The sequence below is a fragment of the Dendrobates tinctorius genome, unplaced genomic scaffold, assembly GCF_039654945.1.
Source record: "Dendrobates tinctorius isolate UK_male_01 unplaced genomic scaffold, ASM3965494v1 ptg000098l, whole genome shotgun sequence".
Taxonomy (NCBI): Eukaryota; Metazoa; Chordata; class Amphibia; order Anura; family Dendrobatidae; genus Dendrobates; species Dendrobates tinctorius.
Genome location: NW_027361766.1, coordinates 5,620,266 through 6,773,698, shown reverse-complemented (window position 1 = coordinate 6,773,698; position 1,153,433 = coordinate 5,620,266). Strand labels below are relative to the sequence as shown.

Genomic DNA, 1,153,433 nt, shown 5'->3' with positions numbered 1-1,153,433 from the left:
GGTGCATATACATCCTGCGAATAATGCTTTTAGCAACGTATGGTGGTTTTTGGCCCATTGTTCTTTACAGGCAAAAAATTGTTTTTGACATTATTTAATGTTTGTGAGGTTTAGTGTCAGTGGCCTCAATTGGGTAGCCTCTATTACAATTTAGGTGTGGGCATATTGCCCTGGTTACTCTTGTATTGTGGTTATATATTTTGTTTATTTTTAAAGGTTTTTCCTTTTTTTCCCTTCCTTCATTTCTTATCTATTTGACATTGTTTTCCCACCTGTGATCATAGGGTGAGATAGGGGAGACAGGGTCAGTCGACGTTGAGTGGGGGCACCAAACAATCGTATCTATTAGGGTGCCAACCTCCACGGTAAAGAAGGGTACAGATAGTCCATTGTAGCCTTAATTAGGGCTTTTTTTGTTTACAATTTTTTGTCTTTTCTATCAATTGTTCACGGGAATAGGTGGTTTTTGATTTTATCATTAAAATCTAATTTTTATGGGAATACGTGTTCACAAAAATTGTTATATTCCTTTTTTTATATAAATAGTTTGTTAGGTTACCTTCCTGCATTGTAATAGCTACAAAAAGTTTGTGATACTATCGCTTTTACATCTTTGGTCACATCCTTTTTTTTGTGAAAAAAACATGTAAATAAAGTTCACCAAACACTCCACTTTACAGTTGTGTGGGCCTCACTAGCTCATATTAAAGTGTAGTCCACACTTTATAAAATTAGTGTTTCTTATACCTGTTAGCAGCTGTTCAGGAATAAGCACACTAAGCCCTTAGTACTTTTCTGCCTATCTTTATCAGTTTACCAAGATGAAGAAGGCAGGGAGTAAGGCACGTGGTCGTGGGCGTGGAGTTTCAGCAGGGAGAGGACGTGGGGATTCTGTGCCTGCTGCGGGCACCAGTGACTCAGCATCCCCCAGTTTTGCCAGGGAACAGTCCATTATACGCAGCTTTGTAGGAGCTCGCCGTACCCCACTGCTGTGGGAGGAACAAATTGAAGCCGTTGTTGGATGGATGGCAGCTAACGCATCGACTTCAATTACTTCCACATCCTCTCAGGTCCAGAGCACTGAAGAGCAACCATCTGTCTCTTCACCACCTGCCAAATTGCCAAGGCAGTCATAGAGCCCTGGACAGGAGCCATCTCTACTTCTGTTCTCTGAATCTGTTGGCTTGGAAAGAGGGGACCAGCCAAGCAGCATTCTAGAATGTGAAGAAGAGGGAGTATGCAGTGATGCGCAACTGCTTTGTCTCTCTGAATCTGAAGAGGCGGGTGGGCCAGTGCCTATGGTCAGCACACCTCAGTACGCATCTGGTGATGAGACTCAGGTGCCATTTTCTGGTGCGTACTGTGCTGGCGAGACTACCCAGGAGAAGCAGGTGTTTGAAGAGGGTAGTGTAGATGATGAGGGCCTTGACCCATCATGGCGTGAGGAACAGGAAGGTGGTGGGAGCAGCTCTGAGGAAGAGATTCCCTGAATGGACAAAACAGGAGGGAGAGGGAGGGGGCAGACTTGGTTGCCTGTAGCCTCCACTTCGGCACCCATTAGGAGCATTCCTCTTCCAAAACCCAAAACAGGCGCTCCCAGGATTTGCAGTGCCTGGTCCTTTTTTGACACAGTTGCAGATGACATTTGCTTTGTCAAATGCAAGCTGTGTAATCAGAAAGTCAAAAGAGGGAAAAGTGTCAGCAACCTCAATACCACAAATATGTGGAAACATGTGCGGACCAAGCACTTGGTGGAGTTACAAAGACACACTGAATACGTAGGTCAACCTACAGCACCACCTACCACTTTTTCAGCTCATGTTGTAGCCTCTTCCTCCAGCTCACACACAGTTGGTTCGGCTTCCTCACAGGATCGCCATGGAAGAACCTCTGGCACTGTTGTACAGAGACCCAGTGTAATTCCACCCACAGCACCACGTTCCCTGTTATCCTCACACTCCCAGGCCACTCTACAGCCATCGGTAGCACAGGCATGGGAGAAAAGGCGGCCATACTTGGCAAACCATCCCCGAGCACAGGCTCTGAATGCTGGCATTGCAAAACTACTGTCCCTTGAAATGCTCTAATTCAGTCTGGTGGAGACTGACACCTTCCGTAACTTCATGGCATTGGTAGTCCCTTAATACAACGTGCCCAGGCGCTTTTATTTCAGCAGACAAGCCGTCCCTGCCCTGCAAAAGCATGTGGAGGGAAAAATTAAACATGCGCTACTAAACGCCGTCAGTAGCAAGGTCCACCTGATCACCGATGCGTGGACCAGTAACGATGGATAGGGATGATACCTTTCCCTCACTGCCCATTGGGTAAATGTTGTGGAGCCGGGTACAGATCTTGAGAGTGGCGCTGTACGTGTTCTGCCAACTCCAAGGATTGCAGGAATCCAGTCAGTACACATTGACTCCTCCTCATACTCCAGTTCCTCTGAATCAGTGCTGCAGGAGCCGTCACAGTCTACCTCCACATGGACCCATGAACGCTTACCTGTTATGACCAATATGAGCACAGCCATGGCCAAACATCAACAGGCCGTACTGAAATTAATTTCTTTGGGGAATCGAAGCCACACAGCGCAGAAGCTCTGGAATGCCATCAAGCAGGAGACTCACGTGTGGTTTGTGCCAGCGAATCTCCAGCCAGGCTTGGTAGTGTGTGACAATGGCCAAAATCTGGTGGCAGCTCTGGGCCTAGGCAACCTCACTCACATCCCATGTCTGGCACATGTGCTCAACTTGGTCGTGCATAGTTTTTTGAGGGACTATCCAGATCTTGATGCACTGCTGCACAAGGTCCGCAAAGAGTGCGCTCACTTGCGGTGTTCCAGCATGGAAAGATCGCGCATTGCAGCTCTGCAGCGCCGATTCCGCCTTCCGGAACATCGCATCATATGTGACCTACCCACCAGGTGGAATTCAAGGTTACATATGTTAGAGCGGTTATGTGAGCAGCAGGCAGCAGTAATGGAGTACCAGCTGCATCAGGCGCAAACAAATCGCACTGCATGCCGTTCACACTTCACCACCACTGAGTGGGCCTCTATGAAGGACATCTGCCACGTTTTGCGTGCCTTCGATGATTCCACGCGGATGGCGAGTGCAGATGATGCACTAGTCAGCATGACTGTCCCCCTTATCTGCCTGCTTCAAAAAACACTGCAAGCACTAAGGGAGGAGGTTGTGGAAGAGGTGGAGGATGAGGAGTCACAAGTGCCATCTGCTTCTGGACAGTCTGCGCAATGTGGTTCCTCACAAATGCCTAGGCAGGGGACACTTTGTGAGGAGGATGAGGAGGAGTCAATGGAGGAGGAAGAAATCTCTCCAGAGGAGGGAGGTACACAATGCTCTAGTAGTCAGTATGTAGAGCGAGGGAGGGGTGATGCAGAGCAGGCAGAGATGATGCCTCAAGCAGGGGACAGCGTTTCTTGGCCAGTTGGCAGTCTGCAGCACATGGTTGATTTCATGCTGCAGTGCCTGAGAAACGACTGCCGCATCGCCCACATTCTCAACACGGCTGATTATTGGGTGTACACCCTCCTAGATCCTCGCTACCGGGACAACTTACAAAGCCTCATAACACCGTTGAACCGGGAGCGTAAAATGCGGGATTACCAAGACACACTGGTGCATTCCATCATGTTCTCCATTCCACCCGAGAGCAGTGCTGCTAGTGCTTTACAAAGCAGCTCTGTGTGTCGAGGCAATAGAGGAAGCTCTGCATTAAGAGGGAGCAGAAGCAGTGCCTCAGCACAAGGCAAGACCAGTATGGCCCAAATGTGGCAAAGTTTTGTGTCCCCGTCACAAATGCCTACACCATCAGAGACGGCTCCAGTCAGCAGGAGGCAACGTTTCCGTCAGATGGTGACAGGCTACATGTCTTGTATATGTCTTGCCCTCTCAGTGTACTCCCAGACGGCTTTTCCCCCTTCCAGTTTTGGGTCTCTAAGCTGGATACATGGCCAGAGCTTAGCCAGTATACATTGGAGGTGCTGGCTTGCCCTGCTGCTAGTGTATTATCGGAACGCGTCAGACCGTTGCATGCGACTATCCTCTGATAACATTGACTGGCTTACTTTTCTGAAAATGAACAAGGCCTGGATCTCGCCGGAATTTGCCAGTCCTCTTCCAGACTAAATAATTGGTTGGCAACAGTATCCAGGTCTCCTGTTGTGTTCATGTTTCTACCACCTGAACTGTAATCCCTGGGCTCCAACACTGCCAGTTGCTGCTCAGAAGTGCCATCTGGACAGAAAAACACAAGCTCCTGTGTTAGTGGGGTTCAGTAACGCCAGCTGCTCCCCTGCTGTGTGTCCGGCAATGTCTCCTGCTCCCTCCACATTCACACAACATCAGATATTAAACTTGCTCCAATTAGGCCTCAGCCTACACCGTGATTGACCCTGGGCTCCAACACTGCCAGTTGCTGCTCAGCAGTGCCATCTGCACAGAGAAAAACACTAGCTCCTGTGTTAGTGGGGTTCAGTAATGCCAGCTGCTCCCCTGCTGTGTGTCTGGCAATGTCTCCTGCTCCCTCCACATTCACACAACATCAGATATTAAACTTGCTCCAGTAAGGCCTCAGCCTACACCCTGATTGACCCTGGGCTCCAACACTGCCAGTTGCTGCTCAGAAGTGCCGTCTGCACAGAGAAAAACACTAGCTCCTGTGTTAGTGGGGTTCAGTAACGCCAGCTGCTCCCCTGCTGTGTGTCCGGCAATGTCTCCTGCTCCCTCCACATTCACACAACATCAGATATTAAACTTGCTCCAAATAGGCCTCAGCCTACACCGTGATTGACCCTGGGCTCCAACACTGCCAGTTGCTGCTCAGAAGTGCCATCTGCACAGAGTAAAACACTAGCTCCTGTGTTAGTGGGGTTCAGTAACGCCAGTTTCTCCCCTGCTGTGTGTCCGGCAATGTCTCATGCTATCTCCACATTCACACTACATCAGATGTTAAACTTGCTCCAATTAGGCCTCAGCCTACACCCTGATTGACCCTGGGCTCCAACACCACCAGTTGCTGCTCAGAAGGGCCGTCTGCACAATCAACACTTGCTCCTGTGTTAGTGGGGTTCAGTAACGTCAGCTGATCCCCTGCTGTGTGTCCGGCTATTTCTCCTGCTCTGTCCACATTCCCACTACTACTAGTGGGAATGTGGACAGAGCAGGAGAAATTGCCGAACACACAGCAGGGGATCAGCTGATGTTACTGAATCCCTTTAACACAGGAGCAAGTGTTGACTGTGCAGATGGCACTTCTGAGCAGCAACTGGCGGTGTTGGAGCACAGGGTAAATACTAGAAACAGAGTGGAGCCAGAGGCCTAAGTGGAGCAAGTTTAAAATCAGAAATAGTTTACAACAGATATTAATCTTGATCCAATTAGGTCTCTGGCTCCACTATGTTTGTAGTGTTAACCCTGGTCTCCAACACCACCAGTTGCTGCTCAGAAGTGCCGTCTGCACAGTCAACATATGCTCCAGTGTTATTGGGGTTCAGTAATGTCAGCTGATCCCCAGCTGTGTGTCCGGCAATTTCTCCTGCTCTGTCCACACTCACACAACTACAGATTTTAAACTTGCTCCAATTAGGCCTCTGTCTCCACTCTGTTTGTAGTATTTATCCTGGGTTCCAGCACCGTCAGCTGGTTCCCAGCAGTGTCTTTGGCACGTGTACTCCCTCCTGTCCAGCGTGGTTCCAGCACGCCAGCTGTTTTCGGGTAGTGTCAACGTCACTTTGCCTCCAAAACTTTGTCCTGTCGTGTTGCGGTCGGGTTAGCTGACTCTATGGTGCCTGCAGTTATGTGCTTCCTATGTGGGCTGCGGGATCTGGCAATAAATGCCAGTTCCGTAGTGCCAATAGGACAAGCACCCCCTGTAGGACTGTGGGTTTTGGTAACTGCGGCCGGCTCGCAGCCTTGCAACTTTGTTTTTCATGGGTACCTTCTACTACCCATCCGGGTTCCAGTACCGTCAGCTGGTTCTTTGCAGTGCCTTTGGCTTAGGTGCCTCTTTCTCGGTATCCGAGTTCCAGCAACGTCTGCTGGTCTTTGGTAGTGCTTTATAGCACAGGTACCTCCAGCTTAGTAACCGGGTTCCAGTACCATCAGCTGCTCCTCGGTAGTGCCATTGGCTCTTGTTCCTTTTGCTGCCCCTTCGGGTTCCAGCACCGTCAGCTGGTCCTCGGTAGTTCCATTGGCTCTTGCAGCTTCTGCTAACCATCCGGGTTCCAGTACCGTCAGCTGGTTCTCGGCAGTGCCTTTGGCTTAGGTGCCTCCTTCTCGGTATCCGAGTTTCAGCAACGTCCGCTGGTCCTTGGTAGTGCTTTCTGGCACAGGTACCTCCTGCTTAGTAACCGGGTTCCAGTACCATCATCTGGTCCTCGGTAGTGCCATTGGCTCTTGTTCCTTCTGCTACCCCTCCGGGTTCCAGCACCGTCAGCTGGTCCTCGGTAGTTCCATTGGCTCTTGATCCTTCTGCTACCCATCCGGGTTCCAGTACCGTCAGCTGGTTCTTGGCAGTGCCTTTGGCTTAGGTGCCTCCTTTTCGGTATCCGAGTTCCAGCAACGTCTGCTGGTGCTTGGTAGTGCTTTCTAGTACAGGTACCTCCTGCTTAGTAACCGGGTTCCAGTATCATCAGCTGGTCCTCGGTAGTGCCATTGGCTCTTGTTCCTTCTGCTGCCTGTTGTGAGTTCATTCTCTGGTTCACCAGTTGTGAGTTCCCCTTCTGGACTCCCTCTGATGGTGACGGGAGGTGGTGTGGCTGGTTTGATCGGTGGAAATCTGCCACCTGAGAATGAGGATGACGATTGGATCTCAGGATTCTCAGATTGGATTTAAGACAGCCGACGCCCTATTCAGTTGCTGGTGATTCCTTCTGGCTTGTCAGCTCTTGGTTTTCAGCTCTGTTCCAGTCATCTAAAGCTAAGTTTTTCTGCTAATGTTCACACTTGATTTTGTTGGTCTATTCAGATTTTTGTGTGGTCTGCCAGCCCCGGCTGGGGGCTGAGCGGAATTTCCACTCTTATTTATCAGTATTTTGCCAATTGGCTTTTTGTCCCTTACTAGTTCGCTCTCTGTTTGCTCTGTCTCAGAATATTCCAGAGTGCTGATATAGTGGGAGAAGTCTAGTGACTTCAGGGTTAATTTTGCTATCAGAAGTGTTGGACATTATTTTTGTAGGGTTTTTTGCAGATTGCAGACAGTGTCTTGCCTTTCCTTTCCTGTCTAGTTAGTTTGGGCCCCATCATTTGCTCAGCCTATTTTCCTGCCTGTGTTTGTGCCTTCATCTTGTTTCACCGTCAATACACGTGTGGGGACTATCTATTCCTTTGGGGTCTGCTCTGGGGCAGTTAGTTTTCCCTTTTCTTGCTTTAGGATTATGTAGTCCTCCGGTCGTGATGAGGCGTCTAGGAACATCGTAGGCATGCTCCACGGCTACTGCTAGTTGTGTGGTAAGATCAGGGATCTGCAATCTGCATAGTTACCAACTTCTCTGGTTTTCTGTGGCTTAGCTTGTTTTGTTTTTTTTCTCCTCGGTGACGCATTCATAACAGAATCACCAGCCATACCGCAGATTCTAGGGTACTCAAAAGCAGGAAAGAATTGTAAAAAAAAAAAAAAGAAGTGTCAGAATTTTTTTTTTTATATGTATATTTTTTCCTCTTTTTCTCTGGGGCCGTAGAAGGATTTTTTTTTTCTTAATGGAGATTAGGTAATTGGCTGATCGTGTGGAGCAGCTCACTGCTGAACTATGGGGAATTTCTGCCTATCTCGCTCATTCACATGCTGCTGAACCAACGATCCCTACTCCTGATGTGTTTTTTGGGGATCGGTCTAAATTTGTGAATTTTAAAAATAATTGTAAATTATTTCTTGCCTTGAAGACCAATTCATCGGGGAGATCTGCGCAGCAGGTTAAAATTGTCATCTCTTTGCTGCGCGGCGATCCCCAGGATTGGGCGTTTTCTTTGACACCTGAAGATCCTATTCTGACTAATGTGGATGCATTTTTTCAAGCCTTGGGGTTGTTGTATGATGAACCTAATGCTATTGATCAAGCTGAGAAAGCCCTATTGACATTGAACCAGGGTCAGGATTTTGCAGAGTTATACTGTCAAAAATTCCGAAAGTGGGCGGTCCTTACTACATGGAATGATAGTGCCTTGGCAGCTCTCTTTCGGAAGGGTTTGTCAGAAACCGTAAAAGATACTATGGTGGGATTTCCTGTTCCCTCTGGTCTTGATGATTCTATATCATTAGCCATTCAAATTGATCGGCGTTTACGTGAACGCAAAACTACATGAGAGGCGCTGCCACCTTTTGGACAAATGTCTGAACCTATGCAATGTGATAGAGTTTTGTCTAGGGCGCAACGTCAGAAGTTTAGAAGGCGTAATAAGCTGTGTTTTTTCTGTGGCGACGTCTCTCATACTATTTCTGTCTGTCCAAAACGAGAGAAACGTTTCGCACACACATTTGCTGTGGGCAGTATACAACCTAAGTTTCTTTTGGCAATTACTCTGATCTGCTCCTTATCCACATTTTCCACGAAGGCTTTTGTGGATTCAGGAGCAGCATTGAATCTGATGGATTTGGACTTTGCTAAACGTTGTGGTTTTTCCATGACGCCTCTGCGGACACCTATTTCTTTGAGGGGTATTGATGCTACTCCTTTGGCGGAGAATAAACCTCAGTTTTGGACCCAGGTGATGATGCGGGTTGCCCCAGACCACCAAAAAAATTGTAAATTTTTGGTGCTGCATAATTTGCATGATACTATTGTTCTGGGTTTTCCTTGGTTGCAAACTCATAATCCAGTTTTGGATTGGAAATCTGGGTCTGTGGTGAGTTGGGGTTGTCAGTGTGTTCTTAGGGACGCTCCTGATTTCTCCACCTCTCCTCAGTCTCATGATATTCCTGATTATCTGGCTGATTTCTCTGATGTATTTAGTGAGAGCAAGTCTGCGTCTTTGCCTCCTCATAGAAGTTATGACTGTGCAATTGAGTTGATGCCTGGGTGTAAATTTCCCAAGGGTCAGCTTTTCAACTTATCTGTACCCGAACATGATGCTATGCGATCCTATATTAAGGAGTCGTTGGAGAAGGGTCATATTAGACCATCCTCGTCGTCTTTGGGCGCTGGGTTTTTTTTTGTGGCCAAGAAAGATGGTTCATTAAGACCGTGTATTGATTATCGTTCCCTTAACAAGATGACGGTTAAATATCAGTACCCGTTACCTTTGATGTCTGATTTATTCTCCAGAGTTAAGAGTGCCTGCTGGTTTACTAAGCTTGACCTCAGGGGGGCGCATAATCTTATTCGCATCAAGCACGGGGATGAATGGAAGCTGGCGTTTAATACTCCGGAGGGACATTTTGAGTACCTGGTGATGCCTTTTGGGCTCTCCAATGCCCCTTCTATCTTCCAGTCCTTTATGAATGATATTTTTCGAGTCTTTTTGGATGAGTTTTTGATCATCTATCTGGATGATATTTTGATCTTTTCTAGTGATTGGGATTCCCATGTGGAACATGTACGGACTGTGTTCCGGATTTTGAGGGAGAATTCCCTGTTTGTTAAGGGATCGAAATGCCTCTTTGGTGTACAGAGGATTTCATTTTTGGGATTTATCTTGTCTCCATCGACTATTGATATGGACCCAGCCAAGGTACAGGCCATTTTTGATTGGGTTCAGCCTACCTCTTTGAAGGCTCTCCAGAAGTTTTTGGGTTTTGCTAATTTCTATCATAAATTTATAGGTAATTTTTCTAGTATTGTCAAACCACTGACTGATCTGACCAAGAAGGGAGCTGATGTGCTGAATTGGTCTCCTGAGGCTGTCTCAGCATTTCAGGAGCTTAAGCGGAGATTTACTTCAGCACCAGTTCTACGGCAACCTGATGTCTCACTTCCATTTCAAGTGGAGGTAGATGCTTCTGAGATTGGTGCAGGAGCTGTTTTGTCCCAAAAAGATCCTGTGACTTCTAAGATGAATCCCTGTGTCTTCTTTTCTCGAAAGTTCTCCCCATCTGAACGCAACTATGACGTGGGGAATCGGGAATTGTTGGCCATGAAATGGGCATTTGTGGAGTGGAGACATTGGTTGGAGGGAGCTAGACATCAATTTGTGGTCCTCACCGATCACAAGAATCTGATTTATCTTTAGTCGGCTAAACGCTTGAATCCTAGACAGGCTAGATGGGCCTTGTTTTTCACGCATTTTAATTTTGTGGCCTCTTTTCTTCCGGGCACTAAGAATGCTAAGGCAGACGCCCTTTCTAAGAGTTTCTTTGCTGATTCTCTTAATGTGACTGAGCCTACTACTATCCTAGGTGAGGGGATAGTTCTTTCTGCTATTTCGCCCGATTTGAGATGCGTCCTGGAGGAATTTCAGGAGGATAAACCTGAGTGTTGCCCTATGGGAAGATTGTATGTTCTTGACCAGTGGAGAAAGAGAGTGAAGTCTGAAGTCCATTGCTCCGCATTGGCTGGTCATCCAGGTATTTTGGGTACCAGAGATTTGGTGAGTCGGTCGTTTTGGTGGCCTGCCTTGTCTCGTGATGTCAGGAATTTTGTACAGTCCTGTGGAACTTGTTCTCGGTCTAAACCCTGTTCTCGTTCTAGTGGGTTGCTGATGCCCCTCCCGGTGCCCAGGAGGCCATGGACCCATATCTCAATGGATTTTTATTTCTCATCTTCCTGTCTATAGAGAATGACTGTTATCTGGGTGATTTGTGATAGATTTTCGAAGAAGGTCCATCTTGTACCATTCCCAAAGTTGTCATCTTCCGCTGAGTTGGTACCCTTGTTTTTACAACAGGTCGTTCGGTTACACGGGATTCCTGAGAACATTGTGTCCGATAGAGGTGTCCAGTTTGTTTCCAGATTTTGGAAAGCCTTTTGTTCCAATCTGGGAATTCAGTTATCTTCCTCCGCCGCATTTCATCCCCAGACCAATGGGCAGACTGAGAGAACAAACCAGACCTTGGAGTCTTATTTAAGATGTTTTATATCTGCTGATCAAGATGATTGGGTCTCATTTTTACCCTTGGCTGAATTTGCACTGAACAATAGAGCTAGTTCGGCCATTTTGATGTCACCCTTTTTCTGTAATTTTGGGTTTCATCCTCGATTCTCTTCAGGACAAGGTGTGGACACTGGTTGTGAGAATGCAGCAGATATGGGACCAAGTGGTGGATAAGTTGTCACTCTCTCAGGAAAAGGCCCAGCGTTTTTCCAACCGGCATAGGACCCTTGTTCCCCTGTTTAAAGTGGGTGATATGGTTTGGTTGTCATCTAAGAATATTCCTATGAAAATGCATTTCCAAAATTTAAGCCAAGATTTATTGGACCTTATAAGATTTTGGAGATTCTTAATCCTGTTTCTTTTCGGTTGCCTCTTCCAGTTACGTTCAAAATCCATAACGTATTTCACAAATCACTGTTGAAGAGGTTTGGTAAGCCAGTAGTTCCTGTGGCGGCTCCTCCTGACCCTGTTTTGGTTAAAGGCAATGTGGAATATGAGGTAGAGAAAATATTGGATTCTCGCTTGGTCAGAAGGGGACTCCAGTATTTGGTCAAATTTATCTGTATTTGCCAATTTGCCTTTATGTCCTTTATTAGATTGGCCTCTTTTTGCTCTGTCTCAGAATATTCCAGAGTGCTGATAAAGTGGGAGAAGTCTAGTGACTTCAGGGTTAATTTTGTTATCAGAAACGTTGGACATTATTTTTGGTAGGGTTTTTTGGCAGATTGCAGACAGTATCTTTCCTTTCCTGTCCTTTCAAGTTAGTTTGGCCCCATCGTTTGCTCAGCCTATTTTTCTGCCTTTGCTTGTGTTTTCATCTTGCTTCACCGTCAATACATGTGGGGGGCTGTCTTTCCTTTGGGGTCTGCTCTGGGGAGTTAGTTTTCCTCTTTTATTACTTTAGGCTTATTTAGCGCTCCGGTTGTGACGAGGCATCCAGGACCACCGTAGGCACGCTCCACGACTGCTTCTAGTTGTGTGTTAAGATCAGGGCTCTGCAGTCTGCATAGTTACCAACCTCTCTGGTTTTCTGAGACTTAGCGTGTGTTGCTTTTTTCCTCCTCAGCGACCCATTCATAACACCTCCTCCTCCGGTGGCATGTCTCTGCCATTTAGATCAGCTTCATTACCTGCTGTCACCACCAGAGGGAGCCCGGATGGAGAACTCATGACTCCTCTGTCAACACAGCCAGCTCCACCACCCTCACCAGAAGCCAGAGGTAAACCAGAAAATGAGTTCACAACACCTACAGTCATCTCCTGCAGCAGGACGCTAAGCCACGCCCCCTGTGGTCACATGATCATATGTCCTTGTACTTTTTACTATCTTCAGTATCGCAGATCCTGTTGTCTGAACTTTCCCTGCAGTATTGGACCCTGGGCCCTCCCGTAGTCTGGGTGAGTTTCCCTGCTCAGCTACGGCAGTCCACCGGCGCTGACAGGATCCTGATATTGTCCCAATTAGGACTACTGGATAGCTGTGAGTCAGTGGTGTTCCCACCAAAGACCTGTTCAATATGATTCAGCCAAAACTTTTCTTTGGCTTTGTAGTCCATTTTGTTGAGATAACACGCACCTGTGCAAAACACAGCAGTAACAATGAGAGAATAACTCAACAAAGATGTCAGTATTAATATATAAATATTCCACTATCTTGCAAACTTTGACATGAGGGAGGGACCTCTCAAATGTAGGAGTGAGAGCTCTCACAAATGTTAGAGGAAAATCTAAAGCCAGAACACTCTTTGTGAACATATGCTAAAGGAGAAGTATCATTGTTTTTTCTTTTGATTTTTATTTAGCATTATATACATGTAATTATGAATTAAAAAAATGTTGCTTAGTATTTTTCCCATTAAAAAAAAAAATTGGTTTGGTATGGTAGGTATTTTTAAAAGTCTGTAAAACTGGCACAATAGTCTGACAACATTATTCCCAGATACCATATGTGAGTCAGAAAGGCATGCAGGCATCTTCTACATGCTGTTCCCAAATAAGTTTTAGCTCTTTCCTATCAGTTTCAGCTTTTTTCCCATGCCCACAGACCTGTTTGCTAGGTCCAGCAGAACAATATTCGGCTATCCCATTGGCTGGCATTGGATTTGTTATTCGGCATGAATACACGGACATTAGAAATTATGGCTGCCGATTTTCCAGGACCCGAATATTTCACTATTCAATCATCACTAGTTATTATCAATTTGACCCCAAAATGAATAGATGCAAAACATCACAAATTATATGACTCAAGGGAATAGTTTAAAGTGGACTTACCTTTGAAATTTTAGCATTTTAGTTCACATACAATGCATAGGGCAGTACGACGGCTCAGTGGTTAGCACTGTTGCTTTGCAGCGCTGGAGCCTTTAGATTCCTTCCACACTCCAAAGTCATACTGATAGGGAATTTAGATTGTTAGGCCCAACAATGACGGCGATGATAATATCTGTAATCTGATGTGAAATATGATGGCGCTATATGAGTAAGCATATTAATACAATTTATAAAGTAAACATCATAAATATACACAAGGCTGTCATGGTTTCATCACTGACTGGGTCCTAGGGACTCTGTGAAAGATCAGCCGTCTTATGGGATCTGGAGTGTGATGGACTGTTGGTTTTGTGAGCGACAGTACAGTCATCAAATCTGATGCTGGGCTGTCAGCATTTTGATTGACAGCCCTGCTGCTCAATATGTTCAAGCCTGCAGGCGTTTCCCCAGGTGCTTTCCATTCTCAATGATTCATAAACGTTTTAGCTGGCTTGCTGTGAGCAGCACATTGTCAGTTGTAGCTTAGCTTTGTTAGATGAGTTTGTCTGCTCTGTGTCTGACTTTTTGATCTTATTGCTTGGCTTGTCGTGGCTATCGGTGTGGATTATCCCTTCTGCTTTTGATGCTCTCTGACTTCAAGTATCTGACCCTGGACTTGGCCTCAGACTATTTATGTTGTGAGTTCATTTTCCCCTTCACCGTCGATGTCTGATGAACTCCCTCTTCTGGTTTAGGAAGGTAGTGAGGCTGATTACCAAACACCTGATCTTGTAGATGATGACTGGGTAACAGGAACTTCTGACTGGATATAAGGCAGCCGACGCCCTTCTGAGTCGCTGGTGATTTCTCTGCTGGATTCCTGGAGACCAGTCTGATTCCTGCTTCCCAAAGATAAGTTTTTGCTCTGTTATTGAACTTATTAGTTTTGTTTACCTTGTTTTTTGGAGTTCAGCCATCCCCGGTCGGGGTTGTGCTGAGTTCCATTTCTGTCTCTGATCAGTTTGTCTCTTTGCTCTGTCTTCAGAATTTACCTGAGTGCTGATACAGTCTTTTTGAAGTCCTAGCGACTTCAGGGCCTGTTTTTCCTATCAGACGGTTGGGACATTTTTTGGTAGGGTTTTTTACGGATTGCAGACAGCAGCTTTTCTATCCTGTCCTTTTTAGTTAGTTTGGGCCCCATCGTTTGCTCAACCTTTCTTTCTATCTGTGTTAGTGTTTTCATCTTGCTTCACTGTCATTATATGTTGGGGGCTGCCTATTGCTTTGGGGTCTGCTCTGGGGCAGTTTAGATTTCCCCTTTCTTTCTTTAGGCCTATTTAGTTCTCCGGCTGTGATCGAGGGGTCTAGGGCATCGTAGGAACCCCCCCAGGGCTACTTTTAGTTGTTGTGGATAGGATCAGGGGTCTGCAATCCGATAGCTACCAACCTCTCCGGTTTTCTGGACTTAGCTTGTATTTTTGTTTTTTCCTCCTTCGGTGACTCATTCATAACAATTTATTTGTCGTTTCCCTTATCTTGACTTACCCTCCTGGCATTTGACCCGGTACTGTTATCTGATCACGTTCCTGTCTCACCCCTATGTACTGTGAGCTCTCCTGATATCTGACCTCAGACCTCCTGACTACTCTGTGTCACGGCTTGCCTGTGAGTACTGACTCAGCGTCACAATAACATAACTTTAGTCATCATAATATTCTGAATTTAATGTAGTACTCGTATATGCAATTCATAGTTATATTATTTGATTTAATGAATATGTCATTCTCTTGCATCAAATTTGACACAAAAAATAGAAATTAACTCTAAGATAGAAAAAATAAACTACTGCAAATCCCACTAAGTATTAATTAGATTTTGAAGTTGTTGACACTACAAAGAATACTGTCTTCATAAAATTCCATCCCATGACAGTACCTGTTCAAAATAGTAGCTGCTTGTTCTAATAGATAGATGATTTATTTTATTTTAGAATGTCTAAAGCAGCACAGGATACATTGATAAAGATCTCAATGTATTCACAGCCATGGGTGCACTTTGGAGCACTTCATATGGTCATCAAAGAGTCCAGAGTTCAATGATTTGTTTCAAAACACCAAGCAACACAACTTGATTTTACATCACATTGTTTTTTTTTCCAGGAATAGTAAAATAGATACATGTTAAAATGTTATGAATAATTTCCTAAATATCTTCAAATTTCAAATGACACTTATTTTATCTAAGGAGCTACTTACTATAAAATTTGAAAATGCCCTCTATTTTATTACATGGACAACCTATCTAAATTATTTACAGGAAGCTACCTGTGGGCAAGGGCAATAAAAAGATCCACTGTTTTGACATGAATACAACTTAATACTACATACAATAGGTTTTCTTCTGGTTACAACAGTAGCTCCATATTCAGAGAGATAGGGTAGATAGTAATGCGAGTAGCCTCTTCTTACCTTATTGCCCCAGATAAATAACTATTATATCAGAAAGCCAAGGTGGACAGCAGTATGAGCTACCTATTCTTACCCGTTATCTCCAGTAATATATCAAAAGACAGGGTGAACAGCAGTGTGAGCAACATCTTCCTACTACCTGAGCACTCCTGGTATCTCCAGTATTTGATCAGAAAGAAAGGTAGTGCAGCAGTGTGAGTGGCCTCTTCTTACCTCAGAACCAATGGTATCTCCAGAATTAGATCAGAAAGTAAAGATTGATAACAGTGTGAGCATCCTCTTCTTACCTCAGCAATTCTGGTATATCTAGTATTTGATCAGAAAGACAGGTAGTACAGCAATATTGGCAGTCTCTACTGACCCCATCACACTCTGGCATTAGATATATTTTTTGAGAAGAGAATCATGTTTATGCTTTTCTAAAATTAGCTTACTTCAATCAGAATGCAGAAGGAATGACATTGCTGGGGCAATAAGTTCCAAGGAAGTTAATTCAATAATCAAGGAAAAGAATACCTGTGCCTAGTATATTAGAAAATTTGAGTAATTTAATTGAATGTTATTCTGTTTTGTTTGATTTTTATAGCTACAAAAATTTTTGCTGATTCATTTTTAATTATTCTTCATAGTGATGAGAGGTTTGTGTTTGCATACAGTAGATTTAAATCACCTACATTGGCATAAATTTAAGAAACATGCCAGTAACGTGCAGCCACCCCAAGAGAAATGTTTGTACAAATCCTCTAAGGTGAAAAGTTGAAAGCTGTCAGCTCAAGAAGGCAACCACAGACTGACTTGGAGCTTTTGTGTCTAGAAAATTTCAGTGAAACCCTTCCATTCACCCTTCAACCCCTATACAGGGATCTTAATTTCCACAGAGGTTCCTTGGTTGTGTCCACATAATAGCTCAAAGCCTGAGGAATGAGCCTGAGGCAATAGTAGGCAAACTACCCAAATCAGGAGCTGGACAGACAGAACCAGGGGCAGAAACAGGAGGCAAAACTGTAGCCAGAGGGATAGTTGAGGTCATATACAAGGAAGTCAGTCAAATGATCAGTAAGATTAGCTGGGGTCAAAGTCAGGAGGGATGGTAATAGTACATGTAAATAATAATAGGTACTTAGTTAATGTTATTTGGTCAAAATCACATAAAGGCAAACCACTGCAATAAGGTGTACCTATCGCAAGGTTCCTAACACACAATAGGAACTTGTGCCACAATGTATCTAATTGGAAGCATTGACATTGGGGGTCAAAAATAGAATTGAGCGAATATGTTCGGAATCGGTCGCTGAATATGAATTTGCCATATTCGTGCCATATTGGTACCCTATTCATGCTGTATGTATGTTTGATGATAGGTTCCAATCATTTTCATTCATTTCTACTCCAACAGACTCCAATGACGTTCGACTGTGTTCGGCTTTGACTCCTCTTACTAATTCGCTGTCCCGTCACCAATTGACTGGATCTTCCAGAAAGATCCTTTACCTCAGGCTTAACTTCGCCCACTCACTGTCATCTCTCTGTCACTCACCTACCAACACCCTTTCCTAGCCATTCTGTGATGAGGCCATCCTCCCAAAGGGTAGACCCAGATGCCCTGACTGAACTAGCGTGTGTTGCGTGCAAGTGTTGAAGTCCCAGGTGGTGCTCCCTCCTTATCTGAAGGTGGGATACCAAACCTCTGGATGAGGTGCAGTACCTCTGTGGCGACCGGACCCTCAGGGGCGCCATAGCAGCCTATGACCTCTGCCGCTGCAGAGTCATCCCCAGCCCAAAAAAGGACATGGGATTCAGCCACTTTTGCAGCTGCAAAGGGTGCATGCCGTTGATTTGCTATTATGAGCACTGAAAAAAGTTGTGCATGTTGTACCTGACTTCCTGAAAAAATAATAATAATGGGACTATTTTGCGTCCCCGCGGGTGATGAAGCACTGGAGCACCCCAAGAGATTAGTGTAGTATGGCCGGACGGCCTAAGTGAATGTACATTTAATTTTTGATTTTTGTTGCGCCTGTTGCGCAAACTACCCCCCAATTATGGACTTTATCCGGAGGGAGGAAATGCTTGGTCTCAGCAGAAATGGACTGTGCTCTCTTCAAGGGAAGGGGGAGCTCACCCCCAAGGACTACAGACCCCACTTATGGGTCATGTTGTGAATAATTGTTCTTATTGCACCGAATAGGACTACATTTGGTGGACTTCACCTGGAGCACTGTGAGCCAGGAATTATGCTCTTTTTGGAACCGAGTTTGGTGCGTCACTTTATGGACTCGGCTCACATTGAGCCAAATTTAGTAGCATCTGGACTACTCCAAATTTTAGTAGCACTTGAACTACCTCAAATTGCCTCCATGCGTGGAGTATTATCTGTAAGAAATAAAGCTATTGCGGTACTTGGTCGGGGATGACCAATTTAAGGGAAAGGAAGAATGTAAGGGGATAGACTATATTACTGCTATTCCTTTTCTTTCTTATTTGTCCTGGTATCATATGTTCTAGTGTATCATAAGTGAATGTATACTTGTTGTTATATAATGGTACTGCTACACGATTATGTGTATTACCGTTTGTGATTAAAATGTATATTAGATAACATGTCCTTTCTGCTGCTATGTATGTCTTGTGTAATAATACTTAATATCGTATTTATTTTTATTATAGGGGAAGCTCAGTGCCCATTTTTGGCCACTAGATGGGAGGCATTCTAGTGTACTTAATTATAAAACCAGACAGGCCTAAATACATCTGCACTCACCAGGGTGAACACTGCCACATGCGGATTATTTTTCTGCACTGGTGTACCACATGGCCAATCCCTGATTGTAGGCTGGCTATTTCATTTGGTATTATTGCACCTGTGCAGTTGCCATTTTACTTGGGTCCGCTGCACCCTGGTGAGTGCAGATGTATTTAAGCCTGTCTGGTTTTATCTTAATTTTTTTGGAGGATTCTTTCCTTTTTCTGTGGTTTTCATGCTAGAGTAGGACTGGCAAGGGTAAGGAACTTTGACGCAGTTTGCCAGCTTCCATATTATGGCCATAATATCAACCAATACCTTACATATATTGATATGTTTTTGTGCACTGTATATTTTTTCAGGGTGCAGTTGGGCCCAAATGGCTCTGCTTACTGTGGCCTCTGTTCACACGGGATGCATTCTAGTTAGCACTGGGCAGCCCCCGTATATGGTGTTACTAAGAGGCTGTGAACCAGAAGCTCTGCATTCCCTGTGTGAACACTGCCACATGCGGATTATTTTTCTGCACTGGTGTACCACATGACCAATCCCTGATTGTAGGCTGGCTGTTTCATTTGGTATTATTGCACCTGTGCAGTTGCCATTTTACTTGGGTCCCCTGCACCCTGGTGAGTGCAGATGTGTTTAGGCCTGTCTGGTTTTATCTTGATTTTTTTGGAGGATTCTTTCCTCTTTCTGTGGTTTTCATGTACTTAATTATAGTATAGGAGTTACATATAAGGAATAGTTAACTAGGAGGGGGCATGCTGCAGGGTAAGCAGGAGCTTTTCCTGAAGTGTAGTTAGTTCAGGCCATGGTGCCCTTCTGTGAGCATGGACCTGAGGGCCCAGGGTTGAAACCTAATTTGCCTACATGAGCTTATGTGCCTAGGAATAGCGTAGCAGCTCCGTAACGTTCAAGCTAGAAACCCAGCCATCCACAGCACCTGGCCAGGACAGCAGCAAGCAAGTACAGCCATATGGAGAGGGTCTCCTGCAACAGAGGGAAGATCCTGAAGGAGCTGGACCTGGAGAAACAGGTGCTTTGACTAATGGACATTGTTTTCATTTAAGAAGAGGCCAGGGCACAGATACACGAGTGTTCGGCCCTGACTACAGCCCTGGTCCTCCCTTACATGTGCACCACCAAAATCACATGCATTAGCATTAGGTGGCACAAAACTAAGCATAGTTTCTACAGTTTTTTCTTAAAACTAATAAGACTGACAATTCTGAAAAGTTATTCTTTAAGATTCCTTGAATATGTGAAGCCTAATACTAAAAGAGATGCATTATTCTGCCTGAAGAATATGTCAGCCTTCACACATTTTAATTGATGTATTCCTGTGTAAAAATGAAGGCAGGTAGAGTAGATTTTCCACCATACAGATGGAGGTCAAAGTCAAGAAGTTATCTGTCAACGTGATTTGTAAATTCTCTGCGTGCAGGCGGCATCTACTGAGGATAATATCATTCTTGCTGATCCTTCAATTACAGGACATTAAACCTGCAACATGGGGACAAATTACATGTCAGGAGGTGACCGACAAACACAATTACCAACCGGCTTAAAGATACCATCTCTATATTGTAAAATATTCATGCAAGTAATACAGAGAACCTTGGATTTATACTAGTTATATCAGATAGAGTGCGTCTTCACAAAAACCAGACTCTAATTATTCCTCCATCCTTTTTTCCTTTTCCATTTTTCTTCAGCATTTCTTTCTCCTAATGAAGTTTCTGCTGATGAACTATAATTCATTGTCAGATAATTAAAATAAATAGCCTGTTCCAGAATTACCATATCGATTCTCATTATTGACATTATAGGTAGAAAAAAAATAAACAGAAGGCAGGGATGAAAACGTCATCCTTCAGGACTGCTGTAAAACTAAAGTTAAAGGGGTATTATAGTTTTATCAAATTAAGGGAATATATGGAATGATAGAAAAAAATATACTTTTATTTTCAAGATTTATGGACAGAAAACGTCATTGTTTACATTTAGAGGATGATTATCTGTACTGGATGTGCAATAAATCAGAAGGTGCCTCTATTGCTCAGTTCTTTCTAAGTCATATATATGGTCATAAGGAGAGGGGTGTAAACAGCTGTCATATACCTCTTGACAAGCTTATATTTCAATGAACTAAAGATAAGGCATTCAACATGCCAAAACACTGTTTCCTTCATAAGACATCAGGGAGAATGAGCTTTTTCCTATGAGCATTAGATTTTTTCAGCTTGCATGGACGAACCGAGAAGTATTAACCCAAACCCTTTGAAGAACATCCAAGGTTGTATTAGAACAGTAATGTAACTGGCCAATCTTAGTTATATGATCATATGTTTTGTGTCATGTTTCCTAGTTACTGAAAGAAAATGTGGTTACAGACCACTGCTTGGTGACCATTAAGTGGGTACTGGCTCATTAAGTAGCAGAGCACCTTATCTTATGCGCCTATCTGCAGTCCTTAGCAGTATAGTGGGGCAGGGAAACCACAATGTATTTATTTTATGCTGCACAATCTTTTATTTTCAGGGAATGATTCTAAAGGTTTATTCTAAAGCGTATTCAAAGTGTTTTTTCTATTTGGAATGCAATGGGTATGCAGACTGGATAAGATCACAAGTAGTCTGTGCCAGACATACAAGTATGGCACTGCACAAGCTCTGTTTTAGAATGGTTCAGAATAGAGAAGAGCAAATAGTTTTTTGCCACCCTAATCCACGGTCCAGATCAGTGAACGAGAGCCATGTGAAATTCTTGAACCTCCGGGTTCCTTGGTGCAGGGTTTGACACATTGGTCTGGTGTGATGTCATCTGATCCTGGAATCTCGGTGAGTAAGGCCTCTTTCACACATCAGTTTTTTGCCATCAGTCACAATCCGTCGTTTTTAGAAAAAAACGGATCCAGCGACTGTTGATGCTGGATCCGTTTTTTTTCTCATAGACTTGTATTAGCGACGAATTGCGACGGATGGCCTCACGTTTTGTCCGTCGTTCACTGGATCCGTAGAAAATTTTGTGTCCGTAAGGCAGAGACGACAGACAAAGTAACGTTTTTTTGTCTCCGTCGAAAAGCCGGACAGCGACGGATCCAGCACCCTCCATCGTTGGCTATAATGGAAGCCTATGGGCGCAGGATCCATCGCTGCCCGTCAAATGACGGAATCCAATGACGGATTCCATTTTTTTAAACTGAGCATGCTCCAGTTATTATTACTAGGTAGGACAGTCGGATCCAGTGAAAAAATGGATCCATTGCAGATTGTGAAAAACTGATGCGACGGTTCCATTTTTTTACAAAAACTGCTGGATTTGCGACTGATAGCCAAAATCTGATGTGTGATAGAGGCCTAAGACGTTATACCCTCAGATTCCTGCGCTATTGCATTGCCCAACCCAAGTTTCCAAAACAGCTATGTGTGACTTGGTAAAGTCAACCTGGGTAGCCCACAGATTTGGCATTTTGGCAGAAAAATATGTACACTCGTGCCTGGTGTGTGCTCAGCAAAATGTAAGTCAAGTAGTAAAAACACCTAAGAAAAGAAAGGTCAAAATTCATTACCTTTTTCAGAAGCTACAAAAAGACTACATATACAAGTAGTTACATAAAATAGGTATCTTATGAATATGTGTTGGTTTACATTGACCTATTCTAAGGATGGCCCAAAGCCTATTTGGCAACCAAGGCTACTGTGAAAAATGCTGCTAAGAAACTCCTGGCTGAGGTCATTTGCAGGTATGGGATTCCTGAGGTGACAGAGTGTTAGAGGTACCCACTTTACTGTAGAGGTCTTACAATAAATTATGACCTTCTTAGGAGTAGAGCAAGCCTTCAACATCTCTTACCATTGTCATGGCTCAACTTCGGGGATCGATGTGGTGAACTTTGGCTGCCTTGGCAAATTCGCTCTCTGTCCACAGCCTGTTTTGTTTCTGTCCAACAACTGATATTGCTCTTATCGTTCTTTTACTGTGCTTAGCTGTTTTGCTTCTGTGCGGTTGTTTTCACTTTCTCATTTATTTTGCCCTATCACATCTTGGGAGTGGCTATCTATACTATCCTGGCATGTGCAGCCTATGCTAGCCATATTCCAAGTTAAATGGATACTTGGAGTCCCAGCTCACCGGTTAAGGATTATCTTTCTGAGGTTTTCTCTATTGCTTCTTCTGAAATTTATTTCTGTTTCCCCTTCACAGCACTCTTCCCATTTTGTTACATTTAGGGTCTGGGGATTTCCATGTATGCCGAATGTCTTTTTCGGTTCCTTTCTTCCATCTTTCATGTATGACTGAATGAAAGTGTAAACAGATCCTTAACCCTGTGCCTCACCCTCTGCCTGTGTGAACTACATTCTTTTGTTGTTGTTTTTGATTATTCTCTGTGTTTAGTTGAGGGAACAGCTAAGAACACTCATGGTGGGAGTGGGAGCACCATTGCATAACTTTAGCATACCAACCTCCGCAATCAGGCAGGGACAAGTCAGGGAAAAGTTCAGGATTTGCTTAGTATGTATAGGAACCTGGAGTGAGTAGGTTTATCATCTCTATTGGTTGTTAATCACTGTGCAAGAGTGATAGGGCTCAGCCATAGCATTATAGCCAGACAATTATTGTGTGCTGGGGCACCTGCACAGGCTGTGGTCCAACAGAGAGAGACACAGCCAGGCGTCACCAAATCGAGCTCCGCAGTTGAGCCATGACAGAATCCCCCTTCTATGAGGGGTCACAAGACCCTCAGGAACTCCCATTCTCTAACAACGCTGATAGACATCCCTTATTAAATGAGCCACATGAAGAACCCAGGAGTTGTCCCATGTTCGAGCTTGCCACCTTTACACTCTCAAAAGCAGTTTAAGCGGGCACCATCAATAAATAGTACAGAAATATAACCTAATGGGATCACCAAATTTACATAGAGATACTATAGATTCTAAATAGAAGAAAGACTATGCAAAGAAATAATTTAGGATCACCACACTAATAACTAGTAATTGTGAAAAAAATCATAAATTTTTATTGTACATCAGGTCATGAAACACTACACACAGTAAAAACATTTAAAAACAAAGCAAGGGACTATAGCAGACAAGAAGTCCCATAGTCCACAATATGTCCACCAACTGCCTGTACAATATACAAATCACATATAAATTACTATTTAGTAGTAGTATGCTGCTGGTTGTTCCATTTAGGTAAGACCATAGGTTATGTAGAGCAAAACCCGATACACAGTGGTTATAGTATACTCAGGTAGAGTGTAATATCATATCAAGCATAATACCTGAATAAATGACCACACAAAGAATATGTTTAATCCTAATAGTCAGTGGCTCTAGCAGATCAAAGGTGAAGTACTGAGAGATGCACTAGCCCTGATTAAAGTATAGCTATACATCACCATTTCCCTGTCAGGGTAAGTATCAGAGTCCTGTCACCTAGTCATCACAGTCAGCAGTCAGACAGGCAGCCCATCAGGTGGCATAGAGAAACCCACGCGTTCCGACACACAGGGTGTCTTCCTCAAGGTGAGTGTATCCCATCCCTGTGTACACCAGATATTTATATACAGCAATCATTAGAAAATAAAGAGAAAATTGTTACCAGCTGGGGGCACTCAGCAATGGAGCAGTTAAAGTCAGAGTCTCGGCACATGGTGTAGTACCCGGAAGAGCACGCTCAGGGCGAGGGGAGTGACCCACAGGAGTCTGTGACGTAACACAGACGGCGTCTACGCTCATGGAGCACAGCACGGGCTAATCCTCCAAGGTTACTCCAAGTTGTGTACGCAAACAGCGTACCAGATAAAGCAGTTAACACCAAGGGAGGAGACAGATGACGAAAATGTGAGGGAGATTGCTGAGCAGGCATCGCCCTCATGTGGTGGAGAGGTCATCCCTGTCAAGCACTCCCATATATGTCCACACAATTATTTAACCATATAAACGCCAAAATATAGCACCCTTATAACATGGCACAAAGGGTACATTGCATGGCGTTTTTGAACAGAGCACCTTTATTTACAAATATAAAGGTCACACTATCAGTGTAATACAGTAATTCCACTTATATGTAAAAGTGGTATAGCGTAGACCAACAAAATATTTTAGCAGATAGAATTTCAAGGCAGACTGCTCATCCAGATCACCTGCGTGTAAATACATCATACAGGACGCGTATCAATCAATCAAATACCCCTAAATATGTAGAGTCAGTTAACCTGTTGTCGCCCTACAAGCTCATCAAGATCTCTTGCATCCAAAGTACATTGTGCAGGGCATATGTAGATAGAAAAAACACTTATATAGAAAAATATAATAGAGCGCGAATCAGCACAATATTAGTACACCCAGAGCTTGCAATAAAATACTAATCTAGGTTGAAAAAACTTTTAATTTTCTTACATGCTCATCCAGATCTCCTACATCCAAGATGTATTATTTGTATGAAGCACATATGGATGAGAAAACTCTCCAAGCAGAGACAATATTTACATAGTAAATAGTATGACGCAAGTTTACGTGGTGATAGTACATAATGATAGTACACGGGGCTTGGAATGAGGTACTCATCCGAGTCACTTGTAGCTACAGTATATTATGCAGACCACATGTAAATATAGGAGTGGCCATGCAAAGACAGCACTTATATACAAGAGCGATAAAACGCAAATTGGGAACAGTCCCAATAGAAAGACCCTATATGTAGGTAAAGTCAGGGGACCTGTTGTTACCTTACATGCCTCAATGAGAAGATATACAGTAGAGGCTATCTTAATGCAAGGTTTAGGAAACATACCAGCAGCATACTCCAAACTGGGTGCCTCAAAAAGAGGCGGAAGATTCAAGGAAATAGCAATAAGTTTTTCCTTTTCTTCCCTTTAAGTGTATACAATGCTGTAACAGCAACCTAATACAATATATACGAGAGAGTAACCCTAAGTATTTTATCCACCCTTTAGCACAGTGTATATACCACCTTTACACTCTCTAATAAGTCCTTCATTCCATCTATACTTGTTGATATCAATGTTGTATCATCTGCATTTGTTGATAACTCATCCAGCAATTTTGATTCCTTCTTTTTCTTCAAGACCATACTTCCTGAAAATAGCTTCTGCGTATAAATTGAAGCAAAATAGTGCTGTGCAAGATGCAGCCTGTCTGATGCCTCGCTCTACTTTGAATCATGCCATGTTGCCATTTTCCAATTGGAATATTGATTCTTGGCCAATGTAAAGGTTTCTAATGAGACTAATCAGATGGTTTGGGACACCCATATTCTTCATGCCATTCCAAAGTTTCTGTTGATCAAGACAGTTGAAGGTTTTGCTATAGATGATGAAGAAAAAATAGATCTCCTTTTAGTATTCTTTGGCCGTTTCCATTATCTATCAAATGTTAACAATCCCATCTCTTGTTCCTCTGCTTATTCTGAATGTTGAGTGCTACTCTGGCAGCTCTTTGTCAAATTAAGACTTTAACCATCTTTGTAGTATTTTCAATTGCATTTTGCTGGCATGAGATATGAGAGCAATAGTCGGATAGTTTTCACAATTGGTAACATATCCCTTATTTGGAATAGGAATAGACACCAATCTTGTCCAGTCGTTGGGCCATTTACCAGTTGTCGATATCTGTTGACACAGGCATGTGATGACATCAACTACTGCTTCAGAAGACTTTATTATCTCTATTGGAATATTGTCACATCCAGGCACTTTGTTGTTGGACAGAAGCTTTATTGCTGCAAAGACTTCGTCTTTGAGGATGTTTGGCTCACTATCATTTCCAGTCTCAGTTTTTTTCCAAATCACAATCAAATTGCCTGTTGTCTATTCCTTATGCGCAGCTTGATTCTTATCTTTGCTATCAAACATTCATGATCAGTTCTGCAGTCAGCTCCTGATCTTGTTTTCATGATCTACGACCTCCATCCTTGGTAATCAGAGATGGAGTTAAGGCCCCATTACATTTAGCGATGCACCAGCGATCCCGACCACGATATGACCCGGTCAGGATCGCTGGTACATCGCTAAATGGTCACTAGTGAGCTGCCAAACAGGCAGATCTCACTAGCGATGCAGCAGCGGTCGGCGGTCGATACTTACCGTCAGACGCAGAGATGATGTCTTCTTCCGCTGTATTGTAAGGTTTCCAATGGATTGTGATGAATAAGAAAATGCTCACACAAGAATTTAATTTACTAAATTGATTTACTATATAAATGATAAGATTAAAATATAAAACAGTATAAAACTATAAATACATATGCATTAATCAGAAACAAGCATTATTCATACGTTACATTATTCAGATAGACGTCGACCACTCATTCTCCAGGAGACAAAAAGAGAGCGAGCACATGTGTCCTGGTTCTTTTAAATGTCCAGCTAAAAGGTGTGCCCAGCCCCACCATGTGGGGAATGATGTCACAAGTCTATTGTCCATTGGCTATAATCACATCCCCTCAATACCTGTTTTAACCAGTACATAATACAGGAAGCTGGAGGAGGGGGCCTCATGTGTGCCACATGGCAGAAACACAGCAAGCTGGAGGAGGGGCTTCGGAGCACATGTGGGGGAATTACATATATATATATATATATATATATACCGGTATTAGTAAAATAATTAATTGGAGTGTTGAAATCATTAAAAATAACTTGTACTATACATCCGCCCGTGTCCATGGCTCACTCGTCGGTGCCAGCAGGAAGTCGACGACGAGAAATGGACCAGGCCGATCTCACGCGATCAGCGATAACCAGCGGGGGAGCCGGTCGGAGGTGAGTATCACATGTAGCGATATCGCTAGTGATATCGCTGCTGTGTCACAAAATCGGTGACGCTTTAGCGATATTGCTAGCGATATCGCTATGTGTAAAGGGCCCTTAAATCTGGTTTGTAAACGCCATATTCATTGATTTCCATGAGTAGAGTCTCTGTGATTTTGGAAGAAGGTGTTCATGGTGGACAATTGATTTGTAATACAAAAGTCCCTTCCTCCAGCCTCATTTTGCTCATCAAGTCCAAAGTTTCTAACAATGGTTCATTGTTTGACTTTGCCCACTTTGGCATTAAAGTCTCCCATATTAATAAGTAAGTATTGTTTTGGTGTCTTGTCGATTTCTTCTTGTACCTGATAGTAGAATATTCCAGCCACAGATAGAAGGGAAATTTGGAATAAAATAATTGATTTTTATGATCTTATGGCTGACACAATAAAAATGAATAGGTAAAAAAGTAATTAAATAAATGCATAAAAAATATAACATTAATAAAGAAGAAAATGCTGTGCCTAGCACTATCACATTTCTGATATTTAAAAACTATTGTAGTGTAAAAAGGAATATAGATTAAAAATTATTTGAGCGACTTCTGTTTGTCTTAATAAATATGCTGGAGAAAAAATCTTACATGTCATAAAAACAAGACCTCGAGTATCACATGAAAAAGAAGCAAAAATTATTTCAAATAACTGAAAAAGAAAAAAAAAATGAACCACATGTTTGAAAAATCCCAAATGTATCTGGTCATGAACAGAAAAAAATGCTTTGGTCTTGAACTCATTATGATTTGTATTTTGCTATCAATTTTTAATATTTAAAATTTGAATTGAAAAGATGTTCTGATTATGTGACAAAAGGAATATAAAAGAACAGAACACATTATTACACTTGAGACTTTAGTACTTTAGGTCATCAGTTTATGATGTGTCCATAAAATTTTGATATAGCCATACAATTCTGAAGCGTATGCATAATACAGTGTTTGTTTTAAGTAGGAGTATGAAGTGGTTATCAGCGCTCTACAGAAAGGACCAGAACTACTTACACTAGTCGCCTATTGAATCAGCGGGAGGCAGAAAGTTGTATTTAATCCCTCAGCAGTAGATAAAACCCTTACCAATTATAGCTGTATAATAAGGACTGTACTAGTGTATTATTTGAATCTCTAAAGAGCTTTGTGATCCAGAGATGAAATGTGCAACGCTACTGCATGGCTATTATTACTTCTATTCAATGAAACTCATTTTTCTTCACCATGTACAGAGATAGAACTTTGTCTAGAATATTTACGCTCATTGTAAAAGATTGGTTCTAATACCAAAACTGTAAGCTTTGCTCAAGAATGTAAGGGAGTCAACATCAAACCTGTCTTTTATCATCCAGCTCAATAGCTACCCTACCAGAATCATGTTCATGCAAAAGGATTTGCCAACATAAGCAGAAATGCAGCACTTTATTTTTATTGTGAATTAAGTAGAGCATTGAAGAAATAGAGTAAAAATTGGTATTGTTTCACAAAAAAATCTGTGATGTCATGCCGAGGCTACTAATTAAAAGAGTCTGTCATGCCGTCAGGTAGGAGGAGGTTCATAGGACTTTGGTCAGGCTGGTGACCTATCTACTGATCCAGGCTTCTGCAAATAATTTTGCTCACCTCTAAGAAGCACCTGAAAAACATTTTGACAAAAAGACTTAAAATTATGAACTACAAGCATACCATCAAAATTATTCAGACTGCTGTTGGTTTTATAGGCGCAAAAAACCCCTATCTGATTATGTCCTAAATCGGAGCACAGGGATGTCATTTGTTGAAGAGCTTTGAACAGAGAACTGTGCAGAAAAATATTGAGAAAATTGCTTTGAATAAGCTCTTCAGTTATCAGTCTGAGTATTGTGTGAAAGACAATGACTTATTTAGCTGTAAGGTAATTTTGTTTTAGATGCAACCTTTTATCTAAAACTGACCGCGAGTCAGATTAAAACATTTGCTATGTCTGTGAAGTCTGATTTTGCTGTGGTGTCCTTTGATTGCAGTAAATGTGACCTTGATAAATAGAAAATATCATAGTTCACAGGAATGACATTCTTCCGTAAATGTGAATTCTGTACACAAAATTTGTAATAAAAAAATAAAGACGTGATTCCCTGAATAAAGCCTATTAAACTTTTTTAATTGAAAACACGATTTAATTTTTCCCTGGCTTCTACTCATAGTTTACCAAACTTTCTGTTGGGACTAGTTCATAACTTAGAAGAAAGGTGTCCTCATAGCAAAGATCAAAGTGGGTCCTAAATGATGACATATTTTGTCACCGAGGCCAAAAGGATCAGTGTGAACAGAGGTAAATGGTCGGAGTGTAACATGACATGGGCATTGCAGTATTTTGCATGGGGTTAATTTGGTAGGAGAGGCTTACCAAAGTGGGGTTGACTGAAGTAAAAAATGTTTAAGGATTGGCTTAAGGTTGCGACTTTCTCCTCTTCACCAAGCTGGTGGACTGTAAATTGTTCTTAAGGCAAAAAACTGACTGGCCCATCCAAACTAATGTGAATAGGTGCATACCAAGAGGAGCTACCCCCATATACAATATGCAAAGAATGGTTGCACTCTATCATGCTAAGGCATGTCAATGTGGAATATATGTAATTAGAATTGCAATACAGCTTTAGAATTATAGAAAAAATATATGAGACTTTTAGCATAAAATTTGGCCAAATATTATCTGCCCACCAGCCAACGTCAAGGCGGCCTCAAATCTGAAGGGTACCTACACTGTGTGAATACCTCTCTAAGGCTGATGTCTGAATTCTTGGGTGAATGTGGACACCTCTGTCAGCAATGCCTGCATTTATGGGTAAGTAGGGACCTGCTATAGTTAAAATCACCACCTGGTGGAGCGTGGAGTGATCGGTTAGTAAGCTAACATACAAGAGACAAAAAAACTGACTGGCACATCCAAACTAATGTGAATAGGTGCATACCAAGAGGAGCTACCCCCATATACAATATACAAAGAATGGTTGCACTCTATCATGCTAAGGCATGTCAATGGGGAATATATGTAATTAGAATTGCAATACAGCTTTAGAATTATAGAAAAAATATGAGACTCTTAGCATAAAATTTGGCCAAATATCTGCCCACCAGCCAACGTCAAGGCGGCCTCAAATCTAATGGGTACCTACACTGTGTGAATACCTCTCTAAGGCTGGTGTCTGAATTCCTGGGTGAATGTGGACACCTCTGTCAGCAATGCCTGCATTTATGGGTAAGTAGGGACCTGCTACAGTTAACATCACCACCTGGTGGAGGGCGGAGTGCTCGGTCAGTAAGCTAACATACAAGAGACAAAAAAACTAACTGGCACATCCAAACTTTTTGTCTCTTGTATGTTAGCTTACAGACCGAGCACTCCGCCCTCCACCAGGTGGTGATGTTAACTATAGCAGGTCCCTACTTACCCATAAATGCAGGCATTGCTGACAGGGGTGTCCACGCTCACCCAGGAATTCAGACATCAGCCTTAGAGAGGTATTCACACAGTGTAGGTACCCATCAGATTTGAGGCCGCCTTGACGTTGGCTGGTGGGCAGATAATATTTGGCCAAATTTTATGCTAAGAGTCTCATATATTTTTTCTATAATTCTAAAGCTGTATTGCAAGCAAGAGACTTCATTTCACAATACAAATCGTTTTGGTTAATACTCTGGTGCAGGCACGAAGCATCATTTCATAATATAAATAGTTTGGGATAATAGTCTGGCAGAGCACAAGGCCTCATTTCATAATCCAAATCATTTGGGATAATACTCTGGTGCAGGCACCAGACCACTTTTCAGAATACAAATCGTTTTGGATAAAATTCTGGTGCAGGCATCACCAGGACTCTTTCATAATATAAATATTTTGGGACAATAGGCTGGTGCAAGCACCAGACCTCATTTCATAATCAATATAGTTTTGGATATATGTAGGTACCAGATCTCATTCTGTTAGGCATCAGGTTCCTGCCTCTGCACAGGAGGAATTCTGAGCCTTGCCATCTGTGGTCTCCCATTCCTCTCCAGCTTCAGAGGAGCCTGCTCAGCAAAGATGTCGCTCCCGGCGTCTTGCTCAGTCTACTACTGTTGGCTTGGTTACTGCTGCCAATCAGGGTTCAGCTATAGTGACCTGCAATAGCCAGCAGCGAGCAGCTTTTGGGACTAAGTCCTTCTTCCAGCTCACTGAGCATGCCTGTGGGAAGTTCTCATTGGAGGTCTGAGGTCACATGCTCAGGTCCTATTGCTGCTCCTGAAATGAAAGTTAGGAAGTCTACATTTTCAGGGGACAGCTGGATGCGCTTATCTGTCAGGACACCAACAGCAGTGCTGAACACAAGTTCTGAGAGAACGCTGGCTGTCAGGCATGACAAAACCTCCAAGGTGTGACAGGCAAGCTCAGGCCACTCTTCAATTTTTGAAGACCAAATGTAAAATGGTCCAAATACCCCTGATGGTATTGATATTGAGATCCAGATACTCCTGCACCATCCTCTGAATTCGTTCACAACATGTCAGACTTGTACTCTGTTCTGCTGGTGCATGCTTGTTTAAAAAATGTGTGAAATGACTCACATAAATTGCTTATGCAACTTACACTGCTGATGCTAATGTTCTTGCATTGATGACTTGATGTTCCCAGGGTTGGAAGTCTAAAACTGCGATGCACACGGTGTGCCTGACTGCTGTCTTGGGGAAAATCACTCTTAAGATTGTGCACAATTGTGTTTCAATACTTCAGCGTACATGTATCCCTTTAAAGGGGGGAAGCATCGGGCAAAATTTACTCTTGTATCGTGAATCTAACAGAGTGGCAACCCAGCAGTCGACCAATACAGTTCAACCAAAATCAGCATAGGGTTTAATACAATAATTATCAAATTGCCGAATGGCAAATAGACCCTAATTAAAGATCCTTAGACAACCATGCTCATTAAAAATTGTGCTTATTAACAACTAGCTGAAGAGCCCAGCGCTGCCCGGGCATAGTAACTAACTGTGGTTAATTATAACAAATTATAATTATCCTCCATCCCATAGTCCCGTGCCCATATACCCATCATACATATCCACAATCCCATAGGCCCGTGCCCATATACCCATCATGCATATCCTCCATCCCATAGTCGAGTGCCCATATACCCATCACACATCCTCCATCCCATAGTCCCATGCCCACATACCCATCATACATATTCTCCATCCCATAGTCCCTTGCCCATATACCCATCATACATATTCGCCATCCCATAGTCGAGTGCCCATATACCCATCACACATCCTTCATCTCATAGTCCAATGCCCATATACCCATCATACATATCCTCCATCCCATAGTCCCGTGCCCATATACCCATCATACATATCCTCCATCCCATAGTCCCGTGCCCATATACCTATCACAAATCCTCCATGCGATAGTCCGGTGCCCATATACCCATCATACGTATCCTCCATCCCATAGTCCAGTGCCCATATACCCATCACACATCCTCCATCTCATAGACAACCATTATGACATCATAATGAGCGGCGGGGCTTGCAACCTATGATGACATCAGCGTCGCCATGGCAACCATTGTGACATCATAATGAGGGGCGGGGCTTGATGCACACACTATTTCCCCATTATGTAGATAGGGGCATTATGACGTCATAATGAGGGGCAGGGCTTGACACGCACACACTTTTTCCCCAGTATGTAGACAGGGGCAAAATTGTTTGGTGAATTGAAACACGCAGGGTTAAAATTTCACCTCACAACATAGCTTAGGACGCTCTCGGGGTCCAGACGTGTGACTGTGCCAAATTTTATGGCTGTAGCTGCGACGGTGCGGATACCGATCCCCGACACACAAACACACATACATACATACATACACACTTTGAGCTTTATATATTATATTGTACTCATTAAAAATACAGAGTCCACAATAATTATTGATGTCCTGATTTGATGTATTGCTGCTATACATCAATGTAATACCTCCTCAAGCAGTGTGATTATAAACTGAAGGTGGCTATTACTGCAGCGGTAGATATTGGGAAGTATTTCCCTATTAGTGTATAGATCTAATAATGATAGCCTCACATGAGGGACGGTATTATTCCCTCACCATACTCCCCCTCCATGGCTTTGACCTTCCACTGTTCTTCCATGCTACCCCCACAGTACTCAGTCTTTATTCTGTGCCCACTCACACTTTTCTCCCCCCCATACTGTATCTTCACATTATTCTCAATAATCCTCACACATTTTACCCTCCCCCCTCTTGCTGTCTTCTCTCACATACCCTTCCACTAGCCATGCTGTCTCCTCTCAAATCTCCCTGCCTCCCCATACTGTGTCTGCACCCATCACCCTATCACTCCCCAAACTGCGCTCACACCCATACTCCCCATTCTGTGTCTGCACCAATCAACCCACTCCCCATACTGTGTCTGCGCCCATTTCTCCATACTATTTTCTCATACATGCTCCCCATCTCACCACTTGACCCTTATACTGAGGCTTCAAATCTTTCCCGCTCTCCATATTGTGTCTGCACCTGTCCCTCCCTTGCTCCCCAAACTTGGGTCCTTAAATCTTCCTCACACAGAATAAATCTTCCCCCACAGAATAAATCCCCCCACACAGAATAAATCCCCCCACACAGGATAAATCCCCCCACACAGAATAAATCACTTCCCTCAAAGTAAATGTCCCCTACACATAATCGATCCCCCTGTCATGGCACAGCTGTCGGGGGACCAGGGGCTCCTTCCCTGTCCCTAACACTAGGAGGTGCCCTAGCGTGCCCTACTCCCTGGGATACTTCTGAAGGTGAAGAAGCCAGAGCCTCCACCCTTGCCTTATCTCCTCAGTTAGCTCTCCATCAGTTCTCTTCCCCCACTCAGGGAAGAGTGGTGCTACTGTGCACTGTAGTACACTTACCTGACAAAAAAGGCAACACGAACAAGGGTTATCAGAAAACTCCAGGCATACAAAATATTCACTCACATATAACAAAGGAATGCACAGGGACGTGGAGGTAGGGCAATTAACCAAAGTAGAGAAGAATAGGGAATTACAACACATACAAGCCAAGCAACAGTCACTAATAACTCTCCTCATATGAACTCCTCTTCCTCCATTAGTCATGCAGCAAATGCTAGCTCTGACAAGCATTTGTAATATGACCTAGATTATAAAGGGGAAAGGGATGGCTAACTGAGCTCAGCTGTGAGTACAGGGATTTCCAACATGGCCGATTAACCTCTCTTCTGCCAGAAGGAATAATCACATTTAAAATGAAGGAGAAGTGCTTCTCAGTGCCGGAGAAAGAGCAATTAGATGCTGTGGTCTTCTGGCTCCACACTGTCGTGGTAACCCTGTGACAGAAGCCCCTCTTCTACAAGGTACCTCTGGAACCTCAGGACTAGGCCTATTGGGGTGTACCACGTAAAAAGCCCGGACCAGTCTGGTTGCATGCACATCAGATCCTTTCCTCAGGATCGTACCCCCCTTCAATGTACAAGATAATGAAGTGACCGACGAACAAGACAAGAATCCAAGATCTTCGCAATCTGAAACTCCAAGTTTCCATCGACAATGACAGGAGATGTTGGTAGAGGTAATGGTACTGAAGATGTAATGTATTTTTTGAGTAGAGATCGATGGAATACATTATGGATCTTAAAGGTAGGTGGCAAAGCAAGGCGAAATGCTACGGCATTGACGATGGCCATGATCTTATAAGGACCGATAAATCTGGGACCCAGTTTCCAAGACCGAACCTTCAGCTTAGTGTTCCTAGAGGACAGGCACACCAAGGCATCAACACACAAGTCTGGACCCACCAAACATCTCTGATCAGCCACACTCTTATATTTGGATCCCATCTTCCTCAAACTATTTGTAATCCCTTGCCATATGGTAGTAATAGAAGATAAAAACCGTTCAGTCTGCCCATTAGAATGCGGGTGAAAAGCGGAAGAAAATGACAAATGGATCCCTAGACGGGTGCAAAATGCCCTCCAAAACTTGGAGACAAACTGCACCCCCCACGATCAGAAACAATATCTTTTGGGATCTCATGCAATCTAATTATTTCTCTGATGAAAACTTGCACCAAGATTTTGGCGTTCGGTAAAGCTGGTGTAATGACCAGAGGTCCAAATAAGATCCAGTAAGTCACAAACTGAGACAGAGGCAGAAATAACAATACTTCTTTTACTGGAATAGGAGTTGAAGTGAAATGCAATATTGTATGGAACAGCCTGAAATTCTCCTATTATTTGCTCTCATTCAGCTAGGGCTGAAATCGATGGGCCAATCCCAGAGTGTCCACTTTAAGTGTATTACACTGAGGTTTTAGAAGAAATTTACCTAACAAAAGGTGAAAAAAAACAGGGTACTATATGAAAAACAGGTGTAAATCAGATGTAATGGTTTTATGGGAATTCCTGAAATGGCACACTGAGTATAAACTTAGCAAAACCCACCATAGCAATATATATAAATATAACAGATGTTCTTATACTGAATCTGGGGATACCCGTGTATCTATTGCTACGGTAGCTTTGCATTGGCTGCAGCCAGTCCCAAAAATCTTTGGCGCCAAAACTTCAACAAACACAAGGATCCATGACTTGTCGCCGATGCCGAGCCCACACACCAGGGACTTACAGTTCTGTAGCCTCAGGGTCCAGTCCGAGATAGCACTTCAATAGGACTTGTCTGGATTCCTCTCAATATAGATGGTACAGGACACTGTGTCTCCTCCAGCAGTCACTCACAATTTCCCTGAGAGCAGACCACCTGGATCTGCACAGGAAAGGTGTCTTCTGTCGCTTTCCAGCTCAGTACAGCAGGTACTCTACAGAGCTCCAAAGTCACACAGCTCTCATAAACGTGCTGCAATTGTTCCACAGCAGAACCACAGGTTCACTAGAGGAAGTAGTTAACCCTCTCACAAACACGCTGGCAGCAAACAGTCTTTACAGAGTTCAGACTCCTCACTTCTTATCAGCTGCCTCACAATGCATATTAAAATTAGACATTTTACTGAATCTATTGACTCTATCTACCACTAATAGTATTACAGTATTCCCTTCCGACATGGGGAAGATCTGTGATAAAATCGTCTGACAAGTGAGTCCAAGGTCTACCGACGGGCGAGTATGAGAGGTCTTAGAACGTGCACAGACACTACAGGCTGCTACATACTCCCGGGCATCCTGATGAGCACCTGGCCACCCAAAAAAACAAAGCAGAGTAATCAGATCATCAGTGGCTTTATTACCAAGATGTCCAGCCAACACTGAATTGTGATGTTCGCTAAGGATTCTAAGACAGATTAACAGGAACAGTTTACCATGTGGACATGCAGCAGTGGCGTCTCACTGAGCGTCAACAACCTCTCTTTCCAGATTGGCGCATATAGACAACATAACCACCTCTTTTTGAAGAATAGGCACAGGTTCAGACTTATCTAATCTCCCAGGAAAGCAAGGGTATATGGCATCTGCTTTAATGTTTTTGTTCCCCGGCCTATATGTGACAAACAAGTTGAGGCGTTAGGCGTTTCGTCGATTCCAAATATGCCAGATTCTTATGATCCGTCATTAGCATAACTGGGTGAACCGTTCCCTCCAAAAAATGACACCACTCGTCAAAAGACCATTTCATTGCTAAGAGTTCCCTATTGCCAATGTCATAATTTTTCTCAGCAGGTGACAGTTTTTTAGGAAAATAAGCACATGGTTGACATTTATCGGTAGACACACCCTGCGACAATAAAGCCCTCACTCCCACCTAAGTTGCAACGACCTCAACGATAAGGCTGAAAGACATCAGGCTGTTTAAGGATCAGTGCAGATGAAAAACACCTCGTCAATGTATCAAATGCCTCCCTGGCGGAACTGGACCACTTGGAGAAGTCCATCCCCTTAACGGTCGTATCTTTAAGAGGATTGGCTACTACCGAAAAGTTCTTTATGAATTTATAGTAGTAGTTGGTGAAACCCGACAACCTTTGTAACGCCTTCAAATCCTCAGGATAATCCCAACCCAATACTGCCTGGACTTTTGCTGAATCCATGCGAAAATCATTAGAAGACAACACATATCCTAGGAAAGGGATCTGCTCAACCAAAAACATACACTTCTTGGGTTTGACACATAACTTATTGTCTTAGATGGTTCCTTCCCATAAAGTATCATAAGCAATATAATACCGATACATTTTTTAACAAGGTTTTTGAAGCTTATATACCACGGAAATCTACCGGAGTATGTAAAAGTCTATTGATGAGCAGTATAATACGATAGATTTTTTAACAAGTATTTTTATGTTTATATACCCCCAAAATGTACCCAAGAAGATGTAATACCTTATGGATGAGCAATAAAACAATGATACATTTTTATACAAGTTTTTTAAGGGATATATACCAACAAAATATAGTCTATGGGTGAGTAATATAATACCAATCAATTTTGTAACAAGTTTTTTAACAAGTTTTTTGAGGGTTATATATCAAGGAAATATATATATATATATATATATATATACATATATATATATCTATATCATTTCAACCTTTTCCCACATATCATGCTTCAAACATAAAGATACCAAATGTTAATTTTTAGTGAAGAATCAACAATAAGTGGGACACAATTGTGAATTTGAACAAAGTTTATTGGTTATTTTAAATTTTTGTGGAAATACAAAAACTGAAAAGTGGGGCGTGCAATATTATGCGGCCCCTTTACCTTCAGTGCAGCAAACTCACTCCAGAAGTTCATTGTGGATCTCTGAATGATCCAATGTTGTCCTAAATGACTAATGATGATAAATATAATCCACCTATGTGTAATCAAGTCTCCGTATAAATGTGCCTGCTCTGTGATAGTCTCAGAGTTCAGTTTGAAGCACAGAGAGCATCATGAAGATCAAGGAACACAACAGGCAGGTTCGTGATACTGTTGTGGAGAAGTTTAAAGCCGAAATTGCATACAAAATGATTTCCAAAACTTTAAACATCCCAAGGAGCACTGTGCAAGCGATTATATTGAAATGGAAGGAGTATCATACCACTGCAAATCTACCAAGAACTGGCCATCTCACTAAACTTTCATCTCAAACATGGAGAAGACTGATCAGAGATGCAGCCAAGAGGCCCATGATCATTCTGGATGAACTGCAGAGATCTACAGCTGAGGTGGGACAGTCTGTCCATAGGACAACAATCAGTCGTACACTGCACAAATCTGGCCTTTATGGAAGAGGGGCAAGAAGAAAGCCATTTCTCAAAGATATCCATAAAATGTGTCATTTAATGTTTGCAACAAGCCACCTGGGAGAGACACCAAGCATGTGGAAGAAGGTGCTCTGGTCGGATGAAACCAAAACCGAACTTTTTGGCAACAATGCCAAACGATATGTTTGGCGTAAAGGCAACACAGCTCATCACCCTGAACACACCATCCACACTGTCAAACGAGGTGGTGGCAGCATCATGGTTTGGGCCTGCATTTCTTTAGCATGGACAGGAAAGATGGTTAAAATTGATGGGGAGATGGATGGAGCCAAATACAGTACCATTCTTGAAGAAAACCTGTTGGAGTCTGCAAAAGACCTGAGACAGGGACGGAGATTTGTCTTTCAACAAGACAATGACCCCAAACATAAAGCAATATCTACAATGGAATGGTTCACAAATAAATGTATCCAGGTGTTAGAATGGCCAAGTCAAAGTCCACACCTGAATCCAATTGAGAATCTGTGGAAAGAGCTGAAAACTGCTGTTCACAAACGATCTCCATCCAACCTCACTGAGCTTGAGCTGTTTGCCAAGGAAGAATGGGTAAGAATTTCAGTCTCTCGATGTACAAAACTGATAGAGACATACCCCAAGTGACTTGCAGCTGTAATCGCAGCAAAAGATGACGCAACAAAGTATTAAGTTAAAGGGGCCCAATGATATTGCAAGCGACACTTTTCAGTTTTTGTATTTCCACAAAAATTTAAAATAACCAATAAAGTTCGTTCAACTTCGCAATTGTGTCCCACTTGTTGATTCTTCACTAAAAGTTAATATTTGGTATCTTTATGTTTGAAGCATGATATGTCGGAAAAGGTTGAAAAGTTCCAAGGAGCCGAATACTTTCGCAAGGCACTGTTTATATACATTATATATATATATATATATATATATATATACACAGTGGGGGAAAAAAGTATTCAGTCAGTCAGCAATAGTGCAAGTTCCACCACTTAAAAAGATGAGAGGCGTCTGTAATTTACATCTTAGGTAGACCTCAACTATGGGAGACAAACAGAAAAAAAAATCCAGAAAATCACATTGTCTGTTTTTTTTTCATTTTATTTGCATATTATGGTGGAAAATAAGTATTTGGTCAGAAACAAAATTTCATCTCAATACTTTGTGATATATCCTTTGTTGGCAATGACAGAGGTCAAACGTTTTCTGTAAGTCTTCACAAGGTTGCCACACACTGTTGTTGGTATGTTGGCCCATTCCTCCATGCAGATCTCCTCTAGAGCAGTGATGTTTTTGGCTTTTCGCTTGGCAACACGGACTTTCAACTCCCTCCAAAGGTTTTCTATAGGGTTGAGATCTGGAGACTGGCTAGGCCACTCCAGGACCTTGAAATGCTTCTTACAAAGCCACTCCTTCGTTGCCCTGGCGGTGTGCTTTGGATCATTGTCATGTTGAAAGACCCAGCCACGTTTCATCTTCAATGCCCTTGCTGATGGAAGGATGTTTGCACTTAAAATCTCACGATACATGGCCCCATTCATTCTTTCATGTACCTGGATCAGTCGTCCTGGCCCCTTTGCAGAGAAACAGCCCCAAAGCATGATGTTTCCACCACCATGCTTTACAGTAGGTATGGTGTTTGATGGATGCAACTCAGTATTCTTTTTCCTCCAAACACGACAAGTTGTGTTTCTACCAAACAGTTCCAGTTTGGTTTCATCAGACCATAGGACATTCTCCCAAAACTCATCTGGATCATCCAAATGCTCTCTAGCAAACTTCAGACGGGCCCAGACATGTACAGGCTTAAGCAGTGGGACACGTCTGGCACTGCAGGATCTGAGTCCATGGTGGCGTAGTGTGTTACTTATGGTAGGCCTTGTTACATTGGTCCCAGCTCTCTGCAGTTCATTCACTAGGTCCCCCCACGTTGTTCTGGGATTATTGCTCACCGTTCTTGTGATCATTCTGACCCCACGGGGTGGGATTTTGCGTGGAGCACCAGATCGAGGGAGATTATCAGTGGTCTTGTATGTCTTCCATTTTCTAATTATTGCTCCCACAGTTGATTTCTTCACTCCAAGCTGGTTGGCTATTGCAGATTCAGTCTTCCCAGCCTGGTGCAGGGCTACAATTTTGTTTCTGGTGTCCTTTGACAGCTCTTTGGTCTTCACCATAGTGGAGTTTGGAGTCAGACTGTTTGAGGGTGTGCACAGGTGTCTTTTTATACTGATAACAAGTTTAAACAGGTGCCATTACTACAGGTAATGAGTGGAGGAAAGAGGAGACTCTTAAAGAAGAAGTTACAGGTCTGTGAGAGCCAGAAATCTTGATTGCTTGTTTCTGACCAAATACTTATTTTCCACCATAATATGCAAATAAAATGAAAAAAAACCCAATGTGATTTTCTGGATTTTTTTTTCTCAGTTTGTCTCCCACAGTTGAGGTCTACCTATGATGTAAATTACAGACGCCTCTCATCTTTTTAAGTGGTGGAACTTGCACTATTGCTGACTGACTAAATACTTTTTTTCCCCATATATATAATTTTCTTGGCATACAACCCTCAAAAAGCTATATATGTATTGGTATTATATTGCTCACTCAAAGACTATTCCATGGTCTTGAGTAGAGTTGAGCGACTTTTGTTTTTTTAGGGTCGAGTTTCGTTTCATGAAACCCGACTTTTCCAAAAGTCGGGTCGAGCAAAATCAGCCGACTATAGGGAAAAGTCGGGGGTCCGACCAAAACACGAAACCCAATGTAAGTCAATGGGGAATTAAAGTCGGCAGTGAAAGGAGGACAGGAAACACACCTACAGTGCCCATTTGAATGCCAAAAGCATCAATTCTTATTACTTAAGCTTGTCAACCTTAATTTACTTCATAATACTAGTTACGCACTGAAAAATGGGGGTTATTTGGCTACAATTGTGGGGGGGTAGGGCTGGCTCCAGGTTTTCGTGGGCCCAGGGCCAAAGAGCGCCCCTTTAACAGATACCACAACTCATGATGCTCCGATATGGCAGAGAAATAGCAGTATAGTACAATGAAAAATACTTCACTTCTTACATCTCATGACTGATATCCATTTTAAATTCTCCAATACCTCCAAAAACGGACAGTATATAACTCCATACAGTATTATGGCCAGCGCTTAGTGCGCTATACAGAGTAATGAGGCCCATATATTTCTCCATATGGAATCATTGATCCCATATAATGTTTCAACCCGTATATGATGAGCTCCACATAATGCTATAGTATATGTTGGTCCCAATGGATGAAGCTCCACTGTCTTATGGGCCCAAATAATGCTCCATATATAATGGGCCCCATTTCTACTGCTCTAGTGTATAATGGGCCCTGTAAATGCTGCTCCAGTGTCTGATGTCCACCTTTGGAATGCTCCAGTGTATGGTGGGCCCCATATATCATTCACCAGAGTATAGTGCTCCCCAAAAATTGCTGTCCTAACATTGAAAACAATTGTATAAGTCTCCTTGCTAGGGAATCCCTGCACTACTCTGAACTCCTTGTCGTCCCCATCTTCCATCTCACTGCACTTAGCTGTTTAGGCCCTCCCACCGGCAGAGACACTTTTGCATACTATGCGGTGCCCTGTGCCAGTGCCATCGTCCATGAGTATGCCCCCCCACCTGCTCAAGGAACCTGCACTTTCATCTGCACCTTCCTCTTTGTCACCGTGTAAGGTGGTATAGTATGTGGGAAGGGGAACCTGAGTTTCCTCTGGGTCAGATTCTGGCAGTGTAGAGTGCGAGGGGAATGTAGTGGTCTGGGTCAATGTACCAGCAGCATCATCCAGCAGTGGCTGGGCCTCAGTGCACTTGTGGCGTCCCCAAGAGTACAGTCACCACTGTGGCATCACCTTCCTCCTAGGGAGTGTGTTGTCAAGCTTGGGAGCAACGAAGGATCTCTGTAGCAGTGAAACCAACACACAACACATTTCCCACTCCAGGCTAGCAGGGAGACCTCTGAACCTGACTGCTGAGGAGCTGCTCTCTGTGGTCAGGAGGAGGTAAGTTAAGGCACTCTGTGCAGGGAAGGGGAAGTGTGTGGACATGAGAAGGGGAGCTGGAGAATGAGCAGAGTTAAGGCTCACTCCTAGCTGGAGCGCATGGTCCCGATTCCGGTCTCCGAGTTTGTAGGGACACTGACGTTCCTGCAGCAGAAACCGGGGGAAGTAGCAGCTATAAATGCTCTGTACCCAACTAAGGCTCGGAGGCCCCAGCATCGACGTGTGGGAGCCAGAAGGAAAAGGCTACAGCTGTCTGCCATACAAGTAAAGTCTGAGGAACATCTGTTAGACAGGAGGCGCTTCAGTGAACCACGGTCCTGTGAGTGCTTCCCCCACAAACGTTAGAAAGGAGACATTCAGGAAGGTACATGTTGGTGGAGTGTTGGAAGGGAGCTTTCCATTTTGGTCCCGGAGGTTGGCTGAGGTCCTGACCTGGAGGACACAGCACGGAGGCAGGCATCTGTGTAACCTGCAGACTGTGAGTAAAGCTTTGGAACTGCACGCTCTGGTGTCCTACAGTTATTCCAGCACCCCCTACATCTGGGTACCAGCACCTACACCACCTGTGCCTTTCCCCCATCACTACATCTACACTTCCCTGGGACTCCAGCTCCACCTGTGGGGAGCTTCACCATCTTTGCTGCACAACACCATCAGTCCCAGAGGATCTGCATGCAGCGTCGGCCTAACATCTATGTTGCCGAACACCACAGGTGGCGTCAAACTATCAATATAAACTCTTTACCATTATACCACGCCATTTACATGGGCGCCCAGGGCCACCGTCCGGGTCACCGCTGCTGTGACACATCCCACTGACACCGGCCTGGTACTGAGTACCCCACAGCCCTGGGAGGGCGACCCATATGCCGACTGCTGATCGGGCGGCGTTATTCCCACGAACCTCCAAACAGCGTCCATGAAGGCAAAGTTTTTGGTTTCCGGGGGCAGTATGATTGCAAAGCTGAACCTTAAAGGAATGTCCAAAAGGGCACCACCAGGAGTGGAGCCTGTGGCTTAATTGGACTCCACCCGGGAAACCACAACCATGCCACCTAAAGAAAAGATGCACACTTTGAAAGCTTTGTCGATTCTGTGTGTGGTGTGGTATGTGTGTTTGTAGTTATGCTAGCGATTTCTCAGCTTTATTCCGTTAACAACCGAGACTCCGGCATGCCCCCGAAGTATGCGTCAAGCTTACTAGAGGGATAAGCGAGGCTCTGGCACGGGAGATCGAGCAATAACAGGTCTAGCATTCCCGTACATGTCCAGGGCTGCATGCACGCTACACTGAAAGGACCAGCTTTTGTCGCTTACAGGTGCAGATAACCTGCTGAACTCCGTTAGTGATGGGGATCTGGGATTCAGATTATTCCCCGCGAACGATGATTTCCCAGTAAGTGCAGGTCAACCGCAATTCCGGAGTTAGGCCTAACCGTCATTCCTGAAAAAATTACGTGTCCAAACCACAGGTGCTGTAGCTTGCTCAACATCTCGGCAGCCGTTCTCAGGCCCAGTATGGATTCAACAGCATTGTAGAAAGTTGATAAAGGGTACATTTTCACCGGATAACACGTCTATATGTAGCCTAGTTTACACATTAAAAATATATGTCTATAGATCAGGAGGCAGACTCAGATGTTCTCAGGCCCAGTATGGATTTGACCAGATTGTACAAAGTTGAGAAAGGGTACTTTATCACTGGATAGCAGGTATACATAGCATAGTTTAAACATGTAAAATCTCCATGTTCTCAGTATGGATTACACAGCAATCTAAAAAGTGGAAAAAAGGAAATGCATTTGAGGCGTACACAACTATATACTTTTGGTGTTATTTTTAAATCTTCATATATATTTCTGTCTCAGTAATACAGTCCAGCCTCTCCGCAATAGGAAATGAGATGCATACAATTACTGACATAAAGGCTAGTGATTGCAGAAACCTAGGAATTACTATTCACGGGAAAAACTTCCGTCACAATTCTCATAGGCGATGCTGACCCTCAATTAATTTGTGTGTTGAGACAGTGAAAACATTTTTTTGTGAATAAAGTCTTGCTGTATCGCACTTCCATTGATTCCATCACTATTACTCATCTCAATCAAATTTTTATCACAGGGAGCGATGTAAACATGGTGCTCACTGGCTACCATGATCTGTCACGTAACTTTGGAGTGCAAAAGACAGAAGCCACAGGCCGTAGGCGATTCTATTTGATTGGCATGAGAGGGCACATTTTAAAATGTGCGCCGGAATGTCACACGTTTGTGAGTAGGAAAACTGTGAAAGCTGATGATAAACCACCACTGCATGTCATTGTGAGTCGACGTCCATAAGAAATGGAAGCCATTGATCATCTGGAGCTAGAGCCCGGCCAGCAGGACAGGGCATAGCTACATCTTAACCATCATCTTTCAGTTCAATCAATTTGTAGTGGCACTTCCAGTGAAGGATTTGACAGCCCAGACTACACAGCGGAGGAGCAGGGAGAGGTAAACATTGCAAATGCTGGGGCCCTGCCCAAGCAAGGGGGGCACACTCGTGGGCATCGGTACTGGCACTGGGCCCCTCATAGTATGGCGGTGTGTCTGAAGGCGGGTGTGCACAACCACGTCAGAGACACTTGATTGCACTATGAGGGACCCTGTGCCAGTGCCCGCGCCCAAGAGTCGGCCTACCCACCTGTCCAGGGCAATGGGACTCGCACGGTTTCGTGCGCTAGGTGGTGACCCCGGCCATGGGGAGGTTTACAAAGTGGCATATGTTGATGTGGGACATTCAGCTGCTGCAAAAGGCGAAATAGGTCAAGTTCGCGGAATAGGAGGAGAACCAAAGCAAGCCATTTTTCTGGCAACCTATGTGTCATCAAGCGAAGGTGGGACAAAATCCTTGGAAAACCATGCATGGTTCATTTTAATGAAGGTTAGATCATCCACATTTTGGGTTGACAGATGGGTCCTTTTTTCTGTCAGGATTGATCCAGCTGCACTGAAGACTCTTTCCGATAGCACACTTGCAGCTGGGCAAGCGAGCTCCTGTAAGGCATATTGTGCCAATTCAGGCCAGGTGTCCAGTTTAGCGGCCCAATAGTCAAAGGGGAATGACCTGTGCGGGAGAACATTGATATGGGAGAAAAAGTAGTTTGTAACCATAGTTGACAACTGCTGTCTCCTGTCACTTTCTATCGATGCAGTATTACCAGTTGTGTGAGCGGTACTTGAAAAATCAGTCCACAACATTGTCATGAAACCCCTGTCTCCAACGCCACTTCTGCTGTGTGCATCACGAACACTTCTGCCAAGCTGCCCCCTGCCCATACGGCTCGTGTGAGAACCATCACCGCTGCTGTGTGCTGGGAATGCCTCAACTAACCGGTTTACCAGAGTTGCTTGTTTATTAGCCAATATTAGGTCAAGGTTCTCCTGTGGCATGATGTTTTGCAATTTGCCTTTATAGCGTGGATCCAGGATGCTGGCCAACCAGTAGTCGTGATCGTTCATCATTTTGGCAATGCGGGGGTCCCTTTTTAGGATCTGCAAGGCATAATCTGACATGTGGGCCAATGTTCCCGGTGTCAATGGTGCACTGCGAGTGCTGGTTGGAGGAGCACTTTCTGGCAAATCCACATCCCTCCAGTCACGCACAAACCCTGTACCAGACCTTGCCACGCCAACATTTTCACTTGCCCCACGAGATGCATCCTCCTCCCCTAAGTAAACATCCCCATCATCATCCTCCTCCTCCTCTTCTTCCTCCACCTCGTCCAGGAGAGGTCCCTGAGCAGACAATGGCTGAATGTCATCAAGGATTCCCTCCTCCTCTTCCTCCTCATCAACATTGGCTGCAGACGCCTGCTCCTTAAGGTGCGTCAAAGTTAGCATGAGCAGACGCATAAGTGGGATGCTCATGCTTAGGATGGCGTTGTCTGCGCTTACCAGCCATGTGCATTCCTCAAAACATTGAAGAACTTTACAGAGGTCTTTCAGCTTCGACCACTACACACCTGTCAACTCCATGTCTGCTCTCAAAGTGCCTGGCCGTGTATCCTCCCATAAATGCATTATGGCCTGCCTCTGTTCGCACAGCCGCTCAACCATGTGCAGGGTGGAGTTCCACCTTGTTGCAATGTCGATAATGAGGCGGTGGTTGGCAAGGTGGAGCAATCGCTGCAGCTTCTGCATACGAATGGAGTGTACAGGCAACCGGCGGATGTGCGAGCACAGTCTTCGCACCTTCTGGAGCAGGGCTGTTAACTCCGGATAATTGTTGAGGAAGCACTGCACCACCAGGTTCAAGGTGTGAGCCAAGCAAGGTATGTGGCTGAGTTTTGAAAGGGCTATGGCTGCCACAAAATTACGGCCGTTATCACTAACTACCTTGCCTGCCTCAAGATATATACTGCCCAGCCATGACTCAGTTTGTCGCTGAAAGTACTCGGCCAGCACCTCCGCGGTGTGTCTGTCGCCCAAACACATCATCTGCAACACAGCCTGCTGACGCTTTCCACTAGCTGCTCGACAGGGGGACACCTCGTGTGCAACAGTGGCAGCTACAGATGGAGTGCTCGTACGACTGCGCTCTGTGGACGAGCTTTCGCTTCTGGAGGAGGAGGGTCGAACGCCTACAGCCAACTGTTTCCTATACCGTAGGCTAGGCAGCACTGTCCCACCACCACTGTCCCCTGTGGACCCTGCATCCACCACGTTAACCCAGTGCGCAGTGATGGACACGTAACGGCCCTCGCCATGCCGACTGGACCATGCATCTGTTGTGAGGTGCACCTTTCCACTCACTGACAGCTTGAGTGCATGGACAATGCGGTCTTTCACATGATGGTGGAGGGCTGAGATGGCTTTGCGAGAGAAGAAGTGACGACTGGGTAGGTCATAGCGTGGTACCGTATAGGCCATGAGTTCGCGGAAAGCAGCGCTTTCCACCAACCGATAGGGCATCATCTCTAAAGAGATTAGTTTGGCAATGTGGGCGTTCAAACCCAGTGTACGCGGATGAGAGACTGAGTACTTTTTTGACCTACTCATAGTCTCTGGGAGGGTGAGCTGGACTTGAGAGCTGCATATGGTGGAAGTAGTGGTGGACAGGGCGGACTGAGAGAGGGTTGATGATGGTGATGGAGTTGGTGTTCTTTCTGATGGCCTAGAATCAGTCTTTTGTTGATATAACAGTGGGATTCCCTGACTGCTTTGGCCATGCAACGACCCCTCAACATTTGCTGCTGTGCTAACCGGTGGGCTTACAGTGGGGGAAACAATGTAGCGTTGCTGACTACCTTCTTTGTGATCAGTTGCACATGTGGTACTTGAGGTTTGCTGTTGTGTCCACACTTGCAAGTTCATGCTGGTTAAATGTCTAAGCATGCATCTGGCATTCAAATTTTCAGATTTTTCCCTCGGCTAAAGGTCTTTGCGCACTTCTCACAGATAACCTTGGCCTGATCATGAGGATTTTGTTCAAAAAAGTGCCACACTGCACTCTTCCTACTTTGGAAGACATTTTGCGGCCTAGCACGCTGTGCTATTTTGACCGTCTGGACAAGCTGTCCAGCAACTCTTTTGATTTTTCGAACCTGTCTTTGGAGTGCTCCGGGCCTGCCAGATAACAGCTGTTGCGATGTCGATGTCTGCTGTGGATGCTCCTCCTCCTCATCTGAGCTATTGGAAGCAGCACCCTCTTCCTCCAATGGATGCCAATCTGGGTCAACAACTGGGTTATCCATCACCTCCTCTTCAATGACATGTGCATCTTCCTCTGTGTCACCGTGTATGGTGGTATAGTATGCAGGAAGGGGCACCTGAGTCTCATCAGGGTCAGAATCTGGCTCATTACACTGCGAGGACAATGTAGTGCTCTGACTGAATGTACCAGCAGAATCATCTATCAGTGGCTGTGCATCAGTGCACTCCATGTCAGATTCATCTTGGCCTGGGTAATTCACCATTTCACTCGATAACCCAGGCATGGTATGTGAAAACAGCTCCATGGAGTAATCAGTTGTATGGCCTGCGTCATCCTTCAATCTTGGTTGGGGTGAAGGACACAAGGAAAGGTGTGGTTCATGAACATGAGCCTCCAATGACGACTCAGTGCTTTTATTTTTTACAACTTCAGAAGAGGAGGCGATAGAGCTGGAGGCTGAGTCAGCAATGTAAGCCAAAACTTTTTCCTGAAGCTCTGGCTTTAAAAGCGGTTTGCCAACTCCTAGAAAACTAAGCCTTCGAGGCCTTGTGGAGCCAGACGATGACGCAGGCTCAACACCTCCTGCATTCGGTCCTATTTTGCTTTTGCCACTACCATCAGATCCACCACCAACACCATCATTACCAGCTGGCAACCCCCGCCCAATTCCACGGCCTCTTGCACCAGCCTTCCTCATTTTTGGTAAAAATGTACACAAAATCCCACAAACTATATAGTAATGTAAAACAAGGTACAAGGTGTATATAGGACAGGGGAGATGTAGAATTTCTGAACACACTTGTGGACACTGTTGGATTGTGTGAGGCCCAGTGAATATCACACCGCTATGTCACAGGCTCAATGGCGCAGGTGTGAAAAATGTCACTATAGGACAGGGGAGATGTAGAATTTCTGAACACACTTGTGGACACTGTTGGATTGTGTAAGGCCCAGTGAATATCATACCGCTGTGTCACAGGCTCAATGTCGTAGGTGTGAAAAATGTCACTATAGGACAGGGGAGATGTAGAATTTCTGAACACACTTGTGGACACTGTTGGATTGTGTGAGGCCCAGTGAATATCACACTGCTATGTCACAGGCTCAATGTCGTAGGTGTGAAAAATGTCACTATAGGACAGGGGAGATGTAGAATTTCTGAACACACTTGTGGACACTGTTGGATTGTGTGATGCCCAGTGAATATCACACCGCTATGTCACAGGCTCAATGTCGTAGGTGTGAAAAATGTCACTATAGGACAGGGGAGATGTAGAATTTCTGAACACACTTGTGGACACTGTTGGATTGTTTGAGGCCCAGTGAATATCACACCGCTATGTCACAGTCTCAATGTCGCAGGTGTGAAAAATGTCACTATAGGACAGGGGAGATGTAGAATTTCTGAACACACTTGTGGACACTGTTGGATTGTGTGAGGCCTAGTGAATATCACACCGCTATGTCACAGGCTCAATGTCGCAGGTGTGAAAAATGTCACTGTAGGACAGGGGAGATGTAGAATTTCTGAACACACTTGTGGACACTGTTGGATTGTGTGAGGCCCAGTGAATATCACACCGCTATGTCACAGTCTCAATGTCGCAGGTGTGAAAAATGTCACTATAGGACAGGGGAGATGTAGAATTTCTGAACACACTTGTGGACACTGTTGGATTGTGTGAGGCCCAGTGAATGTCACACCGCTATGTCACAGGCTCAATGTCGCAGGTGTGAAAAATGTCACTATAGGACAGGGGAGATGTAGAATTTCTGAACACACTTGTGGACACTGTTGGATTGTGTGAGGCCCAGTGAATATCACACCGCTATGTCACAGTCTCAATGTCATAGGTGTGAAAAATGTCACTATAGGACAGGGGAGATGTAGAATTTCTGAACACACTTGTGGACACTGTTGGATTGTGTGAGGCCCAGTGAATATCACACCGCTATGTCACAGGCAGAAATTGGCTAGTGTATGACAAACTACAAGGTGTATATAGAATTGGGCAGAATAGGAATCTCCCTTGAGTGTAGGTCTGTAAGAACGGAACAAGTCTTCGACTTATCCTTACAGAGTCACACACAGATAGCTTCACTGTGGCCGTGATAGCAGCCGTTACACGGTACTGAGAGAGGAGCGTGCACGTACACCGCTGTCCGGTGTCCGTAAAATTGTCAAGCTCTGTGTTTTTTAAGTATACGGACTGACACACGCTTTCTCTCTATAGTTTTGAATGTGATCAAACAGCAAATATACTTAACTGTTTGAAAACCAGACAAAACTAGAAGGTGGAGGTCTGTAAGAACGAAACATGTCCTCGACTTATCCTTACAGAGTCACACACAGATAGCTTCACTGTGGCCGTGATAACAGCCGTTACACGGTACTGTGTGAGGAGTGTACACCGCTGTATGGTGTGAAAAAATGCACGCTCAGTACCTCACCAGGGGAAAAAAAAAATTGGATTGCTTTAAAAAAAACAGTTTGCAGAGCAGTGGGAAAACAGCAATGCAGCTATCAGGAAGCCTTATAAGGCAGCCTAACAACCAACACAGCTGATCCAGCAAAATATAGCCTCCACTTGCACTGCACACACAGTGACTGGTGTGTTGTACAGGCAAAATCGCTAGCAGCAGAAGCAGTTTTTGGTGTCTTCTTCCCTGCCTAACGCTCTCCCTACAGAATCAGCAGCAGCAGCAGCTCTCCCTATTCTGAGATCAGCATGAGTAACATGGCGGTCGGCATGCACGCCCTTTTATACCCCCTGTGACGCCCCCCAAAGCAAGCCAATCACTTGCATGCCCTTCTCAAAGATGGTGGTGACCCCTGCCTATGTCATCATGTTGCCCACAGTGTCCGTGGATCCTGATTGGCTGAAAAAGGGCGGAAAACAAACTTTTGAAACGCGTCTTTGGCGCTAAAGTCGCCGAGCTCATGGCCGACCTCACCCTAGGGTCGGGTTTCGTTTCATGAAACCCGACTTTACCAAAAGTCGGCGACTTTTGAAATTTTTCGACCTGTTTCGCTCAACTCTAGTCTTGAGTACATCACGTTGGTATATAAACATCAAAAAGCTTGTTCAAAAGGTTAACATTATCATAGACTTTTATACAGTATATTTCTTGGGTACATTTCAGTGGTATATAAGTCTCAAAAAACTGGTTTCAAATGTTATGGTTATTATATTGCTCATCTATAGACTATTCCGTGGCCTGGAGTACTTTTCCTTGGTATATAACCCTTAAAAGTACATAGCCTTTATGAGTCTAGGAGTACCAATATATGACAATATGAACAGAATGTGTATGAGGCTCTCCTTTATGGTCCTGCCTCCTTCCTAATAATGGTTGTATCTGAGTCCCTCTGAGCCCCTAATTTTTGACAGTTTTTGCTTCCTTCATAACTGAAACTGCAATTTCCTATTTTTTAATAATACAAAAGAACAATTTTGTTTTCCTTATGCTATAATTTTTTAAAAAGTTATTTTTAAATTTGGCCTTATATACAAGTCATTATACAGACAGACAAAAATGATCCTCAAAATTTGTTTTTCCTTTAAAATGCAATTTCTCATTGGTTTGGAATGTGTTATTATTACTCCCTAAAGTGGCGTAAAAGTGTGACATCAGTGTTCTCAGCAGCGATCTGAAAGTAAGTGATGCTTCCAGGGGTCTTCCTCAAGCTGTTCTCCCTCTATTCATCACTTTTCCCATCCATTTTAACATTGACACTGCTCCTCAGACCTCTTTAATGGGTAAGCCAGAAAAAAACTCAACTTTCCCCTTGACTCCCATTATACTCGTTACTCGAAAAGAGTATTTGAGCATTAGCAATTGCTCGGTTGAAACAACAAGTACCTAAGCACTTTAGTGCTCGCTCATCTCTAGACCCCACTTAGGCTGCCACTTAGGTCCATGTGACAATTGAAATATAGGGGGCTTCCATGTTACTGGTAGTACAAAGGCTACCAAAATTTTGTGCTCCCAAATCCAAATGCCCCCCACTAGAGTTGAGCGAAACGGGTCAAAAAATTTCAAAAGTCGCCGACTTTTGGCAAAGTCAGGTTTCATGAAACGAAACCCGACCCTAGGATGAGGTCGGCCACGAGGTCGGCGACTTACGCGCCAAAGTCGCGTTTCAAAAGTTTGTTTTGCGCTCTTTTTCAGCCAATCAGGATCCACGGACACTGTGGGCAACGTGATGACATAGGCACGGGTCACCACCATCTTTCAGAAGGGCATGCAAGTGATTGGCTTGCTTTGGTGGGCGTCACAGGGGGTATAAAAGGGCGTGCACGCCGACCGCCATCTTACTTCTGCCGATCTTAGCATAGGGAGAGGTTGCTGCTGATTCTGTAGGTAGAGCGTTAGGCAGGGAAGAAGAAAAAAAAACTGCTTCTGCTGCTAGCGATTGTGCCTGTACAACACACCAGTCACTGTGTGTGCAGTGCAAGGGGAGGCTATATTGTGGTGTATCATTGGTGTTGGTTGTTGGGCTGCCTTCTAAGGCTTCCTGACCGCTGCATTGCTGTTTACCCACTGCTCTGCAAACTGCTTTTTTAAAAGCAATCCAATCTCCCTTATCCTCTCGTCACTTTTGTCACAGCTGTGCCATCGAGCCTGTGACATAGCGCTCAGATATCAGTGGGCCTCACACAATCCAAAAGTGTCCAGTGTCCACAAGTGTCTGCAGAAATTCAAAATCTCCCTTATCCTCTAGTCACTTTTGTCACAACTGTGCCATCGAGCCTGTGACATAGCGCTCAGATATCAGTGGGCCTCACACAATCCAAAAGTGTCCAGTGTCCACAAGTGTCTGCAGAAATTCAAAATCTCACTTATCCTCTAGTCACTTTTGTCACAGCTGTGCCATCGAGCCTGTCACATAGCGCTCAGATATCAGTGGGCTTCACACAATCCAAAAGTGTCCAGTGTCCACAAGTGTCTGCAGAAATTCAAAATCTCCCTTATCCTCTAGTCACTTTTGTCACAGCTGTGCCATCGAGCCTGTGACATAGCGCTCAGATATCAGTGGGCCTCACACAATCCAAAAGTGTCCAGTGTCCACAAGTGTCTGCAGAAATTCAAAATCTCCCTTATCCTCTAGTCACTTTTGTCACAGCTGTGCCATCGAGCCTGTGACATAGCGCTCAGATATCAGTGGGCCTCACACAATCCAAAAGTGTCCAGTGTCCACAAGTGTCTGCAGAAATTCAAAATCTCCCTTATCCTCTCGTCACTTTTGTCACAGCTGTGCCATCGAGCCTGTGGCATAGCGCTCAGATATCAGTGGGCCTCACACAATCCAAAAGTGTCCAGTGTCCACAAGTGTCTGCAGAAATTCAAAATCTCCCTTATCCTCTCGTCACTTTTGTCACAGCTGTGCCATCGAGCCTGTGACATAGCGCTCAGATATCAGTGGGCCTCACACAATCCAAAAGTGTCCAGTGTCCACAAGTGTCTGCAGAAATTCAAAATCTCCCTTATCCTCTCGTCACTTTTGTCACAGCTGTGCCATCGAGCCTGTGACATAGCGCTCAGATATCAGTGGGCCTCACACAATCCAAAAGTGTCCAGTGTCCACAAGTGTCTGCAGAAATTCAAAATCTCCCTTATCCTCTCGTCACTTTTGTCACAGCTGTGCCATCGAGCCTGTGACATAGCGCTCAGATATCAGTGGGCCTCACACAATCCAAAAGTGTCCAGTGTCCACTAGTGTGTGCAGAAATTCAAAATCTCCTCTGTCCTATAGACACCTTGTACCTTGTTTTACATTACTATATAGTTTGTTGGATTTTGTCTACATTTCTACAAAAAATGAGGAAGGCTGGTGGAAGAGGCCGTGGAATTGGGCGGGGGTTGGCAGCTGGTAATGATGGTGTTGGTGGTGGATCTGATGGTAGTGGCAAGAGCAAAATAGGACCGAATGCAGGAGGTGTTGAGCCTGCGTCATCGTCTGGCTCCATAAGGCCTCGAAGGCTTAGTTTTCTAGGAGTTGGCAAACCGCTTTTAAAGCCAGAGCATCAGGAAAAAGTTTTGTCTTACATTGCTGACTCAGCCTCCAGCTCTATCGCCTCCTATTCTTCAGTTGTAAAAAGTAAAAGCACTGAGTCGTCATTGGAGGCTCATGTTCATGAACCACACCTTTCCTTGTGTCCTTCACCCCAACCAAGATTGAAGGATGACGCAGGCCATACTACTGATTACTCCATGGAGCTGTTTTCACATACCATGCCTGGATTATCAAGTGAAATGGTGAATTACCCAGGCCAAGATGAATCTGACATGGAGTGCACTGATGCACAGCCGCTGATGGATGATTCTGCTGGTACATTCACTCAGAGCACTACATTGTCCTCGCAGTGTACAGAGCCAGATTCTGACCCTGATGAGACTCAGGTGCCCCTTCCCGCACACTATACCGCCATATACGGTGACACAGAGGAAGGTGCACATGACATTGAAGAGGAGGTGATGGATGACCCAGTTGTTGACCCAGATTGGCATCCATTGGGGGAAGAGGGTGCTGCTTCCAATAGCTCAGATGAGGAGCATCCACAGCAGACATCAACATCGCATCAGCTGTTATCTGGCAGGCCTGGAGCACTCCAAAGACAGGTTCCAAAAAAGAGTTGCTGGACAGCTTGTCCAGAGTGTCAAAAGATCACAGCGTGCTAGGCCGCAAAATGTCTGCCAAAGTAGGAAGAGTGCAGTGTGGCACTTTTTTGAACAAAATCCTCATGATCAGGCCAAGGTTATCTGTAAGAAGTGCGCAAAGACCTTTAGCCGAGGGAAAAATCTGAAAAATTTGAATACCAGTTGCATGCTTAGACATTTAACCACCATGCACTTGCAAGCGTGGACACAACACCAAACCTCATGTGCAACTGATCACAACGAAGGTAGTCAGCAACGCTACATTGTTTCCCCCACTGTAAGCCCACCGGTTAGCACAGCAGCAAATGTTGAGGTGTCGTTGCAAGGCCACAGCAGTCAGGGAATCCCACTGTTATATCAACGAAAGACTGATTCTAGGCCATCAGAAAGAACACCAACTCCATCACCATCATCAACCCTCTCTCAGTCCACCCTGTCCACCACTACTTCCACCATATGCAGCTCTCAAGTCCAGCTCACCCTCCCAGACACTATGAGTAGGTCAAGAAAGTACTCAGTCTCTCATCCGCGTACACTGGGTTTGAACGCCCACATTGCCAAACTAATCTCGTTTGAGATGATGCCCTTTCGGTTGGTGGAAAGCGCAGCTTTCCGCGAACTCATGGCCTATGCAGTACCACGCTATGACCTACCCAGTCGCCACTTCTTCTCTCACAAAGCCATCCCAGCCCTCCACCATCATGTGAAAGACCGCATTGTCCATGCACTCAAGCAGTCAGTGAGCGGAAAGGTGCACCTCACAACTGATGCATGGTCCAGACGGCATGGCGAGGGCCGTTACGTGTCCATCACTGCGCACTGGGTTAATGTGGTGGATGCAGGGTCCACAGGGGACAGCGGTGGTGGGACAGTGCTGCCTAGCCCACGGTATAGGAAACAGTTGGCTGTAGGCGTTCGACCCTCCTCCTCCTCCTCCAGAAGCGAAAGCTCGTCCATAGAGCGCAGTTGTACAAGCACTCCATCTGCAGCTGCCACTGTTGCACACGAGGTGTCCCCCTATCGAGCAGCTAGTGGAAAGCATCAGCAGGCTGTGTTGCAGATGATGTGTTTGGGCGACAGACACACCGCCGAGGTGCTGGCCGAGTACTTGAAGCGACAAACTGAGTCATGGCTGGGCAGTGTACATCTTGAGGCAGGCAAGGTAGTTAGTGATAACGGCCGTAATTTTGTGGCAGCCATAGCCCTTTCAAAACTCAGCCACATACCTTGCTTGGCTCACACCTTGAACCTGGTGGTGCAGTGCTTCCTCAAAAATTATCCGGAGTTAACAGCCCTGCTCCAGAAAGTGCGAAGACTGTGCTCGCACATCCGCCGGTCGCCTGTACACTCCGTTCGTATGCTGAAGCTGCAGCGATTGCTCCACCTTCCCAACCACCACCTCATTATCGACATTGCAACAAGGTGGAACTCCACCCTGCACATGGTGGAGCGGCTGTGCGAGCAGAGGCAGGCCATAATGCATTTGTGGGAGGATACACGGCCAGGCACTTTGAGAGCAGACATGGAGTTGACAGGTGTGCAGTGGTCGAAGCTGAAAGACCTCTGTAAAGTCCTTCAGTGTTTTGAGGAATGCACACGGCTGGTAAGCGCAGACGACGCCATCCTAAGCATGAGCATCCCACTTATGCGTCTGCTCATGCAAACTTTGACGCACCTTAAGGAGCAGGCTTCTGCAGCCAATGTTGATGAGGAGGAAGAGGAGGAGGGAATCCTTGATGACATTCAGCCATTGTCTGCTCAGGGACCTCTCCTGGACGAGGTGGAGGAAGAAGAGGAGGAGGAGGAGGAGAATGATGGGGATGATTACTTAGGGGAGGAGGATGCATCTCGTGGGGCAAGTGAAAATGTTGCGTGCCAAGGTCTGGTACAGGGTTTGTGCGTGACTGGAGGGATGTGGATTTTCCAGAAAGTGCTCCTCCACCCAGCACTCGCAGTGCATCATTGACACCGGGAACATTGGCCCACATGTCAGATTATGCCTTGGAGATCTTAAAAAGGGACCCCCGCATTGCCAAAATGATGAACGATGATGACTACTGGTTGGCCAGCATCCTGGATCCACGCTATAAAGGCAAATTACAAAACATCATGCCACAGGACAACCTTGACCTAATATTGGCTAATAAACAAGCAACTCTGGTAAATCGGTTGCTTGAGGCATTCCCAGCACACAGCAGCGGTGATGGTTCTCACACGAGCCGTACGGGCCGGGGGCAGCTTGGCAGAGGTGTTCGTGGTGCACACAGCAGAAGTGGCGTTGGAGACAGGGGTTTCATGACAATGTTGTGGACTGATTTTTCAAGTACCGCTCACACAACTGGTAATACTGCATCGATGGAAAGTGAAAGGAGACAGCAGTTGTCAACTATGGTTACAAACTACTTTTCCTCCCATATCGATGTTCTACCACACAGGTCATTCTCCTTTGACTATTGGGCCGCTAAACTGGATACCTGGCCTGAATTGGCACAATATGCCTTACAGGAGCTCGCTTGCCCTGCTGCAAGTGTGCTATCGGAAAGAGTCTTCAGTGCAGCTGGATCAATCCTGACAGAAAAAAGGACCCGTCTGTCAACCCAAAATGTGGATGATCTAACCTTCATTAAAATGAACCACGCATGGGTTTCCAAGGATTTTGTCCCACCTTCCCCTGATGACACATAGGGTGACAGAAAAATGGCTTGCTTTGGTCCACCTCTTCCTGGGACTTGACCTATTTCACCTTTTGCATCAGCTGAATGTCCAACATCAACATATGCCACTTTTTAAAACTCCCTAACTGTGCTGCCTCCCCCCCCATGGCCGGGGTCACCACCTAGCGCACGACACCGTGCGAGTGCCGTTGCCCTGGACAGGTGGGTAGGCCGACTCTTGGGCGCGGGCACTGGCACAGGGTCCCTCATAGTGCAATCAAGTGTCTCTGACGGTGGTGGTGCACACCCGCCGTCAGACACACCGCCGTACTATGGGGGGCCCAGTGCCAGTACCGACGCCCACGAGTGGGCCCCCCTTGCTTGGGCAGGGCCCCAGCATTTGCAATCTTTACCTCTCCCTGCTCCTCCGCTGTGTAGTCTGGGCCGTCAAATCCATACTGTGCCTGACACCATCTGAGCCTGCCTCCTGATGTATAGACATATATTTTGAATGTGTACGCTATCCATACATGTTATCCGGGGATACGGTACCCTTTCTAACCTTTGTGCAATCACGTGTAATCCATACTGGGCCTAACACCGTCTGAGCCTGCCTCCTGATGTATAGACATATATTTTGAATGTGTACGCTATCCATACATGTTATCCGGGGATACGGTACCCTTTCTAACCTTTGTGCAATCACGTGCAATCCATACTGGGCCTAGCACCGTCTGTGCCTGCCTCCTGATGTATAGACATATATTTTGAATGTGTACGCTATCCATACATGTTATCCGGGGATACGGTACCCTTTCTAACCTTTGTGCAATCACGTGCAATCCATACTGGGCCTAACACCGTCTGAGCCTGCCTCCTGATGTATAGACATATATTTTGAATGTGTACGCTATCCATACATGTTATCCGGGGATACGGTACCCTTTCTAACCTTTGTGCAATCACGTGCAATCCATACTGGGCCTAGCACAGTCTGTGCCTGCCTCCTGATGTATAGACATATTTTGAATGTGTACGCTATCAATACATGTTATCCGGGGATACGGTACCCTTTCTAACCTTTGTGCAATCACGTGCAATCCATACTGGGCCTAGCACCGTCTGTGCCTGCCTCCTGATGTATAGACATATATTTTGAATGTGTACGCTATCCATACATGTTATCCGGGGATACGGTACCCTTTCTAACCTTTGTGCAATCACGTGCAATCCATACTGGGTCTAGCACCGTCTGTGCCTGCCTCCTGATGTATAGACATATATTTTGAATGTGTACGCTATCCATACATGTTATCCGGGAATACGGTACCCTTTCTAACCTTTGTGCAATCACGTGCAATCCATACTGGGTCTAGCACCGTCTGTGCCTGCCTCCTGATGTATAGACATATATTTTGAATGTGTACGCTATCCATACATGTTATCCGGGGATACGGTACCCTTTCTAACCTTTGTGCAATCACGTGCAATCCATACTGAGCCTAGCACCATCTGTGCCTGCCTCCTGATGTATAGACATATATTTTGAATGTGTACGCTATCCATACATGTTATCCGGGGATACAGTACCCTTTCTAACCTTTGTGCAATCACATGCAATCCATACTGGGCCTAGCACCGTCTTTGCCTGCCTCCTGATGTATAGACATATATTTTGAATGTGTACGCTATCCATACATGTTATCCGGGGATACGGTACCCTTTCTTACCTTTGTGCAATCACGTGTAATCCATACTGGGCGTGAGAATGGCTGGCGAGCTGTTAAGCAAGCTACAGCACCTGTGGTTTGCACACGTAAGTTTTTCATTTTTTCAGGAATGACAGTTAGGCCTAATTCCGGAACTGCGGTTGACCTGCACTTACTGGGAAATCATCGTTCGCGGGTAATAATTGTAATCACAGATCCCCATCACTAACGTTGTTCAGCGGGTTATCTGCACCTGTAAGCGACAAACGCTGGCCTTTTCAGTGTAGCGCACATGCAGCCACGGACATGTAAGGGCATGACACACCAGTTATTGGCCAATCTCATGTGCCAGAGCCTCACGTGTCCCTCTAGTAAGCCGGACTCGGACTGCGGGGCATGACGGAGTCTCGTTCGTTAACGGAATTAAGCTTGCAATGTGTGCATCTTTTCTGTAGCTGGCATGGTTGAGGTTTCCCAGGTGGAGTCGAATTTAACCGTAGGCTCCACTCATGGTGGTGCCCTTCTGGACATTTCTTTAAGGTTCAGCTTTGCAACCATACTGCCCACGTAAAACAAACACTTTGCCTTCATGAACGCTGTTTGGAGGGTCATGACTCGTGGGAATAACACCGCCCAATCAGTTAACCTGCTAGAGAGATCGTTCGTTGCTCCCAAGCATGACATCACACTCCCTAGGAGGAAGGTAATGCCACTGTGGCGACCGTACTCCTGGGGGCGACACAAGTGCACTGATGCCCAGCCACTGCTCGATGAATCTGCTGGTACATTGACCCAGACCACTACATTCCCCTCGCACGCTACCCGGCCTGAATCTGACCCTGATGAAACTCAGGTTACCCTTCCCATATACAGTTCCATCTTACACGGTGACAAAGAGGAAGCTGCAGATGAAAGTGCAGGTTCGGCCCACCCGCCATCAGACACACCACCGTACTATCAGGGGCCCTGTGCCAGTGCCGTCGCCAACGAGTGGGCCCCCCCTGCTTGCTCAGGATCACAGCACTTGCAAGGTTGAAATACTGTGCAGTGAGATGGAAGATGGGGACGATGAGGAGTCCAGACTAGTACAGGGATTCCCTAGCGAGGAGACTTATTTGATTGTTTTCAATGTTGGGACAGCAATTTTTGGGGAGCACTATACTCTGGAGAATGATAGATGGGGCCCACCATACACTGGAACATTCCAAAGGTGGACATCAGACACTGGAGCAGCATTTACAGGGCCCATTATACACTAGAGCATTAGAAATGGGGCCCATTATGTTTGGAGCATTATTTGGGCCCATAAGACAGTGGAGCTTCATCCATGGGGACCAACATATACTGTAGCATTATGTGGAGCTCATCATATACTGTTTCAAACATTATATGGGACCAATGATTCTGTATGGAGAAATAGATGGGCCTCGTCATGAGATGTAAAAAGTGAAGTATTTTTCATTGTACTATACCGCTATTTCTCTGCCGTATCGGAGCATCATGAGTTGTGGTATGTGTTAAAGGGGCGCTCTTTCGCCCAGGGCACATGAAAATCTGGAGCCAGCCCTACCCCCCACAACTTTAGCCAAATAACCCCCATTTTTCAGTGCGTAACTAGTATTATGAAGTAAATTAAGGTTGACAAGCTTAAGTAATAAGAATTGATGCTTTTGGCATTCAAATGGGCACTGTAGGTGTGTTTCCTGTCCTCCTCTCACTGCCGACTTTTATTCCCCATTGACTTACATTGGGTTTCGTGTTTCGGGACGACCCCGACTTTTCCCTATAATCGGCCGATCTTGCTCGACCCGACTTTTGGAAAAGTCGGGTTTCACGAAACGAAACTCGACCCTAAAAAACCAAAAGTCGCTCAACTCTACCCCCCACCCTTCTGAGCCCTGCAGTGTGCATAAACCGCAAATAGCATCCATCTTTAAGGGTCCACTTAATTTATGAGGTCCATGTCTCCAGAAGCAAAAGCTGGGCATAATGCATGGGTACTACATCCACATCTTTTGCATTACTGTAGTGAGGACAGCCCGCTTAATTTACGGGATGCGCGTCTCCATAAGCATGAGCTGGGCGCAATGTATGGGCATTACAATGTCCTGGTCACTACAATGTATGGGCATTCCAAAACGTTTTTCTCTCAGCAACATTCACTGTTGCTTGTTTCTGGCAAATACCCATGGAGTCAAAATCGTCACTGCACCAGTAGATAAAGTTCTAGAGGGGTGTAATTTCTAAAATGGGGTCACTTAAGTGGGTATTCTGGTTTGTGGTGTTTGGTGTCTAGAGTAGACAATTAAAACAGGCATTCCTAAAATAAAAAGGGACATTTATATTAACTAGGAATTAAATGAAAAAAAAGGTCATAGGATTAGACCAGATAATCTAAGGAGAGTAACGTTAATTAGCATTCAGTTTTGGAATATTGCAAACTATATATTTTTTAATTACTTCACCTGCAACCAGCCAGGGCTTGCATTTTTCTGTACACACAGTGGCAGACATATCATGGGTGCAACCGGTACAGTCACATAGGGGATAAGCAATTGAGGTGGCCCACTTCCACTTCAAAAGTAGCAAGCAGCTTCTTTCATAGACCTATGAATCAACTAAAAAGGGCCCATATACTGTTTTTGCCCAGGGGCCCATTTCTGTCTGGAGCTGCCACTATGCACCTGACTAGCTATCCTCACTAGGACACTAAAAGAGTGGTGAGCTGATAAAATAACTTCATTTTTTTTAATATTGCTCATAATATGTCAGTCTGTGGCTGCCTTAGGCCTGAACACCAACAGTAATTTTACTGGTCAAACGTCGTTCCCTATACGATATCCTTCACTGTTTGGATTATAAACACCTGTGGATTACAAATTACCAACCTGTGGATTACAAATTGGGAGCGCTGTGGCGTATCTGCGTTGCCAGCAGAGGATCCGGGGCGATACCAGGTTTGGAGCAAGATGGCGGTGCTGCTTCAGCGCAGAGGAGAGGTCCGGGTGTTTGCAGTCGTTCTGGATGGACTGGGACCCCCTCCTATGTACCCCTGGGGACAGCGATATATACCAGGAGGCCGACGCTCCCACATACTGGACCCTGGCAGGTGGGTGGAAAGGTCTGCCATCGCCCCACCCAGCAGAGGGAGTGGCACCGAGGAAAAGATTGGCTGCGGCTGCTTGGCGCCATTCGATTGCTGCCCACCAGATGGGATGCGATGCTGCGGTTGTCGAGGCATCGGCCGCCTGGAGTGGCGATGGTGGCGGGAGGTTGAGCTTCGCCAGAAGATCTATACTTCAGAGTCACGAGCAGCCAGTCTGATCTCGGGTGGAGGAGTGGAGCCATGGCGGATCCCACGGGAGCGGCCGCCAAAGATACCAACAGAGAGTCTCTCCGCGGAACCTCTGAGCCTGGAGGCCAGACCCACCGGATGGTGGAGTGAAGAGCGGAGACTGCAGGAGCAGCCGCGGAAAGATGTGACGGAGACCGCTGTGCTGGGGAAGGTGAGAGTTCCCCCGGCTCTACCTGCAGCTCCGCAAGTGGCCCCCACCACTCAGCCACAGCACGCGGCCTCCTGTGATCCCAAAAGTCTGGCCAAGGAAAACCCCACTGTCTATGCGGAGCTGAGTGGGGTCTCCACTCCCAGCTCCGAGCCACCCCGCCCGGTGACGCCACGCCCGGTGTCGCAGGTGCGGAGCCTGTCTCCAGAAGACGCTGTTGTGTTCCCCCTGCAAGTGGCGACATCCTCCCTGAAACCGGCCGTTACTCCAGTTATGCCAGCTCCGGCTGAAGCTCCGGATGCAGTTCACCCTGTGGCCGCGGCCATGCCGGTGTTGGAACTGGCTGCGGCCTATTTGTCAGACCCTGTGGCCCAATCTTTGGAAAATCTGACCGCCCCTATCCGCCACTGGCCCCAGCGGCTGCTGGGCCGCTGACATCATCCGTCGCCTCTGCCCTGTTTTCACCCTCAGCTAAATCCCGCCCATCGGACTCCCGGGCTTACACCAGACCCTCAGTTTGTGTCGAAGAAGTTGTGAAAAAGAAGGCGGCCAGGGAGCAGGAGGTATGGAACCTGCTCCATGCAAAGGGGGAGGCTGGCGTGGCGGCTACACGATCCTTGGGATGGCTCATGTACACCAATATACCAAAAGGATACGGGTTTATTCGGGATCTTGCTACTGGCCAGAAAGTTTATATCAATGTAACCTCTATTCGCCACGGCCAAGCCTTGCAAGAGGGGGACTTGATGTCCTATTATAAGGAATACTGCCCCGCGGCTACTATGCGGTAGCCGTGCTCGCGGAACCCGAAGGTCACTAGCCCCCATAGAAAGTTCTCTAAGAACACTCCCCGCATCCCGGGAGATCCACGGCTGTGGGGTCCCTTGCTGCCGACCACCAGAGGATGGCGTGGACTGTCGGGCGTTCGCTGCAAAGTTGCGCAGATTGTGGGGACAGTTTGCGCCCTAGTTAAATGAGAATGTTGTTAATGTTTTTGTGTTCTTCTAATCTTCTAAAAAGGGGGGGATCTTTCTTGGTTTTGCCTGATATAGTGGGGATGCAATAGAATCAAAGGGGAGGGAGTGTCCATGTCCAAGGAAGGGGGAAGAAAGTCTTTTCTGTTTTACTGTTTTGTGTGTGATGGTTTTAAAGCAATAGAAAAAAAATATATAAAAATGGGGTACTTGTGATATTATAAAGTTGTTCTGATGTATAATAAGCACAAGAAAATGCAACAGGTCCGGGTAAGAGAAGGTCTGTGTGACCGAGCGAAACACGAATATTCAAATAAAGTCCGTGGAGCCTCATTTAAGAGTCTCAAACACGGGACTAGCCAGATCTTCCTCCAGTGAAGGACCCAGCCAAGGGGTGGCTCCTTTCGGAAACCACCATTACCACCATATTAAGTGGCCCTTTAAGTCAATATCGAGCTCTTTACGAGTTTACAGATATGACAAGGGAAATACTAAGGCCAGGTATCCATCCACAGACAGCTGTTTCGGGGTGTTGCCCCTCATCAGTGTGGAGTAGGATTCTGGCTAGGTGGGAGCAATGCCTAGTAGACCAACATCACAAAACAATCACTGACCTCAGGGAGACCAGTCAAAGAAAACACTGCGGCAGCCGGCAAAGGCGCTCAATCAGTGAAATCCTAGGTGCAATGCTCCCTGGGAAATGTGAATATGCAAATAAAGTTGGTGGAGCCTCATTTAAGAGTCTCAAACACGGAACACACTTACTCACATACACGTACTCACATACACGTACTCACATACACGTACACACGTACTCACACACGTACTTAGACACATCCCATAGTCCTGCGGTTATATACCCATCATAGTTAACCTCGAACCCATTGTCCTGTGGTCAGGTAATGTGTCGGAGTCATATTTTGCTATGGACTCTCTGTGTTGTGGCACCCACCCAACCAGGGAGAGCTGACCCCGTGAGGAACCACCACCTATACAGGGAGTGTCAGGGGCAAGAAAAAGGGTGTGAGCCACTACGACTGCTGGAACTAGACGGCCGGCTCAAGGAAGACACAAGTGTGTCTGACAACAGGGTACGTGCAGGATACAAGACAAGACAAAGCGTGGTCCCAAAGTATCTTCATTAAAGCATGGTTTCAAGGTAACAACCGGTTCAAAACATAATTATGAGGACCAAGTGATACACAGCAAGGTGTGTGCGGGTGCACGCCTACCTCCAAGGCATGTTATGTGCTAGGTGGCACGCCTGGGTTCAGGCAAGGGTTAGGTGACATCTGACTCCTGACATCTGGCATCGATCAACATGCTCCGGACATCAGGCTGCGGACATCATCTCCAGACATCAGGCCGCAGTCATCAGGCTCCGGACCTATGTCAGCCATTGGCAGACTATGGGCATCCGGCAGGCAAGCCAGGGTTCAAGGGTTCAGGTAAGGAGGTGCATCAGAGTTCAAGACATGGTCCAAGGCAGGGTTCAAGACATAGTCCTGCGCGTGCAGAGAGACTTGCCAGGTTGCAGGGTTCAAGACAAAGAGCAGAACATAGGCAGTAGCAGAGAGCTGGGTACGGACAAGACATAAAGTTTCAACACAGCTCATTGAAATCAGAACACGACAGAGATACAAGGTTCAGGACAGAGCAAAAATAGCTAAAGTCTTGTGCTAAAGAAGCACGAAATGCACAGTGCGAGAAACAGTGTGAGTACAAGAGAGCACGGAAAACATGGCTGAGGCACAGGCAGGCGGGCACGACTAGAGCGCCACAGCTGAGGCACAGAGAGGCGGGCATGGGTACGACCAGGCACGTGCAAGGGGCACGCAGCCACAAGGCAGGACTAGGCAAAGGTACAGAAGATGCGTGCAAGACGTCATGGCAAAGCCTGGTACAAAAGGTGAATGTGAAACTGCACACGCCAAAAAAACAGACACAAAGTACGCTAGGAACACAGGCAAGGTACAAGAGGTAGAGAGCAGAACGTAGGCTGAAGAACAGAGCCGCATCCAAGAGAAAGAAGCGGAACGCAGACTAGAGCCTAGAGACGGGCAAAGACAGAGAACATAGGAAGTACCAAGCAGGACCAAAAAATAATTTTGAAAACTAGAAATCTATTTTGTGAACAATAAAATGAACAAAAAATGATGAAACAAAAAGCAAACTTTAATTTAAATTATAGTACTGGGGGTAATATCCATACCCAGTACTGCAATCTGATGCGGAGTCTCCCACCCTTTCATTTGTTGCTGCCTGCAACTGCTGGGTGAAGCTGTTGTGTTGACTCTCTTGGTGCACAGGGGCTTTCGGTTGCTGACCTTGTTGTCTGGGCCTGAATAGGCCAAAAAGCCCCATCCAAATCTGTTCATAGTTGTAGATTGGAGCAGGGTCCTCTAGAGCTGTTAGGGACATCTGGACCATACTCATGAAAAGAGACTGCCTGTCCGGTGGCAGTGATCGAGCTTTGCTGGCAATTTGCAGCGCAAAAAAATCAAACTGGTCCTCTGAAGTTGATTTTTTAATCAACTCCAGAGTATCAGTGGCTGCCTTAACGGTTTGAGCTTCATTTTTTTTCTTGCTTTTTTTTTTCGTCGGCTCCCTGACACCGGACAGGCAGCTCATTGTCGAACATCAGGTTCTGCCGAAGCAGATGTTCCTGCAGCTGGTGTTGCAGATGTTCCATCAGATGCAGAACATGTGGCAATGGCAGAAGCTGGTTCGACACATGGTGAACAGATGTCCCCAGCTCCAGAGGACCCTGCTCCATCTTCAGACTCTTCTCCGTTCAGTTTAGGAGGTGCAATGTTCCCTTGAGTGCTGTAAAAAAAAAAAAAAGAGGAAACGTTAGTATGGTATTTAGCCATGCGGCATAGAAGCTAGACTTTGGACACAGCCAACATCCCACTAAGTAAAAAGCGCTTCTCCCTTTTTATTTCCCCATGGTAACAAAGCATGTTTTAAGTAAAGACATGCAAAATCACCGCATGCTATAATTATACTGTGATACTTAGCTTGCGGAGAAAGAGTGCCTACACCAGCTAAATAGACATGCTGTGGTGTCCAGACACGTGCCACATGTCAGGTTAGGTATGCCTCACCCCTACATCTTTGGACGCAGAGTGTCGAGGGGATTTAATGAAATCCCCTGCGATATGTTGTAACATCTGGATCATGGCAATTGAAAGACGGCACACGATGCAGCGTTCATTACGCACTCAATTGGTACTAGACACATGGCAAAAGACATGAAAATTTTTTGGTTGTTTTTTGCAAAATTACCTCCACACTGTCTTGCTTAATATCAGAAATTGTAACTCTTCAAAAAAGGGCAAAAAAGGTTCCTGCTTGGCGAAGATCCACTTTTTGAGCAGCTGGCAGCAAACTTTGTGAAACGGTCCCTTACAGAGCGCCACCGCTGCTTTACATCTTTCTCTACAGAACACAAAAAAATATTGTTTTTGACATTTTTTAAGAAATATAGTATTAAACATAGTAAATATAGTAGAATTACCAATTTGCAACTGTACGTCATTGGTGAATTGATCCCAGTCGGGGTACATCTCACGGCAAATTTTTGTCCAGCACAGGTCCCTATAATAGCGGTCCTTGTAGGTCTCCTCTGCCTGGTCCCAGATAGCTGGATAGTCCCAAACCTAAAATGTATACACAGTAATGTCTTTACATGTTCTAACCAACACCAAATTTTTGTTTATTTTACTTTAAGGAATCTGTCACCTATTTTGAGTCTGATCACCTGCTTGCACAGCCATCAAGGGCTTATCTACAGCATTCTGCCATGCTCTAGAGATGCCCCGATGTTATCGTAAAGATTGCAACGAGTTATATAATACTCAACCTGGTCCGTTTCCCATGGGTGTCGAGGTCCAGTAGGATGCCTCACATCGTCTAGTGAAGCCATCCTGCTTCGTATCTCTGTGACAATTCCTGGCGCCAGACAGGACCGCGACAACCACTGCACCAGACCGCGCCCCCTGGTAAGTAAAATATAAATTGTTTGTCTTATCTTTCATGTAACATCGGGGCATTATCTGCAGCATTACAGAATGCATTACAGAATGCTGTAGGTAAGCCCATGGCAGGGAAAACAGCTGATAGGTGTAAAAATAGGTGACATATTCCCTTTAAATAGAGCCACATCCATAATCCCAACCCTAATCCCAAACCTAACCCTAATGCCAATACAAATCACTACCACAAACATTATTGCAATCCTTAAAAAATAATGTGGGGGTCCCCCTATATTTCATAGGCAGAAAGGCTATGCAGACAGCTGTGGGCTGATCTTCATAGCCTAGGAAGGGGCCATGGATATTGGCCCACACTGGCTTCAAATACCAGCCTGCAGCCGCCCCAGGAATGGCACATCTAGAAGATGCTTCAATTCTGGCGCCTGGCCCCTCTCTTCCCACTCCCGTGTAGCGGTGGGATATGGGGTAATAAAGGGGTTAATGTCACCTTTTATTGATAGGTGACATTAAGCCCAGTTAATAATGGAGAAGCGTCAATAAGACGCCGATCCATTTTTAATCCCAAAGTGAAAAAAGGTAAAAAAAAGTAAAAACTAAACAAAAAAAATGTTTAATTAAATAAAGACACAGGTTTGTTATTGATTTATTAAGCGGCCAATAAGACTACGCAAAAACCTGCAGTAAGATATTTACAGCCTTGGAAGGGGTTAATATCCATGTCCCCTTTCCCAGGCTATGAATATCATGCTGCAGCTGTATGCGTAGCCTTTCTGGCACTAAAAATCGGGGGACCCCAACACAAAAAAATGACATGGGGTCCCCCTATATTTTAGGGCCAGAAAGACTAAGCAGACAGCTGCAGTTAGATATTTATAGCCTTGGAAGGGGTTAATATCCATGTCCCCTTCCCTGGCTATGAAAATCAGCCCGCAGCTGTCTGCGTAGCCTTTCTGGCACTAAAAATCAGAGGACCCCCACAAAAAAATGACGTGGGGTCCCCCTATATTTTAGGCCCAGAAAGACTAAGCAGACAGCTGCAGTTAGATATTTATAGCCTTGGAAGGGGTTAATATCAGGGCCGGCCCGAGAGATTACGGCGCCGTAGGTGAAACTATTTTGTTGCGCCCCTACTATTCTTGGCAGTAGATGAAAACTTGGGATATAAATTTAGGAGCAAAATAAACCACAACAACAATGATTAATTAACTCTCTCCTAACTCTTTAATCTTCTGAGAAGTTGTATAGGACAAATATATACAAAGTATTCAATAACACAAAACAAAAACGACCATAGGTAATTAAAATTTTTGTTTCCTTGCCTTTTTTTTGAAAAGGATGACACGAAGTCACCGAGATTAATTTGTTTAGCAACTTCAGATTCTATCGAAATTGTTGTACTTTATTATTTAAAAAACCACAAATGTGGTATACACCAGAAAAAGCGTGACTAAAGATGAAAAACAAAAATTAAAGTGTTCAAACAAACAAGCCCATACTAAGGTGACACCTTGGAATCCCTCGTAAAGACTAAGCTGTATCCTGCCTGTCCGCGGAGGTTGGCACCCTTGGGGGGAACGTTGTGGCGCCCCCGCTCAACGATGGCTGTCCCTAGGGGCCCTGATAAGCCCTACCGCCACTAGTGGTCCCTTCTACCCGATGCAAGATATGGGAACCCCTATCTCTAGACAGAGACCAAGCTGCTCTAAAGAGGACCCTGTGTCCCAAAGCAAAGAGGTTAAAATTAAATAGAACACATATGGCAATCGGTGGTCAGATTAGAGCAAGAGACATCATAATAGAAAAAACAGTTTGTGAATAGTGCCTCAATCTCATGTAGAAGATCTCTTAATATATGGAAAAGGCACTGACTCTAATAAGTCATAACACACAGAACGGATAAAGGCTATATCCCATTGCTGTATAAATACAGAAAAAATGCAGAACTGCCACAGCGATACTCATCTGCATTTTCTGCCACCTGCCAACAACCAGTTAACGCCTCAACGTGTTTCGCCTTATTAGGCTCATCAGGAGGCCCGATGCTGCGATATCTTGTGTCCCATAAAGGTGCAAATAGGTTACCGATACTCAGTGCAACTCCCCTCTTTAAAGCCGCCGAGCAGAGCAATAGCTCCGCCCACTCACGTTGCATGGCGTCTCTACGCGCCAATTGCCTCGACACCCATCCACTGTTGCTCCAATCAGCTAACCGGACTCTCCAGCAGCGTCATGGTGACCAATCCGATGTCCTCAGACAGAAAGTCTCCCAGCATTCACCAATCAGCAGAGCTGAAACTGTTTGCCACGTCTGACATACACGCAGCGTCACTGCTGGATCGCCAATCAAATGTCTGTGGATAAGCCATCTCACAGCGCTCTCAAAGCGCTGCGGCTTAGAATCGCTGTCCACGCCGAAGTATATCACCCACATGTAAAATACACTCTCCAAATAAATCCACAGTAAAGCGCTAGGTATGGCATATAGACCGATGCTCAGTAGTCTTAATATGTTTTTCTTTTTCCGGCATGATGATTAGCATGCAGGTACGCAAATGTAAATCGCATCATAACCTTCAGCGGTGTGAACAGGAGTCAGTGGGCATGCCCCTCATTAAATGAATTGAACACTCTTTTACAATCAAAATATATATACCTATAGGAACAAAGCATTATAGCACATATATATAGATCCTATAGTTGTTAATCCGATGTTAAATGATTTGCAAACATAGTTGGAGATAATAATAGATATGCATCAATATATATATATATATATATACAGCATCCCTAGCACACACCTGTTAAAAAATTATTATGCCAATGGAGCTGAGATTAATAAGAGCTGCTCACATTCATTAGAGGGTGGATCTAGATACGGCAGTGAGGAGGGGAATTTTTTATATATATCCAATATTCCATGACAATGCATGGGGATCCCATTAAAAATGGGAAACACAAACAAAAACCCAAAAGACCAATATCCTCAAAGCAGAACACATTATTCTACTGTGGCTCATAAGAAACAGGCAAACGACAGTTGCTCATTCAACCCCCTCGGCTCTAGGGACTCCATCCTAAATATCCATTCACATTCTCTCCTACGAATCACCTTGTCCACATTACCTCCTCTTGGGTTAACATTAACAACCTCTATAGCACAAAATTTGATGTCACCGAGGTCGCCTTTATGGCACGTCCACATATGCATTGCAAGCGGGGTTTCTCTTTGATGCCTTATGTCCCCAAGATGTTCCCCCACTCTTCTTCTGAACTCTCTCCTAGTCTTACCTATGTAATTTTTAGGGCACGAACACGTGGCCATATAGATGACCCCTGTTGTCTTGCAGTTAGAGAAGTCACGATGATAGAAAATCTTGCCTGTACTCGCACTACAAAAGGACTTCCCTGGTCTCATATATTTACAAAAACTGCAATCCCCACACTTAAAAAAGCCGCAGGGTCTCCTATCTAGCCATGTCCCACCAACCCCTGGTCTCCTATAAAGGCTATGGACCAGCATGTCCTTGATTGATTTGCCCTTTCTAAAGGTAATATTGGGACGCTCACCAATGATACTTTTCAAATCCGGATCTAACCTAAGGACATCCCAGTGCTTGGACAGGACCTTCCTGACCTCCTGATGATTTACATCAAAAGTCCCGATGACTCTTATTATTTCTGTCGAGTCTCCAGTCTCACGTTTCTGCAGCAATTTACCCCTGTCTGCTTTCCTTGCAAAGTCATACGCCGTGTTTAAAACATGTTGTGGGTATCCATTTGCCTTAAACCTACAGAACATGTCACCAGCCTGTTTATGGAACAGGTCATTCCTGGAACAATTCCTCCTCAATCGTAGGAATTGTCCCTTCGGGATGCCTCTCTTGAGGGGAACTGGGTGGTGGCTCTGCCAATGTAATAAACTATTTGTACTTGTCGGTTTCCGAAATATACTAGTGGAGACACCTCCCATTAGATCTTTTTTGATTTTGATATCTAAAAATGGTATTTCGGTTTTATGAATTTCTGAGGTAAATCTCAGGTTCACATTATTTTGATTCAGTTCTCTTACAAACTCTTCAAACTGATCTTTTTCCCCTGTCCATATCATAAAGACATCATCTATGAACCTGTACCACAGAGAAATCAGACCGTGCCACCACTTCTCTTCTCCTCCAAACAGAATAGTCTCCTCCCACCAGCCCAGGAACAGGTTTGCATACGAAGGGGCACAGGGGCACCCCATCGCAGTGCCCCTGAGCTGGTGGTAGAATTTTCCATCAAAACAGAATGCATTATGGGTCAATACATATCGCAAGAACGAGCACAAAAAAGTATTATGCCCTCTACAAGCTATTGACCTCTGACTCAAATAGTGTCCCACACCTCTGATGCCTACGTCATGTGGTATATTGCTATAGAGGGCTTCTATATCAATAGAAGCCAACCAAGCATCCCCCTCCAGATATACGCCCTCTAATTTTAGCAATAGGTCGGATGTATCCCTTAAGTATGATGGCATAGAGACCACAAAGGGGCGTATTATCTGGTCGATATATAAACCGCTATTTTGTGTCAAAGAGTCCACACCTGATACAATCGGCCTCCCTTTGAGGGGATTGAGGCCCTTATGTATCTTTGGCAATGCATAAAAGGTGGCTACCATTGGAAACTTAGGAATAATGAAATCAAATTCAGTCTTTGAGATCAAGCCCTCCACTAGGGCCCTATCCACAATCAATTGCAACTCCCCTTTGAAGGTGACCATAGGATTCTCTTTTAAGACCTCATATGTCGAATTATCCTGCAGTATAGCCTGGCACATTTTACGGTACTCAGCGTGGTTCAAGATTACCATATTACCCCCTTTGTCGGAGGGTTTCACTACTATTTGGTCATTTTTCTTTAAGGCCTCAAGTGCTAGTCTCTCACTGGTCAACAAGTTATCATTATTCTCCCATTCTGGTCCTGTTAATCTCTTAAGGTCCCTTTCTACCAAACTGGCAAAGATATCAATGTTTCCCATATCCCCCACTGACTCCTGTTCACACCGCTGAAGGTTATGATGCGATTTACATTTGCGTACCTGCATGCTAATCATCATGCCGGAAAAAGAAAAACATATTAAGACTACTGAGCATCGGTCTATATGCCATACCTAGCGCTTTACTGTGGATTTAATTTGGAGAGTGTATTTTACATGTGGGTGATATACTTCGGAGTGGACAGCGATTCTAAGCCGCAGCGCTTTGAGAGCGCTGTGAGATGGCTTATCCACAGACATTTGATTGGCGATCCAGCAGTGACGCTGCGTGTATGTCAGACGTGGCAAACAGTTTCAGCTCTGCTGATTGGTGAATGCTGGGAGACTTTCTGTCTGAGGACATCGGATTGGTCACCATGACGCTGCTGGAGAGTCCGGTTAGCTGATTGGAGCAACAGTGGATGGGTGTCGAGGCAATTGGCGCGTAGAGACGCCATGCAACGTGAGTGGGCGGAGCTATTGCTCTGCGCGGCGGCTTTAAAGAGGGGAGTTGCACTGAGTATCGGTAAGCTATTTGCACCTTTATGGGACACAAGATATCGCAGCATCGGGCCTCCTGATGAGCCTAATAAGGCGAAACGCGTTGAGACGTTAACTGGTTGTTGGCAGGTGGCAGAAAATGCAGATGAGTATCGCTGTGGCAGTTCTGCATTTTTTCTGTATTTATACAGCAATGGGATATAGCCTTTATCCGTTCTGTGTGTTATGACTTATTAGAGTCAGTGCCTTTTCTATATATTAAGAGATCTTCTACATGAGATTGAGGCACTATTCACAAACTGTTTTTTCTATTATGATGTCTCTTGCTCTAATCTGACCACCGATTGCCATATGTGTTCTATTTAATTTTAACCTCTTTGCTTTGGGACACAGGGTCCTCTTTAGAGCAGCTTGGTCTCTGTCTAGAGATAGGGGTTCCCATATCTTGCATCGGGTAGAAGGGACCACTAGTGGCGGTAGGGCTTATCAGGGCCCCTAGGGACAGCCATCGTTGAGCGGGGGCGCCACAACGTTCCCCCCAAGGGTGCCAACCTCCGCGGACAGGCAGGATACAGCTTAGTCTTTACGAGGGATTCCAAGGTGTCACCTTAGTATGGGCTTGTTTGTTTGAACACTTTAATTTTTGTTTTTCATCTTTAGTCACGCTTTTTCTGGTGTATACCACATTTGTGGTTTTTTAAATAATAAAGTACCATTTTTAAGGGATATATATGTATGATTTGACTTTGAGAACCCTTACAACATTGTAATTGAAATTATCGAAATTGTTGCCAACCCAACCAACCTCTCTTGCGTCATATTTGCCCTTAAATATGTACACTTTTCTTTCCATCCCTAAAACTTTTTGCCTTTCGAAAAGATTTTTTATAATTTTTTCTATTTTTTCTCTGGTGCCCCCCTTGGGTCGGCGCCCTAGGCGGCCGCCTAGTTCGCCTATACGTTCGGGCCGACCCTGGTTAATATCCATGTCCCCTTCCCTGGCTATGAAAATCAGCCCGCAGCTGTCTGCGTAGCATTTCTGGCACTAAAAATCGCGGGACCCCCACAAAAAAAATGACGTGGGGTCATATATTTTAGGGCCAGAAAGGCTGCGCAGACAGCTGCTGGGTGATATTCATAGCCTATGAAGGGGCCATGGGTATTGCCCCCCCGGCTACAAATATCACCCCGCAGCTGCCCCAGAAATAGCACATATATAAGATGCGACAATTCCGGCACTTAGCCCCTCTCTTCCCACTCCCATGTTGCGGTGGGATGTGGGGTAATGAAGGGGTTAATGCCACCTTTGATTGATAGGTGACATTAACCCCGGTTAATAATGGAGAGGCGTCAATAAGACACCGATCCATTATTAATCTAATATATGAAGCTCAAAGTGTGTATGTATGTGTGTGTGTGTGTGTGTGTGTATGTACGGGATAGGCATCCGCACCGTCGCAGCTACAGCCACAAAATTTGGCACAGTCACACGTCTGGACCCCGAGAGCGTCCTAAGCTACAGTATGTTGTGAGGCAAAATTTTAACCCCGCGCATTCCAATTCACCAAACAATTTTGCTCATATCTACATACTGGGGAAAAAGTGTGTGTGCATCAAGCCCCGCCCCTCATTATGATGTCATAATGCCCCTATCTACATAATGGGGAAACAGTGTGTGCGTATCAAGCCCCGCCCCTCATTATGATGTCACAATGGTTGCCATGGCGACGCTGATGTCATCATATGTTGCAAGCCCCGCCGCTCATCATGATGTCATAATGGTTGACTATGAGATGGAGGATGTGTGATGGGTATATGGGCACTGGACTATGGGATGGAGGATATGTATGATGGGTATATGGGCACGGGACTATGGGATGGAGGATGTGTGATGGGTATATGGGCACGGGACAATAGGATGGAGGATATGTAAGATGGGTATATGGGCACGGGACTATGGGATGGAGGATATGTATGATGGGTATATGGACACGGGACTATGGGATGGAGGATATGTATGATGGGTATATGGGCATTGGACTATGAGATGAAGGATGTGTGATGGGTATATGGGCACTCGACTATGGTATGGCGAATATGTATGATGGGTATATAGGCATGGGACTATGGGATGGAGAATATGTATGATGGGTATATGGGCACGGGCCTATGGGATCGTGGATATGTATGATGGGTACAGTGGGGCAAAAAAGTATTTAGTCAGTCAGCAATAGTGCAAGTTCCACCACTTAAAAAGATGAGAGGCGTCTGTAATTTACATCATAGGTAGACCTCAACTATGGGAGACAAACTGAGAAAAAAAAAATCCAGAAAATCACATTGTCTGTTTTTTTTTCCTTTTATTTGCATATTATGGTGGAAAATAAGTATTTGGTCAGAAACAAGCAATCAAGATTTCTGGCTCTCACAGACCTGTAACTTCTTCTTTAAGAGTCTCCTCTTTCCTCCACTCATTACCTGTAGTAATGGCACCTGTTTAAACTTGTTATCAGTATGAAAAGACACCTGTGCACACCCTCAAACAGTCTGACTCCAAACTCCACTATGGTGAAGACCAAAGAGCTGTCAAAGGACACCAGAAACAAAATTGTAGCCCTGCACCAGGCTGGGAAGACTGAATCTGCAATAGCCAACCAGCTTGGAGTGAAGAAATCAACTGTGGGAGCAATAATTAGAAAATGGAAGACATACAAGACCACTGATAATCTCCCTCGATCTGGTGCTCCACGCAAAATCCCACCCCGTGGGGTCAGAATGATCACAAGAACGGTGAGCAAAAATCCCAGAACCACGCGGGGGGACCTAGTGAATGAACTGCAGAGAGCTGGGACCAATGTAACAAGGCCTACCATAAGTAACACACTATGCCACCATGGACTCAGATCCTGCAGTGCCAGACGTGTCCCACTGCTTAAGCCTGTACATGTCCGGGCCCGTCTGAAGTTTGCTAGAGAGCATTTGGATGATCCAGAGGAGTTTTGGGAGAATGTCCTATGGTCTGATGAAACCAAACTGGAACTGTTTGGTAGAAACACAACTTGTCGTGTTTGGAGGAAAAAGAATACTGAGTTGCATCCATCAAACACCATACCTACTGTAAAGCATGGTGGTGGAAACATCATGCTTTGGGGCTGTTTCTCTGCAAAGGGGCCAGGACGACTGATCCGGGTACATGAAAGAATGAATGGGGCCATGTATCGTGAGATTTTGAGTGCAAACCTCCTTCCATCAGCAAGGGCATTGATGATGAAACGTGGCTGGGTCTTTCAACATGACAATGATCCAAAGCACACCGCCAGGGCAATGAAGGAGTGGCTTCGTAAGAAGCATTTCAAGGTCCTGGAGTGGCCTAGCCAGTCTCCAGATCTCAACCCTATAGAAAACCTTTGGAGGGAGTTGAAAGTCCGTGTTGCCAAGCGAAAAGCCAAAAACATCACTGCTCTAGAGGAGATCTGCATGGAGGAATGGGCCAACATACCAACAACAGTGTGTGGCAACCTTGTGAAGACTTACAGAAAACGTTTGACCTCTGTCATTGCCAACAAAGGATATATCACAAAGTATTGAGATGAAATTTTGTTTCTGACCAAATACTTATTTTCCACCATAATATGCAAATAAAAGGAAAAAAAACAGACAATGTGATTTTCTGGATTTTTTTTTTCTCAGTTTGTCTCCCATAGTTGAGGTCTACCTATGATGTAAATTACAGACGCCTCTCATCTTTTTAAGTGGTGGAACTTGCACTATTGCTGACTGACTAAATACTTTTTTGCCCCACTGTATATGGGCACGGGACTATGGGATGGAGGATAATTATAATTTATTATAACTAACCACAGTTAGTTACTATGCCCGGGCAGCGCCGGGCTCTTCAGCTAGTCCCATATAAAAAATGTTTAAAAAAAACAGAGACCAAAAAAAAAAACTTTAATTAAATAGAACACAGCATTTTTGACCATATTTTTATTTTACAGGCTATCCATTGCGAAGCCATCGACCTCTTAGAAAAAAAGAGAAAAAAACAAACCAAATTTATACCACCTGGTCCGACGCAGTCTATAAACGAGGGTCCCATGACGATCTGCCATGGAGAACAGTCGCATCAGGAGATGTGACCGTTCTCCATGGCTGCAGAAACACACTGACAGGAGCTAAGCTCCTGCAGTGTGTTACTGCGCATGTGCCAGAGTTTACCGGAGTTCATTGACTCCAGTACTCTCGCTTTACAGCATTGCTGCATGGGAAAGTTCACATGCAGCTCTAAGCCGGAAAGCGAGATACCGGAGCTGCAGAACTCTGGGAAACTCGGCGATACACTGCAGGAGCACCGCTCCTGGTAGTGTATCACCCGAGGACAGAAGAGATTGCCGCGGACACTCGTGGATTTCTGCGGACAGGGAATATACATTTTCGTCATTATTTCCTATTTTTTTTTAGGGGAACAATGGCTTCAGGGAACAAAATGTGCTGTATGGTGAGTATGTAATGTATGTTGTATGTCATGTCTGTAATGTTACATGTATTGTATATGTCCTTATGTGTTGTATTTTTTTTTTTACATGCACAATTGTGCTCGGTCACCGCAGGGACTACTCTCCCATCCTATAGCCGGATGGGAGTAGCAGTCCCATATGGCGATTCAGCACAATTGTGGGACTACTGTCGCATGGGGACTGACGCACACAGACTGACGCACACAGACTGACGCACAAAGACTGATGCACACAGACTGACGCACACAGACACATACAGACAGACACACACACATACAGACAGACAGACACACATACAGACAGACACACATACAGACAGACACACATACAGACAGACAGACACACAAGCATACATACATACCAAATCGATAAGCAACCCCACATCGATCCCCATGCGACGGTAGCTTTCCATGATGGTGACTGCTACTTCCCTACACTACACTCCGCCCACACACTTCCTCCCGCCTGACATCACTTCCCTATGTAGCGGTTTTGACACCCCAATCAGCAGCAAAAAACGCACGTATGTGGGATTTGCTGTGGATTTTAAAGACTCTATACAAGTCAATGGGTGCAGAACAGCTGCAGAATCGCCAAGAGAATTGACATGCTGCGGAAATGAACCCGCAGCGAAACTGCGTGGTTTTTTCCGCACCATGCGCACAGCGTTTTCTTTTTGCATTGACTTTAATGGTACTGTACACTGCTGAGGAAACCGCTGCGGTTTTGCAGGGCCAAGTCCGCTGCAGAACCGCAGCAGAATCCGCAGCGTGAACACATACCCTAACAGGGTGTAGTACTTCGCATACTTGATGCAGTACCTCTCTGTGAAGTAACTGAGCTTGGTGCTCAGTGTTCCGATCACATTGTGTGGAGTTAACACAGTGTGTTTTAGGTGAACACTCGCTGTTTTTTTTCCATTATTGTTCAAACTAGCAGCAGGTTACATCTCTGCACGGTGGACCCCGGGTAACGATTGCACTTTATTTTTATATTTTACTTAGTACGATCCACTAACCCTGACAATACACTAGCGCCAGGGTCTGGCTAGCAATGGCGGACGAGCAGCGACTCCAACGGTACATCCAGCAGCTAGAGGGCAGGTTGTCCTCTTTCGAACGGACGACTTCAGTTCTGGATCTTACTGCAGTGGCAGCACAAGAAGCCAGTAAAGCCTCCACTATGGTTTCTGCTGTAACTCCTGTCCCACCTTTTCCTCATTACTCGCTGCTCAAGAAGTTCTCGGGGGACAACAAGGCTTTCAGGGGCTTCATGAACCAGTGTTCAATTCTGCTGGAGCTACTGGCCTCACAATTCCCATCCGAGTGGTTAAAGGTGGGATTTGTGGTGTCCCTTTTGATTGACAGGGTGTTGGAGTTGGCTTTGCTGTTATGGGACCGTAATGACGAGGTGGTCCAGGACGTCTCTCGATATCTGGGTGCTCTGAGACAGGTCTTTTTGGGACCTCAGATTACCCATGATACCGCAGCCCAACTCTTGGCATTAACCCAGGGCTCTTTCATGATCAGTCCGTTTGCCATCCGGTTCTGAATTTTAGCTTCCGAGTTGAAGTGACCGGATAATGTCCTGTTCCCAGTATTTAGCAGGGGCCTTGCTGACCATGTAAAAGATGCTTTAGCAACTAAGGCGCTACCTACTACTCTGTAGGACTTAATATCTGTGTCGACTTGCAACGATCTTCGACATGCTGAGCGAAGATTAGAGCGAGTCCACTGTAGGCAAAGGATCCATTTAGCCCCAAACTTTGCAAATCCTTTGAAATCTCCAGCTTTAACGAGCGATCGTGTGGAGCCCATGAAGTCTCTTGGGCGGAATCTAACTCCCGTCCCGTACGTTCTCAACCGACCTGCTTTGTCTGTAGATATGGCAGATGGCTAGCACTCGACTAGTGTAATGAATAAACGGTGCTAGTGAAAGGGAGCCTCTGGTCCCGTAAATGTGAAGTCAATATAGAATCACTGCACACGTAAATTATGCTAAAGTGAGCTTTTTATTATTTAATTGACGGTGATGAAGCGACAGCTGACGTTTCGGCCTAACAACGGCCTTTATCACATAGTCGCCCTTTTGAAGTAGGGTTTTGGTAGTCACCGGTTGATAGTTTATCACTGCTAGGCAATATTTCAAAAAAATGCGGATTATCCAATATAGCCAATAGTCCAGGTGCTAGAGGAGCAGAGATCCTGTTGGTATGGCAAAAAACATTGCCATCCCCCACTGCGCCACCAATGTTTTTTTGCCATACCAACAGGATCTCTGCTCCTCTAGCACCTGGACTATTGGCTATATTGGATAATCCGCATTTTTTTGAAATATTGCCTAGCAGTGATAAACTATCAACCGGTGACTACCAAAACTCTACTTCAAAAGGGCGACTATGTGATAAAGGCCGTTGTTAGGCTGAAACGTCAGCTGCTGCTTCATCACCGTCAATTAAATAATAAAAAGCTCACTTTAGCATAATTTACGTGTGCAGTGATTCTATATTGACTTCACTGCTTTGTCTGTAGGCAGACTGGCCATTACGCCAATAGGTGTCCCAAGCATCAGGGAAATGACAACGTCTAGTGGCTATCAGAGGAGGCTCACTAGACATGGTAGATTTGTCCTCCAAATTAACCTTTAAGGTTTCACTGTCATATGAGTTGACTACTCTCACTACAGAAGCATGTATGGATTCTGGGGCTGAGGACAAATTTTTGTCTTCCACCTTCACCCAACGGCACGCAATCCCCTTAGTGATGCTCCCAAAGTCAGTCACCATCCGGGTGGTTAACGGGTCCATCCTTCCTGCCCAAATAACTCTTCAGACTATACCTCTTACCCTCTTGATGTTTCCAAAACATCGGGAGATAATTTCTTTTGTAGTAATTGCTGAGGGCATGGATGAGGTACTTCTAGGCATACCTTGGTTGCGCCATTCACCGCATATCGATTGGGCAACAGAGAGTATACAGGGATGGAGTAGTTCGTGTGAGGGACAATGTCTTAGGGCCAATATTCTGGTTGTGTTATTTGAGGTCACAACTGACCTAACCTTCCTACTTAGACACTACTGGCAGTATGCAGACGTATGCTCCAAAAATGCCTCTGAGTCTCTTCCTCCTTATCACCCCTATGATTGCCCTATAGACCTCATTTTGGGGTCAGAGCCTCCTTGTGGGGGTGTCTACCCTTTGACTCTCCTGCAGACTGAAGCTATGTCTGAATACATCAGGGAGAATTTGGTGAGGGGGTTTATCAGGAAGTCAGTGTCTACTGCTGGGTCTGGTTTCTTCTTTGTTCCAAAGAAGAATAGAGAGTTACGCCCTTGCATTGACTCTAGGGATTTGAACGCCATCACTATTAAGAATAAATATCGTCTGCCATTAATTTATGAGCTCTTCGATAGGCTGTGGGGTGCTAGGATATTCACGAAGTTGGACTTGCGTGGGGCCTATAATCTTGTTCTTATACGTAAAGGGGACGAATGGAAGACCGCCTTTAATACCCGGGATGATCATTATGAGTACTTAGTTATGCCATTCGGTCTCTGTAATGCCCCGCAGCCTTTCACTTCGTAAATGACATCTTTTGGGAATTGCTTTAAACGTCTGTGGTAGCATATCTAGATGACATACTCATGTATGCCTCAAATCTTGACACTCAATATAAAGATGTGTGTAGAGTCTTTGAGCTTTTATGCACCAATTCTCTTTTTGCCAAACTGGAGAAGTGTGTGTTTGAGCAGGAGTCCCTACTAGAGTTGAGCAAAACGGGTCGGTCATATTCAAAAGTTGCCGACTTTCGCTGAAGTCGGGTTTCATGAAACGAAACCCGACCATAGAGTGAGGTCGGCCACGAGGTCGGCGACCAGAGCGCCAAAGTCGCGTTTCAAAAGATGCTTCCAGGGCCCTTTTTCAGCCAATGATGGAGGACGCACACTGTGGGCAACGCGATGACATAGGCATCGGTCACCACCATCTTTGAGAAGGGCATGCAAGTGATTGGCTGGCTTTGTGTGGCATCACAGGGGCTATAAAAGGGCGTGAACGCAAACTGCCATTTTACTTATGCCGATCTTAGCATAGGGAGAGCTGCTGCTGCTGCTGATTCTGTAGGGAGAGCGTTAGGCAGGGAAGAAGAACCAAAAAGCTGCTTCTGTTGTTAGCGATTTCCACTTACAACACAACACTTTGTGTGCAGTGACAGGGGAGGCTCTATTTTTGTGCATCAGCTCTGTTGGTTATTAGCCTGCCTTATAAGGCTCCCTGATAGCTGCATTGCTGTTTTGCACACTGCTGTGCAAACTGCTTTTTTAAAAGCAAAAATACTTTTCTTCCTCTTTTCTGCACAGTTACCAAGGGTTCATTTTTCCACCCTTTTGTGTGTGCACTGTGCAGCAGTCCTGCTTATTAGGCTGCCTGCATCCATACTTGGACTGAGAGCATCATTCTCAGCATCCTCAAATCTCTAGTGAGATCCAAAATCTCACCAATCCTATAGACACCCTCCACCTTGTCATACACCATCCAATTTCAGCCTGTTACATTGAGGTGTAATCTCTCCTGGGCCAGAGACAATAGTTCTGTGTCCTCAAATCTATAGTGAGATTCAAATTCTCACCAATCCTATAGACACCCTCCACCTTGTCATTCACCATCCAATTTCAGCCTGTTACATTGACGTGTAATCTCTACTGGGCCTGAGACAATAGTTCAGCGTCCTCAAATCTCTAGTGAGATTCAAATTCTCACCAATAGTAGATACACCTTCTACCTTGTTTTACAGTACCATATAGCTGGTGGTATTTTGGGTACATTTTCACAAAAATGAGCAAGTATGGTGGAAGACGCCATGGAAGTGGGCGGGGGTTGCCAGCTGGTCCCGATGGTGGTGGTGGTGTTGCAACTGTTGGTAGTGGCAAAAGCACAATAACACCTAAGGCAGGAGGTGTTGAGCCTGCCTCATCGTCTGGCTCCACAAGACCTCGAAGGCTCTCTTTTCTGGGTGTAGGTAAACCACTTTTAAAGCCGGAGCTTCAGGAACAAGTTTTGGCTTACATTGCTGACACAGCCTCAAGCTCTCTCGCCTCCTCTTCTGAAGTTTCAAAAAATAAAAGCACTGAGTCGTCATTGGAGGCTCCTGGTCAGGAACAACACCTTTCCTTGTGTCATTCACCCCTATCAAAAGTGAAGGATGTGGCAGGCCACACTACCGATTACTCCATGGAGCTCTTTTCACATACCATGCCTGGGTTAGCAAGTCAAATCGTGAATTCCCCAGTCCAAGATGAATCTGACATGGAGTGCACTGATGCACAGCCACTGCTAGATTTTTCTGCTGGTACATTCACTCAGAGCACTACATTGTCCTCGCAGTGTACTGAGGCAGAATCAGACCCTGATGAAATTCAGGTGCCCCTTCCCGCATACTATACCACATTACACGGTGACACAGAGATAGGTGCACATGAAATTGAAGAGGAGGTGATGGATAGCCCCGTTGTTGACCCAGATTGGCATCCATTGGGGAAGAGGGTGCCACTGCCAATAGCTCAGAAGAAGAGGAGGAGGAGGATCCGCACCAGGCAACGACATCGCATCAGCTGTTATCTGGCAGGACCGTAGCAGTCCAAAAACGTGTTACAAAAACCAAAAGAGTTGCAGGGCAGCTTGGCCAGGTGGTCAAATTAGCACAGCGTGCAAGGTCTCAAAGTGTCTTCCATAGAAGGAAGAGTGCAGTGTGGCACTTTTTTGAACAAAATCCTAATGATCAGGAAAAGGTTATCTGTAAGAAGTGCGCAAAGACCTTTAGCTGAGGGAAAAATCTGAGAAATTTGAATACCAGTTGCATGCTTAGACATTTAACCACCATGCACTTGCAAGCATGGACGGACTACCAAACCTCACGTACCACATATGCACCTGCTCCGAATGAAGGTAGTCAACAACGCTACATCGCTTCCCCCACTGTAAGCCCACCGGTTAGCACACCACCAGCAGCAAATGTCGAGGTGTCGTCGCAAGGGCAAAGCAGTCATGGAATCACAATGTTATTGCTACGAAAGACTGAATCTAGGCCATCAGCAACACCACCAACACCATCACCATCACCAACCCTCTAACAGTCCGCCATGTCCACCACTAGTTCCACCATATGCAGCTCTCAAGTCCAGCTCACCCTACCAGAAACTCTGAGTAGGACAAGAAAGTACTCATCCGCTCATCCACGTACACTGGCTTTGAACGCCCACATTGCCAAACTAATCTCGTTAGAGATGATACCCTACCGGTTGGTTGAAAGCAAAGCTTTCCGCGAGCTCATGGCCTACGCAGTACCACGCTATGACCTACCCAGTCGGCATTTCTTTTCGCGAAAAGCCATCCCAGCCATCCAAGTGCATGTGAAAGACCGCATTGTCCAAGCACTCAAGCAATCAGTGAGTGGAAAGGTGCACCTCACAACAGATGCAGGGGCCAGTAGGCATGGCCAGGGCCATTAGGTGTCCATCACTGCACACTGGGTTAATGTGGTGGATGCAGGGTCCACAGGGGACAGCGACGGTGGGACAGTGCTGCCTAGCCCATGGTATAGGAAACAGTTGGCTGTAGGCGTTCAACCCTCCTCCTCCGAAAGCTCGTCCATAGAGCGCAGTCGCACAAGCACTCCATCCGCAGCTGCCAGTGTTGCACACGAGGTGTTCCACTATCGAACAGCTAGTGGTAAGCGCCAGCAGGCTGTGTTGAAGATGATGTGTTTGGGAGACAACAGACACACCGCGGAGATACTGGCCGACTACTTGCAGCGACAAACTGAGTCATGGCTGGGCTGTCTACATCTTGAGGCAGGCAAGGTAGTTAGTGATAACAGCTGGAATTTTGTGGCAGCCATAGCCCTTTCAAAACTCAGACACATACCTTGCCTGGCTCACACCTTGAACCTGGTGGTGCAGTGCTTTCTCAATAATTATCCGGAGTTAACACCCCTGCTCCATAAGGTGCGAAGACTGTGCTCGCACATCCACCGCTCGCCCATACACTCCAGTCGTATGCAGAAGCTGCAGCGATTGCTCCACCTTCCCAAGCACCGCCTAATTATCGACGTTGCAACAAGGTGGAACTCCACCCTTCACATGGTTGTGAGGCTGTGCGAATAGAGGCAGGCTGTAATTCATTTGTGGGAGGATACACAGGCAGGCAGTTTGCAGGCAGACATGGAGTTGTCTGGTGTGCAGTGGTCAAAGCTGAAAGACCTCTGTAAAGTCCTTCAGTGTTTTGAGGAATGCACATTGCTGGTTAGCGCAGACGATGCCATCATAAGCATGAGCATCCCATTTATGCATCTGCTCATGCAAACTTTGACGCACATTAAGGAGCAGGCGTCTGCAGCCGAGGAGGAAGAGGAGGAGGGAAGCCTTGATGACAGTCAGCCATTGTCTGGTCAGGGAAGTTTTGTGGACGAGGTGGCGGAAGAAGAGGAAGAGGAGGAGGAGGAGGAGGATGATGGGGATGATTATTTTGGGGAGGAGGATGCTTCTCAGGGGGCAAGAAAAAATGTTGGCGCGGCAAGGTCAGGTACAGGGTTTGTGCGTGACTGGAGGGATGTGGATTTGCCAGAAAGTGCTCCTCCACCCAGCACTCGCAGTGCATCATTGACACCTGGAACATTGGCCCACATGTCTGATTATGCCTTGCAAATCCTAAAAAGGGACCCCCGCATTGCCAAAATGATGAACGATGACGACTACTGGTTGGCCAGCATCCTGGATCCACGCTATAAAGGCAAATTCCAAAACATCATGCCACAGGAGAACCTAGAGCTAATATTGGCTAACAAACAAGCAACTCAGGTAAACCGTTTGCTTGAGGCATTCCCAGCACACAGCGGCGGTGATGTTTTTCCATCAAGCCGTAGGGGGCAACATGAAAGAGGTGTTCGTCGTGCACAGAGCCGAAGTGGCGTTGGACACAGGGGTTTCATGACCATGTTGTGGACTGATTTTTCAAGTACCGCTCACACGACTGGTAATACTGCATTGATCGAAAGTGACAGGAGACAGCAGTTGTCAACTATGGTAAAAAACTACTTCTCTCATATCGATGTTCTCCCTCACTGGTCATTCCCCTTTGACTATTGGGCCAGTAAACTTGACACGTGACCTGAATTGTCACAATATGCCATACAGGAGCTCGCTTGCCCTGCTGCTAGTGTGTTATCTGAACGAGTCTTCAGTGCTGCTGGTTCAATCCTGACAGAAAAAAGGACCCATCTGTCGACCCAAAATGTTGATGATCTAACCTTCATTAAAATGAACCATGCATGGGTTTCAAACGATTTTGTCCCACCCTCCCCTGCTGACACGTAGGTTGACAGAAAAATGGCTTGCTTTTGTCCTCCTCTTCCACGGACTTCTCCAATTACTCCATTTGCAGCTGCTGAATGCCTAACATCCACATATGCCAATTTTTTCACCTCCATAACTGGGCTGCCTCCCCCCACAGGGCCGGGGTCACCACCTGGCGCACGCACCCGTGCAAGTGTCGTTGCCCTGGACAGGTGGGTGGGCACACTGTTTGGCAACGGCACTGGCACAAGGTCCCTCATAGTAGAATCAAGTGTCTCTGACGGTGGGGGTGCACACCCACTGTCAGACACACCGGCATACTATGAGTGGCCCTGTGCCAGTGCTGTCGCCAAAGAGTGGTCCCCCCCCGCTTGCTCAGGATCACAGCACTTGCAAAGTTGAAATACTTACCTCTCCCTGCTCCACCGCCGTGACGTCTTCCGCATTTCCTGACAGTGACATTCTGGTCAGAAAGCGCGATGACATCCCGTCTGTATGCCCTCTGCCTAAACAGTACAAGTGCAGTGAGATGGAAGATGGGGACGACGAGGAGTCCAGGCTAGTACAAGAATTCCCTAGCGAGGAGACTTATTTAATTGTTTTCAATGTTTGGACAGCAATTTTTGGGGAGCACTATACTCTGGAGAATGATATATGAGGCCCACCATACACTGGAGCATTCTAAAGGTGGACATCAGACACTGGAGCAGCATTTACAGGGCCCATTATGCACTGGAGCATTAGAAATGGGGCCCATTATATATGGAGCATTATTTGGGCCCATAACACAGTGGAGCTTCATCCATGGTGACCAGCATATACTGTAGCATTATGTGGAGCTCATCATATACTGTTTCAAACATTATATGGGACCAATGATTCTGTAAGGAGAAATGTATGGGCCTCATTACTCTGTATAGTGCACTATGCGGTGGCCATAATACTGTATGGAGTAATATGCTGTCCGTTTTTGGAGCTATTGGAGAATTTAAAATGGATATTGGTCATGAGATGTAAGAAGTGAAGTATTTTTCATTGTACTATACCGCTATTTCTCTGTCGTATAAGAGGATCATGAATTGTGGCATGTGTTAAAGGAGCCCATTGACACTCTTTGGCCCTGGGCCCACGAAAATCTGGAGCCAGCCCTACCCCCCCACACCACTTTAGCCAAATAACCCCCAGTTTTCAATGCTTAACTATTATTATAAAGTAAATTAAAGTTGACAAGCTTAAGTAATAAGAATTGATGTTTTTGGCATTAAAATGGGCACTGTAGGTTTGCTTCCTGTACTCCATTTACTGTCGACTTTTCTTCCCCATTGACTTGCATTGGGTTTCGTGTTTCAGTCGGCCTTCGACTTTTCACGATAATCGGCCGATTTCATTCGACCCAACTTTTGAGAATGTCGGGTTTCATGAAACCCGACTCGACCCGAAAAAAGGCAAAGTCGCTCATCTCTAGTCCCTACAATTTTCGGGGTACATTGTTTCGGCCAAGGGTTTAGCTATGGACCCTGCCAAGCTGGAGTCGGTGTTGAACTGGCAGAAGCCTCATTTCCTTAAAGCGGTGCAGTGCTTTATGAGTTTCATCAATTATTACCACCAGTTCATTCCTCACTTCTCCAAATTAGCAGCTCCATTGGTAGCCCTCACCAAGAAGGAAGCTAATCCTAGCCAGTGGTCTGAGGAGATCTCCAAGGCCTTTACCCCCCTGAAGTCCCTTTTCACTAGGCCGCCAGTTCTGCATTGGCCCAATGTTGATAAGCCTTTCATCTTGGAGGTGGATGCCTCTTCAGTTAGTGCTTGGGCAGTCCTGTATCAGAAGGATGCTCAAGGTCAGAAGAATCCTTGTTTCTTTTTCTCTAAGACCTTCTAACCAGTGGAGAGGAATTATTCCATTGGGGACAGGGAACTAACTGCTCGCCATGAAACTGGCTTTTTCGCAGTGGAGACATCTCCTGGAGGGAGATCGGCATCCCTTTAAGGTCTTTACGGACCATAAGAATCTCCTATTCCATCATACTGCCCTGCCAGGCCAGGTGGTCCTTATTCTTCTCCTGGTTCAATTTTACCATTAATTTTTTGTCCGGGGAGAGGAACTTACGTGCCAATGCCCTCCCTCGCTCAGTAGTCTCTTCCGAGGATGGAGACAAGCCATGTCTAATAATCCCTTCAGAGAGCCTTCGAATGGTGGCACCAGTGTCTCTAGAGCAGGTACCTCTAGGCAAATCTTATGTACCACCTAATCTGCAGCCGGAGGTTTTCTCGTGGGCACGCACCTCCAAATTGGACTGTCATTTCGGCATCAAAAGGACCACTGAACTTCTAGAGAGGTCTTATTGGTGGCCTCGAATGGCGCGAGATGTCAAGGATTATGTGCAAGCCTGTGTCTCATGTGCCAGGAATCGGTATTTCAGGCAGAGACCCACGGCCTTGCCCTATCCCTTACCTGTGGCAGATAGGCCCTTAGAAGATGGTCAGGATGGACTTTATAGTGGACCTGCCTAAGTCCCATAGTAAGGTCATTTGGGTCCTCACCGATCATTTTTCCAAAATGGTACACCTATTTCCTCTTCCTCGTATACCATCTGCACGGCTCTTGCGGTATTGTTTATCAAGCATGTATTCTGCCTTCATGGGAAGCCAGACAAGATTGTCAGTGATGGGGGTCCCCAGTTTGCGTCTTGTTTCTGGAGGGAGCTTTGTCGCCTGCTCAGTACAGAGCTCAATTTGTCTTCTGCATATCATCCTGAGACAAATTGGCTGGTGGAGAGGACCAATCAGATATTGGTCACTTATCTACGGCATTTAGTGTCCGCCAGGCATGATAATTGGTTGTCCCTGTTGCCATGGGCAGAGTTTGCTTTAAACAATGCGTTTTTTGATTCCACGGGGCAGACTCATTTTCTCCTGAACTACATGTAGTCAGCACCCATATTGTCAGGAACACCGCACTACACTCGCTCACTGAGCCAGTGCGCATGTCCTTAGTACAAAAAGCCGTGCTCAAAGATACCTGTGGAGCAGGGCAGCAGCGGTGACAATGTGTGCTTCAAACTATCAGGACCTGAAGCATGTGACTGCTGGGGGCGTGGCCTAAGCTCCACAGAGCTAGGAGCTGCAGGGAAACTCCTAGAATGGTAACTATGTGACAAGTTACCAAGGGGCATAGACAGGGGCGGAAACCAAATCAAGCCAGGGTCAATCCATGAGATAGCAGGACAGTACCAAAGGGTTAGACAGAGCGGATAGTCAGGACGTAGCAATAGATCAGAAAACCAGAACGGGCAATAGATGGTACAATAGGGGCAAACGGTAGCGGAGTAACAATAGCCTGGCTTGGTCAGAACCAGAGAAGACAATAGTACCTAAAACATGAGACGGAGTTCAGAGTGAGGGGACAGGCTGGGTCATACACGGGAATCAAACAAGCAATGCAGTACACGCACACCAGGGGGGTCGGTCAGACACACAGCGGGAATAACAGTATAGCTGACAAAGAATGCTAGTCTGGAGTGAGTATAAATACCCCTCCCAGATCCAAAGAGAGGCCAGCAAAAGTTAACCCTGTGAGAACAGGACATTAACCATGTCTTAACCATGACACATATGTCCCTGTGCCCATGCCCATCTCATCTTCTGACCCTAGGGTGGTAGACTGGACAGTGGAGGCTCGTGACATCTGGGACTGCGTGCAGTATGCAATTAAGGTGTCAAAGGAGAGAATGAGGGCGTCCACCGACACGCATCATCTTCCTGCTCCAGTCTTTGCTCCAGGAGATTTAGTGTGGCTTGTCATCTCGCAACATCAAGCTGCTTGTAAAGTCCACTAAATTTTCTCTCCACTACTTAGGTCCTTTCAAGGTCCTTGAGCAGTTGAATCCTGTAGTTTATTGCCTCAGTCTTCCACCGCACTTGAATATCAATGACTCTTTTCATGTGTCTCTTTTATAACCCATGTATATGGCCCGGTTTTCTGGGACTCTTGCCAGGGGTTCGGATACATCCTCGCATGATATTGAGGTCAATGCTATTGCAAGGTGCAAGGTAAAATTATTTTTTGGGTTGACTGGAAGGGCCATGGACCAGAGGATATGACATGGGAGCCTATTGAGCACATTCGCGCCCCCCAGCTTATTGCGTCATTCGAGCGTGGCAAACGTCACCGGGGGATGCTAGCGGGGGGTAATGTTAGATGTTGGGATTCTCCCGCTGCATGGAATAGATCCCAAGCACTATCTGGTGCTGTGGTTCCCCATTCAGGTCCGGCAGCTGCAATTGTGGCTCGGCACAGATGTTTGTCCCAGCGTCTTGCTCAGACTCGTAGCATGCGTTTGGTTACTGCTGGCTCTCCAGCCAAGTCTATGGTAACCAGTGATATGCAGGTGCAGCCTTGCACTCTGGAGTCTAAGTCCAGAGATCACCTTACTGAGCATGTCCGTGATGTGGCATCTTCTCATTCGTGGGCAGACGTTAGCTGCTCTGGTGAGGTGGCAGTTCTGGATTGCCCCAATGGCGATGTCTCGGCCGACTGCGCATGAGTGTTTGGGGTGGAGCCTAGCATATAAAAGGCTCTCAGCGGTGCACATGGGCGCGCTAGGGTCATTTGGTTTAGGTGTGTGTGGGTAATTACCCTATCACTCCATCTGGACATTTGCGCATGTCCGTCTATGCTCTGAAACTATATACTTTTGGCAGCCGGGTTGCTCATTTATGTGGTTTCGTACCCATGGCTCAACGCCTGAGTCTTTAGCCTGCTACATGTTTAGGGTACCGGTAAGGTACAAGTTCAGTGTATCAGGACTGGGGTACTTTCCGCTTTGCTTAGCCTCTGTTTCATTCATGTGTGCAGTTAGCACAGTTCAGTTACAGAGCAAGCGCAACCCCTATGCTAAACTTCTCTGTGGAGGAGTCGGGGTATCGTACCTAGTGTCTTAAGAGTTATTTTCTCTTGGCTCAGCATCTGCTTCATTCATGTGTGTGGTTAGAACAGTTTAGTTGCAAAGCGAGCTCAGTCCTCGCGCAAACTTCCCTGTGACGTTAACAGGGTGTTAGGAATCTGTGTTCTGCCATACCTATGCAGAGATCCAGTTCCTCACATTTATCTCCAGAGGCTAAGTCCTTTGTACCAGCTTCTGAGCATGCTCACAGGACGAGCTTCTATTGGAGTTCAGGTGTCTGGTGCTCAGGTTCTGCTCTGAATCCTATTGGCTCCTCTGGGAGTTCTGGAGATTTCCGGCAGGTCCCGTACGCTATAAAAAGTGCGCATGGCTGTTCCGCCATGTGCTAGTATAATCATACTTGCTGCTGTTTGTGTGTTGATGGATGCATGGACTGGTGAATGACTCAATTGAAACCCCCATTCCTTGGTTATTATCAATGTGTGAGTGTTTGAATCAGAGCCCGTATTAGCGCCAGCACGCCATTGCTCCAGCGCCCAGCAGCTTAGTGTCTGACATTGCGCCTGCATTTCAGCGGTGTCTCCCTGCGGCACTATCTATGCCGCGCTGCTTTCACAGTCCAGAGAGTGTTCGCAGTAGCAACGTCTCTGTTACAGACTCACGGTAGGTCTAGACGGAGTGTGTCCTGTCATCTAAGGCCACTCCTGTGACCCAATACCGCGTCTGTCCCTCTGAGTCTCTGAGTTTTCAACAGACTCAGCGTTTTGTATTTACGTTTTTGCTTGCAGCTCTGTGTGTGAAACAGAGCTTGCTACAGCGTTACTATTGTATATGTTTATGCTTGCAGTTCTGTGTGTGTAACAGAGCTTGCTCCAGTATTACCACTACATGTGCTTTAGCTTGCAGCTCTGTGTGTGTAACAGAGTCTGCACAGTGCACTTGGGTGACGCCTTTAACCCTGTGCACACTACCGCCTCATAGCTCTGCCACCTCCTAGCAGCGGTTTTACCATCTACCGCACGGTAGACCCCGAGCGGTGAACGCACTTTATTATAATTTTATTTAGTGCATTCCACCGCTCATAACACAGGGTGTAGTACTTCACATACTAGGTGCAGTACCTCTCTGTGAAGTAACTGAGCTTGGTGCTCAGTGTTCCAAACACACTGTGTGGTGGCGTTAACACAGTGTGTTTTAGGTGAACGCTCGCTGTTTTGTTCCGTAAATGTTCAAACTAGCAGCAGGTTACATCTCTGCATGGTGGACCCGGGTTGCGATTGCACTATATTTTTATATTTTATTTAGTGCGATCCACCAACCCTAACAACCAATGACCCTATTGACAAGCTTCATTCTTATTCTTTATCCACTGTACCCACCCATGAACGAAGTTACTATATTGAAGGTTTTACATTTTACATCTTCTATTACAGTAGATAAAATTAGTCCACTGTATCGTGTCTGCAAATTCCACATGACCCCTCAACCACAAAGCTGTGGTAGTTTATCTATAGAAAAAAGTAGTGAACATGGCAAACTCCTGACTCACGAAGATATCCTATAACAACCAGGAGAGATAAAAGTACTGTGAAGGAAACCTAGTGGATGGTTGCCATACTCTGAGGCTTAGAAGAGATTGATAATTTTCACTTATTAGAGTCATGATAGAAGTGAACATGGTAACAGATATAGAACAACTTATTCAGAAAATAAAATAATACATGCATCACTATACAAGAAATAGCTAAATAAAACAATTGTATAATAGAGATGATAAAGGAATTTTAATCTGCACCATCTAAATTGTTGAGTTTTCTTAAGAAAATTGCTATAAATCTGAACAATTTTCTGGTTTGAAGATGTGAGAACTTTTCAGAGTACACATCAAGTGAACTCACAATACGGATTCTAAGGACAGCCAAGCAGAGACTCCTCTGGGAGAAAGTGAAATGATTATAGCTGTTGTATTTTGAAGCGACATTGTTAGGCCGTACCTCGGAGCCGAGTATGACCAATATGCCATTAGCTTTAGCTGCTCATATAACTTCCTCAGGGATCATTATGAGGTTGGCAAAAGCCGATGTGCTCAGGAAAAGTACATAGCAGTACAGATCAATATAACAAAGCCAATTACAGTTGTAAACTAAACATTGGATCATAAGACCATTCAAAGTGTACAACTTGATAATAAATAACAAAATTTACTCTTTAATAAGAAGAAATCTTGTTTACAAGACATAGGACCCAATCTCACATAAGATGGTGACTCCCATATTTCTTATACAAGGTACTTCTGCAAAGTTAAAAGCGTAATTTCACACATGTGCTAGTACTTGAATGGCGTAGCAAATACACTGTGATACTGTGCAATAAAATAAATAATCCACATGTATGAGAACAAGAAGTGGAAACATGTAAGAACAATCATCAAATTTAAGAGCAGCTTAAAAAGAACCTATCATCAGGATATAATGCCCCAAACTAATGACATATCTATGGCTTGTAAAAATCCATGCTGCTGTTTTAGAAAAAAATATATAATTGAAATAGTGTGCTAATGAGTTGCTAGTACAGTGGGGTGAATCCTGCACTTACAGCTCTCCAGCCTCTCTTCACATTCCCCACCCACTACTTGCCTCCTCCTGATTGAAGGGTAGTTAGGCATCAGGTTCCTGCCTCTGCACAGGAGGAATCCCGAGACTTGCCTTCGGCTATCTCCCATTCAGTCCCGGCCGCAGAAGAGGCTGCTCAGTAAAGACATCGTTCCCGGCATCTTGATCAGGCCAGTGCTGTCGGTTCAGGTGCTGCTGCCATCTCAGGGCCAGTTATAGCAGCCTGGACTGGTCAGCAGCGAGCAGCTCCTGGGACCAAGTCCTTTTTTCGGGCTACTGAGCATACCTGCGGGACGACCTCTCATTGGAGGTTGTAAGTCATATGCTCAGGTCCTCAAGTAGCTCAGATTGGACCATCATGAAGGTCCCGGAGGGATGCTGCTATGAAAGGTTTTCATGGCCGCTCGGCTAATGTAGACTCTTATTGTATATTGTGTGAGTGATGATGGATGCATGAAACTGGAGACTGACTCATTATAACTTCCCTCCCTTGGATACGTATGTTATAGGGCTATAGAGTTAGAGTCAGTGCCTACTAGTGGCTTGGTCTGCGCCACAGTGCTTCCACATCTCAGCACCTCTCTCAGCGCCATATGGTGCAGTCCAGCTCAGGGCACCTTCAGTACCGCATTTCCTCCCTTGTCCGGGTGGTTAGTGGCATCCGCCAGAGCGGTGCAGTTCGCACATAGTCCACTTTTATTTATTCATTTGTTTCTTCCTGGCACCACAGTTGCGGTGCTGAGCACTAGTGTGACTAGAGGGACTCTAACCCAGTGTCTCAGGGGTAGAGTCCTGTGTCTATACACCAGTGCTCACATTGCCGAACTCTGTGAGCATAAACAGGCTGCGGCATTTGTGTTTGGGAGTCGGGCGGCTCTGTTAGGTGACAGAGTCCGCCTCTGTATGTGGTGTTAACCCCGTGTGTTCCTCTGTTGTACCGCCATATAACGTCCGCCATCACCGAGCAGCAGTTACCATTAGAGTTGAGCGAAACGGGTCGAAAAATTTCAAAAGTCGCCGACTTTTGGCAAAGTCGGGTTTCATGAAACGAAACCCGACCCTAGGATGAGGTCGGCAACGAGGTCGGCGACTTACGCGCCAAAGTCGCGTTTCAAAAGTTTGTTTTGCGCTCTTTTTCAGCCAATCAGGATCCACGGACACTGTGGGCAACGTGATGACATAGGCATGGGTCACCACCATCTTTCAGAAGGGCATGCAAGTGATTGGCTTGCTTTGGTGGGCATCACAGGGGGTATAAAAGGGCGTGCACGCCGACCGCCATCTTACTTCTGCCGATCTTAGCATAGGGAGAGGTTGCTGCTGATTCTGTAGGGAGAGTGTTAGGCAGGGAAGAAGAAAAAAAAACTGCTTCTGCTGCTAGCGATTGTGCCTGTACAACACACCAGTCACTGTGTGTGCAGTGCAAGGGGAGGCTATATTGTGGTGTATCAGTGGTTTTAGTTGTTGGGCTGCCTTCTAAGGCTTCCTGACAGCTGCATTGCTGTTTACCCACTGCTCTGCAAACTGCTTTTTTAAAAGCAATCCCAATTTTTTTTTTGTCCTGCTGAGGTACTGAGCTGCAAACTGCTTTTTTAAAAGCAATCCCAATTTTTTTTTTTTGTCCTGCTGAGGTACTGAGCGTGCATTTTTTCAGACCATACAGCGGTGTACGCTCCTCACACAGTACCGTGTAATGGCTGTTATCACAGCCACAGTGAAGCTATCTGTGTCACTCTGTGAGAATAAGTCGAGGACATGTTCCGTTCTTACAGACCTGCACTCTAGGGAGATTCCTACTCTGCCCAATTCTACATACACCTTGTAGTTTGTGATACACTAGCCAATTTCTGCCTGTGACATAGCGCTGTGATATTCAGTGGGCCTCACACAATCCAAAAGTGTCCAGTGTCCACAAGTGTCTGCAGAAAATTCAAAATCTCCCTTATCCTCTAGTCACTTTGGTCACAGCTGTGCCATCGAGCCTGTGACATAGCGCTCAGATATTCAGTGGGCCTCACACAATCCAAAAGTGTCCAGTGTCCACAAGTGTCTGCAGAAATTCAAAATCTCACTTATCCTCTAGTCACTTTGGTCACAGCTGTGCCATCGAGCCTGTGACATAGCGCTCAGATATTCAGTGGGCCTCACACAATCCAAAAGTGTCCAGTGTCCACAAGTGTCTGCAGAAATTCAAAATCTCCCTTATCCTCTAGTCACTTTGGTCACAGCTGTGCCATCGAGCCTGTGACATAGCGCTCAGATATTCAGTGTGCCTCACACAATCCAAAAGTGTCCAGTGTCCACAAGTGTCTGCAGAAATTCAAAATCTCACTTATCCTCTAGTCACTTTGGTCACAGCTGTGCCATCGAGCCTGTGACATAGCGCTCAGATATTCAGTGGGCCTCACACAATCCAAAAGTGTCCAGTGTCCACAAGTGTCTGCAGAAATTCAAAATCTCCCTTATCCTCTAGTCACTTTGGTCACAGCTGTGCCATCGAGCCTGTGACATAGCGCTCAGATATTCAGTGGGCCTCACACAATCCAAAAGTGTCCAGTGTCCACAAGTGTCTGCAGAAATTCAAAATCTCACTTATCCTCTAGTCACTTTGGTCACAGCTGTGCCATCGAGCCTGTGACATAGCGCTCAGATATTCAGTGGGCCTCACACAATCCAAAAGTGTCCAGTGTCCACTAGTGTGAGCAGAAATTCAAAATCTCACTTATCCTCTAGTCACTTTGTTCACAGCTGTGCCATCGAGCCTGTGACATAGCGCTCAGATATTCAGTGGGCCTCACACAATCCAAAAGTGTCCAGTGTCTGCAGAAATTCAAAATCTCCCTTATCCTCTAGTCACTTTGGTCACAGCTGTGCCATCGAGCCTGTGACATAGCGCTCAGATATTCAGTGGGCCTCACACAATCCAAAAGTGTCCAGTGTCCACAAGTGTCTGCAGAAATTCAAAATCTCACTTATCCTCTAGTCACTTTGGTCAAAGCTGTGCCATCGAGCCTGTGACATAGTGCTCAGATATTCAGTGGGCCTCACACAATCCAAAAGTGTCCAGTGTCCACAAGTGTCTGCAGAAAATTCAAAATCTCCCTTATCCTCTAGTCACTTTGGTCACAGCTGTGCATCGAGCCTGTGACATAGCGCTCAGATATTCAGTGGGCCTCACACAATCCAAAAGTGTCCAGTGTCCACTAGTGTGAGCAGAAATTCAAAATCTCACTTATCCTCTAGTCACTTTGTTCACAGCTGTGCCATCGAGCCTGTGACATAGCGCTCAGATATTCAGTGGGCCTCACACAATCCAAAAGTGTCCAGTGTCTGCAGAAATTCAAAATCTCCCTTATCCTCTAGTCACTTTGGTCACAGCTGTGCCATCGAGCCTGTGACATAGCGCTCAGATATTCAGTGGGCCTCACACAATCCAAAAGTGTCCAGTGTCCACAAGTGTCTGCAGAAATTCAAAATCTCACTTATCCTCTAGTCACTTTGGTCAAAGCTGTGCCATCGAGCCTGTGACATAGTGCTCAGATATTCAGTGGGCCTCACACAATCCAAAAGTGTCCAGTGTCCACAAGTGTCTGCAGAAAATTCAAAATCTCCCTTATCCTCTAGTCACTTTGGTCACAGCTGTGCATCGAGCCTGTGACATAGCGCTCAGATATTCAGTGGGCCTCACACAATCCAAAAGTGTCCAGTGTCCACAAGTGTCTGCAGAAATTCAAAATCTCCCTTATCCTCTAGTCACTTTGGTCACAGCTGTGCCATTGATCCTGTGACATAGCGCTCAGACATTCAGTGGGCCTCACACAATCCAAAAGTGTCCAGTGTCTGCAGAAATTCAAAATCTCCCTTATCCTCTAGTCACTTTGGTCACAGCTGTGCCTTCGAGCCTGTGACATAGCGCTCAGATATTCAGTGGGCCTCACACAATCCAAAAGTGTCCAGTGTCCACTAGTGTGAGCAGAAATTCAAAATCTCACTTATCCTCTAGTCACTTTGGTCACAGCTGTGCCATCGAGCCTGTGACATAGCGCTCAGATATTCAGTGGGCCTCACACAATCCAAAAGTGTCCAGTGTCCACTAGTGTGAGCAGAAATTCAAAATCTCCCTTATCCTCTAGTCACTTTGGTCTCAGCTGTGCCATCGAGCCTGTGACATAGCGCTCAGATATTCAGTGGGCCTCACACAATCCAAAAGTGTCCAGTGTCCACAAGTGTCTGCAGAAATTCAAAATCTCCCTTATCCTCTAGTCACTTTGGTCACAGCTGTGCCATCGAGCCTGTGACATAGCGCTCAGATATTCAGTGGGCCTCACACAATCCAAAAGTGTCCAGTGTCCACAAGTGTCTGCAGAAATTCAAAATCTCCCTTATCCTCTAGTCACTTTGGTCACAGCTGTGCCATCGAGCCTGTGACATAGCGCTCAGATATTCAGTGGGCCTCACACAATCCAAAAGTGTCCAGTGTCCACAAGTGTGAGCAGAAATTCAAAATCTCACTTATCCTCTAGTCACTTTGGTCACAGATGTGCCATCGAGCCTGTGACATAGCGCTCAGATATTCAGTGGGCCTCACACAATCCAATAGTGTCCAGTGTCTGCAGAAATTCAAAATCTCCCTTATCCTCTAGTCACTTTGGTCACAGCTGTGCCATCGAGCCTGTGACATAGCGCTCAGATATTCAGTGGGCCTCACACAATCCAAAAGTGTCCAGTGTCCACTAGTGTGAGCAGAAATTCAAAATCTCACTTATCCTCTAGTCACTTTGGTCACAGCTGTGCCATCAAGCCTGTGGCATAGTGCTCAGATATTAAGTGGGCCTCACACAATCCAAAAGTGTCCAGTGTCCACAAGTGTCTGCAGAAATTCAAAATCTCACTTATCCTCTAGTCACTTTGGTCACAGCTGTGCCATCGAGCCTGTGACATAGCGCTCAGATATTCAGTGGGCCTCACACAATCCAAAAGTGTCCAGTGTCCACAAGTGTCTGCAGAAAATTCAAAATCTCCCTTATCCTCTAGTCACTTTGGTCACAGCTGTGCCATCGAGCCTGTGACATAGCGCTCAGATATTCAGTGGGCCTCACACAATCCAAAAGTGTCCAGTGTCCACAAGTGTCTGCAGAAATTCAAAATCTGCCTTATCCTCTAGTCACTTTGGTCACAGCTGTGCCATTGATCCTGTGACATAGCGCTCAGATATTCAGTGGGCCTCACACAATCCAAAAGTGTCCAGTGTCTGCAGAAATTCAAAATCTCCCTTATCCTCTAGTCACTTTGGTCACAGCTGTGCCATCGAGCCTGTGACATAGCGCTCAGATATTCAGTGGGCCTCACACAATCCAAAAGTGTCCAGTGTCCACTAGTGTGAGCAGAAATTCAAAATCTCACTTATTCTCTAGTCACTTTGGTCACAGCTGTGCCATCGAGCCTGTGACATAGCACTCAGATATTCAGTGGGCCTCACACAATCCAAAAGTGTCCAGTGTCCACTAGTGTGAGCAGAAATTCAAAATCTCCCTTATCCTCTAGTCACTTTGGTCTCAGCTGTGCCATCGAGCCTGTGACATAGCGCTCAGATATTCAGTGGGCCTCACACAATCCAAAAGTGTCTAGTGTCTACTAGTGTGAGCAGAAATTCAAAATCTCATTTTTCCTCTAGTCACTTTGGTCACAGCTGTGCCATCGAGCCTGTGACATAGCGCTCAGATATTCAGTGGGCCTCACACAATCCAAAAGTGTCCAGTGTCCACAAGTGTCTGCAGAAAATTCAAAATCTCCCTTATCCTCTAGTCACTTTGGTCACAGCTGTGCCATCGAGCCTGTGACATAGCGCTCAGATATTCAGTGGGCCTCACACAATCCAAAAGTGTCCAGTGTCCACAAGTGTGAGCAGAAATTCAAAATCTCACTTATCCTCTAGTCACTTTGGTCACAGATGTGCCATCGAGCCTGTGACATAGCGCTCAGATATTCAGTGGGCCTCACACAATCCAAAAGTGTCCAGTGTCTGCAGAAATTCAAAATCTCCCTTATCCTCTAGTCACTTTGGTCACAGCTGTGCCATCGAGCCTGTGACATAGCGCTCAGATATTCAGTGGGCCTCACACAATCCAAAAGTGTCCAGTGTCCACAAGTGTCTGCAGAAATTCAAAATCTCCCTTATCCTCTAGTCACTTTGGTCACAGCTGTGCCATTGATCCTGTGACATAGCGCTCAGATATTCAGTGGGCCTCACACAATCCAAAAGTGTCCAGTGTCTGCAGAAATTCAAAATCTCCCTTATCCTCTAGTCACTTTGGTCACAGCTGTGCCATCGAGCCTGTGACATAGCGCTCAGATATTCAGTGGGCCTCACACAATCCAAAAGTGTCCAGTGTCCACTAGTGTGAGCAGAAATTCAAAATCTCACTTATTCTCTAGTCACTTTGGTCACAGCTGTGCCATCGAGCCTGTGACATAGCACTCAGATATTCAGTGGGCCTCACACAATCCAAAAGTGTCCAGTGTCCACTAGTGTGAGCAGAAATTCAAAATCTCCCTTATCCTCTAGTCACTTTGGTCTCAGCTGTGCCATCGAGCCTGTGACATAGCGCTCAGATATTCAGTGGGCCTCACACAATCCAAAAGTGTCTAGTGTCTACTAGTGTGAGCAGAAATTCAAAATCTCACTTATCCTCTAGTCACTTTGGTCACAGCTGTGCCATCGAGCCTGTGACATAGCGCTCAGATATTCAGTGGGCCTCACACAATCCAAAAGTGTCCAGTGTCCACAAGTGTCTGCAGAAAATTCAAAATCTCCCTTATCCTCTAGTCACTTTGGTCACAGCTGTGCCATCGAGCCTGTGACATAGCGCTCAGATATTCAGTGGGCCTCACACAATCCAAAAGTGTCCAGTGTCCACAAGTGTCTGCAGAAATTCAAAATCTCCCTTATCCTCTAGTCACTTTGGTCACAGCTGTGCCATTGATCCTGTGACATAGCGCTCAGATATTCAGTGGGCCTCACACAATCCAAAAGTGTCCAGTGTCTGCAGAAATTCAAAATCTCACTTATCCTCTAGTCACTTTGGTCACAGCTGTGCCATCGAGCCTGTGACATAGCGCTCAGATATTCAGTGGGCCTCACACAATCCAAAAGTGTCCAGTGTCCACTAGTGTGAGCAGAAATTCAAAATCTCACTTATTCTCTAGTCACTTTGGTCACAGCTGTGCCATCGAGCCTGTGACATAGCGCTCAGATATTCAGTGGGCCTCACACAATCCAAAAGTGTCCAGTGTCCACTAGTGTGAGCAGAAATTCAAAATCTCCCTTATCCTCTAGTCACTTTGGTCTCAGCTGTGCCATCGAGCCTGTGACATAGCGCTCAGATATTCAGTGGGCCTCACACAATCCAAAAGTGTCCAGTGTCTACTAGTGTGAGCAGAAATTCAAAATCTCACTTATCCTCTAGTCACTTTGGTCACAGCTGTGCCATCGAGCCTGTGACATAGCGCTCAGCTATTCAGTGGGCCTCACACAATCCAAAAGTGTCCAGTGTCCACAAGTGTCTGCAGAAATTCAAAATCTCCCTTATCCTCTAGTCACTTTGGTCACAGCTGTGCCATCGAGCCTGTGACATAGCGCTCAGATATTCAGTGGGCCTCACACAATCCAAAAGTGTCCAGTGTCCACTAGTGTGAGCAGAAATTCAAAATCTCACTTATCCTCTAGTCACTTTGGTCACAGCTGTGCCATCGAGCCTGTGGCATAGCGCTCAGATATTCAGTGGGCCTCACACAATCTAAAAGTGTCCAGTGTCCACAAGTGTCTGCAGAAATTCAAAATCTCACTTATCCTCTAGTCACTTTGGTCACAGCTGTGCCATCGAGCCTGTGACATAGCGTTCAGATATTCAGTGGGCCTCACACAATCCAAAAGTGTCCAGTGTCCACAAGTGTCTGCAGAAAATTCAAAATCTCCCTTATCCTCTAGTCACTTTGGTCACAGCTGTGCCATCGAGCCTGTGACATAGCGCTCAGATATTCAGTGGGCCTCACACAATCCAAAAGTGTCCAGTGTCCACAAGTGTCTGCAGAAATTCAAAATCTCCCTTATCCTCTAGTTACTTTGGTCACAGCTGTGCCATTGAGCCTGTGACATAGCGCTCAGATATTCAGTGGGCCTCACACAATCCAAAAGTGTCCAGTGTCTGCAGAAATTCAAAATCTCCCTTATCCTCTAGTCACTTTGGTCACAGCTGTGCCATAGAGCCTGTGACATAGCGCTCAGATATTCAGTGGGCCTCACACAATCCAAAAGTGTCCAGTGTCCACTAGTGTGAGCAGAAATTCAAAATCTCACTTATCCTCTAGTCACTTTGGTCACAGCTGTGCCATCAAGCCTGTGATATAGCGCTCAGATATTCAGTGGGCCTCACACAATCCAAAAGTGTCCAGTGTCTGCAGAAATTCAAAATCTCCCTTATCCTCTAGTCACTTTGGTCACAGCTGTGCCATCGAGCCTGTGACATAGCGCTCAGATATTCAGTGGGCCTCACACAATCCAAAAGTGTCCAGTGTCCACAAGTGTCTGCAGAAATTCAAAATCTCCCTTATCCTCTAGTCACTTTGGTCACAGCTGTGCCATCGAGCCTGTGACATAGCGCTCAGATATTCAGTGGGCCTCACACAATCCAAAAGTGTCCAGTGTCCACAAGTGTGAGCAGAAATTCAAAATCTCACTTATCCTCTAGTCACTTTGGTCACAGATGTGCCATCAAGCCTGTGACATAGCTCTCAGATATTCAGTGGGCCTCACACAATCCAAAAGTGTCCAGTGTCTGCAGAAATTCAAAATCTCCCTTATCCTCTAGTCACTTTGGTCACAGCTGTGCCATCGAGCCTGTGACATAGCGCTCAGATATTCAGTGGGCCTCACACAATCCAAAAGTGTCCAGTGTCCACAAGTGTCTGCAGAAAATTCAAAATCTCCCTTATCCTCTAGTCACTTTGGTCACAGCTGTGCCATCGAGCCTGTGACATAGCGCTCAGATATTCAGTGGGCCTCACACAATCCAAAAGTGTCCAGTGTCCACAAGTGTCTGCAGAAATTCAAAATCTCCCTTATCCTCTAGTCACTTTGGTCACAGCTGTGCCATTGATCCTGTGACATAGCGCTCAGATATTCAGTGGGCCTCACACAATCCAAAAGTGTCCAGTGTCTGCAGAAATTCAAAATCTCCCTTATCCTCTAGTCACTGTGGTCACAGCTGTGCCATCGAGCCTGTGACATAGCGCTCAGATATACAGTGGGCCTCACACAATCCAAAAGTGTCCAGTGTCCACTAGTGTGAGCAGAAATTCAAAATCTCACTTATCCTCTAGTCACTTTGGTCACAGCTGTGCCATCGAGCCTGTGACATAGCGCTCAGATATTCAGTGGGCCTCACACAATCCAAAAGTGTCCAGTGTCCACTAGTGTGAGCAGAAATTCAAAATCTCCCTTATCCTCTAGTCACTTTGGTCTCAGCTGTGCCATCGAGCCTGTGACATAGCGCTCAGATATTCAGTGGGCCTCACACAATCCAAAAGTGTCTAGTGTCTACTAGTGTGAGCAGAAATTCAAAATCTCACTTTTCCTCTAGTCACTTTGGTCACAGCTGTGCCATCGAGCCTGTGACATAGCGCTCAGATATTCAGTGGGCCTCACACAATCCAAAAGTGTCCAGTGTCCACTAGTGTTAGCAGAAATTCAAAATCTCACTTATCCTCTAGTCACTTTGGTCACAGCTGTGCCATCGAGCCTGTGACATAGCGCTCAGATATTCAGTGGGCCTCACACAATCCAAAAGTGTCCAGTGTCCACAAGTGTCTGCAGAAATTCAAAATCTCCCTTATCCTCTAGTCACTTTGGTCACAGCTGTGCCATCGAGCCTGTGACATAGCGCTCAGATATTCAGTGGGCCTCACACAATCCAAAAGTGTCCAGTGTCCACTAGTGTGAGCAGAAATTCAAAATCTCACTTATCCTCTAGTCACTTTGGTCACAGCTGTGCCATCGAGCCTGTGGCATAGCGCTCAGATATTCAGTGGGCCTCACACAATCTAAAAGTGTCCAGTGTCCACAAGTGTCTGCAGAAATTCAAAATCTCACTTATCCTCTAATCAGTTTGGTCACCGCTGTGCCATCGAGCCTGTGACATAGCGTTCAGATATTCAGTGGGCCTCACACAATCCAAAAGTGTCCAGTGTCCACAAGTGTCTGCAGAAAATTCAAAATCTCCCTTATCCTCTAGTCACTTTGGTCACAGCTGTGCCATCGAGCCTGTGACATAGCGCTCAGATATTCAGTGGGCCTCACACAATCCAAAAGTGTCCAGTGTCCACAAGTGTCTGCAGAAATTCAAAATCTCCCTTATCCTCTAGTTACTTTGGTCACAGCTGTGCCATTGAGCCTGTGACATAGCGCTCAGATATTCAGTGGGCCTCACACAATCCAAAAGTGTCCAGTGTCTGCAGAAATTCAAAATCTCCCTTATCCTCTAGTCACTTTGGTCACAGCTGTGCCATAGAGCCTGTGACATAGCGCTCAGATATTCAGTGGGCCTCACACAATCCAAAAGTGTCCAGTGTCCACTAGTGTGAGCAGAAATTCAAAATCTCACTTATCCTCTAGTCACTTTGGTCACAGCTGTGCCATCGAGCCTGTGACATAGCGCTCAGATATTCAGTGGGCCTCACACAATCCAAAAGTGTCCAGTGTCCACTAGTGTGAGCAGAAATTCAAAATCTCCCCTGTCCTATAGACACCTTGTACCGTGTTTTACATTACTATATAGTTTGTTGGATTTTGTCTACATTTCTAACAAAAATGAGGAAGGCTGGTGGAAGAGGCCGTGGAATTGGGCAGGGGTTGGCAGCTGGTAATGATGGTGTTGGTGGTGGATCTGATGGTAGTGGCAAGAGCAAAACAGGACCGAATGCAGGAGGTGTTGAGCCTGCGTCATCGTCTGGCTCCGTAAGGCTTCGAAGGCTTAGTTTTCTAGGAGTTGGCAAACCGCTTTTAAAGCCAGAGCATCAGGAAAAAGTTTTGTCTTACATTGCTGACTCAGCCTCCAGCTCTATCGCCTCCTCTTCTTCAGTTGTAAAAAGTAAAAGCACTGAGTCGTCATTGGAGGCTCATGTTCATGAACCACACCTTTCCTTGTGTCCTTCACCCCAACCAAGATTGAAGGATGACGCAGGCCATACTACTGATTACTCCATGGAGCTGTTTTCACATACCATGCCTGGATTATCAAGTCAAATGGTGAATTACCCAGGCCAAGATGAATCTGACATGGAGTGCACTGATGCACAGCCGCTGATGGATGATTCTGCTGGTACATTCACTCAGAGCACTACATTGTCCTCGCAGTGTACAGAGCCAGATTCTGACCCTGATGAGACTCAGGTGCCCCTTCCCGCACACTATACCACCATACACGGTGACACAGAGGAAGGTGCACATGACATTGAAGAGGAGGTGATGGATGACCCAGTTGTTGACCCAGATTGGCATCCATTGGGGGAAGAGGGTGCTGCTTCCAATAGCTCAGATGAGGAGCATCCACAGCAGACATCGACATCACAACAGCTGTTATCTGGCAGGCCCGGAGCACTTCAAAGACAGGTTCCAAAAATCAAAAGAGTTGCTGGACAGCTTGTCCAGAGGGTCAAAACATCACAGCGTGCTAGGCCGCAAAATGTCTGCCAAAGTAGGAAGAGTGCAGTGTGGCACTTTTTTGAACAAAATCCTCATGATCAGGCCAAGGTTATCTGTGAGAAGTGCGCAAAAACCTTTAGCCGAGGGAAAAATCTGAAAAATTTGAATACCAGTTGCATGATTAGACATTTAACCAGCATGCACTTGCAAGCGTGGACACAACACCAAACCTCAAGTGCCACATGTGCAACTGATCACAACGAAGGTAGTCAGCAACGCTACATTGTTTCCCCCACTGTAAGCCCACCGGTTAGCACAGCAGCAAATGTTGAGGTGTCGTTGCAAGGCCACAGCAGTCAGGGAATCCCACTGTTATATCAACGAAAGACTGATTCTAGGCCATCAGAAAGAACACCAACTCCATCACCATCATCAACCCTCTCTCAGTCCGCCCTGTCCACCGCTACTTCCACCATATGCAGCTCTCAAGTCCAGCTCACCCTCCCAGACACTATGAGTAGGTCAAGAAAGTACTCAGTCTCTCATCCGCGTACACTGGGTTTGAACGCCCACAATGCCAAACTAATCTCGTTTGAGATTATGCCCTTTCGGTTGGTGGAAAGCGCAGCTTTCTGTGAACTCATGGCCTATGCAGTACCACGCTATGACCTACCCAGTCGCCACTTCTTCTCTCGCAAATCCATCCCAGCCCTCCACCATCATGTGAAAGACCGCATTGTCCATGCACTCAAGCAGTCAGTGAGCGGAAAGGTGCACCTCACAACTGATGCATGGTCCAGTCGGCATGGCCAGGGCCGTTACGTGTCCATCACTGCGCACTGGGTTAATGTGGTGGATGCAGGGTCCACAGGGGACAGCGGTGGTGGGACAGTGCTGCCTAGCCCACGGTATAGGAAACAGTTGGCTGTAGGCGTTCGACCCTCCTCCTCCTCCTCCTCCTCCAGAAGCGAAAGCTCGTCCACAGAGCGCAGTCGTACGAGCACTCCATCTGCAGCTGCCACTGTTGCACACGAGGTGTCCCCCTATCGAGCAGCTAGTGGAAAGCGTCAGCAGGCTGTGTTGCAGATGATGTGTTTGGGCGACAGACACACCGCCGAGGTGCTGGCCGAGTACTTGAAGCGACAAACTGAGTCATGGCTGGGCAGTGTACATCTTGAGGCAGGCAAGGTAGTTAGTGATAATGGCCGTAATTTTGTGGCAGCCATAGCCCTTTCAAAACTCAGCCACATACCTTGCTTGGCTCACACCTTGAACCTGGTGTTGCAGTGCTTCCTCAAAAATTATCCGGAGTTAACAGCCCTGCTCCAGAAGGTGCGAAGACTGTGCACGCACAGCCGCCGGTCGCCTGTACACTCCGTTCGTATGCAGAAGCTGCAGCGATTGCTCCGCCTTCCCAACCACCGCCTCATTATCGACATTGCAACAAGGTGGAACTCCACCCTGCACATGGTGGAGCGGCTGTGCGAGCAGAGGCAGGCCATAATGCATTTGTGGGAGGATACACGGCCAGGCACTTTGAGAGCAGACATGGAGTTGACAGGTGTGCAGTGGTCGAAGCTGAAAGACCTCTGTAAAGTCCTTCAGTGTTTTGAGGAATGCACACGGCTGATAAGCGCAGACGACGCCATCCTAAGCATGAGCATCCCACTTATGCGTCTGCTCATGCAAACTTTGACGCACCTTAAGGAGCAGGCTTCTGCAGCCAATGTTGATGAGGAGGAAGAGGAGGAGGGAATCCTTGATGACATTCAGCCATTGTCTGCTCAGGGACCTCTCCTGGATGAGGTGGAGGAAGAAGAGGAGGAGGAGGATGATGGGGATGATTACTTAGGGGAGGAGGATGCATCTCGTGGGGCAAGTGAAAATGTTGCCATGGTTAGGTCTGGTACAGGGTTTGTGCGTGACTGGAGGGATGTAGATTTGCCAGAAAGTGCTCCTCCAACCAGCACTCGCAGTGCATCATTGACACCGGGAACATTGGCCCACATGTCAGATTATGCCTTGCACATCCTAAAAAGGGACCCCCGCATTGCCAAAATGATGAACGATGACGATTACTGGTTGGCCAGCATCCTGGATCCACGCTATAAAGGCAAATTACAAAACATCATGCCACAGGAGAACCTTGACCTAATATTGGCTAATAAACAAGCAACTCTGGTAAATCGGTTGCTTGAGGCATTCCCAGCACACAGCAGCGGTGATGGTTCTCACACGAGCCGTACGGGCCGGGTTCAGCTTGGCAGAGGTGTTCGTGGTGCACACAGCAGAAGTGGCGTTGGAGACAGGGGTTTCATGACAATGTTGTGGACTGATTTTTCAAGTACCGCTCACACAACTGGTAATACTGCATCGATGGAAAGTGACAGGAGACAGCAGTTGTCAACTATGGTTACAAACTACTTTTCCTCCCATATCGATGTTCTCCCACACAGGTCATTCCCCTTTGACTATTGGGCCGCTAAACTGGACACCTGGCCTGAATTGGCACAATATGCCTTACAGGAGCTCGCTTGCCCAGCTGCAAGTGTGCTATCGGAAAGAGTCTTCAGTGCAGCTGGATTAATCCTGACAGAAAAAAGGACCCGTCTGTCAACCCAAAATGTGGATGATCTAACCTTCATTAAAATGAACCACGCATGGGTTTCCAAGGATTTTGTCCCACCTTCCCCTGATGACACATAGGGTGACAGAAAAATGGCTTGCTTTGGTCCACCTCTTCCTGGGACTTGACCTATTTCATCTTTTGCATCAGCTGAATGTCCAACATCAACATATGCCACTTTCTAAAACTCCCTAACTGTGCTGCCTCTCCCCCCCATGGCCAGGGTCACTACCTAGCGCACGACACCGTGCGAGTGCCGTTGCCCTGGACAGGTGGGTAGGCCAACTCTTGGGCGCGGGCACTGGCACAGGGTCCCTCATAGTGCAATCAAGTGTCTCTGACGGTGGTGGTGCACACCCGCCGTCAGTCACACCGCCGTACTATGAGGGGCCCAGTGCCAGTACCAATGCCCACGAGTGGGCCCCCCTTGCTTGGGCAGGGCCCCAGCATTTGCAATCTTTACCTCTCCCTGCTCCTCCGCTGTGTAGTCTGGGCCGTCAAATCCATACTGTGCCTGACACCATTTGAGCCTGCCTCCTGATGTATAGACATATATTTTGAATGTGTACGCTATCCATACATGTTATCTGGGGATACGGTACCCTTTCTAACCTTTGTGCAATCACGTGCAATCCATACTGGGCCTAACACCATCTGAGCCTGCCTCCTGATGTATAGACATATATTTTGAATGTGTACGCTATCCATACATGTTATCTGGGGATACGGTACCCTTTCTCACCTTTGTGCAATCACGTGTAATCCATACTGGGCGTGAGAACGGCTGGCGAGCTGTTAAGCAAGCTACAGCACCTGTGGTTTGCACACTTAAGTTTTTCATTTTTTCAGGAATGACGGTTAGGCCTAATTCCGGAACTGCGGTTGACCTGCACTTACTGGGAAATCATTGTTCGCGGGTAATAATTGTAATCAGTGATCCCCATCACTAACGTTGTTCAGCGGCTTATCTGCACCTGTAAGCGACAAATGCTGGCCTTTTCAGTGTAGCGCACATGCAGCCACGGACATGTAAGGGCATGACACACCAGTTATTGGCCAATCTCATGTGCCAGAGCCTCACGTGTCCCTCTAGTAAGCCGGACTCGGACCGCGAGGCATGACGGAGTCTCGTTCGTTAACTGAATTAAGCTTGCAATGTGTGCATCTGTTCTGTAGCTGGCATGGTTGAGGTTTCCCAGGTGGAGTCGAATTTAACCGTAGGCTCCACTCCTGGTGGTGCCCTTCTGGACATTCCTTTAAGGTTCAGCTTTGCAACCATACTGCCCACGTAAAACAAACACTTTGCCTTCATGAACGCTGTTTGGAGGGTCATGACTCGTGGGAATAACGCCGCCCAATCAGTTAACCTGCTAGAGAGATCGTTCGTTGCTCCCAAGCATGTCATCACACTCCCTAGGAAGAAGGTAATGCCACTGTGGCGACCGTACTCCTGGGGGCGACACAAGTGCACTGATGCCCAGCCACTGCTCGATGAATCTGCTGGTACATTGACCCAGACCACTATATTCCCCTCGCACGCTACACGGCCTGAATCTGACCCTGATGAAACTCAGGTTACCCTTCCCATATACAGTTCCATCTTACACGGTGACAAAGAGGAAGCTGCAGATGAAAGTGCAGGTTCGGCCCACCCGCCATCAGACACACCACCGTACTATCAGGGGCCCTGTGCCAGTGCCGTTGCCAATGAGTGGGCCCCCCCTGCTTGCTCAGGATCACAGCACTTGCAAAGTTGAAATACTGTGCAGTGAGATGGAAGATGGGGACGACGAGGAGTCCAGACAAGTACAGGGATTCCCTAGCGAGGAGACTTATTTGATTGTTTTCAATGTTGGGACAGCAATTTTTGGGGAGCACTATACTCTGGAGAATGATAGATGGGGCCCACCATACACTGGAACATTCAAAGGTGGACATCAGACACTGGAGCAGCATTTACAGGGCCCATTATACACTAGAGCATTAGAAATGGGGCCCATTATGTTTGGAGCATTATTTGGGCCCATAAGACAGTGGAGCTTCATCCATGGGGACCAACATATACTGTAGCATTATGTGGAGCTCATCATATACTGTTTCAAACATTATATGGGACCAATGATTCTGTATGGAGAAATAGATGGGCCTCGTCATGAGATGTAAAAAGTGAAGTATTTTTCATTGTACTATACCGCTATTTCTCTGCCGTATCGGAGCATGATGAGTTGTGGTATGTGTTAAAGGGGCGCTCTTTCGCCCAGGGCACATGAAAACCTGGAGCCAGCCCTCCCCCCCCCACAGTCTGTAGCCAAATAACCCCCATTTTTCAGTGCGTAACTTGTATTATGAAGTTAATTAAGGTTGACAAGTTTAATTAAGAAGAATTGATGCTTTTGGCATTCAAATGGGAACTGTTGGTGTGTTTCCTGTCCTCCTCTCACTGCCGACTTTTATTCTCCATTGACTTACATTGGGTTTCGTGTTTCGGGATGACCCAGACTTTTCCCTATAATCGGACGATCTTGCTCGACCCGACTTTTGGAAAAGTCGGGTTTCACGAAACGAAACGCGACCCTAAAAAACCAAAAGTCGCTCAACTCTAGTTACCATCTCTGCACGGTGGACCCCAGGCTGCGAATGCACCTAAACACCATCTTTATTATTTGGTGCGTTCCGCCAGCCCGTAACAAGGATCATCCTTATTTTAATTACGGTACCTACTAGTCAGGGTTAAAGATATTAACTTTATTTTATTTTCATTTTAGAAGAATAATACAATATATAAACAACATCAGGAAATGAAGTAACACACGATACAGTTTACAGTAAGGAATCAGACTAGAGTTGAGTGACTTTTGGTTTTTTAGGGTCGCGTTTCGTTTCGTGAAACCCGACTTTTCCAAAAGTCGGGTCGAGCAAGATCGTCCGATTATAGGGAAAAGTCGGGGGTGTCCCGAAACACGAAACCCAATGTAAGTCAATGGGGAATAAAAGTCAGCAGTGAGAGAAGGACAGGAAACAAACCTACAGTGCCCATTTGAATGCCAAAAGCATCAATTCTTCTTACTTAAGCTTGTCAACCTTAATTAACTTCATAATACAAGTTACGCACTGAAAAATGGGGGTTATTTGGCTAAAGTTGTGGGGGAGGGGGCTGGCTCCAGGTTTTCATGTGCCCTGGGCGAAAGAGCGCCCCTTTAACACATACCAAAACTCATCATGCTCCGATACGGCAGAGAAATAGCGGTATAGTACAATGAAAAATACTTCACTTTTTACATCTCATGACGAGGCCCATCTATTTCTCCATACAGAATCATTGGTCCCATATAATGTTTGAAACAGTATATGATGAGCTCCACATAATGCTACAGTATATGTTGGTCCCCATGGATGAAGCTCCACTGTCTTATGGGCCCAAATAATGCTCCAAACATAATAGGCCCCATTTCTAATGCTCTAGTGTATAATGGGCCCTGTAAATGCTGCTCCAGTGTCTGATGTCCACCTTTGAATGTTCCAGTGTATGGTGGGCCCCATCTATCATTCTCCAGAGTATAGTGCTCCCCAAAAATTGCTGTCCCAACATTGAAAACAATCAAATAAGTCTCCTCGCTAGGGAATCCCTGGACTAGTCTGGACTCCTCGTCGTCCCCATCTTCCATCTCACTGCACAGTATTTCAACCTTGCAAGTGCTGTGATCCTGAGCAAGCAGGGGGGGCCCACTCGTTGGCGACGGCACTGGCACAGGGACCCTGATAATACGGTGGTGTGTCTGATGGCGGGTGGGCCGAACCTGCACTTTCATCTGCAGCTTCCTCTTTGTCACCGTGTAAGATGGAACTGTATATGGGAAGGGTAACCTGAGTTTCATCAGGGTCAGATTCAGGCCGTGTAGCGTGCGAGGGGAATGTAGTGGTCTGGGTCAATGTACCAGCAGATTCATCGAGCAGTGGCTGGGCATCAGTGCACTTGTGTCGCCCCCAGGAGTACGGTCGCCACAGTGGCATTACCTTCCTCCTAGGGAGTGTGATGTCATGCTTGGGAGCAACGAAGGATCTCTCTAGCAGGTTAACTGATTGGGCGGCGTTATTCCCACAAGTCATGACCCTCCAAACAGCGTTCATGAAGGCAAAGTGTTTGTTTTATGTGGGCAGTATGGTTGCAAAGCTGAACCTTAAAGGAATGTCCAGAAGGGCACCACCAGGAGTGGAGCCTACGGTTAAATTCGACTCCACCTGGGAAACCTCAACCATGCCAGCTACAGAACAGATGCACACATTGCAAGCTTAATTCCGTTACCGAACGAGACTCCGTCATGCCCCGCGGTCCGAGTCCGGCTTACTAGAGGGACACGTGAGGCTCTGGAACATGAGATTGGCCAATAACTGGTGTGTCATGCCCATACATGTCCGTGGCTGCATGTGCGCTACACTGAAAAGGCCAGCGTTTGTCGCTTACAGGTGCAGATAACCCGCTGAACAACGTTAGTGATGGGGATCACTGAGTGATTACAATTATTACCCGCGAACAATGATTTCCCAGTAAGTGCAGGTCAACTGCAGTTTCGGAATTAGGCCTAACCGTCATTCCTGAAAAAATGAAAAACTTACGTGTGCAAACCACAGGTGCTGTAGCTTGCCAGCCGTTCTCACGCCCAGTATGGATTACACGTGATTGCACAAAGGTTAGAAAGGGTACCGTATCCCCAGATAACATGTATGGATAGCGTACACATTCAAAATATATGTCTCAGGAGGCAGGCTCAGACGGTGTTAGGCCCAGTATGGATTGCACGTGATTGCACAAAGGTTAGAAAGGGTACCGTATCCCCGGATAACATGTATGGATAGCGTACACATTCAAAATATATGTCTCAGGAGGCAGGCTCAGACGGTGTCAGGACCAGTATGGATTGCACGTGATTGCACAAAGGTTAGAAAGGGTACCGTATCCCCGGATAACATGTATGGATAGCGTACACATTCAAAATATATGTCTCAGGAGGCAGACTCAGACGGTGTTAGGCCCAGTATGGATTGCACGTGATTGCACAAAGGTTAGAAAGGGTACCGTATCCCCGGATAACATGTATGGATAGCGTACATATTCAAAATATATGTCTCAGGAGGCAGGCTCAGACGGTGTCAGGCACAGTATGGATTTGACGGCCCAGATTACACAGCGGAGGAGCAGGGAGAAGTAAAGATTGCAAATGCTGGGGCCCTGCCCAAGCAAGGGGGGCCCACTCGTGGGCGTCGGTACTGGCACTGGGCCCCTCATAGTACAGCGGTGTGTCTGACGGCGGGTGTGCACCACCACCATCAGAGACACTTGATTGCACAATGAGGGACCCTGTGCCAGTGCCCGCGCCCAAGAGTCGGCCTACCCACCTGTCCAGGGCAACGGCACTCGCACGGTGTCGTGCGCTAGGTGGTGACCCCGGCCATGGGGGGGAGGCAGCACAGTTAGGGAGTTTTAGAAAGTGGCATATGTTGATGTTGGACATTCAGCTGATGCAAAAGGCGAAATAGGTCAAGTCCCAGGAAGAGGTGGACCAAAGCAAGCCATTTTTCTGTCACCCTATGTGTCATCAGGGGAAGGTGGGACAAAATCCTTGGAAACCCATGCATGGTTCATTTTAATGAAGGTTAGATCATCCACATTTTGGGTTGACAGACGTGTCCTTTTTTCTGTCAGGATTGATCCGGCTGCACTGAAGACTCTTTCCAATAGCACACTTGCAGCTGGGCAAGCAAGCTCCTGTAAGGCATATTGTGCCAATTCAGGCCAGGTGTCCAGTTTAGCGGCCCAATAGTCAAAGGGGAATGACCTGTGTGGGAGAACATCGATATGGGAGGAAAAGTAGTTTGTAACCATGGTTGACAACTGCTGTCTCCTGTCACTTTCCATCGATGCAGTATTACCAGTTGTGCGAGCGGAATTTGAAAAATCAGTCCACAACATTGTCATGAAACCCCTGTCTCCAACGCCACTTCTGCTGTGTGCACCACGAACACCTCTGCCAAGCTGCCCCCGGCCCGTACGGCTCGTGTGAGAACCATCACCGCTGCTGTGTGCTGGGAATGCCTCAAGCAACCGATTTACCAGAGTTGCTTGTTTATTAGCCAATATTAGGTCAAGGTTCTCCTGTGGCATGATGTTTTGTAATTTGCCTTTATAGCGTGGATCCAGGATGCTGGCCAACCAGTAGTCGTCATCGTTCATCATTTTGGCAATGCGGGGGTCCATTTTTAGGATCCGCAAGGCATAATCTGACATGTGGGCCAATGTTCCCGGTGTCAATGATGCACTGCGAGTGCTGGTTGGAGGAGCACTTTCTGGCAAATCCACATCCCTCCAGTCACGCACAAACCCTGTACCAGACCTTGCCACGCCAACATTTTCACTTGCCCCACGAGATGCATCCTCCTCCCCTAAGTAATCATCCCCATCATCATCCTCCTCCTCCTCTTCTTCCTCCACCTCGTCCAGGAGAGGTCCCTGAGCAGACAATGGCTGAATGTCATCAAGAATTCCCTCCTCCTCTTCCTCCTCATCAACATTGGCTGCAGACGCCTGCTCCTTAAGGTGCGTCAAAGTTTGCATGAGCAGACGCATAAGTGGGATGCTCATGCTTAGGATGGCGTCGTCTGCGCTTACCAGCCGTGTGCATTCCTCAAAACACTGAAGGACTTTACAGAGGTCTTTCAGCTTCGACCACTGTACACCTGTCAACTCCATGTCTGCTCTCAAAGTGCCTGGCCGTGTATCCTCCCACAAATGCATTATGGCCTGCCTCTGCTCGCACAGCCGCTCCACCATGTGCAGGGTGGAGTTCCACCTTGTTGCAATGTCGATAATGAGGCGGTGGTTGGGAAGGTGGAGCAATCGCTGCAGCTTCTGCATACGAACTGAGTGTACAGGCGACCGGCGGATGTGCGCGCACAGTCTTCGCACCTTCTGGAGCAGGGCTGTTAACTCCGGATAATTTTTGAGGAAGCACTGCACCACCAGGTTCAAGGTGTGAGCCAAGCAAGGTATGTGGCTGAGTTTTGAAAGGGCTATGGCTGCCACAAAATTACGGCCGTTATCACTAACTACCTTGCCTGCCTCAAGATGTACACTGCCCAGCCATGACTCAGTTTGTCGCTTCAAGTACTCGGCCAGCACCTCGGCGGTATGTCTGTCGCCCAAACACATCATCTGCAACACAGCCTGCTGACGCTTTCCACTAGCTGCTCGATAGGGGGACACATCGTGTGCAACAGTGGCAGCTGCAGATGGAGTGCTCGTACGACTGCGCTCTGTGGACGAGCTTTCGCTTCTGGAGGAGGAGGAGGAGGAGGAGGGTGGAATGCCTACAGCCAACAGTTTCCTATACCGTGGGCTAGGCAGCACTGTCCCACCACCGCTGTCCCCTGTGGACCCTGCATCCACCACATTAACCCAGTGCGCAGTGATGGACACGTATCGGCCCTGGCCATGCCGACTGGACCATGCATCAGTTGTGAGGTGCACCTTTCCGCTCACTGACTGCTTGAGTGCATGGACAATGCGGTCTTTCACATGATGGTGGAGGGCTGGGATGGCTTTGCGAGAGAAGAAGTGGCGACTGGGTAGGTCATAGCGTGGTACTGCATAGGCCATGAGTTCGTGGAAAGCTGTGCTTTCCACCAACCGAAAGGGCATCATCTCAAATGAGATTAGTTTGGCAATGTGGGCGTTCAAACCCAGTGTACGCGGATGAGAGACTGAGTACTTTCTTGACCTACTCATAGTGTCTGGGAGGGTGAGCTGGACTTGAGAGCTGCATATGGTGGAAGTAGCGGTGGACAGGGCGGACTGAGAGAGGGTTGATGATGGTGATGGAGTTGGTGTTCTTTCTGATGGCCTAGAATCAGTCTTTCGTTGATATAACAGTGGGATTCCCCGACTGCTGTGGCCTTGCAATGACACCTCAACATTTGCTGCTGTGCTAACCGGTGGGCTTACAGTGGGGGAAACAATGTAGCGTTGATGACTACCTTCGTTGTGATCAGTTGCACATGTGGCACTTGAGGTTTGGTGTTGTGTCCACGCTTGCAAGTGCATGCTGCTTAAATGTCTAAGCATGTAACTGGTATTCAAATTTTTCAGATTTTTCCCTCGGCTAAAGGTCTTTGCGCACTTCTCACAGATAACCTTGGATGTTTTGACCCTCTGGACAAGCTGTCCAGCAACTCTTTTGATTTTTGGAACCTGTGTTTGGAGTGCTCCGGGCCTGCCAGATAACAGCTGTTGCGATGTCGATGTCTGCTGTGGATGCTCCTCATCTGAGCTATTGGAAGCAGCACCCTCTTCCCCCAATGGATGCCAATCTGGGTCAACAACTGGGTCATCCATCACCTCCTCTTCAATGTCATGTGCACCTTCCTCTGTGTCACCGTGTATGGTGGTATAGTGTGCGGGAAGGGGCACCTGAGTCTCATCAGGGTCAGAATCTGGCTCTGTACACTGCGAGGACAATGTAGTGCTCTGAGTGAATGTACCAGCAGAATCATCCATCAGCGGCTGTGCATCAGTGCACTCCATGTCAGATTCATCTTGGCCTGGGTAATTCACCATTTGACTTGATAATCCAGGCATGGTATGTGAAAACAGCTCCATGGAGTAATCAGTAGTATGGCCTGCGTCATCCTTCAATCTTGGTTGGGGTGAAGGACACAAGGAAAGGTGTGGTTCATGAACATGAGCCTCCAATGACGACTCAGTGCTTTTACTTTTTACAACTGAAGAAGAGGAGGCGATAGAGCTGGAGGCTGAGTCAGCAATGTAAGACAAAACTTTTTCCTGATGCTCTGGCTTTAAAAGCGGTTTGCCAACTCCTAGAAAACTAAGCGTTCGAGGCCTTATGTAGCCAGACGATGACGCAGGCTCAACACCTCCTGCATTCGGTCCTATTTTGCTCTTGCCACTACCATCAGATCCACCACCAACACCATCATTACCAGCTGCCAACCCCCACCCAATTCCACGGCCTCTTCCACCAGCCTTCCTCATTTTTGGTAGAAATGTAGACAAAATCCAACAAACTATATAGTATGTAAAACAAGGTACAAGGTGTCTATAGGACAGGGGAGATTTTGAATTTCTGCTCACACTTTTGGACACTGGACACTTTTGGATTGTGTGAGGCCCACTGATATCTGAGCGCTATGTGACAGGCTCGATGGCACAGCTGTGACCTAAGTGACTAGAGAATAAGTGAGATTTTGAATCTCTGCACACACTTTTGGACACTGGACACTTTTGGATTGTGTGAGGCCCACTGATATCTGAGCGCTATGTGACAGGCTCGATGGCACAGCTGTGACCTAAGTGACTAGAGGATAAGTGAGAGTTTGAATCTCTGCACACACTTTTGGACACTGGACACTTTTGGATTGTGTGAGGCCCAATGAATATCTGAGCGCTATGTGACAGGCTCGATGGCACAGCTGTGACCTAAGTGACTATAGGATAAGTGAGAGTTTGAAACTCTGCACACACTTTTGGACACTGGACACTTTTGGATTGTGTGAGGCCCAATGAATATCTGAGTGCTATGTGACAGGCTCGATGGCACAGCTGTGACCTAAGTGACTAGAGGATAAGTGAGAGTTTGAATCTCTGCACACACTTTTGGACACTGGACACTTTTGGATTGTGTGAGGCCCAATGAATATCTGAGCGCTATGTGACAGGCTCGATGGCACAGCTGTGACCTAAGTGACTAGAGGATAAGTGAGAGTTTGAATCTCTGCACACACTTTTGGACACTGGACACTTTTGGATTGTGTGAGGCCCAATGAATATCTGAGCGCTATGTGACAGGCTCGATGGCACAGCTGTGACCTAAGTGACTAGAGGATAAGTGAGAGTTTGAATCTCTGCACACACTTTTGGACACTGGACACTTTTGGATTGTGTGAGGCCCAATGAATATCTGAGCGCTATGTGACAGGCTCGATGGCACAGCTGTGACCTAAGTGACTAGAGGATAAGTGAGAGTTTGAATCTCTGCACACACTTTTGGACACTGGACACTTTTGGATTGTGTGAGGCCCAATGAATATCTGAGCGCTATGTGACAGGCTCGATGGCACAGCTGTGACCTAAGTGACTAGAGGATAAGTGAGAGTTTGAATCTCTGCACACACTTTTGGACACTGGACACTTTTGGATTGTGTGAGGCCCAATGAATATCTGAGCGCTATGTGACAGGCTCGATGGCACAGCTGTGACCAAAGTGACTAGAGGATAAGTGAGATTGGATTGCTTTTAAAAAAGCAGTTTGCGGAGCAGTGGGTAAACAGCAATGCCAGCCTGTCAGGAAGCCTTAGAAGGCAGCCCAACAACCAACACCACTGATACACCACTATATAGCCTCCCCTTGCACTGCACACACAGTGACTGGTGTGTTGTGCAGGCCAAATCGCTAGCAGCAGAAGCAGTTTTTTGGTCTTCTTCCCTGCCTAACGCTCTCCCTACAGAATCAGCAGCAACCTCTCCCTATGCTAAGATCGGCAGAAGTAAGATGGCGGTCGGCGTGCATGCCCTTTTATACCCCCTGTGACGCCCACCAAAGCAAGCCAATCACTTGCATGCCCTTCTGAAAGATGGTGGTGACCCGTGCCTATGTCATCACGTTGCCCACAGTGTCCGTGGATCCTGATTGGCTGAAAAAGAGCGCAAAACAAACTTTTGAAACGCGACTTTGGCTCGTAAGTCGCCGACCTCGTGGCCGACCTCATCCTAGGGTCGGGTTTCGTTTCATGAAACCCGACTTTGCCAAAAGTCGGCATCTTTTGAATTTTTTCGACCCGTTTCGCTCAACTCTAAATCAGACAACATGACCTACGATGAGCAGATATCAGCTCACTATGATACAACACTTTTGTCTTGTGAAACCTTACCATTGTACCACAGTCCATATCCTTTGCAGATATTCAAATACGGTATCTATTGTCAGTGAAAGAGTTCTATAATGTCACCAAAAGCCTATCGTTAGAATTATAAAGAAGGGCCTTCAGATATTCTATTGAACAAATATCTCTTATGCAAGTAAATAAATCAACTATAGTCCGGATCGCCTTTCACACCACCAATACGCTATTGCAAAACCACAATCATTTATGTTTCAATGGCACTTTCAAGCGGTCACTTCATATGTGCACATTAAGTGGGCGGTAATTGGACCTTCAGAGCAATATTTCTTGTGAAGCATAGCAACTGCACAGTCAGATACACTGCCTCAATGGACACTAATCATGTGTTGCTTGTGGCTGCCTTTTAGCTACTTTTGGGTAATACGGGGTCATTGGTGCTCCTAATTCTGTATAAACCCATTTTTGCACTTGCACTTTATTCTCTACAGTTTTATTCCAACAATATGGTCTATTAATACTAATTGTGCATGGCTCCTCAGCATACTTATATCCACATCATCCTTGTACACTTTAACACATAAGTGTATCACTTATTCAGACCTGCTCTTCTGTCATGATACCTGTAACTGATACTTGGAGGAAGATTGTAGATGGTCTGACCTCCGGCTTTATGTACATCATGGCAGTATAGGTTACACCTAAGATGCACTTACCTTATTTCTCTGATATTGCTTTTTGTATTACTGCCTTGGTGTGAATGTATCTGGGTGTAGGGTCGCTGGGGCGAGCTGGGGGGTGGTCCCACTCCTTACCGCGCAGAGATAAAACAGAGACAAGATGGAGGCAGATTCTGGGTGCAACAGGTCCAAGTTTATTTCGCTCGCCGTCCGTCTGACGGCCTCAGAGCACACCGCACTTTCTTTACCTCACGGCCCTCCGTTTCCAGGGCCGCTTCTCACACAATGTACTCTATACTGGGGACGTGTATGCACACACCGTCCCTTCTGCACTCGTCGATGCTCCTGACAGGTCCGTCACTGTGGCCGCCTTAGGCCCATAAACCAACAGCACTTCCACTGATCAGTCGTCGTGTCCAACACGGTGTCCCACACCCGATGTCTCGTCTCTTCTGCGGTTCTTCCTGTCAGGACCACCCCCTTAACGTTCTCTCTCCTCAGTCCCCCTGGTACGGTTTTCTTCACAGCGCACGAACTGTCGTAGTCCTCCTGTCACTGGAGCTCCCCCTGGGGACTGGAACTTTCTGGAACCCTCCCTCAGTATTTATAGCACTCCTGGTCCCCTGTCACTGTAACTCTGCCCCCCATGACCAACGGTTTCTAAAGCCCTAAGCTGATGTCAAGTCCTTTGCTCACACTCCTCCCTGCCATCTAATGGTTAACCCAAGGTACTGCACGTCCACTACACTTTCCTAGCTGTTTCCCCACTGTAGTAACTGACACCTGTCTAAACTGTGCAAACCTATCTTTCTCTATTCTGACACGTCCGTCCGTCCGTCAGGTCACCTTCCCTACATGGGGACCAATTATCTTTATAATTTTTACCATGATTTTTTGATTATGACTACATATATACCATTATGTATGCCTTGGACCCATGCCTTTCACTAGGGTCATATATCCTTTTTGTGCTACCTTTATTGTGAACAGTGTTTTTCTATATGTATTTATAATTGTTCAATAAAGTTTTTTTTATATATTTTATATTTTGTATATTACTCCATTTTTTGTTGTTTCATAGTGTACAGGAGTATATAAATACCTTCCATACTTAACTACATGGAGAAACACTAATGTTTTATTAAGTTACACTCCCATTTATGTGATACCCACATAGTCTCTGTAAGTTTGTTTGTATTGCTAATATTTATACCATGATCTTTAATATAGACCATTAGTGACCTTTAGCATAGACCATTTTCAGATTTTTGTCCAATTTGTGAATTCACTTTAAATATTTTCTCTCAACCTGTTCTCCATTGATCAGTATAGGTGTATTGAGGCAACACCACATATGTTCCCTTACATGTAATACTGCTACATATGTTTTCTTCCTGTATTCTGTTATATTTATTTGGCTTGAACGGTGGCTGTTAGCGTGGTGGTATGCTTACTTATCCCGTGCTTATTGAAAACAAATAGGGACTGATATAGGGTAGGTCTAACAGGGAGTTAGGGAGTTGCATTTATGAATTTTGAGATAAGAGAATGAAAGACTGCACTGTCAATCTAAGTGCGAGTAGAATTTAACACACTCCATGATGATCATCATTTAATAGTGAAAATGAAAATAATCTATTTCCAAATGTTAACTACCTGAACCTCTAAAGCAAGTATATAAGAGAAAGCATGAATATATCATAGGGAAATAAAAGATGTCAAACTATATAATAATATATACACTTCTCAAAAAATAAAGGGAACACTAAAATGTCACGTCCTAGATATCACTGAATGAAAAAATCCAATTGCATATCTTTATTCATAACATATTGAAAAGCACTGAGAACAATAAAACATAAAAATTATCAACGAAAATAAAAATTAATATCCCATGGAGGTCTGGCTGTGGAATGATACGAAAAATCAAAGTGGAAAAATCAAATTACAGGATGTGGAAATGTCTCAAGACAAGCAAATGATGCTCAGTAGTGTGTGTGGCCTCCACATGCCTGTATGACCTCCCTACAATGTCTGGGCATGGTCCTGATGAGGCAGCGGATGTTCTCCTGAGGAATCTCCTCCCAGACATGGATTAAAGCATCATTCAACTCCTGGACAGTCTGTGGTGGAGACATGATGTCACAGATGTGCTTAATTGGATTCAGGTCTGGGTATCGGACAGGCCAGTCCATAGCATCAATGCCTTCATCATGCAGGAACTGCTGACATACTTCTGCCACATGAGGCCTATCATTGTCATGCATCAAAAGGAACCCAGGGCCCAGTGCACCTGCATATGGTAGAACAATAATAGGACTGCAATATTAGGACAGATACAATAGCTAATCAGCAGCCAGTCAACAAATGGCAGCCATTGAACATTGACACACTGACAATAAGAGTCAACATTCATTCTCACATTAAAGCCCCCGTTACACACTGCGATATCGCTAGCAATATCGCTGCAAAGTCACCGATTTTGTGACGTTGCAGCGATATTGCTAGCGATATCGCTGCATGTGATACTTACCTCCGACCGACTCCCCCGCTAGTAATCGCTGATCACACGAGAAGCTGCTGGACCATTCCACGTCGGTCACTTCCTGCTGTGCTTCCTGCTGTGACGACGAGCGACGCATGGAGCCGGGCGGGAGGACGCAGGATCGCTGCGTCTGACAGGTAAGTAGCGATCCCCGTCCCCAGGGATGTCGCTAGTGAGATCTGCCTGAGTGGCAGCTCACTAACGACCACCTAGCGATGCACCAGCGATCCTGACCGCGTCATATCGCTAGTCGGGATCGCTGGTGCATCGCTAGGTGTAACGGTACCCTAACTCTAGCTCATTTCCCTGGGCCTACTGAAATAATATGTCTGGATAATTCTGATGCTGTGTTGCCACAGACATACTGCACTAGAGCTCATCGCTGCTGCCACAGTCACTGCAACATGGGCAGAGTGGAATTCCACTGTGTCAGCACATCGCAAAGCAAATGTTAACCCATAGGCTCAAAGACCTCTACAGCGATGCAAGTCATTGACCTGCGGGGTGTGAGCAGCAAAAATGAGTACACAACGACCATGCTTTTTGCAGCTGTGCATTGAGGCCGGGATAGTAGTGGAGAAATCACTATACCACTAGGTTGAGAATGTAAGCAATGCAAAGCACGTGTGTGAGGTTGCTTTGTCGTAGGGCCACCAATATGTTTGCACTCTTATCACTCGTGGTCTTCCCTGGCACCAGGTTTAGTGGATATAGCCATTGCTTCTAACTATATCTGGATAGCTGTCCACAACTCTTGAGCTTTGTGACTGTAATCTCCAAGGCATATTAATTTAAACTCTGCCTGATTGGGATGAGCCCTGGCTGAGCAGTTTGGAGGTGGGGAGGATTCTCTCTGAACTGTTGAAATGCATGTCTCATTAAAGGTGAGGTTAAGGGCCCAGATGGAGGACCTAAAGGAAGCAGAAGCAGTGGAGGAAGCGTTATATACAGTCGTTTGTCCAGCAAGCCTTTGGGATTTGAAGACATGTGGAGCAGCCCATTGACCGCCTACCCTCACAGTCACCCAGTGCTTAGTCAGCGTGATGTATCGCCCCTGCCCTTGTTTGCTCGTCCAGGTGTCAGTGGTGAAATTGACCCTGGCAGACATACAGTTAGGTCCATATATATTTGGACAGAGACAATATTTTTCTAATTTTGGTTCTAGACATTACCACATTGAATTTTAAACAAAACAATTCAGATGCAGTTGAAGTTCAGACTTTCAGCTTCCATTTGAGGGTATCCACATTGAAATTGGATGAAGGGTTTAGGAGTTTCAGCTCCTTAACATGTGCCACCCTGTTTTTAAAGGGACCAAAAGTAATTGGACACTTGACTCCAAGGCCATTTCATGGACAGGTGTGGGCAATCGCTTCGTTATGTCATTCTCAATTAAGCAGATAAAAGGCCTGGAGTTGATTTGAGGTGTGGTGCTTGCATTTGGAAGGTTTTGCTGTGAATGAAACATGCGGTCAAAGGAGCTCTCCATGCAGGTGAAACAAGCCATCCTTAAGCTGCAAAAACAGAAAAAACCCATCCGAGAAATTGCTACAACATTAGGAGTGGCAAAATCTACAGTTTGGTACATCCTGAGAAAGAAAGCACTGGTGAACTCATCAATGCACAAAAACCTGGGCGCCCACGGAAGACAACAGTGGTGGATGATCGCAGAATAGTCTCCATGGTGAAGAGAAACCCCTTCACAACTGCCAACCAAGTGAACAACACTCTCCAGGAGGTAGGCGTATCAATATCCAAATCTACCATAAAGAGAAGACTGCATGAAAGTAAATACAGAGGGTTCACTGCACGGTGCAAGCCACTCATAAGCATCAAGAATAAAAAGGCTAGACTGGACTTTGCTAAAAAACATCTAAAAAAGCCAGCACAGTTCTGGAAGAACATTCCTTGGACAGATGAAACCAAGATCAACCTCTATCAGAATGATGGAAAGAGAAAAGTATGGCGAATGCGTGGTACAGCTCATGATTAGTGTTGAGCATTCCGATACCGCAAGTATCGGGTATCGGCCGATATTCACTGTATCGGAATTCTGATACTGAGTTCCGATACTTTTAGCATATCGAATACCGGAATAGGAAGTTCCCATAATGTTATGAGCCAGTTTGATTTGATTCAGCCAATGACAATCCTCAGAAGTGTGGGCACATCCTGTTAGGCATGTAGGCATGTTAACTAATGGCATGGCTGTAATTGGCTGCTGAAATGATGTCATGATGCACTATAAAAGACGCCGCCATTTCGGGTTCACTCTGCTGTATCAGGTATCAGACATCAGGTATCAGGTATCAGACATCAGGTATCAGGTATCAGACATCAGGTATCAGACATCAGGTATCAGTTATCAGTTATCAGACATCAGGTATCAGATATCAGGTATCAGACATCAGGTATCAGTTATCAGGTATCAGACATCAGGTATCAGACATCAGTTATCAGTTATCAGGTATCAGTTATCAGTTATCAGACATCAGGTATCAGACATCAGGTATCAGACATCAGGTATGAGACATCAGGTATCAGACATCAGTTATCAGGTATCAGTTATCAGTTATCAGGTATCAGGTATCAGACAGAGTATTTCTGATGTTTGATTTTGATATATGATCATGTCCTAAAATGGACACTGTATGCAAGTGATTGGCTTGCTTTAGGGGGCGTCACAGGGGGTATAAAAGGGCGTGCACGCCGACCGCCATGTTACTCATGCTGATCTCAGAATAGGGAGAGCTGCTGCTGCTGATGATTCTGTAGGGAGAGCGTTAGGCAGGGAAGAAGACACCGAAAACTGCTTCTGCTGCTAGCGATTTTGCCTGTACAACACACCAGTCACTGTGTGTGCAGTGCAAGTGGAGGCTATATTTTGCTGGATCAGCTGTGTTGGTTGTTAGGCTGCCTTATAAGGCTTCCTGATAGCTGCATTGCTGTTTTCCCACTGCTCTGCAAACTGCTTTTTTAAAAGCAATCCAAATTTTTTTTTTTGTCCTGGTGAGGTACTGAGCGTGCATTTTTCCACACCATACAGTGGTGTACGCTCCTCACACAGTACCGTGTAACGGCTGTTATCACGGCCACAGTGAAGCTATCTGTGTGTCACTCTGTAAGAATAAGTCGAGGACATGTTCCGTTCTTACAGACCTACACCTTCTAGTTTTGTCTGCGTTTCAAACAGTTAAGTATATTTGCTGTTTGATCACATTCAAAACTATAGAGAGACAGCGTGTGTCAGTCTGAATACTTAAAAAACACGGAGCTTGACAATTTTACGGACACCGGACAGCGGTGTACGTGCACGCTCCTCTCTCAGTACCGTGTAACGGCTGTTATCACGGCCACAGCGAAGCTATCTGTGTGTCACTCTGTAAGAATAAGTCGAGGACATGTTCCGTTCTTAAAGACCTACACCTTGTAGTTTTGTCTGCTTTTCAAACAGTTAAGTATATTTGCTGTTTGATCACATTCAGAACTATAGAGAGACAGCGTGTGTCAGTCCGTATACTTAAAAAACACGGAGCTTGACAATTTTACGGACACCGGACAGCAGTGTACGTGCACGCTCCTCTCTCAGTACCGTGTAACGGCTGTTATCACGGCCACAGCGAAGCTATCTGTGTGTCACTCTGTAAGAATAAGTCGAGGACATGTTCCATTCTTACAGACCTACACCTTCTAATTTTGTCTGCTTTTCAAACAGTTAAGTATATTTGCTGTTTGATCACATTCAAAACTATAGAGAGACAGCGTGTGTCAGTCCGTATACTTAAAAAACACGGAGCTTGACAATTTTACAGACACCGGACAGCGGTGTACGTGCAAGCTCCTCTCTCAGTACCGTGTAACGGCTGTTATCACGGCCACAGCGAAGCTATCTGTGTGTCACTCTGTAAGAATAAGTCGAGGACATGTTCCGTTCTTACAGACCTACACCTTCTAGTTTTGTCTGCTTTTCAAACAGTTAAGTATATTTGCTGTTTGATCACATTCAAAACTATAGAGAGACAGCGTGTGTCAGTCCGTATACTTAAAAAACACGGAGCTTGACAATTTTACGGACACCGGACAGCGGTGTACGTGCACGCTCCTCTCTCAGCACCGTGTAACGGCTGTTATCATGGCCACAGTGAAGCTATCTGTGTGTGACTCTGTAAGAATAAGTCGAGGACATGTTCCGTTCTTACAGACCTACACTCTAGGGAGATTCCTATTCTGCCCAATTCTATATACACCTTGTAGTTTGTCATACACTAGCCAATTTCTGCCTGTGACATAGCGGTGTGATATTAACTGGGCCTCACACAATCCAACAGTGTCCACAAGTGTGTTCCGAAATTCTACATCTCCCCTGTCCTATAGTGACATTTTTCACACCTACGACATTGAGCCTGTGACATAGCGGTGTGATATTCACTGGGCCTCACACAACAGTGTCCACAAGTGTGTTCAGAAATTCTACATCTCCCCTGTCCTATAGTGACATTTTTCACACCTGCGACATTGAGCCTGTGATATAGCGGTGTGATATTAACTGGGCCTCACACAACAGTGTCCACAAGTGTGTTCAGAAATTCTACATCTCCCCTGTCATATAGTGACATTTTTCACACCTGCGACATTGAGCCTGTGACATAGCGATGTGATATTAACTGGGCCTCACACAATCCAACAGTGTCCACAAGTGTGTTCAGAAATTCTACATCTCCCCTCTCCTATAGTGACATTTTTCACACCTACGACATTGAGCCTGTGACATAGCGGTGTGATATTAACTGGGCCTCACACAACAGTGTCCACAAGTGTGTTCAGAAATTCTACATCTCCCCTGTCCTATAGTGATATTTTTCACACCTGCGACATTGAGCCTGTGACATAGCGGTGTGATATTAACTGGGCCTCACACAATCCAACAGTGTCCACAAGTGTGTTCAGAAATTCTACATCTCCCCTGTCCTATAGTGACATTTTTCACACTTGTGACATTGAGCCTGTGACATAGCGGTGTGATATTAACTGGGCCTCACACAATCCAACAGTGTCCACAAGTGTGTTCAGAAATTCGACGTCTCCCCTGTCCTATATTCACCTTGTACCTTGTTTTACATTACTATATAGTTTGTGGGATTTTGTGTACATTTTTACCAAAAATGAGGAAGGCTGGTGGAAGAGGCCGTGGAATTGGGCGGGGGTTGCCAGCTGGTAATGATGGTGTTGGTGGTGGATCTGATGGTAGTGGTAAAAGCAAAATAGGACCGAATGCAGGAGGTGTTGAGCCTGCATCATCATCTAGCTCCACAAGGCCTCGAAGGCTTAGTTTTCTAGGAGTTGGCAAACCGCTTTTAAAACCAGAGCATCAGGAAAAAGTTTTGGCTTACATTGCTGACTCAGCCTCCAGCTCTATCGCCTCCTCTTCTGAAGTTGTAAAAAATAAAAGCACTGAGTCGTCATTGGAGGGTCATGTTCATGAACCACACCTTTCCTTGTGTCCTTCACCCCAACCAAGATTGAAGGATGACGCAGGCCATACAACTGATTACTCCATGGAGCTGTTTTCACATACCATGCCTGGGTTATCAAGTGAAATAGTGAATTACCCAGGCCAAGATGAATCTGACATGGAGTGCACTGATGCACAGCCACTGATAGATGATTCTGCTGGTACATTCAGTCAGAGCACTACATTGTCCTCGCAGTGTAATGAGCCAGATTCTGACCCTGATGAGACTCAGGTGCCCCTTCCCGCATACTATACCACCATACACGGTGACACAGAGGAAGGTGCACATGACATTGAAGAGGAGGTGATGGATGACCCAGTTGTTGACCCAGATTGGCATCCATTGGCATTCCATTAGGGGAAGAGGGTGCTGCTTCCAATAGCTCAGATGAGGAGGAGGAGCATCCACAGCAAACATCGACATCGCAACAGCTGCTATCTGGCAGGCCCGGAGCACTCCAAAGACAGGTTCGAAATATCTAAAGAGTTGCTGGACAGCTTGTCCAGATGGTCAAAATAGCACAGCGTCCTAGGCCGCAAAATGTCTTCCAAAGTAGGAAGATTGCAGTGTGGCACTTTTTTGAACAAAATCCTAATGATCAGGCCAAGGTTATCTGTAAGAAGTGCGCAAAGACCTTTAGCCGAGGGAAAAATCTGAAAAATGTGAATACCAGTTGCATGCTTAGACATTTAACCAGCATGGACTTGCAAGCGTGGACACAACACCAAACCTCAAGTACCACATGTGCAACTGATCACAAAGAAGGTAGTCAGCAACGCTACATTATTTCCCCCACTGTAAGCCCACCGGTTAGCACAGCAGCAAATGTTGAGGTGTCGTTGCAAGGCCAAAGCAGTCAGGGAATCCCACTGTTATATCAACGAAAGACTGAATCTAGGCCATCAGAAAGAACACCAACTCCATCACCATCATCAACCCTCTCTCAGTCCGCCCTGTACACCGCTAGTTCCACCATAGGCATCTCTCAAGTCCAGCTCACCCTGCCAGAGACTATGAGTAGGACAAGAAAGTACTCATCCTCTCATCTGCATACACTGGGTTTGAATGCCCACATTGCCAAACTAATCTCATTAGAGATGATGCCCTATCGGTTGGTGGAAAGCGCAGTTTTCCGCGAACTCATGGCCTATGCAGTACCACGCTATGACCTACCCAGTCACCACTTCTTCTCTCGCAAAGCCATCCCAGCCCTCCACCATCATGTGAAAGACCGCATTGTCCATGCACTCAAGCAGTCAGTGAGTGGAAAGGTGCACCTCACAGCAGATGCATGGTCCAGTCGGCATGGCCAGGGCCGTTACGTGTCCATCACTGCGCACTGGGTTAATGTGGTGGATGCAGGGTCCACAGGGGACAGTGGTGGTGGGACAGTGCTGCCTAGCCCACGGTATAGGAAACAGTTGGCTGTAGGCGTTCTACCCTCCTCCTCCTCCAGAAGCGAAAGCTCGTCCACAGAGCGCATTCGTACGAGCACTCCATCTGCAGCTGCCACTGTTGCGCACGAGGTGTCCCCCTATCGAGCAGCTAGTGGAAAGAGTCAGCAGGCTGTGTTGCAGATGATGTGTTTGGGCGACAGACACACCGCGGAGGTACTGGCCGAGTACTTTCAGCGACAAACTGAGTCATGGCTGGGCAGTATACATCTTGAGGCAGGCAAGGTAGTTAGTGATAACGGCCGTAATTTTGTGGCAGCCATAGCCATTTCAAAACTCAGCCACGTACCTTGCTTGGCTCACACCTTGAACCTGGTGGTGCAGTGCTTCCTCAACAATTATCCAGAGTTAACAGCCCTGCTCTAGAAGGTGCGAAGACTGTGCGTGCACATCCACCGGTCGCCTGTACACTCCATTCGTATGCAGAAGCTGCAGCGATTGCTCCACCTTCCCAACCACCGCCTCATTATCGACATTGCAACAAGTTGGAACTCCACCCTGCACATGGTTGAGCGGCTGTGCGAACAGAGGCAGGCCATAATGCATTTGTGGGAGGATACGCGGCCAGGCACTTTGAGAGCAGACATGGAGTTGACAGGTGTGCAGTGGTCGAAGCTGAAAGACCTCTGTAAAGTCCTTCAGTGTTTTGAGGAATGCACACGGCTGGTAAGCGCAGACGACGTCATCCTAAGCATGAGCATTCCACTTATGCGTCTTCTCATGCAAACTATGACGCACCTTAAGGAGCAGGCGTCTGCAGCCAATGTTGACGAGAAGGAAGAGGAGGAGGGAATCCTTGATGACATTCAGCCATTGTCTGCTCAGGGACCTCTCCTGGACGAGGTGGAGGAAGAAGAGGAGGAGGAGGATGATGATGGGGATGATTACTTAGGGGAGGAGGATGCATCTCGTGGGGCAAGTGAAAATGTTGGCGTGGCAAGGTCTGGTATAGGGTTTGTGCGCGACTGGAGGGATGTGGATTTGCCAGAAAGTGCTCCTCCAACCAGCACTCGCAGTGCATCATTGACACCGGGAACATTGGCCCACATGTCAGATTATGCCTTGCAGATCCTAAAAAGGGACCCACGCATTTCCAAAATGATGAACGATGACGACTACTAGTTGGCCAGCATCCTGGATCGACGCTATAAAGGCAAATTACAAAACATCATGCCACACGAGAACCTTGACCTAATATTGGCTAATAAACAAGCAACTCTGGTAAACCGGTTGGTTGAGGCATTCCCAGCACACTGCAGCGGTGATGGTTCTCACACGAGCCGTACGGGCCGGGGGCAGCTTGGCAGAGGTGTTCGTGGTGCACACAGCAGAAGTGGCGTTGGAGACAGGGGTTTCATGACAATGTTATGGACTGATTTTTCAAGTACCGCTCACACAACTGGAAATACTGCATCGATGGAAAGTGACAGGAGACAGCAGTTGTCAACCATGGTTACAAATTACTTTTCCTCCCATATCGATGTTCTCCCACACAGGTCATTCCCCTTTGACTATTGGGCCGCTAAACTGGACCCCTGTTCTCAATTGGCACAATATGCCGTACAGGAGCTCGCTTGCCCAGCTGCAAGTGTGCTATCCAGTGCAGCTGGATCAATCCTGACAGAAAAAAGGACCCGTCTGTCAACCCAAAATGTGGATGATCTAACCTTCATTAAAATAAACCATGCATGGGTTTCCAAGGATTTTGTCCCACCTTCCCCTGATGACACATAGGGTGACAGAAAAATGGCTTGCTTTGGTCCTCCTCTTCCTGGGACTTGAACAATTTCGCCTTTTGCATCAGCTGAATGTCCAACATCAACATATGCCACTTTCTAAAACTCCCTAACTGTGCTGCCTCCCCCCCATGGCTGGGGTCACCACCTAGCGCACGACACCGTGTGAGTGCCGTTGCCCTGGACAGGTGGGTAGGCCGACTCTTGGGTGCGGGCACTGGCACAGGGTCCCTCATAGTGCAATCAAGTGTCTCTGACGGTGGTGGTGCACACCCGCCATCAGACACAACGCCGTACTATGAGGGGCCCAGTGCCAGTACCGACGCCCACGAGTGGGCCCCCCTTGCTTGGGCAGGGCCCCAGCATTTGCAATCTTTACCTCTCCCTGCTCCTCCGCTGTGTACTCTGGGCCGTCAAATCCATACTGGGCCTGACACCGTCTGAGCCTGCCTCCTGATCTATAGACATATATTTTGAATGTGTACACTATGCTATCCATACATGTTATCCGTGGATACGGTACCCTTACTCACCTTTGTGCAATCACGTGTAATCCATACTGGGCCTGACACCGTTTGAGCCTGCCTCCTGATCTATACACATATATTTTGAATGTGCACACTATGCTATCCATACATGTTATCCGGGGATACGGTACCCTTTCTCACCTTTTGTGCAATCACATGTAATCCATACTGGGCCTGACACCGTCTGAGCCTGCCTCCTGATCTATACACATATATTTTGAATGTGTACAGTATGCTATCCATACATGTTATCCGGGGATACGGTACCCTTTCTCACCTTTGTGCAATCACGTGTAATCCATACTGGGCCTGACACCGTCTGAGCCTGCCTCCTGATCTATAGACATATATTTTGAATGTGTACACTATGCTATCCATACATGTTATCCGGGGATACGGTACCCTTTCTCACCTTTGTGCAATCACGTGTAATCCATACTGGGCCTGACACCGTCTGAGCCTGCCTCCTGATCTATAGACATATATTTTGAATGTGTACACTATGCTATCCATACATGTTATCCGGGGATACGGTACCCTTTCTCACCTTTGTGCAATCACGTGTAATCCATACTGGGCCTGACACCGTCTGAGCCTGCCTCCTGATCTATAGACATATATTTTGAATGTGTACAGTATGCTATCCATACATGCTATCCGGAGGATACGGTACCCTTTCTCACCTTTGTGCAATCACGTGTAATCCATACTGGGCCTGACACCGTTTGAGCCTGCCTCCTGATCTATAAACATATATTTTGAATGTATACACTATGCTATCCATACATGTTATCCGGGGATACGGTACCCTTTCTCACCTTTGTGCAATCACGTGTAATCCATACTGGGCCTGACACCGTCTGAGCCTGCCTCCTGATCTATAGACATATATTTTGAATGTGTACATTATGCCATCCATACATGTTATCCGGGGATACGGTACCCTTTCTCACCTTTGTGCAATCACGTGTAATCCATACTGGGCCTGAGAACGGCTGGCGAGCTGTTAAGCAAGCTATAGCACCTGTGGTTTGCACACGTAAGTTTTTGATTTTTTCAGGAATGACGGTTAGGCCTAATTCCGGAACTGTGGTTGGCCTGCACTTACTGGGAAATCATCGTTCGCGGGTAATAATTGTAATCCCAGATCCCCATCACTAACGTTGTTCAGCGGGTTATCTGCACCTGTAAGCGACAAACGCTGGCCTTTTCAGTGTAGCGCACATGCAGCCACGGACATATAAGGGCATGACACACCAGTTATTGGCCAATCTCACGTGCCAGAGCCTCGCGTGTCCCTCTAGTAAGCCGGACTCGGACCGCGGGGCATGATGGAGTCTCGTTTGTTAACGGAATTAAGCTTGCAATGTGTGCACCTTTTTTGTGGCTGGATGGTTGAGGTTGCCCATGCTGAGTCAAATTACGCCGTAGGCTCCACTCCTGGTGGTGCCCTTCTGGACATTCCTTTAAGGTTCAGCTTTGCAACCATACTGCCCACGTAAAACAAACACTTTGCCTTCATGAGCGCTGTTTGGAGGATCATGACTCGTGGGAATAGCGCCGCCCAATAAGTTAACCTGCTAGAGAGATCCTTCGTTGCTCCCAAGCATGACATCACACTCCCTAGGAGGAAGGTAATGCCACTGTGGCGACCGTACTCCTGGGGGCGACACAATTGCACTGATGCCCAGCCACTGCTCGATGAATCTGCTGGTACATTGACCCAGACCACTACATTCCCCTCGCATGTTACGCGGCCTGAATCTGACCCTGATGAAACTCAGGTTACCCTTCCCATACACAGTTCCATCTTACACGGTGACAAAGAGGAAGCTGCAGATGAAAGTGCAGGTTCGGCACACCCGCCATCAGACACACCACCGCACTATCAGGGGCCCTGTGCCAGTGCCGTCGCCAACGAGTGGGCCCCCCCTGCTTGCTCAGGATCACAGCACTTGCAAGGTTGAAATACTGTGCAGTGAGATGGAAGATGGGGACGACGTGGAGTCCAGACTAGTACAGGGATTCCCTAGCGAGGAGACTTATTTCATTGTTTTCAATGTTGGGACAGCAATTTTTGGGGAGCACTATACTCTGGAGAATGATAAATGGGGCCCACCATACACTGGAACATTCCAAAGGTGGACATCAGACACTGGAGCAGCATTTACAGGGCCCATTATACACTAGAGCATTAGAAATGGGGCCCATTATGTTTGGAGCATTATTTGGGCCCATAAGACAGTGGAGCTTCATCCATGTGGACCAACATATACTGTAGCATTATGTGGAGCTCATCATATACTGTTTCAAACACTATATGGGACCAATGATTCTGTATGGAGAAATAGATGGTCCTCGTCATGAGATGTAAAAAGTGAAGTATTTTTCATTGTACTATACCGCTATTTCTCTGCCATATCGGAGCATCATGAGTTGTGGTATGTGTTAAAGGGGCGCTCTTTTGCCCAGGGCACATGAAAACTTGGAGCCAGCCCTACCCCCGCACAACTTTAGCCAAATAACCCCCATTTTTCAGTGCGTAACTAGTATTATGAAGTTAATTAAGGTTGACAAGCTTAAGTAAGAAGAATTGATGCTTTTGGCATTCAAATGGGCACTGTAGGTGTGTTTCCTGTCCTCCTCTCACTGCCGACTTTAATTCCCCATTGACTTACATTGGGTTTCGTGTTTCGGTCGGACCCCCGACTTTTCCCTATAGTCGGCCGATTTTGCTCGACCCGACTTTTGGAAAAGTCGGGTTTCATGAAACGAAACTCGACCCTAAAAAAGCAAAAGTCGCTCAACTCTACTCATACATATTTTTCTTTTTTTGCTGCTCATTTTTCATTCTCCTATTAGTATGCATCCATCCATATCCATTTACGTTGGTTGCAAACACTATAGGAGTAGACAGCGGAGCCTCTCTGCAGCCTTTCAGTGCTAGTGCCCACTTATCTGCACTGTTCACGACTGTCTGAGAGGTCTCTGTGTGTGAGTGCAGCTCACGCTGTAGTGTGTCCTACAGCTACGTCTGGTTGTAGGCCGCTCAGAGTGCGTCACTGCCTCACACATATTTTTCTTTTATTGCAGCTCATTTTTTCTTCTCCTATTAGTGTGCATCCATCCATATCCATCTACATTGGTTGGTTGCAAACACTATCTAGGAGTAGATAGAGGAGCCTTTTTTCTGGCTTGTGCCCTTCAGCTGCAGCCAGATTAGTATTACCCTATTTTTGGAGCCTCATATTTTGCATTGTAGGTTATCTTCCTGCATTGTAATAGCTCCAAAAAGTTTGTGATACTATCGCTTTCAAATCTTTGGTCACATCCTTTTTGTTTTCTTGAAAAAACAAAACAAAATAACGTTCACCAAACACTCCATTTGACAGTTGTGTAGGCCACATTAGCTCACAATAAAGTGTAGTCCACACACACACTTTATAAAATTAGTGTGTCTTATACCAGTTAGCAGCTGTTTAGGAATAAGCACACTAAGCCCCCCTTTGTACTTTTCTGCCTATCTTTATCAGTCTACCAAGATGAAGAAGGCAGGGAGTAAGGCACATGGGCGTGGAGTTTCAGCAGGGAGAGGACGTGGGGATTCTGCAGGGAAAGGACGTGGGGATTCTGTGACTGCTGAGGGCACCAGTGAGTCAGCATCCCCCAGTTTTAGCAGGCAACAGTCTTTTATGCACAGCTTTGTAGGACCTCGCCGTACCCCAGTGCTGAGGGAGGAACAAATTGAAGCCATTGTCGGATGGATGGCAGCTAACGCATCGACTTCAATGACTTCCACGTCCTCTCAGGGCCAGGGCAACCATCTGTCTCTTCACCACCTGCCAAAGTGCCCAGGCAGTCAGAGAGCCATGGACAGGAGCCATCACAAACTCTACTTCTGTTCTCTGAATCTGTTGACTTGGAAAGAGGGGGCCAGCCAAGCAGCATTCAAGAATGTGAAGAAGAGGGAGTATGCAGTGATGTGCAACTTCTTTGTCCCTCTGAATCTGAAGAGGCGGGTGGGCTAGTGCCTATGGTCAGCACACCTCAGTACGCATCAGATGATGACGAGACTCAGGTGCCACTTTCTGGTGTGTACAGTGCTGGCGAGACTACCCAGGAGAAGCAGGTGTTTGAAGAGGGGAGTGTAGATGATGAGGTCCTTGACCCATCATGGCGTGAGGAACAGGGAGGTGGTGGGAGCAGCTCTGAGGAAGAGATTCCCCGAATGGCCAAAACAGGAGGGAGAGGGAGGGGGCAGACTTGGTTGCCTGTAGCCTCCACTTCGGCACCCGTTAGCAGCATTCCTCTTCCAAAAGCCAAAACGGGCGCTCCCAAGACTTGCAGTGCGTGGTCCTTTTTTTGACACACTTGCAGATGACATTTGCTTTGTCAAATGCAAGCTGTGTCATCAGAAAGTCAAAAGAGGGAAAAATGTCAGCAACCTCAATACCACAAATATGTGGAAACATGTGCAGACCAAGCACGAGCTGGAGTTACACAGACACACTGAAGACGTAGGTCAACGTACAGCACCACCTACCACCTCTTCAGCTCGTGTTGAGGCCTCTTCCTCCAGCTCACACACAGCTGGTTTGGCTTCCTCACAGGATTGCCAAGGAAGAACCTCTGGCACTGTTGTCTAGAGACCCAGTGACATTCCACCCACAGCACCACGTTCCCAGTCATCCTCACACTCCCAGGCCACTCTACAGCCATCCCAAGTCTGGCACATGTGCTGAACTTGGTCGTGCAGAGCTTTCTGAGGGACTATCCAGATCTTGATGCACTGCTGCACAAGGTCCGCATAGAGTGTGCTCACTTGCGGCGTTCCAGCACGGCAAGATCGCGCCTTGCAGCTCTGCAGCGCCGATTATGCCTTCCGGAACATCGCATCATATGTGACCTACCCACCAGGTGGAATTCAACGTTACATATTTTGGAGTGTTTGTGTGAGCAGCAGGCAGCAGTAATGGAGTATCAGCTGCATCAGGCGCAAACAAGTCGCACTGTGCGCCGGTCACACTTCAGTACCACTGAGTGGGCCTCTATGAAGGACATCTGCCTCATTTTGTGTGCCTTCGATGATTCCACGCGAATGGCGAGTGCAGATGATGCACTAGTCAGCATGACTGTCCCCCTTATCTGCCTGCTTCAAAAAACACTGCAAGCACTAAGGGAGGAGGTTTTGGAAGAGGTGGAGGATGAGGAGTCACAAATGCCATCTGCTTCTGGACAGTCTGCACTACGTGGTTCCTCAAAAAGCCTAGGCAGGGGACACTTTGCGAGGAGGATGAGGAGGAGTCAATGGAGGAGGAAGACATCTCTCCAGAGGAGGGAGGTACACAATGCTCTAGTCAGTATGTACAGCAAGGGTGGGGTGATGCAGAGCAGGCAGAGATGACGCCTCAAGCAGGGGACAGCGTTTCTTGGGCAGTTGGGAGTCTGCAGCACATGGTTGATTTCATGCTGCAGTGCCTAAGAAATGACTGCTGCATCGCCCACATTCTCAACACGGCTGATTATTGGGTGTACACCCTCCTAGATCCTCGCTACCAGGACAACTTACAAAGCCTCATAACACCGTTGAACCGGGAGCGTAAAATGCGGGAGTACCAAGACACACTGGTGCTGTCCATCATGTTCTCCATTCCACCCGAGAGCAGTGCTGCTAGTGCTTTAAAAAGCAACTCTGTGCATTGAGGCAGTGGAGGAAGCTCTGCACAAAGAGGGAGCAGAGGCAGCGCCTCAGCACAAGGCATGACCAGTATGGCCCAAATGTGGCAAAGTTTTGTGTGCCCGCCACAAATGTCTACACCATCACAGACGGCTCCAGTCAGCAGGAGGCAACATTTCCGTCAGATGGTGACAGACTACATGTCTTGCCCTGTCAGTGTACTCCCAGATGGCTCTTCCCCCTTCAAGTTTTGGGTCTCTAAGCTGGATACATGGAGAGAGCTTAGCCAGTATGCATTGGAGGTGCTGGCTTGCCCTGCTGCCAGTGTATTATCAGAACGCGTCTTTAGTGCCGCAGGTGGTGTATTAACAGACTGTCGCACGCAACTCTCCTCCGATAACATTGACCGGCTTACTTTTCTGAAAATGAGCAAGGCCTGGATCTCTCCAGAATTTGCCAGTCCTCTTCCAGAATAAATAATTGGTTAGCAACAGTATCCAGGTCTCCTGTTGTGTTGATGTTTCTACCACCTGAACTGTAATCTCTGGGCTTCAACACAGCCAGTTGTTGCTCAGAAGTGCCGTCTGCACAGAGAAAAACACTAGCTCCTGTGTTAGTGGGGTTCAGTAACGCCAACTGCTCCCCTGCTGTGTGGACGCAAAATCTCCTGCTCCCTCCACATTCAAACTACTACTGATTTTTAACCATGCTCCACTTAGGCCTCTGGCTCCTCTGTCTCTAGTATTTCCCCTGGTCTCCAACCCCGCCAGTTGATGCTCTGAAGTGGCGCCTGCACAATCCACACTTGTTCCTGTGTTACTGGGGCTCACTCACGTCAGTTGATCCCCTGATGTGTGTCCGGCAATGTCTCCTGCTCTGTCCACATTCCCATTCCTAGTAGTGGGAATGTGGATATAGCAGGAGACATTGCCGGACACACATCAGGGGATCAACTGACGTGACTGAGCCCCAGTAACACAGGAACAAGTGTGGATTGTGCAGATGCCACTTCTGAGCAGCAACTGGCGGGGTTGGAGGCCAGGGGAAATACTAGAGACAGTGGAGCCAGAGGCCTAAGTGGCGCACGGTTACAATCAGTAGTAGTCTACAACCTATATAAAACTTGCTGCAAGTAGGCCTCCGCCTGCTGCATGATTGATCCTGGGCTTCAATACAGCCAGTTGTCACTCGGAAGTGCCGTCCGCACAGAGAAAAACACTAGCTCCTGTGTTAGTGGGGTTCAGTCACGCCAGCTGCTCCCCTGCTGTGTGGACGGCAAAGTCTCCTGCTCCCTCCACATTGACACAACATCCGATTTTCTACTTGTTCCAAGTAGGCCTCAGCCTGCTGCATGATTGATCCTGGGCTTCAACACAGCCAGTTGTTGCTCGGAAGTGCTGTCCACACAGAGAAAAGCACTAGCTCCTGTGTTAGTGGGGTTCAGTAACGTCAGCTGCTCCCCTGCTGTGTGGACGGCAAGATCTCCTGCTGCCTCGACATTCAAGCTAGATCATATTTTCAACTTGCTCCAAGTAGGCCTCAGCCTACTGCATGATTGATTCTGGGCTTCAACACAGCCAGTTGTCGCTCGGAAGTGCTGTCCGCACAGAGAAAAACACTAGCTCCTGTGTTAGTGGAGTTCAGTGATGCCAGCTGCTCCCCTGCTGTGTGAACGGCAAAGTCTCCTGCTCCCTCCACATTGACACAACATCCGATTTTCTACTTGTTCCAAGTAGGCCTCAGCCTGCTGCATGATTGATCCTGGGCTTCAACACAGCCAGTTGTCGCTCGGAAGTGCTGTCCGCACAGAGAAAAACACTAGCTCCTGTGTTAGTGGGGTTCAGTCTCGCCAGCTGCTCCCCTGCTGTGTGGACGGCAAAGTCTCCTGCTGCCTCCACATTCAAACTACATCTGGTTTTCTACTTGCTCCAAGTAGGGCTCAGCCTGCTGCATGATTGATCCTGGGCTTCAACACAGCCAGTTGTCGCTCGGAAGTGCTGTCCGCACAGAGAAAAACACTAGCTCCTGTGTTAGTGGGGTTCAGTCTCGCCAGCTGCTCCCCTGCTGTGTGGACGGCAAAGTCTCCTGCTGCCTCCACATTCAAACTACATCTGGTTTTCTACTTGCTCCAAGTAGGGCTCAGCCTGCTGCATGATTGATCCTGGGCTTCAACACAGCCAGTTGTTGCAAGGAAGTGCTGTCCACACAGAGAAAAACACTAGCTCCTGTGTTAGTGGGGTTCAGTAACGTCAGCTGCTCCCCTGCTGTGTGGATGGCAATATCTCCTGCTGCCTCCACATTCAAGCTAGATCATATTTTCTACTTGCTCCAAGTAGGCCTCAGCCTGCTGCATGATTGATCCTGGGCTTCAACACAGCCAGATGTTGCTCGGAAGTGCTGTCCGCACAGAGAAAAACACTAGCTCCTGTGTTAGTGGGGTTCAGTAACGTCAGCTGCTCCCCTGCTGTGTGGATGGCAATATCTCCTGCTGCCTCCACATTCAAGCTAGATCATATTTTCAACTTGCTCCAAGTAGGCCTCAGCCTGCTGCATGATTGATCCTGGGCTTCATCACTCCTGCTTAGTAACCGTGTTCCAGCACTCTCAGCTGGTCCACGGTTGTGCCATTGGCTCTTATTCCTTCTGCTGCCCCTCCGGGTTCCAGCACCGTCAGCTGGTCCTTGCTAGTTCCATTGGCTCTTGCAGCTTCTGCTACCCATCCGGGTTCCAGCACCGTCAGCTGGTTCTTGGCAGTGCCTTTGGCCTAGGTGCCTCCTTCTCGGTATCCGAGTTCCAGCAACGTCTGCTGGTCCTTGGTGGTGCTTTGTAGCACAGGTACCTCCTGCTTAGTAACTGTGTTCCAGCACCGTCAGCTGGTCCACGGTTGTGCCATTGGCTCTTGTTCCTTCTGCTGCCCCTCCTGGTTCCAGCACCGTCAGATGGTCCTTGCTAGTTCCATTGGCTCTTGCAGCTTCTGCTACCCATCCGGGTTCCTGCACCGTCTGCTGGTTCTCCGCAGTGCCTTTGGCCTAGGTGCCTCCTTCTCGGTATCCGAGTTCCAGCAACGTCTGCTTGTCCTTGGTAGTGCTTTGTAGCACAGTTACCTCCAGCTTAGTAACCGTGTTCCAGCACCGTCAGCTGGTCCACGGTTGTGCCATTGGCTCTTGTTCCTTATGCTGCCCCTCCGGGTTCCAGCACCGTCAGCAGGTCCTCGATAGTTCCATTTGCTCTTGTTCCTTCTGCTAACCATCCGGGTTCCAGTACAGTCAGCTGGTTCTCTGCAGTTCCTCAGCCTTCTCGTACTTTCTGCTGCTTTTCCAAGTTCGAGCTTGTGGAAATGGCTTTTGGTTCTCAGTCTGGATCTCCCTGACGATGACCCTGAAGACGACGACCCTAAAGACCACACCAAAGAAGACCAAAAAGATGACCCTGAAGAAGATGACCAAGAGCAAAAAGAACATGAAGACAACCACCAAGATGCAGAACAACAAGAGACAGAAGACCAAGAAGCAGAAAAACCAAAAGCAGAAGAACATTAAGCATAAGACTAAAAATCAGAGCAAATGATATTATCTAAATTATAAGCAGAAGAAGACTAAGCAGTGTATGGGGGTGAGTCCATTCCTCCTCGTGGTGCCCCTGGAAAATGCCTGCTGCTGCAGGCCAAACTGAACTGTTGTAAATCTTTTGTGACAGGCAGAACGGAAGGTGTAATCTTCAAACTTTTATAGATAACAACTACAGGAATTCCTGTCACAAATAAGAATATGATGAAGAAGAAGAAGAATAGGAAGAGGATGAAGAAGTAGAATATGAAGAAGAATAATAGTTGAATATGTTGAATATGAAGAATATGAAGAATGTAAAAAAAAAAAATAATAGGAAGAAGGTGAAGAAGAAGAAGAATAAGGTGAAGAAGAAGTTGATGAAAAAGATGCTGCTGCTGAGGATAATGAAAGAGAAAGTGTGGGAGAAGTAAAAAAGAAGGTGAAGAGCATGGAAGTAGTGAAACATACATATCTGACAAAATATAAAAGAGGTTAACATAGTCAATATCTTTGTAACTCCGAACGTCTTAAAAAAAAAAATAATAATTCCTGCTATTCCATTTGATTGGGCTAAACCTCTATGGCTTTAATGTCTCCTACACCTCCCACAATACATTCTACATTATTAGTTGTTTTTCTTCATGTAGAATTAACCTACAAGGAAAGAAAGGATTTTTTTTTATTCCGATATTTCTGTCCCATTGTCTTGAATGTGACTTCCGGGATCGGAATCGGCGATACCAGATACATTTTGGATATCGGCCGAACCAATCCGATCCGATATTTTTCAGTATCGGATGGTATCGCTCAACACTACTCATGATCCAAAGCATACCACATCATCTGTAAAACACAACGGAGGCAAAGTGATGGCTTGGGCATGCATGGCTGCTAGTGGCACTGGGTCACTAGTGTTTATTGATGATGTGACACAGGACAGAAGCAGCCGAATGAATTCTGAGGTATTCAGAGTAGAGTTGAGCAACTTTGTTCGGATCGGGTTTCGTGAAACCCGACTGAAACAAGATTTGAGTCGGATGAAACTGGTCTGACTAGGGCAAAAAAAGTCGGAGTTTTGTCTGAAACCCGACCCCAAAGCAAGTCAATGGGGAATAAAAGTCGGCATTGAGTGTGCTACTGTGCGCTCAGATCCAGCCAAATGCAGCCAAACTGATTGGTTGTCGTTTCATACTACAGATGGACAATGACCCAAAACATAAAGCCAAAGCAACCCAGGAGTTTATTAAAGCAAAGAAGTGGAATATTCTTGAATGGCCAAGTCAATCACCTGATCTCAACCCAATTGAGCATGTATTTCACTTGTTAAAGACTAAACTTCAGACAGAAAGGCCCACAAACAAACAGCAACTGAAAACCACAGTGAAGGCCTGGCAGAGCATCAAAAAGGAGGAAACACAGTGTCTGGTGATGTCCATGATTTCAAGACTTCAGGCAGTCATTGCCAACAAAGGATTTTCAACCAAGTACTATAAATGAACCTTTTATTTACAATTATAATCTGTCCAATTACTTTTGATCCCTTTAAAACAGGGTGGCACATGTTAAGGAGCTGAATCTCCTAAACCCTTCATCCAATTTTAATGTGAACACCCTCAAATGAAAGCTGAAAGTCTGTACTTCAACTGCATTTAAATTGTTTTGTTTAAAATTCATTATGGTAATGTCTAGAACCAAAATTAGAAAAACGTTGTCTCTGTCCAAATATATATGGACCTAACTGTAGATTGTTTCAGGGAATGGGTGAAGTTGTTTTGCGACATGCTGGTGTAGCGCAGGCACAGCTTTCTTAGAGAAGTAATTGCAACTGGGCAACTGGTACTGGGGAATTGCAACGACCATAAACTTTCAGAAACCGTCTCTATCCACCAGACGGAAAGGCAGCTTTTTTGTGGCCAACAGATTGGAGATGGTGGAGTTTAAACCCTTAGCTTTGGCATGTGTAGAGAGAAAAATTCTTTTATATGACTACATCTGGTGGACAGAGGACTGGCTGCTGTACTGAAAGAGGGTGGAGTAAGATGAAGAAGACAAACTGATATACTGTGAGTGAGGTGCAGGAGGAGATGTTATGGTGGATTGAAAAAGATGTATTGGGCTTTGTGAAACAAAAACAGTAGCCATCTCCACTTCTGTAACAGTTGAGGGGCTCTCACTCACACCGACTGTATGGATGGTTGGCGAGGCCTGCTAGTCTGCATTTTAGCACAGTGTGATTCCCAGACTAAGGCGATCGCGCCTGTGCCAGTTCATGCATGTAGTAGTCAAATTATTGTTTTTTTACAAAGTTGGCAGATAATGTGAGTTTGGTTATCTTTTGCTGTCTCAAAAAAAAAAGGCCCAGGCTAGGCAACCCTTGCTGCCCCTGCAAACTGCAGACTCATGACCGGTGTTGACAACAGCCACAGTTGTGGCTGAGAATGCAGTGGTTGTCGTGGTTGCATCACTCCATGTCTTTGCAACAAGCTGCAATTTAATTTCTTTGTCTTTCTCCTCCACCTCCTCTGATGTGAAGATGGTGCCTCCTGACTGAAGCTCAATATTAGGCCTGGCAATTTGTATTATCAAATGGACCTCCTGAGTCCTGACTGCAACTCATTTTTAGCCCAAACAATTTTTAGCAGGAAATGTGGACTATGGACTGCACAACATTATTAGCCCTAACGATTTGGATTGGCAAATGGGGCCTCTACTGGCTGAATCCCAATATTGGGTCTAATGATTTTGATTAGCAAATGGGGCCTCCTGAGTCCTGACTGCAACACAGTTTTAGCCCAAATGATTTTGATTAGGAAATGTGGGCTCCTGCCTGCAGAAGACAGCACAAACTAGTTAGATGAAGGAAGGTCAATTTCACACAGGACAGGATCCTTTCTAACTAAATGACAAGTTCACTTGCAGCAGCATCAGGAGAGGCTTCTCTGCACTGTTACACTGAGAAAATGGCACCAGCAAAACAACATATGCGCTTTTTATATGGAGAGGGACATGTGACTTCTGCAGCCAGTCACAGAAGAAATTGTGTCATGACCTAGTGGTTGGTGTCTGCGCCCCTGATTGGCTGCTAAAATGTACACACTTTAAGTTATTAAAAAAATAACTAAATAATTACACTCCACCGCACATCTGACCTATAGACACCCACTCCCCTCATAAAACACGTCCCCTTTGCACATCATATGGCACCACTATCCTAGCCAAAGTTAAAAAAAAAAAGCATCAGTGTAAATACGATCATTTAACCCCTTCACTCCCAAGGGTGGTTTGCACGTTAACTACCGGGCCAATTTTTACAATTCTGACCACTGTCCCTTTATGAGGTAATAACTCTGAAACGCTTCCATGGATCCCGGTGATTCTGACATTGTTTTCTTGTGACATATTGTACTTCATGTTAGTGGTAAAATTTCATTCATATAACTTGCGTTTATTTGTGAGAAAAACGGAAATGTGGCGAAAATTTTGAAAATTCCGCAATTTTCCAACTTTGAATTTTTATGCCCTTAAACCACAGAGATATGGCACACAAAAAAGTTAATAAGTAACATTTGCCACATGTTTACTTTACATCAGCACAATTTTGGAACCAAAATTTTTATTTGTTAGTAAGACATAAGGGTTAAAAGTTGACCAGCGATCTCTCATTTTTGCAACACCATTTTATTTTTACGGACCACATCACATTTGAAGCCACTTTCAGGGGTCTATATGATAGAAAATACCCAAAAGTGACACCATTCTAAAAACTGCACCCCTTAAGGTGCTTAAAACCACATTCAAGGAGTTTATTAACCCTTCAGGTGCGTCACAGGAATTTTTTGAATGTTTAAAAAAAAATAACATTTAACTTTTTTTCACAAAAAAAATTACTTCAGGTTCAATTTTTTTCATTTTACCATGTGTAACAGGAGAAATTGGACTGCAAAAATTATTGTGCAATTTGTCCTGAGTACGCTGATACCTGATATGTGGGGGGGAACCACTGTTTCGGCGCATGGCAGAGCTCAGAAGGGAAGGAGTGCCGTTTGACTTTTTCAATGCAAAATTGGCTGGAATTCTGATCGGACGCCATGTCGCGTTTGGAGAGCCCCTGATGTACCTAAACAGTGGAAACCCCCCACAAGTGACCCCATTTTTGAAACTAGACCTCCTAAGGAACTTATCTAGATATGTGGTGAGAACTTTGAACCCACAAGGGCTTCACAGAAGTTTATAATGCCCAGACGTGAAAATAACAAAACATTTTTTTTCCACAAAAATGATATTTTTGCCCCAAAATTTTTATTTTCCTAAGGGCAACAGGAGAAATAGGACCCCAAAAGTAGTTTTGCAAATTGTCCTGAGTAGGCTGATACCCCATATGAGGGGGTAAAACACTGTTTGGGTGCATGGCAGAGCTTGGAAGGGAAGGAGCACCATTTGACTTTTTCAACGCAGAATTGGCTGGAATTGAGATCAGACGCCATGTTGCGTTTGGAGAGCACCTCATGTGCGCAAATAGTGGAAACCCCCAATTCTAACCCTAGCCCTAACCCTAGCCCTAACCCTAACCCTAGCCCTAACCCTAGCCCTAACCCTAGCCCTAGCCCTAACCCTAATGGGAAAATGGAAATAAATACATTTTTTTAATTTTATTATTTTTCCCTAACTAAGGGGGTGATAACGGGGGGTTTGATTTACTATTTATGGCGGTTTTTATGTTTGGCAGCTGTCGCACGCTAAAAGACGCTTTTTATTGTAAAAATAGTTTTTGCATCACCACATATTGAGAGCTATAATTTTTCCATATTTTGACCCACCGAGTCATGTGAAGTCTTATTTTTTGTGGGACGAGTTGATGCTTTTATTGGTATCATGTTTGGGCATGTGACATTTTTGATCGCTTTTTATTTCGTTTTTTGGGACGCAGAATGAACAAAAACCAGCGTTTCATGAATTTCTTTTGGGTGGTGCGTTTACGCCGTTCCGGGTGCGGTAAAATTTATAAGGCAGTTTTATTCTTCGGGTCAGTACGGTTACAGCGATATCTCATTTAGGTCGTTTTTTCATGTTTTGGCGCTTTTATGCAATGAAAACAATTTTATATAAAAAATAATTATTTTTGCATCGCTTTTTTCTGCGAGCTATAACTTTTTTATTTTTTCGCTGATGATGCTGTGTGGCAGCTCGTTTTTTGCGGAACAAGATGACGTTTTCAGCGGTACCATGGATATTTATATGCGTCTTTTTGATCGCGCGTTATTGCACTTTTTGTTCGGCGGTAGGATAATAAATCATTATTTTTTGCTTCGTTTTTTATTTTTATTTTTTAAGGGGTTCGCTTAAGGGGTTAACTATTGGGACATTTTTATAGGGCGGGTCGTTACGGACGCGGCGATACCAAATATGTGTACTTTTATTGTTTTTTTTTATTTGCAAAAAATGAATTTTTGGGGGAATATTTTTTTTTTTTTTTTTTAATTTATTTAGCGATTTTTTTTTTAATATTTTTAAACTTTTTTTTTATTTTTTTTTTACTTTATTACAATGTCCCAGGGGGGACATAACTGTCCTGTGACAGATCGCTGATCTGTCACATCACAGATCACTGTGACAGATCAGCGATCTGTCACAGGCACTGCACAGGCTTCCTCATGCCTGCGCTTTGCAGGCACTGAGGAAGCCAGCTTCCTGCAGGCCCCCGGAGGTCCCCGTCGCCATATTGGATCCGAGGACCTGCAGGGAAAGAGCCCCCCGCAGCAGCGCTGCACATTGCGCTGCCGTGGGGGGCTCAGGGAAGCACGGAGGGAACCCCCTCCCTGCCGATGCTTCCTTTTAACCCCCGGTACACCGCGATCGTGTTTGATTGCGGTGTGCAAGGGGTTAACGTGTCGGGGGCGGTCCGTGACCGCCCTAGACACATTGTGCTGGGTGTCAGCTATGATAATTAGCTGACACTCGGCCGCAATCAGCGGCGCTCACCACGTGGGCGCCCCTGATCGCGATGATGTAATATTCCGTCCATGGTAATTAGGTCCATGGTCACATGGACGGACTATTATGTCAATTGTAGGTAAGGGGTTAAAGGAGAAGAAAAATAAGTTTTATTATACTCACCAGGGGAAGCGGTTCAGTGTGGTCCAGTCCGATGGATGTCGCAGGTCCGGGCCCGGCGCCTTCCATCTTCTTGCAATGCCACCCTCTTTCTTGGTTCATGCCTCCCCGGCATCGCGCTCACGAGCAGGCATACTTCTCTGCCCAGTTGAGGGCAAGGCAAAGTACTGCAGTGTGCAGGCGCCGGGAAAGGTGAGAGAGACCCAGCGATACCAGGGAGCCATGAAGCAAGCAGGAGGGCGGCTTCATGGCTCCCTGGTATCGCATTCCTGCGCAGGCATAATTCCTGCAAGATGGGAGGAGCCGGACCCGGACCAGCGACACACATCGGACCGGACCACATTGGACCGCCCCCATCCCCCCGAGTGAATATAATAAAGCTTATTTTTATTATCTTGCAGGTCAGATCGGGGGCTTATCTACAGGCTTATAGAATGCTGTAGATAAGCCCAGAAAGTCATTGCCCATATCTTATAGCGGCCAAAACAGCTGACAGGTTCTCTTTAACGATCTGTGACTGAATTTTGTCGACTTTGAGGAAAAATGCCCAGGAAACTGAACACAAATCTAAATGTGCTACATTCGTGCCAAATTTGAGATTGGCCAATGTTTTCCGAACTAGTTCTCTCATCTCTATTGCTAACTACTATTATTATCAAGAGAATTATCCTGTCAAGTCAGCAGTAGATTAGGAAGGGCAGGCAGTGCAATACAATGCAACAAACTTTGTTGGGTAATAGATGTAGCTGCTGGAGATTTAGGAAAAGGATCCTAGGCTCTTCTCCAGAATAGGAGATTAGAAGCATTTTTCCCTAATAGACAACAGCCATATTGCTTAGCCAGCAGCAATAGGAGCTACAAGAATGGGTGGAATACAGTCTGCACTAAAGTACTGAGTTTAGATTTGTAACCCACCTCAACCCTCACTGAATAAAATCCTGTGCTTATGCCGGCCAATCACTGTTTTATTGCTCTGAATTGTCTGCACTATGGCAAAAAATTCATACATCTGTCTGATTTTCGTAAAAAAATCATTTTTGGATTCTCACTAATATCTTTTGTTACAGTTATATTCACTTTAAAACATTAAAAAACAATTTATTTACATCAATATGTTATAGCCTTATAAGAATTTAATACATTGTTATTGTTTTTCTGAAATAGTTATTAGACAAAGAATTAATATTTTATCATTGAACATGGTAATAATGAATATGCAATGACAAGACTGTCATACCCCAGAACATCCTCTAATTATGTAATCTGGACTTGTTGAATAACTTACTAGATGGTAAATTTTAATACATGTTTCAGTTTCCTACATTAACGCATAACTAGATAATGTATGAGTGTTTTAATGCAAGCATGCATACAGAATCATAAACAACTGAGTCACCAATTGCTTAGATGTAGCAGTACGTATGTTTTAGACTAATTAGGTTGGGGCTACGCGGGGACACATAGCTATAGATTGGTATATGTGCTGCTGCTGTACTGCAGCATAATGCTGGACTGTGAACAGTGACAAACAATCTGCAAAAAATCCAACTAATTCCAAAAATTTGAAAGTGCTCCATCACACATCAGTGATTTTTCTTTACCTATGAAAAACAGCATAAAATTGATCAGGAAAAAAGCACGTAGGGAGAGGAAAGAGAGACAAATAACTCTGCTAATCATGTGAGCTTGCACTCTATAGGAGAGGACCCAACTGTCCATAACAACTTTCACACTGCAGAAGAGCGATAGAGAGGAGCCTCTGATCATGAAAGCTTGCACTGTATACGAGAGAGTGAGGTTCTTCTGACCATATGGGCTTACACACTGCAGAAGAGAAAGAGGACCTAGTTGACCATAAGAGCTTACACTCTACAGACTTTCTTTCTTTTCGACCTAGTGGTTGTCACTCCAGTGTCTAATATAATATAATATTATGTGATAGAAACCTATGTATTTATTCTCTTCACAGTTGTGGTTCACTTGAACAAAAGAAACCCTCCCAATCCCTTATTTCCACATATAGGTCCTTTTTTTTCAATGTACTGTTCAATTTAATCACTGTTCTAAACTTTATCATCTGACATTTATTTTGTTACATTTGATATGAATTGAATATCTATTTGCTTAGATAACCTTGAGAAAGGCCAATGTAGGCCAAAACGTTGGTTCTGTTTTATATGCCTAATGTGCCTGCAATAAAACATATTGTTGACTTCAAGATTACATTTTGCACTGAAGGTTGTTCTTCTACTATCTTCTGCGCTTTTTCCTGGCGGCACGTGACCTAGGGATTGTGGATCCTATTTACTTCATTAAATTGTTTCCTGAGTGGTCAGCTTGGAAATAAGTCCCACTTTTTCCAAATACTATCAGATTCCGGAAACCCCACCCCTTGTTTTTTTGTAAGAAGTTTTGTTCATTATTTCACAGGAAAATTCAAGGACAAGGACTAAGTTTTGTCTAAAATTTATCGGAACATGCTTGTATTAGCATGTTATCGGTACTTGTAACTATCTTTGTAATCTTTTGCTGAGATTAAGATTGCTGAAATACTTTTTAATTGAAAAAACAGCTGGAATATTTGCCTGTGCTTGTCATTCTGACCACCATGTGCCAGAAGAAGCCATAGAGGGTGAAACCTTTGGACTTACTTTGCAGTCAGCATGATAGCAGCTGTATGTGTGAATCCTGAAACACTTTTTAAGTGTCATTATTGTGAATATACAAAATGAAAGGACCTGGATTTTTTCATATGTGGATTGTCTGAGCTATGTGGTCTATTTCTAGTAGCTGAAAACATGGAATCCATGTGTAGCTGAGATGGGGATGCTTTCCTGCTCTTCAAATCGATGCGTGAACACTGTTATAAATAAGTTGGCATGGTTATTGTGGTGTACAGATGGGATTAGATACACAGCTCAGTAGAAAGTATCACACAGGAGAAGATTAGGTACACAGCTCAGCAGACATTATCACACAGGATAGGGTTAGATACACAGATACACATGTTGTTTATCAAAAGGCTCTTGAATGAGCTGAAAATAAAATACTATCAATACTTGGGTAATCGTTTAGTTAATTTCTGCTAACTTGGTAGGCTTGGGTTGTTGGATCATCTGGGCTTGCCAGTTCTGGTCTACTCTATACTATGTGGATCAGATGACTACTCTGTCCTTAGCATCAATGAGGTGACTTCATAATGTAAAGGAGGGGTACACCAGGTCAGAACTACAACACTAAACAATACTTGACCCTTATGGTAGAGATATAACTATTATAAGGAAGCATTCAGTTGGATTGGACACCATATCACCTACAATACAACTTATGCCTGGTTTATAGGGGTGGTGGTGAGTGATTTGTGCTCTCTGGAGATGGAAATGTAGCAACCATAAGTAGTAGCAGCTTTTTGTAGTAGGTATAAATTGCGCTCCCCCCCCCTAATTTTAGTTTTATTTTAGACTACAGACTTGTCCCTCTATTCAGGACTGGTTCCACGTGGGACTGATTGGAGATTGGGGCTAAAGTCAAGTTTTCCAAATGACTTTCATCTTCTATGAACGCTAATATTAGGCTTTGGCCTTCTTTATATTTCATCACGTTACAGGCATTGTTAATCCTTTCTTTGGTAAATCGATGTGTGGTACGACACTTGAATGCTAGAAAATATAAAGAGTTCTATTAAATGGGAAAAAATCTATTCCTCATGTTTACATTGAACCATAACAAATCTCCCTCTGCAAAGATCAATATGCTTATGTAGTCATTGATTTTTGTAATGAGATCATAACATTTTGGGGTTTATTATTCAACAATCAGTGCTATGCTGTGATACATTTTAAGCTGTTATTTCTAATTTCCATATGAATGTTACAGATTTTGCTCTATGCAGACATAAGGATTTGTTTAATTAGCACCGACAGCAGGGAAATAAAAAGGTCAATTTTAGTTTCAAAACTAAAAATTATATTATTTCCACAGAAATATTTAATTATTAGTACTAATATTTCCTCATTGAAAAAAATTGTTTTTTTTTTATTAATTATAATGGAAAATGTCACATCAACATATATGATGTTGCATCACAAACATCTTTAATTTAGCAAAAATTGAGGTAATGCACAGTTGAATCTAGAAGTTTACATGCACTATATAAAAATACACATATTCAAGTTTTTCTCAATAGCTGACATGAAATCAGAATAAACCTTTCCCGTTTTAGATCAATTAGGATTACCAAAATTATTAATATTTTCCAAATGCCAGAATAATGAGAGAGAATGTTTTAAGGCATTTTTATTACTTACTGCAAAGTTAAAAGTTTACATACATTTCATTAATATTTGATACCATTGCCCTTAAACTGAATGACTTGGGTCAAACGTTTGGGATATCCTTCCACAAGCTTCTCAAAATATTTGGTCGGAATTTGAGCCCATTCCTCCTGGCAAAACTGGTGTAACTGATCCAGGTTTGAAGGTCGCACCGGCCTTTTCAGCTTTGCCCTTAAAGTTTCAATAGGATGGAGATCAGGCCTTTGTGATGGCCATTCCAAAACATTGACTTTGTTATCCTTAAGCCACTTTGTTGCCATTTTGGCAGTATGCTTCTGGTATTTGTTCATTTGGAAGAACCATTTCCGCCCAAGCTTTAATTTTGTGGCTGATGTCATGAGATGCTGCTTCAGTATTGCCACATAATCTTCTTTTCTTGTTATGCCATCTATTTTGTGAAGTGCACCAGTCTCTCCTGCAGCAAAACAACGCCACAACATGATGTTGCCACCCCTGTGTTTCACCGTTGGGATGCTGTTCTTAGGCTTCCAAGTTTCTCCCTTTTTCCTGCAAAAGTAACAAGGGTCATTGTTAGTGATGAGCGAATAGTGAAATATTCAGATTTAGGAAAATCGGCAAAAATAATTTCTAATATCTGTGTATTCATACCAAATAACAAATCCAATGTAAGTCAATGGGAAAGTCGAATATTTTTCTGCTGGACCCAACAAACAGGTCTGGGGCATGGGAAAAACGCTGAAATTGATTGGAAAGAGCTAAATCTAAATGGGAACAACATGGAGAAGATGCCTGCATGCCTTTCTGAATCACATATGGTATTTTGTCTGATTATTTTGTCGGTTTTATGGATTTATAAGAAGACCTACCAAACCAAACCAAAATTATTTTTAAAGGGAAATCGCTAAGTAAAATTTTTTCCTTCATAATTACATGTATAGAATGCCAAATTTTTAAAAAAATGAATACCTCCCCTTTAGCATATGTTCACATGGAGCATTTTGACTTTAGTTTTTCCGTTAACATTTGTGAGAGCGCTCACTCCTCCATTTGGGAGGTCCCTCCCTCATGCCAAATAGTTAGCAAGATAGTAGAATACATATTCCCCATCCCTTTACAATGTCATTTCAAACATGCCTATTTGAATTTTGGCTTTGCCACCACCACCATGTCCACCGCCATGTCATTATGTGGCCCTTGCTTACAATTTGCAGAGTGCCAGCAGGTGTCGTGAAACCTGAGTTTGGCAAGGGCCCTCAGGTGGCCCTGTATCATACATTTGGGAGAGCTCTCACTCCTACATTTGGGAGGTCCCTCCCTCATGCCAAATAGTTAGCAAGATAGTGGAATACATATTCCCCATCCCTTTACAATTCCATTCAAACATGCCTATTTGAATTTTGGGCTTTGCCACCACCACCATGTCCACCGCCATGTCGTTATGTGGCCCTTGCTTACAATTTACAGAGTGCCAGCAGGTACCGTGAAGACTGAGTTGCTGGCTGACACATTCCAAATGTGGAGTAATGATGAATATTGCACCTGCTAAATTGCCACATACAATTATCTCTACGCAGATTTCACCAGTCGCACAACTGCTTGATAAAGATATGCTATTTTTTAAACCAATAGTTAATTATGATTTTTTTAAAATCGCCTTGCTGATGCACTCCAAATGCGGAGTAAGGCTAGTTTCAGACTAGCGTTTTTGCCAGCAGCCCACGGCACCGCTAAGCTCTGCCCCCTGCTGCGCCCCCTCTGGTCATCTCCGCCTACTATCGCACATCGCTGCATGCGATCTGCACACCCTATCTTTAGCATAGGGTGCGCAGACCGTGCGCTGGCCGTGTGCTAGTAGGATTTTCGTGCGCTGCGCAATTTTGACGGGGTGCGCCGACATGCGCCGAACGCACCATGTTGCATTTTGGTGCACTCGGCGCACAGTCAAAAGGGCGCAGCGCACGCAAAATCCTACTAGCGCACTGCCAGCACACAGTCTGCGCACCCTATGCTAAAGATAGGGTGTGCAGATCGCATTTAAGCTATAGATGAGGAATATTATTTAGCAATTACCTGTATTTTTCGGACTATAAGACGCACCGGACCATAAGACGCACCCTAAATTTTTGGGGAAGAAAATAACAGAAAAAAGATTTTTATAAGATGGGGTCCGTCTTACTGTCCAAATTTAAGGTATCTTACCTGAGGGCTGGTGGTGGTAGAAGGAGGCATGGTCCCTTCCTTAGGAAGCCAGCGGAGACAGAAGTGGGGCAATGCTGCAGTCCCATGATGCGATGCTGCAGGTCTGGTGTCAGTGGTGAGGCAGAGCATGGAGCAGGGTTCCTTCCTCAGGATGCTGGTGGCAGAAATGTGGCGATGCTGGGGCTTGGTGTCCATGGCGAGCAGAGCCGAGTGCATCACTGGTTTCTTCCTGAGGCCGCACGTGTGCAGATTGAGATCTCCGGGTCCCTCGGCTTCAGGAATATGGCCGCCGAGATCTCAATCTGTGCATGCGCGGCCTCCGGCAGCCATTTTCCTGAAGCCGAGGCCCGCAGAGATCTCAATCTGCACACGTGCCAACTCCGGCAGCCCATATCTTCAGGAAGATGGCTGTAGGGAAACTGGTGATGCACTCTGCTCTGCTCGCCGTGGACAGCGGTGTCACCACATTTCTGGCACGGGCATCCTGAGGAAGGGATTCTGCTCAGGTGCACTTCGCACCACCCACCACCGACACTGAGCCTCAGCATTGCCACACGTCTGCCGCCACCGGTTCTGCTGCTACACCACTGCCGCAACCCCCCCCCCAGTAAGCCTTGGTTCGGACTACAAGACGCACTCCCCATTTCCTCCCAAATTTTTTGTGGAAAAAGTGCGTCTTATAGTCCAAAAAATACTGTAGATTTCAAAATGGATGTTACTATATGAAACCACTAAGGAATATTATTTTGAGGTTAAAAAAAAATATATATACATATAGGCTGTTACACAGGAATATTATGTTTGTCCCAAAAAAAGTTTTTTTATATGCTGTTATTATCTAATATGATTTCCTCTATAAATAGATTATTTCTATATTTTTGTAGTGGATGAAACCCTCCCTATTTCACCCTAATCCCTTAGTCTGTTCCTAATACTAACTACTATAGAACACAGTGGAAAATAGCAGAGATCTGCAGCATGTACTTGCAATGATGAGAACACCCAGGTGCCTGCCCTTCACTCTCCCTCCCATTAACTCTCTCTCTGCTAAATCCTCACCTAACAAACAACTAATCTTGACAATCTTCATCTCTTAAAAGCGATTTTTGGAATGAGTAATGCTTACTATAAACTCCTATCATTCTACCTGTGCTACTTTCACTCTCCCTTTGCTCAAACTACACTCTCCCTATGCTGTTTCCAGCTACAATGTGCACAAGATGGCGCCGGCAGCATTTAAATATCCCCTATGATGCTGGAAGGCCAGCCGATCACAGTAATGCCACACCAAAGATGGCATTACTGTGCGAGTAACGAATATTGCTGAATGTATTCGCTCATCACTAGTCATTATGCCTACAAAGGTCAATTTTAGTGTCATCAAACCACAGGACATGTCTCCGAAAATTAAGGTCTTTGTTCCTGGCTTTTTTATGTTTCTTTTGGAGTAATGGCTTCTTCCTGGGACAGTGGCCTTTCAGCCCATGTTGATACAGTGTTCATTTCACTGTGGATATTGACACAATCCTACCAGCTTCCACCATCTTCTCAAGGTCTTTTGCTTTTTCCTTGGGTTGATATGCACATGTCAGACCAAAACACGCTCATATCTGGGACACAGAACCCATCTCCTTCCTGAGCAGCATGATGGCTGGACAGTCCCATCTTGTTTGTATTTGCATATAATTGTTTGTACAGATGAACAAGGCACCCAAGAATGAACAAGACTTGTGCAAGTCCACAATTCTCTTCCTGACATCTTGGCTGATTTCTTTAGACTTTCGCATGATGCTACACAAAGAAGCTGTGTGTTTCAGGTGTGCATTAAAATACATCCAGGTGTGTCTCTAAATAGCTCAGATGTTGCCAAAAACAGAAGCTTCTAAACACATGAAATCATCATATGGGCACTCCAGAATTGTTTAAAGAATAGCATTGGTTTGACAACAATCTGATGTTTTCTCGGATCGCACTCTAACCAGAATTATGGTTGTCTGTAAAAGCCCTAACATGGGGGAAATTGGATGGAAAATGGTTTTCCACTGAAGATACACTAAGTTGATTTTTTTTTCTAAACTCTTCATTGCATAAATATTACTGTTGAGATGGAACATTTGAGCATTCTATGCTCATTTTTAATACAATACCAGTCTGTCTTTTTGAATTTACATAAGGTCTGCTACCCAGGCCAAAGTTTTAAGTCATTCTTCTCCAGCCAAATTACAGGACACAGCTGTCGGGTGACCAGGAAGCAGGGGCTCCTTTCCTGTCCCTAACACTAGGGAGCACCCTAGCTCACCCTACTCCCCAGGATACTTCTGAAGGTGAAGATGCCAGGGCCTCCAACCTTGCCTTATCTCCTGCATTAGGCCTCCGTCTGTTCTCTTCCCCCACTCAGGGAAGAGGGGCGCTACTGTGCACTGTAGTACACCATCCCGACAAACAAGGCAACACAAACAAAGGTTAACAGAAAACTCCAGGCATACAAAATATTCACTCAGAGGAATGCACCGGCATGTAGAGGTAGGGCAATAAACCAAAATAGAGGATAGGGTATTACCACATATATAAACCAAGCAACAGTCACTGATAACTCCTCCAACTCTCCTTCTCATAGGAACTCCACTCCCTCTGTTAGCCATGCAGCAAAAGCTAGCTCTGACAAGGATTAGTAACAGAGCCCAGATTATAAAAGGGAAAGGAGTGGCTAACTGAGCTCAATTGTGGGCACAGGGATTTCAACATGGCCAATTAACTCCTGTTCTGCCAGAAGGAATAAACACATTTAAAATGAAGGAGAAGCACTTCTTCTCAAAGCCAGAGTAGGAGTCATCTGGCTCTGCACTGTTTCGATAACCCCGTGACAGACTATGAGCCATCATTTGCGGGTTATTTGGCATCAGTTTTCTTTTTTTCTTGTGACACACAGTGGGTAAAAAAGTATTTCACACACTGCTGATATTGCAAGTTTTTCCACCTACAAAGAAAAGGGAGGTCTGTAATTTTTAGGTACACTCCATCTGTAAGATACAAAATCTTAAAAAAATCCAGAAAATCACATTGTATAATTCTTACATAATTAAAATATTTCAAATATTTCAAATGGTGCTGTGAAATGAAATTGAATGCACATAGAGGAGAGGTCACTGGAGAAGGTCTAATTAGATAAAAACTCCTGAAATCAAATGATGAAGTAACCCAATCAAATAAACAAATAAGCACAGTGTGCGTCACTCTGTAACTGAAGTGTCCATCAGTAGACATATATTTTTGTCAAATTTACATGTCATTCAAAGCGAGTGACAAATCAAATTAAAATACCAATGCAAAGAACATGTATGGTAGCTAGTAATCCTACAACACAAGTTTTATAGCTAATAGTGTTGAGCGAGTATACTCGTTGCTCCGAGTATTTTGGCGTGCTTGGAGATTTCGTTTTCGTCATCTCATCTGCAGGATTTGTGGCTGCTAGACAGTTTGAATACATGTGAGGAATGCCTGTTTGTTAGGGAATTCCCACACGTATTCAGCCTGTCTACAAGTCACAAATCATGCAGATTAGATGACGAAAACTAAATCACCAAGCACGCCAAAATACTAGGAGGACACCCGAGCAACAAGTATACTCACTCATCACTAATAGCCAATGTCAGAGACACGGAACTACACTCGCTCACAGAGCCAGTGCGCCTGTCCTGAGTACAGAAACAGCGCTAAAAGATACCTGTGGAGCAGGGCAGCAGATGTGACAATGCGTGCTTCAAACTATTAGTGTCAGGGTCCAGTCAGCGCCGGAAAGTAAAGAGGTACAGGACTTGCGGACACTGAAATTAGCAAGCTGGCACAGGACCTATGGTCAGGTGACTGCAAGGGGGCGGGGCTTAGCATCCTGCTTTCAGATATGACAGGACCCCATACAACAACTCAGAGCCAGGCAAAACGGAGGTCACAACAGTACAGGCAAACGAGGCACAGGAGGGACAAACAGACAGGTAGTCAGACAAAGCCAAAGGTCATACACAAGAGGGCGACGTGGTACCAAGGGGACGAGCAGAGAGAAGTCGGGTCACAAGCAGAGAGTCATACACGAGAGGTAGCTCAGTACAAGAGGGCCAGGCAGAACTCATAACTGGGACAGAAACGGATCAAAACCAAACAAGCAGGCAAGATATCAGGCACAAGGCACACGTACGCACAAGGTCAACTAACTCAGCCGAGGGCAGGAGTATAACTGACACAGGACCTAGGTCCAGTGAGCATTAAATAGCCGCCCTCTGCCAGAGAGAGGCGGAGCAATTAACCCCCAGTCTGATCAGGACGGGCCAAAGTGAAACCCCGTCCTGGATCATGACAGCCAATATTTTGGTTATAACTCCACATAGGCTCGCCAGTAGAATTAACGCAAATATATTCATATGTCCCATTTCATTAGCCAACACAATAGTCTGTGATTATTGAATGAGTACAGGTGTATCACCTCTTAACCTGTTGGCATCCGCAGCTCTTCTTTTGATTACCCGGCCTGCTGTGACTACGGCATCCCTGCATCGTGGCACTGGTGTAACGTCGCATCAGGCCTGCTATTCGAATGATTGTGGAGGTAAAAGGCAGCACTCCCAATTCTAGTTGTTATGGCAAGGCTATCATATATTCTCATTTAAATATATACCCATTTTGTTTAGATTTTATATGCCTTGCTCATAAAAGTAGTTCGAAACAGGGCATTGTCTTACAATCTAAAGAGAAATTATTTACAGTTTTATTTTGCTAAGTAAAGAATTTTATTGTGAAGAACAGTATTTTCTTCTTTATTTAGCAATGATTTAAGCTCTTTCCCAGATACTTCATAAAATCTTCTGTCTCTTTCAGCAAGACAGAAAATCTTGTACATTACCTCTGGTCCCTTTGCATTTCTTGTTTCTGAAGCATTGTTCCCTGATTTGAAATGCGCTGGCAGACTGAGAGAGCCCTTGTATCTTCCCTAAAGGGGTTCTCGCAACATTTTGAGGTGGTCACAGACCTTTGTCATGGCCAGTGGAATGGAATGTGTAAATTTATTCACACCAATCTACTAAGCAACCGCAATGTCTTCCCATAGGTAGAAAACATTGCAAGCATTCTTGCAAGGATTGCACTATACAAAAAAGGTGCAATGTCATGAAGAAAATCCTTTTATATTCTGCTTTACATATCCAAGCCATAGGGACATCTTATGATTTTCCTTTGTTCCCACATTTGAAGTCATGAGAATCTGCTTATTTTTTTGTAAGTGCAAACATCAAAGACTTTTAGTTTGTCTTCTGTTCAGATATCAATGATCTTTGAAAATCCTGTCTTGGATCTGAATATTGAAAGGTAACCAATAGGGAGCGAGTAAAAAAAATTCTATCAAAGGCATTAGACGTACTATGGAACTCTGAACGATTATCAGTATTACGAATAAAATGTTCCAAAGCAGGCAGGGAAGCTAAGGGCAACATCCATAGGAAGAATAGACTACAAATTTGATGTTAATGTGATAAACTGATGTAATCTTAGTCCTTTTGTTCACAAGTGGAAAAAGTTTATATACACTTTACAATCTATAGATATTATCTTATGGAAATCCACACTTCCTGCCCAGTGATTAGGTATTTTTTAATAAATGGAAGAAAAGCTTCTAACGTGTTACTTTTTACCTATAACTCTATGGCAACTAATGGAAGTACAACAGTCCTCTGTGAGAAAAATGTATGCAACAATGGTAGAAAATGTTGTTACCCACAAGTCATTTGTGACCTTTTCTGCATTGTAGGCACCCTTAGACTAGATACTACTTGATTACATCCATAATGTTACCACAAATGATTATGATGCTATTGACACGCTGTACAGAACAGTCAAAGGAACTCACCTTTTTCACCAGTACCAGCTTACCATCTAATGTGAATGTGGTCTCCCAGCTTCCATAACAAGCGGTGTTATAGAAGAAAAAGATCAGGCACATTTATTTTAATTCCCAAACCTTTTAATCTTTCTAAGAGTTTTGTCTGGCAGAAGTATACTCCATTCTTCCCATGGAAAATAAATGCTCTTTCGGCCAAACAAAGTGTTCATGTATACTGTACATGGTGAAATAGAGAGAGAGCAGTTGGCTGGACAGTTATCTAAGAAATATTGGCGCCATAGGATTAGTGGGAACTAAAGAAAGCAAATTGATTTGCCCAAATCAAAATTTCTTGTGAATGGCATTTTGCTAATCCTGAAAAATACACTGCTGGATTGTATATGTCCGGGAAAAAGGTTAAAAAAAAAAGACCCGTTTACTACCAAAACTCAATGCTCAGTTTGTCTCCAGCCTCCGTCCAACTGTAGTATTTTGTGGTTTTCACGGCATGGGATATCCTCTGCTTATATCACTCTCATCTGAGGTCTACTCTACGTAGGAAGAGCAGTCTTAGACTGAAGGAGGAAGTAGAAAAGGAAAATACCTGCCATGAAGACCAGAAGAGTCTGAGTCGGAGTAAACCAGCAAAAAGACTGGGAGAGAAACTCCAGCAGCAAGACAGGTAAGTGGCAAGGTGAATATATTATGTCTCTTTCTTTCTTTCATTCTTTCTTTCTCTTTTTCTTTCTTTATTTCTTTTTATTTTCTTCTTTCTTCCTTCCTTCCCTCTGTTTATTAGGCTCTGTGATCTATTAATGGAAAATTTGATTTACATTAAGTTCTTATTCTTTAGCTGCATTTGATCAAATGTCACATTTACAGTACATGCTTCTGTGACATCTGCTTTTGTCACCAGACGAAGCTTGTGGCACTGGTGATGGAGAAGACATGAGGATCAGAAGCATGTGCAGTGACCTCTAAAGCCATCCTGTCTGGGAGCATGGGTCTGTGTGTTGTTCAGTTGGACTAATCAGCTCCCTGCTTTGGCCAATTGGACAGCACCACATGCTATAAATACTCCCAAACTAGTGCTGAGAGTTAAAAGTTACTCTACTCTGGTTCAGTCCATTGCTAGCTACTCCTGTTTTCTTATGATACTCCCATTGTCTGTATGTGGCCCATTTCCTGATCATTTCAAATTTTGTGCATAGACAGTCTTCCTGGTTATAGCCTGGGTAGTTGCTTATTCCTGCCACTGATAAGTAGCTGACTCCATGGCCCCAATCCAGGGGAGCCTGTGTGTATCCAAATTCCTTTACAAAACTGGGAAAACAATGCAGATCCAAGTTTAAACAGATTAATGGTCAATGTGTTTAACATTTTTACAACTTCTTCATAAGGCCACCATTGTGGGTCTATAGCAGCTTTTAAACTCTTTCAGTGGTTATGTGCACACAACCACGCCAGATGAGCACCACTGTGCATGCCCATTTATTTTTATGTATCCCAGATAAGATCCCCACTTGCATTTTTTTATCGTTTACAGCGTTTTTCTCTTCATCAAATTCCTGTACAGGGCAACCCCTGGGATCTGGTAAATGGACTGACTCGCTCTTAAATTAATATATACAGTGGGGAAAAAAAGTATTTAGTCAGTCAGCAATAGTGCAAGTTCCACCACTTAAAAAGATGAGAGGCGTCTGTAATTTACATCATAGGTAGACCTCAACTATGGGAGACAAACTGAGAAAAAAAAATCCAGAAAATCACATTGTCTGTTTTTTTTTCATTTTATTTGCATATTATGGTGGAAAATAAGTATTTGGTCAGAAACAAAATTTCATCTCAATACTTTGTGATATATCCTTTGTTGGCAATGACAGAGGTCAAACGTTTTCTGTAAGTCTTCACAAGGTTGCCACACACTGTTGTTGGTATGTTGGCCCATTCCTCCATGCAGATCTCCTCTAGAGCAGTGATGTTTTTGGCTTTTCGCTTGGCAACACAGACTTTCAACTCCCTCCAAAGGTTTTCTATAGGGTTGAGATCTGGAGACTGGCTAGGCCACTCCAGGACCTTGAAATGCTTCTTACGAAGCCACTCCTTCGTTGCCCTGGCGGTGTGCTTTGGATCATTGTCATGTTGAAAGACCCAGCCACGTTTCATCTTCAATGCCCTTGCTGATGGAAGGAGGTTTGCACTCAAAATCAGTCGTCCTGGCCCCTTTGCAGAGAAACAGCCCCAAAGCATGATGTTTCCACCACCATGCTTTACAGTAGGTATGGTGTTTGATGGATGCAACTCAGTATTCTTTTTCCTCCAAACACGACAAGTTGTGTTTCTACCAAACAGTTCCAGTTTGGTTTCATCAGACCATAGGACATTCTCCCAAAACTCCTCTGGATCATCCAAATGCTCTCTAGCAAACTTCAGACGGGCCCGGACATGTACAGGCTTAAGCAGTGGGACACGTCTGGCACTGCAGGATCTGAGTCCATGGTGGCGTAGTGTGTTACTTATGGTAGGCCTTGTTACATTGGTCCCAGCTCTCTGCAGTTCATTCACTAAGTCCCCCCGCGTGGTTCTGGGATTTTTGCTCACCGTTCTTGTGATCATTCTGACCCCACGGGGTGGGATTTTGCGTGGAGCACCAGATCGAGGGAGATTATCAGTGGTCTTGTATGTCTTCCATTTTCTAATTATTGCTCCCACAGTTGATTTCTTCACTCCAAGCTGGTTGGCTATTGCAGATTCAGTCTTCCCAGCCTGGTGCAGGGCTACAATTTTGTTTCTGGTGTCCTTTGACAGCTCTTTGGTCTTCACCATAGTGGAGTTTGGAGTCAGACTGTTTGAGGGTGTGCACAGGTGTCTTTTTATACTGATAACAAGTTTAAACAGGTGCCATTACTACAGGTAATGAGTGGAGGAAAGAGGAGACTCTTAAAGAAGAAGTTACAGGTCTGTGAGAGCCAGAAATCTTGATTGCTTGTTTCTGACCAAATACTTATTTTCCACCATAATATGCAAATAAAATGAAAAAAAAACAGACAATGTGATTTTCTGGATTTTTTTTTCTCAGTTTGTCTCCCATAGTTGAGGTCTACCTATGATGTAAATTACAGACGCCTCTCATCTTTTTAAGTGGTGGAACTTGCACTATTGCTGACTGACTAAATATTTTTTTTCCCCACTGTATATATATGTATCCATCCAAAAATAAGGGGTAGCACACCGTTTTTTGTGAAAAAAGAGCTATTTTATTTAGCCCAACATGGCGACGTTTTAGTCCAAAAAGTTGTGAAACTTTTCAAGCTTGGCTTGAAAAAGGTTCACATCTTTTTGGACCGAAACACTGCCATGATCGGCTAAATAAAATAGCTCTTTTTTCAGAAATAACGGTGTGCTACCCCTTAATTTTAGAATCATAGAATCATAGAATCGTAAAGTTGGAAGGGACCTCCTGGGCCATCTGGTCCAACCCCCTGCTCAAAGCAGGATTCGCTAAATCATCCCAGTTAGATGTCTGTCCAGCCTCTGTTTGAAGACTTCCATTGAAGGAGAACTCACCACTTCTCGTGGCAGCCTGTTCCACTCATTGATCACTCTAACTGTCAAAAAGTTTTTTCTAATATCTAATCTGTGTCTCCTCCCATTCAGCTTCATCCCATTGCTTCTAGTCTTTCCTTGTGCAAATGAGAATAAAGTTGATCCTTCTACAATGTGACAGCCCTTTAGATATTTGTAGACAGCTATTAAGTCTCCTCTCAGTCTTCTCTTTTGCAAACTAAACATTCCCAAATCCTGCAACCTTTCCTCATAAGACAGGGTTTGCAGACCGGTCACCATTCTGGTCGCTCTTTTCTGAACTTGCTCCAGTTTGTTGATGTCTTTTTTAAAATGTGGTGCCCAAAATTGGACACAATATTCCAGATGAGGTCTGACCAAAGAGGAGTAGAGGGAAATAATTACTTCACGTGATCTAGACTGTATGCTTCTGTTAATACATCCTAGAATTGCATTTGCCTTTTTTGCTGCTGCATCACACTGTTGACTCATATTCAGTCTGTGATCTATTAGTATACCCAAGTCTTTTTCACATGTGCTGTCACTTAGCCCTATTCCTCCCATTCTATATATGCTTTTTTCATTTTTATTGCCCAGATGTAGTACTTTGCATTTCTCCCTGTTAAAAACCATTCTGTTAGTTGCTGCCCACTTCTCCAGTTTATTTAAATCTTTTTGAATCCTCTCTCTCTCTTCTCTAGTATTAGCTATCCCTCCTAGCTTTGTGTCATCAGCAAATTTAATCAGTTTACCCTCAATTCCTTCATCTAAATCGTTGATAAAGATGTTGAACAATACAGGGCCCAGGACAGAGCCCTGTGGTACCCCACTTGAGACATTCTTCCAACTGGATGTGCAGCCATTTACGACCACTCTTTGGGTCCGATCACTAAGCCATTTATGAATCCACCTAACAGTTGCCTTGTCCATTCCATACTTAGTCATTTTTTCAATAAGGATTGTATGAGAGACTTTGTCAAATGCTTTGCTGAAGTCAAGATATACTATATCTACAGCATTTCCTTGATCCACCCAATCAGTAATACCGTCATAGAAGGAAATTAAATTAGTCTGACATGACTTATTAGTTACAAACCCATGCTGACTCTGTTTAATCACTTCATTCTTATCCAGGTATTGACATACATGTTGTTTAATAATTTGTTCAAAGATCTTTCCTGGTATAGAAGTCAGACTCACCGGCCTATAGTTGCCTGGGTCCACCTTCTTCCCCTTTTTGAAGATAGGAACAACATTTGCTCTTCTCCAGTCTTCTGGCACATCTCCTGTTCTCCAAGAATTTTCAAAGATTATGGAGAGGGGTTCAAAAATTTCTTCTGCTATCTCCTTCAGTACTCTGGGGTGTAATTCATCTGGACCTGGAGACTTGAATTCATTTAGGTTAGCTAAGTGTTTCCTCACTATCTTTCTGTTTATAGATATCCTGGATTCTTCTATTCCCTTAATAGGACAGTGAATAACAGTTGATGTTACATTTCCTTTCTGAGAGAAAACAGATGCAAAATAGGAATTTAAAAGTTCAGCCTTCTCAACATCCTGTCTTACCATTTCATCATTTTCATCCTGTAAAAATCCTATAGCATCTTTGACTTTTCTTTTACTTTTGACATATCCCCAAAATCCTTTATTATTGCTTTTGACATCTCTTGCAAGCCTCAATTCATTTTCAGCTTTAGCTAATCTGATTTGTGCCCTGCAGGTTCTGCAGACAGCATTATATTCTTCTTTAGATATGCCTCCCTCTTTCCATTTTATAAACATTTTTTTCTTCCTTTTTAGCATGTGCTTAAGTTCTGTGTTCATCCATCCTGGTTTCCTTAAATGCTTCCTATTCTTCCCTCTTTTCGGAATTGTTAACAACTGTGCTTTGAGAATTTCATTTTTCAAGATTTCCCATCCTTCCTGGACATTTTTGTCTTTAAGGATATCCAGCCATTGGATCCCTCCAATTCTCTTTCTGAATCCCTTAAAATCTGCCTTTCTGAAATCTAACCTTGACGTCTGAGTCTTCACAGGTCTTCCGCCTCTAGTTATCCAAAATTCTAAAATAGCATGGTCGCTACCTCCTAGGGTCCCAGCCACTTTTACCTCCTCAACCATTTCCTCCCTGTTTATAAGGATTAGATCCAAGGTAGCAGTTCCCCTTGTTTTCTCCTTTACCTTTTGGAAGATAAAGTTGTCAGCAAGAGAGGATAAGAATTTCCTTGACCTGTTAGTTTTGCCTGAGAGAGATTCCCAACAAATGTCTGGATAGTTGAAATCTCCCATGACAACTATGTCATATTTTTTGGAGAACTTGGCCATTTGATGCATAAAGAGTTCATCCATATCTTCAGCTTGCACAGGCGGCCTGTAGTAAATGCCTACAATGGTGTCCTTTCCATTGTTCTGTCCTTGTATTCTTACCCAAACAGTTTCCACAGAACTCCCAGTCTCTGAAGCTTCAATCTCTGTGCAGATATACGCATTTCTAACATACAATGCGACACCCCCTCCTCGTTTATCAAGTCTGTTTCTTGCAAATAAGTTGTATCCTTCTAGTCTTGTATTCCAATCATGTGTATTGTCCCACCAAGTTTCAGTGATTCCAATGACATCATATTTCTTTTCCTGTGTTAGTAGTTCCAATTCTCCTTGTTTGTTGCCCATGCTTTGTGCATTAGTATAGAAACATTTTAGTTTGTGATTGGTTTCTCTTTCTCCAATATTTTTATTAATTAGATTCTTTCGTCTTTGTTCTTCCTTTCCACTTCTAATAGCAGAGTTCTCAATAGCATTTGTCAGGTGTATGGCTTTTTCTGGTCTTTTGCTTCCCTTCCCATGTTGTTCTAGTTTAAAGCTCTCCTTACAAGTGTAGCAAGGCGACTTCCAAATACCTGCTTTCCAGTCTTCGTAAGGTGCACCCCATCTCTAGCAAGTAGTCCATCGTATAAGTAGTTCACTCCGTGATCCAGAAATCCAAATCGTTGCTGACGGCACCATCGACGTAGCCAGTTGTTCACCTGCAGAATCTTATTCCACCTCCTTGTTCCATGGCCATCCACTGGGAGGATGGAAGAGAAGACCACCTGCGCTCCCAGTTCTTTCACTTTCTTGCCTAAGTCTTCAAAGTCTCTGCAGATGGTTTCCAGGTCGTTTCTTACGGTGTCATTTGTCCCCACATGTAGTAGCAGGAATGGGTAGTCATCTGTAGGTCTGAAGAGTCCTGATATCCTGTCAGACACATCTTTAATTTTTGCACCTGGAAGACAGCACATTTCTCTTGAAGTTATATCCGGTCTGCAGATAGCGGCCTCTGTTCCTCTCAACAGGGAATCCCCCATGACCACCACTCTCCGTTTCTTCTTCACAACATTTTTCTTTCTCCATCCAGGGGGACTCTGAAGGCGTACAAGGTTGCTGTTTGTTGGCAAAGTCTTATCCTGATGTATTTCTTCATCGTTTTCCTGCGTGAGAGCCTGGTACTGGTTTATGAGCAGTATGGGTGCTGACTGCCTCCTGATCCTCCTGCTTCTCTGGGTCACATGTCTCCATTCCTCTGTTTCTTCAGGTGCACTTCGAATTTCTTCTCTTTCTGTAACATGAAGAGATAATTCTGCTCTGTCCAAGAACTCTTCACCTTCCTTAATGATCTTCAACGTAGCTAACCTCTCTTCGAGATTTTGCAACTTTTCCTCCAACAGGGTCACAAGCTTGCATTTGTGGCATGTGAAGTTTGGCTTTTCCACTGGTAAATCTGTGAACATGTAGCAAGAAATGCAGCTCACCAAATGGCTCCTGGCCTCTTCCATCTTGAGATTTCTTAAAAACGATGAAAGATGAGCCAAAATTTTCTGATTTCCTCTTTTTCAGCTGCAACGGCCAAAACCCAGTGATCGTTGAGCTCGCGGAGACTCTTCACTTATCCCAGAAGTCACTGGGAATATGCAAATGATCTCCTCAAGACTCTTCCCCTGGTTTTCCGATTTTCTCTTTTCAGCTGCAACGGCCAAAACCCAGTGATCGTTGAGCTCGCGGAGACTCTTCACTTATCCCAGAAGGCACTGGGAATATGCAAATGATCTCCTCAAGACTCTTCCCCTGGTTTTCCGATTTTCTCTTTTCAGCTGCAACGGCCAAAACCCAGTGATCGTTGAGCTCGCGGAGACTCTTCACTTATCCCAGAAGGCACTGGGAATATGCAAATGATCTCCTCAAGACTCTTCCCCTGGTTGGATTTCTACAATTGAGGTTTGGTATTTGCCCAGCGGGCTTTGCACCCGGACTCTCTGTTTTCCCTTGTGCTGCTCTAGCTTTCTTCTCCTCTTTTAGATATTTATATACATACATACACACACTATATATCAATTGGGATCATCCTAGTTGAAACCATAATGGTTTGAATGAGATACCATATTGTGGCAATATGCCATTACTTGCTAAGATAGAAAAACAACAAGTTTATTTGAATACTGACAATAAACTTTTTTGCACAGAATTTATGACTTTTCTTGTAATTGCTAAATTTTATAAACCTATAAAACACAGAAACAAACTTTGGTGTTCAACTTTTTAGTATAATAATCATGTAGGTAGAAAAAGGACGCAGCGGTAATGCACTAAAAACATTCTTCCTACTAAATTATTGAAGACCTTTGTTTAGGAGTTGAGACTTTATGAATGATTTTTGGTGTTGAAGTGTAAATACACTTTGGATGTGAAGAACGGGAAGGAACTAGCTAAGACTTTTTTTTAAAGCCCTGTTTATTCGAAGAGCATACACAGTCAATGTTTTGCTTAATCACAACCTCTCCCCTTCGAGACTCGTATAATATTGAGTCCTTTTCAAAAGGCCATTGACGGCATAATCCTCCATAACGTTAAAAATACCATAAATATTTTTATGTGTAACAGCAAATCAATGCTTTGTTAGTGCAATGGTCTCTGGTAACTATGGTAACTCACGCCCCAGGAAAAGAAAAGGATTTTTAACTCATTAGCTGTTAGTAGCGGAGTCTTGTCTGGATTTAATGCAATCCCTTCCGAGCCAGAGGATTACATGTTACTGTAGTGTGTGCACTTTGTAGAAGCAGATTAGAAACATCGAATTTTCTCTCTGTTCATTTTTTTTTTCATTCATACCTTGGATGATAGGTAACCCTTGGCCTAAGCTAAATTCACGTTAACCCACGGCGCCTTGCAATGAATGGTATTAGATTATAACACTCATTTGGGAGTTTGCTCTAATTGAACAGCAATGTAGTAATTTTAGAGAATGGTCTTGTTTTTGGAGTAATGTTAAAGTCAACATCTTGATATATGATTGCTAACAAACAGGTGCTATGCTGTATATTGCAATAATATAGCTGGGAATATTTTTCTACTCATACATTTCCTACAGTACATCTTTTTTAGTCAATAAATATTTATGCACAATGCATTGAGAAATATTGTTTTACAAATCATTACGGTAAAGTAACACGGGCGCTACCTATCCAAAAAACTCAGATGCAGCTGGTGAAGAGACAGGACTGTGTCGGCTCCTGTTATAAAGTCTGAGCAAAACGTATATTTGTGTGATTCACCGTGCTATGCTGAGCAGATGTATACAAAAAAAAAAAGGGAAATAATACTTAACAGCAGTTATACGTACTTACTTAAAAATGAAGTTGATGTAGAATATTCTGTGTAAGTTGAGATGTCTACGTGGTAAGTAGTTTGCAGGTTATCTGATGGTAGAGATCTCGTTTTTGATAGCTGCTGATGCTATTGGAACAATGATATATTAAGGTACCAATAAAACATACAAAAGGTCACACCACTCCTTGCATGTCCACCATACTCACTGGTTGTATCTTAATGTTTATATTCTCTTCGGGGTGTTCCCTTTATGGTGGATCAATTGATACAATACTAAATATGAAGAGAATTTCAATTACTAACAGTGACCACAATCTTGATATTCAGTCCCAGTTCCTGGGTTACATATGCACTTACTTGTGCTAGATTTGTTATGTATGTGTAAATCTTGATAGACTCTCTATAATGGTCTTTGTTGGCTTTATTTAGAGCCAGTGCAGGGACGATATCCACTGTTGAAAAAAATGACAAAGTGCTGGGTAAGGAGGGATCCACTAAACCCACAAATAGTGCTAGCGTTCCAGTAGCCAGTTAGTCCTGGTAGGACTTCTATGCACTTACTTCTGGTAATTGCTCTGTCGCAGTCTGGCTGAGGCAGCAGCTGCTGATAGAGTGATAAGTGATGCAGTGTAAGGAGAGATCCACTAGACACCCTAATTATGCTAGCATTCCAATAATCAGTTAGTCCTGATTGTAATTGACCCACAGCCTATGGCAAGAATGACTAAGATTGGAGATAACTCTAGTATTGGCAGTTTAATTGCTTAGATGCTTCAGTCAATAGTGACCACGTCATCTCATCTATGGATTTTCACATTTAGGGGGGTACCTTTCCTGAATAGCTTTCCACTAGCCATAATCAGAGGGATGAATGGTTAAACATTTCAGTCGGAAGCCTAAGAAAGACACTCAAGTGATATGTGGTTGTCTTTTAGACAATGCTTTGGGCAAAGTCTTATAGGTGTCTATTAGTTTTTCACTAAAGTCTCTAATATTCTAATGATTCCTAATTAAGTCAACATGTTTGTGCAGATGTTGACAACCATTAGAGGAAGCCATTACAGTGCTGTTAAGAGTTGTCATTTCTATAGACCCAGGTTAACATTCAGCCTCTACTTCCCCCCACAAACAGCTCTCCCAGTCACACAGTGTAACATCCCTGCTGGCATCACTGTATAGCTTCCCATCTCCCATCTTACTCACCACTCTGGGCCATGCTGAAAGTTCTTTCATCTACCTGCTCCATGCTGTAGGCCTCATACCCTTGCTTGCTGCATACTTCCTGGCTGTATACTTAGGGGGTGGCGAAGGCACTTCCTGAGTTTTATAGAGACAGTGTGCATGCCCCTAATTTGGCCCCAGCCTATTGCCAAGAGGCATCGGGTACTTAAGTCATCTCCACCCATAGGGAGATGCCTGAGTAACCAGTCTGTTCTTTGCTACTGAGCTGCCAGGTCCTGTACTGTTTTCCACCTCTCTGGGGCAGCATACGCAGACCAATTACTGTGGTCAATGTGTCTTGTTTTCTGCCTCCCTGAGGGCTGCATACTCAGGCCTGAGTCTCAAGTCTTGAGCTTGTTCCTGTGTCCATTCTTGTCTATACTAAGTCTGTTTCTTTCTCCTGTCCGTGTCCTTGTCTGTTTCCTTCCCTACTCAGCTGTGTGTAGACTTGTGTCAACTCCTTCTGCTCTGCTCTCCACTACACGCCCTTCGGCTCTGCTCTTTGCTCCGCACCCTGTGATTTTTCTATGTTCTTCGCTCTGCACCTTGCAGTTCTACTCTGCTCTTCACTCTGCGCATTGTGGCTTTGCTCTGCTCTTCGCTTTGCACCTTGCAGTTCTGCTCTGCTCTTCGCTATACACCTTGCGCTTCAGCTCTGCTCTTAGCTCTGCACTTTGCAGTTCTGCTCTACTCCTGTTCCCCAGCTTGCGGTTCTGCTTTGCTTCCGTTCTGCACCTTGCGGTTCTGCTCTTGTTCCGCATACTGCGGGTCTTGTTCCTTCTGAACTGGTTCCTAACAGTTCCTGTCTTTCTAGTCAGAACTGGTTCCTAACAGTTCCTGTCTTTCCAGTCTGAATTGGTTCCTAACAGTTCCTGTCCCTGGTTCCTACCTATTCTGTTATACCACTGCCAGAGTGCCAGCCATGCCCGCCTGCCTGCCAGAGTGCCAGTCGTGCCCACCTGTCTGCCAGAGTGCCAGCTATGCCCACCTGCCTGCCAGAGTGCCAGGTGTGCCCACCAGAGTTCCAGTCGTGCCCGTCTGTACTTGCCTGTACCTGTCATTAATGTTCTGTGCCCCAGTGGGATAAGCTGCTACAGCCAGACACCGCCCAGGAGTGGTACCTGGCAGCTACCTGCCGCACAAGCCTGACCTCACCACTAGAGGCTCAAGTGAACACCAAGGTAGGCCGTAGGGGGATTTTTTTTTTCTCTCAATGGAGATAAAGCAATTGTCTGATCGTGTGGAGCAGCTCGCTGCGGAAGTGCGGGGAATTTCCGCCTACCTTGCTCATTCACATGCTGCTGAACCAAAGATTCCTACACCTGATGTATTTTTTGGGGATTGGTCTAAATTTTTGAATTTCAAAAGTAATTGTAAATTATTTTTTGCCTTGAAGCCTAACTCGTCAGGGAGCTCCGCGCAGCAGGTTAAAATTGTCATCTCTTTGCTGCGTGGCGAACCCCAGGATTGGGCGTTTTCTTTGAAACCAGATGATCCTATTCTGACTAATGTGAACGCATTTTTTCAGGCCTTGGGGTTGTTGTATGACGAACCTAATGCCATTGATCAGGCTGAAAAGACCCTGCTGGCATTGAACCAGGGTCGTGATTCTGCAGAATTGTACTGTCAAAAATTCCGGAAGTGAGCAGTACTTACTACCTGGAATGATAGTGCCTTGGCTGCCCTCTTTCGGAAGGGGTTGTCAGAAGCCGTAAAAGATACTATGGTGGGATTTCCTGTTCCCTCTGGTCTTGACGATTCTATGTTATTAGCCATTCAGGTTGATCGGCGTTTGCGCGAACGCAAAGCTGTACGAGAGGTGTTGCCACCTGTTGAACAAATGTCTGAACCTATGCAATGTGATAGAGTTTTTTCCAGAGAGCAGCGTCAGGAGCTCAGAAGGCGTAATAAGTTGTGTTTTTTCTGTGGAGATGCCTCTCATATTATTTCTGTCTGTCCTAAACGAGAGATACGCTTTGCACACACGTTTTCTGTTGGGGGTGTTCAACCTAAGTTTCTTCTGGCTATTACTCTGATCTGCTCCCTGTCCACATTTTCCGCCAAGGCTTTTGTGGATTCGGGAGCAGCCCTAAACCTAATGGACTTGGATTTTGCTAAACGTTGTGGATTTCCGACAACACCTCTGCAGACGCCTATCCCTTTGAGGGGGATTGATGCTACTCCTTTGGCTAAAAATAAACCTCAGTTTTGGACCCAGGTGGTAATGCGGGTCGCCCCAGACCATCAAGAAAATTGCAGATTTTTGGAGTTGCATAATCTGCATGATACTATTGTTCTGGGGTTTCCCTGGTTACAAGTTCATAATCCAGTTTTGGATTGGAAATCTGTGTCTGTGGTGAGTTGGCGTTGTCGGTGTGCCTTTAGTGAGGCTCCGGTGTTTTCCACCTCTCCTCAGTCGCATGATGTTCCTGATTATTTGGCGGACTTTTATGATGTATTTAGTGAGAATGAGTCTGCGTCTCTGCCTCCTCATAGGAGTTATGACTGTGCAATTGAACTGAGCCCGGGGTGTAAATTTCCCAAGGGTCGGCTCTTCAATTTATCTGTACCCGAGAACGAGGCTATGCGATCCTATATTAAGGAGGCATTGGAGAAGGGTCATATTAGACCATCCTCGTCACCCTTAGGTGCCGGGTTTTTTTTTGTGGCCAAAAAGGATGGATCATTAAGACCTTGTATTGATTATCGTGCCCTCAACAAAATTACTGTTAAATATCAGTATCCGTTACCCCTGATTTCTGATCTATTCTCCAGAGTTAAAGGTGCTTGCTGGTTTACCAAGCTTGACCTCAGGGGGGCATATAATCTTATTCGCATTAAGCATGGGGATGAATGGAAGACGGCGTTTAATACTCCGGAGGGACATTTTGAGTACCTGGTGATGCCTTTTGTGCTCACTAATGCCCCTTCTGTCTTCCAGTGCTTCATGAACGATATTTTCCGAGATTTTGTAGATAAATTTTTGATTATCTATCTGGATGATATTTTGATCTTCTCCAAGGATTGGGATTCTCATGTGGAACATATTCGGACTGTGTTCAGGATCTTGAGGGAGAATTCCCTGTCTGTCAAAGGATCTAAATGCCTTTTTGGAGTACAGAGGATTTCTTTTTTGGGATTTATTTTGTCCCCGTCAACTATTGAAATGGACCCGGCCAAGGTACAGGCCATTTACGATTGGGTTCAGCCCACTTCTTTGAAGGCTCTCCAGAAGTTTTTGGGTTTTGCTAATTTTTATCGGAAATTTATAGCAAAATTTTCTAGTATTGCCAAGCCATTGACTGATTTGACTAAGAAGGGTGCTGATGTGTTAAATTGGTCTCCGGAGGCTGTTTCTTCCTTTCAGGAGCTGAAGCAAAGATTCACCTCCGCCCCGGTTTTGCGGCAACCTGATGTCTCACTTCCATTCCAGGTAGAGGTGGATGCTTCTGAGATTGGTGCAGGAGCTGTTTTGTCCCAAAAGGATCCTGTAACATCTAAAATGAATCCCTGTGCTTTCTTTTCCCGAAAGTTCTCTCCATCTGAACGTAACTATGATGTGGGGAATAGGGAACTGTTGGCCATGAAATGGGCATTTGAGGAGTGGAGACATTGGTTGGAGGGAGCCAAGCATCAAGTCGTGGTCCTCACTGACCACAAGAATTTGATTTACCTAGAGTCGGCTAAGCGCTTGAACCCTAGACAGGCTAGGTGGGCCTTGTTTTTTACACGTTTTGATTTTGTGGTTTCTTTTCTTCCTGGAACGAAGAATGTCAAGGCAGACGCCCTCTCTAGGAGCTTCTTTGCTGATTCTCCTGTGATGACCAAGCCTGCTACCATCTTAGGCGAAGGGGTAGTTCTTTATGCCATCTCGCCCGATTTGAGACGTGCTCTGGAAGAGTTCCAGGAGGACAAATCTGAGCGTTGTCCCAGTGGAAAGTTGTATGTTCCTGACCAGTGGAAGAAGAGAGTGATGTCTGAAGTTCATTGCTCTGCTTTGGCTGGTCATCCAGGTATTTTTGGTACTAGAGATCTGGTGAGTCATTTTTTTTGGTGGCCCGCCTTGTCTCGTGATGTCAGGAATTTTGTGCAGTCCTGTGGGACGTGCTCCCGGTCTAAATCGTGTTCTTGCTCTAGTGGGTTGTTGATGCCTTTGCCTGTCCCCAAGAGGCCATGGACCCATACAGTGGGGCAAAAAAGTATTTAGTCAGTCAGCAATAGTGCAAGTTCCACCACTTAAAAAGATGAGAGGCGTCTGTAATTTACATCATAGGTAGACCTCAACTATGGGAGACAAACTGAGAAAAAAAAATCCAGAAAATCACATTGTCTGTTTTTTTTTCATTTTATTTGCATATTATGGTGGAAAATAAGTATTTGGTCAGAAACAAAATTTCATCTCAATACTTTGTGATATATCCTTTGTTGGCAATGACAGAGGTCAAACGTTTTCTGTAAGTCTTCACAAGGTTGCCACACACTGTTGTTGGTATGTTGGCCCATTCCTCCATGCAGATCTCCTCTAGAGCAGTGATGTTTTTGGCTTTTCGCTTGGCAACACGGACTTTCAACTACCTCCAAAGGTTTTCTATAGGGTTGAGATCTGGAGACTGGCTAGGCCACTCCAGGACCTTGAAATGCTTCTTACGAAGCCACTCCTTCGTTGCCCTGGCGGTGTGCTTTGGATCATTGTCATGTTGAAAGACCCAGCCACGTTTCATCTTCAATGCCCTTGCTGATGGAAGGAGGTTTGCACTCAAAATCTCACGATACATGGCCCCATTCATTTTTTCATGTACCCGGATCAGTCGTCCTGGCCCCTTTGCAGAGAAACAGCCCCAAAGCATGATGTTTCCACCACCATGCTTTACAGTAGGTATGGTGTTTGATGGATGCAACTCAGTATTCTTTTTCCTCCAAACACGACAAGTTGTGTTTCTACCAAACAGTTCCAGTTTGGTTTCATCAGACCATAGGACATTCTCTCAAAACTCCTCTGGATCATCCAAATGCTCTCTAGCAAACTTCAGACGGGCCCGGACATGTACAGGCTTAAGCAGTGGGACACGTCTGGCACTGCAGGATCTGAGTCCATGGTGGCGTAGTGTGTTACTTATGGTAGGCCTTGTTACATTGGTCCCAGCTCTCTGCAGTTCATTCACTAGGTCCCCCCGCGTGGTTCTGGGATTTTTGCTCACCGTTCTTGTGATCATTCTGACCCCACGGGGTGGGATTTTGCGTGGAGCACCAGATCGAGGGAGATTATCAGTGGTCTTGTATGTCTTCCATTTTCTAATTATTGCTCCCACAGTTGATTTCTTCACTCCAAGCTGGTTGGCTATTGCAGATTCAGTCTTCCCAGCCTGGTGCAGGGCTACAATTTTGTTTCTGGTGTCCTTTGACAGCTCTTTGGTCTTCACCATAGTGGAGTTTGGAGTCAGACTGTTTGAGGGTGTGCACAGGTGTCTTTTTATACTGATAACAAGTTTAAACAGGTGCCATTACTACAGGTAATGAGTGGAGGAAAGAGGAGACTCTTAAAGAAGAAGTTACAGGTCTGTGAGAGCCAGAAATCTTGATTGCTTGTTTCTGACCAAATACTTATTTTCCACCATAATATGCAAATAAAATGAAAAAAAAACAGACAATGTGATTTTCTGGATTTTTTTTTCTCAGTTTGTCTCCCATAGTTGAGGTCTACCTATGATGTAAATTACAGACGCCTCTCATCTTTTTAAGTGGTGGAACTTGCACTATTGCTGACTGACTAAATACTTTTTTGCCCCACTGTATTTCAATGGATTTCATCTCTGATATGCCTGTCTCTCAAAGGATGACTGTTATTTGGGTGATTTGTGATAGGTTCTCTAAGATGGTTCATCTTGTACCACTCCCTAAGTTGCCGTCTTCCTCTGAGTTGGTGCCCCTGTTTTTACAACAGGTGGTTCGTTTGCACGGGATTCATGAGAACATTGTATCTGACAGAGGAGTCCAGTTTGTGTCTAGATTTTGGAGAACTTTCTGTTCCAGGCTGGGAATTCAGTTGTCCTTCTCCTCTGCTTTTCACCCTCAGACCAATGGGCAGACAGAGAGAACAAACCAGACCTTGGAGTCATATTTGAGATGTTTTATTTCTGCTGATCAGGATGATTGGGTTTCATTTTTGCCCTTGGCCAAATTTGCTTTAAATAATAGAGCTAGTTCTGCCACTTTGATGTCACCTTTTTTTTGTAACTTTGGGTTTCATCCTCGATTTTCTTCAGGGCAGGTGGAGCCCTCTGCCTGCCCAGGTGTTGACACTGTGGTGGAGAGAATGCACCAGATCTGGGACCAAGTGGTGGATAAGTTATCTCTCTCCCAGGAAAAGGCCCAGCGGTTTTCCAACCGACATAGGACCATTGGTCCCCAGATTAAGGTTGGTGATATGGTGTGGTTATCATCAAAAAATATTGCTATGAAGGTGCTTCTCCTAAGTTTAAGCCTAGATTTATTGGACCTTACAAGATTGTGGAGATTATTAATCCGGTCTCTTTTCGTTTGGCTCTTCCTGTCACATTTAAAATCCATAATGTGTTCCATAAATCTTTGTTGAAGAGGTTTGTTGAACCTGTTGTTCCGGGGGTGGCACCTCCAGACCTGTATTGGTTGAAGGTAACATGGAATATGAGGTAGAGAAAGTACTGGATTCCCGTCTGGCTAGACGGAGACTCCAGTATTTGGTTAAGTGGAAGGGTTATGGTCAGGAGGATAATTCCTGCGTCTCTGCCTCTGATATTCATGCCTTGCTCACCCTGATCGCCCTGGTGGCGTGGTTGAGGGTCTGGTGACCCCTCCTCAAGGGGGAGGTACTGTTGTGAGTTCATTTTCCCCTTCACTACTGAGGCCCGAGGAACTCCTTCTTCTGGTAAAGAAAGGTAGTGAGCCTGATTATCAAACACCTGAGGCTGATGATGATGACTGGCTGAGTGGAGTTACTGACTGGATATAAGGCTGCCGACGCCCTTCTGCCCTGCGGGTGATTTCTCTGTGGGATCCTTGGAGACCAGTCTGAATTCCTGCTCCTCTAAAGCTAAGTTTGCTGCTCGGCTTTTTGCATTTGTGCTTTGACTTTGTTTTGCTTTGTTTTTCTGGATTTCTGCCATTCCCTGCTGGGGTGTGCTGAATTCCTTTAGCTCTGTCTTCTGAAAATACCTGAGTGCTGATTTAGTTTTTGAAGCCTAGCTGCTTCAGGGTCTTTTTCATATCAGCTTGTTGGCTTATGTCTTTGATAGGGTTTTTGCAGATTGCAGACAGCAGCCTTCCTGTCCTTTCCTATCTAGGTAGTTTTGGGCCCCGGCTTTGCTCAGTCTATCTTTCTGTCTGTGTTAGTGTTTTCATCTTGCTTCACCGTCATTATATGTTGGGGGCTGCCTATTGCTTTGGGGTCTGCTCTGGGGCAGTTTAGATTTCCCCTTTCTTTCTTTAGGCCTATTTAATTCTCCGGCTGTGATCGAGGGGTCTAGGGCATCGTAGGAACCCCCCACAGCTACTGCTAGTTGTGTTGATAGGTTCAGGGGTCTGCAATCTGATAGTTGCCAACTTCTCTGGTTTTCTGGACTTAGCTTGTATTTCTGTTTTTGCCTCCTACGGTGACTCAATCATAACACTGTTGGCTATCTGTCCTGGGCCTCTTGGATATCTTCTCTGTGTCCCCCTGTGGTTTTCAGGATATCTTGCTGACTGTGTGCGGCTTCCTTGGTTGATGACTTTCCCCTTACTTTGGAGGGTTATTTGCTACCTGCCTGCAGTTTCCTGGACTCCACTTGCTTGCCTGCAGTTTGCTGACGCCATTTACCTGCTTGCAGTTTCCTGCACGCCACCTGTTTGGCTGCGGTTTCCAAATAACCTTCCCCTGTCTGCAGTTTCCTGCACTCCACCTGCTTGCCTGCAGTTTCCTGATCTCCTCTACTTGCCTACGGTTTTCTGACATCCTATGCTTGCCTGCAGTTTTCTGACGTCCTCTGCTTTCCTGTGGTTTCCTGACATCCTCTGCTGTTATGAGTTCATTTTCTCCTTCACCTCTGATGTCTGATGAACTCCCTCTGCTGGTGAAAGGAGGTAGTGAAATTGATCTGGATGGGAAGAACCTGTCATCTGAACAGGTGGAGTGTGATTGGACATCCGGAATTTCTGAGTAGATATAAGGCAGACGACGCCCTGCAGGGTTGCTGGTGATCCTTTCTGCTCTGAGCTCTGGCATCCAGTTTAGTTCCTGTCTACTAAAAGCTAAGTTTTTGCTCTGCTATTTTTCCATGAGATTTTGTCTGTTTACTTAGTGTTTGTGTTCAGCCTGCCCTGGTTGGGACGGGCTGAACTCCATTTTTGTCTCTGATCAGTTGATCTCTTTGCTCTGTCTTCAGAATATACCTGAGTGCTGATATAGTGATTTTGAAGTCTAGTGACTTCAGGGCCTTTTCTATCAGACGTGTTGGACATTATTTTTGGCAGGGTTTTTTGCGTGATTGCTGCCAGCATCTTTTCTGTCCCTTCCTATCCAGTTAGTTGGGCCCCATCATTTGCTCAGCCTGTCTTTCTGTCTGTGTTTGTGTTTTCATCTGTTTTTCAGCGACAATACATGTTGGGGGCTGTCTATTGCTTTGGGGTCTGCTCTGGGGCAGTTTAGATTTCCCCTTTCTTTCTTTAGGCTTATTTAGCTTTCCGGCTGTGACGAGGGGTCTAGGGCACCGTAGGAACCCCCCACGGCTACTGTTAGTTGTGGTGAATAGGATCAGGGGTCTGTAATCCGCTAGCTACCAACCTCTCCGGTTTTCTGGACTTAGCTTGTGTTTATGTTTTTTCCTCCTCCGGTGATTCATTCATAACAGAATCACCAGCCATGCCGCAGATTCTAGGGTACTCAATAGCAGGAAAAAATTGTAACAAAAAAAAAAGTCAGAATTTTTTTTTTTGTGTATATTTTTTCCTCTATTTCTCTGAGGCCGTAGGGGGATTTTTTTCTCAATGGAGATTAAGCAATTGTCTGATCGTGTGGAGCAGCTCACTGCTGAAGTGCGGGGAATTTCCGCCTATCTTGCTCATTCACATGCTGCTGAACCAAAGATCCCTACTCCTGATGTGTTTTTTGGGGATCGGTCTAAATTTTTGAATTTTAAGAATAATTGTAAATTATTTTTTGCCTTGAAGCCTAACTCATCGGGGAGCTCAGCGCAGCATGTTAAAATTGTCATCTCTTTGCTACGCGGCGATCCCCAGGATTGGGCGTTTTCTTTAAAACCTGATGATCCTATTCTAACTAATGTGAATGCATTCTTTCAAGCCTTGAGGTTGTTGTATGATGAACCTAATGATATTGATCAGGCTGAAAAGGCCCTGTTGGCATTGAGCCAGGGTCAGGATTCTGCAGAGTTGTACTGTCGAAAATTCCGAAAGTAGGCGGTCCTTACTACCTGGAATGATGGTGCCTTGGCAGCTCTCTTTCGGAAGGGTTTGTCAGAAACCGTAAAAGATACAATGGTGGGATTTCCTTTTCCCTCTGGTCTTGACGATTCTATGTCATTAGCCCTTCAGGTTGATCGGCGTTTGCATGAACGCAAAATTGCTCGAGAGGTGTTGCCACCTGTTGAACAAATGTCTGAACCTATGCAATGTGATAGAGTTTTGTCTAGGGCGCAACGTCAGGAGTTCAGAAGGCGTAATAAGCTGTGTTTTTTTTGTGGAGATGCCTCTCATATTATTTCTGTCTGCCCTAAACGAGAGAAACGTTTTGCACACACATTTGCTGTGGGTGGTGTTCAACCTAAGTTTCTTCTGGCAATTACTCTGATCTGCTCCCTGTCCACATTTTCCGCTAAGGCTTTTGTGGATTCGGGAGCAGCTCTGAACCTGATGGACTTGGATTTTGCTAAACATTGTGGGTTTCCTATGACACCTCTGCGGACGCCTATCCCTTTGAGGGGTATTGATGCTACTCCTTTGGCGAAGAATAAACCTCAGTTTTGGACCCAGGTAGTAATGCGGGTCGCCCCAGACCATCAAGAAAATTGCAGATTTTTGGTATTGCATAATTTGCATGATACCATTGTTCTGGGGTTTCCCTGGTTGCAAATCCATAATCCGGTTTTGGATTGGAAATCTTTGTCTGTGGTGAGTTGGGGTTGTCGGTGTGCCCTTAGTGATGCTCCTGTTTCCTCCACCTCTCCCCAGTCGCATGATGTTCCTGACTATTTGGCTGATTTTTATGATGCATTTAGTGAGAATGAGTCAGCGTCTTTGCCTCCTCATAGGAGTTATGACTGTGCAATTGAGCTGAGCCCTGGGTGTAAGTTTCCCAAGGGTCGACTTTTTAATTTATCTGTACCCGAGCACGAGGCTATGCAATCCCATATTAAGGAATCGTTGGAGAAAGGTCATATGAGACCATCCTCTTCACCCTTAGGTGCTGGGTTTTTTTTCGTGGCCAAGAAAGATGGTTCATTAAGGCCTTGTATTGACTATCGTTCCCTCAACAAAATTACTGTTAAATATCAGTATCCGTTAACCCTGATTTCGGATCTATGCTCCAGAGTTAAAGGTGCTTGCTGGTTTATCAAGCTTGACCTCAGGGGGCGTATAATCTTATTTGCATTAAGCATGGGGATGAATCAAAGACGGCGTTTAATACTCCGGAGGGACATTTTGAGTACCTGGTGATGCCTTTTGGGCTCACTAATGCCCCTTCTGTCTTCCAGTGCTTCATGAATGATATTTTTCGAGACTTGGTGGATACATTTTTGATCATCTATCTGGATGATATTTTGATCTTTTCCAGGGATTGGGACTCTCATGTGGAACATGTTCGGACTGTGTTCCAGATTTTGAGGGAGAATTCCCTGTATGTCAAGGGATCGAAATGCCTTTTTGGGGTACAGAGGATTTCATTTTTGGGAATTATTTTGTCTCCGTCAACTACTGAAATGGACCCGGACAAGGTACAGGCCATTTATGATTGGGTTCAGCCCACTTCTTTGAAAGCCCTCCAGAAGTTTTTGGGTCTTGCTAATTTTTATCGGAAATTTATAGCTAATTTTTCTGGTATTGCCAAACCATTGACTGATTTGACTAAGAAGGGTGCTGATGTGCTGAATTGGTCTCCGGAGGCTGTTTCTTCCTTTCAGGAGCTGAAGCGAAGATTCACTTCTGCTCCGGTCTTGCGGCAACCTGATGTCTCACTCCCGTTTCAGGTAGAGGTGGACGCTTCTGAGATTGGTGCAGGAGCTGTTTTGTCCCAAAAAGATCCTGTAACATCTAAAATGAATCCCTGTGCTTTCTTTTCCCGAAAGGTCTCCCCATCCAAACGTAACTATGATGTGGGGAATCGGGAACTGTTAGCCATGAAATGGGCATTTGAGGAGTGGAGACATTGGTTGGAGGGCGCTAAACATCAAGTCGTGGTTCTTACTGACCACAAGAATTTGATTTACCTGGAGTCGGCCAAACGCTAGAATCCTAGACAGGCTAGATGAGCCTTGTTTTTCACACGTTTTGATTTTGTAGTCTCTTTTCTTCCGGGCACTATGAATGTCAAGGCAGATGCCCTCTCTAGGAGTTTCTTTGCTGATTCTCCTATGGTGACCAAGCCTGCTACCATCTTAGGTGAAGGGGGTAGTTCTTTCTGCCATCTCGCCCGATTTGAGACGTGCTCTGGAAGAGTTTCAGGAGGACAAACCCGAGCGTTGTCCCATTGGAAAATTGTATGCTCCTGACCAGTGGAGGAAGAGAGTAATGTCTGAAGTTCATTGCTCCGCATTGGCTGGTCATCCAGGTATTTTTGGTACTAGAGATTTGGTGAGTCGGTCTTTTTGGTGGCCCGCCTTGTCTCGTGATGTCAGGAATTTTGTGCAGTCCTGTGGGACTTGCTCCCGGTCTTAACCTTGTTCTCACTCTAGTGGGTTGTTGATGCCTTTTGCCGGTGGCCAGGAGGCCATGGACCCATATTTCAATGGATTTTATCTCTGATATGCCTGTCTCTCAGAGAATGACTGTTATTTGGGTGATTTGTGATAGATTCTCTAAGATGGTCCATCTTGTACCACTCCCTAAGTTGCCATCTTCCTCAGAGTTGGTGCCCTTGTTTTTGCAACGGGTGGTTCGCTTGCACAGGATTCCTGAGAACATTGTATCTGACAGAGGAGTTCAGTTTGTTTCTAGATTTTGGAGGACTTTCTGTTCCAAGCTGGGAATTCAGTTGTCCTTCTCCTCTGCGTTTCACCCTCAGACCAATGGGCAGACGGAGAGAACAAACCAGACTTTGGAGTCGTATTTGAGATGTTTTATTTCTGCTGATCAGGATGATTGGGTTTCATTTTTGCCCTTGGCCGAATTCGCTTTAAATAATAGAGCTAGTTCTGCCACTTTGATGTCACCTTTTTTTTGTAACTTTGGGTTTCATCCTCGATTCTCTTCAGGGCAGGTGGAGTCTTCTGCCTGCCCAGGTGTTGACACTGTAGTGGAGAGAATGCACCAGATCTGGGACCAAGTGGTGGATAAGTTGTCTCTCTCCCAGGAAAAGGCCCAGCGGTTTTCCAACCGGCATAGGACCATTGGTCCCCGGTTTAAGGTGGGTGATATGGTTTGGTTGTCATCAAAGAATATCTCTATGAAGGTGGCTTCTCCAAAGTTTAAACCTAGATTTATTGGACCTTACAAGATTTTGGAGATTCTTAATCCAGTCTCGTTTCGATTGGCTCTTCCTGTTACATTCAAGATCCATAACGTGTTTCATAAGTCTCTGTTAAAGAGGTTTGTTGAGCCAATAGTTCCTGTGGTGGCACCTCCTGACCCTGTATTGGTTGAAGGTAATGTGGAATATGAAGTTGAGAAGATACTGGACTCTCGTCTGGCTAGACGGAGACTCCAGTATTTGGTTAAATGGAAGGGTTATGGCCAGGAGGATAATTCTTGGGTGTCTGCATCCGATATTCATGCCGAAAGATTGGTTCGTGCTTTTCATCGGGCCCATCCTGATCGCCCTGGTGGTGTGGATGAGGGTTCGTTGACCCCTCCTCAAGGTGGAGGTACTGTTATGAGTTCATTTTCTCCTTCACCTCTGATGTCTGATGAACTCCCTCTGCTGGTGAAAGGAGGTAGTGAAATTGATCTGGATGGGAAGAACCTGTCATCTGAACAGGTGGAGTGTGATTGGACATCCAGAATTTCTGAGTGGATATAAGGCAGCCGACGCCCTGCAGGGTTGCTGGTGATCCTTTCTGCTCTGAGCTCTGGCATCCAGTTTAGTTCCTGTCTACTAAAAGCTAAGTTTTTGCTCTGCTATTTTTCCATGAGATTTTGTCTGTTTACTTAGTGTTTGTGTTCAGCCTGCCCTGGTTGGGACGGGCTGAACTCCATTTTTGTCTTTGATCAGTTGATCTCTTTGCTCTGTCTTCAGAATATACCTGAGTGCTGATATAGTGATTTTGAAGTCTAGTGACTTCAGGGCCTTTTCTATCAGACGTGTTGGACATTATTTTTGGCAGGGTTTTTTGCGTGATTGCAGCCAGCATCTTTTCTGTCCTTTCCTATCTAGTTAGTTGGGCCCCATCATTTGCTCAGCCTGTCTTTCTGTCTATGTTTGTGTTTTCATATGTTTTTCACCGACAATACATGTTGGGGGCTGTCTATTGCTTTGGGGTCTGCTCTGGGGCAGTTTAGATTTCCCCTTTCTTTCTTTAGGCTTATTTAGCTCTCCGGCTGTGGCGAGGGGTCTAGGGCACCGTAGAAACCCCCCAAGGCTACTGTTAGTTGTGGTGAATAGGATCAGGGGTCTGCAATCCGCTAGCTACCAACCTCTCCGGTTTTCTGGACATAGCTTGTGCTTTTGTTTTTTCCTCCTCCGGTGACTCATTCATAACACTCTGCCTGCTTGCAGTTTCCTGCACATCACCTGCTTGCCTGCGGTCTCCTAATGTCCTTCCCTGTCTGAAGTTTCCTGCACTCCAACTGCTTGCCTGAAATCTCCTGATGTCCTCTACTTGCCTGCGATTTTCTAACATCCTCTGCTTGCATGTGGTTTTCTGATGTCTTCTGCTTGCCTGCAGTTTCCTGATATCCTCTGTTTGCCTGCAAATTCCTGACTTCCTCTGCTTGCCTGAAAATACTGACATCATCTGCTTGCCTGTGGTTTACTAATGTCCTCAGCCTGCTTGTAGTTTTCTGTACTCTACCAGTTAGACTGCAATTTCCTGATGTTCTCTGCCTGCCTACAGTTTCCTGCAACACACTTGCTTGCCTGTGATTTCCTGATGTCCTCTGCCTGCTGGTGGTTTTCTGCATTTCACCTGCTTGCCTATGGTTTCCTGACAGCCTCTGCTTTCCTGCAGTTTACTGACATCATCTGCTTGCCTACAGTTTCCTAACGTCCTGCTCCTGCCTTTTGGTTTACTGTACTTCACATGCTTGCTTGTGAATTCCTGATTACCTCTGTTTGCCTGCCATTTGCTGATGCCCTATGCTTGCCTGCAATTTATTTATGTCCTCTCATTTACTGCAGTTTACTGGCATCCCCTGATTTCCTGCTGCTTCAAGATGTCCTCTGCTTGTCTGTGGTTTCTTGAACTTCGCCTTCTCGCCTATGGTTTCCTGATGTCCTCCCTATGCCTACAATTTCCTCCACCTGCTGGCCTGAGGTTTCAAGACGTCCTCCACATACCTGTGTTTTCCTGCACTCCACCTGTTTGCCTGGGTTTCTTGACGTTCTCCACCTGCCTGCAGTTCCCTGCACTCCACCTGCTTGCGTGCAGTTTCCGGCACTCCACCTGTCTACCTACAGCTTTCCAATTCCTCTACTGATCAATCTAGCTGCAAAAACACCAGTGGCCCATGTGACCTCCTGGACCATAGGCTTAGACGATCCACCTCAACCAGTGAGCAACTTGAAGGTTCATAACAGTGCCTTTTAAAATCATAAGCTAATCCGTACTATTTGACAACACACATTTACAAACAAGGCAAAAATTCTTTGCACCCTTGAATTTGTTCCATAAAATGAATTATTTCTGAAATGAAGTATTTCTACCAGAAAATTATTGCAATGACACATTTTGTTATACACATGCTTATTTATTTTCTGTGTATTGGAACAACTAAAAAAAAAACAGAGAAAAAAAGACAAATTTCACACAAAATCCAAAAAATGGGCTGGAAATTTTTTTTGGCACCCTCAATTTAATATTTGATTATACACCCTTTGGAATGAATAACTGCAATCAATCCCTTCCTCTAACCATCAGCAAGGTTCTTACACCTCTCAACTAGAACTTTGCTCCAGGTCTCTCATATTTGAAGGGTGCCTTCTCCCAATAGCAATTTTAAGATTTCTCCACAAGTGTTCAATGGGATTTAAGGGCCTGTCACACTAAGCGATATCGCTAGCAATATCGGTATAACGTCACTGGTTTTTGTGACATTATAGCGATATTGCTAGCGATATCGCTATGTCTGATACTTACCTCCGACCGCTCCCCTGCTGGTTATTGCTGATCGTGCGAGAACGTCCTGGACCGTTTCTCGTCGTCAGCTTCCTGCTGGGCTTCCTGCTGTGGAGACGAGCGATGCGTGGACGCGGGTGGGAGGACATCAGGATCGCCTCGTCTGACAGGTAAGTAACGACCCCCGACCACTGCGATGTCGCTGGTGAGATCTGCCTGTGTGGCAGCTCACTAGCGACCACTTAGTGATGCACCACGATCCTGACCGTGTCATATCGCTGGTCGGGATCGCTGGTGCATCGCTAAGTGTGACAGTACCTTTAGACCTAGACTTATTACTGGCCAATTCAGAACTCTCCAATGCTTTATTTACATCCATTTCTGGATGCTTCTGTGTTAGTTCTCTCACTGCACAGCTGTGTGCAAATATGAGAGCAAAGTGTCAGTTAATACTTGGTTCAAACTGGTATTGTCTCCTTTCATTTGAAATAAGCCCTGTGGGGGCAGATTATCATGGAGATCTGTGTTCAGCCCATAGATCTTAACAGCTCATTTAGATATAAGAAAAATGTTGATTTCTCTGGAATAACACATTGTATCGCAGATACAGTCATAGCTAAAAGAGTTGGCACCCTTGAAATTGTTCCAGAAAATGAAGTGTTTTATCCCAAAAATTTTTGCAAATTTTATTATTGCATTTTTTTTATAGACATGTTTATTTCCTTTGTGTGTATTGGAACAACCATTAACCCTTTTGCACGAGAGCCTGTTTTTGCCTTCGTGACCGGGCCAATTTTATCAATTCTGACCAGTGTCACTTTATGAGGTCGTAACTCTAGAACGCTTCAACGAATCCTGCTGATTCTGACACTGTTTTCTCGCGACATATTGTACTTCATGATAGTGGTAACATTTCTTTTATATAACTTGCGTTTATTTGTGAAAAAATGGGCATTTGGCGAAAATGTAGAAAATTTTGCAATTTTCCAACTTTGAATTTTTATGCCCTTAAATCAGCGAGATGTGGCACACAAAAAACTTAATAAGTAACATGTCCCACATATTTACTTTACATCAGCACAATTTTTGAACCAAATTTTTTTTTGTTAGGAAGTTATAAGGGTTAAAAGTTGACCGGCGATTTCTCATTTTTACAACAAAATTTACAAAACCATTATTTTTAGGGAACACCTCACATTTGAAGTGAGTTTGGGGGCCTATATGACAGAAAATACCCAAAAGTGACACCATTCTAAAAACTGCACCCCTCAAGGTACTCAAAACCACATTCAAGAAGTTTATTAACCCTTCAGGTGCTTCACATGAATGAATGGAATGTGGAGGGAAAAAAGAAACATTTCCTTTTCTTTCACAAAAATTTTCCTTTAGACCTTTTTTTTTACTTTCACAAGGGTAACAGGAGAAAATGGACTAAACATTTTGCTTTGCAATTTCTCCTGAGCATGCCGATACCCCATATGTGGGAGAATACTACTGTTTGGGTGCATGGCAGGGCTTGAAAGGGAAGGAGCGCCATTTGACTTTGGGAATGCAAAATTGTCTGGAATCGATAGTGGACGCCATGTTGCGTTTGGAGAGCCCTGATGTGCCTAAACAGTGGAAACCCCCAACAAGTGACCCCATTTTGGAAACTGGACCCCTTAGGGAACTTATCTAGATGTGTATTGAGCACCTTGAACCCACAGGTGCATCACAGAAGTTTATAACATAGAGCCGTGGAAATAAAAAAAGCAACATTTTTCACAAATAAATCGTTTTAGCTTCATATTTTGCATTTTCATAAGGGTAACAGGAGAAATTGCTCCATACAATTTGTTGAGCAATTTCTCCTGAGCACGCTGATACCCTATATGTGGGAAAATACTACTGTTTGGGCGCACGGCAGGGCTTGAAAGGGAAAGAGCACCATTTGACTTTTGGAATGCAAAATTGGCTGGAATCGACAGCGGAAGTTGCATTTGGAGAACCCCTGATGTGCCTAATCAGAGATTTACACAGAAACCCTGATGTAAGCGCTCAGTGCAGAGCGCAGGATAAATGTGCGCCAAGCCTTACTGCAATCTTTGGGAGGCAGAATGAAAAAACCAATAGCCTGTGTAGAAGTAGTTTTTTAATTTATTTTTTATGCCGTTCCTTGTGCGGTATTAGTGATTAGGTGACTTTATTCTTCGAGTCAGTGCGATTACAGCGATACTAGATTTATACCGGGTTTTTATGTTTGGCAGCTGTCACACACTAAAAAAATGCTTTGTATTGCGAAAACTAGTTTTTGCCTCACCACATTTTGAGAGCTATAATTTTTCCATATTTTGGCCCACAGAGTCATGTGATGGCGTGTTTTTTGCGGAATGAGCTGACGTTTTTATTGGTACCATTTTCGGGCACATGAAAATTTTTGATCGCTTTCTATTCTGATTTTTGGGAGACAGAATGATCAAACGCCATGAATTCTGGAAATTTTGTTTTTTTTATTTAATGACGTTCTGTGGGTAGTAAAATTAATAAGGCAGCTTTATTCTTCAGGTCAGTACAATTGCAGTGATACCACATTTATATTTTTTTTTACGTTTTGCTGTTTTTGCACAATAAAAACTATTTTATAGAAAAAAAAATTGTTTTTGCATCGCTTTATTCTGAAAGCTATAACTTTTGTATTTTTCCGCTGTTGGAGCTGGATGGCGGCTTGTTTTTTGCGGGACAAGATGACGTTTTCATTGCTACCATTTTTATTTTGATATGACATTTTGATCGCGTCGTATTCTACTTTTTGTGTGGCGACATGATGAAAAAGCAAAGGTTTTTCCCCCTTTTTTTTTTCTTTTTATGAAGTGCACTGAAGGCATGAACTAGTGTGACCATTTTATAGGTTGGCTCCTTCCGGACACGGCGATACCAAATATGTGTACTTTTTTTGTTTTAAAAAATATATATATGTATTTATTGGTTTAATATTTTTTCTTTTTTTTATATTTATTTTGTGATTTTTTTAATAGTTTTAAAACATTTTTTTCTTTTTTTTTTACTATTTTACTTAGTCCCTGTATGAGACTTCAATTTTCATTTGTCAGATCACTGGTCTCTTACAATGCAATATGCATGTATTGCATTGCAAGAGACCTGTCAGTGCAGCAGAGGGAGATCGCTTGTTAGAATCAGCTGCAGGCTGAGCCTAACAAGCCACCGTAGATGACAGAGCCAAAGGACATCACGTGACCTCCGGCTGCCAGGCAACGCTGATCTGACTGCGGGGGGCGTCTGAAAGGTAAAAATAGCAGGGGTCTCCTCCTGCTATCTTCTAAATGCCGCGATCGCGGCATCTAGAAGATAGCAAAGGGTTAACACCAATGATGTCACCTGTCAGAGCAACGGCTCTGCACAGGAATCGCAGCGCTTGCAGCCTCCTGGGGGTCCTGAGAGCTGCGAGACCACCCACTGCAGACAAACGTTGGCGCTGCACAAAGCCCAGCTAGCGCCGACGTTTAACTACTGTGGGCGGTCGGGAAGCGGTTAAAAAAAAACTGAGCAAAAAATGTCAAATTGGACATCATTTCACACAAACACCAAAAATGGCTAGGACAAAATTGTTGGCACCCTCAAAGTAATATTTGGTTGCACACAAGCTTCTTACACCTCTCATATGAAATTTTGGACCACTCTTCTTTTGCAAATTGCTCCAGGTCTTTTATATTTGAATGTTGCCTTCTCCCAACAGCAATTTTAAGATTTCTCCACAGGTTTTCAATGGGATTTCGCTTGAGACTTAATGCTGGCCACTTCAGAACTCCCCGTCACTTTGTTTCCACCCATTTCTGGGTACTTCTTGAAGTATGTTTTGGGTCATTGTCTTGTTGGAAAACCCATGACCTAGGAGACAAATCCAGCTTTCTGACACTGTGCATTGCAACCAAAAATCCTTGGGTAATCTTCAGATTTAATGATGCCTTGCACGCAGTCAAGACACCCAATGCCAGAGGCAGCAAAACAACCCCAAAATATTTGTGAACCTACACCATTTTTGACCGTAGGTACTGTGTTATTTTCATTTTTAGTAAACAGTAAAATGATGTGCTTTACCAAAATGCTCAATCTTGGTCTCATTTGTCCACAAGAAGCTTTACCAGAAAGATTTTGGCTTACTCACATCCATTTGGTAAACTGAAGTCTAGATTTTTAATGTCTCTGTGTCAGCAGTGTAGTCCTTTTGGTTCTCCTGCATTTCGTTTCATTCAAATGTCGACATATATTTCACACTGACACCGATGCACCCTGAGCCTGCAAGACAGTTTGAATTTTTTTGGCACTTGATTGGGGCTGCTTATCCACCATACGTACCATCCTACGTTCCAAACTTTTATCAATTTTTCTTTGCTGTCCACGTCCAGGGAGATTTGCTACAAGTTGTAAACTTCTAGATTATGATGCGCACTGTGGATAAAGGAACATCAAGATTTCTGGAGATGGACTTGTAACCTTGAGATTGTTAATATTTTTCTGAAATTTTGGTTCTCAAGTCCGCAGACAGTTCTTTTCTCCTCTTTCTGTTGTTTTTGCTTAGTTTGGTACACACAGACACACAATGCAAAGATTGGGTCAACTGCCCTTTTTATCTGTTTTCATGTGTGTTTTTCAAATTGCCCACTTATGTTACTTGCCACAGGTGAGTTTAACCCCTTAACCCCCAAAGCCATTTTCTGTTTTTGTTTTTTTCCTACCCTTCTTCCTAGAGCCATAACTTTTTTTATTTTTCAGTCAAAATGGCCATGTGAAGGCTTGTTTTTTGCAGGACAAGTTGTACTTTTGAACGACAACCTTGATTTTAGCATATCATGTACTGAAAAATGGCAAAAAAAATTCCATGTGCGGAGAAATTGCAAAAAAAGTGCAATTCCACATTTTGATTTGTTTTCTTACCATGTGCCCTAAATGCTAAAACTGACATGCCATTATGATTGTTCAGGTCATTACAAGTAGAGTTGAGCAAAACGGGTCGGTCATATTCAAAAGTCGCCGACTTTCGCTGAATTCGGGTTTCAAGAAACGAAACCCAACCATAGCGTGAGGTCGGCCACGAGGTCGACGACCAGAGCGCCAAAGTCGCGTTTCAAAAGATGCTTCCAGCGCACTTTTTCAGCCAATGATGGAGGACGCATACTGTGAGCAATGCGATGACATAGGCATCGGTCACCACCATCTTTGAGAAGGGCATGCAAGTGATTGGCTGGCTTTGTGTGGCGTCACAGGGGCTATAAAAAGAGAGCGTTAGGCAGGGACGAAGAACAAAAAAACTGCTTCTGCTGTTAGTGATTTCCACTTACAACACAACACTTTGTGTGCAGGGACAGGGGAGGTTCTATTTTTGTGCATCAGCTCTGTTGGTTATTAGGCTGCCTTATAAGGCTCCCTGATAGCTGCATTGCAGTTTGCACACTGCTGTGCAAACTGCTTTTTTAAAAACAAAAATACTTTTCTTCCTCTTTTCTGCACATTTACCAAGGGTTCATTTCTCCACCCTTTTGTGTGTGCACTGTGCAGCAGTCGTGCTTATTAGGCTGCCTGCGTCCATACTTGGACTGAGAGCATCATTGTCAGGGTCCTCAAATCTCTAGTGAGATCCAAATTCTCACCAATCCTATAGACACCCTACACTTTGTCATACACCATCCAATTTCAGCCTGTTACATTGAGGTGTAATCTCTCCTGGTCCTGAGACAATACTTCAGGCGTCCTCAAATCTATAGTGAGATTCAAATTCTCACCAATCCTATAGACACCCTCCACCTTGTCATACACCATCCAATTTCAGCCTGTTACATTGAGGTGTAATCTCTCCTGGTCCTGAGACAATAGTTCTGTGTCCTCAAATCTCTAGTGAGATTCAAATTCTCACCAATCCTATAGACACCCTCCACCTTGTCATACACCATCCAATTTCTGCCTGTTACATTGAGGTGTAATCTCTCCTGGTCCTGAGACAATAGTTCAGCGTCCTCAAATCTCTAGTGAGATCCAAATTCTCACCAATCCTATAGACACCCTGCACCTTGCCATACACCATCCAATTTCAGCCTGTTACATTGAGGTGTAATCTCTCCTGGTCCTGAGACAATAGTTCTGCATTCTCAATTATATAATGAAATTCAAATTCTCACCAATCCTATAGACACCATCCACTGTTGTGAGCTCATTTTCGGGTTTGCCTCTGGCTTCTGGTGAGGGTTATGGAGCTGGCGGTGCTGACAGAGGAGTAGTGAGATCTCTATCTGGACTCCCTCTGTTGGTGAAGGGAGGTAATGAAGCTGATCTAAATGGCAGAGACCGGCCACCTGAGGAAGAGGACTGCGATTGGATATCAGGAGTTTCTGATTGGATTTAAGGCAGCCGACTCCCTAGTTTCTTGCTGGTGATTTCTCCTGACTGTGGCTTCTGGTTTCCAGTTTGGTTCCTGCCTTCTTAAAGCTAAGTTTTCTCTGCTATTGTTCATATGAGTTTTTATCTGGTTTACTTAGTTTTTGTGTTCAGCCAGCCCTGGCTGGGACTGGGCTGAATCCCAATTTTGTCTCTGATCAGTTGATCTATTTTGTTCTGTCTTCAGAATATACCTGAGTGCTAATATAGGGAATTGAAGTCTAGCGACTTCAGGGCCTTTTTCTATCAGACATGTTGGACATTTTTTGGCAGGGTTTTTTGCGTGATTGCAGACAGAAGCTTTTTTTCCTGTCCTTTCTAGTCATTGAGGGGCCCATAGTTTGCTCAGTCTTTCCTTTCTATCTGTGTTTGTGTTTTCATTTTGTTTCACCGACAATACATGTTGGGGGCTGTCTATTGCTTTGGGGTCTGCTCTGGGGCAGTTTAGATTTTCCCTTTCTTTCTTTAGGCTTATTTAATTCTCCGGCCGTGACGAGGCGTCTAGGACCACCGTAGGCATGCTCCACAGCTACTGCTAGCTGTGTGGATAGGATCAGGGGTCTGCAATCCGCTAGTTACCAACCTCTCTGGTTTTCTGGGCTTAACTTGCTTTTTGTTTTTTCCTCCATATTTTCTCCTCTTTTTCTCTGGGGCCATAGGACGATTTTTTTTTCCTCTTTGTCCTTGATGGAGATTAAGCAATTGTCTGACCGTGTGGAGCAGCTCGCTGCTGAAGTGCGGGGAATTTCCGCCTATCTCACTCATTCACATGCTGTTAAACCAAAGATCCCTACTCCTGATGTGTCTTTTGGGGATCGGTCTAAATTTTTGAATTTTAAGAATAATTGTAAATTATTTCTTGCCTTGAAGCCTAACTCATCTGGGAACTCTGCGCAGCAGGTTAAAATTGTCATCTCCTTGCTGCGCGGCGATCCCCAGGATTGGGCGTTTTCTTTGACACCTGAAGATCCTGTTTTGACTAATGTGGATGCATTTTTTCAAGCCTTGGGGTTGTTATATGGTGAACCTAATGCTATTGATCAAGCTGAAAGAGCCCTATTTTCATTGAACCAGGGTCAGGATTCTGCAGAGTTATACTGTCAGAAATTCCGAAAGTGGGGGGTCCTTACTACATGGAATGATAGTGCATTGACAGCTCTCTTTCGGAAGGGTTTGTCTGAAACTTTAAAAGATACTATGGTGGGATTTCCTGTTCCCTCTGGTCTTGACGATTCTATGTCATTAGCCATTCAAGTTGATCGGCGTTTACGTGAACGCAAGACTACACGGGAGGCGCTGCCACCTTTTGAACAAATGTCTGAACCTATGCAATGTGATAGAGTTTTGTCTAGGGCGCAACGTCAGGAGTTTAGAAGGCGTAATAAGCTGTGTTTTTTCTGTGGAGATGCCTCTCATAATATTTCTGTCTGCCCTAAACGAGCGTAACGTTTTGCACACACATTTGCTGTGGGTGGTGTACAACCTACGTTTCTTTTGGCAATTACTCTGATCTGCTCCTTATCCACATTTTCCGCGAAGGCTTTTGTGGATTCAGGAGCGGCCTTGAATCTGATGGACTTGGATTTTACTAAACGTTGTGGTTTTCCTATGACACCTCTGCGGACGCCTATTCCTTTGAGGGGTATTGATGCTACTCCTTTGGCGAAGAATAAACCTCAGTTTTGGACCCAGGTGATAATTCGGGGCGCCCCAGACCACCAACAAAATTGCAGATTTTTGGTGTTGCATAATTTACATGATACCATTGTTCTGGGTTTTCCCTGGTTGCTAGTCCATAATCCGGTTTTGGATTGGAAATCTGTGTCTGTGGTGAGTTGGGGTTGTCGGTGTGCTCTTGGCGACACTCCTGTTTTCTCCATCTCTCCCCAGTCGCATGATGTTCCTGACTATTTGGCAGATTTTTATGATGTATTTAGTGAGAACAAGTCTGCATCTTTGCCTCCTCATAGGAGTTATGACTGTGCAATTGAGTTGAGACCTGGGTATAAATTTCCCAAGGGTCGACTTTTCAATTTATCTGTACCCGAACACGAGGCTATGCGATCTTATATTAAGGAGTCGTTGGAGAAGGGTCATATTAGACCATCCTCTTCGCCCTTAGGTGCTGGGTTTGTTTTCGTGGCCAAAAAAGATGGTTCATTAAGGCCTGGTATTGACTATCGTTCCCTCAACAAAATTACAGTTAAATATCAGTATCCGTTACCCCTGATTTCTGATTTATTCTCCAGAGTTAAAGGTGCTTGCTGGTTTACTAAGCTTGACCTCAGGGGGTAGTATAATCTTTTTCGCATCAAGCATGGGGATGAATGGAAGATGGCGTTTAATACTCCGGAGGGACATTTTGAGTACCTGGTGATGCCTTTTGGGCTCACTAATGCCCCTTCTGTCTTCCAATCCTTCATGAATGATATTTTCTGGGACTTTGTGGATAAGTTTTTGATCATCTATCTGGATGATATTTTGATCTTTTCCAGGGATTGGGATTCTCATGTGGAACATGTTCGGACTGTGTTCCAGATTTTGAGGGAGAATTCCTTGTATGTTAAAGGATCGAAGTGCCTTTTTGGTGTACAGAGGATTTCATTTTTGGGATTTATTTTGTCTCCGTCAACTATTGAAATGGACCCGGCCAAGGTACAGGCCATTTATGATTGGGTTCAACCCACTTCTTTGAAGGCTCTCCAGAAGTTTTTGGGTTTTGCTAATTTTTATCGCAAATTTATAGCTAATTTTTCTGGTATTGCTAAACCACTGACTGATTTAACTAAGAAGGGTGCTGACTGCTGATGTGCTGAATTGGTCTTCAGAGGCTGTTTCGGCCTTTCAGGAGCTGAAGCGGAGGTTCACTTCTGCTCCGGTTTTGCAGCAACCTGATGTCTCTCTTCCTTTTCACGTGGAGGTAGACACTTCAGAGATTGGTGCAAGAGCTGTTTTGTCCCAAAAAGATCCGGTGACGTCTAAAATGAATCCCTGTGCCTTCTTTTCCCGAAATTCTCCCCATCTGAACGCAACTATGATGTGGGGAATCGGGAATTGTTAGCCATGAAATGGGCATTTGAGGAGTGGAGACATTGGTTGGAGTGAGCTAGACATCAAGTTGTGGTCCTCACTGACCACAAGAATTTGATTTACCTTGAGTCGGCCAAACGCTTGAATCCTAGACAGGCTAGGTGGGCCTTGTTTTTTACGTGTTTTGATTTTGTGGTCTCCTTTCTTCCAGGCACTAAGAATGTTAAGGCAGACGCCCTTTCTAGGAGTTTCTTTGCTGATTCTCCTATTGTGACCAAGCCTACTACCATCCTAGGTGAGGGGGTAATTCTTTCTGCCATCTCTCCCGATTTGAGACGTCCTCTGGAAGAATTCCAGGAGGACAAACCTGAGCGTTGTCCTATGGGAAAATTCTATGTTCCTGACCAGTGGAGGAAGAGAGTGATGTCTGAAGTTCATTGCTCCGCATTGGCTGGTCATCCAGGTATTTTTGGTACCAGAGATTTGGTGAGTCTGTCTTTTTGGTGGCCTGCCTTATCTCGTGATGTCAGGAATTTTGTGCAGTCCTGTGGGACTTGTTCCCGGTCTAAACCCTGTTCTCACTCTAGTGGGTTGTTGATGCCCTTGCTGGTGCCTAAGAGGCCATGGACCCATATTTCAATGGATTTTATTTCTGATCTTCCTGTCTCTCAGAGAATGACTGTTATCTGGGTGATTTGTGATAGATTCTCTAAGATGGTCCATCTTGTACCACTCCCAAAGTTGCCATCTTCCGCTGAGTTGGTACCCTTGTTTTTACAACAGGCGGTTCGGTTGCATGGGATTCCTGAGAACATTGTGTCGGACAGAGGAGTTCAGTTTGTTTCCAGATTCTGGAGAGCCTTTGGTTCCAAGCTGGGAATTCAGTTGTCCTTCTCCTCTGCGTTTCACCCTCAGACCAAAGGGCAGACGGAGAGAACAAACCAGACTTTGGAGTCCTATTTGAGATGTTTTATATCTGCTGATCAGGATGATTGGGTTTGATTTTTGCCCTTTGCCAAATTCGCTTTAAATAATAGAGCTAGTTCTGCCACCTTGATGTCCCCCTTTTTCTGTAACTTTGGGTTTCATCCTCGATTTTCTTCAGGGCAAGTGGAATCTTCAGCCTGCCCAGGTGTTGACACTGTGGTAGAGAGAATGCAGCAGATTTGGGACCAAGTAGTGGATAAGTTGTCTCTCTCCCAGCAAAAGGCCCAGCGGTTTTCTAACCGGCATAGGACCATTGGTCCCCGGTTTAAAGTGGGTGATATGGTTTTGTTGTAATCAAAGAATATCTCTATGAAGGTGGCTTCTCCAAAGTTCAAGCCAAGATTTATTGGACCTTGCAAGATTTTGGAGATTCTTAATCCGGTTTCTTTTCAATTGGCTCTGCCTGTTACGTTTAAGATCCATAACGTGTTTCATAAGTCGCTGTTGAAGAGATATGTTGAGCCAGTAGTTCCTATGGCGGCTGTTATGAACGGGTAGCCGAGGAGGAAATGAAAAACAACACAAGCTAAGTCTCAGAAAACCAAAGAGGTTGGTAACTATGCAGACTGCAGACCCCTGATCCTAACACACAACTAGCAGCAGTCGTGGAGCATTCCTACGGTGGTCCTAGACGCCTCATCACAACAGGAGAAACTAAATAAGCCTAAAGCAGGAAAAGGGGAAAACTAACTGCCCCAGAGCAGACCCCAAAGGAGAGACAGCCCCCCACATGTATTGATGGTGAAAAAAGATGAAAACCCAACAAAGACAAGAAAATAGGCTGAGCAAACGATGGGGCCAGACTAACTAGAAAGGACAGGAAAGACACTGTCTGCAGTCTACCAAAAAACCCTACAAAATGTCCAACACAACTGATAGCAAAATTAACCCTGAAGTCACTAGACTTCTCCCACTATATCTGCACTCTGAAATATTCAGAGACAGAGCAAAAAGAGGCCAATCTAATAAGGGACAAAAAAAAGGCAATTTGGCAAATAAGAGTGGAAATTCAGCACAGCCCAGCCGGGCTGGCTGACCACACAAAAAACTGAAAAGACCAACAAGAGCAAGTGTGAACGTTAGCAAAAAACAAACTAATCTTTAGAAGACTGGAACAGAGCTGAGTCCTAGACCTGAGAAACAGACTGAATCACCAGCAAAAGAATAGGGCGTCGGCTGTCTTATATCCAGTCTGATACTCCAGAGGTCCAATCACTATCTTCCTCACCAGGTGGCAGATCACTACCACTCAAACCAACCTCACCACCTCCCGTCACCACCAGAGGGAGAACGGAAGGGGAACTCTCAACTGGTTGAGCAGAAAATGAGCTCTTAACACACATGGCTCTGGTGTCTTCATTATCAAAAGTAATCCCAGGAATAAGGTAAGATTGGGCACCCCCAGCGTTATGGACAGGGAAGGAACCCCCGGCCCTGGTGAAACCGACAGCAGAGTTGTGACATATCCATTACTCATTAAATAACATTTGTCTATGTGCAATTTGATTTTTTATTGGATTGCACTTGTCTGATTTATACGCGAGTGAGAGTGAACCCTAGTGATTTTACTCTTCACAATGACTTTAAAATAATGTTAACAATTTCAAAGCAAAGACTTGAAGTGTTTTCACAGACATCCAATAGCAGAGTCTTGTAATTTCAAACATTAATATCTTGCAAATATGAACAATTCTGAATTTGTTTTTAGATATTTTATTTATACAACTGCCAATTAATATAGCACTTCTGATATATTTCTTGTAACTTTTATTATTGAATTTTACAACGAATGCTATACATAAAAATCATTGTGATTTTAAACCATCTTATTGAATAGGTGCCTACTAGTGATGAGCGAACATGCTCGGAAAAGGTCTTATCCAGGCATGCTCAGATACTAACCGAATGTCTTCAGTGTGATTGAAAAATATGTTTGAATCCCTGCTCTCTCACGCCTCGTGGCTGTTCAACAGCTGCAACACATGCAGAGCTTGCCTAATTAAGAGGCAATCCTTGCTTGTGTTGTGGCTGTCGAACAAGACGTTATTTGAGCACTCTGAAAACATTCGGTTAACACCCGAGCATGACTGGATAACACCTTTTCCAAGCACGATCGCTCATCACTAGTGCCTACTTCATTGATTTCCATACTAGATAATATTGGCATAGAGCTTCTCAGTGTCACAAGAATGGTGCTACAAAGCTTAGTGCTTACACTTCAGGAGTGAGAAACAGAACTTGTCAATTACTTATGTAAATCATGGCACAGAGCTTGGCAGTTGGCACTACCAATACCCACAGCCTGACGGCACAGGATGCAGAGTCATCCACTTACACTTCTTGATGTAGCACATGCAGAACAGTCAACTTTTTTTGCTCACTTGATACATTCAGCGATGTTATCCACTGCAGTAAGCCAGAGTAGTAGAGCTGAACGAATTTATTCACTTGGAACTGAATTCTACTTGAATTTTACATTTTTTTAAACTAATTAGCAGCTATCTGGTTACTGTATTGTACAGGGCCAACAAAACATTAAGAAACAAAAACAACACTAATTCTGACCTCACCATTCACCTCCACTGCTCATGCTCCCCAGTACAATCCTTGTCACCTTTGACCACCATGGATTCTTCTCTGCACTTGTGCTAGGATGTACTGGGCTCCGCCATGGATGAAAGAAACGGCCAAGACTAAGCTTGAAATATCTTTGTGCTTGGGTGCTATAAGGTTGCAGCAACCACCTGCACCGTGACCTTATGATGCACACTGTAGACCAGGACTTCTGGCTATGACAAGCTTAGTGACATCTCTGTGCACGTGCAGGGATGTTCCAGGTCCATTTGTGCCAAAAGTACTGGCCAAGCGTGCAGGTGCCCGAATTTTCAACACGCGGAGGCGGGGTAATAAATGTATCTACACAATAGTACTCAATAGCGTAGGTCAAATTGCAACTGAATAGTGCAGGCCACAGTTTTTCTCACTGTCTTAGCCAACGACAGAGCTCAATAGTACAGGCCACATTTACCTATACTGTCTCAGTCCACAATGAAACTCTAGGATGTAAGCAACAGTCTTCTGATATCTTTGGCCATAATATATTTACCACAGATGAGTGCATGGTATGTAAGCTGCGGGAAGTCAAAAGTTGCAGGTTATTTACTGGCATACTTAGTTATAATAGGTACTACATCCCCAAAATATTGAGTAGTCGATCAGCTTCTATATTTACACCCTGATATCATGATTACAGTGCACATGACTGCTGGAGCTGATCTCTGGGCTCAGACATCTCAAGCAGACTACCTATTCATCAACAGTGAGTCAGTGATTGGCTACAACAGTCATGTGCCATGTAGTCGTAAGGTGTCTGCAGCAGCAAAGACTAGGATCAAACATAGACAGGTAGCGCTAAGCAGCAGTGGGTGAGTAATATTCAGTTTATTATTTTAAGTGTTGGATAGTCTAGCTCATCAAAAATATTATTGGAAAACCCTTTTAAAGGCACATTGCTTCCATTTTTCACAGTTACATTGATCAATCATTACTTTCAATAAAGAAAAGGTTATACAATGTACCAAGAAAATTAGGTAGTGTGCAATAAGTGATAATTTTATTGTTTTAACTTATGGTTAGAGGATAAGTGAGCACTAAAATGCTCAGATGCTCTTTGCTCAAACCGAGCTATTTCTCACATTCGAATGCTCGTTTGGAGTAACGAATATAATGGGAGTCACTGAGAAAGCTGAGATTTTTTCCTGTTACCCTGAAAAGAGGTCTGAGAGACAGTGAAAATGTTCAAATTGATGGGAAAAGTACTAAATGAAAGCAGCATGGGGAAGACCCCTGGAATTATCTCTGACTCACAAACCACTGCTGAGAACAATGGGTCACACTTTTACTTCACTTTAAGGACTAACAATTAGTGATGAGCGAATACATTTGGCACTATTTGTTACTCGCATGGATAGTATGGTATTCGGGCTATTCATTACTCAGCGAGTAATTAGGTATTCGCCTCAGTATATTCGAGTGACCCGCCCAGCATGTTTGGCGCTTTATTTGCAGCCATAGAACATGCTGGGCTGGCTTGCCAATTACAATAATATCAGAACCATCTTTGGTGTGGCATTACTGTGATTGGCTGGACTTCCAGCATCATAGGGAATATTTAAATGCTGCCAGCGCCATCTTGTGCACATTGCAGCCGGAAACAGTGTAGGGAGAGCGTAGTTTGAGCATAGGGAAAGGTAAAGTAGTGTAGGGAGAGTTATATGAGTTTATACTGAGCATTTATTCATTTCAAAAAGCTTTTTTAGCAGCTGAAGATTGTGAAGAGTTTAGATTACTTGCTTGTTAGGTGGCGACTTCAGTAGTAGTGAGAGATTTAATAGGAGGGCGGGTGGATGAAAGGTAGGCTTCTGGATGGGTGTTCTGATCATTTCAAGTATAGTGGGTATGGAAAGTATTCAGATCCCTTTAAATTTTTCATTTAAAAAGTTAATGTACATTCTGCACCCCATCTGGTCTGAAAAAAACAGAAATGTAGAAATTTTAACAAATTTATTAAAAAAGAAAAACTGAAATATCACATGGTCATAAGTATTCAGACCCTTTGCTCCAACTCTCATATTTAAGTCACATGTTGTCCATTTCCTTGTGATCCTCCTTGAGATGGTTCCACTCCTTCATTGGAGTCTAGCTGTGTTTAATTAAACTGATAGGACTTGATTTGTAAAGTTAGACACCTGTCTGTATAAGACCTCACAGCTCACAGTGCATGTCAAATCAAATGAAAATCATGAGCAAGGCATGAGGAAGCCTTCTGCACTGCCTATGTGAGATCGCTTATCTGTCACAGCGATCTGTTATGTGTCAGATCAGCGATCTCACACATGACAGTGATGTTCCCCCTGGGACAGTATAATAAAGTTAAAAAAAAGTGTAAAAAATAAAAAATGGCTAAATAAATTAAAAAAAAAAATGTTCCATAATAAATTTATTTTTTGGAAATAAAAAAACAAAACAATAAAAGTACACATATTTAGTATCGCCGCGTCCGTAAGGACTCGCTCTATAAAGCTGTCCCATTAGTTAGCCCCTTTTGCAAACCACTTAAAAAATAAAAATAAAAAACAAAGCAAAAAATAATGCTTAATCATCATACTGCCAAACAAAAAGTGCAATAACATGCGATCAAAAAGATGGATATAAATAAACATGGTAACGCTGAAAACGTCATCTTGTTACGCAAAAAATGAGCCACCACACAGCATCATCAGAGAAAAAATAAAAAAGTTATAGCTCGCAGAATAAAGCGATGCAAAAATATTTATTTTTTATATAAAATTGTTTTCATTGCATAAAAGTGCCAAAACATAAAAAATGATATAAATGAGGTATTGCTGTAATTGTACTGACCCGAAGAATAAAACTGCCTTATCAAGTTTACTGCACGCGGAACGGTGTAAACGCACCCCCCAAAAGAAATTCTTGAAATGCTGGTTTTTGTCCATTCTGCGTCCCAAAACATAAAACCCCACCATAAATAGTAAATCAAACCCCCTTTATCACCCCCTCAGTTAGGGAAAAATAATAAAATTTAAAAAACTTATTTATTTCCATTTTCCCATTAGGGTTAGGGCTAGGTTTAGGGCTAGGGTTAGGGTTAGGGCTTGGGTTAGGGCTGAGATTAGGGTTAGGGGTGTGTTGGGGTTAGGGTTGGAGTTAGAATTGGGGGGTTTCCACTCTTTGGGCACATCAGGTGCTCTCCAAAAGCAACATGGTGTCTGATCTCAATTCCAGCCTATTCTGCGTTGAAAAAGTCAAATGGTGCTCCTTCCCTTCCAAGCTCTGCCATGCACCCAAACAGTGTTTTACCCCCACATATGGGGTATCAGCCGACTCAGGAAAAATTGCAAAACAAATTTTGGGGTCCAATTTCTCATGTTACCCTTGGGAAAATAAAAAAATTGGGGACTAAAAGATCATGTTTGTGAAAAAAATGTGATTTTTTATTTTTTATTTTCACGCCCGAGCGTTATAAACTTTTGTAAAGCACTGGGGGGATCAAAGTGCTCACCACACATCTAGATAAGTTCCTTAGGGGGTCTAGTTTCCAAAATGGGGTCACTTGTGTGGGGTTTCCACTGTTTAGGTACATCAGGGGCTCTCCAAAGGCAACATGATACCCGCAGACCATTCCATCAAAGTCTGCACTCCAAAACGTCACTCCTTCCCTTCCGAGCACCAACGTGTGCCCATACAGTAGCTTTCTCCCACATATGGGGTATCAGCGTACTCAGGACAAATTGGACAATGACTTTTGGGGTCCAATTTCTCCTGTTACCCTTGGTAAAATAAAAAAATTGGGGACTAATAGATCATGTTTGTGGAAAAATTTGATTTTTTAATTTTATGACTGTACATTATAAACTTCTGTGAAGCCCTGGGAGGTTCAAAGTGCTCACCTCACATCTAGATAAATTCCTTGGGGGATCTAGTTTCCAAATTAGTGTCATTTATCAGGGGTTTCCACTGTTTTGGCACTTCAGGGGCTTTCCAAACGCGACATGGTGTCCGATCTCAATTCCAGCCAAAAAAGTAAAATGGTGCTGCTTCCCTTCCGAGCTCTGCCATGCGTCCAAATAATTGTTTACACCCACATATGGGGTATCAGCGTACTCAGGACAAATAGCAAAATAACGTTTATGGTCCTCTTACCCTTGGGAAAATAAAAATTGGGGGTGGAAAAAATACGATTTTTTAATTGTACGGCTGTACGTTATAAACTTCTGTGAAGCCCTTGTGGGTTCTCACCACATATCTAGATAAGTTCCTTGGGGGGTCTAGTTTCCAAAAAGGCATCACTTCTGGGGGGTTTCCACTGTTTAGGTACATCAGGGGCTCTCCAAATGTGACATGGTGTCCGATCTGAATTACTGCCAATTTTGCCTTGAAAAAGTCAAATGGCGCTCCTTCCCTTCTGAGCTCTGCCATGCGCCAAACCAGTGGTTCCCCCCCACATATCATGTGTCAGCGTACTCAGGACAAATTGTGCAATAACTTTTGCGGTCCAATTTCTCCTGTTACCCTAGGTTTAATAAAAAATTGGACCTGAAGTAATTTTTTAGTGAAAAAAGTAAAATATTCATTTTTTTTTTAAACATTCAAAAAATTGAAGGGTTAATAAACTTCTTGAATGTGGTTTTGAGCACCTTGTGGGGTGCAGTTTTTAGAATAGTGTCATTTTTGGGTATTTTCTATCATATAGACCCATCAAAGTGACTTCAAATGTGATGTGGTCCGTAAAAATAAAATGGTGTTGTAAAAATGAGAAATCGCTGATCAACTTTTAACCCTTATAACTTCCTAACAAAAAAATGTTGGTTCCAATATTGTGCTGATGTAAAGTAAACATATGTGAAATGTTACTTGTTAAGTTTTTTTGTGCCATATCTCTGTGATTTAAGGGCATAAAAATTCAAAGTTGAAAAATTGCAAAATTTTCAACATTTTCTCCAAATTTCCATTTTTTTCACAAATAAACGCAAGTTATTTGAATGAAATTTGACCACTAACATGAAGTACAATATTTCACGAGAAAATATTGTCAGAATCACCGGGATCCATGGAAGTGTTTCAGAGTTATTACCTCATAAAGGGACAGTGGTCAGAATTTTAAAAATTGGCCCGGTCATGAACGTGCAAACCACCCTTGGGAGTCAGGGGGTTAAATACTGAATATTTGCCTAGCAGTTGTGGTCAAGAAAGGTGCACAGCCAGTATTTCATGGTGGACAAAATCTCTTTCATGCAAGGGTCTTGGGAAAGGCACCTGGACATGAACGCTGCCATCTTTATCAATGATTTAGATGAAGGAATTAAGAGTAAATTGATTAAATTTGTTGATGAGACAAAACTAAGAGGGATTAAAAAAGATTTAAATAAACTGGAGCAGTGGACATCAACTAATAGAATGGTTTTTAACAGGAAAAAAGCAAAGCACTACATCTGAGCAATAAAAGTGAAAAAAGCATATACAGAATGGGAGGAATAGGACTAAGCAACGGCACATGTGAAAAAGACTTGGGTATACTAATAGATCACAGACTGAACATGAGTCAACATTGTGATGCAGAAACAAAAAGGCAAATACAATTCTGGGATTTATTAACAGAAGCATACAGTCTAGATCAAGTGAAGTAATTATTGCCCTCTATTCCTCTTTGGTCAGACCTCACCTGGAATACTGTGTCCAGTTTTGGGCAGCACATTTTAAAAAATACATCAACAAACTGGAGCAAGTTCAGAGAAGAGCAACCAGAATGGTGACCAGTCTGCAAACCATGGCCTATGAGGAATGGTTAAGGGATTTGGGAATGTTTAGCTTGCAAAAAAGAATTAATATCTGTCTACAAATATCCCAAGGGCTACTGCATTGTAGAAGGTTCATTTTTTATTCTCATTTGCACAAGGTAAGACTGAAAACAATGGGATGAAACTGAATGAGTGTCAGGACTCTGAAAGTGTTTGGTTACCTTTTGGGCATGCCTGCCCTTTTTCAAGATGGCATCTTTTGTTTCATTCTAGCTGTCCTAGAGTATTCTGCCTGTGTTCAGCTCCTGGTGGTTTCCTGGCTTTCCAGTTGCTCCTGCAAACCTGTGTGAATATCCTGCTCCTCGCTCTCTGAGTTCTGGTGTATTCATCTGTGCCAATATTCCTCCTGCTCCTGACTACTCATGCTGCTTCCTCGGTGCCGTTGACCTTCACTTGCAACTTGTTAACTGGCTGGTGCTCTGGTTCCACCTCCGTTTAATTTGCTGCAAAGCTCGAGACTGCTCTGCTTAATCTGAGACTTCCCACTCAGGCCTCCTTGGATAATCTAACACCTTGTTTGGACTTGCTTATCCATGCATGGGCTAGACACGGACCTACTTGTTTCCAGCATTTTCAAGTGCAAAATGTGCTTCACAGACTATTTTGATGATTGCATTTCCCTCTGAGGTTTCTCACAGACTTGTTATGTAATTATTCTAAGTGTTATAGACTTGAGTTTTCTCTGCACTTGTTTGAGGCACCGTGTGTTTATAATATAGACTTTTTCACCTACAATCTGTGTTCTGTAGTGTCTTACTCCACACAAAAAGACTCCTGAGTCCTCCAGAATAATTATTACAATGGGAGGAGACACAGCTTAGATATTAGAAAAAACTTTTTGACAGTTAGGGTGATCAATGAGTTAAATAGGCTGCCACGAGAGGTGGTGAGTTCTCCTCCGATGGAAGCTTTCAAACAGAGGCTGGACAGACATCTGTCTCGGATAATTTAGTAAATCCTGCTTTGAGCAAGGATTTGGACCAGATGACACAGGAGGTCCCTTCCAACTCTATCATTCTATGATTCTGTGTGGCAGACTACAAAGAGCCAAACTTTCAATGTCCTCACCAGGAAGAACAGTAACCATCCTCTCCTCCTCATGGAGCATAGCCTCCTCCTCCTACTCTTTCTCTTCGGGCCATCCATGCTAGACAGGCATGAAGCTGGGATTGGGAGTCCCTTTGTAGTGCAGATGAAAAACTCCTGTTCTTCCTCCTCCTCCTCCTCCTCCTGTTCCTCGTCATCATCCAATGTGGCTTGAGAATATTGTGTGAGGCTGGGTTGTGTGGTATCAGCCACTCTAAAATCTTGCTCCATAGCCACCTGCTCAGCATTCAAAGGTTCCTCATTGAGATACTGCAGCGAACATTTTAACCCCTTAAGCTCCAAGGGTGGTTTGCATGTTCATGACCGGGCCAATTTTTACAATTCTGACCACTGTCCCTTTATGAGGTTATAACTCTGAAACGCTTCCATGGATCCCGGTGATTCTGACAATGTTTTCTCGTGACATATTGTACTTCGTGGTAGTGGTAAAATTTCATTCATATAACTTGCCTTTATTTGTGAAAAAAATGGAAAGTTGGTGAATATTTTGAAAATTTCGCAATTTTCCAAATTTGAATTTTTATGCCCTTAAATCACAGAGATACAGCACACAAAAAACTTAATAAATAACATTTGCCACATGTTTACTTTACATCAGCACAATTTTGGAACCAAAATTTTTTTTTGTTAGGAAGTTATAAGGGTTAAAAATTGACCAGCAATTTCTCATTTTTGCAACACCATTTTATTTTTACGGACCACATCACATTTGAAGCCACTTTGAGGGGTCTATAAGTGACACCATTCTAAAAACTGCACCCCTTAAGGTGCTCAAAACCACATTCAAGAAGTTTATTAACCCTTTAGGTGCGTCACAGGAATTTTTTGAATATTTAAAAAAAAATGAACATTTAACTTTTTTTCACAAAAAAATACTTCATGTTCAAATTTTTTTATTTTACCAAGGGTAACAGGAGAAATTGGACTGCAAAAGTTATTGTGCAATTTGTTCTGAGTACGCTGATACCTGATATGTGGGGGGAACCACTGTTTCGGCGCATGGCAGAGCTCAGAAGGGAAGGAGCGCCGTTTGACTTTTTCAATGAAAAATTGGCTGGAATTCAGATCGGACGCCATGTCGTGTTTGGAGAGCGCCTGATGTACCTAAAAAGTGGAAACCCCCCACAAGTGACCCCATTTTGGAAACTAGACCCCCAAGGAACTTATCTAGATATGTGGTGAGAACATTAAACCCACAAGGGCTTCACAGAAGTTTATAACGTACAGCCGTGTACAATTAAAAAATCATATTTTTTCCACAAAAATGATCTTTTCACCCCCAATTTTTATTTTTCCAAGGGTAACAGGACCCTAAAAGTTATTGTGCAATTTGTCCTGAGTACGCTGATACCCCATATGTGGGTGTAAATGACTATTTGTGCACATGGCAGAGCTCAGAAGGGAAGCAGCGCCATTTGACGTTTTTGGCTGGAATTGAGATCGGACACCATGTCGCGATTGGAAAACCCCTGATGTACCAAAACAGTGGAAACCCCCCACAAATGACACCATTTTGGAAACTAGACCCCCCAAGGAACTTATCTAGATGTGTGGTGAGAACTTTGAACCCCCAAGGGCTTCACAGAAGTTTATAGCGTACAGCCATACAATTAAAAAATCACATTTTTTCCACAAAAATGATCTTTTCACCCTCAATTCTTATTTTTCCAAGGATAACAGGACCCTAAAAGATATTGTGCAATTTGTCCTGAGTGCGCTGATACCCCACATGTGGGGGTAAACGACTATTTGGGCGCATGGCAGAGCTCGGAAGGGAAGCAGCGCCATTTGATGTTTTTGGCTGGAATTGAGATCGGACACCATGTCGCGTTTGGAAAGCCCCTGATGCACCAAAACAGTAGAAACCCCCGCCAAATGACACCATTTTGGAAATTAGACCCCCCCAAGGAACTTATCTAGATGTGTGGTGAGCACTTTGAACCCCCAAGGGCTTCACAGAAGTTTATAACGCCCGGGCGTGAAAATAAAAAAATCATATTTTTTCCACAAACATGATCTTTTAGTCACCAATTTTTTTATTTTCCCAAGGGTACAAGGAGAAATTGGACCCCAAAAGTTGTTGTCCAATTTGTCCTGAGTATGCTGATACCCCATATGTGGGAGAAAACTACTGTATGGGCACACGTCGGGGGTCGGAAGGGAAGTAGTGACGTTTTGGAATGCAGACTTTGATGGAATGGTCTGCAGGTGTCATGTTGCCTTTGGAGAGCCCTAATGTACCTAAACAGTGGAAACCCCCCACAAATGACCCCATTTTGGAAACTAGACCCCCTAAGGAACTTATCTAGATGTGTGGTGAGCACTTTGAACCCCCAAGAGCTTCACAGAAGTTTATAATGCCCAGGCATGAAAATAAAAAATCGTATTTTTTCAACAAACATGATCAATTAGTCTCCAATTTTTTTATTTTCACAAGGGTAACAGGAGAAATTGGACCCCAAAAGTTGTTTTGCAATTTGTCCTGAGAAAGCTGATACCCTATATGTGGGGGTACAACACTGTTTGGGCGCATGGCAGAGCTTGGAAGGGAAGGAGAACCATTTGACTTTTTCAACGTAGAATTGGCTGGAATTGAGATCAGACGCCATGTTGCATTTCGAGAGCCCCTGATGTGCCCAAACAGTGGAAACCCCCCAATTATAACTCCAACCCTAACCCCAACACACCCCTAACCCTAATCTCAGCCCTAACCCTAACCCTAACCTTAACCCTAGCCCTAGCCCTAACCCTAACCCTAGCCCTAACCCTAAAGGGAAAATGGAAATAAATACATTTTTTTTATTTTATTATTTTTCCCTAACTAAGGGGGTGATAACGGGGGGTTTGATTTACTATTTATGGCGGTTTTTATGTTTGGCAGCTGTCACACTCTAAAAGATGCTTGTTATTGTAAAAATAGTTTTTGCATCACCACATATTGAGAGCTATAATTTTTCCGTATTTTGACCCATCGAGTCATGTGAGGTCTTATTCTTTGCGGGACGAGTTGACGTTTTTATTGGTACCATTTTCGGGCATGTGACATTTTTTGATCGCTTTTTATTCCGATTTTTGGGACGCAGAATGAACAAAAACCAGCTTTTCATGAATTTCTTTTGGGGGTTGCGTTTACACCGTTCAGCGTGCGGTAAAATTGATAAAGCAGATTTATTTTTCAGGTCAGTACGGTTACAGCGATACCTCATTTAGGTCGTTTTTTAAGTTTTGGTGCTTTCATGCAATAAAAACTATTTTATATAAAAAATAATTATTTTTGCATCGCTTTATTCTGCGAGCTATAACTTTTTTATTTTTTTGCGGATGATGCTGTGTGTGTAATAAATCATTATTTTTTGCTTTGTTTTTTATTTTTATTTTTTAAGGGGTTCACTAAAGGGGTTAACTAATGGGACTGTTTTATAGGGCGGGTGGTTACGGACGCGGCGATACAAAATATGTGTACTTTTATTGTTTTGTTTTTTTTATTTTTCAAAAAATGAATTTATTGGGGAATATTTTTTTTTTTTTTACTAATTTATTTAGCGATTTTTAAAAAATTATTTTTACACTTTTTTTTACTTTATTACATTGTCCCAGGTGGGACATCACTGTCCTGTGACAGATCGCTGATCTGTCACATCACAGATCACTGTGACAGATCAGCGATCTGTCACAGGCACTGCTGCAGACTTCCTCATGCTTGCGCTTTGCAGGCAGTGAGGAAGTCAGCTCCCTACAGGCCCCCGAAGGTCCCCGTCGCCATCTTGGATCCGGGGGCCTGTAGGGAAAGAGCCCCCCGCAGCAGCGCTGGACATTGCGCTGCCGTGGGGGGCTCAGGGAAGCACGGAGGGAGCCCCCTCCCTGCCGATGCTTCCCTCTAACCCCCGGTACACCGTGATCGTGTTTGATCGCGGTCAACAAGGGGTTAACGTGTTGGGGCGGTCCGTGACCACTCCTGACACATTGTGTCGGGTGTCAGCTGTGATAATCAGCTGACACCCGGCCGCGATCAGCGGCGCTCACCACGTGAGTGCTGCTGATCGCTATGACGTACTATCCCGTCCCTGGGAATTAAGTCCCAGGGCACATGGACGGGATAGTATGTCTAATGGCAGAAAGGGGTTAATAGAAAGAGCAGTGGAATGATTACGCTGACAATAGCATCGTCATCTTGGTGCAGTACTCAAAGTTTTGAAGAACCTCACAAATGTCATTGATCCACACCCACTCAGAAGTTGTTAAGTGTGGAGGCTGAGTGTTACTCTGACGGGTATTGAGAAGCTGGAATTAAGACACTGCTCTCTGCTGCTCACTAAGCCTTGCCAAAATATGAACCGCCTACCACCTCAACACATTTATCTAACTATCTGTGTGTTGCCCATTCAAAGTTGGGCAACACAGTTGGGCAGTTTTTTCAGAACTAGGGTACTTGAATATTGTCCTCACACAATTTATGCATTTAACAGCCCTCTCTGTCTGTACTTTTGCACATACTGGTTGGTAACCTGGTCATGCAGCAGTACATGAACACCCTGGGTCGCCCTAGCACACCCAGGGCAGCGGGGTACTCGGCACCGGGCCGGTGTCAAGGCGGGAATGTCTCACAGCAGCGGTGACCCGGTCCGTGGCCCTGGGCGCCCAATATCAATGGCGGTGATGTTAATGGTGTTAAAGTTTATATGAATAGTTCGTGACGCCACCCGTGGTGTTTGGCAAGTAAGATGGTGAGCCATCGCTGCATACAGATCCGCTGGGACTGATGGTGTGGTGCAGCAGAGATGGTATAGCTCTCTACAGGTGGAGCTGTAGTCCCAGGGCAGTGTAGGTGCAATGGATGAGGAGAGACGCAGAATGGTATGGAGGCTGGTACCCAGGTGTAGTGGTGCTGGAATAACTGGAGGACACCAGAGTATGCGGTTCCAAAGCTTTACTCACTGTTTGCAGTTCACACAACTGCCTGCCTCCATTCTGTGTTCTCCAGGTCAGGGCTCCAGCCAACCTCCAGGCAGGATAGGATTCTCCCTTCCACACTCCGCCAACATGTACCTTACTGAACGACTCCTCCAATGCGCCTTTAGGTGCGAAGCACTCCAGTACTTAGTTACCCTGGAATGCCTCTCTCTAGGTATTCCCAGTCCTTACTTGTATGACAGACAGCTGTAGCCTGCTTCGGGGACTCCTCACTGCGTCCCGGCTCTCTATTCAGTTGCTGTTGTGTCCCAAGTCTATGATGGGAGCAAGGCATTAGCGGCTAACTACTCCTCCGATGTCTGTTGCCGGACATAAAGATCCAATCAACCTCGGGGACCGGGCCCCGGCCTTTGCGCTCTCTGGACTGGAAGGGTTCTCTCTCTTTCACAACCTGCTTCCCACTGTCCTTCTATTCTCCTTTGTTCCGATCTGTTCTCTCTCTCTTATGGAAGGTTAGGTTATCAATCTTATCAGTCTCTTTCTCTGGTCTTTCTCGTGCCAGCAGCCCAGATCACTGGGACCTGCTGCAGCATGTCCCTCAGACACCCATCTTCTCTCTTCTCTCTCCTCTAACCAACTAGCCAATAACTTTCACTCTTCCCACTCTTTTGTATCATCTCACTCCACCCGCCTCCCAGCACATCTCGTGTTATGAAACAGGGTTCAATGAGGGGTGCGCTGCTAACCCCCAGCATAAAGCTGTTAGGTGGCCCCACTGAACTATCCTATGTGTAGAATGCAGGTGTGGAGCATGGTCAGGAGTTCCCACTAGAGTTGAGCGAAACGGGTCGAAAAATTTCAAAAGTCGCCGACTTTTAGCAAAGTCGGGTTTCATGAAACGAAACCCGACCCTAGGATGAGGTCGGCCACGAGGTCGGCGACTTACGCGCCAAAGTCGCGTTTCAAAAGTTTGTTTTGCGCTCTTTTTCAGCCAATCAGGATCCACGGACACTGTGGGCAACGTGATGACATAGGCAGGGGTCACCACCATCTTTCAGAAGGGCATGCAAGTGATTGGCTTGCTTTGGTGGGCGTCACAGGGGGTATAAAAGGGCGTGCACGCCGACCGCCATCTTACTTCTGCCGATCTCAGTATAGGGAGAGGTTGCTGCTGATTCTGTAGGGAGAGCGTTAGGCAGGGAAGAAGACAAAAAAACTGCTTCTGCTGCTAGCGATTTGGCCTGCACAACACACCAGTCACTGTGTGTGCAGTGCAAGGGGAGGCTATATAGTGGTGTATCAGTGATGTTGGTTGATGGGCTGCCTTCTAAGGCTTCCTGACATTCCTGCATTGCTGTTTACCCACTGCTCCGCAAACTTCTTTTTTAAAAGCAATCCCAATTTTTTTTTTTGTCCTGCTGAGAAGAAGAAAAAACTGCTTCTGCTGCTAGCGATTTGGCCTGCACAACACACTAGTCACTGTGTGTGCAGTGCAAGGGGAGGCTATATTGTGGTGTATCAGTGGTGTTGGTTGTTGGCCTGCCTTTTAAGGCTTCTTGACAGGCTGGCATTGCTGTTTACCCACTGCTCTGCAAACTGCTTTTTTAAAAGCAATCCAATCTCCCTTATCCTCTAGTCACTTTTGTCACAGCTGTGCCATCGAGCCTGTGACATAGCGCTCAGATATCAGTGGGCCTCACACAATCCAAAAGTGTCCAGTGTCCACAAGTGACTGCAGAAATTCAAAATCTCCCTTATCCTCTCGTCACTTTTGTCACAGCGGTGCCATCGAGCCTGTGACATAGCGCTCAGATATCAGTGGCCCTCACACAATCCAAAAGTGTCCAGTGTCCACAAGTGTCTGCAGAAATTCAAAATCTCCCTTATCCTCTAGTCACTTTGGTCACAGCTGTGCCATCGAGCCTGTCACATAGCGCTCAGATATTCATTGGGCCTCACACAATCCAAAAGTGTCCAGTGTCCACAAGTGTGTGCAGAAATACAAAATCTCCCTTATCCTCTAGTCACTTTGGTCACAGCTGTGCCATCGAGCCTGTCACATAGCGCTCAGATATTCATTGGGCCTCACACAATCCAAAAGTGTCCAGTGTCCACAAGTGTGTGCAGAAATTCAAAATCTCCCTTATCCTCTAGTCACTTTGGTCACAGCTGTGCCATCGAGCCTGTCACATAGCGCTCAGATATTCATTGGGCCTCACACAATCCAAAAGTGTCCAGTGTCCACAAGTGTGTGCAGAAATTCAAAATCTCCCTTATCCTCTAGTCACTTTGGTCACAGCTGTGCCATCAAGCCTGTCACATAGCGCTCAGATATTCATTGGGCCTCACACAATCCAAAAGTGTCCAGTGTCCTCAAGTGTGTGCAGAAATTCAAAATCTCCCTTATCCTCTAGTCACTTTGGTCACAGCTGTGCCATCGAGCCTGTCACATAGCGCTCAGATATTCATCGGGCCTCACACAATCCAAAAGTGTCCAGTGTCCACAAGTGTGTGCAGAAATTCAAAATCTCCTTTATCCTCTAGTCACTTTGGTCACAGCTGTGCCATCGAGCCTGTGACATAGCGCTCAGATATCAGTGGGCCTCACACAATCCAAAAGTGTCCAGTGTCCACAAGTGTCTGCAGAAATTCAAAATCTCCCCTGTCCTATAGACACCTTGTACCTTGTTTTACATTACTATATAGTTTGTTGGATTTTGTCTACATTTCTACCAAAAATGAGGAAGGCTGGTGGAAGAGGCCGTGGAATTGGGCGGGGGTTGGCAGCTGGTAATGATGGTGTTGGTGGTGGATCTGATGGTAGTGGCAAGAGCAAAATAGGACCGAATGCAGGAGGTGTTGAGCCTGCGTCATCGTCTGGCTACATAAGGCCTCGAACGCTTAGTTTTCTAGGAGTTGGCAAACCGCTTTTAAAGCCAGAGCATCAGGAAAAAGTTTTGTCTTACATTGCTGACTCAGCCTCCAGCTCTATCGCCTCCTCTTCTTCAGTTGTAAAAAGTAAAAGCACTGAGTCGTCATTGGAGGCTCATGTTCATGAACCACACCTTTCCTTGTGTCCTTCACCCCAACCAAGATTGAAGGATGACGCAGGCCATACTACTGATTACTCCATGGAGCTGCTTTCACATACCATGCCTGGATTATCAAGTCAAATGGTGAATTACCCAGGCCAAGATGAATCTGACATGGAGTGCACTGATGCACAGCCGCTGATGGATGATTCTGCTGGTACATTCACTCAGAGCACTACATTGTCCTCGCAGTGTACAGAGCCAGATTCTGACCCTGATGAGACTCAGGTGCCCCTTCCCGCACACTATACCACCATACACGGTGACACAGAGGAAGGTGCACATGACATAGAAGAGGAGGTGATGGATGACCCAGTTGTTGACCCAGATTGGCATCCATTGGGGGAAGAGGGTGCTGCTTCCAATAGCTCAGATGAGGAGCATCCACAGCAGACATCGACATCGCATCAGCTGTTATCTGGCAGGCCCGGAGCACTCCAAAGACAGGTTCCAAACATCAAAAGAGTTGCTGGACAGCTTGTCCAGAGGGTCAAAAGATCACAGCGTGCTAGGCCGCAAAATGTCTGCCAAAGTAGGAAGAGTGCAGTGTGGCACTTTTTTGACCAAAATCCTCATGATCAGGCCAAGGTTATCTGTAAGAAGTGCGCAAAGACCTTTAGCCGAGGGAAAAATCTGAAAAATTTGAATACCAGTTGCATGCTTACACATTTAACCAGCATGCACTTGCAAGCGTGGACACAACACCAAACCTCAAGTGCCACATGTGCAACTGATCACAACGAAGGTAGTCAGCAACGCTACATTGTTTCCCCCACTGTAAGCCCACCGGTTAGCACAGCAGCAAATGTTGAGGTGTCGCTGCAAGGCCACAGCAGTCAGGGAATCCCACTGTTATATCAACGAAAGACTGATTCTAGGCCATCAGAAAGAACACCAACTCCATCACCATCATCAACCCTCTCTCAGTCCGCCCTGTCCACCGCTATTTCCACCATATGCAGCTCTCAAGTCCAGCTCACCCTCCCAGACACTATGAGTAGGTCAAGAAAGTACTCAGTCTCTCATCCGCGTACACTGGGTTTGAACGCCCACATTGCCAAACCAATCTCGTTTGAGATGATGCCCTTTCGGTTGGTGGAAAGCACAGCTTTCCGCGAACTCATGGCCTATGCAGTACCATGCTATGACCTACCCAGTCGCCACTTCTTCTCTCGCAAAGCCATCCCAGCCCTCCACCATCATGTGAAAGACCGCATTGTCCATGCACTCAAGCAGTCAGTGAGCGGAAAGGTGCACCTCACAACTGATGCATGGTCCAGTCGGTATGGCCAGGGCCGTTACGTGTCCATCACTGCGCACTGGGTTAATGTGGTGGATGCAGGGTCCACAGGGGACAGCGGTGGTGGGACAGTGCTGTCTAGCCCACGGTATAGGAAACAGTTGGCTGTAGGCGTTCGACCCTCCTCCTCCTCCAGAAGCGAAAGCTCGTCCACAGAGCGCAGTCGTACGAGCACTCCATCTGCAGCTGCCACTGTTGCACACAATGTGTCCCCCTATCGAGCAGCTAGTGGAAAGCGTCAGCAGGCTGTGTTGCAGATGATGTGTTTGGGCAACAGACACACCGCCGAGGTGCTGGCCGAGTACTTGAAGCGACAAACTGAGTCATGGCTGGGCAGTGTACATCTTGAGGCAGGCAAGGTAGTTAGTGATAACGGCCGTAATTTTGTGGCAGCCATAGCCCTTTCAAAACTCAGCCATATACCTTGCTTGGCTCACACCTTGAACCTGGTGGTGCAGTGCTTCCTCAAAAATTATCCGGAGTTAACAGCCCTGCTCCAGAAGGTGCGAAGACTGTGCGCGCACATCCGCCGGTCGCCTGTACACTCCGTTCGTATGCAGAAGCTGCAGCGATTGCTCCACCTTCCCAACCACCGCCTCATTATCGACATTGCAACAAGGTGGAACTCCACCCTGCACATGGTGGAGCGGCTGTGCGAGCAGAGGCAGGCCATAATGCATTTGTGGGAGGATACACGGCCAGGCACTTTGAGAGCAGACATGGAGTTGACAGGTGTGCAGTGGTCGAAGCTGAAAGACCTCTGTAAAGTCCTTCAGTGTTTTGAGGAATGCACACGGCTGGTAAGCGCAGACGACGCCATCCTAAGCATGAGCATCCCACTTATGCGTCTGCTCATGCAAACTTTGACGCACCTTAAGGAGCAGGCGTCTGCAGCCAATGTTGACGAGGAGGAGGGAATCCTTGATGACATTCAGCCATTGTCTGCTCAGGGACCTCTCCTGGGCGAGGTGGAGGAAGAAGAGGAGGAGGAGGAGGAGGATGATAGGGATGATTACTTAGGGGAGGAGGATGCATCTCGTGGGGCAAGTGAAAATGTTGGCGTGGCAAGGTCTGGTACAGGGTTTGTGCGTGACTGGAGGGATGTGGATTTGCCAGAAAGTGCTCCTCCAACCAGCACTCGCAGTGCATCATTGACACCGGGAACATTGGCCCACATGTCAGATTATGCCTTGCAGATCCTAAAAAGGGACCCACGCATTGCGAAAATGATGAACGATGACGACTACTGGTTGGCGAGCATCCTGGATCCACGCTATAAAGGCAAATTACAAAACATCATGCCACAGGAGAACCTTGACCTAATATTGGCTAATAAACAAGCAACTCTGGTAAATCGGTTGCTTGAGGCATTCCCAGCACACAGCAGCGGTGATGGTTCTCACACGAGCCGTACGGGCTGGGGGCAGCTTGGCAGAGGTGTTCGTGGTGCACACAGCAGAAGTGGCGTTGGAGACAGGGGTTTCATGACAATGTTGTGGACTGATTTTTCAAGTACCGCTCACACAACTGGTAATACTGCATCGATGGAAAGTGACAGGAGACAGCAGTTGTCAACTATGGTTACAAACTACTTTTCCTCCCATATCGATGTTCTACCACACAGGTCATTCCCCTTTGACTATTGGGCCGCTAAACTGGACACCTGGCCAGAATTGGCACAATATGCCTTACAGGAGCTCGCTTGCCCAGCTGCAAGTGTGCTATCGGAAAGAGTCTTCAGTGCAGCTGGATCAATCCTGACAGAAAAAAGGACCCGTCTGTCAACCCAAAATGTGGATGATCTAACCTTCATTAAAATGAACCACGCATGGGTTTCCAAGGATTTTGTCCCACCTTCCCCTGATGACACATAGGGTGACAGAAAAATGGCTTGCTTTGGTCCACCTCTTCCTGGGACTTGACCTATTTCACCTTTTGCATCAGCTGAATATCCAACATCAACATATGCCACTTTCTAAAACTCCCTAACTGTGCTGCCTCCCCCTCCCATGGCCGGGGTCACCACCTAGCGCACGACACCGTGCGAGTGCCGTTGCCCTGGACAGGTGGGTAGGCCGACTCTTGGGCACGGGCACTGGCACAGGGTCCTTCATAGTGCAATCAAGTGTCTCTGACGGTGGTGGTGCACACCCGCCGTCAGACACACCGCCTTACTATGAGGGGCCCAGTGCCAGTACCGACGCCCACGAGTGGGCCTCCCTTGCTTGGGCAGGGCCCCAGCATTTGCAATCTTTACCTCTCCCTGCTCCTCCGCTGTGTAGTCTGGGCCGTCAAATCCATACTGTGCCTGACACCGTCTGAGCCTGCCTCCTGATGTATAGACATATATTTTGAATGTGTACGCTATCCATACATGTTATCTGGGGATACGGTACCCTTTCTAACCTTTGTGCATTCACATGCAATCCATACTGGGCCTAACACCGTCTGAGCCTGCCTCCTGATGTATAGACATATATTTTGAATGTGTACGCTATCCATACATGTTATCCGGGGAAACGGTACCCTTTCTAACCTTTGTGCAATCACGTGCAATCCATACTGGGCCTAACACCGTCTGAGCCTGCCTCCTGATGTATAGACATATATTTTGAATGTGTACGCTATCCATACATGTTATCTGGGGATACGGTACCCTTTCTAACCTTTGTGCAATCACGTGCAATCCATACTGGGCCTAACACCGTCTGAGCCTGCCTCCTGATGTATAGACATATATTTTGAATGTGTACGCTATCCATACATGTTATCCGGGGAAACGGTACCCTTTCTAACCTTTGTGCAATCACGTGCAATCCATACTGGGCCTAACACCGTCTGAGCCTGCCTCCTGATGTATAGACATATATTTTGAATGTGTACGCTATCCATACATGTTATCTGGGGATACGGTACCCTTTCTAACCTTTGTGCAATCACGTGCAATCCATACTGGGCCTAACACCGTCTGAGCCTGCCTCCTGATGTATAGACATATATTTTGAATGTGTACGCTATCCATACATGTTATCCGGGGAAACGGTACCCTTTCTAACCTTTGTGCAATCACGTGCAATCCATACTGGGCCTAACACCGTCTGAGCCTGCCTCCTGATGTATAGACATATATTTTGAATGTGTACGCTATCCATACATGTTATCTGGGGATACGGTACCCTTTCTAACCTTTGTGCAATCACGTGCAATCCATACTGGGCCTAACACCGTCTGAGCCTGCCTCCTGATGTATAGACATATATTTTGAATGTGTACGCTATCCATACATGTTATCTGGGGATACGGTACCCTTTCTAACCTTTGTGCAATCATGTGCAATCCATACTGGGCCTAACACCGTCTGAGCCTGCCTCCTGATGTATAGACATATATTTTGAATGTGTACGCTATCCATACATGTTATCTGGGGATACGGTACCCTTTCTAACCTTTGTGCAATCACGTGCAATCCATACTGGGCCTAACACCGTCTGAGCCTGCCTCCTGATGTATAGACATATATTTTGAATGTGTACGCTATCCATACATGTTATCCGGGGAAACGGTACCCTTTCTAACCTTTGTGCAATCACGTGCAATCCATACTGGGCCTAACACCGTCTGAGCCTGCCTCCTGATGTATAGACATATATTTTGAATGTGTACGCTATCCATACATGTTATCTGGGGATACGGTACCCTTTCTCACCTTTGTGCAATCACGTGTAATCCATACTGGGCGTGAGAACGGCTGGCGAGCTGTTAAGCAAGCTACAGCACCTGTGGTTTGCACACGTAAGTTTTTCATTTTTTCAGGAATGACGGTTAGGCCTAATTCCGGAACTGCGGTTGACCTGCACTTACTCGGACATCATTGTTCGCGGGTAATAATTGTAATCAGTGATCCCCATCACTAACGTTGTTCAGCGGGTTATCTGCACCTGTAAGCGACAAACGCTGGCCTTTTCAGTGTAGCGCACATGCAGCCACGGACATGTAAGGGCATGACACACCAGTTATTGGCCAATCTCATGTGCCAGAGCCTCACGTGTCCCTCTAGTAAGCCGGACTCGGACCCCGGGGCATGACGGAGTCTCGTTCGTTAACGGAATTAAGCTTGCAATGTGTGCATCTGTTCTGTAGCTGGCATGGTTGAGGTTTCCCAGGTGGAGTCGAATTTAACCGTAGGCTCCACTCCTGGTGGTGCCCTTCTGGACATTCCTTTAAGGTTCAGCTTTGCAACCATACTGCCCACGTAAAACAAACACTTTGCCTTCATGAACGCTGTTTGGAGGGTCATGACTCGGGGGAATAACGCCGCCCAATCAGTTAACCTGCTAGAGAGATTGTTCGTTGCTCCCAAGCATGACATCACACTCCCTAGGAAGAAGGTAATGCCACTGTGGCGACCGTACTCCTGGGGGCGACACAAGTGCACTGATGCCCAGCCACTGCTCGATGAATCTGCTGGTACATTGACCCAGACCACTACATTCCCCTCGCACGCTACACGACCTGAATCTGACCCTGATGAAACTCAGGTTACCCTTCCCATATACAGTTCCATCTTACACGGTGACAAAGAGGAAGCTGCAGATGAAAGTGCAGGTTCGGCCCATGCGCCATCAGACACACCACCGTACTATCAGGGGCTTTGTGCCAGTGCCGTCGCCAACGAGTGGGCCCCCCCTGCTTGCTCAGGATCACAGCACTTGCAAAGTTGAAATACTGTGCAGTGAGATGGAAGATGGGGACGACGAGGAGTCCAGACAAGTACAGGGATTCCCTAGCGAGGAGACTTATTTGATTGTTTTCAATGTTGGGACAGCAATTTTTGGGGAGCACTATACTCTGGAGAATGATAGATGGGGCCCACCATACACTGGAACATTCCAAAGGTGGACATCAGACACTGGAGCAGCATTTACAGGGCCCATTATACACTAGAGCATTAGAAATGGGGCCCATTATGTTTGGAGCATTATTTGGGCCCATAAGACAGTGGAGCTTCATCCATGGGGACCAACATATACTGTAGCATTATGTGGAGCTCATCATATACTGTTTCAAACATTATATGGGACCAATGATTTTGTATGGAGAAATAGATGGGCCTCGTCATGAGATGTAAAAAGTGAGGTATTTTTCATTGTACTATACCGCTATTTCTCTGCCGTATCGGAGCATGATGAGTTGTGGTATTTGTTAAAGGGGCGCTCTTTCGCCCAGGGCACATGAAAACCTGGAGCCAGCCCCCTCCCCCACAACTTTAGCCAAATAACCCCCATTTTTCAGTGCGTAACTTGTATTATGAAGTTAATTAAGGTTGACAAGCTTAAGTAAGAAGAATTGATGCTTTTGGCATTCAAATGGGCACTGTAGGTGTGTTTCCTGTCCTCCTCTCACTGCCGACTTTTATTCCCCATTGACTTACATTGGGTTTTGTGTTTCGGGACGACCCCGACTTTTCCCTATAATCGGACGATCTTGCTCGACCCCACTTTTGGAAAAGTCGGGTTTCACGAAACGAAACGCGACCCTAAAAAACCAAAAGTCGCTCAACTCTAGTTCCCACCTTACCTGGATGGTGGGGCACTACATCTTAGGAGAAGGTGCAGTAGCTCGGTGGCGACTGAAGCCTCAGGGGTGCCACATACCCCCATTAAACACAGCACATACGCGGGCTGTAAGACAGCAAAAGGTACAATACAGGAGCACACAAAATTTTTAAATGCTATTCAACAACACTTATCTTATGTTCCTAATGTAGGAGGCACATTTCTTAAACGTTACAAACAGGTTAACTTCCTATCTTAGTATCAAAAATTTACTTAAGTGCAATTCTTAATTCAAAGTGCTATACTCAACACATTTTTTTTATTACATTTCCTATCAATTATTCTCTTTTTCTTTCTTTCTTCTACTGGACATAAGACACTGACCATCTACTCTTGGCCTGTCACCTACAATTCTGTGTTCTTTATTCAATTCTCACATTCTATCTAAAAGCTTTTCTAATTCTCTGTACCAAACATGCTATAAAAGACATTTACTTTTCATAAGACACAACATTATCAAATACGTTATCATAAAACATTCAAAATTCTTGTAAGGTGCTGAACACTGCTCCCAGCCGGGATTTCTTGCAGTGTCCCTTGAGGTAGACATCATTCTTCAAAAAGTGTCCATGCAAAAACATTATCTTCGCAAAGAGTCTCTTTATACTGTATGTAAAACCAAGAAAGGGCACCTAAAGAGGTGCAACTATTTACAATAAAAGTTTTTGGATCAATCAGTGTCTATGATCTCCACAGTTCCATTTGTAGACACAGGCAACAAAAGTGCTACCGGAAAAACATGATAGCAAAAAGCAACAAAGCACAACTGGTGCAACAAACCCTCCTGGGTAACGAGGTTTAGTAAATGTAAATTTTCAATTGTGGCCCCCTCCTGGGGTTCTGGAAGCTGAACTGGAATCATCACCTAATGTAACACTTTGCGTATCTTCATCTTGGGGTTGAGGTGACATACTGGTTGGGGTTGGCTGTTCTGCCACCAAGAAGTCGAGTTCTTCACAATCCCGCTGATTTCTTGCCAAACACATGTACTCCACTTCTCCTAGAGAGGGATAGGGATTGGTGGGGCCCAGGGAAAGGGCCATGGAGATTTCTACTGTCTGCGGGGATATGGATCCCTCCAGTTCCATGGGAAGTTCAGGAGACGGTGCTGCAGCCCGAGGCCGCCAGCCAGGAACAACTTGATCATCCTCCCCCATAGGCACTGCAGCCGGGGATCGTCAGCGGAGGTCGGTAGGCCCGTTCCTATCTGTGGGTTCCGCTCCTAAAACCAGGGTCAGAACGGGGGTAGCGATCATACCTGGCGTTTCCAGCCCCGGTTCAGGCTCCGGTTCCTGGTGGTAGATGGCAGCAGCTGCAACTCCCGGAATTACTGGTGGAGTAGGCCAAAGTTGGATCCATGCCAGGACCAGGCCGGTCTCAGCTGGGGTTGACGGCGGAGGCCAGTGCCACCGCGCCCGGTCCAGGCGGAGACGCAGTCCCGGTCCTCCATTCTGTTCCAGAGCCCTCATGTATCTCCTCCGGACAGGGCTCACCCAATGACAGTATCGGTTGTCAGGCGGTGGCGGACGCAGCTGAGGATGAATCAGTTGTCGCAGCCTCCGCAGGGGCGGCCTAGAGGTGGTTGACTTCTACCCCTTGTTCTTCTGTCTTCTCGTCTTCTTTCATCATGGCGTTCTTCTTCTTGCTCCGCCCTTCTGCTCGCCACTGGCTTTCTCTGCCCCTCCTTCCGGGGCGACGTCTTCTTCCCGCGCCTCCATACCAAGCCAGTATACGAACCCCTCGGGGGTTGGGCCATGCATCGGTCACATAGTAATTCAGGCAGGGATGGCCCAAGACTCTTCGCGGTCTTTTCTTAGGACCTCCCATCTCTTCACACCCTTCTTCTCCGCGCCAGCGGCCATTTCCAAAGTCCATTTTACAGTCTATTAAATTTGGTCTTCTGCACATTTTCAAAAGTTGTAAATCCAAGGCACACAGAACCTGATGGCATCAGGTCTCGTCATCCTGTTCGTGATGCCAAAATTGGGTCGCCCTCGCACACCCAGGGCAGCGGGGTACTCGGTACCGGGCCGGTGTCAAGGCGGGAATGTGTCACAGCAGCGGTGACCCAGTCCGTGACCCTGGGCGCCCAATATCAATGGCGGTGATGCTAATGGTGTTAACCCTCCGTCAGGCGCAATAGATCTGACAGGCACACAGTAATTAGTTTCACTTCTCTCTCCTTGCCCACTTATCAGAAAACCCCACCCCTCCTAGTTATCTCCTGACTCTACAGGCTCTGTGAAACCTGATATCACAGTGACTCAGCAGACCTTCTAGTGAGCAGATATCAACACTTTGGCTTCTCAGGCACATTGCGCCTGATTTCAACACAAATTGAAAGGTTAGTATTTTCTTTTTTTATTCATCACGATTGTGTATATAGCTTGTTTTATGAAGGATTAATGCTAAGTTAGTGTACATAAGTACTGTTTTCTTAGACAAAAGGAGGGTGGCTTCTAAGGCACATTGCGCCCTAACACATACTCTTTCTCTCTTGCTTCAGATTTTCTGCTGCAATGGCCAGAAAACAGTATGATTCATCTAAACCCCTTCATTTAGAAGAAATGAAGATTTTTTTGTTAGAAGATGATGAGGAAGAACCAGCAGTAACTGAGGATTTAGAGGAATCTAGTCACATTTCATCTGAAGATGAGGTAGCAGAATGTAACACTGATTCTGGAACAGAGCAGGATGGTGATGACACTGATACAGAGGAAACAGACACAGATCTAGCTTATTATTTGGGCAAAGATAAAAATACAAAGGACGTCCCAAGGACGTTCCAGAACAAACACCGACTCTACCACCTTCTAAAAGACGCAGTTGTACTACCTGCTCATTTGTATCTGGTTTCAGAAGGCTTTCTAAATATGACTGCAAAATATGTAAAGAATCAATCTGCCTTTCCCATGCAACTTTCGTCTGCCAGCCTTGCTTTTCTAAGTGTACCTGTGCTGCTTTTGCTGCAATTGAAACCACTGAAGATGAGTAGAAAATAATTAAGTAACATCTAAGTGCAATATCCTTTAAGTTTTTTTCCATAATTTTATATTTAAGCAATAGTTAAGTAAAGATAACTGGAGCCTATTTGGCGGTACTACCGAAAAGTGGTACTTTTAGTTTTAATAAGTTTATGGTTAATAAATGTGTTTTTTTTGCATCTGATTTGGTGTAATCTCTTTTAATACATTCCTATGAAGGTCACTGACTACTTCTATAGTCCTGAAATTGAAATATGTAGCTACTATAGGTGGTTTTCTGACCTGTGCTTGTCAGGCACATTGCGCATGAACTGAGGAGAATCTATATTGCGCCTGACGGAGGGTTAAAGTTTATATGAATAGTTTGTGACACCACCCGTGGTGTTTGGCAAGTAAGATGGTGAGCCAACGCTGCATACAGATCCGCTGGGACTGATGGTGTGGTGCAGCAGAGATGGTATAGCTCTCTACAGGTGGAGCTGTAGTCCCAGGGCAGTGTAGGTGCAATGGATGAGGAGAGACGCAGAATGGTATGGAGGCTGGTACCCAGGTGTAGTGGTGCTGGAATAACTGGAGGCCACCAGAGTATGCGGTTCCAAAGCTTTACTCACTGTTTGCAGTTCACACAGCTGCCTGCCTCCGTACCATGTTCTCCAGGTCAGGGCTCCAGCCAACCTCCAGGCAGGATAGGATTCTCCCTTCCACACTGCGCCAACATGTATCTTACTGAACGACTCCTCCAATGTGCCTTTAGGTGCGAAGCACTCCAGTACTTAGTTACCCTGGAATGCCTCTCTCTAGGTGTTCCTAGTCCTTACTTGTATGACAGACAGCTGTAGCCTGCTTCGGGGACTCCTCACTGCGTCCCGGCTCTCTATTCAGTTGCTGTTGTGTCCCAAGTCTATGATGGGAGCAAGGCGTTAGCGGCTAACTACTCCTCCGGTGTCTGTTGCCGGACATAAAGATCCAATCAACCTCGGGGACCGGGCCCCGACCTTTGCGCTCTCTGGACTGGAAGGATTCTCTCTCTTTCTCAACCTGCTTCCCACTGTCCATCTATGCTCCTTCGTTCCGATCTGTTCTCTCTCTCTCTTATGGAAGGTTAGGTTATCAATCTTATTAGTCTCTTTCTCTGGTCTTTCTCGTGCCAGCAGCCCAGATCACTGGGACCTGCTGCAGCACGTCTCTCAGACACCCATCTTCTCTCTTCTCTCTCCTCTAACCAACTAACCAATAACTTTCACTCTTCCCACTCTTTTGTATCATCTTACTCCACCCGCCTCTCAGCACATCTCGTGTTACGAAGCAGGGTTCCACGAGGGGTGCTCTGCTAACCCACAGTATAAAGCTGTTAGGTGGCCCCACTGAACTATCCTGTGTGTGGAATGCAGGTGTAGAGCGTGGTCAGCAGTTCCCACCTTACCTGGATGGTGGGGCACTACACCTTAGGAGAAGGTGCAGTACCTCTGTGGCGACTGAAGCCTCAGGGGCGCCACACACCCGATTTATTACATTATGGCTGGTCAGAACAATGAAAGCAATTGTTACCATCCATATTTCATGTCTCTCCTATTTCCTCATAAATTGTAAGCTTGTAGGCAGGGCCCTTATTCCTCTTGGTATCTGTTGTTTATGTGATGTTGTTCTGTAATGTCTTTTATTGTATGTACAAGTCCCATCTAAAATGTAAAGTGATGCGGAATATGTTGGCGCTATAGAAATAAAATTATCAATTATTATTATTATTATTATTATTATTAAAGGTCAAATTATAGCATGTGAGCAGGTCACAAATCAGTTGGTGATGAGGCAAATTAAAGCACTGCTACAGCAAAGCTAGTCCGGCAAATGCCTGAGATGACTTTTGCAAATGTGCGGTGACACGCCGTACCTTGGCAAGTAGGTCCAGCAAGTCATGATCTCTTTTTAAAAAATGCTGTGCAACCAAGTTCATTACGTGGGCCATACATGGAACGTGTTTGCCAGCTTGCCAAGCATTAAAGCCGCCACCAAGTTACACCCATTATCGCACACAACCAGACCTTGTTGGAGATTCAGCAGGGGGGGCCGCTGATCAGTCTGTTCTTTTATCACCTTCATCAGCTCACCTGCTTTATGAGCTTTATTACCTAAATAGATAAGCTTCAGCAGAGCATGCTGCCACTTCGCCAAGGCAGTGCTGAAGACCTTCCAGCTGGGAAATGATGAGGAGGTTACATTTTATGAGGAGGAGAGACAGGAACTGTAATGCGAGGAGACTGAAACCCGGAAGTTGGGACTGCTATTCTTGGTGTGGTTAAGATGTGTGATATCCCAGCCTCTGGTTCTGTCCCAAACTCCACCAGGTTCAGCCAGTCTGCCATAATGGAAATGTAGCGTCCCTGTCCATAAGAACTTGTCCCCATGTCTGTGGTTAATTAGACCTTCCCTGTGACTACGTTGGCCACAGCGCGGCTGATCATGTGCAAAACGTGCTTGCTTTTGTAACGCGCTAGCAACTCACTGTGAAAAATAGTGTCAGCATGGGAATCGAGTACTGTGGTGATGCCACCAACAAGAGGTCGCTGAAAGACTCAGTTCCCCTGAGAAGAAGCAGCAACAATTCCAGGGCTACCAATCTACCAATGTGGGTGTTTATAGTTTTTGCCTGTGGTTAGGTGGATATTTCTGCTTTCTGTTAAATGTCTGGGGCAGAGACAAGTGAACGCTGCGCTGGAACAACGAACTGGTTGTGGTTGCTGACTGTTGCGTCTCTGCAAATGCAGGTTGTGGGCAGGAGGCATAAGCACCTTCCTCATGGACAGCAGATTTGGAAGGCAGTAGCACAGGGGAAGGGGCAGTGGTTTCACCATGAGAAAAAGATTTTGTACCCAGGCGACCCTCCCACGTACTGTAGTGCTTGGCTCCGATGTGCTTTTGCATGCTGGTGGTGCTCAGGTTGGCAGTGTTCTTGCCTGGTCCTAGCTTGGTTTGGCAGATAATGCAAATTATAGTTGTTTTGTCTGAAGGCATTTCTGAAAAAAACTGCCACACAGGGGAACTATGCACCCTTGGGCTGTTATCTAGCTGAGTGCGGGGGGCTCTGTGGATCAGTTGATTAAGTTCTCCCTCTGGTCAAACCACTACCTCTTTTTGCCTGTTTTTGTGCTATGGATCCATTCCTCTCTGAACTGCTGTGCTCACTAGGTGTGCCACCGTGCCAGGTTGGATCAGTGGCCTCATCATCGACCATGTCATCTTCCAATTACTCAATCTGATACTCCTTCTGCATTGCGATTTTAGGCTGCCCTTATAGCAACTCTGCGTCATGATTATCCTCCACGTCTTCAGACATGAATTGTCCTTCCCCAATGTGACTTTCTCCTAGTCATAGGTGCTCAAATGTTTGGATATCATTGCACTCCACCTCCTCATGACCCTCCTTAATGGTGCACGTTGAGAGGCCTGACAAATTACAAGGGAAGGTAAACAGTTCCACAGAGTGGCCAGCATTGGAGTCATATGTCTCCTCGAACTTTTGATGGTGGGAAGAAGGAGGACCAGGTTGAGGATTCAGAGGCCCAGTCTCTTGACTACTGAGATTGGACTGTGTGGAAGACATAGTGGTGCTGTTTTTCAACACAGTGGAGCTTTTGTTTGCCATCCAACCCACAACATCCTGAAAATTGTCTGGTGCACTGCACTGACCACATTTTGACAAGAAAGCTAGAATGAGATCCAGTCACCTTCTGATCTGTAACATGGCCTTGGCGGGCACCACCACATACATGTCCCTTAACGTCACCCTTTCTCATATTGAATGCTGTATGCTTATGAAAAAAAAATTTCTGGCTTTATTTTTGACAAGTACCCTCACAGAGGTGTTATGTACAAATTCAATATATCTAGCAATGTGTGGGAATTATTTTTTAAGATATCAGCTTTATTACACACGGCAACAGCAGACTCATGAAAATTAGAGATAAATAGTTGTGTTTATGCATCTCTGCAGGCTTTGCGCCAGTCACACAACTACAAGATAAAGATACACTATTTATTAAACCAATAGAAAATGCATAGGCATGTGCAGATTAGTCAGTGGCACTCCTGTCTCTCTCCCTTGAGGAGGCTGCTTCCAAGTAAAATGAGGCTTGTATATGTTTCTGACATAGGTTTCAGGCCTGACAGACTAACCACAATACAGGCCCTCGCTTGTATACACTGTATTCAGAATTTAATTGTAATGCTTTTGGTGTCTGGTAGAATCCAATTTACTAACATTGATCAAACAGCTCCCAGTACACGTGGTCAGAAACAAGCCAGGGGGTCAGCAACGGTCGGAAGCGGATAAGTCAAAGAGAGAAGACATAAGCAAGTCCGAATGCAAGCCAAGTCAAAACCAGGGAGTCAACAAACTTACAGGGAAACACTGAGTCAGGACAGACAGAGGGAATAAACATTGTGAGAATCCACAATCCGTTCCACTTCATACTCAGTCTGACCATCCACAGATACAGGAGGCGGAGGCGATGGGGGCCCAGCAGAGCATGGTACAAATGACTTAAGAAGGGACTTATGGAACACATTGGGGATCCAAAGCAACAGAGGAGGGTGTAAGCGAAAGGCAACTGGATTGACAACCTCAATAATCTCGTAAGGACCAATAAACCTGGGACCTAGCTTAGCAGTAGGAACTTTTAGATGAATATTCTTGGTAGACAACCACACTTTATCTCCCACCAGGAACATAGGTCCTACAGACGGTCGCTTATCAGAAAAATTTTTATGTTTGCCCTGAGCCTCCCCAATCAAACCCTCAAACATTACTGAACTGGGACAAAGAGTTTATTATCAGGCAAAGATGGAGGAGCAAGAGACTGAGCCTCCCGAATTTCACGCTCCAATTCAGAGGATACTCCAGCAACAACCCTTCCGTGCTGAAGAATAGAGGAAGGAGGTTCGGGGGGTGATATCGGATCAAAACTGCGAGATGATGCATCCGCCTTGACATTCTTGGATCCAGGCAAAAAGTGATAGAAAAATGAAAATGAGAATAAAAAGTGACCACCTAGCCTGTCTAGGAGTTAACCGCTTGGCAGATTCAATGTAAGACAAGTTCTTGTAGTCCGTAATCACCGTGATCTGATGAATCACCCCCTCCAAAAATGCATCCATTCTTCAAAAGCCAATTTTATGGCCAATAACTCCCAGTTACCAACATCATAGTTCCTCTCTGCAGAAGAAAACTTCCTGGAGAAAAATGCACATGGTCTTAAATTGGTCAAAGTAATGGGTCCCTGAGACAGCACCGCCCCCACTCCCACTTCCGATGCATCTACCTCTACAATGAACGGTTCTGATGGATCGTGCTGAACCAATATAGGAGCAGACATAAAACACTTCTTTACAGTATTAATTGCTTCAACTGCCAACGGTGACCAGACTTTGAGATCATCCCCCTCGCGAGTGAGATCGGTGAGTGGCTTTACCACCTGAGAAAACCCCTTGATAAATTTTTGATAATAATTGGCGAAACCCAGAAAACGCTGCAGACCCTTGAGGTCTCTGGGATGCACCCAATCAACAATGGCCTGTACCTTTCCGGGATCTATCAGAAACCAATTGGCAGAAAGTATGATCCCCAAAACGGAAAGCTCCTGGACACAAAACAAACATTTCTCAGGTTTAGCGAACAGAGAATATCCCCGTAACCTGTGAAGAACAGCACGTAAATGACCAATGACCTTGTCAAGTGAGAAAACAAGGATATAAACCATGTATACAACCATAAAGCGCCTGATCAAATCAGAAAAAACGTCATTCATGAAGTTCAGAAACACTGCGGGCACGTTTGTGAGACCGAAGGGCATGACCAAATTTACAAACAGACCCTCGGAGGTGAGAAATGCCGGTTTCCACTCATCCCCTTCCCTAATGCGGATAAGGTTATATGCTCCCATGAGATCAAGTTTGGAAAACCACTTAGCCCCAGACAATTGGTTATAGAGATCAAGAATGAGTGGGAGAGGGTAGGTATTTCTCAATGTAATTTTATTTAGTTCCCAGAAATCGAGGCACGGGCATAAACCACCATATTTTTTCTTGACAAAAAAGAATCCAGCGGCAGCAGGTGAGACAGAGTGACAGATGTGATCTTTGCGTAGACTATAAGAGATGTAGTTTTTCATAGCAGCACTTTCCAGGCCAAAAAGATTGTACAATCGGGTTTTGGACAATTTAGAACCCGGAATAAGATTAATGGTACAATCATAAGGACAATGTGGTGGCAAGACCTCAGCCTCTTTTTTGGAGAACACATCCCCAAAGTCCTTCAGATCCTCCGGAATTCTCTCCAGACTAATGGCAGACACAAAAACAGCAGAAAGACAACCATTGGAACAATTAGGACCCCATTTAACAATATCACGAGATCCCCAGTCTATAACAGGATTATGCCTCTGTAGTCAGGGGAACCCCAACACCAGTCCTGCAGGAAGATTATTCATAACATAACATGAAATTTTATCCTGGTGCAAGGAACCCACCTTGAGGAGGAACTCCTCAGAGATAACCTTAATAACATTTTGAGCCAACAGTGTCTTATCAATGGCAATGATATGGATGGGAGTCTCACTTGGATATCAGGATATCAGATAAGAGTCAATGAAGTTCATGGAAGATCCACAGTCCACAAAAGCTGAAGTGGATGCAAAACCACCTCCATAACATAGTTCCACCTCTAACAAAACTTTTTGAAATGATTAAAATGGTACCTGAGAGTCTGGGTGACCTTCTTGACAATCACCCAGACATGGCAGCTTGTTACTCGATGGACAAGAGGGGCAGTCCTTCTTCCAATGTCCAGGATCTCCACAATAAAAACATAATTTCCCATCACGTCTTTGCTTCCTCTCTTTCTCCTTGAAGTTGGTGGCACCAACCTCCATAGTCTCCGTGAATGGCATCACCTCAGACTTGGCAGACAATACAGGAATCTCACGATGGATAATATCTCTCTCCCGTAACCTCCAGTCCATAAGAATGGCCTGGATCATGGCCTCCTCCAGGGAACTGGGTGGCGGATGGAGGGCCAGCGTGTCCTAGAGATTATCAGAAAGCCCTCTCCTGAACTGGCATCTCAAAGCAGAGTCATCCCAAGACACCTCAGTAGACCACCGTCTAAACTTAGAACAATACCGTTCAGCAGTGACTTTACTCTGGGAGAGACCCATGATCATGTCCTCTGCTACTCTGACTCAGTCTGGTTCGTCATAAATCAGTCCTAAAGCCTCAAAGAACCTGTCCACAGATGTACATTCAGGGGCAGAAGCAGGTAAAGAAAAAACCCAGGTTAGAGGCCCGTCCCAGAGTAATGAAATAATTGTCCCCACCTGTTGACTCTCATCTCCAGAGGATCTGGGTCTAAGGGAAAAAAATAGCTTACAACTTTCTCTGAATGCAAGAAACCTCTCCTCTCCAGATAAAGTATCAGGGAGCCTGACCGTAGGTTCAGGAGAGTGTAAGGACACATCAGTGGGGTTAGATTGCCTAACAGGTGATTTAGACATGGAACCCTGAAAGGATTTAACAGTCTGAATAAGCTCTCGCTGGAGTTGGTTGTGAGAGGAAGCAAGAGCCCTATGTTCCACTGACAAATCCTGCATCATTTGGGTCTGATTGGACAACTGATCCGCCAAGTTACAAAGCAGATCCATGATCAGAGAAAAAAATGCAAAATCCCCTTTAAATGTATAGGTCAGCTATAATGTCATGCTACTGCAGTGCAGCATAGCGCAACCTCCACTAGGGGGTACTGGTGAGGGAAGAGAGGTTTCACATAGAGCGTAGCAAAAGTGCCACCAGGTGGTGAAAGAGTGGCCAGTAGAGTTGAGCGAAACGGGTCGGCCAAATTCATAAGTCACCGACTTTCGCTAAAGTCGGGTTTCATGAAGCGAAACCGACCATAGTGTGAGGTCGGCCACGAGGTCCGCGACCAGAGCACCAAAGTCGCGTTTCAAATGATGCTTCCAGCGCCCTTTTTCAGCCAATGATGGAGGACGCACACTGTGGGCAATGCAATGACATGGGCAGCGGTCAAAACCATCTTTGAGAAGGGCATGCAAGTGATTGGCTTGCTTTGTGTGGCGTCACAGGGGCTATAAAAGGGCGTGCACGCCGACAGCCATCTTACTTCTGCCGATCTTAGCATAGGGAGAGGTTGCTGCTGATGATTCTGAATAAGGGCGAGCTTTAGGCACGGAAGAAGAAAATAAAACTGCTTCTGCTGGTAGCGATTCTCACTGTACAGTACAACACAACAGTTTGTGTGCAGTGAAAGGGGAGGATATATTTTTCTGCATCAGCTCTGTTGGTTATTAGGCTGCCTTATAAGGCTCCCTGATAGCTGCATTGCTGTTTGCACACTGCTGTGCAAACTGCTTTTTTAAAAGCAAAAATACTTTTCTTCCTCTTTTCTGCACAGTTACCAAGCGTTCATTTTTCCACACTTTTGTGTGCAGCAGTCCGGCTTATTAGGCTGCCTGCTGCCATACTTGGGCTGAGAGCATCATTGTCAGCCTCCTAAAATCTCTAGATAGATTCAAATTCTCCCCAATACTATATACACCTTGTACCTTGTCATACACCAGCCAATTTCAGCCTGTTAAATTGAGGTGTATTCTATAGTGGGCCTGAGATAATAGTTCAGCCTCCTAAAATCTCTAGGGAGATTCAAATTCTCCCCAATACTATATACACCTTGTACCTTGTCATACACCAGCCTATTTCAGCCTGTTAAATTGAGGTGTAATCTATAGTGGGCCTGAGATAATAGTTCAGTCTCCTAAATGTTAGGGCTGGCGGAACGCACCAGATTATAAAATAGTAGAGAGTGCGTTCGCAGCCCAGGGTCCACCGTCCAGAGGTGGTACACTGCTGCTAGGTAATGGTGGAAGGGAAGAGCGTCATGAAAACAGTCACACGTGGGTTATGTCACCCAGTGTGAACGGGAGCGGATTCTGTTACTTCACAGAACCGCACAGCCGCTTGAAAGTGAATGACGGAGCCTGTTTAGCTCACAGAGAGCACAGCAAACAGCCACAGAACTCCTCCTCAAGGCACGGGGTTAGAGTCCTTCTAGGCCACGAACGTCGCTATAGATGCTGGCTAAGGAGTGCGGAGCACTTGCTCTGAGGCGTGCCGAGCCACTGATAGTGACTAATATCTGACCCAACTCTGTCCTACCTGCGCCTAAGCCTAGGCTGCACAACACATGCGTACCAAGGGTAGAGGTTTCATAATGAGTCAGTCACCAGAGGCATCCATCACTCACTCCTTAGGCGAACGTCTGTGGAGAAAATCCAATCTACACGAAGATTTCATCCATTTTAAGTTTATGCTTAGAACATACAACACTGCCCTTCACCTCTCCAAACAAACCTATTTCAACACCCTCATCACCTCACTGTCCAATAACCCGAAACGTCTCTTTGACACTTTTCTTTCTCTACTCAATCCAAGAGTACAGGCCCCAACCATGGAGCTCCGAGCTGACGATCTGGCCAATTACTTCAAAGAAAAAATTGACCAGATCCGACAGGAAATTATCTCCAAATCCCCTCATACCATACACTGTCCTCCCTCCCCCACTGCATCTAACTCACTCTCTGATTTTGAACCAGTCACAGAAGAAGTAAGCAGGCTCCTTGCATCTTCTCGCCCAACTACTTGCACCAGTGACCCATTTCCGTCACATCTCCTCCAGTCCCTTTCCACTGCTGTCACCCCTCACCTAACTAAAATATTTAACCTCTCTCTCTCTTCTGGTATTTTTCCCTCCTCATTTAAGCATGCCATCATACATCCACTACTTAAAAAACCATCCCTCGACCAAAACTGTGCCGCTAACTATAGACCTGTCTCTAATCTTCCCTTCGTCTCTAAACTCCTGGAACGCCTGGTCCACTCCCGTCTTATCCGCTATCTCTCAGAAAACTCTGTTCTCGACCCTCTCCAATCCGGTTTCCACTCTTTACACTCCACTGAAACTGCCCTCACTAAAGTCTCTAATGATCTGCTAACAGCTAAATCAAATGGTCATTACTCCATGCTAATTCTCTTGGATCTCTCTGCAGCATTCGACACTGTGGATCATCAGCTCCTCCTCACTATGCTCCATTCCATTGGCCTCAAGGACACCGTTCTCTCCTGGTTCTCCTCCTATCTCTCCGACCGCTCCTTTACTGTTTCTTTTGCCGGTTCCTCCTCCTCTCACCTTCCCCTTACTGTTGGGGTTCCTCAAGGATCGGTTCTAGGCCCCCTCCTCTTCTCCTTGTACACTGCCCCTATTGGTCAAGCAATCAGTAGATTTGGTTTCCAGTACCATCTCTATGCTGATGACACCCAATTATACGCTTCTTCTCCTGACATCATGCCAGCCTTTCTAGAAAACACTGGCGATTGTCTAAACGCTGTGTCTAATATCATGTCCTCACTATATCTGAAACTGAACCTGTCAAAGACTGAACTCCTGGTGTTTCCTCCCGCTACTAATGTACCTACACCCAACATTGCCATTTCCGTGTGTGGTTCCACTATTACTCCCCAGCAACATGCCCGCTGTCTTGGGGTCATACTTGATTCCGAGCTTTCCTTTGCCCCCCACATTCGATCACTGGCTCGCTCTTGTCATCTGCACCTCAAAAACATTTCTAGAATTCGACCTTTTCTTACTTTTGACTCTGCAAAAACTCTTACTGTTTCTCTTATTCATTCTCGTCTCGACTATTGTAACTCTCTTCTAATCGGTCTCCCTCTTACCAAACTCTCCCCTCTCCAATCTGTCTTGAATGCTGCAGCCAGGATCATATTCCTCACCAATCGTTACACCGATGCCTCTACCTTGTGCCAGTCATTACACTGGCTACCCATCCACTCCAGAATTCAGTATAAACTTATTACCCTCACCCACAAAGCCCTCCATGGCTCAGCACCACCCTACATCTCCTCCCTTGTTTCAGTATACCACCCTACCCGCGCCCTCCGTTCTGCTGATGACCTGAGGTTAGTATCCTCAATAGTCAGAACCTCCCACTCCCGTCTCCAAGACTTTACACGTGCCGCGCCAATTCTTTGGAATGCACTTCCCAGGTCAATACGATTAGTCCCCAATCCCCACAATTTTAAGCGTGTCCTGAAAACGCATTTATTCAGACTGGCCTATCGCCTCAACACATTAACCTAACCTATCCCTGTGTGGCAGAGCCAAAAGTTTTACCATAACCAGGTTCCCAGCATCATGTTCCCACATGCTTTATGCATCCATTAGCCCTCTGTGTCTGTACTGTTACACACTTAACATTATGGCTGGTCCATACAATCAGAGCAACTGTTACCACCCACCTTTCGTGTCTCCCTCTTTCCTCATAGACTGTAAGCTTGCAAGCAGGGCCCTCACTCCTCTTGGTATTTGTTATAATCTACTGTATGTGATTATTGTTATGCTGTTATGTCTATTGTCTGTACAAATCCCCTCTGAAATGTAAAGTGCTGCGGAATATGTCGGCGCTATAAAAATAAAATTTATTATATTATTTATTAGTCAGAAAATACTGGCTATCCTAGCGCATGACCGAGCGGCCATGCGAACCTTTTATAGCCTCGAGCGTCCGGGACCTTCCTGGCTTCTCGGATGGGCCAATCCGAACACGAGCAGGACCTGAGTACGTGACCCTCGATCTCCAATGGGAGATCACACCACGGGCATGCTCAGTGGCCCAACATGAAGACAAGTCCCTGGAGAATCTCGCTGCTGAGCAGCATGCATTGCCATAGCTGTGCCAGAGGTGGCAGGAGCAAGCAAACCAACGGAGATGGTCTGGGCAGCGCGCCGAGACCGACGAGTTTGCTGAGCAAGCTCCTCTGCGGCTGGAGAAGAATGGAAGACCGCCGGAAGTAAGGCTCGGGAATCTCGCTGTGCAGCGACAGAAATCCGATGCCTAACACTAAAATCAATAGGGAGATTCAAATTCTCCCCAATACTATATACACCTTGTACCTCCTCATGCACCAGCCTATTTCAGCCTGTTACATTGAGGTTTAATCTATAGTGGGCCTGAGATAATAGTTCAGCCTCCTAAAATCTCTAGGGAGATTCAAATTCTCCCCAATACTATATACACCTTGTACCTTGTCATACACCAGCCTATTTCAGCCTGTTAAATTGAGGTGTAATCTATAGTGGGCCTGAGAAAATTTTTTAGCCTCCTAAAATCTCTAGGGAGATTCAAATTCTCGCCAATACTATATACACCTTGTACAGTACCATAAAGCTGGTGGTATTTTGTGTACATTTTCCCCAAAATTTGGAAGTATGGTGGCAGAGGCCGCTGACGTGGGCGTGGGGGGACCAGCTGGTACTGATGGTGGTGGTGCATCTGCTGGTAGTGGCAAATGCACAATAGCAGCTAATGCAGGAGGTGTTGAGCCTGCGTCATGGTCTGGCTCCGGAAGGCCTGGAAGGCTACCTTTTCTGGGAGTAGGCTAACCGCTTTTACAGCCGGAGCATCAGGAACTGGTTTTGGCTTACATTGCCGAAACAGACTCCAGATAATATGCCCCCTTCTTCTGAAGTTTCAAAAAATGCAAGCACTGAGTCGTCAAGTGCTGGCTCCTGGTCAGGAAGAACCCCTTTCCGTGTGTCCTTCACCCCCACCAAAAGTGAATGATGCAGCAGGCCACACTTCATATTAGTCCATGGAGCTCTTTCTCACATACCATGCCAGGGTTATCAAGTCAAATCATGAATTCCCCAGTCCAAGATGAATCTGACATGGAGTGTGGGTCACCAGCCAGGGCAGTGTGGTTAATCGGTACAGGGCTGGTGTCTCAGAGGGATGTGTCACGGTGGTGGTGACCCGGTCCGTGGCCCTTGGCGTCCATGCAAAGGGGTGAATAACGTTTATAGGTGAATGATACGTGACGCCACCTGTGGTTTCTGATCAGATTGACCAGCGCTGCAGTGTCGCTTCTCTGGGACAGATGTTGTGGTGCAGCTAAGATGTAGAAGACTTGCACAGGTAGGGCCGTAGTCGCAGGGCAGATGAAAGAGTTGGTAGATGGTGTGCAGTGCAGGATGTAGCAGAGCCGTGCACCAGGTGCAGGAGAAGGATGACAGACACATTCGTGCAATTCCATTACCTGTTCTTGGTAAGTGCCGCCCAGGACCCAGAGTATAGATGGAGAAGGAGTTGGTCAGCCTGGAAGCAAATTAGGAATTCTCTCTCTGCAGATAGGTAGTGTGGCCTCCGTTCTAGTGCTTATCTGAGGTACTCGCAGTACTGAGTTTACTGAAGTTCCCCCTGTTGACTCTCTTTTGAACTTTCTCATATGGCAGGCAGCCATAGCCTTTTCCTTCTGGCTCACACACGTCGCTGCTGGGGCCTCCGAGCCTTAGTTGGGAGCAGAGCATTTACAGCTGCTACTTCCTCTGGTTTCTGCTGCAGGACCGTCAGTGTCCCTACAAACTCGGAGACCGGAATCCGGACCATGCGCTCCAACTAGGAGTGAGCCTGAACTCTGCTCATCCTCCAGCTCCCCTTCTCACATCCACACACTTCCCCTTCCCTTCACAGACTGCCCTAACTTCTCTCCTCCCGACCACAGAGAGCAGCTCCTCAGCAGTCATGTTCAGAGGTCTCCATGCTGGCGTGGAGTGGGAAATGTGTTGTGTGTTGGTTTAACTGCTAGAGAGATCCTTCGTTGCTCCCAAGCATGACATCACACTCCCTAGGAGGAAGGTAATGCCACTTTGTGGACCGTACTCCTGGGGGCACCACAAGTGCACTGATGCCCAGCCACTAGTGTTGAGCGATACCATCCGATATTGAAAAATATCGGATCGGATTGGATCGGCCGATATCCAAAAAGTATCGGGTATCGCCGATTCCGATCCCGGAAGTCACATTCAAGTCAATGGGACAGAAATATCGGAATTAAAAAAAAACCTTTCTTTCCTTGTAGGTTAATTCTACATGAAGAAAAACAACTAATAATAATGTAGAATGTATTGGGGGAGGTGGAGGAGACATTAAAGCCATAGAGATTTAGCCCAATAAAATGGAATAGCAGGAATAATTATTTTTTTTTAAAGACGTTCGGAGTTACAAAGATATTGACTATGTTAACCTTTTTTATATTTTGTCAGATATGTATGTTTCACTACTTCCATGCTCTTCACCTTCTTTTTTACTTCTCCCACACTTTTTCCTTCATGATCCTCAGCAGCAGCATCTTTTTCATCAACTTCTTCTTCACCTTATTCATCTTCTTCTTCTTCACCTTCTTCCTATAATTCTTTTTTTTTACATTCTTCATATTCTTCTTATTCAGACATTATTCTTCTTCATATTCTACTTCTTCATTTTCTTCCTATTCTTCTTCTTCTTCATTATATTCTTATTTGTGACAGGCATTCCTGTAGTTGTTATCTATAAAAGTTTGAAGATTACACCTTCCGTTCTGCCTGTCACAAAAGATTTACAACAGGATTTGTCCATGTTCAGTTTGGCCTGCAGCAGCAGACATTTTCTAGGGGCACCACGAGGAGGAACGGGCTCACCACCATACACTGCTTAGTCTTCTTCTGCTTATAATTTAGATAATATCATTTGCTCTGATTTTTAGTCTTATGCTTAATGTTCTTCTGCTTTTGGTTTTTCTGCTTCTTGGTCTTCTGTCTCTTGTTGTTCTGCATCTTGGTGGTTGTCTTCATGTTCTTTGTCCTCTTGGTCATCTTCTTTAGGGTCATCTTTTTGGTCTTCTTCGGCGTGGTCTTCAGGGTCATCGTCATCAGGGTCGTTGTCAGGTAGATCCAGAGTGAGAACCAAAAACCATTTGCACAAGCTCGAACTTGGAAAAGTAGCAGAAGGTACAAGAAGGCTGAGTAACTGCTGAGAACCAGCTGACGGTACTGGAACCCAGTTGGTTAGCAGAAGGAACAAGAGCAAATGGAACTAGCGAGGACCAGCTGACAGTGCTGGAACCCAGAGGGGCAGCATAAGGAACAAGAGCCAATGGCACAACCGTGGACCAGCTGACGGTGCTGGAACACGGTTACTAAGCAGGAGGTGCCTGTGCTACAAAGCACTACCAAGGACCAGCAGACATTGCTGGAACTCGGATACCGAGAAGGAGGCACCTAGGCCAAAGGCACTGCTGAGAACCAGCTGACGGTGCTGGAACCCGGATGGGTAGCAGAAGCTGCAATAGCCAAAGGAACTATCAAGGACCAGCAGACGGTGCTGGAACCCGGAGGGGCAGCAGAAGGAACAAGAGCCAATGGCACAACCGTGGACCAGCTGATGGTGCTGGAACACGGTTACTAAGCAGGAGGTACCTGTGCTAGAAAGCACTACCAAGGACCAGCAGATGTTGCTGGAACTCGGATACCGAGAAGGAGGCACCTAGGCCAAAGGCACTGCTGAGAACCAGCTGATGGTGCTGGAACCCGGATGGGTAGCAGAAGCTGCAAGAGCCAATGGAACTAGCGAGGACCAGCTGACGGTGCTGGAACCTGGAGGGGCAGCAGAAGGAACAAGAGCCAATGGCACAACCATGGACCAGCTGACAGTGCTGGAACACGGTTACTAAGCAGGAGGTAGCTGTGCTGCAAAGCACTACCAAGGACCAGCAGACGTTGGTGGAACTCGGATACCGAGAAGGAGGCACCTAGGCCAAAGGCACTGTCGAGAACCAGCAGACGGTGCTGGAACCCGGATGGGTAGCAGAAGCTGCAATAGCCAAAGGAACTATCAAGGACCAGCAGACGGTGCTGGAACCCGGAGGGGCAGCAGAAGGAACAAGAGCCAATGGCACAACCATGGACCAGCTGAGGGTGCTGGAACACGGTTACTAAGCAGGAGGTACCTGTGCTAGAAAGCACTACCAAGGAAAAGCAGATGTTGCTGGAACTCGGATACCGAGAAGGAGGCACCTAGGCAAAAGGCACTGCCGAGAACCAGCTGACGGTGCTGGAACCCGGATGGGTAGCAGAAGCTGCAAGAGCCAATGGAACTAGCGAGGACCAGCTGACGGTGCTGGAACCCGGAGGGGCAGCAGAAGGAACAAGAGCCAATGGCACAACCATGGACCAGCTGACAGTGCTGGAACACGGTTACTAAGCAGGAGGTAGCTGTGCTGCAAAGCACTACCAAGGACCAGCAGACGTTGGTGGAACTCGGATACCGAGAAGGAGGCACCTAGGCCAAAGGCACTGCCGAGAACCAGCTGACGGTGCTGGAACCCGGATGGTTAGCAGAAGCTGCAAGAGCCAATGGAAATAGCGAGGACCAGCTGACGGTGCTGGAACCCGGAGGGGCAGGAGAAGGAACAAGAGCCAATGGCACAACCGTGGACCAGCTGACGGTGCTGGAACACGGGTACTAATCAGGAGGTACCTGTGCTAGAAAGCACTACCAAGGACCAGCAGACATTGCTGGAACTTGGATGCCGAGAAGGAGGCACCTCGGCCAAAGGCACTACCGAGAACCAGCTGACGGTGCTGGAACCCGGATGGGTAGCAGAAGGTACCTATGATAAGCAAAGTTGCAAGGCCGCGAGCAGGCCGCAGTTACTGAAACCCACAGTCCTACAGGGGGTGCTTGTTCTACTGGCACTACATAACCAGCCTTTATTACCAGACCCCACAGCCCACATAAGAAGCACCTAAACTGCACCATAGGCTCGGCTAACCCGACCGCAGCACGACCAGACAACGAGTCGGTGGCAAAGTGACGTTGACACTACCCGGAAACAGCAGCTGACGATGCTGGAACCCGGATGAGTAGCAGAAGCTGCAAGAGCCAATGGAAATAGTGAGGACCAGCTGTTGGTGCTGGAACCCGGAGGGGCAGGAGAAGGAACAAAAGCCAATTGCACAACCGTGGACCAGCTGTCGGTGCTGGAACACGGTTACTAAGCAGGAGGTACCTGTGCTAGAAAGCACTACCAAGGACCAGCAGACGTTGCTGGAACTCAGATACCGAGAAGGAGGCACCTCGGCCAAAGGCACTGCCGAGAACCAGCTGACGGTGCTGGAACCCGGATGGGTAGCAGAAGGTACCCATGAAAAAGACAACATTGCAAGGCCGCGAGCAGGCCGCAGTTACCGAAACCCATAATCCTACAGGGGGTGCTTGTCCGATTGGCACTACGGAACCAGCCTTTATTACCAGAACCCACAGCCCACATAGGAAGCACCTAAACTACAGGCACCATAGGCTCGGCTAACCCGACCGCAACACAACAGGACAACGTATTGGTGGCAAAGTGACGTTGACACTCCCCTGAAATAGCAGGCGTGCTGGAACCAGGATGTGCAGGAGGGAGTACCCTTGCCAAAGACACTTCTGAGCAGCAACTGGCGATGTTGGAGCCCAGGGTCATTCAGGGTGTAGGCTTAGGCCTAATTTCATCAAGTTTAATATCTGTTGTAGACTACTACTGATTTAAAACGTGCTCCAACTAGGCCTCTGGCTCCACTCTGTCTCTAGTATTTCCCCTGGCCTCCAACCCCGCCAGTTGCTGCTCAGAAGTGGCATCTGCACAATCCACACTTGTTCCTGTGTTACTGGGGTTCAGTAATGTCAGCTGTTCCCCTGAAGTGTGTCCGGCAATGTCTCCTGCTCTGTCCACATTCCCACTACTAGTAATGGGAATGTGAACAGAGCAGGAGACATTGCCGGACACACATCAGGGGATCATCTGACGTGACTGAGCCCCAGTAACACAGGAACAAGTGTAGATTGTGCAGACGCCACTTCAGAGCAGCAACTGGCGGGGTTGGAGGTGAGGAGAAATACTAGAGACAGTGGAGCCAGAGGCCTAAGTGGAGCACGGTTAAAAATCAGTAGTAGTTTGAATCAGGAGGGAGCAGGAGACTTTGCCATCCACACAGCAGGGGAGCAGCTGGCGTTACTGAACCCCACTAACACAGGAGCTAGTGTTTTTCTCTGTGCAGACGGCACTTCTGAGCAACAACTGACTGTGTTGAAGCCCAGGGATTACAGTTCAGGTGGTAGGAACGTGAACACAACAGAAGACCTGGATACTGTTGCCAACCAATTATTTATTCTGGAAGAGGACTGGCAAATTGTGGCGAGATCCAGGCCTTGTTCATTTTCAGAAAAGTAAGGCGGTCAACGTTATCGGAGGATAGTCGTGTGCGACGTTCTGTTAGTACACCACCTGCGCCACTAAAGACGCGTTCCGATAATACACTGGCAGCAGGGCAAGCCAGCACCTCCAATGCATACTGGCTAAGCTCTGGCCATGTATCCAGCTTAGAGACCCGAAACTTGAAGGGGGAAGAGCCGTCTGGGAGTACACTGACAGGACAAGACATGTAGTCTGTCACCATCTGACGGAAACGTTGCCTCCTGCTGACTGGAGCCGTCTGTGATGGTGTAGACATTTGTGGTGGACACACAAAACTTTGCCACATTTGGGCCATACTGGTCTTGCCTTGTGCTGAGGCGTTGCCTCCGCTCCCTCTTTGTGCAGAGCTTCCTCCACTGCCTCGACGCACAGAGCTTCTTTGTAAAGCACTAGCAGCACTGCTCTCGGGTGGAATGGAGAACATGATGGACTGCACCAGTGTGTCTTGGTACTCTCGCATTTTACGCTCCCGGTTCAGCGGTGTTATGAGGCTTTGTAAGTTGTCCCGGTAGCGAGGATCTAGGATGGTGTACACCCAATAATCAGCCGTGTTGAGAATGTGGGCGATGCGGCGGTCGTTTCTCAGGCGCTGCAGCATGAAATCAACCATGTGCTGCAGACTCCCAACTGCCCAAGAAGCGCTGTCCCCTGCTTGAGGTGTCATCTCTGCCTGCTCTGCATCACCCCACCCTCGCTGTACATACTGACTAGAGCATTGTGTACCTTCCTCCTCTGGAGAGATGTCTTCCTCCTCCATTGACTCCTCCTCATCCTCCTCACAAAGTGTCCCCTGCCTAGGCCTTTGTCAGGAACCACGTGGCGCAGACTGTCCGGAAGCAGATGGCATTTGTGACTCCTCATTCTCCACATCTTCCAAAACCTCCTCCCTTAGTGCTTGCAGTGTTTTTTGAAGCAGGCAGATAAGGGGGGCAGTCATGCTGACTAGTGCATCATCTGCACTCGCCATCCACGTGGAATCATCGAAGGCATGCAAAACGAGGCAGATGTCCTTCATAGAGGCCCACTCAGTGGTGCTGAAGTGTGATCGGCGCACAGTGTGAAATGTTTGCGCCTGATGCAGCTGGTACTCCATTACTGCTGCCTGCTGCTCACACAACCGCTCCAACATATGTAACGTTGAATTCCACCTGGTGGGTAGGTCACATATGATGCGATGTTCCAGAAGGTGTAATCAGCGCTGCAGAGCTGCAAGGCGCGAACTTGCCGTGCTATAACGCCACAAGTGAGCGCACTCTATGCGGACCTTGTGCAGCAGTGCATCAAGATCCGGATAGACCCTCAGAAAGCTCTGCATGACCAAGTTCAGCACATGTGCCAGACATGGGATGTGAGTGAGGTTGCCTAGGCCCAGAGCTGCCACCAGATTTCGGCCATTGTCACACACTACCAAGCCTTGCTGGAGATTCGCTGGCAGAAACCACACGTTACTCTCCTGCTTGATGGCATTCCAGAGCACCTGTGCTGTGTGGCTTCGATTCCCCAAAGAAATTAATTTCAGTACGGCCTGTTGACGTTTGGCCATGGCTGTGCTCATATCGGTCGTAACAGGCTCCTGCAGCACTGATTCTGAGGAACTTGAGTAGGAGGAGGAGTCAATGTGTACAGACTGGATTCCTGCAATCCGTGGAGTTGGCAGAACACATACAGCGCCATTCTCCAGATCTGTACCCAGCTCCACAAAATTGACCCAATGGGCAGTGAGGGAAAGGTATCGTCCCTGTCCATGGTTACTGGTCCACGCATTGGTGGTCAGATGGACCTTGCTACTGACGGCGTTTAGTAGCGCATGTTTTATTTTTCCCTCCACATGCTTTTGCAGGACAGGGACGGCTTGCCTGCTGAAATAAAAGCGGCTGGGCACATTGTATTGTGGGACTGACAATGCCATGAAGTTCTAGAAGGTGTCAGTCTCCACCAGCCTGAATGAGAGCATTTCAAGGGCCAGTAGTTTGGCAATGCCAGCATTCAGAGCCTGTGCTCGGGGATGGTTTGCCGAGTATGGCCGCCTTTTATCCCATGCCTGTGCTACCGATGGCTGTAGAGTGGCCTGGGAGTGTGAGGATGACTGGAAACGTGGTGCTGTGGGTGGAATGTCACTGGATCTCTGGACAACAGTGCCAGAGGTTCTTCCTTGGTGATCCTGTGAGGAAGCCGAACCAGCTGTGTGTGAGCTGGAGGAAGAGGCCCCAACACGAGCTGAAGAGGTGGTAGGTAGTGCTGTACATTGGCCTACGTCTTCAGTGTGTCTGTGTAACTCCAGCTCGTGCTTGGTCTGCACATGTTTCCACATATTTGTGGTATTGAGGTTGCAGACATTTTCCCTCTTTTGACTTTCTGATGACACAGCTTGCATTTGACAAAGCAAATGTCATCTGCAACTGTGTCAAAAAAGGACCACGCACTGCAAGTCTTGGGAGCGCCCGTTTTGGCTTTTGGAAGAGGAATGCTCCTAACGGGTGCCGAAGTGGAGGCTACAGGCAACCAAGTCTGCCCCCTCCCTCTCCCTCCTGTTTTGGCCATTTGTGGAATCTCTTCCTCAGAGCTGATCCCACCACCTCCCTGTTCCTCACGCCATGATGGGTCAAGGACCTCATCATCGACACTCCCATCTACACAACTGTGAAATGGAGTGTTTGGTGAACTTTATTTTGTTTTTTGTTTTTTAAAAAACTAAAAGGATGTGACCAAAGATTTGAAACTGATAGTATCACTAACTTTTTGGAGCTATTACAATGCAAGAAGGTAACCTACAATGCAAAAGATGAGGCTCCAAAAAATAGGGTAATACTAATCTGGCTGCAGATGAAGGGCACAAGCCAGAAAAAAGGCTCCTCTATCTACTCCTATATAGTGTTTGCAACCAACCAATGTAGATGGATACGGATTGATGCACACTAATAGGAGAATAAAAAATGAGCTGCAATAAAAGAAAAATATGTGTGAGGCAGTGACGCACGCTGAGCGGCCTACAACCAGACGTAGCTGCAGGACACACTACTCAGCGTGAGCTGCACTCACACACAGTCAGAGACCTCTCCGACCGCTGTGAACAGTGCAGATTAGTGGGCACTAGCACTGCATGGCTGCAGAGAGGGTCCGCTGTCTACTCCTATAGTGTTTGCAACCACCGTATATGGATACGGATGGATGCACACTAATAGGAGAATAAAAAATGAGCTGCAATAAAAGAAAAATATGTATGAGGCAGTGTCGCACGCTGAACGGCCTACAACCAGACGTAGCTGAAGGACACACTGCTCAGCGTGAGCTGCACTCACACACAGTCAGAGACCTCTCAGACAGCCGTGAACAGTGCAGCAAACTGGGCACTAGCACTGAAAGGCTGCAGAGAGGCTCCGCTGTCTACTTCTATAGTGTTTGCAACCAACGTATATGGATACAGATGGATGCACAGTGCACACTAATAGGAGAATGAAAAATGAGCAGCAAAAAATGAAAAATATGTATGAGGCAGTGACACGCTGAGCGTCCTACAACCAGACGTGGCTGCAGGACACACTACTCAGCGTGAGCTGCACTCACACAGACCTTGCAGACAGCTGTGAACACTGCTGCAAGGCAAAAGAAAGCTACACTTATTGAGAATGTAGCCTGGGTAAAGCACAATGTGATATGTAAAATCACTCTCTAACTGTCCCTCACAGTCTTGAACAGCAGCCTGTCCCTAACTGAATTCACAGCAGAGTGAACCAGAAATGGCGGCTGCGGCGGCTTTTATAGTGCATCATGACATCATTTCAGCAGCCAATCACAGCCATGCCATTAGTTAACATGCCTACATGCCTAACACTTCTGAGGATTGTCATTTGCTGAATCAAATCAAACTGGCTCATAGCATTATGGGAACTTCCGATTCCGGTATTTGATATGATAAAAGTATTGGAACTCAGTATCGGAATTCCGATACAGTGAATATCGGCCGATACCCGATACTTGTGGTATCGGAATGCTCAACACTAATCACTAATTGTTCTGTGTGCATCAGAAGTGCAGTTGTAGCCAATCGGAGGTGGTTATGGGCAACAGGTAGTGCATTGTAAACCCAGCTTTAAACTTTTGCATACATGTCTATGCACAAGTTCTACATTATCAATAGTCTAAAGCACATATTAGGATCCTCTGATTCTTTGGAGAAAAAGAAGCATGACCTTTTATGTGGACTGTTGCTGTATTTGTCTGCATCATAGAATCTGCAGTGAAACTTCAAAGCTTAAGAGATGCATTTTCCCAGCTATCAAAATTTGTGTTTCAAAGGACGTTTTACATATCTATTACTTTATTAATCCAGGGGAAGGAAAATGAAATCCACTCCAGCTGCTAGTTTTAATTTAACAGGTGAAAAAATTCAATGATTCCCTTGATAAATCCCAGGCAATATTTTATTTCATAATTATGATAGCAGATAGCAATTATGTTTTCCAAGACAGACAATCCATTTCTTGCATTTTCATGGACTTTTTGCCTTCGAAATTACTAAATAAAAAAAAATAAATCACCTTCATCATTTCTAACTAGTACAGTAAATGTGGTCCCTTTAATGCAATATCTCTGTATGTGCAATTTATTAGGACACAGACAACAATACATGAAAGAAACCTCTGGTGAATATCGTACATTCACTTTATGTTTTTCGATTAGAGCAGCTGCATTAGATATCTCGTGAACAGCATAGGGTATGACTATCTACAAGCAATGGGTATTAATAGTTTAATAGCGGGGAGTCCCACGGGAGTGACCCCCTAGCACTATTATAGTGATAGAAGGGGGAAAGTAATTTGTGCTGTTGAGATTAAGTCCCGGTAAAGATCCATTTTCAATCCGTACTACATCAGCAGTACTAAAACACAGAACACAGATCTTATTCTCCAAAGACAAGGTTCTTGAATCCTCCCTAGTTGTATTTGTCAAATGCTTTCTACAGAATATTATATTTCCCGATGGTTAATGCAGAATATGATATTGTAAAGAGCAGACCTCTCAATAGGACTACACGTTGCTTGTTACATCTTCGCTGCTTATTTCCATCGCCTGGTGTAAATTTGCTTACTATCTTCCTAATAAATGAGACAGTGTATCAGTAATGGCATAATAGTTGTGTTTTTTCTTGCTGTGCTGCCTCGTTATCGTACTGCCCAGCAGAAACCAACAATTGAGATCAGCTTGTTGAAAGATTTATAGCCATCGCCTGTCTACAGCTGGTCCACTCGAAGCCAGTAAAACACATCTGAGTTATTAAGAGGTTAACATCTCTTTGCTTTTCAGCTTCGGAAAAAAAAATGTAGCATTAGAGAATCAAACAATTTAATGTAGTAGGAGGATCTTGATGTAGGAACCGCCTTAGCAGTAAATGAGATATCTGATCCCAGGCAATAAGACAATCAGACTCTCCGTGAACTCCAATGAAGGCTTTGATACCTAAATTCCCTGTGGAGGTTGCTGCCACATAAGGCAGTATTTCAGGACCCTGACAGAGTCACGTTTTCTTCCTCTGATATTATGAATTGTTGATTTTTTTTTTTCACCCCCTTACAATCTTTTGGTTGGTTTGGAAAAAAAAAAAGAGAGAGAGAAAAGCCAGAGAAGAGAAGGATGCAGTGTGGGAAATGAATAAGGCAACAGGAGAAGATGCAAACTTGTGTGACAAGGCAATACACATCATCACAGATCTCTGCAAGAAGCAAGTGGCCGACTTGGAACAGAAAACTTGCACAGAGTTTCTTTTACTCTCGGATCAAACGCTACATATAACTGAGCCAGGTAATGGAGAATGCTTTTGTCATGTGTGTGTAGTAGGGTAGCGCCATTATACAAGGCTAATAGTCATGAAGTTTACTTAGATGCTACTAATCTATGCTCATTATGGATGTAGTAGTTGAGAAAATCTTTTTTTTCTTAAAGATGTAGCAGAAATTGATGTTTAATTCTTAGTGCACACTGATGGGTTGAGAATTCTTCAACTGCCTCTGCTACATTTCTAGGTAAAAAAAAATGTATTTTTTTGATATTGTGGTGTATAAAGTACACAATAGCTAGATGCACCATAAGTGTATAATAATCCATAGAATATGACTATTGCAGCCTAAAGAGATTTCAGCACCATGGACAGCGCACATGTCTGATTCATTTTCTCTTTAGTCTATGTAGCCCTTGAGGCAAGAATAACGCTGAACTCAATGCAGTAAGAGCTAGCTGACCATACAAGATAACATAATATTAAAGAGACAAGGTCACACTGCCTTGTCCCGTTCATAGCGGTCTTATCCATTCATTAAGATATTCCACCCCACCGTCATTTTCCAACACCCCGTTCTTTTTCGTTCATGATAACACATCATTGTATCTAAAGGTCAACACTTATCTAATAGGTTGTAGGGTAGGTGATGTCTTCAGGCCACATGTATTACACACTTTGTTTGGGGTTAATATTGGAAGATGCACAGTACTTTGCATCTGCAGATATGCACAAGCAGAACTCTTGTATCAGCCTGGAGACATATGGCACTTTCCCAGCAGCGAGCAGCTGAAATGGAAATTATGATATTGACCATGCGATAGGCAACAACTCCTGCTCCAGCTGCAATAGGATTCTGCACACCTTATGCATGTTAAGCAATCTCTAAGTAAGGAAGAATAGAAAGTGAGTGACAGGACAAGGCCCAGGTTACATAACCAATGGAATAATAGTCTACATTCCATTTATCACTGTCATTAGTTGAAATCACTCAGGCTGCAGAATTTAATAGTCTCATCTACAGTCACACTTATGTTACACATACAGCTCTGGCAAAAATGAAGAGACAACCACATCAAAACTCTGTCATGGGCAGCCCATTCTCCAGACCTGAACCCCATTGAAAACCTCTGGAATGTAATCAAGAGGATGATGGATAGTCACAAGCCATCAAGCAAAGAAGAGCTGCTTAAATTTAAATTTTTGCACTAGAAGCAGTGTGAAAGAGTGGTGGCAAACATGCCAAGACACATGAAAGCTGTGATTATCATGGTTATTTCACAAAATAGTGATTTCTGAACTCTTCCTGAGTTAAAACATTAGTAATGTTGTTTATAAATGATTATGAACTTGTTTTCTTTGCATTATTTGAGGTCTGAAAGCACTGCATTTTTTGGTATTTTGACCATTTCTCCTTTTCAGAAAAAAACAAACAATTTATTGCTTGGAAATTCAGAGACATGTTGTCAGAAGTTTGTAGACTAAAAGAACAATTTACATCTTACTCAAAAAATATACCTATAAAGAGAAAAATCAGACAAACTGAACATTTGGAAGTGGTCTCTTAATTTTTGCCAGAGCTGTATGTATACTTCTATCTATCTATCTATCTATCTATCTATCTATCTATCTATCTATCTATCTATCCATCTATCACATATCTATGTATGTATGAAGAAAAAAACACGAGCAGCACCAGAACGAATGTGGGTGCAAAGCCTCCCTGGCAAAGACCAAGCTATCCAGACAAAAAACAGCACCTGGGGGTAGCACACCAAGGAGAGATGGAAAAAAAACAGTGGTTTATTAGCCCATAATAGTGAAGTTTCGATTCAATAGTGTGAACCTTACACAAGCAAGAACCGAAATGTCATCATTATGGGCTAACAAACTACTATTTTTGCTATATCTCTTTGGTGTCCTGCAACCAGTTGCTGATATCTACACTACCTATCTGCACTATCTATTTATTTATCTATCTATTATCTATTATCTATCTCATATCTATCTATCTATCCTAGCTACACTATCTATCTATCCAATTTATCTATCATATCTATCTAATATATCTATCTATCTGCACTATCTTATCTATATCTATCTACAGTTTTAATAACAATTGTATTTATAGTAATAATCTTATGTGTATGGCACCAACATATTCTGCAGCACTTTACAACTAAGCAAGGACATGTTCAGACAATGAAGACATTACAGAGTAGCACATAGTTCACCAGTACCTGGAAAGAGGGCCCTATTAGCAAGGTTACAATCTAATTTTCTATTTATCTGTATATTCTTTCAAATCTCATGATTTATTGAGTCCACTTTTTCATTAGTTGTGAAGATCATCCCCTCCAGTGTGCTTGTTGGCGAGCTGATTACAATAGTCCATCACATACTTCAGGACATGTCTCACACCCTGCACAGACCAACATGTTATAATTGTGATGGGAGTAAATTAGAGTCTAGAAGCAGAGGCTGAGCTCCGTTTAATGAAGCTGACTGGATTATAGGACACGACTCTTGTTTTAAAATCTTCATTCTTCCAACACTCATTTGCTAGTTGAGTGCTTGATTCTCTTAGATCGTACATGCTCACACATCGTCGAGGCTGAAGATTGAGAATGACGGCAGATTTGGCTGTTTTGTGTAAGGAATTATTATTTGCCAGTTGTACATTCTGCTTTCATGATTGATAAGGCTCCATAACACACACTGTGTCGTAAAGTGACTAATAAAAACTGCAAGGGATCTTGTCTGAGGACATCTCATTCATACAATGCGCCGGTCCACAATGTGCTTTGCTCCCTCGTTAGTACCTACAAGTAACTGATCTTGCTTTGACAATTTGGGATGAACCCATCCTTCTAAAGCTGCCCAAGTATTCATACTGATTCAGTTTATGTTTTGTATAGCTAGCAAAGCCCTTGTTGGCTTGGACCAAGTCAGCGCTGATAAGGTTGTTTATTATTTAGTATTTCCTGTTTTAATCATTCAGATGGTCCATATGGCTCCATTGATAGGAAGCTAATTGACTTATTATCAATATTTTTTCTGGGTTGTGACAGCATATTGTACAATCCAAAAAAAGAACCATAAACACAAATGTAATCTACAATCCCCATACAGGAGGACCCTAATACTATAAGATGTTAATGCTAAAGGTTGTAACACAGATAATATAGTACAACACTAGGCTGCAGTAGTCGGTAAGAAATATCTGGTTCTTATAGCAGGGAGATAAAAGCTAGAGAAGTTTGCATCACATAGCTGATCACATGTTGTGTGGAAACTCTACGTCCCAGTTCTCTTCATTTTAAGCAAGTGAAGACTTGTCGTATGTCACCTGCCAGCGATCCAGTGCTTCAAAAATACTTAATCATGATACGCTGTGGTCTTGTCACCATTGTTCTAGCTGAAACAGTTTCCGATTTGTAAGCAAACAAAATCCATTATGCAGACATGTAATTATAGATATTACAATACAACACAATGGAGATATCCAAAAGACAGCCAAAGACGTTATACCCAACTGGTACAGCATATTCTAACTGAGTGAGTTTAGCATTGAGACTCTCCAGCTAATCAATACTGTATAATGAAGGAGGGGTCAAACTTTTTCAGTATAGGAAGAACTTTTGTGGTGCCTTAGTTAATGACCTACTATAAGACAATATGGCATTTGGGTGGCAACACTGTTGATTATTTATAGGTCTCTGTACCCCGCAATAGGTATGTCTTTACCGGACTTTCTCCATAGCTGTGTCACCATTATATATGACCCTACACCTTCTTCTCTGTGCCCTATCTGTGCTATAGCATATATTAGCTAACATTGCTTGAGACTTTCACATGAAAAGGGCCGAGATTGAGACACTTTGAAAAGAAGATTTTTATCTAATGTGTGGTCCAACACTCTATATAGACTGTATAAATACATGTACAAAGTGCAAACCACAATCAGAACAAATTTAAAGTTTGTATCTGTCCTGCAGCTTTTTGCATACATTAAGTGCCCCATTGAGATGAGGCAGCCTTAGGCTGTGTTCTCACAATGATATGTTTCAAAAGTGAAGTGTTTTATGGATGTTGGTAAACGCTGTTATTTTCCACTTTGCAAGGATATTATCGTTGATTTTCCGTTATTCCCTAACTACTACTGAGCACCATCTTCTATGTGTGCCCATACGCTAATGCTGGGATTAGAACACACTACCAGTAAATGGATGTTATTGGTGTCCCCACTGAAGTCCTCATGGAAGACACACTTCCAGAAGTTATTTCTACTATGTTTATAAGTGTAACTAGATGTTGGCCTGATTCTAACGCATTGGGTATGCTAGAATATGTATGCAGTTTATTAATGAAGATTTAATAAAAATGCAATAATGTACCCCCCAATCCTGATATGCATGGTGCTCTCACCCGTCTTTCCTGGTATGCATAGTCCTCTCACCCCCCTTTCCTGGTATGCATAGTCCCCCTCACCCCCCTATCTTGGTATGTATGGTCACCGTCACCCCCCTTTCCAGGTATGCAGGGTCCCCTCACTCTCCTTTCCTGTTATGCATGATCCCATCCCCCTCACCCCCCTTTATTGGTATGCATGGTCCCGTCACCCTCACCCCCCTTTCCTGGTATGCATACACTACATATGCATGGTCCCCTCACCCCCCTTTGCTGGTATGTATGGTCACCGTCATCCCCTTTCCTGGTATGCATGGTCACCCTCACTCTCCTTTCTTGGTATGCATGGTTACCCTCACCCCCTTTCCTGGTATGTATGGTCACCCTCACCCCCCTTTGCTGGTATTCATGGTCCCCCTCACCCCCCTTTCTGGGCATGGTGTGGGTGTGGTCTCCGGTGATTGATGGCTCCCCTGTGAGAGTGACGCCTGCCACCCCGCCCCCTGCCCGCACTTCAGGAATGTAGTGATGACATTTGCGGTGCTTGGCGCTGAGTACGGATGGTGAGGAGAGCTCTGTGTGCTTGGCCTGCGGCTCCAGGGCTCTTACACTGCACGGGCTGCTGGTGTATGCGGCACAGATCGCTGCTTCGGAGACGTCTGGACTTGCGGGAGATCTCAGCGCTCTCCGTCCAAGAGGAGGAGGAGGGACATGCAGCATCTCTGGGGTGAGTGACTGTCACACTGGATGGGAAAGTTTCACACAGGATGGGACAGACTGTCTGTCTGTCACGGAAATCCTGCGTCGCTGATTTGTCGTGGCCAGCCGGCCTCGACCAATCAGCGACGGGGAGCGGCCGGGCTTGACCAATCAGCGACACGGGATTTCGGTTACAGACAGACAGACATGATAAGACAATTATATTATATAGATAACTTTCCAATATTTTGACCAGTCCTTCTATATTTAAATATTTTTATTCCAAATGACCAATGGCCTTGATATGAAGCATTTCCCTGGGAAATTTGTGTTGGGGAAAGTAGTTTTCGTGTGGCATCATAGACATTTTTTGGGGGCTCGCATAACTTGGTTCATTTGGGACTCCTAATATTATATATATGTTACTGCTTTAAAAATGTCATGCATCTAGATCAATATATTTAGTACATCTGATGAATTAATATAATTATTTTACTAATCACTACACAAGGTTGTTAGCTGATTTTTTTTTATTCTCGCTTTCTGTGTGTGATATTATTAGGATTGATTTCAAAATGTATACCGTAATTCTTTATTATTTTTGGTCCCACATAATTATCTTATTGGCATATGGCATTTCTAATAAGAATAGAGACCCTCACATTTAGGACTCAGTGGGTGTTGCCTGTATTGTAAGTGTACATTCATTGAATGTACAAAGTTTTAGCAAAACATTTTAGCAGTACAGTCCTCTTTACTTATCTTTTGGGGGTTTTTATTGGGTAAATAAAAACTTGAGGAACTATTAGAATGGATCTGTTTTGTGAATATATTGCATTATGTTTAGGCATATTGCATAGTCTATTATATAAGGAAAGCAGAGATGTGATGGTAATGTGACAGATCCATTACATACTGTAATTACAAAACAAGGGAAAACTAACCGCATAACTAAAAGGCTACTAAAAAATTCAAAAACATATAGTTTTTTTATAATGTTTAACAATGTTAAAAATCAAACTAAGGCTTTGTGCACACAATGGGGAACCTTTATCAAGACTGGTTTTAACTTCAATCTTGAAAAAAGCCCAGTGGATGAATGAATGCCAAATATATTTGCCTCGTAATACATTGGTCGCATCTTTCATCTATTTAGCAAACTACAGGTGCATCTCACAAAATTAGAATATCATCAAAAAGTTATTTTATTTCAGTTTTTCAATACAAAAAGTAAAACTCATATATTAGAGAGAGTCATTACAAACAGAATAATCTATTTCAATGTTTATTTCTGTTAATGTTGATGATTATGGCTTACAGCCAATGAAAAACCCAAAAGTCATTATCTAGGTAAATTAGAATACTTTAACCCCTTCACTACCAAGGGTGGTTTGCACGTTAACTACCGGGCCAATTTTTACAATTCTGACCACTGTACCTTTATGAGGTCATAACTCTGGAACGCTTTCATGGATCCTGGTGATTCTGACATTGTTTTCTCGTGACATATTGTACTTCATGTTCGTGGTAAAATTGCATTCAAATAACTTGCGTTTATTTGTGAAAAAAATGGAAATTTGGCGAAAATTTTGAAAATTTCGCAATTTTCCAACTTTGAATTTTTATGCCCTTAAATCACAGCGATACGGCACACAAAAAACTTAATACATAACATTTCCCACATGTTTACTTTACATCAGCACAATTTTGCAACCAAAATTTTTTTTTGCTAGGAAGTTATAAGGGTTAAAATTTGACCAGCGATTTCTCATTTTTGCAACACCATTTTATTTTTAGGGACCACTTCACATTTGAAGCCACTTTGAGGGGTCTATATGATAGAAAATACCCAAAAGTGACACCATTCTAAAAACTGCACCCCTCAAGGTGCTTAAAACCACATTCAAGAAGTTTATTAACCCTTTAGGTGCGTCACAGGAATTTTTTGAATATTAAAAAAAAATGAACATTTAACTTTTTTTCACAAAAAAAATACTTCAGGTTCAATTTTCTTTATTTTACCAAGGGTAACAGGAGAAATTGGACTGCAAAAGTTATTGTGCAATTTGTCCTGACTACGCTGATACCTGATATGTGGGGGGGAACCACTGTTTCGGCGCATGGCAGAGCTCAGAATGGAAGGAGCGCCGTTTGACTTTTTCAATGCAAAATTGGCTGGAATTCAGATCGGACGCCATGTCACGTTTGGCGAGCCCCTGATGTACCTAAACAGTGGAAACCCCCCAAGTGACCCCATTTTGGAAACTAGACCCCCCAAGGAACTTATCTAGATATGTGGTGAGAACTTTGAACCCACAAGGGCTTCACAGAAGTTTATAACGTACAGCGGTACAATTAAAAAATCATATTTTTTCCACAAAAATGATCTTTTCACCCACAATTTTTATTTTTCCAAGGGTAACAGGACCCTAAAAGTTTTTGTGCAATTTGTCCTGAGTACGCTGATACCCCATATGTGGGTGTAAATGACTATTTGGGCGCATAGCAGAGCTCGGAAGGGAAGCAGCGCCATTTGACGTTTTTGGCTAGAATTGAGATCGGACACCATGTCGCGATTGGAAAACCCCTGATGTACCAAAACAGTGGAAACCCCCCACAAATGACACCATTTTGGAATCTAGACCCCCCAAGGAACTTATCTAGATGTGTGGTGAGAACTTTGAACCCCCAAGGGCTTCACAGAAGTTTATAACGTACAGCAGTACAATTAAAAAATCATATTTTTTCCACAAAAATGATCTTTTCACCCTCAATTCTTATTTTTCCAAAAGTAACAGGACCCTAAAAGATATTGTGCAATTTATCCTGAGTACGCTGATACCCCACATGTGGGTGTAAACCACTATTTGGGCGTATGGCAGAGCTCGGAAGGGAAGCAGCGCCATTTGACGTTTTTGGCTGGAATTGAGATCGGACACCATGTCGCATTAGGAAAGCCCCTGATGTACCAAAACAGTAGAAACCCCCCACAAATGACACCATTTTGGAAACTAGACCCCCCAAGGAACTTATCTAGATGTGTGGTGAGCACTTTGAACCCCCCAGTGCTTCACTGAAGTTTATAACGTCCGGGCGTGAAAATAAAAAAATCGTATTTTTTCCACAAACATGATCTTTTAGTCCCCATTTTTTTATTTTCCCAAGGGTAACAGGAGAAATTGGACCCCAAAAGTTGTTGTCCAATTTGTCCTGAGTACGCTGATACCTCATATGTGGGAGAAAACTACTGTATGGGCACACGTCGGGGCTCGGAAGGGAAGTAGTGACTTTTTGGAATGCAGACTTTGATGGAATGGTCTGCGGGTGTCATGTTGCGTTTGGAGAGCCCCTGATGTACCTAAACAGTGGAAACCCCCCACAAGTGACCCCATTTTGGAAACTAGACCCCCTAATGAACTTATCTAGATGTGTGGTGAGCACTTTGAACCCCCCCAGTGCTTCACAGAAGTTTATAACGACCGGGCGTGAAAATAAAAAAATCGTATTTTTTCCACAAACATGATCTTTTAGTCCCCATTTTTTTATTTTCCCAAGGGTAACAGGAGAAATTGGACCCCAAAAGTTGTTGTCCAATTTGTCCTGAGTACGCTGATACCTCATATGTGGGAGAAAACTACTGTATGGGCACACGTCGGGGCTCGGAAGGGAAGTAGTGACGTTTTGGAATGCAGACTTTGATGGAATGGTCTGCGGGTGTCATGTTGCGTTTGGAGAGCCCCTGATGTACCTAAACAGTGGAAACCCCCCACAAGTGACCCCATTTTGGAAACTAGACCCCCTAATGAACTTATCTAGATGTGTGGTGAGCACTTTGAACCCCCCCAGTGCTTCACAGAAGTTTATAACGACCGGGCGTGAAAATAAAAAAATCGTATTTTTTCCACAAACATGATCTTCTAGTCCCCATTTTTTTATTTTCCCAAGGGTAACAGGAGAAATTGGACCCCAAAAGTTGTTGTCCAATTTGTCCTGAGTACGCTGATACCTCATATGTGGGAGAAAACTACTGTATGGGCACACGTCGGGGCTCGGAAGGGAAGTAGTGACGTTTTGGAATGCAGACTTTGATGGATTGGTATGCGGGTGTCATGTGCGTTTGGAGAGCCCCTGATGTACCTAAACTATTGAAACTCCCCACAAGTGACCCCATTTTGGAAACTAGACCCCCCACGGAGCTTATCTAGATGTGTGGAGAGCACTTTGAACCCCCAAGTGCTTCACAGAAGTTTATAACGCCTGGGCGTGAAAATAAAAAAAACATTTTTTTCCGCAAAATTATATTTTTGCCCCCAGTTTTTTATTTTCCTAAGGGTAACAGGAGAAATTGGACCCCAAAAGTTGTTTTGTAATTTGTCCTGAGTAGGCTGATACCCTACATGTGGGGGTAAAACACTGTTTGGGCACATGGCAGAGCTTGGAAGGGAAGGAGCACCATTTGACTTTTTCAACGCAGAATTGGCTGGAATTGAGATCAGACGCCATGTTGCCTTTGGAGAGCACCTGATGTGCCCAAACAGTGGAAACCCCCAATTATAACTCCAACCCTAACCTCAACACACCCCTAACCCTAATCTGAGCCCTAGCCCTAACCCTATCCCTAACCCTAACCCTAGCCCTAACCCTAGCCCTAACCCTAACCCTAGCCCTAACCCTAACCCTAGCCTTAACCCTAGCCCTAGCCCTAACCCTAGCCCTAACCCTAGCCCTAACCCTACCCTAACCCTAACCCTAGCGGGAAAATGGAAATAAATACATTTTCTTTTAGTTTTATTATTTTTCTCTAACTAAGGGGGTGATAACGGGGGGTTTGATTTACGATTTATGGTGGTTTTTATGTTTGGCGGCTGTCGCACGCTAAAAGACGCTTTTTATTGTAAAAATAGTTTTTGCATCACCACATATTGTGAGCTATAATTTTTCCATATTTTGACCCACCGAGTCATGTGAGGTCTTATTTTTTGCGGGACGAGTTGACGTTTTTATTGGTACCATTTTCGGGCACGTGACATTTTTTGATCGCTTTTTATTCCGATTTTTGGGATGCAGAATGAACAAAAACCAGCTTTTCATGAATTTCTTTTGGGGGGTGCGTTTACACCGTTCCGCGTGCGGTAAAATTGATAACGCGTTTTTATTCTTCGGGTCAGTACGGTTACAGCGATACCTCATTTAGGTCGTTTTTTTATGTTTTGTCGGTTTTTTGCAATGAAAACAATTTTATATAAAAAATAATTATTTTTGTATCGCTTTATTCTGCGAGCTATAACTTTTTTATTTTTTTGCAGATGATGCTGTGTGGCAGCTCGTTTTTTGCGGGACAAGATGACGTTTTCAGCGGTACCATGGATATTTATATGCGTCTTTTTGATCGCGCGTTATTGCACTTTTTGTTCGGTGGTATGATAATAAATCATTATTTTTTGCTTCGTTTTTTATTTTTATTTTTTAAGGGGTTCGCTAAAGGGGTTAACTAATGGGACAGTTTTATAGGGCAGGTCATTACGGACGCGGCGATACCAAATATGTGTACTTTTATTGTTTTGGTTTTTTTTTATTTTCAAAAAATGGATTTATTGGGGAATATTTTTTTTTTTTTAACTAATTTATTTAGCGATTTTTTTAAAATTATTTTTAACACTTTTTTTTTTTTTTTTTTTACTTTATTACCTTGTCCCAGGTGGGACATCACTGTCCTGTGACAGATCGCTGATCTGTCACATCACAGATCACTGTGACAGATCAGCGATCTGTCACAGGCACTGCTGCAGACTTCCTCATGCCTGCGCTTTGCAGGCACTGAGGAAGCCAGCTTCCTCAGGCCCCCGAAGGCCCCCGTCGCCATCTTGGATTCGGGGGCCTGGAGGAAGGGAGTCCCCCGCAGCAGCGCTGCACATTGCGCTGCCGTGGGGGGCTCAGGGAAGCACGGAGGGAGCCCCCTCCCTGCCGATGCTTCCCTTTAACCCCCGGTACACCGCGATCGCGTTTGATCGCGGTGTGCAAGGGGTTAACGTGTCGGGGGCGGTCCGTGACCGCCCCTGACACATTGTGCCGGGTGTCAGCTATGATAATTAGCTGACACTCGGCCGCGATCAGCGGCGCTCACCACGTGGGCGCCGCTGATCGCGATGACGTAATATTCCGTCCATGGTAATTAGGTCCATGGTCACATGGACGGAATATTACGTCAATTGTAGGTAAGGGGTTAAAATACTAGCTTGAAAAATGATTTTAAAATCCGAAATTTTGGCCTAATGAAATGTATATTCAGTAAATGCATTCAATACTTGGCCAGGGCTCCTTTGGCATCAATTACTGCAACAATGCGGTGTGGCATGGAGGCAATCAGCCTGTGGCACTGCTGAGGTGTTATGGAATCCCAGGTTGCTTTGATAGCAGCCTTCAGCTCGTCTGCATTGTTGGGTCTGGTGTCTCTCATCTTCCTCTTGACAATACCCCATAGATTCACTATGGAGTTAAGGTCAGGTGAGTTTCCTGGCCAATCAAGCACAGTGATACTGTTGGTTTTAAACCAGGTATTGGTACTTTTGGCAGAGTGGACAAGTGCTAAGTCCTACTGGAGAATTAAGTTTCCATCTCCAAAAAGTTTGTCGGCAGAGGGAAGCATGAAGTGCTCTAATATTTCCTGGTAGACGGCTGTGCTAACTTTGGTTTTGACAAAACACATTGGACCTACACCAGCAGATGACATGGCTCCCGAAACCATCACTGATTGTGGAAACTTCGAACTAGACCTCAAGCAGCTTGAATTGTGTGCCTCTCCACTCTTCATCCAGACTCTGGGACTTTGATTTCCAAAATCTAACGTGAAGTATCCACAATCAATGATGGTTTCAGGAGCGATATCATCTGCTGGTGTAGGTCCACTGTGTTTTATCAAGACCAAAGTCAGTGCAGCAGTCTGCCAGGAAATTTGAGAGCACTTGAGCCGATAATTTTTAGAAAAGTGGTACAATTGGCACAAAAGAGAAAAACATATTTTTTTTTATTTTTTCACATCAATGTTTATTGTTTTTTTTAATTATTAAAAAAAACAGTAAGTTGAATACAGCTGATGAAATGAAAGACCTCGATGGGTTTACAGGTACATTACATTTAGCTGTATCAGCTCTGAAGTATTGAACAGAATGCCTGAATGCAAAGAGAAGAGAAGGAAAAATAAAACATTTCAATGAAAGATGTTATTTATAAGAGATAAATGATACGCTCATGGATACCATAACCAGAATGATTCTGGGTGACATAAAACCATAGAGTGAGAACAGGTAGAAAATACAGGCAGTGGGAGCAAGCACGGCCCAACTGTTTAGAAATTTTGCAGTTACTTATTGTATTTAATTTTTGATACACATAATCTAGTCAATCCAAGTCTTAAGGCATTGGTCATAAGCATCAAACATGAGGAATGGGCATAGTTTTCCTTCCATTCTTGTATTTTTGGGTGGTCAACCTCTCTCCATTTAAGTGGGATTCAGCAGTTTGGCAGCTTTAAATAAAGCAGGTAATTAGTGTAATGAACCACTGTTTGTGGTAGTCTGGCAGTTCTTAATAGAACTTCCACAGAAAAACTTTCCACTAGCTACTCTGCTTAGTAGGTCCCAATAAAATCCTGGCATTCACCTAAGAGACACTATAGAGGAATAAGGGCCTAATGGCCCCTCTATAGCATATTTCAACTGGTTGTTGGCTGATGGAGTGAGCTGGAAGAGGAGGGTCATATATAGAGTTGAGTGAATATGTTCGGAATTGGTCGCCGAATATGAATTTGCCATATTTGTGCCATATTGGTACCCTATTCACGCCAAATTTATGTTTGATGATCGGTTCTGGTCATTTTTACTCCCATTGACTCCATTGATGTTCAGCTGTGTTCGTCGAATAATACAAAAACAATATTGACCGCCGATCATAATCAGAACCGAATTTTGAAAAATTTGCTCAACTCTGTAAGCCAGATCAAAATCACAGTGGAATTTGATAGACCAAAACAGGAGACATTGTCATAGTTAGGAGATAGCCAGGCTCAAAACTAGGAAGAAGGAATGATAGGCAAAATTTTCAGACAGAGAAAGGATCAAGTCATCCCAGGTTTAGCAAACAGTTTATAACACCCAGGATCGAGTAGCAGGAATGCAAAGTCTTAACCAGGGCTCAGATAAACCTATAATTGGCAGCTTGAGATAGACTGTTAATAGTTTGAACAGTGAAGAGCTACTATACATCCAATAATCAGCTCTCCACAGCTAAATATAGGATAACTGGCTGAAAGGAACACAATTCCCAGGTTTACTAAAGATTAGCTGAAACACGCATGTATTGCCCAGTGGCATCCGCAATCATAGTGTGGCACTGCTTAATTGCAGAGGCAGTAGGGGCTTGTTCAGACGTAACTAGGTGGTTTTAGCTGGGTTAAAATCCTTCATGAAGATAGCATAACTAACAGTCATGGGAGAAAGCTTGACATCTCAGTCTTAAAGATATATAATTTTAATATCTTCCCATGGAATAATCTTTGGGCAAGTCAACCAGACGTGACAGAACCAAAGAAATGTTGCTTTTTGGCTTTCTTTGAAATTACAGAAATTTTCATACCAGCTTTTGAGCACTTCAAATGCATTTCTTGTATTATCGTGCATCTGGAAAATCTATGGAAGTTTTCACACATTTTTAACATCAACATCAGAAAACTGTATACCTAGTTTGCTATCTCAGTCCCTCACAAACAACAATTTAATATTTGTATCCTGTAGGAAAAAATTAGAATAAATGTTAGAAATTGAACTTAGTGTAGTGTGGGAGGAGAATTATAGTTTCTCCAACTAGTTATGATCCATTAAGGGCTGTGTTGTGACTTATGGAGCATAGGAACGCCCTACAAGTAAGGTGATATAATAGTGTAAAAAAAACAGCGCCAACAGTTTCCCCAGTGAGGGTTACAAATGCTATGTCAAGTCCTGTTTCAGAGGTCCCTAGTTACTTGACTCAGAAGTAGAGATCAGTTTGGACCAAGTCTTAATCTTTTGTAATAATACCAGTTGTGCAAAATTGACCCCAGTAAAGTTACATAAATGGAAAGATAAATTTCACCTAATGATTATGGTTGACATTCAGCGTATAAGCTGAAAAAAAGTTTCAATGTATAAGTGAGAAGTATAACCACAACATTTGCAGTTCTGTGTCAACATCTTTATCAACGATTTAGATGAAGGAATTGAGGGTAAACTGATTAAATTTGCTGATGACACAAAGCTAGGAGGGATAGCTAATACTAGAAAAGAGAGAGAGAGGATTCAAAAAGATTTAAATAAACTGGAGAAGTGGGCAGCAACTAACAGAATGGTTTTTAACAGGGAGAAATGCAAAGTACTACATCTGGGCAATAAAAATGGAAAAAGCATATATAGAATGGGAGGAATAGGGCTAAGTGACAGCACATGTGAAAAAGACTTGGGTATACTAATAGATCACAGACTGAATATGAGTCAACAGTGTGATGCAGCAGCAAAAAAGGCAAATGCAATTCTAGGATGTATTAACAGAAGCATACAGTCTAGATCACGTGAAGTCATTATTTCCCTCTACTCCTCTTTGGTCAGACCTCATCTGGAATATTGTGTCCAGTTTTGGGCACCACATTTTAAAAAAGACATCAACAAACTGGAGCAAGTTCAGAAAAGAGCGACCAGAATGGTGACCGGTCTGCAAACCCTGTCTTATGAGGAAAGGTTGCAGGATTTGGGAATGTTTAGTTTGCAAAAGAGAAGACTGAGAGGAGACTTAATAGCTGTCTACAAATATCTAAAGGGCTGTCACATTGTAGAAGGATCAACTTTATTCTCATTTGCACAAGGAAAGACTAGAAGCAATGGGATGAAACTGAATGGGAGGAGACACAGATTAGATATTAGAAAAAACTTTTTGACAGTTAGAGTGATCAATGAGTGGAACAGGCTGCCACGAGAAGTGGTGAGTTCTCCTTCAATGGAAGTCTTCAAACAGAGGCTGGACAGACATCTGACTGGGATGATTTAGCGAATCCTGCTTTGAGCAGGGGGTTGGACCAGATGGCCCAGGAGGTCCCTTCCAACTCTACGATTCTATGATTCTATGATTCTACAGTAAAGTATGTAAATAAAAAGTACATATATTTTGGTACATCTTTTAGAATGGTTTGCTTAGCACAAAGTGAAAGAAAAACTTTAGCCAAATTTACATTTACCTGCCCTTCATTACCTGCCCCTTATAAACTTCGGACGCATTCAATATATACATCATTGGCATTTGCCACAATATTGAACACATGCATAGGACATATAGGGCGTAAATTGCTTAACATACATTTTACCTGAATTTACAATTAAATTCACCAAAATTGTAAGTGACTTTGATTTTAAGCAAAGTTTTTTTTGGGTGCTCAGGAACATAAAGAAAAACTTTGGTAAGGAAACACCATGTCCCCATTTTGCTCATTTTTCCCTCTAGGCAGATTGTCTTTGTCAACATATACTAAGAAATTCTCGCCCTAGCACAAAGACTTAACTGACATCTCTTTATCTAAACTAGTAATTGCCACCACAACTTGTTAGGTATGTCACCCATGCCCATTGTTTTGGTAAAACAATAGTTTTTCTTCTTGTGGATATTAACCTAGATATTCAATTTATTATTAAAAAGTGCTGGACAAAATATTTTGCATTGGTTTGTGTCACATTGCTGTGCATCGCTAAAACTTCAATTCTAATACATTGTATTGATTATGGGGCAATATCATGAAATCTGTCAAAAAGATGGAGTTGGAAATGGCACATGCACAATCCCGTAAATTAAATATTCTTCCATAATTAAAATGCTTTAGTTAGTAAGACAGCATGAAAATGAGCAACTTTGCAATTGACCTACCTTTTCTATCTGCTTTCATTCTCCCGCTATGGCAGCTTTCCAATTAGCTCGGCCTCCAGAGTTTGCCCAGTTTAATCTGTCGCTACATTCCAGGAGAAGAGTTAACTCCCAATATCCCATCATCTCTATACAGCCTATTGATTTTTATACAGCAATTATCTGCTCACTTCTCTCCTCCTCCCTGTCAAGTCCAGAGCTGTTATCAGTACTGTAAAATCACCAGCCCCTGACCACCACCATTAATAACTACGGGCCCCGTCACACATAGCGATCTCGCTAGTGAGATCGCTGCTGAGTCACAAGTTTTGTGACACAACAGCGATCTCACCAGCGAGATCGCTGTGTGTGACAGCGATCAGTGACCGCCCCCCCTGCCGATATCCCTGATCGCTGCAAGAAACCTCTGGACATTTTTTTCGTCGCTGATCTCCCGCTGGCCCTCACGCATTGCTGCGTGTGACAGGCGGGAGACCAGCGATCAGCTGGTAACTAACGTACACATCGGGTATCCAAGGGACACGCGTCCCTTGGATACCCGATGTGTATGTTAGTTACCAGCGAGTTACAGGTGCCGCCGCCACCTCACGCTGGGGACAAGGAGCCCGCGGAGTGTGTACCTGCTGCCGCCGCATGCTGGGGACCAGGAGGCAGCAGGATGCCGCCAGGAGAGGCCGGGGATGCAGGCACGCCCTCTGCTGGTGGAGGACTGGAGCAGCAGGCACACTTGTCCGCTGCTCCCGGGCTCGCTCCTCACCTCGGCGTCGGCGTGCTGATCGCTGGTGAAGCTGTCTGTGTGACAGCTCACCAGCGATCACATAGCGACTTAAAAGTGATCCTGACACGTTGATATCATTGTCGGGATCGCTGGTAAGTTGCTATGTGTGACTCCAGCTTTAGAGGTTCTCCTAATCACAGCTCTCACTTTCCTGATTCATGTGTTTTTTCAAAGGCCCTGTTATCTGATAATTTAAAAAGAGTCATAATAGCGTAGATTTATAACAAACAGTGACAGAATGAAGCTACTCACTAGCACTGTCATTCAAGGAGGAGCTCCCACCTCCCAAGGAACCAGGAGGTAAAGAGACTGTAGAGCTTTGAGCTGCTCCAGAGATAACTTGACATTACCCATTTAACAGGCAAGAGAATTTATTTTTACCTCCTCAAATTCTGTCAAACTTAACTTGATCAAGACTGCATAAATGAATAGTTCCATGTTTATTTCTGGGACCAAGTCCTAATATCTTTGCTTTGATCAGAATCAAACTTTTCCCCAATTCTGACTATTAATACAAGAGGGAAGCTGTCAGTCAGAACTGCCCTATCGCTACTTATGTGCTATCATTCTTCACTTGTACATCAACTTGCAGAATATGATAAAGCACCTATTTTTTTATACATATCTAGAATACTTATATGTTTAGTTGGACTTAGTGATGAGCGAGTTTTCCGAGCATGCTTGGGTGTCCTCTGAGTATTTTGGGCATGCTGTAAGTTCTGATCTTCCTCTGTTGCTGAGTATTGATAAGCGAGTATACTCATTGCTCGGGTTTTCCCAAGCATGCTTGGGTGTCCTCCGAGTATTTGGATGTGCTCGGAGATTATGTTTGAGTCGCCGCAGTTGCATGATTTGCGGCTGCTAGACAGCCTGAATACATGCAGGGATTGCCTGTTTGTTAGAGAATCCCCACATGTATTCAGGGTGTCTAGAAGCCACAAATCATGCAGCTGCTGCGACTCAAACATTGTCTGAGCTCGCCAAAATAGTCGGAAGACACCCGAGCATGCTCAGAAAACTCGAGTAATGAGCACACTCACTCATCACTAGTTGGACTCAAAATCTGTCTAATAGCAAATTGGCAATGGTAATGTAAGGGTGACAAGACAAAATACTATTTGCAACAAAATGTCCACAATAAAACACTTGAAAGTTAAAATTTTGCAGTTTTGTTAAACTTGTAAAGATGTTTTGTGCCGGCACTGTAGAACATCATGCACACATCTTTCACTGAAGAACTTGGAGTACCTGCAGAACAACTACAGAAATCACAGACATTAAATGTGCTATTATAAATTCTCTCAGTATGTTACAGTATTTTAGAAAGATTCTGCCTCAGAAAAAAAGGATGAATATTTTAAATATATGGAATATGATAAAATATGCCATCATCTCTGCATTATATTGGAGGCATACAGAAATAATGTAGAGGCATACAGAAGTGCTGCAGAGTCCCCAATAGGGTTATGAGTACCACATTACATAACATTTGCACATACTGTATTAGATCATCTTTAATGGCATGTCTCTCATTGAAAATAACAAGGCGTGTTGTTTGGACTTCTACCATAGGCTGGTGTCACCACTATAAAAAAAAACTACCTAACCACAGGGCGTATTGCAAGGCCGAGAAGACCTAATGGAAAGGATTGAATGGCTATCAGGGCAGAGCAACAATGTTGGGGCTGAGCCTATTCCTTCCACCCATAACATTGCCCTGTGTTCCCCATACAATAAAAACAAAGCAAACAGATTTATTTGCTAAAAAAAATGCTTACGTCATTTTTATCACTAAAGCCCATTTGTCCCAGAACAATTTGTCCCAGAGGATCCACTTGGGGTTTTCTTGTAATAAAGCCTTATGTCTATCTCCACTTAGCTTGGAGGCATCTCCTCAATGCCAGTAAATCCCAAATATCTGCATTGCCTCCATGTACAGTTCTAATGTGATTTATTTAACCTGATTCTGATGTTATAGATTTGTAATGTTCATGAAACCTTTTCATAAGATGTCAAATGGTTTTTCCTATGTTATAAATGCCACGAAGACATAAAGTCACATAGATGCTGAACTTTTTTAGTAATTTAGTGCCCATGTTACATTTGCAACAAGTGCAATCATCAAACTTGTGTTTTTCCTCCAGAATATGTTTTTCTAACCAAGTGGATTGTGAAAAGATTTTTGACCTATTAGTTACCAATATGTCTTTTACATTGCTAAGATTACTAATATTATTTTGGATGATATATTCAAAGGGCTTTACAAGTCTATAACAACAATAGTACATGGCAGTTATGTAATATTTGGAGAGTTCGGGTCAGAAATGATCCTTTACATCAGGCACAGAATTCTAAGTGTTCCATTAGGTCAGCTAAACTGTTAGGGATAGACAACCTGATGACTGTTTCCACTAATGCCAAGCTGTAATACAAGTTAAGCAGTTTAAAATATTTATAAATTACTCAACATTCTATGTAGACCACATCTATATAAGGGCTCGTACAGACGACTGTATTATCGGTCTGAGTGCTATCCAACAAAACATTGGATAGGATCGCACTCAGAGCAATGTTAGTCTTAGGGGCCATGCACATGTCCAATTTTTTTCTTCAGACTGAGTCAATCCAAAGAAAGAGTCGCTGCATGCCTAAGTCTGATTCACTATGCTGATCACACTCGGACATGCAAGTCACTGCACTCATATGACTTCTGGGTGCAGTCTGATTTCCACAGACTGACAGAATGAAGAAGATGGAAAATTTTTGTTTTTGCTTCTCTTCGGATAACACTATTCTCACACTCTGATCAAATTCTGATCGGAGTTTAATCAGAGTGTGATTAGCCTAATAGGCCCAATTCTCTCGGATGAGAGAATACAGTCATCTGCACCTGCCCTGAAGCTGTAAAATGCACAAAGATGGACTTACCCATTCATAAGAGCCCATGCTACATTTTGTGACTGCTAAACCCCTTCCAACCAAAATTAACATTTTTTTCACTTTGTTTTTACCTCCCCTCTTTCGACGAGTCGAAAGAATTTAATTTTTTGGTTGACATAGATGTACGAGGGCTCGATTTTTCCAGAATGAATTTTAGTTCTGAATGTAACCATTCATTTTACTGTACAATGTACTGTAAAAAAAAGTTTAAAAAAAAACTCCATGTGCTGTGAAATCACAAAAAAAGCAATTCTGACATTGTCTTTTTTGTTTTTACATTTATTATTTTGTAAAAGTGATCTGGCAGTATGATTATTCAAGTCGTTAGGATCACAGCTATACCAAACTTGCATTGTTTTTTTTTTTTTTAATTTCAAAAAATCTGAAATTTGTAGAAAGATAAAAAATTGCTTGTGTTACCATTCTCTAAAATCTGTAACTTTTAAAATGTTTGGCAATAGGTCTCTCCAAAGGCCGACTTGTCTTTTACATGATGAGCTGATGTTCTTATTGGTGCTACTTTGGATTACATGCAATGTTTGGATTACATGCCATTTATTTTTGAGGGAGTTGCAGAAACCGAAAACCAGCAAATATTCGCATTTCATTATTTTCTTTTTACAGCATTTCCAATATGAGTTAAATCATTTATTATTTTCATAGGTACTTGTTGAAATCACACCAGCGAAAAACACAGTGAAAAGTCAATAAGGCATCTGCCAAGAACATTTTGTGAATATGTAGCGTAAGCTTAGGTGTGATGAAAGCGCCAGGGGACACCGAACCTAATTATTAATTCTTCTTTAGTAGAATTAGCATTATGTTTTAAACTTCAGTTCTGATTGGTGAATCTGTAAATTACACACGAAAGTGAAATTCTGCACGTTACACAGTATCTCCATAATATATTCTATTCTTTAGGTTTGCTTAATGCATTTATAATGTCCTATCATTTCATGGGGTAAATAATCTGTACAGGGACTGTGCAAATGAAATATGCTAATGTGGCTGTCGCTGGAATAATAAAGCAAAAATCACTTTTTTATTCATTTGTTCAGGTCATAAACAATGGAAGAAACTGCAAGAAAGATAAAACGAACACTAGAGGGAAACACTAGATCACACACGGGCTCAGCAAACTGGTCATAGTAGTAAAAGTCTGCTTAAAGAGCAAGACCGTATAGGCAGATTTACAACTGCAATATCATAGCTAAAAATATAATGTCATGCCAATATAAAACATGCACAGAGACCAGGGAATATGTCTACGACGTACATGTAATTTCTCTTATGCAATGCATTGTGTATATACCTAGTTTTTGTATAATTTCATATCAAAACTGAGATAGTGGGTGCAATTACAAGTATTGAATAGTGAACATACATCTGATGTCCATTCTTCTGTATTGTCATGATGTGTGCGAACCAAGTGTCATTAATGTGTCAGTTTTTTACACACTTGTGATACTGTGATATGTTAGTGGTATTCCCATCTCCAAGATCCTATCCCAATATGGAGTAGATGTAATAATACTAATATTAGCATTTACCTCCTGTCGTGATTCCTCTGCTCAGAGTGTCTGGACTCTGTGATGGACAGCTCTGGCATCCTATCCTGTGCTGGGGCGTGCAGAGCTGTTGGTGCTTTGATTGACAGCTCGGTTGACCTCTCTGAGACTGGAAGGTACAGAGATTTCCACAAGTGCTCCATATTCTTGGTAATTGCCCTGTTATTTAGTTGAGCTGTCTGGCCCAGAACATTGCCAGTCAAAAGCTTGTTCTAAGCTGGTGCTCTCTGGTGTGTTCACCGGTACCCTGTGCTGTAAGTTTTGATCTTCTTCTGTTTCTGAGTATTGATAAGCGAGTATACTCATTGCTTGGGTTTTCCCAAGCATGCTTGGGTGTCCTCCGAGTATTTGGATGTGCTCGGGGATTTAGTTTCTGTCGCCGTAGCTGCATGATTTACGTCTGCTAGACAGCCTGAATACATGTGGGAATTCCCTAACAAAGAGGCAATCTCCACATGTATTCAGGCTGTCCAGCAGCTACAGCGACACAAGCTAAATCTCCGAGCACACCAAAATACTCGGAGGACACCTGAGCATGTTTGGGAAAACCAGAGCAACGAGTATACTCGCTCATCACTACTTCTAACCTTTGGACCGTGTTCAGACTACCCATTTGTCATTGCCCCTTTGCATCTGATATTCTGCTGCCAGACCTTTGGACCGTGTTCAGACTACCCGTTTGTTATTGCCCCTTTGCTTATCCGCTATTTCTCTGGCATGTGACCTGACTTGCGACTTTGTATTTTCCTTTGGTTTACTAAGTGATCTGTTGGTATTGACCCTGGAATGTCTGACTGTGCTTATTCACGGACTAGCTGTGTGTTGTGCGTCACACCTCCAATTAGAAATATAACATAGTTCTTCAGATTCGCTGTCGCTTCTCTAATGTAGGGCACTGCAGTAGCTTAGGTATCCATTGCTACATCCACTCTCATAGTGACAGTTAGTTAGACAGCTCTTAGTGGTCATAACCATGGACATAAAAGCTACTGCAATACCCTGTATGAAGTAAGCAACATAGCAAATCTGAAGAACTATACAAAATTTCTAATGGGAGGTATTTGCTGATACTATTATTATTATTACACCTACTACATATTGATGATAGGATCTTGGAGATGGGAATACTCCTTTAATCATGGCAATGAATATGTCAAAATCAGGTACAATATGGATGATCCATATGTAATCAGAGATTTTTTTACTACTTACCCATATACCCATAGGTAAATCTCATCCAAAATACAGGCTTGAACCGTGCACCATGCAATTTTTTTTCACAAAGACATGCAGTTCATCTCAACAGCCCTATTTAATTACAATAGCCAGTGTGCTTTCCGATTTTATATGGATAACACACGTCCATTTTACACACTCATGTGAACAAGCTCCAAGATGTAGGAGATTGCAAGACTTCCATTTACTAACCTAATACACTATGAAAACCACATGGTCTGTAAATTATTATTTGTCTTTTAAACTCTATTCACTACATTTCTGTATTGTGAGCTAAGGTTTTTGTCACGGTTTCCCAAGACACTGAACAAACATTCTAGACAAAGCTTCTGCTTTGCTTTGGATTATTTTGGCAAGACAAATCCACACATGATCAGCAAAGTTATATTACTTGTGGATTTGTTTTTTTTGTCCCAATGAAATCAACAACAGGTTAAATCTGCAATAAACCTGCAACCAATTAGCAATATAATTGACATACTGTGGATTTTAATATTTTTGTGTAATTTTTTAAAGTTAATTATCGTGTAAAACCTCATTCACTTACCTGGAACTGTTAGACTGCAGATTTTACTGGCACAAACCAGCAGCAACTACATTATGAGTAAATTCACTCTGATGGTAGGTTTGCAAAGTGGCTGAGAGTGGTAGCCATGACCGAGCTCCTGTCCAGCTAAGCCCCCGTCACACACAGCGATCTTGCTAGCGAGATCGCTGCTGAGTCACAAGATTTGTGATGCAACAGCGATCTCACCAGCGAGATCGCTGTATGTTACAACTATCAGCAACCGGTCCCCCTGCCGGGTATCGCCGAGTATCGCTGATCGCTGTTGAAATGTCTGGACATTTTTGGGGTCGCTGGTCTCCCGCTGGCCAGCACGCATCGCTGCGTGTGACAGGCGGGAGACCAGAGACCAGGAGCTGGTAACCAATGTACACATTGGGTTTCTAAGGGGCGCGCTGCACCTAGAAACCCGATGTGTACCTTAGTTACCAGCGCGCTGATGCAGGGAGCTGGTAACCAAGGTACACTTCGTGTTTCTAAAGGGCGCGCGCCCCTTAGAAACCCGATGTGTACCTTGGTTACCAGCTCCCTGCATCAGCACGCTGGTAACTAAGATACACTGCGGGTAACTAAGCAACATGCACCGCTTGTTACCCGCGTGTCGCTGGTCCTGATCATTGGTTAAGCTGCCTGTTTAACAGCTCACCAGCGATCAAGTAGCGACACACCAGCGATCCTGACAAGGTGATATCGTTGTCGGGATCGCTGGTGCGTCGCTATGTGTGACGGGGCCCTTACGCTCTTGCACTTTATAAGAAAACAGTTTCACAGTTCCAGTCTGTTGTCAGGTGCAGGGTGCATCACACACTTACTTGTAGGCTGCAGGCCTTGGCTGTTTGCAGGCATCCATCTTCAAGAGCCACCGCACACAATCCAGTGGACCCCAAGCTCATTGCAACAAGCAAACATTTACTGGTCAATTCAAGTTCATCAGGTTGTAACATGTGGGAAAGTGCACCACTTTTTATTCCTTACATCCTTAGCACAACACATCTTCAGCCCTACCACTTGGACTAACCCCAAGCTCACTGACTTAGCCAGCAACAGGGATTTCCATTCCAGCTCTGCAATGCACATGAGACGAGCCACCTACCCATGACACAGTACCGCATCCATCTTCCCCTGTGTGCCAGAGGACACAATGCACCCATCAGCCCCCACAGTGAGCTTTGGGCTCCTGACATAGCCAGAATGTCCACAAGGGATATTAGTACAGCCTCCCACTGTTTTGAACAGCTATAGAACTTCACCTTGTTTCAGCATTTTCCGATCTCAAAACTACCAGGAAGTGAGTTCCTTTTCTATTCTCACCAACCCATCCCACTGTGGGATAGCCCCAAACATTTACTGTAGCTTATCTTACACCAGTATGTACTAAATCTTTTGTACTTATCTTATGCCCTAGGTCTTAATCTATATCTTACCCTTGCTGTACACTATTACAATTATACGCTGCTACACATCATGCATACTATACTTCAAATTACCGTATTAACAATACTTATACTATTTCCAATTATGGCCTACTTACAACAAACACTAAACCACACTATACAGCTCACATTTCTTGTGACATTACACATACATATGAAAAATGCCTGACAACATTGTATTATGCAATTGTTGTCTTCAGGGACAGAAACAGGGCAATACAGTCTCTATCCTTACAGGTTCACACAAGCATTTTATTCTGAGTGCTGTCCGTGACAATATGGTCAGCACACGGATAGTACTAAGACCAATCTAATTCAACTGGGATGTTTAAACAAGCACCTGTGTAAGCCTATGGATGGGCAGAAAAAAGCAGATTCCATATGAAACATACGGTATAACATCCGTTTTTTATGGATACATTGCAATTTTTTAATATAAGTGACTGTAAATGGTCATGTAAATTAAAAATTTGCTTTCTGTATGAATCTCTAATGGGTTTTTATACACTCATGTGAACTTAGCTAGAGAGTGATGATTAAATGATATTATGACAGACTAGAGATTGTTTATCAAAGACTAAAGCTCTCTATACACTTTAGATGTCAGACTGCTCCAATGCAGGTATGTGCAGACTCCACTAGATGGCAATAGAGAGGAGGAAGAACTGCACACTCCCAGGGCAGACCTGCGAAACAGCAGAGATGGCTACCGCCAGGTGGCAACAGAATTGTCAGACTAACCGGGTCAGCAAAAGAGAGGGAACAAAGTACCAGAGTTCACAGCAGTACACGTGGTCAGAAACAAGCCAGAGGATCAGCAATGGTTGGAAGCAGATAAGACAAAGACAAAAGACAGAAGCAGGTCAGAATACAAGCCAAGTCAAAACCAGAGAGTCAACAAACTTACAGGGAATCACTGAGTCAGGATAGACACAGGGAATAAACAGACACAGGGCAAGTCAGGGATCACAGCAGGACAAATCAGGAGATACCAGAGTCAGATACACACGCTGAAGGCAGAACTATAGCTGACACTGCCTGCAGTATGCAGCAGAACTAAATAGCAAACCTGAAACCAGACTGAGGCTGAGAAAAGTTAACCCCTGAAATGACCAGACCGGGAACATGGAAAGACAGGACTCAAAACCTGGTCTGGATCATGACATTTGATAGTTGTTGGTCAAACGATGGCTTGGCTGATCATTCAGCTGGAAGCTATCTCATCCAAGTCTTCCATACACAGGAACACTTAGCTAGTGGAGCGCTCCTGAGTAGAGATGGGCGAACCCGAACAGTAACGTTTGGCATCCATACTGAATACCTACTGTTCCAGGAAGCCTCCAGGAAGTCCATGATACTTTTCGGGTTCGGCTGCCCTAATACCTGGTGTTTGTCATGCTGTCATGTCCATGGGTGATCAGCTGTAAAATCATCCCTGCCGGTCAGAGAGCAGCGGTTTCCATGCTGTCAAAAGACAGTGGGAGCGCTCAGCTGTGATCGGAGGTATAAAGTTTACCTCCGGTCAGTGGTGTCAGCTGATGGGACTACTGATCCCATCATCTGACACCTGCTGATACTAATAACAGTGAGAGCAGGAGCAGCGGATGGGAGTATTCATCTTGTATTGTCACCTGACAATACAAAGGTGACATCAACCCCACACTTATGAACCCCACTTGCCACCGCTACAGGACAAGTGGGAAGAGCTGTGCAAAGCGTTAGAATAGATCTATTAGATGTGCTTTTCTGGGCAGCTGTGGGCTGCTATTTGTAGGCTGGGGTGCCAATATCCATGGTTCCTTACCAGCCTGAGAATACCAGCCCTCTGCTTTAGCAAAGGTCATTGTCAAAAATGGGGAGACCCAACACCATTTTTTTAAATTATGTATTTAAATAGTTAAAAAAGCTTGGGGACCCCTCTATTCTTGATAACCAGCCTTGTTGAAGCTGACAGCTGAAGGTTGCAGCCGCAAGCTATGAGTTTTGCCTGGCTGGTTATCAAAAATACAGAGAAACCTACACCGTTTTTTTTTAAATTATTTATTTACATTGCAAGAGAGGCTGATGAATACGCCCATCAATCCCTCCTGCTTTCACTCTTATTAGCGGCAGCAGGTGTTGGATGATGGAATCAGTAGTCCCATCAGCTGACACCAGTGACTGGAGGTAAGCTTTATACCTTCAATCACAGCTGAGTGTTCACACTGTTTTTGACAGCATGGGAGCCGCGGCTCTCTGACAATCATGGATGATTTCACTGCCGATCAGAAGCGATGTTTGCCTCACTGATGTAGGAAGATAGACCGGGCTAGTGGTGTCTCTCATGTGTCTGGGCTGGAACGGTCGGGCTGTCACCATTGTTTCCAGGGAAAGGACTTTCTGACCGCAGCAGACCTTTGCACCTGACTGAATGGGGTGGGTCTGATATAAAGGGGACTGTGCAAGCAAAAACGAGGCTTTTGGCAGGTACCCAGTGTGTGCTCCAGGAGAAGGTTGACTCCCTCTCCGCTGACTGACGCCAGTCTACAGGCCCGAGATGCACCCTTCCATCCCCTGCACAGACAGACCGGGTACTTCCAGAGACTGTCTCTTCACTTATCTCTGACTACAACAGCACGAACTGACAACTTCCGACACACTGCGCAGTACTAATCCTCCGGTGCACGTTATCTGTAATAGTGAGGCTGTGGCCTTCACCCCGGGATTCGGTACGCCTATTGCGGAACTTCAGCCCTCCTTTCGGCCAGCAGCTTGTTCTAGGACCACAAGACCATGTGTGAGGGAGCCAGGACACTTCGCCGTCACTCAGAGACTGTGCAATACTTTCCTCCAGGATTGTATCAGAGACTCCTCGCGTCACCTACGGTGCCATCGTGGGATTTTCCAGCCTCCGCCGACCAAGCCCCAAAGACTGATAAGTTAACTCCTTATTTGACCCTCTGTTGTTGCTCTGTCCACATTTACTCTGTGTTTCTATATTCTCTTACCCCCCTCACTCCCTGCGAGGAGTATTCACTGCTGTTATCTTTCTGCATAAAATACCCGTTAACTCTTGCTCTGCCTCCTGCTCGTCACTGCATCCCGCGTTCCTGCTAGTACCTTACCTGTCATGCACTTGAAAGTGTGGCAAACACTGGATGTTCGGGCTCCCCCATTCAAGTGAATGGGGTCCAGGTTTTGGTCCGGGTACTGTTCTGGTACCTGAACCCGAACTTTTTGTAACTGTCCGGCCAAATCCGCCGGACCCAAACATCCAGGGGTCCGCCCATCTCTACTCCTTAGATCTCATAGGCCACAGGTACACAACAGAGTAAATTACTTAGAACCTCTACAGTAGTGCATGCAAGTTATATGGCTTCATGTTTGGGAGCCATATGGCTTCCATATACTGCCATACAGGGTTCAGTCAGGGTCCATCCGATGACAAAATGTACAGAGCTATTTAATAAACATTGCACCCAGAGTAAAACACATCTATAAATATGTCATTCAATGGAGCCTACAACCATTTTGTGAAATCGGAGACATAATAAGGTGCTATTCGGACCCCATGCATTTTACCATGTGAATAAGGTTATAATCACAGTACCGTGCTCAGCTGTAATTACATTAAATCAACAGTGATATTTTGATAATAGTGCTCACTGAAGCATATCGCCTGGCAATTTTTATAGGTGATCTTCATGAAGGTGATCTGCTTGATGGGAGATTCCCATTTAACTAGAGACATTATTTATATAATTGTAATTTAAATGTCAACACTTTCATAGTTTTAAGGTTGAAAGATGACACATATTCATCAACTTCCAGAGGAGGGCAAAACCCCCATAAGGGCAGATGCTAATTGTCCCACAACATGGGAAAAATTCTTTCCTGACTCCACATATGGCAATCTGACAAATTCCCTGGATCATTGTCCCATCACAGAATCTAGTACCCAATTTTAGCCGATTGTCATTCTTCTTCTTAACAGTTCATAACATTTTAGTTGTGTCACTGACTGTGAAAATATAGCAATTTTGTTTAATAGTTCCCCTGAGATTTACTGTCAAATTTTGCCCCCTAAGTTCCACAGCCTGGAGCCTCAATAGGCTTCATTATAGGGCTTTAATGTTTAAATTTCACACTCTATTAAAATTACACAGCTTGTATCAGAAAATGACTGAGAGCAATCTAATAATGAGGAATATTTATTCCTGGAGATGTAATCAGTTTATTTTTTACTAATTAAAATGAAGTAAGTAAGAAGAGTTTAATAAATGTTCCTTGGTGGCAATAGAAATGAATTGTGATGAAGCAAGCTGTTAATTTAATTAAATGTACCCTAATTTCCAGTAATATATCTATTCTAATAGGGGATTCCAGACACTTTTCTTATTAGCATGTATTGTGCCTGCAGATTGTCTCAAAAATTAGGTAAAGTTGGTATGTTATGGTTATTTTTTACAGTTTGTTATTTATTGGTGTTCCATAATCAGAAAAATAACTGGGCTTACAGCCTGGGCGAATGCCGCGTCACTGCTCTTGCAGCAATGCCCTGCCAAGTTGTTGAGTTCAGACTGGCCAAACAGAGGATCCTTCATTGGCTCCAAAGTCTAAAGGGCCTGTCACACTAAGCGATATTGCTAGCAATATCGCTATAACGTCACTGTTTTTTGTGACGTTATAGCGATATTGCTAGCGATATTGCTATGTCTGATACTTACCTCCGACCGCTCCCCCGCTGGTTATCGCTGATCGCGCGAGAACATCCTGGACCGTTTCTCATCGTCAGCTTCCTGCTGGGGCTTCCTGCTGTGGAGACGAGCGACGCGTGGACACGGGCAGGAGGACGTCAGGATCGCCTCGTCTGACAGGTAAGTAGCGACCCCCGACCCCTGCGATATCACTGGTAAGATCTGCCTGTGTGGCAGCTCACTAGCGACCACTTAGCGATGCACCAGCGATCCTGACCGCGTCATATCGCTGGTCGGGATCGCTGGTGCATCGCTAAGTGTGACAGTACCTTAACATTCTAGAATTCTCCACAATGGCAGAATATAAACAGACTTTGGGTATCAGCACATAGATAACCTATTAATCCTTACTGAATATACAACCTGTCTACATTAATAACCACACAGTTAACAATTCAGTTTAAAGGAGGTGGGTACATGTTTTGTACAGATGGGTGATAGGTCCTTAGAAGCATTTCAATATGAGCCTGAGGTACTAAAACCGATGCTTTATGGCAGATAAGATGATGTTTTGAAAATTCTGCAGACCATTAAAAAATCAAATAAAGATGTTGTCTACCATTAAAGATGTGTTTTTTAACTTAAAGAAGACCTGTCGTTTGCTAAAAAAATAGAGTGAAATATTGAGTAAAAATCGTTGCGTTTCCCTGGTTCTGCCACTCTTTTCTGTTTTGTACAGCATTGTTGCATTGCAAAAGAAGTTAGATCCAAGAGATCATGCTGTATTATTACATCTCATACATTTTGAGATCTGCTCTAAGCTATTGTGGAGGCATGTTCTTTTTATACTGTGTTGCTGCCTGGTTTTTATTGGTTCCCTTTAGAGATGGGCGAATCAGAATGGTAAAGTTCGGGGTCTGTATTAGACAGCTAGTGTCTGTGCACGGACCATGAACAAGGACTTCTCCCGGAAGTCAATTTTACTGTTTGTGTTCGTCAGCCTGAACAAAGTTTGTTGAAAGGCCTCTCGTATGTGGGCACTTTGGGCTCAATTGCAGCCATGTCAACGGCATGGCTGTGATTGGCCAGCAATGCAACCAGATGTAGCGGAGTTGGCACTTGTCATGGGACATATGGATTATCAGTGGGTTGGTGAGTCTAGCTTTGATTTTTTATTTTTATTTTGATCTTAACAAATGGGTAAAAGAGGGTCTAGGAGTGTTTATTTCAATTAAAGGACTTTTTTCTGTGTGTTTTTAATGGGGGTATCTGATAGATGCCTCTCCATTACTAACCCCAAGGCTTGATGTCATCAGACATACAACAGCTGACCCCAAAACTATTAACCTACTTGCCAACAAATAAGGACAAGTGGGAAGAGCGAGGCAAAAAATCCAAATAGGCTCATCTAATGGATGCTCCTTTTCTAGGGCAGCTGTGAGCTGCTATTTTTAGGTTAGGAAGGACCAATATACACTCACTGGCCACTTTATTAGGTACACCTGTCCAACTGTGTGTTAAGACTTAATTTCTAATCAGCCAATCACATGGCGGCAACTCAGTGCATTTAGGCATGTAGACATGGTCAAGACAATCTCCTGCAGTTCAAACCGAGCATCAGTATGGGGAAGAAAGGTGATTTGAGTGCCTTTGAACGTGGCATGATTGTTGGTGCCAGAAGGGCTGGTCTGAGAATTTCAGAAACTGCTGATCTACTGGGATTTTCACGCACAACCATCTCTAGGGTTTACAGAGAATGGTCCGAAAAAGAAAAAAAATCCAGTGAGCGGCAGTTCTGTGGCCGGAAATGCCATGTTGATGCCAGAGGTCAGAGGAGAATGGGCAGACTGGTTCGAGCTGATAGAAAGGCAACAGTGACTCAAATTGCCACCCGTTACAACCAAGGTAGGCAGAAGAGCATCTCTGAACGCACAGTGCGTCGAACTTTGAGGCAGATGGGCTACAGCAGCAGAAGACCACACTGGGTACCACTCCTCTCAGCTAAGAACAGGAAACTGAGGCTACAATTTGCACAAGCTCATCGAAATTGGACAGTAGAAGATTGGAAAAACGTTGCCTGGTCTGATGAGTCTCGATTTCTGCTGCGACATTCGGATGGTAGGGTCAGAATTTGGCGTAAACAACATGAAAGCATGGATCCATCCTGCCTTGTATCAACGGTTCAGGCTGGTGGTGGTGGTGTCATGGTGTGGGGAATTTTTTCTGGGCACTCTTTGGGCCCCTTGGTACCAATTGAGCATCGTTGCAACGCCACAGCCTACCTGAGTATTGTTGCTGACCATGTCCATCCCTTTATGACCACAATGTACCCAACATCTGATGGCTACTTTCAGCAGGATAATGCGCCATGTCATAAAGCTCGAATCATCTCAGATTGGTTTCTTGAACATGACAATGAGTTTACTGTACTCAAATGGCCTCCTCAGTCACCAGATCTCAATCCAATAGAGCATCTTTGGGATGTGGTGGAACGGGAGATTCGCATCAGGGATGTGCAGCCGACAAATCTGCGCCAACTGTGTGATGCCATCATGTCAATATGGTCCAAAATCTCTGAGGAATGCTTCCAGCACCTTGTTGAATCTCTGCCACGAAGAATTGAGGCAGTTCTGAAGGCAAAAGGGGGTCCAACCCCTTACTAGCATGGTGTACCTAATAAAGTGGCCAGTGAGTGTACATGGCCCCTTCCAGCCTGAGAATACCAGTCGCAGCTGTCTGCTTTATCTTGGCTATTTATCAAAAAAGGGGGGACCCACATCGTTTTTTTAAATTAATTATTTAAATAATTAAGAAAAAATGGCTTGGGGACCCCTCTATTTTTGATAATCATCCAACCATCCTGAGGCCTACAGTCTACAGCTGTCAGCTTTACCTGTGCTGGTTATCAAGCAAAGGGGATTCCCCTTTTATTTATTTGTTTATTTATTTATTAGATAAATGGACAGGTACCAGCTGATGAATACTCTCCCTATCAGCGAGACCTGGCGTACAATGATGAGAGTTGTACTCATCAGCCAATGCTTGATCAGCAGTAATATTTTCTCCGCTGGTCAAAGCTGCTGGCTCACATGCTGTCATCTGTGTGTCAGTGTGGGAACCACAGTGAGGTAATTGGTAGTAAAATGTAAGCTTACTGTTGATCAGAGATTGTGTTTCTCGTGCTGTCATACAGATGACAGCGTGGGACACACCAGATATACCCAATCTAGTACCTGAACCAAACTTTTTTTTAAAATTTTGGCTGAACCCAACAGACCCGAACATTCACAGGTATGCTCATCATTAGTTGGCATCATATAGGGAGAAGAAGAACACGCCACCAGGACAAACTATCTGATAGCTCACACTTGAACTCAAAATTAACTTGACATCTTAAAACAAACCTTTAATATCTGGGAAAATGTAACATACTTTAATAGTACATCCTACTAGTATGCACGTAGCTCAGTCTCCGGCGGCTTCTTCGCACGCTGACAGTGACTGACAGGTCTCAGCCTAAGTGCATGTATAGCCAGAGAACTGTCAGTCACTGCCAAGCCCACATATCCTACTAGCCTGCCACATGGTTCGGTAACTGGCAGCCTTTAAAAGTATGTTTTTTTTCCTGAAAAGTGAATGCATTTAAGAATCACACATACTTGGCTGAGATCCCACAGCCAATATCTGACACATACTGCAAAGAAATTGGCCAGCATGTATGAAGTCTCAGGTTCACTTTAAGTAAAAGTACCTCATTAGGGGCAGGATACTTTAATTGCTTATTGGTTCTTTTCAGATCTCTAAGCGGAGTTATGAACACAAAACACATCAAAGTTTTGTGGACAGAAAACATACAGTTTGTAAAATATTGAATGAAACCTACCATAATTGCAAAAAATGGTTTTAGCCCCAAAATCAGGCAGCATATATCAGACGCTCCCCGCATTGATCTTATGTCTGACTGTGAAATGCAACTTAGTGTATCATTACACACTGAGAAACCTGCTCTAAGCTATTGTGGGGTTGTGTTTTTTCTTTGTGTTTTGTTGTCTGCTTATAATTGTTCAACATCATACGGAAGGAAGCATACGCCCCCAATAAAACCTAATAACACCCACTTTGACTTAACGAAAATTAACTCATTGGGGCCAAATAATTAAATTACTAATGTCTCTGCAACTGAGAATCAAAATTCAGAAACAAAAAATAAAAATGTTTTATTCCACTCTACAGCCACTATTGCAAAATTTGGTGAAAGGTCTTCTTTAAGGAAGACCTGGACGGTATTCTTTAAAAATATAATATTATGAATTATGCGTAAGCACTAAGCAGTAATCCAGGGATTTAGTTCCAAATGTTTTATTTGCAATTAGGAAGGAAATTATTTTACATTATTGGGCAGTTGGGAAACTTACCATTTATTTACCTTGCAGTGCCTCCACAGGAGAAAAATGGAATTACACAGTGCACTTTTAAATGAATGGATGCGTAATGTATAATGGCTAATGGTCACTTGCACTGGTAATCTGGGTTCCAGTAAGTCTCTCATGCAGACAGTTGATGTTCTGTATTTGACAGCATTTTCTTTAAAGGGAACCTGTCACTCAATAGTTTTGGCAGCATGAATCAAAGCTCTGCTGGATGATTGCAGCGATTCATTTTTATAAAAAAAAAATCCACCAGGACTATAGAGAGATATGAGGCTAGTTCACCTTAGATGTCTTCTCTCTGCATCCCTCAGGTTAATTAAGAGGTCTCTCCCATGTGCGTACATCCGAAGAAACATGTCGATCAAATGAAGCAGAGCGGGTAGAAGTCTTGTCTCTTCCTGTAGTCCCCAGACCTTCAAGCTATGTTTTTGGAAACATACCTGGCTGCAGTCACACAGCCAAACTGTGATTCACGCTGTCCGTGATTTGGACATCATGAATTGAGTGACACGTGTCCTCTAAGTTCTACCTGCACATATCTAATGGGGCTATGCAGTAGTCACTGATGTGCTGCAATGTCATAGTAACATAGTAACATAGTTAGTAAGGCTGAAAAAAGACATTAGTCCATCCAGTGCAGCCTTTAAAATTCTGTCAGAATAAATCCCCAGATCTACGTTCTTCTAAAGAACCTCACAATAACTGTAAGATACAATATTGTTACGCTCCAGGAAGACATCCAGGCCTCTCTTGAACCCTTCGACTGAGTTCGCCATCACCACCTCCTCAGGCAGGGAATTCCGGATTCTCACTGCCCTAACTGTAAAGAATCCTCTTCTATGTTGGTGGAAAAACCTTCTCTCCTCCAGACGCAGAGAATGCCCCCTTGTCAACTTGCTTGATATAAACAGATCCTCGGAGAGATATTTGTATTGTCCCCTTATATACTTATACATGGTTATTAGTCATTCTATTACATGTAGTATTCTATGAAGTTTTATAGTGTAAGACATGTTACAGAATATTGATGTTAGCATGATGTTCTTAGTGCTAGCCACATAACTATTGATTTCTGTGAAAGCACTTCTGTTCTAATATAAAAGCCACTTTACTAACAATAGAATTCTCACTTTTACCGAGTTTTGAATATAAATTAAACGTGACAAATTGCTGCTATTGTCGGCTGAAAAACAATGCTTTTAGGAACATGAATATACAGTAAAATCCCTTTTGTGCAGTAAAAATCTATGTGCAGGGAAATACCTTTAAAGGAGTTGTCCAGACCATTAACAATGATGCTTCATGGGCCCAGGGGGTCATAATAAGAAAGAAAATAAAAAAGGTTCTCACGTCGTTGATGGGCGCCACTCCCTGCCCTCACAGCTGTGATGATGTCAGACTGCTGGCATAAGTGCCCAGCAGGGAGAGGATCACTTGACAGCTGCAAGAGAATCAAAGGTTCACTGCGCACTCTTGAGATTTATGGTGAAAGTAAACTTCATTTATTACAATCCATGTCACAAAATCTATGGTTGAAGGGAGCAAAACAAGTGATAATATGCAAAGCGACTATAGCTACACAGACGTTTCGACCCATCCCGGTCTTACTCATTGAGTTGCTGAAACAGAAAAGGCAACACGTGAGTATACAGTACATAAGATGAATAATCCAGTATTCGGAAAAAATTACAAACGAAAATCAAAACCCCAAGTGTTGTGAGTAAAAATGGAACTTAATGAGTAAGACCCAGGATGGGCGAAACGTCTGTGTAACTATAGTCGCTTTGTATATGATCACTTGTTTTGCTCCCTTGAACCATTGATTTTGTGATATGGATTGTAATAAATTAAGTTTACTTTCACCATAAATCTCAAGAGTGTGCAGTGAACCTTTGATTCTCTATCAACAGGGGCTTCCCAGCCCGATCCACCGGCACCTTGCCTACCGGACAGAGTGCACATTAATATTGGACCTTCACTTGACAGCTGCAGGCAATCACTGATCGTCTGCAGCCTTCTCATTCCAGGTGAATATTAAACAAGCATGCTACTTGATGTGATGACATACTTAATACATTTTGCTGCAAAACATACAGGATATATATAGTATGTCTATATGTTATAGTGATGTAGACACAGCTTCATTATTACATATGGACAAATAATGTATGAATACTTGCTTATTTACGACTACATAAGAAAGAAATATTAATCACCGTATATAATCGTGTATAAGCCGAGTTTTTCAGCCCCCTTTTTTGGCTGAAAAAGACTCCCTTGGCTTATACACGAGTCATGGTCCCTGCAATTAAAATAAAAATTACATACTCACCTCTCGTCGCTGGGGGCCAGGTGCCGGTGTCGTGAGCAGGCGAGGACACTGGCGCGCTATGGGGGTCGGTGCCGGTGTCGCCGTTTGCTCAGGGCCCCGGCACTGGCTATATTCACATGTCCGCATTCCACCGCTCTGTCGTCCGGGTCCTCTGGCTGTGACGTTCAGGTCAGAGGGCGCGATGACCTGACCCCCATAGCGCGCCAGTGTCCCTGCCTGCTCAGGACACCAGCACCTGGCCCCCAGTGACGAGAGGTGATTATGTCATTTTTTTTCTAATCGCAGCAGCAACAGCATATGGGACATATTGTATTACGGAGCACATTTTGGGGCCACTATTAACCTTTGTGCATCATTATATGGGGCGTATTTTTCTATGGAGCATGCTATGGGGCTAACATTAACCTTTGTGCATCATTATATGGGGTGTATTTTTCTATAGAGCATCTTATAGGGCCAACATTATCCTTTGTGCAGCATTATATGGGGCATATTGTATTATGGAGCACGTTATGGTGCCACAATTAACCTCTGTGCAGCATTATCTAGGGCATATTTCAATATGAAGCATCTTATGTGGCCATCATCAACCTTTATGGAGCATTATATGGGGCATATTTTGTATACAGTAGAGCATCTTATGGAGCCCATCATCAACCTTTATGGAGCGTCTTATGGGGCCTATCATGAACTGTATGGAGCATTATATAGGGCTTCTGATTCAATATGGATATTCAAAAACATTTAACTGATGTCTCAATCAATTTTACTTTTATTGGTATCTATTTTTATTTTTTAAATTTACCAGTAGCTGCTGCATTTCCCACCCTCAGCTTATAAGCGAGCCAAAAAGTTTTCCCAGTTTTTTTTTTGCAAAATTATTGGGGTCGGCTTATACACGGGCGGCTTATACTCGAGTATATACGGTACTTATAAATGGAAAGATATTGCATTAACAAAATTAATTCTATATTGATTTAAGAAACACCATTTCCCCAACAGTAAAACCAACCCTGCAAGATATAACACACTTTCTAATGCCGTGATTATTTACTTATGAGGCACCTGACCTTTTCTTCTTAATAGATGATGCTTTAAGTGATTGTTTAAATTGCTATACACTGTAAGTTAAGTGACCATTACTTAAGTATAATCCTCGCAAATCAGACATTAAACTTTAATGCGATTTAATTGCATGGTGTCTCACAGAGGATAAAAGCATGATTTAGAAGTGTAGCCATTATAATTTCACAGTAATAATATACAGTATAATGATCCATTACACTGTAAAGGTTACGTAACCTACAGCTATACCATAAATGCATACCAAAGTTCACAGTGCTGTTTCATTTGGCGACCTGTAATCCTCTAGACAACATCAGGAAAATAATCTATTCCTAATCTGGTTTCTTTAAAATGTTTTAGTGGAAGCTACCTATTGCCATTTTTCTATAATGCATGAATTGATGGCTCCACAGGAGAGGGTGTATGCCCTAATTATAAAAACAAACAGGGTTTATTGCAGAGGACAGAAAAATTGGGGATTTTGTTCCAACTAGAGATGAGTGTGTTAGAGCTTGCGGAACACACCAAATAATAAAATAATGGTAAGGTGCGTTCGCAGCCCGGGGTCCACCGTGCAGGGGTGGTAAACTGCTGCTTAGTAATGGCGGAAGTATAAAGCGGTATACAAAAGGTCACACATGGGTTAATGTCACCCAGTGTGAACAGGGCGAACTCTGTTACCTCACAGAGCCGCACTACCGCAGAACATAAACGCCGGAGCCTGTTTAGCTCACAGAGCTCGGCAACGGAGTGCACAGAATGTGGTCACAGAACTCTGCCCAAGGACATGTGGTGTCCTGCGTCTTTATCACCACAAAAGAGTTAAATATGTACTGTTTTATATGTGTTTTGTGAGCAATGGGAGTTATGCTTTCTCTGCTAAAGACCACAACACAAACACCCACAATTCACCTCCCTCCTTTACTTGTCTGAAGCTGAGAGCTTTGCAGACATACCCTAACTGGGAGGGGCCGAGTTGTTGTTCTCAGGGTGAAGAAGAAGGAGGAAGAACATCTTGGAGGCCATGTTTAGACATGTGCTCGATCCAGGAGTGAGAGCTAAGAAGCATCAGGGACCAGCCCCTAGACCATCCATGCTTTCAGAGCAGAGTGGTAAGCTGAGAGACTGCGTGGGATTGTACGACCAGCAGAAAAGTGTTTTCCCTTAGAAATACTGCAATAACCTAGGATCAGTGAAGGATAGTGCAAGTGGGAACTTGAGCTGCTACACACAGGATTCACGCTGCAAGTTGCTGAAGGCGAAATACACAGTGAGTAGAGGCAATACTGGGAAGTTCTAAACTCCAGGAAGCCTTGGTCCCGGAAGGGATTAGAATAACAGGAAGCTTACACTGCGTTACAGCAGGGAAAGATAACTCCCATTCTGCAGAGCAGACTGTAACCTGGTGAGAGTTGTAATATCTCCTCTGAACTGCACCTGAACTACAGTAAATGATAAAGTGACTTTTCTTGTCTCCTGCCTTATTACTCCGTGCCTTCTATTTTCATCACAATCTCTGGGGGGTTTGCCCTGGTTGGAGAGGGTTTAACATCGGCACTGCCATCACCATCTACTCCCCCAGGGATAATCTGCAGTGCCGGCTATACTACAGTTGAACACTCCGACTGGCATCACGAATCAATACATAAACTTTATCTCCATTCATATACCCAAAAGAAAAGTGGAGCCAGGAGTAATAAATAAAATATGTAATTTTATTATTTATCTAAAAATTTATTAAATTCAGATTCATAATAGATCAACAATAAAGTTGAGTACAAAAGGGAATCAGCGACAATTAGTTTCCACACATGGGTAAGGAAAGGTAAACAGTTGGCAATATAAACACAATTGTATATATCAATGAATAGACCTGGTATAATGCACAAAAACAATCAAAAAGTTATTGCCCATCAAAAATATTGGACCAAAAAGTGCAAAAGTAAATACCATATATGAGAAAACACGGATATCTCTCATTAATCATATAAAGTACAATGGTGCATAATTGCAAATATGTAGCAGAAAGTGCATATTTCTCTCAATGGTCAATTAAAGTGCAATAGTGCATGATTCAGTGATCCAAAATGAGGACCTACAAAATGAACTGAGAGAGAAAAAAAATTATAACCTAATTTCAGGTGTGACTGCTATCATAAACCTATTGAAAATGAAGCAATCCTGAATGCAGATCTGTAAAATGAACCTCAAATGAACCTCAAATAAAGGGGCCTTAATCTGATGTCAGGTGTGGCTGCTGCCAATAGTAATATGGACAGAGAGATAAATACATGCAATATAAATGATAATCATGAAATAAAGCCAAGAACCAACCTTACTGAATGTGGAATGGGGGACCCCAACGTGCGTTTCACTACTTAGCTTCTTCGGGGGCGTTTATCCCCATTCAATTCAACCCCTTTTTACATGACCGTCTGGGGCCACAGACCGGGTCACCGCCACTGTGACAACTCCCATTGAAGTTAACGGACTTGTTGCCGAGTATCCCACAGCCCCTTGGGTGCGTCAGACATGGGGTCAGAGTCCCTCTAGACCTTCTGAGCGCACGGCATCGCACCTGCGGACACCACTATAGACGCTGACTATGGTGGAGTGTCGAGCACGTGCACCGTGGCGTGCAGAGCCAGCGGTGGACACTGATGCCAATCTCAGACTCTGACTCTACCTACATCTAAGCCTGGGCGCTTAACAGGCTAGGCTGCACAACACATGCGTACCAAGGGTAGGGGTTTCTTAATGAGTCATTCACCAGAGACATTCCTGCATGCATACAACACTCACTCCTCATAATAATAACATTAAAATCTCATAAATGAGCTATTAAGCACAAGAAGAGATCGAAATAGTTTTTCAAGCTGAATTTAATTTATTAGAATAATAATAAACAGAGCATAAATGCTAATCCAAGTTGCAGCATTTATGTTTATGTCTGCTGCAACTTGCATTTATGCTCTGTTTATTGTTATTCTAATAAATTATATTCAGCTTGAAAAACTCTATTTTGATCTCTTGTTGTGCTTAATAGCTCATTTATGAGATTTTATTGTTATTACATTTTCAGTGAGTTGAGCCTTTGATTATATTTCCCTGTGTTTGGGGTATTTTGTATTTATCTCACTCCTCATAGTCTGGTAATGCAGTCTATACTAGCGCATGGCTGAGCGGCCATGCGAACCTTTTATAGCAGCGTTCTTCCGGGACCTTCCTGACCTTCTTGTTGGTCCAATCTGAGCAGGAGAAGGACCTGAGCATGTGACCTCCGATCTCCAATGAGAGATTGTCCCACGGGCATGCTTAGTTGACCGAAAGGAGGGCTTAGTCCCTGGAGTAGCTCGCTGCTGACCAGCATGCGTTGCTATAGCTGGACCAGAGGTGGCAGCAGCAACCAAACCCACAGAGCTGGTCTGAGCAGAGCGCCGGGATCGACTGAGCAGCCTCCTCTGTCGCCGGAGAGGAATGGGAGACTGCCGAATGCAAGGCTCGTGATTCCTGCTGTGCAGCGACAGGAACCTGACACCTAACAGAGTGAACCTGAAAAGTTAGGGGTTCGTACCAGACAGTTAGCGTCCGGTGCTAAATGCTGAACACAGACTTCTCCCTGAAGTCCGTTGCAAAGTTTGGAGTTCCGGGGGAGGTCCATTGCAGAGAGAAGGAGAGAATTTTCCAGCTGAAAATTTTTTTTCATTGGGGCTCAGGTTCTGGTTCAAGTTCGGAACACCAGAAACCAAACTTTCATGGATCCACTCAACTTGACTTTTGCTCAGTTGTCCAAGGGGTTTTCCAATGAAAGTAAATTTTGCATTTCATTTGGAAATCAAGGTCCCAGAGTCTGGAGGAAGCGTGCAGAGGCACACAATCCAAGCTGCTTTAGGTCTAGTGTGAAGTTTCCACATTCAGTGATGGTTTGGGGAGACATGTCATCAGATGGTGTAGGTCCACTGTGCTTTATCAAGACCAAAGTCAGCACAGCGGTCTGCCAGGAAATTTTAGAGCACTTCATGCTTCCCTCTGCCGACAAGCTTTTTGGAGATGGAGAATTTATTCTCCAGGAAGACTTGGCACCTGTGCACACAGCCAAAAGTACCAATACCTGGTTTAAAAAAGCAGTATGACTGCGCTTGATTGGCCAGCAAAATCTCCTGACCTTAACCCCATTGAGAATCTATGGGGTATTGTCAAGAGGAAGATGAGAGACACCAGACCCAACAATGCAGATGAGCTGAAAGCTTCTATCAAAGCAACCTGGGCTTCAATAACACCTCAGCAGTGCCACAGGCTGATTGCCTCCATGCCACGCCGCTTTGATGCAGTAATTGATGCAAAAGGAGCCCAGACCAAGTGTTGAGTGCATTTACTGAAGATACATTTCAGTAGGCCAAAATTTAGGATTTTAAAATAATTTTTCAAGCTGGTGTTATAAAGTATTCTAATTTACTGAGATATTGACTTTTGGGTTTTCTTTGGCTGTAAGCCATAATCATCAACATTGACAGAAATAAACACTTGAAATAGATCACTCTGTTTATAATGACTCTATATAATATAGGAGTTTCACTTTTTGTATTGAAGAACTGAAATAAATTAAATTTTTGATGATATTCTAATTTTGTGAGAAGCATCTGTATATTACAAAGTTGCCAGTGTACTCAGTCTTACTAGCATCCAACACTGGAGGTCAGACTATCTGTGAAGGATCGCTTTGATTTGGAAAGGGCCTGGAGTGATATTTGACATCATGTGAAGCTGAAGTTAGGCAATGACGAACAAACATGGTGGAAGCAGGCCCCACTCTCCAAATTTGATCTTTGATTTTCTCATTTTTTTGTGTGTATACATTTATATTACTAAATATAGATAAATAGAATTTTCTCACTTTGTAGTTGTAGAAGATTTTGTTGTCTATGTCTTTGTTGTGTTTTAAGCTACGTTCACATGAGCTTTTGGTAAGTTTTTGACGGTGCAGATTTTCTCCACCATTGCTGCACCCATTTAGTAAAATGGGCTACTTGCATTTTTTTTTTAAATATGAAGAGTAAAAACCTCACCAAAAACTCATCATGGGTACGTAACCTAAGGGTATTTTAGATTTATTGTTGGCAAGGGTTGGGCGATGAGCAGGTGACAAGCTGTGAGAAAAACTGGAGATGTTGAAGCTACTTGAGCCTATAGGTGACCCCTAGTGGTTGTCATGTGAACTGCATCCTGTCATGCATTTTGCCAGTATGTCAATGCATTAAAATTGTGTTGTGAGTGTGGTGGTCACATTTGTATTTTAAACCAGTAGCAAAACTACCCCCTGATTTTCAGAGGTGGCTTATTTCCCCTTTAAGGAAACTGATTTCTGTATTCCCGTAGCACTAGCCAAAAGCATTATTGCATGGAGCGAAGTAGCCCAGTGTGTTAACAGAAACATCTGCCTTTGAATGCAGGCAGTAAACTCCGAGGCCACGTGTTCTGCTTTATTTAAGCTTACTGTAGCAGATTTAACTCCCTCAGAAGCTTTTTGTTACTGCCTATTGCAAACCTTTCATTCTTTCCTTGTGCTGGGAATGGAAATATGACTGGGATTCCTTATGGAGGGTAAGTGACCATCACTAGTTTATTTAGTATTATTCTTCCAGTTTCAAATGTTGCTAAGGAAGAATGACGACTGGCGAAGATTGTGTATCTAAGAGATTGTCCAGGGTATTTTGTTTTTTAGAAAAAAACCAAAACAATGCAAGCCTATGGCATCATTGGGGTTAACTGTGAGTGGCTAGGAGTTTTTATGGAATGACTGGTTTCACATAAGTTTAGGATAAGTTGAATTCTTTTAGGAAAAAAAAGTAAAATTGCTCTCAAGTATCTTCTTCCAAAATATTTGTGTCTTGAACATTTCTGATACAAGCTACTAAGGGTGTGCGTTACGCAACAGTGCAGCACATCATCTATTAATCATGTGGCTCTGTGTTTGCTTTCATTTGTGCAATCACTAAATGTGTTCTGCCCCTTCAAATCCTACTTACTGATTGTATTTTCTCTGCAAAGACTCGTCTGCGGGGTTCATTTTTTTTTCTTTTGATTGAGGAAAAAGTTGGGTTAACTTGCGGTCTGCAAGAGAGAATGATGTATATCACGAGAGCATTAGTGGATGCATTTAGCCATCACTACTGTGAAGAAGATATTATAATAGGAGATGATCTAATAGAGACGCACTGTACTATTACAACATTTAAACCTTGACGTAAAGACAATACATAGTCGACTGATCTCATTTACTCTTCTGATACTTAGGCTAAGATCACACAATCATCCAAAGTTTCATGCAGAAAACTCAGATGATTTTTTTTTATTATTAATCATCTGTGAACAATCTGTTTTTTTTTTTAAAATGTACAAGACTCAATACAGGTCCCTCTGCTAAAGAATTACAATGTATCTGTAAAGATTTGATGAGTAAATGTGGAAATGGAATTCGATTTTTTTTGCGCACCCATAGACTTGAATAGGCAAATTTTATCGGACACACGACAAAAACTGCGCAAAGCAAATTTTTTCATGCACAGATTCCGTTCTTGAAAAAGATAATTAATCTGCCCTGCAGTATTATACCCTATGAGGGGGTGCATTATACCCTATGAGGGGGTGCATTATTCCCTATGAGGGGGGCAGTATTATACCCTATGAGGGGGGCAGTATTATACCCTATGAGGGGGTGCATTATACCCTATGAGGGGGTGCATTATTCCCTATGAGGGGGGCAGTATTATACCCTATGAGGGGGGCAGTATTATACCCTATGAGGGGGTGCATTATACCCTATGAGGGGGGCAGTATTATATTCTATGAGATGGCTGCATTATATTCTATGAGATGGATGCATTATATTCTATGAGGGGTCTACATTATATTCTATGAGGGGGCTGCTTTATATTCTATGAGGGGGCTACCCCAACTCCTGCTACATAATTAAGACATGTACAACCTTATATTATACCCGGATATTAGCGTGTTTTACCGCACAATTGGTGGTCTGGTATTTAACTCTATGCAGCTACATAGTGGGCCCCAAGAATGATTTTCTCTGGTGGGCCCAAGGTGTTCCAGTCCGACGCTGGCCCTGCCCTATTGAAGAACATTGGTTGAGGTTGTCTGCTTTTTAAAGAAGCACTTCCAGCAAAGTTTTTATCCTCGGAATATATTGAAATCATATTATATAGCACTGTGTACTTACAATTGCTCCTTTTACTTTTCTACCCAGTTAATTCTTTTCTCTGCTCTATGTAGGAACAGGAAGTCTCTTTTCCTTGCATTCATCATTTCTCTCTTCAACTTGTGACTCAGCTGCTCTGCCTCCCCCCTGCCACAGACGTTTGCAATGACTCATGATTCATACAGGGAAAATTGACCTCTTGATTCTACATAGAGCTTAAAAACATTCCGCTAGTCTGTTTTTAATCACATGATGTCTTAGACCTAATGGAAAACAGAAGAATTGTCTGGGTAGAAAGGCAAAATGAGCAATTGTAAGCACACAGTTACATAATATGATGATTTTCATATATTAAGAGGATAAAAATGTTGATGGGAGGAGGAGGAGTGCTTCTTTAACAGACAGCACTCTGACTGAAAATACTGTTGTGTGAACCTGGCCTTAAAGTGTGTTGTCCCATTTCAGCTTTTGACATCATGGAGGGTATTCCCTGATTCAGATTGGAAAAACATTAATAAAACAAAAACAAAGTCTCCATCAGATTCCCACTTCTTGGAAACAAGATAAACAAGCACTGTGGTGGACATAGGACATCTACGCATTACATTACTTGGACTATCTCTCAGTTGAATGGACAAGTTTAGGAGTACATCAGCCCTGCAGTGGTCTCTGCATAAGAAATGTGCAAACTATGGCAACACCCTGGGCAAGGTTATAGAACCTCTTTAGAAAAATGGCAGAAGTTTAACAAAAAACACACAAGTTTAAGGGGAAGAATACAAATATTAAAGCCCAGCTTTCCACTCTTTTGTTTTAACTTCATGAAAAATTTATATACCTTTGAAAGGTTAAAAGTTTCCCTCTACAAGATTCATTTCTTAATTTATCAAACACGCAATTTTTTTGTACCAAATTCGTCATAAAGACGGACAAAGTTCCTAAATTTTTTGCAAAGTCAAAAATGGCCTCTTTTCTGTCTTTTTCAATTTTTACATCTATTTAGAGCAAAAATCACTCCAAGGGTAGACTACAGTACATTTGCGACATGTGATGAGACAAAACAAAACACCTGTAAGAAATAAACCATGCTTCAATAGCGAACCAAAAGAATACAAAACAGAACAGGGGTACACACACTGTATAAAATGGATTTCAAAAAGATGCAAATCCAAAGATGAATTTAGTGCAAACAAGGCTTTTAATATCTATGGGTCTGGTTCATTAAAACCAACTTTTTATATGTCAGTCTTTATGAAGGCAGCACTATAGTAAGATGTTACAAGGTACATGAATTTTAATACATTAGGTACCAAAAACTAAAAATGTAGCAGACACAACAAACGCAAAAGCTACAGAAGACAAATAAAAATATTTAAATATATGAAGCAATAAAGAAAAAGAGGTGGCACTCACCGATCCATAAAAGCCAAACGTTTATTTCAATCTGTTAAAATATGCACGGTAGGATGGTGGAAAATGGAGTGCAAAGACGACAGTTTTGCGCGAATGCGCTTCTACATGACCCGTAGAAGCGCAATCGCACGAAATGGTCGTCGTCTTTGCACTCCATTTTTCACTATCCTGCCATGCATGTTTTATCCCCTTAACGACCGCCGATACGCCTTTTAACGGCAGTAATTAAGGCCACTTAAATGAATTCACGGCCCTGTGGAGAAAGTAAATAGCGCCCCCCAGTGTCGGATTTTCTCCGGGGTCTCGGCTGCAGGGGGTAGCCGAGACCCCAGAGAACATGAATCGGGTCGGTTTTTACCAACCCCACTTTTGCGATCGCCGTTATTAACCCTATAACGGCGACCTCAAAAATCGCACATCAGAGGAAAGAGAAATAAGGTCCCCGATCCCACCCGGTACCTCTCCATGCTCCAGGGTCCTCTCCCAGTGGTCCAGGGTCCCACCGACATCCTCCGGTGGACGCCGCCATCTTGGATCCATCGCCCGCCGGGAATCTGCAGGCTCCGGCTAGCAGATTCCTTTCATTCATTTTCATCACTATGATAAGCTATCATAGTGATCAAAATAAAAGAATAGTAAATAAACACCCCCGTTTACCACCCCCCTAGTTAGGCAAACAGTGAAATAAAGAAATTTTTTTTTTCATTTTTCCATTAGGGTGAGGGTTAGGGTTGGGCTAGGGTTAGGTCTAGGGTTAGAATTAGGCTTACAATTAGGGTTAGGGTGAATTAGGATTAGGGTTAGAATTAGGATTAGGGATTAGGGTTGGGATTAGGGTTAGGGTTGGGATTAGGGTTTGGGGTGTGTTGGGGTTAGGGATGGAGCAAGAATTGAGAGGTTTCACTATTTACCAACTTTTGGGGGTCTAAAAATTGGGGGCTAAAAGTTCACTTTTGTAGAAATAAAAAAGACTTTTTATTTTCACGGCTCTGCGATATAAACTTCAGTGAAGCACTTGGGGGTTCAAAGTGCTCACCACATAGCTAGATAAGCTCCTTCAGGGGTCTAGTTTCCAAAATGGGGTCACTTATGGGGGGTATATACTGTTTAGGCACATCAGTGGCTCTGCAAACGCAACATGAGGCCCGCAGACCATTCCATCAAAGTCTGCATTCCAAAATGGCGCTCCTCCCTTCCAAGCTCTGCCATGCGCCCAAACAGTGGTTCCCCCCACATATGGGGTATCAGCGTACTCAGGTCAAATTGCACAACAACTTTTGTGGTCCAATTTCTCCTGTTACCCTTGAGAAAATAAAACATAGCGGGCTAAAAAATAATTTTTTGAGGAAAAAAAGTGATTTTTTTATTTTCACTGCTTTGCGTTATAAACTTCTGTGAAGCTCTTGGGGGTTCAAAGTGCTCACCACACATCTAGATAAGTTCCTTAAGGGGTCTAGTTTCCAAAATGGTGTCACTTGTGGGGGCTTTTCACTGTTTAGGCACATCAGGGGTCTCCAAAAGCAACATGGCGACCAATCTCAATTCCAGCCAATTCTGCATTGATAAAGTCAAATGGTACTCCATCCCTTCTGAGCTCTGTCGTGCGCCCAAACAGTGGTTTACCCCCACATATGTGGTATCAGCGTACTCAGGACAAATCGCACAACAACTGTGGAGGTATGATGTCTCCCATTACCCTTGTAGAAATAAAAATTTGGGGGCAAAAAGATCATTTTTGTGGAAAAAAAATGATTTTTTATTTTCACGGCTCTACATTATAAACTTATGTGAAGCACTTGAAGGTTCAAAGTGCTCACCACACATCTAGATAAGTTCCTTGGGAGGTCTAGTTTCCAAAATGTGGTCATTTGTTGGGGGGTTTCCACTGTATAGGAACATCAGGGGCTCTCCGAATGCAACATGGCATCCAATCTCAATTCCAGTCAATTCTGCGTTGAAAAAGTTAAACGGCGCTCCTTCCCTTGCGTTATCTGCTGTGCTCTGAAAAAGTGGTTAATCCTCACATATGGGGTATCGATGTATTCAGGAGAAATTGCACAACAAGTTTTGTGGTTCATTTTCTCTTTTAACACTTGTGAAAATAAAAAAATTTGGTTCTGAATTACATTTTTTGCAAAAAAAAGTTAAATGTTAATTTTTACCTTCCACATTGCCTTAGTTCCTGTGAAGCACGTAAAGGGTAAATAAACTTCTTAAGGCTATGTGCCCACAATGCGATTTTTAAGCGTTTTTGCCATGATTTTGGGCGCGAAAACATTTAAAAATCGTGTACAAAACGCCCCCCATGCATTCCTATGGCATTCCGCACGTGCTGTGCTAATGCTGCCCTTTTTTCCACGGCGGAAAAGCATCGCGGAAAAAATCGCAGCATGCTCATTCTTTTGTGCGGAATCGCAAAGAATTGCCGCGATTCCGCACCCATAGGAATGCATGAGAATCGCTTACTTCCCGCATGTGGCTATGCCCACCATGCGGGAAGTTAAGCGTCTCATGTGCGGTTGGTACCAATGGTGTGGAGGAGAGGAGACTGTCCTCCAGGCCCTGGGTACCATACCCCTGTTAAAAAAAAGAATAAAAAATAAAATATCGGGGTATATTTACCTTCCGGCGAGCCGCGCTGCATTCCCGGTCTAAGCGTTCCCAGTAATGCCTTGCAGCAAGGTCCTGTGATGACGTAGTCTCGCATGACTCTAGCGATCTCGCGAGATCGCTATAGTAACGTGAGACCAACATCATCACAGGTCTCGCAAGGCATTACTGGGAACGCTGTGGCCCGGTTTGGCAGCGCAGGACGTTGGAAGGTAACTATACCCCGATTTTTTATTTTTTTATCATGTTTAACATTTTATCTTTTACTATTGATGCCGCATAGGCGGCCTCAATAGTAAAAAGCTGCTCACACTTGTCAAACACTATGCTTGATGAGTGTGACCAACCTGTCAATCACTTTCCAAGCGATGCTTCAAACCGCTTGGAAAGTGCTTGAGAAAATGGCAGCAAAATTGCCAACAGAATCGGGGTAAAATCGCGGTAAAAACGCGCGATTTCTGGGAAGGAGTCCGGTCTTTAGTGTGCGTTTTAAAACGCTACGTGGGCCCATAGCCTGAATGTGGTTTTGAGCACCTTGAGGGGTCTAATTTTTAGAATGGTGTCACTTTTGGGTATTTTCTGTCATGTACATTTTTTTTTTTTTAAGACGTTCGGAGTTACAAAGATATTGACTATGTTAACCTTTTTTATATTTTGTCAGATATGTATGTTTCACTACTTCCATGCTCTTCACCTTCTTTATTACTTCTCCCACACTTTCTCCTTCATCATCCTCAGCAGCAGCCTCTTTTTCATCAACTTCTTCTTCACCTTATTCATCTTCTTCTTCTTCACATTCTTCCTATTATTCTTTTTTTTACATTCTTCATATTCTTATTATTCAACTATTATTATTCTTCATATTCTACTTCTTCATCTTCTTCATATTCTTCTTCTTCATCATATTCTTATTTGTGACAGGCATTCCTGTAGTTGTTATCTATAAAAGTTTGAAGATTACACCAGCCGTTCTGCCTGTCACAAAAGATTTACAACAGGAAATGTCCGCGTTCAGTTTGGCCTGCAGCAGCAGGCATTTTCCAGGGGCACCACGAGTAGGAACGGACTCACCCCCATACACTGCTTAGTCTTCTTCTGCTTATAATTTAGATAATATCTTTTGCTCTGATTTTTAGTCTCATGCTTAATGTTCTTCTGCTTTTGTTCTTCTGCTTTTTGTTCTTCTGCTTCTTGGCCTTCTGTCTCTTGTTGTTCTGTATCTTGGTGGTTGTCTTCATGTTCTTTGTCCTCTTGGTCATCTTCTTCAGGGTCATCTTCTTGGTTTTCTTTGGGGTGGTCTTCAGGGTCGTCGTCAGGGAGATCCAGAGTGATTGCCCAAAAATCATTTCAAAAAGTTTGAACCTGGAAATGTAGCAGAAGGTACAAGAAGGCTGAGGAACTGCCAAGAACCAGCTGACGGTACTGGAACCCGGATGGGTAGCAGAAGGAACAAGAGCCAATAGAACTACAGTGGACCAGCTGATGGTACTGGAACCCGGTTACTAAGCAGGAGGTACCTGTGCTAGAAAGTACTACCGACCAGCAGACGTTGCTGGAACTCGGATACCGAGAAGGAGGCACCTAAGCCAAAGGCACTGCCGAGAACCAGCTGACGTTGCAGGAACCCGGATGGGTGGCAGAAGGTACCCATGAAAAACAAAGTTGCAAGGCTGTGAGCCGGCCGCAGTTACCGAAACCCATGGTCCTACAGGGGGTGCTTGCACTATTGGCACTATGAATCCAGCCTTTATTGCCAGAACCCGCAGCCCACATAGGAAGCACCTAAACTGCAGGCACCATAGAGTCGGCAAACCCGACCGCAACACGACAGGACAATGTATTGGTGCCAAAGTGACGTTGACACTTCCCTGAAACAGCTGACAGTGCTGGAACCCGGAGGGGCAGCAGAAGGAGCAAGAGCCAATGGCACTACTGAGGACCAGCTGATGGTACTGGAACCCGGTGATTAAGCAGGAGGTACCTGTGCTAGAAAGCACTACCAAGTCACCTAAGCCAAAGGCACTGCCGAGAACCAGCTGACGGTGCTGGAACCCGGAGGTGCAGCAGAAGGAACAAGAGGCAATGGAACTACCGAGGACCAGCTGACGGTGCTGGAACCCGGATGGGTAGCAGAAGGAACAAGAGCCAATGGCACTACCGAGGACCAGCTGACGTTACTGGAACCCGGTTACTAAGCAGGAGGTACCTGTGCTAGAAAGCACTACCAAGGACCAGCAGATGTTGCTGAAATTCGGATACCGAGATGGAGGCACCTAAGCCAAAGGCACTGCCGAGAACCAGCTGATGGTGCTGGATCCCGGATGGGTAGCAGAAGGAACAAGAGCCAATGGCACTACCAAGGACCAGCTGACGCTACTGGAACCCGGTTACTAAGCAGGAGGTACCTGTGCTAGAAAGCACTACCAAGGACCAGCAGACGTTGCTGAAATTCGGATACCAAGATGGAGGCACCTAAGCCAAAGGCACTGCCGAGAACCAGCTGACGGTGCAGGAACCCGGAGGTGCAGCAGAAGAACAAGAGGCAATGGAACTACCGAGGACCAGCTGACGGTGCTGGAACCCGGTTACTAAGCAGGAGGTACCTGTGCTAGAAAGCACTACCAAGGACCAGCAGACGTTGCTGGAACTCAGATACTGAGATGGAGGCACCTAAGCCAAAGGCACTGCCGAGAACAAGCTCACGGTGCTGGAACCCAGATGGGTAGCAGAAGGAACAAGAGCCAATGGCACTACCGAGGATCAGCTGATGCTACTGGAACCGGTTACTAAGCAGGAGGCACCTGTGCTAGAAAGCACTACCAAGGACCAGCAGACGTTGCTGGAACTCGGATATTGAGATGGAGGCACCTAAGCCAAAGGCACTGCCGAGAACCAGCTGACGATGCTGGAACCCGGATGGGTAGCAGAAGGAACAAGAGCCAATGGCACTACCGAGGACCAGCTGACGTTACTGGAACCCGGTTACTAAGCAGGAGGTACCTGTGCTTGAAAGCACTACCAAGGACAAGCAGTCGTTGCTGGAACTTGGATACCGAGATGGAGGCACCTAAGCCAAAGGCACTGCCGAGAACCAGCTGACGGTGCTGGTACCCGGAGGGGCAGCAGAAGGAACAAGAGGCAATGGAACTACCGAGGACCAGCTGACGGTGCTGGAACCTGGATGGGTAGCAGAAGGAACAAGATCCAATGGCACTACCAGGGACCAGCTGACATTACTGGAACCCGGTTACTAAGCAGGAGGTACCTGTGCTAAGAAAGCACTACCAAGGACCAGCAGACGTTGCTGGAACTCGGATACCGAGAAGGAGGCACCTAAGCCAAAGGCACTGCCGAGAACCAACTGACGGTGCTGGAACCCGGATGGGTAGCAGAAGTAACCCATGAAAAACAAAGTTGCAAGGCCATGAGCCGGCCACAGTTACTGAAACCCACAGTACTACAGGGGGTGCTTGTCCTACTGGCACTACGGAACCAGCCTTTATTGCCAGAACCCGCAGGCCACATAGGAAGCACCTAAACTGCAGGCACCATAGAGTCGGCTAACCCGACCGCAACACGACAGGACAAAGTTTTGGAGGCAAAGTGACATTGACACTGCCCGGAAACACCTGGCGTGCTGGAACCAGGCTGGGCAGGAGGGAGTACCCGTGCCAAAGACACTGCCGGGAACCAGCTGGCGGTGCTGGAACGCAGGGTAAATACTACAAACAGAGTGGAGACAGAGGCCTAATTGGAGCAAGTTTAAAATCTGTAGTTGTGTGAGTGTGGACAGAGCAGGAGAAATTGCCGGAGACACAGCTGGGGATCAGCTGACATTACTGAACCCTAATAACACTGGAGCATATGTTGACAGTGCAGACGGCACTTCTGAGCAGCAACTGGCGGTGTTGGAGCCCAGGGTTAATACTACAAACATAGTGGAGCCAGAGGCCTAATTGGATCAAGATTAATATCTGTGGTAGACTACAACTAATTTTAAACTTGCTCCAATTAGGCCTCTGGCTCCACTCTGTTTCTAGTATTTACCCTGGGCTCCAACACTGCCAGTTGCTGCTCAGAAGTGCCGTCTGCACAGTCAACACTTGCTCCTGTGTTATTGGGGTTCAGTAATGTCAGCTGATCCCCTGCTGTGTGTCCGGCAATTTCTCCTGCTGTGTCCACATTCTAGTGGGAATGTGGACAGAGCAGGAGAAATTGCCAGAAACACAGCAGGGGATCAGCTGACGTTACTGAACCCCAATAATACAGGAGAAAGTGTCGATTGTGCAGACGGCACTTCTGAGCAGCAACTGGCGGTGTTGGAGCCCAGGGTAAATACTAGAGACAGAGTGGAGCCAGAGGCCTAATTGGAGCAAGTTTAAAATCAGTAGTAGTGTGAATGTGGACAGAGCAGGAGACACACAGCAGGGGAGCAGCTGGCATTACTGAACCCCACTAACACAGGAGCTAGTGTTTTTTTCTGTGCAGACGGCACTTCGGAGCAACAACTGGCGGTGTTGGAGCCCAGGATCAATGATGGTGTAGGCTGAGGCCTACTTGGAGCAAGTTTAATATCTGATGTAGTTTGAATGTGGAGGGAGCAGGAGATATTGCCGGACACACAGCAGGAGAGCAGCTGGTGTTATTGAACCCCACTAACACAGGAGCTAGTGTTTTTTTCTGTGCAGACGGCACTTCCGAGCAACAACTGGCGGTGTTGGAGCCCAGGATCAATCATGGAGTAGGCTGAGGCCTACTTGGTGCAAGTTTAAAATCTGATGTAGTTTGAATGTGGAGGGAGCAGGAGTTATTGCTGGACACACAGCAGGGGAGCAGCTGACATTACTGAACCCCACTAACACAGGAGCTAGTGTTTTTCTCTGTACAGATGGCACTTCTGAGCAGCAGCTGGCAGTGTTGGAGCCCAGGGTCAATCAGGGTGTAGGCTGAGGCCTAATTGGAACAAGTTTAATATTTGATGTAGTGTGAATGTGGCGGGAGCAGGTGCCATTGCCGGACACACAGCAGGGGAGCAGCTGACATTACTGAACCCCACTGACACAGGAGCTAGTGTTTTTCTCTGTGCACTTCTGAGCAACAACTGGTGGTGTTGGAGCCCAGGGATTACAGTTCAGGTGGTAGAAACATGAACACAACAGGAGACCTGGATACTGTTGCCAACCAATTATTTATTCTGGAAGAGGACTGGCAAATTCCGGCGAGATCCAGGCCAAGGGGGAAGAGCCGTCTGGGAGTACACTGAGAGGGCAAGACATGTAGTCTGTCACCATCTGACAGAAACGTTGCCTCCTGATGACTGGAGCCGTCTGTGATGGTGTAGACATTTGTGGCGGGCACACAAAACTTTGCCACATTTGGGCCATACTGATCTTGCCTTGTGCTGAGGCGCTGCCTCTGCTCCCTCTTTGTGCAGAGCTTCCTCCACTGCCTCGACGCACAGAGCAGCTATGTAAAGCACTAGCAGCACTGCTCTCGGGTGAAATGGAGAACATGATGGAATGCACCAGTGTGTCTAGGTACTCCCGCATTTTTCGCTCCCGCTTCAACGGTGTTATGAGGCTTTGTAAGTTGTCCGGGTAGCGAGGACCTAGGAGGGTGTACACCCAATAATCAGCCGTGTTGAGAATGTGGGCGATGCGGCGGTCGTTTCTCAGGCACTGCAGCATGAAATCAACCATGTGCTGCAGACTCCCAACTGGCCAAAAAACGCTGTCCCCTGCTTGAGGCGTCATCTCTGCCTGCTCTGCATCACCCCACCCTCGCTCTACATACTGACTACTACAGCATTGTGTACCTCCCTCCTCTGGAGAGATGTCTTCCTCCTCCATTGACTCCTCCTCATCCTGCTCACAAAGTGTCCCCCTGCCTAGGCCTTTGTGAGGAACCATGTTGCGCAGACTGTCTAGAAGCAGATGGCATTTGTGACTCCTCATCCTTCACCTCTACCAAAACCTCCTCGCTTAGTTTTTGCAGTGTTTTTGAAGCAGGCAGATAAGGGGGACAGTCATGCTGACTAGTGCATCATCTGCACTCGCCATCCGCATGGAATCATCAAAGGCACGCAAAATGTGGCAGATGTCCTTCATAGAGGCCCACTCAGTGGTGGTGAAGTGTGACCGGCGCGCAGTGTGACTTGTTTGCGCCTGATGCAACTGGTACTCCATTACTGCTGCCTGCTGCTCACACAACTGCTCCAACATATGTAATGTTGAATTCCACCTGGTGGGTAGGTCACATATGATGCGATGTTCCGAAGGTGGAATCGGCGCTGCAGAGCTGCAATGCGCGATCTTGCCATGCTGGAACTCCGCAAGTGAGCGCACTCTATCTGGACCTTGTGCAGCAGTGCATCAAGATCCGGATAGTTCCTCAGAAAGCTCTGCATGACCAAGTTGAGCACATGTGCCAGACATAGGATGTGAGTCAGGTTGCCTAGGCCCAGAGCTGCCACCAGATTTCGGCCATTGTCACACACTACTTAGCCTGGCTGGAGATTCGCTGGCACAAACCACACGTCGATCTCCTGCTTGATGGCATTCCAGAGCTCCTGCACTGTGTGGCTTCGATTCCCCAAAGAAATTCATTTCAGTACGGCCTGTCGACGTTTGGCCACGGCTGTGCTCATATCGGTCGTAACAGTTAAGCGTTCACGGGTCCATGTGGAGGTAGACCGTGACGGCTCCTGCAGCGCTGATTCTGAGGAATTGGAGTATGAGGAGGAGTCAATGTGTACAGACTAGATTCCTGCAATCCTTGCAGTTGGCAGAACACGTACAGCGCCACTCTCAAGATCTGTACCCGGCTCCATAACATTGACCCAATGGGCAGTGAGGGAAAGGTATCGTCCCTGTCCATGGTTACTGGTCCATGCATCGGTGGTCAGGTGGACCTTGCTATTGATGGCATTTAGTAGCACATGTTTAATTTTTCCCTCCACATGCTTTTGCAGAGCAGGGACGGCTTGCCTGTTGAAATAAAAGCGGCTGGGCACGGTGTATTGTGGGACTGCCAATGCCATGAAGTTACGGAAGGTGTCAGTCTCCACCAGCCTGAATGAAAGCATTTCAAGGGCCAGTAGTTTTGCAATGCCAGCATTCAGAGCCTGTGCTCGGGGATGGTTTTCCGCGTATGGCTGCCTTTTCTCCCATGCCTGTGTTACCGATGGCTGTAGAGTGGCCTGGGAGTGTGAGGATGACAGGGAACGTGGTGCTGTGGGTGGAATGTCACTGGGTCTCTGGACAACAGTGCCAGAGATTCTTCCATGGCGATCCTGTGAGGAAGCCGAACCAGCTGTGTGTGAGCTGGAGGAAGAGGCTACAACACGAGCTGAAGAGGTGGTAGGTGGTGCTGTAGGTTGGCCTACGTCTTCAGTGTGTCTTTGTAACTCCACTACGTGCTTGGTCCGCACATGTTTCCACATATTTGTGGTATTCAGGTTGCTGACACTTTTCCCTCTTTTGACTTTCTGATTACACAGCTTGCATTTGACAAAGCAAATGTCATCTGCAACTGTGTCAAAAAAGGACCACGCACTGCAAGTCTTGGGAGCGCCTGTTTTGGGTTTTGGAAGAGGAACGCTCCTAACGGGTGCCGAAGTGGAGGCTACAGGGAACCAAGTCTGCCCCCTCCCTCTCCCTCCTGTTTTGGCCATTCGGGGAATCTCTTCCTCAGAGCTGCTCCCACCACCTTCCTGTTCCTCACGCCATGATGGGTCAAGGACCTCATCATCTACACTCCCCTCTTCAAACACCTGCTTCTCCTGGGTTATCTCGCCAGCACAGTACGCACCAGAAAGTGGCACCTGAGTTTCATCATCTGATGCGTACTGAGGTGTGCTGACCATAGGCACTGGCCCACCCGCCTCTTCAGATTCAGCGGGACAAAGCAGTTGCGCATGACTGCATACTCCCTCTTCTTCACATTCTGGAATGCTGCTTGGCTGGCCCCCTGTTTCCAAGCCAAGAGATTCAGAGAACAGAAGTAGAGAAGATGTCTCCTGTCCAGGACTCTCTGACTGCCTGGGCAATTTGGCAGGTGGTGAAGAGACAGATGGTTGCTCTTCAGTGCTCTGGCCCTGAGAGGATGTGGAAGTAATTGAAGTTGATGCGTTAGCTGCCATCCATCCAACAACGGCTTCAATTTGTTCATCCCGCACCAGTGGGGTACGGCGAGGTCCTACAAAGCTGCGCATAAAGGACTGTTGCCTGGTAAAACTGTGGGATGCTGAGTCACTGGTGCCCGCAGCAGGCGCAGAATCCCCACGTCCTCTCCCTGCTGAAACTCCACGCCCACGACCACGTGCATTACTCCCTGCCTTCTTCATCTTGGTAGACTGATAAAGATAGGCAGAAAAGTACAAAGGGGGGGCTTAGTGTGCTTATTCCTGAACAGCTGCTAACAGGTATAAGAAACACTAATGTGGCCTACCAAACTGTCAAGTGGAGTGTTTGGTGAACTTTATTTACGTGTATTTTTTCAAAAAAACTAAAAGGATGTGACCAAAGATGTGAAAGCGATAGTATCACAAACTTTTTGGAGCTATTACAATGCAGGAAGATAACCTACAATGCAATAGATGAGGCTCCAAACAATAGGCTAATACTAATCTGGCTGGGGCTGCAGGGCACAAGCCAGAAAATAGGCTCCTTTATCTACTCCTATATAGTGTTTGCAACCAAGCTAGCTGAATACAGATGCAAGCACACTAATAGGAGAAATTCTGGAAAAATAAGCAGCACTACAGCAAAAAAGAACAATGTATGATGCAGTGACGCACGCTGAGTGGACTACAACCAGAGGTGGCTGCAGAACACACTACAGTGTGAGTTGCACTCACACACAGAGACCTCACAGACAGCTGTGAACAGTGCAGAGAATTGTGCACTAGCACTGAAAGGCTGCAGAAAGGCTCCGCTCTCTACTCCTATATAGTGTTTGCAACCAATGTAGATGGATACGGATGGATGCACACTAATAGGAGAATTAATGAAAAATGAGCAGCAATAAAACAAAAATAAATATGTATAAGGCAGTGACGCACGCTGAGCGGCATACAACCAGAGGTAGCTGCAGGACACACTACACAGCGTGAGCTGCACTCACACAGACCAAGCAGACAGCTGTGAACAGCGCTGCAAGGCAAAAGAAAGCTACAGTGGTTGATAATGTAGCCTGGGTAAAGCACAATATTATATACCAAATCGCTATCTCTAACTGTCCCTCAGAGTCTTGAACAGCAGCCTGTCCCTAACTGAATTCACAGCAGAGTGAACCCAAAATGGCGGCAGCGGCTTTTATAGTGCATCATGACATCATTTCAGCTGCCAATCACAGCCATGCCATTAGTTAAAATGCCTATATGCCTAACAGGATGTGCCCACACTTCTGAGGATTCCTTATTGGCTGAATCAAATCAAACTGGCTCATAGCATTATGGGAACTTCCAATTCCGGTACTCGATATGCAAAAAGTATCGGAACTCAGTATTGGAATTCCGATACCGCGAATATCGGCCGATACCCGATATTTGCGGTATCGGAATGCTCAACACTACTTTTAACCCTTATAACTTCCTAACAAAAAAAAATTTTGCTTCCCAATTTGTGCTGATGTAAAGTAGACATGTGGGAAATGTTATTTATTAAGACATTTGTGTGACACATCTCTCTGATTTAAGGGCATAAAAAGTTAAATTTTTAAAATTGCAATATTTTCAAACTTTTTGCCATATTTCCGTTTTTTTCATAAACACAAGACATATCGAAGAAATATTACCACTTACATGAGGTACAATATGTCACGAAAAAACAGAATCAGCAGGATCCGTTAAAGCGTTCTAGAGTTATAACCTCAAAGTGACAGTGGTCAGAATTGTAAAAATTGTCTTGGTCATTAAGCTGCAAATTGGCTCTGTCACTAAGGGGTTAACATATTGAAATAAACGTTTGGCTTTTATGGACCGGTGAGTGCCACCTCTTTTTCTTTATTGCTTCATATGTTTGATCAGCACTTTTTTCTTGAGGTGAGCACCCGAGAGTCTTGTTTTGCCTCCACTTATTTGGGTGTTATTCTATTCCTATTGGTGTTCATTACTTTTCACTCAAAAACATTTAAATATGTGCTATTTTTGACTAGGAAACAGGTTCCAGTACAATGGCAAGTTTGAATTGTTTTTCTCCCTTTTCTAGGTTTTTGTGCTTGTTACATAATAATATTTTTATTGTTTAAATTTAGGAAATGCAACCGATCTTCATATTTGTTTTTCATCTTTTTTTATTTTAACAAGTTACATGCATTTTACAACTACTTTGATCATCCACCAGAAACTTTGCTCCAGTCAGGAGCTAGAGTACATTTATGGTGCAATTTACACCACTAACGTTGCACCACACCTTGTTCTTCCAAAGCTCCAACTATGGTGGTAGAGAAGGCAAGAACTAGCGTAAAACTCATCAAAAGTCACAAGATTTTTGCGCTACCTTGAGTTTCATGGTTTGTATCTTGAATTTCAAGGTGTCTTACACCACAAGACTTAGAAATACACCTTGATGAATGGGGCCAAATATGTTGATAACAAATACTCATTTTTCCAGCTCATATAGAAAAAAAGATAAACTAACGGGCTTATTTGGTAAAACCTTTGCTTCTTCTTTTCATTAATGCTAGAGTTGAGCGATACCGTCCGATACTTCAAAATATCGGATCGGAATGGATCGGCCGATCTTTAAAAAAAGTATCGGTATCGCCGATGCCGATACCGGAAGTCCCATTCAAGTCTATGAGACTTCCGGTATCGGAATTGGAAAAACCCTTTCCTGCCCTTGTACAGCCTCTCGGGGGTCTGTACGGGCCTTCCGGGGGTCTCTGCCGGCCTGCCGGGGGTCTGTGCCGGCCTGCCGGTGGGCTGTGCGGACTGCCCGGGGTCTGTGCACCCTGTGGGGGTCTGTACCGGCCTGCCGGGGGGCTGTGCCGGCCTGCCGGGGGGCTGTGCTGATGTCCGGGGGTCTGTGCAGGCATCGTCCGATGGGACTACAAGTCCCATCGGGCGATGCCTGCTACCATGACAGTGATTGACACATTAGCCAATGATGGGACAGTAGTAGTCCCATCATCCGGCTAATGTGTTAAATGTAAAAAAAAAAAAAAAAAAAATACTACATACATACTACATGCATGCTACATACATGCTACATGCTACATACATAGTACATATATACTACATGCATGCTACATACATACTACATGCTACATACATACTACATATATACTACATGCATGCTACAAACATGCTACATGCTACATACATACATACTACATATATACTACATGCATGCTACATACATGCTACATACATACATACATACTACATACATACTACATGCTACATACATACTACATACATACTACATATATACTACATGCATGCTACATACATACTGCATGCATGCTACATACATACTATATGCATGCTACATACATACTACATGCTACATACATACTACATATATACTACATGCATGCTACATATATACTGCATGCATGCTACATACATACTAAATGCTACATACATACTACATATATACTACATGCATGCTACATACATACTACATGCTACATACATACTACATACATACTACATGCATGCTACATGCATACTACATGCTACATATATACTACATACATACTACATACATACTACATATATACTACATGCATGCTACATACATACTGCATGCATGCTACATACATACTACATGCATGCTACATATATACTACATGCTACATACATACTACATATATACTACATGCATGCTACATACATACTACATATATACTACATGCATGCTACATACATACTACATGCTACATACATACTACATGCTACATACATACTACATATATACTACATGCATGCTACATACATACTACATGCTACATACATACTACATGCTACATACATGCTACATACATACTACATGCATGCTACATACATACTACATGCTACATACATACTACATACATACTACATGCATGCTACATGCATACTACATGCTACATATATACTACATACATACTACATATATACTACATGCATGCTACATACATACTGCATGCATGCTACATACATACTACATGCATGCTACATACATACTACATGCTACATACATACTACATATATACTACATGCATGCTGCATACATACTACATGCTACATACATACTACATATATACTACATGCATGCTACATAAATACTACATGCTACATATATACTACATACATACTACATACATACTACATATATACTACATGCATGCTACATACATACTGCATGCATGCTACATACATACTACATGCATGCTACATACATACTACATGCATGCTACATACATACTGCATGCATGCTACATACATACTACATGCTACATACATACTACATATATACTACATGCATGCTACATACATACTACATGCTACATACATACTACATGCTACATACATACTACATATATACTACATGCATGCTACATACATACTACATGCTACATACATACTACATGCTACACACATACTACATATATACTACATGCTACATGCTACATACATACTACATACATACTACATGCATGCTACATACATACTACATGCTACATACATACCACATATATACTACATGCATGCTACATACATGCTACATACATACTACATACATACTACATGCATGCTACATACATACTACATGCTACATACATACCACATATATACTACATACATACTACATACATGCTACATACAATACATTCATACAATACATACATAGACATACAGTACATATAACATAGAGTAACATACTTACCAATACTTGTCACATTGTTCCCTGAAGCCATTGTCATCTACGGAATAAATATTAACATAACAAACCACAAAAATACTCACCCATGATCCGAAGCAGTCCACGAGTGTGTCCCACGACGATCTTGGGTAGAGAACTGCAGCATCAGCTGATGCTGCCGCTCTCTACGGGCTGCAGGAATCCAATGACGGAAGGTAGGTATCCTTCCGCACTGTATTCCTCCGCCACTTAAAAAAAAAAGTCCCTAGTCTCACTATATGGTAAAAGCTGTGTGGGAATTTAGTAGTATGTATGTAGTATATATGTGGTATGTATGTAGCATGTAGTATGTAGCATGCATGTAGTATGTATGTAGTATATATGTGGTATGTACAGTGGGGCAAAAAAGTATTTAGTCAGTCAGCAATAGTGCAAGTTCCACCACTTAAAAAGATGAGAGGCGTCTGTAATTTACATCATAGGTAGACCTCAACTATGGGAGACAAACTGAGGAAAAAAAATCCAGAAAATCACATTGTCTGTTTTTTTTTCATTTTATTTGCATATTGTGGTGGAAAATAAGTATTTGGTCAGAAACAAAATTTAATCTCAATACTTTGTGATATATTCTTTGTTGGCAATGACAGAGGTCAAACGTTTTCTGTAAGTCTTCACAAGGTTGCCACACACTGTTGTTGGTATGTTGGCCCATTCCTCCATGCAGATCTCCTCTAGAGCAGTGATGTTTTTGGCTTTTCGCTTGGCAACACGGACTTTCAACTCCCTCCAAAGGTTTTCTATAGGGTTGAGATCTGGAGACTGGCTAGGCCACTCCAGGACCTTGAAATGCTTCTTACGAAGTCACTCCTTCGTTGCCCTGGCGGTGTGCTTTGGATCATTGTCATGTTGAAAGACCCAGCCACGTTTCATCTTCAATGCCCTTGCTGATGGAAGGAGGTTTTCACTCAAAATCTCACGATACATGGCCCCATTCATTCTTTCATGTACCCGGATCAGTCGTCCTGTCCCCTTTGCAGAGAAACAGCCCCAAAGCATGATGTTTCCACCACCATGCTTTACAGTAGGTATGGTGTTTGATGGATGCAACTCAGTATTCTTTTTCCTCCAAACACGACAAGTTGTGTTTCTACCAAACAGTTCCAGTTTGGTTTCATCAGACCATAGGACATTCTCCCAAAACTCCTCTGGATCATCCAAATGCTCTCTAGCAAACTTCAGACGGGTCCGGACATGTACAGGCTTAAGCAGTGGGACACGTCTGGCACTGCAGGATCTGAGTCCATGGTGGCGTAGTGTGTTACTTATGGTAGGCCTTGTTACATTGGTCCCAGCTCTCTGCAGTTCATTCACTAGGTCCCCCCGCGTGGTTGTGGGATTTTTGGTCACCGTTATTGTGATCATTCTGACCCCACGGGGTGGGATTTTGCGTGGAGCACCAGATCGAGGGAGATTATAAGTGGTCTTGTATGTCTTCCATTTTCTAATTATTGCTCCCACAGTTGATTTCTTCACTCCAAGCTGGTTGGCTATTGCAGATTCAGTCTTCCTAGCCTGGTGCAGGGCTACAATTTTGTTTCTGGTGTCCTTTGACAGCTCTTTGGTCTTCACCATAGTGGAGTTTGGAGTCAGACTGTTTGAGGGTGTGCACAGGTGTCTTTTTATACTGATAACAAGTTTAAACAGGTGCCATTACTACAGGTAATGAGTGGAGGAAAGAGGAGACTCTTAAAGAAGAAGTTACAGGTCTGTGAGAGCCAGAAATCTTGATTGCTTGTTTCTGACCAAATACTTATTTTCCACCATAATATGCAAATAAAATGAAAAAAACCAGACAATGTGATTTTCTGGATTTTTTTTTCTCAGTTTGTCTCCCATAGTTGAGGTCTACCTGTGATGTAAATTACAGACGCCTCTCATCTTTTTAAGTGGTGGAACTTGCACTATTGCTGACTGACTAAATACTTTTTTGCCCCACTGTATGTAGCATGTAGTATGTATGTAGCATGCATGTAGTATGTATGTAGCATGTAGTATGTATGTAGCATGCATGTAGTATATATGTGGTATGTATGTAGCATGTAGTATGTATGTAGCATGCATGTAGTATGTATGTAGTATGTATGTAGCATGTAGTATGTATGTAGCATGCATGTAGTATATATGTAGCATGTAGTATGTATGTAGCATGCATGTAGTATGTATGTAGTATATATGTGGTATGTATGTAGCATGTAGTATGTAGCATGCATGTAGTATGTATGTAGTATATATGTGGTATGTATGTAGCATGTAGTATGTATGTAGCATGCATGTAGTATGTATGCAGTATGTATGTAGTATGTATGTAGCATGTAGTATGTATGTAGCATGCATGTAGCATGTAGTATGTATGTAGCATGCATGTAGTATATATGTGGTATGTATGTAGCATGTAGTATGTATGTAGTATGTATGTAGTATTTTTTTTTTTTTTAAACATTTAACACATTAGCCGGATGATGGGACTACTACTGTCCCATCATTGGCTAATGTGTCAATCACTGTCATGGTAGCAGGCATCGCCAGATGGGACTTGTAGTCCCATCGGACGATGCTTGCACAGACCCCCGGACATCAGCACAGCCCCCCGGCAGGCCGGTACAGACCCCCACAGGGTGCACAGACCACCGGCAGGCCGGCACAGCCCCCCGGCAGGCCGGTACAGACCCCGGGCAGTCCACACAGCCCCCCGGCAGGCCGGCACAGCCCCCCGGCAGGCCGGCAGAGACCCCCGGAAGGCCCGAAATGACGGCGCATCATGATGCGCACACACCGCGCATCATGATGACGTCATTTCGGCTGTCAATCAACTTTGAACTTCCGATTCCGATGTCCGATATTGAAAAAATATCGGATGTCGGTATCGGAATTCCGATACAGCAAGTATCGGCCGATACCCGATACTTGCGGTATCGGAATGCTCAACACTAATTAATGCTGTAAAGAAAAAAAAGAAAAAACATAACCAGCATTTGACAGCCAGTAATAATATATAATGTATATCTGTGGAGCCAGATAACAATGCCAACAGATAAGGGAAAAAAGTAATTAGTATTGACTAATATTTGTATTTGTCTGTGACTGTACTTTTATATATCTATTGTAATATACATTAATCTAATACTGTAGATTATGAATGACCGATGCCTTACGTATATCAATTTGTCAATGTCTATAGCAGACATGATCTATAAAAGTAAATGTTCTTCTAACTTCATTAAAATTGCAGGAGAATGGCATATTTAACTAATAAGTGCTATGGTAGCAATGCTTTCCTCATTCCCCAGACAGACAATGGGTTTTAAGATTCACCTGGCTGTTTTCCAAATCTTGCAGTCCTTAATAGTATATTTTTTCAGAGCGCTTAACAAGAAATAAGCCTTTACAAATCCAGAAGAAATACCATTTATATCCTGCACTGAAATATTTGGACTTGTAAAACATGATATTTCATCAGTTAGACGCATTATCAATGTTGAAGGAGGAGATTGCATTTCTTCATAGTTCTCACTTCTCAAAGAGGTTCATGCGCTGAAAACAAATAGCTGGATTTACATTTTCTTGCAAAGGATTTCAACAAGGTGCTTAAATAATGAAATACATAGATATGCTTTGGGGTACAACGATATTTAAGGACTTTGTATTTGAAGCGTGTCGCTAAATAACTAGATAGTTGTACGAATAGATGTAGAAGTTGGTAATTTAAAGGGGTTGTTTCATATTCTTTATTCTGAAGCGCTTTGCCAATCTGCTTTTTAGCATCTTGTTTATATGGGGTGCTATATTCTTGAAGCCTGACAGCTTGGGGTATGGTCTGAACTGTCTACTCCCCCATGTTACAAGTACAGGAGCACTGAAGCTGGGTGGGTCTAGAATTCTGGAAAGATTCAGATCAGCTTTTACCAACCCTGTAGAAAAGGGCTTTCAAGCACATACTCCTTTCTTAGAAAACTGCCCTCTTCTGATAGACTGATGGTTGGTTACTGAGGAAACGAGTAGTAAACTATTGAAATGAAAATTCTTAACTTTCTTGAAAATGGAGAGAATTTTTCATAAGAGCTAAATTTATTGTATTTCATCCAAAAAATGTAAAAAACTTCTTTAAAAATGACATGACGTTCAAGATAAGCAGTAAATGTCTGGAAATTGATGGTATGCAGCGCCAAACCAAAAAAAATGCTCCAAATGACCTTTCAGTTGTATGGCAACCCATGGTTCATATGTTTTTTATTTATTGACAAAGTAAAAACACTCTAAATGGCATCAATCAATTACATTTTATTTACAATACATCATGTAGGTGACTAACTGAACAATTCAACATTATACAGGATATTAGGCCGGGTGCGCATGATCCGGAATTAGCAGCTCTTTGGACACAGCGCATGTTCGATGCATTCAAAAAGCTGCCGTCTATTAAATGCAGATTAATCCACATGTGTTCACTGAACCGTGCAGATTCACAACGTTCAATACATCTTTATTGGAGAAATTTATCTTGTGGAGACTTGCTTCTCTGCAAGAGAAATTGACATGCTGCGATCTGGAGAGATGCGCTGCATATCCGCGGGCATCTGTGGATGCAAAGTGGTCATGGGATTTCTAGAAATCCCATCCACTAATATGTAGCTATGTAACAGCTGGACGCTGCGGGTTTGACGCTGCATTTCCTGATTGTGCGCACATGCCCTAAGGGCCCCATCACACATAGCGATGCACCAGCGATCCCGAAAACGATATTACCATGTCAGGATCACTGGTGTGTCGCTACATGATCGCTGGTGAGCTGCCAAACAGGCAGCTTCACCAGCGATCAGCACCAGCGACAGGAGAGTAACAAGCAACGCACGTCGCTTAGTTACCCACCGTGTACCTTAGTTACCAGCGCGCTGATGCAGGGAGCTGGTAACCAAGGTACACATTGGGTTTCTAAGCAGCGCGCCGCACTTAGAAACCTGATATGTACCTTAGTTACCAGCTCCCTGCACCAGCGCGCTGGTAACTAAGGTACACATCGGGTTTCTAAGCGCTGCGCACCGCTTAGGAACGCAAATTTTACCTTAGTTACCAGCGCGCTGATCGCTGGTCTCCCGCCTGTCACAAGCAGCGATGCATGCTGGCCAGCTGGAGACCAGCAATCAAAAAAATGTCCTGGCCATTCCAGGATGATTAGCGATAACCGGCAGGGTAGCTGGTCGCTGGTCAGTGTCACACGCAGCGATCTCGCTGGTGAGATCGCTGTTGCGACACAAAGCTTATGACTCAGCAGCGATCTCGCTAGCGAGATCGCTATGTGTGACGGGGGCTTAAGAGAATCCAGGGTGTGCCAAGAAAACATTTCCCACATGATTACTTTGTGTCCACTAGCCTGAATTTTTGACACCAGACATGAACAGCTCATCTTTTCATGCTGTTTCAGACTAATACTGACCCTTCCATCATCATGGCGAGACAGAAATCTGGATTCTATCTTAGCAAGCAATGTTTTCTATTGCTCTGTGATCCTAATTTTTGCTCTTTTGCCCATTGGAGTTCTGCCTTTCATTTTCTCTTAAACAGCAAATGGTATTTAACCTGGCCATCAGATGTTATATCCTATATACTAAAATAGAAACGCCAAACTTTTTATCCTGTATATATTTGGCCATAAAGCAAAAAATCATAGAAACTCCAAAAAAGGCAGCTTTACACAAGGCCAAAGTATTCATTAAAATATATACATTTTATTAAATAAATTGCAAAATAAAAAAAAATTAAAACACCACTGGTACAGACAATAGAAACAATAGGTGCACCTTGATATAATTTAACAATGCTCCTCATACCTAAAATTGGTATGGCCATCATTTGTACAAATATTGATATAGATATTCAATGTTTTCCAACATAGTAAGGACAATCAATTACTTTATACAGAAAATCTTTCTACTAACAATATGAATAGTCAATTTGACACACTGAACCATTAAATGTCAGATCATGTATTAATAAAAGAAAGCCCTAACTCTAGCCACAAAAATATATACACAAGTATCCGGCAGAATGACAGTCAGACACTTGGTCGCATTTGTAACAAAGCAAAATTGCCACAGTTTCAGGAGAAATCCAAGGAATATAATAGCCCCAGTGCTATAAATGTGACTCCGCCAAGAACATAAATCAGACTATTAAAGCCAAAATAAGGGAGAGCAGAAAACCCATAGAGGGTACATACTGTATGTGACTACCTCAATGGTTGTTATGAAGGACATAACACACTCAACTCGCATTTCGCACTGAAATGATTTAACAATTTGTTTAATAAAATTTATATATTTTTAATGAATAATTTGGCCCTTTGTAAAGTTGCATTTTTTTGAGTTTTTATTTACTAAACTAAACTAAATAATACTAATTTTATTTCTATGTTTCGAACACATACTGCAGCACCTTACAATTCAGCTAAAAGAATAGATCTGATTTATCAAGGCTTTTATGACAAAAAAGAGGTGTCAAAGCTTTGAAAAGTCACAAAAATTTAGTGCAACTCCCAATTGGGCCAAAATATTGTGATTTGCCATTTTTATACCAGTTTTTCCAAGCTATACCAAATTGGGTAGATCTAGGGCAACATGGGGATGCGCTGAGGGTGTGACGCCACAGCTCGTCTAATTCATGATAAGCTGCGGTGTTCTGTATGCCAGAAATCTCCCTCCAGTCCCCAACTAGAGTGAGATTTCTGGTGTGGCGCAGATTTCAGGTGCTCCAGTTTCATGAATACGTCTGCACCTCTACATGAATCTGCAGCGTCTGACTCCACCATGCCCGTTCATCAAGACCGGCAAGAAAATCATCAGCCTTGAAGGATCAGAGTCATGGAGTTGTGCATTTAGACATTAGTTTCAGATAAAAATATTGGCCATTTTTGAAATGATGGCCACGGCTAGTCTAAATGAGCATGTCTCATTCAAAATATCACTCAATTTTCCCATTCAAGTGTAAATTCATATTGATACTTATCTACTAAATATTCTGCTGCACTCCAGGGTCAATCATGAAAGGGCAGGTGTCTGTTATGAAGTGGCCATTCACTAGTTATAGCTTGTTATATTTAGAGTACTATTTTTCTAGAGCTACTGCTTCTTCCAATAAGTGAGATATTGGGATACCAGTGATTGGTCCTATTTTACACTGTACATGTATATAACATGTTAAATTCTAGTATGTGTGGCAAGCTCTGTAACTCACAGTGGCAAATGGAACAAGCTCCTAGATGCCAAGATTGCTAAAATGATGCTAAAGTATTGCAGTATATTATACAAGCGATCAAGCAAATGCAGATTAAAGTTCCCTGAGAGAGGGCAAAACATTTGCAAAAAAAAATAGCATAAAAGCTTTGATCACCTTTTCTCCAATCTGAAAATAATAGAAAAGATAAATAAATTAGTTAATTTATTAAAAAGCATATATACAGGGTGGGTCATTTATATGGATACACCTAAATAAAATGGGAATGGTTGGTTATATCAGCTTCCTATTTGTGGCACATTAGTATATGGGAGAGGGGAAACTTTTCAAGATAGGTGGTGACAATGGCGACCATTTTTAAGTAGGCCATTTTGGATCCAACTTTATTTTTTCCAATGGGAAGAGGGTCATGTGACACATCAAACTTATTGAGAATTTCCCCAGAAAAACAATGATGTGCTTGGTTGTAACCTAACTTTATTCTTTTATGAGTTATTTGCAAGTTTATGACCACTTATAAAATGTGTTCAAAGTGCTGCCCATACTCTATACACAGAACTTAGCAACCCCAATGATGGCAACCCTGACACACGTCTTATACATTTTCTTGAGTATTGCTGTAGGTGTGCTGAAGGTCTGGGAAGGAAATCACACTAGACAGCAGACTTCAACCACTATAAATTTATGCTTTAAACATATACCTTTCTCTTTCACCCTGCCAAACAAGCCCATTAAACCACCCTCTTTACCTCACTATATAATAATCCAAAATAATTCTTTGCAAGCTCCATCAACAATCTCAGCACTGAAGATCTGACAACTTATTTATAAGGAAAAATGTACAGGAAATTATATTTTATTGCATGAATCTCCTCCCGACTAGCACTTCATACAGTTCACGTTCCCCCTTCAAAAAGTCACAGAAGAATAAGTTAGAAGGCACTTCTTCTTGTCCTACCAGCTGCTCCACTACTCTATACCCTCAGACATACTCCAGTCCCCTTCTTCAGCCATCACTATGCAACTAAATAAAAAATTAAATCAATCTCTTCCGGCATGTTTCCATTTTCTTTCAAACATGCCGTCATATACTCAATATTAATAAATTACTAAAAAAACAAATCCTTTGATCAAAAAGTGTTCTGCTATTTACAGACTTGTCTAATCTCCCTTACTCATCTAAACTCTTGGCATTGTCTGCTCTCCTCTAATCTGCTATCTATCACGTAACTTTCTGTTTGTCCATTTACAATCTGGTTTCTGCTCTACAGAAACTACTCTTAACAATGTCTTTAGCAATCTACTAACTGCTAAATTTATTAGTAACTGCTCTCTTCAGTTTATTCTGGATTGATCAATCAGTAATATTTGACACAGTGGGTCACCAAATTTTCCTCACTATGCTCCGCTGAATCGGGTTCAAGGTTACTGCTCTCTCTTGGTTTTCCCCCTACCTCGCTGATCATTCTTTCAATGTATCATTTGATGACTCCTCTGCCTCTCCTTTTCCTCTTACTTTTGGAATTCCTCAAGATTGAGTCCTAGGACCTCTGAACTCTAAACATAACCCCAATTTGTTAAGATCCCTAATTTGACAAGATATCTGCAGATTTGTCTGTCAGTACCATCTTAATGCTGATGAGTTGACCCCCAATTAAGTCCAGTGTCCTCAATTCTTCATAACTACAATGCCTTCAGATTCTGGTCCTTTCTATCATCTATCCCCAAACCTTCCCTCAGTAATAATTTTTATCTTGACATATACAGATAATGGCAGATAATGGCTAGTTACCGGTTATCCTTATTTATTATAAAGAAAGTTGGACCATTTACAATAAAGCAATTTTTTATGTTTTGCGGTACCCCATGTCCTTTCAGTTTGTAAGCTTGTGAGCAGGCCCCTCATTCTTCTTATATGAATGTTTGAACTATGTGTTAACCTGTAATTTGTCATATTTTTTATGTGTACCCTCTGATTTGTAGTATACTGCAAAATATGGTGGTGCTTTTTAAAATAATTATATTAACCACTTTCTGCCACACTCAATTTTCATTTTGTACTTTTTGCATAATCCTTCATTTAAGATTCATATTTTTCCACTCAACATTGCCACATGAGGGCTTAGGCCTCTTTCACACTTCAGTTTTTTGCATCAGTTCAAATCTGCCAAAAGGTTAGACAAGCGGATCCGTTCTCAACTGATGTGAACGGATGGCACAGGATCCGTTTTCAGACGGATCCTGAAAATGAGGAAATTTAAAGGAACCGCTGGCCGGGAAGGAGAGAGAAAGAGAGAGAGAGAGAATTTTTTTTTTATCCGGCACCCAGAAAGAATTTCGGGTTAAATGAGTGTCTGGAGGATCCGCCAGAGAAAAAAACGTTGCAAGTTCCGTTTTGAAATCTTTGAGGATGGTGACGGACAGCAACTTTTGGCAGATCCTCAAAAAAAAACGGATGCAACGGACGGCAATCCGTCACAATCCGCCATTAATGGAAGTCAATGGGGAAAAAAACGGATCCTCAAAAGAAAATTGAGGATCCGTTTTTTTTTCAAAACCTGGCGGATTGTGACTGAAAAAACTGAAGTGTGAAAGAGGCCTTATTTTTGCAGGAAAAGTTCTAGTCTTGACTAACACTATTCATTTTACCATGTAATATACTAAAAGATGGAAAAGAAAACTCCAAGTGAACTAAAAATAGAGGAAGAAAGGAAAATTTTGCCATTGTTTATTGGGTTTTGTTTTTATAGCGTTCATTGTGTGGATAAAACTAACTGGTAACATGATTCTCCGGGTCAGTATGACCATGGTAAAAGGAAAATTGTATAGGTTTTTGTTTTTATTATTTTAGTATCTTAAAAAGGTTCTGTATTCTTAAAAAAAATGGTTTATGTTTTGTTATTTTTCAAGACTCATAAAGTTTTATTTTTCTGTCTATGGAGCTATATAAAGACGTCTTTTGAAAACAGAGATGTAGTTTATAACGGTAGTTTATTTTGGGTTACATATGACATTTTGATTGCTTTTTATTTCTTTATTTTTAACTGCCTGAAAAATTGGAAAGTTTGAAGTTTTTTGTGTTTTGTTTTATTTATTTTATAGCATATATTTTAGTCCCTATTGGAGAACTAAACCTCTTGTTTGGTCACTTTTACTACATATGGGAATGCTTATGTATTGCAGTATATAGTACAAATCACAGTCTTCTATGAAGCCCAGACTGTGGCTAAGTTTTATAGGACTACCAAGATGGCAGTTGCAGGAGATTACCATTGGCTTTTTATGTAGTTAGACAGTAGTGATCGTAGCTAGTTCCGACTGTATTAGCTAGAGACAGATGCTGTCTGTATAACACAGCCAACCCCTAAGCTATGTAGAGCTTCTGAACCAGTTTTATATAACTGCTGAATAGGATACAATGTATAGGGGAGGGGTTAAAAATGAGTGATGGTGTGCTGTGATGTAAAAAGTTGTTAATGGTAGAAAGTTGTACAAAAATTTAGATGTATGGAAGCAGTTTCCACTCTCCATTATGCAAAAACACAATCGCCCAATTTATCAACTACGCTATTTTTAAGTCACTTTTATCTTTTTTCTGTGGTATTTACTTTTCTTGTCATATACTTTAAAATGATGCACAAGATTCTTCAATTCTGCACACAGTTAAAAATAGAATTTAGAAAATAAAATAAAATACCATCATACAAAAAAATATTTTAAGGGGTAACAAATATTTAGCAAACTTTTAAAAAGTCACATTAGATGAATTTAGCCTAAACCGTGGAAAATCCACATTGATGTAAAAATCTGAAAATGAACTAGGAACAAAAGACACAACTTTAAAAAAAGGCGCATATACTTTGATGAATGTATTTCAAATCAAAGGATCACTAATTTAAGGTTATTTACATCAAAAGCCTGATTAAAATTCAATATGTGTTCTCCTTTGTGAAGAGCTGAAGCATTACCCATTCTTTGGTGCATAAGGTATATATGCATATACAGATTGAAAGTACAGTAATACATATGTCTAAAATTATTCTTTTTGAGGCTGTCTTCCTAGAACTTTGAAGAAAATAAAATGACAAAAATCAATTTATGAACAACTCTTGCTATTTCATTGATAGGCAAAACATGTAGTCTTTCAGACATTGAATGAGATGTTGCCCAAGAGCAGCTCATGCCGGTATTATAAATCTGCTTTACTAAATGATTTTCAGTGATTTCTGAAGAAGAGAATATTTTCCTGCATATGCTCTTTTGACCCTCTCCATATACTACAATAATGAATGGTACTGAAAGTATAAACTTCATTTGTGAAATATTAAACAATACACGTGAAATATACTTAAATGTGTCTCAGTCTGACCAAACCAAATCTATGTATGCCGATAACATATGAGATGAGCTATACAGTATGTATCCCGTGGGTAAGAATCCATTCTTATTGCAAATTCATCTGTGATATCAAGAAAATGTAAAATGTATGAATTTTTTTCTAGTTCAATTCTAGGTTAGAGGAAGGTGTCATTGAATTTACACATATACACACTTTCTGAATGACTACCTAAAGTCACGGGTCATTTCAGCTTTCCTTTGTGAGTGACCAAGATCAATGGTCTCAATAATGGTTCATTGCTTTGAAGTCACTTGTGTCATCACTGATGAGCACTAATCTTTCAGTACTAGACTTCGAATAACCTTCTTAAATATTCATCAGTGCCAGATAAAATATTGTAGATTAAGAGATATAGCTAAAAAAACGATGCCTAAAATTATTACATTTGATACAATGTGTGCATCTCTGATAATGTAGGATGTTCATGTTTACTTCTGAAGGGATACTACTCACAATGAAAGGTCTGATGCTTACATCCCCTGCATGCGACTTTCTATGACCCTTGAATGAATCCCTCTCTGTTTGCTGAGACTTTTTCTCACTGTCACAGGCTCTGTAATTTAAATGGAAGAAAAAGGGCAGCATTAAAATGATGGAAAACCTAAAGGAAACCCAACGGACCATATTATACTCAATGGTTTTTGACTGTCACTTTGTGCTTCTATCATTTGATGGATCTGTTTATTGCTTCAGTTTTGTTTTTCTGTTAGTATGCCAGTAACCAGCAAGACATCAACTAGAGATGGAAAGCAGAAGGAAATATATGCCAGTGCATGCACTGACGTAGTGGGACAAAGAGAAATCGGATCAAGTCATATTGGAAAGTAAAGTGAATTGGTCACTGAGGCAGCTACCCAACAATTAAGTACTTGGCATTGATGGTAATCTGGCAAAATTGCTGAAACCTGTCCCAAGATCTGCACTGACAGCACAAAGTCAGAAGATCTGAAGGACCAGCACATGGTCAAAGGAGTGGAAAAGATCAGTTTTCTTCCCACTGCCAAATAAAGACAACACCAAGGACTGTCCTAACTATAGTACCATAACAATGTTCCCTCACACCAGCAAGGTGCTTCTTAAGATGATTCCAAAGTGCTTTTGCAATATCCTTGATAGAGAACTTTCTGACACTCAAGCTGGATTCCGTAAGAGCAGAGTGACTCGCAATAATTTCACAAGCTTGAGGTAGATCATAGAAAAGACAAAGGATTTCAAAAAGAATCTCTACCTGTGCTTCATTGACTATGCCAAGGTTTTAATGTGCTGAGCATGATAAATTTGGTGAAGTACTAAGTGAGGTAGGATGGCTGGTGTACCTGATTGAATTATTCAGATCACTCTATGATGATTACAAAGCTAAATGTAAACCAGGTATGGAGATACTGAATGGTTCAAGATTAAAAGGGGCTCAAGACAAGGAGGCATCATCTTTCCTTTTCTTTTCAACCTCTGTGTGGAAGTAATCATGATACAGCTGGACTTAGATGATTCAAGTGTTTGTGTAAAAATGTATTACTAACTCCAACAAGGATGTCCACATTAAGATCAGTAATGAAGAAATAGAAATGACTGACAGGTTTGTTTTTCTTAGGTTCCTCATCACAGTCGTGGTTCAACAGCAAAGATCAACTATTGATTAACACTGGAGCATGAAGCCATTGTGAGCATGGACCAAATGTGAAGTGCAAGGATGTGTCAATCACTTTGTATGTAACCCCCTTCTCATGTACAGCACCATGGAATTAATGGCGCTATATAAATAATAATAATAATAATCACTATCAAAGCCTGATTACTGCAATTGAGTTCCAAGTTGCGACATACAGTATGGCTGTCAGACGTGGACACTCATGAAGATTCCTTTGAGCTGTTGTACTGGAAAGCCCAGAATTGTTTATGGAACGTAAGATCAACAGATAAGTGCAAATTCATTAGTAAAGGAGATGCTTGGAATGATCAATGGTAAAAGGAAACATTGGAGTCTAATGGCCCTTGGCATCATACCATCAAGAATGACATAGAAATGAACATCAAGCAGTTGAAAAAAGCTGTTCAGAACACGGAAGCATGACTGGAATTTGCCTATAGTTTATCGAGGTGTTAGACATGACTGAATGGATAGAACCCCTGGCAAACAATGGAATTTCTCTGAAAAGTGGGTATGGGACAGTTTGCCTTACCAAATATCAAAAAGCTAGGATTACGGTTCCACTCTGTAAGTGATCCACAGCAGCTGCATGAAAAAGATAGGTGGCAATAGGTACAGTAGATGATAGATAGATAGATAGATAGAAAGAAAGAAAGGTGTCTGTACCAGAAAGGCTGCATTATATACAGTATATGTATATATGCAGTATATTATAAGATAACAATTTATTGCAGGATCATTTGAGTATATTTTTTTTCTTTGAATGCTTTGCTGTTCCTGGCTTTTTATATGTCTTTTTTCTTAAAATAACAAAAAGTAAATAAATATTACTAGCAAACTGTATTTGATATTATAGGACACCTGTCATGTCCTCAAGCGCTATTAATCTGTAGATATTGAATAATGTGCTGATTAATAGTGTGGCAAAGATATCCTGCCACCATACTGAAAGCACAGCTGCCAGGGGAAAACTAATTTTCTTTCTCCCTGGAGCCACTGGCTTTCAGCCATACAGACATATAGAGCGCATCTGTGCAGAGCGAGTTGTCCATCAAAGTGCCGTGTTTTGATTACAGCTTCTGCTTTGTGCATTGTGTGCTGAGTGGTGACTTAAGCCGCTCCAGCACACCTCTATGAATGAAGCCAGCAGCTCACTGGAGAAACAAAGTTCATTTTCTCCTGGTAGCCGCACTTTCAGTAATGAGGCAGAACAGCTTTATAAAGATATTAATCTGCAGATTAACTCTATTTTTTCAATAGTGCTGCGGGATATGACAGGTGCCTTTTAATCATTATAAGTTTTTTTTTAAGATAGATTAGCATTTATAAAACACGATCAGTTTCCATAGTACTTTATGTAGCATAAAAGTGAACTATTACATTGTGACAATTACAAAAGTAAAGGTATCAACATCACTAATTGTTACATTTCTAAATTGCTTGAAAAATAAACAACTTAGTAACCTACCTGTGGCAGCAGTGGCCATGCATGCACAATGCTTGCAAGCTCAAAGTGCTGATCAAACGATGGCTGGGTCACTGGAGCGTATGATCCCACCAGCCATAGTGCTGCCGCACTCCTCCATTGTTGCTGCAACTTCCAAAAGAGCACAGGTTCCTAATGGTGAATAATAAGAACAACTTTTTAATATGATATAGACATGCTTAACTATATGGCTTGTTCACGATGCATTAGTTGGGATTTCAGTTTAATATGAACTTAAAAAGTATAAGAAATAATAAATGGAAACAAGCAACAAGAAACATCTCACATATATACACCTGACTGCTCAGCTGGCCAAGTATTGCTATGTGAGAGCCACGGCCAGACATCTCGTTCAGCAGCTTATCCATTAGAGTACAAAAAAATTGTCAGTGCATAATGAGACATCATGACAGATCCTTCTGTCCCCAAACATCATCTGTCAGAGAACAAGTGGGAGTCCCCCATACACATTAGACTGTTTCGGTCATGTTAGTCCAATGCACATGGGGCCTTAACTTTTTTACTTTTTAGCAGATGTAACGTATCCACTCTACTTTTTGCAGGTTACATATCATTTAAACAAAAAATGTTGACACGTCATTATAGTCTAGCGAGGCAGCATCCAAATATACAAAAAATTGCTTAGGCTGGTTTCACACTTGCGTTTTTTTGCGCTGCTTTTTAGAGCAAAAAAAGCATGCGTTTTTTCCCTATATTTTACATGGGGTGCGCTTATGTGCGCATTAGGGTGACCGGATCTCATATGGGGGGAAAAAATGTTAGAATCTTGTTCGTCTGTACCCTACAAAGCGATTTCCCCTTTCCAGATATTGAGATAGCCAAAATTTGAGCTCGATAAAATGACGTTAACCCGTGCCGCTCGTCGCTCAAAGTTTGAAAAAATCCAAATTGAGGTATTTTAAGATTTAGGTATTTTGCATAGTCTGTTAGACTATAAAGAATGTGACAACAACATTGCAGAATTAGCCCTGACCAAATTTTCGAACCATTTGTGGTATTTGAATGCAGAGTTGGTGGGATTATCGTTTTTTGATCCCATCATTACAGACAATGAAAAGTTGTTAATGGCTAATAAATTGCTCAGTAGCACAGATGAACCATCAGAGCACGCTAACCTACATGAGTTGATAATTTTACATAGTTATCTAATCTATTCTAGAGCTTTTGTTAAAGTAGTTTTTGAAACGTCAGAATATAATGCTCGGCATTTGCTTACAACTTGCAGGACAAACCGCTGCACGACCAGCTCTACCCTCGCCTACTGTATTATCACCCATCCCTTGAAGATTGTGAGCCCTCGCGGGCAGGGTCCTCTCTCCTCCTGTACCAGTTATGACTTGTATTGTTTAAGATTATTGTACTTGTTTTTATGTATACCGCTCCTCACATGTAACGCGCCATGGAATAAATGGCGCTATAACAATAAATAATAATAATAATTATAATAACATATTGCTTTTGTTCTGCATCTTTTGTCAGAAGGTCGTTAAAGTCGGTTACTTCCTACCTCTTTTAATTTTTCTTTCCTAACTTTTGGATTTATAACCCTAGCGTGCTCTGATGGTTCATCTGTGCTGCTGAGCAATTTATTAGCCATTAACAACTTTTCATTGTCTGTAATAGTGGGATCAAAAAACGATAATCCCACCAACTCTGCATTCAAATACCACAAATGGTTCGAAAATTTGGTCAGGGCTATTTCTGCAATGTTGTTGTCACATTCTTTATAGTCTAACAGACTATGCAAAATACCTAAATCTTAAAATACCTCAATTTGGATTTTTTCAAACTTTGAGCGACGAGCGGCACGGGTTAACGTCGTTTGATCGAGCTCAAATTTTGGCTATCTCAATATCTGGAAAGGGGAATCGTTTTGTGGGGTCCAGACGGACAAAATTCTGACATCAATTTTTTGCGGTCACCCTAGTGCGCATACACATGCGTTTGTATGCGCATGCGTTTTTTTGTAGTGTGCGCTCGGGCGCACAAAATGCATCCTGTTGCATTTTTTTGCGTCCGACTTGCCACAAAAAAACGCATGCGCACGCAATGTGTTTTTTACAGCAAAACCCCCATTGTACTCTATAGGTGCGCATACATGTGCATTGTAATGCGCACGTATGCGCAAAAAACCGCACCAAAACCCACAAAAAACGCACACAAATAAATGATGCATTTTTTCCATGCGTTTGTGTGCGCAAAAAACGCGCTGCAAAAAAACGCAAGTGTGAAAGTAGCCTTATTCAATGATCCTACACATAAAGAAATGCAACATTTTGCCTTTATCTGGGGTGTTTGTCGAGTACGACAAAGACCCTTGCATGGGTTTAGACATTAATTTTTATCTTGTGTGGGGTGAATTTTGAACATATTACAGAATTGTTATTTCATGGGAGATTCTAGTGTCTGCTAAACAAAACAAGTAGGGAATGGAGACGGGTTAAGGCAATTTCAATGAAACCTATCAATCCCAGTAGTAGAATAACATTTTAAAATATTGATTCTGAGCAGTGTGGGGTCTGCGATTTCAGCACGGGCACACTTTGTATCTACGAGAGCAGATCCAATGTGCTCCGGCAATTGTAATGCAAAAGTACAAAGAATAGATTTGTCAAAATATTGAACATCTCAAGTTCTCTTCTGTCGCAAATACGCATTTGTCATCACCTTGACACTTGTCAAGAGATAGGGATCACACAGAAAGCTTGATTGAAATTCTCCTCCACAATCCAATATCATTGCAGTCATCGGATTAGATTGTGAGGGACTTTGGCTCACTTGTGGCCACATCTCAGCGCAGCTGTACTTCCCTCATACATAGTCAAGACACCGCAGAACTCCATAGAAACAAGCAAATACATTGCTTGCTCAGTTAATTGTGAGCAGAGCAGGCAGAGGACAGAGGAGGAACAGGCAGGGACAATAGACTGCATGGTAAGCCCTGTTTAGAAAACTTCTTTTCAATATACGAGAACATATATAGCGTTACGATGTGCCAACATCTGATGTAATCCTCTTATTTCTCAGTATTTTGGCTTTTGTGAGCCCCGCACCACTAAATCTCATAGCATGTGTATCTAGAGGCTTTACCTGTCATGCTTTCTTCTTGCAGCAGTGGATGAGGAGTTGTTGGTGATTTACGTTATGTTTCTTTTAACCGGAATTTTGTCAAGAAAAACACTTGTAAGATATGCATTGAGTTTTGCTCAAGTTGTGAATATAAAATATGAAATACAAGACATGGAATTAGACGTTAATGATATTATAAGCCTTACTTGGCAATGTTCTTATCTTATCGGATGTGAGCTGTTATAAAATGCATAAAATCTGCTATAAAAAGTAACAATTCATGCCATGGCTAAATTATGCAAATGTTATCTGGTATATTAACAACCTTGTATTGCTTCCTAGGTATCATCTGACATTTTTATTAATATGGGAGAAGTTTTTCTCTTCATTGTACATTGTGTTTCTACTTGTGTAGAATATTGATTTTAAAGGTTTTTTTATTTTAGGTATTTTATGTAAAAATTCTTAAAGTGGGAGTGAAGAGGGTCATTAAAGACTACAGAATGGCTACAAGGCTACATTGCTACAATGAGTTTTTAATTTTTCAGATATTCTGCAGCATTTCTGCACCTACTAAGTAAATTAGATCACTTTCATTTTTCTTTAAGTTTTAATTGCATTTTTTTATCTTGTTTTTTTTTGGATTTTTGATGCTTTTTTTGTCTCTTGTTGATAAATCAAATTTTAAACATAGCCGATTTGTTTCCTGGTATTTGGCTTTGATAAAACATTATTGAACAGTCATGTGCAGATTACTTGTGTTTTTCTGCAAACGTAAACTAAGCTATTGCAATTCCCTACACATGAGGTAACCGACTTTGTGAATCAGAAGAACTACACTACTTTTCTATTTGGAGGTATTTGCAAATATTATTATTATTATTACACCTCCTACATATTGGGATAGGCTCTTAAAGATGGAAATACCCATTTAAGTTCTCACCATGAGTTTTTGACACTGCATATTTTTTGCTGCGCACAAATACAGCACTGTACAGTAAATGGATGTGATTTATTAAAATCCCATGCCCACTGTGCTTTTTTTTTTTTTTACATGTCAGGGAGTTTTGAAATTTACAACATGTTGATTTCTCTTGTGGGTATGCTGTTTTATGTGCAGATTTTTCCCATAGAATTGCATTAGATGCGAAAAGCAGCAGGTCAAAAATGCATATGCTTTTTTAATGAATTTTCACTGTGGAGATGCATTAAAAATGCATTTAATCCATACATGACTGTATCATTAAAGTTTGGTCAAAGTCAAATGTCTGGAAGCATCAAAAACAAAGCAGCTTAATTTAAAATATGACATACAAAACGTTTTCTAGCGCTTTTTTTAACGTGCATTTTAATCACGTTTTTGATAATGCAGTTTTATGTCTTTTTTTGGTATATCATGTTTCAAGAGTAAAGCTGGTTTGTTTTTGATAAGAGAAACTGACATGCTGCGGAATTCAAAACTGCACTACAAGTCAAGTTACGCTCCGCAAAAAAAAACAGTTGAGAATATGACTTCTATAAATTCCATCCACTTTGCTTGAATTGTAAGGGTGTGTGCAGACGCTGCGGAATCCGCTGCGGATTAATCCGCAAGGATTTTGCAAAAACCGCAGATAAACCGCAGGTCAAAAGACCTGCGGATTATCTGCGGTTTTGCCTGCGGTTTGGTCCTGCGGATTCACCATCTCCACAATGGTGGAGATAGGAACCCTCTGCGGATCCGCAGAAAGAATTGACATGTCACTTCTTTCTGCGGTTTCAAAACCGCAGCAAATCTGCACGGATTTTTCCGCAACGTCTACACAGCGTTTTTTTTTTACCATTCATTTGAATGGTACTGTACACCGCAGCTAAAACTGCTGTGGGTCCACAGCGGCCAAAACCGCTGCAGAAATGCAGCGGAATCCGCAGCGTGTGCACATACCCTAAGGCTGTGTGCCCACATTGTGATTTTTATGCATTTCTGCCGCATTTTTGCAGCTGTGGAAACACTTCAAAAACGCATTCCCATGCAATCCTATGGGATTCCACAGTTGCTGTGCCCATGCTGCAGATTTTCCCACTGCGGAATCACATAGCGGTAAAATCCACAGCATGTCCATTATTTCTGTGGATTCCGCCGCCATAGGATTGTATTGAAACACTAACTTAACGCATGTGGCTATGCCCACCATGCGTAAAGTGAGCGCTTCATGTGCGGATGGTACCCAGGGTCTGGAGGAGAGGAAACTCTCCTCCATGTCCTGGGTACCATATTCCTGTAAAAAATAGAACTAAATTAAAAAATAGGGATATACTCACCCTCTATTGGCCTCAGGAGTCGTCCTGGCCCTCATTAGCGTTGGCGGCAACTTCAGTTCCCAGGGAACCTTATCAGAGGTCATTCGCGCAATGCATCCCTGGTAACAGAAGTTGCCGCCAGCGCCAATGAGGACCGGGACAACTCTGGGGGCCAACAGAGGGTGAGTATATCTCTACTTTTTATTTTTTTTATTATTTTTAACAGTTTATCTTTTACTATTGATGCTGCATAGGCAACATCAATAGTAAAAAGTTGGTCACACTTGTCAAGCACTGCTTGACAAGTGTGACCAACATGTCAATCACTTTTCCAAGCGATGCTTTAAATTGCTTGGAAAACCACTAGCATTCTGTAAGCTAAAAACACTTGCAAAATGCTTGTGTTTTGCGGGAAAACGCATGCGAATTCCACATGCCTTTTACCCACGGCGGGGAGTTGCGGAAATGCTGCGGACAATTCCGCAGCATTTCTGCAACCCTGGGCTCAGGGTGCCTTAAAAGCTGCATTTTTTGGGGGGGAACAAAAATATGCAACGTCAAAAACTCACTAAAAACTAATTGTGGGAAGGTAACTACAGTTTTTCACTGAATTACGTTTTCTGATGTAGAGGACACCACAGCTCATCCCCATTATAGGGGAGATGGGAAAAACTGGCATCAAAATGCCAAAAGTTACAAAAAATGTTGAGACGTTTCCAAGCAATTTATGGTACAATTTTGGCCAAACTGCTTTGACGAATTGGGGCCTAAATCTTTATTAAGCAATATTAAGAAACAACAGTTCATAAAGTTATACAGAGGTTTTTAAAGGGAATCTGTCAGCAAGATTTTTCTACCTCATCTGAAAGCAACCTTATGTAGGCACAGAGAAGCTGACTCCAGTGACGTATCAGTTAGATTACTGGGTGCAGCCGTTCTCAATCAGAGGCTTTAGATTAATTAGATTTAACAATGAAGTAGAGCTGAGAAAGCTAACCCCGCCCACACCAGGCACTCCATGTACAAGTCCATAGACAATGAAGTGCCTATCACAGAAAGGGGCGTTGGTGGACCAACAGGCATACATTGCAGTGACCAAGCAATGATAAGCTACTGCTGCCAAAACAATCATTGCAAGCAAACAAGACCACAAGCTTGATAAGAGAGGCATTGCTTTAATCTCTACAGCATGATGTCAGTTTACGTAGCAAACTGGCTGACGGATTCCATTTAAGGAGATTTTCAAAAACAGAGCAGCAGGACAAAATGATATATTAATAATAGCTGCATTAATTTATTTATTTTTTAAATTTTACATTACTCACTTATATAGCACCATAATATTTCCCAGTGCTTTACAGACATCATCATTACTGACCCCCAAATGGGCTCACAATCTAAATTCCCCATCAGTATGTATTTGCAGTGTAAGGGGAAACTGGACTACCCTAAGGAAATCCACACAAACATGAGGAGAACATGAAAACTCCTTGCAGATGTTGTCCTTGGAGGGTTTGAACCCAAGACCCCTGTGCCGCATTAACCAGAATATACTAATTCATGTGATATAAAACTGAGATTGATTGTCCCAGTGTACATAATGCTCATATTACTGTTTACACAGTATTTTACATAATATAGGTTCATAAAAGCTGCCCTGGTTGTTCTTTTTCTCAGGATAAGGCAAATCTGATGCAAGATATGAACGTTAGGCTATGGTTCTATGATAGGGTCTACAGCCATGATAGTGTCAGAAATAGATATAGGAACTTAAACTACAAGAAGAGAGAATATATTATAACCATCCATAAAAAGAAAAAATGGAGAGATGGGAAAATCCATTTAATCTCTACATGCACAAGCCAATGATACGAATATTGATGAAACAATGGCCTATTTTCAAAAATTATTTCACATTAGCCACTAATCTAATTTTCCCTTGATGACTGGAACGAAGCGTAAATATCTAAGGAACCTCCTTGTTTTTTACTTTTATGATAGTTTTCTGGCTCTAATTTTCTGGTTTTGTGTTATACTAATAGAGGTATGATCAGGTGCGACAATGGGAAAAGTAAAAACTCCCCCAGGCCTGCAAAGTTATTCAATCAATATAAATTGCAAAAGTAAAAGAAATAAAAATGCAACTTTTTTATCTGCATTAATAGTAAGTAAAATAGAGGAAATTTACATTTTAATATGAATTTATCATCTTACAGTAAATACAGTAGCAAGTGACATTGGCTGACTTGCTTATACTACTGATTCTGAGGTCTTTATACCTTATTGAGATCTCAGCAATGAAAAAACATTTTTGAACATAAAGATTTTTCTTTTTCTCTGAAGTTGGGATCTGTTTCTTGTAGGAAGGGAAATTTTAAGGAGTACAGAAACCTGCAAATGGTAGACACAAACAGGATAAGATGTCTATAATGGGGTCTGTGGGATTTTTTTCATGACGGCCATCATATTACCAGATAAAACCGTGCAGCATGCTACAGGTGCATCTCACAAAATTAGAATATCATCAAAAAGTTAATTTATTTCAGTTCTTCAATACAAAAAGTAAAACTCATATATTATATAGAGTCATTGCAAACAGAATGATCTATTTCAAGTGTTTATTTCTTTTAATGTTGATTATTATGTCTTACAGCCAATGAAAACCCAAAAGTCATTGTCTCGGTAAATTAGAATACTTTATAACACCAACTCGAAAAATGATTTTATAATCTAAAATGTTGGCCTACCGAAATGTATATTCAGTAAATGCACTCAATACTGGGTCGGGTATCCTTTTGCATCAATTACTGCATCAATGTGGCGTGGCATGGAGGCAATCAGCCTATGGCACTGCTGAGGTGTTATGGAAGACCAGGTTGCTTTGATAGCAGCCTTCAGCTCGTCTGCATTGTTGGGTCTGGTGTCTCTTATCTTCATCTTGACAATACCCCGTAGATACTCTATCGGGTTAATGTTAGGCGAGTTTGCTGGCCAATCAAGCACAGTGATACTGTTGTTTTTAAACCAGGTATTGGTACTTTTGGCTGTGTGGACAGGTGCCAAGTCCTGCTGGAGAATGAAATTTCCATCTCCAAAAAGCTTGTCGGCAGAGGGAAGCATGAAGTGCTCTAAAATTTCCTGGTAGGTGGCTGCGCTGACTTTGGTCTTGATAAAACACAGTGGACCTACACCAGCAGATGACATTGCTCCCCAAACCATCACTGATTGTGGAAACATCACACTAGTCCTCAAGCAGCTTGGATTGTGTGCCTCTCCACTCTTCCTCCAGACTCCGGTACCTTGATTTCAAAGGTCTAATGTGAAGTGTCCACAATCAGTGATGGTTTGGGGAGCCATGTCATCTGCTAGTGTAGCTCCACTGTGTTTTATCAAGACCAAAGTCAGCGCAGCTGTCTACCAGGAAATTTTAGAGCACTTCATGCTTCCCTCTGCCGACAAGCTTTTTGGAGATGGAAATTTCATTCTCCAGCAGGACTTGACACCTGTCCACACAGCCAAAAGTACCAATACCTGGTTTAAAATCTACAATATCACTGTGCTTGATTGGCCAGCAAACTTGTCTGACCTTAACCCCATAGAGAGTCTATGGGGTATTGTCAAGAGGAAGATGAGAGACACCAGACCCAACAATGCAGACGTGCTGAAGGCTGCTATCAAAGCAACCTGGGCTTCCACAACACCTCAACTGTGTCACAAGCTGATCACCTCTATGCCACTTTATGGCTTTATATGGGCAACATGATGAGACCGCTGCATGATGGTATTCCTTTATTACTCCTTATAAAGAAAGAAAGGCACATCCAGTCACATCGATCTAAGATCAGACTGTAGTGCACGACTGGCCATGGGTCTCCTGACCCAAACATGACAGCTTCATTCATTAATTCGTTCATTCAAGAGACTGTCTCGCTCGGGTTAGGAGAGCAGCAGCCAGTCGGTGCATTGTGGTCCGATCTCGAACGGATTTGCATGGACATATGAATGAGCCCTAAAGAAAAGTATTCTAAACATTTTGCCCATGGTCTAAAGCCCCCTAATTTGTTTTCATCATTTCCTAACACTTAGGAAATTAGAAGAATGTTGCAGCTTTCTACAAAACACATGTTTATCTTTTTTTTCATTTTTAAGATTTTGCAAATTTAGCTTTCTGAAAACGTTTTAATCATCCATCTAATCTTTCTGTGTCATAAATATACCTTTAGAAAATCACATAAGGAAATCAATGGCTACTAAGGTCAATGATCAGCACCAGACACTATGTAATAAATAGTTAAAAATCCCATTTCTCTGTCTCATAATTACCAGCCTAATAATTCATTCTGTTTGCCGGCAGAGAAACTTTTCAAGGAAAGTACTATGCTTAGAATACACTCAGACAAGGGTAATGAAGGCATCTGTGCCTGAGCAGATAACGCTGCCTTTTCTCTTAGAAAGGAGACCAGTGCTCAATTACAGTCATAGATTTCATTATTGCTGCACACATGGTTCAGAGAAAGAACCATCGTGTCCTGTGAATGAGATTTCGCATGAGACTAGTGCAGAATGACTGCACAGGCTATACATATTAATGCCGTCTGCCTAAAATGTATGCGCCTTAGTAAGTGCTGACATTTACTCATTGTTAATCAACAGATTATCCACCACGTTTTACCTCCCATTTCTTTCAGGTGTGTTAGCTTCACACCAGTATGTCACAAGTGATATATGCATTTCTAGAATGATTCACAAACATTCATACCATTTTGGGTACCTGAAAACCATAATAAACTACTATGGATTACTTAGGCTACGTTCCCACGATGAGTATTTGATGGGGTTTTGGTTTTGCAAATTTTCGGCAGCATTTCTGATTCTTTTATGAAAATTAGATCGCTTCTGTTTTTTTAATGTGTTTTTATAAGTGAGGTTTTTTTAACATACATTTTAATCACATTTTTTCTCACTTTTTGGCATGTCATGTTTTAAATAAAGCTGCTTTGTTTTTGATGATTCCTGGTATTCAGCTTTGTCAAAACTCTATTGACACAGTCATGAGCGGATCAGATGCATTTTTTACATGCACATCTAGTGAAACTATGGGGAATATTTGCATGTAAAACTCAGTGTACCCTCAAGAGAAATTGATATGTGTGGATGTAAAAAATGCACCACAAGTCAGTTTACACAACATATAAAAAGACAATGGCCATGAGATTTCCTTAAATCCCATCCGGTTTGCTGGAACTGAAAGACGTTGATTTTTTTTTTGCGCACTGAAAATGTGCAGCATTAATATCCTACTGAAACCACATTTTGTGAACTTAGCCTTTAAGGGGGGGGGGGTCTGTCAGTCCATCTGACAATATTATCTAAGCACATAGCCTTGTATAGCATATAACCCCTATAAAAAATGTCTCTCTAATGTTTTAGTCACTGCCTCTATTTAGAAAATGGAAGTTTAACCAAGTATACTAATTAGTGTTCTCGGTGGCCCATTTTTGGTGTGGCCAAAAGAGGCATTGAGTACCATTTTGCTTGTTTGTTTTGCAAGTCCCTGCTTATCTAACAGGTGATTGACAACAGTGCACGAAGCCTCTTGGCCAAACCAAGGGTGCACTGAGAACCCCAATTAGAATATTTGCTAAAATTTAATTTCTGTGGAACACAAACAGCAATTAGAACACTATTTTTTATAGTATACTTTTTATTGGGACTTTATTTTGAACACAATAGGCAGATTTTTTTTTCCAATCCACAAATTTTTGAAGATTGTGGAAATAGTCTAGTGTAAAGGGATATGAGCATAGCGAGGAAATGTAATATGTTACAGTTGATTGGCTTTCCTCTTTTATTCAATCAATCAATCAATCTACATGTTGCTCAAAAGTGGATAATTAGCTGCGAGAACATTGTGGTGGTAGGAAGATTTCATAACAAGATTTCAAAATGCTGACTTTGAAGTCTATGGGATGAGATAGAGATTAATCATTAATCTTCATGTGCATTTGCAAATATACAGTACATTTAGTAAGGAAACGTTCACATGTTCAGTATTTGGTCAGTATTTTATATCAGTATCTGTAACCTAAAGCTAGAAGTGGGCGATTAATAGAGAAGTGGTGACGTGTTTCTTTTATACTTTTCCACTCCTCGTTTTGGCCTACAAATACTGATGTAAAATACTGACCAAATACCGAACGCGTGAATGTGGCCTTAAAGTGATTACTTTTTAACACCATTTTGTGTTTTCTCACAAAATATCCTAAAAAAATGTGCTACTTGTTAAAAAGATATAGTATCAAAATCACAATTATCTATAATCAATAAGATTGGTCCCACCGCAGTGAACCCCATTGATCGAGAGAATAGGGGCCTTAAATTCACCATTTGAATAGATCTTGAATAATGCTTCAGTAACAAAAGGAATATTCTGGATATAATTCTGAATAGACTTTTAATCTTCAACCATTCTAATATCTTTTTTAATGGGGTGTTTTTCTATAGTTTTTCAAGTGATAAAAGAATAGTGGAAAGAAGCCAATGAGATATAGCAAATGTGAAAATGTTACAATTACATTATTAGATCTTAGCTTAAGAGAAATTAATGTTGAAGGGACTGTAATAATTGCAATATCTTTCACAGCCCACAGACAAGACTGGTGATGTTTCAGGAAAAACATAAAAGCGTGCCTTGTTTTATATCTCCTAGAAGCTTTTTGGTTTAATCCAGTCATTCTAAAGATGGAGAAGGAGCTTTCCTTTGTTAGTGTATTGAGAATAGTTATTTAAATGGTGCTAAATAATTCAGCAAATGGTGAGTTACAGTATGAATGAGCACAGGATTTGCTTTTGGATTCACCTTTTTTATCCCCCATTTGTTGACAGCAGCTATTGTATTGGAATAAATGTTTCATGAGCGGGAACATAGAGATGCGTATGACACAGATACAACATTAGGGCAGTTTCACACAGTACCAGAGCTATCCGTGTCCGTGTGCATACGGAGGTCATCCGTGTGACATCCGTGTGCTATCCGTATGTCCATGTGTACCATCCGTGTGCTATCCGTGTGCTGTCTGTATGCTATCCGTGTGTCCATGTCCGTGTTTTTGAAATTTTTTTTAATGTTAACCCTTTGACTTTTAAAAACGCACACGGATCGCACACGGACAGCACACGGACAGCATCCGTGTGCGGTCCGTGTTTACACGGACACACTGACTTGTATGGGTCCGTGTGATCCGTGCTGTTGCACAAAAATGGACATGTCAGCGTGTTTTGCACACGGACACACGGTCCGTGAAAACACGCTGACATCTGCATAGACACATTCATGAGAATGTGTCTACGTGTGTCAGTGTCTCCGGTACGTGATAAAACTGTCACTACATGTACCGGAGACACTGACGTGTGAAACTGCCCTTAAACAGTGTTCTGCAAATATGACTACATGTCCTCTGTCATAAACCCGTCCTAATACATGTTCAGTAATAATTGGGCATCAATTGGAAAACACTAAATCATAATCTGACAGGTACTGCATTGATAAATACCTGTTCTTTGTATTAATACCTTCTTCTGCATACAACTATCTCCTGTCCTGACCATTAGGATGCAAATGTTTCATGGTTAAGCATTTTTGTCTTCTGATTCTATGCCAAGGTCCATGGAAAACAATCCTAATGGATTCTGCAACATTACATTACATATAAAAAAGGTATTCTAACCTAGAAGGAGTTGTCTGGGCTTGGGACAAAAGTCTGCAGTCACTCTATGACTGAAGACCACACAATGACAGCATGCTGTGCAGTGTGCATACTGTCACGATTCCCCGGTATTGTTTTTGTGAGCTAGTGGTCGCGTTACCGCTTATATGCAATTCACATACTTGTAGTCACAGGCCCACTAATCTTATCAGGCTTTACTCACTAATATTCTACCTGTCTAGTTGGCATATGACAGGAAATATGTAAATCCAATAAATGCAGTCCAATGACTGACAGCGTGACAGTGTGCACACAGCAGACTGTCAAGATTTAGTAGTCTACAGTGACATAAAGTGATTGCAGCCTTTTGTCTCACACCAGGACTACCCCTTTAATGTAAAATACAGTGTCTATGGGTGTATGATATGGCCATGAATCAGACCAATCAATCTGGGTAAGCATTAGCTCTAATATATATTCATTGCAGCAATTTATATATTATTGACTGGGTACTTGCTGCTACACTAAACCATATTCGCAATGCTGCTGTGTAGTAAATCTAAGATGGCACAAATATCTCCTTTACAAATCAGGTATAGAATTAGAATATTTATGTTATTTTTAGACAATGAGAATAATTACATACCACACCTGCTATAATCAATTAAAATAATGTGTCTCCATTGTGCCTGAAAATTCCATTAATGTGCCGCCCAGAACGACAAGATATTGTCATGGGAATACCTCAAATTCGGTTTATTCTCTGGTATATCATGTCAATTAAACATGGGCACAAAGAATTCACTGACAGCTCATTAAGTTGAAAGTGCTTCCTCATTTCCTCCTGAAGCAGAGCATTATCTATGCAATGATACATATCCTTCAGTCAGTTCCACCTAAAGGTCATGTCTCATTTCCAGAGTGGGCAGAGACAAAATATTGGCTGCCAGGAATCGCCAAGGGTGTTCCTTGGATTGATTAACGCATCCAGGAATTTTGTATGGTTTGATTAATATGCCCAATGACAAAAAATTGTGATGACAATTGAGACTTAATTACCCAAAGCAGTAAATAGAGACAACAGTGGGATGCAGCTGTAACGTTATCCACTACGACTGTTACTGTTTATGATGGTTGCCTATAGGAGAGGAGGACTTCTAAAGGGCACATTGGGAAAAATGTTACTTAAGTGGTCACTGTAATTTTAGATACTTTAATCTCAATAGTTTGATGATTTAAGTAATCTAAAAATCACTTTATATAAACATTATGTTGTCCTACTCCAATGCCAATCACTAGGTGACTCCTTCCTCTTTATTTTTTTTGCCCACTGCCTGCTGTCAAGTACAATCCATCGATATCAGAAGAGATGCTGAGACAATGGAGGTGGGGCTTTTCCTCTCTGTTCCTTCTCTCCTTTCTGTCAAACTCCAAACTAGCTTAATGGAAAGGTGAACTGATAAAGAAGTTGTCTGCTACTTTAACATTGATACCCTATTCTTTGGAAAAGTCATCATTTTCTGAACGGTGGGGGTGCAGCATCCACCTCCGCCGCCAGTCAGTTGTTCTCTGTGCTGGCGGCGGTCAGATGTTCTCAGTTATGAAGCTACTCCATATACAGATAGTGGCTGCAGCCGAGTACTGCACATCTGACCCCTATAAATTGGAATATTGGGTGGAAGTGTAATACCTGGCCGTGGCCATGATTAGCAGCCAACACCTGGAATAGCTGTTTGGTGGGATGCTGGGTGTCGCAATCCCACCATCACACATTGATGACCTGTCCTAAGGATAGATTATCAATATTGAAGTAGTGGACAATCTCTTTAAGTCATTGGTTAATGGTAAGAGCAAAGAATGCTCCAAAGTCATTGAAAGGGAGTTCCAGCTGCTATAATGCAGTTATAATACTGAAAATAGAATCTGTCCTCACAAAAAGAGAGAATGCCAAGTTACAGAGTCTGAAAGTCAGAACACTTCCTGGACATGAAAAATTGTTATATACCCCAAAAGCATTATTTATTTGTGGGGAGATGAGGACAGCCAAAAGTATGCTTTTACTCTGGTTTAGTCTGATAGGATAGTTACATGCTAAGAGTACATTATGCCTCTTTCAAAATGAAGTCACATTTTGAAGAAACAAAATTGATCAAAACGTTTTCTTGTTAAATGTGACTATTTGCTGATCAGTGGATATCTGACTGTTGGGACCTGCACTGGTTGACAGATTGTGGAATTTGCATTCCCAATGGGAAAATTTAATTCCGGTTACAAAAAGGCACAGCTGGTCAGACATTCACTATGGGGCTGCCGTAAAAAGTCAAGCACAGCCCTCGGCAGTCCCATAAGGAATAAATAAAGTGCATGTTGAACAAGTGCACTGCCACTCCTGAGACCCAGATTTTTGAAAAAAATTTGGCAATGTTACTGTAAGTTTTTTTTTCCGTGCTTACGTTTTTACTTGAGCATCAGGTTCTTCTGTCAAAAGCAAAAACTTTATTATGAAAAAAAATGTATATGAAAAAGAAGATGCAACTATATTTTTTAGGTGAAGTTGCAACTTCTTTTTCATATATATTTGCTGTATAGAAAAGTTACGGCTTTTAACACTACGACTACTGGGCTCGTGACCCCGCCTAGAACTACTGAAAGGAGTCATTTTGACTCCTTGCTTGTTTTCGTTTATTTTTAGAGTTTCATTTGTGGTTATTTATTAATAATTATATTTTTTGTAATTTATTATTATTGTGAGATCCAACAGTAATGCTTTTGATTGTTTTTTTTCTGCTTTTCTTATTTTTCTACAGAAAATAACAATAATTATAATAGACGTTTTTCAAACATTTTTTTTTATTCAAGTGCACACATATAAACAACAACAACTGAAGAACAAAAAGCAGAGAAAATGTAGGTGGAGGAGCATAAAAATGAAAATATGGCGCAGAATTCACCTTCTAAACATTTGGTGTTTCGCATTTTAGGCATTGCCTTTGATTTATGGCAGTACATTGCCCACACAAAGACTTACAATTGCCGACAGATCTATTTTTCTTGCACTTTTCTTTGATCTGGCAAAATTTTGTTTGAGCCATCACTTCTGAGCAAGTAGAAACTTGGGACGTGGAACCCTTTTCCCTATCTGTGACATAAGGACCACTCAACTCTCTCACAAGCGTTTGCAAAAATGCCTTGCGTGACATTTTTTGGTGGGTAATCTCCTTGAATATTATCCATGCATTTATACCCGCAAAGTCTAAGGCATTTTCAAATGCATGAACAGGCCATCTCCTTGTGCATGTTCGTGTGGTATATTTTCGTGCCATCTGATCCACTACATCTACTCCATATTTTGTTTCATTGTAAAACTTTACCGTTTCTGGAGTTTTTTTAGCGGAATCAGACGCAACAACAACATCTGGATGGACGGAACTCAAAATGACAACATTTTTGTTGGGCTTTCCTTGATATACTGTAAGTGTAAAATTGTCTTCATTTCTAAACACTTTAGTGTTGTACAATTCCTCTTTCATGGATTTTATTTCTTTAGGCACTTCTTGCCTTATCTTGTTCAGTGTTCCCACGATGGTTGTTCCTTTGCTTTTTAGCTGTTTAGCTAATTTTACTGAAGTAAAATAATTATCGGTTGTAACATTGCGACCTTTTTTCAAAAACGGGTCCAATAACTTCATTACCACATGGTCAGCTAAACGGTCCTCAGCACGGCGTGTGTCATCTTTTGCCTAGATAAGGGAAGCCATTTGCCAGATATTTGCCCTCCTTATCAACAGCTAGCCAATATTTGTGGCCATATTTATCTGGTTTGGAAGGCATGTACTGCGTGAATGGACACCTAGTTTTGCTTGGGAAAAGTTGCTCATCCACCGTTATGTATGGGCCAGGTTTGTAACACGCAATACAATTTTCAATAAACCTGTCCCACACAGTAGAAAATATAGCAAACTTGTCCGTTTGCAGTCTCTCCGATCGAGTAGATTTCTCATCAAATCTGATAAGATAAGATCCTAGAGTAAACAAGCTATTTTGTTCAGTATTACACAGTAATACAAACAGGTAAAACACAAGGAAAATGTGAAAAGTTGACATGTAAATTGAACTACATCTATATGAACATCAGGGTAAATAAGACAGAGTGAAAAAATTATGCACAAAACTTTATAGCAACATTTAGTGACAAAAGGACCTCAAAATATAGTAGGGAGTCAAAATGACTCCCTTCAGTAGTTCTTGGTAAATTTTGAAAAAAATGCGCAAATTTTTCACCAAAATTATTTATTCTCACAAAATCTTTTTTCACATCATATTTGAGGAAAAGTCACCGAGTTTCAAGCCGGAATTCTGAAAAATGTAGTCACAGAAGAGAAATAAAAAACGAAAGGAGTCAAAATGACTCCATCAGTAGTTCTAGTGTTAATAGAAGAACCTAATGCTTGATTTCAGTTTTTGCTTCTGCCAATCTCTTGCTGCATTACAAGTCTCCGTGCAGTGGATATTTTTATGGGTGAGCTGATTTTTCCAGTTTTTTTATGTTTTTAATTATACCATTTTGAGGTATATACGATATTTGTTCTGTTTTTCATTGCACTTTTAGGAATGGCTAGAGTTCTGATATTTTTCTCTTGCTGTTGTATATTTGATTTAAAAGTAATGATATTTTGATATCAAATATGTCTATTTTTTATTTTTGATAGGGGGGGAAAGAGATTCAAACTTTTATAAAGCGTGTTATATTTTGATTTCTTTATTTTTGTTTTTACAATTTTTCTTTATTTCTCAGTCTTTGAAAAAATGCATAAAAACATTGCAGTAAGTAAGATTCACATCTTAGCCAAGTATTTTGCCATGACATAAAGAAGAGTTCTTTATTTTACTTCTTGGCTGTGCCTCTCTTTTTTATCTATAATCGTGAAGGAAAAGGTCTGGTGGAGCGTTGGCATCTGTTTATACCAAGCTAGGATATATCACATGGAATATGGATGTGGTGAGCCCTTTTTTCATATGTTCTGTATATTTAAGCAGGTCTATTATTTATATGTATATTTATGTAGGACTACTTGGTGAGTGCCGTAGTACTAAGACTGTTGTTGACTGCTGCATTTGGTTTTAGAGCACCACTGTGAAGAACATGAAGGATCCACACCCGCAAGTTTAAGCGCACACAAGATAATACACTATATACTCAATGGTTATGCATATATAATGGTCCGATATGCAAATCCAATAGTGATAGAGCAAAAGGTATAAGCAGAGTATGCAGTGGGGAAAAAAGTATTTAGTCAGCCACCAATTGTGCAAGTTCTCCCACTTAAAAAGATGAGAGAGGCCTGTAATTGACACATTGGTAGACCACAACTATGAGTGTCAAAATGAGAAAACAAATCCAGAAAATCACCTTGTCTAATTTGGCAGCATTTATTTTGCAAATTATGTTGGAAAATAAGTATTTGGTCATTAACAAAAGTTAATCTCAATATTTTGTTATATATCCTTTGTTGGCAATGACAGAAGTCAAATGTTTTCTATAAGTCTCCACAAGGTTTACACACACTGTTGGTGGTATGTTGGCCCATTCCTCCATGCAGATCTCCTCTAGAGCAGTGATGTTTTGGGCCTGTCTCTGGGCAACACGGATTTTCAAATTCCTCCAAAGGTTTTCTGTGGGGTTGAGCTCTGGAAACTGACTCGGCCACTCCAGGACATTAAAATGCTTCTTACGAAGCCACTCCTTTGTTGCACTGGTGGTGTGCTTGGGATCATTATCATGTTGAAACACCCATCCATGCTTCATCTTCAATGCCCTTGCTGATGGAAGGAGGTTTGCACTCAAAATCTCACGATACATGGCCCCATTCATTCTTTCATGTACACGGATCAGTCATCCTGGTCCCTTTGCAGAGAAACAGCCCCAAAGCATGATGTTGCCACCCCCATGCTTCACAGTAGGTATGCTGTTCTTTGGATGCAACTCAGAATTTTGTCTCCTCTTAACACAATGAGTTTTGTTTCTACCTAACAGTTCTACTTTGGTTTCATCAGACCATATGACATTCTCCCAATACTTTTCTGGATAATTCAAATGCTCTCTAGCAAATTTCAGATGAGCCAGGACATGTACTGGCTTAAGCAGGGAGACACATCTGTCACTGCAGGATCTGAGTCTCTGGTGGCATAGTGCGTTATTGATGCTAGCCTTTGTTATGGTGTTCCCAGCTCTATGCAGGTCATTCACTAGGTTCCCCTGCGTGTTTCTTGGATTTTTGCTCACTGTTCTTGTGATCACTTTGAGCCCACAGGGTGAGATCTTGCTTGGAGCCCCAGATCGAGGAAGATTATCAGTGGTCTTGTATGTCTTCCTTTTTCTTATTATTGCTCTCACAGTTCATTTCATCACACCAAGCTGCTGGCCTATTGCAGATTCAGTCTTCCCAGCCTGGTGCAAGGCTATAAAATTTTGTTTCTGGTGTCCTTCGACAGCTCTTTGGTCTTCACCATAGTGAAGTTTGGAGTGTGACTGTTTGAGGTTGTGGACAGGTGTCTTTAATACTGTTAACAAGTTCAAACAGGTGCCATTACTACAGGTAATGAGTGGAGGACAGAGGAGTCTCTTAAAGGAGAAGTTACAGGTCTGTGAGAGCCAGAAATCTTGCATGTTTTTAGGTGACCAAATACCTATTTCCACCTTAATGTTCAAAATAAATGTTGCCAAATCTACTCATAGAGACTAAACACAATTTTGCTGCCTAGCTGCTACTGGCTTTTCTATGTATCTCCCTTTATGTGATTGTTAGAATGGCTCAAGATCCAGGCAGGCGCTCGAAAATATACACGATGTACAGGTAGGACGTATAGAATTTCAATAACTCCTTTATGAAATCCTAGCTGGCTGAACAAAGGAATCAGGCTGTATAACTTGGATCCCCAGGGGGTCTTCCTGTAGAGGTTGCACACCAGTTAGCTGGTGGAGACCTGAATCCCTTTTTTTAATCTGGCCAGGTATCATGTCACAACTGCATGTGCTGTAGGGGGTTTTATAATGCCATGCCAAATATGATACAGATGAATAACATGTAATTATATCTCCAATATTCTTCACAACCACCATGTTATTTATAAGTTGCTGTGGTTTATTCATTTTCATTAATGAACAAAGGCTGACATCATGGAGTAATAATGACCACCTCTTTCTATAAAATCTAATTTTGACCACCTTACTGCCAGTTACGCACTACTGACCTGCTCCAAAGTCTCGCAAATCGATCCACTTATCTCTATTACTGTCATTAGGTCATTGAAACTAATTTGATCACATCATATCTTTCCCTTTTTCTAGAGACGTTATATATTAGTACAAATGTATCTTTTTCCACTTTTTCCTTTATAATATATTGAAAACCACTGGAGTCTTCTCTTTGAATAGTATAGTCCACAATACATTCACAGACTATTTGAATTTAGCCTTTACAACAGTATTTCGTTTGAATTATTATTTTCTGTTTTTAGACTTATGTTCATAAAATACTGGCCGGCCCCTAGGCTCCATCTGAGCATTTCTGATGTGTGTGACAAAGGGTAGAGTGAATATGTGTGTTCTCCACAGCCTACATTTTCCTTAGGACCATTGAGAGGCAACCTTTGACCATAAAGCTATTACTGAGCCATTGTTGAATTACAATTTTTAACACTTTCTAACAGGCCACAGCAATAGCACTCGAACATTTTCATTGCAGGAGTTTTAACACTACTGTTTGTAATGGTTCAGTAGATAAATACATGATGCTTTAGCAGACAGACGCCAATATCAATCAAAAATTTATATACATGAGAGATTGAGAATATTCATTTTTGAAGCCACTAGAATTTTTTCTGTTGCAAGAGCACAGTTTTCTGATGAAGGAGGAATATATCTGTGATAGAGGGTTTAGCTTTAGGAGTACAGAGTTAGATTAAGGAGTGTATCCAGAACTATTTTTTTAATACTGGGCCTAAAAACTAACAGGCAGGTAATTTAGAACTACCTGACTGTTCTACCTGGCACCAGCATAGAGTGGTCATTGACCATTTCTGCTAGCAATTTAACAGCTCCACATCAACGGAGCAGTTCTTCCTCTTCTGGGCAGCCCTGTTTATGGTACGGGATGTGACTACCTACATCATCATGCTGATTGACAGCCAGCTATCCAGTTAAGTAACCAATTGTCAATCAACATGACATTGGCAATAATGCTCCATCTACAAAGCAGAGTGGAAGAGAAGCCACTGTTCTGTCTACATGACTTCAGTGGAGGAGAGGTCTGTAGCCACTCTATGTCGGCAGAGATTTCTGCCAGACACAACAGGCAGGTTGGAAGCAATTACCTGCCTGTTAGTTCTTAGGCCCATAGTAAAATATTAGTCAGGATAACCCCTATAAACATAAAGATGGTTATTTGCCATAGAAGGCAGTTGGCCGACTATTATTTTTCCTGTCTTCTCCATAAAGATGCATGCTCATCCATGCATGCATGCATTTTCTAGAGTAGGGTTGGACCAAGCCAAGGCTGAACACTTCTGGAAGCACCCTATCTCTGGAGGAAATATTAGGATTTTGTAATTCAACTTGCCTGATCATTTCCTGGAGTTAAGCTTTATTTTGGGACACCAAAGATTTAAAAAAAAAGCAAAGTTATAAAACCTTGAACTGCCTTTGGAAAACAGGAATAAAGATCCTGGATAGAAGGGGAAAATTCAGCACTAATTTGTTTTAATCTGCTAGATTTTTAACTGTTCTCAGTATTTTTCGTCTCTTTACCATCTTTGTAATGTTACTGCAGTTAGCAACTGATTGAAACCAACTTTTGATCTTATGATAACAAATGACAGAAACCCTGTTGTGATGTCCCAGGAGCTCATCTATGATTAAAAAAAGTAGTGATGTCATACCAATTAAATGGCAGAAACCAACTTGTGCTGTAACGAAATGTCTGCTTGCCAATGGGACACCCTAAGGCTGGGTTCACATTACATTAAGCAGCCCGTTCAATGCAGAGCGATCATCAGCGCTAGTGGTGACGGAGCCTCAGACGCTGCAGCCCGCGTCCGTGGCTCCATCAGTGAATGACGGCACATTGCGAACACGTGCCGCTTTACGGCATGTATAATCTCAAACAATATGGAGGGCACAACTGTATGGGATCACCAATTACATGCTGAAGAACTGCATCAAGTACCAAGAAAGAGGCATGTAAATAATAGGGATCACCAAAAATATAATGAAATACAAAGTTATAAACCTTTTATTGAAACAACCATGTCAAACAACACGCAGTGCAAATATAAAAACAATTAAAACCGCACAAATGCATACATTTTACATACCCAAAAGGGGGTAGAAAGCCCCTGCACAAACCCTATATCATTCTTAATATTGCATATATACTAACAATAAAGCAGTAATAATAGTACAGACAATCATCTAATGATGGAAAAACTCATGCACTACACCCAACACCTGATTCAATAATATGTGTAAAATCACTAATAGGTCTAACTGGAAACTAGGACCCCATGCATACGATTGAAAAATGCATGAGTCCTGGATATAAAGTCCCTGGCCTATATGAAGTGCTCAATCCAGGGAAAAGATAGTATGCTGTCAAGAAATAAAGGGGCCCAGTGACAAATGTCAAGAAATAAAGGGGCCCAGTAACAAATGGTCCCCTGCATACAACCTGTTGGAGGCACTGAAATGCTGGCATAAGGAGCCTAGATCCAGTATAAGGTGTAGGTGGAGAGAGGGGGTGAGGCAGGGGCTCAAAGAACGCCCGACGCGTTACGCCAGAACAGCTGGCTTCATCAGGAGCAGTGACGTGTTGTGAGTGGATGGTGTATAAATACCCAAAGCATATACTCACAGATAGGGAACAGGTGTGGACCAGAGGAGTCGGCGGGGGCCCAGACACAGAGCAGTGCTCACACGCCGGAAATGAGGTATCCGGCTTTGCGCAGCCGCAGTGGACCGGGAAGAAGTACACATAACGGTGTACAAAGATGGCGTCAGGTGTACTCCATAGCGCATGCTCAAATCAGCGCAGCTACCGGAGAAAAAAATGTATTGAGAGAGTAAAGGGCAGGGTGCGTCGCCCGCATCATAATAGGCCATAGAAATGTAGACACAATAGCACACGCAAGTAATAGAAACAAAACAATATGGAGATCCCAATATATATACAAAGCATGCGCTAAGGGAGCTTATTACCCAGGGACACGGTTCTGTTTTAGTATAAATAGGCACAATAAACCGCCCATAGGTATGACAAAAAAAGGAGAGAGAGGGGGGAGGATGAAAAGAATGGTTATATCGTCACAAACAAAACCCTATGTGCATCCTCAAATGTTATAGACATAATGTAGAGCAGATAGCCCATAATATACAAAAATAGAAGGCAAAATCATGATGTCATCATTTGTCAAATGACTAGAACCCAATCCCGTGCATCAGGACTGTTCTTATTATATTAAAAAAAACATGTTTTTTTTGTGTATATGCAGATCGAATACAATTCATCTGCAAAAAAATGACAAAAAATGACAAAAAAATAGATATATGTATATATTTATGCTCCTTATGTTTTATTTTAATTTCGCCCTTATAACTCTCTACAAACATAAAATACAGCAGTATACAAACTCACTGGATATCAGTATTACCAGTGTCACAAAACACAGGAGAAGATCTAGATACGAGATATACTAATGTCCTAAATTGCTGTCTCCCATGGGATAACCCATAGACCAGCAAACGTTATATAAGGCAAATGAGTCCATCGAGGATCACAATATTTGATTGTAGTAAATATAGTTCTCTACCAGAGAAATGCCTGTAGTCAGGTATTAACCAGATTGTCAGGAAGTGATTCCAACCAATAGTCAAAGTGCGTATGCCATTTCCACACAGTAAATTCGCATATCTCCATACAGTCACAGTCACATGGGCCAGATAATAGGTGGTAGGGGTGTCAAAATCCAACTGAACGGGACTAAGAAGTCTGTTGAAAGAAAATGAAAAAACAAACAACAATAAATAACAATAAATGACCGAAGCCAAGGAGGTCATGAAGAGATGACCCAAAAGAGTCCCACAAAGAGTCAAAGAGGTTTATAGTTGTTTATAAAATCCTGTGAAGAGTAATTCTTCATTAAGACCCTTTGGAGAGAGGCTGTCCAGATTATGGATCCATTTGGATTCACATCTGAGCAGCCTCGGGCCTATATCACCCCCTCTAATGTTGGTAGGCACCTCTTCCACTACCATCGCCCTTAATCCCGTAGAGCATCCACGATGTACCTCTAAAAAGTGTGCTGCCACTGGAGTTATATGTTTGCCTTTGTCCCGATCCCTATTAGCAGTGGAGATGTTAGAAAGATGTTGCTGTAATCTCCTTCTGAGTTCTTGAGTTGTTTGCCCCACATAAATTTTTGGACAATTACAAACAAGGGCATAAACTAAATTGCGTGACTTGCAATTAAAGTATGCCTTTTTGGGTACGATCTGAAAGGGAAAAGTGGACAAAGAGATACCATGTTGGGCAACCATATACTGGCACACATTGCCGTCACCGCCTACTCCTCTGGTCCACACCTGTTCCCTATCTGTGAGTATATGCTTTGGGTATTTATACACCATCCTCTCACAACACGTCACTGCTCCTGATGAAGCCAGCTGTTCTGGCGTAACGCGTCGGGTGTTCTTTGAGCCCCTGCCTCACCCCCTCTCTCCACCTACACCTTATACTGGATCTAGGCTCCTTATGCCAGCATTTCAGTGCCTCCAACAGGTTGTATGCAGGGGACCATTTGTTACTGGGCCCCTTTATTTCTTGACATTTGTCACTGGGCCCCTTTATTTCTTGACAGCATACTATCTTTTTCCCTGGATTGAGCACTTCATATAGGCCAGGGACTTTATATCCAGGACTCATGCATTTTTCAATCGTATGCATGGGGTCCTAGTTTCCAGTTAGACCTATTAGTGATTTTACACATATTATTGAATCAGGTGTTGGGTGTAGTGCATGAGTTTTTCCATCATTAGATGATTGTCTGTACTATTATTACTGCTTTATTGTTAGTATATATGCAATATTAAGAATGATATAGGGTTTGTGCAGGGCTTTCTACCCCCTTTTGGGTATGTAAAATGTATGCATTTGTGCGGTTTTAATTGTTTTTATATTTGCACTGCGTGTTGTTTGACATGGTTGTTTCAATAAAAGGTTTATAACTTTGTATTTCATTATATTTTTGGTGATCCCTATTATTTACATGCCTCTTTCTTGATACTTGATGCTTTACGGCATGTGTCGCGATGTGCCCGACAACGAGGCTCAATGGCAGAGTTAACGGACTGCGTTACACCGCATTATACCGCGGTATGGCGCAGTCTGTCTAACGGACTGCCTAACGTAATGTGAACCCGGCCTAACAGAGAAGCAGTTTGAACTTTGCTGTGGGGATCTTTTTCTTCTTTGTACTCTTTGTGCACTATTCTATATTCCCTATATGTAGACATTCACATACTGTTTATATACCTGTCTGTTTGGTGATGATACTACTTAAAAGGCAATGATGCAAAATACTGTATAACTACACCTTCTTATCTATAATTCCAAACACAGTGAAGGATTGCTTGCAGGAATCACATAATGCTGGTAGGTTGATCTATTATTCTCTTTAGTGCTTTCTAAATTCTGATATTAAATCATTTCAGCCAGAGGGAGAGGTTAGTGGGCTATATAAATATTCCATGCTGACAAGCTGCAGAGATCTCCAAGTACAACAGCGTTTGCTATTAAACCTTACACCAGGCAAGAGTGGAAATATTTTTGGAAATTGCCAGTGCGGAAAGTCTTTTGGATTCAGGCATAGTGTATTCAATATTGCAGAAATACATGGATGTTACTACCTGTAAAAATATATTTATACTATTCTAATTATGAATGCAAAAAAGCAGAGATGCTAGATATCAATCTTAGAAAATCACAGTACGATCTTCAGTTGGTTATGACAAATTCTGTCTAAAGTGGGAGAAAAACAATTTCAAATGACTAAAAATTGTATAGTCTGTCAGAAGCCATCAGCCCATAAAGGCTGCCTCGGATAAACTTGGCTTAGGGCATTCCAGAAAACAGATCCCAGAGGGACCCCAGCTGTCACTCTTAAACCACTATACAGGGATCTGGACTGACAATGGGGTCCTCTGGGTTACACCCATGGAGTAGTTGGTAGGAGGAGCGATCTTGAGTCAAGAGCAGTCAAACAAAGTAGAACTGGGGTTGATATGCCCTCCAGACTCAGAAATGTGTCTATTTTAGTGTATGTAAGGTGGAACCACACTACTTGATGGCTTACACAGGTGCTATTTAATGGAGAATTTATGATATCCATAAATATGGCAATTTGTCATGGAATTTTCCTGGGTGCAAACTGTAGAGAAGAAAGTGTTTAATAGATTGGCCATCTCACTCAATCCCCCTGCTAGACAATAAATGACATCCCGCTTTGCCCCGTATCAGACGTCCACTGCGTATGTGTAATCCATTAGGGTATCTGCACACGGTGCGGATTCTGCTGCGGATCCACAGCAGATTTGGCCCTGCGGATCTGCAGCAGAACTGCAAGTGATGTACAGTACCATTTAAGGCTATGTAAAACAAAAAATGCAGTGCACATGCTGTGGATTTTTCCACGCAGATTTGCTGCAGATTTAAAACTGCAGCATGCCACTTCTTTTGCGCAGATCCGCAGCAGTTTTACACCTGCTCCATTATAGAAATCTGCAGGTGTTAAGTTGCAGGGGAAAGCTGCACAAAAACTGCAGAAAATCCGCAGTAAATCTGCACTAAATCCGCAGGTAAAATGCAGGTCATTTTACCTTTGGATTTAGCAAAATCTGCGGGGAAAATTCCACAGCAGAATCTGCAGCGTGTGCACATAGCCTTATTCTGCACTGCCATTCAAACTACAAATCCAAGTCCTCAACATTCCCTGCCATCGCCAGCTCAAAAATATTTCCAGAACCTGTGTGACGAACAGCCCACCGCCGTTCGTCTACTTACGGGCGACACTAACGGGGGTCCCGCTGCCACCAAAACGCGACGGACAGCGGAACCTGTGTCACCACTATGTCACAATCCCACCACTGACACGGGTGTATCAGCGGATGGAGGGACGTGACACAATGCCGGCACACGGCTATCACAGGCACCGTTGGGGCTTATCTTAGTTATCCCACCACCGGCACCATGTGACAAAAATATCCAGCAAGCTAATCTCGCTCTACAATTTGCCGCAGGGGGAGTTTAATTTGGATGCCCCACCACTGCTATCAATCTTCCAAGTACTGCGGGGATTTATGTATATCCCACTTTCTCAGTTCCACTTTGGAACTCGCAGCTCTCCGGCGCCCCCCCTTACCCTCAGGTCAGTCAGGGAACTGCACCTAGGATAATTAGTCGCCGGACGGGCTGCCTGTTGTGAAACGGCAATTAGGCTTCTGCAGTAAGGGAATTATCAATGCTGTGGCCGCAGACCCTTATTCAGCAATATAAGACCCTTCTAGACTGCCAGCAAGCCGCAATAGCCATGCACAACGCGCTGCCACCAGTCACGGTTACTTAATTCACAGTGTTAAATTAAGAGGGTCCGTGGCAAACCCCTTGAATTAGTAGCGATTATCTAACAAAGGCGTATAGTTCGAGTCTTAGAGCATAGAGACAGATCTAAATAATTATTTCATTTATTTTCCGAAAGAGGACAGTGATTACAGATAAAAGTTGCTATAAAATTGAGACATAAAATATGTACAGTACAGGTATAAAATAAAAGTGGAGAAAACAAAGAGATTACACTCACAGTTCCATATTGTTCCTTAGGCAGACCATGTGGCTTTAAGGTGGGTGGAGGCGGAGCTGCACTTCTCCGCTCATCTGAGTTCTTGTCAGCACGGACTCTGCAGCTGTTCTGAGCTGGTTTGCCCAGGAAATGCCTTATAGACTTTCCTATGTGACATCACAGAGAGGTGCATTCTGGGTTGATCCCACCTCTCTTATCCAAGTTATGTTTTGGCTACAAAACTTAGATTAGCTATAACTTTATGGGAGAAGCTGGTATGGACTCATCAGTGGTATCATGTTTCCCAGCGTAATGAGCCCATCAAGAAAACATCAAACATCTATGCGATATGACCGTCCATTTGGGCGCAAATCCTATCTCATGTTCTGGACAGGGTAGAACTTCGAAACATACGCGGTCTCGAAGCTGGGACCGCTCAGGTTACAAAAATATGATTTTCATATCTCTAGGGTATTTGGTCCTTATGGTATAGTCTCTCATAGTTTTATTCGTTTCAAACAAAGAAGTTTTTCCCGCACTTTTTTTCTTCTCTTTCAGCCGAGGCACATGAGAAGCCAAATGGGGTGACAGGAAATTGGTTTATGGCACTCGGGGGAAGGGAAGCTGCTGTAGTGTGCAATGTAACTGAGACACTGGCAGGCAGCTTCTCAAAGAAAATGGAGGGTTGGTTAGCACATTGCAACAGAAAACATATCTTGCAGACATTGTACATCACACCTCCCCCCTTAAGAGGGCGCTAAGGAGGCATTACCTCTCGGTAATCGGCCATGCGCACCTCAGCGGGTTCGCCCCGGCGGGACAACCCATCGGCATTGCCGTTTTCACTGCCCTTCCTGTGTTTTACAGTAAAATCGTACTGTTGAAGGGCAAGGCTCCAGCGGAGCAATCTTCCATTGGTTCCGGACACTGTGTGCAACCAGCTCAGAGGGTTGTGGTCAGTTACCACCGTGAAGGCGCGCCCGTACAGGTAGGGCTGCAAACGCTGCAGTGCCCACACCATGGCCAGACACTCCTTCTCGATGGTCGAGTATGCCACTTCCCTCGGCAAAAGTTTCCGGCTCAGGTACAACACGGGGTCCTCTTGGTCCCCCGAGTCGACCTGGCTAAGCACAGCACCGAGGCCAAACTCACTGGCATCGGTCTGTACCAGAAACGGGCGACTGCTGTCGACTGCTCTCAACACTGGAGAGTTGCACAGGGCTGCTTTCAAAGCTTGGAAAGCCGCCTCACAGTCATCTGTCCAGTTGACTGTTTGGGGTAGCCTCTGCTTGGTGAGGTCAGTCAAGGGTTTGGCAAGGGCGCTATAGTCCTGTACGAACCGCCTATAGTACCCTGCAGTGCCCAAGAAGGACTTCACCTGTTTCTTTGTCCTGGGGGTGGGCCAGGACACGATTACGTCCACTTTTCCTGGCTCCGGGCTCATGGAACCCCCGCCTACCCGGTGCCCCAGGTAGTGGACCTCGCGCATGCCTATCTGGCACTTCCCCGGCTTGATGGTCAGGCCTGCCTGGTGAAGACGCTTGAGCACCTCCTGGAGGTGCTGAAGGTGTTCTTCCCAGGTGGAACTGAAGACGGCAATATCGTCTAAGTACGCCACCGCGTACTCCTCCAGTCCCCGAAGCAGGTGGTTGACCATCCGCTGGAAAGTGGCAGGGGCATTCTTCATGCCGATGGATATGTAGTTGGCGTTTGTCAACCGCTCGAGCAGATCCTCGATGCGCGGCATTGGGTGGGCATCAGAGGTTGTGATGGCGTTGAGCCCCCTGTAGTCCACGCAGAACCGGGTGGTTCGATCCTTTTTAGGCACGAGGACTACAGGTGAAGCCCACGCACTTTTTGACCGTCGAATCACTCCCAGCCTTAACATCTCATTGACCTCTTGGCGCATGACTTGTTGCACCGTTTCAGAGATCCGATAAGGTGTTCGCCGTAATGGGGCATGATTCCCGGTGTCCACCTCATGAACCGCTAACTCCGTCCTCCCAGGACGGTTGGTGAACACGGGCCGGAAGAGTTCCAGGGTGGCCATCAACTGCAACCGCTGGGACACGGTGAGCGAACCACTTATCTCCATGTCCTCAATGGACCCATTGGCCTTGGCCTGGGCCAGCATGTCCAGGAGGGAATCTTCCTCCCCATCCTCTGGCAGATTGCAGACCGGTAGGATGCAAGCTTCACGTTCGTAGTGCGCCTTCAGCATGTTGACGTGAAAGGCCTTGCGCCTACCCCGAGCATGGTCAAGCGTGACCACGTAGGTGACCGGGTTGAGCTGTTGGTGGACGACATACGGGCCTTCCCAGGCTGCCTGAAGCTTATCCGTTGGTACAGGGACCAGCGCCCACACCTTTTGGCCCACCTGGTAGGTCCGCTCCCGGGCGTTCTGGTCGTACCAGGGCTTCTGGTCAGCCTGAGCCTGCGTCATGTTGTCATGCACCAACTGCGTCAAGGTCTGCATCTTGTCACGGAAGCGCATGACATAATCCACGATGGACACTTCTGTGGGGTTTGGCTCATCTTCCCAGGATTCTCTTATCATCCCAAGGGGTCCCCGGACTCGCCTGCCATACAGGAGCTCGAAGGGGGAGAACCCGGTCGAGGCCTGCGGAACTTCTCTGTAAGCGAACAGCAGGTGTGGGAGGTACCGCTCCCAGTCGCGCCCTTGGGTCTCAACCAGTATGCGGAGCATCTGTTTGAGGGTACCGTTGAAGCATTCACACAAACCATTAGTCTGTGGGTGATACGGACTCGATACCAGGTGCGTCACCTGCATTTTCTCACAGAGAGCCTCCATTAGGCGAGACATGAATTGGGGCCCTTGATCTGTAAGCATCTCCCTGGGAAATCCTACCCTTGAAAAGATGGTCACCAGTGCGTCAGCCACCTTATCTGCCCTGGTTGAAGACAGAGCTACTGCCTCTGGGTACCGGGTAGCGTAGTCTACCACGGTGAGAATGTATCGCTTTCCGGAGCTGCTGGGGACGGACAGCGGTCCTACAATGTCCACCGCGATTCTCTGGAAAGGCTCCTCTATCACCGGCAAAGGAATAAGGGGAGCCTTAAGAGCAGGCCCCGCCTTACCCACTTTTTGACAGGTGGCGCAGGAGCGGCAGTAGTGTGTTACATCTGTCCCCATCTTGGGCCAATAGAAGTGTTGAGACAGCCGTGCCTTTGTTTTGCTGATCCCCAAGTGTCCAGCGAGTGGAATCTCATGGGCAATCCGCAACAACTCGGTTCTGAACTGATAGGGGACGACCAGCTGTCTCTCCCTCAACCACTCCTTTTTAGGATCTCCGGGTACTGTCTCCCGGTACAACCTTCCTCGTTCCCAGAACACCCTCTCCTTATCAGGCTTGGAGGTGGGCGTCTCGGCGAGACCTCTCAATTTCTCCAGGCTGGCATCTGAGTGCAGAGCAGCATGGAACTCCATGCTGGAGGCTGCCAGAAGTGACGTCAGGGTACCTCCTTTACTGGGACCCTCTGGAACCGGCTCTGGGTTCACCTCTGGTTCAGTCTCTCCTGTAGCAGCAGAGGGTCCAGAAGACAGTGCGTTACCTGCGATCTGGGCACTCTGACTGCGTGTGACAGCTGCTATGTATGCTGTCTCCCTGGGAATTTCTACAGACCCACCAGCCGGTGCTGCCCTGGGCTCTCCCTCCCCATCCACCCCCAACACTTTAGGAGCAGTGCTACTTATGGGCCAGTTACCTTCCTCGGTGGCACTGGTCAGCTGCATGGCATTACCTTCCTCATGGTCCCCATGCACCTCCCCATTCTCTTGAGCACCGTTACTTGCTCCTGCCAGGGGTTCCTCAGCCGTCTCACTCCGCAGAGTGACGGGGCTGAGCACCTCGGTACCTGTGGACACATCTACCGTTTCAAAGAAAGGGTTAACGGGTTCAGTCGGCACAGATACATCAACATCATCATTCCTAGGAAAAGAATGGTTATCAGTTTGCTTTGGTACATTCACATCAGCATCAGCATCATACCTTGGGAAAGAATGGTTGTTAGTTGCATCATTACTCATCAAGGCATTAGCAGGTAACACATTCAGTTTCCCATCATCAACATCATCAGGGTTAACGTTACCCTTATTATCAGTTTGGGGAAGGGTGTCAGGGACATAGTATGCAACCATCCTCCCCAAGTCAGTCCCCAATAAAACATCAGTGGGCAAATTTTCAGACACTCCCACCTCCCTCAACCCGCTCCCAGCACCCCAATCGAGATAAACTCGTGCCACTGGCAAGGGACAATGGGTGCCTCCAATCCCGGTGACAGTCAGGGTTTTCCCCTCAACAAACTCTTCAGGGGCCGCCAGTCCAGGACGGATGAGGGTTCGTTCAGCCCCGGTGTCCTTGAGGCCTGTAGCAAGACGGGCCCCCACCTGAACAGGTTGAACATTGTCGTCAGCCCTCCCAACCACACCTCCCACCAAAAGAACAGAGGCGTTGGGCCCGGGGGCCTTGGCTGGGGGGTTCTTCGGCCTGTTCGGACAGGCGTAAAAGAAGTGACCAGGCCGCTGGCAGTGGTGACACAGGCGACTGTCAGTAGCAGGCCTGTTGTTGGCAACAGGGACAGGGCCTCCGGAGGGACGGCTAGCTGGGGCATTGGGGTTGGGTGCAGGCTTACCCCCTCTCCAGCTGGTGGTGACTGGCCTCCGCGTCTCTGGCTTCCGGTTGGCCTCGTAGTTGTCGGCAATCTGCGCCGCTTTGTCCGCGTTCGTTGGTTCGCGGTCCAGGATGAACTGTCGGACCTCAGCTGGGCAGAGATGCAGGAACTGGTCTTTGATCATCAGGTCCCGTAGCTGCTCAAAGGTTTCAATGGACAGTCCATGGATCCACTGGTCAAAGTGGGTCCTGAGTCCTTGCACCACATCACTGTAGCTATCATGTGGGCCACGTTGGAGGTGCCGGAACTTCTTTCGGTATACCTCAGGTGTCAGACGGTATTTGGCGATCAGCGCCTGCTTTATGGCGTCATAGTCATCATCATGCGCTTGCGGAAGAGAAGCAAACGCCTCCAGAGCTTTGCCCTTTAGCTCTGGGGTCAAGTACCTGGCCCATTGGTCTTCGGGCAGTCGGTACTGTCTGCAGGCTTTCTCAAAGGCTCGCAGAAACGTGTCCAAGTCCCCATCCTTTTCCATCACGGGAAAATGCTCTGGCCGGGGTTTAGGAGTCTGGACGCTGCTGGGCTCACGGCTTCGGGCTGTGGGGGCATTCCACCCCCGCTGGAGCATCTCCAGCTCATGGGCCCTCTGAGCTTCTGCATGGCGCTCAGCTCTCTCAGCCTGGGCTTGACGCTCGACCCTCTCAGCCTCAGCTTGGCGCTCACGTTCGGCTTGGGCCTCCTGCCGATATTGCTGGATCAGCCTCACCCGCCCATCCCTGTCTTCGGCGGGGAGTTCGTCCAAGGCCATTTGCAGATAGGGGTCCACCCCGTTCTGGTTGAATGTGGGGCCAGCGCTCAGGAGTGGAGCCTCTGCTGCAGCCCCATTGCAACTTGGGCCAACTTCTGCGCTCGCTGGATTCTGGTCGTTGTCCAGCTGCACTAGAGCCGCGATCATTTGAGCTCTGTTTTTGTTCGTGGCGTCAAGGCCTTGGTACGTGCATAACGCAGCAAGAACTTCCTTTGTCTGCCGGTTGTACCAAGGTTCTCCTTTTGCCGCCATGGTTGCCAAATAAAAGATAGAAAAAGAAAAACGAAGAAACGGGAGGGGGATACTTGCAAGTACACACTAATGTCTCAGGACTAGTAACCACTGAGTCTGTTCTCCAAAACCTATGATGCAGGATTCCCGCAGGAACCGTGCAGGTTTTTAGTGAGAGGAATGATTGCTCAAACCAAATCACTAATGCTCTAGGATTATCCCACCGCTCTGCCACCAATATGTGACGAACAGCCCACCGCCGTTCGTCTACTTACGGGCGACACTAACGGGGGTCCCGCTGCCACCAAAACGCGACGGACAGCGGAACCTGTGTCACCACTATGTCACAATCCCACCACTGACACGGGTGTATCAGCGGACGGAGGGACGTGACACAATGCCGGCACACGGCTATCACAGGCACCGTTGGGGCTTATCTTAGTTATCCCACCACCGGCACCATGTGACAAAAATATCCAGCAAGCTAATCTCGCTCTACAATTTGCCACAGGGGGAGTTTAATTTGGATGCCCCACCACTGCTATCAATCTTCCAAGTACTGTGGGGATTTATGTATATCCCACTTTCTCAGTTCCACTTTGGAACTCGCAGCTCTCCGGCGCCCCCCCTTACCCTCAGGTCAGTCAGGGAACTGCACCTAGGATAATTAGTCGCCGGACGGGCTGCCTGTTGTGAACCGGCAATTAGGCTTCTGCAGTAAGGGAATTATCAATGCTGTGGCCGCAGACCCTTATTCAGCAATATAAGACCCTTCTAGACTGCCAGCAAGCCGCAATAGCCGTGCACAACGCGCTGCCACCAGTCACGGTTACTTAATTCACAGTGTTAAATTAAGAGGGTCCGTGGCAAACCCCTTGAATTAGTAGCGATTATCTAACAAAGGCGTATAGTTCGAGTCTTAGAGCATAGAGACAGATCTAAATAATTATTTCATTTATTTTCCGAAAGAGGACAGTGATTACAGATAAAAGTTGCTATAAAATTGAGACATAAAATATGTACAGTACAGGTATAAAATAAAAGTGGAGAAAACAAAGAGATTACACTCACAGTTCCATATTGTTCCTTAGGCAGACCATGTGGCTTTAAGGTGGGTGGAGGCGGAGCTGCACTTCTCCGCTCATCTGAGTTCTTGTCAGCACAGACTCTGCAGCTGTTCTGAGCTGGTTTGCCCAGGAAATGCCTTATAGACTTTCCTATGTGACATCACAGAGAGGTGCATTCTGGGTTGATCCCACCTCTCTTATCCAAGTTATGTTTTGGCTACAAAACTTAGATTAGCTATAACTTTATGGGAGAAGCTGGTATGGACTCATCAGTGGTATCATGTTTCCCAGCGTAATGAGCCCATCAAGAAAACATCAAACATCTATGCGATATGACCGTCCATTTGGGCGCAAATCCTATCTCATGTTCTGGACAGGGTAGAACTTCGAAACATACGCGGTCTCGAAGCTGGGACCGCTCAGGTTACAAAAATATGATTTTCATATCTCTAGGGTATTTGGTTCTTATGGTATAGTCTCTCATAGTTTTATTCGTTTCAAACAAAGAAGTTTTTCCCGCACTTTTTTTCTTCTCTTTCAGCCGAGGCACATGAGAAGCCAAATGGGGTGACAGGAAATTGGTTTATGGCACTCGGGGGAAGGGAAGCTGCTGTAGTGTGCAATGTAACTGAGACACTGGCAGGCAGTTTCTCAAAGAAAATGGAGGGTTGGTTAGCACATTGCAACAGAAAACATATCTTGCAGACATTGTACATCACAACCTGTTCTTTCCTCCATCCTGAATCAAATAAATGCTAGTAAATGCCCTCATCATCTCCTGCTTGAACTATTGCAAAATCCTCCTTTGTGGCCTCCCAAATAACACTTTCACACCTTTCCAGTCTATCCTTAATTCTGCAAATGAATCCACCTCTCCCCCACTACACCTCTGCCACTATCTTCTGCCCATAATTTCCAAACTCCCATTAAATGCAATTTAAGTCACTGTGTTTTGTTTGCACTATTTTGCTGTGCAGAAGGTAATTTATTATTCTAGTCTCAAAGGGATATTCCAGATACATCAAGTTGGCTTTATATTATTAATGTGCAAAGTTATAAAAGTTTGCCATGTTCTGTTATTGCAACTTTTTGTCACTTTTCCACTGGCAAAAGATTGTAGGCTTTTCACAATGGTCCTACACACACAGTGAGTCTGTCATTCATTCACTGTACAAGAAACATTGTGAATGCTTACTGCAACATTCTGACCAGTATTAGTTATATGTAATGCCCTATCATACATACTCAATCCCTTATAGTGAGGTTTTTTAGTCGGAAAAAGCTAATATAATTTAGAGAAGAGTGAATCTTTTACATTCTAAATTCATGAGCTTTAGCACATTTTTTTTATATCTGAAAAGCAGCAAATTGATTCCTTGTAAATTGCAGGTATGCCAATTGACCTGAAAGACTTTGAGGCCTCCTGGGATGGTATCCAAACCCTTTTAAGCTTTTTAATACAAACGCAGCCTTATTAATGTTACAGTGACGACAATGTCTATTACTATGGCAAAATGGATGGTAAATATTCCTCACTGATGTGTTCCCACAAACTATTTATAATGTTTATTAACCGCTTTATGGCCTTCTCGCCCTCTCTTGCTAATTGTGAGATTCAACCAAAAATGGCTGCTGCATTTCCTGCCTCTCCTTTTATACAGCCTGCTATTCTGATTGGTGGTTGGCTGTGCTATGTTATGTGACGTAATAGCTGCAAGGCATTGTGGAGAAGTCCGCCCTGTTACGCTTGATGTTATATGAGTCTTCTCTGACTAATGTAACCTTCTACAATTTGTAAAATGTTGGCAACTACTTTGGTTGCTCATATGAATCACATTGTAAGTTGTCTGACTTTGTTGGGCTCAGCAAATTCCTATAAAATTCAACACCAATAAATTTGCATCAATTTGAGTTAACTTTAAATTGACTAATGATATTAGTTAAAATTGTAAATTATTGGTAAGTGAATTGGCAATGAAAGCTTTCAGATCCATACCTCCAGTCTAATGCCAGTAGCCTTACTTACAGTACTTTCTGAAGACCTATCTTGCATGAGCTATTAAACATTTAACAGGCTCTGTACTAGCTCAGTCTCTGGCTAATGATTCATAACATGCCTAGCAGAAAGTGAAATGATCTTGTAAGCTTTAATTTTCCAGTTCCCACTTATCCAGTAAATGTGTTCTTTTATTACATAGCTATTTCATATTTTATTTACAACTGGAGCCATCAAGCAGTTATGAGGACTATACAACCCATTGAGCAAAACATCATCAAAAAATATTTCATCATCGTAGTTAGGCTGGTTTCACATTAGCGCTTTTTAAGCGCACGCACGGCCGGGGGTAGCTCCGCCCCCGAGCCGGCTCTCTGCCCGGCGTGCCCGCCCCTTGCTTGTAGCGCCGCCTCCTAGCGCACAGCGGCGCCTGCGATCGGCGCACCCTATCTTTAGCATAGGGTGCGCAGATCGTGCGCAGGCCGTGCGCTAGTTGCGCTTTGACCTGCGCTGAGCACTTTTGACGGTGCGCCGTGCGCGCCAAAATCAAACTTTTCGGATTTCGGCGTGCTCGGCGCACCGTCAAAAGTGCGCAGCGCAGGTCAAAGCGCAACTAGCGCACGGCCTGCGCACAATCTGCGCACCCTATGCTAAAGATAGGGTGCGCCGATCGCAGGCGCCGCTGTGCGCCAGGAGGCGGCGCTACAAGCAAGGGGCGGGCACGCCGGGCAGAGAGCCGGCTCGGGGGCGGAGCTACCCCCGGCCGTGCGTGCGCTTAAAAAGCGCTAATGTGAAACCAGCCTAAATCTGACATTTCTGCAGAGCTATTCTTATCTACATTTATGTTGTGTGGCAAAATACAGTTATACAATAAACAGTTCGAGCCATCTAATATGTCATTGGAGCATTCTTCATTTTTCTCTTTTATCTACAACATTCCTGAGATTCATTGAATAGTGATACCAATGGTGATGGATGGATGTTAAATTCTAGCAGCAGCCTCCATGAGGAGGATATTAGTAACTCACTGTATGTCAATTTATTATTGATTTCAGCTGGTGCAGGTATAATAGGCAAAAATATCATGCCTACATAAGATCTGGCAGTTTGTAAGCCATGCTGAGCCTTCGCTCACTCTTTAGGGTCTGTCATTCATGTAGTCATATTTATTGTACTTGTTTATGCTTGCCTGCTTCTTTAAGTTTTATTACATTTGTTTTTCTTTGCTGCTTTTTAAAGCCGTTGTCTGGTTCAAATCGATAAGTCTGTAGTCAGTCACTCTGCCTCACTGCAGACTTATGAATCCCCCCAGTGCGCACACTGCGCTGAGGGGATTTGCTGGTTTCTGGATTGGAAGTTACGTATGAGTTATTCATACTCCCAGCCAGAGCTCATCGAGTGGGCACAGCCTCACACCATACATTTGTATTGAGCAAATCCACACCCTGACCATGGCTGTCCAGTGGTTGTGGTTTACTTGAGGCCGTGCCCACAGGATGGGCTCTGGCAGGGAGTATGTATAACATATACATACCCTCTAGTAGAGATGGGTGAACCCAAACAGTAAAGTTGGGAGTCTGTATCGAACACCTACTGTTCGGGCATTGACACCAAACACGGACTTCACCAGGAAGTCTATGCTACTGTTTGGGTTCAGCCCTCCAAACGCCGGGAGTTTATCCTGCTGGCGCGTGCATGTCAGCATGGCAAACACTGCTTCTTATCGGCGATAAAATCATTACCACTGGTCGAAGAGATTCGGTTTCCATGCTGTCAGATGTCAGCGTGAGCCTGCAGCTGTGATCGGAGGTAAAAAGTTTACCTCCAGTTATTAGCATATTAAAAGGAATCTGTCACCTATTTTTTCGAGTATCAGCTGCCGGACCGCCATCAGGGGCTTATCTACAGCATTCTGTAATGCTGTAGACAAGCCCCCCGATGTAACCTGAAAGATAAGAAAAATGAGTTATAGTATACTCACCCAGGGGTGGTCCGGGTCCGGTTTTGGTCAGATGGGTGTTGCGGTCTGGCGCCTCCCATCTTCTAACAGTGACATCCTCTACTTTGCTTCCCATCTTGGCTCTTGCACAGGCACACTGCTCTGCCCTGTTGAGGGCAGAGAAGAGTCCTGCAGTGCGCCTGCGCAGGCACTGGACCTCTCCCGGCGCCTGCGCACTGCAGAACTCTGCTCTGTCATCAAGATTTTTCATGTGTCATTCTTGTATCTTGTATATCCTTTTTGACAGTCTTCTCCTTGTGTGTTATATATGATTACACATTTACATTTGTGTTCCCCCTGTTACCTTTTAGCAGCTATTTATTCCTATGGACTCATATATTGTGACTCTGCCCAAATGTGGCGCTAAGGTGTCAGTGCACTTCCAACTATTACTTTATTTTTTGCATTTATTTAATTATTTATTTTCTGTTTTTTTAAGAAAATTACTACATTAAAAGTATTGTTTTTTTTAGAATATTTAGAATTGAGAGTCCTCAGTGGTTGATACCTTTCTTTTATATGCTCTGGTGTCCATTCCCTTTTTCAGTTACTTATAGCAACGAGAGCAGGAGGTAGCTGTGCTCTTATTAAATATAAAAAAAGGCGTGGGTTCCCCTGTATTTCTGATAACCAGCCTGGAAAAATTCACAGCTGTGGGTTGCAACTCTCAGCTGTCAGCTTTAGCAAGGCTGGTTATCAAGAATAGAGGAGTCACCTGACCTACAAGATTAAATGTTGTGTTACAAGGGACTTACTGTAAAAATGCCACAAAAACAGTACATATAGAGAGAGCATGCTCTAAGTTTGTTTGTTTTTTAAGTCAGTTGGAGTAAAGCAAGTTTTTCAGAGCATCAAAAAAGTTTATGATTGTCCTTCATAAAAAGCAGAAGTTATTGTACAATACAAACTTCTAATTTTGTCAAGTACAGAGCTTACTGTTCTGGAAATCACTAGATATAATTGCCACAGCTTATCTTTTTTTTTATTTCCTGCAACAATTTAACAGCCTTGGTTATTGGTCATTGTGATTGACCTCATCACAGATTATTAAGTTTCACATTTTATCTTTCTTTTCCTCAGGAAATTGGAAAAACTTAAACACTATAAATGAAAGCTACTTTGACAATTAATAGAGCTTAAAAATTAAAAGTGTGTGAAAACTTTTGAGTCAAAACAGTCCAGGCGGCTGATTCATGTGATACCTATCTCCTGTGCATATTCTGACCTCTTCTCTGTATCTCCTTGGCTTCTCTTGACAGCCAGAAGCTCACAAATGCCTGCAAGTTGCATCTGAGTGTACCACAGATAATTGGATTTTCTGATCTTTGGCAAATAATCTTTATACTAACATTAGCTCACTGTAGTTTTCCTGTTGAAGAGGAAATTAAATCTCTCTGCACTTTATCTGCTGACTTTCCTTTTGACAGGCTGGCCATTCTTTTTTTATCTTCCCGGTTTCATTTCTACTTTGTGCAATATTGAGTTTGTCACTGGTTCACCCTTTACTTTGGATACAATGAGACCCGAGAAATCAGATCCATGCTAGATGATTTTCCATATCCTTACTACATACCAGAGAACTTGTAGATGCTAAACTCACATTATTGTTATCAATGAATCATTTCTTTGAAGGTGCTTTTGTGCTTATAAGGGTATACAAAGAGGTTCCCAGCATAAAGAATACAAAAAAATTGCATCGTTGCACTGCTTCAGTTATCACAAAAAGTGAGAACACATATTACAATTGCTAAAATACTATGGCCCCGATACATTAAATAACTTCAGATCTGGCATGAAATATTTTGAAAAGTCGTAACATTTTTGCCCAACATTTTGCAAATGTGGTAGTTTTTGCATCAAAATGGGAAGAGTTGGAGAGGAGCCAGGGTGAGGCACAGCTACACTTGACCATCGAATTCTTAAAAAGTGGTGGCATTTTTTGTACTAGAAAAGTTTCTCCAGTCCTCTTGATGAATTTAGCACATCTTATTCCTACATGCCCCTCATTTAGACTGCATATAAGATGCTAGTCTTAATGAATCAGGGACTAAGTGCTATGTAAAGGCTTCTTATCACCCCATTGCCTACAGAGGAGCATTCGCTCTCTGCCAAGCACTCCTGTGTTCTCTGTGAGAAAGACACTGCCTGACGTCTCTGGTAGCCACTAATGTCAGTAAGGACAAAAGGATTGTCAACCAAAAAAGGAACATGCCAGATCATAGAATCATAGAATCGTAGAGTTGGAAGGGACCTCCTGGGCCATCTGGTCCAACCCCCTGCTAAAAGCAGGATTCGCTAAATCATCCCAGTCAGATGTCTGTCCAGCCTCTGTTTGAAGACTTCCATTGAAGGAGAACTCACCACTTCTCGTGGCAGCCTGTTCCACTCATTGATCACTCTAACTGTCAAAAAGTTTTTTCTAATATCTAATCTGTGTCTCCTCCCATTCAGTTTCATCCCATTGCTTCTAGTCTTTCCTTGTGCAAATGAGAATAAAGTTGATCCTTCTGCAATGTGACAGCCCTTTAGATATTTGTAGACAGCTATTAAGTCTCCTCTCAGTCTTCTCTTTTGCAAACTAAACATTCCCAAATCCTGCAACCTTTCCTCATAAGACAGGGTTTGCAGACCGGTCACCATTCTGGTCGCTCTTTTCTGAACTTGCTCCAGTTTGTTGATGTCTTTTTTAAAATGTGGTGCCCAAAACTGGACACAATATTCCAGATGAGGTCTGACCAAAGAGGAGTAGAGGGAAATAATGACTTCACGTGATCTAGACTGTATGCTTCTGTTAATACATCCTAGAATTGCATTTGCCTTTTTTGCTGCTGCATCACACTGTTGACTCATATTCAGTCTGTGATCTATTAGTATACCCAAGTCTTTTTCACATGTGCTGTCACTTAGCCCTATTCCTCCCATTCTATATATGCTTTTTCCATTTTTATTGCCCAGATGTAGTACTTTGCATTTCTCCCTGTTAAAAACCATTCTGTTTGTTGCTGCCCACTTCTCCAGTTTATTTAAATCTTTTTGAATCCTCTCTCTCTCTTCTCTAGTATTAGCTATCCCTCCTAGCTTTGTGTCATCAGCAAATTTAATCAGTTTACCCTCAATGCCTTCATCTAAATCGTTGATAAAGATGTTGAACAATACAGGGCCCAGGACAGAGCCCTGTGGTACCCCACTTGAGACATTCTTCCAACTGGATGTGCAGCCATTTACGACCACTCTTTGGGTCCGATCACTAAGCCAGTTATGAATCCACCTAACAGTTGCCTTGTCCATTCCATACTTAATCATTTTTTCAATAAGGATTGTATGAGAGACTTTGTCAAATGCTTTGCTGAAGTCAAGATATACTATATCTACAGCATTTCCTTGATCCACCCAATCAGTGATACCGTCATAGAAGGAAATTAAGTTAGTCTGACATGACTTATTAGTTACAAACCCATGCTGACTCTGTTTAATCACTTCATTCTTATCCAGGTATTGACATACATGTTGTTTAATAATTTGTTCAAAGATCTTTCCTGGTATAGAAGTCAGACTCACCGGCCTATAGTTACCTGGGTCCACCTTCTTCCCCTTTTTGAAGATAGGAACAACATTTGCTCTTCTCCAGTCTTCTGGCACTTCTCCTGTTCTCCAAGAATTTTCAAAGATTATAGAGAGGGGTTCAAAAATTTCTTCTGCTATCTCCTTCAGTACTCTGGGGTGTAATTCATCTGGACCTGGAGACTTGAATTCATTTAGGCTAGCTAAGTGTTTCCTCACTATCTTTCTGTTTATAGATATCCTGGATTCTTCTATTCCCTTAATAGGACAGTGAATAACAGTTGATGTTACATTTCCTTTCTGAGAGAAAACAGATGCAAAATAGGAATTTAAAAGTTCAGCCTTCTCAACATCCTGTCTTACCATTTCATCATTTTCATCCTGTAAAAATCCTATAGCATCTTTGACTTTTCTTTTACTTTTGACATATCCCCAAAATCCTTTATTATTGCTTTTGACATCTCTTGCAAGCCTCAATTCATTTTCAGCTTTAGCTAATCTGATTTGTGCCCTGCAGGTTCTGCAGACAGCATTATATTCTTCTTTAGATATGCCTCCCTCTTTCCATTTTATAAACATTTTTTTCTTCCTTTTTAGCATGTGCTTAAGTTCTGTGTTCATCCATCCTGGTTTCCTTAACTGCTTCCTATTCTTCCCTCTTTTCGGAATTGTTAACAACTGTGCTTTGAGAATTTCATTTTTCAAGATTTCCCATCCTTCCTGGACATTTTTGTCTTTAAGGATATCCAGCCATTGGATCCCTCCAATTCTCTTTCTGAATCCCTTAAAATCTGCCTTTCTGAAATCTAACCTTGACGTCTGAGTCTTCACAGGTCTTCCGCCTCTAGTTATCCAAAATTCTAAAATAGCATGGTCGCTACCTCCTAGGGTCCCAGCCACTTTTACCTCCTCAACCATTTCCTCCCTGTTTATAAGGATTAGATCCAAGGTAGCAGTTCCCCTTGTTTTCTCCCTTACCTTTTGAAAGATAAAGTTGTCAGCAAGAGAGGATAAGAATTTCCTTGACCTGTTAGTTTTGCCTGAGAGAGATTCCCAACAAATGTCTGGATAGTTGAAATCTCCCATGACAACTATGTCATATTTTTTGGAGAACTTGGCCATTTGATGCATAAAGAGTTCATCCATAGCTTCAGCTTGCACAGGCGGCCTGTAGTAAATGCCTACAATGGTGTCCTTTCCATTGTTCTGTCCTTGTATTCTTACCCAAACAGTTTCCACAGAACTCCCAGTCTCTGAAGCTTCAATCTCTGTGCAGATATACGCGTTTCTAACATACAATGCGACACCTCCTCCTCGTTTATCAAGTCTGTTTCTTGCAAATAAATTGTATCCTTCTAGTCTTGTATTCCAATCATGTGTATTGTCCCACCAAGTTTCAGTGATTCCAATGACATCATATTTCTTTTCCTGTGTTAGTAGTTCCAATTCTCCTTGTTTGTTGCCCATGCTTTGTGCATTAGTATAGAAACATTTTAGTTTGTGATTGGTTTCTCTTTCTCCAATATTTTTATTAATTAGATTCTTTCGTCTTTGTTCTTCCTTTCCACTTCTAATAGCAGAGTTCTCAATAGCATTTGTCAGGTGTATGGCTTTTTCTGGTCTTTTGCTTCCCTTCCCATGTTGTTCTAGTTTAAAGCTCTCCTTACAAGTGTAGCAAGGCGACTTCCAAATACATGCTTACCAGTCTTCGTAAGGTGCACCCCATCTCTAGCAAGTAGTCCATCGTATAAGTAGTTCACTCCGTGATCCAGAAATCCAAATCGTTGCTGACGGCACCATCGACGTAGCCAGTTGTTCACCTGCAGAATCTTATTCCACCTCCTTGTTCCATGGCCATCCACTGGGAGGATGGAAGAGAAGACCACCTGCGCTCCCAGTTCTTTCACTTTCTTACCTAAGTCTTCAAAGTCTCTGCAGATGGTTTCCAGGTCGTTTCTTGCAGTGTCATTTGTCCCCACATGTAGTAGCAGGAATGGGTAGTCATCTGTAGGTCTGAAGAGTCCTGATATCCTGTCAGACACATCTTTAATTTTTGCACCTGGAAGACAACACATTTCTCTTGAAGTTATATCCGGTCTGCAGATAGCGGCCTCAGTTCCTCTCAACAGGGAATCCCCCATGACCACCACTCTCCGTTTCTTCTTCACAACATTTTTCTTTCTCCATCCAGGAGGACTCTGAAGGCGTACAAGGTTGCTGTTTGTTGGCAAAGTCTTATCCTGATGTATTTCTTCATTGTTTTCCTGCGTGAGAGCCTGGTACTGGTTTCTGAGCAGTATGGGTGCTGACTGCCTCCTGATCCTCCTGCTTCTCTGGGTCACATGTCTCCATTCCTCTGTTTCTTCAGGTGCACTTCGAATTTCTTCTCTTTCTGTAACATGAAGAGATAATTCTGCTCTGTCCAAGAACTCTTCACCTTCCTTAATGATCTTCAACGTAGCTAACCTCTCTTCGAGATTTTGCAACTTTTCCTCCAACAGGGACACAAGCTTGCATTTGTGGCATGTGAAGTTTGGCTTTTCCACTGGTAAGTCTGTGAACATGTAGCAAGAAATGCAGCTCACCAAATGGCCAATTCTTAGCTTCTCTGAAATCATCTGTAGGGGAAAATTGGGTTCTCCTATACACATGAGACTGTTGGCCATCAATGTTGGTGGGATCAGAAGATGTTAGTCTAATATATATGGGGGCTTTAGTTACTGCACTTATTTAATAGGGTTAAATATAACCACACAGGTCCATTAAGTGCAACCAATAATTTGATAGTGTTTTTCTTGAAAGAGGTAAAACCTCCTATGAGATGTCAATTTCCTCATATTAGGACAAAACTTTGCTTAACAAATCTAATGATTGCAATAAGCGTAAACCCCTGGATTTACTAATCATCTCCAGAATTCTAGTATCCATACTTTGATATATCTTTTAAAAAAGACTTTCAGGACTTTCAGAACTTTTGCTAAAATTTATAACAATTTAGGAAAGTTAAATGTTAGTACTGCTCTAACAATACCGAAACTAGTTAATCAAGACCAGCATTGTTCACACCAGTTTTTATGTTGGGTGTGTTGGAGACAGAGGTATCTAATTGATTAAAAGGTTCATGCCTTAAAAGTGGCACGCGCCTTCATGTGCCTCGCCACAAATTTTACTCCAGTTAAGTACTGAAATAAGATTTCTGGTGTAAGTTACGCCACAGTTCATCATCAATTAGCCAAGCTGCCCCCATCATTCAGTTTTGCAAAGCTGGGTAAAACTGTTGTGAAAATATCAGAATGTGTATAATGTTTGCTCAAATTTAAGTTTAAAAAAATGGTTTGATTTTTCAGTGTTTTATGAAACTTTTCTGGCATAACTAGTTTTGTGAATTGATACCTAGGTCTATGATGATCATGCTGATGATCTTGAAATTCTTCTTGAATTCAATCCATTCATTTCCTTAGTTTCACTCACTTTTCTTTAGCTGTCCTTTATGTTATTTTATTTATTTATTATGTTTACTTATATAGCACTCTAATATTCCCAGCAATATCCAAATATCGTCATCACTTTCCCCAATGGGGCTCACAATCTAAATTCCCTATCAGTATGTCTTTGGAGTGTGGGAGGAAACTGGAGTACCCGGAGAAAACCCATGCAAACATGAGGAGAACATACAAACCCCGTGCAGATGTTGTCCTTGGTGAGATTTTCACCCAGGACCTCTGCACTGCAAAGCAACAGTGCTAACCACTGAGCCACCATGCTACCCATATGTTCAAAGGTGGCCAAAATTGTATACAATGTTTCATGTGTGATCTGCCAAGTGATGCGTAGACAAGACTGACTTTTCATTTATTTAATTTACATTTTTTTAAAAATCTCTATTTTTCATTCTACTTCATTTTTTTAAGTTATCTGATCAACAGACCTCCACAATAGGTTTCCATTTTCTGTTTCATAGAGATCACATTTCAGATTTCATAGGGGATGAGGTCAGCAGTCATCACGTTTTCATCATAAGGCAGAATTACAATGAAAGTAAGCTAAAGAAAGACAACCCTAAATCACGTTGTTAGCAATAAATGATGGATGCCTCCTCCTTACTTTACCTTATGCCACAGAGCATGCCCATAACACTCCTCTATAAAAGTCAATATACTGTTCCAGATTGACCAGCTGACTTTTGAGCTCCAGTTGAAACCACTTTCTACAATAGTATACAAAATAGAAAAAAAATTAAACTCAAAATATAAAATAGGTAAAAAAAAAAGAGTATAAAAATAACATATTTCCATATTTATTATTAATTTGTAATCAATTGAATACATAAAGATGATGATATATTACCTGACATGTTATTACTGTAATATAAGGTTGAGGACTTAGCATGTATAAGATAAGTACAGCTGGCTATGGAAGTAGGACTTCACATACTGATAAAATGAGGACGTATTCTGTCTTCCTGCCCTAAAGTTGTCCTGTTTTTGCTTTACTGCCCTGACTTTTGTATAATCTCTGTAATGTGCAGTTTCTATGACAGTGGTAAAGTGTTTCACCTTATTGTTCTGGCTGCTTTGGCTTTTACAGATCTAGATCACCGTACAGAACAAAACAAGTTACCATATGGCAGACAAGATAGCCTCAAGTCTGAAATTGATTTTCCTTTTACTACACAAAAGGCTTTTTCTGTCCTATAGAAACAGAATGATGTTAATATCCATATTCAACTCTAGAACATGCTGCTATCACTGCAGGTGTAAATTATTATGGCGCATTAGAAATTTAATCTTGAGGTCAAAATTCTGCATCTACTATCTGGTTTATGACACAACATGTTCGCTAAATTGTATTAGGGACCCTTACAACTTTCTATATTAAAGAGAAAAGATACAATTTTACAGTTAACTGTTACCTTTCCTGATGACTCTTTCCATCTGCATAGTATTACATTGAGGGCCCAATGAGAAGGAACTCAGTTTCACCTTCATCAGATAATTCAAAAGTAACCAGAACAATATGTAAAAGTGTAAAATGTTCAATACATTGCTATGTACTATTTCATGTAGCGCAGAAAAAAATCATATATCATATTATCATTAATGTATTGGCATCGTGAACTACGTATATGGTTGTCTAGCTCAATAATTTTTACCGAAAATGTTATTAGTTAGAGAGGTTTCAGGACAACAGTACCCTATTTTTTTGAATATATGGAAATCAGGATTTCTCTAATGTGCAACAGCAGTGAGCCATTCTGTTAGTGGGTTGTAAGATACTGTAAATGTAAAAATAGAGCAAAAGAGGAAAAAAAGAGCAAAGGAGAGAAGAAAGAAAGAGAAGATAGAAAGAAAAAAAAGAAGAAAATGGAAAGAAAGATAAGAACGAAAAAGAGAGAAAAAAAGAGCAAAAGAGAGAAGAAATAAAGAAAGAAAAACATAGAAAGAGAGAGGAAAAAAGCAACAGAGAGAAGAAACAAAAACAGAAGTAAATAAAAACATAGAAAGAAAGAGAGAAAGAGAAAAAGGAAAGACAGAAAGAGAAAAAGATAGAAAGAAAGAAAGAAAGAAAGAAAGAAAGAAAGAAAAAACAGAAATAAGTCAGCGGCAAAGACTCAGCACTGGACCTGGATAGATAGATAGATATGGGATAGATAGATAGAGAAAAAAAACGACCAGCACCTCCTATTGTGAACACGTGCAAGCTGCAAAAACTGCACAATATAGAGAAAAAGAATACAGCAGCACATGTACATGAATCTAGGCCATGTGAAAACACAGAAAAACATTAAAACCATTCAATTTAGATAATCCTCAAAAATATTTTTTTCAAAAAATTTTTTTTTACTTACAGTAAGATGAAAAATGAAGGTTCTTAGTGCACAAATTGGCCAATTCATGTAAGCCCATCAACCATGGCAAGGTGACCTCCCCCTGATGGGTCCCTGCTCTACCGTACATAAGCCACTTCTGGGCCACCAGCCTACAATTTTGGACAAACATGTCACTACTGGGCTAAGCCGACAGTTTATGGGCAGGTAGAGCTGATTGCAGCCATCTGCAAGGCCAAAGGGAGGGGTGCAAGGTGCAGATAGATATGGGATAGATAGATAGATAGATAGATAGATAGATATGGGATAGATAGATACAGATAGATAACTAGCAAAAAATCAAATAAATCTTGGTCAATTATATGGAAATCCAAAGCTTCCTGTAAACACTCTCTTATTTCTTTCATTATTTTAAATTTTGGATCATTATCCATAATTAAATATACCTCATTATCCAAAAGTTGTCTCCTTATTTCATTTAAGTAATTGACCTTGTCCATGACGACGACCGCACCCCCCTTATCTGCGGGCTTGATGACTATGTCGTTGTCATGGACAAGTTCCTGTAATGCCTTATATTCAGCCCCTGTAACATTCGGATGACTAAAACCCCCAGACCTAGAACTCCTCAGATTTTCAATATCACTTCTAACCGCCTTTTCAAAGGCTTAATAATAATCTTTATTTTTATATAATAATCTTTATTTTTATATAGCGCTAACAAATTCTGCAGCGCTTTACAGTTTTGCACACATTAGCATCGCTGTCCCTGAAGGCTCACAATCTAAATTCCCTATCAGTATGTCTTTGGAATGTGGGAGGAAACCGGAGTGCCCGGAGGAAACCCACGCAAACACGGGGAGAACATACAAACTCCTTGCAGATGTTGTCCTTGGTGGGATTCGAACCCAGGACTCCAGTGCTGCAAGGCTGCTGCGCTAACCACTGAGCCACCGTGCCGCCATAAGGCTTCTATAACAGCCGAATTACTAGGAGGAAGAAAATCACCCTTATTTCTTAAATCCACTTGGTGAAAATCAAATTCACTTTTCTTCATTTTTTTCACATCATTTTTGCCCAAAAAAAACACTCTTTAAGTTTAATATTCCTAAAAAAAACGCTCCAGATGTAATTGCAGTCCAAACCGATCAGTGTGTGAACACGGGCTAAATGACAAACCCTTACTTAAAATTGAGATTTGAGGCTCAGTCAATACCTTGCTGGATATGTTGACCACAAGATCTAGTCCTTTTTCTTCAGGGTGGCTTGTCTCTGTGGCTGCAATCTGTTCTTTTCGAATTTTCTTCTGGCTCCGGTGGTGACGCTTGCCCCCTCTCCTTTTACGTTGGGGGGGGTCCCCTGTAGCATTGTCCAGATCTATAGGGAATAAAATTATTAGTAAGGTATTCAGAACCAGCCAAATTATATTGACCCTCTTGAAATTGACCTCTTTTTTTCCATGCTGGCTTTGTATTATCTTTCTGCCAAGTGTAAACATGTCCTCTCTCATAGTCCTCCATATCTCTGCACCATTTGTTTCTTTTTACTTCTTCCAAATCCATTCTAAATTTTGTCACATCCTTATCCACCTTTTCTTTAAACAGGATCCAGTCCTCATTTTTCAAAATACTCTGTATATTCTTTTCATTATCACCAATCACTAGTTGTAGTTTCTTAATTTCCATTTGCAAAAATTCAATATTTAATAATATAATGTCCAAAGCATATTTGTTAGGCCTCTTTCACACTTCATTTTTTTAGAATCAGTCACAATCCGCCAGGTTTTGAAAAAAACGGATCCGCAATTTTTTTTTGAGGATCCGTTTTTTTCCCCATTGACTTCCATTATTGGCGGATTGCCGTCCGTTGCATCCGTTTTTTTTGCGGATCCGCCGAAAGTTCCTGTCCGTCACCATCCTCAAAGATTTGAAAACGGAGCTTGCAACGTTTTTTTCTCTGGCGGATCCTCCAGACACTGTTTTAACCCAAAATTCTTTCTGGGTGCCGGACAAAAAAAAAAATTCTCTCTCTCTTTTTCCAGGTTGCGATTCCTTTAAAATTCGTCATCATGACATTTAAATTGTGCGATAAGTTGCAAAAAATTGAAATAAAAACATCCAAAGTTCCCAGTTTCTCCATGCACTCTCCAAAAATAAGTAAGTAAAGCAACAATTTATGTGTGCCCCCAAATAGTTTTATTGCAAAATATGAATCATTCTGAGAAAAAGAAGCCCACAAGCAGCTATGCTAAATTTGCATGCACTGACATAAAAATGATCATTTTTCCATGAAATTTGCTTTAGGCACTTTTGTCTTTCCCTCACATTTTTCCATGAGCTATAGTTTTTTTTAAAAAAATTTTCATCACCATAACCATTTGATTGCTTGCATTTTGCATGAGAAGTTGTATTATCGAATGCCACCATTCATTTCAGAATGCCTTGTACTGGAAAACAAAAAAAAATCATCATTCACAAAGATTCTACTTTGGACACACCAGTTTGTCCAATGTCAAGAAGGGGTTCAAATAAAAAAAATGGAAGAATTGCTGTGTTTTTGCTCCTTCAAAAAGTTAATAAAAGTTAATCTATTTATATAATTGCCTTGTAATGTTTTCATTTCCTGTTCTGTCCGAATGTCACCATATCCCAGAATTCCAAGCGGAGGAAGTTCACCGACGGCCATATTGGGACACCAAAGTGATGGGTGTCTCAATATGGAAACTGCTGCTGGTACCAACCTATTGCACGGTACCACGAGTGGAACACCGTCACACCACACACTCACATTCGCACTCACACACTCGCACACTTTCACACTCACACACACTCATACACATACACACTCACATTCACACTCACATACTCGCACACTTTCACACTCACACACACTCTTACACACTCACACTTTCACACGCACACACGCACACTCTCACACACACACACTCACACATTCTCACACACACTCACATTCACACTCACACACTCACAAACTCACTAACACTCACATACTCACGCAGCCTCTTGTGCATTACCACCAGCGGAACATCGTCGCACTGCGCCTGCGCAAATTCTGCGCAGGCGCAGTGAATCATTGGGCTGATCCTGGTGGCAGTTGCATGACATGTCTACAGGCAGAGGAAGCTGGTCACATTAAAGGGGTTTTCCCAAGAACAAAAGTTCATTTTAAGAATTGTCTGTGTCTGACCATGTACGGAGCATACCACATCTCCTGGGCAGGGGAGGAAGCAAAAGACAATACTGACATTACAGAAAGGAATCACAGAGGATTCATTTTGTGAATTAAAATATTTCACGGACTGTTTTTAAACAATATTTTACCTCACAAAATGTATTCTCTGCGATCTCCTGCTGTAATGTCAGTATTGTCTTTTGCTTCCTCCCCTGCCATGGTATGTTCTGTAAATGGTCAGACACAGGGGTGAGAGAGACAGAGATCATGGGGGAGTCAGCTCAAACGGGACAGCACATGAGGGGAGAACACATCACAGGAAGGAGAGAGACAGCAGACAAGGGGGATAGCACATGGGGTAGACAGGTCAAAGAAGAGAGCACAGATGGGAGAAGTCAGCACATAGGGAAAGAGAGAGTGGATAGGCTGGTGAGCACATGGGGGAGAGATTCTCAACGCTGCAAAGCCTGCCCCCATCGTGACATTACCGCCCTCCCGATGCGATAGCATCGGGCCTTCATCTAGTAAGCTATAAATAACACAAAAATGGTGCCAATAAAAATGCAATTCAATCTACAGAACAAGGCCTTTAAAGTGCTATTTTGATGGAAAAATAAAGAGCTATACACATCTGAATGCAATGATTAAAATTGAATGTTTAAAGAAGCTACTTAATTAGTCAATTAGTGTAGTAAATCCTCCAGTAAGCTGCAATTTTCATGCCTATATAGTATACAGAGGGTCAGCATCCACTGCCAAATTTATTTGCATGTTTTTTAAGTTATTTTTACTTTTAAGTTGCCTCAGAGTGAAATTTCTTTCTCTTGATGACCCTTCCAGTACAGAGTTGTCACTGTAGATAAACAGCTATATACCAAAGCTTATTAATAATGCATGGCTCTGTTATCAGCCCGAGCATACTTGGCCCTTAAAAATGTAAGATCACTGTTGATATAAAAAGACAAGGGAGTGAAATGTAAACTTTTGTTTAATGCTTAGATGGATATTCACATTGATTCTCATGCATCATCGAGGTTGTGGTAATACATTATCTGTGCACTTATCATATCACATCTACACTGAACTAATTTAAAGTAATTGAGGTGAAATTAGCTGGAAAACTGTACATATTTTATAAATGAACTCAAATCTATCTGTTAGTTTTCATTTATTTCCGTCTGATTACCTTGCCAGTCCTGATGCACTAAACATTATATATCAGAATTAGAAACCTGTTAATTTTGATTAATAGGGGTTTAACCTAATAACTTTTAGTACCAAAATCTTGATAACAACAGCTAAGAAAAAAAACAACGGCATATAAGTATTAAGCCAGGAGTAACATGTTCTTTTGATCAAGATTCACAACGCTAAATGTTGAGGAAGAATGTTTTGTCCACTTGTAAGTAGGTTGCGAGATGCAGTTGTAGGAGGAAGAACCCCCACTGTGTAACCCGGCTGGAACCAAGGGGACTGTCACCAAGGTTCCTAGGGAGACTGTTTCCGGGGGACATAATTCCAGGACAGACCGGAGACAGCTCTAGAAGGAATAAGGGCAGAGCAGGTATAAAAGGAGCTGAGAACGCCAGCAGGGGGCACTCGACAGCACGGGAGAGAAGGAGCAGGGAGCCTAGGTGGCGCCAGAGAACCACAGCCAGAAGGAGTGAGCGACGATCAGAGGAACTGAGGAGAGACTCACCACGGACAAGGAGGAGACAGCCCTGAGCAGCTCAGCAGCGGGGTACCGACTGAACGACCGCGCTCCCGTCACTCCAGCCCGCGGTTGCGGCCTGTCTGCTGCCACCTGCGGTGCCACTGCCCGACTCCTGCTCGCGGCTGCTGCCTGCCCGCTGCCACCCGCAGCTGCCAGTGCTTGACTCCAGCCCGCAGTTGCGGTCTGTCTGCCGCCTCCTTCGGCCACCGCTGCCCGACTCCTGCCTGCAGCTGTGGCCTACACGCCTTGGGCTCCGGCTGTCCCCATTCCGCCTCCGCCAGGAGTCGCATTGCAGAGGAACTATTCAGGGGCATGTTGTGCCCACACTCCACCTGGGCATAGGAACGCCCAAAGGTTGTGCCAACTCCTCGTCGGCTGGGCCCAGCAGCTGACACGCCGAAGAAACACCGACCACCACTCTGCCGGACGTCAGAGGAGGATAAGTGACACATTATAGTTAATCAAGCATAGTTTCTGGACCCGTAGTCGGCCATACCATGGCCTCTGAGTTACCGGTTTCGACCGGGTACTCATTATCGCATTACCTGTGTATTATTGTTCTGATCCCTGTGAGGATAACTGTTGTTAGCTTGATAGTTACTCGAGATAGTCCCTATATATCCATATATATATATATATAAAGTTACGTTCAAAGCTCACTCCGGCTCCCGTCTCGTCACTGCATCCCGCGTGCCTGCGATTACTACACAGTGACGCAAGAAAGGCAGAGCAAGGGTTAACAATTTAATTTAACAGTAAAGATACTCCTTGCAGGGAGATGAACAGTTAAAGGCGCAAATGATAGGGAAATAGACAACCACAATGTGATAATAGTCCACGCAATCAACTTATCGTGTTCATTGCTTCCTTGGCCACGGATGCTCCGATGAGGGCTGTAGTCCACACAACAGCTGGTGCAAGGTCCTCAGAGGAGAATCCACAGCTCACAGTATATCTTCTGGCGGCAACGGGCAGTCTCCCGATTTTACCCATTGAGCCAATTAGTCCATAAACTTGTGCAGCCAAACTCAAGGGAGCTGTGTACAGTCTATTAACAAGGGGGGGGTCAGCAAAGAGGGCCACAAACAACAGTCATGAACACGGCCCCCGTTCCTATGCCCACACATGGCACTGAACTTAATGGAGCCCATGGCTCTTCCTCTGCTGCTGGGCTCAGCAGCATGCTTGTGTCCAGCCGACAGCGGGACGTTGCAGGGCTGCTACACACCCAACGGAGCACGCTGCGCGCACACCTGCTCAGTCACCGCCAGCAGGAAACTGCCTGTCACTGAGCACGCTCTTTCGTTTGCCACGCCCCCTGCTTCCTGGTGACAAGGTTTGTCTGGTCTCCTATTCTTTCCCCCAAACAACCTGGGACGCAGCCTCGACAGTTCCGGACCCGGCGCAGTACAGGTGCCCGCAGCCCAATCCTCCTCCTTACACTTTTATGTCAGAACACGCTCTCCTTATAATTAAATCACAATAGTGTGTAAACTTAATTGTGCAACAAAGCCTCCTTTTAGTTTGGGGGCCTCGTCTGCCATTGGTTACCCCTTCAGAGTCTGTTGCACCTAAGCCCCCATCTGAAATCACCTAATTACCTCCGTTCCCATGGTCACCATTGGGGTGTTTGAGGTATGTAGTAGAGATGAGTAGATTAGGATAAGGTCTGTGATATGGTCTCTCTCTCTTTCCTCTCCCCCACAAGCAATGTATTTACTGTTAAAAGGGGTATTCTCATCTCCAAGGTCCTATCCCAATATGTAGTAGTTGTAAGAATATTAATATTAATAAATTGCTCCAATTAGAAATGTAGTATAGTTCCTCTGATTCGCTATGTCTCTTTTCTCATTTGCAGGCATTGCAGTAGCTTAGGTATCAATGTTTATGATCACTAGAAACTAGCTAACTGTCACTACATCATTGGATACCTAAGGTCCTGCAATGCCCTGAATATGAGGACAGAGATATAGCAAATCAGAAAAACTATACAAGAATTTTAACTGGAGGCATTTGCTAAAATTATTCTTACTACATCTATTACATATTGGGATCGTATCTTGGAAATTGGAATACCCCTTTTATGAAATCATCTTGTACAATTCAGCAAAGAACCCACATTTGAAAGGTTAGGCTTATCTGTAAAATTATCGCCTCAGAAACACCAAAAGAGAGCCACAAGGCTCAGATGACATAAACCCCTTAGTTCCACATAAATTAAGAACTGTAATTAACAGACTATTATTTATTATATTGACGGATTCCAGAGTAGCAGGGTCTGTACTACAGGAATCTAGTAAAAATGGTGCCAATATTTAAAAAGGGGTCTGGAAACTGAGTCTGGAAACAATAAGTCTATAAGTTTAACTTCTACAGTGGACAAGAGGACCAGAGCAGAGTGCCACTGAAAATCTGGAAAGATGTTGATCGGTAAGTATATTAATGCAATTCTCCTTCATTGCATTGCATATATATATTCTACGACTATGGGCTACGGCCAGAAACACGTTAGATGTTGGATTCTTTTTACTCCGTCTGGACAACACTTTTTTCCTTTTCAATGGAATAAAATAAAAACTGAATTTTATTTATATTCAACCTATGCTATGGATCCTTTTCCCTCTCTTTTTTTTAACACTGATGGTAGCACACAAGGCGACCTTTGTTCCTGACTTGTCCTGTTTACAAGTGCATGTCACTGGTTGTTTTACTGGCTTAGTTGGCACTTATTGTTAGGAAATGCTTTCTCTGGCATATTAAAGGTTTGTGGACCTGTAAGTAGAGATGGGCGAACCCGAACAGTAAAGTTCGGCATCCGTACCGAACACCTACTGTTCAGGCACCGACACCGAACATGGACTTCACCAGGAAGTCCATGTTACTGTTCGGGTTCTCCTGTCTGAACACCAGGTGTTTGTCACGCTGTCATGTGCATGACAGCGCGGCAAACACTGCTTCTAATCGGCAGTGAAATCATCCCCGCTGGTCAGAGAGCCACGGTTCCCACGCTGTCAAAAGACAGCATGAGGGCTCAGCTGTCATCGGAGGTAGAAAGCTTACCTCCTGTAACTGGTGTCAGCTGATGGGACTACTGATCCAGACACCTGCTACTGCTAATTACAATGAGAGCAGGAGCGACAGATGGGAGTATTAATCAACCGCTGTTGCACTGTAAATAAATAAAAAAAAACGGCATGGGTTCCACTGTTGTTTGCTAGCCAGCCAAATCAAAACTCACAGCTGGGGGTTTCAACCCTCAACTGTCAGTTTCAGGAAGGCTAGTTATCAAGAATAGAGGGTCCCCATGCTGTTTTTTTATTTATTTAAATAAATAATTGAAACAACAGCGTAGGGTCCCCCACATTTTTAACAATCAACCTTGCTAAAGCAGACAGCTGGGGGCTAGTATTCTCAGGTTTTTTAAAATTATTTATTTAAATAATTAAAAAAGACAGCATGGCGACTGCTCTATTGTTGATAATTAGCCTTGCTGAAGCTGACAGCCAAGGGTTGCAATCCCCAGCTGAGAGTTTTGCCTGGCTGGTTAGCAAAAATTATGTATTTACAGCGCAGCAGCGGCTGATGAATACTTCTATCCTCAGCTCCTACTCTCACTGTATTTAGCAGTAGCAGGTGTCGGATGATGGGATCAGTAGTCCCATTAGCTGACACCAGTGACCAGAGGTAAGCTTTATACCTCCGATCACAGCTGAGTGCTCATGCTGTCTTTTGACAACATGGGAACCACAGCTCCCTGACCGGCAGGGATGATTTCACGACCTATCAGAAGCTGTGTTTGCTGCACTGTTATGCACAAGACAGCGTGGCAAACACTGGATGCTCAGACCCCCCATTCAAGTGAATGGGTTCCGGGTTTGGATTCGGGTCTGGGTACTGTTCTGGTACCTGAATCCAAACTTTTTGTAACTGTTCAGCCGAACCTGAGCATCCACGTGTTCGCCCATCTCTACCTGTAAGTTAAGATCTTAGTGGGTGTTTCTTGTACAACATGTTGTATCCTCCTCCCTTTTTTCGATACTGTACCCACAATTGATTTTCTCTTACATATTGGATACTTGTGGACATGCAAGTTTAGAGTTCAGTGGATGTTTCTTTTTACACATGATCTCTCCCTTTCCTTTTTCTCAATGCTCTAGCAACAATTAGTACCTTTGGTTCTTTGTCACAGATGACTCCTTAATTACTGCTGAAACACTGGTTGGAAAAAAAGCTCTATTTAAATGTCTGAAAGCAGTATAATGGCAGCATAATACCAGGTTTGCCTAACTATTATTCCTAATGGCATTATAAAACATAACTGATAAGTAATAATACAGTTTACTTATTGTTTCAGACTTACAGTTATAAGTGTGCTGTATTCATTAAGAGAGGTCTGACAAAAGTTTGACAGAACGTCTGTTGAAAACCATAATTTTTTTTTTGCTATCAAAGACTGGTTAATAGATGTCAATCTAGAAAACATTTCAAATTGAACATTTTGTTCCTCGCATACAGTATCTCTTCTCTATGATTTGTTACTTTCCATGAAGTTATATTCCTGTCTTCTAACTATGCAGATTACCATTAAGGGCATAGTACTAAATCACAAAAACATGGATGCCTTCATCCAAACCACATCATCACACTAGTCAAATATAAGCAAAAAAACAGGGAGAAGGGAAAACCAACCATAAAATGTCCCAGTGCATCAAATACATGAAACAATAATATTTTATTAAATATAAATCAGGTGACAGCAAAACATCACAAAACAATGATATAAACACATGGTAAAATATTACAAAAACAATAGGTGCACACCTAGGGAATAGAAATGACCAATCTCAAGAGGGGGAAAGGGGTTAAATATAGTGGTCACTAGTGATAAGATCTATGTGCATGGAGCTAATGGAAATACCAAAATATATGTCCCATATAGGTGCAATGTGTAAGTTATAATGTCATAAGGGACAGCGGAATATAGAGAAAGTGCTAGTGCCAGAATTGCAGTCTAATGGTTACTATTAGATCAATGTACAAAGTGATATTAACACATATAGGTTAGAGGTGTGAAAGTTCATGCATAGATGTAATATAAGACAGATTTAATATTAGTTAAACTATATGGGTCAGCCTCCATAATAACACATAGTACTCAACTATATAACATAGGTGGATATAAGCTACCCATAGTATTTACCACCTTAATAGAATAGGGTAGTAATGGAACTTACAGCTGTGAGAAGGCTCCTTCTCCTGAGTGGCGTCAACCCTGACGCGTGTTTCGGCAACCGCCTTCATCAGGGAGTCAAATCTAGCATTACAGTTGAGCTCATTATTGTCAAAGGAGCTGAGCTACTGTGTAACCTGTAGAGTTCCTTGACAAAAAAGATGTTTGTCTTGTACAATTCATGTAGCTATACATTACTTCATTTTCAGCTTGCTTTGTAGGATTTCCTGATGTACAAATAATATGACAAGAAAATAGGGGGGGAAATAATATGACCACTGATAGCAGACTATGGGGCATATGTGCAAATCTTAATCACAAGTGTGCTTGTTAGAGAGTGACAAATTTCATATTAGGTGTACACCTCTTAATAGAGTTGGTGCATTTTGAGCAGCGTGTAAACCACAATATCAAAACAGGTATGAACTGTTGTAGATTTTCATTGAAATTTATGACAATTTCTGACATAAATGTTGTAAATCTGTTGGGCCATGGATGCTATTAATGCCTCTTTAAATATTTGTCAAAGTAGCAGAGGTAGAGAAAAGTTGGCAAAAAGTCACAGTTTTACTCAAGTATGGCTTGTCTAAAAATATGTGACTTTTCAGTGCCACAATTGTGAAACAGTACCCTCTGTGAACGTATACATAGTATTTTACACTTTACAGCCATTGTTTCAACATTATTTCCTTAATGTTTTTTTCTTTTTAAATGTTTTCTCTCTGTTTCACAAAAAGTAGCTCCATGAGAGATAATTTGGCAAAAATGATAGCATAAAATTACATAGGTCATTGGATCCTTCAGGGTAAATACCTATTATGATATTTGTGGTTTATTGATACTTTCTAGAGATGAGTGGATTGATCGGTGGTGGTTTGAGTTGAATTTCCTGAAATCATGACTAACATAGAAAAATTTGCTTGACACCATTTTTCACACTGCTGAAGCTTCAGAGAGTGTCTTACCAATACTGCCCTGCATTACGGAAAAGACTCTGACATCTAGGAGATTCATACCTTGTACAGTGATGGCCAGTAGATGGGCCGTCCGTGATCAGCGGTACCCAGTGGAGCGCAGTATGTATGTCAGAGTAATTTTCCATCTCCATAGTCACCGAGTAAAGGGCCTGTCACACTAAGCGATATCGCTAGCAATATCGCTATAACGTCACTGGTTTTTGTGATGTAGCAGCAATATTGCTAGCGATACCGCTATGTGTGATACTTACCTCCGACCGGCTCCCCCGTTGATTATCGCTGATCGTGGGAGAACATCCTGGACCGTTTCTCGTCGTCAGCTTCCTGCTGGCGCCGACGAGCGACGCGTAGACGCGGGCAGGAGGGCATCAGGATCGCCTCATTTGACAGGTAAGTAACGACCCCCGACCGCTGCTATGTCGCTGGTGAGATCTGCCTGTGTGGCAGCTCACTAGCGACCACTTAGCGATGCACCAGCGATCCTGACCGCGTCATATCGCTGGTTGGGATCGCTGGTGCATCGCTAAGTGTGACAGTACCTTTAGTCTCTCTCTCCTGCAGAGTGTAATCTCTTATGATCAGCAGGGTATTCTGTATCTCTCTCCTGTAGAATATATGTTCCAATGATCAGTTTGATCCTCGTTCTCTCTTCTGCAGTGTGTCAGCTCTTATGGTCAGTGGGGTCATCTCTCCCTCCACTCTCCTTTGTGTATTTTTTTATTTTCTGAGCAATTTAGAAGCTTTCCAGTATTGAGATTTGTGCAACTTTATTTGCCATGAACCAATTCATTTGGGTAAATTTGGTGAAAACAGTGAATTTGAATTTCAAAGGATCTGCTCATCTCTAATAGTTTCTTGATTTAATAATTCTTTAATAAATGCTATCCAAACAGGAATAAAACCCCGGGTAACTCACAGAGAGCATTTCTTGACCTTCTGTTCTTTTATGTTGTGTTACCATCAATTAAATTTGATTTACTGTATAATAAATCAGTTTGCAGGATAAGTCAGTATTATAGCTGATGGAATCAAGCCAATATTAATTTGCGGTTTACATGGATTTTCAAGGGAAATTCGAATTGCAGTAGAGTCATTCTTGTGAATTTGTCACTTACTATGCTCTGGGTTCTTTCAAGACCATGGCACATAATAACCCCATGGCACATAATAACCTCAAGATGTAAAAAATAAAAAAAATAAGAAATATTTGCTCCCGCCTTATCAGTCACCTCTCTATCCCCTCCGCTCATTTTCATAACCCTTTCAGCTCTCTTTGCATGTTCTGATCACCGCCACAAGTATTGAATTCCTGGGCCTCTTCTAGCTCTGTTGAGACCCAGAACAGTTCTGCACAAGCGTGGAAGGTTATGAAGTCCATTCCTAGCGTTACAAAGTGCACCATGAACTTGCATCCAACGCTTCTTCTGAGTCAGAAATTCTGGCTAAGTTTGAAGGGATTCAGCACTTGCGGTGGCAATCAGGACAGATGAGTAGTTAGGTGAGTATAAGTATTTTTTTTAGCCTTTTAGTAGTCTTTTTTAATTCAACAAATTGGCATCCAGGTGACATTAATTTGCCAAATCAGCAGAGATGTGCATTACAAAAGATCTGCATTCCACTTGGAAATATTCACTCACCTCTAGTTATCTTTAATTAAAAAGCTCATTCTGAAAAGCTTTCATGACTCTCTTATATAAACTAAATACATGGCGATAATAAAAAAACAAGCTTTTATTGGTGAAAAAAATATTTTTTTACCATTAGCAATGTGTTTCAATGTCTTGAATCATTGGAAAACAATGGGAACCTGCAGCAATCTACAGCACAAATAAACCTAGTATACCTCAAGGTATTGTTAAATTAATTCAGAATTTAACCTATGGATTCACAAGTATCTAAAGCCATTTTATCTTTGAGAAAGGTTGACCTTTGCTGAATGTTAAAACCTATTGGTCTCAGACATTACTTTATCAGCAAACACGATGGCTCACTAACCCTATGGAAGTCTTGGGGGAAAAGTATGTTTGTTATAGGCAGCATGCCTTTTCTTGTTGTATTTGTTTTTTTCTTCACTGCAAGCAAAAGTAAATGGCTTTTATTGGCCTGAGTTGGCTTTTTGCTTGTACAGATCATTATTTTTGTCCCTTGTATAGAGCAGCTCAACATCTGGAGAAGCCGTCCATTCAAAGAGAAGGTTCTTTTATAGTGGAAACTGCCAGGGGCAGTGTGAGAGTACACGGCAACCTCTATGTGTTCAGTGTTTCTTTATATTACTTCACTTATTGCTCTTTAATATGTTATTTTTATCTCAGGACTTGCTTTTATTTTCCTTCTGTTGGAAATTTCCCATAGAGGAGATAAAACTGCCTACAGCGCAGTCTGAATATTGGTTTCTCCCTTATAATTTATAAGTGTGACATCACACTGATGAATAATTAAAAAACTATTATTCATGGATGATATCACAGACAATAGGGATGCAAACCATGAGTTCCTCTGAATTTTGTGATGCTGAATTTTGCAGTGCAAATGAGGACATTCTGAGGGCAAATTTAATGTATGCAAAACAAGTTTGTACACCTAAAATAGAAACTATATAAGAAATTTGGGAGGCTTACATAGAATTCTTCTATCCCACCATTTGATACCTACATACTGTATATGGAAGCACTGACACCTATCTACTAAGTCCCTAAGCAGACCTAGTTTTAAGCAAACTGGGTATTAGGCGTAGGGAGCCTCCCGCTGCATGGGATAGATCCCAAGCCTTATCTGCCTCTGCGGTCTCCTATTCGGGCTCGGCCGTTGCCGATGCTGCTCAGCATAGATGTCGGTCCCGGAGTCTTGCTCAGGCTCATGCTATGCGGTTGATTACTGCGGGTTCTAAAACCAAGTCCTTAGTAATAAGTGATTTACAGGTGCAGCCTGACACGCTGGAGTCTAAGTCCAGAGATCACCTTACTGAGCATGTCTGTGATGTGATGTCTTCCTATTGGTGGTCGGACATCACCTGCTCTGGTGATGTGGCATTGCGGACGATGTGTCAGCCGACTGGGCGTGAGTGTTTGGGGTGGAGCCTAATGTATAAAAGGCTCTCAAAGGCGCACGCGGGCACACTAGCATCATGAAAGTTATGGAGAGTGTTTGTGGATACTCTACCATTCTGTCTACAAGCTGTGTGTATGTCTAAGCTCTGGGACTGTACATATTGTCAGGCAGTTAGCTCCAGTGGGGGCAATTAGCTACTTGGCTTAGCATCTGTTTCCTACATGTGTGCGGTTAGCACAGTGGAGTTACAGAGCAAGTTCAACCCTAGTCAGGGTATTATACCTCGTGTCACTGAAGTGACTTCTCTTGGCTTAGCATCTGTTACTGTCTTGTGTGCGACTGACACAGTTCTGTTTTAGAGCAAGCTAAATCCATATGCTTTATCCCTGTGACATTTAACAGGGTATTGCACTTAGTATTCTTTTGCTCGGTACCGCTCTGTGAATTAACGGAATTTGGTACTCAGTGTCCCATTCACACTATGATCGCTCACTGTTGTGCTTTTGCCATTGTTCTCTAGCAGCATTTTTTCATCTCTGCATGGTGGACCCTGGGTTGCGACTGCATTTTATTATTTAATTTCCATTTGGTGCAATCCGCCAACCCTAACACTGGGACCCTGGACAAAAGTTAAAAATTCTAACATATTGAATCATCACATAGGAAGATTTAGGTTACATTTACACAAGCTGGTTTCAGACTGCTAAATGAGCACTATTCAACAATTTCGGAGTTGTTTGGTGCTTGTTTATTGACTTCTTTACACAGGCTGACAAAGAATAATAGAGACAGAACAATCACAAAGAGATCATTCTGTACCCACATAGCATCAAGTGTGACAGAGTCACTAGCACAGTGTATGAAGGGAGATGTGTGTCACTGGGTATACTACAGTCAGTGATGTAGTACCAGATTGTTTTTGCCTCCAGCATGCTAAGTGCTGAGAGGGTTAATGTTAAAGTTACAATGGGCTGGTTTTATGTGAGCATTTGTAAAGTGGGAAGGAGGGTGCTCACCATATCCCCTTATGCAAAGCCGACACCGGCATGTGTACTATCAGGACCTGTGATGATGTAACAATCATGTTATCATCACTTTGTCCTGGTTAAATATCTGAACATGAGAGACAGTCTGTGCGATGTATTGGGAGAGGGAACACTTCCACCTGGCTCCAGGTGGAGCAGAGAACATTGCCAGGTGTCTGCAGGTGGAACCTCCAGAGAAAGGACTCTGTTATACTCTATTTGTTTTGTTTTCCATTAAGCCTGGAAGGCTCTGCTTTTGTTTTCCTGAACCCTGCCTTGGTCTATGCTGACTTTAATAAACCAGCAGATGTTTCACTATCAAAGTGTTCCTGTATCTACCTGAGGAAGCAACTAAGCGTGTCAACCCCTCACACATATCAAAATGAGGAAATGGTTGCACTCAATCGCATTAAGGCATGTCAATGTGAAATACATGAAGTGTGCATAGTGTAATGGCTTTTGAAATTTAGGAAAAACACATGAGATGCTTAGAACAAAATTTGGCCAAAAATTGTGAGCCCATTCACCAACGTCAAGGTGATCTCATCAGAAAAGAGCGACCAGAATGGTGACCGGTCTGCAAACCCTGTCTTATGAGGAAAGGTTGCAGGATTTGGGAATGTTTAGTTTGCAAAAGAGAAGACTGAGAGGAGACTTAATTGCTGTCTACAAATATCTAAAGGGCTGTCACATTGTAGAAGGCTCAACTTTATTCTCATTTGCACAAGGAAAGACTAGAAGCAATGGGATGAAACTGAATGGGAGGAGACACAGATTAGATATTAGAAAAAACTTTTTGACAGTTAGAGTGATCAATGAGTGGAACATGCTGCCACGAGAAGTGGTGAGTTCTCCTTCAATGGAAGTCTTCAAACAGAGGCTGGACAGACATCTGACTGGGATGATTTAGCGAATCCTGCTTTGAGCAGGGGGTTGGACCAGATGGCCCAGGAGGTCCCTTCCAACTCTACGATTCTATGATTCTATGATTCTATGATTCTATGAATGAGTCCCTGACCTGACTGCCTAATGTGAACACTTACCTATAGCTAATAACTTGGTAAAGCCTGTATTTATAGGAAGGTCGGAACCAAAATGTGATTGAATGTAATTAAAACCACAGCATGGTGAAGGGCGGAGTGCTCAGTCAGAAAGCTAGCATACAAATTACAGAAAACTGGTTGGTGAATGGGCTCACATTTTTTGGCTAAATTTTGTGCTAAGCATCTCATGTGTTTTTCCTAAATTTCAAAAGCCATTACGCTATTCACACTTCATAAATTTCACATTTACATGCCTTAATGCAATTGAGTGCAACCATTTCCTCATTTTGATATGTAAGCTGTTTTTTGGTATGCACTTGTTCAGACTAGTTCTTGATGTGCCATCAGTTTTCTGTTATTTGAACCCCTCACACATGTTATCAGCAGAACATCTGTTCACATGGGGCGATGTCCTGCCATGACAAATATTTTTTTTTGTCCATCATAAAACAATCCAATCATCTGATGAATGAGCACACATATTTATTGTCACAACGGCAACTTACATGGCCCATCAGTACCTCCCTACTCACCGTGCAGTTTCGCCTCTCAGCAGGTCGTTACGGTTTGTTTCCTCCTGCACTCCCTTGCAAGTCTGCTACAGCATGGTGCTTCCATCTGGCCTTTACCCCTTAATGACCTGAGGTATTTTTGGTTTTGTATTTTCATTTTTTGCTCCTCTTATCCCAGAGCCATAACTTTTTAATTTTTTGGTCAAAATGGCCATGTGAGGGCTTGTTTTTTGTGGGACGAGTTGTACTTTTGAACGACACCATTGGTTTTACCATGTCATGTACTAGAAAATGGGAAAAAAATTCCAAGAGCGGTGAAATTGCCAAAAAAGTGTAATCCCACATTTGTTTTTTGTTTGGCTTTTTTACTAAGTTCACTAAGTGCTAAAACTGACCTGCCATTGTGATTCTCCAGGTCATTATGAGTTCATAGACACCAAACATGTCTAGGTTCTTTCTTATCTAAGTGGTGAAAAAAATTCCAAACATTGCTAAAAAAAATTGCGCCATACTATGATACCCATAGCGTCTCAATTTTTCATGATCTCGGGTTGGGTGAGGGCTTATTTTTTTGCAGGATGAGCTGACATTTTTAATTATACTATTTTGGTGCAGATACGATCTTTTAAAGCGAAGTGACTGGGGTGTAGTTAAGGTACACGACCTAAAATTTTGCCACAATGTGCTTTGCCTGCCACATACTCTGCCCCTCTTTCTTTTCTTCAAAAGTTGAGAGTTGTGTAAGCAATTTTCATGCAGAGACACTTCAAGACTCAATTCCACAAATGTCTCCAGACAAGTCCAGCCTATTAACATGATGGAACAAAATTCATACATTCTCATAGCGTAAGCATGCTCCATGCATTCATGGCAAAATATAGAACTAAACAGAATGTAAATACATTGATTAAACATAAATAGGATGCAAAAGTATCTGTATTTTATCTGCTTCTACATAACAATTATGACTACAGAATACTGTTTGTAACAATTTTTTTTCTATAATTATTTTTACAACATTCACTTAACTGTGAGAGCTCCTGGATGGGTTTATACCCAGAATATTGACAGAATACATAAGTTAGCTACAGTACATGTTATAGGAATCCTGCCCATAGGACCTTTTGCTCTAAAAGTAATTGGTAGATACAGATATAACAGAAATATTTGATACAAGCACTATATATGTGAGCATTGCCCTGGGCTAGTTTGTTATCTTGTAGGAAGCTGTTCTAAGTATATTTAAAGGTTTAACATCATCTGATTCAGAAATGATATTGGTACATGCAGTCCTACATTTTACATTGGCAAAAGCATCTTGAATGAGAATAATAAATTGAATCTGACAGGGGATGATATTACACAAAAACACACAGAAAATGCACAAACCTTTTTGAAATCTATATTTGTAATTTAATCTATTATTGTATTTTCACTTTATAAGACCTGAGCAAAGGATTCACCTAGGTTTTAGAGGAGGAAAATTAAAAATATATATGTTAGCCAAATAATGTGCTAAAACATTTATTAAAATAAAAAATATTACTTTAATGAGGATAAGGGGAGAGAATCTGCAGATGAGGCACTGTTATGGAGGACTTGTGTAATTGATTGCAGATCTCATATCGGATACTTTCCTCCTCCTTATAGATGCAGACCTCTGATATGAGTGCTGAAATTACAAGGGAGGAGGGTATCTGATTTGAGGTCTGTAATTACAAGGAGGGGGTTTGATCTGATACCCCACCTCCAACCACATACTCATACCATTATAATATCAGACTTCAGTTCACACCCACCATCTCTCTCCCGGTCTCCCCCCTTGTAATTGCATGCCTTTGTCCCCATACCCTCTTTCTACCCCTCTTGTAATGGCAGACCTCAGTTAACAAACCCACAACCTTCTTCTTTGTAATTTCAGACCTCAGACCACACACCCCCTTCCACACCTTCCTTGAAATAGCAGACCTCAGATAATAAACCATGTCCACCTTCTTTGTTTTTGCAAACCTCAGTTAATATCCCACATCTCTATTTGTAATTGCAGACCTCATACTCCCCTCCATGCCCCTTGTAATAGCAGACAAACTTTGTGTTGTTTTTGCCGGGTGCCACACTCTACTGTCACGTGACTGTCACATGACATCACACAGCGTCAGGTGAAAGTGCATGTCCTGCATACAGACAGTGATGTGGCTGAGAAGAATACGAAGGGGGTGTAAGTATGAGACTTCCCACTTACCTGCCCCTGCTGCATAGGACAGCCACAGGGGCTTCCTTCACCACCACTCCTCCAGGTGAAGCGATGGTGACGTGAGTGCAGTGAAGGGCAGCAGGGAAGCAGCAGGCTGCATCCTGGTGTTGTGCTGACCCCCTCCCCGATCCCAAGACTTCCCCACTGCTTGTCATCTTCACTTTATAGCATGCACTGTTTTCCCCCCCCCACTTTTTAGAGAAAAAAGTGAGTCTTATAAAGTGAAAAATTCGATAATTTTTTAAATATTTTTCCTTTAATGTGAAATACAGAAGTCTTCTAGTCATTGAGAGCACTTTGAGTGTCTGCGGCAATGATGGAGATCACGTTATCAAATTCCTATCAGTGATCTTTAAGGAGTAGAATGATTCAGTTCATTATATATAACCCATTCATCATTGTCAATGGCATAACTAAATACATGACCACTTAATTTAAATAAAAAATTAAAAAATAAAAGGAACTTAGGGGACAGATACACGGATGTAATTGTATACAAACCTCAGTTCACAGAATATAGACTAATATAACCCAACTTAACACGTATGGCGAACACGCAAGTCCACGCACACATATGCACTGGCACACGCGCACGTGGACACACACATATAGCCTTTGGTAGGCTTTAAAATTTAGAATAGTTTTTTTTTTCAAACATGGAAACTTACTTTTAAATATATTTATATTGTACAAATTAGCATTATGATTTCATAAAGATAGAGGCAAATATTTGTTAGACAAATAATAGCAAGCGCAATAGGTCAAGTCAAGTAAAAAAAATACTAGAACAAGCATTACGTTAATGAAGCAACATGGAGACATTAACTAAGAGTACTAGAAGGAGGGGGATTCCGTTCATAGTGCTCCCTTGAGCATGCAGGACTCCGTAGAATTGTTAAGGATGCCTTTTACAGACTACTCATTGCTGTAAATAGCAGTCTATTTGACAATTACTTGAACCAACATTTTAAAAACGATCATCTTCAGATTTTTATAGAAGTCTTAAGTCTAAGCATGACACTCAAAGACCTAAATGAACGCTAACAACCCTATTCTGTGATAATTGTCCGCCTTGGTCCATTTCAGACAATGCTGGTGTGAAAGTGATCACGTCAACACTCCTTACTCGATTAATCAAAGACAACTATCATGTATTCAATAAGTAATTTACTTTCAGCTAACTGTGAAAAATTCATTAACAATGACAAGTCCTATAGCCACAGAATATGCATTCATTTCCACGGCACATTAACACAGAGTATAATCGGCGCTATGGAAACCCCTATTCTTCCAGCAAGGTTTATATTTTCTATTATTGTGGATCCTTCTGTAAAGGCTAATGTCAGAAAACAACTGCGCCTATATCAAATATTTATCAAGATGGCAGGAAAGCCTTATTATAACTGTGTGGATTATTCATAGATATATTTAAGATTTGATGAATAAGCCCTTCTGGGTTTTCAGAGAATTTGTTTTAGTACTAGGGGAATAGTTTATAGAAAAAAGAAGCATAAAAATTTTCTGCAACTATCCACTTGTGTTGGTAAGTATTTCACTTGTCGTCAATTGAATCTGTGCCTGGTTGCATTTGTCATCAGTGTTACTGTTTTATTAATACAGTAGTTTGTGCCAACATACTACAAAATAAAAAGAAAACGTTGCTGCAGTGAAATGACTGAATGGCTCCTCTTTCTGGGTGTCCAAATTCACTATCCATGTGAAAAAAATGGTAGAAAATGCTGGCACTGCCGGGAGACCATCAATTCAGATAGTAATTTGAGGAAATGGAATCAAAACCAACAATCGGGATAAGCCAGATCTTGTGATGTTCTGCTTAAAAGGTATAGTAGTTTATATTGGATTAAAAAAATAGAAAAACCTGTAGAAAGCGTCACTCATCACTGACATATGGATAAAATTGTAACTTTATTGGATCATCACATGGGGAACAGAGATATGAAAAGACGGGGAAATGGGCAACATTTGTTTCAAGTGAATACGTGCTTCTTCCGGCTCTGAGAGAGTGCCGTTTTCTACATTTTTTCTATTTAATTATCTTTATTTCAAAAAAAGAAAATCACATTAAAGAGGTTTTCCAATACCCAGACAACCTTTTTATGAATGAAGGTGTCCCTCTTATTAAATAAAAATAGCAAATAACCCCGATGTAGGTGCAGTTCCAGTGATGTCAGGGACCATATGACATTGTTAAAGGGAACGTGTCAGCAGTAAAATACAGACAGGGACATATTGGTTCTGTCATACTGATTAAAATGATACCTCAGGTGAAAAAATGTTTTGTAGGTTTTGTTTAATCCTTGTTTGAAGTTTCCTTTTATTCAAATGTTTAAATTGTATATGAACCAGTAAGGTCAAAACTTCAATTATATTATCAAGGAGCCTTGCAATAATAGAGATATAAAACTAAACCTTTATTTAAGCCTTGATTAAAGACAAAAACAACCGCACAAATACACTAACAACCGTGTCACCTACTGAAACCCTACAAGGGGGTCCTGATATCAAACCTGCCTAGCAACGGAGGTTGGCACCCTAAACATAATCGAGATTGGCGCCCCCGCTCAATGGCGGCTGTACCATATAGCTCCTATAAAAAAACTCTGGATAGGTGCAGCATGTGGTCACTCAATTGACCAAGAAAGGAGTGTATAGGGGTTAGCCAAGAAGGTAGTTGGGTAGGCAACAATAAAAAAGTGCAAAACAGTGCAAATGACAAAGACATTAAGTGACATGTGCAAAACAGATGAGTACCTAACTAACTGTTCCCTGTGACTGTACACCTTCCTGTCAGCGGAGGTTGGCACCCTACAGGTCAGCGGAATGGCGCCCCCTATCCACAACGGCTCACCCTCACAGAACCCTGATATGGCTAATGATAAATGATAAGGTACTCAAGTTTGATGATGGATAGGAAGAACCTCAACGTGTTTCTCGTAACAGAATCATCAGGAGGTAGATAGTCAGATGCTGAGTACCTTTTTCTACTGTTATCAATTTGCGTTGAAATCCTTTTATTGTATTGCATGGGTCATACATAAATTATGCCATGAATTATGCCTTCTAGAGATATTGATTTGCTGCCATTGTATTTTATCATTAGCCATATCAGGGTTCTGTGAGGGTGAGCCGTCGTGGAGCGGGGGCGCCATTCCGTTGACCAGTAGGTGCCAACTTTCACTGACAGGAAAGTGTACACAGTAGGCAATAAGATCTTGATAAAGACCTTATGTCGAAACGCGTAGATCTGTGTTTCCATGCAGTGTTGCCAGACATTATGTGCCTGAGAATATTTTAATGCCATTTTGACAATAAATTTTTGTTTTTAACCGTCACCCGACATCGCTGGATGCTTCCATTTTGTATTATAAATTATAACTAGCAAGTAAGAGGATCTTTTGAAATTCAAATTTGACAATTTCAACAAATGTTCCCATAAAATTTGATATACAGCGACAAAAGTTGCACGAATCTTAAAATTGGAAAGCTTGTAAATACTTGTAAAACACATGAGGGAAGGGGAGCCAGAGAGAACCCCGCTGATGGTAAGAGCTTACAGTTTACAGGCAAGCAAGAGAGGACCACACTGACGATAATAGCTTACACTATACAGGAGAAAGGGACTTGACCGTGTGACTCTGGAGATAGAAATTGACCCTGTCATACAAACTGTACTCAACTGGAAACCGTTGATCACTGACCACCACTATACAAGGTATGATAATCTGTAAGATGTCAGAGCTGCAGGACATTATGGGAAAGCCAGCGGGACAACAGAAAATCACAGCAGACCACTCAATGCTTCAGCAGTGATGGAAATGGTACGAAGCAAGAACTTTTTGTTTATTTTGCAAACTGCAAATTGAATCTCAAAATGTTTGAATTCATCTGAAACTGGAAATTTCAGGAAATTTAACTTGAACTCAATCCTCTGCGGACTGATGCGCTCATCCCTAATTGCTGCATAAACTTTACCAACTGTTTTTCTTTGAAACTGAGAGGAGAAATATATTAATAAATACTATGTTTTGTTCAGATCTGCAGCCTCCATTTCGTGATGTGGCTAGTTTAACATGCTAAAACTGATGAAAGATCCTCTTTATAAGGACCTTTCACCAGATTTAGCTTGTTATACTGATCCTAGCCATATAATGGAATAGTGGCCGCAGAGATGAAAAAAACAGTTTTTATTCTTTAATTTCTCATTTCCACTGCAGAGATAATAGTAGTGTACATACTAATTTTTTGTAAGATATTACTTAGTAAAGTTTATATGCTGATGCTAATTTTTGCTGAGATCAAGTGCGCTTCTGTATAGATTTGTCTCTGGGGGTGTGCACTTTTTCCCCTGTATGACATTGACCAATCATATGAGGCGGAAAAGATGCTTCCAGACAATGTTAGACCCTGCTTTTGTGTGAGAAATGTGAATGATAACAAGAGAGGGAGGTGTGTCTAATGAGCCACAGCTCTGATATACTCCTCTCCCATCTCACATGTTGGCAATAAAATCAGTGAGGATAGCAGAGCTTTGAGTCATTACATGCCTCACACATAGAAAGCTGGGTCTGACATCCTGTGGGGGGCTTTTTATTATTATTACTACTACTACTACTACTATTATTACTACTATTGTTATTTTGCCCTCCTTGAAACCTCCTGCTTATGATTGGTTAACCTTATGCAGGGGAAAAAGTGCACGCCCCTAGAGATGAATCTTTGCTAATGCACCCTTGGGCTTAGCTAAAATTAGCATATAAACCTTGTTCTGCCCTTTCATGCGCAGCAAGACATTTCTTAAGTGCTGTTCCAGCTATGACCATTAGATATCCTAGTTACCCATCTTTTCCTATTCATGGGTTTAGAATCCTCTGTCCTTTTAATTGTTATTCTGTTCAGAACCGTCCCTTCATCTTCCGGGTTGAAGCATGTAGCCATTTTCCCTCGGATCCCTGTTCTAATCGCACGTGTCCAGCTTCCTGCAAAATCACTGCTTATATCAAGCGGATTCCAGTGAGGTTTCAATGCAGTTATATGTTTTTGCAAATGCATCTGTGTAAGCTAGCCTTAATGCAGCCCCCCATGATATTTGCAATGTATTTTCAGCTCCTTGTAATTTTCTTGCTCTGCATGTGGTTATATGCATTTCTGTTCTTGGCAGTGCAATGTTAGCAGTCTAAGTTTGTTTAGATATCTCTTCACTGCATTGTGTGTTATAGTATTCGGCCTCTGTAATAATGCCTGCTACTGATATAACAGCACTTTGTATCGTTGCTTTACTGTTATGATAGCACCTTCTACTATTGCTGTGATGACATACTGACATACTGCACTGTCTGTTTCTTTATAGTTTTTACCCAATCTCATCCACATTGTGTTCATCAATCTCCGATCTCATCTACAACTGTGTTCACCAATCTCATCCATTATATCGACCATTATCATTTACCATTGTTGTTCACATCATCCTAATAAACATAGACTTAAGCACCCATACAGTCTTGTTACTGGGAGTGGATGAAGGGTTTAGCCGTATGCTGGAATCCACACAGCGTCATACGTGGAAGAAGGCAGAACAAACCTTACTAGCTAATATTTCTGCAACAGGGTTGAAGAATTAAGCAAAAACAACATTTTATTCTGTAAAGCGCCGTGGAATTCATGGCGCTATATAAATGAGTAAAATAAATAAATAAATAAGTAAAACATTGTATTCAGCTCTGCAGCCATTATTCTGTGATGTGGCCAGTTAACGTGCTAAAACAGGCGAAAGATTCATTTTAAGCTGAAATGCATAATTCAAATTTTTTTATGAGCAGAATTTGTATTTATAGATTATACCAGCAATGGCAATAATGGCAGTTACACCATAAGTTTTGGTCAATTTTAATAGGGCTTCTAACTACAACTTGTGTGCAGAGAGCCTAAAAATGCTTTTATAGCAACAAATAGCCTAAGGAAAATAGTATGTACCCCTGTTTCTTTGTCAATAAGCACTTTAATAATCAATATTATTAAAGAGTTATAGAGTATACTGTATGACCCTACTTTGCTTTCTGATATTTTTTGAGCATTGATAATTTGGAGGTTTTCATCCTGGATGGAATGGGTATTCGGAAACTGAATGAAGAATGATTACACCATGACCATTGTGCTACTTAGGGCTCTATAGCATGTAGCATCCCAAATACAGCTGTGAAATAGACAATTGTTGACTTCACACATGAATGTCGCTATGTGAAACAACTAGCAATGTACAAACAGAACTACAATTATGGCGCAGTAAAGAGCAGAGAACATTATAATGTATATATGGCTGAAGCCACGTTCCTGGGAAGAAGATAAGATTATAGGGTTTCATTTTCACCTTGCAGCTGTATTATTTTAAGGATAATTATTTTCTTTGTTTTTACTCTTAGCCCACAACTGTCTCCTTGACAGGCTGGGTTTAAAGCCTTTGGTCTCTAATTACAGCTGTGTTGTTTCATTTAGTTTCTTTTGACAAAATTGTAAAGAGAATTTGCAGTAACAAAAACTTCTAATTCTCCCATTTTGCTCTAAACATTTTTTTTTTGAGGTTGACATAAGTGCTAAGGGTTTGCAATCGAGATGTGAGAAATTCTTTCTTTCATTAGGCTATAAGACCCTAGTGCACACAGCTGCAGGTTTTATACAAATTCATAGTCTTATGAAACTAACATACACTGTGTATGGTTTACACTGTACCTATACAGTGGGGGAAAAAATACTTAGTCAGCCACCAATTGTGCAAGTTCTCCCACTTAAAAACATGAGAGAGGCCTATAATTGACATCATAGGTAGACCACAACTATGAGAGACAAAATGAGAAAACAAATCCAAAAAATCACCTTGTCTGATTTGGCAAGATTTATTTTTCAAATATTGGTGGAAAATAAGTATTTGGTCACCTAAAAACATGCAAGATTTCTGATTTTCACAGACCTGTAACTTCTTTAAAAGGCTCCTCTGTCTTCCACTCATTACCTGTAGGAATCTCACCTATTTGAAATTGTTATCAGTATAAAAAGACACCTGTCCAAAACCTCAAACACACATTCCAAACTCTACAATGGTGAAGACCAAAGAGCTGTCGAAGGACACTAGAAACAAAATTGTAGCCCTGCACCAGGCTGGGAAGACTGAATCTGCAATAGGCAAGCAGCTTGGTGTGATGAAATCAACTGTGAGGGCAATAGTAAGAAAATGGAAGACATACAAGACCATTGATAATCTCCATCGATATAGGGCTCCAGGCAAGATCTCCCCCCACCTTGTGGGGTCAAAATGATCACAAGAACAGTGAGCAAAAATCCCAAAACCACACGAGAGTGAATGACCTGCATAAAGCTGGGACCACCGTCACAAAGGCTACCATCAGTAACACTATTCCGCCAAGGACTCAGATCATGCAGTGCCAGATGTGTTCTTCTGCTTAAGCCAGTACATGTCTGGGCCCATCTGAAGTTTTTTAGAGAGCATTTGGATTATCCAGAAGAGTATTGGGAGAATGTCATATGGTCTGATGAAACCAAAGTAGAACTGTTTGGTAGAAACAAAACTCTTTGTGTTTGGAGGAGACAGAATGCTGAGTTGCTTCCAAAAAACACCATACCTACTGTGAAGCATGGGGGTGGCAACATCGTGCATTGGGGCTGTTTCTCTGCAAAGGGACCAGGACGACTGATCCGTGTACATGAAACAATGAATGGGGTCATGTATTGTGAGACTTTGAGTGCAAACCTCCTTCCATCAGCAAGGGCACTGAAGATGAAATGTGGATGGGTCTTTCAACATGATAATGATCCCAAGCACACTGCCAGGGGAATGGAGTGGCTTTGTAAGAAGCATATGAAGGTCCTGGAGTGGCCTAGCCAGTCTCCAGATCTCAACCCCATAGAAAACCTTTGGAGGGATTTGAAAGTCTGGGTTGCCCAGCAACAGGCCCAAAACATCACTGCTCTAGAGGAGATCTGCATGGAGGAATGGGCCAACATGCCACCAACAGTGTTTGCCAACCTTGTGAAGACTTACAGAAAACATTTGACCTCTGTGATTGCCAACAAAGGATATATAACAAAATATTGAGATGAACTTTAGTTAATGACTAAATAGTTATTTTCTGCAATAATTTGAAAAATAAATCTTGCCAAATCAGACAAGGTGATTTTCTGGATTTATTTTCTCATTTTGACTCTCATAGTTGTGGTCTACCTATGATGTCAATTACAGTCCTCTCTCATCTTTTTTAGAGGGAGAATTTGCACAATTGGTGGCTGACTAAATACTTTTTTCCCCACTGTATATGTTTCTAATTTAAAATGAAACCCGAAAAAGACACCCAAACTTTATTCCTCTGGAAGACATATTAGAGAGATATTGTCCTCCTGAAACAAAAAATAATCTCTTGTGAGAAAGGTTATATATGTTTAACATGTATGTGTGGCCGTTTAACAGACAAAAGGCAGGATAAAAAACAAAATGAGCAAATACCCTACAGTGAGTAAATAAATAGTAACAGTAGACAGTATGTAAATAATGTATGGTTATTAGTTGACACTATTTTTAGCAAAAGAGCATAAAAGCCGTCCCACCACGACAAGGTTTACCCAATCAGGATGGACCCTAACTCCTGTACTTCCCCTTATCATGTGACTGCAGACCTCAAAATAGATGGTAGAGAGCAGGACCCAGATCTGACGGGAAAGCTATATAGAAAAGATGCATAGCTCAAAAAGGGGAAGCCACTCCCCCATATGTGCAAAGTACAAAAAGCTAAAGCAAAGCCAAATAGATGAGCCAGAACTCACATTGGCATAAGTGCAAGACATAGGTGCACATTCATACCTTAGTCATTTAACAGACACATTATGTTTCAGCCAGGTGGTGGCCTGGCTTGAGCCCCCCATACTTTTTAGATAACTGTTGGGCATACAATGATTTAGGCAACGGTTTAGCCAGCAGCTATCGCTCCCCTCTCTCCCATACGCAGGAAACTTGGAAAGGTGGAAATATAAAGGTTAGGGTATTGAATTTTTCACTTGGTGTTTTTATTGTGAGTGATATAAGATATATGAAAATTGAGTATATTTAGCATGTGTCTAAAATGTACACCTGTGGCCAATAAATGTAGTGAATAAGACATGTGTTTGATATGTATCCAATAAGTGTGATGTAGCATGTGACGAGTGAGTGACCATGAATTTAGTGAGAACTAGAGATGAGTGAATATTTCAATGTTCAGTTCGGATTACGTTCGTGGAATTTGCAATACTCCTCTATTAATTCATAGAATATTTGCCAAACATTACCGAATGCCATTCACCTCAATGGGAGGCAAAAAAAACCCGCATGCACAACACCTTATAACGTGCCCAAATGCTGCCAAAACACATCAAATGAGGGACAGACACCAGGAAAGTGGCCTCAATTCATCCACAGTACAGATTTTAGCATGGCACTGCAGCAATCAGCCAGGCATGATGTATCAGGGTCTAGGACAGCATTTACAGCTTTCAATTGAAGGTCACAGTAAGATTAGGTGGGTGAGTGATCGGTGTAAGGTCCCTTTGCTGGGAGCCCTGATACCACATGCAACAACTCTACCTGCTTTCATGCTGAGCCACACTCAGGTGGCACAGGTATCAGTTTTGTATACTACCATTGTCAGAAAAATTTAAGGATAGTAACACGGGTAGTTGAATCCATGGAAGTGGAGGCCTGACGGTCTCAGAGACCTACTGCTAAAGGCAACATGCATGAATGAGACCCAACCAGGAGTGTTCACATTTCTAAAAATTATTGGCAGACACCACCAAAGTGGCATCAATTTCACAACAGAAGAAATAGTATAAGGACCGACAGTTCTTCCACTACACCCAATCCAACAGATGGACACCCTACAAGGAGTGATCACAAGCAAATGACGGCCTTACAACACAAAAGTGGCATCAATTTTTCCACAGTGGAAACAGTATAATAAGGGACTGACAGTTCTTCCACTACACCCAATCCAGCAGATGGACACCCAACCCGGAGTCTTCACATTTCCAAATATTATTGGGAGACACCACAGAAGTTGCAGCAATTTCACCACAGTAGAAATAGTATAATAGGGACCGCCAGTTCCTCCACTGCACCCAATCCAGCAGATGGACACCGTGAGGGACGAAGTAAATGTCTCTCAACTCCTGAAATGTGCCCCTACCCTTGACATTCATTCCCCAGGATCATTGTTTACCTTTAATTTACTCAAGCCCTTTGAAGCTCTTAGTACAAACGTGTGAACAGCCAAAATACATTTCTTTTTTCTGACTCAAGCACATGGAGACAGCATGGCAGTATAGGTCACAGCAAGGTTCTGAGATATTGAATCTGGAAAATGAAGTATTATAGCAGGGGTGGGCGCAGAGTGTGGGAGGGAGCAGCCTAGTAGATATTTTTTCTACTGGCGTGAGGACACGGTAGCTTATGCAGCCAGGAAAACCACATGACTAAGATTTGGATCTGTGATTCATCAGCGCCTCCCTGTGGTCACATGCTACATAACACAGTAGTTGCAATCTATCTATACCCTACCTTTGTACTACACTCCTGACTGTATATCTGTATATTGCTCTTGTAAATATATACCTGTATATTACTAGTACGCCTTTTGGGCGACTAAATAACAAATTAATCTTGGGATGCTCTTTTATCTCGATTCACGAATCCCCACGTCCGCATGCGCAATTGGTCAATTGTACTCTACCCAGTTTGGTTTCTGACCTGATATAAGCCTGTTGTAGGACGGGGCTTATGTCGAACGAGGTACTGGTGGCAGCAAACGGTACTATGTTATTGAGGAGCCCTGACAGTGATGGCATGAAGGTTTATATATATATCCCCAGCCTGGACTGGTGATGGATATCTCCCCTCACAGGGAGCGCCTCAATAACTCGTACCAATAGTGAAGCCTTTCCGGTGACTATTTGCCCTCGGTGCAGTTCCCTTACTGACCTGGGGCAAGTGGTAGTGCCAGAGAGCCGATCCCTGTTGGGTCCTTCTCTCTCCTCCCCCGAGGTGAGCGAAGTCGACACCCCCTTCCCCTGTGCAATCCATCACAGACAACCAGCAAGGAGTGTTCACATTTAAAGAAATGAGGGCCTTACACTACAAAGTGGCATCTATTTCACCACAGTAGAAATAGTGACCGACAGTTCTTCTACTAGACCCAATCCAGCAGATGGACACCCAACCAGGAGTGTTCACATTTCCAAAAATTATTGGCAGACACCACAGAAGTGGCATCAATTTCCCCACAGTGGAACTAGTATAATAAGGACCGACAGTTCTTCCTTTACACCCAATCCAGCAGATGGACACCCAATCAGGAGTGTTCACATTTTCAAAAATTATTGGCAAACACCACCAAAGTGGCATCAATTTCACCACAGTAGAAATAGTATAATAGAGATGGACAGGTCTTCCACTAAATCCAATCCAGCAGATGGACACCCAACATGGAGTGTTCACATTTAAAGAAATGAAAGGCCTTACACAACAGAAGTGGCATCAATTTCACCACAGTAGAAATAGTATATTAAGGACCAATAGTTCTTCCACTACACCCAAACCAGCAGATGGACACCCAACAGTATTCATTTTTTTAAAAATGAGGGCCTGACAACACCGAAGTGGAATAACTGTCACGAGAATAAAAATAGTATAATTTAGACCGACACATCTTCCACTACAGCTAACCCAGCAGAGTGTAGACCAACCATGACTATTCACATTTCCAAAAATTTTTGTTAACATCTTCAGCAGCAGCAGCAGCAGCAGGCATAGAAGCCACACTAAAGATATCACAGAGTGCAATTACGTGACATTAATGCATCACACTAAATATGCAATATCACCTAGTCTTTATAGTATGCAATTGGGGTGCAAAAGTCCTTGGAGAACCATGACTTGTTCATCTTAATGAAATTTAGGCGGTCTACACTTTCAGGGGCAGATGGATGCACATATCCATCAGGACACCACCAGCAGCGCTGAAGACAAGAGAACGCTGGCTGCCAGGCATGATACACCTCCAAGGCATGTGAGGCGAGCTCAGGCCACTCATCCATTTTGGAAGACCAAAATATGAAAGGATCCAAACCCTCCCTGATGGTGTTGATATTTAGTTCTAGATACTCTTGCACATTCCTCTCCATTTGTTCACCATGTGTAAGACTTGGACTTTGTTGTGCTGGTGCATGAGCTGGTCTAAAAAAAAGTGTAAAAGGACTCACAGAAATTGCTTCTTCCACTTCAACCACCACTGCTGCTGCTGCTAATGTTTTGGCATTGACGAATTGATGGCCCGGAGGTTGGAAGTTTACAGCTGCGATGCGAACTGTGTTCTTTACTGCTGTCTTGGGGAAAGGATTTCTAAAGGTTGTGTAAAAGCGTGTTTTGATACTCCAACATTCGCGTGTCCCTTTCTAAGGCAGGAATCATCTGGCAAAATTTGTTTCTTTAACGTGGATCTATTAAAGTGGCAAACCAGTATTCAGCATTATTCCTAATCATAACTATACCGGGATCATGTTGCAGAGAGTGCAGCAAGAAGACACTCATATGTCGGGCTCTACTATCAGGTCCAAGCCCATGCTGTGTTGGTGGCTAGGTAACAATGAGGCTCGTTTCCCCTGTCCCCTCCAGCCAACCACGAACCACAGAGAAAGGAGGATTATCCTCTTCATCCAATAGTTGCTCGCCCATCACCTCTTCCTCTTCCATTTGTTCCTCGGATCTTGCACCTTCGATAACAATTTGTCTGTTATCACCAGCCCCCCCTTAATCGTAGTAATCCACCCTCCCTTGGCACCCACCTATGTGACGACAGTCATGAACTTAGGGTACTGTTACACTAAGCGACGCACCAGTGATCCCGACAACGATACGACCTGGTAAAGATCGCTGGTGTGTCGCTAAATGGTCCCTAGTAAGCTGTCAAACAGACAGATCTACTCAATGAAGCAGCAATGATCCGGCGATCCGTATAACAACCTCGGCGGTCATTGGTACCATGTCACACAGCAGCTATTCTGACGACTCACGCCTGTGTCCCTTATTTCTGTGTCGCCAATGAGGTCACTTGTTGGCGTCAAACACAGCAATGCATGCTGGCCAGCGGGACCCCAATGATCAGAAAATGGCCTGGGAGAGCGTGATCAGCGATATCCAGCGGGGGGCCGGTCGCCGCTATGTGTCACACGAAGCGAGATCGTTAAGTGAGACGGGGCCTTTATAGACAATGTTATTCCTTCTGCATCCTCCTCTGTTTCCTCCTCTTCTCCAGGGACCACTATCTCCTCCCACAAGCTATTCAAAGTCTGCTCCAGCATATAGATGACCGGAATAGTGATGCTGATGATGGCAGCTTCAGCACTATCTTAGTAGCTATTTTGAAACTGTGCAGAAGGGTGCAGTGGTCCTTAATCTGTGCCCACTCTGTAAACGTGATATGTGCCACATCCGTTCTGCATTGGCCAAGGCTATACAACATGACATGCTGCATCAGGGCTCGTTGCTGCTGCCACAGTCACTGCAATGTGTGAAGAGTGGAATTCCACCATATCAGCACATCGCATATTAACCTGTTAACTGGCATGGATAAAGAGCTCTGTATCAATGACCAGAAAGGTGTAAACAGCAGAAATGAGCACACAGCTTATGTGCTTTCTGGAGCATCTCACCCAGGCCAGGATAGTGGCTGAGAAAACGATGTACCACCAGGTTGAGGACATGAGCCATGCAAGGCATGTGTGTGTGCTTGCCTCGCCATAGGGCCACCACCAGGTTCGTACCATTATCGGACATGGCCTTTCCTGGATGCAGGTTCAGCGGAGACAGCCATTGATGAAACTCAACCTGGAGAGCTGTCCACAACTCTTCAGCTGTATGACTGCGATCTCCAAGGTATATAAATTTTAAGACTGCCTGATTGTGATGAACCCTGGCTGCACAGTACAGAGGTAGTGGGGGTTCGCTCTGCACTGTTGGAATGCATGTCTCGTGAAGGCAGAGGTTGAGGGTGCAGGTGGAGGCACTAGAGGAGACAGAGGAGGCAGAAGCAGTGGAGGAAGTATTAAATGTATGAGTTTGTCCTGCAAGCCTTGGGGATTCCAAAACTTGTGGAGCAGAGCCTGTCCCCACAGCCACCAGTCACCCAGTGCCAAGTCATCAAGATGTAATGCCCTTGGCCATGCTTAGTTGTCCAAGTGTCTGTGGTGAAATGCACAATGGCAGACAGAGATTTTGTCAAGGAATGGGTGAGGTCTGTGACATGCTCGTATCGCGCAGGCACAGCTTTCTTAGAAAAGTAATGGTGACTAGGTAATTGGTACAGGGGGACTGCGATGGCCATCAGCTTCTGGAAACCATCTGTATCTACCAGGCGGAAAGGCAGCATTTCCATGGCCAACAAACTGGAGATGGTTGATTTCAACCTCTTAGCTTTGTCATGCGTAGGAGGAAACAATCTTTTACATGACCACAACTGCAGAACCGTGGGCTGGCTGCAGTGCTGTGAGAGGGCGGAGTTCGGTGAACCGGACAAACTGCTCGACTGTAAGGGAGGTGCAGGCAGATATGTTACTGTGGATTGAAAAACTTGTGGTGTGATCGTTCTCTGAGATCCATCAAAAACAGCAGGCATGTCCACTTCTACTACAGCTGAAGGTGGCTTTTCAGTCTGCATGACTGGAGCGGGTAAAGAACCCGAGGTTCTGTGGTCGAAGACCTGTGTCTCAATAGTTGGCACAGTAAGAGAGGAGGAAGAAGCAGAAGATGCAATTGATGGAGCAGCTGATGGTTGTTGAGGTCTGCTGGTCCGTATTTTTGCGCAGTGGGATTCCTGCAGTAAAGCAGGTTGATTACGCATGTGAAGGTTCATACATGTAATAGTCAAATTATTGCACATTTTACCTCGACTCAGCTTTTTTTTGCAAAGTTGGCAGATTACATGAGTTGGCTCTTCCTTTGCAGTGTCAAAGAAGGCCTAGGCTTGGCAACCCTTGTGTAACCATTATAGTGGAACACTCAGCTACCTCTTGGCTTTATACAAAGAAGTCAACTGAACAAGAGTACAGTAACAAGTGTGTATTACAAAATAAACGTAGCTGCAGCAAGTGAGCAACAGTTCAAAAATAAAACAGCAATCAGGGAGAAGCTAGAAGTAGTTCACATGCAGTACTGCTACAAGTAAAGTCTCTTAGGAGAGGCACACACCATAAATGCTGATAATAAGACACAGTTCACAAAAGGGCAGGCATTCTCTGAATAAGAGTCCAAGAAACAGTGCAGAGCTTTTAGCCTCTTAGGAAGTCCAGAACAGTCAAATATACTGCCACTGAACACAAACAAAATTAGCTGAAGCAGGCCGAGCTTACATGTACTAAGCAGGTAGGCTTAAGTAAATGCAGAGAACACACACACAGCTTGTTGCAGGTGCACCACTGAGAACTGGAGAGGTTTGCTGGAAGAGCTGAACCAGATCTTCTGGAAAGGAGCAGTCTCTTGCAGCACAGAGCCAGGGATTCAAGCAGAATACACAAGCATGGACTGGAAGGCAAACTAGGGTTATAAGGCAGGGAAGGCGGATCATATGAGCAGGAGAGAGGCAGCAGAGATGATATTGAAAAAGGCTATAAAGCACAAAAGATGAACAGGTAATCTAGAGTCCTGACACCTTGCCACCCCTGCAAGCTGCAGACCCGCAGATGCTGCTGGTCAGAGGCACATTTGTGGCTGAGGATGCATCGCTTGTCATGGCTGTTACAGACAGCACAACTTAATGTCCTTGTCTTCCTCCTCAGATGACCTACTCAGCTGTGTGTCTCTATGTTCACGCCAACTGGGATCTAACATCTCATCATCATCCTCTGTGTTATCACATTCCTTGCCATTGGAGTCACCCTCCTCCTCTTCTTGCACTAACAGCACAGTACAGTCCGCGTGAGCTTCAGATAATTGAATCTCATTAGGATCACCTCCTGCCAGGGGTTAACATCTGATGACGAGGGTCAGAATGCTTTTTGGACCGTACTTCTTCCTGCCCCGGATCCAAGCTATAAAAATTTTGAGCATCAGTGCAGATTTCCTCCTCTTGACTCTGCAAAGCTTTTAAGTACACTTCTGATGAACATGGCATAGAATGTGTGAACAGCTCTTCAGACTCACCCGTCTGGGGTTCCGTACAGTTGAATGGTTGAATGGTTGAATAGTTGGAACGTGGGGGGAAGCAAGGGGAATTTTGCTGCCACATCTGTGGACTGTACTGGGTGTGATGCTGAGGTGGAGGAAGAGGAGGAGAGGTCACTTGAAGCTGCACTTGCCATCCACTCGAGTACATGCTATTTCTGGGCATCATCGATAAGGCATACTGCTGTGCGTCTGTCAAAGAAAGGTAGTGGTGTAGCCTGTCCAGTAACATAAGCTGTCAGTTGCCTTTGCATAGGACATGACGTTGCTTCACTAAGGCATATACAAACATTACTACCTACTCCATGTACACCTTGAACACCAAGCCTAATTCCCCTTTTACCACGGCCTCACTTTTTCCCAGTCATGTTGCTCAGATACTGTGGTATGAGCACAGTATTAGCAACAAAAAAATTAGATTTTAAACTCTGCACCACCTCTGAAAACAGCTGAATTTCAGCGACAGTAAATTCAAAGTTGAAATATGGCATGCTGTATTGTTAGTCACAGAAAAAGAATTGTTTGAGTGTGGATGAGACCTGTATGACAAAGAGGATATGCTACAAACAATTTTATAGTCAGGTCCCTTACTGTATGACATTAATAACAGAAGACTTTTTTGCGGCCTGTGGATCAGGCCTCTGTAGTTCACTAGCTGCTACAAATAATTTTTGAAGTCAGGTCCCTGACTAAATGACATTAATAACAGAAGAATTGTTTGTGGCCTCTGGATCAGGCCTCTATAACACACTAGATGCTACAAATTATTTTAAATTCAGGTCCCTTACTGTATGCTGTTAATTACAGAAGAATTTTTTGTGGCCTATGGATCAGGCCTCTACAGCTTAATTTCATCTCAACAACATGACAAAGTGTGATACGGCGGGTTGTCTAACTTTTTGCAACTAAAAAAACGTAATTTTTTTTAATGTGTCTTAGGTCTGCAGACAGGTCACCGCCACAAAATGACAACGTGGGATACAGCAGGCTCTTTCGCATTTAGCAACAAAAAAAATTATAACTTTTAAATGTGCCTTAGGTCTACAGACAGTTCTATATCACCACAGCACTAAATGACAAGGTGGGATACAGCTGGCTGTTTAATATTTTTTCACTAGCTACATGTGAATTAGAATGTTATATTCATGCATGGATCACAATAGCAGCAGCGCACAACACGTACCCTGCTGGCTTTTTCTGTGGACCTCAGTAATGTCCTAAAAAGAAAAAAAAATGCTGGAAGGTTAATTTAACAGCTACATTGAAGAGTAGCTCGCTACACTATCTGATTGATATACAACCACCTATCTAAGTAGCTAAAATGTGGGCTACAGCAGGCTCTTTCACATTTAGCTACTGAAAAAAATGTTACTTAGAATACTATACTTGTGCATGGAGCACAATAGAAGCAGTGCACACCACACTTGTAGGACATGTGCCTGCCGGCTTTGTCTGTGGACCTCAGTAATGGCCCACCCAAAAATTACAGAAGGTAAATTTTACAGCCACACTGGACACTATCTAGCTACACTATTTGACTTATATACAACCGCCTAACTAGCTAAAATCTTGCTGCTAACAGTGCCAGTGTCAGGAGCAGCCTCTCTGCGGTGTTACAGTGTCAAAATGGTGCAAACCAAGATGTCCACTATTTATATGGAGAGGGACATGTGATTTAGGCAGCCAATGGCACAAGCCATAGTGTCAGGACATTGTGGGTGTTTCCTGAGCCCTGATTGGCTAGCCGCAATGTGCACACATAAAGTTAGGGAAAAAAAAGACTGCTATGCTGTGCTTACAAGAACGCCGCGCCTCTGAGCTCTGCAAACCCAACTCCCCTCATCAAATATGTGCCAAACGCTCATGATACACCACCATTATCGTTGCTAAAGTGCTGAAAATATTTTTGTGGCAACACAAATATTTTACCGTACTGTTATTGAATGTTACCAATATTATAAAAGTTTGTTCATGTTTCCAATCACGAATCTGAATGTGCCATGTTTGTGCCGAATTTATGTTTGGCAATCGTTTTCCGAACAAATTCGCTCATCACTAGTGAGAACATTATTTTTACAATTTAAAAAATAGATTATATCAGAATTGAGCAAAATTATTTGTAGGATCCTGGTCCAGCATCCAAGTCAACCAAAGAACTACTAACCTCTAACTAATTAGCTTTTTGTTCAACTCTTAAAAAATTAAATAAGTGTATATATATATATTATATATATATATAGTATGGTTAATGGTCGCATAGTCTATTTGAGGTATGTGTCACAGAGAAGGCTTGACGCTGTGATGTAACCAGGAATATTTTGTCTAATGCATGAAAGCACTAAGAGGTTCTTTTGTTGCACCTGGGACCAGGTTGTGGGTAGCTATGAGAGATGGGAGGGCTACCAATATACCTCAGATCTGGGTGTGGTTACAGCCTATATAATGGAGGCTGTTGTTTAGCACATGGTCTGTGTGTTGGGAGGGAGAAGGCCTCCTGTGCATTTGGCTCCAGACCGAGTCTGAGGACTAGACACTACTCCCACAGGCCATATGGAGCAGAGGTCTGCTTTGGACATTGCAACTTTGTTTTGCCTGACCTAAAGGCTGTTTATTTTCTGTTTGTGCTTCTGGGGTTTATGAAGTAATAAACTCATTTGAACTTTTAAAGGAACGAGCCTCCTGTTTTCCTCCTGTTGCACCCAAGTGAGTAAAACCCCTACAATATATATACACAGAGCACAGTATAACTGAGTACACCCAACAGATTTGTGAGAAAACCTTTAGTTTCCTTTCAGAATCAACATTTTCAATAAGATGCCATCCTACCAAATACTGCCATAATTGTGGGGTATTGATTGCAAACAAGGTTTGTTGTTTTGCACACCAAAATAATTATTTATATAGCAAATTAATTCAAGAACATGTTGAAAAGTGAGTACACCTCAATGAAAATCTTAGCGCAAAGCTAGAGTTTAGACAACAAAGTTCTAATTTACTATAATATAGGTAAATCTAATTATTCATTCAACAAGTGTCCAGAAGATAGCTGACTGTAAAAGAATGTTACATAACAAAGAAAACACCTTCCATTTCATTCCATCAGCAATGGAAGAGATATGTCACAAGACCAGAGAAAGAAATAATTTCTTTACACAAGAAAGGTGAAGGCTACACGAAGATCAGCACAGCTTTACTTATCAGTCAGAATACTGTAGGAAAAGTGATACAAAAATGTAGTAAAGATGGAACTGCAACCATCTCACTGAGACATCCAGATCAACCATGGAATGATCCAAAACACACATCTAAAGCAATAAAAAAATATATATTTTCATCATTTATATTTTAAAGATTAAAAGAAGGAAAATAGGCATATGCAAAGGTTTTGGTACCCTTGGAAGTTAGTGACTAGTAGCACCCCCTTTTGAAAGTATCACAGCTCGTAAATGCTTTTTGTAGCTAGCAAAAAATCTTTCAATTCTTGTTTGAGGGATTTTCATCCATTCTTCCTTGGAGAATTCATCCACTTCTGTGAGATTTCTGGGTCGTCTTGCCGGCACTGCTATTTTGAGGTCTAGCCACAGATTTTCAATGATATTCATATCAGGGGACTGTGGGCTAATGTAAAACTTTCAGCTTTTGCTTTTTGATGTTGTCTATTGTGGATTTTGATGTGAGTTTAGGGTTATCCATTTGTAGAATCCGTCCTCTTTTTAACTTCAGTGGATAAAATGTGCCAATACCAGTCTATGAGATATCTGTGTGCTGTCTGTGGTAAACATTGCCAAGGTTAATAGAAGCTTCGTAATTTATTTATTAGTCCATATGTGAAATTTGCTGATCCAAAACACTGATGACACCAGTACCACTTTTTATGCATACGTGAAAAGCACTGACACTTAAATTAAGCTTTATGGGTCATTAGGAGGTCCGGGGATCTTGGTCTGCAATGTAGGAACTAGCCGTGGTTCTCCTGACATGAGCGTCACAGCCTCATAGCCATATATGACGTTGTCACATTCAGGTCTGGATTGCCGTGGCCAGTCCGTGCATTGCAGTTTGTCATGGGATCTATTAGCATGGACGTCTGAATGAGCTCTTAGACCATCCTGGTAATACTTATAAATGCTATACCTGTATACATATCATGGATGAGCTATGAGGCAGCCACCCAATGCATTGAAAATGGCCCTCCAGAGAGATGGTCTTTTAACAAAAATATCCAGTGTATATTAGATGGCAATCTTTTACATGAAATCTAATCTTGATGAGAGGCTGTTTTGGAAATGTTTCACTGTATAATGTACAATAGGGTGCCTATAAAAATATCAATTCACATAGTAAGATTACTAATAACTATCTCTGCATTTTAATAAGATGTAATAAAAACACATTAATCTGTTTAACAAACACATCACACACTGCGCTATTCTCCAGTGGCCAGTTCTGTTCCTATAACATAAAGGGATGGATAAGCAAAACTAGATTATATTGGGAACAGATATTATGCCCTCAGCAGTCTAGAACTAATTCTGTAAACTAAGATCCTGGCTGGCTACTGTCTCATCTATGTAGATGATGAAATTATGTTTCATTGCTGTAGATCATATTATGTGATCATAGAATCAAAGAATCATAGAATGGAAGAGTTGGAAGGGTTGGATTTTGATTAGTCCCTTTTAGGTCATGTTCTCACTTTCAGTATTTGGTGAGTTTTTTTGCCTCAGTATTTGTAAGCCAAAATTAGGAATAGGTGAGAAATACAGAAGTGGTGACGTGTTTCTATTATACTTTTCTCCTGATTGTTCCACTCCTTTCAACTCAACCAAAAGACAAAGTGTGATACGGCGTGTTGTCTAACTTTTTGCAACTGAAAAATTATAATTTTTTTTAATGTGCCTTAGGTCTGCAGGCAGGGTCATATCACAGTCACAAAATGACAGCGTGGGATACAGCAGGCTCTTTCACATTTAGCAACAAAAAGAATTATAATTTTTTTAATGTGCCTTAGGTCTGCAGTCAGTTCTATATCACCACAGCACTAAATGACAAGGTGGGATACAGCTGGCTGTTTAATATTTTTTCACTAGCTACATGTGAATTAGAATGCTATACTCGTGCACGGATCACAATAGAAGCAGCGCACAACACGTACCCTGGTAGCTTTCTTTGTGGACCTCAGTATGGCCAAAAATGAAAAAATAGTGCTGGAAGGTAAATTTAACAGCCACACTGGGCACTAGCTACATACAGTATCTGACTGATATACAACCACCTATCTAACTAGCTAAAATGTGGGATACAGCAGGTTTTTTTACATTTAGCACCTAAGATGTCATTGTCTTTAGTTTAAAAGGCAAAATAATCTCTGAATGCTGTCTACTGTTACATGATCAACTCATTTACATGCATGATCTTAAGTAGAGATGAGCGAATTTGTTCGGATTTTTTACCCGAATCGGATTTTGACATATATGAACAATGTATGTGCCAAATGTTTGTCTTATGATCGGTTCCAAACATATTTGGTAAATTCTACTCCCATTGACTCTAATGACGTTCAGCTGTGTTCGACGAATATTACAAAACCAAAATTCGAATCCGATCGTATTCGGAACCGAATCCGAACAAATTCGCTCATATCTAGTCTTGAGGAAAAATATATCACGCAAATGTACGTTTTTATTTGAAACTGTTTACAGTAAAATAATAACTTATTTTCATACGTGGCTAAAGAAGAGCAACCCTGGTGTGATTGGATTTACTGACCCAGGGCACTCACTTTTACCATGTTTCTTAGGCTGTTTCACACTTCAGTTATTTGACGCCAGTCAAAATCTGCCGTTTTTATAAAGAAAAATGGATCCGCCATTTTTTTGGCGGATCCGTTTTTTTTCCTCATAGACTTGCATTAGCGGCGGATTTTGACTGATGGCCGTCCGTCGCATCCGTTTTTGACGAATCCGTTTGAATTGTAGTGTCCGCCGGCTGGAGTAGACGGACAATGTAATGTTTTTTTCCAGCGGCGGACCGCTTTTTTAAACTGCGCATGCCCGGAAGATTTTCCCTTTCATGCAGTTTAACCCTAAACGGCATTCTGGAAGTGGCAAAATAATCTCTCTCTCCCTCCCTCTCTCTCTCTCTCTCTCCTTTCCAGAGATCAGTTCCTTTAAATTTCAAGTACTTAGCGGCTGCAGAGGATCTGTCCAAGAAACTGATCCGGTGGCATCCGTTTGGTCCAAAACGGAAACTGATCCTTTTTTTCACACTTTGGAGGTTTGCAACTGACGTCAAACAACTGAAGTGTGAAACAGGCCTTAAGGATGAAGCAAGATGCCGATGACGGCTCATGGTTTCTCAAGTTCAATTTACAATGAATGTAATTTGTTCTCAACAGTTAAAAGACACTTCACATTATGACTTTTAAGGAGATTTTCTTTTTTGTCTTTATTATAAAATTATGAGAACTAAGGCCGTAACAACTTAAAGAGAAACTGCCTGTCCAATTTTATAATGTAAACATATGGTTGTAATGGCACTGTAATACTGATTAAATTAGTACCTTTGGTGAATAAATTCACTTTGTTGTTCTTCTTTAATCGACTTTTGAAGTTTTCTGCGAATTATATTTCTGTGTACAGGGGCTGAACTGTACTCTGGGTCTTTGCCTCCCTGTCTGTCATTCCCTAGCCCATCTGCCTGCCTCTTTGACCTGTGTCATCTGTTTGAATTCTCAGCAGTGACCTGTCAATCAAAGACTGGAGACAGGCAGAGGGACTGGGGAATCACAGGCTGGAGGCAGGTGGAGAAGCCGGCAAATCACAGATTGGAGGCAGATGAAGGGGCTCGGGAATCACAGACTGGAGGCAAGAGGAGGGGCTGGAGAATCACATGCTGGAGGCAGGTGGAGAAGCTGGGGAATCAAAAGCTGGAGGCAGATGGAGGGGCTGGGGAATCACAGATTAGAGGCAAGTGGAGGGGCTCAGGAATCACAGACTGGAGGCAGGCAGAGAAGCGGTGGAATCACAAACTGAAGGCAGGCAGAGAAGCTGGGGAATCACAGACCGAAGGCAGGCACAGAAGCTGGGGAATCACAGACTGGAGGCAGGCAGAGTAGCCAGGGAATCACAGGCTGGAGGCAGGTGGTGAAGACTGGGGAATCACAGACTGGAGGCAGGTGGTGAAGACTGGACTGGGCAATCACAGACTGGAGGCAGGTGGAGGAGCTGGGGAGTGACATACCAGAGGCAAGTGGAGGGGCACGGGAATCACAGACTGGAGGCAGGTGGAGAAGCAATGGAATCACAAACTGAAGGAAGGCGGAGAAGCTTGGGAATCACAGACCGGAGGCAGGCGGAAAAGCTGGGAAATCACAGACCGGAGGCTGGCGAAGTAGCCAGGGAATCACAGGTTGGAGGCAGGTGGTGAAGCCTGGGTAATCACAGACTGGAGGCAGGTGTAGGGGCTGGGGAATCACAGACCAGAGGCAAGTGGAGGGGCTCGGGAATCACAGACCGGAGGCAGGCGGAGAAGCTGTGGAATCACAAACTGAAGGCAGATGGAAAAGATGGGGAATCACAAACCAGAGGCAGGTGATGAAGCCTGTGGAATCACAGACTGGAGGAAGGTGTAGTAGCCAGTGAATCACAGACTGGAGGCAGGTGGTGAAGCTGCGGAATCACAGACTGAACGCAGGCAGGGGGTCTTGGTAATCACAGACCAGAGGCAGGTGGAGAAGCTGTGGACTCACAGACTGGATGCAGGCAGAAGGTCTGAAATAATAGACTGGAGGAAGGTGGAGGGGCTGGGGAATAACAGATTGGAGGAATGTGGAGGCGCTGGGGAATAACAGACTGGAGGCAGGTGGAGGGGCTGGGGAAAAACAGACTAGAGGCAGGTGGAGGGCCTGGGGAATCACAGACCCGAGGCAGGTGGAGAAGCTGGGGAATCACAGACTAGATGCAGGCAGAGGGTCTAGGCAATCATAAACTAGAGACAGGTGAAGGAGCTGTGGAATAACAGACTGGAGGCAGGTAGAGGGGCTGGGGAATCAAAAAGACCCAATATGCTGTGCACCAAAATCTATTTAGCAGAAAATTTCAAATGGTAATTAAATAAGAAAAGCAAAGCAAATTTCTTCACCAAAGTAATCAATGTTATCAGTGCTAAAGCGCATTTACAGCCATGTCTTCATTTTACACTCTACACATGACTTCATTTTAATGTAAGATACGCCACGGATAGGTTGCTAAATCATTGGAAATCATGCAATGGGGTGGTAAATTAATGTACAATGATCTACTATATATATTCAAATCTTTACTTAGCATGTCATTTTATCTCAATAGTTGTATTACTATTAGGGTGTACATACTGTGTCTGTATTAATAGTGAACTTGATGAAAGAAGTCCAGTCAGCACTCAAGAACCTTGTGGTGCTCGCGCTCATGGTAACCATCCTAACACAATATGAAAAGACAAGCTCACTTTTCTTGAAATAAGATTATTTTTATTGAAATGAAATAAACATCTTATACTCTGACACATTTTGGCTCACACTGAGTCTTTTTTAAATGTTTATACAGATGCTCAGGTTGAGCTAAATCATTACATTCACGGTATATGATGTTTATTTAGTATAAATAATCAGACTTCAAGAAGCGTGATTTCCGGTCGTCTTTCCATTGTATAGATTGCGACACTGATTTATTAGGCATCACATTTTTCTGTCCTCAGACTGTTGCCCTTTTTAATGACATCTGCCAAACCGCAATAATTCTGCTTGCCTTGCATTAGTAAAACTAGAGCTTACTGACAGTTCATCATCTTTTTCAATAGAAGTTCAAATGGGCAACTAAACAGGTTTGATTTCCTTTTTCATTTTTTCTTTTTCATGTTGCTTTTTTCTACTACCTAAAATTGCTTACAATCTGTTTTATTTGTAATAGAATTGGCCTCTAGAGAAAGTGATTTTTTACTGTTTCAATAGAATAAAGACTGAACACTAGTGTGTTCGCTAGGCCCATATGTTAAAGGAATTGTCGCATCCCTACTAGAACAAATGGAAGTCATAGAAAGGGTTATCATCTTATAACTCATCTATATGAGACAAAGCTGAAGAACTTATCCTAGCAAACTATTAAATATTTATTATACAACAATGTGTTTTGAGAACTAGATGTTCTCTTCATCAGGTCCAGCATTCAATAATACAAAGAGGTTCATATTTATATGGATCACCCGAAAGGGCCAGTAGTTACTCGGTACTGGGCTCGGTCAGTTCTTAAAGGGATGTGTCACGGCAGCAGTGACCCGGCCCGTGGCCCTGGGCATCCAATAAAAATGATGAAAAGGGGAAATAATAGTTTATAAGGGATAATTTGTGACGCCACCTATGGTTCTCTGCAAGTAAGGTGTTAGCCGATGCTGCAGATTCAGTCCACTGGGGCAGTTGTTGATGCAGCAGAGTTGGTTCAGCTCTACACAAGCAGAGCTATTCCCCATGGCAGATTGTAGTATTGAAGATAATGGTGGTTGTAGTGTAGGGCAGATGACCAGCAAATAAACTGAGGACACAGCAGGGTGCAGTCTTTACCCTTTTACTCACAGTTCTGTTCTTACAGTCCCCAGCCGGGATGCTATGTCCTCCAGGCATGTGGTCCAGACAGCTCTCAGGTAGCTTGGGGTGTACGTTGCCAGAGCTACCTTTGATGTTCCTTTCCTGGCCGTCTCACTACGCTGGCTACCTCCTCTCCTGCCCTGCGTCTTCACTAGAGTTGAGCGAAACGGGTCAGTCAATTTCAAAAATTGCAGACTTTCGCCAAAGTCGTGGTTCATGAAACGAAACCCGACCATAGCGTGAGGTCGGCCAAGATGTCGGCGACCCGAGCGCCAAAGTCACGTTTCAAATGATGCTTCCAGTGCCTTTTTTCAGCCAATGATAGAGGACTCACACTGTGGGCAACGCGATGACATAGGCAGCGGCCACCACCATCTTAGAGAAGGGCATTGAAATGATTGGCTGGCTTTGTGTGGCATCACAGTGGGTATAAAAGGCTGTGACCACCGACTACCATCTTACTTCTGCCGATCTTAGCATAGGGAGCGGTGCTGCTGCTGATTCTGAATAGGGAGAGCATTAGGCAGGGAAGAAGAAAAAAAAACTGCTTCTGCTGATAGCGCTTTTCACTGTACAGTTAGTGTGCAGTGAAAGGGGAGGATTTTTGCTTTTGTGCAGCAGCGCTGGTGGTGATTAGGCTGCATTGTAAGGCTACCTGCTAGCTGCATTGCTGTGTGCACACTGGTGTTCAAGCTGCTTTTTTGTCCTGGTGAGTTACTGAGCATTCATTTTTTCACAGACCGTACAGCGGTGTACGCTCCACACACACTACCAAGTACCGGCTGGTATCACGGACAAATAGAAGCTATCTGGGTGTGACTCTGGAACAAAAAGCTGAGGAGTTTGTCTGTTTTTCCAGACTTACACCTTAGAGTGCTGTCCGCTTTGCAAACAGTTTCGTATATCTGCTGTTTTACTATGGTGAAAACAAGACAGAGACAGCGTGTCAGTCCCTATAGAAATAGACGGAGATTGACAATTTTCCTTACAGACACCTTATAGCGGTTTTCGCTCCTCACACACTACCGTGTACCGGCTGGTATCACAGACAAACAGAAGCTATCTGGGTGTGACTCTGGAAGAAAAAGCCGAGGAGTTTGTCCTTTTTGCAGACCTACACCTCAGAGTTCTGTCCGCTTTTCAAACAGTTTCGTATATCTGCTGTTTGACTACGGTGAAAACTAGGCAGAGACAGCGTGTGTCAGTCCCTATACAAATAGACGGAGATTGACAATTTTCCATACAGACACCGTAGAGAGGTGTACGATCCTCACACACTACTGTGTGCTGGCTGGTATCACAGACAAATAGACGCTATCTGTGTGTTACTCTGGAAAAAAAAGCCAAGGAGTTTTTCCGTTTTTGCAGACCTACACCTTAGAGTGCTGTCTGCTTTTCAAACAGTTTCATAGATCTGCTGTTTGATTACTTGATTACAGTGAAAAATAGACAGAGACAGCATGTGTCAGTCCCTATAGAAATAGATGGAGATTGACAATTTTCCATACAGACACCATACAGCGGTGTACGATCCTCACACACTACCGTGTACCAGCTGGTATCATGGACAAATAGAAGCTATCTGTGTGTTACTCTGGAAAAAAAGCCGAGGAGTTTTTCCGTTTTTCCAGACCTACACCTTAGAGTGCTGTCCACTTTTCAATCAGTTTCATAAATCTGCTGTTTGATTACGGTGAAAACTAGACAGAGACAGCGTGTATCAGTCCCTATAGAAATAGACAGAGATTGACAATTTTCCATACAGACACCGCATAGCGGTGTACGATCCTCACACACTACCGTGTACCGGCTGGTATCATGGACAAATAGAAGCTATCTGTGTGTTACTCTGGAAAAAAAAGCCGAGGAGTTTTTCCGTTTTTCCAGACCTACACCTTAGAGTGCTGTCCGCTTTTCAAACAGTTTCGTAGATCTGCTATTTGATTATGGTAAAAACTAGACAGAGACAGCATGTGTCAGTCCCTATAGAAATAGACGGAGATTGACAATTTTCCATACAGACACCATATCGCGGGGTACGATCCTCACACACTACCATGTACCGGCTGGTATCACGGACAAATAGAAGCTATCTGTGTGTTACTCTGGAAAAGAAAGCCGAGGAGTTTTTCCGTTTTTCCAGACCTACACCTTAGAGTGCTGTCCGCTTTTCAAACAGTTTCGTAGATCTGCTGTTTGATTACAGTGAAAACTAGACAGATATCCTCACACAGCTGTCTAATTTTCAAACAGTATTGTATATCTGCCGTTCGCATTACAGTAACATCTATACAGAGTCAGCGTGTGTGTGACACTCCGTAAATACATATATGGAGATTGTTAGTTGCACAAAAAACGTATACAGCTGTACACTTCTGATACAGTTCCGTATATCTGCTTGTTGGATTACAGTCCAATACATACTGTGAGAGCATCTGTGACTAACAAAATGTATACGTAGATTTAATTTTTTTCACACACCTTACACAGCTGGACGCTCCTCATACAGTACCTTCTCTCTGCTGGTATTTTTGGTACATTTTCCCAAACATGAGGAGGTATGGTGGAAGAGTCCACGGACGTGGGCAGGGGGGCGCAGCTGGTACTGATGGTGGTGGTGCATCGGCTGGTTTTGGCAAAATCACATTAGCAGCTACATTAAGGCAGGAAGTGTTGAGCCTGCATCATCATCTGGCCCAAGAAGGCCTGTAAGGTTGCCTTTTCTTGGAGTAGGAAAACCACTTTTGAAGCCGGAGCATCAAAAACAGGTTTTGGCGTACATTGCCGAAACAGCCACCAGCTCTATTGCCTCCTCTTCTGAACGTTCGAAACCTGCAAGCACAGAGTCGTCAGTGCAGGGTTTTGGTCAGGAAAAACACCTTTACTTGTGTACTTCACCCCCACCAAAATTTAAGGATGCAGCAGCCCACACTTCAGATTACTCCATGGAGCTCTTTTCACATACCATGCTTGGGTTATCCAGTCAAATCCAGAATTCCCCAGTCCAAGATGAATCTGACATGGAGTGCACTGATGCACAGCCACTGCTAGATGATTCTGCTGGTACATCGACCCAGAGCACTACATTGCCCTCGCAGTCTATTGAGCCAGAATCTGACCCTGATGAAACTCAGGTGCCCCTTCCCGCATAGTATACCAGCTTACACGGTGACACAGAGGAAGGTAAAGAGGAAGGTGCAGATGACTTTGAAGAGGAGGAGATGGATGACCCAGTTCTTGACCCGGATTGGCATCCATTGGGGGAAGAAGGTGGCACTGGAAATAGTTCAGATAAGGAGAAGGATCCGCAGCAAACATTGACATCGCAGCAGCGGTTATCTGGCAGGCCCGTAGCTGTCCAAAAACGTGGACCAAAAACTAAAATAGTTGCAGGACAGCCTGGCCAGACGGTCAGCTTAGCACAGTGTGCAAGGCCAGAAAATGTATACCATAGTAGGAAGAGTGCAGTGTGGCACTTCTTTGTCCAAAATCCTACTGATGAGGCAAAGGTTACCTGTAAGAACTGAGGAAGGACCTTTAGCCGAGGTAAACAACTCAGAAATTTGAATACCAGTTGCATGCTTAGACATTTAATCAACATGCACTTGCAAGCATGGACGGACTACAAAACCTCAGGTAGCACGTGTGCACCTGCTCCGACTCAAGGTAGCCAGCAACGCTCCATCGCTTCCCCCACTGTAAGACCACCGCCACCGTTAAGCACACCACCAGCACTAAATATGGAGGTGTCGTCGCAAAGGCCAAAGCACTCAGGGAATCACAATGGTTTTGCAACACAATACTGAATCTAGGCCATCACCACAAATACCATCACCAACCCCCTCTCACTCCATCCGGTCCACCGCTACTTCCCCATATCCAGCTCTCCAGTCCAGCTCACTCTACCAGACAATCTGAGTAGGACAAGAAAGTACTCATTGTCTCATCTGCGTACACTTTGCTTGAACGCCTACATTGCCAAACTAATCTCATTAGAGATGATGCCCTACCGTTTGGTTGAAAGCGAAGCTTTCCGCAACCTCATGGCCTACGCTGTCCCACGCTATGACCTACCCAGTCGGCACTTCTTTTCTCGAAAAGCCATCCCTGCCCTCCACCGGCATGCGAAAGACCGCATTGTCCATGCACTAAAACAGTCAGTGAGTGGAAAGGTGCACCTCACAACAGATGCATGGACCAGTAGGCATGGCCAGGGCCATTACGTGTCCATCACTGCGCACTGAGTTAATGTGGTGGATGCAGGCTCCACTGGGGACAGCGGTGGTGGAACAGTGCTGCCTAGCCCACGGTATAGGAAACAGTTGGCTGTAGGCTTTTGCTCCTCCTCCTCCATCAGCGAAAGCTTGTCCACAGAGTGATGTTGCATGAGCACTCCATCCGCAGCTGGCAGTGTTGCACACGAGGTGTCCCACTATCGAACATCTAGTGGTAAGCGTCAGCAGGCTGTGTTAAAGATGATGTCTTTGGGCGACAACAGACACACCGCGGAGGTACTGGCTGACTACTTGCAGCGACAAACAGAGTCATGGCTGGGCAGTCTACATCTTGAGGCAGGCAAGGTAGTCAGTCAGTGATAACGACCGTAATTTTGTGGCAGCCACAGCCCGTGCAAAACTCACACACATACCTTGCCTGGCTCACACTTTGAACCTGGTGGTGCAGTGCTTCCTTAATAATTATCCGGAGTTAACATCCCTGTCCTGGATGAGGTGGAGGAAGAAGAGGAAGAGGAGGAGGAGGAGGATGAGGGGGATGATTATTTTGGGCAGGAGGATGCTTATCAGGGGGCAAGAGAAAATGTTGGGGTTCCAAGGTCAGGTACAATGTTTGTGCGTGACTGTAGGGATGTGGATTTACCAGAAAGTGCTCCTCCACCCACCACTGGCAGTGCATCATTGACACCTGGAACATTGGCCCACATGTGCAATTATGCCTTGCGGATCCTAAAAAGGGACCCCCGCATTTCCAAAATGATGAGAGATGATGACTACTGGCTCTCCAGCATCCTCGATCCACGCTACAAAGGCAAATTACACAACATCATGCCACAGGAGAACCTAGAAATAATATTGGCTAACAAACAAGCAACTCTGGTAAACAGGTTGTTTGAGGCTTTCCCAGCACACAGCAGCGGTGCTGTTTCTCCCACGAGCCGTAGTGGGCACAATGGAAGAGGTGTTCGTGGTGCACACAGCTGAAGTGGCGTTGGAGACAGGGGTTTCATGACCATGTTGTTGAATGATTTCTCAAGTACCGCTCACAAGACTGCTAATACTGCATCGATTAAAAGTGACAGGAGACAGCAGTTGTCAAATATAGTTACAAACTACTTCTCCTCCCATATCGATGTTCTCCCTCATAAGTCATTCCCCTTCGACTATTGGGCCTCTAAACTGGACGCCTGGCCTGAATTGGCACAATATGCCTTACAGGAGCTCGCTTGCCCTGCTGCTAGTGTGTTATCTGAAAGAGTCTTCAGTGCTGCTGGATCAATCCTGACAGAAAAAAAGGACCCGTCTGTCTACCCAAAATGTTGATGACCTTCATTAAAATGAACCATGCATGGGTTGCAAAGGATTTTGTCCCACCTTCCCCTGATGACACATAGGTTCCCAGAAAACTGCCTCGCTTTTGTCCTCCTCTTCCTCGGACTTGCCCAATTCCGCCCTTTGCAGCAGCTGAATGTCCAGCCAACACATCAACATATGCCATTTTTTAAACCTCCCTAAGTGGGCTGCCCACCCTCCCCAATGGCTGGGGTCAACACCTGGCGCACCCGGGCCAGTGCCGTTGCTCTGAACAGGTGAATGGGCCCACAGATGGCCGACGGCACTGGCACAGGTCCCCTCGTAGTACAATACAGTGTCTCTGACGGTGGGGGGGCCCACTCACAATCAGACACACCAGCTTACTATGGGGGCGCTGTGCCAGTACCGTCGACCACGAGTGTTCCCCCCTGCTTGGTCATCGCCACAGCACTTGCAATTTGCAATACTTACCTCTCCCTGCTCCACTGCTGTGTAATCAGGGCAGTTAAATTCTTCACAGGGATGGCCACTAGAAATTTGGTGTATTGATCGATGATGGTTAAGATGTAGCTATGCCCTGTCCTGCTGGCCTCTACCTTCAGATGATCAATGGCTATCATTTGTAATGGACATTAACTTACAAGTGGATGCAGTGGTGCTTTATGATCACCTTTCACAGTTGTGATAGTCACAGGTGTGTGACATTCCTGCCACCATTTTTCAATGTCTCCTCTCATGCCAATCCAATAGAATCGCCTACGGCCTGTGGCTTCTGTCTTTGGCAATCCAAAATGACCAGACACATCATGATAGGCAGTGAGGACCATGTGTACATCTCTCCCTGTGATCACATTTTGATGGAGATGAGTAACGGTGATGTGATCCACGCTACTGCGATAAAGCAATCCTTTCTTCACAAAGAACCGTTTTCGCTGTCTGCACAAACACAGTAATTGAGGGTCTGCATCGCCTCTGCAACATCTACGGTGAGATTTTCCTGCGATGAGTAATTCCCAAATTTCTGATAGCACTCGAACTTCTGTCTGTACTTGTATCCATGTAGTTTGCAGTAGCGGAGAGTCTGGACTGGCTTACTGAGATTGAAATATATACGAATATTTAAAAGTACCACAACACTGCATACTGTTGTACGCTTCGACTACCTTTCCCTTTTTCTACTTGTTAAATTCTGGTGTAATACATACTGAGCCTGTGAGTGTCTGTATCTGACTCCAGAAATATAGACGAAAATTTACAATTACCCCTAGACTGGATAAACCTGATATGTGCTGATACAGTACCTCTGTTGCAAATTTTGTATTATGGTATCATCCATAGTGAGTGAGCGTGTGTGGTTTACGCCTTCTATATATACGGTGAATCGGAGATACCAATTTTTACCCTATACTCGATACAGCTTGTATCTTGCTATACAGTACCTTTGTTCGACATTTAGTATTACGGTCAAATCCATACTGAGTAAGCATCTGAGACAGACTACGGGACTATGTTTACGGAGATTTCAATTGTACCCTATAAAATATATACTTGCTATCTTGTTATCCAGTACCTTTTTTACAACATTTTTTATAATGGTCAAACCCAGACTGAGTGAGCGTCTGAGGGTGACTCCGGAAATATATAGCGAAATTTCAAATTTGCCCAACACTATATACAGGTGTACACTTGTGTTACATTACCCATTTACAGCTTTTCATATTCTTGTGTACTCCATACTGTCCCTGAGAGCGTTTGTGTCTGCCTCCTTAAATGCATATGGAGATTCAGAATGTTTACACAATACTATATATACCTTCTATCTCTGATACTGTACCCTTTTTTACCTTTTTATTTTATTGGGTTATCCATAATGAGCCTATGAGCGTCTGTGTATGACTCATGAAATATATACGGAGATTTACTGTTATCCCTAGACTGTATAGAGCTGTACGCTTCAGATACAGTACCATGTATCTGCTGGTATTTTGGGTCAATTTTCTAAAACATGAGGAAGTATGGTGGAAGAGGACGTGGACGTGGGCATGGGGGGCCACCTGGTACTGATGGTGGTGCATCTGCTGGTAGTGCCAAAAACACAATAGCAGCTAAGGCAGGAGGTGTTGAGCCTGTGTCATGGTGTAGCTCTGGAAGGTCTGTAAGGCTCCGTTTTATGGGAGTAGGTAGACTGCTTTTAAAGCCGGAGCATCAGGAACTGTTTTTGGCTTGCATTGCTGAAACAGCCTCCAGCTCTATCGCCTCCTCTTCTTAAGTTTAAAAAAATGCAAGCACTGAGTCGTAAGTGCAGGCTTCTGGTCAGGAGCAACCACTTTCCTTGTGTCCTTCACCCACACCAAAAGTAAAGGATGCGGCAGCACACACTTCAGATTACACCATGGAACTCTTTTCACATACCAAGCCTGGGTTAATTAAAAATGGGGCCCATCATATACTGGAGCATTCCAAATGGGGGACATCTGACACTGGAGCATCATCCTTGAGGGCCATCATATACTGGAGCATTCTAAATGGGGCAGATCAGACACTGGAGCAGCATCTATGGGGCCCATGATATACTGGAGCATTCCAAATGGGGTACATCTGACACTGGAGCATCATCCATGAGGCCCATCATATACTGGAGCATTCCAAATGGGGGACATCTGACACTGGAGCATCATCCATGAGGCCCATCATATACTGGAGCATTCCAAATGGGGGAGATCAGACACTGGAGCAGCATCTATGGGGCACATGATACACTGGAGCATTAGAAATGGGGCCCATTATATATGGAGCATTATTCTGACCCATAAGACACTGGAGCATCATCCATGAGACCCATCATATACTGGAGCATTCCAAATGGGGGACATCAGATATTGGAGCAGCATTTACGGGGCCCATTATACACTGGAGCATTAGAAATGGTGTACATTATATATGGAGCATTATTTGGGCCCATAAGACACTGGAGCATCATCCATGGGGCCCATCATATACTGGAGCATTCTAAATGGGGCAGATCCGACACTGGAGCAGCATCTATGGGGCACATTATACACTAGAGCATTAGAAATGGGGCCCATTATATATGGAGCATTATTTGGGCCCATAACACACTGGAGCATCGTCCATGGGGACCATCATACACTGTAGCATTATGTGGAGCTCATCATATACTGTATGGAACATTATATGTGACCAATTATTCTGGATGGAGAAACAAATGGGGCTCATTATTTTGTATGGCGCACAATGTGGTGGCCATAGTACTGTATGGAGTAATATACTGTCCTTTTTTGAGCTATTGTAGAATTTAAAATAGATCAGTCATGTCATGTAAGCTGTGAAGTATTTGTCATTGTACTATACCTATATTTCTGTGCCGTATCGGAGCATCATGAGTTGTGGTATGTGTTAAAGGGGCGCTCTTTGGCCCAGGGCACATGAAAACCTGGAGCCAGCCCTACCCCCACACAACTTTATCCAAATAACCCCCAGTTTTCAGTGCGTAACTATTATTATAAAGTAAATTAAGGTTGACAAGCTTCAGCAATAAGAATTTATGTTTTTGGCATTGAAATGGACACAGTAGGTGTGTTACTGTCCTCCACTCCCTGCTGACTTTGCTTCCCTATTGACTTGCATTTGGTTTCGTGCTTCAGTCAGACCCCCCGACTTTTCCCTAAACTCGGCCAATTTCGTTCGACCCGACTTTTGAGAAAGTCGGGTTTCATGAAACCCGACTCGACCCTAAAAAAGGCAAAGTCGCTCATCTCTAGTCTTCACACACAGTGCCCTGAGCCAGCAGATTTGGATCTTGTCAGGCGACGTTGGTTAGACCCCTGGATCCTATATGTCTGCCTTTTTGGCGAATGAGTGTGGGGTCAGCTGCAGCACTTAAAGATACTGCTGCCTCCAATTCCTAGCTGAGTCCTTAGTTTCTCCACTAGTTTTGGGACCAATCCACTAACTGTGACCTGGTCCCTCCACCGACCACGCCGATGGATGCGAACCCCACGGATGGATTGCCACTATCTGTGCCCCTAAGACCACTTCTTCCTCTTCTCTGAAGCTTTCCTTCCTTTCTTCTCTATCTTAACTCCGTCTCTCTCACTCTCTTTAGTCAGGACACAAGTTGCACTCAGCTTCAATCTCCACAAGCGACTCCTCTCTCCCTCCTGACTGACTTCTGTCCACTCACACTACTCTCTGACTGACTGACTTCTTCCAGAACAATCTCTTTACCTCAGCACTAACTCCTCCCACCAACTGTCACTCCCTTAAGCTCCACCCCTTCTCTACTTTCTCCACCCACACCCTCTACTTAACTCCCCCCTGGCCAGATGGGGACTAGTGTTGGGTGCTGGTGTGTGAGTCCTGGCAGTGCTCCTTCCTTACCAGAGAGCATTGTACCACACCACTGGATGAAGTGCAGTACCCTGAGGTGACTGAGACCACAGGGGCACCACATATACCTCCAGGCTAAAAAGGACCCTCTCCATCTTGTTTGTATGGTAAGGCAAATATTTAAGACATAATACCATAGTTTAAAATTATATACAGAGAATGATACATAAAATCAATGCAATAAAATGTACAAAGAGACCTTAGCCAGTACATAAAGCCTAAAATAAAACAGAATAATACCTGGGCATATTATATGATACTGATGCTGGTTTCAGTGATGGGGGTGGTGCCGATTTCAGTCGCAGGGGTGGTGCCGATGCAGTTTCAGTTGCAAGGGTGGTGCCGATGCGGTTTCAGTCACAGGGGTGGTGCCAGTGTAGGTTCAGTCACAGCTCTGTGTATACAGCGTGATCGCTGTAACTGTGCCCCCAGCATTGGCTGACAGCATGTTCAGCATTAGAGCTGGCTGTCAGTAACTGCTGGCACTCTCTATACACAGAACTGTGACTGAACCCCCGTGCCTGAAACCCAACTGCTACTGGAAGGAGTAAAGCTTATTTCCTCCTGTCACCGGGGGTAAGAACATTATTAACCTGCATATTAAACCCATATCTGTAGGTTAATAGCATTTTTTCACATGATATGTTCCCTTTAAATACTTTGTTTGACCATTTACTCGGGAAGGGGAACTTATTTTTTAGCCTGGATGTATAAATATGCACCTCTTTGTATTATGCACTATTGGATTTTATGAGGAGAACAAATTGTTCTCGAAACGTGCTATTGTGGAATAGATATTAGATGCACCTTACTTTCTCTGGACATTCCTGACTTTCTGCCTGCAGCTCACCTTAATGCAGTTTTATTATTTATTCATATTTTATGCTGTGGCATTCATTAGAGTAACATTATATGATATAAATTGTGTGATAGATCTGTGTTACTGTATAGCATCGTGTTGGTATATGACATTTGTACGACTGTAGTTATTTTCCATACGTGTAGCTCACATATCTCAGTGGTTGTATAACAAATCTGTGTGGCTGTCTGACTTATTTGTTTAGCACTTTGGCATATCTATGCTACCGTGTGACTTATTTTTGTGGCGCTGCTACATATGCTTATGGTTGTATGACATCTGTGTGAATTTATGACATGTCTATGTAGTTGCTTGACATATTTGTGTAACTTTGGTACATATCTCTGTGACTTTAAAGGCTGTAAACTAGTGACGAGCGAGTGTGCTCGGATATCGTGTTATCCAAGCATGCTTGGGTGTTATACTAGTATCTCAGCCGTGTTCGAATAATATGTTCGATCCACTGTGGCTGTGTGATTCGCCTAACAAAAAGGTCCGTGAATCATACAACCTCGGGAAATTGTACATATTACTCGGATAGCATGATATCTGACACATTTGATTTGTAAAAAATGCTTTCTTTACATATGTAAGTCGCTAGCTTTAATTGAACAGAAGCTGTCATGTGAAACAAATTATATTAACATGCAGATATGTGGTTAATTTGCAGGTTAATTGCGTTCTGAAATCGTGCAGTCACCACACTCAAAGCCCAGCTGCCAGAAGGAAACGAACTTTATTCTTTCCGGCAGCCCCTGGCTTTCAGTCATAGACATGCAACCATCATTCACTGTTTAGTTCATAGTGAGCGGCTGCTACAACCACACCACCGGCAATGACTGACAGCTCACTCATCAGTGTATCAATAGAGCAGTAAGTTAGTGCTGATGTGTGATTACAGCTGCCACTATTTACTCAACTAGGACTGAAGCCACGCCTCTGTGACTGAAAGCCCAAGGCTGCTAGGAGGAATAAAGTTCCTTTCCTCCATATAGCTGGAACTTAAGTGCAGCTTTAGAGCACTATTAACCTGCAAAATAACCCCATATCTGCAGGTTAATAGCATTTTCCACAGGATGTGTTGCCTTCAACAACAGTCTTCAATCTTCATTATTTCACTCATTTTCAAACCTCAGCCTTATCCAAGTTCAAGATTTTTCTTTTGTGGGAGTGTCTCGCCTAGTAGAGCCTGCATGTGAGGTCTTTCTGTATCAATGGTGCTGAGGTTTTCAACAGCTAGGATATCATCACAGACTTTGTCCTGTATGTGATGTGTATCTTAATGTCTTTTCATTGCCTTTTTATATTTTTTTCCCCAGTCCATGCTGTGGTGATCTCTCTGCAATCACCTGCACATCCTGCAACTATCTCAAAAACTAAACGTATGGGAGAAGCAGGGAGCTTAGTCAGAACAGGAAGCAGAACTTGAATGGATTCATAAAATTTTTTGAAAAGGTCTCAGCTAGGACAGCTTTGTAAAGCTTTAGGAACAAATGGACCATAGATAGACCATTATTTTTAATCTTTAAAGATTCCATAATAACAGGGTCTGTACCACAGGACTGGCGTATAGCAAATGTGGTGCCAAAAAGGGGACAAAAACTGAACTTGGAAATTATAGGCCAGTAAGTTTAACCTCAACTGTGGGTAAAATCCTGGAGGGTTTTCTAAGAGATACTATACTGGAGTATCTGGAGAAGAATAACCTCATGATCCAATATCAACATGGGTTTACAAGGGACCGTTCCTGTCAGACCAATCTGATAAGCTTTTATGAAGAGGTAAGTTCCGGACTGGACCAAGGGAATGCAGTGGACGTGGTGTACATGGACTTTTCAAAAGCTTTTGATACGGTGCCACACAAAAGGTTGATGCACAAAATGAGAACAATGGGGATAGAGGAAAATATGTGTAAGTGGGTTAAGAGCTGGCTCAGGGATAGGAAGCAAATGGTGGTTATTAATGTATCACACTCAGACTGGGTCACGGTTAGCAGTGGGGTACCACAGGGGTCAGTTTTGGGCCCGCTTCTTTTTAACATATTTATTAATGACCTTGTAGGGGGAATAGAGAGTAGAATTTCAATATTTGCAAATGACATAAAACTCTGCAGGGTAATCAATACAGAGGAGGGCAATTTTATATTGCAGAAGGATTTATGTAAACTAGAAGCTTGGGCTGATAAATGGCAAATGAGCTTTAATGGGGATAAATGTAAGGTCATGCACTTGGGTAGAACGAACAAGATGTATAATTATGTGCTTAATTGTAAAACACTGGGCAAAACTGTCACTGACCTGGGTATATGGGTGGACGACAAACTCACATTTAGTGGCCAGTGTCAGGCAGCTGCTGCAAAGGCAAATAAAATAATGGGATGCATTAAAAGAGGCATAGATGCTCATGAGGAGAACATAATTTTACCTCTATATAAGTCACTAGTGCGACCACACTTAGAATACTGTGTACAGTTCTGGTCTCCGGTGTATAAGAAAGACATAGCTGATCTGGAGCGGGTGCAGAGAAGAGTGACCAAGGTTATTAGGGAACTGTGCAGAGAAGAGCGACCAAGGTTATTAGGGAACTAGGGGGTCTGCAATACCAAGACAGGTTATTACACTTGGGGTTATTTAGTTTGGAAAATCGAAGGTTAGGGGTGATCTTATTACAATGTATAAATATATGCGGGGACAATACAAAGACCTTTCTAATGATCTTTTTACTCTTAAACCTGTGAGGGGGACAAGGGGGCATCCTCTACTTCTGGAGGAAAGAAGGTTTAAGCATAATCACAGACGCGGATTCTTTACTGTAAGAGCAGTGAGACTATGGAACTCTCTGCCATATGATGTTGTAATGAGTGATTCCCTACTAAAATTTAAGAAGGGACTGGATGCCTTTCTTGAAAAGTATAATATTACAGGGTATATACACTAGTTTCCTTAATATTGCGTTGATCCAGGGAGCTAGTCTGATTGCCTTATGTGGAGTCGGGAAGGAATTTTTTTCCCCAATGTGAAGCTTACTGTTTGTCACATGGGGTTTTTTTTGCCTTCCTCTGGATCAACATGTTAGGGCAAGTTAGGATAGGATATGGGTTGAACTAGATGGACTTAAAGTCTTCCTTCAAGCTTAATAACTATGTCACTATAAAGAAAATCTGTGTAAAGGTGTAGAGTACATAACATACCTAATGAAATTATTTTTTTAATTATTAGTTATATTAGTCACTAGATGGAGGCCAGATGCTATCACATTGGGAGGGCGGTAATGTCACGATGGGGGCAGGCTTTGCAGTGTTGAGAATCTCTCCCCCCATGTGCTCACCCACTTATCCACTCTCTCTTTCCCCATGTGCTGACTTCTCCCGTCTGTGCTCTCTTATTTGACCTGTCTACCCCATGTGCTATCCGCCTTGTCTGCTGTCTCTCTCCTTCCTGTGCTGTGTTCTCCCCCATGTGCTGTCCCGTTTGAGCTGTCTCCCCCCTGTGCTCTGTCTCTCTCACCCTTGTGCGCTTTCTCTCTCCCCCATCTGCAGTCTTCTCCTCTCATGCCATCTCTTCTTTGACCTGTGTGTCCCATGTGCTCTTCCCCTTGTCTGCTCTCTCTCTCCACCATTGTGATGTCTTCTTCCCTCATGTGATCTCTCGTTTGAGCTGCAAAAGACAATACTGACATTACAGCAGGAGATCACAGAGTATACATTTTGTGAGGTAAAATATTGTTTAAAAACAGTCAGCGAAGTGTTTTATATCACAAATTGAATCCTCTGTGTTCCCCTGTTGTAATGTCAGTATTGTCTTTTGCTTACTCCCCTGCCCAGAAGATGTGGTATGCTCCATACACGGTAAGACACAGACAATTTTTAAAATGAACTTTCGTTCATGTGAAAATCCCTTTAATGTGACTGGCTTCCTCTGCCTATGGACACGTCGCGCATCTGCGGCCGGGATCAGCCGAATGATTCACTGCGCCTGCGCAGAATTTGAGCAGGCGCAGTAAATCAGAATGCCGCCATCTTTGTGCAGACAGATAGCGGTGGTCACATTAAAACTGCGCATGCGTTCCTCCTGTACAAAGATGGTGGCGGTCAGTGAATCATTTGGATGATCCTGGCGGCAGCGTGTTCGCGATAGTGTTCCACTGGTGGCACCGTATGCAGTATGTGTGTGTGTGTGTGTGGAACATACGGCATATACAGAGTGTGTGGTGTGTACGGCGTATACAGTGTGTGTGTGGTGCGTACAGCGTATACAGTGTGTGTGCGTATGGCGTATAGAGTATGTGTGTGGTGCGTACGGTGTATACAGTGTGTATGTGTTTGTGTGTAGTGCGCACGCCGTATAGTGTATGTGTGTGTGTGGTGCAACAGTGTTCCACTGGTGGTACCGCGCAAGAGGCTGGTACCACCAGCAGTTTCCATATTGAGATACCCATCACTTGGGTGTCCCAATATGGCGGTCGGTGAACTTCTGCCGCTTGGAATTCTGGGATCCAGATACATCTGGACAGAACAGGATGTGAAGACATTACACGGTAAGTATATATTAGATTTGTCAATTTTCAGATCTGTATCACAGTAAGTATAGTCTGGAAAACTGATAGCAGTCTGAACCCATGCTGTGTAATTAACTCTAAAGGTATAGTAAAAAAAAATACATATTTATCAATGAAAAATGTATTATATTTCCAGTAACTGTATTGGTTTATTTTTTTATAGAGTGTTATTTAATATTGCATTGTTTCTGAAACTGTCAGTAGCACAGTTACAGGGGATGCAATGATTGCAGTATAATCTGGGCCCAGAAGTATACAAAGGTCTAAATTGTTCTTCTGCCCCATAAGAAGAGGCATGCATAAAAAATGAGGTGATAGTTGGAGGACACTGAAATGTTAACATCTAAAAGTATTTTTAATTTTGCCATGGACTTTCACAACTGGTAAGGCCCAGTTATCACTATGTTCTGGTAGTTAAACAATACCAGAAAAATTTTAAAAAGCCCTCCTAAACAATGCAACAAATACAAGCTAAAACCATTCTTATGGAAGAGATTAGAAAACTATTTAGCAAAATCTATCTGTCCTACTGAAGCATAAAGACGTATTTCAGATATATTTTGCCAAGCTGTTAGTTTATTGTTACCATCAGACACCAGGCTCTAAAGGGAGAAGACTGGCAGATGTTTAGAGCTTGAATCCACATTCACCAGAAATCAGTGCTTTTGGGAACGCAGGTAGTCACAACCTGAATTCAACATCTGCGCTTGTCACTATAAATCGCTATGTTTCCTAATGAGGTTTTTGATAAATTGGTTTGTATTTTAATTTCAGGGGTATAAATAGGGACCTTGGAAAAGACCTTTGATAGAAGGGAAAACCTAGAATCATTTATCATTTGCTGGGAGAAAATTAGAGAAGTTATTTGCAGATCTAAAACATAAGTTTCGTCCAGGGAAAGAAATGATGGCGATGGACATGAAAATTTACATTGTGTGCACAATTATTAGGCAATTTGCATTTTTGATGATTCATTTAATCCAAAATGTTAATGAATCTGAAAGCTGAATAAATAAGAAAGTAAAAGTGAGGTTTTGCCTTTCTTACCACAATTTATATCAGTGCATCTGTATTAGTTAACTATTAGGCCGGCGTCACACTAGTGAATAAATCGGACTAATGCAATGCGATAAAAAATCGCATTGCATTCGTCCCAGTGTTATTCTATGGTTTAGCTCCCATCATCCGATTTTTTCTCGGACCGAGACAATCGCAGCATGCTGCGATTGTCACCGATTTTCAGACCAGACTCGCCAATGCAAGTCTATGGGTGCGATAAAAAATCCGATTACAAACGGACCACAAGTGTGACTTGCGATAAAATCGCAAGACTTCTCCAGGTCAACAGGAAATAGCATCAGGCATTGGCAGGAAGCTTTGGGATGCAAATTTCACTTGCACCATAAAAAAAAAAAGACAGGAAGAACGCCTCCACGGAGTCCTCCATCATGTCCACGCCAGTGAATGTCGAAATGCTGATAGTTCAGGTCCAGGAGAGGCCAGAACTATGGGACCAGAGAGATCCCCACTATGCTGACCGGGCACGCAAGGAGGCAGCGTGGAGAAGAATCTGTTCCCAGATGTTCAGTGGTTATGCGGCCAGACCTCGGGAGGAGCAGGAGCACATTAGTAAGTTAAATATTCCCCAAAAAATTCAATTGCACCGTAAAAATGTGGACACATAATAAAAAAGGCAAATGTAATATGCTCAATGTAAGCTACAATATGTGGCCTCCTTGCTCAAATATCTTTACCAAATTACTACGCCATTAATGTCTGCATATTTTCAAAATCTAAATTACACGTCCCTGACTGGTTGCCCCATTACTATTTTCAGACAAATATTGCAATCCTTAGCTAATTGTTCTTCCACCAAATGCAGTGCTCTCCTTGTTTTTTGGTCCGTATCTTAGCCAGTATATATCTTGTTTATTTTTAGTCAAAATATAATAGATGTTCACATCCATACCACAGGTTTTTCTACATTTTGTTTTAAAGTAGGTTCGTTGGAAGGTCCTTTGTAGTAGGCCTGAACCTGTTACTCATTTTTGGAGTATTGGTGTAGAGCCATCAGAAATCAAATTCATATAAGTTTAAAAATGGGTGCCTAAGCATATGTAAACCATTGATAACGTAGCCATATGTGTGGTCTTATGAAATCCTGTGTTTTGTTTTACATTGTAGTGACTGATGTGATTAGGCGTTGGCGCAGCTGTAGAGACACATATAGGAGGGAGAGACAGCTGAAGGCCCGTAGTGGAGCGTCCAGAACCACCAAGAGGAAATGCATGTACTTCGACCGCCTACATTTCCTTGCTCCTGTGATGGATCTGAGACCGTAAGTGCAGGGTTAAATTTTGTACTTTTTATTTTCTCAATGCAAAATATTAATGTATTTTTTTTGTTTTTTTACATTGTAGTGCCGAGTCAAACCTTACAGAGAGGTAGACGGGTTCCGACTCTGAGGTGGTGATAGATCCAGTGTCTGATGTTGCAGCAGGGTCATCTGCAGAACTTCCCAGAACCACATCCCCACCACCAAGATCACCACCACCAGAATCTTGTAGCCAGCCAGCACAACATGAGGACGAGGGCAACAGTAGCAGCCCCACCATGCCACGGGATACCTCTCCACAGCCTTCTGCCATACCACGACGAGGCAGGCGCAGGAGAGAAGGAGCAGCTTTGGGAACAAGGAGGCAGGTTGACCGAGGTGTCTTGGACTACTTGTCCACAGCTGCTCATGATGATGGGGAGGAGGCTTATGGGCGCAGTCTGGCACAGTACATGAGGGAAATTCCCCGTGGGTACAGGCTGCGTACCAGAGGGGATCTCCAAATAGTTTGGGATGCCAGCACACCACTCAATAATCCCCGCACTGTGTTTCAGTTTTTGGAAAGGTGGCAGCTGTCGGAGGAAAATCAAATAGATAGGCTGGTTGGACTTGATGTGGCAAGTCAACTATCCTTGGAACCTCTTCCTCCTCCTCCGCCACGGGTGCCAACACCTCCACTACGGGTGGCAACACCTCCGCCTCAGCCTGCACACATCCAGAATGTGGCTCCACAGGTCCAATATATGGGCCAAGGCGCACATGCACAATATGGCCACTTTAACTTACCCAATGTTGGAGGGTGGCCCCAACATAGGTATGTTAGACATAGCCATATTGGGGGGATATGGGCAATTTGGGCAGCCCTACCAACAGGACTACCCCCAGCAATTTCCAAATTACCCCTACCCAAACCCCCAAATTGATCCTGGCAGGATGCAACAGATGCCAGAGCCAACTGGCAGCGCACAGAGGGACAGAGATGTGGCCCAGCAACCAAGGCCAAATGTCAAAGCAGGACCCCCACCTTCACCACCCCCAACCTACCATGACTTGCAGGTCTTCCTTTGGGACTTTTATTTTTTGGTTTGAGTTTTATACAGTATGTATATTTATTGTGTCCGAATGTTGCATAATAATGTGCTGCTAACATTATGCCATATGGTACTAATATGATTATTTTCTTTCGGCATTCAAAAAATAGAAAAACAAGTAATAAACTTGATAAAATTCACATTGTGTGCCTGTTCATGTTCGGAAATGTTCTGTAATGTGATACATCTAAAACACTAAAGTAGTCACAAAAACACACAAAAGGGCAAGCAAAAAATCTTTATGAGAACACAACACAACCAAACCACTACATAGATAAGGCATCATTTTGCCAGAGAGTAGCACCCTGAGGTGGAAGAAAATAAGTAGTGAACACATCACGTACTTTGAGTCCCGAGATTGGACGACGGGGTGGGAGTACATGTGTCCTAGGCCTAGACACATTGCCAGACTCAACTTCAGCATCATCATGTGAGGGGCAATCATGAATTCGAGTGAAGTTATGTAGGACCACACAGGCTTTAATAGCTTCATTGACATTAGCTTCACTCAGCTGAATGGCGGAATGTAGGACCCTCCATTTGGCCGAAAGAATACCAAAGGCACACTTCACCAGTCGCCGTGGATATGGCCTCATGACACATCTGGTCAATTGAAATGCTTCATCTGCTACAAGAACATAAGGTACCGGTTCCAGATTTGAGTCTGGAAGCTGACATGGTGGGGGTAGGTCCAGCTGATTATTACGCAGCCACCGACCCATAATGGAAGAATTGAAGACTCTGGAGTCTCCAGTTCTTCCATAGGCCCCAATATCTACAATTATAAAACTGAAGTGAGTGTCGACCAGGGCCTACAATACTACAGAAAAATATTGTTTATAATTATAGAATTGGGACCCTGAGTTCGGCGACTTACGCACACGGATGTGCTTCCCATCCAGGGCTTCAATACATTGTGGAAACTGGCACGTGGCCTCAAATGCATGGGAGAAACGCAACCAGTCTGCCATTTTGGGCTCTGGCATTACCACATAATGGAGTCTGGACCAGATTTCTGAGCATGTAGACCAGACAATCCCAGAGATTGTTGATTTCCCGATTAAAAATTCTAAATGCAGACCAGCATATGAAAGGCCAGTTGAAAGAAAGCTAAAATAAAAAAGCAAAAAAAACATGAGTACACAGCCCAACAAACAGATAAAGCTTAAATCAAATTTAGAGTATATCAATTCTAAAGTATGCATGGTCAACATTAAATTACATGCCATGGCTTGGATCAGTAATACCCAAGCATATAATGTTTCTTGGGAAATGTGCTTGTAAATATATTATATTACATGGAAAATATCTATAAGATTCAAGGTTTGGAAATGAAATATGCTGCTTCACACATCATCAACATATTGCTTTAAGACATATCGTAAGGTGAGGAGAAACCGCTCCTCTGCAGAAATAGCTTTGCACATCCTCGTGTCCTGAAACGTGATACCAGGGCGCACAATCTCCAGCAAAAGTCAAATGTAGCAAGGCTCATCCGACAATATTGAAAGAACTTCTCCGGATGGCTACGCAGAGATGTATAGAGATGGTGGAAATGGCCTTTAGATATCTTGCGCGCCAAAAGTGGGTGGACCCACATTCGTCTATGCCTCCTCGGATCCACAATCACAGGGTATTGCTTACCAAAACGTCGGGATATAACCCAATAGAAAAGAACACACTAAGTGGTGTTAAAAGTCAGCCTGTCTGTCATGTTTAGCACAAAGCAGAGATAACAAAATCCAAGCACTGACTCTATGGCAAAGGTAGCAGGCTCACACCTGTTGGAGAGCCCATAAATATAGGGTGGGATGATGGTTTAAAATACTTTCAGGCCTAAAAACCGTTATTTGTCCATTTTGCAAGGCTCCGAGAAAAAAATTGCCAGAGGGATGTCAAATGGATGCTTACATGCGAATAAAATCGGATCATCGCTGGAAATTCAGATGACAGACGGATCCCTGGTCAAGAAACCTTTGTGCGATTTCGGTCCGTCAAAATCGGACCGATTTTTTTATCGTTGTGTGTGACTCCAGCCTTAGTGTACAGGATTGTTATGCAACTAAATAAAAAGCATACATTTTCCTATTAATTGTTTATTTTCATCTGTTAAAATGAGAATAGTAGCCAAACTATTCAAAGTGTACAAAAAAACATTTCTGACATTTGGAAAAAATGTCAGTGACGAATATAGCCCCCATTTTTTTCAATAACACTCGTAAGTCTTCTATTCAAGGAGTCTGCCAGCTTCTTAATCTGTTGATTGACAAATGTTTGGGCAGCACCAACCACAGACTTCCAGACACTGTGTTAGGATTGGCAGATTGCACTAAATAAAATATAAATAAAGTGCAATTGCAACCCTGGGTGCACCGTGCAGAGATGTAACCTTTTGCTAGTGTGAACGATGACGGAACAAAGAAGCAAGCGTCCGCCTTACACGTGTGGCGCCCCTGAGGGTTCAGTTGCCACAGAGGTACTGCACCTCCTCCAGAGGTGTGGTGCCCCACCATCCAGGTAAGTTGGAGGCTCCTGACCACGCTCCAACACTTGCATCCCTCACAACACAGTAGTTCATTGATCTTCCATGAAAGGAAAGACTAGTACGGAACATAGGAGTAAAAGGGAACAGAGGACGTGGGTGAGGAGAGAACCCTGCCTAGAAGTTCTAAGCGCAAGGCTGGGGCCCGGTCCCCGAGGTTGTATGGACACTAATGGTCCTGCAGCAGACACCGGAGGAATAGCAGGCTGTAAATGCGCTACTTCCATCTCAGACTTGGGGGCACAGCAGCAACATTGATAGTGAGCCGGGACTCAGGAGCAAGGAGTCCCCGAAGCAGGCTACAGCTGTCTGCCGTACAAGGAAAGTTCATGGGAACATCTGTCAGGAGGAACTCCAGTGTAACTCAGTACTGGGAGTACTTCACACCAAAGGCGCTGTAAGAGGAGACGTTCAGAAAGGCACATGGTGGCGGAGTGTTGGAAGGGAGCAATCCATCTGGCCTGGAGGTTGACTGAGTCCCTGACCCGGAGGACTCAGCACGGAGGCAGGCACCTGTATGTACTACAGACTGTGCGTAAAGCTTTGGAACTACAAGCCCTGGTGTCCTCCAGTTATTCCTTCACCAACACACACCGTACCACTACATCTGGGTACCAGCTTCTATACTGCCTGCACCTCTCCTCTACCCCTACATCTACACTGCCCTGGGACTACAGCTCCACCTGTGGGGAGCTTCACCATCTTGGCTGCAACACACCACCAGTCCCAGAGGATCTGCATGCAGCGTCGGCTTAACATCTCACTTGCCGAACACCACAGGTGGCATCACAAACTATTCATTTAATCCATCACATTCCACCATTGCAATTCCCCTTTTATTAGGGCACCCAGGGCCACGGACAGGGTCACCACCGCTGTGACATTCCCTTCTGAGAGACCGGCCCAGTACCGAGTACCCCACAGCCCTGGGAGGGTGACCCACACGCACTGTGTTAACGCCACACAGTGGGATTGGAACGCTGCATACTAAGTTCTGCTACTTCACAGAGAGGTACAGCACTAAGTATGCTAAGTACTATGCCCTGTTAATGTCACAGGGTAGTTAGCATGTGGATTGAGCTAGCTCTGCAACTAAACACGAATGAAGCAGATGCTGAGCCAAAAGGAAGAACTCTTATAATGCTAGATACAATACCCTGTTGCCTTCATAGAGAAGTATAGCATAAGGGTTGTGCTTGCTCTGTAACTGAAAAGTGCTATCCGCACACAGGAACAAAACAGATGCTAAGCCAAGGGGCAAGTTACCCCGGTCCTGATACTAAAGAACCTGTGCCCGACTGGTACATTAAGCATGTAGCAGACAAGGACTCAGGGGCTGAGCCATGGGTACAAAGTCGCATAAGTGTGAAACCTGCCTGCCCACGTGTACACACACTAAGCATAAAAGGACACACACAACAGTGCAGACAGAGTGGTAGCATATCCACCCACACACACCAAACATAAATGACACTAGCACACCTGCGTGCACTGCTGAGAGCCTTTTATATGTTAGGTTCCAACGTAAAGGAGGACATGGAAGATAAAGAAAAATGTTCACAAAAAACTTGTGAATAAAAAATTACAACTTTATTAATTTTTTTAAAAATAAAAATTATACAAAATGTGGACAGGGGTGGCATTCAGCAAAATGACCAAATAATGGCACCGCACCACAGCTAGGTCAGTGCAATGTAACAATACATATAGAGTGCCGATTTCACAAGATTCCCCACCTACAGAGAATGGAGAGGTCTGTAATTTCTATTGTAGATACACTTCAACTGTGAAACTGTAACAAATGGAAGCGGAGGCACAGGTGATCAAGTTCACTTTCGCTTTTTATTTTTTGAGTGGAACCTTGAGACCTGGGTCTGGGGGCTCCAAAGGGGGTGTAACTAATGAGCCCCAGGTATCTGTAGTAAGATCCCTCGAACAGGACCAGAGTGGAATACCTTGGGGACACAGGTGCTACCTCCAGTTAGACCCCGGACACGTGGCAGCTGTCCCAGCAGGACAAATGGGTAAAGAAATATTACAGATATGGTGGAGCTAACTGGCGGACACAGACTATATGAGACGTAGCTGGCTCTGGCGAGGATAGTCAGGTTCTGGGTAGAGGGTAGGAAGCTGGCTCCAGTAACTTTAGCGTTGTCCACGGGTTTGGATGGCAAGTGGTGTAACGGGATGGCACTTGATAAGCACAGATGTTGTCTAGGATAGCCGAACAACAGGTCACTGATATTCTGCAGAAACAAACAGTATTAGCAGAGTGCCAAACGGAATGCTAAGACAGCGCAGACAGAGCAGGGACAGAAACAGACTTAGCAAGATTAGATACACGTTGCTCCGGCATTCCCCTTATGGCGGAGTGGCCAGAAATAGTAATCAGTGCACTGCCATTGGTTAATTGATATTTTCAAAAAATGTGCGCTGTCCCTTTAAGAGTCCGGAGGAAAGCGCACTTGCGTCCTAAGCATTCTCCATAGAGGACTGCTGGCAGCAAGCCAGGAAGTGGGGGAGAGTGAAGCAGCAGCAGGACGCTGAGGGACAGAGAGCAAGGATCCTGACAGGAACCTCACAGAGGTACAGGGGCAGGAGTGGGTGAGGGACCAGAACTGGGGGCAGCGCCAGAACTGGGTGCAGGGCCAGAACCGGGACTGGGTGTAACAGAAAGTTAGAATCTAAAATTAAAAAACAGAAAATCACATTGTATGATTTCTATATAATTAAATTGCATTTTATTGCATGAGATAAGTATTTGATCACCTAACAACTGGCAAGAATTCTGGCTCTCACAGACCTTTTAGTTTTCTTTATGAAACCCTCAAACTCTGCACTCATTACCTGTATTAATTGCACCTGTTTGAACACATTACCAGTATAAAATACACCTGTCCACACACTCAATCAATCAAACTCCAACCTCTCCACCATGGCCAGGACCAAAGAGCTGTCTAGGGGCACCAGGGACAAAATTGCAGACTTGTAGAAGGTTGGGATGGGCTACAGGACAATCGTCAAGCAGCTTGGTGAGAAGACAACTATTTGCACAATTGTCAAAAATGGAATTAAAATCCAATTCTAATGTGGATACCCTCAAATGAAAGATGAAAGTCTGAACTTCAACTGCCTCTGAATTGTTTTGTTTAAAATTCATTGTGGTAATGTCTAGAACCAAAATTAGAAAAATGTTGCCTCTGTCCAAATATATATGGACCTAACTGTATATTGGTTATGTACCTATCGCCGAGCAGGAACCTTATCCCTGCCTGACCCTGACAATAAGTGCTGCTTAGGGAAGGACATGGTTACACTGCTCAATCCCCACTACAACTAAAGACAGCTGGGATAGACAACCAAGGGGAACTATTATCTTGAGTAGACTCAGAGAGGTAATATAGATGTCCCTTAACAGCACCAAAGTGAAAGATAGCTGACTTCTATAGCTCCAAGCCTCAACAGGGGAGAAAGGAAATATCACTGGTGATTCCCAAAAGCAAACAGAAAGTCTATAAACACCCAGTCCAGGTGTGTCAATTAGAGCTGGGAGGAGGTTGCCACTGGGTCTAAGAGTCAGAAGGACTAGGAATGAACTTGCAAAGCCAACTGCAGAGACCTTCTGCAACCAGATGCTGTGTGACTGTCTGACATGTTTGACACACCAGTGTCACCGGTGCACTCTCCCTGCCTTGGGTCAGACACAGCAGCAGCAAGTGTGAAGAACTCTCAATAGTGGCAGCTGCATACAGAAAATATTTTATGCTTTTCCTAAGCTGGAGGGCTTGATGGGTTAGTTCTGGGTAATAGGAACCTACCTCCTATGTATAAACTCTCGCACAAAATTAATTCGTTATTAACATTGTTTATTTGTTTTACATTAAAATACAGAATTTGAAAAGGAATTTATTAAATTCAAGCTGAAATGCAGTTGCATAGTTATTATTAACAGTGCGAAGGGAGGCTGCAACAACGATATATTCACTTAGCATTGATGTTCGAGGATGCTGCTTAGTCAGCTGCATAAAAAGCGAACCCAGAGAGCAGCGGAAGACTTAACATATGAAAAAATGTATACAAACACTAATACACATTCACAAATTTTCAATTCATTTGCTTTGTCAACTGGAAGTCTGCAAATGAAATATGCATTTTCTGCCTCAATTTCCAATTTGAAGAAAATCCTTAAAGACATTTCTATGCAAAAACCTGACTATGTCACAGTGAAATGGCTCCAGAAGTTCTACATGAATATGTATCAATTCCCTGAAGTTCCAAATTAATTTTTTTGCATGAATATAGATGGGAATGTTTCATTTTTTACGAAACAAATACCTGCGTTGTATTAATGTTTATATAATTACATGTTGAGTTTGCTAAGCGTTGATGTGCTTCAGGTTTTCAGGCATGCGGTGAAGTAGGTTTTGAGATTAATGGAATTGTTCAGCAAAAACAAGTTATTTCCTGTCCCGCAAATGAGTGGGGGTCTGCTAATAGTTTTTTGATAGGACTCGCAAGTGTGTGGACCCTTGGTGTGGGTTGCGAGCTTGTATGTTTTGGCCAAAATATCGATCAATACCTCACTATTTTTAATTATTTTGTGCACTATATTTTTCAGGGTGCAAGCAAGCCCAGCACATTTGGTCTTGTATACAGGGGTGTTCACACTGGGATGCATTGAGAGAGTGCTGGTCAGCCCACCTATTTGAATAGTAGGGGCATGACTAATAGGCTGTGAACCAGACACTATGCGTTACCTGCATGTGAACAGTGCCCTATACAGGCCTTTATTGTTAAAATGTATACTAAGCAGTCACCCCCTCCATGAATGGGTAGGTGGTGAGTGGCTGTCTACTTAGCATTTTGCACCTGTGTTGCCAACATCTTGCAATATGGCCTGGCTGTAGTGCATTTGTTCAAAGACCTGGGCAGGGAAGCGTTGCTGCCTTTTTTCTGCTGTTTTTTCTTAAATTTTTGGAGGATTTTAGTTTTCTTTTTGTGGCTTTGCTAATAGTTTTGTAAAGTGTACTACTTTCCATTGTTAAGACACAGTTTATCCCACATTAACAAGTTTACCTTACACAGTCATGCTCCTATAAGAACCTTAGGTTGGATGGTGCTTTGTACAGTACTTTTTATTAATGTTCCTATAGCTCCTGTATGATGTATCATATTTATACTATACTAAAAATACCATTCATTGCATAAACAGCCTAAATAACACTACCATAAAGTAGGCCTTGTACAGTTTCTATTTTAGGACATGATCAGATGTCAAAGTCAAGCATCAGAATAATGTCAAGTTGAAGCTAAATACCCTGCCTCAGAAATGATTTTGATATCTGACTTTGATATGTGACTTTGACATCTGAATCTGATATGTGACTTTGAAATCTGAATATGAAATCTGACATTGATTTGTGATTTTGATATGACTTTGATATGTGACTTTTACATCTGAATCTGATATCTGACTTTTACATTTGACACCTAACTTATTGTTTTCTAAGTATATATTGCTACCTAAATATTTAAACATGTATACAAAGAACCTATAGCTTAATGGTATGGCATCCGTGTCACACAGTTTAGATTTGAAATAATAATGTTTACTGTCCTCTATTTGGACTTGAATCCAAAAGTCTCTATTTGTAAGCCAGCACACTTACCATTTAGATATATAGTCAGATGAAAAAGTTTGGCCTTTTATTTGGTTACATGATTTTCATTGCAAACATGTGTCTGAAACCAAAATGATGTTTTACTTTGATGTTTGATTTTGATATCTGACTTTCTTTTATATTTTTAAAATGATGCTGGCTAGCACACAAATTCTAGTGATGTTTTACTTTCAATATCTGACATTTTGATTGTCATCATCGAGGTGTGTTAAGAAAGAGTTTCAGACACGCTGTGTATTTGCTGTACATGGTAAATCAAAATGCCAAAGGAAATTGGGGGGGGTGGGAGGCACTAATTAACTACAGTATATATTTATTTCCAAGTGATTGTGCATTTGCAAATTTGCAAAAGGAGCTGTCAAAATTTAAAGGTGAAATGTTATTTGTTGCTATGAGCAACTAAGATAATTTTCATTTTTACATTTTGTTATGTCTCCCTCCAAGTTTTTGGAGCAGATTTATAAGTGTATCAATGGAAATCTATTTTCCAGGTCAAATATATGGGTATTTAAAGGTGTTGGTCCTTTTGTGACATTGCAAGGCATATTGCTAGGTTATATTTGCACTGTTTCTCATGGTCCAACCCCTTGAAAGTATAGTCTCATTTTTTCAATGGCATTTATGATGTAGAGAAAGTTAATACACGACACTAGAGTTTGTGTGCTAGACAACATAATTTTAAAACTACTGTTGTTCTGCTCCTTGAATTTGAACTTAGAACCTGTGTCCTGTGAGAGAAAAGCCTTACCATTCACCCACAAGTGATTCTTGTTGCTAATATTATTTGGTTTATGTGATTAATCATGCAAATACCCAGGGTGTTTGAAAGTCATTATGAGTCTCAGTCTGATGTGTGAAGCAAGTCAGATATCAAAATCAAATATCAAAGTCCAACATCACTTGAATTTGGCTAGGAGAAGGTCAATGTGAAAGTCCCAGTGAGTTTCAGACTCATGTTGGCAATGGAAATCAAATAACTAAATAGAAGACCTATGAGCAAAAAAGGTGAGTAAAAAAGGCAAATGCAATTCTAGGATGTATTAACAGAAGCATACAGTCTAGATCACGTGAAGTCATTATTTCCCTCTACTCCTCTTTGGTCAGACCTCCTCTGGAATACTGTGTCCTGTTTTGGGCACCACATTTTAAAAAAGACATCAACAAACTGGAGCAAGTTCAGAAAAGAACGACCAGAATGGTGACCGCTCTGCAAACCCTGTCTTATGAGGAAAGGTTGCAGACTGAGAGGAGACTTAATAGCTGTCTACAAATATCTCAAGGGCTGTCACATTGTAGAAGGATCATCTTTATTCTCATTTGCACAAGGACAGACTAGAAGCAATCGGATGAAACTGAATGGGAGGAGACACAGATTAGATATTAGAAAAAACTTTTTGACAGAGTGATCAATGAGTGGAACAGGCTGCCACGAGAGGTGGTGAGTTCTCCTTCAATAGAAGTCTTCAAGCAGAGGCTGGACAGATATCTGTCTGGGATGATTTAGCGAATCCTGCTTTGAGCAGGGGGTTGGATTAGATGGGCCAGGAGGTCCCTTTCAACTCTACGATTCTATTATTCTATGAGTCTTCAGCTGAATGTATAGTTCAATGGTAAGTGTGCTGGCTTATAGACAGAGAGTTTTGGTTCAAGCTCCATCAGACAGTGAATTTCTTATTTTTCTATTATTATTATTATCTTTTCAAACCAAAACTATGTGTGACACAGATGCCTTACCAATAAGCTATAGGTTCATTATTTGTTTCATTATATATTTAGATAGTAATATATAATAAGCAAACAAGTTAGGTGTCAGCATCATATATCTAAGTAAGATGTCAGAGTCACATGTCAAACTTAGATTTCATATGTCAGATATCAGATATCACAGGCATATATGAAAGTCAAATGTCAAAGTCAGTTTTCAAAGTCAGATGTCAGTGTCAGATGTCAAAGTCAGATGTCAAAGTCACATATTCGAGTCAGATGTCAAAGTCACAAATCAAATTCACATATTAAAGTCAGATGTTAAAGTCAGATAACAGATTCAGATGTCAAAGTCACATATCAAAGTCAATTGTCAGACAGGGTAAATAGCCTCAAACTAATATTATTCTAATGTTTAACTATGATATCTGATCATGTCCAAAAATAGACACTGTAGCCTTGTTCACATCATGTTACACATACGTTTAATATATTTGCCAGGATGCATACATTAAATGGATTGCTGTATGGAGGCCATATTGTAGCATCCATTATTTTATGATCACATTGTAAATAAAAAACATATAAAGTAGATTCATTAAGTTTTTTTTGTACTTGTTACCATTGTTTAAAATAGTCAAGTATATGTTAAAGGACACTTTAAAGAGGTTGTTCCAACAACAAGGTAAATTTTAATCGATAGATTTGTTAAAAAAAAGTTAGTTCCTTTGCTGAGATAATCTTATATATTTGACCTTGCTATGTACTGTGTACTGGTTGTGTCTGACCATGCAAAGTGGCTACACATATCACAGCACCTGGCCAGTGGAGAAATATAAGTCAGCTTTGATAAGTGAGTATACAGACAAAACAGCAGTTGCTCAAAACTGCAGCTAGCAGGAAAATGTGTTACCTCATGTAGGGAAATGTGTTAACTCATCAAGCTGCAGCTATGTGCCCCTGCTATTTCATCTGAAGACTCACCATACGTGACTTATGCTTCCACCTCTTGGCCAGGAGCATAGTACTAGTTTTTTCCATTCTATCACATAAATATAATTTATTATGGTAGAGGTCAGCCAGCTTGAGCTGCTGATAACAGCATTCAGAAAGGTGCTTTAGAGCAGCCACTTGGACCATGGGAAAGACAAGTCTGTAAATGTTCACTTACTTTTATGGAGGAGTTTTCTAGGCATGCTCTTTGATTGCGCTGAAGTCATAGTGCAGACAGGGGAAAGAGATGGGCTTGTGAATATTTTTTTAATCTGTTATCTACTGCATGTAGAGTGGTATTTCATTTTAATCCTGTCTATGATAATAATAGCTATGAAAAGTCATATTTACAGAACATGGAGTGTCATCTTATAATATGGTTTATTGGCCAAAATAATCACTGCTGAATTTTAGAATTTCATTTACAGTAAAAGTCGTTGTTCTGACATGAAATAATTACTGGCATTGAAATAAAAAAATCAACAAAGATTTTCTAAAAACAATCCTGTAATTGATAGTGAGTTTTTCTGATTCCTAATATCATAAAAAACCCACACTGCTCTTTGAGCTAAGAAAATGATTCTCATCAATATTGGTAACCTACATTGGTGTCACCAATATAAACGTGCTTAAAATGAACCTGACAGCTTATACATTCTGCTTAATCCACCAGCAGCAAATATACTGGATGTATGATCTCAGCCATATATGTTCCAGACAAAAACAAACAAACTAACTTTAAAAGCTGCATGGGAGACTAGTCAGACAGGCAGGACCCTGGTGACTTCTCACCTGTTGCTCTGAATGGACAGGTCTTTGCCTATGTGTTTGTATAGGGAGGTACGTATCATTCCAGGGAAGCGGGTCAGGAGTGGTTGCTGGGGACCTGCCTGTCTGACTTGTCCGCAGCACTGATTGGTTCCCGGCAGGATTTAAAATAAGTGTTTCAGCATTTCAGCATCAAACATATATGGCTGAGATCATACAGTCAGTGCAGGATACATGCTGCTCGTGAATCGGGCAGCATTTATCAACTGTCAGATTCAGTTTCATGATTATTTCTCAATTTAAATTATATTTAAATTCTTTTGCTACACAAGTACACAAGCTGTTTTCCAGACTTTTAATACACATAATACACATTTTACAGTCTTTTTGTCACAGTTCTTAATGTTATGATTTTAATTTACGCAATATTTAATTAGAGAATTGACTCTATGATAACGGCCTGTGGTTGAAGAAACTACGATATCTAACTGACATTTCATGTGTGGCACTTTTGCGTACCTTTATCAATTTTAGGCTGGAGTCACACTGCCATAATTCTCGTGCAAGAATCGCATCGTAAAACTTGCCCTTGCCGACACCTCTCCTGACCTGAGCTTGACAACTGCATAGTAATCCATTATGCTGTCATGCTCAGGTCAGGAGATGTGCCGGCCAGTCCGTGAAGTGAGATGCAATTATCGCATGAGAATTATGGCAGTGTGACTCCAGCCTTACTGTCTTGGTCCATGAAGGTCATCTGCAAGTCATCTGCAAATCATTTCCAAACTATAGAAAGTGGAAATATACTCAGGAAGGTGTCATTTTCACGCCCCTAGTGTGAAACATATATTGCTACAATCACAAAAGCGAGGCTTTTTAGCTGAGGTCTATTGCATAAAATGGATTGCATATTTCATTATAAAGAAAGATTGCTAAAATACATAATATGATATAAAATATATTTTTATAATTTACCTACTTTTAAATATGTGTCGCCACATAGTAGCATACAAAAAAAAAATTCTATGATAGTTTGTACATAGCTCTAAGCAAATAATGTGTAAAAAAATTGGGAAAATACTTATGTTATGAAAATAATGCATATTAAAATAGACTGAGTTTTGTCTTACCAGTGTGAAATGGACAAATCCAGTATTGATCAGAAATAGCGTTTTAAGAGAGGTATGGAATTAATATTGTAATGAAAAATGGAGCACTTTCTTTCCTAAGTCAATCTTTTAACAATAATATTATGTTATTAGATTAACCTCTTATACTCTCACATTTTGTGCTTACTGTTTTCAATATTTTTGTTTCTTTACTATACATCAAAAACATTAAATTAATTTACAGTGATTCCTCATTTTATCTATCCTCAGAGAAGCATATGACTGAACTTTTGCACATATCCAGCAATTTACCATAAGCCCATTGACACATCTAGAACAAGGAATCAAAAGATGTACTTCTGTCAAAGTAATTACATAAATGAGTTGATCTGCGTACTGTAATTAAAATTAATCTCATAGTTATCTTGTGTTTGTGAAAATGGAAAACAAAGAAACTTGCGCCTCATTACAAGAGATGAATAAGACTAAATATGGCAGCGCAGGTGGGAAGGACTGACTCATCAATATGTGCGATATTGAATGTGGAAAGGCTGGCAAAATCAAATCTATTGTTTGAAATGATATGCTAGACATCAATTAAAATAATAAAGAGCCTGTCAAAAGTTTGGTTGAGGAAGTAATTTTAAGATTAAAATTTCAATAAAGTTTTCTTTTTAGTTCTTCTATTAATTCTCCAAAGTACAAGAATAAAGATCACACCAATAAACAATGAGAAAAGAATACTTAACACTAGAGATGAGCGGATCAGGCAAAATTCAAATTTGCTTGTTCACATGGATTTTCCCAGGAAAGATGATTTGCAGAAAAGTTATTCTCCTCCTGGTCTCCACCGCTGCTCCATGCCCAATATGCGGTCCTCCATGCCTTCATCCCTTTGCATCTCCAGCCTTGTGCTTATTCAAAGCCTGGCACAGAGAACTTCGGGCCTGCTCACGGCTGACCTGAGATGAAAATCTTGGCTGGAGGTGTGATAGGACAGATGAGTGGAGGACCAGCGGGCAGAGAGAAGCAGTGGTGGCCACAAAAGGTGAGCGATGAGGTATTTTTTTTTTGGTAAACAATTTTTCTGCCCTCTACTGCTTGCTAAAATTGCAGCAGATGGCCGTCATTATACTGAATTCTGTCAGACTGAATTACAATAAATCTGTGTTCTTTAGAATGTGAAGTTTTCCATGCAGAATAGGACATTTTATTCAATACATATAGAAAAGGTTGGCAGGGCTTTAGATTCACAATAAAGTGGCATGTAAAAGTTTTGGCACCCCTGGTCAAAATTACTGTTGTTGTGAACATTTAAGCAAATTGAAGATGAAATGATCTCTGAAAGACTTAAAGTTAAAGATGACAAGTTTCATTTGTATTTTAGGAAAAAATGTATATTTCATCTTTTACATTTTATAAATTACAAAAAGTAAAATGGGCAAATGCAAAAGTTTGTACAACCTGAATGGTTATTACCTAGTAGCATCCCTTTTTGCAAATATCACAGTATGTAAATGCATTGTAAATGTACCTAGCCAAGAGTCTTTCAATTCTTGTTTTCTTGTTTGAGAGATTCCTCCTTGGAAAATTCTTCCAGTTCAGTGAGATTCCTGGGTCGTCTTGAATGCAATGCTATTTTATGGTCTAGCCACAAATTTTCAATAATATTCAGATCACTTTTGATCATTGTGGCCAAAAGATTCTATTTTAACCTCATCGGTCCATAGGACTTGTTTCCAAAATGCATCAGGCTTGTTTAGATGTTCTTGTGCATGCTTCTGATGTTGAGTTTTATGTTGAGAATGCAGGAGAGGTTTTCTTCTGATGACTCATTCAAGAAGGTCATATTTATGCAGATGTCTTTGAACAATAGAACAATGAACCACAACTCCAGAGTCTGCTAAATCTTTTTGAAGGTATTTTGCAGTCAAGCAGGGTTCTGATTTGCCTCCCTAGCAACTTGAGAGCATTTTGTTACCTTCTTATTGCCTTTTCCTGCCTTGTGGGCCTCCAGCATTTTCATTTTCTGTACTATTGTCTGTAAAAATCCCCTCTGAAATGTAAAGTGCTGTGGGATATGTTGGCGCTATAGAAATAAAATTTATTATTATTTATTATTATTATATTTTCAAAGTGCTAGGCCCCTGCTTAGAAAAACCCATGGCTGCTGCTTCTTGGCACAAGGTTAGAAGAGGCTGGGTTTTTATAAAGCTGGGAAATTTGCATCATCTGGCCATTCCTAATGATGATGGTGAACAAGCCATAGCCCTGACAGGCCAACCTTTATCAAAGTTATCTGAGCACACAGATCTCCAAGGGTGCCAAAAGTAAAAAGTCCATACAGTAGTGTTGGATAGTCCACCTGGCTTAGAGTCCAGGTTCTTAATAATTTGTCAAAGGCGCTCAATCCAGGAGACCTGCAGACATCTATACACACAGACATCTGTGAGACAAACACGTCTCATTTTACAATGTGAACCACACCCAGGAGTGGAGATATGGTGAGCAGCCATTCAGCTGCTCATAATCAACCTGTCATGGTCAATTAACTCCTTTTAATTCTACATGTACTAAAACATTATTCTAGGTTTATCTCCCATCCACTATGTGTCTAACAGCCATCTTACAGTCTACAGGAACTATGGCTTCTCCAATTGAGCAGTAATTTATGAAAGTATAGTTCTTCCAATACATTCCAATTCTTCTGAATGAGACAAGCTGCAGTACCAAAGACTGCCACCCATACACATAAGATGCCATGCCCATGCAAACATTTAAGTAAATATGACTCGCAGATGTGCAGGGGTCTCAGAAAACATACCTTGCCAGTCAAACATTCACAGCTAAGGACATGTCATCAATGTTGAAAACAATTTTAAAAAAGGACAAAAAAGAGAGAGCGAACTTATGGCTTTCTAACAAAACAAAGCTTCATAGGTGCTGAAAATGTCTGCTATAATCTAGCTACTTGACAGACTAAGAGTATAATTACATGTCAGTTCTCATCAAAGCTGTGCTTTGACTTTGACTCTAGATATGCTGTAACTGTGAACAGACTCTTATCTCACAAATAGATTGACTTTATGTATTTTGTAACATTTTAGAGAGACAAATAAACTAACAAACACTTCTAAACATCTTTACAAAATATTACACTTTCATCTCTAAATTTTCATATCAAACAAATCCAAAAACAAAAAACAGCATGATTATATCGTTTGAAATTTTTTTGGTGTGTGTGTTTGTTTTTCAGTGTTCCAAAATATTAACAAGTTTTTCTTGTGAAGAGACAGGATAGGGAATGGGAGAGTTCCGATTGTTGTTGAAAGTGTGCTATCCAACTAAGCAATAGCACCAGGAGGTTGTGAGAAAAGTTCTAAAAATTGTCAATTATTTAACTAGCAGCTGAGAACAAAGGACATGTAAACAGCTAATATAAAAAAATCTACATAAAAAGTACACTTGGAAACTTTATACATTTATAAATAACTACAGATATATATTCATGAAATTAAATTAATTTACAATACATTCAATTTCAACATTCCAAAGGCTAAACCAATGTAGAAATTATTAGTGAAAGTCTTATATGTGAAGCTTGTACATTGTACAGTATATTTCTTGAGGACGTTTATAAAATCCTTTGTTTTTTTAGCAAATTTTCAATGTTTGGAATTTCATTGTGTTTTCATACCTGGGACCATGAGAATAGATAAAAAAATATTTTTTTTCATTTAATTGTTAGGCTCAGATTAAACTAGCTTCAAAGCTTACCTGATGATGGTATTGATAGTGTCTTGATAATACCTTATAATGGAGATGTAAGACTTCTGTTGAGACTTCTGTCTTTGCTCTGTATTCTGCACTGCTCTTGTTTTCAACAGTGATTAAAACTTTGACGAATGTGATCTCTGATGGAATATTATAGGCGTCAAGAACAGGAAAGTCTCCATGATACCATATGTGTATGAGAATGTGATAAAGATCAAGGACTAATAGAGATATGCATCCTGAAATTTGTTTAGGATGGACAGGTGATTGTAAATAATATAGTGAAATAAAGTAGGAAGGAACAAACAAGAGTCTACAGACTTGTGAAAACCTAAAAATAAATAATGTTTACCTTGGAATCTAGACTTGGGTTCACGGGGAACAAGACATGTCCCCTGGAAACTTTGAATGATGGAACATGGGTGGACACTGTTTTGTGGACTATTCATATTGACAATGAAAACTGACAGATAAATTTCCCGTAAAATATCGTGATCCAAGAAATCAAGAAATATTGTTTCTCCTTAGGGAGAATGACATGTTAAGCATACCAAGATGAGAGCATGGCGGCTTTAAGTCTCCTCATCTCAGAATACTTAACATGTCACTCTTTGCAAGGATAAACAATACTTCCTGGATACCGATCAGACGCCTCTCACCTAGCCATACCAGATCCAATACTTTGCACTGACGAGGGGCAGTACCCCGAAACACAGTGTCTGCAAATTGAGATTCTGGTTTGGCTTTTATCCTAAGTCATGTGACAAGGCACATTAAAGGGTCGAAATTGACTTTTAGGATAGCTACTTCCAATAGGTGGCACTAGAGTTCTAGTCCTCTTCCTCTCTGAAGAGACAATTTCCCTAAAATATCCTAATTTTATTATTGAATTTGAACTTTTGATAATTCCCTGTTACCATCTATGTGGACAGAGAGCAGCTGATAATACAGTGTTCCCCAACTCAGGTCCTCAAGAGCCACCAACAGGTCATGTTTGAATTCTTGCTTGTCCAGGTGATGCAATTATCTCCTGTGCAATACTAAGGAAATCCTGAAAACATGACCTGTTGGTGGGTCTGAGGACAGGAGTTGGGGAACACTGTGATAATATATCAAATGTGTGATATATTGAAAATTGAATTTAATAAAGGAAAGATAACTATAGTATATGAAAAATGTCATATAATGTAAATCCTTTAAAATTTAGAAAAGCCTGGGAACGATCTGAATAATTCAGCTAAATCAGTCTCATGAATGATCATTTCATCTTCTCTAGAATGATTCCCAAGAGGACGTCTGTCAAATCAATAATGTTCACAGAACAAAGCGAATATATGAACATGGATGAGATGTCTTAAAGTGTGTTAGAATAAGGATAAAGAAAATGCCTAATGATTCACTTATTAAACCTATTTTTCTAGAATACTACAGGTTTAATGAGAACTTTACTGGACACAAGTATTGTATAATAACATCAAGTTTTAAGTTGGAAAAAATTGATGCTCAAGCAATTAGACATTTTTTCCCTTATTCTAGGGAACCCAAAGAGTATCTTAATGTGCAGCAAAAATATGAGTTTGTAACAAATTTCAAATCTTTCACCAATGGATTGAGAAATATTGAATAAATGGATCATGGGTTCTTTAGGACTCATAATTATCCCTCCTGCATAAAGTCTAGAAACTCTCAAACAATAGCATATTCTAATTCAAAGTTTATTTTCGGTGTTCTGCCTCCAGTCTCCCACATTTTGACATGACAAGGATGTCAATGATGTTGCATCCAAAAGCATATCACTTCACCAACCTCATTTAGTTGACATATGTCATGCATATGGTTGAATAGTAAAATCAATGCAGCATAAGTCACCACAGAAATGTGAGGTCACATGGAAACATCATCCAATGGCTCATATTATCAAATATATTGTTGGCATAAGCCAAATTGTGATTTGGCATAGATGAGCAAAAGTGGATGGAATAGGTAGAAAAAACATTTTCTCTTTCTCCATTGTATGGACTTTCCTGGGTAGATTTCCAGATCAAGATACTTTAAAGATTCACCAATTTGCACAGAAGAAAGCAGTTTTGTAGTTTCAACTAAACTGAGGCTCGTTACCAGAGTGCTCAGCATGTAATAGGACAGGGGAGAAAATGAGGATGGAGTCAAGGAACATGCCAAGGTCAGATTGAAGAAAACCTGTCAGCAAGATTGTGCACAGTAACCTACACACAGTGTCAGGTTGGCACCGTTATACTGGTTAAAATGATATCTTGGTTGATGAAATCCATCTTGTGGTTGTTTTTTAATCTTTTTTTTCAGCTTTGTATTATTGAGACTCGCATGCCCTAAGGAGGGGTTTATGTATGGGGTGCTCTGATTAGCTATTCATTATTACAGACAGCTGACAGGTCAGTACTCCCTCAGTGATCCGCCCCCTAGTTTGCATAATGAATACCATCACAAACTGAATAAAAAAACCCTTCTGGAGACAGGTGTCAGCGGTGGCACCTGCGCTGCAGCATAATTGTATGGTTACTGTGCGCTTTATCACTTTTGCAGATTTACATTGGAGGAAAAAGTATTTAGTCAGCCACCAATGGTGCAAGTTCTCCCACTTAAAAAGATGAGAGAGGCCTGTAATTGACATCATAGGTAGACCACAACTATGAAATTCAAAATGAGAAAACAAATCCAGAAAATCACCTTGTTTGATTTGGCAAGATTTATTTTTCAAATTATGGTGGAAAATAAGTATTTGGTCATTAACAAAATTACATCTCAATATGTTGTTACATATCCTTTGTTGGCAATGACAGAGGCCAAACATTATCTGAAAGTCTTCACAAGGTTGGCAAACACTGTTGGTGGTATGTTGGCCCATTCCTCCATGCAGATCTCCTCTAGAGCAGTGATGTTTTGGGCCTGTTGCTGGGCAACACAGATTTTCAAATCCCTCCAAGGGTTTTCTATGGGGTTGAGGTCTGAAGACTGGCTAGGCCACTACAGGACCTTCATACGCTTCTTACAAAGCACACCATCAAGCACAGGAATTGTATCCTTGACTTGATCCTTAAAGGGAACCTGTCAGCAGGATTGTGCACAGTAACCTACACACTGAGTCAGGTAGTGCCAGCTGTAGCACCTGTGCAGCAGCATAATCACATGGTTGCTATGCACTTAATCCCTTTTGCAAATTTACTTGAGTGAGGGTAAAAAAAAGTATTTTTGCAAATGGAGCCCGGGGTGCCTGCTCAGTAGCAGCTATTGGTTTGTATAGAGGTCTGATAGCTGCTATTGCGCAGATGCCGGTAGCGCCATCTTGCTGGAGAGAAAAAAAAGACCTCCACCAAGATGGCGTCTCCAGCGCTTGCGTACTAGAAGCTGTCATCGATCTCCAAGAACTGCTACTGCACAGGCAAGGGTGGCGCCATCACAGAGGAGAACATTTTATTTTCTTCTCCAGCAAGATGGCGTCACCAGTGCCTGCACAATAGCAGCTATCGGATCTCTATGCAAACCGATAGCTGCAACTGCGCAGGCGCCCCGGGTGCCATTTTCAAAATCACTTTTTTTTTCTCACTCAAGTAAATCTGCAAAAGGGATTAAGCGCACAGAAACCATGTGATTATGCTGCAGCACAGGTGCCACAGTTGGCACGACCTGACTCAGTGTGTAGGTTACTATGCACAATCCTGCTGACAGATACCCTTTAAGGATCAAGTCAAGGATACAATTCCTGTTTAAATCATGGCACTCAAGATGGGATTGTGTGCTAGTTGGGGACCAATCCGTCTGTACTGTAAATCCAAAGAGCTAGGCGCCAATAGATATGTGATAGGAAATGTATTTGCAATTCAAATGTGAGTATACAACATTTCAATCTTTGACAATGACCTTCATCAGTTGCACAGAAGTTTTTTGTAGAGCGACATCAATCAAGTTGTGATAAAGAGCTAGAGAAGAGACATGGGATGCATGCAAGGGTCAGAGTTGTTTCTTCTATAGCATTTTATCACATGTTGCAAATTAATTTCCTATTCCATATCTATGAGTGTCTACTTCTTTAGGTTTACAGTCAAGAATACCGTACAGGCATATAACATACCCTTACTGACCTTCAAAGAAAATTCAAAGCAGAATAGCATCAGTGGTCTCATTTATACCCCAATCTGATCATCAGCTTGAAATTGTCAGGGCAACATTAGGTAGCCAGCAGCAGCCTGGACAGCCAAGGCCATCAATGGGGATTTGCCACTTGAGCAGCAAGGTGAGCAACAACCCTTTTAGTAATCCAGAGTAAATTTCAATGTAACAAACATCCCTGCAACATGCAGTCATTGACATGGTGCATTATCAGTGTTACGCTGCGGTCACATTGCGTTCAGGCAGTCCGTTAGATGGACTGTTTTACATCGCGGTATAACACGGTGTAATGCAGTCTGCTAATGCTGCCATTAACCCCCATCGTCAGGTGCATCGCCAACGCAAGCCATATTTGGCATGCACTCGTGATGTACCGTCATTCAGTGATGGAGCCTCAGACGTGGGCTGCAGCATCTGAGGCTCCATCACCGCTAGCACAGATGAATCATCTGCGCTAGGCTATAGCGTTAACGCAGCCCGTCAATGTAATGCATTGAACGGGCTGCTTTAACGCAATGTGACCCTAGCCTTATTATATTTCCTGATGTTTGCATATTAGTAAAAAACAAGATCACCAACCTTAAATAAGATATGTGGTGTAGTTCCTCTAATTAGAAGTCACCACTAATGTTCTGAGCCGGTATGAAGTTCTCAAATAGCCAGTCCTTCCTTATTTGATGGGATAGTTGTGATTAGAGAGACAGAAAATAACTTTTATGTGTTCCTTATATGTTAAGTATTACTTGGCATAGTATATTTGTCACTGTCTTATGTAAGTACTTGTTAATATTTTTGCATAATTCATGCAATATGTAGTCCTAACTAATCACATTTTATTAAGTTGAGAATCTGCTTTTTCAGCATATTTATGAATCTGCCTGTCTGTCACAGCTCATAATAATGTATAAAGGGGATTGTGTCCTCAAGCACATTACTTATGTATAATAAATATGTAAACTGACATGCTCATTATTTCCAGAACTTGTTCGTGTTTTTTCAAATTTTGCAGACGGAAGCCATACACAATGATCTGGGAATTAACTATGGATTTAGTCTTTGGTAATACCTACTTTAGATTGCAGCAATAGTCTTGTCATTTGGATGGAATTGTCTCAGCAACGGTAATCCGCTCTTAGTCACCGCTATCCTATGATGTTGATATGAGTCATTTTTAGAGTGAAAACCGGTAGTATAAATATCTAATTTGCAAAATAATATAAACTAAAAGGTGACTGAAATTGTGAATCATCACTAACCTTTCTGAGTCGTTTGCGCGCCCAAAATTGGTAGGAAATGAAAAGTAATTCTCATTTCTTCAAACAGAGCTAAAAAAGGTCAAAGCTAAACTTTAGCTATAGTTTATGTTTTTATTGTGTAAAATCAGTGTTGTATGAGCCAACTGAATTGTTTATGTTTCATTTTCCTGCAAAGCATCATTGTCATACCTGACAAAATTTCCAATACAAATTCTAGACATTTAAGCACTTCCTTCCTGAGACCCATGAACGCCACAAAATGAATCCTTTTTGGAATTTCTTTCTTTTTTCCAAATATTTTTTATTAAGAATTTACATGTTATAAGATAAAGAGATTCATTGCAAGAAACATGTGGATATGGGTAGGGGAAAACATAAAACTAGGAAAAAGAAAAATGGGGGAATTAACAAGGAGAAAAATATAATAAAATATTTGAGTACTATTCAGTAAATTGTCCAGTTATTAATATAACCTTGAATATATGGGGAAAAATCTAATGATGAGAGCAATATATTAAGAGGATAAAAACTTTGATGAGACTGCTTCTTTCATGGTCTGCCTTTGTGGTATGTATGTCATCTGCTAATTTATGCACTGCTTTGCCTAGCATACTTATTAGGCCGAGTCTCGCATGTTAATACCCGGCTCTGCTGCGAGCACTTGGGAGCAGAGCGTGGGGCTCCATGTATTGCTATGCGGCCACACACTCCGATCCGAGTGCCGGGAACCGTGCTGGGTATTAACATGCGAGACTCGGTCGTGTTTCTTGCATATGTGATCCCGGCCTTACTTACCTTTCTCTTTGACTAGTCATTTAAGATTTTCATTATTAAAATTAAAATGACAGGTACAAAGTGAGTGTAATTGTGTGTTATGATTACTGATGCATAAATGCAAGTTATATGGTTTATCTTTAGTGCAGCGACTGACAGTAGCATCTACCACGCGCAGGTCTGAAGCGCATCACAAATCCCACCCATCAGTGCCCCTGTCACATGGTCTTGGAGTGTTAATGGGTTGTCATGACAGCTGGGGTTCTGCAGAAGACCACGTGTCTCTCATTGTGAATCTTCTGGGGCCGGCATTCATAGGAGATTGTGATTTTTACAACACACAGTAGTGAAATTAGATGATCACTGCTTCAATTCAACTAAGGGGAAGGTTAAAGTCAGTAAAAAGAAAAAAAGTTTTAAAAAAATAAATAAAAAAAGTTCAAATCACACCCCCCCTTTTGCCCTATTGAAAATAAAACAATAGTAGAAAAAAGAATTACATATATTTGGTATCGTTGTATTCAGAAAAATAAAAATAATTAATCTGATCAGCAAACGGCGTAACAACAAAAAATCAAAACGCCAGAATTAGGATTTTTTGACAGTCGCTACATTGCAGTAAAATGCAATAAGTGGTGATCAAAGCATCGTATCTACCCCAAAATGTCAACTCAGGGCACAAAAACTAAGCCATCACGCAACCACAAAATTGGAAAGCTTGACTGTACTGCAAAATACTGCTTTCTAGGTCACAAGCACAGCGGTTGGGATTTATGCCATGCCCATTGTGCTTTAATTTGATGCTGCGTAAACTCAGCCATTGTGCGGGATTACGAGCCACAAAATGTCAATTTTTTGCAACGGAGGCTTGGGGACATAGCATAAGAGACATAAAGTCTGTTAAGGATAATTAGCAAAACCTGGAAAACAGAGTTTGGGACACCGAATCGCTGTTTGTTCAAAATAATATCCATGAGAATCTATCAAAGTGGAAGGAATCTTAAAAACAGCATTCCAATAAGAACAGGTCGTTAATAAACGTATGCTTTTAAAACAGCAATTACATGAGGAGGGAGAGATGGGTCACAGGTCGGTTACTTACAAAGATGTCCCAGGCTCAAAAAGAAAATGCTTCTATATAGCAGTTGAGGGATGTAGAGGGCAATATGGCCCCGAGGACCACAGATATACAAAAGGCATAATTTGAGTCTGATGGGCCCTGGTGCAAGGTATAATGCAAAGAGCATAGTCCTCTATAAAGCATAATGCACCCCATAGTCATCCATTCAGTATAATGCACAGCCCATAGTCACCCAAAAAGTATAATGCACTGCCCATAGTCATCCATGCAGTATAATTCACAGCCCATAGTCACCCAAAAAGTATAAGGCACAGTCCATAGTCATCCATAAAGTGTAATGCACAGTCCATAATCCTTCATAAAGTATGTATAATGCACAGCTCATAGTCCTCCATAAAGTATGATGCACAGCGTATAGTCATCCATAAAGTATGTTTTCCTGGACCCGTTGAAGCATCTGATCGACGCAAATCGTCTCCCATTGCACCTGCTCCCCTGCATTCATGTACTACTTGTATTGAATAAAAGAATTATTTTATTGTATCACGGAGCGCCACGTATTTTTTCATCTTTGGCCTTTCTTGTGGAGAAAGCTAATTTAGTAGAACTAGAACATGCAGGCTTAGGTCCAAGCCCGGATGCTTCCTGACTTTAAATCTTGTCCATAAAATCTGGTAGGTATGTAAGAATGGTTGGTAATGGGAGAGTATTCCAAGTACACTCCGATTTGGAATAATGCCTGTTTCAGGGAATTGCAATATTTGGAAGGTTTTGGGGAATAGAAAAGGAGAGGATTGAGATACTTACATTAGTTATTTAAGGAGTGTTATTTTTGCACATTTGAACATTTAAAAAGATTTTTAATTTGTATAACTCTGACTTCTTTAACTATGTACAATTACGGCATGCAATTAGAGCTCAGGAGTCTATCTCCAATCTATCAATCTCCTTGAATGGGTTGTTGGCAAATTCAAAAAATATTAAAGGCCGTATATCCTTCGTGAATAACTCCTCATTACTAAAAATCCTGGGAGACCTTGTGGCTGCAGTTAAATCCAGGTGAGAGAGGGATATTTTTATTTATTTTACTCATTTTTATAGTGCCATTAATTCCACAGCGCTTTACAGACATCATTGGCACTGTCCACGATGGGGCTCATAATCTAAATTCCTTGTTTTTCGAATGTGGGAGGAAACTGGAGTACCTGAGGTAAAACGACGCAAACACAGGGAGAACATACAAACTCCTTCCACATGTTGTCTTTGGTGGGATTTGAACCCAGGACCCCAGTGCTGCAATGCTACCCACTGAGCCACCATGCTGCCCTATATGGTACAAATTACGTCAGAGGAGTGGAAGGATAATTTAGAGTCACCAAGGAAAGTATCGATAAATACGGCCCAAAGAAGATCTGAGATATTTTTCATACACAGGGTTTATAGAACTCCAAAAGTGCTCTACAGGACAGGCCTCTGTACAGAAGATTGATGCCCACGTTTTAGGGAAGATGGTGCAGAATTGGTCCATATGCTCAGGATCTGCTCTCACCTGGTTGGGCTGTTTGAGGAGGTTGGTAGATTGATTCTCAAGGTCTTAAAAGCTCAAATATCTCCTAACCCTAAAATGTACATGTGTTGGGCTATGTAGAAACATTGGAGATTCATGCCCACTACAAATGGCTATAGCCAAAATCTGTATCAAAATAGAAAGACCATAGCTAAACATTGCATGGCAAGATACAGTGGGGAAAAAAGTATTTAGTCAGTCAGCAATAGTGCAAGTTCCACCACTTAAAAAGATGAGAGGCGTCTGTAATTTACATCATAGGTAGACCTCAACTATGGGAGACAAACTGAGAAAAAAAAACCCAGAAAATCACATTGTCTGTTTTTTTTTCATTTTATTTGCATATTATGGTGGAAAATAAGTATTTGGTCAGAAACAAGCAATCAAGATTTCTGGCTCTCACAGACCTGTAACTTCTTCTTTAAGAGTCTCCTCTTTCCTCCACTCATTACCTGTAGTAATGGCACCTGTTTAAACTTGTTATCAGTATAAAAAGACACCTGTGCACACCCTCAAACAGTCTGACTCCAAACTCCACTATGGTGAAGACCAAAGAGCTGTCAAAGGACACCAGAAACAAAATTGTAGCCCTGCACCAGGCTGGGAAGACTGAATCTGCAATAGCCAACCAGCTTGGAGTGAAGAAATCAACTGTGGGAGCAATAATTAGAAAATGGAAGACATACAAGACCACTGATAATCTCCCTCGATCTGGTGCTCCACGCAAAATCCCACCCCGTGGGGTCAGAATGATCACAAGAACGGTGAGCAAAAATCCCAGAACCACGCGGGGGGACCTAGTGAATGAACTGCAGAGAGCTGGGACCAATGTAACAAGGCCTACCATAAGTAACACACTACGCCACCATGGACTCAGATCCTGCAGTGCCAGACGTGTCCCACTGCTTAAGCCTGTACATGTCCGGGCCCGTCTGAAGTTTGCTAGAGAGCATTTGGATGATCCAGAGGAGTTTTGGGAGAATGTCCTATGGTCTGATGAAACCAAACTGGAACTGTTTGGTAGAAACACAACTTGTCGTGTTTGGAGGAAAAAGAATACTGAGTTGCATCCATCAAACACCATACCTACTGTAAAGCATGGTGGTGGAAACATCATGCTTTGGGGCTGTTTCTCTGCAAAGGGGCCAGGACGACTGATCCGGGTACATGAAAGAATGAATGGGGCCATGTATCGTGAGATTTTGAGTGCAAACCTCCTTCCATCAGCAAGGGCATTGAAGATGAAACGTGGCTGGGTCTTTCAACATGACAATGATCCAAAGCACACCACCAGGGCAACGAAGGAGTGGCTTCGTAAGAAGCATTTCAAGGTCCTGGAGTGGCCTAGCCAGTCTCCAGATCTCAACCCTATAGAAAACCTTTGGAGGGAGTTGAAAGTCCGTGTTGCCAAGCGAAAAGCCAAAAACATCACTGCTCTAGAGGAGATCTGCATGGAGGAATGGGCCAACATACCAACAACAGTGTGTGGCAACCTTGTGAAGACTTACAGAAAACGTATGACCTCTGTCATTGCCAACAAAGGATATATCACAAAGTATTGAGATGAAATTTTGTTTCTGACAAAATACTTATTTTCCACCATAATATGCAAATAAAATGAAAAAAAAAACAGACAATGTGATTTTCTGGATTTTTTTTTCTCAGTTTGTCTCCCATAGTTGAGGTCTACCTATGATGTAAATTACAGACGCCTCTCATCTTTTTAAGTGGTGGAACTTGCACTATTGCTGACTGACTAAATACTTTTTTTCCCCACTGTATGCTCTGCCAATGGAAGAGGTTGTGAGCTGTTTAAATACCACCATCCTCATGGAAAAAAAAAGATATACATGAAAAAGGGGGCAATTGTGAAATATGATAAACAGTGAAGAATATAGATTAAATGTCCAGTGGTGGTATCAGAGGTACTGGTAAGAGATGTCATATTCAACTTAATTTTCCTTTAAAGGCAACCTAATATTTCAGATATGAAACACCTTACTGTTTCCCTTACCTCTTACGGTATGTTTAAATTGTTGTCTAGATATTGTGCCCAGTATAATATTACAAAGTGAGTTCAGATAGGTGAGAGGGAAGATTGGGAGGGAAGGGAGATGAGGCTCATGCTGTATATTGGAGGCTATCTGGGGCTCACGCTGTATATGAGATTATATCCCAATATGTAACTGGTGTATAGTTGTGCTCAAAAGTTTATATACCCTGACAGAATTTTTGCTTTCTTGCCTTTTTTTCAGAGAATATGAATGATAACACCAAAGCTTTCTCTCCACTCATGGTTAGTGGTTGGTTGAAGCCATTAATTGTCAAACTACTGTTTTTTCTCTTTTTAAATCATGATGGGCAACACAAAACATTCAAATTACCCTGAACAAAAGTTTACATACCCTGGTGATTTTGGCCTAATAACATGCACAGAAGTTGGCACAAATGGGTTTGAATAGCTACTAAAGGTAACATCCTCACCTGTGACCTGTGACAAATGCCAGGTAAATTGTTCGGGATGCAAAGAAAAACTCACAAATAACATCAGCTCAAATACTGGACTCTCTGAAAACTAGCGGTGTGGCTGTTTCAAGATGCATTATAATATCAGGTAACAGCATACTCAGGACAAACTGCACAATAACTTTTGCAGTCCAATTTCTCCTGTTACCGTTGGTAAAATAAAAAAAATTGAACCTGAAGAATTTTTTTTGTGAAAAAAAGTTAAATGTTCATTTTTTAAAAAATATTCAAAAAATTCCTGTGACGCACCTGAAAGGTTAATAAACTTCTTGAAGGTGGTTTTGAGCACCTTAAGGGGTGCAGTTGTTAGAATGGTGTCACTTTTGGGTATTTTCTATCATATAGACCCCTTCATATAGTGGCTTCAAATGTGATGTGGTCCCAAAAAAAATAAAATGGTGTTGCAAAAATGAGAAATCGCTGGTCAAATTTTAACCCCTATAACTTCCTAACAAAAAAACCTTTTGGTTCCAAAATTGTGCTGATGTAAAGTAAATATGTGGGAAATGATACTTATTAAGTTTTTTGTGTGCCGTATCTCTGTGATTTAAGAGCATAAAAATTCAAAGTTGGAAAATTGCGACATTTTCAAAATTTTCCCCAAATTTCTGTTTTTTTCACAAATAAACACAAGTTATTTGAATGAAATTTTACCACTAACATGAAGTACAATATGTCATGAGAAAACAATGTCAGACTCACTGAGATCCATCGAAGCGTTTCAGAGTTATTACCTCATAAAGGGACAGTGGTCAGAATTGTATAAATTGGCCTTGGAGTTAACGTGCAAACCACCCTTGGTAGTGAAGGGGTTAATGGATCACTTCAAATTTAAACTTTTTTCATCTTATAAATATTCCTTTTCCAATAAATTTGTTTATTCAAATTTCAGTTTTGTGAATTGAAATCTTCTGAAATAAAAACTATTTATACTTTTCTTTCTTAGGAATTTTCCTACTATGTTTATTTCAGGTTATCAATACAGATGAGCAAATTGCTTTGTTTCAGCCACTAGTTCGTTTTATTGATATACTAGTGTATATAATACAATGCGGAAAATGATCCACATATTATTTTCTGAAATTCTAAAACAGATTCTCACATTGAATTAGCAAAATGTCAAAACGTGAATTGGGTGACATCTCTGAAGTCAAATCACCTTTTATTTGTTGTGCAAAAATTGAAAATTATTCCGTTCTGAAAGATGAAAATTTATTAATAGTATTTAAAACTGTTCATATTATCATGGAGGTTATATCAATATCACCAAAGTGATATTTATGAAATTTTTGCAAGTTATTAACCTAGATTTTTACATATTATACCAAATATGTTGAAAACATCATGCTACATTTTTAACTGAACCAATAAGTGAAAATCCACAGAAGCAAAGGCAGAATATACATACAATTTAGACTTCTTGGTACTATCAATATTGTCCAAACTAAAATCATAATATAGCGATAAAAATATCTCATAACTATATATATATGTCAGTTAATAACCATGGAAAACATATTTAATGAACACTCTCGCTGACATCTGTATTCTATAAGAGGCAAAATGTCCAAAATAGTATAAATAACAATAGTTTTTTATTATTACAAAATGTAGCAGCAACAAATATCTGGCAAAAACAATATGTATGAAAAAGGACAGTTAAAAGCGATGGCACACATTATCAGAAAATTACAACCTCTCAAAATAGTAGCAGGCATGGGAACCGAGACAAGTAGATGCCAAAATGAGGAGACAGCATAATGGTGCTTCCCAGTGTTAGGATTCTCCAACTCCTCGGGATGGGTGCCAAGTATTATCTGGTCCTGCGGTCTCCCATTCAAGTCCGACCACTGCTCAGCACACTTGTTTGTCCCAGCATTTTGCTCAGGCTCATGGTATATGTTTGGTTGCTGCTGGCTCTCCAGCGAAGTCTATGGTAACCGGTGATATACAGGTGCAGCCTTGCGCGCTGGAGTCTAAGTTCAGAGATCACCTTAATGAGCATGTCCGTGATGTGGCATCCTCCCATTGGTGGTCGGACATTAGCTGCTCTGGTGAGGTGGCAACTCCGGATTGGCCCTCAGACGCTTGGGGTGGAGCCTAGTGTATAAAAGGCACTCAGGTGACACACGTGCGCTCTAGTGTCATTTATGTTTTGCTGTGTGTGGGTGGATACTCTACCATTCTGTCTGCATGTTTGCGCTTGTCTGTTTATGTTATGAGATTGTACACGTTGGCAGGCAGGTTGTACACTTATGCGGTTTCATGCTCATAGCTCTCCACCTGAGTCTCTAGTCTACTACATCCTTTGGGTGCCGGTCAGGCACGGGTTCAGTAGTATCAGGACTGGGGTATTTTGCCACTTCCCTTAGCATCTGTTTCGGTCTTCTGTGCGGTTAGCACAGTCCAGTTACAGAGCAAACTCAACCCTTACACTATACTCTGCTGTGATGGAGACAGGGTATTAGACCTAGCGTCATAACAGTTTGTTCTATTGGCTCAGCATCTGCTCCATTTGTGTGTGTGGTTAGCACAGTTTAGTTGCAGAGCCAGCCTAAGCCACATGCCTACGTCCCTGTGACGTGAACAGGGTTTATCACTTAGCTCACTCAGTGCATTTTCTCTTAAGTAACTGAGCTTAGCACTCTGCATTCCATTCACACTATGTGGCGTTAACACAGTGTACTTTAGGTAACGCTCGCTATTTTGTTCCGTCATTATTCTCTCTAGCAGTTTACATATCTGCACGGTGGACCCCGGGTTGTGATTCCACTTTATCTTTTATTTTATCTAGTGCAATCCGCCAACCCTAACACCCAGAAAATGCCAAGTGCAAATTTAAATATGTACAAACAGGATCTTAAAGGTTGCAATTTTCTGACCCTGTGTGTTATCGCTTTTAACTGTTCTTTTTCATATACAGTGTTGGGCTGTGAGCACAACCTCCATCTGTGGACGTTGGGCACTCAGTCCATCCTCATGGAGTCGGTTTCAAACCTTTTGTGCAGACACATGCACATTTGTGGCCTGCTGGAGGTCATTTTGAAGGGCTCTGGCAGTGCTCCTTCTGTTCCTCCTTGCACAAAGGCTGAGGTAACGGTCCTGCTTCTGGGTTGTTGCCCTCCTACGTCCCCCTCCACGTCTCCTGGTGTACTGGCCTGTCTCCTGGTAGCACCTCCAGCCTCTGGACACTACTCTGACAGACACAGCAAACCTTCTTGCCACAGCTCACATTAATGTACCATTCTGGATGAGCTGCACTACCTGAGCCACTTGTGTGGGTTGTAGAGTCCGTCTCATGCTACCACGAATGTGAAAGCACAACCACATTCAAAAGTGACCAAAACATCAGCCAGAAAGCATTAGCACCTGCAGAACCACTCCTTTATTGAGGGTGTCTTGATAATTACCAGTAATTTCCATCTGTTGTCTATTCCATTTGCACAACAGCATGTGAAATTGATTGTCAATCAGTCTTGCTTCATAAGTGGACAGTTTGATTTCACAGAAGTTTGATTCACTTGGAGTTATATTCTGTTGTTTAAGTGTTGCCTTTATTTTTTTGAGCAGTGTATAATATCGTGACTAAATAATGTCTAAGCTTCATGCCTAGATATTACCACAACGTACTATATTAACTAGAGATGAGCAGATATTTTGAAAATCCCTGTGAATATTTTTGTGTGAATCTCAACACTGAAAAACTTGTAATCGCTCAGAATAGAAAGAAAGAGAGGGAGAGAGAAAAACAGAGAGAGAGAAATTTGCTAATCATAAGAGCTTACACTCTACAGGAAAAAGAGAGACAGAGGACCCCAATGATCATTAGAGCCTAAACTCTACAGAAGAGAGAAAGAACTCTGCTGACTATATGAGCTTATACGCTACAGAAGTAAGAGGAACCTGCTGATCATAAGAGCTTACATTATACAGGAGAAAGAGAGGACCATGCTGACCTTAAGAGCTTACAATCTACAGGAAAAAAAAATAGGATCTTTCAGACTATAAAAGGTTACACTACACTGGAAAAAGAGAGACAGAGGATCCCACTGATCATTACAGCTTAAGTTCTACAATAGAGAAAGAAACAACCCCGTTGACCATAAGAACAGAGAGAAAGTGACAGGACCCTGTCAACCACAAGAGCTTACACTCTACAGGTGGGAAAGACTTACCTAGTGACTTTGGAGATGGAAAAAAATCTGACGTACAATCTGTGCTCCACTAGAAATCACTGATCTGTGATGGCCCAAGGTATGATATCCACTAGATGTCATAGCTGCAGAGGATTATGGGAAGGCCCTTGCAGCCATATAACATACACTAGTTCGCTCTGTGATGTTTCAGAGTTGTGGGAGATGGTGGTGAGCAAGCTTTTTTGAGCAAACAGCTAATTGATTTTTAAAATGTTCGAATTTGTGTGAAATTACAAATTTCAGGAAATTTTAATCTACCTTATTCCACCCCAGATCAATACGCTGATCAGTAATATTGACTAAATAATATCATCATACTATGCCCTTATCCTTGTATGGTGTATGAATAAAACCTTCAGTAACTGACTGAGAGAAGTGACTAAGCACTTTGGAAATGTCAACTTTTGTCATGGTTTGGAAAGGGTTCTTGCCCTGTACTCGCAGGGTTAAGTGTATGTGGCCTCTTTCTGGATCAGGGAGGGGTATTTATACTCAATCTTTACCAGGGTTCTCTGTCAGTTATACTTTGCCCTTGGCTTAGGTTAAGTGACCCCTGTGCGTTTGTGCCTTGTGCAGTGTGCATGCTTCTGTGTTTGATATCTTGGCTTCTGACCCGGTGTGTCCCCATTGTGTGCTTGCCTGCTGATTTGGTAGTGTGTGTCTATTTTCCTGGTTTCTGACTTCAGCTACATCTCTGGTGGTTCTCCTGTCTATGCCCCTGGTACTTCTCCTGTCCATACGGTTGTGACCCTCAGCCTGTCCCTGAAATACCTCCTGTCTAGTGCTCATTGGTGCTTCTGTTTGCACTATACCTGCTGGAAGAGTCTTTATTCTCAGGCCAGCATCTCTCTCTCTGCTCCTGCTCTCTCTGGGAGACCTGCAGCCGGCTCCACCTCCTGGTTGTCATTTGGTGTAGGTCCTGATAGTGCTCGGACATGCTCCTCTTCCTAGGGACCCCGGTAAGCCCCTGCAGCAGCACAGATTTCTCGTGGTCCAGACACTGACTGGATGTCAGTTCTGGATATCCTGACACTTTATTTGCTCAACCGCATGATACATATTAACTTGTACCTGCAACCAGGTATCTGGTGATAATGTATGCAAGAAGACTTGAATGGTAGACAAAAAACAGTGAATATGCCATCATGTCCACTGCAAGTGATATCAAATTACAACATCAAGCAAGCAAACTAAAAGCTAAGCCCCAACTTATCAAGGCAGGCGTTGTTCAAGCCAGACTTGTTGAAGGGAATGGTGAGGTCAAAGGTGCTTGATTCACTTTGAGGCCCACCTTAAAAGTGGCATGCACCTCCATGTGCCTCGCCACAAGTCTTACTCCTGTCCGACTACTCCTCCACCCATTTTGATGAAGTTAGGGAAAACAGAAAAAGCGAAAAGTTGTACAGTTTTTGTGAAACTAGTAGATTTCTGTTATAAAGTAATCTAGAAGTTACAAAGTAAGAACATAGTAAAAGGAAATCTAATTATGAACTATTATATTTTCCTTACTTTTAGGAAATTATTTCATTCTTTTAACTCAGCCTTTAGGAAAATAATAACATTATTTTGCCTTCTTGTGCTAATACCAATCTCGCTGACATGCTATAGAAATGTGAATGCCAACAATAAAATAGTATTATAATCCTAAGGCAGTGGTCAAAATGTACAACAGACAAACAGAAAAAACAGTTTAATAAAGGCAGTAAAATCCTTGCATCATAACCTGGGGTATTTCTGTCTTTCTGATTAGATTAGACTGAATGGTTATTAAAGCAGAAGACCTCTTGTTCTCGATTTGCCAAAGCAGCGTTACTTTTCTGAGGGTAATGGCACATGTCACTGTAAATTACCGATGATGTTTTCTATCTACTTTACAGTAGATCTTTAGATGATATGCCCATTCCATATGTCATAATAGAGTGTAGGCACATGGACTGTGCCTAGTGTATACTGTCTAGGATGTGCAAGTTAATAGGAATAATTTTCATCACTTGAATAATCCTCATATTTATGTTGCTATTAAACAAATATTCAGAGAGTGCTCTATCTATATTCAAATTACTACTAATCAATCACCTTTATTGTCCTCATGCATTTAACATGTGTTTAACAAAGCAAAATGTATGTTATTTCCAACATCAGTCAGTTTGATTTTCAGTGAAAGGTTCCTTTTTTTGATAATCATTTATATATACATGAGCACCATAAGTATGAGAGAACAGAATAATTGACTCATTTGCTAAAATGAATGGGAACAATTGCCACACAACGGTGATAGGTAGAGATGAGCGAATAAATTCGAGTGGAATTGAATTTTACTCAAATTTCTCAATAATCGGCATTTGCCATTTTTGTAATTCACTTCCTCACGGATTAAGCAAGAATGGCGGACACTGGCCACCTATTTAATGAACTGTAAAATCCATAAAAAGAATTTAAAAAAACAAAACATTATACTCATCACTACAGCCCTTCTGTGTCACAAGTTCGGTTGTCGTTGTATCTTCAAATCTCCTCCACTTGTGCTAAAATCCCCAGGCCTATCATTTTGGATTTACCGGTTAGATGTATCTCCTCCATGCTGCAGTTAATTTTGATCATGTGCTACTTAGAAGAAGTAGAGGAGGAATCTCTCATGTCTTTGTATATGGGAGACAAAATAGCAGCTACTCTTCATCTGCTTAAAAATACAAGAAACAGGTGATATATTGAGCCAAAATAGTATTATTTTTCATACACGCGACAGCTTTTATTCTAAGCTGTCACTTGCTATCAAAGCTATGCATAAACCCCATTACCCCGAATCCTGTTTTCACCTTAATGATAAAGCCAATTTTTACAATTCTGACCACTGTCACTTTACGAGGTAATAACTCTGGAACACTTCAATATATACCACTGATTCTGAGTCTTTTTTCTTGTGACAAATTGTGCTTCATGATAGTGGTAAAATTTCTGTGATATGACTTGCGTTTACTTGTGAAAAAAATGAAAATTTGGCAAAAATTTTGAAAATTTTACAATTTTCAAGCTTTTAATTTTTATGCCCTTAAATCAGAGAGTCATATCTCACAAAATAGTTAATAAATAACATTTTGCACATGTCTACTTTACATCAGCAAAACTTTTGAAGCATAATTTTTTGCTAGGAAGTTATAAGGGTTAAAATTTGACCAGCGATTTCTCATTTTTACAACAAAATATGCAAAACCATTTTTTTAGGGACCACCTCACATTTGAAGTGATTTTGAGGGGCTTATATGACAGAAAATTCCCAAAAGTGACACCATTCTAAAAACTGCACCCTTCAAGGCACTCAAAACCACATTCAAGAAGTTTATGAATCTTTCAGGTGCATCACAGAAATTAATGGAATGTGGAAGGAAAAAAAAACATTTACCTTTATTTCACAAAAATTTTCTTGTAGACCTATTTTTTTTTTACTTTTGCAAAGGTAGCAGGAGAGAATGGACCATGCATTTTGTTGTACAATTTCTCCTGAGCATGCTGATACCCCATATTTGGGGGAATACTACTGTTTGAGCGCACAGCAGGGTTTGGAAGGGAAGGAGCACAATTTCACTTTTTGAATGTAAAATTTGTTAGCATAATTAGCGTACACCATGTCAAGTTTGGAGAGTCCCTGATGTGACAAAAAAGTGGAAACCACCCACAAGTTAGCCCATTTTGAAACTAGACTCCTTATGGAACTCATCTAGATGTGTATTGAGCACCTTGAACTCACAGCTGCTTCACAGAAGTTTATAACATAGAACCGTAGAAATGAAAAAAATCACATTTTCCAAAAATAAATATTATTTAGCTCCAAATTTTGCAGTGTCATAAGGGTAACAGAAGAAATTTCTCAATACAATTTTGTTGTGCAATTTCTTCTGAGTATGCTGATACCCCATAAGTGGGAGAATACTACTGTTTGGGCACACAGCAGGTCTTGGAAGGGAAGGAGCGCCACTTGACTTTTTGAATGTAAAATTTGCAGTAATAATTAGTGGATGCCATGTCGCATTTGGAGAGCTCTTGATGTGCCTAAACATTAGAAATCCCCACAAGTGACACAATTTTGGAAACTAGACCCCTTTAGGAACTTACTCTAAATACATCTAGTATCTTCAGACCCAAGGTGCTTCACAGAAGTTTTGCAGACTTGAAAGACTTGAAAGACGTTTTGTAGACTTTTGTAGACGTGAAAATAAAAAAAACACATTTTTCAGAGATAAATCTTTTTCATCTCCAAATTTTGCATTTTTGTAAGGGTAACAGGAGAAAATGGACCTCAAAATTTGTTGTGCATTTTCTCCTGAGTTTACCGATACCCCATATGTGATTGAAAACTAATTTTGAGGAACAGTGCAAAGCAAAGAAGGTGAAGGAACCTCTTATTACAGTGCAGATTTTGCTGCACTTGTTTGAGGGTGCCATGTTACATTGGCAGAGCCCCTGAGGTGCCAGAGCAGCAGAATCCCCCATAAGTTGCCCAATTTTACAAATTAAACCTCTCAATAAATTCATCTAGGCATGCAATGATTATATTGGCACCGCGAGTGTGACACAGACTTTTAAACCATTGGGCAGTGAAGAAAAAATAATTTACACTTTTACCACGAAGATTGTGTTAGCCCCAAGTTTTACATTTTCATACTGAGATATTGCAAAAATGGCACCTAAATTTGTCTCACAAATTCTGTTTAATGTAGAAATACCTCATATGTTGCTGTACAGTACTTCTTAGCCATATGGAGAGATTCTTGAGGGACAGAGCGCTATTTGCTTCCTGGAGTGCAGATTTTCCTAGAATAGTTTGCGGATAATATAAAGAGCCCCTAAGTGCTAGAAAAGCAGACTCCCCCTTAGGTGACCCCATTTTGGAAATTATACCCCTTTAGGAATTTATCTACAAATGTAGTGTTGATTTTGACTCCATGGGTGTTTTCCAGAGACAAGCAGTAGTAGATGTTGCTGAGTGAAAATTGCAAACTGTTGTTGTAGCAACCAGTATGCTGTAGTGACCAGTATGTTGCAGTCACCAGTACATTATGCCCAGCTCAAGCTTCTGGAGACAAGCACCTGTAAATTAGGTGAGCTCTCACCACTACAGAAATGCCAGACATATGAGTGCAAAATGTATTTTAGGCACACTGGACTCAGAAGGGAGGGGGCATTAGGATTTGGGAGTAGAAAATTTGCAGAATTTCTTTTGGGCAGCGAGGAGCCATTTGGCTTTTCCAGAGCTTTTGTGCTACCAGTAACCTGGAAGCCCACTATAATTCCACTAGCAGATGACAGACCTGAGTGAAGACTTGATTTTTTTTGCGGATGAGTTGAAGCTTTTATTGAGAACATTTTACATAACATTTGGGATCACATTTATCCAGCTCTCTACGCTGAACACTTACTTTATGGTTTCCATATAAATCTGAGTAACGTTCTCAAAACTGTGGCTGACGGATCACAGGTCCTATGGCATCCACCGTGCCTCAATCTGCATCATTATAGGGAATCTTCCACCAGGGGTTTGGTCTGAATCACATAATTCAGAGATTTATACAGTTGTGGCCAAAAGTATTGACACCCCTGCAATTTTGTCAGATAATACTCAGTTTCTTCCTGAAAATGATTGCAAACACAAACTCTTTGGTATTATTATCTTCATTTAATTTGACTTAAATGAAAAAGCACAAAAAGAATTGCCCTAAAGCCAAATTGGATATAATTCCACACCAAACATAAAAAAGTATTGGCACTGTTCGAAAAATCATGTGATGCTTCTCTAATTTGTGTAATTAACAGCACCTGTAACTTACCTGTGGCACCTAACAGGTGTTGGCAATAACTAAATCACACTTGCAGCCAGTTGACAAGGATTGACTCAACCTCTGTCCTGTGTCCTTGTGTGTACCATATTGAGCATGGAGAAAAGAAAGAAGACCAAAGAACTGTCTGAGGACTTGAGAAACCAAATTGTGAGGAAGCATGAGCAATCTCAAGGCTAAAAGTCTATCTCCAAAGACCTGAATGTTCCTGTGTCTACCGTGCGCAGTGTCATCAAGAAGTTTAAAGCCCATGGCACTGTGGCTAACCTCCCTAGATGTGGACAGAAAAGAAAAATTGACAAGAGATTTCAACGCAAGATTGGGCGGATGTTGGATAAAGAACCTCGACTAACATCCAAACAAGTTCAAGCTGCCCTGCAGTCTGAGGGTACAACAGTGTCAACCCGTACTATCCATCGGCATCTGAATGAAAAGGGACTGTATGGTAGGAGACCCAGGAAGACCCCACTTCTTACCCCGAGACATAAAGAAGCCAGGCTGGAGTTTGCAAAAACTTACCTGAAAAAGCCTAAAACTTTTGGAAGAATGTTCTCTGGTCAGATGAGACAAAAGTAGAGCTTTTTGGTCAAAGGCATCAACATAGAGTTTACAGGAGAAAAAAAGAGGCATTCAAAGAAAAAAAAAACGGTCCCTACAGTCAAACATGGCGGAGGTTCCCTGATGTTTTGGGGCTGCTTTGCTGCCTCTGGCACTGGACTGCTTGACCGTGTGCATGGCATTATGAAGTCTGAAGACTACCAACAAGTTTTGCAGCATAATGTAGGGCCCAGTGTGAGAAAGCTGGGTCTCCCTCAGAGGTCATGGGTCTTCCAGCAGGACAATGACCCAAAACACACTTCAAAAAGCACTAGAAAATGGTTTGAGAGAAAGCACTGGAGACTTCTAAGGTGGCCAGCAATGAGTCCAGACCTGAATCCCATAGAACACCTGTGGAGAGATCTAAAAATGGCAGTTTGGAAAAGGCACCCTTCTAATATCAGGGACCTGGAGCAGTTTGCCAAAGAAGAATGGTCTAAAATTCCAGCAGAGCATTGTAAGAAACTCATTGATGGTCACCGGAAGCGGTTGGTCGCAGTTATTTTGGCTAAAGGTTGTGCAACCAAGTATTAGGCTGAGGGTGCCAATACTTTTGTCTGGCCCATTTTTGGAGTTTTGTGTGAAATGATCAATGTTTTGCTTTTTGCTTCATTCTCTGTTGTGTTTTTTCATTTAAGACAAATTAAATGAAGATAATAATACCAAAGAATTTGTGTTTGCAATCATTTTCGGGAAGAAACTGAGTATTATCTGACAAAATTGCAGGGGTGTCAATACTTTTGGCCACAACTGTATGGAAACCCCGATGTAAGAGCTCAGCGCAGAGTACAGGCTAAACGTGCACCAAGCCTTACTGTGATCTTTGTTAGGCAGAATGAAAAAAATCAACAGCATGTGAAAAATTTATTTTATTTATTTTTTACGCCGTTCCTAGTGCGGCATAAGTGATTAGGCGACTTTATTCTTCTGGTCGGTGTGTTTACAGCAATACCAGATTTATATTGGGTATTAATGTTTGGATGCTGTCACACACTAAAAAACGCTTTTTATTGCGAAAATTAGGTTTTGCAACACAATATTTAGACAGCTATAATTTTTCCATATTTCAGCGAACAGAGTCATAGTGCTAGCAAGGATCTTGGGTGTTGCTGCAAGGTGTCAGCTCTCACATAGAGCTGACACCCGCACCCGATCACAGCGACACTCAGCGTGAGGCCGCACAATCGTGACGCCGTACATATACTGCTGTTTATAACTCAAATAAAGTTCACAAATAATGTACCGATAACACATAGGTTGGGTATTAGCTCTTCGAGGAATATATACCTAATGCAAGAATTACCTCTAGGATATGACCAAGGTAAAAAAGAAGTAAATTTGAATTTAAGAATAAAACATTTTATTTTATTAATAGTAATATTAAAAAATGTCTTTTTTGTCTAAAAGACACAAATACAAAGAAAGGTGTTGGTATAAAAAGAGAGTCTCTATTCACAACATTTCACGGGGATAATACATACAGCGACATTAAAATCGACAATTCATTGGATGGCTGCAAAACAATTTTATCAATGAATACTATAATGTTAGAAATTTATACCCAGGCCACAAAGCGTATGAACTGACATGTCTCCCAAAGAAGCAGAGCGAAACGTGCATCAAACTAACAGTGTTAAAGTTACTACCTCATAAAGGGACAGTGGTCAGACATGTAAAAATTGGCCTGGTCATTAACATGCAAACCACCCTTGGGGGTAAAGGGGTTAAAATATCATTCACAATATCTGATGCCTGTGATAGTACTCAAGGATTGAAATGTTTGCTTAACAAGCCACATGCTAAATGTCGCCTTTTTCATAAAGGTATTTAGAAAACAAAGTTACACTCAAAAAGGCTCTGTCAAAATATCTGGAACATTACCAAAATAGAAAAGACGAGCAAATTAAACCTTTCTGTCTTACCTAATTAGTGGCAGATTTTGTAGCTCCATGAACTCGAAGAGCAGCCAAGTAAATAATTAGCCTTACTAACAACTAACATTCGAATATTGTTCTAACGTTTTTTAGAAAACCTAAATTTACAAGAACCCTTTCTTTAATTCATTTTAGAAAATTGTAGATAAAAAGTGCTTTAATGTTTAGTGTTTGGGTCTTTTATATCTGCAATTTACTGATTTGCAATTCTGAGCCAAAATCTTTGGCTAAAGTCAAATACAAATCTTGTGGTTTATTGGACTAGCAAATTACCTTGGCCAATTGATGTAGCAAAGCTTAAGCCTTTTATTGTTTTACTATTTTATTCTGTGTATTACTTATTATTTAGTTATTATTTATTCAGTAACATACATCAGTGAATTTGTTGATACAATGATTTTGTTTGCACGCTTGCAATTTTCTTTCCATTTTTCTCTTTTTTTTTCCTTTTTATTTAATACTAGCTGAAGAGCCCGGCATTGCCTGGGCATAGTAACCAACTGTGGTTAGTTATAACAAATTATAATGATTATATTGCACATAAAAACCACGCAGCTAATCCTATCCTGTGTGATACTGTCTGCTGAGCTGCGTATCTAATCCTATCCTGTGTGATACTGTCTGCTGAGCCATGTATCTATTCCTATCCTGTGTGATACTGACTGCTGATCTGTGTATCTAATCCTATCCTGTGTGATACGGCCTGCTGAGCCATGTATCTAATCCAATCCTGTGTGATACTGACTGCTGAGCTGTGTATGTAATTCTATCCTGTGTGATACTGGGCTCCCCCTGCAGTCTGTGTCAGAGGGTGGTCTGTGTTGGCACGATAATAAATGGTGTTATTTCCAGCTTTACAGAAGGATGATAACACCATAGAAATGATAAGAATAATAGGCCTCAGTTACCACAACTGTCTACAAAGAAAACTGTTGCTGATAGCAACCAATCACAGCTCATTTTTCATCTTTTAAACAGCTCTGGGACAGCGTGGCGAGTTTTGAGTGGCAACTTTTGTGTTTCGACTTTTATGTGGTGAGGTTGGTGTATGTGTGGTGAAATGTGTGCTGAGGGTGGTATATGTGTTGAAGCACATGGTAGTGTGTGCCGCATTTTGTGTGTGTATTCATATCTCCTTGTGTGGTGAGTATCCCATGTCAAGGCCCCACCTTAGCAACTGTACGGTATATACTCTTTGGCGCCATCACTCTCATTCTTTCAGTCCCCCTTGTTCACATCTGATAGCTGTCAATTTGCCTCCAACACTTTTCCTTTCACCTTTTCCCCATTATGTAAATAGGAGCAAAATTGTTTGGTGAATTGGAACATGCAGGGTTAAATTTTTGCCTCACAACATAGCCTATGATGCTCTCGGGGGCCAGACGTGTGACTGTACAAAATTTTGTGGCTGTAGCTACGACGGTGCAGATGCCAATACATACATACACTTTTGCCCCATTATGTAGATAGGGGTAAAATTGTTTGGTGAATTGGAATATGCGGGGTTAAAATTTCACCTCACAACATAGCCTATGACGCTCTCGGGGTCCAGACGTGTGACTGTGCCAAATTTTATGGCTGTAGCTGCGACGGTGAGGATGCCATTCCCAGACATACATGCATACACACCCACATTGAGCTTTATATATTAGAATAGCTGAAGAGCCCGGCGTTGCCTGGGCATAGTAACCAACTGTGGTTAGTTATAACAAATTATAATGATTATATTGCACATAAAAACCATGCATCTAATCCTATCCTGTGTGATACTGACTGCTGAACCGTGTATCTAATCCTATCCTGTGTGATACTGACTGCTGAGCCGTGTATCTAATCCTATCCTGTGTGATAGTGACTGCAGAACTGTGTATCTAATCCTATCCTGTGTGATACTGACTGCTGAGCCATATATCTAATCCTATCCTGTGTGATACTGGGCTCCCCCTGCAGTCTGTGTCAGAGGGTTGTCTGTGTTGGCACGGTAATAAATTGTGTTATTTCCAGCTTTACAGAAGGACGATAACACCATAGAAATGATAAGACTAATAGGCCTCAGTTACCACAACTGTCTACAAAGAAAACTGTTGCTGATAGCAACCAATCACAGCTCATTTTTCATCTTTTAAACAGCTCTGGGACAGCGTGGCGAGTTTTGAGTGGTGACTTTTGTGTTTCGACTTTTATGTGGCGAGGTTGGTGTATGTGTGGTGAAATGTGTGCTGAGGGTGGTATATGTGTTGCAGCACGTAGTAGTGTGTGGCGCATTTTGTGTGTGTGTGTTCATATCCCCGTGTGTGGTGAGTCTCCCATGTCAGGGCCGCCCCTTAGCAACTGTATGGTATATACTGTTTGGCGCTATCGCTCTCATTCTTTCAGTCCCCCTTGTTCACATCTGGCAGCTGTCAATTTGCCTCCAACACTTTTCCTTTCACTTTTTCCCCATTATGTAGATAGGGGCAAAATTGTTTGGTGAATTGGAACGTGCGGGGTTAAAATTTTGCCTCACAACATAGCCTATGATGCTCTCGGGGTCCAGACCTGTGACTGTGCCAAATTTTATGGCTGTAGCTGCGACGGTGTGGATGCCAATCCCGGACATACACACACACATACATACATACATACATACCCACACTGAGCTTTATATATTAGATATCAACTGTGATACAAGTAATACCTTTTGTGACAAATAGCAAAACAGATAACAACTACTTTTTCCCCTACATCAAGGTCTAGTCGGAATTTTCTGAAGCTTAAAAGCCAAGCAAACCCTTTCGTTGCCAGATAACACACTTGCACTTATAATTGAGTGCCCTTTTCTGTGCCTCCAGTAAGGATCGGTCTTATGCTAAAATACTAATGATGTTGTGCACTCTGTCTGCTAATGGGTTCTTGCCATTCCAAATAATGCTCCTGGCTTAATCCTGTGCACATCAGACCCCTTCAGCTTTCTAAGCAAACATACCCTTCACAACATGCATATTGCATAACCACATAAATCTGCATTGTGTTGTTTAACAAATATTGTGCCATTGCCCATTTATCTAACATTACAGGGCACTCCAGAGCCTTAATTAGTTACACAGTTGTATGTAGAAGACCCTAGGGCCTTCATTACAGCTTAACTTTGATAGCAGTTTTCACAAATTGTGATCGCACTTCTTTTACAAGCACAAAGGCTCCAGGTAAGGATTCATGTCTTGATATTATTTCTTGTCTGGGGGCAGGTATACTGATATAATATAAGGGGCAGTAGGAATACTTGGGCAAGCGGCATAAATTATTCTTGATTATTATACATGATGGTGATGCATTTTAATTCCAGAACTTGTCATGATTACCATATAGAGTGTAATTGTATTTTGTAATACTATCGAGGATCTACTGGTAATGTGCCCGAATGGAATGGATGGCAACTTATAAAGTATGATGCTCGATAATATGTAAAAAAAAGTCTTACTAAAGAATGATATTTTTAGTCTTTATCACAATAGTTCCCATTAATGCTTCTTGCTAGACATGGTTTACCCTTTCCTTTGCGCCACTCTTTGATTAGTTTATATTAGACAAATATTTTTACCCCAAAGTTTGCACAATTTACATCGACAGCCATGACTTATTTAGTGAAAGTAATATAATGTATGCCAGCCAAGAATCCAGCGCACCTGGTGCATTTGGCTTGGCATTGACTTAGCTAAGTAATCAGTTAGATATATCACTAGTCATGAAAGTGAACGAGACGCTAGGAATATGCCATGCCAATTTGTTTCCTAATTAGAGATGGGAGAAGCAATTCCCAGATCTCCAGTCCAACGACTAGGTTAGCGATCTCTGACCGCTTGACCGGAGACCTACAAATCTCATTATTTCCTATTTTGATTGGCTAATCACATCATCATTAAGGTACAATACATCACCTCAAACAGTGCTGGGAGAAGCTGGACAGACAAGGGGTTGGACTAATAATGTCTCCAGCTTTGGTCCATGACAGAACCTTTAAATTTTATTTACACATATTCATCATAATTATATTTAAAAATATGTCTGGCTACTGTAGTGAGGCCTGGTCATTACACTACAATCATGCGGGCTGTTTCATGCTGCTGGCAGTTTGAGCAGCATGAATCAGGTAACAGGTTCAATAAAAGAGGTGGTCCAAAATGTATATTTATTTTAATCTTAAATTCCGATCTATTTAATGTCATAATAATCTAATCTCTTTTCTAACATACTTTAGTTAAAAAATCCATACTATATCCTCTCTACTCCTCCTCTATGTAACCATTATATATTTTTTTTTTAGTACTTCCTCTTTGATGGAACTTTGTTTGTGAATATTGGTGCATGCTGGGATAGTCAAATGAGTAATCATTAGGGTCATTGCCACAGCCTCTGCCTCTTCCCTGAAAAAAAGTGTCTTCAGTGACCTCCGTTTCAGGGGCTGGGCTAGTCCCTGCTCTACTGCAAATGTGTCGGTTGGCAACGCTAATGGATGGCAAGTGAATTCTCATCTCTGTGCAATATGCACAGTGACAGTGCACTCGTTTGCTGGCTCTGATTCAAAGTAATGATGTGTTGAGAGAGGACACTGTTGGTGGGCATTGTGAGAAGATTACCTGACATGCAGGCAAGACAGAGACTAGTGCCTCCGCTGCAAGTGACATCACTTGCATGCTGGATCTTCTTACATAGCACACTGACAGTGCAGTCTCCTGCCTTCTCATAACTTCCAATCAAAACCAGTGAGTGACTAGATGGTCACTGTGAATATTGCGTAATGATAAGAATCTACTGAGCATACATCAGAATTCACAAAAGAGGCATTCTGAATATAGTATTAAATAGCCTATTAAATATGGTGTATTGTGCCTGTGCTTATGTAAAATTAATAGCATGCTGACACCCAACTTCTATGTATGCTGCATTACTGAGAGATTGATAGCTGACAGACTGTGTTCCAATTTTGTGAGATTGGGGTTCTTTTTCCAAGATCATCTTATACATCAACAAGACATATTTATCAATACTGTATGATGTTTAGTGTAAATTTAATATAGCAAAAGACGTATACAAGACAATAACAATGAATGTATGTTATATTCAGTCTGCACATATGGGAGGGCCCCTATATTTAGGCTGCACATATGGGAGGGCCCCACCCCCCACCCTGCCTTACCATGAGAGTCCCACCCTTCCTTACCATGAGAGTAGACTTTCCACTCAGCAGTTTCAAATGGACTCCCTCTGTATTTGCATAGCATCTAAATGTTATACCCTGTCCTAGTCCCAGTGATGACTCTGGTGCCTGTTCAATATATTCTGAAAACAAAATCAAAGCTGAAACAAGAATATTAAAGAAACACTCCCATTAGAGATTGCCTGCTCTTACTCCCTTAATTTCTTGCAGTCATCATATTATATAACATTGTGTACTTACAATTGCTCATTTTGTCTTTCTACCAAGTCAATTCTTCTGTTTTCCTTTTGATATTGTTAGGACGGCGGAACGCACCAAATATAAAATAACAGGAGGTGCGTTTGCCTCCCGGAGTCCACCGTGCGGTAGGTGACAAGACCGCTGCTGAACAATGGCAGGTGCACCTAATCAATGAGGTACTGCGCTCGGGTTAACGTCACCCGAACGCTAAGGACGGCTCTGTTCTGGCACAGAGTCGCAAGAGACAATGTGATGCCGAGACGCGGCTCTGTTAATGTCACAGAGGCCTGTGTGTGGCGTTGCAACAGCGACCAAGAGTAGCTGCGGTTAGTGCAGCGCAGCGGCAGGTAAAGCCGCAGACGTCGGCACTGAGACACGGGAGCCGACGGACGCTAGTTTAGGCGAGGATCACGTGGCGTGTAGCTTGCCACAGGCTGAGACTGACTATCCAACTCTCTGTCACCATTCGTAATATCCGAAGGAAGGTGTTCCATAATGCGTCAGTCACCAGTCCACACCTCCATCACCATACACACACAGCATAATATGCTACACTAGCGCATCGCCGAGCCGCCATGCGGGCTTTTTATAGCGATGCGCTTTCAGGACCTTCCATTAGCTTGGGAAGGACCAATCAGATCCGACGTAGGACCTGAGCATGTGACCCCTGCTCTCCAGTGAGAGGTCAAGTTGCGGGCATGCCCAGTAGCACAGCATGAGGACTTAGCCTCAGGAGCAGTTCCCTGCAGAGCAGGTTGCGCTGCTACTGCTGCACCAGAGGTGGCAGCAACATCCAGGTTGTCAGAGCGAGTCTGAGCAGCAAGCCTGGCTCGCCGTATTTGCTGAGCAACACCTGGAGCGGTTGAGGAAGAATGGGAGACCGCAGGATGTCTGGCTCTGGACTCCCGCTGTGCAGTGCCAGGAATCCGACGCCTAACAGATATCACAAGATTATAAACTGACTAGCTTAATCATTCTAAGCCCAATGGCAGGGGGGAGGAGCTGGGACAAGAGACTTCCTGTTTCTACATAAAGCAGAGGAAAGAGAATAATTAACTGGATTGAAAGGCAAAATAAGAAATTGTAAGTACACAGTGCTATATAATATGAAGATTGCAATATATTAAGCGGATAAAAACTTTGATGGGAGGAGGAGTGCTTCTTTATTGTGGAAGAAAAACTGGACAATAAATTAAGCCTCTATGATATAGCCACAAGTCTTATTGCCTAAAATATCTGTTAAAGGGGGTTATGTTTGGGTTTTGTTTTTCCTATGGGGATAAGAGCTTACTATCAGGTAGTTGCTAACTTCCTGCTTAACTGCCCTGCAAAGATCTCTCCTAGCTCAATCAGTGATTCTCCTGTTTCCTTTGGGCTCACATCAATAGAGTAACCACACAAGGAAACTGCCAGCAAAGTAATTTGCCTTTAATGCATTAAGAAATGTGTGGCAAAGAAAGGAAGAGTAAAAATGACTAAAAATCATCTTTTATTGAGTTAAGCATACATAAATAAACAAAATTACAAAATTAATAAAAAGGAGACCATATACATGACAGGCATGAAGAACATGCAAAAGGTTTGTACAGGTAGCAAATGGCTATGGTGGTAGAGATGCAAAAAAATACATTGACGACATGTGACATAAAAATTATATACATAGATCCACCAATAAGAAACTCATGCCACTTATGTTTCGCTGAGGCTTCCTCTGGGGTCAGCAAATCTCACGTCGGGTGTGTTTCTTATTGATGGGTATATGTACTTCATGTAATACGGCTTTACCTTCCCTATTTATATTTACTTTTTAACTGCTTTTTTTTGTCGCTGGGATATCCACTGCTTATAACGGGTTGTACTTAGGGAAACCTACAGTATGTCATTCTATACTTTTATATTTTGATGACATCCTTCCTCTTTATATACTGTATATCCTTATGCATGTGTGGTAAGACAACTAATGTGGCTTCTAGCTTTCACTACCATATATATCTTTTTTTCACCTCCTATGCACCAGCACTATTTCTTAAGAATTCAATTATGACAGCCATTTGAGCGATATATAGTATGTTATAATATGCGTATGGTCTCTTGTTGGGAAAACTATCCAATCAGCCAATCATAAAAACTGATGATAATTTTTTTTTTTGTTTAACTTAAAAAAGGATGTTTTCTCTTATTTTTAGCTGGCATTTCTCTCGTCCTTTCTTTTCCTCTCATCAATAGACTAGTTATTTTTCTTCTGGTCTGCTCTATTGATGGAGCTTCACTGGCAGCGTCCTGCTGATTGACAGCCAGCACCCGCAGTTAGACAGCAAGAAACCTGTTGTCAATCAGCCTGACATCAGCAGTAACACTCTGTCAACAGAGCAGAGCAGAAGAGAAGGAGTTGCACTGTCAACACCACTTCACACAATGCAGGAGAATCATAGGCAGAAGTAGTCTGAGTTAGAAGAGTGTCTTAAAAAAAAGCAAAGTTCTCTTTTAAGGCCTGGTAGCCGAGTAAGCCTGGTTTCAAAGTGATTATTATCTCCAAATGTCATCTCTTTAAAAATATTGCTGTTTGTTTTCAATACTATCTATATTATATCACTTGATGTTTATGATAATAATTATTTTACTTATAGTTTATAGATAATAAGCTGTATATTGTACACAAGATAAAAGGCAATATGTGGACTAGATGTAGCTTTATTCTCGCAGTGATTCGCACAGATTTTGTTTTCTCGTCATGGCTTCACAACAGACAATACACTGACTATATCTATTTTTAAATACAACCATGAGGCAATCCATTATGGTCGCAACAGAGAAAGAAGAGGTAAAATGAGCAGCCCGCTATAGATATACTAAGCCATTTTATCTTATAACTTGGAACTTCAGATGTTTGTTTGTTCTCAAAGTAATATTGGATTTCATGCTTCTGGTGACTTAAGTGATTTGTGTTTATTTAGGGATTGTCCATGTTTAGCTGGTGTCCTATACACTCTCGCCGTCACTAGGAACAATACTGAAAGTCCAATTAAAAAGGCAGTGTTAGTTGATTACTATGTTTTATATCAATTTTATAGATAAAAAAAAATTGTCAGTTAATTCAATACACTATATACCTTACAATGAGAGATGAGCAGATTGATCCGTGGAGGATAAGCTTAAGTCGAATTTCCTGAAATTTGTGGTTTGACACAAATTCAAACATGTTGAAATTTGATTTGCAGCCTAAAAAAAAATACTTGCCCGGCATCATTTCCCAAACTGCTGGAGCATCAGAGAGCAGGGTGATACATGGTCTCACGGGCCTCTCCATAATGCCTTCCAGCTATGACATCTAGTGGATTATCATAATTTGTACAGTGATGATCAGTACCTGGGCCATCACAGATCAGCGGCTGACACTGGAGCATAGTTTTGTATGACAGAGTCTTTCTATATCTCCAGAGTCACAGGGTAAATTTTTCTCTCATGTACTGTGTAATCTATTATAGTCAGTGAGATCCTTTCTCTTGCTCTGTAGATTGGACGCTCTTATGTCCAGCGGGCTCCTCTCTTTCTTTCTTCTCTAGAGTATAACCTCTAATATTCAATAGGTTCATCTCTTTTCTGTAGAGTGTAAGCACTAATGGTCTACTGGGTCTTCCCTCTCTCTCTCTCTTTTTCTCTCTCTATTGTAGTGTGTAGGTGTGAGGGTGCGGAGGATAGCATTCCATCTTTGGAACTCCCAATTGCTTTATAGGTGTGTAAAATATATTGTATTCTATTGCTATCCTTATGTAGGCTGCAGATCCAGTTAGCTAGGTAGGAAAGGGTTAACTGTAAGGCCGGGCCATAGTGGGAAGGAGGATTGGAAATTTGTGGGTAAGTTGCAGAGTGAGGATAGTTTGTTAAGAAATAGATAGGGAAGAAGCAGACACCCTCTGTTCAAGGTGATCATAACCAGTGGTGTGTGTGGAAGAAGAGAACAGAAAAGCAGAGAGAGAGAGAGGAAGCATCTTAGAACAACTTAATTGGTGGTAGTGGAATGCTTTTAGCAGGCAAGTTAAGGAAGAGGATGTACAGCCAGGAACTTTGTCAGAGTCCCTAAGAGTCTGTGGGGAATGTATCAGCCAGGTCTTGGAAGCTGCGACTCCCAGAAGAGATGAGTCAACAAGGCTGGGGACGCAATCAGTAAGGTGACAGTCACAGGCGCTCCATTATGTGAGTCCTAAAAAGTGGCCTGAAGAATAGAGGGTACTGGAAAAATTCAGCTAAAGCATCTCTATATTTAGAAAGGTTGAAGGTCTCTAACTTGTTCTGCAATTCACCATTTGTGCCATTGAAAAATGTTTATTTCAGACATGAAACTGTATTGTAGCCAAGAGAAAGACATCGTCTACTGCCGTGCTTTGTGTACACCTGTCAGCAAATAAGATTATCTTTTAATGATGTAGTTTCCCGTTCATTGGGTCTCAGGCAATTAGAGCTGAGCAATACGTGGCAGACCAGAACAGCTAGGAGGTTTCCACCAAGGTAACATATCTAAATACAATAGCAAGACCCAATTTTTCTGTAGCGGGCTGGGGTGCTGAAGGCGAGTAACTCGCCAGCGGCTACCACTCTGCACCCCATTGGATAAGCTCTTAAGGTCAGCGAGGTTCTCGTTCACTCTCCTATATAATGTAAGCTCTTAGGGTCAGCTGGGCTCTCTCTCTCCTCTCCCTCCCTCAAATGTATTTCCCAAGCCATTACAAGATTTTTAATATTGAGATTCACACAAATTTATTTGCCACAAGTTGAATTTTGGGGGAAAATTCGGTGAAGATGGCTATTTCTAATATCAAACAGGCAAGCTCACAAGAACACAACTAGGTCATAGGGCCTGATATTACCTACTGCCACACATAATGACCAGATTCTGTGTAAGACATATACAATATAAAAATGATATATGCCTTTAATATTATCATAGCTATGTGCAGCACAATTATGTAATCTCTCCCTAAAGGGAAACGTTCAACACAGGTTTACATATGAAAATGGTAGTACAGCTGTATGGACTCTTGCCCACCAATAAAAATGGTATTGTTTTTTACAGAAATCCTATGTGCCAATCATGAAAAATATAGTTTTTATTAGCTGACCTGGCATAGTATCTTTGTTGCTGCTTGATTGACATGTAATATTTCACCAGGCTGGCTAAGCAAAAAAATAACCACAGATACTGAGATTCGACACTTCTTATCTTCTGAGCCCAATTATGACTGATGAGCCCTATTGGTACCGAATAGGCACATATACAATTCTGTATGTCATCTAGGATCATATCATTGTCACAATTATTTGATTGGTCCTAAGAGTTCTATGCAGTTTTTTAGATGCATTGTTTAAAAGTGATAAAATATTTCAATAGTTATGTGACCAAAATTATTTGCCTAATAAAACATAGCCAGTGCAGAACTGAAGTTAGAACATGTTTGTCCACTCCCTCGAATAGGTCAGAAGGCTCCTATAAAAAGGGAGGACCTCTTGGAAATCTTGGACCTTAGCAAATCTCCAGGAAGTCCTTTGAGAAGGTATCTTGTGCATAATACTTCTTCAGAAAGACATGTCAGGAAAGAGAAGAGGAAGGGAGTAGGGGATGAATGATGATTTATGCGGCCTCTAAAAAGAGGAGTAGCTATTGATAAAGTATTTTGTCTTACATTTGTCTAACATTTGTCTCCTAGAAAAGCAGTTGTAAAAGTTGTCAAATATGTGGTATAAAAGCTTAACATGATGTGTTGCTATGAATCTTATTTCACATTTTAATAAAAAAGGAGAAGACAGAATATCTTAATTTGAATAGCATTACCACACTCTGATTGAAATACCTTGATTTTTGTGGAAATTCTTCTATCTGGCAGACAGAAGTAGGGTTCAATTAGGGAAACACTGTATCTATATGGGTATGCCCCAACAAGCAATAGGAAAGGGGTTGTTAAAACCCTAAACTCTCTTTTATTTTACCATTTTTTAATTACCTTTTTATCTAAACTATTGTTTTTTAATATTTAAATCATTATAACTTCTACCAATAATTTGCTAATAGTTACTGTGGTTTACAGATAGCCATCAATGGATCAGAGCTGTGTACATAGGTCATACAAATAGATACATGCCAAACCCTATGCTATGCATGGTATATAAAATCACAGCAATACGAAAATGTACTTGACTATGTGCTGATACAATAAGTGATTTAAAGGAGTCGTCTAATACCAATAAATTGATAAACTTGCAATGTGCTTGTAAAAACAAGCAGCTGTGCAATATGAATCCTATTAAAAGTTTACAGAACAGAGAGATTCTTAATTCTATAGTTTTTGCTCATTATCTATTTACATGGCCACCTCTGCAGTCTATCAGAGGTAGCCTTTTTTTAGGCATAGAGTTTAGTACTTACAATCACTGTTCTGAAGCTGGACGGATCGCCACTGGCCAATCTTCCTGAACTCCTCCGAAGCCGCAGAAACAAAACTGACTCTGCTAGCAACACAAGAAAGCTCTACATTCGCAGAAGCAATGAAATGTAACTGAAAGGGAGAAAATACAGATTAGATATTAGAAAAAACTTTTTTTGACATTGAGGGTAATCAATGAGTGGAACAGGCTGCCATGAGAGGTGGCGAGTTCTCCTCCAATGGAAGTCTTGAGAGGCTGGACAGACATCTGTCTGAGATGGTTTAGTGAATCCTACATTGAGCATTGAGTGTTGGACACGATGACCCTTGAAATCCCTTCCAACTTGAACATTCATTCTATGGTTCTATGAATCTATGAAGTGACGCAACCAAGCCACCGGTCCAAACTGTCAATCTTCAGGCAGAGGAGTGGTATTGTCACGATTGGACTGACAAGTAACCTGGGACCAGGGCACCTTTCCTGGCCCTGACACTAGGGGGCACCCTAACTCGCCCTGTTCCCCGGGATACCTCAGATGGCGAGGATGCCGGGGCCTCCGCCCTAGCCTGTCTCCTAGCTTTAGCCCTGCTTCTGTCCCCCTCCCCCCTCCCGGGAAAGAGAGGCGCTACCGTGTACCGAAGTACACCAACCTGACAGACAGGGGAAACGAGACAAGGGTAAAAGAAAATTCTACTCACAAATAATACTCTCACAAGCAAACAGAGGTATACACCAGGGTGTGAAGGATGGGGGAAGAAAACAAAGCAGGAATGGATGAGGAATCTCCAAGCGTACAAACCACACAGTAGTCACACAATAAACTCCTCCAGCACTCCTAACACCAGCTCCTCTCTCTCTCTCCAGATCCTTGAAGCAAATGCTATCTCAGACAAAGATCTGGGCAGTGGACATAGTTTTTATAGGAGAGAGGAGTGGTTAACCAAGCACTTCTGAAAGCAGGGATTTCCACAAGACCTATTAACCCCTGTCCTGCTGAAAGAAACAAACACCCTTAATACGCCGGAGAAGTGCTTCTTCTCGGCAGCAACGCAGGAGCCACAAGACGCTGCGGTTCTCTGGCTCTGTTCTGTCGCGGTAACCCCGTGACAGGTATGCTCCTGATGAAAGAAAATTAGACACACTTTTAAAAAAGGAAAATCAAACAGCATTAAATTGCGGGAAGCACAAGAGTTGTTTAGCCATTGATACTAGTAAATGAAGCAAATGTCATCAGTAGAAAGGCTCATTCATCAGAAGAGTTTTTACTCTATTTCTTATTGAGGGATAACTATTTGCTCTAATGTCATTACACTGTCAACATTATAATAGTATTTAACCATGTGTTATTGATTTTTGTGTTTTAGCATTAATATTAATGCAATGCTTTCTATTATGTAATCACACATAGGGTGAGTGCACGTATTGCAATATTTGTTGCCTTTTTTTTGCACAGTTCTGTCACAAAGCCTGAAGGATTTACTAGACCCCAACAAAGTCAATGAGAATCCTGAATTCTCACGCACACATTGCTTTTTTTCCTTGTAGATTTGGAGTAGATTTAAATCAGCATGTCAATTCTTTCAGCGTTTTTGATGCAGATTTCACCCGTACTAATGAATGGGAAAAATGCATCAAAGACGCCTAAAAACACACCAAAATGGATGTACAAATATCGCCATTAGGGCTCATACCCATATGTGAGAAAAAAAAACGTCCGTAATCTGGACCGAAAAAACGGACGAGTGACGTGCAAGTGTCATGCGAGATCAATGCGATTTTTGAAACCTAGCATCTGATTTACATCTATGTGCATTGCGATTGCTATCCGATCGCAATGCAATTTTAACATGAGCTTTCACATACAGCAGTTCTCTATTTCATTTACACATTGTTTTCATAGGAAATATTCATCAAAACACACTCACACACATATATATACAGTTAGGTCCATATATATTTGGACAGAGAAAACATTTTTCTAATTTTGGTTCTAGACATTACCACAATGAATTTTAAATGAAACAATTCAGATACAGTTGAAGTTAGGACTTTCAGCTTTCATTTGAGGGTATTCACATTAAAATTGGATGAAGGGTTTAGGAGTTTCAGCTCCTTAACATGTGCCACCCTGTTTTTAAAGGGACCAAAAGTAATTGGACAATTGACTCCAAAGCAATTTCATGGACAGGTGTGTGCAATCCCTTCATTATGTCATTCTCAATTAAGCAGATAAAAGGCCTGGAGTTGATTTGAGGTGTGGTGCTTGCATTTGGAAGGTTTTGCTGTGAAGGAAACATGTGGTTAAAGGAGCTCTCCATGCAGGTGAAACAAGCCATCCTTAAGCTGCAAAAACAGAAAAAACCCATCCGAGAAATTGCTACAACCTTAGGAGTGACAAAATCTGCAGTTTGGTACATCCTGAGAAAGAAAAAAAGAAAGAAAGCACTGGTGAACTCATCAATGCAAAAAAAACTGGGCACCCACGGAAGACAACAGCGGTGGATGATTGCAGAATAATCTCCATGGTGAAGAGAAACCCCTTCACAACAACCAACCAAGTGAACAGCACTCTCCAGGAGGTAGGCGTATCAATATCCAAATCTACCATAAAGAGAAGACTGCATGAAAGTAAATACAGAGGGTTCACTGCATGGTGCAAGCCACTCATAAGCATCAAGAATCAAAAGGCTAGACTGGACTTTGCTAAAAAAAACATCTAAAAAAGCCAGAACAGTTCTGGAAGAACATTATTTGGACAGATGAAACCAAGAACAACCTCTACCAGAATGATGGAAAGAGAAAAGTATGGCGAAGGCATGGTACAGCTCATAATTCAAAGCATACCACATCATCTGTAAAACACGGCAGAGGCAGTGTGATGGCTTGGGCATGCATGGCTGCCAGTGGCACTGGGTCACTAGTGTTTATTGATGATGTGACACAGGACAGAAGCAGCCGAATGAATTCTGCGATATTCAGAGCCATACTGTGTGCTCAGATCAAGCCAAATGCAGCCAAACTGATTGGTCGTCGTTTCATACTACAGATGGACAATGACCCAAAACATAAAGCCAAAGCAACCCAGGAGGTTATTAAAGCAAAGAAGTGGAATATTCTTGAATGGCCAAGTCAGTCACCTGATCTCAACCCAATTGAGCATGCATTTCACTTGAAGGCCCACAAACAAACAGCAACTGAAAACCACCGCAGTGAAGGCCTAGCAGAGCATCAAAAAGGAGGAAACACAGCATCTGGTGATGACCATGAGTTCAAGACTTCAGGCAGTCATTGCCAACAAAGGGTTTTCAACCAAGTACTAGAAATGAACATTTTATTTACAATTATTTAATCTGTCCAATTACTTTTGATCCCTTTAAAAACAGGGTGGCACATGTTAAGGAGCTGAAACCCCTAAACCCTTCATCCAATTTTAATGTGGATACCCTCAAATGAAAGCTGAAAGTCTGAACTTCAACTGCATCTGAATTGTTTTGTTTAAATTTCATTGTGGTAATGTCTAGAACCAAAATTAGAAAAATGTTGTTTCTGTCCAAATATATATGGACCTAACTGTATATATACTGTATACATATAATTTATAGATAGATAGAAGAAAAGCAGGCAATTCCTGTGCGTGTACAGTAAAATCGCACTGACAGGTTACAATAGATTAGATAGAATAGATATATACACATAAAATATACTGTATGTATCTATAGATGTCAGTGATACACACATACGGTACTGTATATATACAGTGCCTTGCGAAAGTGTTTGGCCCCCTGGAACTTTTCAACCTTTTCCCACATATCATGCTTCAAACATAAAGATACCAAATGTAAATTTTTGGTGAAGTATCAACAACAAGTGGGACACAATTGTGAAGTTTGAACAAAATGTATTGGTTATTTTAAGTTTTTGTGGAAAGTGAACCTCTGCAGTGAGTTTGCTGCACTGAAAGTAAATGGGCCGAATAATATTGCACGCCCCACTCTTCAGTTTTTGACTTTCCACAAAAATTTAAAATAACCAATAAATTTTGTTCAACTTCACAATTGTGTTCCACTTGTTGATTCTTCACCAAAAATTTACATTGGTATCTTTATGTTTGAAGCATGATATGTGGGAAAAGGTTGAAAAGTTCAAGGGGGCCAAATACTTTCGCAAGGCACTGTATTTTCACGGTGATCTGCTGTGAATACACTGAGCATGATCTGTGGTCACCTCACCACTGGCATTTTCCCATGGTCCAGAGGTCACCGCAGTTCAGGCTGTGAGGGAGTGCAGACTCAGTGACATCACCGCTAGTCACTGAGTCTGCACTCCCAACATCTCCTCATTCACCAGTGGTTTTCAGCCTGGGCGGTCACATCTTGGCATCTTCCTGGTTGAAAACTGTATATACAGTTCTATAGGGATAGCTAATACTAGAGAAGAGAGAGAGAGGATTCAAAAAGATTTAAATAAACTGGAGAAGTGGGCAGCAACTAACAGAATGGTTTTTAACAGGGAGAAATGCAAAGTACTACATCTGGGCAATAAAAATGAAAAAAGCATATATAGAATGGGAGGAATAGGGCTAAGTGACAGCACATGTGAAAAAGACTTGGGTATACTAATAGATCACAGACTGAATATGAGTCAACAGTGTGATGCAGCAGCAAAAAAGGCAAATGCAATTCTAGGATGTATTAACAGAAGCATACAGTCTAGATCACGTGAAGTCATTATTTCCCTCTACTCCTCTTTGGTCAGACCTCATCTGGAATATTGTGTCCAGTTTTGGGCACCACATTTTAAAAAAGACATCAACAAACTGGAGCAAGTTCAGAAAAGAGCGACCAGAATGGTGACCGGTCTGCAAACCCTGTCTTATGAGGAAAGGTTGCAGGATTTGGGAATGTTTAGTTTGCAAAAGAGAAGACTGAGAGGAGACTTAATAGCTGTCTACAAATATCTAAAGGGCTGTCACATTGTAGAAGGATCAACTTTATTCTCATTTGCACAAGGAAAGACTAGAAGCAATGGGATGAAACTGAATGGGAGGAGACACAGATTAGATATTAGAAAAAACTTTTTGACAGTTAGAGTGATCAATGAGTGGAACAGGCTGCCACGAGAAGTGGTGAGTTCTCCTTCAATGGAAGTCTTCAAACAGAGGCTGGACAGACATCTGACTGGGATGATTTAGCGAATCCTGCTTTGAGCAGGGGGTTGGACCAGATGGCCCAGGAGGTCCCTTCCAACTCTACGATTCTATGATTCTATGATTCTATGATACCCCAAAATGGATTATTGCGTGGGACACAGCGATGGACAAGTATGGTATGTTGTTGGTTTATTATTTTACTTTTATTACAGGAGATCGAGAGCTTCGCATGGATTAGGTGTGGTTTTAAGTATGGTTTAATTAAGAATATTGAAGGAGCCTTCTGTTTCTTTATTTCAATTAAAGGATTTTTTTTACTAGGTGTTTGTTTTTTATTTACAATTTGACTATGGGGTTAGTAATAGGGACATCTTATTGACGCCTCTCCATTACTAACCTCGGGGCTTGATGTTACAAAGGTGATATCAACCCCGACAACTATTACCCCACTTGCCACCGCTACAGGGCAAGTGGGAAGAGCGGAGGCTAAGTGCCAGAATTGGCGCATCTTAGAGATGCGCTTTTTCTGGGGTGGCTGAGAGCTGATGTTTTTAGCCAGTGAGGGGCCAGTATCTATGGCCCCTTCCTAGGCTATTAATATCAGCCCACAGCTGTCTGCATAGCCTTTGCTGCCTATAGGGGGACCCCCATGTCATTTTTTTGGGGATCCCTCATTTTAATAGCCAGGAAGGGCTAAGTATACAGCTGTGAGCTAATATTAATAGCCTGGGAAGCTCCATGGGTATTACCCCTTTCACAGGCTAGAAACATTGGCTCCCAGCCATCAGCTTACTTTCTGCTGATTACGAAAATTGCACGGAGCCCATGCCATTTTTTTCGGAAAAATAATCTTCATAATAATTATTCATTAAATGCATGTACAGTAATTTGCACACAAACTGTAACAATTGTATTTGTCACTTACATATATATATATATATATATATACTGTATTTACTATATGTAAACCATCTCTTCTTTCCTGTTGGCTCCTGCAGTGATCTTACAGAACCCGTCAGATGTATTACCAGCTTTTCTTCTATCTATCTCTCTATGCAATATATATATATATATATATATATATATATATATATGTAGAGAAAGAGAGAGAGAGAGAGATGAGCGACTTTGCCTTTTTTAGGGTCGAGTCGGGTTTTATGAAACCCGACTTTCTCAAAAGTCGAGTCAAACGAAATCGGCCGACTATCGGGAAAAGTCGAAGGTCCGACTGAAACACGAAACCCAATGCAAGTCAATGGGGAAGCAAAGTCGGCAGGGAGAGGACAGTAAACACCTACATGCTGGACGGCTTTTTTAAAAGTGCGCGAAATCTTTCTCTCTCGACGCTGTACACATCATCTCATTGCCCACAGTGTACGTCCTTGCTCAGTAGCTGAAAAAAGTCACGTGCAAGCATTCTGGGAAATCCAACTTTGGCGCTCGTTTTGCCGACCGCATGGCCGACTTCAAGCTGTGGTCGGGTTTCGGTCGGCGAAACCTGACTTTGCCATAAGTCGGCGACTTATGAATCTGGCCGACCTGTTTCGCTCAACTCTCTCTCTCTCTCTCTCTATATATATATATATATATATATGTGTGTCACTGACATATATATATATATTCTATGTGCATATATCTATTCTATTCTAACCTGTCAGTGTGATTTTACTGTACACCGCACATAAATTGCCAGCTGGACAGCGGGGCGTAAAAAAGGGACAGCACTCTCATGGTGTGAGTGCTATGCGATTTTTTTCTTGCATCCATTGACTTGCATTGGTGAGTCTCATCCGAGATACACAGCAAATCGAAGCATGCTGCGATTGTTTTCTCAGCCCGATTTCAGTTGAGAAGAAAATCACAGATGAGATGTCACCTATTGAATAACATTGTAAGAGTGCATTCTGATTTTTTATCGGATTGCACTCATCCATTTTTCTTGCAAATGAGTATGAGCCCTTACAGTCAAAGAGGTCCTCCATGTGACAATTGTGTCCATCACGTGATGGGTCCGTTTGCTGCGGGAGTTCAGTTTTTCTGTTCTGTTCTAGCGTTACATAGCGAAATCTTATGAGCTTATGCACTTCTTTATTCAGATATGCAGAATATTGTAGCATTATATGCATAAGATTTAGAGCTCTGTACCAAAAATTAAAAATAAGGCTTTGACCTCTATGAAGGTACATACAAAAATCATCATGTTGGATATTTCCCAAAGTGTTTAATGTTTATTCAATATTTCTTATTTTGACTTCAATCTGTTTTCCTTGATTAAATTGGTACTTGATTTCTCATGCAATTATAACTAAGCCTCTGGCCTCACTGTTCCATCCAGTGCTGTGTCCCTTTTACCTTTTGATCTTAACGTGACCAGATCTGGTGGCCGTTAAGTGATCCAGATGTATATGTTCTTAGCACGCAAGTGAGTGTGTGCCTTATCTGTTTATGCCAAGCCTGCTAATTCGGCAGAGGTCAAGCTTTGGTCATAGCTTTACATATCAGTAGCAGTATTTTCCATCTCCATAGACTATATGCATTCTCTATTATGATTTAAACAGATATGAGTCTACCTTTTGTACCTAAATAATAAATACTTTATATGCCTGGCGCTCATTTATCCTCACTTAGGTTATCTTCATATGTTGCGTTTTTGCTGCCCTTTTTATGCAAATTTTAAGCTGCATTTTACAGTACCAGGGAAGCCTATGAGATTTCAGAAATCTCATGCACACCTTGCTTTTATTTTCCTGTCTGATTTGGAAAACTGCAGCATTTTTGAAAACTGTAGCATATCACTTTTTTCATTGTTTTCTGTACAGCAGTATGTGAAACCCATTTATTTTTGTGATTTTCCCAAGTTTAAACCATAATGTCTTGGTGTTTATGGCAGTTGAGAATGTCAGTTAGGACTAGTACAGTTTGATGTAATTAGTGATGTGAACAAAGTAAATATTGGCATACCAAGGTATGAAATTGAACAATTCCTGTGGCCAACCAAAGTGTGAAAGTAAACTATGTCCTACAAGCTCAATGCTCTGTCCATGTCTTAGGTAAACTATTTCCAATCAATTCGCCTCCCCCGCTGTTACATTTGCAATTGTGTATTTTTTCATGAACTTTTTTTGCCCAGAATAGTCACTATTTTTTCAGACATAAAAATCTTTTTACACCAAATAATTTGTTATCAAATTGCCCTTTTCCCAAATGGTTTTCTAGTTTCACATATGTCTTGCATTGGTGACCTGTTTTCATGATTCTGTGGTGGAAGCAAAGTTGAAATTTGAGTACACAGCTTCTGTAATGCCAAGAGAGCAGGTTTTGCCTGCAGAAAAAACCGCAGCAAAAATGCAACGTATTTTCACACCCCACGGAAGAAGCATTGCTGCGAAACGACATTTGTCGGGCGCAGGGCTGGAAAGATGCCTTCTCCCAGCCACACTCTCCCATGGCAACATTCCACATCCAACAAGTAAAATAACTTTTTAATACCGGTATATGGGTTTTTTTGTTGTCTTTTTGTCTTGAAAATATAAATTCTTATGATACACCGATGTTCTCCCATACTGTGTATGCTACATTCTGGGCTCAATTTTTCTTTTTCCCATTGAGATTTTTCTAACTCTGCACTGGCCTCTCCTTTAGGTAACACCCTGGGGGCCACTGGGCTTTATGTTATTCATTTTTCTCAATGGAAAATAGCTGAGCAACGGACTATTGGGGTCCATTTTAGGGATTCTTGTGGTTTACTATATATTTTTCAAATCCTACTAGCTCACAGTGTATGCCTTTTGGTACTATTTATCTTCTGCTTTCCACCCCTCTTTTGGAGGCCAATCCTTTTCCCTGTCTTTTTAATATGTTGTTTTAACTTTTGTAATTAATAAAGATATTTTTAATTTCATTCTTCTTGTTTTCCTCACTTTTTATCATTATGGCACTTTCCATAGTAGATGATATTTGTAAGGTATGAACATAGCCTCATAGTTTCATAGTTTTTAAGGTTGAAGTATCAAGGGATTTACCTATAACCAAAGCTAATTGAAATCAATATTTTAATCAATAGATTCAGAAGAATGATACAAGTGCTTCTCACTAAATTAGATTATAATCAAAAAGTTAATTTATTTCAGTCATTCAATACAAAATGTGAAGCTAATAAATTATATATAGTCATTACAAACAGAGTGATCTATTTCAAGTGTTTATTTTTGTTTATATTGATGATTATGGCTTACAGCCAATGAAAACCCAAAAGTCATTATCTCAGTAAATTAGAATAATTGACAAAAAACACCTGCAAAGTCTTCCTAAACGTTTAGAAAGGTCACTTAGTCTGTTTCAGTAGGCTCCACAATCATGGGGAAGACTGTTGACTTGACAGATGTCCAGAAAGCAGTCATTGAAACACTCCACAAGGAGGGTAAGCCACAAAAGGTCATTGCAAAAGAAGCTGCAGGTTCACAGAGTGCTGTGTCCAAGCATATTAATGGAAAGTTGAGTGGAAGGAAAAAGTGTGGTAGAAAAAGGTGCACAAGCAATGGGTAATGGCTGGGTTTGACTGTACAGGAACTTGGTCTGATCATACCACAGCTCCTGGTAAGGGGAAGGCGCAACAGAAAGTAAACAGAAATGACAGCATGGGATTGCAGCTAATTCTTTCATTGAGGTAAAACATTGCTTAAAAACAGGTAGAGAAATGTTTTGCCTCACAAAAAGAATCAGACACAGCCATTACACAGTACATAGCAGAGGCACATATATCAGATTATCTCAGCACAGGAAGCTGCATTAATTAAAATGTATTTTGTTTGTGGGACAACACCTTTAAGTCCATCAAGTTCAACCTATAGCCTAACATGTTGACCAATGAAATAATTTCATCAATCATACAGTATATAGAATTACTCAGAATTTTTGTGACTGATCTCAGTAATGCTCACTAGCTGAGAATAGATTGCAAGTTGAACTTTCTCTATACAACTCTCCTTGTAAATGGATGTATAGCAAAGCTTACAGACCCTCAAATTCTAGTACTCTGTGCCTTGTAATGGGAGTATTAATCACTTATCAGTTTTACTCTATTTAGTACAGGCATAATTTATGATGACAGTTCAGTATCCTTATTTATTACCTAAGGGTGCTAAAGACTTTTTTATTGCCTGTAGTACATGATTAATGCAGCTTTCCATCAAAAGTCAATCAATAGTGCAAAGAATATGACATTGAGGATACATATGTCACAGAAATAGAGATAGAGCGCTTGCAATGTCAATAAACTTTATTTAAAGAGCACCTGCACTTTCTAAAAACCAATAACATGTTATAATGGCTTCTCAGTGACATTGCAGGAAATAAGAACCCGTCTCGATCTCTGAATCAAAGGGTCAGAAGAACTTAACTAAGTGCTGATCCCCCTTGGCTTTACTCAGAGAGGCACAATTAGCCAAATATGTGCTCATAGAAAGTCCTATAAGTCCACCCATTTACTTGAAGAGAGCAGCTATTGGCTCTATTTTCTTACCTTTTCACTTCAGTCAGGGTTGCAAAACCAGGACCCTCTACAGTTCAAAACTTCTGACATTTCTTGAGCAGTGGGGTAACTTGAAGCTCATTGGCCCCAATGCAAAATTTACAATGGGGCACCCAATTATTACAAGTCTTTAATAGCACTGATCTTTTTTCGTACAGGAAAACTGAACTTTGGGCCCTCCTAGGCTACAGAACCCAAGTGCGATTGTATCTTCTGCACCTATTGTAGTTATGCCCTTTGTTGTGTTTTAAAAGTGTAGCTACTATTTTGGTTTAATAGCTATTGATACGTTGATATGTTTTTTATCAAATTATTTACTAAACAAGTATAGTATTGTAGACTATTAAACTATAACTATTCTACAGAATTTAGCTAATAAATCCTAACCTACAAAAAATAGTGAAAAACATAAAGATAGCATGTATTGATTAGTGATGGGCGAACCCGAATGGTAAAGTTCCGTACCGAACATCCTGAAGTCCGTGTTACTGTTCAGGTTCGGCAGCCCGAACATCCGGATTTTACAATGCAGCTGCTGGTTTTGCCTGCACTGGTAATCAAAAATAAAGGCGACCCCATGACATTTTTTATTTTATTTATTGTAGAGGCGTCGGCTGATGAATACTCTCATCAACTGTCAGCAAGACTGGGCAGTCTGGGTAGTTCTCTCATTAGCTGGTGTCTGTGACCACCAGAAACCTTTTTACCACCGGTCACAGCTGCTGGCTCACACGCTGTCATCTGTACTACAGCGTGAGAACCGTAGTGCTCTGACTGGTGGTAACTAACACAGATGACATCATGAAAAACACGGGATGTTCCTGCTCCATATTCATTTAAATGGGGTCAGGGTTTGGTTTCAAGTTCAGATACCATTCTGGTACCCAAACCGAGCACTTTTTAAGTGTTCGGTCGAACCCTCCAGACCCAAACACACATAACTAGCACTGATCTCCATGACAAATTAAGACTGTTTTTTTTGCTTTTTACCCAAACAATATTTAAAACTGTTTTCCATGTGCGGAGATTATAAATGCATTGTAAAGCTTATGAGGATGCTTCATAATTTACTTGAAGTTAAAATTCTGTCTGATTCTGAGCTCTCTCACGAGGTCACATGACCTCCAACTCAGCTCCTTACTTCCTGCTACAGTTAATTCTAAGCACAGAGTATATAGATTTCCAATCTGTGCTTTGAATGGAAGGTAACCTGTGATTCATGCACAGCCTTGCATGAATGAGGTTAAACTCAACCTTAACAAAGAAAAGTGCTCTGAATGGTGGTCTCATGGAGGCATAACCTGTGAACTTAAATATACAGGGAGGGATGAAGAAAAGAAGGCATTGCAGTCTGCAGAGAGAACAAGAAATCTTATTAATTTGTGACTTTGGTTGGATGGGATAGTGCTAGATGCTGCAGAGTGCTAAAATATATTATAATCAATGAATACATTGTCTGACTCATTCCTCAACTACAATACAGTGAGACTATTGGTACCAATGTCAGCACCTGGGGCTTTATTATCTGTAACAATACTGAATGCAGGAGAGTCTCAAGATAGCACATTCTAGATTAAATGAGAGGAATGTTAGGAAGGAGAAACTGTGTGCAGTGGTTTATCAATCTTGAGACTTTAGTTTTGCTCTGTAGGGTAAGTGGGAGAGTAGTGAAGGTAGTAGTAAGGAAAATGTGGGACAGATACAGCTCTGCCTGTTCAGTAATGTAGTCTAGAGGCACAGAGGGAGAGATGTCAGGAATAGAGTTGAGCGACTTTAGTCGGATCGGGTTTCAGGAAGCAAAATTTGTTTCAGATGAAACTGGTCCGACTAGGGCAAAAAAAGTTGGAGTTTCGTCCGAAACCCGACCCCAATGCAAGTCAATGGGGAATAAAAGTCGGCATTGAGTGGATGAATGTCATCCGCTCAATGCCGACTTTTATTCCCCATTGACTTGCTTTGGGGTTGGGTTTCGGACAAAACTCCGACTTTTTTTGCCCTAGTCGGACCAGTTTCATCTGAAACAAATTTTGCTCCATGAAACCCGATCCAACTAAAGTCGCTCAACTCTAGTCAGGAAGTTTGGGATGTACACACATAAAAACCAAAAGGATGACTACATGAGGCTGAAGAACCAGAAAAGGAAAATAAAGGTGACAGGCATATGAGGACTAATTACAGGAACAGACAGATTATGCTTTTTTAATTAATTTATTTTCATTTTGTGCTACAAAAACCCAATTAAATATGACCTTGCTTGCATGTGCTTGTGATCAGCAGTGTGCTTGGGGTGTAGGAAATATTTTTCCAATTGGAATAAGTTAAAAATGGTTATTAAAAATGTACTACCTTATTTTTGCAGATTTCTAACAACACATAACATTTGGAAGAATTGTTTACATGTGTCCCAATGATTGCATGTTGTGAGGCAGCGAGGGGGATCATATGCGAGGGTCGATTTGTATCCCCCAGGATGCACATGGAAGCATATTAAGGCCACTGAAGTGCATTGCAGTCACATATAAAGCTGTGGTTGCAATGCAGAATAAAAGTAAGTTTGGTATTGGACGAGCTAATTGCCCAAGGCAGATTTAAGAAAACCTCTCATGGGCTTTTATTTTTAGAGTGAACTACAGGATGGTAGTGTGATGCTAGTCACGTTTCATGGCCAAGCCGTGAGTCAGAGTGGTCAAAAAGTCCAAGGTCAGGAGCCAGGAGGTTACGTTATAAACAGAAGAAAAAGACAAAAGCGTAGTCAGGTAACGTTCTGAAATCAGAGTATCGGGAGGTTAACAGATCAGAACTGAAGGGGATAAACAGGCGGATGGTCAGAACGAGGCCCAAAGTCAGGCAACAGATCAAGCAAACAGAACACAAGTCACAGGAGAGCACAGAGCACAAACCTCACAAGATGAATGTATGTCTGGAAGTGGTCTGGGAGAAGCTGCTCAGTTAAGTAGGCATTGCAATTACCTGAGATAGTGAACACCTGAGACAGCCGATGCCTCCCAGTCACAGAATGGCTAGTCAAGCTGTCAATAAACACACTGACAGCTCAGCACGCCCCCAAACCAGATTGGATGGCCATGCTGTCCATCAAAGTACTGACAGCTTCAGCACACCCCTGTACTGGGTTGGACGGCCGAGCTGTCAGTAACTGCATCCTAGACACCCCGAGGGGTGGAACCGTGACAGGCAGCGTGTTGGTTCACTCTCTCCAGCCAGGTCTTACAAGTGGCCCATGGCCACAGATTCCATTTAACAACCCTGCAGTAAAGACTTGGATGTATCAGTCGGTTTGAAAACTACAGAGCAGGCGGCTCTGCAACTACCGGATTGTGGGAAGTAACACAGAGTCAAAGGAAGCAACAATGCCTGGCACCCCTCAGTGTGACAGGGCGGTTCAGTCACCCATGGCAACTGGTCTCGGATGCAGACTGTCTTGACACCCCAGCTGCGATCCAGAGGATACCATTTTCTGTCCATTTGTGAGTATCTTTTGGACATTAAAAACATTTGCTTTGAACTCTGATGTGGTCCCTGCCTATCTGTTGCACTGCACAAATCTGCGCTGCACTGCACTACATTGTTTGTATACAAATTGTAAATGACTGAATTTTCAGTAAAGTTGAGTAGAATTGAGCAAAAATGATTTGCAGAACCCTGGTCAAGCGATCACATCAGCAGACCAATTACTGGAAAAAGGTACTAGGCTGAATGTTAGGCTGAATTTATACAGTATCTTTGGTGCAGTTATCGTATATAGGCCGGGGCCACACTTACGAGAAACTCGAACGAGTCTCGCGTCTCAATACCTACCACTGTCGCCGGCACTTGGGACCGGAGTGTGCAGCTGCATGTATTTCTATGCCGGCGGCAGTGACGGGTATTGAGATGCGAGACTCGTGCGAGTTTCTCGCAAGTGTGATCTCGGCCATACCAGTAAAATCCCTCATTGTATATTATGACAGGCTAAAATACTCAAAGCACTGTAACTTTTTTAGTTTTCCATTAACATAGCTGATTTTATTTAGTTGGAAATTATTGACACAGTAATACCAGATGTGTTAACCCCTTAGTGACAGAGCTAATTTTGACCTTAATGTCCAGGCCAAATTTTTTAAATCTGACCAGTGTCACTTTATGTGGTAATAACGCTGGAACGCTTCAATAGATCCCACTGATTCTGATATTATTTTTTCGTGACGTATTGTACCTCACAATAGTTGTAAATTTTGGTCAATATGATTTGTGTATATTCTTAAAAATATCGAAAATTTGAAAAAAGATAGAATAGAGTATTTTGCAATTTTTTAATTTTACATTTTTATGCCCTTAAATCAGTTGCAACACAAAATGATTAATAAATAACATTTCCCACCTGTCTACTTTACATCAGTACAATTTTTGAAACTTTTTTTGTTAGGCAGTTAGAAAGTTCACAACAATTTCTGAATTTTCTAACAAAATTTGCAAAACCATGTTTACAAACCTCATCACATTTGAAGGGTCTATATGGTAGAAAATTCCCAAAAGTGAGACCATTCTAAAAACTGTACCCTTCAAAGTCCTCAAAACAGGAAAAATGGTCCCCAACATTTGTTGTGCAATTTCTCCAGAGTACGCCAATTCCCCATACGTAGGGGAAATCTACTGTTTGGGCGCACAGTAGGGCTTGGAAGAGAAGGAGCACTGTTTGAGTTTTTGAATGCAAAAATGTCTGGAATTCATAGTGAACGCTATCTCTCATTTAGTGAGCCCTGTTGTGCCTAAACAGTGGAAACTTCTCACAAGTGACCCCATTTTGGAATTACACCCCTCAAGGATTTTATCTAGTGGAATAGTGAGGATTTTTAACCCAAAGGTACTATGCAGAATTTAATAACATTAGGTTATCATAGTAGATTTGTCATCATTATTATTGAGCGCAAGTGATTGCTACTGAAGTTTGCATCGGGGTGCTCCAGTATGCACCAAGTATCACAGGTGCTTGAGTAACTCCAGATGCAAATTTGAGTAGCAAGCACTTGCACTCAACACTGGTCATCATATCATCATCATTTTGCTTTACTTTTGAAAAAACTCTAACCCCAATGCTAACCCTAGCCCAACCCTAACTCAAACCCTAGTCCAACTGTAACACTAGCCCAAACCTAACCCTAGCCCAACACTAACCCTAGCCTAATACTAACCATAGCCCAACCCTAACCCTAGCCCAACCCTAACCCAAACCCTAGTCCAACTGTAACACTAGCCCAAACCTAACCCTAGCCCAACACTAACCCTAGCCTAATACTAACCATAGCCCAACCCTAACCCTATGCCCAACCCTAGCCCTAACTCCAACCTTAGTTCTAACCCAACCCTAAAAGCAAAGAATGAAACAAATACAAATTATAAAATTAAAAAAATGTAATCTGACTAAGGGGATGACACGAGGGGAATAACATAATAATTATTGACTTTTAATCACTGTGATAGGGCTTGGGGACCTCATTATATAGATATTAAAAAAGATAGATGGCACTCACCGACTCTAAAATTCATTTCTTTATTGAGACATCTTAAAAATGCAGAGGCAGGAGAGTTCTTAGTGGATATTCCATCAGGACAATGGCCATTTCGCACAGGTGTGTTTTTCTACGGGGTATCCACTAAGAACTCTGCTGTCTCTGCATTTTTAAGATGTCTCAATAAATTAATGAATTTTAGAGATGCTGAGTGCCATCTATCTTTTTTAATATCTATGTACTGTAAGCTCTCTGGATTCTTTTTGATGTGCACCCCGTCCACATTGAGTGAGGTGTCTGTTATAGCCTTATGATTGTGACCCATTTCACAACGGTGTATATTAAGGCTGTGCCACATTTTTTTCTCTGTTTGTGGACTTTCTTGGGGACCTCATTTCTATCTCTACTGGCATCTAAGGCCACATGCACACTTTGAGTTTTTGGTGAGTTTTTTAACTTAGTATTTGTAAGCCAAAATCAGGAATGGGTAAAATATACAGAAGTGGTGACTTGTTTCTGTTATACTTTTCCTCTGATTGCTCCACTCGTGGCATACAAATACTGATGTAAAAACTCACAAAATACTCAACGTGTGCATGTGGCCTTAGCCATTAAACTGCTGCAATCAGAGCTAGCTCTGTTCACAGTCGTTAGACCCGAGTTCTGGTTGTGTAAGGGTATGTGCACACGTTGCAGATTAGACTGCGGAATTTTCTGCACACAATCCGCATCTCTGGACAGACAACGCAGTGCAAAATGCTCGCGGATTTCATGCGGAATTGATGTGGATTGTAATGCGTTTTTGCTGTGCGGATTTGTTAGGTGGTACTGGGAATGGATTAGGAGAGAGAGAGAGGGAGAATATAAGTGCCAGACTAAAAACCGCTGCTGCGGATCAGCAAAAAGAATTGACATGCTGAGGAAAAAAAAAACGCTGCAAATCTGCGCGTATTTTTCTGCAGCATGTGCACAGCAATTCTTAATTTACCATTGACTAATATTGGCTGAGCACTACACTGCGGATATGATGCAATTCCGCGAGTCCATAAACACTGCGGATCTGCATCAAAATCTGCAACGTGTGCACATAGCCCGAGGCCGGTTTCACATTTGCGCTTTATAGCGCTGCGACGGCCTGCGCACGGCCGCCGCTAAGCCCCGCCCCCTGCCGGCTCCCTGCCCGACCCATCCGGTCATCGCCGCCTACTAGCGCACATGGGAGCTTGCGATCTGCGCACCCTATCTTTAGCATAGGGTGCGCAGATCGTGCGCTGGCCGTGCGCTAGCAAGATTTTGCCATGCGCTGCGCACTTTTGAAGGTGCGCCCGTGTGCGCCAAATGCAGCATGTTGCATTTCGGCGTGCACGGTGCGCCTTCAAAAGTGCGCAGCGCATGGCAAAATCCTGCTAGCGCACGGCCAGCGCACGATCAGCGCACCCTATGCTAAAGATAGGGTGCGCAGATCGCAAGCGCCCATGTGCGCTAGTAGGCGGCGATGACCGGGTGGGGCGGGCAGGGAGCCGGCAGGGGGCGGGGCTTAGCGGTGGCCGTGCGCAAGCCATCGCAGCGCTATAAAGCGCAAATGTGAAACCGGCCTAACACTGCTAATAACTGAAGTGTATGGAGAGACTGTGCTCCTGACACTGCTCCATACAGTAAGTGCGCACATCCATCGTACATGTTTTTAGGGGTTAAGCTACATTTCCATTAATTCACAGCCTCTTCTAGATGTGTCTATACTTTTTAATGGATAAAAATCCAGCCTACTATGTCCTTGGTCTGTCTAACATTTACTGAAAGTGAGATAATGCTATGTCTGTAGTCAATGTGAACATGACCCTCATGATGTCTTCCTAATTAATCCTTATGATGTAATCCATTATCATTTCATTCATCATGTTTATGCTCTTCGGTAAGTTTGAGCTTTTATTGTGGAATTTACAGAGAGAAGTTCTTAACGAATGCAGAATACAACCTATTTACCCCATTAGATAACAGCAAAATCCTAATTCAGACAGATCTCAGAGGAAATCATTTCCTCAGATAATGTTCTCATTCTTGTAACCCAATATGAAGTCATGGAACCAGTCCGACTACATTTTGTGGTTGTATTGGTGTTTTCACAATGGCCTAATATAAACTAATGAAGATTCTCGGTAATACTGAAAATGGATCTGTCACCAGATTTTACAAAGCAAACTGTATGCATTATTAAATAGATCTCTTAAACCTGTTGAGGCTGCTGTACTGACTTTGAAAATCCAGGTCAGAATGGCTGTATAGCTTTGATCTTTAGATGAGAATAGCTCAAGTCTAAGTATTCAGTCTACGCCCACCGAGACTGACTGACAACTGCAGCTTGTACTGAATAGTGAGGGATCTCAGCAGCAGGAAGGACAATGAGGAGCTGGCAGTTAGGTTAGGTGGGCAGAGAATGAGTTTTACTTAGGACTCGTGCATATGGCTGTATTTCCGGTCAAAGTGCGATCCAATGTTTTGTGGTTATTCTACGAGTCCGTGAACATGTCCAAGTCAATGAGTCCATGGAAAACACCAGACTGAACTCTGTTGACATCTAAGTGCAGTACGATTTTCACGGACTGACGGATTCGAGAAGATGTAGAAATTTTTATTTCCACCTTCTCCTCATCCAAGAAAATCGTATCACACTATGCAGACACCATGACCAAACTCTAAGCAAAATACCAAAATTTGATTTTTACCCCTTAATATACGGTGTGCAAAAAAGAGGATAGCCTGTCATTAACCCGTTTACTCCCGGAGCTTATTTCGTTTTCATTTTTCGCTCCCCTTCTTTCCAGAGCCATAACTTTTTTATTTTTCAGTCAATATGGCCATGTGAGGGCTTATTTTTTGTGGGACGAGTTGTACTTTTAAACGACACCATTGGTTGTACCATGTCGTGTACTTGAAAACGGGAAAAAAATTCCAAGTGCGGTGAAATTGCAAAAAAAGTACAATCCCACACATTTTTTGCTTGGCTTTTTTGCTAGGTTCACTAGATGCTAAATCTAACCTGCCATTATGATTCTCCAGGTCATTACAAGTTCATAGACACCAAAGATGTTTATCTAAGTGGTGAAAAAAAATTCCAAAGTTTGCTAAAAAAAAAATAAAAAAAAATTTGGGCAATTTTCTGAGACCCGTAGCGTCTCCATTTTTCATGATCTGGGGTCGAGTGAGGGCTTATTTTTTCCGTGCCGGGCTGATGTTTTTAATGATACCACTTTTGTGCGGATACGTTCTTTTGATCGCCCGTTATTGCATTTTAATGCAAAGTCTTGGGGACCAAAAAAACATAATTCTGGCGTTTTGAATTTTTCTCTCGCCACGCCGTTTAGCGATCGGGTTAATGCTTTTTTTATTGATAAATCGGGTGATTCTGAATGTGTAGATACCTAATATGTGTATGTGTGATTTTTTTTATTGCTTTATTTTGATTGGGGCGAAAGGGGGTGATTTAGGTTTTGCTTATTTTTTTTTATTTTTAAACATTTTTTTTAACTTTTGGCATGCTTCAATAGCCTCCATGGGAGGCTTGAAGCATGCACAACTCGATCTGCTCTGCTACATATGGGCGATGAGCAGATCGCCCATATGTAGCAGATTTACTGTTGTGCTTTACTCTGGTTGTCAGGGCAACGCGTCGCCGACCCCGAACACGTGACGGCGGTCAACGATGAGTTCACTTCCGGCCCGGCGATTTAACTAATTAATAGGTGCAGGCGGATGGCGATTCCGCTCGTGCCTATTGCGGGCACATGTCAGCTGTTCATAACAGCTGACATATCGCGGCTTTGAGGAGGGCTCACCGCCGGAGCCCACCTCAAAGCAAGGGATCCTTACCGATGACCTACTATTCCGTCATCGGTAAGGAAGGGGTTAAAAGGGATTATGCTCCACAAAACTCACGTTGAATAATTTCAAATAAACTTATCTCTCAGACATATGGAACTATACAGTTTTTGTTACAGCTTAATGAAAAGCAAAGTCATAGGGAGTACTTGCGCATTATATTTGTCATGTTGTAATATCCTGTGATTTTTAGACAAAAGCTAAAAATGCCTGAACGTCCATCAATAAAAGAGTTGCTACCTATATGTTCATTACCAGCAAAAACAAATTCTTGTTTTCTATAGTAAATAATTAAATACAATTTATGAAGGAAAATCAACACTTCCGCAGCTTCTCGGCATCAATCGGGTTTAATCAATGTTGAAGAAGTAAAACATAACTCAAATATTGATTTTCTATAATTAACTGGATGTTGTTTTTTTATTTAAGTGATCGAGCAATGACCTACAGAACTTTGCCATGGCATTGCTTTCATTGGGTGACGTTCCCAGCTTTAATTCTGATAAACAATGCTGACCAACAAATGTGAAAGGTAATTTGGCTCTAGAGAAAATGTAGATGTCAGCAAGTTGTCATGTCGTCTAGTTCAGGGCCTGAGACACAAGAATTTTGTTTGTGGCGTTCATTGATTCCCTGAGTCCCGATCATGCCTTCCATACGAAAGAGCAACATGACTGCTATGGGGTGATCCGCAGTCAGTCACTGGCCTGCTTCTAGTCCTGCTTAAATTTAGGGGAGCTTTCCGCATAGTGATTTATGCAGCTATAAATAAGTTCAAGGAAACTGTATAAGGCTTCTTTTACACTTGCCGTGTTTTTGCGTTCCGTTTTTGCGGCCCCCAATAGATTTCTATGGGGCTGCAAAAATGGGCCGCAATAATTTCACAGAGCGCCATGCACCATATGGCCGTGAGGGCCATATTTACGGCCGTGAAAAAAGATCGAGCAGGCTTACCGACATGGCCCCCATTGAAAATCAATGGGGCCGCAAAAGCAACGGAAGTATGTTTTTGCGGTGCACCGTGACTTCCGGTTTTGCAGAATGTCGCTTTTTATTTCCAATACTTTTTCCATAGTACTGGAAACCCAAAAAATGGCGATTCGCAAGTTTTTTGTGGTTCGTTATTGCGGCAGACTGTGAAAATTGCGGCGATATGGGCCGCAAAAAAGCCCGCAAAAAGAACGGTAAGTGTAAAAGAAGCCTAAATCCATACCATAAGCGCCACCTAGTGGTGGCTACAAGTAGCCATTATCCTGCCATTTAGCTCTTGCACTCTAGAAATGATTCTCAAAAGTATGTATTTTCCAAAGACTGGATTTTTAATTATACCATGAATTCCAACTGTAAACTTTCAATGTAAGAAGGAATGCAAAATGTACTTTGAAAATGCAATATCTAAAAGATTGAAATTCTCCAACTGCGTTACTCTACCACAATTAGCGGGTAAAGTAACAGTGCCAAGAACAAATTGCCCAGGGATTCGTAGAAGCAGGTGTGCAATCAAGACATTTCTTGTAAAGTTACACAGAGCACGCCCGGGATAATGGATCAGGAGTTAGACATTAGAATGCAAATGTGCTCCAGAAAAAACTCATTCAGGACTCCAGTAGACAATATTAAATCGTTTTGGAAAAAAAACAGAAAATACATCCATATGCAATGCATGCTTTTTATATATATATATAAAAAAAAATATGCTACACCCCCTCCCCCAGAAAAAAAGCTCAATCAATTGGCAAAAACCCAGTCCATGTAGATTTTTCTTTCATTTGCTAAAGACTTTAAAGTAACATCTGTCCACCATTAAGGCCATTAAAATTTCATCAACAAAAATGTAAGAAATGCTTACGGTATATGCAGTATTTATTCATTTCTCAATACCTTTTAGTTTTATGGCTAAACTAAAAATTAAAAAGTTTGGCAACTTTTTTTCATAGCAATAATATCAAGACCTATATGCAAAATTTAAAGAATGTGGGGTCGATTCATTAAGAAATCTGTCTTAAGCTCCTTAATATGTTGCAATACTTTTGCTCAACTTGGCAGTTGCCCAAAATATTGAGAATTTCAGTTTATATTTCTGGCAGTAGCGCACACATGATGTCAGACACATTTGATTCTTTAAGCAGCGCATGCTTAATAACCAAGTTGTGTGAAATTTTTTACGACACTTTTGAGTTTCAGCAGGACGTGGGTGAGACAGAGAGTGATGATACCCACTCGTATAATGCAAGACAAGTTGGTGCATTCATTATGCCACAAATCTTACTCCAGTCTAATACTAGAGTAAGATTTCTAGTGAGGCATACTCCACTTTTGAGACACACCTTATTCGTTAAATGGCATACATTTCTTAATGAATTAGATGCGTCTGAATCCAACATTTGTGGCATAAGGTATGCCTCAATTCATCAAGAAATAGACAAGCAGGAGAGTTGCATGTATCAACTGAGTTCAACCCATTTTGGCGGTGCTGAACATAATTTGTGTGAAAACGCAAAAAGTCACTAGGTTTTTGAAAACTTCCTGTTAAACAAAAATGTTTCAACTTTTCATAGTATTTGTACCAGATTTATGTTGCAAACTCTTTGATCAATCAGCCAAAGTGTAAAAAAACTATCACTGATGATTAGTATCAAAAGTATTTTTTTTACATAGTCTTTAGATTTATTTTTAATACATTACACTGTAGTTGTTTTCCCTTAGAACTGGGACTGCAGTTACGTCTAAGTTACAGGGGAAAAAAATCTACTTACTTGGAAACTATACAAAGTTTAATCACGGCTGCCAATCCCGACATCTAGTTCATAGCTCCACCTTGTGCCAGTCCTTACACTGGTTACCCATCCACTCCAGAATTCAGTGTATACTTTTTGCCCTCACACACAAAGCACTCCATGTCTCAGCACCACCCTACATCTCCTCCCTCGTCTCATCCTACCACCCAACCCATGCCCTCCGTTCTGCTAATGACCTGAGGTTAGCATTCTCAATAATCAGAGCCTCCGACTGCAGTCTCCAAGACTTTTCACATGTTGTTCCAATACTTTGGAATGCACTACCTAGGTTAATACGAGTAATCCCCAATACCCACAGTTTTAAGCGTGCCCTAAAAACGCACTTGTTCAGACTGACCTATGTCCTCAATGCATTACCTAAATATCCCTGTGTGGCTCATTCAAAATTTTTTACCATATTCAGATTCCTCGCATCATGTTCTCACATGCTTTATGCATTTAATAGCCCTCTGTGTCTGTACTGTTACATATTTAGACTGTTAACTGGTTCATGCAGCAACAGGAACACCCGATTCTTACACTATGGCTGGTCCGAACAATAAAACAAATTGTTACCATCCACCTTTCGTGTCTCCCCTTTTTCATTATAGATTGCAAGCTTGCGAGCAGGGGCCTCATTCCAATTGGTATCTGTTTTGATCTCTGTGTTTATTGTTATGCTGTAATGTCTATTGTCTGTAGAAGTCCCCTCTATAATGTAAAGTGCTGCGGAATATGTTGACGCTATAGAAATAAAATTATTATTATTATTATTATAGCAGGTATCATTACAACAAATACAGCAAACAGCGTTGCTAGAAATCAATGCCATAAGTTCAGTCATTTTACAGGTAGAGATATAAAATAACCATCTCTATGGAGTCAGATTGTCTTTGACTGTCGTCTTCCACCTCCTACAGCTGCACATGTACCCATGTAGTTGCAGACCCTTGAGCAATGTCTACAGATATTCCTATTAGCTGAACCTAGAATTGATCATTATGGTGGCCATCTTCTTAATACATTTGACAAAGAGCAAAAATATGACCCAATAAATACAATATGCCTCCATGTTTAGCTTTTCTTTCTTTTCTCGTCCATGTCTACTGCCTACTTGTCTGTACAATAGTCCATTTGGTGGCATCAATACTAACTTAGTGTTAACTGCCCATGCATATCTCAGGACTTTTGAGAACATGACGAAAAATAATTTCTAAGAAATGTTTACTAATAAATTTGTTGTTAAACACATTATTATAGGCATTTAGCTCGTGAGTATAATAAACAGAGTAGTGGGCATAGCAGCTGCTATGGGACCCAAAAAGTAGAGACCCATTTGTTATTTCACTTAGAAACATGGTGCAGTTTGTGATGAGTATCGAAGGTTAGAAAAACTAAATGCATCCCACACATTATACTTTCTCTGTGACATAACTTTGGTCATGTTGTAGGGAAGTGGACTGACCTATTGACCTATCTGAAGCAGGAAAGTGAATGTAAGATGTACAGTAAATATACCTGATGTGAACTGGTGTATACATGTGGGGAGACAGCTAGAGACAGTGAAAGATGGTAAAGTAATGGGTTTTCACCACTAGGGGGAGACCAAGAACAGCAGGAAAAGGAGACGGTGCAGTAATAAGGTTTGGCCACAAGATGGAGGCAGAGAGCAGAGAGAAAAGGGCTTAACAGCAGCTTAAGGCTAGGAAACCGCATAGTCATGGTGGGCGGAGTTACAGGGACTCGAGAGGGGAATTCCCAGGGAGGGGAATAAAAAAGTAGAGAGAGTTCCAGAAGGAATCCAGTCCAGGAGGAGGAGTTCAGCAGAGGAGGAGACTGAAGGAGGAAGAGACAGAGAGGAAGAACTTCTGGAGGGACTGGAAGGAGAGACAGTTAGGGGGGTGGTTCTGACAGGAGAGCCGCAGGACAGAGGAAGCCCGGGGGTACTAGATGGACAGACTCGGACAGGCGAAGTGCTGTGGTGGTAGGCCTAGGGCAGCCACAACGATAGAACCACAAGGGACGTCAATTTAGGAAAGAGAAGAAGGTGAAAGGTACCCCGGCCTGTGTGTACGGAAGACGTCGTGCTGCTGTGGTTATCCAGAGGATGGCCAATAAAGAGAACCTGTTGAACGTGCATTGGTTTCTGTCTCCAGCCCTTCGCGACAAAAAATGGACCACCCCCAGTCAGCACACGTACCTACAATGTTACTGTCACATTACTGCATTAGCCCCTCTATAAGATAATGTGTACTTTATTGCGGAATTTTACATCCTTGCCTTTGGCTAAGTTGTGAGGTCACAGAAACACGGTGAACTTTTTCTTTGTGTATAATCCCTGATATAACGGTACACATTATTCCTATACTGAATATCGCTGTTTGTATAATTATGCAGTAATATCACGTAAGTAGATGATTCCTGTACTGTAACATTAATGCATTTGCATTCATTATTCAAAATTCCTGTACTGTGACATTACTATGTACATTGACCCTATTGGGACATCACTATAAGCACGATACCTGTACCTTTTTATGGCTGTATGCATTATCAATATATTGTGACATCTCTGTGAACATTAATCCTAGCATCATTATGTCCATTATCCCTGAACTGTAACATTACACTGACCATTATTCCTGTGCCATTTGGGGGCATTTTTTCTTTATTGTGACCCCTCTGTGAGCAATATCTTTGTACTGTAATGTTACTGCATGCCAATATTGAGACATCACTGTGAGCATTGTCACTCTACTGTAATATTACTGTGAGCATTATTCCTGTACAGTGACATCACTGTGAGCATTATACCTGTATTGTAGGTTTACTGTTAGAATTATCTCTGTAATATAACATTGGTGACATTATATCGTTATTCTTACTTTTATTATTTATTTATTTTTAGATGAGCATTGGTTCCATGGTGCTGTACATGAGAAGGGGTTAAATACAAAAAAACAAATATTGATTATAACGAACAAACTAAAAATGATAGACTGGAACAGACGGGGAGACGACCATAGCTATGAATAAGGAGACAGTCGATTAGGGGTTTGTAGCAGCTGTGGTGGTGGTAAGGTGGCAGCAGGGTTATTGCACGCTGTAAGCTTTCTTGACCAGATTGGTTTTCAATTTCCAATCTGAAATTTAAAATGTGGTGGATAGTCAGATGTTTTGTGCATGGAATTCCAGAGGATAATGTATACTCTGGAGAAGTCTTGGAGGCAATTGGATGAGGAATGTACAAGTGTGGAAGAGAGAAGTAGATCTTGGGAGTACCGGAGATTACATGTGGGAAGATATTGATAGATTAGTTTGTAGATATATGGAATGGACAGATTATGGGTGGCGTTATAGGTCAACATTAGTAGTTTGAACTGGATTCATTGGGAAACTTGAGGCCAATGAAAGTGGTTTGCAAAGGAGAAAAGCAGAGGAATAGAGAGGAGAGTGGTGAATTAGCAGGACAGCAGAATTAAGGGCAGACTGGAGAGGTGTGAGAGTGTTAGGAAGGGTATTGCAGTAGTTGATACAAGAGATGATGAGGGCATGCACTAACATTTTAATACATTCAGGGTTGAGGAAAGCACAAAGTCTGAAATTATTTTTGAGATGAAGGTGGCAAGATGTGGTAAAAGCTTGGATGTGTGCTTTGAAGAACAAAGCAGAGTCAAGAGTTACTCTGAGGTAGCTGTCTTCAGGTGCAGGGGGAAAAGTGATGTCAATTATTATGATAGATAAATTAGGTAGGTGAGTTGAGTGTGATGGAGGAAAGATGATGAGTTCGGTTTTGTCCACATTGAGCTTTATGAAGGGATTAGGTTGAAGTTGCAGATGTTACAAAGGAGAAGACAAACTCCACCATGTCTACTGTCAGGGCAAGGAGTGTGGATTAAGTGAAGGCCACTGTAACACGGCGCAGCAGGAAAGGCTGTGTTTGAGGATGTCAGCCATGATTTGGTGAAATCCAGGAGAGATAGGTTGTGAATGACAGAGCTTATTGAGGATGGAATGGGCATTCCAAACTGCTCCTGAGAGAGGGAGCAGTGAAGTGGGGGATAAGTGAATGCCTTTTACCTTGGAGATTTTTCTGTAGTTTCTAGTAGGTGCTGAAAGACAGAAGGGAGAAATAATAGATGGTATTATCTGTGGAGGTCAAGGATTGGGAGATATATCACCAGCAGTGAAGAGCAAACGAGTGTGAGAATTAGAGTTCCTGGCTTGTTTTGTGTTTTAGAAGGAGGGATCTAAGGTTTAGGAGCAGGTCTGCAGAGAAGGTCAGGTGGGGTGTAAAAGGAAAGAAGAAATATTATTTGTTTGGTGGGAGATGTGGTTTGGGGATAGCTAAAGAGAGTAAGGATTAGTGAAGCAATAACTGTAAGGGCATAAACAAGCATGGTGAAAAGTAACTGTGGGAAAATGAAAAGACAAGTGCAGTTAGTAAGCGCTGCAGCTCTTACCATGTGTTCACTTCTGGTACAATTCTGGTACATCTCTAATGTGCACTTAAGATGCTGCACTTGAAGGAGCTTCACACATATACTACCTGTACTGAAACATCATCTGAAATTTAGTTTCACTAAATTTTCCCAAAAACTGATTCTCAGCGAAAAAATTTGACTCGAATCTAAATACTGCAAAGCCTCTAATTGTCCAGAAAGTATGTATATTATACTTAGAGATCTCCTCGTACTGTATTGAACTTCTTTTTTGCTCCTCAATGCAAACACACAAATGAAATTAACCCCTTCACAAAAAAAGAAAGACTGGAAAGACACAAAGCACAAATATGGTCTTATCTGGGTAACAATGTAAAAAGAGTTGCATAATGGTGCTCACCTGGTCGGGTTGAGCACACACAACTATTAGTAGTGATTAAGGTAACTGCAGACCCATTAGAGGATGAAAGTGCAGGTAATGGAGAAACAAATAGGTTAATTCTGTTCTGCCATATGGGAATGATGAACGATGCCAAACCGAGTATGAGCTTTTCTATTGGTCAACGTGTTTCAAAGTATATTATCTTTTTCAGGATAACTACAATCTGGTTGTCCTTAACCCCTTTCCGATGTTGGGCACAATGGTACACCCACGTCGGAATCCCTCCCTTTGATTTGGGCTCCGGCGCTGAGCCCACATCTTTCCTGGCATATGTCAGCTGTTTTGAACAGCTGACATGTGCCTCTAACAGCTGTAGGTGGAGTCATGATCCACCCGTGGCTGTTAACCCATTAAATGCCGTTGTCAATCTATGACAGCGGCATTTAACTCGTACTTCCGGCAAACGCGCCGGAAATCCCGCCCATCGGTGACCCCACCACATGATCGTGGGTCACCGATGGGTTGGCATGGCAACCAGAAGTCTAAAGCAGACCTCTATGGTTGTCATAGCCAGATTGCTATGAGCGCCATAATTTTTGTTAACCAAAGTTTGGATTATTTTTTCACCACTTAAATATAAAAGGACCTAGACATGTTTGGTGTCTATGAACTCGTAATGACCTAGAGAATCATAATGGCAGTTTTAGCATTTAGTGAACATAATAAGATAAAAACCCCAAAGAAAGTATGGAATTGCACTTTCTTTTGCAATTTCACAGCACTTGGATTTTTTTTCCCATTTTCCAGTACATGATATGCTAAAACCAATCATGTCGCTGAAAATTAGAACTTATCCGTCAAAAAACAAGGCCTCAATTGGCCATTTTGACCAAAAAAATTTAAAAGTTATGGCTCTGGGAAGAAGGGGAACAGAAAGCAAAAACGCAAAAATGGAAAATGGCCAGGAGGTTAAGGGGTTAAAAAAGAAGTTTTTATACTTCAAAACGAGTATTTGCAAACTCGTACTCTCCTGGAAAATCATATTGTCAGGTCAGTTTTACCATATAGTAAACATGATAAATAAAAAAAAAATAAAAAATTGCAGAATTGCACTTTTTTTGCAATTTATCTCACTTCAAATTTTATTTCTGTTTTCAGTACACTAAAAGGTAAAATTAGTGGTGAGATTCAAAGGTACACCGCGTCTCACAAAAAAAAAAATAATCCCTCATACGGCTATATAGATAGAAAAAAAAACTTATGGCTCTTTAAAGGAGGGGAGGAAAAAACAAAAATGAAAAAATGAAAAATGGCCTGGGAGTGAAGGAGTTATACTACCTGAATAGGTGAGAACAGGTGGTGTCCGTTGGTAAACAACAGCTACAGTTTTATGAAAACTTGTTTGCCCCTTTCCTGATTTCCTACTCTTTTGCTTGTTTGTCACACTGTACTGTCAAATTTCGGTGTTCATAATACCAATATTGTGACATCACTGTGTGCATTTTGCTTGTGCGTTGCGGAAACCAAAGCAATCAGGAAACTTTCCATATTAATAACTAGATGTTGAAGGTGGTCATGGTAGAGAGACTCGACTTGGTCAGGAAATGTGTACTTATCTTTGACATGATACATTCCTTTACATCTATTGATCTATAAAAGAGCATAGTATCCTCAATAATTCATCAAAAAAGTGGTTATCTGAATAATACTGTGGAACATTAATGATTAAGGAATACATGCTGATGATAGCCATTCCCTTTCATAGATCCTCCATTAACTCCTTGCTCCAGATCGGACAAATAACATTCATTTACATTGTGCATAGAGGCTTGTTTTCCTTTTGCTTCCAATTAGATCTTGTATGTGAAGACTGGGCAGCTTTTCAGTAAATAACAATTCTCTCCGGGGACTATAATTTCACCATCTCCATTCCGCATCTGTGCCTCTTCTCCCTCCCCCAGTAGACCTCAGCTAAGCTTCTGTACGTTTGCTTGTATTTTATACCAACCTGCTTGTGCCATGAGCTCATCCATGAGCCTGAAAATAATTGTAGCTTTTGATAAGTGTCAATTTGTAACCTGCTACATGGTACACACTCAGGTAATAAAATACAAAAATATGCCCCTTTCCACCCTGACTCCATTATTTTACATGAAGTCTCACTTTTCATGAGTCAATGCATACGTAGTATGTTTGCTGCATATTTTAAACGCATATTTTGGGGAGGAAATTCTGCAGTGTAACCCAGATCCAGCTAAGTGGGTGACATTTGTAAAGTTTCATCTACACATTGTGGAAATTTCAATGGATGAAAAAAGACACGCCATGTGGATTTTAAAATCAATAGCGTTTCGTTATTTGTGTGCAGTTCATCACTTGTTTGAAACGTGAACTGTGAAATCATCTTCAAATCCATGACAAAATTCATATACAGCATGCTGTAAAAATGCCAAAGGAACCGACATGTTGCAGATTTGAAAAAATGCTTTAAAGGGAACCTCTCCACAGGAGTTTGCTAAGTAAAGGATACACGTGTGTTATGAATGAGTCACCGAAGGTGGAAAAAACAAAAATACAAGCTAAGTCCAGAAAACAGGAGAGGTTGGTAGCTATCGGATTGAAGACCCCTGATCCTATCCACAACAACTAACAGTAGCTGTGGGGGGTTCCTACGATGCCCTAGACCCCTCGATCACAGCCGGATTACTAAATAGGCCTAAAGAAAGAAAGGGGAAATCTAAACTGCCCCAGAGCAGACCCCAAAACAATAGGCAGCCCCCAACATATAATGACGGTGAAGCAAGATGAAAACACTAACACAGATAGAAAGATAGGTTGAGCAAACGATGGGGCCCAAGCTAACTAAAAAGGACAGGATAGAAAAGCTGCTGTCTGCAATCCGCAAAAAACCCTACCAAAAAATGTCCCAACCGTCTGATAGGAAAAACAGGCCCTGAAGTCGCTAGGACTTCAAAAAGACTATATCAGCACTCAGGTAAATTCTGAAGACAGAGCAAAGAAACAAACTGATTAGAGACAAAAATGGAACTCAGCACACCCCCAACCAGGGATGGCTGAACTCCAAAAAACAAGGTAAACAAAACAAAACTAATAAGTTCAATAGCAGAGGAAACACTTATCTTTGGGAAGCAGGAATCAGACTGGCCTCCAAGAATCCAGCAGAGAAATCACCAGTGACTCAGAAGGGCGTCGGCTGCCTTATATCCAGTCAGCAGTTCCTGTTACCCAGTCATCATCTACCAGATCAGGTGTTTGGTAATCAGCCTCACTACCTTCCTTCACCAGAAGAGGGAGTTCATCAGACATCGACGGTGAAGGGGAAAATGAACTCACAACACATGTGGCAATATTGGCGCTGTGTTACTGACTAAAACGATACCTGTGGTGGAGAAATATGTTTTGTGTATTTTGTATAAACAGGGTTTGAAGTTTTCTTATAATCATAGCTTCATGCATTTGGGATGGTGAGTACTGTCTTTAGCTCTCCCATGGCCCCTCCACTGCTCCTGTTGTCTCTGTCATCCTACTGGTATAAACTTTACGCCGGTACTGGCCTAGGTGCAAGTTGAACTCCCAGTGATGTTCAGTAAAATGGTGCCAGTGGCAGCACATGCGCAGATTTATATCTCAGCTCATCATTGAGCCAAGATCTCAATCTTGCAATTGCGCGCCACGGGCACAATTTTTCTGAAGAATGCCAGGGGATCAAATTGTGCAAGTGCCACCTGCAGCTAGAACAGCGTTGATTTGAAATTTAATCCAGGAGGACAATAAAGACAGTAGGCCATGGCAGAGCGGATGATCCTACCCATGGTCCTGCCCCACAGTCTTGCCCCGATACACAAAGCTACTGTATAATTAAGAAAATTTCAAACCCTGATTACACAAAATCCACAAAGACGGACTTCTTCGCCAAAGGTATCACATCACCAATATGAACATCTATATACTTTATTAAGTAAATTCCTCCTGACAGATACTCTATAAAGGTTCAAATCTGCAAAAAAAAATTTAATAAGCAGCATCTTCATGATATTTCAGAAGTCTCATTCACTCTGCTGTCACTGTAAAACGCTGAGATTGTGCTGCAGCAAAATTTGCAGAGAAAGAATGGTAACAACGCCACGTGTCAAAAAGCCTGTACAAGTATTTTTTTGTTATACAGTCATTAATTTGTATCTGCATATGGTTGGATGACAGTTTTGTTTTAATGTGTTTGGATAGTCATAAACAGTATTGACTTCAATGCCCTTTAATATTGCATTGTTCTGATTTATCATAAGCATATAATAGCAACGTAAGTAAATTATGAGCAAAGTAAAATGTAACATTACTTACGGGAATTAGCAAATCTGAAAAATTATGTATTGCAAACATTTACAATTATAGAGCAACATTTTGTCTCTTTAAGAAAGTAGAGGATTAAATACTTTAAAAGGGTTTCTGCTATGTTGCAAAATCTTCCCTAGAGCAGAAAATGTTTAATAAAAGAAAGAATAGAAGACATATGGTACTGGTCAATGCACAAGTAGGGTTCCAATCCTTTGAACATAGTGAGAAGGTACTCGGCACTCCCAATACAATTATAAGGTACTCGGCACTCCCAATACAATTATAAGGTACCCTGCACTCCCTTCTTATTATCAAATGCCTTCTTACTGTCCAAAAAGAAATAAGAAATGAATCCTCTGACAATCTGGCACTCAAGTTTTGCCATGATAATGTCCTGTCCATCAGTCAACTAACCATGTTGCCAATCATTGGCATTAGCAATGACTGGTTGGACATTGTCCCTCAACCAGTCAGATGATCTGGAGGTAGATTCTCTGGGAGATCTATATTCTGTCCATAGATGTAATCAGGGCACAGCTCTACAGCAAAGGTGACAGCACTGTGAGAGGACAAACTCTTGTTTATAATGAACCAAAGTTCAACTCTGCTAGTTATAATCACACACAGCTCTGCAGCAAAATCAAAAAAGCAGTTAATACACTAAACCGAAAAAAAATGAACTGGAGTTTAAGTTGGTATATATGCAAAACAGGAGCATGTTCTTGTTGGCCATTATACAGACAAAAGACAAGGCAGAAACAAAATGAACATATGCCCTGTTATAAATAAATAAGTAAAAGGAACAGTGCATATAAATCAATAGGGTACTTAGTAAACACTGTTTTTGATAAAAAAAAAAAAAAAAGTAGAGTATGAAAGCCATCCCACCAGCGTCAAGATATACCCAGGTTTCTGCATTTTGTGGAGGCAAGGGTGTGGCCTTCCTTCCTTTAAGCTGTACATTACATTTATACAGCTTCCCATTTGCTGTGTGTCCATGTTCGGGATGCAGTCCTGCTCAGTCCTTATTCACACTGACGTCACTTTGATGCATGGTAAGGTTTTGATACTAGAGGTTAGGAACTTGCCGAATTTTGGTGCACCTTGTCCCTGGTGTGATGGCTTTTACGCTTTATTTGATCAAAAACAGTGTTTACTAAATACCAAGTTACTTATATGCAATATTGCTCTTGTTTACTTACAGCGGGTTATATGTTCATTTTGTTTCTGACAGGTTTGGCTACCTTTAAATGTCTCACACTGGTGTCATTCCATATAATATCTGGAGTCAGATTTTCTCTCAGATTTGTGCCCTGTCCATAGATCATAACAGATCATTTACACATTAAGAACAATGTCTATTTCTCTGGAATAAGACATGGGATTGTGGATATCAAGGAATCATTCTATTCAACTTCATACATGTCCATATAGACGGCTTAGGAGTGTTGATCCTTCTGACAGATTCCTTTTACGTTATGACATTTATTACTGAAGGAATGATATTTAAAATCATAGAAAACCTCTTGACTACAAATCTCTATTTCCAACATGTTGTCTCGTATGAGTATGTTCTAGCTCCATGATAGGAAATAACTCAGAGTAATGCAATATAAGGTTTCAAATTATTTCCCTTCTAAGGCCACATGCACACATTCAGTATTCGCATGCGCAGCTTCCAGGCTAATGATTGCAAATTTGCCTCCAGTATTTGCTGATAACATGCTGCTTTCATCTTTCCTTCAACTTTGACCAATTTTCCTGTGCCTTTGCAGCTCACACATCCCCAAAACATCAGCAATCCACCTCCATGCTTTACAGTAGGAATGGTGTTCCTTTCATCATAGACCTTGTTGCCCTTTCTCCAAATGTAACATTTATGGTTGTGGCAAAAAAGTTAAATTTTGATCTCATCACTCCAAATTACCTTGTTGCAGAAGTCTTGAGACTTGTCTCTGTGCTGTTTTGCGTATTGTAGGAGAGATACTTTGTGGCATTTGTGCAGTAATGGCTTTCTTCTGGCGACTCGACCATGCAGCCAATTTTTCTTCAAGTGTCTCCTTATTGTGCATCTTGAAACAGCCACACTGCTAGTTTTCAGAGAGTCGAGTATTTCAGCTGATGGTATTTGTGGGTGTTTCTTTGCATCCTGAACAATTTTCCTGGCATTTGTGGACGGCATTTTTGTTGGCCTACCTGACTGTGATTTTGTTTCTACAGAGTCCCTAATTTTCTATTTGTTAATTACAGTTTGAACGCTGCTGACTGGCATTATCAATTCCTTGGATATCTTTTTGTATTCCTTTCCTGTTTCATATAGTTCAACTACCTTTTCCGGTAGATCCATTGACAATTCTTTTGCTTTCCCCATGACTCACAATCCAGAAACGTCAGTGACTGGATAAAAGATGCAAGAGTCTGTTTGGATCCCAGAAACTCACACAGCTTTTATGCACACACACTGATTACAAGCAAACAGGTCACAGGTGAGGATTTTTCCTTTAGTAGCCATTCAAACTCATTTGTGTCAATTTCTGTGCATGTTATCAGGTCAAAATCACCTGGCTATGTAAACTTTTGATCAGGGTCATTTGGATGCTTTGAGTTGTCTTTATGATCTAAAAAGAGAAATCACAGTAGTTTGACAATAAATGGCTTCAGCCAACCACTAACCATGAGTGGAGAAAAAGTTTTGGTGTTATCATTCATTCTTTCTGAAAAAAGGCCAAGAAAGCAAAAATTCTGCCTGGGTATTTAAACTTTTGAGCACAACTGTACCTATTTACCAATAGATAACCACTAGTGATGAGTGAACATGCTCGGTCATACTCGGATATCACTCAAGTATCTGGGTGCGTGGATGTACTCAGCACTCGCCGAGAATCTCACTATCTAAACATAGAAAAATATTCAGAATTGAGAGTCCTCAGTGGTTGATACCTTTTAATGGCTAACTGAAAAGATGGTAACACATTGCAAGCTTTCGAGACTACTCAGGTCTCTTCATCAGGCATTGACTGATACAAAAGCTGAAGAATCACATATTTATGCACAGCACAGAAAAAATGCAATAGATAAGACAAGTGACGTGAAGCAGAACTACTGGCTAACACGGTACAAAGATATACATCTTTCCTGTATCTAAACATAAGAACTAACCTATGATGCTCCATAACCACAGAATCCCAAAATCAGCAAATCTTACCAGCTGCCAATTGATGGTGCCACTACCCCTATGCGCGTTTCAGCAGCGTGCCTTCGTCAGGGGAAGTGCCTGTCAGCTGGTGGTGCCACTTTATTCTTTTGGCTCACCATCATGCACTATTGGTAACTCTTTTATTGTCAATATGTTTTTATGATGATTAATAAAGTTTATGATTTTATTGTTCATAATACGTTTTTGCTTATGCGTTCTTAATGTTAGTTAAGATATCAAAGAAAATGGAAAATAATTATCTATTTTTTTTACTCTCTTCTTAAAAATTATTATATGCCTCATTTTCATCAACACTGAGCCATGGCCAATTTCCATAATCGCAATAGATATGTCCTAATCAAAACACAAGATCTTTGCACAATACAAACAGTGACTTTTTTTTGTTGCCATGACAAACTACGATAATTATTCTGCACAAAACATAATAAGCTGTTGCACAAATGACTACTTCATTTATTTCAATGTAATTTGATGATTTTTTGAACAATTTTTTCTTTTTGTTCCCAACTTAGAATTATTGTCTACAAATTATAATTTTTATATTTATGTTCTTTGAAAATGTTGTCAAGCATAAAATATGTTATTCACATTATTAATTATCTTAAACTATCATATTCTCATCTGTGATGTTTGCTGAATGAGCTGCTGACTTTCTAATTCTGTAGCGCTTCAGTAAGCATACCTCCTAGTTGGAATATGGATTGCTTAAAGGGATTGTCAAAGTTCAGACAAAATTTCGGCAATGGTAGGCATTGGCAGGTTTTTGTGAATTGAGGACATAACGAGGTAGGGGTTAAACACTGGATTCAATGATGTGTCACATTTCAGGCTATGTGCTGTTGTTTACTTAGACTGAATCACATTGCTGTGACTAGCTGGCCGATTGCTTGCCTGTCCGACTCCACCTCCTCCTATGATAAGCAGCTCACTGTCTATAGCTATGTACACTGAGGGCCTGATGTGGGCGGGGTTAGCTTTCTCAGCTCTGCTACATTGCTAAATCTTAAGACTCTGGTTGTGTCAGTATGGCTGCACCTAGCAATCTTAGCAATAAATCATTGGATTCAGGGTCTCTTTGCCTACATCATGTTGCTCTAGGGTCGGTGGGGCTGGGCTGGGGGGGTGGTCCCTCTTCTTACCGCGCAGAGATGAAACAGAGACAAGATGGAGGCAAGTTCAGGGTGCAACAGGTCCAAGCTTTATTCTCTGGCAGTCCACTTGACAGCCTCCACAGTATACCGCACTCCAAAGCAATACTCTTTACTTTGCTTCCCTTGTCGGCCCTCCGTTTCCAGAGCCGCTTCTCACACCGTACTTTATACTAGGGACGTGTCTGCACACACCGTCCCCTCCTCACTCGTCGACGCTCCTGACAGGTCTGTCACTGTGGCCGCCTTAGACCCGTAAACCAACAGCGCTTCCACTGATCAGTCGTCGTGTCAAATACGGTGTCTCACACCCAGTGCCTCGTCCCTTCTGCGGTTCTTCCTGTCAGGACCACCCCCCTGACGTTCTCTCTCCTCAGTCCCCCTGGTTTAGATTCTCCTCGCAGCGCACAGACTGTCGCAGTCCTCCTATCACTGGAGCTCCCCCTGGGGACTGGGACCTTCTGGAACTCTCCCTCAGTATTTATAGCTCTCCCGGTCCCTTGTCACTTTAACCACGCCCCCATGACCAACGGTTTCTAAAGCCCTAAGCTGTTGTCAAGTCCTTTGCTCACACTCCTCCCTGCCATCTAATGGTCAACCCAAGGTACTGCACGTCCACTACACTTTCCTAGCTGTTTTCCCACTGTAATAACTTACACCTGCCTACACTGTGCAAACCTTTCCTTCTTCACTCTGACTAGTCCGTCCGTCCGTCAGGTCACCTTCCCCACATTGCTCTCAGATGTGGTAGTAAAAACCTGATGACAGATTCCCTTTAAATAAATATGGCTAATGTGTTCAAATCCCAGCCACTCCATTGCCTCCTATCAGTTGTTCCTTGCAATTCACAATACATTACCACTGGAGCAAATCACTGGCTTCAATAGTACAAGTCTGAAGCCACCAATCACTGGCATCATATGGCACAAATCAGTGGTTGCAGTGGTCATTTGTTGTTCATGGTGACATCATTGCTGCAGCCATGTAAACATAGTCTGGTGAAGAGCATCAAAGCATTCAAAGGTTAGTAATGCATATTTTGCTATTTGACGCCATTAGCTACCTTTCTCAAAATTTAGCTTGATCTTGAAGAACCCCTTTAAAAGTATCTTAAGATTTAGAATTTAAATGCTACAAGACATGCCTGTTATACCAGTTCGGCAGGTGCAAACATGCATATCTTCGGTCCAAGTGTGATCTGACAAAACATTTGGCCCTCACTCGGACCAGTGTTAGTTTATGGGGGTTGCGCACATGTATGATGTTTTCCTCAGAGGCTGCAGGGAAAAAAAACTCTGCATGCCAGAGTTTGATCCAATATTTGGATTGCACTTGGCTATCCAAGTCAATGAGTCCTTGAAAACCATTGGACTGCACTCAGATGATTGCAGTCCGATTTCCGAGCACTCACAGAATGGAAAGATGGAGAAATTACTTAATTAATTGGATCACACTCTGATCAGATTTTGATCAGTGTCATTTGCATTACCAGCCCAGTTTTCTCGGATAAGAGATGATACCCCAAGAGCTGATCATATAACGCCACAGTTGTAATGATAGTAGTGTTTTATATAACTGCTATGAAGATTTATGATAACATGACAGTGTCTCACACTGGTACAGTATTAGTTACATTTCTCATATGCTGCTTTTAGTTGGTAATATTGCGCACTTTTCTACTTCTTTCAGATGCCTCATGTGTTTCTAATAAAGCTCTGTGTGAAATACCATTTATAATGAATATATTCAAATATCTCCTGAAACATTTAGTGGTATCCTCTTCCCTCGTAGTTCAAGATTCCAAAGTGAATTGCACATATGCTAGCGGGAAAAGGGTTAAGCTAATGGATCACAACTAAATGATATTGAAGAGCAGATGTGCAGGATCGTAACTTCTCTGCTAATCAGTCCGGCTGCATGGGATAGATGCCTCCGAGACTGAATACATTGTATTTTATTTGATTTAAACTCATTTCATTATCTTCATTTTCATGCCATCTGCCTCTGGAACTTAGACTTTTTTGCCTGATGAAATCTGGGTAACATAAGGTTTCAATGTGGCACAATATCTGTAAAGCCCTATGTGTAATTTATTACTGACCTTGAAAATGATCTACATGCAGGACATTGATAACAAAGTGCTTGACTCGTTGCATTCTTGAGAGGTTACCTGGAAATAATGCCATAAGCCTTAGAAAACCTCACTTACACTTTTTTTACATCACAATCCACATAGGATTATAAATGCTAAATACTGAAAAACAATATAAGTAAAGACTAATGACAATACCGTTGTGAAAACAGGCCGCTGTGCTTTATTAAGGGGTTAATATTAAACAATCAAATCTTGTAATCATGAATAATCAATGTACATGAGCCGGAAATATGTGCACACTTCTGCTTTTTGGCTATGCCCCCAGTTGGCTGAAGTATACTGCGCAAGCGTGATATGTGATTTGCCTGCGCAAGCGCGATATGAGATTCGCCTGCGAAAGCATGAGATATGGCATGCCGATGAGGATGACGCAGGATGTGTCATGGTGTCATCCATGTCAAGGATGGCAAGCAGCAGCTGGGGGTGGAGAGGACCGAAGCCACGCCTATCAGACTGGACGGACCTGAATAGCACACAGCGCGTGAGAAATCAAAAAAGTTTTTTGGGGCTGCACAGGGGGGAGTCAGGAGGTTATATAAGAATTTAGGGAATGCAGTGCAGACGCTGAGTAAAGATGATATTTTAAGCTGCTATGTGACAAAACCGGTGACAGGTTCCCTTCACCTTCAGATATTTCACCAATCCTGAGGAACTGGCGGGAAAGCATCTCCAGGAAATTCAGCTTTGCCCAGCAACGTGCTCCCCTGCCAATAATGAAACAGGTTAACCCTTGAAATAATTCAGAGAGGTGAAACATTAGAAATAGCATACAAGCATCATTTAAGCTACCATACATATTATAATGCCATATTTCACATGGATCTGAACCACACAATCATTTTTTTCATTGCTAATTTTAAGCAAAAGCTCATGTGGCAAAAGGCTGTCCACCACTTTGTGGTATAGACAGGAACAGTACCTTTCCCCAGTGTTTCCCTTTGTGGTGATCTATGCGGAAATCTCTTCCACTGGTTACATAGCACTAAGCAAGCACTAAGGGAACTCTTAGTTTTATGGGGCCACTATAATTTGACCGTACACGTGTATAGGCTTTTACTGTACCTCTATATGCCCTCGGAATAAGTCCAATAAGAGTGAATGGAGGCATGTTCTATTAACGAGGTTGTCCAATGAATATAAGTTATCACGTACCCATAGGATTGATGATAACTAATTGATCAGGGGTGTGGGGTCTGACCTCGGCGGGGTTGACAATTTTATTCATTTTTTCTTTACAGCAGCTCAAAAAATCACGGACAGACATTTTTTTAAGAACACATTAGCTGACCATAACAAATCATTCTGAATATAAGTTATACATGTCTACAGACCATAAATCATGTATGAAGACATTAGATGTGAACTGTAAAAGGCTGCTAAATACAGTAATAAAAATCTGTACAAGTCTCTCCAGCTTAAAAAAATCATGGACACATTCAATTTTTTTTTTACAGGGAAAAAAATTGTCCTATTTTTATGGACTGTTCAGGAATTTCTGTACAGTTGGTAACCTTGCCCACACCAGTCTGCAGAATGGGCAATGTATCCATAATCTTAAAAAGGAGAAAACGGAGTAACGGATACAAAATATATGCAAAAGTATAAATTTTATTAATACTCACATCAAGTGCTGACAAGTATACAAGTTGACTAAAATAGGGGGGATAAGCCCCAATGATACAACAATCAGGACAGACAAGGACAGGGTAAATAAAATGATACCAGTGCTCGAAATCTACATGGCACAACGTTCAGTCAGCCCATGGGCATTGCACATAACAGACATGTGTCTAATGGTAAAAGATAGTCAAATATGGCATACTCAATTAAATGTGTATTGTACATAGTTGTACATGTCTAGAGCGCAAAAAAAAAAAAAAAAAAAAAACAACCATCCAGAGGGGTCAATGTGCAAGTCCAATGGACACTGAACATAAATGAATCAATGACATGTAGAAGGATTCTTACATAGTAAATAACATATGTATCAGCATATCAAAACTGCACAATTGTGCCAGAGAGAACCGGGAGACGACCCGCCCAGCGGTCCAAATGACCGAAGTGTGGAAACAAGTAAAGGCAGGCTGCTTACCGGGGAGCAGAGGAGGTGAAGGCCCATACAACGACACCCGACGTACGTTTCGCGCCCGCCACAGGCGCTTTATCAAGGGAGTGTTGACTGAGGTGAACCACCATGTTTTTATGCAGAAAGACCTCCCACTTGAAAGCGGTCACATGGGGCAGGTCTACCAACCAAAGGCAGCGGACAGAGCATGCGCAGTGCAGCTCACTCAAACCAGGAAGTGATCAATAGTATGGTCACAAAAAAAAAAAAAATAAAAAATATGGCGGGACAAAACCGCACTCATATAAAAACTAGATAGCATCGTTACCCTAGACGCCTGCGCAGTGTATTGCGTTGACAAAAAGTGTCAGAGCTCAATGAATGATAAAGATGTAATCAGACCATAATAGCGGCGCATACTCAGTGCAACACCTCAGTCCTCCAGGAGATGGGGCAGGCGTCACGCGTCAGGGAAAACAGAGGGAATTTAACCCCGTGTATAACCTGAGGCGGGCAGACGCCCAAACCCATATCGGAGCAACGGGTGAGCGCAGGTATGCGCACTAAGGTCACAGCATAAAGAATCAGGAGAAGAAAATTAAAAAGAAAAAAAAAAAAAAAAACAAGTAAAAAATAAAAAATAAATAATAAACCAAGACAGACCATGGAGGAAATACAGTAAAGATAGTGACATCAATCATAATTGGGGCAAACAATATAAACACATTATATGATAGTGTATGCTACCAAAAATCCAGAGCACCAGTAAGGATTGTAAAGGCACACAATAAGATTGATGCAACAGTCCAGAAAAAACTTTTTTTTTTTTTTTTTTTTCTTCTTTCTCCTTCCCCCCCTTCTTCCTTTCTCTTCTTCTTATATAGTAATAGACGAGTGACCCGAACACGATGGAGTGTCCGCATTCTCCATAATATCAATATGCCGGTCTTCCCCTCTTTCCCCATTCAGGATGATGATTTCAAAGCCAAGTGGGAGGAGTTGGCCAATGTATGTTCTATGGGTTTTTTGGACCTATTGAAAACACAAAATAAAAAAACGCTTACTCTTCTCGAGAGTGAGATCGAAATTATTCAATTGGATTTACAAAAAGGCTTAACTGGGGAATCACTCAAAAAGTTTAACGATGAACTTGATGTTGACCTCCAAAAATGGGCCCAAGAAACACAAGCAACCAAGACGAAGAAACTCAAACGAGATATACAGGATAAATTAACGGCCCATGTGTACAGATGGCGCCATCCTCCTGATAGATCCAGACAGTTATATAGGAGTATGTCACGTTCTCGATCTAGATCTACATCTATTAAATCCACTGTTTCTGTTGACGACGAGGCATCGGTGCAGCTGTCTCATCCAGGTGGTACCCTCAGCTCCAGCTCTGACCCCGTAACTAAACGTGTGGTTACACGGCAATCTGCCAGAAAGAAGACATACACCGGACGCAATTTTACTGATTACTCAGCTGGTGGCCTTCAGGTAGTTAACCTCTCAACACATGCTCTTACACAACCCCAGTTGGAGGTTTTGAGTCGTGGACTGACTTTCTCCCCCACTAATCCTTTTAACTTTTTTGTAGCACTGAAGGATCTTCACCTGTTCTCCAGAAAGCTACTATTACGCAAGCTACACCATAAGAATATCTCTCAGGAGTCGTTGACGGAGAGTGAGATGGAGGCACTTCGAGTTTTGGAGGATCTTCTCGATGAGCAGACACCACCAAGTAGGAGTAAGTTTCCTCCACACGTTTTGCCGAAATCCACGAGATTCCCCCCCCTGTCTCTCAGTCCCGCCATCGACATTTTTACAAAACTAGTCGCAGAGGATTTCAGAAAATTACCATCTAGACGTAAATTTGACAACCTCACATGGAGACAGCGGAAGGCTATCTCCGAATTACAATCACTTTCGGGGGTGGTTTTCAAACCTGCTGACAAGGGGGGGAATATCGTGGTATGGCCTACACATATGTATGAACGTGAGGCACATAGGCAATTGAGAAACCGTAATACTTACGAAAGGTTATCCTATAACCCGACTGCCTCCTTCTCGCTCTCCCTTCAGCGTATTCTTGTTCGAGCTTTGGAGGGGGGTATTATAACCAAAACGGTCTTTGAGGGGCTGATGGTCCGAACCCCAAAGACACCCACCTTCTATCTCTTGCCTAAGATCCACAAGGACGCCGTCGAGCCGCCTGGCCGTCCGATTGTGTCTGGTATTGAAGGGCTCTGCGACCCAGTATGTAAAATTCTTGACTTCTACCTCAAACCACTGGTTGAATTATTACCATCTTACATTAAAGACACAACGGACGTCCTCACGCGGGTTGACGGCGTCCTTGTGGACGGTCATACCTTTCTGGTGACCGCGGACGTAGAGTCCCTTTATACATGTATTGACCATACCCTCGGTTTGGATGCGGTCCGCCTCTTCCTGGGGATGTCCGACCTGGACGGCCCGATGTGTGGACTACTCCTTGAGCTGCTGCAGTTTGTCCTTACCCACAATTTTTTTGTATTCAAAGATCAATTCTATCGTCAGCGGTGCGGCACGGCGATGGGCGCGGCCTGTGCGCCCTCGTACGCTAATCTCTTCTTGGGTGCCTGGGAGAGATCCATCTTTGGCGACGAGGGCGCGCCGGCCGCTTCCCATGTGCTGTGCTGGCACTGCTATATCGATGATGTTTTATTTTTTTGGGACGGGACACTGCAGCAGCTCGGGGACTTCATGGCATGGCTCAATGCTAATACTTTTAACATTAGATTGACATTTAAATATGATCTTAAAACTATTGACTTCCTGGACGTCACACTGGAGATCGACGATACACGCCGGATCCAGACTGACGTGTACAGGAAGCCCACTTCTGTCAACTCTTTACTCCATGCCGAGTCCGCACATAACACCTCTACCATCAGGGCCGTTCCTGTCGGTCAGTTCCTCAGGATGAGGCGGATCTGCTCCACCGAGGATGGTTTTGAAAGGCAAGCTAGGGACCTACAGACTCGTTTTCGCAACCGGGGATATAGTAACAGGAGCATACGAAAGGGTTACAGTAGAGCCAGGGCTACTGCCCGTAGGGACTTGCTTTATCCGAGGCGTGATAATACTGGGAGATCTGCTAAGTCAGGTGGATCTGCCCCAATACGTTTCATCTCTACCTTCAATCATGAATGGGAACACATGAGGAGCATTTTGGCCAAACACTGGGCAATTCTTGGCTCGGAGCCATCTCTGGGCCAGGTTATCGGTGATCGTCCTCTGATGACTTCAAGAAGATGTAGAAACTTGAGGGATTTTTTGGTCAAGAGCCATTACATCGCGACGACAACGAACCCCTTTGGATCTACTGGTCCAACTCGGGGGTGTTTTCCTTGCGGCCACTGTGTTGCCTGCCCGAATGTCCTTCGCTGCTCCTCCTTTCAGTCCTCCGATGGTGAAAAAGATTTTCACATCAAACAACACATTTCCTGCAGTAGTACTAATGTCATATACTACGCGACATGTGGGTGCCCACTGATATATGTGGGCCTCACATCAAGAGAATTACGTGTGAGAGTTCGTGAGCATGTTAGGGACATTCGGGCGGCCAAGACAGTGGTCGATTCTACTACCCTTAAGACCATCCCACGTCACTTCAGATCCTCCCATGATTGTGACCCGGGGTCCTTCATGGTAAGAGGTATTGAATGTGTACACTTGGGAATCCGAGCTGGAAATTACAAAAAGGCGTTGGCCCAGAGAGAGGCTAAGTGGATCGTCGCCCTGGATACTATGACCCCCAAAGGACTTAACGAATCTCTGAGTTTCTCCTCATTTTTATAGCTTATGCTGTCTCCGCTGCACTCACCATTGTTTCATTTTTTTAGGCCCTATCAACATTCGGTTTGTATGATTTTAATTTTTTGTCTTTTTATATATTTTTTTAGTTTCCCTGTGTTTTCTGTGTTGGCTACATGTGGACTCACTGGTACCATTGTGTGGTGTGGACCCCTCTATTCTGGATGTCCGTACCCACGCCTGCGTTTATTATCTGTTGGATCTGGAAAGAATATCTACCTTCATCATCGTTTCACGGCATATTGATATTATGGAGAATGCGGACACTCCATCGTGTTCGGGTCACTCGTCTATTACTATATAAGAAGAAGAGAAAGGAAGAAGGGGGGGAAGGAGAAAGAAGAAAAAAAAAAAAAAAAAAAAAAAAAGTTTTTCTGGACTGTTGCATCAATCTTATTGTGTGCCTTTACAATCCTTACTGGTGCTCTGGATTTTTGGTAGCATACACTATCATATAATGTGTTTATATTGTTTGCCCCAATTATGATTGATGTCACTATCTTTACTGTATTTCCTCCATGGTCTGTCTTGGTTTATTATTTATTTTTTATTTTTTACTTGTTTTTTTTTTTTTTTTTTTCTTTTTAATTTTCTTCTCCTGATTCTTTATGCTGTGACCTTAGTGCGCATACCTGCGCTCACCCGTTGCTCCGATATGGGTTTGGGCGTCTGCCCGCCTCAGGTTATACACGGGGTTAAATTCCCTCTGTTTTCCCTGACGCGTGACGCCTGCCCCATCTCCTGGAGGACTGAGGTGTTGCACTGAGTATGCGCCGCTATTATGGTCTGATTACATCTTTATCATTCATTGAGCTCTGACACTTTTTGTCAACGCAATACACTGCGCAGGCGTCTAGGGTAACGATGCTATCTAGTTTTTATATGAGTGCGGTTTTGTCCCGCCATATTTTTTTTTTTTTTTTTTTTGTGACCATACTATTGATCACTTCCTGGTTTGAGTGAGCTGCACTGCGCATGCTCTGTCCGCTGCCTTTGGTTGGTAGACCTGCCCCATGTGACCGCTTTCAAGTGGGAGGTCTTTCTGCATAAAAACATGGTGGTTCACCTCAGTCAACACTCCCTTGATAAAGCGCCTGTGGCGGGCGCGAAACGTACGTCGGGTGTCGTTGTATGGGCCTTCACCTCCTCTGCTCCCCGGTAAGCAGCCTGCCTTTACTTGTTTCCACACTTCGGTCATTTGGACCGCTGGGCGGGTCGTCTCCCGGTTCTCTCTGGCACAATTGCGCAGTTTTGATATGCTGATACATATGTTATTTACTATGTAAGAATCCTTCTACATGTCATTGATTCATTTATGTTCAGTGTCCATTGGACTTGCACATTGACCCCTCTGGATGTTTTTTTTTTTTTTTTTTTTTTTTTTTTGGCGCTCTAGACATGTACAACTATGTACAATACACATTTAATTGAGTATGCCATATTTGACTATCTTTTACCATTAGACACATGTCTGTTATGTGCAATGCCCATGGGCTGACTGAACGTTGTGCCATGTAGATTTCGAGCACTGGTATCATTTTATTTACCCTGTCCTTGTCTGTCCTGATTGTTGTATCATTGGGGCTTATCCCCCCTATTTTAGTCAACTTGTATACTTGTCAGCACTTGATGTGAGTATTAATAAAATTTATACTTTTGCATATATTTTGTATCCGTTACTCCGTTTTCTCCTTTTTAAGATTAGCATATGGAGTGGTAATCCATGCACAAGGCGTTTTTGGACCATGGTCACCGCCTTGTCTCGTTCTCTGATACTGGGCATTATCATATATGTAATGTATCCATAATGTTGTGGAGCAGCAGTGCACATGCTAGACCCCCAACTCCATTCATTTCTTAGGGAGCTGCTGAGTGCTGTGCTCAACTTTCTCTGGCAGCTCCATAGAGATTGAATGTACCACTGATTCATTTTATAGCAGGCAAAAAAGTGCCCCACAATTTCCCCATTTTGATGATCAAAGTGGGTCCCAGTGGGGTCACCCACAATTAGTAAACTATCATCTAACCTGTGGATAGGTGAAAGTTTGTTTTCAAATAGAGATGAGCGAACATTCTCGGAAAAGGTGTTATTGGATCACCCCCTGGCTAGTGGGTAACTTGGTACCGGGTCGGTGTCTTAAAGGGATGTGTCGTGGTGGCAGTGACCTGGTCCATGGCCCTGAGTGTCCATATAAAATAAAAGGACTGATGCTGAATTAAGTTTTAAATGTAGATAAGTTCATGACGCCACCTGTGGTATATGGTCAGAGGCGACCAGCGCTGCAGTGCAGATCCTCTGGGACAGATGGTATGATGCAGCAGAGGTGTAATAGCTCTCCACAGGCAGAGCTGTAGTCCCAGGGCAGCTGTGGTAGATGTTGAGGTAGATGGTGTAGTGTTCAGGTAGGGGATGTAGCAGTGCTGAAAGGTTGATGCAGGAAGAAGGCAGAGACACAGCTGAATGTGGTTCCAAAGCACTGTTTTCCAATGCTTACAGGTGCCCACTTCTGGGCCGTGTCTCCCAGGCGAGTGGCTCAATCAATTCCCAGGTAGATGGAGTACACCTTTCCAGCATTCCCTTCAATATATGTGCCCTTCCTGGACATTTCCTTTCTTGGGTTAATCTGAAGTACTTGTAGTTATGAATTACACTCAAGTTCCTCTTTCTGTCTGTTACATAGAACTCCACTTGCATGACAGGCAGAGGTAGCCTACTTCAGGGACCGCTTACAATCATGTCCCGGTTCACACAAGTTGCCACTGTGTCATCAAGTCTTACTTGGGGATAAAGCTTTTACAGCTTCTATTCCTCCAGTTTCTGCTGTAGGATCATTAGTATTCACACAGCCTGGGATACCGGCGCCCGGCCTTTGGCGCTTTAGCTTTACCATCCTAAACTCCACCCACCTCCCAGCTCCCTTCATGAACCAACCTGGGGTCATATAGGGTGCCCTGCTGTTCTAAGATGCCTGTGCTGGGTGCAGGTACTCGGGTCTGGTCAGGTGTCCCCATCTTACCAGGGAAGTGTGATACCACACCTCAGAAGGAGGTGCAGTACCTCTGTGGCAACTGAACCCTCAAGGGCGTCACATTATCCAGCTCATGTGCTGAGTGACTTCGGTGTGCTCGAAAAATACGTTTGAGTCCCCATGGCTTCATGTGTTGTGGCTGGGTTTTACATGTATGGACAGTAGACAGATATATAGTGAAACATGTGAACTGTGCTGAGGTGTGAGCATCTTTTTGAGATACATAGAGCAGGTGAAATAAGCATTGAACACGTCACCAATTTTTGAAGAGAATCTCTTTCTAAAGGTGCTATTGACATGAAATTCCCACCAGATATTGGTAACAATCCATCCAATCTGTATCGGCGAAGTGTAAGCCTATTGGAGGGCCTAGTGGCCAATGTTATATTATTTTAGACAGTAGCATGGGTAATAAATTAAAAGAAAAAACTTTTTTTTTTAAATAGGCCAAATATTGTAAAGAATAGGTCACTTACACATGACGGAGTTCATTTCAATCTTCAGAAATAATCAAATAACTGTATGTATACAGTACAGATAGATGAGCATGTTTACACTTTAAAGACTATGTGACAGTCACAGAGATAAAAAAAATAAAAATGTTACTTTTCATATGGAATAAAGCAAGCTGTCTGCAGGAGCAGCAGGTGAAAGTGACTTCATCGTGTACAAGGAGCAGACGCGCTTTAGGTTGTTTGTTTTACTTTTGCTTTGGTGTGAAGCCAAGTCTTGTGTCATAAATGATTCCCCTGGTACAGGCTGATATAAGCCAGTAGTAACAGCTTACAAAGCAGCACCTTGCTGTATTTTGTAGACTTACTCGGCTTCTACATGTTTTGGAGCCATACTGCAGTAGGTTGGCATCGCAAGCAAGGGATCAACTGATGGGCAATAAAAGCCCAGGGATCTTTGTTATTCACCATAGTCACAATAGATTTGAGAACTATTAGTACATTAAATTTTCGCAACATTTATTATTTATATTTTTTTCTACTTTTTTTAGGGTTGGATATTTAATGGTGCTATGGAGCCCTTTGTCATCGGAGTACAAAGGCTGACTGTTCATTTCATCCAATAAATCAATTTGTGATGCAGTATATCTTAACTATTCCCTAGGTGCTGTCACTTAGAGGACTAGAGGGGTGACCACATAGAGTTGCCATTAAAGGGCGCTATTTAAAAGATTGCATTACTGTGTTGGAGGAGGTGGACCGTATGCATGATACCGAAAAACTCTCATGCCACAGCAGCCCACCCAGATACGGACTGGGGCTGAAATTCAGCCATGGCATTTGAGATCACACAGGCCCATGCCGTCCCCATCCCCAAGCACCAGATAGGATATATTACTAATATTACCCTGGATGAAGGAAAACAAGACTTACTACAAGACCAATGTTTCTGATGATACCCGTGGCCTGCTGGGGTAGGTGACAGAGTCAGCGACTTTGTGCTCCATCACAACTCTTAATTGTATGGGTGTCTTGAGAATGCCAATTCTGTTGACAATGCAGCAGCCAAGCAGCCCACGACCAGACAAGCCCTTCTGGCATTTGCCAGAATTGCCAGATGGCCAGTCCGGCCCTGAGCCCACCTGTAGTATCAGGGTGGCGTGTCTCAAATGTGATTTCTTAAACAGGTGTGTTAAAACCAACTTGCACAATTAAATGTGTAGATTTAGTTTGTTGTTCTTTTTTGATTGTTTCATTCCCTAAGTGAAGTACACGGTTGTCAAACTGGATTTGTAAAACAGTTAAAAAGTTAAATGTGTATTTATTTTTCTTTACAGTAATTGTTTCACATTTGTTAACACTATTACTTCCACATTAATTAACAAAAACGGCATAATCAAATATGCCATGTTGGTAGGTAAGTAAGTAAAATGCAGCTAAAACTTAAACTTTGTGAAGTAGGCTGTCACAATTCCATGTCTGGATTTTAGGGAATTTTCTTTTGTATTTTCAAAAAAGTAATAATCCCCCCTGCTTCACAATTGTGCTGTTCAATAACTGCAAAAACTCAGTACAGTCTCCTGTGACAATTTTGCACAATTTCTCTGACATTGATTTTTTTCTTTATTTTTCTGTGGTATATACTGAGCTGAATGTCTTGAATGAAAGAATGTGTAACAGAAATGCAGCAGGACAGATGTCAGCTACGCCATGTCATGGATCAATTATAGTCTTGTGCTGCTGCTGTCAGCTCTCTTACCTCTTCCCTTATCAATCTTTGCATTATTTATAGATTGATTACAACACTCATCATCGTCAGTGCTGTAGTTGTATAGCACAGTTTGTCTGGAGCAGTCGTCTAATGCTTTGGGGCTTTTTCTCCCTAAGGGTGCTTTTACACTGCGCTCTGTGTCCTCATTGAGGCATACAACTGAAATCCCTTACAAAACGGGGTCTGGACGCATGTGACGACGGGGCAGTGTCAGACTGGGTTGCCAAGGGCCCACCAGTAACATTGACGATGGGGGTCCCACTTTTCACCTGCATACTAATATTACACTACCCTCTTTCATAAATTTACCTACCATATATATCTATGTAATAATAAACTGGGTAGTTTGGTTAATGAATGAGGAGATGCTGATTTTTCTGTACAGAGTGACTCAAGTGAATTTTTGCCAAGTACTTCCAATACAGGGGGATTGGGGGCCCACTGGGGGCCAAGTACTTCCAATACAGGGGGATTGGGGGCCCACCAGGGGATTGCCCTGTTACCCTATGGGCCAGTCCGAGCTTGCGACGGGGGCCATACACTGTAATGGTGACGACTGAGCGAAGGTTTATTCTACTGTGCATTATTTTCAGGAGTGTATGCCTACGAGAGGCGGATACTCAGACATAATAGATTATTTCAGTGTGGCTGCCTCCTTTAGGCTTACATTCCCAAAAAAAGGAATAGCAGAGCTCACGTTTGCTCTATCGACACCACTGCAGTCTGTGGCCCAGTCGGTGCATGCGTCTGGACCCAGTTTTGTGGGGGATTTTCAGACGTATGCCCCGAAGGGGGCACAGAATGTAATGTGAAAGCACCCTTACTCTATGGAGCCGTGCACATGCCAGATTGTTTTTTCTGACTGTGCCAGTCTGAGGAAAAAAAAAATCACAAAACATGACCGAGTTTGATCCAATATTCGGATTGTATTCAGTTATACAAGTCAGTGAGTCCATGGAAACTATTGGACTGCACTCAGATGATATCTGATTTTCATGGACTGATAGAGTAGAGAAGATGGAGAATTTTTTTTCTCCATCTTCACCTCATTAGAGAGAATCAGATCATATTGCGCTCACGCTTTGATCAGAGGTTGATCAGAGTGTAGTTTGCCGAATCAACCCGATTCTATCAGATGAGAATCTATGGTTTCTGCACCTGCAAAGTTCCAGTCCTTTAAAAGATCCTATAATATTTTTTTTTTAGGGAAGTATAATTTATCCAGTCCTGTTAGCGTAGCTTCACCATGTGTATATCTGTATTTTAGGAACTAATCTGTCAGATAAAAAAAAACATAATTTCACTACAATGCATGTAAAGACTAAACCAACGACTTCATGCAGGCAGCGTTATGAGCACAGAGGTAGTATGGAGGCATACAAGACCATGCATCTTTATACGATGGAGTTGTAGGCACTCTGCGGCAATCTACTGTATGAGGCCTGGGTACAGCGTGAGATGAAATCCAATGGAGTACCACATAATTCCGACATGCATAAAATTTTTTTTAAAAATTCCTTTTTATGACTCCATGTGTAATTAGGCCCCTTTACCATTTGCAAGTGATGTATTACCGCACCATCCTGTGCACCTAATTGGTTGTAACATAAAGACATAATATAGTTATAGTTGTCACGAACCCCTGCAAATTATATGATAATAGAGATATGTGAACAGATAATTTATAAATGCCATATATATTGCTCATTCAGCAGGTTCTACCTGTTCACTAATTGCAATTATTTTAGTTTAATAGCATGGCAGCTCAGCTTCTCCTTCATTGGAATAATAGATACCCCATCGTTAGTCTACATTACTTATTTATATAAGGTATTTTCCTTATTGTGTGATTAACAATATATTGTATATCAAGTCTACATAAAGGGGTTCTGTAACAGGTGCTTCTGGTAAGTACATCTTGCATGAAGTGCTCACTCATAATCTATAGTAATGGAGTACATTTATTTTATTAGTATTTAGTGTAAAAGGCAAAAATAGGAAGAATTGCGCAGTTTGTCCAGTGATCTGGCACTCGTGTAAAGGCATTGCTTATGGCAGGGGTGTGCCACATTTAAGACTCTAGAAATAAGTTGCACAATCTGTGTCAACTGTAAATCAGATTTACTGACAGGAGGCACCAAAACTTGTAGGTTCTTATGGAGAGGCAAAGAACATAGGCCAAGACAGAAACGTCCATATGACATTTCACAATTTACCCGGAGATAAACAATGTGGTTTGTCTAAATTTATACATGTCATCAATTAATTAGTTGCAATAGCAATTTTCCATCCGTCTGTTGCACAGTTTGGCACCACGGCCATTGGACGCATTCGCGACACTCAGTAACATTCTGCCTCTTGACAATGAACACCACCTATCAGCGACAATAAGCCACAATCTACGTGAAGGTGTTTGTGACAAGTCTAGGGCAAGTCTGGCTAAAGTTGCTTATGCTGGGCATGTGAATGTGATAGTACTCTTCTATACTGAAGCTCTCAGTCAAATTGAAACCATGACTTTTCAGTTGTACAGCCCTACTTATATATTTTTCTCTAGCTTCGTACTCACTTTTCCATAATCTTAGTATTTTTCACTTTTCTACAGACTTGTCACAGTCCTGGCACATGCTTTCTAGTAGATTCACTTTTTTCCAGTTTGTTCTGTGTCTCCACTACTGCTATCTCCATGGATGTCTATGTGACTTCCAAATACCTCTCTTGACCCTCTATACAGCACTTTATAGCCTTTTCACTGATGATCCTATCTGCTCCAGAACTCATTCCTCTCTGCTGTGTCATATGAAGGGACTGGGATTCTATCCCCCTTTTGAGGGTGTGCACAATATAAGGGTATCATCTGGACTCTATTTGCCATGCCTTTGATATAAAGTCCTTTTTATTCTGCCAGAATATGGCAAGAACCAGTCAACTAAGTAAAGCAAGACTGCAGTCCATCAATACTTTAAAACATGATGGTCTGCCTCTCTAGAAAATTGCTAAAACCTTGTAGGTATCATCAAGTGCATTTGTGAAAACTAATCAAACGCCATGAAGAATTTGATTCTAATGAAGAATTCTTCAGGAAACTAAGATCAAGAATTGTTGTGAGGCACAAAAACATGAGTGGATGGCTTCTACATGTGTATTGCCCACAGTGAATCATGGAAGGGAAGGTTTGATGATATTGTTGAACTTTACCGATGAACATGTTGGTGAGTAATTTAAAAATTTTAAGCACATTTACCCAGCATGTCTACCAATGCATTCTACAATGACATGCCAGTCATCTGGTTTGCACTTAGTGAAACCATAATAATCCAAAACCATCTTTGGGCTATGGCCAGGTAGGAGAAGGATGGAGTGCTGCATCAGATGACATAGCCTCCACACTCCCCTAACCTCAAATTAAAGGGAATATGTTAAAATAGTCCTACCTTTATGCCTCATATTAACGGTCTTGTTGAGAAATGTTATATTCTTTCTGCATACTAATGAGATATAAAGAAAAGCCCAACACTTTTAAACAAAAGAACAAGGGCGGTAACCTAGTAAAATTAACCGCCATGATAGTGCAATTTCCACTCCATATATATCATAGAACAAGGCAAAAAAATGGGAGTAATGGATTCAACAAAATTTTTTTTAAATATAAGAGTATAAATTTTATTAGGCAATAACACCAATAATCACCATATAAATAGCATAATAGCAAGTAGTACAAAGACGCAAACAGGACAACAATAGAGAAGGGGAGACTATGGTATAGTCCTGTGCACCAAAAACATGTACACAAAAATACCTGCCATGAAACATGTCAAAAGCAATTGCAATATAAAGTACCCCTAGCCCAGAGTAACCACAAGCAAAAAATACGCTTGTATAATGTAAACATTGGCAGGATACAAAATAAAGTGGCAAAGTACTAGCGATGGAGTTGGCAAACCATGTCCATTATAAATCTCTCAAAGGCCATGACCATGCGCATGTCAGCGCTCCCATAGACTTTAATGTGTTTTTGGGTGATTTTTGTGCGCATGCGTTTTTTTGAGACAGGTCGGATGCACAAAAAATGCAACAGGATGCATTTTGTGCTCCCGAGCGCACACTACAAAAAAAACGCATGCGCACACAAACGCGTGCAAGCGCATGCCAATGCACACCCATGTAAAGTATAGGAAAAAAACGCATGTGCCAAAATGCAGTGCAAAAAAACGCAAATGTGAAACCAGCCTTACCTCTAGGAATTCATTCAATATTGTTGTAAAGCTATTCCACTAGCTAAGAATTGATTTAGAGACTGTTATGGATGTGGAAAGCTCTCATCAGAGCAAACAATCTAGGGTTGAAAACATGTCATTGTTTGTTTGCCACATGCTTCTTTACTTATTGTTTCCATATGTGCTTTGTGGTTTTGCTGCCTCTAGTCTCAATCTATAAGGTGCACACTCGACCAAAGAAAACTATTGCACCTGTGTCTAAACTTTTGATCAGTACTGTATGTTCCAATATTTCCGTAGGAATATTTGCTCCATTGTCATTCAAGAGAGTTACTCAACAGTTTTTATACTTGGCATATATAACAAAACATTTCAATTCTCATAACAAATGACTATTTTTCTGCACACTACTTTTCTAAATAATTTAAATAATATATAACATGATTCATTTACCAGTGATGAATGGAGAAAATTCTGTGCTTGAATCTTTAGGAAATCCTGACAGTGTGAAAAAAACTTAAAGATTCTATAGTTATTTTCTTCACCTGGCTAAGAAACTAAAAGTTGGTTGTCTGAAAATCTCCTTTATTGGCCTGTCCTTACTATATGGTATCAATGTGTGATTGATACAGTGGAAGAAAAGAAAGACAAAACTTGCTGCACTGGAGTGCTGCATTAATTTTGTTTTTCTGATCATGGACATATAAAGAGGATAGGCTATCAATGTTTAACCTAGAAAACGACCTGCTTTATACTATTGGTATAGGTGGGGAATATGCAGAACTGGTTACCCCTGACCTCTATTCTTACTCTGGTTTTTATCCAGTGTATTATATGTACGGTATATTGGACATGCTCTCAGAATAGATAGAACTGACAGTCAGCAAAGTTTTCTCAATAATCATCATAATCGGTTTAGGATGATTGATACTGCAATAACCAAACAGGACATGTTACATATGGATGAACAGGAGGGAGGTCACCAGAAATAAAATGTATTTCAAATTTGAAGCTAAGCAAGTCACATTAGGATGGGATTAATAATGTGATCTGCAGTCGTCCTCGAAGGCACTGAGCTAGCCTTTTCTTTTGATTGCATTTCTGCTTAACCTAGCTAGATTTGCCTTTTAATAATACAGATGTCCTCTACTATGTTCAGGGATTAAATGATATGAGGGCAAGATATAGCATGCAACTTTAAACAGCAAATTCCTTTCCCTGTGCAGTCTTGCCATGATAAAATCAGCTCTACAAAAGAAGCTAGAAAATAACATTTTTTTTGGAATGGATTATTGCTTTTTCAATTCCGGTGTACGGGTAATTCAAAAAGTGTAAGTGATATGTTTGTTTTGCTGACGCAGAGCAAGAAAAAAAAACCCTGCAACCTTACAAATATTGAACGTACACGGTGGCATCAACACGATTACAAATGAACGGATCCATCAGAGCGCTGCTCGTCCCGTTGCATTAGGAAACGTTCCAAGTTTTCAATGGCAAAGCGTTCTTTTTTGAAAATTAATACCAGCTTTCTGGTGAAAGCTTTCAAGGCTAAATTCCAAAGCTTGATAAGTATATGAATAAAAATGTATATATGTTTGTAAAGTTTATTATAACTGTTTATTGTTTTGGGCGAGTGTGAAGAATGACTATTAGTTTAGGGCTAATTTTTGGACGGATTTATTGAGACTGTTTATATTAGCTTTCCTTTTGACAGATGTGTGTGGCGCCCCTGAGGCTCAGTCGTCACAGAGGTACTGCACCTCCTCCTGAGGTGTGGTGCCCCACCATCCAGGTAAGTTGGAGGCTCCTGACCACGCTCCAACACTCGCAGCCCACACAACAGAGTAGTTCAGCAAAGCCACATTGCGGCTCCCTGCTTGGAGTGTAGCAGAGCACCTTTGGTGGCTCCCTGCTGGGAACACGAAACGTGCTGGGAGGCGGGTGGAGTTGAGAATACATAAAAGAGCGGGAATGTTTAGGATTACAGGTCAGTTTGAGAGAGGAAGCCACTCAGAGAGGAGTGAGGAAAGAAGATCCCGGAGAGAGGGATGGAGGAAGGAGGTGCTGCAGCAGACCTCAGTTACCTGGGTCTGCTGGCATGGGAAAGGAAAGAAGGAGAAAGACATTGAACTGAAACCTGATCTTCCATAAGAGAGAGAGATTAGTACGGAACGAAGGAGTAAAAGGGAACAGAGAACATGGGTTAGGAGAGAACCCTGCCTAGAAGTTCTAAGCGCAAGGCTGGGGCCTGGTCCCCGAGGTTATATGGATGCTATTGGTCCTGCAGCAGACACCGGTGGATAAGTGGGCTGTAAATGCACTACTCCCATCTAAGACTTGGGGGCATAACAGCAACTTGGATAGTGAGCCGGGACTTAGGAGTGAGGCGTCCCCAAAGCAGGCTACAGCTGTCTGCCGTACAAGTAGAGTTCTTGGGAACATCTGTCAGGAGGAACTCCAGTGTAACTCAGTACTAGGAGATCTTAACACTTAAAGGCGCTATAAGAGGAGACGTTCAGAAAGGTACATGTTGGCGGAGCGTTGGAAGGGAGCATTCCATCTGACCTGGAGGTTGATTGAGCCTCTGACCCGGAGGACACAGTCCGGAGGCAGGCATCTGTGTGTACTACAGACTGTGAGTAAAGCTTTGAAACTACAAGCCCTGGTGTCCTCCATTGATTCTTGCGTCAACACACCCAGCACCGCTACATCTGGGTACCAGCTTCCACACCGCTTGTGCCTCTCCTCTAACTCCACATCTACACTGCCCTGGGGCTATAACTTCACCTGTGGGGAGCTTCACCATCTTGGCTGCAACACTCCACCAGCCCCAGAGGATCTGCAAGCTGCGTCGGCTTAACATCTCACTTGCCGAACACCACAGGTGGCGTCACAAACTATTCCATTAGCTACATTCCACCATTCAAACTCCCCCTATTAATTGGGCGGCCAGGGCCATGGACCGGATCACCGCTGCTGTGACACATCCCGCCGACACCGGCCCGGTACCAAGTACCCCACGGCCCTGGAAGGGCGACCCATGTAAATAGCACAAAAAATTATGAAATGAGGAAACCATTGGATATTGTTTGGAAATGTTTGGTCACATGTAAAGCGTAGGTGCCAAAGTTAATTTAGAGGTAAAATCATCTCAAAAAACGATCTGTAAAATAAAAAATGTATACGAAAGCTGGGCATAGATATACATTGAAAGGTTCCCATATACACTAGATTAAAGATGTATGGACGTGCAGATTTTGTCAGAATGACATTGGGAGGAGGTAAGGATAATATAGTTGAAGTTGTATTACCTGATCTTTTTGTTTTCTGCTCCTAACAAAATATTCTGGAAATGGCTATTTCCCCTATTTGCATTGAGGACCCAAGTTGAGCAGTCATATGTATGAGGATTAGTGATGAGCAAACATGCGCGAATAACATTATCTGAGCACGCTCGGGTGTTATCCGAACTTCTGGGAGTAGTCAAATACAGTCATATGTTAAAGTTTGGGCACCCCTATTAATGTTAACCTTTTTTCTTTATAACAATTTTGGTTTTTGCAACAGCTATTTCAGTTTCATATATCTAATAACTGATGGACTCAGTTATATTTCTGGATTCAAATGAGGTTTATTGTACTAACAGAAAATGTGCAATCTGCATTTAAACAAAATTTGACCAGTGCAAAAGTATGGGCACCCTTATTTTCTTGATTTGTACACATACCTAACTACTTTTTACTGACTTCTTGAAGCACTAAATTGGTTTTGTAACCTCATTGAGCTTTGAACTTCATAGCCAGGTGTATCAAATCATGAGAAAAGGTATTTAAGGTGGCCACTTGTAAGTAGTTCTCCTATTTGATTCTCCTATGAAGAGTGGCATCATGGGCTCCTCAAAACAACTCTCAAATGATCTGAAAACAAAGATTATTCAACATAGCTTTTCAGGGGAAGGATACAAAAAGTTGTCTCAGAGATTTGACCTGTCAGTTTCCACTGTGAGGAAAATACTAAGGAAATGGAAGAACACAGGTACAGTTCTTGTTAAGCCCAGAAGTGGCAGGCCAAGAAAAATATCAGAAAGGCAGAGAAGAAGAATGGTGAGAACAGTCAAAGACAATCCACAGACCACCTCCAAAGACCTGCAGCATCATCTTGCTGCAGATGGTGTCACTGTGCATCGGTCAATAATACAGCGCACTTTGCACAAGGAGAAGCTGTATGGGAGGGTGATGCGAAAGAAGCCGTTTCTGCAAGCACGCCACAAACAGAGTCGCCTGAGGTATGCAAAAGCACATTTGGACAAGACAGTTACATTTTGGAAGAAGGTCCTGTGGACTGATGAAACAAAGATTGAGTTGTTTGGTCATACAAAAAGGCATTATGCATGGAGGCTAAAAAACACAGCATTCCAAGAAAAACACTTGCTACCCACAGTAAAATTTGGTGGAGGTTCCATCATGCTTTGGGGCTGTGTGGCCAATTCCAGCACCGGGAATCTTGTTAAAGTTGAGGGTCGCATGGATTCAACTCAGTATCAGCAGATTCTTGACAAAAATGTGCAACAATCAGTGATGAAGTTGAAGTTACGCAGGGGATGGATATTTCAGCAAGACAATGATCCAAAACACCACCCCAAATCTACTCAGGCATTCATGCAGAGGAACAATAACAATGTTCTGGAATGGCCATCCCAGTCCCCAGACCTGAATATCATTGAACATCTGTGGAATGATTTGAAGCGGGCTGTCCATGCTCGGCGACCATCAAACTTAACTGAACTGGAATTGTTTTGTAAACAGGAATGGTCACAAATACCTTCATCCAGGATCCAGGAACTCATTAATAGCTACAGAAAGCAACTAGAGGCTGTTATTTTTGCAAAAGGAGGATCTATGAAATATTAATGTCACTTTTATGTTGAGGTGTCCATACTTTTGCACCGGTCAAATTTTACTAAAATGCAGATTGCACATTTTCTGTTAGTACAATAAACCTCATTTGAATCCAGAAATATAACTGAGTCCATAAGTTATTAGATATATGAAACTGAAATAGCTGTTGCAAAAAACAAAATTGTTATAAAGAAAAAAGGTTAACATTAGTAGGGGTGCCCAAACTTTAACATATGACTGTATTATGTTCGAGTCTTTGCAGCTGCATGATTTGCAGCTGTTAGATAGCCTTAACACGTGGGGATTTCCTGTTTGTTACACAATCCTCACATGTGTTCGGCTGTCTAACAGCCGCAATTCATGCAGCCGTTGATACTCGAACATAATATACATAAATGTGGCATTACCAAATAGTTTTTTTAATTTATTTTTAAAGGGGGAAAAATTGGGTGATTCAAGCTTTTATATTTTTTTACATTTTAAAAAACTTTTTAATATCCTTATAGCTCCACCACAGGATAAATAAAGCATAAGGCTATGTGCACACGGTGAGGATTTTTGGCTCTGCGGAACCGCAGCAGATTTAGCTGTGTTGTACAGTACCATTGTTTTCAATGGTAAAATGAAAACCGCAGTGCACATGCTGCGGATTTTTCCAGGCGGATTTGCTGCAGGTTCAGATCTGCAGCATATGTCATTTCTTTGTGCGGAACCCACAGCGGTTTCACACCTTCTCCATTGTAGAGGTGTGAAACCCCAGGGCTATACCGCAGGTTTTTTGACCTGCGGATTTACCTGCGGGTTTTTCAAAATCCCCGCAGAAAAATCCGCAGCACCTTTCACTACGTGTGCACATAGCCTAACAGGATGGAAATGCAAAACAATGTGCTGACTGTATAATGCACAATCACAATGCCAGAGCTGCTTTTAACTACAGTTAATTGTTTAGGTTACCAATGAAGGAACACCTCTCTATTACCCCTGAATACATATAAATGACAAGAAAAATGTCCATGTTTACATACAGGAAAGATGTATATCTTTGTACCATGTTAGCCAGTGGATAGAAAAATATTCAGGATTGAGAGTCCTCAGTAGTTGATACCTTTTAATGGCTAACTGAAAAGATGGTAACACATTGCAAGCTTTCGAGACTACTCAGGTCTCTTCATCAGGCTAGACTAATACAAAATCTGAAGTCACATATTTATGCACAATACAGCCTAGAAAAAATGCAATAGATAAGACAAGTGACGTGAAGCAGAACTATCAATATGGGAGAGGGAAAAACATATAAACATTGGACCAGTTCATAGATAAGGAGTCCGGATGTTTTATGGACTTCTGATTGGGGTCTAGTTTTAAAAGGAAATTCCTTAATTGATGTAAAAAGACATAAATCCATGCGACACATTCATTCCAGCACTGAGAGTGTCAAAGTTCGTCATAAATTTGTACTCCGAGTTTGGGAGTACAAATTTATGACGAACTTTGACACTCTCAGTGCTGGAATGAATGTGTCACAGCACACCTCTTGCCATGTTAACCCTTAACACACCGCTCCTCCTCAACACACACTCCTCTCACCTTTCACCATCTCCACTCACTCTTTCACTCCACATACGAACCTTTCTCTCACTCCGTCTCTCATACTCACGCCGTCATCACCGCTGCTCCACGATCCCCGGCATCTTCTTCCGCCGGCGCCATCCTGAATGCAGACGTTGTCCACGCCGGCGACATGTTCTTGCGGTGACGCCATCTTGGATCGGCGAAATCCCGCGATACTCAAGATGGCGTCGCCGCAAGAACATGTCGCCGGCGTGGACAACGTCGGGATCCAGGATGGCGCAGACGGAAGAAGATGTCGGGGATTGTGGAGCAGCGGCGATGACGGCGTGAGTATGAGAGACGGAGTGAGAGAAAGGGTCGTATGTGGAGTGAAAGAGTGAGTGGAGATGGTGAAAGGTGAGAGGAGTGTGTGTTGAGGAGGTGTGTGTGTTGAGGGTTAACATGGCAAGAGGTGTGTCACTATCCTCCCGATGCGATAGCATCAGGCCTTAATCTAGTATCTATATAATTGCCTTAAATTGTCCATCATCCACTTCCATCTGGATGTCCACGAATCCCACAATTCACCGTGCCGACCAGATGTACGCCGACCGCCATATTGAAATACCCAAGTGATCGATATTTCAATATGGCACCCTCTGTTTGTACCAGGCCCTTCTACAGTACCACCAGTGGGACACCGCTAGGACCCCCCAACACCACCGGCCCCCCCGCCGCTGCCGCAGCTGGACCCGCCGCTGCTGCTGGACCCGCCGCCGCCTGCCCACCCACCTCCGTCACAGCTGGCAGGAAAGACCACGGCTTGCGGCCTGTGCACAGGCCACAAGCCGCGGTCTTTCCTGCTGGCTCGTCTCTGCCAGGACCCCCGCCAGACCCGCCACTGCCTGCCTACCCACCTCCATCACAGCTGGCAAGAAAGACCACGGCTTACAAGTCGCGGTCTTTCCTGCCGGCTTGCTGCCACCCAGACCCTCCCCCCACCGCTGGACCTGCCGCCGCTGAACCCCCCACCGTCCCCTGCCGGACCCACCGCTGCCTGCCCACCATGTACATGCACACATGTACACACACACACACACATCTACGTACATGTACACACACACATGTACAAACACACACATATGTACGTACACACACACGTACGTACACACACACACACATGTACACACACATATGTACACACGTACTAACACACTCATGTACACACACATGTACGTACACTCACATACACACATATACACACACACACGTACTCACATACACACACATACACACAAACACGTACTCACATACACACGTACTCACACACACACACACACACACACGTACTCACTTACACACACGTACTCACTTACACACACACACACACACATGTACTCACACACACACACATACTCACATACACACACGTACTCACACACACACACGTACTCAGTTACACACACACACACACGTACTCACACACACATACTCACATACACACACGTACTCTCACACGTACTCACATACACATGTACTCACATACACACACGTACTCACATAAACACACACGCACTCACATACACACACGTACTCATACACACACACACACGTACTCTCACACACACACACGTACTCACATATACACACACACATGTACTAACATCTCCAGCATAGGCCGCAAACCAGCCTCTTTCCTGCCGGCTGTGACTGCATGGAGGTGGATGGGCAGGCAGCTGCGGGACACACAGACACATACACACACTTCCCTCCCGATGCTATAGCATCGCGCACACCTCTAGTAACATATATAATGCAGCTTCAGTATTATCTGCCAACTTCAGTATGATGATCCTCGGAAGGGAGCTCAGCAAAATATGCAACTCTGCAGTGCTCATGTCAATACAAACCAAAGGCTGCAAATACAAGCCTATAACAGCAAAAAAATGAGAATGGATAGTGTATAGCAGACATATCCCTAGCAATGACCTAATTCATACAAATGGACAGCAACAGATGTGTTACACCAGAAAAACCAGTGGGATTAGCAGGATTTTGCTAGGAAACCATTGCAACTTAGATATAAGATATAAGCTTAATAACCAGTAATAGGCAGCTTTTAATCAGCAGCTCTTCTCCATATAAAACATGAGACAATAATTACAATATAGTAATGAATAAAAAGAATCATTCTACACATTACTTGAAGATCATGAAGTATATATCATGGGGCGGCATACATTAAAGAGGGCCTTTCACCAAATTTTTCATGTTGACTCCAGTGCCCTACAGAATCGAGGCTGCATTCTGCAAACAAAAGAATGTTAGTGAGCTAAAGGCTATTGCCCATAAAGAATGGGATAAAATTCATACAGATGTCTTGCCATGCATCACAAACTGTATGTAGCAGGTCATAACAGTAAAAGGGTACTCCACTAAGAACTATAGACACTATTTATGAAGATGTTGACTAATTCTAAGATTGCAGTCTCAAGAAAAGCAGCATATTGTGTTGAATTTGGAGAAACCACTTGTTAATTTTGAGTTACTTACATTATTCTTGTTTGTTTGGTTATTTATTGCAAACAGTAGAATGTTTGTATATTTTTCAAAGAAACTTGATTTGCATTGGGAGTTGAACATTTGTATTAGCAGCTACACTGACGAGCAAATTGGTAACAATATTTTGAACTTTTGACTTTCAGACTTCATATCTCACATTCCACTACTGCTTCAAACGTGAGACTGCAATAATTTTTATAAACAGTCATCTTGATTATCTCATGCATAACATTGACTTTCAACTGTTTAACATATGATACTGTAATGTTACTGTTTTGCTCCTTGTGATGGAAAAATCTTTTTTTCCTGTATACTACAAATTATAACCTGTTCTCACATTCCCTAATGGCTCAGTGTGTTATTAGGGTGATTTCCAAGCGAAAGGTCACTGGTTCGAATTGTGGAGCAGCCAGGAGGAAGATTTCCCAAGAAAAGAGAAACAGCATCATTCAGCTCATTGATAGCAGTCTCTCGGCCAAGAAAATTGCCAAACAGCATCATGTGAGTACCATGACACTTGGAAGAATGCAAAACTAAGTTAGTCCATCCATTCAAAAGCAAAGAAGTAGACGTACAGGCAAAATATTGGAGTCTACAAGTCAGTCATCACAGGGTAAGCAAACTTGGCAAATGAGGGAGCTTATATGCTTCATAATAGTGAGATCACAGATGTCCAATGCAAATATCGTACAATGCCCATATACAAAAGTCTGGAATGTGGCCGGAAAAAATTTGAAGATGCCTCGACTTCAATATTATCATAATAAGCATCAGCTCGAGGTTGGAAAAAAGTGCAAAAAGTAGACTGTTATGATTGAGTCACCGTAGGAGGCAAAAACAGAAATGCTAGCTAAGTCCAGAAAACCAGAGAGGTTGGCAGCTATCGGATTGCAGACCCCTGAACCTATCAACACAACTAGCAGTAACCGTGGGGGGTTCCTACGATGCCCTAGACCCCTCGATCACAGCCGGATGACTAAATAGCCTAAAGACAGAAAGGGAAATCTAAACTGCCCCAGAGCAGACCCCAAAGCAAAAGGCAGCCCCCGACATATAAAGACAGTGAAGCAAGAAGAAAGAACACAACACAGACAGAAAGATAGACTGAGCAAAGACGGGGCCCAAGCTAACTAGGTAGGAAAGGACAGGAAGGCTGCTGTCTGCAATCTGTGAAAAACCCTATGAAAATAAGAGCCAACAGACTGACAGTGAAAAAGGCCCTGAAGACGCTAGGCTTCAAAAGACTATGTCAGTACTCAGAAATATTATGAAGACAGAGCAAGCGGCAAAAGGAGATTCAGCTCACCCCAGCAGGGAATGGCAGAAACCAGAAAAGCAAGGCAAACAAAAACAAAACACAAATGCTAAAAGGCAAAGCAGAAAACTTAGCTTTAGAGGAGCAGGAATCAGACTGGTCTCCTAGAAGTCCACAGAGAAATCACCCACAGGGCAGAAGGGCGTCGGCAGCCTTATAGCCAGTCCGTGACTCCACTCAGCCAGTCATCATCATTAGGCTCAGGTGCCTGATAATCAGGCTCATTACCTTCCTTTACCAGAATAGGGAGTTCACCAGACCTCAGTGACGAAGGGGAAAATTAACTCACAACAGTAGACAGTAGAAGAATGGAAATGGGTGAATTGGAGCAATGAGATGAAAATCCATAGACTAGGCTCTAATAGGTGCAAATGGGTCTGGAAGAAACAAGGGATCAAGGGGCTAACAGACTGAGAAATTGAAGTCAAGTTTGTTGAAGAACACCTGATGATATGAGGTTGTTTCACAGCCAAAGTCATTGGTCACTTGACCAGGGTTGATGGTGTTCTCAATGCTGAGCTATTTGTGAGTATCGTACAAGATGAGCTACTTCATACACTCAAGAACCATGTGTACGAAAAGGACAACATAGTGTTCCAGCAGGACATCGACCCGAAGCATCATCAATGTTCATGAAGAAATGGTTCAATAGCAATGAAGTAGAGGAGCTGGATTGCCGCGCCCAGTCTCCAGACTTCAACCCAATCAAATACTGGGTAGAGTTGAAGAAAAAGCTATATATATGCTCAAATGAGTCAACCAGTATGCACCAACCTTGGGAACGTGTAGAAGAGAAGTCAGATCAGATTTTGGCCAAGACATGCTTGAATCTAATCGAGAGCATGCCCAGAAGGAATCAGGCAGTTTTGTAAATCCAAAGGTGGATTAACAAAATAATAATAGTTAAAATGTACAATTTTAGGAGCAAAACAGTAACAATCTAGTGACATGACAAAAATCTGCATAACTAGTCATATGCAAAATTGTTGCAAGTCAAATTTATGCATGAGATAGCCAAGATGATTGTCTAACTGATATTTATATAAAGTCTCACTTTCAAATCTGGAGAGGATGGTGAGATATGGAGCCTGAAATCAAAAGTTGAAATCATTGTTACCCTTTAGCTCATGAGTGTATATTAGTCATATCCAGCCTGAGACTCTTCAGCTGTTGCAATAATAGAACTCTATGCATGCCTTGGTAAAAATTTGAAGTGTCACAGTTTCGAAAGTATTGTCATAAACAGGAAAGTCGCTGCAAAAAATATGGTATTCTGAATTGAATAAACTTTTGTTTTAATTATATTTTAGAATGTGTAGTTTTCAAAAATATAATGTATGTGCTAATATGAACTTTTCCTCTAAATGGTGATGTTGCACATAAATGAATAATGCTTAACTCAAAGATTTAAGCAGTTCTTTTATAATTTGCTAATATACTTTGGCAATACTAGTTCAGTTATTAAAGAATATAATAGACATTATGCTCCATAAAATGTTATTAACATAGAAATAGATAACAGACCATAAAGAAAAATCATGACCTTATGCAGGTCAAGGGAGAAATACATTAAAATATTGTTCACCATGAATAGAAATCTTGCTCACGAAGCTTACTTTGTGGTGTTGTAATTGGATTACTTGATCACATAATAGATATTGTGGTATTCTTTGCAACTCTTTGAATATTCGCTGAGATTATATTTCATACTTGTGCAGAAACCATTATTGATGGCAAATGTAATTTATGATGTATATACAGTATGTCTATATACAGTATATGGGGAGTACAGCAATAAGCTTCCCTAGGGCAACCAAACTGCTGTCACAAGTTCCGGTATGGACAATATAACAGGGTATTTATCGTTTATGACAGTTAAAATTAATGAAGATTAAATGAAAGAGAAATCTCATAGACTGTTACATTGACTACGAAGGGAAGAACTATGGTGATAAAGATCAGGCCAAAATCTTACTTATTTCTGTTATTTTCTAATCAAAGAGGTCATACGTTTTCTGTAAGTCTTCACAAGGTTTGAACATATTGTTGGTGGTATGTTGACCCATTCCTCCATGTAGATCTCCTCTAGAGCAGTGATGTTTTGGGCATGTTGCTGGGCAACACGGACTTTCAAATCCTTCCAAAGGATTTCTATGGGGTTCAGATCTGGAGACTGGATAGGCCACTCCAGGACCTTCATATGCTTCTTACGAAGTCACTCGTTCATTGCCCTAGCAGTGTGCTTGGGATCATTATCATGCAGAAAAACCCATCCACGTTTCATCTTCAATGCCCTTGCTGATGGAAGGGGGTTTGCACTCAAAATCTTACAATACATGGCCTCATTCATTCTTTCATGTACATGGATAAGTCGTCCTGGTCCATTTGCAGAGAAACAGCCCCAAAGCATGATGTTGCCACCCCCATACTTCACAATAGGTATGGTGTTCTTTGGATGCAACTCAGCATTTAATCTCCTCCAAATCTGAGTCCCTGATGGTGTACTGTGTTACTGAAGGTAGCCTTTGTTACGATGGGCCCAGCTCTATGCAGGTCATTCACAAGGTCCCGCCGTGTGGTTCTTGGATATTTGCTCAGCGTTCTTGTGATCATTTTGACCCCACGGGGTGAGATCTTGCCTGGAGCCCCTGATCGAGGGAGATTATCAGTGGTCTTGTATGTCTTCCATTTTCATATTATTGCTTCCACAATTGATTTCATCACACCAAGCTGCTTGCCTATTGCAGATTTAGTCTTCCCAGCCTGGTGCAGGGCTACAATTTTGTTTCTGGTGTCCATCGACAGCTCTTTGGTCTTCACCATAGTGGAGTTTGGAGTATGACTGAGGTTGTCGACAGGTGTCTTTTACACTGATAGCAAGTTCAAACAGGTGCCATTACTACAGGTAATGAGTGGAGGACAGAGGAGTCTCTTAAAGGAGAAGTTACAGGTCTGTGAGAGCCAGAAATCTTGCATGTTTTTAGGTGATGAAATACTTATTTTCCACCATTATTTGCAAAATAAATCTTGCCAAATCAGACAAGGTGATTGTCTGGATTTGTTTTCTCATTTTGTCTCTCATAGTTGTGGTCTACCTATAATGTCAATTACAGGCCTCTCTCATCTTTTTAAGGCTGGTTTCAGATTTGCATTTTTTTGCGCTGTAAAAAAACGCATACGTGCGCAAGCGTTTTTTCCCTATATTTAACATGGGTGCGCATACGTGCGCATTGCCATGCGCACGTATGCGTTTTTCGTGCTCTGCGTCTTTTTTCGGTGTGCGTTTTTATTTTCCAGATGCTACATGTTGCATTTTTTGGTCTGCCCAACCGCTTAAAAAAAACACATGCGCACGTTTTGCGCAAAAAATGACCATTATGGCCTATGGATGCGCATACGTGCGCATTGGTATGCGCATGTATGCTTTCTTTGTGCATGCGTTTTTTTTGGTGTCCACTGGTTAGACAAGTTATAAAATTCCCAACCCCCCCAAAAAACATGTCTATATAAAGGAGGTGTCTGCCAACACTGTACCACAACTATAGTGACAGACTGGATAGCAGAAATTCAGCTAAAAGCGAACCCATCTTCAATCCCAGCTTCAGCGTCAAGAATGTGAGTATTATTACATCTAATAATGTATGCTTGTCCTTTTAAAGTGTACATGTACTAATGCGTTTTATTATTTTTACATGCAGTATGTCTTCGGAATCAGAATATTCCCCATCCCGGCAGGAACTGGCGCAAGCAGACCGTGAGGTGAATATTTTCATGCGTTTGGTAAGTATATCTGCTGCTTCTCCAAATCTCTTACGTTTTTTTTTTTCAGACATAGTCATCTTCTGCGGACGTGACTACTGAGGAGCAGCCAAGCCAAGTCCCAGTGGTGATACGGAATGTAAGTATCAAATGATTTGTAATGTTCTTTATTTTTTATCTTCTATATTTCATCTTTTCTGGATTTTTTTTGTAACTTTTTATTCACTCAAAATTTGAATATTCTAATGAATGTGTTTTGTCTAGGTTCCACAACGGGATGAAGACGTATACCTGGATAATGAGTAGCTTATCAGCCTGGTCCAGGAGCGTGCCCCGTTGTGGGACAGCCGTGACCGGATGTACAAGGACAATGTGGTGACCCGGCGGCTATGGAATGAGGTGGCCGCAGCGTTGATGGATGGCTGGGACAGCGCCACTGCATCCTCCAAAAAGGCGTTTAGTAAGTATTTCCCTGCTCTGTTATGTCGCAGTGACTATTGCCCTTGATGGCACTGTTGGGTTTCCTGCTAGATATATTCTAGCAGGAAACCCAACAGTGTCATCTGGCTCTACAGTGACTGCTTTGGGTATTATATTGCTGTATTGTGCCGCAGTGACTATTGTCCTTGATGGCACCTTTGGATTTAGTGATAGCATATGTCGTGCATCAAACACAATTGTTACATGTTGTTGGTTTGTTTATCCAACAGTGGACAAAGTCCGAACACGTTGGCGCTCGATTATGGACCGCTTCAACAGTGATGTTCGTGCTGAGGGCCAGGTTCGCAGTGGATCTGCGTCAAGGACAAGAACAAGATACCGATACTATCACGTGTTGCAGTTCTTAAGACCTGTCCTTGCCACCAGATCGTAAGTATTATAATTTTTTGTTTTTTATTTTTATTAATCTGTGTTTTTCTAATCCACAGCTGATGCTTCTTGTAAAGGCATGATAGTAATGATTTTCATTTCTTCCACAGCACCTGGAGCAGCACCCTGCAACCTGGCCCTGGAGTGGTCCTTCATCAGACCTCCTCTGACCCATCCCAGCCATCTGACAGCCAGGAAGCACCTTGCAGGTCAGCCACACAGACAGCTGGTGACCAGGAAGCTGGTCCATCAGGTATTCCCCTGTCTCAGGTCTCTGCCACTGGTTATGCGGGCACTACCTGCCAGCGGCAGAGGGCCTTGGACAGAAATGTCTTGCCCGAGTTTACGCACTTGAGCGAGGCCTTTAATGCCAGCATCAAGTCGCTGTCCGGCAGAGTGGAAAGCGGTTTTTCACTCATGGAACGTGGTTTTAACCACATGGAACACCGCTTCCATTCTGTCAAACAGCACCTTAACCGTCTGGAGGCCGACCTCGACAGACCAGCACACCATTTTTTTTAGTAAGATTGAAAAGGGCATGGCGGAACACCTTAGTCCTGAGCAACAGCTGAATGTGCTGCAGGCCTGCAACAATGCTTTCTTGCAGGCTATGCAGCATAATCGGTACGGGCAGCAGTCAGTGGTGTCATTTCCACCTGTGCCACCATTGACTCGCTTCACCTCACTACCAACTTGTGCTGCATACCACTGCATGGACACTTCTATTCAAAGCCAGGACACCCACCGTTACACCACCACAAGTCTGAGTGCAGCTGCTCACTTCACCAACACCACCATGGCAAGCGCTGCTCCTGTCTGGAGCACCACCGCCACCCCCATGCATACTTGGAGCACAGCCACCACTCCACAAATGTGGAACAGTCCTGCCGCTACCACAACATGTAGTAGCCCTGCCACCACCACTCCACAAACCTGGACCATCACTGCCGCCACCAGTCCTCCTGCAAGGACGAGCACTGCCACCGCTACCACAGAGCATCAGCAGCAGCCACAGCATCAGCAGCAGCCACCGCAGCAGCCACCGCCACAGCAGCAGCAGCCACCTCCACAGCAGCAGCAGCCACCACAGCTGCAGCAGCCACAGCTTCAGCAGCCACAGCTGAAGACAGGGGACCCACATTCAATATTTGCCCCAAGTTCAAGGCGCCATCAATCAAGGCGGGCATTGGGCCCAAGTAGGTCCAGGCAGACAAGTTTACGAAGACAAGCACTTAGGACCAATGTCCCTGAACCTCTTTCCTCTCCTCCAAGTGTTTCTAGCTCAATTCCCATAACTGGACTCTCTTCCCCCACAAGTTTTGTTGCCCCTTCCCCTAGAACACCTTCTTCAACTGTAAGTTCTGCATCTTCCCTGCACAGCCCCAACTTGCAACCATCTGCCCCCAAACGCAGAAAAAAATAATGTTTTTTTTAATTTTTCTGGTTAAAAATAAATTTAAAATTTCTGGTTCACCATAACAAAGTTTGATTAATGTTTTTGGCGTCGCTCACACACACTGCGCCGTACACACAATGCGACTTAAACTTTGCAAGGTGTCATAAAAAGTGTTTGGAGAATTGGCTGTTTTTACCATCCTCATTTCACTAATTGTGATTCTAGGCAAGGGAGATTATTGATGTACCTTGTAATTAACAACATACTCTTGTGTGTTGAATCCACTGATGGGTAAAATACACGTCATATGTTAATATGTTAGATACCAAGGCCTAGTATAATAACTAGCGTTTTACCGACTAGGATCTGGTTTCTTGAAACACAAACTGGTGAAACTCGGGCAAAAAAAAGTCGAGTTTCTTTGCATTGTGGTTTGGTTTTGAACGAATCTCCTACTTGTTTTCCACTAGTTGGACAAGTTTCATTTGAAACAAATTTGGTTTCATGAAACCCGATCCTACCAAAGTAACTCAAATGTCATAATCATAACTATTTATCAATCATGGCCTGTTTAATATACATATCATATTTAACCTGCAACTTTGCTTACGTACCAATATATTTAACGCAAACTAGCGATGCTGCATTTTAACTCATATCATATGTGTATTTACCTGCGCAGGTTTGAGAACATCATGAATTCACAGGTATACATGGGAAGTTTTTTTTCTTATTGGAGTGTAAAAAACATAGTGCACTCGGTACTGGTATCAAATCAGTTTTTTATTAACATACACAAACGAAAACATTCTTACACCATTTCATCTTGCCAGTGCACCCGTCCTACATCAGAGATAAAGTAGGCCACAAATTGGTCCCTCATTTGGCCAACTTCAACGGATGATCTGAAGGGGTGCTGAGTGAATTCAGGCGATGGGTTAGGAGCAGCATCATCGAGTTCAAAGGTTGAGTGCTCTTTAGCCATCACAAAATTATGTAGAACCACACATGCCTTCACCACCTCATCGACTGTTTCAAGTTTAAGATTAATGGCTGTGCCGAGAATTCGCCATATGGAGACAAGAATCTCAAAAGCACACTCGACAGTTCTTCTGGCCCTGGTCAGCCTGTAATTAAATATTTTTTTGGTGTGGTCCAAGTCCCGGCTGGAGTAGGGTTTCAGTAAGTTTGCGCACATTTGAAAAGCCTCATCCCCAGCCATTACAAAGGGCTGTGGCGGAGCTTCGGTGTGAGGAAGAGGCCGTGGCATAGGGAAATTAAATTGGTTGCCATACAACCTCTGGCCCATGTCTGAGTTTTTAAAAGCCTGTGAGTCATTTTCACAGCCAAATGCTCCAATGTCCACTGCTACAAACATACATCCGGCATCCGCAATGGCCATGAGTACTATTGAAAAGTACTTTTTGTAATTATAGTACTCAGATCCAGTTCTTTTGGGTTTGATGATCCGTATGTGTTTACCATCAACAGCTCCCAAACAGTTGGGGAAATTGCAGACTGTCCAGAATTTGTCAGCAATTTCCATCCACTTTTCAGTGGTGGGCAGGGGCATAAATTCTGGACAAAGAACATTCCAGAGAGCCCGGCAGGTGTCCGCAACAATTCCAGACAAGGTAGAGATTCCAATACGGTACTGGAAGTGTAGTGAAGATAGGGTTTCTCCAGTCGCCAGGAATCTGCGAAACAGAGAAAGAAGTAAAATTAATATTTCTGTATATGGTTTTGTATAACTATAAAATAAAATATTAGTACATTCACGAAAAATAATTAGCCAAGGTTTTGAATAGTACATGTAAAAAAAAAACCCATCAGACCCCACCCCTTGGTTTTTAAATATTACGTACCATAATGTCACCAGTAGCCGTTCCTCAGGAGGAATCGCACGACGGAGCTGTGTGTCCTGTCTCCGGATGGATTCTTGGACACGAGCAAGCAAATCCTTGAAGCTTTCTTGGGACATCCGGATATAATCTGTAAATTTCTCCGCGTTTGCCTGTAGCTCACTGTAGAGGGTGTGGTATGCCCCACGGCTCTCCCGGAGTTCAACAATCGGATGTATTCACATACGCCGGCACTGCAGTCTTCGCTGCCTCTCTCTCTTCCTTTGTTCATGGCAAGCAACTGCATAAGCCTGAGCCATCGCGATGTCCAAATCCAAGTTGAAGTGAAAACTCTTCCAGCGCAGATCCATGTTGACACGAGAACAATCAAGCAAATGTGAACAATACTGTAGACAGGGTCTATATATTAACATACCACACCGCCACTGGCATCCCATTGGTCGTGTGTGTTGCCAGATTGTTATTTGGTTCTTTTTTTGGGTGAGGACAAATAATGTGGAAGAAAACGCAAATGCATACAAACGCATAAAAACGCTGCGTTTTTTTACAGCATGCGCATAAAAATGCTTGAAAAAAACGCAGCATTTGTATGCATTTTTTCCATGCTTTTTTTGCGCAAAAAACGCGCTGCAAAAAAAAAGCAAGTGTGAAAGTAGCCTAAGAGGGAGAACTTGCACAATTGGTGGCTGACTAAATAATTTTTTCCCCACTGTATATGACTCAACTTGTATGTACTGACAGAGGAGTATTACAAAGCTTGACATATTGGTAGATCAATTCATCATAACCATATTGTGTCACACACCTAAGGGGCTACTGAACTGAATCAGTTAACCTTCCTAAGAGCACTGATCAAATGCCAACACATCATCTCCAGAAGTGGTCCCATCATTTCTTATGAAGACAAAACATTGGCTTGCATACATAGTATTAAATCTTAGCCAGCATTTGCATTCTTAGACAAGTACATAGAAATTGTAAAAATTCCTACCATTATGAATATGTATTGTTTTGTGTATTTATTCTAATTCAATGGGTGATAACAGTTTGCAACATTTAATTATAGCTACCATACACCTATGGATAGTTTAGAGTTTATTCATAGAAATGTAGGCTGTTGATGAAACTTACTATGATACTACGTGGTTCAACTAGGCTTCATTGTGCTGTATTAGTAAAAACAGCATGAAAAATTGAATTGCATTTGAGTGTTGACACACCCTCTGATTTAGCATTGACTAGGCATATCATACAGGTGGAACAAGTGAAATAAATCTATCACCCATTAATCTAAAAATGACCAAGCGCCATAAATTTATGTATCTGGGACCTTTGCTTTAACCCCTTTCTGACATCGGGTGTAAATGTACACCAATATTGGACTCCCCCTGTTTGGTGCGGCTCTGGCACTGAGCCCACACCTTTTCAGCACATGTCAGCTGATCTATACTGCTGACATGTGCCTGGAAGAGCCGCAGGTGGAATCGTGATGCACCCGTGGCTGTTAACCCGTTAAAAGACACTGTCAATTTCTGACAGCGTCATTTAAATCGCGCTTCCCGTAATCGCGCCGGAAATCCCGCCCATTAGTGACCCGCCACATGATTGCAAGTCACCGATGGGTTGGCATCACAACCAGAGGTCTCCAGCAGACCTCTATGGTTGTCACTGCCGGATTGCTATGAGTGCCGCCTGGTGGCTGGTGCTCATAGAAAGTGAGCAATTCTGCTACATGCAGGTGATCTGATCATCCCATGGAGACTATTGAAGCATGCCAAAAGTAAAAAAAACAGTTTTTAAAAATATTAAAAAAATGAAAGTTCAAAACATCCCTCTTTCACCCCATGCAAAATAAAGCAATAAAAAAAAATCAAACATACACATATTTGGTATCTCCATGTTCAGAATCACCAGATCTATCGACATAAAAAAGAATTAATCCAATCTGTAAACAGCGTAATGAGAAAAAAGTAAAATATCAGAATTACTTTTTTTGGTCACAAACATTGTATTAAAATGCAATAATGGGTGATCAAAAGATAGTATCTGCACCAAAATGGTATCGCGAAATATATGTCAGCTCAGCACGCCAAAAAATAAGCCCCCACCCAACTCGAGATCACGAAAAATGGAGACGTTACGGGTGCTGCAAAGTGACGCAAATTATTTTTTTTCAGCAAAATTTGGAATTTTTTTTCACCACTTTGATAAAAAAGAAGGTAGCCATATTTGCTGTCTATGAACTCATAATGACCTGGAGAATCATAATGGCAGGTCAGTTTTTGCATTTATTTAACATGGTAAAAAAAAAAACAATTGTGGGATTGCACTTTTTTGCAATTTCACCGCATTTGGAATTTTTTTTCCAGTTTTCCAGTGCATGATATGTTAAAGCTAATGGTGTTGTTCAAAAGTACATCTTGCCCTGCAGAAAACAAGCCCTCACATGGCCAGTTATGGCTCTGGTAAGAAGGGGAGCAAAAACAAAAATGCAAAAATGAAAATAACTCTGGAGGTTAAGGGGTTAATCTCGTACCTTTGCAAATTTACCGTGCAGGATTATGCTCCTGCTCTGACAATATAGCAGGAGTAGGTCAGGTATCCAGCAGTCAGACACAGCCGTGAATCATGGGAAGAAGAATGAAGTAATATACTATCACTTCTGTCTTCTCTTTCATCTGCTACATAACGTTTAATGTGCGCCGTGTAGTGAATAAAAGCATCGGCAGCGCTAATGATTTCATGGGACCCTGCAAGTGTCAACTCGGCATAGCGCATGATCTCTCAAGGGACAAACTATGTAACAAAATAAATATATTTTTTTGCAAGATTTTTATAGAAGCTGGCCAGGGGTGGCGCTCATCAAACCTAGTCTCTGGCTATGGTCCCCGGCGGAATCTTTAAAGTATATTTTCTCTAGAACTCTGAAGTGACTCAAAGAAAAATATAACTGGCTGCAATCATTCAGCCAGCATCTGATTCCTCATTCATGGTTTGGCCAGCAGCATGAATCAGGTAACAGGTTTCCTTTAAAATGCTATTAACAAAACAAATTATCGCCTCGCCATAAAATAGGAGATCAGTTGCTGATTACTGGGATCCAAATGCTGTGAATGCAGTGATTCACAGATCAGGGCTTTGACATGGAGGTGCACATGTTTAGCCTTTGCATTTATTGTCAATGCAACTGCCAGAAAGAAAATAACAGTAAAAAGCTCAACATTTCTGGCAGTCCCATAGACAATCAATGAAGTGGAAGTCGAGCATGCATACCTCTGCTCATTGGCGGACTGGGGTGCCAAGTGCTCACCAGTAACCAACTCCAGGGCCCCACTTTTCAACTATATGCAAATGGGACATCATCCTCCATGACAAATTTATAAAATAATGAGCTTGGTAGATTGTTAGATGAATAAGATGCCGCCTTGGTCTTTACATAGTGATTCAAGTATATAGAGCCAAGTACTGTTCATATAAGAGAGTAGTGGCCACCCCAGGGGCCCACCAGAGGATTCTACTGTTCTACTGCCGGCCAGTCCAAGCCTGCCTCCGCTACATTCAATGGAAAGCTGTAGAGACTAGAGTTGAGCGACTTTGGTCGGATCGGGTTTTGTGAAACCCAAATTAAACAAAATTTGTTTCGGATGAAACTGGTCCGACTAGGGCAAAAAAAGTCGGAGTTTCGTCTGAAACCCGACCCCAATGCAAGTCAATGGGGAATAAAAGTTGGCATTGAGCGGATGACATTCATCCACTCAATGCCGACTTTTATCCCCATTGATTTGCATTGGGGTCGGGTTTCAGACAAAACTCCAACTTTTTTTGCCCTAGTCGGACCAGTTTCATCCGAAACAAATTTTGTTTCATTCGGGTTTCACGAAACCCGATCCGACCAAAGTCGCTCAACTCTAGTAGAGACCCTTTCTTAGTGTTGCAGAGCACTTATCTCGTGATCACAGAGGGTGCAAATTTTCGGTCCTCCAACAACCAGCAAGTTATCCTCTATACTTTAGGATCACAAATAATCTTTTAAAAAATAACCCTTTAACAACAAGCACACAAGGAAACAAGCTCACAAACCATATAGACCTCATATAGTTGAAACATGGCAGTCCTCATGTACATGAAACATTGTCACCATTATTTCACTGCAAAAAAAAAAGAAAATAATCTTGATATAGCACATTCTACCATTTTATTCTTTGCATGTTAAGTTTCTCACATCTTTTCATGTTTGCAGAAAGGCTACAAAACAAGAGAAGAGACAGAAGAGGGAGTACTGTAGGATGATATTACACTGAATATGTTTGTAGTTTGTTGTCATGGAGACATATATAACTGCTTAGGGGCTGTGGACACAAAGTGAAATAGTCTTGATTGAAAATAATTTAGCATTTGTTATGAGAAATGTTAATCTAGGAAGAATTGCACGGTTTTTGCAAGTGTAATAAATTTGAAAATATAAACACAAACACTCCAATAATTGAACAGTCATACCATGCTCATGAATAGTTTGCATTTTCTTTTACCATTTCCTCACACATGATTTGAGCTTGCAGACATCCACTTAATTAATCTTAATAACTTAGTTTTGTCATCTTTTTGTTTTTTTTTCAAACCTTGACGCTTTTCTCACAACCATTCTTTTTTTCCCTCCCTTTGTCTCTCTACTGTCCCCGGTGTTGTCTCATGTCCTCCCCTTCTTCTTTGTCAATGTCACTTCCTGCTTTCCTGCTCCTGTAGACCTGTCCGTCAGCCTCCTTGCAGTGATAGTTATTGTGTGTGGGCTGGCCCTGGTGGCAGTTTTTCTCTTTCTTTTTTGGAAGCTGTGGTGGGTGCCCTGGAGGAACAAGGCTGTGTCATCTAACCCGACTGCACCTCACAACGTCTCCACCTACAGTGGTATAACCAGTGAAAAAGAAGTCATGGCCGACAAGCTGAAGGATGCAAGCAACTTAGGCTTTCTGGAAGCAGCCGTTAAAATCAGCCACACCTCCCCGGACATACCAGCAGAGGTCCAGATGTCAATGAAAGAGCACATCATGCGTCGCACCAAGATACAAAGGCAGACCACCGAGCCAGCTTCTTCTACCAGGTAAAGCTTTTGCACGGCAGTTTTCTTTTTTTGCTATTGTATGACAATAATACTGAGATTTCCCATAACTCACTCAACTCATTCAAAAGTTAATCTTGCTAGGAGAGAATGTAGTACATATAGAAAAGAGTATATTAAGAGTACTGTATATAGAAGGGAAATAGCAACTAAAAAGGTCAGATTACATTGAATAAGTTCACAAGGGCAAAAAGGATTGCAATGGTATTTAAACATTCCCTGAATATTTTTGTAGTTATTTGAGGCAAATAAGGCGGCATACCACTTGTAGGGTATAAACAAAAAACACAAAAATTTATCTTAGCCAAATTTGGCCACAAAACATTGAAAACCTACAAGCAAAATAAACATAAACCCTGCTGTAACTAAATAATTAAAAGCAAAAGTGCATCCAAATAAAACAGGGTTCTTAGCGATACTTTCTTTGATCAAAAATAGCACAAAAGCCATCTCACCATTGTCACATTGCTAAGGCAAGTAAAACTAATCCCAAACTGTTCTTAAAACTATATCAATAGTAAAAGAATCATAAGTGAAAGTGAAGGCCCCTTAAAAAATTGTGAGGAAAGAATGGTTGTAGATGATGAGGAAAAAAGCTAACATACTAAACACCTTCTCCACGGTATTCATGGTAGAAAATGAAATGCTAGGTGAAATGCCAAAAGACCAAGAAAACCCTACATTAAGGGTTACCAATCTAACCCAAGAACAGGTGCGAAACCGGCTACATAAGATTAAAATAGATAAATCTCCAGGTCCGGATGGCATACACCTGCAAGTACTAAGAGAACTAAGTAATGTAATAGACAAACCATTATTTCTTATATTTAGGGAATCTATAGTGACAGGGTCTGTTCCACAGGACTGGCGCATAGAAAATATGGTACCAATATTCAAATAGGGCTCTAAAAGTGAACCTGAAAATTATAGGCCAGTAAGTCTAACCTCTATTGTTGGTAAAATATTTGAAGGGTTTCTTAGGGATGTTATTCTGGATTATCTCACTGAGAATAACTGTTTAGCACCATATCAGCATGGGTTTATGAGGAATCGCTCCTGTCAAACTATACTAATCAGTTTTTATGAAGAGGTAAGCTATAGACTGGATCAAGGTGAGTCATTGGATGTGGTATTTCTTGATTTTTCTAAAGCATTTGATACCATGCCACACAAAAGGTTGGTCAAAAAATGAGAATGCAGGGTCTTGGGGGAAAATATGGGTAAATGGGTAAATAACTGGCTTAGTGATAGAAAGCAGAGGGTGGTTATAAATGGTATAGTACCTAACTGGGCTATTGTGACCTGTGGGGTACCACAGGGGTCATTGTTGGGACCTATGCTCATCAACATATTTATTAACGATCTGGTAGAAGGTTTACACAGTAAAATATCAATATTTGCAAATGATACAAAACCATGTAAAGTAGTCAATACAAGAGAAGATAGTATTCTGCTATAGATGGATCTGGATAAGTTGGAAACTTGGGCTGAAAGGTGGCAGATGCAGTTTAACAATGATAAATGTAAGGTTATACACATGGGAAGAAGGAATCAATACCACCATTATACACTGAACGGGAAACCACTGGGTAAATCTGACATGGAGAAGGACTTGGGGATTCTAGTTAATGATAAACTTACCTGGACCAGCCAGTGCCAGGCAGCGGCTACCAAGGCAAAATGGATCATGGGATGCATTACAAGAGGTCTGGTTACACATGATGAGAGCATTATACTACCTCTGTACAAATCCCTAGTTAGACCGCACATGGAGTACTGTGTACAGTTTTGGGCACCGGTGCTCAGGAAGGATATAATGGAACTAGAGTGAGTACAAAGGAGGGCAACAAAATTAATAAAGGGGAAGGGGGAACTACAATACCCAGAGAGATTAGCAAAATTAGGTTTATTTAGTCTAGAAAAAAGACGACTGACGGCTGATCTAATAACCGTGTATAAGTATATAAGGGGACAATACAAATATCTCTCAGAGGATCTGCTTTTACAAAAGAAGATGATGGTCACAAGGGGGCATTTTCTGCATCTGGAGGAGAGAAGATTTTTCCACCAACATAGCAGAGGATTCTTTACTGTTAGGGCAGTGAGAATCTGGAATTCCTTGCCTGAGGAGGTGGTGATGGTGAACTCAGTCGAAGGGTTCAAGAGAGGCCTGGATGTCTTCCTGGAGCGTAACAATATTGTATCTTACAGTGATTAGGTTCTTTAGAAGGACGTAGCTCTGGGGATTTATTCTGACGGAATATAGGCTGAACTGGATGGACAAATGTCTTTTTTCAGCCTTGCTAACTATGTTATTATGTTACTATGTTACTATCTCTCCCAACTGCACCATACACAAGAACATTAAACTCAGCCAAATGTTCATTCGGGAAGAGTATCGAAAATACCGCAAAAATAATATTTCTGATGGCAGGCAGATTAACACCTACTGAAAATAAAGGAGGAGCATTACAATAAATTCAAATTGTCCAACCACTAATGTCCACCAACATTATCCATCAGACGAGTATAAAGAGGTCCCTATACATATTTCAATGTCGCACAATTTGGAAGTATCAAGAAGTTTGGTTGACTTTAGTCTAATGTGTATGAGGGGCTTTAGTTGTACTTTGCTCTAAAATCGTTTGAGGTTCCATTCTCCCTCATCAGTTAACTTACTTCTAAATTCATTATGTTGTTAAACAACAGCTGTACATACAAAGAACTCCAATTCTTCTGACCAAAGTTTAGGACAGACACCGGAGACCCTGCACTGTGGGCTGAGTTCAGCGGCACACAAAGCTTGGTAGCACCAGTGGTTTCCAGGTGAGGCTTCAGAATAAGATATTTGTATGTCAAACAGCCTCCCTGTCTTTACATTCTCCGACCATCAGTTCTGAACTTTGGGCTGGAAACCTGGTGTCCTTTATAAGAGTGGCTACAATTTTTTCGAGTTGTTAATCTCCTTACTTAAATTAAAAAGTGGCATCAAATGTTTAAAGACAAAAGAAAATAATTATACATACTCACATTAGTGATATCAACAACTCAATTTTCAACTGTTTGGGTTTCCCACTATTCTTTGCCTCCTGTGCTGGTAGGATGAGCGTATGACCACTTCAGAAAAGCACTGGCCATAGTAGTGACCAATGCATCAGCATCAGTCTTTGTACATCCTGTTCTAGCCATACAGACCTAGGAAAGCTGCATCCAATCACTTGGCACAGCAATAACACTTTGGTCACTGATGCAGCCACAGACTTGCTGGACATGTACATTGGGGGGGAACACAGCAATCATTGGAGACTAGCAGTGGGGGATCAGTAAGGTGAGTATACTTTTTGAGGATTCTGAGCCATTTAAAAAATAGGGAATTAGAACCTCTATTATTTTTTTCCAGATAAATCTACATTAAAAACTAATTCTTCCCTAAACTATTACTTTATCTTCCAAAAATAGTGCAGTACTCTTTCTGTAGTAAAATTAACATTGCACATAGTTGATCTGCAACCACTTGCTGTCTTTTGTTCTTTATTGGTTTCTGATTCTTTCCATTATACTATAAAAATATCACCGACATGCAAGAAATCATTTCTGTAAAGGTCCAGCACAAGACATGCCATCTTGCAGTTCTAGTGAGCTGACCTGTCGACATGCTTGCAGTCACATTAATTTAGTTATATCCCAGGGAGAATGTTGCAATATTAGACCTGAGGAAAGCTGTCAGATAACATTTGCTACCATCAATTAGTTTTTTCAGGTGGATTCATGCAGTGTACATAAGTGAAAGTGACATATCTTCTGCTCACCGATTCCTGAACAAGTTGCCTCCTAATCTCTTCAGCACATTAATTGAATGTCTCTAGCAATTTCCTATTAAAATGCCATCCACAGCATTGCTTAGTTACTAGTTTAACCATTTATACAAAATAGATGTATGTAGCCTACTATATTTCCAGCCTTTTGTATCTCACTGGAAAATAGGATCTCCACACGAAATGTAAACCTGGTGATATTAGTTAGTTAGCTGTTTTAGCACAAGCCAAAGTTTATACATACATACTATATATATATATATATATATATATATATATATATATATAAATATATATATTGCATAAATGGTTGAAAAATGCTAGTATATGTCTTTAAGCCATGCCTATACATATATATGTACTTTAAGGAATAAAAATGTGGGACTTAGAAATGTTCTATGACCTTCAGAGACTTCTTCCATGTCTGCCACCTTTGTTTCTGGGACTGTAGCAGAGTGTTCCAATTTTTGTTTTTAGCAGTAAACTGTCTCAGGCTATGTGCACACGGTGAGGATTCTGCTGTGGAATTTTCCACGCAGATTTTGCTAAATCTGCAGGTAAAATGACCTGCGTTTTACCAGCAGTTTTAGTGCAGTTTTTGTACGGTTTTCACCTGCAGATTTCTATAATGGAGCAGGTGGAAAACTGCAGCAAAACCACACAAAAGAAGCGACATGCTGCTTCTTTTAGGCCTTGTTCACACGTATCTTTTATTCGCGTTTCCGCGGCGGTATTTTCCGCGTGTTTTTGCCGTGAAAACGCGAAAAATAAGCATCCCATGCATTCCTATGGGACTCCGCAATGCTGTGCTAATGCTGTGGTTTTTACCGCAGCAGAATCGCTTTGCGGTAAAAACGCAGCATGCTCATTAATTTCGCGGAATCCCGCACCCATAGGAATGCATTGTTCTGCTTACTTTCCGTATGTGGCTGTGCACACCATGCGAAAAGTAAGCAGAACATTTGCAGATGGTACCCACGGTCCGGAGGAGAGGAGACTGTCCTCCGGGCTTTGGGTACCATATCCTTGTAAAAAATAGAATTTTAAATAAAAAATAAAAAATATTGTTATTCTCACCTTCCGACGTCCCGCGCAGCCTTCCCGCCTCTCTCCACGCTCCCGGTTCCAGTAAGCCTTTGCGAGCGATGACGTCTGTTCTCGCGGGATCGCAAGAACGGATGTCATCGCGGTAATTGTCGCAAAGGATTACTGGGACCTGGAGCGTGGAGAGAGGCGGGAAGGCTGCGCGGGACGTCGGAAGTTGAGAATAACAATATATTTTTTTTTAATTATTATTTTTTTACATTCTTTTACTATTGATACCGCATAGGCAGCCATAATAGTAAAAAGTTGGTCACACTTGTCAAACACTATGTTTGACGAGTGTGATCATCCTGTCAATCAGTTCTCCAAGCGATGCTACAGATCGCTTGGAAAACGCTAGCAATTCTGCAAGCTAATTATGCTTGCAAAATGCTAGTTTTTCCGCTGGAAAATCGCGGGAATTTTAAATGCGATTTTCCCGCGGAATGGAATTCCGGAATTCTCGCAGTAATTTCCGTGAGAGTTCCGCTACGTGTGAACCCAACCTCATTCCGCACCAAATCTGCAGCATGTGCACAGCGTTTTTTGTTTTACATGGCCTTAAATGGTACTGTATATCACGTGCAGTTCTGCTGCAGAACTGCACAGAATCTGCACCGTGTGCACATGGCCTTAGGGGTGTTTGCACACGCTGCGGATTCTGCTGCGGTTCCGCAGCGGATTTGGCCGCTGCGGATCCGCAGCAGTTTTTGCTGTCGTGTACAGTACCATATTATCCTATGGATATTAAAAACCACAGTGCAAACGGTGCGGATTTTTCCGCGTGGTTTTATTGCGGTTTCTAAACCACAGAAAGAATTGACATGTCAATTCTTTCTGCGGTTTCCGCTGCAGTTTGCCATCTCCTCCATTGTGGAGATGATAAACCGCAGGGCAAAATCGCAGGCTAATCCGCAGGTCTTTGGAAGTGCAGATTTACCTGCGGATTTTACAAAATCCATGCTGCCAAATCCGCACCCCAATCCGTAGCAGTATCTTAGCTTGAATGGTGATGGATAGAGTTGAGCGACTTTTGGTTTTTTAGGGTCGCGTTTCGTTTCGTGAAACCCGACTTTTCGAAAAGTCGGGTCGAGCAAGATCGTCCGATTATAGGGAAAAGTCGGGGTCGTCCCGAAACACGAAACCCAATGTAAGTCAATGGGGAATAAAAGTCTGCAGTGAGAGGAGGACAGGAAACACACCAACAGTGCCCATTTGAATGCCAAAAGCATCAATTCTTCTTACTTAAGCTTGTCAACCTTAATTAACTTCATAATACAAGTTACGCACTGAAAAATGGGGGTTATTTGGCTACAGACTGTGGGGGGGGAGGGCTGGCTCCAGGTTTTCATGTGCCCTGGGCGAAAGAGCGCCCCTTTAACACATACCACAACTCATCATGCTCCGATACGGCAGAGAAATAGCGGTATAGTACAATGAAAAATACCTCACTTTTTACATCTCATGACGAGGCCCATCTATTTCTCCATACAGAATCATTGGTCCCATATAATGTTTGAAACAGTATATGATGAGCTCCACATAATGCTACAGTATATGTTGGTCCCCATGGATGGACCTCTACTGTCTTATGGGCCCAAATAATGCTCCAAACATAATGGGCCCCATTTCTAATGCTCTAGTGTATAATGGGCCCTGTAAATGCTGCTCCAGTGTCTGATGTCCACCTTTGGAATGTTCCAGTGTATGGTGGGCCCCATCTATCATTCTCAGACGGTGTTAGGCCCAGTATGGATTGCACGTGATTGCACAAAGGTTAGAAAGGGTACCGTATCCCCAGATAACATGTATGGATGGCTTACACATTCAAAATATATGTCTCAGGAGGCAGGCTCAGACGGTGTTAGGCCCAGTATGGATTGCACGTGATTGCACAAAGGTTAGAAAGGGTACCGTATCCCCGGATAACATGTATGGATAGCGTACACATTCAAAATATATGTCTCAGGAGGTAGGCTCAGACGGTGTTAGGCCCAGTATGGATTGCACGTGATTGCACAAAGGTTAGAAAGGGTACCGTATCCCCAGATAACATGTATGGATAGCGTACACATTCAAAATATATGTCTCAGGAGGCAGGCTCAGACGGTGTTAGGCCCAGTATGGATTGCACGTGATTGCACAAAGGTTAGAAAGGGTACCGTTTCCCCGGATAACATGTATGGATAGCGTACACATTCAAAATATATGTCTCAGGAGGCAGGCTCAGACGGTGTCAGGCCCAGTATGGATTGCACGTGATTGCACAAAGGTTAGAAAGGGTACCGTATCCCCGGATAACATGTATGGATAGCGTACACATTCAAAATATATGTCTCAGGAGGCAGGCTCAGATGGTGTTAGGCCCAGTATGGATTGCACGTGATTGCACAAAGGTTAGAAAGGGTACCGTTTCCCCGGATAACATGTATGGATAGCGTACACATTCAAAATATATGTCTCAGGAGGCAGGCTCAGACGGTGTTAGGCCCAGTATGGATTGCACGTGATTGCACAAAGGTTAGAAAGGGTACCGTATCCCCGGATAACATGTATGGATAGCGTACACATTCAAAATATATGTCTATACAGCATGAGGCAAGCTCAGACGGTGATAGGCCCAGTATGGATTGCACGTCATTGCACAAAGGTTAGAAAGGGTACCGTATCCCCGGATAACTTGTATGGATAGCGTACACATTCAAAATATATGTCTATACAGCATGAGGCAGGCTCAGACGGTGTTAGGCTCAGTATGGATTGCACGTCATTGCACAAAGGTTAGAAGGGGTACCGTATCCCCGGATAACATGTATGGATAGCGTACACATTCAAAATATATGTCTATACAGCATGAGGCAGGCTCAGACGGTGTTAGGCCCAGTATGGATTGCACGTCATTGCACAAAGGTTAGAAAGGGTACCGTATCCCTGGATAACATGTATGGATAGCGTACACATTCAAAATATATGTCTATACAGCATGAGGCAGGCTCAGACGGTGTTAGGCCCAGTATGGATTGCACATCATTGCACAAAGGTTAGAAAGGGTACCGTATCCCTGGGTAACATGTATGGATAGCGTACACATTCAAAATATATGTCTCAGGAGGCAGGCTCAGACGGTGTCAGGTACAGTATGGATTTGACGGCCCAGATTACACAGCGGAGGAGCAGGGAGAGGTAAAGATTGCAAATGCTGGGGCCCTGGCCAAGCAAAGGGGGCCCACTCGTGGGCGTCGGTACTGGCACTGGGCCCCTCATAGTACAGCGGTGTGTCTGACGGCGGGTGTGCACCACCACCGTCAGAGACACTTGATTGCACTATGAGGGACCCTGTGCCAGTGCCCGCGCCCAAGAGTCGGCCTACCCACCTGTCCAGGGCAACGGCACACGCACGGTGTCGTGCGGTAGGTGGTGACCCCGGCCATGGGGGGGGAGGCAGCACAGTTATGGAGTTTTAGAAAGTGGCATATGTTGATGTTGGACATTCAGCTGATGCAAAAGGCGAAATAGGTGAAGTACCAGGAAGAGGTGGACCAAAGCAAGCCATTTTTCTGTCACCCTATGTGTCATCAGGGGAAGGTGGGACAAAATCCTTGGAAACCCATGCGTGGTTCATTTTAATGAAGGTTAGATCATCCACATTTTGGGTTGACAGACGGGTCCTTTTTTCTGTCAGGATTGATCCAGCTGCACTGAAGACTCTTTCCAATAGCACACTTGCAGCTGGGCAAGCGAGCTCCTGTAAGGCATATTGGGCCAATTCAGGCCAGGTGTCCAGTTTAGCGGCCCAATAGTCAAAGGGGAATGACCTGTGTGGGAGAACATCGATATGGGAGGAAAAGTAGTTTGTAACCATAGTTGACAACTGCTGTCTCCTGTCACTTTCCATCGATGCAGTATTACCAGTTGTGTGAGCGGTATTTGAAAAATCAGTCCACAACATTGTCATGAAACCCCTGTCTCCAACGCCACTTCTGCTGTGTGCACCATGAACACCTCTGCCAAGCTGCCCCCGGCCCGTACGGCTCTTGTGAGAACCATCACCGCTGCTGTGTGCTGGGAATGCCTCAAGCAACCGATTTACCAGAGTTGCTTGTTTATTAGCCAATATTAGGTCAAGGTTCTCCTGTGGCATGATGTTTTGTAATTTGCCTTTATAGCGTGGATCCAGGATGCTGGCCAACCAGTAGTCGTCATCGTTCATCATTTTGGCAATGCGGGGGTCCCTTTTTAGGATCCGCAAGGCATAATCTGACATGTGGGCCAATGTTCCCGGTGTCAATGATGCACTGCGAGTGCTGGGTGGAGGAGCACTTTCTGGCAAATCCACATCCCTCCAGTCACGCACAAACCCTGTACCAGACCTTGCCACGCCAACATTTTCACTTGCCCCACGAGATGCATCCTCCTCCCCTAAGTAATCATCCCCATCATCCTCCTCCTCCTCTTCCTCTTCTTCCTCCACCTCGTCCAGGAGAGGTCCCTGAGCAGACAATGGCTGAATGTCATCAAGGATTCCCTCCTCTTCCTCCTAATCAACATTGGCTGCAGACGCCTGCTCCTTAAGGTGCGTCAAAGTTTGCATGAGCAGACGCATAAGTGGGATGCTCATGCTTAGGATGGCGTCGTCTGCGCTTACTAGCCGTGTGCATTCCTCAAAACACTGAAGGACTTTACAAAGGTCTTTCAGCTTTGACCACTGCACGCCTGTCAACTCCATGTCTGCTCTCAAAGTGCCTGGCCGTGTATCCTCCCACAAATGCATTATGGCCTGCCTCTGCTCGCACAGCCGCTCCACCATGTGCAGGGTGGAGTTCCACCTTGTTGCAATGTCGATAATGAGGCGGTGGTTGGGAAGGTGGAGCAATCGCTGCAGCTTCTGCATACGAACGGAGTGTACAGGCGACCGGCGGATGTGCGCGCACAGTCTTCGCACCTTCTGGAGCAGGGCTGTTAACTCCGGATAATTTTTGAGGAAGCACTGCACCACCAGGTTCAAGGTGTGAGCCAAGCAAGGTATGTGGCTGAGTTTTGAAAGGGCTATGGCTGCCACAAAATTACGGCCGTTATCACTAACTACCTTGCCTGCCTCAAGATGTACACTGCCCAGCCATGACTCAGTTTGTCGCTTCAAGTACTCGGCCAGCACCTCGGCGGTGTGTCTGTCGCCCAAACACATCATCTGCAACACAGCCTGCTGACGCTTTCCACTAGCTGCTCGATAGGGGGATACATCGTGTGCAACAGTGGCAGCTGCAGATGGAGTGCTCGTACGACTGCGCTCTGTGGACGAGCTTTCGCTTCTGGAGGAGGAGGAGCAGGAGGAGGGTCGAACGCCTACAGCCAACTGTTTCCTATACCGTGGGCTAGGCAGCACTGTCCCACCACCGATGTCCCCTGTGGACCCTGCATCCACCACATTAACCCAGTGCGCAGTGATGGACACGTAACGGCCCTGGCCATGCCGACTGGACCATGCATCAGTTGTGAGGTGCACCTTTCTGCTCACTGACTGCTTGAGTGCATGGACAATGCGGTCTTTCACATTTTTCCTTCTATGACGGTATTTTCCTTCTATGACGGTATCACTGATTGGGTGGATCAAGGAAATGCTGTAGATATAGTATATCTTGACTTCAGCAAAGCATTTGACAAAGTCTCTCATACAATCCTTATTGAAAAAATGACTAAGTATGGAATGGACAAGGCAACTGTTAGGTGGATTCATAACTGGCTTAGTGATCGGACCCAAAGAGTGGTCGTAAATGGCTGCACATCCAGTTGGAAGAATGTCTCAAGTGGGGTACCACAGGGCTCTGTCCTGGGCCCTGTATTGTTCAACATCTTTATCAACGATTTAGATGAAGGAATTGAGGGTAAACTGATTAAATTTGCTGATGACACAAAGCTAGGAGGGATAGCTAATACTAGAGAAGAGAGAGAGAGGATTCAAAAAGATTTAAATAAACTGGAGAAGTGGGCAGCAACTAACAGAATGGTTTTTAACAGGGAGAAATGCAAAGTACTACATCTGGGCAATAAAAATGAAAAAAGCATATATAGAATGGGAGGAATAGGGCTAAGTGACAGCACATGTGAAAAAGACTTGGGTATACTAATAGATCACAGACTGAATATGAGTCAACAGTGTGATGCAGCAGCAAAAAAGGCAAATGCAATTCTAGGATGTATTAACAGAAGCATACAGTCTAGATCACGTGAAGTCATTATTTCCCTCTACTCCTCTTTGGTCAGACCTCATCTGGAATATTGTGTCCAGTTTTGGGCACCACATTTTAAAAAAGACATCAACAAACTGGAGCAAGTTCAGAAAAGAGCGACCAGAATGGTGACCGGTCTGCAAACCCTGTCTTATGAGGAAAGGTTGCAGGATTTGGGAATGTTTAGTTTGCAAAAGAGAAGACTGAGTGGAGACTTAATAGCTGTCTACAAATATCTAAAGGGCTGTCACATTGTAGAAGGATCAACTTTATTCTCATTTGCACAAGGAAAGACTAGAAGCAATGGGATGAAACTGAATGGGAAGAGACACAGATTAGATATTAGAAAAAACTTTTTGACAGTTAGAGTGATCAATGAGTGGAACAGGCTGCCACGAGAAGTGGTGAGTTCTCCTTCAATGGAAGTCTTCAAACAGAGGCTGGACAGACATCTGACTGGGATGATTTAGCGAATCCTGCTTTGAGCAGGGGGTTGGACCAGATGGCCCAGGAGGTCCCTTCCAACTCTACGATTCTATGATTCTATGATGGTGGAGGGCTGGGATGGCTTTGCGAGAGAAGAAGTGGCGACTGGGTAGGTCATAGCGTGGTACTGCATAGGCCATGAGTTCGCGGAAAGCTGTGCTTTCCACCAACCGAAAGGGCATCATCTCAAACGGGATTAGTTTGGCAATGTGGGCGTTCAAACCCAGTGTACGCGGATGAGAGACTGAGTACTTTCTTGACCTACTCATAGTGTCTGGGAGGGTGAGCTGGACTTGAGAGCTGCATATGGTGGAAGTAGCGGTGGACAGGGCGGACTGAGAGAGGGTTGATGATGGTGATGGAGTTGGTGTTCTTTCTGATGGCCTAGAATCAGTCTTTCGTTGATATAACAGTGGGATTCCCTGACTGCTGTGGCCTTGCAACGACACCTCAACATTTGCTGCTGTGCTAACCGGTGGGCTTACAATGGGGGAAACAATGTAGCATTGCTGACTACCTTCGTTGTGATCAGTTGCACATGTGGCACTTGAGGTTTGGTGTTGTGTCCACGCTTGCAAGTGCATGCTGGTTAAATGTCTAAGCATGCAACTGGTATTCAAATTTTTCAGATTTTTCCCTCGGCTAAAGGTCTTTGCGCACTTCTTACAGATAACCTTGGCCTGATCATGAGGATTTTGTTCAAAAAAGTGCCACACTGCACTCTTCCTACTTTGGCAGACATTTTGCGGCCTATCACGCTGTGATCTTTTGACCCTCTGGACAAGCTGTCCAGCAACTCTTTTGATGTTTGGAACCTGTCTTTGGAGTGCTCCGGGCCTGCCAGATAACAGCTGTTGCGATGTCGATGTCTGCTGTGGATGCTCCTCATCTGAGCTATTGGAAGCAGCACCCTCTTCCCCCAATGGATGCCAATCTGGGTCAACAACTGGGTCATCCATCACCTCCTCTTCTATGTCATGTGCACCTTCCTCTGTGTCACCGTGTATGGTGGTATAGTGTGCGGGAAGGGGCACCTGAGTCTCATCAGGGTCAGAATCTGGCTCTGTACACTACGAGGACAATGTAGTGCTCTGAGTGAATGTACCAGCAGAATCATCCATCAGCGGCTGTGCATCAGTGCACTCCATGTCAGATTCATCTTGGCCTGGGTAATTCACCATTTCACTTGATAATCCAGGCATGGTATGTGAAAACAGCTCCATGGAGTAATCAGTAGTATGGCCTGCGTCATCCTTCAATCTTGGTTGGGGTGAAGGACACAAGGAAAGGTGTGGTTCATGAACATGAGCCTCCAATGACGACTCAGTGCTTTTACTTTTTACAACTGAAGAAGAGGAGGCAATAGAGCTGGAGGCTGAGTCAGCAATGTAAGACAAAACTTTTTCCTGATGCTCTGCCTTTAAAAGCGGTTTGCCAACTCCTAGAAAACTAAGCGTTCGAGGCCTTATGTAGCCAGACGATGACGCAGGGTCAGCACCTCCTGCATTCGGTCCTATTTTGCTCTTGCCACTACCATCAGATCCACCACCAACACCATCATTACCAGCTGCCAACCCCCACCCAATTCCACGGCCTCTTCCACCAGCCTTCCTCATTTTTGGTAGAAATGTAGACAAAATCCAACAAACTATATAGTAATGTAAAACAAGGTACAAGGTGTCTATAGGACAGGGGAGTTTTAGAATTTCTGCACACACTTGTGGACAGTGGACACTTGTGGATTGTGTGAGGCCCACTGATATCTGAGGGCTATGTGACACGCTCGATGGCACAGCTGCCTGTGACCAAAGTGACGAGAGGATAATGGAGATTTTGAATCTCTGCGTACACTTTTGGACACTGGACACTTGTGGATGGTGTGAGGCCCACTGATATCTGAGCGCTATGTGACACGCTCGATGGCACAGCTGCCTGTGACCAAAGTGACGAGAGGATAATGGAGATTTTGAATCTCTGCGTACACTTTTGGACACTGGACACTTGTGGATGGTGTGAGGCCCACTGATATCTGAGCGCTATGTGACACGCTCGATGGCACAGCTGCCTGTGACCAAAGTGACGAGAGGATAATGGAGATTTTGAATCTCTGCGTACACTTTTGGACACTGGACACTTGTGGATGGTGTGAGGCCCACTGATATCTGAGCGCTATGTGACACGCTCGATGGCACAGCTGCCTGTGACCAAAGTGACGAGAGGATAATGGAGATTTTGAATCTCTGCGTACACTTTTGGACACTGGACACTTGTGGATGGTGTGAGGCCCACTGATATCCGAGCGCTATGTGACACGCTCGATGGCACAGCTGCCTGTGACCAAAGTGACGAGAGGATAATGGAGATTTTGAATCTCTGCGTACACTTTTGGACACTGGACACTTGTGGATGGTGTGAGGCCCACTGATATCTGAGCGCTATGTGACACGCTCGATGGCACAGCTGCCTGTGACCAAAGTGACGAGAGGATAATGGAGATTTTGAATCTCTGCGTACACTTTTGGACACTGGACACTTGTGGATGGTGTGAGGCCCACTGATATCTGAGCGCTATGTGACACGCTCGATGGCACAGCTGCCTGTGACCAAAGTGACGAGAGGATAATGGAGATTTTGAATCTCTGCGTACACTTTTGGACACTGGACACTTGTGGATGGTGTGAGGCCCACTGATATCTGAGCGCTATGTGACACGCTCGATGGCACAGCTGCCTGTGACCAAAGTGACGAGAGGATAATGGAGATTTTGAATCTCTGCGTACACTTTTGGACACTGGACACTTGTGGATGGTGTGAGGCCCACTGATATCCGAGCGCTATGTGACACGCTCGATGGCACAGCTGCCTGTGACCAAAGTGACGAGAGGATAATGGAGATTTTGAATCTCTGCGTACACTTTTGGACACTGGACACTTGTGGATGGTGTGAGGCCCACTGATATCTGAGCGCTATGTGACACGCTCGATGGCACAGCTGCCTGTGACCAAAGTGACGAGAGGATAATGGAGATTTTGAATCTCTGCGTACACTTTTGGACACTGGACACTTGTGGATGGTGTGAGGCCCACTGATATCTGAGCGCTATGTGACACGCTCGATGGCACAGCTGCCTGTGACCAAAGTGACGAGAGGATAATGGAGATTTTGAATCTCTGCGTACACTTTTGGACACTGGACACTTGTGGATGGTGTGAGGCCCACTGATATCTGAGCGCTATGTGACACGCTCGATGGCACAGCTGCCTGTGACCAAAGTGACGAGAGGATAATGGAGATTTTGAATCTCTGCGTACACTTTTGGACACTGGACAATTGTGGATGGTGTGAGGCCCACTGATATCTGAGCGCTATGTGACACGCTCGATGGCACAGCTGCCTGTGACCAAAGTGACGAGAGGATAATGGAGATTTTGAATCTCTGCGTACACTTTTGGACACTGGACACTTGTGGATGGTGTGAGGCCCACTGATATCTGAGCGCTATGTGACACGCTCGATGGCACAGCTGCCTGTGACCAAAGTGACGAGAGGATAATGGAGATTTTGAATCTCTGCGTACACTTTTGGACACTGGACACTTGTGGATGGTGTGAGGCCCACTGATATCCGAGCGCTATGTGACACGCTCGATGGCACAGCTGCCTGTGACCAAAGTGACGAGAGGATAATGGAGATTTTGAATCTCTGCGTACACTTTTGGACACTGGACACTTGTGGATGGTGTGAGGCCCACTGATATCTGAGCGCTATGTGACACGCTCGATGGCACAGCTGCCTGTGACCAAAGTGACGAGAGGATAATGGAGATTTTGAATCTCTGCGTACACTTTTGGACACTGGACACTTGTGGATGGTGTGAGGCCCACTGATATCTGAGCGCTATGTGACACGCTCGATGGCACAGCTGCCTGTGACCAAAGTGACGAGAGGATAATGGAGATTTTGAATCTCTGCGTACACTTTTGGACACTGGACACTTGTGGATGGTGTGAGGCCCACTGATATCTGAGCGCTATGTGACACGCTCGATGGCACAGCTGCCTGTGACCAAAGTGACGAGAGGATAATGGAGATTTTGAATCTCTGCGTACACTTTTGGACACTGGACACTTGTGAATGGTGTGAGGCCCACTGATATCTGAGCGCTATGTGACACGCTCGATGGCACAGCTGCCTGTGACCAAAGTGACGAGAGGATAATGGAGATTTTGAATCTCTGCGTACACTTTTGGACACTGGACACTTGTGGATTGTGTGAGGCCCACTGATATCTGAGCGCTATGTGACACGCTCGATGGCACAGCTGCCTGTGACCAAAGTGACGAGAGGATAATGGAGATTTTGAATCTCTGCGTACACTTTTGGACACTGGACACTTGTGGATGGTGTGAGGCCCACTGATATCTGAGCGCTATGTGACACGCTCGATGGCACAGCTGCCTGTGACCAAAGTGACGAGAGGATAATGGAGATTTTGAATCTCTGCATACACTTTTGGACACTGGACACTTGTGGATGGTGTGAGGCCCACTGATATCTGAGCGCTATGTGACACGCTCGATGGCACAGCTGCCTGTGACCAAAGTGACGAGAGGATAAGGGAGATTGGATTGCTTTTAAAAAAGCAGTTTGCGGAGCAGTGGGTAAACAGCAATGCCAGCGTGTCAGGAAGCCTTAAAAGGCAGCCCAACAACCAACACCACTGATACACCACAATATAGCCTTCCCTTGCACTGCACACACAGTGACTTGTGTGTTGTGCAGGCCAAATCGCTAGCAGCAGAAGCAGTTTTTTTGTCTTCTTCCCTGCCTAACGCTCTCCCTACAGAATCAGCAGCAACCTCTCCCTATACTAAGATCGGCAGAAGTAAGATGGCGGTCGGCGTTCACGCCCTTTTATACCCCCTGTGACGCCCACCAAAGCAAGCCAATCACTTGCATGCCCTTCTGAAAGATGGTGGTGACCCGTGCCTATGTCATCACGTTGCCCACAGTGTCCGTGGATCCTGATTGGCTGAAAAAGAGCGCAAAACAAACTTTTGAAAAGCGACTTTGGCACGTAAGTCGCCGACCTCGTGGCCGACCTCATCCTAGGGTCGGGTTTCGTTTCATGAAACCCGACTTTGCCAAAAGTCGGCGACTTTTGAATTTTTTCGACCCGTTTCGCTCAACTCTAGTGATGGATGCTATAAACCCGAGAGAGGATCGTAGATGCTATTCATAACAGATAAGACCCCTCGTTTAGTGAAGGGTATATCACAGACAGACACTTGGAATGAGAATGTGTCCTGTTTAATGTCCCTCAGCCGACCAATTCTGCATTGCATGGTAGGAACATCAGAGCTCAGATGTTTTCATTACTTTCTGGCTGTTGGAGATAATCTTATGAAGTCTGAGGTTTGCTGCAGACAACATTTCCTGTGTCCTACAGAGCCGTGGTATGATCAGACCATGTCCCTGTACAGTCAGACAGCCATTACACAGTACACAGCAGGGGCACATTTATATGATTATCTCAGCATTAAAACATTTTTTTAGACACATTCAATTGAAGACCTTATTATTCAAAGATCTATTGATTAAAATGTTAATTAAACTGAACTTTGTGGGAAAACCCCTCTTTTACTCCTGAAGGTGGTTTTTCACGTTCATGATCAGGCAAGCCAATTTTTAAAATTCTGTCCAGTGTCACTTTATGTGGTTATACCTCTAGAACGCTTCAACAGATCCTGGTGATTCTGAGATTGTTTTTTCGTGACATATTGCACTTCATGGTAGTGGTAAAATTTATTTGATATGACTTGCGTTTATTTTTGAAAAAAAAAAACAAATTTAAAGCAAATTTGGAAAATTTTGCAATTTTCCAACTTTGAATTTTCAAGCCCTTAAATCACACAATATAGTTAATAGGTAACATTTCCCACAGGTCTACTTTACATGAGCACAATTTTGGACAAAAATTTTTTTTGTTAGGAAGTCATAAGGCTTAAAAGTTGAACAGCGTTTTCTCATTTTTACAACAAAATTTACAAAACCATTTTATTTTTACGGACCACATCACATTTGAAGTCACTTTGGGGGGGTCTATATGATAGAAGATACCCAAAAGTGACACCCATTCTAAAAACTGCACCCTTCAAGGTGCTCAAAACCACATTCGAAAAGTTTATTAACCCTTCAGTTGCTTCACAGGAATTTTTGAAATGTGGAAAAAAATAATGAACATTTCACTTTTTTTTTTTTACAAACAATTACTTCAGATCCAATTTTTTTTATTTTGACAAGGATAACGAAAGCAATGGACTGCAAAATTTGTTGGGTAGTTTCTCCCGAACATGCCGATACCTGATATGAGGGAGGAAACCACTGTTTGGGCACATGGCAGAGCTCAGAAAGGAAGGAGCGCCATTTGACTTTTTGAATTCAAAATTTGCTAGAACAATTGGCGGATGCCATGTCACATTTGGAGAGCCTCTGATGTACCTAAACAGTGTAAATCCCCCACAAGTGACACCATTTTGGGAACTAGACCCCTCATGAAACTGATCTAGATGTGTGGTGAGCACATTGAACCCTCAAGTGCTGCACATAAGTTATAACATTGAGCCATAAAAATAAAAAAAATCTAATTTTCCACACAAATATGTTTTTACCACAGAATATTGCATTTTCATAAAGGTAACAGGAGAAATTGCACCATACAATTTGTTGTGCAATTTCTCCTGAGTACACAGATACCCAATATGAGGGAGAAGGGTCATATGAGGTAGGAGGGTCTTTTGACTTCTTGAATGCAAAATTTCCTGGAATCATTAGCGGATGTCATGTCCCGTTCGGAGAGCCCCTGATGTGCCTAAACAAGGAAAAAACCCACAAGTGATCCCATTTTGGAAACTAGACACTTCAAGGAATGTATTTAGAAAAGTGGTAAGCACCTTGAACCCCCAGGTGCTTAACAGAAGTGTATAATATTAAGCCATGAATATAATAAAATCACATTATCCTCACAAAAAAGTTATTTTAGCCCCAAAATTTTGCATTTTCATAAGGCTAACAGGAGAAATTGCATCATGCTATTTGTAGTGCAATTTTTCCTGACTATGCCGATATCCCATGTGAGGGAGAAAACTACTGTTTGTGCGCACGGCAGGGCTCAGAAGGGAAGGAGCGTCATTTGACTTATTGAATGTAAAATTTCCTGGAATCATTAGCGGATGTCATGTCCCATTTGGAGAGCCCCTGATAGGCCTAAACAGTGGAAACCCCCCATAAGTGACCACATTTTGGAAACTAGACGCCTCAGGGAATATAGTTAGATGCATGGTGAGAACCTTGAACCCCTGTCAGGAACACTGCACTGCACTTGCTCACTGAGCCAGTGCGCGTGTCCTGAGTAACTTCAGACATAAAGCAAATTCCATCCCGGGTAAGAGGAGATGAATCCACAGCCACAATTTTAACAGGGTCTTTTAACCTGACTGTCCCTATCTTATTAAGAGTCACAACTTGGGCATCAATCAGATTAATGGAGGAACCACAGTCAAAGGCGGTGGTCATAACAGGACCGCTAGCAAGTTCCAATTCAACCTGGAGCACCATCTTTGTACATGAGAAAAAAATGTACCTGGGAGTCTGGACAACCTCCTCGATTGTTGCCCAGACTCAGTCGTTTCTCTGATGGTTTCTCTGAAGAAGGGCAGGAGGGGCAATTCCTTTTCCAATGTCCAGAGGCTCCACAGTAAAAGCATAGTAGATTGTCTCTACGGTGCCTTCTCTCTTTCTCCTTAACCGAGACTGACCCAACCTCCATTGGCTCAGATACAGGTGCAGTGTCACACAATTTGGGGTTCAAAGGAGACTCTTGTTGCATAATTCCTCTAGCATGTAGTCTCCGGTCCATACGGACTGCCTGCATCATGGCATCCTCCAGGGTATCAGGGGGAGGATGTAATGCCAGAGCGTCCTGCAGACGGTCAGACAGGCCCCTGCGGAACAACCTCCTCAGGGCGGCGGCGTTCCAGGATACTTCGGCGGTCCAACGTCTAAACTCTGAGCAGAACCATTCAGCAGAGTGCCTCCCCTGTGTCACACTCATCATCATATCCTCTGCCAGACGCACTCTATCAGGCTCATGTCATGCCAATGACACATCTCTATCCCCAGCGCTAGGAGCCCTTGCAGCGACAGCCCCCTACACAGTATCCACTAACTGTTGCTGGGTATGGGCCATCGTGCGCTGTCCCACATTAAGTTTGTGGAACATTTGGGTCAGGTGCTTGACCTGATCAACCAAAGCTTGTATGGGATCCATGAGGATAACTCACTTTTTTTTTTCCTTCAGAGGATAAAAAAACTGAAATGGTCAGCTATAATGTCAGGAACACCGCACTGCACTTGCTCACTGAGCTAGTGCGCGTGTCCTGAGTACAAAAACAGTGCTCAAAGATACCTGTGGAGTGGGGCAGCAGCAGTGATGATGCATGCTTCAGACTATCAGGACCTGAAGCATGTGACTGCTGAGGGCCTGACCTAAGCTCCACAGAGCTAGGAGCTGCAGGGAAACTCCTAGAAAGGTAACTACGGGACAAGTTACCAAGGGGCATAGACAGGGACGTAAACCAGATCAAGCCGGGTCAAAGCACGAGGTAGCAGGACAGTACCAAAGGGTTAGACAGAGCGAATAATCAGGACATAGCAATAGATCAGAAAACCAGAACGGGCAATGGACGGTACAATAGGGACAAACTGTAATGGAGTAACAATAGCCAAGCCAGGAGGTCAGAACCGGGGAAGACAATAGTACCAAAATGAGAGACAGAGTACAGAGTGAGGGGACAGACCGGGTCATACACGGGAATCAAACAAGCTGACAGGGAATCCTAGTCTGGAGTGAGTATAAATACCCCTCCCAGATCCAAAGAGAGGCCAGCAAAAGTTAACCCTGTGAGAACAGGGCATTAACTATGTCCTAACCATGACACCCCCAGGTGTTTCACAGAAGTTTATAACGTTGAGCCGTGAAAATAGAAAAAAATCACATTTTCCCCACAAAAAATGTTATTTTTGCCCCAAATTTTGCATTTTCATAAGGGTAACGGGAAAAATTGCACTATACAATTTGTTTTGAAATTTCTCCTGGGTATGCTGAAACCCCATATGTGGAGGAATACTACTTTTGAGGCACAGTGCAAAGCTCAGAAAGGAAGAGATGACATATTGGAGTTCAGATTTTGCTGGAATGGTTTGAAGGTGCAATGTCGCATTGGCAGAGCCCCTGAGGTACCAGAACAACAGAAACACCCTATACATGAATTCATTTTACAAACTACACTCTCCAATGAATTCATCCAGTGGTGTAGTGATCATATTGACATCACATGTGCCTCACAGAATTTTATATCACCGAGTGGTGAAGAAAGAATAAAATTACATTTTTATCACTAAAATGTTGCTTTGTCCCAAGTTTTTAATTTTTCTAAGGGCTAATAGGACATTTGTTACAACAAACTGAGGTTTTTCCTGAGTGCTTCAATACCCTACATGAAATCGGGAAACATTTTTCAGGCACTGTGCAAAACTCAGAAGGCAAGGAGCGCCAGATTTTATCGTTTGCAGGTGCCAGGACCATCTCGGAGAGCCCATGAGGTGCCAGAACAGCATAATCCCCCATAATTGACCCAATTTTACAAACTACACACTCAGTGAATTCATCTAGGGGTGCAGTGATCATATTGACACTACGGGTGTGTCACAGATTTTTATACCGTTGGCCAGTGATTAAAAAAAATAACTACATTTTTACCAACAAAATTTTGATTTAGCCTCAGATTTTACATTTTCACACAATAAGTGGGTAAAAATGACACCTAAATTTGTTCCACAATTTCTACTGAATGTGGCAATACCCCATATGTGGCTGTACAGCACTGCTTAGCCATATGGAGATACTCGGGAGGAAGAGAGTGCTATTTGCCTTCTGGAGCACAGATGTTCCTAGAACAGTTTGCAGACTCCATATACAGAGCCCCTAAATGCTATAAGAGCAGAATCCCCCCTCAAGTGACCCCATTTGGGAAATTATACCCCTTGGGGAATTTATCTACAGGTGTAGTGACGATTTTGACTCCATGGATATTTTCCAGAAACAAGCAGCATTGAATGTTGCCATGTGAAAATTGCAAACTGCCATTGTATTGACCAGTGCGCTGTGGTCACCAGCACATTATGCCCTGTCCATGCTTCTGGAGGCATGCACCCATAAGTTAGCGGGTTGTCATCACTTCAGAAATTACAAACATGGACACAATGTGTGGTTTAGGTACATTGTGGGGCTCAGAAGAGAGGGGGCATTTGGATTTGAGAGTGGAGAATTTGCTGAATTTCTTTTGGCGGGTGAGGAGCCATTTAGCTTTTCCAGACCCTTTGTGTTACCAGTAATGTGGAAGCCCCCTATATTTTCATTAACAAATGACAGATCAGAGAGAGTCATTCCTTTTTTTGGAGATGGAGTTGAAGCTTTTATTGGGAACATTTTACATAACATTTGTGATCACATTTATCCAGCGCTTTCCTTTGATGTGGACTCCGGAGCTGAGCCCACATCTTTCCCGGCACGTGTCAGCTGTTTTTGAACAGCTGACATGTGCTTCTAACAGCCGCGGGTGGAATCGCGATCCACCCACGGCTCTTAACCTGTTAAATGCCACTATCATTCTCTGACAATGGCATTTAACTTGCACTTCCGGTAAGCACAACGGAAATCTCACCCATCGGTGACCCTGTCACGTGATCGTGGGTCACCGATGGGTTGGAATGACAACCAGAGGTCTCCAACAGACCTCTATGGTTGTCATAGCAAGATTGCTATGAGCGCTGCTCGGTGGTCAGCGCTCATAGCATCTGCTACATACAGGCAATTTGATCATTGCCTATATGTAGCAGAGCCAATCATACAACTGTAACTTCTAGCCTCCCTTGGTGACTATTGAAGCATTCAAAAAGTAAAAAAAAAATGTTTTTAAAAATATAACAAAATAAAAAAATATAAAAGTTCAAATCACCCCCCTTTTGCCCCATTCAAAATAAAATAAAAAATCAAATATGCACATATTTGGTATTGCCGCTTTCAGAATCGCGCAATCTAATAATATAAAAAAAATTAACCCGATTGGTAAACGTCAAAACAAGAAAAAAATTAATAACACCAGAATTACGTTTTTTTGGTTGCCGGTGCATTGCAATAAAATGCAATAACGGGCGATCAAAAGATGTTTCCTACACTAAAATTATAGCAATAAAAACGTCAGCTCGGCTTGCAAAAAATAAGCCTCCACCCAGCCCCAAATTGCAAAAAATGGAGACTCTACAGGTCTCAGAAAATGGCACCATTTTTTTTTTTTACCAAAGTTTGTATTTTTTTTTCACCACTTAAATAAAAATTAACCTAGACATGTTTGGTGTCTATGAACTCGTAATGACCTGGAGAAACATAATGGCAGGTCAGTTTTAACATTTAGTGAGCATGATAAAAACAAACTGTGGAATTGCACTTTTTTTTGTAATTTCACTGCACTTTTTTCCCATTTTCCAGTATTTGATATATTAAAACCAATGGTGTCGTTCAAGAGTACATCTTGTCCTGAAAAAAAAAAAAAGCTATTACTCTGGGAAAAAGGGGAGGAAAAAATGAAAATGTAAAAACGAAAATACCTCCAGTCATGAAAGGGTTAAAGATATGCTGATTCAGTGCCCCTATAGGAAATAGATGCTTGGGGAATATATATTAATATTATTATTATTATTATTTACTGGATGGTGGCCCGATTCTAATGCATTGGGTATTCTAGAATATGTACAGTGGGGCAAAAAAGTATTTAGTCAGTCAGCAATAGTGCAAGTTCCACCACTTAAAAAGATGAGAGGCGTCTGTAATTTACATCATAGGTAGACCTCAACTATGGGAGACAAACTGAGAAAAAAAAATCCAGAAAATCACATTGTCTGTTTTTTTTTCATTTTATTTGCATATTATGGTGGAAAATAAGTATTTGGTCAGAAACAAAATTTCATCTCAATACTTTGTGATATATCCTTTGTTGGCAATGACAGAGGTCAATCGTTTTCTGTAAGTCTTCACAAGGTTGCCACACACTGTTGTTGGTATGTTGGCCCATTCCTCCATGCAGATCTCCTCTAGAGCAGTGATGTTTTGGGCTTTTCGCTTGGCAACACGGACTTTCAACTCCCTCCAAAGGTTTTCTATAGGGTTGAGATCTGGAGACTGGCTAGGCCACTCCAGGACCTTGAAATGCTTCTTACGAAGCCACTCCTTCGTTGCCCTGGCAGTGTGCTTTGGATCATTGTCATGTTGGAAGACCCAGCCACGTTTCATCTTCAATGCCCTTGCTGATGGAAGGAGGTTTGCACTCAAAATCTCACGATACATGGCCCCATTCATTCTTTCATGTACCCGGATCAGTCGTCCTGGCCCCTTTGCAGAGAAACAGCCCCAAAGCATGATGTTTCCACCACCATGCTTTACAGTAGGTATGGTGTTTGATGGATGCAACTCAGTATTCTTTTTCCTCCAAACACGACAAGTTGTGTTTCTACCAAACAGTTCCAGTTTGGTTTCATCAGACCATAGGACAGTCTCCCAAAACTCCTCTGGATTATCCAAATGCTCTCTAGCAAACTTCAGACGGGCCCGGACATGTACAGGCTTAAGCAGTGGGACACGTCTGGCACTGCAGGATCTGAGTCCATGGTGGCGTAGTGTGTTACTTATGGTAGGCCTTGTTACATTGGTCCCAGCTCTCTGCAGTTCATTCACTAGGTCCCCCCGCGTGGTTCTGGGATTTTTGCTCACCGTTCTTGTGATCATTCTGACCCCACGGGGTGGAATTTTGCGTGGAGCACCAGATCGAGGGAGATTATCAGTGGTCTTGTATGTCTTCCATTTTCTAATTATTGCTCCCACAGTTGATTTCTTCACTCCAAGCTGGTTGGCTATTGCAGATTCAGTCTTCCCAGCCTGGTGCAGGGCTACAATTTTGTTTCTGGTGTCCTTTGACAGCTCTTTGGTCTTCACCATAGTGGAGTTTGGAGTCAGGCTGTTTGAGGGTGTGCACAGGTGTCTTTTTATACTGATAACAAGTTTAAACAGGTGTCATTACTACAGGTAATGAGTGGAGGAAAGAGGAGACTCTTAAAGAAGAAGTTACAGGTCTGTGAGAGCCAGAAATCTTGATTGCTTGTTTCTGACCAAATACTTATTTTCCACCATAATATGCAAATAAAATGAAAAAAAAACAGACAATGTGATTTTCTGGATTTTTTTTTCTCAGTTTGTCTCCCATAGTTGAGGTCTACCTATGATGTAAATTACAGACGCCTCTCATCTTTTTAAGTGGTGGAACTTGCACTATTGCTGACTGACTAAATACTTTTTTGCCCCACTGTATGTAGTTTATTTATGAAGATTTAATAATAATGCAATAATGCATCCCCCAATCCTGATATGCATGGTCCTCTCACCCCCCAATCCTGATATGCATGGTACCCCTCACCCCCCTATCCTGGTATGCATGGTCCCCTCACCCCCCTATCCTGGTATGCATGGTCCCCTCACCCCCCAATCCTGGTATACATGGTCCCCCTCACCCTCCAATCCTGATATGCATGGTCCTCTCACCCCCTAATCCTGGTATGCATGGTCCCTTCACCCCTCTTTCCTGGTATGCATGGTCACCCTCACTCCTAGGAAACTGCACACATACAAAAAAAACAAAATATTTATGCTCACCCATCCTTCCTGTGGTCCAGCGCTGTCCCATTTCGCCGGAGGCTGGGGGAGCCGAGAGGAGTGTGGCACTGGCACCGGAGTATGCGCATGCCGATACCACGCTGTCTGGCACCATTTTCCTGAAGACACACTGCAAATGTATCTTCAGGAAAATGTTTGCGGATAGCACTATGTGCATTCGCGATTCTCCCGCGCACTCCTGCCCCGGCATCTTCCGGTCCCAGTAAGGCTTAGCGCGAAGGACGGAAGATGACGTCACTCTTGCGAGAGTGCGACGTCATCAAAGGTGTTTAGCGCAAAGCCTTACTGGGACCGGAAGATGCCAGGCGCGTGGTGAGAGGATGGAAAGAGTCCAGGGGCCGTCCAAAGGTGAGTATATCACTATTTTTTTATTTTAATTCTATTTTTTACAGATTTATGGTACCCAGGGTTCGGAGGAGTCTCCTCTCCTCCATACCCTGGCTACCATCCGCACATTAGGCCGCGACCAATCAGCGATGCGGGATTTCCGTTATAGACAGACAGACAGAATTAGACGATTATATATATATAGATTATTATAGCGCCATTTATTCCATGGCGTTTTACATGTTAGGAGGGGTATACATAATGAATACAAATAATCTTAAACAATACAAGTCAGGACTGGTACAGGAAGAGAAAGGACCCTGCCCGCAAAGGCACACAATCTCCAAAAGATGGGTGAGGATACAGTAGGCGAGGGTAAATTTCTGTTACTCATAAAGTGCTGATATATTCTGCTGCACTGTACAAAAATTAATCATCTGACACTGTTCACATCAGTCCCTTTCCCCAAAGATGCTCACCAGTGGTAGACATACCATTAGTATACCTGGGCAGCTGTACATGTACCAAGAGTTAAGGTGGCCCAGTTATATCTCCAATGTGGGTGGAATTGTGCATTGCGATGAACTATTGGATTGTAAGGGGCATATATTTTGTTATTGTCCAGGGTCCCTCTTCTCTCTGTGTCGGTTCCCGGTGGTCACAATACAATCCCTCTATTTTAGTCATAGAGGTATTCTAGGTCCAATTTCATAGGAAGTCAGTGTGCCTATGATTATTTAGTTTATGGAAGGAAATCCATGCAAACACATGGACAACTTACAAACCCCATGTTGAGAGTCACTCTGCTGCCCATAATAGTTTAGCCTTCAATATTTTGTAAAATTGTACTTAAAATATACATCTTTGAAAGATGAAAACACCTAAATCTATTTCAACATAAGGGTTGTGGATATCCTATCCAGATTTACAGGATGTAAATTCTCAGCCTATTGCAGCAACAGTAAAATCTTATCCACAAGCTGTCTGAAAAATAATTCGGAATTTAATTTGCGGAACAATTGTAGATTTATTACTGATTTTTCTCGCTTGAGTTAAATGGGGATGTCAAAATTCACAACATTTTTCATGTGTTGTAAAAAAATGTTATTTGCAAATTTTATAATGAAAAGCATACTGCCCTTGTCTGGTTTTCTGAGGCTTCCTTGCCTTGTCTTTTGTCCGTATAATGGTAATCCGACCGCCTAATAAGATATTTCATCCAAGATGTTGTAGCCAATCATAGGCTGCAGTGGTTACATGGGATGAGAGATCATTGCAGGAGTTTGGGTTGTGCAGAGACCGGTAGAGAAACATACAAAGGAGTCATTTGTAGAGGCAAATTCAAAGCCATCCTTGCAATGTAATGCAGATTTGCCACAGTGCATGGGATATCCCAGCTATCTCTGGTGGAATTGTTAATGAAAGTACTGCAGAAAAAATAGAGAAAAAAGGTTCACTGCCAGACTGCAGGGGAAGTAAAAATTAAAGAAAAAAAAGTCAACATTAGCCTGTGTTTTTTACTATTAATTCGTGTCAAAAGGTTAAATTAAATTCAGAGTGATTCAATATTTTTCAGAATAAAAGATGAAATGCTCTAAGTAGTATATAAGCTTTTTAAAGGGACTGAGCATGCCGGATCCGTATCGGTGCAGCAGATTATATTAATGCCTTACTGTGACTTTCATAACTCACTGTCATAAAGCAGCTTGTAGTTCAGTAGTATCCTGATTTTTGCTTTTATCTTCCTTAATCAAAAGATATATTTTGCTTGCTGTAAGTATAAAAATTGTGTTGTGTCTTATACTGCCATCTAGTGGACCAAAGTGCTCTGAAAACAATTGAAAGAAAGTGAAGCTAATTCAAATTAAAGCGCAGAAGAACACATTGAAAGGCCGTCCAATCATACAGCAGCAGAAGTGGAGCAGATTGATTTAGTTTAGTGGGAAAGATTTGGTATAACTTGTATTTTATTCATTTCAAGTGTGCGTACGCTTTCTATTTTTCAAATATATGATCGGTGCTCAGATGCCCTCCAGATTTCTGTATTTCCAAGTCCTGAGATGGATACTACTAGCTCAAAAGACTTGTCAGGATGAAAAAGCACTGAGCATCTGGATGTGTTTGGTGTATGGGTTCAATCATTAATGTAATTACTGTAAAGTCTGATGGGTAACGGTGAAAAAATTGGATTTGGGCCCTCCCCATGCATGTTGGTAAGATGTATGGACCTTTACAGTGTTCTAGATCCTATATAAATGTACATATTCACATCCCTATGTAATAATGTCCCTATCTTGTAATAAAGTCCCCATTCTGGGTTCCTTCCTGTATTAGGCCGGGTTCCCACTACTCTATGGCAGTCCGTTTAACGGACTGCGTTACACAGCGGTATAACGCGATGTAACACAGTCCGTTAATGCTGCCATACACCACCATTATGTGGCGCATCGCGACGTATGCCGTAAAGCGGCACGCGTTCGCGATGTGCCGTTAAGCACTGACGGAGCCTCGGACACGGGCTGCAGCGTCTGTGGCTCCGTCACATCTAGAGCTGATGATTCATCAGTGCTAGCGGTATAGCATGTCACCGCTAGCGCTGATGAATCATCAGCGCTAGCGGTATAGCATAATGCATATACCAAAAAATAGTAGAAAAGAGCGGCACTCACTGGGTAGTGTAGTCAAGGCTTTATTGTAAAAGCATATCAGCGGGAGAATTGGTGCAAAAAGGAGATAGCAACGACGATCGTTTCGCGCTGCAAAGGCACTTCAACAGGTTCTCTTTTATACACGTATGATGGTTCGGATGTGTGGACTATTGTGATGGTGCTCGCCTTCTACTTCTGGACTTTATAATGCATATAGCGTTATGCTATAGCGTTAACGCAGCCCATCAACGCTATATGTTGATAGGGCTGGTTAACGCTATGTGAACCTGGCCTTAACGTTCCCCATCCTGGCTCCTTCCTGCAATAATATCCCCAATAATATCTCCCAGTATGGGCTCAATTCTATAATAACATCCCTTATCATTGTCCCCTTCCTGTGATGATATCCCCCATCATAGGCCACTTTCAGTAATCATGTCCTCAATTATAGGCTCCTTCTTGAAATAATGTCCCCAATCACGTGCTCCTACCTGTAATAATGTCCCTCACAATGACCCCTTCCTGATATAATATCCCCCACCCTGGGCTCCTTTCTGATATCCCAAGGCCCTTCCTGTAATAATGTCCCCTATCCTGAGCTACATCCAGTAATAATATTCTCTATACTGTGCCCCTTCTAGACTTAATGTACCCTATCTTATGCCCCTTCCTGTAATAATGTCCTCCTTCCTGGGCCCCTTCCAGTAATGATGTTCTCTTTCCTGGGCCCCTTCCAGTAATAATATCCTATATTCTGAGCCTCTTTCAGTAATAATGTCTTCCATCTTGGCCCCTTCCAGTAATAATGTCCCCTGTACTAGCCCCTTCCTGTAATAATGTCTGCCATCCTGGTTTCCATCCAAACAAAAAAGACAGCACTCTGTAGCGCCATAGCACGCAAATATGAAATATGAAAATTGAATTGTATTACTGCATTAGAAATATGAAATACTGAGAATGCTTAGCGCATAAATTGGCCAATTCATGTGTACTTGGAAGCCACGTTAAGGTGATTCTCGTTTTCTAGGACCTAATACCAATCCTCTCTTAGACAGTATACATCTCTCTGGGATCCTAATGCCAATCCTCTCTTAGACTAAAATTTTCATCCGTATAGGAACCTAATGTGAATCCTCTCTTAGACGAAAATCTATATCTCTGTGGAGGGCACTGCTGTGATTAAAAACGCCTGAGGTGTTACAAATATATTGTAAGTACTCTTACAACATAACGATTGAAAAAATTCTTTGACCAGCTGTCACTTTATTTTTGCCATGTCAATCCTTTCTAGGAGAATATATATTATATCTTTAAACCTGCTGGTTATCATAATTGACATCTGATGAACACATAATGCACTCGCACTTTACTTTATTCCGTCTTAAGGCTATTTATAGGATTTGTTAAAACCATAATATTCTACTTCTGGTCTTGCCTTGATACTTCGGCCTAGAGTCACCTACAATAAACCTCTGCTACAAATACAAATCCCTATGCAATTTTTAAATATATTTTTAATAATTTCAGATAAAATATCAGTTACAGTATTTTTAAATATTCATATCTATGCCTCTTTAATCCCACTAAGTTATTGGTTTTCTGGGAAATGTTGTGTCTCTAGTGTTTTAGAGGTTTATATAACTATTAACTACCACTGGTACTTATTTGTTGTGAATCTTCAAACATTGCAGAGATAAAACGGTACATATTACACCTTATTGGAATAAAGTAATGCAGCTATAGTGGCGGTTAGCAACAGACGGGGAAGAGTTTCTTTCAATGTGGTCACCATGCTAGCAAAATGTGTACTTGCGGTAAGATGATGCAAGACCTTTTCAAATGCTAAAGGTGATAATCAATTTTTATCAGGAACTTTCTGAATTGTAATTCAGATCACGTAGCTTATATTACTGAGTGTACTGTAATATATATTCTGCACTACTGGGCTATTTAACACGGGTATTCCCGCACACCTAGGTGGCATCAACAATCCTTCAACCAGAAATATCTCAAATCAGCCCAGACATTTTATCAATTGTCATGACTGAAATATTGCTTACCTGGTTAGCTATGCAACAGAACAAGATTTGTCTACTCTATGGTGGAACAATAGAGAAAAACAATTACATGACATTGAGGCTTTGTGAATATGTAGATTAAATGCATGTTCCAAATGGTTTAAACTTGAAAGGGTTGTTCCCTTTCAGAAAACATTTGGATGCCATCTTGGTTCAGCTCAGTTCCAGCTCAGTTGCGTCAGCCGCTATGTCTCTGGCTTTGCCCCGATTGGCATTCTTTGGCGGTATCGGTGACATCTCGCAGCCAATCATTGAGCTCAATGGCTTGTGCCATCTATGTGAGTAGAGCTACTGTGAATTTATTTGGGTATCAGACAACCAGTATAAAATGTGCTTGTGGTGGGTTTAAAGTTAGAACATGAAAGTGAAATTTACATTTTTGGTCTTTCAAAGTAATAAAGAAAACTAATGTTATTAATAATAATAATCCTCACACTAAATGTAAACCAGTAATGGTAAATTGTATAAGTAAGGGTACAGAAGGCATGGAATAAAGATGGGAAAGGATAAGAGTGAGAGCAATAAGCCACATTAAAAGTTATATTTTACTTAAAATATGAACATAAATCATTTAGTGTTTTTTTTTATCCATTACAAGATGGAAACCTACTCCCGGCTCTGACATATTCAGTGTGGTCCATCGTAACGGAAGATGACCATACAAAGGAAAACTGGCTGAAGTTCCCTGGGGAATCTTTATACTGCAGCTAGGTTTTACTAAAGCCCCTTCTGGTGTCCCAACAGAGGGGAAAAGGCAAGGAGATATTAGTATAATGGGAGAAATAACAATAGGAGAATAGTATGTATTATTCACACTCATATACTACACACTGCATGTATATACGCACTCATAAACGTACAGTGAACTTCATGTTCAGTTTTGTACATTTTTGCCTTGCGGCATTGATTGAGTTCATGTGCTTTTTTCTAAACTTCTGGCACTGTAATTATACAGTATATACACTCAGATACGTACACACTGTATGTATAAACATACTTATATATACACACTGCATGTATAGACACTTATATATGTATGCACTGTAAATAAGCACATATATACACTCTAATATATGCATACAGACTGTATGTATACACACTCTCATATAAATGCACACTATATGAATACACACTCTCAAATACAGTATGTACTGTATACAAACACACATATATACACTATGTATACACATAGATACTGTATACACACTGTATTATTATTATTATTTATTATTTATTGTTATAGCGCCATTTATTCCATGGCGCTTTACAGGTAAGGAGGGGTATACATAAAAACAAGTACAATAATCTTAAACAATACAAATCATAACTGGTACAGGAGGAGAGAGGACCCTGCCCGCGAGGGCTCACAATCTACAAGGGATGGGTGATAATACAGTAGGCGAGGGTAGAGCTGGTCGTGCAGCGGTTTGGTCGATCGGTGGTTACTGCAGGTTGTAGGCTTGTCGGAAGAGGTGGGTCTTCAGGCTCTTTTTGAAGGTTTCGATGGTAGGTGAGAGTCTGATATGTTGTGGTAGAGAGTTCCAGAGTAGGGGTGATGCGCGAGAGAAATCTTGTATGCGATTGTGGGAAGAGGAGATAAGAGGGGAGTAGAGAAGGAGATCTTGTGAGGATCGGAGGTTGCGTGCATGAAAGTACCGGGAGACGAGGCCACAGATGTATGGAGGAGACAGGTTGTGGATGGCTTTGTATGTCATGGTTAGGGTTTTGTAATGGAGTCTCTGGGCAATTGGGAGCCAGTGAAGGGATTGACAGAGGGGAGATGCTGGGGAATAGCGGGGGGACAGGTGGATTAGTCGGGCAGCAGAGTTTAGAATAGATTGGAGGGGTGCGAGAGTGTTTGAGGGGAGGCCACAGAGCAGGAGGTTGCAGTAGTCAAGGCGAGAGATGATGAGGGCATGGACTAGGGTTTTTGAAGATTCTTGGGTGAGGAATGAACGGATTCGTGAAATATTTTTGAGTTGAAGTCGGCAGGAAGTGGAAAGGGCTTGGATATGTGGTTTGAAGGAGAGATTAGCATCAAGGATTACTCCGAGGCAGCGAACTTGTTGGACTGGGGAGAGTGGGCAGTCATTTACTGTAATTGATAGGTTCGTAGGGGGGGTCACGTGAGATGGGGGAAAGATGATGAATTCTGTTTTGTCCATGTTGAGTTTCAGAAATCTAGAGGAGAAGAAGCATGAAATAGTGGACAGACATTGAGGGATTCTGGTTAGTAGGGAGGTGATATCTGGTCCAGAGATGTAGATCTGTGTGTCATCAGCATAGAGATGATACTGAAAGCCATGAGATTCTATGAGCTGTCCCAGGCCAAAGGTGTAAATAGAGAACAGCAGGGGCCCAGGACTGAACCTTGTGGGACTCCGACAGATAGGGGGCGAGGTGAGGAGGTGGTGTGTGAGTGGGAGACGCTGAATGTCTGGTCTGTTAGGTATGATGAGATCCAGGATAGGGCCAAGTCTGTGATGCCGAGGGATGAGAGGGTCTGTAATAATAGGGAATGGTCCACTGTGTCAAAGGCAGCCGACAGATCCAGGAGGAGGAGGACAGAGTAGTGTCGCTTGCTCTTGGCGGTTAAGAGGTCATTGGTGACCTTAGTAAGGGCAGTTTCAGTGGAGTGGTGTGACTGGAAGCCAGATTGTAAGCGGTCGAAGAGGGAGCAAGAAGAGAGATGGGAGGACAGTTCAAGGTAGACGTGTTGTTCCAGTAGCTTGGAGGCGTAGGGGAGAAGTGATATAGGGCGATAGCTAGATACAGAGGATGGGTCAAGAGAGGGCTTTTTGAGGATAGGTGTGATGGAGGCATGTTTAAAGCTTGAGGGGAAAACACCAGTTGTTAGTAATAGGTTGAAGAGATGGGTTAGGGTTGGGATGAAGACTGTGGTGAGGTTTGGTATGAAGTGGGATGGGATCAAGTCGAGTGCACAGGTGGTGAGATGTGATCTTGAGAGTAGAGTGGAGAGTCGATCTTCTGTAACGGTGGAGAAGTTGGTTTTGAAGGTGGAGGGCTGGGAAGTTGGGAGGAAGGGTTCTGGGGGTTGTTGACCAAAACTTTCTCTGATGTTATCAATCTTCTGCTTGAAAAATGAGGCAAAGTCTTCAGCTGAGATGAGTGGGGAGGGAGGAGGTGCTGGGGGGAAGAGGAGAGAATTGAAGGTGTTGAATAACTGTTTAGGGTTGTGAGACAGGGAGGATATGAGAGATGAGAAGTAGGTTTGTTTAGCTGTGGCGAGTGTGGTCTTGAAAGTAGTGAGGGACTGTTTGAATGCGATGAAGTGCTCGTTGGAGTGGGATCTTTTCCATCTGCGCTCAGCAGCCCTGGAAGCTCGCCTCAGCTCTTTGGTCAGGCTGGTGTGCCAGGGCTGTCTGTGAATTTTGCGAGCTTTGGTATGTGTAAGTGGGGCAGCGGATTCCAAAGCTACAGCTATTGTGGTGTTATATAGAGCGGCAGCGTCATCCGCATTGTGTAAGGAACTTATATCTGTGAGAGGGAGAAGGGATTCAGAGAATGAGTGTAGGTCAAGGTGTTTAAGATTTCTGCGAGGGTGTGAGAGTTTGTGGGGTGGGGATTGTAGACATGGAGTGAAGAGGGAAGAGAATGTGAGAAGGTTGTGGTCAGAGAGAGGAAGGGGTGAGTTAGAGAGGTTAGATAGGGAGCAGAGGCGGGTGAAGATGAGGTCCAGTGTGTGGCCATCTTTGTGGGTGGCTGTAGAAGACCATTGAGTGAGGCCGAAGGAGGAAGTGAGAGATAGGAGTTTAGTGGCAGCTGAGAGGGAAGTGTCAATGGGGATGTTGAAGTCACCCATGATGATAGTAGGGATGTCCGCGGAAAGGAAATGAAGTAACCAGGTGGTGAAGTGGTCAAAGAAGGTGGTGGCTGGCCCTGGGGGGCGGTAGATGACAGCCAGTTGGAGGTTGGAGGGGGAGTAGATGCGCACAGAGTGCACCTCAAAGGAAGGGAGGGTAACAGAGGGTGGCAGTGGGATTGGGGTGAAGGAGCAGGTATCTGACAGGAGAAAACCAACTCCTCATATACAGTATGTACTGACTGTACATAAAAACTTATATATATATATATATATATATACAGTATATATATATATATATATACATACAAAGTATGCATACACACTCTCAAAAATACACACAGTATGAATACACACTCTCAAATATGTACTGTATACAAACACACATATATACACTATGCATACACATAGATACTGTATACACACTATATGTATACACACATATGCAGTATGTACTGACTGTACATAAACACATATATATACACAATGTATGTATACACACTCTCATATATATACACAATGTATGTATACACACTCTCATATACAGTATGTACAGTATATAAACACACTGTATGTATACACATAAATACTGTTTACACACTATGTATACACTCATAAATACACTCTGTATGTATACACACTCTCATATGTACACACTGTATGTATACACTCATAAATATACACACTCTCATATGTACACGCTGTATGTATATTTGCATTCATAAACTTACATACTGTATGCACATTTGCACTCATATACATGCAAGTACAGTAATATGGGAGAGGTTAATTGGATAAGATGTTTATCAAGCTCAGTAAGGATGTCTGAGTGCGTTTGAAACATATTAATGTTTTATCGCAATCGGTTATTGCCTTGTGTTATAAAGGAAACCGCAATCATCAACGAGAGACCTGTCAATCACCTGTAGAGGCTCTGGGAAAATCTGGCCGGTAGTGGAGATGGACTAGTCTCATCTCCTGCTATGGTCCTCGGGAACATAAACCTTACCGATCCAACATATGACATACAGTTACGTCATATGATGGCTCCCGACTTCCTGAGTCCCTATCTTTCTGAGCAGATGATGGCTGTGATATTCAGCCATTATTTGACTCTAACACCTGTATGTAGAACACGGCTCTACCTGTGGTTGTTAACCAATACCACTGTCAATCTCTGACAGCAGCATTTACAGCGGCAGGGGATGCATCATCATTTGCCCATTGACACCTCTGTAACACATTCGCAAGGTGCCAATGGGTTGACATCATGACTTGGGGTCTGTTGAAGACCCCTGTGCCTGTCATGACAGTACTCCTCCAGTGTGCTGTTCCATCTAAAGTTATGACTATATGCTTATATAGATTGTTTACCATTCTTTGTGTTCAGTTTTGCATTTGGTCTGCTGCCACCTGCTGTCCTTTTTCTGTATAGCAGACTGCAGCTAATTAATTCTAGTACATGCCTTCCACTTCCAGATCAGGTCAGTCCTTCTCTTCCTGCCGTGGCCATTACTAGTTTCATTTTCTCCTGGGAGAGAAACACTTACCAGGCTGTGAAAGGCATCAGTTTTTTGACCACAAACAAATCCGTTGCTCACCTTGCTGCATCTTGCTGTAGCACCTTGGTCATTATACCTGCATTTCTGGAGAAGTACTGCATTACCAATCATACGCTGTATGTCCAGATTTCCAATAAACAAGTCTGGACTTCACAATATCTGGTGTGTATCATCTCTCCAGACGCATGAACAGCAAAACAGCAACAATGGTCCTGTCTGCTCTGCATTGAGGAAACGGAAGGTAGGAATCTCTCCCAACCCCAATCAATTGCACCTCCATTCGCCTCATGTGGGGACAGGACAGTGAAAAAACTGCCTTGAAGCCCGGCAAAAAAAATCACCCATATATCTTAACCCATCTGCCCGCTCACATACTGCAGCCCTGCTCTGCTAAGAAACTCTGCAGTGTCACCCCAGACCGCATTGTGCATAGAGACTGTCTGTATATTATACAACATTGCTGCAGATTGTCGGACTGCAAAACCCCACAATTCTCTAAAAACAAATTGGGGATCTGGTCAGGACGTCTTAACTAAGCTGCACTGCGATTTCCAGCCCCCAATTCAAAAGTTCAGTTTCTTAAAGAGGCAGTGCACCTAAAGTCAAATGGCCGAAAAAGACCCTGCACAGTCTCCCACTGCTGAAACAGAGCAAATACTACCCGATACTGTCCATTATGAAGAGGGGGAAACAGAGACAGCTTCAGAAACAGACAAAGACTCACGACCAAAACACTCTGTCAAACCAACCATAAAGGCTGTTGAAAACTATCACAATATGAAGGATGAGTTCAATGACAACCTGAACGACATATGGGAATGAGTTACCTCCCTCATGTCAAGCATCCAACGCCACAAAAATGATGCAGCGAGTCTACAGGACACTATAAAACGGCTAGACACGGCCCACAGAAGATACAAGAGACTGTCTGCAAGGTACGTTGCCTTCCTAAAAGACTCTAATATTCATGAAGCCTCATCAGAATTAAGCAAAGTGGATTCCACATAAAGAGAAAGGGACGCCGCTGTGCAAGACGCCAAAGATAAAGTGGAGCTCCGTATCGCTTATCTGCAAGAAGCTGGATCTCACAGGTCAGGCTCATTCAGACACTCTGCTCGGTCAAACAAATCATCCTGCTCAAGAACTTCAGCCCTCAGCAACAGAATCCTAGAGGCCCGTTTAAACGCAGAACGATCCAAACTAAGACGCTCCTACACAGAAAAGAAAACGAAAGCAGAGGCAGAAGCCAAGAAAGCAAAAGCAGAGGCCCAAGCAAAGATCCTTCAAACAGAAGCAGAGGCTCGGGCAAAGATTCTTTAAACCGAAATGGAGGAAAAAATCACATTAGCTGAAGTGAAAATACTTGAGCAAGCATTGAAACAAACCCTCGACCCGATTTGCCTACCACCACTGGAAGAAGGAGACCCAGCTGTCTGTACCAGTGATTACATGCAGAAACAGATATCTGCAGCACACGCCTTCTCCAGCAACGTTCAACCCAACAATGTGGAAACGTCCAAGTCAGCCCAACTTACAGTGCCAGTGTTACCCACAGCATCTGCAGAGACCCAAGACAAATGCCATGATGTGTCTCCTCAGGTGCAGCAATCACCACAAGACGACCACAAGATGCACTCCAGTCCATCTCCAAAGTTCAAGCCGCAGTCATCGAAATCTCCAGAGGTTAAACCACAGCTCAACCCTGCAGCAACATCATTCTACCCGGGAACAATTCACCCTTCCATGCCACACAGCTTATATGCCCGAGAGGCAACACAAGCTAACATGGTAACAAGGAGTAAAGGATCGGGTATGCCCGAGTTGGTCAGGTTTATGGTGAGCAAAGATCTAACCAGCACCAGCCTCTCAAAGTTTGACAACTGTGCAGAGAACTACAGAGCCTGGAAAGCAACCTTCAAGGCCACCATTGCTGACCTCAATCTATCTGCAGAACGGGAGCTCGACCTCAAGGTAAAATGGTTGGGTCCTGACTCCACAAACCGTATCAAGAGTCTTCGGACCGTCTACGTGGGGCAAGCTGAAGCAGGTCTCGCTGCTGCCTGGCTGAGACTCGAAAGGACCTATGGCAGTGCTGAAGCCATAGAAAAGTCCCTATTCAAGAGACTGCAGAACATTCCAAGGATCAACCTTAAGGAAGCCCACAAGCTTCTGGACTTAAGTGATCTGCTTATGGAGCTGGAACTTGCAAAAAGAGACCCTCGTCTGTCTGGATTATGCTACTTGGACACTGACCATGGGGTGAACCCAATCATCTCAAAGCTGCCACATAGTCTGCAAGAGAAGTGGACAGTATGCATTTCCAGGTACAAAAGGTCACATGATGTCACCTTTCCTCTGTTCAATCAGTTCTGCAAGTTTGTCGACGAACAGGCCCAAATGAGGAACGACCCTAGCCTAGACTTCCTGGAGTCTAAGACTGCAGCTCCAGCAACACCGTCATCAAGGCATGAAAGCGTCTCACATAGACGCAAGGACTTGAGGAGCAGTATAAGTGTCAGAAAGACTAACCTGCCACCACCTGCAGTAACTGCCGATAAACAGTACACTATTCCATCAAGAGATAAGTCTTTCAATCGTGAGTGTCCCATTCACAAAAAACCGCACTCACTGAATAAATGTAGAGGCTTCAGGTCCAAAACCATGCAGGAGCGTAAGAAAATCCTCAGCGAACTTGGGGTATGTTTCAAGTGCTGCGCCTCATTAGAACACATGGCCAAGGACTGTAAATTTGCGATTAAGTGTGAAGAGTGTCATAGTGAAAAATACCCATCAGCTTTGCATCCAACCTCAGCCACCAGTGATCCAGCAGGCGCAGTTACCTCTAGTCTGGCTACAAGCCATGGCAGGGAGCCACAGAATAACGCCAATTCTACCATGGCTGTCTCTTGCTCATGCTCAGAGGTATGTGGGGAGAGCCAAAGTGATAAATGCTGTGCCAGGATATGCCTAATCAGAGTTTATCCAGAAGGGCAAGCAGAGAAGGCAGTAAAAATGTATGCCATCATTGACGATCAGAGCAATCGATCCCTAGCTGGACCTAAGTTCTTTGAAGCCTTTGGAATCAAGGGACCAGCAACGCCATATACTCTGAACACTTGCTCAGGCCGCATAGAGACTAGCGGCAGAAAGGCACAATTGCTTCTGTCAACGGAGGCGTAGAAATACCCTTACTTACGCTAATCGATTGCGATCAAATACCCGACCAAAGAGATGAGATCCCTACCCCGGAAGCTGCGTTCCACCAACCACACCTAAGGCACCTAGTCAGTGTTATCCCACCTATGGGCCCAGATGCTGAAATCCTACTTCTGCTCGGCAGAGACAATTTAAGGATACATAAGGTCCACCAACAGTGCAATGTTCCCGACTATGCCCCCTACGCACAGAGACTCGACTTGGGGTGGGTAATCATAGGAAATGTGTGCTTGGACCGAACAAGAGTCGATTCCTTTAAGACCTATGTACGCAGAGATGGACAAGCTACTTTCTGCAAACCATGCCTTCATCACTATGATGTGAACGAGAAGCCTCCAGATCCAGTACAGCTGCCTGATGTCAGTCCTTCTCCCTATGCAGACGACTTGGGAAGATTGGTGTTTCATACAACTAAGGATGACAACAATGTAGCCCCGTCAATGGAAGACAAGGAATTTGTCAGGATAATGGACAATCAGTTCCTTAAGGACGAGACCAATCACTGGGTTTTTCCCCTACCCTTCCGAGCTACCAGAGTAAGACTCCCGAACAATCGTGAACAAGCCTTGTACAGATTCAACTCTCTCCAGCGCACACTTAGCAACAAACCGGAGATGAAAGAACACATTGTCACCTTCATGAGCAAGATATTCCGGAACAACCATGCTGAGCCAGCGCCTCCCTTAAAGGAAAACGAGGAGTGCTGGTACCTACCCTCATTCGGAGTATATCACCCACGGAAACCTAAGCAAATTAGAGTTGTCTTTGATTCAAGCGCCAAACATCAAGGTGTATCTCTCAGCGATGTCCTCCTCATGGGTCCTAACCTTACAAACAACCTAATAGGAGTGTTGATGAGGTTCCGGAAAGAGCCCATTGCCATCACCGCCGACATTGAACAGATGTTCCACTGTTTCATAGTCAGAGAGGACCATAGGAATTTCCTCAGGTTCCTATGGTACAAGAACAATGACCCCAGCAAAGAGATGGTGGAGTATCGCATGAGGGTGCACGTATTTGGGAACAGCCCTTCCCCCGCAGTGGCAACATAAGGCCTGCGGAGAACCGCTCAGAAGGAGAGTCCGAATATGGAATAGATGCCAGAGACTTTGTAGAGAAAGACTTCTATGTAGATGATGGACTAAAATCTCTGCCCACAGAAGAAGCGGCTATCGATCTACTCAAGTGGACCCAAGGTATGCTGAACCAAGCTAAGCTTAGATTGCACAAAATTGCTTCAAACAGCCTGGCTGTCATGAGAGCCTTTGATTCAAGTGACCACGCACCAGGATTCAAGGACATAGACCTGGGACCAGACTGTCCGCCTGTGCAGAGAAGCTTAGGCTTGAGGTGGAACCTGTCAGTCGATACCTTCAGTTTCCAAATCAACTGTGCAGACAAACCATTCACTAAACGTGGTGTCCTGTCAGTGGTGAATAGCTTATACGACCCACTGGGGTTCGCAGCACCAATTACCATACAAGGTAAATCCCTTCTGAGACAGCTTTCCGATACCGTCAAGGACTGGGATGCCCCACTCCCTCCTGAGAAGGAACCGAAATGGGAAACCTGAAAGCAGTCCTTGTGTGCCTTGGATGAAATCCATATGCCAAGATGCTACGCCAGAACCTCACTTGTTGCCAGCACTAGGACGGAACTCCATGTGTTCTCAGACGCATCCACAGAAGCCATTGCAGCTGTGGCCTACTTGAAGGTGACGGGTCCCGACAATCAAGATCACGTTGGATTCATCTTCGGCAAGGCCAAGTTGGCTCCCAAGCCTCATCACACTATTCCCAGGCTTGAACTCTGTGCGACCGTGCTTGCAGTAGAACTCGCAGACTTTATACAGCACGAGCTGGTCACCAACATAGATGATGTGCAATACTACAGTGACAGTAAGGTTGTCTTAGGTTACATCTACAACCAAACAAGGCGCTTCTCCGTGTGCATCAGTAACCGCATCGAGAGAATAAGGAGGTCTTCTAAGCATGAACAATGGCACTATATCCCATCTTATCTTAATCCAGCTGACCATGCAACTAGACCTATGTCTATAAGGTCCTTCGCTAACTCTTCTTGGCTTTCAGGTCCTAAGTTTTTGTTGGAACAGAAGGGAAGTGAACGTGTCCAGGAAGTCTTCAGCATCCAGGATCCGGATGGCGATCCAGAAGTCCGCTCCAAGGTCAGTGCCTTGACGGCGAACACTAAACCAACCTCCAGCTTCGGTTGCCAGCACTTTGAATGCTTCTCCAATTGGATGAGACTCGTCAAGACTATAGCAAGGTTAGTCCACATTGCGAGAAGATCGTATCACAACTCACTTGGAGACAAAGACTATCACGGCTGGCATGTCTGCCGTAAACCACTCTCTGCTGAGGACATTTCTCACTGAGAGTCCCTTATAATACGTTACGTCCAGCAGAGCGTTTTCAGTACTGAATGGGAATGCCTACACCACAAACAGCAGATCCCTTTGAAAAGCCCCATTGCCCACTTGAATCCAGTAATGGACGGCTTCAGTTTGTTGAGAGTCGGTGGTCGTTTAAAGCAAGCCAAGATTGCGGCTTCAGAGCAACATCCTTGCATCATTCCCAGTAAACATCATATCACTAATCTACTGATCCGGCACTTTCATGAAAAAACCGAGCACCAAGGCAGGCAGATCACAGAAGGTAAGTTACGGTCTGCAGGGCTTTGGATCATAGGTATGAAAAGACATGTAGCAGGATCACTACATTGCTGTGTGCAATGTCGGAAGATCAGAGAAAAACAGGTACATCAACAAATGGCCGACCTGCTATCTGACAGATTGAGTGCTGAGCCGCCTTTCACCTACGTTGGCCTAGATGTCTTTGGGCCATGGATGCTATCTGCATGCAGAACTCGAGGTGGTCATGCCAACAGCAAACGATGGCCATACTATTCACTTGCATGAGTGTCTGTGCCGTCCACATAGAGATAATAGAGTCTATGGACACATCCAGCCTGATCAACGCCCTCCGACGGTTTCTAACGATAAGAGGACCGGTGAAACAGTTGAGGTCTGACCGTGGAAGCAACTTCCTCGGTGCATGTCGAGAGCTGGATATTGACATCAAGCCAATTCAGGATCAACTGGCAGAAAGAGGTTGCACCTGGATCTTCAGTCCTCTGCATAGTTCTCACATGGGAGGTTCCTCGGAAAGGATGATCGGGATCTCACGCAACATCCTGAATTCTATGTTTATGGATGTAAACTCTTCAAGGCTTAGGCATGAGACCTTGGTTAATCTTCTGGCTGAAGTTTCTGCCATAATCAACTCAAGACCACTTGACCCAGTTTCCATGGATCCCGAAAAACCGACTATTCTTACGCCAGCTACTCTTCTCACCCAAAAGATCGGGAACCCGCTAACAGTTAGTGGAGAGTTTACTCACGCAAACACCTACCAGAAACAGTGGAAACGTGCGCAGTACCTCGCTGACTACTTCTGGAACCGGTGGAGAAAGGAATATCTCGTGACTCTCCAAGGAAGAAGAAAAAGGTGACAGCATAAACCAAACTTGAAAGACGGAGACGTGGTACTAATGAAAGAACAACAAGCCCGAAGGATTGACTGGCCTATGGGAATCGTTACAAAGACTTTCCCTAGTCAAGACGGTAGGGTCCGGAAGGTGTAGCTGAAGGTCCTTAGGAAAGGCGAGCCTAAGACATTTCAGAGGCCAATCCACGAGCTCGTATTGATACTACCAATTGAGGGCATTCCGGTAGGATGAACCATGAACAGAACACTGCCCTACTACTTTGTCCATTGGATTATCGTTGGGTCGGAGACAGTTTGGCATAGTGTGGCTCCTCGATCCGAAGATGGGTATTCATTGGATTGTCTCAGGAACTGACTTTCATCTACCTCGTTTTGAAGTTGTTATTGCTGCATGCATATTTGTGTTTCCTTTCTAGGTTATTGAATTTTATTTAAACAAAAAACATTAATATAGTGAAATCCCTTACGGAATTTCAGACAGGGAGTGTGCTATTCCATCTAAAGTTATGACTATATGCTTATATAGATTGTTTTATGCTACCATTCTTTGTGTTCAGTTTTGCATTTGGTCTGCTGCCACCTGCTGTCCTTTTTCTGTATAGCAGACTGCAGCTAATTAATTCTAGTACATGCCTTCCACTTCCAGGTCAGGTCAGTCCTTCTCTTCCTGCCGGTGGCCATTACTAGTTTCATTTTCTCCTGGGAGAGACACGCTTACCAGGCTGTGAAAGGCATCAGTTTTTTGACCACATACAAATCCATTGCTCACCTTGCTGCATCTTGCTGTACCACCTTGGTCGTTATACCTTCATTTTTGGAGAAGTACTGCATTACCAATCATACGCTGTATGTCCAGATTTCCAATAAACAAGTCTGGACTTCACAATATCTGGTGTGTATCATCTCTCCGGACGCATGAACAGCAAAACAGCAACAATTGTCCTGTCTGCTCTGCATTGAGGAAAAGGATGGTAGGAATCTCTGCCAACCCCAATCAACTACACCTCCATTCGCCTCATGTGGGGACAGAACTTCCAGTGAATGTCAGCTTCTGATTGGTGTTCATAGTAGACCTTGACAATTGTTATACACAGCAATACTGTAATGTTGCTGTATTTATTCACAATGATGGGATGAATGCAGATTCAAGTTCCTTAAGAGGACTAGCAAATATGAGAAAAAATAAAAAATTTACATTCAAATCACCTTCTTTTCCCTTATTAAAACTAAAAAAAGACAATGTGCATATGTGGTATCACAATGTCAGTAAAAGTCCGATCAAAAATAAAATTAAATAACCCAATTGTTAAATGGCGTAATAAGAAAAAATCTAAATGCTACGTATATGTTTTTTCAGCCGCCACCACACTGCAAAAAATGCAACTATAGTTAATCAAAACATCGTATCTACCCCAAAAGAGGATCAATAAGAAATATTTTCTCAGGGTGCAAAACACAAGCCCTCATAAAGCTCCATCGACTGAAAATTGAGAATGTTAAGGGTCTTGAAAAAAAGTAAAAGAAAGTATACAGACATTACAGCATGGGATCGCATCAGGGAGATGTTTTACCTCATAGAAAAAGTCATGGGTAATCCCAAACTGTCATGTCTGTATATTCTTTTTTTTCTTCCCCCTCTGCCCAGGAGATGTGGTATGATCAGACCTTGTCCCTGCACAGTCAGACACGGCCATTACACAGTACACAGCAGGGGCACATTTATACGATTATCTCAGCATAGTAACTTTTTTTTGCAAGGCAACCATTTTAAGCAATTGACCTTTACAAAGCAGACTTGTTGGCACTGCATCTCCTTGGGCGCACGCACTGCTTCCTCTCTAACTACATTACATCTTCGAATTTGATGGAGACCAAAGTTGATCATTTCTCTTACAATGGTAGAAATGATAACGCTTATAAGCATACAACATGTATACAACTTAATTTTCAGTCTGAACGGTAATGTCAAACTGAAAGAACATAAATATTGGATTTTATTAGTTTCCTAGCTTCTCCCAGCTATTTTACATGCATTTGAGTTATGACTTGGATTCTATTCTGTTTGTTACTAGTTTCTGCTTTTTTATTAATTCTGTGGTAAGAACATGTTCCTAATCCCAAGAGCCCTATTGTTGGATGACCAGATAGGGACCTATTGAAAATGTATTTTGCTCTTGCATTATTTATGTATTCTGTAAATTGCCTACAAGGCAACGTGATCTTTCCAAGAGGGCATCTTTTTTTATTTTTCTACACATCATGTCCGGAATATCAATTACATGTTACTATTCACTGTTGCCCGTGATGACCCTTTTCTGAACCTTTAGTATTATCAGGGTGACCTGAAGAAAATAGTAAGTAAAGAGGGAAAAGTTCCGTCATTCACATTAAGCCCATTAAGTGTTATTCACATCACACTTATATGTGAGACTGATGTTCTAAGATGGTTGGGAGGGGGCTTGTGATAGACCCCATGAGTGCCATGACAACCAATGACGACACCATGATCGCATTGCTAAATAAACATCGTGAGGCAGTCTGTGCTCGCAACATCAATCAATTTACTTAAGTTTTGCTTTTAGAGATTGCCAAAAGCATTTAATCGGTTAACCAGCAGTGATCGGAGTTTGGTCCAGTCGTTGCTGGAACAGGCATCTGCTAATTTTGGTACAGACCTACCTCCTGAGTCTGCTCCATAAATGGAGAGCTGACATAGGACGTATAAGTACGATCTATGTCAGGAAAGAATTCATTTTTTAGTTTTTGTTTTTAATCTGCAAACAATATAGAAGCAATCTATGCATTTTGATAATTACATTCACATGTGGGCTGTGCAATCCTTTAATTGAAAGAGGTTGTCCAACTTCTAAAAAATATATTTCAAATGACAGGAACAGTTTTAAAATTAAAAAAGATAAATTCTCACCTGCTCTAAATCCGGTTGTCCCAGCGCTGGCCTCCTTGGTGGTCTCTGGGATGATGCCTCGTTCTTTGATTACCTGACAGCTCAGGACTGATTGGCTGCAATGGTCAGGACACTGAAATTAGATGTCATATGATGTATCCCAAATTACTGTACACTGAATTCCAGCCACTTGACAACTAAAGGACTCAATGGTGTGATGTCCGAAGACCGAAGATGCCACCAATTTCTCTTCTGGTGGAAACCACTGAAGCAGCCAGTGCTGGAGACCTAGGGCAGGTAAGTATGGCTCTTTAATTATTTTAAAACCATCATTGTCATTTGAAAATTTTGATTAAAGGCAAGTAAATGGCAAAATAGAAGAAGCCATAGCTCATCACAGCCCTTCCCTTCTTTCCACTTAGGAAATAGATTCACAGTGATTGACCAAGAATTTTCTCTCTTTATGCAATGTGGAATAAGAGGATGAGTGGAAAGCAAATGAGTTTTCATAAGATAACAAGATTGTACAAAAAGTGACCTGGACCCGGCTGCATCTGAAATAGGGCAAACGATGATAAGAACTTTCTGAGTGAATTTATCGATAGATCTTGGCTATAATGTTTAAAGGGTTGTCCAGCACATGGACTAAAAACATACAAGCAGGTAGTTACTAACTGCTTCCCAGTTCTGCCCTGTGAAGATATCTTCTGGCTCAGTCGGTGAATCTCATGCTTAATTTGACCTCATGTCAACAGAGCAACACCTTCTTTTTCAGTCTGCTTCCTTGACCGGGCATCACTACCCACTGCATGCTGATTGACAGCCAGCTCATTTAGCGATTCAGTGGGGAGCCAGCTGTAAATCAGCATGACATTTGCAGTGATGTCCTGTCGAACCAACAGAGTGGAAGTGAAGGCGCTGCTCTGTCAACATGACATCACTGGAAGAAGGAGAATCGCCAGGAGGAGTGGTCTGTGACTGCTCTGAACGGGAACATATTTTTGCATGGCCAAACAAGCAAGTAGTTAGCAACTACCAGCCTTTAAGCTCTTTGCTAAGTTGGAAGAAAACTTAGCCTTGGATAACCCCTTTAATAGATGCAAATAAGAGCAATGAAATATTTTTCTTTTCAATGGAAATATAATTTCATTAACGTGGGATCCAACCTGATCACCGAAAGATTTTTTTTTAAATGTTTTCATGCTCTTTTAGGCTATGGCTACAAAGCAACTTTGGCCATGACACAGTTAATATAAGGGAATAGAGTTGCATTGAGACCCCTTGGGTACCACAACTGCAACAATCAAGTTGCAAACATTTCACTAAGCCCAGCTTTTTGCAACTTGCTTTTCACAACCCTGTTCACTTGTATTACTCTGTGATGTAGCAGTTTGGTCATGTCCAAGTAGCCTCAGCCTTAGTTTCAACCAGCTTATTGACACCTTACGCTTTTAGGGTGATATTTTTATGTAACTGACACCTAATCACCAAAACTTTACCCTGAAAGTTGCCATACAAGCTTGAGCAGCAGCTTTGGGTTGTGTTCTCAATTATATCATATCTTTATTTTACATCCAATAAATTCTTATTTTTACATAAGGTAAGTGAACGTTTTTTTCTTTTTATTAAGTAACTAATTAATCAGTAGGTTAGACATTGGAATATCCATTTTTTGTACTCTTTGCTCTTTTTTTCTGCAAGTGCCACTTTAGAAATGTCAAGTTCGAAAACTGAAGCAGCCCCCGTGAAATTTCAAGTCTGTCACATTTTAGAATGACCGACAGAATACGGTGATTGCATTAGTCTACTGCTGCATGCTTCACACCTCGTATCTCCTGCTTTATCACACAAGGAGCTCATTTTGCCTTTTGTGAGGAAGAAACATGGCTATTATGCCGAACAAAGAAGTTCAAGCTAACCTTGTTATTTGATTAAGTACTTTTACAAATTGCATGTTCTATTCTACCCTTTTGTTATACAGTATGTAACATCTGCCTTTATTTGATTTAATGAAAAGGTGACATAATGAATATTTTAAGAATCATATCTGTTTGCTTTAATAAGAGTGTACATGTTTGAACCTCACAGATATTGTTAAAGGGAACCTGTCATGTTCCCAAATGCTAATAACCTGTGGATTTAGGGTTAATCTGCAGGTTAATAACCTTACAAAGCTGTCCAGCCGCTTTACTTCCAGCTCATTCTGCAAACTGTTGGGGGGTGCTTACAGTCACTGCTCACAGTATAGTGATTGGACCTGTGAGCGGTGACTGTAGCCGCACTGTGTACACCTCATAGGAGGAATAAAGTTCCTTTTCTTCCATTATCTGCACTTTTGGTAAGATGGCTGGACAGCACAGTAATGCTGCTAACATACAATTCTTATAGGGGTAGATGCTGGGCCTTATAGAGGTACAGTACAATAAATACAAAATGCCAATGGGACTATAACATCCCCTTTCCATGACAGAATTTGTTAGTGATAGTTCAAAAAAGTTAAAAAAAGTTGTCCAGAAAAAAATAAAAATTCAGGTTGGCATGTTTGATATACTGTAGTATGAAAATGCAGCCCACCAGACGTGTTCAAGATTCAGCAAAAACCATTTGATGTTAGGTAAATGGTACTTAATCATGATTCAATGAGATCATTTCCAACCTTTCCTTGCTGTCAATGAATGAAAACATTGGATTCTATGGCTGAAAAAAACTCCATCTTGATCATTTCGGAATGTCATTACAGGCGCCCAGTTTGTCGTGTGCAACTTAGATTCCATTTTAGAGCATTTTGATGTTTTGTTTTTTAAAGTTCATCTGAAAAAAGTTTTAATGGAGCAAAAACTGCATCTGTGATGTGCCAGACATGTGACAAAATCTTCAGTGTGTGAATGTACACTTTATAAGAAGTGTAGGACTTTATCACAACAGGTTTTTTAGTAGCCACTAGAGATAAACAGGAACATTTTCTTGATTAATAGTAAGACTTTTTTTAAAAAATGGATGGGGATATAAAAAACAAAGGGGTCAATTCTTCAAAGGTTTTTTTTGCATAAAAAACTGGCATAAAACAAAGTGGCTGTGCCAAAATGTGTAGAGTTAGTGGGGAACCAAGACAGGACAGGACATGTCTATACACACCTGTCAAACACAGCAAAAGTGGTGGCATTTCTAAAGCCAGAAATGCTACTCTAGTCTCTAACTGAAATAGCATTTCTGGCAATGCACATGAAATCACTCTTCACTGAGATGTGCCAAATTCATTAAGAGGCATGCACCTCTTAACAAATTTAAAATTGGTGCATCATACTCCAGCCAGTTCTTCATTAAAGCACCACTCCATCTTTTTTTTTCTGCACTAGAGTGGCGCTTTAAATGTAAGTCCCCTGTCCCCGGTCTTCACAGTTTTTTGGCACAATTTTGGTCCCCCATATTGGGAGCCAAGTTTCTGACTTTCCGGAAGCCAAAAGCTACATGCTCTTAATGCAAGTCTATGAGAGCCAGAATGAGTCTCTCATAGACTTATATTGAGAAGTGAACTCGGCACAGTTCCATGAAACACTGAAAGAGCAGGCAGATCACTTTGTGCTGGAGGCCAACAGGAGCGATGCTTGAAAGCGATGAAAGCGGTGGCAAGTGAGTATGAGACAGGGAGCAGGGGACTAACATTTAAAGCGCCGCTCCAGAGGTGCAATAAAAAAATGATGGAGATGTGCTTTAAGAATGGCATGGGAAACGCCAGTCTTAATGAATTGGCCCCGAAAGTATATTATGAAGCTGCAAACCTTTTTTATTTTTTTTTAGTTTATGTATGGTAGTTTGCCATTAACCCCTTTCTGACATTGGGTGTAATAGTATGCCTATGTCAGACTCCCCCCATTTGTTGCGCTCTCCAGAGCTGAGAACGCACCTTTCCGTGCACATGACAGCTGATCTGTACAGCTGATATGTTCCCACAACAGCGGTGGGTGGAATTGGGATCCACCCATGGCTGTTAACCAGTTAAATGCTGTTGTCAATCTCTGACAGCGGCAATTAACTCGCGCTTACCGGAAGTGCATCAATAATTCTGTCCATCAGTGACCCTGTCACATGATCATGGGTCACCGATGGGTCGGCATAACAACTGGAGGTCTATGGTTGTCATTGCCAGATTGCTATGAGTGCCGCTTCGTGGTTAGTGCTCATAGCAACTGAGTATTTCTGCTGTACACAGGTGCCTATGTGTAGTAGAGGCAATCAAAGTATTGCAGCTTCTAGTCTCCCATAGAGACTATTGAAGCATACAAAAAGTAAAAAAAAATTTAAAAAAATATATAAAAGTTCAAATCAACCCCCCTTTCACCCCTTTCACCTCATTCAAAATAAAACAATAAAAAAACAAATATGCACATATCTGGCATCGGCGCATTCATAATCACCCGATTAGTAATATAAATAAAGAATCAACCTGATCGGTAAATAGCATAATGAGAAAAAAAGTCAAAATGCTAGAATTTCGTTTTTTTAACTGTGTCTACATTGCAATAAAATGCAATAATGGGCGATTAAAAGATCGTATCTACACCAAAATGATATCAATAAAAACATCAGCTCTGTGTGCAAAAAATAAGCCCTTACACGACCTGAGATAACAAAAAATGGCGCCTTTTTTTTTTTTTTTTTTTTTTTTTACAAATTTTAGAATTTTCTTTTACCACTTAAATGAAAAAGAACCTAGACGTGTTTGGTGTCAGTGAACTCGTAATAGCCTGGAGAATCATAATGCAGGTCAATTTTAGCATTTAGTGAACATGGTAATAAAACAACCAAAAAATGACTTTGGAATTGCACTTTTTTTGCAATTTCACCGAACTTGGATTTTTTTCCCATTTTCCAGTACACAATATGTTAAAAAGTACAACTTGTCCCGCAAAAAACAAGCCCTCATAAGGCCAATTTGAATAAATAAAAAAATTACTTCTCTGGGAAGAAGGGGAGCAAAAATCAGAAATTCAAAAACTGAAATACCCCTGGTCATTAAGTGGTTAATATGTCCTTCTTGGATGCATGAAAACATATAAGAAGCCTTTGTTACCATATAGTTGAGTTTTTGCATTGTCGTAACTATGTAATATGGCACCAGCATTACATTTATTTAGTCTTAGACAGCATCAACATGACGGCTTCCATAGGGCAAAAATCAATTCATGAAATTGATTGCTACCTTGGTTATTTTACAGCTGTCATTTAGCAAGGTTTATTATCAAGCAGTCAGTGGTTGCCAATATTATGACACAGAATACAAGCCATTCAGCACATAACTTGTCAGCCAAATAGATGTCTTTTCTTGTGTCTTTTATTATTTTACTGTAATTGCATTACAGTGTATAGTACAGTATGTCCTAAAAGGTGACTCATTTTTTCAAACTTTATCTGTATGCCATTGAACAAATAGATTTCTTAGTTTTTCTACATTCTTAGGGTACCGTTATACTTAGCGATGCACCAGCGATCCCGACAATGATATGGATCACTGGTGCATCGCTAAGTGGGCGCTAGTGAGCTGCCACACAGGCAGATCTCACCAGCGACATAGCAGCGGTCGAGGGTCACTACTTACCTGTCAGACGCGGCGATCCTGACGTCCTCCCGCCCGCGTCCACGCGTCGCTCGTCGGTGCCACAGGAAGCCCAGCAGGAAGCTGATGACGAGAAACAGTCCAGGACGTTCTCGCACGATCAGCAATAATCAGTGGGGGAGCCAGTCGGAGGTAAGTATCACATGTAGCGATATGGCTAGCAATATCACTGCTGCGTCACAAAATCGGTGACGTTACAGCGATATTGCTAGTGATATCGCGATGCGTAATGGGCCCTTAAGACTGGAGAACTTTCAAAAACTGATAATGTTAATATAATAATAAAAATATACTGTATAGTTTAAGAGAACCAAGCAACTCAAAAATTCATAAGGACTGTGATCACTGGACGAGATCTTCACCTTAATTAAAGAAAAAGATCAATAATACCAGTCATGAACTTGCATAATCCAGGAGGAAAATAATGAGAAACTCCTCATACACATTCTGAGCACACATTATTTTGTCAAGTTGTCAAATAAAGGTGACAATTATTATTATTAATGTTATTTTCATATGTTTTGCAGGCATATTTCTTTCAAAAGGCATTTGCCTCGGCAGATGCATGTGTCAAGTGTGGATTTTGGTGATACTTTACAAGTGTCTGAGCAACCAACTAGCATTGGAAGGATAAAACCCGAGCTGTACAAGCAAAAATCAGTGGATTCTGAAGACACCAAGAAGGATGACGCTAAGACATGTGGAAAGATCAATTTTACCTTAAAGTATGACTATGAAAATGAAACCCTTATAGTCAAAATTCTTAAAGCATTTGATCTTCCTGCCAAGGACTTTTGTGGAAGTTCTGATCCTTATGTGAAGATCTATCTTTTACCTGATCGAAAGAGGAAGTTTCAAACTAGGGTACACAGAAAGACTCTAAACCCAACCTTTGATGAATCTTTCAATTTTCCTGTCCCTTATGATGAGCTGCCAAGTCGAAAACTTCACCTTAGTGTGTATGACTTTGATAGATTTTCAAGGCATGACATGATTGGCGAAGTTATTTTGGAAAACTTGTTTGAGGCCTCAGATTTGTCAAGAGAGTCTTCTATCTGGAAGGATATTCAGTACGCCACCACGGTAAGAAATCTTTTTTGTGTCATTCATTGGCTGTGTAATATTGAACCTGTAATTTTGCAACTGTACGATAACTAGTAATATGTATTATGTTTCTTTGCAGTCTGAATGATTGTATGGCCACAAATATATAGATATGTGAAAGAATAATAGAAGTTTATTGAATATTGGGTCTATCATGTTTAACTTGTTAGGGTCACATTCTTAAATTTTATTAAGGAAACTATTTCATATAAAATGAAAGTCTATTAAAAATAATTGCGCATAATTAATATTATTATTATTATAGATTTATATAGCGCCATTTATTCCATGGCACTTTACATGTGAAAAGGGGAACTATAGGCAAGCACAATAAACATGTGCAAGACACAGGACATAAGTACAGAAGGAGAAAGGACCCTGCCCATGGGGTCTCACAGTCTACAGGGATGGGTGAGGATACACTAGGAGAGAGTAGAGCTGGTTGTGCGGTGGTTCAGTAGACTGAGGGTCAATGCAGGCTGTAGGCTTGTCGGAACAGGTGGGTCTTCAGGTTCTTCTTAAGGTTTCCGTTGTTGGTTAGAGTCTGATGTGTTGCGGCAGAGAGTTCCAGAGTTTGGGGGAAGCACGGGAGAAGTCTTGTATGCGGTTGTAGGAAGAAGAGATAAGGGGGAGTAGAGAAGGAGATCTTGAGAGGATCGAAGGTTTGCATGCAGGTAGGTTTCAGGAGACCATGTCACAGATGTATGGAGGAGACAGGTTGCAGATGGCTTTGTATGTTATGGTTAGAGTTTTGAACTGGAGCTAATTTACAATGTAAATTGTATCGATTAGACTATTCTTTGTACGTCTGTAGAGGACCCATAGTGAGAAGGGGCAACCACCTTTTCTCATGTAATTCTATGAATTTGTGCAGGAATTTTTGATCTAGAAAGAACATTCTCAATGTATAGTTTGTCTATGCTCTTTCATAACAAATTACTTTAAGAAACAGAACTCAGTAAGTTTTTAATTTCCTTGAGTATATTTGGAAAATTGAAAATATGAATCTAGAGCCATTTTTTAATACATAGTGATGAATCTTTATAAAATCATTAGACTTACAGATTTTCATCAGAGATCCTATATTTTTTGATAATAAGAATATGACTGCAGATTGTGTTATACTTGTCTACAAAAATAGCAGAAAATCTAATGGATTTGCATTAATACTTGTGTGAACATAAAAGTAGAGCCAATCTTCCCAAATAATAATTAAATATCTCCCCACGTTTTTAAAAATTTTAATCAAGTATTAAACTGCTTCATACATTTTTGAGGTTGTCATAAAATAATTGCTTGCAAAGTGAAACTGTTATCACGTTTTTGCTATATAATCTCAGAGTAACATGAGATAGGGTCTGAGAACCTTATTCCAGCAATACATCACTTACTGGTCTGAATGCTATCATTTTGATGCAATCACTGTTTTCTCTGCTGCAGATCTAGCGGTGCTCAGATTGCTGAGCCCTATATAATCCCACCCACACCAATGATTGGCAGATTACTGTGTGCAAGGTACATTTGCAAAAAGCTGCTAATCAGTGGTGATGGTGTGGTTAAGCAGAACAAGTTGACTAGGAGGCACGAGGCAACTAGTCCACTAGCGATAATCTCCTTCTGACAAAACACTAATTTTATTAAAAATCTGTTGACAGATTCCCTTTAAAGATATATATTGATGCCCCAATGCTGACCTACTATGTGTCATTTATAATAGTAGTGTCATACACCAGTGTTTAGGGAAAACTGTTACCTTTGCACCCCCTATAGCTATATCCCTCATTGCTTTAATTGCAGTGTACTTATTTTTTCTTCCTTTGTGATATACTCAAAATAATATCTATACTATTATTATGGCAGTAATTATCACCTTCACAATCCCTTATTTAATTACAAGTGACATACATAGTATAGATCATCATCATACCTTTTAACTACATAAATTTGGTGTAGATAAATACAATTTATTACTCAAGCAGTGCTACTGCCTTTTACTTTACTACATATTTGTAGTGCTCTAAGCGGATCACAAATAATATGTGACATTAAATGCTGTGTTTTGCTGCTGCTAAATTCACATTAGGTCAATATATCAAACCTAATCTGTACAACCGCTATACTAATAATAAAGAGCCTGGCACAAAATTATGTAGAAGTACATTTTTTCATGCTATTTTTATTTACTGTTCAATGACAAGAGCCTGCATATCTTAAAAAAATGTGGCAAATATTCTTGTGTTCATTCTCAGATCTTATTAATAGTATTGTGAAGAAAGGGGAGACACAAGCGCAAAATAGGGTCTTATCCCACATATACAATAAGCGGTTTAGCCAAAAAACTGCTCAGCTGGTATTAGGTGTTGAAAGCATGTATAGATAAGGGCTGCCGCAGATCCACAAGTCGGTCACCGACTATATGAGACAGAACTCTGTAGAGAAATAAGTGGATTTTTGTCTGCACTGCCCAAAAGATGAAGTTCCAAATGGTTATTAAAGTTGACAGTGGTTTATTCTACGTGTTTCAAGGTTTTTTGCAACCCCTTCATCAGGTAATACCATCGTAGAAAAGAAAAAAAATTCCACCTAATTTTCTGTTTTCTTTTGTCTATGTCCTTCATTTATTATAAAGCAAATTTTGAATTCAACAGTTATTTGTTGTACACTACATACTCATAATTAACGCAATCCTGACATTGGACATGGTTCCTTATGTTAGGAATGGGCGTAGAGTCTGAGCCCACACTATACCAGCCAGATGCCGGCTGAGTTAACAGGCCTCTAGCCATTTTTGATGCCACTATCAATGTCGTGGCAAGGATGCCATTTCATGCACCTATCGGCAGATGGATTTTCTATGGATTGCCATGGCAGCTGTTGGCGTAATGGAGATCATTTGGAACTCATCCCACAAAAAGACAAAGAGTCATACGGCTACGTCGATGGAACAATAAAAAAGTTATAGTTGTTATAGTTTGGAAGATGAGGAAAACAACAGAGATGCAAAAATGAAAATGGGCCTTAACAGGAAGAAAATAATATTAGAAATGAGCAGATCGATCTACGGAGGATCGAGTTTGAATCAAAGTTCCAGAGATTCACAGTTTTATGGAAAATTCAAACATTTTGAGATTTGATTAGCATTTAAAAAAAATAAAAACTACCCTCCATCATTTCCCACAGAGAGTGGGGTAATGTGATTTTCCCTTGCCATGCTTGCCTTCCCATAAAGCCATTCGGCTTTGTCTTTTTATGGATTATCATACTTTGTACAGGTCAGTACCTGGGTCATCACAGATCCCAGTGTACTAAAGTTTGTATGACAGAGTCGTTTTCCATCTCCAGAGTCACTAGACAAATTTCTCTCCTATAAAGTGTAAGCTCTTATGATCACCATTGTCCTATTTCTCTCTCCTGAATACTGTAAGCTCTTATGGTCATCAGGGTCCTCTTTCTCTCTCCTGTAGAGTGTAGTCTCTTATGATCATCAGGGTCCTCTTTCTCTCTCCTGTAGAGTGTAGTCTCTTATGATCATCAGGGTCCTCTTTCTCTGTCCTGTAGAGTGTAGTCTCTTATGATCATCAGGGTCCTCTTTCTCTGTCCTGAAGACTGTAAGCTCTTATGATCACCATGGTCCTCTTTCTCTGTCCTGAAGACTGTAAGCTCTTATGATCAGCTTTGTTCCCTCTGTCCATCTCCTTTCCCCACATGCATTTTCCAAGCATTACAAGTTTTCCAGTATTGAGCTTCACAAAAGTGTATCCACCGCAAATCTGATTTTGGGGGAAAATTTGAGGAAGTTATAATTACTCACAATGTCCAATTTTCTTTCTTTTATAAATCATCCATAATTGGATACAAAGCATCTACAAAGAGATTGTATAATTTCTCAACATCCACAAAGCAATGAATGTGCAGGGCTTCATCTATTGAGATATGCTTTCTCCTCAATGTCTGATATAAAACATATTTCTTTGCAATATTTGTTAGCAGCCAAAACAATTGTTGTACTGTCTCCATAATTGACAGCTCCATCAAAAATGCAACAAAAATGTGAGACATAGGATTCTACATATATGGGTAAAATAAAGTGACCTTTAAAGGGGCAGTTCACAGATCAACCCATATAGCCTATTAATAGAGCAACTATGCAGTTTTATTGAGCCCTTTCAAATCTGAGCAATAATGATTATCTTTATTTGCTATTGAACTTGCTGTAAAAATGTGATTACAGATCCAAGGTTAAAGTCATGGGCATTCGACTAGTCATAAACAGGCAATTGATTTTGCACCTCAGGGGCAGAAATGTGAATTGCTAAAGCCTTAAAATCTTTTTTATTGATGATATAGAGTGACTCATGAATATATATGCACTGACAATGGATTATACGGAAAGTTCAGGTTTTTAAATGAGAATTTTAAGTGTCCACATGATGCAATTTTTGTCTATAAATGTATTAATTTATTTGTATTTGCTCATTTACATACAGTATGCTTGTGCATTTAAATACTTATGTGTCCAATTTTGTCAAAGCTGAAGATAATTCCATTTAGAATACCAGTTTTTAGTATAATTCTGTTGTTTTCCAGATATCACTTGCTATTCTGTTAGCACCAATTCTCTCTATAATTTAACATGTATTCTAGATTATTAGATATGATTGAGAAAATGTAATGAATGCTCAGGAATGCTGCTTTGTTATCGACATGAGCTGACCAAACAACTGAAACCATAGAATAGCCAAAGAATTCCAAACAGGACATTAGGTAATAAATATTTTTATTAAGTAATAGTGGCAAAGAAAAGAATTACATAAAAACAATATGCGCGTATTCAGGACAAAAATATATAAAAGCCATATTGGAAAAGGCGGACCCTAAAGTTACATGCATGGAAAATATATAACAAACCTCAAAGTACAAGAAAAAAATGATTAAAAAGTAAAAAAAATTAAAATATGTGTGTTAGGGTTTGCGGATCGCACCAAATTTAAATTATGAGAAGTTGCGATTGCAACCCGGGATCCACCGTGCGGTGATGGAGAAACCGCAGCTAGAGAACAACGGCGGAGCGTAGCCGCGAGTAAGCACTGTAAACACACCAAGTTAAACGTCACTCGGTGTGAACAGAGAGCAAACGCCTGACTCTGGTACTCCACAGAGCAGTACAACAACTGAGAGCACTCTAAGCTATGCCCTGTTAGACGTCATAGGAGCATAGAGGAAATGATGCTAGTGTGGTTCCTATGACTCATCCCCCACTACGCTGGTGATTGAACCTGCTCTGACACACTGTGTCTTTTGAGCCTGCGCCTGAGGGCACCCAGTGCAGATGCTAAGTTCAAGAGGAAGTTCCCACCCTACACTGCCTTATAGAAACACACTCGTAGTGCTATTAACGGCACACATGCATACAGGGTGGTAACTGACCCACCAACACAAACACAGCAAATATGAATGATCTTAGCGCACCAACGGGCATGCCAAAGATCCTTTTATAGACAGTGTCAATCAGACAGGACCTTGCTAGAGGACCAATCCAGAGCCAGCACAGGACCTGGACAGCTGACAGCCGACCACCAATGAGAGATCGCCACCTCACGAGCATGCTCAGTAGAGCGAATCCTGGACTTAGCCTCAGGAACGACTGCTCTCCGCTGTCTATTGCAAGTTACCATAGCTGGACCTGGAGAGGCAGCAGTAACAATGCATACAGCCTGAGTCTGAGCAAGATGCTGAGACTGATGTCTTTGCTAGGCAGCATCTACTGCGGTGGAGACTGCATGAGAAGATAAGGCTTGGGATCCATCCTGTGCAGATGCAGAATCCCAGCGCCTAACAATGTGCAAATGACAAGGAATGTTTAGAATAAAATTAATCACACAAATAGTGCATGTGCACATTTTGATTTTTTTCACATATACTGTGAAAAATTCTTTTATATATATATATATATATATATATATATATATTTTATGCCATATTATGTGTGTCTCTGTTGCTTTAATTTGTTTTCAAGATGTAGTTATGGTTGCTTAAATTACCTATCATTGGAAATAATTGTATAATGGGGATATGAATAATTGGGTAGTAATAATATCAATATTTTATGGTTGTAACCTTTTATCTAGTGAAATTTAGAGGATAAATTAATAATTATTCATAAACAGTGTGGTGCCTGGTATTTGATCTTTACATCTGAAAATGTATCATTTTAATGAAGGAATGTCACCATTTTATATATAGATTTTTACAAGAATTATCTATCATGTAGCTTCTGTACATAACAGAATATTGGAGTAGAATTTTTAGAATCAGTGTTATCTAACCACTGTTTATGAGTATTCTAGAGGCTGGCGAGAGCTGTGAAAAGTAAAAGGTTGACACCCGGGTTAGAACACATTGGTTGTTATAAACTTTTTAATGTATACGATCAATTTTACCCAGCCTAAAGCTTATATAGTTGTAAATAGTTTGTAGAAAGGGTCAACCTTGGGTCCATTATTTGCCAAAGACCTTTTGTTTAACATTATGTATTGTAGTCATGCGAACAGTAGAGTAAGCCACATTTGTCTACTTGCTTTCTAGGCCCCCACTTGTTATTTATTTATTAGAGATGTGCAGATTTTTTTAAATTCGAATTTGCCAGCATCAACAAATTTTCCCTAAAGATGTAATTTGCAGCCAATTAATTTGCTGTGAAGCTAAACACTCCAAAACCTTTAATTTCCTATAAAATAGATGTATAACTGTTACGTTGGTGGGCGAATGTAACGCTGGTGGATGTACACCCTCTGTGCCCCAGGCCAGACTTTCCCTGTAGGGGTGTGACTAAGAGGCTACCTGGTATTCACTACTGACTCTGGTGGTGAGGATAGGCTTGGTCGCAGGTAGTCACCAGGTATCACTTCAGGGCAGTCCCCGAGTCTGCAGCAGCTGACTGGAGGGTCAGACACGTGGAAGGGCAAAGACAAAGCAAAATCAGATGGTCAGGGCAGGCAGCACAGGAGCAGTAGAAGTAGCGGTGGTCAGGAGCAAAGAGATCAGACAGGATGGATAGGCAATCCATGAAAATAACAGAGAATCAATACAGGCAAATTCACAAACAGGATACTAGCAGATGAACTAGATAGGAGTGAACATTCGGGCAGGGAGTGGTCTGTGGAGCTGCCTGATTTAGACCCTGCTAGCATGGGATTAGCTGGGGAAGCCAATCTCTGCAGGACACAACAGGGTTAAATTCCTGCAGAGATTGGTCACACCTCAATAAGGTTATATGGGAGCCACATGCATGTGCAGCAGTGTTGCATGAAGCAGCCTTAGCGGGATTTTCAGACTTGTGGAAAAAACACATTGTGAGCAGAGCGGCACTAGGAAGGCCTGCAAGTTATAACGCTCAAAAGGTCTCCTAGGACTGTATTGAACCCTTTTGAGTTCTTTTACACAAACACAGCCTTAATAATATCTAAGTGTCCTTAACCTATCTGACGTGGAAAAAAGGAATGGTAGAAACCAGTAGAAACCTATAGCCTGCACACTGCAGCAACAAGTTGGTTAGGTTACCTAAAGTGTAAGAACAGACAAAAACTTTTTTCATTTCTGTTTAAAAATATATAAAAATTATATATACGGTATTTATATATAAGATCACACTGCTTTGCTTGGAATGCATGAAGCCACCCTTTTATGCACTTGAAGTTCACAAAGCAAAGGGATGCCTGACACATAAGGTTCTGTCCCTGGAATGTTGCAGTAAAGTTTTCACCTGTGTGAAAGGGGCCACACTTGCCATATCCATAAAAGCATCGTCGGCCTCTTCTGACACTGAATTCATCTGTAAAAGAAGAACTATCAGTGTTATATTATCAGTAACATACACCCAGTGAACTACACTTTATTACAACATCCTAAATTATCTTAGTCCAGTAAAGGTACAAGCAGGAACACGGGATGCAGTGACGGGATGCAGACAGAGCAAGGGTTAACAGTAGAGTTGAGCGAAACGGGTCGAAAAAATTCAAAAGTCGCCGACTTTTGGCAAAGTCGGGTTTCATGAAACGAAACCCGACCCTAGGATGAGGTCGGCCACGAGGTCGGCGACTTACGCGCCAAAGTCGCGTTTCAAAAGTTTGTTTTGCGCTCTTTTTCAGCCAATCAGGATCCACGGACACTGTGGGCAACGTGATGACCTAGGCACGGGTCACCACCATCTTTCAGAAGGGCATGCAAGTGATTGGCTTGCTTTGGTGGGCGTCACAGGGGGTATAAAAGGGCGTGCACGCCGACCGCCATCTTACTTCTGCCGATCTTAGTATAGGGAGAGGTTGCTGCTGATTCTGTAGGGAGAGCGTTAGGCAGGGAAGAAGACAAAAGAACTGCTTCTGCTGCTAGCGATTTGGCCTGCACAACACACAAGTCACTGTGTGTGCAGTGCAAGGGGAGGCTATATTGTGGTGTATCAGTGGTGTTGGTTGTTGGGCTGCCTTCTAAGGCTTCCTGACACGCTGGCATTGCTGTTTACCCACTGCTCCGCAAACTGCTTTTTTAAAAGCAATCCAATCTCCCTTATCCTCTAGTCACTTTGGTCACAGCTGTGCCATCGAGCGTGTCACATAGCGCTCAGATATCAGTGGGCCTCACACAATCCACAAGTGTCCAGTGTCCAAAAGTGTACGCAGAGATTCAAAATCTCCATTATCCTCTCGTCACTTTGGTCACAGGCAGCTGTGCCATTGAGCGTGTCACATAGCGCTCAGATATCAGTGGGCCTCACACAATCCACAAGTGTCCAGTGTCCAAAAGTGTACGCAGAGATTCAAAATCTCCATTATCCTCTCGTCACTTTGGTCACAGGCAGCTGTGCCATCGAGCGTGTCACATAGCGCTCAGATATCAGTGGGCCTCACACAATCCACAAGTGTCCAGTGTCCAAAAGTGTACGCAGAGATTCAAAATCTCCATTATCCTCTCGTCACTTTGGTCACAGGCAGCTGTGCCATCGAGCGTGTCACATAGCGCTCAGATATCAGTGGGCCTCACACAATCCACAAGTGTCCAGTGTCCAAAAGTGTACGCAGAGATTCAAAATCTCCATTATCCTCTCGTCACTTTGGTCACAGGCAGCTGTGCCATCGAGCGTGTCACATAGCGCTCAGATATCAGTGGGCCTCACACAATCCACAAGTGTCCAGTGTCCAAAAGTGTACGCAGAGATTCAAAATCTCCATTATCCTCTCGTCACTTTGGTCACAGGCAGCTGTGCCATCGAGTGTGTCACATAGCGCTCAGATATCAGTGGGCCTCACACAATCCACAAGTGTCCAGTGTCCAAAAGTGTAAGCAGAGATTCAAAATCTCCATTATCCTCTCGTCACTTTGGTCACAGGCAGCTGTGCCATCGAGCGTGTCACATAGCGCTCAGATATCAGTGGGCCTCACACAATCCACAAGTGTCCAGTGTCCAAAAGTGTACGCAGAGATTCAAAATCTCCATTATCCTCTCGTCACTTTGGTCACAGGCAGCTGTGCCATCGAGCGTGTCACTTAGCGCTCAGATATCAGTGGGCCTCACACAATCCACAAGTGTCAAGTGTCCAAAAGTGTACGCAGAGATTCAAAATCTCCATTATCCTCTCGTCACTTTGGTCACAGGCAGCTGTGCCATCGAGTGTGTCACATAGCGCTCAGATATCAGTGGGCCTCACACAATCCAAAAGTGTCCACTGTCCACAAGTGTGTGCAGAAATTCTAAATCTCCCCTGTCCTATAGACACCTTTTACCTTGTTTTACATTACTATATAGTTTGTTGGATTTTGTCTACATTTCTACCAAAAATGAGGAAGGCTGGTGGAAGAGGCCGTGGAATTGGGCGGGGGGTTGGCAGCTGGTAATGATGGTGTTGGTGGTGGATCTGATGGTAGTGGCAAGAGCAAAATAGGACCGAATGCAGTAGGTGCTGACCCTGCGTCATCGTCTGGCTACATAAGGCCTCGAACGCTTAGTTTTCCAGGAGTTGGCAAACCGCTTTTAAAGGCAGAGCATCAGGAAAAAGTTTTGTCTTACATTGCTGACTCAGCCTCCAGCTCTATCGCCTCCTCTTCTTCAGTTGTAAAAAGTAAAAGCACTGAGTCGTCATTGGAGGCTCATGTTCATGAACCACACCTTTCCTTGTATCCTTCACCCCAACCAAGATTGAAGGATGACGCAGGCCATACTACTGATTACTCCATGGAGCTGTTTTCACATACCATGCCTGGATTATCAAGTGAAATGGTGAATTACCCAGGCCAAGATGAATCTGACATGGAGTGCACTGATGCACAGCCGCTGATGGATGATTCTGCTGGTACATTCACTCAGAGCACTACATTGTCCTCGCAGTGTACAGAGCCAGATTTTGACCCTGATGAGACTCAGGTGCCCCTTCCCGCACACTATACCACCATACACGGTGACACAGAGGAAGGTGCACATGACATAGAAGAGGAGGTGATGGATGACCCAGTTGTTGACCCAGATTGGCATCCATTGGGGGAAGAGGGTGCTGCTTCCAATAGCTCAGATGAGGAGCATCCACAGCAGACATCGACATCGCAACAGCTGTTATCTGGCAGGCCCGGAGCACTCCAAAGACAGGTTCCAAACATCAAAAGAGTTGCTGGACAGCTTGTCCAGAGGGTCAAAAGATCACAGCGTGCTAGGCCGCAAAATGTCTGCCAAAGTAGGAAGAGTGCAGTGTGGCACTTTTTTGAACAAAATCCTCATGATCAGGCCAAGGTTATCTGTAAGAAGTGCGCAAAGACCTTTAGCCGAGGGAAAAATCTGAAAAATTTGAATACCAGTTGCATGCTTAGACATTTAACCAGCATGCACTTGCAAGCATGGACACAACACCAAACCTCAAGTGCCACATGTGCAACTGATCACAACGAAGGTAGTCAGCAACGCTACATTGTTTCCCCCACTGTAAGCCCACCGGTTAGCACAGCAGCAAATGTTGAGGTGTCGTTGCAAGGCCACAGCAGTCAGGGAATCCCACTGTTATATCAATGAAAGACTGATTCTAGGCCATCAGAAAGAACACCAACTCCATCACCATCATCAACCCTCTCTCAGTCCGCCCTGTCCACCGCTACTTCCACCATATGCAGCTCTCAAGTCCAGCTCACCCTCCCAGACACAATGAGTAGGTCAAGAAAGTACTCAGTCTCTCATCCGCGTACACTGGGTTTGAACGCCCACATTGCCAAACTAATCTCGTTTGAGATGATGCCCTTTCAGTTGGTGGAAAGCACAGCTTTCCGCGAACTCATGGCCTATGCAGTACCACGCTATGACCTACCCAGTCGCCACTTCTTCTCTCGCAAAGCCATCCCAGCCCTCCACCATCATGTGAAAGACCGCATTGTCCATGCACTCAAGCAGTCAGTGAGCGGAAAGGTGCACCTCACAACTGATGCATGGTCCAGTCGGCATGGCCAGGGCCGTTACGTGTCCATCACTGCGCACTGGGTTAATGTGGTGGATGCAGGGTCCACAGGGGACAGCGGTGGTGGGACAGTGCTGCCTAGCCCACGGTATAGGAAACAGTTGGCTGTAGGCGTTCGACCCTCCTCCTCCTCCTCCACCTCCAGAAGCGAAAGCTCGTCCACAGAGCTCAGTCGTACGAGCACTCCATCTGCAGCTGCCACTGTTGCACACGATGTGTCCCCCTATCGAGCAGCTAGTGGAAAGCGTCAGCAGGCTGTGTTGCAGATGATGTGTTTGGGCGACAGACACACCGCCGAGGTGCTGGCTGAGTACTTGAAGCGACAAACTGAGTCATGGCTGGGCAGTGTACATCTTGAGGCAGGCAAGGTAGTTAGTGATAACGGCCGTAATTTTGTGGCAGCCATAGCCCTTTCAAAACTCAGCCACATACCTTGCTTGGCTCACACATTGAACCTGGTGGTGCAGTGCTTCCTCAAAAATTATCCGGAGTTAACAGCCCTGCTCCAGAAGGTGCGAAGACTGTGCGCGCACATCCGCCGGTCGCCTGTACACTCCGTTCGTATGCAGAAGCTGCAGCGATTGCTCCACCTTCCCAACCACCGCCTCATTATCGACATTGCAACAAGGTGGAACTCCACCCTGCACATGGTGGAGCGGCTGTGCGAGCAGAGGCAGGCCATAATGCATTTGTGGGAGGATACACGGCCAGGCACTTTGAGAGCAGACATGGAGTTGACAGGCGTGCAGTGGTCGAAGCTGAAAGACCTTTGTAAAGTCCTTCAGTGTTTTGAGGAATGCACATGGCTGGTAAGCGCAGACGACGCCATCCTAAGCATGAGCATCCCACTTATGCGTCTGCTCATGCAAACTTTGACGCACCTTAAGGAGCAGGCGTCTGCAGCCAATGTTGATGAGGAGGAAGAGGAGGAGGGAATCCTTGATGACATTCAGCCATTGTCTGCTCAGGGACCTCTCCTGGACGAAGTGGAGGAAGAAGAGGAGGAGGAGGAGGAGGATGATGGGGATGATTACTTAGGGGAGGAGGATGCATCTCGTGGGGCAAGTGAAAATGTTGGCGTGGCAAGGTCTGGTACAGGGTTTGTGCGTGACTGGAGGGATGTGGATTTGCCAGAAAGTGCTCCTCCACCCAGCACTCGCAGTGCATCATTGACACCGGGAACATTGGCCCACATGTCAGATTATGCCTTGCGGATCCTAAAAAGGGACCCCCGCATTGCCAAAATGATGAACGATGACGACTACTGGTTGGCCAGCATCCTGGATCCACGCTATAAAGGCAAATTACAAAACATCATGCCACAGGAGAACCTTGACCTAATATTGGATAATAAACAAGCAACTCTGGTAAATCGGTTGCTTGAGGCATTCCCAGCACACAGCAGCGGTGATGGTTCTCACACGAGCCGTACGGGCCGGGGGCAGCTTGGCAGAGGTGTTCGTGGTGCACACAGCAGAAGTGGCGTTGGAGACAGGGGTTTCATGACAATGTTGTGGACTGATTTTTCAAATACCGCTCACACAACTGGTAATACTGCATCGATGGAAAGTGACAGGAGACAGCAGTTGTCAACTATGGTTACAAACTACTTTTCCTCCCATATCGATGTTTTCCCACACAGGTCATTCCCCTTTGACTATTGGGCCGCTAAACTGGACACCTGGCCTGAATTGGCCCAATATGCCTTACAGGAGCTCGCTTGCCCAGCTGCAAGTGTGCTATCGGAAAGAGTCTTCAGTGCAGCTGGATCAATCCTTACAGAAAAAAGGACCCGTCTGTCAACCCAAAATGTGGATGATCTAACCTTCATTAAAATGAACCACGCATGGGTTTCCAAGGATTTTGTCCCACCTTCCCCTGATGACACATAGGGTGACAGAAAAATGGCTTGCTTTGGTCCACCTCTTCCTGGTACTTCACCTATTTCGCCTTTTGCATCAGCTGAATGTCCAACATCAACATATGCCACTTTCTAAAACTCCCTAACTGTACTGCCTCCCCCCCATGGCCGGGGTCACCACCTACCGCACGACACCGTGCGAGTACCGTTGCCCTGGACAGGTGGGTAGGCCGACTCTTGGGCGCGGGCACTGGCACAGGGTCCCTCATAGTGCAATCAAGTGTCTCTGACGGCGGTGGTGCACACCCGCCGTCAGACACACCGCTGTACTATGAGGGGCCCAGTGCCAGTACCGACGCCCACGAGTGGGCCCCCCTTGCTTGGGCAGGGCCCCAGCATTTGCAATCTTTACCTCTCCCTGCTCCTCCTCTGTGTAATCTGGGCCGTCAAATCCATACTGTGCCTGACACCGTCTGAGCCTGCCTCCTGAGACATATATTTTGAATGTGTACGCTATCCATACATGTTATCCGGGGATACGGTACCCTTTCTAACCTTTGTGCAATGACGTGCAATCCATACTGGGCCTAACACCGTCTGAGCCTGCCTCATGCTGTATAGACATATATTTTGAATGTGTACGCTATCCATACATGGTATCCGGGGATACGGTACCCTTTCTAACCTTTGTGCAATGACGTGCAATCCATACTGGGCCTAACACCGTCTGAGCCTGCCTCATGCTGTATAGACATATATTTTGAATGTGTACGCTATCCATACATGTTATCCGGGGATACGGTACCCTTTCTAACCTTTGTGCAATGACGTGCAATCCATACTGGGCCTAACACCGTCTGAGCCTGCCTCATGCTGTATAGACATATATTTTGAATGTGTACGCTATCCATACATGGTATCCGGGGATACGGTACCCTTTCTAACCTTTGTGCAATGACGTGCAATCCATACTGGGCCTAACACCGTCTGAGCCTGCCTCGTGCTGTATAGACATATATTTTGAATGTGTACGCTATCCATACATGGTATCCGGGGAAACGGTACCCTTTCTAACCTTTGTGCAATGACGTGCAATCCATACTGGGCCTAACACCGTCTGAGCCTGCCTCATGCTGTATAGACATATATTTTGAATGTGTACGCTATCCATACATGTTATCCGGGGATACGGTACCCTTTCTAACCTTTGTGCAATGACGTGCAATCCATACTGGGCCTAACACCGTCTGAGCCTGCCTCATGCTGTATAGACATATATTTTGAATGTGTACGCTATCCATACATGTTATCCGGGGATACGGTACCCTTTCTAACCTTTGTGCAATGACGTGCAATCCATACTGGGCCTAACACCGTCTGAGCCTGCCTCATGCTGTATAGACATATATTTTGAATGTGTACGCTATCCATACATGGTATCCGGGGATACGGTACCCTTTCTAACCTTTGTGCAATGACGTGCAATCCATACTGGGCCTAACACCGTCTGAGCCTGCCTCATGCTGTATAGACATATATTTTGAATGTGTACGCTATCCATACATGTTATCCGGGGATACGGTACCCTTTCTAACCTTTGTGCAATGACGTGCAATCCATACTGGGCCTAACACCGTCTGAGCCTGCCTCATGCTGTATAGACATATATTTTGAATGTGTACGCTATCCATACATGTTATCCGGGGATACGGTACCCTTTCTAACCTTTGTGCAATGACGTGCAATCCATACTGGGCCTAACACCGTCTGAGCCTGCCTCATGCTGTATAGACATATATTTTGAATGTGTACGCTATCCATACATGGTATCCGGGGATACGGTACCCTTTCTAACCTTTGTGCAATGACGTGCAATCCATACTGGGCCTAACACCGTCTGAGCCTGCCTCATGCTGTATAGACATATATTTTGAATGTGTACGCTATCCATACATGTTATCCAGGGATACGGTACCCTTTCTAACCTTTGTGCAATCACGTGCAATCCATACTGGGCGTGAGAACGGCTGGCGAGCTGTTAAGCAAGCTACAGCACCTGTCCAGACAAGTACAGGGATTCCCTAGCGAGGAGACTTATTTGATTGTTTTCAATGTTGGGACAGCAATTTTTGGGGAGCACTATACTCTGGAGAATGATAGATGGGGCCCACCATACACTGGAACATTCCAAAGGTGGACATCAGACACTGGAGCAGCATTTACAGGGCCCATTATACACTAGAGCATTAGAAATGGGGCCCATTATGTTTGGAGCATTATTTGGGCCCATAAGACAGTGGAGCTTCATCCATGGGGACCAACATATACTGTAGCATTATGTGGAGCTCATCATATACTGTTTCAAACATTATATGGGACCAATGATTCTGTATGGAGAAATAGATGGGCCTCGTCATGAGATGTAAAAAGTGAGGTATTTTTCATTGTACTATACCGCTATTTCTCTGCCGTATCGGAGCATGATGAGTTGTGGTATGTGTTAAAGGGGTGCTCTTTCACCCAGGGCACATGAAAACCTGGAGCCAGCCCTCCCCCCCCACAGTTTGTAGCCAAATAACCCCAATTTTTCAGTGCGTAACTTGTAATATGAAGTTAATTAAGGTTGACAAGCTTAAGAAAGAAGAATTGATGCTTTTGGCATTCAAATGGGCACTGTAGGTGTGTTTCCTGTCCTCCTCTCACTGCCGACTTTTATTCCCCATTGACTTACATTGGGTTTCGTGTTTCGGGATGACCCCGACTTTTCCCTATAATCGGACGATCTTGCTCGACCCGACTTTTGGAAAAGTCGGGTTTCACGAAACGAAACGCGACCCTAAAAAACCAAAAGTCGCTCAACTCTAGTTAACAGGTTTATTTACAGGGGAATACTCCATGCAGGGAGGTAAAGCATTAAACTGGGGAGACAAACAGTACATAAAGACAAAGGTTAACTTTAGATGAAGAACAAAGGTTGAAATATCGGCAGTTCGTTAGACCAGGAGTAAGGAAGTTCCTGAACAGCAGCTCCTGCTGCAAACTCAATGGCGCCGGCAACGGCCGACGCATCCTTAATGATGGGGTACAGCACACAACAATACCCCGTCTTCTGGTGACAGTGGTTGGTCTCTGGTACATTCCACTGCCCCTAGTCCAAATACTGTGGTGGCTAAACAACAGTGAGGGCCACAGTCCTGTACAAGCCCAAAGTGGCTCTACAAGTACACAATGGTCAAGTCAAGTTGCAAGTGTCTGGGGCCGAGATTTACTTGCACAGTCAGGGTGTAGGTTATGGTCACGCCACTAGTCCCTTTCAGGTGGCACACGCACAGTACTCATGATCATGAAGTGTCTGGCTCCTGGCTTTATGTCATTCACTGGGCAGACACTGTCAGTCTCTCTTTCTCTGGTCTCCACGGTTGGTGGCAGGCGACAGAGGTCACTGGTCTGTGTGGGACTGGTGCTCCCCGGATGGAGCACTTCTCTCTCTCACTGCGGCAAACCTGGCTCAGCTCTGCTCTGTGTGCACGGCTCTGCATAACTCTGCTCTGCTGACACGGCTCTGCAGGTGATGGGGGCTCCTTCTACATGGCCCACCACCACACCGGTCCTCTCTAGTGGGGGAAGCAGAGCGCGCTGCTCACTGCTCTGCGCGCTGCTCTCTGCGCTGCTCCGCCCGGCGCCAGACTGCCTCGCTTCACGCGCTTTTTCCTTTTATGCCACTGCTGCTGCGCGCCCTTTTCTGGCTCTCCCCGCCCCCTCCTGTCCTCAGGAAGGTTCTCCTCACTTGGGATACCCCTGGACAGCAGGGGAAGGTCCGCCCTACTCAGTCTTCCCCCCAGGAACAAAGAATGCAGCCTTTCTTGTTACGGACCGAGCATGCACGTACCCGAGATCCGGTCTATTTTCCTACAGTCCTGCAGAAGCCCTATGCTTCAGATAACTGCAAGAATATTGCTGCAGACGGAGCTAATAATGCCAAAAGCCACACCGAACCACACCAATAAAAATTGCACTTTACTGCATCATGTAGGGTGACCTTGGGGAATAAGCATTTTAGAGCTTTGCTTTTGCAGCTGTTTTAGGAGCGAAACACGTAAGTGGATGCAACCAAGAGAATCAGTCTTTCTTCTATTCTTATATCTCTTATTTTAAAAACTGCATCATAGAATGCTGTAAAATCGCATTTAGGATAGGGTTTTGAAAATATTTTGAGGCAAAATCCTGGTTGTAAATGTATTTTAGGAACAGGACTCAATTCTGCAGTAAGAACACCACTCATCTGATAGGTTTACATAATGCTCGATTGGTTTAGAATCAAGCTGTTCTCAACAAAGGAGACAGATGTGTGCACTTAATGATGCTCTTAAAATAGGTTTTATCCATATAGAGACTTTCACTATGACGGCTCTCATGTTTTAATGAAATACAAAAAAAAAACATTTGCTGTAATATTCCGAATATCAGAGAACTATTGAAACAGGTTGTAGAGCAATATCTTAGCACAAAAGACAGACACACAATATCAAAAGATTAATTGGCATATTTATTCTTCATTTTTGTCAATCTTATTACATTCTCAATACTGTTTAATCATTTAAAATAATGGTAAAATAGCCAATCTAATAATATAATTATTGATATAATTATGAAAAAATAGTGCTAAAATCTTTTGAGGGACTGGGCAATTCAGTTATAGAGACTGAGACTGAAGTTAATCAGTGCAAATACAATAAAAAGACTAATAAAAGTAATGTTATATTTTTAATTTTATATTAACAATTGAATGAAAACTGTTAGAAATGAAAGCAGGTATTGAGGGCATTAGAACTGTTTTGTCAAAGAGAGTGGGCAGTGGGTGTTCTGACACCTTCACTCTGTTCTGGGAGAATGAGTTGACAGATTGCTAAACACTTTCCTATCGATGCATTTTTGTAGACGTAGGGGACTTTACAATTTTTATTGATAGGATCAGTATAAAACTATAAAACAAATGAAAGTACTCAGTACAACGTATACAGCATATCTGAGGTACATAGCATCATGCAGGTCTGCCTCCAGGAATTTCAGGACCCCATACTGGCATAATATTCAGGCCCCCTGTAGCCTCCAGCTCCTCCTCCACCCCTTGAGCCCTCCACAGTCTCACCGCCTGCTCTTAGAAAAACTCCACTTCTGCACCACGTTATCAACAATCACACATTAACACCATATCACACACATAGCCATCAGCTTTTATTTTTGACAAAATACTTTTTTAAGCTGCCAGCACGACAAGGTAGACTCTATTTGCAGGGCCCTGTTCTACTCTAACCAATTAAAAATTTCTTAAAATATCCAATACTCTTTTTAGGTATATTTTATTTATTTTTCTTTAAGGTAATATGTCATACATTTTTTAAAATGAACTAAAATACCACATACAAGGAACAAATACCGCCACACCATGACCAGACCACATATTACCACCACATAGTGAACGAATAATACCACATACAAGGAACAAATACCACCACACCATGACCAAACCACATTTTACCTCCATATAATGACCCAATAATGCCACATACAGGGACAAATACTGCCACACCATGACCAGATCACATTACCATTACTTAGTGACCGAATAATGCCACATACAAGGAGCAAATACCACCACACCATGACTAGTCCACATATTACCAATCCATAGTGACCAAATACTTCTATGAATACTACAATACTGCTCATTAATATTTATAGTGCATTGCTTATCTAATATATAAAGCTCAATGTGGATGTGTATGTGTGTATGTAAGTATGTATGTCCGGGATTGGCATCCGCACCGTCACAGCTACAGCCATAAAATTTGGCACAGTCACACGTCTGGACCCCGAGAGCGTCATAGGCTATGTTGTGAGGCGAAATATTAACCCCGTGCGTTCCAATTCATCAAACAATTTTACCCCTATCTACATAATGGGGAAAAAGTGTATGTATGTACTGGCATCTGCACCGTCGTAGCTATAGCCACAAAATTTTGCACAGTCACATGTCTGGACCCCGAGAGCGTCATAGGTTATGTTGTGAGGTGAAATTTTAACCCCGCGCGTTCTAATTCACCAAACAATTTTGCCCCTATCTACATAATGGGAAAAAGTGAAAGGAAAAGTGTTGGAGGCAAATGGACAGCTGCCAGATGTGAACAAGGGGGACTTAAAGAATGAGAGCGATGACGCCAAAGAATATATACTGTACAGCTGCTAAGGTGGGGCCCTGACATGGAATACTTACTTACGGGGATTTGAAAACACACACAAAATACGCCACACACTATCACGTGCATCAGCACATATACCACCCTCAGCACACATTTCACCACACATACACCAACCTCACCACATAAAAGTCGAAACACAAAAGTCGCCACTCAAAACTCGCCACCTGTCGCAGAGCTGTTTAAAAGATGAAAAATGAGGTGTGATTGGTTGCTATCAGCAACAGTTTTCTTTGTAGACAGTTGTGGTAACTGAGGCCTAATATTCTTATCATTTCTATGGTGTTATTGTCCTTCTGTAAAGCTGGAAATAACACAATTTATTACCATGCCAACACAGACCACCCTCTGACACAGACTGCAGGGGGAGCCCAGTATCACACAGGATAGGATTAGATACACGGCTCAGCAGGCAGTATCACACAGGAGAGGATTAGACACATGGCTCAGCATGCAGTATCACACAGGATAGGATTAGATACACAGCTCAGCAGTCAGTATCACACAGGATAGGAATAGATACACAGCTCAGCAGTCAGTATCACACAGGATAGGAATAGATACATGGCTCAGCAGACAGTATCACACAGGATAGGATTAGATACGCAGCTCAGCACACAGTATCACACAGAATAGTATTAGATACAAGGCTCAGCAGACAGTGTCACAGAGAATAGGATTAGATACACAGCTCAGCAGTCAGTATCACACAGGATAGGATTAGATGCACGGTTTTTATGTGCAATATATTCATTATAATTTGTTATAACTAACCACAGTTGGTTACAATGCAGGCAATGCCGGGCTCTTCAGCTAGTACAGTATATACTGCCATTATATTCCCCATCTCTTTACAGACATTATTGTCAATGTGCCCAATGGGGCTCACAATCTAAATACCCTATCATTATGTCTTTGGAGTGTAGGAGGAAACCCACACAAACATGGGGATGACATCCTTGCAAGTGTTCTCCTTGGGGGGATTTGAACCCAGGACCCCAGCGCTGCCAAGCAACAGTGCTAACCAGTAAGCTGCCCTATTTGAGCTACCATGCTGATCATTAATAAAAATACACAAAACTAATGCTACCTTAAGTGCCATTATACACTGGATCTCTATACATAGAATACAGTGTATAGTGTCAGTGTACAGGTAATACAATGATCACCAGTGACATTATACACAGGAGTTCTGTATATATTATATAGTGTATAATCTACAGATAAGATTGACTCATCATTGACATCTCTTGTTGAAGATAATCATCTTTGCTTTTCTTCTTCATTCAGCGCAGACCACCATCACTTCTTCCAGTCAGGACTCATCTCTGCAGAAAATAACACAGTTATCTAGAGCACCCCTTCCATAGCACATTCTCCAATTTTTCCCCAACTTCTACACTACGAGGAAGAAAAAAAGCAGCACAGTGTCGTTCTGCACATTAACGGGCACCCCCCCAAAAACAGTATCCTCAAAAGTAACATACATCACAACAGTAATAATATTCCTTAATTAGCTCCCACAGTAATAATTTCCCACATTCTGGCCCCTTCCTGTAATATCGTCCCCATCCTGGTCCCATGTGTCTCATTCCTGACCCCTTGTGTCTTATTCCAGGCTCCATGTGTTTCATTCCTGGCCCCATGTGTCTCATTCCTGCAGCCATATGTTCTCCCATCCTGGCCCTATGAGACTACATCTTGCCCCATATGTCCACCTATCCTGGTCCCCAAATGTCTCCAACCTGGCTCCATATGTCCTCCCATCCTGGCCTCATGTGTCTCAAACCTGCCCCCAGGCCCAATATATTCTCCCATCCTGGCACAGTGTGTCTCCATCCTGCCCTGGCACCATATGATTTCCCATCCTAGCCCCTTGTGTCTGCATCCTGCCCACAGGTTCCATATGATCTCCAATCCTTGCCTCTTGTGTCTCCATTCTGCCCTTATATTTTCTCCCTTCCTGCCCCTAGGCCACATATGTCCTCCCATCCTGCCCCTAGGCCCAAATGTCCTCTCATCCTGCACACAAGCCCCATTTGTCCTCCCATCCTGCCCCAGGCGCCATATGTCCTCACATTCTGCCCCAAGGCACCATATGTCCTCACATCCTGCCCTTAGGTCCAAAAAGTGCCCTCTTATCCTACCCCCAGGTCCCATATGTCCTCCCATCCTTCCCCAAAGCCCTATATGATCTCCTATCTTGGCCCCCATGTGTCTCCATTCTGCCACCAGAACCCACAAGGTCTCCCATCCTGGCCCCATCTGTTTTCATCCTGCTCTCAGGCCCCATATGATCCCCTCTTCTGCTCTTAGGCTTCATATGATTTCCCATCCTGGCCCCATGTGTCTCCATTCTGCCAACAGGCCACATATGTCTTCCAATCCTGCTGTCAGGCCCCATATGTCCTCCCATCCTGGCCCCATTCTTTACGTGGCTGAGGTGACTATCTTTAGGGACAACAGGCCACATATGTCTTCCAATCCTGCTGTCAGGCCCCATATGTCCTCCCATCCTGGCCCCATTCTTTACCTGGCTGAGGTGACTATCTTTAGGGACATCTGTGATTTCGAAAAGACTCTACAGTCTAGGTATAAGCCTAGTGCTGGACACACCAGATGATAACATGTTTCACCTGCATGAACTCATCTACTGAGTAAGCTTTATGACAATAATGCCAAATGTTCCATAGAAGTGATCCTGATTACTTAAAAGATCTTCTAACAACTTGAATTAGGCAAGCTAAGGTTCTGTAGGCTGACTTCCAGGTGGAGAATCTGAGGAAGCGGCTGGAACCAAGGTGACTTTTGGTGATTATTGTGTTAAGTGTGGAAGCTTAAGGCCAGATCTTAAAATCTGATTTGGAGTTGAAGCATTTGTGCGTGTGTTTCTTGTGAGCAGTTGGTACTGGTTGATACAGGAATGCAGTCCCAACGAACCATGTAGTGTTTTTAAGCCATGATGCCGGTGCCATGCTGGTTGCATGGTCTGCAGGATTGTTGTGGGTTGGTACATATCCCCACTGAGAAGGCTGTGAAGGCTCCCTAATTCTGAGCACTTGGTTGTTTACGTAGATCTAGAATCTCTTAGTCTCGTTATGAATGCAGGCTAACAGTCCTTTGCTATCAGTGAAGAATTCTGCGTTTTCAAGTTTTAAGTCAAGTTCTGATGGGAAAAGTTCAGCCAGTTCTATGGCAAGAACAGCAGTGCAGAGCTCCAGTCTGGGTATGGTAGGTTTGGGACATGGCACTAGCTTGGATTTTCCCATTTAGACATGACATCTATAATTTTCAAGTAGGCAACTGCAGGTATGGCTTTAACTGAGGCATCACAAAATAAGCACAGCCTCCTAGACAGAACTTCCCCTGAGGAGATATACAGTATGTGTCCAGCCTGTGTATGTAAAGGTCAGACAATGACTTTATAGAATCCCTCCAGGTTACACACAAAATCTCTTTCTCAGGAGAAAGTGGGGTGTCCCAATCACCCGAGTCTACAATTAATTTGATTAGCAAGGTCTTACCTTGGATGATCACCAGACAGGACATCTAGTCGTGTGAAGGGTTTTTACTCCGGGTTGACTTGAAACATGAAAGTATCAGATTTGAGGTCCCAATTGAGCCCTAGACTACAATGTACAGGAAGAGATTCAGTGCTAAGTCCAGGTCTTTCAACTCGGTGGCGTAGTCTTTGGTGGGAAAAACCTGTATCACCATTTTGCTATTAGAAGCAATCTTATGCAGCCCGAGGTTAGAACAAGTGAGTGCATGCTAAGTCATTTTGAGAAGGCTGATTGCAGCTTCTGGCAATGTAAGAGACTTTAGACCATTATCTACATAGCAGTCTCATTCAAAGAACTGTCTGATATCTTCATCAAAGTCTCTTTCACTTCCCCTTGGGAACCACTTAAGCCTGTAGATTGCTATTGCGGGGGATGGGTTGTTGCCAAAAACATGCACCTTCATGCTGCATTCCACAATGTCTTTGATAGGTTCGTTATCTTTGAACCAGAAGAACCATAGGAAGTTTCTATGTTCTTCCTTGATAAAAACACGAACATTTCTTGTATGTCTGCAGTGCTAGCAACTGTTCCTTTCAGGAATCTGATGAGAACACCGATGAGAGCGGTGTTGAGATCGGGACCTGTTAAAAGAACATCATTCAAGGAGAGTCCTTGGTATCATGAGCTGGAGTCAAACACTATACATATCTGTCCAGGATCTTTGGAGTGAAAGACTCCGAATATTGGGAGGTAACAGCATTTCTCCTTCTCTTTCAGAGGTGGAGCTACCTCCATTTTTTAATACTTTGTCCATGGAAACAAAGAAGTGCTTTTACCTTTCCGGTTTCCTTAAGAAGCTGCAATTTAGGAAGGCAAGGTGCTTTAGTGCCAGTTCTCAGTTAGAAAGACAGGGTCTCTGTGGCTTGAACGGTAGTGGGCCCACCCAGCTATTGGTTTCATCCTTGTGACAGCCTTGATCCATTATCTCCAGCAAGCTCTCATCTTTAATTGAATGGGCTAATTTATATTCTTCTTTATTCCTTTGAAAGGCAGCACACCCTTGGTGATATTTGTCTCTGACACACAAGTTATCCCTGGCGTATCTGTGTACCCTGACATTTGAGAGTGCCGAATTGGCGAGCTTGTCAATTACAAAGAATTTGTTGGGACAGGGTAGAAAAAAGTAGCATGTTCGTGTTGATGGAATTGATGTTGTTTGGTTTTTGAGCATTTTCTAGCGCAGGACGAGATGTCTCTCTTGAGCAAAAGGACCAACTTGGCTTGAGGACTGACTATGGGAATGGGATGCACTAAGTACAGGACTGAGATGTGTTATTCTCCTCAAGTAAGGATGCTGTAGAGCTGCTTCTGGTGTGGGGATATTTTCTCTATTGTTTGGGGTCAAATTACCCTCAAGTAATGTATGAAAGGGCAAGGACTTCTTCCCATCTAGTGATTTGATTTGATAACCTGTGGCCCTTTTCCCAGTGAGTAAGATAAGCCAAGTCCCTCCATTTTAAAGATGTCAAAGAAAGCTGAGATGACAAGTGTTCTATGACTTTGATCGTCGAGGATAGCGTAAAGTTTAACTGCCTTTTTTCTCTGTGGCCTGTAGAGTAAACTGTAACAAGAAAGATTTTCAAGCAGGATTTGTTACTAAGACCTTCCTCGCAAATTTGAGTGCACTGGGTTGATACTTCAGGAGGTGCACAGTCTTTTTCCTCACTGCCATGCTCTGTAAGTCGGTCTACAAGTGAGGAGTGGGGTCAGTCTACAGGTGGGATCAGTCTACAGGTCTGCGGCATTGGCCCTGGTGTAGAGCTGTATTGTGCTCTTGGCTGTTACACTCCGAACAAGAATTACTGGCTAAGTGAGATGTAGATGTACAACAACTGTAGCAGATGTTGTTCTCTCTGAATAAAATTCTACGGTCCTTGCATAAATATGCAATAAAGATATCCACAGAGTCTTAAGATATTGCAATAGAGATGTGGTTTATTCTCAGCGTGTTTCCAATTCTATCTGACTTCTTCATCAAGAGTGCCACGGAAGGAATCACACTTTTTGTAATTCTCTCAATGAAGAAGTCAGATAGACTTTGAAACACATTCAGCATAAGCCACATCTCTATTGCAATGCCATACAATTCTCTGGATATCTTTATTGAGTATTTACCAGCAGCGCAGCATATCCGTATCCCCTTTTTACCAGATGATTATGCTGGACTCCCAAACACCCTGGATAATGCTCTATTTGTGCTTGTTTGCCCCTCATCTTTTCTCAACACTTGTAAGTGAAGTCATTTTTTTATATTGTGCACCAGTCTATTCATTGGATTAAGACCTGTACATGATACTTTTCATTTCTGGACAAGTCCTGTAAAGGACTTATTGAGATGACACTATCATAGTCGCTTTCCTCCTTATGCAAAAGTGACTTTAAAAAAAATACATCAGTAATGATTTTGTCTAACAAAAAAAATAATTAAAGGGATAAATCAAGGAAACAAAAAAAATAATAAATAGAAAAACAGAACCGTGTAGATAATCATTTTCAGGTTGTGGAGAAGTCATCATAAGTCACCACTGTGAGACAAGAGTGGAGTGGGATTACAACACAATAAGCATGATCAGGGATCTTTTGCTGAAGGGAAGAAAATGCATCAAGATAAGTACTTCAGAGAGAGGAGGTTTGTGAAGAATAAGATGTTTTCTTTGCGCAAATACACAAGGCATTTTAACAGAGTTACATTGCCATCAATGTCAGCGAGTCTATGAAAAAGGATCATCTCATTGTTTTTTCTACAACTGACCATGATTCACAGAAGTCAAAACCCCTATGAAGTGGCAGCCATTTTCTCCATAAAAGAGAAAAAGACAAAAGGACTATCACTAGCAAACTAATATCCCCTACTGTAAAGGAAAACAGGGCTCATCTGGTCTTCTTTTGTTGACCAAGTGATCAAGATGCTATGAGTTCGTTATGAGATGCTACAAGAACTTTGCTCCTTCTCAGTCATCTGCTCTGAACTACTTGAAAATAAGTACATGCAAATAAGTTATTAATAGACCAAAGCTAAGAAAAACATTTTTAAAGCTGCTGTGGAATTTTTTTACTTTTTTTAAACAGTACATTGGGTTACTAAACTACAGTATACATGTGTCAGTCTGCACTACCTATAGCTATAAGTCTTTGAATTCTCAATATAAATGTCACTAATTGTTGCTTTAATTGTTAAATGTTATTCATAATATATACTACCAAATCATCAAAGAAGAACAAACTATATACTGTTGAATACGAAAAATATAAATATAATCTACATTGAAAAAGTACAATGAAAGACATTAACATTGCAATAAAGCAAAAGCAAGTACATGGAGATATGGCAAGAATCTGCACATAAAAAGTGGAGTATCTCAAAAATAATTCATTTGAGCAAAACCATAGATTAAAAAAGGAGGCCTACCTCAGTATAGAAAAATATACACATAAAATTATGGTGATAGAAAAAATACCTAATGGTAATAAGAGTAGGAGTTCTGCAGGGGAGCAGTGTGGGGAATATTTTAAATAAAGCTGCTGTATAATACAACTAGCAGTAGGAACGATGAGTAAATCCAGACCCGATAAGTATACATAGCTTCATTGGTCAAAAAAAGAAAACACATGAGATCCAGCTCACCCGACATTCACTTCACTTCTATACTTTAGTATTTTTTCTATTGCTCTGATTTTGTTTGTATTTGTATTTATACTGTGGCGGGACCCCTTTTGGTCTTTGCTTTTGCTCATTTGAATTATTTTTCTTTGAGGTCCTCCTTTTTTCTGTGTAAATTCTTACCTTATTTCTGTCTACTAATTTTTGCGTTTTAGAAATTTTAATGTCTGTTATTGTACTTTTGCAATAAAGATTGTATTTTAAGTTTTTGCATCCTCGAATATTTAATTTTCTTTGCTTTTTTGGGTGATTTACTTTAGTTCCCTACTGAAGGGCCTTATCTCACTTTAAGAACTTCTTATAGGTATTTAAATGCTATCAAAGGCTAAAGGTTTACAATTTGGGTAAAGATAAGTAATAGTTTTTAAAAAATTAAAAACATAATGGCTTTCCCAAACATTATGTGTAGATCCTGAATCATTTTGCATTCTAAAAAAAAAGACCTCTTCTTCTCAGGATGAGTTTTTAGTGACAACTTGACAAGTGAATATAAGTTTCAGAAATGCCTCCTGGAAAGACAACCGGAACTAAGACAAACTGTAGTCTGGTATTTATGAAATAAAGTTCTGTGATGGGGTTTCATAAGTCTTTGAAATAAATGAAATTAATAGTATATTAGCTCCTTGAATGCCAATTGCTAATGTGTCTGAAATACTCGTGTGCATGAAAGGTGGTTACTTGACAAGTGCATTTATGATGTACAGTGGTTTACTTGACTGAAACCTGCTTGTGATGTGACAGCAGAGTACTGTGACATATGTATGGGGGCATGCCCTTCTTGCCTCTACTTTTGTCACCAGGTGGTGTAGTATTCTTTTTGCAGGCGATGCATGGTGACAATTCAAGTTGTTTGTCCCCTGTGTCTTGAATTTCCGTCCTTGCTGGGAGATTAGTGTTTGCTTCTTCCTGTGTGACTTGGGTGTGGCTGCAAGCTATTTGTTGCTGAAAGCCTGCTGTACACTGTTAGTTATGATTTGATTAACTTCAGTAATAAGCCTAGTATCCAGCTTGAATTCCTAGTAGATAGTCCTGATTTTGACCATGGCTCATTTTTTGACCACTGTCCTGCCTTACGATGTTGTCTCTGCCCTGACCAATTGGCTGTGACAAGGCTACTGGACCATTCTTCATGCCAGCTCAGCAATGAACAGCAGCCGATTCTGTGGCCCCAGCATAGAGGTCCCATTTTTACTCCAGAGATCCCTGTATGGAGGTTAAATGGTGAAAGCTAGGAAAATCCCTGGGATCTGGAAAATGAGTAGCTAGCTCCAAGCCTGTTTGTGGTAGCCATATTTAGAGCTGCTGGCCAATGGTGTCCCTTTTGCAAGTTCTTGCAAGTTCTTGACAGAAACACAGCTAATATCTCATCACATGTGGGTTTTTCTATTTAGGCACCTGAGATATCATAAGCAGGTTTTAGTAAAGAGAGTTTTTGTGACACCATAACGCTGTAGTCTTAGACTAAAATAGTATTGCTTATTTTAGACACTGCTGCAGGTCGTCAAAATATTAAAGTTTAACTTATTGAATAAATGTCACATTTTATCTCACACTGAAATAAAAGATTGAGCATGCTGAAATATAACATGGTCAATTCTCCCGTTGTTTGTCCCTATACACATTAGCCTTTCAACTGACTTTTCAATAATGCTATGGTTCCACTGACAATTATTTCCAGTTTTTGGACAGCTTTACTATCTGAGCAAAAATGTGTTTCAAAAGTAAATTACATGCTTGCAGAGATCAGGCTTATAAGTAGGTTAAACTAAAGGTAAGAAAGCCTAAAAGCATAAGGCCGGGGTTACACTTGCGTGTGCAATGTGAGAAACTAACGCAAGTCTCTCGCATCAATACCCGGCACTCCCGCCAGCAGTATTGATGCGAGAGACTCACGCAAGTTTTTTGCATCACACTCGCAAGTGTTACCCCAGCCTATGCATCTGTTACCACTTCATTATCTTGAAGAGCACAATTTGAAATGCTTTCAGTGTTGTTCAACAGCTAACAGATTCCATTGACTGTAATCGGCTATGTCAGCTTTAAGATATGGTGTCTGGCATGTTACAAGACAAAAGAGACAGTATTTTTTTCTAGATCTGCAATCGGACCTCCAGCTTAGATGTGAACATAGCCATAAAAGACAGGAACCTTAGAGATTGGTTTAAACCCTTCAAGTCCTAGGGATTTTCCATTTTTGCATTACTGTTTTTTGCTCCCATTCTTCCCAGAGCCTTAATTTTTTATTTTTCCATCAATATGGCCATGTGAGGACTTGTTTTTGGGGGGAAGAGTTGTAATTTTTAAAAACACCATTGATTTTACCATATTGTGTACTGAAAAATGGGAAAAAAATTTAAAGTGTGGTGACATTGCAAAAAAAGTGCAATTTCACAACTTTTTTTTTTGCCCTGTTCACTAAATACTAAAACTGACCTTTGAGTATGTAGATATCAAACATGTAATGGTTCTTTTGTACTTAAGTGGTGAAAAAAATTCCAAAGTTTGTAAAAAAAAAATGGCGCCATTTTCCAAGTCCCCATAGTGTCTCCATTTTTCGGGATCTGAGGTTGGATGAGGGCTTATTTTTTGCATGCCGAGCTGAGGTTTTTATTTATACCTTTTTGGGTAGATATGATTTTTTGATTGCCTGCTACTGAATTTAATTGTAATGTTGCAGCAACCAAAAAAAATTAATTCTTGCATTTTGATTTTTATTCTTGTTATGCCATTTACTGATCGGATTCATTCTGTTTATATTTTGTTAAATCAGATGTTTCTGAAGGCGTTGATACCAAATATGTGTTGTTGTTTTTTTTTATTGTTTTACTTTGAATGGGGCCAAAAAGGGGGATTTGAACTTTTATATTTTTTAATTTTTTTAATATTTTTAAAAACTTTTTTTCACTTTTCACTTGCTTCAATTGTGTTCATTTGTCTCCTTATGAAACTTGAAGCTGCGATCATCAGAATGCTTGTGCTACACATAGCAGGGCTTCAGCTCTGTTATGTGTAGCATAATTGATCATCTGCTATGAGCGCTAGACACGTGGTGGCGCTCATAGCAGATCGGCAATGAAAACCACAGGGTTCTCCTACAGACCCCGGGTTGTCATGCCAACTCATTGTCGCACCGTGGTTATGTGGAAGGGGTGCAGATTGACAGGATTAGTGACACGCTTCCGGTGCAGCCATGTTAAATGCCACTGTCGGATAGTGACAGCGGCATTTAACAGCATGAATGGCTGTTATGGGCACATATCAGCTGATTAAATCATCTGTCATGTGCTGAAAAATATGCGGTCTCAGCGCTAGAGCCCACATGGAAAACAGGAACACGACCTAAGAATACATCATAGGTCGTGAGGAGCTTAAAGTTAGTTCAGGATCAGTGCGTGTGCCGCTATCCAAGAGGTAAATTATGCTACTTCACATGGGTTGTTGAAATAATCAGGTTTTTATTGATAAGCATGAACCGATTCACAAACTGGTTTTCAGTCCAGAGCTGAAAACCGGTTTGTGAATTGTTTTCTGCTTATCAATAAAGAATTGGATTACCTGAACAGTTCATGTAAAGTAGCAAAAAAATTTGCACTCACTGGATCCTGAACTACCGTAAGACCTTTCTACTAACAAGTTAAATCCTTTAACTGGAACAGGACAGAATTGCAGCATTAATCCCAATATGTGGCACTAACAAGAAAAATAGAGGTGAGTGTCTCTCCTATAAGTACCACTACACCTATTCTACATAGTCTAGTCCATCCAATGACAGCGCCATCTCCATATCTTTCATAAGCGCAAGAACCTTATAGATGCATAAATATTATCAGTTCCAAATTTTTGTGAGGCTGAAATCAGGCATAACTAAAAATGTGTCTTACATATTTACAGTCTCATTAAGAACGATTATTATACTGATTTGTATTTCTATTGTACGTTAAGCATGTGTCTACTGCAAGTTCATAAAAATCAAGCTTATGCATGAATCATCATGGCATCACAACGTTTTGCATGTGTGCTTTGTGAATCTAAAGCACATAAAAAAGTCCCTTAAAGGTTATGTCAATTTTATTCTATAGACAAGCAGTGCTTTTCATTAAATAGCAACTATGCCTTCTAGCTCCCAGCTTGAACTTTCCGAGATATCATAGCTTAGTGTATTCTGGATATTTACTGCTTTGCTTTCAACGATGATTTGTTGTGGGATTTGTTGTCCAAAGTTTCATAAATAAGATTGCATTAATGTTATATTTCACATCCTTTAGGTCAGATTAAAAGTTGAATAAACCAATAATGTTCATTTGTTTTGTCCACAGCACCTATATTATGTGCACATGTGCAGTAGAAAAAAAGAGGCTATGGGTAGAAGTGGGCTGGTTCTACAGTTGCAGGGTCTGTCCTGCCAAGCTTACTCACTATTGACTCATAGTTAATGCAGATAATTATTAGTTATTATAACATTAATGCGTCTTATTACTTGCACACTGATAATGTTGAAAAATGCAGCATACAAGATGGAAGATATGCCGCTATAGGTTATACTGGAAGTAATCAATGCATTTTATGTAACACATAGGATGTCCTAGGAGATATTCATGAAAATATAGTCATGGCCAAAAGTTTTGAGGTGGACAAACATTTAATTCCCACCAAATTTGCTAATTCCGTTTTTATAGTGCAAATTTGCATTAACTCTAGATTGTTAGGAAGCAAGATCAGATGAATTGCAAAAAAATGCAGTTTTAGTCTTCACAAAATGATCTGCTTACATAATTTCAGTTATCTTCTTCTTAGCTCAGGAGAAAGTGTTAACAGGGACAAGGCAGCTGTTTTTACTCTGTAATACTGATTGATTTATAAGAGCAAACTGTGTGCTTAAAAAAGGGCTCTAGTGCTTCAATTCATTGTTTTCTTTTGGTAACCGTGATTACCTCCAAGGAAAAACGTGCTGCCATCATTGCTTTGCTTTCAAAGGTCTTTACAGGCAAGGATATTGCTGCTTGTAAGATTACTCCTAAATCAACCATTTATTGGTTCATCAAAAACTTCAAAGAGAGATTGTAAAAAGGCTTCATTGTGCCCAAGAAAGTCAAGAAAGCACCTGGACCGTCTGTTAAACCCTCCGTCAGGAACAATGGATCTGACAGGCGCAGCTCTTCTACTTTCATTTCTCCCTTTTCACCAGAATTTCAGGAAACCCCCTCCCTCTAGATAGTCTCCTGGCTCTAGCTGCTGTGTGAAACCTGATACCACAGTTGGTCTGCAGAGCTTCAGGAAGGAAGATATAGCTGTGCTGGCTTCTCAGGCTCATTGGTCCCGAACACATCACACTTTATAAGGTTGGTATGTAATGTTTTTAGTCATTACTATTGTTTATTTAGCTTGTTTTATGAATGGATAGAGAAAGGTTTGTGTATATGTCATATAAATAAGGCAGATTTTCTTACAAATGAAAGTGTACTTCTCAGGAGTTTTGAAATTTGTGTATATCAAAGTTATTACTTTTATGTTGAGTAAATGGGTTTGTTTTGCACCTGATAATGTGTAGTCTATTTTATTACATCCCTATGAAGGTCTCTGATCACTTTTAGATCACTGAAATTGAGAAAATTAGATATTCTAGGCATTTTTCTAGCCTGCGCTTGACAGGCACATTGTTCCATTACGAGTTAGTGCGAATATTGTTCCTGACGGAGGGTTTTTTAAAGGGGATTCAGCTTCAAGATCAGATGAACACTAGTGTAGAACTTGATCAAGAATGGAAGCAGGCAGATGTCAGTGTGTCTTCTCTCAGAGTGAAGCAAAGGCTTTTGGAGACTGGCCTGATGTCAAGAATGTGATGGTCAACGTGTGACTGGTCTCACTGCCTCCAGCAGGGCGAATTTCTATGGCACACATGACCCTGGATACACCGCCTTCAGCAGGGCGAATTTTATATAATATAACGTGCAGCCGGATACACCGCCTCCAGCAGGCGAATTTCAGAATTACGCGTATAACTGGATACACCGCCTCCGGCAGGGTGAATTTAAATAATAAAGGGAAACCCCAGGGAAACTGATACAATGGAGGGCCCTGCGATAGGGAATGGGGACGTGGAGACCTCCTGCACTCCCCTGAGTCAGTGTCTCTACACTCCTAATGATCCCTAGGCTGGTTCCACACCGGGCGCCGATCAGGAACCTAAAAACCCTAGCTCGCCCTGCACCTAGCCCTTTCTAGTGAAATGGACGGTGCAGAAACTAATCCCACTACTGCACTGAAACACACAAAAGGAAAGTTACAAAACAGGGGTAACACCATTTAGCTTTGCTCTGTTGCTCTTGCTCCCAGCAACAGAGTCCACCACCAGGATTCAGCTTCCACCTGAAGCTACTACACCAGAGCTCTGCCTGAGCTGCAAGGAACTCCTCTCTGTAGTTCCTTCCTCCACCAGACTTGTTTAGAAATGAACAATATCACCAACAGTGAGTGAGAGAACAAGACACACCTATATAGTTAAACCAGAGCAATTACACCTGTTAGTGATAATCACGTGCACTAAACTAAAGTAACCAAAGTGCAATGACCCTAACGGCCACCAGGGGCAAAATTAGAACTGAAATCACCACAATGCAATGAGCCTAATGGCCACTGGGGGCAAAAGTACCTTAAAGCCAAAGGCTTGAAGGAAAAAAGGTTACTAGTGCATTTATCTGTCATAATCCAACCTGGATCATGACAAAGAACAGCAGCAAGAGTCCACTTCTCTTCAAAAGAAAATCAAGGATATACAGAGATTCTGCATGAAATTGTACTGCAGAGGTCTGGGATAAAGCTCAATTCTCTGATGATGGCCCCTTCAAACTGTATGGGACATCAAGGAGAAAGATTATCTGAAGTGGAACATTAGCATGAATTCTGTGTCATGCCAACAGTAAAGCATCTTGAGACCATTTATGTTGGGTTGGTTTTCATCCAAAGGTTTGAGCTCATTCACAATTCTGCCTAAGAAAAAATGTAATCTAAATATCCTCCAAGAGAAACTTCTCCCAACGATACAGGAGCAAATTGGTGGAGAATAATGCTCTTCCAATAAGATGGAGACCATGTCACAAGGTCAAAAGGATAATTTAATGTCTCAGTGTACAAAACATCTGCATGTGCAAGTTTTTAGAATTAAGGGTCAACACTATAAATAATGAGTCTGCATAAACTTGATATATACAGTATGTCAATAGATGTTTAAAATGCTTATAATCGTACTTCAGCAACCATATAAAGAGTAGACTAAAAGATCTAAAAGAACTGAAGCCACAAACTTTGTGAAAACCCAAATTTGTGTCAGTCTTAAAACTTGAGGCCACGATTGTACAAAGTAATAGCTATACATTAATTGAAAAAGAATGTTGAACTGTATAACATTTAAGGAGCACTCTATGGCTATCGACCTGCCAATTAACTATACAAAAATGTCATACTGCATAAAATGCTTTGCAATTTAACTGCAACATGTATGAATAAATAGTCAAATTCAGCAAAAAAAATACTTCACAAGTGTCCCAGTGAAATCAATTAACCCTGATTCAATACATTTCATTTAAATCTTATAAAATGCTTTACTTCATAACATGGATATTAATTAATACAATACCCATTGTTTAAATTTAGAAAACTTGCTGTTTTTCATATTTACCCTTTAAACATCCATTAATGTTTTGCAAAATTAATAAATTTTTACATATTCATGCAATTTATTTGCATACCTATGGCCCTTTTACAACCCTAGCTCTATTAGGTGCCCTTGAGCACTGATAATGGACTGTGTGCAGATTACACCCTTATGTCTTTTAAATACGCTCATTAAATGCAAATCACCTCATACATAAGCAATCAGGATAGCCTGAAACCTTTACTGCTGAAATGCTTCAACTGCTCTCTGATTAAGCGGCAGAAAAAGATCTCAGCAGCCCCACTGTTCCCCCCATAGGATTTCAGTGAACTTGGCTCCTGCACACTAACACATTGATCAATGGATGCAAATTGCAAGTCTGTAAATGGCCAATCTTATCGACCTGCAAACATGATGTCTTTTTCGAATAGTCTTCGGAGACTCAGGTTTGATCCAGCCCTTTGCTAAGTAGAAGAGTAGATAATTCCATGCAAACTAAAACAACCTAAATATAATTGTGAATCAATCTTGTTACTGCTTAAATTGCAGCACACAGAAGCTATAGGGATGGAGAGGTAATAGTTACACCAGAGTGGGGACAAATGGCACTAAAGAGAATAATTTACACATTGCAGGTGAGGGTCCTGTAACAGATTTAATGTTAAGGCCCAGGAGTTAAAAGAGCGCTGGATAAAAGTTTACATTTATAAATTGATTAAAATATCACTAGAACTTTAATATAATATAATTCAAGTTTGAAAGTTATCCCCATCTATCAGATAGAGAATAGCTTCCTGATCCTGAGGCCTTGACTGCTTAGACCCTACAAATCCCGAGAATCAGGGTTCTCCTGTTTGAATAAAGTGGTAGTTGATAATGCACACTGCCACCTCCATTCCTTCTTAACGGGACTGCCGGAGATAGCCACGTGCTATGCTCAACTGGTCTTTAGCACTCCCATAAAAATGAATGGAGTGGCAATGCGCATGATCAACCATTGCTCCGTTCACATGGGGCTCTTCATACATCTTGGTTCTTGGTGTCAGTGAGTATAATTCACATGGGGTTCTTCAGTCATCTTGATTCTTGGTGTCAGTGAGTATTATATCAGTTGGACCACAAGTGATTGGAAAGTTATCCCCATATCCCTCTCAGGTATGGCTCCTAACAAACCTTTCAGTCTTCCACCAAGGTTCTTATATTATTTACAGAAAGAATATCCCTGCACACTGGGTCAAAAAATAATGTTAATCTCAATGGACCGATGGAATTGGAAGAGAGCTAATGTAATAGGAATTGGAGATCAGTTGGGGAGTCCTGATGAGCAGGCACCACAATATTGGAGCCCTATTTGTGAAAATGATTTTTAAAAGTGGATAATCCTTTTATTATTCAGTGCATTTAAGAGGACAAGTTTATTCAGATAAAATTCCAAAATGGAGCATCACAATGCAACTTATAGTATGTCTCTGATTTGATGATTCTCTAGTCTTTTCGAATCTATTACCGGCTAAGAAAACTCAGCAGTATATAATGTCTTCTTGATCATTCTATTTCTTAAGTATTTATAAGGGTTATCTGGGGAGTAAACATTATCAGTATATGCTCAGAAAACAATATAAAAGAAGTTATACTATTGTTGCGGAGCCTGTTCTGATGCTGCATTTTATCTATCGGTCTCTACTCACTGCTGCAGTGATGTCACGTTACATGGAAATGTGACTGTTGTGGCCAATCACTAATTATACCCCTGCTCAAAGTTACTGTTATTGTGAACAGTTTAGCAATTTGAAGATGAAATTATCTCTAAAAGGACTAAAGTTAAAGATGATAAATTTCCTTTCCATTTTGGGCAATAAATAAATATTTATAGTCTTTTTTTATTTTAATATTTACAACAAGAAAAATGAGTTGATGCAAAAGCTTGGGCACCCTTGGAGATTTGCGTTCAAATAACTCTGACCAAGATTTCAGACCTTAATTAGCCTGATAGGGTTACAGCTTGTTCAATATCATCGTTAGGAAAGGCCGGGTGGTGCAAATTTCCCAGCTTTATGCAAACCCTGCCTCCACCAAGCCAAAAAAGAGCAGCCACTTTGAAAATTAAAATGGTTGAGGCCCACAAGGCAGGAAAAGGCTATAAGAAGACAGCAAAGCGCTATCAAGTTGCCCTTTCCTCAGTTCGAAATGTAATTAAGAAATGACAGTTAACAGGCACAGTGGAGGTCAAATTAAGCTTTGGAAAACCAAGCAAAATTTCAGTGAGAGCTGCTCATAGGATTACTAGAGAGGAAAGTCAGAACCCTATGTGCACACAGCAAAATACCTGTACTGGGACAGTAAAAAAATAGAGAAAATGTATTGATTTTTGTGTATGATAGAGTTGCTTGGAGCAATTTATTTGACTCTTTGTTCTGAATGCTTATAGTCTGTGACTATAAATGTTATAAAAGTCACTAAATGATATTCCCCCCCCCCAAATAAAGCATAGAGTTAGGTGCACAATACAAATTTTTCAAGAAGTTGATTAATTGGATTATTGTTCAGCAGCCAGTTATCTCTTCTGACTCCTCCATACATAAAAGTGATCTCTATCTTGTGTTCACTACAAGAGAGCCTCTGACAGACTCATTTGACAGTGGTTTAACTGATAGCAAAAAAAGGATTTTGAAATCAGACATCTAGATTCTTGTCTCCCTTGACATATTCTGTTTGGGAAGTTGGGAGACCCCCATTCACTGTGGGTTGGACTCACTGATATTGTCAGGTTTGGCCGACATTTGTCTAATGTGTATTGGGCTTTTATTAGATCACCAACTTGTCATCTCACTCTTTTTCTAGATATAAAAACATGATAAGCAGAAAATAGATACAGGTGCTTCTCACAAAATTAGAATATCATCATAAAGTTAATTTATTTAATCTCTTTAGTACAAAAATGACACTCATATATTATATAGAGTCATTACAGAGTGATCAATTTCACGTGTTTATTTCTGTTAATGATGATGATTATGGCTTACAGCCAATGAAAAGCTAAAAATCATTGTCTCAGTAAATTAGAAAAATTAACAAAAAACACCTGATTAGGCTTCCTAAGGATTTAAAAAAGGTCCCTTAGTCTGTTTCAGGAGGCTCCACAATCATGGGGAAGACTGCTGACTTGACACATGTCCAGAAGGCAGTCATTGACATACTCCAGAAGTAAAGGAAATTTTGCATTTTGTTTGGAAATTAAGGTCCCAGAGTCAGGATGAAGAATGTGGAGGCACAAAATCAAAGCTGCTTGAGGTCTAGTGTGAAGTTTCCCAATTAGTGCTTTGGGGAGTCATGTCATCTGGTGGTGTAGGTCCACTGTGTTTTATCAAGACCAAAGTCAATGCAACCGTCTACCAGGAAATTTTAGAGCACTTCATGCTTCCCTTTGCCGACAAGCTTTTTGGAGATGGAAATTTCAATCTCCAGTGGATTTGGCACCTGTTCACGCTGCCAAAAGTACCAATACCTGGGATAAAAACAACAGTATCACTGTGCTCGATTGGCCAGTAAACTTACCTGACCTTAACCCCATAGAGAACCTATAGGGTATTGTCAAGAGGAAGACAAGAAACACGAGATCCCAACAATGCAGATGAGATGAAGGCTGCTATCAAAGCAACCTGGGTCTCACAAACACCTTAGCAGTGCCACAGGCTTATCGCCTCCATGCCACGCTGCGTTGATGCAGTAAAGCTGGTTTCACATTTACGGCTGTGTGTGCAGCGTTTGCTCTACATAGATCCGCATGTGTAATGTTTCCCTATCTTTTACATGGTGTACGCAGGGACATGCCTTTGCATGAAAACGTGCATGCATGCGGCGGTGTCCGGCGAGCGCATCATGTTGCATATTTTTTTAGGCATCAAAAATCCATCAAATATGCACAGGCATACAGATGAGTGCGTAGAAAAAGCATTACTGTTTATGGAAACGCATGCGTACACAAGGACATACGTTCGCATGCGTTCGAAATGCATGAGTTTTTCACATAATCATGTCCGGGAAATGAGACACGCCCATTGGTTGTTGCTTTTGTCAAGGAAATTCTCTGAATGCATGCGCTAAAAAACACAAAACGTATGCAAGCGCAGCTTTTTTTGCCATCATGCGCAAGCTGATGCGGATAACAAGCGCTCCGTATGCATGTGTTTGTATGCATTTTGACATGCGTTTGTGCATGCAGACGATACGCTGCGCACACAAACGCTAATGTGAACCTAGCCTACTTGATGCAACACGCACCCCGACCAAGTATTGAGTGCATTTAGTAGGCCAACATTTTGGATTTTAAAATCATTTTTCAAGCTGGTGTTATGAAGTATTCTAATTTACTGAGATAATGACTTTTGGGTTTTCATTGCTGTAAGCCATAATCATCAACATTAACAGAAATAAACACATGAAATACATCACTCTGTTTGTAATGACTCTATCTAATATACGAGTTTCACTTTCTGTATTGAAGAACTGAAATAAATTAACTTTTTAATGATATTCTAATTTTGTGAGAAGTACCTGTATAAGGGAGAGCGATAACATAAAATAAATTTCCATTTTACCCATTGCTCTTGTGTTTAAAACTAATAAATGACAGGAGGAGAATGGTAAAGCCCTCTCTTTTTCCTGAACACTACTAGCACTTCTCCACATAAGCTAACATAATATCTGCAGAGCTATGTGGTTGCAATTTCTTACTTGAGCTAGATCATGGCTAGAGGTTTTTGGCTATAGAATAAAGGCCCTTTTACATTTAGCGGTGCACCAGCGATCCGACCCGGTCAGGATCGCTGGTGCATCGCTAAATGATCGCTAGTTAGCTTTCACATAGAAAGATCTCACAGCGATGCAGCAGCGACACAGCGCACGATACTCACCTTTCACACACAGCGATGAAGACGTCCTCCCGCCTCCACGCGTCGCTCGTCGTCACAGCAGGAAGCCCCAGCAGGAAGCTGACGACGTGAAATGGAGCCGGACATTTCTCGTGCAATCATCGATAACCAGCGGGGGAGCCGGTCGGAGGTAAGTATCACACATAGCGATATCGCTATAACGTCACAAAATCGGTGACGTTATAGCGATATCGCTAGCAATGTGGCTATGTGTAAAACCCCTTTAAGGTCAAGATCGTGACCCCAGCTATTATCTACCTGGAGGTAGAGCCTTTAATAGTAAGAACAATCCTTGGCTACTCAAGTGTTTCTTTGCCAGGATCTCTAGGATACGACCTTAGCAGGAAGAGGGATACACATACACACATAAAATCAGACCAAATTTCTCTTTGTTTCTCATCTGTCTCTAAAATCTGATCTTAAGGGAACCGGTCACATTGTACTTGCAATTTAATCTGTGGACAGCATGGCATATAGAAGTGTAAGTTAAGTAGAGTAATATATATTATTGTTGAACAAGGTAAATTTAAATTGCAATTTAATCATTGAAACCCTGGGGTTTGAATACATGTGTTCTGTGGATGGTCCTACTGAGTGATTGACAGCTATCTCTGCATACACACTCATATAGGGAAGAATGGAAATCACTGAATAGGACCATTAGTGATCTCGTATATGATTAAAAAATTTTCCAACTATTTGGCAAAACAAAAGTAGTAGGATCAAACACTCAACACTAATAAAAAGGAAATGCAAAGGAGGGCTTGGTCTGCCAGACTTTGAAAAGTACAGACTTGCCTCACACATGGCTAGAATCAAGGAGGTATGAATCTTTCCTCCTAGGAAATTATGGGTCGACATGGAACTTGATTTCTTAAATAAAAATATTAACAATTATCTCTGGCCAACACCATATAATAAAATTAAATACTCTGAAATTGTAAACCCGTTAACCAAACTATCAATAACACTTTGGAACAAGACTAATAAAAAATACAATTTTGTTCCAAATATCTGTACACATACCCCATTGCTACACCTGATCCCAAATAGATATAGAGCTTTTAAAAACAAACTCAAAACTCTAGGAAATCTCTCCTATATACATATCGGTTATCTTATTCAAAAAAATAATATCATCTCTACTAATGAACTTAAGATTCTATTTAGTTGCGTTAGAACTCACATACCTAATATCTATAACAACCAAATTAACACAATATTTTTTTTTAGTTCAAAGACGAGCAAGAAAATAATATCAAAAATTTATAAAATACTCTGCGATTCAGGAGAACCTCCTAACTTTATAAGAAAATGGGAGAAGGAATTGAATATTTTCAATCATGTTAATTGAGATCACAAAATAATGTTACTACTAATTAGAATCAGTACAATTACGTGTGTCTATATTTTTAAGGAATAACAAAACCCAAACCAATTTGCTATTAACCCAATTCTAACAAATTATTATTTTTTACATCATATACACATTACATCAACACACATTCTGGCTTCACCTAATGCCTTCATTCAGTAAGCAGGAGAGATTCTCATTTACATATAGACAAACACACACTTTGGGTAACCACACATTTGCATTGCATGACTAACATGTAGGTGAACAAAGCTATATCAAGAACAAAAGACCGACATTAACAAACTAGCATTCATTGAAATCATTTCTTTAACATATATGTTCTTCAAAAATCAATATGCAAGGGAGCTCCAAAAAAAGTAAAAAATGTTAAAACTCAAAAATAAAAGTCATAAAATATCACCTTATATTAGGTAGATTTCACTACTGCAGGAATGAACTATTTACTGTGCACTGTATTTACATGTTAATTAAATGGCCAAGGTTTCTTCTTTCAATCCTGCAAACAAACAAAAGGTTAATTACACCCCCCAATCCAACATGTAGTGGACTGAAAAGAGAAAAAACAGTTCCTTTAAAAACCAAACACAGTAAAAACCAAATTGGAAAAAATGAGCTAATAAAAAGTAAAAATACCAAATAAAATAAATAAATAAATAAAAATAGTACGTGGATTTTTTCTTTGGCTGTGAACCAATTTTAACAAGAGATATCCATGACAAATACACAAAGAACATACAGTGACAAAGACATCACTTAGTACACATAAGTCATCTATTATTTTGTCAACCCCCCAGTATATTATCAGTCATCTAACTTTAGGTCAGTCTTAAATTCATTGTCTGTACTGTCACTCCCTCTTTTCCTGGTATGTTTCTCTCACATGGCTCCCTCATACAGAATCATCTTATATCTGTTGTGGTCTTTTGCCTTTTAAAACATCAAGGTATATTACAAACCCTCAGGTGAGGAATGCACATTTATGCATCACCAAGACCAAACCCAATTCATCATATATCAGCCAGCGCATACATCATAGTATGCTCACAGGAGTATTTCTCTTCATATATCAGCCAGCGCATACTTCATAGTATGCTCACAGGAATATTTCTCTTCATATATCAGCCAGCGTATACTTCATAGTATGCTCACAGGAGTATTTCTCTTCATATATCAGCCAGTGCATACATCACAGTATGCTCACAGGAGTATTTCTTTTCATATATCAGCCAGTGCATACGTCACAGTATGCTCACAGGAGTATTTCTTTTCATATATCAGCCAGCGCATACTTCATAGTATGCTCACAGGAAAACAAACATCATTAGACATCAAAAAATATCAAAACTGTTCAAACAACAATTTTCAGGGATGTTTCACAACTTTTATCTAAAATCTGCATTTAAATTAGTCCATGAGGGAATCATGGCAGGAGGTGTAGTATGCCATGGTATTGGAAGAGTGCAAGGGGCGGTTACAGTAGGGGCTGTGTATGCCTCCATCAGGTGTCCAACCTCTATCTTTCCAACCCCCTATTTCATATGTCGCCACCCTCTTGGGTCTGGCGAGTTGCAATTTACCTTTTCTCCTCAGATCTTGCCATCTTCTCAACAGGTCACTTGTAGAGACCCCATCTATCTCCTGGAATGGAACCGCACTAGCTATCAGGTCACAAAACAACTCCTTCCTGCTCTTTCTAATTTGAGTATCATCCTCTTTTCTCCTTTCTTGATCTACTCTCTCTACTGTACTATTTTTTGACACTTTTGCTCTCTCTAGAGCAGATAGCTGGGAGATTAAATTGCATGCTGTGTAGATAGTAGTAGAATTTCCCATAAGTGCACTAAACATAGTGAACAATGGGGCTTTGTAAACAGCTGGGGCACCTTCTATGAACTTATTCTTCATCAATACTGTCAATATTGCAGCATCTGGTCCCTTCCAATCCTCAACAACAGCAAAATGATCATTCAGATCTGGCAAAGGATTGTGAGTTATACCACCTATGCTTGCAATTTCTCTCAATCTCTGAACTCCATCTGCAAGAGACTCCCATCGTGTCTGTGGTATTAATTCCATGGGAGAGTCATACACTTGTGCTAAAGAATCCCTCTCCAAATGCAGCAAAGAGAAATTCTCTGCATTGTCCCTTGCACGTCTCATTTTTAGACGTACCATAGGATCAATACAAATACTACAAAGTCCTACTGCCTCAAGACGGTTCAAAATTATAGTATCGGCTCCCTGATCCCATAATCTGAGAATCCATGCTAACAAATGTTCTCCTGCTTGCTGCCTGTACCTGGTATCTAATTCTGTTAATTCTCTGGCTGTATGATTCCTAGTTTCCTCAGTCATTGAAGCTTCTCCTCCTGTAGCTACGTTTCTTGCATCCATCCTATCTCCACTACGCTGTGTGACTTCTCTCCTAGTTTTAGTAGTCACAATCAGTCTGGCTTGCCTTTCTACCTCATCTATCTCACTGTCAGAGCTGTCCCATTCTAGCAGGTCTGCCCATTTCTCAATGTGCAATCATGGTCCTAATCTGTGCAGTACTAATATCTGACACTGGCTGCCGTCTCCTCCTGCGCCTATTCTTATTCACATTTTTCATTACATAAGCTTCAAAATTCCTTTGCATATTGTCATGCTGTTTCATTTGGTCTCTCAAGGCTGATTGCAAGCTAATCCTTTGCTCTATAGCTGTATGCAGCTCTAAACGCAAATTATCTATCTCTTCCTGTAAGCTTTGAGATGCTTGCACAAAGATCCATCCAACGGCTGCTGCAGCTTTCTGTTCTTTTGCATCATACCTTGAGAGATCAAATTTGGCAGCAACATACTGGGGATTTGGCAAGCTGCTGTCCCTCCATATATTTGTTACATTCCTGTGCCAATGGGGTCCACTTTCCTGGTAACACCCATTCTGGCAAAGATCTGAAACTACTCTCAACTGCTTTCCTACTCTTAACAAACTTATTCAATTTTGCAAACATTTTTATTCAAAACAGTCCCACTTCTGACACCAATTTGTATTGTAAGGAGTTCCAATGGATTGTATTGAATAAGAAAATGCTCACACAAGAATTGAATTTACTAAATTGATTTACTTAAAGAATGATAAGATTAAATAATAAACAATATAAAACTATAAATACATATGCATCAATCAGAAACAAACATTAATCATACGTTACATTACTCAGATAGACATCGACCACTCATCCTCCAGGAGACAAAAAAGAGTGAGCACATGTGTCCTGGTGCTTTTAATGTCCAGCTAAAAGGTGTGTCCAGCCCCACCATCTGGGGAATGACGTCACAAGTCTATTCTCAATTGGCTATAAACACATCCCCTCAATACCTGTTTTTCCAGTACTTAATACAGGAAGCTAGAGGAGGGGGCCTCATGTGTGCCACATTGCAGAAATACAGCAAGCTGGAGGAGGGGCTTTGGAGCACATGTGGGGGAATTATATATGGATATATATATATATATATATTAGTAAAATAATTAATTGTGAGTGTTGAAATCATTAAAAATAACTTGTACTGTACAGTTAAAATGACAGAAACAGAACTTGAAATCATAAAAGAAACAGTTAGAACTCACATACCTAATATCTATAACAACCCTACTGATAAATTAACACAACATTTTTTTAGTTCAAAGACGAGCAAGAAAATAATATCAAAAATTTATAAAATACTCTGCGATTCAGGAGAGCCTCCTAACTTTATAAGTAAATGGGAGAAGGAATTGAATATTTCATTGACACCAGAGGAAATTTCTAGGCTTTGGAAAGAGACTCATTCAATCTCGCCCTCAACAAGATATGAAGAATTAAACTATAAGATTATTTCTCGTTGGTATAAAACCCCAGATACTCTTTATAGGATTGATAAGTCTTACTCATCTAATTGCTGAAGATGTAATTTGTCACTAGGTACACCTTCCCATATTTGGCATGAATACACTAAAATTGCCACTTTCTGGAAAATGATACATGGTCATAGAAAAAATGTTTTTCGAACACTGCCCCATTGGACACCCAAACAAATACTCCTCAATGTTCGACCCAATACAAACATGTAAGTGATTATATTGTAAGTTCCCACCTACTTAGCACAGCGAAAATTCTTATTGCTAGACATTGGAAAGATACTGAACCTCCTTCCCTCTCAGAATGGATAAACAAAGGCAATAACATTTATTCTCTCGAAAAACTTGGTTGACCTACTGTAAACAAGATTAGCTACAAAAAAGATGGCACCAATGGTACATGTACCAAAATGTCATGAATGTTAATGCAAAAAATTCTCTTAATATACAGTACATTCTTTATGTTATATATGTTTGTATACACTATATTCTCCGTTATTGTAAATAAAAAGATAAAGGCCACTGTCTGATGGGACTACCTTCCCCAATTTTCCCTCTCCCATCCTAATCTTACCCTTTTCCCCATTTTCACCCTCCCTCCCTTTTTCCCCAAACCCTTACCCTGAACCTCTCTCCTTATAAAGAAAACTGAATGTTAATTATATTGACTTGCTTTTCAATAATTTTTATTAACTTTTTATCATTACATTGGAAACGTATATATATGATATCCATAGGGAAAAGGGGGAAGGGAAAATGAAGGGTAAGGGCAGGAAAGGACAGGTACATTGGTGAAGAACTCTGGTTGGTAAATAGTTCTGGGCATGGTAAAATTACAAAGATAACATAAAATTAATCACAAATTATCAACAAAATCCCTAATTTGGGAAACTATATACAAAGTTATTAAATACAATAGTCCAATGTTATTTAGTTTACCCGTATTACTTGTGTTAGGAAGTATTCTGGATGCAAAACATCAGTAAATTGTCAGGGGAAATGATTAGACCAGTATTTCCATTTTTTTGAACACTTAAATAGACTGTCATTATTAATTGCGAATTGGAATTCGAATGATTTATGTAAGTTTATTCTTTCTTCTATTACTGAGTAAAGAGGAGGGTCTGTTTTCTTCCAGTTAAATGCTATAGAGTTTTTAACCACAAGTAACACGTGTGTAATGAGAGGTTTTATTGAAGGGTCTATGTCTTCCGTCCCTAATGACAGAAGTGCCATTTGTGGTGACAAGATTATAGGTTTATTGTTCAATTTGTTAATTAATTTTGAAATTTGCTTCCATAATTTTTGAATTTTAGGACATTCCCAAAGCATGTGTAAGAGGCTTCCTCGTATGCCGCCATTCCTCCAACACAGGGGAGAATTGCTTTTATCAATGTGTGCAAGTCTTACTGGAGTGAATTACCATCTAGAAAGGGTTTTAAAATATGTTTCATTAGGGACATAGATATATTTGAAGCATAAGTGGTGTCTTCCCAATCTTCCAGTAAAAAAGAGTTTAAATCCTTTTCCCACCTGATCATGGATGAGTTCTTATTTAAATGATTGTCCTCATTAAAATGATTATAGATAAATCTGAGGCTCCAAAAAATTTTATGATTAGGTTTACACATGAGTTTTACTAAAGCTCCAGAAACTGATCTATTATTTAGAAGAAAATCCGATACAGACTCTTTAATCATCGTAAAGTATAAAAAATCCGTTACGTTGAGTTTATATTTACTTTTGAGGTCTTTGAAAGGGAGGACTTTTTCCCCATCATGAATGCCTTTGATTTTATTTAACTCTAATTTTGACCAATGTGGGGGGATCGGTTTGCTGTGCAAAGAGGTGATAAAGGAAAGATCAAAGTTATTTATAAGATTTGAATTTGTTGTATTCCTATTTTTATTTTTAATTGATGCTAGCTTCTTCCAGGCTGTAATAATTGCTTGAAAGATTGGATGAGACGGTTCATATTGTGATTTTTTGAAAATACTGTTATAGAGTGTAATACACGGATGAGTATTATTGTTTAAATAGAGTTCTTGGCAAGACCAAGCAGGTGAGTTTTCCTGGTTTAACCAAAAATGGCTCTGTTTAACAATATTGGCCCAGTAGTAGGCATAAATATTTGGTAAGCCCAATCCTCCATTCATTTTGCATTTATACAGTGTTTTTGTAGGAGTTCTTGCCTTTTTTGTTATTCCAGATGAATGAGTTGATTAAACTTTGTGTTTTTAGAATGTGGGTATTAGGGATTATAAGGGGTAGATTTCTAAATATGTATAAAATTTTTGGGAGAGTGATGGTTTTTATTATCAATGTTCTACCTATCCACGAGAGGTCTTTGTCGGTAAAAAAAGAGTATATCCTTTGTTATTGTTTCAATAATAGATTCCATGTTTCTAGTTATTAAGGTGTTAATCTTTTTTGTAATGGTTATTCCTAAATATATTAGTTCATCTTCTGCCCATCCAAATTGTGATTCTTCTTTCTTTTTATCTGAACCTCGCTTAGGTTAAACTGCATTATTTTTAATTTGTCTCAATTAATTTTAAAGTATGAGATTTTGGAGAAGCCTTCTAAAATATGCAGAACTTCCTTAATGGAAGTAACTGGATTTGTGAGAGTGAGAAAAATGTCATCTGCAAATAAATTGATTTTTAATTGTCGGGGCCCAACGTCAAATCCTTTTATGTTCTTATTATCCCTTATCTTTTGAGCTAGAGGCTCTATTGCAATAGCAAATAGGAGATGGGATAGAGGGCAACCCTGTCTGGTCCCATTTGTTATCACGATAGAGTTGGATATATGGTTGTTTGCGTAAATTTTATCCCTTGGATTATAGTATAACGCCTGAATTGTTAATATAAATTTATTATTAAAGCCAAACCTTGAAAGTGTAGTCATCAGATAGTCCCAATTAATCCTGTCGAAAGCCTTTTCAGCATCCAAGGCCAGGAAAGTTGCAGGAGTTTTTGAAGAGTTAATCGTCTTTATTGTATTGATTAACCTTCTTGTTTCTTTAGTCGGTTGTCTGCCTTCCACAAAACCGATCTGATCATTAATGATGATAGAAGGAAGTATAATTTAAGTCTATTTGCAATGGCTTTAGCATAAATTTTGACATCTGTATTTATTAGAGAAATTGGCCTATAGTTTTTCACACTTTCCAAATCTGCTTTAGGCTTAGGAATCAGGGTTATAGTGGCCCCAAGCATCTCCGAAGGGAAGGAACCTGTAACAGATACAGTACATGATTAAATATTTGAGTAAGATGGGGGGTGAGGATCTGGTCAAAAGTTTTATAGTACTCATTAATTAGACAATCATGGCCAGGGGATTTATATGATTTAAGTTGTTTGATTGTGTCTAGTATTTCTTTTTCCGTAAAGGGAGACGTAAGCTCTTCTAAGTTTTGCTGGCTAATTTGGGGGAGATGAATGGATGAGAGAAATGATTCTATGGTGTCTTTATTGGGTTTAAATTTAGAATCATTGCCTTTAATGTTATAGAGGTCATGATAGTTTTCAGCAAAGGTGTCGACTATGTCCTGGGGGTGAGATTTAATCGTACCATTTCCAGATGTTATCTTGTCTATTCTATTGTAAATTCTCTTTTTTTTATTCGGTGCATCATAAAATTTGTGGGCTTATTAAGTGAGGAGTATAATTTGAATTTTGAGTTTTTGATCATTGAGTCATATGATGCAACGAATTCATTTTCAAGATCTTATCTAAATAGGGTGACTTTTTGCTTTAACTTTTCTGAGGGAGATTGTAAATTAGTCTGTATATTCTCCTTAATCTTAATTTGAGTTTGGATATTCAATATTTTTGCTCTTCTTTTCTTTTTGTGTGTAGAGGAGAGTTGAATTATAGTTCCACGAATTACGGCTTTGTGTGCGTTCCAACAGGTAAACGGTTTAAGTGAGTCGTCTTTATTTTCTTTAAAGTAGTTTTTTAGGCAATTTTCAATAATGGCTTTTTATTCCGGGTTATACAAGAGAGTAGAATTGCATTTCCATAAAAAATTATTTTTAAAGCTGGGGCCTAATTTAATTATACCAGTAACAAGGGAATGGTCTGAGAAGGTTTTATCATTAATAGAGATTGAGCTAAATTTGGAGATGGTGAACACATCTGTAAGTATCAGATCAATCCGTGAAGCTGATTGATGGGTATCTGAGAAGAAGGTATACTCTATTGATGTGGTGTTGATACACCGAAAAATGTCAAATAATTAGTTTTTTTCAAGTCAATTAATTAGCGTGGGGTATAGATGTAATTTGGGGGCTGAAGAATCCATGTGTCCATCAGGGACAATATTACAATCTCCCATGATTATTAGATCTCCCTTTTTCATTTCTGCAACTTTTTTCATAAGCTTATCAAAAAATTTGGTTTGTCTGGAGTTGGGAGCATAAGCGTTAACTATGGTGCTGAGCTGGTTATTAAATTGCCCGATCAGAATATGATATCTTCCCTGTGCATCACAAATTTCTTCCTCTAGTTTAAAGGGGATTGTATTTTTTATAATAGTCATTACACCTGCTTTCTTCTTTTTGCTCGTTGTTTTGAAAACATGGGGATAATTTTTGTGATGAAATTGTGGTTTTTTATCTGTCGCAAATTTTGTTTCTTGTAAACATATGATTTCTGCCTGGTATTTATTAAGTTCTTTCCAGAGTGTAAATCTTTTGTGTGGGCTATTTAACCCTCTAACATTGCATGTAAGTAAATTAATGCTCATTTCTTTTAATAATAAGGAATCGAGTTCCTTATGATGGTTAGAAATTGAAGCCGTTTTCAAAGTAATGGAATGATTTATAAGTAAACTTGGACTATATAAATTTAAAGCTTGTCTATGTATTTAATACTTAAAACTCTAACAATAACAATACAAAATTCAAATGTCGACTAAACGTTACAATGTATTACAATGTATCAGATGTAGAATAATTAAATCAGAGTTCATGGAAGATCCTACCAAAGTGTAGGATAGTTTGTCTGGGGAAAGTTTGTGTAAGAGCCCTTAGAGCAAACCCTAGTGCTTGAAGATTTCCTCATCTTGAAGAAACTAGGGTGTATACAAATATAAACAATGAAGCAGTGAAACAAGATAAAACGATAATTAACCCCTTAGCGACAGTGCCAGTTTGCAGCTTAATGACCAGGCCAATTTTTACAATTCTGACCACTGTTCCTTTAGGAGGTTATAACTCGGGAACGCTTTAATAGATCCCACTGATTCTGATTTTTTTCGTGACATATTGTACTTTATGTTAGTGGTAAAATTTCTTCGATAAGTCTTGTGCTTATGAAAAAAACGGAAATATGGCAAAAATTTTGAAAATTTAGCAATTTTAAAACTTTCAATTTTTATGCCCTTAAATCAGAGAGATGTGTCACACAAATTTCTTAATAAATAACATTTCCCACATGTCTACTTTACATCAGCACAATTTTGGAAGCAAAATTTTTTTTGTTAGGAAGTTATAAGGGTTAAAAGTTGACCAGCAATTTCTCATTTTTACAACAAAATTTACAAAACCATTTTTTTTAGGGACCACGTCATATTTAAAGTCATTTTGATAGGTGTACATGACAGAAAATACCCAAAAGTGCCACCATTCTAAAAACTAGACCCCTCAAGGTGCTCAAAACCACATTCAAGAAGTTTATTAACCCTTTAAGTGCTTCACAGGAACTAAAGCAATGTGAAAGGAAAAAATTAACATTTAACTTTTTTTTGCAAAAAAATTACTTCAGAACCAATTTTTTTTATTTTCACAAGTGTTAAAAGAGAAAATCAGCCACAAAATTTGTTGTACAATTTCTCCTGAATACGCCAATACCCCATATGTGGGGGTAAACCACTTTTTCAGCACACGGCAGAGCTCGCAAGGGATGGAGCGCCGTCTGACTTTTTCAATGCAGAATTGGCTGGAATTGAGATCGGATGCCATGTTGCGTTCGGAGAGCCCTTAATGTGCCTAAACAATGGAAAACTCCAACAAGTGACCCCATTTTGGAAACTAGACCCATTAAGAAACTTATCTAGATGTGTGGTGAGCACTTTAAACCTTCAAGTGCTTCACAGAAGTTTATAACGTAGAGCCGTGAAAATAAGAAATCCATTTTTTTTTCCACAAAAATGATCTTTTCGCCCCCAAATTTTTATTTTTACAAGGGTAACAGGAGAAATCATACCCCCACAGTCATTGTGCGATTTGTCCTGAGTACGCTGATACCCCATATGTGGGGAGGAACCACTGTTTGGGCGCATGGGAGAGCTTGGAAGGGAAGGAGTGCCATTTTGGAATGCAGACTTTGATGGAATGGTCTGCGGGCATCATGTTGCATTTGCAGAGCCCCTGATGGGCCTAAACAGTGGAAACCCCCAAAAAGTGACCCCATTTTGGAAACTAGACCCATTAAGGAACTTATCTAGATGTGTGGTGAGCACTTTGAACCTTCAAGTGCTTCACAGAAGTTTATAACGTAGAGTCGTGAAAATAAAAAATTGATTTTTTTTCCACAAAAATGATCTTTTCGCCCCCAAATTTTTATTTTTACAAGGGTAACAGGAGAAATCATACCCCCACAGTTGTTGTTCGATTTGTTCTGAGTACGCCGATACCCCATATGTGGGGGGGAACCACTGTTTGGGCGCTTGGGTGATTTCGGAAGGGAAGGAGTGCCATTTTGGAATGCAGACTTTGATGGAATGGTCTGCGGGCATCATGTTGCGTTTGCATAGCCCCTGATGGGCCTAAACAGTGGAAACACCCCACAAGTGACCCCATTTGGGAAATTAGACCCCCTAAGGAACTTATCTAGATGTGTGGTGAGCACTTTGAACCCCCAAGCGCTTCACAGAAGTTTATAAACGCAGAGCCGTGAAAATAAAAAGTATTTTTTGTTTCCACAAAAGTGATTTTTTAGACCCCAATTTTTAGACCCCCAAAGTTGGTAAATAGTGGAAATCCCTCAATTCTTGCTCCAACCCTAACCCCAACACATCCCTAACCCTAATCCCAACCCTAACCCTAATCCCAACCCTAATACCTTATCCTAATTCTAACCCTAATCCTAGTTCACCCTAACCCTAATTCTAACCCTAGCCCTAACCCGAGCCCTAACCCTAGCCCTAAACCTAGCCGTAACCCTAGCCCAACCCTAACCCTAGCCCAACCCTAACCCTAGCCCAACCCTAGCCATAGCCCCACCCTAAGCCTAACGCTAGCCCTAACCCTAGCCCAACTCTAACCCTAGCCCAACCCTAACCCTAATGGAAAACTGAAAAAAAAATATTTTCTTTATTTCATTATGTTTGCCTATATAAGGGGGTGATAAACGGGGGGTTATGTACTATTTTTTTTATTTTGATCACTATGATCGTTTATCATAGTGATCAAAATAATGAATGGAACCTGCCAGCCGGAGCCGGCAGATTCCCGGCGGGCGCACTGCGCATGCGCCCGCCATTTTCAAGATGGCGGCGCCCATCGGAGGATGCTGGTGGGACACGGGACCACCGGGAGGGGACGGAGGACCTCGGAGAGTTACTGGGGGGGATTGGGGACCCTATTTCTCTCTCCTCTGATGTGCGATCACATCAGAGGAAAGAGAAATTTAATACATAATCGCGTTTTTTTTTTTTGCGGTCGCCGTTATAGGGTTAATAACGGCGATCGCAAAAGCGGGGTTAGTAAAAACCAACCGATTCATGTTCTCTGGGGTCTCGGCTACCCCATGGCAGCCAAGACCCCGGAGAAAATCCGACACTGGGGGGCACTATGTACTTTCTCCACAGCGCCATGAATTAATGGCGCTGTGGTTTTAGTACACTCAATTACAGCCGTTAAAAGGCGTATCGGCGGTCGTTAAGGGGTTAAACACTATTGGTTATTTATAAACATTACATTTGCGCTAGATTTCAATGCTTTGGAAGAGAAGATACTGGGGGTGTCTTGGCGCCTCGATTTCTTTTTAACCCCTTCACTAGCGGAGCTTTTTTCGATTTTTCATTTTCGTTTTTCGATCCCCTTCTTTCCAGAGCCATAACTTTTTTATTTTTCCATCTATATGGCCATGTGAGGGCTTATTTTTTGCGGAATGAGTTGTACTTTCAATTGACACCATTGGTTTTACCATGTTATGTACTCGAAAATGGGAAAAAAATTTCCAAATGCGGTGAAATTGCAAAAAAAGTGCAATCCCACACTTGTCTTTTGCTTGGCTTTTTTGCTAGGTTCACTAGATGCTAAATCTTACCTGCCATTATGATTCTCCAGGTCACTACAAGTTCACAAGTTCATAGACACCAAACATGTCTATGTCCTCTTTTATCTAAGTGGTGAAAAAAAATTCCAAAGATTGTTAAAAAAAAAAAAAAAAAAATTGCGCCATTTTCCGAGACCCGTAGCGTCTCCATTTTTCATGATCTGGTGTCGGGTGAGGGCTTATTTTTTCCGTGCCAGGCTGATGTTTTTAATGCTTCCACTTTTGTGCAGATACGTTCTTTTGTTTGCCCGTTATTGCATTTTAATGCAATGTCGTGGCGACCAAAAAAACTTAATTCTAGCGTTTTGAATTTTTTTCTCGCTACGCCGTTTAGCGATCGGGTTAATGCTATTTTTTATTGATAGATCAGGCATTTCTGAATGCAGTGATACCTAATATGTGTATGTGGGATTTTTTTTACTGTTTTATTTTGATTGGAGTGAAAGGGGGGTGATTTGAACTTTTAGGTTTTTTTTATTTTTTTATTTTTAAACTTTTTTTTTACTTTTGGCATGCTTCAATAGCCTCTATAGGAGGCTTGAAGCATGCACAACTCAATCGGCTCTGCTACATATGGGCGATGAGCAGATCGCCCATATGTAGCAGATTTACTGCTGTGCTTTGAGCGCCGACCACCGTGTGGCGCTCAAAGCGATCTGCCTGGAACAACCATAGAGGTCTCTATGAGACCTGTGATTGTCCAGGCAACATGACGTGACCCCCGACGGGGGTCAGCGATGAGCTCACTTCCCGCCCGGCGGTCGGAAGTGCTATTTAAATGCCCACTGTCAGCTTTGACAGCGGGATTTAACTAGTTAATAGGCACAGGCGGACAGTGATTCCACTAGCGCCTATTGCGGGCACATGTCAGCTGTTCATAACAGCTGACATGTCACGGCTTTGAGGTACGCTCACCGTCGGAGCCCACCTGAAAGTGGGGATCCTTACTGATGACGTACTATTCCGTCATCAGTAAGGAAGGGGTTAATGTTGCTATAAATCTAAGACCATCTTCTGGATTTGAGAGAGAAATTGTTTTCCCTCCCTGAAGAACCAGCAGCTTCAAAGTGAAGCCCCACCTGTATTTAATTCCTTCGTTTCTTAAGACAGAGGTGGTTTCTTTGAAAGCTTTCCTGCCTTCAAAGGTCTCTTTGGAGAGATCCGCAAAAATCTTCAGGTGATCAAAAGGTTCTGGAAAAGTTTTATGTTCTTTTAAGAAATTTTGTATCTTTTCTTTAGTATTATAAAAATGCACACGCATTATGGTGTCTCTAGGTGAGTCAACTGAAATATGGTTCTCGGACGGGGGAGTCTATGTATCCTATCTATTGTCAGCTCAGGTTCGGGTGTGGAAGAAAGAATTTTTTTACATAAAGATTTAATGTAGCCTTCCAAGTCGCTTGGTACAACATTTTCTGTGATTCCGCAGATTTTCAGGTTATTTCTACGATTTCAATCTTCAAGATCCGCTAATTTAGTTTTAAGTTTGTTCAATTCTTTTTGTGTGTGGTGGTTCATTTGAGAGTTTTTACCCACTATCTCTTCTACTTTCAGCAGCCTGTTTTCACTCTCTTCCAGTCTTTTGTTAAAAGATTCAAGAGATGACTGTATCAAAATTGTTTTTCAAAATTAATTTTCATGTTTTCATTGATGGCTCTGACTAGGTTCGACATGTACACCTCTATGTCATTTTTTGGTGGAGGAAGATTGATGAGACTCCATGATTGAAGTCCTTCTAAGTCTGATACCTGAGGGGAGTTATCTCTTTTGGGCTTGTTTTTCTCTGGGCTGAAATTGGGGGAGGAGTCTGCGAACTCTGACTCTGATTCAGAGTCTTCTCCAGTGCCCGAGCCCGCATAGGTTTGGCCCCAACTACCGGGTTTAGGTCTTTTATGTGATGAGGATAAATCCATCTCCTCGCCAGGCGGGTTGCCAGAGGAAGCTTGTAGTTTGAGGACATTTTTGGGATCAGTTACTTTCATTGGGTTATTGTTTGAGGAAAGTTTATTACTATTAGTAGACAAGTTGGTACACTTTTTTAGCTCTGTTTTAACCTCCGGACGTTTAAGAGGTGATCTTGATTTGACAGGACTAGTCAAGTTTGGTAAATCTTCTGAAGGAGAGCAATATGAATGAAAGTGGGCAGATTTATCTTTACCTTGTCTATTTTTTTGTGAGGAGCTGGATGAGGAATTATTAGATTTTTGATTGGAACTCATTTTACCGTTAAGTGAGTTAACCAAGAGACTTAGTTCCTATTGTGTTCGATGCAGAAAATGCGAAATGGTTATTTTGTTACCAAAATTTTAGTAATAAAAAGTAAAGTTTCCCCTTCAAAGTTTATCCAAAAAGAAATGGGTTAACAATAGCAGGATAACCTATCTCTATAAAGTATGGTATAAACCAATGTTATGGCATTTGAATCTGTTTTAAATGAGAAAGGTCGAAAAAGAATTATATCTGGTGGTTCTTTTAACGACAAATAAGAATATGTGTAGAAAATATCACCATCAAACAGTTAATTTATGCTGTGAAGAAATAGCAGGATTAATAGAGAAGAAATGTTGGGATTAAATCCAGTAGGCGCTGTAATATCTGTGATCTTGTCTTCTAGGTTGAGTTCTGTCCGTTTTTGAAGCAATGGTGATCAGAGTCCAATTTTAAGTTCTTTATAGCAGAACCACAGTAATCGTATTTTTTGAAGAAAGAGGAAGTTCCTGAGCTGTATTCTTATGGCAATTAGACTATAATCTAGGATAATGGGTTCTTTAGTCTCAAAATCCAAACAGTGACTCTGAAATGCTGTGTATTGTGACACCTATGAGATTGCCGATCATAGCTGCGTCCTCCTCCATCTTCCTGAGTCACAGTAGCGTATCCTCTCACAGTTCAATGAGTGACTCTAAAATATTATATGTTGAGGCGTTTATGGGATTGCCGATCGTAGCTGCGATCTCAAAGTCCAAACGGAGACTCTGGTAAATTATGTGTTACTGCACTTCTGGGATTGCCGATTGCATGAGTGATCTCAAAGTCGAACGGTGACTCTGGTAAGTTATGTGTTGTGGCGCCTATGGGATTGCCGATTGCAGTAGTGATCTCAAATTTCTGATTGCAGCGATGATCTCAAACTGCCGATCGCAGCAGTGATCTCAAATTGCCGATTGCAGCAGTGATCTCAAATTGCCGATCACAGCTGCATACTCTGTCATCTCCGCTCCCTCTCTCTGGCTTTATCAGCTTTTTATAAGAGACGGTTCCCCGCGCTGTCTCTTACTTGCAGAGGCAAAGTTCCCTGTCACCAGAGAACCTGCCACTGGCTCGTTGGAGACAATGGGATTATCTCAAGGAAACTCCTGTGTCAGGAGCAAGCTGGGGCAGTGTGGGCACTGTGCACTTGCCTGTTCTCACTGCTTGTCCGGATCTTTTCCTCCTCTGCTTTTTGCGGTGTCCGTGGTCCAGTGGCTCTGGGAGTGTTACACTTCCACAGTGAAGGTTGGTGGCTGTTTTGGAAGCCTCTGTCACCCTTAGGTAAGATGTCCCATACTTTTCAAGATGGCTCACGTGGGCACACTCCTCGCTTCTTCTTCCTTTGCACACAGTGCTGCAGGGGAAGCTGCTGTCTCAGTGTCACAGACCTGCCAGCTTTAACAGCTTATATCTCCGCAAATATTAATCCAAATTCATTGGGAGAGATCTCTAAATGCTCCAGAGACTCTCCAGAATGTGTCCCAATAAAGAATATTGAATAAATCTTCTTTAAAGTAGCTTTAAAGTCGCTTTCAAAGGGTTGCCTGTAAGGAGCTTCGGTCTCCTGCTACCTACATGAGCAGAGCTCAAGCCACGCCCTCAATTATATGGACTTGTATGCTGTTATTATTTCTGTAATAACATTCTTAAATAAAGAATTTATAAAAAAAAAAATTTTCCAACAAAAATGTGCAATCTGATCAACTCCTCCTGCTCTATACAACATCATGCTTGGAGATCAGATACAATTTTCAACATTAAGGGCTCCCTTTAAGATTGAGAAGATTAATTTTGATACTGTATATAATAGCACAGTTTTGTGCTTTGGAATAGTACTGTACTTGAACTTAGTTTGGATACATTAGAATTTTATGAATTCATTATTTCATTATGTAACAAATGGAAGTAGAGGCAGAGATGGTGAAGCTCACATTCATTTTTTATTTTTAAAGTGGAACCTCGGGACCACGGTCCAGGGGGGCTCCGAAGGGGGCGTAACTAGTGAGCCCCGGGTACCCGTAGTAATGTCCCTCGGACAGGACTAGAATGGAATTCCCGGAGGACACAGGTGCTACCTCCAGTTAGACCCCGGACATGTGGCAGCTGTCCCAGCGGGACCAAAAGGGGTAACAGATATGTTACAGAACCACTCAGCACCCAGAATATGTTGTGCAGTTATATGTATGTATAATAGGTTCCATGGGAGATGCATGTCCCTAATGCATCAGCCTCCAGGCTGCACCCTGGGCAGAGGGGACACGATATTCCCCTTTTGTCCGCCCCTCCCCCCTCACACCTTTGTAATTCCCAGAGTAAATATAGGCAGGCTCCGGCCACCTACGGCTATTGTAATGTATGTCTGGCCTGCTGCTTTTCTATTGGCCTGCTCTCTGTATCTGTGTGATATATTCTGTGTCCTGTGTTTAAAGTGTTGTCAGACTGGAAATACGTGGAGAAGCAGTGATCTTTTATATGCGCCCATGTAACCAAGGTATTCCAGCCAGCGTCCTTCATTCAGACACCAGCCAAAGCAGAGTGGACCTCCGGAAACACGGGCTGGTACTGAAAGAGGTAACCGAGATTGGAAGACCCCGTTACAAGATATAATAGCAGAGTCCATAGAGAAGTAGACACAGGTGAGGCAGGTCCTGGATCTGGGTATTAGGTAGCAAACAGGCTCCAGTTACCTTGTCACAGTCCTAGGACATGGATGGCTGATGGCTTAACGGGATGTTACTTGCACATGTGATTGCAGATATTGCCATAGGTAGCAGGATACAGATAATCTGTGGAGACAGATAGCCTGAGAAGATGCACAGAGACTGCTAACGCAGCGTAGACAGGTCAGGAACAGAACCGGATGTAGCAATGATAGATACTCGTTGCTTCGGCACTCTCCCTATGGAGGAGAGACCAGAAACAGTAGTCAGTGCGCTGCCATTGGATAATTACCAAATTTGAAAAATGCACGCTGTCCCTTTAATAAGCCAGGGGAGCACGTGTGCATGCTCTAAAAGCTTTGCTTGCAGACCTGCTGACAGGACACCAGGAGATGGGGGAGGGAGTGAGAGTAAGACACTGAGGAGCAGCATGAGACAGACAGGGAGCTCGCTGCTGCACAGGGACAGCTTGCAGGACAGGAGGAGAGTGACCAAAACGGGATGCAGCACCAGTCCAGTGCGCAGAGCCAGCATGGGGATCGGGTGTAACAGTATCCCCCTCTTTACGCCCCCTCTTTTTCAAGCCTGCGTGAAATCTTTTAAGAAGGAGAGGGGCCTGGATGTTCTCTCTTGGCTCTCAAGACCTCTCCTCAGGACCAAAGTCCTTCTAGTCCACCAGGTAATAGGTCTTATCCCTTACTTTCTTAATGGCAAAGATATGTTCTACCTCAAAAGCATCATCCTCCGAGACAGGATCAGGAGTGGTACCCGGGTCCTTAAAGAAGGAGCTCAAAACTCCTGGTTTGAGGAGAGAAACATGAAATGAGTTAGGCACACATAAGGAAGTAGGCAACTTCAGTTTATAAGAGACCGGATTGATTTGTCTCAAGACTTCAAAGGGCCCAATGAACCGGGGGACTAATTTGTAGGATGGCAACTTCAGATGGATATACTTGGAGAAGAGCCATACCTTGTCTCCAGGGCGAAAGATAGGCGCATCCAGACATCTCTTGTCCGCATGCCTTTTCATACCTTGGGAGACTTTCTCCAAGGATTAAAGAGGTTGTCTAATGTATGTATAATGTTGACTCCTTGCTGCTGTTTACATTTCCTACTGATGTCATGTGACATTTGCAACCAGTCATTGGACTCAATGGTATACAATCCAAGACCAGTGTTGACTGTATGGTCAAATGTGATATACTGCCAGTGATTTTTGCCGGAAATGTAAATAGTATAGTGATGAAGAGCAGTGGGATTCAGAGCTGGAACTTAGTGAATTATTTCATTTTACCCCTCCTGATGCCTATATGCAATATTTTACATGTCTTGGACAACCACTTTAACCCCTTAACCCCCAAGGGTGGTTTGCACGTTCATGACCGGGCCAATTTTTTACAATTCTGACCACTGTCCCTTTATGAGGTAATAACTCTGAAACGCTTCCATGGATCCCGGTGATTCTGACATTGTTTTCTTTTGACATATTGTACTTCATGCTAGTAGTAAAATTTCATTCATATAACTTGCATTTATTTTTTTAAAATATGGAAATTTGGCGAAAATTTTGAAAATTTAGCAATTTTCCAACTTTGAATTTTTATGCCCTTAAATCACAGAGATATGGCACACAAAAAACTTAATAAGTAACATTTCCCACATGTTTACTTTACATCAGCACAATTTTGGAACTAAAATTTTTTTGTTAGGAAGTTATAAGGGTTAAAATTTGACCAGCGATTTCTCATTTTTGCAACACCATTCTATTTTTACAGACCACATCCCATTTGAAGCCACTTTGAGGGGTCTATATGATAGAAAATACCCAAAAGTGACACCATTCTAAAAACTGCACCCCTTAAGGTGCTCAAAACCACATTCAAGAAGTTTATTAACCCTTCAGGTGCTTCACAGGAGGATTTTTTTTAATATTTTAAAAAAAAAAGGACATTTAACTTTTTTTCACAAAAAAATACTTCAGGTTCAATTTTTTTTATTTTACCAAGGGTAACAGGAGAAATTGGACTTCAAAAGTTATTGTACAGTTTGTCCTGAGTAAGCTGGTACCTGATATGTGGGGGGGAACCACTGTTTCAGCGCATGGCAGAGCTCAGAAGGGAAGGAGCGCCGTTTGACTTTTTCAATGCAAAATTGGCTGGAATTCAGATCGGACGCCATGTCACGTTTGGAGAGCCCCTGATGTACCTAAACAGTGGAAACCTCCCACAAGTGACCCCATTTTGGAAACTAGACCCCCCAAGGAACTTATCTAGATATGTGTTGAGAACTTTGAACCCACAAGGGCCTCACAGAAGTTTATAACATACAGCGGTGCAATTAAAAAATCATATTTTTTCCACAAAAATGATCTTTCCACCCCCAATTTTTATTTTCCCAAGGGTAACAGGACCCTAAAAGTTATTGTGCAATTTGTCCTGAGTACGCTGATACCCCATATGTGGGTGTAAACGACTATTTGAGCTCAGAAGGGAAGCAGCGCCATTTGACTTTTTTGGCTGGAATTGAGATCGGACACCATGTCGCGATTGGAAAACCCCTGATGTACCAAAACAGTGAAAACCTCCCACAAATGACATCATTTTGGAAACTAGACCCCCCAAGGAACTTATCTAGATGTGTGGTAAGCACTTTGAACCCCCAAGTGCTTCACAGAAGTTTATAACGCCCGGGAGTGAAAATAAAAAAATCTTATTTTTTCCCACAAACATGATCTTTTAGTCACCAATTTTTTTATTTTCCCAAAGGTAACAGGAGAAATTGGACCACAAAAGTTATTGTCCAATTTGTCCTGAGTACGCTGATACCCCATATGTGGGAGAAAACTACTGTATGGGCACACGTCAGGACTCAGAAGGGAAGTAGTGACGTTTTGGAATGCAGACTTTGATGGAATGCTCTGCAGGTGTCATGTTGCATTTGGAGAGCCCCTGATGTACCTAAACAGTGGAAACCCCCCACAAGTGACCCCATTTTGGAAACTAGACCCCCTAAGGAACTTATCTAGTTGTGTGGTGAGCACTTTGAACCCCCAAGGGCTTCACAGAAGTTTATTATGCCCGGGCATGAAAATAAAAAAATCGTATTTTTTTCCCAAACATGATCATTTAGTCCCCAATTTTTTAATTTTCCCAAGGGTAACAGGAAAAATTGGACCCCAAAAATTGTTGACCAATTTTTCCTGAGTACGCTGATACATCATATGTGGGAGAAAACTACTGTATGGACACACGTCGGGGCTCGGAAGGGAAGCAGTGACTTTTCGGAATGCAGACTTTGATGGAATGATCTGCGGGTGTCACGTGCGTTTGGAGAGCACCTGATGTACCTAAACTATTGAAACTCCCCACAAGTTACCCCATTTTGGAAACTAGGCCCCCATGGAACTTATCTAGATTTGTGGTGAGCACTTTGAACCCCCAAGTGCTTCACAGAAGTTTATAACGCCAGGGCGTGAAAATAAAAAAATCTTTTTTTTCCACAAAAATAATATTTTTGCCCCCAATTTTTTATTTTCCTAAGGGTAACAGGAGAAATTGGACCCCAAAAGTTGTTTTTCAATTTGTTCTGAGTAGGCTGATACCCTATATGTGGGGGTAAAGCACTGTTTGGGCGCATGGCAGAGCTTGGAAGGGAAGGAGCACCATTTGACTTTTTCAACGCAGAATTGGCTGGAATTGAGATCAGACGCCATGTTGCGTTTGGAGAGCACCTGATGTGCCCAAACAGTGGAAACCCCCAATTATAACTCCAACCCTAACCCCAACACATCCCTAACCCTAGTCCTAACCCTAGCCCTAACCCTAACCCTAACGGTAAAATGGAAATAAATACATTTTCTTTTAATTTTATTATTTTTCCCTAACTAAGGGGGTGATAACGGGGGGTTTGATTTACTATTTATGGCGGGTTTTTATTTTTGGCAGCTTTCGCACGCTAAAAGACGCTTTTTATTGTAAAAATAGTTTTTGCATCACCACATATTGAGAGCTATAATTTTTCCATATTTTGACCCACAGAGTTATGTGAGGTCTTATTTTTTGTGGGTCGAGTTGTCGTTTTTATTGGTATCATTTTCGGGCATGTGACATCTTTTGATCGCTTTTTATTCTGATTTTTGGGACGCAGAATGAACAAAAACCAGCGTTTCATGAATTTCTTTTGGGGGGTGCGTTTACACCGTTCTGCCTGCAGTAAAATTGATAAAGCGCTTTTATTCTTCGGGTCAGTATGGTTACAGCGATACCTCATTTAAGTCTTTTTTTATGTTTTGGAGCTTTTATGCAATGAAAACAATTTTATATAATAAATAATTATTTTTGCATCGCTTTATTCTGTAAGCTATAACTTTTTGCTGATGATGCTCTATGGCAGCTATTTTTTTGCAGGACAAGATGACGTTTTCAGCGGTATCATGGATATTTATATGCGTCTTTTTGATCGCGTGTTATTACACTTTTTGTTCGGCGGTATGATAATAAATCATTATTTTTTGCTTCATTTTTTCTTTTTATTTTTTAAGGGGTTCGTTAAAGGGGTTAACTTATGGGACAGTTTTATAGGGCGGGTCGTTACAGATGCGGCAATACCAAATATGTGTACTTTTATTGTTTTGTTTTGTTTTTATTTCCAAAAAATGAATTTATTAGGGAATATTTTTTTTTAAAATTTATTTAGCGATTTTTTTAAAATTATTTTTACACTTTTTTTTTTTTAACTTTATTACAATGTCCCAAGGGGGACATGACTGTCATGTGACAGATCAGCGATCTGTCACAGGCACTGCACAAGGCTTCCTCCTTTCCTGCGCTTTGCAGGCATGAGGAAGCCAGCTCCCTGCAGGCCCCCGAAGGTCCCGTCACCATCTTGGATTCGGGGACCTGCAGGGATGGAGCCCCCAGCAGCAGCGCTGCACATTGCGCTGCTGTGGGGGACTCAGGGAAGCACGGAGGGAGCCCCCTTCCTGCCGATGCTTCCCTTTAACCCCCGGTACACCGCGATCGTGTTTGATCGCGGTGTGCAAGGGGTTAACGTGTTGGGGGTGGTCCATGACCACCCCTGACACATTGTGCCTGGTGTCAGCTGTGATAATCAGCTGACACCCGGCCGCGATCAGCGGCGCTCACCATGTGGGCGCCGCTGATTGCTGTGACGTACTATCCCGTCCCTGGGAATTAAGTCCCAGGGCACATGGACGGGATAGTAAGTCACATGACAGAAAGCGGTTAAATTGCTTACTATCTCAATCTCACTATTTTAGAAGCACGGTAAAGCAGCCACAAACAGATGTAGCATTTCTTAAAATAATAAAAATATGCAGAATGCAGAAAATTCTACTTCATACCTAACAATACAGAATAGTGGCTTTATTTTCTGCTAAGTGATAACTTTCTGCATCGTGTTATCTTTCTTATGCGGTAATTTAAGAAATGGTATATCTGAAGTCTTCAGCAAACTTGACCCTTGCAGAAAGATATTTGGAGTATTTTTCTCACCTTGACTCATCAGCAAATTATTAGGAGATACCTGTCAGGATCTCAGATTAAAGCTTATGTGGGCTGGTTTAGAATTCTACAGCTTGTCCATGAAAGGATCTTTATACAACTATAAGGATGAAGTTCATTAATAAACTGCATAACTGCTTACTATACATTTATGGACCATCCTGCAATAACTCTTGTCAGGTCCACTTTACAACCAGTACCATATTGGTATGATGAAAAATGGAAGTTCTCTAAAACCTTTGGCTGTAGAATCGTATCTCTACTACTATGTGATTAGCGGTACCATAGGTTCACACTAGAGTGTTTTTTTCTCAGTGTTGTCAGTGAAAAAACCTACAGCATGTGGACCACTGTTATGCAATGAGGCAGAAGGGCAAAGTTTTTCAATGACTGAATATGCCTGTGAAGAATATCGCAGAATCCACTAGTTTCTTTTGTGTGTCGGATGAGAAAAGTATATGCACTGTACAGCATCCACATTTTTTACGGATACATTGCAGCACTCTAAAATAGTAAACAGTGAAGGTTCTTGTAAATTATTAATATCAGTTGCTGTAAAAAAAAGCAGATTGTATATGAACTGCACACGGATGACAAGTGAGCAGAAATTCCCATAGTTTGCAGGGTGAAACTCTAATGATTTTTTATACTATCATATAAACGCAGCCGAAGGGCTCATTACGGCATCCAATTTTCACACCGAGGGCTACACGATTTTGATCTCAGGGTCGGCTCAAAATCGGAAATGCAAGTCTATGAATCCTTGAAAAAAAACAGTTGACTTCTGAGTTCTTGTCATTTTTCTACGTACGAGAAAAACTAATGACACTCGGACCACACTCTACTCAAACTCTGATCAAAGTATGATCAAAATAATCAGTTCATTTTTCTCATATGTAAGAAGCACAAAACATATGAAAGGATCCTAAAGAGTGAGAGAATTCCAAGTGGAAAGTAGAGTAACATAGCAAGTCTTATTTTTTTATCAAATACAATTAAAACACAGTGACTTTCCAAATCTGTATGAATCTTTCTCAAGCTCGTGTGAAGTCAGCACATCTCCGTTTTTAATTGTATTTGGTGAATAAGGAAGATTTTTAATAAGTTATTAGATTTTCTAGAGTGCTGCAATTTTTCCTTCTTTTGATTTTTCTGAGGCTAGTGGACTGGAGCAAATGCAGCGAGCACCATCTTGGATATACAACAACTTGGCTAAAGCTGATATTTCAGTCCTAAGTATTTTCATTTTTTTCTAGCAAGTGTCATACACTTCAAATATCAAGAATTTAAAATGAAAACGTTCAACCTACTGATTACAGTGTAATTAAAAAGTAGAATATCAGCTCCTCACCGCAACCAGAAACACAAATCATCCTCCCTTCAACAATGTTCAGTCATCTCCAAGCCAGTATTCTTGAGTAAACGTATAAAACAGATAAAAAAGTTGCAATCTGGCGCTATGATAAAAGATAAAAACTTTACTCATTAACTATATCCATGAAAATAAATATAAACTAGATACGGAATGGAAAAACACGCATATGGCAGGACAATATAGACAATGGTGAAAAGAAAAAAAGTTTTTCACCAATCCCTTTTTATGACATTTCTATCAGATGTAATTTCAAAATATAAATGTTTCAGCATCTGAATTTAGAAGTGAGGAGTCTAAGATATAGGCCATGTTTACACATTCAGTATTTGGTCAGTATTTTACATCAGTATTTGTAAGCCAAAATCAGGAGTGGGGCAATGTGAGGAAAAGTGTAATAGAAACATGTACACTCTTTCTGCATTTTTCACATACTCTGAGTTTTGGCTTAAAATATTGACCAAATACTGAACGTGTGAACATGGCCATAGAAAAATAGAAAAGTTATGACCACATAGGAAAAAAAAATGTCATTTTGCCCTTAAAGGGGTATTTAGATCTCAGTAATTGCTAACATATTACAAGGATATGCCATTCTTTATTTTCTGAAATGATTAGGATTAGTGATGGGCAAACCAATGGATGTTAAGGTCCAACAGGTTCGACCGAATATTTAAAAAAGTTTGGTTCAATTATCAGAATGGTACCTAAACCCGTACCTAATTCAGTTGAATGGGGGGTTCAAACAATTGTTGTTTGCCATGCTGTCATCTGCCTGACAGCGTGGCAAATACTGACTCTGATCGGTGATAATTCTGACGGTGCTCGCGGTGGTCTCATTGAGTCACTGCAATTTATCATCCTGGCTCACAGTGAATTGTGGGAACTCAGCTTCAATGACTTTTGGTGAACTCTATTCAGTGAAGCTGCACTCACAGCAATTCATTCTTTAGTGGTTTTCAGCCTGGACAATCACATCATGCACCGTTTATGTTGTAAATTACATATCACAGACATGGATTATGGCGTGGGACATCTTCATTTCAGACAGGTGAGCGATATGATTGTTTATTGTTTTTCTGTTCTTTACAGTGGAAAAGGACTTCAATGGAATGGGCATAAGGTGAGTATTTTTGTTTATTATGTTCTCTTTTTACAGGGAACAAGGGCTTCAATGGGATGGGTGTAATAGGGGGTGGATTTTTATTTAAAATAAAGGACTTTATTCTGGATGATTTTTATTTACAAAATGACCATTGGGTTAGCAATGGAGAGGCATCTTATCCATTACTAAACCTTGGGCTGGATGACACATGCCAATACAAAGGTGACATCAGCCCAACAAATATTACCCCACTTGGTACTGCCATAGGGCAAGTGGGAAGAGCTGGCAAAGCAACTGAATTGACACATCTGATAGATAAATGGTGGAGACCCAACTCTGTTTTTTAAATTATTTATTTAAATAATTTAAAAAACGTTGTGGGGAACCTTCTATTCTTAATAACCAGCCATGATAAAGCTGACGGCTAAGGGTTGCAGCCCACTGAAGTCAGTTTTGTCTGCACTGATTATCAAAAATAAACAGACCTCACATTTTTTTTGTTGCCACTGTTCACAGCTGCTGGCTCACAGTGTGAGAGAACCACAGCTTTCTTACAGGCAGCTATAATATTACTGCTGATCAGAGTGGCTGGTGTTTCTCGCACTGTCATGTAGATGACAGCGTGGGAAACACCCAGTGTTCAGGATTCCGAACCTGAACAGTAACATGGATTTCCTGGAGAAGTCTATGTTCTGAGTCCCTGCCCAAACACTAGGTGTTCGGTATGGACCCCGAACTTTATTGTTTGGGTTCACCCATCTCTAGCTAGGATCAGAGGTCAGTCCCCTTAATATCATTATATGATGGCATGCCCCTATTAGGAATACCCTTAAAATTGTTTGGGTCAGTGGTTCATCAAAACATTTTTATTATCATTCTATGGCTAAATTCACATCAACGTACAAAAAAAAATCTATTTTCATCCAGAAAAAACAGACTCAATTTCTCATTTGTATTGCATTACTTTTTATACATCAGCAGTTATTAAAGCTTATAAGACCAAATACAGTCTGCTATGTTAAAGAATTTTCATGTTTCAGTAAATATCACATGATATGTGGATGATCTGTATGAGATCCAATTTTTTTTGCTCACCCACAGATTTGATGAGACCAACATACAGATCATCCAACATACAGAAGAGATTAGTGCATGCTGTGATTTTTTTCTCAAGGACATTTGGTACGTAAAAAAGAATGTCTGTGTGAGCAGCCTTTTAGTGAATCAAGAACTTCGCATTGTGTTCCGTCCCTCATCAAGACCGACATGAAAAACATTAGCCTTGACGAATAGGGGCCTCTGTTTTAGAAATGTTTTTTCATGAGTAAAAAAAGTGGTCTGCTTTGAAAACGTACTATTGTGTCCCTGTCATTTAGGCCTAAAGAGGCACAAGATGAGGCACAAAATTTTTCCATATTTTACTCAAAACCGAAAATGTTAAAAATGCATCCTAATGGTGATTCAAATTAAGACAGAATTAAAGTGACCTTTGGAATATTCAACAATATACGGTGGCATTTTGAAATCTTTAGAAAGAACAGTAACTTAGGAATTAATAGTCCTATTTTTGTCTCCTCACTGCCGCTCCAGGTTAATGCTCTGGCAGATTGTCCTAACGACATCAAAGCAACGAGATCCATCTGACTGCGGGACTCATAAGGTTTATAACAGTTCATCTCCGCTGACACAATTGTATTAAGAAATGATAGGGATTAAGGAAGCATGAATTGAGGTATTAAGGCTAAGGAAACAGAACTATTTTATGCATAATCGTAGGATAAAAAAAACAAGCTATGCCCAAACCTCTAGAAACTATATTATATTGAGATACTATTATATATTCAGATATTGGCATCCGAAATCTTCCAAAGATATAAACCTAATGGTGTGTTAAACAATGATAGAGCAGACAAAACAAATCTGAAACATGATATTCAGAATACATTATCTGCATCATTTGACACAGCAAGGAGTCTTCGAGGGAGCAGAAAAGCCCTTCTAATGCTAAGTGCTCTCCATGCTATACCTTTTTTTATCATCTTTGTATGTATTTTTAGATGGCACTTATTCATATTGCCACTTACTATTTACTATTCATGTGAAGTCTAAACAGTTTTTTTTATGAAAGCATAAGGAATGAACACAGATCTGTAGGCACACTATGGTTACTATACAAGGCCTTATATGAAGCAAGATATTCAGAAATTAGGCTTAATAACAAAACTTACAAATATTCCACTGTTTGAAATAAACCAATCAACCAAAAACAAATGAAATATCTCAACACGCTAATATGACAAGTGGTTTCCCCAAATCCAAAACATTTACTGACTGCTTTAGTCTCAGAGTTACTCAGCCCCTTCACGACCAGCATCTATACTCAGCAGCGCACCCATTGGCTGTTATGACCTGGAGCTTCTAGCAGTGTGCCGACAAAATCTTGACCCATTGTAGGTTAGACAGGTGAAATTTCTCCTATAGGTTAGAAGAGATAAGAGACGAGAAAGCTGATCCGGTTACCTAACCTTTTGGACATACCTCTCACATGGTGGATAAAAACAACTGCTAACATTGAGAACAGTTTAATTGTAATATATATTATAAAAAAATACAGTGAGGCTCAAGATTTTCTTCCTTTTCTTTGCTATAAACATCTATGGAGCCCCCCAGACAGTTTATGATTTGTAGACCGGCAAAAAGGAGGAATGGGAATACAAGTCCTAAAAAATTTTGATCGTGTTCCAAGGCAATAGTTTAGTAGCAGAAAGAGCATTGGAATATATACATATGAGTGTTGATCGAAAATCTTCCTGCTTCGCTAATTCAAGTATTTTGGTTTAATAACAACATTGACAAACTTTCCACTGTTGTAAATAATCCAGTCAAACAAAAACAAATTAAATAGCTCAACACACTAATATAATAAGCGTTTTCTCCAAACCTAGCAAAAATACCAATTTTAGTGACAAATTTAGTCTAATATTTATTCAACCCCTTCATGATAAGCGTCTTTAACCGCTTCCCGACCGCCAACGGTAGATAAACGTCGGCACTTGCTGGGCTTTGTGCAGCACCGACGTTTATCTACTGTCGGCGGTTTTGTGCCCCCTGGGACCCCCACATGCCTTATAATGCAGTGATCCCAGCTCACAATGCTTGCTGCAACCCCCGACCTCATCGAGACCTGATTGGTTCAGGCCCTGATGACGTCAGCGTCACAGCAGCCAATGTGAGAGCTCACTGGGAAAGCTGTTTGTTTCCCGGCGATCTGACTCATTGTAACGTGACTTCTCCTCTGATCTCGCACTGAAAGGAGATCAGAGGAGAAGTGGCGTTACTTTGAGCCAGGCAGCGATCTTGTCACACAGTAATGCTGCTTCTCCCCTGATCTCCTGTCAGTGCGAGATCAGAGGAGAAGTCAGATCACAGGGCAGCGATCTTGTCACCAAAAAAAGTAAAGAAAAAAGCAGGTACGCAGGTTAGGGCTAGGGTTAGGGCTAGGGCTAAGGGTAGGGTTAAGGCTAGGGCTAGGGTTAGAGCTAGGGTTAGGGTTAGGGCTAGGGTTAGGGCTAGGGTTAGGGCTAGGGTTAGGGCTAGGGTTAGGGTTAGGGTTGGGATTAGGGTTAGGGGTGTGTTGAGTTTAGGGTTGTTGTTAGAGTTATGGTTAGGGATGGGATTAGGGTTAGGGGTGTGTTGGGGTTATGGTTGGAATTACAATTGGGGGTTTCCACTGTTTAGGCACATTAGGGGCTCTGCAAATGCAACATGATGCTCGCAGACCATTCCATCAAAGTCTGCATTCCAGAACGTCACTACTTCTCTTCCGAGCCCCGCCGTATGTCCAAACAGTAGTTGTCTCCCACATATGGGGTACCAGCGTACTCAGGACAAATTGGACATCAACTCTTATGGTGCAATTTTTCCTGTTACCCTTGTGAAAATAAAAATTGGGGGCTAAAAGATCATTTTTGTGGAAAAAAATGATGTTTTTTATTTTCACAGCTCTACATTATAAACTTTTTGTGAAACACTTGGGGGTTCAACGTGCTCACCACACATCTAGATAAGTTCCTTGAGGGGGTCTAGTTTCCAAAATTGGGTCACTTGTGGGGTGTTTCTACTATTTAGGCACATCAGGGGCTCTGCAAACGCAACATGACGCTCGCAGACCATTCCATCAAAGTCTGCATTTCAGAACGTCACTACTTCCCTTCCAAAGCCCCACCGTGTGCCCAAACAGTAGTTTTCTCCACATATGGGGTATCAGTGTACTCAGGACAAATTGGACAACTTTTGGGGTCCAATTTCTCCTGTTACCCTTGTGAAAATAAAAAATTGGGGGCTAAAAAATCATTTTTGTGTAAGAAGAAAAAAAGATTTTTATTTTCATGGCTCTATGTTAAAAACTTCTGTGAAGCACTTGGGGGTTCAAAGTGCTCACCACACATCTAGATAAGTTCCTTATTGGGTCTAGTTTCCAAAATGGGGTCACTTGTGGAGGGTTTCCACTGTTTAGGTACATCAGGGCCTCTCCAAATGCGACATGGCGTCCGATCTGAATTCCAGCCAATTTTGCATTGAAAAAGTCAAATGGCGCTCCTTCCTTTCTGAGCTCTGTCATGTGCCCAAACAGTGGGTTAGCCCCACATACGGGGTATCAGCGTATTCGGGAGAAATTGCACAAAAAAATTTGTGGTTCATTTTCTCTTTTTACACTTGTGAAAATAAAAAAAATGGTTCTGAAGTAAAATGTTTGTGAAAAAAGTTAAATATAATATTTTTTCCTTCCACATTCCATTCATTCATGTGAAGCACCAGAAGGGTTAATAAACTTCTTGAATATGGTTTTTGAGTACATTGAGGGGTGAAGTTTTCATAATGGTGTCACTTTTGGGTATTTTCTGTCATATTGACCCCCCAAACTTACTTCAAATATGAGGTGGTCCCTAAAACATGTTTTGTAAATTTTGCTGTAAAAATGAGAAATCGCTGGTCAACGTTTAACCCTTATAACTTACTAACAAAAAAAAAATATATTTCCAAAATTGTGCAGATGTAAAGTGTACATGTGGGAAATATTATTTATTAACTATTTTGTGCGATATGACTTTAAATTTTCGCCAAATTTCGATTTTTTTTTTTTAACAAATAAGCGTAAGTCATAGCTAAGAAATTTTACCACTATCATGAATTACAATAAGTCACGAGAAAACAAAGTCAGAATCATCAGGATCCGTTGAAGCATTCTAGAGTTATGACCTCATAAAGTGACACTGGTCAGAATTGAAAAAATTGGCCTGTCACGAAGGCAAAAACCGGCTCTGGCGCGAAAGGGTTAATACTCAGTAAAGCCACCATTGGCTGTTATGACCTCACAGCTTAGCCCATTGTAGGTTAAACAGGAGAAAGAGCCAAAAAAGCATAGTCATTGCCAGAGAATTAGGTGAGATTTCTTCTGTAGATTAGAAGACAGCAAGAAACAAGAGATCTCTTCCTTCTGCCTAACCTTTTTAACATACATTCCCACATGGGAGAGAACACACCTACCAACCTTGAGAATGGTATGAGTGTATTATATTTCATACCTATTTATCGGTATAATATAATACAGTGAGCCTTAAGATATTCTTCCTTTTCTTTGATACAAGCATCTGTGGACTTCTCAGGCAATATATACTTGCTGCATCTCAACACTCAGATTTTTACAAGTTTCAATTCTTGTTTGACTTTGTTTGCTAGCCATGAGTTATGATCACATCGTTCATCATGTAAATTATTATCTACTTGTATAAATCGACTATTGTACTGTATATACATGATCATGGAAATACTTCCAAAACCAGAAAGCTATTGCTAGATGTCAAGTCCTTAGTGCTACAGTTGCCTCAATGTTGGACAGTTTTCAATCTTGAACTCTATGTGGCAAGGATTCTCCAGATCATGGCTCTCAAAAGTAGTCGTTAATTGGAAGGAAAAATAGGTCATAAGGCAGTTGCGATGTAAATAATAGCCGGGTCAGAATCAGAAGATTGACACAATGGAAACCATGTGTAAAGTCTACAGATCATATTAGAATATGCTCAGATACTGGTCAGGAGATTATACCAGTTATTTTTACAATGTAAAGAATGTACAATACAGAAATAGTTAATGCAATAACAAGTTCAGAAAGCAAGCAAAATCAATTAAATGTAATAATAATTCACAAAAATGTGCACCAGTGTAAGTAATATACCACTTACAAGAGCACTCTGACCATCAAACAGTAGATTCACATAGAGTGCCTAACAATATGAGAAAAAGAAGATGCGTTCCAGCTTCTTTGAATCCAAAAATTTATTAGAAAATGCTACTTAAAAAACCATATATTCACTATATCTTTCCATGTGAACTGTGCCAATGACATGATTCAAAGAAGCTGGAACTCATCTACTTTTCCTCATCAGTACTACACATGTGACTGCACGGGTTCCATGCTTCAGCAAGCTGTATGCCGCTGTGGGTGAGCTAGTTCACTGTTTTTTCTTTGTTTGCATAACACTATGATTGGATGGATACAAAGCCCTCTAATTGGTTGATCAAGTTAACTAACCCTGCAGTTCACAATGGAACAGTCCCATCTGAAGACAGAGTCCAATTACGCACCATGTGGGCTCAGTAAAATTAAGAGGGATTAAAGCCCTTGCATCCCATTAGTTGATTTGCAAAACGTTGTAGAGGTCCAATGAGTTTCCAGTAACCACCAAGCTGAGTGTCTTAGACTGCAACCTCCAGGTGCAGCAAAGTCTGTAATCCTCAAGTGCAATTGACTGCTAATGTTTCTACCACATCGAAGGTTAATTAAGTTTGTTTGACCAGAACTGATCGTTCTCGAGTTACTGGTCCATCTCATTGCAAGGTTCTGTGCTAAATTTTCCCAACCAATACCTTATTAGGTGATTTTTTTGATTGAAACATAAAATTTATCTAACCATCATGGTACTTTTATGACCTTCAAAAATAATTGGATCAAATTAAAAAAAAAGTAATTGGTGAAACACTGTAAATATACCTTACGTTGAAGTAAACCCAATAAATATAATGAAAAAAAGAAGGACTGTGAAGTCAGCTCACCACTGTGTGGACTCCTCGTTAGACAGCTGGCTCTCAGCACGGTTCCATTGAAGCAAACATATGTAACAACAGGAGGGAAGGATCCAGCGAGAAAATAGCAGTCTAAAAAATAACTTTTAATCCATTATTTAAAAACATGGACGGCACAAAATCTTGACGAAGACTGCAAAGTCGAAACGCGTTGATCTGACAACAATGTGTTTTTTTGCCTGACAACTTTGTGCTGTCCACGTTTTTAAATAATGGATTAAAAGTTATTTTTTAGACTGCTATTTTCTCGCTGGATCCTTCCCTCCTGTTGTTACAATAAATATAATGAGTGATGGGTCTTATGGCAGCTTTTTGAGACTTTGGCCTATCTTATAAATGCTTTAAAAACTATTTGCAACCAATCCAAAATCACAGCGGGTATAATACTGTACCATAAATAGGAACAGTAATAGTGTAAGAAGCCCATGATTAACTTACCTAGCACTTAGATTAAATCTCCTTGTAATGATCACCTAAAAAAATGCTCGTGTCCAGATAAATAACGCTCATGTAATAGATTATATGATGCCAGATTAACTGTGCAATACACTACCCATAAAATATTTATTGCTCATATAAATATTGTATATACTATCCCCAATAAAAACTCATAGTGACATACAGATCCCAGTTCAACCTTTAACCAAGAGTCTTTTTTGGCTGCTGCATATTCTTCTTTCTTCCCAACACTGATTGAGGTCCATGTCATAATGTCAGAGCAGAACAGTAAAAAAAAAATCATACTCAAAAAATGTAGGCAATAATAATAATAAAATATGATGTTTTCCTGTCTTTATCGGATATGCTGCTGAAGCCAAGGAAGTCAAAATGAGATTTCCACTATTCACAGCCCGTTATTTATCTAGCCTGTGAGTACAGAGCATGACCTTCAAAACAGGTAAATTTACTTTTACTGAACCTCGATTTTCAGCAAATAGATTTTCAAGGAGATTGTAGCAACCAATCTATCAGAAAAGGATTACTGCGAAGCAGGGAGACACTTAAAGCCTGGACAGGTCATAAAGTCTTTACCACCTGTTGGCTGACATAAGTGTACTCATGAGAATGAATTTATGATAGCTTTTAATGTGCTATAATTATTACCTCTTTCAACATACAACCTAGTAAAAGTGATACTCTACCCTAGGGGGCTGTAGGGAGCAAATACAATTACATGCGTAAAAAAGAAAATTACCAAACCCTTTGTTGGCTTATAAATAAAAGAGTGGAAAACGGTAATTACAGTATTTTATACAATGGCTTCTTTCAATAACTATAATATAAATAAAAAGCAATAGATACGTGGAAAAGCGTAATTGTCATGCTAATGAATCGTTTTGTATACATGTTAATACAATAACATTTTAACAAGTTACATGACTCTCTCAAGTAAAATAATGTCTATTGCATAAAATAACATCAATAATTATAAGGCTTTCTCACTTGTTTAGTTTTGGTTATATGAATTCATTATATCATTTGCAACAGGCTGTTTGTGTTCCCTTTTTTTTTTTTGAGCATATATATATACATATATATATTGTGTTGTAGTGACCACTGTGTCTGCTAGGGGGTGCTGTGTGGATGTCCCCCCAGGAGAGAGGATGAGTGGCAGGATGCTGAATGATCGTTATGTATCCCAAGGTGGGTGGCCTTGGGATGAAGACTTGTGTATGTGTTGATCAGCAGTGATACTGCTGAAGTTCTGTGGCAATGTCTTAGGGAAGTCTTCAGGTAGCTGGAGAGATGGGTGGGCCAGCTACCTACAAATCCACCCAGGGGTGTTTCTAAAAATGCCTGTAGTAAAAGACTATGTGAGTGTGTGAAGGACCTGTGATGAGGTCATAGCCTTGTGACCCAGTGGGCATGGCTACGGACCATATAAGGTGGCCAGAGTAGGTCACATGGGAGAATGCTTGGACCCAGTTGGTCCATATGGAAGGTCCCGTGTGTCTGCCTTCTTGAGTGCCTGTGTGCATAATGGCTGCACGTGTCTGAGAGTTCCCAGGAGAGGGAATGAACGTCTGCAGTGTGAAGTAAGAAGCAGCCATGAGGTAAACCTGGACAGGGGATATAACTGTGAGGCTAGAAAGCCTGCAAATTGGACATTGCATTACCTGCATGACTACAGGGCTAACAGAGGGGAGCTCTGTCATGGTCGCTATGCTGTTGATATGAACTTTATGTTCCTGGTCATGGTTTATGATGCCTGAATAAACCGCATGAACTGTTTTGGTTGTATGGAAAACCTGTGCCGGACGTGATTATTTGGCTGCCAAGCGAGTGTCCCCAACCTTGAATGACAGCGCTACATTACAATTGGTGGAGAATGCTATGGGCAGTGTTGTAGCCTTGTTGCTAGGAGCAACGGACGAGGACTACAAAATTTGGTTGCTAAGGGCAACGCTGAGCCAGGAGGGTGGACGGTCTTGAAAGCCATGTGATTTACTTACCAGGATCAGTGGAAGAGACTTATAGGACACCTCTGCGGTAGAGAGGTCCGAGAACCTGCGTGGCTGGCAGGTGACGGTAGTGAAAGCCTTGTGATGTGCTGACAGAGGTCAGAGAAAAGAGACTGTGGATTGCTATAGGGTGCCTCTGTGGATAAGAGGTACCTGAGAACCTGTGTGGCCAACACAGGTAATGGACAGGTGTCTGTGTTGCACTGACTGGGGTCAGTGAGAAAAACTGTGTGCCTGGAGGGTTCAGTGAGCAAGGTCCTGGAGGGTCAGTTTTGGGAGGTTCTGGGAGAAGAATCGGATCCCTGGAGCACGTGGTATGACCTTGGACCTGGTGAGGCGTAAGTGTTGGACAGTCTCAGGTGGAGACGGATGTCCTGAATAGCACCCGCCGAGCCCCTGGACCTGGTGAGGCCGGTGTGTTGGGAGACCCTGGAAGGAGGGTCGGCTCCCTGAATAGAATCCGGTACACCCTGTGTGTTGGACGGTCTCAGGAGGAGACGGACGTCCTGAATAGCACACAGACAGGACACGTGAGTTTTGTGTTGCATGTGTGCTTTTTTTTCTTTTCCCTTTAAAGTCAGCTCAGTGGGGTCAAGAAGGTGACAAGCGGCTTGCTGTAACTCAGCGGGGTTACGAAGGTGACAAGTGGCTTGCTGTAACTAGACGGGGTTATGAAGGGGACATGCGGCTTCCTGTAACTCGTCGGGGTTACGAAGGTGACACCGACAGCTGTGTGTGAGTGGCAGCCGGAGGTGTCGGAGATCGGTGACAGCAGGAGCTGTGGTGGTGCCAGTAATGACTTGTGTGGTATCATAATAGAGACATACAGTAAACTGTGTTGTGTGAACTGGGGTCTAAGGAGACCTGTAGAGAGGGCATGGGGAAATCCCGAAAGGGGGCGGTGACCCAAACCGGGGTGGTAACCCAAAAAGAGGTGAAGTCCCAGAGGGGGGCGGTGACCCAAATTGGGGTGGTAACCCAAAAAGGGGTGGAGTCCCAGGGGGGGGCGGTGACCCAAATTGGGGTGGTTCAGAAAATGGCAGCACTGGTTGCCTCATTGGGTATGTCTGGGGAGCTGCAGTGTGTGTGTATGACTTTTGAAGAATCAGGGACAGTCTTTCCGGATAATGATGGGTCACAGGTTTGTACCGTGATGCTGCACCGGGAAGGGATCTCGGTCGGCTGGACTCAAAGAGTCAGGTGACTCTGACAGGAACTCCTCTCACTTTCTGTCTGACCAAGAAAATGGTCCATGTTCGCTGTAAACATGGGGTCACAGTGAACTATGCGGTAGACAGAGTAATGTTTGAGGGGACCAAAGGTGTGAGTGCCAAAGGGGCGGGATGCCACGTGACTTAATGTATGCCTTGGAGAGGGGCCGGGACTTTGTTTTGTTTGATGACGTATGGTCGGACGATGGAGACGTTTCGACTGTGAAGCCAGCAGACACTGTGACAGTGACGCCTCCTAAAGTGGACAGGTCAGAGGTAGAATTGACTGGAAGAAGGGGTATGTCTGCCCAACTTACGGACCTGGCGTCTCGTGACATGACGGATGGTGACCTGACTGACAAGACAACTGGGGTAGAAATACGGTTAGACGGTAACGGGAGGGTTCACTCGGCTGACGGGACTGACCCAGTGGTACCCTTTGACAATATAATTAAAGAAGTAGTGGTGTGACACGTGATGGCCAAAAGGGAATAGGATCATGAGATACAGATGATATAAGAGACAGTGGAAGAACATGTCAATCGAGAAAGAATCTTGAGACACCTGGCCGAGTTTTGAGACAACTGGCTCGACTAAGACTTATGATCGCGCCAACCGGGAGAGCCGGTCAGGGAATGGAACACAGAGAGAAAGGATTGAGACTAAACAGTGTCTGATGACGCAGACAGACTGTGACTGGAAGGCCAAAGATCAAGGCCGATATTCTGACCGCTGGGGGCGGGGGAGGCCTAACGTAGAGATGAGGCCATATGACAGACAAAACAGATGGAGACGTTCTCTCGACCTGTTGGGCAAGGTGTAATGAGTGCCCGGTCTCGAGATACCTTACAATATATATATAATATAGATGTACAGTATATAACTCATACTTGCTCTATGGTAACACATGCTACATAGGTATGTAATGTGTATTATGTCAAATTGTCTACAGGTTTTTATCACATACTTATCAACATTACAGTTAGTAAAAAAAAAATGTGTACACAATTTCTACACCCCCCCAGAACTGACCTGAGTATACCTAAACGATCTGCTTTACCTGTATTTTGGACAGGTTTTATATAGACCTGATCCATTTTGTACCACTATAAGCCGAATTTTCCAGGATTATTCCCTAAAATTCAGGTAAGTAAGAGCAAATTAGAAACTGATGGCAGTGGAATAACTTGAATCTTGATTGTATCCACAATCAGTGGTGCTTTCAGGAGCCATGTCATCTGCTGGTACAGGTACACCGTGCTTTATGAAGACCAAAGTCAGCACAGCCTTCTATCAGGAACTTTGCGAGCACTTCATGCTTCCCTCTGCCCTCAAGCTTTTTGGAGATGGAAATTTCATTCTCCAGCAGGACTTGGCACCTGTTCACACTGTTAAAAGAACCAATACCTGGCTTAATAACAACAGTATCACTGTGCTTGATTGGCCAGCAAACCCATATGACCTTTACCCCATAGATTCTATGGGGTATTGTCAAGAAGAAGATGAGCAACAGGAGGCTCAACAATCCAGACGATCTGAAGGCTGCTATCAATGCAAGCTGGCCTTCCATAACAGCTCAGCAGTGCCACAGACTGATCACCTCCATGCCACGCCTCATTGATGCAGTAATTGATGCAAAAGGAGACCCTGACCAAATATTGTGTGCATTTACTGAACATACATTTCAGTAGTCCAACATTTCGGATTTTAAAATTATTTTTCATGCTGGTGTTATAAAGTATTCTAATTTACTGAGATAATGACTTTAAGGTTTTCATTGGCTGTAAGCCATAATCATCCACATTAACAGAAATAAATACTTGAAATACATCACTCTGTTTGTAATGACTCTATAAAATAAACGAGTTTCACTTTTTCTATTGAAGAACTGTAATAAATTAACTTTTTGATGATATTCTAATTTTGTGAGATGCACCTGAGTAAGCACAAGTCAACTGATCTTCAGCAATCTCAATCAGTCCAGTTAATAACAATGAGCGGCTGTGAATCAGTTTCACCACCTATGGTACATATGAAAGTGACAAGTTCACTGGAGATGAACAACAAGGCAATGGCCACAAAGGGAATATTACTGCAGGTGGTGGCATATTTACTTTCTTCTTAGCTTCTTTTACTGTTTCTTCTCCAGCTTTGTATTTTGCAAGGGTCCTGATCACCACTAATGGCATAAAGTGGTACCTGAAGCCAATTCAGCTGGCACAAGCAGTCTAGCTCCGCCAATATGGCACACCCATACCTGCCATTTGCTGGGGCTTCAAGAATAATTTCAAAGAGCATTTTTGCATCTCATATTTCCGAATAGAGTCACCTTAATGCGGTTGGATGACTTTTACTTTTTTTTTAATCAAAAATATGGTAGCTAGTTGTCCTATGTTATTTGCATGCACTATTATTTATTTATTTACTGCAGGGTATTTGATCATTTTGTTTCTATCTTATTTTTGGTCTGTTTAGTGGCCAATGTGAACATGCACCTATATGTTGCATGCATACCAACTTATACTCTAGTTCATCTCTTTAGGTTTTCAGAGTTACTTTTCGTTTACCTGCGATATACCCATATAACACAAACAACATACTGTAATTTATACTCTATAATTTAATCTATGTGAGTTGTATTACAGTTGATGAAAGATTTAATATTATGGCTATTGTCGTCATTTGAGGGTGAAAAAAACAGGCATATTTTTTCAATATTTTCAAAGGTTGCATTTAAATGCACCACATTTAAAATATCCCTTCATAAATAACCCAGTGCAGGTAGATTTCTTGCAACTTCTATAGTGATGAGCGAGTATACTCATTACTCGTGATTTCTGAGCATGCTCGGGTGATCTCCAAGTATTAGAGCGTGCTCGGAGATTTAGTTTCTGTCACCATAGCTTTATGATTTGTGGCTGCTAGACAGCCTGAATACATGTGGGGATTCCCTAACAAACAGGCATTCCTCACATGTACTCAGGCTGGCTAGCAGCCGCAAATCATAAAGCTATGGTGACAGAAACTAAATCTCCGAGCACGCCCAAATACTCGAAGATCACCCGAGCATGCACGGGAAATCGAGTAAAGAGTATACTCGCTCATCACTAAACTGCTATTAAAAAGTTGGAGATAGAGGATTGACTGGTTTGTAGTGAAGTTTGGTGATAATTCTATTGCTGATTACATTACCTTACAGATTTATAGCAACAAATTGTGTTTCATTATGAGGTAAATCTACTGCAAATCGTAAAGTAATGCTGTTGGTAATTAAAAAAGATTCAAAATCAGGGAAAGAGGCAAAATCATGATGCCAAATGAATAGCAAGTCATCTCTATTCTATATTCACATTATGCATCACTCAACAGAGCCTCTTATAAGTTGCTGGTGTCACCTGGTACCAATGATTTTTGTTGTACTGCACAATGGAAGCATTGTGGCATATCCATAGACTATAAAGTCAAGAAATAGAAGGCGAGCACCATCACAATAGTCCACACATCCGAACCATCATGCGTGGATAAAAGACGCGCAGCCGGCAATACAACTGTTTTACCCTTAGGTGCACATTCATAGAAAATAAGCTAATCCACATAGCCAAAAATAGTAGAAAAGAGCGGCACTCACCCGGTAATGTAGTCAAGGCTTTATCAGAAAAGCATATCAGCGGGAGAACAGGTGCAAAAAGGAGATAGCAACGACGATCGTTTCGCGCTGCAAATGCGCTTCCACAGGTTACATCAGTGAGTGCCGCTCTTTTCTACTATTTTTTGCTATATCCATAGACTATTCTTTAAATATATGGAGTTCCCGCCATTGAAACCATACATCTGAGTAAAATTGTAGGTCAAGTAAATAATGAAAGTGTGTTTAGAGGGATAGACAGTTAGATCCAGAAATATTTGGACAGTGACACAAGTTTTGGCATTTTAACTGCTTACCAAAACGTATTCAATATACAGTTATATAATCAATTTGGGTTTAAAGTGCTTAAAATGGTTTTATGATCTTAAAATATGAACTTCATTCTCAGCTTTAGTCCTCCTTCACACATGTACAGGAGAAAACAGTACTGGTGAGATCCGTGGTCCATGTCCGTGTGCCATCCGTATTTATTTATGTGATATCTGTGTATCCATTTACTGTCTGTCTGTGTCCGTGTGTCAGATCAATGTGGTATCCATGTGCCATCTACATGCCACGTACCAGCACCTGGGAAAAACAGTACAGTTAGCTGTTCCCATTAGCCATGTGCTGAAAGTAGCTCTGACCATTGTGACCTGGTCTCCCTGTGATCAGCTTAATCAGGCAACAATGATTGGAGTAGAGTTGAGCGAAACAGGTTGGTCAGATTCAAAAGTCGCCGACTTTCGCCAAAGTCGGGTTTCGCCGATCGAAACCCGACCCTAGCGTGAGGTCGGCCATGAGGTCGCCGATCAGCGCGCCAAAGTCGCGTTTCAAATGATGCTTTCAGCGCCTTTTCTCACCCAATGATGGAGGACGCACACTGTGGGCAACGCGATGACATGTGCAGCGGCCAGCACCATCTTAGAGAAGGGCATTGAAGTGATTGGCTGGCTTGTGTGGCGTCACAGTGGGTATAAAAGACTGTGAACGCCGACCGCCATCTTGCTTCTGCCGATCTTACAATAGGGAGAGGTGCTGCTGCTGATTCTGAACAGGGAGAGCGTTAGGCAGGGAAGAAGAAAAAAAAACTGCTTCTGCTGATAGCGCTTTTCACTGTACAGTTAGTTTGCAGTAAAAGGGGAGGATTTTTGTTGCGTGCAGCAGCGCTGGTGGTGATTAGGCTGCCTTTTAAGGCTACCTGCTAGCTGCATTGCTGTGTGCACACTGCTGTTCAAACTGCTTTTTTCAAAGCACTCCAAATTTTATTATTGTCCTGGTGAGTTACTGAGCGCTCATTTTTTCACACACCGTCTAGCGGTGTCCACTCCTCACACACTACCGTGTAGCGGCTGGTATTACAGACAAACAGAAGCTATCTGGGTGTGACTCTGGAAGAAATAGCCGAGGAGTTTGTCCGTTTTTCCAGACCTACACCTTAGAGTTGTGTCTGTTTTTCAAACAGTTTCGTATATCTGCTGTTTGATTACAGTCAAAACTAGACAGAGACAGCGTGTGTCAGTCCGTATGCAAATACACGGAGCTTGACAATTTTACATACACACACCGTACAGCGGTGTACGCTCTTCACACACTACCGTGTACCGCCTTCTAGCATGGACAAATAGAAGCTACCTGTGTGTGACTCTGAAAAAAAAAAACTATTTAAAGACCAAGGGCGTGGCCCAGCCCTCAGCCAGCATGACAACCTGGTTAACCCTATCCCGACTGGAACAGAATACCCAACAAAGTCCCTGAGCATACTGTAGTGGAATAGGGTATTACCGCTGTCTGCCGGACACCCTGGTGTGAACAGTGTCCGACATGACAATACTGTAGTGGAATAGGGTATTACCGCTGTCTGCCGGACACCCTGGTGTGAACAGTGTCCGACATGACAGTACCCCGCCTTCTACGAGGGACCTCCGGAACCTCACCATGTCGAGGACCTGGCTTGTCCGGATGGCGACGATGAAACATAGTAACCAGTCGATCAGCATGAATGTCCGAGGCCGGCACCCATGTCCTCTCCTCAGGACCATAGCCACGCCAGTGGACCAGGTACTGTAGAGTGCGATGCACAACCCTAGAGTCCACCACTTTGGACACCTCAAATTCCAACGCGCCATCCACCAAGACGGGAGGTGGTGGCCCGGGAGAACCATCCACCAAACCCACGACCTTTTTTAGCAATGCTTTGTGAAACACATTATGAATCTTATACACAGCCGGCAACTCCAAACGAAATGCCACAGGATTGATCACTGCGGAGATCCTAAATGGGCCAATGAACCTGGGACCCAACTTAAGTGACGGTATCTTGAGCTTGATGTTCCTTGTAGATAACCACACCCAATCACCCACACACAGGTCCGGACCTGGCACACGTCTGCAGTCAGCCACCCGTTTGTACCTGGAACCCACCTTCAACAAGCGCTGCTTGACTCTCCTCCAAACAGACGACAATTGAGCTCCCAACTGGTCCTCCTCAGGGACGCCAACCGAGCACCCCTGACTCAAGGTACAAAATTGAGGATGTTGACCATACACACAAAAAAAAGGAGATTCCCCAGACGATTCCTGGCAATGGTTGTTTATTGCGAATTCTGCCAGAGGAAGAAACGCTGACCACTCTTCCTGATTGTCGGAAACAAAGCAGCGCAAGTATTGCTCCAGGTTTTGGTTCATCCGCTCAGTCTGCCCATTCGACTGAGGGTGGAAAGCCGATGAATGAGATAATTTGATCCCAAGGCGAGAACAAAAAGCTCTCCAAAACTTTGCCACAAACTGCGTACCTCGATCAGACACAATGTCAGACGGGACACCATGAAGTCTGACCACCTCGCAAATAAATATCTGAGCAAGAGTCTTAGCATTGGGCAAAGATGGTAAAGCAACGAAATGTGACATTTTGGAGAACCTATCAACAATTACCAAAATGACCGAGTTCCCCGCGAGGCGGGCAAGTCTGTAATAAAATCCATGGAAATCTCAGTCCATGGCTTACTGGGCACCCCGAGAGGCTGCAACCTACCAGCGGGACGGGAACGAGGGGTCTTGGCCCGTGCGCACGTGGTACAGGCAAACACATATGAGGCCACATCCTGCCGGATTTTAGGCCACCAAAAATGACGCGATACCAGTTCCAGAGTGCTCTTAACCCCTGGATGACCTGCCAGTACCGTGTCGTGATGTTCGCCTAACACTCTAGAGCGTAGATGTAGTGGCACAAAAGATTTATTAGCAGGCAACCCCGGCGGTACCTCCTCCTGAGCCTCCGCAATCTCTGCCTCAATTTCTGTCGTGATGGCAGATACCACCACACCCTTTTGGAGAATAGGCACCGGCTCTTCACATAACTCTCCACCAGGAAAACACCTGGATAAAGCGTCTGCCTTAATATTCTTCAAACCAGGTCGATAGGTAACAATGAAGTTGAACCGGGTGAAGAATAATGCCCAGCGAGCCTGTCTGGAGGATAGGCGCTTAGCAGATTCTAAATAAAGCAAATTCTTATGGTCGGTTATCACAGTAATCTGATGAACAGCCCCCTCCAAGAAGTGTCGCCACTCCTCAAATGCCAATTTGATGGCCAACAATTCCCTGTTGCCAATATCATAATTACGCTCCGCAGGCGACAGCTTCTTGGAGAAGTAGGCACACGGATGCAACTTGGCCCAAGATGGGCCCTGAGACAGTACAGCCCCCACTCCAACCTCCGACGCATCCACCTCCACGACAAACGGTAAGGAGACATCGGGCTGCACCAGAATGGGCGCTGAGGCAAAACTATTCTTGAGGAATTCAAACGCCTGTACCGCAGGCTCAGACCAGTCAGAAAAGTCGGTACCCTTCTTAGTCATGTCAGTAAGTGGTTTGTCAATCATAGAGAAATTCTTAATAAATTTCCTATAGTAATTGGAGAAGCCAAGAAATCGCTGAAGCGCCTTAAGATTATCAGGCCGATCCCAATGTAGTACCGCCTGCACCTTTGCGGTGTCCATCTTAAACCCTGAGGCGGAGATTATATAACCCAAGAACGGTAGCTCCTGTACGACAAGCACACATTTTTCAAGCTTGACATAGAGCCTGTTCTCTCTGAGCAACTGCAGGACCTGTCTAACATGCTCTATATGTGTATCATGGTCGCGAGAGAAAATGAGGATGTCGTCTAGATAAATTATAACAAATCTCCCCAACAAATGAGAGAAGACATCATTTATGAAATGTTGAAAGACCACCGGTGCCATAGTCAACCCAAACGGCATTACCAAACTCTCAAAGTGACCCTCAGGGGTATTGAATGCCGTCTTCCACTCATCCCCCTGACGGACTCTTATAAGATTGTATGCCCCCCTGAGGTCCAGTTTGGAGAACCACTTGGCACCAACCACTTGGTTGAACAAATCGGGTATAAGTGGCATAGGGTAAGGATCACGAACCGTAATCTGGTTGAGTTCTCTGAAATCCAGACACGGGCGTAAACCGCCATCCTTCTTTTTAACAAAGAAGAAGCCAGCAGCCAGAGGAGAAGAGGAAGGTCTAATATGACCCTTGCTCAGACTATCCGCAATGTACTCCTTGAGAGCTAGCCTCTCGGGACCTGAGATATTAAACATTCTAGCTTTAGGTAACTTGGCCCCTGGTTTCAACCTAATAGCACAGTCATAGGGGCGATGCGGTGGTAGTTGTGAACAACCTTTTTCAGAAAATACATCCGCATAGTCCAGCAACGGCTCCGGGATACTGGCAGTCAAAGCGGAAATACATGTAGCTAGGCACCTCTCCTGACACTCCCTGCTCCACTGAATTATGTCCTGGGTCTTCCAATCAATAACAGGATTATGCATTGACAACCATGGAAAGCCCAGAACCTTCTGAGCCAGTAAGTTACTAAGCACCTTACAAGTTACCCGCTCTGAGTGTAATACTCCAATGTGGAGTTGTATATTCAACACACACTCTGTGATCTCCCCTTGAGACAATGGGGAAGCATTGATGGTAACCACCCGGATGGGGTTCGGCAATTTCTCCACCGGAAATCCCGCTGTATGCGCGAACTTCTCATCAATGAGATTGGCAGCTGAGCCACTATCAACAAACACTGTAATAGAGAGCATTTGTCCCCCAAGTGCTACCCTAGCAGGGAGCATACACTGGGAAACCATGACGGAGGATACACAAAGGCTCAAACTAGACTCCTCCAAACCCTCTGAGCCTATCAGTTTTCCGCCGGCGCGCCCTTCTTAAGTACCAGGGGGCAAGCGTTAATAAAATGTCCTCCTTTGCCACAAAAAAAACAAACCCCCTGCCTTCTGTGCCAAGGACGTTTAGGCTTGTTACTCGGTGACTGTGCTATGTCAGCGATCTGCATGGGTTCCACGGATTCACCCGAGGCAACCTCACCTACAACTCCCCCACCTCCCGGAGGCAACGAAACCAGCGCCCCCTGACAGAGACGGCAGTCTATGCGTACTACAAGTGCCACCGCAGCCTCCAGAGAGGCGGGAGTCTTGTACATTAGTAGAGTCTGTTTAACCCTTCCAGAAACCCCATGCAAAAATTGACTTCTAAGCGCAGGGTCATTCCACTGCGTGTCCACCGCCCAGCGCCGGAATTCCGTGCAGTAATCCTCAGCTGGTCGCTCACCCTGTAGTAGTGAGCGTATCTTAGACTCTGCTAAGTTTAATCTATCCGGATCATCATAGATCAAACCCAGAGCCGAGAAAAAAAAATCTACAGACTCAAATGCCGGTGAGTCAGAAGGGAGTTAAAAAGCCCAAGCCTGTGGATCACCACTCAGCAAAGAAATCACCAAGCCCATGCGTTGAGCCTCATTACCTGAGGAATGTGGACTCATACGGAAATACAATTTGCATGATTCACGAAAAACCGTGAACTTACCACGATCACCAGCAAATCATTCAGGAAGGGGAAACTTGGGTTCAGCTGCCCTGGCTGCAGCCTCAGCAGGTACCGCAGGAGCTGACAGGCCTTGTCGCTGGACCGCCCCCCTAAGTTCAGTGACCTGTATGGATAGAGCCTCCAGCTGCTTGGTTAGGGAAAGTATAGGATCCATAGTAAGTAACCCCTAAATTCCCTATCTATACTTTTTTTTTTTTTTTTTACTTTAGTATTTGGGCCGACTATAATGTCATGGTATGCCTAGGTTACTTTAGGCTAAAACCCCGGGACCCCTGCAGGGTCCCTCAGACTAGGGAAAACCCTGTCTGTCCCTCAACCCAGGGTTTACACTGAAGGTGTGCCTGCCTGGGCCTCCACCCTGTCCCTGTCTCCTGTCCAGCCCTAAGCTGAACCCACCACCCTCCACTCAGTGAGGGGACCAGACACCAGACCCCACAAATACGTATGGACAGGGGTAAAAGAAACACCACACCGTTAATACACAAGGGAATACAATAATGTGCAAGGGCAACCAAATATAAATATATAACAGATAGGAGAAAGAACAACTGAGAGATATACTGCACCAGATATCAGACGCTCCAAAACCACCACTGCTGACCGATATTGCTAGCACTAGGCAAAAGCTATAGTCGGCGACGCCCATAGTCAGGGCGGATTATTTAAAGACCAAGGGCGTGGCCCAGCCCTCAGCCAGCATGACAACCTGGTTAACCCTATCCTGACTGGAACAGAATACCCAACAAAGTCCCTGAGCATACTGTAGTGGAATAGGGTATTACCGCTGTCTGCCGGACACCCTGGTGTGAACAGTGTCCGACATGACAATACTGTAGTGGAATAGGGTATTACCGCTGTCTGCCGGACACCCTGGTGTGAACAGTGTCCGACATGACACCACCACAGTGTCAACACCTGGGCAGGCAGAAGACAACCTGCCCTGAAGAGAATCGAGGATGAAACCCAAAGTCACAAAAAAAAGGTGACATCAAAGTAGCAGAACTAGCTCTATTATTTAAAGCAAATTCGGCCAAGGGCAAAAATGAAACCCAATCATCCTGATCAGCGGAAATAAAACATCTCAAATATGACTCCAAGGTCTGGTTTGTTCTCTCTGTCTGCCCATTGGTCTGAGGGTGAAAAGCAGAGGAGAAGGACAACTGAATTCCCAGCTTGGAACAGAAAGTCTTCCAAAATCTAGAAATAAACTGAACTCCTCTGTCAGATACAATCTTCTCAGGAATCCCGTGCAAGCGAACCACCTGTTGCAAAAGCAAGGGCACCAACTCTGAGGAAGATGGCAACTTAGGGAATGGTACAAGATGGACCATCTTAGAGAATCTATCACAAATCACCCAAATAACAGTCATTCTCTGAGAGACAGGCATATCAGATATAAAATCCATTGAAATATGGGTCCATGGCCTCCTGGGCACCGGCAAAGGCATCAGCAGTCCACTAGAGCGAGAGCAAGGTTTAGACCGGGAGCAAGTCCCACAGGACTGCACAAAACTCCTGACATCACGAGACAAGGCGGGCCACCAAAAAGACTGACTCACCAAATCTCTAGTACCAAAAATACCTGGATGACCAGCCAATGCAGAGCAATGAACTTCAGACATCACTCTCTTCCTCCACTGGTCAGGAACATACAATTTTCCAATGGGACAATGCTCAGGTTTGTCCTCCTGAAACTCTTCCAGAGCACGTCTCAAATCGGGCGAGATGGCAGATAGAACTACCCCCTCACCTAAGATGGTAGCAGGCTTTGTCACAACAGGAGAATCAGCAAAAAAAATTCCTAGAGAGGGCGGCTGCCTTGACATTCTTAGTGCCTGGAAAAAAAGAGACCACAAAATCAAAACGTGTGAAAAACAAGGCTCCACCTGTTCAGATGACAGGTTCTTCTCAACCCAATCAATTTCACTACCTCTCTTCACCAGCAGAGGGAGTTCATCAGACATCAACGGTGAAGGAGAAAATGAACTCACAACAGTTTCGTATGTCTGCTGTTTGTTAACGGTTAAAACTAGACAGAAACAGCGTGTGTCAGTCCGTATACAAATACACGGAGCTTGACAATTTTACATACACACACCGTACAGCGGTGTACGCTCCTCACACACTACTGTGTACAGTCTTCTATCACGGACAAATAGAAGCTACCTGTGCATGACTCTGGTAAAAAAACGAGGCGTTTTTCTGTTTTCCAGACCTACACCTTAGTGTCATGTCCGTTTTTCAAACAGTTTCGTGTATCTGCTGTTTGATTACGGTCTAAACTAGACAGAGATAGCGTGTGTCAGTCCGTATACAAGTACACGGAGCTTGACAATTTCAAATACACACACCGTACAGCGGTGTACGCTCCTCACACACTATCGTGTACCGCCTTCTAACACGGACAAATAGAAGCTACCTGTGTGTGACTATGGAAAAAAAACGAAGAGTTTTTCCAGACCTACACCTTAGAGTCGAGTCTGTTTTTTAAACAGTTTCGTATATCTGCTGTTTGATCACGGTCTAAACTAGACAGAGACAGCATGAGTCAGTCCGTATACAAGTATGCGGAGCTTGACAATTTCACATTCACACACCGCACAGCGGTGTAAGCTCCTCACACACTACCGTGTACCGCCTTCTAGCACAGACAAATAGAAGCTACCTGTGTGTGACTCTGAAAAAAAAGTCGAGAAGTTTTTCCGTTTTTCCAGACCTACACCTTGGGGTCATGTCCATTTTTCAAACAGTTTCGTATATCTGCTGTTTGATCACGGTCAAAACTAGACAGAGACATTGTGTGTCAGTCCATATACAAATACACGGAGCTTGACTATTTTCCTTACAGTCACTTTTATACCTAGTCAGCATGTGTGTGTGACACTCCGTAAATACATATACGGAGATTGTTAGTTGCACAAAAATCATATACAGCTGTACACTTCTGATACAGTTCCGTATATCTGCTTGTTGGATTACGGTCCAATACATACTGTGAGAGCGTCTGTGACTAACATAATATATACGTTGATTTAATTTGTTTAATACACCTTACACAGCTGGACGCTCCTCATACAGTACCATCTCTCTGCTGGTATTTTTGGTACATTTTCCCAAACATGAGGAAGTATGGTGGAAGAAGCCGCGGACATGGGCAGGGGGGCGCAGCTGGTACTGATGGTGGTGGTGCATTGGCTGGTTCTGGCAAAAGCACAATAGCAGCTAAGGCAGGAGGTGTTGAGCCTGTGTCATCCTCTGGCCCAAGAAGGCCTGTAAGGTTGCCTTTTCTTGGAGTAGGAAAACCACTTTTGAAGCCGAAGCATCAAAAACAAGTTTTGGCGTACATTGCCGAAACAGCCACCAGCTCTATTGCCTCCTCTTCTGAACGGTCGAAATCTGCAAGCATGGAGTCGTCAGTGCAGGGTTCTGGTCATAAAAAACCCCTTTCCGTGTGTCCTTCGCCCCCACCAAAAGTTAAGGATGCGGCAGCCCACACTTCAGATTACTCTATGGAGCTCTTTTCACATACCATGCCTGGGTTATCCAGTCAAATCCTGAATTCCCCAGTCCAAGATGAATCTTACATGGAGTGCACTGATGCACAGCTACTGCTAGATGATTCTGCTGGTGCATTGACCCAGATCACTACATTGCCCTTGCAGTCTATTGTGCCAGAATCTGACCCTGATGAAACCCAGGTGCCCTTTCCCGCTTACTATACCACCTTACACGGTGACACAGAGGAAGGTAAAGAGGAAGGTGCAGATGATTTTGTAGAGGAGGAGATGGATGACCCAGTTCTGGACCCGGATTGGCATCCATTGGGGGAGGAGGGTGGCACTGGCAATAGTTCAGATAAGGAGAAGGATCCGCAGCAGGCATTGACATCGCAGCTGCGGTTATCTAGCAGGCCCGTAGCTGTCCTAAAACGTGGAACAAAAACTAAAAGAGTTGCAGGACTGCTTGACCAGACGGTCAACTTAGCACAGCGTGCAAGGCCAGAAAATGTTTAGCATAGTAGGAAGAGTGCAGTGTGGCACTTCTTTGTTCAAAATCCTACTGATGAGGCAAAGGTTACCTGTAAGAAGTGCGGAATGACCTTTAGCCGAAGTAAACAACTCAGAAATTTGAATACCAGATGCATGCTTAGACATTTAATCAACATGCACTTGCAAGCGTGGAGGGACTACAAAACCTCAGGTAGCACATGTGCACCTGCTCCGACTGAAGGTAGCCAGCAATGCTCCATCGCTACCCCCACTGTAAGACCACCGCCACCACTAAGCACACCACCAGCACTAAATGTGGAGGTGTCGTCGCAAGGCAAAAGCACTCAGGGAATCGCAATGGTTTTGCAATACAACTCTGAATCTAGCCCATCAACACCAATACCTTCACCAACCCCCTCTCACTCCATCCGGTCCACCGCTACTTCCCCCATATGCAGCTCTCCAGTCCAGCTCACCCTACCAGACAAGAAAGTACTCATCCTCTCATCTGCGTACACTGTGCTTGAACGCCTACATTGCCAAACTAATCTCTTTAGAGATGATGCCCTACCATTTGGTTGAAAGCGAAGCTTTCCGCGACCTCATGGCCTACGCTGTCCCACGCTATGATCTACCCAGTCGGCACTTCTTTTCTCGAAAAGCCATCCCTCCCCTCCACCGGCATGTGAAAGACCACATTGTCCATGCACTAAAACAGTCAGTGAGTGGAAAGGTGCACCTCACAACGGATGCATGGACCAGTAGGCATGGCCAGGGCCATTACGTGTCCATCACTGCGCACTGGGTTAATGTGGTGGATGCAGGCTCCACTGGGGACAGCGGCGGTGAAACAGTGCTGACTAGCCCACGGTATAGGAAACAGTTGGGTGTAGGCTTTCGCTCCTCCTCTTCATCTATCAGCAAAAGCTCATCCACAGAGCGCAGTCGCACGACCACTACATTCGCAGCTGGCAGTGTTGCACACGAGATGTCCCACTATCAAACAGCTAGTGGTAAGCATCAGCAGGCTGTGTTAAAGATGATGTCTTTGGGTGACAACAGACACACCGCGGAGGTACTGGCTGACTACTTGCAGCGACAAACAGTCATGGCTGGGCAGTCAACATCTTGAGGCAGGCAAGGTAGTCAGTCATAACGGCTGTAATTTTGTGGCAGCTATAGCCCGTGCAAAACTCACCCACATACCTTGCCTGGCTCACACTTTGAACCTGGTGGTGCAGTGCTTCCTTAATAATTATCCGGAGTTAACATCCCTGCTCCGTAAGGTGCGAAGACTGTGCTCGCACAGCCGTCGCTCGGCCGTACAACCCAGTCATATGCAGAAGCTGCAGCGATTGCTCCACCTCCCCAAGCACCGCCTAATCATAGATGTTGCAACAAGGTGGAACTCCTCCCAGCACAGGGTTGAGAGGCTGTGCGAACAGAGGCAGGCTGTAATGCATTTGTGGGAGGATACACGGGCAGGCAGTTTGAGGGAAGACATGGAATTGTCAGGTGTGCAGTGGTCAAAGCTGAAAGACCTCTGCAAATTCCTTCAGTGGTTTGAGGAATGAAAACGGCTAGTAAGCGCAGACGACGCCATCATAAGCATGAGCATCCCACTTATGCATCTGCTTATGCAAAGTTTGACGCACATTAAGGATCAGGTGTCTGCAGCGGAGGAGGAGGAGGGAAGCCTTGATGACAGTTAGCCATTGACTGGACAGGGAACTGTCCTGGACGAGGTGGAGGAAGAAGAGGAAGAGGAGGAGGATGAGGATGAGGGGGATGATTATTTTGGGAAGGAGGATGTTTCTCATGGGGCAAGAGAAAATGTTGGCGTTCCAAGGTCAGGGACAGTGTTTGTGCGTGACTGTAGGGATGTGGATTTGCCAGAAACTGCACCTCCACCCACCACGGGCAGTGCATCATTGACACCTGGAACATTGGCCCACATGTGCGATTATGCCTTGCGGATCCTAAAAAGGGACCCCCGCATTGCCAAATTGATGAGGGATGATGACTACTGGCTGGCCAGCATACTCGATCCACGCTACAAAGGCAAATTAAACAACATCATGCCACAGGAGAACCTAGAGATAATATTGACAAACAAACAAGCAACTCTGGTAAAGCATTTGTTTGAGGCTTTCCCAGCACACAGCAGCGGTGCTGTTTCTCCCACGAGCCGTAGTGGGCACAATGGAAGAGGTGTTCGTGGTGCACACAGCAGAAGTGGTGTTGGAGACAGGGGTTTAATGACCATGTTGTGGAATGATTTCTCAAGTACCGCTCACACGACTGCTAATACTGCATCGATTAAAAGTGACAGGAGGCAGCAGTTGTCAACTATCATTACAAACTACTTTTCCTCACATATCGATGTTCTCCCTCACAGGTCATTCCCCTTTGACTATTGGGCCTCTAAACTGGATGCCTGGCATGAATTGGCACAATATGCCTTACAGGAGCTCGCTTGCCCTGCTGCTAGTGTGTTATCTGAAAGAGTCTTCAATGCTGCTGGATCAATCCTGACAGAAAAAATGACCCGTCTGTCAACCCAAAATGTTGATGATCTATCCTTCATTAAAATGAACCATGCATGGGTTTCAAAGGACTTTGTCCCACCTTCCTCTGATGACACATAGGTTACCAGAAAAGCGCCTCGGTTTTTTCCTCCTCTTCCTCGGACTTGTCCAATAACGCCCTTTGCAGCAGCTGAATGTCCAGCCCACACAGCTACATATGCCAATTTTTAAACCTCCCTAACTGGGCTGCCCACCCCTCCCCCAACGGCTGGGGTCAAGACCTGGCGCACCCGGGCAAGTGCCATTGCTCTGAACAGGTGGATGGGCCCACTGATGGCCGACGGCAATGGCACAGGGCCCCTCATAGTACAATACAGTGTCTCACACGGTGGGAGTGCCCACTCGCCGTCAGACACACCAGCGTACTATGAGGGGCCCTGTGCCAGTACCGTCAACCACGATTGTGCCCCCCCTGCTTGGTCATGGCCACAGCACTTGCAAGTTGCAATACTTACCTCTCCCTGCTCCACTGCTGTGTAGTCTGGCCAGTTAAATCCTTCACAGGGACGGCCACTAGAAATTTGGTGTATTGATCGATGATGGTTAAGATGTAGCTATGGCCTGTCCTGCTGGCCTCTACCTTCAGATGATCAATGGCTACCATTTGAAATGGATGTCAACTTACAAGCGGATGCAGTGGTGGTTTACGATCACCTTTCACAGTTGTGATAGTCACAGACGTGTCACATTCCTGCCACCATTTTTCAATGTCTCCTCTCATGCCAATCCAATAGAACCGCCTATGTCATGTGGCTTCTGTCTTTTGCAATCCAAAATGACCAGACACATCATGATAGGCAGTGAGGACCATGGGTACATCTCTCCCTAGGATCACAATTTGATGGAGATGAGTAACGGTGATGTGATCCACGCTACTGCGATAAAGCAATCCTTTCTTCACAAAGAACCTTTTTCGCTTTCTCCACAGACACAGTAATTAAGGGTCTGCATCACCTCTGCAACATCTACCGGGAGGTTTTCCCGCGATGAGTAATTCCAAAATTTCTGCTAAAACTCGACTTTGCGTTTATACTTGTATCCTTGTAGTTTCCAGTAGCGGAGATTCTTGACTGGCTTACTGAGATTGAAATATATACGAAGATTTAAAAGTACCACAACACTGTATACTGGTGTACGCTATGAATACCTTTCTCTTTTTCAACTTTTTTTAATTATGGTGTAATAAATAGTGAGCCTGTGAGTGTCTGTGTCTGACTCCGGAAGTATAGACAGAAATTTAACCCTAGACTGGACACACCGGGTATGTGCTGATACAGTACCTTGTTTCAAAAATTTGTACTAAGGTATCATCTGTAGGATAACCAACTTTGCGGGGGACCCTCTTCTTGCCACAGACAAACACGAGACTGAGAAAGAGTTTCTATTGAACAGGTCCGTTTTTGGCGCCCATCCTTCTGTCGACAACAGCAATTCACCACAGCCGTTTCACATTTCTCTGTACACAGGCCCCGGTACCTTCACTTCCTTTGTAACTATAATCGTGGCATCCTCTGTGGCTCTTCCACTGTGGCTGGCCTAGGCCCAACCAACACAGCGCTGCAGCAGTCTGAACACACCATCCATATGATAGCCCCAGGCCATCTTCGTCTGCGGCTACCATCCTCTGGGCCACCCCCTCGTGACCGCCTCAACTGTCAGTACTCTCTGGAGCCTTTCCACTGTCTCTATTTCCTCAGCAGAACTTCCTCTTTACTGTGCTCCCTTCGCTGACTGACTCTTCCAAAACCTTCCCTCAGCCTCTTATACTTCAAGTTCTGGTAAATCCGCCCACCATCACCTAACAGTTTCTCTGACCTATGGCAGTTATTCAGTCCCACTCCTACACTCTCCACTGCCCTCCAATGGGCAAGCTAAAACACTGCACCCTTTCTCTTTATCTTAGTGGTTTCACACCTACACTGCGCTACACCTCTGCTTCTCACTACAGGCTGGTTTGTCTGTCAGTCCACCTTCCCTACATCATCCATAGTGAGTGAGCATGTGTGGGTTACGCCTTCTATATATACGGTGAATAGGAGAAACCAATTTTTACACTATACTCGATAAAGCTTGTATCTTGTTATACAGTACCTTTGTTCGACATTTAGCATTACGGTCAAAACCATACTGTGTAAGCTTCTGAGAGTGATTATGGGACTATTTATATGGAGATTTCAATTGTACCCTAAAAAATATATACTTGCTATCTTGTTATCCAGGAACTTTTTTACAACATTTTTTATTACGGTCAAAACCAAACTGAGTGAGCGTCTGAGGGTGACTACGGAAATATATACCGATATTTTCAATTTGGCCAACACTGTATACAGCAAAACGCTTCTGATACAGTAACCTTTTTAGCTATTTAGATTCTGGTGTAATCAATAATGAGCCTGTAAATGTCTATCTGTTACTCCAGCAATATATTTGGAACTTTAAGATTACCCCAACACTGTATACAGCTGTACGCTTGTGTTACATAACCCATTTACAGCTTTTCATATTCTTGTGTAATCCATACTGGGCCTGAGAGCGTTTGTGTCTGAAATCTATACGGAGAATCAGAATGTTTACACTATACTATATATACCTTGTATCTGGTGATACTGTACCCTTTTTCAACTTGTTATTTTATTGGGTAATCCATACTGAGCCTGTGAGCATCTGTGTATGCCTCATGAAATATATACGGAGATTTACTGTTATCCATAGACTGTATAGAGCTGTACGCTTCTGATACAGTACCATATATCTGCTGGTATTTTGGGTCAATTTTCAAAAACATGAGGAAGTATGGTGGAAGAGGATGCAGATGTTGGCATGGAGGGCCACCTGGTACTGATGGTGGTGGTGGTGCATCTGCTGGTAGTGCCAAAAACACAATAGCAGCTAAGGCAGGAGGTGTTGAGCAAGTGTCATGGTGTAGCTCTGGAAGGCCTGTAAGGCTCCCTTTTCTGGGAGTAGGTAGACTGCTTTTAAAGCCGGAGTATCAGGAACTGTTTGTGACTTACATTGCTGAAACAGCCTCCAGCTCTATCGCCTCCTCTTCTGAAGTTGTAAAAAATGCAAGCACTGAGTCGTAACTGCAGGCTTCTAGTCAGGAGCATCCCCTTTCCTTGTGTCCTTCACCCACACCAAAAGTGAAGGATGTGGAAGCACACACCTCAGATTACTCCATGGAGCTCTTTTCACATACCATGCCTGGGTTAATTAAAAATAGGGCCCATCATGTACTGGAGCAATGTAAATAGGGCAGATCAGACACTGGAGCAGCATCTAAGGGGCACATTATACACTGGAGCATTAGAAATGGGGCCCATTATATATGGAGCACTATGTGGAGCTCATCAGATACTGTATGGAACAGTGGTGGCCATAACACTGTATGGAATAATATACTGTCCTGTTTTGAGCTATTGTACAATTTAAAATAGATCAGTCATGTCATGTAAGCAGTGAATTATGTGTCATTGTACTATACTTCTATTTCTGTGGCGTATCGGAGCATCATGAGTTGTGGTATGTGTTAAAGGGGCACACTCACACTCTTTGGCCCAGGGCACACGAAAACCTGGAGCCAGTCTAACCCCCCCCCACAACTTTAGCCAAATAACCCCCAGTTTTCAATGCGTAACTATTAGAGTTGAGCGACTTTTGGTTTTTTAGGGTCGCGTTTCGTTTCGTGAAACCCGACTTTTCCAAAAGTCGGGTCGAGTAAGATCGTCCGATTATAGGGAAAAGTCGGGGTCGTCCCGAAACACGAAACCCAATGTAAGTCAATGGGGAATAAAAGTCGGCAGTGAGAGGAGGACAGGAAACACACCTACAGTGCCCATTTGAATGCCAAAAGCATCAATTCTTCTTACTTAAGCTTGTCAACCTTAATTAACTTCATAATACAAGTTACGCACTGAAAAATGGGGGTTATTTGGCTAAAGTTGTGGGGGGGGAGGGCTGGCTGCAGGTTTTCATGTGCCCTGGGTGAAAGAGCGCCCCTTTAACACATACCACAACTCATCATGCTCCGATACGGCAGATAAATAGCGGTATAGTACAATGAAAAATACCTCACTTTTTACATCTCATGACGAGGCCCATCTATTTCTCCATACAGAATCATTGGTCCCATATAATGTTTGAAACAGTATATGATGAGCTCCACATAATGCTACAGTATATGTTGGTCCCCATGGATGAAGCTCCACTGTCTTATGGGCCCAAATAATGCTCCAAACATAATGGGCCCCATTTCTAATGCTCTAGTGTATAATGGGCCCTGTAAATGCTGCTCCAGTGTCTGATGTCCACCTTTGGAATGTTCCAGTGTATGGTGGGCCCCATCTATCATTCTCCAGAGTATAGTGCTCCCCAAAAATTGCTGTCCCAACATTGAAAACAATCAAATAAGTCTCCTCGCTAGGGAATCCCTGTACTTGTCTGGACAGGTGCTGTAGCTTGCTTAACAGCTCGCCAGCCGTTCTCACGCCCAGTATGGATTGCACGTGATTGCACAAAGGTTAGAAAGGGTACCGTATCCCTGGATAACATGTATGGATAGCGTACACATTCAAAATATATGTCTCAGGAGGCAGGCTCAGACGGTGTCAGGCCCAGTATGGATTGCACGTGATTGCACAAAGGTTAGAAAGGGTACCGTATCCCTGGATAACATGTATGGATAGCGTACACATTCAAAATATATGTCTCAGGAGGCAGGCTCAGACGGTGTCAGGCACAGTATGGATTGCACGTGATTGCACAAAGGTTAGAAAGGGTACCGTATCCCCGGATAACATGTATGGATAGCGTACACATTCAAAATATATGTCTCAGGAGGCAGGCTCAGACGGTGTTAGGCCCAGTATGGATTGCACGTGATTGCACAAAGGTTAGAAAGGGTACCGTATCCCCGGATAACATGTATGGATAGCGTACACATTCAAAATATATGTCTCAGGAGGCAGGCTCAGACGGTGTTAGGCCCAGTATGGATTGCACGTGATTGCACAAAGGTTAGAAAGGGTACCGTATCCCCGGATAACATGTATGGATAGCGTACACATTCAAAATATATGTCTCAGGAGGCAGGCTCAGACGGTGTCAGGCCCAGTATGGATTGCACGTGATTGCACAAAGGTTAGAAAGGGTACCGTATCCCTGGATAACATGTATGGATAGCGTACACATTCAAAATATATGTCTCAGGAGGCAGGCTCAGACGGTGTCAGGCACAGTATGGATTGCACGTGATTGCACAAAGGTTAGAAAGGGTACCGTATCCCCAGATAACATGTATGGATAGCGTACACATTCAAAATATGTCTCAGGAGGCAGGCTCAGACGGTGACAGGCACAGTATGGATTTGACGGCCCAGATTACACAGCGGAGGAGCAGGGAGAGGTAAAGATTGCAAATGCTGGGGCCCTGCCCAAGCAAGGGGGGCCCACTCGTGGGCGTCTGTACTGGCACTGGGCCCCTCATAGTACAGCGGTGTGTCTGACGGCGGGTGTGCACCACCGCCGTCAGAGACACTTGATTGCACTATGAGGGACCCTGTGCCAGTGCCCGCGCCCAAGAGTCAGCCTACCCACCTGTCCAGGGCAACGGCACTCGCACGGTGTCGTGCGGTAGGTGGTGACCCCGGCCATGGGGGGGGAGGCAGCACAGTTAGGGAGTTTTAGAAAGTGGCATATGTTGATGTTTGACATTCAGCTGATGCAAAAGGCGAAATAGGTGAAGTACCAGGAAGAGGTGGACCAAAGCAAGCCATTTTTCTGTCACCCTATGTGTCATCAGGGGAAGGTGGGACAAAATCCTTGGAAACCCATGCGTGGTTCATTTTAATGAAGGTTAGATCATCCACATTTTGGGTTGACAGACGGGTCCTTTTTTCTGTCAGGATTGATCCAGCTGCACTGAAGACTCTTTCCGATAGCACACTTGCAGCTGGGCAAGCGAGCTCCTGTAAGGCATATTGGGCCAATTCAGGCCAGGTGTCCAGTTTAGAGGCCCAATAGTCAAAGGGGAATGATCTGTGTGGGAGAACATCGATATGGGAGGAAAAGTAGTTTGTAACCATAGTTGACAACTGCTGTCTCCTGTCACTTTCCATCGATGCAGTATTACCAGTTGTGTGAGCGGTATTTGAAAAATCAGTCCACAACATTGTCATGAAACCCCTGTCTCCAATGCCACTTCTGCTGTGTGCACCACGAACACCTCTGCCAAGCTGCCCCCGGCCCGTACGGCTCGTGTGAGAACCATCACCGCTGCTGTGTGCTGGGAATGCCTCAAGCAACCGATTTACCAGAGTTGCTTGTTTATTAGCCAATATTAGGTCAAGGTTCTCCTGTGGCATGATGTTTTGTAATTTGCCTTTATAGCGTGGATCCAGGATGCTGGCCAACCAGTAGTCGTCATCGTTCATCATTTTGGCAATGCGGGGGTCCCTTTTTAGGATCCGCAAGGCATAATCTGACATGTGGGCCAATGTTCCCGGTGTCAATGATGCACTGCGAGTGCTGGGTGGAGGAGCACTTTCTGGCAAATCCACATCCCTCCAGTCACGCACAAACCCTGTACCAGACCTTGGCAGGCCAACATTTTCACTTGCCCCACGAGATGCATCCTCCTCCCCTAAGTAATCATCCCCATCATCCTCCTCCTCCTCCTCCTCTTCTTCCTCCACCTCGTCCAGGAGAGGTCCCTGAGCAGACAATGGCTGAATGTCATCAAGGATTCCCTCCTCCTCTTCCTCCTCATCAACATTGGCTGCAGACGCCTGCTCCTTAAGGTGCGTCAAAGTTTGCATGAGCAGACGCATAAGTGGGATGCTCATGCTTAGGATGGCGTCGTCTGCGCTTACCAGCCGTGTGCATTCCTCAAAACACTGAAGGACTTTACAAAGGTCTTTCAGCTTCGACCACTGCACGCCTGTCAACTCCATGTCTGCTCTCAAAGTGCCTGGCCGTGTATCCTCCCACAAATGCATTATGGCCTGCCTCTGCTCGCACAGCCACTCCACCATGTGCAGGGTGGAGTTCCACCTTGTTGCAATGTCGATAATGAGGCGGTGGTTGGGAAGGTGGAGCAATCGCTGCAGCTTCTGCATACGAACGGAGTGTACAGGCGACCGGCGGATGTGCGCGCACAGTCTTCGCCCCTTCTGGAGCAGGCCTGTTAACTCCGGATAATTTTTGAGGAAGCACTGCACCACCAGGTTCAAGGTGTGAGCCAAGCAAGGTATGTGGCTGAGTTTTGAAAGGGCTATGGCTGCCACAAAATTACGGACGTTATCACTAACTACCTTGCCTGCCTCAAGATGTACACTGCCCAGCCATGACTCAGTTTGTCGCTTCAAGTACTCGGCCAGCACCTCAGCGGTGTGTCTGTCGCCCAAACACATCATCTGCAACACAGCCTGCTGACGCTTTCCACTAGCTGCTCGATAGGGGGACACATCGTGTGCAGCAGTGGCAGCTGCAGATGGAGTGCTCGTACGACTGCGCTCTGTGGACGAGCTTTCGCTTCTGGAGGAGGAGGAGGAGGAGGGTCGAACGCCTACAGCCAACTGTTTCCTATACCGTGGGCTAGGCAGCACTGTCCCACCACCGCTGTCCCCTGTGGACCCTGCATCCACCACATTAACCCAGTGCGCAGTGATGGACACGTAACGGCCCTGGCCATGCCGACTGGACCATGCATCAGTTGTGAGGTGCACCTTTCCGCTCACTGACTGCTTGAGTGCATGGACAATGCGGTCTTTCACATGATGGTGGAGGGCTGGGATGGCTTTGCGAGAGAAGAAGTGGCGACTGGGTAGGTCATAGCGTGGTACTGCATAGGCCATGAGTTCGCGGAAAGCTGTGCTTTCCACCAACCGAAAGGGCATCATCTCAAACGAGATTAGTTTGGCAATGTGGGCGTTCAAACCCAGTGTACGCGGATGAGAGACTGAGTACTTTCTTGACCTACTCATAGTGTCTGGGAGGGTGAGCTGGACTTGAGAGCTGCATATGGTGGAAGTAGCGGTGGACAGGGCGGACTGAGAGAGGGTTGATGATGGTGATGGAGTTGGTGTTCTTTCTGATGGCCTAGAATCAGTCTTTCGTTGATATAACAGTGGGATTCCCTGACTGCTGTGGTCTTGCAATGACACCTCAACATTTGCTGCTGTGCTAACCGGTGGGCTTACAGTGGGGGAAACAATGTAGCGTTGCTGACTACCTTCGTTGTGATCAGTTGCCCATGTGGCACTTGAGGTTTGGTGTTGTGTCCATGCTTGCAAGTGCATGCTGGTTAAATGTCTAAGCATGCAACTGGTATTCAAATTTTTCAGATTTTTCCCTCGGCTAAAGGTCTTTGCGCACTTCTTACAGATAACCTTGGCCTGATCATGAGGATTTTGTTCAAAAAAGTGCCACACTGCACTCTTCCTACTTTGGCAGACCTGTGATCTTTTGACCCTCTGGACAAGCTGTCCAGCAACTCTTTTGATGTTTGGAACCTGTCTTTGGAGTGCTCCGGGCCTGCCAGATAACAGCTGTTGCGATGTCGATGTCTGCTGTGGATGCTCCTCATCTGAGCTATTGGAAGCAGCACCCTCTTCCCCCAATGGATGCCAATCTGGGTCAACAACTGGGTCATCCATCACCTCCTCTTCTATGTCATGTGCACCTTTCTCTGTGTCACCGTGTATGGTGGTATAGTGTGCGGGAAGGGGCACCTGAGTCTCATCAGGGTCAAAATCTGGCTCTGTACACTGCGAGGACAATGTAGTGCTCTGAGTGAATGTACCAGCAGAATCATCCATCAGCGGCTGTGCATCAGTGCACTCCATGTGAGATTCATCTTGGCCTGGGTAATTCACCATTTCACTTGATAATCCAGGCATGGTATGTGAAAACAGCTCCATGGAGTAATCAGTAGTATGGCCTGCGTCATCCTTCAATCTTGGTTGGGGTGAAGGACACAAGGAAAGGTGTGGTTCATGAACATGAGCCTCCAATGACGACTCAGTGCTTTTACTTTTTACAACTGAAGAAGAGGAGGCGATAGAGCTGGAGGCTGAGTCAGCAATGTAAGACAAAACTTTTTCCTGATGCTCTGCCTTTAAAAGCGATTTGCCAACTCCTAGAAAACTAAGCGTTCGAGGCCTTATGTAGCCAGACGATGACGCAGGGTCAGCACCTCCTGCATTCGGTCCTATTTTGCTCTTGCCACTACCATCAGATCCACCACCAACACCATCATTACCAGCTGCCAACCCCCGCCCAATTCCACGGCCTCTTCCACCAGCCTTCCTCATTTTTGGTAGAAATGTAGACAAAATCCAACAAACTATATAGTAATGTAAAACAAGGTACAAGGTGTCTATAGGACAGGGGAGATTTAGAATTTCTGCACACACTTGTGGACAGTGGACACTTTTGGATTGTGTGAGGCCCACTGATATCTGAGCGCTATGTGACAGGCTCGATGGCACAGCTGCCTGTGACCAAAGTGACGAGAGGATAATGGAGATTTTGAATCTCTGCGCACACTTTTGGACACTGGACACTTGTGGATTGTGTGAGGCCCACTGATATCTGAGCGCTATGTGACACGCTCGATGGCACAGCTGCCTGTGACCAAAGTGACGAGAGGATAATGGAGATTTTGAATCTCTTTTGGACACTGGACACTTGTGGATTGTGTGAGGCCCACTGATATCTGAGCGCTATGTGACATGCTCGATGGCACAGCTGCCTGTGACCAAAGTGACGAGAGGATAATGGAGATTTTGAATCTCTGCGCACACTTTTGGACACTGGACACTTGTGGATTGTGTGAGGCCCACTGATATCTGAGCGCTATGTGACAGGCTCGATGGCACAGCTGCCTGTGACCAAAGTGACGAGAGGATAATGGAGATTTTGAATCTCTGCGCACACTTTTGGACACTGGACACTTGTGGATTGTGTGAGGCCCACTGATATCTGAGCGCTATGTGACACGCTCGATGGCACAGCTGCCTGTGACCAAAGTGACGAGAGGATAATGGAGATTTTGAATCTCTGCGCACACTTTTGGACACTGGACACTTGTGATCACAGACTGATCACAGACTGAATATGAGTCAACAGTGTGATGCAGCAGCAAAAAAGGCAAATGCAATTCTAGGATGTATTAACAGAAGCATACAGTCTAGATCACGTGAAGTCATTATTTCCCTCTACTCCTCTTTGGTCAGACCTCATCTGGAATATTGTGTCCAGTTTTGGGCACCACATTTTAAAAAAGACATCAACAAACTGGAGCAAGTTCAGAAAAGAGCGACCAGAATGGTGACCGGTCTGCAAACCCTGTCTTATGAGGAAAGGTTGCAGGATTTGGGAATGTTTAGTTTGCAAAAGAGAAGACTGAGAGGAGACTTAATAGCTGTCTACAAATATCTAAAGGGCTGTCACATTGTAGAAGGATCAACTTTATTCTCATTTGCACAAGGAAAGACTAGAAGCAATGGGATGAAACTGAACGGGAGGAGACACAGATTAGATATTAGAAAAAACTTTTTGACAGTTAGAGTGATCAATGAGTGGAACAGGCTGCCACGAGAAGTGGTGAGTTCTCCTTCAATGGAAGTCTTCAAACAGAGGCTGGACAGACATCTGACTGGGATGATTTAGCGAATCCTGCTTTGAGCAGGGGGTTGGACCAGATGGCCCAGGAGGTCCCTTCCAACTCTACGATTCTATGATTCTATGATTCTATGATTGGACTGGACACTTGTGGATTGTGTGAGGCCCACTGATATCTGAGCGCTATGTGACAGGCTCGATGGCACAGCTGCCTGTGACCAAAGTGACGAGAGGATAATGGAGATTTTGAATCTCTGCGCACACTTTTGGACACTGGACACTTGTGGATTGTGTGAGGCCCACTGATATCTGAGTGCTATGTGACACGCTCGATGGCACAGCTGCCTGTGACCAAAGTGACGAGAGGATAATGGAGATTTTGAATCTCTGCGCACACTTTTGGACACTGGACACTTGTGGATTGTGTGAGGCCCACTGATATCTGAGCGCTATGTGACAGGCTCGATGGCACAGCTGCCTGTGACCAAAGTGACGAGAGGATAATGGAGATTTTGAATCAATGCGCACACTTTTGGACACTGGACACTTGTGGATTGTGTGAGGCCCACTGATATCTGAGCACTATGTGACACGCTCGATGGCACAGCTGCCTGTGACCAAAGTGACGAGAGGATAATGGAGATTTTGAATCTCTGCGCACACTTTTGGACACTGGACACTTGTGGATTGTGTGAGGCCCACTGATATCTGAGCGCTATGTGACAGGCTCGATGGCACAGCTGTGACAAAAGTGACTAGAGGATAAGGGAGATTGGATTGCTTTTAAAAAAGCAGTTTGCGGAGCAGTGGGTAAACAGCAATGCCAGCGTGTCAGGAAGCCTTAAAAGGCAGCCCAACAACCAACACCACTGATACACCACAATATAGCCTCCCCTTGCACTGCACACACAGTGACTTGTGTGTTGTGCAGGCCAAATCGCTAGCAGCAGAAGCAGTTTTTTTGTCTTCTTCCCTGCCTAACGCTCTCCCTACAGAATCAGCAGCAACCTCTCCCTATACTAAGATCGGCAGAAGTAAGATGGCGGTCGGCGTGCACGCCCTTTTATACCCCCTGTGACGCCCACCAAAGCAAGCCAATCACTTGCATGCCCTTCTGAAAGATGGTGGTGACCCGTGCCTAGGTCATCACGTTGCCCACAGTGTCCGTGGATCCTGATTGGCTGAAAAAGAGCGCAAAACAAACTTTTGAAACGCGACTTTGGCGCGTAAGTCGCCGACCTCGTGGCCGACCTCATCCTAGGGTCGGGTTTCGTTTCATGAAACCCGACTTTGCCAAAAGTCGGCGACTTTTGAATTTTTTCGACCCGTTTCGCTCAACTCTAGTAACTATTATTAGGAAGTAAATTAAGGTTGACAAGCTTCAGGTATAAGAATTGATGTTTTTGCCATTGAAATGGGCACTGTAGGTGTGTTTACTGTCTTCCACTCCCTGCCGCCTTTGCTTCTCCATTGACTTGCATTGGGTTTCGTGTTTCAGTCGGCCTCCGACTTTTCCCTGTAGTCAGCTGATTTTGTTCGACCCGACTTTTGTGAAAGTCAGGTTTCATGAAACCCGACTCGACCCGAAAAAAGGCAAAGTCGCACATCTCTAGATAGGAGCTCTATTCGGCATTGGCTGAGTACATAATGCGTAAAATGAAGAATTAATAAAAAAAGATGTGGACTCCCACGTAATTTTGATAACATGCAGAGCTTAAGCCCACAGCTGTGGGCTGTTGTTTCTAATCTGGGAAAAGGGACAATGTCCCAAAAGATTCCCAGTCTATTAATAACAGCTCACAGCTGTTTGCTTAGCCTTAACTGGTTAGCAAAGCAAGAATAAAATACTATATTAGAAATAAATACCCCCATCCCTCTTTTTCTCAATTACTACTGTAAAAATGAAAATAATAAAACACCATATTCCTCACCTGTCCGACGAGAAGATATTCCATTTGTCCCATGCCGTAATCCATCTCTCCTACATCTGATGCCCTGATGAATGGTGGCATGATGCGACCATTCACCCTGACATCCAGGAGACACTGGGCAGAGCTTGGGGTGCAGCTTCATTGATGAGTGGTAACGTCATAGAGGTTAAAGCTGGTCACTGCCAGTTGTTCCCATGCTCTGAGCCGACTGATGAACTGGGGTAACCTTCATGATGTCACTGCTAGCACTGTGAGAACTCTCTAACAGTGCTAACGGTGATCTTATTGAGGTCACCACAGTTCATCGGTCCGCTCACAGTGAACTGAGAGTGGGAACAGTTGGCGCAGACCCGTGCTATTCTTTATGACATTACCACTCGTCACTGAAGCTGTGCCCCAAGCCCTTAATAAATGGGGCCTTAATTTGAGGGAATTCACATCCCAATTGGAGCAAGGGTTTAGGAATTACAGCTCTTTAATATGTAATTGCCTCTTTTTAAAGGGACAAAAAGTAATTGGGCAGTAATCGCAAAAGCTCTTTAACCCCTTAAGGACCAAGCCACTTTGTAGGTTAATGACCAGGCCTTAATATTGAAATCGGACCACTGTCACTTTATGTGCTTATAAATCTGGAACGCTTCAACTGATCCCACTGATTCTGAGATTGTTTTTTTGTGACATATTGTACTTCATGCTAGAGGTAAAATTTCTTCTATACTGCTTGCATATATTCATGAAAAAAATGGAAATATGGCGAAAATTTTAAAATTTTGCAATTTTCAAACTTTTATTTTTTATGCCCTTAAATCGGAGAAATACTGTATGTCACAAAAAATACTTAATAAATAACATTTCCCACATGTCTGCTTTACATTGGCGCAATTTTGGAACCCAAATTTTTTTTTTGTTAGGAAGTTATAAGGATTAAAATTTGACCAGCAATTTCTCATTTTTCCAACAAAATTTACAAAACCATTTTTTTTAGGGAACACCTCACATTTGAAGTGAATTTGGGGGGTCAGTATAACAGAAAATACCAAAAAGTGACACGATTCTAAAATCTGCACCCCTTTAGGTGTTCAAAACCACATTCAAGAAGTTTATTAATCCTTTAGGTACTTCACAAGAATTGAAGCAATATGGAAGGAAAAAATGAACATTTAACTTTTTTCCCCAAAATTTTTATCCGGACACAATTTTTCTATTTTGTCAAGGGTATCAGGGCAAATGAACCACAATATTTGTTGTGCAATTTCTCCTGAGTACACCGATACCCCATGTGTGGAGGAAGACCAATCCTTAAGCGCATGGCAGTGCTCAGAAGGGAAAGAGCATCATTTGAGATTTTGAATGTCAAATTGGCTGGAATCGAGAGCGGAAGCCATGTCGCGTTTGGAGAGCCCCTAATGTACCTAAACAGTGGAAACTCCCCATAATTGACCCCATTTTGGAAACTAGACCCCTCAAGGAACTTATCTAAATGTGTGGTGAGCACTTTGAACCCCCAAGTGCTTCGCAAAAGGTTATAACGTAGAGCCATAAAGTTAAAATATCATATTTTTTTCCACAAAAATGATCTTTTCACCCCAATGTTTATTTTTACAAAGGCAACATGACCCCAAAAGTTATTGTGCAATTTGTCCTGAGTATGCTGATACCCCATATGTGGGGGTAAACCACTATTTGGGTGCATGGGAGAGCTCAAAAGGGAAGGAGCGCCATTTGACTTTTTTACCTGGAATTGGGATCGTCGCCTTGTCGTGTTTGGAAAGCCCCTCATGTGCCTAAACAGTGGAAAACCCCAAAAATGTCCCCATTTTGGAAGCTAGACCCCCCAAGGAACTTATCTAGATGTGTGGTGAGAGCTCTGAACCCTCAAGGGCTACACAGAAGTTTATAACATAGATCCGTAAAATTAAAAAAAATCCACAAAAATGATCTTTTCATCCTCAATTTTATTTCACAAGTGTAATAGGAACCGAAAAGTTATTGTGCAATTTGTCCTGCGTACGCTGATACCCCATATTTGGGGGTTAATCACTGTGTGGGTGCATGGCAGAGCTCGGAAGGGAAGGAGCGCCGTTAAACTTTTTCAATGCAAAATTGGTTGTAATTGAGATCGGACGCCATGTTGCGTTTGGAGAGCCCCTTTTGTGCCTAAACAGTGGAAACCCCACACAAGTGACACCATTTTGGAAACTAGACCCCCAAGGAACTTATCTAGATGTGTGGTGAGCACTTTGAACCCCCAAGTGCTTCACAGAAGTTTATAATGTAGAGCCGTGAAAATAAAAAATAATTTTTCTCCACAAAAATGATCTTTTTGCCCCCAAATTTTTATTTTCACAAAATTAACAGGAGAAATTAGACACCTAAAGTTGTTGTGCAATTTGTCCTGAGTACACTGATACCCCATATGTGGGGTGGAATCACTGCGATCATTTAATACAAATAATTAAATACACCACATTAGATGAGTACAAATTTATGAAAACTTTCGACACATTCAGTGCAGGTATTAATGTGACGCATGGATTTATGTCTTTTTACATCAAATAAGGAATTTGCTCCTCAGACCTTCTGGGGTCATCACAACACAGAACCAGACCGGCAATCAGAGGGCAATAAAACCTTCACACTGCTTATCTATGAACTGCTCCAATATTTATGCTTATCTCTCTTCCATAATGACTATTCCGCTTCACATCACTTGTCTTATCTATTGAGTTATTTCTCTGCTGTGTTGTGTAAAAATATGTGATTCTTCAGATTTTGTATTAGTCTTTGCCTGATGAAGAGACCTGCGTAGTCTCGAAAGCTTGCAATGTGTTACCATCTTTTCAGTTAGCCATTAAAAGGTATCAACCAATGAGGAGTCTCAATTCTAAATATTCTTCTATCTACTGGCTAACACGGCACAAAGACATATATCTTTCCTGTATTTTTTTGCAGGAATTCCGCATGTGTATTTCCTGCAGATTTCCCGCAGCAGGGAGTTGCGTAAATTGCTGCGTAAATTTCTGCGGCAATTCCACACGTGTGCACATAGCTTTAACCATTTCACAGGATATTTTTGTTCAACCTTTAATTAAACCTGAATGTCTACACTTCAATTGCATCTCAGTTGTTTCACTTTAAATGAAAAATAGTGGCATGCAGAAGAGCACAAATCACAAAGCTTAGGTCACTGTCCAAATATTTCTGCACCTTAACTGTATGCTGCATTCTCCATTCCAGTCTGCATGAGTTAAATGAAAACTTTCTGTAAACTTTGCATAAATCTACAGTATAGGTCAATATAAGAAACTTTGTAATGTACAGTTGTGGCCAAAAGTATTGACACCCCTGCAATTTTGTCAGATAATACTCCGTTTCTTCCTGAAAATGATTGCAAACACAAATTCTTTGGTATTATTATCTTCATTTAATTTGTCTTAAATGAAAAAACACAAAAAGAATTGTCCTAAAGCCAAATTGGATATCATTCCACACCAAACATAAAAAAGAGGGTAGACAAAAGTATTGGCGCTGATCGAAAAATCATGTGATGCTTCTCTAATTTGTGTAATTAACAGCACCTGTAACTTACCTGTGGCACCTAACAGGTGTTGGCAATAAGTAAATCACACTTGCAGCCAGTTGACATGGATTAAAGTTGACTCAACCTCTGTCCTGTGTCCTTGTGTGTACCACATTGAGCATGGAGAAAATAAAGAAGACCAAAGAACTCTCTGTGGACTTGAGAAACCAAATTGTGAGGAAGCATGAGCAATCTCAAGGCTACAAGTCCATCTCCAAAGACCTGAATGTTTCTGTGTCTACCGTGCGCAGTGTCATCAAGAAGTTTAAAGCCCATGGCACTGTGGCTAACCTCCCTAGATGTGGACAGAAAAGAAAAATTGACAAGAGATTTCAACGCAAGATTGTGCAGATGTTGGATAAAGAACCTCGACTAACATGCAAACAAGTTCAAGCTGCCCTGCAGTCCGAGGGTACAACAGTGTCAACACGTACTATCCGTCGGAGTCTGAATGAAAAGGGACTGTATGGTAGGAAACCAAGGAAGACCCCACTTCTTACCCCGAGACATAAAAAAGCCAGGTTGGAGTTTGCCAAAACTTACCTGAAAAAGCCTAAAACGCTTTGGAAGAATGTTCTCTGGTCAGATGAGACAAAAGTAGAACTTTTTGGGCAAAGGCATCAACATAGAGTTTACAGGAGAAAAAAAGAGGCATTCAAAGAAAAAATATGGTCCCTACAGTCAAACATGGCGGAGGTTCCCTGATGTTTTGGGGTTGCTTTGCTGCCTCTGGCACTGGACTGCTTGACCGCGTGCATGGCCTTATGAAGTCTGAAGACTACCAACAGATTTTGCAGCATAATGTAGGGCCTGTGGAGAGATCTAAAAATGGCAGTTTGGAGAATGCACCCTTCAACCCTTCAAATATCAGTGACCTAGAGCAGTTTGCCAAAGAAGAATGGTCTAAAATTCCAGCAGAGCATTGAAAGAATCTCATTGATGATTACCGGAAGCGGTTGGTCACAGTTATTTTGGCTAAAGGTTGTGCAACCAAGTATTAGGCTGAGGGTGCCAATACTTTTGTCTGGCTCATTTTTGGAGTTTTGTGTGAAATGATCAATGTTTTGCTTTTTGTTTCATTCTCTTTTGTGTTTTTTCATTTAAGACAAATTAAATGAAGATAATGATACCATAGAATTTGTGTTTGCAATCATTTTCAGGAAGAAACTGAATATTATCTGACAAAATTGCAGGGGTGTCAATACTATTGGCCACAACTGTATCTTTTCAAGTTAATCTGCTTTCTTCCTCACTTATGAAGGACTACTTCTTTACTTCCTCTTGCCTCATGAACTCAGCATCCACTTAAAAAAAGCTCAAGTTTGTCTTGCTCAAGAAAAAGACAAGCTGCTAGAAAAGTTATGTATCAGCTGACACCACTGAATATTCATTATAGAGGGGAGGGTGGATGAGGAATAAGCAGCAGAGTGAGGAAGCAGGAAGAGGGAGACAGAAATATTGTGCTGATCTTTCAAAAATATATTTTACATCATCCCAGACTTTGATTAATATCCACACAACTAAGTACTGTGGATATTGTCCTTCTTGCTGAATCTGCCTCTATCTGTGTGCTTAAAAACATATAAAGTGCAGGAATCCATTTGTTTGCTGTGCTTTTTTATAGGAGAGCTCATAGCAGCTAGTTTTCTTCCACCAGTACAGAGTCAGGTTTAAATTAAGAATTAAAGCCTGTAGGGTAGAAAATTGGTGAAAATTCAGGATTCAAGTCACATAATGTCCAGAAATAGTGCTACTCTTCTTATACACACAGAACAGTTTATTATGAAATGTTACATACAGTTACCCTTTAACGAAATAGCAGTCCAGCCTCGATTACCATTTCAAAGAACTTTGTCAGTACTTAACCAACTTCCTTACACTATACAACATATGTCAAATGCAGAGAGCATTTACTGACATAAGAGAAGAATTGTTTAATTAGTTTCCAGCAGTGGATCTGGCATGCCATGACTTTTTTTTCCCTTGAAATGAATCTAGCTTTGTGACAAGTTCCTCCTAAAGTAGAGCATGCTGTGCAAGTTATTCTTCAGAATTCAGATTTTTACAGACATCTCATTTTTAGATCTCTTTATTGACCTACAGGAATGCTAATTTTAGAGTATTTGTTAAGTCATTATTTTCATTATTGCATTCAATTTAATCTGAACTAGATTTCTGATTTGTAACAATGCTAAGAGATAATAAAAATAGCAATTTTATTACAATGACAGCATTTCATGTTAGCAATTTAAAAAAGTATTTTCCACAATCAAAGTAAATTTTACTATTACGTACAGTTGTGGCCAAAAGTATTGACACCCCTGCAATTTTGTCAGATAATACTCAGTTTCTTCCTGAAAATTATTGCAAGCACAAATTCTTTGTTATTGTTATCTTCATTTAATTTGTCTTAAATGAAAAAACACAAAAAGAATTGTCCTAAAGCCAAATTGGATATAATTCCACACCAAACATAAAAAAGAGAAGGTGGACTAAAGATTTGGCTATGTTCGAAAAATCATGTGATGCTTCTCTAATTTGTGTAATTAACTTACCTGTGGCACCTAACAGGTGTTGGCAATAACTAAATCATACTTGCAGCCAGTTGACATGGATTTAAGTTGACTCAACCTCTGTCCTGTGTCCTTGTGTGTACCACATTGAGCATGGAGAAAAGAAAGAAGACCAAAGAACTGTCTGAGGACTTGAGAAACCAAATTGTGAGGAAGCATGAGCAATCTCAAGGCTACAAGTCCATCTCCAAAGTTCTGAATGTTCCTGTGTCTACCGTGCGCAGTGTGATCAAGAAGTTTAAAGCCCATGGCACTGTGGCTAACCTCCCTAGATGTGGACGGAAAAGAAAAATTGACAAGAGATTTCAACGCAAGATTGTGCGGATGTTGGATAAAGAACCTCGACTAACATCCAAACAAGTTCAAGCTGCCCTGCAGTCCGAGGGTACAACAGTGTCAACCCGTACTATCCATCGGCGTCTGTATGAAAAGGGACTGTATGGTAGGAGACTCAGGAAGACCCCACTTCTTACCCTGAGACATAAAGAAGCCAGGCTGGAGTTTGCCAAAACCAGACAAAAGTAGAGCTTTTTGGGCAAAGGCATCAACATAGAGTTTACAGGAGAAAAAAAGAGGCATTCAAAAGAAAAAAACACGGTCCCTACAGTCAAACATGGCGGAGGTTCCCTGATGTTGAGGGGGTTGCTTTGCTGCCTCTGGCACTGGACTGCTTGACCATGTGCATGGCATTATGAAGTCTGAAGACTACCAACAAATTTTGCAGCATAATGTAGGGCCCAGCGTGAGAAAGCTGGGTCTCCCTCAGAGGTCATGGGTCTTCCAGCAGGACAATGACCCAAAACACACTTCAAAAAGCACTATAAAATGGTTTGAGAGAAAGCACTGGAGACTTCTAAGGTGGCCAGCAATGAGTCCAGACCTAAATCCCATAGAACACCTGTGGAGAGATCTAAAAATGGCAGTTTGGAGAAGGCACCCTTCTAATATCAGGGACCTGGAGCAGTTTGCCAACGAAGAATGGTCTAAAATTCCAGCAGAGCATTTTAAGAAACTCATTGGTGGTTACTGGAAGCGGTTGGTCACAGTTATTTTGGCTAAAGGTTGTGCAACCAATTATTAGGCTGAGGGTGCCAATACTTTTGTTTGGCCCATTTTTGGAGTTTTGTGTGAAATGATCTATATTTTTTGCTTTTTGCTTCATTCTCTTTTGTGTTTTTTAATTTAAGACAAAGTATATGAAGATAATAATACCAAAGAATTTGTGATTGCAATCATTTTCAGGAAGAAACTGAGTATTATCTGACAAAATTGCAGGGGTGTAAATACTTTTGGCCACAACTGTACATATTTGTCAGACGCAATAGTTTTTGACCACTCCTCTTACAACAATGAACATAGATACTGAACTTTGTTGTATATTAAATATTGTTGGTTGCATAGCCACAGCAATTTTAATGATATAATCACCCAATGAACAGAAAAAAATAACAAGAAAAAGACACAAAAAATAGACAAAATTACAGACGACCAGGCTACAGTGCCAATCAATTTTTTCAACTTCTGATTTTCTCTGCTAATTGTGGATGAGATTTTATACAATCTCTTCCCCTTCAGTGGCATGTAGCAGTTTGGGCACCCCGTGTCAAAATTACTGTTATAGCGAACATTTAAGCAAGTTGACAATGAAGTAATCTCTAAAAGGCCTAAAGTTAAAGATTACACATTTTCTTTGTATTTTAGGTATATTGTATATATTATATATATATATATATATATATATATACATTGCTCAAAAAAATAAAGGGAACACTTAAACAACAGAATATAACTCCAAGTAAATCAAACTTCTGTGAAATCAAACTGTCCACTTAGGAAGCAACACTGATTCAATCAATTTCACAATAGATGGAAATTATTGCCAATTATCAAGACACCCTCAATAAAGGAGTGGTTCTGCAGGTGGGGACCACAGATCACATCTCAGTGCGAATGCTTTCTGGCTGATGTTTTGGTCACTTCTGAATGTTGGTTGTGCTTACTCACTCGTGGTAGCATGAGACAGACTCTACAACCCACACGTGGCACAGTCTGGAGATGCCGTGGAGAGCGATCTGCTGCCTGCAACATCTTTCAGCATGACTGGTTTGGCAGTGGGTCAGTAATAGTATGGGGTAGCATTTCTTTGGAGGGCTGCACAGCCTTCCATGTGCTCGCCAGAGGTAGTGTGACTGCCATTAGGAACCAAGATTAGATCCTCAGACCCCTTGTGAGACCATATGCTGGTGCAGTTGGCCCCGGGTTCCTCCTAATGCAGGACAATGCTAGACCTCATGTGGCTGGAGTGTGTCAGCAGTTCCTGCAAGATGAAGGCATTGAAGCTATGGACTGGCCCGCTCATTCCCCAGACCTGAGTCTGAATGAGCACATCTGGGACATCATGTCTCGCTCCATCCACCAACGTCACGTTGCACCACAGACTGTCCAGGAATTGGCGGATGCTTTAGTCCAGGTCTGGGAGGAGATCCCTCAGGAGACAATCTGCTGCCTCATCAGGAGCATGCCCAGGCTTTGTAGGGAGGTCATACAGGCACGTGGAGGCCACACACAATACTGAGCATCATTTTGACTTGCTTTAAGGACATTTCATTCCACTTTAATTCTGTGTGTGACTCCAAATCGAGGACTCCAGTCATTAATAAATTTGATTTCCATTGATGATTTTTGTGTAATTTTATTGTCAGCACATTCAAATTTGTACAGAACAATTTATTCAATGAGAATATTTCATTCATTCAGATCTAGGGTGTGTTATTTGAGTGTTCCCTTTATTTTTTTGAGCAGTCTATATGTATATATATATATATATATATATATGTGTGTGTATATATATATTCATCTTTTACATTACAAACCCAGCCTCTTCTAACCTTGTGCTAAAAAACAGTTTCCATGGGTTCTTCTATGCATCTGCCTAGCACTCTGAAAAGGAAATTGGTGGAGGGCTACAAAGCTAGAGAAGTCTATAGGAAGAGAGTAAAGCATTTTCAAGTTGCCTTTTCCTCAATTTGAACTGTAATTAAGAAATAGCAGTTAACACAAACAGTGGAGGTCAAGATAAGGTCTGGAAGACCAAGCAATATTTCAGTGAGAGTTGCTCATAGGATTGTTTGAGAGGCAATTCAGAACCCCTGCTTGACCGTAAACTATCTTCAGAAACATTTAGGAAACTTTGGAGCTGTACATTGTTTTGCTGTTCAGAGACACCTGCACAAATATGGCCTTTATGGAAAAGTCATCCAAAGAAAACCTCTCCTGTGTCCACTCCTCACCATTAAACTCAGTATCGTCAGTATGCAAAAGAATAACTAAACAAGTCTGATGCATTTTGGAAACAAGTCCTGGTCCCAGTGAAGTTAAAATAGAACTCTTTGGCCACAACAATCAAAGGCATGTGCTGACAATAAAGGCAAATAATTTCAGGAAAAGAACATCTTGACAACCACTAAGCATGGGGGTGGCTCAATCATGATTTCGGGTTGTGTTGCAGCCAATGGCACAGGGAACACTTCACGGGTAGAGGGAAGAATGAAATCAACGAAATGTCAACAAATTCTTGATCTAAACATAACACTGTCTGTTGAAGTGCTGAAGTAGAAAAGAGGGTGGCTTCTACAAATTGATCATGATCCTAAACACATGTCAAAATCCACAATAGACTACCTAAAAAGGTGCAAGCTGAAGGTTTTACAATGCCTCTTACAGTCCCCTGCTCTGAACATCAATGAAAATCTGTGGCTAAACTTCAAAATAGCAGTGCATGCAAGACGACCCAGGAATCTCATAGAACTGGAAGAATTTTCCAAGGAGGAATGGATGAAATTTCCTCAAAAAAAGAATCGAAAGGCTCTTGGCTGTCTACTAAAAGCATTTGCATGCTGTGATACATGCAAAAGGGGTGCTACTAAGTACTAACCATGCATGTTGCACAAAATGTTGCATCAGCCCATTTTCCTTTTTGTAATTTTTAAAATGTGACAGATGAATAAATATATATATATATATATATATATATTCCTAAAATACAAAGGAAATCTTTAACTTTAGCTTTTTAGGTGATCATTTCATAGTTAACTTGCTTAACTGTTCACGATAAAACAATTTTCACCAGTGTTGCTCAAGTTTTTAGCTGCCATTGTATGCTGGTACTGTATTAAAGGGTTATTCTCAAGTTCTCTTGCGCAGCATTCAGCATTTTTGTCTCCTTACTTCCTAGTTTCTGGCAGGATGGGTTCACCTACTTGAGTGACAATTCTGGCAAATAGCAGAACTGCAGTAATAGTGGTGCCATAAAGCTCAGCAAAATGTCTGTTGTTATCTCAATGTTTACACATAGAAATAATAGAACATTTGAACAAGCATAGGAATCAGTGAGAGCAGTGACTAGAAGACCTTCTCTGAAAGGAGCCAATGGTGTGGCCTGGTGATATTTCAAGATTTATAACAGCAGCTTGTCAGGAGCTGAGAGGGAGGGGAAGGGAGGTGAGCAGACAAATACTGTATAAAAAATCAATGGGCTGCAGAGAGGTGGCTGAGATATTAGGTGTTAAGCTCTTGTCTGCAATTTTATTTCTTCACTTGGCCATGGTCTGGGCATGGAAACCAGTTGTGCACTATGAAAGATAAATTCTCTCATTGCAGGATAATGAAAGCAGATAAAAAGGCAAGTCGAATGCAAACTTGCTTATTTTCATTTAAAAACAATTTATTAACCTGAAAATACTACTTTAAGCCATGAAATCTCAAGCTGGAAAATCTAGACAGAAGAGTAAGTGTATGTTTGACCTGTGTGAATGTATCCTAAAGAGATTTTGCAGGCCTACAATCTGGCTGCTGGCATGGGAAGATGATGCTGCTTGCTGAACAGTTATTGTTGAGCAGCATTCGTAGTCGAATAATTGGATCCACGCACCATGTTGTTCTTGGAGTGCAGCATGCATTGGGATTGCTCCATACTCTGTGCCATATCATTGTCCTCTATGGTCTTTAGTCATATTATTCAATGTACCAGATGACTAGGATTGGGATAGATAGATAGATTTCTGGGCACATTTTTTGTTAAATAATGTTATGCGTAACATCAATGCGAGGAATTATTTAATTACTTGTGAATAAATTACTTTTTCACTTTAAAGGGCCGTCACACTAAGCGAGATCGCTAGCGATGTCGCTAAAGCGTCACCGATTATGTGACGCAGCAGCGATATTGCTAGCGATATCGCTATGTGTGATACTTACCCCCGACCGGCTCCCCCGCTGGTTATCGCTGATCGCGCGAGAACATCCTGGACCGTTTCTTGTCGGCCGCTTCCTGCTGGCGCCGACGAGCGACGTGTGAATGCGGGAGGGAGGACGTTTTAATCGCTGCGTCTGACAGGTAAGTAACGACCGCCGACCGCTGCTATGTCGCTGGTGAGATCTGCCTGCTTGGCAGCTCATTAGCGACCATTTAGCGATGTACCAGCAATCCTGACCGCGTCATATCGTTGTCAGGATTGCTGGTGCATCTCTAAATGTGACAGTACCTTTACGGACAAAGACCCCTCTAGAAGATAGCATTTTATTTTTATGCTTTCGAGAAAATGTTCCATGGACTCCTGTGCACAGCATTAATACATGCACAATTCACTTGGCACTATATTATAGAAATAACTTTAATTTGTTTCAAGATAAGATGTGTAATGCCAAGCTGTCACATCTCATTTGGCTCCTGCTGACATTGTAAGTGTATTTATTTATCTGTTCAAATTTGCTCACTGACAAAAAGCAAATTAAGAGTGTACTCTTGTCATTCCACCGAGATATGGAACATATCATAAGAGCAGTAAAAGCATAATTGTACTTGAACAATTAGATTGACAATGCACTTTAAAATGATTTAGCCGATGTTTGCCGGGTTAGGAGTTAAAGCAAATGGGCTTTTACTCCCTTGCTATTTATTCCAGGAAGCTTTAGACAGCCAGTTAAAAATTTTCCATTTCACATTATCCTTCATTAGATCTTTGGGGGGGAGATATCATTGTTTGAACTTAAAATTATTTCATTCATTGTCATAAACAAAAATTAATTTCCTAATTTATCTTATTTAGTCCCATCTGCAGACACCACGTTGTAGAGCAGGTGGAACTATGCATATATATGTATGAAAAATGTATATATATATTCCTAAAATACAAAGGAAATCTTTAACTTTAGCTTTTTAGATGATCATTTCATATTTTACTTGCTTAAGATTTATAACAGCATCTTGTCAGGAGCTGAGAGGGAGGGGAAGGGAGGTGAGCAGATATTTTTGTGGGAAAGGCCTACATACTTTATAACCTGTGCTTTAATCATTTAATCCTCTGCTCTTTGAGATTTTCAGTCCAGTGGGTGGTCCGATCAGTGATTGACAGCGATATTTGTATGAACACTCATACATTGAAAGCTGGTGAATCACTGATAGGACTGCCCACTGGACCGAAAATCCCAGAAAGAGCAGAGATTTAAATGAATAAAAAAAAATTTATACTGAGACTTTTCTCACAAATTATAAATCAATCTATTCAGCTCCATATAATGCCTGACGATTGGATTGCATTTTTATGGAGATAGATTCCCATTAAGGTTTTGTGCTATGTGGGTGTTCTATTAGTGCTGGAACTAAAACTTGTTTTGATATCTTTGATCATTTTGCTTGCAAAAACTTTTTTCTGGTATGCGGTATTGAGATACCCCTCCAACCATAGATGGTAGAAGCAACGATGTTGTGCAAATGGAATGTGAGGCCTCTGAAACATGTGCTTCGGCAGTGTCAAATGTAAAATTGAGTTAGTTACCAAGGCTGCATACAATTTAGGTTAAATGAATTCTTATGCATGAGTTGCAGACACTAGGATTTTAATGATTATAAATTTTGGTAAATAAAAATAAGTGTGAAAATTTTCTAGAATGTTATGTCTGCAAATTGTGGAGGTGGTTGTGTCAGTGTGCAACTGAGATGAAGTGTATGCTGCTATTTTTTTTCTAGCCAATTAACTTGATTAGTGTCATGGTTTGCTTGGAAGTTTTGGCTGGTACATCGGGGGTTAAGGCTTTTTTCCCTTTCTCTGACTATGAGAGGGCTTTAAATAGCCTCAGCTGGGCTCCAGTCTTTGTCAGTTATACTTCTGCCCTTGGATGAGTAGTTTGACCCTTGTGTGCTAGTGCCTTGTGCCTGCTTTTTGTATGTTATCCCTGTTACTGACCCAGTTCGTTTCCACATCTGGCTTTTGTCTATTGATTCGGTACTGCTCGTTGGTTTGCCTGGTTTCTGAATTCTGCTCCGTTCTGACTGCCCGTTTCACCTGTACCCTTGGTACTTCTGCTACCCTCTACAGGTTCTGACACTTGCCTTGTATTTGACTCCTCTTTTGTACCTCACTCTTGTACCTTGCTGGACTCTCGATATTCACCTCGGCTCTCCTGACCTACTCCAGTTCTGTCAGTGTACACCACCCTCTGCTATCTTCCCCAGGAGCGTTGTGGCTCGCTCCACCTCGGTTCCACCCCCTACGGTCACGTGCCACAGGTCCTGCACGTCAGCAGTCGCGCCCCGTCCTGATAAGCTTTCTGTGTGCTACCCAGCTCCGCTCTTCTGGGACATAGCGGGACATGTGTACTGAGTGAGCTTTATCAGTCACGCTGTTCCTGATTATTAGGTTGTGTTATTTGAGCCATTAATTTATATTGGCCTGTTTTGTGTATTGTTTCTTTGTTCTTATGAACAAGACCTTACTCTACTCTGGTTCTCTTAAATACAAATTAAACATTTATTTATTATGCTTGCTTATACTGTATAGCGCCATCATATTCCGCGGCTAGAGATGGGAGAATCAATTTGCATGACTCCAGCTAATGGGCCAGATAAATAATCTGTGACTTTTAGATGGGAGGCCTTAACTCCCAACAGTCACAGCACATATCTTGATTAAGATGGATGGCGCGGCATCAGGTCTTCATCCCACTGCACTGATGCCATCATTACCAACTTTTTCATTATTGTTCCCATTCCATATAGAATATAAACATTAGGATGAGACATTGTAACAAGTACAAAAGATAGTGTGATTTAGTCAGGTAAACTTACAATCAATAAAGAAGAATCGATTTTGATCCCATGCTGTAATGTCTGTATACTCTTTGACTTCCCCTCCCAACCAGGATCTGTGGTAAGATCAGACCATGTCCCTGTACGGTCAGACACAGCCATTACACAGTACAAGGAAGGGGCACATTTATTATCTCAGCACAGGAACATTTTTTTAAACACAGCCAATTGTGGAAGTTATTATTATTCCATGATCTATTGGTTAAAATGAACTTTGGTTTATTGGAAAATCCCTTTAAGTATTTCAAGTTTTGGACATTTGGGGACTATAGAATGAAATAAACCAGCAAACAATAGAAGAGATGAGCAGTAGCGTCATATTTAAAAATGTTAGGAGATGGTTAAAATGGAATAGAGGTGGACTTAATTGATCTAAAACATTTTGCATGCAGAGTAGTATATGCAAAAATGAAAAAATGTGGGAAGGAGCAGAACTATGCAGCACTTTGTAGGTTAACGTACCTTTTTTCTCTACATTGTAAATATTTGTCATGAATATACAGGTCTAAGGAGTTGTGGAATTTGCACACTTTTTGCAACAAAAATGCTCAGTTTTGCAGCAATTTTCAAATGTTGCATCTAGACGCTTCAGATTTACCATGACCGAAAAGTGTGAAATCAGAATTATTGGATTATTTACAACAATGCAGGTTATCATTTGTCCACAGCAGGGTTTTCTTTTGTTTTATCACCGGACAGGTATCAGTAATGTATGTTGATTGTGTGAAGTATTTACTAATCACTGTCTTCGGCTGATCCCACCACCTCTCTGCTCCTCTCCTGCACCAAGTGACCAGAATTATGACTTGCCAGATCATTCTAATGTTTGCTGGGTGGACTGGAAACCATGTTTCAATGTAAGTGTATGAGACTCTTAATGTTAGCCCCCCCCCCGTAGGACAACATTTAATATAGGGGGGACTCATGGCCGCTTAGGCCCTGAATTTTCCTTCAGTGTTTTCTATATTATAGTAACAGGTGATACTGGGGTCAATTTGAGGTCAAGTGACTGTTTCAAGGCAAGCACGTACACAAACAAAAACTGGTTTTATCCAGTTCTTGGCGCCTTTTTAAATGGTTTCTGATTAGTGTTCTTGCATTTTGGCTGACTAGTTCTATTTATAAATTGCCCTGTCAGCAAGCTCAGCTCCATTACGTCGCTGGATGAAGAAAGAAGATAAGCGAAGCACTTCCCTCAATGGAGAGCCTACTGCAGCAGTTTGTAGCCAGGGCCAGAGAAAGGGATGGAGAGGATTGGCTGAGGAGCTGTCTGGCTATAAAACCTATCTCGGCAGCTCCGGAAGCCGTCCCTCCTTTAACTGAACCGCACTCCTCGCCGCTACCGCGGACTGATGAACAGCCTGCCACTCTGAGGTCGACCAGTGCCCAGAGAGTGAGGAAGCCACGGACGTCATTGTTGCCGCCGGTGACCCTGCCGAGAGCCTCCAGGTGCGCACAGGAAGAGCTCGCGTCTTCTGCCCGCTCTGCAACAAGGAAGTCTTGCAGCCCTGCGCGAGACGTTCAGCGCGACCGCAGGGTCTCGTCTGTGACGGAATCATCAGCCGCCGTAGGTGCTGGTACCTGCCGTGGCCGTAAAAGCACTGCGGCAGCTAGGCCGAGCGGCACCACACTGGCTCCGAACTCAAGACGCCCGTCTCCAGCTCATCAGGAGTCGGCACCATCAGAGGAAGAAGAATGCCCGGCATCCGGTGGGTGTCAGCTGCTCTCCCCTGTGTCTCAGGCTCCAAGGGCTGGCTGTTCTTCGGATCAAGAGCAAGCGAGTCCACTTCTGGAAGGGGTGAGAGCTTGAATGTCCCCCTGTCTGTCCCTCAGCTTATTGATTTTAAAACTATGTTCAAAAATTTGTTCATTGAAGCTTTGGGTGAGGCTGTCAGTGCTTACAGCTCCCTGGCTAGCACCCCCTCAGAACCCATTTAAAGAGGCGCTCACTTGTGAGCTGTCTCCATTAGGTTTTCACCTCAATGCTTCAGTAAAGGAGCTTATTTGGGAGAACAAATATGTAGATTTATTTTCATTACTCCCTCGCAGAGTAACAGCCGGGTAGGTTCGAGAAGGACAAAAGAGAATCTGACGATTCAAAGCGGGGCTCTATGAAGTCTTTCAACAACTGGATCCAGGCCTTCTTGATTTACTCTGTTGTTCTTGGCAAAAAGTTTCCACACCTGTGTAGCAGTTTGTTTCAGCACATAGACATTATTCTAGAAGCTTACAGGAATTTTGGTGGCTTCACATGGCTCAGCTATGACAAGGCTTTGAGACAGAAATTAGCAGTACACCCGGAACTTAAATGGGGTGTGAAGGACGTTGGATTATGGATCAATCTGATGCTTCCACAGCGTCAATACGCGAGTAAGCAGATGTCTTACCCATCTGTTAAAAGAGGTTTTTGCTTTGCGTTTAACGAATCCTCCTGTAAATGGAGTAATAGCTGTCGATTTCATCATGAGTGTTCCTTCTGCGGTAACGCTCACCCAGTGTCCAAATGTTTTAAAAAACAGACCTCTCAACAACAAGCTTCCAGAGATTTTGTTTTCAAGGGCTCAGACACCAGTGAGAGTGGAAAGAATGCTTTATTGGCTAAACAGCTACCCAAACAGGGAGACTAGCGAGCTAATATTCAAAGGATTCTCTTTTGGCATTCTCATTCCCACTTTCAATGGTCTGGGTTGTACTATTCAGAAGAATTTACTTTATCTTTGTACCCCGAAGTAGCTAAGGAAAAAATTTTTCACGAAGTTTCATTATGTAGAGTAGCAGGCCCATTTTCTTCTCCTTTCACTAATTTCCGAATTTCCCCCCTAGGCGTAGTTCCTAAAAAAGAACCTGGTTCTTTTCGTCTAATTCATCATTTGTCATATCCAAAGGGTTTTCGCTGAATGATGCAATAGACAAATCGGCATGTACTGTATGTTATGCGTCTTTTGATCTAGCCATTGATTTGATTAGGAAGTTTGGAAGGAATGCTCTGTTGTCAAAATCAGACATAAAGTCTGCTTTCAGAATCCTCCCGGTTCACCCGGCCGGTTTTAATTCTTTAGGATTCACTTTTGACAATGAGTATTTTTTCGATAAATGCCACCCTATGGGTTTTTCCCTATCATGCTCTTACTTTGAGAGCTTTTCAACTTTTTTGCACTGGGTAATTGAGTCAGTTTCCAGCGATTCTGGTATTTTTCACTATCTGGACGATTTTCTTTTCATTGGTCCCCCTGATTCCAAGACATGTTTAATTACTCTTAAAAAATTCTTATCTATGTGTGAATTTTTTTGGGTTCCAATTGCTAAAGAAAAAACGGTTCTCCCTTCCACTTCTATTGAATTTTTAGACATCTCTTTGAACACTGAGAGGATGGAATGCAGCTTGCCTATGGAAATCTGTGGGGCTGGAAATCTTGGGCATACACAGTAGTTATCTGCGGCTCTCATGCCCAAGATTCCCAGCCCCGCTGTGTGAATAAATCATAAGTGACTGCGGGGCGGGATCTCTGGCCGCGCGTCCACGCAGGCACGATAGGAAGGCCAAGAAGTCATGAGAGAAGACGGGTAGTGGTCACTGCACATGCCCCAGAATACATACTACAGCGCAGGTGCCAGGATTTGAAAAGAAAAATGAAGAGGCGGAGCAAAAAACGCAAGAAGACATAAGTGACAGATGTGAGGCGTCTCGGTCAGATGGGGAAAGACCTTCCCCCCTGTCAAATATCAGGTATGTCTGACCAATTTTAAAAAACATTATTTCTGCGGTGGAAGGTACCCTAAATTTAAGAGCCACCTTGACAGAATACAGCATTAGTGCTGCACAAGGTGGCTCTTTTACTTAAAATCGCCAGGAGGGGGTGACAGGTTCCCTTTAAAGGTGATGTGTCATGGTGGCAGCGACCCAGTCCATGGCCCTGGACTTCCAGTAAAGAAGGATGTTTAATAAAGGATAATGGATGACAATGGGGGAAGGAGGCCTATACTGGCCGACGCCTTAGGCCGTAGCGGTGGATGTGGAGCAACACTGCGGTGCTATGCAGTGTAGCGCTAACGTATTGACTCTAATCCCTCACCCTAACACATACGTAATATCCAAGGAGGGGGGAATTATAATGCGTCAGTCACCAGGCTCATTCATCCATCATCACACACTAAATGCATTAGCCTCAGAGTCTATCATAGCGCATGGCGGGGCGGCCATGCGAGCCTTTTATAGCCATGCCCTTCTGGGACCTTCCTGATCCTTCAGATGGACCAATCAGAACTGGAGAAGGACCTGAGCATGTGACTCCTGATCCCCAATGGGAGATCGTCTCCTGATCATGCTCAGTGGAGCGAAGGGAAAACTTAGACTCTGCAGTCTTTTGCTGCTGGACAGACTGCATTGCCATAACTGGACCAGAGGTGGCAGAAGCAACAGAACCCACGATGCTGGTGTGGGCAGAATGCTGGGATCGTGGAGTCTGCTGAGCAGGCTCCACTGTGGCTAGAGGAGAATGGGAGACCGCAGATGGCAAGGCTTGGGATTCCTTCTGTGCAGCGCCTGGAACCCGATGCCTAACATACGTTCGGCAACGCCAATTGGTTTTTTTTTCTGTGGTCTATTAATGCAGTTTCAGAGGCCTGATCTAAAACCAAGAAGGAGTACCTTAAGAAGTGCTAACTTTTTACAATAAAAGTTTTGATCACCCATAGTTCAGTGACCCAATTGTCTCTTTAAAACTGTTGGAAATTTTTGGCGCGCACATCTAACTAGGTAAACTTTATGAACATAAAGCAAGAAATACTATCAACATACCTAGCCAGGTAACTTCGATAACTATATACAGTCATTTACTATATTCATGTATTCATTTTTGTAAAAAATGTAAAAAATCTAACCTGTTTAACGAGCATTGGATAATTGTCTAGGAGCGATATCTGTGCATTTGGTAATATCCTGCATAGGAAGGGATGAATATTTGAATTTTTTTTTAGCTGAGTTGACAGGAGAGAGTGTGGACGTGAGATTTCAATGTGAGGGATAAGTCAAATTACAGTATATGTATCTTTAGTATTAATATTAAATGTGCTACTTCAATAAAGCTAAAGATACAAACACATTTCAATGAAATTGTATATATCATAATAATGCAAATGTGTTAAAAAAATCATTAAAATTTAAAATGCACTTTCTGATGTATAAGTAGCAAATCCCCAATGTAAGAAGTTAGATCAAAATCTCTCCAGTTAACTAGGGACTGCGGTCCTAATCTACCATTGGATTGCTGGGGGAAATATATATTCCCTTAAGTTTTAACTTTCCTTTCATTAATATTTATATAAGTGTTTCCCATCATTGAGCGAGTACAGACCTGCTCGTTATTAACCATGTGAAGGGTCATCCAGACACTCGGTGCCCCCTGCATGCCGGGATCCTGAGATTTAGGACTCAGACAGAGGGTGTACCCATAGCTGAAGATATGCCAGTTACAGACAAAACTTTCAAAACTATGCATGAAGTCTGAATGCCTCTGGAGCTTTTTATCTGACATCTTGGGGTAATGTAAAAAAATAAGTAAAGAATGGTAAAGTGCAAAAAAAGCTAAAGGAAAAAAAGGCATTACACAGCCACCATTTTAAATCATTGGCAATCTTCAAAATTAGAATTAGAATAAAAAGTACAATATATTAAAGCAATATAGATAATAAATTATATATTTTGCAGGGATATCTTTTCCCATTGCTTCCACTATAGTAACTGCATACAATTCATGGGATTTTCAGAATTCCTGAACTCTTCTCATCTCCTCTCTCTAATACAACTAAAAGAGTTGTCTGGTTACATTTATTTATTCATTGATATGAAACATATGTGTGGTAAGACCGCCAGATACTCATAAAGCCACTCATGGGTCTAGTGGATTAATGTCCTGATCAGGGGCCCTGTCTGTTAACTCAGAAATGCCTCACGAACTGTATAAAATGGAGAATGCAACAGAGTGGTACGTTTCACACGACTGTTCTCCATGCTTTTCAATAGTACAGTAGTTAAAGGGGTGGTCCAAGGGCCAAAGTGATTTTCCTTCTAAATCTCTATCTGTTTAATGCCATAATCTAAACTATTTTCTAATGTACTTGAATGAAAAATTACCTGTTGTGAACACCTTTGACCTGGCTTCTGAGTGTGGGCTCCCTCTGGTGGTTGCTGCTGGTAATGGAGCTGGTCTGGCTGACAGAAGTCAATCACCTGAGGATGATGATTGGAGGTCAGGTGTTACAGACTGGAGAGATTTAAGTGAGCAATCTTCCCTCAGTGGTTGCCGGTGATTTGGTTTGCTTCCTGAGCATTTTGGAAGTCAGCTTGCCTCCTGCTCCATCCTGCATCTTTCAGATAAGTTATTTGTCTGCTTGAATCCTTTTTGCATTTTGATTCATTTTTGCTGTTCTCTGATTTTTGCTTTGCTGGTGTGAGGTCAGCCGGGTTCCCTGTTGGGACCTGTGCTGGACTCTGTTTCATATGCTACAGCTTGTGTCAGTCTTTTTTGTATCTCTAATCCCCTGTTATATCAGTATCTTTGTTTTGTGTCCAGTTATTACCAGAGTTCTGATTTAGTGGGGGAGATTGTTGGATTTTTTAGGGTTTTTGCGTGATTGCAGACAGTATCCTTTCCTGTCCTGTTCTATCAAGACAGTTTGGGCCCCATCATTTGCTTACTCTATTTTCGGCCTGTGTTTTGTGCTTCATCTTGTCTCACCGGCAATATATGTTCGGTGGCTATCTATTCCTTTGAGGTTCTACTCCGGGGCAGTTCAGCTTTCCCATTTCTCTCTTTAGGCTTAGTTAATTATTTGGCTGTGCCGAAGCGTCTAGGGCATCGTAGGTATGTCCCACGGCTAATTCTAGTTGTGTCATCAGTTTAGGGGTCTGCAACCCGCTAAGCTACCAACCTCTCTGGTTATCTGGTTACCTAGCCTATTCACCTGCTATCCTCCTTGGTTACATAATCATAACAATTACCTATCCTTCCCTAATACACTAACTACTTTTTTTATTTTTTTTTCTCATACATTTTGATGATTCTTCGCTGAGACTCCAAGTGCATTGTGGGATACTCAAGCGAAGCATCACCAGGGGAAGAGGCTGTGGTCAATGCCACAGCCCCCGCGACCTCAATGAAGCAAAGTGTCATCAGTGACTCTTGGTTTAGGGGCTAGTCTCTGCGTGCAATGCATTGTGCGATGTGCACAAAGAAGGAGCGCTCTCTGTTGCCAACTCAGATGAGCACTAATGAGCCATCGACAGAGCACTGTGTCAGAATACCCAGCGTGCAAGAGACCAGTGGAATCACTGGTGGGGTCACTGCTGATCTCCGTACGCTGAGTATTCTAACACCACATTCTGTTGCTGATCTGAGCCAACAAGAGAGTGCACTGTCATTGTGCACATTGTACAGTGTACATTGTGCAGGGACTAGCCCAGTCGCTGAAATGAGCATCACTGATGATGCTTCAGGGATGCAATGGGATTCTCAAACAAAGCATCATCAAAGAGGAAATAGAAAAAAACAGAGAAAAGCTGTTAGATAGTGTGGTTACAGAAGGATAGGGAATTTTTATTGCAAGTATATTAGAAAATAATTTAGATTATGGCACTAAATAGAATGGGAATCAGCAGGAAAATGACTATCAACTTTGGACCATCCCTTTAAAGGAATGGTTACCTAAGTGAGTTATTATCAAAGAATACTAAAGGAACAATAATTGGGGTCATACGGTGCTATCCATTGATGCTCAAGTGATGATTAGTGTTGAGCATTCCGATACCGCAAATATCGGGTATCGGCCGATATTCACAGTATCGGAATTCTGATATTGAGTTCCGATACTTTTTGCATATCGAATACCGGAATCTACCGGAATCGGAAGTTCCCATAATGCTATGAGCCAGTTTGATTTGATTCAGCCAATGAGGAATCCTCAGAAGTGTGGGCACATCCTGTTAGGCATGTAGGCATGTTAACTAATGGCATGGCTGCGATTGGCTGCTGAAATGATGTCATGATGCACTATAAAAGCCGCCGCCGCCATTTAGGGTTCACTCTGCTGTGAATTCAGTTAGGGACAGGCTGCTGTTCAAGACTCTGAGGGACAGTTAGAGATAGCGATTTGCTATATAATATTGTGCTTTACCCAGGCTACAATATCAATCACTGTAGCTTTCTTTTGCCTTGCAGCGCTGTTCACAGCTGTCTGCAAGATCTGTGTGAGTGCAGCTCACACTGTAGTGTGTCCTGCAGCCACCTCTGGTTGTAGGCCGCTCAGCGTGCGTCACTGCCTCATACATATTTATTTTTGTTTTATTGCTGCTCATTTTTCATTAATTCTCCTATTAGTGTGCATCCATCCGTATCCATCTACATTGGTTGCAAACACTATAGGAGTAGACAGCGGAGCCTTTCTGCAGCCTTTCAGTGCTAGTGCCCAGTTCTCTGCACTGTTCACGGCTGTCTGAGAGGTCTCTGTGTGTGAGTGCAGCTCACGTTGTAGTGTGTTCTGCAGCCACCTCTGGTTGGAGTCCGCTCAGTGTGCGTCATTGCCTCATACATAGTCCTTTTTTTGCTTTATTGCAGCTCATTTTTCCTGATTTTTTTCTCCTATTAGTGTGCTTCCATCAGTATTCATCTACATTGGTTGGTTGCAAACACTATATAGGAATAGATAGAGGAGCCTTTTTTCTGGCTTGTGCCCTGCAGCCGCAGCCAGATTAGTATTAGCCTATTTTTTGGAGCCTCATCTATTGCATTGTAGGTGATAGGGAATTCTATATGTCCTTCTAGTATTAATGTATTTCTGGGGTCTCACATGCATACTCTGTATATGAAAATGCTGTCTCACGATGTTAATCACCTATAACCTTATTCTTCATAAGAAATTGCACATGATGGATAAACAGCTTACTGCACCCAGTTGGACATTGAAACTACACGTCCACATGTTAGGTAGATACTGGGGATGTAGCATTTAGTAACCCTCAATAACACAGATAAAGGAGCTATAACCGTCATGAGGATAGATTAATGAGATTGATATTGGGGTCTTGTGTAACTTACACAAGACCTACTAAAGTTTCCATCACGTCTGCACAAATACTAATAATTAACAGCCGAGTACAATCTGATTGGTTGTAGAATATGAATATGATTGGTTGAAACCATTTATGCATACTGTTGAATGATCAATTGTCCAATGAAATACGATGATGTAATGTAACCGCCTACTCAAATGAATATATAAGCTACCCATTAAATTGACTTTGGGTGTGACATCCTACAGATACGTACCCTGTCTCTGTGTGTGTTTGTTCACCGCTACTCGAGTAGGCCTCAAACCAAAATCTGGCAACCTTCCAGCATATTGATCTCCCATTGAGAGATAAGAATCAAATCATAACCTATTACCTTCCTGCATTGTAATAGCTCCAAAAAGTTTGTGATACTATCGTTTTCACATCTTTGGTCACATCCTTTTTGTTTTTGTTTTTTTAAAAACACGTAAATAAAGTTCACCAAACACTCCATTTGACAGTTGTGTAGGCCACATTAGCTCATATTAAAGTGTAGTCCACACACTTTATAAAATTAGTGTTTCTTATACCTGTTAGCAGCTGTTCAGGAATAAGCACACTAGGCCCCCCTTTGTACTTTTCTGCCTATCTTTATCAGTCTACCAAGATGAAGAAGGCAGGGAGTAAGGCACGTGGTCGTGGGCGTGGAGTTTCAGCAGGGAGAGGACGTGGGGATTCTGTGCCTGCTGCGGGCACCAGTGACTCAGCAACCCCCAGTTTTACCAGGCAACAGTCCTTTATGTGCAGCTTTGTAGGACCTCGCCGTACCCCACTGCTGCGGGATGAACAAATTGAAGCTGTTTTCGGATGGATGGCAGCTAACGCATCGACTTCAATGACTTCCACATCCTCTCGGAGCCAGAGCACTGAAGAGCAACCATCTGTCTCTTCACCACCTGCCAAATTGCCCAGGCAGTCAAAGAGCCCTGGACAGGAGCCATCTCTACTTCTGTTCTCTGAATCTCTTGGCTTGGAAAGAGGGGGCCAGCCAAGAAGCATTCGAGAATGTGAAGAAGAGGGAGTATGCAGTGATGCGCAACTGCTTTGTCCCTCTGAATCTGAAGGGGCGGGTGGGCCAGTGCCTATGGTCAGCACACCTCAGTACGCATCAGATGATGAGTCTCAGGTGCCACTTTCTGGTGCGTACTGTGCTGGCAAGACTACCCAGGAGAAGCAGGTGTTTGAAGAGGGGAGTATAGATGATGAGGTCCTTGACCCATCATGGTGTGAGGAACAGGAAGATGGTGGGAGCAGCTCTGAGGAAGAGATTCCCCGAACGGCCAAAACAGGAGGGAGAGGGAGGGGGCAGACTTGGTTGCCTGTAGCCTCCACTTCGGCACCCGTTAGGAGCATTCCTCTTCCAAAATCCAAAACGGGCGCTCCCAGGACTTGCAGTGCGTGGTCCTTTTTTGACACAGTTGCAGATGACATTTGCTTTGCAAATGCAAGCTGTGTAATCATAAAGTCAAAAGAGGGAAAAGTGTCAGCAACCTGAATACCACAAATATGTGAAAACATGTGCGGACCAAGCACGTGGTGGAGTTACAAAGACACACTGAAGACGTAGGCCAACCTACAGCACCACCTACCACCTCTTCAGCTCGTGTTGTAGCCTCTTCCTCCAGCTCACACACAGCTGATTCGGCTTCCTCACAGGATCGCCATGGAAGAACCTCTGGCACTGTTGTCCAGAGACCCAGTGACATTCCACCCACAGCACCACGTTCCCTGTCATCCTCACACTCCCAGGCCACTCTACAGCCATCGGTAGCACAGGCATGGGAGAAAAGGCGGCCATACTCAGCAAACCATCCCCGAGCACAGACTCTGAATGCTGGCATTGAAAAACTACTGGCCCTTGATATGATCTCATTCAGGCTGGTGGAGACTGACACCTTCCGTAACTTCATGGCATTGGCAGTCCCACAATACACCATGCCCAGCCGCTTTTAATTCAGCAGGCAAGCCGTCCCTGCCCTGCAAAAGCATGTGGAGGGAAAAATTAAACGCCATCAGTAGCAAGGTCCACCTCACCACCGATGCGTGGACCAGTAACCATGGACAGGGACGATACCTTTCCCTCACTGCCCATTGGGTCAATGTTGTGGAGCCGGGTACAGATCTTGAGAGTGGCGCTGTAAGTGTTCTGCCAACTCCAAGGATTGCAGGAATCCAGTCTGTACACATTGACTCCTCCTCATACTCCAGTTCCTCAGAATCAGTGTTGCAGGAGCTGTCACGGTCTACCTCCACATGGACCCGTGAAGGCTTACTCGATATGAGCACAGCCATGGCCAAACGTCAACAGGCCGTGCTGAAATTAATTTCTTTGGGGAATCGAAGCCACACAGCGCAGGAGCTCTGGAATGCCATCAAGCAGGAGAGCGACGTGTGGTTTGTGCCAGCGAATCTCCAGCCAGGCTTGGTAGTGTGTGACAATGGCCGAAATCTGGTGGCAGCTCTGGGCCTAGGCAACCTCACTCACATCCCATGTCTGGCACATGTGCTCAACTTGGTCGTGTAGAGCTTTCTGAAGGACTATCCGGATCTTGATGCACTGCTCCACAAGGTCCGCATAGAGTGCGCTCACTTGTGGCATTCCAGCATGGCAAGATCGCGCATTGCAGCTCTGCAGCGCTGATTCCGCCTTCCGGAACATTGCATCATATGTGACCTACCCACCAGGTGGAATTCAACGTTACATATGTTGGAGCGGTTGTGTGAACAGCAGGCAGCAGTAATGGAGTACCAGCTGCATCAGGTGCAAACAAGTCGCACTGTGCGCTGGTCACACTTCAGCACCACTGAGTAGGCCTCTATGAAGGACATCTGCCACGTTTTGCATGCCTTTGATGATTCCACGCGGATTGCGAGTGCAGATGATGCACTAGTCAGCATGACTGTCCCCTTTATCTGCCTGCTTCAAAAAACACTGCAAGCACTAAGGGAGGAGGTTTTGGAAGAGGTGGAGGATGAGGAGTCACAAATGCTATCTGCTTCTGGACAGTCTGCGCAACGTGGTTCCTCACAAAGGCCTAGGCAGGGGACACTTTGTGAGGAGGATGAGGAGGAGTCAATGGAGGAGGAAGACATCTCTCCAGAGGAGGGAGATACACAATGCTCTAGTAGTCAGTATGTAGAGCGAGGGTGGGGTGATGCAGAGCAGGCAGAGATGACGCCTCAAGCAGGGGACAGCGTTTCTTGGGCAGTTGGGAGTCTGCAGTACATGGTTGATTTCATGCTGCAGTGCCTGAGAAACGACCGCCGCATCGCCCACATTCTCAACACGGCCGATTATTGGGTGTACACCCTCCTAGATCCTCGCTACCGGGACAACTTACAAAGCCTCATAACACCGTTGATCCGGGAGCGTAAAATGCGGGAGTACCAAGACAAACTGGTGCATTCCATCATGTTCTCCATTCCACCCGAGAGCAGTGCTGCTAGTGCTTAACAAAGCAGCTCTGTGCATCGAGGCAGTGGAGGAAGCTCTGCACAAAGAGGGAACAGAGGCAGCACCTCAGCACAAGGCAAGACCAGTATGGCCCAAATGTGGTAAAGTTTTGTGTGCCTGCCACAAATGTCTACACCATCACAGATGGCTCCAGTCAGCAGGAGGCAACGTTTCTGTCAGATGGTGACAGACTACATGTCTTGCCCTCTCAGTGTACACCAAGACGGCTCTTCCCCCTTCAAGTTTTGGGTCTCTAAGCTGGATACATGGCCAGAGCTTAGCCAGTATGCATTGGAGGTACTGGCTTGCCCTGCTGCTAGTGTATTATCGGAACGCGTCTTTAGTGCCGCAGGTGGTGTACTAACAGACCGTCGCACGCGACTATCCTCCGATAACGTTGACCGGCTTACTTTTCTGAAAATGAACAAGGCCTGGATCTCGCCAGAATTTGCCAGTCCTCTTCCAGAATAAATAATTGATTGGCAACAGTATCCAGGTCTCCTGTTGTGTTCATGTTTCTACCACCTGAACTGTAATCCCTGGGCTCCAACACAGCCAGTTGTTGCTCAGAAGTGCCATCTGCACAGAGAAAAACACATGCTCCTGTGTTAGTGGGGTTCAGTAATGCAGCTGCTCCCCTGCTGTGTGTCCAGCAATATCTCCTGCTCCCTCCACATTCATCCCAACATCAGATATTAAAATTGCTCCAATTCGTCCTTAGCCTACTCCATGAATGACCCTGGGCTCCAACACCACCAGTTGTTGCTCAGAAGTGCCGTCTGCACAGAGAAAAACACTAGCTCCTGTGTTAGTGGGGTTCAGTGATGCCAGCTGCTCCCCTGCTGTGTGTCCGGCAAATTCTCCTGCTGCCTCCACATTCATCCCAACATCAGATATTAAACTTGCTCCAATTAGGCCTCAGCCTAAACCCTTAGTGAACCTGGGCTCCAACACCACCAGTTGCTGCTTAGACGTGCCATCTGCACAGAGAAAAACACTAGCTCCTGTGTTAGTGGGGTTCTGTAACGCCAACTGCTCCCCTGCTATGTGTCCGGCAAAGTCTCCTGCTGCCTACACATTCAAACTACATCAGATATAAAACTTGCTCCAATTAGGCCTCAGCCTAAACCCTGATTGAACCTGGGCTCCAACACCGCCAGTTGCTGCTCAGATGTGCCGTCTGCACAGAGAAAAACACATGCTCCTGTGTTAGTGGGGTTCAGTAACGCCAGCTGCTCCCCTGCTGTGTGTCCGGCAAAGTCTCCTGCTGCCTCCACATACAAACTACATCAGATATAAAACTTGCTCCAATTAGGCCTCAGCCTAAACCCTGATTGAACCTGGGCTCCAACACCACTAGTTGCTGCTCAGACGTGCCGTCTGCACAGAGAAAAACACTAGCTCCTGTGTTAGTGGGGTTTAGTAACGCCAGCTGCTCCCCTGCTGTGTGTCAGGCAAAGTCTCCTGCTGCCTCCACATTCAAACTACATCAGATATAAAACGTTCTCCAATTAGGCCTCAGCCTAAACCCTGATTGAACCTGGGCTCCAACACCACCAGTTGTTGCTCAGAAGTGCCATCTGCACAGAGAAGAACACATGCTCCAGTGTTAGTGGGGTTCAGGAACGCCAGCTGCTCCCCTGCTGTGTGTCCGGCAAAGTCTCCTGCTGCCCACATTCAAACTACATCAGATATAAAACTTGCTCCAATTAGGCCTCAGCCTAAACCCTGATTGAACCTGGGCTCCAACACTGCCAGTTGCTGCTCAGACGTGCCGTCTGCACAGAGAAATACACTAGCTCCTGTGTTAGTGGGGTTCAGTAACGCCAACTGCTCCCCTGCTGTGTGTCCGGCAAAGTCTCCTCCTGCCTCCACATTCAAACTACATCAGATATAAAACTTGCTCGAATTAGGCCTCAGCCTAAACCCTGATTGAACCTGGGCTCCAACACCGCCAGTTGCTGCTCAGACGTGCCGTCTGCACAGAGAAAAACACATGCTCCTGTGTTAGTGCGGTTCAGTAACGCCAGATGCTCCCCTGCTGTGTGTCCGGCAAAGTATCCTGCTGCCTCCACATTCAAACTGCATCAGATATTAAACTTGCTCCAATTAGGCTTCAGCCTACACCCTGATTGACCCTGGGCTCCAACATCGCCAGTTTCTGCTCAGAAGTGGCGTCTGCACAGTCAACATATGCTCCAGTGTTATTGGGGTTCAGAAATGTCATCTGATCCCCAGCTGTGTGTCCGGCAATTTCTCCTGCTCTGTCCACACTCACACAACTACAAATTTTAAACTTGCTCCAATTAGGCCTCTGTCTCCACTCTGTTTGTAGTATTTTCCCTGGGTTCCAGCACCGCCAGCTGTTTCCTGGCATTGTCTTTGGCACAGGTTCTCCCTCCTGCCCAGCCTGGTTCCAGCACGCCAGCTGTTTCCGGGTAGTGTCAATGTCACTTTGCCACCAATACGTTGTCCTGTCGTGTTGCGGTCGGGTTAGCCGAGTCTATGGTGCCTGCAGTTTATGGGCTTCCTCTGTGGGCTGCGGGATCTGGCAACAAAGGCTGGTTCCGCAGTTCTAATAGGACAAGAACCCCCTGTAGGACTTTGGGTTTCGGTAACTGCGGCCGGCTCGCGGTCTTGCAACTTTGTTTTTCATGGGTACCTTCTGCTACCCATCAGGGTTCCAGCACTGTCAGCTGGTTCTCGGCAGTGCCTTTGGCTGAGGTGCCTCCTTCTCGGTATCCGAGTTCCAGCAATGTCTACTGGTCCTTGGTAGTGCTTTCTAGCACAGGTACCTCCTGCTTAGTAACCATGTTCCAGCACCGTCAGCTGGTCCTCGGTAGTGCCATTGGCTCTTGTTCCTTCTGCTGCCCCTCTGGGTTCCAGCACCGTCAGCTGGTCGTCGCTAGTTCCATTGGCTCTTGCAGCTTCTGCTACCCATCTGGGTTCCAGCACCGTCAGCTGGTTCTCGGCAGCGCCTTTGGCTTAGGTGCCTTCTTCTTGGTATCCGAGTTCCAGCAACGTCTGCTAGTCCTTGGTAGTGCTTTCTAGCACAGGTACCTCCTGCTTAGTAACAGTGCTCCAGCACCGTCAGCTGGTCCTCGGTAGTGCCATTGGCTCTTGTTCCTTCTGCTGCCCCTCCGGGTTCCAGCACCGTCAGCTGGTCCTCGGTAGTTCCATTGGCTCTTGCAGCTTCTGCTACCCATCCGGGTTCCAGCACCATCAGCTGGTCTTCGTTAGTTCCATTGGCTCTTGCAGCTTCTGCTACCCATCCGGGTTCCAGCACCATCAGCTGGTTCTCGGCAGTGCCTTTGGCTTAGGTGCCTCCTTCTCGGTATCCGAGTTCCAGCAATGTCTGCTGGTCTTTGGTAGTGCTTTCTAGTACAGGTACCTCCTGCTTAGTAACCAGGTTCCAGCACTGTCAGCTGGTCCTCGGTAGTGCCATTGGCACTTGTTCCTTCTGCTGCCCCTCGGGGTTCCAGCACCGTCAGCTGGTCCTCGGTAGTTCCATTGGCTCTTGCAGCTTCTGCTACCCATCCGGGTTCCAGCACCGTCAGCTGGTCCTTGGCAGTGCCTTTGGCTTAGGTGCCTCCTTCTCGGTATCCGAGTTCCAGCAATGTCTGCTGGTCCTTGGTAGTTCTTTCTAGCACAGGTACCTCCTCCTGCTTAGTAACCGGGTTCCAGTACCATCAGCTGGTCCTCGCTAGTGCCATTGGCTCTTGTTCCTTCTGCTACCCATCCGGGTTCCAGTACCGTCAGCTGGTTCTCTGCAGTTCCTCAGCCTTCTTGTACCTTCTGCTACATTTCCAAGTTCAAGCTTTTGGAAATGGTTTTGGCTATCACTCTGGATCTCCCTTACGACGACCCTGAACACGACGACCCTGAAGACCACCCCGAAGAAGACGACGACCACGAAAACGATGACCCTGAAGACGATGACCCAGAAGACCACCCCAAAGACCAAAAAGATGACCCTGAAGAAGATGACCAAGAGGACAAAGAACATGAAGACAACCACCAAGATACAGAACAATAAGAGACAGAAGACTAAGAAGCAGAAGACCAAGAAGCAGAAGAACAAAAAGCAGAAGAACAAAAAACAGAAGAACATTAAGCATAAGACTAAAAATCAGAGCAAAAGATATTATCTAAATTATAAGCAGAAGAAGACTAAGCAGTGTATGGGGGTGAGTCCGTTCCTCCTCATGGTGACCCTGGAAAATGCCTGCTGCAGGCCAAACTGAAAGCGGACAAATCCTGTTGTAAATCTTTTGTGACAGGCAGAACGGAAGGTGTAATCTTCAAACTTTTATAGATAACAACTACTGGAATGCCTGACACAAATAAGAATATGATGAAGAAGGAGAATAGGAAGAAGATGAAGAAGTAGAATATGAGGAAGAATAATAGTTGAATAAGAAGAATATGAAGAATGTAAAAAAAAAGAATAATAGGAAGAAGGTGAAGAAGAAGATGAATAAGGTGAAGAAGTTGATGAAAAAGATGCTGCTGCTGCTGCTGCTGCTGTTGAGGATCATGAAGGAGAAAGTGTGGGAGAAGTAAAAAAGAAGGTGAAGAGCATGGAAGTAGTGAAACATACATATCTGACAAAATATAAAAAAGGTTAACATAGTCAATATCTTTGTAACTCCGAACGTCTTTAAAGAAAAAAATTATTCTTGCTATTGCATTTGATTGGGCTAAACCTCTATGCCTTTAATGTCTCCTCCACCTCCCCCAATACATTGTACATTATTATTAGTTGTTTTTCTTCATGTAGAATTAACCTACAAGGAAAGAAAGGGTTTATTTTAATTCCAATGTTTCTGTCCCATTTACTTGTACAGTGTTCATTTACTGTAGTCTGTAGTACAGTGTCCATTTTAGGACATGATCATATATCAAAATCAAACATCAGAAATACTCTGTCTGATACCTGATTCTCATACCTGATACCTGATGTCTGATAACTGATAACTGATACTTTATAACTGATACCTGTTACCTGATAACTGATACCTGATAACTGATAACTGATACCTTATAACTGATACCTGATACCTGATACCTGATACCTGATAACTGATAACTGATAACTGATACCTGATACCTGATAACTGATACCTGATAATTGATACCTGATAACTGATACCTGATAACTGATACCTGATACCTGATAACTAATACCTGATACCTGATACCTGATAACTGATAACTGATACCTGATACCTGATACCTGATAACTGATAACTGATAACTGATACCTGATACCTGATACCTGATACCTGATAATTGATACCTGATAACTGATAACTGATAACTGATACCTGATACCTGATACCTGATAATTGATACCTGATAACTGATAACTGATAACTGATACCTGATAACTGATAACTGATAACTGATGTCTGATAACTAGAGTTGAGCGATACTGTCCGATACTTCAAAGTATCGGATCGGAATGGATCGGCCGATCTTTAAAAAAAGTATCGGTATCGCCGATTCCGATACCGGAAGTCCCATTCAAGTCTATGGGACTTCCGGTATCGGAATAAGAAAAACCCTGTTTTTGCCTTGTACAGCCTCTCTGGGGTCTGTACGGGCCTTTCGGGGGGCTGTGCCGGCCTGCCAGGGGGTCTGTGCAGGCTCCGGTGGTCTGTGCCGGCCTGCCGGGGGGCTGAGCCGGCCTGCCGGTGGTCTGTGCAGGCTCTGGTGGGCTGTGCCGGCCTGCCAGGGGGCTGTGCCAGCCTGCCGGGGGGCTGTGCAGGCTCCGGGGGGCTGTGCCGGCCTGCCGGGGGGCTGTGCCGGCCTGCCGGTGGTCTGTGCAGGCTCCGGGGGGCTGTGCAGGCATCGTCCGATGGGACTACAAGTCCCATCGGGCGATGCCTGCTACCATGACAGTGATTGACACATTAGCCAATGATGGGACAGTAGTAGTCCCATCATCCGGCTAATGTGTTGAATGTAAAAAAAAAAAAAAAATTACTTGCTACATACATGCTACATACATACAACATGCATACTACATACATGCTACATACATACTACATACATGCTACATTCATACTACATACCACATACATGCTACATTCATACTACATAAATACTACATGCAACATACATACTACATATATACTACATACATACTACATATATACTACATGCATGCTACATACATACTGCATGCTACATACATACTGCATGCTACATACATACTACATGCTACATACATACCACATATATACTACATACATACTACATGCATGCTACATACATACTACATACATACTACATACATACTACATGCATGCTACATACATGCTACATACATAACACATATATACTACATGCATGCTACATACATACTACATGCTACATACATACCACATACATACTACATGCATGCTACATACATACTACATGCATGCTACATACATACTACATATATACTACATGCATGCTACATACATACTACATGCTACATACATACTACATATATACTACATGCATGCTACATACATACTACATGCTACATACATACTACATATATACTACATGCATGCTACATACTACATGCTACATACATACTACATATATACTACATGCATGCTACATACTACATGCTACATACATACTACATATATACTACATGCATGCTACATACATACTACATACATACTACATATATACTACATGCATGCTACATACATACTACATACATACTACATGCATGCTACATACATACTACATGCTACATACATACCACATACATACCACATATATACTACATGCATGCTACATACATACTACATGCTACATACATACTACATATATACTACATGCATGCTACATACATACTACATGCTACATACATACTACATATATACTACATGCATGCTACATACATACTGCATGCTACATGCATGCTACATACATACTACATACATACTACATGCATGCTACATACATACTACATGCTACATACATACCACATACATACTACATATATACTACATGCATGCTACATACATACTGCATGCTACATGCATGCTACATACATACTACATACATACTACATGCTACATACATACCACATATATACTACATACATACAATACATTCATACAATACATACATAGACATACAGTACATATAACATAGAGTAACATACTTACCAATACTTGTCACATTGTTCCCCGAAGCCATTGTCTTTTCCGGAATAAATATTAACATAACAAACCACAAAAATACTCACACACGATCCGAAGCAGTCCACGAGTGTGTCCCACGACGATCTTGGGTAGAGAACTGCAGCATCAGATGATGCTGCCGTTCTCTACGGGCTGCAGGAATCCAATGACGGAAGGTAGGTATCCTTCCGCACTGTATTCCTCCGCCACTTAAAAAAAAAAAAGTCCCTAGTCTCACTTTATGCCATTGCTGTGTGGGAATTTCCCACGCAGCAATGGCATAAAGTGAGACTAGGGACTTTTTTTTTTTTAAGTGGCGGAGGAATACAGTGCGGAAGGATACCTACCTTCCGTCATTGGATTCCTGCAGCCCGTAGAGAACGGCAGCATCATCTGATGCTGCAGTTCTCTACCCAAGATCGTCGTGGGACACACTCGTGGACTGCTTCGGATCGTGGGTGAGTATTTTTGTGGTTTGTTATGTTAATATTTATTCCGGAAAAGACAATGGCTTCGGGGAACAATGTGACAAGTATTGGTAAGTATGTTACTCTATGTTATATGTACTGTATGTCTATGTATGTATTGTATGAATGTATTGTATGTATGTAGTATATATGTGGTATGTATGTAGCATGTAGTATGTATGTAGTATGTATGTAGCATGCATGTAGCATGCAGTATGTATGTAGCATGCATGTAGTATATATGTAGTATGTATGTAGCATGTAGCATGTATGTAGTATGTATGTGGTATGTATGTAGCATGTAGTATGTATGTAGCATGCATGTAGTATATATGTAGTATGTATGTAGCATGTAGTATGTATGTAGTATGTATGTAGTATGTATGTCGTATGTATGTAGCATGTAGTATGTATGTAGCATGCATGTAGCTAGCATGTAGTATGTATGTAGCATGCATGTAGCATGCATGTAGTATGTATGTAGCATGCATGTAGTATGTATGTAGTATGTATGTAGTATGTATGTAGCATGCATGTAGTATGTATGTAGTATGTATGTAGTATGTATGTAGTATGTATGTAGCATGTAGCATGTATGTAGTATGTATGTGGTATGTATGTAGCATGTAGCATGCATGTAGTATATATGTAGTATGTATGTAGCATGTAGTATATATGTAGTATGTATGTAGTATGTATGTGGTATGTATGTAGCATGTAGTATGTATGTGGTATGTATGTAGCATGTAGTATGTATGTAGCATGCATGTAGCATGCATGTAGTATGTATGTAGCATGCATGTAGTATGTATGTAGTATGTATGTAGTATGTATGTAGCATGCATGTAGTATGTATGTAGTATGTATGTAGTATGTATGTAGTATGTATGTAGCATGCATGTAGTATGTATGTAGTATGTATGTGGTATGTATGTAGCATGTAGTATGTATGTAGCATGCATGTAGCTAGCATGTAGTATGTATGTAGCATGCATGTAGCATGCATGTAGTATGTATGTAGCATGCATGTAGTATGTATGTAGTATGTATGTAGTATGTATGTAGTATGTATGTAGCATGCATGTAGTATGTATGTAGCATGTATGTAGTATGTATGTAGTATGTATGTAGTATATATGTAGTATGTATGTAGCATGTAGCATGTATGTAGTATGTATGTGGTATGTATGTAGCATGTAGCATGCATGTAGTATATATGTAGTATGTATGTAGCATGTAGTATGTATGTAGTATGTATGTAGTATGTATGTGGTATGTATGTAGCATGTAGTATGTATGTGGTATGTATGTAGCATGTAGTATGTATGTAGCATGCATGTAGCATGCATGTAGTATGTATGTAGCATGCATGTAGTATGTATGTAGTATGTATGTAGTATGTATGTAGCATGCATGTAGTATGTATGTAGTATGTATGTAGTATGTATGTAGTATGTATGTAGCATGCAGTATGTATGTAGCATGTATGTAGCATGTATGTAGTATGTATGTAGTATATATGTAGTATGTATGTAGCATGTAGTATGTATGTAGCATGTAGTATGTATGTAGCATGCATGTAGTATATATGTAGTATGTATGTAGCATGTAGTATGTATGTAGTATGTATGTAGTATTTTTTTTTTTTTTTTAACATTTAACACATTAGCCGGATGATGGGACTACTACTGTCCCATCATTGGCTAATGTGTCAATCACTGTCATGGTAGCAGGCATCGCCAGATGGGACTTGTTGTCCCATCGGACGATGCTTGCACAGACCCCCGGACATCAGCACAGCCCCCCGGCAGGCCGGCACAGCCCCCCGGCAGGCCGGTACAGACCCCCACAGAGTGCACAGACCACCGGCAGGCTGGCACAGCCCCCCGGCAGGCCGGTACAGACCCCCACAGGGTGCACAGACCACCGGCAGGCCGGCACAGCCCCCCGGCAGGCCGGTACAGACCCCGGCAGTCCACACAGCCCCCCCGGCAGGCCGGCAGAGACCCCCGGAAGGCCCGAAATGACGGCGCATCATGATGCGCACACACCGCGCATCATGATGACGTCAGGCTGTCAATCAACTTTGAACTTCCGATTCCGATGCCGAATTCCGATATTGAAAAAATATCGGAAGTCGGTATCGGAATTCCGATACAGCAAGTATCGGCCAATACCCGATACTTGCGGTATCGGAATGCTCAACACTACTGATAACTGATGTCTGAGACTTGATTGCTATCAAAAATCAAGCATCAAAATGCTTTTCAGATACAGTACTTGAGTGGATCATTTCATAAGGGAAGAAAAAGGAATTTTAAGTAGGCTGGTGAGCTGTTGGCTGACTGGTTAAGCAACTCGTTCATGGAATGTGAAATTTGTGGGTTCTAATCCCACATCAGATTTTTAATTATTTACATATATATTTTTTTTTTTAACTAGCAGATTACCACACAAAATCCTATCGTGCTTCACTTTTAATATCTGACATTCTTACTATCTTCCTCTCTTGTAATAAAATAATTTATAGTCTAAGGCCTCTTTCACACATCAGGTTTTCGCCGTCAGGCGCGATCCGGCGCTTTTGACAGAAACCGGATCCGGCGAAATGCAATGCCGGATCCGGTTTCCCCCCCATTGACTTGCATTTGCGCCGGATCGCGCCGGATGGCCATGCGTTTCATCCGGTTTTCACCGGATCCGGCAATGTGTCGCAATGTGTCGCGATCCGGCGTCTGGAAAAAACGTCTACTGTAACGTTTTTTGTCTCCGGCGAAAAAGCCGGACACGCCGGATCCGGCGCGTCCGGCTTTTTCACACAATGAAAGCCTATGAGCGCCGCAATGCGCCGGATCTGGCGAAAGCCGGATCCGGTGGCCGGATCCGGTTTTTTTGGTCTGAGCATGCTCAGTAGCTCTGCCCACAGGAGATATATAAAAGCAAGACAATGGGACCCTCAGCCACACCCAACATGCCACCCAAGACAGCAACCAGGCGCAGGAGAAGGCAGCAGACATCTGCAGCAGCAGCACCATCAGCAACACCCCAAATGGAGCAGCATGCTGAACGGGAGGGGAGTCCAGAAGCAGATGAGAGACGGTAATTATCAAATCCCCCATTCCTCCAAACTAGGGCCATGGAATATCAAGATATTCATTGGCCCTTTGTTTCTCTTTATTCAACAGCCGCCAAAGAGATGCAGCAGCAGCACCATCAGCAACACCCCAAATGGAGCAGCATGCTGAACGGGAGGGGAGTCCAGAAGCAGATGAGAGACGGTAATTATCAAATCCCCCATTCCTCCAAACTAGGGCCATGGAATATCAAGATATTCATTGGCCCTTTGTTTCTCTTTGTTCAACAGCCGCCAAAGAGATGCAGCAGCAGCAGCAGCAGAAATGGCATCACTGGCAGCAGCAATACCCACAGCCATGGAGTCTGGCCATCAACAGGACAGCACATCTTCTTCTGGGAGTCCTCCCTCGCATCGTCAGCGTTTGACGGTAAGTTTTTATTTCCAAAATCCATCATCTCTGTAATATATGTCTATTCATTGCCTTTTATTTCAAAACAGGAATCACAAGATGAAGAGGAGCTCCCAGAAGAAGAAGGAAGGGGTGGACAGACGCTTGGAGTGGGCTCACAATTCGTAAGTTTTTTGCATCAAACGCAGAAACACAACATCACACTACACACAACACATAGAAAACAATGTTCTGCAGACCACACACAGCAAACAAATGCCTACATCCAAACTCATAACATTTTTTGTTTTCTTCTCTAGTCTTCCCAATCTGGTGCTCGGCCAAGAGGTCCTCGCAGTGCCTCCCAGGGTCGTCGGCGACAGCAACGCGGTGGTCACCAGCGTGTAAGTATAAATATTTTTGCTTTGTTTTTTGGCACTTTTTATTTCATTTCTTTTGTGGAGGCTAATTATGTTATTTTTGTCTTTTTCTTTAACAGCCTTCACAGCGTGCTCCCGACTCTGACGGTGAGGATGGAGGGATTGATGTGGACTGCCTCATCGATCTCGTCAGAGAAAGGGAGCCGCTCTGGAATATGGCTGACCGCCGCCACGCTGACCTGATCATTACCCGACGACTCTGGGAGGAAATCTGTTCTCTCCTTGTGGGCCGCTGGGAGGACCTCGAAGCTCGGGACCAGATTAAAGAGCGTAAGTATATACAGTAACGGTTGCTTGATGTAAACCAGTGTTTCCCGAACTCCAGTCCTCGTGGTCCCCACGGATCATGTGTTCAGGATTTCTATTTACTATTGAAATCCTGAAAACATGACCCCTGGGGACCATGAGGACTGGAGTTTGTGAAACACTGATGTTGTATACTAACCACTCCTTTCTCGTTTCAGGGAACAGAATTGTGAATCGGTGGCGGTCTGTGAGGGATCGTTTCAAGAAGGAGTTCAATAAAGAGATGCGGGCCCCAAGTGGCTCTGGAGGACGCAGGAGCAAGTACAAGTACGCACAAGCCCTGTCGTTCCTCCGGGAAACAATGCTCACCAGAAGGTAAATATTACACACCACATGTGAAAAAGATGTAACTTTTTTTTTTCAGCCTGGGCCATACCATGTCAGTATTTTAATTGTTTTTTTTTCTCTTTATTCCACAGCACGGTGAGCAGCACTCGGGAGCCTGCACGATTGGACCCTTCTGAGGCGATCCCTGAGGAGACCGGCACCGAGGGACACTTCGACCGCCCCGGTACATCTGCACCTTCCCTGCCTTCCCACACATTCGACCCATCTGTCCCATCCACCAGCACAGGAGCATCGTGGCCGCCTACATTACATGAAGCTGCTGGTGAGGAGATCGCTTTCCCTTTACCCCACCCTTCTGCCCCTGCCGCCTCTAGTACACCTACGGGTACTGGGCGGCAGCGGCAGAGGGGTCAGGAAAAGAGTTATGCGCAAGAGTTATTGCATCTGAATGCATCTTTCCAGAACTGTCTCAAAGTCTTGTCAGAGCAAATCTCCGCAGGCTTTCAGCAGATCAACTCCAGCATTCTGGAGGTGAAGACACTTCTGCAAACCATGCATTCAGAAGCAAGATCTTCGCCAAACCACACCTTTTTCAGGTCTGTTGTGGAGCGCATGGAAACGCTCTCTCCTGCCCAGCAGATGCATGTAATGCATTCGTGCCACGGTGCTCTACAGCAGGTAACCTCCCAACCTCCACCTCCCACCACTGTAGTTCCTCCATCTGCACCCCCTCCAGCCACTTTCCATCCTCCCCCTCCTATTACATCTGCACCCCCTCCAGCCACTTTTCATCCTCCCCCTCCGACTACATACCAGCAACCTGCCCAGTACCAGCAACCTCCCCAGTACCAGCAACCTCCCCAGTATCAGTCATCTCCCCACTTCCAGCAACCTGCCCCGTACCAAACTCCTTCCCCATACCAAACTCCTTCCCCGTACCAAACTCCTTCCCCATACAACTTTCCATCAACATCATCTGCTCCTACAGTCCCTGCCCAACCCTCCACTCCACCACCCACCACCTCTTCTGCTTCCCACATGTCCACCCATTCTGTAGTTTTTTCCACACCTTCACCTCTAACTGTTCCTTCCCCACCACGATCCCAGTCCTCTCTCCACACACCCAGTGTCGAAGTGTCCCGCAGCCCCTCCAGCAGTATTTCCACCCCACAATACACAGATTTGTAATTGTGTTTTTTAATAAAAATGCCCATTGGGTTTAAAACCTTTATTAAAAAAGTTTTTTGCACTTTAAAAACATTTTACAAAAAAAAAAAAATTTTAAATAAAAGTTAAATTATCGTTTCACAATGGTTGTCTGTCTTTTCTTTCTGCGGCGAACTATGTTTAAAAAAAAGGTTAAATACAGGGTATTTCAAAGGTAAAAAGGTATTCAAAACCAGGTATAACTGTGGGTACATTTTAGCTTTTTGCCACAGTTGTGTTCCTGGTTGTGTTTGAAGCAAAGTATTTCACCTAAAAAGTTGTGCTTATTGTTGGTGATTTCCTAACAATGTACACAACTTTTGTTAAAAGGTGAAATACTTTGCATAAAACACAACCAGGTACACACCTGTGGCCTAAAGGTAAAAATAGTAGACCATGACAAGATAGCCAACTTTGGTTGGCAAAGGTATATACTGTTGGTCCAGAAGGTACACAAGTTTGGTTAGGGCACAAATCTTTCACACTCTGTCATCCTGCCAGTGTACTCTGCCTTGAGGGGCCACAAGGGTCAATTTTAAAAACCGGATCCGGTGTAATCCGTCGAAAAAACGGATAGAAAAACGGATGAACCGGATGAGACGGATCCAGTTTTGTCTGGCAAGAACAAGACGGATCCGGCAGAAAACCGGATCCGGCACATCAGGTTTTACAAAACATTTGCCGGATCCGGCATTCCGGCACGACGCCGGATCGCGCCTGACGCCGAAAACCTGATGTGTGAAAGTAGCCTAAGGGTGAACCATCTGCATTCCACTTTTAATATCTGACATCCTTGTTATCCTCCTGATTTCTAGTTAAATAATCTTCTATAGCCTAAGGGTGAAGTATCTGGATGAAAAATAGTTTTGGTGTAAAATAATAAGAAAAATTAAAAAAATAAAAAATTAAGTTCCACTGCTAGGATTTGAACTCACAAATTTATAATCCTATACACTGTACATTACCACTACACTATAGTGGTAACTGCAAACCTGTTCAGGATGAGTCTGATACTTGACTTAATTGTTTCAAACCTCAAACATTGAAATATTTTCGTCTGATACCTGATACTTGATACTTTATCAAACATCAAACATCAGAATGTTTTTGTCTGAGACCTGACACTTGACCAGTCAAAGATCAAAATCAAAATGTTTTTCAAATACACCTCACTACAGTACTTGCATGGTTCATCTCATAAGGGAAGAAAAAGCATTCTATCACAATCTGTTAAGCTGGTGGCTGAGTGGTTGAGCAACTGCTTTTTTTGGAATGGGAAACAAGGGTTCGAATCTCACATGTTGTTTTTTTGTTTTTATACAGCAGATTACCACATAAAATCCAATCGTGCTTCACTTTTAACATCTGACATTCTTATTATCCTCCTCATGTGTTAGTAAAGAGTTTCGGACATGCTGTGTCTAATGATCAAATTACTTCATAGAATTTTTTTCTTTGCATTCACCCAAGAACTGGCTACAAACTCATGAGCACTAGGTGGTGTCACTAATCCCCTGTGTACAAGGCATGGTCCTCCTGTAGCAGCAAAAAACGGAGCTATGGGTGTGTCCTACACTGCCTGGTTCTGCAGGGGACGTGCGTCTGTTCATTGCCATCTCACAGATCTGCGGAGCATCGGTTCTCTCTGTAAGGCCGGCGTCACACAATACCGTAGAATACGGCCGAGTGCTATGCGAGAAAACATCGGCCCAGTGTTAATCTATGGGGCAGCTCCCATCAGCGTTTATTTTATCAGGCGTATTCAGCGTGTGTGTAAAATCACAGCAGTCTGCGATTGGCACCGAGATTCGGATGAGACTCGCCAATGCAAGTCTATGGGTGCGAGAAAAAAATCGCACAGCACTCGCACCGTGCAAGTCCTGTCCGATTTCTATGCACCAGTGTCCTTTGAAAAAACAGCAATTCATGTGCCGCATGCAGTAAAATCACACTGATGGGTTGAAAAGAAAAGATGGAATAGATATATAAAATTGTCAGTGACACACACATATATGTATATATGTATGTGTATATATATATATATATATATATATATATATATATATATATATATTAGATAGATAGATAGATAGATAGATAGATAGATAGATAGATAGATAGATAGATAGAAGAAAAGCCGGTAATGCAGCAGTCACGGCAGTGTGACATCACAGCAGGAGCCGCCAGGATAGAAGAGATGGATTACATACAGTAAATACACACAGAATAGGCAGATGTATGGATGTATGTGACATATACAATTAGTACAGCGTGTGTGCAGCTTACTGTACTTGTTTTTAATTAATAAAAGATTGTTTTTCTAGCAAAAGTGGCGTGAGCTCCCGTTCAATTTTTGCAACCAGCAGAAGGAAAGCTGATGACTGAGGGCTGTTTTTTATAGCCTGTCAGTGATTTGACATTACATAGCATAGTGTACACATTCAAAATATATGTCTATAGATCAGGAGGCAGGCTCAGACGGTGTTAGGCCCAGTATGGATTGCACGTGATTGCACAAAGGTGAGAAATGGTACCGTATCCCCGGATAACATGTATGGATAGCATAGTGTACACATTCAAAATATATGTCTATACATCAGGAGCCAGGCTCAGACGGTGTTAGGCCCAGTATGGATTGCACGTGATTGCACAAAGGTGAGATAGGGTACCGTATCCCCGGATAACATGTATGGATAGCATAGTGTACACATTCAAAATATATGTCTATACATCAGGAGGCAGGCTCAAACGGTGTCAGGCACAGTATGGATTTGACGGCCCAGACTACACAGCGGAGGAGCAAGGAGAGGTAAAGATTGCAAATGCTGGGGCCCTGCCCAAGCAAGGGGGGCCCACTCGTGGGCGTCGGTACTGGTACTGGGCCCCTCATAGTACGGCGGTGTGTCTGACGGCTGGTGTGCACCACCACCGTCAGAGACACTTGATTGCACTATGAGGTACCCTGTGCCAGTGCCCGCGCCCAAGAGTCGGCCTACCCACCTGTCCAGGGCAACGGCACTCGCACGGTGTCGTGCGCTAGGTGGTGACCACGGCCATGGGGGGGAGGCAGCACAGTTAGGGAGTTTTAGAAAGTGGCATATGTTGATGTTGGACATTCAGCTGATGCAAAAGGCGAAATAGGTCAAGTCCCAGGAAGAGGTGGACCAAAGCAAGCCATTTTTCTGTCACCCTATGTGTCATCAGGGGAAGGTGGGACAAAATCCTTGGAAACCCATGCATGGTTCATTTTAATGAAGGTTAGATCATCCACATTTTGGGTTGACAGACAGGTCCTTTTTTCTGTCAGGATTGATCCAGCTGCACTGAAGACTCTTTCCGATAGCACACTTGCAGCTGAGCAAGCGAGCTCCTGTAAGGCATATTGTGCCAATTCAGGCCAGGTGTCCAGTTTAGCGGCCCAATAGTCAAAGGGGAATGACCTGTGTGGGAGAACATCGATATGGGAGGAAAAGTACTTTGTAACCATAGTTGACAACTGCTGTCTCCTGTCACTTTCCATCGATGCTGTATTACCAGTTGTGTGAGCGGTACTTGAAAAATCAGTCCACAACATTGTCATGAAACCCCTGCCTCCAACGCCACTTCTGCTGTGTGCACCACGAATACCTCTGCCAAGCTGCCCCTGGCCCGTACGGCTCGTGTGAGAACCATCACTGCTGCTGTGTGCTGGGAATGCCTCAAGCAACCGATTTACCAGAGTTGCTTGTTTATTAGCCAATATTAGGTCAAGTTTCTCCTGTGGCATGATGTTTTGTAATTTGCCTTTATAGCGTGGATCCAGGATGCTGGCCAACCAGTAGTCGTCATCGTTCATCATTTTGGCAATGTGGGGGTCCCTTTTTAGGATCTGCAAGGCATAATCTGACATGTGGGCCAATGTTCCCGGAGTCAATGATGCACTGGTTGGAGGAGCACTTTCTGGCAAATCCACATCCCTCCAGTCACGCACAAACCCTGTACCAGACCTTGCCACGCCAACATTTTCACTTGCCCCACGAGATGCATCCTCCTCCCCTAAGTAATCACCCCCATCATCCTCCTCCTCCGCCTCTTCTTCCTCCACCTCGTTCAGGAGAGGTCCCTGAGCAGACAATGGCTGAATGTCATCAAGGATTCCCTCCTCCTCTTCCTCCTCATCAACATTGGCTGCAGACGCCTGCTCCTTAAGGTGCGTCAAAGTTTGCATGAGCAGATGCATAAGTGGGATGCTCATGCTTAGGATGGCGTCATCTGCGCTTACCAGCCATGTGCATTCCTCAAAACACTGAAGGACTTTACAGAGGTCTTTCAGCTTCGACCACTGCACACCTGTCAACTCCATGTCTGCTCTCAAAGTGACGGTCCGTGTATCCTCCCACAAATGCATTATGGCCTGCCTCTGCTCGCACAGCCGCTCAACCTTGTGCAGGGTGGAGTTCCACCTTGTTGCAATGTCGATAATGAGGCGGTGGTTGGGAAGGTGGAGCAATCGCTGCAGCTTCTACATACGAATGGAGTGTACAGGCGACCGGCGGATGTGCGCGCACAGTCTTCGCACCTTCTGGAGCAGGGCTGTTAACTCCGGATAATTATTAAGGAAGCACTGCACCACCAGGTTCAAGGTGTGAGCCAAGCAAGGTATGTGGCTGAGTTTTGAAAGGGTTATGGCTGCCACAAAATTATGGCCGTTATCACTAACTACCTTGCCTGCCTCAAGATGTACACTGCCCAGCCATGACTCAGTTTGTCGCTTCAAGTACTCGGCCAGCACCTCAGCAGTGTGTCTGTCACCCTAACACATCATCTGCAACACAGCCTGCTGACGCTTTCCTCTAGCTGCTCGATAGGGGGACACCTCGTGTGCAACAGTGGCAGCTGCAGATGGAGTGCTCGTACGACTGCACTCTGTGGACGAGCTTTCGCTTCTGGAGGAGGAGGAGGAGGGTCGAATGCCTACAGCCAACTGTTTCCTATACCGTGGGCTAGGCAGCACTGTCCCACCACCGCTGTCCCCTGTGGAGCCTGCATCCACCACATTAACCCAGTGCGCAGTGATGGACACGTAATGGCCCTGGCCATGCCGACTGGACCATGCATCAGTTGTGAGGTGCACCTTTCCGCTCACTGACTGCTTGAGTGCATGGACAATGCGGTCTTTCACATGATGGTGGAGGGCTGGAATGGCTTTGCGAGAGAAGAAGTGGCGACTGGGTAGGTCATAGCATGGTACTGCATAGGCCATGAGTTTGCGGAAAGCTGCGCTTTCCACCAACCGATAGGGCATCATCTCAAACGAGATTAGTTTGGCAATGTGGGCGTTCAAACCCAGTGTACACGGATGAGAAACTGAGTACTTTCTTGACCTACTCATAGTGTCTGGGAGGGTGAGCTGGACTTGAGAGCTGCATATGGTGGAAGTAGTGGTGGACAGGGCGGACTGAGAGAGGGTTGATGATGGTGATGGAGTTGGAGTTCTTTCTGATGGCCTAGAATCAGTCTTTCGTTGATATAACAGTGGGATTCCCTGACTGCTGTGGCCTTGCAACGACACCTTAACATTTGCTGCTGTTCTAACCGGTGGGCTTACAGTGGGGGAAACAATGTAGCGTTGCTGGCTACCTTCTTTGTGATCAGTTGCACATGTGGCACTTGAGGTTTGGTGTTGTGTCCACGCTTGCAAGTGCATGGTGGTTAAATGTCTAAGCATGCAACTGGTATTCAAATTTTTCAGATTTTTCCCTCGGCTAAAGGTCTTTGCGCACTTCTTACAGATAACCTTGGCCTGATCATGAGGATTTTGTTCAAAAAAGTGCCACACTGCACTCTTCCTACTTTGGCAGACATTTTCCGGCCTAGCACGCTGTGATCTTTTGACCCTCTGGACAAGCTGTCCAGCAACTCTTTTGATTTTTGGAACTTGTCTTTGGAGTGCTCCGGGCCTGCCAGATAACAGCTGTTGCGATGTCGATGTCTGCTGTGGATGCTCCTCATCTGAGCTATTGGAAGCAGCACCCTCTTCCCCCAATGGATGCCAATCTGGGTCAACAACTGGGTCATCCATCACCTCCTCTTCTATGTCATGTGCACCTTCCTCTGTGTCACCGTGTATGGTGGTATAGTGTGCGGGAAGGGGCACCTGAGTCTCATCAGGGTCAGAATCTGGCTCTGTACACTGCGAGGACAATGTAGTGCTCTGAGTGAATGTACCAGCAGAATCATCTATCAGCGACTGTGCATCAGTGCACTCCATGTCAGATTCATCTTGGCCTGGGTAATTCACCATTTCACTTGATAATACAGGCATGGTATGTGAAAACAGCTCCATGGAGTAATCAGTAGTATGTCCTGCGTCATCCTTCAATCTTGGTTGTGGTGAAGGACACAAGGAAAGGTGTGGTTCATGAACATGAGCCTCCAATGACGACTCAGTGCTTTTACTTTTTACAACTGAAGAAGAGGAGGCGATAGAGCTGGAGGCTGAGTCAGCAATGTAAGACAAAACTTTTTCCTGATGCTCTGCCTTTAAAAGCGGTTTGCCAACTCCTAGAAAACTAAGCCTTCGAGGCCTTGTGGAGCCAGACGATGACGCAGGCTCAACACCTCCTGCATTCGGTCCTATTTTGCTCTTGCCACTACCATCAGATCCACCACCAACTCCATCATTACCAGCTGCCAACCCCCGCCCAATTCCACGGCCTCTTCCACCAGCCTTCCTCATTTTTTGTAGAAATGTAGACAAAATCCAACAAACTATATAGTTATGTAAAACAAGGTACAAGGTGTCTATAGGACAGGGGAGATTTTGAATTTCTGCACACACTTGTGGACACTGGACACTTATGGATTGTGTGAGGCCCACTAAATATCAGAGCGCTATGTCACAGGCTCGATGGCACAGGTGTGAAAAAAGTGACTACAGGATCACAGAGATTTTGAATTTCTGCACACACTTGTGGACACTGGACACTTTTGGATTGTGTGAGGCCCACTGAATATCAAAGCGCTATGTCACAGGCTCGATGGCACAGGTGTGAAAAAAGTGACTACAGGATCACAGAGATTTTGAATTTCTGCACACACTAGTGGACACTGGACACTTATGGATTGTGTGAGGCCCACTGAATATCAAAGCGCTATGTCACAGGCTCGATGGCACAGGTGTGAAAAAAGTGACTACAGGATCACAGAGATTTTGAATTTCTGCACACACTAGTGGACACTGGACACTTATGGATTGTGTGAGGCCCACTGAATATCAAAGCGCTATGTCACAGGCTCGATGGCACAGGTGTGAAAAAAGTGACTAACAGGATAAGGGAGATTTTGAATTTCTGCACACACTAGTGGACACTGGACACTTTTGGATTGTGTGAGGCCCACTGAATATCAGAGCGCTATGTCACAGGCAGAAATTGGCTAGTGTATCACAAACTACAAGGTGTATGTAGAATTGGGCAGAATAGGAATCTCCCTAGAGTGTAGGTCTGTAAGAACGGAACAAGTCCTCCACTTATCCTTCCACAGTGACACACAGATAGCTTCACTGTGGCCGTGATAACAGCCGTTACACGGTACTGAGAGGAGCGTGCACGTACACGGCTGTCCGGTGTACGTAAAATTGTCAAGCTCCGTGTTTTTTAAGTATATGGACTGGCACGCTGTCTCTCTATAGTTTTGAATGTGATCAAACAGCAAATATATTTAACTGTTTGAAAGCTAGACAAAACTAGTAGGTGCAGGTCTGTAAGAACGGAACATGTCCTCGACTTATTCTCACAGAGTGACACACAGATAGCTTCACTGTGGCCGTGATAACAGCCGTTACACGGTACTGAGAGGAGCGTGCACGTACACGGCTGTCCGGTGTACGTAAAATTGTCAAGCTCCGTGTTTTTTAAGTATACGGACTGACACACGCTGTCTCTCTATAGTTTTGAATGTGATCAAACAGCAAATATATTTAACTGTTTGAAAGCTAGACAAAACTAGAAGGTGCAGGTCTGTAAGAACGGAACATGTCCTCGACTTATTCTCACAGAGTGACACACAGATAGCTTCACTGTGGCTGTGATAACAGCCGTTACACAGTACTGAGAGGAGCGTACACCGCTGTATGGTGTGAAAAAATGCACGCTCAGTACCTCAGCAGGACAAAAAAAAAAAATTGGGATTGCTTTTAAAAAAGCAGTTTGCAGAGCAGTGGGTAAACAGCAATGCAGCTGTCAGGAAGCCTTAGAAGGCAGCCTAACAACCAACACTGCTGATCCACCACAATATAGCCTCCCCTTGCACTGCACACACAGTGACTGGTGTGTTGTACAGGCAAAATCGCTAGCAGCAGAAGCAGTTTTTTTTTTCTTCTTCCCTGCCTAACGCTCTCCCTACAGAATCAGAAGCAGCAACCTCTCCCTATGCTAAGATCGGCAGAAGTAAGATGGCGGTCGGCGTGCACGCCCTTTTATACCCCCTGTGACGCCCACCAAAGCAAGCCAATCACTTGCATGCCCTTCTGAAAGATGGTGGTAACCCCTGCCTATGTCATCACGTTGCCCACAGTGTCCGTGGATCCTGATTGGCTGAAAAAGAGCGCAAAACAAACTTTTGAAACGCGACTTTGGCGCGTAAGTCGCCGACCTCGTGGCCGACCTCATACTAGGGTCGGGTTTCGTTTCATGAAACCCGACTTTGCCAAAAGTCGGCGACTTTTGAAATTTTTCGACCCGTTTTGCTCAACTCTACTCACCACACATCTAGATAAGTTCCTTAGGGGGTCTAGTTTCCAAAATGGGGTCACTTGTGGGGGGTTTCCACTGTTTAGGCACATCAGACGCTCGTCAAATGTGACATGGCGTCCGATCTCAATTCCAGCCAATTTTAGGTTGAAAAAGTCAAATAGGGCTCCTTCCCTTCTGAGCCCTGCCATGTGCCCAAACAGTGGTTCCCCCCCACATATTGGGTATCAGCGTACTCAGGACAAATTTGACAACAACTTTTGGGGTCCAATTTCTCCTGTTACCCTTGGGAAAATAAAAAAATTGTTGCTAAAATATTATTTTTGTGACTAAAAAGTTAAATGTTCATTTTTTCCTTCCATGTTGCTTCTGCTCCAGTGAAGCACCTGAAGGGTTAATAATCTTCTTGAATGTAGTTTTGAGTAGCTTGAGGGGTGCAGTTTTTAGAATGGTGTCACTTTGGGTATTTTCTGCCATATAGACCCCTCAAAGTGACTTCAAATGTGAGGTGGTCCCTAAAAAAAATGGTTTTGTAAGTTTTGTTGTAAAAATTAGAAATCGCTGGTCAAATTTTAACCCTTATAACTTCCTAACAAAAAAAATGTTGTTTCCCAAATTGTGCTGATGTAAAGTAGACATGTGGGAAATTTTATTTAGTAACTATTTTGTGTCACATATTTCTCTGTTTTAAGGGCATACAAATTCAAAGTTTGAAAATTGCAAAATTTTCAAAATTTTCACCATATTTCTGTTTTTTCATAAATAAACGCAGGTTATAGCGAAAAATTTTTACCACTAAAGTGAAGTACAATATGTCACGAGAAAACAATCTCAGAATCGCCTAGATCCGTTGAAGCATTCCAGAGTTATAACCTCATAAAGGGACAGTGGTCAGAATTGTAAAAATTGGCTCGGTCATGAACGTGCAAACCACCCTTGGGGGTGAAGGGGTTAATCTTCAGGTCAGTGCGATTACAACGATAACTCATTTATTTTTTTTATGTTTTGGCGCTTTTACACAATAAAAACAAATTTATAGGAAAAAAAAATATTTTTGCATCACTTTATTCTGAAAACTATAACTTTAATATTTTTCTGCTGATCGAGCTGTATGGCGGCTTGTCTTTTGCAGGACAAGATGATGTTTTCAGTGGTACCATTTTTTTTTACATCTGTCCTTTTAATCGCTTTTTATTGCACTTTTCTTTTTTTTTTTTTTGCTTTTTTACATTGTCCCAGTATGGGACATCACTATGTAATGTCAGATCACTGACAGGCTATAAAAAACAGCCCTCAGTCATCAGCTTTCCTTCTGCTGGTTGCAAAAATTGAACGGGAGCTCACGCCACTTTTGCTAGAAAAATAATCTTTTATTAATTAAAAACAAGTACAGTAAGCTGCACACACGCTGTACTAATTGTATATGTCACATACATCCATACATCTGCCTATTCTGTGTGTATTTACTGTATGTAATCCATCTCTTCTATCCTGGCGGCTCCTGCTGTGATGTCACACTGCCGTGACTGCTGCATTACCGGCTTTTCTTCTATCTATCTATCTATCTATCTATTTATCTATCTATCTAATATATATATATATATATACATATATACATATATACATGTGTCACTGACAATTTTATATATCTATTCCATCTTTTCTATTGTAACCCGTCAGTGTGATTTTACTGTATGCGGCACATGAATTGCTGTTTTTTCAAAGGACACTGGTGCATAGAAATCGGACAGGACTTGCACGGTGCGAATGCTGTGCGATTTTTTTCTCGCACCCATAGACTTGCATTGGCGAGTCTCATCCGAATCTCGGTGCCAATCGCAGACTGCTGTGATTTTACACGCACGCTGAATACGCCTGATAAAATAAACGCTGATGGGAGCTGCCCCATAGGTTAACACTGGGCCGATGTTTTCTCGCATAGCACTCGGCCGTATTCTACGGTATTGTGTGACGCCGGCCTTACAGAGAGAACCGATGCTCCGCAGATCTGTGAGATGGCAATGAACAGACGCACGTCCCCTGCAGAACCAGGCAGTGTAGGACACACCCATAGCTCCGTTTTTTGCTGCTACAGGAGGACCATGCCTTGTACACAGGGGATTAGTGACACCACCTAGTGCTCATGAGTTTGTAGCTAGTTCTTGGGTGAATGCAAAGAAAAAAATTCTATGAAGTAATTTGATCATTAGACACAGCATGTCCGAAACTCTTTACTAACACATGAGGAGGATAATAAGAATGTCAGATGTTAAAAGTGAAGCACGATTGGATTTTATGTGGTAATCTGCTATATAAAAACAAAAAAACAACATGTGGGATTCGAACCCTTGTTTCCCATTCCAAAAAAGCAGTTGTTTAAGCACTCAGCCACCAGCTTAACAGGTTGTGATAGAATGCTTTTTCTTCCATTATGAGATGAACCATGCAAGTACTGTAGTGAGGTGTATTTGAAAAACATTTTGATTTTGATCTTTGACTGGTCAAGTGTCAGGTCTCAGACAAAAACATTCTGATGTTTGATGTTTGATAAAGTATCAAGTATCAGGTATCAGACGAAAATATTTCGATGTTTGAGGTTTGAAACAATTAAGTCAAGTATCAGACTCATCCAAGTTTGCAGTTGCCAATATAGTGTAGTGGTAATGTACTGTGTATAGGATTATAAACAAGGGGTTGTGAGTTCAAATTCTAGCAGTGGAACTTAATTTTTTATTTTTATAATTTTTCTTATTATTTTACACCAAAACTATTTTTCATCCAGATACTTCACCCTTAGGCTATAGAAGATTATTTAACTAGAAATCAGAAGGATAACAAGAATGTCAGATATTAAAAGTGGAATGCAGATGGTTCACCCTTAGACTATAAATTATTTTATTACAAGAGAGGAAGATAGTAAGAATGTCAGATATTAAAAGTGAAGCACGATAGGATTTTGTGTGGTAATCTGCTAGTTAAAAAAAAAAAAATATATATATGTAAATAATTAAAAATCTGATGTGGGATTAGAACCCACAAATTTCATATTCAATGAACGAGTTGCTTAACCAGTCAGCCAACAGCTCACCAGCCTGCTTAAGAATTCTTTTTCTTCCCCTATGAAATGATCCACTCAAGTACTGTATCTGAAAAGCATTTTGATGCTTGATTTTTGATAGCAATCAAGTCTCAGACATCAGTTATCAGACATCAGTTATCAGGTATCAGGTATCAATTATCAGACATCAGTTATCAGTTATCAGGTATCAATTATCAGACATCAGTTATCAGTTATCAGTTATCAGGTATCAGGTATCAGGTATCAGTTATCAGTTATCAGTTATCAGTTATCAGGTATCAGTTATCAGGTATCAATTATCAGGTATCAATTATCAGGTATCAGTTATAAGGTATCAGGTATCAATTATCAGGTATCAATTATCAGTTATCAGTTATCAGTTATCAGTTATCAGTTATCAGTTAGCAGGTATCAGGTATCAGGTATCAGGTATCAGTTATCAGTTATCAGTTATCAGTTATCAGTTATCAGTTATCAGTTATCAGGTATCAGGTATCAGGTATCAGGTATCAGGTATCAGTTATCAGGTATCAGGTATCAGGTATCAGGTATCAGGTATCAGTTATCAGGTATCAGGTATCAGTTATCAGTTATCAGGTATCAGTTATCAGGTATCAGGTATCAGGTATCAGTTATCAGGTATCAGGTATCAGTTATCAGGTATCAGTCATCAGGTATCAGTTATCAGTTATCAGGTATGAGAATCAGGTGTCAGCCAGAGTATTTCTGATGTTTGATTTTGATATATGATCATGTCCTAAAATGGACACTGTAAAAGAGACACAGTTTGAGTATTGATATTGTGGTTCATCTGTAATCTACATATAATGCATAGAATTTGCATACTTGGGAATTGTTCTCTTTGCCAATGTCTAAAATAATTAAAGGGGTTGTCTGGGTTTATTTTTTTTACTCCTTCGGCAGCTGTACTTAGTTCCTGATGATCCCGTGCTGGATCCCTAAATCAGCACACAGTCTTTATTGATATGGCTGCAGCGGTGAGGTCTTGTTGACATCACAAGAGCGCTGTCACCAATCACTGGGCTCAGTAATGATGTAGATCACACCAGATTGCTGATCCCAGTGATTGCTTGCAGTAATTATGTTATGTCAACATGACATCATCATTGTAGCCAAATCAACAAAGACCGGAAGGGAGCTGGCCGGAGAGCCCTAGTTGATGAGAACAGCTGACCTTGTTTTTTCTAAGTACAGGAAGCCAACAATACAAAATGAAACTGGACAACGCTTTTAAGATGCCAATACAGCTATTTCTCAAGATCCCCTGATACATATGCACTCTTGACTTAGCTGCTCATACAAGTACTTGATCTTAATAGCAAGAAGGGAGTTTGCCACTGTCAGCCACCACAGGATTTAAAGTCAACATTTCTCTTTTTCCAACATTATCCTCTGAGTAAAATTGAGCAGCCATCCATGCATTTATTGAAGTAATTTCCTTCCCCCAAATTTGGCAAGTTATGCTGAATTTGCTTTATTGTGCGCTGATACTGTTACATTAGCTGGATCTCCAGGTAGTGATAGCTCTTGGAATCATGGTGTCCAAGTAACTTAAAGGGAATCTGTCACCGAATCTGAGAGAAACATAATGTAGAGGGAGATACCTTGATTCCAGTGATGTGTCACTTACTATGGACCACAATGTATGGACTGGCTGGGCAAATCTGTAGACAACTGCATCCTAAGAGCACCTTCATAGCAATCCACTTGAGTGATCTTTTCCAACAAGAAGGCATTGTTCTCACGAAGCATCTTTCTTTATCTAAATGTCTGAAATTGGAAAACTTTTATAGCTGATAGTTTGCCGATAGCAGCACTTATTATAGTACTCAGAGAAAATGTACATTTTATCTCTTGAATTTCTACAAAGGGACAAATAATTACTTTATCTGCTCTGTTTCAAGCAAAGTGTTAGATGTCTCAAATGCTCAGTTTTGAGCACTATGTTGTCATCCCTGTTTTTTCTTATAAGGGTTGTGCAGAATTACAAAACATTGCTGAGTTCTCTGAGAAACCATGTTGAGCACGACCAGTGGTTTGGGACTGCAAATTAGTTTCATTCAAATAAATGAGGCTGAGCTGAAATACCACGCACAATCTGTGTACAGGTCTGGCTGTATTTTGGGAAAAACTATCAACTATTTCAAATTCTAGATAACGTCTTGATGTTTGTTATATGCAATTCAGTAGTGAAATGTGCAACTTTCTGCTACTTGCAATAGATCAAACAAGGACAGTTAAAATTGTTCAACACAACTAATATAACAAATGGTTTCTCCAAATTATGCTCAAAATGTCACTGTTACTGACTACTATGGTCTCAGAATTGTTCATCCCCTTCATGGCAAACATATTTTGTATTTTTTATACCGCACCTTTGACTGTTATAACATGCTGCAGACGTGATATATTGCCAGGCAGTAATTTCTGGCAGCGTTCTTGAGGAATCTTAGTTCATTTCTTGTAAGCAATGGTCTCCAATTCACTAAATTATAAGATTTTCTTGCCACAACTGCCCTCTATAAATCCAAAAATATTTTTTACAGAGTTCAAGTCAGGTGATTGTAGTCGCCACTAAAGAATCTTCATGGACTTCTTTTGAAACCAAGTCTAAGTGAACTTTGGGATATGATTTGGATTATTGTCCTGTTGGAACCTACAATTACGCCCAAAATTAAGACATTTTCCCCAGTATTTCCTGATAAACAAATGTGCTTCTTATTCAGTAGTACAGCATTATTTATTTTTCATATCTCCTTACTTCATGTATTTTATAGCTGTTACTTTCACATCAACCTCACTTTTGCACATTTTACACATTCTCTCCACAGCAATTCCTCTCTTCTCCCCTTTTCCATGTACAAGGCTTAAGCTCCAGTCCTCACGGACCCCACGGGTCATTTTTTCAGGATTTCCATAGAGTTGCACAGGTGAGAGAATTCCTGATGCCTTGATGATACTTCTACCATCTGTGCAATAATAAGGAAATCCTGAAAACATGACCCGTGGGGTCCGTGAGGACTGGAGTTTGGGAAACACTGATCTAAAACATCCACTATCGCTAATGAAATCTACCCTAACCCTGGCCCTCCTTCCACTAGTATTTTTAACTCACTTCCTGCTGCATATAGAAAACCTGCTAATCTTATTAATATTCATTGCTTGTCTTCTCCTGTTTCTTTTAATTGTGCCCTCTGGAACTCACTACCCTAAATCCATGACTTCTTCCTTTCTAATTCCTTTGGCCTTCTGGCTCTCACCAAAACTTGGATCTAGCAGTGAAACATGACTGCCACTGCTCTTTCGTATTGTGGAGTACAATTTTCACATACCCCCAGACCCGAGAGCAGACAAGGTGGTAGTGTTAGTCTACTCTTTCGTCACCGCACAAACACCGCTGGAAAAAAGCCGAAGACTGCCGAGTGCAGTGAATACCGGCGGAAGTTAATGAGCGGCCCCAGAAGCAGATGCAGCTGGGAGACAGCGGGACGGGAGGACGCGTTGCTGGATAGGTAAGTATAATTATAATATTTGTTATTAACTTTCTGCTTTCTTTTACAGCACCCCTGCCCCATCCCATACCTATAAAGCCCGAGTTCGGGGTTCGGATGCAAGTTCGTATCATTTCCTGCCCCGAACTCAAACTTTGCAAAAAGCTCAGGCGAACTTGCCGATCCCGAACATCGGGGGGTTCGCCCATCACTACTCAAAACTTAACTCTAGTCTCCATTTGGTTAAATAAGTCTACTTCACCACTCTCATCACATCACTATCCAAAATGACTTTTCAAAATATTCCACTCCTTCCTGAGCCCTAAAGTATAGGCCCAGTTAACTAACTTCACAATCTGGCCATATATTTCCAGACAAAATCAACCATATCTGTCAAGACATTTTTGCACAATCCACTCAGACTAAGACCTGTTCCAGTGACCCTATTCCCACACATCTCCCCCAGTCTCTTTCCCCATTTCTCACTACCTAACTTAAATATTTAACCTTTCTATTTCTTCAAGTATCTTTCCCTCTTCATTCAAACACACTGTGATAACCCCTTTACTTTCAAAAATGCATTGCTAGCTACAGAACTGTCTCTAATTTACCCCATGTCTCTAAACTCCAGAAAATAAAGGGGAGTTCGATTCACTCTCGGCTAATCCACTGTCTTTCAGATCATTCTGTTCTTGATCCTTTACAATCTGATTTCTGCTCTTTACACTTAGCTGAAAATGCCCTCACTAAAGTCTCTAACGATCTACTAACAGCAAAATTTCAATTATTACCAATATCCAATTGCTCACTCGTTCATTTTACCTGCATCTAAAAACCATCTCCAGAATCTGACCTTTTCTCACCTTTGAAACTACAAAAACTCTTGCTGTCGCTTATATTCATTCTTGTCTGGACTACTGCAACTCTCTATTGATCGATCTCCCTTTAACCAAACTTTCTCCTCTTCAATTCGTCCCGCATACAGCAGCCAGGATGATATTTCTGTCCAGATGCTACACCGATAACTCTACCCTGTGCTAGTCATTGCACTGGTTGCCTATTTGCTACAGAATACAATACAAAATTATCCCGCTCACCCAGATAGCTTTCCTCAGTTCTGCACTACCCTATATCTTATCTCTCATCTCTGTCTATCAAGCTACCCGTGCTTTCCGCTCCACAACTGATCTAAGAAAAACATCCTCCATAATCTAAACCTCCCACCTTCATCTCAAAGACTTCTCTCGTGATGTGCCAATTTTCTGGAATGCACTACCTCGGACAATCCATTTAGTACCTAGACCCGATGTTTTTAAACATGCTTTAATAATAAATCTCTTTAGACAGGCCTTTCACCTCAATTCACAAACCTAACTCCCCTGCAGCCGCTGTCTAAATTTTACTCAGAACCTATTAACTCCTATTCATCTGTGTCCACTCCCTTTCTTCCGCACCGAATAGCACTTGACAACTGTACCTAGACAGATACTGACTGGTGACTGGATCATGCAACTTATTTGAAATGCCCTATTTATTATAATGATAGCTGGACCATACGTGACAAGCACTTTACACCTATTGTGTCCCCCCTATTTCCTTACAAATTGTAAGCTTGCGAACTGGGCCCTCACGCCTCCTGTAACTGGTGAACTATGTGTTACTTTGTGATGTCTTTATTGTTTACACATGTCCCCTCTTAATTGTAAAATTCTGCGAAATCTGTTGGCACTATATAAATAAAATTATTATTATTTATTGATACTGGATTGAGTCTATCTTGCCCTACACATGCTGCAGGCTTCAAGTATCAGCTGAGCCGCAGCCACCCCCCAATCCAATTTCGGATTATAGGACGCACCCCCATTTTCCTCCCAAATTTGGGAGAAAAAAAAGGGTGTCCTACAGTCCAAAATATATGGTAGTTTTAGTGGTTATAGTGAATTGCTTTAGTGGTAGTGAGTCATAACTTTGGAAAGGAGTAATGTTTGTTAGGTTTTAGGTCAATTAAGGATGAGAATTAATGGTGCTAGTAAGGTTCAGCACAAGGGTTTATATACTATGCATCCAGGGGACTTTTTTGTATAAACAATACATGTACAACCATGGAGATAGCACCCTTGAAATAGTTTCAGAAAATGAAATACTTCTCTCAAAACATTATTGCTGTTCTGTCTTCACTGAATGAGACAGATGACATTTCAGCTTATACAGGCAGCTAAACCACTATACTGGGTCCAATAAGGAGACTGTAGTTTGAATCTGTGCTTAATTGAACGTGATGGTATATTGGCGGGGTGAAACTACAAACAAAACCTTATATGCATACAATCAATACTGGGTTCACCAGGGATTCATATATACATAATACATCATCTGCACTAATAGCTACCAGGGGAGAACTAACTAAGCAGGGTAGTATGAGGCAGGAATTGGATATAGGAAACATAATTACATACCAGCGATGTCACAATGGGAGAAGAGAAATGAGATGCTCCCTGAATGCAGGCAGAAGGAAAAGGGTGGACTAGAAGAAATATAGGGCTGAACTAGCCATAATCCTTTGCAAAAGGCTACCAGGGTGCATTGCAACCTTACCAGAAAGCCCTGCAAACGGAGGCAAATAACAAAGTGAAAGTAAAATAGCACTGTGGTTATGATTCTGGTCACTAAATGGAGCCAGAAAGCACTGTAAACATTAACAAGTAGATAACCACGGATTATGAATTAAATGTTGGAGACAGAACACTCCCCGTCTGGCATCAAACCGATGTCACTATTCTTTTTCTCCAAAGACAGCAATAGGACCAGCTCAGTTACTGGTCTGGAGAATGTCTTAAGTTCATTCCCTTTGGCCATCCTCAGTTCAACTTTACGGACGTTGCCATCCTTACTTGGGAATATTGCGGTCACTAAACCAAGTGGCCACTGGTTCTGATGGGCTTGACAGTCTTTCACAAGGACGAGGTCAACAATCCTCAGATTAGGCCTGGTAGATTGCCACTTCGTCCATGGCTGCAGGGTAGACAAATATTGTTTACGCTACCTGTCCCAGAAAGTATTTGCAAGACTTTGTACCTGTCTCCATTGGCGCTTGTAGAGGTTTTAAGCATTGAATCCTCCTGGAGGGGCACTGGATAGTCCTGTTTTCTGGGTGAGGAGAGTAGCTGGAGTCATTGTATGAAGTGTAGACACCTGAAGGCGGATTTCAGCATCTGAGTCCTCTCCCACTAGTTCAAAGGTGTCTGGAAAACGTTCCTCAGTGTACAATAATTTTGGTCCTGAGAGCCATGGTGTGCTCCCTAGTCGACTTGCGTCAGCTACACTAGTTGCGTGATCTGCAGGGTTTAGGTCCATGGGAATGTAACACCATTGTTTTGGATGAACTGATCTCCTAATTCATAGCACTCTGTTGTTGACATCAATGTAGAATCGTCTAGTTAAATTGTGGATGTATCCAAGGACAACTTTGCTGTCTGAGTAGAACTTGGCCTGTGTCAGGTCGATGTCCATCTCGGATGAAATGACCTCTGCTAATTCAACTGCTTAGACTGCAGCACAAAGCTGTAACCTTGGTATAATGTGCTCTGATTGTGGAGCAAGTTTGGCCTTCCCCATAACGAATCAAATGTGGCTCTGACATTTGGAGTCTACAGTTTTGAGATAAGCAACAGCAGCAATTGCTTTGACAGAAGCATCTGCAAATATTTAGTCTTTGGCTTTGTATTTCTGTAGATGGCACAGGGGTGTATGGTTTTGGCACATTCAGGTTGGAGGGGGCGGCTAAAGAGTCCTTCCATAGTTCCCACTGGATTCTCTTATCAGGTAGCAGAGGAGTATCCCAGTTGGATGTCTCCCTAGTTAAGTCTATTAGTATGGCTTTGCCTTGTATAGTGACAGGAGCTGCAAAACCCAAGCGATCATACAGGCTGTTGATGGTAGACAGGACACCTCTGCGTGTGAAAGGCTTGTCTTCCTGGCTGACCTGAAAGGTAAAAGTGTCTGACTGTAAATCCCAGAGAAGCCCGAGGCTGCATTGCATTGGTGTGTGGTCTGACCCCAGGTCCAGGTCTCTGAGACCATTACACAAGTCTTGTGAAGGGAATGCTTTCATGAGTTCCTGGCTGTTTGAGGCTATTTTGTGAAGCCTGAGGTTAGTGCAAGCAAGCATCTCTTGGGCTCTCCTGAGAAGACTGATGGCAAACTCATTTGAAGGCATGGCTTTCAGACAGTCGTCAACATAAAAGTCTTTTCCTATGAATTGTCTGACATCTGATCTGTATTCTGTTTCTCCTTCTTGAGCTGACCTTTTGAGTCTATAAATGCCGACTGCAGGTGAAGGAATATTGCTAAAGATGTGTACTTTCATGCGGTACTATGTTACCTCTTTAGTAGGATCATTGTCTCTGTACCAGAAGAATCTTAGGAAGTTCCTGTCTCTCTCTCTCACAAGCAAACAATGGAACTTTGCTGGATGTCAGCAATGAAGGCAATGAAATTGTTACGGAAGCGCATAAGTACTCCCAGCAGTTTGTTATTGAGGTCTGGTCCTGTCAGTAGAACATCATTCAGGGAGACATCATCAAACTTAGCACTGGAGTCAAACACCACTCTAATCTGGCCCGGTTTCTTAGGGTGGTATTCTCCAAACATGGGTAGGAACCAGCAATCTTCAGAGTCTTTGAGAGTGGGAGCTACTTCTGCATGGCAGTTCTCAAAAATCTTTAACATGAAAGAGAAAAGGTGATCTTTCATCTCCAGTTTCTTTTGCAGATTATGTTTGAGAGAGGAGAAATGCTTTAATGCCTGATTTCTGTTGTTCGGTAGACGTGGTCTGTGGGTTCTGAAGGGAAGAGGTGCAACCCAGCTGTTGGTCTCATCTTTTACAAGTCCCTTGTCCATTACCTCTATGAACAACTTGTCCTCTTCTGACATTGCCACTTGGTTGTCTTGCTTAGTTCTCTGGAAGACTGTGCACCCCAACTGATCCTCATAGCTTCCAGACACCATACTGATGTCATGAGTGAAGTCTATTAAATGATTGGGCAGTTGGATGCTGTGTGGTAGTTCCTTGACATGGAACTCGTTGTTGCAAGGTTGAAACAGAGATGGGCGTCCTTTCTCCAATGTATTTGTTAGCATACTTGTCACAGAAGATGGGGCGTGCATATGTCCCAAGCATACATTTCCTATTATGACCCATCCTAGGTCTAGCCTTTGGGCATAGGGAGCATTGTGTAGTCCACTGATATGACTTCTCACTTTATGAACCTGTAGGATATCTCTTCCCAACAGCAGTATTATCTGTGCCTGATGGTTGAGTTTTGGTATAAGGTGTGCAATGCGTTTCAAGTGAGCATGATGGATTGCCACATCTGGTATAGGTATTTCAGATCTGTTGTCTGGGATCTGATTACACTCTATGATTGTAGGTAGTGGTAGGCAGAATTGTCCATCTAAGGACTCAATTTGGTAGTCGGTAGCTTTCCTGCCTGCCGATGTCACAGTACCCACACACGTCTTTAATGAGTAGGGAGTGCTTGGCCCTTTGATGTTGAATAGGTCAAAGAATGTTGATCTAGCCAAGGATCGATTACTTTGATCATCCAAGATAGCATACAGTCTTACAGCTTTGTCTCTATGGCCCTTTGGAAACACTTTGATGAGGCATATCTTTGAACAGGACCTACTGTCTATTGTCCCTTTACAGACTTCAGTACATTGTGATTTGATCTCTGGTGTAGCTGCATCAGTGTTCCTTTCCTGCCTGCCATGCTCACTGTCAGCTAGCATGTTTTGTGTACTCCATGGAGCTGGGCCAGGGTGTAGAGCAGTGTTATGATCTGTGATGGCACACTCTGAGCATTTTACACTGAACTTGCAATCCTTGGCGAGATGATTTGTGGATGAGCAGCACTTGTAGCAGATACCGTTCTCTTTCAGGAAGCTTCTGCGATCTGGCATAGATTTTCCCCTGAAGGCTCTGCATTTCAGGAGAGGATGAGGCTTCTGATGGAGCGGGCACTGCTTGTCAGGTTCTTGTACCTTTGTCTCTGATTGGGAGCAGGCAGCAGACCTGTAATTGGAACTTGGAGAAGAAACATAAGTTTTGTGCTCTGCCACAGATGTTCTGCGTGGATTTGCAGCTGGTGACGGTGTGGCATATGACATTGCAGTGTCAAAGCTGGGATTGTTTCTAATTTTGTTTGTGTATAAAGTCTACAAAGTCTACAAAAACGAGAAGGGATGGAATGGAACGCTGTGTTTGTATTTGTACGTGGAATCATGTGTGAGCCACCTCTCCTGTAGATTGTAGGGCAACTTTTGGACTACAGGGTTAACACATTTGTCTGTGTCAAGGAATACAAGTCCTTTTAGGTCACCTTCACATTTGGCAACTAGGAATTCCTTTAGCAGGTCACTTAGTTCTCTAAGTTTCTGGAGACATTTTTTAGATATTTTAGGAAAGTCATCGATTCTTTTGAACAAGGCTCTCTTTATTACCTCTGCTGAGCCGTAACACTCATCTAGCCTCTTCCAGATTTCTTTGAAGCCAATTTGAGGGTGGTCTATATTAATGTCTCTGATCCTTACTGCGTGTTTGACTAACTCTTTTCCCAGGTGTTTGACTAAGAGGTCTATCTCTTCCCTGTGTTGTAGCCCCAAGTCTCTAGTGGCATTTTGGTAGGAAGCTTTCCAAGCCCTGTAACCTTCACCTTGGTCAGTGAATTTCATCAGTCCCTTGGCAACCAGATCACGTCATGTGACGAACTTAGCAAATTCTGTTGTGAACTGGTTGTCAGCAGAGTATACTGATGATGGGTCACCCTGATAGTGATGTGAGGTGCATTAATACCTGTTAGTATCCTCAGGGTGGCACCAGCCGGTGTCATGATGCTTCTGTCTGACGTGCGGTGTGTCAGCAAGGTGATTCATGTTGGTTACCTGGTGAGGGACAACGCAGTCATTAGCAGAGTTGTTTTGCTCCACGTTTTCCTGGAGCTGAGCCTCATGATGACTCTCACTCGCTTCACTGGATGTGTCGTGATCTTGGTCATAGTTTGGATCAGGAAGTTAATTAACATATTGAGATGTGCGTTGTGGCGAATATTGTAGTGGCAACTTCAGACTTGACGTACTGTTTCGGCTACGCAGCTCAGGGTTGTGTGCGGCTTTTAGTGATTCTGTGTCAGCTAGGGCTGCGGCAGCTTCTCTTTTTACTGCTAGGCGGCATCCATGTGTGCTTTCTCTAACTGTGCCTTTCTCTCTTGGTCATCTATGCTTGCTTTCTGTAATTTAAGTTCCATCTCTTCTACAGTAGAGTTGAGCGAAACGGGTCGGTCAAATTCAAAAATCGCCGACTTTAGCTAAAGTCGGGTTTCACCGATCGAAAACCGGCCATAGCGTGAGGTCGGCCATGAGGTCGCCGAGCCGAGCGCCAAAGTCACGTTTCAAATAATGCTTCCAGCGCCTTTTTTCAGCCAATGATGGAGGACGCACACTGTGGGCAACGCGATGACATGGGCAGCAGCCACCACCATCTTAGAGAAGGGCATTGAATTGATTGGCTGGTTTTGTGTGGCGTCACAGTGGCTATAAAAGGCCGTGACCGCCGACCACTCTCTTACTTCTGCCGATCTTAGAATAGGGAGAGGTGCTGCTGCTGATTCTGAATAAGGGAGGGCGCTAGGCAGGGAAGAAGAAAAAAAAATTGCTTCTCCTGATTGCGCTTTTCACTGTACAGTTAGTGTGCAGTGAAAGGGGAGGATTTTTGTTGTGTGCAGCAGCGCTGGTGGTGATTAGGTTGACTTTTAAGGCTACCTGATAGCTGCATTGCTGTGTGAACACTGCTGTTCAAACTGCTTTTTTCAAAGCACTCCAACTTTTATTATTTTGTTCTGGTGAGTTACCGAGCATTCATTTTTACACACATCGTATAGCGGTGTACGCTCCTCACACACTACTGTGTACTGGCTGGTATCACGGACAAATACAAGCTATCTGTGTGTGACTCTGGAAAAACAAGCTGAGGAGATTTTCCATTTTTCCAGACCTACACCTTATAGAGCTGTCAGCTTTTCAAACTGTTTTGCATACCTGCTGTTTGATTACGGTCAAAATTATACAGAGACAGCGTGTGTCACTCCGTATAAAAATAGACGGAAATTGACAATTTTCCATACAGACACCGTATAGTGGTGTACACTCCTCACACACGACCGTGTACCGGCTGGTATCACGGAGAAATAGAAGCTGTGTGTGACTCTGGAAAAACAAGCCGAGGAGATTTTCCGTTTTTCCAGACCTGCACCTTATAGAGCTGTCCGCTTTTCAAACAGTTTCGTATATCTGCTGTTTGATTACGCTCAAAACTATACAGAGACACCGTGTGTCACTCCGTATAAAAATAGATGGAGACAGACAATTTTCCATACAGACACTGTATAGAGCTGTCCGATTCTCAAGCAGTATTGTATATCTGCCGTTCGCATTACAGTTACATCTATACAGAGTCAGCGTCTGTGTGTGACACTCCGTAAATACATATACGGAGATTGTTAGCTACACAAAAAACGTATATAGCTGTACACTTCTGATACAGTTCCGTATATCTGCTTGTTGGATTACGGTCAAATACGTACTGGGAAAGCGTCAGTGACTAACAAAATATATACGTAGATTTAATTTTTTTAATACACCTTACACAGCTGGACGCTCCTCATACAGTACCATCTCTCTACTGGTATTTTTGGTACATTTTCCCAAACATGAGGAAGTATGGTGGAAAAGGCCGTGGACATTGGCAGGGGGGCACAGCTGGTACTGATGGTGGTGGTGCATCGGCTGGTTCTGGCAAAAGCACAATAGCAGCTAAGGCAGGAGGTGTGGAGCCTGCATCATCGTCTGGCCCAAGAAGGCCAGTAAGGTTCCCTGTTGTTGGAGTAGAAAAACCGCTTTTAAAGCCGGAGCATCAGGAACAGGTTTTGGCGTACATTGCCAAAACATCCACCAGCTCTATTGCCTCCTCTTCTGAACGTTTGAAAGCTGCAAGCACGGAGTCATCAGTGCAGGGTTCTGGTCAGGAAAAACACCTTTCCTTTTGTCCTTCACCCCCACCAAAAGTTAAGGATGCGGCAGCCCACACTTTAGATTACTCTATGGAGCTCTTTTCACATACCATGCCTGGGTTATCCAGACAAATCCTGAATTCCCCAGTCCACGATGAATCTGACATGGAGTGCACTGATGCACAGCCACTGCTAGATGATTCTGCTGGTACATTGACCCAGAGCACTACAGTGCCCTCGCAGTCTACTGAGCCAGAATCTGACCCTGATGAAACTCAGGTGCCCCTTCCCGCATACTATACCAACTTACACGGTAACACAGAGGAAGGTAAAGAGGAAGGTGCAGATGACTTTGAAGAGGAGGTGATGGATGACCCAGTTCTTGACCCGGATTGGCATCCATTGGGGGAGGAGGGTGGCGCTGGCAATAGTTCAGATGAGGAGAAGGATCCGCAGCAGGCATTGAGATCGCAGCAGCGGTTATCTGGCAGGCCCATAGCTGTCCACAAACGTGGACCAAAAGCTAAAAGAGTTGCAGGACAGCTTGGCCAGACGGTCAACTTAGCACAGCGTGCAAGGCCAGAAAATGTATACCATAGTAGGAAGAGTGCAGTGTGGCACTTCTTTGTCCAAAATCCTACTGATGAGGCAAAGGTTACCTGTAAGAAGTGCGGAAGGACCTTTAGCTGAGGTAAACAACTCAGAAGTTTGAATACCAATTGCATGCTTAGTCATTTAGTCAACATGCACTTGCAAGCGTGGCCAGACTACAAAACCTCAGGTAGCACATGTGCACCTGCTCCGACTGAAGGTAGCCAGCAATGCTCCATCGTTTCCCCCACTGTAAGACCACCACCACTGTTAAGCACACCACCAGCACTAAATGTTGAGGTGTCGTTGCAAGGCCAAAGCACTCAGGGAATCACATTTGTTTTGCAACACAACACTGAATCTAGGCCATCAACACCAATACCATCACCAACCCCCGCTCACTCCGTCCGGTCCACCGCTACTTCCCCCATATGCAGCTCTCCAGTCCAGCTCACCCTACCAGACACTCTGAGTAGGACAAGAAAGTACTCATCCTCTCATCCGCGTTCACTGTGATTGAATGCCTACATTGCCAAACTAATCTCATTAGAGATGATGCCCTACCGTTTGGCTGAAAGCGAAGCTTTCCGCGAGCTCATGGCCTACGCAGTCCCACACTATGACCTACCCAGTCGACACTTCTTTTCTCGAAAAGCCATCCCAGCCCTCCACCTGCATGTGAAAGACCGCATTGTCCATGCACTCAAGCAATCAGTGAGTGGAAAGGTGCACCTCACAACAGATGCATGGTCCAGTAGGCATGGCCAGGGCCGTTACATGTCCATCACTGCGCACTGGGTTAATGTGGTGGATGCTGGCTCCACAGGGGACAGCGGCGGTGGAACAGTGCTGCCTAGCCCACGGTATAGGAAACAGTTGGCTGTAGGCTTTACACCCTCCTCCTCCTTAAGCGAAAGCTCGTCCACAGAGCGCAGTCGCATGAGCACTCCATCCGCAGCTGGCAGTCTTGAACATGAGGTGTCCCACTATCGAACAGCTAGTGGTAAGCGTCAGCAGGCTGTGCTAAAGATGATGTCCTTTTGCGACAACAGACACACCGCGGAGGTACTGGCCGACTACTTACAGCAACAAACTGAGTCATGGCTGGGCAGTCTACATCTTGAGCCAGGCAACTTAGTCAGTGATAACGGCCATAATTTTGGCAGCCATAGCCCGTGCAAAGCTCACACACATACCTTGCCTGGCTCACACTTTGAACCTGATGGTGCAATGCTTCCGCTTCCTTAATAATTATCCGGAGTTAATATCCCTGCTCCATAAGGTGCGAAGACTGTGCTCGCACATCCGTCGCTCAAACGTCCACTCCACTCGTATGCAGAAGCTTCAGCGATTGCTCCACCTCCCCAAGCACCGCCTAATCATAGACGTTGCAACATGGTGGAACTCCACCCTGCACATGGTTGAGACGCTGTGCGAACAGAGGCAGGCTGTAATGCATTTATGGGAGGATACACGGGCAGGCAGTTTGAGGGAAGACATGGAATTGTCAGGTGTGCAGTGGTCAAAGCTGAAAGACCTCTGTAAAGTCCTTCAGTGTTTTGAGGAATGCACACGGCTGGTAAGCGCAGATGACGCCATCATAAGCTTGAGCATCCCACTTATGTGTCTGCTCATGCAAAATTTGACGCACATTAAGGATCTGGCGTCTGCAGTGGAGGAGGAACAGGAGGAGGAGGAGGGAAGCCTTGCTGACAGTCAGTCATTGTCTGGTCAGGGAACTGTCCTGGACGAGGTGGAGGAAGAGGAGGAAGAAGAGGATGATTATTTTGGGCAGGAGGATGCTTCTCATGGGGCAAGAAAAATGTTGGCGTTCCAAGGTCAGGTACAGTGTTTGTGCGTGACTGTAGGTATGTGGATTTGCCAGAAAGTGCTCTTCCACCCAGCAGTGGCAGTGCATAATTGACACCTGAAACATTGGCCCACATGTGCGAATATGCCTTGCGGATCCTAAAAAGGGACCAAAATGATGAAGGATGATGACTACTGGCTGGCCAGCATCCTCGATACCCGCTGCAAAGGCAAATTACACAACATCATGCCACAGGAGAACCTAGAGATAATATTGGCTAACAAACAAGAAACTCTGGTAAACCGTTTGTTTAAGGCTTTTCCAGCACACAGCAGCGGTGAGGTTTTCCCGCGATGAGTAATTCCCAAATTTCAGCTAACACTCGACTTTACGTCTGTACTTGTATCCATGTAGTTTCCAGTAGCGGAGAGTCTGGACTGGCTTACTGAGATTGAAATATATATGAAGATTTAAAAGTACCACAACACTGTATACTGTTGTACTCTTCGAATACCTTTCCCTTTTTCTACTTTTAATTCTGGTGTAATACTGTACATACTGAGCCTGTGAGTGTCTGTGTCTGACTCCGGAAGTATAGATGGAAATTTACAATTACCCGTAGACTGGATACACCGGGTATGTGCTGATACAGTACCTTTGTTCAAAATTTTATATTACGGTATCATCCATAGTGAGGTTTACGCCTTCTATATATACGGTGAATTTGAGATACTAATTTTTACACTATACTCGATACAGCTTGCATCTTGTTATACAGCACCTTTGTTCGACATTTAGTATTAAGGTCAAATCCATACTGAGGAAGCATCTGAGAGTGACTATGGGACTATGTATACGGAGATTTCAATTGTACCCTATAATATATATACTTGCTATCTTGTTATCCAGTACCTTTTTTACAACATTTTTTATTATGGTCAAACCCAGACTGAGTGAGCGTCTGAGGGTGACTCCGGAAATATATACCGAGATTTCAAATTTGGCCAACACTGTATACAGCTGTACACTTCTGATACAGTAACCTTTTTTGCTATTTAGATTCTGGTGTAATCCTTAATGAGCCTGTGAACGTCTGTCTGTTACTCCGGAAATATATTTGGAGCTTTAAGATTACCCCAACACTGTATACAGCTGTTCGCTTGTGATACATTACCCATTTACAGCTTTTCATATTCTTGTGTAATCCATACTGGGCCTGAGAGCGTTTGTGTCTGCCTCCTGAAATATATACGGAGATTCATAATGTTTACACTATACTATATATACCTTGTATCTGGTGATACTGTACCCTTTTTCAACTGTTTATTTTATTGTGTAATCCATACTGAGCCTGTGAGTGTTTGTGTATGACTCATGAAATATATACGGAGATTTACTGTTATCCCTAGACTGTATAGAGCTGCATGCTTCTGATACAGTACCAAATATCTGCTGGTATTTTGGGTCCATTTTCCAAAACTTGAGGAAGTATGGTGGAAGAGGACACAGACGTGGGCGTGGGGGGCCATCTGGTACTGATGGTGGTGTGGTGGTGCATCTGCTGGTAGTGCCAAAAACACAATAGCAGTTAAGGCAGGAGGTGTTGAGCCTGCGTCATGGTGTAGCTCTGGAAGGCCTGTAAGGCTCCCATTTCTGGGAGTAGGTAGGCTGCTTTTAAAGCCGGAGCATCAGGAACTGTTTTTAGCTTGCATTGCTGAAACAGCCTCCAGCTCTATCGCCTCCTCTTCTGAAGTTTAAAAAAATGCAAGCACTGAGTCGTCAGTGCAGGCTTTTGGTCAGGAGCAACCCCTTTCCTTGTGTCCATCACCCACACCAAAAGTGAAGGATGCGGCAGCACACACTTCAGATTACTCCATGTAGCTCTTTTCACATACCATGCCTGGGTTAATTAAAAATGGGGCCCATCATATACTGGAGCATTCCAAATGGGGGACATCAGACACTGGAGCAGCATTTATGTGGCCCATTATACACTGGAGCATTAGAAATTGGGCCCATTATATATGGAGCATTATTAGGGCTCAACATACACTGGAGCATCATCCATGAGGCCCATCATATACTGGAGTATTCCAGATTGGGGACATCAGACACTGGAGCAGCATTTACCTGGCTCATTACACAGTGGAGCATTAGAAATGGAGCCCATTATATTTGGAGCATTATTAGGGCCCATCATACACTGGAGCATCATCCATGAGGCCCATCATATACTGGAATATTATAAATGGGGCTGTTCAGAAACTGGAGCAGCATCTATGATGCACATTTTACACTGGAGCATTAGAAATGGGGCCCATTATATATGGAGCATTATTTGGGCCCATCATACACTAGAGCATCGTCCATGGGGACCATCATATACTGGAGCATTATGTGGAGCTCATCATATACTGTATGGAACATTATATGTGACCATGACCAATTAGACCATCAGACACTGGAGCAGCATTTACGGGGCTCATTACACAGTGGAGCATTAGAAATGGAGCCCATTATATTTGGAGCATTATTAGGGCCCATCATACACTGGAGCGTCATCCATGAGGCCCATCATATACTGAAGCATTCCAAATGGGGGACATCAGACACTGGAGCAGCATTTACGGGGCCCATTATACACTGGAGCATTAGAAATGAAGCCCATTATATATGGAGCATTATTAGGGCCCATCATACATTGGAGCATCATCCATTGGGACCATCATATACTGGAGCATTATGTGGAGCTCATCATATACTGTATGGAACATTATATGTGACCATGACCAATTATTCTGTATGGAGAAATATATGGGGCTCATTATTCTGTATGGCGCACAATGTGATGGCCATAATACTGTATGGAGTAATATACTGTCCTTTTTTTGAGCTATTGTACAATTTACAATAGATCAGTCATGTCATGCAAGCAGTGAAGTATTTGTCATTGTACTATACCTATATTTCTGTGCTGTATCGGAGCATCATGAGTTGTGGTATGTGTTAAAGGGGCGCACTGACACTCTTGGGCCCAGGGCACACGAAAACCTGGAGCCATCCCTACCCCCCACAACTTTAGCCAAATAACCCCCAGTTTTCAATGCGTAAATGTCACGTGCCCCGTCCTGAGTGACACAGCCAGCAGGCCAGTAACTGATACAACAGGACGCGGCACATGTAATTGTCCTATGTGATGCGGCCCGCAGGCCAGTAACTAATACAATAAGACATAGGGGAAAAGGGGAAACCTGGGTAACAATAACAATGGTTGCCCTGCGATAGGGAATGGGGACGTGGAGACCTCCTGCACTCCCCTTAGCCAGTGTCTCTACACTCCTAACGTTCCCTAGGCCGGTTCCGCACCAGGCGCCGATCAGGAACCTCAAAATACTGACTCGCCCTGCACCTAAACCCTCGCTAGAGAATTAGTCGGTGCGGAAACTAACCCCACCACTGCACTAAACACACATAACGAAAATTGACAATACAGGGGAACACCACTTAGCTTTGATCTGTTGCTTACGCTCCCAGCAACAGAGCCCACCACCTGCGTGCATCTTTTCCTCCACCATGTCCATCATCTGGGTGCACTGTCCAGAAACGTATCTTCTCAGCACCATAGGGCAGTCTGGAAGCAAACAGAGTCCACACCTGGGTGCAGCTGTCCCGAAACAGAGTCCCGCACATGAGTCCAGTTTTTCTGCCAAAAAGTCCAGCTCTCAGCAACAACGTCCAGCATTTTGAGTGCAGCTCTACACCATAGCTGCCACTCCACCAATCCATGCGGGTGCTCCTTGCTGACACCATAACTGCGACTCCACCACGCCATGCCAGCCCTCCTTGCAGACACCATAGCTGACACTCCAGGAATCTCACTGAGCTGCCCATGACTCTCCTTTAGCTCCATCCTTCACCCAGGCTTGCTTGCAAATGAGAAACTGATACATAATTACGTGCACAAACTAAGGTAACCAAAGTGCAAAGACCCTAATGGCCACCGGGGGCAAAACCACCTTTGGCACACAGCCAAGGGAAAAAAAAGGTTACTTTTTGCATTTACTCTGTCAGATCCAACCTGGATCATGACAGTAACTATTATTATGAAGTAAATTAAGGTTGACAAGTTTCAGTAATAAGAATTGATGCTTTTGGCATTGAAATGAGCACTGTAAGTGTGTTTACTGTCCTCCACTCCCTGCCGACTTTGCTTCCCCATTGACTTGCATTGGGTTTCGTGTTTCAGTCGACTTTCCCCTATAGTCGGCCGATTTCGTTCGACCTGACTTTTGCGAAAGTCGGGTTTCATAAAACCCGACTCGACCCTAAAAAAGGCAAAGTCGCTCATCTCTATTCTACAGCAAAGCTTGCTCGCATTTTGGCGCATTTAGCATTTGCACGGGCAATGGTGACCGCGCTGCTGATGGATATAGTCTTTGAGGAGACGGAAGTAACAGATTTTGTCCTGTGTGATTTCTGAGACATGGTGTCTTGGGGAATGCTTGGTTGTGCAGAGAATGCTGTAGCTGTGTTAAGTCTCTGTGTAGCTGGTGACTTAAATCTCACTAGATGGAAGGCTGCAGTTTCACTAGTTCCTGCAAGCTGGATGGAAGGCTGTGTTTTCCCTGAATTCCACTAGCTGGATGACCACTGTTTCACTGGCCCCTGCAGGATGGAAGACTGTTTTCTCTCTGAATTCCCACTAGCTGGATGGCCGCTGTTTCACTGGCCCCTGCAGGATGGAAGACTCTTCTTTCTCTGAGTTCCCACTAGCTGGATAGCCGCTGCTTCACTGCTGCAGGATGGAAGACTCATCTTTCTCTGAGTTCCCACTAGCTGGATAGCTGCTGTTTTACTGTTCTGTCCTCACTGAATGAGACAGATATCATTGCAGCTTATACAAGCAGCTAAACTGCTGTACCAGGTCCAATAAGGAGACTGTAGGTCGAATCTGTGCTTTTTTGAACGTGATGGTATATTGGCGCTGTGAAACTACAAACAAAACCATATATGCATACAATCAATACTGGGTTCATCAGGGATTCATATATGCATAATACATCATCTGCACTAATAGCTAACCAGGGGAGAACTACAGTGGGGAAAAAAAGTATTTAGTCAGTCAGCAATAGTGCAAGTTCCACCACTTAAAAAGATGAGAGGTGTCTGTAATTTACATCATAGGCAGACCTTAACTATGGGAGACAAACTGAGAAAAAAAAATCCAGAAAATCACATTGTCTGTTTTTTTTTCATTTTATTTGCATATTATGGTGGAAAATAAGTATTTGGTCAGAAACAAGCAATCAAGGTTTCTGGCTCTCACAGACCTGTAACTTCTTCTTTAAGAGTCTCCTCTTTCCTCCACTCATTACCTGTAGTAATGGCACCTGTTTAAACTTGTTATCAGTATAAAAAGACACCTGTGCACACCCTCAAACAGTCTGACTCCAAACTCCACTATGGTGAAGACCAAAGAGCTGTCAAAGGACACCAGAAACAAAATTGTAGCCCTGCACCAGGCTGGGAAGACTGAATCTGCAATAGCCAACCAGCTTGGAGTGAAGAAATCAACTGTGGGAGCAATAATTAGAAAATGGAAGACATACAAGACCACTGATAATCTCCCTCGATCTGGTGCTCCACGCAAAATCCCACCCCGTGGGGTCAGAATGATCACAAGAACGGTGAGCAAAAATCCCAGAACCACGCGGGGGGACCTAGTGAATGAACTGCAGAGAGCTGGGACCAATGTAACAAGGCCTACCATAAGTAACACACTACGCCACCATGGACTCAGATCCTGCAGTGCCAGACGTGTCCCACTGCTTAAGCCTGTACATGACCGGGCCCGTCTGAAGTTTGCTAGAGAGCATTTGGATGATCCAGAGGAGTTTTGGGAGAATGTCCTATGGTCTGATGAAACCAAACTGGAACTGTTTGGTAGAAACACAACTTGTCGTGTTTGGAGGAAAAAGAATACTGAGTTGCATCCATCAAACACCATACCTACTGTAAAGCATGGTGGTGAAAGCATCATGCTTTGGGGCTGTTTCTCTGCAAAGAGGCCAGGACGACTGATCCGGGTACATGAAAGAATGAATGGGGCCATGTATCGTGAGATTTTGAGTGCAAACCTCCTTCCATCAGCAAGGGCATTGAAGATGAAACGTGGCTGGGTCTTTCAACATGACAATGATCCAAAGCACACCGCCAGGGCAACGAAGGAGTGGCTTCGTAAGAAACATTTCAAGGTCCTGGAGTGGCCTAGCCAGTCTCCAGATCTCAACCCTATAGAAAACCTTTGGAGGGAGTTGAAAGTCCGTGTTGCCAAGCAAAAAGCCAAAAACATCACTGCTCTAGAGGAGATCTGCATGGAGGAATGGGCCAACATACCAACAACAGTGTGTGGCAACCTTGTGAAGACTTACAGAAAACGTTTGACCTCTGTCATTGCCAACAAAGGATATATCACAAAGTATTGAGATGAAATTTTGTTTCTGACCAAATACTTATTTTCCACCATAATATGCAAATAAAATGAAAAAAAAAACAGACAATGTGATTTTCTGGATTTTTTTTTCTCAGTTTGTCTCCCATAGTTGAGGTCTACCTATGATGTAAATTACAGACGCCTCTCATCTTTTTAAGTGGTGGAACTTGCACTATTGCTGACTGACTAAATACTTTTTTTCCCCACTGTAACTAAGCAGGGTAGTATGAGACAGGAATTGGATACAGGATACATAAGTACATACCAGCGATGCTGTCACAAGGGGAGAAGAGAAATGAGATGCTTCCTGAATGTATGCAAAAGGAAAATGGTGGACTGGAGGGAAAATGGGGCTGAACTAACCATAATCCTTTGCAAAAGGCTACCAGGGTGCATTGCAACCTTACCAGAATGCACTGCAAATGGAGGGAAATAGCAAAGTGAAAGCAAAAGAACACTGCGGTTATGACTCTGGTCACTAGATGGAGCCAGAAAACACTGTAAACATTAACAAGCAGATAACCAGGGATTACGAATTAAATTTAGGAGACAGAACAATTGTAATTACAAGTTTTGTTATACATGTTTATTGTTGTACATGGGATGAAACTGAATGGGAGGAGACACAGATTAGATATTAGAAAAAGCTTTTTGACAGTTAGAGTGATCAATGAGTGGAACAGGCTGCCACGAGAAGTGGTGAGTTCTCCTTCAATGGAAGTCTTCAAACAGAGGCTGGACAGACATCTGACTGGGATGATTTAGCGAAGCCTGCTTTGAGCAGGGGGTTGGACCAGATGGCCCAGGAGGTCCCTTCCAACTCTACGATTCTATGATTCTATGATTCCTTTATTATACTTGCTGAATGTCATATTCCCCAGTTTCCAGTGTTGCTCCAGTCCTCTTCCGTGTCGTCTATTCTGACTTGCTAGCTCACACTTGAGTCTGAGTGTGTTAGAAGTCACTTTCACAATATAAGCCAATGGACCCTCTTTCTGACACTTACAATATATAATCGACTCACACATAGAGCTTAATGTGATAAGACAAGCCAAAAGAGACATCACGTGACAAAGAAGAGGACCAGATTGAGACTGGAAACCAGGGAAGATTGCACTCAGTGAGCATTTTAAAGCACTTACACAACTCTAAATATATTTAGTCAGGTTTAGGCAATAGAAAGTTTGATGAAAGTGCTTCTTCTATTTCTATATGTAACCATTCATTCCTATATTTGTTGCAGGATCTTAACATCCATAATACTTTGTAGACATGTTTGCATGGTATGAGTTAATATGTATAATAAAAAATATCCTTGAAGCTAAGAATAATTAAACCCTGAGCTTTAATTTTAAAGAATTATACTCAGTCAATCAGTCTTTTTTTGCCCAATGTATACATTTCAGTGCAGAAACGTGTGGTTTCGATCCTAGGCAAAGCTTCCAGCTGGCATCACAATGTCTGATTCAGCATTTCCTTATTTGTACGGTAAACAATGATAACCATCCAAATGAATTGATGACAGTAGTATAGCTGACTCTGTGACACTGGATGTAGTTATTAATGATGAAAATGAGCTGATTTCTTTCTAGAGTTAGGATTGCTGACATCAACTTACATTGCGTTATAACCTTTTTAGGGCGTTTATCTCACTACCGCTCTGAAGATGAGAAATGGAATTCTACACTAATAAAAATAACCATTTTTATCCCCTGCTAACATTGCCTCTTCTTAATATTGATGTCCAGTAAACACCAGACCAACTTATCTCAGATGAGCAAATACCATTTCCCAATCCGACAATTTGTGTCAGTGCTTAATGACACTGCATTCCCAGCGTGGTATACAGAGATGAGAATTTTAAATTGTCACTGTCATATCAACAAACTTTGCAGAAATCAATAGTACAAGTATATATCTTCTCAAAGAAATGTGCTTTTTACTCCACTTATGAGCCACTCCCCCCACACCCCCCCCTGCCCTGCTACCGCCTGAATTTACTATCCAATCTGAAAAGAAGAGCTCAAATCCATCATGGTCAGAGCAACACAGACTACCAGCACAATGAGATGTCAAGAAGATTTTAAGCACTATGAAACACAGTTGGTGTGTGGCAATGAAGCCAGGAGGTTTGTGGCTGACATGGCTGTGTAGTTGATGCAGTGGTAGAATTAAAATGTGGCAGGCAAGCAAATGCTTGACAGTTTAGGGCTAACAACAGCAGAATGGGCAGCAGTGGTATAGTCAAACACTGTGAAACTAGTGTTGAGCATTCCGATACCGCAAGTATCGGGTATCGGCCGATACTTGCTGTATCGGAATTCCGATACAGACTTCCGATATTTTTTCAATATCGGAAGTCGGCATCGGAATCGGAAGTTCAAAGTTGATTGACAGCCTGACGTCATCATGATGCGCGGTGTGTGCGCATCATGATGCGCCGTCATTTCGGGCCTTCCGGGGGTCTCTGCCGGCCTGCCGGGGGGCTGTGTGGACTGCCCGGGGTCTGTACCGGCCTGCCGGGGGGCTGTGCCGGCCTGCCGGTGGTCTGTGCACCCTGTGGGGGTCTGTACCGGCCTGCCGGGGGGCTGTGCCGGCCTGCCGGGGGGCTGTGCTGATGTCCGGGGGTCTGTGCAAGCATCGTCCGATGGGACTATAAGTCCCATCTGGCGATGCCTGCTACCATGACAGTGATTGACACATTAGCCAATGATGGGACAGTAGTAATCCCATCATCCGGCTAATGTGTTAAATGTTAAAAAAAAAAAAAAAATACTACATACATACTACATACATACTACATGCATGCTACATACATACTACATGCTACATACATACTACATATATACTACATGCATGCTACATACATACTGCATGCTACATACATACTACATACATACCACATATATACTACATACATACTACATGCATGCTACATACATACTACATGCATGCTACATACATAACATATATACTACATGCATGCTACATACATACTACATGCTACATACATACTACATACATGCTACATACATACTACATACATACTACATATATACTACATGCTACATACATACTACATACATACTACATGCTACATACATACTACATATATACTACATACATACTACATACATACTACATGCATGCTACATACATACTACATGCATGCTACATACATACTACATGCATGCTACATACATACTACATACATACTACATATATACTACATGCATGCTACATACATACTGCATGCTACATACATACTACATACATACCACATATATACTACATACATACTACATGCATACTACATGCATACTACATGCATGCTACATACATACTACATGCATGCTACATACATAACACATATACTACATGCATGCTACATACATACTACATGCTACATACATACCACATACATACTACATACATACTACATACATACTACATGCATGCTACATACATACTACATGCTACATACATACTACATATATACTACATGCATGCTACATACATACTACATGCTACATACATACTACATACATACTACATGCATGCTACATACATACTACATACATACTACATACATACTACATGCATGCTACATACATACTACATGCTACATACATACTACATATATACTACATGCATGCTACATACATACTACATGCTACATATATACTACATGCTACATACATACTACATGCATGCTACATACATACTACATACATACTACATGCATGCTACATACATACTACATGCTACATACATACCACATATATACTACATACATACTACATACAATACATTCATACAATACATACATAGACATACAGTACATATAACATAGAGTAACATACTTACCAATACTTGTCACATTGTTCCCCGAAGCCATTGTCTTTTAAAGGAATAAATATTAACATAACAAACCACAAAAATATTCACCCACGATCCGAAGCAGTCCACGAGTGTGTCCCACGACGATCTTGGGTAGAGAACTGCAGCATCAGCTGATGCCGCCGTTCTCTACGGGCTGCAGGAATCCAATGACGGAAGGTAGGTATCCTTCCGCACTGTATTCCTCCGCCACTTAAAAAAAAAAAAAGTCCCTAGTCTCACTTTATGCCATTGCTGTGTGGGAATTTCCCACGCAGCAATGGCATAAAGTGAGACTAGGGACTTTTTTTTTTTTTAAGTGGCGGAGGAATACAGTGCGGAAGGATACCTACCTTCTGTCATTGGATTCCTGCAGCCCGTAGAGAATGGCGGCATCAGCTGATGCTGCAGTTCTCTACCCAAGATCGTCGTGGGACACACTCGTGGACTGCTTCGGATCGTGGGTGAGTATTTTTGTGGTTTGTTATGTTAATATTTATTCCTTTAAAAGACAATGGCTTCGGGGAACAATGTGACAAGTATTGGTAAGTATGTTACTCTATGTTATATGTACTGTATGTCTATGTATGTATTGTATGAATGTATTGTATGTAGTATGTATGTAGTATATATGTGGTATGTATGTAGCATGTAGTATGTATGTAGCATGCATGTAGTATGTATGTAGTATGTATGTAGCATGCATGTAGTATGTATGTAGCATGTAGTATATATGTAGCATGTAGTATGTATGTAGCATGCATGTAGTATATATGTAGTATGTATGTAGCATGCATGTAGTATGTATGTAGTATGTATGTAGCATGCATGTAGTATGTATGTAGTATGTATGTAGCATGCATGTAGTATGTATGTAGCATGTAGTATATATGTAGCATGTAGTATGTATGTAGCATGCATGTAGTATATATGTAGTATGTATGTAGCATGTAGTATGTATGTAGTATGTATGTAGTATGTATGTGGTATGTATGTAGCATGCAAGTAGTATGTATGTAGTATATATGTAGTATGTATGTAGCATGCATGTAGTATATATGTAGTATGTATGTAGCATGCAGTATGTATGTTGCATGCATGTAGTATATATGTAGCATATATGTAGTATGCATGTTGCATGCATGTAGTATATATGTAGTATGCATGTTGCATGCATGTAGTATATATGTAGTATGTATGTTGCATGTAGTATATATGTAGTATGAATGTAGCATGTATGTAGTATGAATGTAGCATGTATGTAGCATGTAATTTTTTTTTTTTTTTTACATTCAACACATTAGCCGGATGATGGGACTACTACTGTCCCATCATTGGCTAATGTGTCAATCACTGTCATGGTAGCAGGCATCGCCCGATGGGACTTGTAGTCCCATCGGACGATGCCTGCACAGCCCCCCGGCAGGCCGGCACAGCCCCCCGGCAGGCCGGCACAGCCCACCGGAGCCTGCACAGACCACCGGCAGGCCGGCACATCCCACCGGAGCCTGCACAGCCCCCTGGCAGGCCGGCACAGCCCACCGGAGCCTGCACAGCCCCCCCGGCAGGCCGGCACAGCCCCCCGGCAGGCCGGCACAGACCACCGGAGCCTGCACAGACCCCCTGGCAGGCCGGCACAGACCCCCGAAAGGCCCGTACAGACCCCAGAGAGGCTGTACAAGGGAAAGACAGGGTTTTTCTTATTCCGATACCGGAAGTCCCATAGACTTGAATGGGACTTCCGGTATCGGAATCGGCGATACCGATACTTTTTTTTAAGATCGGCCGATCCATTCCGATCCGATACTTTGAAGTATCGGACGGTATCGCTCAACTCTATGTGAAACACAATGGAAGTGGACAGTCAGTAGGCACGTGGCTGGCATGGCTATGCAATGGCTGCAGCAAGAGCACCATGGGTGGTAAAAAGTTAAGATGGGGCAAGCAATTACATGCTTGGCACTTTAGAGGCAGCAGAGACAGCCTAGCAGCAGCAGTTTTGCAGTATAGATAACATGATGGACAAGGAGTAGATGCCCAACAGAGTGTGGCTCATTGGCGCTGGCAGGCAGAATGATGGTGTGGCTGATTTAATCATTGGCATTAGCGATCAGTGCATGAAAGTCTGTACTGATCAATACCTGATTACTTTTGACAAATGTTAGGTTTTCCACGCTTGTGGCATAGAGCCTTGTCTACTTTAGTTTGAAAAATCCACCGGCTGCAATGAATACCCTCTCTGACATGACACTGGGGCTGGACAGTGCTCCCATTGCAAGTCTGGACAGTTCTTGCCACTAATTTGTCTAATTTGTTGATCCAGAAGTCTATGGTCGGGGCTCTAGGTATCTATGTACAACAGTCTATGTACAACTGAACCCGGCTGTTCAGGCAGAGTGTCTATATTTGTTAAAGTGCACCAGGCTGTCTCAATGGCAAAAAAAATATCTGGTCCATCATGTGTCATCTCCTACCTGTGCCACATCTTTGTGCACCTCTTCCTTCTCTAAATCAAGCAGCACATGACATAGACTTTGAGGGTCCCCAACTAACAAAGAACAATGCTAAATATGTGCAATTTGGTGTTCCTCCATCCTCTTTTGTATGTTGATGGTTGTTTTGACCAAAGATAAATCTTGTCTCCCCTTCAAAGGGCTTCAGTAACTGACATGCATCTTTCATTAGCTGCCAATGTTGAATCTCAAAGTAACCCATGCTCTAGTTAAATTGATGTTCATCAATGCTTTGCGCTGTTTGTACAAATGCTGCAATACATATAGCATTGAATTCCAGCGGGTATGACATCGCAGAACATGTGGTGTTCTGAAAACCCTTTGTTTTTGCAAAACACAGAGAGCTTGCTTTGCCACACAAGATGTATTAAAAATGGGCTTATACATTTCTGGTCAAAGCCACCAACTTCCTCAAGTGTGCAGCCTGATTGTTCCGGAGATTGTAACTCATGACAATTCCAAGTTACAGGTCACATTGAGCCAGTCAATTTCTGCAGTGAGACATTTCTTCTCCAGGTTTTCAAGCTGTAAAACTACTTGGCAGCACTTTGCTTTTATGTGCGAAAAGAATGAGGGCACTGTGTGGAATTAACTATGTGCCATGTGATTACCTGGGATGAGGTGATGTCAGGATCCTGAGGCACTGTAGGAGACAGATAACCCCAGCATGGGCTGGAAACAGACATAGCTCCCAGTCATGGAGGCCTCACCACCTGTCCCAGATGTGGTTGTGTATCTCTCTCACTGATTTGTACAACCTTGCAACACCACTGATTGGCAGATTTCTGCCCATTCACTGTGCACACAGGAATATTCCAAACAGTGGTCAGGATGGATTTATGCAGAGCTCATGAATATGCTTGACTACCTGGCAACAGGTTTGCTAGTCTTGTTATGATAGTCTCCTGCTGATAATACTGTGATTTTATCAAAACTACAGCAAGCAACCCTGTAAATGATACATCGATGGGAACCTTATGCTGCTCTCAGATTAGGTGGCAAAAACCTGTTGACAGATTCCTGTTAAGGCTAGGTTCACATAGAGTTATGGCAGTCCGTTCAACACATGCGTTAAACGGACTGCGCAAACGCTACTTTTCTTTCTGATCGCGTCATGCGATCGTGTTAGCGCAGCTGCTCCATCTGTGCTAGCCGTGACGGACCCTCGAACACTGCAGACCGCGTCCGATAGTCCGTCACAGCATGACGGTACATTGCTAACGCATGCCGATTATGCTATGCGTTAGCGATGCACTACGTTATGGCAGTCTATGGCTACGTTAACGGATGCATTACATTTCGTTAATGCAATCCATTAAACTGACTGCCATAATGATATGTGAACCTAGCCTAAGAGAGGCTTTATTTGGCTGCCTATTTGAGAGTTATGAGATTCAACTTACACATGTTAGACTGTGCAGGAAGTTATGACAATACTAGCTATGATGTGCAACTGGATGTGCTGCCTTTATGATTCATACAATTTTTTTTATGGAATTATTTGTATTATATACTAGTTTATAATATGATAAGTTGTATACGGTAACTGTGTGAAAAAAATGCAAAAAATATTACCCTTGGTGAATGGCACTGTTAGCAATATCTCACTGGCAATACTAGTTTTATTATGAAAAATGTTTTCGGATCCTGAATGTATTGCTAAATAACAGGCCATAATGTACATAATATATAAATGTTAAACTGAGTTTGTGCGCATTTTATGCATACACATTTATTGCATGTCAAATTCAAAATGTTAAAATGTGCAATAATCAGTAGAAAAGCTTTCGCGAAAAATTATTTTACAGACTTCATATTCATTTTGGGTTTTTAACCCCTTAAGGATGCCTCCAATTTTAATTTTTTGAGTTTTCATTATTTGCTCTCTTTTTTCAAATAGCCATAACTCTTTACATTTGGGGCGACAAATAGGTTTAACGACTTGTTTTTTAAAGGACAAGCTGTAGTTTTCTAATACATCATTGGATAACTAGTAAACAACAATAACAGCAGCACCCAAGTAGTCCTAAAATCTTTTTGCCACTCATTTTGTTTGGGTACCTCCTCCCCAAATAAAAAACCCAATAAACTGTGTTGGCTACCTCCTCCTCCATGGAAGTACTCTGCCAAAATCCAATGTGTATATTCTTTAACCCATATCTGTGCGAGTACTTTGCCAAAAGCCGCTATGTATATTCTTTAATCCATCTCTGTGGGAGCCACTGTGGCTTTAAACCACTGTGTGCACTCTGCAACTGTGCCTGTGGGGATACTGTGCTCTACTGTCTAGGTGTGAAATTTTTAATCAGGCTTCTGTGGGATAAATGTGGAAAGATGCTTTGTGAGTGAAATCCTGTATATAAGCTTCTATGGGATAAATGTGGGACAATGATCTGTGGGTGAAATTTATTATTAGATTCTGTGTGGGTATTGTGGACAAAAGAATGTGTACTCTGCAGCCATATCTATACAAGCAGTGTACCTAAAAAATATTTTACTCTACTGGGCCTAATGCTCATTAAAGGATTTAAGTACTCATTCCTATTACAGAGCCTCTAAATTGTCATGGATGGCACGCTTGTCTCGTAATATCAACTTCAGTTGAGAAGTTGTTAATTTGCTGGACTGCTGCCTTCCTAGGATGGGGTACACATTTCTCAAACTACCTTTCTGGAATAGAATGCTGATTTTCCGTTACCCGTGTGTACCCTGCAACCACGCCTGTGGACGGATGGAGGTTGGATTGCTGAGAGTGCCTCCCTTTCCTTCACTTTGTGTTCCTCAGGGTCCCCTCTTAATCATGGCCTCAGTTCGAACAAACAGGAAAATAGAACTGGAGTACAATTCCACTAGCTCTAGCTGAAGTAAGTATTCAGGTGTGGCTGCCTGCTTTGAACACTATTTTTTTCAAGGGAAACACTACAGGCTCCTTGGAAAAAAAGGCATCAGCATTGTGGATGCATCATAAGGAACCTGCCTGGGACAGGCGGTGGCAAGTCTGCGGGCAGACTTGCAGATGTATCCAGAATCAAGCAACAAGCTTTTTATCTCTGTATGCTATTGCAGATAAAAGTTTGGCTCTGTTGGTGAAATTTCTAAGCTGTTTCTGTAGGGGTACTCTGCCCCATACACTGTGGGTGAAATTTTTTATCAGCTTCTGGGGAGTCCTGTGCCAAATGTTCTGTGGGTTAAATTTGTAAGCTGCATCTGTGGTGGTACTCTGGCCCATGGTCTGTGGGTGAAATTTTTAACACCTTAACTCCCAGAGCTTTTTTCGTTTTTGTTTTTTCCAAAGCCATAACTTTTTTTATTTTTCCGTCAATATGGCCATTTGAGGGCTTATTTTTTGCAGGACGAGTTGTACTTTTGAAGGACATCATTGGTTTTACCATGTCGCATACTTGAAAACAGGAAAAAAATTCCAAGTGCGGTGAAATTGCAAAAAACGTGCAATCCCACACTTGTTTCTTGCTTGGCTTTTTTGCTAGGTTCACTAAACGCTAAACTGACCTGCCATTATGATTCTCCAGGTCATTACGAGTTCATAGACACCAAAAATGTCTAGGTTTTTTATAAGTGGTGAAAAAAAAATTCCAGTTTGCTGAAAAAAAAAAAAAAAAAAAAAAAGCACAATTTTCAGAGTCTCATAGTGTCTCCATTTTTTGTGATCTGGGGTTGGGTGAGAGCTTACTTTTGTGAGCCTAGGTGATGTTTTTAATGATACCACTTTTGTGTAAATACGTTCTTTTGATCGCCCATTATTGCATTTTAATGCAATGCTGCGACGACCAAAAAAACGTAATACTGGCATTTTGAATGTTTTCTCGCTACGCCGTTTAGCGATCGGGTTTATGCTTGTTTTTATTGATAGATCGGGCGATTCTGAATGCAGTGATACCAAATATGTGTATGTGTGATTTTTCTTTTTTATTGTTTTATTTTGATTGGGGCGAAAGTGGGGTGATTTGAACTTTTAGGGTTTTTTTTATTTTTCTTATTTTTAAACACTTTTTTTTTTTTTACTTTAGGCATGCTTCAATAGCCTCCATGGAAGCTAGAAGCATGCCATACTTGATCTGCTCTGCTACATATGGGCGATGACCAGATCGCCCATATGTAGCAGATTTACTGCATTGCTATGAGTGCCAACCACCGGGTGGCGCTCATAGCAATGTGCCTGCAACAACCATAGAGGTCTCTATGAGACCGCTGATTGTCAAGGCAACGTGTCGCCGACCCCCGATCACGTGACGGGGTAGGCCATGCGCTAATTTCCGGCCGGGCACCAGAAGTACTAGTTAAATGCCAGCTGTCAGCGTTGACAGCGGGATTTAACTAGTTAATAGGCAGCTGATATGTCGCGGCTTTGAGGTGGGCTCACCGCCGGAGCCCACCTCAAAGCAGGGGATTCTTACCGATGATGCAATAGTATGTCATCAGTAGAGTTGAGCGACTTTTGGTTTTTTAGGGTCGCGTTTCGTTTCGTGAAACCCGACTTTTCCAAAAGTCGGGTCGAGCAAGATCGTCCGATTATAGGGAAAAGTCGGGGTCGTCCCGAAACACGAAACCCAATGTAAGTCAATGGGGAATAAAAGTCGGCAGTGAGAGGACAGGAAACACACCTACAGTGCCCATTTGAATGCCAAAAGCATCAATTCTTCTTTCTTAAGCTTGTCAACCTTAATTAACCTCATAATACAAGTTACGCACTGAAAAATGGGGGTTATTTGGCTACAAACTGTGGGGGGGGAGGGCTGGCTACAGGTTTTCATGTGCCCTGGGCGAAAGAGCGCCCCTTTAACACATACCACAACTCATCATGCTCCGATACGGCAGAGAAATAGCGGTATAGTACAATGAAAAATACCTCACTTTTTACATCTCATGACGAGGCCCATCTATTTCTCCATACAGAATCATTGGTCCCATATAATGTTTGAAACAGTATATGATGAGCTCCACATAATGCTACAGTATATGTTGGTCCCCATGGATGAAGCTCCACTGTCTTATGGGCCCAAATAATGCTCCAAACATAATGGGCCCCATTTCTAATGCTCTAGTGTATAATGGGCCCTGTAAATGCTGCTCCAGTGTCTGATGTCCACCTTTGGAATGTTCCAGTGTATGGTGGGCCCCATCTATCATTCTCCAGAGTATAGTGCTCCCCAAAAATTGCTGTCCCAACATTGAAAACAATCAAATAAGTCTCCTCGCTAGGGAATCCCTGTACTTGTCTGGACAGGTGCTGTAGCTTGCTTAACAGCTCGCCAGCCGTTCTCACGCCCAGTATGGATTACACGTGATTGCACAAAGGTGAGAAAGGGTACCGTATCCCCAGATAACATGTATGGATAGCGTACACATTCAAAATATATGTCTCAGGAGGCAGGCTCAGACGGTGTTAGGCCCAGTATGGTTTGCACGTGATTGCACAAACGTTAGAAAGGGTACCGTATCCCCGGATAACATGTATGGATAGCGTACACATTCAAAATATATGTCTATACAGCATGAGGCAGGCTCAGACGGTGTTAGGCCCAGTATGGATTGCACGTGATTGCACAAAGGTTAGAAAGGGTACCGTATCCCCGGATAACATGTATGGATAGCGTACACATTCAAAATATATGTCTATACAGCATGAGGCAGGCTCAGACGGTGTTGGGCCCAGTATGGATTGCACGTGATTGCACAAAGATTAGAAAGGGTACCGTATACCTGGATAACATGTATGGATAGTGTACACATTCAAAATATATGTCTATACAGCATGATGCAGGCTCAGACGGTGTTAGGCCCAGTATGGATTGCACGTGATTGCACAAAGGTTAGAAAGGGTACCGTATCCCTGGATAACATGTATGGATAGCGTACACATTCAAAATATATGTCTCAGGAGGCAGGCTCAGATGGTGTTAGGCCCAGTATGGATTGCACGTGATTGCACAAAGGTTAGAAAGGGTACCGTATCCCCGGATAACATGTATGGATAGCGTACACATTCAAAATATATGTCTATACAGCATGAGGCAGGCTCAGACGGTGTTAGGCCCAGTATGGATTGCACGTGATTGCACAAAGGTTAGAAAGGGTACCGTATCCCCGGATAACATGTATGGATAGCGTACACATTCAAAATATATGTCTATACAGCATGAGGCAGGCTCAGACGGTGTTGGGCCCAGTATGGATTGCACGTGATTGCACAAAGGTTAGAAAGGGTACCGTATCCCTGGATAACATGTATGGATAGCGTACACATTCAAAATATATGTCTATACAGCATGAGGCAGGCTCAGACGGTGTTAGGCCCAGTATGGATTGCACGTGATTGCACAAAGGTTAGAAAGGGTACCATATCCCTGGATAACATGTATGGATAGCGTACACATTCAAAATATATGTCTCAGGAGGCAGGCTCAGACGGTGTTAGGCCCAGTATGGATTGCACGTGATTGCACAAAGGTTAGAAAGGGTACCGTATTCCCGGATAACATGTATGGATAGCGTACACATTCAAAATATATGTCTATACAGCATGAGGCAGGCTCAGACGGTGTTAGGCCCAGTATGGATTGCACGTGATTGCACAAAGGTTAGAAAGGGTACCATATCCCTGGATAACATGTATGGATAGCGTACACATTCAAAATATATGTCTCAGGAGGCAGGCTCAGACGGTGTTAGGCCCAGTATGGATTGCACGTGATTGCACAAAGGTTAGAAAGGGTACCGTATCCCTGGATAACATGTATGGATAGCGTACACATTCAAAATATATGTCTCAGGAGGCAGGCTCAGATGGTGTTAGGCCCAGTATGGATTGCACGTGATTGCACAAAGGTTAGAAAGGGTACCGTATCCCTGGATAACATGTATGGATAGCGTACACATTCAAAATATATGTCTATACAGCATGAGGCAGGCTCAGACGGTGTTAGGCCCAGTATGGATTGCACGTGATTGCACAAAGGTTAGAAAGGGTACCGTATCCCTGGATAACATGTATGGATAGCGTACACATTCAAAATATATGTCTATACAGCATGAGGCAGGCTCAGACGGTGTTAGGCCCAGTATGGATTGCACGTGATTGCACAAAGGTTAGAAAGGGTACCGTATCCCTGGATAACATGTATGGATAGCGTACACATTCAAAATATATGTCTCAGGAGGCAGGCTCAGACGGTGTTAGGCCCAGTATGGATTGCACGTGTTTGCACAAAGGTTAGAAAGGGTACCGTATCCCCGGATAACATGTATGGATAGCGTACACATTCAAAATATATGTCTATACAGGATGAGGCAGGCTCAGACGGTGTTAGGCCCAGTATGGATTGCACGTGATTGCACAAAGGTTAGAAAGGGTACCGTATCCCCGGATAACATGTATGGATAGCGTACACATTCAAAATATATGTCTATACAGCATGAGGCAGGCTCAGACGGTGTTAGGCCCAGTATGGATTGCACGTGATTGCACAAAGGTTAGAAAGGGTACCGTATCCCTGGATAACATGTATGGATAGCATACACATTCAAAATATGTCTATACAGCATGAGGCAGGCTCAGACGGTGTTAGGCCCAGTATGGATTGCACGTGATTGCACAAAGGTTAGAAAGGGTACCGTATCCCTGGATAACATGTATGGATAGCGTACATATTCAAAATATATGTCTCAGGAGGCAGGCTCAGACGGTGTTAGGCCCAGTATGGATTGCACGTGATTGCACAAAGGTTAGAAAGGGTACCGTATCCCCGGATAACATGTATGGATAGCGTACACATTCAAAATATATGTCTATACAGCATGAGGCAGGCTCAGACGGTGTTAGGCCCAGTATGGATTGCACGTGATTGCACAAAGGTTAGAAAGGGTACCGTATCCCTGGATAACATGTATGGATAGAGTACACATTCAAAATATATGTCTCAGGAGGCAGGCACAGACGGTGTTAGGCCAAGTATGGATTGCACGTGATTGCACAAAGGTTAGAAAGGGTACCGTATCCCCTGGATAACATGTATGGATAGCGTACACATTCAAAATATATGTCTATACAGCATGAGGCAGGCTCAGACGGTGTTAGGCCCAGTATGAATTGCACGTGATTGCACAAAGGTTAGAAAGGGTACCGTATCCCTGGATAACATGTATGGATAGCGTACACATTCAAAATATATGTCTATACAGCATGAGGCAGGCTCAGACGGTGTTAGGCCCAGTATGGATTGCACGTGATTGCACAAAGGTTAGAAAGGGTACCATATCCCTGGATAACATGTATGGATAGCGTACACATTCAAAATATATGTCTCAGGAGGCAGGCTCAGATGGTGTTAGGCCCAGTATGGATTGCACGTGATTGCACAAAGGTTAGAAAGGGTACCGTATCCCTGGATAACATGTATGGATAGCGTACACATTCAAAATATATGTCTCAGGAGGCAGGCTCAGATGGTGTTAGGCCCAGTATGGATTGCACGTGATTGCACAAAGGTTAGAAAGGGTACCGTATCCCTGGATAACATGTATGGATAGCGTACACATTCAAAATATATGTCTATACAGCATGAGGCAGGCTCAGACGGTGTTAGGCCCAGTATGGATTGCACGTGATTGCACAAAGGTTAGAAAGGGTACCGTATCCCTGGATAACATGTATGGATAGCGTACACATTCAAAATATATGTCTATACAGCATGAGGCAGGCTCAGACGGTGTTAGGCCCAGTATGGATTGCACGTGATTGCACAAAGGTTAGAAAGGGTACCGTATCCCTGGATAACATGTATGGATAGCGTACACATTCAAAATATATGTCTATACAGCATGAGGCAGGCTCAGACGGTGTTAGGCCCAGTATGGATTGCACGTGATTGCACAAAGGTTAGAAAGGGTACCGTATCCCTGGATAACATGTATGGATAGCGTACACATTCAAAATATATGTCTCAGGAGGCAGGCTCAGACGGTGTTAGGCCCAGTATGGATTGCACGTGTTTGCACAAAGGTTAGAAAGGGTACCGTATCCCCGGATAACATGTATGGATAGCGTACACATTCAAAATATATGTCTATACAGGATGAGGCAGGCTCAGACGGTGTTAGGCCCAGTATGGATTGCACGTGATTGCACAAAGGTTAGAAAGGCTACCGTATCCCTGGATAACATGTATGGATAGCATACACATTCAAAATATATGTCTCAGGAGGCAGGCTCAGACGGTGTTGGGCCCAGTATGGATTGCACGTGATTGCACAAAGGTTAGAAAGGGTACCGTATCCCTGTATAACATGTATGGATAGCGTACACATTCAAAATATATGTCTATACAGCATGAGGCAGGCTCAGACGGTGTTAGGCCCAGTATGGATTGCACGTGATTGCACAAAGGTTAGAAAGGGTACCATATCCCTGGATAACATGTATGGATAGCGTACACATTCAAAATATATGTCTCAGGAGGCAGGCTCAGACGGTGTTAGGCCCAGTATGGATTGCACGTGATTGCACAAAGGTTAGAAAGGGTACCGTATCCCTGGATAACATGTATGGATAGCGTACACATTCAAAATATATGTCTCAGGAGGCAGGCTCAGATGGTGTTAGGCCCAGTATGGATTGCATGTGATTGCACAAAGGTTAGAAAGGGTACCATATCCCTGGATAACATGTATGGATAGCATACACATTCAAAATATATGTCTCAGGAGGCAGGCTCAGACGGTGTTAGGCCCAGTATGGATTGCACGTGATTGCACAAAGGTTAGAAAGGGTACCGTATCCCTGGATAACATGTATGGATAGCGTACACATTCAAAATATATGTCTCAGGAGGCAGGCTCAGATGGTGTTAGGCCCAGTATGGTTTGCACGTGATTGCACAAAGGTTAGAAAGGGTACCGTATCCCTGGATAACATGTATGGATAGCGTACACATTCAAAATATATGTCTATACAGCATGAGGCAGGCTCAGACGGTGTTAGGCCCAGTATGGATTGCACGTGATTGCACAAAGGTTAGAAAGGGTACCGTATCCCTGGATAACATGTATGGATAGCGTACACATTCAAAATATATGTCTATACAGCATGAGGCAGGCTCAGACGGTGTTAGGCCCAGTATGGATTGCACGTGATTGCACAAAGGTTAGAAAGGGTACCGTATCCCTGGATAACATGTATGGATAGCGTACACATTCAAAATATATGTCTCAGGGGGCAGGCTCAGACGGTGTTAGGCCCAGTATGGATTGCACGTGTTTGCACAAAGGTTAGAAAGGGTACCGTATCCCCGGATAACATGTATGGATAGCGTACACATTCAAAATATATGTCTATACAGGATGAGGCAGGCTCAGACGGTGTTAGGCCCAGTATGGATTGCACGTGATTGCACAAAGGTTAGAAAGGGTACCGTATCCCTGGATAACATGTATGGATAGCGTACACATTCAAAATATGTCTATACAGCATGAGGCAGGCTCAGACGGTGTTAGGCCCAGTATGGATTGCACGTGATTGCACAAAGGTTAGAAAGGGTACCGTATCCCTGGATAACATGTATGGATAGCGTACACATTCAAAATATATGTCTCAGGAGGCAGGCTCAGACGGTGTTAGGCACAGTATGGATTGCACGTGATTGCACAAAGGTTAGAAAGGGTACCGTATCCCCGGATAACATGTATGGATAGCGTACACATTCAAAATATATGTCTATACAGCATGAGGCAGGCTCAGACGGTGTTAGGCCCAGTATGGATTGCACGTGATTGCACAAAGGTTAGAAAGGGTACCGTATCCCCGGATAACATGTATGGATAGCGTACACATTCAAAATATATGTCTATACAGCATGAGGCAGGCTCAGACGGTGTTAGGCCCAGTATGGATTGCACGTGATTGCACAAAGGTTAGAAAGGGTATCGTATCCCTGGATAACATGTATGGATAGCGTACACATTCAAAATATATGTCTATACAGCATGAGGCAGGCTCAGACGGTGTTAGGCCCAGTATGGATTGCACGTGATTGCACAAAGGTTAGAAAGGGTACCGTATCCCTGGATAACATGTATGGATAGAGTACACATTCAAAATATATGTCTCAGGAGGCAGGCTCAGACGGTGTTAGGCCCAGTATGGATTGCACGTGATTGCACAAAGGTTAGAAAGTGTACCGTATCCCCTGGATAACATGTATGGATAGCGTACACATTCAAAATATATGTCTATACAGCATGAGGCAGGCTCAGACGGTGTTAGGCCCAGTATGAATTGCACGTGATTGCACAAAGGTTAGAAAGGGTACCGTATCCCTGGATAACATGTATGGATAGCGTACACATTCAAAATATATGTCTATACAGCATGAGGCAGGCTCAGACGGTGTTAGGCCCAGTATGGATTGCACGTGATTGCACAAAGGTTAGAAAGGGTACCGTATCCCTGGATAACATGTATGGATAGCGTACACATTCAAAATTTATGTCTATACAGCATGAGGCAGGCTCAGACGGTGTTAGGCCCAGTATGGATTGCACGTGATTGCACAAAGGTTAGAAAGGGTACCGTATCCCTGGATAACATGTATGGATAGCGTACACATTCAAAATATATGTCTATACAGCATGAGGCAGGCTCAGACGGTGTTAGGCCCAGTATGGATTGCACGTGATTGCACAAAGGTTAGAAAGGGTACCGTATCCCTGGATAACATGTATGGATAGCATACACATTCAAAATATATGTCTCAGGAGGCAGGCTCAGACGGTGTCAGGCACAGTATGGATTTGACGGCCCAGATTACACAGCGGAGTAGCAGGGAGAGGTAAAGATTGCAAATGCTGGGGCCCTGCGCAAGCAAGGGGGGCCCACTCGTGGGCGTCGGTACTGGTACTGGGCCCCTCATAGTACAGCGGTGTGTCTGATGGCGGGTGTGCACCACCACCGTCAGAGACACTTGATTGCACTATGAGGGACCCTGTGCCAGTGCCCGCGCCCAAGAGTCGGCCTACCCACCTGTCCAGGGCAACGGCACTCGCACGGTGTCGTGCGGTAGGTGGTGACCCCGGCCATGGGGGGGGAGGCAGCACAGTTAGGGAGTTTTAGAAAGTGGCATATGTTGATGTTGGACATTCAGCTGATGCAAAAGGCGAAATAGGTGAAGTACCAGGAAGAGGTGGACCAAAGCAAGCCATTTTTCTGTCACCCTATGTGTCATCAGGGGAAGGTGGGACAAAATCCTTGGAAACCCATGCGTGTTTCATTTTAATGAAGGTTAGATCATCCACATTTTGGGTTGACAGACGGGTCCTTTTTTCTGTCAGGATTGATCCAGCTGCACTGAAGACTCTTTCCGATAGCACACTTGCAGCTGGGCAAGCGAGCTCCTGTAAGGCATATTGGGCCAATTCAGGCTAGGTGTCCAGTTTAGCGGCCCAATAGTCAAAGGGGAATGACCTGTGTGGGAGAACATCGATATGGGAGGAAAAGTAGTTTGTAACCATAGTTGACAACTGCTGTCTCCTGTCACTTTCCATCGATGCAGTATTACCAGTTGTGTGAGCGGTATTTGAAAAATCAGTCTACAACATTGTCATGAAACCCCTGTCTCCAACGCCACTTCTGCTGTGTGCACCACGAACACCTCTGCCAAGCTGCCCCCGGCCCGTACGGCTCGTGTGAGAACCATCACCGCTGCTGTGTGCTGGGAATGCCTCAAGCAACCGATTTACCAGAGTTGCTTGTTTATTAGCCAATATTAGGTCAAGGTTCTCCTGTGGCATGATGTTTTGTAATTTGCCTTTATAGCGTGGATCCAGGATGCTGGCCAACCAGTAGTCGTCATCGTTCATCATTTTGGCAATGCGGGGGTCCCTTTTTAGGATCTGCAAGGCATAATCTGACATGTGGGCCAATGTTCCCGGTGTCAATGATGCATTGCGAGTGCTGGGTGGAGGAGCACTTTCTGGCAAATCCACATCCCTCCAGTCACGCACAAACCCTGTACCAGACCTTGCCACGCCAATATTTTCACTTGCCCCACGAGATGCATCCTCCTCCCCTAAGTAATCATCCCCATCATCCTCCTCCTCCTCCTCTTCTTCCTCCACCTCGTCCAGGAGAGGTCCCTGAGCAGATAATGGCTGAATGTCATCAAGGATTCCCTCCTCCTCTTCCTCCTCATCAACATTTGCTGCAGACGCCTGCTCCTTAAGGTGCGTCAAAGTTTGCATGAGCAGACGCATAAGTGGGATGCTCATGCTTAGGATGGCGTCGTCTGCGCTTACCAGCCGTGTGCATTCCTTAAAACACTGAAGGACTTTACAAAGGTCTTTCAGCTTCGACCACTGCACACCTGTCAACTCCATGTCTGCTCTCAAAGTGCCTGGCCGTGTATCCTCCCACAAATGCATTATGGCCTGCCTCTGCTCGCACAGCCGCTCCACCATGTGCAGGGTGGAGTTCCACCTTGTTGCAATGTCGATAATGAGGCGGTGGTTGGGAAGGTGGAGCAATCGCTGCAGCTTCTGCATACGAACGGAGTGTACAGGCGACCGGCGGATGTGCGCGCACAGTCTTCGCACCTTCTGGAGCAGGGCTGTTAACTCCGGATAATTTTTGAGGAAGCACTGCACCACCAGGTTCAAGGTGTGAGCCAAGCAAGGTATGTGGCTGAGTTTTGAAAGGGCTATGGCTGCCACAAAATTACGGCCGTTATCACTAACTACCTTGCCTGCCTCAAGATGTACACTGCCCAGCCATGACTCAGTTTGTCGCTTCAAGTACTCGGCCAGCACCTCGGCGGTGTGTCTGTCGCCCAAACACATCATCTGCAACACAGCCTGCTGACGCTTTCCACTAGCTGCTCGATAGGGGGACACATCATGTGCAACAGTGGCAGCTGCAGATGGAGTGCTCGTACGACTGCGCTCTGTGGACGAGCTTTCGCTTCTGGAGGAGGTGGAGGAGGAGGAGGAGGGTCGAACGCCTACAGCCAACTGTTTCCTATACCGTGGGCTAGGCAGCACTGTCCCACCACCGCAATCCCCTGTGGACCCTGCATCCACCACATTAACCCAGTGCGCAGTGATGGACACGTAACGGCCCTGGCCATGCCGACTGGACCATGCATCAGTTGTGAGGTGCACCTTTCCGCTCACTGACTGCTTGAGTGCATGGACAATGCGGTCTTTCACATGATGGTGGAGGGCTGGGATGGCTTTGCGAGAGAAGAAGTGGCGACTGGGTAGGTCATAGCGTGGTACTGCATAGGCCATGAGTTCGCGGAAAGCTGTGCTTTCCACCAACCGAAAGGGCATCATCTCAAACGAGATTAGTTTGGCAATGTGGGCGTTCAAACCCAGTGTACGCGGATGAGAGACTGAGTACTTTCTTGACCTACTCATAGTGTCTGGGAGGGTGAGCTGGACTTGAGAGCTGCATATGGTGGAAGTAGCGGTGGACAGGGCGGACTGAGAGAGGGTTGATGATGGTGATGGAGTTGGTGTTCTTTCTGATGGCCTAGAATCAGTCTTTCGTTGATATAACAGTGGGATTCCCTGACTGCTGTGGCCTTGCAACGACACCTCAACATTTGCTGCTGTGCTAACCGGTGGGCTTACAGTGGAGGAAACAATGTAGCGTTGCTGACTACCTTCGTTGTGATCAGTTGCACATGTGGCACTTGAGGTTTGGTGTTGTGTCCACGCTTGCAAGTCCATGCTGGTTAAATGTCTAAGCATGCAACTGGTATTCAAATTTTTCAGATTTTTCCCTCGGCTAAAGGTCTTTGCGCACTTCTTACAGATAACCTTGGCCTGATCATGAGGATTTTGTTCAAAAAAGTGCCACACTGCACTCTTCCTACTTTGGCAGACATTTTGCGGCCTAGCACGCTGTGATCTTTTGACCCTCTGGACAAGCTGTCCAGCAACTCTTTTGATGTTTGGAACCTGTCTTTGGAGTGCTCTGGGCCTGCCAGATAACAGCTGCTGCGATGTCGATGTCTGCTATGGATGCTCCTCATCTGAGCTATTGTAAGCAGCACCCTCTTCCCCCAATGGATGCCAATCTGGGTCAACAACTGGGTCATCCATCACCTCCTCTTCTATGTCATGTGCACCTTCCTCTGTGTCACCGTGTATGGTGGTATAGTGTGCGGGAAGGGGCACCTGAGTCTCATCAGGGTCAGAATCTGGCTCTGTACACTGCGAGGACAATGTAGTGCTCTGAGTGAATGTACCAGCAGAATCATCCATCAGCGGCTGTGCATCAGTGCACTCCATGTCAGATTCATCTTGGCCTGGGTAATTCACCATTTGACTTGATAATACAGGCATGGTATGTGAAAACAGCTCCATGGAGTAATCAGTAGTATGGCCTGCGTCATCCTTCAATCTTGGTTGGGGTGAAGGACACAAGGAAAGGTGTGGTTCATGAACATGAGCCTCCAATGACGACTCAGTGCTTTTACTTTTTACAACTGAAGAAGAGGAGGCGATAGAGCTGTAGGCTGAGTCAGCAATGTAAGACAAAACTTTTTCCTGATGCTCTGGCTTTAAAAGCGGTTTGCCAACTCCTAGAAAACTAAGCGTTCGAGGCCTTATGTAGCCAGACGATGACGCAGGCTCAACACCTCCTGCATTCGGTCCTATTTTGCTCTTGCCACTACCATCAGATCCACCACCAACACCATCATTACCAGCTGCCAACCCCCGCCCAATTCCACGGCCTCTTCCACCAGCCTTCCTCATTTTTGGTAGAAATGTAGACAAAATCCAACAAACTATATAGTATGTAAAACAAGGTGTCTATAGGACATGGGAGATTTTGAATTTCTGCACACACTTTTGGACACTGGACACTTTTGGATTGTGTGAGGCCCACTGATATCTGAGCGCTATGTGACAGGCTCGATGGCACAGCTGTGACCTAAGTGACTAGAGAATAAGTGAGATTTTGAATCTCTGCACACACTTTTGGACACTGGACACTTTTAGATTGTGTGAGGCCCAATGAATATCTGAGCGCTATGTGACAGGCTCGATGGCACAGCTGTGACCTAAGTGACTAGAGAATAAGTGAGATTTTGAATCTCTGCACACACTTTTGGACACTGGACACTTTTGGATTGTGTGAGGCCCAATGAATATCTGAGCGCTATGTGACAAGCTCGATGGCACAGCTGTGACCTAAGTGACTAGAGAATAAGTGAGATTTTGAATCTCTGCACACACTTTTGGACACTGGACACTTTTAGATTGTGTGAGGCCCAATGAATATCTGAGCGCTATGTGACAGGCTCGATGGCACAGCTGTGACCTAAGTGACTAGAGGATAAGTGAGAGTTTGAATCTCTGCACACACTTTTGGACACTGGACACTTTTCGATTGTGTGAGGCCCAATGAATATCTGAGCGCTATGTGACAAGCTCGATGCCACAGCTGTGACCTAAGTGACTAGAGAATAAGTGAGATTTTGAATCTCTGCACACACTTTTGGACACTGGACACTTTTGGATTGTGTGAGGCCCAATGAATATCTGAGCGCTATGTGACAAGCTCGATGGCACAGCTGTGACCTAAGTGACTAGAGGATAAGTGAGAGTTTGAATCTCTGCACACACTTTTGGACACTGGACACTTTTAGATTGTGTGAGGCCCAATGAATATCTGAGCGCTATGTGACAGGCTCGATGGCACAGCTGTGACCTAAGTGACTAGAGGATAAGTGAGAGTTTGAATCTCTGCACACACTTTTGGACACTGGACACTTTTGGATTGTGTGAGGCCCAATGAATATCTGAGCGCTATGTGACAAGCTCGATGGCACAGCTGTGACCTAAGTGACTAGAGGATAAGTGAGAGTTTGAATCTCTGCACACACTTTTGGACACTGGACACTTTTGGATTGTGTGAGGCCCAATGAATATCTGAGCGCTATGTGACAAGCTCGATGGCACAGCTGTGACCTAAGTGACTAGAGGATAAGTGAGATTTTGAATCTCTGCACACACTTTTGGACACTGGACACTTTTGGATTGTGTGAGGCCCAATGAATATCTGAGCGCTATGTGACAAGCTCGATGGCACAGCTGTGACCTAAGTGACTAGAGAATAAGTGAGATTTTGAATCTCTGCACACACTTTTGGACACTGGACACTTTTGGATTGTGTGAGGCCCAATGAATATCTGAGCGCTATGTGACAAGCTCGATGGCACAGCTGTGACCTAAGTGACTAGAGGATAAGGGAGATTGGATTGCTTTTAAAAAAGCAGTTTGCGGAGCAGTGGGTAAACAGCAATGCCAGCCTGTCAGGAAGCCTTAAAAGGCAGCCCAACAACCAACACCACTGATGCACCACTATATAGCCTCCCCTTGCACTGCACACAGTGACTGGTGTGTTGTGCAGGCCAAATTGCTATCAGCAGCAGAAGCAGTTTTTTTTTCTTCTCAGCAGGACAAAAAAAAAAAATTGGGATTGCTTTTAAAAAAGCAGTTTGAGGCCCAATGAATATCTGAGCGCTATGTGACAGGCTCGATGGCACAGCTGTGACCAAAGTGACTAGAGGATAAGGGAGATTGGATTGCTTTTAAAAAAGCAGTTTGCGGAGCAGTGGGTAAACAGCAATGCCAGCCTGTCAGGAAGCCTTAGAAGGCAGCCCAACAACCAACACCACTGATACACCACTATATAGCCTCCCCTTGCACTGCACACACAGTGACTGGTGTGTTGTGCAGGCCAAATCGCTAGCAGCAGAAGCAGTTTTTTGGTCTTCTTCCCTGCTTAACGCTCTCCCTACAGAATCAGCAGCAACCTCTCCCTATACTGAGATCGGCAGAAGTAAGATGGCGGTCGGCGTGCACGCCCTTTTATACCCCCTGTGACGCCCACCAAAGCAAGCCAATCACTTGCATGCCCTTCTGAAAGATGGTGGTGACCCGTGCCTATGTCATCACGTTGCCCACAGTGTCCGTGGATCCTGATTGGCTGAAAAAGAGCGCAAAACAAACTTTTGAAACGTGACTTTGGCGCGTAAGTCGCCGACCTCGTGGCCGACCTCATCCTAGGGTCGGGTTTCGTTTCATGAAACCCGACTTTGCCAAAAGTCGGCGACTTTTGAATTTTTTCGACCCGTTTCGCTCAACTCTAGTCATCAGTAAATAAGGTTAACTGGACTAACAGTAGCAATTCTCAGTCTCTGTGAGGGCACTGTTAACATTTTTATGTTATTCATTTACTTCCTTATGTACAATAATTGCTATAGTGACAGAGCCTCTTTAAGCCTTTTCCCTATCCACATTTATTTTAAGGGCAATTGTCCTGCTTTAGCTTCTTTTTGTTGCCTACTAACCCTGATTTTGACCATTTTATAGCCATTTTAAAGCACCGAAGTTCGGGTACCCATTGATTTCTATTGAGTTCAGATCTGGAGTTAAGTTCAAGGTCAAGTTAGCACCGAAATAAACTATTTACTGTATATTCGGCAAACCCGGTGAATTCGAACATCCACAAGTTTGCTCATCACTAGTCTTGGACACTTAAGATACATGTTACTGATTCTTTCAATAGTCTGACAGTACAATTTAGATTATTACAGGGAGTCTGTCACCCAAGAAATTCAAATGAAACAAAAAATAAAACACTCAAATAAAGGACTTCACTAGGCCTCTATAAAATTCATATTAGCAGTACGCATTTCATTGTTGCAATTAATTTGAAAAAGCTTTATACTCCATACACATATGGGAAGGCTTTGGTGCACCCTTGGCATAGCCAAGAGCATTATGCACCTTTGCGCCCCATCTGTTTGTATACTAAGCAATTCCCTGACTCTGATTGATAGTGCATGCTTAACCAGAGTGAGTGCTGTGCAAACCCTAACCACAGTGCTGCGCATTCACACTGACTATGAAGAAGTCAGTGGTATGCGCACAGTATGGGGACAAACATACATTTCAATCAGGGTCAGAGAACTGTTCAGTATGCAACTTTAGAGGGTATAGCGGTATACCAAGCTCTTGGCTATGCCAACGGTGAACCGAAGCTCCCTCATTTACATATGAAATATAAAGTGCTTTCAAATTAATTACAACAATGAAATAATATACTGATAATATGATTTTTATAAGGAACTAGCTGAAGAGCCTGGCGCTGCCCGGGCATAGTAACTAACTGTGGTTAGTTGTAGCAAATTATAATTATCCTCCATCCCATAGTCCCGTGCCCATATACCCATCACACATCCTACATCCCATAGTCCCATGCCCATATACTCATCACACATCCTCCATCCCATAGTCCCATGCCCATACACCCATCATACATATTCGCCATCCCATAGTCCCATGCCCATATACCCATCATACATATTCTCCATCCCATAGTCCCATGCCCATATAGCCATCAAACATATTCTCCATCCCATAGTCCAATGCCCATATACCCATCACACATCCTCCATCCCATAGTCCCGTGCCCATATACATATCTGCCATCCCATAGTCCCGTGCCCATATACCCGTCAAACATATCCTCCATCCCATAGTCAAGTGCCCATATACCCATCACACATCCTCCATCCCATAGTCCCGTGCCCATATACATATCCGCCATCCCATAGTCCCGTGCCCATATACCCATCATACATATCCTCCATCCCATAGTCCAGTGCCCATATACCCATCACACATCCTCCATCCCATAGTCAACCATTATGACATCATAGTGAGCGGCGACGGGGCTTGCAACCTATGATGACATCAGCGTCGCCATGGCAACCGTTGTGACATCATAATGAGGGGCGGGGCTTGATACGCACACACTGCTTCCCCAGTATGCAAATAGGGGCATTATGACATCACAATGAGGGCGGGGCTTGACACGCACACACTTTTTCCCCCAGTATGTAGATAGGGGCAAAATTGTTTGGTGAATTGGAACGCGCGGGGTTAAAATTTCACCTCACAACATAGCTTAGGACTCTCTCGGGGTCCAGACTTGTGACTGTGCCAAATTTTGTGGCTATAGCTGCGGCGGTGCAGATGCCTATCCCGGACATACACACATACACACATACATACACACATACATACACACTTTGAGCTTTATATATTAGATAAAAGATCATGACAATTGGTGATTATTTAGCAATCAGAAAGATTGGTGTCACAACTCACATCCTTCAACTTGACATAGTCTGACAATCTTGAATTTGAGTGTATATATCCACCTTTGAACCTAACCTCATTCTACAAATTGTGTGTGTATATACAGTATATATATATATATATATATATATATATATATATATATATATATATATATATATATATATACATATATATATATATATATAGTAGATATCCACGAAATGAGTGGACGGGGATTAATTCGCTTGGCCGGTCTTTGAGGCATACACGGGAACTCTCCGGGTTAAACAGTTCATTCGGTTTATTAAACTTCACCATAAACCGCTCTTCATCAACTAAACAGCATGTAGCTTCTAGTACAATGTCCATTAAACATTCAGTTTACAGCATACATAGTCTCTTACTGACCCCGGTCAGCATTACTCACGGCTTACCCCTCACGGGTTATCAGGGAAGCGGCCGCACTGGGATCACTGTTCCAGACAGTGCCTTGCTCACTAGGCCATCTACAGTTGCAGAGCCACAGCCGGGCAGTAGCTTCCCTACACAGAGCAGTCACAGACTTTACCAGGTCTGGGCCCTTCCATGTGCTCTTACAGGAAGTTCAGTCCCAGACACTTCCAACACACACAGGCCTTCTGGGACCTTGCACTCTGACCACTTAGGATCAAACACACAACCCATGTGATCAGACCTCAGTCACATTATATATCCCAAACCACCCCCATATGTGGGCAGTGTATGTGTGGCTAGCCGACCCCGCCCAGCTCTCTGACTAGCCCTATAAGCTGTCCTTATAGATAAACAACTCGTGGACTACAAGTCCTAGCATAACAACGCTATTTTGGCTTATAGCGCAGAGAACCTCTGCAACACATACTGGACATTTACAACCATGCTGGTCACTGTTTCAACATCCAGGAAATGCCCACATGCATATTCTGAGTCGCATATGCAGCGCCCCCTAACTTTATCAGAGGTTACTGCACCACATACCCTCCCCCTGTAAAAACTTGTGGGGTTGAACATTTGTCACACACTATGTGCCTCGAGACCAGGTACACACTGTCACCTTGCCCTACAAGTCGAGAGGATCGTCTCAATCTGTTTTGGGCGTCATTCTGTATCATATTTGTGTTAGGCCTCCCCCGCCCTCAGTGGTCAGTACATCGGTCTTGGGCTTTGGCCTTCCAGTCAAAGTCCATCTGTGTCACCAGACCCTTTTTGGACTCCACACTTCTCCAGTCCGCCCCATCACCCGACTTTTCTCTCCATGTCCGGCTCCCCCGGTTGGTGCGGTCATAAGTCCCACTTACAGTCAAGCCAACTGTCTGGTCTGAGTCTAACCCATCTAGTACATCACAGGAGCTACTGTCCAGGTCTCTCAGTCTTATACTGAGAATAGAATTGCCACTTGCAGATTCTCGTCTTGATGAAAGTCTTCGGCTACCTGCCATTTCATTATTTGGAGGGACCTTCTGGTCTTTATACCCCAGGATGAAGGCGGCCGCCGCCTTATTTTCTGCATCTGTTTATCAATCTGCATTCGGTCCAGCTTTAGCTGCGCTCTCTCCCTCAGGTACGATACCCAATATTCCAGGAGCAAACGGAAGCTCCTAAGGCTTTCCATGGAGCCAACAACAATGAATGGAACCATGCCATCTTCACCAGATGCCTGAACTTCATCATCAGGTGGTATCCTCACTCTCGCCACACCGGATCTATTCACAAGGTCTTGCATCACTTTTCCAAACTTTCCAATGACTCACCCCACCAGATGTTTGGGTACCAGAATTACGACTTCCACCAAGCCCAGACGATTTTTAGCTTCCCTTGCAAGCTCCAGACATCGAGCAGCTTTCACATTACTCAACATGATCAACTGTTTTGTGCGGAGACATTGCAGATGCATATCCATCAGGACAGCCACCCGCTTCTCTTTGTCTTCCCTGGTTGACAGTATGACCAACTGTTGAGTCTCAGGTGCCCAGAGCACCCTACATGCTTTGAACACCTTTTTAAAAGCCCCATGCACACCCTCACTGATACAGGCTTTTTACACGTCTTCGGGTACCTCTATCATGCACTTGAAGATTGAGGGCCCACTCTCTTCATTGACGGAAGGCTCTCGCTTGGCCACAGAATTTTGCATCAAGACCTCTACTACAACTGGGTAATTGTCTTGTTCCGTTCTCAGCGCACAGTCTTTCACAGTTTTACACTCTTCAGGCCCCCTCACTAAGATAGGTATTTGTAACTCCGCCTTGTTATCCCTCAGACCCGGCCACTGTAAGTCTTCAACCACCAATGCCTCCTCTTGTGGAAGACCTCTTACTGCTTCTCTGAGCAGTTCCATATCTTCTTTTAAGGCCTTATTCACACTTTGGCATGTTGACAGGTGACTTCTGAGCTCAGACTTCCTTCTCCAGCTCATCCACTCTGTGCTCAGCCATTTGTCTCAGGGCCTTTTCTTGTACGTTATGTTCTTTAATTGCCTTTAGTTCGGCCTGTAAATCCTACAACCTTTTTCTTCTCACCAGAACACTTTTTAACGAGGTCCGGGACCTCCTGTGCTTCCTTCTCTCCAAACCGGACCTTGAATGCAGAAAGCTCGGACTCCAGGTGACACACCCGCTCCAACTGCGTGGAGTTGGCAACTTCCATACTCGCCACCTTCAAACTCTCCTTTGCCAGCTGTTGACAGACCTCTTCATACTTTCCCGCCAAGCTTTGGACACGTGCTTCTACCTGGTGGAAACTGTCAGCTTGCTCTTTCCAGGTGCACATTTCCTTTGTCAGCTTGACGATTAATTCCTCTAGTTGTCGTGTGACATCGGTCGAATTGGCCAGTTTCTCCGGCAGCTCTTCTATTTTGTCTGAGGGTACAGTTTGTTCAGCCCCTTTTCAGCCCTTACACCTCCGGCGTGCCTCCTGAACCGTTGCCTGTAGCAACCGAGTGTGTAGACCTCGTCCGTTGCCCCTAGCAACAAGGCTACCAGAGTACCTGCATTCTCCACCAATTGTAGAGATCCACCAAATGAGTGGACGGGGATTAATTCGCTTGGCCGGTCTTTGAGGCATACACGGGAACACTCTTGGTTAAACAGTTCATTCGGTTTATTAAACTTCAACATAAAACGCTCTTCATCAACTAAACAGCATGTAGCTTCTAGTACAATGTCCGCTAAACATTCAGTTTACAGCATGCACAGCCTCTTACTGACCCCGGTCAGCATTACTCATGGTTTACCCCTCACAGGTTATCAGGGAAGCGGCCGCACTGGGATCACTGTTCCAGACAGTGCCTTGCTCACTAGGCCATCTACAGTTGCAGAGCCACAGCCGGGCAGTAGCTTCCCTACACAGAGCTGTCACAGACTCTACCAGGTCTGGACCTTTCCATGTGCTCTTCCAGGAAGTTCAGTCCTAGACACTTCCAACACACACAGGTCTTCTGGGACCTTGCACTCTGACCACTCAGGATCAAACACACAACTCATGTGATCAGACCTCAGTCACATTATATATCCCAAACCACCCCCATATGTGGGCAGTGTATTTGTGGCTAGCCGACCCCGCCCAGCTCTCTGACTAGCCCTATAAGCTGCCCTTATAGATAAACAATTCGTGGACTACAAGTCCTAGCATAACAACGCTATTTTGGCTTATAGCGCAGAGAACCTCTGCAACACATACTGGACATTTACAATCATGCTGGTCACTGTTTCACCATCCAGGAAATGCCCACATGCATATTCTGAGTCGCATATGCAGCACCCCCTAACGTTATCAGAGGTTACTGCACCACTATATATATATATATATATATATATATATATATATATATATATATATATATATATATATATATATATATACACACACAGAGATAGTAAAGCTGATTTAAAAGGTTAAGCAAAAAAATATGTATTCATTTTAAACCCTGAGGGATTTCCTGACTGGAAGGAATCGCTGTCATAAAAATGATGATCTTACTTAAGATTCTCTACCTTTTCAGGTTCCTGTCTACATTGCTATTCATTTCCTTAAGAGTATGTAATCCACTTTAATGTCGTAGATAAAAGGTAAAGAACATTAAACCAGAAAATCGATTTCAATCCATGAAAAAAGAAGCACTAGGGTCATCTGGTGGTTTACAATATTATACACAGTAGAAATAATACTTCCAGATGAAAGGTGTCCTCAGAGTCTTACATTAGACTATTAATATGATTATTACATTATCTGGTATATCTATCTTTGGTAGCTGTATTTGAACTTAATGTACAATTATCAATGCAATTAAAGTTTGGAAAGGAGCAATCTTTAAAAGTACCTTTATAACTTAAATTCAGATCTAAAGTTATCCAGTCGGAAAAAGAAGAAGTAATACACCAGTTTAATGATCAACATCTGTGTTTCCAAAACTCTAGCCCTCACGGCCCCCAACAGGTCTTGCTTTTAGCATCTCCATAGGTTTCCACCGGTGATGGAAATATATGGAAATCCTGAAATCATGACCCATAGGGGCCATGTGGACTGGAGTTTGGAAAACACTGATCTACATGATGACAAAGCATTGACTTAAAGGGGAACCTGTCAGCAGGATTGTGCACAGTAACCTACAGACAGTGTCAGGTCAGCACCGTTATACTTATTAAAATGATACCTTGGCTCATTAACTCCTTTACTTCCAAGGGTGGTTTGCATGTTAATGGCCAATTTTTACAATTCTGACCACTGTCCCTTTATGAGGTAATAACTCTGGAACGCTTCCATGGATCCCGGTGATTCTGACACTGTTTTCTCGTGACATATTTTTCTTCTTGATAGTGGTAAAATTTCATTCATATAACTTGCGTTTATTTGTGAAGAAAATGGAAATTTGGCGAAAATTTTGAAAATTTTGCAATTTTCCAACTTTTATTTTTTATGCCCTTAAATCACAGAGATATGGCACACAAAAAACTTAATAAGTAACATTTCCCACATGTTTACTTTACATCAGCACAATTTTGGAACCAAAAGTTTTTTTTGTTAGGAAGTTATAAGGGTTAAAAGTTGACCAGCGATTTCTCATTTTTACAACACCATTTTATTTTTAGGGATCACATCACATTTGAAGTCACTTTGAGGGGTCTATATGATAGAAAATACCCAAAAGTGACACCATTCTAAAAACTGCACCCCTCAAGGTGCTGAAAACCAGATTCAAAAAGTGTATTAACCCTTCAGGTGCTTCACAGGAATTTTTTGAATGTTTAAAAAAAAATGAACATTTAACTTTTTTCACAAAAAAAATTACTTCTGGTTCATTTTTTTATTTTACCAAGGGTAACAGGAGAAATTGGACTGGAAAAGTTATTGTGCAATTTGTCCTGAGTATGCTGATACCTGATATGTGGGGGAGAACCACTGTTTCGGTGCATGGCAGAGCTCAAAAGGGAAGGAGCGCCGTTTGACTTTTTCACTGCAAAATTGGCTGGAATCGAGATCGGACGCCATGTCAAGTTTGGAGAGCTCCTGATGTGCCTAAACAGTGAAAACCCCCCACAAGTGACCCTATTTTGGAAACTAGACCCCCCAAGGAACTTATCTAGATATGTGGTGAGCACTTTGAACCCCCAAGGGCTTCACAGAAGTTTATAACGTACAACCGTACAATTAAAAAATGATATTTTTTCCACAAAAATGATCTTTTCACCCCCAATTTTTATTTTCCCAAGAGTAACAGGACCCAAAAAGTTATTGTGCAATTTCCTGAGTACGCTGATACCCCACATGTGGGGGTAAACCACTATTTGGACGCATGGCAGAGCTCGGAAGGGAAGCAGCGCCATTTGACTTTTTTGGCTGGAATTGAGATCGGACGCCATGTCGCATTTGGAAAGCCTCTGATGTGCCAAAACAGTGGAAACCCTCCAATTCTAACTCCAACTCTAACCCCAACACACCCCTAACCCTAGCCCTAACCCTAGCCCTAATGGGAAAATAGAAATAAATACTTTTTTTATTTTATTATTTTTCCCTAACTAAGGGGATGATAAAGGGGGGGTTGATTTACTATTTACGGTGGGTTTTTATGTTTGGCAGCTGTCATACGCTAAAAGACGCTTTTTATTGTAAACTAGTTTATGCATCACCACATTTTGAGAGCTGTAATTTTTCCATATTTTGAGCCACCATGTCAAGTGAGGTCTTATTTTTTGTGGGACGAGTTGACATTTTTATTGGTACCATTTTCGGGCATGTGACCTTTTTTGATCGCTTTTTATTCCGATTTTTGGGATGCAGAATGAACAAAAACCAGCGTTTCATGAATTTCTTTTGGGGGGTGCATTTACACCGTTCCGCGTGCGGTAAAATTGATAAAGCGGTTTTATTCTTCGGGTCAGTACGGTTACAGCAATACCTCATTTATGCTTTTTTTTATGTTTTGGCGCTTTTATGCAATGAAAACAATTTTATATAAAAAATAATTATTTTTGCATTGCTTTATTCTGCAAGCTATAACTATTTTATTTTTTTGCTGATGACTTTGTGTGGTGGCTCGTTTTTTGCGGGACAAGATGACGTTTTCAGCGGTACCATGGTTATTTATATCCATCTTTTTGATCGCGTGTTATTGCACTTTTTGTTTGGCAGTATGATGATATAGCATTATTTTTTGCTTAGTTTTTAATTTTTATTTTTTAAGGGGTTCAATAAAGGGGTTAACTAGTTGGACAGTTTTATAGAGCGGGTCGTTACGGACGCGGCGATACCAAATATGTGTACTTTTATTGTTTTTTTTATTTTCAAAAAATGAATTTATTAGGGAATATATTTTTTTTTATTTATCTAGCGATTTTTTTATAAATAATTTTTACTCTTTTTTTTTTTAACTTTATTACATTGTCCCAAGGGGGACATCACTGTCATGTTACAGATCGCTGATCTGTCACATCACAGGTCGCTGTGACAGATCAGCGATCTGTCACAGGCAGTGCTGGAGGCCTCCTCATGCCGGCGCTTTGCAGGCATGAGGAAGCCGGCTCCCTGCAGGCCCCCCGCCGCCATATTGGATCTGGGGACCTGCAGGGAAGGAGGCCCCCAGAGCAGCGCAGCACATCGCGCTGTTCCGGGGGTCTCAGGGAAGCACGGAGGGAATCCCCTCCCTGTGCGCTTCTCTCCTATGCCGCCGGTACACTGCGATCATGTTTGATCGCAGTTTACTGGGAGTTAATGTGTTGGGGGCGGTCCGTGACCACCCCTGACACATAGTGCCGGGTGTCAGCTGTGATAATCAGCTGACACCCGGCCGCGATCAGCCACGCTCCCCCCATGAGCGCCGCTGATCGCGCTAGACGTACTATTCCGTCCTTGGGACTTAGGTCCCAGGTCACATGGACGGAATAGTATGTCTAATGTAGGAAAGGGGTTAAATACGTCTTCTGGTTGTTTTTTAATCTTTATTTTCTGTTTTGAGTTAATGATATGCTTGTGCCCTGGGGCGTGCCTAGAAGGGGGTCTTTATGTGGTCCTCTGCATAGCTATTCATAATGCAGACTGTTTGCATAATTGCATGTTTACTGTCTAGTTACTACGTGTGGTTGAGCTTTTCCTGAGGAGTATAATAAAAAAAAAATTCTAAAATGGCGCCCGTGGCACCTATGCAGTAGCAGCTATCGGTGTATATAGAGGCAATCGGTGAAAGCTGGTGTGGGTGATACCATCTTGAAGGAAGAAAGTTTTTTCTTCTCTAAAAAGACAGCGCCGCCTGCGCATACGCAAGCAACTTTCGGATCTTAGCTATGTATACCGATAGCTGCTACTGCGCCGGCGTGGCAGGCACCATTTAAAAAAAATTTTTTGTGTTATCCTCCTCAGGAAATGCTCAAGCAAATGTAGTAACTAAACAGTAAGCAAGCGATTATGCTGCAGTGCAGGTGACATGGCTGGCACCTGCCTGCAGATGGTTTTTTTTAATTATTCCGTATGTACAGGTATTCATTATGCAAACTAGGGGACAGGTTGGATCGCCCACCAGGGCAGTGGGGTACTCGGTATCGGGCCGGTATCTCAAAGGGAGTTGTCACAGTAGCGGTGACCCGGTCCGTGGCTCTGGGCATCCATGTAAAAGGGGTTAAGCGTGGCTGATTAAAGTTTATAAGTGGATGATACGTGACGCCATCTGTGGTGCTCGGCAATGAAGGGGTTAAGCCGATGCTGCAGGCAGATCCTCTGGGACAGATGGTATAAGACAGCAAGATGTAATAGCTCCCCACAGGTAGAGCTGTAGTCCCAGGGCAGTGGGAATAGGTGTTGAGGAAGAGGGTGCAGTGTTAGGCACAGAGATGTAGCAGTGCTGAAGGAGTTGCAGGAAGAAGGCAATGACACAACAGGGTGCAGTTTTCTTTACCTTTACTTTGATTTGCAAGCGCAGTCCAGGATCCAGATTACAGATGGAACAGGAGTTGGCCAGCCTGGAAGCAACTCAGGAATCTCTCTATGCAGATGGGTTGTGTAGTCTCCTTTCTAGCGCTTATCTGAGGTACATGCAGTACTGAGTTACACTGAAGTTCCTCTTGCTTGCTCTCTTTTAGAACCCCCTCGTATGGCAGACAGCTGTAGCCTCCTTCTTCTGGCTCACACGTTGCTGTTGTGCCTCCGAGTCTTATGTGGGACCAGAGCATTTACAGCTTCCTATTCCTCCGGTTTCTGCTGCAGGAACATCAGTATCCATACAACCTTGGAGACCGGACACTGGACCATGCACTATGCTAGAAGTGAGCCTGAACTCTGCTCAATCCTCCAGCTCTTCTCCTCTCATCCACACACTTCGCCCTCCTCACACAAACTGGCTAAACTTCCCCTTCTTGGCCCCCAGAGAGCAGCTCCTCTCCCCAGTTTTGGTTCAGAGCTCCCTCTGCTGGCCTGGAGTGGGAACCGTGCTGTGTGTTGTGCTTAACTGACAGACCCTTTTTTGCTTCCAAGCATGACTTCACCCTCCCTAGGAGGAAGGTAATGCCACTGTGGCGACCATACTTCTGGGGGTGCCACATTCCCCCCTCGTGCAATTCAGCACTCCCGGACTGAAGAAAACATGCAAAACATATAAAAAATTAACAATTGAAACTGTTACAAGATATCAAAAATTACAAAAACCAAAGCTCAAAAATAGTCCTTGTGATGATTAGTCCATGCGTCAATGTCCATGGTCCATTTCCTGGGCGGTTGGTAACTATGTACAAGATAGTTTTGGCCACACATAGTCCTATTGTCCATCAAAAACAAACTGATATTTCCAAAAGGTTCTTACAGAGTCTTTGTAGGCACATAAGCATGAAAAGGTTGCATATTTACATTTTACCATTTACATAACTTATTTAGATACGAAACCTTATGGGTGGTATACCTTGGGTACTACGGACAGACCTATGTAGCACTGGTCTTGTTGGGTACCTTACTGGATGCCTTGCGCTAACTACTACTGGTGTAGTGTATGTTCTACTGGCTACACTACTGTTGGTTCTGCATAGCACAGGGATACTAGATTTCTTAGGACCACTTCTACTCACTGTGAGCATGACAGATTCACCACTGGCAGGGTGAGAATTCTCTTGTTCCACTGCTGGTGTGGCATCCGCTACCTGTACTTGCTGGTTTTCAGGGTGGTTTTGAGTCACTTCTTCTTGCACTACCAGTTGGGGAAAGGTCAAAACTGGCACTACTATGGCTTGATTCGCTCTAGTCCAATTTGCAGGGAATTCTCCGAGTACAGTGCTGACCTTTTTTTCTTCTTCCTCTATGGGCTGAAGGTTGTTATGCTCTTCCATCCTGTCCTTTAGTTAGTCAGGGCACAGTTTCATATGATCCCTCGATACTGCTGATGAGGTTTTTCCTCCATCCTTACTGATAAGGCACACTTTGGTGTTGTCAAAGTTTGATGGTAGGACGGTGTAGGGTTCAGCTTCCCATTGGTCATCCAATTTATGCATCCTCCTTTTCCTCTTTAGGACTTGTTCTCCAGGTGACAGGGGAACTGCTGGTGCATGTTCATTGTAGTGCTTTTCCTGTTTATGTCTTGCCTGCGCTAGACTCTTTTCCATGCACTCTTGCGCTTTATGGTACTGCTGCTGCCGCTCTGTATCCCAGTCAGCATCTGGCGATGTCACCTCAGGTGTAAGGACTCCCATATCCAAATCAATAGGCAGCTTGCCAGGCCTTGCTCTCATTAAGTAAGCTGGAGTGCCGTTGGTGAAATTCACAGGAATGTGATTGTAGAGGTCTACCAGATCTGGCAACTTCTCTGGCCACAGATTCCTCTCTTCCAAAGGCAAGGTCTTCAGTAGATCGATCACCACCTGATTCATCTTTTCACACATGCCATTGGTCTGTGGATGGTACGGTGTTGTCCTGATCTTCTTGCAACCGTACAAATTACAGAATTCCTGGAACACTTCTGTCTCAAAGGCTGAACCTTGATCTGTAAGCACTCGCTCGGGATATCTGTGTGGTCGAAAAAAAGTGCTGTTGGAATGCTCTGGCTGCTGTCCTGGCTGTTTGATCCTTGACAGGCACGACTACCAGGAATCTCAAGTAGTCGTCAATGATGGTAAGAGCATAAACGTAGCCTGAACAGCTTGGGACCAGCTTCACATGGTCCAGGGCGACCCACTCAAGTGGTTGTTTGGTTATTATTGGCTGCAAAGGAGCTCGCTGGCTGTTACGGTCCTTCCTGCGCAGGTTGCATTGTCCACACTCCCGGCACCAATTTTCAATGGCCTTCCTCATACCAGCCCAGTAGAATCTCTCCCGGTGCAATGCCTCCAACTTCTTCCATACGAAGTGTCCAGCTCCATTGTGGTATGCTTCCCAGACCATTGATGCCCCCCTCTTTGGGACTACCACCTGCCAGACCAACTTATGAGTGCGGGCATTGATACTCCTCCGACACAGCTTTCTCTCGTAGATGAACAGCTTACCTCTTTCCTTCCACAACTGCAAAGTTTCTTCAGGAGCATCTGGACTTGGGTGTGAGTCAGCTTGTGACAGTAGCTCCTTTACCAGGCGGACTGCGGGATCGCTATCCTGCATTTCTGCCCAATCATAATGAGGCAATGGATTTAGGGTGGCCTCTTTCACGATAGACCGTCTGTTTCTCACTCCTTGGGCACGTTGGGCTGCAGTTGGCCGGTGGAAGGCAGGTAACTCTATTTCTTTGAGTGCCTCAGGGTCTTCTCCTGCATGTGGCAGATTGTGCATTCTGGACAGTGCATCAGCATTAGCATTCTTGTGCCCCGCTCGGTACTTGATGGTGAATTCATAGTTAGACAGCCGGGCCATCCATCGCTGCTCCAGTGCACCTAGTTTGGCAGTTTCTAAGTGAGTCAATGGGTTGTTGTCCGTGAAGATGGTAAACTTGGCTGAAGCTAGGTAATGCTTGAATCGTTCAGTCACAGCCCAGACTATGGTGAGGAACTCCAGTTTGAAGGAACTATAGTTGTCAAGGTTCCTTTCAGTGGAACGAAGCTTCCTGCTGGCGTAGGAGATCACTCTTTCTTTGCCATTCTGTACCTGTGACAGTACTGCTCCCAGTCCCACGTTGCTGGCATCAGTATACAAAACAAATGATTGGTCATAATCTGGGTAGGCCAGAACTTCATCTCCTGTGAGAGCCATCTTCAGTCGAGTGAAGGACCTCTCCAGTTCCTCATTCCATTCAAATGTTGACTCTTCTTCCTGGCTTTCTTGGGCTTGCCCACCAGAACATTTTGCATAGGCGTGGCTATTTCAGTGAAGCGTTTGATGAACCTTCGATAGTAGCCTACCAACCCGAGGAATTGACGCAGCTAATGGAGGTTGCTGGGCTTCTGCCAGTCCTGGATGACAGTGACTTTGTCAGGATCCAGTGCCACACCTTCTGCACTCACTACATGACTGAGGTACTGTACCTTGGGCTTCAGCAGGTGGCATTCCGATGGCTTCACTTTCAGGCCAAAGTTGGACAAGGCTTCAAACACCTCAGCCAGGTGCTTCAGATGGTCTTCATAAGTCTTGGAGAAAACAATGACATCATCAAGGTACAACAGGACTGTCTCGAAGTTCTTGTGTCCAAGACAGCACTCCATTAGCCGTTGAAATGTCCCTGGGGTGGTGCAGAGCCCGAACGGCATGTAGTTGAACTCGCAGAGACCCATTGGTGTGGTAAACGCTGTTTTCTCCTTGTCTGCCTCTGCCACGGGAACCTGCCAATACCCACTAGTGAGATCTAAGGTGGAAAAATAGTTAGAAGTTTTAAGTGCAGCTAATGACTCTTCAACTCTGGGTAATGGGTAGGCATTAGAGTTGAGTGATACCGTCCGATACTTCAAAGTATCGGATCGGAATGGATCGGGGTATCGCCGATTCCGATACCGGAAGTCCCATTCAAGTCTATGGGACTTCCGGTATCGGAATAAGAAAAACCCTGTTTTTGCCTTGTACAGCCTCTCTGGGGTCTGTACGGGCCTTTCGGGGGGCTGTGCCGGCCTGCCAGGGGGTCTGTGCAGGCTCCGGTGGTCTGTGCCGGCCTGCCGGGGGGCTGTGCCGGCCTGCCAATGGTCTGTGCAGGCTCCGGTGGGCTGTGCCGGCCTGCCGGGGGGCTGTGCCGGCCTGCCGGGGGGCTGTGCAGGCTCCGGTGGTCTGTGCCGGCCTGCCGGTGGTCTGTGCAGGCTCCGGGGGGCTGTGACGGCCTGCCGGTGGTCTGTGCAGGCTTCGGGGGTCTGTGCAGGCATCGTCCGATGGGACTACAAGTCCCATCGGGCGATGCCTGCTACCATGACAGTGATTGACACATTAGCCAATGATGGGACAGTAGTAGTCCCATCATCCGGCTAATGTATTGAATGTAAAAAAAAAAAAAAAAATTACATGCTACATACATACAACATGCATACTACATGTAACATACATACTACATATATACTACATGCATACTACATACATGCTACATTCATACTACATACTACATACATGCTACATTCATACTACATATATACTACATGCAACATACATACTACATATATACTACATGCATGCAACATACATACAACATATATACTACATGCATGCAACATGCATACTACATATATACTACATGTAACATACATACTACATATATACTACATGCATACTACATACATGCTACATACTACATGCATGCTACATACATACTACATGCATGCTACATACATACTACATGCATGCTACATACATACTACATACATACTACATGCATGCTACATACATACTACATGCATGCTACATACATACTACATGCATGCTACATACATACTACATGCATGCTACATACATACTACATGCATGCTACATACATACTACATACATACTACATGCATGCTACATACAATACATTCATACAATACATAGACATACAGTACATATAACATAGAGTAACATACTTACCAATACTTGTCACATTGTTCCCCGATGCCATTGTCTTTTACGGAATAAATATTAACATAACAAACCACAAAAATACTCACCCACGATCTGAAGCAGTCCACGAGTGTGTCCCACGACGATCTTGGGTAGAGAACTTCAGCATGGCGGAGGAATACAGTGCGGAAGGATACCTACCTTCCGTCATTGGATTCCTGCAGCCCGTAGAGAACGGCAGCATCAGCTGATGCTGCAGTTCTCTACCCAAGATCGTCGTGGGACACACTCGTGGACTGCTTCGGATCGTGGGTGAGTATTTTTGTGTATGTACTGTATGTCTATGTATGTATTGTATGTAGCATGCATGTAGTATGTATGTAGTATATATGTGGTATGTATGTAGCATGTAGTATGTATGTAGCATGCATGTAGTATGTATGTAGTATGTATGTAGTATGTATGTACCATGCAGTATGTATGTAGCATGCATGTAGTATATATGTAGTATGTATGTAGCATGTAGTATGTATGTAGCATGCATGTAGTATGTATGTAGTATGTATGTGGTATGTATGTAGCATGCATGTAGTATATATGTGTTATGTATGTAGCATGTAGCATGCATGTAGCATGCATGTAGTATGTATGTAGTATGTATGTAGTATGTATGTGGTATGTATGTAGCATGTAGCATGCATGTAGTATGTATGTAGTATATATGTGGTATGTATGTAGCATGTAGTATGTATGTAGCATGCAGTATGTATGTAGCATGCATGTAGTATATATGTAGTATGTATGTAGCATGCATGTAGTATATATGTAGTATGTATGTAGCATGTAGTATGTATGTAGCATGTAGTATGTATGTAGCATGCATGTAGTATATATGTGGTATGTATGTAGCATGTAGTATGTATGTAGCATGCATGTAGTATGTATGTAGTATATATATATATTTTTTTTTAACATTTAACACATTAGCCGGATGATGGGACTACTACTGTCCCATCATTGGCTAATGTGTCAATCACTGTCATGGTAGCAGGCATCGCCAGATGGGACTTGTAGTCCCATCGGACGATGCTTGCACAGACCCCCGGACATCAGCACAGCCCCCCGGCAGGCCGGCACAGCCCCCCGGCAGGCCGGTACAGACCCCCACAGGGTGCACAGACCACCGGCAGGCCGGCACAGCCCCCCGGCAGGCCGGTACAGACCCCGGGCAGTCCACACAGCCCCCCGGCAGGCCGGCAGAGACCCCCGGAAGGCCCGAAATGACGGCGCATCATGATGCGCACACACCACGCATCATGATGACGTCATTTCGGCTGTCAATCAACTTTGAACTTCCGATTCCGATGCCGACTTCCGATATTGAAAAAATATCGGAAGTCGGTATCGGAATTACGATACAGCAAGTATCGGCCGATACCCGATACTTGCGGTATCGGAATGCTCAACACTAGTAGGCATCCTTTTGTGTAATGCTGTTAATTTTTCTGCAATCAACACACATTCTCATGGTACCATCTTTCTTTTTCACAAAGACTATTGGGGCTGCCCAGGGGCTACAACTGTCTCTGATCACCCCAGCTTCCTTCATTTCCCGCAACATACTTTTGGCACATTGATATTGTGTTGGGGGTATAGGCCGGTACCTTTCTTAAATGGGTGGATGATGTCCAGTGGGGATATGGTGTTGAACCCCTTTTGCCTTCCCAAAGTCTAGAGGGTGTTTACTGAATACCCGCTCATACTCCTGAGTCACTCGGTAAACCCCACTCTTTTGGTATGAAGGGGTGGAGTCAGTTCCCAACTGCAGCTGCTGACACCACTCCTCCAGCTGCTTTACAGAGCCATTGTCCCCTGCCTGGTCGGACGAGACCAAGGGCTCTGCTGCCTGTATTACGTTTTTACTGACAGTAAGCAGCTTAGCAACTGTGGCATACCGATGTATTGTGGCCTCCTCTTCCCCACAATTCAAGAGGCGTACAGGTACTCTCCCTTTGCAAACATCAACTACCCCTCTGGCTGTCAGGACAGTGGGTCTGCTATCAGAGTACTCTGGCTCTACCAATGCTTGGTATTCTTTTCCTCTGAGGCCGATGGCTGCCCGACACCAAATTAACATTTCACATCTGGGGGGTATCGCAATGGGGAATGAATCACTCACTCTGATGCTGCCAATTTCTCCGCCAGACAGTTCTACCTGCTGTCTTTGTATCAGGGCCTTGATCTCCTTCTGCAAGACTCATTGTTCACTGGAACCAGCAGTCTCGGCTACCTGTTGCAACAAAACAATAACCTCGGCAAGACAATTTTCAATCACATTAGTACCTAAGGTCATCATTGGATTACATTCTCGTCGATCTATGTCTACAACTATCAGACCTTGAGATTTTAACTCTACTCACCCCACTTTAATGGTAATCTCTTTACATCCTACTTACGACAAAGACTGACCATTGCTGGCAACTACTTTCAGCTCATCACTTGGCCATGGGTAAGTTCAGAGTCAGCCCAATACCGCTTGTAAAGGATATACGGCATAGTTGTCACCTGAGAGCCAGTGTCCAGCAAAGCGTTCATGGGGATGCTGTCAATCACCACTGGGAGGATCGGTCACCCTCCAATATACTTGGCTCACCAGTTCTTTGGGCCTTGTGGTCCTACTCCTGTGGGTTGGCCCTCTGCCCCTGGGGTTGCTCGTTTAAATAACAGAATCTTGCGATGTGGCCTGCCTTGTGGCAGTGACGATAGATGGGACGTCCGTCCTGGTCATAGCGATCGTTGTCTTTCCCTCGGAGTGGCGGGATCCTCTTCTTCCGTAGCCACGGGACATCCTCTGGACTGGAGGCCAGCTGGATCTTCTCCTTTGAGGACACCTGCATGGACTGCACAGTTTTGGCAAGTGCAGCCATACTTTTGGTCAGCTCTTGGACCTGAAGGCGCAGTTCTGTAGATGGATCATTATCCAGAGTCTGTGCATCAGCCCCCACAGGGCTGGGAGGAAAAGATGCTGTTTCCTGGTGGTATTTGATCTCTGGGCGCCTAGGGGGCGCTGGACGGCTGACATTTGGTTCATGCAGCACCCGGATAGCCCTGTCTTTGAAGTCTGCAAAGTCTAGGTCAGGGTTTTGTAGGGCTATGATGCGCAGCTGTGCTCTGTGGGTACTGGATAGGAGTCCCTCAATAAATTGCTCCTTTAACAGTCTGTCTCCATCTTTCACACTGTCTGGGTCAATCTGCTTTATGACTCGCAGCACCTCCTGCAGGTTAAGAGCATAGTCCCATATACTGTCCTGCACTCTCTGCTTACACCCAAAGAATCTCATTTTTATTTCAGCTGCAGAGCGAGTGTCAAAGGTGCTTCTTAGCTTAGCCAGAATCATTTTAACAGTCTCTTTATCAGTGTCCTGCCAGGCTTTTACTTCTCTTTGCGCTGCACCAGTTAGCTGCCCAATAAGGATGTTCACTTTTTGGTTTTCAGACAGAGGATACACCTCAAACAAACTGCACAGTCTCTCTTTAAATTCACTCAGGGTATGTGACTCCCCTGAGTACTGCGGTAACCAGGCTGTTCCCAGTATATAGGGCATGGACAGCGGCATTATGGGGACTGCTGTGATGGGCGCTTGTTCCTGCTGTGCTCTGGAAGCGGCGCTGGCCACTGGATTCTGCGGTGCCATTGGGGCCACAGCTGCGCTGGCCCCTGCATCTTGCGGTGCTGTGGGGGGGTGCGGTGGCATTCACCGCTGCATCTTCTCTTGCCTCAGACATTCTCCTCCCCCCTAGTTAACATTGGCCAGGCCCTGGATTGCGCTGGCTTACCGGTTGCTGCTCCGCAGGCTGGATGATCAGGGGACAACCGGGACTGTAGGCCTCTGCTTCTCACTTCCCGCGCGCTGGTCTCTTCCCATGCAGCACTTCACTTTTCATGCTTTCTGGCTGGCTCCGCCCATGACGGTGCAGCCCCTTTGCTTCCCGCGCGCACCAAGTGGTGGGGTAATGGCGGCGATGGCGCAATAGGCCTATAGCACACAACACAGTCTCTGGCACACAGGACCCGGGGGGCACCGGGCTTCGCAATCCTGTTCATGACTCCAAAATGGATCACCCGCCAAGGCAGTGGAGTCCTCGGTATCAGGCCGGTATCTCAGAGGGAAGTGTCACAGTAACGGTGACCTGGTCCGTGGCCTGGGCATCCATGTAAAAGGGGTTAAGCGTGGCTGATTAAAGTTTTATAAGTGGATGATATGTGACACCACCTGTGGTGCTCGGCAATGAAGGGGTTAAGCCGATGCTGCAGGCAGATCCTCTGGGACAGATGGTATAAGGCAGCAAGATGTAATAGCTCTCCACAGGTAGAGCTGTAGTCCCAGGGCAGTGGGAATAGGTGTTGAGGAATAGGGTGCAGTGTTAGGCACAGAGACGTAGCAGTGCTGAAGGGGTTGCAGGAAGAAGGCAACGACACAACAGGGTGCAGTTTCCATTACCTTTACTTTGCTTTGCAAGTGCAGTCCAGGATCCAGATTACAGATGGAACAGGAGTTGGCCAGCCTGGAAGCAACTCAGGAATCTCTCTATGCAGATGGGTTGTGTAATCTCCTTTCTAGCGCTTATCTGAGGTACATGCAGTACTGAGTTACACTGAAGTTCCTCTTGCTTGCTCTTGTCAGGGTGCCGGCTTACAACCTCCGCTAAGCAGGGACTCACCCGCATCGTAGGGACCCCTGGGGACAAGAACGGCCGAAAAATAAAGATGCACAGGACCTGAATGTAGAAGTTTAGCAAGCCGGCACAGGACCTACGGTCATGTGACTGCAAGGGGGCTGGGCTTAGCGTCCTGCTTTCAGAGAAGGTAGAAAACTCAGAGTCGGGCAAAGCGGAGGTCATGCACAATACAGGCAAGCGAGGTACAGGAGGGATAAACAGACGGGAGGTCAGACAAAGCCAAAGGTCATACACAAGATGTCAGTAAAGTACCAGGGATGAGACAGAACAGATAGTCAGGGCCAAGCAGAGATCAAAACCAAACAGACGTAGAAGGTACCAAGCAGAATCCAAAGCACTATCCAGAGAACAGACCGAGTCATACACAGAGAATCATGCAACCAGAACCCAGCACAAACACACTCAGGGGTCACCACACAATGCCAAGGGCGAAAGTATAACTGACGGGGGATGGGAGCTTCCTGACGCTATAAGAAGCCTCCCCATAACCAGTGAGAGGCCACCATAATAGGTCCGAGGTGTGCAGGTGAGAGTCTGCACCGAGATCAGAACATTAACCCCAGAAGTGCCGGTCACCCAGCACTGGTATCATGACAGTACCCCACTCTCAACGGGGGGGCCTCTGGACCCCCAGGCTTGCCCGGGTATCTAGCATGGAAAGCCCAAACCAGACAATCCGCATGCATCAACCAGGCCGGCACCCAGGACCTGTCCTCCGGCCCATACCCCTTCCAATGAACTAGGTACTGTACTGACCACCGTACCAACCTAGAATCTACGATGTGACCAATCTCATATTCCACATGTCCCTCAACCGAAACTGGAGGAGCAGCGGACTCGGATTCTCCCCGGACTGCTTCAAATGGCTTCAGTAGAGATCTATGGAAGATATGGATCTTGAAAGAGGGTGGGAGGCACAGCCTGTATGCTACTGGGTTGATTTTTTCCACAATCTTGTACGGGCCAATGAATTTGGGACCCAATTTGGCTGACGGAATCTTTAACTTAATGTTTTGCGTGGAGAGCCAAACTTTCTCTCCAACCTGAAACATGGGACCAGGTGTTCGTTTCCTGTCAGCGAAAAACTTATACCTGTCTTGAGACCTAGATATACGCCGCTGGACTTGTGCCCATGTATCTTTTAACCGCTAAACAGAGTCCTCAGCCCCGGGGCACCCCGAATCCAGACGAGAAAACTCACCAAAATGAGGACTGAACCCATAGTTGATCAAGAAAGGGGACATACCAGTGGATTGACTCATCCGACTATTGAAGGCAAATTCAGCCAACGGCAGTATATCACACCAGTCATTCTGTCTAGCAAAAGTCAGACATCTGAGGATCTGTTCCAGAGACTGATTAGTGTGTTTCCGTCTGACCATTATTCTCAGGATGGTATGCAGATGAAAAGGACAGAGATATCCCTAATTTTTTGCAGAAAGCACGCCAAAACTTAGCCACAAACTGCACACCACGATCAGACACCACATTCAGGGGTACCCCATGCAAGCGGACCACATGCTGCACAAACAATCTGGATAAGGTCTCAGCAGAAGGTAATGCGGACAGGGGTACAAATGCTTTGAAAATCTGTCCACCACTACCCATACCACCGTATTACCACTGGAAGAGGGAAGATTTGTAATAAAATCCATGGACAGATAGGTCCACGGTCTTCCGGGAACTTCCAAGGGCATCAGCTCCCCCGTCGGCCGGCTATGGGAGCTTTTAGAACGAGCGCAGACCCCACAACCAGAAATGAATTTCTTTATATCAGAACCAAGAGTAGGCCACCAGAAGATCCTAGCCACTGCCAGTCACGTGGCTGATATACCAGGGTGAGCAGAAAACTTGGATTCGTGAAACTCTTGCAAGAGTTTAAGGCGAAGTTGCTCTGGGACAAACAACTTGCCCCCTGGCTTGGCCGCTGGAGCCAGCGACTGGGCCCCCTCAATTTCCCGTTCCAATTCAGATGAGATCCCTGCTAACACCACCCCAGGGTGCAGAATGGAGGACGGTGGCTCAGGGACAGACACAGGGTGAAAACTACGAGATAAGGCGTCAGCCTTGACATTCTTTGACCCTGGACGGAATGTAATAGTAAACTGGAAATGAGAAAAAAAAAGTGACCAACGGGCCTGTCTGGGCGTTAATCTTTTAGCAGACTCAATGTAAGACAAATTTTTGTGATCAGTGATCACAGTAACCGGGTGACTGGCCCCCTCCAAAAAGTGCCTCCATTCCTCAAACCCCAACTTGACCGCAAGAAGCTCTCTATTGCCTACATCATAATTTCTTTCAGCAGCAGAGAACTTCCTGGAAAAGAAAGCACATGGCCTGAGTTTGGTTAGAGTGGCAGGCCCTTGGGATAACACTGCCCCCACCCCCACCTCAGAGGCATCCACCTCCACCACAAATGGTTTGGAAGGATTTGGCTGTACCAAGACAGGAGCAGACATAAAACATTTTTTCAGCGTCGCAAAGGCCTCTTTTGCGAGTGAGGACCAATTTCTCACATCCGCACCTTTGCATGTTAGATCCGTGAGAGGTTTGACCACTTGCGAAACCCCCCGGATAAATTTGCAGTAATAAGTGGCGAACCCCAAGAAGCGCTGAAGACCCTTAAGATCTCGGGGTTGCACCCAATCCGCAATGGCCTGCACCTTCTTGGGGTCAATGCGAAAACCCTCACCGGATACAATTAATCCCAAAAAAGACAATTCTTGCACACAGAATACACATTTCTCCAATTTGGCATACAGATTATTTTCTCTCAGTCTTTGGAGAACAGTTCGTGCATGTTTCAAATAAGAATGCTTGTCGGAGGAGTCTATCAAAATATCATCTAAGTAGATAATGACAAAACGACCAATGAGATCCGAGAATACCACGTTGATGAAATTCTGAAATATGGCGGGGGCGTTGGTAAGACCAAACGACATGACTAAATTTTCAAACAGTTCCTCGGTCGTGAGGAATGCGGTTTCCCATTCATCCCCTCTCGGACCCTTATCAAATTATATGCCCCCCGAAGATCCAGTTTAGAAAACCACTTTGCCCCTGATAGTTGGTTACATAAATCGGGAATTAACGGAAGGGGGTACATATTCCATACAGTAATCTGATTAAGCTCCCGAAAATTGAGACAGGGACGTAAAACGCCATCTTTTTTCTTTACAAAAAAGAAACCTGCTGCCACAGATGAGACTGAAGGACGTATGTGTCCTTTGCGCAGACTTTCAGCAATGTACTCCTTCATAGCCAAGCGCTCAGGACCGGACAAATTAAACAGACGGGCTTTAGGTAATTTAGCCCCCGGGACCAGCTCAATAGCGCAGTCAAAGGGTCTATGTAGAGGTAACGTCTCGGCCTCGCTTTCGGAGAATACATCTTCGAAGTCCTTCAGGCATTCCGGAATACCTTCCAGCTCAACAGATGATATAGACACAGATTTAACAGGTTCAACCAGCAGTGCGGATTTATCACATAACTTAAAACCATTAAACCCCCATTTTCAGTTAATAACTGGGTTAATAACTGGGTTATGGCGTTGTAACCAGGGCATGCCCAACACCAACCCTGCAGGTACAGTAGATTGTCCAGAACAAAACAACTTAGGTTTTCCACATGAGTAGCGCCCACTCTGAGCGAAAACAAGTCAGACATAAATAGAATTCCCTCCATAGTGAGGGGAGAGGAGTCAATGGCCATCACCTTGATCGGAACCTTGAGCCTAACTGTCCCTATCTTGCAGTGTGTGACCAATTGGGAGTCAATGAGATTAATCGATGATCCGCAGTCCTCGAAGACTGTAGAGGAAAAAGAACTACCATCCAAAAACAGTTCCACAGGCAATAACACTTTAGAAAACAAGGAAAAGGGTACCTGAGGGTCTGAGTTGTCTCCCCGTTGACTACCCAGACCTAGTCGTTTCCCGCCGACTGGGTTGAAGAGGGGCAATCAGGACACTCCCTTTTCCAATGTCCCGTTTTACTGCAGTAAAAGCATAACTGCTTGTCCTTCCGGCGTTTCCTCTCCGTATCCTTCGGGGAGAGGGAGCCTACATCCATGAGCTCAGGGGCAGTCTCTTTTCCACTGGGGAACAATGGAGTCTCCACCTGCATCACCCCTCTGGCCCGCAGCCTGCAGTCCATCCGGACGGCCTGGGTCATGGCGTCCTCGAGAGAGTTAGGTGGGGGATGTAACGCCAAGGCATCCTGCAGCCGCTCGGACAAGCCTCTGCGAAAGAGTCCTCAGAGTGCGGCGTCGTTCCAAGAGACCTCTGTGGCCCAGCGGCGGAATTCAGTACAAAACCACTCATCTGAGTGTTTCCCCTGACAGACGCTCATCACCATGACCTCTGCCAATCGCACTCGGTCAGGCTCATCATAAATGTGCCCGAGGGCCTCAAAGAATGCATTCACAGACACTCCCTCAGGGGCAGTGGGAGAAAGGGAGAAAGCCCAAGCTTGTGGGGACCCTCTTAACAGAGACATAATGACCCCAACCTTCAGACTTTCGTCCCCAGAGGAACGTGGTCTCAAACTAAAAAAAGTTTGCACCCCTCCATAAAGACCCTGAACTCCTTTTTGTTTCCAGAAAAAAAGTCAGGCAGTTTAACAGGTGGTTCTGGGGACACCAAAACAACATCACTCGCCCCAGCCCCCAGAGACCCAGCAGCTAAAGCCCCCCGCACTGTCTCAGAAACCTGCTGCTGAGTACGAGCCAGAGCTTGCTGCTCCAGAGATAAACCCTGAAACATCTGACTCAGACTTTTCATCTGGTCAGCCAGAGACTGTATGGGATCTATAACTCTCTGCATGAAAAACCCCCAAAAAACTTAATGGTCAGTTATAATGTCAGGGTCCTGACAGCGCCGGCATACAGCCTCCGCTAAGCAGGGACTCACTCGCACCGTAGGGACCCCTGGGGACAAGAACAGCCGGAAAATAAAGATGCACAGGACCTGAATGTAGAAGTTTAGCAAACCAGCACAGGACCTACGGTCATGTGACTGCAAGTCGGGCAAAGCGGAGGTCATGCACAATACAGGCAAGCGAGGTACAGGAGGGATAAACAGACGGGAGGTCAGACAAAGCCAAAGGTCATACACAAGATATCAGTAAAGTACCAGGGATGAGACAGAACGGATAGTCAGGGCCAAGCAGAGATCAAAACCAAACAGACGTAGAAGGTACCAAGCAGAATCCAAAGCAATATCCAGAGAACAGACCGAGTCATACACAGAGAATCATGCAACCAGAACACAGCACAAACACACTCAGGGGTCACCACACAATGCCAAGGGCGAAAGTATAACTGATGGGGGATGGGAGCTTCCTGAGGTTATAAGAAGCCTCCCCAGAACCAATGAGAGGCCACCATAATAGGTCCCAGGTGTGCAGGTGAGAGTCTGCACCGAGATCAGAACATTAACCCCAGAAGTGCCGGTCACCCAGCACTGGTATCGTGACAGCTCTCTTTTAGAACCCCCTCGTATGACAGACATCTGTAGCCTCCTTCTTCTTCTTCTAGCTCACATGTTGCTGTTGTGCCTCTGAGTCTTATGTGGGAACAGAGCATTTACAGCTTCCTATTCCTCCGGTTTCTGCTGCAGGAACATCAGTATCCATACAACCTCGGAGACCAGACTCCGGACCATGCGCTACGCTAGAAGTGAGCCTGAACTCTGCTCAATCCTCCACTCTTCTCCTCTCGTCCACACACTTCGCCCTCCTCACATGAACTGACAAAACTTCCCTTTCCTGGCCCCCCAGAAAGCAGATCCTCCCCCAGTTTTGGTTCAGAGCTCCCTCTGCTGGCCTGGAGTGGGAACCGTGCTGTGTGTTGTGCTTAACTGACAGAGAGACCCTTTTTGCTTCCAAACATGACATCACCCTCCCTAGGAGGAAGGTAATGCCACTGTGGCGAGCATACTCCTGGGGGCGCCACACAGGTCAGTGAGGGATCAGTGACCTGTCAGCAGTCTGTAGTATGAATACCTAATCAGAGGCCAAAATGAAGACTCCCACACACACAGGCCGCCCTGGTGCCCTGGTGCACAGGCATATTATTAACTCAAAACTGGGAATAAAGATTAAACAGGAACCACAAAACGGATTTCATCCCAAGGTATCATTGTAATCAGTATAACAGTGCCGACCTGACACTGTAGGTTACTGTGCACAATCATGCTGACAGTTAACTTTAACTTTCAATAATAAATTTCTACAAGTTATTAGGAACTATAACTCTAATAACACTGGCAAATACAACATTGACCAAATAAAGTAACTTTACACATTTAATTTCCAAGAGATTTCAACTCTTCTCATTTTTGCTTACAATGATGAAAACTCAATAAATTAAAACACTTATAATGAAACTGGAAAATTATATTTTACTCATCAAGATAATTTGGAAAATTAGATTTATTTTGCTAATTTATAATTTTCACTACTCTCTTAAGCTGGCCATACACATTAGGTGGCTGTCAGTCAAACGATGCTCCAGATGATTGTACGTCCGACAGCTGTTTCAGTTGACACTCTTCTTTACGAACGCTCCTGTGTTCTCTATGAGAAAGTCACCAGCTGTCATTTTGCTAGTGGCTTATCTCAGTGAGAACAATGCGATTGGCAGTTTAAAATCGGACATGCGCTATAGACATCTCTCCTTGAGAATAATTATATTGGTAAGGATAATGCCAACCAACTGTTATCTATTGTGCACTATATTATTAAACAGTGCCAATATGTGATATTATGATTTCCCAAATTTTTCTTCCATTTCCTTGAACCGACAATTTTTGTCAGCAAAAATCATAATTACGGTAACCTGCTCTAGAATCATAGAGTCACAGAATGTTAGAATTGGAAGGGATCTCGAGGGTCATCGTATTCGGCCTCCTGCTTAATGCAGGAATCACTAAACCATCTCAGACAGATGTCTGTCCAGCCTCTGCCACTTCTGTGACAGCCTGTTCTACTCATTGATCACCTTCACTGTCAAAAAGTGGGTGTTTTCTAATATCTAATCCGTATCTTTTCCCTTTCAGTTTCATTATATTGCTTTTCGTGTTTCCATGTTTTGATAACACCGCAATTATTCTTAATTATGCCCATATGTATTGTCAGTGTCATGATACAGGACGGGGTTTTGTCTTTGTCCCATCCTGGTCAGACAGGGGTTAATTGTTTCTGCCTCTCTCTGGCACAGGGCAGCTATTTAGTTGCCAATTGACCTAGGTCTGGTGTCAGTTATACTCCTGCCCTCGGATGAGTTAGTGGACCCCTTGCTTGCCTTGTGCCTGATATCTTGTTGCTTGTTTGGTTTTGACCCGGTCCGTCTCTTCGTTGTGAGTATGTCTACTGTCTAGGTACTGTATTTGCCCGTTCTGGTTTACTGATTTCTTGCTATGTCCTGACTATCTGTTCTGTCTAATCCTTTGATACTGTCGTGCTATCTCGTGTTTTGACCCCGGCCTGATCTAGTTTACATCTTTGTATTTTCCCCTTGGTACTTTGTCCTGTAATTACCCTTCTAGGAGTTTTCCTTCTGCTCCTAGCTCTCAGAGGTTAGGCCACGCCCCCAGCAATCAGGTGATTCAGGTCGTGTCTGTTACACCGCCCGTCATACTCACCTGGCCTCCGCTCCCACGCAAGCAGCCTCTCTCCACCCGACGGGCATGGCGGTCACCTCTGACGGGTTCCAGTCCTGCCTCCGGTGTTCCTGTTTCATCCTGTTCCAGTCCTGCCGTCCTACTCCAGTCCTGCTTCCGGTGTTCCAGTTCCATCCTGCTCCAGTCCTTCCATCCTCCTTTATTCCTGTCTCCTGTGTTCCAACTCTGTCCTGTCATCTACACTTCAGTTCCTCCACGTTCCAGTCTATAGTCTTACTCCATTCCTGTCTCCTGTGTGCCAGCCCTGTTCTGTCATCTACACTTCAGTCCCACTGTCCTACTCCAGTCCATCCTGGGCCGCCCCTCTCGGTACCAGCTAAGGTGGTACTCGAACCCCTGGGCCTGCTCAAAATGGTCCCTGTATAGGGGTCGGTTCCACCTGGCAGCTCGTCCGGGGCCTCTCGGTGCCACGGTCCAGAGGGTCCACTCCTGGAGATTCTGGCTCCTGACCACCCATGCTAACTGTACGATCAGGTCATAGACTCCGCCGGTACTACTGCTGCTACTCAGAAAGAGTTGCTCATCATGCGGGAGAATCAGGGACGCATTATGTCGATCATGAAGTCTATGGACACCCGTTTGTCGGCCCTGCAGGTGGCCGATCTTGGAAATGCCACTCAACTGGCCAGTCTCCAACAGGAGCTGGGTCAGCAACAAGATACTAAAGCCCACATTTTGTCTTACATGGCCTCCTTTGACAGTCGCTTGTCAACCCTCCGCATCTACAGCTCTCCCGACGCCCCGCCTTGCCAAACCGCCTCGCTTCACCGGGGATCCCAAGCTCTGTAGGGGGTTCTTAAATCAGTGTAGCCTCCACTTTGAATGGTTGCCGCAGCAATATCCCTCTGATCGGGACAAGGTGGCCTTCATCATGTCCCATCTGGAGGGGGAGACCCTGTCTTGGTTGAATCCCCTCTGGGAACGTGACGACCCTGTAGTCTCGAGTCTCCCGGTTTTCTTGGATACTTTTCGCAGGGTCTTCGATGAGCCGGGCCGGTTAGCCTCTCTCACTGAGTCACTCTTTAACTTACATCAGGGTTCTCTCATGGTCGGACAGTACGCTATTCGTTTTCACACTGTCTCCTCTGAGCTCGGCTTGAATGACGCGTCTTTGGTAGGGGCATTCTGGCGCGGTCTTTCAGGCAGAATAAAAGATCAACTCGCAGGTTGAGATACCCCGTCCACCTTAGAGGACCTTATCTCGCTGGCTACCCGCATTGACCTACGCTTCCAGGAGCGCGCTCGCCATTCAGCGAGAGACAGGAGGTCCACCAGGCCAGTTCCTTTTCACCTGTTCTGCCAGTCACCATTTGGCCGGGTCCTCTTTTCCCTCCTCGGTCGAATCCATGCAGATAGATCATCTAAAGTTGGCCGAGTTGCATCAGAGAGAGAGGCGGGCACAAGGTCTGTGCCTCTATTGCGGTGATTCGTCACACTATGTCCGCACCTGTCCTAAGAGACAGGGAAACTTCTCCACCTAGGTCAGGTAAGAGAGGCCTCCCTAGGTGATGATGATCCCTCTCAACCTCTTACGATTTCTGTGCTTTTGGTTTCAGGGGAGAGACATGGTTCCGAGGTGGCCTACGTGGATTCGGGCTCGGCAGGTACTGTAACTTTATTAGACCTGAAGAGGTGGACAAATACCAAATTCCCGTGGTTACTCTATCTAACCCTATCCAGATTGCCGCAGTGGATGGCAAACCGCTACAGGTGACCATCACCTTGGTCACTGAAGAAGTGGAGTGGCAAGTCGGAGCCTTACACCGAGAGAAGATAGCCTTCTACTTTTTGCCTAAGCTCTCTCACGCCATTCTACTCGGTCTTCCATGGTTAAGGACTCATCAGCCTGTTCTCGACTGGTCTTCTGGGGAGATACTCCGCTGGGGGCACCCATGCCAAGCTCGCTGTCTGACTTCTGTCCGCCTGGTGGCAGCTCCTCGATCACCTCCAGACCTTCCGGGTCTTCCTCCAGCCTACAGCTCTTACGCCAATGTTTTTGATAAGAAGGAAGCGGAGGTTCTTCCTCCACACCGGCCGTTTGACTGCCCAATTGAACTTGTTCCCGGTTCAACCCCTCCAAGGGGCAGAACCTACCCCTTGTCTCCCGCTGAGAACAAGGCCATGTCCGAGTACGTCCGAGAGAACCTAGCCAAAGGCTTTATACGGAAACCCTCTTCGCCTGCGGGAGCCGGGTTCTTTGTCAAAAGGAAGGATGGAACTCTATGGTCGTGTATTGACTATAGGGGCTTGAATGAGATTACCATCAAGAACAGGTACCCTCTTCCACTCATTCCAGAGCTGTTTGACCATCTCAGAGGGGCTCAGGTCTTCTCCAAGCTGGACCTCAGAGGAACCTATAATCTGGTCTGTAGCCGTGCAGGTGACGAGTGGAAAACCGCTTTCAACATTCGAGACGGCCATTACGAGTACCTGGTCATGCCCTTTGGTCTTTGCAATGCTCCTGCGGTGTTTCAAGAGTTCGTCAATGAGATCTTCCAGGATCTCTTGTACTCCTGTGTGGTCATGTACTTAGACGACATCCTAGTCTTCTCGCTGGACTTCTCGTCCCACAGCGTCTTCGGGAGAACCGCCTGTATGCGAAGATCGAGAAATGTCTCTTCGTACAGACCTCTCTGCTGTTTCTAGGATACATTATCTCCGACGCTGGTCTAATAATGGACCCCGAGAAGTTGTCTGCCATTCTCAAATGGAGTAAAGACGATGCAACGATTTCTCAGATTCGCCAATTATTACCGGCAATTTGTATCCCACGATCACAAGACCTATTTCTGCTCTCACCCGTAAGGGGACTACCCCCAAAGATTGGACTCCTGAGGCGGAGGAGGCCTTTCTGACCCTAAAACGGGCTTTCTCCACGGCTCCGATCCTGCATCGCCCTGACAGCAATCGACCTTTTGTACTCGAGGTGGACGCTTCCTCGACAGGTGCCAGAGCAGTATTGTCCCAGAGAACCGCCTCCGGTCGCCTGCATCCTTGTGGCTCCTTCTCGAAGGCCTTCTCTCCATCCGAGTGTAACTACTTGATCGGCGACCAGGAACTCCTAGCCATCAAGTTGGCCTTGGAGGAATGGCGTCACCTCCTGGAAGGAGCTGTTCATCCCTTTGTCATCTTCTCGGACCATAAGAATCTGGCCTATTTCCAGTCTGCCCAGAGACTCAACCCTTGTCAGGCCAGATGGTCCTTATTTTTCACCCGATTTGACTTCGAGCTCCATTTCCGTCCTGGCAACAAGAATGCCAAAGCTGACGCCCTGTCCAGGGTCTTCCAACCACATGAAACAACGGCGGAACCTTCGCATATCATTGATCCCACTAGGATCATCACAGTGGCTCCAGTGAACTGGCTTACTCCTCCTCCAGGCATGACACTTGTGCCTGAGAACCTCAAGCGAAAGGTCCTCTTATGGGGGCACTCCTCCAAACTGGCTGGCCATGCCGGAACTAAGAAGACCCTTGATCTTATCACGCATCACTACTGGTGGCCCACGTTTCGCCAAGATGTACTCGACTTTGTGGCTTCTTGTCCATCCTGTGCTAAAAACAAAATGCCACGAAGACCTCCGTCTGGCTTGTTGCTTCCGTTGCCCGTTCCTACGGTTCCTTGGGAAAACATCGCCATGGATTTCATCACCGACCTACCCCGCTTTTCGGGCTGCACAGTCATTTTGGTGGTGCTGGATCGTTTTTACAAGATGGCCCACTTCATCCCTCTGCCCGGTCTTCCCTCGGTGCCGGAGCTGGCCAAAGTTTTCATTCACCAAATCTTCAGACTCCATGGACTACCTCAACGCATTGTTTCTGACCGAGGGGTTCACTTTACCTCCAAGTTCTGGCGTTCACTTTGCAAGCTCATGAAGTTTCCCTCGACTTCTCCTCGGCCTACCATCCACAGTCCAATGGACAGGTAGAGTGTACCAACCAGACATTGACGGGGTACCTACATCATTTCTCCAATGCCCACCAGAACGATTGGGTCAACTTACTCCCCTGGGCAGAGTTTGCTTATAACAACCATGCTGGCGAGTCATCGGCCAAGTCTCCGTTCCTCATTGTTTTTGGCAGACATCCTGGTGTTCCTCTTCCCATAACCCCTGTCTCCGAGGTACCCGCGGCCAACGCCTTGTCCTCTGAATTTTCCATGATTTGGGCCGAGACCAATATGTCACTCAAGAGGTCCGCTGATCAGAAGAATTATGCCGACAAAAGGAGATTGGATCCTCCACCGTATCGTGTTGGGGACAAAGTCTGGCTCTCCTCCAAATTCATCCGGTTGAAATTGCCCTCCTACAAGTTTGGACCACGCTACATCGGTCCGTTTGAAATTCTTGGACGTATCAACGAAGTCGCCTACAAATTGAGGTTGCCTGCTTCGCTCCGGGTCCCGAACACCTTCCACGTCTCCCTCCTGAAACCTGTGGTGCTGAATCGCTTCCATTCCTTGCCTGATCCTGGTCCTCAGCCAGTGGGTGCCGATAATGTCTTTGAAGTGCAGGACATTCTCGCTATGAAGAGGGTTAGAGGTAAGACATTCTTTCTTGTTGATTGGCTTTGGTCCAGAGGAGAGATCCTGGGAGCCTCGGGAGAATATCAATGCTCCCCGTATCCTCAAGAGATTTCTTGCTAATCTCTGTGGAGGGCGGCTTAGGGGAGGGGGTACTGTTACACCGCTCCGTCATACTCACCCGGCCTCCGCTCCCATGCCGCAGCCGGCCACCGCTCCCATGCCGCAGCCAGCCTCTGCTCCCACTCCACAGCCTCTCTCCACCCGACAGCCACGGTGGTCACTCTGATGGGCTCGCGGCCGACGCCATCCCTGCCTACAATGCGCATGCGCCATAGGCCGCGGCCGCGCCTCCCTGATGCTTCTTGTGCTCTGGCTGTGCCCTTACTCTGAAGCACCTTTGGACCAATGGCAGACCAGACGGGGCTATATCAGGCCGCTTCCCCCTGAGGGAGGCGACTGATCATTGTGTTACCTTGCACACTGGGCCCTGCTTCCTGCTGTGCTCTCTACAGTCTCTCGGTGCCATCCTCAGTGTTTCCTGCTCCAGTGTTCCTGTTTCCTCCGTCTCCTGCCTCTGGTGTTTCCAGTCCTGCCTCCGGTGTTCCTGTTCCATACTGTTCCAGTCCTGCCGTCCTACTCCAGTCCTGCCTCCGGTGTTCCTGTTCCAGTCCTGCCATCCTACTCCAGTCCTGCCTCCGGTGTTCCAGTTCCATCCTCCTCCAGTCCTTCCTTCCTCCTTTATTCCTGTCTCCTGTGTTCCAACTCTGTCCTGTCATCTACACTTCAGTTCCTCCACATTCCAGTCTATAGTCTTACTCCATTCCTGACTCCTGTGTGCCAGCCCTGTTCTGTCATCTACACTTCAGTCCCACTGTCCTACTCCAGTCCATCCTGAGCCGCCCCTCTTGGTACCGGCTACCGTGGTACTCGAACCCCTGGGCCTGCTCCTAACGGTCCCTGTATAGGGGTCGGTTCCACCTGGCAGCTCGTCCGGGGTCCCTCGGCACCACGGTCCAGAGGATCCACTCCTGGAAATTCCGGCTCCTGACCACCTACGCTAACAGTATCTGGCCTGAAACAACCTCTCTCTCTGCTCCTGCTTCCTCTGAGAGACCTGTGGCCGGCTCCACCCCCAGTAGTCACGTGCTTCAGGTCCTGTTCATGTGAGCCTGTAGGTTAAGTCTTGTTGTATGCTGACTTGCTTGTTCATTTCTTGAATGCCTGCTGATTACCTATTGTATCAGGAACTGCAGTTTATTATTCTACTAACCTTGGAGGACAAAGACACTGGTTAATTGAGCAATCAATGTTTGTAGTTTATTATTCTACAAACCTTAGAGGACAATATATGCAGGTAATTGAACACTCAAACAATGAAGGATTACCTCCTCCCACCTTCCCCAATCCTGTGGAAGAATTCCCTGAATAAGAGCTGTGGAATATACACTGTGTTCCAAATTATTATGCAAATTGGATTTAAGTGTCATAAAGATGTAATTTTTTGTTTATCAACTAAACTCATAGATGGTATTGTGTATCAGGGCTCTTTGGATCACTGAAATCAATCTCAAATGCCTGTGATAATTAGTTTACCAGGTGAGCTCAATTAAAGGAAAGCTACTTAAGAATGATGTTCCACATTATTAAGCAGGGCACAGGTTTAAAGGAATTTAGGAAATAAAAAGGATCTCTCTGCTGCTGAAAAGCATCAAATAGTGCAATGCCTTGGTCAAGAGATGAAAACATTAGATATTTCCCAAAAACTTAAACGTGATCATTGTACTGTTAAGAGATTTGTGGTTGATTCTGAGCACAGACATGTTTGTGCTGATAAAGGCAGAATGAGGAAGGTTTCTGACAGGCAAGTTCATTGGATTAAGAGAGTGGCTGCTAAAAAGACATTACAAACCAGCAAACAGATATTTAAAGCTGCTGGTGCCTCTGGAGTCCCTCGAACCTCAAGGTGTAGGATCCTTCAGAGCCTTGCTGTGGTGCATAAATCTACTATTCGGCCAGCCCTAAACAGTGTTCACAAGCAGAAATGGTTGCCGTGGGCCCAGACATACATGAAGACTAATTTTCAAACAGTCTTGTTTACTGATGAGTGTCGAGCAACCCTGGATGGTCCAGATGGATGAAGTAGTGGATAGTTGGTGGATGGCCACTATATCCCAACAAGGCTGCGACGTCAGCAAGGAGGTGGAGGAGTCATGTTTTGGGCCGGAATCATGGGGAAACAGCTGGTAGGGCCCTTTAAGGTTCCTGAAGGTGTGAAAATGACCTCTGCAAATTATATAGAGTTTCTGACTGACAGCTGTCTTCCATGGTATAAAAAGCAGAAACGTGCCTTCAGGAGCAAAATCATCTTTATGCATGACAATGCACCATCTCAGGCTGCAAAGAATACCTCTGAGTCATTGACTGCTATGGGCATAAAAGGAGATAAACTCATGGTGTGGCCACCATCTTCCCCTGACCTCAACCCTATAGAGAACCTTTGGAGTATCATCAAGCAAAAGATCTATGAGGATGGGAGGCAGCTCACATCAAAACAGCAGCTCTGGGGGCTATTCTGACTTCATGCAAAGAAATACAAGCAGAAACTCTCCAAAAACTCACAAGTTCAATGGATGCAAGAATTGTGAAGGTGATGTCAAAGAAGGGTTCTTATGTTAACATGTAACTTGGCCTGTTAAGCTATTTAACTACAAAATATCCTTTTTGTTCAGTGAATGTGACCTCCTAATGCTGCAAATTCCACAAATGAGCATTTTCAGTTCTTTAAAACACATCAAATGTTTAGAAATTCTACTGTGCCTAATAATTTGGAACAGTGCAATTTGAGTTTTTATTCATTTTGGAGATTATACTGTTATTATTGGGAGGTTTCTTCAATAAAATTTGATGTATACTCTAACCGGTGATGACTTTTATTAGACTGACTGTCATTTGTACCGACTATTTAGGAAAATCAGAGAAAAATATCATTTGCATAATAATTTGGAACACAGTGTAAAGGGGATCTGCCTAAGTTTCCAGTGTGACTCTACAGGACAGCAGCCAAGGAACTATTGCACCAACTAATGGAATACAGATCTGTTCCACTGCCCATCACTGAATCCATGAAGAAGTTTGAAAGACCCAGGATGGGACAAATAAGTTACCTGGCTACACACCTCACTGTATTCAGTCAGTTTTCTAAGCTTGCCACTGCCTCTGGTGCCAGCCAAATGTGGAGTGCTTCTGGTTGGAGTTGTTGGCCCTTGATGCCCCGGAGTCGCATATGTTGTAATCCCTGGTGAGGGTCAGACTCTGTCATTTGTACCATCTTGTGTATTTGCTGGGTCTGTACTATACAGTATGTGCATAACTGATAGTGATCCAATGAAGTATTACCTCAGTGTTTTACCCTCATCCTGTGTTGTCTGAGTAGTATTTTGCCAAGGGGAAGGAGTACAGGCTTTCCATGGGATGAGCACTGGCCAATGCGGTCTTTCTTAAGACAACCAGACCACTCACTGACCCTTGTTTCTCCACATATTTGAAAATGAGAATAATGATGATCTCTCTACACTGTGACATCCCTACAGATATTGATAGACACCTATTAAGTATCCTATAATTCTTTTTTGCAAGCTAAATATTCCCAGATCCTTTAACCATTCCTTGTAGGACATAGTTTGCAATCTGCTCACCATCCTGGTAGCACTCATCTGAAGTCTGACTAAAGAGGAGTCTATTTTATTTTTCAAATGTTTCTTCATAACTTAAACTAATAATACATGAAAAAGTTTAGCAACCTTGAAAATACATGAAATAAAGTTACCCTCTAGACTGATACTCTGAGCCAAGTTCAAAATAATACATTCAATAGAATTGAAGTTTCTTGAATTCCAAGTATCTAAACAGCTTGTCTATGTTACAATTAACTGTTGTGAAGGAAGCTAATTTGTAAGTGTTTAATTAAAAGTTTTAATATTTGCGCTCAGAGATAGACTTTTATATATACTAAACTCACTCCTCAAGTAGAAGTGGAGAACTAAGTAGCCAACCTAGATTGCAACCTTCAATTAGCGATGAGGGTCAGGCACCGCCTACTTGACTCTTTACAAAAAACTTCAAAAATAGAAAATAAAAGAGAATTTTTTTAAAAATCAAATTATGCCACGTATGCAAAGTTCACCATAGGGCTAAGGAAAATAAAAATTGTCCATATAACGAAGAAAAAGAATCGGAAATACCTTGAGATTAGCTTCTTTGATCTGATGGTGCTTAGCAGTCCAGGTCCTGTGCATAGGAGGTTCCAATAAAACGACAACGATAATATTAATGAAGTCCAGAATAATGTCACCATGTGAGGAGAAGGGTTTGATGCTATAGGTTGCGGACGCTTGTCCCGGCCGGAGACAGGCGTCCTCTCTGCAGTGCGCCCTCCTGGGCTCAAGGCGGTAACGGCGCACGCCGAGAAAAGCTAACAAGGTCCGCAGGACCTTGTGTGACGTCACAGTCACGTGATCACTCACGTGACTAGCTATGGAGAGCGGTGAAGCTCAAAAAACATCCGACGCGTTTCTGAATCAACGGATTCCTTCATCAGGGATACTCCATAGCGAATAGATAGCATTTATATACCCATCACCTTCAGAGGTTCTAATTTAGACATTGAAAGCAAAAAGTTCGATTTCACTATTAAGCCCATTAGGCATCAGAGTGTCCATCATAAAAATCCATCTACTTTCTTCTTTTGACATCTGATGGATGAAGTTGCCTCTCCTCCAACTTCTATTAACCACTTTGATGCCTGTCACTAATGTGCCTCTTATAAGACCCCCATGATTAATTAAAAAATGATTGGAGAGGGGATGACCGCTAAATTTATTCTTAATATTCCTCAGATGTTCCGCTATCCTTATATACAATGGACGTATGGTCCGGCCAATATATAATTTGCCACAAGGGCAGGTTATTCCTTATATGACCCCCTTAGTTTCACAAGTTATGAAGTCCTTAATTTTGACCTCCCGAAATTTATTTGAAATAGACAATTGCTTTCTAAGACCTCATTTTCTACAAGGTCCACATTTATTGCATGGAAAAAACCCTTTTGGGGGTGTGTGAACATGTACATGACTCGTCAACATAGGTTTAGGAATAGAGGGGGCTATTATATTACCGAGATTGTTTGCTTTCCTAAAGACAAACCTAGGATAAACTGGTAACTTTTCACCGATCACTTTATCATTTTTTAATATATTCCAGTGTCGGTTAACAATCTTTCTAAGGATTTTACTGTTGGCATTATACTGTGTAATAATAGGAATATCTTCCATAATAGAACACTCGGTATTTTTCTTTTGTTGTGGGAATTTCCCACGCAGCAATGGCATAAAGTGAGACTAGGGACTTTTTTTTTTTTTTAAAGTGGTGGAGGAATACAGTACGGAAGGATACCTACCTTCCGTCATTGTATTCCTGGAGCTGGTAGAGAACGGTAGCATCAGCTGATGCTGCTGTTCTCCACGCAAGATCGATGTGGGACCCTCGTGGACTTCTGCGGATCGGGGTAAGTATATTGGTGTTTTTTTATTTTGATATTTATTCCTCAAGGGGACAATGGCTTCGGGGATCAAAGTGACAAGTGACGGTGAGTATGTACTCTGTTATATGTACTGTATGTCTATATGTATGTATTGTATGTAGTATATATGTATGTTGCATGCATGTAGTATATATGCAGTATATATGTAGTATGCATGTTGCATGCATGTGGTATGTAGCATGTTTGTAGTATGTAGCATGTATGTATGTTGCATGTATGTAGCATGTAGTGTGTATGTATGTAGCATGTATGTAGTGTGTATGTTGCATGTATGTAGCATGTAGTATGTATGTTACATGTAGTATATATAGTATATATGTAGTATGCATGTTGCATGCATGTAGTATATATGTTGTATGCAGGTTGCATGCATGTAGTATATATGTATTATGTATGTAGTATGTATGTAGCATGTATGTAGTATGTATCTTGCATGTATGTAGCATGTAGTATATATGTAGTATGTATGTTACATGTAGTATATATAGTATATATGTAGTATGCATGTTGCATGCATGTAGTATATATGTTGCATGCATGTAGTATATATGTAGTATGTATGTAGCATGTATGTAGTATGTAGCATGCATGTAGTATGTAGCATGTATGTAGTATGCATGTTGCATGTAGCATGTATGTTACATGTAGTATGTATGTAGCATGTATGTAGCATGTATGTAGCATGTAGCATGCATGTAGTATGTAGCATGTATGTAGTATGCATGTTGCATGTAGTATGTATGTTACATGTAGTATATATGTAGTATGTATGTAGTATGTATGTAGCATGTATGTAGTATGTAGCATGTATGTAGCATGCATGTAGTATGTAGCATGTATGTAGTATGCATGTTGCATGTAGTTTGTATGTTACATGTAGTATGTATGTAGCATGTATGTAGCATGTATGTAGCATGTATGTAGCATGCATGTAGTATGTAGCATGTATGTAGAATGCATGTTGCATGTAGTATGTATGTTATATGTAGTATGTATGTAGTATGTATGTAGCATGCATGTATGTAGCATGCATGTAGTATGTAGCATGTATGTAGTATGCATGTTGCATGTAGTATGTATGTTACATGTAGCATGTATGTAGTATGCATGTTACATGTAGTATGTATGTTACATGTAGTATGTATGTAGCATGTAAATTTTTTTTTTTTTTTTTTTTTACATTCAACACATTAGCCGGATGATGGGACTACTACTGTCCCATCATTGGCTAATGTGTCAATCACTGCCATGGTAGCAGGCATCGCCCGATGGGACTTGTAGTCCCATCGGACGATGCCTGCACAGACCCCCGGAGTCTGCACAGCCCACCGGCAGGCCGGCACAGCTCCCCGGCAGGCCGGCACAGACCACCGGAGCCTGCACAGCCCACCGGCAGGCCGGCACAGACCACCGGAGCCTGCACAGCTCCCCGGCAGGCCGGCACAGACCACCGGAGCCTGCACAGACCATCGGCAGGCCGGCACAGCTCCCCGGCAGGCCGGCACAGACCCCCGGAGCCTGCACAGCCCACCGGCAGTCCGGCACAGCTCCCCCGGCAGGCCGGCACAGACCCCCGGAGCCTGCACAGCCCACCGGCAGGCCGGCACAGACCACCGGAGCCTGCACAGACCACCGGCAGGCCGGCACAGCTCCCCCGGCAGGCCGGCACAGACCCCCGGAGCCTGCACAGACCACTGGCAGGCCGGCACAGCTCCCCCAGCAGGCCGGCACAAACCCCCGGAGCCTGCACAGACCACCGGCAGGCCTGCACAGACCACCGGCAGGCCGGCACAGACCCCCGGACAGTCGGCACAGCCCCCCCGAAGGCCCGAACTGACGGCGCATCATGATGCGCACAGACAGCGCATCATGATGACGTCATTTCGGCAGCCAATCAGAGCCACAAAAGTGGCTCATTGCATTTTGGACTTCCGATTCCGGTATCCGATACGAAAAAAGTATCGGTACTCGGTATCGGAATTCCGATACGGCAAATATCGGCCGATACCCGATACTTGCGGTATCGGAAAGCTCAACACTAGCTACAAGAATTGCTCAGGTAATTAAAATAACCATGTCTACTGCATATTGCTAGAGAACCTAATGTAACTATGTTTTAACATGTCATGTGAAACTTCACTAGTTTATACATTGCCTTTAAAAGAGAATAAGCAGTATGCAAAATATTAGATTCTTACGATAATTACCTGATTCATTACAATACATCTTCAGAAATATACTAGGTATATAGCTTAAATGAACAAACACCAAATATCATGGCTTTAGTAGGTTAAGGTGAAAGTTAATATTAAATATGTTATTTGACTGTTTTTTCTTTTTTTAGATGATGAGTAGCTTGCTGCTATGGCTGCTTACAAAGTGTGGACTAGCAGACTCACGTCTGGAGCCAAAGTGGGATTATGCGGATGAAAATGTGTTTCTTGAGCTGTAATCCTTTGTCCTTTAGGCACAAAAAGCTGTTCAAGGAACCAGACACAGAAATAGATTAATACTGCTTGTGTTAGGTCTTACATGTCACTTGAATTTAAATTCTTGTTTCTAAACGTTGTTTCACTTACTGATGTGAAAAATCCAATAGAAATCATAGCTTGATTGAACATTTATGTAGATTTTTTTTTGTTGAAGAGGTTTTTGATATAGCAATTCTCCTCTTTGTGACCATGTGGATATCAGGGAGGGAGTCCCCTGCTCAAGACCCCATCAATGAACCAGCTAATTAATTTATTTCATTCCTTGCCAGCCATTCACAATCAGCTTTTAATATCTTACTGAACACAAGAACAATTTCCCAAATTTTGACAAGACTGAGTTTTATAGAATATTTTTAACCCATAACGTTAAATTTAGGTTAATACTATAATACTCCTTGCCTTTGTGTCGCTATACAGTCTTGAAGCCATCAGTGCCAAAAACATTTATCTTGGTCCCATTACGCCAGAATATAGAGTCTCAATAATCTTCATATTATTCAGCATGGGCCCTGGCAAATTATTATTATTATACTGCAGTGCGCAGGCGCCGGACCTCTCCTGGCGCCTGCGCACAGCAGGACTCTGCTCTGCCCTGAACAGGGCAGAGCAGTGCGCCTGCGCAGGAGCCATGACAGGAAGGAAAGAAGAGGCCAGCATGGAAGATGGGAGGCTCCGGACCGGAAGGCGACACCCATCGGACCAGACCGAACGCCGGGGTGAGTATAATCTAAAGGGCCTGTCACGCTAAGCGATATCGCTTGCAATATCGCTATAATGTCATTGGTTTTTGTGACAATATAGTGATATTGCTAGCGATATCGCTATGCCTGATACTTACCTCCGACTGCTCCCCCGCTGGTTATCGCTGATCGCGCGAGAACGTCCTGAGCCGTTTCTCGTCGTCAGCTTCCTGCTGGGGCTTCCTGCTGTGGAGACGAGTGACACGTAGACGCGGGCGGGAGGACGTCAGGATCGCCTCGTCTGACAGGTAAGTACCGACCCCCGACCCCAGCGATGTCGCTGGTAAGATCTGCCTGTGTGGCAGCTCACTAGCGACCACTTAGCGATGCACCAGCGATCCTGACCGCATCATATCGCTGGTCGTGATCGCTGGTGCATCGCTAAGTGTGACAGTACCTTAACTCTTTTTTATTTGGTCGTCCATGACAGCACCACCTGAGAGAGGGGATCCGCCCTTTAGGAACAGGAAACCTACAGATACAAAAAGGGTGGCACCTCTCCCACGCATCAGTTGGTTTCCTGTTCCTAGAGGACAGGACTCTCTACAGATCGTCCGTCATGGAATCTTCATTGAATACCCAGGCCGGCTGACCGACCCAGGTAGCGAGGGGGTCTCCTACCTCGGTCAGTGTGGGGTCCCTGGAAGCGCCACGGTGGGGCCGGGTAGGTCACCACGGCAGTGGACGAAGCAGGTGGAGCAGGGGTCCGGTGGATGCCGTCTCCAAAGCCAGCACCTGGTATGTATGCCCCGGTGCGCTTCCCCAGGCCCGGTCCTTCCGGTCGGTGCTGTCCCCTGGCCGGGCTCATGGCGGCGGGCGCGGGGGGGGCTGGCACTCCGGGCAGGGCTGCGCGGCTCCTTCGCGCGCGCTCCCGCAGGGCTCTGTGAGCGGCGGAAGTGACGCGGCGGAAGGGGCGGAGCGATAGCGCCGATACCAGAAGTCGGGTGCCGGCCGACCTCCGGCGCACGCCGCGGGTGCATGCCGGTCCGGGGGTCGCGCGGCGACCCGGCGCAAGGGGGGCTGGAGCATGGGGGAGGGAACGCAAAGCCGGGTGGGTGGTGCTATGGCAGGTTACCTGCTGACCCGGACAGGAGGCCATATAAGGCAGATGGGGACGCCGCTGGGGTGCTTCTGAAGGCCCCAGCAATGGATACGTCGGAAGCCCCCTTAGTCCAGCAGGACGAGGCGCAGGAGCGGCCGCAGATACAGGCCAATACGAGTAGCCAGCAGAAGAAACAGAGACGAACTAGCGACCAGAGCCGCGAAAGTTCCTCCAGAAAGGACCCCCCTGCCTCCCTCCGTGATCCGGTACCTGCCTCATCTGCATGGGTAAGAGATCTCCGTGAATGTACCCTGATGCAGTGTTCCCTTATGTTCTTTTTCAGGGGAAGAAGGTTACGGGAAAACAGAAACACAGGGAATGTGCCCTCTGTAGTTCCCCCCTACCAGATGGCCACCCTAAAAAGTTATGCCAGCCATGCATACGGCAGACGGTAGGAGTTATTAAGGACAGGGAGTCCAGGGGTAGATTGTCAGGCCCTTATACTCTCCCCCGTTTATGCAGGTAGCGGAAGAGATACCTGACTTCACTTCAAACCTGAGAGACATGATCAGGGCAGAAATGAAAGCTTTACCTCAAAGAGAACCTTCTAGGAGAAGAGAGGCTAGTGGTTCAGGCTCGGAGGCCTCAGTCACCCCTGGGAAGGGGGACAATTCCTCGGACTCCTCGGCCTCCTCGTCGTCTTCCTCGGATGAAGACTCTAGCCGGTTCTGCTTCCCCTTAGACCAGATGGACAGATTAGTGAAAGCTATACGGTCCACCATGGGGGTAGCGGAAAAAAAACGTGAACTCTCAGCACAGGACATAATGTTCGGGGGGTTGGACCCCAAAAAACGTAAAGCTTTTCCATTGAACGAAAAGGTTCAGAGCCTAATTGATAGAGAATGGAAGAGACCGGAGAAAAGGGGCTCCATGCCACCAGCCTTTAAGCGGAGATACCCCTTTGATAACCCGGTAGTAAACAGATGGGATAAAGCCCCGAAACTAGATGCAGCAGTAGCCAAAGCATCTAAAAAATCCGCCATACCGTTTGACGATATGGCCTCCCTGAAAGATCCGTTAGATAAAAACGCGGATTCTTTCCTTAAAGGGACATGGGAGATGTCAGCAGGCGCGTTAAGACCAGCGGTAGCTGCCACCTGTACAGCCAGATCTATGATGGTCTGGCTAGATCAGCTAGATTCCGAACTAAGAGATGGAGCTTGCAGACTCTGCAAGAATGGCGGCTAAAGCCGCAGGTCTGTCTAATGCAGCGCGAAGAGCGCTCTGGTTAAAATGCTGGCCAGGAGATATTCAAGCCCGGTCCCGTCTCTGTTCCATTCCCTGCGAGGGGGAGTACCTATTCGGCCCCGTCTTGGACGAATTGTTGGAGAAAGCTGGAGATGACAAAAAGAAATTTCCCAGTCTCCCGAACCCCTCTTACAGACGTCCCTTTGCCAGGAAAGGGTTTTTCCGGAGAAGGCCGTCCAGAGATCAGGGCAGATGGGATGACAAAAAAAGGAAAGGTACAGGATTCATGTTTGGGGGAGGGCGCCAGGAAGGTCCAGCTCGGGATACGAAAAAGCCGCCCCAATGACTAGTTGCCCCAGTAGGAGGGAGACTAGCTGCCTTCTACCCATCCTGGTCTCTGATCTCCAATAGCAGCTGGATATTGGGGATAATAGCCGTGGGACTACGACTAGAGTTTTTTAGGGTTCCCCTTGATCAATTTAAAATCACCCCACTCAGGTCGTCTGCTGCAGAACAAGCTGCCCTGGAAGCCGAGGTTCATAACCTGTGCGCTAAGAAAGTCCTGATAGAGGTTCCAGAGGAAGAATGGGGGAAGGGATTCTACTCCCCTCTGTTCCTGGTCCGCAAACCGGACAGCTCCTTTAGGACAATAATTAACCTTAAGGCCCTCAACAAGTTTTTGGTCATACGTCCCTTTAAAATGGAAACGATTAAGTCTGCAATAAAATTGCTGTTCCAAAACTGCTTCATGGTGGTGTTAGATCTAAAAGACGCATACTACCATATACCCATCCATGCAGGCCATCAGCGGTTCCTCAGAGTGGCGGTTCAGTTGGATGGGTCAATTCGACATTTCCAATATGCGGCCCTCCCTTTTGGAGTGGCAGTCGCTCCCCGAGTGTTTACTAAGGTGATAGCGGAGGTCATGGCCCATCTACGTGAATCGAACATTCTGGTGATTCCCTACCTGGACGATTTTCTTATTGTAGGTAAAACGGCGAACCATTGTTTACAACAGCTACAAAAGGCAATGTCTGCCCTAGAACGGTTAGGATGGTTGCTGAACATCAAAAAGTCCCGGTTGCAGCCAATGAAAGTCCAACAATTTTTGGGCCTAACCCTGGATTCTGAAAAACAGGAATGCCGTCTGCCTCCGGACAAGCTTGTTCGCCTCCATTATCAGATCCTGAACGCCTCCAATAACCCCACCATGTCCCTCAGAAAAGCCATGTCCCTTCTAGGCTCTCTTTCAGCCTGTATCCCGGCAGTCCAGTGGGCCCAGTTTCAGGCAAGGAAACTACAGAGCGAGGTCTTATTACATCAAAAAGTCCTTGGAGGTTACTTGGAGGGTCAGCTAACCTTATCCCGTAACACAAGGGAGTCCCTAGAGTGGTGGTTAGACAAAGATAACTTATCAAAAGGGGTGCCCTGGGAGTATAACGTAACCCGCATAGTCACCACGGATGCTAGTCCTTATGGTTGGGGAGCTCATATGGGTGAAATTTTAGTCCAGGACCAATGGCAACATCATCAGTTAAGAATGTCATCTAACCTAAAAGAATTGACAGCGGTAGAACAGGCGGCTAAAAAGCTCCTTGTGTACCTACAGGGCCATCACGTGCGAGTGTTCTCCGACAATCAGGTCACCGTGGCATACATCAATCACCAAGGTGGGACCCGTTCCAGACCCCTGATGTTTGTAGCAGAGCGGTTGTTCCAGCTAGCAGAACAATACTTCCTATCTTTAACAGCATTGCATATAAAAGGAAAAGACAACATCACGGCAGACTTTTTAAGCCGCAATCGGCTAAAGCAAGGGGAATGGTCTTTAAACACCTCCATATTCAATCTGATTGTTCAAAAGTGGGGATATCCAGAGGTAGACCTATTCGCCACCAGAGACAACACGCAATTGAAACAATTCTGCTCCCTGAATCCCAGAGAAAATCCTCTGGCGGTAGATGCCTTCCTGATAAACTGGGACTTCAAACTAGCCTACGCCTTCCCTCCCCTATCTCTTCTACCCCTGGTGATGAGGAAAATCAGGAAAGACAGAGCGAGGGTTATAGTCATCGCTCCATTTTGGCCCAGGAGAGCATGGTTCTCATGCCTCAGGACCATGTCGGTGTCCGATCCTTGGGTTCTGCCGGACATCCCGGATCTCCTGTCCCAGGGCCCAGTCTTCCATCCTCAGGTGGCTGGCCTTCATCTGACGGCGTGGAGTTTGAACGGTCATTATTAGAAGAGAAGGGTTTCTCCGCAGACCTAATTAACACCCTACTTAAGAGTAGAAAAATCATTACCACAAAAATTTACGTTAGAATTTGGAAAAAATTCCTTCAAAACTCAGAAGTAATCGCTGGGGATTCAGCACCTATAATGCAGATATTAGAGTTCCTACAAAAAGGTCTAGACATGGGACTCTCTACCAGTACCCTTAAAGTACAAGTGTCAGCCTTGGGGGCTCTGTTTAGCTGTAACATTGCTGGTAATTATTGGATAAGCAGATTCATTAAGGCAGCAGGTAGATCCAGGCCAATATTGAAGGATAGGTTTATGCCGTGGGACTTGAACCTAGTCCTCACTGCTATGACAGAGACTCCATTCGAACCTATCTCGTCGGCTTCCCTAAAAAACCTGTCCCTCAAGGTAGCCTTCCTGGTAGCTCTAACATCAGCTCGCAGAATAAGCGATATTCAGGCCTTATCTAGGTGTCCTCCTTATTTACAGTTTAAAGAGGATAGGGTAATACTTAGACCTGATCCAGCGTACTTGCCAAAGGTAGTTTCTAGTTTCCATAGGACACAGGAGATAGTTCTGCCATCCTTCCTCCCTAATCCAACTAACGAAAAAGAAAGGAAACTACACACCCTGGATCTTAGGAGAGGCCTCATAGAATATCTGTCAGTCACCGATCCCTGGAAGAAAGATAATGCCCTATATATCTCTCATCAAGGCCCCAGAAAAGGTTGTAGAGCATCAAAAAATACACTAGCCAGATGGATTAGAGAGGCGATTGCAATAGCATACACATCAAAGGGCAGGTCGCCACCCGGAAAGCTGAGGGCGCATTCCACCAGGGCAATGGCAACCTCATGGGCCGAAAGATCAGAAGTCTCCATCGACCAGATATGTAAGGCGGCCACTTGGTCCTCTCCGAGCACCTTTTATAGTCATTATAGGCTAGACCTGGGTGCTTCCACAGACCTCTCTTTTGGTATAAGGGTGCTGCAGGCTGTAGTCCCTCCCTAAAGCTGATATTACTCTCTGTAAATCTCTCAGGTGGTGCTGTCATGGACGACCGAATAAAGTCTTAGTTACTCACCGGTTAACGGTATTTTTCGGAGTCCATGACAGCACCCGTATATTCCCTCCCTTATAGTTTAATTGGGGTGTGCACGTCTTTTTTCTTGTATATGCTCACTGGTGATAAAAGTTATAATTGTAAAGAATACTGTACATAAATCATGCATTAACCTTGGAAGTCCTCTTGTGCTCTGTAATCCAACTGATGCGTGGGAGAGGTGCCACCCTTTTTGTATCTGTAGGTTTCCTGTTCCTAAAGGGCGGATCCCCTCTCTCAGGTGGTGCTGTCATGGACTCCGAAAAATACCGTTAACCGGTGAGTAACTAAGACTTTCTTATCTTTCAGGTTACATCGGGGGCTTATCTACATCATTACAGAATGATAGATAAGCCCCTGATGGCGGTGCCGGCAGCTCATATTCGAAATAAGGGGTGACAGATTCCTTGTAACTTCTGTGGCTGGTGTGGATGTTTCTGTGAGATGGTTGCAGTTCCATCTATGTTACATTTTTGTATCACTTTTCTACAGTATTCTGACTGATAAGTAAAGCTTTGCTGATCTTGATTCCTTCAACTTTATCGTGTAAAGAAATTATTTGCTTTCTCAGGCTTTATGACATTCCCCTTCCATGTGGTACCATTGCTGACAGCATGAAATTGGAGGAGGTTTTCTTTAAGTATTGTCCTTTAACAGTCAATTGTCTGCTAGACATTTGTTAATTGAATAATTAGATTTACCTGTGGTTGATTTCTTGCTAATTAGAATTTTGAAGTCCAAAACTTTATCTTTGCTCTTAAGACTTTCATTGGGGTGTACTCATTTTTGCAACATGGTTTTGAATAAATTAATTAGAAAAATTACTTTTTTGGAGTGTGCAAAATAACAAAACTTGATTGCATTCAGTGTCCCTCATTTGTGGGAAGAATATTCAGAATTGAGAGTTCTCAGTGGTTTATACCTTTTAATGGATAACTGAAAAGATAGTAACAAATTGCAAGCTTTCCAGACTACTCAGGTCTCTTGCTCTTGCTTGCAATGTGTTACCATCTTTTCAGTTAGCCATTAAAAGGTATCAACCACTGAGGACTCTCAAATCTAAATATTCTTCTATCTACTGGCTAACACGGTACAAAGATATACACTCACTGGCCACTTTATTAGGTACACCATGCTAGTAAGGGGTTGGACCCCCTTTTGCCTTCAGAACTGCCTCAATTCTTCGTGGCAGAGATTCAACAAGGTGCTGGAAGCATTCCTCAGAGATTTTGGACCATATTGACGTGATGGCATTACACAGTTGGCGCAGATTTGTTGGCTGCACATCCCTGATGCGAATCTCCCGTTCCACCACATCCCAAAGATGCTCTATTGGATTGAGATCTGGTGACTGAGGAGGCCATTTGAGTACAGTAAACTCATTGTCATGTTCAAGAAACCAATCTGAGATGATTCGAGCTTTATGACATGGCGCATTATCCTGCTGAAAGTAGCCATCAGATGTTGGGTACATTGTGGTCATAAAGGGATGGACATGGTCAGCAACAATACTCAGGTAGGCTGTGGCGTTGCAACGATGCTCAATTGGTACCAAGGGGCCCAAAGAGTGCCCAGAAAAAATTCCCCACACCATGACACCACCACCACCAGCCTGAACCGTTGATACAAGGCAGGATGGATCCATGCTTTCATGTTGTTTACGCCAAATTCTGACCCTACCATCTGAATGTCGCAGCAGAAATCGAGACTCATCAGACCAGGCAACGTTTTTCCAATCTTCTACTGTCCAATTTCGATGAGCTTGTGCAAATTGAAGCATCAGTTTCCTGTTCTTAGCTGAGAGGAGTGGTACCCAGTGTGGTCTTCTGCTGCTGTAGCCCATCTGCCTCAAAGTTCGACGCACTGTGCATTCAGAGATGCTCTTCTGCCTACCTTGGTTGTAACGGGTGGCAATTTGAGTCACTGTTGCCTTTCTATCAGCTCGAACCAGTCTGCCCATTCTCCTCTGACCTCTGGCATCAACATGGCATTTCCGGCCACAGAACTGCCGCTCACTGGATTTTTTTTCTTTTTCGGACCATTCTCTGTAAACCCTAGAGATGGTTGTGCGTGAAAATCCCAGTAGATCAGCAGTTTCTGAAATTCTCAGACCAGCCCTTCTGGCACCAACAATCATGCCACGTTCAAAGGCACTCAAATCACCTTTCTTCCCCATACTGATGCTCGGTTTGAACTGCAGGAGATTGTCTTGACCATGTCTACATGCCTAAATGCACTGAGTTGCCGCCATGTGATTGGCTGATTAGAAATTAAGTCTTAACACACAGTTGGACAGGTGTACCTAATAAAGTGGCCAGTGAGTGTATATCTTTCCTGTCTCATTTGTGGGAGTATTTTATAGTATGGTAGCATGGTTTCCCATTGAAAATGTTGATTCTGAAAGGAAGCTAAAGACTTTCTGAATAATCTGGTAATCTGATGGAGGGTATGCAATTATGCTGAGAACTGTATGTATATGTAAATATATATATATATATATATATATATATATATATGTACAGGGTGGGCCATTTATATGGATAAACCTAAATAAAATGGGAATGGTTGGTGATATCAACTTCCTGTTTGTGGCACATTAGTATATGGGAGGGGGAAAACTTTTCAAGATGGATGGTGACCATGGTGGCCATTTTGAAGTCAGCCATTTTGGATCCAACTTTATTTTTTCCAGTGAGAAGAGGGTCATGTGACACATTAAACTTATTGAGAATTTCACAAGAAAAAAAATGGTGTGCTTGGTTTTAATGTATTCTCTCATGAATTATTTACAAGTTTATGACCACTTATAAAATGTGTTCAAAGTGCTGCCCAGTGTGTTGGATTGTCAATGCAACCCTCTTCTCCCACTCTTGACACACTAATAGGAACACTGCAGAAGAAATGCTAGCACAGACTTTCAGTATCCGTTGTTTCAGATGCTGCACATCTCGTGTCTTCACAAGAAAGACAATTGCCTTCAGATGACCCCAAAGATAAAAGTCTAAGGGGGTCAGATCGGGAGAACTTGGTCGCCATTCAATTGGCCCATGATGACCAATCCACTTTCCAGGAAACTGTTCATGTAGGAATGCTCAGACCTGACACCCATAATTGATGGTATGGTGTGGTATATGGAGTACAAAGAGAATGGGTCCATTCTTTATCAATGGAAACCTCAATGCCACTGGATATCTTAAATTGCTACATGATGATGTGTTGCCTTCTTTATGCACTGAAGATGGCACGTTCCCTGAGTTTTTCCAGCAAGATGGTGCACCACCACATTATGAGTGTCAGGTCCGAGCATTCCTACAAGGAAACTGACCCCCTTAGAATAGCATTTTTTTTGCAGTGTTGCTATCAGTGTGTCAAGAGTGGGAGAAGAGGGTTACATTGACAATCCAACACAATGGGCAGCACTTTGGCATCATACTGCCTCCAGTATGTTTTACAGAGGATGTGGTGTGTTTTGAATCATGAGCCATTTCAAGCCTTCTCCATACTTTGGACTTACTGTATGTATATACACAGGTTGGGCAATTTGTACAAGGTGGACTTCAATTTTATGGGTGAAGTATATTTCTATTGGAGCACTCCATTACCAGAATAATAGTGCAGTTACTTTAGAGCCTACAAGTAGAGATTTGGCTCTTGTCCATTTCTAACATTTTCCTTATAAAATTGTAAAACTGCAAATATAAATGCATCATGAAAAGCTGAGATTGATAGGTTTCTTTCTATTAGCAATAAGCTATAAAATACACTGTTTTAATGCCACAGTTGTTTTACTGGATAACATTATGAGTTAGTTGGTTTAGTCTTAATTTAATGAGCTGATGTTAATGTGCTATTAATAAATGATATAAAAAAAGGCCCAGCTCAAACGACAATCTACAGAAAATATGTTTGCTATTGCAGTAAAATTTATAAGATCTGCAGCTATTGCCACATTCAATTCTGTTTTGATATTTTCAGTTTTCCCAATGCAAATCAGCATGGATTAAACTCAATTCAACTTGGTTTCAAAGTGATACGTCAGGCATCCTGGCATTGGGGTGAATTCAATTTCATGAGAATGCTTGTATTTACTAGATGGGAATTTAGATTCGTCCTCTTAAGCTCACCGCAGGCTCTGCACATCTCTGACCATCTGGTTTTTTAGACCGTTCACTAAAATCTTGTGCTTTTCCTTTTCTTTCTCATATTCAACATCATTGAGCAACAGATTCTCATATTATTCGATATACTGGTAACCATCTCAAAACTAAAGATTATTATTAAAATCAGTTTTACCTACAGTATGTAAAGCACTTGACTTCAATGTCGGATTAAGCTAAGTGAAAAATGGCCATTTATTAATTAGAAAAAAGCATTTGTTATCTGTACATGTTTGGTGTGCCCAATTTTCACATCCATATGTCATCTGCATGTCTGTTTGACATCTGTTTTATACAGCCACCATTAGAAATATATTACAAAGTAAAACACAGTTTATCATGTAATCATTGCAATGAATTTATTAAAAATGTATACCATATGGAAATTGCCCAGATGGCATCCATTTTTTTAAAGTGATCCTGTCAGCACATGAAAGTTTTACACATGGACTAATGTTGTGAGAAAAACTCAGTATGCACTATTCCGATTATTTTGATTCATTTTTAAGATCACACATTAAGCTTAAAGGGAACCTGTCAGCAGGATTGTGCACAGTAACCTACAGTCAGTGTCAGGTCGCTGTCGTTATGCTGATTATAATTATACCTTGGTTGATGAAATCCGTCTTGTGGTTGTTGTTTAATCTTTGTTTGCAGTTTTGAGTTAATGTTATGCTCGTGCTCCGGGGTGGCCTGTGGGGGAGGGTCCTCATGTGGGACTTTGATTAGGTATTCATCTGTATGGCTTCTGACCTGCCCACTATTTTACATATTGCATATGTTATTGTTTGCAAAAAAAATCACCTGCAGCAGGCAGGTGCCGGCAGTGATCGCTGGTAGCTGCTACTGCGCAGGCATTAGCGGTGCCATCTCGGAGGAGGCATTTTTTTATTAATTTACTTATATCATCAAATAAACTATTTAATACACATTACACAGGCAATTAGACTGCAGTGCAGGTACCGCTGTCTACCTGCTGCAGTTAATTTATTTTTTACAATATACAGTATGTAATATTCACTATGTAAATTAGGGGGCATTGCACTGAGGGATCAGTGACCTGTCAGAAGCCATAATGATGAATACCTAATCATAGCACCACATGAAGACCCCTACAGGACACCCCGGAACATGAGAATCTCATTAACTCAAAACTGCAAATAAAGATTAATCAATAACCACAAGACAGATTGTGATGTTTTTATTGATACCATTTTGGTGTATATACAATGTTTTGATAGCCCATTGTTGCATTTTATTGCAATGTAGCAGTGACCAAAAAAAAGTAATTCTGGCATTTTGACTTTTTTTCTCACTATGCTGTTTAGCGATCAGGCTAATTCTTTTTTTACATTGATATATTAGGCGATTCTGAACGCGCCGATACCAAATATGTGTACGTTTAATTTTTTTAATGTTTTATTTTGAATGGGGCGAAAGGGAAGTGATTTGAATTTTTATATATTTTTTAATATTTTTAAAAATATTTTTTTTTACTTTTTTCATGCTTCAATAGTCTCCATGGGAGAACACAAGCTGCAGTTGTCCGATTGGCTCTGCTACATACAGGCGATGATTAGATCACCTCTATGTAGCAGAAATGCTCACTTGCTATAAGCGCCGACCACCGGGTGGTGCTCATAGCAATCCGGCAATGACAACTATAGAAATCTGCTGGAGACCTCTGGTTGTCATGCCAACCTATCAGTGACCCGCGATCACGTGAGAGGTGCCACGATCGGCGGGATTTCCAGTGCGCTTGCCTGAAGCGCAAGCTAAATGCTGCTGTCAGAGATTGACAGTGGCATTTAACGGGTTAACAGCCGCAGATGTATCGCGATTCCACCCGCGGCTGTTAGAGGCATATGTCAGCTGCTCAAAACAGCTGACATATGCTGGGAAAGATGTGAGCTCAGTGCTGAAGCTCACATCAAAGGGAGGGATTCGGACATGGGCGTATTATTACGCCTAACATCGGAAAGAAGTTAAAAATAAGTCAAAATAGTGAATACTGAGTTTTTCACACAAAAACATTTTTCCATGTGTACAACGCTCATGTGCACTAGTTTATTCGCTTGCATTGGTTCGTATGCTGTCCATTTATGATCCATGTGCGGGGCAACATGCTGAAATTAAATTACACTCATTTTCTACAACAATCCTTCGGATGGTATATTCATAAATAAAATTGATTAAATTAAGTTATAAGTTATATTTTTAAACCAAACAATCACCACATGAATAGAAATTCTATAATTTTAGAGTAAATTAATCATGTCCTCAAGAAATTGTCATATATTTCTAATTCTGTAGATAAACAACCGAAATTTAAGATTTTTTAATCTCCCAATTCTACTACATGCTCTTTCCACTTCACTGGTTGAACTTAACATTAGCATCTTTTTTAATTCATTCTAGCTATGTTACTATTTACTCCTTACTGACATATGATGTACCGATATGTCATATACCAGCTCCCTGACTTTGACGCGATCTCACAATCTGAGACCACATTTTACCTGGCAGATGATGGTTGTGTTTTTCAGCCATCATCTTCCTCTAACAGGCTGTATAGTAAAACATGTGTAATTGCAATAACTGTCTGGAAAAAATACTTAATTTTCTGGAACAATTTCAAGGGTGTTAAAACTTTTGGCCATGACCATAACTGATTTTTTAGGAAAATCAACAAGCTTGTCGTATCCGGACTATGACTCCTTCTCCATTATACTGCCAGATATCCCTCCCTGATTGAGAGTTGAGGAAACAGGCATGTGCTCCTAATCATCCTCTTATGTTCCTGCTGAAGTCCTGCCTGGCTATGCTGCTGGTATGGTAGTCAATACGGTACCATTTGGTGGAGTCTGCTGCTTTTCAAGAAATTATTTAATGCAGTCGGCCTCTCTTGAAGATCCTCACCTGCTATTATTTATAGTTATGTGAAAAAGTTTTTGCCCCTTCCTGATTTCTTATTCTTTTGCTTGTTTGTCACACTTAAATATTTCAGATCACCAAAATAATTTAAATATTAGACAAAGATATCCAAATTAACCACAAAATGCAGATTTGAAATGGAGGTCTTTGTTATTATTAAGAGAAAAATAAATCCAAACCTATAGGGCCATGTGTGAAAATATAGTTGCCCCTAAACCTAATATCTGGTTGGACCACCATTTGCAATAAGAACTGCAATCAAGCAATTGAGGTAACTGGCAATTAGTCTTGTTACAGAAAAATCTTCCTGAAAAACTTCAGCATGTTAAGATATCAATATATATACCGTATACCACAAATGTGGGTGAAAACTGCTGACATAAGTGATGGACTAGAGTACGGACAGGTTGTCATACAATATGAGAAGGAGGGAAGGAAAATCAGAATGACCAAGGTGTCCATAACAAATAAAATGTTTCACAACAAAGTGACAGACAGAGGAGAGTCACTTTATAAATATATAAACAACAATTACCCATGTAACTATGAACAAGGGAAAAAGAAGAGATCCATCAGTGGTATTAAATTATTTAAATTTGATTTATAACTAGCTGAAGAGCCCGGCGCTGCCAGGGCATAGTAACTAACTACGGTTAGTTATAACAAATTAAAATGATTATATCTATATATATAAAGCTGAGTGTAGAGCCCCACCCACTCCGCATAGCCACATTCACTATAATATCCCACACGATCCCGTCAGCCAGAGCGACCGTACTACTACCCCTAATATCCCACATCTTCCCGTCAGCCAGAGCCACTGGACTACTACCCCTAATATCCCACATTGTCCCATCAGCCAGAGCCACCGGACTACTACAGCTAATATCCCACATCATCCCGTCAGCCAGAGCTACTGGACTACTACCCCTAATATCCCACATCATCCCTTCAGCCAGGGCCACCAGACAACTACCACTAATATCCCACATCATCCCGTCACAGACGCCGGACTCCGCCCCCTAATATCCCACATCATCCCATCAGCCAGAGCCACTGGACTACTACCACTAATATCCCACATCATTCCGTCAGCCAGAGCCACCGGACTACTACCACTAATATCCCACATCATTCCGTCAGCCAGAGCCACCGGACTACTACCACTAATATCCCACATCATCCTGTCAGCTAGAGCCACCAGACTACTCCCCCTAATATCCCACATCATCCCATCAGCCAGAGCCACCGGACTACTACCAATAATATCCCACATCATCCCACCAGTCTGGGGTCAGAACCAGAGTGCTTAGTGGAACGGTCCTAACTTCCATACCGGAGACCCCTTTAAGAGAGGCCTGGAGTCAGAACCAGAGTACTGAGTCGATTTGTCCTGACTTCCATACCAATGATCCCTTTAATAGAAGCCTGGGGTGAGAATCAGAGTGCTGAGGGATTTACCCTAACTTCCATACCGGGGATCCCTTTAAGAGAGACTGGGATCAGAACCAAAGCGCAGAGTGGATTTGCCCTAACTTCCATACCAATGATCCCTTTAAGAGACCCTGGGGTCAGAACCACAGAGCTGAGTGGAACGGTCCTAACTTCCATACCAGGTATCCCTTTAAGAGAGGTCTGGGTCAAAATCAAAGCCCTGGATGGATTTGCTCTGACTTCCATACCAATGATCCCTTTAAGAGGGAAGATGTGCCTACTGGATGGAGGATGTGGGATGGGGATATGGGCAGGGAGGGGGGGGATTCATTTCTGTCATGTGCTCTCTGCTCCTTTCAGGGGGGCAGACAAGGGCTGGGAGCTTATGTTCCCAGGGATGCTAGATTTCTCCCACCATGTCAGTTTCTGCTGAGGTGTTGTCAAGTGGGAAAACTTGCTCATAGCAACCAATCACAGCTCAGCTACTTTTAACCAGCTCTGGTGAAATGAGAGATGCTTTATAATTGGCTGCAAGAAAAACTGTTGCTCATAGCAACCAATCACAGCTCAGCTTCTTTTGAACAGCTCTGGTAAAATGAAAGATGCTTCGTGATTGGTTGGTGATACACACACACACACATACATACATACATACATACACTTTTATATAGAGAGATAAATGTTAATACTGTTAGTATGATGTTGCTTTTCTGAAAAGCTGTGTTACTTGTACATTAGATGTAATGGGACATACACATTCCAAAAAGTTAAAATTTTGTCTCATCTGTCCACAGAGAATTCTCCCAAAAGTCTTGGGGATCATCAAGATGTTTTCTGCCAAAACTGAGACGAACCATTATGTTCTTATTGCTCAGCACTCAGCAGTGGTTATCGTGTTTTCGTCTTAGAACTTTGCCATACAGGTTATTTTTACCCAGTCTCTTTCTTATGGTGGAGTCATGAACAATGACCTTAACTAAGGCAAGTGAGGTCTGCAGTTCTACTGATGTTGTTGTGGGGTCTTTTGCAACCTCTTAGTTGAGTCGTCGCTGTGCCCTTGGGGCAATTTTGGTGGGAAGGCCCCTTCTAGGAAGGTTCACCATTTTTCCATGTTTTCACTATTTATGGAAAATGGCTCTCACTGTGGTTCACTGGGGTCGCAAAGCTTTAGAAGTTGATTTATAACCTTTTCCAGACGGATAGATTTCAATTACTTTGTTTCTCATTTGTTCCAGAATTTCTTTGGAATGTGGCATGATGTCTAGCTTTTGAGGATCTTTTGGTCTACTGCACTTTGTCATGCAAATCCTATTTATGTGATTTCTTGATTGAGAAAGGTTTGGCAGTAATCAGGCCTGGGTGTGGCTAGGGAATTTGAACTCAGCTTCCCAGAGATGTGATAAACCACAGTTAATTTGTGTTTTAAGAGGAGGAACAAACACATTTTCACTCATGGCCTAGTAGATTTGGGTTTATATTTCCATTAATAATAAAGAACTGGATTTTGTCTTTACTTGTGCTGTCTTTGTCTAATATTTAAATTTGTTTGGTGATCTGAAACATTTAAGTGTGGCAAACATGTAAAAGAATAGGAAATCAGGAAGGGGCCAAACACTTTTTCACACAACTGTATATCGGAAAGGGGTTTCTGCTCTGTGCTCTCAGGTGCATGGAAACATGGGCTAACATCATCATATTTCTTTGAGCTCAAAAATGTACAACACTGTAGAGACCTAGAGCAGTACATATGGACAGAAATAGTATTTGTTTTTTACGCACCACTAGTTGAATGTTTTGTTTGTTAGTGATGCACCACAACAACCATGACAGGTGGTGAAGTCTCCACGATTGGATAGTACATCTGCTTCCACCACCAGGCAGTTGTAATCCATTTTCTACAACTCCTTAGCATCCCCCTCAACAGACATGATCCAATCCTTCACAGCAAATGGGCACAGGGTTATATGCAGTTGTTACCCTCAGGTTTTTTGTTCATGTGTGGTAAAACGATGACAGTTTTACAGCTTGGAAAGATGTGCAAGAAAAGCCATATAACAGATGAGTTGCAGCTGTGCATGAAGCAGCACATCTCATATTGGATGGCTCCCTCTCAGATGTAAATGGGAATTCTCACAAGCGACATTACCTGGAATATTCTGGTTGCCTTATGATTGGGCAAAGTAACTCATTCTCCCTGCATGACACACATCCCTAACTTAATTGTGCAAACTTTCTTAAAGAAATTTGCCTGCTTTAGGAAAATGGTGGCATCCTTTGCCAGGAAAGTGTCTAGGCAATTCAACAGAAAAGCATGCCTCCTGGCTTTGCAGAAACAGAACTATTTGAGCACTGCCAAAAGTTCTTGGATTAAATGCTGCATAATTTGGGGCAACTGTATGAACAGCATAAAGCTATGATGGATTATATCATGCAGCAAGCAAACTGGAGCTTGGTTTACTTTGAAATCCACCATTGACAGCTGATTAGAGACATGTGTTATCAACTGAGGCCTTTCGGAGAGGCTACTAAACTCGTCTGTAGGGAGAAGTATAGCAGCAAAGAAAAATATTTTAATATTTTAATATTTTTGTATCTACTGGCTAACATGGTACAAATATATATTTTCCCTTTAGCAGCAATTATGTGACCCCCCCCATATATCTTTGAGAAACATTCAAAAGAATGTATGGCCCCCGTCACACATAGCGATGCACCAGCGATCCCGACAACGATGTGTCTTTGTCAGGATCACTGGTGTGTCGCTACATGATCGCTGGTGAGCTGCCAAACAGATGACGCAGAGCTTAAAACCCACGGTTTACCTTGGATACCAGCTCCAGCTCGCTGATCGCTGGTCTCCCACCTGCCACACGCAGCGATGCATGATGGCCAGCGGGAGACCAACGATCAAAAAAATGTCCAGGGCTTTCCAGAACAATCAGCGATACCCGGCGGGGGGCAGGTCTCTGATACCTGTCATACACAGCGATATCGCTGAGATCGCTGTTGCGTCACAAAACTTGTGACTCAGCAGCGATCTTGCTAGCGATCTCGCTGTGTGTGACGAGGGCTTAAGGCTGTTAGTGACCCTTAAATTTAATATTACATGCAGTAGGATGGGAATGAAGAGGAAATGGAGAAGCAGCAGCTGATAGTTGTGGAGGGTGACCTTGAGTTATCCCTGGAATAGGCAGGGAGCGAGGCTGAAAGTCAGAATGAAATGGGAACAAGGCTGAAAGTCAGAATGAAATTTATGATGATGATGACAACTTGAGCCATGATGGCCAACCATCACAGAAGGTTGCAGAAAATGAATCAACAAGTCCTCAGTCATGCTGAAGAGCATTGCAAGCTGTATAATTGTGGGATGACAGGCATTTCATTAGCATTAAGCAAAGGGATGACTATCGGATAGCTATTCTTTTAGACCCTCAGAATTAAAGTAAAGTAGGGAAATTCCAAAAAGGAGTCAAAGTTGAGGCATTACCAGAATAAGCTTTGTTCTCTGCTTGAACATTTTTCACAAAGCATTTGCTGGCTGACTGTACATCGGAACAAGAAGACCCGTCTTTGCTCCTCACAGTGCCAATGCCACTCTGCCCATGCCAGAGCTAGGACTGGAGCAAGTAGCCATGACAGCAGCATTGATTACTGTGCTTTTTGCATAATGGACCAAATGATTCATCTGCCATTGCGCCAACCTGACAGAGCCTGTACAGCCAGGTTTAGTCATGCCTGGACTGTGTAATTTCTCTGGCAGACACTCTGAGCCCAGATCCCATGTATGTGTAAGTAGATTGACCAATGGCAAAATCTGGCTCTGTTTCCATGAACTTATTGTCTTGTCCAGTCTTCAGTATATTATCAGAGAGAATATTTAATTAAAGGGGTTTTCCCACAAACAAAGTTAATTTGAATCAACATTTTAATTAATAGATTTTTTTAATAATAATACTGTAAGTTCCATATTTGGATGTGTTTAGAAAAATGTTCCTGTGCTGAGATAATCTTATAAATGTGCCCCTGCTGGGCATTGTGGAATGGCCGTGTCTCACTATGCTGTAACATGGTCTGATCATACCACAGCTCCTGGACATGGGAAAGTATACCGACATTACAATTTGGGGTCACAGCCAGGAGATGTGTTAGGATCAGACCATGTTCCTGCAAGATCAGACACAGCCATTACACAGGACACAACAGGGGCACAGTCATAAGAATTTTTTCAACACATCCAATTGTGGAACTTATTTTTATTCCAAGATTGCTGTAAGAGCACTGTATTGTTAAACAGGCCATTGGTTACCACTGGTTACAATCTTTTTACCTATAGCCATGTATGTTGCGGTCACTTTTACATAACTAACGTGTTTGCGTTAAAATGCTTGAAAAGTGTTCAATATGGTCCTAGGAGACCTCAGAGCATTATACATTTGTTTTTGAGGCTTTGTAGTATTACAATTTAAGTAAAAAAGCAAACCAGGTAAATATTAATTTCAAAAGATTTGATCATCTCTACAGTCTATGTATTTTTCTCCAAAAGTAATACTTCGGGAACAGAAAAACCACCATGATGTGGCATGTGATGGTGCATTCCACAATCTTTACTCTCATTTATTGTCTAATTGATTTAGGCCGTTAAAAGACTTTTTGGCAAAGATTCCAAGTGTAGCAAATTTTCAATTCCATTAGTAAACTACAACCTGCTCTTTATAACAACAAACATGCAGCCTGTGAATGCTTATCAAAATGTACCCTATTATAAAACCACCTGTACTTTTTTAAGGGCTGACAGGGTAGTCACATTGCTATGTCTGTTCTACTTATCAGAATACCCATATTATACTGATAATGGAGCCAAGAATTCCTATTTTCAGCAAATATATTCTTATTGTACATAACCTGTATAGCAATTCATCAGGAACGCTATGAAAGTATTGCGTAAAATCACCCATGGGTAACATTGATAAGAAAGACTGCTTTTTATATCATAAATGACCTATCTACTTTCACCAATAGAGGAATTCTGAGGAGATTCGAAGCAGATTGAGCTATAGCTATAAAACGATCCCTTAGCTCTGATTATCCCACAGTAGACAAGCTGAAAATTCATGTCAGATTTGATTTATAACCCTTCATGAAAATTTAACACATACCCTGATTCACAGCTCCTCAGTGACTCACCTCCCTGCTGCTGCTGAGATCTCACGCTGCTCAGTACAAGCTACCGTTGTCTGTTAGACTGGATGGGCCTGAATACATGTGGACTAATAAACACCTGTTTCATTCTATAGCTGAACACATAAAACGCTCACCTTAACATCAAGATTTCACACTCATTCTGACACAAGCATTTTCAAAGAAAGTACACCACCCTCATTCAAGTCTAAGGGATCGATATAATAATGTAGGAAGTTTGTATTGTGAAATCTGGTGGCATATCAGTAGCGTAAAAGATAAAGATACCTATTGCAACATCTGCACGCAAACTGATTTTTTTTGGGGGGAAAAAAATTCATCTGGGGGCTGACAACCTGACCTGTTCAAACTTATAAAACTTGTACACTATTACCAGTCAAAAATGAGTAGTATATTTCATTCACAAACATCATCCAAAGAATTAAATGAAAATTTTAAAAAATTGGAAAACTAGGGGTTCATGTATACGGCAAAGACATGTACATGAATCCTATGAGGCAGTTTATGGAACCTCGACAACTGCCTAGTAAGATGCTGACCTAGAGTTTGTCAAGTCATTCATATAGAGGTGACCTATGTGCACAAGAATACTTTTTCAGGTGGTCTCTGTCCAGAATCTGACAGAAAAAGTACTGTAAAAGCTCAAAATAAAATGAATATAGTGCACAGCAATATCAAAACTACATTGCTGTGTACATTTTCATGTTTTGTCACTTCATGTACCTGATTCGGTCTTTGGGAACCCTGAAGCGGTAAAAGAAGTGACAGGTTTATTCTTCCTGGTTTCTATTTTTCACAGCATAGAGTAAAGGAGCTGCCACATGAGCGATGGCAATACCGCCAGCAAAGCCTCCGCAGGGAAATATGCAACAGTGTTTTACCGAACAAGCTTTACTTTTGGAAAACTTAGATGACATCTAAAGGACACCATGTGCACATAGCCTTAAAATCAATTTATTTTGTGTCAAACCAATACAGAAGTTGAGAGAAAAAACCTTGTCATGCCAGTATGTAATAGCAGCATCACCATAAACATCTCTGTGGGAAACTTAACCGACTGGTTATATGGCTGTGTACATGTGGACTAAAGTATGTTAGAAATGTATACCTGAATGAGCTTTAGTACCAAAACCCTTTATGGTCTATCGACAGCCAAAATCACAATGCTGCAACAAGTAAATTGTGTCTGACTCACTCACAACATTGTATATATTCATACACGATATTTTATATTTTCAACTGTGTCTTAGGAGTTATTTCTTTTATTTTTTAAGGAAAGCGTGGACCTTGGAGAAATCATGTTCTCGCTATGTTATCTGCCTACAGCAGGACGCCTGACCTTAACAGTGATAAAGTGTAGAAATCTAAAAGCAATGGACATCACTGGTTATTCAGGTACGTAGAACTCTCATTGTCTTATGCTACATGATAGAATGAATACTTGGAAGGTTCCTGCTGGATTTATTATATTTACATTTCCTTCTATGATGCATTCATTTGCATGTTATCCTCATATAAAAGTTATGCATGAACATACCGTATATATATATATATATATATATATATATATATATATATATATATAGTACTGCAGAAATTCTTTTGTAACCTTGGCCAGATCTGTGCCTTGCTACAATTCTGTCTCTGAGCTCCTTGATCAGTTCCTTTGACCTCATGATTCTCATTTGGTCTGACAAGCACTGTGAGCTGTGAGCTCTTATATAGACAGGTGTGTGCCTGTACAAATCAAGTCCTATCAGTTTAATTAAACACAGCTGGACTCCAATGAAGGAGTGGAACCATCTCAAGGAGGATCACAAGGAAATGGACAGCATGTGACTTAAATATGAGTGTCTGAGCAAAGGACCTGAATACTTATGACCATGTGATATTTCAGTTTTTCTGTTTAAATAAATTTGCAAAAATTTCTACATTTCTGAGGGTTTTTTCAGTCATGATGGGGTGCAGAGTGTACATTAATGAGACAAAAAAATGAATATTTTTGAATTTAGCAAATGGCTGCAATGAAACAAAGAGTGAAAAATTTGAAGGGATCTGAATACTTTCTGAACACAATGTACATACTGTATTTGCTATTTTAAAGTAAAGAAAAAAATTAAAAAGCTGAGCAGGCAATTAATCCATTGTATGGTTACGTCTAACCTCTTTGTGCAATTTTTCCATTCAATTTTTATGCTGGATATCTTTGAAGATCATCTGTTTTTGTAATACTATGTCCCCTCATCAAGACAACTGTAAATAATGACAGTCTTGAAGAGGGGGCATATGGAAGTTAGACGCTCCTGATTCATTAAGTGGCACATGCTTTTTAATGAACCAGGAGCGTCAGATAATTGGCATGCACAATGCCATAAATCTTACTCCAGGCAGGAAATAGATGAGCTGTGGTGTCATGCCCCTGATCCACTGCCATCCTGACCCAGTTTACCTTGCATTTTGGCAGAGCTGGGAGAAACTGTTGTGAAAGTTCAACATTGCGCAAAAATGTTGTGATTTTTCCAAAACAATTTTTACCACAATTCTGATGTAATCACTTTGTTGAATCAGGGTCTATAAATTGAAGTTCTGGCATTCAAAAAGGTTGGTTTCCATCATATCTGGATGACCATCATTAGACAAAAAGACTTGGATATCTGTGCAGCAGATGCACTCTATTTTTTATTTTTGAGTCAAGGAATGAAAGGCATATAAAAAAATCAAGTCAAAAATGCATTGTTACCTTTGCGTAAACTATCTATATAGTACGTTTTTCTTTTAGGCCTATCAGTATCTCAATATTGCATTCTAAGGTGGTTGAATGAAACTTAAAGCAACCTTGCCCCTGGCCCATTTGTCATGTATCGTGAAGATAAATCATGCCCTCCATTTACCTATTGCTGCACCCTCCACTTAGTATGGCATTAAAGTCCTTCTGCATCCAAGATAGCTGCTGTAACCGGGGTAAATATAGATAATGTCTCCACAGCTCAGATAAGGCATGGGACATGGATCAGACTTGCCACTGTGCTACCCATACCATGGCCATCTTGGATGAAGGAGAACCAGAATGCCATTTTCCATGAAAGAAGCACAAAAAGTTGGAGAGAATTGTCAGAGCTGGGAAGTACTTATACAGTATATTTCAAGTCAAAAGTATTTTCCATAAAAAATAATTCTTTCCAAATATACATATTTCTCTCATAGATAAATGTACACTTCTACCATGATTTTTACATGAATCCCTAGTTTTAACAATCACAGTTATCTCAGAAGCGAAAAAGGTTTCATACATCACCACTATTGTCCATGGACCATGTCTAACATTTCAGTTGAGCCCTATTCAAGTGAGCAGGCCAATTTTTACAATTCTGAATTTCTGTCAATTTATGAGGTCATAACCTTTGAACGCTTTAATGGATCCCGGTGATTGTTTTCTGGTGACTTATTGTACTTTATGATAGTGGTAAAATTTCTTTGATATGACTTGCATTTATTTGTGAAAATAATGGAAATTTGGTGAAAAATTTTTTGTTAGGAAATTATAAGGGTTAAAAGTTGACCAGCGATTTCTCATTTTTACAACAAAATTAGCAAAACCATTTTTTAGGGACCACCTCACATTTGAAGTGACTTTGAGAGGCCTATATGACAGAAAATGCCCTAAAATGACACCATTCTAAAAACTGCACCCCTCAAGGTACTCAAAACCACATTCAAGAAGTTTATTAACCCTTCAGGTGCTTCACAGGAATTTTTAGAATGTGAAAGGAAAAAATAAACATTTACTTTTCTCTCACAAAATATTTTCCTTTAGACCTAGTATTTTTTACTTTCGCAAGGGTAACAAGAGAAAATGGACCATGCATTTTGTTGCACAATTTATCATGAGCATGCCGATACCCCATAGGTGGGGGAAATCTACTGTTTTTCACACAGCATGGCTCGGAAGGGAAGGAGCTCCATTTCACTTTTTGAATGTAAAACTTGCTGGCATAATTAGCGGACACCATTTCATGTTTGGAGAGCCCCTGATATGCCTTTGTTAGCTCAAGTTTTGCATTCTCATAAGGGTAACAAGAGAAATTGCTTTATACAATTTGTTGTGCAATTTCTCCTGAGTGCGCAGATACCCAATATGTGGAGGAAAGCAACTGTTTGTGTGCATGGCAGGGCTTGGAAGGAAAGGAGCGCCATTTCACTTTTTGAATGTAAAATATGTTGTTATATTTAGCGGTTGCCATGTCACGTTTGGAGAGCCCCTTGTGTACCTAAACAGTGGAAACCCCCAACAAGTGACACCATTTTGGAAACTAGACCCCTTATGGAACTTAGCTAGATGTGTACTGAACACCTTGAACCACAGAGGCTTCACAGAAGTTTATAACGCAGAGCTTTGAATCCCAGATAAATCTTTGTAGCTCCAAATTTTGCATTTTCATAAGGGTAACAGAAGAAATTGCTCCATACAATTTGTTGTGCAATTTCTCCTGTGTACGCTAATACCCCATATGTGGGGGAATACTACTGTTTGGGCGTATGGCAGGCCTTGGAATGGAAAGAGCACCATTTCATTTTTGAATGTAAAATTTAATAGAATTAGCAGACGCCATAGTGGAAACCCCCACAAATGACACCATTTTGGAAACTAACCCTTTTGGGACCTTATCTAGAAGTGTATTGAGCACCTTTTGTCCCCCAGGTGCTTTACGCAGGTTTATAACGCTAAGCCGTGAAAATAAAAAAAATCTCATTTTTCCACAAAAATCTTTTTTAGCTGCAAATTTTGTATTTTCACAAGGGCAAAAGGAGAAAATGGACCCCAAAGATTGTTGTGCAAATTCTCCTGAGTTCACCAATACCCCATATGTGGTCGAAAGCTACTTTTGAGGCACAGTGCAAAGCTCAGAAGGGAAGGAACGCCATATTACAGTGCAGATTTTGCTGCACTTGTTTGAGGGTGCCATGTTACATTGGCAGAGCCCCTGGCGTGCCAGTCCAGCAGAACTCCCCATAAGTAACCCAATTTTACCAAGTAAACATCTCAATGAATTCATCTAGGGGTGCAGTGATTATATTGATACCAAAAGTGTGTCACAGACTTTTATACCTTTGGGCAATGAAGAAAAAATTATTTCCATTTTCACCACCAAAATTGTGTGTTAGCTCCAAGTTTTACATTTTCATGCTGGGAAGTGGATAAAAAAGGCCCAGAATTTGTCCCACAATTTCTGCTGAATGTAGAAATACCTCATATGTGGCTGTACAGTACTACTTTAGCATAAGGAGAGACTTGGGAGGGATGGAGCGCTATTTGCCTCCTTGAGCACAAATTTTCCTAGACTAGTTTGCGGATTAAATATAAAGAGCCCCTATGTAGTAGAAAAGTAGAATCCCCCTCAAGTGACCACATTTTGGAAATTATAACCCTTTGGGAATTTATCTACAGATGTAGTGATGATTTTGACTCCATGAGTGTTTTCAAGAAACAGACAGCAGTGGATGTTGCAGGGTGAAAATTGCAAACTGCCGTTGTAGTGACCAGTATGCTGTAGTGACCAGTATGATGTAGTCACCAGTACTTTATGCCTAGCTTATGCTTCTGGAGACACGCACCTGTAAATTAGGAGGGCTCTCTTCACTACAGAAATGCCAAATATGTGGGCGCTAAATGCTGCTTAGGCACACTGGGGCTCTGAACAGAAGGGGGGCATTTAAATTTGGGAGCCGAGAATTTGCTGAATTTCGCAGCAGGTGAGGAGCCATTTCACTTTTTCAGAGCCTTTGTACTACCAGTAATGTGGAAGCCCTCTAAATTTCCGTTAACAAATGAAAGGTCACATAAAGATATAAAGCCAGCTCACCGACTTCCAGAGGGAGCACGGAATGCCATACTGCAGTGGCCAATCCAATGAATAAAATAGAAAGAAATCCAGCTCCACGAAAAAATATGATTTCCAAATTTATTCTAATATGGATATAAAGCAATTCAGCTCTAGGACTGCATCAGCTCAGACAGGAGAGACATAAGCGACGCGTTTCGATCGCTACATGCTATCTTTATCAAAGCTAACATATCAAGATCACAAACAGGTTTAAAAAGAAACAGGCACCAATCATCTGTCTAATGCGTATCACATGACCAAAAGGTCCTGTTCTAATAATGCATTTACCGGACAACGAAACCATACAAAATTCACCAATTTTATAGAAAAAAACATACAAAGCAAAACCACATAAATGTAAAAAACATCATTAATATTCAAATGTTATAATTTTTTCATAATTAAATATGATTTTGTTCTATCCAATACAAATCATGTGACAAAAGGGTCCCGTTCCAGTAATACATGTGCTATATAGCGGAACCACATATAATTCACATAACGTGTGGAAAAAACATGTGACATAAAACCACATAAATGTAAAATACATTATTAATATGCAAATACTTTGATTATTTTATAGTGGAACATAATTTCGTTCTTTTTATTCAATCCATCAGGGAATCTGGTTCCCAAATTAAAAATCCAGAAAGCCTCTCGAGTGAGTGAGTAGTATCCTCCTAATATCGCCACCCTTAGAAGATTTCTTAATTTTTTCAATGCCTGTTACCTGAAAAGAAGCAACATTACGAGAGTGAAAATTTATGAAATGCCTGGCGGCAGAAGAAACATTGCGCACCCCATCTATCATATTGGTCACATCATACAGATGTTCTGCTATCCGAGTTTTTGATTTTCTGGACGTACACCCTACATAGGATATATTACATAAAATACAATCAATTTTATATACCACATAATCTGTATTGCAATTAATAAAATCATTAATTTTAAATGATGTGGTATTGTCATTATTACAATTTTTTTTGTTTTCACCATATGTTTGCAGGTCCTACAATTATTCCCCCCACATTTGTAATTGCCTTTACTACTCAGCCAAGTACCACTATTTTTTCTTGATGAAAAACGGCTAGGCGATAAAATATTACCTAAAGTCGGGGCTCTTCGTGCTACCACATTGCAACCATGTTTTAACACTGTAGCCAAAGTGGAATCTTCATATAATAATGGTAAAAATCTATTAATAATTCCCTTTATTTCCTTAAATTGAGAACTATACTGAAAACATACAAAAGGATTACTAGACATAATAGATTTTTTCTTCTTATTACTCACTGGTTCAGAACTATCAACTGATACCAAATCAAGAGCTCTATTTAACATCCAATTAGGATAATTCCTGTCCCTTAATTTATTACAAAATTTCTTCATTTCATGTTGCAAACTATTATAATTGTTACAATTCCTTTTTATTCTCGTAAGCTCACCAACAGGGCCTGATTTCACTGTATGTCTAGGATGACCACTACTAGCATGCAGGATAGCGTTCCCTGCCATCGGTTTATACTCATATAGAGAGCTGTGACATCACAACTCACCCAAGAATATTCACATGACCACTGTTTTTGTGTCAAAACATCAAGCACATCCTTTGAATCCTTTAGAATTTTGGATAACTAGAGGAGGAAGACCTGTGAAGACTCAGACGTCAAGGTTAGATTTCAGAAAGGCAGATTTTAAGGGATTCAGAAAGAGAATTGGAGGGATCCAATGGCTGGATATTCTTAAGGACAAAAATATCCAGGAAGGATGGGAAATCTTGAAAAATGAAATTCTCACATCACAATTGTTAACAATTCCGAAAAGAGGGAAGAATAGGAAGCATTTAAGGAAACCAGGATGGATGAACACAGAACTTAAGCACATGCTAAAAAGGAAGAAAAAAATGTTTATAAAATGGAAAGAGGGAGGCATATCTAAAGAAGAATATAATGCTGTCTGCAGAACCTGCAGGGCACAAATTAGATTATCTAAAGCTGAAAATGAATTGAGGCTTGCAAGAGATGTCAAAAGCAATAATAAAGGATTTTGGGGATATGTCAAAAGTAAAAGAAAAGTCAAAGATGCTATAGGATTTTTACAGGATGAAAATGATGAAATGGTAAGACAGGATGTTGAGAAGGCCGAACTTTTAAATTCCTATTTTGCATCTGTTTTCTCTCAGAAAGGAAATGTAACATCAACTGTTCTTCACTGTCCTATTAAGGGAATAGAAGAATCCAGGATATCTATAAACAGAAAGATAGTGAGGAAACACTTAGCTAACCTAAATGAATTCAAGTCTCCGGGTCCAGATGAATTACACCCCAGAGTACTGAAGGAGATAGCAGAAGAAATTTTTGAACCCCTCTCCATAATCTTTGAAAATTCTTGGAGAACAGAAGTCCCAGAAGACTGGAGAAGAGCAAATGTTGTTCCTATCTTCAAAAAGGGGAAGAAGGTGGACCCAGGCAACTATAGGCCGGTGAGTCTGACTTCTATACCAGGAAAGATCTTTGAACAAATTATTAAACAACATGTATGTCAGTACCTGGATAAGAATGAAGTGATTAAACAGAGTCAGCATGGGTTTGTAACTAATAAGTCATGTCAGACTAACTTAATTTCCTTCTATGACGGAATCACTGATTGGGTGGATCAAGGAAATGCTGTAGATATAGTATATCTTGACTTCAGCAAGGCATTTGACAAAGTATCTCATACAATCCTTATTGAAAAAATGACTAAGTATGGAATGGACAAGGCAAATGTTAGGTGGATTCATAACTGGCTTAGTGATCGGACCCAAAGAGTGGTCGTAAATGGCTGCACATCCAGTTGGAAGAATGTCTCAAGTGGGGTACCACAGGGCTCTGTCCTGGGCCCTGTATTGTTCAACATCTTTATCAATGATTTAGATGAAGGAATTGAGGGTAAACTGATTAAATTTGCTGATGACACAAAGCTAGGAGGGATAGCTAATACTAGAGAAGAGAGAGAGGATTCAAAAAGATATAAATAAACTGGAGAAGTGGGAAGCAACTAACAGAATGGTTTTTAACAAGGAAAAATGCAAAGTACTACATCTGGGCAATAAAAATGAAAAAAGCATATACAGAATGGGAGGAATAGGGCTAAGCAACAGCACATGTGAAAAAGATTTGGGTATACTAATAGATAACAAGCTGAATATGAGTCAACCGTGTGATGCAGCAGCAAAAAAAGGCAAATGCAATTCTAGGATGTATTAACAGAAGCATACAGTCTAGATCACGTGAAGTCATTATTTCCCTCTACTCCTCTTTGGTCAGACCTCATCTGGAATATTGTGTCCAGTTTTGGGCACCACATTTTAAAAAAGACATCAACAAACTGGAGCAAGTTCAGAAAAGAGCGACCAAAATGGTGACTGGTCTGCAAACCCTGTCTTATGAGGAAAGGTTGCAGGATTTGGGAATGTTTAGTTTGCAAAAGAGAAGACTGAGAGGAGACTTAATAGCTGTCTACAAATATCTAAAGGGCTGTCACATTGTAGAAGGATCAACTTTATTCTCATTTGCACAAGGAAAGACTAGAAGCAATGGGATGAAACTGAATGGGAGGAGACACAGATTAGATATTAGAAAAAACTTTTTGACAGTTAGAGTGATCAATGAGTGGAACAAGCTACCACGAGAAGTGGTGAGTTCTCCTTCAATGGAAGTCTTCAAACAGAGGCTGGACAGACATCTGACTGGGATGATTTAGCGAATCCTGCTTTGAGCAGGGGGTTGGACCAGATGGCCCAGGAGGTCTCTTCCAACTCTACGATTCTATGATTCCTTAATAAAGCCAGGCATTGCACGGCTATTATGTCTAGTAATTCTTTTGTATGTTTTCAGTATAGTTCTCAATTTAAGGAAATAAAGGGAATTATTAATAGATTTTTACCATTATTATATGAAGATTCCACTTTGGCTTCAGTGTTTAAACATGGTTGCAATGAGGTAACATGAAGAGCCCCGACTTTAGGTAATATTTTATCGCCTAGCCTTTTTTCATCAAGAAAAAATAGTGGTACTTGGCTGAGTAGTAAAGGCAATTACAAATGTGGGGGGAATAATTGTAGGACCTGCAAACATATGGTGAAAACAAAAAAAAAAATTGTAATAATGACAATACCACATCATTTAAAATTAATGATTTTATTAATTGCAATACGGATTATGTGGTATATAAAATTGATTGCATTTTATGTAATATATCCTATGTAGGGTGTACGTCCAGAAAATCAAAAACTCGGATAGCAGAACATCTGTATGATGTGACAAATGTGATAGATGGGGTCCGCAATGTTTCTTCTGCCGCTAGGCATTTCATTAATTTTCACTCTCGTAATGTTGCTTCTTTTCAGGTAACACAGGCATTGAAAAAATTAAGAAATTCTAAGGGTGGCGATATTAGGAGGATACTACTCACTCGAGAGGCTTTCTGGATTTTTAATTTGGGAACCAGATTTCCTGATGGATTGAATAAAAAGAACGAAATTATGTTCCACTATAAAATAATCAAAGTATTTGAATATTAAAAATGTATTTTACATTTATGTGGTTTTATGTCACATGTTTTTTCCACTCGTTATGTGAATTATATGTGGTTCCGCTATATAGCACATGTATTACTGGAACGGGACCCTTTTGTCACATGATTTGTATTGGATAGAACGAAATCATATTTGATTATGAAAAAATTATAACATTTGAATATTAATGATGTTTTTTACATTTATGTGGTTTTGTTTTGTATGTTTTTTTCTATAAAATTGGTGAATTTTGTATGGTTTCATTGTCCGGTAAATGCATTATTAGAACAGGACCTTTTGGTCATGTGATATGTATTAGACAGATGATTGGTGCCTGTTTCTTTTTAAACCTGTTTGTGATCTTGATATGTTAGCTTTGATAAAGATCACATGTAGCGATCGAAACGCGTCGCTTATGTCTCTCCTGTCTGAGCTGATGCAGTCCTGGAGCTGAATTGCTTTATATCCATATTGGAATAAATTTGGAAATCATATTTTTTCGTGGAGCTGGATTTCTTTCTATTTTCTTTAACAAATGAAAGGCCTGAGTGGGGACTTCCTTTTTTTGTGGATTGAGTTGAAGCTTTTATTGGGAATATTTTACATAACATTTGGGATCACATTTATCTGGCACTCTACGCTGAGCACTTATGGGGGTTTTGTTGGAATATGTTTAGTGCAACAACTCCATTCCCGTCTATGAGTGTTTAGTTGCTAGATTTGTATGTTGTTCATTAAGTTAGAACAAAAAAATACTCCCAGAGGCTCACACAGGGAGAGCATGTGACTGTATTTCCTGTGTCTGTGTATGAGAGAAGCAGCCTGCTCTAGATGCTGCACAGATAGAGACACACAAATGATTTATTCCTGATCTATTAAGCTTATCATATATTGTTCCTGTTTGTTCCTGAATAAAGAAGCTCTGTTGTCACATGCTTGGAGAGTATCCTGAATAATCCGCTGCCAACAAGTTTCGATCTAAATCTCTGCGTGACGTGATTCAGATGAAACCCCTGAGGGATCCATTCACTATATTAAGGCAGCAGATTTACTCTGGACTCCGTCTGGCCTCTGTTCAGTGGTGTCCTTTTCAGATGGACATCTCCAGATCACAGGTCCTATGGCATCCACAGTGCCTCCATTTGCCTCATTATAGGGAATTTTCTGCCAGGGGTTCTGTCTGAATCACATATTTCAGAGATTTATATGGAAACTCGAGTGTAAGCACTCAGCACAGAGCTGTCACGACTGCGGACGCGGACGCGACCCAGCAGGCGCCTCCACGCCTAAGGCGAGGGGCAGGCGTCCCCCGGGGACCCAATTTAGACCCTCTATACCACAGAGGGGGGCAAAAGCCTACCCGAAGTAGGGAAGGGCAGTGACCGGGATTCTGTGGCAGCTGAGCATGTGGACAAGGACACGTAGGACTTGATGACACCGCATAACTTCAGGCACAAAGAACGTAAAGTTTACTTAAAGTAAAGTCACACAGTACATAGACGAAACAGTGTTATGCCAGGCTCCTGATTCCACACCTCCCAGAAGGGTACAACCCAGTGGACCCAAAGGCACCAATGGATCACCGAGGTACACATAGGCAGGACATCAGGAATCATGCAGGACATAAGGGTAAATAAGGACATCAGGGCACAGGCTGGACATCAAGACACAGGTTGGACACCAGGACATCCGGACACAGGTTGGACATCAGGACATCCAAACACAGGCCGGACATCTGGAGACAGGCTGGACATCAGGACATCTGGACACAGGCTGGACATCAGAACATCCGGACACAGGCTGGACATCAGGACATCTGGACACAGGCTCGACATCAGGACATCTGGACAAAGGCTGGACATCAGGACATCAGAGTCACCGGCAGAGATTAAACAGGAGTCGTTCGGCTCTGGACATCCGACATAACTTACAGGCACAACTGCAGTTATCAAGCTCCAGGTTCCAGGCAGCGGTCATCAGGTTCCAGACTGCAGTTGTCAGGCTCCGGGCATCGGACCTAGGAAGGAACTCAAGCGTGATGGTACTAAAACCGCAGGTTTGCTGGGCCTGCAAGGAGCTAGCACTGCATAGTAGTCAGAGCACAGGGTAGTAGATGCTCAGCAGAAACACCGGTTACAAAAGACTCAGTCACTGGGTGCAAGGTTCCAGACAGAGAGGGATTCCAGAAACATAACACAGCAGACACAATTCAGGCAGGGTCAGGTACAGGACAGGTACAGGATCAAGGATTCAGGCCTGGATATACCGCCACCATGGCAGGGCACAGGAACAGGAGAAAGCAAGAATCAAGGCAAGGACTTTGGTACCAAAACATAGACAGGAGAGGTCCAGGGACACAGGCACAAAACACACATGGCAAAGTTCAGGAGCTTTGTGAGTAGCTCTAGCCACGCCCAGCAGGGAAGGGGAAGTTTATATAGGAGCTGCCACTCAGCAATTGGCTGGAGACAGCATTTCAAGTACACACACTAACCCTGATAAAAGCGGGGGAGATGTGGTTGTGCATGCCCTAAGCACACACAGAAGCCATTGCAACACAGTCAGAGCAGGAACTGAGGCTTAGAGCACCTGGCAGCATCTGCAAGCCTAGACACACGTGGAAAGTCATGCACCAGCTGCAAATGACCTTGCAACTCGCCGACAGCCTCCACAGCGGAAACCAAGGACCGCACATGCGGATTGTCATGCAGCAGAGCAAAGACCTAACACCGCACGCACGGCTACGCAGCAGAGCAGGGAACTGAGCAGGCTCCATACAGGTAACAGCCAACAGTATCCCAGCTCAAATAGGGGGAAAGGGGCAAAGGGATAAAGCAAAGACATGCATTGTCACGCCGACAACCAGATACAGACAGAACGGCATGACATTAGCGCAAGATAAATGTGTGCCAAGCCTTACTGCGATCTTTGGGAGGCAGAATGAAAAAAATCAACAGCATGTGAAGAATTGGGTTTATATTTTTTTACGTCATTCCTCATGCGGGCGGTATAAGTGATTGGGCGACTTTATTCTTCGGGTCGGTGCGATTACAGCTATGCCAGATTTATCTTGGGTTTTTATGTTTGGCTGCTGTCACACAGTAAAGACACTTTTTATTGCAAAAACTATTTTTTGCATCACCATATTTTGAGACCTATAAATTCTCCATATTTTGGCCCACAAAGTAATGTGAGGGCTTGTTTATTTGCGGGATGAGCTGACTATTTTTATTGGTACCATTTTCGTGCACATGACATTTTTTGATCGCTGTCTATTCTTATTTTTGGGAGACAGAATGAAAAAAACAGCAATTCAGGAATTGTTTTTTTTTTTTTTTAATACTGTTCCACGTGTGGTAAAATTGGTAAGACAGCTTTATTTTTCGGGTCAGTACGATAACAGCGATATCTCATTTATATCTTTTTTTATGTTTTGGCGCTTCCACACAATAAAAACTATTTTATAGAAAAAAATAATTATTTTTGCATCGCTTTATTCTGAGAGCTATAACTTTTATTTTTCAGCTGATGGAACTGTATCATGGCTTGTTTTTTGTGGGACAATATAATGTTTTCAGCGGTACCATTTTTATTTACATTTGTGTTTTTGATCGCGTTTTATTCCACTTTTTGTTTGGCGGCATGATAATAAAGCTTTTTTTGCCTCATTTGTTTTTTTATGGTGTTCACTGAAGGGTTTAACTAGTGGGACAGTTTTATAGAGCAGGTCGGTACAGACGGGGAAATACCAAATATGTGTACTTTTATTGTTTTATTAATTTACATAAATAAATGTATTTATTGGAAAAATATATATATCGTATATACTCGTGTATAGGCCGACCCGCATATAAGCCAACCCCCCTAATTTTGTCCACAAAAAACTGGGAAAACTTATTGACTCATGTATAAGCCGAGGGTAGTGCTGCACAAGGGTTAATGGTGGTCCAAAAAGATGCTCCATAGATATATACCCCAATAAAATGCTGCACAAGGGTTAATGGTGGCCCAACAAGATGCTCCAAGGATAAATACCCCCAATATATTGCTGCTAAAAGATTAATGGTGGCCCAAGTAGATTCTCCATACATAAATACCCCCCATATGCTGCACAAGGGTTAACGGTGGCCCAAGTAGATGCTCCATACATAAATACCACCATATATTGCTGCACAAGGGTTAAAGGTGGCCCAAGTAGATGCTCCATATATAAATACCCCCATATGCTGCTGTCGCTGCTGCTATATAAAAAAAAAAAGACTGCTGGCTCAGGCCCCTGGCACTGGCTATATTTACCGCTCCTCGCTCCATCGCTGTCTACCGGGTCCTGTGCAGTGACGTTAGCAGAGGGTGCGCACTGACTATGTCATCGCGCCCTCCGCTGAATGTCACAGCCAGAGGACCCGGGAGACAGCGATGGAACGGGGATCGGTAAATATTGCTCTGCTCCCCATCCTCCCCTGTCATACTCACCCCCATCCTGGTGCACGATTTCTTCAGCCACTGCTTCCCGCATGTCCTCGGCGTCCCAGCTGTTCCTGCATTCAGCGGTCACATGGTACCGCTCATTAAATGTGCGCATTTTCATGAGTTTAATGAGCGGTACCACGTGATTCAGGAACAGCTGGGATGCTAAGATCATGGGGGAAGCAGGGGTTGAAGAGACCGTGCCAGGAGGGGGTGAGTATGATCTCTGACACCCTCACTCCCCCCTCCCCCGCAGACCCCCGTATATGACTCGCGTATAAGCCGAGAGGGGGACTTTCAGCCCAAAAAAATGGCCTGAAAATCTCCGCTTATGCACGAGTATATACGGTATTTTTCTTTTTTTAGGTATTTTTAAAAATATATTTCTACATTTTGTAATATATATTTTTTTTACTTTTTTACATTGTCCCAGAGCAGTACTAGTACTAAAACACAAATACTACTATTACTACACATATAAAATATAAGATACTTAACAGTTGTTGATCAAAAAGTGAATAAGCCATTGACCAGCAACAAGGTGTATATTATGGCACAGAGAGACGTCAAGTCACAAGACGTAGGATAAATCCAAGAGGTGCACCTTGCCTTTTGTGGATGGCTTATACAAATTTTGTGAAAAACTGTTAGCTAAGTACTTAACGTTTTTATGTGTGTAGAAATATTTGAAATGTATCTATTCTGTGAGGGGTTGAGTCACTCAGATGCTTCCAAAGGTAGACACAGGAACGCTTCTTGTGGTAAATCACCTGCTGGTTTATTATGGGACTGCATAAACCAAAAAAGGGTTCAGCAATGGCCTTTCTGGAATAATGGCAAAACAAAAAGATAACATATAGCAAAGTCTATATGTCTGAGGGATCTGCCCATTCAGACCACCATGTGTCTTCAGCTCCACCTAAAGCCACTGCCTGGAGACTTTACTCTCCATACATAACACAGAGAAATAAAACAAAGGCTGTACATTTAACCCAGCCACACCCTTGAGGTGGAGATATGGTGAGTAGGTGTCCTGCCCATCTCTTACCTACTCGCCTACAAACCCATCCCATAGCAAGGCTGTTTAACTCCTTCAGCATTTAGCATACTGAACAGAAACTTATGGGTTTCTAGATCACGGGAGAAATCAATCTTCGAGACACATATCTCCCATCATATACCGTACACAATTCATTAATTTCAGCGTGCTCATGTATTTTGTTAAGCATATAGTACTATGCAAAAATTTAAGGTCGATTTTGAAAAAAATGCTGCAAAGTAAAAATGCTTTCACAAATCGAAATGTTATTAGGATATTTCTATCAAATGACAAAGTGCAAAGTAAGTAATCTAATGAGAAATGTAACTCAAAACAATATTTGTTGTGACAACCCTCTGCCTTCAAAGCATCATATTAGCATCAATTCTCCAAGGTACACTTGCACAAGGATTTTGGAGGAACCTAGCAGGGAGGTTGTTCGAAACATCTTGGAGAAGTAACCACAGATCTCCTGTGTATGTAGGATTGCTTGCACAAATCCTTCTGTTTCTTCATTTAATGCAAGATCATTATGGTTTGTCCTGATGAAAAAGTGCTTACTTCGAAACACATTTCAAATATTCCTGTCTCCTGCTCATCTCTGGACCACTGGCAGCGCAGATTTTTACCCACTTATATCCAGCCTCACAAGATTCAATTAATCCCAGACAGATTCGATGATATCGAGACCAGGATTCTATGGGTATCATCTCTTCCAGGACAATTTCTCTTTCTTTACTCTGAAGATAGTTCTTAATTACATTAGCTGTATGCTAAGAGTTGTTTTCCTGCTGCAATACATTTGACATCAATTAGATGTCCCAGTGGCATTTCATGGATAAGTGTCTGCCTGTATTTCCCTGCATTTAGAACACCATTATTACTGACCAAATCTACATCTCCATTTGCTGAAATGCAGCCCCAAAATTGCAGGGAACCTCCACTATGCTTCACTGTTGACTGCAGACATTCATTGTTGTACCCCTTGCCAGTTCTTTGTCTAACAAATTTCAGTTATAGCCAAATACAGTGTTACATTTTGACTTATCAGAACAAATCACCTGCTTCTATTTTTCTTCACCCAAGTTGTCATACATAGTTGAGTTGCTTAATCTTGTTTCTGTGTAAAAGGTATGTATTTTGCACACACGTCTTCCATGAACATCACTTCTTGGCAGACTTCTCTGAATAATAGGTGGGTGTAGTTTGGTCCCACTGGTTGCTGTCAGTTCTGAGCTGCTGGCACTGCCATGACTTAATTTGATTTCCCAGGGAGGTTAGCATGATGTGTCTTTCATCTGCGGAACTAAGTTGTTTCCTTGGTCAACCACTGCTTCAATGGTCCTCAACTTTGCATATTTCTTGGTGTCTTCAATGTTGAGAAATACAGGAAGATACTTATCCATCATACATTACCATCAGCCAGGCATCGGGTAGGTTACAAATTTATTCTGCAGCAGGACAATGATCCCAAACATACAGCCAATCAGGGTCGAGCTGAGCCGGGAGTCAGAAGGGCATATGTTCCTGGGCCAGTCCCCAAGCAGCTGTTCAGGGCAGCTGTTAGACCGGCACTGTACTTTTGAATAAGCTTAGCTGCCCATCTGGCCACATCACACAGTCATGCAGACAGGCTCACAATGAAGTTTATTTGGGCTGTGTCTGCTGAGGCGACATCACACAGTGCTGCTTCTTCCTGGTGTAAAGGAGTTTGTGGATCAGAATGTAGAACTCAGTGGATAAATATGAAGTCAACATGTTGCTGGGGTAAAGGCCCCATCTCACATAGCAAGATCGCTAATGCGTCACCGATTTTGTGACGTAACAGCGATCTCACCTGCGATCTCGCTACATGTGACACATAATGGTGACCGGTCCCCCCGCTGGATATCGCTGATAATGCTCGAATGTCCTGGGCCATTTTTTCATCGTCGGTGTCCCGATGGCCAGCATGCATCGCTGTGTTTGACACTGACGAGTGACCTCGATGGCGACCCAGAACTCAAGGACGCAGGCTGGAATCGTTCAAAATAGCTGCTGTGTGACAACGCACCAGCAATCCCTACCATGTCATATCGTTGTTGGGATCGCTGGTGCATCACTATGTGAAACAGGACCCTAAGAGGTCTCCAGTGAGGGGGTAGCATGACACTGCTCACTGTATGAAAGTTTGGCATATTAGAGCATTGATAATTTACTGCATAGGGTAAAATCCAACGTAAATTCAGGCCTTGATTTTTATTTTTCTGTTCATACTATTCTACCACAATCTAGGTTTATTTGGTGTGCAGAATGGTGAACAAGATAGTAAAGTACCTCACAGTCCACATAAGTAATAGTTATTCTTAGACATCCTAATATATCTGTTTCCTTAAGGATTTTTAAGAGGATTAGTGTATCCCATTGAGTTCATGATTAGTGTTGAGCGATACCATCCGATATCCAGAAATATCGGATCGGATTGGATCGGCCCGATACACAAAAAGTATCGGGTGTCGCCGATTCCGATACCGGAAGTCCCATTCAAGTCAATGGGACAGAAATATCGGATTTAAAAAAACCCCTTTCTTTCCTTGTACATCAAGTTCGGGAGGGGGGAAGAGTGTGGGCGGTGCGTGGGCGGACACTGTGAGTGTCTGTGTGTGCGGGCAGGCTCTGTGCGGGCCTCTCGGGGGTCTGTATGGGCCTAACGGGAGTCTGTGCCGGCTGCCGGCGGTCTGTACGGGCCTGCCGGGGGTCTGTGCCGGCTGCCGGGGGTCTGTACGGGCCTGCCGGGGGTCTGTACGGGCCTGCCGGGGGTCTGTGCCGGGCCTGCCGGGGGTCTGTGTGTGTGTGTGCAGGCATTGTCCGATGGGACTACAAGTCCCATCTGGCGATGCCTGCTACAATGACAGTGATTGACACATTAGCCAATGATGGGACAGTAGTAGTCCCATCATCCGGCTAATGTGTTGAATGTAAAAAAAAACATACATACTACATACATACTTCATATATACTGCATTCATATAACATACATACATACTACATATATACTACATTCATGCAGCAAACATACTACATACTGTATATACAACATTCATACAACATACATACATACTACATACATACTACATTCATAGAGCATACATACATACTACATACATACTTCATATATACTACATTCATATAACATACATACATACTACATACATACTACTTATATACTACATTCATACAGCATACATACATACTACATACTACATATATACAACATTCAAACAACATACATACATACTACATTCATACAGCATACATACATACTACATATATACAACATTCATACAACATACATGCATACTACATACATACTACATACACACTACATTCATACAGCATACATACATACTACATACATACTTCATATATACTACATTCATATAACATACATACACACTATATACATACTACATATATACTACATTCATACAAAATACATACATACTACATACATACTACATATATACAACATTCATACAACATACATACATACTACATACTACATTCATACAGCATACATACATACTACATACATACTGCATATATACAACATTCATACAACATACATACATACTACATACATACTTCATATATACTACATTCATACAGCATACATACATACTACATACATACTAAATATATACTACATTCATACAACATACATACTACATATATACAACATTCATACATACATACATACATACTACATATATACTACATTCATGCTACATACATACTACATATATACTACATTCATACAGCATAAATACATACTACATATATACTACATATATACTACATTCATACAGCATACATACTACATACATACATACAACATACATAAAACATGCTACAGATATACTACATACATACTACATACTACATACAATACATTCATACAATACATACATATAGACATACAGTACATACAACATAGAGTACACACTCACCATTACTTGTCACATTGTTCCCCGAAGCCAGTGTCATCTGTGAAAAAAATATGAAAAAAACAAACCACCAAATACTCCCTGTTCCGCAGAAATCCACAAGTGTCCCACGCTGATCTCCCATGGAGAACAGCATCAGCTGATGCAACCGTTCTCTAGGGGCTCCAGGAATCCAATGACGGGAGGTAGGTATCCTTCCGCACTGTATTCCTCCACCACTGTAAAAAAAATAGTCCCTAGTCTCACTTTATGGCAAAAGCTGCGTGGGAGCTTTCTCACATAGCAATGCCAAAAGTGGGACTAGGGACTATTTTTTTTACAGTGGTGGAGGAATACAGTGCGGAAGGATACCTACCTCCCGTCATTGGATTCCTGGAGCCCCTAGAGAACGGTCACATCAGCTGATGCTGCTGTTCTCCACGGGCGATCAGCGTGGGACACTCGTGGATTTCTGTGGAACAGGGAGTACTTGGTGGTTTGTTTTTTTCATATTTTTTTCACAGATGACACTGGCTTCAGGGAACAATGTGACAAGTAATAGTGAGTATGTACTCTATGTTGTATGTACTGTATGTCTATATGTATGTATTGTATGAATGTATGAATGTATTGTATGTAGTAAGTAGTATGTATGTAGTATATCTGTAGCATGTTTTATGTATGTTGTATGTATGTAGTGTGTATGTATGTATGCTGTATGAATGTAGCATATATGTAGTATGTATGTATGCTGTATGTATGTAGTATGTATGTAGTATGTATGTTCTATGAATGTAGCATATATGTAGTATGTATGTATGTATGAATGTAGTATATATGTAGTATGTATGTATGTATGTTGTATGAATGTAGTATATATGATGTATGTATGTAGTATGTATGTATGTTGTATGAATGTAGTATATATGTAGTATGTATGTATGTATGTTGTATGAATGTAGTATATATGTAGTATGTATGTAGTATGTATGCTGTATGAATGTAGTATATATGTAGTATGTATGTAGTATGTATGTACAGTATGTATGTTGTATGAATGTAGTATATATGTAGTATTTATGTAGTATGTATGTATGCTGTATGAATGTAGTATATATGTAGTATGTATGTAGTATGTATGTATGCTGTATGAATGTAGTATATATGAAGTATGTATGTAGTATGTATGTATGCTGTATGAATGTAGAATATATGTAGTATGTATGTATGCTGTATGAATGTAGCATATATGTAGTATGTATGTAGTACGTATGTATGTTGTATGAATGTAGTATATATGAAGTATGTATGTAGTATGTAGTATGTACAGTATGTTGTATGTATGTAGTATGTATGGTTTGTTTGTTTTTTTTACATTCAACACATTAGCCGGATGATGGGACTACTACTGTCCCATCATTGGCTAATGTGTCAATCACTGTCATTGTAGCAGGCATCGCCCGATGGGACTTGTAGTCCCATCAGACGATGCCTGCACACACACACAGACCCCCGGCAGGCCCATACAGACCGCCGGCAGCCAGCACAGACCCCCCGGCAGCCGGCACAAACCCCCCGGCAGCCGGCACAGACCCCCGGCAGGCCCGTACAGACCGCCGGCAGCCGGCACAGACCCCCGGCAGGCCCGCACAGACCCCCAGCAGGCCGCGCATCATGATGCGCACAGACCGCGCATCATGATGACATCATTTCAGCAGCCAATCACAGCCACAACAGTGGCTCATTGCATTATGGGAACTTCCGATTCCGGTATCCGATATTGAAAAAATATCAGTACTCGGTATTGGAATTCCAATACAGCGAATATCGGCCAATACCCGTTATTTGCAGCATCGGAATGCTCAACACTATTCACGATGTAAGGGTTATGATTACTACCACATGGAATCAAAATATGTTCCTTAAGTCTAGATTTTTTTGATGAAAAAGTATCATAAAATGTGGTGGTACTATGCATCAGATTGATGGACTTTTTTTCATTGTGGTAATAAATGTGGATCTGTGTTCTAAGATAAATCATTTTCTGTAAATCCAAAACAAATCAGCCTTGACTTTGGTTTGTACTATCAAGGTGCTGGCTATGATTTATCTCACGATTATAGCGCTATACTCAATCGTTGTGTCATTTGGTAACACCAGCTAAGGAGCCATTGCTTTTTAAACCTATTGCATTGTACATTATGTGAAAGATGGGAAGCCGGATAAATCTCAAATAGTAATGAAAGTTCTTAAAACCAAATCAAGAGCTATAACGGCTTATAGAGAACTAAATTTAATATGGTTCAGAAGTGTTGCGAATAGTGTTGAGCGATACCGTTCGATATCGGGTATCGCCGATTCCGATACCGGAAGTCCCATTCAAGTCAATGGGACTTCCGGTATCGGAATTAAAAAAAGCCCTTTATTTCCTTGTTGGCTAATTCTACATAATTGAAAATAAATAAGAATCATGTAGAATGTATTGTGGGAGGTGGAGGAGACATTAAAAGCATAGTGGTTTATTCAAATCACATGGCATAGCATTAATTCCAATTTTTTTTTTCAGTACGTTCGGAGTTAAAAAGATATTGACTATGTTAACCTTTTTTATATTTTGTCAGATATGTATGTTTCACAACTTCCATGCTCTTCACGTTCTTTTGTACTTCTCCCACACTTTCTCCTTCATGATCCGCAGCAGTAGCATTTTTTTCATCAACTTTTTCTTCACCTTATTCATCTTCTTCTTCTTCATCTTCTTCCCATTAATTTTTTTTTCCATTCTTCATATTCTTCTTATTCAGCTATTATCAATTTTAATATGCTATTTCTTCATCTTCTTCCTATTCTTCTTTGTCTTCATTTTCTTATGGTGACAGGCATTCCTGTAGTACTTATCTATAAAAGTTATAAGATTACACCTTACGTTCTGCCTGTCACTAAAGATTTACAACAGGATTTGTCCGCGTTCAGTTTGGCCTGCAGCAGCAGGCATTTTCCAGGGGCACCACGAGGAGGAACGGACTCACCCCCATTTACTGCTTAGGCTGGTTTCACATTTGCGTTAAAACAACGCTGCGCCCTGCGTCGTTAAGCCCCGCCCCGAGCCGGCTCCCTGCCCGCCCCATCCGGGATCACCGCCTACTTTCGCATTTGCACGCATGCGATCGGCGCACCCTATCTTTAGCATAGGGTGCGCAGATCATGCGCTGGCAGTGTGAAAGTAGCATGCTGCGCAGTTTTGACAGTGCGCCGTGCGCGCCGAAATGCAGCATGTTGCAGAAGGTACCTGTGCTAAAAAGCACTACCAAGGACCAGCGGACGGTGCTGGACCTCGGATACCGAGATGGAGGCACCTAGGCCAAAGGCTGTGGCGAGAACCAGCAGACAGTGCTGGCACCCGGATGGGTAGCAGAAGGAACAAGAGCCAATGGCACTACCGAGGACCAACTGACGGTGCTGGACCACGGTTACTAAGCAGAAGGTACCTGTGCTAAAAAGCACTACCAAGGACCAGCTGACGGTGCTGGACCTCGGATACCGAGATGGAGGCACCTAGGCCAAAGGCTGTGGCGAGAACCAGCAGACAGTGCTGGCACCCGGATGGGTAGCAGAAGGAACAAGAGCCAATGGCACTACCGAGGACCAACTGACGGTGCTGGACCACGGTTACTAAGCAGAAGGTACCTGTGCTAAAAAGCACTACCAAGGACCAGCTGACGGTGCTGGACCTCGGATACCGAGATGGAGGCACCTAGGCCAAAGGCTGTGGCGAGAACCAGCAGACAGTGCTGGCACCCGGATGGGTAGCAGAAGGAACAAGAGCCAATGGCACTACCGAGGACCAACTGACGGTGCTGGACCACGGTTACTAAGCAGAAGGTACCTGTGCTAAAAAGCACTACCAAGGACCAGCTGACGGTGCTGGACTTCGGATACCGAGATGGAGGCACCTAGGCCAAAGGCTCTGGCGAGAACCAGCAGACAGTGCTGGAACCCGGGTGGGTAGCAGAAGGTACCCATTCAAAGCAAAGTAGCCAGGCCGCAAGCCGGCCGCAGTTACCGAAACCCACAGTCCTACAGGGGGTCCATGTCCCATTGGCACTACGGATCCAGCCTTCAGTGCCAGTTCCCGCAGCCCACATAGGAGTCACCTAAACTGCAGGCACCGTAGAGTCGGCTAACCCGGCCGCAAGACGACAGGACAACGGATTGGTGGCATAGTGACCTTGACACTACCCGGAAACAGCAGGCGTGCTGGAACCAGGCTGGGCAACAGGGAGTCCCCGTGCCAAAGACACTGCCGAGAACCAGCTGATGGTGCTGGAACCCAGATGGGTAGCAAAAGCTACAAGAGCCAATGGCACTACCGAGGAACAGCTGACGGTGCTGGACCACGGTTACTAGGCAGGAGGTACCTGTGCTAGAAAGCACTACCAAGGACCAGCTGACAGTGCTGGACCTCGGATACCGAGATGGAGGCACCTAGGCCAAAGGCTCTGGCGAGAACCAGCAGACAGTGCTGGAACCCGGGTGGGTAGCAGAAGGTACCCATTCAAAGCAAAGTAGCCAGGCCGCAAGCCGGCCGCAGTTACCGAAACCCACATAGGAGTCACCTAAACTGCAGGCACCGTAAAGTCGGCTAACCTGGCCGCAAGACGACAGGACAACGGATTGGTGGCATAGTGACCTTGACACCACCCGGAAACAGCAGGCGTGCTGGAACCAGGCTGGGCAACAGGGAGTCCCCGTGCCAAAGACACTTCCGAGCACCAACTGGCGTTGGAGCCCAGGGACAATCATGGTGTAGGCCGAGGCCTACTTGGTGGTAGTTTTAGATTGTTTGTAGGCTACAACAGACTGTCAACGTGCTCCAATTAGGCATCTGTCTCCACTCTGTTTCCAGGATTTCACGTGACCACCAACACCGCCAGTTTATGCGTACAGTAGCCGTCTGCCCAATCCACACGTGTTACTGTGTTACTGGGATTCTGTAATGTCAGCAGATCCCCTGATGTGTGTCTGCCATTGTCTCCTGCTCTGTCCACCTTCCCACCGCTTGCAGTGGGAAGGTGGACAGCGCAGGAGACAGTGGCGGACACATATTGGGGGATCTGCTGACGTTACAGAACCCCAGTAACACAGGAACAAGTGTGGAATGCGTGGACGGCAACTGTGAGCAGGAACTGGCGGTGTTGGAGGTCAGGGGAAATACTAGAGACAGAGTGGAGACAGAGGCCAACTCAGAGAATGTTTAAATCTGAAGTAGTTACAATTTCTAGGCAGCAGCAGTTTGCCCTCCACACAGCAGGGAATCAGCTGACGTTACCGAACCCCACTTTCACATGAACGAGTGTTTTTCTGTGTGGACAGCACTTCCGAGCACCAACTGGCGTTGTTGGAGCCCAGTGACAATCATGGTGCAGGCCGAGGCCTACTAGGAGCCAGGTGTAAAGCTGAGGTATTTTAACTTTGGAGGGAGCAGGACACTTTGCCCTCCACACAGCAGGGGATCAGCTGACGTTACCGAACCCCACTTACACATGAGCGAGTGTTTTGTCTGTGCGGACAGCACTTCTGAGCACCAACTGACGGTGTCGGAGCCCAGGGAAAATCAGGTAGTAGGCCGAGGCCTACTTGGAGCCAGGTGTAAATCTGAGTTTGTTTGACTGTGGAGGGAGCAGGACACTTTGCCATACACACAGCAGGGGATCAGCTGACGTTACCGAACCCCACTTACACATGAGCGAGTGTTTTGTCTGTGCGGACAGCACTTCTGAGCACCAACTGGCGGTGTCGGAGCCCAGGGAAAATCAGGTAGTAGGCCGAGGCCTACTTGGTGGCAGTTTGCGATTGTTTCTAGACTACTACTAACTGTCAACGTACTCCAATTAGGCCTCTGTCTTCACTCTGTTTCGAGTATTTCCTCTGGCTTCCAACCACGCCAGTTGCTGCTCTGAAATGCCATCTGCACAACCCACACTTGTTCCTGTGTTACTGGGGTTCTGTAACAGCAGCTTCTCCCTAGAGGTGAGTCAGGCAATGTCTCCTGCTCTGTCCACATTTCCACTACAAGTAGTGGGAATGTAGACAAAGCAGGAGACATTGCCGTGCTCAACTCTGGAGATGAGCAGATGTTACAGGACCCAGGTACCACAGGAACAAGTGTGGATTGTACAGACGGCACTTGAGAGCAGAAACAGGCGGTGTTGTAGGCCGGAGGAAATACTCAAAACAGAGTGGAGACAGAGGGCAAATCAGAGAACATATTAAATCAGAGGTAGTCAGAATTTGTAGGCAGCAGGAGAGTTTGCCGTACACACAGCAGGGGATCAGCTGACATTACCGAACCCCACTTACACATGAGCGAGTGTTTTGTCTGTGCGGACAGCACTTCTGAGCACCAACTGGCAGTGTCGGAGCCCAGGGAAAATCAGGTAGTAGGCCGAGGCCTACTTGGAGCCAGGTGTAAATCTGAGTCTGTTTGACTGTGGAGGGAGCAGGACACTTTGCCATACACACAGCAGGGGATAAGCTGACGTTACCGAACCCCACTTACACATGAGCGAGTGTTTTGTCTGTGCGGACAGCACTTCTGAGCAACAACTGGCGGTGTCGGAGCCCAGGGAAAATCAGGTAGTAGGCCGAGGCCTACTTGGTGGCAGTTTGCGATTGTTAGAGTTGAGCGAAACGGGTCGAAAAAATTCAAAAGTCCCCGACTTTTGGCAAAGTCGGGTTTCATGAAACGAAACCCGACCCTAGGATGAGGTCGGCCACGAGGTCGGCGACTTACGCGCCAAAGTCGCGTTTCAAAAGTTTGTTTTGCGCTCTTTTTCAGCCAATCAGGATCCACGGACACTGTGGGCAACGTGATGACATAGGCACAGGTCACCACCATCTTTCAGAAGGGCATGCAAGTGATTGGCTTGCTTTGGTGGGCGTCACAGGGGGTATAAAAGGGCGTGCACACCGACCGCCATCTTACTTCTGCCGATCTCAGTATAGGGAGAGGTTGCTGCTGATTCTGTAGGGAGAGCGTTAGGCAGGGAAGAAGACCAAAAAACTGCTTCTGCTGCTAGCGATTTGGCCTGCACAACACACCAGTCACTGTGTGTGCAGTGCAAGGGGAGGCTATATAGTGGTGTATCAGTGGTGTTGGTTGTTGGGCTGCCTTCTAAGGCTTCCTGACAGGCTGGCATTGCTGTTTACCCACTGCTCCGCAAACTGCTTTTTTAAAAGCAATCCAATCTCCCTTATCCTCTAGTCACTTTGGTCACAGCTGTGCCATCGAGCCTGTCACATAGCGCTCAGATATTCATTGGGCCTCAAACTGCTTTTTTAAAAGCAATCCCAATTTTTTTTTTTTGTCCTGCTGAGAAGAAAAAAAACTGCTTCTGCTGCTGATAGCAATTTGGCCTGCACAACACACCAGTCACTGTGTGCAGTGCAAGGGGAGGCTATATAGTGGTGTATCAGTGGTGTTGGTTGTTGGGCTGCCTTTTAAGGCTTCCTGACAGGCTGGCATTGCTGTCTACCCACTGCTCCGCAAACTGCTTTTTTAAAAGCAATCCAATCTCCCTTATCCTCTAGTCACTTAGGTCACAGCTGTGCCATCGAGCTTGTCACATAGCGCTCAGATATTCATTGGGCCTCACACAATCCAAAAGTGTCCAGTGTCCAAAAGTGTGTGCAGAGATTCAAACTCTCACTTATCCTCTAGTCACTTGGGTCACAGCTGTGCCATCGAGCTTGTCACATAGCGCTCAGATATTCATTGGGCCTCACACAATCCAAAAGTGTCCAGTGTCCAAAAGTGTGTGCAGAGATTCAAACTCTCACTTATCCTCTAGTCACTTGGGTCACAGCTGTGCCATCGAGCTTGTCACATAGCGCTCAGATATTCATTGGGCCTCACACAATCCAAAAGTGTCCAGTGTCCAAAAGTGTGTGCAGAGATTCAAACTCTCACTTATCCTCTAGTCACTTAGGTCACAGCTGTGCCATCAAGCTTGTCACATAGCGCTCAGATATTCATTGGGCCTCACACAATCCAAAAGTGTCCAGTGTCCAAAAGTGTGTGCAGAGATTCAAACTCTCACTTATCCTCTAGTCACTTAGGTCACAGCTGTGCCATCGAGCTTGTCACATAGCGCTCAGATATTCATTGGGCCTCACACAATCCAAAAGTGTCCAGTGTCCAAAAGTGTGTGCAGAGATTCAAAATCTCACTTATTCTCTAGTCACTTAGGTCACAGCTGTGCCATCGAGCCTGTCACATAGCGCTCAGATATTCATTGGGCCTCACACAATCCAAAAGTGTCCAGTGTCCAAAAGTGTGTGCAGAGATTCAAAATCTCACTTATTCTCTAGTCACTTAGGTCACAGCTGTGCCATCGAGCTTGTCACATAGCGCTCAGATATTCATTGGGCCTCACACAATCCAAAAGTGTCCAGTGTCCAAAAGTGTGTGCAGAGATTCAAACTCTCACTTATCCTCTAGTCACTTAGGTCACAGCTGTGCCATCGAGCTTGTCACATAGCGCTCAGATATTCATTGGGCCTCACACAATCCAAAAGTGTCCAGTGTCCAAAAGTGTGTGCAGAGATTCAAAATCTCACTTATTCTCTAGTCACTTAGGTCACAGCTGTGCCATCGAGCCTGTCACATAGCGCTCAGATATTCATTGGGCCTCACACAATGCAAAAGTGTCCAGTGTCCAAAAGTGTGTGCAGAGATTCAAAATCTCACTTATTCTCTAGTCACTTAGGTCACAGCTGTGCCATCGAGCTTGTCACATAGCGCTCAGATATTCATTGGGCCTCACACAATCCAAAAGTGTCCAGTGTCCAAAAGTGTGTGCAGAGATTCAAACTCTCACTTATCCTCTAGTCACTTAGGTCACAGCTGTGCCATCGAGCTTGTCACATAGCGCTCAGATATTCATTTGGCCTCACACAATCCAAAAGTGTCCAGTGTCCACAAGTGTGTGCAGAGATTCAAACTCTCACTTATCCTCTAGTCACTTAGGTCACAGCTGTGCCATCGAGCTTGTCACATAGCGCTCAGATATTCATTGGGCCTCACACAATCCAAAAGTGTCCAGTGTCCAAAAGTGTGTGCAGAGATTCAAAATCTCACTTATTCTCTAGTCACTTAGGTCACAGCTGTGCCATCGAGCCTGTCACATAGCGCTCAGATATTCATTGGGCCTCACACAATCCAAAAGTGTCCAGTGTCCAAAAGTGTGTGCAGAGATTCAAAATATCACTTATTCTCTAGTCACTTAGGTCACAGCTGTGCCATCGAGCCTGTCACATAGCGCTCAGATATCAGTGGGCCTCACACAATCCAAAAGTGTCCAAAAGTGTGTGCAGAAATTCAACATCTCCCCTGTCCTATAGACACCTTGTTTTACATACTATATAGTTTGTTGGATTTTGTCTACATTCCTACCAAAAATGAGGAAGGCTGGTGGAAGAGGCCGTGGAATTGGGCGGGGGTTGGCAGCTGGTAATGATGGTGTTGGTGGTGGATCTGATGGTAGTGGCAAGAGCCAAATAGGACCGAATGCAGGAGGTGTTGAGCCTGCGTCATCATCTGGCTACATAAGGCCTCGAACGCTTAGTTTTCTAGGAGTTGGCAAACCGCTTTTAAAGCCAGAGCATCAGGAAAAAGTTTTGTCTTACATTGCTGACTCAGCCTCCAGCTCTATCGCCTCCTCTTCTTCAGTTGTAAAAAGTAAAAGCACTGAGTCGTCATTGGAGGCTCATGTTCATGAACCACACCTTTCCTTGTGTCTTTCACCCCAACCAAGATTGAAGGATGACGCAGGCCATACTACTGATTACTCCATGGAGCTGTTTTCACATACCATGCCTGGATTATCAAGTCAAATGGTGAATTACCCAGGCCAAGATGAATCTGACATGGAGTGCACTGATGCACAGCCGCTGATGGATGATTCTGCTGGTACATTCACTCAGAGCACTACATTGTCCTCGCAGTGTACAGAGCCAGATTCTGACCCTGATGAGACTCAGGTGCCCCTTCCCGCACACTATACCACCATACACGGTGACACAGAGGAAGGTGCACATGACATAGAAGAGGAGGTGATGGATGACCCAGTTGTTGACCCAGATTGGCATCCATTGGGGGAAGAGGGTGCTGCTTCCAATAGCTCAGATGAGGAGCATCCACAGCAGACATCGACATCGCAACAGCTGTTATCTGGCAGGCCCGGAGCACTCCAAAGACAGGTTCCAAACATCAAAAGAGTTGCTGGACAGCTTGTCCAGAGGGTCAAAAGATCACAGCGTGCTAGGCCGCAAAATGCCTGCCAAAGTAGGAAGAGTGCAGTGTGGCACTTTTTTGAACAAAATCCTCATGATCAGGCCAAGGTTATCTGTAAGAAGTGCGCAAAGACCTTTAGCCGAGGGAAAAATCTGAAAAATTTGAATACCAGTTGCATGCTTAGACATTTAACCAGCATGCACTTGCAAGCGTGGACACAACACCAAACCTCAAGTGCCACATGTGCAACTGATCACAACGAAGGTAGTCAGCAACGCTACATTGTTTCCCCCACTGTAAGCCCACCGGTTAGCACAGCAGCAAATGTTGAGGTGTCGTTGCAAGGCCACAGCAGTCAGGGAATCCCACTGTTATATCAACGAAAGACTGATTCTAGGCCATCAGAAAGAACACCAACTCCATCACCATCATCAACCCTCTCTCAGTCCGCCCTGTCCATCGCTACTTCCACCATATGCAGCTCTCAAGTCCAGCTCACCCTCCCAGACACTATGAGTAGGTCAAGAAAGTACTCAGTCTCTCATCCACGTACACTGGGTTTTAACGCCCACATTGCCAAACTAATCTCGTTTGAGATGATGCCCTTTCGGTTGGTGGAAAGCACAGCTTTCCGCGAACTCATGGCCTATGCAGTACCACGCTATGACCTACCCAGTCGCCACTTCTTCTCTCGCAAAGCCATCCCAGCCCTCCACCATCATGTGAAAGACCGCATTGTCCATGCACTCAAGCAGTCAGTGAGCGGAAAGGTGCACCTCACAACTGATGCATGCTCCAGTCGTCATGGCCAGGGCCGTTACGTGTCCATCACTGCGCACTGGGTTAATGTGGTGGATGCAGGGTCCACAGGGGACAGCGGTGGTGGGACAGTGCTGCCTATCCCACGGTATAGGAAACAGTTGGCTGTAGGCGTTCGACCCTCCTCCTCCTCCACCTCCTCCAGAAGCGAAAGCTCGTCCACAGAGAGCAGTCGTACGAGCACTCCATCTGCAGCTGCCACTGTTGCACACGATGTGTCCCCCTATCGAGCAGCTAGTGGAAAGCGTCAGCAGGCTGTGTTGCAGATGATGTGTTTGGGCGACAGACACACCGCCGAGGTGCTGGCCGAGTACTTGAAGCGACAAACTGAGTCATGGCTGGGCAGTGTACATCTTGAGGCAGGCAAGGTAGTTAGTGATAACGGCCGTAATTTTGTGGCAGCCATAGCCCTTTCAAAACTCAGCCACATACCTTGCTTGGCTCACACCTTGAACCTGGTGGTGCAGTGCTTCCTCAAAAATTATCCGGAGTTAACAGCCCTGCTCCAGAAGGTGCGAAGACTGTGCGCGCACATCCGCCGGTCGCCTGTACACTCCGTTCGTATGCAGAAGCTGCAGCGATTGCTCCACCTTCCCAACCACCGCCTCATTATCGACATTGCAACAAGGTGGAACTCCACCCTGCACATGGTGGAGCGGCTGTGCGAGCAGAGGCAGGCCATAATGCATTTGTGGGAGGATACACGGCCAGGCACTTTGAGAGCAGACATGGAGTTGACAGGTGTGCAGTGGTCGAAGCTGAAAGACCTTTGTAAAGTCCTTCAGTGTTTTGAGGAATGCACACGGCTGGTAAGCGCAGATGACGCCATCCTAAGCATGAGCATCCCAATTATGCGTCTGCTCATGCAAACTTTGACGCACCTTAAGGAGCAGGCGTCTGCAGCCAATGTTGATGAGGAGGAAGAGGAGGAGGGAATCCTTGATGACATTCAGCCATTGTCTGCTCAGGGACCTCTCCTGGACGAGGTGGAGGAAGAAGAGGAGGAGGAGGAGGATGATGGGGATGATTACTTAGGGGAGGAGGATGCATCTCGTGGGGCAAGTGAAAATGTTGGCGTGGCAAGGTCTGGTACAGGGTTTGTGCGTGACTGGAGGGATGTGGATTTGCCAGAAAGTGCTCCTCCACCCAGCACTCGCAGTGCATCATTGACACCGGGAACATTGGCCCACATGTCAGATTATGCCTTGCAGATCCTAAAAAGGGACCCCCGCATTGCCAAAATGATGAACGATGACGACTACTGGTTGGCCAGCATCCTGGATCCACGCTATAAAGGCAAATTACAAAACATCATGCCACAGGAGAACCTTGACCTAATATTGGCTAATAAACAAGCAACTCTGGTAAATCGGTTGCTTGAGGCATTCCCAGCACACAGCAGCGGTGATGGTTCTCACACGAGCCGTACGGGCCAGGGGCAGCTTGGCAGAGGTGTTCGTGGTGCACACAGCAGAAGTGGCGTTGGAGACAGGGGTTTCATGACAATGTTGAGGACTGATTTTTCAAATACCGCTCACACAACTGGTAATACTGCATCGATGGAAAGTGACAGGAGACAGCAGTTGTCAACTATGGTAACAAACTACTTTTCCTCCCATATCGATGTTCTCCCACACAGGTCATTCCCCTTTGACTATTGGGCCGCTAAACTGGACACCTGGCCTGAATTGGCCCAATATGCCTTACAGGAGCTCGCTTGCCCAGCTGCAAGTGTGCTATCGGAAAGAGTCTTCAGTGCAGCTGGATCAATCCTGACAGAAAAAAGGACCCGTCTGTCAACCCAAAATGTGGATGATCTAACCTTCATTAAAATGAACCACGAATGGGTTTCCAAGGATTTTGTCCCACCTTCCCCTGATGACACATAGGGTGACAGAAAAATGGCTTGCTTTGGTCCACCTCTTCCTGGTACTTCACCTATTTCGCCTTTTGCATCAGCTGAATGTCCAACATCAACATATGCCACTTTCTAAAACTCCCTAACTGTGCTGCCTCCCCCCCCATGGCCGGGGTCACCACCTACCGCATGACACCGTGCGAGTGCCGTTGCCCTGGACAGGTGGGTAGGCCGACTCTTGGGCGCGGGCACTGGCACAGGGTCCCTCATAGTGCAATCAAGTGTCTCTGACGGTGGTGGTGCACACCCGCCGTCAGACACACCGCTGTACTATGAGGGGCCCAGTGCCAGTACCGACGCCCACGAGTGGGCCCCCCTTGCTTGGGCAGGGCCCCAGCATTTGCAATCTTTACCTCTCCCTGCTCCTCCGCTGTGTAGTCTGGGCCGTCAAATCCAAACTGTGCCTGACACCGTCTGAGCCTGCCTCCTGAGACATATATTTTGAATGTGTACGCTATCCATACATGTTATCCAGGGATACGGTACCCTTTCTAACCTTTGTGCAATCACGTGCAATCCATACTGGGCCTAACACCGTCTGACCCTGCCTCATGCTGTATAGACATATATTTTGAATGTGTACGCTATCCATACATGTTATCTGGGGATACGGTACCCTTTCTAACCTTTGTGCAATCACGTGCAATCCATACTGGGCCTAACACCGTCTGAGCCTGCCTCCTGAGACATATATTTTGAATGTGTACGCTATCCATACATGTTATCCAGGGATACGGTACCCTTTCTAACCTTTGTGCAATCACGTGAAATCCATACTGGGCCTAACACCGTCTGAGCCTGCCTCCTGAGACATATATTTTGAATGTGTACGCTATCCATACTTGTTATCCAGGGATACGGTACCCTTTCTAACCTTTGTGCAATCACGTGCGATCCATACTGGGCCTAACACTGTCTGAGCCTGCCTCCTGAGACATATATTTTGAATGTGTGCGCTATCCATACATGTTATCCGGGGATACGGTACCCTTTCTAACCTTTGTGCAATCACGTGCAATCCATACTGGGCCTAACACCGTCTGAGCCTGCCTCATGCTGTATAGACATATATTTTGAATGTGTACGCTATCCATACATGTTATCCAGGGATACGGTACCCTTTCTAACCTTTGTGCAATCCCGTGCAATCCATACTGGGCCTAACACCGTCTGAGCCTGCCTCATGCTGTATAGACATATATTTTGAATGTGTACGCTATCCATACATGTTATCCAGGGATACGGTACCCTTTCTAACCTTTGTGCAATCACGTGCAATCCATACTGGGCCTAACACCGTCTGAGCCTGCCTCCTGAGACATATATTTTGAATGTGTACGCTATCCATACATGTTATCCAGGGATACGGTACCCTTTCTAACCTTTGTGCAATCACGTGCAATCCATACTGGGCCTAACACCGTCTGAGCCTGCCTCATGCTGTATAGACATATATTTTGAATGTGTACGCTATCCATACATGTTATCCGGGGATACGGTACCCTTTCTAACCTTTGTGCAATCACGTGCAATCCATACTGGGCCTAACACCGTCTGAGCCTGCCTCATGCTGTTATAGACATATATTTTGAATGTGTACGCTCTCCATACATGTTATCCGGGGATACGGTACCCTTTCTAACTTTTGCGCAATCACGTACAATCCATACTGGGCCTAACACCGTCTGAGCCTGCCTCCTGAGACATATATTTTGAATGTGTACACTATCCATACATGTTATCTGGGGATACGGCACCCTTTCTCACCTTTGTGCAATCACGTGTAATTCATACTGGGCGTGAGAACGGCTGGCGAGCTGTTAAGCAAGCTACAGCACCTGTCCAGACAAGTACAGGGATTCCCTAGCGAGGAGACTTATTTGATTGTTTTCAATGTTGGGACAGCAATTTTTGGGGAGCACTATACTCTGGAGAATGATAGATGGGGCCCACCATACACTGGAACATTCCAAAGGTGGACATCAGACACTGGAGCAGCATTTACAGGGCCCATTATACACTAGAGCATTAGAAATGGGGCCCATTATGTTTGGAGCATTATTTGGGCCCATAAGACAGTGGAGCTTCATCCATGGGGACCAACATATACTGTAGCATTATGTGGAGCTCATCATATACTGTTTCAAACATTATATGGGACCAATGATTCTGTATGGAGAAATAGATCGGCCTCGTCATGAGATGTAAAAAGTGAGGTATTTTTCATTGTACTATACCGCTATTTCTCTGCCGTATCGGAGCATGATGAGTTGTGGTATGTGTTAAAGGGGCGCTCTTTCGCCCAGGGCACATGAAAACCTGGAGCCAGCCCTCCCCCCCCACAGTTTGTAGCCAAATAACCCCCATTTTTCAGTGCATAACTTGTATTATGAAGTTAATTAAGGTTGACAAGCTTAAGAAAGAAGAATTGATGCTTTTGGCATTCAAATGGGCACTGTAGGTGTGTTTCCTGTCCTCCTCTCACTGCCGACTTTTATTCCCCATTGACTTACATTGGGTTTCGGGTTTCGGGACGACCCCGACTTTTCCCTATAATCGGACGATCTTGCTCGACCCGACTTTTGGAAAAGTTGGGTTTCACGAAACGAAACGCGACCCTAAAAAACCAAAAGTCGCTCAACTCTAGCGATTGTTTCTAGACTACTACTAACTGTCAACGTACTTCAATTAGGCCTCTGTCTTCACTCTGTTTCGAGTATTTCCTCTGGCTTCCAACCACGCCAGTTGCTGCTCTGAAATGCTGTCTGCACAACCCACACTTGTTCCTGTGTTACTGGGGTTCTGTAACAGCAGCTTCTCCCTAGAGGTGAGTCAGGCAATGTCTCCTGCTCTGTCCACATTTCCACTACAAGTAGTGGGAATGTAGACAAAGCAGGAGACATTGCCGTGCTCAACTCTGGAGATGAGCAGATGTTACAGGACCCAGGTACCACAGGAACAAGTGTGGATTGTGCAGACGGCACTTGAGAGCAGAAACAGGCGGTGTTGTAGGCCGGAGGAAATACTCAAAACAGAGTAGAGACAGAGGGCAAATCAGAGAACATATTAAATCAGAGGTAGTCAGAAGTTGTAGGCAGCAGGAGAGTTTGCCGTACACACAGCAGGGGATCAGCTGACGTTACCGAACCCCACTTACACATGAGCGAGTGTTTTGTCTGTGTGGACAGCACTTCTGAGCAACAACGGGCGTTGCTGTAGCCCAGGAAATGAAGTTCAGGTCATAGAAACATGAACACAACAGGAGACCTGGATCCTGTTGCCAGCCAATTATTTATTCTGGAAGAGGACTGGCAAATTCAGGTGAGATCCAGGCCTTGTTCATTTTCAGAAAAGTAAGCCGGTCAACATTATCGGCGGATAGTCGCGTGCGACGGTCTGTTACCACACCACCTGCAGCACTAAAGACACGTTCCGATAATACACTGGCAGCCGGGCAAGCCAGCACCTCCAATGCATACTCGCTAAGCTCTGGCCATGTATCCAGCTTAGAGACCCAATACTTGAACGGGGAAGAGCCGTCTGGGAGAACACTAACAGGGCACGACAAGTAGTCTGTCACCATCTGACGGAAACGTTGCCTCCTGCTGACTGGAGCCGTCTGTGATGGTGTAGCCATTTGTGGCGGTCCCACAAAACTTTTCCACATTTCGGCCATACTGGCCTTGCCTTGTCCTGCGGCACTGCCTCTGCTACCTCTTTGTGCATAGCTTCCTCCACTGCCTCTACCCACATGGCTGCTTTGAAAAGCACTACCAGCAACACTTGTGGGGGGAATGGAGAACATGATGGCTTGCACAAGTGTTTCTTGGTACTCCCGCATTTTTCGCTCCCGGTTCAACTGTGGTATGAGGCTTTGTAAGTTGTCCCGGTAGCGAGGATCTAGGAGGGTGTACACCCAATAATCAGCCGTGTGGAGAATGTTGGCGATGCGGCGGTCATTTAACAAGCACTGCAGCATGAAATCAACCATGTGCTGCAGACTGCCAACTGGACCGGAAACGCTGTCCCCAGCTTGAGGCAGCATCTCTGCCTGCTCAGCATCACCCCACCCTCGCTGTACACACTGACTACTAGAGCCTTGTGTACCTCCCTCCTCTGGAGAGATGTGTTCCTCCTCCTCCATTGACTCCTCGTCATCCTCCTCACTAAGTGTCCCCTGCCTGGGCCTTTGTGTGGAAGCACGTTGCGCAGACTTGCCAGAAGCAGATGGCATTTCTGACTGCTCATCCTCGACCTCTTCAAAAACCTCCTCACTTAGTGCTTGTAAGGTTTTTTGAAGCAGACAGATGAGGGGGACAGTCATGCTGATTAGTGCATCATCTGCACTGGCCATCCGCGTGGAGTCATCGAAGGCACGCAAAACTTGGCAGATGTCCCTCATAGTGGCCCACTCAGTGGTGGTGAAGTGTGTCCGGCGCACAGTGCGACTTGTTTGCGCCTGATGCAGCTGGTACTCCATTACTGCTGCCTGCTGCTCACACAACCGCTCCAACATATGTAATGTTGAATTCCACCTGGTGGGGAGGTCACATATGATGCGATGTTCTGGCAGGCGGAATCGGCGTTGCAGAGATGCAATGCGCGATCTTGCCATGCTGGAACGCCACAAGTGAGCACACTCTAGGCGAACCTTGTGCAGCAGTGCATCAAGATCCGGATAGTCCCTCAGAAAGCTCTGCATGACCAAATTGAGCACGTGTGCCAGACATGGTATGTGAGTGAGGTTGCCTAGGCCCAGAGCTGCCACTAGATTTCGGCCATTGTCACTCACTACCAAACCTGGCTGGAGATTCGCTGGCACAAACCACACATCGCTCTCCTGCTTGATGGCATTCCAGAGCTCCTGTGCTGTGTGGCTCTGATTCCCCAAAGAAATTAATTTAAGGACAGCTGTTGACGTTTGGCCACACCTGTGCTCATATCTGGCCTAACAGGCTCACGCAGTGCTGATTCCGAGGAACTAGAGTAGGAGGAGAACTCAATATGTACAGACTGCATTCCTGCAATCCTTGGAGTTGGCAGAATACGTACAGAGCCACTCTCCAGATCTGTACCCGGCTCCACAACATTGACCCAATGGGCAGTGAGGGAAAGGTATCGTCCCTGTCCATGGCTACTGGTCCACGCATCGGTGGTCAGGTGGACCTTGCTACTGACGGCATTTAGTAGCGCATTTTTAATTTTTCCCTCCACATGCTTTTGCAGGGCAGGGACAGCTTGCCTGCTGAAATAAAAGCAGCTGGGCACATTGTATTGTGGAACTGCCAATGACATAAAGTTCCGGAATGTGTCAGTCTCCACCAGCCTGAATGACAGCATCTCAAGGGCCAGTAGTTTGGCAATGCCGGCATTCAGAGCCAGTGCTCGGGGATGGTTTTCCGAGTATGGCCGCTTTTTCTCCCATGCCTGTGCTACCGATTGCTGGTGAGTGGCCTGGGAGTGTGCTGATGACTGCGAACGTGGTTCAGTGGGTGGAATTTCACTGGGTCTCTGGACAACAGTGGCAGTGGTTCTTCCATGGCGTTCCAGTGAGGAAGCCGAACCAGCTGTGTGTGAGCTGGAGGAAGACGCCCCAACACAAGCTGAAGAGGTGGTAGGTGCTGCTGAAGGTTGGCCTACATCTTCAGTGTGTCTGTGTAACTCCACCTCGTGCTTGGTACGCACATGTTTCCACATATTTGTGGTATTGAGGTTGGTCACATTTTTCCCTCGTTTCACTTTCTGATGACACAGCTTGCATTTGACAAAGCAAATGTCATCTGCAACTGTGTAAAAAAAAGACCACGCACTGCAAGTCCTGGGAGCGCCCGTTTTGTGTTTTGGAAGAGGATTGCTCCTCACGGGTGCCAAAGTGGAGGCTACAGGCAACCAAGTCTGCCCCCGCCCTCTCCCTCCTCTTTTGGCCGTTCGGGGAATCTCTTCCTCAGAGCTGCTCCCACCACTTTCCTGTGGCTGACGCCATGATGGGTCAAGGACCTCATCATCTCCACTCCCCTCTTCAAGCATCGGCTGGTCCTGGGTTGTCTCGCCAGCACCGTACGCACCAGAAATTGGCAACTGAGTCTCATCATCATCTGATGCATACTGAGGTGTGCTGACCATAGGCACTGGCCCACCCGCCTCTTCAGATTCAGAGGGACAAAGCAGTTGCGCATCACTGCATACTCCCTCTTCTTCACGCTCTAGAATGCTGCTTGGCTGGCCACCTCTTTCCAAGCCAACAGATTCTGAGAACAGAAGTAAAGATTGAGATGGCTCCTGTCCAGGGCTCTCAGACTGCCTGGGCAATTTGGCAGGTGGTGAAGAGACAGATGGTTGCTCTTCAGTGCTCTGGCCTTGGGAGGATGCGGAAGTCAATGAAGTGGATGCGTTAGCTGCCATCCATCCGACAACGGCTTCAATTTGTTCGTCACGCAGCAGTGGGGTACGGCGAGGTCCTACAAAGCTGCGCATGAAGGTCTGTTGCCTGGTAAAAGTGGGGGATGCCGGGTCACTGGTGGCCGCAGCAGACACCGAATCCCCACGTCCTCTCCCTGCTGAATCCCCCCGTCCTCTCCCTGCTGAAACTCCACGGCCACGACCACGTGCCTTACTCCCTGCCTTCTTCATCTTGGTAGACTGATAAAGATAGGCAGAAAAGTAAAAAAGGGGTGGCTTAGTGTTCTTATTCCTGAACACCTGCTAACCAGTATAAGAAACACTAATTTGGCTAAGAGTGTGTGTACTACACTTTAGTATGATCTAATGTGGCCTAGACAACTGTAAAGTGGAGTGTTTGGTGAACTTTATTTCCTTTTTTTTGGGTGGGGGGAAAGGAAAGGATGCGACCAGGGCACAAGCCAGCAAAAAGGCTCCTCTATCTAATCCTATATAGTGTTTGCAACCAACCAATGACAATGGATGCGGTTGGAAGCACACTAATATAGGAGCAAAAATCTGGCTAAATTAGCTGCAAAAAAAGGACTATGTATGAGGCAGTGACGCACGCTGAGCGGACTACAGCTAGCGGTGGCTGTAGAACACACTGCAACGTGAGCTGCACTCACACACAGAGAGACCTATCAGACAGCCAAAAACAGTGCAGAGAAATGGGCTATAGCACTGAAAGGCTGCTGAAAGGCTCCGCTGTCCACTCCTTTAGTGTTTGCAACCAACGTATATGGATACTTATGGAAGCACACTATAGAGGAGAAAAAAAAAGCAGCAATAAAAGAAAAATGTGTATGAGGCAGAGACACACGCTGGCCGGCCTACAAGCAGACGTGCCTGCAGGACACACTACACAGCGTGGGTCTGCACTCACACAGCCCTTGCAGACAGCTGTGAAAACAGCGCTGCTAGGGAAAAGCAAGCTACAGTGGTGGTTTATGTAGCCTGGGTTAAGCACTATATGTTTTGTGGAATCGCTATTTCTAACTGTCCCTCACAGTCTTCAACAGCAGCCTGTCCCTAACTGAATTCACAGCAGAGTGACCATAAATGGCGGCTGCAGCGCTTTTTATAGTGCATCATGACATCATTTCAGCAGCCAATCACAGCCATGCCAGTAGTTAACATGCCTACATGCCTAACAGGATGTGCCCACACTTATGAGGATCCCCATTGGCTGAATCAAATCGAGCGGGCTCCTAGCATTATGGGAACTTCCGATTCCGGTATTCGATATGAAAAAAGTATCGGAACTAAGTATCGGAATTCCGATACAGCTAATATCGGCCGATACCCGATACTTTTGGTATCGGAATGCTCAACACTAGTTGCGAAACACTGGCTAGTCATTGCAGCTTTACAGGGTCCCCGACTGGATTCTGGCCTCCATGGGTACAAAAATACTTGAATCAGGGGCTTACTGTTGCTGCTGGGTAATTGTTGGAGTGTTAAAAGGGTGGTATCTCAGCTACGATAAGTGGAAATGACTTTGGAATATTGGGAATCTGGTAAATGTGACTAATTTGTGTGCAATGTGATGCTTCCATGGAAGATGTCCAAAGCGTGAATCAGGCTTGGCAGTATATGTCAATGTATAAGTAGAGTGTGTGCAACATGTGTATGGAATATACACATTAAATATTAATAGAACTATCAGCTTTCCTGAAATATCTGTCATTGGAATACTTGTTTTCCCCAATATATAACATTTCTGGAGCATCTTTTCTTAGATCTACTGTATATTCCGTATATGTTACTTTTCCCCAGTGGTTCCTCCTAGAACTTTTCAAATAAATTGACCTCTGAGCTGATAGTTAAAGATGTGTCCCTGCAAACTGATACTGTCCAACCTGACAGATCAGACACCACTTTGACAAGGGAAATGATCAATTTATTCTTACAGAGGTACAGAGGAACAATGTGATGCAGGGTTATGACAAAATATGCCCTAAAATTGTTATTTCTCCGCAAATACAAATGTTTACTAAAATACGAGGAGTGTTGAGTTGACATATAGTAATTAAGTTTTGAACATATTAGATTTAAACTTTATTTCGTGTTGCCCACCCTCGTGAGAGACGATAGAAGCACTCTGGGTTTTGTATGCAGATGAAAGAAAAATGCTCTTAAATTATCATAAACTTCTTTCCAGGCCTGCTTATTACCTTGGGATCTCCTGTAACGCCAGCACAAATTTATCAGGAATGCCCATGATGCTACTGATTGTTGGCTCTTTGTTCATTTGCATAGAGCCAGAATTCTTTTTTATGACTCTTCACAGTCAGTAGAAGCACAAAGAACCTGTGTTTGCATATTTGTAATAAATTAAGTAAAGCAAGAAAAACAACATTTATTTAAGTTACTTTTTTTAATTTCTAGTCTAGTCCATTTCAGTCAATTTAACAATAAGACATAGACCTTTATGTCAGCGCTCAATGTGCACTTTAGAGATGAAAATACATGAAATGATGTTTCTATAAGGTGGCATCTACTACATTATCTGTACCAAGAGAGACATCATTGAATTATATGTGGTGTTACATAGGGCTGCAGGTCACATCTACTTCATTATCTGTAGTCAGAGCATTAACATACAATGATATCTATGGTGTTAAGTAGGACTATACATGTGACTGTGTTATATGTGGTGTTACATACATCTGAAGGCAACATCCCCTATGCTTTCTGCCCTCAGAGAGTTCTTACTGTGTTTAGGGATGAGCAGACCCGTGGAAGTTTCGGTTCTGGTACCCAACCTGAACTTTATTCCAACCCCATTAAAAACAATGTGGACCCAAACTTTTGATCTGGAAAATACAGTATGTTCTCTCACTCCCCTCCAAGACTTCCCCCAGAACTCCGAATATTGCAACAGACTGCGGGAAGAAATCTGTGTTTGGCGTTTAGCAACGGACACTAACTGTCCAATACAAACCCCGAACTTTTAAATTCAGGTTCACTCATTTCTAACTATGTCATCTGTGGTGTTTCATAGAAATGCATGCAACATCTCCTACAATATCTGTATTCAGAGAGTTATAACTGTCCTTAAATGTAGTGTTACATAGGACTGCATGTAACATCTACTACATCATCTCTAGTCAGACAGTTATCAGTGCGTTTTATTTACAATGTTAAATAAAACTAAATGTATCAGTGTGCTATTTGTGCTGTTACATAGGACTGCAGGCAACATCTCTCACACAGTAGCTGTACTGAAAGAGTTATCACTGTGTTATATGTGGTGTTACATAGGACAGCAAGTAAAATCTAGTACATTGTCGGAACTAAGAATTATCACTGTGTTATCTGTGGTGTTACATAGGACTGCAGATGACATACACTACATTCTGTACTCAGAAAGCAATCATTGTTATATCCTTGATGTTACATAGGACTGCAGGTAACGTATTATTTTATTGGTACTCAGAGAGTTATTACTGGTGCTTATCTATGTTATAGGACTGCATGTAAATTCTACTACATTATCTGTACTCAGAGAGTACATAGTCATGTTACCTAGTACTGCAGTAACATGACTACAGAATTATCTGTACTTCCACTTGTGCAGAATTATTAGGCAAATGAGTATTTTGATCATATCATCATTTGTATACAAATTTTCTAATTCCAAGCTGTGTAAACCTGAATGTTTATTACATGAAGCAGATCAGGTGATGTGTATTTGTCTAATGAGGGAGGGTGAAGCCTAAAGGTATGTGCACACGTTAAGGATTCTGCTGCTGATTTTTCCACGCAGATTTTTCTAAATCCGCAGGTCAAATGACCTGCATTTTACCTGTGGATTTTGTGCGGATTAGCCTGCGGTTTGACACCTGTCATGGAGCAGATGTCAAACCGCTGCAGATTCCGCAAAAAGAAGTGACATGCTGCAGATTTAAAACCGCAGCAAATTCGCAACATGTGCACTGCGTTTTTCATATTCAATAGACTTAAATGGTACTGTACAATGCAGCAGAAACTACTGCGGATCCGCAGGGCCAAATCTGCTGCGGATCCACAACGTGTGCACACACCCTAAGGATACAACAGCCTTTATCAAGGTCTGCAGAATTATAAGGCAGCTAAGAGCCTTATCAGTGTGTCATCTGTTGTGTAACATAGGACTGTAGGTAACCTCCACTACATTGTCTGAGCGAGATGTGCTCACATTATACATTTGGAAGCCCAGGTACGTACTCTAAATGAGCAGCTTGCAGCACTGAGATCCATAGACAACATGTAAAGGAGTTTGTTGCTCACTGAGAAAGTCCTTGGTGGTGTAAATGTGGGGGGAGGGTGGTAGCATGGAGAACACTGAGGAAATAAGCTGAGTGGCAATTAGAAAGTGGGGTGTTAGGAATTGAGTTTCACCCACTGCACAAGCGGAATCTCGAGCCATGTCCTCTGCGGTCTCCCATTCCTGCTCAGCAGAGACATCGGTCCCGGCGTCTTGCCCAGGCTAATGCTAAGCGTCTGGTTGCTCCTTCAGGCTCTGCTATAGCACCATGTCTGAGTCAGCAGCAAGCAGACTGTCCTGGGACTAAGTCCTGTCTTTTGCCTGCTGAGCATGCCCGTAGGACAAGCTCTCATTGGAGGTCGGAGGTCACATGCGCAGGTCCCGTTCCTGCTCCGATTGGTCCACTGGGATGGTCCCGGAAGGAGGCCTCTATAAAAGAGTCGCATGGCCGCTCGGCCATGCACTAGTATAGACTCTTATGGCTAGTTGTGTGTGTGAAGATGGATGCATGAGACTGCCTTTGGTTATGTATGGTATAGCGGTTATGGAGTCAGAGTCATCACCAGTAGAGGCTTAGTCTATGGGCCACAGAGCATTCCGCTCTCCACACGAGCGTTAGCATCATATAGTGCCATCCAGCACAAGGCACCTCTGCATCGCACAAGCAGCAGCGTTCCTTACAGCGGCACTGTGTGCTACTTAAGTGCTTTCTTCCCTGCTCTGGGTGGTTAGTGGCGTCCGCAGGAGCGGTACAGTGCGCACTCGGTGCAATTAATATTATTCTGTTCTCTTGCTGGCACCGCAGCTGCGGCGCCGAGCACTAGTGGTCTAGAGGGACTCTAGTCCTGTGTCTCTGGGGCAGAGTTCTGTGACTGTTAGCTAGCACTCACCAAGCCGAGCTATGTGAGTATAAACAGGCTCCGGCAGTTGCTTTAGTGGCTCTATGAGGTAACAGCGTTTTCCCTTGTGCACACTGGCTCAGCGGATATCCTGCCGCTGTTCACTTAGTTCGCCGCCATTACCAAGCAGCAGTTTACCATCTCTGCACTGTGGACCCGGGGCAAGCCCCTAACATGGGGAAGAGGGAAGAGTGCCAGGGAGGTTTGTTCTGATCTGGTGCACCCAAACACGTTTGCTACATTGTCGGATGAAGGGGTGTCAGTACAGGAGTAGCACTATGGCAACAAGACACATCCTTGAAAGCCATGGAAATGTTTGCACCAGTAAGGGGGAAATTAGGAGCAAAGAGACAGCCAGATAAGTGCTGGTAATGGGGGGACTCCATTTTTAGGAGAGCAGACAGGGCAGTCTGTCACAAAGACCAGGATCACCAAACAGTGTGTCCTCTTCATGCAGATCGGGTTGACAAATTACTGGAATGGGCTGGGGAGAACCCAGCAGTCTTGGTGCACATCAGCACCAATGACAAAGTTAGAAGAGGAAGGACCTAAAAAATTATTTTAGGGACTTAGGCCAAAATCTTATAGTGCGAAACTCGAAGGCAGTATTTTCTGAAATACTGCCTGTATCATGTGCCACGCCAGAGAGGAAACTGGTGATTAGGGAGGTGAATAAATGGCTCAGAAATTAGTGCAGTTAGAATGGTCACATTCTCCATTGGCTGCAGACTCTATGGTAGGGATGAAACCCAAGATAAAAACAAAATAAGAAAATATCCTGTAGCAAATAAACAGCAATAGTGCATGAAAATAATATATGGTGCTTCATTAGCATAATTTTGCTAAAAGAAAAAGCCATCCCACAATATCACATTGACCCTATTCTTGACTGTCCTAACATCTAATATTAAAACCTTACCATTTAAGTGACCACCATGTGGATAAGGGTTGTGATGGACTGAGACCCCACCTATAGACACACAGTCATGAAAAACTATATGAATATAATGTCCCTCTCAAAGAAAAGGCTAGCCACAGTTTATTTGCACTGCATGCAAAAAAACTGAAAAAAAAACCTAAACAAATGAAATGGGATATAAGTTGGTGTGCATGCAGCGTGAAAGTACATGTTCACACTGGCCATTAAACAGACAAAACCCAAGATAAAAACATAATAAACAAATACCCTGCTGTAAATAAATAAACAGCTATAGTGCATGACAATAATATACAGTGCTAAGTTGACATAGTTTTGAAAAAAATGTAAAAGCCATCCCACCACATCACAGTGACCCTTTTCAGGACAATCCTAAACTTTAATATTAAAACTGTACCATTTGTCAAGTGTCGTACATGTGGATAAAGGCTGAGAAGGACTGAGACTCTGCTAGTGGACATGCAGCCATGGGGAACTACATGAATGTAATGTCCAGATCAAAGAAAAGGCACACCACATCTTTATTTGCACTGCATACAAAAAATCTTAAGCAAAAAACCTAAAGGAATTAATTGAGATATAAGGTGGTGTGCAAGCAGCATGTAAGTGCATGTTCACACTGGCCAATAAAGAGACAAAACCCAAGTAAAAAACAAAAGCAAATATCCTGCAGTAAACAAATAAACAGCAATAGTGCATGAAAATAATATAGGGTGCTTAGTTAACATAATTTTGATTAAAAAAAGTGTAAAAGTCATCCCACATTAGAGATAGGCTGCACCTCAATGGGCAGGATGCTGCTGTGCTGGGGAAAAATGGCTAGAAGGTTGGAGAAATGTTTAAACTAGGGAGGCAGAATTACTGTACACAAGGGTTAGATAGGGTAGATAGTGACTTGTACCAAAGAAATGAAAGTGAGAGTGACATGGGAGGAGAGGTTACAACAGTCAATATACTAAGGAGGAATAGAGATACAGAAAAATACATAAAATGCATGTATACTAAAGCCAGAAGCCTCACCAACCAGATTGATTAATTAACCCCTTCGCGACCCAGCCTGTTTTCCCCTTTCTGACCCTGTCAATTTTTACAATTCTGACCACTGTCCCTTTATGAGCTGATAACTCTGGAACAGTTCAACAGATCCCACTGATTCTGACAGTGATTTCTCATGACATATTGTACTTTATGATAGCAGTACAATATCTTCGATATGACTTGTGTTTTTTGTGAAAAAAATGGAAATTTGGGGAAATTTTTGAAAATTTCGCAATTTTCCAACTTTTAATTTTTATGCCCTTAAATCAGAGAGTCATATGCACAAAATAGTTAATGAATAACATTTCTCAAATGTCTACATCAGCACAATTTTGGAACCAACATTTTTTTTGTTAGAAAGTTATAAGGGTTAAAAGTTGACCAGCGATTTAGAATTTTTATAACAAATTTAACAAAACCATATTTTTAGAGACCACATCACATTTGAAGTGACTTTGAGGGGTCTATATGATAGAAAAACCCAAAGTGACACCATTATAAAAACTGCACCCCTTAAGGTACGCAAAACCAAATTCAAGAAGTTTAATAACCCTTCAGGTGCTTCACAGGAATTTTTGGAATGTTTAAAAAATGAACTTTTAACTTTTTTTCACAAAAAATTGACTTCAGATCCAATTTGTTGTATTTTACCAAGGGTAACAGGAGAAATAGGACTCAAACAGTTGTTGTACAGTTTGTCCTGAGTATGCTGATATCCCATATATGCAGGTAAACCACTGTTTGGGCGCATGGCAGAGCTCGGAAGGGAAGGAGTTTGACTTTTTCAATGCAAAATTGGCTGGAATTGAGATCGGATGCCATGTCGCATTTGTAGAGCCCCTGATGTGCCTAAACAGTGGAAACCCCCCACAAGTGACACCATTTTGGAAAGAACCTGCCGGATCCGAACATTCAGGAGTTTGCCCATCACCAGTAGATAAATGTAAAGTTATGTATACTATTTATGTATTTGGGCAGAGGAAATGAAATATATAATTATTTCCTAAAATGTAAAACTGTAGGTAAAACTGTCACTGAAAAAGATGTATAGGTAGATGACAAGCTAAACTTTATTGACAAGTGGCAGGCAGCTGCTGCCAAGGCAAAATAAATAATGGGATGCATTACTAAAGGCAAAGATACTTATGATAATGTAGGGTCGGTGGGCCGGACTGGGGGTGGTCCCTCTTTTACCGCGCAGAGATGTAACAGAGACAATTTGGAGGCAGGTTTCAGGTGCAACAGGTCCAAGTTTTATTCTCTCGCCGTCCACCTGATGACCTCTCAGTACAGCGCAATTCTCTTCAAGGCCCTCCGGTTACAATACACATTAACACACCATACTCTTCACCAGGGACGTATATATACGTGCCGTCCCATTTCGCTTATTGACGCTCCTGACAGGTCCGTCACTGTGGCCACCTTAGGATCGTAAACCAACAGTAATTTTACTGGTCAGACGTCTTCCTCAATACAGTATGCTTTACCTCTGTGCCTCGTCTATATTGCTGTCTTTGTGTCAGGACCACCCCCCTGACTTTCTCTCTCCTCAGTCCCCCAGGTCGGGTTTTCCTCACAGTGCCACAACTGTCACAGTGTCCTTGTCACTTGAGCTCCCCCTGGGGACTGGAACTTTCTGGAACCCTCCTGTCAAATTTATATCTTTCCCGGTTCCCTCTAACTCTGCCCCCATGACCAATGGTTTCTTAAGCCCTAAGCTGATGTCAAGTCCTATGCTCACACTCCTCCCTGCCCTCTAATGGTCAACCCGAGGTACTGCACATCCACTACTCTATTCTAGCTGTTTCCCCACTGTAATAACTGACACCAGTCTAAGCTGTGCAAGCCTTCCTTTCTCTATTCTGACAGGTCCGTCCGTCCGTTTGGTCACCTTCCCTACAATAAGAACATGTTTTTGTCTCCATACAAATCACTAGTGTGTCCACACTTACAATACTGTGTACGATTTTTCACTCCAGGGTATAAGAAGGACATAGTTGAACTAGAGCGGATGTAGAGAAGAGTGATCAAGGTTATTATAAGAATGGGTGGACTTCAATACCAAAACAAATTATGAATCTTGGAGTTATTCAATTTGGAAAACGAAGGCTTATAGGTGATCTCATTACAATGTACAAATGCTGTATATAAAGGGACAATGTAAGGGGCGGCCAGGAATGTTGTCGTGACCAGAGACACTGAAGCCTCTGTGTCCCGACCTTCCCTCACTGAAAACTGTATACCTCTTCTCAGCGTACCTGCATCTCCAGGTTCAGGTCCCACCTTGGGCACTTCCCAGGCGGCGACCATCCCTCTTCTAGGCGACCCCCAGTAATGGAGACACAGCCCAAGATAACTTGAGCATTCTCTTTACTTAATACTTCACACGTTACGTCCACAGTTGGCACATCGAGAAGTTCACTTGTCTCCTCATCTTTCCCTGCTTTGCTGTTTCTTCTGTGCGGCACACGTCCGGACCAGACCATCTTAGACTGCTCCCCAGTTCCTTCCTGGCCTAACCTTGCCATGATGACAACTTCTTCTGCCTGTTTTGCCCCAGACTCGAAATCATCAGTCACCTGGTTTGGTTGCCTCTGGTAAAGCATCTGGCCTGTCTGTACCGTTCTTGTCGAAGATCCAACTTCCTTCAACTCCTCACTCCAACTGACTCCTGCCCTAAAGGTGTCTGCCCAGGTTATGAGTCACCACATTTTTCTTCTACTGCGATGGCCCACTGCTATGATGCCCAGTGGCTGTGGATAACCTGGGCTGCAGCTATTAAATGTTGCGTGGCTGTCGAGCTGTCCAGGGCCTATAGCCCACGTGGACACTTCAGCCACTCTGGCCCCGTCTCCCTAAACTTCCCTTAGACTTGCAGCTTGCCACCTTGCAGCCCCTCCTACATTAACCCCCTATAACCTTACTATGAACTATACCAGCAATGCACACTAGTATGCCCCCATCTAGTGGTTCCCGCAAGCACTACAGCTACCCTTAGTTATAAAGAACTGCAAACACTATAATGCCCCCTCTATTGTCTGAAGAGTGCAGTAGACTTTCCCTACCTAAAGAACATAAATATAATACTCGATATTACATAACAGAACATACAATAATAACACGAACAGGAATGCAACATCATTTACAGAGGTAAACAAGAAATGGTAACACATATACCAATGTGGCAGTACCATAAATGTGAGCAGTAATACATGTTGCTGTGTAGCAGTACCACAAATATTAACATAGACATCACAAACATTAGCATACTAAGAACAATCAAAGGAAGGTGAGCAAGGCGGTAATTCTATCTCACCTCCTTGCAACAGTACAGATATCTTTCTAATGATCTTTTTACACCTAGGCCTGCAATGATGACATGGGGGCATCCTCTTCATCTAGAAGAAAGAAGGTTTAATCATAATCACAGATGCAGATTCTTTACTGCTAGAGCAGTGAGACTGTGGAACTCTCTGCCACTTGATGTTGTAAAGGTTGATTCACTACAAAAGTCAAAGGAGGGCCTGGATGCCTTTCTTAAAAAATGTAATACTATAGGTTATCGGCATTAAATTTTGTGATAGGACGTTGATTCAGGGAAGGTGTCTTGTTGCTGAATTTTTCCCATAACATGGGGCATTTAGCATCTGAGTTATGGGGTTTCTACCTTACTCCGGATCAATGTCTTAGGCTACAGTTTGTACTCAATGGACTTGTGTCTACCTTCAACCTTTACCATTTTGAAACTATGAAACTATCTGTGCTCAGAGACAGATTTTCATTAAAATTCGGGAAAAGAATATTAAGACGAAGTAACAATAAAGGCATTTTTCGTGATTAACCAGCAAATAATGTCAATGTGGCTTCAGGTTTTTTATTGAGGTGCATTTCTAAGTAATTAATTACCAAAAGGATATGTTGAACACGAAACATATTTTGAAAATGTGATTTAAGTATTAAAAGCCATAGTCCACAACCTGACAAGATGCCTATGTACTGTAGACTACTTTTTTATCATTTAATATGTAAAATGTTGTAAAGCCAGACAATAAAGCATTGCCTTACTAACCCCATCAAGCAACCATGTTTTATTATCAAGGCAACAGCACGCATGTCATTAACACATCACGTTTTATTACATAGAAGGACAACTCTTCACTTTCTCTTCTCTTTCTCTGCTCTGTTGCTGACTATTGAGAAATAAACTGCACGCAGTTAAAAATACAAACATGACCTAATGACTGAAGAGCAGTGGTCTGAATCAATTTAATCTGCAGACAGGGTTGAAATAGAATCATCTTGACAAGTGCAAGACATGTTATCCCATGGAAAGAGACGCACTATGTAAAAATCCTTAATATATGAAAAAAATATTTATTATTTAAAAAGAGATAAGACTTGAAATTCTGCTAACACAATTGTCAATAATAAGGCAATTGTCCAACCAAGATTCAGCTTCATTATAAAAAAATCTAAATGAGGTAATCCACTGGTATGACAGACCACCATCCAGGGACAGGATAGTCCAGCCTGACTATATGAAGGACAGCCTGAGCCTCGATGATTAAGGAAAATTCTGTGCAGGTTTGGATTGTAACTAAATCATGCCTTAGCTGGACCCTTTTATGGGTTGTCCTCCCTTATTTTCTGAAATCATTTATGTGGGTATTCAATGTTGTAGAAAAGTATTGTATTTATGAAATTTACTTGGATAACCCCTTCTTAAACTAAATGTTATGCATAATAAAGCCTATGCTCACCTTCCATGCCGGCACTGTTCCAGCGTTGTCGGCACTAGCGGTTCCAGGGCCGTGATGTGGTAGAATGACACGTGATCCCCTGCGCCCAATCACCACTGGTGTCACTTTCTCCACCTTCAGACAACGTGAACATGAATAGGAAGTCCGGGATCAGCTGTAGCAATTGCCGACATTGCTGGATAGACTTTATTATGTTATAGGGGCATAACATTTAGCTTAAGAAGGGGTTGTCCTAGTAGTGGACATCCCCTTTAAAGGGAAACATTTACATTTTCTGCATTATTTGCTTCCTAAATACAAAAATTAAGAAACTGTCTACATAGTTTTCAGTAACAATTTACTATCATCTTACTAATGTAGAAACTGAAGTGGCTCTTTCCCATTGCTGGCTGTCTTACCAAATCTGAAACAAAATAGATCTGATGGAGCATTGCTCCTGACTGATTGAGTTTCTCTATTTTTCCCCTCCCCTTTCTTGAGTGTAAATCTGAGTTCACACCTGCTTTTGTTCATTCTGATGTTCTGCTCCATCAGATAATGAAAACATCCCTCCAAACATGTGTTTCACCTGAAAAAAGTGGATTGCCAAAAGTACAACTCACTTTGTTAAAAAAATGCATTTCAGAGAATCAATGTAAAAAAACATGTTTTTAAGAATACCTTATTCTTGCATTTAACATGTACTCAAAAAAAGTGTTAAAATTGCAAAAATGCAATAAAAGTCCCCTGTGAGAACTCAGCCTAAAATAAGCATTAAACAGCCACTGATTAGCTACTTGTTTGCTCACCGGCAGTTGTTCAATTGCCTGTTTAAACAGGCAGATAACGCTTCAGGTGCCCACTGAAAAATGTGTAGATAATTTACTGTGCATAGGTTTCTCGGCAGCACATGGCCTGTTTACACAGGACAACAATCTTTTGTGCAAAGCAAAATATCATTTGACCCAACGAACAAGTGTTTCGCTCTTTTATAGGGTGATTGGCAATTGGCTTAGACTGCACCATTATCATGAAATGAATGTTCCAAGAAAAGCTCATTCATTACAGTCCTGCAGTGTAATTGCACCTTTAGAAATACCTAGTCATCCATCCAAGATAAGGTTCAAAAGAAACTGGGCTATATCTTATATCTAATATGATAGCTGGGGAGATAAGTGCTAAATTTGATTATAGGTGATCAACTATTCTTTTATATGAATATATATCTAAAGGAGCTAGAGAGCAGAAAAGAGCAATAGGGTCTTATTAAATTAAATAAAATAATAGATTATGCTAATCTGGTAGAGTTGTGATTAGAGTTGAGCGAATTTGTTTGACTTCCTGGATTGTGTCAGCCGATCAGTTGATCAGTTGATCGGCGCTGCAGCTGCATGTGTCGTGGCTGTGTTATAGTCACAGCACATGCATGGAGAGCCCAATACATAGGCTGTCCATGCATGTGCTGTGACACAATCGCGACACATACAGCTGCGGTGCCGATCAGCTGTTCAGCCGGCACAATCCAGGAAGCCGGGTTCCCTCTGCAGCTTATTCGGTAAGCGCTATAGCTTATACCCAAACAAATTCTCTCAACTCTACTTGTGATCAAAGAACAATGAAAGAGCATGAATATCTAGCTGCTGCAGATCCACAGGTCATCTGACTGGTTACTGAGGATGAGGAATGAGCTAAATGTCTGATGTACCCATGTGAAAGTGGAAAATAACTACCTCATGTACGGTTATGTGGTGATATCCTGAGGAAGAAGTGTGTGTACTTCAAAACATGTAGAATAAATAACCGCTTAAATAGAGTCTCTGACTTTGGATCCTCATTTCCAATTTTCAGTAGCCCGGAAAAATACACGTTTTTCTTCCTACATTTTCTACGCAGAAGCATGAACAAAAAAGTATACTGCACCCAGTAATTGTTTTATATCTCACACGCTTCATAATGACATGTCACTCATAAAACTAGGGTGTAATATTAGTGTCCATCCAAAACCAATTCATATTCCTGCCCGTAGTGAGAAGGCACAGACATTAAAGCCCATTTTATCTCTGTAAGGTAGAGGTTACAATTACCTGAATGAACATCTAATTATGTCATATTTCTTTTAGTGCAGGGTCATTAATGTATATTATACTTTCATAATTTAATGGTGTAACATTTTTGGGCATGATGTTTTCTAATGTAATTACATCCCTAATTAAGCATACATGACTCTGCTGGATTAAAGGTGTAAACTAACATGAAAGTACCATTCAGGAGTATATGTGTTTAGTTCTAAGTAGAAATGGCTAATAGGGTAATGACATGTAATTGAGAGCAAAGTGCACAGTGAATGGCCATCTAATAATTATACATAACAGATGTGATACGTTATGAGTCGGGAAAAAGCTTTCCATCTGCATTAGTGTTCTAACCTACATCGCAAACTTCAAGTTTGATATAGTCCTGGTTACTTTTGTAACATTAATCTAGATGCTGTGTGCCGTGAAGTAAGTATTTAAAGTAATGGGTTTCATTTATGAATCTAATCAAACAAGGAAACTGAAAACAGAAAAAATGGCATTATAATCTATGCACTCGAAAAGAAATTCTAATGTAAACCAAACTTTCCCATTGATCAAAGTTGGATGAATGTAAAAAAATAAAAATTACAATCTGTTCCAATAACACTCATAATAACTCTCTTTTGAAACTTTAAGAGGTTGTCCGCTGCTTTAGCATTGATGACCTATCCATGGGATTGGTCATCAATGTCTGATCGGTCGAGGTCCAACACCGGACACTTCACCGATCAACTGTTATCGGTGTTACCAGATGGAAGTATTCACTGAAGAGCTGACCTTCTTCTGAAAGCGGCCAAAGTAGGGTACTGCACATCCGCCTCCTATTCACTTCAACAATACATATGATAGTCATATATTGTATGTTAGGTTAAGTGAAACCGTAGGAGGTCTGGAAATTGAATCTGGATGCTAAAAAGTAAAACACCTTCTTAATTTGGATACACTGAAAGCAGGGAAGTACTCAATTATGACCTATATATAAGGTGACTGTGGAGACACGGTGGGTCTGCTGGCGCCCAGGGTTCACTAGCCAAGACCGCATGGACCAGGAATCGTCCCACCTAAAGCCCTCTCTCCCTTTAATGTTGGAATAACGCTAATCAGACAACACAGGGTGAGGGTAAAACAGTGTGGCAATGTTTATTAGACCACAAAACAGGCATATAACACATAGAACAGTCCTAGCACAGTACCCAAAATTGTTGTGAGTTCATTTTCCCCTTCACCGTCGATGTCTGATGAACTCCCTCTTCTCGTGAAGGAAGGTAGTGAGGCTGATTACCAAACACCTGATCTGGTAGATGATGACTGGGTAACAGGAAATTCTGACTGGATATAAGGCAGCCAATGCCCTTCTAAGTCGCTGGTGATTTCTCTGCTGGATTCTTGGAGACCAGTCTGATTCCTGCTTCCCAAAGATAAGTTTTTGCTCTGCTATTGAACTTATTAGTTTTGTTTTGTTTACCTTGTTTTTTGGAGTTCAGTCATCCCCGGTTGGGGGTGTGCTGAGTTCCATTTTTGTATCTGATCAGTTTGTCTCTTTGCTCTGTCTTCAGAATTTACCTGAGTGCTGATATAGTCTTTTTGAAGTCCTAGCGACTTCAGGGCCTGTTTTTCCTATCAGACGGTTGGGACATTTTTTGGTAGGGTTTTTTACGGATTGCAAACAGCAGCTTTTCTATCCTGTCCTTTTTAGTTAGCTTGGGCCCCATCGTTTGCTCAACCTATCTTTCTATCTGTGTTAGTGTTTTCATCTTGCTTCACAGTCATTATTTGTTGGGGGCTGCCTATTGCTTTGGGGTCTTCTCTGGGGCAGTTTAGATTTCCCCTTTTTTTCTTTAGGCCTATTTAGTTCTCCAGCTGTGATCGAGGGGTCTAGGGCATTGTAGGAACCCCCCACGGCTACTGTTAGTTGTTGTGGATAGGATCAGGGGTCTGCAATCCGATAGCTACCAACCGCTCCGGTTTTCTGGACTTAGCTTGTATTTTTGCTTTTTCCTCCTTTGGTGACTCATTCATAACACAAAATGGTCCACATTACAGAATATCACCCTTCCGCTGACTTACCAGGATAATAAAAGCTGTGACTTCAGATCTTCCAGGGTCATTACCCCATCTGTGGCAAGCACACAGAGAGAAGGTAATGACAAGATGACAGTCCATTGAGTCCATACAAGGTACAAGGCCAGCTGATATGATAATCACAACCTGGATTCTCCGAACATCTCCATGGTACCAGGCGACCAGCGTGTCCCAATCCTGGCTTTCTCCAAATGTATCCATGGTTCAGCGATGATCAATGGAGCAGATCTGTAGTCTTCCGACTGAAGCCAAAAACCGAAGGGTGTTTCCTGTAGAATAATAGATCTATGTCCCACGTGATGGAGCCATGATATTGGCTGCTGTCCTGTCTCTGGTCCTTTGGATGTCTTGGCAGAATCTCTGGCTGTCTCTCTCAGTCTTTGAGTCTCTTTATACAGAGGCATGTAACATATTTTTAGATTTAACAAGTGTCCTTCAATCCAGCATCATGATAAGGGAAACAATGGTGATGAGATCAAGTAGCATTACTTGATTATTTAATCTATTTGCATAGTTTTTCCCTCTCTGCTTTTGGAGTCAAACTGGTTCCATAATACAATGTATAATTAGCGGATCAGCAAACATCACTACTCAACAAAGATAAGATCACACTATGTTATATGAAATATCAGCTTACAAGTCACTATTACAGGCTTACACAAACAAAAGTATAGATAACAGCATAATCTTCTTGGTTTGTTGAAAATAGTCATCTTGATAATTAAGATATAATTCGGTTTCTTCACAATGCGTATATATCTTCAAAAACTATCATCATCTTTGCAGTTATTCAAATATCCTGCCTCATTTTTTAAATGTGTTGTCCAAGGCATAAAATAAAGAGTATTGTACTAATCTATGCATCATCATGCAATTCTATTCCCTTAGGAGTGATAATTTGCATGTGTCCAGTATTGATAACCCAGCAAAAATATAATAAAATACCTTGTTACACTTTTAATGTATGTAGTATGTTATATATTAATTTGAGCATTTTAATTTTCATATTTTTAAGCAGGATTTTTAGAGAATAAAATATAGGAACATTACACATATACCACTTTGAGGACTGATCATGACTACGATCCAAGATCTGCTAACATAGATCAACTATGAATAAACTCTACATATTATTGCCAACTTTAAATGATACGCTAAACTGAGGTTTTTTTGGTTAACTTCTGGAAACTAAAGTATGGGAAATATTGTGCTAAATGATATCATATGCAAGACAGTATGCCAGTCTCAGATGCCCATTTGTTTCCTCTTATGAATGTTGCTCTGTCTGTTGCTGGGTTCTCTCCCTATGTCTTCCTTAACATTTGTTTCACAACAACTGAGCCTTCCTTTGTGTTTTACTATGTTTTGCCCTTGTCAATTTTGTAGCAGGTTTTTTAATACTTAGTAGGCAGGTATTGTGCCTCCACAAGAGAATAAGTTTGTGAAGTAGTGAATTTGCATTAATTATCGATGCTGAATATCTGGCTACTGATTCTGAAAGGGGGTCTATTTTTTTAGAAAAGATATAACCAGTAAGGTCAAAAAATATCAATTGTATTATCAAGGAGCCTTACATAACTATAGATATAAGATATAAAATCAAACCTTTATTGTAATCTTGATAAAAGACACCACGACCACACAAATACACAAATAACTGTGTCACCTACTGAACACAACATAAGGGGGTCCTGATATCAAACCTGCCTAGCAGCGGAGGTTGGCACCCTAAACAGATGCGAGATTGGCGCCCCCGCTCCATGCCGGCTGTACCCTAAATCTACTAGATAACCCTGGATAAGTGCAACAAACAATCTTTCATTTAGCCAGGAAAGGAGTGAATAGGGGTTGCCACAATGATAATTGCTGGGTAGGCAACAATACAAAAAAGTGCAAAAAAACAGTGCAATTGACAAGACAGTAAAGTGACATGTGCAAAACAAATGAGTACCTAACTAACTGTTCCCTGTATCTGTAAACCTTCCTGTCAGTGGAGGTTGGCACCCTACTGGTCAGCTGAATGGCGCCCCCGCTCCACGACGGCTCACCCTAATAAGCCCTGGTATAGCTGATAATTTCGCACTAGGGTGAAACAATATTAGTTCTGGAAGGCATAAGAGCATAGTAATATAATATGACAAAATAGATAACAGTAAAAAAGGGTACTCAAGTTTTTGATGCTGGATAAGAAAACCAGGTTTTCTTATCCAGCATCAAAAACTTGAGTACCCTTTTTTACTGTTATCAACATATTTGAATATTTATCTATTTTGTCATATTATATTACTATGCTCTTATGCCTTCCAGAACTAATATTGTTTCACCCTAGTGTGAAATTATCAGCTATACCATGGCTTATTAGGGTGAGCCATCGTGGAACGGGGGCGCCATTCAGCTGACCAGTAGGGTGCCAACCTCCGCTGACAGGAAGGTGTACAGATACAGGGAACAGTTAGTTAGGTACTCATTTGCTTTGCACATGTCACTTTATTGTCTTGTCAGTTGCACTGTTTTTTGCACTTTTTTCTATTGTTGCCTACCCAGCAATTATCATTGTGGCAACCCCTATTCACTCCTTTCCTGGCTAAATGAAAGATTGTTTGTTGCACTTATCCAGGGTTATCTAGTAGATTTAGGGTACAGCCATCGTGGAGCGGGGGCACCAATCTCACATCAGTTTAGGGTGCCAACCTCCGCTGCTAGGCAGATTTGATATCAGGACCCCCCTTATGTAGGGTCCAGTAGGTGACACAGTTGTTTGTGTATTTGTGTGGTCATGGTGTCTTTTATCAAGATTACAATAAAGGTTTGATATTATATCTTATATTTATAGTTATGTAAGGCTCCTTGATAATACAATTGAAAGGGGGTCTATCACTAAAGAAGGAATAGACATACAGTCATAGAAATATACAGAGCATTGATTAACAGCTGAACATTATCATAGTCTACTATTAGGTCATCCATGGCAAAGATTGTTTTATAGAGTGATGAGCAAATTCAGCAAAACTGTTTGAGCTTTGCTGGGATATGCAAGCTGTAATTGAATTATTTTTTTCAAATGAAATGGAAAATCTCTCATTTTCATCCGTTGATCTTTGTTCTGTCTTCTGTTGTGAATAAAATATGGCTATAGGAGATTTCCAAGTCATTGCATTCTTGTTCTCTTTGCATTTTACACAGTGTTACAACTTTTTTTGGAATTGGATTTGCACATGGGTGTTATGAATTTTCACCTTCATCTGCTCTGCTATATTCATAATCATCTTCTGTCCAATCCTGGGTGTGATCATTTTCTCTTCAGAGACATCTTTGGTGCCTTTGCTTAATGAGATCTTCATCTCCTCCAGTGTAATATCATGATCTGCATTTCCCAGCAACATCATGAAATCATGGGCCTTAGTAAGTACAAGAGGTACCAAAGATTCTATTGAAGAGATCACATTGGTCATGATGCAAAAAAAGATGACCATAGTAGGTCTGCAGGGTGGTAGAAATAAGAGCCATTTGATTATAATTTTTTTTATCATTTAAAGTCTTCCTGTGTGTCTATAATCTAGCAAAGTAGCATCCGTATTGTTGGATTTGCCGAAATGAAATCACTAAAAAATTTGTATCTCAGACCGAATCTCTAATCTCTAAATAGCACTAGAAAGGGATAAACAGCTCTGGAAAAACTTGAGACCACCACATCAAAACCCTGTCATGGGCAGCCCATTCTCCAGTCCTGAACCCCATTGAAAACCTCTGGAATGTAATCAGAACTGCTTACATTTTTGTGCCAGAAGCAGTGTGAAAAACTGGTGGCAAGCATGCCAAGACGCATGAAAGTTGTGATTAAAAATCATGGTTATTCCACAAAATATTGATTTGAAACTTAAAAAGTAATATCTTCATGTTTCTCTACAGATCCTTATGTGAAAGTGTCGCTACTTTGTGATGGGCGTAGACTCAAAAAGAAGAAAACAACTATAAAAAAGAATACCTTAAACCCAACATATAATGAGGCCATTATCTTTGACATTCCACCAGAGAGCATGGACCAAGTTAGTCTGCTTATCTCGGTAATGGATTATGATAGGTAAGCAGAGTTAATGATATTACTGTAATAAGACTCCTTATTAATGCTCATAGATTTAGAATATTGAGGTGCAATGTGTACATGTCCAAATACTCTTGTCCATACAGTATATTTCATCCAGAAGAAGTTAAAAATTTTAAAAGTAGATACAAAATTACAAGTACGGTAGGTATATATTAAATAAAAAAAATCACAATGAAATAAGCAATACATACAGTATTATTTAACTTTAGATGTTAATTGTTTAAAAAATGATCATATTTAAAATTTCTGATATCCATTTTTCCTTTGCTTATTTTCCACTTTCATTTAGGGTTGGCCATAATGAAATTATTGGAGTGTGTCGAGTTGGTAATAGCACAGAAGGCCTTGGAAGGGATCATTGGAACGAAATGTTAGCATATCCACGAAAGCCTATAACACACTGGCATCCACTGGTAGAAATGAAGAAATCATTTAAAGAGGTTTGTTCCATACTTTAAATTATATGTTTCATGTGTCATATAATATAATGTGCCAAATAATCTATGCATAATAAAAAACCTTAGGAATATAAAAAATAAAATGAATATATTTGGTATGGATGGGTCTGTAACAGTCTGCTCCAATAAAATATAACACCATAGAGAGAAAAAAAATCAAAATTATACAAATACATTTTTGTTTCAGTCACTACACACCTCCAAAAATGAAGTAAAAAGAGGACAAAATTTGTACATACTAACAATTGCAACTATAGCTCATCCTGCAAAAAACAAGCCCTGATATAAACCTATGAACCGGTAAACGTGAAAGTTTTAAATGCATCACCTCAAAACAGTGTCAAAATTCTTATTTATTTTTATTCCCACCTTATAAAATATTTATTAATGTTTCGTATAGCAATATTCAGTAAATTAAATGGCGGAACTAAGAACACAGCTTATTCCGCAAAAATACAAGCTATTGAGGTATTTCAATGAAGAAAATATAAAAGTTGTGCTTATTAAATTTTAGGGAGGGAAAAACAAAATTAAAAGTAATAAAATGTACGGTGTCTTATGGAGTTTAAGAGAGGATGTGTATGTGTTATGTGTAGGCGATTGGCAGCCTGACACTTTGATTCTAGTAAAAAAAAAAAAAAGGAGCACCGGTCTAACACTGTCTACTTTAAAGGAAACCCTTTTGGGGTAATTCTGCAGATTTATACCATTCTAAAGCTGTGAGGCTGCCCCACTGAAAGCTTAGCTACCAGCAGGAACTTATCTTCATTCCTCAAGCTTTCAGTCCTAGAGGTCCGGCTTCTGTCACCAGTCAATACTAAGTGGATGGCTGTCAGCACTAACTGACAGTCAGCTCTACAGTGCATCAATACATCACTGCTAAGTGGGCTGTGAGTCAATATGTTGTAGCGTGGTTACATACACCGTTCAAATGTACTGAGCAGTGACTGAAGTGAGGCTGGCTGCACCTCTATGAGTGAAAGCCAGAGGCTGCTGGGTGGAATAAAGTTAATTTCCTTCTGGTAGCTTGCAGCTTTGGAATTCTAGTAAGCTGCAGGCTAGCCTCATATCTGCAGGTTTTTAGCAATTGGATATGTAGGGATCGCAGGAACGTGGGATGCAGTGACCAGCAGGAGGCAGAACAAGAGTTAATGGGTTTATTACAGGGAATACTCCACGCAGGGAGAGTGTAAGAGGTATAGAGGATAAGGCTCAGTATACTAACAGGAAGGGAATAAATTTTCATATAACGGGTAAACTTATCAGTCTGATGTTTCCGGATGGTAAAGGCTTGAAATCCCACTGTGGCGCCGCAAGTGACATGTGAAGTCTCTTGCCTGGTCCTGCAGGAAATGGAGGCACTGTCTCTCCTAGGCACTGCCTCGCGGTCTCGGGCCAATGCACACATTGCGGAGTAGTCTGTGGTGCCGACGTGGAATGATTGGTTTCAGAGGCGGGGGCTGGGACTCTGCTACCATTTATGTATTGTTGATGTCATTATATAGTGATATTAAAATATTAACAGGACGTCTTAGTATTCTGTATACCTTTTGGGATAATACATCTTTGACATGCAGTATGTATCCATGTCTCCTCCTAGTTCGTGTTTCATACTGACATAGCTGTGAAATGTAATAGAGTGTAGTCTTCTTAGATAAAATTACTTTAATCCCTTAATATAAAAGATTGTATGCAGTACTCAATCACTGCAATTGTAGCCACCATGCCTTAGGGGAGGAAATCACCCCTGATCTTATGATTTATTAGATTTATTAGGCTACACGTACTGCAATCAATTACAAATTTGCCATAAAAAAATTAATGAAAAATAGAAAAAAATTGACGGCATGTTGATGCCAATACTGCTTTGACTTTAACCAGATACCTACAGCTATTAATTGAATTCCAATCCCTTAAAGTTTCCTGATAAATTAATTACTTTATTTTCCATGTCATGTATGAACTTTTGAGTGTTTTAAATAAATGTCTCAGTGTAATTGTGTATTGACTTTTCCTTGTGTTTCTAAACAGGTTGACAAGTATTTAACCCTGGTATAACTTATCAGTGGCATTTTTAAATACCAAATGATTTGATTGTATTAACTGGGATGAAATTTTACCCCGCAGCTCTGAACAATGACATAGTCACTTTTAATACCCTAAAACTTGTTGGTTTTGTGCCTGAAGCTTTTTAATCTAAGAGCCTCATCCTTTTTTGTCCGGTGAGCATAGCCACATAAAAGGATTGATTTTGTGGGATGAGTTCTAGTTTTCAATGACACTATTCCTTTTACCGTGCAATATATTGGAAAAATATTGGAAATCAGGAAAAAAAAATTAAATGCGGTGAAATAGCAAATAAAATATAAATAAATGCACTTCCACTATCGTTTTTAGAGTTTTGTTTTTATGGCATTCATTGAGAGGTAAAGGCTACCTGGCAGTATGATTCTGTAGGTTGGTACGAGTATGGTGATTACATACTTGTCCAGTGTTTTCATTTAATTGGTAAAATAAAAAAAATTTGCACAAAAAAATGTTTGTGTTGCAATTTTCTGAGACTTGTAACTTAATTATCATCCTGCAGTCATGTATTACTCCTCTACATCTGCCACTTCTACCATTGTCTTTAAAGGGATTGGCTACTTTATCATTTTTTTAACCCAATGCATACCTCCCAACCATTGCAAATCCCAATTTGAGGAGCTAGCCCATAAGTTCAAGGATGTATCTTGACTTCAATTGCATCTATGTTTTATAGAAACAGATATAGAAGAATTTAATGGTGCACCACGATCATCATGCTTCAGCATTCTAGACAGAGCATGATAATCCCGCAAGGACATTTTAAAATGTTAAGTGACTTTATGGGAAAAAAAGAAAGAGACAGTGCTTAGACCAGTTGTAATCCAGTAGAAAAGAGCAAGGATGTGATAGGCAAGTGTGTGTGCATACAGTATAATCATACTGTGTGTTTGGCACTGTGGGAGCATCATACTGTGTAGAGGGCTGTGAGGGCATCATACTGTGTATAAGTGATTATACTGTAGGAGCATCATACTGTATGGCAGGTACGGACTGGGACTGAAATTCAGCCCTGGCATTGCAATCACACAGGCCCATGTTGTCCCCATCTCCAAGCAACAGATGGGGATATATTACTAATATTACCCTGGCTGGAGGAAAGCAAGATTTACTACAAGACCAATATTTCTAATGATACCTGTGGCCTGCTGGGGTAAGTGATGGAGTCAGCGACTTTGTGCTGCATCACAACTGTTAACTGAATCAGTGTTCTCAAGACACCCATACTGTTAACAATGTAGTAGACAAGGCAGCCCATGACCAAACAGGCCCTTCTAACATTTGCCAGAATTGTCAGATGGCCAGTCCATCCCTGCTGTATGGTTAGAATATAATGTGACGGCATCATTCTGTGTGTGTCAGGAGAATGTACTGTGGGGGAATGTAATTTCGCAGCATCATAATGTGTGTGGGAAATGTACTGTAGGGGGCAACATAATGTGTGTGGGGGAAATGTAAGGGCATCTGTGTCGCTGAGTCACAAATGTGACACGGAGTCACTACTCACAGACAAGCCATGAGACAGGGTAGTCAAGAGGTCCTGGGTCAGATACTAAGCAAGTTCATCATAAACAGAGGAGTAACACAAAGGTGTAGTCAGGTAATAGTCTGACGTCAGAATTGCAGGAATGCAGAGGGTCAAGACAAAGGGGCTGGGGAAATGGATGGTCAAAGGCAAGTTCCAAAATCAGGCATAAAAAGATCAAAAATAGACATTACACTGTGTGTTGGGGATTGTGCTGTGGAGGAATGAAACTGTTCGGGAAATTGTACTGTGGGGGCATCATATTGTGTGTGGAAGATTGTAGTCTTAGGGTGTCATGCTATGTTTGGGGAATGTACTGAGGGAGCATCTTTCTAGGAGAGAATGAGTTTATTGTGGAGACACCATACAGCTTGTGGTGATTGAGGTTGGTGGTAGCGTACTGTGTGTGAGGGAATGTGCTATGAGAGTATCATACTGCTAGTCAAGGATTGTATTCTGGGGCAATATGCTGTGTGGGGGACAATCTAAAGTGTGGCGCATTATACTTTGTGTGAAGGAATATACTTTGGGGACATTTTGTTATGCAAGGAAATGTATTCTGGAAGCACCAAATTGTGTGTGGGGGAATGTACCTTTCCCACACGCAGTGAGGTACATCATACTATGTATATGGGAATGTACTGTGGGGGCATCTTCCTATGTGTGGGAGAATAAACTATGAAGGAATCATACTGTGTAACATAGTAACATAGTTAGTAAGGCCGAAAAAGGACATTAGTCCATCCAGTTCAGCCTATAAAATTCTGTCAGAATAAATCCCCAGATCTACATCCATCTAAAGAACCTAACAATAACTGTAAGATACAATATTGTTATGCTCCAGGAAGACATCCAGGCCTCTCTTGAACCCTTCGACTGAGTTCGCCATCACCACCTCCTCAGGCAGGGAATTCCAGATTCTCACTGCCCTAACAGTAAAGAATCCTCTTCTATGTTGGTGGAAAAACCTTTTCTCCTCCAGACGCAGAGAATGCCCCCTTGTGACCGTCACCTTCCTTGGTATAAACAGATCCTCGGAGAGATATTTGTATTGTCCCCTTATATACTTATACATGGTTATTAGATCGCCCCTCAGTCATCTTTTTTCTAGACTAAATAATCCAAATTTTGCTAATCTCTCTGGGTATTGTAGTTCCCCCATCCCCTTTATTAATTTTGTTGCCCTCCTTTGTACCCGCTCTAGTTCTATTATATCCTTCCTTAGCACCGGTGCCCAAAACTGTACACAGTACTCCATGTGCGGTTTAACCAGAGATTTGTACAGAGGCAGTATAATGCTCTCATTATGTGTATCCAGACCTCTTTTAATGCACCCCATGATCCTGTTTGCCTTGGCATCCGCTGCCTGGCACTGGCTGCTCCAGGTAAGTTTATCAGCAACTAGGATACCCAAGTCCTTCTCCATGTCAGGTTTACCCAGTGGTTTACCATTCAGTGTGTAATGATGATATTGATTTCTTCTTCCCTTGTGTATAACCTTACATTTATCATTGTTAAACTGCATCTGCCACCTTTCGGCCCAAGTTCCCAACTTATCCAGATCCATCTGTAGAAGAATATTATCTTCTCTTGTATTGACTACTTTACATAGTTTGGTATCATCTGCAAATATCGATATTTTACTGTGCAAACCTTCTACCAGATTGTTAATAAATATGTTGAAGAGAATAGGTCCCAACACCGACCCCTGCGGTACCCCACTTGTCACAGCGACCCAGTTAGAGAATATACCATTTATAAACACCCTCTGCTTTCTATCACTAAGCCAGTTACTTACCCATTTACACGCATTTTCCCCCAGACCCAGCATTCTCATTTGGTGTACCAACCTCTTGTGTGGCACGGTATCAAACGCTTTGGAAAAATCAAGATATACCACATCCAATGACTCACCTTGGTCCAGTCTATAGCTTACCTCTTCATAAAAACTGATTAGATTGGTTTGACTGGAGCGATTCCTCATAAACCCATGCTGATATGGCGTTAAACAGTTACTATCATTGAGATAATCCAGAATAACATCCCTCAGAAACCCTTCAAATATTTTACCAACAATAGAGGTTAGACTTACCGGCCTATAATTTCCAGGTTCACTTTTAGAGCCCTTTTTGAATATTGGTACCACAATTGCTATGCGCCAGTCCTGTGGAACAGACCCCGTCGCTATAGAGTCTCTAAATATAAGAAATAATGGTTTGTCTATTACATTACTTAGTTCTCTTAGTACTCGTGGGTGTATGCCATCCGGACCCGGAGATTTTTCTCTTTTTTAATCTTATTTAGCCAGTTTTGCACCTCTTCTTGGGTTAGATTGGTGACCCTTAATATAGGGTTTTCTTTGTCTCTCGGCATTTCACCTAGCATTTCATTTTCCACCGTGAATACCGTGGAGAAGGTGTTTAATATATTAGCTTTTTCCTCATCGTCTACTACCAAACTTTCCTCACAATTTTTTAATGGGCCTGCACTTTCACTTTTGATTCTTTTACTATTGATATAGCTGAAGAACAGCTTGGGATTAGTTTTACTCTCCTTAGCAATATGCTTCTCTGTTTCCTTTTTGGCAGCTTTAATTTTTTTTTAGATAAAGAATTTTTCTCCTTATAGTTTTTTATAGCTTCAACGGTGCCATCCTTTGTTTGGTAACGTAACATAAGTGCATCATACTGTGTGTAGGAAAATAAACTGTGGAAGCATCTTACTGTATATCATACGGTGTGGGTGCTTTGTACTATGGGAGCATCATACTATGCACAGGCAATGTGCTGTGGAGTATGATAATGTTTGAAGGGAATGTTCTGTGGGGCATCATATTGGTGTTTGGAACTAACACTTATCTTACTGTATGTGAGGGAAAGTACTGCACAGTTGGGAGCATTATACAAAATTTTGAAAATGTAATGTGTGGGCAACATAATGTGAGGGTAATGTACTAAAGTGAAATTTTACTGCATTTGGGGGCACTATGACGACATCATATTGTTTATAGAATAATGTACCATGGGGCAACATATTGTTTGTAAGAGAATGTGGATATCATACTATGTGACGGAATATACTGTGAGAGCATTAGAATGTGTGTAGGGGACATTGTGGGTGAATGTACTATTTAGGTAACTTAGGACATACGGGAGAATGTATTGTGGGGGCATCTAGCTTTGTGCTGGGAAAGTACTGTGGGGCAACATACTCTGTGGTAGGAATGTACTGTAAAAGCATTAAACTGTGTGGTGGTAATGTACTCTGGAGGTATCATACCATCTGGAGTGGAATGTACTGTGGGAGAGTTATACTCTGTACGGGGAGTGGATTTTGAGACATCATAGTGTGTGGAGAGTATGTGCTGTGTGGGCATTGTACTGTGTCGGTGGAATGTTCTGTGGGAGGCATCTCAGTGTGTGAGGGGTGTATAGCATGGCACTACTGCAGGGTGCACAAGTAGGGTACCCAAACAAAAGCTCAATAGTGAAAAGTAACTTGGCACGCAACTTAAGGGTCCATAGAAGAAAATTTTATTATACAGTCTGCAAAACGTTTCGGCCTACATGGCCTTCATCAGTCGGACTGCTTAAAAGTATAGTGGAGAAATGGGGAACAAGCGTGAGTTCCTACTCTAATGGAAAACTTGTAGGTGTAGGTGAGAACAGACGAGACGAGACAAGCGACGGAAACCGCCTCCAGCCTGACGCCCATCACCACTGACCTCCCATGCCTCATAAGTACCTGCTATACTACCACACGGCAACTAATATAACTACAGAGAAACTGGTAACAAGCCTTCTTTTCAACATAACAGGCTCTTCCTACAACTATTCTGAATTAATATACGATACTAGGGAGCCGGACAGCTCACCTACAAGTTTTCCATTACAGTAGGAACTCACACTTGTTCCCCATTTCTCCACAATACTTTTAAGCAGTCCGACTGATGAAGGCCATGTAGGCCGAAACGTTTTGCAGACTGCATAATAAAATTTTCTTCTATGGACCCTTAAGTTGAGTGCCAAGTTACTTTTCACTAGTGTGGGGGGGTGACAGTGGGGGCATCATACTGCACGGGGGACTGTGGGTGATATTCTGCGAAGAATCTTGTGTTGTTTCTGTGACTAAACTGGACAAGCTGAGTAAAATTGTTTTGTTGAAGATGAACCTGGACTTTGACTGTCATTGTGTGGTGTTAAAAGAAAAGGACCCCTGGCAGTGTGGAATGGACCCTGACTTACAAGTGAGTGGACTACAGTGTGTTAATGTGGCGGAGGGCCAGGGTGTGCGAGTACTGCCACCCTCAGCTACAATGACCCCCCTAGCCTCCGTTTCAGGGGCATGATACCTTATTGGAAGAATGTACTTGGGGACATCATACTGTGTGCGATGGGCTGGGGCATCATACTGTGTATTGGGGAATGTACTCTGGGGCATCATACTGTGTAGGAGAATATACTGCTATGTTTGAGGAATGTAATGTGGAGGGTACCTTACTATGTGTGGATGAATGTTCTGTGTGAACATCATACTGTTACAGGGGATTTGTGGGGGCATTGTGCTGCGCATGAGGTAATGTACTGTGAGGGTGTCATACTGTGTGTCGGTGATTGTACTGTGGGGGCATTATACTGTGTGTGCTAGAATGTACAGTTGGGACATTATATTGTGTGTGTGGGAATATACATTGGGGGCATCATGCTGTGTGGTGGGATGTACTGTGTATTAACCCCTTTCTGACATATGACGTACTATCCCGTCCATGTGCCCAGGGACTTAATTCCCAAGGACGGGAAAGTACATCATAGCGATCAGCGGCGCTCATGGGGGGGAGTGCCCGTGATCGCGACTGGGTGTCAGCTGATTATCACAGCTGACACCTGGCACTATGTGTCAGGGGAGGTCACGGACTGCCCCCGGCAATTATCCCCTGGCACACTGCGATCAAACCTGATCGCAGTGTACCGGAGGATCAGGGAAGCATCGGCAGGGATAGGGCTCCCTCCGTGCTTCCCTGAGACACCCAGCGCAGCGTGATGTGCTGCTCTCCGCTGGGGGCCTCCTTCCCTGCAAGTTCCCAGATCCAATATGGCCGTGGGAGTCTTCGGGAGCCTGCAGGGAGGTGGCCTCCTCAGTGCCTGCACAGCGCAGGCATGAAGAAGCCTGCTGCAGCGCCTGTCACATCGCTGATCTGACACAGCGCTGTGTGACGTGTCAGATCAGCGATCTGACATATGACACTGATGTCCCCCCCGGGACAATGTAACAAAGTAAAAAAAAAAAGTGTAAAAATAATTTATAACAAAATCGCTAAATGAATAAAAAAAATATTCCCTAATAAACTCATTTTTTGAAAATAAAAAAAAAAATAAAAGTACACATATTTGGTATCGCGGCGTCCGTAGCGAACTGCCATATAAGTGTCCCACAAGTTAACCCCTTTATTGGACCCCTTAAAAAATAAAAAACAAAGCAAAAAATAATGCTTTATCATCATACCACCGAACAAAAAGTGCAATAACGCGCAATCAAAAAGATGGATATAAATAACCATGGTACCGCTGAAAACGTCATCTTGTACCACAAAAAAATGAGCCACCACACAGCATCATCAGAGCAAAAATAAAAAAGTTATAGCTCGCAGAATAAAGCGATGCAAAAATAATTATTTTTTATATAAAATTGTTTTCCTTGCATAAAAGCGCTAAAACATAAAAAAAGATATAAATGAGGTATCGCTGTAATCGTACTGAACCGCTTTATCAATTTTACCAGACGCGGAACGGTGTAAACGCACCCCCCAAAAGAAATTAATGAAATGCTGGTTTTTGTTCATTCTGCATCCCAAAAATCACAATAGAAAGCGATCAAAAAATGTCACATGCCCGAAAATGATACCAATAAAAACGTCAACTCGTCCCGCAAAAAAATAAGACCTCACATGACTCCATGGATTAAAATATGGAAAAATTATAGCTCTCAAAATGTGGTGATGCAAAAACTATTTTTACAATAAAAAGTGCCCTTTAGCGTGCGACAGCTGCCAAACATAAAAACCCGCCATAAATAGTAAATCAAACCCCCTTTTATCACCCCCTTAGTTAGGGAAAAATAATAAAATTAAAAAAAAAATTATTTATATCCATTTTCCCACTAGGGTTAGGGTTAGGGCTAGGGCTAGGTTTACGGCTAGGGTTAGGGTTAGGGTTAGGGCTAGTGTTAGGGCTAGGGTTAGGGCTAGGGTTAGTGCTGAGATTAGGTTTAGGGGTGTGTTGGGGTTAGGGTTGGAGTTAGAATTGGAGAGTTTCCACTGTTTAGACATATCAGGTGCTCTCCAAACGCAACTTGGCGTCTGATCTCAATTCCAGCCAATTCTGCGTCGAAAAAGTCAAACGGTGCTCCTTCCCTTCCAAGCTCTGCCATGCGCCCAAACAGTGGTTTACCCCTATATATGGGGTATCAGCCTACTCAGGACAAATTGTACAACAACTTTTGGGGTCCAATTTCTAATTTTATCCTTGGGAAAGTAAAATATTTGGGGCAAAAATATGATTTTTGTGGAAAAAAAAATGATTTTTTTATTTTTATGGCTCTATGTTATAAACTTCTGTGAAGCACTTGGGGTTTCAAAGTGCTCACCACACATCTAAATAAGTTCCTTGGGGGGTCTAGTTTCCAAAATGGGGGTCACTTGTGGGGTTTCAACAGATTAGGCACATCAGAGGCTCTCCAAATGCAACATGACACCCGCTGACCATTCCATCAAAGTCTGCATTCCAAAACGTCACTACTTCCCTTCCGAGTCCCGACGTGTGCCCATACAGTAGTTTTCTCCCACATATGGGATATCACTATACTCAGGACAAATTGGACAGCAACTTTTGGGGTCCAATTTCTCCTGTTACCCTTGGGAAAATAAAAAAATTAGGGACTAAATGATCATGTTTGTGGAAAAAATATGATTTGTTTATTTTTACGCCTGTGCGTTATAAACTTCTGTGAATTACTTGGGGGTTCAAAGTGCTCACCACACACCTAGATAAATTCCTTGGGGTGTCTAGTTTCCAAAATGGAGTCACTTTTGGGGGATTTCCACAGTTTTGGCTCATCAGGGGCTTTCAAAAAGGCAACAAGACACCGGCAGACCATTCCATCAAAGTCTGCATTCCAAAACGTCACTACTTCCCTTCCGAGCCCCGACGTGTGCCCATACAGTAGTTTTATCCCACATATGGGATATCAGCGTATTCAGAACAAATTGAACAACAACTTTTGGTGTCTAATTTCTCCTCTTACCCTTGAGAAAAAAAATTGGGGACTAAAAGATCATGTTTGTGGAAAAAATATGATTTTTTTATTTTCATGCCTGGGCGTTATAAACTTCTGTGAAGCACATGGTGGTTCAAAGTGCTCATCACACATCTAGATAAGTTACTTGGGGGGTCTAGTTTCCAAAATGTTGTCATTTGTGGGGGGTTTCCACTGTTTTCGCACATCAGGGGCTTTCCAAATGCGACATGGCGTCCCATCTCAATTCCATCCAAAAAAAATCAAATGGCGCTGCTTCCCTTCTGAGCTCTCCCATGCGCCCAAATAGTGGATTACCCCCACATGTGGGGTATCAGCGTAATCAGGACAAATTGCACAATAACTTTTAGAGTCCTGTTTTAAGGTCCATTGGGAAAATAAAAATTAGGGGTGAAAAGATCATTTTTGTGGAAAATATATGATTTTTTAATTTTACGGCTGTACATTATAAACTTCTGTGAAGCCCTTGAGGGTTCAAAGTGCTCACCACATATCTAGATAAAGTTCCTTGGGGGGGCCTAGTTTCCAAAATGGGGTCACTTGTGGGGGGTTTCCACTGTTTAGGCACATCAGGAGCTCTCCAAATGTGAGATGGCGTCCGATCTGAATTCCAGCCAATTTTGCAGTGAAAAAGTCAAACGGCACTTCTTCCCTTCTGAGCTCTGCCATGTGCCAAAACAGTGGTTCCCCCCACATATCAGACATCAGCGTACTCAGGACAAATTGCACAATAGCTTTTGCAGTCCAATTTCTCCTGTTACCCTTGGTAAAATAAAAAAATTAACCTGAATTAATTTTTTTTGTGAAAAAAAGTTAAATGTTCATTTTTTTTAAACATTCAAAAAATTCCTGTGAAGCACCTTAAGGGTTAATAAACTTCTTGAATGTGGTTTTGAGTACCTTGAGGGGTGCAGTTTTTAGAATGGTGTCACTTTTGGGTATTTTCTATCATATAGACCCCTCAAAGTGACTTCAAATGTAATGTGGTCCCTAAAAATAAAATGGTGTTGTAAAAATGAGAAATCGCTGTTCAACTTTTAACCCTTATAATAAAAATGCACTATAGGAAACAGAGAAGCGCAATAGGGTCTTATCTGAGAACAAAGTTATAAAGATATATAAATCCACTCACCCACTGAAGGAGAGATCAAGCATATGGATATCGTCAGCTGCTGCACGTCCAAATGGTCAGACAAGTGACCGCCAGTATAACACTTCTAATGGAACTTAGTTTTTTGGACTTTCATGCGCTGCTTGACATAATAGACAATCCAGTTATATTGAAAGATCAATCTTTTATTCCCATTTAATCCCAACGCGTTTCGAAGTGAAAAACACTTCTTCCTCAGGGGATGACAAATATTCATATATGTGGGAAATGTTACTTATTAAGTTTTTTGTGTGCCATATCTCTGTGATTTAAGAGCATAAAAATTCAAAGTTGGAAAATTGCGACATTTTCAAAATTTACGCTAAATTTCCATTTTTTCACAAATAAATGCAAGTTATATGAATGAAATTTTGCCACTAACATGAAGTACAATACGTCACGAGAAAACAATGTCAGAATCACCATGATCCATGGAGCGTTCTAGAGTTATTACCTCATAAAGGGACAGTGGTCAGAATTGTAAAAATTGGCCCGGTCATGAACGTGCAAACCACCCTTGGGGGTAAAGGGGTTAAGATCTATGGGACAGACATTGAGAGTCTGCCTCCAGAGCTTATGTTAAAAGACAAGGGGGTTACCAATGTGAGACAGGTAATGAATGACAGTCTGATCTCCTAATCTACCTCTCTCACACTGGTAACTCCCCCTTCATTTAAAATAAGCTCTGATGGCAGAACCTCCTGGAGATCTGTGTCCAGCCCAATGATCTTAAGAGCTCATTTACAGAGTAAGACAAAGGTAAATTTCCCTGGAACTACATCAGATTGCAGATAAAGATATAAATGTATTCAACTTTCTTTTAACTACGTGCCCATATAGATGTTACAGGATGGTTGAATCTACTGACCCATTCCTTTTTAAGTATTCATTGCTTTTTCTTATTCCATAGAGCAACCTTGCTTGATTCCAAAATAGAGATACTTTTGGAAGGCTTGTTAAAATCAATAGATTCCTCATTTAGCAAAACATTGTTTGAAAAAAAAAATATGTTGGTGTTGTCATGAACATCTTTGGGTTTTTTAATGCATCCTATGATTTTGTTTTCAGTAGCAGTAGCTGTCTGGCACTGGTCAATAGTGTAGACTGAGTGTGCTGTCTACAATGCGTGCATAGCCTAATATATTAGCTTAACCTATTTAGTACATAATCGTACATGTTGTTACCCTGGCCCAAGTGTATGGCAGTATATTTTCTGCATTAAACTTCAATTTCCATTTCTTGGCCCAAGCCTCATAATTATCTAAATCTCTCTGTTATATTAAATTATCCTCATGTGTTGAGTACTTTGCAGCGCTTTCCCATTTTCCAGTACAGTATGTGGTAAAATGAATGCCCTCACGGTATTTTACATGAAAAAAAAACAAGATCTCATATATCTACTTGGACAGAAAAATATGAAAGTTATAGCTCTTGGAAGAAAGAGAGGAAAAAAATAAAACACAAAAAAGTGAAAAATGGTCATGTCGGGAAAGTGTTAACAGTAGGAACAATTGTCTGTCAGCCATGGTACTTATTTCCTGCATTACTCCGGGGTGTATGCCATTTGGACCCGGTGATTGCTTGCTGGGTTAAGCAGATGAAAATAGTGACTTTCTGGTATCCCTGATCTTGTCATGTGTCATGGGATTTCCTTGCAAAAATACACAGAGGAGAAGGTGTGGCGCCCTACGTCTTTACCGCAACAAAAGGGTTAAATATTTACTGTTTTGCATGTGTTTTGTAAGCAAGGGGAGTTATGCTTTATCTACTAGAGACCACAACACACACAATTTACCTCACTCCCTTGTCTGAAGCTTAGAGCTTTGCAGACACACCCTCACTGGGAGGGGGAGGAGCAAAGTTGTTTTGAGTGGAGAAGGAGAGAAAATGGAGAACGCTCCAGGAAGCCATGCCATGTGCTTCCTCCTGGAGCAAAGCTAAGAAGAATCAGGGAGTCAGCCCCTAGGTCATCCATGCTTTCAGAGCAGGGTGGTAAGCTGAGAGACTGTGTGAGTTTATACAACCAACAGCAGAGTGTTTTCCCCGGGAAGACTGCAGCAAACTAGGATCAATGAAGGATTGTGCAAGAAGGAACTTGAGCTTCACACAGGATCCAAGCTACAAGTTGCCAGAGGAGAAATACACAGTGAGTAGTGGCTATACTGGCAGTTCTAGACTCTGGGAAGCCTTAGTCCCAGAAGAGACTAGAATAGCAGGAAGCTTACACCGAGTCACAGCAGAGAGAAGGATAACTCCCATTTTGCAGAGCAGACTGTAACCTGGTAAGAGTTGTAATATCTCCTCTGAACTGCACCTGAACTACAGTAAATGATAAAGTGACTTTCCTTGTCTCCTGCCTTATTACTCTGTGCCTTCTACTTCCATCACAATCTCTGGGGTTCAGCCCTGGTTGGAGAGGGTTAAACATCTGCACTGCCATCACCATCTACTCCCCCAGGGATCATCTGCAGTGCCGGCTATACTACAGTCGAACACTCCAACTGGCGTCACGAATCACTACATAAAATTTAGCCCTAATCAATACTCCCCTTTGACCGCCTGGGGCCACGAACCAGGTCACTGCCACTGTGACACATCCCTTTAAGATTACCGGCCCGGTACCGAGTATCCCACGGCCTCTGGGGTGCGTCAAAGGCATTTAACCATTTCTCGGCCATTGATGTATATGTAAATTAAAAGTCGTGCCTCTGCCATTGATGCTTACTCGCATCTTTCCCTGCAGATGATGGCTTATTTAATCAGCCAGTATGTGCTTTAACCTGTTAGCCCATTAAATGTTGCTGTCAATCTCTGATTTTGGCATTTAACACGTGCTGGCCGATAGTGCTTCTTTCTAAGCACCTGTAACAGAATTGCTAGGCGCCGATCGGTTTTCATGCTGTCATTTGCTGAATACCATCATGCTTGTCATTACGATACTCCTGTGAAGGCCAGCCTGTAGCTGACATTAACAGGAGATCATGATTTTCACTATGCAAAGCAGTTCTGGTACCCTGATATGTATAGCACAAGTGATCAGGGAACTATTAAATACAGTAAAAAGTAAAAAAAATGACGTTTTTTTGTTGCTGCAACATTACAATAAAATGCAATAAGAGGCAGTCAAAACATTGTATCAACCCCCAAATGGTATCAGTAAAAAACATCAGCTCAGGGCACAAGCAATAAGCCCTCGGAAAGCCCCAAATCCCAAAAAAGAAAACATTATAGGTCTTGAAAAATGGAGACCAGAGAACATTTATTTATTTAATTTAACTGGAGAATCATATTATCAGTTCAGTTTTACCATATAGTTAGGTGTCGGGATTCTCCCACTGCGCGGAATAGATCCCAAGCATTATCCGGTACTGTGGTCCCCCATTCAAGTTCAGCTGCTGCAATTGCTACTCAGCATAGATGTCGCCCCCAGCATCTTGCTTAGGCTTGTGGTATACATTTGGTTGTTGCTGGCTCTACAGCCAAGTCTATGGTAACCAGTGATATACAGGCGCAGTCTTGCGCTCTGGAGTCTAAGTCCCGACATCACCTTAGTGAGCATGTCCGTGATGTGACATCGTCTTATTGGTGGGATAATAGCTGCTCTAGTGATGTGACAGCGCCGGATTGGCCCGTGGTCGACGCCTCGACCGACTGAGCTTGAGTATTTGGGGTGGAGCCTAGCATGTAAAAGGCTCTCAGCAGCGCAAGTGGGTGTGCTAGTTTCATTTATGTTTGGTGTGTGTGGGTGGATACTCTACCACTCTGTCTGCACTGTTGCATGTGTCCTTTTATGCTTAGTGTGTGTACACATTGGCAGGCAGATTGCACACTCAAGCGGCTTGGTACCCATGGCTCAGCGCCTGAGTCTTAGTCTTCTACATGCTTAAAGTACCGGTCAGGTACAGGTACAGTAGTAGCAGGACTGGGGTAACTTGACGCTTGGCTTAGCATCTGTTTCATTCGTGTGTGTGGTTAGCACAGTCCAATTACAGAGCAAGCACAACCCTTATGCTTTACTTCTCTATGAAGGCAACAAGGTATTGTACCTAGCATTATAAGAGTTCTTCCTTTCGGCTCAGCATCTGCTTCATTCGTGTGTGCGGTTAGCACAGTTTAGTTGCTGAGCTAGCTCAATCCATGTGCTAACTTCCCTGTGACGTAAACAGGGTATAGTACTTACCATCATTAGGGCAGTACCTCTCTGTGAAGTAATAGCGCTTAGTACTCAGTATACCGATCCCACTGTGTGTCATTACACAGTGCGTGTAAGATGAATGCTTGCTGCATTGTTCACCTTACATCATTCACACTAGCAGCAGGTTACAGCTCTGCACGGTGCACCCTGGGTTGTGATTGCACTTTATTTATATTTTGTTTAGTGCAATCCGCCAACCCTAACATAGTTAACATGGTAAATAAAAAAATAATTGTGGAATTGCACTTTTTTTGCAATTTCAGCTTACTTGGAATTTATTTCCAGCTTTCAAGTGCATCACATGATAAAATAAGTGATCTCATTCAAAAGTACACCTCGACCCAGAAAAACACAAGCCTTCACAGTTATGAGGACGGAAAAATAAAAAAGTTATGGTTCCTAGAAGAAGAGGGAGAAAAAAGCAAAAAATGAAAAATCGCCGGGGGTTGAAGGGGTTAATGGATTGCCCGTTCCCTCATTCTCTTCCATCATGTAGCCCTATTTTTTTGAGGGGACAAAGCTATCATTTTTGGAGCTTACTCTTTTTGAAGTTGAAGAATATTTTTGGATTATTCTTACTTTCTTTAACAGTCTTTCGGTTTCAATCTTTTTTTGCCTTTATTTTTTAGTTACACACTTTAATTTTACATCTATAATTTTTTAATGCCTCATCCATACCATCTTACTTTAGGTCTAACACTTTCTTTTTGTCATTTATTGTGCCCCGTGCCCCTTACAGCTCTACTTAGCCATAATAGTTTTTTGCAATTTCTAAGTTATTTATTCCCAGGATATATATTAAATTACATGAGCTAATATCATAGGTGCTAAATAATTAGCCTGTCTGAAGCTTAGTGCTTTTTTAGCCTCTCTACTAAGCATCTTATTAAAGGTTGTATGAAAAAGTATTATTTAATGTTCACTATTTTAAATTGGAGAAGTCTAATGGGCATCTCTGGTTCACATGTTTCTCCACAAGCAGCCATTTTGAGAACAGGAGACTTGTGCCATTTATGAAAAAGGAGGAGACCCTATAATAAATCTGACTGATAAGTAAAACTGTGCTGATCTTCTTGTAACCTTTACCTTTTTTGTGTAAATTAAATTATTTTCTTTCTTAGATTTTGTGACATTTCTCTTCCATGAGGTGCCATTGTTGGTACTGTAAAATGGGAAAAGGGGTTTATAGGCAACTGTCTGCTGTAGACCCAATTAATGAATAATTAGACTTGCAGTGGGTACGGAAAATATTCAGACCCTTTTAAATTTTTCACTCTTTGTTTCAATGCAGCCATTTGGTAAATTCAAAAAAGTTCATTTTTTTCTCATTAATGTACACTCTGCATCCCATCTTGACTGAAAAAAACAGAAATGTAGAAATTTTTGCACATTTATTAAAAAAGAAAAACTGAAATATCACATGGTCATAAGTATTCAAACCCTTTGCTCAGACACTCATATTTAAGTCACATGCTGTCCATTTCCTTGTGATCCTCCTTGAGATGGTTCTACTCCTTCATTGGCATCCAGCTGTGTTTAGTTAAACTGATAGGACTTGATTTGTAAAGGCACACACCTGTCTATATAAAACCTCACACCTCACAGTGCATGTCAGACCAAATGAGAATCATTAGGTCAAAGGAACTAGCCAAGGAGCTCAGAGACAGAATTGTGGCAAGGCACAGATCTGGCCAAGGTTACAAAAGAATTTATGTAGTATTCAGGGTTCATAAAAGCACAGTGGCCTCCATAATCCTTAAATGGAAGACGTTTGAGACCACCAGAAGTCTTCCTAGACCTGGCCGTCCAGCCAAACTGAGCAATCGTGGGAGAAGAACCTTGGTGAGAGTGGTAAAGAAGATCACTGTGGCTGAGATCCACAAATGCAGTAGGGAGATGAGAGAAAGTTCCACAAAGTCAACTGTCTCTGCAGTCCTCCACCAGTTGGGTCTTTATGGCAAAGTGGCCTGACTGAAGCCTCTCCTCAGTGCAAGACATATCAAAGCCCACATAGAGTTTGCTAAAAACACATGAAGGACTCCCAGACTATGAGAAATAAGATTCTCTGGTCTGATGAGATGAAGATAGAACTTTTTGGTGATAATTCTAAGCGGTATGTGCGGAGAAAACCAGGCAATGATCATCACCTGCCCAATACAATCCCAACAATGAAACATAGTGGTGGCAGCATCATGCTATGGGGGTGTTTTTCAGCTGCAGGGACAGGATGACTGGTTGCAATTGAAGGAAACATGCATGCAGCCAAGTACAGAGATATCCTAGATGAAAATGTTTTCCAGAGTGCTCTGGACCTCAGACTTGGCCGAAGGTTCACCTTCCAACAAGACAATAACCCTAATCACAGAGCTAAAATAACAAAGGAGTCGCTTCAGAAGAACTCTGTGACCATTCTTGACTGGGCCAGCCAGAGCCCTGACCTAAACCCAATTGAACATCTCTAGAGACACCTGAAATGACTGTTCACCAACATTCACCATCCAACCTGACGGAACTGGAGAGGATTTGCAAGGAAGAATGGCAGAGGATCCCCAAATCCAGGTGTGAAAAACTTGTTGCACTCTTGCCAAGAAGACTCATGGCTGTACTAGCTCAAAAGGTTGCTTCTACTCAATACTGAGCAAAGGGTCTGAATACTTATGATCATGTGATATTTCAGTTTTTCTTTTTTAATAAATTTGCAAAAATTTCTACATTTCTGTTTTTTTCAGTTAATATGAGGGGCGGAGTGTACATTAATGAGAAAAAAATGAACATTTTTTAAATTTACCAAATTGCTGCAATGAAACAAAGAGTGACAAATTTAAATGGGTCTGAATATTTTCTGTATCCACTGAACCTGAGGTTGAATTCTTATTATTTAGAATTTTTGTAGTCTAAACTTTAGCTTTGTTCCTAAGACTTTTATATCACCTTGCCTTATCTAATATTTGGAGTCTAAGTTTACTGAACATACAGTGACTATTAAAATCATGTAAATAATAATAAGAATTTTATTTCTATAGCACCAACATTTTCTGCAGCACTTTACATTTCAGAGGGGACTTGTACAGATGATAGACATTACAGCATAACAATAATCACATAGATCATAACAGATACCAAGCAGAATGAGGGCCCTGCTCGCAAGCTTACAATCTATGAAACAAACCTAGTATATATACTCGAGTATAAGCCGACCCGAGTATAAGCCGAGGCACCTACTTTTGCCATGGAAAGCTGGTTAAGCTTATTGACTCGAGTATAAGCCAGGCATGCATTGTCCCCACATTCCTGTCTGGGTATGCATGGCTCCCCCGTCCCTGCCATTGTATGAATGGCTCCTTATACCCTATTGTTGTATGCATGGCTCCCCAGTCATTGTATACATGCCTTCCCATCTCTGTCATTTTTATGCATGCCTCCCCTATCCCTGTCATTGTATGCATGCCTCCCTGTCTCTGTTATTGCTTGCATGGCTCCCCTGTCCCTGTCATTGTATGCATGCCTCCCCCATCCCTGTCCTGGTATGCATTCCTCCCTATCCCTGTCCTGGTATGCATTTCTCTCTGGCCCTGTCCTGGTATGCATGGCTCCCCCGTCCCATCCTTGTATGCATGGCTCCTTATCCCTTATAACTGTTGGCATGTTTCCTATTGAAAAAAACAAACCACATCCTACTCACCTACCTGCGTGCCCTGGGTGCAGGCACTGCATCTCGTTCCGGCACCTGCAGCTCTTCCTGTCGAGCAATCACGTGGCCCTGCTCATTAAGGTAATGAATATGTGCTCCACACCTATGGGAGTGGAGAGCATGGCATATTCATTACCTTAACCCCTTTCCTTCAATGGACGTAATATTCCGTCCATGTGACCTGGGACCTAATTCCATATGGACGGAATATTACATCACAGCGATCAGCGGTGCCCACATGGTGAGCGCCGCTGATCGCGGCCGGGTGTCAGCTGATTATCACAGCTGACAGCTGGCACAATGTGTCAGGGGCGGTCACGGACCGCCCCCAACACGTTAACCCCTTGCATACCGCGATCAAACACGATCGCGGTGTACCGGGGGTTAAAGGGAAGCATCGGCAGGGAGGGGGCTCCCTCCTTGCTTCCCTGAGCCCCCAACAGCAGCGCAATGTGCAGCGCTGCTGCAGGGGTTTCCTTCCCTGCTGGTCCCCAGATCCAATATGGTGGCGGGGGCCTGCAGGGAGCTGGCTTCCTCATGCCTGCAAAGCGCAGGGAAGGAGGAAGCCTGTGTAGTGCCTGTGACAGATTGCTGATCTGTCACAGCAATCTGTGATGTGACAGATCAGCGATCTGTCACAGGACAGTGATGTCCCACCTAGGACAATGTAATAAAGTTAAAAAAAGTGTAAAAATAATTTTTAAAAAAATCGCTAAATAAATAAAAAAAAAATATTCCCTAATAAATTCATTTTTTGGAAATTAAAAAAAAAAAACAATAAACGTACACATATTTGGTATTGCCGCGTCCGTAACGATCCGCCCTATAAAACTGTCCCATTAGTTAACCCCTTTAGCAAACCCCTTAAAAAATAAAAAACGAAGCAAAAAATAATGATTTATTATCATACTGCCGAACAAAAAGTGCAATAACGCGCGATCAAAAAAATATTAATAATACCGCTGAAAACATCATCTTGTCCCGCAAAATATGAGCTGCCGCACAGCGTCATCAGCGAAAAAATAAAAAAGTTATAGCTCGCAGAATAAAGCGATGCAAAAATAATAATTTTTAATATAAAATTGTTTTCATTGCATAAAAGCGCCAAAACATAAAAAAACAACATAAATGAGGTATCGCTGTAACCATACTGACCAGAAGAATAAAACTACTTTATCAATTTTACCGCACGCAGAACGGTGTAAGCGCACCCCCCAAAAGAAATTCATGAAACGCTGGTTTTTGTTCATTCTGCGTCCCAAAAATCGGAATAAAAAGCAATCAAAAGATGTCACATGCCCGAAAATGATACCAATAAAAACGTCAACTCGTCCCGCAAAAAATAAGACCTCACATGACTCGGTGGATCAAAATGCGGAAAAATTATAGCTCTCAGTATGTGGTGATGCAAAAACTATTTTTACAATAAAAAGCATCTTTTAGCGTATGACAGATGCCAAATACAAAAACCGCCATAAATAGTAAATCAAACCCCCCATTATCACCCCCTTAGTTAGGGAAAAATAATAAAATTTAAAAAATGTATTTATTTACATTTTCCCATTAGGGTTAGGGTTAGGGCTAGGGCTAGGGTTAGGGCTGAGATTAGGGTTAGGGGTGTGTTGGGGTTAGGGTTGGAGTTAGAATTGGGGGGTTTCCACTGTTTGGGCACATCAGGTGCTCTCAAAACGCAACATGGCATCTGATCTCAATTCCAGCCATTTCTGCGTTGAAAAAGTCAAATGGTGCTCCTTCCCTTCCAAGCTCTGCCATGCGCCTAAACAGTGTTTTACCCCCACATATGGAGTATCAGCCTACTCAGGACAAATTGCAAAACAACTTTTGGGGTCCAATTTCTCCTGTTATCCTTAGGAAAATAAAAAATTGGGGGCAAGAATATCATTTTTGTGGAAAAAAATATGATTTTTTTATTTTCACGCCCGGGCGTTATAAACTTCTGTGAAGCACTTGAGGGTTCAAAGTGCTCACCACACATCTAGATAAGTTCGGTGGGGGTCTAGTTTCCAAAATGGGGTCACTTGTGGGAAGTTCAAATAGTTTAGGCACATCAGAGGCTCTCCAAACGCACATGACACCCGCAGACCCCTCCATCAATGTCTGCATTCCAAAACATCACTACTTCCCTTCCGAGCCCCGACGTGTGCCCATACAGTAGTTTTCTCCCACATATGAGGTGTCAGCGTACTCAGGACAATACGATTTTGTTATTTTCATGACCAGGCATTATAAATTTCTGTGAAGCCCTTGGGGGTTTAAAGTGCTCACCACACATCTAGATAAGTTCCTCAGGGGGTCTAGTTTCCAAAATGGTGTCATTTGGGGGGGTTTCCACTGTTTAGGTACATCAGGGACTTTCCAAAGGCAACATGACACCCGCAGACCATTCCATCAAAGTCTGCATTCCAAAACATCACTACTTCCCTTCCGAGCCCTGACGTGTGCCCATACAGTAGTTTTCTCCCACATATGGGGTATCAGCGCACTCAGAACAAATTGGACAACAACTTATGGGGTCCAATTTCTCCTGGTACCCTTGGGAAAATAAAAAAATTGGGGACTAAAAGATCATGTTTGTGGAAAAAATACAATTTTTTTATTTTCACGCCAGGGCATTATAAACTTCTGAGAAGCACTGGGGGGGTCGGCGACTTTTGAATTTTTTTTACCCGTTTCGCTCAACTCTAATAAAGACCTTCATTTAAAAACTGCATTTTGTGTTTACTTGTGTTATCTTTGAATAATATCTACATTTGTTTGGTGATCTGAAACATTTAAGTGTGACAATCATGCAAAAGAATAGGAAATCAGGAAGGGGCAAACATTTTTTTCCACAACTGTATATATATATATACAGTATATATATATTATATATATATATACTGTATATATATATATATATATCACCTGTGCTATAAATCTTTATTTTCTTTTTGTGTTTAGATTCCAAAATCGTGTCATTTGTGGGGGTTTCCACTGTTTTGGCATATCAGGGGCTTTCCAAGCGCGACATGGTCTCCGATCTCTATTCCAGCCAAAAACGTCAAATGGCGCTGCTTCATTTCCGAGCTCTGACATGCGCCCAAATAGTCGCTTACACCCACATATGGGGTATCAGCATACTCAGAACAAATTGCACAATAACTTTTAGGGTCCTGTTACCCTTGGGAAAATAAAAATTGGGGGTGAAAAGATCATTTTTGTGGAAAAAATATGATTTTTTTAATTGTACCGCTGTACGTTATAAACTTCTGTGAAGCCCTTGTGGGTTCAAAGTTCTCACCACATATCTAGATATGTTCCTTGGGGGGTCTAGTTTCCAAAATGGGGTCACTTGTGGGGGGTTTTCACTGTTTAGGTACATCAGGGGCTCTCCAAACGTGACATGGCGTCCGATCTGAATTCCAGCCAATTTTGCATTGAAAAAGTCAAACAGCGCTCCTTCCATTCTGAGCTCTGCCATGCGCCGAAACAGTGGTTCCCCCCCACATATCATGTATCAGCGTACTCAGGACAAATTGCTTAATAACTTTTGCAGTCCAATTTCTCCTGTTACCCTTGGTAAAATAAAAAAAATTGAACCTGAAGTATTTTTTTTGTGAAAAAAAGTTCAATGTTCATTTTTTTTAAATATTCAAAAAATTCCTGTGATGTGCCTAAAGGGTTAATAAACTTCTTGAATGTGGTTTTGAGCACCTTCAGGGGTGCAGTTTTTATGATGGTGTCACTTTTGGGTATTTTCTATCATATAGACCCCTCAAAGTGGCTTCAAATGTGATGTGGTCCGTAAAAATAAAATGGTGTTGCAAAAATGAGAAATCGCTGGTCAACTTTTAACCCTTATAACTTCCTAACAAAAAAAGTTGGTTCCAAAATTGTGCTGATGTAAAGTAAACATGTGGGAAATGTTACTTATTAAGTTTTTTGTGTGCCATATCTCTGTGATTTAAGGGCATAAAAATTCAAAGTTGGAAAATTGCGAAATTTTCAAAATTTTCGCCAAATTTCTGTTTTTTTCACAAATAAACACAAGTTATTTGAATTTAATTTTTTCCACTACATGAAGTACAATATGTCACAAGAAAACAATGTCAGAATCACCGAGATCCATGGAAGCGTTTCAGAGTTATTACCTCATAAAGGGACAGTGGTCAGAATTGTAAAAATTGGCCCAGTCATGAACGTGCAAACCACCCTTAGTAGTGAAGGGGTTAATAAGCGGGGTCACGTGATCGCTCGGCAGGAAGGGTTACAGGCGCCGGTGGCTGGAACGAGATGCAGTGCCAGCACCCAGGGCATGCAGGTAGGTGAGTATGATGTGTGCTGGAAGCCAGCAGCTGCGGCTGGCACTATGCACTATTACAGCAGCAGCACAGGCTTTAGGCACAGCCGCCAGCTCCTGCCTCTGTGACCCGCCGCTCCCCCTCCCCTGCCAGCTTTCTGGGAAATTAGCTTGTGTATAAGCCAAAGGGGGGGCGCTTTCAGCACAAAAGTGCTGAAAAACTCGGCATACACGAGTATATATGGTATGTTCTTTCACAAAACAGATATTAAATACAATAAATAAAACAAAAAAAAAAAAACAAACGAACATGCTTGCAGTTATTTGCTATTACAGTAATTATAACAGCTTGTAGAACAAGGTGAGTTTTAAAACTAAGCGTACTTCATTAAAAATGTGATTTTTTTTTATATTTCACACTCCAAAAAAAGTCAAAAGCTAAATTACTGTACTTCAAAATGGACAGTGTAGCAAGTATAACCTATGATGCAGAAAATTAGGCCTTATATTCCTGCCTCAACCAAATTTTTTTTTTTTCCAACCATCGTTATGCTAGGAAACAAAAAACACATTTTAACATATTCTTGATTCTAACATATCCTTTTTCTCTTCATAGTGGCAAGGCCGAGCAGCTAGTTTTGACAGTCAGGGTTCATGCCCTTCTCCAAAACCTCCACCTACCCCGTGAAAAGAAATCACGCTCAATGCCTGAATTTGAACCAACTTCCAGACTTGTTTGAGAATCCTGCAGAAGATCTCTCACCTCCTTAACAGCAAGTCGAAAAACCAACAGGTCAAATGGTCTTTGCTTGACGTTCAAGAAGAGTGCAGGAAAATGTACATGTGATTTGGTTTCGTCTTGGTCTGTAGTCTCCTGAAATGTTATATTTTGATGTTTTCATGATAAAAATGGACAACAAAATGGAGAGATTTGATAACAGACTGAAGCAGACTCATTTTATTGTGTGGATATTTGTTGTTATGTGGACAATGAATGTAAATTGAAGTGTTCTTCATTACCTGGAACCTGGGAGATACCTTCAGGGCTTTAGTACTGACATCTTGACTATAGGCCAGGGTTCCACAGATATGGAGGATTAAGAATTTAAATAATTGCGATTTATATTCTATTCTAAAGATCTTGTACGTCCTTTATATGTGAGAACATAATCATCAACCTGTGTTGTCTTTGATGATTTTGTGTAATATGACAAAAGAAATGATTTTACATCTTGAGCTTTGTTTATGCTTGCTATGACCCTCACCGGCAATTTCCAGTGCTATATTGAATTAACTTTTAACTTTTTATGGGAGTTGATATTTTTACACCCAGCTCATTGAAATTTCAGGAATGCATTCGAATGCAATCCTCTTACTACAAAGGAGATCTTTTACATAGCAAGGATCCCTGCACTGCTCTCAGGAAAAGTCAATACAGACAGCAATGGCAAAAAGGCAATGTTCAGTGTTTCCGCAACATGCTGCATGTCATTTGTAGCCCTTTTGCTAGTGAATGTTTTGTGGATCAGCTTCTTTGGCTTATACCGTTGTTCACAATGATATATGGTCTATCCATTTATTTGTTGAAATTTGACATGTCTTTGTCTTTATTATGGTCTGCCAATGCTCATTGAATATATATTACAAAAGCAAATCACTGCCTTTTGTTGAAGCTCATATCTAGCAAATCCGAAATGATATTTCACTCCACAAAAAGAATGAGTTTTCTATCATTAATGCTGATAATAAAAATTAAAGATATGTGGTTGACCTATTTTCGAACAAACAAAAATGCCATAAGAAAAACTTTATTAAAGATATCTTGTACAATTCCACATAAGTGAATGCTAATTGCTTACTTAGTGCTATGTAAGACCAGTATCATAATGCAAGGGTGAAATTTATCAGGTTCAAAAAGGGGACAGACAAATATCACATACAGTAAATTGGCAAGGTTGAAGAAAAGAATTTCCTAGTACTGATGAGCGGACGTGCATGCTCGGGTACTAACGAAGTGTCTTCGGCGTGCTCGAAACATATGTTCGAGTCCCGGCGGCTGCAAGTTTCGCGGCGCTTAGGCAGCCACAACACCTGCAAGGATTGCCTGTTTGTTGGGCAATCCCTGTATTTGTTGGGTTGTCTAAGAGCTGCGAGACATGCAACATGTTTTTCGAGCACGCCAAAGACACTTCGTTAGTACCGGAGCATGCTCAATAACAGTATCCAAACACATTCGCTCATCACTAGTTCCTAGTATCCGAAATCCCCACTTTATGCTGTACAAGAGAAAACATCTGCTTCAATAATAACACTCTTTCTTTTTGCTATGAAATGGACTGCATTCTGTTCTGATTTATTTTATTTATTATTAAACATTTTTTTCATTATTTTGAGTAAATCACATAGAAGGGAAACAAGGGTAAAAGGAATAGCCTTATTATTGAGTCTAATAAGAGCTGCGTAAATCTCTATGCTGTTTTTTCTCATGGGGGTGGCTGTGGATAGGCAGACTTTTTTTCTTCACCTGGATGGGTTTTTAGGATTCAAGGAAGGAATTTGAAGGTTTATATCATAGTAAATGAAAACACAGTAAATAAAATTAAATTATAGACACACTTTTCTATCCTAGATGATCATCTCTAAACTCCTCCATCATACATCACCAAGAATATTGCATAATATGAACTGTTAATTAATAAACCATTTTAGACCTACAGGGATATTACAGATGTGTCCTTATTTTCCCTAATTAAGAGATAAGTGGCATGATATCACCAGCTTTGAAAAAAAAAACCAGGATTTGTTTATTCTATATATGTGAATTTTGTTATCTCCTTATTGGATCCAAATGCACGTGGGAATTCTCCTTCCGAAATACAACAGTTGAACTTTGAGTCTTGGGATCAATAACTCTTATTCTTTCTCCTGTGGACAGATTATTCAAAGTCTGATCTAAAAAACAGTCTTATGTATAGATGACTGCTTTGGAATAATTACAAAAAGAAGAAGAAAATAATTAAAATAATCACTATAGGATTTACTATTTGGCCTTGTTCATCAACCATCTGTCTTAGTGTAGAAGGACATTCTAGTCCCCCAAATCTCTGGAACTGTCTGATTCTAGGACTACCTTATCCCTTCTCATCCTTATTAAAATATTTAGTACCTGCCAAGCAACTACAAGAAGAATAGTTTTGGTAAGTGTTCCCATTGTTATTGTGAAAAAAAAAAGTTTTGTTTCCCTTACACGCATAAGTAACCTGAATTAAGTTGCCTTACTGTGAAGATTTTAGGTTGTTTACTTCTATGTCTGATGTTACAGAGAGCAAAATTGTGGTTCTAGCTAATAACAATTTACAAAACTAATGTTTTATTGGCAATACTTTATCAAAGAGTTTACTGGGATCCATAAGAGTATAATCATATGCCACAATTTTGCTGCACAAATTTCTTCAGCTGAAAATTCCACTCATGTTAATGGTGTATTGTGGGTAACCATCATTCAAAAAATTGGATAGCTGCACAATTTTTTCAACTGTTGCAAGGAAGCACACCCTGCTGAATATTTTTTGAGTAAGTGATGCAATGTTTGTATTCAGGAGCACAACACTCCCCAGCCTTCTAGCTTCCTGCTTGCCCAACAGTACGCTCTTGATGATTAACAGTTTGGACCAGTGGCAAAGTTAATCCGCTGTTCAGACCTGTGAGCTCTCATTGACTTTTGCTGCATTGGTGTAGCCCAGGGACTCTAAAACTGGCCAGACTCAGCTATGCTTCCGAGCAGAGTATGCAAGCTCTGAGATGTTCGCTCCTTGCCTATAAATCCAGCCACCTCTGGTAGTTTGCAGAGATGGCGGGTAAACTAGGCTATGAGTATTAATTATTTTTCTGTTCTTAAGAATTGAGAGCATTTTAATAAAATATAAATTGCAAAGTTGAATGTTTTGGCAAGCACTGTCCAATTTTACTCATTCATGATGATGAGAAACCGCCTTTAAGAGTTCTAAACAAGTCGCCCACATGTCTGGAGGTGCATTTCCATAAATACTTCCTTTCCAGGAGCAGAGAAGTGAAGAAATCTTAAAGGAATCCGGTCTTTTGTCAAAGGTCTGCAGTCACTCTGTGTGACTGGAAACTTCTGAATCCACACAGCATACGCTTTGCATGCTGTCAGGATCCTCTAGTGTTGGCAGTATGAACAAGTAGTCAAATGACAGTGACATGCATCCTTTCAGCTACATTCTGACTAGACACCTGTGGCCTTACTCCGTACAACTGAATTGAGCGAGCAATGGCGTACCACCAATGTCGGCAAACCGCGCTGCAGCTATTGAGCCTGTAAGTCTGGAACAATGCCCCCCCGCCTTTCATTACACTTTCAACTGTATCGGCATCCATTCTATTGAACAGTGAAGAGCTTCAGAACACATGCAGCAGAGGCAGAGACCAGAACAGCAGCAGAACAAGCAGAGGTGAGCATTTTTCTTTTTAAATGAAAGAGAAGATTGTGGAGAGCTATGTCTGGCCCCTTATGATCTATGGAGTGCTATGTGAAGCACATTATATTATATGGCTAAGTGGGGGTCATTATACTATTTGAAGGGTTATGTGGTTCCATTATACTATTTGGAGAGTTATGTGTGGGCCACTATAGTGTTTTGGAGGGCTATGATGGGGGCCATTATACTGTTTTGAGGGCTATGTGGGAGTCATTATACTGTTCTCAGGAGTATGCAGGTGTCACAATACTATTTAGAGAACTATGTGGGGGCTATTACATTGTTTGAACAACTATTTCAGGGCCATTATACTGTTTGCGAGACTATGTGGGTCTATTATTGTTTACAGGAGTATGTGGGTGGGCTATTATATTGTTTGCAAGACTATGTGTGTGGACATAGTGTTTTCAGGACTATGTGGTGGGCCATTATACTGCTTGTATAGCTATGTGGCGAACATTACTGTATGCAAGTAATTATACAATGTGAAGGTTTGCCTGGGGTCCATAATGCTGTATGGATGGCTATGTGGGAGCTGTTCTGCTGTTTGGAGGACTGTGTGGTGACCATTATACTGTTTGAAGGGCTAATGTAGGCCATTATACAGTTTGGGGGATTGTGTTGGGGACGTTATACTGTATGGTGTGGTGTGGGGGCCATTACACTGTATGGAGACTGTAGTGCAGCGGGGTTCACAAAATAAAGAGGCAGTTACCCAGGTTAGTCCAAATTAAAAGTTTTTATTTTCAAAACTCACAAAGTAAAGGCAATACAGTCTTGCCATGAGCGACTGCACCACCATGTCACTTGTGAAAGCATCAGCTGCATTGCCTTCTACGGACTGTGTTCAGCCTTCACACAGACTTGTACTGGACAGAGCTTCTTACTCTGCTACTAGCAGTGCACAAACTGACACACCAAAACCTTTACTGCAGGCTTAAATGAAAACCGTGGTTATGGGCCACTTGCAAGTCTCGGACTGGAGGGATAGATCCATCCCACTACCAATCCTATAGACTTCTCCAAAAATAAAAGCACACATCAGGTTTGACCATGTCCACACTTTTATTTTGCATTGTAACCACAGCTAACGGGATCAATATGCCTATATGCGCATCCTAGGAGATACATAACGGTCTTCGAATATGATTCCCCTCACTGTCTTACAAGGCTCATTATACTGTATATTGGGCTGTATGAAGGTCACAGTTGAGGCATCATACTGTTTTGGGGTCACAAGAGTTTGCTGGGGTGGTTGAAGGGGACACCATATGGTCATCCTACTGTGCATGTGAAGGTACTGTGGAGGAATTCAATGTGGGGGTATCATACTACTGTTTTTGGGACACTTTTGTTGGCATATGTTATGGGGCAATGAAAGGGGAATCTAGGAGCTCTAATCGGTGGAAAATTACTTTGTAAAGGCTGCATGATTTCTACTGCACACCTATAATCATAATGTGGCTGATCTATGCATATGGCATTCTGCGATCACCTGATCGCCAGTTCTCCACTGACACCAGAGAATCCTAACAATGTGTGCATCCTCTGTGGAATCCATGGTATGCAGTTGCAAAGTGTTTTTCTGATTATTTATTTTTATCTAGACTTTGACAAGGTCAGTAGATTCCAGACTACTTTATTTCATCCACTTTTTACCTATTAAAAAGTGTTTTTGCAGGAGACACTTTATGAAAAGCCATTTATTTAATTGATGTGAAGGTAAACAAATTGTCACTATTCTTTACTGGCCCGTGTTGCTGCATTAAATCACAAATATGATACACATAGAAAAGATATGATCATTTCGAAGTTACTGAAACTTTATCTTCCTATGATGTCAATCTTTTTCATTATCATGCTGAAGGAAATACTCAAAAATAGTACTATGCTCAAAGATCACAATGTCATACAAAAAACCTTTTATTGGTTAGTACCTTAGTCATTCACAGCTGCTTAAGTATTAGAAGAAAAATGTGTCTTAATATACAGATATTAAATGATTTTATACCTTGTATAACTAAGATATTTGTGCTTCTTATTTTGATTTCAACCTAAAAAAATCTATAAATATCAAATCTTTGCCAGGTTATAAAAAATAGCGTAAAAATCACTGTCATCTAACATGTTTAATAAGAGTAAGTGTACAATATTTGACATTGTAGTTTCACATACAGCTTACGTTGTTTGATCACTGAAATTGAGCGACAGTGGCACTGAGGATAGCACCATGTGACTGACAAGAGTAAACTGCAATATAATTCCTATTAATCAACTTAACCATTGAAAATTGTTGTAATGTGCATTGTCTATTCACCCATCATTAACCAGTCCACAATGCACAAGCATCTAGCATACCATCAGATGCAAGATCGCTCACTCTGTCTTCACATTCCAAATCTCTAACCTATTTCAGAATTTTAAATTTGTGTGCATGAAATTTGATGGAATCAGATCTGCAAGGATATATAAAGTAATGTTTCTTAAAGAATAACCATAATTTTATTTCTTTATTTCATAAACCAACAGTACGCATTATAATAAGCAACTTTGTAATATACAGTGGTATGAAAAAGTGTTTGCCCCCTTTCTGATTTCCTATTCTTTTCACATGATTGTCACACTTAAATGTTTCAGTTCACCAAACAAATTTAAATATTTGGCAAAGATAACACAAGTAATCCCAAAGTTCAGTTTTTAAATTAAGGTTTTTATTATTAAGGAAAAAAGAAATCCAAACCTACAGGGCCATGTGTGAAAAGGTGATTGCCCTGCCACCTTAAACATAAATTACCGTTATTTTTCACACCTTTGGAAAGCTGAGTTCATATTTCCTAGCCACACCATGTCTGATTACTGCCACACCTGTTCTCAATCAAGATATCACTTAAATATGACCTGCCTGCTGTGTGCAGGCGCCGGACCTCTCTGACCTTTCCCGGCACCTGCGCACTGCAGTACTCTGCTCTGCTCTCAATAGGGCAGATATAGTACGCCTGCACAGGAGCCGGGCAGAAGTAAGGAGGAGGACGTCCTCGCTAGAAGATGGGAGGCACCGCACCTGGACTGTGACACCCTTCGGACCAGACCACTGGGTGAGTATCATCTAACTCGTTTTTCTTAGCTTTCAGGTTAAATTGGGGGCCTATTAACAGCATTACAAAATGCTGTAGATAAGCCCCTGATGGCGGTGGCCCCATCTCATATCGGAAAAATGAGATGACAGATTCCCTTTAAAAAGAGACAAACTAAGACTTTGGAGTGGGGCTTAGTCAAAGTCCTAACCTTAATCCAATTGAGATGCTGTAGCTTGATGTTAAAAAGGCGGTTCATGGTCGGAAATCCTCCAATGTGGTTGAATTACAACAATTCTTTAAGGATGAGTGGGCCAAAATTCCTCCAAAGTGTTGTAAAAGACTCATTGCCAGTTATCACAAATGTTTGGTTGCAGTTGTTGCTGGTAAGGGTGGCTCAACTAGCTATTAGATTTAGGAGGCAATCACTTTTTCACACAGTGCCCTGTAGGTTTGGATTTCTTTTCCCTTAATAATAAAGACCCCTTCATTTAAAAACTGCATTTTGTGTTTACTTGCGTTATCTTTGATTAATATCTACATTTGTTTGGTGATCTGAAACATTTAGGTGTGACAATCATGCAAAAGAATAGGAAATCAGGAAGGGGCAAACATTTTTTTTCCACAACTGCATATATATATATATATATATATATATATATATATATAATATACTGTAAATATATATATATATATATATCACCCGTGCTATAAATGTTTATTTTCTTTTTGTGTTTAGATTACAAAATGGTGTCATTTGTGGGGCGTTTCTACTGTTTTGGTACATCAGGGGTTTCCAAATGCGACATGGTGTCCGATCTCAATTCCAGCCAAGAAAGTCAAATGGCGCTGCTTCCCTTCCGAGATCTGACATGCGCCCAAATAGTCGTTTACACCCACATATGAGGTATCAGCGGACTCAGGACAAATTGCACAATAACTTTTAGGGTCCTGTTACCCTTGGGAAAATAAAAATTGGGGGGTGAAAAGATCATTTTTGTGAAAAAAATATGATTTTTTAATTGTACGGCTTTACGTTATAAACTTCTGTGAAGTCCTTGTGGGTTAAACGTTCTCACCACATATCTAGATAAGTTCCTTGGGGGGGTCTATTTTCCAAAATGGGGTTACTTGTGGGGGGTTTTGACTGTTTAGGTACATCAGGGGCTCTCCAAACGTGACATGGCGTCTGATCTGAATTCCAGCCAATTTTGCATTGAAAAAGTCAAACGGCGCTCCTTCCCTTCTGAGCTCTGCCATGCGCTGAAACAGTGGTTCCCCCCCCCCACATATCAGGTATCAGCATACTCAGGAGAAATTGCACAATATAATAATAATAATAATATAATAATAAATTTTATTTCTATAGCGCCGACATATTCCGCAGCACTTTACATTTCAGAGGGGATTTGTACAGACAATAGACATCACATAGATTATAACACATACCAAGAGGAATGAGGGCCCTGCTCGCAAGCTTACAGTCTATGAGGAAAGAGGTAGACACGAAAGGTGGGTGGTAACAGTTGCCCTGATTGTCTGGACCAGCTATAATGTTAAATGTGTAACAGTACAGACACAGAGGGCTAATGGATGCATAAAGCATGTGGGAACATGATGCAGGGAACCTGGTTATGGACTTTTGCAGTCCAATTTCTCCTGTTACCCTTGGTAAAATAAAAAAATTGGACCTGAAGTAATTTTTTTGTGAAAAAAAGTTAAATGTTCATTTTTTTTTAAACATTCAAAAAATTCCTGTGAAGTACCTGAAGGGTTACTAAACTTCTTGAATATGGTTTTGAGCACCTTGAGGGGTGCAGTTTTTAGAATGGTGTCACTTTTGGGTATTTTCTATCATGTAGACTCCTCAAAGTGGCTTCAAATGTGATGTGGTCCGTAAAAATAAAATGGTGTTGCAAAAATGAGAAATCGCTGGTCAACTTTTAACCTTTATAACTTCCTAACAAAAAAATATTTTGGTTCCAAAATTGTGCTGATGTAAAGTAAACATATGTGAAATGTTATTTAATAAGTTTTTTGTGTGCCATATCTCTGTAATTTAAAGCCATAAAAATTCAAAGTTGGAAAATTGCGAAATTTTCAAAATTTTCACCAAATTTCCATTTTTTTCACAAATAAACGCAAGTTATTTGAATGAAATTGTACCACTAACATGAAGTACAATATGTCATGAGAAAACAGTGTCAGAATAACCGGGATCCATGGAAGCGTTTCAGAGTTATTACCTCATAAAGGGACATAGGTCAGAATTGTAAAAATTGACCCAGTCATGAACGTGCAAACCACCCTTGGGGGTTAACCCCTTCGTGACCGGGCCAATTTTTTAAATTCTGACCAATATCACTTTATGTGGTCAAAACTCTGGAATGCTTCAACAAATCCCAGTGATTTTGATATTGTTTTTTCGCGGCACATTATAATTTATGATAATAGTAAATTTAGATTGATATGTTTTGTGTTTATTTATAAAAGTATCAGAAACTTGACAAAAATGTAAAAAAAATTGCAGTTTTCAAACTTTGAATGATTATCCCTTTAATCCAGATAGTCATACAACAGAAAAACATGAATAAACAACATTTCCCACATGTCTGCTTTACATCAGGACAATTTTTTAAACTGTAATTTATTTTGTTAGCCTTTTAGGAGGTTTAAAAATGTAGCAGCAATTTTTCATTTTTTCAAGGAAATTTACAAAATTTATTTTTTTGAGGGACCTATCCAGGTTTGAAGTGACTTTAGGGGTGCTATATATTGGAAAACCCCAAACGTGATACCATTTTAAAAACAGCACCCCCTGACATATTGAAAACCGCTGTAAGGTAGTTTATTAACCCTTCAGGTGATTTTTAGGAATTAATGCAAAGTGGTATAGCCGGAATGAAAAAGTGTTTGTTTACCACCTAAATGTCGCTAACTTCTGAACTGACCGCTATAGCCGGGAGACTCTAAGGCCGCTATTTGGCCATGAACAGCTATGGCAAACATCAGGACCACACAATCATGATCTCGGTGTGTCAATTAGATTAAAGTGTAAGCCCCCACAATCTTTTAACCATTTATTTGATGTAGTCACTTTTGACAGCAGCAACTAAGGGGTTAAACAGATATGGACGGTGTCAACATCGATAATTTGTGATACGGCAAGTTGTCAGATATAGTGGACAGCCGAAAACTGCCGGATTGCAACCTTTATGGGGATGATATTCTCTTATATCTCAGGTCAGTATATATACGTATTGCGGTCTTAAGGGGTTAAAGCATGTGATGCTCATTCAAATTCACCTGTGGCAAGTAACAGGTGTGGGCAATATGATAATCATACCTGAAACCAGATAAAAAGGGCAGAAGTTTACTCAATATTTGCATTGTGTGTATGTGTGCCACACTAAGCATAGAGAGCAGAAAAAGGAGAAGAGAATTGTCTGAGAGCTTGAGAACCAAAATTGGTGAAAAATATCAACAATTTCAAAGTTACAAGTTCATCTCCAGACATCTTGATGTTCCTTTGTCCATATTCAAGAAGTTTACAACCCATGGTACTGTGCCTACTGTCCCTGGCCATGTATGACAGAGTAAAAATTGATGAAAGGTTGCAACGCAGGATAGTCCAGATGATGGATAAGTAGCTCCAATCAAGTTCCCAAGAAATTCAAGCTGTCCTGCAGTAACAGGTTGCATCAATGTCAGTGTGAACTATCTATCGACATTTGAATGAAATTAAATGCTATCACATGAGACCCAGGAGAACTCCACTGCTGACACAGACACATAAAATTTCTAGAGAGCAATTTGCCAAAATCCTTCTGGGAAAGCATCTTGTGGACAGATGTGACCAAGATAGAACTTTTTGGTAAAGCACATCATTTTAATGTCTACCAAAGCAAAATGAGGCCTACGAAGAGAAGCATGCAGTACCTAAAATCAAATATGGTGAAGGTTCAAAGATGTTTTGGGCATTTATTGCAACAAAATGTAGTTCCCAGTGTCAGAAAGCTGAGTTTGAGTTCTAGGTCATGGGTCTTCCAGCAGAACAATTACCCCAAACATACTTAAAAAAGCAACAGAAATGGATGGAAACAAAGCTCTGAAGAGTTCTGAAGTGGCCAGCAATGAGTCCGCATCTAAACTCCATTTAACCCCTGTGGAGAGATCTTAAATTTTCTGTTGGGAGAAGGCACCCTTCAAATATTAGAGACTTGGAGTAGTTTGCAAAAAAACAGTGGTCCCAAATTCCATTTGAGAGGTGTAAGAAGCTTGCTGATTGGTATAGGAAGCGATTGATTGCAGCAATTTATTTCAAAGAGTTTGCAACCAAATATTAAGTTGAGGGGCCAACAATTTTATATTGCCCATTTGGGGGGTTTTGTATGAAATTTTGCCCAATTTGCCTTTTCTCTCTGTTTTTTTGTGTTGTTCCAATGCACACAAAGGAAATAAACATGTGTATAACAAAATATTTGTAATTGTAATAATGTTCAGGGAAAAATACTTCATTTTCTGGAACAATTTCAAGGGTGCCAAGATTGTATATACATTTTACACTTGATACAATCTATAGGAAATTCACACGGTTTACACTAAGTGCACAATGTTTACTATATACAATTTATAGTATATACATACAATTTGCACTATATGCAGACAATCTTAGTTTATAAACATAATCTACACTATATGCATACACAATTTACACTTTATACAGTCTATATTATATACACACAATTAACACTTTGTACACAAAATCTAAATTATATACATGCAAACTTTACTATACATACCTTATTTCCACTATATACAAACAATCTATACTGTAGACAAATTTATACTATATACTCGATTATACAACTATGTTTATACATATATACAAATTTTTGGCATTTCTTGGCTTTGCCTCAAAAATGGCATTTTTAATATCCCCTCACAAGTATTCTATTGGATTACGGTCTAGGGATTGCGCCGGCCACTCCATAATCTCAATTTTGCTGGACTGGAACCAAGATTTTGATCGTTTACTGGTGTGTTTAGGGTCATTGTCTTGTTGAAACACCCATTTCAAGGGCATATCCTCTTCAGCATAAGGCAACATGACCTCTTAAAGTATTTTAATTTATGAAAACTGGTCCATAATCCCTGGTATGCGGTAAACAGATCCAGCACCATAGTAAGAGAAACATGCCAATATCATGATGCTTCACTGTCCTCAGAGTGTACTGTGGCTTTAATGCAGAGTTTGAGGGTCGTCTGATGAACTGTCTGCGGCCCTTGGACCCAAAAAGAACAATTTTACTTTCATCAGTCCACAAAGTGTTTCTTCATATCTCTTTAGGCCAGTTGATGTGTTCTTTGGCAAATTGTATCCGCTTCAGTACATGTCTTTTTTTAACAGTGGGACTTTGTGGGGACTTCTTCCTAAGAGATTAGCTTTGATAGGCGTCTTCTAAGAGTACTCACAGGTAACTTGAGACTGTCTTTGATAATCCTGGAGCTGATCATTGCTGAGCCTTTGCCATTCTGGCTATTCTTCCATGCATTCGAATGGTAGTCTTCCATTTTCTTCCATGTCTCTCTGGTATGGCTTCATTTTAAAGCACTCGAGATCATTTTTGCTGAACAGCCTATCATTGTCTGCAGTTCTTTATAAGTTTTCCCATTTCCAATCAAATTTGAATTCAAAGTACGCTGTTCTTCTGAACAATGTCTCGAACGACCCATATTTCTCACACTGCTATTATTTTGAACACAACCCCTTTCAATTAATTATCCTAATAAACAGACTCAAAAAAGATGCAGTCAATCAAAAATTATAAGTTAAACTGCACCTCATATAGCAAGAGTCCTACAGGACGCTAAGTAAGATGCACGTCACATCCAGGGAGTTCATCCCGGAAAAAAGTCCATACCAAATAGTAGAAAAGACAGCGCCTCAAACGTTGGTGAAAAAAAATTCACATTTTATTCTGCCTCCTGTGGCAACGTTTCGATCCAAAGATTGAGAAAGATCTTTGGATCGAAACGTTGCCACAGGAGGCAGAATAAAATGTGAATTCTTTTTCACCAGCGTTTGAGGCGCTGTCTTTTCTACTATTTGGTATCAAAAAGATTCAAATCATGAATGCGGAGTGTGGTGGTTTTCTTAGAATTTACTGCACCAACTGGTAAATTGTTTGACATGTGGTAATATAATATATGCCAAAAACAGTGATTAATCTGGTTAGTTATATTGGATGGCTATTATTTTGAACTTTACTGTAATCTGCACAATATACAAAGTCTACACTTTATAAACATAAATTATAGTTATAGTCTATGTTCCAGTGCAGAGGAATCACCAATCTCTGTCTTTCTCTACACTCCGTTGAATGAAACTTTAATCATATGATCATGATGTCACCAAAGTTGCTTCTACCATTCTAACCTCAGAAACTGCACTGATAATGCTAGACTAGTAATATTAGTGCCGTTTTTATTTTTTAAGGCAGTCAGCTAATTGACTGACCAGGTCACTGAAACTGCAACTCTGTATTGTCTCACTGGAGGCCACTTTTGGGATAGGTTCCTGAGCAATTTCACATTTTGTTCCTCATACACATTAGCCCTGTAGACACTAAATGAGCAAGCAGGAAGCATGTATGACCAGTGTTTCAAACTCCTTGCCTGGGACCCTAATCCTATTTATACTATGTAGTAGTCATAGTAGCGGGGTCTTCACCGATCATATACTATATTTATCAGAATGCTGAAAGCAGTAAAAATTGCACACACAGGCTGTCATAAAGAGTGACTGGAGCATAGTGCCTTCCTAACAATTTGCTTGACATAGCTGCTGATTAGCTGGGTTAACATCACAATGACAGCCAGCACTGCCTACTTGTTATTGAGAGACTAATGTTCCCTGAGCAGGCCTACAGGTAGCATCCCCCTTATGCTGGGCCCTGAAAATGAATAATTTTTGAAGTAAAGTGACATAATGATAATGCATTGTACAAACTTTAAATTATTTTTCCTATATCAGAAATTTGCTACAGCTATAATGCATAAGTGTAATAGCTGTAGGTTGATCATTGGGTGCTTAGTGGGGCTATCGTCTTAGGACTATGTAATTTTGTTTGAAGAGTTAAGGGCATGTCACACTAAGAGATATCGCTAGCAATATTGCTATAACTTGTGACGTTATAGCGATATTGCTAGCGATATCGCTGTGTCTGATACTTACCTACGACCGGCTCCCCCACTGGTTATCGCTGATCGCGCAAGAACGTCCAGGACTGTTTCTCGTCGTCAGCTTCCTGCGGCGCATCCTGCTGTGACAACGAGCGACGCGTGAAGCCGGGCGGGAGGACGCAGGATCGCCTGGTGTGACAGGTAATTAGCGACCCCCGTCCCCAGCGATGTCGCTGGTGAGATCTGCCTGTGTGGCAGCTCACTAGTGACCACTTAGCGATGTACCAGCGATCCTGACCGCGTCATATCGCTGGTCGGGATCGCTGGTGCATCGCTAAGTGTGACAGTACCTTAACAACTAGAAGACGATCTAAAAAATCTTAGAGAAAGCTATTTATTCCCGTGAAGTAACAGCACAGAAGAAATTAGGCTTTGCTTGGTTAATTTTTCAAATTGCGGAGTACTTTTTGTGGTACCTTTCTGTTTTGTTAAAGAAGCACCCGCATCAAAATTTTTATCATGGAATCATAGAATGTTAGAGTATCATCATGGCACTGCTCAATGCAGGATTCATTAAACCATCTCAGACACATGTCTGTCCAGCCTCTTTTTGAAGACTTCCATTGAAGGAGAACTCAACACCTCTTGTGGGAGCCTCTTTGATTACACTCACTGTCAAAAAGTTTTTTTCTGATATCTAATCTGTATATTCTCCCTTTCAGTTTCATTCCATTGCTTCTCATGTTTTCATTTGCAAATGAGAATAAGGATGATCCCTCTACACTGTGACAGCCCTTCAGATATTTGTAGACAGCTGTTTTGTCTTCTCTTTGCCTTCCCAGATCTTTCAACTGTTCCTCGTACGACGTACTTTGCAGTCCGCTTACCATCCTGGTAGCTCTTCTCTGAATTTGCTCCAGTTTTTCAATGTCTTTTTTATAATGTGGTGTCCAGAACTGGACACAGTATTCCAGTTGAGGTCTGACCAAGGAGGAGAAGAGGGAGATAATTGCTTTACGTGATCTAGACTCTATGTTTCTCTTGATACATCCTAGAACTGTGTTTGCCTTTTTTTGCTGCTGCATCACATTGTTGACTCATGTGCAGTCTTTGATCTATTAGTATACCCAAGTCTTTTTTACAGGTGCTGTTGCTTATTTTTATTCATCCCATTCCATTGATGTAATTTTCATTTTCCTTGCCCAGATGTAGATTCTAGCATTTCTCCCTGTTAAATAACATTATAGTAGTTGCTGCCCATTGTTCTAGCTTATCTAAGTCCATCTGAAGCCATTCACTGACTTCTCTAGTGTTAGCTATCTCTCCTAACTTTGATTTGTCTGCAAATTTGATTAGTTTACTTCAGTTCCCTTATCTAGATAATTTATAAAAATGTTGAACAACACTGGGAATAGGATAGCACCTTGTGAAACCCCACTTGAAAACACTTTTCCAATTGGAAGTGCAACCATTTATTACCATTTATCTTTGAATACCATCACTGAGCCAGCTATACATCCACCTAAACCATAGCCTTGTCAAACTCATAATTAGTCATTTTTTCAAGGATAGTATGAGATACTTTATCAAATGCTTTGCAGAAGTCAAAATATTCTATATCTACTGCATTTCCCTGACCTACCCAGTCAGTGATTCCATCATAGAAGGAAATTAGATTAACCTAGCATGACTTGTTTGCTCCCAACCCTTGCTGCCTCTGGTTAATTACTGTATTCTTATCCAAGTACTTACGTACATTCTGTTTAATGATTTGTTCAAATATCTTTCCTGGTATAGAAGTAAGGCTCACTGGCCTTTAATTCCCTGGCTCCATCTTCTTTCCTCTTTTGAAGATAGGGACTTTCCATTTAATATACAGGGTGGGCCATTTATATGAATATACCTGGGTGGGCCATGTATATGGATACACCTAAATAAAATGGGAATGGTTGGTGATATCAACTTCCTGTTTGTGGCACATTAGTATATTTGAGGGAAAAACTTTTCAAGATGGGTGGTGACCATGGCGGCCATTTTGGATTGAACTTTATAAATGGCCCACCCTGTAGATTTCTTTTTCCCTGTTTGACAAGTGATTAAGTTTTGTGTTCATCCACCCTGGTCTTTTTAAATGCCTCCTTCTTTTTGGGAATGTTACTAATTGTGCGGTGAGAATTTGATTTAGCAAAATCTCCCTTCTTTCTTGGACATTTCTGTCCTTTAGAATATTCAGCCATTGGACCATTTCCTTATCCTCTTTTGGAGTTCATTAAAATCTGCCTTTCTGAAGTCTCAGCTTAAAGTCAGATTCCTCGCTGCCTCCTAAATAGCCAGCCAAAACATGTCAGCTTGAAAGAAGCAGATTAAACCGATGAGGATGGGATTCAAACCCATGCAAGCAGAGCACAATGGATTACCACTCCATCGTCTTAACCACTTCTCCACTCATGGACATAGCATATTCTTACTATATTTGAATCACCTTATTATATAGCACTGGGCACTCATAATTGTTCACTTTCCCCTGCTATGCAGCTAATTCTTCTGTTTTCCATTAGGTCTATGACATTACATGATTAAAAACTGATTAACTGAATCCTTCTAAGCTCTATGTAGAAAGAGGAGGTCAATTTTCCCTGTATGAGTCATAAGTCACTGCAAAAGTCCTGGCAGGGGGGAGTCACAAACAGCTGAGTCAGAAGTTAAGAGGGGAATGATAAATGCAGCAAGAGCCTTCCTGTTTCTACATAGAGCAGCAAAAAGAGAAGAATTTGCTGGGTAGAAAGGCAAAATGAGCAATTGTAAGAACACTGTGCCAAATAATATGATGATTTCAGTATTATGGGAATAAAAGCTTTGGTCCTAAATAGCTAACTACTCATATTACTCAAAATATATTTTCTAAACCAGGCAACCACTTTAATGACAGATCATCATACAAGTTTACCATCATATTTTGCAATATCTATAAAGATGACACAAATATACAGTGGGGCAAAAAAGTATTTAGTCAGTCAGCAATAGTGCAAGTTCCACCACTTAAAAAGATGAGAGGCGTCTGTAATTTACATCATAGGTAGACCTCAACTATGGGAGACAAACTGAGAAAAAAAAATCCAGAAAATCACATTGTCTGTTTTTTTTTCATTTTATTTGCATATTATGGTGGAAAATAAGTATTTGGTCAGAAACAAGCAATCAAGATTTCTGGCTCTCACAGACCTGTAACTTCTTCTTTAAGAGTCTCCTCTTTCCTCCACTCATTACCTGTAGTAATGGCACCTGTTTAAACTTGTTATCAGTATAAAAAGACACCTGTGCACACCCTCAAACAGTCTGACTCCAAACTCCACTATGGTGAAGACCAAAGAGCTGTCAAAGGACACCAGAAACAAAATTGTAGCCCTGCACCAGGCTGGGAAGACTGAATCTGCAATAGCCAACCAGCTTGGAGTGAAGAAATCAACTGTGGGAGCGATAATTAGAAAATGGAAGACATACAAGACCACTGATAATCTCCCTCGATCTGGTGCTCCACGCAAAATCCCACCCCATGGGGTCAGAATGATCACAAGAACGGTGAGCAAAAATGCCAGAACCACGCGGGGGGACCTAGTGAATGAACTGCAGAGAGCTGGGACCAATGTAACAAGGCCTACCATAAGTAACACACTACGCCACCATGGACTCAGATCCTGCAGTGCCAGACGTGTCCCACTGCTTAAGCCTGTACATGTCCGGGCCCATCTGAAGTTTGCTAGAGAGCATTTGGATGATCCAGAGGCGTTTTGGGAGAATGTCCTATGGTCTGATGAAACCAAACTGGAACTGTTTGGTAGAAACACAACTTGTCGTGTTTGGAGGAAAAAGAATACTGAGTTGCATCCATCAAACACCATACCTACTGTAAAGCATGGTGGTGGAAACATCATGCTTTGGGGCTGTTTCTCTGCAAAGGGGCCAGGACGACTGATCCAGGTACATGAAAGAATGAATGGGGCGATGTATCGTGAGATTTTGAGTGCAAACCTCCTTCCATCAGCAAGGGCATTGAAGATGAAACGTGGCTGGGTCTTTCAACATGACAATGATCCAAAGCACACCGCCAGGGCAACGAAGGAGTGGCTTCGTAAGAAGCATTTCAAGGTCCTGGAGTGGCCTAGCCAGTCTCCAGATCTCAACCCTATAGAAAACCTTTGGAGGGAGTTGAAAGTCCGTGTTGCCAAGCGAAAAGCCAAAAACATCACTGCTCTAGAGGAGATCTGCATGGAGGAATGGGCCAACATACCAACAACAGTGTGTGGCAACCTTGTGAAGACTTACAGAAAACGTTTGACCTCTGTCATTGCCAACAAAGGATATATCACAAAGTATTGAGATGAAATTTTGTTTCTGACCAAATACTTATTTTCCACCATAATATGCAAATAAAATGAAAAAAAAACAGACAATGTGATTTTCTGGATTTTTTTTTCTCAGTTTGTCTCCCATAGTTGAGGTCTACCTATGATGTAAATTACAGGCGCCTCTCATCTTTTTAAGTGGTGGAACTTGCACTATTGCTGACTGACTAAATACTTTTTTGCCCCACTGTATATGTCATTATAGGGGTACTTTTTATTTACATTAACATTTCTGTCATTAACCCCTTCCTGACATCCGACGTACTATCCCGTCCACGGTACCCGGGCCTGTATGACCGTGGACGGGATAGTACGTCTACCGCGATCAGCGGCGCCCACGTGGTGAGCGCCGCTGATCGCGGCCGGGTGTCAGCTGATTATCACAGCTGACACCCGGCACTATGTGTCAGGGGTGGTCACGGACCGCCCCCGACACGTTAACCCCTTGCACACCGCAATCAAACATGATCGCGGTGTACCGGGAGTTAAAGGGAAGCATCGGGAGGGAGGGGGCTCCCTCCGTGCTTCCCTGAGCCCCCTACGGCAGCGCAATGTGCAGCGCTGCTGCCGGGGGCTCCTATCCTCCAGGCCCCCGAATCCAAGATGGCGACGGGGGCCTTCGGGGACCTGAGGAAGCTGGCTTCCTCAGTGCCTGCAAAGCGCAGGCAAGAGGAAGTCTTCTTCAATGCCTGTGACAGATTGCTGATCTGTCACAGTGATCTGTGATGTGACAGATCAGGGAACTGTCACAGGACAGTGATGTCCCACCTGGGACTATGTAATAAAGTAAAAAAAAAATTTAAAAAAAATGTAAAAATAAATTTAAAAAAATCGCCAAATAAATTAGAAAAAAAAAATAAAAATATTCCCTCAATAAATCCATTTTTTGGAAATAATAAAAAAAACAAACAATAAAAGTACACATATTAGGTATCGCCGCGTCCGTAATGACCCGCCCTATAAAACTGTCCCATTAGTTAACCCTTTTAGCCAACCCCTTAAAAAATAAAAATAAAAAACGAACCAAAAAATAATGATTTATTATCATACCGCCAAACAAAAAGTGTAATAACGCGTGATGAAAAAGACGCATATAAATATCCATGGTACCGCTAAAAACGTCATCTTGTCCCGCAAAAAACGAGCCACCACACAGCATTATCAGCGAAAAAATAAAAAAGTTATAGCTCGCAGAATAAAGCGATGCAAAAATAATTATTTTTTATATAAAATAGTTTTCATTGCATAAAACCGACAAAAACATAAAAAAAACGACCTAAATGAGGTATCGCTGTAACTGTACTGACCCAAAGAATAAAACCGCTTTATCAATTTTACCGCACGCGGAACGGTGTAAACGCGCCCCCCCCAAAAGAAATTCATGAAACGCTGGTTTTTGTTCATTCTGTGTCCCAAAAATAGGAATAAAAAGCGATCAAAAAATGTCACGTGCCCGAAAATGGTACCAATAAAAACGTCAACTCGTCCCGCAAAAAATAAGACCTCTCATGACTCAGTGGGTCAAAATACGGAAAAATTATAGCTCTCAATATGTGGTGATGCAAAAACTATTTTACAATAAAAAGCGTCTTTTACGTGCGACAGCCGCCAAACATAAAAACCGCCATAAATAGTAAGTCAAACCCCCCGTTATCACCCCCTTAGTTAGGGAAAAATAATAAAACTAAAAAAAAAAGAATTTATCTCCATTTTCCCGTTAGGATAAGGCTGTGTGCACACGCTGCGGATTAGGTGCGGATTCATCCGCGCGGATTTTGTAAAATCCGCAGGTGAAACCTCAGGTCAAAAGACCTGCGGTTTTACCTGCGGATTGCTCTGCGGTTTTGTCCTGCGGTTTTTCATCTCCTCAATAGAGGAGATGGCAAACCGCAGGAGAATCCGCAGAAAGAATTGACATGTCAATTCTTTCTGCGGATTGAAAACCGCAGATAATCCGCGTGGAAAATTCTGCACCGTCTGCACTGCGGTTTTTGATTCCCATAGGGAATCATGGTACTATACACCGCAGCAGAAACTGCTGCGGGTCCGCAGCAGCCAAAACCGCTGCGGAACCGCAGCAAAATCCGCAGCGTGTGCACACAGCCTTAGGGTTAGGGCTAGGGTTAGGGCTAGGGCTAGGGCTAGGGTTAGGGCTAGGGCTAGGGTTAGGGCTAGGGTTAGGGTTAGGGTTAGGGTTAGGGCTAGGGTTAGGGTTAGGGTTAGGGCTAGGGTTAGGGCTAGGGTTAGGGCTCAGATTAGGGTTAGGGGTGTGTTGGGGTTAGGGTTGGAGTTATAATTGGGGGTTTCCACTGTTTGGGCACATCAGGGGCTCTCCAAATGCAACATGGCGTCTGATCTCAATTCCAGCCAATTCTGAGTTGAAAAAGTCAAATGGTGCTCCTTCCCTTCCAAGCTCTGCCATGCGCCCAAACAGTGTTTTACCCCCACATGTAGGGTATCAGCCTACTCAGGACAAATTGCAAAACAATTTTTGGGGTCCAATTTCTCCTGTTACCCTTAGGAAAATAAAAAATTGGGGGCAAAAATATCATTTTTGTGGAAAAAAATGATTTTTTTATTTTCACGTCCGAGTGTTATAAACTTCTGTGAAACACTTGGGGGTTCAAAGTGCTCACCACACATCTAGATAAGTTCCGTGGGGGGTCTAGTGTCCAAAATGGGGTCACTTGTGGGGAGTTTCAATAGTTTAGGTACATCAGGGGCTCTCCAAACGCACATGACACCCGCAGACCATTCCATCAAAGTCTGCATTCCAAAACGTCACTGCTTCCCTTCCGAGCCCCGACGTGTGTCCATACAGTAGTTTTCTCCCACATATGGGGTGTCAGCGTACTCAGGCCAAATTGGACAACAACTTTTGGGGGTCCAATTTCTCCTGTTACCCTTGGGAAAATGAAAAAATTGGGGACTAATTGATCATGTTTCTGGAATAAATACGATTTTTTTATTTGCATGCCCTGGCATTATAAACTTCAGTGAAGCCCTTGGGGGTTCAAAGTGCTCCCCTCACATCTAGATAAGTTCCTTAGTGGGTCTAGTTTTCAAAATGGGGTCATTTGTGGGGGGTTTCCACTGTTTAGGTACATTAGGGGCTCTCCAAAGGCAACATGACACCCGCAGACCATTCCATCAAAGTCTGCATTCCAAAACGTCACTACTTCCCTTCCGAGCCCCAACGTGTGCCCATACAGTAGTTTTCTCCCACATATGGGGTATCAGCATACTCAGGACAAATTGGACAACAACTTTTGGGGTCCAATTTCTCCTGGTACCCTTGGGAAAATAAAAAAATGGTGACTAAAAGATCATGTTTGTGGAAAAAATACGAATGTTTTATTTTCACACCCGGGCGTTATAAACTTCTGTGAAGCACTGGGGGGTTCAAAGTGCTCACCACACATCTAGATAAGTTCCTTGGGGGGTCTAGTTTCCAAAATGGTGTCATTTGTGGGGGGTTTCCACTGTTTAGGTACATTAGGGGCTCTCCAAAGGCAACATGACACCCGCAGACCATTCCATCAAAGTCTGCATTCCAAAACGTCACTACTTCCCTTCCGAGCCCCGACGTGTGCCCATACAGTAGTTTTCTCCCACATATGGGGTATCAGCATACTCAGGACAAATTGGACAACAACTTTTGGGGTCCAATTTCTCCTGGTACCCTTGGGAAAATAAAAAAATGGTGACTAAAAGATCATGTTTGTGGAAAAAATACGAATTATTTATTTTCACGCCCGGGCATTATAAACTTCTGTGAAGCACTGGGGGGGTCAAAGTGCTCACCACACATCTAGATAAGTTCCTTAGGGGGTCTAGTTTCCAAAATGGTGTCATTTGTGGGGGATTTCCACTGTTTTGGTACATCAGGGGTTTTCCAAACGCGACATGGTGTCCGATCTCAATTCCAGCCAAAAACGTCAAATGGCGCTGCTTCCCTTCCGAGCTCTGCCATGCGCCCAAATAGTGGTTTACCCCCACATGTGGGGTATCAGCGTACTCAGGACAAATTGCACAATAACTTTTAGGGTGCTGTTACCCTTGGAAAAATAAGAATTGAGGGTGAAAAGATCATTTTTGTGGAAAAAATATGATTTTTTAATTGTATGGCTTTATGTTATAAACTTCTGTGAAGCCCATGGGGGTTCAAAGTTCTCACCACACATCTAGATAAGCTCCTTAGGGGGTCTAGTTTCCAAAATGGTGTCATTTGTGGGGGGTTTCCACTGTTTTGGTATATCAGGGGTTTTCCAAACGCGACATGGTGTCCGATCTCAATTCCAGCCAAAAACGTCAAATGGCACTGCTTCCCTTCCGAGCTCTGCCATGCGCCCAAATAGTGGTTTACCCCCACATGTGGGGTATCAGCGTACTCAGGACAAATTGCACAATAACTTTTAGGGTCCTGTTACCCTTGGGAAAATAAAAATTGGGGTGAAAAGATCATTTTTGTGGAAAAAATATGATTTTTTAATTGTACCGCTGTACGTTATAAACTTCTGTAAAGCCCTTGTGGGTTCAAAGTTCTCACCACATATCTAGATAAGTTCCTTGGGGGGTCTAGTTTCCAAAATGGGGTCACTTGTAGGGGGTTTCCACTGTTTAGGTACATCAGGGACTCTCCAAACGTGACATGGCGTCCAATCTGAATTCCAGCCAATTTTGCATTGAAAAAGTCAAACGGCGCTCCTTCCATTCTGAGCTCTGCCATGCGCCGAAACAGTCGTTCCCCCCCACAAATCAGGTATCAGCGTACTCAGGACAAATTGCACAATAACTTTTGCAGTCCAATTTCTCCTGTTACCCTTGGTAAAATAAAAAAAATTGAACCTGAAGTTTTTTTTTGTGAAAAAAAGTTAGATGTTCATTTCTTTTTAAATATTCAAAAAAATTCCTGTGACGCACCTAATGGGTTAATAAACTTCTTGAATGTGGTTTTGAGCACCTTAAGGGGTTCAGTTTTTAGAATGGTGTCACTTTTGGGTATTTTCTATCATATAGACCCCACAAAGTGGCTTCAAATGTGATGTGGTCCTAAAAATAAAATGGTGTTGTAAAAATGAGAAATCGCTGGTCAACTTTTAACCCTTATAACTTCCTAACAAAAAAAAATTTGGGTTCCAAAATTGTGCTGATGTAAAGTAAACATGTGGGAAATGTTACTTATCAAGTTTTTTGTGTGCTGTATCTCTGTGATTTAAGGGCATAAAAATTCAAAGTTGGAAAATTGCGAAATTTTCAAAATTTTTGCCAAATTTCCATTTTTTTCACAAATAAACGCAAGTTATTTGAATGAAATTTTACCACTAACATGAAGTACAATATGTCACGAGAAAACAGTGTCAGAATCACCGGGATCAATGGAAGCGTTCCAGAGTTATGACCTCATAAAGGTACAGTGGTCAGAATTGTAAAAATTGGCCCGGTCATGAACGTGCAAACCACCCTTGGGGGTGAAGGGGTTAACTTCATAAACTTCCCACAGGGCGCATTATGGAGCTGGATAAAACAGTGGGATTCCCTCAGCATCATATTCTTCTAATCACCATAGTGATTTTATATCATGTACTGGAAAAATTTAAAAATAAGGATACATGGAGAGGATATAAGTAACATCATTAAGCAAATATAACAACTGAAGTTATAAAGAAACCAGAGAGAAGTGATTCATAAATGTATGCCAAACAATGCCATAATTGCAAATGTTCTATTGACCTTGAGAGAAGAAGTGTCAGAGTAAAGAATCTGTCATGCATCAATACTTAAGAAGGATTCACTCTTCTTTGTTTCATGGTCCACAATTAATGGTCAATTGAAGGTCTGATCGAAATTTGGCAGCCTCAAACACTTAAATTAAGCTGTCAGATTCAGGTCAGGCACCTGCTACCAAACCATGCATAGCAATCTGCATCCGGACCGTAAAACACTGATGCGTGAATCTGGCCTTGTAGCCAAATAAAAGAAAGGAAACGGTAAAGTTGTTGGACCCCCCACAATCTTAAAATGAAAGTGACCACATGTCGGCATCAACAATCAAACATTTATTACATATAAAATGTATATTCCATTCTGATATCCAATAACCACAAAATGTCTACCAATGCAGATAATGGCTACAAGACTAATAGCAAGAAAAATAGGAAATGATGGGTTGTTCTAGACAAGAGCAATTTTTTATTCACTTCAGTTTTTTAACTATAACGAATAAATGGTAATGGACACTGACATATGCAAACTTATGTCTTGTATCCTACTGTAAAAATCACACCTATTTATATCATATCCTCAGAATTTGCCATAAATGTCTAATCAATGAGGGCCACAATTCTAGGTCCCACATCGATCTCGAGAGCTGGGTCTTGTCTCACGTTGTGTATATGGAAAGGAGGATAGAGTATTCACAGGTCTTTATATAGTTCCCAAAATAGTTGAAAAAGCCAATCTCAGATAGGAACACTTCTACAGTTAATGCGGAACTAAAAATATGCAGAACAAATGAATTAATATCTTATACAAGGACAGAATATTAGGGAGAAAGTGTTCTTGTTTAAAATTGTAAATGAGGCTGTGCATCAGGGTCCAGGTTCGAAAAGAAGAGCAACAATTAAAGAACCTTAATCCGACTATAATAAAGGAAGGTCGTGTCTTTTTATATAATATTACAGGATTAAAATACCATTATATTATATAGGAACTAAACAACATGTTATTATAGTTCTTAAAAGAGCTTTAGAAGATTAAAAAACATAACTGATGTCTTTGAAAAAAACATATTTTTAGTTGTGAGTGATATTGCAGCAAAACCATTTTTCTAATTCTGTACAACTCCTTTAAATAAGTTATTTAAAGGGGTTTTATAGGTATTAAATAATGATGCCCTGTCCATAGAATAGGAGTAGAGTTATTGTGGTGCACAGTAAGGCTAGGACAGTTGTAGGCAGTGTAGGCACCCCCCTATGGCTCTACCTCTTGCCTAGAGGAGGTGCTTGGTGCTCTTTGAAAAAACTGAAGAATACTTGCAGCTGCTCAGCAGCTTCCCCATGCCGCAGGCATTCAGCACACTTACAAACGTTAGCACAGATACAATGAGTCATTGACACCGTTCACCTCTCTCTCGGCCTTCACCCAGGCTGGTGTTACCTCCCCACAGGTGCATCCCTGGTCACTTAGATCCGGGCATGAGACCCGCATCATAAGTGTACTGTCCCAAATCTCCTGTTAGCTTTTATTTAAATAAACTTTATTACTAGTAGACACAGCCACGCACACATGTGGAATGTTTTTGATACATCTCTGAATGGTGCAAGACATATAATTGCCACTAAAGCTCCTTTTCCTTGCTCCCTGGTCCTCCTCTTCAGCTACAAGAGAGGATTTTCTATCTACAGCTATGGTAAAAATTAAGAGACCTCTTTCAAATGTTCAGTTTGTCTGATTTTTCTCTTTATAGGTATATTTTTTAGTAAAATATAAATTGTTCTTTTAGTCTACAAACGTCTGACAACATGTCTCCGAATTTCCAAGCAATAATTGTTGTTTTTTTTTTCTGAAAAGGAGAAATGGTCAAGATAGAAAAAAAAAGTGCTTTTAGACCTCAAAGAATGCAAAGAAAACAAGTTCATAATCATTTAGAAACAACAATACTAATGTTTTAACTCAGGACGATCTCAGAAATCAATATTTAGTTCAATAACATTGATTTTTAAAACCAGCTTTCATATGTCTTGGCATGCTTACCACCAGTCTTTCACACTGCTTTTGGGTGACCTTATGCCACTCCTGGTACAAAAATGTAAGCAGTTCTTCTTTGTTTGATGGCTTGTGACTATCCATCTTCCTCTTGATTACATTCCAGAGGTTTTCAATGGGGTTCAGGTCTGTAGAATGGGCTGTCCATGACAGAGTTTTGATGTGGTGGTGTCAGAGACACCGCACTGCACTTGCTCATAGAGCCAGTGCTCGTGTCCTGAGTACAGAAGCAGTGCTAAAAGATACCTGTGGAGTGGGCAGCAGAGGTGACCATGCGTGCTTCAGGCTAATAGTGTCAGCGCTGGAAAGTAAAGAGGCATAGGACCTGAGGACACTGAAACTGAATAGTCTGCACGGGACCTATGGTCATGTGACAGCAAGGGGGCGGGGCTTAGCGTCCTGTATTCAGATAGGACAGGACACCACACAACAACTCAGAGTCAGGCAAAACAGAGGTCACAGCAGTACGGGCAAACGAGGTACAGAGGGACAGACAGACGGGTAGTCAGACAGAGCCAAGGGTCATACACAAGGTGCGGTGCGGTACCAAGGGGACGAGCAGAGAGGAGTCGGGTCACAAGCAGAGAGTCATACACGAGAGGTAGCGCAGTACAAGAGGGTCAGGCAGAACTCGTAACAGGGACAAAACCAGATCACAACCGAATAAGCAAGCAAGATATCAGGCACAAGGCACACGTATACAAGAGGTCACTTAACTCAGCCGAGGGCAGGAGTATAACTGACACCAGACCCAGGTCCAGTGAGCACTAAATAGCCTCCTGCTGCCAGAGAGAGGTAGCACAATTAACCCATAGTCTAACCAGGACGGGTCAAAGCGAAATCCCGTCCTGCATCATGACAGGTGGTCTCTAAATTTTTGCCAGAGCTGTATGTGCAGAGCGAGTGCACAATGTCAGTGTCAATGAGGTGGAAAGGGAAGATGTGGACAGGGCCAGCTATGTTGGGAGAATGTGGCCACCAGTGCAGAGGAGAGGGGAGAAACAGTACTGGGCAGATGGGAGAAATAAATCATCCATGCGGGGAGAAACATTTCAGTCCTTTCCCTGCTATTCACATGCAAGAGCCCCCTTCCTCCTGTAATGTTCCCAGCAGCAAAGCCATCAACACGGAGGAGGTGTGCAGGTATAATAAGAGGGCTCCCTCAGCTGGTGATTACTAACTAGTCTGAACTACCCCCCCATCTAATCCTCTAGGATTAAGAAAAGAGTGAGTATACCTAGTTATACAGTGTGTATGTCAGTATGTCCTTGCACTTGTGCAGGTCATGTCTGTGTAATGTGTGAATTGTGTGTGAAACCATGTAGATATAGTTGATGTATATGTATGTGTAATGCTGTCTCGTGGTGTATGTCTGGTGACGCACATCACTGTGTGGATATCACACCATACATTTGTTTATAAATTGTACAGACATTTGGAATCGTGAAGCGATTGTCAATCTGAAGCATCCACTAATCACAACTTTTACAAGTGTGTATGCATGCTACAAAAAAAGACTCACAAACGTATGTCTGCTGTATGTGGTTTATGGTTTGCTGGATTTACTTTATTTTCTAAAGCTGTGGGGATGTTTGTTTTTTATAAAGTTAACAATTTTTTTTTGTTGTGCTTTGCCATTCAATTCCTTACATACCTTACATATATAATTTTGAATCGGGTTTTTGTGTGAAAAAAAAACTGTTAAATATATTAAATGCTTAAAGGGGTTATCCAGGAATTTGAGGGGAATTCTTTTGCTATGGGGCTAAGAACTTGCCAGCATTTAGTTGCTAACTATCTGCCTACACTGTCCTGTGACAATGTCTTCCAGTTCGGAGAGGTCACAGACCGCTCCTGCCAGCAATACCGCAGCTTCTAGTGATGTCACATCGACAGAGCAACTGCTTCTCTGATTGACAGTCGACTCCTCGCTGCCTATCGGGAGCCGGCAGTCAATCAGCATGATATTGACAGAGCAGAAGAGAAGAAAAGGAACTACTCTGTTGATAAAACATCAAAGTAAGGCCGGGGTCACACTTGAGAGTGTAATGCGAGAAACTCGAGCGATTCTCTCACATCAATACGCACTCAGGACTGGAGTGTGCTGCTGCATAGGAATACATGCAGCCGCACACTCCGGTCCCGGGTGCCGGCGGCAATGACAGGTTTTGATGCGAGAGACTTGCGCAAGATTCTTGCATCACACTCGCAAGTGTGACTGTTCTGTCCTCACTAAATGAAGCAGAATTCACGTAGCTTATACAGGCAGCTAAACTGCTATACTGGAGTCCAATAAGGAGAATGTAGGTTGAATCTGTGCTTTATTGAACGTGATGGTATATTGGCACGGTGAAACTGCAATACAAACATATATACACTCAGTCACTACGGGGTACATAGGAATACATATATACATAATAAACCAACATCTGCACTACTAGCTAACCAGGGGAGAACTAACTAAACAGGCTAGTATGAGACAGGAATTGGATACAGGAAACATACGTACATACCAGCGATGCTGTCACAAGGGGAGAAGAGAAATTAGATGCTTCCTGAATGCAGGCAGAAGGAAAATGATGGACTGGAGGGAAAATGGGGGCTGAACTAACCGTAATCCTTTGCAAAAGGCTACCAGGGTGCATTGCAACCTCACCAGAATGCACTGCAAATGGGGGGAAATAGCAAAGTGAAAGTAAAACACACAATAACACTGCGGTTATGACTCTGGTCACTGGATGGAGCCAGAAAACACTGTAAACATTAGCAAGCAGATAATCAGGGATTATGAATTAAATGTTGGAGACAGAACACTCCCTGTCTGGCATCAAACAGATGTCACAATTCTTTTTCTCCGAAGACAACAATAGGACCAGCTCAGTTATTGGTCTGGAGAATGCCTTAAGTTCATTCCCTTTGGCCATCCTCAGTTCGACTTGGCGGATGTTGCCATCCTTACTCGGGAATGTTGCGGTCACTAGACCAAGTGGCCACTGGTTCCGATGGGCTTGACAGTCTTTCACAAGGATGAGGTCACCAATCCTCAGATTAGGCCTGGTAGATTGCCACTTCATCCGTGGCTGCAGGGTAGACAAATATTGTTTGTGCCACCTGTCCCAGAATGTGTTTGCAAGACTTTGTACCTGTCTCCATTGGTGCTTGTAGAGGTCCTTAGCATTGAATCCTCCTGGAGGGGCACTGAATAGTCCTGTTTTCTGGGTGAGGAAAGTAACTGGAGTCAATAACAAGGGCTCTTCAGGGTCATTAGGGACTGGAACCAAGGGCCTTATGTTGATTATAGCTGCGGCTTCTGCCATGAAGGTGGTTAGGCTTTCGTGGGTAAGTCTCACTGCTCCTTCCTGAAGAAGAGTGGAGTCAAGAATTCTCCATACTAGATCAATCATTCGTTCCCAAGATCCACCCATGTGTGAGGAGTGAGGTGGGTTGAATGACCATGTGCAACTTTGGTCACTTAGGAACCTCTCGAGAGTCTTGTAGTCTAGATTTGAAGGTATTCACAATTCTTTTGCTGCACCAATGAAATTGGTACCTCTGTCTGAACGTATATGCTTGATAGGACCACGGATGGCAATGAAACATCTCAAAGCATTGATGAAGCGTGAAGAGTCAAGTGACTCAATGAGCTCTATGTGGACGGCTCTGATTGACAGACAGGTAAACATGACGGCCCAACGTTTGCTATTAGCTTGTCCGCCTCTCGTGTGACGAGTAACAACCGACCAAGGCCCAAACACATCGAGACCAATGCTGGTAAAAGGAGGGTCTGGGCTGAGTCTATCTGATGGTAGGTCGGCCATCTTTTGGGTCTGAGTCGAACCACGAAGCTTATGGCAGGTAATGCATTTGTAGATGACACTACTGATGAGACTCTTTGCACTGACAATCCACAGGCCAGCAGTTCTGATCACTCCTTCTGTAAATAGTCTTCCTTGGTGTTTGACCAGATTGTGGTAGTGTTGTATGATTAAGTAGGCAATGTGTCATTTTCCAGGAAAGATTAGAGGGAATTTCTCCTCAAACTCCATTTTAGCGTCTTTGAGTTGGCCTCCTACTCTCAGCAGGCCGTTGTCGTTGATGAATGGGTCGAGTTTTCTCAATGCGCTGCTCGCTGGTATTGGAGCTTTGTTAATGAGACATTGGATTTCCACAGAGTAGGTTTCTCTTGGAACAATGAAGATGATTTGGTTCCTGGAAGATTCCAAGTCGGAGGTAACATAGGTGTTTTTACAGAGATGCAAACCTTTATATTTTCTGTGTCAGAAGCTCTGGTGATCTTGAATGAGCGAGCTATATGAGTCAGGAAGGTAATGACTCGAGTGAGTGACTTCCAACTTGAAAACTTGTCAAATCTGTGAGATCCAAGCTGGATAGTAGAAGTCATTGTATAAAGTGGAGACACCTGAGGGCGGATTTCAGCATCTGAGTCCTCTCCTACTAGTTCAAAGGTGTCTGGACAACGTTCCTCAGTGTACTATAGTTTTGGTCCTGAGAGCCACGTTGTGCTTCCTAGTTGACTTGCGTCAACTGCTCTAGTTGCAAGATCTGCAGGATTTTGGTCCGTGGGAATGTAATGCCAGTGTTTTGGATGAACTGATCTCCTAATCCGTACCACCCTGTTGTTGACATAAACGTAGAATTGTCTAGTGTCATTGTGGATGTATCCCAGGACTACTTTGCTGTCTGAGTAGAACTTGGCTTGCGTCAGGTCGATATCCATCTCAGATGCTGTTAACTCTGCTAACTCGACGGCTAAGACAGCAGCACAAAGCTCTAACCTTGGTATAGTGTGCTTTGGTTGTGGAGCAAGTTTGGCCTTCCCCATAACGATTCCAATGTGGTTCTGACATTTGGAGTCTACAGTTTTGAGATAGTCAACAGCAGCAATTGCTTTGACAAAAGCATCTGCAAATACATACAGTCTTTGGCTTTGTATTTCTGTAGACGGCACAGAGGTGTATGGTCTTGGAACATTCAGGTTAAAGAGGGTTGCTAAAGAGTTCTTCCATACCTCCCATTGGATTCTCTTATCATGTGGCAGAGGTGCATCCCAGTCAGATGTTTCCTTAGTTAAGTCTTAGTATGACTTTGCCTTGTATAGTAACAGGAGCTGCAAAACCCAAGGGATCGTACAGGCTGTTAATGGTAGACAGAACACCTCTGCGCGTGAAAATCTTTTCTTCCTGGCTGACCTGAAATGTGAAAGTGTCTGACTGTAGATTCTAGAGTAGCCAGAGGCTGCATTGCATTGGTGTGGGGTCTGACCCCAGATCCAAGTCTCTGAGACTGTTACATGAGTCTTGTGAAGGGAATGCTTTCATGAGTTCTTGGCTGTTTGAGGCTTTTTTGTGAAGCATGAGGTTTAAACAGGCAAACATCTCTTGGGCTCTCCTGAGAAGACCAATGGCAGTCTCATTTGAAGCTATGGCATTCAGTCAGTCGTCAACATAAAAGTCTCTTTCTATGAATTGTCTGACATCTGATCCATATTCTGTTTCTCCTTCTTGAGCTGACCTTTTGAGCCCATAATTGGCGACTGCAGGTGAAGGACTATTGCCAAAGATGTTGTCAGGTTCCTGTCACTGCACAGCAGTAATCCGGAGTCTTGCATCTGGCAGTCTCCCATTCCTCTTCAGCCGCAGAGGAGCCTGCTCAGCAGACTCATCGATCCCAGCGCTCTGCTCAAACCAGCTCTGTGGGTTTGTTTGCTGCTGCCACCTCTGGCCCAGCTATAGCAATGCATACTGGTCAGCAGCGAGGTACTCTAGGGACTAAGTCCTCCTTTCGGTCCACTGAGCATGCCCGTGGTACGATCTCTCATTGGAGATCGGAGGTCACAGGCTCAGGTCTCCCTCCAGCTCGGATTGGACATCAGAAAGGTCAGGAAGGTCCCGGAAGGACACAGCTATAAAAGTTTTGCATGGCCACTCGGCCATGCGCTAGTATAGACTGCATTATCAGACTATGAGGAGTGAGTGTCATATGCACGTATGAATGTTTCTGGTGAATGACTCATTAAGAAACCCTTACCCTTGGTACGCATGTGTGAGAAATGAGATGCTTCCTGAATACAGGCAGAAGGAAAATGGTGGACTGGAGGGAAAATGGGGGCTGAACTAACCATAATCCTTGGCAAAAGGCTACCAGGGTGCATTGCAACCTTACCAGAATGCACTGCAAATGGGGGGAAATAGCACTGTGAAAGTAAAACACACAATAACACTGTGGTTATGACTCTGGTAACTAGTTGGAGCCTGAAAACACTGTAAACATTAACAAGCAGATAATCAGGGATTATAAATTAAATGTCGGAGACAGAACAGTGACCCCGGCCTAAGCAAGAGAAATGCCGCCTGAGCAGGAACAGATCATTGCAGGGTAGAGCAGGCAGAGAATTAGGAAATACCTACTGGTAAATTTTTAACCTAAGGCTAGGGTTGCACGAGAGAGTAAAAAAACATGCCAATTTCATCCAGTAGAGTGAGACAATTTTTTTCTCACTTGTTATCCATGTGCAATCTGATTTTTTACTTGATAGCTACAGTATATATCTTTTCAAGGACCACTTACAGGTTCCCATCTTACAGAATTGCAATGCATCCATAAAAATGGGATGTCGTATTGATGGTCCGTATAGCATCCGATTTTTTTTCACACGGCCATCATATTTTGGAGTGAAATTGCATAATGCTGCAATTTTTTCCTCATGCTAAATATAGCTAAGGAAAAATACGCAGATGTGCACATCCACATTGAATAACATTGGTCCGAGTGTAATACCTTTTTTTTATTGAATTGCACTGGTTCAATTTATACGTTCATGTAAGCGAGTCCTAACAGCAAAAATCCCCAAACTTCTGGAAAACTCCTTTAAGGGTACGCTCCCATTTGCGATTAAATAGGATGAATGCAATCTGATTAAGAATCTGATTGCATTTTGTATCAATTTAATCTTATGCTTCTGTTCTTAATGGCTTTTTGTTTGTTCCTACTCCAATCGGATCACAATCTGCAACATGTCAAATTCAGATCGCACGCACTCATATAAGTCTACGGGAGCATGTGAAACATTGCACCACACTCAGGGCCGGCATTTGGGACAGGTAGACCAGGCAGATGCCTGGGGCCCCCACCTACAAAGGGGGCCCCCTGTGTTATGATTGAGTCACCGTAGGAGGCAAAAATAGAAATGCTAGCTAAGTCCAGAAAACCAGAGAAGTTGGCAGCTATCGGATTGCAGACTCCTGAACCTATCAACACAACTAGCAGTAGCCGTGGGGGGCTTCTACGATGCCCTACGCCCCTCGATCACAGCCGGAGGACTACATAGCCTAAAGACAGAAAGGGAAATCTAAACTGCCCCAGAGCAGACCCCAAAGCAAAAGGCAGCCCCCCACATGTAATGACGGTGAAGCAAGATGAAAGAACAAAACACAGACAGAAAGATAGGCTGAGCAAAGATGGGGCCCAAGCTAGCTTAGATAGGAAAGGACAGGAAGGCTGCTGTCTGCAATCCGTGAAAAACCCTATGAAAATAAGAGCCAACAAACTGACAGTAAAAAAGGCCCTGAAGACACTAGACTTCAAAAAAGGCTATGTCAGTACGCAGGAATATTCTGAAGACAGAGCAACAGGCAAAAGGAGATTCAGCTCACCCCAGCAGGGAATGGCAGAATCCAGAAAAGCAAGGAAAACAAAACACTAATGCAAAAAGGCAAAGCAGAAATCTTAGCTTTAGATGAGCAGGAATCAGACTGGTTTCCTAGAAGTCCACAGAGAAATCACCCGCAGGCTAGAAGGGCGTCGGCAGCCTTATATCCAGTCATTAACTCCACTCAGCCAGTCATCATCATCAGCCCCAGGTGTTTGACAATCAGGCTCACTACCTTTCTTCACCAAAAGAGGGAGTTCCTCGGGCCTCAGTAGTGAAGGGGAAAATGAACTCACAACACCCCTGCCTCTGCAGCCCATTTATCAAGTGCCCAGAGGGTGTACAGCAGTGAATAATGCTGTGCATTGCTCTGAAATCTTGGAGTGTCTCTCCCAAAGCCCCTTGAGCCCCCCTGTCTCTTTCTCTTTCAGTTAGGTTAAAAGTTGAGCGTGAGGTGGAGGGGCCGATTACAGCACAGTGACAGTGCAGGACCATGCCTGAAGCTCTGTATGTCTCCTCCTGAGTCCTGATCATGGCTGCTCCAAGCACTGTCCTGAGAATGGATATGCCTAAGTGAAGCCACAGAACCGGGTGAGAGCAGCAATAACAGGTCAGAGTGCAGTGATTTACTCACTGTGGTCCCAGAGCTCTGTGCTGATCGCTGCAGGATCAGGATTCACAGCTACATACAGCAGCGATTAGCATCGGCTCTGACCACAGTCACTAAATCACTGCTTGTAATGTGACCGAGCGACCTCCTGTCACTACTGTCTGGATGACACAAGACAGTGATATTGTCTGCTGAATCAGGGGATTTATGATATAGAAATAAATTAATTCCCATGTGAAATAATAAGGGTAAACCATACACATATACTGTATAGTTCAGGTGTGCATTTGAGTCAGCGTTTTTGGTGCATTTTTTTTTTGCTGCCAAAGCCTGCTCTCTTGGCAGTAAAAACACTGCTTTCAAAACACCCAATTATTTAGGGTATGTGCAGACAGTCCAGAAATGGCAGCACTTTGGACGCAGTGGACATGTGCTCCGTCTAAAGTGCTGCCATCTTACGCAGGTGATTCCACATGTGTTCATCCCATCCACTATGCAGTAACATCTGGCAGCTGCGGGTTGGAACCTGCGGATGTACGCAGCAACCAGAGTTTACTGATTGTGGACACAGACCCTTAGAGCTTTTGCTGTTTTTTTTGTATAGTATTCATTTTGTCTACAGTACATGTTTAATAAAGTTAGTTTTATTCACCAAAAACACAGCGAAAAACAACGTTGTGACATTTGCAGCTTTTCTAAAACTTTTTCATTGCTTTCTATGGGTGAAAAAAATTGCTGAAAGAAGTGACGCTGTAGATTTAAAAAACGCTGCACTTGTGAAATTCAGTCAGGAGAAAATAAAAGGGTGTGGAGGAGATTTCTGAAAATCTCAGTCTTTGCTTATGCTGTAAAATGCTGGAAACTTCTTATTTGCTGAAGAAAAAGCTGCAAAAATTCTGCATATGAACGTGGCCAAAAGCTGCTTTTTAAAGTGTCCGGAGAATCGCCACAAAGGACTAATTAGACTCCAGTAATAATAACATAATAAACTGTATTCAAACTAAAAGTTTATATGTTGACAAGACCCCATATGCAAATTTGCTAAATACTGGGGAACAAAAGAATCCCAAATGGCATGATACAAAATACCTCACCACACAGTATGACAACAACCATGTGAACAAGGTCCAAGAGGTGTAGTAATTCTAAGGTACACCAAATGACAATTTGCGCCCAAAATAAAACATGGTTTTTGGAAGAGGTTACTAAGATAGAAAAATGTGAAAAATAGCAGTTGTTTAGAGGAAGTTATATGATGTAAGGAGTGGATCTCTTGAGCCGTGGGATGGAAAGACTGGGCGAGCTAACCACTGTCACATCCGCCATGTCTGTTTTGCCTCATGCACCCCTGGAGCGGTGTGCACGCACACCTTGTGTCTGCTATCCTGCTTGTTCCCTAGAGCAGTGTGCACACTCACCTCATGTCTGCTGAGCTGCAAGATGCCTGCGTTTCTGCTTTGCCTTCTGTGATCTTCTCGTCATGTCTAGAATCCCTGATCATGTGACGTTTCCTAGGATCCTGCACTGTCTGGTTCTGCAATCATCTCGTCATGTCTGAAACCTTGATCATGTGATGTTTCCTAAGGTCCTGCACTGTCTGGTTCTGCAATCATCTCGTCATGTCTGAAACTCTGATCATGTGACCTTTCCTAGGATCCTGCACTGTCTGGTTCTGCAATCATCTCGTCATGTCTAGAATCCCTGATTATGTGTCCTTCCTAGGATCCTGCACTGTCTGGTTCGGTGATCATCTCGTCATGTCTGAAACCGTGATCATGTGACTGTGCTCTGTGATCCTGGAGCATCTGAACTAGGAAGTTCTCCCCTGGTCCTGACCAGGAAGAGGACGTGCTGTGCCCTATATCAGACCACCCCTTCCTTTGCTCAGGGCCTGAGTATTGTGTTGCTTCCCTGCACGGCTCTTGGTCTGTGGGGTTCCTCCCTCTATTCTGTGCCCTTGCACTTTGCTCTGTATTGCTTCTCTGCACACGCTCCGTGCTCGTATTCCATCTCTTGTCTTGTGCCATGTCTTGTGTTGTCTCTCGTGCCATGTTTGTCTTTGCCTTGTAGTCCTTCTGCTGTTCTCTGTCTTAGTCTGTTTTGCTATGTCTCGCCTTAGCTATTCTTTGACTTGTAGTACTTCCTCTGTTCTCTGCCTTGCCTGTTTCGCCATGTCTGGTCTTTGCTATTCTGAGCCTTGTAGTACTTCTCATGTTCTTGTCTCAGCCTGGTTTTCCACACTCTGTCCTCTGGTGCTCTCTTGCACATTTCCAAGTCTAGTCCCAAGGTTCTCCCTTGGCCCGGCTCTGGGTTTCAGCCTACGCTCCGCTGCTAGACTCTGTCCTCGCTCTGACCTGGCTCTGTTTCTGCCTATGTTCCGCTCTGTGTTCCGTACCTTGTTTCTTGCCTAGTCTTACCTTGTTCCTTGCCTTGTTCCTTGCCTTGTCCTTGCCTTGAACCCCGGCGTGGGTTCCCCTTGGCCGTCTCCTGTGCCGTGGTAAGTGCCTCGTGTTTGTGTACAGCCGTGTGCACTGGCCAGTGTGGCGTGCCTCCTGCGTGGCTCCTAGCACTCAGCCCTTCCTTGAACCCTGGGGTGGCTCCTAGCACACACCCTGCCTTGAACACTGCCGTGGCTCCTAGCACGTACCCTGCCTTGAACCCTGGCGTGGCTCCTAGCACGCACCCTGCCCTGAACCTGGCGTGGCTCCTAGCACGAAGGTTCCTTTGCCCACCTCCTGTGCCTTAGTCGTGCCTCGTGCTGGCGTTACAGCCGTGTGCATTGGCCAGTGAGGTGTGCGTCCCACGTGGCTCCTAGCACGTGTCCTGCCCTGAACCCTGGTGTGGCTCTTACCATGCACCCTGCCTTGAACCCTGACCCTGGCGTGTCTCTTTGCACGCGCAGGACCCTGTCTCGTATCTTGTACCTTGTGCCTTGGCGTGTCTCTACACACGCACTCTGTCTTGTACCTTGTGCTTTGGCGTGTCTCACACGCACTCTGTCTTGTACTTTGTGCTTTGGCGTGTCTCTACACACGCACCCTGTCTCGTTTTGTGAACCCTGGCGTGTCCCCTACACACACACCTAGCCTTGAACCCTGGCGTGTCCCCTACACACGCACCTCACTTTGAACCCTGGCCTGTCCTCTACACACGCACGTCGCTTTGAACCCTGGCGTGTCCCTTACACACGCACCTTGCTTTGCACCTCGCTTTGAACCCTGGCGTGTCCCCTACACACGCACCTTGCCTTGCACCTAGCCTTGGCACTTGGCGTGTTCCCTAACACGCACCATGCCTGGCTATCAGTCGTGCCTCCTTGCCTGAACCCTGGTTTGCCTGCCGGATGCCCAGAACCTGGCAATCGCTGCCAGAGATCGTAAGCTGGATGACTGTGGCCTGATGTCCGGAGCTGATGTTCGCAGCCTGATGCCTTGATCATGCCGATCGTCGCCAGCGGTCCGGAGTCCGATGCCATTGTGCCTTTACCTGTACCTAGGCGTGCCACCTGACACGTACTATGCTATGGACCTTGGCGTGCACACGCGCGCACCTTGCATGTTTTGCTTATTTTCACGTTTGCACTGAATGCAATCCTGAAGATCTGAATCAAGATACCTTGCACTTACCTCTTGTCTTGTCTTGCTTCTTGCTTGTCTCTGGTTGTCAGACACTCCCATAGTGTCCCCCTGAGCCGGCCGTCTGGTCCCAGCAGTCGTGGTGGCTCACCCCCTTGGTCTTGCCCCTGACACTCCCTGTATAGGGGTGGATTCTCACAAGGTCAGCTCGCCCTCGGTGGGTAGGCGCCACAACCCAGAGGGTCCACTCAAAAAATGGGCTCAGCAGGAGCTGAGTCCATCACAACCACGTGATGACCACCCCCTATACAGGGAGTGTTGGGGGCAAGCCCAGAAAAACCTAATCGCACGGCAAAAAACAAAGAGAGCGGCTCCAAAATTGTCAATCACAAATGAAGAAAAATGCATTTATCAAAAGACAATAAATCAAGGAATAACGCCACGAAAAACACAGGTGTCCTTATAAAAAACAACAATAGGACAGTTGTTCATTTAAGCCATGTGGATGCATCGTTCTCAATTGGAAGATCCATTTACTTTCTTTTTGAAGGATCATCTTATTCCAATCCCCCCCTCTTACAGGAGGTACAATCCTATCAATAGCAATAAATGAAATTACCCTAGGGTCACTTTGTTGGCACATGTTCACATGGTTTGCTACTGGGGCATCCCTCTTATTTATAATGTCCCGTATGTGTTCACCCGCTATCTTGCAAAATTCTCTTTTTGTTTTCCCAATATATTCAATGCCGCATCTGCATGTGGCTTTGTACACCACCCCACTGGTGTGGCAATTGATGAACTGGCGTATGGAGTAGGTTATACCAGTCACATTACTCATGAAGGTCTTTGCCTGTGTGATGGACATACAGGCCTTGCATCCCTCACATTTGAAACATCCTTTGGGTTGGTTAGATAGGAAGTTTTTAGTCTCCTTTGGTTGGAAGTGACTGTAGACTAGTCGGTCCTGTAAGGAAATACCCCTCCTATACGTGATTTGGGGATTTGTGGGGACAAATTTGGTGATAATGTTATCCATCTTCAGAATTGGCCAATGTTGTTGTAATATGGACCTAATTAGATCGGACCCATATGAACCGGACAAAATCATCGTCCCTCTTTTTTGGTCTAGGAATTAGGAGCTCCCTCCGATCCTTTCCAACCAATTCCTTATAGGCCCTCCGTAAAACATTATTAGAATAACCTCTGTCTTGGAACCTCCTTTGCAGGTCTTTTGCCTGGGTCTCAAAATCTGCTGTTTCTGAGCAATTTCTGCGCACCCTCAGGTATTGGCTTTTTGGTATCCCTCTTTTAAGGGATAATGGGTGGTTACTCTCCCATTTTAGGAACGAATTTGTAGCCGTTGCCTTTCGATGGGTTTTGGTACAGAGAGAACCCTCAGCATTTTTAGTTATGCAGATATCAAGGAAGTTCAATGTGTGGGAATTCACTTCATAGGTGAACCGTAAACCAATATTGTTTAGATTCAAACCCTCCACAAAGGTTCCAAAATCTACCATGTTCCCCCTCCAGATGACCAGGATGTCGTCGAAATAGCGTAACCACATGACAATCCTGTCATCTGGGCTGGACACACAGTCACCAAAGATCACCTCTTTCTCCCACCAGCCCAGGAGCAAATTTGCATACGAGGGCACACAAGGGCTACCCATCGCAGTGCCCCTGAGCTGGTGGAAGTATCTGCGATAAAAAACAAATACGTTTTTAGTGAGACAAAACTCCAAGGCCTCCAAAACGAACCTATTATGTTTGGAGAATTGTGTTCCTCTAGTACAAAGATAGTGTTCAACTTCAAGTAACCCCTTGTCATGGGGGATAGAGGAGTACAAAGACTCCACGTCAATGCTGCCCAACACCATATCGGCATCCAAACAGATACCGTCTAGCTTTCGCAGCAAATCCATGGAGTCTCTTACAAAGGAATTCAATGACATCACAAAGGGTTTTAAAGTTTGGTCTAAGTATACTCCCAGTTTTTCAGTGATGCTATTATTACCGGATACAATTGGCCTCCCTTTCAGGGGATTAGTGTTGTGAGTTCATTTTCCCCTTCACCATTGAGGTCTGATGAACTCCCTCTTCTGGTGAAGGAAGGTAGTGAGGCTGATTACAAAGCACCTGAGCAGAATGATGATGACTGGGTGACTGGGATTGCTGACTGGATATAAGGCAGCCGACGCCCTTCTGCCTTGCGGGTGATTACTCTGAGGGATTCTTGGAGACCAGTCTGATTCCTGCTCCTCAAAAGCTAAGTGTTTTGCTCTACTTTTTGCATTTGTGTTTTGGTTTTGTTTTGCCTTGTTTTTCTGGATTTCTGCCTTTCCCTGCTGGGTGAGCTGAATTCCTTTTTGCTCTGTCTTCAGATAATACCTGAGTACTGATATAGTCTTTTTGAAGCCTAGCGTCTTCAGGGCTTTTTTCCCTATCAGTCTGTTGGCTCTTGTTTTTGAGAGGGTTTTGGCGGATTGCAGACAGCAGCTTTTCTATTCTGTCCTATTTAGTTAGCTTGGGCCCCATCATTTGCTCAGCCTATCTTTCTATCTGTGTGAGTGTTTTTTCATCTTGCTTCACCGTCATTATATGTTGGGGGCTGCCTATTGCTTTGGGGTCTGCTCTGGGGCAGTTTAGATTTCCCTTTCTGTCTTTAGGCTATGTAGTTCTCCGGCTGTGATCGAGGGGTCTAGGGCACCGTAGGAACCCCCCATGGCTACTGCTAGTTGTTGTTGTTAGGTTCAGGGGTCTGCAATCCGATAGCTGCCAACTTCTCTGGTTTTCTGGACTTAGCTAGTATTTCTGTTTTTGCCTCCTACGGTGACTCATTCATAACAGAATCACCCGCCATACCGCAGATCCTAGGGTACTCAACAGCAGGAAAGAATTGTAAAAAAAAAAAAAGTGTGTATATTTTTTCCTCTATATCTCTGAGGCCGTAGGGGGAATTTTTTTTCCCCTCAATGGAGATAAAGCAATTGTCTGATCGTGTGGAGCAGCTCGCTGCGGAAGTGCTGGGAATTTCCGCCTACCTTGCTCATTCTCATGCTGCTGAACCAAAGATCCCTACTCCTGAAGTGTTTTTTGGGGATCGGTCTAAATTTTTGTGATTTCAAAAATAATTGTAAATTATTTTTTGCCTTGAAGCCTAACTCGTCAGGGATCTCCGCGCAGCAGGTTAAAATTGTCATCTCTTTGCTGCGTGGCGATCCCCAGGATTGGGCGCTTTCTTTGAAACCAGATGATCCTATTCTGACTAATGTGAACGCATTTTTTCAAGCCTTGGGGTTGTTGTATGATGAACCTAATGCTATTGATCAGGCTGAAAAGACCCTGTTGGCATTGAGCCAGGGTCGAGATTCTGCAGAATTGTACTGTCAAAAATTTCGAAAGTGGGCGGTCCTTACTACCTGGAATGATAATGCCTTGGCAGCTCTCTTTCGGAAGGGTTTGTCAGAAGCCGTAAAAGATACTATGGTGGGATTTCCTGTTCCCTCTGGTCTTGATGATTCTATGTCATTAGCCATTCAGGTTGATGGGCGTTTACGTGAACGCAGGACTGCATGAAAGGTGTTGCCACCTGTTGAACAAGTGTCTGAACCTATGCAATGTGATAGAGTTTTGTCCAGGGAGCAACGTCAGGAGTTCAGAAGGCGTAATAAGCTGTGTTTTTTTGTGGAGATGCCTCGCATATTATTTCTGTCTGTCCTAAACTAGAGAAACGTTTTGCACACACGTTTTCTGTGGGTTGTGTTCAACCTAAGTTTCTTCTGGCAATTACTCTGATCTGCTCCCTGCCCACATTTTCCGCCAAGGCTTTTGTGGATTCGGGAGCAGCCCTGAATCTAATGGACTTGGATTTTGCTAAACGTTGTGGATTTCCGATGACACCTCTGCGGACGCATATCCCTTTGAGGGGGATTGATGCTACTCCTTTGGCGAAAAATAAACCTCAGTTTTGGACCCAGGTGGTAATGCGGGTCGCCCCAGACCATCAAGAAAATTGCAGATTTTTGGTGTTGCATAATTTGCATGATACCATTGTTCTGGGGTTTCCCTGGTTGCAAATTCATAATCCAGTTTTGGATTGGAAATCTGTGTCTGTGGTGAGTTGGGGTTGTCGGTGTGCCCTTAGTGAGGCTCCGGTTTTTTCCACCTCTCCTCAGTCGCATGATGTTCCTGACTATTTGGCACTTTTATGATGTATTTAGTGAGAATGAGTCTGCGTCTTTGTCTCCTCATAGGAGTTATGACTGTGCAATTGAACTGAGCCCGGGGTGTAAATTTCCTAAGGGTCGGCTCTTCAATTAATCTCTACCCGAGCACGAGGCTATGCGATCCTATATTAAGGAGGCGTTGGAGAAGGGTCATATTAGACCATCCTCTTCACCCTTAGGTGCCGTTTTTTTTTTTGTGGCCAAAAAGGATGGTTCTTTAAGGCCTTGTATTGATTATCGTGCCCTCAACAAAATTACAATTAAATATCAGTATCCGTTACCCCTGATTTCGGATCTATTCTCCAGAGTTAGAGGTGCTTGCTGGTTTACCAAGCTTGACCTCAGGGGGGCGTATAATCTTATCCGCATTAAGCATGGGGATGAATGGAAGATGGCGTTTAATACTCCGGAGGGACATTTTGAGCACCTGGTGATGCCTTTTGGGCTCACTAATGCCCCTTCTGTCTTCCAGTGCTTCATGAACGACATTTTCCGAGACATTGTGGATAAATTTTTGATTATCTATCTGGATGATATTTTGATCTTCTCCAAGGATTGGGATTCTCATGTGGAACATGTTCGGACTGTGTTCCGGATCTTGAGGGAGAATTCCCTGTATGTCAAAGGATCGAAATGCCTTTTTGGGGTACAGAGGATTTCATTTTTGGGATTTATTTTGTCTCCGTCAACTATTGAAATGGACCCAGCCCAGGTACAGGCCATTTATGATTGGGTTCAGCCCACTTCTTTGAAGGCCCTCCAGAAGTTTTTGGGTTTTGCTAATTTTTATCAGAAATTTATAGCAAAATTTTCTAGTATTGCCAAGCCATTGACTGATCTGACTAAAAAGGGTGCTGATGTGTTGAATTGGTCTCTGGAGGCTGTTTCTTCCTTTCAGGAGCTGAAGTGAAGATTCACTTCTGCCCCGGTTTTGCGGCAACCTGATGTCTCACTCCCGTTCCAGGTAGAGGTGGACGCTTCTGAGATTGGTGCAGGAGCTGTTTTGTCCCAAAAGGATCCTGTAACATCTAAAATGAATCCCTGTGCTTTCTTTTCCCGAAAGTTCTCTCCATCTGAACTTAACTATGATGTGGGGAATCGGGAACTGTTGGCCATGAAATGGGCATTTGAGGAGTGGAGACATTGGTTGGAGGGAGCTAAACACCAAGTTGTGGTCCTCACTGACCACAAGAATTTGATTTACCTGGAGTCTGCCAAACGCTTGAACTCTAGACAGGCTAGGTGGGCCTTGTTTTTCACACGTTTTGATTTTGTGGACTCTTTTCTTCCTGGCACTAAGAATGTCAAGGCAGACGCCCTCTCTAGGAGCTTCTTTGCTGATTCTCCTGTGGTGACCAAGCCTGCTACCATCTTAGGCGAAGGGGTAATTATTTCTGCCATCTCGCCCGATTTGAGACGTGCTCTGGAAGAGTTCCAGGAGGACAAACCTGAGCGTTGTCCCAGTGGAAAGTTGCATGTTCCTGACGAGTGGAAGAAGAGAGTGATGTCTGAAGTTCATTGCTCTGCATTGGCTGGTCATCCAGGTATTTTTGGTACTAGAGATCTGGTGAGTCGGTCTTTTTGGTGGCCCGCCTTGTCTCGTGATGTCAGGAATTTTGTGCAGTCCTGTGGGACTTGCTCCCGGTCTAAACCTTGTTCTCGCTCTAGTGGGTTGTTGATGCCTTTGCCGGTCCCCAGGAGGCCATGGACCCATATTTCAATGGATTTCATCTCTGATATGCCTGTCTCTCAGAGAATGACTGTTATTTGGGTGATTTGTGATAGGTTCTCTAAGATGGTTCATCTTGTACCACTCCCTAAGTTGCCATCTTCCTCTGAGTTGGTGCCCCTGTTTTTGCAATAGGTGGTTCGCTTGCACGAGATTCCTTAGAACATTGTATCTGACAGAGGAGTTCAATTTGTGTCTAGATTTTGGAGGACTTTCTGTTCCAAGCTGGGAATTCAGTTGTCCTTCTCCTCTGCTTTTCACCCTCAGACCAATGGGCAGACGGAGAGAACAAACCAGACCTTGGAGTCGTATTTGAGATGTTTTATTTCCGCTGATCAGGATGATTGGGTTTCATTTTTGCCCTTGGCCGAATTTGCTTTAAATAATAGAGCTAGTTTTGCCACTTTGATGTCACACTTTTTTTGTAACTTTGGGCTTCATCCTCGATTTTCTTCAGGGCAGGTGGAGCCTTCTGCCTGCCCAGGTGTTGACACTGTGGTGGAGAGAATGCACCAGATCTGGGACCAAGTGGTGGATAAGTTATCCCTCTCCCAGGAAAAGGCCCAGCGGTTTTCCAACCGACATAGGACCATTGGTCCCCAGTTTATGGTTGGTGATATGGTTTGGTTATCATCAAAAAATATCGCTATGAAGGTGGCTTCTCCTAAGTTTAAGCCTAGATTTATTGGACCTTACAAGATTTTGGAGATTATTAATCTGGTCTCTTTTCGTTTGGCTCTTCCTGTCACATTTAAAATTCATAATGTGTTTCATAAGTCCTTGTTGAAGAGGTTTGTTGAACCAGTTGTTCCTGTGGTGGCACCTCCGGACCCTGTATTAGTTGAAGGTAACATGGAATATGAGGTAGAGAAGATACTGGATTCCCGTCTGGCTAGACGGAGACTCCCGTATTTGGTTAAGTGGAAGGGTTATGGTCAGGAGGATAATTCCTTGGTCTCTGCCTCTGATATTCATGCCAAAAGATTGGTGCGTGCCTTTCATCGTGCTCACCCTGATCGCCCTGGTGGCGTGGATGAGGGTTCGGTGACCCCTCCTCAAGATGGAGGTACTGTTGTGAGTTCATTTTCCCCTTCACCATTGAGGTCTGATGAACTCCCTCTACTGGTGAAGGAAGGTAGTGAGGCTGATTACAAAGCACCTGAGCAGAATGATGATGACTGGGTGACTGGGATTGCTGACTGGATATAAGGCAGCCGACGCCCTTCTGCCTTGTGGGTGATTACTCTGAGGGATTCTTGGAGACCAGTCTGATTCCTGCTCCTCAAAAGCTAAGTGTTTTGCTCTACTTTTTGCATTTGTGTTTTGGTTTTGTTTTGCCTTGTTTTTCTGGATTTCTGCCTTTTCTTGCTGGGTGAGCTGAATTCCTTTTTGCTCTGTCTTCAGATAATACCTGAGTACGGATGTAGTCTGTTATGAATGAGTCACCGTAGGAGGCAAAAGCAGAAATACAAGCTAAGTCCAGAAAACCAGAGAAGTTGGCAACTATCAGATTGCAGACCCCTGAACCTATCAACACAACTAGCAGTAGCCGTGGGGGGTTCCTACGATGCCCTAGACCCCTCGATCACAGCCGGAGAATTACATAGGCCTAAAGAAAGAAAGGGGAAATCTAAACTGCCCCAGAGCAGACCCCAAAGCAATAGGCAGCCCCCAACATATAATGACGGTGAAGCAAGATGAAAATACTAACACAGACAGAAAGATAGATTGAGCAAAGACGGGGCCCAAAACTACCTAAATAGGAAAGGACAGGAAGGCTGCTGTCTGCAATCTGCCAAAACCCTATCAAAGACAAAAGCCAACAAGCTGATATGAAAAAGGCCCTGAAGCAGCTAGGCTTCAAAAACTAAATCAGCACTCAGGTATTATCAGAAGACAGAGCTAAATGAATTCAGCACACCCCAGCAGGGAATGGCAGAAATCCAGAAAAACAAAGCAAAACAAAGACAAAGCAACAAAGCAAAAGGCCAAGCAGCAAACTTAGCTTTAGAGTAGCAGGAATTCAGACTGGTCTCCAAGGATCCCACAGAGAAATCACCCGCAGGGCAGAAGGGCATCGGCAGCCTTATATCCAGTCAGTAACTCCACTCAGCCAGTCATCATCATCAGCCTCAGGTGTTTGATAATCAGGCTCACTACCTTTCTTTACCAGAAGAGGAAGTTCCTTGGGCCTCAGTAATGAAGGGGAAAATGAACTCACAACAGTACCTCCCCCTTGAGGAGGGGTCACCGAACCCTCAACTACGCCACCAGGGCGATCAGGGTGAGCCCGATGAAAGGCACGCACCAATCTTTTGGCATGAATATCAGAGGCAGAGACCCAGGAATTATCCTCCTGACCATAACCCTTCCACTTAACCAAATACTGGAGTCTCCGTCTAGCCAGACGGGAATCCAGTACTTTCTCTACCTCATATTCCATGTTACCTTCAACCAATACAGGGTCTGGAGGTGCCACCCCCGGAACAACAGGTTCAACAAACCTCTTCAACAAAGATTTATGGAACACTTTATGGATTTTAAATGTGACAGGAAGAGCCAAATGAAAAGAGACCGGATTAATAATCTCCACAATCTTATAAGGTCCAATAAATCTAGGCTTAAACTTAGGAGAAGCCACCTTCATAACAATATTTTTTGATGATAACCACACCATATCACCAACCTTAAACTGGGGACCAATGGTCCTATGTCGGTTTTAAAACCGCTGGGCCTTTTCCTGGGAGAGAGATAACTTATCCACCACTTGGTCCCAGATCTGGTGCATTCTTTCCACCACAGTGTCAACACCTGGGCAGGCAGAGGGCTCCACCTGCCCTGAAGAAAATTGAGGATGAAACCCAAAGTTGCAAAAAAAAGGTGACATCAAAGTGGCAGAAATAGCTCTATTATTTAAAGCAAATTCGGCCAAGGGCAAAAAAGAAACCCAATCATCCTGATCAGCAGAAATAAAACATCTCAAATATGACTCCAAGGTCTGGTTTGTTCTCTCTGTCTGCCCATTGGTCTGAGGGTGAAAAGCAGAGGAGAAGGACAACTGAATTCCCAGCCTGGAACAGAAAGTTCTCCAAAATCTAGACACAAAGTGGACTCCTCTGTCAGATACAATGTTCTCAGGAATCCCGTGCAAACGAACCACCTGTTGTAAAAACAGGGGCACCAACTCAGAGGAAGACGGCAACTTAGGGAGTGGTACAAGATGAACCATCTTAGAGAACCTATCACAAATCACCCAAATAACAGTGATCCTCTGAGAGACAGGCATATCAGAGATGAAATCCATTGAAATATGGGTCCATGGCCTCTTGGGGACAGGCAAAGGCATCAACAACCCACTAGAGCGAGAACACGATTTAGACCGGGAGCACGTCCTACAGGACTGCACAAAATTCCTGACATCACGAGACAAAGAGGGCCACCAAAAAAACCGACTCACCAGATCTCTAGTACCAAAAATACCTGGATGACCAGCCAAAGCAGAGCAATGAACTTCAGACATCACTCTCTTCTTCCACTGGTCAGGAACATACAACTTTCCACTGGGACAACGCTCAGGTTTGTCCTCCTGGAACTCTTCCAGAGCACGTCTCAAATCGGGCGAGATGGCAGAAAGAACTACCCCTTCGCCAAAGATGGTAGCAGGCTTGGTCACCACAGGAGAATCAGCAAAGAAGCTCCTAGAGAGGGCATCTGCCTTAGCATTCTTTGTTCCAGGAAGAAAAGAAACCACAAAATCAAAACGTGTAAAAAACAAGGCCCACCTAGCCTGTCTAGGGTTCAAGCGCTTAGCCGACTCTAGGTAAATCAAATTCTTTTGGTCAGTGAGGACCACGACTTGATGCTTAGCTCCCTCCAACCAATGTCTCCACTCCTCAAATGCCCATTTCATGGCCAACAGTTCCCTATTCCCCACATCATAGTTACGTTCAGATGGAGAGAACTTTCGGGAAAAGAAAGCACAGGGATTCATTTTAGATGTTACAGGATCCTTTTGGGACAAAACAGCTCCTGCACCAATATCAGAAGCATCCACCTCTACCTGGAATGGAAGTGAGACATCAGGTTGCCGCAAAACCGGGGCGGAGGTGAATCTTCGCTTCAGCTCCTGAAAGGAAGAAACAGCCTCCGGAGACCAATTTAACACATCAGCACCCTTTTCAGTCAAATCAGTCAATGGCTTGGCAATACTAGAAAATTTTGCTATAAATTTCCGATAAAAATTAGCAAAACCCAAAAACTTCTGGAGGGCCTTCAAAGAAGTGGGCTGAACCCAATCGTGAATGGCCTGTACCTTGGCCGGGTCCATTTCAATAGTTGATGGGGACAAAATAAATCCCAAAAAAGAAATCCTCTGTACTCCAAAAAGGCATTTAGATCCTTTGACATACAGGGAATTCTCCCTCAAGATCCGGAACACAGTCCGAATATGTTCCACATGAGAATCCCAATCCTTGGAGAAGATCAAAATATCATCCAGATAGATAATCAAAAATGTATCAACAAAATCTCGGAAAATATCGTTCATGAAGCACTGGAAGACAGAAGGGGCATTAGTGAGCCCAAAAGGCATCACCAGGTACTCAAAATGTCTCTCCGGAGTATTAAACGCTGTCTTCCATTCATCCCCATGCTTAATGTGAATAAGATTATACGCCCCCCTGAGGTCAAGCTTGGTAAACCAGCAAGCACCTCTAACTCTGGAGAATAGATTAGAAATCAGGGGTAACGGATACTGATATTTAATAGTAATTTTGTTGAGGGCACGATAATCAATACAAGGTCTTAATGATCCATCCTTTTTGGCTACAAAAAAAAAATCGGCACCTAAGGGTGACGAGGAGGGTCTAATATGACCCTTCTCCAATGCCTCTTTAATATAGGATCGCATAGCCTCGTGCTCGGGTACAGATAAATTGAAGAGCCGACGCTTGGGAAATTTACACCCCGGGCTCAGTTCAATTGCACAGTCATAACTCCTATGAGGAGGCAGAGACGCAGTGTCATGATCTGAAGTGATCTGACAGTTTTAAATTGCACTGGGTGAACTTTTTTTTACTTTGGAAAGTTCCAAGGTGTCTTGACTGTCCCCGGTGGTGGTTAGTGGTATTGCACTTTAGGTTTTTGTGCACTTAATTATGAATCAGGTGTGACACCCTATAAAGGTGTGCTAGGGGTGTGCAATCACTGCCTGTGATATTGTGAGATTGTTTTCACTCTGAGTGGAGAGCCTGGAGGAAGGATGGAGCTGGTGAGGAGTCCTGCGCAGCTTAGCCAGGGGTGACGTGTTTCAGCTATGGTGTCTGGACGAAGGGCTGGCATGGCGTGGTGGGGTCACAGTGATGGTGTCAGCGGGAAGTGTCTGCATGGGCTGGTGGAGTGGCGACTATGGAGAGTGGCACTCACCATGTGGGAATTGGCTGCTGAGCTGGACTCAAGCATGCTCGACTTCGTGTCAGAAGCTGAACTCATCCTTGGGACACTGTTACTAAGCAGCTGCAACTGGTGGTGGACTCTGCTCCAAGGCTGCACTAAGGTGAAGGATCCTGTTATGGTGATGGATCCGGGTGGAGGAGAAGATGCACGCAGGTGGTGGGCTCTGTTGCTAGGAGCGCACGCAACAGAGCAAAGCTAAGTGGTGTTTCCCCTGTATTGTCTCTTTCCTCATGTGTGTTGTTAGTGCAGTGGTGGGATTAGTCTCCGCACCGACTCATTCCCTAGTGAGGGTTTAGGGTCAGGGTGAGCAAGGGTGTTAAGGTACGCGTGCGGCGACTGGTGCGGAGCCTGTATAGGGATTGTAAGGAGTGCAGGGACACTGGCTCAGGGGAGCTTAGGAGGTCTCCACGTCCCCCATTCCCTATCGCAGGGCCCACCATTGTTAAAGTTTCCCAGGTTCCCCCTTTATTATTTAAATTCGCCTTACTGGAGGCGGGGTTTCCAGAATTATTGTATAACGAGTAATACCTAAATTCGCCAGGTGGAGGCGGCGTATCCACCTGCACGTTTTATTATTTAAATGCGCCCCACTGGAGGTGGTGTATCCAGGGTCACGTGTGTTATGGGTTCGCCTTGCGGAAACATCTGCGCCCAGACACACGTGACCATGACACGCAGACTCATTCTCACTAAATACATCATAAAAGTCCGCCAAATAATCAGGAACATCATGCGACTGAGGAGAGGTGGAAAACACCGGAGCCTCACTAAAGGCACACCGACAACCCCAACTCACCACAGACACATATTTCCAATCCAAAACTGGATTATGAATCTGTAACCAGGGAAACCCCAGAACAATGGTATCATGCAGATTATGCAACACCAAAAATCTGCAATTTTCTTGATGGTCTGGGGCGACCCGCATTACCACCTGGGTCCAAAACTGGGGTTTATTTTTAGCCAAAGGAGTAGCATCAATCCCCCTCAAAGGGATAGGCGTCTGCAGAGGTGTCATCGGAAATCCACAACGTTTAGCAAAATCCAAGTCCATTAGGTTTAGAGCTGCTCCCGAATCCACAAAAGCCTTGGCGGAAAATGTGGACAGGGAGCAGATCAGAGTAATAGCCAGAAGAAACTTAGGTTGAACACCCCCAACAGAAAACGTGTGTGCAAAGCGTTTCTCTCGTTTAGGACAGACAGAAATAATATGCGAGGCATCTCCACAGAAAAAACACAACTTATTACGCCTTCTGAACTCCTGACGCTGCTCTCTGGAAAAAACTCTATCACATTGCATAGGTTCAGACATTTGTTCAACAGGTGGCAACACCTCTCGTGCAGCTTTGCGTTCGCGCAAACGCCGATCAACCTGAATGGCTAATGACATAGAATCGTCAAGACCAGAGGGAACAGGAAATCCCACCATAGTATCTTTTACGGCTTCTGACAACCCCTTCTGAAAGAGAGCAGCCAAGGCATTATCATTCCAGGTAGTAAGTACTGCCCACTTTTGGAATTTTTGACAGTACAATGCTGCAGAATCACGACCCTGGCTCAATGCCAGCAGGGTCTTTTCAGCCTGATCAATGGCATTAGGTTCGTCATACAACAACCCCAAAGCTTGAAAGAATGCGTTCACTTTAGTCAGAATAGGATCATCTGGTTTCAAAGAAAACGCCCAATCCTGGGGATCGCCACGCAGCAAAGAGATGACAATTTTAACCTGCTGCGCGGAGCTCCCTGACGAGTTAGGCTTCAAGGCAAAAAATAATTTACAATTATTTTTGAAATTCAAAAATTTAGACCGATCCCCAAAAAATACATCAGGTGTAGGAATCTTTGGTTCAGCAGCATATGAATGAGCAAGGTAGGCGGAAATTCCCCGCACTTCCGCAGCGAGCTGCTCCACACGATCAGACAATTGCTTTATCTCCATTGAGAGAAAAAAAAATTCCCCCTACGGCCTCAGAGATATAGAGGAAAAAATATACACACTTTTTTTTTTTTTTACAATTCTTTCCTGCTATTGAGTACCCTAGAATCTGCGGTATGGCGGGTGATTCTGTTATGAATGAGTCACCGTAGGAGGCAAAAGCAGAAATACAAGCTAAGTCCAGAAAACCAGAGAAGTTGGCAACTATCAGATTGCAGACCCCTGAACCTATCAACACAACTAGCAGTAGCTGTGGGGGGTTCCTACGATGCCCTAGACCCCTCGATCACAGCCGGAGAATTACATAGGCCCAAAGAAAAAACAAGGGCGGGGGCGCAGACATAGGGCTTCACCTGGTATAAATCAATTAAAATATAAAAGTACTCTGGAGTACTCACCCTTTATGGGTTGTGTTCAGACACAACCACTCTCAACGTTTGTTGCTGTCATATAGCTGCTGCAGAGCTCATGCAGGTGGACAGCGTCCACTAGGTATCATAAGTTGAGGATCCAAGAAAAGCACTTCTGAGCATCCGCGCTGCTTTAGTGATAAGAATTCTTCAGAAATCCATATAAATCTTTCAAGTTCTTTATTATATGTACTACAGAAACTACGCGTTTCGAGGTGACAAACCGCACCTCTTCTTCAGATTACAGTACAGAGTTGTGTCCAGATGCTCAGAAGTGCTTTTCTTGGATCCTCAACTTATGATAGGCCCAAAGAAAGAAAGGGGAAATCTAAACTGCCCCAGAGCAGACCCCAAAGCAATAGGCAGCCCAAAACATATAATGACGGTGAAGCAAGATGAAAAAACTAACACAGACAGAAAGATAGATTGAGCAAAGATGGGGCCCAAAACTACCTAGATAGGAAAGGACAGGAAGGCTGCTGTCTGCAATCTGCCAAAACCCTATCAAAGACAAAAGCCAACAAGCTGATATGAAAAAGGCCCTGAAACAGCTAGGCTTCAAAAACTAAATCAGCACTCAGGTATTATCAGAAGACAGAGCTAAATGAATTCAGCACACCCCAGCAGGGAATGGCAGAAATCCAGAAAAACAAAGCAAAACAAAGACAAAGCACCAAAGCAAAAGGCCAAGCAGCAAACTTAGCTTTAGAGGAGCAGGAATTCAGACTGGTCTCCAAGGATCCCACAGAGAAATCACCCGCAGGGCAGAAGGGCGTCGGCAGCCTTATATCCAGTCAGTAACTCCACTCAGCCAGTCATCATCATCAGCCTCAGGTGTTTGATAATCAGGCTCACTACCTTTCTTTACCAGAAGAGGGAGTTCCTCGGGCCTCAGTAATGAAGGGGAAAATGAACTCACAACAATAGTCTTTTTGAAGCCTAGCGTCTTCAGGGCTTTTTTCCCTATTAGTCTGTTGGCTCTTGTTTTTGAGAGGGTTTTGGCGGATTGCAGAAAGCAGCTTTTCTATTCTGTCCTATTTAGTTAAATTGGGCCCCATCATTTGCTCAGCCTATCTTTCTATCTGTGTGAGTGTTTTTTCATCTTGATTCACTGTCATTATATGTTGGGGGCTGCCTATTGCTTTGGGGTCTGCTCTGGGGCACTTTAGATTTCCCTTTCTGTCTTTAGGCTATGTAGTTCTCCGGCTGTGATCGAGGGGTCCAGGGCACCGTAGGAACCCCCCACGGCTACTGCTAGTTGTTGTTGTTAGGTTCAGGGGTCTGCAATCCGATAGCTGCCAACTTCTCTGGTTTTCTGGACTTAGCTAGTATTTCTGTTTTTGCCTCCTACGGTGACTCATTCATAACAGATTAGTGCCTTTGTGTATCTTTGGGAGACAGTAAAAGGTTGGCATAACCGGGTGTCCTGGGATTAGAAAATCTTTTTCTTCTTTACCCAAAAACACCCTCTGCAAAACCATTTTCAACCAGCAATTTCAACTCATTCATGAATAAGGGAGTGGGATTTTTTTCAAGAATTTCATAGTCTCCCTCCTTTTCCAAAATTGCAAGACACATCGACCGATACTCAGAACTATCCATGACCACTGTATTACCTCCTTTGTCAGAAGGTTTTATCGTGATGTTAGTGTCTTTTTCAAGATTACAAAGACATGATATTTCATCTTTGGTCAAATTATGGTGGTATCTCAAATCATCAGTTGATAGTTTCATTAAATCCTTTGTAACCAGATTTATAAAAACATCAATTGGACCCGTATCTGTTCCCAGTGGGGGCATTCTAGAACTTTTGTTTTTTAGATCCACAAAGGGACCTAATCCCTCTGATTTGGGATCAGGGTCACTTAAGTGAAAGAGGAATTGAATGTCATGCAATAAATCATCCCGTACTCCCAATTCCTCACATTTTCTGATTTCCTCTTTGGCAAAGAACCTTTTCTATTTTAAATGTCTGGCAAACAAATTCAAATCTTTCACTGTTTCAAAAACGTTCATATCCGAGGTAGGTACAAAAGACAATCCTCTACCCAATAACTCCATCTCTTTTAATTTTAAAGGCCTAGAAGACAAGTTAATAACTTGAGGCCCTAAGATGGATTGTGGGGTGTGGTGCGATTTCTGAGAGGGTAATTTAGATCTAAAAAATCACTCCCATGGGGGGATCTTCTACTATTGCCCCGTCCCCTGTTACCACCTCTCCCCCTGCCTCTGCCTCTGGGGTTATTGAGACGAGTGTCACAGTCTGAGGCTTCTGCCTCAGAAGATGATATATCTGTCTCAGGTTTCCCAATTGATCTTATAGTCGAAAAGGAGTATGCTTTGTTTTCTTTAAATTCCTGTATGTCCCTGGTAAAAAATCTATGCTTTTTTTCTTTGAGGTGATATTGGAACCTCTCCACTGTGTTCTGCAATTGTGTCTCTTTTTTTGCAAAATCTTGTTCAGAGGAAAATTTCTTTGTTATTTCGATTTATTCCATCAGAGCCTCATTTAAAATACATAAATTCTGTTTCTCTTCTTCTAATAGAAGCCTCATTAGTCTAATTGAACATTCAGTGGCCTCTTTTTCCCACCTTGCGATGAGATTGGGACTTTTGTAACTGAAACCTGGTGATAAAGTGATTCTCAAATGCCTCGGGACTATCCCTGATTTAATGTAATTGTCAAGGCTTTGCACTTCCCACTAGAAAGCAATCTGATCCTTGTATATTTTGGTTAGTTCCTTGAAAGAAGCATTAAAAGAGGGGATGTATTTTTTCTGGGTGAAGGTACTATCGGAGAACACCTCCTTGGCTTCAGATACCCACTGGTTGGTGTCAATCCCAGTGGTGAGAAATCCTGCCATGCCAAAAATGAACCAATAATATTAGCGGGATTATATATCCAACAGACTTGATTGTGAATAGCAATGGATAAAATGTAACTTTTATTCAAGGTCTAATTAAAATATGACAAACAACACCCTTGTGAATAGACTCAAACAGAAAAAAACACAAAAAACACGAAGACACAGATAAAAATACTCGCAGGTATTTTGCTGCCTACAAATGAGTATGAGGCCTCTAGTAAATAGTGAATAAACTTGTTGTAGTTGTCTAATGGGACCACAGGATTCATTATAATATGCACTTGCACTGTGGTCAATGATCACATTTCCATCATCAAAATTAGTAACAACTACCAATGAAGCAATTGGAATAGGGGGCATATCCAAAAGTGTTTTATACATAGCAATGAATAACTATCCCCTTTATACCAGTAGCCATAACACATAGGCATATAATTGCATGCACGCACAGTTCCTCTACAGTGCTACAAAATGTAACAGAAACTTTCCATAAATAACATGAGGCCGAAATGTATGCAGCTTGAAATATATGGAGGCAGGAATGGAGGAAGGGAGTTCAAAACGGGTCACACTGGAAGAACCATAATACCTCACTAAATTAGTGAGCATTCAAAGTGACCATAGAAGTTCTAACACAGCAATGCTGCATTTATAACATATTATTGCGGCTTTAACGTTGTCAGATCTCACCCAATAATGAGGAGTCCATTCCTTCCAATATCCTTTAGAATAACCATGGAACCATAACGGGTGGTACCGGGCACTGCCTGCCTTGAGAATTGTGTCTCCCGACACGTTTCGTTATAATACACTCATCAGGGGAGTTATAGCAAAAATACCGCTGCCTTACCGTCATCCCCCGCTTTTGTGGTTCATATAGTTTGAACTGGAGGCCGCGTCCTTTGTAAGCCACGCCCCCGGCGTGTGACACACTGCAAATGGGATGGCGCTGTGACTGACATCACAGCAGCATGGGCTGTGGAGCTCTCCTGTTACTATGGTAATGTCTGGAGCTGAAGAAAAAAAACCCACAATAAAACCCATTGTATTGTAGCATCCATTAGCATTGCTCCGTCCATCTTAATTAACCCTTATGTGCTTGAGAATCGCCACAAAGGACTAATTAGACTCCAGTAATAATAACATAATAAACTGTATTCAAACTAAAAGTTTATATGTTGACAAGACCCCATATGCAAATTTTCTAAATACTGGGGAACAAAAGAATCCCAAATGGCATGATACAAAATACCTCACCACACAGTATGACAACAACCATGTGAACAAGGTCCAAGAGGTGTAGTAATTCTAAGGTACACCCAATGACAATTTGTGCCCAAAATAAAGTGCCAGCAAAACATATGAGATTTCTGAAATCTCCTGCATGCGTTTGTTTTTTTCTGACTGAATTTCAGGACTGTAGGGCTTTTTAAATCTGCAGCGTTTCACTTTTCAGTGTGTTTTCACCTGTAGAAAGCAATGAAAGAATATAAAAATGAAAGCTGCAGATATTGCAACGGCATTTTTCGCTAAAATTTTTTAAGTGTTTTTGGTGAATTAAACTATTAAGTGTCGTTCACACGTTCAGTATTTGGTCAGGATTTCACATCAGTATTTGTAATGCAGAAAAGCAGTGGAACAATCAGAGGAAGAGTATAATAGAAACACGTCGTGCAGGAGAGGGAGGACTGGGAGCTTGCATCGCATCCAAATGAAAACCACTTTGGGCTGAGTTCATTAATCCACAGGTGGGTGCACGAATTCGCTGGTGAGCACAGCAGATATCCACAAGAAGAAGAAAGTTCAAAAGGTGTTTTTTGCATTTTAATATGGCATATTAGCCTAATAAAGTTTTTTTCATTTATGCCGGTGTGCCGAACGAACTTTCTTCTTCTTGTGTATAATAGAAACACGTCACCACTCACCACTTCTGGTTTCTGACCCTCCTGGTTTTGACTTACAAATACTGTCAAGATATGTCAAGATATTCTTGACATTATACCTGAGGAAGACTCTTAGCAGTCGAAACCGGTTGTATTCTATTTTGAATTAAAAATAAAAATCATACTTGAATCTAAATATCAAGTTCCATCATCATCCTTCAGGAGCGCATATTGCTGGGAAAAACATTCACCAAGTGTTATAACCTATGAAAGCGCTGTCCAGTGCTCTCACTAGTTCCCAGATCTTTGCATCAAACTGAATGGAAAGAGGAATGGAGTGATCCAGGGATTGGACCTACATGCAGTATCTCAAGACAACAAATAGGTGAGTGTATTCACACTGAGTATATACCTTTGATAATTAACTACTACAATTAGAAGTTTGCGCTTCCTATTTTTCTCCCTATAAGGGTACCGTTACACCTAGCGATGCACCAGCGATCCCGACTAGCGATATGACGCAGTCAGGAGCGCTGGTGCATCGCTAGGTGGTCGCTAGGGAGCTACCACTCAGGCAGATCTCACCAGCGACATCGCTGGGGACGGAGATCGCTACTTACCTGTCAGACGCGGCGATCCTGCGTCCTCCCGCCCGGCTCCACGCGTCGCTCGTCATCACAGCAGGAAGCGCCGCAGGAAGCTGACGACGAGAAATGATCCAGCAGCTTCTCGCGCGATCAGCGATAACCAGTGGGGGAGCCGGTCGGAGGTAAGTATCACATGCAGCGATATCGCTAGCAATATCGCTGCAACGTCACAAAATCGGTGACTTTACAGCGATATTGCTAGCGATATCGCAGTGTGTAACGGGGGCTTAGTCCCCTCTTGTTTCAGAAAACAAGCTGAAAAACAGGTGTTATGAACGCAACATTTTTACTGCCAATAGAACAGATTTTGGCTACTGAAAAAATGCATGCGAACATAGCCATAGCGTTTCAGGGTAAGACTATCTGTGGTGTTACATAGGACTGCAGGTGACATCTACTACATTATCTGTTCTCAGAGAGATATCACTGCTATCTCTGGTGTTACATAGGATGAGGTCACAGTCACGTGAGCTGGGGAGGGCTTCTGTTCTGGAGTGTGCTGTGCATAGAGGGAATTGTATGGCGATCCGTACACAGTCCCTTCTGAAATGACAGGCAGCTAATTTGCAGTGCGGGAAAACTACAATTACGCAGGTGGGAGTATCAAAATCGGGACTGTCCCGCTAGACCAGGACGGTTGGGAGCCCTGTTGTGTTATCTGCAGTGTTAAAAAAAAATTAAGAGGGGGTTGGGGGACAACTTTTGTCTTTCGGGCTTGAGCCCCCCAATCTTTTCTGACCCTAGCAATGCTCCTGTGTAATGCTAATAGTGGCAGACCCGTCGGCCGATATAAGTCCCCTGTATATGGGGGCCACAGTGCCAGCACTGGCTCCAGGCCCCTCTGCCAACTGTTCATGTAATGTAACCTAAATGTATGATTTTACAATGTTAGCATTTGCGGCCCCACTTTAAACTTTTGCATAGGGCCCCACTTTGTCTAAAACCGGCCCTGACTACACTCGAATATCACCGATGCAGGCTGAGGCCAGTAGTGGAGGAGATGAACAAATTACTTTCTCTGTCTCCTCCCACATGTGCTGCCATTCTCTCATGGGAGAGGATCAGAGCACAGAGCACAGACACTCGACTTCCGCTCGCATCGGATGTTATATGCTGGTGGGACCGCTGCCTAACACATGTTTTCATCATAGGTCACGCAGGACTCTTTCACACATCAGTGCAATTCGGTCTGATCTCAGATCAAATTGCATGGACGTGTGAAAGAGCCATAAGAGCTGTATGAAGCCAGCTCAGTAGCTGAGCCTGGTTTTTACATGGCAGATGTTCGCTGTGCTACATAGACAATAACTTCCTATAGCTACAGTGACTAGGGCAAGCTCCGATCGCAACAGTTTAAAAAGAAGCCTCCCATCAACCTTTTTCCTCTAAACCTGAGTATAACAAATAAAGTAATGGTGGAGAGTACTCGCGCTGTGACTCAATGATGAAGTCGTTATTGCCCTCTACTCCTCTTTGGTCAGACCTCATCTGGAATACTGTGTCCAGTTTTGGGCACCACATTTTAAAAAAGACATCAACAAACTGGAGCAAGTTCAGAAAAGAGCGACCAGAATGGTGACCTGTCTGCAAACCCTGTCTTATTAGGAAAGGTTGCAGGATTTGGGAATGTTTAGTTTGCAAAAGAGAAGACTGAGAGGAGACTTAATATCTGTCTACAAATATCTAAAGGGCTGTCACATTGTAGAAGGATCATCTTTATTCTCATTTGCACAAGGAAAGACTAGAAGCAATGGGATGAAACTGAATGGGAGGAGACACAGATTAGATATTAGGAAAAACTTTTTGACAGTTAGAGTGATCAATGAGTGGAACAGGCTGCCACGAGAAGTGGTGAGTTCTTCTTCAATGGAAGTCTTCAAACAGAGGCTGGACAGACATCTGACTGGGATGATTTCGCGAATCCTGCTTTGAGCAGGGGGTTGGACCAGATGGCCATGAGGTCGGCGACCAGAGCGCCAAAGTAGCATTTCAAATGATGCTTCCAGCGCCCTTTTTCAGCCAATGATGGAGGATGCACACTGTGGGCAACGCGATGACATGGGCAGCGGTCACCACCATCTTTGAGAAGGGCATGCAAGTGATTGGCTTGCTTTGAGTGGCGTCACAGGGGCTATAAAAGGGCGTGCACACCGACCGCCATCTTACTTCTTAGCATAGGGAGGGAGAGGTTGCTGCTGCTGATTCAGAATAAGGGAGAGCGTTAGGCGAGGAAGAAGAACAAAAAAACTGCTTCTGCTGTTAGCGATTTTCACTGTACAACACAACAGTTTGTGTGCAGTGACAGGGGAGGCTATATTTTTGTGCATCAGCTCTGTTGGTTATTAGGCTGCCTTATAAGGCTTCTTGATAGCTGCATTGCTGTTTGCACACTGCTGTGCAAACTGCTTTTTTAAAAGCAAAAATACTTTTCTTCCTATTTTCTGCACAGTTACCAAGCGTTCATTTTTCCACACTTTTGTGTGCAGCAGTCCAGCTTATTAGGCTGCCTGCTGCCATACTTGGACTGAGAGCATCATTGTCAGCCTCCTAAAATCTCTAGGGAGATTCAAATTCTCCCCAATACTATATACACCTTGTACTTTGTCATACACCAGCCAATTTCAGCCTGTTAAATTGAGGTGTAATTGTGGCGCCCCTGAGGCTCAGTCGCCACAGAGGTACTGCACCTCCTCCTGAGGTGTGGTATCCCACCATCCAGGTAAGGTGGGGACTCCCAACCACACTCCAACACCTGCACCCGACACCACAAAGTAGTGTAGCAAAGCACCTTCGGCGGCTCCCTGCTTGGAGTATAGCAAAGCACCCATTGGTGGCTCCCTGCTTGGAACACGAAATGTGTTGGGAGGTGGGTGGAGTTAGTTTACATTACAAGGAGCAGGAAGAGTTTAGGATTAGAGGTCAGTTGGTTAGAGAGTTGGAGAGAAGAAGATCCCCGGAGAGAGGGATAGATGGATGGAAGTGCTGCAGCAGATCCCAGTGACCTGGGTCTGCTGGCACAGGAAAGGAAGAGGGAGAGCAACATAGACTGAAAGCCTGATTCTCCACAGAAAGAAAGGACTAGTACGGAACGTGAGGAGTAAAAGAGAACAGAGGACGTGGGTTAGAGGAGAACCCTTCCTAGAAGTTCTAAGCGCAAGGCCGGGGCCTGGTCCTCGAGGTTCTATGGATACTAATGGTCCTGCAGCAGACACCGGAGGAATAGAAGTAGTGACCACTTTATTCCCACACAAGACTTGGGGGCACAACAGCAACTGGATAGTGAGCCAGGACTTAGTAGCAAGGAGTCCCCGAAGCAGGCTACAGCTGTCTGCCGGACAAGTAGAGTTCATAGAAACATCGGACAGGAGGAACTCCAGTGTAACTCAGTACTAGGAGTACTTCATCTAAAGGCGCTATAAGAGAAGACGTTCAGAAAGGCACATGTTGGCGGAGTGTGGGAAAAGAGTATTCCATCTGTCCTGGAGGTTGACTGAGTCCCTGACCCGGAGGACACGGCATGGAGGCAGGCACCTGTTTGCACAACAGACTGTGAGTAAAGCTTTGGAACTACATGCTCTGGTGTCCTCCACTTATTCCTGCGCCAACACACCCGGCACTGCTACATCTTGGTGCTCGACATTGCCTCACCTACGCCTTCCCTTGGCCTCTACATCTACACTGCCCTGGGACTACAGCTCCACCTGTGGGGAGCTATAACATCTTTGCTGCGTCATACCATCAGTCCCAGAGAATCTGCATGCAGCGTCGGCTTAACACCTCCCTTGCCGAACACCACACATGGCGTCACAAACTATTCATTTCAACTACATTTCACCATTCAATCTCCCTTTTACTTGGGCACCCAGGGCCACGGACCAGGGCACCGCTGCTGTGACATTCCCATCTGAGAGACCGGCCCGTTACCGAGTACCCCACAGCCCTGGGAGGGCGACCCATAATCTATAGTGGGCCTGAGATAATAGTTCAGCCTCCTAAAATCTCTAGGGAGATTCAAATTCTCCCCAATACTATATACACCTTGTGTTAGGAGTCAGATTTCTGCCCTAACTATGCAGGAATCTAGACCCTCACATTCTGCAGTCTCCTGCTCTTTGTCCACTGCAGAAGAGATTGCAGAGGAGATTGCTTTGCAGCAACTCTTTCCGGAGGCTAAGTCCTTCATTCCGTTCTCTGAGCATGCTCCTGGGACGATCTCCCATTGGAGTTCAGGAGTCAGGTGCTCAGGTCCTGCTCCTGATTCCATTGGTTCTGCTCAGGGTTCTGGAGACTTCCGGAAGGTCCCGTTCACTATAAAAAGTGCGCATGGCTGTTCCGCCATGCGCTAGTATACTCTTACTTGCTGCTGTGTGTTTGTTGATGGATGCATGATCTGGTGAATGACTCATTGGAAACCCCTACCCTCTGATAATATGCATGTGTGAGGGAATGTGCTTTAGCCAGTAATTGCGCCAGCGTGCCTTGCTCCACAGCAACACCTGCTAGCGCCTGTCACCGCGCCTGCGTTGTTAGCAGTTCCTCTCTGCGGCATCTTCTTCGCCGCGCTGCAGTTGCAGCCCATTAGTGCGTCCGCGGTTGTGATGCTTCGCACACAAGTACTACGGTAGGTCCTTCGGAGATAGTGCCTATATATTTAACTACTTCGGTGACCAACTAACGTGTGTGGGCCGCTGAGTCTCTGTGCTGCTAGCAGGCTCAGCGTTACTTTATTCATTATTGGTTATAGCAGCTCTGTGCCTACAACAGAGACTGCTTGTTGCACCTGGGTGATATTGAACCCTGTGCACATTTCCACCATAGTGCTCTGCTACCCTCTAGCTTCGGTTCTACACTTACCGCACGGTGGACCCCGAGTGGCGAAGGCACTTTATTTATATTTTTTATTTAGTGCCTTCCGCCACTCCTAACATTATACTAACGCCAGGGTCTGGCCAGAGATGGCAGAACAGCAGCAACTCCTGCAGTGTGTGCGGCAGCTCGAGAGACGCTTGGCCACTCTTGAGAGGGCTCTCGCAGCTGCGCAAGCAACTGATGCTGCTGTACAGGCACTCACAGATGCGGTAGGGCGTATGTCCATGTCCGCCCTTGTGCCGACAGATACCCGCCTCCCGTTGCCTGATAAATACTCTGGGGATGGCGCCTCCTGCAGGGGTTTTATCAGCCAGTGTTCAATCCATCTGGAGCTTCTGGCTGCGCAATTCCCTACAGAGCGGGCCAAGGTGACCTTTATTATTTCCCTACTGTCGGGCAAGGCGTTGGAATGGGCTACCCCTTTTTGGAGCATGGTGACCCTGAGATGCGGACCGCTGCCCACTTGCTAACAGCCATCAAGCAAGTTTTTCTCGGTCCACGGGTCACCCATGATACCTCTCTACAATTGCTTGCCTTGTCCTAGGGATCCCTCTCTGTTAGCCAGTACGCCGTCCGTTTTCGGACAATGGCGTCCGAGTTGGAATGGTCCGATAAGGCACTTATTCCCGTTTTTTGGAGAGGTTTGGCGGAGCACGTGAAGGATGCTCTCTCTACCAGAGAGATCCCTACCACTCTGGAGGAGTTGATTTCCATCTCCACTCGCATTGACCTCCGCTTTTCGGAGCGAGGTTTGGAGCGTGCTCACTCCAAGCGGAGAGGTACTCCGGCTCCCAACTTTTTTGAGCCTCTGGAGATGCCCAAGCCAAAGGTTCTACCCCCAGAGCCTATGGAGGTGTCTCGCGCCATTTTTGAGACATGCCCGGCTCAAGTATCCATGTGCGGTTGTCAACATCTACACGCTGCTTCCCAGGAAGACAGCACCCCACAGTGGTCTGACTGTGAGTTGGTCGGCGAGACTTTTGTCCCTCCTCGCCTGCGGCCTAAGATTCTCGCGTGGGCACACGGGTCCAATGCGGATGGCCATCGTTGTTATATGCAGACCACGAAGTCTCTAGCCAGATCGCATTGGTGGCCGCACAGGGCTCTGGACGTGAAAAAGTTTATTCGGGCATGCACCTTATGTGCACGGGAAAGTCTTCCCAGATGGAGTGTGGCGACGGCCGTCGATACACGGCGGCGTTCGCCTGAAACTTCCGCTCCCATTATCTCCCGGGTGTCCCTTCTGAAACCTGGCGACCTGGCCTCCACTGGTGCCCTCCATGTGTCTCGGTTTTCCTTTTCACCTACCAGGACTTCAGGCTCATCCTTGGATGAGTCTGGGACTTGTGCCACTGTCGGGCACAGGCTGGTGGATCGGAGGGTTCAGGGAGGGGGGCCCTAGGGGGGGTAATGTTAGGAGTCAGATTTCTACCCTGACTATGCAGGAATCTAGACCCTCACATTCTGCAGTCTCCTGCTCTTTGTCCACTGCAGAAGAGATTGCAGAGGAGATTGCTTTGCAGCAACTCTCTCCGGAGGCTAAGTCCTTCATTCTGTTCTCTGAGCATGCTCCTGGGACGATCTCCCATTGGAGTTCAGGAGTCAGGTGTTCAGGTCCTGCTCCTGATTCCATTGGTTCTGCTCAGGGTTCTGGAGACTTCCGGAAGGTCCCGTTCGCTATAAAAAGTGCGCATGGCTGTTCCACCATGCACTAGTATAGTCTTACTTGCTGCTGTGTGTTTGTTGATGGATGCATGATCTGGTGAATGACTCATTGGAAACCCCTACCCTCTGATAATACGCATGTGTGAGGGAATGTGCTTTAGCCAGTAATTGCGCCAGCGTGTCTTGCTCCACAGCAACACCTGCTAGTGCCTGTCACCGCGCCTGCGTTGTTAGCGGTGCCTCTCTACGGCATCTTCTTCGCTGCGCTGCAGTTGTAGCCCATTAGTGCGTCCGCGGTTGCGACGCTTCGCACACAAGTACTACGGTTGGTCCTTCTGAGATAGTGCCTATATATTTAACTACTCTGGTGACCAACTACCGTGTGTGGGCCGCTGAATTTCTGTGCTGCTAATAGGCGTTACTTTATTCATTATTGATTATAGCAGCTCTGTGCCTACAACGGAGACTGCTTGTTGCACCTGGGTGATATTGAACCCTGTGCACATTTCCGCCATAGTGCTCTGCTACCCTCTAGCAGCGGTTCTACACCTACCGCACAGTGGACCCCGAGTGGCGAAGGCACTTTATTTATATTTTTTATTTAGTGCCTTCCGCCACTCCTAACACCTTGTACTTTGTCATACACCAGCCTGTTAAATTGAGGTGTAATCTATAGTGGGCCTGAGATAATAGTTCAGCCTCCTAAAATCTCTAGAGAGATTCAAATTCTCCCCAATATATACATCTTGTACTTTGTCATACACCAGCCAATTTCAGCCTGTTAAATTGAGGTGTAATCTATAGTGGGCCTGAGATAATAGTTCAGCCTCCAAAAATCTCTAGGAAGATTCAAATTCTCCCCAATTCTATATACACCTTGTACTTTGTCATACACCAGCCAATTTCAGCCTGTTAAATTGAGGTGTAATCTATAGTAGGCCTGAGATAATGGTTCAGCCTCCTAAAATCTCTAGGGAGATTCAAATTCTCCCCAATACTATATACACCTTGTACCTTGTTTTCAGTACCATATAGCTGGTGGTATTTTGGGTACATTTTCCCAAAAATGAGGAAGTATGGTGGAAGAGGCCATGAACGTGGACAAGGGTTGCCAGCTGGTACTGATGGTGGTGGTGGTGCATCTGCTGGTAGTGGCAAAAGCACAATAGCACCTAAGGCAGGAGGTGTTGAGCCTGCATCATGGTCTGACTCTGAAAGGCCTGGAAGGCTACCTTTTCTGGGAGTAGGTTAACCGCCTTTAAAGCCGGAGCATCAGGAACTGGTTTTGGCTTACATTGCCGAAACAGACTCCAGCTAATATGCCCTCCTCTTCTGAAGTTTCAAAAAATACAAGCACCGAGTCGTCAAGTGCTGGCTCCTGGTAAGGAAGAACCCCTTTCCTTGTGTCCTTCACCCCCACCAAAAGTGAATTATGCAGCAGGCCACACTTCACATTAGTCCATGTAGCTCTTTCTCACATACCATGCCTGGGTCATCAAGTCAAATCGTGAATTCCCCAGTCCAAGATGGATCTGACATGGAGTGTGGGTCGCCAGCCAGGGCAGTGGGGTTAATCGGTAGTGGGCCGGTGTCTCAGAGGGATGTGTCATGGTGGTGGTGACCCGGTCCGTGGCCCTGCGTGTGCATGCAAAGGGGTGAATAACGTTTATAGGTGAATGATACGTGACGCCACCTGTGGTTTCTGATCAGATTGACCAGCGCTGCATTGTCGCTTCTCTGGGACAGATGTTGTGGTGCAGCTAAGATGTAGAAGCCCTGCACAGGTAGGGCCGTAGTAGCAGGGCAGAAGAAAGAGCTGGTAGATGGTGTGCAGTGCAGGATGTAGTAGAGCCGTGCGCCAGGCGCAGGAGAAAGATGACAGACACAGTCGTGCAGTTCCTTTACCTGTACTTGGTAAGTGCCGTCCAGGACCCAGAGTACAGATGGAGAAGGAGTTGGTCAGCCTGGAAGCAAATTAGGAATTCTCTCTTTGCAGATAGGTAGTGTGGCCTAGCGCTTATCTGAGGTACTCGCAGTACTGAGTTCACTGAAGTTCCCCCTGCTGACTCTCTTTTGGAACTTTCTCGTATGGCAGGCAGCCATAGCCTTTTCCTTCTGGCTCACACACTTCGCTGCTGGGGCCTCCGAGCCTTAGTTGGGAACAGAGAATTTACAGCTGCTACTTCCTCCGGTTTCTGTTGCAGGACTGTCAGTGTCCCTACCAACTCGGAGACCGGAATCCGGACCTTGCACTCCAGCTAGGAGTGAGCCTTAACTCTGCTCATCCTCCAGCTCCCCTTCTCATGTCCACACACTTCCCCTTCCCTTCACAGACTGCCCTAACTTACCTCCTCCCGACCACAGAGAGCAGCTCCTCAGCAGTCAGGTTCAGAGGTCTCCCTGCTGGCCGAGAGTGGGAACTGTGTTGTGTGTTGGTTTAACTGCTAGAGAGATCCTTCGTTGCTCCCAAGCATGACATCACACTCCCTAGGAGGAAGGTAATGCCACTGTGGCGACCGTACTCCTGGGGGCGCCACAAGTGCCCTGATGCCCAGCCACTGCTAGATGATTCTGCTGGTACATTGACCCAGACCAATAAATTCCCCTCGCATGCTACACAGCCAGAATCTGACCCTGATGAAACTCAGGTACCCCTTCCCGCATACTATACCACCTTACACGGTGACAAAGAGGAAGGTGCAGATGAAAGTGCAGGTTCCTTGAGCAGGTGGGGAGGCATACTCATGGGCAATAGCACTAGCACAGGGCCCATCATAGTACGCAAAAGTGTCTCTGCCAGTGGGAGGGGAGGGCCCGGGCCCACCCGCCGTCAGACACACCGCCGTACTATGAGGGGCCCTGTGCCAGTGCCGTCGCCAACGAGTGGGCCCCCCTGCTTGCTCAGGATCACAGCACTTGCAAAGTTGAAATACTTACCTCTCCCTGCTCCACCGCCGTGAAGTCTTCCGCGTTACCTGACAGTGACATTCTGGTCAGAGAGCGCGATGACATCACATCTGTACGCCCTCTGCCTAAACAGTCCAAGTGCAGAAAGATGGAAGATGGCGATGACGAGGAGTCCAGAGTACAGGGATTCCCTAACGAGGAGACTTATTTAATTGTTTTAAAGGTTGGGAGCAATTTTTGGGGAGCACTGTACTCTGGAGAATGATATATGGGGCCCACCATACACTGGAGCATTCCAAAGGTGGACATCAGACACTGGAGCAGCATTTACAGGGCCCATTATACACTGGAGCATTAGAAATGGGGTCCATTATATATGGAGCATTATTTGGGCCCATAAGACAGTGGAGCTTCATCCATGGGGACCAACATATACTGTAGCATTATGTGGAGCTCATCATATACTGTATCGAACATTATATGGGACCAATGATTCTGTATGAAGAAATATATGGGCCTCATTACTCTGTATGGCGCACTATGCGGTGGCCATAATACTGTATGGAGTAATATACTGTCCTTTTTTGGAGCTATTGGAGAATTTAAAAAGGATATCAGTCATGTAAGAAGTGAAGTATTTTTCATTGTACTATACCGCTATTTCTCTGCCGTATCAGAGGATCATCAATTGTGGCATGTGTTAAAGGAGCCCAGTGACACTCTTTGGCCCTGAGCCCACGAAAATCTGGAGCCAGCCCTACCCCCCGCCACAACTTTAGCCAAATAACCCCCAGTTTTCAATGCCTAACTATTATTATAAAATAAAAATTAAGGTTGACAAGCTTAAGTAATAAGAATTGATGTTTTTGGCATTAAAATGTGCACTGTAGGTGTGTTTCCTGTCCTCCACTCACTGCTGACTTTTCTTCCCCATTGACTTGCATTGGGTTTCGTGTTTCAGTCGGCCTTCGACTTTTCACGATAATCGGCCGATTACGTTCAACCCGACTTTTGCGAAAGTCGGATTTCATGAAACCCGACTCGACCCGAAAAAAGGCAAAGTAGCTCATCTCTGCGCTATACTACTAGAAGTGCCATCATACGTTGCATCACATAGAATATTATACCAACAAGATAAAAAATCTGAGGTGTTAATGATTAAGGTTAGGGTGGACTGTCACCACTGCTTGCTTACTGTTCCGGCCCTACCAGCACTATTAGCACTTCAGCTTTATAGCCATTAACACCTCATATTTTTGATCTTGTTGGTATAATATTCTATGTGGTGCAACGTATGATGGCACTTCTAGTACTATAGCGCTGTTTCTGAATACACAGGATTCAGTGTAAACCAAGCACACAGGCACTTTAAGCTATTATCTGCTTACTTGCACAAAAGGTTGAACCACGCAGTCAGTGGTCGATACTTATTGGCATATTGCATTTTATCTAAATTTTATTTTTTTCCACCATGGGAGGCTTGTTAACGTTTCATTACTAGCATCTTTTGTATATATGTATTTCTTTTTAATCTAGTACCGACTTCCTCTCTGATCTACCAACTGGCACTTTATATGTGAACATCTACTACACAACCATATAAAACTCTACGCTTGACTCATCGATCTACATGTGAAGATCTACTACACTACAACAGGTATCTATTGTTCTAAATCAGTTTTTGTTTTTATATGCTTGAGTCACAGCGCGAGTACTCTCCATTACTTTATTTGTAATTCTTCTTTTTTCCCCTTTGTGGTTGGGATTTTCTGTACTTGCAACTGATTCAAAACATATATACATATACTAGCGCCGCTGTACTGTTATCTATTTCTAAACCTGAGTATATGTGCATTTAGTGTGATGTTGTGTATGTGTGTGGTAGTGTAAACACCCACCGCCAGTTTCTCTTCCTCTTCTCGTTACAGTGCACTCTATGGGCTCGTTCACGCGATGTATTTTCGAGCTGAGTGGTATCCATTAAAATAAAACTGACAGCCGTCAGACCAATGGGGAAGTAACGATTTTTATCACTGACCAAATCTGTGGGTGAAAAAAATTGCAGCATTCACAATTTTTCTCCGGAAATTGGAAGAGATTCAGTACATGAATACTTCACCAGAACCACCATTAGTTTCGTGCAAACTGTATTTGTCAAATGACGGATGTAAAAACCATCATAAGTATCCCTTTATCTATAATGGGGGGGTGTTTAGTTTCCATTTGGGTATCTGCCAAATTCTGGACACCTTGATTGAAGCCAAATGGTCTACATTACAGTTAAGCTATGATACTTTTCCATGACTGTCCTTGTGTCTGACATTTAAAATATAGGATGTCAGGGATGAATATCTCTATTTGTCCCTCATATTGTGTAAATGGTCCGCGAACAATGAATGATTCTGTATCACACTTTCAAATTACACTCCATGTTGAGCTTCATCACTAATGTACACCGCTTTTTAATTTTTTTTACTTTTGCTGGTATTTTTTGATGAAAAAGGTAACCATTGAAGTGAAAATGGTCTTCTGAGCTTGCTACCTGACACATTGGAGGAGGAGGGTGCATTAGAGGTCCTGCTACCATAATCTCTAACCCATCCCTTTGCTTTGGTTGTTGATGGGATTGAGGGGGGCACCATTGGCTTCATCTGCCTAAGATACTAAAATACCTTTTCCCAACTCTGGTGCACAGAAACTGAAAGATACCCAAAATTCATTAAGAGGCACACGCTGGTGCATTCTTCATCAAGACTGGCGTGCAAAATGCCATTCTGTGCTGTTCATCTCCTTTTAATGTTTACATCCGACCACCGCTAGAGCTAATAAATTATAACAGCTGAGCGGTGGAGGTCTGGCGTGTTGGCATCCCACCGATATAATATTGATGACCTATCTATGGATATTCCAGCCCACAGACAACAGTAGTACTGGTTTTAGAAGCAAAATAAATTTATTTTAAACCACACAACCTCTTTAAGTGAATGAGTGTAAAAAACCGTCGTCAACATAGCAAAGTGCACATTAGAAAGTTATAATAAGCAGAGGACATGATAATTTTTTATAAGCTGAGATCTCGATTCTGAATTATTACACAATACATAGCTAACACAGAGTAGCTGTGTGCAGTTATTTAAAATCTGGAGGCATACAGCAGATTAATCAGACCTCTACAGAAAGCCATATTCATATACCTAGACTCTTAAACCAACAGATAACAGCCAGTTCACCCTCTTGACTGCTGTGAAATGATTATTAGTAAGGCATATATCCTTTTATAGCAGCAAGTTAAGGCACTGATGTTTATAATTATTGCTTTTTTATGCTAATTTCTGTATTAATGCATATATTATTAGTATACTAAAGAAGATGGAAAGAGAAGCACAATATTCATAATTCATTGTGATTTTTGTCAAATGTGTAAACTGGTATTTCACTAAGCAACATTTCTCAAATAATATAAAAATAAAGTTTTCGATGAACCAATCCAAAATGTTTCTTTGTCCCTTAAATGTGCATTCCTGGCATTCTTCTTCTTAAAGTGCAACTTAACGGGTAACCATACTTTCACGTAACTCTTTCGATAAACTATCCTGTTTGTGTACATGAGAAATAATACTAAATCTGGCTATTAGATTACCTGTAGTCAGGATTTTCATCAGTTTTCCATTCAAACAAAGTTGCACACATCTAGAAAACTTCATCCCTGATTGATCAAAGCGAGTACACAAAAATTATAGCATATATCACACAAGGAAAGTCATAAAATTTTTGCACTGTGCTGAGTTGCACAAAATTAAACAGGAATATGATTTGTGGCAAAGCCTCTTAATGAGTCAGGAGTGTTTAACACCAACACAACCCATATCAGTGTTGCTCATGAAGGCAACCAATTTAGTTTAGGGTATGTGCACATGAAGGCCCGATTCACCAGTCTTAATTAATCGGGGCTAGAGATCCACAAACCCGAACTGTAAGGTTCCGGGTTTGTATTGCACAGCTACTGTCTAGTGCTGAAATCAAAACCCGTACTTCTCCCGAAGGTCCGTTGTACTGTTTGGGTTTGAATGCTGAATAAAGTTTGTTAAAAAGAGAGATACAGGGCGCATCCACTGTGTGAAATCCGTATAAAACAATTAAAATTGTGGAACAGTAGGGAAGGTGCTCACCTATTGGGGTTGTGAGGAAGTCACAACACCCATGAACGCTTGAGAAGCAGCAGCAAGTCTGCACAGGGTCCTAGGACAGAATTGCAGAAATGACGTGGAAGTGCAATAAGGACTGCGCTTGCTTCTGGTAGAGTAAAGCGTTCTTTATTCAGCCAACGCGTTTCCTGAGCCTGCTGGCTCACTTCATCAGGGCAGATTACATTGGAAGACAGTGAAACATACTTATAGAGAAAAAAGGCGCCAATACAGGGTCAAACAGAATCAGCAAAGGTCAAAGAAAAAAAAAAAAAAAAAAAACCAAACAATGAAACTTTATTACAAGCATAAAAAACACAACAATAAAAGTATATATAGAAAAGGAAAAAATAAAAATATGTAAAAGTACAAAAAATTAAAATATAAAACAGAGTGCTATGGATCACGGGGTTAAAACATGGCTATAGTTAAAAAAGGTGAGTCCTCAAGGGGTATTAGAACCTGGCTCATAAAATACAAATGGAAGGTATTAGTCCACTAGACCATTAAGCTTGACTGTGGTGGTGTGAAGAATAAATTGAGGGGTTGTTTGTCACTTTATTTAAAAAAAAACAAAAAACAATGAGATTTAATCACAAACATAGAAAACACAACAATAAGAGTCTATATAGAAAAGAAAAAATAAAATTATGTAAAAGTACAAAAAATATGAAACAGAGTGCTAATGATCACGAGGTTGAAACATGGCTATAGTTAAAAAAAAGTGAGTCCTCAAGGGGTATTAGACCCTGGCTCATGAAGTGCAAGTGCAGACTATGAAGTGCAAATGTAAGGTATTAGTCCACTAGACCATTAAGCTTAACTGTGGTGGTGTGAAGAATAAATCCTTTCCCCCTCTTCTATCAAATAAAAGCATCATTGATAATATTGAGGCCATAGGGACCAATTGTCTTTAATTTATAAATCCAATAGACCTCTTTTCTATTCAGTGCTTGGGTTCTATTGGAAACGTGTTCAGGGATGTGTTCTATAGGAAAAATGATAGCTTTAGAAAAATCTCTTTGGTGAAATAAATCGACGTGACAAACCGTGTTTTTGATACCCAGTTTTAGTGTTGTGTCTATGAGAGTTCATTCTACAGTGAAGGGGTTGTGTGGTTCTGCCAACATACAATTTAGGACAAGGACAAAGGATGACATAGATGACAAAGGAAGACACACAGGACAGGTGGTTAGTGATGGTGAATTTTTCTGAGGTGAATGGATGTGAAAAGATGAATGTATTATGAGCAATATTACTGCATAGGCTGCACCTGGGTTTCAGGCATCTGAAAATGCCTGGTGTCAAGCCAGTGCAGTTATCAGGAGTACACTGGGTCAATCTGCTAGGGGCCAGATGGTTTTTTAGTGATCTGGCCTTCCTAAAAGTGACAGTAGGTCTATCAGGCAGAACTTTATTGAGTATTGGATCTTTTTTGATAATATACCAGAGGTCACCCAACATATTTTTTATCTCTTTATGTTGGGAGTTATAAGTAGTGATAAAGTTGGCCTGATAGTTATCATGTGCATCCTTTTCTTTAGATCTCTCACTTAAAAGAGTTTGCTGATTAAAATTTTTAAAAACATTATTAAAAGTAGAATGAACCAATTGGGAGGGGTATTTTTGAGCAAGGAATCTTCCCTTGAGGACCTCAGCTTGATTATTAAAATCCTCGTCCTCTGTGCAATTCTTCCTGATTCTCTGAAATTGATTATGAGGGATGTTAAAAAGCCATTTGGAATAGTGGCTACTCTTAAAATGGACATAACTATTGGAGTCAACTTTCTTAAAAAAGGTTTTGGTATGAATTTTGGAATTTTTTATAAAAAAAGTGATATCAAGAAAGTCCATCTGGGTATTACTAATGTGGGGGGTAAATTCCAAACCCCATGTGTTATTTTGTATAGAAGAAATAAAAGCATCAACTGAAACGTGACTGGTGTCCAGGATTAAGAATAAATCATCAATGAATCTTCTATATAAAACAATACCCTCTAAAAATGAATCAATAGTAATAAAAGCATTCTCAAAGACCCCCATAAAAAGATTAGCATAAGTTGGCGCGACCCGTGATCCCATAGCGGTGCCTCTGATCTGATGATAAAAATCCCCCAAGAAAGTAAAAAAATTATTATGTAAAATAAAATCCATCCCATTAAAAATAAATTCCTTTTGAGGGTCAGACAGTCGACTGTCAGTTAAAAGAAATTTTTTAAAACAGCTCAAACCCAGTTGGTGATCAATGTTGGAATACAAAGCAGATACGTCAAAAGAAATAAAAACATAAGAATCTTTCCAAGGTGTGTTATTAGTTAAATTGATCAGTTGTGTAGAATCCTTTAAAAAACTAGGGAGCTGTGAGACATGAGGGAAGGTGCTCACCTATTGGGGTTGTGAGGAAGTCACAACACCCATGAACGCTTGAGAAGCAGCAGCAAGTCTGCACAGGGTCCTAGGACAGAATTGCAGAAATGACGTGGAAGTGCAATAAGGACTGCGCTTGCTTCTGGTAGAGTAAAGGGTTCTTTATTCAGCCAACGCGTTTCCTGAGCCTGCTGGCTCACTTCATCAGGGCAGATTACATTGGAAGACAGTGAAACATACTTATAGAGAAAAAAGGCGCCAATACAGGGTCAAACAGAATCAGCAAAGGTCAAAGAAAAAAAAACAAAAAACCAAACAATGAAACTTTATTACAAGCATAAAAAACACAACAATAAAAGTATATATAGAAAAGGAAAAAATAAAAATATGTAAAAGTACAAAAAATTAAAATATAAAACAGAGTGCTATGGATCACGGGGTTAAAACATGGCTATAGTTAAAAAAGGTGAGTCCTCAAGGGGTATTAGAACCTGGCTCATAAAATACAAATGGAAGGTATTAGTCCACTAGACCATTAAGCTTGACTGTGGTGGTGTGAAGAATAAATTGAGGGGTTGTTTGTCACTTTATTTTAAAAAAAAACAAAACAAAAAAAAAAACAATGAGATTTAATCACAAACATAGAAAACACAACAATAATATAGAAAAGAAAAAATAAAATTATGTAAAAGTACAAAAAATATGAAACAGAGTGCTAAGGATCACGAGGTTGAAACATGGCTATAGTTAAAAAAGGTGAGTCCTCAAGGGGTATTAGAACCTGGCTCATGAAGTGCAAGTGCAGACTATGAAGTGCAAATGTAAGGTATTAGTCCACTAGACCATTAAGCTTGACTGTGGTGGTGTGAAGAATAAATCCTTTCCCCCTCTTCTATCAAATAAAAGCATCATTGATAATATTGAGGCCATAGGGACCAATTGTCTTTAATTTATAAATCCAATAGACCTCTTTTCTATTCAGTGCTTGGGTTCTATTGGAAACGTGTTCAGGGATGTGTTCTATAGGAAAAATGATAGCTTTAGAAAAATCTCTTTGGTGAAATAAATCAAAGTGACGTGACAAACCGTGTTTTTGATACCCAGTTTTAGTGTTGTGTCTATGAGAGTTCATTCTACAGTGAAGGGGTTGTGTGGTTCTGCCAACATACAATTTAGGACAAGGACAAAGGATGACATAGATGACAAAGGAAGACACACAGGACAGGTGGTTAGTGATGGTGAATTTTTCTGAGGTGAATGGATGTGATTCCTTGCTCAAAAATACCCCTCCCAATTGGTTCATTCTACTTTTAATAATGTTTTTAAAAATTTTAATCAGCAAACTCTTTTAAGTGAGAGATCTAAAGAAAAGGATGCACATGATAACTATCAGGCCAACTTTATCACTACTTATAACTCCCAACATAAAGAGATAAAAAATATGTTGGGTGACCTCTGGTATATTATCAAAAAAGATCCAATACTCAATAAAGTTCTGCCTGATAGACCTACTGTCACTTTTAGGAAGGCCAGATCACTAAAAAACCATCTGGCCCCTAGCAGATTGACCCAGTGTACTCCTGATAACTGCACTGGCTTGACACCAGGCATTTTCAGATGCCTGAAACCCAGGTGCAGCCTATGCAGTAATATTGCTCATAATACATTCATCTTTTCACATCCATTCACCTCAGAAAAATTCACCATCACTAACCACCTGTCCTGTGTGTCTTCCTTTGTCATCTATGTCATCCTTTGTCCTTGTCCTAAATTGTATGTTGGCAGAACCACACAACCCCTTCACTGTAGAATAAACTCTCATAGACACAACACTAAAACTGGGTATCAAAAACACGGTTTGTCACGTCACTTTGATTTATTTCACCAAAGAGATTTTTCTAAAGCTATCATTTTTTCCTATAGAACACATCCCTGAACACGTTTCCAATAGAACCCAAGCACTGAATAGAAAAGAGGTCTATTGGATTTATAAATTAAAGACAATTGGTCCCTATGGCCTCAATATTATCAATGATGCTTTTATTTGATAGAAGAGGGGGAAAGGATTTATTCTTCACACCACCACAGTCAAGCTTAATGGTCTAGTGGACTAATACCTTACATTTGCACTTTATAGTCTGCACTTGCACTTCATGAGCCAGGTTCTAATACCCCTTGAGGACTCACCTTTTTTAACTATAGCCATGTTTCAACCTCGTGATCCTTAGCACTCTGTTTCATATTTTTTGTACTTTTACATAATTTTATTTTTTCTTTTCTATATAGACTCTTATTGTTGTGTTTTCTATGTTTGTGATTAAATCTCATTGTTTTTTGTTTTTTTTTTTAAATAAAGTGACAACCCCTCAATTTATTCTTCACACCACCACAGTCAAGCTTAATGGTCTAGTGGACTAATACCTTCCATTTGTATTTTATGAGCCAGGTTCTAATACCCCTTGAGGACTCACCTTTTTTAACTATAGCCATGTTTTAACCCCGTGATCCATAGCACTCTGTTTTATATTTTAATTTTTTGTACTTTTACATATTTTTATTTTTTCCTTTTCTATATATACTTTTATTGTTGTGTTTTTTATGCTTGTAATAAAGTTTCATTGTTTGTTTGTTTGTTTTTTTGTTTTTTTTTCTTTGACCTTTGCTGATTCTGTTTGACCCTGTATTGGCGCCTTTTTTCTCTATAAGTATGTTTCACTGTCTTCCAATGTAATCTGCCCTGATGAAGTGAGCCAGCAGGCTCAGGAAACGCGTTGGCTGAATAAAGAACCCTTTACTCTACCAGAAGCAAGCGCAGTCCTTATTGCACTTCCACGTCATTTCTGAATAAAGTTTGTTGAAAGTCTGTTGTGCATCCTATCAAAAAGTTTTTAGACTGTAGGCACTTCCGGAGCCATCACAGATATGCTAAGTATTAGCATGGCTGTGATTGGCCGCTGCGACACGTGACCCGGCCTGTATACGTGCAGGATCATGAGTTGTATCATCATTCTATTCTTTGCCTTGTGCACAGTGCCCCAACAACCTAGTGCGCAGTGCCCCAACAGCCAGGTGAGCAGTGCCCCAACAGTGTAAAATCTAATGGGCACTTTCTCTTCTTTACAGTTTGAGCTGTAACATGTTGAAACAGGGGTGTACAACATTTTCAACTCAGGAGCATATAAAAGAGCATAATAAGAGCACCTTTTTTCTTTCTCGCAAGCACATCCTTCTACCTTTAATCAACCTTTTAATGTAGATAAGACCCTATTGCTTGCACTTTTGCGTTTCTTTACAGCTGGCAGTTCCTGGGCGAAATAAAGGTAATTTTCTTCCAGGTTCTGCACTTTCAGTAGTGCAGCCGTACACCATCATAATGCTATTAACCTGCAGGATATTGTGTTATTGTTCATGAGAATTAATAGGATTATCAGACATGATGGGTTCCCTTTACAAAAAAGTCAATTTCTTGCTTTACGATATAAAGAAATGCCCTATGAAATAACTATGTAGCTCAGCATGACACAGTGAGATTCTGTGCTTGAACGTTTACCTCACCACTTTAGCATTTTTTTTTTTTAATTTCACCACTGGAATGGTATTTGTAACACATGTTCCTTGTCCCTAGTAATATACTTACCGGCCGCCATTTTCTGCTCTTCCTGTTGCCGCTCCAGTTTCACTCCGCCGTCTTGTGACTGCAGCCTCTGGACTGACTAGAAGTCAGAGATAAAGGTCAGAAGCTCACAATGTGGCCTCAATGAGAGCCTTGTTCTGGTTCTCATGGACTTACATTGAAAAGTGACTTCCAGCTCACCCAGTAAACACTCGAAGGTCACAAACTGCAGAAGATGAAAGGAGCTGTGCCGCTAACGAAAGAAGATAGCGGCTGGTAAGTATAATTCTAATGGCAGAGAACTTACATTAGTGATACCACTCAGGCAGGGAAATAGAAAAAAATGGTTATTTTATGTGAAAATTGGCTACTAGGGGTTGTTTCAAATTTTCATAAGGTAAAAACAAGCAACAGTACAATTTAACTCTTATTAAGACCCCTCTGCTTTTAAAGGGAAACTGACACATCCAAAATAGATATTTACCTACAGGGCTACCCTTCAGGAAATGGCATATAAAGGGAATCTGTAAGTAGGATCAACCCTCCTAAGCCATCAATATGGGCAGGTAAGTCATAGGAAGCCGAATAACATGATATCTTGATATCTGCAATCCAATGTCTTATTCCCCAGAAATCGATGTTTTTCATATATATATATATATATATATATATATATATATGACTAGAGCTGAGCGACTTTGGTCGGATCGGGTTTCATGAAACAAAATTTGTTTCAGATGAAACTGGTCCGACTAGGGCAAAAAAAGTCGGAGTTTCGTCCGAAACCCGACCCCAATGCAAGTCAATGGTCAATAAAAGTCGGCATTGAGTGGATGAATGTCATCCGCTCAATGCCGACTTTTATTTCCCATTGACTTGCATTGGGCTCGGGTTTCGGACGAAACTCCGACTTTTTTGCCTTAGTCAGACCAGTTTCATCTGAAACAAATTTTGTTTCATGAAACCCGATCGGACCAAGGTCGCTCAACTCTATATATGACCTTTTCCAGGCGGGAGAATGATGTCTGGACGATAACTCTGCCTCCAGAACATATTTTACATGAAAGGGGAATTACCAGTGTGATACAAGTAACTAATACAGAAGAGGAAAAATGAACTTTTCCTTCTTGCAAACACATTTTTTGCAGCTTACATCAATTAGGAAGCAAAGAGGCAGAGGAAGGGAGCGCTCCTGAAGAGAGAAGATTGGACAATGTAGGCCCACTGCAGTCTTTATGACTATTTCAAGTCTATTATTAAAACTTTGACTCCTTTAGACTTCCTTCACACAGTTTTTTTCCAATAATTTTTTTTTCTAGCCTATAAAAACGCTATTAATTTAATGCGTTTTGAAGTTTTTTTTTCACTCATTGTTTCTTTCTTATGATAACCCTAGTGTGAACAGTTTTCGCAACAAAATGCAATGTGTTTATAGCTTTTGATGTTTCTCAATTAATTTGCAGCCATCGCACAAAATGTCGCTTTTTTTTTTAAAGCGCTGTGTGCAAACATCCTCATAAGGTTGGAGTCACACTGCCGAATTTCTCATGCGATAATCGCATCGCATAGCACGGACTGGCCGGCACCTCTCCTGACCTGAGCATGACAGCGTGATGGATTACTATGCAGCTGTCAAGCTCAGGTCAGGAGAGTCGACAGCCAGTGCAAGTTTTACGATGCGATTCTCGGGCGAAAAATACTCCAGTGTGTCTCTGCACTAATAATAACTTTGAAGTAAGCAGGGGTTTAATCCCATGCTATTGTGAATTAACAGAACACTTTTAGGCTGTGTTGCAGTAATGTTGTGATTTGTGCCTTTTTTAATGAAATTATAATGGTTGTGCTGTAATTTCGGCAACCTGCAAAAGTCATAGCACTGGTACAATGTAACTACAATGTGTGACAACAGTCATGAAGCCTTTTAAAAAGAATCTGTCAGCAGGATTTCACCCCCAAACTATTTATATGTGCATGTAGCCCTTTCAAAGACAAGCCAAGGATGACCTTTACATTGCCTCCTCCTGCTTGACAGACAGACTCTGCTGTGTGACTTCAGGCAAAGAAGTGCATTCAAGTAGAGCTGGGTGAGGAATAGAGCTGGAGTGACAAAGGTTCACAATAGCTCTCCTGCCTCATTTGTATATCAATTTAAATGCTGATGTGTATATAACAGATGAATGGACTGGTCATATTGTTGGACTTGTCTTTAAAAGAACTACAGGCGCATAAATATCGTTTGGGGTGTGAAATCTTGCTGACCGATTCTCTTTAATGTGTTTTCTCCAATAATCATAATTATAAAAGATGATATTACAGTTGTCATTCAAGCAGTAAAGTATAAAAAATATGATCAAAGAGATTTGATGAAATTACCTGTTTAATGAAATGGATAAAAAGCAGATTTTTATTTCAAATGAGTTAATAGAGTTAATATTCAAGCTCTGAACAGAAGATGAGTTTTCCTGTTAAATAAACTCCAGTTTTATTATTAAACAATTCAACATCTTCTGGCAATATTTTCTTGGAAATATGCAAATCTGATGCTTTCTGAAAGAAAAGTAATGTCTGTGACATTTATTCTGGCAATGCTTCTTTCTCTTAGAGAACAGCAAACTTGTAAATATGAAATGACACTCAAACGTCAGCAGAAGCAACTTCACATGAATCCTGTAATCCACATCTGCATGCTCTTCAACATCAGTGTTTTAAGAATTCCATAACCAATCCCTGAACCTATTGGATCTAAGTCTGGATCTTTCCCTATACCTGCTGTGTCTGAACCTGTTCCTCTCCCTAAAACTTGCAATGTCTGAATCTGCTCCTACTTGTGATGAGTGAGTATACTCGTTACTCGGGTTTTCCCAAGCATGCTCAGGTGTCCTCCGAGTATTTTGACATGCTCAGAGATTTAGTTTGTGTCGACGCAGCTGCATGATTTGTGGCTGCTGGACAGGCTGAATACATGTGAGGAATGCCTGTTTGTTAGGGAATCCCCACATGTATTCAGGCTGGCTAGCAGCCGTAAATCATGCGGCTGCTTCGACAAAAAACAAATCTTCGAGCACGTAAAAAAATACTCGGAGGACAGTTGAGCATGCGCGGGAAAACCCGAGCATCGAGTATATTCGCTTATCACTAGTTCCTACAGTGGGTATGGAAAGTATTCTGACCCCTTTCATTTTTTCACTCTTTGATTCATTGCATTTGGTAAATTAAAAAAGTTAATTTTTTTCTCATTAATGTACACTCTGCACCCCATCTTGACTGAAAAAATAGAAATGTAGAAATTTTTGCAAATTTATTAAAAAAGAAAAACTGAAATATCACATGGTCAAAAGTATTCAGACCCATTGCTCAGACACTCATATTTTTAAGTCACATGCTGTCCATTTCCTTGTGATCTTCCTTGAGATGGTTCTACTTCTTCATTGGAGTCCAGCTGTGTTTATTTAAAATGATAGGACTTGATTTGTAAAGGCACACACCTGTCTATATAAAGCCCCCGTTACACACTGCGATATCACTAGCAATATCGCTGCAAAGTCACTGATTTTGTGACGTTGCAGCGATATTGCTAGCGATATCGCTGCATGTGATACTTACCTCCGACCGGCTCCCCCGCTGGTTATCGCTGATCGCGCGAGAAGCTGCTGGATCATTTCTCGTCATCAGCTTCCTGTGGCGCTTCCTGCTGTGACGACAAGCGACGCGTGGAGCCGGGCGGGAGGACGCGGGATCGCCGCGTCTGACAGGTAAGTAGCGATCCCCGTCCCCAGCGATGTCGCTAGTGAGATCTGCCTGAGTGGCAGCTCACTAGCGACCACCCAGCAAGGCACCAGCGATCCTGACTGCATCATATCGCTAGTCGGGATCGCTGGTGCATCGCTAGGTGTAACGGTACCCTAAGACCTCACCGCACACAGTGCATGTCAGACCAAATGAGAATCATGACGTCAAAGGAACTGGCCAAGGAGCTCTGAGACAGAATTGTGGCAAGGCATATATCTATAGGTTACAAAAGAATTTCTGCAGTACTCAAGGTTCCTAAGAGCACAGTGGCCTCCATAATCCTTAAATGGAAGAAGTTTTGGACCACCAGAAGTCTTCCTAGACCTGGCTGTCCAGCCAAACTGAGCAATCATGGGAGAAGAACCTTGGTGAGAGAGGTAAAGAAGAACCCCAAGATCACTCTGGCTGAGCTCCACAGATGCAGTAGGGAGATGAGAGAAAGTCCACAAAGTCAATTTTCACTGCAGCCCTCCACCAGTTGAGCCTTTATGGCAGAGTGGCCAGATGGAAGTCTCTGCTCAGTGCCAGACATATGAAAGCCAGCATAGAATTTGCTAAAAAAAACACATGAAGGATTCCCAGACTATGAAAAATAAGATTCTGTGGTCTGATGAGAGGAAGATAGAACTTTTTGGTGACAATTCTAAGAGGTATATGTGGAGAAAACCAGGCACTGCTCATCACCTGCCCAATACAATCCCAACAGTGGTGGCAGCATCATGCTATGGTGGTGTTTTTCAGTTGCAGGGACACGATGACTGGTTGCAACTGAAGGAAGCACGAATGCGGCCAACTACAGAGATATCCTGGATGAAAACCTCTTCCAGAGTGCTCTGGACCTCAGATTTGGCCAAAGGTTCACCTTCCAACAAGACAATGACCCTAAGCACACAGCTAAAATAACAAAGGAGTGGTTTCAGAACAACTCTGACCATTCCTGACTGGTCCAGCCAGAGCCTTGACCTAAACCCAATTGAGCACCTTTGGAGAGACCTGAAAATGGCTGTCCACCAACATTCACTATCCAGCATGATGGAATTGGAGAGGATCTGCAAGGAAGAATGGCAGAGGATCTCCAAATCCAGATGTGAAAAAACTTGTTGCATCATTCCTGTTACACCCGGTCCCTGTCCTGGCGCTGCGTCCAGGCCTGCCGCTGCGCTCCATTCTGGGCACTCACCTCGAGCCTCACATGCTGCCTTTGGGCAGCGGTTGGTCTCCTCTGGACCTCATGCTGCTGCTCAGCGTTCTGGCCTCCCCCCTGCCTCCTCCTCCTGGCATCCTGTGAGGAGATCTATAGCTAGGGCTATTAGGGCACGCCTGCCCGCTCTCTTGCCTTCTTAAAGGGGCGGCGTGCATTATTCAAAAAGTGCAATTAACCAATGGCAGCGCACTGGCTGCTATTTCTGGCCTCTCCTCCATAGGGAGAGCGCTGGAGCAATGAGTATCTATCATTGCTACATCCGGTTCTCATGCTAACCTGTCTGCGCTGCATCTGCAGTGTCTGTGCATTGTCTAATACTCTCTGTCTCCACAACATATCAGTATCCTGTGTTACCTGGTTATATCTGCAACCTTCTGGGCCTAAGCCATCACATTCCGCCTACAGACATCCGAGTCCAAGGACTGTGTGAAGGTTACTGGAACCGACTCTTTACCAACTACCCGGATCCAGGATCCAGCTCATTACTGACTCTGCTGTAACTTTTACTAACCCATTTGGTCCCGCTGGGACAGCTGCCACGTGTTCAGGGTCTAACTGGAGGTAGCACCTGTGTCCTCCAGGTATTCCATTGTGGCCCTGCCTGAGGGGCTTTACTACGGGTACCTGGGCTCACTAGTCACGCTCCCTTCGGAGCCCCCCGGAACTGTGGTCCTGAGGTTCCACTTAAAAAATAAAAACGAATGTGAACTTCACCATCTCTGCCTCCGCTTCCATTCGCTACAGATTGCTCCGGCCATGGAATCCGCTGGACCCCAGAGGCCTCCGACTTTGGAGCTGTGCCAAGAGGTGACCCGTTTAAGAGATCAACAGGATAAGATCACGACGTATCTATGTAACCTGTCCACCTGCATGGATTCTCTGCAGAACCCGGCTGCTCCTGATTCACCTAGCAACACCCAGGTACCTGCTGTCATGACAAGCAAGGGCCCTCGCCTGGCGGCTCCTACCCGCTTCCATGGTGATCCCACTTAGTGTCGGGGTTTTCTCAATCAGTGTACCCTACACTTCGAAATCTTGGGGCATATGTTTGCTTCTGACCGTGCCAAAGTGGGCTTCATTACGTCACATCTAGCAGGAGAGGCTCTCGCCTGGCTGAATCCATTATGGGAGAGAGGAGACCCGCTGGTTAATGATCTTCAATCATTCCTAGAAACTTTTCGCAGGACCTTTGATGAACCTGGCCGGGTCATGTCGACCGCTTCTGCCCTGCTTCGCTTACGCCAAGGAACCCTCACGGTGGCTCAGCATGCTGATCAGTTCGGCACCCTCTCGTCTGAGTTATCCTGGAACAAAGAGGCCTTGCTGGCTACCTTCTGGGAGGGCTTATCTGGAAAAATTAAGGATGAGCTGGTGGGACGGGACAGGCCTACCATCTTGGATGACCTGATTTCCTTGGTGACCTGGATTGACCTGCGTTTTCAGGAGCTTTCCATGGAGATTAAGCATGACAGGAGTGATAGGAACTGAAGGAGTTAAATTGAGTTCTGTCTATGTTGCATTCTCTTGTTTAAAACCTTATCTGTTCTTCGAGGAGATGTCTCAGACATCTCCCTTGTGAACCAAGGTCAAATACCTCTGCTTTTTCGCCTAAGTGACTTTCTTTGTAGAAAACAAGTTGTAAAATCATTTGTACTGCGCATGTCTTTAAATGTTTAAATTCTTTACTATAAAAGACGGAAGCCTAACTGATAAGCCAGAGGCGTCTTGAGAGGCATCCCGAGTGGTATTATACAGCCCGTGTCTGTGTTATTCTTCTCGACGGAGCCTTTGATTAGAGACATATGGTGCTTCACACCTAAGAACATCGGTCCTTCAGATGAAAGAGTAATCTGAGGGATCCCGACAGTTTCCTGGCGCCCGAACAGGGACTTGATATAGGCACCTCTCCAAGACTACCCGATCTACAGACCACTCCAGTTACTGATGAAATTGTGAACAGCAGACCTAAACACCTGGCCAGGTAAGAGATCAATTTTTCTCTTCTCTGCTCTTCATAATCTATCATTATAACTAAGGTCCGTATAAAGGGGAATCTAGTAGAGGAGGGGGCCATAAAATCAGGTCCATATAAGAACTCTGAGGAAATCGGGTGTGACACGCATATGTAATTTCTGCTCGAATGAGAGGTTACTGTAGGTTCTGTCTGTGCACAGCTATTTTTAGAAAAAGAGCTGATGCAAATCAAAATGGGAGAGGTCTGACATTACGGAATATAAGGCTGGGTGAACAGTTCATACTGCGCAGCCCGGACGGACAAGTTTTTCACAATAGACGATTCCGCACTAGAAATAGAGGAGGTTGTTGAGTGACTGCCTTGATTTGAAGGACTGTGAAAAGTAGACAAATAAGCTGCACAGTAGGTATTCGTTCAAAGAGTGGTGATATTGCCTAACTGGGCCATGTGACAGCGTCCTTTCGGGGAGGTCACCGCCTAAGTTTAAATCAACACCCTTTACGAATAAACCTTGTGACAGATAAGAGTGTGACCGAATGAGCACAGGACCTGAAATGAGCCTGTGACAGGATATGACTGAAGAACCCCGATAGATGGACACTTTATTTACAATCCTGTGTGTTGTGGGAGTATTTCTGTTCGGATGCTACATAGCATATAAGTACACGAAACACGTAGTACACCGAGGAACAGACACTCCATTTAGCCTGTTAGCACCTTAGGAAGAAGGTAACGAGGTATAGTAGAGCCTAGTCTTGAGCTTACCCAATACACCACCTAAGGCAGGGGACTAACAGGAAGACAACAAGAGAAACAGGATAAGAATAAAAGATAAAATGGGGAACAGTCAGGGAAAGACACCTGAAGAAGGAAATCGGTTATGTGATATAATTGAGGATAGATATGGAAGTAGTGCAGCAAAGAACCTGGAAAAAGTATTAATCAAATCCAAAGTGCAAGATAGGCAGGCTGTGTGAATCCTTGTATATATGTCTATGAGAACCTCTGAATAAGATGAGAGATGAGTAATTGAGTAAAAAAAAAAAAAATCAGTGAATGAGCACGTATGAATGAATCATCACACATCGTTTTTGTGTCAAGAGATTTGTGACCTTTCTAGTTGTGGTGGAATCCCGGACAGATGCGTTATAGATATTTCAAATCTACATCTGAGACTGAATGAATTGAGTAATGATATAGTTCGTGTTATATGTGGCATTACATTGTAAAGTTTCCTGAATGCATTTGGCCAGAAAAAGGGCAAGGCATGGTTACTCACATTATACAGTTATCTGCCCTTACAGTGAAATCCCGTGATTTTGAGTTTCTTTGTAGAAATTGATTTTGATAAGTCTAAAGAACTACAGAATTCTGTGAAGGACGATGCTGCATTCTGATGGGAGGGGGGAATGATACCGCTGCGCAGTTTTTCTTCTCCCTTCGCTCTTATCTCTGCTGAGTGTGAGCTGTGCTCAAAATTCTCTGTAATTCTATCCGTAAGGTACACGCTGAAAGATTTGTGCATTTTAAAGCAACAGTACTTAATTGAAGATTGGAAGTTAAAAGTAAGATATGGTGCCTAATTTAGAAGGGAATTGTAAGTGATTGCTTGGTCATTAATGTGTTTGAACCTGCTTCTAGTTGTGTGATTGATTTGTATAGCAAATTGTGTCAAATTACAAGAGACAGAGAAGGAAGGAAGCAGTAAAACAAGTGGGACAAATATTGAAAAAGGCAAAAATACCAGAGTGTGAATGTTTGGATGTACAAAAAGGCACAGACAAGGGAAGAAAATAGCAAGTGAATAAATGATGCTTGAGAATGTGCAGCAGTGTGGAAGGTGTATTATGAATGTTTGATTGACAAAGTGTAACCAGAGACCCAGACAAAACAGATGGACTTGTAAACACTGTGGTCAGACTCAGACAAATCCAGACTGAATAGCTACTTGTGTGACCTGTGCTACTGACCTAAGAGAATTGCACTAAATCCTATCCAGACAAGATCATAAGAAGCTGACATAATAGTGTGGATAGTGGGTAGTGGGGACATTGGCCCTTGAGGAGTAAGCTGACAGTAGACATCAGACGGCCAACCCCATCAGGACCTAGAAGTGTGACTAGAATAAGAAAGATACAGGTGTATTATCCCTGGAGCCCCTCTGACCAGCTAGCTTTGCTGAAGCAGCTGCCTGCCCCTGAAGACCAACCATTCCCGTTTTACAGACACATAAAGGAAGTACAGCAGACATATAAGTGTACCTGGGCAGACCTAGAGAGGTTGGTGAGTTTAAAGGCAGGTGACGCACTAGATCATATAATTAAGACACACAGATGTGACAAAGAATCAGGCTTGGGGCATGGATGATAAATCTGCACGATCTGGGGAGACGTACTGTGAGTCACTAAGACAATGGGCTGCAGTGGAACAATCAGAGCAGTCTGTACTCCTGACTAATGTGACACAGCAAAGAGGAGAGAGAGTAGAGATATACCTTGGAGGGTTACAGCTGAAATGGGCAGACATGGGGTACATTTGCATAAACCCACTTGATATTAGAATACTGGTGAATGCATTCATTGACGGTATGAACAAAGACTTACGAGACGCAGTACAGACAGCCAGACCTGAATGGAGACATGTAGATCCGAAAGACCTCCTTAAGGTAGCTAAAGAAATTGAGCAAACAAGGACAATAAAACGACCTGTCATGTATGCTGGAGCACAAGGAAAAAAGTGGAGACGTAATAGGGAAGGCATGTGAGATGACACTGACGTTTCTTTTGACAATCTATTCCCCACATGACATCCATGCCATACTCCTACAAGTTCAACCAAAACATCTGTCTATGGCCAGACAGCTCCGACTTGAGTGTGCTCTACTAATTCCTGAGTATGTCACTCCTCAAAAGATGTAACGTTCTGAATCCAGCCACCCTCCTGCCTGTGGATTCAGAAAAGGGGGAATTGGTGACCGTATTGGCGAGTGAGGAAGGATACTTTGACATGACGCATGAACATGTCTGCATAGAACTGATGAGTCAGGAGACAGTTGGGTTTGCACACATTCATGAAAAACCTGTTCCTAATGCAGACTTTGAGTTTCTTTTTTGTAGATGGCCCCAGATACCACCAGGATGGACGATTCTACACTGGATATGCAGTAGTATCCTCACATGAGGTAATCCGAGCGGAACCACTCTCTCCTCACATGTCGGCGCAGGAGGCAGAGTTGAAGGCACTCACTGAGGCGTGTAGAGCCGCTGCAGGTAAAGTCGCTAATATTTTCACAGATTCGAAGCCCATTAAAAATGCAGAGCTGGTGAAACAATTGATGGAGGCATTGATGTTACCAGTCCAGGTTGGCATTGTCAAGGTAAAAGCACACACAAAGGTGACTCTGTGGAGGTAGAGGGCAATAGAAGGGTGAACGAGGCTGCTAAAATAGCACAAGGCGGCCTAGAGAGAGCAGTGGACGGTGGCGGGGAGTCAGCGTATTCCAGCCACATTGGGTCTAGATGTCCTGAAATCCCTCCAGCAAAAGGCTGCCCAAACAGAGAAGGTACACCGGGGGAGACTGGGAGCTGTTGGAATACCTATTGTGGGATGGGTAGGATACCCTTGGTGGCAGGGTAATCTTTCAGGAAGTAATACATACCTTCAATATCTGGCATATAAAGGGGGGGCTTGGGTACCCAGGAATAGAACTCGATTAACCTACCTGGGGCAAATTCCAATGTATGCCTACAAGTTAGTTTTAATGTAACTTCCCACTCTACTGATGCCTTCAAACCAATACTGCTAGAAAGAAGGTTGCATAACACGTCCTGGGAGTATTCCAATTTATTTCCCCAGGGCAATAATGAAACTTGTTTTAATATTTCAGGTAATATACCTTGCAACGAGTCATCTGGATATGAGAAAGGAACTCCCACCTGTGGAAATCCCGATGTAGGGTATTGTAGCCCTTTAGGACAACTTCCAAATTGGTGTATGCTTCAGAATGTATCTGCGTTCATAGATTTAGTTCATAGACTGGTATTACAACATTCAGCCCTATGGGACCTACCTAGTGACATGTACTGGATATGTGGAGACAATGCATATAAATGGTTGCCAGTAGGGGTAAAAGGTGCTTGTACTCTGGGCCGTTTGACTCCAGCTACCTTTGTTATTCCGAATGACCAGTTGAATACTCAGAGCATACCTAAACACACGTTGTACAAAAGAGCTGCTGACAATACACCTCGTCCCTCTGGGAGACCACATATAGTGCAGATGAGTGTGGCTAATAAAATTGTCAGTTCTATTTTTATTTATCCTATGATTACTCAAATGTGGGATAAATTAGTCAGGGCTACAGATTACTTAGATGACCAAATATGGGATATATTGGATATATTGAACACCACCGTTGCTGTCCAAAATCAGCTCATCATAGCCACTAATCAGCATACCATAGTATTAGATTATTTAACTGCAGCGCAAGGAGGTATGTGTCAAGTCATCGGACCAGCTTGCTGTCATTATATAGATCCCAACAGCATTATAAAGTTAAAATTGAAAATAGAGGATGTTCAAAAACTTAGAGATCAGTACGATAAAGACAATGATCGTACTAAGGATAGTTGGTGGTCAGATACATTCTCCTTTCTTAATCCAGCTAATTGGTTTAAGGGTATTGGAGGCTGGATAACTGGGATTATACTAAGTCTATTACGTATTGTTGTTTGTATCTTCGTAATATATGTGCTATTTAAACTTGTTTTTTGGTGTATCTCTGTATGCAAGAAAAGATGTAGAAATAGATAAGGAAGTTTGACTGTAAACAACAAGAATTTAACTATTATTCCTTTGAGTCCTAGATTGACATCTCATTTCTGGCATGAAGGAGCGTACTCTTGCAATGATGGACGTGGCTTCAGTATCTGGGGGATGGAGAAGGTAGAAGACCTGTCTCCCTTGGGCAACCCGTCGGCCTGGGATAGTACCTGGTGAACGAGCCACTATCCGCTGTTGTTGCAGGATCCAGTGTTCCAGATTGTGGAAAATGAAGATGTCAAAGGGGGGAATGATAGGAACTGAAGGAGTTAAATTGAGTTCTGTCTATGTTGCATTCTCTTGTTTAAAACCTTATCTGTTTTTCGAGGAGATGTCTCAGACATCTCCCTTGTGAACCAAGGTCAAATACCTCTGCTTTTTCGCCTAAGTGACTTTCTTTGTAGAAAACAAGTTGTAAAATCATTTGTACTGCGCATGTCTTTAAATGTTTAAATTCTTTACTATAAAAGACGGAAGCCTAACTGATAAGCCAGAGGCGTCTTGAGAGGCATCCCGAGTGGTATTATACAGCCCGTGTCTGTGTTATTCTTCTCGACGGAGCCTTTGATTAGAGACATATGGTGCTTCACACCTAAGAACATCGGTCCTTCAGATGAAAGAGTAATCTGAGGGATCCCGACAGGAGGTCCTACCACCTGGACTCTAATTCTTCCAAGACGTCTACCTCATCCTCTTCTCCCGAAGCTATGGAGGTAGGTTGAGTAAGTCTGGCCAGCCGCCGCCAGGAGGCGTGTCGCAAAGACGGAAGCTGTCTGTACTGTGGTAGTTCTGAACACTTGATCCGCTCCTGTCCAAAGAAGTCGGAAAACCCCGGTGCCTAGGCTCGGTAGGAGAGGCCACCCTAGGTAGAGAACGTTCCTCTCCTTCATTGCAGATCTCAGTCTCCGTGACCTGCGGAGCAATAAAATTTTCTGGACTCTGTCTGTTGGACTTCGGAGCTGCCGGAAGCTTTATCCAGCAGACGCTTGTGGATCGCTACCACTTACTAGTTCATATATACAGCACTAGGATATCCACTTCCCAAATTGTTTAACCAGCCAATGGATAGAAAAATTAAAATATACCTTTTATTGATTTTTTAAAATTAAAGTGCCAGGTGCTCAAGTAACGTTAAACACAACAAAGAAGAACGCATAAATGAAAAAAGCTAGTATTGCCCATCGTTACTGAGTATCCCAATTATCAAGCATATTCATTGGGTATTTTAAATCAGTCCAGAACAACCAACCTTTTCAAAAGACATAAGAGTTTCTCAAAATAGTCTCTAGACTTATCATATCATAGCGTTGGCCGTTTTTATTGGAAACCGGTGTCATGCCATCAGTATGTTCCCAAATATGGCATACCCATTTCCCTCTCCTCATCAGGAGTACTGTATACTACAGGGTACAATACTGCTATACAACATAAAACAGAACCACATAACCTCAGTTATTATGTTCGCTGCAGGTTCTATGACACATACATAGTATATCAGATAGAAATGTATCAAGTGTCCTATAAAAGATATAATCCCGCATACCCTCCTTATATATCAGCAACAAATCTGAATCCACCAAGTATGCATCAATATCTTAGATAGACCGTCTCTTATATAATGAGACCAATATCTAGACACCAAAGTATTATATACAACACGGAACAATCTCACCCAATTAGCAGGGGCATTTTTTGATTGATTGCCATCTCCGTGACTAGTAGGCGCGACACCCCTTTCTCCCGACGCGTTTCGTCCTATCTCATCAGGGGAGTCCAGTGGGGTTCATCTGAATGGTGTATCACGCATGGCTGTTCTATACTTCATCCGACATTACTGATGGCATGACACCGGTTTCCAATAAAAACGGCCAACGCTATGATATGATAAGTCTAGAGACTATTTTGAGAAACTCTTATGTCTTTTGAAAAGGTTGGTTGTTCTGGACTGATTTAAAATACCCAATGAATATGCTTGATAATTGGGATACTCAGTAACGATGGGCAATACTAGCTTTTTTCATTTATGCGTTCTTCTTTGTTGTGTTTAACGTTACTTGAGCACCTTGCACTTTAATTTTAAAAAATCAATAAAAGGTATATTTTAATTATTCTATCCATTGGCTGGTTAAACACTTACTAGTTCAGGCTCTTCCCAATCCATTGCGGGTAACCGCTGTCGATGGCCAGCCTCTGACCGAACCCGTCCAGTTCCAGACTGAGCCAGTGGAACTCCGGGTAGGTCTTATGCATTCTGAAAGAATCCGTTTTTATGTGTACCCTGGTGTGTCTCACCCCTTGCGTCTAGGTTTGCCTTGGTTTCAGAAACCTGAACCAGTCCTTAATTGGAGAATAGGTGAGATTCTAGGTTGGGGAGATTCCTGCTCGGACCGTTGTTTAACCTGGATTGAACCAGTTTCACCCCCAGTCCAACCTGCTACCCTGCCTGGATTACCATCCGCTTACTGGTCCTTCTCAGATGTCTTCGGGAAAAAGGAGGCTGAAAAACATCCTCCCCACAGGTCATATGACTGTCCAATAGACCTTCTTCCTGGAACACCTCCTCCCCGTTTGAGAGTTTACCCTCTTTCCCAGGCAGAGACTCATGCTATGTCGGACTACATTAGTCGAACGTATGAAATATATATCTCATAGGAATCAGAAATAGTGCGAACATATAAATCCCTTAAAACGAATTATTTATTTTATACATTAAAAAACACCTATCCCAGTGAAAAATGGCCAATGCCAAAAATAACCAGACCTACACTGGGATGCTACATAGCCCTACTTTAAGGCTCACTGATACCTTCCTAGCCGTGGAGGTTGGCACCCTAAAAACGAGAATTGGCGCCCCCACTCAACGTGGACTGTCCCTCACTCCCCTACCAGTCCCTATTCAGACAGGAGGGAAAACAATAATCCGATAGTGCAGAAATGAAACTTCAGAATGCCCTAAGCTCGAGCAAAACCTCAAACAATTGATGTTGTCCTGATAAAACCCCCACACAGGGGTATATTAACCAATAAATTGCTTGTCACATGTAGGTATGCCCTTCTGATATTATAGCAATGAACATTAAAGTTGCCTTAGGCTACAATAGGACCCCAGGATACTATTAAAGATAAAAAATCTAATACCTCCACATCATGATCATATGTGACAGACTAATATGTCCGACAGACAGATAATGCAAACTAACCCCTCTCAAGGGTATATTCTGAATCATAGTATAATAAACAAAGTCACTTATCATGTGCAGGTCAACCCCGACGCGTTTCCCCGCCTGTAGCGGTTCATCAGGAGGATCAATCAATAAACGTCATATCCATATATGATACCCAGATGATGCATGATGGCACCGGTGGTCAGGAATGGGTGGATTTAAATAACCCCCATGATGCAAAGCCACACGTCAGCCCCACCCATTATCAGGTGGGCAAATCACGTATGAGAAGGTAGTGATAGCCCCAATACATCCACATGATACCGTAGATAGTAGCCGCCCTCAGCGTCAGCATCTCACGTCATCACAACCGCCTCAGATACATAGCGGGTGGATAGAGCCCCGACGTGCGCTCCACAATGGAGCGCATCCAAGATGGCGCCAGCGTCCCACATCATCAAAACCGCCTCAGATACATAGCGGGTGGATAGAGCCCCGGCGTGCGCTCCACAATGGAGCGCATCCAAGATGGCGCCGGGACTTCCGGTTTGGGCGCATCCAAAATGGCACCGGGACTTCCGGTTTCAGCAGACTTAGTTAGGCTCCAATACCAGCATTCATTTTGCCCTCAACCAAAGGGAGGAGCAAAGGGTATATGTATCACATGGCGGGGCACACCAAAAATGGCGTCGGGCCTTCCGGCCCCAGTCACAATGATCCCGCCTCCATGGCTACCATGGGGAAATAAGACGCTGAACAGAGCAAATGGTACAAGATATTCAAAAGTATAAAGTTTATGATTATATTGCTCATTTATACTAGTATACCACCAGCTAACTATTATTAGGAAGACAATATTGGGGACAAAAGATTCTATATAAAGATGGAAATCAGAAACCAATATAATAAATACATGCCGCTTTTCAATGCAGTGTATGCCTAAAAGGCATCCTCAGATATGCCCTTCAGATAAAAAACCCCCATTAATCCAGAACATATATATATATATTAGGGAACAGTCGCCATATCAGGCATACTCTTATTCCATTATATGAAGCAGGTATATGACATGCACTCATTCATCCCGTCTGGGAAGAGGGACTGTAACCTGAAAATCCACTCACATTCCCTTCTCAGGATTATGTTATCCAGGTTACCTCCCCTCACTTTCGGCTTTAATAGTTCAATCATAGTGAAGGAGATGTCGCTCGCACAGCCTTGGTGTACTGCATTCATGTGTCTTGCGACCGGGGTATCTCTCTTATTTTTGATATCCCCCAAATGCTCCCCCACCCTAACCCTGAGTTCCCTAGTGGTCTTACCCACATAGTCCCTGGGACATGTGCATGTGGCTTTATAAACCAGACCTGTAGATCTACAATTACCAAAATCTCTAATGCAGAAAGTTCTCCCATTATGTGAGCTCGTAAAGGTTTTACATTGCAACATATATTTACACCTGGAGCAATTACCGCATTTGAAAAAACCAAGGGGTCTCCTATCCAGCCATGTAACCGCCCCCCTTGGCCTTTGATAGAAACTATGGACAAGCCTATCTCCAACAGACCTCCCCTTCCTATATGTAACACTTGGTTTCTGTGTTACAAGACCTCTCAAATTGGGGTCAGCTAGCAAGATACCCCAGTGTTTTTTGAGGACATGATATACTTTATCCGCCTGAGCATCATAAGTTCCAATAAGCCTTACAATATTTTCATTTATATCATTCCTGGGTCCTTTTTTCTGAAGCAAAGAATGTCTGTCACTTACTAACGCCTCGCGTTGCGGTCTATCCAAAACCTGTGGGGGGTACCCTCTCATCTTAAACCTATTATATAGGTCCTTAGATTGTCTTCTATAAGAATTTAAATCAGAGCAGTTCCTTCGGATCCTCAGGAACTGCCCCTTAGGGATCCCCTTCTTCAATGGCTCAGGGTGATGGCTTGTCCATCTCAAAAGATTATTAGTGGCAGTTGGCTTCCTATATGTGCAAGTGCTGATACCTCCATCAGCCATTTTAGTAATCGTCAAGTCAAGGAAATTAATGCTGTGCATATGACATTAATATGTAAATTTAAGTCCCACTGAGTTAACGTTAATAAGCTCGATAAAGCGGTTAAATTCAGCCTCTGGGCCAGACCAAAATATCAATATATCATCAATATATCTGGCCCAGAGGCTGAGGAATGGAATCCACCACTTATCCTCATCTCCAAATATGACAGTCTCCTCCCACCAGCCCAGGAAGATATTTGCATAACTGGGGGCACAGGGGCTCCCCATTGCAGTCCCCCTGAGCTGGTGGAAGTACCTGGAGTCAAAAAGAAAATAATTCCTAGTAAGGACAAATTTCAGCAAATCCTTAACAAATAGGTTGTGTGCCCGACATTCTACTGCTCTGGTTCGCAGAAAATGAGTAACTGCTTCAAGTCCCCATCTATGTGGAATACAACTGTATAGTGCCTCCACATCAATGGATGCTAACTAGAGTTGAGCGATACCAGCCGATACTTGAAAATATCGGATCGGAATGGATCGACCGATCTTAAAAAAAAGTATCGGTATCGCCGATTCCGATACCGGAAGTCCCATTCAAGTCTATGGGACTTCCGGTATCGGAATAAGAAAAACCCTATTTTTGCCTTGTACAGCCTCTCTGGGGTCTGTACGGGCCTTTCGGGGGGCTGTGCCGGCCTGCCAGGGGGTCTGTGCAAGCTCCGGTGGTCTGTGCCGGCCTGCCGGTGGTCTGTGCAGGCTCCAGTGGTCTGTGCCGGCCTGCCGGGGGGCTGTGCCGACCTGCCGGTGGTCTATGCAGGCTCCGGGGGTCTGTGCAGGCATTGTCCGATGGGACTACAAGTCCCATCGGGCGATGCCTGCTACCATGACAGTGATTGACACATTAGCCAATGACGGGACAGTAGTAGTCCCATCATCCGGCTAATGTGTTGAATGTAAAAAAAAATAAAAAAAAAAAAATTACATGCTACATACATGCTACATACATACAACATGCATACTACATATATACTACATGTAACATACATACTACATATATACTACATGCAACATGCATACTACATACATGCTACATACTACATGCATGCTACATACATGCTACATGCTACATACATGCTACATACATACTACATATATAATACATGCATGCAACATACATACTACATATACTACATGCATGCAACATGCATACTACATATATACTACATGTAACATACATACTACATGCAACATGCATACTACATACATGCTACATACTACATGCATGCTACATACATGCTACATACTACATACATGCTACATCAATACTACATATATACTACATGCATGCAACATACATACTACATATATACTACATGCATGCAACATACATACTACATATATACTACATGCATGCAACATACATACAGCATATATACTACATGCATGCAACATGCATACTACATATATACTACATGTAACATACATACTACATATATACTACATGCAACATGCATACTACATACATGCTACATACTACATGCATGCTACATACATGCTACATGCTACATACATGCTACATACATACTACATATATAATACATGCATGCAACATACATACTACATATACTACATGCATGCAACATGCATACTACATATATACTACATGTAACATACATACTACATGCAACATGCATACTACATACATGCTACATACTACATGCATGCTACATACATGCTACATACTACATACATGCTACATACATACTACATATATACTACATGCATGCAACATACATACTACATGTATACTACATGCATGCAACATACATACTACATATATACTACATGCATGCAACATACATACAACATATATACTACATGCATGCAACATGCATACTACATATATACTACATGTAACATACATACTACATATATACTACATGCAACATGCATACTACATACATACTACATGCATGCTACATACATGCTACATACTACATACATGCTACATACATACTACATATATACTACATGCATGCAACATACATACTACATATATACTACATGCATGCAACATACATACTACATACTGTATATACTACATGTAACATACATACTACATATATACTACATGTAACATACATACTACATACATGCTACATGCATGCTACATACTACATACATGCTACATACTACATACATGCTACATACATACTACATACATAATACATATATACTACATGCATGCAACATGAATACTACATATATACTATATATACTACATGTAACATACATACTACATATATACTACATGCTACATACATGCAACATACACACTACATGCTACATACATACTACATACATGCTACATACATACACACTACATGCTACATACATGCAACATACATACTACATACATGCTACATACATACTACATACATACCACATGCATGCAACATGCATACTACATATATACTACATGCATGCAACATACATATATACTACATACAATACATACATATAGACATACAGTACATATAACATAGAGTACATACTTACCGTCACTTGTCACTTTGATCCCCGAAGCCATTGTCACCTGAGGGATAAATATCAAATTAAAAAAACACCAATATACTTACCCCGATCCGCAGAAGTCCACGAGGGTCCCACGTCCATCTTGCGTGGAGAACAGCAGCATCAGCTGATGCTACCGTTCTCTACCAGCTCCAGGAATACAATGACGGAAGGTAGGTATCCTTCCGCACTGTATTCCTCCACCACTTTAAAAAAAAAAAAAGTCCCTAGTCTCACTTTATGCCATTGCTGCATGGGAATTTCCTATGCCGATGCCTGCACAGACCCCCGGAGCCTGCACAGACCACCGGCAGGCTGGCACAGCCCCCCGGCAGACCGGCACAGACCACCGGAGCCTGCACAGACCACCGGCAGGCCGGCACAGCCCCCCGGCAGGCCGGCACAGACCACCGGAGCCTGCACAGACCACCGGCAGGCCGGCACAGCCCCCCGGCAGGCCGGCACAGACCCCCGGAGCCTGCACAGACCACCGGCAGGCCGGTACAGACCCCCAGACAGTCAGCACAGCCCCCCCAAAAGCCCGAACTGACGGCGCATCATGATGCGCACAGACAGCGCATCATGATGACGTCATTTCGGCAGCCAATCAGAGCGACTTTTGTGGCTCATTGCATTTTGGACTTCCGATTCCGGTATCCGATACGAAAAAAGTATCGGTACTCGGTATCGGAATTCCGATACGGCAAATATCGGCCGATACCCGATACTTGCGGTATCGGAAAGCTCAACACTAATGCTAACATAATATTTTCTTCAAGCGTAACCCCTTCAAGTAAATTTAGTAAATGCGATGTGTCACGTACATATGAGGGAAGTGCTGCCACAAACGGCCTTAAAATCCTATCCAAATAGACACCACTGTTCTGGGTCAAAGAGTCTATGCCTGAGACAATAGGCCGACCCTTTAGTGGATCCAGCCCTTTGTGCACTTTTGGTAATGCATAAAACGTTGCAATCACAGGCGCCTTAGGTAACAAAAACTGAAACTCATTATCCGATATTAACTTATTAAGCCTTGCCTCATCCAAGATTATCAATAGTTCTTTCTTATATTCCTCAGTCGGGTCGCCATGCAACACCTCATATGTATCCTCATGATTTAACAAAGAGTAGCACATCGCACGATACTTGTCGTGATCCAACACCACCAAATTTCCACCTTTGTCAGAGGCCTTAATTATTATATTAGCGTTCTTTTCCAACCCTTCAAGGGCTATATCCTCGACATGTGAAAGATTAGAAATACCATCACGATTGACACAAGGAATTTTCCGTTGATCATCCTCCACCATCTTAATAAATATATCAATACTTGTTACCTCCTTATTGGGTGGCATTCTGGTACTCTTATTTTTCAAGGTGGTGAACGGACCAACCCCCCGCTGCTGTTCATTCTCCCTCAGGAGGCTGGTCAGGGCATCAAGACCCTCCATGTCCTCTTCTGATAAACCAAGTCTGAGGCACTGTTCACTATCATGCTGCTTAAAGAAGAGTTTCCACTTAAGGTTACGACCAAACAAATTACGATCCTTAACCCAATTGAAGCAGTTATATTTATTTGTCGGCACAAAATTGAGACCTTTCTGCAAAACAAGACATTCATCCCCAGACAAATTATGTGATGACAGATTTGTGATCTGACCTTGATCAATTATGGTCTTTTCCTCAAATCGTAGCCCGCTGCTGGGCCTCTGTCCAAAAAAGATTGTGATCCAGATGAGGAAGGACCTGAGGACAGATGCTGTGCTCCCCTTCCCCTTCCCCTTCGCCGGTATTGATTTCTTGGTGGGCGCCATCTTGATCTACTCTGCCCTCCTCTTCCCTTAAAACCACCAGAAGTCTCTGTGCGTTCGGTGTCAGATGTATCAATATCTGATGAGCATACCTCTATTAAATTACTAATCTGATACTCATATGCCCTGTTGTCTTTAAATTCGGCAAGATCACGTATAAACTGCGAGTGTTTTCGATCTTTAAGATTGGTTTGAAACTTCTCAACTGATGTCTTGAGAATCTCCTCCCTTTGTACAAAATCAGAGTCAGATCTCAACTTTTGGACTCTTTCAATAAGGTTATTCAATTTTTTAGTAGATTCCTCGAACAGTGTTTTCTCCTCAATGAGGAGAAGCTGCATGAACCGGATTGATGAGTCAACAGATTCCTTAGTCCAGGCTGCCAGTAAATGAGGACTAGTGGTTCGGGGTGAGGGCTGTATGTTAATGCGAAGGCCCTTAGGAACAATCTTATTTTTAATATAGCTCTCTAGGCCCCTAATCTCCCACCAAGATTTAATATTTTCTTTATATGCATAATAAAGTTCTTTAAAGAGGGTTCTCAGGGAAGGATTGTCTGAATTTTCTGGGGATGAACTAATGGAAAAGACCTGATTGGCATCCTGTGCCCATAAGTCAGTATTAATGGGAGCCGATAAAAAACTGGCCATATCAAGAAAAAAATCAAAAGTCGAACGTATGAAATATATATCTCATAGGAATCAGAAATAGTGCGAACATATAAATCCCTTAAAACGAATTATTTATTTTATACATTAAAAAACACCTATCCCAGTGAAAAATGGCCAATGCCAAAAATAACCAGACCTACACTGGGATGCTACATAGCCCTACTTTAAGGCTCACTGATACCTTCCTAGCCGTGGAGGTTGGCACCCTAAAAACGAGAATTGGCACCCCCACTCAACGTGGACTGTCCCTCACTCCCCTACCAGTCCCTATTCAGACAGGAGGGAAAACAATAATCTGAAATGCAGAAATGAAACTTCAGAATGCCCTAAGCTTGAGCAAAACCTCAAACAATTGATGTTGTCCGAATAAAACCCCCACACAGGGGTATATTAACCAATAAATTGCTTGTCACATGTAGGTATGCCCTTCTGATATTATAGCAATGAACATTAAAGTTGCCTTAGGCTACAATAGGACCCCAGGATACTATTAAAGATAAAAAATCTAATACCTCCACATCATGATCATATGTGACAGACTAATATGTCCGACAGACAGATAATGCAAACTAACCCCTCTCAAGGGTATATTCTGAATCATAGTATAATAAACAAAGTCACTTATCATGTGCAGGTCAACCCCGACGCGTTTCCCCGCCTGTAGCGGTTCATCAGGAGGATCAATCAATAAACGTCATATCCATATATGATACCCAGATGATGCATGATGGCACCGGTGGTCAGGAATGGGTGGATTTAAATAACCCCCATGATGCAAAGCCACAAGTCAGCCCCACCCATGATCAGGTGGGCAAATCACGTATGAGAAGGTAGTGATAGCCCCAATACATCCACATGATACCGTAGATAGTAGCCGCCCTCAGCGTCAGCATCTCACGTCATCACAACCGCCTCAGATACATAGCGGGTGGATAGAGCCCCGACGTGCGCTCCACAATGGAGCGCATCCAAGATGGCGCCAGCGTCCCACGTCATCAAAACCGCCTCAGATACATAGCGGGTGGATAGAGCCCCGGCGTGCGCTCCACAATGGAGCGCATCCAAGATGGCGCCGGGACTTCCGGTTTGGGCGCATCCAAAATGGCGCCGGGACTTCTGGTTTCAGCAGACTTAGTTAGGCTCCAATACCAGCATTCATTTTGCCCTCAACCAAAGGGAGGAGCAAAGGGTATATGTATCACATGGCGGGGCACACCAAAAATGGCGTTGGGCCTTCCGGCCCCAGTCACAATGATCCCGCCTCCATGGCTACCATGGGGAAATAAGACGCTGAACAGAGCAAATGGTACAAGATATTCAAAAGTATAAAGTTTATGATTATATCGCTCATTTATACTAGTATACCACCAGCTAACTATTATTAGGAAGACAATATTGGGGAGAAAAGATTCTATATAAAGATGGAAATCAGAAACCAATATAATAAATACATGCCGCTTTTCAATGCAGTGTATGCCTAAAAGGCATCCTCAGATATGCCCTTCAGATAAAAAACCCCCATTAATCCAAACATGCAAAGCCACAAGTCAGCCCCACCCATTATCAGGTGGGCAAATCACGTATGAGAAGGTAGTGATAACCCCAATACATCCACATGATACCGTAGATAGTAGCCGCCCTCAGCGTCAGCATCTCACGTCATCACAACCGCCTCAGATACATAGCGGGTGGATAGAGCCCCGACGTGCGCTCCACAATGGAGCGCATCCAAGATGGCGCCAGCATCCCACGTCATCAAAACCGCCTCAGATACATAGCGGGTGGATAGAGCCCCGGCGTGCGCTCCACAATGGAGCGCATCTAAGATGGCGCCGGGACTTCCGGTTTGGGCGCAACCAAAATGGCGCCCGGACTACATCCAGGAGAACTTGGCCAGAGGGTTTATCCGAAAATCATCGTCACTGGCAGGAGCAGGCTTCTTCTTCGTGAAGAAAAAGGATGGATCCCTGAGGCCCTGTATCGACTACCGGGGACTGAACCAGACGACGGTAAAAAACAGGTACCCTTTGCCTCTAATTTCACAACTGTTTGACCATCTCTGAGGGGCCAGGATCTTCACCAAGCTGGATCTCAGAGGTGCTTACAATTTGATCCAAATCAGAGATGGAGACGAATGGAAAACAGCCTTCAATACTCGTGATGGCCACTACGAGTACCTGGTAATGCCATTTGGTCTAAGCAATGCACCCGCTGTTTTCCAAGAGTTCGTCAATGACATTTTCAGGGATCTGCTGTACACCTGTGTTGTTGTCTATCTAAACGACATTCTGATTGTTTCTACTGACTTAGTCTCGCATCGCAGGCAAGTGACCTAGTCATACAGAGGCTCAGGGAGAACAGACTGTATGCAAAGTTTGAAAAGTACCTCTTTGAACAATCCTCTTTGCCTTTCCTCGGTTACATTGCTTCCTCCACAGGATTAAAAATGGATCCAGAGAAGTTATTGGCTGTACTCAAGTGGCCTCGTCTGTCTGGGTTGAAGGCCATACAGCGATTTCTGGACTTTGCCAACTACTACAGACAATTCATTCCTAACTTCTCCACCTGAGTGGCGCCCATCTCAGCTCTGACCCGGAAAGGTACAAATCCCAAGGATTGGCCTCCTGAGGCTGAGGAGGCTTTTGTTTCCCTCAAAAAGGCCTTTCCTGTCGCACCTGTTCTTCATTGTCCTAACTCCAATGAACAATTTTTTCTTGAGGTCGATGCCTCTTCAGTAGGTGCGGGAGCTGTACTAACCCAAAAATCATCCTCCGGGCGAATGCATTCCTGTGGTTTTTTTTCCAAGGTTTTTTCTTCCACAGAGAGGAATTATTCTGTTGGAGATCGGGACTTATTGGCTATCAAATTAGCTCTGCAGGAGTGGAGGCATCTTCTAGAAGGAGCTCTTCATCAGGTAGTCGTATACACCGATCACAAAAACCTTGCTTACCTCCAAACTGCGCAAAGGCTGAATCCTTATCAAGCCCGCTGGGCTTTGTTTTTTGCTCGTTTTAATTTTGTTCTTCATTTTAGCCCAGCTGACAAAAATGTCAACGCAGATGCACTTTCCAGAGCCTTTCTACCTCCTGATCAAGAAGAAGAACCGCAGCACATCATTGAACCCTCAAGGTTAGTTGTGGTCGCTTCTGCTGATCTTGCCCGGCTTCCCCCCCGGGAAGACTTTCGCGTCAGCTTCTGAACGTACTCGTGTCCTTCGGTGGGGTCAATCGTCCAAGTTGGCTGGTCACGCCGGCCAGAGAAAGACTCTGCAACTCATCTCCCGGTACTACTGGTGGCCTGCCATGGCTAAGGACATTCTGGAGTACATCACGGCCTGTCCTTCCTGTGTTCGTAACAAGACAGCCAAGCACCTACCCGCAGGTAGGCTTTGGCCTCTTCGAATTCCGTCTGCTCCCTGGCAACATATCGCGATGGACTTCATTACAGATCTTCCAATCTCATCTGGCTGTTCTGTGGTGTGGGTAGTGGTGGATCGCTTCGTATTGCGTGCATATATTATAATACTAACTGCTGCCTTCTTCTGTGACCAGTGCTGTTCCATTGCTCTTCATTACCACCACGTGACCACAGATTTAACTTGTCATCTCACTTACTGTCTTCTGTGTGGATTGAAAGTTGATTTCTCAATGTACACTGGGGAAAAAAGTATTTAGTCAGCCACCAATTGTGCAAGTTCTCCCACTTAAAAAGATGAGAGAGGCCTGTAATTGACATCATAGGTAGACCACAACTATGAGAGACAAAATGAGAAAACAAATCCAGAAAATCACCTTGTCTGATTTGGCAAGATTTATTTTGCATATTATGGTGGAAAATAAGTATTTGGTCATTAACAAAAGTTCATCTCAATATTTTGCTATATATCATTTATTGGCAATGACAGAGGTCAGATGTTTTCTGTAAGTCTTCACAAGGTTGACACACACTGTTGGTGGTATGTTGGCCCATTCCTCCATGCAGATCTCCTCTAGAGCAGTGATGTTTTAGACCTGTCACTGGGCAACACAGACTTTCAAAACCCTCAAAAGGTTTTCTATGGGGTTGAGACCTGGAGACTGGCTAGACCACTCCAGGACCTTCATATGCTTCTTAAGAAGACACTCCTTTGTTGCCCTGGCTGTGTGCTTGGGATCATTATCATGCACATTTCATATTCAATGCCCATGCTGATGGAAGGAGGTTTGCACTCAAAATCTCATGATACATGGCCCCATTCATTCTTTCATGTACACAGATCAGTCATCCTGGTCCCTTTGCAGAGAAACAACCCCAAAGTATGATGTTGCCACCCCCATACTTCAGAGTAGATATGGTATTCTTTGGATGCAATTCAGCATTCTGTCTCCTCCAAACACGATCAGAGCTACACTGTCATTGTGAGATGGCTTTTATGCTATTTTTTTAATAAAAAAAAAGTATTACTAAGAACTCCGTATTATTTAAATGCACTTTTTGCTTTTTTTATTTACTTAGTTACAACAGGGTTTTTGCTCACTTTTTCTCTTGTAGGTTTTGTCATAGCTGTTTTCATTCTGACCAAAGTCAGTTCTGCCAGATCACCAGTGAGTCCGAATTGTGAGGTTTTTCGCCCTTCTGATGACAAGCGCTTGGAGACAAAAGGACTCGACACACAAGCCGTGGTCAAATCAGTTTATCTGACGTAATGAAATACAAGGAATGTTTTTATACCATTTACAGCAATATGTGACTCTATGGAGCTCATTTGGCCCCCACCATCATCTCAGGGTCGTACCTTGTTTACAATGTACCCAGAACACGTTCTTGAGAACATATATGATAACAAGTATAGTTTCCCTGAAGACAGAGACTAGAAGTCTACATAAGAATAACACATAGCAATAATAAGGCAAAAGGCAATTGAAGTCTTAAAGGTAATTAAAGGGATATAAAGGCAAACCATTAACTCTTCTATATCAGTTTTATGTTTTATGGCGAAAGTGAACATGTGTGTATGTTCTGCATGTGTACAACTCAAACCAAGCTCAATTTTTGTGTTTTTTTTTCTTTGTATTGTTGCATTCTGTACAAGCCAGGGTGTGGCCTCCCTCTCCTGAGCTGGAAATTGTATATAAAGCTTCACCAGACTGGTGTTTCACTGGTTGGGCCCAGTTGTTTTGTCTGCCCTTATTCACACACTGATGGCAACATTGACACATGGTAAGTAGTGTTGAGCATTCCGATACCGCAAGTATCGGGTATCGGCCGATACTTGCTGTATCGGAATTCCGATACCGACTTCCGATATTTTTTCAATATCGGAATTCGGCATCGGAATCGGAAGTTCAGTTGATTGACGGCCTGACGTCATCATGATGCGCGGTGTGTGCGCATCATGATGCGCCGTCATTTCGGGCCTTCCGGGGGTCTCTGCCGGCCTGCCGGGGGGCTGTGCCGGCCTGCCGGGGGGCTGTGTGGACTGCCCGGGGTCTCTGCCGGCCTGCCGGGGGGCTGTGCCGGCCTGCCGGGGGGCTGTGCACCCTGTGGGGGTCTGTACCGGCCTGCCGGGGGGCTGTGCCGGCCTGCCGGGGGGCTGTGCTGATGTCCGGGGGTCTGTGCAAGCATCGTCCGATGGGACTACAAGTCCCATCGGGCGATGCCTGCTACCATGACAGTTATTGACACATTAGCCAATGATGGGACAGTAGTAGTCCCATCATACGGCTAATGTGTTAAATGTTAAAAAAAAAAAAAAAAAAAAAAAAAAAAATACTACATACATACTACATGCTACATACATACTACATATATACTACATACATACTACATACATACTACATACATACTACATGCATGCTACATACATACTACATATATACTACATACATACTACATACATACTGCATGCTACATACATACTACATACATACTACATACATACTACATGCATGCTACATATATACTACATGCTACATACATACCACATACATACTACATGCATGCTACATATATACTACATGCATGCTACATACATACTACATATATACTACATGCATGCTACATACATACTACATGCTACATGCATGCTACATACATACTACATACATGCTACATATATACTACATACATACTACATATATACTACATGCATGCTACATATATACTACATACATACTACATATATACTACATGCATGCTACATATATACTACATACATACTACATATATACTACATACATGCTACATATATACTACATACATACTACATATATACTACATACATGCTACATATATACTACATGCTACATACATACCACATACATACTACATACATGCTACATATATACTACATGCATGCTACATACATACTACATATATACTACATGCATGCTACATACATACTACATGCTACATGCATGCTACATACATACTACATACATACTACATGCTACATACATACCACATATATACTACATACATACAATACATTCATACAATACATACATAGACATACAGTACATATAACATAGAGTAACATACTTACCAATACTTGTCACATTGTTCCCCGAAGCCATTGTCTTTCCGGAATAAATATTAACATAACAAACCACAAAAATACTCACCCACGATCCGAAGCAGTCCACGAGTGTGTCCCACGACGATCTTGGGTAGAGAACTGCAGCATCAGATGATGCTGCCGTTCTCTACGGGCTGCAGGAATCCAATGACGGAAGGTAGGTATCCTTCCGCACTGTATTCCTCCGCCACTTAAAAAAAAAAAAGTCCCTAGTCTCACTTTATGCCATTGCTGTGTGGGAAATTCCCACACAGCAATGGCATAAAGTGAGACTAGGGACTTTTTTTTTTTTTAAGTGGCGGAGGAATACAGTGCGGAAGGATACCTACCTTCCGTCATTGGATTCCTGCAGCCCGTAGAGAACGGCAGCATCAGCTGATGCTGCAGTTCTCTACCCAAGATCGTCGTGGGACACACTCGTGGACTGCTTCGGATCGTGGGTGAGTATTTTTGTGGTTTGTTATGTTAATATTTATTCCGTAGACGACAATGGCTTCGGGGAACAATGTGACAAGTATTGGTAAGTATGTTACTCTATGTTATATGTACTGTATGTCTATGTATGTATTGTATGAATGTATTGTATGTATGTAGTATATATGTGGTATGTATGTAGCATGTAGTATGTATGTAGCATGCATGTAGCATGTAGTATGTATGTAGCATGCATGTAGTATATATGTAGTATGTATGTAGCATGCATGTAGTATATATGTAGCATGCATGTAGTATGTATGTGGTATGTATGTAGTATATATGTAGTATGTATGTAGTATATATGTAGCATGTATGTAGTATGTATGTAGCATGCATGTAGCATGTAGTATGTATGTAGCATGCATGTAGTATATATGTAGTATGTATGTAGCATGCATGTAGTATATATGTAGTATGTATGTAGTATATATGTAGCATGTATGTAGTATATATGTAGCATGCATGTAGCATGTAGTATGTATGTAGCATGCATGTAGTATATATGTAGTATGTATGTAGCATGCATGTAGTATATATGTAGCATGCATGTAGTATATATGTAGTATGTATGTAGTATATATGTAGCATGTATGTAGTATGTATGTAGCATGCATGTAGCATGTAGTATGTATGTAGCATGCATGTAGCATGTAGTATGTATGTAGCATGCATGTAGTATATATGTAGTATGTATGTAGCATGCATGTAGTATATATGTAGTATGTATCATGTAGTATGTATGTAGCATGCATGTAGTATATATGTAGCATGCATGTAGTATATATGTAGTATGTATGTTGCATGTAGTATGAATGTAGCATGTATGTAGTATGTAGTATGAATGTAGCATGTATGTAGTATGTAGTATGAATGTAGCATGTAATTTTTTTTTTTTTTTTTTTTTACATTTAACACATTAGCCGGATGATGGGACTACTACTGTCCCATCATTGGCTAATGTGTCAATCACTGTCATGGTAGCAGGCATCGCCAGATGGGACTTGTAGTCCCATCGGACGATGCCTGCACAGACCCCCGGAGCCTGCACAGACCACCGGCAGGCCGGCACAGCCCCCCGGCAGGCCGGCACAGCCCCCCGGCAGGCCGGCACAGCCCCCCGGAGCCTGCACAGACCACCGGCAGGCCGGCACAGACCACCGGAGCCTGCACAGACCCCCTGGCAGGCCGGCACAGCCCCCCGGCAGGCCGGCACAGCCCCCCGGCAGGCCGGCACAGCCCCCCGGAGCCTGCACAGACCACCGGCAGGCCGGCACAGACCACCGGAGCCTGCACAGACCCCCTGGCAGGCCGGCACAGCCCCCCGAAAGGCCCGTACAGACCCCAGAGAGGCTGTACAAGGGCAGGAAAGGGTTTTTCTTATTCCGATACCAGAAGTCCCATAGACTTGAATGGGACTTCCGGTATCGGAATCGGCGATACCGATACTTTTTTTAAAGATCGGCCGATACCATCCGATACGATACTTTGAAGTATCGGATGGTATCGCTCAACTCTAATGGTAAGGTTTTGATATTAGATAGTGTAGGACCAGAGCCACCTCACCACGATCAGAGTTACCTTGTCGTGGTGGGATGGCTTTTATGCTATTTTTTGGTACAAAAAAAGTATTACTAAAATCTGTATTATTTAAATGCACTTTTTCTTTTTTTTTAATTTACTTAGTTACAGCAGGGTTTTAGCTCACTTTTGCTCTTGTAGGTTTTATATGTTTTGTGGCCAATGTGAACATGCGTTTATGTTCTGCATGTGTACCAACTCAAATCAAGCTCAATTTTTGTTTTTTTTTCTTCTCCAAACACGACAAGTTTTGTTTGTACCAAACAGTTCTACTTTGGTTTCATCTGACCATATAACATTCTTCCAAAACTCTTCTAGATAATCCAAATGCTCTCTAGCAAACTTCAGACTGGCCCTGACATGTACTCGATTAAGCAAGGGGACACATCTGGCACTGCAAGATCTGAGTCCCTGGCGGCGTAGTGTGTTACTGATGGTAGCCTTTGTTATCTTGGCCCCAGCTCTATGCAGGATTCACTAGGTCCCCCTGTGTGGTTCTGGGATTTTTGCTCACTGCTCCCTTGATCATTTTGGCCCCACGGGGTGAGATCTTGCATGTAGTCCCAGATCGATGGAGATTATTAGTGGTCTTGTATGTTTTCCATTTTCTCTGACAGTTGCTCTGACAGTTGATTTCATCACACCAAGCTGCTTGTCTATTGCAGATACAGTCTTCCCAGCATGGTGCAGGGCTACAGTTTTGTTTCTGTTGTTCTTTGACAGCTCTTTGGTCTTCACCGTAGTGAAGTTTGGAGTGTGACTGTTTGACGTTGTGGACAGGTGTCTTTTATTCTGATAGCAAGTTTAAACATGTGCCATTACTACAGGTAATGAGTAGAGGACAGAGGAGCCTCTTAAAGAAGTTACAGGTCTGTGAGAGACAGAAATCTTGCATGTTTTTAGGTGACCATATACGTATTTCCCACCATAATTTGCAAAATAAATCTTGCCAAATCAGACAAGGTGATTTTCTGGATTTGTTTTCTCATTTTGACTCTCATAATTGTGGTCTACCTATGATGTCAATTACAGGTCTCTCTTATCTTTTTAAGAGGGAGAACTTGCACAATTGGTGGATGACTAAATACTTTTCTTCCCCAATGTAAGTTAAAAAAGACTAGTTCTTTTATAGACTTGCTTTGAGTAAGTGACGTCTGGTCCACAAAGAAGACACCATGTGAGATTGCTAGTCAGGACTGTGGTTATGTCATGCAGAAGAGGCCGACAACAGCGCCAGGAATAAAAGAAGACAATGGTTAGTGAGTTTTTTAATATATGCATATTCGGTATGCATAAATTAATTATGACTAAACAAGCAGTCAATAAAAAAAGTTCTGGAGTGTTACTTTAAAATGTAATATTTTGGCTGCCTACAAGTGCTATTATAGAAGACTTAGGAGCTTACTGTTAAAAAAGGCAATATATGTACAGTAGATATGGCAAGGCACCTCCAGAAAAATATATATAGAGACAAAAACAGAAGTAACAGGTAAAATTGTATACTTTGTTAGAAGAACATCAATTACAAAAAGAGTGTAAATATGTATTTATATAAAATAGGAGGTAGAAAAAGCAGTATGGACAATGTTATATAGGCTCCATAGACACCAAGGGACAAGCAGGAGGATCAAGTGCAGTAGATTAATTAGAAATAAAATGCTTTATAATAATTAATCAAAGATATATACAAATATCAAGAGGCCAAACACATAGATTAGTGTACAACAATCCTGGAGTTTCAATAAGTACATTCAAATCCTAATTCATAAAGTAACCAGATTACATGAAGTAGTATTATACAGATAGGAATTTTAATACATAAAGTGATATACTACTCTATATAATCAACCAGAGCAAATTATACCATGATCCAGAGAATATTAGTTAAGGATAACAAATAAAAGTAGTGATAGTCAATTCAAAAAACCCTTACCTAAAGACCTAATTGTCTTTAGCTAATGCCACACCATCAGCAACATGCAGGAGAACCTCAACGCGTGTTTCACTGTAGACACAGCTTCGTCAGGAGGTGAAAATAGTTAAAAATTAGGGACATATACAGTGCCAGACTTTCCATCAGTCACGGGTGATTCACATCCATCATTATGAATGGTCTCAGCAATTGGAAATATAACGTGTTGATCCGTGTCAATACCAAAACCATTTGTCATGTGAGAGTTCTGAGGCCCCCAAACATTAGAATGGCAGCTGATCCCACTGATATCGGCGGGTTTGGACCCTTTTGTCTATTGTGTATAGTGACCTTTCATGTGCCCTTACATGCCAGTAGTTCCTATAATAAAGAGAAGTGGCGTTTACTCTGATCACAAATGGAACTGGAGACAAAAATAAAAAGAAAGCCGTCACCATTAAGCCTTTGTGTTTTAACTTGTCCATAAACTGAACTTTGAACTGAGCAATCAAGCCTGCAAGTACTGGGTGCTCACATAAGGTGCAAACATGTACTCCATATGAGAAGAAAAAATAGTGGCAATCACCGGTCTTGTAAAATCCAATGTGTTTATTCAGAAAAACATCTTTAAAACTGGCTACAGTGAGGGAAGGCGCACGTGTGGGACGACGATCGTTTTGCGCTCTCCTGCGCTTGTACTGGTCCTGGAATGGGGGTGGTTAGAAAACAACCTTCTGATATACCTAACCATCTTCTACACACACCTGTGCAACCAAATCTCGCAAATTGGCACACAAAAATAATAACACAATTTAAAAAAAAAATGATTCTTATATTACCACTCACAAACGCAAAATCCATTTTTACTGTCTCTTCAAAAGTAATTTATGATGGTTCCTACCCTGTGAAGAGCGATGCACTTTGTCAAATGCCTGTAAATCGCAGTGCATTGGGATCTGCATAGTGCATTTCACAGACATGCTGTATAAATCTACTTGATTCTTTTCCTGAGGTAATTGATTTGTAGTGTTCCCTAAAGAGTACATATAGTGGCCTTAAAAATGTAGATAGGCAAGATAATTTTTCGATGGCGTCTATGGATGTCGAGAGCCTGCATAAACACATACCTCATTGTAGGGAAGGTGACCTGACGGACGGACGGACTGACTGGTCAGATTTCAGAAAGGAAAACAGCTAGGAAAGTGTAGGTGATGTGCAGTACCTTGGGTTGACCACTAGATGGCAGGGAGGAGTATAAGTTCAGGACTTGACATCAGCTTAGGGCCTTAGAAACCGTTGGTCATGGGGCGGAGTCACAGGGACCCGGCAAAGCTATAAATTTGACAGGAGGGTTCCAGAAAGTTCATGTCCCCAGGGGGAGCTCAAGTGACGAGGAGACTGTGACAGTTGGTGCACTGTGAGGAGAACCTAACCAGGGGACTGAGGAGAAAGGAAGTCAGGGGCGTGGTCCTGACACGAAGTACCGCAGTATAGACGAGGCTCCGGGAGAAGGATACAGTATAGGGAATGACGTTTGACCAGTAAAATTACTGTTGGTGTACAGGCCTAAGGCAGCCACAGTGACGGAGCTGTCAGAGCGTCACTAAGTGCGAAGAGACGGTGCGTAGATATACATCCCAGGTGAAAAGTACGGTACGTCGATGTGTTCTGTAACCCGAGAGCCTTGAAGAGGATTGTGGTGTGCTGTGAGGCCGTCGTGTGGACGGTGAGAGAATAAACTTGGACCTGTTGCACCCGAAACTTGCCTCCATCTTGTGTCTGTACGTCACTGCGCGGTACACAGAGGGACCACCCCCCAGCCCGGCCCTCCGATCCTACACTATGACAATGGGATTGATGTGATATGAGCAATTTTGGGCACTCCACAAGCTCCCCCACATGTGAGCGTTACTATTCTCAGATGATTTAGGCAGGACTTATTTGCTGCATTTTTGCACACTGTAGCCTTCCTGGCGCATGTATTGCTATGCTTTTATCCTTAGCTATTTTGCATTATACTGCTCTATTGAGTGTGTTTTACTCATGTTTGTAGGTATGGCTCCTATGTGTTACAGATGCGCAGGGTGCTGATATGTGTTATGTCCATGCATCTTTATTTTTTCTAGGCTTTTCTACTGGTATATTTATGGTTCTCATTTGCCTTGCTATGTGTATATCCCTTTAAGAAACAGCCTTGTACCACTTGATTCTGTTATCAGCACTTGTGCATGTATATAGTGTGTACTATGTCTTATGCCTTTATATTAGCTCTCATGATTTAGGGTGTGCTTTGTTTGGCCCTATTATGGGCCCTGTGTGCTTTTCTGTATGTCATTCCATGACTTTTTAATGTTTTTATCTATGGTGTTGTTTTTTCTGCAATAAAAATTGTATATTTGTGGTGATCCCTGTGTTTGTGATCAGTAGCTTTTTCTACTTATTCTACAGTGTTGTTTTTTACTGATCACAGGTGTATCCCCTATGGTGACTTAGTGGTGCCCTCCTGGCTTCAATTTATTATATGCGCAATTCTACATGACACAGATAAAGAGTCTCATTTTTTTTAATTTCGTATGTGAAGCACTACGATTTATCTTTTTATGCATAATGCATTCCGGTTTTTGGATAATTGGTTCCTTCAATGTACCGATACAGCTATGGGCTTTTGCTAGTTTGTTTTTGGCCAGCCTGGAGGACAGGTTCATTTTTCCATTAGGAATCCCTATATCAAATGTATTAGGAGCAAAGTTAGATATGTGGACGACGTGTTGATCATATGGTCTGGTTCACAAGAACAGTTCCACGCCTTCATCATATAACTTAATGAGGTCAATGGCCTGTATGTAGAAAAAATGGAACTCTCAATTTCATGTGCAATTTCTCCTGAGTGTGCCAATACCTTGCATGTAATCATGAACTATTTTTGAGGCATAGTGCAAAGCTCAAAAGAGGAGTGCCATATTACAGTGCAGATTTACTGTTATTGTTTCTGGGTGCCATGACCCACTGGGAAAGCCACTAATGTGCCAGAACAGCAGAACCCCCAAACAAGTGAACCCATTTTACAAACTACACCTTTCAATGAATTCAACTAATGGTGCAGTGATCATATTAACACCACTGGTGTGTCACAGAATTTTATACTATTAAACGGTGAAGAAAAAATAATTAAATTTTTACCATAAAAATGTGGTTTTAGCCCCAGATTTTACATTTTCAAATGGGGAAATTGGTAAAAATTGCACCAAAATGTGTCACACAATTTCAGCTGAAAGCAGAAATACCCCATATGTAGCTGTACAGTACTGCTTAGCCACACGGTGAAACTCAAGAGAAACGTGGCACTATTTGCCTAGGATAGTTTGCAGACTCTAATTACAGAGCCCCTAAGTGTAAGAAGAGCAGAATACCATGCTCAAGTGACCCCATTTTGGAATTTATAACCATTTGGAAATTTTTCTTCAGATGTAGTTGTGATTTGACCCATGAGTATTTTCAAGAAACAAGCAGCAGTGAATGTTGCTAAGTGAAAATTGCAAATCTGCTATTGTAGTGCCCAATCTGATCACTTACATAGGGGTTTCCATCTAAATCTGTGAAATACATGATTCAGATGAAACTCCTGAGGCATCCATTCACTAAAAGTAGCAGAATTTCTCTGAAATTTGTCTGGCCTCTCTTCAGCGGTGTCTTTCTTTTCAGACAAAAATTGTGACAGACCTCACTTTTAGGCACTTCTAAAAAGTTGGACACTGCTGGATCTTAGGCCAGATGATGTCTATAGTGCCTCTATCTGCCTCATTATAAGAATCTTCAGCCAGGGGGTTCTGTCTGAATTGAGTATTTGAGAGATGTAAATGGAAACCCCAGTGTAAGCACTCAGTGTAGAGCCCAGGATAAATGTGCGTTCCTGCGATGTTTGGGAAACAGAATGAACAAATCAACAGCAGGTCAATTGGTTTTATTTATTCTTGACACGGTTCCGCAAAGTGGTATAAATGATTAGACAACTTTATTCTTCGGTTCTATGTGATTTAAATAGTTTTTTTATATTTGTATGTTTTTGTATGTCCGTATGAGGTACATTTTTTAAGTACCACAAATACGGACATATGCACACACTGTACTCAATGGTGGTGCAAACATCAGGTTTTTCACAAGAATAAAAACCTTTACTTGAAATAAACATTCGCACCATGTTTTACATGTTTATTTAAAGCATAAAACAAAGTTATACTCACCTTATACCTATTCCATTGAAACCCTTGTCCCCTGTAATAAGAATAAATAAATAATAAACTGCCATATTCTTTACCTGTCTGAAGTGAAGATTGGCAATACAACAGGGTGTTAATTTTAATTTCAAATAAAGGATTTTATTCTTGCTGTGTGCTTATTTCCAAACTTACTATGTGGATAATAATGGGGGCATCTTATAGACGCCTCTGCATCACTAACCCCTGGGCTTGATATTACCTGTCAAAGTAAGTGGGAAAAGCAAGGCTAACCACCAGATTTGTATGCACCATTTATGGGGCGACTTGAGGCTGATGTTGGTAGCCTGGGGGGTAATACATCTGACCCTTTCCCAGGCTATTAATATCAACCCAAACCTGTCTGTTTAGCCTTTGCTGGTTTGAATTTATAGGGGGATCCTATGTCATTTTTTTCTGGGGTTCCCTATAAATTCACCAAGAAGGGCTAAGCAAACAGCTATGGGGTATTGTCCCTTGTCCCAGATTATTAACATCAGCCCTCAGCTGTGGGCTTTCCCTCTTCTGGTTATGAAAAATGAGCAGAAGCCCACACCTTTCTTTTACTTAATTCTTTACTTTACACAGGAGTTACACAGCTTTTGCTGAATACAACTCTCACCATTGTCTCCTGATCGCGTTCATCTCAGCGCAATCAGGAAACAATGATGAGAGATACTTTCAGCCGCCGGCGCCTGAGATTAGCTCAAACTGTATTGCTTGTTCTCATACTCCGGTACATGTCACATGGATGGCACACAGATGTGAAACATGGACACAATGACCACAGACAGCAAATGGATACATGGATGTCACATAGATGTCACATACTTATATGCGGATGGCACACGGACACGGACCTCACCAGTATTGGTTTTTCCTGTACATGAATCACAAGGACGTGTGAATGAGGCCTAAATGACACTTATTTTTTTCAAAAACTAGTTTTTGCATCTCCTTATTTTGAGAGCTATAATTTCTCAATATTTCTGCCAACAGGGTTATGTTAGGGCTTGTTTTTTGCGGGACATTTTTTGCATTCTATTCCGATTTTTGGGGTGCAGAATGAACAAAAAGCAGCAATTCAGGAACTGAATTTTTTTGGGGGGGATATGCCATTCTGCATATATAAAATTGATAAAGCAGTTATATTCTTTGGGTCATTGCGATTACAGCGATATCCCATTTATATTTTTTTTTATGTTTTGCCGCTTTTACACAATAAGAACTATTTTATAAAAACAGCAGTTATTTTTTTATCTCTGTATTCTGAGAGCTCTAACTTTATTTTTCAGTTGTTGCTGTTTAGGCTCATTCACACGTCAGTATTTGGTCAGTATTTTGCATCAGTGTTTGTATGCCAAAGCCAGGAATGGAACTTACCGAGAAAAAAATATAGTTGAAAGACTGACTCCTGTTCTTTATTTTGGAGACATTCCTGGTTTAGGCATACAAATACTGATGAAATACTGATCAAAAATACTGATGAGTAGAGATGAGTGACTTTGCCTTTTTTCGGGTCGAGTTGGGTTTCGCGAAACCTGACTTTCGCAAAAGTCGGGTCGAACGAAATCGGCCGACTATAGTGAAAAGTCAGGGGACCGACTGAAACACGAAACCCAATGTAAGTCAATGGGGAAGAACAGTCGGCAGTGAGAGGAGGACAGGAAACACACTTACAGTGCCCATTTGAATGCCAAAAGCATAAATTCTTATTACTGAAGCTTGTTACCCTTTATTTACTTCATAATACTAGTTACGCACTGAAAAATGGGGGTTATTTGGCTAAAGTTGTGGGGGGGGTAGGGTTGGCTCCAGGTTTTCATGTGCCCTGGGCCAAACAGCACCCCTTTAACACATACCACAACTCATGATGCTCCGATACGGCAGAGAATTAGTGGTATACTACAATGAAAAATACTTCACTTTTTACATCTCATGACTGATATCCATTTTAAATTCTCCAATAGCTCCAAAAACGGACAGTATATTACTCCATACAGTATTATGGCCACCGCATAGTGCGCTATACAGAGTAAAAAGGCCCATCTGTTATGAATGAGTCACCGTAGGAGGCAAAAACAGAAATACTAGCTAAGTCCAGAAAACCAGAGAAGTTGGCAGCTATCGGATTACAGACCCCTGAACCTATCAACAACAACTAGCAGTAGCCGTGGGGGGTTCCTACGGTGCCCTAGACCCCACGATCACAGCCGGAAAACTAAATAGCCTAAAGATAGAAAGGGAAATCTAAACTGCCCCAGAGCAGACCCCAAAGCAATAGGCAGCCCCCAACATATAATGACGGTGAAGCAAGATGAAAAAACACTAACACAGATAGAAAGATAGGCTGAGCAAATAATGGGGCCCAAGCTAACTAAATAGGACAGGATAGAAAAGCTGCTGTCTGCAATCCGCACAAAAACCCTATCAAAACATGAGCCAACAGACTGATAGAGAAAAAAAGCCCTGAAGACGCTAGGCTTCAAAAAGACTATATCAGTACTCAGGTATTTTCTGAAGACAGAGCAAAAAGGCAAAAAGGAATTCACCTCACCCCAGCAGGGAATGGCAGAAATCCAGAAAAACAATGCAAAACAAAACCAAAACACAAATGCAAAAAGCAGAGCAGAAAACTTAGCTTTAGAGGAGCAGGAATCAGACTGGTCTCCTAGAATCCCTCAGAGAAATCACCAGCAAGGCAGAAGGGCGTCGGCTGCCTTATATCCAGTCAGCAATTCCCGTCACCCAGTCATCATCATCCTGCTCAGGTGCTTGGTAATCAGCCTCACTACCTTCCTTCACCAGAAGAGAGAGTTCATCAGACCTCAATGGTGAAGGGGAAAATGAACTCACAACACCCATCTATTTCTCCATACAGAATCATTGGTCCCATATAATGTTTGAAACAGTATATGATGAGCTCCACATAATGCTACAGTATATGTTGTTCCCCATGGATGAATCTCCACTGTCTTATGGGCCCAAATAATGCTCCATACATAATGGGCCCCATTTCTAATGCTCTAGTGTATAATGGGCCCTGTAAATGCTGCTCCAGTGTCTGATGTCCACCTTTGGAATGTTCCAGTGTATGGTGGGCCCCATCTATCATTCTCCAGAGTATAGTGCTCCCCAAAAATTGCTGTCCCAACATTGAAAACAATTAAATAAGTCTCCTCGCTAGGGAATCCCTGTACTAGTCTGGACTCCTCGTCGTCCCCATCTTCCATCTCACTGCACTTGGCTGTTTAGGCAGAGGGCGTACAGACGTGATGTCATTGCGCTCTCTGATCAGAATATCACTGTCAGAAAACGCGGAAGACGTCATGGCGGTGGAGCAGGGAGAGGTAAGCATTTCAACCTTGCAAGTGCTGTGATCCTGAGCAAGCAGGGGGCCCACTCGTTGGCGACGGCACTGGCACAGGGCCCCTGATAGTACGGTGGTGTGTCTGACGGTGGGTGGGCCGAACCTGCACTTTCATCTGCAGCTTCCTCTTTGTCACCGTGTAAGGTGGAACAGTATATGGGAAGGGTAACCTGAGTTTTATCAGGGTCAGATTCAGGCTGTGTAGAGTGCGAGGGGAATGTAGTGGTCTGGTCAATGTACCAGCAGAATCATTGAGCAGTGGCTGGGCATCAGTGCACTTGTGTTGCCCCCAGGAGTACGGTCGCCACAGTGGCATTACCTTCCTCCTAGGGAGTGTGATGTCATGCTTGGGAGCAACGAAGGATCTCTCTAGCCGGTTAACTGATTGGGCGGCGTTGTTCCCACGAGTCACGACCCTCCAAACAGTGTCCATGAAGGCAAAGTGTTTGTTTGACGTGGGCAGTATGGTTGCAAAGCTGAACCTTAAAGGAATGACCAGAAGGGCACCACCAGGAGTGGAGCCTGCGGCGTAATTTGACTCAACACGGGCAACCTCAACCATCCAGCAATCGAAAAGAAGCACCCATTGCAAGCTTAATTCCGTTAATGAACGAGACTCCGTCATGCCCCCACGGTCCGCGTACAGCTTACTAGAGGGACACATGAGATTGGCCAATAACTGGTGTGTCATGCCCTTACATGTCCGTGGCTGCATGTGCGCTACACTGAAAGGGCCAGCGTGTGTCACTTACAGGTGCAGATAACCCACTGAACACCGTTAGTGATGGGGATCTGGGATTACAATTATTACCCGCGAACGATGATTTCCCAGTAAGTGCAGGTCAACCGCAGTTCCGGAATTAGGCCTAACTGTCATTCCTGAAAAAATGAAAAACTTACGTGTGCAAACCACAGGTGCTGTAGCTTACTTAACAGCTCGCCAGCTGTTCTCAGGCCCAGTATGGATTACACGTGATTGCACAAAGGTGAGAAAGGGTACCGTATCACCGCATAACATGTATGGATAGCATAGTTTACACATTCAAAATTTATGTCTATAGATCAGGAGGCAGGCTCAGACGGTGTCAGGCCCAGTATGGATTTGACAGCCCAGACTACACAGCGGAGGAGCAGGGAAAGGTAAAGATTGCAAATGCTGTGGCCCTGCCCAAGCAAGGGGGGCCCACTCGTGGGCGTCGGTACTGGCACTGGGCCCCTCTTAGTATGGCGGTGTGTCTGACGGCGGGTGTGCACCCCCACCATCAGAGACACTTGATTGCACTATGAGGGACCCTGTGCCAGTGCCCACGCCCAAGAGTCGACCTTACCACCTGTCCAGGGCAACGGCAATCGCACGGTTTCGTGCGCTAGGTGGTGACCCGGCCTTGGGGGGAGGCAGCAAAGTTAGGGAGGTTTACAAAGTGGCATATGTTGATATTGGACATTCAGCTGATGCAAAAGGCGAAATTGGTCAAGTCCCAGGAAGAGGAGGACCAAAGCAAGCCATTTTTCTGTCAACCTATGTGTCATCAGGGGAAGGTGGGACAAAATCCTTGGAAACCCATGCATGGTTCATTTTAATGAAGGTTAGATCATCCACATTTTGGGTCGACAGACGCGTCCTTTTTTCTGTCAGGATTGATCCAGCAGCACTGAAGACTCTTTCCGATAGCACACTTGCAGCTGGGCAAGCGAGCTCCTGTAACGCATATTGTGCCAATTCAGGCCAGGTGTCCAGTTTAGAGGCCCAATAGTCAAAGGGGAATGACCTGTGAGGGAGAACATCGACATGGGAGGAAAAGTAGTTTGTAACCATAGTTGACAAGTGCTGTCTCCTGTCACTTTCCATCGATGCAGTATTACCAGTCGTGAGAGCGGGACTTGAAAAATCAGTCCACAACATTGTCATGAAACCCGTCTCCAACGCCACTTCTGATGTGTGCACCACGAACACCTCTTCCAAGCTGCCCCTGGCCCCTACGGCTCGTGTGAGAACCATCACCGCTGCTGTGTGCTGGGAATGCCTCAACCAACCGGTTTACCAAAGTAGCTTGTTTGTTAGCCAATATTAGGTAAAGGTTCTCCTGTGGCATGATGTTTTGGAATTTGCCTTTATAGCGTGGATCCAGGATGCTGGCCAACCAGTAGTCGTCATGGTTCATCATTTTGGCAATGCGGGGGTCCCTTTTTAGGATCTACAAGGCATAATCTGACATGTGGGCCAATGTTCCCGGTGTCAATGATGCACTGCGACTGCTTGGTGGAGGAGTACTTTCTGGCAAATTCACATCCCTCCAGTCACGCACAAACCCTGTACCAGACCTTGCCACGCCAACATTTTCTCTGGACACATGAGAAGCATCCTCCTCCCCTAAATAATCATCCCCATCATCACCCGCCTCCTCCTCTTCCTCTTCTTCCTCCACCTCGTCCAGGAGAGGTCCCGTAGCAGACAATGGCTGACTGTCATCAAGGATTTCCTCCTCTTCCTCTTCGTCAACCTCGGCTGCAGACGCCTGCTCCTTAATGTGCGTCAAAGTTTGCATGAGCAGACGCATAAGTGGGATGCTCATGCTTATGATGGCGTCATCTGCACTTACCAGCCGTGTGCATTCCTCAAAACACTGAAGGACTTTACAGAGGTCTTTCAGCTTTGACCACTGCACACCTGTCAACTCCATGTCTGCCCTCAAAGTGCCTGTCCGGGTATCCTCCCACAAATGCAATATGGCCTGCCTCTGTTCGCACAGCCGCTCAACCATGTGCAGGGTGGAGTTCCACCTTGTTGCAACGTCGATAATTAGCCGGTGCTTGGGAAGGTGTAGCAATCGCTGCAGCTTCTGCATACGACTGGAGTGTACGGGCGACCGGCGGATGCGCGAGCACAGTTTTCGAACCTTCTGGAGCAGGCCTGTTAACTCCGGATAATTATTGAGGAAGCACTGCACCACCAGGTTCAAGGTGTGAGCAAAGCAAGGTATGTGTCTGAGTTTTGAAAGGGCTATGGCAGCCACAAAATTACAGCCGTTATCGCTAACTACCTTGCCTGCCTCAAGATGTAGACTTCCCAGCTATGACTCAGTTTGGTGCTGAAAGTAGTCGGCCAGTACCTCCGCGGTGTGTCTGTCGGCCAAACACATCATCAACACAGCCTGCTGATGCTTTCCACTAGCTGATCGATAGGGGGACACCTCGTGTGCAACACTGGCAGCTGCGGATAGAGTGCTGCTGCGACTGCGCTCTGGGGACGAGCTTTCGCTTCTAGAGGAGTAGGAGGAGGAGGGTCGAACGCCTACAGCCAACTGTTTCCTATACCTTGGGCTAGGCAGCACTGTCCCACCACGGCTGTCCCCTGTGGACCCTGCATCCACCACATTAACCCAGTGCGCAGTGATGGACACGAAATGGCCCTGGCTATGCCTACTGGACCATGCATCAGTTGTGAGGTGCACCTTTCCACTCACTGATTGCTTGAGTGCTTGGACAATGCGGTCCTTCACATGAAGGTGGAGGGCTGGGATGGCTTTTCGAGAAAAGTGGCGACTGGGTAGTTCATAGTGTGGTCCTGCGTAGGCCATGAGTTCGCGGAAAGCTGCGCTTTCCACCAACCGATAGGGCATCATCTCTAACGAGATTAGTTTGGCAATGTGGGCGTTCAAACCCTGTGTACGCGGATGAGAGGATGAGTACTTTCTTGACCTACTCACATAGTGTCTGGGAGGGTGAGCTGGACTTGAGAGCTGCATATGGTGGAAGTAGCGGTGGACAGGGCGGACTGAGAGAGGGTTGATGATGGTGATGGAGTTGGTGTTCTTTCTGATGGCCTAGATTCAGTCTTTCGTTGATATAACATTGTGATTCCCTGACAGCTTTGGCCTTGCAACGACACCTCAACATTTGCTGCTGTGCTAACCGGTGGGCTTACAGTGGGGCAAGCAATGTAGCGTTGCTGACTAGCTTCTTTGGGAGCATTTGCACATGTGGTACTTGAGGTTTGGTGTTCTGTCCACGCTTGCAAGTGCATGGTGGTTAAATGTCTAAGCATGCAACTGGTATTCAAATTTTTCAGATTTTTCCCTCGGCTAAAGGTCTTTGTGCACTTCTTACAGATAACCTTGGCCTGATCATTAGGATTTTGTTCAAAAAAGTGCCACACTGCACTCTTCCTACTATGGAAGACATTTTGCGTCTTTGCACGCTGTGATATTTTGACCGTCTGGCCAAGCAGTCCAGCAAATTTTTGGCTTTTTGTAACCCGTTTTTGGACTGCTCCGTGCCTGCCAGATAACAGCTGTTGTGATGTCGATGCCTGCTGCGGATGCTTCTCCTCCTCTTCGGAGCTATTGGCAGCGGCACCCTCTTCCCCCAATGGATGCCAATCTGGGTCAACAACTGGGTCATCCATCACCTCCTCTTCAATGTCATGTTCACCTTCGTCTGTGTCACCGTGTACGGTGGTATAGTATGCGGGAAGGGGCACCTGAGTTTCATCAGGGTCAGAATCTGGCTCAGTACACTGCGAGGACAATGTCGTGCTCTGAGTGAATGCACCAGCAGAATCATCTATCAGTGGCTGTGCATCAGTGCACTCCATGTCAGATTCATCTTGGCCTGGGTAATTCACCATTTCACTTGATAACCCAGGCATGGTATGTGAAAACAGCTCCATGGAGTAATCTGTTGTGTGGCCTGCCGCATCCATCAATTTTGGTTGGGGTGAAGGACACAAAGAAAGGTGTGGTTCATGACCATGAGCCTCCAAAGACGACTCAGTGCTTTTATTTTTTAAAAGTTCAGAAGAGGAAGCGATAGAGCTGGAGGTCGAGTCAGCAATGTAGGCCAAAACTTGTTCCTGAAGCTCCGGCTTTAAAAGCGGTTTACCTACTCCCAGAAAAGGGAGCCTTCGAGGCCTTGTGGAGCCAGACGATGACACAGGCTCAACACCTCCTGCATTAGGTGTTATTGTGCTTTTACCACTACCAGCAGATCCAACACCAACACCATCATTAACAGCTGGAAACCCCCGCCCACTAACACGGCCTATTACACCACAATTACTCATTTTTTTGAAAAATGTACCCACAATTCCACCAACGATATGGAACTGTAAAACAAGGTACAAGGTGTATATAGGACAGGGGAGAATTTACTTCTCCGACCACTTGTGGACACTGATGTATTGTGTCAGGCCCAGTGTATATCACACCACTGTATGACTGGCTGAATTTGGCAGGTGTGAAAAATGTTATATAGTACGGGAGAAATGGAATGTCCTTACACACTTCTGGACACTGATGTATTGTGTCAGGCCCAGTGTATATCACACCGCTGTATGACAGGCTGAATTTGGCAGGTGTGAAAAATGTTATATAGGATGGGAGAAATGGAATGTCCTTACACACTTCTGGACACTGATGTATTGTGTCAGGCCCAGTGTATATCACACCGCTGTATGACAGGCTGAATTTGGCAGGTGTGAAAAATGTTATATAGAACAGGACAGGATTGGAATCTCCCTAGAGTGTAGGTTTGTAAGAACGGAACAACTCCTCGACTTATCCTTACAGAGTCACACCCTTAGCGTCACTGTGGCTGTGATAACAGCCGTTACATGGTACTGAGAGAGCAGCATGCACGTACACCGCTGTCCGGTGTATGTTAAATTGTCAAGCTCCGGTTTGAATGTAATCAAACAGCAAATAGACTAGACTGTTTGAAAAACAGGCAAAGCTAAAAGGTGGAGGTCTGTAAGAATGGAACAACTCCTCGATTTATCCTTATAGAGTCACACACTTAGCTTCACTGTGGCCGTGATAACAGCCGTTACACGGTACTGAGAGAGCAGCGTGCACGTACACCGCTGTCCGGTGTATGTTAAATTGGCAAGCTCCGTGTTTTTGTATACGGACTGACACACGCTGTCTCTCTATAGTTTTGAATGTAATCAAACAGCAAATAGACTAGACTGTTTGAAAAACAGACAAAACTATAAGGTGGAGGTCTGTAAGAATGGAACAACTCCTCGACTTATCCTTACAGAGTCACACCCTTAGCTTCACTGTGGCCGTGATAACAGCCGCTGTACGGTGTGAAAAAATGCACGCTCAGTATCTCACCAGGACAAAAAAAAAAGGATTGCTTTTAAAAAAGCAGTTTGCAGAGCAGTGTGAAACCAGCAATGCAGCTATCAGGTAGCCTTATAAGGCAGCCTAACAACCAGCAGAGCTGATCCACCAAAATATAGCCTCCCCTTGCACTGCACAGTGACTGGTGTGTTGTACAGGCAAAATCGCTAGCAGCAGCAGCTGATTTTTTTTCTTCTTCCCTGCCTAACGCTCTCCCTACAGAATCTGCAGCAGCAGCAGCTAGCCCTATACTGAGATCAGCAGAAGTAATATGGCGGTCGGCGTGCATGCCCTTTTATACCCCCTGTGACGCCCCCCAAAGCAAGCCAATCACTTGCATGCCCTTCTCAAAGATGATGGGGACCGCTGCCTATGTCATCACGTTGCCCACAGTCTGTTCTTCCTCATTGGCTGAAAAAGGGCGCTGAAGCATCTTTTGAAACGCGACTTTGGCGCTAAAGTCGCCGACCTCGTGGCCGACCTCACGCTGAGGTCGAGTTTCGTTTCATGAAACCCGACTTTGGCGAAAGTCGGGGACTTTTGAATTTTTTCGACCCATTTCGCTCAACTCTACTGATGTGTGAAAGAGGCCTTTGGCAGCTTTTTTGTGGGACAAGATGACTTTTTCAGCGATACCATTTTTATTAACATTCATCTTTTTGATTGTATGTTATTCCACTTTTTGTAAGGCGGTATGAAAAAGCATAGTTTTTTTGCCTCAGTTTTTATATTTATTTTTTGCGGTGTTCACCGAAGGGGTTAACTAGTTTACTAGTGTGCCAGTTTTATATGTCAGGTTGTTCCAGAAGTGGTGATAAAAAATATGTGTTCTTTCTTTTTACATAAAAAAACTTATTTATGAATGCAATATATATATTTTTTTAATTATTATTTTGAGATTTTAAAAAAATATTTTTACAATTTTTTTTTCACTTTTTTTGTTTTCAAATAATTTTATTGGTTTTTTGGAAATAAACAGGGTAGGGAAAGGAAGGTAGGAAGGGAGAGAAGGGAGTGGGGAATAAACAACCTTGTACAGGTACGGAAAAAAAATTTAAAAACTAGAGAACCCACAAACAGGCATAGAATAACATATATCAAATAACAACATAAAAGAAAAAAAAAAATCGACAGTCCTTATTATGGGGTAACATTCTTGGAAGGAGATACAGCTCCCAGTACTAAAGCGCCCAAGTTTAAACTTCAAAATATAGTGCCTCTTGTTAAGTCTAGTTGATATGAAATTTGTTGTTCCAGGTCTTCCATTTTTTTGAGTATTTGTGAATGTGATTGTTGTTGATCGCAAATCTGCGTTCTAAATCGCTGTGTTGGCCTATCTTGTCAAGTATGTCTGAAAACTTGGGAACCTCTGCTTTCTTCCACCATTGTGCTAACATGGTGTTGGTCACTAAGAGGATGTGTATGATAATGTGTCTTACCGAATCATCAAATTGTTCCATGTCTAAAGAAAGAAGTGCTCTTTCGGGTGTAATTATGAAGTCCTTAGCAATGAGGTTAATGTGCTGTGTGACTTGAAGCCAGAGGTTTTTGATTTTTGAACAACCCCAGAAAATATGGTAGAGGTTCCCTTGGTGTCCACAATCTCTCCAGCACAAGGAAGATAGCTCTGTGTTAAAATGCGATAACCTCGTCGGGGTATAGTACCATCTATTTAACAATTTAAAATAACTCTCATGAAGACCCATTGATATGTTGGAATTGTAAGTGTTTTTGATGGCATCGTTCCAGTTCTCGAGACGGATATCAGCACCAAAATCGGACTCCCATCTCTTCATATATATGTTTTTGTGGCTCGTTAGGTCTTTGACAACAGATCTATACAAATTACGCAGACTCCAGAGGTTTTTATTTTTAAGGTTGCACAGTAGTGAAGATAGCATTTCATAATTCAAAGTCTTCCCTTTTATGAATTTCCAAATTCTGTCTTTCAACATGGTGTAAAAGACTAGCTCAGATGACGGTAAATTATATTTAACCCTGATCTCACCGAATTTCAGGAACTCCACTCCACTAAAAACATCCCCCACCCTTTTAATTCCAGATTTCCCCCAAACCTCCGGTATCGGGAGATCATCCATCAGTGCCAATGAAGATAGAGGCAACTTTAAGATTTGCTCTGCTTTTTTGATATTTTTAGTCGGCTTAATGAGATCCCTCCAGGCTGAGATTATCAGCCGGAATATAGGATGAGATGAGTTCGCACTGGGCTTTTGCAGAAGGAAGTGAAAGAAAAGTTTTTGAATGGAACCTCTATCACTAGCATCTCTCTCCAAGCCATACCAAGCTGGATGTGTCATGTTTTCAGTAAACCAGTGCCAGCTCTGTTTGATGAGTGAGGCCTGATAATAAGCGTATATGTTGGGCAGTCCTGCGCCCCCATGTTTTTTATTTTTGTACATCAAGTCTGCAGATATTCTTGCTTTTTTACCTTTCCAAATAAATAGTCGGATGAGCTCTTGAGCTCTATCAATGGTTTGGCGCGGAAAGCTAACTGGTAAAGTCCTAAATATGTATAAAATTTTGGGAAGGATAAAAGTTTTGACTGCCAGAATCTTCCCAAAGATGGAAGTCTCTAGCTGAGCCAAAAAGGATAGATCGCCTGTAATAGTCTGTAATGCTGTCTAAATTGGCCCTAACTGTGGCTTGGATTGATCCTGCTATTCTAATCCCTAGATAGACAATCTCTTTCTTCTCCCAAATGAACTGGGTTTAGGCCTTTATTTAGCTAATTTCAGATTGTTTCATGTTTAGAGTTATAAATTTTGATTTGTTTGGGTTTATCTTAAAATAAGATGCTCTAGAGAATTTTTCTAGTTCAACTGAAAGGGCTTTAATGGAGTTTGCAGGATCCAGTAGCGTGAGGAATAGATCATCTGCGAATAATCCAATTTTAAAATTTCATGACGGCAGTTCAAAGCCTTTAATTTCATTGTTTATTCTTATTTTTTCGGCTAGGGGCTCTATGGCAAGCACAAATAGAAGGGGGGACAGGGGGCACCCCTGTCTCGTGCCATTGGTAATGTCGAACGGGTCGGAGAGGAAATTGTTTGCATAAATCCTGGCACTCGGACCCGAGTACAAGGCGAAGACTGTTGATAGAAACTTCTCATCAAAGCCAAATCTAGCGAGAGTTGCATTTAAGTAAAGCCAATTTAGCCTATCAGACGCCTTCTCGGCGTCCAGTGCCAGAAAAGCAGTTTGGGTTCTCAGGTTGGTCGCTAAATTTATCAGATTCAACACCCTTCTAGTTCCGTCTGAGGCCTGGCGGCCCTCTGTAAAGCCTATTTGATCATCCACCAACAGACGTGGAAGGATGTTTTTTAATCGGTTTGCAATGATCTTTGAGTAGATTTTAATATCGCTATTTATGAGTGATATTGGCCTATAGCTCTGTATCCTCTCGGGGTCCCCCCCCTCCTTTGGAATCATGATAATTGTTGCCTCTAACATCTCCTTTGGGAAGGAACCCTGAGAGGACGCCAGATCAAAGACGGAAGCCAGCTATGGAGCCAGAACTTTTGAAAAGGATTTATAGTAGTCTCCAGAGAAGCCATCCGGCCCTGGTGATTTTTGGGACTGCAGTTTCTTGATTACGTCAGCAATTTCTCTCTCTGTAAAGGGGCTATTGACATAACTCAAGTCCAGCTCATCGACTCTTGGTAGATCAATACTCTGTAGAAAAGAATCTACAAAATTCGAGTTAACCACCGGTGTTTGGGGGTCATCTTTCAGGTTATAGAGATTTTTAAAGAATTCTGCAAACGAGTTGACAATGTCCCTAGGGTGAGTTTTGGGGTCACCCGAGGGAGATACTATCTTATTTATTCTCCTTTTAATTCTTTCTCTTTTTAATTTCCTCATCATAAACCTGGTAGGCTTGTTAAGAGACACATATGATTTGTACCTAGATGCTTTGATGGCTGCATCATATTCCTGGTAGATTTCAGATCTCAAACTCTGTCTAAGTCTCAAAATCTCAGCCTGGACGGTCTGGGAAGGAACTTTTAAGTTTGTTTGTTTTTTCTCTAGATCGTTAATTTGGGCCTGTAGGTTTGAAATATTTTCCCTATTTCTCTTCTTATGTTTAGAAAGAATTTGCATAAGACACCCCCTCAGGACAGCTTTATGGGCGTTCCAGACCGTGAACTGATCTACTTCACCAGAAACGTTTTCCTTGAAGTAGTTTAAGAGAGCGTTTTCTATCTCTTGTTTGTAATCTGGTATATATAGTAAAGCTGAGTTAAGCTTCCAGCGGAATGGTTTGTCAGGGGGAGGACCCACAAGGAAGTCAATGAGAACCGGGGTATGATCCGAGATGGACTTCTGCATGAAGCGAATGTCCTTAATTTTGGACAGAGTGAATATGTTAGTAAGTAGAAGATCTATCCTGGATGCTGTCTTATGTACATCTGAAAAGTGGGAATACTCACGTGACGATGTATTCAAGCAGCGGAAAGCATCATAAAGCTCATTTTGAATTAACCAGTCTTTTAAAGCTGGGACCTTGTAGCGAACTAAAGAGGATGAATCAATGCTGCTATCTGGGACAATATTAAAGTCGCCCAATAAGATGAGTTCGCCTGTTTTAACTTTGTCAATTTTTTTGATAAGCTTGTTCAAGAAGCGAATGTGTCCCTTGTTGGGTGCGTATACATTCACTATTGTGCATGGCCTTTCATGGAGTAAACATATGAGTATATGAAACCTGCCCAAGGAGTCTGGTATCTCTTTGATGAGCTGAAAAGGAACGGTGCCACCTACCAATGTGGTGACCCCAGCCTTTTTCTTTGTGGAAAGTGACTTGTACATGTGTGGGAAGTTCTTGTGCTGGAAGACCGGGTGTCGATCGGAAGCCAGTTTAACCTCCTGAAGGCATACCAATTCTGCCCGGGTTTGGTTGATCTCCTTCCATACCGCATACCTCTTATTCGGACTGTTGAGCCCCCTAACATTGTACGATAAAATTTTCATCGTTAGAATGCAATATCAAAACAGGAAAGGGAAACAAATAGAACAATGAAATACAGAAAAAAAAAAAAAATTACGAACTTGAGAGTTCTCCTGGAGGACTCCAAACTGGTTGGTGTCTCACCTTTGATCGGGGGAAAAACGAGAAAAAAAATTAAGTGGCAAGTTCCCACAGTGACGATAAACTGTAATTACGGGTACTAATATTCATGTTCAGGAAAAGGAAATAATAGTGACCCCCTAATAAATTCAAACATAAGACAAAGGTCAATCCTAATCCCTATCTCTAAAGGATGGCTCATCCATCAGGAATTTAAGAAACCTCTGACCCTCGTGAGGAGTATAGATGGGGTAGTGTTTATCTTTATACCAGACTAAAAGCTTGGTAGGGAAACCCCATCTATATGACACTCTAAGTTCCCTAAGTTTAGAGGTCAGATCTCTGAAGGAGCTTCTTGCGTCCATAGTCTCTTTGGAAAAGTCTTGGAAAATCTTAAGATCCTTATAAGGCTCAGGGGGTGAACCTCTCTCGCAAAGATTTTAAAACCTTCTCCTTGGTTTCAAAGAAATGGACCCTGAGGATAGTGTCCCTGGGCTTTTCCTGTGGGACCCCTTTGGGACGTGGGAGGCGGTGTATACGATCGATATTGACTTCTAATTCTGTCAGTTTTGGCGATAATTTTTTAAACAGATTTTTGGTGTAATCAGAGAGATCTGCCTGGGAGACCGACTCAGGGATACCTCGTATCTTTAAGTTATTTCTCCTGCTTCGGTCTTCCAGATCCGTCAATTTGTTTTTAAGGGAAATAACCTCCTTTTTGAGGAGTGAATTCTCCTTTGAGAGGTAAACTATATCCCTCACCGCCTGTACCATCTTTACCTCATATTTCTCAACCTTTTGGCTAAGATTTCTGCAAGTTTCCTGTAGGGCCTTGGCCTGAGTCTCAAACCCTATTTTTAGGGCATCACTGAAGGACTGGAAAAGATCCGCCATGAATCCTTCAGTGGCTTGTTTGTTGGACCCCTTGTATTCCCCCAGGTTAATGGATGGAGGAGGAACCTCAAACGAAGGGAATGGACCTCCATTATCCCTCCTAGGCTTCTGTCTTTCAGGGCTTGTGTTTGGAGTATAGTCAGCTGAGACACTGTCGGAGTCCTCAGATGAGAGACTCCCAGTGTTTCCCTGATCGTCTGGTCCCTTCCTTTTGTTTGATTTGGAAGTGTCCATTTCCTCCGTAAGAGTCTCAATTGGAGGGGGGGGTTTAATGTTGCCCCCTAAATTTTTATTTTTTTGAGGCGTTTCAGGTTGTGTTTTAGATAGGGTTTTGGTCAATGAGCTATTAGTACCTGATCCCCCTTTTGCAACTTTGACAGATGCAGGGTTCTGAGATTTTTTTAGATAAGACATTTTTGGCTCGTCTCCTTTCAGGGGTGACCTAGATTTTATTGGGCTTAACAAATTAGAGATATCATTGTATGATTTAGAGTGTGCCCCAAAATTGTGCCTCGTGACCCTGTGTGGGCTATTGGAAGCTCTGCTCCTACCTGACTGCATCTTGGTTTGCCACAAACCCTTCCCAGACATCAGATCTATGACCCCTTTAAATTATGCAAACAAGTTAAGAAAAATGGTAAAAAAGCAAGTTTCCCACAAAGGAGTTAACTGAGAGACCCTTAGTGAGCGCGAGTAAAGTCACACAATTCTGCAGTATCAATATCAGCAGCCCACTGTATCTCTGATCCTCAGTTGAAATAAAGGTAATCTTCTGTTATATTTCACTGGTCAGATGGATACCAGGCACCGGGACCACCAGCCATGAACTGCAGACTCTGTTATATTGTATGCCTGCGCCGCTGATATGCTGAAAGCAGCCAGTGAACAATCCCTAGGGAGGCTATATGGGGATAAAGAGTGTCTCCCAGATGCCTGTATCCTTTCCCCAGTACCCCTGTGGTTAAGTCTCTGCTGTGTTGTACAGTTCGTGGGAGTATCTGTGCCTGTCACAGGGGAGACCGCTGACTGAACGCTGCAGGGCCTGTGACGTCAGGTCTGCTCAGTGCTGACAGGCTGGAAGCTGGGAGCGGTCGGATCTACTTCCCATTGAAGTCTATTGTGACTGTGAGCACTAATCAGCAGCCGAATCTAGTGGCCCAAACTCGGATGTGCCTCACCTCTGCTGTCTTCATAGGCTCCCCCTGTGCTTGTCGCCCCCTGTCCGGTCCTCAATGTGGCTGTGGAACGCTGTTCTTAGCCGTTCTGATGTCTGTTCAATGGGTCCTGTGGTATCCCTCCGCCTCTCTGCTCTGTGACAAGAAAGTAATCCCTGCTAGTGTCCTCTGCTTATATCCTCGGTGTGTCAGTCCAGAAAGGGTCCAGATCAGCTCCTCTGCCCCTGCTCTCCTCGCAATGGCCGTGAAACTTCCTGATTTCGGTGGCACTCAGTCAGAAATCCAGAGGGGAGATTGTGCATAGTTCCGTATCCCTCCACCGCAGCAGTGCCATTATCCTCTACACCCCACAGGCAAAAAACATTGCAGTCAGTTAGAATCAAGTTGTGCCTTACCGGGAGGATTCCAAATAAAGTCCTTATTGTCCTTATTACTGGCGAAGAGCCACCAGATCAGTCCTGGCTTATAGCCCACAGTAGCACTCCAGTCACTTCCAGGAAGGCAAATGGTGGGAGGGTGATGTCCCTCTGTTTCTCCTACACCACTACTGTCCCAAACTTTTAAAAGTTCATATCTTTGGTCTCCTTTGGTCCAGGGTCCTAGTTTTAGGCTCAGAATGTGCACCAGAGTTTCAGGAATAGAATAGGGTCCAGTATGGGTTGTTTTTGTTAACCCTTTGCACGCTTTTTTGTTGCTTTAGTGTGTGACTGTGGGAGCTTAGAGCTCTTGCCTCCTACATGCTCAGAGCCCAGGCCACGCCCCCCTTTTTCACTTTTTAACTAAGTCCCTCTATGGCCTTTTTCACTTTTATCACTGTTACAAAGCAATATAATGCACCTGCATTGCAATGCTTTATAACTGTCAGTGCTGCACTGACACAAGCTTGTCAGCTCTGAGCATGGTCTAACAAGCTTGGTAGCATAGGTAGCGCCGATAGCAGGGGAGCCCCCACAATCTCCATGCCTTGCAAATGCTGCAATCAATATCAATCACAGCATTTAGGTGGATCAAGCTTCCGGGAGAGGTGTGGATACTGCTCCTGCCAGTGAAAACCAGGTGTCAGCTGTCAAATTCACTTTATACCCCATGTCGAACACATGTGAACATAGCCTGTGAGAGCGAAATTGCCATGAGGTATCCATACGTCCTAGATTGGTAATTCCAACCAGGACGTATGGATTTGTCTAAGGTCGTGGATGGGTTAAACTTGCAGTTACTTTGTAGCTTCAGTTTTTAATGAAAGCCTCTATGCAGTTTTGGATCTCTTGTTATAAAGCTATCAAGCACCCAATGGATCTCAATGACTTATACAATGATGGTGTAGTAGTCATTCTGGCTGTAAAAATACATGCAATATTCCTTTCGTGTAATCACACAGAATTCACTGTAGAGTCTGCAATGCAAATGTGATCACGGAGTAATCTGGAAGTTTAATTTGAAATATTTATTTATGAAATATTCAATTTCTATATTAAACCTGTGCTGCAGCACGTTGAATGTAATATGAACTGACAAAATGCATAAAATGAATATTGCTTTTCCTGCCATCATCAACTTGCGTGAATACTGTAGCAATAAGCCTGTAGAAATGTATATAAAAATCTCACACAGGTATGTGAATTTACATAGAGAATTTGTTAAAAGCTACCTTTGAAATTGAAGAAAAATATTTCTGCACATTCGTAGTTAGTTTGTGGTAAGAACATTTAATTACATTTCAGGCATCCATCTTTATTCCCGCTTCATTCATTTTAAGACCCCCTGATAAGCTGCCGGCACCCTACTTCTTACTTCAGACTTTTCTCATGTCGGTACAGTATGTCCTTTCCAGTTATACAAACTGGATGAAAAGTCTGTGTGTCTAGGATGCTGCTATTTCACTAGATCTAATGTACAAACTCAGAACAATTGTAAGAACCTGTTTTAATGAGTACCATTGCTTAGTTTCTAGGAAGTTATAGGCTATGTGCACACGATGCGGATTCACCCGCGGATTTGTATCTGCAGATCCGCAGGTAAAATGACCTGCGATTTTAGGCCAGAGTCACACTACAGTGAGATATGGCCGAGTCTCGCAGGTTAAAACCAAGCTCTGGCACTGGCACTCCGGAGCACAGCGTGCAGCTCCATGTATTGCTGTGCAACTGCACGCTCCGCTCCGGAGTGCCGGCGCCAGAGCTTGGTTTTAACCTGCGAGACTCGGCCGTATCTCGCTGTGTGTGATCCCGGCCTTACCTGCGGATTGGTCTGTGGTTTGCCACCTGGACAATGGAATAGGTGGCAAACCGCAGCGGAATCCGCAGAAAGAACTGACATGTCAGTTCTTTCTGCGGATTCAAAACCGCAGCTTTTCCGCAGTTGAAAAAACGCAGCATGTGCACAGCGGATTGTAAGTCACATAGACTTACATTGTACTGTACACTGTCTGCAGAACTGCTGCGGATCCGCAGAGGCCAAATCCGCAGCAGAATCCGCAGCGAATGCGCATAGCCTAAGGCTGTGTGCCCACGTAAGCGTTTTTACTGGCAAAAAATTTTGCAGAAAAGTCCACATTTTTAGCTATTTTCTATGTGTCTGGGGATGCGCGGAAAAAAAAAAGCATAAAAAAGTGCTTTTTTCCGCAAGAAATACGCGTGGAAAAAAATGTGCGTTTTGTGGGAAGGAGTCCGGTTTTCATGCAGAAATTTTCTGCCTACGTGGGCACATAGCCTTAGAATAACAATAAAAATGCCAGGGCAAAAGTGTCTGTATAAGGTGTGTTTGGTTGGTGTTGTTCCCCTTTAGTAATACTGTAGGATGTAATGATTTTCTGGCTTGATGGTTACAGGGTCAAACATAAGGCAACATGCTTGATGGTTACAGTTTCTTTCATGTTGAAACAGTAGGTAACAGTTCACTTAATTGGAGCTATATTGGAACCAATTGGTAATAACCAGACAGGTCAAACAACTATGATGTCCATCTAATGCCAGCAATACTTTATTCACCTGCTGGCAAATTTTTTCAGCAATTCTTCATTTTGCTTGGCACAGTCTCTGTGGCATTACAATGTGTACCTATCTGAAAATGATGGAATACTACTAAGCTACAGTAAAATGCTCTTGGCATGTAGCGGGCATAACTGACATGACAAAGCATACAAAAAGTAATAGAAAATGCATAGCAATATTGTCATATAAGCAACTAAGCTGTAACTCTAACATCAGCAGTGGCAACCCGAGGCAATCAATAAAGGGATTTCTCATTTTTTTTACTGTTCAGGACATAATAGATGGCAATAGTCCTTCATCAGGGTCAATTACCACATAACATTACACCATATGTGCTGGCACAAAGACTGCAGTAGAGGAGCACACCAATGCTGGTGTGGGAGAAGGTGGAGGTGAGTATTAGTTTTTTGCGTTATTATTAAGAAGAGGCAAAACTAGGGATTTTTATCAATTTTATAAAAGGAGACACAATGGGGATCATTATCATAGGGAGTCATTATTATAATGTGATAAAATAGATGGTCATTATTAACCCCTTCATGAAATATTTTGTAAATTTACATAATTTGATACGTCCCAAACTTTGTCCCGGGCATTAATAAGAACCATATGTTATTTATATGCACTACTGCTTTTACTTTTTTTTTTTTTACTTACTATATAGGGTATGCAAACAAAAAAGTTCCAGCAACAAAAATCCAAATCAGATGGTTGAATAGACGTTAAAACGTCATCTTTATTGCAATATCTTTAAAAACATGCTGTTAAAATTGTAGATCCAGGATGGCCAGTGTGAACCTGCTCCTATATTTTGCATGCATAACAACTTATACTCCAGCTCACTTTTTTGGTTAAGTTTCTGCACTCAATACAGCTAAACATGTAGCTTCTATTTCTTTGATTTGGCCTTTTTATTAATATAGCTTCCCATTGCTGTGAATTCATATCTGGGACCCGATCCTGCTCGGCCCTTATTCACATCGACGTCACTTTGACACTTGATAAGGTTTTAATACTAGAGATAAGGACCATCCCAATTTGGGTACATCTTTACCCTAGTGGAATGACTTTTACGCTTTTTTTTAATAAAAAACAGTGTTAACTAAGTACGCTATGTTATTTATATGCACTATTATTTACTTACTGTATTTTCGTAGAGCAGAGTGCTACATAGCGCAGGGCAGCAGCACTGCTGTATCTAGCACAAGCGTTCGGATGATCATAGCTTCTAGTCTCCCATGGAGACTATTGAAGCAAGAAAAAGTAAAAAATAAAAAATCTTTTTAAAAATATTGAAAAAATTCCATCCTACCCGCGCCCTCCGTTCTACTGATGACCTGAGGTTAGCATCCTCAATAATCAGAACCTCCCACTCCCGTCTCCAAGACTATACACGTGCTGCGCCAATTCTTTGGAATGCACTTCCCAGGTCAATACGATTAGTCCCCAATCCCCACAATTTTAAGCGTGCCCTGAAAACTCATTTATTCAGACTGGCCTACCGCCTCAACATATTAACCTAATCTATCCCTATGTGGCACAGCCAAAAGTTTTTACCATAACCAGATTCCCCGCATCATGTTCCCACATGCTTTATGCATCCATTAGTCCTCTGCGTCTGTACTGTGACACACTTAAAATTAAGGCTGGTCCATAAAATCAGGGCAATTGTTACCACCCACCTTTCGTGTCTACCTTTTTCCTCATAGATTGTAAGCTTGCGAGCAGGGCCCTCATTCCTCTTGGTATCTCTTATGATCTATGTGATTATTGTTATGCTGTAATATCTATTGTCTGTGTAGGGTTGGTGGGCCGGGCTGGGGGGTGGTCCCTCTGGATACCGCGCAGTAACGTACAGACACAAGCTGGAGGCAAGTTTCGGGTGCAACAGGTCCAAGTTTAATCTTTCTCTCGCCGTCCGCCAGACGGCCTCACAGCACACCGCACTTTTCTTCACGGTTCTCCGGTTACAGAACACAGGGTGACACAATTTCTCCAGGGGCGTATATTTACGTACTGTCCCCTTTACACTCAGTGACGCTCTGACAGCTCCGTCACTGTGGCTGCCTTAGGCCTATACACCAACAGTAATGTTACTGGTCAAGCGTCGTTCCAATACGGTCCCACACCCGGAGTCTCGTCTATACTGCGGTACTTCGTGTCAGGACCACCCCCTGATTTCCTTTCTCCTCAGTCCCCCTGGTTGGGTTTTCCTCACAGTGCAGCAACTATCACAGTCACCTCATAACTTGAGCTCCCCCTGGGGACTGGAGCTTTCTGGAACCCTCCTGTCAAATGTATAACTTTCCCGATTCCCTATAACTCCGCCCCCATGACCAACGGTTTCTTAGCCCTAAGCTGATGTCAAGTCCTATGCTCACACTCCTCCCTGCCCTCTAATGTCAGTTCAATGTACTGCACGTCACCTACACTTTCCTAGCTGTTTTCCCTTTTTAAATCTGACCAGTCAGTCCGTCAGTCAGGTCACCTTCCCTACACTCCTCCTTCCTTTGTCTATTGTTGTCCCCGACAATCTTACTCTCGTACTCTTCCCTTCTTTCACTTTTCACAATCTGGTATGCCATGATCGAGGCCTTACACCTACCAGATCATCGCCGGCGCCCGCCTTCCTCTTCCTGGGGTGTCTGTGGTGTCTGGGACCTGACCTAGGACTACTGTCTGCTTCACATCTTCCATCTCTTTGTCTTTCTCTTAGTAACCAGTCATGGTCGGCGTCTCGGTCTCCCAGACCCTCTCAACTCATAGACCCCAACAGTCTCACGCTTCCTTTGGTCACACAGACCTTCCCTTACCCGGACCCATCGCATTTTCTTGTGCATATCATACATCAGAACAACTCTATAATATCACACGTACCCCATTTTCTTACATTTTTTTCTATTGCTTGTTAAAACCAACATATAATAAACATAAACATAACAGATTTTCTCCTCCCCCTTGCTTTAACATGGACACTTCCTCTCTCCTTACATCCCCGCTTTGTCAGGCTTAACACATAAAAAAACTTCAAATTTTATATTAAACTTTTTTTTTTCATTTACTTGGACGCAAACTGTCCTTGTGATTTGCACAACGGTGCAACGAAATTTCAAAAGTTCAAGCCACCTCCTAGTGGCCGGCAGCGAGGGGCCCCACAGCCGTGGAGCTCCCAGGATGTAAGGAGTGTCCTGTGAGTTCTTTCTATGGGGGCTCGTGACCTTCGGATTCGGCAATCACAGCTACCACGTAGTAGCCGCGGGGACAGTACTCTTTGTAGTACGAAACCAAGTCCCCCTCATGTAGAGCCCGGCCGTGACGAATAGAGGCCACATTAATATAAACCTTCTGGCCGGTAGCCAGATCGCGTATGATCCCATACCCCCTGGGTATATTCGTATACACGAGCCGTCCCGTAGATCGTGTCGCCGCCATGCCAGCCTCCCCCTTTGCATGAAGCAGGTTCCATACTTCCTGCTCCCTGGCTTTCTTCTTTTTTACCACTTCTGCGACCCAAACGGAGGGTCCGGTGTGAGCCCGGGAGTCCGGTGGGCGGGACTTAGCCAGGGACAAAAACAGGGCAGAGGCGGCTGGTGATGTCTGCGGCCCAGCAGCCACTGGGACCGGGTGGCGGATAGGGGCAGACAGGTTTTCCGGATGTTGGGCCACAGGGCCTGACAAATAGGCCGCAGCCAGTTCCAATGCCAGCATAACCACGGCCGCAGGGGGGACTGCATCCGGAGCTTCAGCCGGAGCCGTCATAACCGGAGTAACAGCTGGTTTCGGGGAGGATGTTACCACTTGCAGGGGGATGCAACAGCGTCTTCTGGAAACAGGCTCCGCACCGGCGACACCGGGCGTGGCGTCACCGGGTGGGGTGGCTCGGGGCTGGGAGTGGAGGGCCCACTCAGCTCCGCATAGACAGTGGGGTCTTCCTTTGCCAGCCTTTCGGGATCACAGGAGGCTGCGTGCTGCGGCTGAGTGGTGGGGGCCGCTTGCGGAGCCACTGGCAAAGCAGGGGGAACTCTCACCTTCCCCGGCGTCGTGGTCTCCGTCACATCTTCCCGCGGCTGCTCCTGCAGTCTCTGCTCTTCACTCCACCAACCGGTGAGGCTGGCCTCCAGGCCCAGAGGTTCCGCGGAGGGGCTTTCTGCTGGTATCTTGGGCGGCCGCTCCCTTGGGATCCGCCATGGCTCCGCTCCTCCAACCGAAACCGGACTGGCTGTTCGTGACTCCGAGGTATAGATCTTCTGGCGGAGCTTGACCTCCCGCCGCCATCGCCACTCCAAGCGGCCCATGCCTCTACAACTGCAGTGTCACATCCCGTCCAGTGGGCAGCAATCGAATGGTGCCAAACAGCCACAGACAATCTTTTCCTCTGTGCCACTCCCTCTGCTGGATGGGGCAACGGCAGGCCTTTCCACCCACTTGTCAGGGTCCAGTAAGTGGGAGCGTTGGCCTCCTGGTACATATCGCCGTCTCCAAGGGTACGTAGGAGGGGGCCCCAGTCCATTGGAGACAATGGCAAACACCTGGATCTCTCCTCTGCACTGAAGCAGCACCGCCATCTTGCTCTGAACCTGGTACCGCCCCGGATCCTCTGCTGGCAATGCAGATACGCCACAGCGCTCCCAATTTGTAATCCACAGGTTGGTAATTTGTAATCCACAGGTGTTTATAATCCACACAGTGCAGTCCAAGTCCATTCCCACTCTTCAGAGGCAGGCCTGCCGCAAAAGATATTGTATTAGCGGCGTTGATCCTGCCGACTACGCCAAGTGTAGGGTCAGTGGGCCGGGCTGGGGGTGGTCCCTCTGGATACCGCGCAGTAACGTACAGACACAAGCTGGAGGCAAGTTTCGGGTCAACAGGTCCAAGTTTATTCTTTCTCTCGCCGTCCGCCAGACGGCCTCACAGCACACCGCACTTTTCTTCACGGTTCTCCGGTTACAGGACACAGGGTGACACACTTTCTCCAGGGGCGTATATTTACGTACCATCCCCTTTACACTCAGTGACGCTCTGACAGCTCCGTCACTGTGGCTGCCTTAGGCCTATACACCAACAGTAATGTTACTGGTCAAGCGTCGTTCCAATACGGTCCCACACCCGGAGCCTCGTCTATACTGCGGTACTTCGTGTCAGGACCAGCCCCCTGACTTCCTTTCTCCTCAGTCCCCCTGGTTGGGTTTTCCTCACAGTGCAGCAACTGTCACAGTCTCCTCGTCACTTGAGCTCCCCCTGGGGACTGGAACTTTCTGGAACCCTCCTGTCAAATTTATAATTTTCCCGGTTCCCTATAACTCCGCCCCCCATGACCAACGGTTTCTTAGCCCTAAGCTGATGTCAAGTCCTATGCTCACACTCCTCCCTGCCCTCTAATATCAGTTCAAGATACTGCACGTCACCTACACTTTCCTAGCTGTTTTCCCTTTTTAAATCTGACCAGTCAATCCGTCCATCAGGTCACCTTCCCTACATCTGTACAAGTCCCTTCTGAAATGTAAAGTGCTGCGGAATATGTCGGCACTATAGAAATAAAATGTATTATTATTATTATAAAAAAATGAAAAAATATAAAAGCTTAAATCAACCCCCATTCCAAATAAAACAATAAAATAAAAAAATACAAATATTTGTTATCTCTGCTTTCAAAGTCGCCCGATCTATCAATAAAAGAATTAATCTGATCATTAAATGGTGTGACGCGAAAAAAAATCAAAATGCCACAATTTCGTTTTTTTGGTCGTAGCAACATTGCATTAAAATGCAATAACGGGCGATCAAAAGATTGTACCTAGACCAAAATGGCATCAATAAAAACTTCAGATTGGCATCCAAAAATAAGCCCTCACACAGCTCCAGATCATGAAAAATGGAGACACTGTGGGTCTCAGAAAATGGCAACTTTTTTTTTCTTACAAATTTAGGAGTTTTTTGACACATAAATAAAAAAGAACCTAGATATGTTTGGTATCTACAAACTCCTAATGACTTGGAGAATCATAATGGCAGGTCAGTTTTAGCATTTAATGAACTTGGTAAAAAAAAATGTAAAATTGCACTTTTTTTTGCAATTTCACGGCACTTTGACTTTTTATTCCTATTTTCCAGCACACTATTTGGTAAAACAATCATGTCATTCAAAAGTACAACTCATCCCACAAAAGAACAAGCCTTCACATGGCTATATTGACAGAAAAATAAAAAAGTTATGGCTCTGGGAAGAAGGGGAACAAAATACGAAGAAGCAAAAATGGAAATACCCCTGGTCCTTAAGGGGTTAAGGTAATGATCAGTATGGTGGTGCTATGGCTACCATTTGTGCTGGCAACCCATGTTTATTATATTTTTTGTCTGTTGTATTGCACTATTGATGGTAATATTGGTCTTGATAAAGTTGTATTTCATGTTTTATGTGACCATAAAATGGCAGTATTATTTCCCCATATATAGCAGTATTAGGCTGGTTTCACATTAGCGCTTTTTAAGCGCACGCACGGCCGGGGGTAGCTCCGCCCCCGAGCCGGCTCTCTGCCCGGCGTGCCCGCCCCTTGCTTGTAGCGCCGCCTCCTATCGCACAGCGGCGCCTGCGATCGGCGCACCCTATCTTTAGCATAGGGTGTGCAGATCGTGCGCAGGCCGTGCGCTAGTTGCGCTTTGACCTGCGCTGCGCACTTTTGGCGGTGCGCCGTGCGCGCCAAAATCAAACTTTTCGGATTTTGGCGCGCACGGCGCACCGTCAAAAGTGCGCAGCGCAGGTCAAAGCGCAACTAGCGCACGGCCTGCGCACGATCTGCGCACCCTATGCCAAAGATAGGGTGCGCCGATCGCAGGCGCCGCTGTGCGATAGGAGGCGGCGCTACAAGCAAGGGGCGGGCACGCCGGGCAGAGAGCCGGCTCGGGGGCGGAGCTACCCCTGGCCGTGCGTGCGCTTAAAAAGCGCTAATGTGAAACCAGCCAAACTGATTATATTGGCTTAGCAGTAAATCATGATTTTCTACAATGTCGGGCAGGGTCATATTTGTAAGGCCGGCGTCACACTAGAGAGGAATACGGACGAGTGCTATTCGAGAAAAAAATCGCATAGCACTCGGACCAATGTTAATGTATGGGGCAGCTCCCTTCACTGTTTTTTTTTTCTCGGCCGTATTATACGTGCAAGTGAAATCACAGCATGCTATGATTGGCACTGTATATCGACCGAGACTCGCCAATGCAAGTCTATGGGTGCGAGAAAAACTCGCACACCACACGGACCATCAGTGTGACTTGCGAGAAATATGCATCAGTCACTGGCTTTCCCTCTCTGGCTCAGAAAATTGCATGGGAGCCCATACCATTTTTTTCCGTGAAATGAACCTTTTTTATTAAATACATACAGGTCCCAAATCTTACACACACACACACACACACACACACACACACAAACACTACTAACAGTATTAGTCACTGACTTATATAAATCTAAATGTTCTGTAATGGTTTACTGCATGTAAACCATGTCTTCTATCCTGCCGGCTTCTGCAATGATTTTACAGAAGCCGACAAATAAATTATTGGCTATTCCGTTATCTATCTGCCTATAAAATCTAAAGATATATATATATATATATATATATAGTGTGCCACTGACATACAGTGTGTGTGTGTATATATATATATATATATATATATATATATACACCTATTCTATGTGTATATATCTGTTCTGACTTATTCTGTACTGTACGTGGCATCTGCCTGCTTTTAATCTCTATCTATCTATCTATATATATAGATATATATATATTGAAGATTATTTGGTTTTAAAACGATGCTTTCAGTAGTGTTTTGCAATGCAATTTTAACATGAGCTTTTTTCCATAGAGAGAACTGCTGTATGTAAAAGCTCATGTTAAAATCGCATTGCATACGAATGTCATACAGATGTCACAATGTTACTAGATGCGAGGAAATCGCATCCTCGCATTGCAAACGGATTACATACAGATCACTGTTCGGGAAACATTTGTGCAAAACCAGGAGTGGGTGATAAATGCAGAAGTGGTGCAAATGTTTCTATTATGCTTTTCCTCTGACCATTCCACTCCTGGTTTTGGCTTACAAATACTGGGGTAAAAAATTCACCAAATACTCAGAGTGTGCACACGGCCTAATAGAGATCCCCATCTGGGAAGTGGGTATGGGAGGGCTGCATGTGTGCTTTCAAATGTCAATGCTGAATCCCAGCCCGGTATGCTACAAATGAACCTAGGGATTTTATTAACTGAGCAATGCTCATGGGTATGTTCTACTTCAAGGACAATAATGTCCTCCAGTGGTCATATCATGTATTACAATAAGCTCATGAAGTGTTTATGGAAGCAGGAGAATATGGAAACATAGTCTAAAATATGAGGATTATGTCTGGAGATAACTGGGATGATTGGATCTCCCTGTCTTTTTTTTATATTGATCAGCATCTTTCTCCACTTATTTAAATCCCTCTATTCATTGGTCTGAAATGTGACGACATTAAAGAACAGAATTTTGCTTGGCAAAACCATTATAGATTCATCAGTGCCATCTAAGGAATTCTTCCTTTTAGGCAGGGGTCACACTTGTGAGAAACTCGAAGGAGTCTCGCATCTCAATACCGAGCACTGCCACCGGCATTCGGAATTGGAGTGTGTGGCTGCATGTATTTCTATGCAGCTGAGGGCTTCGGTCCGAGTGCCGGCGGCAGTGCCGGGTATTGAGACGCAAGACTCGTGCGAGTTTCTCACAAGTGTGACCCCGGCCTTAGGCCCTAGCTCAAAGTTGTCATGTGAGGCCGGGGTCACACTGGCGAGGAATACGGCCGAGTGAGAGGCGCTAAAAGCTCGCATTAGACACGGACCAATGATTCTCTATGGGGTCACTCGCACCAGCCGTATATTTCTCATCCGTATTCTACGGGACGTGCCACAGCGTACTACACCCGTAATACGCCAATGCAAGTCTATGGGTGCGCAAAAAATACGGATTACACACAGACCACACATGTGACTTGCGAGAAATACGCACCAGGTGTCTTTTAGCAAAGCCGGCAATTCAGTGCGCTATACAGTAAACTCACACTGACAGGTTTAATAAAGAAACGAAAGAATAGATATAGACACATAGAATATATATATATATATATATATATATATATATATATGTATTCTATGTGTCTATATCTATTCTTGGTTTCTGTTAGAAACCCTGTCATAGGGCTCCATTATATGTCCATTTTGCAAGCCTGCGAGAAAATCTCAGCATACGGATTACATACGGATGCTGACATGCGCAAAATACGCGACCACACCATGCTTACGGATGACATACGGAGCACTGTTTAGGGGTCTGTCATCCGTATTACGCCTGTAATCTACGGACCATATTTTGCGCAGGTTAGTGTGACCCCGGCCATATTGTATGTCTTAGTGCTGGCTTTCTGTCAAATTTAGTACAAGACACAGAAGCCATAAGAATGTTAAGAAAGCTGTGTGAAGGACTTTGTTCACATTTCCAACACAATCAATTAGATAATGTTGTTTTCAAAGGTACAAATAGGCGCTCATATAACAAAGGTCTACAAAAAAAAAATTCTTTCAGGTGCCAAAGTTTTTTTGAATGAATGTAGGGTATTTTGCTGAATTGGTTCAAGTTTGGTTCAATGTATGGTATTTTGGTCTTTTAACTCTTTAACAGTGTATTAGTTAATAAAATATCCCATAAAATTATTTTGTATTTCAATTTGTAGGCTTGCACTGCTATAAAAGCAATTTTTTTTTTGCCAGAATTCCACTGTAATAAATTAAATAATGCATTAACTGTAAAATATCTCAAAAACTAGAGCCAATCTGGCAAAACTGAAGCCATATTCTTAATCAGCATTATAAACTTACTATGAAACTTTTCAGACATTGTTGGTACCAAAATCTGTATACCAGTGTAATGCTACATTTTCTGTCACAATGATGAACCCACCATAACCAATTACAAGTCGAAGCAGTTTGACAGGTGGTCAGTGTTAGAAGCTGGGATGCAGCTGTGGAAGTGGGGCTGTTAATGGGGATGTTGAAGTCTCCCAGGATAAGGGTTGGTAGTTCTGAGGACATGAAGTGCGGCAGCCAGGCTGAGAAGTGGTCAAGGAAGTGTATGGGTGAGCCTGGGGGCCGGTAAATGACCGCTACTCTGAGGGGGAGGGGACGGAAGAGCCTGATGGTGTGGACCTCAAAAAAAGGGAATAAGGCTGGTTTCACATTTGCGTTTTTTTGCGCTGGAAAAAAACGCATACGTGCGCATGCATTTTTTCCCCTATATTTAACATGGGTGCGCATACCTGCGCGCTGGCATGCGCACGTATGCGATTTTCATGCGCTGCGTTTTTTTGGGGTGTGCGTTTGTATTTTACAGACGCAGCATGTTGCATTTTTTGGTCCTGCAAAAAAGCGCATGCGCACGTATGCGCACGTTTTGCGCTAAAAATGGCCATTATAGCCTATGGATGCGCATACGTGCGCACTGGCATGCGCATGTATGCGTTTTTTTAGCGCTGCGTTTTTTTGGTGGTGTCCACTTGTTGTACTAGTTATAATCTTCTAAAGTCAAAAAAAAAAAGTCTATATAAAGGAGGTGCCTGCCAAAACTCTGCCACTACTACACTGACAGATTGGAGAGCAGACAGTCAACAAGGAACCCATCTTCTATCAGCGAAGAATGTGAGTATATTACATTATATGCCTGTCCTTTTAAATTATGTATGTACTAATGATTTTTATTATTTTTACATGCAGTATGTCTTCAGAATCGGAGTATTCCCCATCGCGGCAGGAATTGGCGCAAGCAGACCGTGAGGTGATTATTTTCGTGCATCTGGTAAGTATATCTGCTGCTTCTCCAAATCTCTTACGTTTTTTTTCAACTTTTTTAAGACATCGTCATCATCATCTTCTGCGGACGGGACTAGTGAGGGCGAAGAGCAGGAGCAGCGAAGCCAAGTCCCGGTGGTGATACGGAATGTATGTATCAAATGATTTGTAATGTTCTTTATTTTTTATCTTCTATTTTTACTCTTTTTTATGTTTCTTTTTTTTGTAACTTTTTATTCAATTTAAATTTGATTATTCTAATGAATGTGTTTTGTCTAGGTTCCACAATGGGATGAAGACGTCTACCTGGATAATGAGCAGCTCATCAGCCTGGTCCAGGAGCGTTCGCCGTTGTGGGACAGCTGTGACCGGCTGTACAAGGACATTGTGGTGACCCGGCGGCTATGGAATGAGGTGGCCGCAGCGTTGATGGATGGCTGGGACAGCGCCACAGCATCCTCCAAAAAGGCGTTTAGTGAGTATTTCCCTGCTCTGTATTGTGCCGCAGTGACTGTTGTCCTTGATGGCACTGTTGGGTTACGTGCTAGGCATATTCTAGCAGGAAACCCAACAGTGTCATCGGGGTCTACAGTGACTGCTTTGAGTATTGTATTGCTACATTGTGCCGCAGTGACTGTTGTCCTTGACGGCACTGTTGGGTTTCGTGCTAGGTGTATTCTAGCAGGAAACCCAACAGTGTCATCGGGGTCTACAGTGACTGCTTTGAGTATTGTATTGCTACATTGTGCCGCAGTGACTGTTGTCCTTGACGGCACTGTTGGGTTTCGTGCTAGGTGTATTCTAGCAGGAAACCCAACAGTGTCATCGGGGTCTACAGTGACTGCTTTGAGTATTGTATTGCTACATTGTGCCGCAGTGACTGTTGTCCTTGACGGCACTGTTGGGTTTCGTGCTAGGTATATTCTAGCAGGAAACCCAACAGTGTCATCGGGCTCTACAGTGACTGCTTTGAGTATTGTATTGCTATATTGTGCCGCAGTGACTGTTGTCCTTGACGGCACTGTTTTTTTTTTTTTACCAACAGTGGACAAAGTCCGAACACGTTGGCGTTCGATCAAGGACCGCTTCAACAGTGATGTTCGTGCTGAGGGCCAGGTTCGCAGTGGATCTGCGTCAAGGACCAGAACTAGATACCGTCACTATCACGCGTTGCAGTTCCTAAGACTGGTCCTTGCCACGAGATCGTAAGTATTATAAATTTTGGGTTTTTATTTTTATTAATCTGTGTTTTTCTAATCCACAGCTGATGCTTCTTGTAAAGGCATGGTAGTAATGATTTTCCTTTCTTCCACAGCACCTGGAGCAGCACCCTGCAACCTGGCCCTGGAGCGGTCCTTCCTCGGACGTCCTCTGACCCGTCCCAGCCATCCGACAGCCAGGAAGCACCTTGCAGGTCAGCCACACACACAGCTGGTGACCAGGAAGCTGGGCCATCAGGTGTTCCCCTGTCCCAGGTCTCTGCCACTGGTTATGCGGGCACTACCCGCCAGCGGCAGAGGGCCTTGGACAGGAATGTCTTGCCCGAGTTTATGCATTTGAGCGAGGCCTTTAATTCCAGCCTCAAGTCACTGTCCGACAGAGTTGAAAGCGGTTTTGCACTCATGGAACGTGGTTTTAACCACTTTGAACACCGCTTCAATTCTGTAGAACAGCGCCTTGACCGTCTGGAGGCCGACCTCAACAGACCAGCACACCATTTTTTTAGTAAGATTAAAAAGGGCATGGCGGAACACCTTAGTCCTGAGCAACAGCTGAATGTGCTGCAGGCCTGCAACAATGCTTTCTTGCAGGCTATGCAGCATAATCGGTACGGTCAGCAGTCAGTGGTGTCATTTCCACCTGTGCCACCATTGACTCGCTTCACCTCACTACCGACTTGTGCTGCATACCACTGCACGGACACCTCTATTCAAAGCCAGGACACCCACCGTTACACCACCACAAGTCTGAGTGCAGCTGGTCACTTCACCGACACCACCATGGCAAGCGCTGCTCCTGTCTGGAGCACCACCGCCACTCCCATGCATGCGTGGAGCTCAGCCACCACTAGGCAAACATGGAACAGCCCTGCCGCTACAACAACATGTAGTAGCCCTGCCACCACCACTCCGCAAACCTGGACCATCACTGCCGCCACCAGTCCTCCTGCAAGGACGAGCACTGCCAACGAAGAGCAGCAGCAGCAGCCACCTCAGCAGCAGCAGCAACCACCTCAGCAGCAGCAGCAACCACCTCAGCAGCAGCAGCAGCCACCTCAGCAGCAGCAGCAGCCACCTCAGCAGCAGCAGCAGCCACCTCAGCAGCAGCAGCAGCAGCCACACCAGCAGACGGGGGACCTACACTCAATATTTGCCCCTAGTTCAAGGCGAAATCTATCAAGGCGGGCATTGGGCCAAAGTCGGTCCAGGCACACAAGCCTACGGCGACATGCCATTACAACTAATGTACCTGAACAGATTTCCTCTCCTCCAAGTGTTCCTTGTTTAATTCCCTTAACTGGACTACCTTCCCCCACAAGTTTTGTTGCCCCTTCCCCTCAAACACCGTCTTCAACTGCAAGTGTTGCATATTCCCTGCACACCCCCAAATTGAAACCATCTGCCCCCAAACGCCAGAAAAAATAATTTTTTTGGTTTATTTTTGTGATTAAAAATAAATTTACATTTGTGGTTCACCATTACAAAGTTTCATTAATGTTGTTTGCGCCGCTCACACACACTGATGGGTAAATACATGTTAAAAACCAACCCAAGGCCTAGTATAGTCATATGTGAAATAACACGGACTAGTATAGTCATACCAAGGCCTAGTGTAATAACTCGAGTTTTACCAACTTGGATCTGGTTTCATGAAAAACAAACTGTTGAAACTTGTCAAGTTTCACCAGTTTGTTTTTCGTGAAACAAGATCCTAGTTGGTAAAAATTGAGTAGGCCTTGGTATGACTATACTAGGCCGTGGTATTTCACATATGACTATACTACTAGCCCCAAGGCCTACTATACTCATATTTGAAATACCACGGCCTAGTGTAGTCATTCCAAGGCCTAGTGTAATAACTCTAGTTTTACCAACTAGAATCTGGTTTCATGAAAAACAAACTGTTGAAACTTGTCAAGTTTCACCAGTTTGTTTTTCGTGAAACAAGATCCTAGTTGGTAAAAATCGAGTAGGCCTTGGTATGACTATACTAGGCCGTGGTATTTCACATATGACTATACTAGTAGGCCCAAGGCCTACTATACTCATATTTGAAATACCACGGCCTAGTATAGTCATTCCAAGGCCTAGTGTAATAACTTGTAAGTTGGAATTGAGCAGATTACATTCATCCACTCAATGCTGACTTGTATTCCCCATGGACTTTCATTGGGGTTGGGTTTCAACTAGTTGGACAATTTTCTCTTGAAAAAAATTGGTTTCCTGATTCATGGCCTGCAGCTTTGCTCGTTCCAATATATTTCACGCAGACTAGCAATGCTGCATTTTAACTCATATGTGTATTTACCTGCCCAGGTGTGTGAACATCAAAAAATTCAGTTATACATGGGAAGTTTTTTATTTAATTGGAGTTTAAAAAATATAGTGCACTCAGTAATGGTATCAAATAAGGTTTTTTATTACCATAAACAAACAAAAACATTACACCATTTCATCTTGCCAGTGCACCCATCCTACATCAGAAATAAAGTAGGCCGCAAATTGGTCCCTCATTTGGCCAACTTCAACGGATGACCTGAGAGTGTGCTGAGTGAATTCAGGCAATGGGTTAGGAGCATCATCGTCCAGTTCAAAGGTCGGGTGCTCTTTAGCCATCACAAAGTTATGTAGAACCACACAGGCCTTCACCACCTCATCGACTGTTTCAAGTTTAAGATTAATGGCCGTGCCCAGAATTCGCCATCTGGAGACAAGAATCCCAAAAGCACACTCGACAGTTCTTCTGGCCCTGGTCAGCCTGTAATTAAATATTTTTTTGGTGTGGTCCAAGTCCCGGCTGGAGTAGGGTTTCAGTAAGTTTCCGCACATTTGAAAAGCCTCATCCCCAACCATTACAAAGGGCAGTGGCGGAGCTTCGGTGTGAGGAAGAGGCTGTGGCATAGGGAAATTAAATTGGTTGCCATACAACCTCCGGCCCATGTCTGAGTTTTTAAAAGCCTGTGAGTCATTACCACGGCCAAATGCTCCAATGTCCACTGCTACAAACATACATCCGGCATCCGCAATGGCCATGAGTACTATTGAAAAGTACTTTTTGTAATTATAGTACTCAGATCCCGTTCTTTGGGGTTTGATGATCCGTATGTGTTTACCATCAACAGCTCCCAAACAGTTGGGAAAATTGCATACTGTCCAGAATTTGTCAGCAATTTCCATCCACTTTTCAGCGGTGGGCAGGGGCATAAATTCTGGACAAAGAACATTCCAGAGAGCCCGGCAGGTGTCAGCAACACTTCCAGACAAGGTAGAGATTCCAATACGGTACTGGAAGTGTAGTGAAGATAGGGTTTCTCCAGTCGCCAGGAATCTGTGAACAGACAAAGAAGTAAAATTAATATTTATATATATTATTTTAAAAAACTATAAAATAAAATATTAGTACATTCACGAAAACTAATTACCCAAGGTTTTGAATACTAAATTTAAAAAAAAAACATCAGACCGCACCCCTTGGTTTTTAAAACATACCGTAATGTCACCAGTAGCCGTTCCTCAGGAGGAATCGCACGACGGAGCTGTGTGTCCTGTCTCCGGATGGATTGTTGGACACGAGCAAGCAAATCCATGAAACTTTCGTGGGACATCCGGATATAATCTGTAAATTTCTCCGGGTTTGACTGGAGCTCGCTGTAGAGGGTGTGGTATGCCCCACGGCTCTCCCGGAGTTCAACAATCGGATGTATCCACATACGCCGCCGTCTTCGCTGCCTCTCTCTCTTCCTTTGTTCATGGCAAGCAACTGCATACGCCTGAGCCATCGCGATGTCCAAATCCAAGTTGAAGTGAAAACTCTTCCAGCGTAGATCCATGGTCACGAGAAGAATCAAGCAAATGTGAAGAATACTGTAGACAGGGTCTATATATTAACATACCACACCCACAATGAAGTCCCATTGGTCTTGTGTGTTGTTGAATGGTTGTTTTTTCTTTTTTGTGGGGTTTTTCCAAAATCTGTAAAAAAACGCAAACGCACAAAAAACGCATACAAACGCACAAAAACGCTGCGTTTTTTTCCTGCATGCGCATAAAAATGCTTGAAAAAAACGCAGCGTTTGTATGCATTTGTATGCGTTTTTTCAATGCGTTTTTTTGCGGGAAAAACGCGCTGCAAAAAAAAGCAAGTGTGAAACTAGCCTAAGAGTGATAGAACTGGGGGATGACCTGGAAAGTGCATTGTGGGGACAGGAGTATGCCGACTCCACCACCAGGTCTGCTTGTTGGTCTGGGGGAATGGGTGAATTGTAAGCCACCATGGGAAATGGCAGCAGGGGAGACAGTGTCAGAGTCCTGAATCCAGGTTTCAGTGAGGGCCAACAGATTCAGAGAGTTGTTCAGAAAGTAATTGTGCAGGAAAGGAAGTTTGTTACATATAGACCATGGATTCCAGAGGGCAAAATTAAATGAAGGAGATGAGGGAGTGCAAGTTATGTTAATAAGATTATTATGGTTTTGATATGGGGTAGGGTAGGGGGTGAGGTTGGGGGATGGTGGACCGGGGTTGGGGGAGATGTCCCCTGAAATCAGAAGGAGTAGGAACATAAAAAGCAAGAAGTTCTTTGAAAAGTAAGAAGTTTTTTTGTGCAATGTGTTTGGCCAAGATGGGCTAAGATTTTTCAGGAAGGCGAGAAGTGCATGGGAGCTGTACATGGGAGAGGGAAGTATAGAGGGGCTGATGTGTATGAGTCGTGATGGTGGGTTGATGGGGTGGTAAATGTGGATGGCAAGGGAGCACAGGAGGATAGAAATAAAGTACATGGTTAAAAGGAAGAGCAAAGTTTGATTTACCTGACTTCTGTCCTGACTAACTGTCATGGAGTAACTGTCTTTTGCTGGGTGCTTAGCTAATGCGATGATTTGCTTAAAGGGAAGGTGCCGTGTTTTTTCATAATTTAATGTAAAAAAGAAAATAGTATAGAAAGATATTGTCCCCTAAGCTTGACTCAGTGGTGTGTATGTTTTTTTCTTTACTGTATTAATGCAGCCACTGGGGGCTGCCATCTTACCTTTCTTGCTGCTGAACGACACTTTCCATGCTCATTTACGGCAGTCCCTGGGCATAAGACACAAGAGTCTGCTGCCGACCCTATCTCTTTCATTGCAGCTGCATCAGGAGTGAACTGGGCACGCCTCTGTGGGCAGCTCAATTCACAGCTGTAAGTGTGGCCAGGCGCCATCTTATTAGAGCCCAGTGCTTTCCTTTTAGCTCCATTTACACTCTATTGCAACCACTGTTATGTCGGATGCTGTACTGTGGATGTACTGTGGATGTTCTCTGCACATGCCAGCTGCAGGAGAGGGATACAGGACGAGATCCTGGAGACCAAGCTGCTCTTTCCAAAACACCCGACCAGCTGCTGCCCCTGCTCTTGCAAAACATAGGAGGAGCTGCTTCCTGCTGTTTCAAAACACTTGGCAATCTGCTGGACATCTAATCCTCTCCTTTGTGATACTGACTGCTGAGCCGTGTATCTAATCCTCTCCAGTGTGATACTGACTGCTGAGACGTGTATCTAATCCTATCCTGTGTGATACTGACTGCTGAGCCGTGTATCTAATCATCTCCTGTGTGATACTGACTGCTGAGCCATATATTTAATCCTATTCCGTGTGATACTGACTGCTGAGCCATGTATCTAATCCTATCCCGTGTGATACTGACTGCTGAGCAGTGTATCTAATCCTATCCTGTGTGTTACTGCTCTCCTGAAATACTCTGTGCTGCTGTCACCCTGCTCCTCCACCATATATCTCCCTCTGTGCCTCCCATAGACCAGTACACTGCTCTCCTGAAATACTCTGTGCTGCTGTCACCATGCTCCTCCACCATATATCTATCTGTGTGCCCCCCATAGACCAGTACACTGCTCTCCTGAAATACTCTGTGCTGCTGTCACCCTGCTGCTCCACCATATATCTCCCTCTGTGCCCCCCATAGACCAGTACACTGCTCTCCTGAAATACTCTTTGCTGCTGTCACCCTGCTCCTCCACCATATATCTCCCTCTGTGCCCCCCATAGATCAGCACACTGCTCTCCTGAAATACTCTGTGCTGCTGTCACCATGCTCCCAGAATCCTTGCTGCCTGCCATCCTCGGTGACCGAAGACCCCATTCCTCACCTCAGATCCTGTCCTGACGATGTGTGAAAGCGAGGCGACAGGGGCCTGATATATGGTGGAATGAGCAGAGTGACAGCAGCACAGAGTATTTCAGGAGAGCAGCGTGCTGGTCTATGGGGGGCACCCGGTTCGGTGCCAGGGATTGTACATAGAGCGCTGTGTTTTATACACACGGCTGGACCGTCTGCTTGTCTGCTCCACAGAAATCCAGGAAACATTTCTGCTGATTGATGGCCTGTTCTGAACCAGACTTTGCATGCAAAGACAGTCAGTAACTTTGCAGGCCCCATCAAAATGGCTACTCACTGTGTTCCTAAATGTCATCCTCTCTTTTCCCTTAGCAAACACCCAGCACGGGAGGAGAGGAGTGACATCACACCCATGTCAGCAGATTCCTCCCATAATTACTGCAGGGCAGTAATGTGAGCTAGTTGTACACTAGGTTTTTGTGCCAAATTTCAGTAGCTGCTCCCCCTAGTGTTAACAAGTGGAAATGCCAAACTTTTTACAATTATTTTTCATATTTTACAAAATTAAAAACAAATGATAATATTTTTTAAGAAAACGTAAACATTAATTTTTCACATTTTTTCAATTGCTGAAAAAAATTTTTTTGGATGGCACCTTCCCTTTAATGTGTGACCCCCTCACTTGCGTGTTCCCCTTAGAATTAATTAATTAATTTATACACCCCAATACAGGGCCAGGAGAGAGGGATTGTGGGAGCTGCTTAGTTATAAATTAGCAACAGCTGCTCCACACTTCCTGGTGTGCAAAACATGATCAAAGGTGCAGTCCTGATACCATCTCTATGCTATAGCACCTCTGCTGAGATAGCACAGTTCCCCCCTATGGATATACAATAGTAAGTACTGAGAACAATGTAACAGATGAATTATAGCAAAGAAGTTGAATGACATGGTTACCATTCACACTGCTTGCTAACATTGAATGGAGTGAAATACATGCAGGCTGGTTCAAATCAGAAGTTGAATGACATGGTTACCTGTGTGAAGAGAGAAGGTGGATGTTGGTTCCTTGTCATGGAGTAACTGTCTTTTGCTGGATGCTTAGCTAATGTGATGCTTTGCTTAATGCGTGCGACTCTTCACTTGTTGTAAATCTTGATTTCCTTTTGGCAGGGTAATTATTAGTTATAAATACCCTCAACTGCGGAATGATAGGGGACAGCATGGGCCAGTGTTCTTTAAAACATCAGGACTTAATGTTAGCCCCAGTACGGCCCTAACAGAGCCCAATAAGAGATGAATATTTGGTGTACAGCTACTTTTCATACAGGTGGCTTTTTTAATTGAAGTTACAGCTACAGTACAGTGTTCAGTCTTGTAATAAAGCATACCCCTGCATGTCCATAACATGACCAAGACAGATTTTAATCCTTTGGAAAGATCTTGAAAATTGTATGTAATTGATACAATTACAATAATGGAATGGTTTATACCTTTTCATTCAACAAAGAATAAGGCTGTGTGCCCACGATGCGATTTTTAAGCGTTTTTGCCCCGTTTTTCGGTGCGAAAACGCTGCGAAAACGTTTAAAAATCTTGTACAGAACGCCCCCCATGCATTCCTATGGCATTCCGCACATGCTGTGCTAATGCTGCGCTTTTTTCCGTGGCGGAAACGCATCGCAGAAAAAATCGCAGCATGATCATTCTTTTGTGCGGAATCGCAAAGAATTGCCGCGATTCCGCACCCATAGGAATGCATGAGAATTGCTTACTTCCCGCATGTGGCTATGCCCACCATGCGGGAAGTTAAGCGTCTCATGTGCGGTTGGTACCCACGGTGTGGAGGAGAGGAGACTGTACTCCAGGCCCTGGGTACCATACCCCTGTAAAAAAAAGAATAAAAAATAAAAAATCGGGGTATATTTACCTTCCGACGTCCCGCGCTGCTTTCCCGGGCCTCAGCGTTTCTAGTAATGCCTTGCGGCAAGGTCCTGTGATGACGTAGTCTCGCGTGACTCTAGCAGTCTCGCGAGATCGATATAGTAACGCGAGACCAACGTCATCACAGGTCTCGCAAGGCATCGCTGGGAACGCTGAGGCCCGGGATGGCAGCGCGAGATGTCGGAAGGTAAATATACCCCGATTTTTTATTTTTTTATCATATTTAACATTTTATCTTTTACTATTGATGCCGCATAGGCGGCCTCAATAGTAAAAAGCTGCTCACATTCGTCAAACACTATGTTTGACGAGTGTGACCAACCTGTCAATCACTTTCCAAGCGATGCTTCAAATCGCTTGGAAAGTGCTTGAGAAAATCACGGCAAAATCGCAAACAGAATCGCGGTAAAATCGCTGTGAAATCGCGCGGAAAAAAACACGCGATTTCTGGGAAGGAGTCCGGTTTTCAGTGTACGTTTTAACACGCAACGTGGGCACATAGCCTAAAACTTATTTCTTGAAACAGGACTCTTTTACTTTCATCATACATGGTAGGCATTAATCTTTTCCAGCTTCTGAAAATCCAAAAATAAAGAATTCCAAATCTCATATTGAATAGACTGTGTCCAATCAGGCTGAACTCTCGCACTTTATTCCATGCAACCCTGAAAACAAGTCTCTCTCTATGTAAGCACATTGCAAAACCCCATCAATCAACTGGATTGGCTTAGGGAGAAGCACCAGACGAGTCTTTTCTTTCCCTAAAGTCCTCGGACAACTTTTCCAACCATGTTTTCTCTGAAGAAAAACAGCATTTCAGATAAAATGTAATAGCGGGTTTAGACAGCTTGAATCTAATAGCAGGTTTTTGTTATGTAATCTGAGAGCAGCATGATGCAGGAGCTGAGAGCCTGATTCCAGTGAAATAATACCCAAAGAAAAAATGGATTAAAGAGCAATAAAGTAAAAAATGTGTATTTTTATTATTTTCTTCCAAAAAAGGAATAATAGAATACAAGTAATGAGTCAATCAAGAATCACAATATATAAAGGAATCAGTGACACTTAGTATCCACATATAGATCAGAAAGGGTGTCTAAATAGGCAAGTAGAAATAGATTGCACAAAAATTGGTTTCATATAGTAGATATATATATATACATACATATGTAGCAAAATATATAGTATAATGCATAGTTGCAAGTGTTTTCAAATATGTATATATGAAAAACAAGGCAGTTTATGTCACCAATTAGATATTAAAGTGCACAGGTGCGTATATCAAAATATATCCATAGGTCTATAATACATAATGTTAAAGCAATCCTAAAAAACTGATCTGCCATATATACATAAGGAGATAGAGGGTTTAATCGCATGTCAATGGTGATAGATAACACTGCCCGATATAATGAAGTTAAAAAAGAACCAGTGCAAAAAATTGTTATACAAAAATTACAATAAGCCAAGACCCAGACTTACTATTAGTGGAATCCGGGACACCAATGCACGTTTCGCTATTTAGCTTCCTCGGATATTAGCCTGCTTTTGGTTTATAGCTGATTCCAGTGAAGTATCACTTACTTGGCTGGGTATTGCTGTTTCAATAAAATCAGTGTTTTATCAGCAGGAGATTATCACTACAGCACTAGGTGTCTCATGCTTCCTTGTCAACTGCTCTTTGTAACTCTGCATTCACCACTGATCACTGATTAACAGCTTTCTCTCAATGTACCGTATATTGTACACAAAAAGCTGACAATCAATGATGTGGGAAGAGTTATAAAGGGCTTGCATTCTGAGCACTGCTAGATCTGTAGCAGAGAAAACAGGGATTGTATCAAAATGACAGCATGCAGACCAGCAAGTGACACATCATTGGAATCAGGATCCCACCCCCTATATCAAGCTGCTCTAAGATTACATGACACAAATCTGGTGACAGATTCTTTTTAAACAGATTTTTCCACAAAATACATGTATTAAATGTCTATGTCAGGGATCTCTATCAGTCAATAATTCAGCGGTCCAGATCCTCCTCTCTGATGTCAGGTGTGAATGAAGCTGCACTATTGCACAAGTATTCTGTAGCCGCATTTGTTGCCATTAGTGCTGGTAGAAATAGCCCAGCCCTGTACCCAGCCATCACAATAAATGGACAGACCTGCAAAGTCAGGCACAACCTTTGAACTGGTGTGGGGCAATTTTTCAGGATAAAATCAGCCATGTTTTCCAACATTCAGTAGATTGTGTTTTCTGACAATTCCCAAAATTAACGTTACGCTCATTACCACCAACTTTAAATAAGGTTTATTTCTCTCCGCAGATTTCTGGAACAAAAACTGTTGCTTTAAATTACTAAAAGCAACCAAACCAGCTGTGCCAGGAGAGTTTAGATTCTCCAGAGCTATGTAAACTATATTACGAGGAAAAACAGAAATTACAAACAGCTCGATCTGCCAATGACATGGGCTCAAAAGAATTCTACAAAGTAGCATTTAATGATAGAATGTAAGTAAACCTGGACATAAGGCAGACATTTTGGCCTTGTACATCCTTGATAACTGGCATAGATCACGTCATATTTCAACTTTGCCAACATAAATTAAAATATGCTGGTGTATGTATAAATCCTCCATCTACTGCGGTAAATATTTTATCCAGCAGACGTTTCACGGTTTGGAAATCATTATAATAAGTAGAAAAAGAAAAATGGAAGCATTATCATTACAAATTGCAAAAGATAGCAAACATGCTAAATTATCAATGTACATACCGGTAATTGTGCAAAAGTATTAGGCAAGTGTAGAAAAAATGCAATAGTTCATACATCATTTTTATCAATTAAAAAAATAGAAAGTGAATAAACAAAACAAAATCTAAATCAAGTCAGTATTTGGGGTGACCACCTTTTGCATTCCGAACAGAATCATTTCTTCTAGGTACAATTACATACAGGCTTTGAAAGAACTTAGCAGGGAGATTGTTCCAAACATCTTGGGGAACTATCCACAGATCTGTGGAAGTAGGCTTGTGCAAATCCTTCTCTCTCTTCATGTAATCCCAGACAGATATGGAGAGCAGGGCTCTGTGGGGCCATATCACTTCCAGACATCTGGTTTTGTTGTAAAGAATTAAGCTCAAGTTCTTAATGACATTGTCTATATATTTGGTGTTCTTGTTCTGCTACAGAACACATTTGGAGCAAATGAGACACCTCCCTGATGGTAATGTGTGATGGATTTCTCAGCATTGAGAACACTATTAACCTTGGCAAAATATCAATCATCATTTGCTGAAATGCAGCCCCAACCTAGTAAGGAACCTCCACCATGCTTCACTTTTACCATCACACGTATTGTAACGCTCTCATTCTTTTTGTTACAGTCATATATTAAAAATTTTAATCAATCAGTCCACAGTTCTTCCTGCTATTTTTATTCACTCCAGTTTAAATGTTTTGGGGCATAGTTCAGTCCCTTGGTCTTGTTTTCATGTTAAAGTTATGGCTTTTGGTCTTCAATTTTCCATGAAGTCCACTTTGGGCTAGACTTCTCTGAACAGTGGATGGGTGTAGCTGGGTCCCACTGGTTTAAACTAGTTTTGGGCTGAAGGGTCTGCTGGTCATCTTCCAATTTCAAAGGGAAGTACAATGTTTCTTTGATCTGCTGTACTAAGTTTCCTTGAACGACCATTGCTTCTATATTATGCAAAATTGCCCATTTCTTCATGTACTCAATACTAAGAAATACAGGGAAATACTCATCTATCACGTAATACCAATAGGGAGGAGTGTGATTGGATTGGCTCCAAACTTATTCTGCAGCAGGACAATGACCTCAAACATACAGCCAATGTCGTTAAGAACCATTGTAAACTTAAATAACAGCAAGAAGTTCTGGAAGTGATGATATGGCCACACAAAAAGCCAGGATTTCAACATCATCGATTCTGTCAGGGATTACATGAAGCAAGAGAAGGAATTTTTTTAAGCCTACATCCACAGAAGATCTGTGGTTTCTTCTCTAAGCTGTTTGGAACAACCTCCCTCCAAATTGCCTTCAAGAACTGTGTGCAGTTGTACCTGGAAGAATTGATTTTGTTTTGAAGGAAAGTGCGGTCTCGTACTTTCAAAGTAAGTATATATAGCTTTTATTATTTTAGTTTAAATTCTTACAATTGCAGAAATAATGTTTAAAATTACTCTAGAATCTTTCAGCATTAGTGCATGTTAGCATGGTTTAAATTTATTTAGGTAAGCCCTAAATATTTATTTGATAGTATAATAGAAAATCTCAATTGTGAAAATATTTCTTTTACCCCTTCACGACCTTGGATATATCCATACATCCAGGTCGATAACAAGAAACAATGACCCTAAGCACACAGCTAAAATAACAAAGGAGTCACTTCAGAAGAACTCTGTCACCCTTCTTGACTGGCCTAGGCAGAACCTTGACTTAAATCCAATTGAGCATCTCAGAGAGATCTGAAAATGGTTGCCCACCAACATTCACCATCCAACCTGATGGAACTGGAGAAGATCTGCAAGGAAGAATCACAGATGATCCTCAACTCCAGTTGTGAAAAACTTGTTGCATCATTCCCAAGAAGACTCATGGCTGTACTAGCTCAAAAGGCTGCTTCTACTCAATACTGAGCAAAGGGTCTGAATACTTATGACCATGTGATATTTCAGTTTTTCTTTTTTAATAAATTTGCAAAACTTTCCACATTTCTGTTTTTTTTCAGTCAAGATGGGGTGCAGGATGTACATTAATGAGAAAAAAATGAACTTTTTGAATTTACCAAATGGCTGCAATGAAATAAAGAGTGAAAAATTTAAAGGGGTCTGAATACTTTCCTTACCCACTGTAAGTAGCATAATGGGCTGGTTTTTATGTGCACAATCATAGAGCAGGTGGGAGGTTGTCCACTTTATCTCCACCTGCAGAGACAGGACCTGGGTAATGTCACAGTCATGTGATCAGTCACATGGGTGAGGAGTCAATGGTCTGGACTTAAATAGCTGACTCTAGTGGCAGTCTGGGTTGTTGTGTGCCTGGAGAAGAAGACTCCAGGAAAGTGTTTGTGCACGTGGTGCCTTTTAAAAGACATTGCTGAGCCCCACTAATGCAAGGACTGCACATAGTCCTACCGTTTTATTTTATTTTGCTGTTTTGACCAGAGGGCTGCATTTATTTTGTGCTTAAAATTTGGTTTGTGCTGCATCCAATAAACCAAAGGCATCCTTAGAGACGCAGTGTTCCCATGGCTACCTCCGTGTGCAGCCAAGTAAACCGATCTAAATAAATATTTTTATGAAAAGCAAGAAAAAAAAGTACACATTTGGTATCGCCACGTCCGAAACAACCCTCACTATAAAATGTCATGCTAGTTAAACCCTTCAGTGAACACGGTAAAAAAAGAAAAGACGAGGAAAAAACTTATGTTTTATCACCATACCGCCGAACAAAAAGTTTAATAAAACGCAATCAAAAAGACAAACAAGGAGCAATGCTACTGCACAGGCACCGCCGGCACCATCTTGATGGTGCCGAACTTTTTCTCTAGCAAAAATGGCACCAACAGTGGCGCCTACGCCTAAGTAGTAGTTATCAGAATCTAGCTTCATTTTCATTAAGACATTTTTTTCAAGCACAACTGTATGACTAAATAAAACGAAAACAGGAATCGCTGCGCTACAGCTCAGATGCCGCCGCCTGCCTGATGAATATTACTTTTTCAAAAAGAAAAACCACATTATATGCAGTATGTAAACTAGGGGGCAGGTCAATGATGGATCCATAAGGATGAATATCTAAGCAGAGCACCACATAAAGCCCAGCTCACAGGCTGCCCTGGAGCACAAAAATCTTTTTAACAGAAAACTACAAAGATTAAACAACAACCATAAGATGGTTTTTATCAATCCATGTATCATTTTAATCAGTATATTGGCGCCAACTTGACACTGTCTGTAGTTTACTGAGCACAATCCTGCTGACAGGTTCATTTTAAGCTGCCTATAGTAGGTCATACAGCTCCTAAATAAGGAACATGTAACCATATTCCTAACTAACAGTATGTTGGAGATAAATCCCTACGTGTTTCATCGATCATTTTTTACTGAAATGAGTCATCAGGGGCTAGCAGTATATACAATACATTATTAAGATCAGTTACATGATATTTTTACGATGGCGTATCGGCATGGTTGCTGGCAAAGGGCGGTTACACAATATTTAGATTTCTGTTTTGTTCATTCACAAGTTTTTTAAGCATTCTTACTTTGTAAAATTTTTTCCACATCTGTTTAAAATCTTTGCACAGTGGTATACATTATATGTGCAAGTTATAGTTTTAAGACCAAAGTTAGGATTTTTTTAAAAACTAAAAGGTGGTAAGGTCGTAAGGTTAGAAGTGCAGTTGAATAGCAGTTGGTGGCAAACATTTCCCAACCTCATGTCCAAACATTAAAAAAATCATAATATTTTTACAAAGCAATAAAAACAACATTAGTTTTTAGTAATATACAAGCAAAATAAGATGTATGAAGACATTGAATATATGAAATTTGAACTACATACTGCTATGTAGAATGTACTTATAAAAATGAAGGTTCTTAAATTGGCCAATTCATGAGAGCCCATCAACCATGTCAAAATGACTTTTCTATGATGAGAGCCTGAACATAATATTTATCAAACATACCTGTCGCCGGGTAATGGCCTATAAATTTAAAGGACAGGTTGGATCTAGCATGAATTAAAAACAGCTTTTTCTGTCTAAACACTCCTCCCATCAGACTAAGGCTCCTTTCACACATCCGCTTAAAAAAAGTATGCATAAGATGGTCTGTTTTTACTATCCATGTGGCTTTCTGTTGGCCGCCCATGTGTACCATTCGTGTGATATCTAGTGTTGAGCGATACCTTCCGATATCTGGAAATATTGGATCGGATTGGATCAGACCAATACCCAAAAAGTATCGGATATCGCCGATTCCGATACCGGAAACCAATGCAAGTCAATGGGACAGAAATATCGGAATTAAAATAAACCCTTTCTTTCCTTGTAGATTAATTCTACATGAAGGAAAACAACTAAGAGTAATGTAGAATGTATTGGGGGAGGTGGAGGAGACATTAAAGGCATAGAGGTTTATCCAAATCAAATGTAATAGCAGGAATTAATTTTTTTTTTTAAGACGTTCGGAGTTACAAAGATATTGAGTATGTTAACCTTTTTTTATATTTTGTCAGATATGTATGTTTCACTACTTCCATGCTCTTCACCTTTTTTACTTCTCCCACACTTTCTCCTTCATGATCCTCAGCAGGAGCAGCATCTTTTTCGATCAACTTCTTCTTCACCTTATTCATCTTCACCTTCTTTCTAATATTCTTTTTTTTTTTACATTCTTCATATTTTTCTTATTCAACTATTATTCTTCTTCATATTCTACTTCTTCATCTTCTTCCTATAATTCTTCTTCATCATATTCTTATTTGTGACAGGCATTCCTGTAGTTATCTATAAAAGTTTGAAGATTACACCTTCCGTTCTGCCTGTCACAAAAGATTTACAACAGGATTTGTCCGCGTTCAGTTTGGCCTGCAATAGCAGGCATTTTCCAGGGGCACCACGAGGAGGAACGGACTCACCCCCATACACTGATTAGTCTTCTTCTGCTTATAATTTAGATAATATCTTTTGCTCTGATTTTTAGTCTTATGCTTAATGTTCTTCTGCTTTTTGTTCTTCTGCTTCTTGGTCTTCTGCTTCTTGGTCTTCTGTCTCTTGTTGTTCTTTATCTTGGTGGTTGTCTTCATGTTCTTTGTCCTCTTGGTCATCTTCTTCAGGGTCATCTTTTTGATCTTCTTTGGGGTGGTCTTCAGGGTCGTCGTCTTCATGGTCGTAGTCTTTGGGGTCGTCGTCTTCTTCGGAGTGGTCTTCAGGGTCGTCGTCTTCAGGGTCATCGTCTTCGGGGTCGTCGACTTCTTCGGGGTGGTCTTCAGGGTCGTCGTCTTCAGGGTCGTCGTCAGGGAGATCCAGAGTGATTACCAAAAACCTTTTCCAAAAGCTTGAATTTGGAAATGTAGCAGAAGGTACAAGAAGGCTGAGGAACTGCCAAGAACCAGCTGACAGTACTGGAACCCGGATGGGTAGCAGAAGGAACAAGAGCCAATGGCACTACCGAGGACCAGCTGATGGTACTGGAATCCGGTTACTAAGCAGGAGATACCTGTGCTAGAAAGCACTACCAAGGACCAGCAGACATTGCTGGAACTCGGATACCGAGAGGGAGGCACCTAAGCCAAAGGCACTGCCGAGAACCAGCTGACGGTACTGGAAACAGATGGGTAGCAGAAGCTACAAGAGCCAATGGAACTTCCGAGGACCAGCTGACGGTGCTGGAACTCGGAGGGGCAGCAGAATGAACAAGAGCCAATGGCACTACTGAGGACCAGCTGAAGGTACTGGAACACGGTTACTAAGCAGGAGGTACCTGTGCTAGAAAGCACTACCAAGGACCAGCTGATGGTACTGGAACCCGAATGGGTAGCAGAAGGTACCCATGAAAAACAAAGTTGCAAGGCCGCAAGCCGGCTGCAGTTACCGAAACCCACAGTCCTACAGGGGGTGCTTGTCCTATTGGCACTATAGAATCAGCCTTTATTGCCAGATCCCGCAGCCAACATAGGAAGCACCTAAACTGCAGGCACCACAGAGTCGGCAAACCCGACCTGTTATGAATGAGTCACCGTAGGAGGCAAAAACAGAAATGCTAGCTAAGTCCAGAAAACCAGAGAAGTTGGCAGCTATCGGATTGCAGACCCCTGAACCTATCAACACAACTAGCAGTAGCCGTGGGGGGTTCCTACGATGCCCCAGACCCCTCGATCACAGTCGGAGAATTAAATAGGCCTAAAGAAAGAAAGGGGAAATCTAAACTGCACCAGAGCAGACCCCAAAGCAATAGGCAGCCCCCAACATATAATGACGGTGAAGCAAGATGAAAATACTAACACAGACAGAAAGATAGACAGAGCAAAGAGGGGCCCAAGCTAACTACATAGGAAAGGACAGGAAGGCTGCTGTCTGCAATCCGTGAAAAACCCTATGAAAATAAGAGCCAACAAACTGACAGTGAAAAAGGCCCTGAAGACGCTAGGCTTCAAAAAGCTATGTAAGCACTCAGGAATATACTGAAGACAGAGCTACAGGCAAAAGGAGATTCAGCTCACCCCAGCAGGGGATGGCAGAATACTGAAAAGCAAAGAAAACAAAAAACAAAACAAAAAGGCTAACAGCCAAAACAGAAAACTTAGCTTTAGGGAGCAGGAATCAGACTGGTGTCCTAGGAGTCCACAGAGAAATCACCCGCAGGGCAGAAGGGCGTCGGCAGCCTTATATCGTCTGTGACTCCACTCAGCCAGTCATCCTCATTAGACTCAGGTGCCTGATAATCAGGCTTACTACCTTCCTTCACCAGAATAGGGAGTTCACCAGACACCAGTGACGAAGGGGAAAATGAACTCACAACACCGACCGCAACACGACAGGACAATGTATTGGTGGCAAAGTGACGTTGACACTACCCGGAAACAGCTGGCTTGCTGGAACCAGGCTGGGCAGGAGGGAGTACCCGTGCCAAAGACACTGCCGGGAACCAGCTGACGGTGCTGGAACCCAGGGTAAATACTACAAACAGAGTGGAGACAGAGGCCTAATTGGAGCAAGTGTAAAATCTGTAGTTGTGTGAGTGTGGACAGAGCAGGAGACATTGCCGGACACACAGCTGGGGATCAGCTGACATTACTGAACCCCAATAACACTGGAGAATATGTTGACTGTGCAGACGGCACTTCTGAGCAGCAACTGGCAGTGTTGGTGCCCAGGGTTAATACTACAAACATAGTGGAGCCAGAGGCCTAATTGGATCAAGATTAATATCTGTTGTAGACTACTACTGATTTTAAACTTGCTCCAATTAGGCCTCAGCCTACACCCTGATTGACCCTGGGCTCCAACACAGCCAGTTGCAGCTCGGAAGTGCTGTCTGCACAGAGAAAAACACCAGCTCCTGTGATAGTGGGGTTCCGTAATGTCAGCTGCTCCCCTGCTGTGTGTCCGGCAATGTCTCCTGCTCTGTCCACATTCACACTACTACTGATTTTAAACTTGCTCCAATTAGGCCTCTGGCTCCACTCTGTATCTAGTTTTTACCCTGGTCTCCAACACCACCAGTTGCTGCTCAGAAGTGCCGTCTGCACAGTCAACACTTGCTCCTGTGTTATTGGGGTTCAGTAATGTCAGCTGATCCCCTGCTGTTTGTCTGGCAATTTCTCCTGCTCTGTCCACTAGTAGTGGGAATGTGGACAGGGCAGGAGAAATTGCCGGACACACAGCCGGGGATCAGCTGACATTACTGAACCCCAGCAACACAGGAGCAAATGTTGATTGTGCAGACGGCCCTTATGAGCAGCAACTGGCGGTGTTGGAGCCCAGGGTAAGTACTAGAGACAGAGTGGAGCCAGAGGCCTAATTGGAGCAAGTTTAAAATCAGTAGTAGTGTGAATGTGGACAGAGCAGGAGACATTGCCGGACACACAGCAGGGGAGCAGCTGGCATTACTGAACCCTACTAACACATTAGCTATTGTTTTTCTCTGTGCAGATGGCACTTCTGAGCAGCAACTGGCAGTGTTGGAGCCCAGGGTCAATCAGGGTGTAGGTTGAGGCCTAATTGGAACAAGTTTAATATCTGACGTAGTGTGAATGTGGAGGGAGCAGGTGACATTGCTGGACACACAGCAGGGAAGCAGCTGACATTACTGAACCCCACTAACACAGGAGCTAGTGTTTTTCTCTGTGCAGACGGCACTTCTGAGCAGCAACTGGCTGTGTTGGAGCCCAGGGTCAATCAGGGTGTAGGCTGAGGCCTAATAGGAGGAAGTTTAATTTCTGATGTTGTGTGAATGTGGAGGGAGCAGGAGATATTGCCGGACACACAGCAGGGGAGCAGCTGGCGCTACTGAACTTCACTAACACAGGAGCTAGTGTTTTTCTCTGTGCAGACGGCACTTCTGAGCAGCAACTGGCGGTGTTGGAGCCCAGGGATTACAGTTCAGGTGGTAGAAACATTAACACAACAGGAGACCTGGATACTGTTGCCAACCAATCATTTAATCTGGAAGAGGACTGGCAAATTCCGGCGAGATCCAGGCCTTGTTCATTTTCAGAAAAGTAAGCCGGTCAACGTTATCGGAAGATAGTCGCATGCGACGGTCTGTTAGCACACCACCTGCGGCACTAAAGACGCGTTCCGATAATACACTAGCAGCAGGGCAAGCCAGCACCTCCAATGCATACTGGCTAAGCTCTGGCCATGTATCCAGCTTAGAGTCCCAAAACTTGAAGGGGGAAGTGCCATCTAGGAGTACACTGAGAGGGCAAGACATGTAGTCTGTCACTATCTGACGGAAATGTTGCCTCCTGCTGACTGGAGCCGTCTGTGATGGTGTAGACATTTGTGGAGGGGACACAAAACTTTGCCACATTTGGGCCACACTGGTTTTGCCTTGTGCTGAGGCACTGCTTCTGCTCCCTCTTTGTGCAGAGCTTCCTCCACTGCCTTGACGCACAGAGCTGCTTTGTAAAGCACTAGCAGCACTGCTCTCGGGTGGAATGAAGAACATGATGGAATGCACCAGTGTGTCTTGGTACTCCCGCATTTCACGCTCCCGGTTCAATGGTGTTATGAGGCTTTTTAAGTTGTCCCGGTAGCGAGGATCTAGGAGGGTGTACACCCAATAATCAGCCGTGTTGAGAATGTGGGCGATGCGGCGGTCGTTTCTCAGGCACTGCAGCATGAAATCAACCATGTGCTGCAGACTCCCAACTGGCCAAGAAATGCTGTCCCCTGCTTGAGGCGTCATCTCTGCCTGCTCTGCATCACCTCACCCTCGCTCTACATACTGACTACTAGAGCATTGTGTACCTCCCTCCTCTGGAGAGATGTATTCCTCCTCCATTGACTCCTCCTCATCCTCCTCACAAAGTGTCCCCTGCCTAGGCCTTTGTGAGGAACCACATTGCGCAGACTGTCCAGAAGCAGATGGCATTTTTGACTCCTCATCCTCCACCTCTTCCACAACCTCCTCCCTTAGTGCTTGCAGTGTTTTTTCAAGCAGGCAGATAAGGGGGACAGTCATGCTGACTAGTGCATCATCTGCACTCGCCATCCGCATGGAATCATCGAAGGCACGCAAATCGTGGCAGATGTCCTTCGTAGAGGCCCACTCAGTGGTGGTGAAGTGTGAATGGCGCGCAGTGCGACTTGTTTACGCCTGATGCAGCTGGTACTCCATTACTGCTGCCTGCTGCTCACACAACTGCTCCAACATATGTAACGTTGAATTCCACCTGGTGGGTAGGTCACATATGATGTGATGGTCCGGAAGGCGGAATCGGCGCTGCAATGCGCGATCTTGCCATGCTGGAACGCCGCAAGTGAGCGCACTCTATGCGGACCTTGTGCAGCAGTGCATCAAGATCCGGATAGTCCCTCAAAAAACTCTGCACGACCAAGTTGAGCACATGTGCCAGACATGGGATGTGAGTGAGGTTGCCTAGGCCCAGAGCTGCCACCAGATTTCGGCCATTGTCACACACTACCAAGCCTGGCAGGAGATTCGCTGGCACAAACCACACGTCGCTCTCCTGCTTGATGGCATTCCAGAGCTCCTGCGCTGTGTGGCTTCGATTCCCCAAAGAAATTAATTTCCTGTACGGCCTGTTGAAGTTTGGCCACGGCTGTGCTCATATCGGTTGTAACAGGTAAGCGTTCACGGGTCCTTGTGGAGGTAGACCGTGATGGCTCCTGCAGCGCTGATTCAGAGGAACTGGAGTATGAGGAGGAGTCAATGTGTACAGACTGGATTCCTGCAATCCTTGGAGTTGGCAGAACATGTACAGCGCCACTCTCAAGATCTGTACCCGGCTTCACAACATTTACCCAATGGGCAGTAAGGGAAAGGTATCGTCCCTGTCCATGGTTACTGGTCCATGCATCGGTGGTCAGGTGGACCTTGCTACTGACGGCGTTTAGTAGCGCATGTTTAATTTTTCCCTCCACATGCTTTTGCAGGGCAGGGACGGCTTGCTTGTTGAAATAAAAGCGGCTGGGCACGGTGTATTGTGGGACTGCCAATGCCATGAAGTTACGGAAGGTGTCAGTCTCCACCAGCCTGAATGAGAGCATTTCAAGGGACAGTAGTTTTGCAATGCCAGCATTCAGAGCCTGTGCTCGGGGATGGTTTGCCGAGTATGGCCGCCATTTCTTCCATGCCTGTGCTACCGATGGCTGTAGAGTGGCCTGGGAGTGTGAGGACGACAGGGAACGTGGTGCTGTGGGTGGAATTACACTGGGTCTCTGTACAACAGTGCCAGAGGTTCTTCCATGGCGATCCTGTGAGGAAGCCGAACCAGCTGTGTGTGAGCTGGAGGAAGAGGCTACAACACGAGCTGAAGAGGTGGTAGGTGGTGCTGTAGGTTGGCCTACGTCTTCAGTGTGTCTTTGTAACTCCACCACGTGCTTGGTCCGCACATGTTTCCACATATTTGTGTTATTGAGGTTGCTGACACTTTTCCCTTTTTTGACTTTCTGATTACAAAAGCAAAAGCTAAGCAAAAGTCATCTGCAACTGTGTCAAAAAAGGGCCACGCACTGCAAGTCCTGGGAGCGCCCGTTTTGGGTTTTTGAAGAGGAAAGCTCCTAATGGGTGCCGAAGTGGAGGCTACAGGCAACCAAGTCTGCCCCCTCCCTATCCCTCCTGTTTTGGCCATTCGGGGAATCTCTTTCTCAGAGCTGCTCCCACCACCTTCCTGTTCCTCACGCCATGATGGGTCAAGGACCTCATCATCTACACTACCCTCTTCAAGCACCTGCTTCTCCTGGGTAGTCTCACCAGCACAGTACGCACCAGAAAGTGGCACCTGAGTCTCGTCATCATCTGATGCGTACTGAGGTGTGCTGACCATAGGCACTGGCCCACCCGCCTCTTCAGATTCAGAGAGACAAAGCAGTTGCACATCACTGCATACTCCCTCTTCTTCACATTCTAGAATGCTGCTTGGCTGGCCCCCTCTTTCCAAGCCAAGAGATTCAGAGAACAGAAGTAGAGATGGCTCCTGTCCAAGGCTCTCTGACTGCCTGGGCAATTTGGCAGGTGGTGAAGAGACAGATGGTTGCTCTTCAGTGCTCTGGACCTGACAGGATGTGGAAGTCATTGAAGTCGATGCGTTAGCTGCCATCCATCCGACTATGGCTTCAATTTGTTCCTCCCGCTGCAGTGGGGTACGGTGAGCTCCTACAAAGCTGCACATAAAGGACTGTTCCCTGGGAAAACTGGGGGATGCTGAGTCACTGGTGCCCGCAGCAGGCACGGAATCCCCACTTCCTCTCCCTGCTGAAACTCCACGACCACGTGCCTTACTCCCTGCCTTCTTCATCTTGGTAGACTGATAAAGATAGGCAGAAAAGTACTAAGGGCTTAGTGTGCTTATTCCTGAACAGCTGCTAACAGGTATAAGAAACACTAATTTTATAAAGTGTAAACTACACTTTAATATGAGCTAATGTGGCCTACACAACTGTAAAGTGGAGTGTTTGGTGAACTTTTTTTACGTGTTTTTTTTCACAAAACAAAAGGATGTGACCAAAGATGTAAAAGCGATAGTATCACAAACTTTTTGTAGCTATTACAATGCAGGAAGGTAACCTACAATGCAATAGATGAGGCTACAAAAAACAGGCTAATACTAATCTGGCTGGGGCTGCAGGGCACAAGCCAGCAGAAAGGCTCCTCTATCTACTCCTATATAGTGTTTGCAACCAATCTAGCTGGATACGGATGGAAGCACACTAATAGGAGAAATTCAGGAAAATTAAGCAGCACTACAGCAAAAAAGGACAATGTATGAGGCAGTGACGCACGCTGAGCTGACTACAACCAGAGGTGGCTGCAGAACACGCTACAGCGTGAGCTGCACTCACACACAGAGACCTCACAGACAGCCATGAACAGGGCAGAGAACTGTGCACTAACACTGAAAGGCTCCGCTATCCACTCCTATATAGTGTTTGCAACCAATGTAGATGGATACGCATGGAAGCACACTAATAGGAGAAATCAGGTAAAATGAGCAGCAATAAAATAAAAAAAGGACTATGTATGAGGCAGTGATGCACGCTGAGCGGACTACAACCAGAGGTGGCTACAGAACACACTACAGCGTGAGCTGCTCTCACACACACAGACCTTGCAGACAGCTGTGAACAGCGCTGCAAGGCAAAAGAAAGCTATAGCGGTTGATAAAGTAGCCTGGGTAAAGCACTATATAGAAAATCGCTATCTCTAACTGTCCCTCAGAGTCTGAACAGCAGCATCCTGTCCCTAACTGAATTCACAGCAGAGTGAACCCAAAATGGCAGCAGAGGCTTTTATAGTGCATCATGACATCATTTCAGCAGCCAATCACAGCCATGCCATTAGTTAACATGCCTACATGCCTAACAGGATGTGCCCACACTTCTTAGGATTCCTCATTGGCTGAATAAAATCAAACTGGCTCATAGCATTATGGGAACTTCCGATTCCGGTATTCGATATGCAAAAAGTATCGGAACTCAGTATCGGAATTCCGATACCGTGAATATCGGCCGATACCCGATATTTGCGGTATCGGAATGCTGAACACTAGTGATATCCGTATGTTTATTTTTTTAAATAAATTGGTGAACAAGGGAAAGTTTGGGTGAGTGTTTATTGGAATGAAGTATTTTTTTCTGTGCTTTTTTTTTTGGATTACTGGGTTAGTAATGGGGGTGTCTGATAAACACCTTTCAACTACAAACACCAGTGCTTGATGCTAGCTGAGATGTTTGACAAATTAAAGCGTACATTAACTCCAGGTCCCATTACCCCGATTGCCAATGTACCAGAGCAAGGAAGAGCCAAGGCAAAGTGCCAGAATTGGCGCATCTAATGTGATGTGCCACATCTGGGGAGGCTGCGAGCTGGTTTATTTTGTCTGGAGAAAGCCCAATAACCATGGATGTTACTAGCTTAATATCAGTTCATAGTTGTCTGCTTTACGTTTACTGGTAATCAAAAATGGGGCGACCCAATGTTGTTTTTTTTCATTTATTTATTAGCTTAGTACAATAGCCAAAACATGCAAGGCACTAATTATATATCTCACGGATATCTATCTAGCTCTCTATTTACCCCATATCTATCTATCTATCTATCTATCTAAAATTCTACTGGAGACTGCATTTGACTACTTAGACAGTAAGTTCACAACAAAGACCTGACCACTTAGCCTCTTTGTGGAAGCTGGAAGCAAAACTATGTAGGAGGAAAGTAGGATAGCAGGATATCAAATAGCAGGATACTGCAGCTGTGGATGATTTAATACATTTTGATGCCAGATGCATGCTATTTTAGAATCTAAATTTACGAACTGCAAAAATGTACATAGTTTGCCAAGCCCTTGTGACTTTAGTGACTCTTTCACTTTTTAATATTGCCATTTTTTTGCATTCATGGGTGTTTTAAATTCATTGTCAGTTATAGATGACAAACTGGAAAACAATTTAGAATGATAAATAATGATCATCTGTTGCTATAGATATGTTAATATGTGATATATTTTATTCAGAAATCCCTTTAAATGCATGAACTCTTATTGAAGCTATCATGAGAGAAGCTATCAATAATGCATCCGACAGCACATACAGTACATGTCAATCCGTGAGCTCTGACTATAATTGCTTATAAAGATATATGTTATAATCGCAAAGGTTAAAGGTATTGTCTATTTTATCACAATAATTAATTTTATTTATTTAAATTCTCAGTGGTTTTAACTTTTTAATGTTATATGCAGTTTGTACTCACATTTTGTGCAGGATCTCAGTCATGCAGGTACATTATATTGCAGGCGTCTAATAGACCCATGTCCGATCCAAAGACAGCATCTGACAGGGAGTATAACTTAGATCAGATTTAACCCTTTATGCTCCATGATGCATATATACATCATGGATTGTGTCAGGTTGTTTAGACCAGACTCAGGGGTTGAGCCTGGTCCACACATTGCAGATGCCTATTACATCAACAATCTTTAACACAAGGGATCTGTGCTACCGACAATCACTGCTATTAAGCTCTTAAATGTTGTTGTCAAATGCAGGCTGACATAGGAGATTTTTACTACAAACAGCAATATTGGAGTCTTGCTATATATAATGCAATCACACAGTGTAGGACAGACTAAGTACAATACATAGGGATAAGGAAAAGGGGGCCCAATATTAGGGAAATGGAGAGTGGAGACCCCTAGGCAGATCTAACGTCACCTTGTCTGCCCAAGAGACCCTAAATAGGTTCTACACCTATCGTCGAGCAGGATACCTAGTCCCTGTCAGACCCTAGCGGTAAGACCTGCTTAGGGAAGGAAGGAGGTAAACGCTGATTGATCGAACCCCACTATCACTAAATACAGCTAGGATACACAAAACAAGGGGAAACTTAGCTTGAGTAGACTCAGGGAGAAACACCGTCGGCCTTCAAACTCCAAAGAGGATGCTAGCCGACTGCTGGAGCTCTAAGCCTCAATAGGGAAGTGCAAATAGAAAATAACACCCGCAACTCCCAAAAGAAAGTTGGGAGCTATAAACACCCAGATCCAGATGATACCATTAAGACCGGGGGAGGTGGCCATTAGTCTGCAAGGCCAACTGCTGAGACCTTCTGAAGCCAGATGCAGTGTGACTGTCTGTAGCCTCTGGCACACCCTTGACAGTACCCCCCCTTCTACAAGTAGCCTCTGGAAACTCAGGACCAGGCTTCTTGGGATAAGAGGTGTGAAATGAAAGAACCAGCCTGGGAGCATTCACCTCTGATGCCAAGACCCACATCCTTTCCTCTGGACCATAACCCTTCCAGTGCACCAAGTATGGGAGGGAACAATGTTGGAGATAAGAATCTACATGCCTCGAAATCTGAAACTCCAGATTTCCATCCACCATTATTTGGGGTGGTGGTAGGGGTGAGGGCTCAAGAAGTTCCACATATTTCTTGAGTAACCACTTGAGGAAGACATTTTGGATTTTAAGAGCCTGACGTAGCTCAAGACGAAACGCTGCTGGATTAATGACAGCGGTTATTTTATAGGGACCAATGAATCTAGATCCCAACTTCCAAGAAGGAACCCTCAACCTGATGTTCCTGGTCAAAAACCACACAAAGTCATTCACATTCAAGTCCAGACCTAGCACACATTTTCTGTCAGCCATACGTTTGTACCTGTCTCTCATAATTTTCAAATTACTCAGAACCCCCCGCCACACTGAGGAGAGCGACAAAGCAAGACATTCCTCTATAGGAACTCCTGAAGTCCTTCCCCTGCTAAAAGTACCAAACTGTGGATTGTTAACCGTATGCACCAAAGAACGGTGACCTGCTGGTAAATTCCTGACAGTGATTATTGATGGCAAATTCTACCAGCGGTAAGTAGGATGCCCAATCCTCCTGATTTTTGGTGACTAAAGACCTGAGGTAGGTCTCCAAATTCTGGTTAATGCACTCAGTCTACCAATTAGACTGGGGATGGCAGGCAGAGGAAAATGACAGCTGCACCCCCATTTGAGAACAGAAAGTCCCCCAGAACTTAAAAACAAATTGGGTCCACCAATCTGACACCACATGGTACCCTGTGAGGCTTCACGATCTCATTTACAAACACCTGAGGAGTCTTGGCATTTGGAAGTGCCGGTGTTGCAACAAAATGGACCATTTTACTGAACCTATCTACAACCACCAAAATCACAGTACTGCAACAGATACCAGTAGGTCAGTAATAAAATTCATGGGCAAGTGTGTCTATGGTCTACTGGGAAAAGGCAGAAGAATAGTACCAGTCAGGCGGGTATGTGATACCTTAGAATGTGTGCAGACACTACAAGCAGATACCTCTTCAACCACATCCCAATGCAACCCCGGCCACCAAAAATGATGAGAAATGAGGTCCATGGTTGCCTTACCACCTGGATGACCAGCAAGCACTGAACTGTGATGTTCCCTTATTTCTTTGCGGTGCAGATTTGGTGGTACAAATAACCTTCCTGGAGGGCAGGAAGCAGAGACATCTCCCTGGGCCTTCAACACCTCACCCTACAGTTCAAGGTACAATGGCAAAATAACTACCCCCTTCTGCAAGAATGGGGAAGGGTTCTCATGGTCACCACTTCCAGGGAAGCTCCAGGACAAAACATCAGCCTTGATATTTTTGACCCCTGGACGGAAAGTGACCACAAAATTGAACCTTATAAAAAAAAAGGGACATCTAGCCTGCCTAGGGTTGAGACGTTTAGCCAATTGGAGATATGACAAGTTCTTATGGTCAGTGATAAAAATAAGAGTCACCATTCTTCAAATCCAACATGATAGCCAAAAGCTCCCCATTACCCACATCATAATTTCTCTCTGCCGAAGAAAATTTTTTTGAAAAGAAGGCGCATGGACGCCATTTACCAGGGGATGGAGCATGAGACAACACAACCCCAACCCCCACCTCCACGTCAAAGGGTTGAGATACCTCAGGTTGACTGAGTATAGGAGCCGTGGAAAAACAGTTCTTTAGGGTGGAAAAAGCCCGCAGGGCATCGTCCAACCATTTGGAAAAGTCAGACCCCTTCCTTATTTAACACCAGACTACCAAGGGTTAAATGAGTCTCCCTTTGTTTAGGTATCAAAGGACAAACCCAAATAAAATGTCCCTTTTTTCCACAAGAAAAACACTCACCTTTTTTTGTGAACCTCCTGTGAAATGTTCGATGCAGAGGCACCCCCTAACTCCATGGGCCCCTCCACCCTCCCCAGTACAGGTTTAATGCTAGACAGCTCCCCTGGCAAAGGAACATTACCCTGAAAATGAGTCTGTGGACAAGGTGTTCTTATCCACCTATCCAAAAGGCGTCTAACCACATGAATAGCCAAAGCCATAGCAGCTTCCAAGGACTCTGGGGTTTCGTACTTCTAAAGCATCCTTCAACCTTTCAGTGAGACCTTGAAGGAATTGGCTTCTGAGAGTCAGGTCATTCCATTTAAACTCAGAGCTATGTCTCCACTAAATGACTCCCTTGCTGAATGCGACGCAGCCTGTATTCTGCCAAGGAAACACGGTCAGGGTCATCATAGATGAGGGCACATAGAATCCGATGGTAGAGAAAAACAATTTGCATGCTTCTTTAAGCACAAATGACTTGTCCTTACCCCTTAAAAACCTGTCCGGGAGGGCAATTTGGAGTTCAAGCTGGAACCGCCTGCTTGGCACATGTGCTCAGCTTAGTAGTTTAAACTTTCTGAAAATATACCCAGATTTACAGAGCTTCTGGTTAAGGTATGCCACATCAGTGCCCTTTCCACAGGTCTGCTACAGCTGCCGCCGCTCTGACAGTCCTGCAGCAGCGCATGTAAATGCTAGCTCACTAACTGGTGCGCGCCCTCACCACGTGCTAGAACTCCACACTGCACATGCTGGCAAGGCTTTGTGAGCAGAAAAGGTCAATAGTTGACTACCAGCTCCAACACAACTGTCAGTATTCTGCTCAGTCTCCGCACATAACAACTGAAGAGTGGATATGGATGTCTGACATTTGTTTGGTTCTCCAAGACTTTGAGGGTGCCACAAAGATGGTGAGTGGTGATGACGCCATAGCCAGTGCAACTATCCTGCTTCTTTGCCTACTTAAGCTAGTTTCCCACTAGCGTATGCCCGAGGTGCAGACTGCTGCGGGCTTCCTCCGTGAAGCTCTGCCCCCAGCCGCACCTCCTCCGTTCAGTCCCGACTCTGTCGGCATGCAGCCTGCATACCCTATCTTTAGCATTAAGTACGCAGCCCATGCTGATGAATGCTGATGCCTCCACATGCATCTTTTTGACGGTGCGGCAACCTGCGCCAAATGCACCGTGTTGCATTTTGGTGCGCTCGCCGCACCGTCAAAAAGACGCATGTGGAGGCATCTGCATTCATCAGCACGGCCTGTGTACCTAATGCTAAAGATAGGGTACGCTTGCCGCATGCCAACAGAGGCGGGGCTGAATGGAGGAGGTGCGGCCGGGGGTGGAGCCTCACGGAGGAAGCCCACAGCCGTCTGCACTGCGGGCATATGCTAGGGTGAAACTAGCCTAAAACAGTCACTGCTCACAATTAAACATGAAACTTTGCATGCAGACCAGGTGGGAATGGATTAAGATATAACAAAGAGAAATTGTAGCCAGCACAGTCTTATCTTATCTTCTCAGCATGGATTGGATAACAATGAGGAGGTGAACACTGAGGAGTAGGAAGAGGAAAACAGGAGCTGGTGGCTAACGCAACACAGACTAGTAGCCACACAACCTTTGTTACACTTGGATGAGCTGAGGAAGGGAATGATGAGGAAGAGAGGGAGGAGTTGGAGGAGATGGAGAGTCGTCATCATGGTGGAGACAGGGAAGTGTTGGAAGCATGGAGCTTGGCACATATGGCCAACTTTATGTACTGCTGCTTTTAGCGTGACCCTCGCATTACATTCATCTTAGCAAAAATACAGTACTGGTTGTTTACCCTGCAGGACCCATGCTACAAGAACTATGTATCTTTTCTTGAGGTGGAGCGGTCTTCGAAAATGGTGCTATACCAGAAGGCTATTGTGGAAAATATGTTAAAAAAATTCCCATCAGACAACGCCAGCAGCAAGGAGCAACCTTCCATGCCCAACCTAGAAGGAAAAGCCGAGAGATACACAGCAGATGAAGGGCTACATCGTCAAAAGGGTGGGCAATTCATGACACCAGCCCAGTGGCCAGGGCCTGATGACCACGTCTTTTTGACAAGAAAGAAAAAGGTTTTAAAGATGGTCAAACAATACCTGACCGACCAAACCAGTGTACTCTTTAATTCTGTTCCAACTTTCAACTATTGGGTGTCAAAGCTGGACACCTACAGATTCCATGCAGATAAAAGGAAGAAACATGGATATCTTCCGCGCCACTGTAGCAATAATGATCCAGGCAAATAGATGATGAGCGATGGTTATTTATTTCTCATTTCTCAACGCGTTTCAAAGTCAGAGCGACTTCTTCCTCAGGAAGGAACATCTCCTGAGCCCTGAGGAAGAAGTCGCTCTGACTTCAAAACGCGTTGAGAAATGGGAAATAACCATCATTCATCATCTATTTGCTTGGACCGTTATTCTTAGGAGTCAGATTTCTGCCCTGACTATGCAGGAGTCTAGACCCTCGCATTCTGCAGTCTCCTGCTCTCTGTCCACTGCAGAGGAGATTGCAGAGGCGATTGCATTGCAGCAACTCTCTCCGGAGGCTAAGTCCTTCATTCCATCCTCTGAGCATGCTCGTGGGACGATCTCCCATTGGAGTTCAGGAGTCAGGTGCTCAGGTCCTGCTCCTGATTCCATTGGTCCAGTTCAGGGTTCTGGAGACTTCCGGACGGTCCCGTTCGCTATAAAAAGTGCGCATGGCTGTTCCGCCATGCGCTAGTATAGTCATACTTGCTGCTGTGTGTTTGTTGATGGATGCATGATCTGGTGAATGACTCATTTGAAACCCCCATTCCTATGATATTACGAATGTGTGAGGGAATGAGATAGAGCCAGTATTTGCACCAGCGCGCTATAGCTCCACAGCAACACCTGCTAGCGCCTGACATCGCGCCTGCGTTTGTAGCGATGTCTCTCTGCGGCACTTTCCTCGCCGCGCTGCAGTTGCAGCCTATTTGTGCGTCCGCGGTTGCGACGCTCTGCACACTAGTAACTACGGTAGGTCTTTTCGGATGTAGTGCCGTTATATATAACTACTCCGGTGACCATCTACCGCATGTGTGCTGCTGAGTCCCTGTGCTGCTAACAGGCTCAGTGTTACTATATTTATCAGTTGCTATAGCAGCTCTGGGTCTTTAACAGAGTTGGCTTGTTTCACCTGGGTGATATCAAACCTTGTGCACATTCCCACCATAGTGCTCTGCTACCTTCTAGCAGCGGTTTCTACATTTACCGCACGGTGGACCCCGAGCGGCGAACATGCTTTATTTATATTTTTATTTAGCGTGTTCCGCCGTTCATAACATTGAATGCGAGGGTCTAGATTCCTGCATAGTCAGGGCAGAAATCTGACTCCTAACATTCTGCAGTCTCCTGCTCTCTGTCCACTGCAGAGGAGATTGCAGAGGAGATTGCTTTGCAGCAACTCTCTCCGGAGGCTAGGTCCTTCATTCCATCCTCTGAGCATGCTCGTGGGATGATCTCCCATTGGAGTTCAGGAGTCAGGTGCTCAGGTCCTGCTCCTGATTCCATTGGTCCAGCTCAGGGTTCTGGAGACTTCCGGAAGGTCCCGTTCGCTATAAAAAGTGTGCATGGCTGTTCCACCATGCGCTAGTATAGTCATACTTGCTGCTGTGTGTTTATTGATGGATGCATGATCTGGTGAATGACTCATTTGAAACCCCCATTCCTATGATATTACGAATGTGTGAGGGAATGAGATAGAGCCAGTATTTGCGTCAGTGCGCCATAGCTCCACAGCACTTTCCTCGCCGCGCTGCAGTTGCAGCCTATTTGTGCATCCGCGGTTGCGACAATATGCTCACTAGTAACTACAGTAGGTCTTTTCTTAAAAACCCTCCGTCAGGCGCAATAGATCTGACAGGCACACAGTAATTAGTTTCACTTCTCTCTCCTTGCCCACTTATCAGAAAACCCCACCCCTCCTAGTTATCTCCTGACTCTACAGGCTCTGTGAAACCTGATATCACAGTGACTCAGCAGACCTTCTAGTGAGCAGATATCAACACTTTGGCTTCTCAGGCACATTGCGCCTGATTTCAACACAAATTGAAAGGTTAGTATTTTCTTTTTTTATTCATCACGATTGTGTATTTAGCTTGTTTTATGAAGGATTAGTGCTAAGTTAGTGTACATAAGTACTGTTTTCTTAGACAAAAGGAGGGTGGCTTCTAAGGCACATTGCGCCCTAACACATACTCTTTCTCTCTTGCTTCAGATTTTCTGCTGCAATGGCCAGAAAACAGTATGATTCATCTAAACCCCTTCATTTAGAAGAAATGAAGATTTTTTTGTTAGAAGATGATGAGGAAGAACCAGCAGTAACTGAGGATTTAGAGGAATCTAGTGACATTTCATCTGAAGATGAGGTAGCAGAATGTAACACTGATTCTGGAACAGAGCAGGATGGTGAGGACACTGATACAGAGGAAACAGACACAGATCTAGCTTATTATTTGGGCAAAGATAAAAATACAAAGGACGTCCCAAGGACGTTCCAGAACAAACACCGACTCTACCACCTTCTAAAAGACGCAGTTGTACTACCTGCTCATTTGTATCTGGTTTCAGAAGGCTTTCTAAATATGACTGCAAAATATGTAAAGAATCAATCTGCCTTTCCCATGCACCTTTCGTCTGCCAGCCTTGCTTTTCTAAGAGTACCTGTGCTGCTTCTGCTGCAATTGAAACCACTGAAGATGAGTAGAAAATAATTAAGTAACATCTAAGTGCAATATCCTTTAAGTTTTTTTCCATAATTTTATATTTAAGCAATAGTTAAGTAAAGATAACTGGAGCCTATTTGGCGGTATTACCGAAAAGTGGTACTTTTAGTTTTAATAAGTTTATGGTTAATAAATGTTTTTTTTTGCATCTGATTTGGTGTAATCTCTTTTAATACATTCCTATGAAGGTCACTGACTACTTCTATAGTCCTGAAATTGAAATATGTAGCTACTATAGGTGGTTTTCTGACCTGTGCTTGTCAGGCACATTGCGCATGAACTGAGGAGAATCTATATTGCGCCTGACGGAGGGTTAACTACTCCGGTGACCATCTACCGCATGTGTGCCGCTGAGACCCTGTGCTGCTAACAGGCTCCGCATTACTATATTTATCATTTGCTATAGCAGCTCTGGGTCTTTAACAAAGGTGGCTTGTTGCACCTGGGTGATATCAAACCTTGTGCACATTACCGCCATAGTGCTCTGCTACCTTCTAGCAGCGGTTTCTACATCTACCGCACGGTGAACCCCGAGCAGTGAACACGCCTTATTTATATTTTTATTTAGCGTGTTCCGCCGTTCATAACAGTTATTGATACAGCAGCATGGGTGATATCCATGTTTCTTCCTTTTATCTGCATTGAATCTGTCAGTGACCTGACTTGTGCATCTGCAGCAGCTGTTAACTCTGAGTCATATACGCCTGAACATTGTGATAATTAGGTGAGTGCAAACTAAGGTTTAAATATATATCACCACCAGATAAGACCTTATTTGTGCTTTCTTTCTGCTAATGTTTTTTGTAAAGCTGGACACCTGGTACGAGCTATCACTCTATGCCTTGGAGGTGTTGTGCTGTCCTGCCGCTAACCTCTTGTCTGAGTGGGTTTTTGGTGCCTCCAAGGGGGTCATAACAAACAAGTGTTTTTGCCTGTCAAGAGAGCATGTAGACAGGCTCACTGTCATAAAAATGAACAAAGCCTGGATTTGCCCACACATTTCCACACTACCAGATAAAAGTGGGTCGCCCTCCCAGGGCTGTGGGGTACTCTGTACCGGGCCAGTCTCTCAGATGGGAATGTCACAGCAGCGGTGACCCGGTCCGTGGCCCTGGGCGCCCAAATAAAAGGGGAATTGCAATAGTGGAATGTAATTGATTAAATGAGTAGTTCATGACGCCACCTGTGGTGTTCGGCAAGTGAGATGTTAAGCCGACGCTGCATGCAGATCCTCTGGGACTGGTGGTGTGTTGCAGCCAAGATGGTGAAGCTCCCCAGAGGTGGAGCTGTAGTCTCAGGGCAGTGTAGATGTAGGGGTAGAGGAGAGGCGCAGGCAGTGTAGAAGCTGGTACCCAGATGTAGTAGTACAAGGTGTGTGTGCGCAGGAATAAATGGAGGACACCAGGGCTTGTAGTTCCAAAGCTTTACTCAGTCTGTAGTACACACAGGTGCCTGCCTCCGTGCTGTGTCCTCTGGGTCAGGGACTCAGTCAACCTCCAGTTAAGATAGGATGCTCCTCTCCAACACTCCGCCAACATGTGCCTTTCTGAACGTCTCCTCTATAGCGCCTTTAAGTGAGATGTACTCCTAGTACTGAGTTACACTGGAGTTCCTCCTGACGGATGTTCTTATGAACTTTCCTTGTACGGCAGACAGCTGGAGCCTGCTTCGGGGACTCCTTGCTTCTTAAGTCCCGGCTCACTATCAATGTTGCTGTTGTGCCCCAAGTCTGAGATGGGAGTAGTGCATTTACAGCCCACTACTCCACCGGTGTCTGCTGCAGGATCATTAGCATCCATACAACCTCGGGGACGGGGCCCCGGCCTTATGCTTAGAACTTCTAGGCAGGGTTCTCTCCTAACCCACGTCCTCTTTTCCCTTTTTCTCCTACGTTCCGTACTAGTCTTTCCTTCTTATGGAAGGTCAGGTTTCTGTTCAATGTCTTTCTCTTTCCTTCCTTTCCCGTGCCAGCAGACCCAGGTCACTGAGATCTGCTGCAGCACCTCCTTCCTCCATCCCTCTCCCGGGGATCTTCTCCCTTCACTCTCTGGCTGACTGACTCAACTGACTGACCGACTGACTGAAATCCTAAACCTTCCCGCTCTTTTATGTATTCTAACTCCACCCGCCTCCCAGCACGCTTTGTTGTTATGATTGAGTCACCGTAGGAGGCAAAAACAGAAATGCTAGCTAAGTCCTGAAAACCAGAGAGGTTGGCAACTATCAGATTGCAGACCCCTGAACCTATCAACACAACTAGCAGTAGCCGTGGGGGGTTCCTACGATGACCTAGACCCCTCGATCACAGCCGGAGAGATACATAGGCCCAAAGAAGGAAAGGGGAAATCTAACTGCCCCAGAGCAGACCCCAAAGCAATAGGCAGCCCCCCACATATAATGACGGTGCAGCAAGATGAAAACACTTACACAGACAGAAAGACAGGCTGAGCAAAGACGGGGCCCAAAAACTACCTAGATAGGAACGGATAGGAAGGCTGCTGTCTGCAATCTGCCAAAACCCTATCAGAGACAAAAGCCAACAAGCTGATATAAAAATGGCCCTGAAGCAACCAAGCTTCAAAAACTAAATCAGCACTCAGGTACTTTCAGAAGACAGAGCTCACGGAACACTGCACACTCCAGAAGGGAGTGGCAGAATCCAAAAAGCAAGAAAAACAAAAACAAATCTTAGATGCAAAAGGCAAACAGAAAACTTAGCTTTAGGAGAGCAGGAATCAGACTGGTGTCCAAGAGTCCACAGAGAAATCACCCGCAGGGCAGAAAGGGCGTAGGCTGCCTTAAATCCAGTCAGTGACTCCACTCAGCCAATCGTCTTCATTAGTCCCAGGTGCCTGATAATCAGGCTCACTACCTTCCTTCACTAGAATAGGGAGTTCACCAGGCCTCAGTGACGGAGGGGAAAATGAACTCACAACACTTTGTGTTCCAAGCAGGGAGCCACCAAAGGTGCTCTGCTACACTCCAAGCAGGGAGCCGCAATGTGGCTTGGCTGAACTACTGTGTTGTGTGGGATGCAAGTGTTGGAGTGCTGCTAGGAGTCTCCAACTTACCTGGATGGTGGGGCACCACACCTAAGGAGGATGTTGGGAGTTAATTTTCCCCTTCGTCACTGAGGTCTGGTGAACTCCCTATTCTGGTAAACGAAGGTAATGAGCCTGATTATCAGGCACCTGAGCCTAATGAGGATGACTGGCTGAGTGGAGTCACGGACTGGATATAAGGCTGCCGACGCCCTTCTGCCATGCGGGTGATTTCTCTGTGGACTTCTAGGACACCAGTCTGATTCCTGCTCCTCTAAAGCTAAGTTTTCTGCTTTGCCTGTTAGCATTTGTGTTTTGTTTTTGTTTTCCTTGCTTTCCTGTATTCTGCCATTCCCTGCTGGGGTGAGCTGAATCTCCTTTTGCCGGTTGCTCTGTCTTCAGAATATTCCTGAGTACTGACATAGCTTTTTTGACGCCTAGCGTCTTCAGGGCCTTTTTCACTGTCAGTCTGTTGGCTCTTATTTTCATAGGGTTTTTCACGGATTGCAGACAGCAGCCTTCCTGTCCTTTCCTATCTAGTTAGCTTGGGCCCCGTCTTTGCTCAGTCTATCTTTCTGTCTGTGTTAGTGTTTTCATCTTGCTTCACCGTCATTATATGTTGGGGGCTGCCTATTGCTTTGGGGTCTGCTCTGGGGCAGTTTAGATTTCCCCTTTCTTTCTTTAGGCCTATTTAATTCTCTGGCTGTGATCGAGGGGTCTAGGGCATCGTAGGAACCCCCCACGGCTACTGTTAGTTGTTGTGGATAGGATCAGGGGTCTGCAATCCGATAGCTGTCAACCTCTCTGGTTTTCTGGACTTAGCTAGCATTTCTGTTTTTGCCTCCTACGGTGACTCAATCATAACAGGAGGAGGTGCAGTACCTCTGTGGCAACTGAACCCTCAGGGGCGCCACAAAAGCAGCTAAGCAAAAAATCCATACACCTGATAATCTACAATGAACAATATCTTCAATGAGATATCCAAGAATAGAGTATATATGTGTCCAAAATACACACCACCAGGTTTCCAGGAAAAGAAAGTGAGTGGAAACCACTCAATCACATGAAAAAGAATACCCCAAAGCATAGAACCAAGAGAATTATTTATCAGACAAGGGATATATTCAAATAAAATATATATCTTTTTTTATATACATAGGCAATAGCGGAAAAGTATATTAAAAACAAGTGCCTGTGCACGGATAAACAGATACACAAATTTATTATAGTAAAATATATTTCATAAATGCATAAATGGTGGACCAAAAAAAGGATAAAAGATCTTTTGCATATAAATATATATACCACCAATGGTATTATATAAACCAGGTGAAAATATTAAAATCAAATGTGAAAACAAAAGCTATATCCATTCCAGTGCAAATTTGAAAGGAAGCACTTGTTTTTAATATACTTTTACTCTATTGCTTATGTGTATACTTTAAATAAAGATATATATTTTATTTGAATATATCCCTTGTCTGATAATAATTCTCTGGGTTCTATGCTTTGCGGTATTTCTTCTTTTTCAGATAAAAGCAGCACATAAAGTGTTTGAAATATTCAATATTTTAATGAGACCCACCAGTTGTTGCCCTTCAGGGGTCTATGGATGACCCTAATCATATTTTCTGTCTTACCTTGCACTTTTTGCAAAGCCTTTAAGGGCAGTTTCACACGTCAGTGTCTCCGGTACGTGTAGTGACAGTCTTCTCACGTACCGGAAACACTAACACACGTAGACACATTCTATTGAATGTGTCTATGCAGATGTCAGCGTGTTTTCACGGACCATGTGTCCGTGTGCAAAACACACTGACATGTCCGTTTTTGTGCAACAGCACGGATCACACAGACTCATACAAGTCAATGGGTCCGTGTAAACACGTACCGCACACAGATGCTGTCCGTGTGCTATCCATGTGCGTTTTTAAAAGTCAAAGGGTTAACATTGAAACTAATTTTTCCAATACACGGACACGAACACACAGACAGCATACGGGCAGCACACGGATGGTACACACGGACATATGGATAGCACACGGATGTCACACCGATGGCCTACGTATTCACACGGACACGGATAGCTTCGGTACTGGTTTTTCCGGTACCGGAATTATCTGGACGTGTGAAACTGCCCTAAGACAGTATAAGTACATCAACTACACTTTTAAAATATTTTCATTCAAAATATTGCTATGGATTCAATGACTCATCCATACAGTTTAACGCAGTTATCGTTGCATTACGATGGTATGTAAAACTTACAAAAAGCATAAAAAAGTTCAGTTAGATTACTTATCCGTTTAGTATTAAGTGCTTTATGTCACATTTTTATGGTATATAAAATTAGAAAAATGCGTTTGAAACTTTTGCTTGTTTCTTCACATTTCTTACCCATACACTAATCCGTGTTCTGGGGTACATTTTCATGATATATAAGACTCAAAAAAAACCTTTATACATTTTGCTGGGTTACATTTCTCAGCCATATAGTATTTGTGTTCTTGGGTACATTTCAGTGGTACATAACCCTCCAAAAACTTTAAAAATTTTATAGTTATTATACTGGTCACCCATAGGGTATTCCGTGGTCTGGATTACATTTTGCTGGTTTAGAAGCCAAAAAAACTTGTTCAAAATTTATCGGTATTATATTGCTTACCCATAGGGTATTACATCTTCTTGGGTACACTTAGTTGCTATATAAGCCTCAAAAATATTGTTCAAAATTGTATCGGTATTTTACTTGCCTGTAGGGTATTACATTTTCTTGAGTACATTTCATTGGTATATAACCCTCAGAATCTTGTTCAAAATTTGAGTGTATCATAGTGCTTACCCATAGAGTATTACAACTTGGGTACACTTACTTGCTATAAAAGTCTAAAAAATCTTGTTTAAAATGCATTAGTATTATATTTCTCACCCATAGGGTATTACATCTTCTTGGGTACATTTAGATGAATAAGCATCTAAATAATTGTGTAGAATGGTATAAGTATTATATTTTCACAGACAGATGGAATAAACTCCAATACTATAGTGTTGTGGTCTGTTATACTGTTAAGGACTTTTGTGCCTTTTTAATGTTTTAAATGTTTTTGTCTTGGTTTGTTGCCAATAAACAGATATATTTTTAATATTTATGGTGATTGGTGATCCTTGTACTTGCATACTTTTTTCTTTCAATTTTCTAAGTTTCCTAAGTAGACTTCAAACAAAAGCATAAATTAAAAAAAGTTTTAAAAAATAATACAAATATAAAATATATAAAAGAAACGTTTTAAAAATGTGAATCAACTTCTTTTTCTCCTCTTGAAAATAAACAAATGTAAAACGGACAAAAAATATTTATATTCGGTATAACTGTAAAAAAAATCTGATTTATCAAAATATAAAATTTATATACCCAATAAGTAAACAATAAAATTATGTAAGAAAATTGAAATGCCAGAATTGCAAGTTTTTTGGTCTCCTCAAGGGTGCAAAAAAAAATCTATATTTAGCAATTAAAATGTTGCATCTACCCTAATATGGCATAAATCAAAACACCAGCCTGACTTACAAAAATCATGCCGCCATTTTTCAAAACATAAAAAAGTTGAGGATCTCAGAAATGGCAACATGAGCCAAATTTTATTTTTTTGAAAAGTGCAAAAAAAATTTTAAGCGAGTAAGGCTGAGTTCACACGTGGCGTTTTTTTCGCGTTTCCGCGGCGGTCTTAACAGCGCGATTTTGCCGCGAAAATGCGAAAAATAAGTATCCCATGCATTCCTATGGGATTCCGCAATGCTGTGCTAATGCTGCGGTTTTTACCGGGGCGGAATCGCTTCGCGGTAAAAAACGCAGCATGCTCATTAATTTCGCGGAATCGCGGCGTTCCCGCACCCATAGGAATGCATTGTTCTGCTTACTTTCCGCATGTGGCTGTGCACACCATGCGAAAAGTAAGCAGAACATTTGCGGATGGTACCCACGGTCCGGAGGAGAGGAGACTATCCTCCGGGCTTTGGGTACCATATCCCTGTAAAAAATAGAATTTTAAATAAAAAATATTGTTATTCTCACCTTCCGATGTCCCGCGCAGTCTTCCCGCCTCTCTCCACGCTCCTGGTCCCAGTAAGCCTTTGCGAGCGATGACGTCTGTTCTCGCGGGATCGCGAAGTCTCGCGGTCATTCGCGCGACGTCATCGCGAATGACCGCGAGACGTCGCGATCCCCCGAGAACAGACGCCATTGCAGTAATTGTCGCAAAGGATTACTGGGACCAGGAGCGTGGAGAGAGGCGGGAAGGCTGCGCGGGATGTCGGAAGGTGAGAATAACAATATATTTTGTTATTACTATTTTTTACATAGGCGGCCTCAATAGTAAAAAGTTGGTCACACTCGTCAAACACTATGTTTGACGAGTGTGACCAACCTGTCAATCAGTTCTCTAAGCGATGCTCCAGATCTTTTGGAAAACACTAGCAATTCTGCAAGCTAATTACGCTTGCAAAATGCTAGTTTTTCTGTGGGAAAATCGCGGGAATTTAAAATGCGATTTCCGCGAGAGTTCCGCTACGTGTGAACCCAGCCTTAAACTGTAAAAAAAAATTATACATATTTGGTATCACCATACTTGTACTGGCATGGAAAATCATGTTGTCAGGTCATTTTTAGAGCACAATGAATGCCTTAACCCCCTTAGTTATAGAGACAAATTGGTACTTAATGACCAAGCCAATTTTTACAATTCTGACCAGTGTCACTTTATGAGGTTATAGCTCTGGAACTCTTCAACGTGTCCCACTGATTCTGAGAATGTTTTTTCATGACATGTTGTAATTCTTTCTAGTGGTAAAATTTATTCGATATAACTTGCTTTTATTTATGAAAAAACAAAATTTGGCAAAAATGTTGAAAATTTTGCATTTTTTTAAATTTAAATTTTTGTACCCTTAAATCAGAGAGTGGTGTCACGCAAAATAGTTAATAATAACATTTCCAACATGTCAATTTTAAATCAGCACAATTTTGGAAACATTTTTTCTTTGTTAGGACGTTATAAGGGTTAAAATTTGACCAGCGATTTCTCATTTTTCCAACAAAATTTACAAAGCCATTTTTTGGGGGACCACCCCACATTTGAAGTGAATTTTGGGGGGGTCAATATAACAGAAAATACCCAAAAGTGACAGCATTTTAAACCACATTCAAGAGGTTTATTTACCCTTCAGGTGCTTCTCGAGAACTAAATCCATATAAATCTTTCAAGTTCTTTATTATATGTACTACAGAAACTACGCGTTTCGAGGTGACAAACCGCACCTCTTCTTCAGGTTACAGTACAGAGTTGTGATCGGTCTATACAAATGACAGCCTTATATGCTGTGTGGGTGTAACCCCCCGTTGTGAGAGAAGGGCGTCAACCTGCACATACTGCACATAAAGATATTTGGCAGCAGCTATATGACTGCAACAAACGTTGAGAGTGGTTGTGTCTGAACACAACCCATAAAGGGTGAGTACTCCAGAGTACTTTTATATTTTAATTGATTTATACCAGGTGAAGCCCTATGTCTGCGCCCCCGCCCTTGTTTTCTCTCGAGAACTAAAGCAATTTGAAAGGAAAAAATGAACATTTTACTTTTTTCACAAAAACATTTTTACTTTGGAACCAAATTATTTTCTTTTCATAAGAGTATCAGGAGAAAATGGACCACAAAATTTGTTGTGGGTAAAGCCACTGTTTGGGCACATGGTAGGGCTCAGAAGGAAGGGGGCACAGTTTGACTTTTTGATCGCAAAATTGGCTGGAATCAATGGTGGGCGCCATGTCACGTTTGGTGACCCCCTGATGTATGTAAACAGTGGAAGCACCCAATTCTAACTCCAACCCTAGCACAACCCTAAACCCAAACCAGCCCCTAACCCTAAGGCCGGGATCACACACAGCGAGTTACGGCCGAGTCTCGCAGGTTAAAACCAAGCTCTGACGCCGGCACTCCAGAGCGGAGCGTGCAGCCGCACAGCAATACATGGAGCTGCACGCTCCGCTTCGGAGTGCTGGTGCCAGAGCTTGGTTTTAACCTGCGAGACTCGGCTGTATCTCGCTGTAGTGTGACTCCGGGCTAATTCCAATCCTAACCATAACCCTAGCTACAACCCTAACGCTTACACACCCCCATCCCTAATCCCAACCCAAACCAAAATCCCAACTATAGCCACAACCATAACCCTTAACCACAACCCTAACCCCAACATCACCATAGCCTCAACACACCACAACCCTAGCCCCAACCCTAATCCTAGCCCCAACCCTAATCCTAGCCCCAACCCTATCCCTAGCGCTAGCCCAAGCCCTAAAGCAAGCTCAACCCCAGGAGCTGGCTGGCACTTTTCAGCCTGGGGGGCAATCACAAGCCAGTGGCCCTCCAGCTTCGGTGCTTTTACCCTGCTTATCTCTGGCCGCTGCATTAAAGGAGCAGAGATAACAGGCTTTAATAACAGGCTGGTACATAGATATGGGAACAGAACGGTGCTAGCTGCATATATATGGGATCAGAACCAAGTTTGCTGCCTACATAGATACTGTAACAAAAGCAAGCTGACTACATAGACACGAGACCGGAACCAAGATTGCTACATAGACAAGGAAACTGACAGGAGCTTACTACAGAGATATGGGAGCAGAACCAAGCTTACTACAGAAAAATGGGAAAAAGCGGAGCTTACTACAGAGATATGGGAACAGAACAGAGCTTACTACAGAGATATGGAAGCAGAACCAAGCTTGCTGCCTACATAGATACTGTAACAGAAGCAAGCTGACTACAGAGATATGTAAGCAGAACCGAGCTTACTACAGAGATATGGGAACAGAACAGAGCTTACTACAGAGCTATGGAAGCAGAACCGAGCTTACTACAGAAATAAAGGAGTAGAACCGAGCTTACTACAGAGTTAAGGGAGCAGAACCGAGTTTACAACAGAGATAAGGGAGCAGAATCAAGCTTACTACAGA

At 43.2% G+C, this 1,153,433-nt stretch overlaps 2 protein-coding genes across 2 annotated transcripts; both read left to right on the top strand.

Annotated features, from left to right (window-relative positions):
• Nucleotides 1-246,455: 246,455 nt before the first annotated feature.
• Nucleotides 246,456-967,339, top strand: SYT6 (synaptotagmin 6). The gene is made up of 7 exons (XM_073587078.1): nucleotides 246,456-246,847; nucleotides 563,781-564,132; nucleotides 615,833-616,388; nucleotides 881,667-881,787; nucleotides 939,707-939,878; nucleotides 940,192-940,342; nucleotides 965,234-967,339. The coding sequence occupies exons 1-7, from the start codon at nucleotides 246,694-246,696 to the stop codon at nucleotides 965,303-965,305; spliced, it is 1,578 nt and encodes a 525-aa protein (XP_073443179.1). The 5' UTR covers nucleotides 246,456-246,693; the 3' UTR covers nucleotides 965,306-967,339.
• A 141,636-nt stretch (nucleotides 967,340-1,108,975) lies between these two features.
• LOC141099053 (uncharacterized) lies at nucleotides 1,108,976-1,112,267 on the top strand. The gene is made up of 3 exons (XM_073587077.1): nucleotides 1,108,976-1,109,940; nucleotides 1,110,511-1,110,670; nucleotides 1,110,781-1,112,267. The coding sequence occupies exons 1-3, from the start codon at nucleotides 1,109,895-1,109,897 to the stop codon at nucleotides 1,112,108-1,112,110; spliced, it is 1,536 nt and encodes a 511-aa protein (XP_073443178.1). The 5' UTR covers nucleotides 1,108,976-1,109,894; the 3' UTR covers nucleotides 1,112,111-1,112,267.
• The last annotated feature ends 41,166 nt before the right edge of the window (nucleotides 1,112,268-1,153,433 follow it).

Excerpts from the sequence above, each read along its gene's own strand:
- SYT6 (XM_073587078.1), top strand. The coding sequence starts at position 246,694 with ATGAATAAGGCAACAGGAGAAGATGCAAACTTGTGTGACAAGGCAATA. Across the intron at positions 939,879-940,191 it reads TCGGTAATGGATTATGATAG|GGTTGGCCATAATGAAATTA; the intron begins GTAAGCAGAGTT and ends ACTTTCATTTAG. Across the intron at positions 940,343-965,233 it reads TGAAGAAATCATTTAAAGAG|TGGCAAGGCCGAGCAGCTAG; the intron begins GTTTGTTCCATA and ends TTCTCTTCATAG.
- LOC141099053 (XM_073587077.1), top strand. The coding sequence starts at position 1,109,895 with ATGGATGGCTGGGACAGCGCCACAGCATCCTCCAAAAAGGCGTTTA. Across the intron at positions 1,109,941-1,110,510 it reads ATCCTCCAAAAAGGCGTTTA|TGGACAAAGTCCGAACACGT; the intron begins GTGAGTATTTCC and ends TTTTACCAACAG. Across the intron at positions 1,110,671-1,110,780 it reads CTGGTCCTTGCCACGAGATC|CACCTGGAGCAGCACCCTGC; the intron begins GTAAGTATTATA and ends TTTCTTCCACAG.